Raw genomic sequence first — 1,153,433 nt, 5'->3', positions numbered from 1 at the left:
CAAATATATAATATCGAATTGACTATCTCTCATTCAAAGTTTCTTTTTAAAAAATCTGAATATTTGATCTTTCTCTAAAAATTTTAAATTTTTTGAAAATCTTTAAGATTTTATGTGTTTTTGACAGACGAAACACATTTTTGGTGAAAATCGTTAAATTACTAAAAAAAATTGTAGATGGAATTTTTGCTTATACAACTTAACTTTTATTTCAAAATCTAGTTTTGTTAACGAGGTTATTAGTCGAATAAAAATTTTTACCAAATTTAGTATCATTTCTTAAAAACATGTAATTCTTATATAAACAAATAGAAATTGGAAGAATTAAATTGATTTGAAGTCAATGTCTTCTATTATTCACGAAATTTCGAAAACCGAACATCAATTAGTACGAATTTTGGGTACTAGTTATTGTAGATTTTAATTTCTTATGAAAAAACTGACTGTTGGATTTTTATAAAAAATTATTGAATATCGAAAACAAAATTTTCTGTGTGATAAAAGTTTTTTTGAAGGCAATATTTTTAATTCTAGAGAAGCTGTTTGAGTGGATAGTAAATTTTTTTATAAGATAAAATTAGTTGGAAGCCATCTCAAATTTTTGAAAAGATATTTCGTGTAGCAAATAAATTTTAAATGAATTTGAATAAATGATTTTTAGAAAGATGTCTGTGCTTGCGTGCGTACGTACATTCGTACGTCCGTACGTTCACGACGTTTTTTTTTCGTTGTCCATAGCTCAAGAACCAGAAGAGATATCGATTTCAAATAAATGTTGCTGGTCAGATAATAAGGCAGAAAGATGCAGAAAGGGCTCTCAAGAAAATTGCGTGAGTGGTTTTTTTTACCATAGCAGTTTGAAAAAAAGGTGAAAATTTTGGTTAACCCTAATATCTTACGAACCGAAAACGCTAGAGACTTGAATTAAATTTTATATAGTATATTGTAACGTGATATCAAAGAAGTATATTTAAAAAAAAATCCATATAACGGTTTTGTTTTTATAAATCAAAAAAACTGAAAAAAAATTTGGCACCTCCAAAATTTTACGACTAAAATATGATTTCATATCCAATACAATTGTGTGCAACAAAAAATATTGTTTTTGACATCTGATAAAATTTTGAAAAAATCGAGTTGAAAGTTTTTTTTACAAAAAATAAAACTCTAAAAAAAGAACAACACTAAAACTTGGTTAAAATTTACTTTCGACTCAAATAGCTTTTCAAAAATTAAGAAAATTGTTTTTCGATATTCAGTAATTTTTATATAAAAATCCAACAGTCCGTTTTTTCATAAAAAAATAAAATCTACAAAAAATATTTGTAAAAATTGATACGAGTACATATAAACAAACTTTTAAGCAAGACAAATCGACAGATGGGATGGGAAGTTATCAGTGTGGGTCGCATCCCAGCCTCTTTTTAGTTTTTTATTTTGTATATACATTTTAACATTTTTTCACAATATTTTACCAGATGTTAAAAACGTTATTTTTCGTTGCACAAAATTGTTTTGAAGAAAAAAATCATTTTTGTTCGTAAAATTTTCGAGGTGACAAATATTTTTTTTTCAATGTTTTTATTTATAAGAAACCGTTAATTTGTATTTTTACCAAATTATATTTGTTTGGTATCACGTTACAATACATAATATAAAATTGATTCATGAAATATATAGGGTTAAAAAAAATGTTCACATTTTTTTTTTAATTACTATGGCAAATAAACCACCCACTCAATTGTTTTGAGAGTCCTTTCTTTATCTTTCTGCATTATTATTTGTATGACAATTTTTTTTAAGTCGATATCACTACTAGTTCTTGAACTATGGACGACGAAAAAAAACTTCGCAAAAGTACGTACACACGCACTCACAGACATCTCTCTAAAAATCTTTTATTTCGACTCTATTGCCTTTGAAACGTCGAGAAATGTCGATATATCGGACCAATTACAATAACTTCCTATGGGAAGTTAATAATTAGTTTTTTAAAACTATCGAAAACGGAAAGTGCGAATATTCAAAACCTATTTCAAGATTAAGCCGATATGTGAACAAAATTTTTAGGAAAATGTATATACATAGGTTGTTTTTCTTAGAGGTATAAAACTTTGATTTAGAATAAAATAAGATGATTTTTAATTAAACTGACCTACATATTTTTTACAATGAGCGCACACTTAAGTTGATAGTATTACTATTGTTATGCAAGGCACAGTGTGTGGAAAGGGTGATAAGGTTTGAAAGGAGGTGTCGGTGCACATTAGTTTTGAATTCCTGAATCTTGCAATGGCTGGGAAATAAAGTGTGGTAAGGCATTCCACATTCGCATAGTATGGCTTAAGAACGGATCTTTGTACTTGACAGTACGACGGAAATTAGGCTCGAGGGTATAAAGGAAAGATTATCTTTTTTGATTAAAATTAACATAGATCACACGTGGTCTAATCTGGAGATCGAATTTTTGATGGCATTTTCCAAAAAATTGTTCTTTTAATAAATGACATGTTGAGCCTCAACGATGACGGCCGCGTCCGTCATATTAAAACTAAAGCATCATTTTTGTTCAAATAGATTACCGAAAAAGTCAACAGTCATGGATCTAAAGCCTTCACAAATGCATGTAACGTTCCTGCCAGCATATTTTTTAGGGAAGCCGTACTTCCAATTAGTCCACCAACCCGCATAAAAAACACCAAACACTAAATTTTTGTGGAAGAAACAGTGTTTCAACATACACCAAAAATTTACACAGGTCGCCAAAATTATTTTTTTCCTGCACCTACAAACTAATATTTTTTGAAACGCTTAGAAGTCCTGAATCTTAACACATTTTTTAAATATGCCATTTTTATATTTAATTTATTTTTGTATTATAATAATTTTTTTAGTATAAATGTTTCAGCGTTCCTTTAAAGTTAAAATATGAAAGGTTAAGACTTACAATCAATGTGGCGCAACAGTCCGTTGTGAACCAGGGCCTAGTGACTTACAACTCTCAACCATTCCTGTGTGCGAGTACTGTTGTCAGGAATGGAAGGGACCTACAATTTTAGGCCGAATCCGAACGGCTAGTTTGAGAAAGCACTTTTTCATGGCAAGAATTACTCTTGAAGGATTTGTCAATTCCTCGCAAGAGGCAGTACCCGCGAACATTTTTTTTTTTTTTTAAATTAAGGTGGCACAGGCAGGGATTGAACCCAAGACCCCTTGCATGACAGTCCAACGCACTAACCATCATGCTGCGGGTACTACTATATGTAAGATACTGAACATTTTTAACCAGAATAATTTTGAATGCATTTAATTGAAATAAAATACACTGTTAGGTTCTACTAGCTTCCAAAGAAACTCTTAACAAATATTTTCTGTATTTTAAGTTTGTTTAATCGATATTTAAATACCATTTGATTTGGCAAAAAAAAACTTAATTTTCCAAATTTTTTATTTAAAAACCGTTGCAGAATTTTTTTTTAAATTAATTCTATTTGTACGAATTTTTTCATTTTTAGTTTAAAAATATTTTTGGTATGCAGTTATTAAGAGCTTATTAAAATATGTTTGCATTTCAGTTTCGTAAAATAAAAAAATGATGACCAGTTTTCAAGATATCGAATTTCGATTGTATTCATTTTGAAATGCCAAATAAAACTAAAAATAGATCACAGAGACAAACAACTTTATTGATAAGTTAAATAGTTACCTTTTTAGTTTATAGCTTAGCATTTCAAAATCATTGATATAGGAGTGCAGCCATTTTATTTATTAGGCAGGTAAGTGTACATCAAATAGCTTGATTGCTTGATTCACATAAATATAACTTTTATATGTACAAGTAAATATTTCTTTCTAAGTAAACGAATATATAAAATCTGTAGTCAAGGTACATTCAAGATCCATTACAAACCCATACACATATACTTGCTATCCTCTTTACATAGGATATAAGGTTTCTTCCTATTTCGTGTTCTTGAGCCATCAAAACAAATTACTCCACACGGAACAGGAAACTAGGAGTAGGAAATCATATTGGACAATTGAATATGTCCCATTTTATAGATAAAATAACGAATAAATGCAAAATTCAAGAAGAAGGACAACACAACTTTTAGAGAGAACATTTTCTTCCTGATGATGAACCATGAAGTGGCGATATACAATCTTTCGAGTAAACATGAGAAGCTTATTGGAATAAAAATATATCTGTGCTAAGAAATAAAACAGGACATGCTTCATATAAACATATGTGGGTATAAAGCTGGCTGTTCATTGATAGTTTTCTTAACTTGTACTACACATTTATATGGGTTTATAGCACAAGTACCTACTCTTATATATGTATTTGTATGAGAGCTGTTTTTCACTTCATTACGTTAGGGAGGAGCTCACTAGAGGAAACTAGTTTAAAAATCATCCAAGAATAAACCTACAAATTTAAGAAGCACAACCTGAAGGTCTGAAGGGATATTCGTACTTACCATACATATAAATATATGTAAGTATTTGAACAACCGGATGAACAGAAAAGGGAATTGACAGGAAAATTATTTTAAAAGGAATTCATTTTACGCTCTTCAAATTGTAATAAACCAATTTATGTACAAAAGAAGGCAGTGAAATCGAATGCGTTTCGACAAAGAAATAGAAGAAGGATCTAGCAAAGGGGGTACATATAGTCTCCGAAAAGGATGCAATGAATGATGATTTTTTTGGATGAGTTCATTAAATGGCATAAGATCGGAATGCTTTTATTTCTATAATAAGAACGCTGATGGCTGATCTTATGTTTGTATATGAAAACCATAGTATTCGCATTAGCAGGAACTTTTACTTTTGCACAAACTTACACATAAATCTGCCTTGTACACTATAAACATGAGCACTGATAGATATAATATCGTATATAAGGTTTTTAAATTGCTGCTGTTACATTTTGGCCATTTTTTTTAGTGACATCTGTCAAATGTTTTGTTTATTATTCTGTTGCTTATGCCAAATCATCATGATTCAACACACCTTTCAAATGATAAAACTTTATTATCAAACTGAGTGTTCGTTTATGGAAACGTTGAATTTTATGGTAGAAGTGGTCGCCCTTTACAGTCGACTCTTCAACTTTGGTGGCCAAATTTGAGACGACCAGTTCTATAAACAATCAGCTAATACCCGTACCTTCAAGGAACCCAAGATCGGCAGAGAACATCGCCGCGGCCCGTGAAGGTGTACAGCAGAACCCGAGGCAGTCTATTCCTCGCCGTGCACAAGAACTCGGCCTTTCACAGACTTCAACTTGGCGACTTTGGCCTACACTCGTATACAAGATCCAACTAACCCAGGAGCTCAAAGTTCATGACTATAGACAACGACGTTTGTTTGCTGATTGGGCTTCGAGTCGTTTGGAAGAGGAACCCAATTTTGGCCGAAAAATCTTAAGTGACGAGGCGCATTTTTGGATAAATGGCTGTGTTAAAAAAAAAACAAAATTGCCTTATATGGGATGATCTCAACTGAAGCTGAAAACTAATTTCTAAAGGCCCAATTTGAATATTATGAACATAGACAACATGTGGTTCCAGCAGGATGGCGCTACGTGCCCCAACGCAAACACCACGATTACTACCCGATCTTATTGAAAACCCTATATTACCGAGGATAGTATTTGGTAGTTTGGTTTATCGTAAATGGGAAGGCTTGAATTCTAAAACACTTGTTCATTATATCAAATTATACTTTTCTGAAGGATTTTTATGGCTTCAGATGTTAATAGATATTTGTTTCCAATTAAAGCTCTTTAGCAGGCAACACCTTTGCTTTGGCTGGCTGGAAACGAGGCCTTGGATTGACGGGTGGCTCATCTTTGTTTCTGCCTGCCGCTCTATAGTTTCCTGCTGGCCAACAGCTTAAAAAGTCCGGAAACGAGTTTCCTAAAAATCGGTTAATTCTTTGAAATTTGGTTAGTCCTTTCAGTTTCCTAACCTCTCTTCCCATAGTTTTTGGCTCGTACCAGGAAGTTTTTGGTTAAGGGACCAAATGAGAACCGTATCCCACTTAGATACCGGAACGTCCATGTTTTCCAACGCCAGACAACATTCTCTTGTTGTGTAGAGAAGATCTCCAAGACCACCACCAGTTTCACAAGGCGCGGAGGGTTGACCAAAAAGCTTCTGCATTTAGATGTGGGACCAGAATGCGCTTATGGTCATACATTTCCTTCAAAAGCTCCCAAGCCTTATCATAATTCGCAGCCTCCACTGACAAATTTTTGCGAAAATCGATTTGCATCACCAATTAAACATGATTGTAAAAATTGCAGTTTGTCGTCAATGTCGTCTATGCTCTTATTATTGTGGACGAGATCCTGGAACCTATCTTGAAAAGCACGCCAGGTGGTATATGAACCGTCGAATTTTGACAGATCGATTCCGAGGTAGTCGAATCCCCGTATGCGATGATGGTGCAGCTGTAGAAAGGGGCGGAGCACCCGTATCTGACAAAGCCGCAATAATTGGCGAAGATTTCTCGATTGCCTTTAATAACTCTGCACGATATTCAAGGTATTTATCATTTATTTGTTCATATACTACCTCTAACTCTTCTGTTTGTATATTATCTTCCAGCAAACTTGTCCCAATGATATCTTCGTGGTAGGATTTTGACCTGTACAAATCATCTTCTAATTTACTGAGACGACCTGTGGCATAAGATTTCACCCTACGCTCTTTTGGAGCTTTTTTAAAATTGGTAAGATCCTTAATCATCTTACTTAAAATACCTTTCTGCAGCTTACCATATTTATAATTTTTAGTTTCAGAATACAACAGTTGTCAAATGTAGACAAGTTTACGACACTTAAAAAGGCAAACTTACTGCTTTGTGTGTTACTGTTGCTGTAGCTGATATTAAAGGATGATTTTTGGTGACTCCGCTGATGTCCTCAGTGTACAAAATTAGTTTTAATTTAGTTTTTAAGTTAAGTTTAAGTTAAATTAAGTTGTTTCCGTGTATAATTATTAAAATTAATTAGGAATTGTGTAAATTAAATACTTTAATATCGATCTATATGTAAAGTAAAAATTATTAAGACAAAGGAAAAAACACCACTTCTTTGTTCAATCGAATTCTTTATTATAAAATAGAATGACAAGCAATTTTATGATTTTGCCTTGTGGATCGTGTGGAACGCATTTGTAACTCCAAGGTTTGTTCGTATCTAGTTTAGGTTCGCACCGCCGTCACCTCTCCGTTTGGCATCCCTGTATGTTCGAACATTCTGCCGCCTCTCAAATTAAATCACCATCCCTGACCATTCGAATCAACTGCAATACCGACGTCATCGGCTAATGGCTCATTTGAAAAGAGATAACAAATTCATTAATGTATAAGATAATGCAATCAAATAGAGCGCAACACTATGTGACGTGACAATACATACAAAAATCCCTACTTTTGTCTCTCAATGAACTGTAGCGACACAAAATACACCTATACTAAGGTCGCAGTTAGGTATTGTTAATTGTTATAATATAATAGTATCATTTTGGTTGACGGGTGAAAATAGATTCGTTTGGTGTTTTTTTTTTGTTTTTATTTTATTAATTAGTTATTATAATATTTTAATTTTAATTGATTTAAAGTAAATTATGGTGCGTTTAATTAAAGAATTTGAATCGGTTGTGTTATGATTTAGACGGGTAAGTCCAAGTGTGAATGAAATTGATGAAAGGTATGTCGGTGAGTTGCGCGCGTACGTTCGGGTAAATTATATTTCGCGGCCGCGGTGTATGTTTGTTTGAAGTGAGTGTCTTTTACATTTTATTCTGTTGAAATAGTTTTAATTTTAAATTAATTATTTATTTTCGAATTCAATTATTTACATAGGACATGGCGTGATATTGGCGTGGTGTCGGCTTATTGGTGTATATATATATATACATACATGGAATATATGGAATATATATATTAAATACATAGTGTCATAGAATGTTGGAATAATTCGATTTCCAATTGAAGTGCGGGAATTTGTTTACCTTTTGCTTGAGTGAGTACTTTCACTCAAGCAAATGTGATATTTATTGATATAAGAAGTGTGTAAATTTCCTTATTATTATCTTCTTTTTTTCCTTTTTTGAGTGATGCGTGAATTGTCTTTGGCGAATTAAATCGATTAAATTAAATTTGTTTTGATTGCTAATTGCATATGATCGAATTATAATTAATAATTAATAACCGGCGCGGTGTGATTTAAATGTTTTTTTTTTGTGTGAATATATATTCTTAATATAAATGCGATTTGATATTAAAGTTAATTCAATTTTGTTGTTCGGAAATTTTGTTTTGCCGATGGAGTTTGACGTTTGATTTGTGGATTGTATTTATTTAAAATGAAGTTAACGTGATTTGTAAACAATTATTGAATAAAGATTATTTTGTTACAAATTAAAATTGTTTTTCGTTATTTTATTTATGAATTATTTACATGTCTTGTCACAGTGCAAATTTGTTCAATTTAGTATATGGTAATAAATATTTTAAATAAATTATTATTGCTTGTTTTGCTTAATATGAAGATGAATAATCTGGTTAATAATTCATTAAATTTTGTGTTTTATTGACTACTGTTTATGATAATAAATGAAAGTAATATAAAAAAAAAACTAATTTGTTTTATTTTGTGTTCATGGTGTTTTATGCAAAATTATTGAATTATTGGTTTTGTTTTGTAGATGTGTTTCCTTTGATATTTATACATTGTATCATGTTTTCGATTTTAAATGATGGCGTTTTGTTCAGGGCATTCGGTTGATGGTAAAAGACAAATCTTCGCAATAGGTCGCTTCATTTGTCCATTTTGAGTTTTTACTATGACAACACGTACTAATCCGTCAGCTCCTGCATGTGTTCCTTCTATTCTCGCGAGATTCCATTGCGTTGGTGGAAGTCGTTCATCCTTGAGAAGAACTAAGTCTCCTATTTTAGGCAAAGCCTGGATTTTTGTCCACTTTGGTCTTTGTTGAAGCCGTGCTAGGTACTCAGAGTTCCACTTTTTCCAGAATCCTTCTGCTAATGACTGAACTCGCTTCCATCGTTCCATATGGCTGATATTGGTATTTAGTTCGCCTTGAGGAACAGCATGTAGTGATTCTCCGACTAGAAAGTGTGCAGGGGTGAGCGCGTTCAAATCGTCGAGGCTGTCGGAGAGAGGGCAAAGGGGCCTCGAATTCAGACAAGCTTCTATCTGAGCTAGAAGCGTCGCGAGCTCCTCGAATGTAAGCCTTTCGGTCCCAACAACTCGTTTTAAATGATACTTGACCGATTTCACACCCGCTTCCCATAATCCACCAAAGTGTGGAGAAGCCGGGGGAATAAAATGCCAATCGGTACCGTGATTTGATAAGGTTTCTGCAACTTCTTTCCAATCGTGTTGTGCTTCCTTCAACATCTTCGCTAATTCATTATTAGCACCGACGAAGTTTGTTCCGCAGTCGCTGTAGATTTGCTTGCAACTTCCTCTTCTAGCCGTGAAACGCCGAAATGCTGCCAAAAATGCCTGTGTTGTCAGGTCTGATACTACCTCCAAATGTATGGCCTTTGTTGCCAAGCAAATAAATACGGCAAAATAGCCCTTTAAAATTTTTGCACCGCGAGCCTTCCAGGACTTCACTTCAATTGGACCAGCGTAGTCGACACCGGTGTGACTGAAGGGCCGAGACATCCGCACTCGAGCGGCAGGTAAGTTTCCCATCAGCTGTTGCATCTCCGAAGCCTTTTGCCGATAACAGGAAGGACATCTGTAAAGCTGATACTTAACGCTGCGCCTTATCTGCCCAATCCAATATTTTTGTCGGATGTAGCTTATCATCTGCTGGATGCCACCATGGAGGGTGTTTTTATGCGCCTCTCTGATTACCAGACTTGTGAAGTGGTGTTTGTTTTTTAACAAAATTGGATGTTGCGCATCATAGGATAGGAGGGAGTTCTCTAAACGTCCGCCCACTCGTAAGATCCCATCAGCATCAATGAAGGCATTCAATGCGCGGAGGTTCTTGGGAGTCTTGGAGTTCTCTACAATTTGTTGGATCTCTGTTTGGAACATCTCATGTTGTGCTGCCTTGACGACGATGATATGTGCTGCCTCGAGTTCCTTGGAGCTAAACGGACCTTCTATAAGCCCCAATTTCGGTCGACACCTTTTTGTAAATCGAGAACAGTGTGCAATGACCCGTACAACCTTGAGTAGGCTCGAACAGTTGTATATAGTTTGCAGGATACTGTTGCTATTTGACACATGAATGTTGAGTATCTTCACCGTCCGCTTTTCTTCAGTTGTATCACTTTCGATGGGTTGATGCGGAGCATCGAACTCCCATTGGTTCCTAAGAAATTCTGGTCCAAACCACCAAGTTTCCAGTGATTTCAATTCTGACGGAAATACACCCCTGGACGCTAGATCGGCTGGGTTATGAAGCGTTGCGACATGTCCCCAGCAATCGATCCCCACTAACCGCTGGATTTCCGAAACGCGGTTAGAGACGAATGTGGTCCATTTGGCGGGAGTGGCGCGTATCCAGGCTAATGCGATCGCAGAATCTGTCCACGCATACATCTTGACATCTTGAATTTCTAAGACTTGCTTTGTGTACTGTAACAGCTGAGCCAAAACTACAGCACCACACAGTTCTAGACGAGGCAGTGTTACCGTTCGTTGGCTTGGTGCCACCTTTGTCTTGGATAACAAAAGATTGACATGGATATTGCCATCAACATCAAGAACGCGGAGATAGATTGCTGCACCGTAAGCTTTCGTTGAAGCGTCACAAAATCCGTGAAGCTCGATTGCCTTGTTGGTCTTGCTCAACTTGGTCCACCGTGGGATGCGAAGCCGTTCGATCAAAGGAAGTTCTCTAAGAAAAGTGTCCCAATCCTTCATCAAAGTTGTTGAAATCTGTTCATCCCAATCATATCCAAGATCCCATAGTCGCTGCATCATTAGCTTGGCCGTGATGATGCATGGGGAAATCCATCCCATTGGGTCGAAGAGTTTGGCTATCGTCGATAACATTGACCTTTTTGTTGTTGCTTCTGTTGGCGGCTGTAAGTTCTGGTACGAAAAGCAATCATCTTTGGGATACCACTTAATCCCGAGCGTCTTAACGTGGTCGGCCGAATTGAACGGAAGTTCAAAATCAAGCTCACGATCTTGAACTGGGATATCCTCGATGAGTTCCTTTACGTTGCTTGTCCATTTTCGTAAATTGAAGCCCGCAGACGCCAACAGTTGCCTCGCTTCATCACGCTTCTTCCGTGCTTCTTCGAGTGAATCAGCACCGCTGATTAAGTCATCGACATACATGTCCTTACGGACAACATTCGCCCCCACCGGAAAATTTTCTTCTTCGTCTTCAGCTACTTTGGTTAGGACCTTGATAGCAAGGTATGGTGCACTTGCTGTGCCAAAAGTAACAGTGTTCATTTTGTAAAATTGTATAGGAGCAGTCTTTTGCTCTCTCCACATGATAAGCTGATAGTATCGGTCCGGGAAACTAACCAAAATTTGCCGATACATCTTCTCGATGTCGGCCGTAAAGGTGACTCGGTGAGTCCTCCATTTTAGCACGAGATCTATGATACTCGACTGCAATTTTGGACCCACAAGTAAACGGTCGTTGAGGGATTTCCCGTCCGAAGCCTTCGCAGCTGCGTCAAATACTACTCTCAGCTTCGTTGTGGAGCTTGCTTCCTTAAAAACGGCATGATGTGGCAAGAAATAATGAAATGGAGTTTGTAAAACTGCATCATTTGCATCTATTTCCTCCATGTGTTGGAGTTCTTTATATTCTCGGATACATTTATTGTAGTCCGTACGAAGCTTCGGATCCGCATCAAGCCTCCTTTCCAGATGAAGAAATCTACGGAAAGCGACTTGTCTACTCGTTCCCATTGCTGGGAGACCTTCATTTTTAAATGGCAATTTTACCTCATAACGTCCGTCTGGTAAACGTCTTGTGTTTTTCTTGAAGATTTCATCACAAACGATGTTCTCCTCGGTTTCAAGTGTCTGGAACGGCATTTCTTCCATTTCCCAAAACTTCTCCAGTTGTGAGCTCAAATCCGTAATTTGGACGAAGCTTCGAATTTGCCGGGGAATTTCCGCTGGAACTTTCCCTAACACTATCCACCCAAGCTCCGTCTTTTGCGCGATTGGTCCCAATCCATCTTCTGGTCTTCTTATCTCGGGAAGAAGTATCTGAGCACAAACGTCACTCCCTAATAGAAGATCAATGGGTGCAGGTTCGTAGAGATGGGGATCTGCTAACGAAAGACCCTTTAGATGGTTCCATTTGCCGGGTATCACTCGTTGGGTCGGGAGATGCCCAGTCAGCGACTTGAAGACCAAAGCCTGAACGGCAGTCTCAAACGTCGAGTGGCGGGACGCAAAACGTACTTCGACGGAGTGTTGCGTAGTGCCGCTGCTGACCAATCCTAACCCAGATACTTCGGCAATGTTCCGTTGCCTTTTCAATTTCAGCAGTTGTGCGGCAGCTTCGGTGATAAACGACGTTTCTGAGCCGGTATCGATCAGAGCACGTAAAAGGCGTAGCCTGCCGTCCGCTGCTCGTGCCTTAACAACCGCTGTTGCCAGAAGCACCTGATGTGCGTGTTTGCGATCACCATCTATCGCGTGGTAATTAAACGTTTGTCCGTTTGACTGGAGCTGTTGTTCCCCCATCGGCTGAAACTCAGGCGCATTTGGGTTCACTGTCACTTGTAATACCTTTGTATTGTTTTGTAATCCCTGAGCAGATGTACTGGCTACAGGCTGTTGTTGTTGTTTGTTAATCTGTTGTGCGTTGCAGTGCAGCAAAGAATGATGCCTTTGTTGGCAAAAATAGCATGAACTAATTGACAGACAAGCTTGAACTAGATGGCCGTAGGATAGGCAATTTTCGCAGACCTGGAGCCTACGAACTGTATCTTTTCGTCCCAAGATGTCCATATTCAAAAAACGTTGGCATTTTCTGAGCGTGTGCTTACCTTCGTTGCACAACTTGCATGACAGCTGCTCTGCAGGGTTCGATTTGGCTGCTTGTCGATACGGCTGCTTAACAGCTTGCTTAGCGTGTAAGACCTTCGGTTTTGCTGCTGGTACACGATGCCTTATGTTGACGGATGGCTCATCTTTAGTCCGATACCCTACTCCAAGTTCCTGCTGGTCCGCAACCTCGAGAGTCCGGAATCTTGTCTCCAAAAAGTCCGTAAATTCTTTAAAATTCGGTAAATCTTTCCTATTTCCTAGTTTCTCTTCCCACAGTTTTTGGCTCATATTCGGCAACTTCTGGAAAAGAAACCAAATCAACACCGTATCCCATTCAGAGACTGGTACGTCCATGTTTTCCAGTGCAAGGAGACATTCTCTTGTTGTGTATAATAGATCTCGAAGTCCAGAAGCAGTTTCACGAGACAAGGAAGGTTGTCCAAAAAGAATCTGCATTTGGATATGAACAAGTATCCTTTTGTGATCGTATCGTTCCTTCAAAAGATCCCACGCTTTCTCGTAACTGGCAGCCTCAATTGCAAAATTTTGCAAAAATCGACTAGCATCACCAACTATGCATGATTGCAAAAAATGCAATTTGTCGATGTCTTCGAGGGCCTTGTTATGGTGAACGAGAGCTTGAAACCTGTCGTGAAAAGCTCGCCAGGTGGTGTATGAACCATCAAACTTCGGTAGATCGATTCGTGGAAGTCGGATTCCCGATGATGCTGCGACGACAGAATGGGGTGGAACACCCGCGGTTGTTGGAGCCGCAATAATTGGCGCGGATTTCTCTATAGCATCAACCAACTCTGCCCGATATTCCAGGTAAAGTTCGTTAATTTGATCATACACCACCACTAATTCCTCTTGTTTCAGATTCTCTTCAAACAAACCTGCTCCAATAATGGCTTCGTGATAAGATTTGGAAGTCAAAATGTCATCTTCCAACTTGCTCAGACGTCCCGAAGCATATGATTTTCCCTTACGCTCTTTTGGAGCTTTCTTAAAGTTGGTAAGGTCTCTTATTAGTTTGCTTAAAATACCCTTTTGGAGTTCTCCGTATTTGTAGCCTTTTGCTTCAGCCATAATACTTATTATATAAAATACTAATTATTTTACGTATTAAAATAGGAATCACGACAAAAGAAGACAAGTTTACAACACGTAAATGAAGACTTACTGATTGTCTGTTGCTGCTGCCGTCTTATTTGATGAAAAGCTGATGTCAGGAGCCTCCGCTGATGATTTAATTTTTTTTTTTTTGAGTTATTTATGTTTAATTTATTAATTTATTTAGGTTGAATTTATTAATTTTAAGTTTATTTTTTAAGTAATTGTTCAATTTTGAGTGATTCGTGAATTGTCTTTGGCGAATTAAATCGATTAAATTAAATTTGTTTTGATTGCTAATTGCATATGATCGAATTATAATTAATAATTAATAACCGGCGCGGTGTGATTTAAATGTTTTTTTTTTGTGTGAATATATATTCTTAATATAAATGCGATTTGATATTAAAGTTAATTCAATTTTGTTGTTCGGAAATTTTGTTTTGCCGATGGAGTTTGACGTTTGATTTGTGGATTGTATTTATTTAAAATGAAGTTAACGTGATTTGTAAACAATTATTGAATAAAGATTATTTTGTTACAAATTAAAATTGTTTTTCGTTATTTTATTTATGAATTATTTACATGTCTTGTCACAGTGCAAATTTGTTCAATTTAGTATATGGTAATAAATATTTTAAATAAATTATTATTGCTTGTTTTGCTTAATATGAAGATGAATAATCTGGTTAATAATTCATTAAATTTTGTGTTTTATTGACTACTGTTTATGATAATAAATGAAAGTAATATAAAAAAAAAACTAATTTGTTTTATTTTGTGTTCATGGTGTTTTATGCAAAATTATTGAATTATTGGTTTTGTTTTGTAGATGTGTTTCCTTTGATATTTATACATTGTATCATGTTTTCGATTTTAAATGATGGCGTTTTGTTCAGGGCATTCGGTTGATGGTAAAAGACAAATCTTCGCAATAGGTCGCTTCATTTGTCCATTTTGAGTTTTTACTATGACAACACGTACTAATCCGTCAGCTCCTGCATGTGTTCCTTCTATTCTCGCGAGATTCCATTGCGTTGGTGGAAGTCGTTCATCCTTGAGAAGAACTAAGTCTCCTATTTTAGGCAAAGCCTGGATTTTTGTCCACTTTGGTCTTTGTTGAAGCCGTGCTAGGTACTCAGAGTTCCACTTTTTCCAGAATCCTTCTGCTAATGACTGAACTCGCTTCCATCGTTCCATATGGCTGATATTGGTATTTAGTTCGCCTTGAGGAACAGCATGTAGTGATTCTCCGACTAGAAAGTGTGCAGGGGTGAGCGCGTTCAAATCGTCGAGGCTGTCGGAGAGAGGGCAAAGGGGCCTCGAATTCAGACAAGCTTCTATCTGAGCTAGAAGCGTCGCGAGCTCCTCGAATGTAAGCCTTTCGGTCCCAACAACTCGTTTTAAATGATACTTGACCGATTTCACACCCGCTTCCCATAATCCACCAAAGTGTGGAGAAGCCGGGGGAATAAAATGCCAATCGGTACCGTGATTTGATAAGGTTTCTGCAACTTCTTTCCAATCGTGTTGTGCTTCCTTCAACATCTTCGCTAATTCATTATTAGCACCGACGAAGTTTGTTCCGCAGTCGCTGTAGATTTGCTTGCAACTTCCTCTTCTAGCCGTGAAACGCCGAAATGCTGCCAAAAATGCCTGTGTTGTCAGGTCTGATACTACCTCCAAATGTATGGCCTTTGTTGCCAAGCAAATAAATACGGCAAAATAGCCCTTTAAAATTTTTGCACCGCGAGCCTTCCAGGACTTCACTTCAATTGGACCAGCGTAGTCGACACCGGTGTGACTGAAGGGCCGAGACATCCGCACTCGAGCGGCAGGTAAGTTTCCCATCAGCTGTTGCATCTCCGAAGCCTTTTGCCGATAACAGGAAGGACATCTGTAAAGCTGATACTTAACGCTGCGCCTTATCTGCCCAATCCAATATTTTTGTCGGATGTAGCTTATCATCTGCTGGATGCCACCATGGAGGGTGTTTTTATGCGCCTCTCTGATTACCAGACTTGTGAAGTGGTGTTTGTTTTTTAACAAAATTGGATGTTGCGCATCATAGGATAGGAGGGAGTTCTCTAAACGTCCGCCCACTCGTAAGATCCCATCAGCATCAATGAAGGCATTCAATGCGCGGAGGTTCTTGGGAGTCTTGGAGTTCTCTACAATTTGTTGGATCTATGTTTGGAACATCTCATGTTGTGCTGCCTTGACGACGATGATATGTGCTGCCTCGAGTTCCTTGGAGCTAAACGGACCTTCTATAAGCCCCAATTTCGGTCGACACCTTTTTGTAAATCGAGAACAGTGTGCAATGACCCGTACAACCTTGAGTAGGCTCGAACAGTTGTATATAGTTTGCAGGATACTGTTGCTATTTGACACATGAATGTTGAGTATCTTCACCGTCCGCTTTTCTTCAGTTGTATCACTTTCGATGGGTTGATGCGGAGCATCGAACTCCCATTGGTTCCTAAGAAATTCTGGTCCAAACCACCAAGTTTCCAGTGATTTCAATTCTGACGGAAATACACCCCTGGACGCTAGATCGGCTGGGTTATGAAGCGTTGCGACATGTCCCCAGCAATCGATCCCCACTAACCGCTGGATTTCCGAAACGCGGTTAGAGACGAATGTGGTCCATTTGGCGGGAGTGGCGCGTATCCAGGCTAATGCGATCGCAGAATCTGTCCACGCATACATCTTGACATCTTGAATTTCTAAGACTTGCTTTGTGTACTGTAACAGCTGAGCCAAAACTACAGCACCACACAGTTCTAGACGAGGCAGTGTTACCGTTCGTTGGCTTGGTGCCACCTTTGTCTTGGATAACAAAAGATTGACATGGATATTGCCATCAACATCAAGAACGCGGAGATAGATTGCTGCACCGTAAGCTTTCGTTGAAGCGTCACAAAATCCGTGAAGCTCGATTGCCTTGTTGGTCTTGCTCAACTTGGTCCACCGTGGGATGCGAAGCCGTTCGATCAAAGGAAGTTCTCTAAGAAAAGTGTCCCAATCCTTCATCAAAGTTGTTGAAATCTGTTCATCCCAATCATATCCAAGATCCCATAGTCGCTGCATCATTAGCTTGGCCGTGATGATGCATGGGGAAATCCATCCCATTGGGTCGAAGAGTTTGGCTATCGTCGATAACATTGACCTTTTTGTTGTTGCTTCTGTTGGCGGCTGTAAGTTCTGGTACGAAAAGCAATCATCTTTGGGATACCACTTAATCCCGAGCGTCTTAACGTGGTCGGCCGAATTGAACGGAAGTTCAAAATCAAGCTCACGATCTTGAACTGGGATATCCTCGATGAGTTCCTTTACGTTGCTTGTCCATTTTCGTAAATTGAAGCCCGCAGACGCCAACAGTTGCCTCGCTTCATCACGCTTCTTCCGTGCTTCTTCGAGTGAATCAGCACCGCTGATTAAGTCATCGACATACATGTCCTTACGGACAACATTCGCCCCCACCGGAAAATTTTCTTCTTCGTCTTCAGCTACTTTGGTTAGGACCTTGATAGCAAGGTATGGTGCACTTGCTGTGCCAAAAGTAACAGTGTTCATTTTGTAAAATTGTATAGGAGCAGTCTTTTGCTCTCTCCACATGATAAGCTGATAGTATCGGTCCGGGAAACTAACCAAAATTTGCCGATACATCTTCTCGATGTCGGCCGTAAAGGTGACTCGGTGAGTCCTCCATTTTAGCACGAGATCTATGATACTCGACTGCAATTTTGGACCCACAAGTAAACGGTCGTTGAGGGATTTCCCGTCCGAAGCCTTCGCAGCTGCGTCAAATACTACTCTCAGCTTCGTTGTGGAGCTTGCTTCCTTAAAAACGGCATGATGTGGCAAGAAATAATGAAATGGAGTTTGTAAAACTGCATCATTTGCATCTATTTCCTCCATGTGTTGGAGTTCTTTATATTCTCGGATACATTTATTGTAGTCCGTACGAAGCTTCGGATCCGCATCAAGCCTCCTTTCCAGATGAAGAAATCTACGGAAAGCGACTTGTCTACTCGTTCCCATTGCTGGGAGACCTTCATTTTTAAATGGCAATTTTACCTCATAACGTCCGTCTGGTAAACGTCTTGTGTTTTTCTTGAAGATTTCATCACAAACGATGTTCTCCTCGGTTTCAAGTGTCTGGAACGGCATTTCTTCCATTTCCCAAAACTTCTCCAGTTGTGAGCTCAAATCCGTAATTTGGACGAAGCTTCGAATTTGCCGGGGAATTTCCGCTGGAACTTTCCCTAACACTATCCACCCAAGCTCCGTCTTTTGCGCGATTGGTCCCAATCCATCTTCTGGTCTTCTTATCTCGGGAAGAAGTATCTGAGCACAAACGTCACTCCCTAATAGAAGATCAATGGGTGCAGGTTCGTAGAGATGGGGATCTGCTAACGAAAGACCCTTTAGATGGTTCCATTTGCCGGGTATCACTCGTTGGGTCGGGAGATGCCCAGTCAGCGACTTGAAGACCAAAGCCTGAACGGCAGTCTCAAACGTCGAGTGGCGGGACGCAAAACGTACTTCGACGGAGTGTTGCGTAGTGCCGCTGCTGACCAATCCTAACCCAGATACTTCGGCAATGTTCCGTTGCCTTTTCAATTTCAGCAGTTGTGCGGCAGCTTCGGTGATAAACGACGTTTCTGAGCCGGTATCGATCAGAGCACGTAAAAGGCGTAGCCTGCCGTCCGCTGCTCGTGCCTTAACAACCGCTGTTGCCAGAAGCACCTGATGTGCGTGTTTGCGATCACCATCTATCGCGTGGTAATTAAACGTTTGTCCGTTTGACTGGAGCTGTTGTTCCCCCATCGGCTGAAACTCAGGCGCATTTGGGTTCACTGTCACTTGTAATACCTTTGTATTGTTTTGTAATCCCTGAGCAGATGTACTGGCTACAGGCTGTTGTTGTTGTTTGTTAATCTGTTGTGCGTTGCAGTGCAGCAAAGAATGATGCCTTTGTTGGCAAAAATAGCATGAACTAATTGACAGACAAGCTTGAACTAGATGGCCGTAGGATAGGCAATTTTCGCAGACCTGGAGCCTACGAACTGTATCTTTTCGTCCCAAGATGTCCATATTCAAAAAACGTTGGCATTTTCTGAGCGTGTGCTTACCTTCGTTGCACAACTTGCATGACAGCTGCTCTGCAGGGTTCGATTTGGCTGCTTGTCGATACGGCTGCTTAACAGCTTGCTTAGCGTGTAAGACCTTCGGTTTTGCTGCTGGTACACGATGCCTTATGTTGACGGATGGCTCATCTTTAGTCCGATACCCTACTCCAAGTTCCTGCTGGTCCGCAACCTCGAGAGTCCGGAATCTTGTCTCCAAAAAGTCCGTAAATTCTTTAAAATTCGGTAAATCTTTCCTATTTCCTAGTTTCTCTTCCCACAGTTTTTGGCTCATATTCGGCAACTTCTGGAAAAGAAACCAAATCAACACCGTATCCCATTCAGAGACTGGTACGTCCATGTTTTCCAGTGCAAGGAGACATTCTCTTGTTGTGTATAATAGATCTCGAAGTCCAGAAGCAGTTTCACGAGACAAGGAAGGTTGTCCAAAAAGAATCTGCATTTGGATATGAACAAGTATCCTTTTGTGATCGTATCGTTCCTTCAAAAGATCCCACGCTTTCTCGTAACTGGCAGCCTCAATTGCAAAATTTTGCAAAAATCGACTAGCATCACCAACTATGCATGATTGCAAAAAATGCAATTTGTCGATGTCTTCGAGGGCCTTGTTATGGTGAACGAGAGCTTGAAACCTGTCGTGAAAAGCTCGCCAGGTGGTGTATGAACCATCAAACTTCGGTAGATCGATTCGTGGAAGTCGGATTCCCGATGATGCTGCGACGACAGAATGGGGTGGAACACCCGCGGTTGTTGGAGCCGCAATAATTGGCGCGGATTTCTCTATAGCATCAACCAACTCTGCCCGATATTCTAGGTAAAGTTCGTTAATTTGATCATACACCACCACTAATTCCTCTTGTTTCAGATTCTCTTCAAACAAACCTGCTCCAATAATGGCTTCGTGATAAGATTTGGAAGTCAAAATGTCATCTTCCAACTTGCTCAGACGTCCCGAAGCATATGATTTTCCCTTACGCTCTTTTGGAGCTTTCTTAAAGTTGGTAAGGTCTCTTATTAGTTTGCTTAAAATACCCTTTTGGAGTTCTCCGTATTTGTAGCCTTTTGCTTCAGCCATAATACTTATTATATAAAATACTAATTATTTTACGTATTAAAATAGGAATCACGACAAAAGAAGACAAGTTTACAACACGTAAATGAAGACTTACTGATTGTCTGTTGCTGCTGCCGTCTTATTTGATGAAAAGCTGATGTCAGGAGCCTCCGCTGATGATTTAATTTTTTTTTTTTTGAGTTATTTATGTTTAATTTATTAATTTATTTAGGTTGAATTTATTAATTTTAAGTTTATTTTTTAAGTAATTGTTCAAATTAAAAAGAAACCACTTATTAAATGATAGAATTTTATGGAAATTCAAGTCTCGAGGCTATATGTATATATATATATAAGATGAATTGTAAATTCGATCTTTCTTTTTTAAATGTTTAAAGTTCAGGCACTCACTGCACACACTTATTGTTTAAATTGTTTTTTAAAGCCGATTCGTAGAAAAGGGCTCGAAGGACCAATGTTTCCGTGTATAATTATTAAAATTAATTAGGAATTGTGTAAATTAAATACTTTAATATCGATCTATATGTAAAGTAAAAATTATTAAGACAAAGGAAAAAACACCACTTCTTTGTTCAATCGAATTCTTTATTATAAAATAGAATGACAAGCAATTTTATGATTTTGCCTTGTGGATCGTGTGGAACGCATTTGTAACTCCAAGGTTTGTTCGTATCTAGTTTAGGTTCGCACCGCCGTCACCTCTCCGTTTGGCATCCCTGTATGTTCGAACATAAGTTATTATTTAATAAATTTTTTATAAATCACTTGATTAAACTGATTATTGTCAATGCAAATTTAGTTCACGTGATTATTTTTGATTAATCCTTGATTGGATCTTTTAATTAATTTTTTGTTCGTAGAAGTTAGTAGCACTCACTGCACACACTTCTTGTAAAGTTTATTGTTCAAATAATTGTTTAATGTTCATAAAAAACGGTTCGAAAAGGACCAAATGTTATGTCTAAGTTTTTTGTTACAAAAAATTAGTAAAAAAAGAACAAAGAAATAAAACATCAACCACTTTGTAGAAATCAATTTTGAATTATATTTTTAGTCAGAAGACAATGTATATTCGATTATGCAACAATTCCATTAATTATTTGACACATGTAGCTCATTTGTGGACTATATTTGATTTTTTTTAGAAGGTTTGTTTCCTTCAAATGTTGAACTGTCTTCTCTCCGTAAATGTGTTCCTATTTATAATTGTACTTTCGTACAGCTTCAATTTCAATATTGATATACTTGTAATTTATATGAAAAAAGGTGTCAGAACCTTTTTTTAAACATTGCATCTACTTCTAAAATATTACTTGCTGTTTCCTATTAATTTTTGGATAATAACAAAATTCAAAAAGTAAAATATTAATATATATAAATTAAGTGTCATGATATCTGTTCGCGATGAACTCTGAAATTACTTAACCGATTTTAATGAAATTTGTACACCGTGTGCAGTTTGATCCAACTTGAAAGATAGAATAGGCTTACATCTCAATTTATGACCACAATGATGTGGCCAGTTATAGCTATGATTGGTCTTCATCATTGAAAATAAACATTGGCATTTCTGTGGCAAGTCGTTTATAGGTATCATTAAAAATGTCTGTCATTGAAAAAAAATTGAAATCCAACGAAAAAATTTTACTGACAGAAATCTGTCATTGGAATTGTGTGAGGATGGAAAACAGTTCCGTGGAACGATTCGTTTCACTTTTGAACATATAAGTATCATAAGCTGTTCAGGAAAATAAATTTCCGAAAAATATATTTTAAGAGAAAAATAAATGTGCACTTAATACACTTTTTCATCAAAGAAAAATCTTTGTGTGATTTCCGATCGATCAGTTTGTAATTTTTTTTTCTAATCAAATTCAAACCCGTATTTTATTGCAAATTATTTGTCTATTATTTGACAGTCAAAATTATCTGTTAGCTTCAAATGATTCTAACTGATGGCAACATCTGTTGACTAGGTTAAGTTAGCATTCAAAACTTCCAAACGTTTCATATAAGCTACAATTTATGTGGAATGTGCATAAATACCACATAAATGTGTCAGAGTATTTTCCATGCAATCAATGTTTTCATTCACAAAACTTAAAATATATTGTTTCTCTGTTTTAATGTTTTATGTTCATATTCTTGAGTACGGTCTGAATAAATAAGTCAACCGAACAAGTTATGCTTTTTTTAATGTCTTTTTTTGCTTGCTTAATTATTGAAATTGCCCGTTTAAATTATTGAAAGTTTTTAATTTTACATGCTTTTGTTTTAATTAAATTAAACGTAACAATATTGTTTTATATGGGCACTTTATATGGGCGTCATTCATGGTTCTTAGGTAAGGTTCTCTCAATTATTTATAACCTAATTTCGCAACAACGAAAAACTTGGGCCTTAACTTATTTTTTTTAATTTTTGAGTTTGCATGCAAATATAAAAAAATACAATGGTTGGAATGACATCAAATTAAATCAAATGCAATTTTTAAGTCTAGCATTTTTTTTTAATCAAGGTAAAACGAAGTTTATGTCATTAGCACTAACCGTGTAATCTTTCTGCTAGACAACATGTTCAAATAAAAATATTTTTTTTTACACTTTCGAATTTCAGAAAGTAGTAAGCTTATAGCAAGCTTCAAACTACTATCAGAGGCTCATCATAACTGCATGTGTTAGTTGTTAGTAAAAAATAATACAATTATAGCCTAACACATGCACAAAATACAAAACATAAAACAAAAAAATTTAACTATTACAGAACAAAAAATAAAATGAGAACGTTTACGTTAGTGGAGCACTGGTTCTAAACAATGATTTTAATCCTACCTTATTTAGATTTAAATCTATCGACGAGCAGTTTAAGTTATACAAAAGCCTCATTCGACTTAAAGCTTCACTCTTTCCATGGTTAGTTCTATGGAAGTCAATATGTATAATGTTAAAAGAACGTAGGTGATGAGATCCGCCTCAATGCATCAATTTCACCGTTAATGAGTTGATGAAGAAATATTAAATCATTATTAACCTAACCTAACACGCCTTTGATGGAGAGTTTGCATTTGAAGAACCAGAATACAATATTCATAGGGAGGCAGATCATAAGGATCTTCCCAAGGAAGACCCTTTAGGGCAAAGTGGATGAAATTATGTTGAATTGATTCAATACGTTTTCTATAAATTTCGTAATAGGGAGTCCATACCTGCAAAGCATATTCAAGATGAGGACGAACATGGCAATTATACAGCGTTTTATAAAACCAAGCATAGAACTTGCCTTATTAACACTAAAATTAATGTGATGTGTAAACTCTAAGTTGGAAGTTGGAACAGAAATTAACACCTAAATCTTTAAATGTGGAGACGCGACAGAGTTTTTGCTGTGATAGACAATAGTCAAATACACTACCGATTAGTTTTTTAGTAAAAGTTATAGTCTGGAATTTTAAAGGGTTGAGGGCAAGGCTATTTTTATACACCAAAATGTGAAACTATCAATGTCGACTTGTAAAAGGATACGATCATGGATGGACTTTAGAATCAAATTTTCATGTCATCAGCAAAACTGATAACTTCACTCGAAAGTACACATGACGATACGTCGTTAATAGACAGGATGAACAGAAAAGGGCCAAGATGGCTTCCCTGGGGAACACCAGATTGAGTAACAAAAGGTTCTGAAAGACAATTTCTAAATTTTACCTCATAGGACCATAAGATCAAGGTATGATTTGATCCAATCTAAGAAAAATGGTGGAAAACCAAGAGCCTTAAGTTTAAATAAAATAATTCCGTATCTAAGTTGGTCAAAAGCTTTAGCAAAGTAAGTGTAAACACAGTCAACTTCATAACCTTTATTTTTTGTGCGCAAATGATATTTTTACTAAAAAATGATACACTTAGTTGATTATATTCGACTTGTACCTTTCTTGAAAATTGGTGTTAGAAATTACTTCTTCCATATACTGGGGAATTTGCCTAGTTTGCGAAAAGGAGTGAAGATTATAAAAGTATACTTCATCAACTTCTTGAAGACTATTAAAAAATGACTCACGGAAATTTGTTGTGAAAGCGTTACAGATATCAACAGTTTTATCTAACGAGAGGTTCTTGTAAGTGAAGTTAACTGGAAAGCCATCTGATTTTTTCTTTGAGTTAACAAAATTCCAAATTTTTTTAGGATTCTCTTTCAAAGAGGCGCCCAGCCCATATTAGTAACAGAAAAAGCATATACAAAATTAGAAAGAGATTTAAATTGGTTAAAGAGTTCAACATAAAAAGAGAAGTTGATTATAGACAGAGTTTTGAGATACGTTTTAAATGCCTTATTTCTTTTGTTACGCAGTAAACGCAATTCTTTCGTGTACCAAGGATGGCTAAAGTTTGTATTTCTTGATTTCTTTATGGGTAAATTTTTTCAAAACAATAATTAAGGATTTTATAAAAAGTTCAAACTGTTTCGTCAATGTTAGAAAATGCTAGTATATCAGCAATTCCAGAAATGGTTAAATCTTCAGACAACTGCTGGAAATTGGATCTTCTGAAATCAAAATTATATAAATAATCAAAAGGTGGGTGATATTTATTAATATTAGTAAATCCTGATCTAGATTCTGGAACAAGAGTTAGAAGAAAAGACTAAATCGAGAATTCGATTTTTTGAGTTTTTAATACAGCTTTTTTGCTGTAAGTCAGTAAGAAGGACTTTATTGAGAAGAGATAGTTTCATTTGTGAAGAAGAAGGAGAGGTTTCAAAGCAGGATTCGTCTTCGGATGGAATCCAATCAATGTATGGTAAATTAAAATCACCTAGAAGTAAAATATTGGTGTCAGAGCTGGACAAATTTATTAGATAGTCGTATGCCAAGGAGAGATCGTTATAAACAGACTCCAAACTTTTTGGAGGAATGTGAACGTTTAAAATGAAAAAAGTCTTAGTCTGTATCATTATCTTTACACAAACCAGTTCAATTGATAATTCAAATGGAAAAGATACAAAATATGTCCTTGATTAACCTACTTATTGAACTCAAAGCTTTGTTTAAATTTTGTAAACAAAAAGTTTAGGTAGTTCAACATCCCAATTGAAAAATTATTTACCTTTTTCAAATCGTCCAAATTGAAATTTCCTTGATCATAAGGTAATAGGGGAGTTTATTATTATTTTTTAAATGTGTGCAAAATTGAAAATATATTGAAATGTTTTATTTAACTAGCAATGTTATCAACAAATGTCTTTATTTATTGAACATTTTAACTTCTTATTGCTCACTTTTTAAAAAAATTGCAAATAAGGTGTGTGAACTAAGCTCCCTGTTATTGTATAAGAATAAAATACTCACATATTTTATAGTCAAATCATCAAAAATAAAAAATCCAACAATACAAAATTCATCCGTAACTTTTTCATAAGACAGATAAAGCGTTTTCATTGATTTTTACTTTCGAATTGATTGATTCACTTTTAAAATACATTTTATTATGAAATCTCAGCATTTGTAATCTGTCTTATAAGAAAAGATAAGATTTAGTTCATAATTTGTAAATGACCTGTGGGTTTTTCATTTGATAAGAGAATATATAACTTGAAATTAAAAAGTATTCAAAAGTTTAGTTTTACAATTTTTATTTAAAGTGAAAATATTTACAGTCAAAATAATTAAATTTATTATTTAAATTTAAACATAAACTAACTTCTTAAGTATCTACTATATTTATTTGTATACGAAAAGAGACTGATGACATTTATTTTCCATAACTATGACTTTTAGCAGAAGCCGATGCAGAAGCAGAAGCCCCAGCAAATGCTCCATAACCACCTGATCCACCGGGACCTCCACCGCCACCGCCTCCTCCACAGGTTCCAGTACTGCAGCCTCCACCGCCATTGTGGCCACCACCGCCGTTACCACCTCCTCCTCCTCCGCATCCACCACCACCTCCTCCACATCCACCACCGCCTCCTCCACGACCATTGTTTCCGCCACCTCCGTATCCACCTCCTGGGCCTCCTCCATAACCACCACCACCAGGGCTTCCTCCCCCAAATCCGCCACTTCCAGCAAAGCTCGAGCTCTGAGCATTTGCGCTACTGAATGCACCGGCTCCAGATCCACCAAATCCTCCACCACCCGGAGCACCTCCTCCGCCACCACCTCCACCATTCGGTCTACTTCCCCAAATTGGTCCACCGTTACCACCACCTCCAGGAGATCCACCACCACCATGAGGGGAACCTCCACCAGGGGCGCCACCACAATTTCCAGTTGAGCACGGTGACGAGCCACCACCTCCACCACCGCATGATCCACCTCGGCATCCAGAACCACCGTTTCCTCCGCCACAACCTCCTCCGCCGCAACCAGGTGATGGACCACCACTTGGAAAACCTCCACCATGTGGTCCACCGCTCGGGAATCCACCGCCATGTGGTCCTCCACTTGGAAAACCACCGCCTCCATGCTTTCCACCACCAGGTCTTCCACTTGGAAAACCGGCTCCAGATATGGCATTAGCATGGGCAGATGCAGATGCATCAGCATTAGCACTAGCTAGTCCATTTCCAAAGGGACTACCTGAACCTGAAGAGGGCCCAGCACCACAACCACCTGGCTTGTTGCAATTTCCAGTCGACGGAGGAGTATAAAGTTGGGCAATGCTACCTGGTTTAGTTAAGAATAAGTTGTCTGGATTATTGTTACCACCTTTACCTCCGCCTGCACCACCACCAGCACCACCACCGGCTCCACCTCCAGCGCCACCTCCGTAACCTCCTCCATAACCTCCAGCACCTCCTCCATATCCACCAGCCCCGGCACCTCCTGCACCACCTCCAGCGCCACCAGCACCTGAGCCTCCGGCTCCACCAGCGCCTCCTCCATAACCTCCGTGACCACCTCCAGCACCTCCAGCGCCACCTGCACCACCAGCTCCAGCACCACCAGCTCCTCCTGCACCACCACCTGCACCACCAGCTCCGGTGCCTCCTGCTCCACCAGCGCCTCCTCCATGACCACCATAACCTCCCGCTGAGCCAGCACCTCCTGCTCCACCAGCTCCAGCTCCACCAGCTCCTCCTGCACCACCAGCTCCAGCACCTCCTGCTCCACCAGCGCCTCCACCATAACCTCCGTGACCTCCTCCTGCACCACCGGCTCCTCCACCGTAACCTCCATGGCCACCTCCGTGACTACCTCCGGCACCACCACCAGCACCTCCTGCACCAGCACCTCCTGCACCGCCTCCAGCTCCACCAGCACCGCCTCCAGCTCCACCAGCACCTGCACCACCTGCTCCACCTCCGAAGCCTCCATGTCCACCAAATCCACCAGCTCCACCGGCACCTCCTGCACCTCCACCGCCTCCGCCACCACCTGCTCCTCCACCACCACCTGCACCTCCAGCACCTCCTCCATATCCACCTCCAGCACCACCAGCTCCTCCTCCGTATCCACCTCCGGCACCACCACCTAGGCCTCCATGACCTCCTGCACCACCAAATCCTGCTCCTCCAGCACCACCGGCACCGCCACCAGCACCGCCACCAGCACCACCACCTCCACCACCACATCCACTACCAGGTCCACCGCATCCGCCATTGGATCCAGCTCCCCCACCTTTAAGTAAGCCTGTACCAAGAAGTCCACCGCCTCCAAGGAAGCCACCACCACCAGCTCCACCATTGAATAAACCAGTTCCAAGTAAACCACCTTTTCCACCTACTCCGAAGCTTATATCCTTTTTCAATCCCATAGAGAGTCCAGCTCCTCCACCGAGGAATGGATTTCCACCGCCACCACTTCCTCCTCCACCATCTCCACAACCGCTTCCTCCATTACATCCACCTCCTCCACCATATCCTCCGCCGCCGCCGCCAAAGCTGCTTGCCGATGCTGCCGAGCTGGCGCTTGCACTCGCTGCTGCTCCACCTCCACCGTAAGAGCCATAAGGACCTGCGTCCACTATACAAATTTTAAATAAAAACTCTTATGTTATATCTTCCAGTTAATTAATTATTCTTCTACGATTCAATCTTACCAAATACGCTATTCACCACAAGGGCTATAGCAAGCACAGTTCTTTTGATCATCACTCTTCCCATCGAGAATAACTTTTGTGTTGCTCCTGATCACAACATTCAGTTTTATACCTCGAATTACAGTCATTCTCAAGTAAATCTTGGAAAATCCATGACGTCAAAAACTACGTAATAGAAAATATGCATCATTGAGAGAGAGTTTGAGCTATAAGACGTATAAAGTAGTACAATTGTATAAAATGTATGTACACTGTACAAAGCATCATCACGGTTTAAAATTTGAATATACATAAGTTTGAAATTAAATAACCATATGATAAATATCCAATAGCTGCAAGATTCTAAGAATCCATTTAACAGGGCTGGAATTATTTTGATCTTGCGCGTGTGGGTAAAGATTTTAAGTTCAAATTTGTTCATAATGATCAATTAAAAGCCGTGTTTTGGGATTCCATATCAAGTACAGTGAGAAATTACAAACAAAAAACGATAATCAGTTGTCTGGTTTTTATTTTTATATTTGAAAGTTGATTCAATTTAACCTTCGTCGGAATAATTAAAATTCAGAACTGATTTCAACCGAGGGGTTCGTTCGTAGATTGTGGTCTAACTGTGTGTGTTGATCTTCGAATGTAACAGATGACACTTTTGCAAAATAGTAAACAAACTTAACAACTTGTGTTAATTTCCGTATAATTAAAAACTTAGTCGAGTCGGCTTACAAAAACAAAGCTACAAATTAATTTTCGTCGCATTATTGTGCGTAAACCGTGAGTAACTAAAACTAAACGGCTGAAAGACTTTATTTTACTGCTTTTACAATACTTTGGCTAAAAAGAGATTACTCAACTTTTAATGACAACAACACCAAAGAAATTCAGAGTTTTTCATATACAAATTCTGTCAACAGCCCATATTAAATTTAGGAAAGATGAAAAACACGAACAAAAGTGTCAAAACTATTCACCCTAATTCTTTACTTGTTTTAGTAAAGTTTTTTTTTTAATGTTTTTATCTCTTATATACAAACGTGAAATTAGTTGGAAGCCAAAATATTTCATGTTTGCTAAGATATTCGAGTCGAAAATCAATGTTTACCAACTTTCAGTAACGGACGGGTGACCGTACGCTGACACAGACTTCTCTGTAAAAAGCTTTGATATAGATTCTAGGGTCCTTGAAAGGTCGAGAATTGTCAAAATATGGACCGATGGTCAGAAATTAATATTTGCAGTTTTATTTATAATAAGCGTCCAATCAAGGGGATAATATTACCCTTGTCATCCAAGGAACAGTGTCAGCACTAGGAAAAGAAGAGAGGGTTTGAAAGTAGATGTCGGTACACTTTGGTTTTGAATTTTTAAATGTTTCAATGACTTGGAAAAACAAAGTGTGGTAAGGCATTTCACATTCCAGTAGTACGGCTAAAAAACGAATCTCTGTACTTGACAGTACGACCGAAGTTGGGCTCGAGGGCGCTAGTATTACGGTTGAACTGTTTAAGTTGAGGAATGCAACTGGTTATTTCTCTAGACCGTTAAACCGTTAAGGTAACGATAAAAAAGGGTGACACAGGAAACTTTACTACGATGTTCAATCGAAACAAATAAAATAAATCGCCAACCAATTTAAATGTTCTACGTTCATAACTGTAAAAGAGGCTTAAGTGAGTTTCAGGAGCACCAGCCCAGAGATGGGAGTTATACTCAAGCTTTGGACGTTTATAAGTTTTATAGATAATAGCCAGATTAGAACGGAAAAACAAGTTTCTTGAACGCCTTAATAAACCCAAACACCTTGTGGAATTTGTGGAGATAACACGTTGTGATCGTTCCATAAGAGGGGCTTGGTGACACACATACTGAGAAAATCGAGATGTTCAGTCTCATTGATGCAAGTGCCATCCATCCAAGGGGGTTTATCCCGCTTTAACGATACAAGGCAGCATTGGGTTTTCGAGGCAATATATTTCACGCGGTTTTCTATTCCCCATTGAACATTGTTCTTCAGATCGAAATTGAATATACTTATCATATATTGTCGTAGCACTCTCACGTAGAAAAAAGGAGGGATGTGAGTCTGAAAAAAACGAATCTAAAAAGTTAAGAGAACAATCTTCAGCGAAACAAAGTATTGTATTCGAAGTTGGAGACAGGAGATCATTAAAAAAAATAAGAAAAAGAAGAAGGAGATAGAACAGAGCCCTGGGGCTCACCCGCATTTATTTTGTGGTTTTCAGACTTGAGCCCATCCAATACTACTTGTATTGTACGATCCGTAAGGTCATTACTAATTACTAATCCAATGCAGGAAAGATTCATGAAAATCGAAAGCCTGATGCCAAGCCTTATCAAATGCTTTTGAAATATAAAATGCAATAATCTTACTTTCCTCAAAACGATAAAAAAGAAAGTCTAATCCTTTATTAAAGCAAGGGAAATTTTAAAATTGTATGACAACTTTGCCTTGGGATACATGTAAATCATTATACCGCCCGGCCCTAAAGATATTTCACCCAGGCTCTGTCTACTGAATCTTAAAGCAATTCCACCCACTTATTGGAAAGAAGTAAGAATTTTAACATTTCTACTATACCAGACTTAGACAACCAAAAACAACAATCAATTTATTGCGATAGTGATCTTTGTTTATTTCTTCTTTTTTATTTTGCATTAAAATACTGCTGATTGTTATTGGTGGTGTTGTTGTTTTCACTGAGAATGATGCAGTTCAAAGGGTTTTGAGCAACAAATCGAATAGCGATAGCAATTTAATAACAACAATCAATTAAAACTATGAATACTAATAAAATTCAAGATTATTTCAACGTTTTTACCTTGGGCGTATATATTAGTGCTGTGATTTCTATTTAAAATAAAATACACAATGCACAAGTTTACACCCATCCCTACCCCCTTAGCTGATTAAATTAACCTATGTAGTTAATTATTTTTATGCGATCAGATTGTGGTAAAGATTTTTCATTCAAGCCGGAGCTATTTATACATTGCTATCATTGTAATGTACATTATAGATTCAATTGAGGTTTTGGAAATTCAAGTGAAAAATCAACTCGTGAGGGGATATACCAGTATTTTTCCAATGTGTTAAATATTTTTGGCGGTGGCAAAGGTGGTTGAATAGCTTGTTGTTTATGGGTTTCCCCCGAAAAATAAAAGGATGAGCTTATACAAAAATCTTCTAGTTAAAATTTGAAATGTTGATGTTTTGTTTTTGAATTGTGGAACATATTTAAGAGTTGTTTATTAAAAGTGGACAATATGCATTAGTAATAATTAGTTTTTGATGGGTAAAATCAAATTTTAAAAGAACTTTTTGTGCACATTAACATTTAATTAATTGCTCTTATGGAATGCTCACATGGGATGAGTTCTTTAGTACGTTATGAGCCGTCAAGGATGAGCTAAGCTAAAGGGTGAACAGTGTCGAAAGTTATTGTGAGTTGTGTGAACGCAGCCTATCCCAGGCCATAATCTCAGGGATAGCAATACTTACAAAAGCCCCATAGACATCACGATCATGAGTTCTTCCAATTATTTCAATATCATCAGCTTTTGCCAGACTTTTGAAAAATTGTATTGTGAGAGCTCTGCACTATTCTTTCAATTACGATGTTAAGGAAATCGTATGAAAATGCATCATCAACCTTTATGGAGCAGCGTGAATTCCCTATGGTCTGGTCATCCTGCACAAATGGAGGAGTTTGGCAGGGATGGCAAAACTAGACATGGCTTTATACATTTCGCTCTTGTAGATGCTGTCATTTGCGGCCTGGAAATCTATGAAGAGATTGTGGGTGTCGATTTAATGTTCAAGCTAACAATACTTAGGTTCCATTCATCGGGATAAATTGGTGCATGCTTCTAACTAAATTATCTCCAGCTGCTTTGAAGAACTTCTGACGTAATTTTTGGCTTTCATAGTCTTTTTTGAATGGGTTTCAACGAATATGAAAAGCTAAGAGTACAAACGTCAGCGAAACAATGTATTGGATTAGAACTCAAAGACAGGAGATCATTAGTAAAAATGAGAAAGAGTGTTGGAGATATAACAGAGCCCTGGAGCACACCAGCATTTATTTTGTAGTTCTCAGACTTGAATCCATCCAATACAACTCGTATTGAACGATTCGAAAGGTAATAACTAATCCATTGAAGGATTAATTTTTGAAAACCGAATTTTAATTTTGATTAATAGAATTATAAATAATGTGTTTTTGTAACGGGTGAAGTAAAAAGTTTAGTATTTTGCTCAACATTAGTTGACATTTGATTGTGTCAATATATAGTGAAAAGATACAAAATTGAACATCACTGACTGATGCGAATTTTGAAAAGACATACATTTAAGCGATTACGAAGTTGAACTGAATCAATAGCTTAAGCCTGATAACGATCTTAGGTTTCTCATCAATATGCCAAACAGTTGTTGATTGAACAGATAGAAGCCATTGAGGTTAAACTTTTCCCGCTGTTAAGCTGTTTCAAAAATGGACACATAACATCCATTATTTTTTATTTTGAAATCGAAACGAAAATTAAATAAAACACTATGGATGTGCTAATTTTCAGTTGTTGTCTGAAGATTTAACCATTTCTGGAATTGCTGAAACTTCAGCATTTTCTAATATTGACGAAGCAGTTTCAATTTTTTATAATAATTGTTTAGAATAATTGCTTAGAAAAATTCTACCTTTTGAGAAATCAAGAAATACTAATTCTAACCACCCTCGGTACACGAAAGAATTGCGTTTACTTCGAAACAAGAGAAATAAGGCATGTAAAACTTATCTCAAAACTCTGTCTCCAATCAACTTCTCTTTTTATGTTGAACTCTTTAACCAATTTAAGTCTCTTTCTAATTTTTATATGCTTCTTATGTTACTGTTATGGACACCTCTTTTTAAGAGAATCCTAAAACATTTTGGAAACTTGTAAACTTAAAGAAAAAATCAGATAGCTTTCCAATTAACTTCACTTACAAGAACCTTTCGTTAGATAAAACTGTTGATATCTGTAACGATTTCGCAACAAATTTCCGTGAGTCATTTGTTAATAGCCCTCAAGAAGTTGATGAAGTATATTTTCATAATCTTCACTCCTTATCGCTATAGTCACATTCCTATGCTACGGAGTACGGTCCTTGATCTTTTATCTGCGTTGAATGATGACTACTCAGCCGGTCCCGATGGTATTCCCCCGATGGTACTAAAAAAGTGTAGTAATGCTTAGTTGAACCCCTTACGTTCATATTCAAACTTTCTCTAAAAACAGGCAAATTTCCCAGTATATGGAACAAGTCATTTCTAACACCAATTTTCAAGAAAGCAAACAAGTCAGATATAAGCAACTACAGGCCCATTGCAAAGCTTTCTTGGTTGTTTGAACAAGTTGCTTGTAAAAGTGTAGCATTTTTTAGTAAAAATCTCATTTGCGAACAGCAACATGGTTTTGTGAAAAGAAGATCAACCGTTACTAATCTCCTCACATTCTTAAACATATATTCAAAAGCTTTAGAATAAGGTTATGACGTTGACTGTGTATACACTGAATTTTCTAAAGCTTTTTACCAACTAAGCCACGGAATTCTTTTATTTAAACTTAAGGCAATTTTTTCAGCTTAGATTGAGTCATAACTTGAAAACAGCTTCTATGAGGTTAAATTTAGAAATGGTCATTCTGAACCTTTTGTTGCTCGATCTGGTGTTCCCAGAGAAGCCATCTTGGCCCTTTTCTGTTCATCCTGTCTATTAACGATGTATCGTCATGTCTATGCTACGAAGATTTTTAAAATAATTAATTCCACCCACGATCGTATTAGTTTACAAGCCGTATTTGATATTTTCACATTTTGGTGTGGGAAAAATAGCCTTTCACTCAACCCTTTAAAATGCCAGACGATAACTTTTACTAAAAAACTAATCAGTACCGTAATTGACTACTGTATATCACAGCAAAAGCTCAGTCAATATTTTTAATTTTTGAAAAGCTATTTGAGTCGAAAGTAAATTTTACAGTTTTATTTTTTTTTTTAAAGTATCGATTCCATTTTTTTCAAAATTTTATCGAATGTTGAAAACAATATTTCTTATAAGTAAAAATTAGGTAGAAGCTATTATCTCAAATTTTCGAAAAGATATTTGAGTCGAAAATCATTTTTTACCAACTTTTATTAATTTTTTTTAGGTTTTTATTTTTTGTAAAAAAACTGACAATTCGATTTTTCTCAAAATTTGTCAGAATGTTGAAAACAATATTTCTTATAAGATAAAATAAATTTGAAGACAAAATTTAAAGTTTTTAAAAAGATATTTGTATCGATATTCAATTTTTACCAACTTTGAGTAATGTTTTTTTAGATTTTTATTTTTATAAAAAAACTGTGAATTCGATTTTTCTCAACATTTTATAAAATGTCAAAAACATTATTCTTCGTTGCACAAAATTGTTTTGGAGATGAAATCATATTTTAGTCGTAAAATTTTGGACGTGCCATTTTTTTTCAGTTTTATTGATTTATAAAAAACCGTTAAATGTTTTTTTTTCAAAAAATATAATTCTCTAATGAAAACTTAGAATGAAACAACAAGAACAACTCGTGTGTGGTACCACCAAGTCCATAGGCTGGAGTTATAGCTATTTCACGGGGACCAACCCGATCATCAGACTCCTTTAGTGGTGCTTAATCGCTTTGTATGTTCAATTTAATTTTTGAAGAACTTTCGCCCGAGCTGGGCTTGAACAAGCGATCTAGCGTGTGAGGAGCTATCATTTTCAGTTCGCAAGGGTTAACCAAAATGTTCACCTTTTTTTTCAAACTGCTATGGTAAAAAACCTCTAAACCAATTTACTTGAGAGCCCTTTCTGCATCTTTCTGCCTTTTTATCTATACAACAAAATTTATTTGAAGTCGATGTCTCTTCTGGTTCTTGAGCTATGGACGATGAAAAAAACGTCGCGAACGTACGGACGTACGGATGTACAAACGTACATACACACGTACGCACAGACAAAATTCTGAAAACAAACTTTTTAGCAGGTAAATTTATATTCGATATTTAAAAACTGAATAACAATTTTTTAACGAAATTTAATGTAAAATATTAGAAGCTCTAAATATTTTTAAAACAAAATTTCAAAATTGTATACATACAAAATTTGTAAAAAAAAAAATCGTATGTCTTTTTAAACACACTCTTTATATAAATGGGTAAGTCCGTGCAGCTATTACTTTTGAGTGCACTGAAATCAAGTCATTAATAAGATTTTCTGAGATATATCATAACACTTAATTATTATAAAACTAAGCAATTTTACAAAAAGTAAGTATTATATCATATAATTCCGCTGAGCATTAAATAATTAAATTTCTACAGAGTTAATAAATGTTTATAATTTAAGTTAATTTAATTTAAAGCATCAACATTAATTCAATCTGGCATCTGTAAATCAAAAATGTTGCAGTTGGTATATCAACTTTAACGTATATCTCAATATAAATAATCTGTTTAATATTAATTAATCAGTCTGAGCTTCAGAAAAAAATATCACTATGAGAAAGAAACATTATAAACTCTTTTGTATTATTTCCATTATTTATAACAACAATTTAAACAAGTCAGGAAAACTATTCTTAATTGCTTCTAACGATTCCATTAACCAAAACAGATTATAACTCTTGTGCAAAATAAAGTATACGAGTATGTACAAGTATACCTCTATACCTATTTGTAGAAGATGCTTTTAATTCACACCTCACAAGTCAATTCTAATCAATTCAAATCGGAAATACCAATCCTGTTCTGTGAACGTATGGCTCTCTAACATAGAGTTTATAAATAAAAGTTTAACTATATACTCATACTTAGAATGTTAAAGCTAATGACTTAAAAGAATTGTACTCATTTTACCATAGAACTATTAATAATAAATTATTTTCTTTTTTAAGGAGAAAACAAATTAATTGATTCATTAAATGTCACGAAGAAGAAGTTGCATATAATCGAACCACAAAAATATAATTTTACATCATGTAAATGTATTGGATGTAGAGAAAAATACTTACTCGTATAACAAATTAGTAATTTAAATACAGTAATATCGTGTTAAACAACTTGAATATATTATTTTTGGAGTCTATTGTGTCTATAAAAACGATCGTGATCAATAAACGTAATTTTAATAATTATAATTTTTTCTAATTTCTGCATAAATTACTCCATCGGTTTCTGAAAATGTGGGAGTTAAAAGCTGCCGGAAGTCAATCAAAACTCGTTTTAGTTTTAGAGGAAAATATTTTTTAAATTTGTATGCAAAAGGTGTGTTCCAGAAATTGAAGAATACTGTCTGGGAATTGGCTTGAGACTAATGATTGCGGTAAAGATGGTTTCAACTTTTCATAAAATATATTATTTAATAGCTTTTAATTTATTTAATTATAATGTTGTGTACATTTTGTGGTTACCTCTTTTTAAAGATGTATGTACTTACTAGTTTCTTTAGTACAATTAATGTGTTCTTTTTATAGAAATCTAATGATTGCAAAATTAAGTTAAAATCTTTTAAGTATGTACCAACCTACACATTTTGCTGTCATTGTTGATTAATTTGTTGATTATTGTTTTGTAATTGCAGTACAATATATTTACCAGACGAGGGTTTATACTGAAACATTAATAAAGAAGATGTTTTATTGATTATTGACACCTTACAATAATTATAAAATTCGATTTGAAATAGTATTCTTCAAAAATTCTGGAAGAAATCAATATTTATTGTAATAAAATGTTGTTTCTCTTGAAGGCCAAACTAAATAAGGGTTTTTTGATGTTAAATCGTTTAAAGAATTCAACTTCGTACACTTTGACACTTTAAATTATTAGCATATGTGATTCAAGAATTTTGGAATTTATCGTAATTTTATCGTTGTTAGGAATGTTTTATGAAATAGAATATCAGTGGACTTCGGCTGAAAATCAGAACGGTCTATAAAAATTTCTAAACATTGTTAAACTCGCCTTTTAAAAACATTGAGTTATTTGACATTAACTATCACATCAAGAAGTTTTTCCAATTTAAAATTCAATAGAATTAAAAAAAACAGTATTTGAGAAAATTTAATCGAATAATGATGATGCAAATGCTTAAAAGTAAACGAATTCTGTTTAATAAATGAGGGGGCATCGTTTGGTTTAAATCATGTGAGTGGTGTGTTAAAAATAAAAATGGAAGAATATTGCATCTTGTCTACTAATCTGATGAAATAAATATAAATGCTTAAATATAATTTTTACCATTTCATTAAATTTATATGCATACAATTTCTTAATCCGCGTAAAATTCATATCGAGTTTACCTTACAAAATAAAACTTTACTCAGCTATTTAACTTATTACTCGAAAATAAATTGATTATGCATTATTTTTAAATTTGTGTTTAGATTCATTCAATTATTAAAGATTTTATGAAATCTTATTTGCTTTACTTTAAATGATTTGATTCCCATTTAAAAACTTTAAAAATAAATAAATATGGCTTGGTTGAAGCTCAATCAATTGAAGAGTGATAAACGCTTAGAGTTTACCAAGAACTTCCATACGACTTTATGACTTATTCAAACTTTTTGAACTCCCAAAAAATGAAAAACATAGTTGTCGAAAATTTTAAGAACAAGAATGATCTTATCTCCAAAACAATTTTTGTAAAATTTTGAGAAAAATCGAATTGACAGTTTTTTTTCTATAAGAAATAAAAACCTAGAAAACATTAATCAAAGTTGGTAAACATTTATTTTAGGCTAAAATACATTTTCAAAAATTTGAGACTATGGATTCCAACTAATTTTATCTCATAGGAAATATTGTTTTTAACATTCGGAAAAAATTTGAGAAAAATCGAAATGATATTTTTTTTTACATTTTGTCAACATTCAGTAACGCTTTGAAAAAAAATCCAACTGACAGTTTTTTTTACAAAAAAATAAAACATACAAAAAATTAACAAGAGCTAATAAAAATTGATTTTCGACTTCAATATCTTTTTAAAACTCGAAGATGTTGGCTTAAGACTGATTTTATCTTTTGAAAAATATTTTCGTCAACATTTAGTACAATTTTGAGAAAAAATCGAATTGATAGTTTTTTCACAAAAAATAAAAACCTAAAAAAAAACGTTACTAAAAGTTCGTAAGCACTGATTTGCGACTTAAATATCTTTTCAAAAATTGAGTTTCGACTCAAATATCTGTTCAAAAATTGAAAATAGTGGCTCTAAACATATTTCATCTAACAGAAAATATTGTTTTCACCATTCAGTACATTTTGTATAACAATCCAACAGTCAGTTTTTTCATATAAATTAATATCTAAAAATTGGTTAACGACTAAAAATCTCGTTTACAAAAATAGATTTTGAAATCAAACTACATATATGCAAAATATTGTTGATAATTTTTTTTAAAATAATTCAACTGAAATTTTTTTAACAAAACACGAAAACCTACAAATATTTCAAACAATACGAACAGATTGGATGTGAAGTTATCAGTGTGGGTCGCATGCCAGCCTCTTTTTTTATTAAGGCTTTGCCTTCTGTTTTAAATAATTCGGTATAGGTTATTTATGCAGATGATGTTAACATTGTTTGAATTATGAACTTTATCAAGCTTCGAGTTTGATTTTAAATTATATCTAATATAATAGTAGTACTAGACTTAAAAAATAACATTTTCTGATCACTTTAATTACATTATAATGTTTTTGTCAAAAGATTTTCCGAGAGTTAATCGTTCATTTTAATAGAATAGAAAGAATTCAACGTAGATTTTTAAGATTTTGTTTTCTTTTTTTCCACTGACCTGAAAGACTTTTATTTCCTGCCACTATGCAAAGCTTCCCTTGATAAATCTACCATGTCTTTCTGGTCACAAAGACCATATATAGATTTGCTTCATAGCTGGTGTGTTAAATGAAACGATTTCAAGTCCATCTATTTTTTAACTCGATTGTATTTGAATCTGAGTCAGGCTATAGCTTAAAAATAAATTGACATCTTCGAACTGCTTTTAGCTGTTCGAACTATGGTCTCATTGGCTCTAAAAATCACAATTCTAAATCTGCAAGCTCAGAAGTGTAGTAGGAATTTACTGTAAGATTGTAAGAATGTTGTGTCCATTAATATTAAAAATTGTATGAATTTGATGTAATGCAATTCAATTTAATTCAATTCGATTCAATTCAATTCAATTCAATTCAAATATTAATTTATTGCAAGTATCCTTATAAATTTTACAAAAGCTTTTATGAATTCTTTAAGCATTAGCTTAGCCGTCAGCTTTGTTGTAATGCAATTCAATTCAATTCGATTCAATTCAATTCAATTCAATTCAATTCAATTCAATTCAATTCAATTCAATTCAATTCAAATATTAATTTATTGCAAGTATCCTTATAAATTTTACAAAAGCTTTTATGAATTCTTTAAGCATTAGCTTAGCTGTCAGCTTTGTTGTAATGCAATTCAATTCGATTCGATTCGATTCAATTCAATTCAATTCAATTCAATTCAATTCAAATATTAATTTATTGCAAGTATCGTTATAAATTTTACAAAAGCTTTTATGAATTTTTTAAGCATTGGCTTAGCCGTCAGCTCCACTGGTAACTTTCAAATATTTAAGTATACAATTGAACAAGTACATAATGTGTATTGTATAAAATTTTAAAAAAAGACATTCAAGGTTTGATTTGATTGTATAAATATTTGAATAACATAATTTATGTATATTCCTTTATATAAGCATCCTGTAGTGGTTGCTAGCTCTGAAAAATTTGACATGGTTCGTTCAATTTGATCCATTTCAAATTTCAATCGTTTCCTGTACTGATAGAAATAGTTTATAGGGAAATATCTTTATAGGAGAGAGAATCTTGGAAGTAGTTCTTGTCACACTAGTTATAATTAAGCTGGCTACAGAGTAATCTGCTCTCCAAATGACAGGCATTTTCAATCATCTGTTTTCGGTTAGATTCTTCAAGTTTTTGGATGATTTCGTAGAACTTCGTTTTCATCTGACCAATATTGTTGAGATTGGCCTGCACAACTTCTCCACAGGAAGCAGCAATGTTTTCCCATGTCCTCATCCACCAGTCCTTATTCTGAATTTCGTAGATCATCATTATCTTTCATAACCAAGTTTCCCGCAGAACAAACACTTTAACTAAATAATCATCCTGTAACTTAGACTTTAAGTAAAAAGTGGATAAATAAAGTGAATGGTTTTTTGCGATTAAGGGAATTTTGTATATTTTCTTTAAGACATTTTTTTGAAACTTTACAATTTCCTCGTATTCCTTCATACCCCATATTTGTGAACATTTCACGACTGAATTGAAAAAAAATATATTTTGTTGAAAGGTTTATGTGATCTTTAGAGAAAATCTTCTTCCGAGTAGCTTTTATTAAGCTTTGTGAAGTTGTTGCTTTTTCTGCAAACTGCTTGCTATAATCCAAATACTTGTATTCTTTTGATACTTCGAAACGACTTCGATTAAGTGTCCAGGTGTTTCTTACTTCACTCCGAGTGGAACGCGAAAAGACCATTACTTTCTTTTTATCTGTGTTGATGAGAGTTCCTGCTGATTCTGAATTCAGATAACGAGAGAAGGTCATCGGTGGCGTATGGTATTATTTGTTATGAAAATTCGACAAATATTCTTCTTCATATTTAAGAATATTGAAGAACATTTTAAACTACATTATCAAGTGAGGAAAACAAACAAATATTTCGAACATTTTTGTTTAACCAAATAAAAATGGAATGGAAAAATGACACCAATATTTTTTTTGTAGTTACAAACACTATAAGTATCTTTAAGTATATGAAGTTGTCGGACAGTTTCGCTGTCATACAATGATCACTGGTCCTCAAATTGTTTTCGGCCAATAATAGACATTTCTCTTATAGCAATAATTTGCATGTCCATCTTAATTAACAAGTGACATTTAGTCCCTAAAGATAACAAGTGTGAATTAAAAGTTATAAAGGTTTTTTGTCAAAAATTTAAGTTATTACATTGTAACTTTTGAAGTTTCAGTGACGTCGCGAAAGGCAAAGTCGTGGTTGCGGTCATTGACAGGAGCAATGATGATGGCACAATATCGGCTGATCGTTGGCAGTTGGTCAAGGTTAAGCTCTCGGGTGGCTTTTTGAGCATTTTGAGGGAGCTTCCATGACCACTTTCGTCCATAAGCGATGGGGGCTAGCATCAAGGCCATGTCAAACTCATGGTTTGTGGCGACCAGAGGTCTTGTGACCTATACAAGCTTGCTGTCAGCCGGTTAGGTGAAGTTTGGCCAGGTGCGAAGCTCGAGGTTGTCGCTGTGGAAGACATTCCTAGCAGACCTAGAGCCCGCATCTACCGATCGAACCTGCTGGTTTCGAGGATATTCTCGAGATGGTCAAAGTTTGCAACCCGTCCGACGCATAACTGGAAAATAGCCAAGCTATAGGAAGAGAAGGGTCTTTATAGGAGTGCCATTGTGGTACTCAATAAAAAATCCTTGGCTCCTCTACCCCTTAACGAAGGCTCCATAAACTATGGCTTCGAATCCATTAAAATTCGAATTTATAAAAAAGATGAGGTTAACGCGGAAAGCGGGCCTCAAAAACTACTAATTGTAGCCAAAATGCTGCAGTTAGTACAGATTAATCTCCAACACTCCATAAAGGTAACGGGGAAGACATTCTCCTGATCCAAGAGCCATGGATTGTAGGATCCGTTGTTCGAGGACTCAGGACTCCTGGATACTACACACTTTGTGTGACTCTTTTTGATTATATTCTTGGTACTAACCTCTTAGTAAGTAACGTTGGAAATGAACCAACCTTCATAACTAAAACTCGACAAGAAGTCTTAGGCATAACTCTTGTCTCAGATAGTATACACCATATGATCTTGGACTGGAAAGTATCCAAAGAACACTCGTTCTCTGATCATAGATATATCCAGTTCAATATAAATGTGCATGAAAACCCGAGTCCATTGACTTTTCGAAACTATCGGAAAACTGCTCCTGGACAAATTCAAGTAATGAATCGCTGAACTTACTATTATACACTCACTTTCCTGGTAGTTCTCTTACCGAAACTTGCAATAATTATATACGTTCAAGTTCAAATACAACATATCCACAAGGGATAAGCTACAATGGGCTCTCAACAGCTTCAAACCATTTAAATCTGCAGGACCAGATGGAATAATACCAGAGGAATTACAAAAGACTTCTGATATAATTGCAAAAATACTTGAGGCAATTTTAACCAGCTGTCTTTACCTGGACCATGTTCCCTCGGCATGGAGAGAAGTTAAAGTTGTTTTTATACCTAAAGCAGGTAAATGCTCCCTAGTCAATCCTAAAGATTTACGACCCATTAGTCTATCATCATTCCTTCTTAAGACCCTGGAAAGATTGATTGATATCCATTTAAGGGCACGTATCAATACAAGACTTCTGTCTTCGTCTCAACATGCCTACTGTAAAGTTAAATCGGTGGAAACAGCGTTACACACTTTAGTACGCACCATCGAATATTCCCTCCATCATAAAGAGTTGACATCGAAGGTGCCTTTAACAACGTGGACACATCTGCAATCGCATCTGCACTGACATCTTTAAATGTAGAGAGTTCGCTTCGGGAGTTAATTCATTTAATGCTTACTAGCACAAAAGCTATTGGTAATAAATGGGGTTTACAACCCAGAATCACGCATTGGCTATACAAATCGGTAATCAGACCGATTTTAACGTACGGTGTGGCAGTATGGTGGACTGCTTTAGAGAAAGGTATAAACAGGGATAAGTTAAATAAAGGCCAACGTTCAGCCTGCCTATGTATAAGTGGATCGCTTCACACGACTCCGTCTCCGGCACTGGACACCTTGCTCTACCTTACACCTCTTGACATATTTTTAGCAAACAAACAGCTGCAAGCTCGGCTATTCGCTTCAATGCTTCGTCGCAGTGGGCTAACAACAACATTGCCCACTCCGTAATTCTAAGGTACTTAGAATCAATTCCAAAGCACACAGACTACACCATCCCCCAACTACAATTCTACAGAAACTTCCAGGTTTCTATACCTTCCAGATCTTTTTGGGATGATAGGACATTCTTGGAGGATAAGTCAATCCATTTTTACACAGATGGCTCAAAAACCAAAGAAGGGGTTGGTGGAGGTGTGTACTCTGAACGACTGAAATTAAGTCTCTTATTCTGCCTTCCCAATCATTGTAGCGTGTTCCAGGCCGAACTTTTGGCGATTTAGGAAGTCTTGTCTTGGCTCAAAGAAAACGTGATATCAACATCTGATATTCGTATTTTCTCGGACAACCAGGCCGCTATCAAATCTCTGGACTCTGTCTCTACAAAGTCTATAACAGTCCATAACTGTCGATCATCTCTAATGGAGATGGCGCAACAGTTTAATATTCACCTTTACTGGGTGCCGGGCCATAGAGACATTCCAGGTAACTGTGAGGCAGATGAACTCGCCAGGAACGGTACAGTACAGCCCATCCTAACACGTTTGGTAAGTACTGGCATACCAATCGCTACTTGTAAACTGTTGCTTATGCAAGACGCTGCGAGGAGGGTAGGCACCAGGTGGAACAACATCACCACTTGTCCAGCCACAAAAAATATCTGGCCAACACTGGATTTAAAACGTTTAAGGTGCTTGCTCTCTCTAAGCAGATCGCATATAAGCTTGATAATAGGTGTCATAACCAGACACTGTCTAACAGGAAAGCACGCCACGAGACTAGGCGTATTCTCAAATGACTTTTGCAGAAGCTGTATGGACGTGGAAGAGGAAGAAACGGTTCTTCATCTTCTCTGCACATGCCCTGCTCTAGCTCGAAAACGAAAGAATTACCTAGGAGAATTCTTCTTTAACGATCTAAACGATGTAAATCATATCGGTATAATCAGCCTCTCACGTTTCGTAAGGGACTCTAACTGGTTCCATTGAGCTTAGGAGGAAGCCTCAAGATTCATGTGGTATCACAATGGGCCATTAAACTGGCCTAAGTGTGTCGTTTCCATCTTGGACAGTCACTATAACCTAACCTAACCTAACTTTTTAGGGGTAACTCCTTCAGTAGTAACTGCGGTTTCATAAAGGGGATTTGTCTTTTATATTGATTTTTTGCATTTTGCACTTAAACGCTACCTAATTTCTAAAAGCACTTAAAATATCATAATGATTATGTTTAAGTTTCAAATATAATTCTGTTCTTAGAACAAGTTTATATAGATTTGTCTTAGAAACAAATACAATTATAATCTTTTTTTTAATTCTCCAATCAAAGTGATGAAATTGCATAGCAACCAACTAAACATACATGAAACAAACAGTGTGACATGTCTTACTTTTTATTTAATGCAAATATAATTATATATACTACCTCAATTAGGTACCCTTATTGAAGTATTCCTATATACATATATATTAATGCTCTTTTATATTAAACATTAATTTAACGCTCATTGACTTTTTTATACCCACCCTATATTTACCAACAAATCAAAGTTAATTTACCTTCCAATATTTTTGTTAATTCAAATTTGGATGGCAATTAACATTTTGTTTAACTCATGTGAGGCACTCAACAAGCAGTTTGAACCTAGTATAAGCAATGTTTTTTTTGTTTCTCATTAATAAACTCATTTTTCATTTTAATCCACGAAATAAAAACAAATTAAGTAAAATATTCTCAGTAATTTTGTGGAAGATTGGTTGTGTTTATATAAAAATGATAAATTAATGAGGAATAAGTAGGTAGGTATAAGTAAGGTAAAGCAAAGGCTATATTTATACTGAAAAAATTCAAATTTATTCATACCACAGTCCTTCAATGTCTTGGCCCTTACCGAAGTAATTATATCTTTTGTCAAAATCAAAAAAAGCTTTAGATTCAATTTTAACCAAAACAAAATCTAATAAATTTACATACCTACATAAATATTTACATAGACATGAATGCGAAAGACCTGCTTTCAGTATCTATAGCTTTTTAACCCTCCACAAAGCCACAACTTATACCCCTGTACCTAATATTTGATTTTCAATTGCGCACGAAAATGGTGGTGTATAGTACATACATACCTACCTACAAACAACTACAGCTCTTATTACACGTTACAATGAAATCTCCGTTACTTAGTGTTAATTCCTTAGGCCATTACCTTGAAATTGCCTGCGAATGTCTTTCACACACAAATTCATGCCATTGTGACATAAGCGCCATTTTCGTTCGTACTAGGTATAGGTATAGGTATGGGTAGGGTATAGGTATAGTGAGCAACAAGATATTCCTTCGAAACCCTACTCCTTTAGATTGCTATGAATTCACAACTCCGCATGACATTAATTCAAATTTAATAAGACCACTTCTGACAATAAATTGTTAACCTTTTGCACTAGATACTCACTTTAAGTTTAACCGGGTGACAATCACTCCCCGATTACAACGACGACGACGATGATTCTGAATCTGATGACGCCCGACCCCATATCATCGGTCGATTAAAGGCTGATGGAGAATTGTAAAACAATGAGCATTGAAATGAAGCCCCTGTGATTTATTTAAATGATCTTTCCTTTTCTCATCCTTTTCATTTAATTTTCATGGCAAAGTTTATTATCATTAAAGCATTTTATGTAACACGAGTTGATTACATACACATTCATGTACACATAAAATTGTCTATGAAAAATATTATGTGTTTCCGGGAAGCTCAAACTCAAGCTCCAAGCCATACCCCCACAAAATAATCATCCAAAATAATTATTCGCTTTCGAATTGGTGCTTGCGATGCGAGCTCGGTTAAATTTTATTCTTTGCGGTTGATGGCAGTTAAATGCTTTTGAATTTCGTTTTCTTCTCGCAATTAATTGACATATCTTATCTGCGGAAACTTTGTGTTAAATTTTTGTTAGGTGAATTTCACTGCAGAGGCCTTAAAACGAAAGGTATTTGCAATTCTCATTTTTGTAAGTTTTTATATAAAATATGAAGTATTTTTTAAGAAGTCCTAACCTACTTAAATGCTTATCGGTAAATGTTCAATATTTTTAGGCAGTGGATGAATTGACGAACCTGCGCCATAAATTTCGAGGTATAATCTTAACTCGTGGCAAAATTCCGCATTTAATAATTCTGATCCTTTTGTATGGTAAAATGGATAGGCAAGGCTTGGCGTGGGTGCAGGCGGGATACGCTGGATGAATACATACACATACATAAAGAGACACCTCAAGCGAAAGCTCTATTTTTCGCCACAATCAAGTAAAGTATGCACCACTCAAAGGGTACCGTAGGTACCTATGTAGCGCAACAGGCAAGCACTTATGTTTTATCCTCGTCCTGTTGTAATAATTTTCAAGTAATGTTGAGAAAGGAAGAGAGGTTGCAATCAAGGTGTCGTTAAGAGGGCCTTGCATATAATTGGATCGTGGCATCACCAACAGCAATATGATGACAACGATGATGATGATTACAACAGTTTCCTAAGAGTTGATTGAGATTGTCCTTTGTGGTAGTGTCAAGAGATGGATGAATTGCACGAGATTGTACGAATATAGGCAAGGTAAAGGTAGGTAGATTTATTATGATAAAGTAATGAAGCAAATGAAAGTAGTTTGGACAACCTAAGCAAATAAGATTATTAATGTTTCCTCTCAATGACATTCTGAAGCTATGGTGTTGTTGGGAACAATGAGGGTTTGAGATACTTTATAAGAGGTTAAGCATTGTTGTTTTTTCTAAGAGTAGTGTTTTACTAAGTATATCTACACCAACAAGTACGCATATCAAAGACCTGGGAAATTTGGTTGATTCTATGTTTTTTTTTGCGACGGCATTCTTCCTAGTTTTTTATTTTAGTGCAACTTGTTTTGAACGTAAATTATGTCCTTAAAAAAAAACTAATTGACTTTACTGTCATTGTCAAGTGATATTTTGGTCATAGGAAATTATCGTAATCGGCCCGATTTAACCAATTGAAAATTTCAATATTTCTCGATGATTCAAGGTAACTAGAACTAGTTTTTTTAGAGAGGTGTTAGTGCGTTCATGTGAACGTACCTTCGTACGTACTTTCAGGATTTCATTTTTAGTCATCTTAATCTCAACAACTAGTAGAGATATCGACATCAAATTATATTCTTCAGATAATAACATTGAAAGATGCAGAAAAGACCTTTAAAAATTGAATAGGTTGTTTTCTTTTACTAGATAGATTGGTTATTTATTGTACAAAATATGTTCATAAAATTATCTAAGCTAGTAATGAATCAATAATTTCTTCCGAATAATTAATAGCGTTGCCAGAATTTTTATGGCAAAAGGTTATCAAACCATTTTTTAATGATTTATAACATACAAATTCTTATAATTTTTGTCAAAGGTAAAATTTTAAATATTTTCAATTTTAAAGTGATATTAAACAAAAAACAGGGTGTTTTAAAATACAATAACTGGATGAAGGTATTATATCACAAAACTGTTGCAATACTTCTATAAAGTAGACCACCCTAGAGACGTGCTCTAAAAATTGAGCAAATGGCAAATGGTTTGTTCAAACACTTAACATTTAGACGAGTTTTTTTTCACCACTTATAAAATGTTCTTTAATGTTTCGCAAAGGTGTCTAACAAAATAGAGACAACATACATGTAATGTGTACCTTAACCTTAAATTTACACATTTCAAGGGTTAAAGTTACAACTATAGTAGTTATTAAATTATTTTAGAACAATGTTGTAGAGCAAGGTATATAGTCTTACTATTTAATTTGGACGACTTCCTAGATGTGAAAGCATTCCAAGATTCCAATAGCTTTCTAAATATGTCTTGTTTAGGAGCTCAAACACAATGGCTTAGAGGGTTTTTGTTTCTTACATGCAGAAATATAAAAATTGCTTTGAATCGTAGTTGTTTCGAACTCAATTTTCTGGAGTCTATTATTTTTACAAAACTTAAAAATTTTAGAGAGAAAAACATTTGGTTCTTGAATTTAAGGAAATACGTGCATTCAAGTACGAAATTTCTCTAAAAATTAAATTAAAAAAAAATTAAGGTGAACAAATAAATTGGGAAGAAACTTTTGTGTGGCACCAAAGCTTCTCAGAATCTCTCTTCACTTCAATTCTCAAGAGATTCAAAGATTTTATATTAATAGACATGAAACGTTTATTGTATTTTTCAATTAGCCATAAGATTAACAAAAAACCTAGATTAACTTTATTTTCGTTGATCAATTTGACCATTTGATCATCGATAAGAGCTTGCAGAGGATTATTGAAATCGGTCCATTAGATCTTGAGAAAACTTAAAAGCAAAATAAGGGTTTTATAAGGATAAGGAGCACCTTAATAGAGCAATACCAAAATACTTAAGAAAGAAGCCAAATTTAGAACAACAAATTTAGAAAAAGTTTAAAAAACATCTATCAGTTAATTTTTGAAAGAGTTCGAATTTTCTATTTTTAACCAAAAAAATGTATATAGGCACTGCTGTTATTTTTAGTATTAAAAAAATGAAAAAAGTGCCTTACGCTAATTACTGAAAACCTTCTTTTTCAATCGACAAAATGGGTTTGGCTGTAGGGTCCAGGACAGACAGACAGACGGATGAAACTGGAGGACCAACTTTTTTCGACTTTTCTACCATCGTAATGTATTGTTTGATTAAAAATTCGTGTTCGAATTTTTTTATGCGAAATATAGTTCCTATATGTCACAAGCAAAAATCACTTATATCTTCACTATTTATGTCCGTCAAAAAAAAATAAGATATAATATAAAATTGTCGATCTCTTATTCAAGGAGTATTTGTAGGAACCTAAATATTTGCTCTTTTTTTAGAAACAAACTTTTTGAAAATAATTTAAAACATTAAATTATAAGTTTTCCCAATTTCTGAATTGCGTGGAAACAATTAAACGGTGATTTTTTAAGAGCTTGAGAACTTTAAAAAAAAAACGCATAAAATTTGCAAAATCTCATCGATTCTTTATTTGAAACGTTAGATTGATCCATGACATTTACTTTTTGAAGATAATTTCATTTAAATATTGACCGCGGCTGCGTCTTAGGTGGTCCATTCGGAAAGTCCAATTTTGGGTAACTTTTTCGAGCATTTCGGCCGGAAGAGCCCGAATTTCTTCGGAAATGTTGTCTTCCAAAGCTGGAATAGCTGCTGGCTTATTTGTGTAGACTTTAGACTTGACGTAGCCCCACAAAAAATAGTCTAAAGGCGTCAAATCGCATGATCTTGGTGGCCAACTTACCGGTCCATTCCTTGATATGAATTGTTCTCCGAAGTTTTCCCTCAAAATGGCCATAGAATCGCGAGCTGTGTGGCATGTAGCGCCATCTTGTTGAAACCACATGTCAACCAAGTTCAGTTCTTCCATTTTTGGCAACAAAAAGTTTGTTAGCATTGAACGATAGCGATCGCCATTCACCGTAACGTTGCGTCCAACAGCATCTTTGAAAAAATACGGTCCAATGATTCCACCAGCGTACAAACCACACCAAACAGTGCATTTTTCGGGATGCATGGGCAGTTCTTGAACGGCTTTTGGTTGCTCTTCACTCCAAATGCGGCAATTTTGCTTATTTACGTAGCCATTCAACCAGAAATGAGCCTCATCGCTGAACAAAATTTGTTGATAAAAAAGCTGATTTTCTGCCAACTTTTCTAGGGCCCATTCACTGAAAATTCGACGTTGTGGCAGATCGTTCGGCTTCAGTTCTTGCACGAGCTGTATTTTATACGGTTTTACACCAAGATCTTTGCGTAAAATTATTTTAGTTGTTTTTGACAGCAAACCACTTATTTGTGAATATCGTTAGATTACTAACAAATCTTTATAATAAAATGGGTCAAAAACAAAAGAAGGGGTTGGCTGAATTGTAGTACACACCTCCACCTGAACGACTGAAATTAAGTCATTTATTCCACCTTCCTAATCATTGTAGCGTGTTCCAGGCGGAACTTTTGGCGATAAAAGAAGTCTTGTCTTGGCTCAAAGAATACGTGATATCAACATCTGATATCCGTATTTTCTCTGATAGCCAGGGCGCTATCAAATCTCTGGACTCTGTCTCTACAAACTCTATAACAAACCATAACTGTCGATTATCTCTTATGGAGTTGGCGCAACAGTTTATTATTCACCTTTGCTGGGTGCCGAGCAATAGACATTCCAGGTAACTGTAAGGCAGATTAACTCGCCAGAAACGGTACAGTACAGCCCATCCTACCACGTTTGGCAAGTACTGGCATACCAATCGCTACTTGTAAACTGTTGCTAATGCAAGACGCTGTGAGGAGGGCAAACACCAGGTGGAACAACATCACCACGTGTCAGGTCACAAAAAACATCTGGCCAACACTAGATTTAAAACGTTCAAGGAGCTTGCTCTCTCTAAGAAGATAGCATATAAGCTCGATAATAGATGTCATAACCGGACACTGTCTAATAGGAAAGCACGCCACGAGACTAGGCGTATTCTTAAATGACTTTTGCAGAAGCTGTATGGACGGGGAAGAGGAAGAAACGCTTCTTCATCTTCTATGCACATGCCCTGCTCTAGCTCGAAAACGCAAGAATTACCTAGCAGAATTCTTCTTTAACGATCTAAACGATCTAAATCATATCGGTATAATCAGCCGTAAGTAAGGGACTCAAGCTGGTTCCATTGAGCCTCAAGATTCATGTGGTATCATAATGGCTTAAGTGTGTCCGTTTCCATCTTGGACAGCCACTATAACCTAACCTAACCTAACCTTATAATGAAATCTTGACTTATACAACTTAACAGTATTAGCATTATGACTCAAATGACCCTCCCCTGGATCATCCATTGGTCAAATGTAGATGAATTTGAGCTGCGTTTTTCAAATAGGGCTTAATTGTCTGTTTATATTATGTTCTTTAGCCAGTAATCAGCTAAAAGCAATAGTTTTGGGAAGAAAAATACAAATTTTATTTCTATATATAAATGCAATTAATAATTTAAAATATAATGGGGGTCATTTCCATTAACGCAATTCGATTAATTTTGAATTGAAGGAAATTCCTACAAAAATACAAACAAATTAACTAGCAGGGGGGTTCATGATCTTATTACTATCGCAATTTAAAAACAGTAGGATGGAATGCAACCGACATACACTGATAACTTCCCATCCGTTCCCATCCGTTCCCATCTGTTAATTTTTCTAATAACACAACGTCTGAGATAATTTTTTGTTGTTCTTATAATACTTAAGTCAAAACCATTTTGTATCAGTTTTTTGTTGTTTTCGTATATTTTGCATATGCTAAAATAAGTTTGATTTTAATTTATCTTATGTTAAGTCCAAATCAATCTTAGTAAGGTTTTCGAAAGTTTTTATTTAATGAACATTGAAAGAGAAACGTCTACATTTCCTCATCGAACCGATAATAAAGTGAACATTTTGGTTGACCCTAAATATGTCACGAACCATTAACGCTAGGGACTTCAATTAAACTTTATATTATGTAATTTTAGTTAAGGTTATACTATATAAAAATAATTTGTTTAAATCAACTCGAATATCATGCTTAAAATAAAGATAATGGTTTTAAAAAGTTTTACTTGGTTGTTGTTCCTTATATTCGATTAATAATAAAGACATAAACCTTCAAACCTCCATTCCTGGCAACACTAATCGCACACATGTATGGTTAAGAGTTGTAAGTCACTAAGCATTTGTTCCCAATATATTTTTTTTTTTAATTTATAAACCTTCAAAAATACATCTAAAAACTGCCAAAAATTGTACATTTAGACTGAAACAACAACAACTTGTGTGTGCTACCACCAAGTTCATAGGCTGGAGTTATAGCTATTTCACGGGGACCAACCCGATCATCAGACTCCTTTAGTGATGCTTAATCGCTTTATGTTCAATTTAATTTTTGAAGATCTTTTGCCCGAGCTGGGCTTGAACAAGCGATCTATAGCGTGTGAGAAGCTAGTGCACTTTTTTCTTTTTTTTTTTCATTTTTTTTTTTCAAATTCATTTTTATTCAATCTTAAACCTATCTTAAAGCTAGACAAAAATTCATAAAACTAGCCTAATTATCCATAACTTACAACTAACTTAATGGTCCCATACGGACACTCTAAGCTAAACTATAACACTAATTACTAATGCCTTTCGGCCTTAAGATCTATTTTACTTCAATTTAAATTTTATTTGTTTTGTTTTTATTAGAAAATTTTGAAAAAAACTAATATCAATAACCTTTTTTATTTATTTTTACTTACAAACTACTTAAAATAAGGTCCTTAAATAAAACTTAAAAACTAACTTAAACTACCTATTCTACCTATAAACTACTTAAAACTAGAACAACCACAGCAGCAAATCTAACTATCTAACATTTTTGTTTTTCATATTTTGTTGACTATTTTTTTTTTAATCCATGTTTTTTTTTTTTTTTATTTTAATGTTTTTTTTTATTTATTTCTTTTTCTTTTTTTTTATTTTTTGTATTTTTTTTTTCTATTTTTTTTCGTGCCACCATGCCTATTCTACTTAAAACTAAACCCTAATACTATTAAACAAGTATGTAAGCCGGCCAAGGCTTAAAACCCCATCCCGACTACCCAATATAAAGTGCCGATTGAAGCCACCAAAACTGGTTCTCCTGCTTCACCCTATCAGTTCGGTCCCGTTCGGACACAGCCCTACTGAACCGAAGGAGCTCTGCCTTGTGCCATGACGTCCCGATTGTACAGGAGTCGCCTATCCACGGTTCTTCGTCTGACGTGGTAGATTAACGGGACTGCCAATCTATCCTGTATCAGACCGCATTTGTCTAAAAAGAGGAATGCCTCTGGTGGAATGAAGCCGCTCAAGCGTGCACTCTCTAAATACTCGTCGTTCGGATAGAACGCCCCGAAAATTAAATTGTTGGTCGAAGACATAGCTCTTGCAATGTGACCTCGAACGAGTTTTATCAACAAATTGTCAATTCTGTTGATTCGAGCCCCGTTGTACAGGACCTCGTTGGAATAATAATGCACATAAGAAGATTCGGCTGTTCGATATAAGCCGGTACAGCGTCGTAAACACTGCCGCTCGAACACCCGAAACTTCTCCATCTGAGAAGGGGCAACGTTGAACCACACAGGACAACCATAAACGATCATTGGCCGTATGAGGGCCATGTAGCAAATTACCTTCACTCTGGGGTCAAGCCGACTGCTAAAAAACAGTCGTTTCGTCAGAGCGAAGGCTCCTCTGGCCCTGAGAGCTAGTGCACTACGCACTACGCCACCGCACCCACATGAAAGTTGTAAGCCAATTACAGGTTTTTTCGTTCTGTCGAACTATATTGAACCGATTAGCATTTTTCTAAGCACACACAAGTAATTGTTGTTGTTCCATTCATGTTTGCGGCTCAAGTATCTGAATAACAAACAAAAGAAGCCAAACTCACTTTATTTAATAAAAACAATATTTTTATTTTGTAAAATTATTACCAATTAAGAGATGTAAAAATCTAAAACGAAAAAATATTAGAAAGTAATAAAAATGGAGTACTTCGCATCTTATCAATAATTTCGTAAACTGAATAAGTGTGTCCAAAATCGGCCAAAAAATTGCTCCGGAAATCAGAATAAGTACTTGATTCGTCAATTTGTAAGAATATTTCGGCAGCGGAGTCGGGCTTCATCAATCGGCAAATGATTTTTAATTTGAACACACTATCACCGTGAACGGAATCACTTGCTCGCTCAAAAGTGCTGATCCATTTCTTAGCATCGTAAGTATCATCACCAGAAAACAATGGTAAGGAATATTGAATGTCTTTGAACGAAGGTTGATACGAAGGCGACGACGAACTTGCAAAATTTTCTTCTTGTCAAGCTAGTTCAAGACGCAATTCATTAAGCTTGAGTTTCTTTTCAATCATCTGAATTTCTTTATCCATTTCTGCTTCATTTCCAGGAACGGATTCTTCTGTTGTGACAAATCAGAATTTATTGTCTTACTAGGACGTTCAATATTTTCTGCTTCGATGAAATGGTCTTCGGAATAACTGTCTTCACAATTTTATGCAAAAGTTGAGCAACTTTTGCATCTTCTGCAAATTATATGTTTCGCTCGGTTAACCAAGCTACCAATTCTTGCTTCTTCATTGATGACACAATATCTTGGCTTATATTTAAAAATTTCGGAAAATTAAATAAAACGTTGAAGGTATTTAGGGCTGGTCTACTTCTGAAGTTGTGGACGATGACTTGGTTTAAGAGGTTTTTATTTATTTAAACAAGACTGTTTCGTCTCACAGATATTTTATTTATATTAATTTGTTTTATGATTTTCTTATTCTCTATTTTTTACTTTGACATTGATTTAATAAAAATAATAAGCAGCAAGTGAAAATAAAACAAGTAGGTAGATAAGAAATGTATGAATGTGAGATATATGCATGTATACAACTTAGGATGGTATAAATACATATTTACAATACTGACTTCCAAGTTGTTTCATGCCACAGAAATATTGTTTTTTATGCTTTGTAATATTTAAAGACAGTGTTTTCCTATAAAAACATATTGATTTAACACCTCAAATACATCTGCACAAACAAAAGCTAAAATCTAAGTTTTTGATTGCATATCTTGCTACTCTTTCAATAATTTCTCCTAATAATTAATTTAACTAGTTACAAAAAAATTTATTCGATTGTTCTTAGCTGAGACCAATGGAAAGTGTGGGTCGTATCCCAGCCTCTTTGGTAATTAGATAGTATTGACTTATTTAGTACATTATGAGTTGAGTTGGTTATGTGAATTTTTAAGCTATGTGTGGCACAATCGAAATGCCTCACTCAAAAAAATAATAAATGGCAATATATAAAAGAAAATTGTTTTAATTTCAACGGAATAATATTGCACAGTGAAACACTTTATTGCTCTATTTTCCTTACTGTGAGTTCATGTATAAGCTAATATTATTAAATTTAGTTCTATTCAAGACTTCAATGTTTGCTTGGGCTCTATGAAATTTTATTTCTGATTTGAAGCGAGTTTGAAACAAACAACAAAGAATTTTACTTAAACTAATTAAAGACTAATGCAAAGTCCACAATAAAAATACCAGACATTTGATCACTTCCAAAAACGTGTGGCAAATTCATAAATAACTTATATTTTGTGTAAACTTCTTACCAAACGTTTACAGTTAAAAACGAAATTTAACAAACCATTCAATTGTAAACAAAAATTAAAAGTCTCCACTTAAACCACTGAGGCTCTCCTTAAATTTTAGTAAAAGAAGTATGTGTTTGGTACTAAAATGTTTATAATAGTTTTTTGACCCAATCTTCAAAAGCTCTAGGATATTTAATTATATGTTGTATGGGCTTAACCAAATTCGGCTTGCCTAGTATTACAAATAAAATTAAATTCAAAAAATAAATATTAAAAAAAAGACAATTTTCAAAAAACGTACTCGAAAATAACTTATTGATCTTAATTACATTTAAGCATTTACATAAATGTTAAATTAGAAACGTATACACATTTTTATAAATCTTTCTTTTTTATAAAAATAGTATAAATAGTGTGTGGAATACGGTTAAAAAAATACCATATTTTTGATCCAAGTATATTATTATTAAATTTGAAACATTCTGGAAAATACAATCACAAAATAATTCACCTTTTTTCATTTGTGGATAGAAATTCTGAATTCTGTTTAAAAGATTTTGTATTCGACTTTATTTTTATATTATTTATTTATTTGCAGAAAAAAATTTCGCATATAAAAATATCTCTAATACAAGATTCAGAATTTCTATACGAACCAACAATGACAGGTTGGCATTTACTACACCAAGAGAAGGTACAAAGAATGTGTAATGTATGCACCTAGAAAATTTTTTTCATCATTCATTCAGTATAAAACAAAAGCTTCAGCACTATCTATAACCCACCTCTCTACTTGGTTCTCAAAAATTGTTTCCACAACACAACAGTACAACATCATAATCTAACCAAACAAAAAAAAAAACAAAAAGGACGAAAAACTAGGGATTTTGGCACATCCAGGATCAGGACATAACCAAGCCGCTGCTGCTTCTGCTGCTGTGCTCCCATTTCCCTATTCATGCATTTTTCGGAATCCAATTATGATGGCAAATTTTTTAGTTATTTTCTCGTCTTTTTTGTCTGCAGCCAAAATATGCAATGTACCTGGAAGAAGAAGTAGATTCTGTTCTGTGTGTGGTGATGGGACGTTTAGGGTTCAGTTGGTTAGCATGTAGGGAAGAATCCCTAAACTTTAGTTTTTGTATGTATGTAGGTGCTCTTCAAAAAAAAGGAGGAACAAAAAAATGGAATTGAAGTGGAAGAGTGCGCATTCTGAAAAGATTTAAAGAATGTTGGGGGCTTTTATTTTTCTTATAGATGCATCCATGTTAGGGAACGTCTTTCAGAGCCAGTTTCTTTGGCTCAACTCCAGCTGATGGTATATTACGAATAAGTGAAGATGAAGAAGAAATGGTTGCACGACACCGCCGTATCCTGTCCTGCTATGTTTCTGTTTAAGGGTTGAGTATTGTAGGTAAATGAAAACTAAAATATCAATGCTTGTTTGAAGTTTTTTTATTTACGTATCGTATATTTTAGAAGACTTCTGTCGCTTTGACTTAAGAAGAGTCGAGAATCTCGTTAAAAAAATACATATTATCAACAATGTTTTCAAAATTTGTCTGTTCACTTGCATCTGTATTCCCTCAGCTACGGTCTATAGCACCTTTTTGGCAAAAGCCAGTTATGTTCGACTAAAACAGAATTCTTCAAAATATTTTTGAAGTTTCACGCTGCCATTTAACTCTGCTGGACCTTACGGATGTGTATACTGGTGCATCGTCTTGATGAAAAATTTGGACGTTTTTTCTTGATAATCATCACTCAAACGCAAAAATTTCGCATAATATTCGCCGTTTATTGTTTTTCCTTTATGAAGATAACCAATGAAAATTATCCCAAGCGTATCACAATAAACTGACGCCAGTCCATTGTTTTGACTGTTCCTTCTTCTCAGGTTATAAATTGGCGCTTTATTGCTGTGAAACTTTGCCAAACACACGATTCGGATTGTAAGTAATCACAACAACCATCTTTCGCACAGCTTTCTTTGGTCCAAATTTGCAGTCAATATGCGATTCATAGCACTTTTTGAAATGCCTATCATGTCTAGCTATCTTGCCCACTTTCAGTCGACGGTCAATACAGTTTTGTGGATTTTCCTCACCATTTCTGGAGTGGTCACATCATTTCGTCGACCACTGCGATGTCTTGGCAGCTTCTAATACCTCGTTTTAACTCTGCCACCCTTCTTGATATTGTTTGCACTGAGGCTTTTCAAATAAAAGTATTGTATCACATAACGATGACCAAATTTTTTCAAGTTTAAAAATTAGCTGAGAGCGTCCACTATTGATGGCTGCCAAACAAATATCGAACAACGTAGCGTTGACAAACTTAAGCTTTATAAAGTTGGTACTCTTTACAATAGTCATTCTTTCAAAGAACAACCGCCATCTTTACGTCAGGTCGGGTTCTTCTGGGACTACCCTCGTAGTTTAAGAGCCAGCGACGAAACAAAAGAAAGGTTTCATAGTTTAGAAAGAACACCGAGTCTGTCTAACGTGTCGAAGATCGTGGAAATATCGACTCGAATGTATGAAAAGTGAACCTAGTCAAGTCGCTTATCTTAGTTCTACTGTCTTACAAAGTACGACTTTAGATTCCTAGAGTGAAATCTGCTTTAAATTAAATGATTGTATGTTTAAGAATAGTAATCTCTTACTTGAAACTTTTAACTTATTTTCTTAAAATTTAAAATTTGATATTTATTAAGCTGTTAAATGGCTCAAAGCTGCAACTCCGATAAAAGTGTATGGAGACGGTTTATTTCATTTTTGCCTTGCATTCACGTGTTTATCTATTCTCTTCTTAAGCCCCTCATTTCTTTCTACAGCGTTTTGAACAACACTATAACAGAAATTATGTATATTCATTTCTCCAAGTTACTTGCATTTTGAGTAAGATAAAAAGCTATAACCGTTGTTAGTTTGTAAGCATTTCAAATAATGTTAGAAGAACGAACCAACATAAAAAAGAGATAAAAGTATTTTTCAAGAAATTTTTAGGTAGGTAAGTAGCTTATGACAAAGACAGAGATTTTATAAGACATTTGACAAAATGTTTAAAACACAAAAAGGAAGGCATAACTAAATTTTCAGCTTGAAAAAAATTATAATTTTGTTGCCAATTTAATCGAATTTTTAAAAGAACTTTTAACTCGAAACCTTTTCAAGACAAAACTACCTTGGAAGAAACTCTATAATACACGCGTTAAAAAAAAAACAAATACAAAAAAAATAAAGAATTATCAAGCTTTGTTTTAGGAGTTCAAATTATTCGCCAATCATGAGACTTCAGAATTATACGTTTTACAAATTTGGCATTTAATTTCAATTTGATACAACAGGGGAAGAGACTTAAGGCGCCCATCTTTTCACTTCTTTTTATAAATAATATTTTTGTTGTTTTTTTTGGCGCTCTGCTCTTTTTACTGCTGGAGCTGATGCAAAAGACATTATCTGTATAGCCAGGCTGAAAAGGAACCCTAATCTGGGGGTTCTGTATTCGTATTCTTATGGGAGTTGACTTCGCGGCACATTCATTTAAAAGATAAGAAAGCGACTTATGTATAGTTTGTCCTTTGTTCCGTAAAGCAACATTTCTTCGTAGAAGGACCATCGCATCATGGCTTTTCTTACATCCCACAGGAATTTGGGACATCTTAAGATGATGAGAAATCATGAATGAATAGGTGGGTATAAACATTCTACAACCATGTGCTCAAATATTTTGGTTTTCTTTATAGATACAAGAACTTTTACCTATACCTATACCAATACCAACCAAGTCGCGTGCGGTGCGGTTGAATTGGCGGTGAAAGTCCTTTTGTTTGAATTTTGATCAGATAAACAAAAGACATGATTGTGTTTGAATTTGTCTGGCATGAAAGCACACAAAAAGGCTGACAGAAAGACAGCCAAAGTAAACATAGGAAAATATAATGAAAGGTGAAGTAGGTATTAAAATTTATTCACAGGCCAAAGGAGCATGTTGTAAAGTCATTGTTATAAAATATCGCGGGGGGTTTTTGTTTCTTATTTCTTCGCTCTTGCAAAGCACTAGGTTTGATTTCATCAGTAAGGTTTAGGTTTTATTATTAGAATGTCAAAAAAGTAATGTTTCAAACTTCCCTTTCAACCTTTAAAAATGGGTAAGTCTAAATGGTCCATCAAAGTTTAGTATTTAATACCTTAAATATAGTTCTGGGTTTTGATGAAACTCATATTAACTGGAATATACAAAATAAAAAAGTGAAATGTTATCTGATGTTCTACTAGAAGCCCACATGGTTTTCAAGCTCAAGCTCTTAGCAAAGTTTTGTAGGAGTCTATTTTGAAACCTGTTGTCAATAGTTGAAAAGAAAAATGTAGCAAAGAGGCACCTGTAATCGATGAGGGAGGTAGACACAATTCTATGTTTCCTTTTTTTATTACAGAAAATAACAGTTAATAAAGATGTGCAGAAAAAACTAGTACCCGTGGCATGACTCGCGCTGGACTCGCAAGTTACTTACTTTGCTTCAGAGCTCGAGATTATTTCTAGGGAACTAAAACTGAGCTTGGAAGAAAACTATTTCATTTTTGCCGGTCATTTGAACGCAGAACACGAAGATTGGGAAAATCAACATAGAAATCCTAGAGGTAACAATCTTTTTAATTTGATGAATTTGTACAGCGTTGAATATGGTGTAAATATCCTGCGTATCAAAAAGACATCGCGTCCAAGAAGCGGCTCCTTTCTGCATCTTTTGCTGTATGATACCAGACTCACAATTACACGCAAAGTGGTAATCACCCTCGAAACTGATTACAGATAGTCGAGTATAACAGTAATCATTGCGGACTAGCTGCGTTAATGTAGATTCCAATCGAACGCGTGAAGTTGGAGGAATACGTTGCAACGCATTCTTATAATTACAGTTAGATGCGCTAAGTACTAAGATCGCAGGATTCAGTCAATTAATTCCAGTGATCCGTGTATGTTTCCTAAATTCAACAAGCTTTTCAGAAAAAAATGATTAACACCTTCCGTGTCGGAAACTGCAAAGAACTGAAGAGAACAGAGACGTATACTCGGGACAACAGAAAGAACACATGACAACAGAACGCGGTAGGTTTCGAGACGGTCCTCCATCTTTCTACTTACCACGCTCACTGATGCTTGATTTCGATGATCGATGGGAACCAAAGCTTTATCAGTGACTAGGCCGTTGCAGACTGTTTTTTAATTGAGTATCCGAAGGAAAAAGTGAAGCCGGTGGGAGCTGCTTTCCAGCAAGTGTACAAGTGCTAACAAATGTTAGCATTCGCCCAAACCACGACCTGGAAAACAGAGCCATACTCAATCACTTTTACCTTCGAAATGATATGACACAATGGCGATCTGAGAACCGCGGTTTTAGGTGGTTCAATTACGATTCCTTGGCAAATGCCATAATGGCCGAGCAAACGGGACCAAGTCCCTTGTTAGTGACAAAGATTGAGCTTCAGCTCATCTTCAAATCAATAAAAAACAAAAAGTCAGCAGGTGTCGATGTTATATAATAACCTTGTACTAAGACATTAACCAATTAAGGCAATTGACGTTTAAACCACGCTATTCAATGATGTACTGAATAATGCATATATCCAGTGCATTGGAAGACCGCTTTGGTTCATCCTCTCTCGAAAAAGGGCAAGGACAACTCCAACCAGTCAAATCTTCGGTCGATAAATCTTCTTCTGAGCAATAATAGGGCTCTGACTAAGTATGGGCTAAGGACAACAAAATATTTGACCCGCATTGAACAGTTCGGGTTCAAGGCGGGTCATGACACAATTCATGCTGCGTCTAAATTCGATTCTGATATCCAATGGAATAAATTAAAACAACAATGTACAAATGCTGTTCTAGTTGATTTGGAAGACGCCCTTGACACCGTATGGTTAGAGGGTCTTTACCTAAAACTGAGCAGACTTGGCATAAGCAAGCCATTGTTGTATATACTTTATGATATGCTTAACGTAGAAAGTTTGTTGTCAAAAGTGGCAATATAAATACTACCACAACATTCCTAATTAAAAATGTTCTTTAACAGGGAGCGGTGAATTCGCCGATTCCCTTTAGCATTTACACCAGCGATTTAATTGCCTTACAAACTCAATTGCGTACGCCGCGGCACGGTCTATAATTGCGTACAGAACAACCCGAAAGGTTAAAGTTATTAGAATTCTCTTGAACGTGATTTCGACAAGGTTCCGCGATATTGCAACTATTGGAAACTAAAAATAAATGTCCACAAATAAGAGACAACTCTGTTCAGGATTCCATTAGCTAGGGCCACGAGGGATACGTGCAAGAATAGGCGCAAGATGGTCGCCGTAGATCTTCACGGGCAGCGATTAATAAGCAAAAGTGTAGTGAAGTACTTCGGTATCTGTTTAGATCAGTATTTATTTTTCGACAAACATATAAATTCTGATCTGACCAGGGCCAGAGGAGCATTCGCTCTGTCGAAACGGCTGTTTTACAGCAATCGGCTTGAATCCAGAGTGAAGGTAGTTTGCTACATGGCCCTCATACGGCTGATGATCGTTTATGGTTGTTATATGATGGTCAACGTTGCCCTTCAAAATCATCTGGATTACAATAGATTTAAAGCGCCAAAGGTGATTGCTATCTCTACGCAGATCACAACCTGGAACTTTCTAATAGGAAATCACACCAATGCGCCACTGGACTTGGCGTATTCCTAATTGTTTTTTGCAGATGCTTCATGAATAAGGAAGAGGAGAAAACAATTCTGCACCTCCTCTGTACATGCCCTGCTCTAGCTCAAAAACGCAAGAATCACCTATTAGAATGTTTCTATAATGATCTAAACGATTTCAACCACATTAGCATAATCAGTCTTTACGTTTCGTGAGGAATTAAATTAGTTTCATTGAGCTTAGAACAAAGCCTCAAGATTCATGTGGTATCATAATGGACCATTAGTGTTTCTTTGAGATATTTTTTTTAAAGTACTTTTATCTTTCAAAAAATATTGTTGACAACATTCAGTACCTGCGAACATTCTGTGATATAAGTGTCAATTCTGTTTAATTTGATAGTTTTTCTTGTTTAAATAATAAAATTAATGTGATTTAACGTAAAAGATTTAATAAAGACACCCCTGAAGTAAGGAACACTTACGAAACAATGGGAAAGAATGAAATTAGTTTTTTATTTGCATTTTAAAAACAAAAAGACCAAAAGAGCCAAACAAAATATCTTATATATAAATAAAATAATTGGTCAAATACACATAACAAACATTCAGTAACATTTTGAGGAAAATCTAACAGACAGTTTTCTTACAAGAAATAAAAAACTAATACAAAAATACTAAAACTTGGTTAAAATTTACTTTCGACTTAAATAGCTTTCCAAAAATTAAAATATTGGCTTCGAGCTTATTTTATTTGATTTATTGTTTCAGTAATTTTTTATAAAAATCCAACAGTCAGTTTTCATAGAAAAAATAAAGTCAAATTTGGTAAACATTTATGTTCGGTTCTCATCCAATTTGTATTTGTTTATATTTATAAGAAATGTTTGCTAAAACTGGTAAAAATTTGTTTTCGAATAAAAATATATTTTACAAAACTAGATTTTGAAATAAAACTACTTTATTATATATGAAAAATATTGTTGGTAATTTAAAAATTTTTAAGAATAATTCAACTGACATCTTTTTTAATACAACACGAAAAACTACAAACTTTTAAGTAAGACAAATCGACGGACGGGATGGGAAGTTACAGTGTGGGTCGCATCCCAGCCTATTTTATAAATTTGATTTCCATATCTATATTTGTTTTTGACATTTCGAGTCGAAAGCCATTTTTTTAAAAGTCTTTATTTCTTATAAAAAACAATGCCTAATGAGTTTTCTAACGGTAACAACACAATTTACCATAGAATGAAATAAATTTTAAGTCATTATCTTCATCTGTTCTCGAAATATTTAAATCGAACATGAGTTTTACCAATTTTTCGTAATTGTTTTTTGTAGATTCCTATTTTTCAGAAAAGAAAAACTGTTAGTTGGATTTTTCTAAAAATGTGAATAATTTTTAAAAATAGATTTTATTTTTGAAAAAAAAATTCTTGGAAGGCAATATCTTTAGGTTTTATAAAGATATTCGGGTCAAAAATCAATTTTTACAAACTGTTAGTAGTATTTTTTTGGGAGCGTATCGAAATCCCGCTAAAATAAATCGAAACATAAACATTTTAAAATCCAGTCTTCTTAAATCACATCTTTTTAAATCCTGCTTATTCCAAGTACCGATCAATTAAAATCACGCTACTTAAAATGCCGTCAAATCCCGACAATCCCGTCTTCTACTATACAAAATACGTGCATTAAACAATAAGAGTCAAGGGTTCGAATGTTAAGTTTAGAAGCGTATCGGAATCCCGCTTTTTAATATCCGAGTAAACAGTTGAGCTAAAATAATTCTTGAAAACAGTATACTTTGTTAATTGATTTGAGTTTGTTTTTTGCATTGTTTCAAAAGAATACTACTTTACCTTTTATTTTTATTTTTGATATCTTACATTAGTTTACTGGTACAACCAAATTAATTTCTCATTTTTATTTATATTAATAAATAATTATTTCTATAATTTCGATTTTACACTTAAAACTATAAAGTTATTTAATCTTAAATAATCGCTTGATTTTTCATTTCAAAAACATTATAGTAAAAAACGGGATTATAAAGAACCATATTACAAGAAACGGGTTACAAAAAGCGGGATTATAAAAAGCAGGATTTTAAGAAAAGCCGGTATATCGAACTCAACCCTATTTTTTGAGTTTTTTTTTTTTAATACAGCGTAACATCGATTTTTTTCAAAATTTTATTAAACGTCAAAAACGTTATTTGGTATTTTTTTTTAAACTATACATATTTTTCAAAGCGTCACATTATGTAATAGGTACAACATTTAATTCTAGTCGCTAGTATTATTGATTCGTGTTTTAACGTATCGTATATCTCGAATGAAAAAAGCATACGTGTAATTTTGTATCTCATACTTTTTGAAGTTATGACAATTAGGATTATTACACAAAATTATCCGTGTACGTTTCAAAATTTAAGTACCTACATATATTGCAAACGTATATATCACAAATCATATGAATTGCAAAGGATTCCCTTATTGTTCCGCCTTAGGTATAGTTTTCAATGAGCCTGACGTGAATCAAAACTATATTTTTCTAGTTTCATTAATTCAATAAAATAAAAATAACTCTACTTGGAATGCGTTTCTTCGGTCTAATTCAATTCTAAGAATCACTGAATTCTGTCACATCAAACATATGAGATTTATTAAATTCTCTTCTATCCGAAAATTCTTTTGTATTTTTCTCTGCACTTTTTTTCCGTCCATCAATCAAATAAGCACAATTCATTGTGAGCTGTCGAAAAAAAAGATATTTGCTATCTCTGGAATGTAAATAAAATTTGCTACAGGTGAAATATGCATACATCATCATCGTTGTCGAATCCTTGCTCAAAAAAAAAAGAAAAAAGTAAAAACAAAAAATAAAAAATAAAAATTGATAAAATAACATTCCATTCTGAAACCATCAGAAGAGTGGTATTAGATGGCAAAAGCACTCCGGGTGTTTGGTCTGATCGAAAATGGATGCCATTGAACAACAGTAGAGTATAGTAGATACCAACATCCTACCACCATAGCTACTCGTGTATACCTTTCCGTCAATTTTGCTGTTCGAATTTGACTCACGTTTACTTTGACGATGATTTTTATCCCCGTCAGAATGATAATGTGCTACCACTTTTCATGCGACACGCTCACACTCGTGCTAGGTGTATTCTGCCTCACAGTAACGACAAACGCATTTGTCTTGGAATATGACAAAATGCTTGCAATCACGAAATCCTTCTGTGGGATGAGAGGGAGCTTTTATAAAAGTTCTCATTGTCATCGCGAATGTGGACATTTTTTTGTGTTGTTTTATTTTTATATGAAAATTCTCCCCAAACTCACCGTCACCATCACCATCACCATCGCCAACATAAAACGGATTGTTCTATAATTTCGATACAATTCGGTCCTATTCATCCCGCATTCATCATTTATTTTCACACAATCAAATTACAAGGATATTTTACATCCTTAGGTTATTTACGCTCTGCTTGCGAACGTCTTCTTGACACCTGACACTGGCATCGTGTCGTTTTCACTATCACCATTACCATGGTATCCTTTTGGCCCCTATCGAAATGAAAAACAAAATGTTACAGAAAATAATGGAGTATATATTCTTTGAGTGGATTCTTATGCGAATATGGGATTTTATTAGGAACGCTGCGGGACAAACTGTAGGAAGGTGATATCTCCTAACCTTCGGAATGTGCGCTTATACGTCTCCTTTTTCATATATGAGTTCGTATTTGAGAGAATGAGTATTTGTACAGACACGAGAATGTATGTCCTTAGATTTGAATAAAAATGATATGCAAATACACAAATTTTATTTTTTTTCTGCTCGTGTCGAATGCTCAAACGGACACAGAACATAATATAACATCGGAATTTCACCTTTCACAATAGTTTTGTAGAATATTGGTGTTGGAAAATTTGACAGTTACCTAAGAAAAATTTTACAGTGTCTGCTTCTTACATTTTGATATTAGCATGAGCACAAGGAAGAGGAGAGAGGTTTTGAAAGGAGATGTCGGTGCAAAATGGTTTGATGAATATTGCAATGACTAAAAAAAACAGAGTGTGTTTAGGCATTCCACATTTGCGTAGAACGGCTAAAGAACGAATATCTTTATTTGTCAGTACAACCGAAGTTGGACTCGAGTTTATATCAACATTCCTAAAAGCGAGAGTATTACTGTTGAACTGTTAAAGGGAGGAATGCAGCTAGCTATTTCACTTGAGCATAAGCCATTAAAATAACAGAAAAATAGGGTTAGACAAGAAACTTTACGACGACATTCGAGCGCGAACTTAATGAACTTATGGTGATATTATCATCTATCAATTTAAATGCTCTACGTTCCCAGAGGCTTGAGTAAGTTGCAGGAGCACCAGCCTATAGATGGGATTTATACTCAAGCCTTGGACGTATGTAAGTCTTGTAGATAACAGCCAGATCAGAGGGGGAGAAAAACTTCTTACATCGCCTTAGAAAACCCAAACATCTTGCGGCATTTTTTGCGAAATGGCGTATGTGACCGTTCCACAAGAGGGTGTTGGTTACACACAACACATCCCAAAAATATCGAGATGTTTAGTCTTATTGATGCTAGGTTAATGGGGGCTAATGATTAATCAGCGTTTCCATGACCTTGGAAAGAAGGGACGTAAGTGCAATCGACCGGTAATTAGAGGGTGAATAAGATTCATCTTTTTTGGGGATGGGCTAGGAAAAAAAACAGTTAAATCCTCTCAGAACCAGACATTATAATAGGACAGATGAAAAAACTTACGCAGTGGTTTTGCCAGCGTTGAAGAACACCTCTTCAGAGCGGGGATACCATTCGGACCAGCGGATTAATGTGTGCTCAGATCTCTAAGGACTCTTGCCACAGTACGAGTGCGAAAAAAGATTGGTCCTATGAAATCACTAACTCGCTCAAAGAGATTAGCTTTCTTTAAAGAGCTTACAATAGGAGTGTCATTAACAACGGGCGTAGTAACCAAAGAAGATGAAGAAGTTCTCATGTTTTTTTAAAAATGACCAAACATTTTTACTGCCTTTGCGACATTGCAGTATTTTTGATGTAATTTTTGGTCAAGTATAAATTTGGTTCGTCGAATATGAGCTTTATAACCTCTTTACAGCTCCCATCAAACCACGCGTTTTCCTTAGTTCTGGTGCTTTTAAAACCGTTCGGGATAAAAGTTCTCATTCTCAGGAGAATAAAACTTGTGATCATATCCGCGCTGGTGTCAACTTTACTATCAAGGAAGCATAGTGACCAATTATTTATCGCATCTTAAAACCGTTCTCTTGGGAGCTCTTTCTTTAACTGGACAGTTTCGACACCAGAAATTTGCTGATATAACACAATGGTCAGATGTGCCTATCCGTAGAAGATGTAGAACACTAACAGTATACTTATCAGGGTCATAGGTAAGAAACAAGTCAAGAGTGTTTTCACGTCCGATATTCGGGTGGGCTCGTTAACCAGATGAGTTCACCTCAGCGAAGATCTCAGCTCACACTCCATCGGACGTTGTCTGGCTTGAATGTTGAAGCCATGAAGAATTATGTACACTGAAATCGCACGTAACAACGGTTTCTGTGGGAGGATAGGACGACACAATTCAGACAAAGCATCAATTTCACGAGAAGTTGATACTCTGTCTAAATTAGTGCTTTAATAAAGGAAGCAATAGTGAATTATTTGTTTATTAACGGAAATGTGAACCACATTTAATTAAAAAGGAAGATTTTGGCTGTCACGCCAATGTTCTGTCAAGTGTGTCAAGTGACATCTTATATGTCATTGTGTATTCATCCCAAGCAATCAATCAGATGAAGCCAACTTTATAGCTACATAATTTCGTCATTTGATCCTACCTAAAAGCAACACAATTAAGAACGGACCAATTTCCAACGCACTGTTTCGGCCAACGCATCAATGCATATTCAGACTTTTTTCATTTTCAACCTTCTCTGGACTTTTACAAATAATTCAAGACCAATTTGCCAAATTATTAAAGCAGTTCTCTAGTTTAAGAGAGACTAACGAACATGTTTTTATTGATAATTCAATAGAATTTAAGATTTTTAGAGTCCTTATTGAAGCAACTGTTTCTTAATAATTTTTAAGTTTGCATTTGTTTATATTTGTAATGTCTTATGAGATATTCTTATTATTTTATTAGAATGAGAATTGCCTGCATTTGTTTCTTAAAATATTATTTATCAAAATAAATTAAATTGGGTGGCGGAACAGTCCGTTTGAGAACTAGGGCCTAGTGACTGAAAACTCTCTACCATTCCTGTGTGCGAGTACTGTTGTCAGGGATGGAAGGGACCTACAGTTTTAAGCCGAATCCGAACGGCAAATTTGAGAAAGTACTTTTCATGACAAGAATTACTCTTGGAGAATTTGTCAATTCCTCGCAAGAGGCAGTACCCTTGAAAAAAAACTTTAGGTGGCATAGACAGGGATCGAATCCAAGACCTCTGGCATGACAGTCCAACGCACTAACCATTATGCCACGTGTATTAAAATATTATTCAGCGGAGTTATTATCCAAAAACTAAGAGTATTGAGTTAACATTTTAAAGAACTTGACATTTTGATATCAAATCCCATATTTTCGCAAACTCAACAACATTAGACAAAAAGCTCAACAAAAAGTGTACAAAACCAGGTCCATAATGTAATTTTTGTTCGCTAGTAACATTTGGCAAAACAAAAAAACAAATCTATGTTATAGAAATTTCAATTATATTAATTATGCCTGCTGGTAAAATTCACATTAACCGTGAACTGATTCACTGTACTTGTATGGCTATTTACGTTCATACATACAATCCAAGATACAACAGTCTAATAATATCTGGAATGCTTGAAATTGCTGTCAATTTCTTATGGTAACACACGATACGGATACATACGATGACGATAGCGACAGTGGCAACGTAAGGACAAGAAGGATGACAGAATGAATACCTTTTTATATGACTGGAAGAATAAGAGCTATCCGTATCCTTGTGATTTGGTATGCTCTCTATGAAGTGCTTTCGATTGAATAACTATGGAAGACGAAAATAGTGGTTCTAAGAAAGAACGTTAAGCAACACAAGCCGTATACATATACATACATATATGAACGTACGTATGTGTCTAAGGAAGACTTTGCAGACATTTGATCAATCAGAGCTATATGCGAACGCTCTGATTTGAGGAGTCTTTTATATCCAGCGTATTAGCATACCTACCATCAAAACGATAAAATATTAAGGACCTTAACCGTTTTATTGCCAATATGTGATGAATACATACATATGTATTCCTTGCATATATCTCTAGGTAGTGTACATGTGTTAGGTTTAGGTATGATAATGGTAATGGTAAATGCATATCAATAGAATCCTTCCTTATATACACAAGTATTAATCATGCAATCGATAGATGGATTTAAAGAAGACAAGATATTGTGTATGGGGTATAAAGGGGTTAAATTATAAACATATGTACACATACGAGCTAGTAGGTGTAAAATATTCGTCTGTGATTTTATCCTGCTACTTGAGTGCATTCCGACGAAGGAAATCATTTGTTTGCTCAATTATGCCAATGGAATCTATGCACACACTATATGTACAAGAATACCCTCCTCGGATGTCAATTGAATTTCTTCTATGAATTAAAGTGCTTTTGAAAAAATAAAACATTTCGTAAGGATAAGTTTCAAAAATAAATACTGGCGCCAAGATGGAGAGTTTGCACTTCAAGAAAAGTGGGAATGGTTTTTAAATATGTATGCATTTGAATAACTTGAAAAGTACATTGTATTTGAAATCACGCGATTATAAATGATTATTTATCTAAATAGAAGCCAAAAATCAAAGTAATACAAATAAATATTACTTTTTTTACCATTCCCGCATAATACAAAATATTATTTATTCGTATTATTATTTCACATTCAGTTTATTTAGTGGTTAACTTAATTTCTATTTTTTTTTATTTTAATGTTTTCTTTATGTTTATTACAACTATGTTTAAATTATGAAACATTAAGTGCTTTTTTTTGTTATTCCATATTTAGTAGAGTGAGAAATTTACAACAAAACGATCCGCAGTAGCTATATTTTTGTATTTAAAAATTGGTACAAGTGAAAGAATATCTGTCAAAATAATAATACAAAAAAAACACACAAATAGAAGAAAGTTTTGTAAAAATCAAATTATAAAATTAACTTAGCAAAAAAAAAACTAATTAAATCTAAAAAATTGGCAATTTTCAAGAAAAACATATAAGAAAACATCTGGAAATTGAAATTCTATAAAAAACAGTTCATTAAACAATTGCTTCAAGGAGAAGGTTTGTTCGTATACTACTACTTGAAGATCGCCTTAATTCTGTATATTCCTTAATCGAGCTGAAATGAGCTTTATTTGACTCGATTCGTGTACAAAAAATATAGTTTTATTTTAATCAAATTACAAAAAAAAAATGGACATGGAGCAGGTAGCACATTCTTATATGGTGCTGAACTAATCAGTTCTTCATTGTTTAACACGAATCCAACTATCTCACTTGCACTTCTCACATCGAAAACATCGAAACAAAATTTGCATCTTAGAAAGTGCTGTCATTTTAATCATTTTTAAAACTACTTGTGCCAAACACCAAAAAGATTTATTTCATCTAAACTGAGATAAACTTTTAGCAAAACTTAATTATCTTTTCAATTGATTTCTCTTGCAAAATAAGCCCAGTTAGTCCATTATCGTTATCAAAACTAAATAATATCAACAGTAATAGATTGATTTGTTTCCCCAATGGAAAATACACATGATTCCAAATGCAGTCAATGAACACAGCCATCGAGATACAAATGCAATATCAGTCGTACCAACATTTGAGAACGAAATCACATAAGATCCATTCGATACTCGTATAAATGTCAAAAACCCATCCATAGTAAGATTCTACTCTTACTTTTATCGGTGTTATTCATACTATTGTTTTTATTATTCGTGTAAAATGTTACTATACTATGGATAGATTTTCCAACAAAACACGGGTATTTATGATTTAAAGATTGCCCACAAAAATAATAAGTAAAGTCTGTATTTGTATTAATTATTTCTGAGGTTAGTAGGCTGTAAATTAAGTTTAAGATTAAAATCCCTCAAGATTTTGAATCCACACTGATATCTTAAAAAATCTATACAATCAATATTAATTTAAACTTTCCCTATGTTTTATGTCGAGTTTTTCAAGAATGGATGATGGCATTTTTAGTATACTAATTTAAAAAAAAAATGGAGATTTTGGTTGACCCAAAATATACAATACTGCTGGCAAATTTGGTAACAAAAATATAATTTTGAAAAAAGGAATAAACGTTGTGTCACGTTGATTAAAATTGAAGTAACGGTTTTCGTACAAAAAAAATTACACAAATTTGGTAAGAATTGATCGACTCAAATATTTCGGCATCAGTTAAAGATAATACCTACCTTCAAACTTCTTTTATTTAATAAAATTTATTGAATTTTTAAGAAATCCAATTGTCAATTTTTTTTTTATAAAAAATACAAATCTGAAGACATTGCTACGTAAAATTCTTAAAAACTGGTGAAAGATGAAGGTTTGAATTCAAAAATATTTCGTTGTAAAAAAAGATAAAAACTTTCAACTGCTTTTCAACTAAAATTATCGTGAAGAAGAAAGATATTGAAATTAAACTTAATTTATCTTGTGCAAATTTTGTTGCTTAGTCTTAGTTAATTTTTTTAGAAATATTGATAACATTATTTACAAACCACAAAAACAAGAAACAACTCATAAGAAATGTTTTTCGACTCAAGTAGAACAAAGAAAGATATTGACTTATTTATTATTTGTGTACCTAACGCATACACAGACATTTGTCTGAAAATCGTTGGTTTTGATTCCAGCAACCTTTAAAGAAAAAGAAAAGAAAAAAAATCAATTTTTAACTTCCCATGGGATTAGGAGGTTATTGTAATCGGTCCGATTTGTCAAATTGAAAACTTTGACATTTCTCGATGTTTCAAGGTCCCTTGAGTCGAGATAAATGATATTTAGGGAGATGTCTGTGCGTGCGTGTGTAATAACGTTCGTACGTTCGCACGTTCCGGAATTTTTGTTCGCCGTCAATAGCTCAAAAACCAGTAGACACATCGACTTCAAATAAATTTTGTTCTGCAGATAATAATGCAGAAATGTGCAGAACGGACTCTCGAAAAAATTAAGTGGGTGTTTTTTTGCAATAGCAATTAAAAAAATAGGCTGGGATGCGACTTACACTGATAACTTCCCATCCTGTCTGTCGATTAGTCTTGCTCAAAAGTTTGTAAATTTCGTGTTTGTTAGTTGGTTAACCCAAAATATCAAAAACTAGAGACTTGAATAACATTTTAATTTATATATTGTAATGTGATACCAAATAAGGATATTTTTGGAAAAAAATCTAATTAATGTTTTTTTGTGATAAGAGAAAAAAATATCTGTCACGTCAAATGACATACGAACAAATTAGATATTATCTCCATAAAAATTGTTTGTAACGAAGAACAACGTTTGTTACATCAGGTAAAATTTTAAAAAAACACCGACTTCACAAGTTTTTTACAAAAAATAAAAACTTAAAACGTGGTAAAAATTTACTTTTGACTCAAATTTCTTTTCGAAAATTGAAAATAATTGTCTTCAAACCAATTTTATCTCGCAGAAAGCAAGGGCTGATCTAGACTTTTCATCAGGCGTGGGGTCACACACTTAGATGAATTTTTACTCACCGGTTAAAAATGTTTTTTTAATGTTTTGTAAAGGAGGCTAACAAAATTTAAATAACATAATGTGTACGAGTATATTAACCTAACCTTTACACATTTCAATTGCTAAAATGACAACTTTAGTTATCAAAATGTTTAAGAACACTTTTGTCGAGCAAGATATGGTCTAACTATTTAATTTGGATGACTCCCAACACATGAAAGCATTCCTAGATTCCAGAAGTTTTCTTAATATGCCTTATTTAAGAGCTAAAACACAATAGTTTAGATGGTTCTTGCTGCATTCCACGCAGAAATGTAAGAAATTGTTTTGAAACGAAGTTTTTTTTTCCAAAAATAAAATATACTTTTCTTGTATCCATTTTACGCTAAGAAAATTCAAAAATCCAGAAAATGAGAGAGGATCTGATATGAAGAAATGTCGAGCTTTTTTTGACGAAGTTTTTTCGAACTCAATTTCCAGCAGTCTATAATTACTATCGCTATCAGTCTGCTTACTACTCGATCTTAAAGGAGTCAACAGAACTTAAAAGCTTTAGAAAGAAAAATGTTTTGTTCTTGAATTTAACGAAACAGGTGCTTTTAAATGCATAATTTCTCTAAAAAAATAAATTAAAACAATTTAAGGTAAAAAAATAAGTTTGTGTGGCACTCACAAATTACACGTTTCATAATCTCTTTTCACTTCAAATGTCAAGAGATTCAAAGCTTGATAACAATAGATATGACCCGTTTTTCATGTTTTTCAATTAGCTAATAGTTTAACAAAAGTGTAACTTTTGCTGTTTTTGGGATATTTATATTAATAGAATTCGTGTTTAAATATTGGTTCTAGAGCATCCACAGCAAATTCACTTCAAAAGTAGATTCATTTAATTTTTTAAGGTCTTTTATATTAAAAAAAAAATTGAAATAATAAAATGCACGACTGGGTCGCTAGACCTTGATAATTTTTTACAAAAAGTCTGTTTAAAAATATTTCTTATATTTTTAGATTTTAAAATATACCCGCAAAATAAGTTTTTTCTCAAAAATTTAAATACCATTTTGTTTGTCGAAAAATCTAGATTAACTTATATTTTTCGAAAATCTTAAAAATATTGTTGGTAAGCACTAAATAAAGAGCTTATAAATATATGTAAATTTTGTATTTAAATTTCGTCAACAAATGTTGACCTCTTTCTGAGATATCGAGTTTTGTAAACAAATTTAATATTTTTTTAAAAAACCAAAAAAATGCATTTTTGATCATACAAAATCATCATCAATTTGATCATTTGATCACCAAAAAGAGCTTGCAGATAAAGAGATGATTATTGAAATCGGTGAATTAGTTCTTGAGAAAACTTAAAAACAAAATAAAGGTTTTCGAGGGGTACCTTTCTGGAGCAATCCCAAAATATGTTTTTATTGTAAAAAAAGCCAAATTAAGAACACAAAATTTAGAGAAAGATTAAGAAAAATCACATGTTTTAAACAACAAATTTGTATGGGGACTGCTGTTATTTTTCGTATTGATAAAATGAAAGAAATGCCTTGCGCTAATCGGGTTAAAACTTTAATTCCAATTAACACAATTGTTTGTACTGTAGGAGCCAGGAAAGACAAACAAACGGATGGTATCGGGGTACCAACTTTTTTCGACTTCTCTACCGTCGTAATGTCACATTTGATTAAAAGCTCTAGTTCAAAATTTTACTAAAGCAAAACTTGCAATATAGTTCCTATATGTCGCCAACAAAAATCACGTCAATACTCACTATCTTTGTGTGTCAAAAAAGTTTAATAATAAAATTAAATTCTAGTAAGGAATTTAAAGGCAACTTAATATTATAAAATTGATGATCTCTTATTCAAGGTTTCTTCTTAAGAACGTGAATATTTGATCTTTTTTTAGAAACAATTCTTATGAAAATAATTAAAAACATTACTAATGTTTTTTTTTCAAATTCTGAATTGAGTGAAAGCAAAAATTTTAGTTGCAAACCCATTGAGTGAATGTCTTTAAATTAGTAATAAATCTATAGATAAAATCTTTACTTATACAACTTAACTGTATAAGCTTTATGGCTCATACTGGCCCTTGGATCGCCAATTGGTCAAAAGTTGATGAATTATGCTGAATTTCCGATTCATGTTATGTTCTTGGTCCAGTCCTCAGTTAAAAGTAGTACTCTAAGAACAGAGTTTAAGAAATTAAAATACAAATATTGTTTTCATATACAAAAAATAAATAATTCAAAATGTAATATGGGTCATATCCATTAACGCAATACATTTAGTTTTAAATTTGAAAACAAATTATCTCCCAGGGGGGTCATGACCCCTACGACCACCCTCCTGGATCCGCCATTGGCAGAAAGTATTGTTTGCAACATTCATTAAACAGCCAGTTTGTAAATTTACTAAAAACTGATGTTCGGTTCTCGATATCTCATGAACAATAGAAGATATTGACTTCAAATTTATAGCAGTCATCAAATTTGTATTTGTTTCTATAGGACTCAAAATCTCGTTAACAAAAATAGATTTTAAAATCAAACTATTTCATTATAGGCAAAATATTGGTGGTAAAATTTTTAAGAATAATTCAAATATTAACTATTTTAACAAAACACGAAAACCTACAAACTTTTAGCAAGACAAATCGACAGACAGGATGGGAAGTTATCAGTGCAGGTCACATCCCAACCTCTTTTTAAGTTACAAATTGAACCGATAACCGATAGGAAGCAAAAAAATGTTGTTACTAACTACGAATGTCGGTTAAAATCTTAAATTATTTCTAGACACTCATAACTTGCATCGTGAACTTCAGTGCAACGAAATTAAAACCTTGCTTTTTAATTTAAAAATAACACTTTACAAATTTCTTATTTTAATATAATGTAAATAGTTCAATAGCAATAATGAAATACGGTTTAAGTTTTATGTTCCATTTATTAAATTACCGCAGGTTAACATACTTCTAACGGAATATTGTTGGTCTCCCTGCATAACTTTTGACCACAAATTATGTTTAGAAGTTTCGGACATCCGCATGCGGTAAACAAAGATCCTAACACAAAAAAAAACTAAATAAATAAAGAAACATAAACCATATTCCAACATTATTTTAGATAAGGTTCAAGTCCTCGCAACTCCATAATTCAAAACCAGCATAGAAAAAAAAAAACTTTTTCAGTGTTTTTACAGATGCTACAATAAATAAGTTTGGCCACACATGAAATAATAAAGCAAAATAAATTATTGTCTCAACATCGGCATCGGTAGGCACATGTACTGTACATATACATATTTTTGTAGGCATTTGTTTCAGAGCAAATCTTGGCAAAACAAAAGAAAGCCACTACACCATCATCACCCTCCCGCACTGCGAGCTTCATTTTTGGAAACATTAAAAAACTAGTGCACAACTTTTGGTAGCAAATACGAACATCGTTTTTCACATTAGAGGCACAAAAACACATAATATAACCTCAGCCTCTGTATTATAAATAACTCAGCTAAAAGTTTAAGTCGAACTTTTCGAAACAAATGTCATTAAAGTTGACCATTAAAATCGAATAAATCCGTTGCCAAGATAAAGTTCCAATTTTTTGTTGCTGTTGTTGTGTTTTATGTTTGTTTCATACTCTGCTCTCCTTGGAATGGAATCTCAGTTTTGAAGGATATTTGGTTTTCTTTTTATTAAGGGAACGCGGCATATTTGTCACAGGAATGCAGGTTTTTTGTTTGTTGTTGTTTTGTTGTATAGTTGTTCTCGAATATGATGGAAACACGAACTAGAAAATATCCCCTTACAACTTCCTCTCTACAATTATTTTACGATTCTTCTAGCGGGAAATAGCTAAGCAAGTACTACACAAGAATTAACATTTTATTACCATGTTAATTTGAAAATGGTATTTTAATGGCTTCTTCTGCAATTGAAATTTTCCAAAACTAAAGCACTTTTAAAGTTATAGGGCTTAAAGTCCAAATAATTGTTTTATGGAAGTTTATGATTGGAATCAATCGCTGCTGTGGTAAACTCTGAGAACAGCGTTCAAAGCCCCCAAAATACCAATATTGGTAATCGGTCCATAGGCATTTAAAGAGTTTAAGAGTAAGGTGAGGTCCAAGTATGATCACACCCAAAAGGGTTAAGACAATAAAAAAAGGGAACAGGAAAGTAGATCTATTTTCCCGTTTTTGGGCGGAAGGTGAAATTTTATAAAAATTTAACTTGAAACAAGCAAAAGAATTTTTATAAAATAACATTTAAATTTATCAATAACAATTACACTTTTGCGGAACCGATTTTCTATTTTTCATTTAAAATTAATTAAACTAAAATACAAAATTTCGAAGCTAATTTTTTAAAACCTTATCACTCAAACAAGTTTGTTCATAATTGGTAATGAAGAATAGATTTATGGCCTTAGACTATAGCATGGCTCTGTATGTATTGCGGCTATTTTGAATGTTCCTTAATATGTCTCAAACCAATTTTTTTGAAAATTGCCGTCCCGCATTCATGACCACCTTCTCTATACGATTTTTGTTCTTGTCCTAACCTTTCTGTAATTAAAGGTACGGGCTAACTGTTATTTGTCTAGACATATTTTCAGAAATGTTGAATGCAGCTGCAGGCTGGAGAGTTATGTGTGTATATTTTACATTTGTTTGCTTTTTATTGATTAGTTCCGGGTTATCATTTCTCGTTGAATTGGGTTTACTTGGTCTCTGCTTTTTTTTTAATTTTACCCTGGGTCCTTTTGTATAGTAAAATTGTAAGTGCATAAGGCAATGGCACCTAAACAAAAAGCGTATCGGTTTTTGTATATAAAAGATAAGTGTCAAATCTTACATGATTTAAATGCTGGACATCCTGGGTGTGCATGTGCATTAACTGAAAAATATGGTATGCCCAGGTCAACAATCACGGGAATAAAATTGAATTCCAAAAAGCTACTGGACCATTGCAAAAAATTTGAATCAGGACCAGGGAAGACAAAGACGCTTATTAAATCCGAAATGCCTAAAATGGAAAATGCTTGAGTGGCTAAAAACACAAACAGAGAACCACGTTCCAGTTTCAACAGATGTTCTCTGCCGAAAAGCAAATCAGTTTGATTTGCGATTAAAATAAGCCCGGAATTTCAAAGCTAGTCAAGATTGGGTATACAAATTAAAGCAAAGGTATGGTGTCGAACATTAAAAATATGTGGCGAAAAGGTGTCACGTAATGAAACTGCAGTTAATCCATTTTTGGAAAAACTGCATTGAACAATGCAAAAAATGTCTCTTACTCCACAACAAATTTACAATGCGGATGAAACCGGCTTCTACTGCAAGGTTCTTCCAAGTAAAACGCTGTACGAACGCAACTGGAACACAAAAGCTTACTCCTTTAGTTATGGGGAAGTCCAAATGACCCAGAGCGTTTTCGGGTTTGAAGGTTCTGCTTATTTATAGATAGATAGATATAGATGAAATCTTTCAAAATTGGTTTAACGATAATTTTTTCAAAGAGGTAAGCACTTTATTTAAATTCAATATTTGTTTTAAGCAAATCATTTCTATGATAAATTTGCACCTACAATTTGTTTGTTTTTTTCTTAACGCTTTCCAAGTTAAACTCTATCTGAGAGGAAATAATTTGCTCCTTCACAATGCAACTTGTCACTCTAATAAAGAAAAGCTAACTAGTTCGGATGGACGGTTATGTTTTTTTTCCCCAAACGTTACCGCTTTGATTCAACCTATTGACCAAAATATTATAAATTTAGTCAAAGAATACTACAAACAACGATTGCTTAGTGAAATTATTGCAACACAAAGTGAAGACATTGCCGCTGTAATGAACCTGAAATTGTCTTGGGACCAACTTCCCGCTTCCTCTATCGCTAAGTGCTTTAAATGTCTACTTACACGTTAAGAAAACTGGGAGGAAGAAGATTTAATTCCCCTTTTGCAATTATGAAGGTCACTGCCCGGAATTCTGCTTCAAAGAGAGTTGCAGGTAATAAATGATCCTCTTGCAATTATACTTATACATTTCGATAAAAGAAGTTAGAGACTGGGTAGTCGTAGAAGAAACTGGACTTGAACCAATATTTCGGAGAGTAAAGCCGACGAAATCCTAAAAGAATAAGCTCCTAAGCAATACAAGGCACAAATACGATGCTTGAGTACTGAGATCAAAATTAACTGGACGCAGAAACAATTTCCAGTTTGCTGAAACTAAGAGCAGTGCTAATAGAAAGGTCAAGTCAAGCTGTTCGACAATCAAAAATTACAATTTTTAATGTATGAAGAATTGATTTAACCGATCCTAATGATAAACTTTTAGTTTTTTAAATTAAGTGTACTCGCAATTACTTTTATTATTATTTTTTTGAGAATTCAATCAATGTTTAAATTGTGATTTAAAATATATTTTATATTGTATTTAATTTATATAAAGATTATTACCTTCCCATAAGAAGTTATTGTAATGGGTCCGATTTGTCAAATTGAAAATTTTGACATTTCTCGACGTTTCAAGGTCCCTAGAGTCGAAATAAAAGATTTTTAGAAAGATGTCTGTGCATGAATGTGTACGTATGTACGTTCGTCCGTCCGTACGTTCGCGACGTTTTTTTCGTCCTTCAAGAACCAGAAGAGATATCAACTTCAAATAAATTTTGTTATACAGATAATAAGGAAGAAAGATGCAGAAAGGGCTCTTAATAAAATTGCGTGGGTGGTTTTTTTTACCATAGCAGTTTGAAAAAAAGGTGAACATTTTGGTTAACCCTAAATATCTTACAAACCAAAAACGCTAGAGACTTGAATTAAATTTTCTATAATAAATTGTAACCAAACAGATATATTTTTTGAATAAAATTAATATAACGGTTTTTTTTTTATAAATCAAAAAAACTGAAAAAAAATATGTCACCTCCAAAATTTTACGACTGAAATATGTTTTCATCTCTAAAACAATTCTGTGCAACGAAGAATAATGTTGTTGACATCTGATAAAATTTTGAGAAAAATCGAATTGACAGTTTTTTTTTATAAAAAATAAAAATCTAAAAAAAACTTTACTCAAAGTTCGTAAAAATTCAAACATCTTTTCAAAAACTTGAAATTTAGGCTTCAAGCTTATTTATCTTATAAGAAATATTGTTTTCAACATTAAGACAAATTTTGAGAAAAATCGAATTGACAGTTTTTTTTACAAAAAATAAAAACCGAAAAAAATGTATAAGAGTTTGTAAAAATTTAGTTTGGCTCAAATAGCTTTTCAAAAATTAAAAATATTGGCTTCAAACTGATTTTATTTCACAGAAAATATTGTTTTCAATATTCCGTAATTTTTATATAAAATTCTAACAGTCCGTTTTTTCATAAAAAATAAAATCTACAAAAAATAGTACGCAAATTTGGAAAAAATTGATACGAGTACATATAGACAAATTTTTAAGCAAGACAAATCGACAGACAAGATGGGAAGTTATCAGTGTGGGTCGCATCCCAGCCTCTTTTTTTGATTATTTTAATCCCTTTAATATCCAAAAAAAAGTTTTGTTTTAATAGTTCACATTATCGTAATTACAAATGTTGAGCCTCTACAAATCTATTTTGTTATTTAGCTACATTTATGGAAACATTTTTATTCATAGCCATGAGTTTCAAGTATTTACGTTTCCACAATGCCGCTAGATGGCACTTGAGTGGTAAACAACGATCAAGCGTTATTTACAAGCCCAGTAAATCTTAAAATGTCGTCACGAAGTCTAAATATGTTGGTTATGCATTTTGTTGCATATTTGGTCAAGCCATGACTCCATATGTTGCTTTAAGTTATTTTAAAAGATGTTTGAAAGGTAAGCAATTTTCTTGATGGGAGTACAAACTGGATATACAAAGCATCCGTATTATCTGTGCTTATGGGATAGCAGAGCGGATTCTAAACTCTATGGCCTGTGAGAACAGAATTATGTGTCGGAAAACAAAACGTACAATTTGAGGATATTGTTGAAGCGAAAAAAGTTTTAATGCCGCTTTTGCATATTCAGTTAGGGCTGATGAAACAATATGTCAAAAAATTGGACGAAATTTCAGAAGTGATTGAATACTTGAACATTTTTTCCTAAGTTATTGGAAGCAAAGTTTAAGGCTAGGGCTTTTGTTGTTCCGCAAATAAGACAGAAAACTACGAAAATTTAGTTGAGGATATGCATGTCATTAAAAGTACATATGCTGCATGCTAATTAAAATACATTTTAAAACCACATGGGTGCGTATTCCTGCAAGAAGATCAAGGAGATAGTTTTCATCAGGACATCATGAGTTTTGAAAATATGATGGGCGACTAAATTTGGGGTTTTTGAGAGAAGATAGTTGTTTCGGAGAGTCAAAATGGGTTGGGGTAAAAATACTGTAAGTATGGATCATAATACTGTACATTTCGACCTGCTCCCGTCTAAAAAAACATAAGAACAGAATTTAAACATCGAAACTTTTGGTTTGAGAATAGTCATTTTAGTATGTTGATGATATTATAATTTTTTTCTAAAAAAAAATGGTTGAACTAAAAATACAAATTAATCTTGTATACAAATTGTTTGTTTGGTTTTGGCCAAATAGAATCGATATCACACAAAGTAATAACAAAGAACAAAGACTTAAAAAAGTAAATAAAATCTTAAACAACTGCACGAATAAAATGTTTATGAAGAGAACAATTTGCATGGTAAAAACAATTTCAAAATTTCTTAAAGTTTTATTAATTGTTAAAAAAGTTTAAACCTCATTTGTAGAGAGTTATATAGTTACAAAAGCGAATAGGGCGCGACCCGCACAGATAACTTCCCATTCCGTCTGTCGATTAGTCTTGCCTAAGACTTCAACGAAATATTTATAACATTATTTTTTTTTTATTTATTTATTTATTTATTTATTTATTTATTCATCAATATGAGATTTTAAAAAAATCTACAATTAGACTACTAGATAAATATTTACATGTTTACAATTTATTTAAATAAACTTAAACTAACTTAATACTTAATATCAGAAGTATAAAAAAATAAAATATAAATTAAAATATATAATTAGTTCGTTCATACATATGATCAAAATATAAAATCAATTAAAATGAAAATACAATAATAGTTTACTTTTCAAAGAAGATCTACTTAATTGAAAATCAAAATCGATACAATTTAAAATTAAGTTTGTTTCTTTGACACAGCGGGTTATAGGTTCATTTTTCGCGTAATTAACTCTGTGTACATCTTCTCGAAACAAACAACGTATTCGAAGTTGTCGCGATGGAGCATACAAATTTATTAAAGACAACAAAAAAGGGCATTTAATATGGTATGATAAAATATCACTTATAAACATCACAGAAAACATTTTACGTCTATTTTCAAGTGATTGAATACCTAAAAGTTGGCATCTAGTTTTGTATGATGGAGTTTCGATGTTCCACCCAAATTTTTGAATAGTGAATCTTGTAAATTTTTTTTTGACCATTTCAATTCTTTTAGATTGAACGTTATAAAAAGGGTTCCAGATAACACAACAGTATTCCAAGATTGGTCTTACATAAGAGGTAAAAAGCGATTTGAGAGTAAAAGGGTCTTTAAAGTCTATGCTATTGCGTTTGATAAAACCGAGCATGGAATTAGCTTTGGTTACACTAAATTCAATGTGCTTAACAAAGTTAAGTTTAGGGTCAAAAACAACACCAAGATCTTTCTTCTCCCCTACTCTTTCTAGAACTTGATTTTCAATATTATATTCAAAGATGATTTCAGAAAAGTTGCGGCAAAAAGAAAAACATTGACATTTAGCTACATTTAAATATAATTGGTTTTTCTTGCACCATTGAGATAATTTCAAAATATCGTCTTGTAAGAGATGACAGTCATTAATAGATTTTATGCAACGAAAAAACTTTAAGTCATCGGGGAAAAGAAGTTGACTAGAATTAAGGAAAATACTAGGTAATTCATTTATAAAAATTAGGAAAAGAAGTGGTCCAAGATGGCTACCTTGGGGCACACCAGATGAAACCAAAATTGGTTTTGAGAGAACTTCGTCAATGCAAACAAATTGAACTCGACCCTTAAGATAAGATTCCAACCATTTCAAAAACATAGAATGAAATCCAAAGCTTTTTAATTTCTTAATTAAAATAGAGTGACTTACTCTATCAAATGCCTTTGAAAAATCGGTATAAATTACATCAATTTGATGTCCTTCTTCGAGATTATTTAAAATGAAATTGGAGAAAATAGAAAGATTAGTCGTTGTTGATCTTCCTGCAACGAAACCATGTTGTAACGGTGAAATGTGTTCCTTAACTAAAAATGTTAGTTTTTCATATATCAATTTCTCGAAAAGTTTTGGAATACATGACAATTTACAAACCGGACGGTAGTTACATATTTGCTGTTTAGACCCTGATTTGTGAATAGGGTTTAAAAATGATTTCTTCCATGATGGAAGAAATTCGCCTTTCTTTAAAGAGCTATTAAAAATTAGGAAAAGCGGTTCAGCTAGAGAAGCAGCACATTTTTTAAGAACAATAGGTGGAATTTCGTCTGGACCTGGTTTATTGTCATCATTTAAACTCAAGAGACCGTCTTCAATTTCGGAAATATTTAACTCTAAACAACCAATATCAGTCTTACATTCAAAAGACCAATATTCGGCTGTCCATGCTGAACTTGCATTCGAATAAGCGTAACTAGATTCAAAATAGTGTGCGAAGGAATCACAAATACTTGACACATTTGAAAATGTTGACCCAAGGTAATTCATGCACCTGGGAATACCAACCGAATTTTGTTTACTCTTGATGTAGAACCAGAATGACTTACTATTTTTTTTTAGGTTAGATTCAATTGATAAAATATAATTTTGAAATAAAAATTTGTTAAGAACATTAAATTCTCGCTCCAATTGGATATAAAAATTTTGTAGTTCATATTTATTTTCTGCTATCCGTAAGCGTTTATAAGCCTTGTTTTTTCTATTGCTTAAGTTACTTAGCTTTTTATTGAACCAAGGCGGCTTAGAATTTGATTTAATTTCAACTTTAGGAACATACATATCAATTGCCCATTTCAGGTTATCAATAAAAATGTCATAAAAATGTAATAAATCCAAAGAACAAAAATACTCACACCACGGAATATGCACCATGTAACTCGCTAGGCCTTCGAAATTAGCTTTTTTGTAATTCAGTTTCAATTTCACACAATTGTTAGATTTGATAAAATCATAAAAAGAGAAACAAACATCTAAAGCATTGTGATGAACAGAGTTAGAAAACATAGGATATATTGATTTATTTACAGATATAGCTAGTTCTCTGTCAACAAAAACAAGGTCCAGAATACGATTTAAATTATTCACACAACAGTTAATTTGGATTAAGTCATATCTTGAAAAAGTATCAACTACTTCACATTCAATATCTGAATTTACATTAAATGACAAGAGATGTAGTTCCTCGGGATCGAATACCCATTCAGTGTTTGACAGATTAAAATCTCCAAGAATAATTACATGTTCCGATTTAAGCTTTGTTAGATAGAATTCACAATTTTTTACATGTACTTTATAAAGATCTAGTGGGCTTTTAGGCGGAATATAACATACAATAACAATTACATATCTATTTGCGAAGTTTATTTTTACAATTATTTGGTCTATGTCATATGGACAGGGAGAAGAAGAAGAAGGTAAATATAATTCAGTGCAGGTGAATGACGAGCTTACTGCAATGAGAACACCTCCACCTCTTTCTAATCCAGTTGATTGAGAACATCGGTCTTTGCGAAAGAGAGCATAATTGTTGTTGCTGCAAATTTCTGCATTATGATGATTTCTTGTTAGCCATGTTTCGGTTAGTGCAATGAAATCAAATCGTGCAGAGGACAAACACAAGAACATTTGTTGCATTTTTGTGCGCATTCCCCCTACGTTCTGATAATAACCGAAGAGATTAGATCGTTTGTTAAGGTGTTCGTGAGAGAAAGAAGTAATCGGAGATTGAGAAAATGATGATGTTTTGATATTTGATATTTTGTACGAGATAATTTATTTGAAGTCAATATCTTTCTTTGTTCTCATAATACTTGAGTCGAACACGATAACTAATTATTTTGTTGTTGCTTTTGTAGGTTTTCGTATTTTGTTAAAAAAGTTGTCAATATTTTGCATATGATGCAATAGTTTGATTTCAAAATCTATTTTTGTGATGGGGATTTTTAGTCGAAAACCAATTTTTAACAATTTTAGTAGCATTTCTTAAAAGTTTTTATTTCTTGTATAAACAAATATGAATTGGTTTTCATCTTAGAACAATATTTTACGTAAGCAACAAACAATAGCAGAAATAAAATCATTTCGAAGACTTAACCTTCACGAAAATCGAGATAGGAATGACAATTTTTACCAATTTGGCGCAATGTTTTTTTTGAATATTTAAATTTCGTTGAAAATAATATTTGTTATACGATGAAATTAATGTAAAGCCAATATTTACAATTTTGGAGAGGTGGTTGAGCTGAAAATCAATTTCTACCTAGTTTTAGTCTTTTTTTTTAATGTTTTTATTTTTTTTTGTAAAAAACGGTCAATTAGATTTTTCGCAAAATTTCGATGAATGTTATAATATTTTTTTATAAAATGAAATCAATTTGAAGCAAAAATCTTATTATAAGGAAAAATTAAAGTATTCTGGTGAAAATACAGTAAGACTACAGTTATTACTTTAAATAATAATTTGTTTCTAAACTTCCTATACAAAAATTCCAGAACAAAAAATTTTAATTGATTTATCATTTATAAAAAAACAATACAAAATATTTGTACAAGTTTATTAAGAAAATTAAAATATAATATTAACCATATAAATAGAATTAATGAAATATTATTAAACATTTCTGAAAAATACATTTCGATTCAAAATATTTGACACAAGTAGGATTGCAGATATCTGGAGAGGTGGTTGAGTGCCTCTCATTCTTCCAGTTCGCAGCACGATTGGAAACCACGTTCAACTTTTCCGAAAAGCTGTCATAGTAAGAGTTCTGCACATAATAAGTCTTCTTTAAAATAGCTATGAGTTTACACGGAATATAAAATATTTCTTCCTTAAGTAAGCTAGATTAACTCTTTATTGACATTTAAGTCCGACTTCAAAATTAATGTATTACGTCAGGTTTTTTAGATAATACCTTTTAAACTTAAAAAAACACAAATGTATACAAATCTTTTTAATGCTATCTAAATTTATGAAGCAGTTTTTTTCATTCAAATTCGTGAAGGTTTTCCAAATCTGTAATCCTTTCTCTTAAATTCAGTTGAAATATTTATCTTATTTCATTTCATATAAATAAATAAAAGTCTTCATAAATTGTAAAATTTCACCTGTATTACAAAAATTTGAAAGAAGGAAACAAAAATGGAAACCATTGGTACTAAAACGGTGTTCTGCACAAAAAGGTACAACGGTTTGAAAGTAAGTTTTGTTCTTTTAACAAAACTGTGGTCTAAATCTATATAAAGCAATTTTGGAAACTAGTATTTTGTTAGTATTTTATTCAAGGTATTCTCAAAACATCATAATTATAGAGAGTTTTTTAGCATGTTTATAAAGGACATTTAAAATCCTCATGTGATAGAAAAATGTACGGGTTATCTTAGAGTTAAGGACATCTTAGTCAACATAGTTTTGTAGATTAATGTCTTGTGCTACTTTCAAGATTTTCGGAATTAAATGATTTAAATGGGATTTAAAGATCAAAATAATAAGTTATTAATGCAATCAAAATAAGTTCATAGTCTTAAGCTTAACACTTTCGTATAGAGTGGTTTTTACTATATTTTTTTCTTCAAAAAGTTCACTTTTTGTATGTAGAATTTAGATATTCCATTCCAATTGGTTTGTACAAGTAAGAGTAAATTAAATCCTTCAGTTTAATTTTTGTTTTACCTATTTGCCAAAAACCCATCATCGTTAGTGAAAAAGAGGTGATAACTTTAAAAGAGACCATATCTACCATCGTTATCTTATATGTGTATACCTACGAGTATATATAGTATACGCCCTGAGTTTTTAAAAATTTTATTTTGCTTTACTTACGATAGCGTTGTTGCTTTCGTTTGGATTGTGTCCTCAAATTATTGCAAGATTCTTTACGATTTTTAAGGAACCCATTCAAAGTCATCCTTGTGTGCACATTGCCATGAACTTTTATTTCGATCTATAAACCGACCAACCGAACATCATCTAGAAAACCCTTTTTGCGTTTCCTGCAACTAGTGATGTTCTATTCTTCTGATGTTTGAACATTTTTCCTGAAGGACTTTTGTTATATTTGTCCTGCTGTCATTTTGATAGTCGAAAAGCAGTTTCAACCAGCGTTAGCATCATCACGAATCTAGGTCGGGCTCGGCGCGGAACGGGACTTAGGGAGACGAACTAAATCAAGTACATATAGTATGTATGTATGTCCCCACAGGCTCATTGTGAACACAAGTTATATGTGTGGACTAAAGACCAAAAGAAAAACAAAAAAAAGTCCTTTAATGGTCACCACTTAACTTCGCCGGCTATGTGTATCGCTGACATTTGGTAAAGCAAGGACATCACACAAGAGAGTGAAGTGAGTTGGTTGGTTGGTTGCGGGATGATAGGGTGGAGTGATGTGAGGTTGGGTGGTCGTGGAGTTTGGTACTTCGTCGTCGAAACAATTTAAGGACAATGCGGTTTTGTCACAGATTCAATTAACGACCCTCGCCAAGATAGCATCGATTTTGTCATCAACACGTTGCATCGTATGTATGTATGTATGAACTCGTGAGTTAGTTTGTTAAACTGGATATGAGACTAGAAGAGTGTAGATGCAGATTGCTTTTTAAAAAGAACCCTATGGGTTGTCTGTCGGAGAAAATGGTTTTTCATTTTTCGATGTGCCATCATCATCAACATCATGATAGAGGGGCGCGCGGGAGCTGGAGGTTTTAAAAAGAGACTTTATAAAATACATCTACTGAAAGGATAATATTTTTGCACTCATGCTGGTTTTGTTTCGTATGTTTTTTGATGGCTTACATCATAAAGCTTTCACTCCTATAAGCGAAAGAGACTATTGTATGAAAAGTTTTCAATAATATAAAAGTTCAATGCACTTTTTTTGTTATATATTTTTTTAAAGAGCATCCAAGGACACACATACCAATACAAAAAAGTCTATGACGAAAATACGACAATTTAGAATTCTGACAATTTCAACCCCCTTTGATTGTTCATATACAAAGTTTTATGCTAGCTTATCATTTCGTTTTACTTTTTATTAGAAAGCTTCATACTCAAATGTACATGGTTAGGTCGTTCTAACACTTGGTGGTACACTAAGTTAACAAATTTATTGCCACCTTTCTTTACCTGTTCTCTATCAAATTTTTATAAATACTATTTCCAGTTTTAACTCAGATACTGTGAAACATTTGAGCCGCTTTAGAGAGTTGTATGTCAGGTTTTATTTCTCCAAAAAAAAATAGCCTTCATTTTCATAATCAAGGGAATTATAAGATTGCATCAACTCTTTTACATTGCAATGCGCCAAATTTAGTTTTCGAACTTTATTTCACCTGGTTTTGTACTTTAGCCATTTATTTTACTACCCTTTTACTGTCTTGAATGATTTATAAGTAGTAAAGTTATATTTTTTTGTAAAGGTTTATCGTTTTTTTTATGTTCTTAGGTATAGGAACAACTATACTAGCAGTTTAGTATTAAGGAATTTTAAATGAGATTTTGAACTTAATAAAATATTTTTATTTATTTTGTTGCTATAACAGCTTTAAGGTTTAGTAATAAAAGTTCACCAAACATCAAAGTACAGCAATAAACTGAAAGTAATTTTATGTGCAAAAGAACATTTCAGTGGTCTTTTATATACATTTTGATCTAAGTTCCTTTAAAAAGATTATAAAACTCTAAGATATAGCTAAGAGGTAGATTTTAAATTAAAAAAAGACACCTCTTCACCTCTAAGATAAGCGGTATTTAAAGTCAAGACAAGACGTCAATTTTTAAAGAAATATCAGTGTTATTTGAAAACCTTCAGCTAAAATTCTATAAGTAAAAAACTAAGGTATATACTCTGTAGGGGAGAACTATTAAAAATTTTGAGATAAAGAATTTTGAGAAACAGTGTTTTGATCATAAATACAACATTTAAATATTTTAAATTTACATTTTTTTAATTTCTTAACTAAGAAAACAGCTTTTTAAAATATGCCCCTTTAAAAATTCTGAAATAACTAAAACCCGGCTTCTAAAGTCTAGGTAATACTCAAAATATCTCTAAACAAAATATGTATGATGATTTCTCAAATTAAAAATGTATATACCTTAGACACAATTTGAATCGATTTTAGTTTCTTTTACTTAGTTTCTAAACCTGTTTATTAGTTAGAGGTCTAAAATTGGCTCTAGTTGAAGTTTTGAGAAAACCTTTTGTTTAGATACCAGATTCATTACAAGAACAAAACTTACTTTCAAACCGTTTTACCTTTTTCTGTTGAAACCTTTTTTATCATGAATGGTTTAGCGTTTTCTTTAAATGTGTGTGAGACAGGTGAAATCTTGCAACTTATGAATATTTTTGGAATATCATATGAAAAAAGAGGCTGGGATGCGACCCACACTGATAACTTCCCATCCCGTCTGTCGATTTGTCTTGCTTAAAAGTTTGTAGGTTTTCGTGCTGGGTTAAAAAAGTTGTCAGGTGAATTATTCTTGAAAATTTTAAAATTACCAACAATATTTGTCATGTAAAGAAAAAGTTTAGTTTGAAAAACTAGTTTCGTTATAGGTTTTTAGTTGAAAACAAATTTTTAACAATTTTAGTATAGCATTTCTTAAATTTTTACAAATTGGATGAATGAAATTAATTTGCGAGATATCAAGAACCGAAATAAATTTGAGTCCTATTTTTTTTGTAAACTGTCATTTTTTATGAACTGTTAGATTTTTGATAAAAAAAAAACTACTGAATATCGAAAAGAATGCTTTCTTTGAAAAAATAAAGTTTGAAGACAATATTTTTAACTTCTGATAAGCTATTTGAGTCGAAAGTAAATTTTTAATAAGTTTTAGTATTGTTTTTTGTAAGTTTTTATTTTTTTATAAAAAAAAACTGTCAATTCGATTTTTCTTAAAATTTTACCATCTTAAAATTTTTTTATTGATAACATCATTTTATAAAAGATAAATGTAGTTTAAAGTCAATACCCCAAAATTAAAAAAAAAAAATATTTGAGTCGAAAATCCATTTTTATCACCTTTTGTTAAATTTTCTTTTAAATTTTTATTTTTTTGTAAGAAAACTGTGAATTCGATTTTTCTCAAAATTTTTTCAAATGTTGAAAATAATATTTTGTATAAGATAAAATTAGGAAGAAGCCATCATCTCAAATTTTTGAAAATGTATTTGAGTCGAAATTCAACTTTTATTAACTGTTGTTAAATTTTCTTTTAAGTTCTTATTTTTCTTAAAATTTAACTGAATATTGACAACAATATTTCTTTAAAAGATAAAAGTAGTTTAAAGCCAATATATCAAGGTTTTGAAAATGTATTTAAGTTGAAATTCAATTGTTACTAGCTTTTATTAAAATATTTGTTTGATTTTAAATTTTTGTAAGAAAACTGTCAATTCGATTTTTCTCAAAATTTTTCCGGACGTTGAGAATGAATTAAACTTATCATAGTATTGAAATCTAGTGTTTAATTATTTTTGTTTTGACGAATAAAATTATTTAACAAAATTCATTCGAAATAAAAGATTCAAAATGAAAACATCATAAATATTTTGTTAATAAGAAATTTGGTTTTTAATTAAAGAGCCTATAAAAACAATGTTTTTTAAGAAGCCATAATCTCAAACTTTTAGAAAGATATTTGAGTTCAAATTAAATTTTTACTAACTTTTTTTAGGTTTGTATTTTTTAGAAAAAACCTGTCAATTCGTTTTTTTTTTAAGTTTAATAAAATCATTTTGTATTCGTACAATTTTCGAGGTGAACATTTTTTTTTTTCTGTTTTTTTGATGTAAGAAAAAATCGTTAATTGGATTTTTTTTTTCAAAAAGTATACTTGTTTGGTATCACGTTACAATAAATTATATAAAATTTAGTTCCTTTTTTTTAATCTGCTATGGTAAAAAAATACCCACGCAATTTTCTAAAAAGCCCCTTCTACATCTTTCTGCATTATTTTCTGTATAATAACATTTATTTAAAGTCGATATCTCTCTGGTTCTTGAGTTTTGGAAGACGAAAAAAATGCTTCTAAATTCTTTTACTTCAACTCGAGAAATGTCAACATTTTTCATTTGACAAATCGGACCCATTACATGAACATATTATGGGAAGTTAATAATATAAATATTTCAACTAAATATTGAAGAGAAGGATTATGGATTTGATTTAATAAAAAAACTACTTCATAAATTTATGTAGCCTTAAAAATGCTTCGTATGTTAAAAAATTATATCTCGAAAGCTTGACTTCACACATTGATTTTTAAGTCAGATTTGACATAAGGCCATCAAATCCCATTGGAAAAATGCAGTTGTAATGTCTGGAAGTAAACGTTTCCGAACTATGATGATTTTTTTGTTTTCGTCATAAACTTAATAAACTCCGTTAACATGCTAAGTTCTTTATCCTTAAAAAATAGATCCAAAATTTTGTTGACACTAAAGCTCAATGATATGCAACATGCAAAAATATATCGCATAAATTCACCAACATAGAAACTACCTGTCTCCGCATCAAACTTCGAGATGTAGTAAGTCTTGGGTCATGGTGTCTTCAGTTTTTTTTTTTTTTTTTTTGAAGGATTCTCTCCTTGGCTTTGGCAAAACCCAGATCTAGTAAATGGATTGCCGGGTGCCTAAGACCCAAGGATGCAAAGCAATATCCGCTCAGTTGTATGTGCTTGGAGTTAGAGTTTTTTTTATTTTTGAAGTAGGTTGTATTCAAATGAAGTTTTAATCGATTTCGCCGGATGCAAAGGGTTTTTCTCCGTTATACCTTCACTCGAATATTGTCCCTTTCTTTTATTTCCGTACAACATGCATGTTTCGCCTGGGGAAAACGATAGTAAGTTAGTACAGGCAAGGCAGGTACCTATATCTGTATGTATTATGAACGTACTTACTTGTGGATGGAAGCTAAAGGTATCGAAATTCGTTTTGCACTTGGTGACAATAATCGGTTGCTTGTGTTGCATGCCAACAGATGTAAGTCGATTTGAAAGAGAGCATAAGCATTCTTCCGTATGATGTCACAAAAAAATAAACCTAAATGCGGATGTGTATTTCGTTCGTTTTTAAGAAATAAAATCTCCCAATGGAAACTATTTTCAATTTTCATCTCAAATGGAACCAAGCGTTTAAGATTCATCGATGAAATTCCATTTTTTTTGAAGTAACTTAACCTGTGAGGAAAGGTATAGGATTGCTATAGAGCAGTATAGCGAGATAGTTGAAAGATAGTATAACAGTAAATTCAGTCTAGGAGCTAAAAATCAAAAAGTTAATATGGTTCGATAGTCACCAGAGCAACTAGCTGGTTTTCTATACCCAAACCAGTTATGCTATTCTGAATAATCTTAACTCAGATTGAAATGAAAATCAAACTTAGTAAAATCATCAATACTTCAACATGCAACCTGGAGGAATTTTGAAACTAAAGTCCTTCCTAACCGCTTGTTGGTTGAGGCCCAGGACCGCCCGGACTGTAGCGCCACCTTAAGTAAGTAAGTCCTTCCCAACCAAGCGTAAAAAAAGTAACCAAGCAGTGCAATTAATGACGAAATCAAACTCCACAGTTATTAAAAGTTCAAAAATAGGATAAGAAGGAACTATGTCAATCAAATTTCACTTCAAAATAATTCTACTTCGTAAGCTTTTTTGTTGTTTCTTTTCATCTTTTTTTGAATTATATGTTTAAAGAAAGCAAAACGGGTTCTAATTTTTAGTGAAAAAAATAACTTTTATTAGCTTAAGAAATATCTTGAAAAAACTAAAGCTTACTAATGACTTTCGTAGCAATAGTACACCTACTGATCTCATGAACCATGGCTTATCTCACTGAACAGTCGAACAAATCTTTACATCGTTTAAGAGAAAGTAAAAATATTGCACCTGATATTTCAAAAATCTTGGCATCAAACTCTCTTAAGGAAAATGCGTGCTTTTAGCATTGAAGAAATTACCTTTCAATTCAAGTAGTATAAGACGGGTTCAAATCTGTTGTCCACAAAATAAACGGTGGTGTGCCCCAGGGCTCCGTTTTGTCTCCGTTTCTCTTCCTTATTTTTATAAATGATCTTTTGTCTAAAATTTTGTAATTGCTTCAATGACCCTCAGCACGTTAAGTTTCAACGGCAACATACAAAAAGCTCATTAAATTCTGCTCTTGATTGTCTAATGGGGAATAAGAAAGAGCTCGTATAGAATGTAATGCGAAAACTCAATGTTACCTACTTTCACAAAAGCGTTACCCTTCCCCTCCATGAAACTATCCAAATGTGGTACTTGTATCGAGAACAGCTGCGCAACAAACCATTTCTTGTGATCACATATTCGACATCGCCAAAAAATCCGCTTAGAGTTAAACGAATCAGAAGTTTTTTACCACCATAATTTATAAAGATTTTATTTGTCAAAAACTCAAATATAATTCTCAAATTTGACTGAAGTACCAATGACGTACTTGAGACCTTTTGGATCGGTTTTAAAAGATAGCTCTAAAAATGATAGAAGACCGTTTTCTTACCGAAAAATTTGCTTCTCTTTAACATCGTTGCAAGGTCTCATGCCTATCACTGTTTTATCTCCATTTTTATAATAAATGCTCTAGTGAAATAGCCAGTTGCATTCCTCCCCTTTAACACATCAACCGTAATATCCATACTGTTAAGTTCAGAGATTCCTTCTTTAGCCGCACTACACGAATGTTGAGTGCTTTACCACCCTCAATATTTCCCATTCATTACAATGTGCAGACATCTAATTCTATCCTCCTTTTATAATTGCTGGCACTATGGCTAATCATTATAAAGGTATTTATGAATAACCCCTAGCTAGTTGGGTAAGTACCCGTGGCATGATGGTTAGTGCGTTGGACTGTCATGCAAGGGGTCTTGGGTTCAATCCCTGCCTGTGCCACCTTAATTTAAAAAAAAAAAAATAATTTTCGCGGGTACTGCCTCTTGCGAGGAATTGACAAATCCTTCAAGAGTAATTCTTGTCATGAAAAAGTGCTTTCTCAAACAAGCCGTTCGGATTCGGCATAAAATTGTAGGTCCCCTCCATTCCTGACAACATTACTCGCACACAGGAATGGTTGAGAGTTGTAAGTCACTAAGCCCTGGTTCACAACGGACTGTTGCGCCACCCCATTTGATTTTGATTTTGAGTTGGGTAAGTTTATAATCCAGGGTAACTTTTTACACATGGTATTTATGAAACCCAATAAAACCCTGCATATTTAATTACCATATTTATTTTTTAAAGTTGTTTTGGAACCCTCATTTTAATTACCCAGGTAATTTTATAATACCGTTTATTCTATGTTGCTGTTTTTTAAGCACGTTATTTTGAAAGCCACTTTTATTTACACAGGTTAACCCTAGATATTTTATGAACAAGATTATTTGGTATCCCATGATATTTTGTTACCCAATTTATTCAATTATAAACGTTATAAATTAAAAAATATTATTTTGTATCCCAAGTTATTTTTTAACCCAGATTAATTTGTGTACCCTTTACCCAAACGGAAAAGTAAAAATACAAACTATTAATCTTCGATCTCCAGTGTTATATTTGTCTCTCTATGAATTTTCGGTATGAGGTGTGTCTGATAGGTATGAGCTAAGAGAGGCTGTTTACATCACCCACAAACACATTCCGAACGATTCGTCCCTAAGGTAAGCTCATCCTAAGAGAACTCATAATCTAAGAGAAAACTCATTCCAAAAAATATGAAATACGGAGAAAATAAGTTTTTGACAGAAATGGTTTGTGTATTTGAAAAGTTCTTTGGGAAAATAATACAGTTTTTCATATTTAAATTATCTTAAAATAAAAGGTTTTCAGTAAATTATTAATTAATATTATTTAATAATACAATTACCATAGTCCTTATTTCTTAAAAATCTTTCAATGTGAGATCCGAAAAAGCTAACTTACTTGAAAATATTATCTATATTATTTGCGGCTTATTAACTGTACGACAAGTTTTTAATTCTTAAAAAAAATCGAGTTTTAAAAAATTATACATAACATTCGAAAAAAGTGAATACCTTGATTACGTTCGTCTATCTATCCACCTGTGCTGGCCTCTACAGTTCAAGCCATTGGGTCAATTGACTTAAAATTTGGAAATTAAAGATTTTAGACGATTCATGTTATTCGTTTTTTTATTTTTTTTTTAAATAAAATAACAGAAAAAACGATAGATTTGTTTCAATGTTTGTTTCTTATTCAATATATACAAATATTTTAGTATTGCTCCAGAAGGCTAACGAAAGAAAAGTTATTTTGTTTTTAAGTTTTTTCAAGAACTAATCAACCGATTTCAATAATTTTGTTCCTGTACTGTCTAAATTATATTTGATGATAAAAAAAAAACTTCGTAATTTTAATTTTTGATTTAAGAACAAATATTTTTATAAATACTACCAGCAGAGTTAGTACAGCGAAGAGACAGGGCATTATATAGAGCCCGTTTGAAAGACTCAGCAACCATTAAGACTATTCGAAATTATATGTCTCCTGGCAAACAACAAGGATCGAACCCAAGACCTTTGACATGACAGTCCAACGCACTAACCATCATGAAACGAGTATTACTAAAAATATCTACTTTTTTTAAATTGGTACAATTATTTAAACAGAGTGACATGCATGTTTGATTTCATAAAAATAGAATGTCATCTTTAGCACGTCTATACCCTCAATAATAGGAGTCGAAAATAGAAAGCCGTCAACAACATTACAAATCAGAAGAAAAATGTAATAAGAAAGTTCTTACCTACAGGAAAATAAAGCACTTTGTGATGGGTATATTCTTGTACATTTCCTCATAGTACTCAGTGATCGGTGTATTTTGTTTGAACCTTATTAAGAAGAGCTTCAAGTCATCTCCTATTTACTTTAGTTTTGAAATAAACGGAAGGTAGATAATTCTTTAAAACCTCTCCAACCCATCAAATGTGTTCCTATAGTTCAACACAATAAGTGGTCGTAAATTTAACTGTCTGAAACCATTTTTTTACAACGAAATGGATAAGAAAAAAAATCTATAATAATCTCTCAAGACCATTCGAATCCGAAGAAAACCCATCATAAGGACAATTACTCAATTTTTGTTATCTCTAATTGATTTCATTTTTCGGAAAATCAAGAACGACATTTGCACAATGCACAATCTTGGACTTGGTCCAGAAAAATCTCCACATAAATTCTCAATTCTTCCAATTCCCATTCAGAGACTCATAAAATTGCTATCAAAAGAAAATTTTCAACGAATAGCTAACCCCTAACTCATACCAGTCTTACCTCTGCTCTATATACCTAAGTACGTACGAAGGTATACCTAAACGTAGCTCATAGTCAGTCTGTTCTGTTTTGAACCAGGAAGACAGAGAGAGGTATTGGGGTATATCACCAATACCACCTATATTCGCTTTGAGGATACAACCCGTCATCGGTCTAGATTAGGGCCAACGCCAATAATCCCCTAAGTTCACCAAACCGAAAGAGAGAAAAACAGTGACACAGTCAATTCGCTGGCTATTTTCTATCATTCTCTGGTGTGGCAAAAACAATTCCAGTTAGGATTGCTTTTGCTTGCCGAATGCCGACACTTCTTTGCCATGTCGTTGTTGGTCGTAGTCGTTCTTGTTTTAAGTCTCCACTTCCGATTCGATTCCAACAATATGAAGTTGGACTTTTCTGTTGAAAGGCTCCCCTGGCTAAGGGTTTGATGGGTCGCCATTAAAATAATCCGCCATAAATCTTCATCGTGAGTGGAATTCTATTCAATATTAAAAGTGGGCGATTCCACGAATCATCACATCAGATAGAAAAATATAGGATAAAAGAGAAACAGGAAGTATGGAAGTCGGTGTATGGCATAGTATACACGTATCTATGTGTGTTTTTTCCTTATAAAGCTTAGACTATAAATAGACGAGTGGAAACACTTGAAAGCCAAAAACGCGTATAGACAAATTGCACTGGCGACATGTCAATCCTGCTCAATTGCTTGAAGGTGGTAAGTGGAGATTTGGGAGCAAGTTGGCTACACACTTGTATTTATATGTATACGTGTATACATAAAGACGGAGTTTCAAATACCATTACATACTTAGAAAACAGGGAATTTGAGACCGAATATACTCTGATGGAAATTGAGGATTTTATTGGAAGGACATTTCTTGCTTGTCATTAGCACACCAGTGTTTCTATAGGTACGGTGGCAATGTTTCTAGTGGAATTATTGTGTCCTGTCGAGTCAATGTGACGGGTTTGAGAAGAGGACAAAAGGATGAAAATAAGGTGAATTTGCCCATAATGTATAATTAAAAGGCGTTGAAAGTTTAAAAATAAAAAAAAAGAAAACTGTTTAACCTTTTATATTATTGTGGTCTCACTGTTAAATTCAGCATAAATGAAATGCACGACTGCATCGCACGAACTTGCTCAAGTATCCAAAGAGTATGTTTAAAAATATTTCCTGTATTTTAAGAATTGAGAATATACCTGCAAAAAATATTGTTTTCAAACTTTTAAACGCCATTTATCGTATGGGCGTTTTTTTTAAATAAATTTTGTATATGTGTATGTAATTTTTCAATTTTCAAACATTAGTTTTAAACTATTGGTATGCAGTTATTTGGAACTTTTAAAATCGTACACGATTACGTTTTAATTTCGTAAGAAATGATGACGCATTTTCTAGATATCAAATTTCGATAAAAACTATTTTAGATTTTTTTTTTAAATAAAAACAATGACATGTTTGATCATCAAATATTACTGAGACCGTATAAGAACTTGTGCAGAAACAAAAGAAATCGTTTAATTAGTTCTTGAGAAATGAAAAAATTTAAAAACTACGACTTCTATTTTAAGTCTTGAAAAAAAAGTATAAAATGCCTAAACGAATAGGCAATGGCAACATTTTTTTTTTAGTTTTTTTGGCTTACAAAAAAAGTTTATTGATTTTTATTAATTTACATTAATTTAGTATCACTTCACATTTTGTGATATAAAATTTAATTGAAGTTACTGGTGTTATTATAATTTTCACTTTTTTATAAATTTGCTATAGTACAAAGGATTACTCACTCAATTTTTGAAAGTCCTTTCTGCATTTTTCTGTAAAACAACATTAATTTGAAGTAGAAATCCATAGTGTTTGTTGGGATAGATAGATTCAAGGGACCTTGACACGTCGATAAATGTCAAAATTGTCAATTGGAAAAATCGGACCTATTTAAATAACTTCATATAGGAAAAACACTATACAACGGAAAAACACGAATTTTAAAATAAGGCTTGCATCTCAGAAAACAAAAAACAATAGAAATAAACTTTAAAACTCGTAACTCAAATATGTAAAATGAATGAACAGATGACTTTCAAGAACTTTACTGCTTTAAATAAGCGTTAGTACAACAGGTAATAAAAAGAAGTATCACAAGAAGTTCGTGAGATAATTTTTCTATGCATTTTAACATATATGCAACCTACAGGTGCATCACATAAAAGTTTCCCATCGGGAGGCTATTTGAACCACCCGGTTCGTGGGTCACAGTAAGTAAGTTATGTAATGGACATTTTTTCATGTGACTTGCTATGAGAAACTTTTTTGATGCGACAGCTCTTCCTTTTGTTTAACTGAGCTCGTTGTATTTTGACAAGCATCGTTTAATGGTTTTTCGGTTGGTTTTGTTAATCACTTTGAATTCCTTTAGATAGCGTTTTGTTATAAGTGGTTTTCGATTTGCGCGGTAGATTTTGGCACCCCGTGGTGGCCATTTTGTTTTTGTGGCATCTGTCAACTCTTTTGTTAATTATTCAGTTATGTATGCCAAATGTACATGTCAAGTTACACGATTGAGCGCGTTAAAATGATAAAACTTTATTATCAAAATGAGTGCTCGATTTTCCAACGTTTGGTGGCCAAATTTGAAACTGATTCAGTAAACAATCAGCCCGAATCGAACCATATGGACCTAGACGACATGTGGTTCCAGCAGGACAGCACTACGTGCCTCACAGCAAACGTCACAATTGACTCTTTGCATGAACGTCTGGAGAGTAAGGTTATCTCTAGCAGGGGTGATGTGAATTGGTCATGCGATTTGACCTCGCTAGAACTTTTTGGTGTGCGGTTGGTGAACATAACACAGTCCATTGCTCAAATTCAGTCTGATCTATGCAAAAGAGTCATTGAAAATTGGATAACTTGCACACAGCTTATTTTATTCCATTTCAACATCTACCCGCCATTATTGAGAAACCCTTTACTTACAGGTTGAGCTGCCTAAAATACTTTCCACAAATGGCTGGTCTAGGGCCAGTTTTTTTTTTAAGTTTTCGTGAATAACCAAATATAAAATTTAATTCAAGTGTCTAGCGTTATTGGTTTGTGATCTGTTTTGGGTTAACCAATTTTTTTTAATTGCTGCGGTTAAGAAAACACCCATTCAACTTTTTTGGTGTGCGGTTGGTAAACATAACACAGTTCATTGCTCAAATTCAGTCGGATCTATGCAAAAGAGTCATTGAAAATTGGATAACTTGCACACAGCTTATTTTATTCCATTTCAACATCTACCCGCCATTATTGAGAAACCCTTTACTTACAGGTTGAGCTGCCTAAAATACTTTCCACAAATGGCTGGTCTAGGGCCAGTTTTTTTTTAAGTTTTTGTGAATAACCAAAGCATTTACAGCAGCTGTCGAAAGTAAAAACTTGAACGCAATCTTATGGATTGTGAATTGTTTTTTCCACTATTGTGCAATAATCAGATACATCAATGCATAGCTTACCATGGTCGTGGCTTTTTTATATCGTGGCCATCTCGAGTTTGTTTTCGGTTGAACGTTCTTCCAGAAAGTGTTTTGGGCTCAAAATCAAAACATAGCGTATATCTCTCCATTTGAACATACTTCCTCTCAATAGTTTCTTGTAAAACTTACTACAACTTTTTGATTTGAATATTTTTCGAAAAGTTTCAATAAGCTGCGTTTTACGGCTGAGCAACAATTTTTTAAATAATACAGAGTTATACAAATATAAAACTTTAAAACTTTAACAAAATATTCATAACAATATTTCAATGTAAGTCAATATCTTTCTTTTATACCTCTCATTATTAAAGCAGATATACAAATTTACTGGTGTGGGATTCGAAGGACTTTAAACACAGTTGATCAAAGTTTTCGTAAATTTGATGAAACCCAAAAATTTGGTAAAAAAAAGAATTAAATTTAAAATGTATTATCATTTTTATTCAAGTTTGTAAAAATATGTTACAGACAAAGTTATAAATGAGTTGGTAAAGCTGATAGTTTAAAATCTTCTAACAATATTATTTATTATTTTGAATCATAAATACTTCTAATTTTAATTTAATTTAGTTCTAATTGGTGCACAATATTTTTGTTTAGCCTGTCTTTCGCTAACACAAATAGGTTCAACTGTTTACCTACATTTGAACATGCAACATATAGCTGACCATGAAAATAACATGGATTTTCGAAATCTAAACCACAACATTGTTTAGTCTTGAGACTTATTTATAGGCATGGCAAAAGACAAACGAATTGGAAACTGCAGCCTTTTAAAGGGTACAATAGAATCTGAATTAGAATATTTCCGTTGATCATTTTGATGACCAAACAAGTTACGACTACGAGGTAGGAGAATAATAGGTGAAACAATATTTAATCGAAGATGATGTAGTGGCATTCCAGATATTTCTAAAAAAATGAAAATTTAATTGGAAAAATTCACGCTATCATTTTCATTAAAAGCAGTAGGTACTGATTGATTTATAAGTCTTTAGAACGTCTGGTAACAACTGTTGTATCTGGAATTTAATTTTATACCAACTTTAAGTTATTTTTTTTTTTAAGTCTTTCTTTTTGTTAAGAAACTGTCAATTCGATTTGTTTTCAGAATTTTACCAGATGTCAAAAACTTTTTTTTTGAATGAAATCAAAACAGTTAATTGAATTTCGTTTTCCAAATCATATCGTTTTGGTTTTTGGTATCAAGTCACATTTTACAATTCAAATTTAATTCAACGCTAGCGTTGTTGGTTCGTGACGTGAGATATTTTGAATTAACCAAAATTGAAAGTCTTTTCTGCATCTTTTTGCATTATTCTCTGTAGAACACAATTTATTTGAAGTCTATAACTCTACTGGTTCTTGGGCACGCACATACAGACATCTCTCTAAAAATCATTTGTTAAGAATCTAAGGACGTTAAAATCACGGTTACCAGTTTGGTCGTTTACGACCAAATTTGGTCGCATGGTCATTGGTCCCTTTTTTTAAGAAACTGAAAAAAACTCGATTCTTTTTTTACAAAAAAAAATACAAGCTTTAAGTAGGTACTTTTCATTTGTAAACGGTACATAAATGTATTTATTTGAACGCACCCCAGGAGGCTCAACATCTCACAATTATCACATCTCAAGTTCAAAAGTTACGGATAAATTTAGGTAAGTTCGTTTATAACTTGATGTTACTTCCTCACAGTTCAGCTGCTGCTAAGTAGACACTTTTTTTTATTTACTTGGATTGAAACTAAAGGCAGGCTTAATTTTGATACCATTAATAATATAATGCTGGCCAAAGAGCTTTAAGATGAGAAAAATAACCAAATTGGTTGGTCTGCAAAATCATTTTATATAAATTTAACTAAACGATAGTAATCCATCTCCTGACATAATGTTAAAATGTTACGATCTTTAAAAAAAGAGGCTTGGATGCGACCCACACTGATAACTTCCCATCCCAACTGTCGATTTGTCTTGCTTAAATGGTTTGCAGGCTTTCGTGTTTTGTTAAAACGTTGTCAGTTGAATTATTCTAACAAATTTAAAAATTACTGACAATATTTTAAATATGATGAAATAGTTTTATTTCCAAATCTATTTCTCTTAACGAAATGTTTTAGTCGAAAAGTAGCATGTCCGTACTATTTGTTGTGGATTTAAGTTTTTTTTTTGAAAAAAACTGACTGTTGGATTTTTATACAAAAATTTCGGAATGTCGGAAACAAAATTTTTAATAGAAATTAGTTTGAAGCCAATATTTTTTATAATTTTTGAAAAGATATTTGATTCGAAAGGAATAACAATTTTTATTAAAGGTTTTTCTTAGGTTTTAATATTTTATAAAAGAAAATATAAATTTCATTTTTCTTAACATTTTACCAGACGTCAAAAACGTTATTCTTCGTTGCGTACAATTATTTCGGAGATGTAACCATTTTTTGTTCGTCAAATAATTGAGGTGACTCTTATTTTTTGTCAGTTTTTTGATTTATAAAAAAAATCGTAAATTGGATTTTAGAAACCTTGAAACGTCGAGGCATGATCTATTACAATAACTTCCTATGGGAAGTTAAAAACCGTTGTGGGCAAAAATTATGTTGGTCCTTCTTTGGTACGATTGGTCATTTTATTTTCAGCTTTGGTCATGCACATTTTTTTCAAGTGACAACCGTGCTTGGAACGTAGAAAAATTCCAAAATTTTTATTTCTACAAATCGGACCGACGTTAAAAAGTGATACAAAATAAGCTGTAAGAAAATCATACGAAAAGAAAGGATCTAACAAACTGGCACAAGGCACTAGGCACAAACTCTTAATACAAGTGACCACCTCGAAGCTAAAGGCACAATATTAAAACAAATTAACCAAGAAAATGTTTATAACAAAAAAACGGCGCTACAAACGTCTACATTAATACCTGCTCATCATGAAAAAAGTTTAGTAGGTACCTACGAACGACTTAATTATGACTCTCGGTCTCCAATCTCAAAACTTTTCCTGTATTATAATTTGTTGATAAAAATTAATAATAGAATCTTATAATCTATAATGAAAATAAATTTACTTGTGGATCATGTTGTTTCATTGGATCAGATTTTCCTTTTTTCGAAAAAATTAACTTCTCAAAAAACATCTTCTATTCTTTTGAAAATACCCTTGGTTTTGTTCATTTTATTTCTAAAACCCATCTTCGAATTTATGTACCAACACATATAAACATTAAAAGCACTCCTACCGAAAACCTAATTTTACTTCTGAGTACAAAGAAATTGAAGTGGGTGAAATAATAATAACACTTGAAGCCCTTCTCCACCCTGCATTCACATCATGACTCTCTAAAAAAAAAATACCTTCAAAACCAAACTTTGTCCAAACAATTTCAGAGAGAAACCATGAAGATACATGCACACATAAGTACTTTTATAATATGTGTGATGATGATGATAATAAAGGATATGCGTGAACTGATTTGTATAAGCAGTATACGATAAGGTAGATTCAACCTATACGCCTTAAGCCCATACAAACCTACCAAACAGTGCACATGCACTATATAAACCTATAATATAGTAATATGTTTTTGAACGCACTCTTTGTTGTTCAAGAGTGTAACAAAAGCCAATTGCAAAGTTCATCCGCTTTTGTTGGAAGAGATGTGCAGGATTAGAAAACATTTTGTAGGCTTCGTAGCATAAGGTTAAAGGTATACAACCCTACTTAGGTATCAAGACTTTTTAATTTTATTTTACCATTTTAAAATTTCAAAAATGAAGCTTTTATACAAGAAAATGCATTTAGCTTTATAATCTGAAAACAATTTAATTCAATACTATGTAGGTATAAAGTAGGAAGCACCTTAGTTTTCTTTATGCAATAGCAACCTTAAAAGTTCTATATTTTGTGTTTATATTATTTCAATGAAAGTTTTTGGTTTTGTACTAAAAAAGAAAATTTATTAAAACGAAGTAAACATAAAACCAAGCATTCACACGTGTGCATATTTTTGCCAATTCCTATGCGCGATGCCTATACCTGATGCGCTTAACAGTTTTGTAGTGATATCCATCATCTTGCAGACCTTCGTAACTAGATCCTACTTCAGGTGCTCCATATTGAAGTGCAGGGGCTGTATATTGTGGAGCTGGTGCTGAGTACTGTTGTTGGACAGGAGCAGAATATTGTGGTGCTGCTGGAGGAAGGTATTCTGATTCGGGTTGGGAGTATTGTTGAACTGGGGCAGAGTACTGAGGTGCGGGAGCAGAATAGTGTGAAACTGGGGCAGAGTATTGTGGTGCTGGAGCAGAATAGACTGGAGCAGGTGCGGCTATGGGAGCACCGTATTGAGCAGCTGGAGCACTGTATTGTGGAGCAGAGTATTGTTGGACAGGAGCTGAGTATTCGGGAGCTGGGGGTAGGTATTCTTGCACTGGAGCTGGTGGAGGGCCATATGATTGAGCTGGCTGTCCAATTCCTGATGAGAATCCACCGCCTGATGAGAATCCACCTCCCGATGAGAATCCACCGCCTGATGAGAATCCACCGCCTGATGAAAATCCACCTCCCGAGGAGAACCCACCAGATTGCTGAGCAGGTGCTCCGTATTCAAGTTGTGGGGTTGGTGGTGCATATTCTGCGGAATAGTCTGTGGCTCCAAGATGGGAGACATCAGCTACCACAACAGCGATAAGACTCAGTGTAACAATAAACTTCTATTAGAAAAACAAACAAAAACAAAAGAAAATTAATAAAATTTCATCAAATCGATTAAAAGTATTCATCTTACCATGATTGTGTATCTATCGGTCCTAATCTGACAAGCAATAGATGTATTATGATCACAAAACTCCAAAATTAAGTTAATTTATATATTTTCAATTTTTGTTCGATCAGCTGTTCGGTCTTTCTCTACATAGATACCTATCGGTCATGGACCTAGGTATTGTAGGTATACCACAAAGATGCCCCCAGTCCAAGCAACATCTTCATCAAGGTAGTTTTGAATGTTAAAGTTAATCTTTTATTATATGTATTAACATTTTCAAGCTGATCGTTGCGTTGGTTTTTGTATGTGTGTCTACGACGAAGTGTCAAAATTTAAAAAAATGTAAATTAAGTCTAACTCGAAATAATTAAATTACATAATACGTACAAAGTCAGGTAGGTATACGTTGGAATCATTAGCGCTTATAATTTTATGTATTTGAGCAATTTGGAGTTTTGTTTTACACCCTATAATATATTCTATATTTCATTAATAAATTAAAGCTGTGATAATGTGATGAATTGATTAAATAATTGAAATTTATAATTGAGTGTTTATTGCTACCGGCAGATTTCTCACAAATTCTACAGATACACCGTGCAAAATTATAATTTAATAGAAATTTTGATAATAATTTAATATTATGTTAATTACGTGGTCTCGTATTTTTGTATTGGGTCATGGCTTATATGCAACCGCACGTGCACCACGTGGAGCATCTGATAAATGTATTTTGATCTTTGTGGTAAGTACCATTAAAAAGAAAGGAACATTTTTTTAGATAAATTTAAGAAATCAATTTTACGTTATTGACTAATAAGTTGTTGGTCAATCCATCAAATAAAACAAACAAAATAACATTGATTGATTTTTGAAGTGGTAAAACTGGGTTTAACATAACTTGATTTTATTTGAAAATTTAAATTATTTATTACACCTTTAATTAACAATTCCATTAAGGCTTTGCGAGTTTAATGTTTGAAGTGTATACTTTTTTCTATTAGTTGAAAATAATGCACTTTTAGTTTGGCCATGAGAAACTAAAAGAAGAAAATAGATATGTTAAAAAATAATATTTAGCACTTTAATATGACTTTATAATATTTAATTTACGTGATGCTATATTTATATTGGCCCGTGGGGTAGGAAGTAGTTTGCAGACTTCATCCGCAAGTTTATGGTCTTGACAGTTTTGATGGTATATGAAATTACGATAGCTTTACAGACGAAATATCCCACACTACTTTTAAATTTCAAACCACAAACTGGTGGGTCATGTCGTTGTAGTATTAAAAATATCAGACACTTTTTGGTCGTGTGATATAAGAGATCTCGGGACCTTGGCTCTTCCAATTAATAATTATGTCCAATTACATTATTATATGGATGTCAAAAATACTATTTTCTACTTTTTGGACTTAAGATAAAAATAAAATAAAATGATTAATAATTTATATCCTAAAATCCCATTTCTATGACACTACGAGACACAAACAAAGATTGTTTAGTCAGTTCTCAAAATAAGTATTGGTTCACAATTTCGTATAAATTAGATACAAAATATATATTTTTTTGTTTCATCTGTGGGCTTGATCTATTGAAATTATGAGCATAAAATTATTAGAATTTATTTTATTTTTGAGGAATTTTTTGAGAATTCTTAAAAAGAGGGGAAAATCTTTCGTTTTTCATAAAAGTTCCACAGAATATTAAAAACAATATTTTACATGAGATTCAAAATTTGAAGACAATATCTTTCATTGTTCTCCTAATATCAATTTTTTTGTAATTTTGTCAATAAAGTTTTCAATTCGATTTTTCTTAAATATTTCCTAAAAGTAAGAAATTGTATTTTACATATATGTATGATAAAATAAGTTTGATTTTTTGTAGAATTTTTTGAAAGTTTTTATTTCTCCAATTGGATTTTTATAAAAACTAGCTGACCCCGCAGACTTCGTACTGCCTCAATCGATAAATAAAAGACCTAAACTTTTGTATAAATTAATTTCAAAACAAACAAAACGTATTGAATAAAAACAAAAAATTTTTTTAATGAAGCATGAAGTTTTATTATTATTTTCGACATATCATGTTGCTTACTTAAAAAACAGAGTTTTCCTGAAATACTGGCTATTTATAAGGTTTACGTTTTTATTAACAGACACACACTATTATGATACAGTTTTTTAATCAACTAAAAGGTTTCTCATAAACTACATTTGTTGTTTTGTTTTGTGGTGCGTAAATAAACAAAGAAGACGGTTTTGCGGCGCGCGAAAACGCGATGTATAATTGTGCATGCGCGAAACAGTGAAACTCCAAGTTGATTCCGCAAACTTCTAAAGACTGTCCTTGTGATTTATTTATTGTTACTGCAAAGGCCAGACGTACTGGAAATTTTAAGCGTTTAAAATCGAATGGTAAATCCGTTGGAATCATCGGTATTCGCGGGATCAAGACATCCTCTCCTTTATATTTTCCTTTTATGATTGTTGCCTCAATGACGTTATTTATCAGCCTTTTCACAGCCAATCTTGTTCCATTGCATAGTCGAGGTTGATTAATGTTACGCAGCATGATGACAACTGATTCTACTTTTAACTGAAAATAGTGAGGTGGTAATCCAGGCAATTCCAGTGAATTTAAAAACTCCGTCGGATAGTTGACTACGTCATCCTGGTTCCTGACGGTGTCGACTGATTTGAAGGAAACCAACTGTCCTAGAAGAAAATACTGAATGGTCGCATTGAGATTCTCGACATCTTTATTTTTCGCTGGTTGTGACCTCTTATGGGCCATTGCGCATTTATCCCAAACAATTAATTTGCATACCTGTAGGATCTTGGCCAATGCGCTATTTTTGGCGATGTAGCAAATTGGTGCTTCAGTGATTTGCATGTTTAATACTAATTTCAAGGCAGAATGCCCAGTTCGTCCGCCTTCTAGCAGAGTCACAGGCATTCTAGATGAAGCCAACGCTAGAGCAACATCATTTCGCGATCTGATCCTCGCCTTTTGCAGCTATTCCAGATGAAATCAACGCTAGAGGAACATCATTTCGCGATCTGATCCTCGCCAAAAGCAATGAAATTAAGAACGTTTTTCCAGTTCCTCCGGGAGCATCAAGGAAATAAATTCCACCAGATCCACTGTTCACAGCTTCTATCGAAGTGTCGTACGCAATTCTTTGATTGATTTAATTGTAAAACATTTGTACAAACTGTTTCGGCCAATGCTCAATGTCGTACTGTTGTTCATTTTGCAACTCGTGGTTTAATGCATCGTGCATATGACTTTTGAGTGCTGTCATTCCCAAACACGACAATACTTTATTTGCTATCAATAAAACATATCTTCTATCATGATCAATGTCTCATTGTAAATTTCTTCAGTCATTTGTAGTGTAGGATACACACGATGCAAAACATTCTCAAACATGTTATCTCTATACTTAACCCACAAATCTGTTGGATTCGCGGGGAAACATGTCCATATGATAATCGCAAACAATCTACAAATTTGATGCGGCGATGAAGAAATTACAGAATCCTTCAGCGTATCATCCCAGTGCGAATCGTACTCAAGTAAATGTAATAGTTGGCATGCCTCACGCTAATAGTTTATTACATTTTTTATCGCGTTAACTTTTGTTTATTTTCGGAACGCGGCATTAGATCCTCCAAAGCGCACGCAAAGACTATTTTCATATATATATTTGAATTTGAACTTTATGCAGGGGTAATAAATTGCAAAATGACTCTTTAGGAACACACCCAAATTGCTAAGACAACAGTAAGTGATTGAATAGCAATAAAGTTCAAATTGACTCTACAAACGTTTGTATAGAAAAGGGCTGTTTTTAGGGTTTTCCCGGAAATTATTCGATTTTTTCTCGCCTTTCAAGCCTTTCCTTGATCTCCACGAACATTTCAAGACTAAGATAATATAAATCCGTTCAGCCGTTCTCGAGTTTTAGTGAGACTTACGAACAGCAATTCATTTTTATATATATATTACATAGATAGATAGATGATGAAAACAATAATTTTTGTAAGAAAATATTGGTTTAAGCCAATATGTTACATTTTTTAAAAGATATTCGACACGAAAATCAATTTTTACGAACGTTTAGTAGTGTTTTTTTAGGTTTTTACAACTGTACCAGATGATAAAAACGTTAATCTTAGTCACATATTATTAAGGAGTTAAAATCATTTTTTCGTAAAATATTCGAGGTGACAAGTATTTTTTCTTCGGTTTTTTTGATATATAAAACAAAAACGCAAATTATATTTTTTTACTAACTATACTAGTTTGGCAACAAATTGAATTGAAGTCTCTAGCGCTACTCATTCTTGAGATATTTTGTAAAATGTTCATTTTTTTTAAATTTCTGTAGTAAAAAAAACACGAACTCAATTTTTTAGAATGTGCTTTCTGCATCTTTCGATGTTATTAATTGTAAAACAACATTTATTTTAAATCGATATCTCTACTGGTTCTTGAGATTCGGACGGCGAGTTTGTGCTCAAAATTCAAAATGAAAGAGATTGGAGAGGCCAAGCAGTATAGGTTTTAAAATAACCCGTGACAGGAAAATCGGTGAGTTATATTTGGATCAATCTGCTTACATAGAACGTATTTTACAGAAATTCAGAATGATTGACTGCAACACATTTAATTCACCGAGTGATCCAAACAACAAACTTGTAACGTCAACAAATGATGAAGATGTGCTGGTTGATGTGCCCTACCAGGAAGCCATTGGAAGTTTGCTTTATATATCACAAGGAACCAGACCTGGTATAAGTTATTCGGTAAATATGCTAAGCAGATTTAATTCCAGACCTGGTTCTCAACATTGGGCTGCTGTAAAACGAGTTATGAGGTATCTCAAGGGTACTCAAAATTTTAAACTTGTTTTTGCAAAACATCAAAACGAAAACGTAATTGGATTCTGCGATGCTGATTGGGCGTCAAACACCGAAGATAGAAGATCATGTACAGGCTACGTATTTATGTTCCAAGGTGCTGCAATATCGTGGAGTTCCAGAAGACAGCAAACGGTTGCTCTGTCAACCATGGAGGCGGAATACATGTCACTGGGTAGTGCAACGCAGGAAGCAGTCTGGCTGAAGCAGTTGGAAGACGAATTGTGGCCCCACTTAAGGAAAGTTCCGATTACCCTTTATTGTGACAACCAGAACGCAATCAAGCTCGCTTCAACAGATGCCTTTCACGCTCGAAGCAAGCATATAGATGTAAGGTTTCATTTTCTCCGCAACAAAATAGCGGCGAAGAAGATAGATGTCAAATTTGTGGGTACTGATGAAATGACGGCGGATATTTTGACCAAAGCAACATTCACACCAAAGCACCAGTATTGCACCAATAAAATGGGTTTGCATTTAAGAGGGGATGATGGGAATAAATGCTAAACCATAAAAAAAGTTACCCATCACTAATATAAGAACTATAATAAATAGTTAAAGCTAACAAAGCTAATGAATTTATACCATTTGCATTATCTCATTATGTCATTATTACTTTTTCATTTTTACCTTACTTCCTTTTTATATTTTCAATAAACCACACTGAATTATTTTCATTCAACCTTTTTTATCTTTTATTTTATTAAAGTCAACAGGAAATATTAATCTCGTTCCATTAAAAATGGTATCTTGAACGTATTTTGGTGCATCACCATATTCTATTGAAAAAACTTTTAAAAAATCGTGTTTCATTCTAATATGCTTAACTGGTTAAAAACATATTTAACTTATCGTTGTCAGTATGTAAATATTAATTCAAATCTATCAAATCCTATAATTGTTTCATCAGGAGTTCCCCACGGAAGCCATTTACGTCCGATCTTATTCCTCGTTTTCATTAATGACTTACCTAGTGTACTTCAAAACTCAATGTGTCTCCTGTTTGCAGATATGATCTGAAATTTTTTAGACCTATACAAAGAACAAGCGATTGCGATCTTTTGCAAAATGAAATCAAAAGACTTTCTGACTGGCCAATTTGCGATTGACTACAATTTATTATAACATTGGAAATCATACACTTGAAAAAAGATGTTGGTGTTATTCTTTACCATAAATTGAACTTTCGCATAAATATCGAATTTTTAGTTAACACAGCGAATACCACGCTGGATTTTATTTGTCCAAACTCTGTTGACTTGCATAATCCGTAAAAGTTGAAGAGACTCTTTATAAGTTATGTACGATCAGTTGCATCATTGCATCATTTGGAATCCTTTTTATAACATCCATAACCTTGGTAAAGAAGCAATTCAAAAAAGATTTAGGCGATATATGTTTAATAAATTAAGATGGAACATTAAAATGCACTCTTAGATTGTAAGATGTCAACTTATTGGTAATCAGTGACTAGAGAAGATGTATGCGAAATCTTTTATTTTTACCACATAGGCTGTACTTTTTTATTAGCTCTCATTGATCTATACGCTCCTTCACGTGATTTGAGAAATCGTTTCTTATTTCATGAAAACGCTCATAATAACATGAATAACTTATCAAAATATTGACTTTAATTTTCATGTTAATAGAAATATATGTTCAGTCTATTTTTTTTTAACTTTACATTCTTAGTTTATAATATTATAATATTTTAAATAAAACTTGTGTTATTCATTAGGTTATTTGAGTATACTCTAATTGATGTAATAAATAAATAAATAATTACTCAACATCATCAGATGTTGATTTTTATGTTTTACTTGCAACTTAATGGGACCACAAATGGGTCACAAAATTCCGTCCGAGCGACTGTCCTGGCCCCTACAGCCAAACCATTGAGGCCACTGACTTCAAATTTGAGCTGATTGGTGTTAGACGCTTTTTTTATTTTTTTAAGGCCAAAAAGAGGCTTACGTGCGACCCATCCGTCTTTTAATTTGTCTTACTTAAAAAGTTTGTAAGTTGTTGTGTTTTGTTAAAAAACTTGTCAGTTGAATTACTCTTAACAAATTAAGAAATTACCAAAAACAATTAGCATATGATGAAATAATTTGATTTCAAAATCTATTTCTGTTAACGAAATTTTTAGTCGAGGACCATTTTTTTTTTAATTTTAGTAGCATTTCTTAAAAGTTTTCTTATATAAACAAATACAATTTGGATGAATAAAATAAATTTGAAGCCTTCTATCATTGACGAGATATCGAAAACCGAACATCAGTTCTTACAAATTTTGCATACAATTTTGTATACATTATTTTTTTTATGAAAAAAACTTATTGTTGGATTTTAATGAAAAAATTACTAAATTTTTAAACAATATTTTCTATGAGGTAAAATTGGTTTGAAGCCAATCTTTTTCGTTTTTAAAAAGATATTTGAGTCGAAAGTAAATTTTTACCAAGTTCTAGTACTTTTTTGTAGGTTTATATTTTGTGTAAGAAAACAGTCAATTCGATTTTTCTCATAGCTTAACCGAATGTTGAAAACAATATTCTTATAAGATAAAATTAGTGTGAAACCATAATCTCAAATTTTTGAAAAGATATTTGAGTCGAAAACCAAATTTTACCAACTTTTAGTAATGTTTTGTTTAGGTTTTTAGTTTTTGTACAAAAAACTGTGAATTCGATTTTCTTAAAATTTAACCGAATTTTTGAAATAATATTTTTATAAGTTTGATTTATTTGAAGCCAATATCTCCAATTTATGAAAATATAGTCGAGTCGAAAATCAATTTTTACCAGCTTTTAGTAAGATTTGTTTTAGGTTTTTATTTTTTGTAAAAAAATTGTCACTCTTATATTTCTCAACATTTTAAAAGATGTTAAAAGCATTAATCCTCGTTGCATTAAATAAGTTTGGCGGGTGAATCATCATTTGTTGCTAAAATATTCGGGGTGACAATTATTTTGTCCAGTTAACCAAAAGGTTGACCTATTTTAAATTGCTTAGGTAAAAAAAACACAAACCCATTTTCGTTGACAGTACTTTCTGCATTATTATCTGTATAGCAAAATCGGGTTCTTGAGATATGGACGATGAAAAAAACTTCCTGAACGTACGGATGTACGAACGTACGTACACGCGCTCGCATCTTTTATTTAGACTCTAGGGACCTTGAAACGTCGATAAATGTCTAAAATTTGATTTTGACAAATCGGACCGATTACAATAACTTCCTATGGGATGTAAAAATAACAGTATTCCAAAGCAAATTTGTTGGCCAAAAAACTAAAATTCAATTTTTTTCAAAAACAAACCGATAGATTTTTTTAATTTTGCTTCTTAACTTGGATTCTTTCACTATAAAAATTATATTTTTGTATTAATCCAGAAGGGTACGCCCTATAGAGCCCTTACTTTGTTTTTAAGTTTGATCGAGAACTAATCGACAAATTTCAATAATTTTTGTTCCGAACAAGGTCTTTTACTCTATCAATAATATTTAATGATCAAAATTTAATGAAAAGAAAATATAATTTCTTGTTACGAAATTCGATATCTTGAAAATGAGTCATCTGTTTTTTACGAAATAAAAAGATAAAACGTATACTAATAAGTTCTAATAACGGCATACCGTACATCCGTACGATCGCGAATTGTTTACCGTAGCAGTTTAAAAAAAAGGTGAACATTTTTGTTAACTCTAAATATCTTACGGACCAATGACGCTACAGACTTGAATTAAATTTTATATTATATATTATTGTAACGTGATACCAAATCAGTATATTTTTGGAAAAAAATCCAATCAACGGGTCACCTCGAAAATTATACGAATACAAAATGATTACATCTCAAAAAAAATTTTGTGCAACAAAAAAAAAACGTTTATAACACCTGGTAAAATTTTGAGAAAAATCAAATTGACAATTTTTTTATAAAAAATAAAAACATTACTCGAAGTTGGTAAAAATTGATTTTCGCCTCAAATATATTTTCGAAACCTTGAGATATTGGCTTTAAGCTATTAATTATCAGCTGAAGAAATATCTTGAAGAACGGAAGCTTCTTAACGACAGCCAGTATGGCTTTCGTAGCAATAGGTCCACTGGTGATCTCATGGTTTTTCTCACCGAACAGTGGAATAAATCTTTACATCGTTTTGGAGAAAGTTTTGATAGAGTTTGGCACCAAGCTCTCTTTCCGAAAATGTGTGCTTTTGGTATAGAAGAATCCCTTTTTCGTTGGGTTAGAAATTACCTTTCGGACCGTGTTGGACGGGTTCAAATCTGATATTCACAAAATAAACGCTGGTGTGCCCCAGGGCTCCGTTTTGTCTCCGAAACTCCGATGATCTTTTGTCTGAACCTTCTAACCCACTAAATTGTTTTGCTAGTGACAGTACCCTCAATTCTTCATATTCGTTTTTAGATTCTCATCCTTGTCCTTCGGATGTGAAACTTCAACGGCAGCGTATGATAAGCTCATTAAATTCTGATCTCGACGGCATTGTACAATGGAGAATCAAAAACCGTGTAGAATTTAATGCTTCGAAAACTCAATGCTGTCTCCTGGCATTAAAGCGTAAACCACCCCCGATGCCGCTATCCATGAGCGGCACTTGCATCCAGGAAACTAATCAACTTTCAGTACTCGGTATGAATATCACGGATCACCTCTTATGGAATGATCACATATTCGATATTGCAAAAGATGCTGTTAGGTGCTTAGGATTTCTCCGACGGTGCAAGAAATTTTTCACCTCTTCTGATCTAGCTGTAATTTATAACTCATTCGTCCAAAACTTGAATATAACTCGCATATTTAGACAGGTGCCCCTTAAACAAGTTTAAGTATCTTGGAGAAGATCCAAAAAGAGCTTTGAAAATGATAGGCGATTGAACTATAAACGAAACAAATACGTCACTTGAACACCGCCGCAATGTTTCATGACTTTCGTTGTTCTACCGATATTTTTATAAACAGTGTTCTATCGAATTAGTCAGTTGCATTCCCCCCCTAAACAATTCAGCCGTTATCCTCGTATTTCTAGGAATGCACATCAGTTTAACCTTGAGCTCAATTTCGGACGTACTGTCCAGTATAGAGATTCTTTTTTTAACCGCACATCGAGAATGTGGAATGCTTTACCCAGCTCTGTTTGTCCCTATCGTTTTGATATTCAAAACTTTAAGACCAATGTGCATCGGTATCTCCTCTTTAATCCTTCCCTATTTTCCTAACGCTCGCACTGTGTTTCAACTTTAAACATATGTTAAGGGTATTAAGAACCCCTTGAGTGCCCGTTTATTATAAAAAAATAACATCTATTTTGGTAAAATATCCTGTATAATTTATATATTTACATCTAATGACATCAAAATCATAACTTTTGAAAAATTCCAATTTAAATAACATAATAATATTATGCTTGCGTTAAGGGACGATTCGGTTGGTTGTTTTAGCTCCTATACCCGAACTTTAGTCCGACCATAAAACATTATTGTTTTGAAATCACAAAGTTTAGCTTTTTTTGAGATCTCAGCAGCTTACTTTCTTTTCTCCATAATTGTTTCCAAAAAATAACTACTTTGCTACACTTCCATCTTTCTTAAAAAAATCGTATAAAAAGACTTGTACAAATAATAAAATATATTATGGACTTAATGCCCCTCAAAACTAGCAACATCTCCCCTTTTGTCCCTCATATTGATGTTACTTACAAAGTTCTGTATTGCCTGATGTATATGTTAGTGGAAATATGTGACATTCCTACCATGAAATAATCACTGTGAAAAAGAAGAACACAAATTTATGTATCAACATATATGTATGTATGTTGAGCTGATGCCATACAGAAAAAGTATCCTTAGAAGACATATTTCCCTTGAAATGAAAACGTGGCTAGCGTAAGGCAAGCGCCACAGCACACGAGAGATTTCTTCTAATGCGCCAGGAATAAAAATCATTTGTCAAGTTGTCAGGTTTTGTGGCAAAAGCATTCCTAATGTATGTGAATGTGAACACTGAACATCAGCCAACCACTGCTATGCTACCATAACAGCCTCACAAGTGGCAGCCAAGAGTATATGTGTACAATACAGTACGAATCGTGTACGAATAACCGCCACAGAACGCCAATCCCATTATTTCCCGCACCCGCTATTCAAACCTACTGCTACTCTGCTATGCAACATCTATGTATGGTATATACCTTAGTTTATAGGACTCCATCCCATCCATCACGATTCTATTGTTAGTTTTGCATGTGATATTTTTCTCTTCATATCACACACATGAGGAAGCGTTCCTCTTATCCTTTTTCCTTTGCAACAGGAAGAACTGAATGGGAAAATATAAATGTTTCCCTATTCTTATCGGATATTGTTCCGGAAGAAAAAGTACGAGGTTTTGATTTTTTGTGTAAGCTTCTTGTCCGAAAAAGTGTGGGACGAGAGGTTTTGTACACTTATCTATATATACCAATACTTAAGAATATGGGTACATGTATATGTATACCTATCTAGCTATCCTACAGACCTTAATGCCATGTCTGGTGCATAGTAAGTGATGTATCTTCTCAAAACAAAGAAATGTAACAGTTTTCTAAGGATTATGGCGCCGCCGGAGTACCGTATTCTTATTTTATTTTTTTTAAATTTGTTTGATGGACAGAAAGATGGAGCTCTTTCTCTAAATATAAGTTTATGTTTGGTATTATTACATAGATTTAGAAAATGCAAGATGATTGCAGAATCTTGAAGTGCTCCCAACTTATCATCGAACTTATTCTATAATATTGTAAATTTGGTAAATTTAATTATGCGTTAAAAATTAGAAAACAAATTTTAGTGATAGTGAAAGTTTTAGAAAGATAATAAAGATAAAGGTGGGAATCCTTGTTCTAGAGATTATGATTTTTCAAAAGATGATGAGGAAGAAGATCCTATATTTAAATTGCAAAATATTACATAAAGAGATCCTTTATTATTGAAACAAATCTCAGAAAAAATCGTTGTGATCAAGGTAAGTGACGAAGTGTAAGTGGGCGGTCTGGAAATGATATCACCAGTGGATTAATACATAACTTAAACAAAATTTTAGAAGACTACCCGAATATAAAAACAAAATTATTTTCTGGAATGATTTATTTGTTCTACAAAACAGAATCCGAAGAACTTCGACTGACATATTGCAATTCCTTCGTGGACAAAATTAAATCAAAGAAATACAGCAAAAGTTTTGAGAGGCAGCACTTCGTTGTATGGAGTTGACTGCGCATAAAGCGTCATTAAAAAATATTTACGAACGATCGAGATACCCAGCCAAGTAAGCGAAATTCACTTTATTAAAAGAAGGAATTTCCCAAATTTTAATTTGAAAACTGTGCAAATAAACCAAAAGGATTTTAAAAATGATGCCTTCTAGTCTGAAAAACCTAGCTAAACAAGCAAGTTCAGTTCTCTTAAGCCAAAAATGCGTAAAGCGGTGAGAAAACTTAAGAAATTGGATGTAAGACTTCATTTAAAGTAGTGTTTTAAACTTCCTATGATTTGATAAAAAAAGGGTGTTTTCAAAAGGCAATCGATGGTAGTTTATTCCAAAAATAGTTTCGTTTAGCTGCAGCAAAGGCTCCAACAAAAAGAAATATAAAAAGCATGATTCCTTTCTTATATTTCAGCTTAGATATGGCAACCTTTACCTCGTCTAAGTCGGGAAGACGGTTTTGTTGGTTTTCGTCATCTTTATTGAATGGATTATCCTGCCTGACAGCAGAATTCAGTTCGTCGTTGCCGTAATGCAGTCTTCAGAAGTGGTCCTTCCATATCGTCAGCACTGTATGCGAATCCACTATGATGTTTCCACTTTCGTCTTTGCAGCGTTCGGTTCGAGGTTTATGTGCTTGTGAATTTCGTTTAATCTGCTCTTATCATCTTCGACCGCACGCTTCTTATGCTTTCTCTCTTTCTTTCCTCTTCTGCTTAGGTATACAGCTCGTGAGCAGCTTTATTCCTTCTTTTCAACGCCGCTTTGCGTGGCCTGTGTCAGGCTGCATTTGCCTGCCGACATTCCCCATTAAACCAAGGATTTCTTGTTGGTGTCTGTTTGAAACCAAGCACGTCAGAGGCGGCTTCCCCAATTGCAACTTGGCAATGTTGCCACTGGTTCTCGATACATTGTGTTGGTGGCAGAGAACTTCGAGAGAGGTCACTTGTAACTCGGTCGGAGAAGGATTTGGCGATCTCTTGCGATTGTAGCCTTTCGAAGTTGTACCTCCTATCAGCATCTCCCTGTTTTGCCTTGGATCAGGAAACCCGAAGTGCTACCTTGGCTACAACGAGGTAGTGGTCCGAGTCGATGTTAACTCTTCGGAAAGTTTGGATATCTATGATGCTGTAAGGGTTGGTAGCGTCGATCGCAATATGGTCAATCTGGTTGACGGTAGATTGATCTGAGAACTCCAAGTTTCATGTTACGGTGTGAAAAACTCGAATTGGCTACCATGACGTTTCGACCCGCAGCAAAATCAATGAGCCTGAATCTGTTGTCGAAAGTGTTGTCGTGCAGGCTGTTTTTCCCGATTATTCCATCAAGGATGTCTTCCCTTCCTAGCGTGGCAATAAAATCGGATAGTTTTAATATCGTAGCTAGGAGACCGTTCTTAAGTTTTGTCTAAGAACTCTGGGCTAGTGTGCGCATATTTGGTTAATGTTGCCGAATTTGGGCTTGATGTGGATGGTCATGAGGCGTTCGTAAAGGTAACATATAGCTCAAGATTTGTTGCCTAAGTCTGGATGCATTGACAAAGCTGCATCCAAATAACCGTTGTAGGTTTTCTCGGTAGCAATCACCATAGTAAATATCACAATATTTCATCCTCATTTTGTCTGCCCCATTCCATCGAATTCCTGGATATAATCTATATCTGCTTCAAAGCAGTCTAGGGCCTCCGTTAATTCTTCGGCTGCACATGGTCTGTTAAGAAACCTAACATTCCACGTGCATATTCGAAGTTCTTTGTCCGTAAATCGTTTGCTGTGGTTGTCAACAGTAAATACGTCCGTATCCCAGGCTTGTTGGTGCTTCGCAACTAATTTTTTGACGTGTTCAGGAAGTCACCCTGATGTACGACCTTCAACCTGAAAGACCAGGCCCTTGATTCCAACGCTGCTTACTGTCCTGAAACCCGTATATGTCGTCGTAGCCCTATGAGGTTTACTAAGTAGTTCAACCTAAGTGGAGCCACTGTTGATTCCTCCTCTGCCGTCTGGATTAAACTTTCCTTTGTCTTAGTGGAAGCTCCTAACCCCTCCCCCCCCCTTCTCTTGTTTGTTACCAATAACAACTTTCCAATAGGGTTGCAACCTTATCTCCAGTTGAGGTACTAGACACCTGAGGTTCACCGCAGGGAGGTGAGAGTAGTAGTAAGTTGACAGCTGTGGGTTTTTGAGACAAAATCTGTGGACGCATTTGTGCTCTTGAAATCAAGATCATGTCTTCCATTCGAAAATCGTGCAGATTAATCACTGTAAAGAAATTGGTGTTTTAAACGTCCATAAATGGTATATATGTAAGCCCCCTATTACTCTAATATTGATACGAGTACATCAAAGACTCAATAAAGAAACTCAAATTTATTACAATTATAATCAACCTCATTGCGTAACACTTTCGCACATAACTTATGAATATTATTTTCACTGAAATGTCTACTTACTGCCTTGTTTTTACCAAGTACTCATATGTAAGGCTATGTAATTACATCAACTTTAAAATCCTTCAATCATTTTCTGACACCATATCTACCAACCTCGTCCTACCTGAGTATCATCTGCAACTACCAATTTCCAAAACACATCTTTGCCGCTCTTTCGGTAAAATGTTCCAAAAAAAAATTAACTAGTACACATATTTCCTGAATGAAGTGTTGTGTTACTTTTGCCGAACAATAATTGGCATTGCTATTGTGTAACAAGTGCTCGAGTATATGTCGACAAGGGCTTATGGTGAATTTCTGTAGAAGCCAGCCAGCTGCTGCTGTCATTCCAAGTTCCAACACATATGTTTCAACGCGTTCATTGCGCTATATCTAGGTTCAACATAATCAGCATATACGAGTATGTATAGGTATATGGATGAATTATCAATTTAAGCCAAAAGGTAATGGAACGGATCCAGAGAGACAGATAAATGCATCATGTACAACACCACCGAACGAACGCTACTGCCGCCATTTTCAGAATTCGGTGGCTATCTTATGCGTTTCGAGTGATGGGGGCTATGTTGGTGGGATATGCATAGATACTGGTTGCCGCCATCATCCACCAGTAGCTGGTATACATCTAGAGCTTCTATCTATACATATAACCCTCGAAATCCTTGGCGTGGCACTCCGTTCAACTGTAGGTAAACACAGCGTATTTGCGGCACTAAGAAGTATCTTATTACGTTCTGAAATGGTACTTTAATGATATGGTAACGAAATCATTGCCTCGACGAATAGTGAACTAACCAGGTAGTTAAGAGTTCATTGCTTGTGCCATCATTGTGGGTGAAAGTAGGTACCTATAGCAGATGAGGTTGGAATTCGAAATTTCAAATTAATTTCGTATATAGTAAAGGAACCTTCTACATATATATACCTACACGAACGATGATGCACGTGCTTTTCATTTAATAGACCCTCATGGCACAACATTAATTCAGTATACCCACTTCTTGATAGTGCCTGTTCCTTATAATACTGCATCAAGGATCTCATTTGCGTGAAAATAGTAACATTTCTTCTTGCACAAACGTGCGCTATGAGGCTTTGGCTACATCATTTCGCGAAGAACTCAATTAAATGAAGGGGCATCCTTTAGCCAAATAATATTCATCTACTTTATACCTACAAGTTGACAAACACAATCTTATACAAAATGTATCTATACCTACACACACACATACATAGGTAGGGTAAGGTAAGGTAATGTAAGTAGGTGTACTAACAGAACTACAATCTCGTTCTTTGCAAATCTCTTGGCGCCTCTTAAATTTGACGCTTTAGCTTGCACATATACAAATTGACTCCAAGTTAACCCAGTTCAATTAGGAAGGTCCTTTTGCCTTGATGGATAACGTCGTTGTAGTTCACCCGTACCAGTTGTCGACGTTGTCGTCGTCGTCCTCGACGACGCACAGGGAATACGTGTAAGTTAAGTTAACTTGTCTTGCTTTGTTTTGGGTTTTTCCTTGGCAACAAATTAGACGACGAGGACGACGACGAAGAGTCGACGTCCTTACTCATTTTCAAATTCTGTGTGTTTGCTTCAAGATCTGACGTTACCTAAGAATTTAAACTCTATAAGCGTTATACATATTTAATATGGTCTTAAATCATATACCAAGCTATATTATAAACTGAAAAGGTCTTAAGAGCGAATATTTATATATATGGTTGATCTTATCGTAATAATATTCCACTCTGTTTTGAAAAATAATTTTCAAATTCAAACAAAACATGGTGCTCCACATTTTTGTTGCATAACTGCAAAAAACTTTTTACAATTTTTCAACAAGTATCGTTCTATACCATGCCTACTTGCTTAACACATTACGATGTAGGAGGATTTGTTGCATGTTAACTAAATGAAGTATTATGATGCATAATAAAAATAATTTCAAGCATTCTAGGCTTTCAGGTTAAAGAAAAAAATGATTTGTGTAGAGATATCTTTTTTTTTAAAGGAACTCAAGGTGATATTATATATTTTGTATAAGAGAAGACACCGTTGCACATTGGCCTTAAAGTTATGAATATCAAAATAGGAGGAAAGAAGGAAGTTGACCAAAGCATTCCACATTCTCGATGTCCGGTTTTAAAAAGAATCTCTATCCTTGACAGTACGTTATAAAATTTGCTCAAAGGTAAACTGATGATCATTCCTGGAAGTATGAGTATTGAGGCTGAATTTTTTAAGGGTAGAGTGTAACTTAACTTGATAGTAAAACAGAACATTTTTGTAAAAATATCGGTAAAACGACGAGAGGCATGAAACATTGCGGCGGTGTTTGGGCTATGTAAATCTATCCTATCAATTTCAAGCTTTCGACGAATGAAGGCTTTGTAAGTTCTAGCCATGTCGGAAAAATGGTGCGACAAATTTCTTGCACCTCATAGAATTTTTGACTATGTCGAATATATGATCATTCCATAATTTATGATCTGTTATACACATACCAAGTACTGACAGTTCATTAATTTAACGGAAGCAATTGCTCTTCCCAAGGAAGACCCTTTAGGGCAAAGCGAATGAAATTATGTTGAATTGATTTAATACGTTTTCTATGAATTTCGTAATAGGGAGTCCATACCTGCGAAGCATATTCAAGATGACGACGAACATAGCAATTGTACAAAGAAGGAGTAATATAGGGATTATTGAACTCCTTTTCCCAGCGTCCTATAAAACCAAGCATAGAACTTGCCTTATTGACAATAAAATTAATGTGATGTGTAAATTCTAAGTTGAAACAGAAATGAGCACCTAGGTTTTTTCTGTGATAGACAATAGTCAAATACACTGCCGATTCATTTTTTAGTAAAATTTATTGTCTGTCATTTTAAAGGGTTGAGGGCAAGACTATTTTTCCCGTGAAAAAATGTGAAACTATCAATGTCGGCTTGTTAAAGGATACGATCTTGGGTGGACTTTATTATCTTAAAAATGTCCATGTCATCAGCAAAAATCAGAACTTCCCTTGACCGTAGACATGACGATACGTCGCGTCGTTAATAGACAGGATGAACAGAAAAGGGCCAAGATGGCTTCCCTGGGTAACGCCAGATGGAGCAACAAAAGGTTCTGAAAGACAATTTCTAAATTTTACCTCATAGGATCTGTTTTCATGATTTGATCCAATCTAAGAAAAATGGTGGAAAACCAAGAGCTTTGAGTTTAAATAAAATAATTCCATGGCTAAGTTAGTCAAAAGCTTTAGAAAAGTCAGTGTATACACAGTCAACTTCATAACCTTGTTCTAAAGCGTTTGAACATATGTTTGAGAATGTGAGGAGGTTTGTAACGCTTGATCTTTTTTCACAAAACCATGTTGCAAATGGGATTCTTACTAAAAAAATGCTTCACTTTCATAAACAACTTGTTCAAACACTGGAATGCAAGAAAGCTTTGCAATTGGCCTGTTTTATTATATACACCCTGTTACCTTTTTTGAAAATTGGCGTTATAAATGTCTTCTTGCATACACTGGGAAATTTGTCTGTTTTTATAAACAGTTTAAATTAAAAACGTAACAGAACCAACTAAAGCATTCGCACACTTTCTTAATACATTTTAGTAAAATCGGATAAAAGATCAAGGACCGTACTCTGTAGCAAAGTGCTAGTTTGCGAAAAGGAGTGAAGATTATGAAAATAAACGTCATCAACATCTATAATGAAATTTGTTGCGAAAGCGTTACAGATATCAACAGTTTTATCTAAAGAAAGGTTTTTGTAAGTGAAGTTAACTGGAAAGCCATCTGATTTTTTTTAAGTTTCCAAGTTTCCAAAATGTTTTAAGATTCTAGACGATTAAAAATTCCCTATTTGATAACGCTGTCGATCGGAATTTAATGAGCTTAACATACGCTGCCATCCGAAGGAAAAAAGAAGTGAATTTAGAAATGAATATGTAAAGCTGAGGGTTACTGTGGTCAGCGAAATAGTTAAATGCATTACAAGTGACAGACAAGAGATCGTTGATGAATGTAAGGAAAAGAGTTGGAGACGAAACGGAACCCTGTGGTTCACCAGTATTACTTTTATTAGTTTCAGACTTGAAACAATCCAATAGAACTTGTATGGAACGGTTAGAAAGGAACTTTCAGGTCAATAGGGGGGGGGTTTTATCTGGGCCAGAGGTTTTGTATGTATCAAGGTCTTAAGTACTACAAGAAGATTTGTCCCATTAAATAATTTACGCTCTCAAGTACAGGAGGACTCATGAAACTCTGCTAGCGTTGAGTTAACAGCAAACGGCCGGCGCTGCAAGAAAAATTGCTCTATCAACCAAGCTTATATAGGGAATGTTATGGTGAACGAGCATTGGAATCGAGGATGGCGTGATGTTTCGTACGTTTTTTACTAAAGGCCAGACATTTTTTACTATCTTTGATGCATTGTAGTATATTTAGCCTTAATTTCTAACCATTTGATCATTTACCAATTTGGTTAGTCGAATATGATCGTTGCAGATCTATCTTATTTCTTTGAACATATTGACGGTTGAATTGCTTATAAGAATAGAAATGCAACTGACTATTTCACTTAAGCATAATGTTTGGATGAAGTTATAATCAATAATGTCCTACTATCACTAATCCAAAACACTGAAGTTAAGTACTAGAGTGCGTATGGGAGTTTGAAACATACGGCTGTGCTGGTATAAACAACTAAGAATTTCTGTCCTGGTCTTATTTTAACAAGCTTACCATACATTGCCGTTGAAAACCCACATTTGATGGTCAAGGTCGTATGTTTTTTTTTTCAAATGACGAATTCTGAAGTTCTGGGAAATTTGTATTGGTTCAAAGACTTCGAAACACTTATAAAACAAGGAAAATCATATTAATTTCTAAACATCAGCCTGAAACTGCCCTTGTATAGAAATTAATTAAATTTAATTTTTTTTTTTTACCAGCCTCAGATGGGAATAGTTGTTAAACCCAAATTTAAGTACACAAAAGTAACATTAATCATCAAGTATTATTATTCAAGTTCCAAAAATAGAAATAGAACTTCAAATTTATCTCTTTCTTAGTTTCAAAATATTGAATTTTTTAACTAAAAAAATTGTCCGTCTGTTGACTAAATCATATATTTTTAGTCAAAATCAAAAGAGAAATTAAATATTTCCATTGTCTGTTTTACATTAGTTATTCGGTACACAAACATTCTTATATCCGTACAATCTGGACTGTACTGCCTAGACTTTCAATAAGAAGTATTAATTTACAACAGGAATGAATTATTTTCTTTGTCTGATTGTTATTCATATTAGTCACAACCCAGTAGTCCTTTGTTACATTATTTCACCTTCACAAAGTTTGGCCGAAGTTAAAATTGTATTCCTTTTGTATATAAACTTCTAGACTTTGGTTTCAAATTCATTAGATTTACAATGGAGTGTTTTCCTTTTATCTTAGTTCAAAACATTTGATAAATATATGTTTGTAAAATATACACAAAGAAGATGCAAATCATTCTTAAATTTCAAGGTTGCACACAGCAATCAGAACAGGATCTGTTGCTTCTGGTTTTCAACTCAGCTATTATGTTATACGTAAACCTACGTACCGTATACTCGTATACATACATAGCTTACCTACCAACCTACAATCGTCGTCGTGATAAATGGTGCTACTTTAAAACGTTTGCCTTTTCCGATTTGTACAAATATCCTGAGTTTACATATTACACACCGCTTTGTAAAGAAGGGTGAACCGTAGCCATATCCGTATCCGTTCACAATATCGTACTGTTTTGTAGCCAGCGCCAGCGTTTGTTGTAATGTAGGTATAAGGTAGGTAGGATTCCAGAGGTTCAAAATAACTCTCAACCGGATTATCTGTTAAGATACCCATAAAAACAGGTGGCAAAGCGTAAAGGAATCCTGAAATATTGATGGAAATACGCTAAGAATTGGGTTTCTCTAAAATGTATATATACAACATACATATAGTTACTTCTCTCTCTTCTTAAGTTTGATTTTGTACAAAGAAGGTATGGAAGCTTGAACACTGACAAAAACAGGTGCTTCATTACAATTTCTGCAAGAACCGACTGCGACTGTTCAACAATGACAAGCAAATTAATGAGAAAAGATACCAACAGTTTTAGAATGTTCTTTGGATTGGTATAAAGGTAGGTGGGTTAAGGTGTTTTACTTTTTATTTTATTTATTTTTATTGGTTCTATTTAAAATTAAAGAAATGTTCATGGTTCCTTCGTGAAAGGCTCACTTTATTTATAAAAGTAGCTATCCGTGCGGTGAATGTTATAAAGCTCAAATCATTTGTATTGTTTGGATTAATTCAATAAAAGAACACATAAATATTTTGATTTTAGTAAAAGGCCGAAATAGGTATGTACCTATACCTAATATAGGTTAGTGTACCCTTCGATGATAAAAATAAGATAGCGCTTTTTTTATGTTTCGAAGTAAATTTAACTTAATTTGTACCAATTTATTTAAAACAAAAAGGCATTCTTAGATAAGCTTTGCAATAAATCATTCAGCATTATAAATATTTTAGGAGAGCAGAAGCAAAATCCAAAGTAAAACTTATTAATTATGGTTATTTTATGTATGTAAATAAATAAACTAATACATTATGTATTTATCGGCATAAGGTTTCTAAAAAACTTAAAAATTAAAACTTATTTTCTACCATGAATAACATGAACCACTTTTAGCTGTTAGCTATTGTATATTCCAATTTTACAAAGCCCTTCAAACATTTTTCAAAAAGTCAGTTTGAAATGTGAATACGAAGTACGGTCTGGTTGAAAATCTCTAAGCGTTCTTATTCGACGAAGAATTCTCAAAGAAGGTGGTTCTGGTTTTTGTTGAAATTGTTATAAACTATATTGTTCTTATTATCAGATTTTAAAATGTGAGATAAATCAAAGATTAATCTTTGACTTAGATATTAAGACAATTATTTGTTTCATAAAATAAAAGTATATGTTTAGTTCCATGATAACCTAAATTATTAATGAATGGCTGGGCATTAAAAGCCAAGCCAAACTTATGTTATAACCAAAATATTGACTAAAATAAGTTATGTGGCAAAACAGCGTTTGACGCGTCTGCTAGTTATCTTAAAACTTTTTAAATTACACTTTCTAATTTAAAAATTGGTTTTTAAGTATGCTTAAAGTTGTGTAGTTTTTATACTTTTACGCATTCGTATAAAATTTCGAACTCGAAATCTTAATCAAACTTGACATTATAATGTAAGGGAAGTTGAAAAAAGTAGATCCTCCTATTACGTCCATCTGCCTTTCCGTCCTCGCCCCTACAATTAAAACCATTGGTTCGATTAAGTTAAAACTCTCAAATAAAGGTTTTAAGCAGATTCGTTGCAGGCATTTTTTTTAAAGACTAAAAATAATAGTGTTCCTATAATTTTTTGATCAAAAATCAAAAATTTTAATTTTATCAAAAACAAGCCGATACATTTCACTTATAAGCCGATTTCAATCATTTGTTTTCTGCACTAGCTCTTTATCTTAGCCCACCATTTGTAACTTCATATAGGAAGTTGTTGTAATCGGTCTTATTTGTCGAATCTAAAATTTTTACATTTCTCGAAGTTGCAATGTTTTAGAGAGCTGTGTGTAAGTGCGTGTGTACGTACGTTCGTACGTTCGGGAAGATTTTTGTCGTCCATATCTCAAGAAACAGTAGAGAGACTTCAAATAAATTTTGTTGTAAAGATTGTAATGCAGATTTTTTGATTTTTTGAGAGTCCTTTCAGCATCTCAGAAACCAGGAACGCTAGCGACTTGAATTAAATTTTGTATCATATATTGTGACGTGGTTCCAAACTGATATACGAGTAATTTTGAAAAAAAAAATCCATCAACTATTATTGTAACCTCAAATATTTTACGTACATAAAATGATTTTGTCTCCAAAATAATTGTATACATCAAAAAATAACGTTTTTGGCAACTGCTAAAATTTTGAGAAAACCCAAATAGATAGTTTTTTTTTAACAAAACATGAAAACCTTAAAAAACTCGGTAAAATTTGATTTCAGACTTAAATATCTTTCCAAAAATTAAGAAATACTAGCTTCAATCTAATTTTATCTTTTAGAAAGTATAGTTGGGGACATTTAATAAAATTGTTATAAAAAATAAATAGTCAGTTTTTATATATACAAATTAAAATCTATACAAAATAGTACGTGAAATTGTTTAAATTGATGTTTGATTCTCGATATCTCTTGAATTTTTTTTTAACAAAACACGATTTTTTTTGTTATAATAAGCGCAAGCGGATATTGCTACCCTTATTATATAGACACAGTGTGAGCCCTTGAAAAGGGAGAGAGGAGTTGAAAGGAGGTGTCGGTGCACAGTGGGTTTGAATTCCCAATGGCTGGGAAAGACAGAGTGTGGTAAGGCATTCCACATTAGCGTAATACGGCTAAAGAACGAATCTCTGTACTTGAAAGTACGACTGAAGTTGCGCTGGAGGGTATATTGATGAGTATTCCTAGAAGCGCAAGTATTACGGTTGAACTGTTTAAGAAGAAGCATGCAGCTGGCTTCTCTAGAGCATAAACCGATAAAACAGCGGTGAAAGATGTTGAGACAAGAAACATTTCGACGATGTTCAAGCGACGTAAATGATCTTATGATGGTAATATAACCAATCAAACTTAATGCTTTACGTTCAATACTGTCCAAAAGGCTTTAGTAAATTGCAGGAGCACCAGCCAAGATATGGGAGGTATATACTTAAGCAAGTGCCATCCATTTATAATGGCAATGGGGAATATATCTCACTTTAACGATACAAGACAGCATCGGGTTTTCGAAGCACGGAAACGCGATTTTTTTGCTTATTGTACAATGCTGTTTGGGTCGGAATTTAATGAGCTTTTTACATTTTGTCGCTGCAGTTCCACATGCGAAGAAGAGTTATGTGAATCTGAAAACAAACACGAAAAGCTAAGAGTACTATTGTCAGCGACACAATGTATTGGATTAGATGTTGCAGACAGAAGATCATTAATAAAAATGAGAAATAGTGTTGGAGATACAGACCCCAGGGGCACAACAGCATTTATTTTGTGGTTTTCAGACTTGAATCCATCCGATGTAAAGGTTTGCTACACTGTTCGGTAAGATGAACCATGGGATCACTAGCGGACCAATTGCTTCGAAAGCCGTATTGTAGGTCGTTAAAATTCCATCTTCAAGCTATTTCTTGAGCTGAATAAGCAATCATCAAAAATTTGGGCGTTGTAGGCTTTCCTGGCTTGCTTGAACTTGTTCCGGTTGGAGTGGCTTTAAAACAACGAAAACTTATCTTTTTGACCCTAATAACCTCATTACAACTTTTTCTTTAGGTCTGATGCTTTTAACCCTAATCGAGATAAAAGTTTCTATATATATATACGATAACCTACATAAAAAATCCCAGCCTCTGTTTTTATTTTTAAAAAGGTCATCATTTTTCACAAAAATCAAATAAAAAATGTATATTAATAAATTAGGTTTAAAAACTGCATTCTTGAATATTTTTTAATTAAAATTGAAAAAGTGTATATACATAAAATTAATTTAAAAAAAAAACGATACAAAGGTTAAAGAAACATATTTAATAAATCAAAGCTTTCTGTTTAATTAAATGGCATTTTAATTTTTGAAATTTTAAAATAAGACTACTATTTTTAAACAGAGTCTTTGGTTACAGGAGTAATGTTTGGGGAATCCAGTCCTGTACCTTATTTTATCTACAGATTTATTGTTTAAGGTTAATCTGCAGAGTTGTTAATTGAAATACTTTTGAAAACAGCAAATCTAAGTAAGCTTAAAGCATAACTTATTTATTAATATTATTTTTAATATTAAACTTTAATATGTTTTAATTTGTATATCAATCTATATTTTTTAACTATCGGTGTGGAATTAAATACTTGAAAATCTCTCTCTTTAACTATATGTATTTCGAAAGAAATCAAAACAATCAACATTCTTCAAAAAGTACGATAAGGAAATGTTATAAAAAAAAAAGGTATGGGATATAAATAAATTTAATAAAATAAATCAGTCCTTTGAAAATGTATAAAAAATATTAAAACAGATCGTATCGACGCATACATACACATTTTTATAAATTTTATAGCCCATTAAATTAATGTATTAAATCAAAGTATATTTGAAAATTTGGTGAATTAGCTAAGGTTCAACTCTTACTTTATGCTGAAAAACTGAAAAAATCGATCGATACAGTTGCGTTGCTGTAAAGTATTTAAAAGAATTTTTTAAATCACCAGAATTTTACAGTCATGCTTCTGTACTTTATATGACAGAAAGTTGAATTTTTGATTATTTTACCTCGTCGTATTTCAGTGGGCCTTATTCATGGCACAACTACGTTTGTGCAATACAATATAAACCATAATTATTTTGAATGTTAAATTCCTAACCTTTCACCATTGAATAATTCCAAATTTGTAGTTATTCAACGCTTTCACCATAATTTGTTTACTTAATGTATTTTAAAAAGAGTATGGGATGCGACCCACACTGATAACTTCAAATCCCGTCTGTCGATTTGTCTGGCTTAAAAGTTTGTCTATAGGTACTCGTATCAATTTTTACCAAATTTGCGTACTATTTTTTGTAGATTTTATTTTTTATGAAAAAACGTACTGTTGGATTTTTATGTAAAAATAACTGAATGTCGAAAACAATATTTTCTGTGAAAAAAGTTCGAAGCCAATATTTTGAATTTTTGAAAAGCTATTTGAGTCGCAAGTAAATTTTTACCAAGTTTTAGTATTGTTTTTTTTCTTAGAGTTTTATTTTTTGTAAAAAAAACTGTCAATTCGATTTTTTTCAAAATTGTATGGAATGTTGAAAACAATATTTCTTATAAGATAAAATTAGTTTGAAGCCAATATCTACAATTTTTGAAAAGATATTTGAGTCGAAAATCAATTTTTACCAACTTTTATACATTTTTTTTAGGTTTTTATTTTATGTACAAAAAATGTCAATTTGATTTTTCTCAATCCTAATGGAGAAAACGATATTTCTTATAAGAAGAAATTAGTTAAAAGCTATTATCTCAAAGTTTTGAAAAGATATTTGAGTCGAAAATCGATTTTTACTAACTTTTATTCATGTTTTTTTAGGTTTTTATTTTTGTAAAAAAAACTGTCAATTCGATGTTTCTCAACATTTTTTCAGAATGTTGCAAACAACATTTCTAATAAGATAAAATAAGTTTGAAGCCTACATTTAAAGTTTTTGAAAATATATTTGACTCGATATCAATTTTTACCAACTTTGAGTAGTGTTTTTTTTTAGATTTTTATTTTTTATACAAAAAGTCAATTTGATTTTTCTCAAAATTGTATCACATGTCAAAAACATTATTTTTCGTTGCACAAATTTGTTTTGGAGATGAAATCATATTTTAGTCGTAAAATTTTGGAGGTGACAAATTTTTTTTTCAGTTTTTTTGATTTATATTTTTGATTTTTTTTTTAAACTGCTATGGTAAGAAAACCACCCACGCAATTTTCTTGAGAGCCCTTTTTGCATCTTTCTGCCTTATTCTCTGTATAACAAAATTTATTTTATATCGAAATCTCTTTTGGTTCTTGAGCTATGGACGAAGAAAAACAACGTCGCGAACGTACGGACGTACGAACGTACCTACACACGCACGCACAGACATCTTTCTAAAAGTCTTTTAGTTCGACTCTAGGGACCTTGAAACGTCGAGAAATGTCAAAATTTTCAATTTGACAAATCGAACCCATTACAATAACTTCCTATGGGAAGTTAAAAATAAAGCAATATTCGTTACGTTTAAATATTACTTTGTAATGGGAAAATTTAGTGACTTTTTTTTATCGGAGATGATGGTCCAAAGCCCTTCGTTCATATTTATATTGGGTATACTTATTCTATGACCAAAATATTAACTAAAATAAGTTATGTGGCAGAACAACGTTTGCCGGGTCTGCTAGTTATCTTATAATTTTTAAATTAGAAATTTCTCTATGTAACGTATATATGAGTTCTTTAATCAAATATGACTATACGAACGTAGATAAGCCGAAAAAAGGGGGTTCTCCGATACCATCCTTCTGTCTTTTAGACCTCGCCCCTACAGTCAGAACCATTGGGTCGATGGTGTTCAAGCTTTCAAATTAAGGTACAAAATAAATAAAAAATAAATACATTTTTTTGGTAAAAAATTGAAAATTTGAATTTTCTCAAAAACGAACCATTATGATTTATTCAATTTTCGCTAAAATTTGTTTTCCAAAACTTCACTTCTTTCAATAAAAACAAACTTTGTTTGTTATGCTCCAAAAGAGTAAGCCCATAGAACTTTTATTTTGGTTTGAAGTTTTCTTAAGAACTAATGAACCGATTTCAATAATTTCTTTTCTACACATGACTTTAGTTTTTAATAATGTATTATTTTGTCAATTCAATATCTCGAAAATGGTTCATAATTTTTCTATAAAAATCAAAATTAAGCCATAAAACTCTAAATAACTGCATACTTAAATATTTTTAAATTTAAATTGAAAATTTGTATATATATATAAAATTAATTAAAAAACAGTGCTCTAAGGGTTTTATAATAAATATCAAAGTCAAATTAATTTTATACGGAAATGTTTACATTTCAGATTATAACTACTTCAAGTTCATGCGATCCAGTCCTGCACCTTATTTTTTTACACATTTAGTTAATAGAAATGTTGTCCAAGTTTTAGGTTAATATGCAGAGTTGTTAATTGCAACACTTTTGAAAACAAATATTGCCTTTAACATAAATTTCTTATTAATAGAAGCTAAAATTTGCATTTATACATTTACGAAATATATCTTAATTTTTATTACGTTTTTAAAGTTATCAACAATTAATTATGAATATTAAATAAAAAACAGTAAGTTGGAGGATTAAACTGGTAAGAATACATAATTTGTTAAGTCGATTTTTATGATTGTTTAATTACTAAAGTAACATAATACACAACTCCACAAAAATACAATAATTATATATGAAAATGTAATTTTTACATATTTGCTATTTCTCAATGACAGTTAATAAGTTTTTTATTTTTTATTAATTGAATGTACATAATTAATTTGTCTTTGGTTTATAACCAGCTATCAGCGTATAATATATTTTAAATTCTCCTTCTTTAACTAAATATCTATGTGTATTAGAAATATGTGTACTTTTTTAAGAAAAATATACCTAACAAGCAAATTATTTTCGAAAATAATCACAACATAAATCAACCTTCTTCAAAAAATACAATAAGAAAATGTTATAAATAAATCTTTAAATATGTTAAAAAAACAAAAAGTAGAATACCTGTCAATTTCAGGTATGGGAATGTAAATAAATTCATAATAAAATATATTTAAAATATTTTATCAAAAGAAAGTTATTGTATAGGATAAGAGCTGTCCACATAGACGTAAGGCGTATGTTGTATATGTACATATATCCGTAGTACACAAAAGTTGGTTTATTTGTGCTTTCGACCAAATTAAAGTAAAGTGTCAACATCAATACCAGACAAAACAATCAAAATTCCCTCTCAGGTATTTAAATGCTTCCAAACTGTTCAGAAATTTCTATACATGTATTATTATAAGTTATGTTTTCAACCCAGACGCCTGAATGTAAATCCCCAAGGTTTTTCTTAATGTTTGTTCGTTTTTTATTTTGAAATATACACAAAATCACATTTGAATAACATCACCACATTTCTGAATACGAGTAAAAAGGAGGAGGTTTGGGTTTTCATCTGGATACGGATTTGGATCTGGAATTTTGAAGTCTTCTTTGTCGTCTTCTTCTGGTTTTGTTGCTACAAAAATATCTAATGTATTCCCAAGATGTGTCTCCAAGACAGAAAACAGTGATTTATTCAATGTTTGTTGACCAAACACCCACTCATTTGTTTCAATCGAATAACGTTTGGGACCCAAGTTGCAAATAATAATCGTTCTCGCTCTTGCCTGTTTTATTTGCCTAGATCATTTTATATAGAATATATCTTTCTTATTCCCAAGGATATATGTGGGTCTGTGAAGAGGGATATTCCATAGTGTCTAGTTGATTTGTCAATATCCTCTGCGATATTATCCTTTCGATTGATTTAATGCCATTAAATGAGACCCACATAAAGTGTGGGAAGCTACAGTGTATTAGATATTCATATAGGCTATATAATCAGAAGAGAATCTGATGGCAGCTTCGCGTTAACGGTCGGTGTTGGGACTCTGGATCTAAATCTGGATCGGAATCGGGATCTGAATTGTAGAAGTAAATGTATTTTAGCCATTTGTAATTTTGCTGTCCCATCAAACACAAACTACTACTTCAAAATTTATGTTATGTGTCTGGGAGGACGATTTCCCACTCCCTCATTTTGGCATTAGAAATACATCCTAGTTTCATAATATATCACTACGTTATAGGTGGGAGTACATCTGTTTGATGCCCAATGGAGATATCAATTGAATTTGACAGTTACAATAATTTATAACAGTAAATTCTATATAAACCGGAAACTTGTTCATACTACTCGTATTCAGTATTCAGTTTTTGGACAAAGCGAACAGAATTCAGAACATGACCGAAATGGAGCATAGTCGGTTTATAAGCTATGGAAAGCAGGAGGCGAGCACGAGCGACGCACGGACGGACGCCTGCCTGTCTTTGCAATCAAAGCAGTAAAAGGAATGATTTATAAAGCAAAACAAATATTCGGTGGACAATAATTGACACTGGAAACTTGTCACACACTGCTTAAATGTATGAGTATAATGCATAGTTACTTATGGACGACACACAAGTCGGGATGTATAAGGATACTAATAGCATTCTGGGTTGGATTTAGGATTTAGATTTGTAACAATGTTTTTGTTTCTGGACAAATTAATGTTTCAATATGAAATAATAAATCACTGATGCTTCCGTTTAAAAAATTTCAACCACGATGTCACCCATATATGAGCCTTGATAGTAAAATTTTATTCGTCCGACTGTTCTGGATTGTTCTGTCATTTACCATGACTTAAAAGTTCTTGAAACTATGGCGTTAAATATTTTTACTTAAGGAAAAGCGGTTTTAAACACATTGGGTAGCATTATACGAGTACGTACCTTCAAATCTCAAGAAACAGTAGAAATATCGACCTTAAATACATTTTATTTTACACAGAAAAATGCAGAAAGAATTTTTAAACAAATTAATATGGGTGTTTTTTTTTTTAATATAAGAATTTTTTTTTTTTTTTTTAAAGTAAACATTTTGATGTAGTACCCGTGGCGTGATGGTTAGTGCGTTGGACTGTCATGCAAGGGGTCTTGGGTTCAATCCCTGCCTGTGCCACCTTAATTAAAAAAAAAAAATAATTTTCGCGGGTACTACCTCTAGCGAGGAATTGACAAATCCTTCAAGAGTAATTCTTGTCATGAAAAAGTGCTTTCTCAAACTAGCCGTTCGGATTCGGCCTAAAATTGTAGGTCCCTTCCATTCTTGACAACAGTACTCGCACACAGGAATGGTTGAGAGTTGTAAATCACTAGGCCCTGGTTCACAACGGACTGTTGCGCCACCCCATTTGATTTGATTTTGAAACATTTTGATTGCCCCAAAATATCCCTCATACCTATAGCGCTAGCGACTTTAAATACATTTTATATGGAATAATAATGACGCGATACCAAAGTTGAATAATTAAAAAAAATCAGTTAATGATTTTTTATAAATAAAAAAAATATTTGCCACCTCGAATAATTACGAGAATAAATAAAAATATAATAATATAATATAAAATACAAAAAAAAAACAACAAACAAATTTAAATCTAAAACAAAAAGAGACTTCCCATCATGTGTGTTGATTTGTGTTGCTTGAAATGTTTGTAGGTTCTCGTGTTTTGTTAAGAAAGTTGTCAATTGAATTTGTCTAAAAAATTAGGAACTAATAACAGTGTTTTGATAATGATGAAATCAAACTGATTTCAAAATCTATTTTTGTTAACTAGATTTTTGGTCGTAAACCAATTTTTACCAATTGCAGTAGCCTTTCTTAAGAGTTTAACCGAACATCATTTTAACCAAATGTTCGTACAGATTTTAAGTTTTATGGAAAAACTGACAGTTGGAATTTATAAAAAAATCTACTAACTAAATAAAAAAGTTTGAAGACAATGTTTTTTAATTTTTGAAAATCTATTTGAATCGAAAGAAAATTTTTAACAAGATTTAGTATTGTTTTTTTTAGGTTTTTATTTTTTGTAAGAAATCTGTATATTTGATTTTTCTCATTATTTTACTGAATATGTACAACAATATTTTTTAAAAGATAAAAGTAGTTTGAAGCCAATATCTCAAAGTTTTGAAAAGATATTTAAGTCTAAAATCAAATTTTACCACCTATTTTTAATTTTTTAAAGGTTTTTATTTTTTGTAGAAAAAACTGTCAGTTCGATTTTCTCAAAATTTTACAAGATGTTGAAACATTATTTCTCGTTCTTCGTAAAATTTTCGAGGTGACATTTTTTCAGTTTTGTTGATTTATAAAAACCGTTAATTGGATTTTTTCGAAAAATATACAGGTTCGGTAACAAATTACCATTTATGACATACAATTTAATTCAAGTTTCTGGCATCATGGGTTCTTGAGATATTTAGGGGTTACCAAGATTTTCGCCTTTTATTTAAACTGCTATGGTAAAAAAAAAACACCCACGCAATTTTCTTGGGAGCCTTTTCTGCATCTTTCTGCATTATTATCTTCATAACAAAATTTATTTGAAGTCGATATCTCTACTGGTTCTTGAGCTATGGACGATGAAAAAACTTCTAGAACGTACGAACTTACGTGAACTTTTAAATGAATCGGTAGACGAACGCGGATGTGAAGTTGTCAGTGTTATTAACATCTCATCATTTTTTGTAATTACAGTCCATTGTTTTTAATAAACATTTCGAAAGACGGATAGAATTCCCTAATTCAAAAAACAGAAAACTGAACTTTACAAAACCACAAAAATCTCGAAAAATCATTATTCCGAAAACACCTAAATCATACAATCTCGAAAGACCAGGATTCGGAAAACTCAATTTCATGATAACTTAAAATCTCAATCGGAGGAAAATTCCGAAATTTTGCTGTAAAAATGTTGATGTTTCATCTTTTTTTAGACAACACAGCATTGAACTTATTCACCTTTCAGTAATGTTCTAATATACTTAAAGGTACTGTCAATCAAAAACTTTAAGCAAACAATTACAATGTAATAATTGTACTGTGAGTCAAAACTTTATTTCGAAAAGCTTTTTAATTAAATATTATTAAAAATCTATAATTTGTCGGGAATTTTATTTTTAGATTTCATAATTTGGTAAACTTGGATTCTAGGATTCTTGTATTTTAAGTTTTTATTGATTTTGAATTTCCTGGCTTTGGGTTTTTTGATGTTGCTTTTTACAAGGATTTTGTATTTTCTAGTTTTGTATTTTTGTCTTTCAACAGAAACATCTCAAGTCCCTATCGTACCAATACCATTAAAGTCATAAAACAAACACAGGGCCTATTTCAGACTCAAAAATCCGATCAGACTCAAAAGTGCGATCTCTTTGGTCAATCCTCGTCGAATTACTCTGAGTAAGGGACTCAAGCTGGTTCCATTGAGCTTAGGAGGAAGCCTCAAGATTCATGTGGTATAACAATGGGCCATTAAACTGGCCTAAGTGTGTCCGTTTCCATCTTGGACAGCCACTATAACCTAACCTAACCTACTCTGAGAATTGAAACTACCATTCCCTATTCCTATGAAAAAAAAACAATAAACAGGATTGTCTATTCAAGACTACTTGAAATAGCAATCACCATATCTGAGCTAGAATTCACACTTAAAACCCTGAAAGGCTCAATTCATCCTATGATTGAATATCATATCCAATGATTTCCCATCTTTCCAAAGCAGTCAAAATACATTTATGCAATCTATACAATAACATTTTTTCAAATGGCATACATCCGCAATAATGGAACGGCAACAATGGTACCAATCCTGAATCAAGCAAAAATAACAGCAAACTTGAAAGCTACCGTCCCATATCTCTACTACCATGCCTCAGTAACGTTCTCGAAAAATGTTATCAAAAAGACTTATATGGTTCATAGAACAGAACAATCTAAATAATAATAAGCCCAAGTAGCATTTAGACCAAAAAATGGTACAATGGACGCTCTTGTACACGTAGACTTCACCCTTTGCAACATACTATCAGCTCGGAGTCACGGTTCAATCATCTCATTAGACTTTGTAAGAGCGTTTGAAGGATCGGCGAACACACACTCAACAATATGGTCTTTGGATAATGGAATCCCACAGGGATCTCCGCTATCGGTTACACTTTTTCTAATTGCATTCAACACAGTCAGTACAATTATTAATCTTAAAACTAATTGCAAGCTAATTATTCTAGAACGGTTTTAATTTTAATTTTTTGAGAACTAAAGTTTATCCTACCTTAGCCTTTAAAACACCATTTTTTCGATAAAAACTTGTGTGATGGAAAAATTGTAAAGATAGGTTCGAATTCAGGACAACTAAACCCTTTAAAAAAAATTGGTAATTCAATTCAGTTCAATTCTCAATTCAAAATACTCATTTATTGTAAGTAATCATTCTACATTTTACAAAAGCTTTGATGAATTTTGTAAGCATTAGCTTAGCCGTCAGCTCGACAGTTAACTTTATAACAAGTTATAATTTAGGTGGCTATAGGGTAATCTGCTCTCCGATTGACTGACATTTTCAATCATCTGATTTCGGTTAGATTCTTCAAGTTTTTGAATGATTTCGTAGAACTTCGTTTTCATCTGACCAATATTGTAGAGATTTATCTGCACAACTTCTCCACGGGAAGCAGCAATGTTTTCCCATGTCCTCATCCACCAGTTCTTATTCCAAATTACGTAGAACATCATTATCTTACATAACCGGGTTTCCCGTGACCAAGCACTTTAATTATATAATCAACCTGTAGCTGACTTAAAGTAGAAGCCAAAACGGCGGGGCTGTTTTCAAATAAATTAAATAGTTGGGTGCGGTTAAGGGGATATTGAATATTTTCTTTAAGACATTTCTATGAAACTTTTCAAATTCATAGTATTCTTGCATACCCCATATTTGTGCAACATAACAAAGCGAAGATCTCACGACTGCATTGAAAATATTATATTTTGTTGAAAGTTTTATGTGATTGTTAGAGGAAATCTTCTTCCAAGTAACATTAATTAAGCTTTTGTGAAGTTTTTGCTTTTTCTACAAGGCGCTTGCTATTTTAGTAAAACTTCCGAATACTTGCATAGTTGCATTCTTTCGATACTTCTAAACGACTTCCATTAAGTATCCAGGTGTTCACTCCGAGTGGAACGCGAAAAGACCATTACTTTTGTCTTGTCTGTGTTGATGCCCCAGTCAGTTTTGAAGCTCATTTCTTAAAGGCTTTAAGAAGAAATGCTTATTAAAATCGTACGTTTTGGTTCTTTGACCAAAATTTGGAGAATATATCCGATAAATCCAAAACATGTAGCTGTCAATAACTGTTATTTATCTGGTTTTGTTTGCTTACAAATACTTAAAAGCGATTTCTAAAGTTTAACACAAAATGCAGCAAAACTTTTATAATACCAACCTACTCTTAAATAATGAGCCAGATTAGCATTTTCTTGTGTTAGCAATCCTTTTTGTTTGTAAGACATAGCTTGTATAAAGCTTTCTTAGACAGAGATCTGATAGTGAAAAAAAGATATACAAATGAACGGAGACGTTTTGCAACGTTACTATACGCTAAGTATAGTATACAGTTTGCTTATATTGGATTGGTCTATTATCAATGTTAAGTGCATTTAAATTGACAATAAAGACCTGTACAACATTTCAACAACAAGCAAAGGTGCAAGTTCAAAGAGCTTGCATTTCTTGAAAACCTCAACTATTGTCTCTTTTATCCATATGTATAGTTCAATATTCTACTCCGCACTCTGTACAAAATACCTGAAAAACCTATTTCTTGAAGCACCATCAAAACCAAATATCACCCACTCTCTTATAAACTACTAGGTCCAAACTTATTCTTTGAGACTTTTTACCTATCCACCATTTTTTTTAACTTTTTTCACTTGGTAAAATTCTTTGGTCGGACTCTCCTATAAAAAGCCCATCATGTCCTTTAATATACATAGGTACTATGTTGATTTTACCAATTTGATCACGGACTTTTTGCAATTGTAGGTTCGTAGGTTTTTCGTTTTTTATTTTTTGTATATAGGTTCACATAAAAACACTCCCTGTGGCATAAAAATTCAAACTCCATTTAAAATTCTATCAACAAATTTACGAGTCACGCAATCATATACATCCCCAAAGGCAAATTAAAAATTTCCCACTTAATTTATGAAACAAAGTTGTCATCAGAGAGGAAGGGAGCCGAGGACTCAGGACTCAGGACACACACAAAAATAAGCAACCACCTAATACGCACGGTTCCCTTAATCCCATTTATTTTTCCCTTACGCACGACATATACGACAAAGGAGCTTTGCCAAGTGCTCCTCCAGCTGAGAACAACAAAAAACGAAAAACACACATACAAAATACAAGTATAAATATCCCAAAGCCTAATTTGAATAAGCCTCAGAAGCTACAAGCTACCTTTCCTTGACTTCCGTCTTTTATTAATTTGCGATACACAATTTCCCGCAAAGGATATAAGAAGAGTAAAATCCTTTTGAAAATCACATATTAATGTGTATTTTTGTCAGTCCTCAATCCTCAGCCCCGAGAACTTACTCCTCATTCCCAAGCGCAAATAAATATAAGGCATTCGCAGTCGCCGCACTCCGCGCGTACTCTTATGGTTTTGCTTTTTAAAAAGAAACAGAGCTAATACCATGCTAACGTTGCCAATGATACCTTCTGGCTGGCGTATACGGAATAACATTTATCCAATTTAAGCCAGCGACAGCGACTGACGAAAAAATCCAGGAAATCTCTAGGTAAACATTATTACGGATAGTGATTGCGATTGGAGTGGTACCACCTTATCCTTCTTCTTTTTTTTTGGTCTTCAAGACGGGGGTCTTGGGTGTCAGCATCGTCATGGTCGAAAAGTATAGTACGTATTGCGAGAAAAAAAAGGACTCAAAAATGATTACCCAGGTTTCGTGGGCTGCACCTTAGGCCACATCTTTAGGGTTTTACTTACTATATTCAAGTTGTTTTGTAGTCCTTGCATTAGGATAAAGTTTCCGCGGGACTTAGTTTTCCATTGTGGCACCTCTATTAAGGGAGCAATGTGTGAAAATGCATGTAGGTAATGAGGAAATTTCAACACGTTTCTGCACTTATTTGAATACGTTTCATTGTTTGAATTCATCCGCCAGTATTTCCGTGGACATTGTTCATCCTTATGAAAGGAATACAGAGAAGAAAAATTCAACTTAAACCACATTATATACACAGGGCATACATAAGTGGTAGAAAACCGCAAGGTAATAATAGAATAAAATATAAAATGTTTACCATGGGAATTCCTCGTCTTGTGTAAATAGAGGAAGGTTGTTTATATGGAATAAGTAGGAAGTACCATAAATGCACGTACATATGTTTATAAAGGAGATATGTAAATATGTTCGTTGTCAACATGCTCCGAGTTTTGTCTTTCGATTTTATAAAATTGTCATTTCAAAATATGTGTACGGATTAAAAAAAAAGTTTCATACACAGAAAATTTTTAAAAATCAACATTTTTTTAGTTTTATGAACTTAAAAAATGTTGTTATTAAATGCCCAATCCACATAAGACTTCACACTTTATTAAATAAATAAATAAATTGGATGGCGCAAAAGTCCGTTGAGAACTAAGGCCTAGTAACTTACAACTCTCAATCATTCCTTTGTGCGATTACTGTTGTCAGGGATGGAGGGGACCTACAGTTCTAAGCCGAATCCGAACAGCCAATTTGAGGAAGCACTTTTCATGACAAGAATTACTCTTGGAGAATTTGGCAATTTCTCGCAAAATCTCTAGATGGCATAGGCAGGGATCGAGCCCCTCTGGCACGACAGTCCAACGCACTAACTATCATGACACGGGTACTACTCACACCTTATTACATTCTGAAATAAGGTGTCATCGACTCATCTGTCCTTAAATACGAACGCTTCAATAAAATTACTTTTTCATTACTTATCTTATTGCAAATTACTTCAAAGAGAAAAGGTTTTAACATGCTGATGGGCAACACGCCATTTAGCACTCGCTATAATCACTTTGTTGAGCAAAACGTTTCATGTACGAATTTCCTGGAGAAATGGGCCTGAGAATTTGCTACCTCGTTAGGGTGAGTTCACCTTCTTTCAAGTGGACTTCTTTTAAGGAGATCGTCAAATCTCTGGTATTTTCTGCGAAACCAGCAAATATTTTCCAATAATAATCTGGACACTCTATAAGAAGAAATAAGGTTTGATATGTGCGAAAAAGTGCAAAATTGTGCCGATAGAATGGTTTTCGAACATAAAGTGCAGTCACGGAGGTCAATTACCAGAAATTCCATGAAATTTTGAACTAAACTATTAAAGCCAACATTTTGAATTTGTTGTGTTTTACTATAAATCATTACTTTGCCTTTTGCCAAGTTTTCGTGTTTTGTTAGAAAATTGTAAATTGAATTCTTCTTAAAAGTTAACTTAAAGTTAGCAACAATATTTTGCAAGTAATAAATTATATTTGAATTAAGAATCAGTTTTTGAGGAGAATTTCATTTGAAAATAAACTTTTACTTATTTTAGAAGAAAGACTACAAATTCAATTTTTCTAATATCATTATCTTAAAATAAAGTAATCGAAGTTGATGAAGCCAATAATGGTTCCGATTTGTCGAATTGAAAATTTTAACATTTCTCGACGTTTCAAGGTTCCTAGAGTCAAAATAAAAGATTTTAAGAAAGATGTCTGATTGTCTGTCTATGTGTTCGTGTACGTACGTTCGTGACAAAAAGGTCGTGCAGAAGAAATATCGACTTCAAATAAATGGGTGGATTTTTTACCATAGCGGTTTAAAAAAGGAAGTGAATTAAATTTTATATTATATATACGGGTTAAGAAGGTCTGTGTTGCCTTCTACGCCTGCAGCAAAACTTTCGGCATAAAGTGGGGACTTTAGTCGAAGATGATTTTATAGACGTACACACAGCCGTAGTACGTCCAATCTTAACATATGGTTCGATTGTGTGGTGGCCTGCTCTTAGCAAAGCCTATATTATTGAAAAGCTAAATAAGGGTCAGAAAACAGTTTGCGTGGGCACCACAGGGGCCATGCGTACTTGCCCAACGGACGCCTTAAACGTTATTTTGTAACTTCTACCAATCGACCTTTTTATTAAATACATAGTTTCCTGCCTTCCTATTAGGCTGAAGGAATCAAACAGCTGGTTTTCAAAACCTTATGGTCACAGCAACACAACGAAATTGATTCCATCAGATATTACCTCGGTAGACACTGACTACTGCACTCCTACTTTGAACCTTTGTAAGGGTTTTGAGGTTATTTTCCCATCCAGAGAAGATTGGGAGGACGACATCGTGTCGATAGGTTTCGACACAACCATCTTTACTGACGGCTCAAAGATGGAGTGCGGAGTTGGTTCTGGGATCTTTTCTGAGTCCCTAAATGTAGCCAAATCCTTTAGGCTTCCTGACTTTGCTAGCGTTTTTCAGGCTGAACTGCTGGCAATAAGGGAGGCATGTAAGATACTTAAACAAAACCCAAACCAAAACCGAAATGCGGCTATTTTTACAGAAAGTCAGGCAGCTGTCAAAGCCATTAACTCGGCCATATCCTCATCTAAATTGGTCCAGCAATGTCGCGATGAGCTTGCGAGCCTGAATATTAACCTCGATGTCACCCTGATCTGGGTTCCGGGCCATAATGGTATCGTAGGAAATGAACGGGCTGACGGGCTAGCCAGGCCCTTCATAGCTCACTTGCGGAAATGGTTAACATACCTCTTGATGCTATGAAGGGTAAAATCTTTTCTATCTACCAAACTGAATCAAACCGAAAGTGGAGCTATTTACCCAACTGCATTATATCTAGGAAGATATGGCCCACATATAACAAAACCCGTACAAACGATCTTCTATGCAGGCCAAGGCAAGACATAACCAGGATTGTTGCGGTTTGTACCGGACATTGGCCTATAGGAGTTCATGCGGAGAAGTTGGGTATCACCTACAACACCTTTTGCCGTAGTTGTAGTGACCAAAGGGAAAGTGAAACGATAATCCATTTCTTCTGCAAATGTTCTGCTTTGGCAAAAATACTTTGGAAAAGCATTCTTTCACGAACTTGATGAGCTAACTGAGACAAAGATTAGAGACCTAATCTATTTTCTCAATGCGACAAAATGGCTCTAACATAATCGCTATGAAGCTTCTCTATAAATCTTTTTCCTTCTATCACAGGTCAAACGAGGTTTTGGTATAAAAACTGCGCACTACAGCGCTAATTGGATCTCAGGCTAGATTGCCTTGAGATCGCCATTTCTACCCATATATTGCAACGTGATACCAAACCAGTATATTTTTTGAGTAAAAAAAATCCAATTAACGTTTTTTTTTATAAATCAAAAAAACTGAAAAAGAAATTTGTCACTTTGAAAATTTTACGAATAAAAAATGATTTACTCTCCAAAAAAAATGTGTGCAACGAAAAATAACGTTTTTAACATCTTGTAAGACTTCGAGAAAAATTAAATTGACAGATTTTTATAAAAAATAAAAACCTAAAAAAAACCTTACTCAAAGTTGGTAAAAATTGAATTTTAACTCAAATATCTTTTCAAAAACTTGAGATTATGGCTTCCGACTAATTTTATCTTATAAAATATATTGTTTTCAACATGCGGATAAAATTTGAAGAAAAAGCGAATTGACAGTTTTTGTACAAAAAATAAAAATTTAAACAAAAAAAATTATTTTAAGTTGTTAAAAATGTATTTTCGATTCGAATATCTGTTCAAAGCTTTGAGATATTGGCTTAAAGCTACTTTTATCTTTTAGAAAAAATTATTGTCAATATTCAGTAAAATAGCTTTTCAGAAATTTAAAATATTGTCTTCAAACTTTTTTTTATTTCACAGAAAATATTTTTCATTCAGTATTTTTTTAAGAGTCTATTTTTTCATAAAAAAATAAAATCTACAAAAATAGTGCGCAAATATGGTAAAAATTGATGTTCGGTTCTTGACATCTCTCAAATTAATTTCATTCATTTAATTTGTAAAAATTTAAGAAATGCTACTAAAATTCGTAAACATTTGTTTTTCGACTAAAAATCTATTTAACAAAACTAGATTTTCAAACTAAACTAATGCTTTATATTTAAATTTTTTAAGAATAATTCAACTGACAACTTATTTAACCCAACACAAAAACCTACAAACCAAGACAAATGGACAGACGGGATGGGAAGTTATCAGTGTGGGTCGCATCCCAGCATTTTTTTTTATAAGAAATTTGACGGTTGAATTTTTCTAAGAAATTTAATAAAAATAAAATTAGTTCTAAGTTAAAATATTTAATTTTTGAGAAAATATTCAGGTCGAAAATCATTTTTTTGCAACTTTTAGTAGTGTTTGTTTTTATAATGTTTTCAGTTTTTATCAAATTTTTAACACATATGAAAACGTAATTCTTCTATGCATAATGTTATTTCGGAGGTAACGCTATAAGTTGTTAATAAAATATTCAAGGTGAAACAAATTTCGTCTCAGTATTTTGGAAGTATAAAAAATGTTAGTTGTTTTTTTTTCTGGAAACTATAGATACTAGTTTGTTAGCACGTCACATTATATTGTTTTCACGCGTCACGCGTTATTAGTTTCTGGAGTCCACGAAAATTTGAATTTTTAAACTTCACATAGGAATTTACTGTAACACACTGATAACTTTCCATTTCGCCTCTTGATTTATCTTGCTTAAAATTTTAACAAAATATTCATAACAATATTTTGTCTGAGATAAATAATTTGAAGTCAATATCTTTCTTGACTCTTCTAATACTTGAGTCGAAAATTATTTACGAGTATTTTTAGTTTTTTTATTTCTTCTTTACAAAAATACAAATTAGATTAGATAAACAAACTTCGTTTTACGTTAGCAAAAAAAATATACACACAATGAAATCATTTTCAATTAAATACCCGTATTTCTTAAATGTTGGTACGATTAATATTGCATTTTTATCTCGACAGCTAAGTTTGTTGAGTAGTTGTGATGTGAAATCATGTGTTTTCCATCGGGGAAAAAATCAATCTGTTATTGGTGATATTATTTAGATTTGTTAATGAAAATGGATTAACTGGGCTTATTTTGCAGAGAAAACAATAGGAAAGATTATTAAGTTTTGCTATGTTTCCACTAAAGGATTATATCAGTTTAGGTTCAATAAATCTTGTTGGTGTTTTTACCGCAATGATTAAGCTTGACAGAACTTTCTAAAATGCAAATGGTGTTTCGATATTCCTTATGAAGTTTTAGTGAGATAGTTTGATTCGTGTTAAACAATCAAGAACCGAATATTTAAAGAAAAAAAAACTATATTTTTGTACACAAACATGCAAATAAACAGACCATAATGCATTATCTGTAAAACTAACTCCTCCGCATAGGTTTTTCTTCACAAATTTTGACTCGATCCCCAAACGGAATCGAGTCGAATCAAGCTTATTTAAACTTGAGTCAGTTCAAGCTCGCTTCAGCACTGCACGTTAATGTAATAGTCTATGAACAAACACCCCCCACTTGAAGTTTTTATTTTATATCAAAGCTGCAATTGTTAAATTAACTTTTTTTATAGAATCTCAATTTCCAGATGTTTTCTCACCATTTCTTCTTGAAAATTGTCCATTTTATAAGTTTTAGTTAGTTTTGTTTTCTGAGGTAATTTTAACTTTTAATTTTCACAAAACTTTTTTCTATTTATTTTTTTTTGACAGTAAATACAAAAGTGTGGCCACTGCCGATGGGTTTTCTTGGGAATTTTCTACTTTGCTATTTATAGAATGCAAAAAACCCGTGTAATAACTTCCTTTATTTACGAGACATCGAGAATCGAACATCAATTTTTCGTAGATTTTCATTTTTATGAAAAAAATAACTGTTGGATTTTTAAAAATATTTTACTGAATGTCAGAAACAATATTTTCTATAAGATGAATTTAGCTTGAAGCTAATATTTATATTTTTTGCAAGGTATACAAGTCAAAAATCAATTTTTACAAACTTTTAGCGATATTTTTTTATAAAACAAAACTATCAATTTCAATTTTATCAATTTTTTAGATTAAATTAGTTATAACTTAATATCTTACATTTTTCAAAATATATTGCAGTCGAAAATCAATGTTTACAAAGTTTTAGTAATAATTTGTATGTGTTTTAATTGTATGTATAATAAACTGTCAATTTGATCTTTTCAAAAATTTTACTAAATTTTGAAAATTATATTTTTTATAAGATTAAATTAGTTTGAAGCCAATGTCTTTTTTGAAAAGATCTTTGAGTCGAAAATCAATGTTTCCTATAAGTTTTAATTTTTTTTTTGTTAAAAAAAAATTGGGTTTGGACTAAAAATCTAGCGAACAAAACTGTTTTTATAATATGCAACACATTGTTCATAACTTTTTTTACACAACACGAAAACCTGCTAAAACAACAAAAAATTGATAGGAAATGGTTTTCGACTTAAGTATTTTGAGAAGAAAAGAGATATTGACTTCAATTTTTTTCAATCTAACACTAAATGTTGTTATTAATGTTTTGTTGAGCTTTTAGGCAAATCGACAGAGGGGCGCGACCGGGAAGTTATCAGTGTGGGCAGCATCCCAACCTCCTTTTACTTGTAAATATATATTCTATACAAATTTCTACAAACTACTTTAAACTTTAACAATAATGTTTTGAATATAATAATGTTATTTTGAAGTCAATATAAACGGTGATTTTTTAAGAGCTTGAGAACTTTTTTAAAAAAAAAAACGCATACAATTTGCAAAATTTCATCCATTCTTTATTTGAAACGTTAGATTGGTCCATGACATTTACTTTTTGAAGATAATTTCATTTAAATGTTGACCGCGGCTGCGTCTTAGGTAGTCCATTCGGAAAGTCCAATTTTGGGTAACTTTTTCGAGCATTTCGGCCGGAATAGCCCGAATTTCTTCGGAAATGTTGTCTTCCAAAGCTGGAATAGTTGCTGGCTTATTTTTGTAGACTTTAGACTTGACGTAGCCCCACAAAAAATAGTCTAAATGCGTCAAATCGCATGATCTTGGTGGCCAACTTACCGGTCCATTCCTTGAGATGAATTGTTCTCCGAAGTTTTCCCTCAAAATGGCCATAGAATCGCGAGCTGTGTGGCATGTAGCGCCATCTTGTTGAAACCACATGTCAACCAAGTTCAGTTCTTCCATTTTTGGCAACAAAAAGTTTGTTAGCATTGAACGAGCGATCGCCATTCACCGTAACATTGCGTCCAACAGCATCTTTGAAAAAATACGGTCCAATGATTCCACCACCGTACAAACCACACCAAACAGTGCATTTTTCGGGATGCATGGGCAGTTCTTGAACGGCTTCTGGTTGCTCTTCACTCCAAATGCGGCAATTTTGCTTATTTACGTAGCCATTCAACCAGAAATCGTCAAGTGGTTGCACTGGTTCTTATTATTAGTCGTGTTTTTATAGGCTCTATATTTTCCTTTTTTTTCTTATATAAATCGTGTTTTGATATTTATAGTGGTGTTAAATTTCACTGAATAAGTGAACTTAATTTTGTTTTATTCATTAATTTTATCAAATATTGTGTTATATTAGCATTTTAATCAATTTCAATTTTCTTGAATTTTGTGTTATTTTGTTTTAAACTAAAGTTCTCCCCGGTAAGGTGTTCAGTATTTTTGTTTTTTCCAAAGTGTTCCCTTGTCCATGTGTGAGTGCTTTTTGTTTTCAATTATTTTATATTTGATTTTCCCCTACTTTCTTTGTTTGACTAGATTGATTCCACCTTATTAGTTTAATATTATTATATTTTTGTCAACCGATTTTAATGTCCTTGCGTAGGCCAGTAAGTAAAAGCTTGGTTTAATTGAGACTTCTGTTGAAGCACGTAGGTACGAGTCCCGCTTCCCGTAGTATTTTTTTTTATTATTTTTAATTTAAATACCATTGTATCTATTTATTTTTTTTTTGTATTATTATTTATTTTAACACTCCTTAGGAAATATGGATTGCTACAATAAAAACTGCCAAGAGGGTGCTAATAATAATCCTCTATTTGCCTGTTTCGGACCCTGTGGTAATCTTTACCATGCAAAATGCGTTGGTTCAACCAACGCTTTCATTGAAAAAATAGCCAATTCTAAATTTGCATACTGGTACTGTCACGACTGCCGTAAGCTCTCTGTATCTCAACTAGCTTTTAAAATGTCTTCTTTTAAGGCTGACATTTTAAAACTTTCTAAAGATTTTGAAGAGCTACTGAAGTCTTTCAACACTGCAGTTTGCAAATTAAATGCATACTCTGTAACCAATATCATGGTCGATAGTTCTACTTCGACTAATGATTTGGCACAGCCTATTCCCACAACTTTCTCTTCTACATGTGAAGATATTCTCGCCCAATCAGGTTCTGGTGTTAATAACGCAGAAAGTGTACCTGAGAAACAAAAGAAAAGGTCTAAGAAAAGAAGCCGAGAAAACTCTGAACCTGCTAGAAATTCTACCCCACCATCAAAAAGAACAAATGTCAACATCACTCCAAAACTTACAGATCCCACCAGAACTCCCAATATACCTCAAATTGTTGCCTCAGATTTAGCTTCCAATAGTGACACCGTTACAGGAACTGTAATAAATAACGTCATCCCTATCAAAGCTGTCTCCAAACCAAAAATAATTTTTATATCTCGTCTGGACCCAGTTACTACGCCAGAAGATATAACTTCCCACTTAGTATCTACCAAGAGCATACCTTCCAGCTCATCTATCAGGTGTACTAAGATCAGTAAACCAAAAAGCTTTGTTTCCTCTTTTAAATTAATAACGAATCCCACTTACTTTGACTCTATTTGCAACCCAAATATATGGCCCGAAGAGACTTTAGTCAAAGAATTTACTCAAATTCAAAAACAGGGTGTTTCTTTGAAAAACAAATCAAAAAACTTAACAGGCTTACGCTCTTCTACCAAAACGTAAGGGGACTTCGTAGCAAGACTACTGACATTTTTCTTAACTCCCAATCATTTCCACACGACGTATTCGTTTTGACAGAAACGTGGCTTAATTCAAGCTTTTCCGACACAGAACTTTTTAGTCAAGAGTTCGAAGTTTACAGAAAAGATCGTCATGTTGGTAATGCAAAGGATTTAGGTGGAGGTGTTCTCATAGCGGTAAAAAATACATATTTTTCTTCTTCTGTATCTTTTCCATTTGTATTATCAATTGAACTGGTATGTGTAAAGATAATGGTACAGACTAAGACTTTTTTCATTTTAAACGTTTACATTCCTCCAAAAAGTTTGGAGTCTGTTTATAACGATCTCTCCTTGGCATTAGACTATCTTATAAATTTGTCCAGCTCTGACACCAATATCTTACTTTTAGGTGATTTTAATTTACCACACATTGACTGGATTCCATCCGAAGACGAATCCTGCCTTGAAGCCTCTCCTTCTTCTTCACAAATGGAACTATCTCTTCTCGATAAAGTCCTTCTTACTGACTTACAGCAAACAAGCTGTATTAAAAACTCAAAAAATCGAATTCTCGATTTAGTCTTTTCTTCTGACGCTATTAGTACTCTTGTTCTAGAGTCTAGATCAGGAATTACTAATATTGACAAATATCACCCCCCTTTGGACATTTTTTTTGACTTAAGTAATCACCTTACTAATCACAGTAATTCTTTTGATTGCTTATATAATTTTGATTTCAGAAGAGCCAATTTCCAGCAGTTGTCTGAAGATTTAACCATTTCTGGAATTGCTGTTTCAACTTTTTATAGGATCCTTAATTGTTGTTTTGAAAAAAATGTACCGATAAAGAAATCAAGAAATACAAACTTTAGCCATCCTTGGTACACGAAAGAATTGCGTTTACTGCGTAACAAAAGAAATAAGGCATGGAAAACGTATCTCAAAACTCTGTCTCCAGTCAACTTCTCTTTTTATGTTGAACTCTTTAACCAATTTAAATCTCTTTCTAATTATTTATATGCTTGTTATGTTACTGATATGGGCACCTCTTTGAAAGAGAATCCTAAAAAATTTTGGAATTTTGTAAACTCAAAGAAAAAATCAGATGGCTTTCCAGTTATCTTCAATTACAAGAACCTTTCGTTAGATAAAACTTTTGATATCTGTAACGCTTTCGCGACGAATTTCCGTGAATCATTTGTTAATAGCCCTCAAGAAGTTGATAAAGTATATTTTCATAATAATCACACTTTTTCGCAAACTAGCTGTAGCCACATACCTGTACTACAGAGTACGGTCCTTGATCTTTTATCTACGTTGAATGATGACTGCTCAGCCGGTCCTGATGGTATTCCCCCGATAGTACTAAAAAAGTGTAGTAATGTTTTAGTTGAACCCCTTACGTTTTTATTCAAACTTTCCCTAAAAACAGGCAAATTTCCCAGTATATGGAAGAAGTCATTTCTTACACCAATTTTCAAGAAAGGTAACAAGTCGGATATAAGCAACTACAGGCCCATTGCAAAGCTTTCTTGCATTCCTAAAGTATTTGAACAAGTTGTTTGTGAAAGCGTAGCATATTTTAGTAAAAATATCATTTGCGAACAGCAACATGGTTTTGTGAAAAAAAGATCAACCGTTACTAATCTCCTCACATTCTCAAACATATGTTCAAACGCTTTAGAACAAGGTTATGAAGTTGACTGTGTATACACTGACTTTTCTAAAGCTTTTGACCAACTAAGCCACGAAATTATTTTATTTAAACTAAAGGCACTTGGTTTTCCACCATTTTTCTTAGCTTGGATTAAGTCATACCTTGAAAACAGATCCTACGAGGTAAAATTTAGAAATTGTCATTCTGAACCTTTCGTTGCTCAATCTGGTGTTCCCCAGGGAAGCCATCTTGGCCCTTTTCTGTTCATCCTGTCTATTAACGACGTATCGTCATGTCTACGCTCAAGTGAACTTCTTATTTTTGCTGACGATATGAAGATTTTCAAAATAATAAAGTCAAACCATGATCGTATTCTTTTACAAGCCGACATTGATAGTTTCACATTTTGGTGTGGGAAAAATAGCCTCTTACTCAACCCTTTAAAATGCCAGACTATAACTTTCACTAAAAAACTAATCAGTAACGTATTTGACTACTGTATATCACAGCAAAAACTCTGTCGTGTCTCCACATTTAAAGATTTAGGTGTACATTTCTGTTCCAACTTAGAGTTTACACATCACATCAATGTTATTGTTAATAAGGCAAGTTCTATGCTTGGTTTTATAAAACGCTGGGCAAAGGAGTTCAATGATCCCTATGTTACTCTTTTTTTGTACCATTGCCATGTTCGTCCTCATCTTGAATATGCTTCGCAGGTATGGACTCCCTATTACGAAATTCATAGAAAACGTATTGAATCAATTCAACATAATTTCATTCGCTTTGCTCTAAAAGGTCTTCCTTGGGAAGATCCCTATGATCTGCCTCCCTATGAACATCGTATTCTACTTCTTCAAATGCAATCTCTCCATCAAAGGCGTGTTAATAATGACTTAGTATTTTTTCATCAACTCATTAATGGTGAAATTGATGCACCTTATTTGCTATCTTGTGTACATTTGAATTACCGGGGCGGAACTCATCACCTGCGCACGTTTGATTTTATACATATTGACTTCCATAGAACTAACTATGGCAAGAATGAAGCTTTAAGTCGAATGAGCATTTTATATAACTTAAACTGTTCATCGATAGATTTAAATTTAAATAAGGTGGGATTAAAATCATTGTTTAGAACCAGTGCTCCACTATCGTAATTTTTGTTCTGTAATAGTTAAATGCTAATTTTGTTTTGTATTTTGTGCGTGTGTTAGGCTATATTTGTATTATTTTTTACTAACAACTAACACATGCACTTATGATGAGCCTCTGATCGTAGTTTGACGCTTGCTATAAGCTTACTTCTTTCTGAAATTCTGAAGTGTAAAAAAAAGAAATGAGCCTCATCGCTGAACAAAATTTGTCGATAAAAAAGCGGATTTTCTGCCAACTTTTCTAGGGCCCATTCACTGAAAATTCGACGTTGTGGCAGATCGTTCGGCTTCAGTTCTTGCATGAGCTGTATTTTATACGGTCTTACACCAAGATCTTTGCGTAAAATCTTCCATGTGGTCGAATAGCACAAACCCAATTGCTGCGAACGGCGACGAATCGACATTTCACGGTCTTCAGCAACACTCTCAGAAACAGACGCAATATTCTCTTCTGTACGCACTGTACGCATTCGTGTGGTTGGTTTAATGTACAATAAAGTAAACTGAGTGCGAAACTTGGTCACAATCGCATTAATTGTTTGCTCACTTAGTCGATTATGTAGAATTGTAGACCATAAATCGGACGTAAAGCGCGAAACACATTTCGAACCGAACACTGATTTTGGTAATAAAATTCAATGATTTGGAAGCGTTGCTCGTTAGTAAGTCTATTCATGATGAAATGTCAAAGCATACTGAGCATCTTTCTCTTTGACACCATGTCTGAAATCCCGCGTGATCTGTCAAATACTAATGCATGAATACCTAACCTCAACAAAATCACCCTTTACTTATTCTTTTTTCAAGATACTTGCAGCAGAAAATAATTTGTTTTTTACAAGTTTTTTTTAATAAAAGAATTGATTATTAATTTAAACTTTAACATCTTTCAAAAACTTCATTCTTTGCAGTATTAAAAAAATGTTAAGATGATAAAATTTAGTTGGTAAGGTTTCTATGAATATTTTTGTGTAATTTCAGCAAGACTACAATAAATTGTAATGCGAATCTTAAACTAATATAATTTTATTAAATACATTGACAAAAGTCTTATACATAGATACATAAATATACAATATTAGCCGAGACAATGTTCAACTTCTTTCCCCTAATTTTTGCGTATAATAGGAAGACACCTAAATGACAGTATATGGGAAATAATTTATTCATCAGTTCAGGTGAATAATAACACCTTCATTAAATATATTTTGTAATAAGAAATTCACATGCTGAAAGTCTACGTTTTTGACATAAATTAAGTTGGTTAATTTATTACTGAGGTAAAATATTGTTGATACTTTTAATCTTCGTCATCGCATGTTTAGGAAGCTCCACAAACGTGTTCTTTCATACCATAGTGTTTTGATGGTTAATTGAATGCATAGAACAAGACCTTAAACTTTAAATTTAAAGAACATAGGTATTAGTTATGCAAACTAATGAACCGTGAAATAAAATATTAATTATAGTTTATACAAAAAATAATAATAAACAGTTTATTATGATTTTTGGAAATTTGTTATTGTGGAAATAAATGCAAATAAATAAATATTTTAGGTCTATACTTGAATTTTATTCTCCAGTCTCGATGTATAAACACTCCAACACAATATCAAGATGTATTTTTTAATAATCAAAAATGTTTTGTTTGAATACATCATCTATTAAAGCAAAAACAAACAAAGTTTTTGGTATAAGATGAGTAAAGTAAATATTTTTAAACTCACACTATATCTTTACATATGATGTTTGTTAATTATATGATATGTAAAGGCTTTAAAAAAACCTAACCATCTTCGAGTCAATACACAAATGAAACAAATGTCTTACTAATATAGTTCATTTACGCAAAAAACGTTGCATATTTAAAAATAATTAAAAAACTTAAGCAACTTAAAAATCTTATGCAGAGTTAAGTGGAAGCAGCTATCGCAGCAAAACTGCAACTTTTTAACTTTAGCATAAATTATAATACAAATAATGGTTTGTAATAATTTCGCACATAAAAACTGTATGCAAATTAAAGAGACGTTAATTAACATTTTATCTGAATCAAATTACTATAAATGGAAATACTAACCTCATTCTGCCCATCCATCAATCAACCTGATGAGCGTAAAGGGTGTTACAAAAACTAAATGAGATTTGGTATTTACTTAAAATTGTATGCAGGAAAGTTAAGTTTGGCAAATTTGTATAAATAATAAATTTCTTTTTTAAGTTTATGTATTTTTGTATTAAGTTGCAGTTTTTTATTTTATTGATTGTTTCACAGTATTCGTAGTAAATTCATCCGGAGTTATTGTACTCCAAATTTTAAGCCATTAAATAATTTTGTTCAGTTTTTTTTTGTATAATGTAATAATTTTATAGTTTTGCTCTTATTAAAACGTCATAATGTACATAATAAAAAATATAACTAAAGTCGACAGCATTATTTGTTCATAAAACACAATTATTAATATTGTTTCTTTCTTTTGCCAGGAAAACATAACGAAAGTTTGAAATTATGTCAACAAAGGCAACTCTGGATTGAATTTACATTCCAATGATTTTAAAACGTCGAAAAATTAAAAAAAGAAATAGTTTGACACTAATTGCAATTAAATCTTCTTAAGAATTTCTTAAGAATTCAATAAAATTTGGTTTAACATATTTTTTATAAGTTAAAGTGGATTCTCGGAAGAATATAAGATCTTTGGAATTAAATTTTATCATAGTAGGTTTGATACAAAAATATAAAAAAAGGGCTGGGAAGCGACCCACACTGATAACTTCCCATCACGTCTGTCGATTTGTCTTGCTTAAAAGTTTGTAGGTTTTCGTGGTTTTGTTAAAAAAGTTATCAGTTAATTTATTCTTAAAACTTTCAAAATAACCACATTGCATGTGATGAAATAGTTTGATTTCAAAATCTATTATTGTAAAGGAGATTTTTAGTAGAAAAACAATTTTTTCCAATTGAAGTATCTTTTCTTAAAAGTTTTTATTTCTAAAGTTTTTATAAAAAAAAATACAAATTGGATGTAATAAACTAATTTATATCTTTTATTGTTCACGAGATATCGAGAACCGAACATCAATTTTTACCAATTTTGCGTACTATGTTTTGAAGTTTTTAATTTTTGAGTGTCGAAAACAATATTATCTGTGTGATTAGATTAGTTTGAAGCCAATAAATTTAATTTTTGAAAGGTTATTTCAGTCGAAAATCAATTTTTACCAACTTTTATTACTTTTTTTTAGTTTTTTTTTTTTTTTTTGTAGAAAAAACTGTCGATTCAATTCTTCACAAAATTTTAATGGTTGTTATAAAAAATATTTTTTTTAAGATAAAATTAGTTGGAAACCTTAATTTTAATTTTTTTTAAAGATATTTGAGTATAAAATTCTATTTTTACCAACTTTGAGTAAAGTTTTCTTAGGTTTTTATTTTTGATAAGAAAACTGTCAATTCGAAACACACAATTTTCTTGAAATCCCTTTTTCATTATTGTCTGTATAACAAAATGTATTTGAAGTACATTGAAACCTCGAGAAATGTCAAAATGTTCGATTTTAAAACGGACCAATTACAATAACTTCCTATGTGAATTAAAAAAAACTACTCTAAGAATTTTGAGAAAAAAAAAACAAAATTATTCATTCATCACTTTTTTCCAAAATTTTCGATCACGCTGAGGCATAATTCAGGTTACCTATATGCAGTTAATGTACCAAATCATCGCACCCTCTTGAATTGTTGCTAAATTATCACCGTACAACTTTTCTTTCAAATAACCCCAAAGAAAAAAGACAAAACGTGTGAAATCACATGAACTTGTCGGCCACCAAGTGTGATGAAGTTCTTTATCATCTCACGAAAGCGAACACCAATTACAGTAACTGTATGTTCTGCCTCATTGTGGAAAAATTACCGACCAATGATGCATCACTAAAGATAATTTTCTTCGAAAATTGATCAACCACTGTTGCCATTTCTTGCCACTATTCTGGCAATTGACAACGCACGCTGAAAGGGTCAAGAGGGTTAAGTTCTTTAGTCAATTGCACCTTGAGCGCGTGTTTATCATCGACGAGCGGAAAAGGTGCAATTGTTGGGCCCAACGCAGGGCTGGATTTGAGGAGGGCAACCGGGGTCGAAGCCCTGTGGCCTCCATAAACGGGGTGCTTCACAATAGAGACTTCGGAAAATGGTTGTTTAAAATTCTAACTAATAAACACTAGCACACATCTTTTCCTTTGATATGTATTTTTTTTTGCTCTCTTACCTTTACCTACAGCCTACAGCACTTTGAACATACATAATTATTTAATTATATTAATCTTAATTTACAGAAAACATTGATCTATATTTGTTCACTCTAATCAGTCAATCAGTGAAGTATCAAAATCTCAAATGGCCCTGATAAGTAGCACTTCCAATTCACTTCACATCTTTAGGGAGTATTCCAATCGCAACATCGAAGGTTGCGTATTCGATTCCGAAATTTTTGTTCGTATATATACGAGTAAATGTATGTACACATAAATTAATTGCTGTATATCTGTGTTTTTCAATTCTTGAAAATATCAATTATTATTGACTAATTGGTAATTTTTCCATCCGCTGTTCAATTCTTTGGCTTAGTGCAAAATTTGTACACGTTTTTCACAGCTAGTACAGAGCGGCACCGAATTCTGATTGAGAAATTATCGGAGAAGAACAACAGCCAGTTTTTAGTCTTAAAAAAGCTCAGCGACACTTGTTGGTCTTGTCGAGCTGACGAAAGCCTAAGCCAACGGCTATTCGAAAATCGAAGAAGCTCTAACCAGCATATCTTTCAATAAAGAGCAAAAAGACATCGTGAGGAATGAAGCAACGTGCCTTCTACAGAAGATGAGTTTTGTCGAAACCGCTTTGTTTGCAACATTTTAGAACGATATCTTTGAACGATTCAATGCTACAAAAAAGATGTTGCAAGACCCGAAAATGTGGAATCCAAACGAAATGATTTTGATAAATAAGAGGAAGCAGCCAAAAAATATACCATACTAATGAATATGTACAATGACGCACCCGCACCAGAATGAGAAATGTGTGGTTGAATCCGCTCGGTTACGGGAAAGCGCAAGACGCAAATCTGTCACCCAAGGAAAAATCCAAAGTATCCGCCTTCATCCCAGTGATTGACCAGCTATCCGTTTCTCTTACTGAAAGAAGCCTATGAAGCTGTACGTTCAAGATTTGTATTCCTGAATCACATGCTGAAAATGTGCACGCTGCAACTGAGCCATTTGTGAAAGTGTATCCGGATGATTTAGAGCCTAGCCTTGGTAATCAGTTGATTCATTTTGTGTCTTTGACTCATACAAAAAGGACTATGGAACAGATAATCGCCTGAACTATTTTACTACCACATTCTCGAAAATTAAAATTTCAGAGCTACATCCCCAAACTTCGAAATTGCATTGAGAATGTATTTGGTTTTGATGATAACAAATTAAACTGGAGAACGAGTTACATGCAGAGGCAATAAGCATGCTAACAACTAGAATGCTGCTCATAATAACACTATTCTGAAAGACTCATTCCATCCTCAAATCTTAAATGTGAACAAATTAGCATATGTATTGCATAAAATGTTCCACTGTGCTTAACAGCGTTCATTTATCACAAACTAAGAGGAGAGCATTCAAATAGTTGTAGTTGCACATTTATAAAAGCATTGTGTTCTCTTGCTGTACTTAATCTCAACTCTAATCGTGAGTCCGTTATCTCTATGATCTGGATCTGGAGAGCTTTTTAAATAATTATAAATATACAATGCTGGATCTCATTAGTGTTTCGACCGTAGTGTAAGCCACACCAATTTTGTTGAGAACTATTAATAGAAAATAAATTATATTTAAAACCTTATTATTTGTTTCTATTAAAAAAACAAAAGAAGGGAGTTTCTTATAAGGAAACTCGTAATTGGCGCAGTCAACGAAAAGAACCTACATTTCCCGCATAACCAACCCGTTACAAAGTAAACCCAGTGTTATCCATCCCATCTTTAATCCGTAAAATAGAACTAAATCACACCTACAATTTCCCGAAGAAAAAAAAAAAACCAACACTCCTGCATCAAAAACAAAAAAAAAAACAACCTTAATTTAATCCTATCCATTATATATCTAATTTTTCCACCTACAATCCAATTTGGTAAGTCCTAGTTCATATCCATCCTTTATTCCTTTTTTTAATGCCACCTGTGAAAAAAAAATATTTGAAAAATAATTGCGTTGCTCTAGTATTTTTTTCAAATCTTGTAAAGAAAGTGTTCCACGTGATTTGATCGATTTCATCAAAAATAATTCAACTTCTGACATTTCTAAAGAAGAAAGCGTTACCCAACAAAAAACAATGGCAAATAACGGTTCCACAGTATCAATTGATGTTTTCAATTTGCTAAAAATACCAGACGCTGTTAAAAGCTTGCCGCAATACGATGGCAATCCAAGGTCATTGTACGACTTTTTAAGCAATGTCGAAGAAATTTTAGAGTGTGTACAGCAAACTAGTTCGGGTTGCTACCCAAAGACAATACTTCGTGCTATTAGGAATAAAATCGTAGGTCCTGCAAATGATGTCTTAAATATGTACGGTACACATGTTGACTGGACAGAAATTCGACATAATTTAGTTGTGCATTATTCTGATAAAAGGAATGAGACAAGTTTGATCCGCGATCTTCATCAAATTAGGCAAGGTCCCAATACAGTTGAAAGCTTTTATTCGCAGATTATCGACATTTTGTCTTCTATGATAAATCATGTGAAATTACACGAAAATGATCAAAATGTCATAACAGCGAAAAAAGTGCTTTATAATGAAATGTGCTTGAATACTTTTCTGTCAGGTTTGAGAGAACCGTTAGGATCAACGATCAGGGCCATGAAACCACCAAAGCTATCCGATGTCCTCAATTACTGTCTTCAGGAACAAAATTGCCATTATTTAAGAAACTCATTTTTTCAGCAAAGTAACACATTTTCAAGACCAGCAGTTAACAGCTACCAAAATAAATCAAATATTAATTATGCTCCAACAAATTTACAATCAGCCAATTTTCAAACCTTAGCAAATAGTTTTAACCAATACACTCCGAGACAAAATTTACAATCATCCAATTTTCAAACCCCTACTTTAGGTAATACTTATAACCAAAATCCTCAAAGACAAAATTTTGCAAGGCCACAGGTTCAGAAAACTAATAATCCCAGCTCTTTTATGAAAAGGTTTCCACCTCAAGAACCAATGGAACTTGGAAGTGGTAATACAACCATAAATTCCAAAAATAATAACAGCATTCGAAGTCAAAACAAAAATTTCATGAACAATATTGAATCATGTGGCAACGCCAATGATTATGTACAACAATTAGATTATCAAATCTTGGATGAACCTGAAAACTATTATCAGAACCCTGACATAAATCACTCTTCCGCAGATGTCAACCATGTTATAGATGATTCAAATTTTCTATTACTAGCCTCGGACACTCAATAGGTTACCTAGATTTTAATAATTTTAATACCAATTTACTCCCATACATAACAATAGAAAGCATTAACAAAAATAAGCTTAAATTTCTTATAGATACTGGTAGCAATAAATCTTTCATTAATCCAAATGTTGTTGATATTAAAAATGTTAATATTATAGATCCGTTGGAAATTAAAACAGTTTTTAATACTAAACTTTTAAATAAGGAAATAATTTTGAATGGTCTCGCGGAGTTAAAAACAAATAAACCACTTTCATTTTTATTATTCCATTTTCACGACTATTTTGATGGTCTAATAGGCACTGAAATACTTAAAAAATTAGAATTTCAGATAGATTTAAAAAATTCCGTTCTAAAAAACGCCAATATAAAAATACCGCTTCACTTCAAGCCCAACATTATGTCGAAGAAATATGTCGTCTCGGGTTTGAGTAAAGTCATTTGCCGTCTTCCGGTTGACACAGAGTTTGGTAACATATATGTAAAACCAGTGTTTGTTAAGCAAGGACTTCTTATTTCTGAAGGTTTTTATCGTGCTGAAAATTGGTACGCATTAATAGAAGTCAGTAATTTGCTTAACTTTTCACAAGCTTTTACTGTGGAGCAGCCTATAAAGGTTCAAATCATCAGTTCGGAAAATATTTTTGAAGTGCACAACTTTTCAGTAAGTAGTCCTGAAAATATAGGAACTCTGAATATAGGTGAACTTTTAAGAACTGATCATCTTAACTCTGAAGAAAAAAGTGAAATTGAGCGGTTGTGCTGTAAATACAGCGATATTTTTTTTAAGGACGGGGATATTTTGACATTCTCTAATGAGATTAAACATAGAATAAATACTAAAAACGACAATCCTATTTACACAAAGTCATACCGGTACCCACATGTTCATAAAGAGGAAATTAGGAAACAGGTCTGCCAAATGCTTGATCAAGGTATTATCCGTCCAAGTTATTCACCCTGGTCTTCTCCAATTTGGATAGTTCCAAAAAAGAGAGACAACAGAGGTAGGGAAAAGTGGCGGCTAGTCATCGACTACAGAAGACTAAATGATATTACCGAAGATGACAAGTATCCAATACCCAACATAACGGATATCCTGGACAAACTCGGAAAATCTGTATATTTTAGTACTTTAGATCTCGCATCTGGTTTCCATCAGATCCAGGTTAATACCAAAGATATTCCAAAAACCGCTTTCTCCGTTGATAATGGGCACTTTGAATTTATTCGCATGCCGTTTGGCCTTAAAAACGCCCCTTCAACTTTCCAAAGAGTTATGGACAACGTTTTAAAGGATTTACAAGGAAAGATTTGTTTAGTATACATGGATGACATCATCGTATACTCAACATCCTTACAAGAGCATATTTATAACTTAGAACTAGTGTTTCAAAAACTGGGGGAAGCGAATTTTAAACTTCAATTGGAAAAATCAGAGTTTCTTCGAAAAGAAGTTGCGTTTTTAGGTCATGTGGTGACGTCAGATGGTGTGAAACCAAATCCCGACAAAATCGAAGCGATACAAAAGTTCCCCATACCTAAAACACCGAAACAAATCAAATCCTTTTTGGGACTTCTAGGATACTATCGTAAATTTATTCGGGATTTTGCCAATATCACAAAACCAATGACTGAGTGCCTTCGAAAAGGAAACAAAATAGTTTTGAATTCCAAATACACCAGCTGCTTTGAAACTTGCAAAAGTCTTTTAATGAATGATCCTATATTAAAGTATCCGGATTTCACAAAACCATTTAACCTTACTACAGATGCGAGTAACGTTGCTATCGGTGCCGTGTTATCCCAAGGACCTATAGGGTCCGACAAACCGGTTTGTTTTGCAAGCCGTACTTTGTCAAAAAATGAGCAAAACTATAGTACCATTGAGAAGGAGCTCTTGGCCATAGTGTGGTCAGTTAAATACTTTCGGCCGTATCTTTATGGCAGAAAGTTTCAAATTGTAACCGACCACAAACCATTAACCTATCTTTTCTCATTAATAGAGCCTAATTCGAAATTGGTCCGCTGGCGATTGAGACTTGAAGAGTTTGATTATACAATATTGTATAAAAAAGGAAAACTCAACTCAAATGCCGACGCATTGTCACGCATAGAACTTCATGCAAATGAATATAATGACAAGCCAACTGAAGCTCTTGACTTAATTTCTATGAAAAATAACATCGATGAATGTGAAAGTATCGACACTATACATTCTGCTGAAGAAAATATTAATGACGGAATTCCAATATCTGAAAGGGCAATTAACGAATTTGCAAATCAGGTTATTCTTATAGAAAACAAGAATAAAATGCAATTAAATTCTACTTTAAAAATCTTGTTCAAAAGTAAAAGGAGAACCACAATTGAATGCAAGGATATTGGTAATCAATGTAAAATTTTCGAAATTCTAAATAATTACATAAATCCCAAAAAGTTAACGGCTATTCTAGCTAGTGATGAGACTTTTAAAGTAGTTCAGCTAGTTTATTCCAAATATTTTAGCAACAGTAAAATGAAATTAATTCGATGTGCCACACTCCTACAGGATATAACTGACATAGATGACCAGGAAAAAATAATAAGAACCTACCACCAGAGCTCCAACCACAGAGGAATTACCGAAAGTTACGAACATTTAAAGAGAAAATATTTTATTCCTAATATGAAAAACCTCATAACTAAAATTATAAATAACTGCGACACTTGTGCAAAATACAAATATGACAGACAGAGTAAACCTCTTCAATTCGAACTCACAGAAACCCCAACAAAACCCTTACAAATCTTACACATAGATATTTATTTTGTACATAAAGAACATTTCCTAACTATACTCGATAAATTTAGTAAATTTGCTAGTGTCTATTTATTGCCGTCTAGAAATAGTTTATGTATAATTAAATCTTTGAAACACTTTTTCTCCCATCATGGTGTTCCAGAAAAAGTTATAACAGACAACGGAAACGAGTTTTTATCAACAATTTTCAAAGATTTTCTGGCAGCCTATGACATATGTTTTCATACAACCTGTGCGAAGAGTTCAACAGGAAATTCACCTGTTGAACGATTTCATTCAACTCTTACCGAGATAATAAGAATAATTAAGTCTAAGAACCCAAAAAAAAACGATAGATGAAGTAGTGGATGAGGCAGTTATAACATATAATTGCTCCATTCACTCAACCACAAACATGGCCCCTTTCGAGATCTTAACGGGGCACATTAACAAAACCAATTTTTTCCCTCGTGCAAAAAATTTTAACACTACACAAGAGTATTTAAGCAACCATTTGAAAGACTATGAATTTTTATCTGATTTAGTTTACAAAAGAAGTTTAAACAAAAAAGAAAACAACATAAACCATCGAAATAAAAATAGAGAAAAACCTCCAGTATTTAATAAAAATGACAAGATATATGAACGGGATGATAGGAGAAATAAACTTGCCCCTAGATTTATAGAACATACTGTTACTAACGACAACAATATTACGGTGAACACAAATAAACGAAAAGTACATAAACAAAAAATAAGAAAGAAGAAACGAAGTTTTTGATGATTTGGTTCAAACCACCTGTCTAAAAAATGAAAAAAAAAAAATAAATCTTAAATTGGTAAAATATCAGAGCAACTGTCACTTGTTTGGTTTTGTCTGACAATGAAAAGATATGAACTAGGACGTTGCAATATATTGTGTACGAAATACACACATATCGCTATTACTATACAATTACTTTAAAAACAGTATGTATATTTAATTGATTTTGTAACATAAAGAAATAAAAACAATGATTAAATGTAAAAAAAAAAATATAGGTACCTACCTACAAAAAATTTATATATCTATACTTTTGCGTTACAAGTAAAAAAAAATAAATAAATAAAAAATATATATATATATTCGAAGTATTCAAAACATTTATTTAAATAACAAACAAAAAAAAATTAACTACAATTGAGAAAAGTGTGACATACATTTTTGTTCCATTATATCTATACACACAAAAAGAAAATTATTAAAAATATATGTATGTATATAAATAATATAAACATAACACAGAATTTATTATGTAAAAAAAAAAAAAAAAAAATCTTTATCCCCTAGATAAATAAGTATATATTGTTTCTAATTTTACTTTTCATAAACTTCATTAAAGAGGCATTAATAGATCCAGCTGTTAATTAAAAAAAAAAAATATTAATTATAAAAACAATCTAAAATAATATAATGCTCATACGCCCCAGTGTGCGATTAGATCGCTGACGTGCCAATGGAGATTTAAGAATCTTTGATTCATTCTCTCCAAACTAGGGTGGGAGGAGTTACATGCAGAGGCAATAAGCATGCTAACAACTAGAATGCTGCTCATAATAACACTATTCTGAAAGACTCATTCCATCCTCAAATCTTAAATGTGAACAAATTAGCATATGTATTGCATAAAATGTTCCACTGTGCTTAACAGCGTTCATTTATCACAAACTAAGAGGAGAGCATTCAAATAGTTGTAGTTGCACATTTATAAAAGCATTGTGTTCTCTTGCTGTACTTAATCTCAACTCTAATCGTGAGTCCGTTATCTCTATGATCTGGATCTGGAGAGCTTTTTAAATAATTATAAATATACAATGCTGGATCTCATTAGTGTTTCGACCGTAGTGTAAGCCACACCAATTTTGTTGAGAACTATTAATAGAAAATAAATTATATTTAAAACCTTATTATTTGTTTCTATTAAAAAAACAAAAGAAGGGAGTTTCTTATAAGGAAACTCGTAATTAACGCTCATTTTGAAAAATGAAAGTAATAATAAATAGGCTTCGAACCACGATGGGACAAAACCTTCTATCGCAGTTTTCTAGCATTGAAAGCGATTTACTCCGAGTACTGGATTTCAAAGAAATCATCAACGATTTTTCGGCAAAAAAAGCTCGAATTCGAAAGGTCGTTAACCCTAAAATTAAATTTTAGATAATTCTTGTTTCCGTTTATATTAATATGTGTTTGTTCAAAACTAAAGGAATCTACTTGATTTTACAATAAATTATTTGTTGAATTACTCGAGTGAAAAAAAATGGTTTACTTTATTAACAAAAAAAAAATAATTTGGCGCGAGGAGCCTCCACTTCTTTATGGCCCCGAGACCTCTGGACTTTTAAATCCGGATCTGGCCCGACGATTAGTTGAGGTAGACGGCTCTTCAGCCACACTATTGCGAACATCACCAATATTTCCTGTAGTACGAGCATACACCCCTGTTTTTACATCACCATTTGCATGATTTTACCGATTATACGCACATTTGGACACTTTTATCATTAAATGATTAAAACTGACAAATGGCACATGGAATTCAGAAAAAAGTTTTGGCGTTTAGGTGTGGTTCATATTCAACATCGGTCCATACAATTAAACCATCCCTTAGAAGGACTTATTTAATTGGGAGTCAGCTTTTTTAATTGCTTCGTTTAGGAACTATATGGCAAGTTTTGCGTCGTAAACAATTTCGAACTCTTAAACTTTTAAAACGACAAATAACAGTAGACCCCATCTACCAATTTCTTGATAACAATTCAAAAATTTAATTTGTCTTAATAACGACCAATAGATTTTTATTTGCTTTTTCCTACTTTTTTTCTCGACTAATTTCTTTTAATATGAAAAACTGCAGTTTTCTTTTGCTCCAGAGTTGTACCCCCATATATGACCGTTATTTTGTTTTTGAATTTTCTAAAGAACTATTAGATTTAAATATATGTTTTATGAACAAGCCTCTAATATTGTAGCTACTCGTGACGTGATATTTAGTGCATATGACTCTTACGAGGAATTGACAAATCCTTCAAAAGTAATTATTGTCATGAAAAGTGCATTTTCAAGTTAGCCGTTCGCATTCGGCTTAAAACTGTAAGTCGCATGAATCAGGAAAATAAATCAAAGATTTTCAAAGATATGGCTAGAGACTTGATTTAAATGTTATATTATACAATGTAACGTAATACTTAAACAGTACAATTAAAAAAAATCACTTAAAGCTTTTTATATAATAAAAAAAAAGTATTTGTCACCTCCTTGTAGTACCCGTGGCATGATGGTGCGTTGAACTGTCATGCAAGGGGTCTTGGGTTCAATCCCTGCCTTAGTTTAAAAAAAATATTTTTCGAGGGTACTGCCTCTTGCGAGGAATTGACAAATCCTTCAAGAGGAATTCTTGTCATGAAAAAGTGCTTTCTCAAAACTAGCCGTTCGGATTCGGCCTAAAATTGTAGGTCCCTTCCATTCCTGAAAACAGCACTCGCACACAAAAATGCTTGAGATTTGTAAGTCACTAGGCCCTGGTTCACAACGGACTGTTGCTCCACTCAATTTTATTTTTTTTATTTGTCACCTCCGAATTTATCATAAATAATTTTACGAAAACAACGCGACAGTTTTTTTTTTTCAAAAAATAACAATAACTACTAAAAATTGGTACTATCAAATATCTTAGCGAAAAATAAAGATAATGGATTTAAAGTTGTTGTTGCTTCCATTTGTTTAATTAAGAGAAAAATCCAAGTAACAATTTTCTTAATTTTCTTTCTTCTGAAACCTGGAAAAAAAAAAACATTTTTTCGAATAAATAATTTTTCTACCTTCAAAATTTCTTCATACTATACAAAATATTTGATTCAATAAAAGGTAATGGTTTTATTTAAATTCAATTGGCAGTTATTTTTTTATAAAAAAATAAAAACCTTCCAAAAACACCCGGCAAAAAATGATATTTTCACAGCTACTAAATTTCTTACTTAAAATTCTTAACATTAAGTTTTGAGTTAAATATCTTTAGAATTGAAAAAAGATATTGAAGTTGTTTCATGCCATAAAAATATTGTCGTTATTATTAACTTCCCATAGAAAGTTATTGTAACGGCTTTGATTTGTCAAATTGAAAATTCTGACATTTCTCGACATTTAAAAGTCCCAAAATTCGAAATAAAAGATTTTTAGAAAGATGTCTGTGCGTGCGTGTGTACGTACGTTCGTACGTTCGTATGTTCGCGGCGGTTTTTTCGTAAACCATAGCTCAAGAACCAGTAGAGACAAGACTTCAAATAAATTTTGTTAAACAGACAATAATGCAGAAAGATGCAGAAAAGGCTCTCAAGAAAATTGCGTGGGTGATTTTTTTTTACCATAGTAGTTAAAAAAAAAGGTGAACATTTTGGTTAACCCTAACCAATGACGCTAGAGAATTGAGTTTAATTTTATATCATATATTGTAACGTGATACCAAACGATATTTTTGGAAAAAATCCAACTAATAGTTTTTTTTAATACATCAAAAATTGTATCTCCGAAAAAATGTATTGACAGAAAAATAACGTTTTTAACATCTGGTAAAAATTTGAGAAAAATCAGTTTAAAAAAAAAAACATAAAAAAAATTACTCCAAGTTAGTAAAAATTTACTTTCGACTCAAATAGATTTTAAAAAATTGGAAATATTTTCTTCAAACTCTTTTTATTTCACAGAAAATATTGTTTTCGATATTCACAAGTTTGTTTATAAAAATCCAGTTTTCGTTTTTTCATAAAAAAATAAAATCTACAAAAAATAGTACGCATTTGGGTTTTGTGTAAGTATCTTACATGCCTCCTTTATTGCCAGCAGTTCAGTCTGAAAAACGCTAGCAAAGTCAGGAAGCCTAAAGGATTTGGCTACATTTAGGGATTTAGAAAAGATCCCAGAACCAACTGCCGTCAGTAAAGATGGTTGTGTCTAAACCTATCGACACGATGTCATCCTCCCAATCTTCTCTCGACGGGAAAATAACCTTAAAACCCTTACTAAGGTTCAAAGTAGGAGTGCAGTAGTCATTGTCTACCGAGATAATATCTGAGGGAATTAATTTCGTAGTGTTGCTGTGACCATAAGGTTTTGACAACCAGCTATTTGATTCCTTCAGCCTAATAGCTCTGCAGGAAACTATGTATTTAATAAAAAGGTCGATTGGTAGAAGATCCAAAATAACGTTTAAGGCGTCCGTTGGGCAAGTACGCATGGCCCCTGTGGTGCCCACGCAAGCTGTTCTCTGAACCTTCTTTAGCTTATTAATGTTATAGGCTTTGCTAAGAGCAGGCTACCACACAATCGTACCATATGTTAAGATAGGGCGTACTACGGCTGTGTACGTCCATAAAATCATCTTCGACTGAAGTCCCCACTTTTTGGCAAAAGTTTTGCTGCAGGTGTAGAAGGCAACACAAGCTATCTTAACCCGTACTTCAATATTCAGTTTCCATTTTAGTTTAGTATCGAGTATAACTCCCAAATATTTTGCACTGGAAGGTTGAGTCGAGGTAGCTTGAAGGGCGGTAATTTAGTTTTGGTGGTAAAGAGCAACAGCTTAGTTTTACTTTGGTTAATTCCTAGTTCACAACTCGTGGCCCAGCTGCTAACTTCTTTCAAAGCTGACTCCGTAATTTCACTAATCACAGAGGTGTACTTTCCTGACACCAATAGCAACAAATCATCCGCATAGGCTACCGCCTTCATTCCATATCTCTCTAAATTAACGAGAATTGTATCCATGACCAGAAGCCATAGAAGAGGCGAAAGAACACCACCCTGGGGTGTTCCCCTACTCACGTGTTTTGTTGCGATTGTATTGCCTAGAGGGGCTCGAATCTTCCTACCACTGAGCATGGAAATAATCCATTCTCGAATGAAGTCTTCTACACCAAACTTAACGAGCGATTCTTCTATGGATTCTGTAAGGACGTTGTTAAAAGCACCCTCTATGTCTAGGAAGGTGGCAAGAGTAAATTCGTTATAATGGATTGTTTGTTCTACAGTACGCACTACCTCATGGAGGGCAGTCTCCGTAGATTTGCCCTTAAGATAAGCATGCTGAGAGCTTTCGAGAGGTCGTCCAACTAGGATTTCTCTAATATGGTAATCAAGAATGCGCTCCAAGGTTTGAAGCACAAAAGATGTTAAGCTTATTGGTCTGAAATCCTTCGCGGATTCGTGACCTCGCCTACCCACTTTCGGGATAAAAACTACTTTGACCTGTCTCCACGACATGGGCACATGTTTGAGAAGGAGACATCCTTTGAAAATTTGTTAAAGCCATGGAGCTGCCACATCATGCAACTTTTGAAGCATAACTGGCAGTACGGCATCCATGCCTGGGAATTTATATGGAGAAAAAGTATTGATGGCCCACAAAATATTTTCTCTGGTTATAACAGAATTGACTAGCTCCACATGAGCTACGTTTAGTTCTGTGGTTTCAAGCGATTCGGAGCTATCACTCTCACAACCCGGAAAGTGCGTCTTCATCAGTAGCTCAAGAGATTCGGCTGGAGAGGCTGTCAAGGTTCCATCAGGCTTTTTTAGAAATGAAGGATTACAATGTTCCTTCGATAAAACTTTGCTGAGCCTTGCGGAGTCCTTTATGTCTTCGATTGATTGACAGTATTCTCTCCAGCCTTGTCTTTTGGCTGATGACAGGGCTTGCTTGTTAATTTTAAGAGAGTCTTTATACGGTTGGTAAAACTTATGTTTGTGGCAGATATTGAAAATTGTCCTCGTCATTTTCCTAAGACCAGACAGTTCTTAATTCCACCAAGAAGGAAGGGTTTTACGGTTATATTTAACTGGGCAAGAGACTCTAAAAGCTTTACTTATAGAAGTTTCAAAGGTTTTCACCTTTGATTCAAGGTCTCCTATCGATTCAGTGAGATTCGGTAAGTTGCTTAGTTTGGAATTAGCAATTTGAATGAATTTCGTCCAGTCAGTTCTTTTGGGATTTCTGTAAGGCGGAGGGTTTTTCGACTCAAAATTAATTTGAAAAAGAATCCACTTGTGATCCGAAATCGAATTCAAAGGGGAAACTCTCCAATTCTCCACTAATAAATTACGGTTGTTTACTAAAGTAACATTAAGCACATCCTTCCATCCATCATAATTTTCCGAGCTCGGAAAGACGAGAGTGAGAGTATTGCCTCTGTTACAAATGGTCATTTTATTTTCAATAATAAAACCAAAAAGTGACTCACCTCGTTCGTTGATCACAAGGGTAGTACGCAAAGTTGGTAAAAATTGATGTTCAGTTCTTGATATTATTTCAAATTAATTCCATTCATCCCATCTGTAAAATTCAAGAAATTCTACTAAAATTGGTACAAATTTGTTGTCAACTAAAAATCTATTTAACGAAACTAGATTTTCAAACTAAACTATTTCTTTATATAAAAAATATTTTTGGTAATTTTAAAATATTTATCTAAGAATAATTCAACTGACAACTTTTTTAACAAAACCACGAAAATCTACAAACTTTTAAGCAAGACAAATCGACAGACCTGATGTGAAATTATCAGTGTGGGTCGCATCCCAGCGCTTTTTTCTTAATATTTTAAGACAGTGTTTTCTTGCATACATTTATAGATTTAACCCCAGGAAATAATCTAAACAGGAAACAGCACTTGGACAAGACATATGAGCAGTGCCCTGGCTATGACATTAAAATTGTTTTAGGAGATTTTAATGCCAAGCTAGGAAGAGAAGCCATCTTTGGTGGCATAATCGGGAGATACAGCCTGCACGACACTACCTCCGACAACGGATTCAGGCTGGTCGATTTCGCTGCGGGGCGAGACGTTCTGGTAGCTAGTACGCAGTTCACGCATCTTAATATCCACAAGGGGACATGGAAATCTCCTGATCAATCAACCGTCAACCAGATTGACCACATTGCGATCGACGCACGACACTTCTCCAGTATCCAGGATATCCGAACATTCCGAGAGGCCAACATTGACTCGGACCACTACCTCGTTGTAGCCAAGGTACGGCTACGGATATCCCGATCCAAGCCAAAACAACGAAGTACTGTGAGAAGATTCGACGTTAGACGGCTACAATCGCAAGAGACTGCCATGTCCTTTTCCGATCGAGTCTCTAATAACCTCTTAAGGAGTCCTATGCTTCCTGCATTAAGCATTGAAAACCAGTGGCAACATTGCCTTGCAGCCATCAGAGATGCCGCCTCTGAAGTGCTAGGTTTCACATGGCCACCACAGCGAAACCCCTGGTTTGACGACGAATGCCGGCAAGCTCACGCAGCGAAACAAGAGACATACAAAACGGCGCTGCACAAAAGGACGAGAGCTGCTCGCGAGCTCTACGAGCAGAAGAGGAGAGAGGAACACCGGCTTCTTAGACGGAAAAAAAGAGAGCATGAGAAGCGCGCGATCGAGGGGATAGAGGGATGTCACAACAAGAATGAGGTTCGTAAATTTTACCAAAAGGTAAAAAAACCTCCCAAGGATACCAGCCACGAACCAAAGCCTGTAAAGACGATCAAGGGAACATCGTAGTAGAACCACAGTCGATTCTGAGAATATGGAAAGATCACTTCTCCAAATTATATAACGGCGATGACGAACCGAATTCCGCTGTAAGGGAGATAGAACCACTCAACCTCGGCGACGCAGATCAACAATTCCGCCTACCCGACCTTGACGAAGTGAAGATAGCTATATCTAAACTTAAGTCAAACAAAGCTGCTGGAGCTGACGGCATCGCTGCCGAACTATTCAAAGCAGCAGGCGATGACTTGGTAGGGAGCATGCACCAACTCATCTGCAAAATTTGGTCGGAAGAAAGCATGCCCGATGAGTGGAATCTCAGCATAGTGTGCCCGATACATAAGAAAGGAGACCCTCTTAACTGCGCCAACTACAGAGGCATCAGTCTCCTTAACATTGCGTATAAGATCCTCTCTGCCGTATTATGTGAACGTCTGAAGCTATTCGTCAACAGCCTGATTGGTCCTTATCAGTGTGGCTTCAGACCAGGAAAGTCCACTATCGACCAAATATTCACACTACGGCAGATCTTGGAAAAAACCCAGGAGCTTCAAATCGATACCCACCATCTCTTTATCGATTTTAAAGCCGCGTATGACAGCATCTATAGGGAAGAGCTCTACCGAGCAATGTCTAGTTTTGGCATCCCTGTCAAACTTTTCGGTTTGTGCAGAATGACGATGGAGAATGCACGCTACTCTATCAAGGTCGGAAAAGAGGTAACCGATGCATTTGATGTCAAAAAAGGTTTTAGACAAGGCGATGCACTGACATGCGACTTCTTCAACATCCTTCTGGAAAGAATTGTGCAAAACTCAACCGTCAACACTAGAGGCACAATCTTCCAAAGATCCATCCAATTACTCGGATACGCAGATGATATTGACATAATTGGAAGATCAAAGCGTGATGTCAGTGGAGCGTTTTTGAGCATTGCGACGGAAGCGAAGAAGATGAGTTTAGTGGTCAATGAGGCAAGACCAAGTATACGCTGTCATCAAAAAAGGACACTGAACGACGACGACGTCTTGGACAAAACGTCACCATGGACAGCTATAACTTTGAGGTAGTTAAGGACTTTGTCTACCTAGGCACCGCTATTAATGCAGACAACGACACCAGCGCTAAAATCAAACGAAGAATAACTCTTGCAAATCGCTGCTTCTTTGGACTTAGAAGGCAATTGAGAAGTTAATTCCTCTCTCGAGCATCTAAAATCGCCATCTATATGACACTCATCATTCCCGGAGAGCGTCTTAGGATGCTTCGAGAGAAAAATTCTTCGGGCGATTTTTGGTCCCGTACGCATAGATGGAGAATGGAGGAGAAGATATTACGACGAGCTGTACGGGCTGTACAGCGACACTGACCTAGTTAGCAAAATCAAAGTCCAACGGCTTAGATGGCTAGGTCATGTAGACCGGATGGACATCAACGCTCCAGCCCGGTAGGTCTTCGAATCCAATCCCGAGGGACGGCGCAGTAGAGGAAGACCGCGACTCAGGTGGCGCACCCAGGTGGGAGAGGACCTCAACCAACTTGGCGTGCGAAACTGGAGACAGCTAGCTAGGGACCGAGCTGGCTGGAGACGCTTGTTGGTTTAGGCCCAGGTCCACCCCGGACTGTAGCGCCACCTTAAGTAAGTAAGTAATTATCTTTTCTTAACAATTGACTCTTTTAACTTTGCATAATTATCTTACAACTTTTTTTCAAACCAAGAGCTTGTTTCTTATTTTCCCTAGCTTTACAAATGTATATGTATGTATTTTCAAAAACTTGACTGTGTTCTCTACACCGCACATTTATGTGCAGAGTAGTGTGAAATGTAATGTAATGTAACTTGGCCTTGATGAGAAAAAAAATTAGCAATGTAATCTTAGCTTAAATTTCATTGATAAAATAATTTATATGCAATATTTTGTATGTCAGGAACAGGAAAGTGATAAACCAATCTACTAAATAATATTCCTTTTAATTGCAAAAAAAAAATATGGTGTTAGTTTATTTAGTTTAAAAAGCTCAACTTTAAACTCATCATGACATAAACCTCTTCTTTACAAGTCTTAACAAAAATGCTCAATGATTTCACTCAAAAAGAATACTTTAAACAAAGGCACTCAAATGCGCTGCACAGAAAAATACAAAACTAAAGCAAAAAACGAAACTTCAAACTGCGCACAATCTTTGCAGAAAATCTGAAATGTCAAATCTGACAGAGGAGAATGTCATCAAAACATTTTGTGAAATTAATAAAAATATACAAAACTCAGCTGTGTTTGGAGTTAAAAGAAATTTAAATATTTTCAAAAATGCAGATTTATTTATTAAACAGAAAACTAAACAAATTTGTTTTGAGGCAAGTCAAAGTAAAAGAATATTCAAAAATCAATGTGTGTTCTTCGTCGGTTGAGTGTTTCGAAGAAAGTGTTTGTGTGTTCAAATGACTTTCGCTTCTCGGAACTCTAAAATGCTGTATTGAAAGTGAAATGAAACGCAATATTGACAAAAATGTCTCGTTAAAATTTTAAAAAAATTTCTAAATAATGCAACAATTTTATTTGTTTAAAAAAATGAAAGGGTGATATTCATTTAAATGAATAGATATGCCAAAAAGTATGCAGTGCAATATTTTTAATTGATTGTCGTGCCGCCACAATGTCTGCAGATATACTTTGATTCTAAATGAAGCACTTTCAATGACAAAACCCCCACAGGTATGACACAATAATGCGGCGCAGTGAATTTATGAGGAGTTGAATAAAAGTACGTAGGTTGGTTGATAAGGTTTTTGCGGATGTGGGGATGGGATGACAGAGGGTTGCATGAAAACCACTCGCACGCCATAATATTAGATTTAAATATGTTGCATTTAAAAGATATCTATAATAACATTAAAGTGAACTCTAATATTAATTTTATTCTGCTACGAAATATACAATTCGAATACAAAATTCAAACAACTTAAAATTTGTGCAAGTCTGCCGAAATTTCTAAAAGTTTTATGAAATATAACGACGGTTAACTATGAATACCTCCCATGTCGCATTTTGCAAATTTTACAGGAGACACAAAAAACTGAATATTTTCTCAAAACAAAATCGTATCGTAATGAAATTTGACAGAGTTTTACCAATTTAAAATCTCTACTATGTGAAATAGTTTTAAATGCTAAAAATTGTGATTTTCATAAGAAAAAAGAACTAAGGAGATATTCATATATACAAAAAAAGAGGCTGGGATGCGACCCACACTGATAACTTCCCATCCCGTCTGTCGATTTGTCTTGCTTCAAAGTTTGTCTATATGTACTCCTACCAATTGTTACCAAATTTGCGTACTATTTTTTGTAGACTGTTGGATTTTTATATACAAATTACTGAATATCGAAAACAATATTTTCTGTGAAATAAAATAAGTTTCAAGCCAATATTTTTAAGTTTTGAAAAGCTATTTAAGTCGAAAGTAAATTTTTGTGAAGTTTTAGTATTGTTTTTTTTTTAGAGTTTTATTTTTTGTAAAAAAATGTCAATTCGATTTTTTTCAAAATTTTATCGAATATTGAAAACAATATTTCTTATAAGATAAAATTAGTTTGAAGAAAATATTTCAAATTTTTAAAAAGATATTTGAGTCAAAAATCAATTTTCACCAACTTTTGGTACATTTTTTTTAGGTTTTTAATTTTTGCACAAAAACTGTCCATTCGATTTTTTTCAAAATTTTATTGAATGTTGACAACAATATTTTTTGAAAGATAAAAATTGTTAAAAGCCAATATCTACAATTTTTGGGAAAATATTTGAGTCGAAATTTAATTTTTACCAACTCTTATACATTTTTTTTTATGTTTTTATTTTTTGTAAAAAACACTGTAAATTCAATATTTCTTAAAATTTGTCCTAATGTTGAAAACAATATTTCTTATAAGTACAAATTAATAAGAAGATATTATCTCAAAGTTTTAAAAAGATATTTGAGTCGAAAATCAATTTTTACCAACTTTTATTCATTTTTTTTTAGTTTATTTTTTTGTTGTAAAAAAACTGTCACTTCGATTTTTCTCAATATTTTTCGAAACGTTGAAAACAATATTCCTTATAAGATAAAATTAGTTTGAATTCTAAATTTTAAGTTTTTGAAAATATATTTGAATCGATATTCAATTTTTACCAACTTTGAGTAATGTTTCTTCAAGATTTTTATTTTTTATAAAAAAAAACTGTTAATTAGATTATTCTCAAAATTTTATCAGGTATCAAAAACATTATTATTCGTTGCACAAAATTGTTTTGGAGATGAAATCATATTTCAGTCGTAAAATTTTGAAGGTGACAAATTTTTTTTTCAGTTTTATTGATTTATAAAAAAACCGTTATATTGATTTTTTTCAAAAAATATATATTTAATTCAAGTCTCTGCCGTTTTTGGTTCGTAAGATATTTAGGGTTAACCAAAATTTTCACCTTTTTTTCAAACTGCTATTGGAAATAAACCACCCACGCAATTTTCTTGAGAGTCCTTTCTGCATCTTTCTGCCTTAGTATCTGTATAACAAAATTTATTTGAAATCGATATCTCTTCTGGTTCTTGAGCTATGGACGACGAAAAAACGTCGCGAACGTACGGACGTACGGACGTACGAACGTACGTACACACGCACGCTCAGACATCTTTCTAAAAATCATTTATTTCGACTTTAGGGACCTTGAAACGTCGAGAAATGACAAAATTTTCAATTTGACAAATCGGACCAATTACAATAACTTCCTATGGGAAGTTAAAAATACTTTTTATGCTGATAAGAGGAATTCTTTTACTGTTTTAAAATAATAACGCTCATAGCAATAGGAAACGAAAACTTTAAAAAATAATAAATACAATTTATTATAAAAAATACAAAATAAATATGTAAAAATATGAATTCATTAGAAAATATCACAAACTTTTATATTCTTGACATTAAATTAAGAAAAAACGAATAACTTATTATTTAAATGAAAAGTTTTCATAAAACTGTCTACAGTCTTCAGGTAAGATCTCTTTAAGTTCTTGTAGATGCTTCCATTTCTTCTTTGGAATAGCAAGTTAGCTTGAATTTAAGGCCTTAAGCTCGTAGTCTTCATTCAAAATGTTTTTAATACGATTTTTTAAATCCTGCCAATCATTTTCGAAATTGAGTTTTACTTTTCTTTTCCTTGGTCATATGAAATTGCTTTGATGTCGGTTACTGCTGGGTCACCTTGCTTTTTACCAGGTCGAATAGATGCGGATAAACAATGTTTTCGGTAAAGTCCTTGAAGAAAGTATAGTTAAGAAATAGGACTTCGTAGGGATTTTCAACCGTGTATCAACTTTCAACCTTGAATTAACATTGTGTAAACTGCAATGCTTTTTATAGAAATCAAACAAACTTTGTTGGGATACAAACTGTGGCTTAAGAAAAAGCATCGATGATTCTTTTCTAGAGTAATATGATGGGAGCTTTGGTAATTGTTCCAAGAAATTCTTCAAAAAATCATTTTTGTTTTTTCTTTCAGAGTTACCATTACTATCATAATATTTCTTGTAAATACTGGAAGCATGCATCGAAAAGGAACTTTTTTTTACCCAAAAGTGAATGGTATGATCTATAATGCAAATTGTGTTCATAAACATTTGTCGACAAACTTGCAAACTAAAAGGGTTTATTTGTGAAAAGTGTCATTTGGATTAAAAGTTATAAATAAATGTTGCTACCTTTTTCATTTGAGGGTAATAAATAAAAAAAAACTTTGAGACCTTCTTGAGTGCTCTGCAAAAATCTTCCTTCTTGAAACTTCCAATTGTTGGACGTGGTTGCAAACGAAAACTTTCCGTTGTGACCAATCCATTTTAGTCCAAAAATTTTCAAAAATTGAGGTCCTATTGGCTTCAGTAAACGTACAACAAGAAGCACCAATGACTGGCTTTTCGAATCGTATCTTGTTTAAATTAAATTTTTTCTTGTATAGTCCTTGCATTCGAAGTTGCTTATTTTTATTCTGTTTTCAATTTGAATCATTGGCCTTTTACATGTTACCATACTAACAATCGTTTGACAAAATGTTGTCCACATTTTCTGGTACTTGAAGATCGAGCGGTGGATCTAATGTTCCTTCAAGTAAAAGCTCATTGTTTTCTATAGTTTCCGATGTATTATTAGACTCTAGCTGTATGATCTGGTGTTCATGCACTTCAACTACTGATCCCACATCAAGACACGACTCGTCAGTTATTTCGTTGTGTCTAGGAGTTGTGGAGGTTGGCTCAATGAACATTTCATTGGTACTGGAAAAGATGTTGTTAATAGTCATTTTGATGGCTCTGGGAAAGATAGAAGCCGTTTGATCCGCGCCATTTCGAGGCATTTCTTCGCTAGAGAGCACATTTTTCTTTTAAATCATAAATTAAAAGAGCATTCTAAATCTATTAATTAATTAACCTACCAAAAAGGGTCTATTAAAACCTTAATTTGTGGTACAACGAGTCAAGAACTGAAATAAAAAAATGAAAATTTCAATATAAATCCGTTGATAGGAGATGTTATGGTATCAGTTGTAACAAACAGAATACCTCCTATCATACTTTGCACAAGTTCTGTGAGTTTAATTGTTTATAATTGTAATAAAATCGAAAAACTTTATAACTATGGTACTACAAAAACACTTATTTCTTCAAAAAAACAGAAAAAAAACTGAAAAAACACTTACATTAAATAAAATATGAAGCAAAAACTTATTGTGGGTCCTTATGCCAGCAAAACAATGAGTGAAATGTGATGATAGGAGATATTTTAGGCGCCAAGATGATTGGAGGTATTAAAAAATGACAATAACAATATTTTGACAGCTGCCGGAGACATAAAGAATGTGTTCAGCGATGCAGATGGTAATTCTTAACAAAACTACATCAAAAAGTTATTTTCACAAAAAATGTTTGTTAGGAGGTATTCATAGTTAACCGTCGATAAATAACAAAATTTTGCGTAAAATAAGAAAGTTTAACGTTAATGTCGCGAAATTTTTAACAACCTTTGTATATTAAGGCTTTAACAATTTACTAGAAGTTTGCTAAATATTAAGCAATTTCTAATTATTAAATTGCTAATTCCCATATATTACGAACCGACCATTCCAACATGTCTTGAGAATAAAGAAAAGAAACAGATTTTATAATCAATGATAATAAAATATCTTTGGTGTAGTACAAAACGTATTTTTAGTTATTAGTTTCAGATTTTGGGACAAACAAATGTTTAACTTATATTTCCTTCCTACATCGTTCGGTGTTATTATCTGTAAGGCTCAACTTATTTTAAGTTAATATCTCTGTCCCTGTTTTCGAGATATGGTGGACTTAAAAGCTATTCCGGATGTATGAACAAACGTACCTATACACACACACAACATGTCTCTAAAATCCTTTGATTTACACTTCAGAATTTCAGAAAGTAGTTAGCTTATAGCAAGCTTCAAACCAGGATCAGATTGATGGAGAGATTGCAATTGAAGAAGCTGAATACGATGTTCATAGGGAGGCAGATCATAAGGATCTTCCCAAGGAAGACCCTTTAGGGCAAAGCGAATAAAATTATGTTGAATTGATTCAATACGTTTTCTTTGAATTTCGTAATAGGTAGTCCATACCTGCGAAGCATATTCAAGATGAGGACGAACATGGCAATTGTACAAAGAAGGAGTAACATAGGGATTATTGAACTGCTTTGCCCATCTTTTTATAAAACCAAGCATAGAACTTGCCTTATTGACAATAAAATTAATGTGATGTGTAAACTCTAAGTTGGAACAGAAATAAACACCTAAATCTTTAAATCTGGAAACGCGACAGAGTTTTTGCTGTGATATACAATAATCAAATACACTAACTATTAGTTTTTTAGTAAAAGTTATCTTCTTGCATTTTAAAGGGTAGAGGGAGGGCAAGACTATTTTTTAAAACACCAAAATGTGAAACTATCAATGTCGGCTTTTAAAAGAAAACGATCATGGGCGGACTTTATTATTTTGAAAATCTTCATATCGTCAGCAAAAATGAGAAGTTCACTTGAGCGTAGACATGACGATACGTCGTTAATAGACAGAATGAACAGAAGAGGGCCAAGATGGCTTCATAGGGGAACACCAGATTGAGTTACAAAAGGTTCTTAAAGACAATTTCTACATTATACCTCATTTTCAAGGTATGATTTGATCCAATCTAAGAAAAATGGTGGAAAACCAAGAGCTTTGAGTTTAATTAAAATAATTCCGTAGCTTAGTTTGTCAAAACCTTTAGAGAAGTCAGTGTATACACAGTCAACTTTGTAACCTTGTTCTAAAGCGTTTGATCATATGTTTGAGAATGTTATTAGATTAGTACCGGTTGATCTTCTTTTCACAAAACCATGTTGCTTTTCGTAAATGAGACACTTTCACAAACAACTTGTTCAAACAATTTAGGAATGCAAGAGCTTTGCAATGGAAATGTAGTTTGTTATATCCGCCATGTAACCTTTCTTACAAATTGGAATTGACTTCTTCCATATAATGAGAAATTTGCCTGTTTTTAGAGAAAGTTTAAATAAGAACGTAAGGGATTCAACTAAAGCATTACTACACCTGAAATTCCGAAATTTTGCCTGAAAAATTTGGGATTTTTTCCTAGGAAAAAAAAACAGAATTTTGTATGAGGAATTTTCTGGCGTTTTTTTCAAAAAAAAATCTGGCGTAATTTCCGGGAGCCCGAGGGAATACTATCGGAACCGGCTGAGCAGTCATCATTCAACGCAGATAAAAGATCAAGGACCGTACTTTGTAGCACAGGGTTGTGACTACAGCTATTTTGCGAAAAGGAGTGAAGATTATGAAAATATACTTCATCAACTTCTTGAGGGCTATTAACAAATGACTCACGGAAATTTGTTGCGAAAGCGTTACAGACATCAATAATTTTATCTAACGAAAGGTTCTTGTAAGTGAAGTAACTGGAAAGCCATCTGATTTTTTCTTTAAGTGCACAAATTTCACAAATTTTTAGGATTCTCTTTCAAAGAGGTGCCCATATCAGTAACATAACAAGCGTATAAAGAATTAGAATGAGACTTAAATTCATTAAAGAATTCAACATAAACAGAGAAGTTGATTGGAGACAGAGTATTGAGATAAGTTTTCCAAGCCTTATTTCTTTTGTTTCGAAGTAAACGAAATTCTTTTGTGTACCAAGGGTGGTTAAAGTTAGTATTTCTTGATTTCTTAAAATGTCTAAACAATTATTAAGGATCTTATACAAAATTGAAACTGCTTCGTCAATATCAGAAAATGCTAAAGTATCAGCAATTCCAGAACTGGTTAAATCTTCAGACAACAGCTGTAAATTAGCTCTTCCGAAGTCAAAATTATATAAGCAATCAAAGGAATTACTGTGTTCAGTAAGGTGATTACTTAAGTCAATAAAAATGTCCAAGAAGGCGTGACAATTATCAATATTAGTAATTCCTGATCAAGATTCTAGAACAAGAGTACTAACAGCGTCAGAAAAAAATACGTAATTAGATGCTTGGAACCTTGAAACGTTAATGCGTAAAACACTACTAAATTTCAAAAACCCAGAAAATGAGAAAGAATATGATATTAAACATTTTCTAGCATTTTGTAAGTAGTTATTTAGAACTCAATTTCCGATAGTCTATTATTACTATCGTTGTCAGTCTGTTTATTCGAAGATTGGAGCTGATGCTTGAAAATGTTTCGATATTTAAGAAGTCAATAAAGCTTAAAAATTGTAGAGAGAAAAATGTTTCGTTCTTGAATTTAAGGAAATAGGTGCATTAAAAACCAAATTACATTAAACAAATAAGTTGGGAAGAAACTGTTGTGTGATACTCGTAATTACGAGTTTCAGAATCTCTTTTCACTTTAGTTTTTAAGAGATTTAAAACTTTTATACAAAGCGATATAACACATTCATTGTGTTTTTCAATAAGCCATTTGTTTAACAAAAATGTCACTTTTGCTGTTTTTGGGACATTTATATTCTTGAAATTCGTGTTTAAACCAAAGTTCTAGAGCATCTAAAGCAAATTCTCTTAAAAAAGATTCAATTTCTAAAGAAATAAAATGCACGACTGGGTCGCTAGAACTTCCTAATTTCTTCCAAAAAGTCTGTTTAAAAATATTTTCTTTATTTCAAGGTTTAAAAATGTACTTGTAAAATAAGTTTTTCTCAAAAATTTAAATGCCATTTTATTTCTCAAAAAACCAAGATTAACTTAATTTGTTTTTTTTTTTTTCGACAATCACTGTAATTTTTGGTAAGCACTAAATAAAATGCTTATAAATTCACATTTTTCATTGAAATTTCGTTAAAAAATGTTTACCAATTTTTCTGAGCTATCGAGTTTTGTAAAAAAAAGTATATCTTTTTAAAAATCTAAAAAAAATATGACATTTTTGATCATCAAAAATCATCATCGTCGCTAGTTTTATCACTTGATCATCGACAAGAGCTTGTACAGAAAAAGAAGATTATTGAAATCGGTCCAATAGTTTCTGAGAAAACAAAATAACGCTTTTATGAAGGGTACCAAATATGTTTTTCGTGTAGAAAGTAGCCAATTAAAAATACAAAATTTGGAGAAAGTTTTAAAAAAATGTATCGATTAATTTGTGAAAAAATTCGAATTCTTGATTTGGAACCAAACATTTTGTATGGTGACTGCTGTTATTTTTCGTATTAAGAAAATGAAAAAAAAACCCTTACTTACTATAAGTGGCTTAAAAGCCTTAATTTCCCAGGAAAAAAAGACGGATGGAATCGAAGGACTAACCTTTTCCAGCTTTCCTACCTTCGTAATGTCATGTTTTGCTAAAAGGTCGGGTTTGAAATTTTGTACTAGTGCAATTTTTGCCATAAATATATGTACATATGTAGGTTCTCAATGTCGGAAGTTAAAATTACTTCAATGTTCACTATTTATGTTACTTACTAACTCAAGGTGGCGCTACAGTCCGGGGCGGACCTGGGCCTCAACCAACATGCGTCTCCAGCCAGCTCAGTCCCTAGCTCTTCACCCACCTGAGTGCCCCACCTGAGTCACGGTCTTCTTCTACTGCGCCGCCGTCCCTCGGGATTGGATTCGAAGACCTTTTGAGCTGGAGCGTTGATGTCCATTCACTCTACATGACCCAGCCATCTAAGAAGTTGGACTATTATTCTGCTTACTAGGTCAGTGTCGCTGTACAACCTGTACAGTTCATCGTTTAAACTTCTCCTCCATTCTCCATCTATGCGTACGGGACCAAAAATCACCCGAAGAATTTTTCTCTCGAAACATCCTAAGATGCTCTCATCTTTCTTTGACAGAGTCCAGGACTCGGCGCCTTAAATGAGAACCGGGATGATGAGTGTCTTATAGATGGTTATTTTAGATGCTCTCAATTGCCTTCTAAGTCCAAAGAAGCAGCGATTTGCAAGAGTTATTCTTCGTTTGATTTCAGCTCTGGCGTCGTTGTCTGTGTTTATAGCGGCGCTTAGGAAGATTGTGCCTCTAGTGTTGTTGAGTTTTGAACAATTCTTTCCACAACGATGTTGAAGAAGTCGCATGACAGTGCATCGCCTTGTCTAAAAACCTTTTTTGACAACAAATGCATCGGCAAGATCTTTTCCGACCTTGATAGAGCAGCGTGCATTCTCCATCGTCATTCTGCACAAACGGATAAGTTTGACAGGGATGCCAAAACTAGACATGGCTCTGTAGAGCTCTTCCCTAAGGATGACGATTTGAAGCTCCTGACTTTTTTCTAATATCTGCCGTAGTGTGAATAATTGGTCGATAGTGGACTTTCTTGGTCTGAAGCCACACTGATAAGGACCTATATGGTTGTTGACGAACTTCTTCAGACGCTCACATAATACGGCACTGTTATTGCACACTAATGCCTCTGTAGTTGGCGCAATTTAGATTGTCTCCTTTCTTATGTATCGGGCACACTATGCTGATATTCCAATCATCGGGCTTGCTTTCTTCCGACCATTCACTATTTATGTGTGTAAAAAAAAATAAGACGGAATTTAAGGAGAGTTTCAGGAATTTAAAGGCAACTTAATATCAAATTGAAAATTTTAGTTGTTTTTGACAGTATACCACTTTTTTGTGAATGTCGTTAAATAACTAAAAAAAAACTTCAGTTGAAATCTTTACTTTCACAACTTAAACGTATAAGCTTTATGGTTCACATGAACCCCCTTGAATCGTCCATTGGTTAAAAGTTGGTGATTTGGACTGTGTTTTTAAAATGGGGCTGGAATTCCAATTCATTGTTCACTCCAATCAGGCAATAAGTCAAATATGAAAACTCGAATGGCCCTTATAAGAAGCACTTCTAATTCACTACCCATCTTGAGGGAGTACCCCAATCGGTTAATGGCTGAGTGGGGTGGTACTTGCCCGCAATCTTGGAGGTTGAGTATTCGATTCCGTGTCTCGACAATATTGTTTTCTTATATATAAAATTACATATAAATTAATCGTTATATATGAAGAATCGGTGTTCTTCAATTCTCGAAATAACAATTATTATTGACTTATTGGTAATTTGTCCACCGGCTGTTCAATTCTTTGATTTCGTGCAGAATTTGTACACATTTTTCACAGCCAGTACAGAGTGGCACCGAATTCTGATTGAGAAAGAAGAAGAAAAGCGGCCAGTTTTTAGGCTTGAAAAAGCTCAGCGACACTCGTTGGTCTTGTCGAGCTGAAGCTATGAAAGCCTTAGTCAACGTCTATTCGGAAATCGAAGAAGCTCTATCCAGCATATATTTCAATAAAGAGCAAAAAGACATCATGAGGAATGAAGGAACGCCCCTTCTACAGAAGATGAGTGGTCGCGAAACCGCTTTGCTTGTAACATTTTAGAACAATATCTTGGAGCGATTCAACGCTACAAACAAGATGTTACAAGACCCGAAAATGATTATTGAATCTGCAATGCGTGTACTAGAATCAAATCTATCACCCAAGGAAAAATCCAAAGTATCCGCCTTTATCCCAGTGATTGACCAGCTATCTGTTTTTCTTACCTATGAAGCTGTATGTTCGATACTAGAATTCCTGAATCACATCCAAAAGATGGATGCTGAAAATGTGCACGCTGCAACAGAGACATTGGTGGAAGTGTATCCTGATGATTTTGCGCCTAGTCTTGGTAATGAGTTAGTTCAATTTGTGTTTTTGATTGACTCGTACCTATAAGAAAGAAATATGGAACAGATTAATAGCTGTAAAGTAAAAATTTCAGAGCTACATCCCCAAACCTCGAAATTGCATTGTGAATGTATTTTGTTTTGATGGTAACAAATTAAACTGGAGAGCGCTCATTTTCAAAAATGAAAATTATAAAAAAAAGCTTCAAACAACGATGGGACAAAACCGTTTATCGAAGCTTTCTCTCCAGAACTGGATTTCAACGAAATCATCAGCGATTTCTCGGCGAAAAAGGCTCTAAAGGTTCTGTTCCTTAACCCTAAAATTTAATTTTAGAAATTTGTTTGTTTGTTCTTGCTCCAGACCTCAGTTAAAAGTAGTACTTTTAGCAGCAATGTTTAAGGAAGTAAATTACAAATTTTGGTTCCATACAAAGAAAACAAATAATCCAAAATATAATGAGGATAATATCCATTAACGCATGATTTTTTTTAATGAAAGAAATTCCTAGAAAAAAAACAAACAAATTATCCCCCAGTGGGGAGTCATGTCCCCTACGACTCCCCTGAATCCACCATTGCCAAAAAAAACCTGTCCATAGTCCATCACTATTAAGTCAAACCAAATGAAAACATAACCTTTTTTCAGCAATACTTTCCCTATAAAGTAACATAAAATCATCCATCTGAATCGCTATATGTCATGGTCTGGGCTTCGGCCATGGAACTTAATAAAGGTGTTTAACTATATGCTATTTATGCATATGCACATACAAACGTCATTAAGTCTCATCTTAATGCTTCATGCTTCTTTAACCACCCTCTTTCCGGATAACAAGAGTCTTTCTTTATTTCCGTTAAAAAGATCTCATTTAATTTAACGCTGAAAATAATCTCGTTTTGGCAGCTGAATAGCAAAAATGCTATATTACTCCTGTAATGGCCCTTGGATAGTAATTATGCACGGAAGGGTTTTTGGTCTCAGCCACAATTCTTCGGGACTTCGAAATCGCCATTTTAAGGTAAAAAAAATATATTAGAGTTCATCCAAAAAGATTTGCAAGCTTAATCCAAACATACCACACACCGACACCACTATCATATCTATAAGTACTATAATATAGCCTCCAAACAGACCAAAAACCTGTGCGGCTAGGGCATAGCTGTTTACATCGACGCCATTAGTAATTACCACCGATTGCCGGCAAAATATTGCGTTAAGTTCACTGGTAACTGCCACTGGCAATCTCCCACCTCATTCTTAGGTATGTAAACTTACAACAACAGCATAGGGAACACATTACTCATTTGCATTGCAACAGTAATCGTCATCAGAGCGCAAAGTTCAACGCACATAAAATAAACAAATAACATGACGAAGGTGCTGCTTGTTGCAACTATTTATAGGTTCTTTTGGCGATCTATCAATTATTGTTGAACGTGACTTGTGGTGAGTCATTTGAATAACTGAAAATAGGCATTTTATAGGTAAACACCGAAGTATGCGTTTTGGCTTATCTATCGCCAAAAAAAAATTCTATCTAGATAAAGAACGTGCAAAATATTGTTGATGCAACAATTTTTGTGTTGCCATTACCATTGTATTTGTTCAGTGAGAGTGACTTTATTATGAATATACGCATTTTATTTACATACTATGTTCGTCTGTCAAAAGAGGTTTTTTTTTGAAATATAAGGTTTCTTATTTTTATGGAGATAAAGCTTACATATGCTCAATGTGCAGTTTGTAAAGTTTTCTGAATTTGAATTCTGATACTGCGCAAAGTGCATGCTCTCTTTTAGGTGGATTTTGGTTTAAATTAATTGGTTAAGAGAGAAAAGAGACAAAATTAAAAGAGACGATTAGAGTGAAGAGAAATGAGAAGTGGAGACTTATTCTGTTTATGGCTGTATCTATTTTATCAATGAAATAATAATGTTAAGTTGTATATATTAGATTCAAGGCATAGGGTTACCTTAGGGGCGTTTAGAGTTTTTTGTTGTTAGTTTTCAATATGATTGTAAACTGTAAGTAATTCCTTTATTTATATTAATTTACAAAATTGTATACAATTTTTTGACAAAAAATCAAGAATATTTAGATTTGGTATGTTTTGAATTTAATAGAATTCTGTTACTAATAACAATCCATACTTGTAAATAACTTTCAAAAATGTACTTAATGTTTTTGAATCATGTTCGTTAAGGATGTTTATAGTCTCTTGTAGGGTAAGAGTGTTTTCCCCAAAAAAGTAGGGTCTTTTTTTTATAATAAACACACACTCAAGGGGATATTACTACCCTCATTATGCAGAGGCACAGTTTGAGCACTAGGAAGAGGAGAGAGGGTTTAAAAGGAGATGTCGGTGGTTTTGAATTCCTGAATATTGCAATGACTAGGAAAGAAAGAGTGTGGTAAGGCATTCCACATTCGAGTAGTACGGCTAAAGAACGAATATCTGTTTTTGACTGTACGACCGAAGTTGGGCTCGAGGGTATACTGATGAGCATTCCTAGAAGCGCGAGTATTATGATTGAACTGTTTAAGGGGACGAATGCAACTGGCTATTTCACTAGACCAATAGCCGTTAAAATAACGGTAAAAAAGGGTCAGACAAGAGACCTTACGACGATGTTCAAGAGAAGTAAATAAACTTATGATGATATTATCATCTATCAATTTAAATGTTCTACGTTCAATACTATCCAAGAGCATTAAGTAAGTTGCAGGAGCACCAGCCCAGAGAACGGAGTTATACTCAAGCTTTGGACGTATGTAAGTCTTGTAGATAACAGCCAGATCAGAAGGGGCGAAATATTTCTTGCATCGACTAAGGAAACCCAAACACTTTGCGGCATTTTTGACATCGCGTATGTGATCATTCCACAAGAGGTGGTTGGTGACACACATACCGAGAATATCGAGGTGTTCAGTCTCATTGATGCAAGTGCCATCCATGGATAATGGCAATGGGGGTATATCTCGCTTTAACGATACAAGACAGCATTGGGTTTTCGAAGCATTAAATTCCACGCGGTTTCTTATTCTCCATTGTACAATGCTGTTAAGGTCGGAATTTAATGAGCTTATCATAATTTTTCGTTGCAGTTCCACATTTGAAGAAGAGTGATGTGAGTCTGAAGCGATTATGAAAAGCTAAGAGTACTATGGTCAGCGAAACAATGTATTGGATTAGATGTTGCAGACAGAAGATCATTAATAAAAATGAGAAAGATTGTTGGAGATAAAACAGAGTCCTGGGGCACACGAGCATTTATTTTATGGTTTTCGAATGTACGCATTTTCGATAAGAGAGCCTGATGCCAATCCCTATCAAATGCTTTTAAAATATCAAGTGCAATAATCTTACTTTCCCCAAAACGATGTAAATATTTGCTCCACTGTTCGGTGAGATGAACCATGAGATCACCAGTAGACCTATTGCTACGAAAGCGAAGATATTTAGTGAGCTGATAATTAATCAGCGTTTCCATGACCTTGGAAAGAAGGGATGTAAGTGCAATCGGTCGGTAGTTAGAGGGTGGGAAGATTCGCCTTTTTTGGGAATAGTCTGGACAAGTGCGGTTTTCCATCCGCTCTGGACGAGACCTGAGGAGTAGGACAGATGAAAAAGCTTACGCAAGGGTTTTGCCAGCGTTGAAGAACACCTCTTCAGAACTATAGCGGGGATACCATCCGGACCAGCGGATTTATGTGTGTTTAGATCTCTTAGGACTCTTGCCACAGTACAAGTTTGAGATTGGTCCCATAGCATCACTAACTCGCTCAAGTACAGGCGGAGTCATGACACTCACTCGCAGCGTAGAATGTGCGGCGAACTGCGTAGCAAAGAGATTTGCTTTCTCTAAAGAGCTAACAAAAGGAGTGTCATTGACAACGAGCGTAGAAACCGAAGAAGAGGAAGAATTCCTCATGTTTTTTACAAATGACCAAACATTTTTGGCTCCCTGAAATTACGCCATAGGAAATTACGCCAAAAAAATAAAATGGAAAAAACGCCAAAAATTCTCCATACAATTTTTTGGCTTTTTTTCCTAGGAAAAAGAACCCAAAGAGTTTGGTGTTAATTCCGGATTTTTTGGCTATTTTTTCCGAAAATTTCTTGGCGTTTTTTCCTTTTAGAATAATGAAAAAAGGCCAAACAATTTTTGTTTGGAAAAAACGCCAAAAATTTGCTTTTGGACTTTTTTTCCAAACAAAAAAGGAAAAAACGACCAAAAATAAACTTTTTAGTTTTTTTTCAAATCTTAAAGCAAAAAACGCCACAAAACAAACTTTTTGGCTTTTTTCCTAATCAAATAAGGAAAAAAAGCCAGAAAATTAACCGTTCGTTCTTCCAAATCAAAAACAAAAAAGTACATGTTTGTCGAATGTATTCATATGGTATACAAAATTATATAACGGCAAATAACAGTATTTTACATGTTTTTCACGAATTTTGAAGAGCATATTTTGTTAAATTTTTTAACGTGATCAGTAGTGATTGATAGTTTGTTGTTTCCCTACCATTAGTAGAAGAGCATTTTGATAAAGCGATGGACAAAATGGAAAGTTTTGATTATGAAATTATAAGTGGTAAACAAAAAAATAGCAAACTTTTGTACGTAACAGAACAAAAACAAATACACAAAAAAAAATGTGTGTATAAAAAAGATGTTCATTACATTTGTTATATTAACAATTGTGGTGCTAAAATGAAAGTAAAAAGTGATGGATTGTGTGTAAAAGCAAAGAACTTCGTTGACCAATGTCCGTGTTGTCGGGAGGGAAAATGTGGCAGATGTCCTTCAGGTTTACATTTAATACCTATACAAAAATTGACAAATTGAAATAAACAAAATTATAAGAAAATGTGTTCTACAAAACAAATGCACAAGTACCTATGATATAATCAACGGCGGGGGAGGCAGCGCGTACGCGTCGCGTTCGCGGGTTGCACCGCGCCGCTCCATGTTACGTCGTACGTTGAGATTCTTTCATAGACTTTTTGGGCTTTAATTCCAAATTAATTTTGGAAATTAAGCCAGAAAAAGCTCTGTCCATTCTTTAAAGGCTTAATTTTCAATACTAATTTGGAAATTACACCAAAAAGTTCTTATTTTTTTTGGCGTTTTTTCCATTTTAGTATTTTGGCTCTTTTTCCAAAAGTTTGGCTTAATTTCCACACTTTTTGGCGTATTTTCCTTTTTGTTTTTGGGCGCTTTTTCCTATTTTTTTACACCAAAATTATTTGGGCTTTTTTTCCAAAACAGTTTTTGGCGTAATTTCCTATGGCGTAATTTCAGGGAGCCACATTTTTACTGCCATTGACATTGAAATTGCAGTATTTTTTGCTGTAACTTTTGGTCATGTAAAAATTTGGTCCGACGAATATAGGCGTTGCGGGCCTTCCTGGCTTGTTTGAACTTTTTCCGGCTTTCCCAGTTGGCTTTCTCGTATTGCCAAACGGTTCTCTTAGGAGCTCTTTCTTTAACTGAACAGTTTTGACACGAGAAATTTGCTGATATAACACAATGGACAGATGTGCCTAGAGAAGATAGAACACTAATAGTGTACTTATCAGGTCAAAATAAGAAACAAGCCAAGAGTGTTTTCTGCGTGACCTTCAACGTCCGATATTCGTGTGGGCTCGTTAACAAGCTGAGTTAGGTGGTTCAACTCAGCGAAGATTTCTGCACACACTCCATCGGGTGTTGTCTGGCCTGAATGTTGAAGCCATGAAGAATTGTGTACATTGAAATCGACCGTAACAACGATTTCAGTGCGAGGATAGGACGAAACAATTCTTTGGATGAAATTAGACAAAGCATCCAATTCACGAGAAGTATATACTCTGTCTAAATTAGGGCTTCGATAAAGGAAGCAGTAGTGAATGATTGCTTATTCACGGAGAATTTAAACCAAATATAATTAAAAAAGGAATTGGTGCAAAGAGTTTGAGTTTTGAACATTGGACAGATACGAATGAAATGTACACAATTTTGATTCTAAGTTGCACAGCGTTCAGAATTGGTTAAAACTACTTTATAAGGACTTCCGTTTAAGTCGAGAACTTCACATCTTCCTTTAAAGATTAGGGATATCTCTTCATAACTCAGTGAATCCTAGAAATAATTTCTAGCACCTAGATTATAGCTGAGCTGACCGTAGATTATTCTACTGAATGAGTCTTGAGCTTCTTGTTTCCTCATTTTTCTCCATGATGCTGTACATTTGATCTTTCACATGGTTCATGTTGGTGAAATCAGCATCCAATCTCACTCCACGCTCATTGCCAACAGATTGCCATCTTGCAAACCACCAGTCTTTGTTTCTCAGCTAATATAAAAGAAGTTTTTTCGAAAGTCTTGTGCTCTGATGGTTGCTGCAGACTTGTATATAGCTTGAGACTTCAGGGTGCTTGTTAGAAGTTTTGGCAGTCCTTTTTCTAAATATATCGAATAAATAGGCGTATTCAGATTAAGGTTTAAAAGTTTCTTCATAAAATTCCAATAAAAGTTTCCGATTTCTTCATATTCTTCTGATCTCCAAACCTGAGCAACATACAAGAGTGAGATTTCACTACCGAATTAAATATTTTGTATTTTGTAGATAAATTAATTTGTTTTTCAGAGCAGATATTTTTCCATGTTGAATTTATTAACTTTGTAAGCTTTGGGCTTTCTCCGATAAATGAATTTTGAAATTTAATGTTGGATTCAATTTCAAGCCTAGATATTTGATCTCTTTTGCTACCTCCAATTATACCATTATATTTTCATATATTACCATTATATTGTATACGCGGAAAACCATGATTTAAGATTTTGTGATGTTGTGCATATATTCACTGTTTATAAAATATACAGTGGTAGCCAAAATTATATAAGGGAATCAATAAATTTTCTTTACTTTCAAATTCCATCGTAATAAGCTTTCCTTTTTTTTATCATTTATTTTTGGATCAAAATTTTCTATAATCACCGACAAATTTCCACAATAATATATGAAAGTATAACTTTTATTCACGACAAAATAATAAGAGCGCACTGTAAGTTTGCAATATTTCTTTGAAATTATTGTTGGTTTTTCTTTTTAATATCGAAATAACTAGAATAATAATTTTTAGTTTTAAAACCTAAAAAATTAACGAAAAAAGCAGCTTGATTTTGCAACTTGTAAATGAAAGAAACGATTACGAATTTATTATATTTTTATATTAATAATTTTTTTCTTGTGGCTCGAGTATTAAAGAACCGACGAAAAGAACTTTACTCACCCTAGATAGAAAAATATTCAAAGAAATTCCCAAGGATCCAAAACTTGATTCACTCTTTTTTTTGTCAGCAAAAAGGCACAGGAAAATAGTGTTATATATACTTTACTTTAACTTAGTTTTTTTAATTAAAGTTTACATTAACAATTGGAAATTAGATTAGATTAGAATGAAATTACAGTACGAACATTTATTTTATATATTTCTCTAGAAATATTTGTGATAAAAAGCAACAGTATTTAACTCCTATTAGTTTGGCCAAGACCAATGGCATATCCAGAGCGGTGCAGAGTAATTATAAAACAAAACTATACGTTCCTTTCATATCTGAAATGGCTGACACAAAGGAATAGTTGAGAGTTGTAAGGCACTAGGCATTCTATATATTTTTTAATTTTATTTAAGTAAGTGAAATCATTTTAGTTCTTTAAACCATTTAACCTTTTTTTCTACAAAGCTATTTATTTGTATGAATGTATTTTTAGACTATTTAAGAAAAAAAAAAAAACAACCATGACATCTATCTGTTTAGATTTAGATTTTCAAAATAACTTTTTTTTTTTTGAAAATGCTATAAAAACATCGAGTGTAGCTTCGTCTGTTTGGCCGTCTTGTTGAAACCAAATGTGGTCAGTATCCTCCTCTTCAATTTTTGTGAACAAAAATTCGTTCAACAGGCTCGATAACGATCGCCATTGACTGTATAACGGCCACTTCTTGCTCATTTTCGAATAAAATGAAAAAATTATGTCCCTGGACCAGAATCGACCAAACAGTGACTCGTTTTGGAGTGTATCGGCTTTTTAATGTATACATGCGGATTACTTACTCGTTTCTCCTGACATATTCAAAGCTTTTATATAAAATAAATATAAAACCTACATTAAGTATTTTAATTAGCCATACATGTTGCGAAAATGTCACTATTTCTGGGACATTTGTATTGTTATAATGTATGTTTAAATTTCAGATCCAGAGCATCTAATGCAAATTGAACTCAAAAAGTAGATTTTTTAAAATTTATATCTCTCAGAAAAGATCTTATTAATATATGTCATTCCAAACATTATTAAAGTTCTTCTAAATTGTAATTTTGTGCAAACCTTCAAGATATTAAAAAAGGTTTTAGTTGTTTTTGACAGACAAACAGCTTTTATGGTGAATATCGTTAAATTACTAAAAACTCTGTTGATGTAATCTATGCTTATAGAACCAAACTGTAAGAGATTTAATGCTCATCACACCCCCTTTCGTCAAAATTGTATGAGATTGTCCAACGCGATTGAAAGATTAAAAAAGCGATGGATTTCCAATTCATACCATGTACTTGGTCCAGCCTTCATTTAAAAGAGTTAAAAGTAAAACTTATGCAATAAAGTGGAAAATCTTATCAGATTTGTGTTCGTTAAAAATCAATTTAGATTAACCTAAGACTACCATCTTATGTTAACAACAAAATTAAGCACATAATGAATACCATGATTTTTTATGAGATATCGAGACTCGAACATAAATGTTTACATGTTTAGAATTTTCTTATTATTTTAATTTATATGAAAAAACTTACAGTTTAAATTTTATAGAAATTTTATTTATTGAATGTTGAAAGCATTTTTTAGATGGAATGAATTTGAAACCATTATTATTAATTTTTGAAAAGATATTCGAATCAAAACTTAATTTTTACCAACTTTTCGAAATGTTTGCTTATGTTTTATTAAAAAAAACGTTATTTCGATTTTTATTAAAGTTTTACCAAATTTTTAAAATGCTTTTTTTTCGGTATAAAAGATTATTTTTGAATTAAAGAATTTCCTTTTCACAGAATATTCGAAGAAACACAAATTTAATCTAAATAAACTATTAATTAATTTGTTTCCAAACTGTATATACTCTTCGTGTCACATAAATAGGGACAAACTTTTTTTGTTTTTTATTTGTCGATGTTTTTTAAGCCCCAAGGGTTTTTGTAAAACCCGAATGTAGAAGGAATAAGGAGTATATTAAGTTTATATTGTAAGCATAATTTTGGGCTTATAATGGATAGTTTTTCTAAAGAAGGTCATAAAAAGTGCCTGTGTTTTGTGTCACATAAATGGGGACAACATCTAAATTAACTTTAATTAGCGTGTTTAAATCTAGATAAAAGCATGCTCTGATTATTTCGAACTTACCGGGATCTCGCGAAATCATCCGTTTTAAAGCCACCAAATTAGAAAAACTTCATATTGTACATAACTACCTCAAGGACCCAGAGCTGTATGGAAAAAAAACACATAAGAAGAGTCAAGAAAGCCACATCATTTCCGAAAAAGCTGGCGATAATGAGAAATTGAGAACTGCTTAAAATTAAAGGCTTTCCCTTAGTAAATTCGAGGCAGAAGTTGGGGGTAATACTAGTAGATCGACTGTTGCTTGAATGATACAAAAAGTATGCCATATACGTCACAAATCAAATCAGGTGGAATCCAGCTTGGCATACCGTCGTCTTTTTCGATTGAAAAAAACGGAACTGATAAATATATCTGCTTTTTCCATGATTTAAGAAAGAAATAAATCTATGTTGAAAAACAGCACAACAAAGAAGGCGTTTGACTCAAAAATCGATCCTGGAATTATCTTCTCCCCAGTTTTCTATATTATTTCGTGGACAACGATGGACTTTCGAACAAGATAATGCACCAATTCATACCGCACGGAAAAGAAAAGTCTGAATAAAGGGCGAAATTTGAACCTATTACAATTGCATCCATATTCTGCTGACCTGAACATCATGGACAAAATGTAAAAAAGAAAATCTACAAAGGAAGACCGCAAAACCAAAAAATCGAAGACAAAATTCAAGTAATAAAACGGTCCTGGTAACTTGAAATAATTCAGAAATCAGAAGGCAGCACACATTACTAAAAATTGTTTTCATCTATGAAATTAATAGAGAATTAAGATAAGATTTTTTGTCATTTTATTTACTTTAAAGCGTCGTTCAGGTAAATTAAGATCTTCATGTGACACAAAAAACGTTTTATGACCTTCTTCTTTTTTTTTTACACTTCAGAATTTCAGAAAGTAGTAAGCTTATAGCAAGCGTCAAACTATGATCAGAGGCTCATCATAAGTGCATGTGTTTGTTGTTAGTAAGATGACAATACAATTAAAGCCTTACACACGCACAAAATACAAAACAAAATTAAGATTTACTCGTAACTATTACAGAACAAAAAATAAAATGAGAACGTTAACGATAGTGGAGCACTGGTTCTAAACTATGATTTTAATCCCACCTTATTTAATTTTAAATCTATTGATGTACAGTTTAAGTCATATAAAATGCTCATTCGACTTAAAGCTTCATTCTTCTCATAGTTAGTTCTATGGAAGTGAATATGTATAAAGTCAAAAGTACGCAGGTGATTAGTTCCGCCTCAGTAATTCAAATGTAAACAAGATAGCAAATAAGGTGCATCAATTTCACAATTGATGAGTTGATTAAAAAATACTAAGTCATTATTAACACACCTTTGATGGAGAGATTGCATTTGAAGAAGTAGAATACGATGTTCATAAGGAGGCAGATCATAAGGGTCTTCCCAAGGAAGACCTTTTAGGGCAAAGCGAATGAAATTATGTTGAATTGATTCAATACGTTTTCTATGAATTTCGTTATAGGGAGTCCATACCTGATAAGCATATTCAAGATGAGGACGAACATGGCAATGGTACAAAAAAAGAGTAACATAGGGATCATTGAACTCCTTTGCCCAGCGTTTTATTAAAACCAAGCATAGAACTTGCCTTAATAAAAATAAAATTAATGTGTTGTCTAAACTCTAAGTTGGAACAGAAATGTACACCTAAATCTTTAAATGTGGAGACACGACACAGTTTTTGCTGTGATATACAGCAGTCAAATACGTTACTGATTAGTTTTTTAGTGAAAGTTATAGTCTGACATTTTAAAGGGTTGAGTAAAAGGCTATTTTTCCCACACCAAAAAGTAAACTATCAATGTCGGCTTGTAAAAGAATACGTTCATTGGTGGACTTTATTATTTTGAAAATCTTCATATCGTCAGCAAAAATGAGAAGTTCACTTGAAAGTAGACATGACGATACATCGTTAATAGACAGGATGAACAGAAAAGGGCCAAGATAGCTTTCCTGGGGAACACCAGATTGAGCAACAAAAGGTTCTTAAAGACAATTTCTAAATTTTACCTCATAGAATCTGTTTTCAATTTAAATAAAATTATTCCGTTGCTTAGTTGGTCAAAAGCTTTAGAAAAGTCAGTGTATACACAGTTAACTTCATAAATTTGTACTAAAGCGCTTGAACATATGTTTGAGAATGTGAGGAGATTAGTAACGGTTGACCTTTTTTTCACAAAACCATGTGACACTTTCACAAACATTTCTTTCACATACTTTAGGAATGCAAGAAACCTTTGCAATAGGCCTGTAGTCGGACTTGTTACCTTTCTTGAAAATTGGTGTTAGAAATGTCTTCTTCCATATACTGAGAAATTTGCCTGTTTTTAAAGAAAGTTTGAATAAAGTCGTAAGGGGTTAAACTAAAGCATTAGTACACTTCTCTCTTCGGAAAAACCAAAATAAACTTGTATTTATCAAAATGTTTGCTTGCAATATTTGGGGTTTTCCAAGAATCGTTAGGGTTTAAGAAATGTCGGAAAAATAAAAACTGAAAAACATATACCTATTCATGTGACACGAAGTGTATTAAGTAGCACGCCAAATTATATCATATAAAATTTAGTTTAAGTTGCTAGCGTTATGGGTTCATGAGCTATCTAGGGTCAACCTATATTTTTACTTTTCTTGAATAGTAAAACAATCACACACACACACACATCTTTATGTGTTATTAATTTTGTATCAGAACATTTATGTTTCAAGTCGATATTTCTACTGGTTCTTGAGATATGGACAAAGAACGTACGCAAAAACGCACAAACAAACATTTCCACACAAATCTGTAATTTAGAAACTTTAAAACGTCGAGAAATGTCAACATTTTCAATACGACAAATCTAACCTTTTGCAATTACTTTCTAAATAAAGTTAACAAGAGATAAAAACACGAGTAGATCTTAAGAAATTTTTATCGTTATTTAGAAAAAATATAAAAATCCATATGATTTTCTAGACCAAATACAATTTTCATCCCCATTAATCTCACCCTGCAGCAAAAATTAAACTATCAAATTAAATCCCATTTTTGACTTTAATATTTTACTAAAACGAAATACATCCTGCAACTCTATTCTACCCCGCCCTCTTTAAAACCACATTTAATTTCAATTGCAGACCATTTTCCTTCTATTTTGTCATATACATACATATCTAGGTAACTATAGGTATAAGAAAACTTAGTGAAAAATTAAAGTCAAACAAAAAAGATTCCTTAATTTTAATGCAAAACGAATTTTCCTGCAACACTTGCTTCTCATGCATAATCATGCTACATTCCCTTTAAATCACAAAGAGAAAGACCAAAAACTAGGTCAGTACTTCATATCATATCATTTCTTATCGTCAAACAAAAATGCATCCTTTTTATCCTCTGCACAAATGCTCTATTTTTGACACTTTGTGTTTGTGTGTTCCACACTTCCACGTCCACGTCCACGCTACGTCCCTTATCGGGTTTGGGAGAGTGTAGAGAGCATAAGCTGTTAAAACTGATGATAACTGAAAAATCTTCTCTCTTTTCAGCTTGTGGTGTTGTGTTTCCAGAGGCAAAAGGAACACACAAAAATATCCTTTGGTTTTCCTCGAATTTCCACAGTTTTTAGAGATTTTTGAATTTCTCTCTCTCTCTCTCTCTCTCTGTTTACTACTGCTTTACATAATCGTATTCTTATTCGTAGGGATATCAAGTGTCATTTTAGGTGCCCTCCACAGCCCATGGTGGGTGGTTAATGACAGTAAGGATGTGTCTGTGACTGGTGCTCCTTAACCTCACATTTGTGGAACTTTTATGTTGTTGTTTTTTTGTTGTCAGTGGCGATACCTACCTACCCGCCACTGTGTTATCTTGATGCGTATCCTTGACAGAGCCTTAATACACGTAGGAAAAAATGCGCATGTCTCATGAGAAAAACTACCAAACATACTCTAACTTACCCTATAACAAGTTCACTTCTATCTAAGCTTTTTTAATAACTTAATACTTCTCAAAATGATGAAAAGAGTCTCTTATAAATGCAAGTTCTCTTAAGTTGGACTTATAGCTTGTTGCATTTTTGATTTGATATTAAGTTTCTGATTTTTTATCAATTTAAATTACAAGAATTACAAAATCAAGGAAAAACACATCTTTTACTTTTCCTAAGCCAGGCTTATTGAACATAAAAGACAGTTTGACATTATGTATAAGATGTGGAGACCTTAAGAGAACTAAGCTGAGCTCTTACTTTCAATTTCAATCTCAACCTCTTAAAACAAAGTGACATACATAAACATAAGTTAGTGTGTGTTTCAAAAACTTGGACTCTGTTTTTGACTTTTGTGTGTAGTTCCATTTCCATAGCTTATAAAATAAAAGCTCTTGTTTCTCGTAGAGTAAAAACCTGAAGCACACAACCAAAGAGAACCCAAACAGAAGTATGATTGCCTTTGCCATAGAATGAAACGAAAAAAAAAATACCACAAGACTTGACGTCGAAAATGATTTTCAGTTGAAGTTGGAGCGTGTTCAGAATCGGTCGGTTTCACGCGCGCTCTCAGCTATCTTGAAAATTCTTTGAGCTATAATAAAGCCATATTATTTTTGTTCCATACCGCGGAATACAGTTTTATCTGTGAAGTGACCTATTGTATAATTATCATCGGCCGTGTTTATAGCATACCTACCTATACCTATATATATAGAGAAAAAAAAGGAAATCTGAAAACCAAAAACATTGTCTTAGCGAATCGTTTTGGAAAGTCTTAACCTCCCCCACTCTTGCCCAATAGTTTTTGCGGACGGTTTCGAATTCGCGTTTATTTTTTGGTTTTTATTTTTGTGAACTCTCCACTATCGCGTTGTGTTGTGACATCACGAACACGATTACGATATTGTCTTGGCTTGTCTTGTCGTCATTGTCATCGCAGTTCGTATTCGCAGCGTTCGCAGCTCCGGTTTCGGTGTTCGGTATAATATTCGTTGTGCTTGTGTGTCTATTTGGCAAAACTGCTTTTTCGGAGTCCATCTCTCGGTCCAGCTAGTATCCAACTATACTATTTTATGTAGGTACCCCCTTGTGAGACCTTCTTTTATTTTTGTGCACGAACCAACGAACGACTTCACTTCGACCTATCACTCTCCCGTTCCATTCTTCACTTTAAATTGCAACAGCTCCACAACAGCCTGTGCTCTGTTGTTTGTGGCTGGTGTGGTGGTCCAGGTCCAGCTTCAGCTCGAGTGATGGCATTGCTTCGGCGTTGCATATTTTGAGGGGGAATAGGGCGGGAGAGATAAGGTTTCTTTTATGCAACACGATTTTCACAGAATCATATGGTAGAAGATAGAGTCGTTTGGTCGGTTTTATAGTCTCCCCATCCTCACCTCTGCCGTGCAATGCTGCAGCTAACACTACCGTCGTCGTCGCCACCACCCGACCAGCGCAGCGCCGCCACCATCAAGGTACCGACCGGTCGCTCTGGTGTCGACGACGACGACGGTGATGGTAGAGATAGAGAAGACGTGTGTAGAGTACAGCATAGCCCTGGTTTGGTTTAACAGTGAAATACAACAATAAACATGTGGTGTTGCAGCCTCAAGTCTAGAGAAAGGGAGTGCACGGAAAGGAAAATCATGTGATAAATCTAAGTGGAAACGAGTATGAGAAAAAAAAACGGTATTGAAACCGTACTTTCCGTGGCTATGGCGAGACTTGAGAAGTTCGCCTTTAATCGGGTTTTATTATATTTATATACCTATCTATAACTTGTATACTTATTTTTGTTTGTATCTTCTGGTTTTTATTTTGTTTTGTGGCGGTTTTAAAATTTCGTTTTCGTTTGAGGCTTGTTTTTTTGGTGTATGGTAGTACCTGAGGCTTGAGGGGATCTATCTGGTTTTTGTAGTGTAACATAGTCAACTGTTTTCGACGAACGATCGTGTATCATGTTTCGAGTTTCATGTTGTTGGTGATAATGATGTTGATGATGATGACAGTGTTGTTGGACGGAATGGATCGGGAGTGCGCGCTCGAATTGGAGTTTCGAATTTCCTTTCCATTTTTTTTTGCTCAAAACCTGCAATCCACTTTTATTTCTGTGTCTGTTGCTGTACTGTATTGAGATTTCTAATTCAACTTTTGTGTACAAATTGTTGATTTAAGTTTAACGGTTTTGAGTGGAGAATTATTATTGCAAAATTTTATAGGTAGGTAGGTACACATAGTTTCAAATTGTGTATAGGTACCTACCTACCTGCCTTCCTACTTAGGCTACCAACTTGCAAAATCTAATTATAATGATGTTGATGAGAAGTGGAGTTCGACATCAAAGATTTATTTTGTAATTTCAGCTGATTTGATTAGATACTATCTAGCTAACAAGATACCTACCTAACTACAGCAAAAAAAGGTTATCTAGGTCTTCATAGCCTTGTTGAGAATTAAGTGTCTCTATAAAATTGCGGTGATTAGATGTATTTTCTGTTGGGTTAGGTCATAATTGTTATTGTGTGACTATAAATCATAAAAACCTGCTTGGGAAAAAAGGGCCACTCACAATGCAAAGATTTTTACCGTTTGTTTTATGCATTTTGTTTTTTTTTTATGCCTAGACCTATGTAAATGCATATTAAAAAATAATTATTCTATAGCAAGCTCATAATTGTTCAGCAACACGAAGTAGATAGGTAGGTAGGAAAATAGACATATTTTCTTCGAGGTTGTCGACCGACTATTGGACTTTGTTTATACATACGTACATACATATATCCTCTTGAAGATTGGTATTGAAAGTAGTTTACCTTGACACATAGTTCGTCTGTTTTATGTAACGGTACATAGGTACCTAGATTCTTTACCACATTTAGATTGATTTGTAGAAACATTTAAGAATGTAGGTAGGTATCTAAAAGATACGTAATAATTTGGGAAGCCTTAAAATGCTCTGATCTTTGACTACCTACTTAGTATAGGTATATACCCATACTTCCATACATATGCAGAAAGTTTCATATGAATCTTAGTTACATAAACAATGTAGGTACCTTAGTTAGGTAAAAGATGGTTGTGCAAATCTGCTCAGACTTTCTTCAAAAAAAAAAAAAAAACAATGGTAGGTCGGAATAAGTAATTGTTTTGAAGCAATCTATTTTCTTTATTAAGCTTTAGAAGGTTCATAAGATGGGTATAACTAGCTTGGTTGATAATTTATATTTGGTAGATAGGTATCTAAGTTATTTAAGTGAAAGTTTAGAAAATTGATTACACAATCAAAATTTAAACAGAAAGAAAAAGATACATATAACTTCCTAGCTTGAATTAATTTTAAAGCTATTAAAATGAGTTAATAAAATAGATAAAAAGTGTTCTTAATTAACATTCGGAGGTTGGTATAGGTAGGTACCTGTAGGTAGGCATAACTTATTCCCTTATGACTATAAGCTAGTTAGGTAAAAATTATTAAACTAGTTCGTTTTGTTTATTACTTTTAACTTCCGATAGGAAGTAATTGTGGTCCAATTCGCGAATTGAAAATTTCACATTTCTCAACGTTTCAAGGTTCCTAAAATCTAAATCAAAGATTTTTTAGTGATATGTCTATGAGTGCGTGTGTATCTACCATTTCATCAAATTCAAATAAGTGGTGTTCCAAAGCAAGGAAGGAAGATTGACTGGTTGCTTTTTTCACTAAAGCAATTTAAAAAAAGTAAAAATTTTGGATGACCCGTAAATATATCACGAACTAATAACCTTAGCGACTTGCATTACATTTTAAATTATGCATTTTAAAGTGATACCAAATTAGTATAATTTTACAAAGCAAAACAAATAAAAATAAAAATTTGTCAACTCGAATATAATTTTAACTCCAAAAAAATTATAAAACGTGTGTGACATTTAGTAAAATTTTGAGAACGGTTGTCTTGACCCCAAAGTGAAGGTAATTTGCTACATGGCCCTCATACGGCCGATGATCGTTTATGGTTGTCCTGTGTGGTTCAACGATGCCCCTTCTCAGATGGAGAAGTTTCGGATGCTCGAGCGGCAGTGTTAACGACGCTGTACCGGCTTATATCGAATAGCTGAGTCTTCTTATGTGCATTACTATTCCAACGAGGTCCTATACAACGGGGCTCGAATCAACAGAATTGACAATTTTGGATAAAACTCGTTCGAGGTCACATTGCAAGAGCTATGTCTTCGACCAACAATTTAATTTTCGGGGCGTTCTATTCGAACGACGAGTATTTTGAAAGTGCACGCTTGAGCGGCTTCATTCCACCAGAGGCATTCCTCTTTTTAGACAAACGCGGTTTGATACAGGATAGATTGGCAGTTCCGTTAATCTATTACGTCAGACGACGAACCGTGGATAGGAGACTCCTGTACAATCGGGACGTCATGGCACAAGGTGGAGCAGAGCTCCTTCAGTTCAGTAGGGATGTGTTCAAACGGGACCGAACTGATAGGGTGAAGTAGGAGAACTAGTTTTAGTGGCTTCAATCGGCACTTGATAGGGTGTAGTCGGGATGGGTTTTTAAGCCTTGGCCGGCTTTAATATTTGTTTTATTGTTTTAGGGTGTAGTTTTAAGTAGAATAGGCATGGTAGCACAAGAAAAAAAATACAAACAAAAATATACACACAAAAAAAATACAAAATAGACAACAAAATATGAAAAATGAAAAACAAAAAACGTTAAATAGTAAGATATGCTGCTGTGGTTGTTCTTGTTTTAAGTAGTTTATAGGTAGAATAGGTAGTTTTAGTTGGCTTTAAGTTTTATATTAAGGACCTTATTTTAAGTAGTTTTTAAGTATAAATAAAATAGGATATCGATGCCTATGCCATCTTACGTTTTTTCACAGGCACTGCCTCTTGCGAAGAATTGACAAATTCTCCAAGAATAATTCTTGTCAAGAAAAGTGTTTTCTCAAATTAGCCGTTCGAATCAGGCGTAAAACTGTTGGTCCCCTATATTCCTGACAACAGTACTCACTCACAGGAATGTCTGGCAGTTGTAAGTCACTAGGCCCTAGTTCTCAACGGACAATTGCGCCACCCAATTTATTAACTTCCCATAGGAAGTTATTGTAATGGGTCCGATTTGTCAAATTGAAAATTTTGACATTGCTCGACGTTTCAAGGTTCCTAGAGTCGAAATAAAAGATTTTTAGAAAGATGTCTGTGCGTGAGTGTGTACGTACGTTCGTACGTCCGTACATCTGATAACATTTTGAGAAAAATCGAATTCACAGTTTTTGTTATAAAAAATAAAAAACTAAAAAAAACATAACTCAAAGTTGTTAAAAATTGAATATCGATTCAAATATCTTTTCAAAAACTTGAAATTTAGGCTTCAAACTTATTTTATCTCAAAAGAAATATTGTTTTCAACATTTTGAAATATGTTGAGAAAAATCGGTAAAAATTGATTTTCGACTTTAATATCTTTTAAAAACTTTGATATAATGGCTTCTAACTAATTTTTACTTATAAGAAATATTGTTTTCAACATTAGGACAAATTTTGAGAAAAATCGAATTGACAGTTTTCTTACAAAAAATAAAACCCTAAAAAAAAAATTAATAAAAGTTGGTAAAAATTGATTTTCGACTTTAATATCTTTCCAAAAATTGTAGATATTGGCTTTTAACTACTTTTATCTTTCAAAAAATATTGTTGTCAATATTCAGTAAAATTTTGAAAAAAATCGAATTGACAGTTTTTGTACAAAAAACTAAAAAACTTACCAAAATTTAACAAAAGTTGGTAAAAACTTACTTTCGACTCAAATAGCAAATAAAAATATTGGCTTCAACCTTATTTTTTTCACAAAATATTTTTTGTTTTATTCAGCAATTTCTAACACTCCGTTTTTTCATAAGAAATAAAATCTACAAAAAATAGTACGCAATTTTGGTAAAAATTGATACGAGTACATATAGACAAATTGTTAAGCAAGACAGATCGACAGACAGGATTTGAAGTTATCATTGTGGGTCGCATCCCAGCCTCTTTTTTATTTTATAACAAAAAGATTGTTTTTTAACTTTTTGTTATTTTTTTTGCAGAAAAAAAAAAAACAATTAATGACTTTTTTTTACAAAACACCAATACCTTCTTAAAGAACTGATAGAAAATGGTTTTGGATCAGGTCATGTGAGAAGAAAGAAAAATATTGACTTTAAATTCTTTCATCTCGCACAAAATGTTGATATTAACATTTTGTTTAAAAACAGATCAACTGCATTCTGAAAAAATAGGTTTTGATATGGTTCCTTTTATTTTTTGGGCTTCTCTTTCAAAGTTTTTTTAAGATTTCACTAAAATCAAGACCATTTCATTTGACAAAACAACAAAAACCTGGAATTAATTGACTTGAATGCTGAATGGTTAAACTTATACTGGTTTATTTTTATTTTCATTTTCATGATTTTAAATAAAAATTTTTATTTTTATGATTTAAAATCATATTTATTAAAAATAATCGCTGTTCAGGAAAAAACAATTCGACTGTAAACAGTCAAAAATTTCATCTTCAAGGGTAAACTTAGAAAAAACTAATTGAATTCCCTTAACCCTAGAAAGATAACCATATTTTTTAGTGCGTGAAAGATAATCATACGTCCTAGAGACGTATGGCACTTATTAAGCGCGTTTAAAGATGACAATTGATTTTTCATCATTATTTTGTATTTTAATTCATTTTATTTGGGTTATTTTAAGTAAAATGAATCAATAATTAAGTATAAAAGAAGTAAGATTTGAGCAAAATTTATAAAAAACCTGAACCACCTTTGAAAACAGAACGAACAAAATTCTTTATTTTTTAAAGAAACCTTTGAGTTGACTTTGAGTTTTAATATTTGGTAAATTAGTTCATTGAGGGGTAAGCTAACTATAAAAAATAGTTTTAGTAATTTTTGAGAAAAAAAGTTTTTTCCCCATATACTTTTGTTCAGTGCACAAAAGTTTCATAAAAGATAATCATACGTCTCCCAGACGTATAACATAGTCATTACTGGCCCTAATGCATCTTCAGCGTGAATTTTAAGATGCACCATGCAAGCTCTGACCTAGTCCTGAGCAAATATAAAAAACTAATGTAATACGGCTTATAATTGAAAAGATATAACAATTTTTCCCCGCGCCATACGTCCCGCAGACGTAGATTATCTTTCTAGGGTTAAGATACTCATGTTTTTAATTGTTGGGCCTTGAAAGAATCAAAGGAATACGAATATAAACTTCTATTGAATTTGCTAAGTAATTTTAACATAGAGAACAAAATAAATCTTTACTCTTTTTTCGTTGACTTTAAATCAGCATTTGATACCATTAACAGAAGATCTCTACTATTTAAACTTGCAGGTATCGGGCTATCGACAAAATTTATCCGAATCTATGAGCAGCTGCTCTCAAATATGACAACTGAAGTTTCAAATGGTAGTAGCAAATCGAAACCGTTTAGTTGTAATACAGGTGTGCCTCAAGGCTAAATTTTAAGCCCGCTTATCTTTTCACTATTTATAAATGATTTTGAAGACTATATCCCTGGTGGTTTTACTTTTGGTGATTTATCTATTAAAGGTTTTGCTCCACGCGCGCCGATGACTTGGTGATCTTAACTGATAATGCAGTCACACTTCAGCTTCAAATAAAAAAATTAAAACAATTTTGTAATCTATGGGATCTCCAAATAATCACCTCAAAGTCGAAGGTTATGGTCTTTAGGTCCCAACATCGTAGCATTAGAACCGACCGCAACTGGACCGTCAATAGTTCCGACTTAGAAGTGGTGAAAGAATTTAAATATTTAGGCTACACATTAACTCATAACCTGAATTTTGGTGTTCACTTAAAAGATAAGGTGAGAGTTGCAAAAACTGCAATAAATTGTATGTGGTCAAACTTTTTTATTAACAAACTTGTTGATTCTACGTCTAAGTTCAAAATTTGAAGCAACTATCAACAGCTGTTTTTGTTATGGCAACCAAGTCTATGGGTACAAGTGAATAGAAGATATCGAAGTTGTCCAAAGATATTTTTTCAAGCGTATCCTTAGACTCCCAACTAACACGCCCAATAATGCTATACATATCGAATCGGGATTTCCTCCAATATTTATTACGAATTTAAAAGCACACGCTGATTATATATTGAGGGTAATGCAAACAATTTGCAAAAGAGGGTCCTATCAGTGTGTTTTAGATGCCGGTATACTCCATTTAAAGACTGGTATGATTTGGCCTCGGCACATAACTTTCTTCTGTCTGTTGATAGTTTAGATACGTGGAGAAGTGCTCTCTACGACTGTACATCTACCATTGATGATCACTCATTCCAAAGCTATCTAGATAGGGCGAGGGAGTCTGTGTCGAGATCAATTTACAGTAAACTTTACCTCATACTCGGGTCTTCAAGTTACTTCAGAGATAAATTTACTGTAATGGAAATTAGCATCATATTTAAAGCACGCACGGAGATGTTAGAGCTTAATCACAGACCGCACAGAACTGGTAACAACCCAAACTGCACTTTGTGCAACCTTAATAAAGTTGAAAACATTTTCCACTTTGTTGCATTGTGCCCAATCTCGCAGGAAATTCGTCGGCTTTATATTAACAAGAATTTTCTCTCACTTGAAGAATGTCTAGGTGTTCTGAATGGAGATAACGGTTGGCGTCTACTCATTCACTTTTTATTAGACGCAGTTTCATATAGAAACATATACATTAATATGTACTAGAATAATAATTCTATTACAATTTTGTTGTAGCTAAACTAAAAGCCTAAATCGCATTTGAAAAATTGCGAATCATTAAATTCCAATTCCTTGAAATATCTTTTATTTTGTTTATCTTTTTTTTTTTGGTATGTGCGGAACCGGTACGTTAAGAAAGCGGTAAACAGAAGAATCTCGATGCAAGCGATCAGTAGTGTTTCATTTTACCCGCAAGTATGTTTCCTTGACGTTTTTTTAGTTTGTTTTGTAAATAAAAAAATAGGAATTTTTAATTTGCTTCTAGTGAAGACGGTTTTAATAAAAAAAACTTCAAAAACAGATTTTTACAATTCTGGTCTGAAAGTTATACGGTATATATTCTTTACAGCGGTAAAAATCTATTGCAAATATCGATTTGAAAAATAAAGGTGTCACTTTGCAGTTTTTTTTCAAACTTATTACTATTGATTAAGATATGAAAAATATCATAAATATTCACTTGTTATTTAGTTTTTGTATTATTAAATTAATAGAGAAAGCTAAAAAAATGGCAATGAAAACGAAAGTAAATAGAAAAAAGTTGGATCCATTTTAAATTCATAAGTTACAAACTTATTGGCGTGAACTAATATATTTGTTAAGCAAATCTCCAACCAAGATCTAGCATTTTTTAGCAGATTTAAATAAATTACACTGTCTGTAGATTTAGAAACATGAGTCTATTCTTATGTTAATAATAAAAGACTTAAAATAAATAATCATCAACAGGTTTTTATTTTTTTTGCACACGCTTTTAAGCTTATAAATATTTGAACAGATGTTATAACTTATACCTACACTACACCTAATATGATAAAAGGTTTTCTTTTAGTTTATACTTTGTTAAATTTCTAAAAAATGATTATTGTGAGAAGTCTTCTGAAATCAAAGTGTTGTGTTGTATTTTCCACCATAAAGGATCAAGACTATTTCAGTCTTAAAGTCCATAAGTTAAAGGACTTCAGCTTCCTAGTAAGGAAAACTCATAACGAGTAAAAAATTAAATTTTTCATAGTTCAAACAGTGCGGTTTCAATTACAAGGACCGGACATTTAAATAAGACGGTTATTCACATTGAAAATTCAACAAATCAAAATGTCAAAAAACCTGACTTTCAATAAATTTATTTGATGAAAAACAAGTTATGAAAAATATCATGCACATGACAACGACCACAACATTGAATCTTATTTCATTACCACTGATAGAAGAAATTTATTTTTTTCAAAGGATAACCTGAATTGAAGATATGTTTATTTATTTTTAAGGATAAATTGAATTGCTATAAGATATGTATTAAAATATAAATAGATATCAAAAAATAAGTTTCAAAACGGAAATAGTTTTTTTTTAATTCATTTTGTTGAAATAACTAAACCACTGAAGTTAATGACTCCTATAAATTGTATTTAATTGCATTACTACTAAAACAGTTTGAGTGAGAAATGAAAGCAGAATATGGATTGGACGTGTTTCTGATATATACATATTTTCATATGTCTTTCTATTTCCTTGGGATTAGGATTTCCTCATTGTCAATATTAATCCAGTTTCATTTGCGGAAGATTAAATTGTCACATACCTACAATCTACATTAGATGGAAATAATATTTTCATGGCAGCCTCCAAATTTAAATTGCATTTTTAAACCTGATACATTTAAAGACGACCATATAGGTATCTATATATCGGTGTTTGATGAAAGTGTATCTTCAAATGTAAATACGATATCACGGAAGCATCAATTTCAACCTTTATTGGTTGCACGAAGTTTTCTTGATTAGGTACCTATACATATTTACTCGTATCGTGGGCTATGCAATGTTTTTACATCGTTTATCTTTTTTGTATTATAGAGGAATCTAAGGTCTGTAAAAGGTAAAACCTGAATTCAATAAAAAAAGGCGTAATTATTTGCTTCCACGACAATTATTTACAAAAAGGGACATTTTTTAGCGTGCAAATAATTTACTAATGCTAAGGACTTGATACTTAGTTTATGGCTATGAAAGTATGCAGGTGTAAGTAAAATGCATTGTGAAATAGATTTCTTTTGAAAATTTAAATCAAAACGCAATTTGCTGAAAATGTAAAAAAAAATGAAACATTAATTGTCATGGCTCATGTAGTTGGAAAACTATGTGATTGCATTAAACTTCGGCATAGACCTTGTCCTATACGTTTTCTAACGGGATTTTTATCAGAAGACTCCTTATTACGTAATTTATAGAAAACGTATTGAATCAATTCAACATAATTTCATTCACTTTGCCCTAAAGGGTCTTCCTTGAGAAGATCCTTATGATCTGCCTGCCTATGAACAACGTATTCAGCTTCTTCAATTGCAATCTCTCCATCAAAGGCGTGTTAATAATGATTTAATATTTCTTCATCAACTCATTAACGGTGAAATTGATGCACCTTATTTGCTATCTTGTGTAAATTTGAATTACCAAGGCGAACTCATCACCTAAGTTCTTTTGATTTTATACATATTGATTTTTATAGAACTAACTATGGGAAAAATGAAGCTTTAAATCGAATGAGCATTTTCTAAAATTTAAATTGTTCATCGATAGATTTAAATTTAAATAAGGTGGGATTTAAATCATTGTTTAGAACCAGTTGTTCGGTATTATTTCATGTTAATGTTAATTATGTTTTTTATTTTGTGCGTTTGTTAAGATTTAATTGTATTATTATCTTACTAACAATTAACACATGCACTTATGATGAGCCTTTGATCGTGCTTTGAAGCTTGCTATAAGCTAACTACTGTCTGAAATTCTGAAGTGTAAAAAAAGAAGTTCTGCAACATTTTTTCCCAAAAAAATCCTTCCTTAACGAAAGTCTACCCGAAATATTATCACCCGAAATACATCGACAGTTTCGACAAACTTACTCTTATGGTTATGCCCTTTTCTTATGCGTCAAAATGCAAGTCCACTCAATTACCAATTTTCAAAATAGCTTTCAAATTGCATAGTGAAATGTTTCGACGACAGGAAAGGTTTAGAGTTGTTAGTCACTGGGCCCAGGTTCCGAACAGAACGTTCCGCCACCTAATTTATTTTATATGTTTATTATAAATATTAATTTCCGATTTGTCGAGTTGAAAATGTTGACACTTCTCGACATTTCCCATATCTACTCGTATCTCGAGAAACAATAGAGATATGTATAGACTTCAAATACATTTCACTTTACAGACAATAATATCGAAAAATAGAGTAAAGGCCCAACTATAATAGGCATAAGCTAGCATATGCGCGCATAAGTAAACGTGCGAATACATAGAATCTCAATACGAGTAAACATAATGGAGTCTAGCTCCGTTTCGTTCAATTTTTCTCAGTTTCGTTAACTTAAGCACACTTAGGCAAGAGCGATCCCAGTCGCTCGCCGCATAAATAAAATCTGACATTTAGATACGTGAGCAAAATTGCATTATGGCTATGCAGTAATTTCGCTAACTTAAGTGAATTATCGTTGGGTTTTTGACATAAGCTTATGTTTGCTTATGCCTATTATAGTTGGGCCTTAAGGATTGAGTACAAATTTTCGTTGAACCCAAATTTTGAAAAAAAAAAATCAACTAACGTTTTCTTTTTACAAATCAAAAAAACTGAAAAAGAATAATATAGTGTGATTTTTTAAAAGCTTTGGTAAAGTTTTTCAAAAAAAAAACACATACAATTCAGACAAATGCATGAAATCTTTATTTGAATCGATAGTACGGTTCATATAACTTAATGTTTGAAGTTTTTTTTTATGCAAATGTTGACCTTGACTGCGCCTCAAATGGTACATCCGCTTAGTCCCATTTTGGCATACTCTTTCCAACATTTCCAACATATCTCATGAATAAATTCTTCCAATGTGACAATTGATGCGCGCTTGTTTGTATAGACATGAGCTTTAACAAAGCCCCACAAAAATAGTCTAAAGGCGTTAAATCGCACGATCCATTATTGCTCGTGCTGTGTGGTATGTGGCACCGTCTTGTTGAAACCACATGTCATGCAAGTCAATTTCTTGCATTTTGGGCAAAAAAAAGTTGGATATCATCTCACTGTAGCTCTTGCCATTCACAGTTAAGTTACGATTTGCATCATCTTTGAAGAATTACGGTCCAATAAACCGCACCAAACTGTGACTTTTTTTTGGTTGCATTGGTTGCTCTTGCAATGTCTCTTACTGATATTCGCTCCAAAATCGACAATTCTGCTTATTAACGTACCCATTGATCTTCGTCGGTGAACACAATTTCTCGGTAAAAAAGTCGATCTTTGGCCAACTTTCCAAGAGCCCATTCACCAAAAATTGTACGTTGCAGTAGACCGTTTAATTCTTCTGTAAATTGAAAGGTATCATACCTGAATCCTTCCGCTTAATTTTCCGCGTTGTTGAGAAACAGAGGCAGCTGCGAACGGCGACGAATAGATAATTGATGGTCATCACTAACACTGGCCAATACCAATACTGCGATATTTTCTTCAGTTCGCACTCTACGTTAGCGTGTTGGTGGTTTAATGTCCAACAATGTAAATTGGTGCAAAATTTAGTCACAATAGCCCGAATAGCCGCTTCAGTGGGTCGATTAAACTGACCATAAAATGGAAGAAGCGTTTAATGAACTTTCTTAACAGAGTACGCATTTTGATAAAAAAAAATTCAATATTTTGCAAGCGTTGTTCGTTTGTAAGACGATTTATGGTAAAATTATAGACCAAACTGAAGATGTTTGTCAGTAAAACAAAAAACGTAACGTGCGTCACCTATTTAAACCAGTGTTGCCAAAAAGGTGATAGCTAAAAAATCACTTTATTTTACGAACAAAAAATGATGTTACCTTTAAAATAATTTTATGCAACGAAGAACAACATCTTCGACATTTGGTAAAAAACATTATTTTTAGTTGATAAAAATTGATTTTCGGCTTGAATATCTTATTCTTCTTCTATAGTTTCATTTTACATTTTACTTCTTCAACATTCAGTAATTTTTTTATAAAAATCCAACTGTCAGTTGTTGCGTATTACCCGTAACCTGATGGTAGTGCGTTGGACGTTGGACTGCGTTGGACGTTGTACTGCGTTAGACACGGGTACTGTCTATTGTGAGGAATTGACAGTTTCTCCAAGAGTAACTCTTGTCATGAAAAGTGCTTTAAATCCTTTCGGATTCGGCTTCAAACTGTAGGTCCATTCTATCTCTGACAACATTACTCGCACACAAGAATGGTTGAGAGTTGTGACTCACTAGGCCCTGGTTCACAATGGACTGTTGCGCCACCCAATTTATTTATTTATTTATTTAAATTCAATTCAGAAACCAACTAATTTATATTGAGGACTGGGCCATAACCTTTTGAATCATCTGAAATCAATATCAAACTAATCAAATTTCCGAATGAAAAGATTTTACGTTTATAAAATCGAACAATTATCTTTGAGTTTATTTTTCAGACTAAAAAAAATGAAAAAAAAACATAAAAACTGAGCTTTGCTCAAAAACAAACTTGATTCGAAATTTAAAGTAAAAAGTGCAAAAAGAAACAAGTATCAAAATAACATCAACAGAAAACTTGGTTTCAAAAATTTTAAACAAAATGTAACTTAAATTGGTATAAATTGGTTTTCGACTAAAAATCTCGGAAAAAAAAAACAGATATTAGTCCAGGAGGCGGCCGTCAAAGTACCTACCTCATCGAGTCAATGGAAAATTTGGGCATTGTGGAATGGTAAATGACACGAAGATTACGAAACCGCTGGTCGGACAGACTTTTTCCGGTCCTATTGGCCGCAAAATGGTCACTTCCGGTTGCGTTTTTTGGTGTTGGGGTATACCATCAGGTCAATGGAAAATTTAAATAGTAGTTGGTAGAGATATGGTGGTAGATTTAAAATCATTTGGTCGGACAGACACAATCCGGGCCCAACCCTTTGTCCGACCATCTCAAAAAACGGTATTTTTGGTGTTGATCTACCTCATCGGGTCAATGGACAAATGGGTTATCATATGAAAGCTTGGACTGTCCACTTTAAGAATCTACTGGTCGGACAAACTTTTCATGGGCCAAACATACGTCCGACCGCTTTTTCCCCAAAAAATGCTTTTATTTTTTTCATCTTTTTTCAACTCAATATTAAAAAATTTTAGGTCAAATAAATATAAAATTTGTATCAGATAAAAATTAACATTATCACCTAATTAATTATATAAAAAAAAGTTTTTAAAAAAATACAAAAAACCGTAACAAAATCTATTGATCATTTTTTTTCAGGAAATTATTTTTTTTTTATAAATTAAATAAATGATATACTTATCGACGAACTATCTACATACTTCCAAGGAAAAGTAAAATCCAAATTTTCAATTGAATGTTACAGATATGTCTATTTAGGGTATATGCATTAAATTTATTTTGTTGTTGTAGTGAGAGTCAAGTCATAGATTACTTAATACAAATTCATTTGTCACTCACAAATGCAATCAAAAAGAAATCATTTTGACATATGACTTAGCTCTTGCGAAAATGGCAATGGAAATTCAAATATTTTTTATAATTTTAATAATATTTTCATTAGTTTAGATGCGTTTCATATTCAAATGACTTTCGGAAAACGTATTGATGGTTTTTAATAGTCGATATATAAGTACAATCTATAGTTTTGGCTAAACTATCAGTAAACGGATTTATTGATATTTAGAGATGTAAACGAATCCATCCTTCCCTGACCGGTGTAATTCAGACATTGAACTTTGAACGGCTTTGTTTAGAAAATAACATCAACATTTCAGAAAATTACATTGATGATTTACAACACTTTTTTCAAAACCCATTGCAACCAAATAAGAACCCTAATTCAAGCCCATTGCTCAATGATATTTTTACTAAATACAGAGCGTATAAAGATCTCACACTTAAAAGAGATCATGGTAATACTCCTCGGTCTTTTATGCAATGTATTGCATTTATGAACTTTTTTTCGAGTTTTCAAGGAGTATAAGAACGAGTGATTTCAAATTGTATGTGGATTCTATTTTCGAACTTTCCAATTTGTTTTTTGTGTTTAACCAACCTAATTATGAAAGGTGGACATTCAAAAATTCTAATTTAATAAACGAATTCAGGCGGTTGCTTTTGGTATAAGGCGTACAGCAAAAAGTTTTGCTGGGTCAACAGTTGACCTAACTCTAGAACAAACCATTAATGCGGATGCTGCTAACTTGTTGACTGGTGTTTTCAAATTCAATATCAGAAAGACAACGCTGGGAACTAAGTCATAACCTAGGAACAAAAATTATTTCCAAAATGTTAACTTAATTAATTGATGGCTTTTACTTAATCCATCTTAGGGTCATTAGTTCCTAAAACATTTAAAAAAAAAGTTTTTTTTTGACGGTAGATGACAAGTGTTTCTCCTATGAAGTTCAAAGCCAATGTATTTCTAAAAGTGAGGAATATAAATACAGTTGTTGCTATGAAGAAGCCTATATACCAGATTAATTTACCATATAAGCAAATCAAAACCTAATTCGAAGATTATGTTTTGAGCATCTGACACAAACCTACTCGTTATATTTTACTGGCGAATATGCACAAATTCAAGGACTTGAAAATTTGGTTAGCAAGTGGCAGCTCGAAAAGAAATAATTTCAATTGCATAAACTATGCGCAACTAGCTTCGACATTAGGAGTGAATTTATGTGCTGCGGTACCAGCATTTTATGCCTTTACAGGTTGCGACTATACGGCCAGTTTTGTTAGAAAAGGAAAAGCTCTAGATATCCTTCAAAAAAGTAATTGTTATCAAGCTGCATTTGAAGCATTGTGTAAACAAACTGATCTCTTACTGGAAAAAGATACAGAAGTTATTCAACACTTTACTTCACATATGTATGGTTTACGGAACTGCAAAAGTGTAAATGAAGCTAGATTTCAAAGGTATCAAAACATATATGATTCTAAAAATACGTCGTTAGGCAGGTAATTTTTTTAAAAATAACAAAAACTTTGACTCTAGCTTGATACCCCGTATTTTAAACCACTCAATGAAAAAATTAAAATAACAATTTTTTTAAGTTCTATGTGGGCTAATGCCACAGAAGCAGACTGCGTCAAACTGAGGACAAAAGATTTTTTGTGGGTATTGAAGGATGAGAAGTTAATATCACTTTGGTTGCAAGTGGATCCCACTCCGCTTAATGTTGATGATATTATTTTAAAAAACAATGAAGAAGAAGAATTGGAATGTTTGAGTGAGGAAGATTCTGATGAAGACGATATTTTTTAATTTTGTATTATTGAAATTTTCGTTGAATAATTACTGGGATATAATATGCTAATTTTATTTTTTTTTATTCTATGTATTGATATGTGACATAATGTTTACTTTATACCTTTTTTGAAAAAATGAATTCATCTTAAATTTGAAAAATAAATTTAATGCATATACCCTATATAGACATATCTGTAACATTCAATTGAAAATTTGGATTTTACTTTTCCTTGGAAGTATGTAGATAGTTCGTCGATAAGTATATCATTTATTTAATTTATAAAAAAAAATAATTTCCTGAAAAAAAATGATCAATAGATTTTGTTACGGTTTTTTGTATTTTTTTAAAAACTTTTTTTTATATAATTAATTAGGTGATAATGTTAATTTTTATCTGATACAAATTTTATATTTATTTGACCTAAAATTTTTTAATATTGAGTTGAAAAAAGATGAAAAAAATAAAAGCATTTTTTGGGGAAAAAGCGGTCGGACGTATGTTTGGCCCATGAAAAGTTTGTCCGACCAGTAGATTCTTAAAGTGGACAGTCCAAGCTTTCATATGATAACCCATTTGTCCATTGACCCGATGAGGTAGATCAACACCAAAAATACCGTTTTTTGAGATGGTCGGACAAAGGGTTGGGCCCGGATTGTGTCTGTCCGACCAAATGATTTTAAATCTACCACCATATCTCTACCAACTACTATTTAAATTTTCCATTGACCTGATGGTATACCCCAACACCAAAAAACGCAACCGGAAGTGACCATTTTGCGGCCAATAGGCCCGGAAAAAGTCTGTCCGACCAGCGGTTTCGTAATCTTCGTGTCATTTACCATTCCACAATGCTCAAATTTTCCATTGACTCGATGAGGTAGGTACTTTGACCGCCGCCTCCCATACTATGAATCCAAACTTAATTTATCACATCCAAATATTGTTGATAACTTTTTAAGTAATTTTTTTGAAAAAACTCAATTGACAACTTTTTTTTATAAAACACAAAAATCTACAAAACTTTACTATAAACTGATAAGAAATTAATTTCGACTTAAGTATTATGAAAAAATATTGACTTAAAATTTTGTATCTCCCACAAATATTGTTATTTACATTTTGTTAATGTTTAAGTTATCAGTGTGGGTCGCATTTCAGCCTCTTTTCTCATTTCTGTATCGTTATTTCAGAAAACCATCAATACCTCGATTTATGTTCAATACAACCTTAGCAACTAAATTTCTGAAATACTTATAATCTAGAACTATCCAAAGTAAAATTAAATCATTTCCCAAAAACACACCAAAACATCTTGTGACATTTTCCAGATTCCTGTAATATTTCCTAAGCCATCTAAAATTGAATTTCCTGAAGTATTGATTATATTGATTAAATAGAAATTTGATATTAATGGAAAACAAACCAAATTTAAAATAAATAAAATATTATTTATGTATTTAAAACTGATTGCAATATCTTCTGTTTCAATGTTTAGGTTCCTTCACATTTTGATTTCAATTGCAAGTATTATAGAGTGGAAATATTTACTATTATCTTGACACACATGAAACATTATTTATTTAATGAATTATGAGAAGGGAAATCAATATTTTAATTTTTAATTTGCAACTGTGTATACACATTGTGATGTGTACACAAATGTGTGTTTATAAATAATTTAAAATTGTATTTAAATACTTCCATTCGTTAGTTTACGAATATATTTATGTTAAATATCTGTAAATATACAGAATATGTAGATTTTTAATTATTATCAGCTAAACCTAATGGTACATTTGTAAAGGTATATGAATAACCATTTTGTTGTTATATTCGTCTTAATATAATATTCCTATTTATTTTTCATAATAATAGTAATAGAAAATCACAAATTTAAGCGTTAATCGTCACAGTATCGAGAAATATTCGGTTTTCCAAATGATTTTCTCACATGTCATAACAATTCCAAAAATATTTGCCCTCACATTTTTTTGAAAACACATTTAATTTTAATAATAATAAAAAGTTAATTTGTAATAATAATAATGGACTTTAATTTGTTGACAAATGAATCATTAGTAAATGAAAGTATCCTTCACTAAATATATGTCATTTATTATATTATATTTTATTTTGAGTTGCGTGTTTATAATATTGCTTTTATCATTAATGGTGTTTCAACATTTAATTAAGGGTATAATTAATCATATTTTTACCTGCCCCACCAAAAATATATTATCTGTATTTTTTATTTATTTTAACTTGTATCAGTGTCAGTGTGGTACCCGTGGCATGATGGTTAGTGCGTTGGACTGTCATGCTAGAGGTCTTGGGTTCGATCCCTGCCTATGCCATCTAAAGTCTTTTCACGGGTACTGCCTCTTGCGAGGAATTGACAAATTCTCCAAGAGTAACTATTGTCATGAAAAAGTGCTTTCTCAAAATTAGCCGTTCGGAGTCGGCATATAAACTGTAGGTCCCCTCCATTCCTGACAACATTACTCGCACACAGGAATGGTTGAGAGTTGTAAGTCACTAGGCCTTGGTTCTCAACGGACTGTCGCGCCACCCAATTTATTTATTTATTTTTATCAGTGTCAATAGTAATTTTTTTATTTAAAAATGTGAAGGCTATTTGAAATAATCGAATGTCCGTAACGTCTAGCATGTTTTGGCTTTTGAATTTTTGTTCAAATTTTAATTAACATTAGAAAGGTTTGTTTGTTCGTTTTGTCCCGAAAAAAAAAAAACAAAAAAAAATTGATTCATTGACTTTAATAGGAAAACAAAAGAAAAAACTTAACGGATTTGTATTCAAAAAAAGACATTGGGCTTGGTATGAACACGGTTTAAGTTTTATTGTTTTGCTTATTTAGGAAATATATGTAGTATCAACGGTATGGGAACCCCCGTAAATTTAAGAAAAGGGCGGTTATTAAAAATTGTTCATGTCTTAAATTTTCTGTAGATCGTCTTTTCAGTTTTACTTGCGATGCAAATAAATAAATTTTACAACAAAACAACCAATAATGTCCATAGAAAAAATGTCCAATAGCGAACAACTTTTCACACGGGAATTGTAAATTTTAAGCTTTTATCTCTAAAAAAGTATATATTTGATTTTTTACATATTTTGTTTTTTATATTTCCATAAAATTTAATTTTTAATATTTTCAATGCACAATAAACAAACATTGTTCTTGTTCAGTCTTAATCTTTAACCTCAATCGTTTTTATACTCATTTTGTGTAATGCCTCCTTTTTTGACGAATCTCTAATTTGTTGAATTGGTTACCTCAGCCAAGAAATTTTGCTGGAACATTCTTCGGTTGAACAGATGTGTACTCGAGTTGACCTTCCTGATAATCACTTTGGTAACAGGTTTTTAAGTATTAATATATTTGTATCTTATATTCCACCTAGATCTACTGATGTAGTTTATACCTTGCATTTTTTAAACATATTTAAAATTTTAGAAAATATTAAAGATAAAGATCATGTTGTTATCTTAGGTGATTTTAACCTTGGCAATGTTAACTGGGATTATTCTCCAAAAGAAAAATGTCTATTTCCTCTAAATTTAAACAATACGATTGATTCAAATTTTTTTTAATTCTATTATGTCTCTTGGCCTAGTGCAAATCAATAATGTTAAAAATTCAATTGGAAGAACGCTCGACTTAGTTTTTGTAGATCATATAGTTAATGCAGAGCTCTGCGAAAGTGATATTCCTATATTAGAAAATAGTATTCACCATAAAGCTCTTCATTTCACTCTTGATTTACTGTCATGTAAAATTTCTAAAATTGAGCATGATGAATATAAGTTTGATTTTGCTAAAGCTGATTACATTGCGATTAATACATTTTTTTCTCAAATAGAATGGAATATTGTTTTTAATAGCAACATACTTGGAAGCTTTAATTTCTTCTTAAATACAATTAACACTGCATTTGTCAACTATGTGCCGAAAAAAAAGGCAAGGAGAAACAATAGACCGATTTGGTTAAATAGACGCCTACTTAACTTAAAAAAAGCTCCGATTAAAAAGTATAAGAAGAGTAAATCCAATCCATCTATTCCTTCCGAATATTTGCGAACAAAAAAAGAATATGAATTCTTAAAAAAAATTCCTATATAAACACTATCTTTTCTCTGTTGAGTCAAATATAAGATCCAATCTTAAAGCATTCTAGTTGTTCCTTAATAGTAAAAGAAAAACGATAGGTTATCCAAAAAATATGTTTTATGAAGGAGCTGTATCGAAAAGGGAGGATGATATTTATGATATGTTCAGTTCTTTCTTTCAGTCAAATTTTGTAAAAGACTTAGACGCTTCAAGCCTTAATTGTAATATTTATAGGAGAAATAATATAACCAATCTTGGTTATGTGATTCTAACTGTGGATGAAGTAAGGACTGAATTGTTGAGTTTGGACTCAAACCTTGCTTGTAGTCCTGACAAAATTCCACCCATATTTTTCAAAAATTGTTCAGAGTTTATGGCAATAGCACTTACTTCAATCTTCAACTTATCTTTACAAACTGGGGGATTTCTGGATTCATGGAAAGTATCCCTAATAACCCCAATATTGAAATCAGGTTCAAGACAAAACACATCTTATTATCGTCCTGTGTCTAAATTGCCATTGATCCCGAAATTTTCGAAGCAATTGTAAAACGAAGAATTTATAATTAAGTGAAAAACTACATTTGCGAACCCCAACATGGGTTTTTTACCGGTCGATCTACCACTACCAATGTAACTTTATTTTCTAATTTCTTAAGAACTAAATAAGAGGATGGTTGTCAGGTGGATGTTATATTTACTGACTTTGCAAAGGCCTTTGACAGGGTTCAACATCAAATACTTATAAGAAAATTACAGTTAATGGGTTTTCGCTCTTCTTTGCTCATATGGTTGTCCAGTTATTTGACTGGACGAAGGCAATTTATACGTATTGGTAACAAAATATCAAAGGTTATCTTTAACCGATCTGGAGTTTCTCAGGGAAGTCATTTGGGACCTATACTTTTTCTGCTTTTCATAAATGATTTGTCTTTGTATATTATGAATTCAAAGTGTCTGCTTTATGCTGATTACCTCAAGATTTTCAAGTCTTAAAAAAGTATAGATGACTGCAGTCTTCTTCAAGAAGATCTTAATAATGTTGTTAATTAGTGTGCTATTAATAGATTGCACTTTAAAATTTCTAAATGTAATGTTCTCTCGTTTTTCATGCTTCGTCATCCTTTTTTATTTTAATATTCTACCTCAAACTCAGATCTAGTTATAGTCAATTTTAAAATGGATTTAGGCGTAATATTTGATCAGAAACTTAGCTTTGTACCGCATTATGATTATTTAATCTCGAAAGCCAATGCCATGTTTTGATTCCCTAAGAAGAAACTCTCAAGATTTTTTTGATCCTCACGCTTTAAAATCCATGTATACATCTTTAGTTAGATCTGTTTTGGAGTATTGTTCTGCTATATGGGATCCATATTATGTTTGTCATATCAATAGAATTGAAAACATTCAGAATAGATTTACACGTTATGCTATCGGAAAGCTGGATTGGGATTTTGCTCCTTCTTAAAAAGACCGATGTAATCTTCTCGGGCTAATGAATCTTCAATCTAGAAGAAAATATTTTTTAATAATGTTTGCTAGAGATGTTCTTATGAACCATATTGTATCCTCCTATTCTTTCTCTTTTCAATATTTATGCACCTGAAAGATCTATAAGATCTAGAGATTTTTTTATATTGAGTATCATAGAACAAACTATGCCCGTAATGATACTATAGTCAAATCTTGCACTGCGTTCAACTCCATTTCCAAAGTAATCGGCTTTAGTCAAGTGAGATCAATTTTTAAACAAAATGTTCTTTACCTTATATATATTGGTGCTTTGTATCTTGGAAACTAAGTTTTAATTTAAGTTGTACCTATAATTACATTATATATTTTTTTATCATTATTATAATATTTATTGTTTTTAATGTTAGTCTGATAGATGTAAGTCGACAGGTGAAATAAATAAATACAATCAATCAATCAATACAACTAGTAATTTATGGGTCAAGTCTGAGAAATACAAAACAAAAAACGTGTGCCCCAGGGTTCTGTTCTGTCTCCGACACTTTTTCTCATTTTTATTAATGATATCCTGTTTTAAATTTCTAATTCACTTGTTTCCTTTACTGACGATATTACCCCCCACATTTTGTATATTCGTTTTAGTTAGCTAGTTAGTCATTGAAAACTTTATTTAACACAAAATAATTTTAAATTAACAATTTCATCTTAAGTTTCAAATGGTTTGGAAAAAGGCCGTCTACCAGATTGATGATTTCGCCTCTTCCTTTAAATATAACACTCATTATGTTGAGTGAAAAGCTGTATTGAAAGTACGTCAGTTCTTTGAGGTCGAAGTTCAGTTTGCTGTAGACCATTATGCATTGTGATGATTGTGCTTCCGTTTTAAATTTTTCATAATAAGTGTGGCTTATTCTCTCAAGGATCCCATTAAACAAGTTACTAAGGTTCATAGAACTTATATAGGATGAAATTCGGGAGTTTTCACCAAGAATATTTGCTAGTAGTTAAGGTGTGCTGCACTATTTGTTTTGGCAACCGTCCCTCATCCATCTCCAATATTTTAACAATATATTCAAAGTGCATCTTAAAAGTGTCGAAAAATAAAAGTGGAACGGTTGTTTCTAAATGCAGCAAATAGTTTAGTATGCAAGCTGGTAATCGAAAAATCCTTTTTAAAAAATACCTCAGAAACTTGTGCCCATAAAGCAGTATGGACGCAGCAGTCGCACGAAAAATTTTCAATTTCGAACTATGATCAATGTATTTATTATCAATGCATCGATTCCACATTGAAGATACTGCACGTTTTGCATCGGCCAACTTACTTTGAAAATGTTTTCTTATGCTGAGGTTTGCAGTGACTATCACCCCTAAGTATTTAAACTCCTGCACTATTGTAACATATTCTCCTTGATATCTCAATTTTTCGTTGTTTGCCTACCACCTCCTTTCCTTAAGATCATCATTCATCGGACAGATTCCAAAGTTTACAGTAGCTTTCAAGACGCTTCATCATAAGCCAAAAAAACTATGTCATCAGCAAACTTTAAAGCAGGTATTCACATGTTTCCAAACTGGATTCCTCGACCGGTCGCTTCTACAATATCATTTATAAACAAAATGAAGAGTAGAGTGCTTAAGACACATCCTTGTTATACTCCCATTTGCGTTGTGAACTTCTCGGAAACAAATTCGCCATTACATACATAAGCCACATTGTTCCTGTACATTGCTTTTAATAGAACTACAATTTTGGAAAATATTCCTAATTCATATTCATTTTAAAATTCACAATCCTAGTCTTTGGACGTGGATCTTCAACAGTAATGTACGGATAAGCTCATTAAGTTCTAACCTAGACAGAATTGTTGAATGGGGAATCACAAATCTAGTAAAATTTATTGGCTCAAAAAAACAATGCTGCTTACTGTGGTTAAAACATTATAAACCACCTTTGCTACTATCCATTCAGACTTTTGCATCAAGGAGACTGATTTATGTGTATCTCTATGATGTCTTCAAAAATGTTGCAAGATGTTTGGGTTGTCTAACCTAATGTCATAGAAGAAGTTTTTCTTCCTCTCTCACCTAGTAGTTACTTAGAAGACTTTTATATACGTCTAAAGCTCGGGTACAACTGCTATCTATGGACTATTGCTCCTGAAACTTACGTAAGTCTCTTAAAGGGTGTTGAACTTACTCCAAATTGATTGGTGATGATATCATAGTAGAATCATTTACGTCACACTCACCTCTTTATGCTCTAGAGAAAAAGCTATTTCCATATCTCCCCTTAAGTCGTAATACTCAAACTTCTAGAAATGCTCATCAGTATCAGTACCTTCGAGCTCAACTTCAGTTGTATTGTTAAGAATACAGCCTTGTTCTTTAGACGTACTACGCAAATGTTGCATGCTTTGACATACTGTCTTTCCCCGAGAAGGTATTTTTTAGGAATTTTAAACCAATGTGCACCGACACCACCTTTCAAAGCCTCTCGCCATTGGTTTTTATTTATGTGTATTGGAAAAATTAGGTTAAGAAAGCCGAAGGAAAACCTAATTTTTCCAATACACATAAGTATATATTCATTAGTCAATACATTATCTTTTAATTTCATTGCTTTTTACTCACACTGTGTCTTGGCATAATAAAGGTATTAAAACTCCCCTTTGTTAAAAAAATATAAAGTATTTTTATTTGTCTCTAAAATGTTATTTATTTGTTAGAATGAACCTCATTTTTCTTAGATATTCAATTGTTTTATCTTATTGGTTCTATTTTTCGGGGTCTGTAAAAATATCAAATATTATAAAATTTGTGTTCAAATTTAATTTGATGAATTTTGAGAATTTTAAGCTCCATGTAACATGTACATATTTAGAGGCCTCATATATTTTTGTACAAGTTATAGCAAAGCATAGTAATATTAAGTTTTATTAGTTATATTCAAGAGTTTTCAAACAAGATATTTTAAATGTTATAAAAAAGCATCAGTCCAGGTTTACAAAAGAGCTTTCAATATTTTTAAGATTTAAATTCTCTCTGAAGTACACACAACATCATCTCTATTTCAAGATTCTTTTAATTTTTTGCACATAGAAAAGTCTGACACTTATTGAATTTCTAATCTCCATGTTAAAGTAAACAACATACATAATATTTCTATGCTCTGAATTAATGAACTCATTATTTGATCGTAATTATTCAACAGTCCTTGAAATCGAGAATAGGTTTTTGATTCTTAAAGCATGAATATGGATATTGCAGATACGAAATAAAGAAAAACCTTACACAACCGTGTTAATCGAAAAATAAAGCAACCTTTTCATCATTCTGAATAGATAGATACTTTTTGTTGTCTTCTAACAATCAATAGTTGTGGTATAAAGATAATGCTGTAAATATATTTCAAAATAAGTACTTGTTTACTATATACATATATAAACATTTTTATAAATCGACAATGAAACAAAAACGAAAACGAAAACGAACACAAAGAAATAATTGAACCACAAATTAGCGCGTAAACTCAAAGTCTGACTCTCAATAAAAGTATCTGCAGCACCATATAACAAAACAAAATGATTCCATCTGTACTCTATAGATTATTATTATTATTGTTATTATCCGGACTGCACTATACGTTTGTAGATACATGTGTATATCAATGGAATATAAAAAAAACACCTAAATAACAACAATATCTACGTCGCGTCGTAGTCGTGCAGAATAATTACGTTGCTTCGTGATTTATTTAACTTGTGTCTTTTTTTTTTTTTCTTAAATCAAACCAGAGTGAATGTGCTGGCCAAACGACCTTTGATTAAGAGGTCTTGCGTACATAGTTTTAATACCATATCAATTTTGTTCTTTGTAAGACTCGTATTATTTTTATAAATAAAATATAATGTATCTAATTGTTTTTTTAATCAGTGTCAAATTTACATATTTCAGCTTTGATTCAACGTTTTGTGCAAATTCTTTGTTTTGAAATTAAAATAAATACAATTTAAATTAATTCAATATAATAAAAAATAAAAAGTGTCAAGTGTGCAAAAAAAAATCGTGTAAAAAAGAATCACTTTGGAAAATCTATTTACGAGTAATTCAGAATTTAAAACAAACAAAAAAATCATCATCTTTTCTGCAACAACGCAAAACAAACCTCATTATCGACGGAACAGTCATTCTGATACTTTCAACATTTATAGCTGAGCAGTGAGCAGTTAGCAATTAGCAATTAGCAGAATGCAATAAATTTCTCCAGCAGATACGGGTATGTATACGATACGTTATATTATCAGAATTAGCATTATTATCAGTCAGAGTTAATTTAAATATTTTTAGTTTTCGATGAATTCTCAATGTTTTTACGATATTTCAAGAAAAATATTCTCTGAAAAATGTATGTCAATCCGTTTAATATTAAGCGAAATACGGTAATTTATACAGTTTACGGTATGTGGGTCATGCAAACCAGAATCGTTGTTTAACCTTAACCCTATGTTTTTTGAAAACATCCTTTTCACTGACCACGATAAATAAACTATGAAATTTTGAATACTTTTCAGTACTTCATTAAATGACTTTTGTTGTCGGTACATCTTCATACTTTTTTATGTCAAGAATAACCGAAGTATCCGGAAGCGGAAAGTTTCAGTTTTATCCGGACTTTAATATTTTAAAAGAGCTTTTACAAAATGCACTTATAATTTGGGATAATCGAAAACCGAATTAGTCCTATTTTCGAGGGAATACAAAATTCCATATGTTAACCCTCCCTTTAATAAGGGTATCCAATCAGAGCTCTCAGACGAGTCTAAGTATGTGGATCTTATTTTAGCTAACAAACTTAATTGGAAACCTAATATGGAAGAAAGAGTTAAAAAAAGCTAATGCTTTATTTGCAAAAAAAGGCATTGGTAATAAATGGGGCTTAAAACCTGAATCACGCATTTCCCTTTAAACTCCACTGCAGTGGGCTTACAACAACATTGGCCCCTCCGTAATTCTTAAGCATTTAGAATCAAGAGTAAATCCACTTTTACGCAGATAATGGATCAAAATCAAATGAAAGCGTTTGTGGAGGTGTGTACTCTGAACGACTGATATTAAGTCTTTAATTCCGCCTTCACATTCATTGTAACGTGTTTGACACTGAACTTTTAGCGATTAAAGAAGCCTTTTCCTATCTTAAAGAAAACGTGATATCAACATCTGATATCCATAGTCAGGCCGCTATTAGATCTCGTGACCCTGTCTTTGCAAACTCGATAATAGTGCGGAACTGTCGACCATATGTAATGGAGCTGGCAATACCGTTTAATATTCACATTTTTCTGGATGTAGAGCCATAGAGCCATTCCAGAAAATTGTAATGTAAATGAATGCGCCAGAAATGGTACAGTATAACCTATTTTTATTGGCTCTTGCTGGAAAACATCAGATGGAATATCATTATCACTTATCAGGTCCCTAAAACATCTTGCCCACACTAGATTTAAAGTGCTTAAGGTGCTTGATATCTCTTAGCAGATCTCATATATGCTCAATAATCGGTGTCATAACCGGGCTCTGTAAAGAAGGAAAGCACGCCACGTGGCGAGGCGTATGCTCAAATAACTTTTGCAGAAGCTGTATGGATGAGAAAACAGGTCTTCTTCTTCTTTGTACATGCTCTAGCTCCAAAACGCAAAAATTACCTAAAATAATTCTTACGATCTCATTCATATTAACATAATCAGTTTCTCACGTTTTGTAAGGGATTGACGTGGTATTACAATGGGCCATTATTAAACTGGCTTAAGTATGTCCTACCTCATCACGGACAACCACTTTAACCTAACCTAACTTAATCTTACATATCCGAAATCTAGTATTTCACTATAAAATTGAATTTAGAAAAACGCAACATTTCCGAAAAAAAAAACTTTGAAGTGAACTCCATTGCTCTGATTCCAGTATTTTTTTTTAATTAACTTTTATTAATTCATTCTTAAACCTATCTTAAATCTAGACAAAAATTCATAAAACTAGCCTAATTATCTATAACTTACAACTTACTTAATGGTCCCATACGGACGCTCTAAACTATAACACTAACTACGCACCACAATGTCAATTGGTTGGTATCAGAAAATATGAAGTTCTAACTAGAACTCGATATCGATATGACTTATTGCTTCTGTACAGAACGCATTTGGGACCGATTAGAGACCTAATATAATAACTCGTACGGTTACAAGATTTTAGCTTTTTTTTAGTAGTTGCTTAGGAACGAGCCCTAACAAATATGGGGTTCCAAATTGATCACTGATGGTCGGCAAACAAATTAATACCTTTTGAAGGGATTAAGATGTCCTAAATTCGAATCTTGCCATTTAATTTTTCTATCACGTTAGGTTTTTAAAATATGCTAAAAACAATCAAAAGGTTGGTTTTTTGAGCCTAAGTTAAAACTCGAAATATCTTTTAAAAATAAATGGTATGATGATTCTAAAGATTACAAACATTTCTCTTTATAATTTAAGGAATTTTAGTGTCATACTTAGTTTCTGGAAATTCTCATTACCTAAAAGTCTTTATTTGAATCTATATGAAGTTTCGAGACAAATTTGAGTCTGATACTTGAATAGTTTTCAAAAATATGTTTCGGAATTTATTTTTAGTACTGATTTTAAACCAAAGTCTAATTTCCAAGTTTTAAAAATATCTGTTCTTAATTTCAAAAACTTGGTTAAATAGAATTGGTTAGATAACAGACTCGTCAAAAGAACAAAACTAACTTTGAAACCTTTTTGCCTTTTTCTCTTAAAAAACCCTTTCAACAAGAATGGTCTAGCATTTTTTTTTAGATTTTTGTAAGAAAGATGAAATCTAACAAGTTTTGAAGTTTTTTTTTGGAATATTGTATTAAAAAATAGAAAATTTTTAACTGAATATTGAAGGCTAGGATTATAGATTTCGAAAATGGTCACGGATTTAATTGAAAATAAGCTAATGGAATATCCATTTTGCGGTTCAAAAATAAAAGCAAATAACATTCTTTTTCATGATATTTCTTTGTTCAATATTACACTAAGTTTGAACGTAGATATTATTTATGAAATATTACATCATTATCATTAAATAACCACCACGAGAATTGTTGCAAGCATCGACTCTTTAAAGGTAGGTTGGGTTAGGTTGAGGGATCATTATATCATCCATTGATCATTACAGATCCATGGATGATATATCTATGGTATCACACCCGTGAGTATTGCTACTCAAGCTAATAAGAAAAACCTATGTGTTCAGTTAGTCAAGCCATTTAAAGGCTTTGACGAAGTTCAGAATGTTAGTCCCTGGCGTTTTAGAGAGTTATTCTAAATCCCCGAAGAAATAGTTGCCAAGCAGTTTGTTCCTTTGATGGGAGAGTGCGGGACAGTGACACAGAAAGTGCGGAGTGTCTTTATGCACCTTCTCGTCACCGCATCCTCTGCATAGATCATCTGAACTGATTCTCATCTTTTTCATATGGTAACTTAACAGACTATGTCCGGTGATTATGCTTGCAAGAGATCGGAGTGATCCCTTGTGCAGCTGCATAATTCTTTCCGTTCTTTGTTTGTTAAAACAGGGCCAGATCTTTCTTGTTGTGCTGCAGGAGTCAAAAAGGTTCCACCTTTCATCGGCATTGATATTGTATCGCTGTGACCTGGGACCCAGCAGAGTCTAATGTTGCGGTGTGCGCCAAGAACCTTAAGCTCTTCGAGCAGCATGAAACAAGCTTTGATATAACCTCAGTTGCAGTAATCGTTTTTATTGCCGTTTGGCTATCAATGTAAAAGGTCATATCAGCTCGTGGTATCGCCATCATTGATAGCTTTTTAGCAGCTGTTGTCACTGCCAGGACCTCCGCTTGGAAGACGCTACTGTAGTTTGGAAGCCTAAGCGAGGCGGTTAACTTGAGAGATTCAGAGTAGAAGCCAATTTTTGACACGTATAGGGCGGTATCTCAGCCATAACTTAACGAATGTTGGTTTTTAAGTGCACAAGAGTTAAAGGTTTATCTGCATATACCCGGCCTTTTGCATAGCCCTACAAAAAAAAGTCCAGCGGTGTCAAATCGCATGATCTTGGTGGCCAGTTAATATTGCCACGACGGACGCATTATGTGAGCTGGTCTTTATGTGGATGTAAGTGTAGATTTAAATGCAAAATACACCATAATGTGACGTAAGGTAGTCCTAATTCCTGAAAACCATGAGGTTCCGACTCACTCGGGTATTTCACTTACAACAGCGATATTTTTAGTATTACGACGATTTACACTATCTGTAACGAGTCCCTTCAAATTTCTTCGTGATTTTGTTAATTGCTGGCGTAGTTGTACGATTATGTAAACCATAGTCTCCTCTTAAGGCACGATATGTAGCTGTGGCAGAATCACAATTTTTGTAGTAGGTTTTAACAATTTGTATGCGTTCTGCGATATTTTTTTTCGTAAATTTCAGACTTTCAACTGAAAAAAAATAGACAGATATCGAATTCTAGCCCTATATTTTTCAAACCACAAAATGAATAATCCATTACTTCATAAATTAAGGTTTCTTCACAATTGATTAAGGTTCGTCAATCAAAGTAAGATAAGGGCCCAGTAAGGAAATGAATTGACATTAAGATTCCGGGAAGAAATTAGTTGTGTACAAATGGAACTTAAATATGTAAGTGCAATAGAAATTCAGTATTCTTCTAATTTCTTGCAGAAATGTTATATAAGATTTTAGCATGATTTTTGAAAATGTTTGATGTTTTTCACTGAATTTCTTCGAAGTCATTCAGTCTTGCAACGTCTATGTATCCATAAAAGGCAAGGGATTTTTAAACGATGAATTTAGTATATATGGACATTTTAAGAAATATGCACCTACAGTTTCCGTTTGCATCTTCAAAGTTAAATAATAAGACAACTGATAAAAAAGTGAAATAGAACTTAAGGCGGCCCATATACACAACACTTGTGTCGGTGCAGTCAGCGATTTTCGGTGTCAGACACCGAGTGAGTAAAATCCAAAGATTTTGATTTTGCTGTCTCGATAAATCACATTTACCATTCAGTTGCATCTGAATCGTTGTTAAGTGCGGTGCGTGGCAAGCTTTAACGTCATTCAATCTGATCTTTCCACTTTGAGATCTGTTTTACAACTAATGTGTGTACGATTTAGTGTGACGTGTGTACCGGAGTGCCACACCGGATGTCAGTTTAAGTGCGGTTTCTATGGGCCTCTTTAAGCGGTGTTTGCTCTAGCCCACTCACAGCTCACATATCTGCACACCGACATAAGTCTAAATACAAGTGTGGTGTCTATAGGCTGCTTAATACCGCATTTGGTCCAAGTGTGGGGGAGATTTTAATATTGTTTACTTTGGTTCGCATCTCAAACTAATTGTTTAATGAATATAAGAGACAATTAGGGAAATAATTCAATTTTGTAAACATAATTCAAAATTGTACTAAATATGACATAGATGTACTTTCGTAAGCCTTTTTCACACAGTGGTATAGGTATTACATATATCCTATTTATTTAAGGCGATGCGATGTAAACCTTTAGGACACGAAATCTTGTGACCATAATTCTGTTTTTTGCTTCCCTTACTTTTTGTTTTCGAGTGCTTTTTATAGCAAAGCTATGCTGTCGGTATGAGTAATTACGTTCAAATTTATATTTTGTTGTTTTGTGGGATTTGATTTGGTATCTGGATTCTGGAACATGCCATGTGAAGTTACGTCAGGTATTCTGTTAAGGCTCAGAGGGGTTACTTTTTTCTTTCTGTTGAGCCCTTAAAAAACACACAGCATACTTAACAAGCAGAAAAAATAAAATATATGTAGGTATGGATATGTATTTTTATCAGTTGTTGGTTTGGTGGCTGAAGAGGCAAAACGATTTTTATCGCTAGAAGCACATTATTCAGAAGGGAGATAGATTTGTGGGTTTAGCTGTGGAAATAAATACAAAAAAAAAACTCCAGAAAAAGAATTGTTTTTTCTTTTTTTTTTTTTACTTTTGTACAAGGATTGTATTACGCGGAGTGTGGCGTGTGGAGGTGGTAGGAGGGAGGTGTGTAATATTGGTGTAGGGGGTTGAGTGGATAAAATGTCATGCTGTGCGATAATTTCTTTTGTAATTTTCATTTTTTTTCTCTGATGGTTATACTCTCTGTTAGCTGTCACTGGTTTCTTGTTAACATAAAAAGGTCGCAATGTGATAATGCTGTAAGGGGCATGGTGTGGGCGGGTGGGCGTTGGGTTGTGTATAACAAGGTCACATTGTGTAGAATGGGATTGAAAAAACCAAACAGGAGAATATTCTATTTAGGTAGGTATGTATATGGATTGGAAGGCTTGTTTTACATTTGATGTTAAGGGTGAATGAATTTTGTTGGTTAGGCGTTTTTGTGTCATAATTTAATTTTTGATATTGTTATTCGATGTTAACAAATTAATAAATCGTTCTTTGAGATTTAAAGCTCTTCTTATTTTTTTTTTGTCAGAAGCAGGTACGTACCCTATAGTTGGTTCAAAGTTCACGTTCCCATAAAAATGAGTCTCTTCTCAGTCTCATGTTTAAAATTTTAGGCCCTAACTTTAGTTACATTTCTTAACAGTTTATGATTGTGTGAAAGTGTTGTATGCTTAAACTAAAGTAAAAAGACTGATGAGCTGCGAGAATTTAAAAAAAAAATTCGAATTAAAATACCTGTACGGTATCCAAGAGTTTAATCAGACTTTTAATCAGGGGGAGTAGGCTGACGATATTTAAAAAATATACTGTGAATCTTAACCTTACATTAACATGTTTTAAGTGACAACTTTAGTAATAATATATTTAAATTGGACGGCTCCCTACATTATGAAAGCATTCCAAGAGTTTTTTTTGTAAATATGCCATATTTCAAACTTGTGTTACAACGTAGCTTTTTGTCAAAAATATTATATTCTGTTCTTGTTGGCATTTCTCAAAATGCAAAGAACAGTGCAAGGACTGATGCAAAAAACCCTGAAAATGAGAAAGTTTGCCAGAAAAGTGTGTTCTTTTTTGTAGGAAAATAGTACAGAAACTGATATAAGGAATTGTTTGGATTATTTTTGACGTACTTTTTCCGGACTCAATTTTCGTTCATTATTAAAATCGTTATCAATTTTCTCACTCATAGATTGGAGCTGTGAATGTTTAGTTCTTGAATTTAAAGAAATAGGTGCATTATTTCAGTACATAACTTCTATAAAATGTGAATAGAAACAAATTAAGGTAAGCAAATAATTTGGGAAGGAACTTTAGTGTGCCACTTGCAAATTACACATACTGTCTTTTCACTTCAGTTCTCGAGAGATTCAAAGCTTTTGTATTAAAGTAATAAATATGAAAAAATTATTAAATGATAATTTTTGCAGTTTTTTGGATTCGTTTTTAAGTATCAGTTCTAGAGCATCCCCAGAACATTCATTTCAAAAAGGAGATTTCTTTAATTTCTTAAGACCTTAAAAGTTTTTGTATTTAATAGAAAATCAATTTTGAAAGAAAAAACAACTTACAAAAAGCCTTACTCTATTTATGTGCGTAAAAAAAAGCAGATGGAATTTAAGAAGAGGTCCAGGAATTTAAAGGCAACTTAGTATCAAATTGGTGAATAATTGATCTTTCTCTCAAAATAGATATTATCAAAATAATTTAAAGCACTGCTAAAGTTATTCCAAATTCTAAATTGAATTGAAAACATAGATTTATTTGCTTTGACAGCAAACCACTTTTTAGAAAATATCGTTAAATTACTAAGAAATCTTCAGATGAAATCCGTACTTATACAATTTAACTGTATAAGTTTCATAGCACATATGAACCTCCCTGTATTCATTGGTCAAAAGTTGATGAATTTGTGCTGCGCGATTAGAATAGAGTTACATTTCATATTGTATTCTTGGTCCCGTCCTCAGTTAAGAGTGGTACTTTTGGTAGCACAGTTTATATGAGTGAAATACAAATTTTATTTACATATATAAGAATTAAATTATTGTGTTCATATCCATTAACGTAATAGGAAGAGTTTTAAATTCAAAAAAGCTCCTACGACCCTCATTGAGACGCCATCGACAGTAGCGTGGTGGATGCCTTTTTGAAAGATTCCGTTCTTCAAGAGACGAGACCGAGATCTTAGGATTCTTTGACTGATACAATTAATAGTACTCTAAAAAAAGTTGGTGATACAGCTCAAGACTGTGTTTGGTGAAAAAATTTAATTGGTGTATGTACTTTTGAGAATATTCTTGATTAAATAATTAACTTTATTTTATTTAAATAATAATATATTTTACATTTCGTCTTAATATTTAATACTATTTGTGTTCCTGTTTTGTGCTTAATTACGTTGGTATGACGAAAATTTAATTTTTTGAATACTTTCACAAAAATAATGATTTATCAAAAATGAAAACAATTTCGAAAAAGCCTCTTACTGCAATTGAATTACATTTGTAAACAGATTATCGATTATCATAGAATTATGGTTCAATGGTGATGCTAGGTACTATTAAGGAAAATCATCTTCCTTTACACAGATTTCAAAATATGTTTGCTTTGTAGCAATATGGTTCATATAGGAACTTGCTTACTGTATTGTTTCAAACTATAAGTTTTTTCAATAAGGGAGGGTAGATGTTGATATGGGATAAAAGATGCTGTGTGTGAGGTATTAACAAAATTCTTTTTTGTTTGAAAGGCGCATGTTTGCCACTAAGTGTAGAATATGACATTGTTCAATTGCCCTCCTAGACTTCTTACGGTGGCACGGTTACGAGTGGTCCAATTTTCAATGTCTCTTCCGCTAGATTAGGCCGAATTGAGCGATGGACTGTGTTATGTTTTCATCTTTAGGGCATCGGTCGATTGTGGTTAATTTGCAAAGACATGCGAACCCTGCGAAAAGAAAACTCAATACTCGAATTCTTTGCAAATTTCTTCCAATCAGTACAATCAACTCCTAGTATGAATAATCTTCCCTGTATGCTCAATACACCAAGTAAGGGAGATATTGTTGCATTAGAGTTAAGTAGTTATGAAGTTCTTTCAGGACTTAGATCACTTAAATCAAAATTAAATGCTGGAGTCGACGGTATACCCGCTATATTTCTCATATATTGTGCCTCATCACTTTGCTATCCTCTGCTTTGTATTTTTAGTAAGTCCCTATTAGAAGGAATTTTTCTTGATTTGTGGAAAATATCTTACCTTATGCCAATTCACAAATCTGGTTGCAAGAACTTAGTGGAAAATTATAGAGGTATTTCAAAGCTTTCAACCATTCCCAAGTTTTTCGAGAGTTTAGAAAAAATAAAATTGAATTTTTAACGAAAGAATTCATATCTGAATTTCAACACGGATTTATGTATATCTGGGCGATCCACCACTCCAAAAAAGGGCTCTTTTTTCAACATACGTAATTAATTCTATTGAGGCATTGAATCAGGTAGATGCTGTATACACAGATTTTAGCAAAGCCTTTGATTCTGTTAGCCATCACTCATTGCTACGTAAGCTTAAGATATTTGGATTCCACTCTAAGTTTCTGAGTTAGATTTCGTCATACCTCATAGGTAGGTCTCAAAAAATTGTCATTGATAACTTCCTATAGAGGTCTATAGAATGTACTTATGGTGTCCCGCATGGCAGTCATTTGCGTCCTCTTCTTTTTAATATTTTTATCAATTACATTACGTTAGCCATAAATCACTCCCAGTGTCTCCTACATGCCGATGATCTTAAATTGTTTCTTAAGATAAAAAGTGTTGATGACTGCTATCGTGTTTAATCCGAAATAAATTGGGTGGTTGAATGGTGTAATTCAAATAGTTTGACTTTGAATTCTTGATCGAGTCTAACACACTCTCCTGTGTAGAAAATATCAAAGATCTTGGTATAATTCTTGGTTCAACTTTTTCTTTTAAATGTCGTGTTGACTTTATAGTTGGTAGAGCGAATTCACTTGTTGGTTTTATTAAACGAATTTGCGTTGATTTTTGTGACCCCTACGCATTATTATAACTTTATACATCCCTTGGCAGATTAATACTTGAAAACGCAGATGTTTTCTAATCGCATCGAAAGTCCAAAGGCGTTTCACAAAATTCCCCGATTATAGAGCCAGATGCCTATTGCTAGGAATTAAGTCCCTGAAATACAGACGAAACGTTGCTTTTTGTACGATACCATCGGACCTGCTATGGTAGTAATGAGCCAATTTCTAGGCCTTTAAAACAGTTCAATGAAGTTTGTCAATTAATTGATTTAGGTTCTTCGAGAGATTCCTTTAAAGCTAGTCTTTTATTTATATTTACTTTTTAATAATGTAATATACATATTTATTAATGTCTATTTTTACCATAATCTGTTAGCTGTAAGACTGCTTGTAGATGTTACATAAATAAATAAACCCCACAAGTAAAAGTCTAGCGGAGTTAAATCGCATGACCTTGGTGGCCAATTCACATCTTCCCTGCGAGAGATAACCTTACCCTCAAATCGTTCATTCAAAATGTCAATCGTGGCGTTTGCTGTGTGGTACGTAGCGCCGGCCACTGGCGTCCTGCTGGAACATGAGTTATCACTTGGGGAACCCCGCGTGGGTTGGTGTCGTCACTAAAGATGATTTTTCGGCCAACATTGGAGTTCTCTTCCAAACGATTCGAAGCCCAGTCAGCGAACAAACGGCGTTGTCTATGGTCATGAACTTTGTGCTTCTAGGTCAGTTGAATCTTGTACGGTTGTAGGCCCAAGTCTTGACTCAAAATTCGACAAGTTGAAGTCTGCGAAAGTTATTGTGCACGGCGAGATATAGACTGCCTCGGGTTATGCTGTAGACTTTCACGGACCGCGGCTATGTTCTCCGCAGTTGGTCCATTCCTTGATCGTACGGGTGTTGGCTGATTGTTTACTAAACCGGTCGTCTCAAATTTGCACACCAAACATTGAAGAGTCGACGGTGAAGGGCGACCACATTTTACGTTGCGTTACCGAACACTCATTTTGATAATAAAGTTTTATCATTTAAACGTGCTGTTGAAAACACCATTTGCCTTTTTTCTAAACAAGAGTATTCCTTAAGAATAAAATTCCTTAAAAAAAACTATCAAAAACTATTTTATTATTGTTTAATTTTTGTGTATAAAATATAAATATACATATAAACAAAAAGAAAATAAAATCTAAGTATCACAAATAAATTTTGTTTTCCAAAAAGTACCACTCAATTGAAGCTATAACTGAACATCGCCACACTAAAAAAGACACAAAAACTTAAAAGCACGTTTTAATCCGTTGTATGCTTTTGTAGCTTGGTAAACCTCCGTTTTCATATTGTATATAGTGTACATATGTATATACCTTTTAATCGTCTATATATCTATATACATTAAAACATATAATAGTTTTCAAAGCTTGAAACCATAAATTGCACCACATTTCGCTGGTTTCCTGCATCATTTCATGAAAATACTTTTATGTAACGAATTTTTTGTGCATTTTTTTTTAGTTAGAAGCTTGTCTCTCGCTTTCAATCAAATAGTAATTCAACTCTTTTTGTTTTTATTAATTTTATGTGCAAAATAAAAATATCTAAATTTTTGTTAACACAACACAACACAGGATGGTTTTAAGCTTAGAGGTTTAAAGGTTTTTGCGTTTGTTTGTTTTTATTCAATAATAGTTATAATAATTATTATTATTATGCAAATTAATTGACCACTAGTCGAGGCTGGAGTTTTTTTATTTGTTTCAAATAATCCCAGACTTAAATTGTAGGTTTTGTATGATGAATTTAAATATTTTGAATGAAAAACAAAATAGCTAATCTCTAAAGTTAATATTTTTCGCATTTAAAAATAATAATCATAAACGGATTACGAATTAACATATTATTCAATAAATAACAATTATATAAATTTTATAATATTTTAATTATAATTGATTTACGTAACCCTGAAATATTAATTAGATGGTTGTAGGGATATGATTATAGATTGGTAAAGTATATTTTATCGAGTTTTTTTTTAAAGTGAAAAGTGTAAGTTGTTAAAGGGCTTTGATTTATACATTAAAGAGATAGTTAAATTTAAGTTTGATTTGTTTAACATTTTTAAACAATTATAAAATTAGGTCCAGCAACAGTCTGTTGAGAAGCCTAGTGGCTTATAACTCTTAATCATTTCTGTGTGCAAGTACCTACTGTTCTCAGGGATGGAGTGGACATACAGTTTTAAGCCGAATCCAAACGGCCAATTTGAGAACTTTTCATGACAAGAATTAGGTTAGGTTGGAGTGGCTGTCCAGATGTCATTGACGCACGTAGACCTCAAGGGTCCATTGTGATACCACTAATGAGGTTACTCATGGGACCGTAATGAACTTAAACAAACCATTTAGTACCTTTAATAAAGTTAGAGAGACGTTTTGTGTCAATCGTTGTCAGTTCACTAGTATTATCGAAGAAGGGATTACCGAGAAAGTTATTCCTTCTAATGGAGAGTGCTGGACATGAACATAGAAGGTGTTGGACTGTTTCCTCTTCCTCCTCGTCCATGCAGCTTCTACAGAAGTCATTTGTGTAGACCCATAACCTCAGAGCATGTCTTCCTATTAGGCAGTGTCCTGTTCTTACTCCAATTGTAGAGCTTATACTTTGTCTGCTCAGGGATATCAAGCCTTTTGACCGTTTTAAGTCTATGCTTGACCATATTTGCTTGGTTGCTAGGCAGGTGTTGATTCTGGAGCATACTGCTTGAGAAGATATTTACATGTAGCAAGTGATGTTCCTATTTTATGTTTTTGTCTAACATTAGACAGAAGTGTTCCGTTTTTGGCGAGCTGATCGGCTTTGCAATTTTCCGGAATGTCTCTGTGGCCCGGCACCCAAATGAGGTGAATATTAAACTCTCCCGTCAGCTCATTCAGAGATGATCGACAATCGTGGACTATTTGAGAGTTTGTGGAGACAGACGCGAGAGAAGATTCGTATATCCTTGCAAGATGTAACGCCTCTTTAATCGCCATTACTTCTGCCTGGAATACACTACATTGATTGGGAAGTCTATAGGATAGACTAAGATTCAGTTGTTCCGAAAAGATACCACTTCCAACTCCGTGATCGGTCTTTGAACCGTCTGTATAGAAGTGTACCGCATCGTCTTCCAGGGGTCCCTCTTCTTCCCAGGAGGATCTTGAAGGGATGGACACATGGAAGCTTTTACCGAATACCATTCTTGGGGTGGTATAGTCTAAGCGATCTCGGATAGATCTGAAACTGTCTAGAATAGTTGTATGTCGAGTATTGTTACTGTTCCATTGAGAGGTGGCTCTAAGCCTCACACATGAGTTGGCTGCCACCATTTTGGAGAAGATGTCGAGAGGTGTTAAGTTTAAAAGCAGTTCCAGTGCTGCGGTTGGTGTTGAGCGAAGTGCTCCTGTGACGCACATGCTTGCTGATCGCTAGACTTTCCATCTTGTCCAGTGCGGTCCACCATACGACAGCTCTATAAATAAGTATCGGTGTGATTACCGAAGTGTATAGACAGTGGGTTATTTTTGGGGAGAAGCCCCCTTTGATCCTGTGACCTTTTTACAAGTAAAAAGCGCTACAGTAGCCTTTTTTACTCTTTCATCAATATTTGCCTTCCAATTTAGTTTTTTGTCTAAAATGAGGCCTAAATATTTAGCTTGGTCGGAAAAGCTTAATGGTGTTCCTTTAATCTTGGGTGGGCTAATCTGTGGAATTGTATATCTTTTCGAAAAGAGTATTAATTCTGTTTTATTTGGATTGACGTCCAAGCCACATTACTTAGCCCATTTAAGGCATTTTGTAAGAGTTCCGAGAGAACTTGAGGGTGCTTCCCAGATACGGATATTGCAACGTCGCGTCGTCAGCATAGGCAATCACTCTGAAACCCTCTGCTTCCAATGATGGTAACAAGAATTACTTTTGAAATATTTTTCAATACCTTGCAAAGGGCAGTACCCATGAAAAAAACTTTAGAAGGCACATTCAGGGTTTGAACCCAAGACCTCTTGCATGAAATTCCAAGGCACTAACCATCGTTAAGTCTAAATTCAGCAACAATATGATTTTTTTCTTAATTGCTTTCTTAGCACAAAGAAACTGATCTCAGCGATGGTGTTTTTTTGCGTTCTTAGTGGCTCCTAATTAGACAAAGACTCTGGCTACAACGTATTACACCTTTTAATGGTGACGTTTTGACGAAGACGTCGGTATTGTAGGTCCTTTCATAATGACAGCCATGCCGTTTGTTTTGCCCTCATTAATCGTTAAACCCTTTTTTTCTTAATTCTTACAAAAGCCCCACTGATTTCTTCTGTTTATGTCAATGTCATCTGCATATTCGAGTAATGAGACAGACTTTTAAAAGATATTGAATCTATTGTTTTTTTTTTGTATATAATAAATGCACACTCAAGGGGATATTACTACCCTTATTATGCAGAGGCACAGTGTGAGCACTAGGAAGAGGAGTGAGGGTATAAAAATAGATGTCGGTGCACATTGGTTTGAATTCCTGAATATTGCAATGACTAGGAAAGACAGAGTGTGGTAAGGCATTCCACATTCGCGTAGTACGGCTGAAGAACAAAACTCTGTATTTGACAGTACGGCCGAAGTTGGGCTCGGGGGTATACTGATGAGCATTCCTAGAAGCGCGAGTATTACGGTTGAACTCTTTTAGGGGAGGAATGCAACTGGCTATTTCACTAAACAAGCCGTTAAAATAACGGTAAAATTGGGTCAGAGAATAGACCTTACGGCGATGTTTAAGCGAAGTAAATGAACTTATGGTGATATTATCATCTATCAATTTAAATGCTCTACGTTCAATACTATCCAAGAGGCTTAAGTAAGTTGCAGTTGCACCAGCCCACCAGTGTTGACGTGGAAGCCCTGCATTATTCTTTCAAGGACGGTGTTAAAGAAATCGCACGACACCGTGCTAACCTTTTTTAAAATCGAATGGTTGTGTTAGGTTGTTTCCAACCTTTATGGAATTCTTCTGGTCATTCTGTACAAACGGGCGAGTTTGGGACGGATACCAAAACCGCACATGGCTCTATGCAGTTTGTATTAGGTTGAAACTTTTCAAAATTTACACATGTACGTTTTTAGACTTTCTTTTAATTTCGACTAAATCCAGTATCTTTAATGGTGCAAATTACATCCTTAGCTGCATGGTCCTCCGTTTTGCTCAGGATTTGGGTTATTCCGACGAACAAGCTTTCATCTATCATGTTTAGATAAGACTATTGTAATGCTGCAAAATTAAGATTTCCTTTACACCGATGGAAATGAATTCAAAACTTTTGGAGGACAGAATCATTCATTTCAGTCCTCCGGATTTGAATATAATAACACTCGAAACTTAATTTGATTCTAATCATTCAGTTTTTTCCCGAGTAAACAAGCAACAGTTACATAAATCATTAGATTGCATTCGTTTCATAATTTGTCTTTGTCGTTTTTTTAGGACACACAATTCTTTTCATAATACTTCTCCTCATAATACATAGTTTTAGAGTTTTTTGAACTAGATAAATGGGTATCTATTTGTATATGTATAACATGGTCTATAATGGAAAAGTATACATATGGTAGATACTCCAGTAAAAAACATTAAAAATTAATTACTGGAACTCAAACTCTAATAATAACTATACAAACTGAAAACAAAATGTCTTAATTTCCTGTTGTTTGTTGTTCCATGCTTCATTTGTGAAAACCAAAATACCCATTCACTTTCCATTTAACCTCTAAGCTCCTATATAGCTGCAGCCATTTACAAACTCGCTCATTTGCAGCGCACACGGTCTCCTCTAATCACGATGCATTACATAGCCACAAGGCAGCGCGTTGTGCCATGCTGTTCGCTTATTTTAGTTGTTCACTGTTCGTTGATGTTCAAGCAGAGCAGCGACTCTCCGACCGCCTAGGGAAAGTTTATGAAACGCAAATATCACATAGCGGCGTTCATTTATACCTATCTATCTAAAGTATATATAGTGTAGCCTCAGAAGCGTGCATATAAAGTATAACTGCCAGCAAAATCCATTGAAACAGCGAAAACGAATACCGTTCTTAACTACTAACAAACCAGCTAGCAGTTGAATTCTCACGTAGGAATACGTGCTCTAATCTATTTGGGCAGAACCGTAACAGAACTCCCAACTAGTCATAGTCAGCCAGCCAGGGCAGCCCAACGCAGCCCAGCGCAGTGCAGCGCCTGCCAAAACTATTCCACACTACTTGCATTCTGCTATGCAACCGTAACGCAGCATATCTGTGTGCTTTTCTGCATTATGGTCATGTTCCATCAATATTTGGATATGTATCTCTACCAAACGTATTTTCAAAACCTTGATCATTATAAAAGAACACACAATTTTATTATTGTTTTTCTTTTATTTTTTGAAAATAAAAATATAAAAGCATCCTTGTGCGCGGTTATGGTTTTGCAGGATCTAAGCGGAAATAAAAAATAAATAAATTTGTATCTTTTTTTGCAATAATAATAAAACAACATCAATTTAATGCACTAGTTATAAATCAAAAATGCGTATATTATTATTATTATTGGTGTGAAGCCTCACTCGAAATTCCAGAGAGCAAAGTGTGATAAATATGTGTTTGCAATGCGATAAGACACACGCTAGAAGTATCCACCTATAAATGAGATTAAACCGCAGCATCTACTGAATATTGGCAATTTAATCTATCTACATATAGGTTCTATATAGGTTCCCACGGACGAACAATTTAATACAATTTATGAAGCATGCCAATTTACAGCTCTTTAATACTGTATCGAGTTTCGAATGTCATTACAGAAACACGTACATACCTATATAGAGTCATCTCGATAAATATAAAGAGAAAGGGAAAAACAGATCACCATCAAAATTTATGTAAATAATTATGCTGAACAAAAGGGGTTGTAAAAAGGCGTCGATGCGGGTGTTCTATATAATTAAATTTTTTTTAATGAAGTATCTTTTCGTTGGTAATTTCAGAATCATACTGCGAAAGGCAAAGGACCATCAACACGAAGTCAGAAAAACAGAATTTTTTGATTAAATTTCTGCGAATTATGAAATGGAATTATAGGCACAGTGTGAATGTCTATTTATGGGTTCAACTACGCTTTGTTATTTTATATATTAATTCTGACAATGTCATTCTTCGTCAAATTTTGCAAAACAAAAAATAGACAAAAAGGTGAAATGTCCTTTAGGACAGAGAGAAATTGATTCCATTTTTCATTACATAAACGACACATGATTCGTACCCGCTAGAGGTCATTCCTGTGCCACCGTACTCCTCTTGCGAGGAATTGACAAATCCTGTCATAAAAACTGCCTTCCCAAATTAGCCGTTCAGATTCGGGATAAAACTGTAGGTCCAATATATCCCTGAAATGCTTGAGGTTTGTAAGTCACTACCTCTGAAAGTTTTTGATCCAGCTTATTTTTTTCTATATTACTCGACCTACACTATTGTCACTTCCCATTCTGCCTGTTGATTTGTCTAAAACTTTCACAAAATATTAATTACAACATTTTAAGCGAGATGACAACATTTTTTCTTTGTTTTCAAAATACTTGATTCGAAAACCATTTTTATCAGTTTTTTTTTGTAGGTTTTCGTATTTTGTAAAAAAAGTTCTAAGTAATTTTTTTTCCAAAAAAATCATTAAAACTTAGGAACAATATTTTGCATATGATAAAATAAGTTTGATTTCAAAATCTGTTTTTCAACGAGGTTTCTACTAGAAAATCAATTTTTACATTATCTTTCGTCAAAAAAAAATGAATTTAATGAAATCGTTTTAAAGGCAATACCTGCATTTATTTATGAGATATTGAGAATCGAACATCACTTTTTACTAATTTTGTGTAGGATTTTATTTTAAAAAAGATTTTAACGAATGTTCAAAACATCTAATATATAAAATTATCCTGTCACAGTGTTAGTTGCCATACTCCTCTGAAACGGCTTTACCAATTTCAATGAAATTTTGCATATACATTCGGTAAGTCTGAGAATAGGTTTTTATCTATTTTTCATATTCCTAAGTGCTATGGTTGAATTGCATCAACATCGTACACGGTGCAACGATATTACGATAGTATTCAGTGACTATGTACATTGAAGCATTGATTGCTATTGAGGATCTATGCGTTATAATTGCCAACTTACCACTCAGTCATTTAAGTATGCATGTATTTAAAGTGCCACTAAATATTCAAAATGAAACAGTGTAAAATTATCATATGGGATGAATGCACTATGGCACAGAAACATTAGCTGGAGGTGTTGGCAGCACTCTTTTCAGGTGATTTCAGACAAACACCTCCCGTTATTCCGCGTTCAACAAACGCTGATGAGATCAACGCGTAATGTTGAAAAAGTACTGAAAGTAAATATTAGTGTTCAAATGCTTCAAGATTCATCCGCTGAAACATTCTCAAAACAACTGTCCGATATTGGCGACGGAAAAGCTACTATAGATGAAACTGGTTGCATAAGATTACGGGTCAATTTCTGCACAATTATTGATTCACAAGATTGATTGACCAGATATTTCCTGAGGTACACACACAGACAATATACAAATCATAAGTGGCCGGCAGAAAGACCAAATTTAGCAGCAAAAATGTATATGTATACAATTGTTACCAGGAGACTTGGTGTCATACAAATCTATTGATACAGTTTTTGATGCTACCGAAGCTGTATATTATCCAACTAAGTTTTTGAACTAATTAGATTTACCAGGCATGCCACCGCATAAGGAAGGTTGGATCTCTGGTAATTTTGCTTCGTAATTTGAACCGACCACAAATTGTATTGGGGAAAGATAGGATCACAAAAAATATTGTTCGCTCTGTAACGTTAAGTCACCGTTAACAGTGCTTTATACCTCTTCCACTCATTTAGCACATCCTTACACACTTAGAATAAGTTATTTATTTCTAGCAAAATATTCTTTGGAAATTTTGTATATGCCAAAGCAACTTTTGTCGGGTCAGCTAGTTTTTTATAATATGGGTAGATTTTGGTGCCTCGTGGCGGCCATTTTGTTTTAGTGACATCTGTCAAATCTTCAGTTGTTTATCCAAAAAAAACATGGCATGTTACACGATTGAATGATAAAACTTTATTATCAAAATGAGTGTTCGTTAACGCAAACGTTGCGCGCATTGCGCCCATTTTACGGTAGACGTTGAGGCCCTTTACAGTCGACTCTTTGACGTTTGGTGTACAAATTTGAAACGGCCGGCTCGGTACACAATCAGCCAAGACCCGTACGTTCAAGGAACGCAAGATCGGTCGAGAACATCGCTGCGGTTCGCGATAGTGTACAGAAGAACACGTCTATTACTCGCGTCGGAACTTTGGTCTACACCTGTAAAAGATTAAACTGACCTAGGAGCTCAAAGTTCATGACCATAGACAACGCGCACCGTTTGTTCGTTGACTCGGCTTCAAATTGTTTGGAAGAGAACTCCAATTTTGGCCAAAAATCATCTTTAATGACGAGGCTCACTTTTGGATGAATGGCTGTGTTAACCACCAAAATTGCCGTATATATGACGACACCGACCCACGCGAGGCTCACCTGGTGGTAATGCATCCTCAAAAAGTTACCCTATGATGTGGATTTTGGGCCGCAGTGGCGTGATTGGTTCGTACTTTTTTGAAATCGACGTTAGGCATGCGGTCACCATCAACAGCGAGCGCTACAAAACGATGGTAACTAATTTGTTTTAACCCAAATTGAACCATATGGACCTAGGCAATATGTGGTTCCAGCAGAACGGCGCGGTGGCGCTACGTGCCACACAGCAAACGCCACGACATCTACACACAACATCTACCCGCCCATATTGAAAAACCCTTTAGTTTGAAGACAATTTCTAATATTTGTCAGGATATTCGGGTCGAAGAACAATTTTACCAACTTTTAGTATTTTTGGTTTATTTTTTAGCAAAAACCCGTTCCTTTAATTTTCCTTAAAATCTTACCAGATGTCAAAAACGTTTTTTTTTGTTGGATACAATTTTTTTGGAGGTAATATCATTTTTTCTTCGTGGAACAATCGAGATGACAAATATTTTGTCCGTATTTTTGATTTATAAAAAAAGTTAATTGAATTTTTTTTAAAACTATGAGTTTGGCGTCACATTAAATTCTACTGGTACTTGAAATATGGACGACGAAAAATAGTATCCTCATCATACGTTCACACGGACAAACAAACATCTGCTTCCAGGGAATAATCTCATACTGAACTGTAAAGCTTTAATCATCTTCATCTTTATTCTGAGCCGCTAAAATTTCTAACTCACTCAACCGTTCATTGTTTTGGTAGTAAGAAATGATGTTTGGGATAAGTTGATAAGTTCGTCTTTCGATAAGACAAAGATACAGAAATAAGGAAGAAATGAAATCAATTCGCTCGATTTCTCCAAGGTTACGCCTAATGATATCCGCCGAACACTGCCAGTAGTTCAAAAGATTCACAGTTGCCGAAGAAATTAATGTTTGCCTCAAGAAATTAGGTGAAAAAAACTTTCGTAATTTTACATGTGCTGAGGATTTCTTTGAGCAATCATCAGGCTGTAAAATCATTGCTCCTCCAAAACATCTCGATATATTGCGTCGATCTTTTAATATTCGGTTAAGTGCTCCTAATGCACGTTAAGGCGTCATAGTACATTCGATTTAGATGATGACAAAACTTTGGTCGTTGCTGAGTTTCAAAGAGAATTCAAATTACTGAGTATTTTTTTATTTCGGACACAATTTATAATAACCAATTTTCAACAACAAAATAACGTCAAATTGTCCTTTCGGTTTTGTTATTTATAGCTGAAAAACAAACATAATTCAGCTTCGGTTTCTTCGGCGTTACGATGGGCCTGCTTCGAGGTTGCTTTGAATGACATTTCAAAAATGACACTTCTGTCATTATCAGCTGATATTTTTTCTCAAAAGTTTGTTTTGATTTTCCTTGCAGTAAAAGATATGCATTTTGAAATCGAAAAAATTGAATTTATCGCGGAAGTAGCTTACACAGCCTATCGTGGATATGTTCAGCACATGGAGCGGAGCAAGGAGAAGAACAGAATGAGAGACGTTTTGGTGGGTTCAGGAGTTTAATCTACGGAGTTCTTCAATCTATGAATAGTTCTTCGAAACACATTTTGTGTTCTACAAAAATAAAAAGCTTTCAAGAAAAACTTGTATAGTTATTCTATGTATATTTCAATAACTTACATTCCAATTTTTGCTAATTACCAATGGTTATCCCACCAAAAGCAAATGTACTTTCTTTTTTAACAACTATTGAGCTGTGAGACAAAGCAAATGTTCAGCAAATTTGAACTTGAACTTCACTTTGGAGCCATATTATGTAACATTCCGTTCTTGTCCTTACGATTGTCAAACGAAACGTGAGGTCAAAGCTTTATTGCGATAGCATGCATTGAATTCCTTTGGCTGAACTCGTAAACGTCAGGCGAAGCCGAAGCTGAAGTGTGTTTGTGTTTCAGCCATTAGAGTCAGATGCGTTTTTGTTATACGAGGTTTTGTATTTTCTTTCACACTTTATGTCACATTACGTATAAAGAGTATTCCGTCTTTTGGTTCTAAGACAGTGTCGGCACTTAACATTCTTTTCAGTGCTTTTTTAAAACGACCATGATACACCTTGATTTGCAAATCGAAATATCAGCTGAGGTTTCTCATTCCCGTTAAGCCTTGCTGCTAGAAAGTGCTGATTATTTTCTCGGTATTTCTTTTTCAAAGAATACTTTTCCTATAAGGACAGGGTTGCTATCCCCACCGCTATCCGAAACTTGTAGCCTTATTTTAAGAATTACTAATTTATGTGTCGTATGCGGTTAAGTAACATAATTGAGTAAGTCGATTCCTTAAAAGTTTTTATTTCAAATCATGATGTCAAAAAAATTCATCAATTTCTTTGTTTATACTTTATTATTGAACTTTTATGTATGTATTTTGCTGTGAATTGTGTAAAACTCTTTTAAGAGACACTATTCTTCCCAAAATTTATGAAGTAACACCTCTTGTCTGCCTTCTTGTTGAACCTAAAAGGCCTTAACTATGTATTATGTGGGTATATATGGAAATAGATGATAACAGGTGGCAAAAACAATCTTTACCTATTCAAATTTAACTACTTCTGTTTTGTTTAGCTTGGTCGACTTCTTTCTTCATCCATTCATCTACCTTTGTTTTGAGTCCTCCTCATCCTATAACTATAGAATATACCTCCTCTTAGTATTGTTGTATGTATTTGCTTTTTGATATTGTTGTTAGGTTTGTTTTCTTTTTTTTTAAGGTCATTGTGCGGTCTTAAGAGATAAAGGGAGGAAAGCAGAGTGAGACTAAAGACGACACAGACTGACGGGACAGATTAGAGTGTTTTTACATCTTTTTCTTTTGTTTAAAGGCGCGTGCTTAGTCTTTTGCAAAACGAGCTAAAATGAATGTGAAATGTGTCTAACCTGGCATGGGCAAAGTGAGTGTATTTTATTCCTCAAGCTTGCTTTTATATTATCAAGAGAGGATGATGTCTTTCTAGAAAATGAGACATCACACAGCCTTCTTCCAGCATACCATCTATCCAGATATAAAAATAGATATTTTTATTCACATGAAAATACTATCTACTTCTCCAAACCTCAACCATCAACAATGAGGTGAATAGCTGAGTAGATACTCGTAGTACTCGTAGGTAGATGGGTATTGTTCTCGTTATGCCACGAATGATTTTCCGTTTACATCTATAATATTCCTTGAAATAGAACAAAACCCTTATACCACCTATAATACTGCTGTGGTGCTGTTGCTGTTAGTTGCTGCTGCTGCTGTTACTGGTACTGCTGAACTGAAAGTTGACTGACTTCAAACTGCGGCGTTAGATATAATGTGGTAGGAACCTACTATTGTAACACTACGAAAGGAACTTTTGGGTTCATAATCACACTTTCTCGACGTTCGTTTTTCGTTCTGATTGTAATGTCAATTAATTTTTGAAATGTTGTGCATGTCTGGTGGATATGACTCAAGGCGGATATGACTTTGCAGCCTCCAGGGTATTGTTGTCTTGCCATCTGCTATTTCTGATAAACAGCGAACCGGATTTCGAACAGCAACAGTCACGTTCTATCTATGTTTTTTTTTTTGTTCGTTATTTTTCGTTTCCTTCTAGAAGCAAAGACAGCACAGTGTTCGGTGTTGGAATGTCTAAGGGACTTTCTAATTTTGCCAGTATATTAATCGAAGTATTGTTGTTGGTCCTAGTATGTATAAATATATCTATGAATTTGGCATGATGTAAATCGTGACTATTGATTAGGGACGCTATTTTGAGAAACTTGATGTCGATTTTTGTGTGTTGTGTTTTTTGTTTCTTAAAAAAATTATTCTTAGGCATAAGAGATTTTGGCTTTGTTATCTCTGACCCTACAATTCTCAGTTTGATGTTTTTTTACAATCACAATTTTGTATGTGTGCAAAGCTAACTCTCTTGGGACTAAGACAACAACTGATAAATATAATACAGGATTAATAATTAAGTAGGGAGTGTGCATTAGAAAAATATAAATTTTGAATAAAGAGGGTAAAGTCTCATGTGACTGGTATATTTTTGTTTTTTAATATCGTATCGTATTTTAAGAACGTTACGTTTAAGAAATCTATAATTTAAATGTAAAAAACATGCTTCTCGAAAAAATTAAATCAAATAAGTTTAAGAAAATTATAAAATATGTTGAGAGCATTGATGTTATGTACATTTATCATTATTTGGTGCTTTATTTATTATAAATTTCATGGCTTGTATGAAGAAATATAAAAACTTTCTAAGCTCATTCTGTAGATAGTAGCTATTATAAAAATCGACTCTTCACCATTTTTGTCTTCTTCAAACTTTTCAGAGAAATAGTTGTACAATTTAGAAATCAGCATCACAGCGTAGCTTGTGAACAATTCCAGATATTTGAACTTATAATCATTTTTTTATTAAAGGATATATCTCTATCAATACGAAATAATTGTGTTTATCAACAAATCAAGTAAACATAAGAATTCATTTAGAAATTGCAGAAAAAGGAAAAATTGTCAATGGTTTATTTTTATTTTGCGGTGTACATAAACCCACACTTGTTGTACTGATGATATCATCTACGTCAGTTTAAGACTCCGTAGCCTTTTGTTATCATGAGTTGAAGACATGACTTCTTTTCGGGACAATCCAGAACCCGGTAAATATTTCGTATATTGAAGTAGGTTTATTACGAAATAGTCTGCTTTTATTTTTCAAACATAAAAAAGTTCACTTTTAAATGGTGATTTTTTAAAAGCTGGAGGAATGTTTGAAAACAAAAACATGAGATGCAGAAAACTGCATGAAATCTTTATTTGATTCGATAGTACGATCCACACAACTTAAAGTTTGAAGTTTATAATACAAATGTTGATCGCCTCAAATGGTCTTGTCTGTATAGACATGAACTTTAAAATAGTCTAAAGGCGTTAAATCGCACGATCTAGGCGGCCAATTGACTGGCCCGAACGTGAAATAAAATGTTCACCGAACTCGCCTTTCAATAAGTCCATTGTTGCGAGTGCTGTATAGCTCCTTCATTTTGGTCAAAAAAAGTTGGATATCATCTCCGTGTATAGCGCTCACCATTCACAATTACGTTGCGATTCGCATCATCTTTACAGAAGTACGGTCCAATGATTCCACCAGCCCATAAACCGAACCAAAAGATTGTTTCTGGATGGATTGGTAGCTCTTGCAGTGCTTCTGGCTGATATTCACTCCAAAATCGAGAATTCTGCTTGCTTACGTACACATTGAGCCAAAAAACTTCGTCACTGAACACAGTTTTTCGGTAAAAAAGTGAATCTTCGGCCAACTTTCCAAGAGCCTATCCAAAAATTGTACGTTGCGGTAGGTCGCTCGGCTTCAATTTTTGCCCCAGCTGTATTTTGAAGGGCATCACACCTAAATCCTTTCGATTAATTTTCAGCGTTGTTGAGTAACAAAGGCCCAATTGCTGCGGACGGCGACGAATCGATATTTGATATTCATATTAACACTGGCCGACTCATAGTCGACTACCCGCAGCGTCGGTCCTTCCCCTATTATGTCATTAATATGTATCAAATTCATCAGGTGTTTCTCCAAAATTCCACTATCAATGAGGAAGGCAATTCATTCATTCCAAATTAAACGTTAAAAAGAGCAATTATTCATTTACAATTTGGTTCTCGGAAAAAAGAAAGTGCTATTACGTCGCCGTGGATCTTATTCAGCTTAAGAGATGAGACTTACAGGGAATCTTTGACTTTCTTTCCATTGAAGACTTGAACGTTAAGAATAAAATCTAATCAATTGTAATCTGCTGATTCTTAAAACTTCTCGAGCCAAAAAGTTTTTTATTTTTTCACTTTGTGATCACTTATATTATAAACTCTTAAAAGAAAATCGATGTGCAGCCCAAAAGTTTTGATGAAAAGTGGCGAAGCCCAGTTTCAATAATTATTATATGTAGTCTGGTGTATTTTTTTAGAAGTTGGAAACATCTTTTTACGTATAAATTTTCTACCGCTTCATATTTTCTGTAGCCCCAAATTTGTGCTGCATTCACCATTATAGACTTTGCTACTGTAGTAACCACATTCTATTTTACGCTATGTGAATTGTGAGTCGTTAGCAAAACAGTTTTTCCATGAGGAATCGTGATTGAAATGCCATTTTTCATTTCTAGCCAATTACCAGATACATTTTAATTACCATAGTTGGAGCATTTCTGAAGAGTAAGCAAAGTAAACAATATCATCTAAAAAAAGGAGTTCTTTAATTGAACTCCCAGAAAACTATTTCTCAAGATGAATTATCAATATGATCGTCAATAAACAGAGAAAACAAATGAGGACCCAAGGGGCATCCCTGTCTTACACCTATTGTCGTTTTAAACCAGTCAGATCTTTCATCTCCATTTCACACCATCGCTTTATTATCAAGTATATTTATTATACAAGTTTACAATCAACCTTCCATACTTATTAACTTCCCATAGGAAGTTATTGATAAAGGTTCGATTTTTCGAATTAAAAATGTTCACATCTCTCGACGTTTGAAGGTTCCTGGAGTCGAAATAAAATATTTTTAGAGAGATGTTGGTGCGTGCGTGTGTACGTACGTTTGTACGTCCGTACGTTCGCGACGTTTTTTCGTCGTTCTAAGCTCAAGACCTAGTAAACATATCGACTTAATAATGCAGAAATGTGCAGAAAGGAACTTCAAAATTTGAGTGGGTGGTTTTTTTACCATGGCAATTTTTTTACTTTAGTTTAAATTTAAAATTGTATTATATTATATACTGTAACGTGATACCAAACAAATATGTTTTTGGGAAAAAAATACAAACAACGGTTTTCTTTATAAATAAAAAAAAAATAACACCTTCAACATCTTTCGAACAAAAAATAATTTTATTTTAAAATTAAATTGATAATTCTTTTTCACAAAACATTACTAATAGTTCTGAAAAATTGAGGCTTATGCAATTTTTGACTCAAATATCTTTTCAAAATTCAAAAATATTGCCTTCAAACTATTTTTACCTCACAGAAAATATTGTTTTCGACATTCTGTAAATTTTTTATAAGAATCCAACAGTTAGTTTTTTTCATACAAAAAATTAAAATCTACAAAAAGTAGTTCGCAAAATTGGTATAATTGATGTTCGGGTTTCAATATCTAGTATACAATAGAAGACATTAACATTCACCAATTTGTATTTGTTTATACAAAAAATTAAAAACTTTTAGGAAAATGCTACTAAAATTGGGAAAAATGGGTTTTCGACTAAAAATCTCGTTAACTAAAATAGATTTTGAAATGAAACTATTTCACCATATACGGAATATTGTTGGTAATTTAAAAATTATTTATAAATAATTCAACTGACACCTTTTTTAACAAAACACGAAAATCTACAAACCTTTTAAGAAAGACAAATCGACAGATGTGATTGTAAGTTATCATTGTGGGTCGCATCCCAGCCTTTTTTCGTTATGGTTCATCCAAACAGCTATGCGATCGCTAAGAATTGTCGCAGAAATTTTATAAAAGCTACTTTAAAAAGGATATTCCAGTTTAGTTAAAACAAAAAAAACAAAAAAAGATATTGACTTAAAATTCAATAAAAAATGTTGATATTGATATGTCTTTGAATATTTAGGCAAATCGACAGACGCTCAGCCCCTTTTTTGTGTTTCCTATTAGGGAGTTCTTTCATAACTGTTCATTATATATTCGCAAAATAATAGATATTTAAAACAAAGTGTTTTTTAATTGAATTTTCCACACCCAAACCCACTTCCTCTTTAATTGGTATTATATCAATCCCTCCACTGAGTCAATAAAAGAACTTATATAATTTTTTTGTAATTTAAGCATTCAATTAAAACAAATCAAATAAAATGAAAAAAAAACACCTAAATCAGGGCAATTGCAAACAAAACAAAAACAAACAAAAACAATTTACCATTCGCCTTGATTTCAAAATCTTTGAATATTGATGATATCATATCTATTTCTTTTATTTCTTTGCAAATTATATTCGATTTCCTGTATTTACCACTTAAATCAATAAATAAAATTCATCAGCGCAACTTGCCCAACAATTTTCTTCATCCATTTATTTGTTAACCAAATTAATACTCACACTTCCGACAATGGTTTCCCTCAAAAGACTTCTTCAGAGGGGATCGAAAACGGCGGCGGCGGGCGCAGAGTGGCAGGTCGGGCGCTTGGCTCTTGCCAATCATCTGTTACTTCACTCGACCCACAAAATCGGATCCGATTACAAACTTCATTCTTCACAATCCGCAATCTATTCATTGGTCAGACAATGAAATTTGCAGATAAGTTGAAGCTCAATATTATCTATATCCACTTCCACTTTTATACTCGTATAAATCTCTTGGTAAAGTTTGGATAAATATGTATCTACGGGTATCTACAGAATACAGAAAGAAAAATAGTTACAGATTTGATTCAAACAAAGCTAAACGAGGTAAACAACGGTGCGGCTCGAAGGGAGCGGCTGCGGCGCGGCGCCTCCGCCGGTAGAAGCGGATAGTGTAATACTCGTATACGGTCCATCTGATTTGATATTCCATCATTACTGTTTTTCTAACTTCAACTAAAATGTTTGCTGTTGCTGATTCCTTGTATATGCTGAAGCTGTGTACAATGTCCAATTCGAAAATTTATAGAAAGTAGAATCAGATGGATTATCTGATATTAATCATTTCGATGAACTATCAATCGTATGGTAGGGGAGCATTCTGGTGATGAAAAATGATATCAAATAGAAAAAAAAAATTATGAAAAGGAAATAAAGAAAATAAAGGATCTCAAAGAGTATTCAACAACGAGATGATGTTAAATTTGCTGTGTTTTTACAAATTTTTGTAATTAATCATCTTCGTTCAGGAATATTTTCTGTCAGGAACTATTCATACTGTCGCAGCATTTGTGAAAGATTTTGTTGTTCTTTTTAATTTTAAATTTAAATTTTGTAAATGTATAAATTAAATGTTTGTAATTTATTCATATTTTCGTGACCGAACCGAAAGTGTTTTTTTTATTTAAAAAAATCAAATTAACTCAGAAACGGTTTCTCTTTCTTAAAAATCTTCAATTGAAAGGTGTCTTTTTTTTAGAAATTTAAGTGCTCAATTATTAAAGTTAATTAAATTTACAAAAGTTATTGTTTATCTAAAATTTTCATAAACAATACCAATAGGACCAACTTTTCAATTACTTATGCATGTTCTAATTAATATATATGTACACTTCACTACTCAAAATTATTCTTACTATCGATGAAATTTTCAATACCCAGTTATGCCCAGTTTCTTTATGGCTAGCTCAGTTTTTAATATCAACTTCAAATGGTAATGTGTAGCCCAAGGATTTTCTCAAAATAATTTTGAGATTTTTGGTTTTACAATCAAATATCAAAATATGGGTTCGTAAGATGATTTTTTTTTTTCAAATAACGAGTATGAATGCTTGTTTGATGGCCTACGAGATTGCTTGAAATGAAAATGGCTTTTTGCAAGTGGTATTCGTTCAATGAAAAATTTCAATTTGTTTTTGCATGATATGAGAAGGTACATCTCATGCCTAAGGGCTTATAGGAATTTGAATTTAACAAGAAACGATAACGTTAGACTGAATGGCAAAAACATACCTTTTCAAGAGTTTCTCATTTTCACAAGGTTTTCATTATCGTAAGAATTTAACTTTTTTTTTCCTTAATGAAAATGAAAAAGTGGTTCTATTAATATCACATATTTTCTACAAAATTTTGTAATTTCATTTCGATGTAACCTTTTCGTAGCAATGATTTTGACGATTCTTGATAAGAAGTTGTTATTTTATTTTTATTTATTTTATATGAAATTTTGGAATTTCATTTTGATGCTATACGTATCTACTATAGTTCTGAAATTGATATTTTTTTTAATTAAATTGGAGGTGCTTGTATTTTTAAATGTAAACTTATCTTAATTCGTGATGTTATAGGTTTTTTTTTCGCCAGAAAATCGCAATTGAAATTTTCAAACATATTTTTTTTCAAAAGATTTTCGTGTGAAATCAAATGCAATTTCAAAGTTTAGCTTTTTTTATGAAATCGAATTTAAAATTCATTTTGATAACCTGACCTTCAGGTTCTTGAGATACGTATTCGATTATAAAAGGGGAAACGAGAGGGTTTTTTTTGTTTAGGTAGTTTAATGCTAAAAAAAGTCAAAACTTTTCTCTGTTCGCTTAACTTGAATCGAAAATTATTTCTTATTTGTGTTTTGTTTTTATGAGTTTTCGTGTTTTGTAAAAATATTACTAATTGAATTTTTCTTAAGAATTAAGGGTCAGTATTTTTTTATTTGACAGTTTTTTTAAACTAAATGTTTGGTCGAAAAACAACATTGAAAAGCCGATAAACCCAAAACAAGTCACTGTTTGGTGCGCATTTTGGTTCAGAAGCATACTTGGGCCATTTTTCTTCGAGAATAAGTAAGGAGTGGCAGTTGCAGCCTATGGCGATCGATATCGGACCTGTTAAACGAATTTTTGTTCACAAAAATTGAAGAGAAGGATGTTGTCAACATTTGGTTTCAAAAGGACGGCTCTACTTGCCACACAGCCGAAGTTACACTCGATGTTTTTATAGCATTAAAAAAAAATAATATGGCTGAATTTATAATCTAATATAAAATTTAATTGAAGTCGCTTGCGTTATTGATTAGTGAGGTGTTTTACATCAATCAAAAAAATCCCACTAATTTTTTTTGAAAGTCTTTCTGCATCTTTCTGTGTATTTGGAGTCAATATCTTAACTGGTTCTTGAGCTTCCCGAACGTACATACACACGTGCACTTAGAAATCGCTCTAAAAAACTTTGATTTAAATTCTATGGACCTTGAAACTTCGAGAAATTCTAAAATTTTCAATTTGAAAATTCAATTTAAATCAAATATATAATTCTAGAACATATTTTGGAAAAAAATAACTATTTAAATTTAAAATCCATTTTGATAACCTGACTGAGGCTTTTGAGATACTCGTAGGTGTTCGATTCAAATAGAGGAACATATCTTTTTCCAAAAAATTAAGGCTTTTGAATTGAACATTAAAATGGGATTCTCAAAATTAGTGACTTCAAAAGCGTTCTCTCTCCATGGTTAAGCATGCAGTTTTTTTTTTGAAAAGAGAACGTTTTTTTTGTGTGTCAGTCTTTTTAATTTTGTCTTAATATAAGTCTTATTTCAGTTCTAGAAGTAAAGCTTAAAAACAAGCTAGGATGCGAATCACACTGCGATGAATTCCCATCCGTGACTGTCTGTCGACTTGTCTGAAGTCAATATCATTCTTTGTTCTCTAAATACTTGAGGCTAAAATTATTGGCTATCAGGTTTTTGATGGTTTTAAAGTGTTTATTTTGTAAATAAGTTGTCTCTTAAATTTATCTTAAAAATTAACTAATAGTTATTAATTAAGCACAAAGTAACATTATTTTAAAGTCAATACCTTCATCAACTCTCGAATTCGCATCGGACAAGAGTTTTCACCAATTTTGCTTAGTTTTTTCCATAGATTTTAAGTTCTTTTTCTTTTAAACATTTTCATAAATAATATAAAAATAATATTTGTTTATAAGGTAAAATTAATTTCATGGCAGTTTCTTTAATGTTTGCCAATATATTCGAGTAAAAAATCAATTATTACCAAATTTACAAAAATATGTATGAAAATAATTTCGGACAGAAATAAAAAACACGCCTCAATAGTTGTGAATGTTTATTTCATCTAATCTTTTCTTAACCTACTTACAACTATTTATACCTACTTAAATCTAATTAACAAGAGATAAGACACATGCGCCTCTATCCTATCAGTATCCTTTTATCACGCTACGCACTATCACAAGATTATTTGTATCTCCCTTGTGGAAATGCGCAGCTGCACCCATCTACAGATCATGATCATTTATGAACATTCTGCGAGCGGCCAGAAATGGATATTTTGATAAGTTTATTAATTTTTAAATGCTGCTCCAGGAATGGTCAATCTTCAGCTACTGTTCAAGTTGCGTTTAATAGAAAATACCTTGCGACGACAGTATTTCCAAAGCCTCCATTCCAAAATTATGGCAAAGATATCACGTTCCATTTTCAGTCTATTTGTATCAAACTATTGGAAATTGTGTCACTTGTTGAATTAGCTGAAGTGTCGAAAATTACAAGAAGATTTGCAGTGAGACCTTGTTTCCGTATAACTGCCTGGCGTAGAAGATTACACTTTTGACATGAGGTGCCTGTTCCTTTGTTCATGTTTTCAAGATAGATATTTATGTTATTTGTGTGCTGACTCTTATTATAATTCGAATTTCTCTGCATCGAAATCGAACTAGAGGAAACTTGTTTTCGTAAACCAACAAGTTCCTTAAATTCTTTAAACGGAAATAAACCAGCCTTGTCCAGATTTCCAATTACTTTGCACTTTGATGAGAACACACCATTTTCGTTGACCGTTCTTTCTTCGGTAAGTATTTCTTCCATTTGCAGGTTAATATTTGCTGAAGCCATTGTATTTGGCTTTAGCAATACATTAGTGTGTAATTGCTTTTTATCAAATTTTAACGATTTATCAGTCTGCAGTCTGGTCAAGTGTAGAAAAATTACTTCTTCGTTTTCTTCACAATTGATGGATACATTTAGTGTAGCCTCTGATACCGATTCGAATAGCGACTTTTCATCATTGCTTGTGTTCGTCTATAGCCTGAACTTCGATAGGCTTCTTTATGGTTTCCGCATTAACTTTGTTCGATTCTGTTGGACTGTTCACAATTTCCAACTCTTCATTCTTCAAACCATATTTAGGTTTGTGAAGCTCTTTGAAATACTCTTCCAGTATTTCGCTGTATAAATCTTCCACTTCTATACTGTTATTTTGGAGCGTTGTTTCCATTTCTTCAAATAAAATCCCCAAATACCTTACTTTGTGTGTATCAACTTCTTCCAGTACTCGAAAGACGCCGATTTGTCTTCTAAGGATATTTATTATCCTTTTAAATCGGTTTATCTCAAGGTCCCGAGTTTCTGACGCAATGTTTTCTAAACCCATGTTGATTTGTTGATTTTCGATGGAGGTGTTTTTGATTTGGTCGCCAGGTTGACCTAGCTGTACCTCGACTCACAACTCCTTGATGGTGGGGGAAAACTTAAGAACAATCAAATATCATTTTTTATTGCTTAGAATTTTCTAAGTCTTATTTTTCTGTTGGCTGAGCTCAATTTATGTGCTCAAAATACCAACTGTGCTTAGTTTTTAACCAAGGCTTTTTATTTTAGTTTGAATTTCTTTACCTTATTGGTCATTGAAAATACAAACTATTTTTTCTTGTTGGTTCAATCGCGAACTAGTATTAATCCGGCTCGAAGGACCAATGAAAATAATTTCGGAAAGAAATGAAGAATACGTCTTAATTCGTCAGTGTTTTTATTTCGACTCATCTTTTCTTAACCTACTTACAACTATTTATACCCACTTAAATCTAAGGAACAAGAGATAAAATAATAAAGTAAGATACTCTCTTGTGGAAATGCGCAGCTGCACCCATCTAACAGATCATGTTCATTTTTGAACAATGTATACAGTTATTGTTTTGTAAAAAAGCCATTTCTTCGATTTTTCTCAAAACCTTACTAGAAACGTTATTTTTATTTGTAATAGTTTTTTTTGTTCTTAAAATACAAATAAAAAATGTTTGTTTGTTCGTTTTTTTACCCAAACTGACTTACAATAATTTCAAAACCATAGCATGACAAATAAAATTCTACTTAACTTAACGAGTGATTAATTAGTGTAAACATCTTAATTTGTTTATTGACTTGTTTTTTGTATTTTTGTTAATTAGAAAGAAATTTCCTTTCCAAGAATATTGTATTTGATTATTTTTAATTTATACTGTTTTACCAAAAATAAAATGTCCTACCTACCCACGACCTTCTTCTTTCTCCAAATGTTGTACATTCAAGGCTTAAACGATGATCATTTAAAAAAAACTTTTCCTTGCTCGCCAAGAGAATCCTCAAAAATACCATCGCCTTCTGCACTGAATTTGATTTTATTTCATTCCATTTAAATACAATATATAAAATTACATTCACATATAACTGCTATATTATTTTGTATAAAATTTTACATTTTCATTTTTTTTTCTGATTTCGAAAAAGAAAAGAAAAACTTTCCTTTTTTATCTTTTAACTTTTGCTTTTTTGTACGAAATGTACATAGTGCGTAAAGAATTGAGTTTCAAGGGGACACAATAAAGGATTGAAAATGATTCTCGGAAATATTTTGTGTCCTTTGCTTTTTCTTTGCTTGAAACCCCTTTTTTTATTCAGTTTATTATATGTATTGTTTTATTTCTTGTTTCTCCTATGTAGTGGTATTCTGAAGATGACGTGTACACTGTCATCAATTTATGTCTCAAAAGATTTGATATAAAAACGTTTCTATTCTACAACTAGAAAAATTTCACAAAGCAAGTTGGTTCAGTACAAAAAGTTATATTTTGTATTTATATTTGTGTTTAAACAGTGATGAAGAAATTTTATTGTAGAAAAACTAGCTTCTCTATTTCACTCGCGTTTTTGAGTATTTGAGAGTGAGTTGCGAAATTCATCGTTTTATAAACTGTTTTTTTTTTTTTTTTTGGCGGTTTGAAAACAAATTCTAGTACAAGAAAACTTAAACAATTACCGCATCTGAAACATGTAGGGTCTTTAATTTTCAGCACCTTTTATGACCAACCAAGCTTTTGTCAAAATTGTTGTTAATTTTTCTACTAAACTAGGGAACCATCCAATCAAGTTCTCTTTCAGAACTGCAAATTGTGAGATTGGGCTGTTTTTTACACCAAGGTTATTGGTTTGAATCCTGAATCCCAATTAATCATATGATAAAAAAAATACTATATTATATTTAAAAAATTATTTAAATTTCTATTGTCTTGTATTTTTAAACTTATGAATAATTTAATTTTTCTTTCAGGTATGTACGAGTTCATCTGAATGCAAACGCAAGGGTAAATCATAATTATATTTTTGAAATAACAAATTGGTAAAATATTTAAGTGCGTGGTCTTGGATACATTTTTAAGAATACTCCTTACTTACTTACTTACTTAAGGTGGCGCTACAGTCCCGGGCGGAGCTGGGCCTCAACCAACATGAGTCTCCAGCCAGTTCGGTACCAAGCTAGCTGTCTCGAGTTTCACACGCCAAGTTGGTTGAGGACCCACCACCTGTCCCTTGGGATTGGATTCGAAGACCTTCCAGGGTGGAGCGTTGATGTCCATTCGCTCTACATGAACTAGCCATCTAAGTCGTTGGACTTTGATTCTGTTAACTAGGTTAGTGTCACTGTACAGCCCGTACAGCTCATCGTTAGATAATCTCCTTTATTCTCCATCTATGCATACGGGACCAAAAATCCCCCGAAGAATTTCTATCTCGAAGCATCCTAGGATGCTCTCACCTTTCTTTGACAGATGACTAGGAATCAGCGCCAAAAATAAAAACTGGGATGATGAGTGTCTTATAGATAATGATTGCTTTCTAAGTCCAAAGAAGCATCGATTTGCAAGAGTTATTCTTCGTTTGCTTCCAGCGCTGGCGCTGGTGTCGTTGTCTGAGTTTATAGAGATGCCTAGGTAGACAAAGTCCTCAACTACCTCAAAGTTATAGCTTTCCATGGTGACGTTTTATTCAAGGAGTCATTGTTCAATGTCTTTTTTGATGGCAGCATATACTTGGTCTCGCCTAATTGACCACTAAACCAATCTTCCTCGTTTCCGTCGCTTAAAAACGCTTAAAAACGCTCCACTGACATCACGCTTTGATTGTCTAAAACCATTTTTGACATCAAATTCATGGTAATTCTGCACAAAAGGATAAGTTTGACTTGATTGCCAAAACTAGAAATTGCTCTGTAGAGCTCTTCCCTGTAGATGCAGTTATACCTGAATTTCATTTCCTGACATTTAGTTGGGTTAATTGAGTTAGTTGTTATGGATCATTTAGAGATAGTTACCTTTCGAAGATTTTCAAATCATCCGCATAGATTAAAATATTAATGTATCGTATAGAAAAGGGTACGTCATTAATATCTTATAAAGAGTAGAGGTCCTAAATGACTACCCTAGGGAACTCCTGAATTGGCAATTAAAGGGTTGAGAAAGAACTTCTGAATTTAACATTATTAGATTTTGTTTTTGAAGATTAAAAGAAATCCATGTGTTTAACTGCAACTAAAATGTGATGATATCATGAAAAAGTTAGTCAAAACCTTTAGCAATTTTACAAGAATTTAAATAGATTAGTAAGTGTCGAATATTTTCGCATAAAACAATGTTGTTGATTACACATAATGTTCCTGCAGTCAAAATTTAAACTATCACAAACAATTTGTTCAACTAATTTGAGATCACAGGAAAGTTAAGATATTATTCTGTAATTATTAATGTCAGCCTTGTTAACCGTTCCAGAAACTGGTGTACTAAATTTTTTTTTATAATAAACACACACTCAAGGGGATATTACTACCCTTATTATGCAGAGGCACAGTGTGAGCACTAGGAAGAGGAGAGAGGGTTTAAAAGGAGATGTCGGTGCATATTGGTTTTGAATTCCTGAATATTGTAATGACTAGGAAAGACAGAGTGTTGTAAGGCATTCCACATTCGCGTAGTACGGTTGAAGAACGAATCTCTGTATTTGACAGTACGGCCGAAGTTGGGCTCGAGGGTATACTGATGAGCGTTCCTAGAAGCGCGAGTATTACGGTTGAACTGTTTAAGGGGAGGAATGCAACTGGCTATTTCAGTAGAGCATAAGCCGTTAAAATAACGGTAAAAAAGGGTCAGACATGCGACCTTACGGCGATGTTCAAGCGAAGTAAATGAACTTATGATGATATTATCAAATATCACTTTAAATGCTCTACGTTCAATACTATCCAAGAGGCGTAAGTGCCTCTGCCTTCTTCCATATGGTTAGTTAGTTTACTTGGAGGAAGGTGCCACTATTGTGAAAGTAATTATCTTCTTTAAGTATTACCAAGTTGTTCAACATTTTGTTTAACGTCATTTCAACATTATTAAATGTTGTTTGGGGGAGAGTTTCATCAGTATAGAAAGAAATTCTTATCTAATTTGACAGGACTGTCAATTATAGATTTGCTGAAAGTTTGTAATAAATGTGTTACACATTTCTGGGGAACTTACAAAATTATCTTTATAATAAGTAAAATCTAGAATTGTTGTATATTAACAAATTTCCAAAAGCTTTTGGGGTCAAGCTTAAGAAAACTTTCGATGTCAATAAGATCTTTAACATCTAATTAATTGAAGAGAGATTTAAACTCCTTAAAAGGGTTACTTCACTATACTTCACGATCTTCAGGCTCCCGTGTTTCTTTTGTTTCAAAACGTTTTAATCTAATGAAAGCATTGTTGACAAAACCTGGAATATTTTGATTTTTTAAGAGGATCGATAGGTTTTTCGTGTTTGGGTTTAGAGAGGAAATAAAACGCATAGAATTTAGCTTTGTTGTAAAGATAAGGGTAAAATAAATTCCATTTTGCACATAACCCCACACAAAATAAGAAGCAGTGTTAAATTGCATGATCTTAAGGCTTACTCCACAGACCTAATAAACACGTCTAAAAAAACACCCTTCATTACTTCACTTATACATACATATATTTATTTCCACAACAAAGCAATCAATTCTTTAATAGTTCTTTAAGAGATGATCCCAAAATGCTTCAAGAGCCTGATTACAGTTTATTTGTTTTTTCTTTCTTGAAGTTTTATGTTTTTCAATAAAAAAAACATATTGAAATTCCTACGCACTACGAGTATATGGTACATTTATTTGTTAAGGACAATTCACATACCTAAAATATTAATGTCCTTGCTTGTGTCCTGTTAAACATCTTGTCATAGCGAAATTTTCTGACAAATATGATTCTGTCAAATGAATTATATTCTCTATATTCAATTAAAAGTTCACTTCCAAAACTCCAGATTCCACTTAAGTCCTTCGACTCGAAGATGACATCCTTTCAACTCTCACAAGTCACAACATATTTTTCTTTTCTTGCTTTTATTCTTCAGTTTCGTCTAAAGCTAAATTAGATGACCATTAGGTGAGATTGCTGGAGGTACTTTTGTTTGTGTGCGATATAGTCTGGCATTGCTGTCATGTCCAGATTTGTGTCCTAATTTTAGCTTTCTATCCAATTGTCGACCCCGTCATCGTCAGTGCCATGTATTATCCACTTACACCATAATAACAACAACAAATGTCATCTTATACCTATGTAGAGTACATCCATATACATATATTTGTACTAAGTGTTGTCGGTGTTGTTGTGTTGAAAATGGTCCTTGCTTATAATTTTCATTTTCTTATATTTTTCTTGCTTTTTTTGTATGTTGTTGTTGTTGTTGTTTTGTCACCAAAACCATGTCCATCACGAACGGTGCTCCATTCTCTACATCCACATACAAAGTCTTCTTGGTTTTGAACCAAAATAAGTTTTATATTGTTGGAAGCAAACATTGAAGCGTATATGAATAAGAGTCGAATAGAAAGTGGAAATGGAAAAATGGCAATGTGAAAAAAAGAATGACAAAGAATTTAGAGAGAAAACAAAAATAAAATCGAAAAGCTAGAAAACAGACGACACGACTAGGACGATGACTATGACTATGACTATGACTATAACTGTGACTATGATGACGATGAATTGAATGAAAGGCACCGACAACATTCTGACAAGAACACACACACAAAATTATAAACGAGTAAAGTGCTGATGATGATGGAGTGCGGCATAAGGACCAAGAAACAGGAACGTGCCATAAAAAACATAACACAAGGACCAAACCCGGGAAGGAGTTTTATTGTTTGCTTGTTTTTTTTTATATTTTTGTTTATATTTTTATTTCTGCTTTTGTATTATTTTATTTTATTTCATTTAATTTTTTTTTGTTTAACTCTAAAGTTCTCATTAGCTAATTAAGTTGCCTTGGTTGCAGTAAACCGTCGCACTCTTTTTTATTCTTGTATTGCTCGTGTCCACCAGTGAAGTAAAAACTCCAAAGAAAAAATGTTTTCTGGGACAAAGAAAATAGTTGTTAATTTTCGTGTAAAAAAACTTTAAATGGTTATACCTACAAAGGTATTTTTTAAAGTAATAAATAAGGACCTTGTCGGTTTGCTCTAGAATTCCTTAACAAAACACTGCTGTCCATATGTCAGTGGGTTAATAATTATTGTTTGTAGCTTAGCCTGTTTTTTTTTTGTGCAATTGTAAATAGACTTTTCCGTTTGCTTCATAAATTTTGTTCCTGTTTTTGTAATCTTTTATTCTTCGTTCTTAATTTGGACTTAGGGCGTACAAATAAACCATAAATTGTTTATTCCGAGGCAACAAATTGTGTTCAAAACAAAGAAGCAAGATTATTATATAACATCATGTGATATAATTGATAAAAAAAAACCAAATATGAAATAGGAGAACATTTAGAATTGCCTTAAAAAAATTCGTTTTTAAATAATTTTTAATCAATTATAATATTTTAAGAATACAAAGCATTTTGGAGTGATCATCGTATTGTAAAATTTTTGAAAAAAATATAGACACTTAGTAGATTGCTTAACTTAGTGAAGTGAAGCTAAGTGAATTGTCATTGATGAAATAAAATAATTGGTAAATATTGAATTTTTCAATAAAAATAATATTTACCTCAATCTCGCAAGTAAATAATGATATCAGCTTCCATGTTATTTGAGTTGTTTTAAATAAATATTTGAACTTCTAAAATTCTATTTAATATACACAATAACATTTTTTTAAATAAAATAAAACATAAATGTGTTTGGTGCGCAGAATATTTTCAACAAAAAAAAAAACATTAAAAACATCAAAATTATAGCTTAAAAACAAAAAAAAATTGACATTCACATAAATTCATTTCCAATATCGTTTGCAATAAACTTACTCCTAATTTTGCCAATATTTTACTACTAGGTGATTTTAATTTACCACACATTGACTGGATTCCATCCAAAGACGAATCCTTCCTTGAAGCCTCTCCTTCTTGTTCACAAATGGTACTATCTCTTCTCGATACAGTCCTTCTTATTGACTTACAGCAAAGAAGCTGTATTAAAAACTCAAAAATCGAATTCTCGATTTAGTCTTTTCTTCTGACCCTATTAGAAATCTTGTTCTAGAATCTAGATCGTGAATTCCTTACATTGACAAATATCACCTACCTTTGGACATTTTTTTTGACTTAAGTAATCACCTTACTGATCACAGTAATTCCTTTGATTGATTATTTAATTTTGATTTCAGACGAGCCAATTTCCAGCAATTTTCTGAAGATTTAACCATTTCTGGAATTGCTGATACACTAGCATTTTCTAACATTGACGAAGCAGTTTCAGCTTTTTATAAGATCCTTAATTATTGTTTTGAAAAAAAAAAGTACCCATAAAGAATTCAAGAAATACAAACTTTAACCATCCTTGGTACACGAAATAATTGCGTTTACTGCGAAACAAAAGAAATAAGGCATGGAAAACTTATCTCAAAACTCTTTCTCCAATCAACTTCTCTATTTATGTTGAATTCTTTAGTGAAATTAAATCTCTTTCTAATTTTGTATACGCTTGTTATGTTACTGATATGAGCACCTCTTTGAAAGAGAATCCTTAAAAATTTTGGAAACTTTGGAAACTTGTAAACTTAAAGAAAAAATCAGATGGCTTTCCAGTTAACTTCACTTACAAGAACCTTTCGTTAGATTAAACTGTTGATATCTGTAACGCTTTCAGCAGCATATGGAAGAAGTCATTTCTAACACCAATTTTCAAGAAGGGTAACAATTTATAACCAACTACAGGCCCATTGCAAAACTTTCCTTAAAGTATTTAAACAAGTTGTTTGTGAAAGTGTAGCATATTTTAGTAAAATATCATTTGCGAACAGCAACATGGTTTGGTGAAAAAAGATCGACCGTTACTAATCTCCTCACATTCTCAAACATATGTTCAAACGCTTTAGAACAAGGTTATGAACTTGACTGTGTATACACTGACTTTTCTAAAGCTTTTGACCAACTTAGCCATGGAATTATTTTGTTTAAACTTAAGGCTCTTGGTTTTCCACCATTTTTCTTAGCTTGGATTAAGTCATACCTTGAAAACAGATCCTACAAGGTAAAATTTATAAATTGTCATTCTGAACCTTTTGTTCCTCAATCTGATGTTCCCCAGGGAAGTCATCTTGGCATGCATGTAAAATTTACATTCCCAAAAATTGTTAAAGTTAACTCATTAACTTAATGTCGTATAATTTGTTTCGATAAATGTATGTACGTCATCTCGATACACACATCTTTAATTAAACCTACAAAATCATTGCGTAAGTTCATATGTACTACTCATCAGGCTTCGTTCCTAACAATTGGGAAACAGCATTTGTCCAGCCCATCCCCAAAAGAAATCTGGATGATCAAAAGCTTCTTAATAACCAACAGCAACAGGTCCACTGTTGATCTCATTGGTCATCACAAAGTGGAGCAAATCTTTACATCGTTTTTGAGAAAGTAATATTATTGCACTTGATACTTCAAAAGCATTTGATAGGGTTTGGCATCAGGCTCACTAATTGAAAATTTGTGCTTTCGGCTCTTATGAATCCCTCCTTCATTGGATTCAATAAAAACTACAAAATAAATGCTTGGGTGCCACAGGGCTCTGTTCTATCTCCAACACTCTTTTTTATTTTTATTAATGATCTTCTGTCTGCAATTTCTTATTCAATACATTGTTTCTCTAACGATAGTGCTCCTAGGTTTTCATATTCGTTGTCAGACTCACATTCCACTTCAGCGGATGTGGAACTTCAACGACAAAATATGATAAGCTCATGAAATTCCGACCTAGTTTAATACTTCGAAAACCCAACGTTGTCTTGTATGGTTAAAGCGAGATATACCCCCTTGCCATCGAAGAGACTCAACATCTCGATATTCTCGGTATGTGTATCACCAACCACCTTTTGTGGAAAGATCACCCTCGGGATGTCGCCAAAAATGTTGCAAAGTGTTTGAGTTTTCTAAGGTGATGCTCAAGTTTTTCTTCCCCTCTGATCTGGCTGTTATTTACAAGGCATATATATGCCCAAAGCTTGAGTATAACTCCCATATCTGCAGGGCTGGTGCTCCTGCCTCTTACTTAAACCTCTTGGACAGTATAGAACGTAGAGCATTTCAATTGATTGGTGATAATATCATCATTAGTTCATTTACTTCGTTTGAACATTCGTAAAGTTTCTGGTTGCACCCTTTTTTTACCGTTTTACGGTTTATGTTCTAGATAAGTAGCCAGCTGCAACCGCTCTAATATGTGTGCTTCTACGAATGCTCAACAGTATGCCCTCGAGCCTTACTTCGTTCGTACTGGCAAATACAGAGATTCTTTCTTTAGCCGTACTACGCAAATGTGGAATGCCTTAACACACTGTCTTTCCCAGCCATCGCAATAGTGAGGAATTCAAAACCAACGTGAACCGTCTTCTTGCAAACCCTCTCTCCTTTCCTAGTACTCACACTTCGTCTCTGCAATATAAGGGCAGTAAAATCCTATTAAATAAAAATAAATTTAGTTAAATTTAATTAAATTTAATAAAATACAATTAAAATTAAAGTGAAAATTAAAATAATAAACAACGGAAAATTTAAACCAACGTCAACGTGAAAAGGGACCTTATCGTATTTTCCTGTTTATTATTATCTTCCTAACCACATCGAACTTCTGTCTGGCACATTCAAGAAATTACTTCAAAGTAGCCTTGTTGGTTTGTTGTTCATACCCTTGTCATTATACGATTGACAGTCGATAATCGAATTGAAATGGGTTATGGTCTGGGGATGGGGTAGCAGCAGCAGTATCAAGTTATAATAGTTGAGGAAAGCAGAAGTGTTATTGTAATCGATATTTCAAGAAAGAAGACATCCTCCTATATTTCTGCGTCTTATAAATTTAATCACAATGTGGCTTTCAAAATGCTGCAACATACGCATTGTGGCTTTAAAACTACGGACATGTTGTATACGCATAGGAGTATGTCATTCTAATTCTAAGAATTGGACTGTGACACAGAAGAACTTGCAACACAAACAAATCACCTATTTATTTGTGTGTATTTGTATTCTTTTATGTTTTTTATTTGTCAACAAGGATATGGAGTAGGAGGAAATTAAACTTAAAATTGATTTGTGGCAATTGCAATAAACTAACAAACATATCCTTTGCACACAAGAAAGAAAGGAAAATATTATCAATATTTCCTGGAATTTCATCTTTTTAATATTTAAAATCATGCTGTGCCTTTGCATATTGCACCACATCTAAATATGTATGTATGTGTGTGTGTGTGACTATTATTTAATTTAAATTTTCTATTTTAAACCTCAAATATATGCTAAAACTATAGGTGTCCAGTGCACACAAATATACACATATTCATTCTGCTGACGATTGGGACAACATTCAAAATGAGTTCTCAGAGTATCATCAGTTGGCCCATTTAAGCAACCTCATCTGACCATATTCATTTCGATTACTGTCAATAATTCAAACACATGTGTCATTAATTGGAAACTGGTAAGGTTATAGTGCAGATAAGTTTGTGTACAACACATCCACATAAATAAAATGGAATGGTCCAGTTCCAGGATAGATTGAATTGGATGCACTTTATAATATTTGATTATTCTCAGGTGATGAGTTGCATAATTATTATAATTTGTGTGTGATGAGGGTTTCTTAAAAGGCAGTGTCATTCTTTTTGTTTGAAATAGAAAAAATGAAAATGCACACACATGGCTCGAAAATTGTGTCCAACACAAAAGTTGGGTCGGCCACTAACACAGTCGCTATTTAACCCTCAATATTGGCATTGAACTCTACTAATTTCTTCATCGGATTTTAGGCGTCAGCTTATGACTTGGACTAGCCCCTAAGAAAAGATTGAACTGGCCCATTTCTTGAGACAACATGCTCAACAATCTTACTCTTCAATAAATCGTTTGTTAACCTTCCTGTTGAAATCACATGTCGCCCAAGTCCATATCTTATAAACCGGGACGAAAAATATCAGTAATCGTGAAACCATTACGCTGGCACTTCTCAGCCCAATAACGCCACTGGCATGCCAAGGGCCAATAACGCATATTTTACTAATTGAGAAACCCATTTAGCCAAAAATGAATTATTCACTGAAAATAGTTTTGAGAAGAAATTCTCTTGGCACAACTTCTCCAGAGTCCAATCAAAGCATTTACGTCGCATCAAATGTTTCATAGGCTTTCATTCTTGAGTCAGAATGATCTTGCGCAACAAGATTATTTACGCAAAAAACCCCATAATGTGGTCTGATTGAAGCCCGACTCTTGACTAATTCCGATCCTTTGTAAGGGATGCCTGAACGGCAAAGATATTTTGATAATGTGATAATTTGACCAACACGTTGTTACAGTGACATATGGCAACATCACACAACTTATTTTTACATTAAACTTGTTAGGTTAGATTAGGTTGAGGGGCTGACGGTCGATGTCTTTACCGTCGCACTTCGATCAATACAGATCCATTGTGATACCCGTGAGTACTGCTACTCAAGCTAATAAGAAAAACCTATGTGTTCGCTTAGTCAAGCCATTTAGAGGCTTTGAAGAAGTTCAGAATGTTCGTACCTGGCGTATTAGAGAGTTCTTCTAAATCCCCGAAGAAATAGTTGCCAAGTAGTTTGTTCATTTGATGGGAGAGTGCGGGACAGTGACACAGGAAGTGCGGCGTGTCTTCATGCACCTCCTTGTCACCGCATCCTTTGCATAGATCATTTGAACTGATTCTCATCTTTTTCATATGATAACCTAACAGATAATGTCCGGTAATTATGCTCACAAGATATCGAAGAGATCCCTTGTGTAGCTGCATAATTATTTCCGTTCTTTGTTTGTTATAACAGGGTCAGATCTTTTTTTCTAGTGCCGCAGGTTTCAAGAAGGTTTCACCTTTTATCGGCCTTTATAGTTATTCTTTTTGAGATTTCCTGTTTTAAATAACAGGTAGGGGTGCTAACTAGCTGAGCTTGGCTTACGTCAAACATTGACCCTAATCTTGCTAATTCATCGGCTTTCTCGTTGCCTAGTATATCGCTGTGGCCTGGGACCCAGCAGAGTCTAATGTTGTGCTGTGCGCCAAGAACCTTAAGCTCTTCGTGGCAGCATGAAACAAGCTTTGATTTTAACTCAGTTGCAGTAATCGCTTTTATTGCCGTTTGGCTATCAATGTAAGAGGTGATATCAGCTCGTGGTATCGCCATCATTCATAGCTTTTTAGCAGCTGTTGTCACTGCCAGGACCTCCGCTAGAAAGACGCTACTGTAGTTTGGAAGCCTAAGCGATGCGGTTAACTTGAGAGCTTCAGAACAGAGGCCTGCCCCTACACCAGTGTCCATTTTAGAGCCATCAGTATAGATAGCTATTAACGACTCACTGGAGTTTGGTATATTATCTATCCATTCCTCTCTGCTTGGGATGGCAGCCTTTAATGGTTTATATGGTTTATGAAAATCAAGTTCGGGTATTTTATAGCCTGTTGTAGTACTATAACCCATAACTTTATGAAGGATCTAGACGTGTCCTATGGAACTGTTTATCCAGACTTTATTTTGAGTAAGTCTCATGCTATCAGGGCACATTTGGCCGCAGATTCTTGAACAAGGAGGTCTAGGGGAATTAGATTGAGCTCCACTTGATTTCAATTTAGAGACTATGCCGTTCATGACAAGAACCTAAAGTAGCGGTCAGAGAACTCCGCCCTGAAGGGTGCCCCTGGATGTGCTGACTCTCACCCTTTTTTCCGCCAGCTCAGAGTTAGTTTGTCTCTTTCTGAGCATACACATTATTCACTGCATTTTTGCCTTTTTTTGGTTGTCCAATTCTTGCTTCACTGTTTCATTCTTCACTTTATTACTGAAAATGCTAGCTAAATGAGGAATGATATGGTTAATGCTCTTCTGAAGCATTATAAGGAAGATTCCGGCCAGACCTGGGGATTTGTACGGGGAAAATTAGTGAATGGCCCTTGTTACTTGACAGTATTAGCGTGATGGTAAGTGTGTTAAACTGTTATGCCTGAGGTCTTTGATTCAATCCTTGCTATCTAAGGTTTTTTTTACGGGTACTGCTTCTACTGCTTTTTATAATAAGTGCACACTTAAGAAGATATTACTACCCTTATTAAGTAAAGACACAGTGTGAGCACTAAGAAGATGAGAGAGAGGTTGAAAGGAGGTGTCGGTGCACCTTGGTTCTGAATTCCTGAAAATTGCAATGGCTGGGAAAACAGAGTGTGGTAAAGCATTCCACATTCGCGTAGTACGGCTAAAGAACGAATCTTGACAGTACGACCGTAGTTGGGCTCGGGGGTGCACTGATGAGCATTCCTAGAAGCGCGAGTATTGCGGTTGCAAGTGGTTAGAAAATCCTTCAAGAGTAATTCTTGTCATGAAAAGTGCTTTCTCAAATTGCATGTTCGGATTCGTCTTAAAACTCTTAGTTCAAAACTAATAATGTTACTCGCAGAAGAATTATTAGGAGTTGGCCCTAGTTCCCAACAGTTCGCGCAACCTAACTTATTTTATCATCGTAGACGGGAATTATGACCGAAAATGATGTTGACGAAATAGAGTTGACGCTCTAAAAATTCAATGATTAGTGGAATGGTTTGTTCATAGGGTCAGTTCAAAGCTGTCAAGTTCCTATTGGAAAACTCCATATATATGGCACCTGCTTTCAATTCACAGTGACTTTAACCAGGATATTTGATGTATGGTGGTGAAATTTTGAGTAATTTAAAGGGTAGAATTGTCGAGTACAATACTTGTTACCTGTAGTTATGGCGTCTTTAAATTATTGTATCCAAAAATCATGTTTGTTCAGCCGTTCACCACAGAAAGGACTTAAACCCACTAACTATTTCGTGGTTACCTTCTTCTAAGAGGTCCAAGCCCATAGCCTTCCGTTAGGAGACAAAGCCAATTTATCAATTTATCTTCTTTCTTGATGCCATGGGCAAAAATCGTGTTTAGCTTAGCCTTGTTTATTTGTGGTAACACACATTTCAGGGGATGAATTATGTTTAGAGAATTTCGAAAGAAGATTCCGTCATATACATCAATGTTCTGTTCATGTAAGGGCTTGAACTAATTTAACTCAATTTTACAACCCCCGCCCCTTGAATTTCCCACCAATGAGTCTCAATTTATATTATGTACATATTTAAAATTCATGCATGTATTAATAACAAGCATTAAAATTCCATTCAAATTATGGCAACCACGAGGACGTATCTGCTTACATACATTTATAAATGCATGTATGTATGTTGTTTGTGTAGAAAAACACAAATAAATAAACCAAAAACCCATCGTCATTGCTTGATTAATTGTTAAGTAAAACACACACCACAGACATCCTTTTAATTTGCCAAAAAAGGACTCGCATTCACTATAGCCCACCAATACCATGTCCTACCGCACTGCACCGCAATGCAATACACACACACACGCATATTCTCGATTATAAATATTGTTTTATGTAGCAATTCGCTTTGGGCATGCTTGGACTAATAATTATAATAATAATAACAACTATCGTTTTATTATTAAGCCTATTAATTTGTTGTGAGTAATTAATATTTATTTTTTTTATTTTTTATGTTTGTAATTTTTATAAAAAAAAATTAATAATTCATTTTGTGATAGTAGAGTAATTCCGTGTATTTATTGGTTTGGTTTTAAAAACGCATACAGGAAGGTGGTTTATTCATTTTGTTACTTTACCGTTACGCGCAGTTGGTTATTATTATATTTTACAACGAAAAATGCCACTAGCACGTAAATTATACAATTAACTATACACATACATATGTATATACAACCTATACCCCTACACCATACGCTTCTACTTTATTTTTTTAATTTTGTTTTAAATTATAATCAATGATAAACTAAGGGTTGTCATTAAATTCGTTAAGTGATGGGGTGCCACTGCGTGTGGTTTTTTTATTGGATTAAATAATAACTGTGAAATTAATAAAATGAAAAAAAAAGGGAACAAAAGTTCACTCGAACTGTTTGAAAGCACTGTAAATAATTAAAGTAACACAATGCATGATCACCTTTAAAGCGATTAAAATAGATTTTTGGGGAAATTTTAATATTTTAACTTTAAATTTGATATTGAATTATTTCAATGAAAAAAAGTCTATTTTAATATCTAGTGGCACGAAGTATTTTCTTTAAACAGTTTTTATTCAATGGGAGAATATTTTTTTAACAGTGCACAGTCGACTCCGTTTATATGAATTCTACGTTTTTTCAGAAAAAGTACAATAGCTGCTCTTTGTCCGACCTCTAAAACATAAAGCAATTTGAACACAACAATGATTTACGCAATGATTTAAAATTACTGGGTTTTACCATTTGGTAAAGTTTACTATTTTGGTAAAAGAACTGTCAAATATTGTATGAAAAATGATTCACTCAATTCGATGCAAGGATTTTGAAGGATAAAACTATCGAAATTTGTATAGTAAACTTAACTTAATATTTTTTTTTGGTTGGTTTCTTTAAACCTTTTGATACCATTGAACATTATGCTTTTAGCATCAAAATTTAAAAGATTTTTCAATTAGTGTTTTTGAATGAAGGTTTTAAACCACAGTTCTAAATCATATTGAGTGGAGTTACTCAGGGATCTATATTGGGTCCACAGCTTTTTAAATGATTTATAAATGATCTACCTCACAGTATAATAGAAGCTTGGATTGAGTGAAGATGGTTTAGGATGAACTCTGAACTGCAAGGCATAACACAGCCATTCATCAAAAAATGCACCTTGTTACTAAGAATGATTTTTCGGGCAAAATTGAGGTTCTCTTCCAAACGATTTGAAGCCCAGTCAGCGAACAAACGGCGTTGTCTATGGTTCTGAACTTTGAGCTCCTGGGTCAGTTGGATCTTTTACGGGCGTATGCCCAAGTTCCGACGCAAAATTTGCCATTTTGAAGTCTGTGAAAGGCCGATTTCTTGTGCACGGCGAGGAATAAACTGCCTCAGGTTCTGCTGTTCACTTTCACGGACCGCGGCTATGTTCTCGGCTGATCTCGCGTTCCTTGAACGAACGGGTGTTGGCTGATTGTTTGCTGAACCGGTTGTCTCAAATTTGGCCTCCAAACGTTGAAGAGTCGACTGTGAAGGTCCGTAATTTTTTTTTATTAATAAATGAAAAAAAGATATAAACATAAAAGTAAATAAATTGCAATAAAAAAATAGGTTTTATTTTGTACAATATGTACGCCAAAATACTTAACAAATACATTTTTGGGTTAAAATCTGTTAGTAAATCTATAAAATCTTTTCCGTAATTTAGGGCTTCAATGCAATATTGGGCAAGAAGTTTCCAGTTGCTTCCATTTAAGATAGTTATAGAGTATGATTTGCTTATTATTGACTTTTTAAAGTATTCAAATCTTATTTCTTTTAGAGAAGAGCACACTGATAAAAAGTGATAAGAGTTTTCTTGTTCTTGCATTCATTGGTCATTAAAATAAGGTTTGTAGTTTAAGTCAAGAAGCTCTCCCGTAGTGCGACAAATAATAGAAATTTATAATATTCATTTTACAGTACTTATCTAGCCTATTTATCATGAGCTGAAGACTTTCTGGGGAGTCTGCAAACAAAACGACATCATCAGCATATAGGAGGCATTTTATAACAAGTCCTGCAAATTTAATACCGTTTGGCAAAGCGTCAACTATGTCGTTGATAAAAGGAGCAAACAACAGGGGGGATAAAAGACAACCTTGAAGTACTCCACTTTTGGTTTCAAACCATTCTGATATTTGTTCACCGTCCCATACAGCTGATTTAGTGTTCTCGTAAAGTTTTCTTAGAGGATAACCCCAGTTGATTTAATTTATAAAACAATGCTCCTCGATCAATGCTATCGAAAGCTGCAATTAATAAGATTAATAAATATTGAATACAGCTTTTTCCCATTTTCTGCGTAATAATGTACGATATTTTGGATGGAGCAAATGTGATCCGTTGTTGAATAACCTGCTCTGAAACCTGTTTGAAATTCGTCCATTAACCCAAAACTCAAGCCTTTTCAGTATAATTCCTGTAAATATCTTCGAAATAACATTTAGGAAAGATATACCCCTATAATTTTCCACATTATTTTTGTCCCCATTTTTGTGTATTGGAAATACAATTGACTTTCTTAAAGTTTTAGGTACTTCAGTCGTGTGACATATATTTGAATAGGTCCTTGCTAAATTTTCCAAAAAATCGTTTGGTGTGTTTTTGAAAAATGCATAAGGAACTCTATCATACCCTGGGGCTTTGCTATTCTTAGCTTTATGTAAAACACTTTGAATTCCTTCTAAGGTGATATCCCCATCTAAAGAGTCAAAGATTATGAAATTTTCAGCGAATCGTATTGGCTCTTCAATCTCTAATGGATTAAGTAGATTTTTAAAATCATTTGCCAAAATATGAGTATCCAAATTGTTACTGATTTTTCCCATTCAGTTCCTTCACTACTTTTCGAAATTCAGAAGTATCCTGGCATTATTTAAATTATTCGCTATTCCTAAATAGTATTCATTTATTTGCCTGATAAATAAACCTCACAGAAAAAACTTCCGTTTCTCATTCTTGCTAGTTTTAACAGTTTGAAGGATTTAGCTCTGGCTCTTTCGCAATTTTTGTCAAACCACTTTTGTTTGCCTCTAGCTACGTCTCTCCTTTCTGAAAAACAGATCGAGTTTTTTATAGCTTGGGTAAAAGAATCGATCTGGTGGCTCGTGCTTGCTTGACTTAAATCAGTTTGAACAGTAAACTGACTAAGTTTGGCTTCATACCTTTCTTTTTCCCTACCGTTCCAAAATAGTCTTGGCAGAAGAGCAATGCTTTTTTGGGGCAGAGGTTTTTTTTATGGTCAGGGCTACTGAGATTGGCATATGGTCCGAGAAAGTCAAAGCACCAACATTAAAACTATCTATTATCTAAAACCCATAATAATGCAGAAAGATGCAAAAAAGGATCTCAAGAAAATTGAGTGGGTGGTTTTCTACCCATAACAGTTTAAAAAAAGGTGAACATTTTGGTTAACCGTAAGTATCTCATGAATCAATGACGCTTGAGACTTGAATTAAATTTTATATATTAAAACGTGTTGGTACACCAGAATATTTTTGAAGAAAAAAATTCAATAATCTTTTTTTTTATCAAAAAAATTGAGAAAAAAAATTGTCCTGGAAAATTTTACGACAAAAAAGTTTTCATCTCCAAAACAATTTTGTGCATCGAAAAGTAACGTTTTTAATATCTGATCAAATTTCGAGAAAAATCACATTGACAATTTTTTTTTAAATAAAAACCTTAAAAAAATTACCCAAGTTGGTAAAAATTGAATTTCGACTCAAATATCTTTTTAAAAACTTAAGCTATTGGCTTCAAACTTATTTTATCTTATAAGAAATATTTTTTTTAAAAAAAATCGAATTGACAATTGAAGTTTTTATTTTTAAAACAAAATTAAAACTTAAAAGAAAATTTAACAAAAAATTGTAATAATTGATTTTCGACTCAAATATCTTTTTAAAAATTTGAGATTATGGCTTCCAACTAATTTTCAATTGTAAAAAATATTGTTTTCAACATTCCGAAAAAATTTGAAAAAAAAATCGAATCGATAGTTTTTCTTACAAAAATAAAAAACGTTTGTTAAGGTTTTTTCACAACTTTTTTAAAAAATATTGTTGTCGACATTCAGTAAAATTTTGAGAAAAATTGAATTGACAAAATCTACAAAAAATGCTACGCAAATTTTGTAAAAATTGATGTTCGGTTCTTGATATCTCTCAAATTATATTCATTCATCCAAATTGTATTTGTTTATATAAGAAGTAAAACTTTTAATAAATGCTACTAAAATTGGTAAAAACTTGTTTTCGACTAAAAATCTATTTAACAAAACAAGATTTTCAAATTAAACTATTTCTTTATATCAAAAATACTGTCGATAATTTTAAAATTTTTAGAATAATTCAATTGACAACTTTTTTAATCCAACACGAAAACCAACAAACTTTTAAGCAAGACAAATCGACAGACGCGATGTGAAGTTATCAGTGTGGGTCGCAGCCTCTTTTTTAAAATAATCTTTATGCCTAAAATAAACAAATTAAATGATTTAACAACCTGTTTGTAAAGATTTGAAATTTTGTACGAATTTATAAAAAACGTAATAATGTTCAATGTTTAAAAAACATGTGATTCAATTACACAGTATTGATTAAAAGGGCGTTCAGACAAAGTTTAATTTTACACTATTTTCTAAGCTTCCCACTTTTGATGAATTACTGTAAATTTCAGTTGGGCTTAAATATCTCGATATGCGTAAATACGAAATAAATTCTTAAGAAGTACAAGAAACCGACCATTTTGTTTATTTATACAAAAAAAACCCGGATGATAATTTTTTGCAAAATAAAGTATTTTACCTCGATGATAATTTTGTATTACGATAAAATTCATTCTTGACTGGACTGGATGTATATATTTTTAAAGTTATACAATTTTTAGAAAACAAAACCAAAAAGAGCTTAAACATTAATTTTTCATTTCACATCTTTCGAAATTCTTTGGCTCATTACATAAAATTATGAATTTTAATTTTTAATACAAATCAACAATTTTATTGCCTAACAACTTATGCTACTGATTAATATTTGCTACTCTGTGTATTCAATTGAATCTTCTATACGAAAAACCTATGTCTTTAGTATCTTCATAGTTGGCCGTGGGGGTTTTATAATCCACGAAAATAAGTCGTCCTGTTTTATTTTACATTTTAAAATTCATGATATTTTCATGTGTAAAAACGAAATAAGACACATGTTCTTTGCGTTATCCTTTGACTAAACTTTAATTAGTGACTAGGGATATCTAGTAAACTGACAACAGAAATTTTAGCTTACATATTTTTGGATGTATTTTCTGAAGGTTTTGAAGAGACATTATTAGAAACACAGATGCTTACGATCAGAAGAGAGCCCAGATATGATTCGTATAGACTGCGAAGTCTACCAATTTGCTATTATTTCTAGATATCTACATTTACAAAAATTATTCCTAAGATTTCAAGGTTATAAAATTACTTTAAAGCAAAAAAGCTCTTGCGTCAAATGCCGCTTTCTAAAAAAAAATGTTAGTTGAAATTCAAGCACGTTCTGTAATTATAACTAAAAAAATTACAATATACTAACAAAATAATAATTATTTACTTACATACCAATCTTATAATAATAATAACTTGATGGAAACCCTGGAATCCTAAATTGAAATTCCAAAAAAAACCCCAACTCCCCCTCTGACGAAACAAGAAACATTTGTTATTCAAGTCTCAGCAACAAAAACACCACCAAAACCCAACCAAAGGAAATAATAAAATTAATTGTAACTCAATTCTGTTTAATTTTTTTGTAATTTTGTAATAAATTAGTTAGGTATGCTCTGAAACAATACAGCAACTCTGGCATTCGCAGAAATGTTGTTTTCATAATTTAAATTGAAAACATCGCGAGTTTTGAAAAAAAAAACATTTAAACGAAATACGAAAAAATCCACACTATTTTATACAACACCGACATTAATTTAAGGGCGACCTAAATCAATTGGGTTTTTATTTTTCACACATTTCAAACCCCTGAGGCGGGGGGTGGTCCTATCTATATAACACCAGGGTATGGAAAAGATCAATTTACAGATTTCCAGAGGGTATCATGTTTATTTTTTGCTTTGTTCTACTATATTTAATATTATTATACTTTGTACGAGTATATAATTATGTTAAGTTGCGCTTGGAACGATTCAGTTTTAATTTGTCTAATTATGTTGTGAATTGGGTCAGTGTCTCTGCTGTCCTCGGGTGGCTGGATAGATATGCTATAGATGTTTGGATGAGTTGGTGCAAAATGCTTGAGGAAAGTAAATTACTCAAGGAACCGGGTCAGGTCTTTTTGATTGCTTTCGTTGAAATATTTCTATGGAAATTGTGTATATAAACAAACATACCTATAACTTCATAGTCGAGTATGTTATATATATTATGTATGTATGAATGTTTTATATATAATTATGCATAAAAAGAGTCGCAGGAAAGTTTTGAACTTAAGGCTTATATTATATAATATAATTTTGAAGTAACTATGTGAGTATATTGTGTATGTATTGGTGGTGCATCATGGGAAAATTATTATACATACAACTAAAAATATTTTGCGTTAGTGACGGAACGATGAGAGATGATTAATTTGATTAAAATAAAATAATGAAGGAGGAAAATTTTGCGAAAATGAAAAATAAAGAAGGAGGTAAAATAAGTGTGTATTGATATTTAGTTAAAAGAGAAAATTTATTAATTGAGTGATATGCTTAAATATCAAAAGCGAATGAGGAAATATCAAAAGAATATTGAGCTCGAAGTTTACGTATACGAGTATCAGCGATATAACTTAGTTATGAAAAGTGGGTGGGATGCAAGCCACACTTATAACTTTCCATCCGCCTGTCGATTTGTTTAAATATTAACAAAGTCTTTATAACTATTTCATATCTGTTTTTTGTGTTATTTATTTCGTGTTTTGTAAAAAGAGTTCTCAATTCAATTTTTTTAAAAAAATAACTGAAAGATAGCAACAATATTTAGCTATGATAAAATAAGTCGAAAACCAATTTTTTACAAATTAAGTCATTAGCAAAATTTCGCACAAAATAAAATCATTTTCAATACCTTAATTTATTTACCAAATATTGAGAATAAAACAAAACAATTTTTTTACCAATTTTTTAGATTTTACATTTTTATCTTTATCTTTATTGTAGCATCAACGTTATAATATTTTTTCTTAAACTAAATTGCACAATTTACAGAGACATAGTATAAGGCTACATTACTACTGTCAATATTATAACTCTTACATTAATTAAGGTCTGATCACAAAGGATAAGCTACAATGGGCTCTCAACAGCTTCAAACCATTTAAAGCTGCAGGACCAGATGGAATAATACCAGCAGAATTACAAAAAGCTTCTGATATAATTGCACCAATCCTTGAGGCAATTTTTACCAGCTGTCTTTACCTGGTCCATGTTCCCTCGGCATGGAGAGAAGTTGAAGTTGTCTTTATACCTAAAGCAGGTAAATGCTCCCAAGTTAATCCTAAAGATTTACGACCTATAAGTCTATCATCATTCCTTCTTAAGATCCTGGAAAGATTGATTGATATCCATTTAAGGGCACGTATCGATACAAGACTTCTGTCTTCGTCTCAACATGCCTACTGTAAGGGTAAATCGGTGGAAACAGCGTTACACACTTTAGTACGCACCATCGAATATTACCTCCATCATAAAGAGTTCACTATGGTTGCTTTCCTTGACATCGAAGGTGCCTTTGACAACGTGGACACATCTGCAATCACTTCTGCACTGACATCTCTAAATGTAGAGAGTTCGCTTCGGGAGTTAATTCATTTAATGCTTACTAGCAGAATAATTAATTCAAAACTGGGCAACTCTTCTAGCAGACGATTCGTTAGTAGAGGGACACCGCAAGGTGGTGTTCTATCCCCTCTCCTCTGGAACCTAGTGGTGAATGAAATCCTAACTAGTCTGGATGCGGAGGGTTTCAGAGTGATAGCCTATGCGGACGACGTTGCTATAGCAGTTTCAGGAAAGCATCTTAATATCCTAAAAGAACTCTTACAAAATGCCTTAGACAGACTAATACTCTGGGCTGATCGGTGTGGACTGGGTGTTAACCCACACAAAACCGATCTGGTCTTATTTTCGAGGAGATACAAAATTCCATTTGTCAACCCTCCTTACATTAAAGGAATCCAATTAAAATTCTCAGACGAGGCCAAATACCTAGGTCTTGTCTTAGACAAAAAACTAAATTGGAAACGCAACGTACAGGAAAGAGTCAAAAAAGCTCCTGTAGCTCTCTTTTCTTGCAAAAAAGCTATTGGTAATAAATGGGGTTTACAACCCAGAATCACGCATTGTCTATACACATCGGTAATCAGACCGATTTTAACGTACGGTGTAGCAGTATGGTGGACTGCTTTAGAGAAAGGTATAAACAGGGATAAGTTAAATAAAGTTCAACGTTCAGCCTGCCTATGTATAAGCGGATCGCTTCGCACGACCCCGTCTGCGGCACTGGACACCTTGCTCTACCTTACACCTCTTGACATATTTAGTAAACAAATAGCTGCAAGCTCTGCTATCCGCCTCAATGCTTCGTCGCAGTGGACTAACAACAACATTGGCCACTCCGTAATTCTAAGGTACTTAGAATCAATTCCAAAGCACACAGACTACACCATCCCCCAACTACAATTCGATAGGAATTTCCAGATTTCTATACCTACCAGATCTTTTTGGGAGGATAGGACATTCTTAGAGGATGAGTCAATCCACTTTTACACAGATGGCTCAAAGACCAAACAAGGGGTTGGTGGTGGTGTGTACTCTGAACAACTGAAATTAAGTCTCTCATTCCGCCTTCCCAATCATTGTAGCGTGTTCCAGGCGGAACTTTTGGCGATTAAGGAAGTCTTGTCTTGGCTCAAAGAAAACGTGATATCAACATCTGATATCCGTATTTTCTCCGACAGCCAGGCCGCTATCAAATCTCTGGACTCAGTCTCTACAAACTCTATAACAGTCCATAACTGTCGATCATCTCTAATGGAGATGGCGCAACAGTTTAATATTCACTTTTGCTGGGTGCCGGGCCATAGAGACATTCCAGGTAACTGTAAGGCAGATGAACTCGCCAGGAACGGTACAGTACAACCCATCCTACCACGTTTGGCAAGTACTGGCATACCAATCGCTACTTGTAAACTGCTACTAATGCAAGACGCTGTGAGGAGGGCAGACACCAGGTGGACCAACATCACCACGTGTCAAGCCACAAAAAACATCTGGCCAACACTGGATTTAAAACGTTCAAGGTGCTTGCTCTCTCTAAGCAGATCGCATATAAGCTCGATTATAGGTGTCATAACCGGACACTGTCTAATAGGAAAGCACGCCATGAGACTAGGCGTATTCTCAAATGACTTTTGCAGAAGCTGCATGGACGAGGAAGAGGAAGAGGAAGAAACGGTTCTTCATCTTCTCTGCACATGCCCTGCTCTAGCTCGAAAACGCAAGAATTACCTAGGAGAATTCTTCTTTAATGATCTAAACGATCTAAATCATATCGGGATAATCAGCCTCTCACGTTTCGTAAGAGACTCTAACTGGTTCCATTGAGCTTAGGAGGAAGCCTCAAGATTCATGTGGTATCACAATGGGCCATTAAACTGGCCTAAGTGTGTCCGTTCCATCTTGGACAGCCACTATAACCTAACCTAACCTAACCTACATTAATTAACAAAAAATACAGAAAGAATAGTATTGAAGTAAAAGCTACATAAAAACCTTCATATAAAACAATAAGAAAATAGAATGAAAGAAAGGTGGGCGGTAAAATTAAAAAAAAAAAATAATAAGGATTCAAACCAAGCTTTGAGTAATACAACAAGTAGATAATAATTAAAATAACTAAAATAAATACATCAATAAATATATAAATAAATAAATAAATATAAAAATAAATAAATATATAAATAAATAAATAAATAAGAAGCTAAATAAATAAAGAATATAACTAAGTAAATAAATAAATAATAACAATAACAATATAACAGAATAGAATAGACAAAATAAAATAATGTTAAAATAAATATATCAATAAATAAATAAATAAATAGACAAACAAATAAATATATATTTAAATAAACAAATAGGTGAATAATTAAACAAATAAACAGGTAAATTAAATTAAAAAAAAATAGATAAATAGATAAATAAGTATTATATAAGTCATTGTGAAGCTAGGTTTGAAATCAAGGTATTATCAGATGCAAGGTATCGCTCATTAATTTTGGCAATTCTTCTTGATACCATATCCATAGATAAAATGGTATGAAGTTCATTAGTTGAAAATGACCTTGGAAGCTTCAGAATCATTTTCAGAATCTTATTTTGAGCTATCTGCAGCCGTCGTATATTAGAGATTGCACAATTCCCCCATATTGGTGAAGCGTAGTACAAGATAGCTTGGAAAACAACTTTGTATATTAAAAGCTTATTATCGGTGCTAAGCATTGACTTGCGATTAATGAAAAGATAAAGAATTTTAACCGTATGATTTATTTTCTGAATCGTTTTTTGTATATGTAAGCCAAATGTTAATGTTTTATCTAAATGCACTCCGAGATATTTTGCGTCAGATTTCCATTCTATACTTGTGCCATCCATAAGAAGATTATTGCTTGGTAAAAAGCAGGCTTTTCTTTTTCGAGTGAAAAAAATGGCCTGCGTTTTTGAAGCATTGATTTTTATTTTCTAGTCATGGAAGTAGCTTTGTATAACATTATAGACCAGATTGCAGATTAGTTTCGATTATGAAACCAACTGAATCTGAAGAGAAAAAGCAAGTATCATTAGCGAAAATTGCTGTTTTACAAAAAGGAAGTAATGGAAAATCGGAAGTAAAAATTGAATATAGAATAGGGCCCAAAACTGATCCTTGTGGTACACCAGCCGTTATGTCATATTTATCAGAAAACCAGTTATTGACTGAAACCTTAAATTTCCTCTCCAGTAAAAATGATTGAATTATTTTTATTAAAAACACTGGGAAGTTGAGTATTAACAACTTGTGTAGAAGCACATTATGCCATACCGTGTCGAATGAATGCTTTTTCGACATCAAGAAGTACCATACCTGTACTTTTACCAGACCTTAAGTTACTTTTTATGTGTTTAGTAATTCTATGTACTTGATGGATTGTACCTACTGTGATGCAATCTGAAACCGAACTGCTCGTTTGGTAAAATGTTATTATTGGTTAAGTGTGAATTTATTCTAGCTTTAATAATTTGTTCAAAACATTTACTAATTGAACTCAACAAACTAATAGGTCTGTAACTATTAGGTAGATTAGCATTTTTGCCAGGTTTTAAAATCGGTATTATCTTGGCAGTTTTCCAATTGTTTGGAAAATAGCCAATTTTAAGACATTTATTAAATAACTCTTGCAAGTATTTTAATCATAATGTTGGTAAGTTTTTCAAATATATATTTTTAATGCCATCAAAACCAGCTGATTTCCTTGCTTTGAGATTTCGAAGTATACCTTTGATATCATCCAGAGAAATCTCGTTTTCTAGGTCATTTATAGGTGATGAGTTAATTGTCTCAATTGAGTTGCTGACAATTGATTCAATAATGTTATTGGTCATGTTGTTATTGACCTTGTGGGTTGCAGAAAATGTTTCTGCTAAAACATTTGATTTTTCATTGTTCGTGATCAGAACATTGTTACCTACTTTAAAAGCAGGAATGTGGGTGTTTTTCTTCTTTATGATTTTAACTACACTCCAGAAAGGCTTGCTTCCTTTATCTAAACCCGTAAGTTTTCGATTCCAAGATCGATTCCTATGGTACCAGATTTCATCTTTGCAACAAGTAAGTTGGGTTCTCGGTTTCTTATCCATTTTCTTTTAACGAAATTTCGATGTTTCATCAGATTTAATCTATGATTTGGTAGTAAGTTTATGCTCTCAGAGATAACTACTCTTTTGGGAACTGATTTGTCTATGCTTTCATGAACAGCATTCGTGAAAAACGTGATACTTTGATCAATATCAGATACATCGGAAAATTCGTTTGAAGTTAAGAGATTTGATAATTTTGAACTTACTTCACGTTTGTATTTAACCCAATCAGCTTTTTTCATATGTAAGATTTCGGTTTTATTTTTTCTAAAGGTGATGAAAAAGAATTAATTACCACTGGAACATGATCCCAACCTAGTTCTTTTAAGATCATAGGCTGGTCAAAAAGATTGGCCTTATTAGTGAGAAATAGCTCTAACGTTGACGGATTTGATCTGCGATTAGATGGGTAGTAAGTAGGATGTGGAGGAAACAGAATGTTAAACGGGTGCCTACAGTGAAGATTATCAAGAATATTTCCCCATGCATTTGCACGCAAGCAACCCCAATTCCTATGTCTGCAATTAAAATCGCCACCAATCAAAAAGGTACCGCGTATACTAATTAATTTTCGTATATCATCATTTAAATAATAACGATTGGTGGGGTTAGTTGGACCGCCAGGAAAATACACGGACAAAATGTTTAATGATGTGCCATTTTCGAAAGGTATTTTAATTCCTATGTTTTCTATTAATTTTGTATTTACAATAGGAATTAATTCATGTCGGATGGTTTTACATTTTATGAAAAAAATAACAATTGTTTTGTTTTTAAATCTTACTGAAAGTTGGAAACAATTTTGTTTTTATAAGATAAAGATAGTTTGAAGCCAATATCTTTAATTTTGAACTTCCCATAGAAAGTTATTGTAATTTCATATCGGTATTTTTTCTATTCTATGACCTGAATACACTTGACCTATAAACTTGAGACGTCGGCAAATGTCAAATTGTGCAAAAACTTAAAATGGGAAGAAGTAAATAAGTTCAAGAAACCCTTAATCGAAATATTTTTCTTCGAAAAAAAAATCATCGTGATGTTTGTAGTTGTTGCTATAGTTACTTTTTTATACTGGGCTTACAAATATCGCGATAATTAGTGCGTAGGACTGTAATGCCAAAGGTCTTGGTTTCTTTGCAAATTATTGATAAATATTCGTTTTCGATGTGTTCTTCTCAAAATCTGATCCCAAGAAATCTGTGTTTAAACGAAATGTAGGTGTTTTATGTACCTCCTACATGTGGTACATCTTTCAATTCAATTCAGCTCAGATTCATAAGAACTGTTGTCGTCTTCAAGACTTTGTAGAATTTTTATTTTAATAATGCCAAATTAAATTTTCAAGTGACTTTTAAAACATTCAATTTGTTCATATTGACACTTAAAACTGTTAACTAACTGTGTAAATCAGACTGAAGTACTTAATTAGTAAGACATAATTTCCACTTATTAAAAAGAACCGACGTTTTTTCTTCATTAAACTCCTCCTTAATATCGGCACTTCAATGACAAACAGCTAAATTCAACTTCATTTTAAGAAGGGGAAAATAAAACTCAAAAACAATCCACCCTAATTAAAATTTAATTAGAAATCATTTAAAAAATATAATAATTAAATGCAATAACATACATAACTTGGAATAATTCTTCTTAAATTTTTCCTTTGTCTTTGAACAAAATCTCAACATAAGTTGATAGGTAGTGCCGCATTCTTCAAAATCAATCATGCACTTCATAAAAGGTAATATCGTGATGTACTTAACATTTTTTTTTTTTGAAAATGAAACACGTTTGAAAGCTTTCAATATTCTTAACAACAACGACGTAACGTGAAAAAATTTCGTAAACAATTGAACACATTAAAAAAAGACAAAAGAGAAAATTAAACGTAAAGTAAAATACACACAAACATAATTATTATAACATGGCCAATCATTTTTATCGTTTAGTTTGTTTTTGTGATATTAAAATCTTTTCACGATTTGTTGTTTGTTTCGGTTTAGTACAAAAATTAACAAAATTCACGAATTTTCTCGTAGACTTGTTGATACTGTGTTAGAAATTTTACAAAAACGCTCTGAACAAAACAAATAAGCTTGAAACAGAGAATACCGTCTGATATTAAAGCAAAGCATGACAATAAACACAGTTCAAAAACTTGAGAATAGAAATAGAATTGAAGATTTCAAGGCCCCTAGAGTCAGAACCAAAGGTCTATAGAGAGAAGTCTGTGTATGTGTGTGTGAAAAAGTAATATATATATGAATAATGAACATCAGGTTTTAAAAATCGAGTGAAAACTCTTTATATTTCTTTAAACCCTCTGATAATAGGAAAAAAAACAATTTTTCATTTGCAACTACCCTTGATGAGCAAGAAAGGTTCTAGCTTAATCTAACCTATCAATTAGGTGGGTGAAACAATCCTTAAAAAAAAACTGCTCATCCCCATATCCCATCCTTAACCATCCAACCACCAACCATCACGCAAGAAAAAAAGGATCCTACACCAAAAATATTCACACAACTTCCTTGCATACATAATTCAATCTACTCTATGATGAGGCAGTAAATTCCATGATAGTCAATCTGTGGCAACATATTCGTTTAAAGTTAACTTAAACACCATATACACCAGTCATCCATTTCCCTTTTCCTTAAATCGCTTTACCTATACTTTGTTGTTGAAGTGACTTTGCATAATAAAGTTTCGACAGAAATAAAAAAAAATCAAGAAAGCACAAAAATAAACACAAAAACAAAACCCTTTTCATTTGCCACTGTGTGCTGTGTAGAAGTTAGCTGTATTAGCTTTCTTCATCCTTTTTATTTTCTTGTCTTATATTATTATGTATATTCACTTCTGTGCGCAAAAAGAAGGCAATAAAATAATTAAGATTTACATTGAAGATACACGCTCTGGTTAATCTTACGAAATGATTTGGCAAATTTTACTTAACAATGTGTATACGTTTATATATAAACATATGTATAAGTATAGTCAGTTATATAGTATAAAAATGTAGAAAATATATTTGTATGTATAAATGAAGCTGCAGCAATTAGCCTTCCCATAAAGAACCTTTTTGGTCTTGTAATCGTATTGTTTTTGTTTCTCATCTAATCTCAGGGAAAACGATTTATCATTTTGAATAGAGCTATAAGTTAGTTGACTTATTGTTATTGGAGCAACATTAGGGACCAGTCGAGTACCTATAGTGTGCTATATCATGCCTGTTAGAAGGTTTTTTGCTAAGGTGCCTTATGTTTGTGGTTTTGACAAAGCACCACGGTAAATAGGTTTTGGAATGCAAAATTATAAAAAAGACTAGATCACTCAATAGATAAATGATAGGTAGAATTAAAGTATTAACAATTATAAAAAAAAAAAAAAAAATGGGGTGGCGCAACAGTCCGTTGTGAACCAGGGCCTAGTGACTTACAACTCTCAACCATTCCTGTGTGCGAGTACTGTTGTCAGGAATGGAAGGGACCTACAATTTTGGGCCGAATCCGAACGGCTAGTTTTGAGAAAGCACTTTTTCATGACAGGAATTACTCTTGAAGGATTTGTCAATTCCTCGCAAGAGGCAGTACCCGCGAAAATTATTTTTTTTTTTTAAATTAGATGGTATTAACAATTACAAGTTGAAAAAGTCCATTAAATTTTATCTTACGTTTTGTTTTTATTCCTATGAATTATTGCTAGATGCCTTAAAATAGTGTATTGTGTTTAGTTTTTGAGAAATCGACAATTCTTTAAGCGATTCTCATAATACTATAGTCCTGGTCCTGATAGAATACCATCATTTACTCTCTAAAATATTCGAAGTTCCCTGATCTCTGCAAAATTGATTGTTCTTTATTTTATGTAATTTTTTTTAAATAAGACATCTTAAACAGAATAAGTTCAAAAGATTTACATGCAGGGCTTATAAGCCGTCTGCAGAAATTGGGACGCTAGTCCATTTTTTTGTTATAATAAGCGCATACTTTGAATTCCTGAATATTGTAATCGCTGGGAAAAACAGAGTGTGGTAAGGCATTCGCGCAGTACGGCTAAAGAACGAATCTCTATACTTAGCAGTTCGACCGAAGTTGAGCTCGGGGGTACTGATGAGCATTCCTAGATGCGCGAGTATTATGGTTGAACTGTATAAGGAGAGTTATGCAACTGGCTATTTCTCTTGAGCATAAACCGTTTAAATAACGATAAAAATGCGTGAGACAAGAAATTTCACGACGATGTTTAAGCGACGTTAATGATCCTATGACAGTGTCATCACCGATTAATTTAAATGCTCTACGTTCAATGCTGTCCAAGAGGCTTAAGTAGGTTGCAGGTACACCAGCCCAGATATGGGAGTTGTTTTCCTGGCCTCATACACTTGTATTACTTCCATACACTCAAAGGCCTTTCTTGATAAATCTCTATCTGGAACAATTTCATGCCCATCTATTTTCGATTGTATATGTCGATTGTAGAAGCTAGCCTTATTCTTACAACTATTTTTAGCAGATCAAACTATGGCGCTAACAATCTTCCTATTAATCAATCAATCAGTAAAATTCGCTATACTCGTTGAATCTAAAAATAAAAAAAAAAACAAATCTGCAACCTGTTAAAATTGTGTTAGTTTTTAATGAAGATTTATTTAAATATTGTTAACTCTTTATCCTCAAAAAGCTTAAGAAAAAATATCTCACACTTTCACGAGTAATGTCTCAAAAAAATATAAATATTATCGGTTTGATATTTAGGATTTTTTTAAGATTATTAAATCAAATTTAAATGTAATCCTGTCCTATTTTCTTAACATTTAATATTTATGTAAATACATCTTAAAGAGATATTTGAAAAAAAGTTAGGGAAAAACCGTCATGTACCCTTAATAGAGCGTTCATTTCTGATAAAAACTCTTAACTGTAGAAGACCGCTGAGCTTTAGTCATATACAGAAAAATGGTCAAATTTTACATGTATGTTTTTATATGGTGAATATTAAAATGTATTGAGTGTGTACTAAATGATAAAATTAATGGCTGAAATTTTCATGGATTATTGTTTCGATATTTGCAATAAATTTTCAGCATGTTAATAAAAAAAATACACAATATTTAAAAAGAGGCTGGGATGCGACCCACACTGATAACTTTCCATCCGTCTGTCGATTTGTCTTGCCAAAAAGTTTGTAGGTTTTTGCTTTTTGTTAAAAAAGTTGTCAATTGAATTATTCTAAACAATTATTTTTTGCATATATAATGAAACGGTTTGATTTCAAAATCTATTTTTTTTAACGAGATTTTTATTCAAAAACCAATTTTTACCAATTTTAGTAACATTTCTTAAACATTTGTATTTCTTGTAAATATAAACAAACACACATTGAAATAATGAAAAATAATTAATATTACCAAGTTTTTTAGGTATTTATTTTTTTAATTCCTGTCAATTCGATTTTTCTCAAAATTGTATCGAATATTGAAAACAATATTTCTATTAAGATAAAATTAGTTTGAACAGAATATCTTAATGTCTTGAAAAGATATTTGAGTAGGAAATCAATTTTTACCTACTTTTATTAATATTTTGTTTAGGTTTTTATTTTTGTAAAAAAAACTGTCAATACCATATTCCCAAATGTTGAAAACAAAACTTCTAATAAGATAAAATTAATTGGAAGCCAAAATCCCAAATTTTCGAAAAGATATTTGAGTCGAAAATCGATTTTTACCAACTTTGAGTAATGTTTTTTTAGGTTTTTATTTTTTATACAAAAAAACTGTCAATTCGATTTTTCTCTTAATTTTACTAGATGTTAAAAACATTATTAGTGACTGACAACTCTCAACATTTCCTGTGTGCGAGTACTGTTGTCAGGGATGGAAGGGACCTACAGTTTTAAGCCGAATCCGATCAGCAAATTTGAGAAAGCACTTTTCATGACAAGAAGTGCTCTTGGAGAATTTGTAAATACCTCACAAGAGGCAGTACATACCTGAAAAAAAAACTTTAGGTGGCATAGGCAGGGATCGAACCCAACCCCTCTCGCATGACAGTCCATCGCACTAACCATCATGCCACGGGTACTTCTTGAGCTATGGATGAGCTATATCGATAAATGTCAAATTTTTTAATTCGACAAATCAGACCGATTACAATAATTTCCTATTGAAAGTTTATAAACTAGTGACAAATTGTTTATAACATTAAACAAACGTCCATAGTTTTTAAAAGTGGTTATACGTGTACTACCTCGAAGTAAACAGAGTGAATCGCTTTGTGTTACAAAATTAAGTTGCTGCATGCACTCGTATGTACATACTTTCATAAACGTTTTTACATTTTTAATGCTTGAAATCTTTTGAAGCTGCTTTAAATTGTTGTTGTTTTAGAATAGATTATCCTTTTCTTTGGAGAAGGGTTTCCGCTCATTGGGATGGACAAACTATAAGATTTCTTGCAGTTTTGCAACAAGAGTTTTCTTGATCACGATTATTGTTCGAGAACTTATGATTCTGTTTGAATTTTTTAAAATCGATTCAATGCCTTAAAGATAGAGTTCGTAAATTTATCGAAGCCATAAAGCCGCAAAAGTGGTGTCATGGAGAATATCATTAAAAGGAATCACATATACAATTTACATACCTTCCTTTTAACAATAAAGTACACATTTGAAGTGATTCTTCTCTTCATTTTAATATCAAATTGTATACAATTTGCCCAGTCAAGGTTTTTAGTCATCCCTGAACTGAAGAGTATAGTCTAACAATACAGATTGGAGTATTTTGTCTTAGTTTTTTGTTGTTATAAATTACCATGCCAAAATTATAAAGACATTTTAATGTTACCCAAAATTTATCAAAACCTCTTTTATAAAAGAAAGAGCTCTTCTAAACTCAAACTAACCTAAAATCATTCAAAAAAAAAAAAGAAGAAAAAAACGTCTTGGTCTGATAGACATTTTCAATGACGCACTCAAGACGTTCAAGACTGTGAACAATTGTTTGAGTTGGAATTCACATCAACTTCACTCACGTCCGAATAAACAGAAGACAAAAAATTGTATTATTTTTCAACATTATTTGCTAAGTGAAGGAAACACAGACAAAAATATGACCATGAAAATGTGTGGTGTTCGAATTGAACATGAACATTATTACAATTCAAGACGCTGACGATGCACGCGAGCAAAGAAACCGCCGCCGCCACCGCCGCTGCGCCGAAGTCATTGTCGTCGTCGTCGTCGCCATCGTCATTTCCACAACCAAGTCAAGTGACGATGGCTGCGATGTCGACGTCGATGTTTTGGTTTGGAACTCTGGGAATCGAAGTCCCACACAAGAATAAGTGGAAAAAATACTATTGACCCATCATCGCCAATTTTTATAAAGTTTTTCTTTTTTTTTAATTTATTTTTTCTTTCACTGAACGCAGCCATGTGAAGCAAAGTGAATTGGGGTATTGGTTCATTGTATTCCTGATGTGAACAATGTCTGCTTTCATTTGTTATGACTATGACGTTACGAATGAGTGTTTGCTAAGTGATTTCAGCCAGAGAAGAGTGAACGTTTCCAACAGCTATTACGCGAGGTTGTGACCTGGATACAAAAAGTACTTTATTTCCAACGTACCTATACACACAATGTGCTTATATACATTTGAGTATGTGCTTCTGGTTTATTTTAAATGTTTTTTTTAGTGTTTTGTTTGTTTTGATGTCGTTTTTGTTGTTGTTGTTTTTCTCCTTATATATAAACAAATTGTGTATTGTGAATGGCAAGGCTAATCGAGTTACATATGTATGTATATGTTTGGTGACAAAAGATTGACGTGCAAATATCGAAAACTTGTTGCTGTTTTTGGGTAGAAAGTTACTTTAAATAAAAGTTGTTAAAGTAGCTTTAGTTGAAACGGGAACATTATGTACATTAATGTATAATAAATTATTCTACGAGTTTTGAAATTTTTCGCAGGTGGGATTAAAAGTTTCCTGAAGTCCAGCAAAAATGTTGCATTTAAAACAAAAAAGTTGCAGAAATTTTCTACACAAAAAGTCAGTCAAAAGCTTAAACTTACAATTCAATGCAATGTTCAGAAAATGTAGGTCACCTTCTAACTTTAATAATTAGATCTATCGATGCCGATAGTGAAAATGTTGTATACACTTTTTTCAATCATCTTAAAGAACTTGATTAAAGTTTTTTGGATTACTTAAAAAGTACCTCATGCACCTCCCTTACCCAAATCGAAATTGTTATGATATTGTAGACAAAAAATCAGGTCTAAATAAATAAAACAAACAAATTGGTTGGCGCAACAGTCCGTAGTGATTCAGGGCCTAGTGACTTACATGCCAGGGATGGATGGGACCTACAGTTTATATGTCGAATCCGAACGGCTTATTTGAGAAAGTACTTCTTCATGACAATAATTACTCGTAGAGAATTTGTCAATTCCTCGCAAGAGGCAGTACCCATGAAAAAAAAACTTTATGTAGCACAGGCAGGGATCGAACTCAAGACCTCTCGCAGGGCAGCCCAACGCACTTTTTTTTTTTTTTAATTCATTTTTATTAATTCATTCTTAACCCTATCTTAAAGCTAGACAAAAATTCATAAAACTAGCCTAATTATCCATAACTTACAACTAACTTAATGGTCCCATACGGACACTCTAAGTTAAGCCCAACGCACTAACCATCATACCACAGGTACTACTAAGTCTCCTGAAAGATTATTCCTTTCCTGGTCCGGATGTTATATTATAAAAAAAGTACTTTCAGTACTGTTTCGTCTTTCCATTTCCCAAGCTGTCTTTCTAAAGCTTTGGAAATATTCCTTTATTTTTCCTGTAGATGAAAAAGGAGCAAAAAATGATGTTATAAACAACATAAGTTTAAAAATCCCAAGCTCTTCGAAACCATTCTCTATAACTCTGTCTATTTTCATTGTCGACCTATTTTTATTGCCAACAACATGGTTTTTTTTTAAAAGGCAGATCAAGTACAACCAATCTTAATGAATTATTTTCCAAAACTTTAAACGAATTAGAGAAAAGTAATAAAAGAGATGTTATTACTACAGACTTTGTTAGAGCATTTGATAAAATCAATCACTTGATTTCCCACACTTTTTTATTTAATGGCTCAGATCGTGCCTTGAGAATCGCCGATATAGAGTTGTTTTCAGGTTCTCAATCTGTTATCCAGTTTGTAGTAACACAGGCGTCCGTCAAGGGAGCCACCTTGGTCCTTTGTTATTTGCCTTAACTGTTTTCGACGATTTTAATGTCATTGATAATTCATTTGTCTCTATTTACGCTGATAACTTGAAAATTACCAATGTTATTTCAACTCCATCTGATTCTGTCTAACTCCAAAATGATCTTGACTCATTTCAACCTAGATTCGACAAAAATTAAATCTAAGAACTCATTGTTGCTAAATGAATTAGTCATAATATTCACCCGTAAACGTTTACATCTTTCTTACCGAACTTACATCCTACATGATGTTACCATTCATTCTGTCTGTTCTTTTCGCAACTAGGGATTTATTTGCGATAAAACTCATCACTTGGCTTTATCAGACGTTGGTGTAAAGAATTCTCGAACCCCTTAATCACTTTACACCTTAGTTAGTACTTTCCTTGAATACGCCAGTCAAGTTTAGTCTACCCATCAGAACTCTCGCTCTCGAAGAATTGAATCTTCACTAACTTCGTTTTCAAAAAAGTTCGGACCAATTACGCCGCCGTGGCCGGCCCAAAGTCCACACAAAACGTTAACCTTTTTAGGATGCATTATCACTTTTTGAGCCTCGTGTTGGTTGGCAATTTTCCTTGTTAACACAGCCATTCATCCAAAATAACGTTTCGTCAATAAAGAAGATTTTTTGGCCAAAATTGGGATCCTCTTCCAACTGATTCGAAGTCCAGTCAGAGAATGAACGGCGTTATCTATGGTCATGAATTTTGAGCTCCTAGGCCAGTTGGATCTTGTGCGGGTGTAACCCCAAAACCCGACACTGCCTCGGGTTCTGCTGTACACTTTTACGGACAGCGGCGATGTTCCTGATCTTGCGTTCCATGAATGTACGGGTATTGGCTGATTATCAACTGAAGCGGTCGGCTAAAAACTTGGCCACCAAACGTTGAAGAGTCGACTGTGTAGGGTTACCACGTCTACCGTTAATGCGCGCAACGTTTCCGTTAACGAACACTCATTTTTGATAATAAAGTTTTATCATTTGAATGATGTAACCTTCCATGATGATTTGGCATAAGCAACTAAATAATAAACAAAAGATTTGACAGATCCCACCAAACTAAAATAGCAGCCACGGGCTGCCAAAATCTATCCATTCCAATTCAAATACCCTTTAGAAGAGGTTTCTATTTAAACTTATCGAAGGAACTTCCCTCCCTTTCGCTTTCCTCATCTCTATACAATTTATAGGCTTTTTAAAGCTATTACGAAAATGCTGCGCTAAGCTTACAACTTGCATACCATTTTTGACTTTTATATCAGCAGTTTTTCACTTAGAAACAACCTCTATAACTCGTTTTAAGTTTGTTGATCATTAAAAACTAATGTTTGGGCGGTTGGGACCAAGCCTTTAAAAAACATTTAAGCCTTGCTATAAGTTCTTTTTTTTTATTTGCTTGCATTAAGCTTAAATAAATAAAAACAAGGACATCACTCACATTTTCCTGATAATTAAAACCCCTAGCTAATTAAAGTTTGCATGCATGTCGAAATCACTTGTAATAAACTTATCACCCAAAAAAGAACTAGCCCATATTGCAGCTCATTGTTTAAAAGCTGATGTAAAAGTGGAAATGAATAATACTTGGATAATTTTTCTAAAAGTCTAATCTTACCATGAAAAACTGTCTTCTGCTACTCACTTTTATGAAATCAATTATTTTTTTTCAATAAATAATTTATATTTAAGAGTCACTAGTCGATTTTTGTAGTTCAATTATTAAAAAGCCAATCGGAAGGTAAATAGATAATAATATTATCGACAATTCCTATTTACATCAGAACTACGACTTAAATGCGGTAGACATGAGTACCAGTAGACCTGACAGCTTATGATACGAATTCCGTTCTGATTAGTTTATTGCTTGAGCTGTGATCTGCTAAATCTGCTAATAAGAAATAACAAACATGAATAAAACATAAAAAGAAATTATTAGACTCGAAAGTTATTCCACATACGCCCTAGTGTTCCAATTAATTTTTTGTTTGTTCTCAATTGCTTTTTACGAAAAAGGTTGCTTTTATTAGGTATGCATTCTTTATATTAAAGAAGATTCGATTTTATCTTAATTATTATTAATAAATAAACATTTGAAATTAAGAATGGTTTTATTTAAGGGTCAAGCTAAATATGTTAATTCTAATTAAAAAGGCAAAACACTTTGAAGAATTTACATAATAATTTTTTGTTCTACGAAACAAAATTTGTTTACTTTTAATGTTGTTATATCATATTTAACAATTCAAATATTGAATGTGTAGCAAGGTAAAGTAAAAAAAACATTAAAAACATTATTATGAACTTGAATATTATAGAAGTATTGAGTGTTGAAAAATATTCAAAAATCGATCAATATTAGTTTAGCTTCAAATTCTTATCGAAATTTGTTTTTGAAGGAACAATAAACCAACAATATTCGTCAAGATTTTCTCAATGCTCACATTTTCCCAACACCAACTTATAAAATGATCATCATAATTGAAATGAAAATCACAAATTCAAAAACCAAAAATGGTTAAGACCCTATGCAATTTTTACCAGCTGTCTTTAACTGGTCCATGTTCCCTCGGCATTGGAGAGAAGTTAAAGTTGTTTTTATACCTAAAGCAGGTAAATGCTCCCAAGTCAATCCTAAAGATCTTAAAGATCTACGACCTATAAGACTATCATCATTCCTTCTTAAGACCTTGGAAAAATTGATTGATATCCATTTAAGGGCACGTATCAATACAAGACTTTTGTCTTCGTCTCAACATGCCTACTGTAAAGGTAAATCGGTTAATCGTTACACACTTTAGTACGCACCATCGAATATTCCCTCCATCATAAAGAGTTCACCATGGTTGCTTTCCTTGACATCGAAGGTGCCTTTAACAACGTGGACGCATCTGCAATCACTTCTGCACTGACATCTCTAAATGTAGAGAGTTCGCTTCGGGAGTTAATTCATTTAATGCTTACTAGCAGAATAATTAACTCAAAACTGGGTGACACTTCTTGCAGACGATTCGTTAGTAGATGGACACCGAAAGGTGGTGTTCCATCCCCTCTCCTCTGGAACCTTGTGGTAAATGAAATCCTAACTAATCTGGATGCGGAGGGTTTCAGAGTGATCGCCTATCCGGACGACGTTGTTATAGCATTTTCAGGAAAGCATCTTAACACCATAAAAGAACTCTTACAAAATACCTTAGACAGACTAATAAGGCTGATCGGTGTGGACTGGGTGTTAACCAACATAAAACCGATCTGGTCTTATTTTCGAGGAGATACAAAATTCCATTTGTCAACCCTCTTTATATTAAAGGAATCCAATTAAAATTCTCAGGCAAGGCTAAATACCTGGGTCTTGTCTTAGACAAAAAACTAAATTGAAAACGCAACGTACAGGCAAGAGTCAAAAAAGCTACTGTAGCTCTCTTTTCTAGCAAAGAAGTTATTGGTAATAAATGGGGTTTACAACCCAGAATCACGCATAGGCTATACACATCGGTAATAAGCCGATGGCACAGTTCCAGGCCTGAAATGATGTGCATGAAGGTACATGTGCATGGTAATAAATGGGGTTTACAACCCAGAATCACGCATAGGCTATACACATCGGTAATCAGACCGATTTTAACGTACGGTTAGGCAGTATGGTGGACTGCTTTAGAGAAAGGTATAAACAGGGATAAGATAAATAAAGTCCAACGTTCAACCTGCCTATGTATAAGCGGATCGCTTCGCATAACCCCATCTGCTGAATCACCTCTACCTTACACCTCTTAAGCCTTAAAGCTTCGTAGGAGTGGACTAACAACAACATCGGCCACTCCGTAATTCTTAGGTATTTAGAATCAATTGCAAAGCACACAGACTACACTATATACAAACTTCCAGATTTTTCTGGGAGGATAGGGCATTCCTACAAGACGAGTTAATCCATTTTTATACAGATGGTTCAATAACAAATGAAGAGGTTGGTGGCGGTGTGTACTCTGAACGACTGAAACTATGTCTCTCATTCCGCCTTCCCAATCATTGTAGCGTGTTCCAGGCGGAACTTTTGGTGATAAAGGAAGTCTTGTCCTCTCTTAAAGAAAACGTGATATCGACATCTGATATCCGTATTTTCTCAGATAGCCATGCCGCTATCAAATCTCTGGACTCTGTCTCTAAAAACTCTTTAAGTGTCCATAACTGTCAATCATCTCTAATAGAGATGGTACAACAGTTTAATATTCAATTTTGCTGGGTGCCGGGCACTATAGGCATTCCAAGTAACTGTTAGGCAAATGAACTCACCAGAAACGATACAGTGCAGCCCATCCTACCACGTTTTTCACATACTTGCGTACGAATGGCTACTTGTTAACTGTTATTAGTGTAGGTGGAACAACATCACCACGTGTCAAGTCACAAAAAACATCTGGCCAACACTGGATTTAAAACGTTTAAGGTGCTTGCTCTCTCTAAGCAGATCGCATATAAGCTCGATAATAGGTGTAATAACTGGACACTGTCTAATAGGAAAGCACGCCACGAGACTAGGCGTATTCTCAAATGACTTATGCAGAAGCTGTATGGACGAGGAAGAGGAAGAAACGGTTCTTCATCTTCCCTGCACATGCCCTGCTCTAGCTCGAAAACGCAAGAATTACCTAGGACAATTCTTCTTCATCGGTATAATGAGCCTCTCATGTTTTGTAAGGGACTCAAGCTGGTTCCATTGAGCTTAGGAGGAAGCCTCAAGATTCACGTGGTATCACAATGGGCCATTAAACTGGCCTAAGTGTGTCCGTTTCCATCTTGGACAACCACTATAACCTAACCTAACCTAAGACCCTATGCCTAGATATACTTTAATCTATATCATATCCCCTTACAGTAACAAAAAACATTTGAAAAATCAATAAACAACTGTTGGACGTTTTTATTTTTGTTACAGACCAAAGAAAAACCTTGCCAACAGCGACAACTTTATGCTCTTTTTAAAAATTCATAAACTTGTCTCCTTAACAAAAAAAAAATAAGCCGATGGCACAGTTCCAGGCCTGAAATGATGTGCATGAAGGTACATGTGCGCGTACATGTGCAATAGCTTATAACATACATAAGTTCATTTTACACTTATCCGTAGCTAATGCCGATTAATTTTTGAAACCTTATTCGGTTTTGATGGAATTATTATTATTATTATTATCATGCCACACATCACCGAACACTCCGAAAACTGCTATACACAACACACACATACATACATGCATTTCTATATAAAACGTCATTTGCTATACTCTGCAAGGAAGATTATATTTATTTGTGTTTGTTTTAATTAAAATTTTACCCGAGGATATCATTGCTTGGGGTTGTGTTGTTGTTGTTGTTGCTATTGCTGTTGCTATATTGCTATTTGCAACAACATTTTACACCCTTGCCTTGCAACGCTTTCTCTAGCTCTGTCTACGATTCCTCAAGGCGTAAATCTCAAGCTTTGCCAGGAGCACGTAGATCGTATATATGACTGTAAGTAAAATAAAACTATACGTACATATAAATTCTCATGTGCAGAAACAAGAGAGCTTTAAATCAAGAAGTCTAATCCTTTTGTTTTTTTGCTCTCGAAATATACACATTTCCCTTTTTATATTTTTGTAGATGTTGTTCTTTCCATGGATATTTTTCTCATCTCCTATCTTGTGTTCTGTTGATGCCCTTAGAGAAAATTATCCCTTAGTGTATGATATTTTTGAGGAGACATGTGTATGTTCCCATTCCATATGAGCAAATCAATTAACATTCCATTCAGGAGCTTATTTAATAGAGGGCTGCTGCTGCCACCCAGGAGCCACAATTTTATTCGTGAATTTTAAGCAAAATGGATCTTTGAACATATACCTACTTAAACTAACTTATATGATACTCAGCTACGAGAGCTGAGATATTTATGCCATCAGTCAGGTTTTGGGGCATGATGGCATCAGATTCATCCAAACTAACCATAAATATGTACCTCAATCGGTCGGTGGTTGCTGGATGGTTGGTTGGTTAGAAAACTGGCTTCAGACATCATCAAAAACAAAACAAAAAAAATAAAGGGAAGAGACAATTCAAGTACCACAACACGTCGAACGAATGAATCCATTAAATGTGCAGTCATATGTGGGGGTATACAGGGAAGAAGGGAGTGAAGCGTACATTTAATGGAAAAGCCAATTCCCTAAAGTGTTGATTCTGTCCGAACTACATACATATCTATGAGTATATGTTTGAGGACCTACATAATATTTATCCTTCGATTTTCTCTTCTGTTGCTATATGTGATTGTGACGTGTATGTGTCGAACCCATATTAACTTCCTGTATTATATCGGGAAGACGAATAATTCCATTGGGATCTTACTTATCTCTACTTATATATATACATGAGTCTATGTGTATAGAAAGACATATAATGATGTAGCTATAGCTACTTATAACCAAAAGTATTCTGTGAATGTATATTTGGTAAGTGTGCGGTAATAGCATTATGGAGTGTGAATGTATGAGTTTTGAGCTTGACAGTGTTTTGAAGCAATCGACCCAACATAAATTTCGTCCTATTTTGAGTGCCACATCATTTATATCAACTTGTGTGAGTTTATATCATTTTTTCCGTTTTTCCTTGTGAGCGAACGCTTTGGGATGAGTTGACAAAGCTTTGTATGTTGGTGACGACAGAAACGTTTTAGAGTGTGATATAAAGGCGCGCATGATTTCAAGTATATACTGAATGATAAATCGCCCTATACTGAAGGATTAGAGTGGTCTATTTAATTTTTTTTTTTGTATATATTTTGCAAACATCGTGGAAAACTTATTTTTAAGTAAACGTAAATAGCTAGAATGTTTAGGTGATAAATGTAAATAAATGTTTTTCATGTGACATATTGCACTTATCACTTTACCTACTTTTCAAGATTAAAGTAAAAGCTTTAAGTTGCTTTGTTTAAAGTGGAACTATTAATTTTTAGTTTCTTATTAATTTGAAATTATGGCTTACTTTAACTTTCTTAATGATTTCTTTTATTTAATTGAAAAATTACAATTGTGGAAGTTTTGAGTCAAAGAGAAAAAAAATCATATAGGATGTTGCAATGCAATTTGTAGGTTACTTAAGTTAAGTTTCGAATATGTTTGGAAAGAATAGTATGCAAAATGTGCTAAACATCCTCCCCACCTTGAGGAGATGATGTTTCCTCAATTTCAATAGAAAGTCTTCTTAATTTCATTGAAGCAAGTTCAATAATGCCAGTTGATGTTTCTACTGTTGCTTTGCGAACGATGTCATCCTTTCCCATTTAAGTATTGGTGAGTTTTCTTCAACTATGAGCACGACATCGCGAACCGATTTTAAGATTGTCCCTACTTTGTTCTCTGTTGCAAGTTTTGGAGGTATTCTGTCGACCAATGTTTCCAAAAAATTTGGAAGTACCATTGAAGGAGCTGATAACGACTCAATGATTTGATGAATTTCACTACAAGGACGTCTTGCTCTGGCAAGTAAGTAAGTGGACAACCTTTAACAAAATGACCTAGGGTTACTTCATACAAATTAGAAGGGTTATCAGATATTGGAGTTATAGGTCGCGAATTAAGTACTAATTCGAATTTAAACCATGACCGTGTCTAGTTCTTGGAAGGTGAGTGTGAAATTTCGCTGGCAATCTTCCGAAATGAGGGGATCTCATATAACTTCATTTTTAACGTACGGGGCTAGGAGCAATAAAATTAAAAGCGTTATCACTATAAATTGTAGAAGGATAACCGCGGCGCCCGATAAATCTTTTTAGCGCTGCAAGGAATGCAACAGTTGACAAATCATGAACAACTTCCAGATGAACTGCACGAGTACTAAAGCAGACGAATACAGCAACAAATCCCTTAATAGGGGATGTTTCCCGGCTTCGGAAATGAATGTTAAATAGCCCACATAAATCAACTCCAACAGTCAAGAATGAACGGCATTGTTGAACTCTAGATCTAAGTAAATCTATCATAATATAAACATATTTCTGGCACAGGTCGAGCTCGAGTAAACACATGATCCTTGAGTACCAATACCGGGAACCTTGCATAATAATCCAGATCAGCGTAACTTATTCTGCCACCTACACGTAAAAGGTCATCATAATTAATAAATGCACGAATTGATTCTAGATGTGATCTTGGGTTTTTTGTTTCGTTTAAGCTCGAGTTCCGATGATAACTGTTCTTGTTGAATTATTCGGAGTATGCACTTCAACGATGTTTGTAACTCCTTTGGCGTGATTTTCCCATACATTGGATGTAAATACTATCGTTTTACTGCTAAGTGTTTTAAGATAATAATTTTGAAATTTGATTTTTTCACAAACTGGTTCGACCTTAGATCCAAAAAGAATAATTTGTTGTGTTTTCCGTTCAAGATTTGATTCATCAATGGAATGTTGACAATTTTCTGCTGGCACTTGCCATTTTTTTTCTGCATATAACTTAAAATACTTTGGACCATAGAACCAAAGATGTGACTTGAGTAGTTCAAGAGCGTACGCTTCCACCTTTTGGCAACGAAAGTTTTGGAATTTGAAGATGCTTCTAAGATCCAACTCAACACAATAGTGGAGCCTGCCCAGTAGAAAACCTTAGAAAACTTGCCTTTTAAGAAATTTAAGATTTTTTCTGTTAGATGAACCATCAGTACAGCTGCACATAATTCCAATCGATGGATTGAAACCTTCTTTGCAGGTGCATTTCTAGATTTTAAACATAAGAGGTTTATATAAACATGTACCATATGCGTATTCAGAGCTATCAGCGAAAGCATGAAGTTGAATGTGTTCAACACCATAAAAAGCTCTACGATCAAATTGAAAGTTTCCAACATGTTCTAATTTTGCTCTAAACCTTGACCAACGATTGTGGTATTCCATTGGCAAACTTTCATTCCAATCAAAGTTATGTTGCCAAAGTTCTTATGCAACAACAAGTAGGATGATTCCTCGACTTGTAGTTTAATTTTCTATGGGATCTCCTTCTTTAATTTTTGATTGAACCTTCTGAAAGTTTGCTAACGAGTGCTTCGTGTCGATGTTTTATTTGTGGAACTGAGGTTAAATCGGGTTTTCGCTTATTTATTTAATCCGTTAATTATCTAACGCTAATATAAACTTATAGCTATTAACATAATTTTTAATTTAAAATTTTAATTAACAAAGAAATAAATAAATACCATAACATATTAAAAAAGCTTTCTTTAAATTGTTTGTTGTATTGATTGGCAACCCCATTAAATTGAACAAGTCCACAAGAAGCTATACCATCAATAATTGTGAATTCATTGGTGCTCGTTGGACTGATAGGTGTAAAATAGTTGAAATCTGATGATTTTGTCCAGTTGAGGTTCGGAAGATTGAAATCACCTACGATCAGCAGTTCATCATTAGGTTCCATTTGGTAGTGGATCTTCTTAGTTAAATGCATGCAATTTTCATAGACAAAACTGGTAGATCTTGGATGTATGTATACTGAGATGATAAAGAGATAACCTGTTTCCAATTTGATTTTAATGCATAGCATTTCGACGTCAGAAAGATCAATAATATCAACCAAGTGCATATAAGGTAGTTTTTTACCGCGAATAGTATTCCACCACCAACTGTCTCCGAGTCGCTCGATTGGTGCCTATTTCGTCTAAGAACTTGGTAAGTTGAGTCAAAGAGTTCGGTATCTATGAAGGAATTATTTAGCCATGTTTCTGTAGGAGTAATTATGTCATGTTGCAGATTGTTAATATTTTTACAGATCGTATTGATCTTTGTCCTTAGGTCATTGACGTTTTGGTAATAAATCAAAACTTGTTGAATCTGCGTCTTTGATAATAATGCATTGTCCGGGTCTCTTGAAAAGGGTTAAAGGATGACGACTTTATATTATTATTTTGTTTATTCTCGAAATCTTGTATAATGATCCCTTTTGGCCAAATCGATGTTGAGTTTAGAAGGTGGAAGATTGAGTCTGGAACTCTTATCTTAAAAGATGCATATTTCGCTCAACTCTCAACACAAAATCACTGTAGTGTTTTATTTGATCGATGAGAACTTCTGCTTCTTTTCATTCACTGAACCTTTCTGCCCATTGTCCTCTTCGTTTTCTTTACCCATGTCGTTGTGGTAAGGTTATATGAAAGATTTTTGTTTGTATTATTTGACCTGTTTCTTGATAAAATCACTTCGTCACATCGTCACCAATGTTTAACGTGAAACTAATAATTGTTAGTTTTTATTAATTTGAAATTACGACTAATTTTAAATTTCTTAATGATTTCTTTTATTTAATTGAAAAATTACAATTGTAGCAAGTTCTGAGTCCAAGAGACAAACAAAATCATATAAAATGTTGCAATGAAATTTATAGGTTAGTTAAGTTAAGTTGAGTGAAGTGTTTAGAAAAAATAGTACGAAAAATGTACTAAACATGCATTTTAGACTGTTTAAATTTAGCAATCATAAAAGTTATAAAATTGTATAAATCGAATAAATATGTTTAGAATATTATTTTTTATTTAAAATGTATTATATATTTTTTTAAAATAAAAATTTAATATTTTAATATGATAACAAGTTTCATTTATTCTAAACCATCAGCTGACTCACCAATGTAACCCGTTATTTTGTTTTTAATTACTTTTTATGCCTAGGCTTTTGTTTACAAACATCTTTAAAATCAGTCCAGTCGTTTTAGAGTCCAAAGGTAATATACACCATATGCAATATTTTAACTAACAAAGTACGTTTTTATAAAAAGGTTTCTTTTTTTTAATGGAAAACAAAAACAACAATCTTAACTTAAAAATAGGATTTATATCTTTGGTGTAATCCCAGACCCACATTTTTATATTTCTTCTCTTTTATCAACAGTTTTATGTTAATAAAATTTAAAAAAGGAAAACAGAACCCTAAAAACCGTATGGGAATAAAGAACGTACTTACCTTAAAAAAAAGAGAAATTTGTTTAACGTCTCTGGCGTAAAATACCATGGCTGCAACCCTCTGAAAAAAAAAACAAAAACCCAGCTAAAAAAAAGTACCAAGAAATTTTATCTTCCTAATTATTTTCAATTATATCATACGTAAACAAAATTATACCCGACAAGAACAATACTTAAGTATAATAATGCCCATCTCAATTCATCCATCTACCGTACCGCACCGAACCTAACCGTTTTGCCACGAGTGGTTTTTTGTTTTGTTTTTATTTTTTTTCATCCCCTTATAACAAGACAAGGACATTCATATCATCCCCTTTCAGATACCAATCTACGTTCATTAAATATACATACATAAGCATATTTCTGCACCAAGCAAAATACCACAGTCCAGACTAGCTCTGCTATGAGAATGCGGTAGGATTTACGGGCAAAGACCCTTTTCAGAAAAAATGAAAAAAATATATATATACATACTTATATTATAATAAAAGACCATAGCGTATAAAATGTGCAAATTGTCCGCATAATTCCTTATCAACGAAAAGGACCATCAGAAAATTTTAAGTTTCAAACAGCCAAACATCAAGTAGTGTCTATATCTACCTTCTTCTTGTTCTAGATATGTTTACACCTAGAAAGAGACAAGGTTTCAAAAATATAACTAGGTACATATATAGACGTATTTATATCTTTCCAATTTCGCACAACACTAACTCCACCCATATACCGACACTTCTAAACAGCAGCATTCCGTGAGATTCGTATATTTTTGGTGTGCTCCTTGTTTTCTGGGCGAACCCACAAAATCCCTTATTTGCATAATTTGCTTTAAATATTTTATGACAAGTGTCTGGGAAAAGCAGCAGAAAACTACGCAATCCATAACAATAGGTGGGTAGGTTTTTGTGGGTAGAGACGTGTGTACCTATATATAGAAGAGAGGGGTATCCGTAGACATTTAAATTAGCTGAAAAGTTTCCGGGAAAATTGCAAAGAAAAATTCCTGAAGCTATTACAAAGTTAAAAGTGTAAATGCTTGAGTAATTAAATTAAATATTCTTTTGAGCATTTTTTTTGTGCACTCACTTTTCCATTTGCTTATACCGCCTATGTGAACATAGGTACCCTTTTTTAAGTCAGAATGAATTGAACTTTTTAAGAATTCAATTTTCCTTGTTTGCGGGAAAATTTAAGGAAATATTATCATTTTTCTAAAGAAAATATTCTTTTCCCTTTAAAATAAAAAAAATAAATTATAATTATTATTTAAAAGAGGCTACAGTATTATTCAATGGATTCACTTTTTATAAATAATATGGTTCATGTTTAAAGTCTTGGGAAACTGAAAATATGAATGTTTGGTCAACAGAAATTCATATCGTTAACTTTGTAAAGTTAAAACTGATAAAAGTATCCAAAATTTAAAGGACAATTTTTTCTGGTTTTCAAATTGAAATTCTAAAACCTAGATTCTTGAAACTTAAAACCATCGCATCTTCTGTGATTTTGTTCGAATTTATACTAACATATAACAATTATGACGACATAAAATTATGAACATAATTGGGCTACCAACCAGCAAACAAACATGTGTAACTATTTCCCAGATCCTTGGAAAATGTGTTAATGAACTATCTAACTATTTCCCAGATCCTTGGAAAATGTGTTAATGAACTATCGTCTCATATGAACATTTTTGGACTCCCTTGTCCCTGTGAAAATCAACCTAAGTTTATTTTTTAAATAAAGTCTTCAATATTACTAACTCATTACAATTCTCTACTTGGATGCATTCGAAAAACACTCTCAAGTGTATTGCATCTTGCAAGACTTTAGCAAGGCATTTGACAAGTTAAGTTATAATATTTTTCTTAATAACGACGACCGTTTCGACGTATGAATTTCCTTATATCTTAAGAAAATGTCATGTACAGGAAAGACCCTTTAATTCCGGTATGCCTCAAGGGAGTCACTTTGGTCCATTGCTGTTTATTTTATTTATTAACTCTGAATAGATCACGTAAAAGCCTCATAGTTGCGAAGCACCAACAAGCCTCGGATACGGACGGATTTACTGTTGACAACCTACGTAAACGAATTATGGACAACGAACTTCGTATATGCATGTGGAATGTTAGGTCCCTTAACAGACCACGTGCGGCCAATGAATAAGCGGAGGCCCTAAACTTCTATAAAGCAGACATCACCGCCATCCATCCAGGAAATACGATGGGATGGGCCGGGAAACAAGAGGATGAAAAACTGTGATATTTACTATGGTGACTTCTTCCACGAAAACCAACAGCCAACGGCTTCGTCATTGGAGCCAGACTTAGGCAAGAAGACTTGAGCTATAGGTGCATCAATGAGCGCCTCATGACCATGCGCATCAAAGCTAAATTCGGCAACATTATAGCCTGATATTGGCGCACTCCCCCACAGAAGAGAAAGACGACAACACCAAAGCTTTGTTCTTCGAGCTCTTAGACAAAATATATGAGGGGAAGACTTCTTTGGTGAAATAATCGGGAAGAACAGCCCGTACTACAACACTTCCGAGAACGGATTCAGGCTCATAGATTTTTCTCCAGGGAAAAAAGGTTGAGAGCTGCTCATGAGCGCTATGAGCAGAAGAGGCGAGAGGAACGCCGGCTTCTCAGAATTAAAAAGAGAGGGCATGAGAAGCGTGCGGTTGAGAGGTATAAAAGCAGGAATGAAGTTCGAAAGTTTTATGAACAGGTGAAACGAAATTCACACGTACATAAACCTAGAACCGAAGGCTGCAAAGACGAAAGTGGAAACATCATAGTGGAACCGCAGTCAATGCTGAGGATATGGAAGGACCACTTCTGCAGACTGTATAATGGCGACGACGAACCGAATTTCGCTGTCAGGCAGGATGATCCATTCAACATAGATGACGAAAGCCAACAATCCCGTCCTCCTGACTTAGATGAAGTAAAGATTGCCATATCTAAGCTGAAGTCTAAAAAAACCACTGGAGCGGAGATAAGTTGGTTAGGATAATGCACCAACCTATCTGTAAGATATGGTGGGAAGAAAGCATGCCCGAGGAATGGAACCTCAGTATTGTTTGCCCGATCCTGAAAAAAGGAGGAGCACCAACTATAGAGGAATCAGTCTACTTAACATCGCCTATAAAATCTTCTCTGCCGTAATATGTTAACGTCTTAAGCCCATCGTCAACAACCTAATAGGTCCTTATCAGTGTGATTTTAGACCAGGAAAGTCCACAGTTGATCATATATTCACATTACGGCAAATACTGGAAAAAACCCAAGAACACCAAATCGACACCCACCATCTTTTCATCGATTTCAAGGCCGCATATGACAGCATCTACAGGGACGAGCTGTTTACAGCCACGTCTAGTTTTGACATCCCTGCCAAACTCGTCCGTTTGTGCAGGATGAGCATAGAAAATTCACGCTGCTCTATAGAGGTTGGAAACAACTTAACAGAACCTTTCGATGTCAAAAAAGGTTTTAGACGCTGTCATGTGATTTTTTTAACATCGTGCTTGAAAGAATAGTGCAGAGCTCACACGTCAACACTAAAGGCACTATCTTCCAAAAGTCTGTCCAATAACTAGGATATGCTGATGACATTTACATAATCGGAAGAACTCAGTGTGATGTCAATGGGGCTTTTGTGAGTATTGAGGCAGAGGCGGCAAAAATGGGTTTAACGGTTAATGAGGCCAAAGCAAAGTACATGCTGTCGTCAAGAAAGGACAAACAACACCGACGTCTTGGTCAAAACGTCACCATCGACAGACGTAACTCTGATGTAGTCAAAGACTTCGTCTACCTAGGCTCCGCTGTAAACGCGGAAAACAACACCAGCGCTGAGATCAAACGCAGAATAACTCCTGCTAACCGCTGTTTCTTTGGACTAAGAAAGCAATTGAGTGGTAAAGTCTTCTCTTGAGGGACCAAAGTGTTGCTATATAAGACTGTAGCACCACCTTAAGTAAGTAACTTCCCATAGTAAATTATTATAATCAGTCTGATCTGTCGCATGGAAAATTTTGTCATCTCTTGACGTTTCAAGGTCCCTAGAGTCAAAATAAAGGATTTTTAGAGAGATGTCTGTACGTCCGTATGTATGCGATGTTCTTTTTCGTCGTTCAGGAACCAGTAGAGATATCGACTTCAAATGTTGTTATACAGATAACAATGCAGAGAGATGCGGAAAGAAACCTTTACCGCTAGAGGCTTGAATTAAATTGTATATTATGCATTGTAACATGATACCGAACAAATATATTTTTTGAAAAAAATCCAAATAACGGTTATTTTTATAAATCAAAAAAACTAAAAAACTAAATTTTTTCATCTCGAAAATTTTACGAACAAAAATGATATTACCTCCAAAATAATTTTATGCAACGAAAAAGAACGTTTTTAATACTGGTACAATTTTGTGAAAAATCGAATTGACAGTTTTTTTTACAGAAAAAAGCCTTAAAAAACATCACTCCAAGTTGGTAATTTTCTTACAAAAATTTAAAAACCTAAACAAAATTAACAAAAGCTGCTAAAAATTGTATTCAACAAAAATTTGAGATATTGAATTTAAACTAATTTTGTCTTTCAAAAAATATTGTTGTCAATATTCAGTAAATTTTTTGAAAAATCGAATTGACAGTTTGCTTATATAAAATAAAAACCTTAAAAAAACGATACTTTTCAAAAATTAAAAATATTGGCTTCAAACTAATTTAATAGCACAGAAAATATTGTTTTCGACAGTTATATTTTTTTGAAAAATCCATCCGTCAGTTTTTTCATAATGAAAATAAAATCTGTAAAAAATAGCACGCAAATTTGGTAAAAATTGATGTTCGGTTCACGATATCTAGTGAACAATAGGAGACATTGACTTCAAATTAATTTCATTTATCCAAATTGTATTTGTTTGTATAAGAAATACAAAATTTTAAGAAATGCTATTAATTTTTTTTAAAAATTGGTTTTCGACTAAAAATCTCGTTAGCAAAAAAAGATTTCGAAATCAAACTATTTCATTATGAGCAAAATATTGTTGGTTATTTTAAAATTTTTAAAAATAATTCAACTGACAACTTTTTAAAGAAAACGCGAAACCCTACACATTTTATGGCAAGACAAATTGACAGACGTAATGGAAAGCTATATATGTGGGTCCCATCCCAGCCTCTTTTTTTATTAATGATTTGGCTTCTGCCTAAAATAATTCTGTATTGCTTATTATTATGAACTTTATCAAAGCTACAAAAAGATCTTAATTAATTTTGGGAATGGTGTAATTGAACTTTATTATTTTTGAATACACGCAAACATAAAATAATTAATTATGACTTTATGTTGAATTCGTCAAGTTTGAATAGAGAATCCAGTTTTTCTGACTCGCTTACGTTATAAGAAAGCTTAAAAAACACTTGGTTTCGTAATACGATTTTCCCGAATGCTCTGTGATCCATGTTGTGAAAATTTTGTATGTTTCTTTGGTCGCGGCAATTTTCGAAAACGCTTGTGACCATTCAAATATTTCGCAATGCTTTTCCTTTCATATAAAGAGAATAGAAAATATTCGACGTAGATTTTTAAGATTTTGGGTTCAATTTTTTCTCAGGCAAAGACTTTTGCTACCTTCATACACTTAAATGCTTTCCTGGACACATGTTCTATCTTTTTCTGGTCACAGAGAATATTTGTGTTCTGCTTTATTGCTGGTGGATTAAATGGAACGATTTCCTGTCATGTTATGTTATGCTCTGTAGATGTTATTGCAATCCGAGTTACACAAGCTTAAGAACCCATAGGAACTATTTTGAAAAGATTGAAATATGGAGCTAACAGTCCTCTAAATTAATTATTAATTTTCGATCATAAAATTTAACAAAATTTTTAAACTCATTGACTCAAGAAATGGCTATATCAAATTTTCAAGTTTAAAATTTAATTTATTTTTCTATAAGTAGTTAATATTATGTTAGTTTTTAGTTAATATTGTAAACTCAACGTAAGCAATAAACGTATTTAATAAATAAAATAAAATCATACTTGCAGAAACCTCCGAAAGGTGATTTCGCCAAATCGTTTGTTTAATTAACCCTAAATTACATTAACTTTTATTCTTTTTTTGGAGATGCACCAAGGCGTATACGTGCTTTTTGAATGTATGTCACATTTATTTTTGAACATTAGATGTATTTTATTTGAGCCAGGTAATATGAATAATTAAAAGTGATATTCTGTGGATCAAACTTTATAAACTTCTCTTGTTGTAGACTTATGTCAATAATGGAACCTTCTCTAAGTATTTGTTATTGTTTATATGGATGTTTATATACATATCATATAAGAAACGCTCATAATTATCAGCTATACATAATAACATACATATATTTATGTACATATTTTTTTGCAACGAAAACTGTCTGATGAAGTGCTTGTTGCCTTAATCGTTTAAGTGCCACATCGTAGAACATGTATTATAGGTTTTATAAGCATATTTTTTTGTATATCTATACATAGTGTGTGGTGTGTTTTTATGTATATTGCTACCCATAGGTAGACGATAAACTAATCCTCTAGGGCATAGATATTAACACTTGTGTGTTTTTGTTGGTGTTCCCAGCTCTCAGCTTTCATGTCTCTGGTTTCTTTTAAAGCTCTTGGGTATATAATTCTATACCTGCCTATGTATAAGTTAATATCAACCTAGACAGCTACCTATCTTCCTGCTTCTACTATAATATTGTATTTTCTTTGTGTGGCAGCCACATAAGGTCCTTTAGCTGATAAATCCTCAAATGATAGTGCACCGTTCGTTAATAAAGCAACCATCATGCTGATGACAGTGGATCGTGGAGCTGTTTAAGTGTGACACCGGAAAGCAATTGCTTTTAAATCTCTCATAAATAGGTCCCGCGTGTGAATGCAAACGATTAACCAGCCGCCGCCGCCACCACCGCCGACGACGACGCCGCGCTGGAGCCATATTCTGTATGAGAATGCATACATTTTATATCTACACAGGTATAGGTATATGCATATGTGCATCATAGAAGGAAGGATTCGCTTCTTGTCTATCACCGTCACTATCACCTTCAGGGACATCTTCGTAATCATCTTCGTGATTATGAACCTGTCACAAGTGGAAATCCCTATAGAGAAGTTGACAAAGGAGTTAAGAAGAGACTTTTTGCCTCAAAGTCTGTCAATCTAGAAGAATTAAAAAAATCAACAGAAATGTGAAGGAGTGTGAAGTCATGATGTGGCACAGATATCATTTTATCATTCACACCTCTTAAAAGCCACCATCTTTGTATATTATGGAATCCCCATAAGTGTTCTCCTCTTTCGCTTAACAAGTGATGCATTAAAGCGACGTTTTCGTTCATAACCTGTAACAAAATCGACCCCTTATTCGATTATGGACGAAGCCTTCAATATACAAGCTCGAGCAGGTTATTTTTTTCAGTTTTTACGCTATTTCAAAGCGCGTTTCCAAGTCCATAAACCAACTAAAAACTCGCATCAATAACCAAGATGAATCGATCCAACGCCTCGTCATCAGCAGGGTGAGTCAGTGGTATATGCTAGCATAATCCATAGGTTTTGAATATACGCTGCTGTAATTCGAGCCGACTTCTAAAAGGTAAAACTCATCCATTTGACCGCATTCGGGGTTGAGTGTGCGGTTATGTTAGAGTCAAGTTTCATGACGTTCAATACTTTGCCACCATCTTTATGGACATCAAAGGAACGGGAACAGGTCAGTCAGTTTAGGATGATGCGAATACGTACATACATTTTCTATCAAACCTAATACATACTTGTGCTCATACAGGCTATATGCATAAATAATGTTTCGTGAATTTTACTCGCAATCGATTGCTAACCGCATTGACCATAAAGGACTTAGGAACTAGTTGGGGCTCACCATCATTATTGCCAACGAGAGTCGCGCATTAAATTCACACAAAAACTCAAACGTAAATAAAACCGACCATAAAAAGAACTGAAACAAAAACCGAGGGATAGGCATCAGAGGCAAGGCAATGTCGTTACTATACAAACGCAAAGATTGTCCATCAGGATGGAACTAATGTCCAGATTTATAGGTGCTCTTTTACATATACAAACAAACACAAATATACATGGTATAGTTAAAAGAGAGGAAGAGAGATATGCGTATGGTCAAATTGGTTAACACATAAAAGTCAATACGTTATAGTACAGGGTGTGTCAAAAGTGACTTCCTAATTTAAAGCTATATAACAACTTTAATAAATCAGAAAGTATGATTTATGGAGATTTGTTTTCGAAATATGGAATAAAATGTCACTTAAACTAACATCAACTTCTGGGACTAGAGATTTTCCATGGTTAGATCTGTAATTCGGCTTCTTTGTAATGAACTGAAGGATACACCAAATTGACGCTGTCGTATCGATGTTTCTGTACTTTCCACAACATCTAAGACTGCGTTCTACTTTTGCTTTAGTTTGGGCACTACAAGGCCTCCTAGCTCGAGGAAGATCAACGAACATCTCCTTGTTGACGAAATTGTCTCGTAATATTGAACTAAGAGTGGATCTCGCCACTAAAACAACGCCTATAAGTTCGTTGGTGATAATTAAAAAGACAAGAGTTATATTTTGTTCAAATTAGAAACAAACTTTTGACCCACCCTGTATAAGCCTGTATGATGAACATAGTAGAGGACGCGTTTCGCCTAGCTTGTCTTTTATGGCATTAAATCAATATTTTTTTTATTTGATTTTATTTATCGGCCAATATTTCTTCTTATTTGCGACATTTATAGAAGAAAATTAAGTTATTTCAAATTTCTGTGAAACAATAAATGTTTTTGCTCTATATATGTATAGAGCACACGAGTTAACAGAGTTTAATAAGTCATAATGTGGTTAACCACATTTATAGGTATTGTTTGTGTGTGTGTGTTTAAAATGTTGGCTATTTTATTTCTTCTAGAGATAATTGGCTGCGATAACATAGAAACCAACAAGGAGGAATTTGTTGGTTAAATTTTGATTAATCCCAATCTTCATTTAGCTTAACAAGCTATTTAATTAAATAAGTTTTTAATCTGAATGGAACTTAAGTTCCTGAAAACCACCACTAGACTTTTTCTTATAATTTCGCCGTTTAAATTTTTTTAAGGCGAAAAAGAAATACATTAACTTTAAGGAATATTTTAAGCTTTAGCCTTAGCTATGAAAAGTAATAATTTTAAGAATGTTTAAAAGTTTTTTCTTTGCTTTGCAATTCTAGTAAACAAAAGCATTTATTCCATGAATCATTATCATTAAAAAATAACTAGAAAACAAAAATTATTGAAGCAAAACTTTATTCTAGTTTTTAATAATGGAAAATATATTGTTTTGGAATATTTGTGGTTTTGAAAGCAACATTATTTGCCATTGAAAGTTAATGGGATCATTTCGTCGAATCTAAAACCCTCAGTATTTTTGTTTCAGAGATATAAACAAATATTTTACTTTTTTTTAACATTTCGAATTGTTATTGTATAAAATTAAATAGTTTGAATTTATTCAGTTTTTTGTTTAAACTGAACCAAATAATTACGTAAATACCAACGAAAAAGTTCGTTGGCCCAACGAGAAAGTTTAGCCAATTATTATCTAATCATAGCTGTTTTCATACGTTTATGAAGAGTTGCGTAAATGTATGAATTTCTTAGTACATTTTACGAAATTTTTTCAAGTTCAAATTTCGGAATTTTCCTTAGTCTTTTTTGATATTCGAATGCAATTGAACCAACGAAATAAATACATGAAAAGACGCTAAAGTATTCATTGTTTACGTTAAACCAATGAATTGATTTCAAAAACGATGTAGAATTATTCATTGTCGTATTCAATTTTACCTAAAAACTACCGTTACTTTATTCTTTCATTTATAGATTTTGTTCTATGACATGTAAAATTTAATCAAAGTAGCTTTAAACTATTCCACAAAGTCGAGTCAGAGTTAATACATTTCGGAGGAGTTTTAAAGCCATCTATTTTCTTTTATTTTTCGAATTTGGCTAATGTTAAGGATAGTCCATTTTCTTAAACAATTTTTTGTAGCAAAGAAAAATAGTTTTCATATGTGGTCAAAACTATGTAGCTCTAAAACCCAACGAGAAATGCGGGGATTAATTGACTTTTTCTTTATTTAAAAGGTGTTTAATATATTTTAAACCGTCTTAAGGCGTAAATAATTGAAAAAGTTTCGAGCTCGTAACTGTGGTATCTACTTTCAACTTCAGTGGCTCGCTTCAAAAAATAAAAAATCGTGTTGTTTTTGGAGTAAAAAGGAACCAAAGCCTACACGACTCGCATCATAGTGCAACTCCGTTACGTCATGAGGACTATAGATTGAGAGAACTGGAGATTGTAAAAGCCTGTTTTTTTAGTAAATTAAAAGATTCTATTTCATTAACCCCAAAAACAAATGGTGCGTTTTTTTTTTCAAAAGGTTGTACAATGGTTTGGGCAAATTTAAGAAATTGTGTATACATTTTAGAACATATGACCAAAGGTTCACGTAACTGTGAACCTCTTTTGTACTCTTGGGAATTAGAAAATTCTTTATGGCATTGGTATTGGCATCATTTAGCTATATACCATCTTTATTTATTTTATATCCCAGGTATTGGACTTTGGTTTGTAAAAAAGAACACTTGTCTAACCAAAGATCAAAACCATTTTAAATTAAAACCTAAATGACTTCTTTTAAAATATCTAAATTCTCTTCTACAGTTTCTGCAGCAATTAAAAAATGTTGCAAATATGTCAGAATCTAACCTTTCGCAATAAAATCCTTAAATACTTGGTTAATAAACCGTTCAAACACAGATGGACCATTTTTAAGGACAAATGGCATCTTTACATAATTAAATTCCCCAAAAAGCGTCGTGAAAAACGTGTATTTAATTGTTTTGTTCTTTTGACGATCAATGTGATTCTCTATTAACGGTAAGGTATAATTGTCTCTTAAAGTTCTCTTATTCAATTCACTTTAATTAACGCAAAGCTTAAGCTCCCCACTCTCCTTCTGGGTCAGAACTATGGGTAACGCAAGCAAGAAAGTTGACTCGCGGATAATGCCTTTTTTCATTAAATTTTCTAAAATCTCTTGAAGTTTTATTTTATGAACATACGGCGATATCCTGCGTGGACAATGAAATGAAGTTTCTTTGAACAGTACTATTTGCATTTAAAAAAAATCCTTTGATGGCTTAAAAACTTTCGAAATAGAGAAAGCTGGTGAACGATCCAAATAACGTTTTCTTTTATAACCTCAGGTAAAAGTTTGTTAATATTAAGATCTTATTTAATCACATTGCAACTTAGGTTTATATTCATAACCTTAAAAACAAAGTTGACATCATCACCTTTGCTGATCATTATTTTGATGACACTTGGAGATCTCGATCAAATTTATTTACATATTTTTTTTTGTTGTTGTTGTAGAACTAAACCATTTTTGCCCATGAAATCTCTACCTAAAATTACAGGATAAGACATTGAATTATTCTTAACAACTAACATTTGTTACATCCAGCTGATGAGTCCATTTGATCACTGACAAAATTAAAGCTGATGTTTTTCTCGAATTTATTGCTTGATGATTCGCTCTCTTCACATGTGTTCGCTCTGGCTCGCAAATCAATTTGTTTTTCTTCGGCTCGATCTTTCGAATTCACAATCATGACTGATTTGTTCGCAGAGCAGTGCGGTGAAATGTATCCTTGCTTCCCACACTTAAAACACGAAACTTCTCTTTTATCAGGTGTTGTTTGAGTGAGTGCATGAGCATTGTTAGGTGTACTTCTCGATGGTCTGACGTCAGAAAAGTTGTTTCAGCACTTGCGCTTTAACTTCTCATATTTGCGTCAAGCTGCTTTTAATTCAATGATGGTGTTGGCCTTATACAAAATTGACTTATTAAGTTCAACATCTCCTTAAATTATAAATTTAATAATGTCTCCTACTTCATTGCTATTTCCATCAGCGAAAGATAGTATTGCTGGAAAGTCTCGTCGTAACGTTTGTTTCTATTCAGCTTTATTCACGTTCTTTTTAAACTCGTTTATCAAATAATTTTGTATATCTTGCTAACTTTTTGTAATGATCGTTTTGATGTATAATTTGGCTGTACCTGTTAAAAGTCTTTCCCCATAAAATAATGTACTTCTTTCATCCAGGCCTAAGATTTCGGAATAGTCTTCGAATTGTTCCATTCAACGTTGCACTGGTAAATTGTCGTCGCCACTTTAAGGGGCTATGGAGTCTTCAACATCCCTGAAACAAACTGTAGTCGATTTGGTACTGGTTATAGACTCCTCGAGTTAGAAATCTTGAAGCTATTTTTGCAGTTTATGAATCTCCTCTTTCTTCTTAAAAATCCGATGAAGTTTTTATAATTTCTCAACCAGAATTTTTTCCTCTGAACGTTGCTCCTCGTTGTTGTTCTCAACATCACAAAACTGTTTGTCAGCAGCTTTAACGGTGGATTCTCTAGAAGTCTCTTGTATGAGTTTTCGCAGATCGTCTTCTGTGAGATCTTCGACTCCAACTTCCACACGTCCGGCGCTTTAATTCAGCTTTTGAACCACTGCACTGGTTGGAAGCAAAAAAGATCTTAACACGGCTTTCAGAACAACGATTGTTGTTTCATTTAAGAACTTTGTCCACACTTGCGACATATTTAGTTGTTTAAATTAATTATTGCAAGAGAAAAAAAAAACACGATTTTTTAAGAACACAAAACATTTGTTTTATTTTTTCACAAAATATTTTAAAACGTGGTTTATCCTACTTCTGATGAACTGTGGAGGATTTTGCAAGACGAATTAATAGAGAACGACTTGTTTCGCTTGAAACATATTTATTTATAATTTGATAAAGCTGTACATCGATAATGAGAATTAAAAAGAACAACTTTCGATTGGATCATTCGATCATTAGGCGCAATCATAATTTTGAACAACGATTTCTATGGACATTGACACAAGTAAATATCGACTGCTTGCAGTTTGGCATAGTGCGATACAAACGTTTATTGACTACTTTGGAATAAAGTATTGTACATATATGTTTTAATTTTACCGATTACTAAAATTGTTTAGATTTTTAAGAATTGTTGGCACTGTTTTTTTTTTAAATCATTATCAATTCATCGGAAACTTACTTTAAATACAGTAAAGAACAAGAAGGTTTATAAAAAATAAGGAAAACTTGACATAGCCTTAATTTAGCTTCTTTTATAAACTTTTGGAACTAACCGATTCTATGATGATAATAGTAAAATAAAAAAATATGTCAGATAAAATTAATTCATACTAATTTTATTAAAATTTTCATCACAAAATTCTGCCGCTTAATGTTGTTTCTTTGAAGATTTTTATATATGAAATTTTGGCTTAACTTTTTTTAGTATTTATTTGTAAGCTTGTAGTAGCCTTTAAAATACAATAATCCAACCAAAAAATTTAATTTTTATTATTAAACACGTTTTACATTCTAATAATAACTTAGATTTTTAAATATACTTATGTTTAAAGGTGTTTTACCTCATTTTCACATGAATATTCTGTATCTATGTGTGGTCTGTATAACCATTTAAGTATGACAGGTGTGTTATATACATATGTACGTAGTTTCTATTTATCGATTAACAGCATCACAAAAAATCTAGAAATCTAGAGCACTCAGTAGATTAGCACATCACATATACATATGTACATATAAATATGTTTATATGTTTTGTAGCTATGGAGTTATGACAGACGTCCATTAGGCCAACCATTAGATAAAAGCCATAGCAGATTGTTACCTCTGTATACACATGTTGTGCATATATACTGTGTACGGATATAATTCCTATTCTGTTCCACATATTTAAACAAGTGCACTCCATAGCAATGAGCACTCTTATAAGCCGATCCTATGTTGATGGTATTTTCCCTTTTGAAGCCCTATACCTTTCATTCTTTATAAATTTATATAGATATAGGTAGAAGTATATATCACTGGACTAATCCCTTATGAGATATTTATATCCTAAATCCTTAATCTGATCTGAGTACTTGTGTTTCTTATTTGAAATCGTGTGTTTTGGGTTTTTCAGTTCCTGTTGTTTTGTCTTCAAATATTTTCTTAAACGATCTCTAAAGTTGACATTCTACAGCGGCACTCAATCTTGGGGGAATTGAAGCAAAATGAATCCTTGAAATTGTAATCATTTGAATTCCTTTGAAAGAGGTTTTAAGATGCTAGTAGGAGATATATACATTATACATCATAGCCAAATAAAAAGAAAAGTAAAAACATTATGTCAAAATTTAAGGACATTTCAGGAAGGTAAGACCATCAGCTATAATACCCGAGCTGCCCAAGGTTTTTTTTTTGATATCCATGTGATGTAATATTATGTTGTAGTTTTTGTTTTTTCGTCTTTCTGTCAGGAGAATAATTTCATTTGGGATTATGTCAGCAGAGAATGTGTTTTCTGTTCACACATTCTTTGTCAGTTCTTATTTCTACGAAAAACAAATTCTTAAAGTTCAATTTATTTATAAAGCCAGAAAAATACTTACAACCATGAAACATGCTTTAGAGATTATGAGATGTAGGTATGTGTATTAGTATATGAAGGTTGTTCTTGTTATGTCTTTATATTTTAAAGTTAACTAGATAAGACCTTTCTTAAATGAAGCAGATAATTTAAAAATTTTGTAAAACTGATACGATGGTAAATAGCTGCAGACCAGCACAATTTTAAATAAATAATATGTTCGTTCTTTTGAGTGTTAAATAAATTATTATCTTAATTTATTTAGTCCAATATTGTAAAAAATATACCACCTTTTTGTTTTCTTCAGAATCTTACCAGGAATGCTCGTTAGCATACCCCTTGAGCCCAATTGAAGACACATTGGCCTTAATTGCACTCATTGTGTTATAAAATTATTATAAAAATACTTTTACCTTGAGTGCTTGAAGCAGTGGGCTCATATGCAACGTTTTAAGTTTGCTTGATGTGCAATGATACCGTTGTTTGCAAAGAAATTCATTTCTTAGACAAAAGAACAATAAACTAACAACATTTATGTTAAAAGAGCAAACACAATCCTAAAGCGTTAAAAAAGGACCATATCTGTCGAACATTTTATTTCTTATTAAAAACTACGTTGCCAACAACAATTTGACAGTTTAACAATTCAACAGTTTTTAAAATTAATTAATAATCTATGCTAATATTAAAAATATGGACGTCAGTTTGTTTGCTTGTTTGTTTGTTTGTTTGTTCGACCATCACGTTGCAGCAGAGTTATATTATGACATCATTATTTGTGTAGAAGTAGTTACAAAGCTAGAGAGTGTTTTGAGCTGCTTTTCAGAGCGGTAAAATATCTCATTTCCAGCTTATTCGAGGGATCTGCAGGTAACTATTGGAATTTCATATTTAAAATTGTAATTTTTTAGAATACTAATTAGTAGTATATTATTAGGTGCTGCCTGCTTTTGAACTAATAATCGTTGCCTATCATTAAACGTTTCTTATAATCACCTTAACGGAAAAAACTATAATGAAACACTTTTAAAAATAGGAGATTGGCAGTTAAAAACCGATGTCGATTTAGAACACAGTAATTTTAAAATAACTTCAGGTTCTTACTTTTATTTAGAAAATAAAATTTCGACGGTCATTTTCTCTGTCAGAGGGCGACTTCTGCATTAAGAAAAGATGTTGTTTTTTTACACTTCAGAATTTTTTGAAAATCAATTCAAAAATATTGTGTGAAGTAGAAGGAGATATATGAGGGAGTATTTGTCAACAGACACTGTCATTGGCTCAGCACAAAGCACTTCATATCCAGTAGAGTTTCTTAACTCACTAGAGCTGTAAGGTATGTTTAAGAACATAAGCTGCAATTGGAATAAGGCAAGCCAGTAATGATTATGCGAAATTTAAATGCCTCATGTAACGGCACAAGACCTCGTGGTGCCACACAACTGAAGCAAAACATTATTAAACTAATAATAGAATACCCGAGCGACAATTAAACTCAAGGGTTAAATTATAATTATTCTTCGAACTCCAATAATTCATACAGATTTCTCCGTTGAATTAAAAAGGCATCAATACCCTATTACAGTTAGATTCGTTATAAGGCTATAATATAAAGCCTAAGACAATACTGGAAGTAGCAAGGTGAACCTAGAAAAGCCGTGGTTCATCACTTCCACATTAGACAACGTTAACTTTTTGTTTATTTATATTGTGGAAAGCTTACCACCTTCGTCATGTACACTTGCCTCTAGAACGCCTCTATTTGATATTTTGCTAATCAAGGGTACTATAACTTTGATAATAGCCTTACTTTCTATGTGGTGACTTAATATCTCTAAAATGGAAAGAACAACTTAAATCCATCACGAACTTGTAAAAATGAAAAGAAAATATTTCACTTATATTTGAACAGCTAATTATTAAATCAGCTTTACTTAAGCTCAATTCTTCTTTCCAAATCTCTGCTTATATCTTTTTAGCTCTATACATCCATTTACCCGCAAGAATAACAAAATTACTGCTCCATCTTTAATTCAGATCAGTAAACTAGCTCTGATTGCATACACACAAGTCTTTTCCATTTTATCAACGTCATCATCATCCCCAAAGGCTGTCTATAATACCACACATAATAATATATACACAGTTAGACATACTTACACACTCTATACTCTCTATTTCGTTTTCGTACCTATACCCTTGGCAAATATAACGAAATAATAAAATAGCAAACAGACCGAACAACGAATTCTACTTGACAATCTCCTTAGGAATGCAATTTGCAAACATCATATCTTCGTGTCTTGAGAAAATTTACATTCTCAAGTGATATCCTGATTATTTACTTACCAACATCCTTCTTCTGTTCCCTCCATCTCCTCCTTAACAAAACACCCTCGACTCCACCATTCACTTTGTCTCGTCGTCGTCTTCGTCGTCCTCATCTACGCTCGTCCTGATCATCATTGTATTCTCTGTCTTTATATATAATTGTACTTATTCATACCTCTATTCCATTTCTTATAAATGTAGGTACGTAGACTCTGTTGCTTCATTTAACTAATTAATTTTGTGAATTTTTATTTTCTATCTTTGCAGATACAAACAACGAGACTTTTATACAAAATAACAGCATCAACAACAACAACAGCAATAAAAACAATAAAACAGCAGAATAATAGAAAAACATTTTTGGATTGCTCTTCGTGCTCTTGGAATAAAATTTGCATTTTGGATTCGCATTTTGTATGCAACAAAGGTACGTATTCTCATTTGTTCTAGTGTTGAGTAGTTATACATATGTATGTACGCTATGGGACGTACCTATGTGTATACAGCTCTTCCTTTCAGTATAAGCGAGTATAGCGATAGAACTATCCTACAGCTGATAGCTCTGTACGGTATACGTATCTAAAGCAGGTTTTGTGTTACCCGCAAAAAGGACGATTCTTTTCTGGGATAATATAAAACAACAGATTGCTTCTTTCTAGCACTATCATTAGGATCAGTTCTCAGAAGTCACCCGTTCCTAAGAGCAGAGCTTTATGGGACGTGCGACGAGATATTCCGATTGAATTTTTGCAACTTGTAGTCAGCTAGCTATTTGTTTAGTCGTGGGTTTGCGTGCTTCTTGATTAAGGACCCATGGGACTCCTCATATTGTTCTTTTTCCTGCAAGAATTTGTTTTTTATTTATTTATGAATTTATTTCCACCAATGGCCAATGGAAGGGAATTGGACGAAACGCCACTCATGGTGATGAATATAAACAGAGAATTCTTCCAAATCCCAAAGCTTTGCTTGAAAAATTGAATAAAGTTTTATTATTGTGAAAAATTAGAATCAAATAACTATTTCTCCTTTTTCTTATAAAGATCTTTCGAAACAATTGTTTTCTGTGACTTACTCTCTGTTAATCTTTTATCTATGTGAGTTAAATTTTTTAAAAAACAGACAAATTAAAAAACAAATAAATGGTTTTATCGAACGAAGTAGAAAGAAGAAAGAAATTTGGAATTTGATTGATAATCTGAGGTTTATCTGCAAGACTTGACAGAATAGGTTAAGTTAAAGTGGTTGTCCATAATGGAAACTGACTTACTTAGGCCAGTTTAATGGCCCATTGTGATACTACTTGATTCTTGAGGCTTCCTCCTAAGCTCAATGAAACCAGTTTGAATGAATTACAAAACGTGAGAGGCTTATTATGCTGATATGATTTAGATCGTTAAAGAAGAATTCTCCAAGGTAATTCTTGCGTTTTTGAGCTAGAGCAGGTCATGTACAGAGAAGGTGAAGAACTGTTTCCTCCTCTTTCTCGTCCATACTGCTTCTGCAAAAGTCATTTGAGAATACGCCTAGTCTCGTAGCGTGCTTTTTTATTACACAGTGTCCAGTTATGACACCTATTATCGAGCTTATATGCGATCTGCTTAGAAATAGCAAGCACCTAGAACGTTTTAAATCCAGTGTTGGCCAGATGTTTTTTGTGACCTGACACGTGGTGATTTTCTTTCACTTGGCGCCTGCCCTCACAGCGTCTTACATTAGCAACAGTTTACAAGTAGCCATTCGTACGCAAGTATGTGAAAAATGTGGTAGGATGGGCTGCACTGTATCGTTCCTGGCGAGTTCATTTGCCTAACAGTTACTTGGAACGCCTATAGGGCCCGGCACCCAGCAAAATTGAATATTAAACTGTTGTGACATCTCCATTAGAGATGATTGACAGTTATGGACTGTTAAAGAGTTTGTAGGGACAGAGTCCAGAGATTTGATAGCGGCGTGGCTATCTGAGAAAATACGGATATCAGATGTTGATATCACGTTTCTTTAAGAGAGGACAAGACTTCCTTTATCGCCATAAGTTCCGCCTGGAACACGCTACAATGATTGGGAAGGCGGAATGAGAGACTTAATTTCAGTCGTTCAGAGTACACACCTACACCGACCCCTTCATTTGTTTTTGAAAAATCTGTATAAAAATGGACTGACTCATCATCCAGGAATGCCCTATCCTCCCAAAAAGATCTGGGAGGTATAAAAATCTGGAACTTTCTATATGGTGTAGTCTGTGTGCTTTGGAATTGATTCTAAATACCTAAGAATTACGGAGTGGCCAATGTTGTTGTTAGTTCACTGCGACCAAGCTTTGAAACGAATAAAAGAGCTTGAAGCTATTAGTTTGCTAAGTATATCAAGAGGTGTAAGGTAGAGTAAGGTGTCCAGTGCCGCAGATGGGGGCTTATACATAGGCAAGCTGAACGTAGGAATTTTTTTTTAATCTATCCCGGTTTATAGCTTTCTCTAAAGCAGTCCACCATACTACCACGCCATCGGTTTTGTGTGGGTTAACGCCCAGTCCACATCGATCAGCCCAAAGTACCTACAAAATAATGCTGGTTTGGAAACTAGTTTCACAAAACACTTTTCTTGACAAGAATTATTCATGGAGACTTGATAAAAAGCAGTTTTTTACATGTTGGCTAGAAGCTTCCAAACATTGTAGAAAAAATCATATATTTTTTTTTTTTAAATTATAAAATCATACAAAATTAGTCAAATTTAAAAAAAAATTCTTCTAAATTGAAAGATGGAAAATTTTAAAATTGTATTCAATACTATCAAATTTTGATAAATCCTTTTTTAGTTGTTGCAATACTTCTGGCAGCTCTTTGCTCTAAACACGGACATTTTACTTGTTCACGTGGATCTTCGGCCAATTTTTTCAAAACCTATTCACCGCAAATTGTTCATTGTGGTAGGTTGTTCGGTTTTAATACTTTTACCAGTTTTGTCTTGAAATTTTCACACCAAGTAGTAAATTTTGTCAAATTTGTTCACAATAGCTCTAAAAGCCGGATCAGTTAATTGATTAAAGTGACCATAGAATGGAAGAAGCCTGCGATGATATTTCTAAACAGACCACGCATTTTGATAATAAAATTCAGTAAATTTGTAAAACATTGTTTGTTTTGTAAGACGACCCCGGTAAAATTATAGACCAAATTGAATGTATATTTGACAGTAACACAAAAAACGAAACGCACGTAAGATGTCAAAACCAATGTTGTCAATTTAAAATAATAGTCATTTTTGTAGCTTCTTTTTCAAAACTTTTCATTAAAATACAATAACTGTTATCGTTTAAGCCTCTAAAAATTTGTCAACATTTTAAAATATCTTCTATGAACAATAAATACATGTTATTAATTTCCTAAAAAAATTATACTTCCATTCATAACTCCTAAAATATTCCCTAAATTATTTTATAAACAATTTTATTAAAATTATTTTTGGATGTATTAACATCATTTTAGATTTATCTTTAAAATTAAAGTGAATTTAATTTAAAATCTTTTGAACATATGCAACCAGTTTGTATTTCCATGAACGTATATTAACATGTATATTCTATCTCAAAGAGACTAGAGGCTTTTCCTCCAAAACATTGTGTATACATATTTGATTCCGTAGCTAGTATTCTGCTCCATTAATTATGAGTCCTCCAACGCATTTTAGATAGGATTGCCAGGAAAATAGATATAAAATAACTTAACCCAATTTACCCTCTTTTTTTATCCCATTTAACTGTTGACCGAATTCTTTTCCTTTTTGTTGTTTAAGGACAGATTTAACATTACATGCAAAACTGATTATTTAGACTTTCTTTTTTAATATATTTTATCAATTCTAACGTACTCCTAGCTTAAAATAACCTCAATATTAAAAGTATTGTTTCGTAACAAAAGATACAATCAAGCTTTGACAGAAAAGAGTTTAAAGTACGCATAATAAGCTTGTTTAATTTATGAACTTGGTTAGTCAAGAAGTTTTTTGTATGTAAAGGGTGATTTTTTAGCTATTAGCTTCTTGGTAACACTGGTTTAAACAGTTGACGCAAGTTTCGTGTTTTGTTTCACTGTCAAACATCTTAAGTTTGGTCTATAATTTAACCATGAATTGTCTTACAAACGAACAACGCTTGCAAATTATTGAATTTTATTATCAAAATGCGTGCTCGTTAAGAAAGTTCATCGCGCGCTTCTTCCATTTTATGGTCAGTTTAATCGACCAAATGAAGCGGCTTTTCGGGCTATTGTGATTAAATTTCGCACCAAATTGACATTTTTGGATATTATCGAATTATCGAATCGTCGCCGTTCGCAGGAATTGTTCCTCTTTTACTCAACAACGTGAAAATTTTGTGTGATGCCTTTCAAAATACAACTGGTGCAAACATTGAAACCGAACGACCTACTAAATTGTTAATTATTTTTGGTGAATGGGCTCTTGAAAAGTTGGCCGAAGATCCACTTTTTTACGGACAAATTTTTTTCAGCGACGAAGTTCATTTTTGGCTCAATGTGTACGTAAATAAGCAGAATTGTCGATTTTGGAGTAAATATCAGCCACAAGCATTGCAAGAGCTACCAATGCATCCAGAAAAAGTCACAGTTTGGTGCAGTTTATGGGCTGGTGGCATCATTGGCGGAACGTAACTGTGATGGTGAGCGCTACCGTAAGCTGCTATTGATTTTTTTTGCCCAAAATGCAAGAGCTTGACTTGCATGAAATGTGGTTTCAACAAGACGGTTTCACTTTCAAAACTGGTCAATTGGCCGGCTATGTTAGAGCTCAAGTCTATTCAGACAAGACCGCTACAACTGACGCATTGAAAGACAACATTGAAGCATTTTTTCGTGAGATACCGGCCGAAAATTGGTTTAAGCGAATGGATCTTTTGATGCGCAGTCAAGGTCAACATTTGCATGAAATAATCTTCAAACATTAAATTATATGGACCATACTATCGATGGAAATAAAGATATTTCATTTATTTTTCGGTATTTACAGCTGTGGACAACTAATTAGAAACACAAATTGAATTCACTTTTAAAGCAGTATCTGATTTTTTTTTGTTTTTTAAACTTAAAACAATGTTTCCCAAACATAACATTTATTTCATATGGCAGTTTCTGCAAAAACACAGCGTTTGTTGGTGGACAACTAATTAGAAACAAAGATAAAAATCATATCTCATTATAAAATGTATAACTTTATAATATCATTTACCTTATATTTATCTTTAATACCTTTTTGAAAAACCTTTTTGCTTCAAAACTTCCAGACATCTTCGTTCCATTGATGAAATAAGCGGCCTGCACTGCTCTACGGGTATAGCCTTCCAAGCAGCTTATTATTATCTTTAATACCTTCGAAAGAACATCATTGTTGGAGTTATATTTTAGAGCAACAGCTCTTTTAACATCTGCCCCAAGATGCTCTATCGGAATTAGGTCTGCACTTGATGATGCACATTCCAGAACTGTTATCGATTGAACTGTTTCGTAATTCCAGCAGTGTGCTTGGGGTCGTTGTCTTGCTGAAACTTCCATTTCACTGGCATGTTTTCATCGGCCCAATCCACTACTCGTTCCTTAAAAATGTCAATGTATTTAACGGCTGTTAGCGTTCCATCGATTCGATGGATTGCGCCAACTCCACATCACGAGAAACAACCCCAAACGTTAAACGAGCCGCCTCTATGCTTAATTATGGGCAAAACGTATTTAGGGTGAAACGCTGTTCCCTTTGGCCACCACGTGCCACGTGCACCATCTTGGTCGATCCTATTTATTTTAGTTTCGTCACTCCACACTATGTACTTCCATTCGTTTGTTGTCCAGTTGGCGTGTGGTCTTGCGAACTCAATTCTTAGTATACGTTACCTTGCGGTTACTAATGTTTTCTACCAAGAAACACGACCATGCAACCTAACTTCCACCAATCTTCTTCTGATTGTGCGTGGCCCTATCGGGCCATCGGATGCAACCGAGTGTTGGTGTTGTATCTCTGTGAAGCTTATTTTTGGGTAATTTTTGGCCATTCTACTAATTCCTCGATCTATTTGGCAGCTTGTCTTACGGGCCCGTTTTTTACGATTTACATTTTCAGCAGTCCCGAAGTTTTGAAAATGCTTTATTGCATTGAAAACTTTCTTTACAGAACAGTTCATTTGAAATGCAATTGCTCTGTAAGACATTTTAAGCTTCCAAAGCTCAAGAATCGCTCTTCTTATGGGAGGATCACAACTCTTTACTTTTTCCCATTGTAATTACCTCCAAGATTTAAAAATTATTCTTTAAAAACGTTTGCAGACAATTCAGAATTTTCTACTTACCAATGTAAAATAAAAAGATTATTTTTATTTCATCCAAATCAAATGTAATTTAACCGTTTCTAATTAGGTGACCAGTTGAAACGGACACTTTTTAAACTCAACCTTGATTTTATTGTGTACTTTGCACAAATGATGCTTTTTCAAACAATTAAGTAATAACGCTTGCATTACATCGTTTTTGGATACCGCTATTCTAGTCACACTTGATAAAGTGAATGTGGAAATGAGAAGCAAGTAATATTTCTAATTAGTTGTCCACAGCGGTATATCTTTTTTTTTAACTTTCCTATAGCTTTTAAAAAATCGAAGTTGAGGATAGTTTTTGAAAATTTTAAAACTTAGCAGAAATGAGTCCAAAGCTTGCAACAAAAATCCATTGGTAACTATGGCCAAGTGACCATAACTGTGTTTGAGTTATGACAGGGATGCAGGGGACCTACAGTTTAATGCTGGATTGGAAGCTAGTTTCATAAAACACTTTTCATGACAAGAATTTATCATGGAGTATTTTTCAATTCCTCGCAAGAGGCAGTACCTGTTTGATTGGCAAAGACAGGGATTGAATCTAAGACCAATGGCGTGACAATCCTACGCAATAATTATTTCGCCATGTGTTCTACATTTATTAAATAATTGTTAACTTCTCATAGAATTGAAAATTTTGACATTTCTCGATGTAACAAGGGCTCTTGAAACAAGGTAAAAGATTTTTAGAGAGATGTCTGTGCGTGCGTGTGTACTTACGCCCATACTTTTTACCATTTTTCGTCCTCCATATCTCAAGAATCGGTAGAGACATCGGTTTTGTTTTACAGATAATAACATCGAAAGAAGCGTAAAGAACTTTTAAAAAAATGGTATAAGTGTTTTTTTATTGTAGCAATTAAAAGATAGTAACATTATTGGTTGACCCTTCTCAAGGACCAATAACGCTAGTGACTTCAATTATATTTTTTTCATTAACGGTTTTCTTATTAATTGATGAAATTTTCATCTATATTCACTGTTTACTTTATCTGTAGTTGCTAAGGTTCGACATGTTTTTATGATCTCGCCGATTTTTGCTTGTTTAAACAATGTTTGACCAAAAAAACAATCGCATGAACATCGCTCAGGAGCTGTTAAATGATGTCAACAAGGATTCAAGTTTGTTTGAAAGGGTCATAACTGGTGATGAAACATGGGTGTACAGTTATGATATCGAAACCAAAGCACAACCGTCTACCTGGAAGCATCCAACGTCACCAAGGCAAAAAGCACGTCAAGTTCGATCAAATCTGAAGGTTTTGTTTACATTTTTCCTTCGATTATAATGGCATAGTGCACAAGGGATCTTACCACAAGGTCGTACGGTTTATAAAGAGTATTATAAAGCAATCCAAAAAAACGCCCAGATTTATGGAAAAACAATTCATGGCTTTTGCAACACGATAACGCACCTGCTCAACCGTCGTTGCTTGTTCGTAATTTGTTGGCCAAAGCAATACCGTAGTCATGTCCCAACCTCCATATTCACTAGATATGGCTCCGTGTGACTTTTTCCTGTTTCCAAAGTTGAAGAGATCCATTAAATGACGGCGTTTTTCCTCGATCGAAGAAATTAAGGCCGAATCGCTAAGAGTGTTCAAGGACATATCATAAAGTGAATGTTAAGAGTGCTTCGAAGATTGAAACAAACGCTGGCATAAGTCTATTATATCTGGGGGGACTACTTTGAAGGGGACCCATTGATGTAAACGAATAAATACATATTTTTGCAAAAAAAATAACGAACATTCCGGGTACTTTTTGAACATACCTCGTATGCAACAAAAAGTATATAATGTTTTTCACATGTGCTAAAAATTTTGAGAAAAATCAAAACTACGGGACTAAAAAAAAATAGACAAACGTTGCTATGTTACTAAATATATAATTGATTTTCGACTCAAATATTTTATTATAAATTAATAATATTACCTTAATATTTTAGAATTATAATTTGTAATTAAAATCGTAAAGTCAGTTTTAATTTGTAAAAATTGATGTTCGATTCATTCACTGCTAAATTTTGTTGTTAACGTAAAATAATCTTATTGGAAAAATCCAATCGTTATTTTTTAAAAACTAACTTATTTATAATATGCAAAATATTGCTGCTTACTTTTAATGGTTTTTATTAGAAAACTTCAATTGGCAATTTTTTTTTTTACAAAACAAAAATGGTTTCTGACTTAAAAGTTCTGAGAACAAATTAACTTCAAATTTGTTTGTCTCACACATAAGGTATCATAGTTCAATTTTTCTAAGACAGATTAATCAGTGTGGGCGCATCCCCGCCTCTTTTTTAACTTCAAATTGTTATCATATTATTTAATTTCAACTTGAATCTGAAAAAAATGTCTTAATGTCTTTTGAAATAATTTTCACGAGCCAATTTACGTGTTTTGTTTCCTGTTTTAAATAAGAATTTATTAATTATTGGCAAATTATTTCTCTCTGTTGCACTCTATACTCGTTTTATTCAAGTGAACTTCTTAATTTAATGCAAAATTCATTTAACAAAAAAACAAACAAAAAAGAACTTAAAATATTGGCTCCATATTCAATCAATCTAATTCAAATTCCAAACTTGTAATTACCAATTATGATCCTAGCACAGGGATAATTCATTATTATTGATTAGATACGTGTGTGCAATTTATACTTGCTACAAATATGTACATATATGTATGTAGGTAATGTATATGCACCTATACATTTTGACTACCATCAAACTATACCGTTACCGATTCTGAAATATTGGATTTATGATTTGTTGGTCTATATGTCCCTTCCAGTCCAATAACGAGTGACCAGGACCAGGGCCAACCAACGACGCACGGAAGATATTCGGTATATGATGATGATGATGACGATGATGATGGTGATGGGGATATTTTGTGCCATCAGAAATGATTTCAATTGAAGTAAAATGCTCCTTCGACTTCTTGTTTTTGCTCTACAGGACGAACTGTCGAACAGGCGGACGAACTAACTAACAAGCGAACCAACGGACGACGGACAGACATCCCAACCCAATCCATACACGAATATTGCTTATAAATGGATTGTCAAATTCAGCTCGTCTGATGTAAGTGCTCCCAGCGAGAGTAATCAATTTCCAACACTCCGTAACTTCCGTAACTATGCCAGTCTGCCTCTAAATATATCGTGCACCTTTGTATGTATGGTGTGTTTTTTATGTGTGTGTGTGTTTTGTAAATTTTGGCGAAAGTAATATTCGCCTACAACGAAACGAAATCAATTACTATAAATCAAGTGTAATTAATTTATTATTCAATCTAATACGACACGCACTTGTGCGCTAGATACATATATACGATTATATGAAGCCGTTTGATTGATGATCTAAGGAGATATTTTAGTAAATGAAAAATAATCCCTATAGTATATGTACCGTTGCTATGTATGTTTGAATTAAAGTTATTGCACCCTAAAACGCCTATTTCAAAATTGTTCTTCTTTGAATTTCGTTAAACTGTTTTTCTTTTTTGTGTTTTTAATTTCTGGTGATGACGACTAGATGACACTCAAAAACCGAAAGTTTTGTCATTTTCTTACCGCTATTCGAAGGCGCACTTCGGTGTTTGTTGGTGTGGGCTGCCTTAATGCCTGTCATTTTGAGGTGAATCCTAGGCAGCCTTACGTAAGTAGGTATCTACATTATGTAGAGGTTTGTCTGTCATGCCTGTTTCTATGAATCTTCTCGCAGGGAGGAAAGGTTGTTAATTTTAACCCTCAAGTGCCATTTTGAAATACCTTAACGACTTAAAATTGTCAAGGGTTTCATCCATTAGGAAGTGGTTTAGTGGATAAATTCAAGTGTTTAATGAGAAATTTAGTTTCGTGTTTCACTTGTCTTCGTTTTCATTTTCGTCTTCGTATAATCGTAGCCGTACTCGTCTTCGTCCTAGTTGTCGGTCGATGGGTGACAGTTGGTGGTGAGGGTGAGACTTTGTAGTACAACTACATACCCACATTACAAAGGTGTAGCTAAATATTTTCTAAGGCAAAAAGGCTTGGCTTTACTCTGTATGGATATTTTTGGAGTTTAAATATTTAATTTTCCCCTTTACCAACTTAGATCTTGGGTGAATTTTAGGTATATTTTCTTCAAGAAGAAGAAAAAGGATATTTGCATAAAGTTTTATGATCTCTCTAAAAACTGCAAAAGTCTACTCAACTCAACTAAAGTTATATAACTTATTCTGTCTCTATCTCTCTTACTTGTTTAGGTTAGCTTTATTAGTACACCAAACTAGACTTTTGGGTTAAGTCCAGGATGGTAAAACTTTAAGAAGTAACAATCTCAAAAAGTGATTAATTCATTTTATTAATTGCTTTCTAATCAGGAGGTATTTTAGCCTAAAAATGTGGTAAGATTTATTGTTTTATGGAATATGAAAAAGTAGATTTAAATACATTTCGAATGTCATTTTTTTTTAACAGTAAAGTGGGATATTTAATATTTTAAAAAGTGTATAGTGACTTCAAATTCTGTCTTAAAGAATACATTATATGCAATTTCTTCCCTTGAAAATTTCTATGCTCTAAGTCTTGCTTAAATAGAAACTCCGGTCAATAGCATAACAAGGTACCTATAGAATATCAATCGATTACAAAAGGTCAGGGTTAAGGGTATTGTATGAAATTAGTAAAAGAAAAAGAAATCCAAACAAATCAAGGTAAGATCAATCCTTTATAAATAATTTAAATCTTATTTCCAAAAGAATTAGTTTTCGTTTTTTTTTTGTATGAAACATCTAAACAATGATTGATTTCCTTTTATTGTATCTACAGTTCTATTAAATATCGTGCTAATATAATTAACACTGTTGTAGACGTAACACGCATAGGTAAGTATATTTTATTTTTTGTTTTCATGTGGTATTTCGATAAGGGTGTCAGGTGTCGTGTTCTAATTAACAACATTTCTATCGTTTTAATGATTCTTGTTTATGTGCACGCAATATATGTTCTATGTTAGTTTGAAGTCGTGGTGTTCGTTTTTTCAAACCTTTCAAAACAAATAATGGTTTTTGACTATCTCTTGTTTATATATGTACATTTCGTTGCCTGAAAATAGTTTTGTTTCATACGCGACTTTTCTGTGACTCCCTGAATTCAAAAGTAATCGTAGTTCGTAAATGGAAATGACTCCCTTAAACTTTAAATTAAATCTTTATTATATGCACAAATAAGATTTGTATTGAAGTTGTAAAAAGTATCCCTTTTAACTAATGACTAGACCAAGGATGCAAGAATATCAACTTTTATGAAATGGAGGATCCATATGAGCTATAAAGCTCACAAAAAACACGTCTTGTCTGTCAAAAACAACAAAGGTATTCACAAAATTTACAATTTGGCAAAACTTAAGAAATGCTTCAAATTCTTTTAATAAGATATTTTCTGAGAAAAAAGTTCAAATATTTAGCTTCTTAAGAAGAAACTTTTGATAAGAAATCGTCTGAGAAACCATAATTTTTCATTTTTTTTTTACAAAATTGCCTTTAAATTCTCGAAGAAATTCATTTTCAATTCAATCTTATTTCTTTTAATCACAAAAAGAGCGTTAGGATTTCTTAAAGTATTCTTTTTTCAAATTTCAAATTAATAAATTGAAGAAATCTACGTTTTGAGGATAATTTGCTTTGGTTGCTTACAAAATTGAGATTTGAACATGAATTTCAAGAATATAAATATCCAAAAAACAACAAACGTTACACTATCGTTAAAGTAACTAAACATAATGTTTGTTTTACATCTATTCAGTAAAAATATAAAAGCTTTCAATTTCTCGATAAATGAAGTGATTAAGTGAGAAAAGATTCTGCCACGCGTACTTTATGAGTCGCACGCTAAAGTTTCTTTCCAATTTGCTTTTTTAATTTGCTTTGTTTGTTTTTAATTTTTTAAAGAAATAAAGTAGCTCTAAATTAAAGAAAAAAAAAACATTTTTCTCTTACAATATTTAAGTTTTATTGACTAATTTTCAATAAAAATACATATTTGTTATAGGTTTACGCAAGACAATAATTTGAAGAATTTTTCATCTACGAGTAGCATCTAATCTAATCTCCAAGTGAGCAGACTTAACTTTGCGTCAAAATAAAATGAGTAGAAAAATCAAAACAAAAAATTCAAATTAAATTCGGTTAGAAAAAAGATCAAATTTTTCTAAAAAACTTTCTCATTCTATGCCTTTTCACTTCTATATTTTTGTAGACTTCTTAGCATTTATAGAACTGAATATATTATTTTTGGAAACAAAATTTCTGGATATAATGCACTCAAAAATATCCTAAACTATTGTATTTTAGTCCTTTAATATGGTACATGTAAATAACTGTTGGAATAGCTTGAACCAATTCAGTAGGCCAGGCTTCTTTTAATCTTGCGGAATTACTCTTTAATTCTGAAAGAGACCAACAAATCCCTGAAAAAAAGAAATGAACATGCTGGCACTGAGTAGGGTAAGTTTTGTGTATAGCTTACCGCACAGTAAAATAGAAATTAATTTCCAGAGATGGACTTTCTTTCAATAGGAAAAATGATCAATCATACGAAGTGTAAAACTCAAATAGACAAACTTTACATCGCCGCTTATAATGCACAACTTCCACCAGGAGAAAAAAATGTTGATATCCTTAAAAATGTTGAGACAACGAGTCCAGGAAAATCTGGAACTTAACTCAGGTTTTACTTCTCTTAACAGGATTCTAAAAAGAAACGGTTTTAGTTACAAAAAATACAAAAAAACTATCGGAAATTCTATAAAAGAAATGAAATGAAGTATCTGAAAAAAAATCTGGGAATTTAGAACAAAAGGATATGACATAATTTATTTAAACGAAAGATATATTTATAGCTCACGAGGCTTTGGACTGATGACAACTGCAGTGGGTTGAAGACACCAATTTCAAAGGGATAAAGGCTTATAATAGCGCATGCAGGTGGTGAAAAAGTTTATGTGAAAATCTCCTTACTTTTAATCTAATTATTTATTAGACAAAATCTATTTAAAAAATCAATTGAGTGTAAGAAACATCAAAACAACTTCTATGTAAAGAGATTCGTCTTGAAAATTCCAAGTTGGAAGGCAAATTTTTATATAGACAAGTTCCATAAAGCCAAAGGAGATTTAAAAAAAGAATGGTCAATAGTAAATGAATTTTTCAAAAAAAAAAAACAACTTTTGATTTTCCTTCAAATCTTACCTTTGGAACTATGAACATTGTTGATAATTCTAAAATGGCTAAAATATTTAATGAGTATTTTATTCAAATAGCCGTAAATACTATTTCTGATGCAGGCATAAATCACTTTTCTGTTATTTGTCCAAAAAATTGTTTTAATGAAGATTTTCAATCAAATAGTTTTTTCTATAACACGATATCTTCGTTTGAGGTCTATAACGTTATTCAAGCTTTTGATAATTCGTTTTCTACTACGTCAAATAGTTATTCCAACAACTTTGTCAAAAAAGTTGGCCATAATGTGGTTGACATTTTAACTCATTGATTTAACAAAAGTATTGTTCAAGGTGAATTCCCACAAAGTTTGAAAGTAGCTAAAGTAATTCCTATATTTAAGAAAAGAAAAACGATAAAAAATGTTTAAATAACTATAGTCATCAAGTGTAGATTAGTCAGTTATCTTGAAAAAATAAATTTTTTCAGCTCAAATCAGTATGGATTTAGAGCCGGTAAATCAACTGAAGATGCACTTTTAGTACACTGTTGTCATATCTACGAAAGAATTGATCAGAAAAAGTACACTGCTACTCTATATATTGATATTAAGAAAGCATTGATACAGTAGATCATGCCATATTATTGAGAAAATTAGAAAAAGCTGGATTCAGTGGTTTTATGCTAAATTAGTTTTCTTCCTACCTTAAAAACAGGAAGAAAAATGTTAAGGTAGGTGGTCATTTCAGCGAAACCAAAAGTATTAATATAGGAGTTCTTCAAGGTTCAGTGCTAGGTCCAAATTTTTTCCTTATCTATATCAATAGTGTATTTAATCTAAACTTAAAAGGAAAAGTAAGTGGCTTTGCTGATGACATAGCTTGTGTTTATTCTAGTCCCACAATGTTAGATTTAATATCGGATATCAATTTCGACTTGGAGTTATTCAGACATTGGTTTGGCATTCATAAGCTTGTTATCAGTGAAAAAACAAGAGTTATGTTTTTCAATTTGACTGCTTTAGATATGAATCCTCCACTTCTTATTCAGCACAGCATAGACTGTAGAAGATTCTCACTAAGTAGCTTATCTTGTTGCGTCTCTAATAGTGTCCCAACAAATGAAGTGGTTGTTGTTTGTTCTCCCAAATGTTTTCGTGTCGAAACTGTAGCTGAATATAAATATCTTGGTCTGATAATTGATAATAAAATTAACTGAAAAGTGTACACCTTATAAAATATTTGTTGTCAACCACTTGTCTGTTTCACTTGTCATGTTTCACTTGAAAAACCTATGTTGCAAGGAACTTATGGAGATTATTTATTATGGACTAGTTTAATCAAAAATACAATATGGAATAATATGTTGGGGTAGTACTTACAAAAACTATATACAACATTTACTAGTTACTCAAAAGCATATTTTAAGGACCATCTGGAAGAAAAAAAATTGGAACACAGTTTTTCGTTGTTTGTCAGCTCTAGTATTCTCCCTTTTAAACACATCTATTTTTATAAAGTATTACAAATTTTTCTCTGTAGATTTGGTTATCTTCTAAGCCACAATACTCCAGCTTACACATTACGGAGTAGAGATAGGAATCTTGCTATCATTCCTGTGAACAATACTCATAGATTTCTCAACTTTTATTCCTCAGTTGCACCTAGACTATTCATTAAATTACCCACGGAATTACGTAGCATTCGATCAACTAATTTATTCAATAACAAAATTAAAAAATGGCTTTTTAACTTCGATTTTGATACAGTCTCAAGCATTATCAAAATATTAGTTTAAACTTAAAGTAATTTGAATCATTTCATCCACTTACAAAAAAAAAAATAAGATATTATTTTCTCGACATCCTACTTCTCAACACTTGTTGATTAAATAACTATTTAGTATTATTGAATTAAATATTTCTTTGGTACTTTCGACACTTGTCGTTAGACAACAGATCGTGCCTTTACATTTTCTTACTTATTTTGAAAAAAAAGTGAAAAACACTTAAAAAATGTTTATATCGTAAATATTATTATGTGTTGTTAAATTTTATGTTGTTTTAAATTATTATATTTTTTATTTTATATAACTGTAAAAGAAGAAAAAAAAAAATTGAATTGAATTGAATTGAATTTATTTAAATCTAGAACAAAAACGGGAGACTGTCACGACGAATTGAACTTTAAAAATATCTGTAAATTGATCCAAGAACTAGTTTTGTACAACTTCGAGGAACATTTGGTTATTTTAATAAACAACGCCTCGTACCACAAAAAATTAGAAAAAAAAACAAAATACTTTTGCCAGCAAGAAATCCGAGATGATACAATGGCTAACAGAAAAAATATTCCGCATACCATTCAGATGTTGAAACTTGAACTACACACTTGAACTACACACAACCCAAAGCATAAGATTGACGATATCATTCACGGCGTGGGACATGAGGTCCTACGTTTACCACCCTATCATCCAGACCTCAATCTCATTGAATACATTATTTGGGCAACTATCAAGGCAAAAGTAGGCTCACGTAACACAACATTCACGATATGAAATGTTAAAAAATTAGCAGAGGAAGAATTTTCAAAAATAACAAATGAAAATTGGCGAAAAGTGTATAATACGCTGAAATTAGTCAAAAAAAAAAAAATAAACTCAAACTCGTACATTTCATCTCATTTTAATTTAAAAGAAAAAAAAAGGTTGCGTTAGGATTTACGAAAAAATCTTTAAATACAAAAAAAAAATTGGATGGCGCAACAATCCGTTAAGAACTAGGGCCTTGTGACTTACAACTCTCATTCTTGTGTGCGGGTACTGATGTCAGGGATGGAATAGGACTACAGTTTTAAGTCGAATCCAAACTGTGAAAGAACTTTTCATAACAGGAATTACTCTTGGAGAATTCTTCGCAAAGGCAGTAGAAGTGAAAAACTTTAGATGGCATAGGCGGGGGTGCATCATGTCACGGGTACCTACTACTAGGAAAAATCCTTACTCAATAAATATTTTGCGCACCAATTTTGTTCTCTAAAATCATTTCTTTACGCAAACGACCATTGGCCAACTGAATAAGTTTAAGCTATATATGTACTTGGAATGTTTTCACATGAGGGTCTAAATTAAATAGTGATACCCCTAATATAAAAGTGGTGAATCAGTTCTTGAACTTACATACATACACATATGTTTGTACTTCCAAAACTTTAGTGTAATTCTCATCTCTTAGATGATGTTCCAGAAACTTACGTATGGTCTGGGCAGTATTCAATGAAAAGGATTCAAAATGATAAGTGATTTACATTTCGAAAAAACACCGTGCGTTGCTTTATCTGTTGTCTCAAAATGTATTCATTAGTTTATTCTCTGATATGCCCAACTTCGGTCGTACTGTCAAGCAAATGTGGAATGTCTAGACACATTCTGATCTTACCTGTCTTTACAATAATCAGGAACACAGAATCAATGCGCACCGACATACAGATCCTCTTACGAGAAAACTCTCCCCATTCTATGCTAATGTTTTAACTTCGTCCTATATTACATAAATTCTCCCTCAAGAATACCTTAAATTTCAAGGGAACCGCTCGTGGATACTTTTTCAATTACTCTACTGTAGATAACCTTACTCAAAATGTAAATCATCATTTCAACTAAAACACAAAAAATATTGGCGTTTTTTAGCTTTAAACTTTTTAATGTATGCGTACCCTATACGCATGCGTATTTATACATATAAAATAAAATTTAAATATTTATTGATTTTAGTGATTTATTTATTTACTCTTTCGCAGCCAATAATTGTTTTTCTTTTTTTCAAATGCAATAATTTGTATGAATGTATATATATCTACTGTTTTATAACGTATTTTTTTCCATGTGAACAAATCTCTTTCGTTCTAAATTCATAAATCAATATTTAGACAAGACCTTTATTTTAATTTAGTTATGGTAAAAACCATTTAATTTTTTTTCTATTTTCAAAAGGTAGATACGAATGTAGACCAATTTTGTAAGTGAGGTACTGTACATACATACACATGAACCTAGGTATAGATATAGATATTGTGGTCTATGAATTTGTTTACATAAACCATTCGCGCTTGCAATAAAAACCGCAATGGCATTTCATTTTACTTGCGAATTTTAATGATTCTGAATTTAAAGCACTACCCTCAGGTTTTTATAATAATAATTCATAAAGACCGAGTGAGACAACAGAATGGGTGTAAAATAAATTAACCGCATAAATATCAACCCTCTGCAATGTAAATATACCCTTGTGCCATCATGCAGCATGAACAGACACAGAAAACAACCAAAAGCCGAAATGGACCATTAAGAATGGTTTCTCATTTTCGTTTAATTTGTGTGTGAACATTGTAGATTTAATATTATATTTTTTATGTTTATGGCTACATTTTGAACGGTGTAATGCTTTTTTTTGTTTGTTTGTAGGAGTGTATACGAACGGATACGTACGTAGATATTTTTACGTTTTCATTTTTATCTCTTGATATACCCACCTTCAGAAAAAGGACACAGGCCAAAAGGTATCGGCTCTCTGATGGCGCACGTTCGACGACTTCTTGTTTTTTTTTTATTATTATTATTTTTTTCATTTATGTTTAAGGTTCATTTTTATTTTATCTTTTATATTGGACAACAACCTACCAACCCACCATCATTGTAAGGATGTGTAATTAAAAGGATAATGTCAATTATGTTCTTTCTGTTGAGGAATTTGTGTTGTTATCTTTTCTCTTAACATGATGGTTGTTTTTTTTTGTATTCCATTCATTCATCTCCGCCCACCTTGATTGAGGTTTAAAATTGTTTTCAATTTTTTTGCCCTCAAGAGTAAATAAATATTTGGCCAATATTAAAATTATAATTGCCTACGTACTGCACCAACAAGTCCTCTGTAATGTTGGTTGCGTCTCAATTTCAATAAATTTGTTTTTACATATGTAATAATTTTTAAAAATGATTTCTTTTTTCATGAATTTACATATATTAAAATATTGATGTATTGTTTTACTGAACAAAATAGAAAGAAGTTAAAAATTACAAGTTTGTTTTTTAAATTACAATGAAACTAAAAACAGTTTCTTTTCTTTGTATCGAGGATGTTTAAATGTGTATGTTTTGTACAGCTCTTTTTATCCAATGAAGACCAAATACCAGCAATCAACAAATTTGTAAACTCCAAAAAGTTTTATATTATTATTAAAATAAAAAAAAGGCAAATTGATTTGTGTTTATATATAATATTGTCAAACATGGCTCTATTTTAATAACATAAAGTTTCTAAAGTAATGAAGTTTAAATGAAAGTGTAATCGGTCCATTTTTTTGAATCTAAGTCACAGATTTTTAGAGACATACGTGTAAGTCCGTACATTCGGCCTACCATTTTTCGATGCCCATAAGAACAAGTACAGACATCGAATTCAAATCTATAAATCAAAAAAGGGTCTGGGATGCGACCCACACTGATTTGTTTTTTTTTTTAAACTTTAACAACTTTAACTTTCTGTGTTCTCATAATGTCTAAGTTAAAAACCGTTTCCTATCAGTTTTGTGCTGTTTTTCGTGTTTTGTTTTAAAAGTTGTCAGATTCATTTTTCTAAAAGATTAACTAAAAATTAAAACATTTATTTTGCATATGAAAAAATAGTTTCATTTCAAAATATATTTTTGTTAATGAGATTTTTAGCCAAAAATCAATTTTAACCAATTAAAGTAGCATTTCCTGAAAGTTTAAAAACACAAAATTTGGCACACATTTCGACAAACGATTATCAATTTTTACCAATTTTGCGTATTTTTTTTATAGAATTCAATGTTTATAAAAAAACCGATTTGTATTTTTATAAAAAATTTACCTAATGTTGAAAAGTATATTTTTTATAAAATGGAATCAGTTTGAAGGCTTTAGTTTTAATTTTTGAAGAGATATTTGAGTAGAAAATCGATTTTTACAAAGTTTTAGTTATGTTTTTTTAGGATTTTACTTTTAAGAAAAAACAAACTGTCCCTATATTGTTCTGACTGTTAAAAACTTTATTTTATGAAAGATACTATTGTTAAATTTTCAAAGAGATATTTGAGCCAAAAATCAATTAATTAATTAATTTAATTTTTTTACAAAAAAAGGGGATGGGATGCGACCTATACTAATAACTTTCCACCACGTCTGTCGATTTGTCTTGCTTAAAAGTTTGTAGGTTTTCGTGTTGGGTTAAAAAAGTTGTCAGTTGAATTATTCTTAAACAATTTAAAATGACCAACAATATTTATATTTTTTATATAAAGAAAAAGTTAAGTTAAAAAATGTAGTTATGTTTAACAGATTTTTGGTCGAAAACAAATGTTTACCAATTTTAGTAGCATTTCTTAAATTTTTACAAATTGGATGAATGAAATTAATTTATGTGAAGAATCGGACATCAATTATTACCAAATTTGAATACTATTTTTTGTAGATTTTATTTTTTTTATGAAAAAACGGAATGTTGGATTTTTATAAAAAAAAAAATACTGAATAGGTTAGGTAAGGTTAGGTTATAGTGGCTGTCCAAGATGGAAACGGGCACACTTAGGCCAGTTTAATGGCCTATTGTGATACCACATGAATCTTGAGGCTTCCCCCTAAACTCAATGGAACTAGCTTGAGTCCCTTACGAAACGTGAGAGGCTGATTCTACCGATATGATTTAGATCGCTAAAGAAGAATTCTCCAAGGTAATTCTTTCGTTTTCGAGCCAGAGCAGGGCATGTGCAAAGAAGATGAAGAACCGATTCTTCCTCTTCCTCGTCCGACGCCCATACAGCTTCTGCAAAAGTCGTTTCAGAATACGCCTAGTCTCGTGGCGTGCTTTCCTATTAGACAGTGTCCGGTTATGACACCTATTATCAAGCTTATATGCGATCTGCTTAGAGATAGCAAGCACCTTGAACGTTTTAAATCCAGTGTTGGCCAGAACGTTTTAAATCCAGTGTTGGCCAGAGGTTTTTTGTGGCTTGACACGTGGTAATGATGTTCCACCTGGTGCCTGCCCTCCTCACAGCGTCTTGCATTAGCAGCAGTTTACAAGTAGCGATTGGTATGCCAGTACTTGCCAAACGTAGTAGGATGGGCTGTACTGTACCGTTCCTGGCGAGTTCATCTGCCTTACAGTTACCTGGAATGTCTCTATAGCCCGGCACCCAGCAAAGGTGAATATTTAACTGTTGTTCCATCTCCATTAGAGATGCTCGACAGTTATGGACTGTTATAGAGTTTTTAGAGACAGAGTCCAGAGATTTGATAGCGGCCTGGCTGTTGGAGAAAATACGGATATCAAATGTTGATATCACGTTTTCTTTGAGCCAAGACAAGACTTCTTTAATCGCCAAAAGTTCCGCCTGGAATACGCTACAATGATTGGGAAGACGGAATGAGAGACTTAATTTCAGCCGTTCCGAGTACACACCTCCACCAACCCCTTCTTTGGTTTTTGAACCATCGGTGTAAAAATGGATTGATTCATCCTCCAAGAATGTTCTTTCCTCCCAAAAAGATCTGAGAGGTATAGAAATCTGGAAATTTCTGTCGCATTGCAGTTGAGGGATGGTGTAGTCTGTGTGCTTTGGAATTGATTCTAAGTACCTTAGAATTACGGAGTGGCCAATGTTGTTGTAAGTCCACTGCGACGAAGCATTGAGGCGAATAGCAGAGCATGCAGCTATTTGTTTGCGAAATATGTCAAGAGGTGTTAGGTAGATCAAGGTGTTCAGTGCCGCAGACGGTCTGATTACCGATGTGTATAGCTAATGCGTGATTCTGGGTTGTTAACCCCATTTATTACCAAAAGCTTTTTTGCAAGAAAAGAGAGCTACAGTAGCTTTTTTGACTCTTTCCTGTACGTTGTGTTTCCAATTTAGTTTTTTGTCTAAGACAAGACTCAGGTCTTTAACCTCGTCTGAGAATTTTAATTGGATTCCTTTAATATAAGGAGGGTTGACAAATGTAATTTTGTATCTTCTCGAAAATAAGACCAGATCGGTTTTGTGTGGGTTAACACCCAGTCCACACCGATCAGCCCGAAGTATTAGTCTGTCCAAGGCATTTTGTAAGAGTTCTTTTAGGATGTTAAGATGCTTTCCTGAAGCTGCTATAGCAACGTCGTCCGCATAGGCTTTCACTCTAAAACCCTCCGCATCCAGACTAGTTAGGATCTAATTCACCACTAGGTTCCAGAGGAGAGGGGATAGAACACCACCTTGGGGTGTCCCTCTACGAACGAAAACTACTGAATATCTAAAACAATATTTTCTGTGAAATAAAGTTGAAGATAATATTTTTAGTTTTTGAAAAGCTATTGAGTCAAAAAGAATTTTTTTCCAAGTTATAGTATTGTTGTTTTTGTATGTTTTTATTTTTTGTAAAAAGAAAAACAATCGATTAGATTTTTTTCAAAATTTGACAACAATATTTTTTAAAAGTCTAAGGTAGTTTAAAGGCAATATCTCAAAGTTTTGAAAAGATATTGGAGTCGAAAATCAATTTTTACTAACTTCTATCAATTTTTTTGTTTAGGTGGATATTTTTTGTAAAAAAAACTGTCAATTCGATTTTTCTCAATATTTTTTCAAATGTTGACAATAATATTCCCTTTAAGTGAAAATCAGTTGGAAGCCATAATATCAATTTTTTTTAAATAGGTATTTAAGTCGAAGTAATGTTTTTTTAGGTTTTTATATCTTATAGAAGAAACTGTCAATATGATTTGACCAAATGTTAAAGACATTATTTTTCGTTGCAAAAAATTGTTTTGCGTTCGTAAGATGAGAAATTGTTTTTTTTCTGTTTTTTTTTCGATTTATAAAAATATCGTTAATTGGATTTTTTATTCTGGCGTCATTGGTTCGTGAGATATTTAGAGTTAACCAAAATGTTCACCAATTTTTTAAACTGCTATGGTAAAAAATCATTCTCTCAATTTTCTTGAGAGCCCCTTCTGCATCTTTCTGCATTATTTTCAGTTTAACACAATTTAATTGAAGTCGATATCTCTTCTGGTTCTTGAGTTATAAACGACGAAAAAAACGTCGCGAATGACGTACAAACGCACGCTCAGACTTCTTTCTAAAAATCGTTTATTAGAGTCCAATCTATGGACCTTAAACGTCGAGAAATCGAACCGATTACAATAACTTCCTATGGGAAGTTAATAAAAAAAAAACATTACTAAAAGTTAGTAAAAATCCAATTAAAACTTAAAAATGTTTGGAACAAAATAGATTTTGAAATCAAACTTATTATTTCATGGCCAAAATATTGTTTGCGTATTTTAGTCAATTTCTTAGGCAAATTCAATTGACACATTTCGTTTATTTCCAAAATACGAAAACCTACAAAAAGAACAACAAAGTAATGACAATTGGTTTTAGGAGAACGAAGAAAGGTATTGACTACAAATTTTCATATCGCAAACAAAATTTTGTTAGTAATGTTTTATTGAACTTTATGACAAATCGACAGACGGGTACGAATGGGAAGTTTACAGTGTGGTTTTGAACCCATCCTACAGAAATAGTCTGTATTTATTTAAAATTAGAAAATGCAAACATCTTAGAATACAATATTAAGTATTGTTATTTTCAAAAAATTGTACTATGTCATCCTTAAACAAAGGTACACAAATGTTGCACTTGGGCGGATACTTATTTTTTTGAGTCCATAAATTAAATAAACGAAAATATTTCTAGGTAAAGCTACAAAAACTTTGATAAAGTGCAAAATAAAACGTAACTGTATACATTTATGTATACTCTTTTAATTTTTAACCGAACACCGAAAACAAGAAGATTCGTGTGTTTTTTAGTTAATGAAGGAAAAAGTTATATACCTCAAAATGTGCACATATAAAGAGGGATATAAGCCAACAGTTACCGGGTATGTTATGTACATATACGACACCTTTAAATTTACAAAAATTCTTTTTTTATTTGTATGGGATTCTCAATAGTGCTATGCAATCCTTAAACCAACAAAAAAAAACTTAAACATTTTATACGAGTATGTTTCTGCTTTTTGCTCATATCACTAACACTTCTTATCTCATTTATTTCAAAGATCCAGACTCTAGACAGAAAACCCCAGTTTTTTGTTAAAAGCTTGAATATCATTTGAATATGAAATCTAGATACAGCCAAAAACAATTAACATACATAACATATGTAGGTTCTTGACCGTATTAATATCTTCAATATCAAACTTAGTGTGGTCGAGGTCAAGTTCAATTTTTACCCGTCCATGAAAACTTACAAAAAAAAAACAAACAAGTGCGTGAAAAAAAAACAAACAAACAAGTGCTTGAAATAAAAAACTTAAGAATAAAATACAGAAAGGTGACGACAACAACAAATACCTCCCAAAAGCCAATCTTTTCTACAAGTAGGTACTTATGAAAAAATTGAATGTCAATTTTAAATTGAATTAAAAGTCAAGACAACTTGCAAAATTTCTATAATGTCTGTTGTGATTTTTTTGTGACAGTTTAAAGAATTCAATAAGCCAACAAAATAAAAAAATAAGAATAAAATCTGTCAGAGTTTGTATACAGATATAAAAATTATATAAAATATCAAATATCACATCAAGAGTAAATGTCAATTGCACGAAGCTTCGCTGCTCAATCTCTATCATCCATACAAAAAAGAAGACATAAATATAAAATCGATTATGCAGATAAAGAAAGCAGACAGATTATCAAATCACTAAATTTTTGGGACATTGCCAGAGGTAAGAAATGTGATCTCAAAATCTTGAGAGATAGAAAGTAAAAAAGTAAACATGTACAAAAGTTTTTTCGTTTAACAGTCAGAGTTCTCAGAGTTCTCACAAGCTCAAGCATTCTTTATTGCTTAAGGAACATTTTTTTGAATAGATTAAATAGACACACAGTGGATATAGGTGGTCTTTTCTCGGGCTACTTAGCCGAAGATATTTTTTTGCTTTTTATATTATAGGAACTTACAGATCTGTCCAAGACTAGAGCTTTTACTGTGTGACGTCGGGTATGTCTGTATAATAATTTGAGAAACCCTATCTTTTTTCATAATTCTGTTTGCTCCTATTTTTTTTCTGATTTGTCGTTAATCATAGTCAACATTGGGGTCCGGAAAATAACTAAACATATCTATAGATAATGAAAAGTATGCATTTAAAAGACGAGAGAGGAAATTATCAATACTTAAAGTAACCTCGAGGGTGGTTGGTATATCGGCAGGCGGTGGTGCTGAGCTTCACGAACACGCATGACCTTTTACTGAAAATCATAAATTTCATATCAGGAAATTCGCCTTCATGTTTAATATAGGAAATCTTTATTTAATTTGATTGGAATTATATACTGATGATTTATTGTTTTGATAGGTATTGGCTCAATTTGAGCGATCAAGCTGAGAAAAATAAAATTGTTAATAATAAAATGAATAAGTGAGGGTATTTATTATTTTTACATTATAATGTTGAAGAAATTGTGTTTCAATATATTATAATGCTTTCTAAAACTTGAACTTTAATTGAAGCGTTTTGATGGCGATTATCTTATTAGTCTTATATTTTAAACTATCTATAGGAAGTTTTGTAATCCTGTGCTAATTTTGTACAAAACTCCTATTTTTCGAATGTTGACGTTCTCGGAGTTTTAAGGACCCTGAAGTCTAAATCTAAGATTTTGAGAGAGATGTCTGGTGTGGATTATATTCAACTCAGCGTACCGAAGAGAACCAATAACATAAGTTTCCAAGGATAAATGTATTGCGCTGATAAAAGAATTTCGGTGCCAATCGCCCGGTCTCATTTAACATTCCCAGAAGTGACATTATGCTGATATTGGCAAATGCACTCGATTAACATAGTTTCCTCCATTCCAAGCATACAATTATTTATTGAGTTGTAAATAAAATAGAATTCTTTTAATGTTTTTTATTTGTTTGTCGCCTCAAATATCACAATAATCTTATGCAAAGACGAATAACGTTTTTGACATCTGCTGAAATTTTTATTAAAACCAATTGACAGTTCTTTATTTTCAAAAAATAAAAACCTTAAAAATACATTACGAAAAGTTGCTAAATAATAATTTTCGACTCACATATCTTTTCAAAAATCAAAACCATTGACTTCAAACCGATTCCACCTCATAAAAAATTTTGTTTTCAACATTCTTTCAAACTTGTATGAAAATCGAACCGTCAATTTTTTCATAAATTAGAATCTACTAAAATAAGACATTGGCAAGAAATTGATGTTCGATTCTCGATATCATGTCTAAAAATTAACGTATTGACTTCATAATGATTTCATTCTGTACTAAATTTTTACGAAACTCCGATCTGTATTTTTTATATAAGAAATAGAAACTTTTAAAAAATGCTACTAATTTGGTTTTCAACTAAAACTTTGGAGAACAAAACCAGATATTCAAATCGAACTTCCTTTATCATATGCAGAATATTTTAATGTGATCTGTTTTTTTGTAATTGAGAGAGTAGGAAGTGTTCCAAAAAAAAAGTCTACGAAGTATGATGTAAGGGCACGTTTTCATTAAACATTTAATGGTTTTCATGCTTAAGATTTCCTTAAAGAAAAAAGTCATAGAACAATGAACAAACGTTTTTCTAATGTTTAAAGCATAAATTCTTTCCCAATTCGTTTTCTTCTCCTGATTCAAAATATAGCTCACGAAGCTGTCTCTTCAATTTAAGGAATGGCCAAAAGTCAAGTGGTGATAATTTATGTTAATACGGTGGTTGTAGAAGAAATTGGGAACTACGAGAAATTAACCGCTCCTGGCACCAACCGAGACTTACATTTTCTGAAGACCAAATTGTTACTGGAAACAATTTTTCTTATCCTTTCGACCTTTGAAGAAGTTCAGAAAGGTCTTGGATTGTCGATTGAAAATTTTGGATCAGCTATTTTTTGGTTTTTCAGCTCTTCAGTTTGTGTTTGTAGTCTTCCTGTGCGTGTGTTGGTTATTTACGGTTCTTTCTGTTATAACTGAAAGCTATTGGCAATATTATTTCATATTTCATATTTTTCAATTAACCCAATAAGGCTTGCCCAAAGAAGTACACCTTTTTAATATGCGACCACCACTAGTGACATACAATGTTGGCCAAAACAAAAGCAACTTTATTTGCCTCGATTATTAAATAATTCAAAAATAATTTTAAGTCTTACTAAAACTTTGCTAGAAATTGGTAGAAATTCCATTGTTTTTTATCACTTCACACAACTTTGAGACATGGAGTCAATTAAATTACCAATTGTTTTGGCTACGTTCAGAAGCCAATTTAATTTGATCAAACAGATAATTTTTAACTTCCCATGGGAAGTTATTGTAATGGTCCGATTTATCAAATTGAAAATTTTGACGTTTCAAGGTTCCTAGAGTCGAAATAAAATATTTTTAGAAAGAAAAAATAAAAACCTAACAAAAAACATTAAACAAAGTTATTAAAAGTTAAATTTCGACTCAAATATCTTTTCAAAAATTGGAGATTATGGCTTTCAACTAATTTTATCTTAAAAGAAATATTGTTTTCAACATTCGGTAAAATTTTGAGAAAAATCGAATTGACAGTTTTTCTTACAAAAAATAAAAACATAAACAAAAAAATAATAAAAGTTGGTAAAAATTGAGTTTCGACTCAAATATCTTTTCAAAACTTTGAGATATTGGCTTTAAACTACTTTTATCTTTCAAAAAATATTGCTGTCAACATTCAGTAAAATGTTGAGAAAAATGTATTTGACAGTTTACAAAAAATAAAAACATAAAAAAACTTGGTAAAAATTAACTTTCGAACTAATTTTAACTTATAATAAATATTGTCGTCAACATTCAAATTTTGAGAAAAATCGAATTGATAGTTCTTTTTTACAAAAAATAAAAACCTAAACAAAAAAATTGATGAAAATTTTTAAAAATTGATTTTAGATTCAAATATGTTTTTAAAAATTTTGAGATACTTGCTTTAATTTACTTTTATCTTTAAAGAAATATTGCCTACATCGAGTAAAATTTTGAGAAAAATCTGTTGGACAGCTTTTTTTACAAAAACAACCTAATACTTGGTAAAAATTTACTTTCGATTAAAAATATATTCAACAAAACAAGATTTTCAAACTAAACTATTTCTGATGTAAAAAAATTTGGTGCTAATTTTAAAATGTTTAAGAATATTTCAACTAACAATTTTTTAACACGAAAACCTACAAACTTTTAAGCAAGACAAATCGACAGATGGGATGGGATGTTATCAGTGTGGGTCTTATCCCAACCTCTTTTTATTTTGCCATTAGTCCTTTCAATTCGTCGATCTACAATTTCGCATAGATCCTTTATGAGTTTGAGATTTGATGACTGTGCTGACCATTTTAATTGTAATTGAAGCCACGTCTTAACTGTTTTGGACATGTGCTGTGGGTAGTTGTCCAGCTGAAATATCCATTATCGAAAATGTGAGCTTTCGTTTTTCATGAATCCCTGCTTCATTGGATTAGTAATTACCTTTCGGATTGTTCAATACAAGTAGTATTGGATGGATTCAAGTCTGGAAACCATAAAATAAATGCTGGTGTGCGCCAGGGCTCTGTTTTATCTCCAACACTCTTTCTCATTTTTATTAATGATCTTCTGTCTGCAACATCTAATCCATTTTCATATTCGTTTTCAGACTCATATCCCAATTCTTCGGATGTGGAACTGCAACGAAAAAATATGATAAGTTCATTAAATTCCGACCTTAACAGCATTGTTCAATGGAGATTAAAAAATCGAGTGGAATTTAATGCTTCAAAAACGCAATGCTGTCTTGTATCGGTAAAGCGAGATATACCCCCATTGCCATTATCCATGGATGGCACTTGCATCAATGGGACTGAACACCTCGATATTCTCGGTATGTGTGTCACCGATGTTGCCAAGGTGTTTGGGTTTCCTTAGGCAATGCAAGAAATATTTCACCCCTTCTGAACTGGCTGTTATCTACAAGATTTACATACGTCCTTGAGCTTGAGTATAACTCCCATCTCTGGCCTGGTGCTCCTGCAAATTACTTAAGCCTCTTAGATAGTATTGAACGTAGAGCATTTAAATTGATAGATGATAATATCATCATAAGTTCATTTATTTCGCTTGAACATCGTCGTATGGTCTCTTGTCTGACCCTTTTTTACCGTTATTTTAACGGCTTATGCTCTAGTGAAATAGCCAGTTGCATTCCTCCCCTTAAACAGTTCAACCGTAATACTCGCGCTTCTAGGAATGCTCATCAGTATACCCTTGAGCCCAACTTCGGTCGTACTGTCAAATACAGGGATTCGTTCCTTAGCCGTACTACGCGAATGTGGAATGCCTTACCACACTCTGTCTTTCCTAGTCATTGCAATATTTAGGAATTCAAAACCAATGTGGACCGACATCTCCTTTTAAACCCTCTCTCTTCTTCTTAGTGCTCACACTGTGCCACTGCATTATAAGGATAGTAATATCCTCTTGAGTGTATGTTTATTATAAAAAAAAAGAGGCAACTGATCCTCAGCGTGACGCAGTATAGTATTTTGCAAAATTTCACGGTATATAAAACGATCCATTGTACCATATTTTTGATAAATCCGTCCCAGTCCACGCCCTAAAAAGCATCCCAACACCATTGCGTTACCTTATCCGTGTTTAACAGTAGCTTTTGCGTATCGTGGTAAAAGTGCCTTTTGGCTAGTCTGCGAACACGACGAAAACAATCGGAACCCTTGAATTGAATTTGGATTCGTCCGAAAAGAGTACGTTCCCCCATTTTGTAAAGGTCCAGTTGATGTGGTCATGGGCAATTGTAATTCCGACAGCTTTTTTTTTGGAAAAAAAGGATTTTATACGTCCTTGCGTCTTACGTCTTTAAATCTACTATCAATAGCTAGTCTCGGAATTGTGCTCGCGCTTATGTTCAGGTCGAGTTTTGTTCGTATTTTTCTCAGTGATATAAAAAACGTCTTTTTCTTGGCCTGCTACCTGGAAAGACTTTTTGGGTTCGTTAAATTTTATTAATGGCAAATCACTGATTTTGGAATAGAATAATTTTCCAATATTTTAGCTTGGCTTATACCACTTGTATATTTTTTAATTAATTAGATTATTTGTTTCCGGCCGTTTTACAAAAGTTAGCAAAAAACACTGATTAGCTTGCCTCTGAACTGAATAACGTCTAAAACATAATATTCAACTGCACTCCTTTCCTCACACCTTTAATATGAGCAAAGTAGTTACGGGACTAATTTTTGTATAAATAAAAAAAAGACAGATATCAATAAAAAGTTGCTTTTGTTTTGACTGACAAAAAATTAGGTTAAGTGTCCTACTTGTCTCATATTTAATAAACCGTTTAAAAACTATTTTCTCTTTCGTCTATTCAAAAGTACACACATAATATACTTAATTTTGAAAAAAAAAATAACAGAATTTGTTTAAGTTATTAGTTTTTAAATGACATAAAGATGGAGGTAGTTTTAGTTGCTAATGTTTTGGCCAACATTGTAAGTCTTACATATTATTTTCAACAATAATTATGCCTTTTTCTAAGGTAGTTACACATGCATACGGTGTTCCCATTAAATCCTTGAATACATTTTTATTTTTAGCAAATAATTTTCTTTAAATTTGAAATCCTGTCCCTATGTCTTTTTTTTTTTGATTTTTTTTTTCATTATAATTTGCTTTTGAAGAAGTAATTTTCTTTAAATTAGAAACCTTCTCTTCTCAACTTTGAGTGAATGTCTGAAGTGAAAAAAGTTAATATTTTCATCAGTATTGCTGTAAGCGTTTTTTGTAAACAAAAAATAAACAAAATCTTTTCTTTTATTCCTTTTAAAACTTTGATATTATTTATGAAGATTGCATATTTATGTATGTTTGTATGAGTAAACATGTTTTATTCAGCAGCGTGTGGGTGCGATTTGTATTACTTTCCTTTCCAGTAGACAGAAAATAAAAATACAAAAATCATACATAAGAAAAAAAAATAAAACAAAATACTTAAAAGATTCAACTTTTCTCTTGGCTTCTGGCTGTTGTTTACTTTAAGTACAGATAAGAGTAAAGAATAAGAATGTATCTACATAAACATATATACCAATGTGTGAATAAAATCCTAGACCTTAATTGTTGCTTATTTGCAAACTTAAAGAAAAGTCTGTGCGGTAAATGGTCTTCAACACTTCCTTTGGGTTTCATTTTCAACTTTGGTACTATACCTATTTCACTTATACTTATACGGATACCTCTCACACCAACAACTGTAACTCGTCGTCGTCGCTGCCGCCGCAGTTGCTACTTTTGCTGGTAAAAGTTTCGTTTCCTCAACAAAACAACCACACTGCCTTCAACTATTTTTGAAAAACTACTTTGAAGTCAGGAACACTCTTTGAAACAAGACACAACACAAAATAACACAACATAAAAAACAACAAAAAATGTTAAATAAAATTTCGGAAAACAATGTAACTTTTGCTTTGTGCAAACACTACACCCAACATGGTTGGTAATACACATACACTACACACATTTGCCCGAGGGCGAGAGTTTTGAAACGAAACGAAAGGAAAGGAAAGGAAGCAACGACAATGACGACCACACAAAATGGATGTTGACTTGTGTTTTTCGGTTTTTAGTCCTTTTGAAGATCCTATTCTGATGTTGTTGATTATGTATAACTCTTATAGTTTTGTGTAATTTTAATGACATTACAACGATAGAAACCAAGGTAACATATATTATAAAAATTAAACATAAAAACTCAAACTCATATCAATCGTTGTAAAAGGAACACCACATCAGCAGTCCCCATACTCCCATCCAACTATTTCCTTAACACCAACACAATAAGTAATTAGGAGACTTAAATGTACAGAAAAACCCCTTCCCTAATGAAGTATTAATCCTTATTTTTATTCGAATTACCTTTTATGTGATGAGACTTTATGGAGTAATTATCTTTCTGTAATAACTTTAATATACTTGTATTATTATTACATCGGAAAAAAAATCCCTTGTTTTTACTTAAGAAATTATTTTCTATAATCAGACGTTTTTTTAAATAAAAAGCGTAGCTTTGAAAATCTTATAAATAAATGAATACATTCCAGCGCTGAGTCCCAAGGATTTGCTCTTATATTAAAAAAAGTTTGTTGTTTAATGGATTTTAAATTTTACAAACAATACAATGATCTTAAATCGATATGATGTTATTTACAGTTAGCTAATAATAATATCGAAAGAAATTTTATCCGAAGTTTCTAAACAGTTTGTTTTTAAATAAGTTCGAAGAATTCCGTTCACGGCTTTTCCAATATATAGTTTTCTCAGTTCGGTAAGGCAAACTCCTGTGAAATGCATTATATATTCTCAGGCGTTCATATTACAAATGTTGCGTTTGAATGTTGAGTTCTGGTCGTTGTGGCATATAGATTAACGTCAAAAGGTTTCTTCTTGCTTTAATAATTGTTGATATTTGGTTAACTCTGGCGCTTAAATCAAAATAGCTTATCCGGCTTGAGTTATGTATCAATTTTGAGTAGACATCTCTATGGATGTATGACCGCCCTTTATCTATGACTGATTCGTGTATCTTTTTGTTATACAGTTCATCTTTCATCTGCATCTCTCTCAGCCAGTTTTTTCCACTATTAAAAACTTGATACATTTTTTCAAAAGCAACTTTTGCCACACTCTCGGTTTCACGTTCATATTAAGAACCTTAGGATAAAATCGAAGTATAGCTTAAAAGTCGTAAGGAACATTGATGGGAGTACTGTCTCAATGTGGAACGTATACGTGAGTGTGGTCATAGGAAGGTATAGTATTCTCTTCAGAAAAATTAGCAACAACTGCTACACAGTGTCATTTTGTTGGTATCCCCATACCTGAGCTGCTTATAATATAATTGATCTTGGTTTTAGTTCAAACATCGAGTTTCCATTTATAGTTTGAATTAATAGCTCTTTTCAAGTTTTCCTTTTAAATGGATGTTCATATTATTTTCGGGGTTAATTTTATTCCGTACATTCGTGACGTTTTTTTCGTCGTCAATAGCTCAAGAACCAGTAGAGGTATAGACCTCAAATAAATTTGTGTATACAGATAATAATGCAGATTTTTTTACCAAACCAGTTTGAAAAAAGGTGAACATTCTGGTTAACCCTAAATATATTACGAACAAAACACGCTAGAGACTTGATTTAAATTGTGTATAATAAATTGTATCGTGATACCAAACAAGTACCTATGTTTTTGGAAAAAATCCAACTAACGTTTTTTTTATAAATTTTACGAATAAAAAATTAGTTTATCTAAAAAATAATTTTGTGCAACGGAGAATAATGTTTTTGACATCTGATAAAATTTTGAGAAAAATCTAATTGACAGTTTTTTTTACAAAAAATTAAAAAAACCTTAAAAAATAAAGAAAAGTAGGTACAAATTGATTTTCGACTCAAACATCTTTTCAAAACTTTGAGATTTTGGCTCATTGGATCAAATTTTTTAAAAAAAACTTTCAATTAATTTTTTTTTAACAAAAAATTAAAACCTAAACAAGCATTTTTAAAAGTTGGCAAAAATTAATTGTCGACTCAAATGTCTTTTCAAAAATTAAAAAGAGGCTGGGATGCGACCCACACTGATAACTTCCCATCCCGTGTATTGATTTGTCTTGCTTAAAAGTTTGTCTATATGTACTCGTATCAATTTTTACCAAATTTTCGTACTATTTTTTGTAGATTTTATTTCTTATGAAAAAACGGACTACTTGATTTTAAATTACTGAATATCGAACACAATATTTTCTGTGAAATAAAATAAGTTTGAAACCAATATTTTTAATTTTTGAAAAGCTATTTGAGTTGAAAGTAAATTTTTACCAAGTTTTAGAATTTTTTTTTTAGAGTTTTAGTTTTTGTAAAAAACTCTTAATTGCATTTTTTTTTTTGAAATTTTATCGAATGCTAAAAACAATATTTCTTATAAGATAAAATTAGTTTGAAACCAATATTTCAAATTTTTGAAAAGATATTTGGGTCGAAAATCAATTTTTACCAACTTTATTATTTTTTTTTTAGGTTTTTATTTTTGTTAAAAAACTGTCAATTCGATTGTTCTCAACATTTTTCAGAATGTTCAAAACAACATCTCTTATAAGATAAAATAGGTTTGAAGCCTAAATTTCAAGTTTTTGAAAAGATATTTGAATCTATATTAAATTTTTACCAACTTTGATAATGTTTTTTTTTTTAGATTTTTATTTTCTATAAAAAACTGTCAATTCGGTTTTTCTCAAAATTTTATCAGATGTCAAAACATCTTTTACAAATTTTTTGTTCAGTTTTTTCTCATTTATAAAAAAAATCTGTTAAGTGAATTTTTTCAAAAAATATACTTTTTTGATATCACGTTAGAATATATTATATAAAATTTAATTCAAGTATCTAACGATTTTGGTTCGTAAGTTATTTAGGGTTAACCAAAATGTTCACCTTTTTTTCAAACTGTTATGGTAAAAAAAACCACCCACGCAATTTTCTTGAGAGCCCTTTCTGCATCTTTCTGCCTTATTATCTGTATAACAAAATTTATTTGAAAAATCGATATCTCTTCTGGTTCTTGAGCTATGGACGACGAAAAAACGTCGCGGACGTACGGACCTACGAACGTACGTACACACCCACGCACAGAACGGACATCTTTCTAAAAATCTTTTATTTCGACTCGAGGGACCTTGAAAAGTCGAAAAATGTCAAAATTATTAATTTGACAAATCGGACCCATTACAATAATTTGCGATGGGAATTTGAAAATATTAGTTTGAAACTTATTTTAGATCACATAAAATATTGTTTTCAACATTCAGTGAATTTTTGATAAAAATCCAGCTGTCCATTTTGTCATAAAAAAAATTAAATCTACAAAAAACAGTACGAAAATTTCGTAAAAATGGTGTTCGGTTCTCGATATATCGTGATTAATAGAAGGTATTGACTTCAAATTAATTTTATTCAATTAACTTTTATTTGTTTATATATGAAATAACAACTTTTAAGAAATGCTACCAAAATTGGTAAAAATTGGTTAACGACTAAAAAATCTCTTTAACAAAAATAGATTTTGAAATCAAACTATTTCATCATATGCAAAACATTGTTATTAATTTTTATTTTTTTTATATAATGCAATTGACAACTTCTTTATCAAACCACGTAAACCTACAAACCTTTTAAGCAAGACAAATCGACACACAGGATAGGAAGTTATCAGTGTTGGTCGCATCCCAGCCTATTATGAAGTTCCACATTATGGTCTATTCTTCGAGTTTCGCAACCCTCATCTGGAGCTATGTTGGTGTATCCGCTAAAAGGATAATGTCATCTGCATACATCGATTTCTTTATTCTTGAATTAAGCGTTTCAATTCCTTCAACAAAGTGAATAGGAGCGTACTCAAAGTGCATCCTTGTCTAAGCCCTGTAGATGAAGTACATTGTAAATTTGACATATTGTATACATCCCAGACTTTTGCTTTAAAGTTTGTATACAATTTTTAAGTGTTTTCAACAATTTATAAGGTACTACCATGGCAGGTAGATTTAAAAAAAAAAACATTAAATCTCAATTTACTCTATTGAATGCGGCTTTAAAATCAAAAAGTAGGCATTTATGTTTGTACCTTGTGAGCGATTGATATCAATGATAGCACTAAGGGTGAAAGTTTAGTCTACAGTAGAGTACCTACGAACCTGCTTGGCACTCACTTAGTAGGTAAGGTCATTTTTATCGACCAATTTCGTCAACGACTAACAGGATACTAACAAAAACCACCAGTATTTAGCAGTTACAAATTTTTCTAATTTTCAGCCAAGTTTCCGTAACTTTTAATTTGTATAAAAATAGTGATTGTTGGATTTTAACAAAAAAAAATACTGAAAGTTGAAAATAATATTTTTATAAGATTAACTCAGTTTGAAAATAACATCTACTATAAAATAGTATCTGGTACCTACGGACGTACGGCCGCACACAGATATCTCTCTTAAAATCTTTTATTTAAATTCTAGCGACCTTGAAGCGCCGGGAAATGTCTTAATTTTTATTTAGACCAATTACAATAACTTTCTGAAGAGTATCTAATATTCCAATTATCCTGATGCATCACAAAATTAACTTCTCCCGTTGACCCCTTTTGATAGGTCACCGTTGATGTTAACCGACAAAATCATAAAGAAAAAATAATGCCTTACAAGAAGTCCTACATAAGTTGCAACGCTTTATAATGAATTCCAAACAATACTTAACATTTCCATAAAGGGATACGCGTTCTGTAGGTAATTGAAAAGTTCGATTAAAAGTACTTCCTGCTTCTTTTATGTTGTCCTCAACCATTCCCGATTTAATCGGAACTACAAATTGGAAATATTTTATTATATGTCTTTACTTATTTTCCTTTATTTATATGTACAGTGCATCTGATTGAAAACTGATTGGCAATTATTTTCACACTAACCAAATCTCATTAACATCCTCTTTTCCGTTTAGGATAATGACACAAAACTAATCGGACTCGTACCTAGCTGGATCCATGACTATTCTATAGACACCAATTCCTATATTCGAAACAATTAGGTTTCTATTCTCTCAATTAAACAACAAATTATTATCAATTACTCTAGTGATTTGTATCAACAAAAATGGTCGAATAAACAAAATTTCGATTGTTATTTGAGCCAAAATCGTAATTACGCCGCAGAGCAATGGAACGTGGCTGCATTGAAAATGTATATATTTGTTATATTATTATAATTATTATTATTATTATTTTCTGAGTAGCGTGCTGCCGCTGCTGCTACCGTGGAAAACCTATATATAAGATTGCAGATGTAGGGAAAATAAATATACGGCACCAAATTATATGAGTGTGGTTACAAAAATACTCTGACTATCCGCTTGTCAAAGTACAATGTGGCGTCGACTTCGCGACCTCAAATTTAGCTAAACCCAACAAAACCTTATCCACCGCGTACCACTGCGCCGCGACGCCGCCGATGCCAATACCGATGCCGTCGCATCGCGTTCCTAGCCAACTAAAACAGGTTGACCATAACCGTAGCCACTTCTTTTTTTGCCATAATCCTGATTTTCAAAATTACCGTCCACCTGATACTCTATACGAAACAAGAGTACGTATTGGTGCACTACACATAGCAGACATTATTTTGTTTTTCCAAAACGTGCCTTCAATTGTTTTCGCACATGTAACCGAAGCCTCAAGTACCGCAATTGCACAAACGGCAAAGCGAACATCAATGTTACAATTTCAGAGCTTGATTACAGCCCTCGGACAGAGAAAACACATTTATGTAGCTCTTTCTTTCTTCTTCTCTATAAATCTCTTTTCCTCTGAAGCGCCAAAAACGGGTGCACATTTGTTTAATTTTAAATTGCAGGCTTTTAATTAAATGTCCCAGCGGTCGCTTGGGTTGGCTATAATAAAAGGAAATTGTACTGCTTCGTATCTATCAGATTATAATCATTGCCTTGTGACTCTGAGTCTTGTTTAATTTTGTTTAATTTTTTTTTTTTGAACAGAGATAAACTAAAATTGATTGATGAGTGTAGATAGCTGAGTATATTCATACATACATACATTGAAAGCATAAAGTTGAGGTAATTTGATTTTATAAATTTTGTATTTTTTTGCATCAAGCTTCATTGATTGAAAATATAATATGCAAGGATGAAAAGTATAATATGTAAGGAAAAAATTAATAAATAAAAATCGTATCTACACTCGAAAAAAAAAAATCATTTAGAACTAAGGACTCGTGCTATTTACTATCAAATTAACTAAGAGCAATCTTACAACCATCGAGATCCTTCAAGCGGTTAACCTACTAAGGTGTGTGACATAAGTTAGAATCGGTAACGACTACTTGGAACTCTTACCGCAATAAATTCCCCGTCAAATAAAGACCAATCTATGAAATGAACAAAAATGCTTTTTCTTCCTTAATTCACGATTCAATTTTGGTTTTTTTAAAAGCTTTGACTCTCCCATAGCTATTTGAACATCAGTTCATGAGGCTTGGTTCTTCTTAATCTCCGTTTTTATTTTTCATTTTTACACTGAAAATCTTACTTTATCGACTGCATTTTGAAATCTTACGTAACCTCTGCAACGGATTTATCTGGTGTGGTTTTGATAGCCCTAGTATATAAAAGAAACAATGTTGGCCCTGTCACACTTCTTTGCGGCACACCGGTTTCTATTTTTTTAAGTTCCGAATAACTTTGTTCGTACCGAACTTTAACGAGTTCAAAAAAAAAATCAAATGGGGTGGCGCAAGAGTCCGTTGTGAACCAGGGCCTAGTGACTTACAACTCTCAACTATTCCTGTGTGCGAGTACTGTTGTCAGGAATGGAAGGGACCTACAATTTAAGACCGAATCCGAACAACTAATTTGAGAAAGCACTTTTTCATGACAAGAATTACTCTTGAAGGAATTGTCAATTCCTCGCAAGAGGCAGTACCCGCGAAGATTAATTTTTTAAATTAAGGTGGCACAGGCAGGGATTGAACCCAAGACCCCTTGCATGACAGTCCACTAACCATCATGCCACGGGTACATTAACTTTAACGAGTTGGTTCTTAATATATTTTGTTCTTATTTCCTAGTGCTGCTTAGGAATGTCTCTATGCAGTTTGTACTCAAGTCCCAAACCTTGTCAAATGCGCTCAAGGGGATGTGAAGAAAATACCCTTATAATGAACAATTAGGAAGGGAGGATAGGATTACAGAGGAGAAACAGATGCACATTGTAATGAGTGGAAAATATTGAGCCTGCTAAAGCATTCCACATTCGTGCAGTGCGACTAAAGAAAAAAGTTCTGTACTTTACAGTAAGTCCGAAATTGGGCTCAAGGGTAAACTGATGAGCATTTTTAGAAGAACGGGTATTAGGTTCAATTTTTTGAGGGGAGGATTGCAACTTGCTATTTCATAAGAACATTGTTTATAAAAGTAACGATAACATAATGACAGGCATGAAACTTTACGACGACGGTGCTCGAGAGGTACAAAAGTTTCAGTTAGGTAACATTGTTTTATCATTTTTAGGTCTGTCTGTTCCAGACACTCAAGTGGGTAATAGGAGCACCTGCTCAGATATCGGAATTGTACTCGACTTTTGGACTGTAGGCTTTTTTGATTGTAACCAGATCAGAAGGGTTACATAACTTCTTGCATCGACGGAGAAAACCTAAACACTTATCAGCATTTTTGACGATGTCAAACATGTGATCACCCCACAACAAGTGGTTTGTGATGCACATACCTAACATTCTTAGTTGTTCAGTCTCCTCAATGCAAGTAACAGTAATGGAAAGTGGCATTGGGAGAGGGTAACGCTTTTGTAACAGTAGACAGCATTGAGTTTTCGAAGCATTACAATCTGCACAGTTTTTGATTCCCATTGGCCAATGCTGACAAGATCAGAATTTAATGAGCTTATCACATTCTGCCGTTGGTAGTCCACATCCAAAGAACGAGGATACGAATCCAAGAAGGAATATGAGAAGCTGAGGTTTCTGTCATCAGCGAAAAAATTTAGTGGATTAGAAGTTACAGGCAAAAGATCATTTATAAAAATAAGGAAGAGCGTCGGAGACGTTCTTCCGTTCTGCAAGATTTTTCTTAAGCTGAAAATCGATCAGCGTTAACATGTCTTTGGAAAGAATGAATCGGACTATAGTTAGAGGGAAGGAGGATTCACCTTTTTTGGGACAGGACAAATGTAGTTTTCCATCCACTCGGAAAGAGACCATTAGAAAAGGACAGATGGAAAAGCTTACGCAGGGGCTTTGTCAGCGTCGAAGAACACCTTTTCAGAACAAAAGTTGTGCAGTGGATTTGTGATGGTCAAGATCTTTAAGTAATGTAGCATCTGAACGAGTTCGAAAGAAGATTCATCCCATAGAATCGTTTGCGCTTGTAAGTACAGGAAAAGTCATGTCACTCATTGGCAGCATCGAATTAACAGGAAACTGTGCTGTTAGCAAATTGACTTTATCAATCGAGCTTACGAAAGGAGTGCCTTTGGAAACGAGCTTAGGAACTGATTAGAAATGTTTCCTACCTTTAGGACAATGTAATATTTCTTGCCGTAATTTTTGTTCATGAAAAACTTTAATGCGTAATATGGCCGTTACAAGTCTTTCTAGCTTGTTTTAATATACCGGTTTTTCTCAGTGGGGTTAGTTTTATAAATCCATCTCTATAAACTTACAACTTTGATCCTTGAAACCTCTTTTACAGCTCTAATAAAACCATGAGTTTTCTTTGAGGCTGATAGTTTGTACCCTATTCGGAATAACATTTCTCATTCCACAAAAAATTAAATTTGTAACCATATCTGCGCTGAAATCTTCGGCACTATCGGGGAAACATAGTTACCAGTTAAAGTTCCTGAAAAATTCATTCAGACCATCCTAGTTGGCGGTTCTCGTAGGGGTTTTCACTTTAACTGGGGTTTTTTGGCATGAACAGTTTTAGACGAAATGGTTCAATAGTCTGATGCTCCTAGAGGAGATAATACATTGATCGTGTTGATTTGTGTTAGATAACATAGAAAAAACATATTTCACATTCGTCGTTCTTATCAACGAAGAACAAACTGTAAGGGCTCTGTAGCGGTATTTTAGCCGTATTTTCTGAGAATAGTTTAAATACATTCGTGAGATGATCAGCAAAAAGATCAGTTTTTCCATCTTATTATGGTTATATTAGCCAGTAGTACCAACATAAACATAATTTAAGTGCGACTTTTAAGCATTCTTCATTTTATGAATTTGATATATTTATTTTTCTCAGTGTCGTTATTCATGAACAACACAAAATAAAACAAATATCATAAAGTTGTTATGACTCGGTTGTTGGCGGTATAAGGCGGCAGAGTGTGGTTTGGTCATTTTTCCGCTAAAAAGATAATTGAATTGTTTTCAAATGAAAATTGTTCATTGATACAAGAAATGTACACATAGAACGTTTATATTTATATATATTTTTCACCCATACAAACTAGATCATATATAATGAATAAATGTATATATTTGTATGTGGTACAAATACAAAAGGTACCTGTTACGTATAAATTAAACATTAACGAATGTTATACGGTGCAATGAATATGTGAGCAAAAGTATGGGCAGAAAAAATAAAGTCAGCTAAAAAAAAATAATACAAACTCTTTGCATACTTTACCTTTATGTAGGTATGAAGGTATAATTTAAACAAAATATCAGAATGCAAATTGCATTTAATATTATGTAGACATATCATATATATATGTATTTTATTTTTTTAATTTTTGCTCTATACTCTATATATATAAGGGAAAAATCAATTGAATACCGTTTACATATCTTATTTGTTCTTTTTTGTTTGACATTAATTGAACATTTAAATAACAAAAAGAAACATTTTTTGTTTTAATTTAATCAATTTGTAAGCTTTGTTAAAATATAAATATATTTAACAAAAAATATGTAAATGGAAATATTATATATACGTGTGTCTGTCAGGGTGCTCCACGGTGTCCTTTATTTATTTTGATCTGAGAAGACCTCTGGACATGGTTTCATATTATAATTCAATATTACTTAAAACTTTGTTTTTTTAGTCTTTTCGGTCAAAATCAAATGTAAAAAACGACTATTCTGCATATATGTAGATGTCTCAAAGTCTTAGATGAAACACGGGAACACATCGTATTTCAAACTGCCATACATAGCTTATGATAAATTTGTCGTGAGTATTTGTGTTTATGAAGAAATTGGGAATTTATCACTATTATAATGGTTTCCATAATCCCAAGTTTCTATCTGGTGATTATTGTTTAAACAATAAATTGGTTGACAAAATTATGTTTCTTTTGGTCCCACAAGAAGAAGAATACAAATTTAAAGTGCTAAATCCCTCGCAGTTAAATTTTTCTTTAACATCAGTTTTTTTAAATATGCCTCTTTAAAAACAACCAAAGAATTAAACAACATATTGTATGATGATTTTGGAAAGTACAAATCTTTCGCTTCTAGATAGAACTTAAATCTTTGTAGTATCTCACTTAGTTTCTGGAAATTCTCATTAGTTACGAGTCTTTTTTTTTGACATATCAAAATCTTAAAACTATCTTAAAGCTAGATAAAAATTCTTAAGAAACTTGCGTACATTTCAAAAACTTAAAAAAATATCTTATTGACCTTTGCGGGCGCTCTAGGTTACTAGTCTTTTATTGGACTCTATATGAAATTTTTAGAAAACTTTGAATTTGATTCTTTCATAGTTCTGATAAATATGTTTTACGCTAAATTTTTATTTTAATTTAACTTTCTGCTTCAGCTTTAAAAATGTCTGTTTTCAAGATGGTTTTTGTGTGTTTTATATATATTTCAAAAACTTAATAAGATAGAATGTTTTACAGATTCGTTACAAGAACCCAAATTACTTTCAATCCGTTGCCTTTTTCTGTTGAAAACCGTTGTAGAGCAAATGGTTTAGCGTTTCTTTCAGATTTTTATAAGACAGGGGAAATCTAAAAAGTTATGATTTTTTTTTAATAAATTTCATATGAAATTTCATAAAAATTTTAACTGAATGTTGAAGAAAGAATTTATAGAATTAAAAAACATCCACGTTTTTTTTAAGTTTAATTTATTTTATTTTTCATTATTGAAAAAGCTGTTTCTTAGAATTTTAAAAAGTAATATCTCAAAAACTTTATGTGATACACTAATTTTGAAGTCGGTTTTAAATTATGTCCATCAAAAACCATTGGGAAACCTTGTCGACCAGTGTTATTGTTGAATCATTATCAACTTGCAAGAGAGAGAATAATTGCTTATAACATCAACACCTGGACGTGATCCTTAATTTGAAGGCAAGTTTTTACACTTGCTGCCCCTCGCATTGTATATTCGCTTAGTTTTTGAAATTTACCAAAAGGATTTACGCAAAGATTTACTCTCTCTTATTTGGTGAAATTCTTCGAGTGAGTTCATCTTTCTAAGCTACCAAGACATAACAAATTCTTTGTTAACCTTTGGTATTGGCTTTGTCCATTTAAAAATTGATTGATAGGTTAAACCATAGCCACCACGATACACTCGATACGATAAGTCTTTTCACGGTAGGAATTGACAAATTCTCCAATAGTAACTCTTGTCATGAAAAAGTGCTTTCTCAAATTAGCCGTTCGGATTCGGCATATAAACTGTAAGTCCCCTCCATTCCTGACAAACATTACTCGCACACAGGAATGGTTGAGAGTTGTAAGTCCCTAGTTCTTAACGGACTGTTGCGCCACCCAATTTATTTATTTTCCCACCATGCATTCACAAGGAGGCCATCCCAAAATATGTTCCTGGAACTAACTAGAAGGGCTTTGTTAACCTAGTCTTTGATAAGTGAAATGTAGGGAGGATAACTCTATCCGCTGAGCTTCATCTACTATGTACATCATTCCTAAAAATGATTTTTAAAGCCTTTTCGGACTGTTTTAAACATATGTATATAAAATTTCGATAACATAGTTATTCGATTTGTATATTTACTGATTCTTATAGGGTTTGTATAATTTTTATCAGTAAGTCAACCCCTGCTCCAAAGGTAGAACGACAGTCCTGTGTTCACCATCTTTTGCAAGATTAAATTTTAAGAAGGAAGTAAACCGTAGGTTCTTGCGGTCGCTTAGAAGTTGAGAATTTTCTCAGTGCAGTTCTAAGCTGTGCCTTTTTTAATAATTATGAATTCATCTGTATTATTCATCATCGCGCTGCATTGATTTTTCTAACTTATTTACCAGAAGCCAAAAAAACTGTCAATTCGATTTTTTTCAAAATTTTATCGAATATAAAAAACAATATTTCTTATAAATTATTTCAATATTTCAAATTTTTGAAAAGATATTTGAGTCGAAAATCAATTTTTAACTGTTAAACATTTTTTTTAGGTTTTTATTTTTTGTAAAAAAAACTGTCGATTCAATTTTTCTCAACATTTTTCAGAATGTTGAAAACAATATTTCTTATAAGATAAAATAAGTTTGAAGCCTAAAATTCATGTTTATGAAGAGATATTTGAATCGATATTCAATTTTTACCAACTTTGAGTAATGTTTTTTTTCTAAGATTTTTATTTTTATAAAAAAACTGTCAATTCGATTTTTCTCTAAATTGTATCAGATGTCAAAAACATTATTCTTCGTTGCACAAAATTGTTTTGGAGATGAAATCATTTTAGAGTCGTAAAATTTTCGAGGGGACAATTTTTTTTTTATTTGTTTTGATTTATAAAAAAAAGCGTTAAATGTTTTTTTTTTTAAAATATACTTCTTTGAAATCACGTTACAATATATTATGTAAAATTTAATTCAGTATCTAGCGTTTTTGGTTCGTAAGATATTTAGGGTTAACCAAAATTTTCACCTTTTTTTCATTTGTGTATTTGTATATTTTTGAAGAGATTTTCTAAGTTCATTGTTTTTTGACGTTAGAATCGTTTTTGTAAAAGCCGGCTTTTTATTTTGGAAAGATTTTTTACTCAAGAACTCAAGTTGCTTTAAATTATAAAACTTTTTTTTAATAAAACCACGCTAGTCAAGTGTGATTGTTGGATTTGGTGTTCAGTCTTTCACTGAGTTTTCCAAAAAAAATCACCTATTCCTGACTGATTTTATTTTTTCCACTTTTAATTTACACGAGAAATGTATGAAATATTAAAGGAATAGAGTAAACTTGTTTCAAAAGACGTCTGACGTAAATAATTAGAATCAAAGCTTTTTTTACTAGAAAATTTAACTTTAGAGCTTCTTTTCCTGTTTTACTACCGAAGAACTTAATAGGGAAAACTGTATTTAATTTTTCTGATATTCCAATATTCATTATTTTGAATTGGTTTTTAATTATGTACATAATTTAAACCGCACTTTTGTATGTATAATGTGTATAAGATAGTATAAAATTTAATTATTGAATGTTTCGTAATTAAATTTCACTCAATGGAGCTAAAATTTGTGTTTGAATAAATTTCAAGTTATATAGGCTAGGTTAGGTTAACGTGGCTGCGGATTTAGAATCCACACACTTAGGCCAAGAGAAAGGCCCGTTGTGATACCACATGAATCTAGAGAATTACTTCTAAAGCGAAGAAGATATTTGATATCCTTTTTAGATAGTTCACTGGGATTATCAAAAGAGTAGTCCCCCAGTGAAAGAGCAGGGCAAGTGCATAAAAGATGAGAGATTGTTTCCTCTTCTCCTTCGTCCATGCAGCTGCTACCGAAGTCATTTGAGGCTACGCCAAGTCGTATTGCGTGTCTGCCTATAAGACAGTGTCCCGTAAGGACACCTATAAGGGAGCTAATATGAAGTCTGCTTTGAGATAACAAGTCTTTAGAGCGCTTTAGGTCCAGTGAAGGCCATATGAGTTTTGTGGCTGCGCATGTTGGTAAGCTGTGCCACCTAGAATTTGCTATCGCAAAAGCTGTTTCTTTTAGCATAAGTTTACATGTAGCTATCGGTATACCTATCTTCTCCCTTTCAGGTTAAATAGTTATGACGGTTCCATTTTTGCGAGTTCATCGGCTCTACAATTACCTGTGATGTCTCTGTGGCCCGGCACCCAACAGAGGTGAATGTTAAATTGCTGCGCCATCTCCATAAGAGACGATCGACAATCGAGGGCCGTTAAAGATTTGGTCGAGACACCGTCAAGGGATTTGATAGCAGCTTGACTGTCAGAGAAGATGCGGATATCAGAAGTTGATATCACGTTTTCTCTTAGCCAGGAGAGAACCTCTTTGATCGCTAGAATTTCCGCTTGAAAGACGATACAATGATTAGGGAGGCGGAATGAGATGCTTAGATTAAGCTTTTCTGAATACATACCACTACCAACCACTTATATAGAAAGTCGATTAAATTACTGAAAGGCTTTTCAAAACTGTATGAATTATATTTATTTTTTTTAATTTATAAGTAAAATAAGTTAATTTACATATCTAACATACAGAAAAACAGAAATAAGTCGATATGGTAACCTTGTGGTACTCCACATTTACCTAGAAATGTATTATTACTTTAGTATAACTGTTGCAAAAACCTTAAATTTCTAATGTTTAAGCTAAAATTCATAAATTATTATCTATATATATTTTAAGTTGTAAAAAGCTTATAAAATATTCCTCAAAATATAATAAACTATTATTAAATTTTCTTTTCTTTTTACAGGTAAGCGATCACAAATGAACAATTCTACCAAAGGGGATGAGGTAAAAACATAATGTAAGATTAAATCTAAATTCAATTACATTACTGGTTACTTTTGATTTTGTTCTTTATATTTTGAAATACTGACGTTTTTTCTTTTTCGAAACCAATTTTGAATCATTTTAAGTAACTTACAAATGAAAAGTCATAATTTTGTATGAAATATATTCGTAAAACGGCTTAAATTCTTCAGAATATACAATTTCACTTAATTATATCTTAATTAGGATGACAAAATACACATAGTCTTAGAACTTTAATAACCACCTAGAAATCGTGCTTCTTACTGAGATTTCTATTTATAGTTTTCGTTAGAAAAATAAATAAAAAAACACTAAACAAAAAATGTAACTTCCCTTGCAAAAAGAGAGGGTCTAAGAAGGTATCATTATAATTTCTAAAGAAAACACTTATGTGAATTCTACGAACAGCTTAATAACTCGTTACCATAGCTAAGAAATTTCCTTCAAAAAATACACTGTTGCATGAAATTGTGTGCAAAAAAAAAATCCAAATCACAGAATTCAAATTCAAAACTCAAAAGGCTTCTTTATGCTTCCCTTAATTCAGGAAAAGCTAGGAAACAACCTTCATATGCCATCAACATTAAAATACTTTCATGTACATATCTAAATGTATGTATGTGTGTATGTGTTTGGGAGTATGTGGCTCTTGAACAAATTAAAACAAAAATGTTTTAATTAAGCAAAAATAACTTTTTTCTAAAGCAACAGAAAAAAACCGTTACCACCAAAACGCCCTCTTTACACTCGACCCGACCACCAACTTCTTAAAAATTAATTAAAAACGTCCTTTACGTCGACTATATATATAAATAAATATGCACATATATTTGGTATGCACTGCTCGCAAGCGGCCGCAGTTGGTTTATACTAAACATACATATGTGTATATTTGCGAATTGAAATTACAAGAACAATTCTCTGCATAATAGTATAGCAATCTTATAATCGCGTGAGAGCCAGCCATAAAAGTTGCCACAAAAATCATAAACCGCTCTGCTGCACTACTTAGTCTTAGTTACATATTATAATAGGTATATAATCTGTGTACATTCTACATGAAGTTGCAAGGATGCTTCCAGCACATGTGTTGAACTTTGTATAGACTTTTGTAATAATCGCATCGACTTTCATCGTTTGTGTGAATAACGGCGGTTGTGTGTAACGAGTATTTAAGTGCTCAACAACATAACACATGTAAACCAAAGTGAGAAATTTAGTGTTAATGTGCATTTAGATAAGATGAGGAACACACGGACGCAAAACTTTGAATTAACTTATTAATTTTTTTTTGCTTAAGAGGCTTAGCTTAAAATTGAAGGAGATTTCACTTTGACTTATCGACAAGAGCAGCGAACGAATTCAATAAAAAGGCGCTTGCATCTTTTGATGTACTCGAAGTTATTTTATGTTTGAGTTGAAAAGTTAAATCGACTTATAATGATCTAAATGAAAGCTTCATATTTTTAAAGTTTTGGGAGGAGACGGTAAGATTACATTTTATCACGAACATTTGACATTAGTCGATAGCCCTTCGGCGTCTTCTTTTGTTTTGTATTATCGTCTTTTTGACTTTTTGTGGTCATCAAAAAATGGTCACTTTCACTTTACTCTGTTGTTGACTAATAAGCATATATGAAATAATAAAACAGTGCGTGTTTTTGAAATGAATTTATTTAAAGTCTGGCCTTGCCTAGAGAGGTTTTATTTGTTTCTATATTATGTTTGATATATTCCCATTTTCTTTTTATTAAATCAAAAAATTATGGCAAAGGTGCCCACAATTAGCGTGAAGCGTAAAAAATGTGCGCAATACTACATCATCTATAGTTCTTACGCCCGTTTCTAATGACACTACTTTTATTGATCAAGCCAATTTTCTTGCAGCACAGTTTGCTCTTATTTGGATGCTGCCAATGGGTGACATGACTCCTCCTGTACTTAAAAGCGACTCTACAGTTTTTAAAGTACTAAAAGATCTTGATAATCACAAATCCGCTGGCCAGGATAGTATTCCCCCTATTGTTCTGAAGAGGTGTTCTTCAACGCTTTTCCATCTATCCCATTCTACTGGTCTCTTTCCTTCCGAATTGATGGAATACTGCATTTGTCCAGCCTGTTCCTAAAAAAGGCGAATACTCCTCCCCCTCTAACTATCGTCCAATCGCGCTTGCGTCCCTTCTTTCCAAGGTCATGGACACGCTGATCAATTTTCAGTTTAAGAAATCTCTTGAAGAACAAAATCATCTAAATGACCGGCAATACGGCTTTCGTAGCAATAAGTCGTCGCCCGAGAATTGGTTTGTTCCATACGCCATTGGCACTTTTTGGAGAAAAACGCATTTAAAGGTCCGCGTACTTAGTACTCCGAAACTGTGCGATAGGATTTTATTTTTATTTTTTTAAATTGAAGTTAGTCTTATTAAGACTTCACCTACCAATTTTCAAAGTGTTTTGCTTTAGCGTTAGCAAGATACGTTAATTAGCACAAAAGTCTACTTTTTTAGCTTGTATCCCACCTCATACATTTTGAAAATGATTTTTTTTTCCATACACGTGGAACACACAAAAATGAATATGGCACAAACCAATTCTCATCAATATGTATTGTGAAAGGCAAGAAAGCATGTTGTTGGATGCTAAAATTTTAAAAGAAAATCGATTATATATTTGTTTTCAATAAAGTCTTTATTAAAAAAACTAAATAAAAATAAATATTTTTCTTTAAAAATAAACAAAAAACAAACAAAAATTATAGCAGTTCTACTGCTTTTACAAAGTTTTCATTTACAGTACAATATCCTTATTAATTAATTATTTAAAAAAGATAGTACATTGTAAATACATTAATTTGGTGAAAACAAAATAAAAAAGCAGTTCTACTGCTATCACTTTTTTAGTTTCTAAATATTAATCAATGTTTTAAGATATTGCTTATCAATTTCAGGTAAAAACGGTAACAAGTCTTTAAGAATTTTTTCTTTTCTTTTAAGATCGGTGTTTTAAAGGTTTGTGTTAATTTTTCACAAAGAAAATTATTCGGTTTTGGTAGCGCACCCTTGGTGGCTGTCTTAAATAAACTTACAGTTGTGCACTCTTTTTCTTTCGCCGAGTTTCTAAATTTTATTTCAAAATCGAAATTTTTTTCATAAAGCAATATTTTTACTTTGCTGAAGTCCATTTTGTTAGCCAAAATGGAATACCCCTTAAAATCTTCAGGAAGCATTTGAATAATTTAAAGGAGCATTTGAATAATTTAAAGTTTATCATGTCTGTGTTCATGCTTGTTAAAAGCTTGACTAGGTGCTATGGACTATGGATCTCAAGGTTTTTCAAATACTTATCGATTGCCGAATGAATGCAATCCAACCTCTTAAATAAAGGAATATCCCGGCTCGGAATATCTCTGGACAATCATCTCTACACCACTTCGGTTTAGAAACATTTTTATTGCGGTGCAATTGATTTTGTTCCTATTCTGCGGAACACATCAATCACTTCATAGTTTGATGGATTTTAAGGTGGGGTATACTTCAATAAGCCTTTCCAAAATTTGTATTAATGCACTTGCAATGTCATTTCCTGAGCGACTACTATGAGCTTCTGTCCAAACTACGCAATAAGTAAATCTTTTTATGCCAGGGATAGCAACTACTACTGTTGCAGTTAGATTGAACATATTAAGCTTCCTCTTATAGTAAAATGCGGATGCGTTTCCCCTTGGCAAGCTGAATACACTTTGTAGGTCATAGCTTATTACACATTTTGTTGCATCCAAATTGCTTCTATTTAAATCTTCCACTTTGGCAGCCAAGCTTCGACTAACTGATTTCATACAATTGTCTCGGGATATCTACACAATTGTAATGGATATGGCACAAACCAATACTAAAATTTTGTTTGCGATCATTGTCCCATAAACATAGCATTTCTTAAACACAAGTGCACGTAGGACAAACCAATTCTCAACTCTTAGTATTTTTTCTATTACTTGTCACCGTAATATGCACGTGGAACAAAACAATTCTGACAAAAAACTTGACAAAAATTATATGGAAAAAATGTCCCAAACGCCAAAAAATGGTTTATGGCACAAAACAATTCTAGAAAATGTTGATTTTGGTGGATATGGAACAAAATTGATGTTGGATATCTCGGGATTAAAAAGACGTAGCGCAAATCTGATCACAGACTTAGAAAGAGCATACAAAATTACCATAGAATACATTCCTAACTCAAAACCGCCAAAAGTGGCGTATGGAACAAACCAATTCTCGGGCGACGAAGTGCACTGGTGATCTCATGGTTTATCGCACCGAGCATTGGAACAAATCTTTACATCGTTTTAGAGAAATTAAGATTATTGCATTTGGTAGAGTTTGGCATCAAGCTCTCTAATCGAAGATGCGTCCTCTTGGTAATGTTAAATCTCTTAAGGTAATGTTAAATCTCTTCTTTGTTTAGTTAAAAAATTAGCTTTCGGACCGTTCAATCCAAGTAGCATTTTACGGGTTCAAATCGGATGTCCGCAAAATAAACGCTGGGTTGCCCCAGGGCTCCGTTCTGTCTCCAACGCTCTTCATTATTTTTATAAATGATCTTAACCTCTTAATTGTTTCGCTGCTGACAGTACCCTCAGCTTTTCATATTCGTGTCAAGGTTCTCATCCTTGTTCTTCGGATGTGGACTACCAACAGCAACGTATGATAAGGTCATTAAATTCTTATCTTGACAGCATTGTTCAATGGGGATTCAAAAACCGTGTAGAATTTAAACTTCCAAAACTCAATGCTGTCTACTGTCGCAAAAGCGTAACCCTCCTGTAATGCCACTTTTTGAACAACTGACAGTCCTAGATATGTGTATTAAAAACCACATGTTGTAGAGTGATCATATATTTGAAATCGCCTGAAATGCTGCGAAGTGTTTAAGTTTTCTCCGATGTTGCAAGAAGTTTTTACCGCCTCTGATCTGGCTATAAAAGCAAAGCTTTTGTTTGACCTAAACTCGAGTCTAACTTCCATATTTGGGCTGGAGTCTTTTGGATAGAATTGAAAGAAGAGCTCTTAAAGTGATAGGTGATCGTTCTCTCTACGAGACATTTGCTTATCTCGAACACCGTCGCAAAGTCTCATGTCTGTCATTGTTCTATCGTTTTTTTTTTATAAACAATGCTCTAGCGAAATAGCCAGTTGCATTCCTCCACTTTAACAATTAAACCGTAATACCCGTACTGCTATTAATGACCATCAGTTTACCCTTGAGCGCCTAATTTCGGAGGTACTGTTAAGTAAAGAGATTCGCACTACCCGAATGTGGGATGAAAGAAAAAAACGTTTCAATGGATTATAATATGCACCATTTCGCCTTCTTTTTTGACTTTAGTTTATGTTCAGGACCCACACCCGTGGCATGATGGTTAGTGCGTTGGACTGTCATTCCAGATGTCTTAGGTTCGATCCCTATGCCATCTCAAGTTGTTTGACGGGTACTGCCTCTTGCGAGGAATTGACGAATTCTCCAAGAGTAATTATTATAGCCATGAAAAGTGCTTTGCCCTTCGGATTCGACTTAAAACTGTAAGGCCCCTCCATCCCTGACAACGGTACACGCACACAGGAATGGTTTAAAGTTGTAAGTCACTAGGCCCTAGTTCTCAACGGACTGTTGCGCCACCCAATTTATTTTATTATGTTCAGGACCAGTGACGAATTCGAATATTTTGAATTTAATAGCTTGCTTTATTGACTTGAAATAAAGTGTATTTCAACTACATAACAATTCTAATGTTTTCCAAATGTTTTTTAGTGTGTCGTTCTTGGACAAATATCTGTTGGTACCTATTGTGATAACCCCTGTCCTCTTAAATTATATCGTCGGCCTCATAAGCAAACTTCATATCTCACAAATTGCAAGTTGCACCAAAAAATGTATGCTTGGATCTTAATACTTTGACAGTTCCCGTCATCTTCAGATCCCCAGAATTCAAATCAAAGATTTTTAGAGAGATCCTAACGTCCGTTCGTTCGAGATAAAATGTTTTCCGTCCATACTTCAAAAACCAGTAGAGGTATAGCATCGAATTAAAGAATTTAAGAAAAGGGCCTTAATAAATGAGTGGGTTGTTTTTTTACTATTTTAAAAAATTGGCTGGTCCAAAATATATGACCAATAACGCTAGCGATTTCAATTTTATATTATACCTATAATGTGACATGATACCAAATAGGTCTAGTTTTGAAAATAACAATTGTTTGACTTTTTTTTGTAAATATTTATAACTCCGAATACTTTATGAACAAGAAACAATTTTGCCTCTAAACTAACTTCATGCAAGGAACAATAAAGTAATATTTAGAAAACTTTTGAGAGAAATCAAAATACAGCTTTTGATAACAAAAAATAAAAAAGCTAACAAAAGATTCTTAAAAGTTGATAAAAATTGGTTTTCGATTCGTATGTTAGCAAATTTTGTATTGCCTTTAAAATAAGTTCAGTTTACATAAAATATTGTTTTTAAAAGTCCTATAATCAGTTTTTTTTTTTTAAATTAAAGTCTACTCAAAATTTGCAAAAATTGATGTTCAATTCTCGATACTCTTTCTAGAAATAAAGATATCGTTTTCAAAATGATGCGAAATATACTTAATTTTGTTTTTAACGAAATGCCAGGGTCTTTGAAAAATCGAATCTTTATTCTTCTATACTATTTTTTTCAAAAAATGAAATTTGTAAATTTTAATTTCGACTAAAAATTTTGAAATCGAACTATTTTATTTTATGCAAAATTTTATTGCTAACTTTTAGTCTTTTTTTTTAATTGACAACTATTTGTACAAAACTCGGAAACCAAAAAAAATCATATGTTTTCGACTCAATAATTTAGAAAACCAAGAAAGTTAATACATTCAAATTTATGTCTCACACAAAATATTGTTATTAATATTTTGTTAAAGTTCAAAACTCTGGTCTACTAAGTTTTATTTATTAAATTCTAATTTAAAATTGTAACTAATTTATTTGAAAACGTGACTTTGTCTCGGATCATACTGCAGTAAGTATTTATTAATTTAAGAATGTAGTACTAATCAACATCTTTTAGTCAATTTTATACGTAAAAGTGTTCTAAGAAAAGCTTAATAAAAATCGTTCACATTGTTACCATATAATATTTATTTCAAAAAGGAAAATAATTCTGATGCGTTCTTGAAATGTAGTAATTCGAGGAGTTGTTTCCTTAAAGCTTCAATTAGCATAAAATTTCATCTGCATATAAAATAGATATTCAAAAATTTCAATGACAAGTTTCATTAAAGTCTTTAAAGCATGCCTCTTAAAATCCTCAAAACGTAACTGCATCTAATTTCAAAGCCAAAAATATTAGTGCAAAGTATTCTGCTTCCAGGAAAAAAAAAGACGAAAAATAAATAATGTCAAGCACATAAAATATAATTAAGTAAAAAAGGTAAACCAATCTATTTTTTAAGGATCATCATTTTTCTTAAACCAACCTCCCGAACTACCGCATTAAAACAGTTTTTATTCCACGCCATTGAAAACAGTTTATCAAGATAGTTTTCATTCACCTTCAATACAAAACAAAAAAATAAATAAAACTAATTTAAATTATTTTCTTTTCAAGTTTTATAGCTTTAAAAAAAATAGACGTATAGCTAAAGAAGATGCATTCAAATGTCTATACCTTTGTATAGAAATAAAGTAAAACATTATTTCAGACAAATTCCTTTAAGAAAATTCAATTATATTGGGGTACAGTGAAATATTTTACTTGTATAGGTACATACCTAGCTTCTTTTGATGCAGCAATGTCATTTTCATCTTGAAAAGTAAAATTTTTTTAGGGTTAGAACGAGGAATAAGCTCTATTGAAAAGATATTTAGCTAAATTTTGTATGGAGAAGTTAAATTAAATTTTTCACCACTTGGAATTTACTTAGTTTAAGGTTTTCAATTCTGTTCAAGACTGGAGTGAGTGCTTGTTGAAATATCTCTGTGTATATGTACAATGTACATTCACTTTTTTTTTAATTAGAATGTAGGAGTAGGTACCTAATTTATGGTTATGTCAAGGTCTTTTGTTTATTCAAAAAGAAATTGAATTTATTTTCATTTTAAACGAGAAAAAAATAAAATGTCTGGGTTTTTGAATTTAATTTTCCTGAGCGTGAGTAAGTTTTGTGTTTAAAAAATTGTTTCGTTGTTTTCAATTTTAATAAAGGTTGTTTTAAATCAATATAATAAGACAGTTTATACTTGCTTTCACTTGCACTTATTGTATCAAAATATTATTATTTCATCTTATATTTTTTTCAAAATATATTTAAATAATTTTGATGGCAGAATTTTATTTTAAATACAAGAGTTAGAGCCGGTATATACAGATTTTAGTCTGCTTTAACAATTTCAGTCAATGAAAATTTACTGCTTAATTGTTTAAGAGGACTGCTAGCACCAAAGTTCGATCTGCTAAGAATACTTCTAACTTCTATGAGGTAAATTTCTACTTAAGCTAGCCTGACTTGGATGAAAATAAAATGGACAAATAATACATGAACATGAAATCTTTCCATTCAAAACATCATATTAGCTAAAAAAACAGAATTGCAAGCACTTTTGTACGGCATATAGTGTCACGGACGATTTTGCTGCACCATTTCCACAATTGATTAAGATCATGGAATTGCTTAAAACAGCAACCAAATCATTTTTGAATAAAAAATAGCAAGGGACCAAGGTGACTCCCTTGGGGAACACCAGAATTAATTTTAAATTGACATGAAGGTTAACTGTAGGACGAAATATTCATAACGAAATGTTCGTTAGGTCCAATTTTACTTAATTTATTAAGAACATTTTCATGACTTTATTTGTCAAATTGGCTACTAAAGTCTGAAGAGATAAACTCGATAGTGTATCCACAAAAAAAGTAGATAAATTAAATAAATTAGTAATGGCACATTTTTTCACAGATCCATGTTGATAAAAGAACAATTAAAAGTAATAATTTCCCAAACAAGAGATTAAAAGAATTAAGAATTATCCAACAATATCGCTATAAGACGATAATTCTTAACTACATTTTTAAAATCTGATTTTTTAGAGACCGGCCGGCAGCGTGAGGTATAAATATTTCAAAAGATCTGAAAATTTATAACATTTCAGAGCCTCTTTGAACTGAAGAAACAATGGATATAAAACATAACACACGTTTTGTCAACATTAACTAAATTTCAAGGTATTTCATCAAGACCAGTACAGTAACATCTATTAAGCTTTTATTAATTGTTTAGAAATCGAAGAATTGAGTGATGTAAGATGACTGTATTCTTGTGTGTTAAGAAAAATAAAAAAGAGCTACTTGCGGAAGAAAAATTTTCAAAGGCAGTCTTAAAATAATCTGCGAACATGTTCGAAATTGACTCTTTAAGAATTCTTAAATAATTTTGAGATGTCGTACTACCAGCATATCCGTTTAATTTACATTTACTATTATGGTTTCTAGCAAACATATGAGGGCTTCGTTTTAGATCCCACTTGAATTGAGAGAACAAAAAGTTTGAATAAGTTATTATCAGATATTGATAAACTCTAAGCGTTTCATCAATCTTCGATGGATCGAGTTTTTCAACCACTCCTTATTTCTTTTATTTTTAAGGTTCTTAAATGAGAATCAAACCATGGAGGGTCTATCATTAAAATATAGTATCTTAAGAAAAAAAATAATACATCCCAGTTTCTTATTCCGAGTAATACGTTAAAAAGCTGAGTAAAATTACACTTATAAAGTAAAGTCAAATATTAAAGACGTGTAAATAAATCTCTACGCCAAAGTTCAGGTTTTCCGGAATTTTATCGAACTATGGGGAAGTCATTATTTGAAAAAAAGACTCATTAATGAAATTTTCCATTTTACAAAGAGTTAAGAAAAATTGGTTACCTTTGTCACGGTTCAAAAGTAAAAGAAACTTGACTTAATTGCATTTAATTTGTTTTATATTAATTAATTACAAATTTCTTTTGTCAAAATAACATACAAACATATCTACCTACCCAAAGCATTCTCTCGTTTACTATTGATAGTTTTCTAACTTTAACAAACTCCTTCTAACATCGAAACTCTAAAAATACCACAATTCACAAAATTAACTCCCCGAATCTAAAAGGATTCGTTTGTTTAGTTTGGTTGTTTGTTTGTTTTGAAATAACGTTCATAGTCTGACTGCAGGTAATTACTTCAAAATTCCTCCCATTTCTGGTAAAGGATTTCTTTCTTCCATTGTTTTGGTTTTCTTTTTCTGTTTGCCTTATTCAAAGCACGTTAACGACCTTTTGCATGTGTGTCTGTGAGCATTTAAACATCAGGTAAAAAAAAGGACGATAAAACCAAAGTAAAGTAGAAGTTGCCGCACGTCTTTGTGTCAAATCTAAACTGAGGTCAGTATTTCGGGAGTTTTAGTTTTTTTTTCTTGTGATGCGGACTGTATTGTGGGTAGGTACTGTTATATTCAACTGGGGCAAATCGATTCTTTTGTTTGCCAACTTCTTTTATGTTGACTATACTATATATGCCACCCTCATATCCCTCTCTGTCCCTTATCATGTTATAGACTTCTTTGCTTTTTTTGTTTTCATGTTAAATCGGATACAATAGGTACTACAATGAAACTTCGAGTAGAAATCACAAAACTCAACTTGACAGTGTACCTACTGTGAGATTGTATCTAAGTCACTAAGTTTTCTGGACTGAGGGTATTTATACCAATATGTATGTAGGTGTTCTTTTTTTGTTTTTGTTTAATTCTCTGCTTCAAAACACCAAAAGATCCAGAATAGCAAAAAAGCATGAAAAAAGATTTAGATTTGGTTTGAAATAGAAATAGAAATAGAAATAGGTATGTGTCCAAGAGTGCTCATGCCTGCAGAAACCTAAAATGTCTGTGGCAAAAGGTTTTCGCCACAACTGACATGAATGTGCTGGGAAAATGGATTGGATGGGTCTTTTTGGTTTGGTAAATGTCTAAATGTGTATATGTACAGATCTCTCTTTCTAAAGTGAAGAGGTTTTTGTCAGTTGTTGTAGAAGTTCTACATCACATTCTATCTATAGGATGTCATTTTGTACATTTTATTTGGACAAGGTATGACAAAACTTCTTATAATTTTTTTTATTTTGTCAATAGAGTGCCAGTCATTTACCTGTTTGGAAGGAATTATGAAAAAATAATACTTTTATTCAATGGTTTTTGAAATTGTTTCCTGGAAAAAATGTTGAGTTACCCAATTTATTTGAAACTGCATTTTTGTATTTCCAATTTTATTATTTGGAATTTCGGGTTTAATACGAATTTGTTTGTTAACAATCTCAAGTTCATTCTATGAAAAACTTAAAAGATAAGCATCCTTAAAGTTATGAGTACGTAAAGACTTTTTTTCACTCACACCTTCAAAAACTTCTTTTTTTTGTAAATTAGCAGTTCTTGTAAGTAGATGTTTCTTATAAGGTTCTAAAAAAAGATGAGAGCGTAATTTCATTTATTGGCTTTAAAGTTTAAGCAGGGTAAAAAGTCCTCTTAGTTTTTTTTGACTGGAGAAGCCTAGTTTCATCTGACGAAAATTTGAAATCTTCTTTTACAAATACATGAGAAGTTGAAAGGTTTTAAAACTTATGCAAGTTTTAGTGTTGAAATAAGTTATCTTTAAATTTGCAAATTTTTTCAGTCCGCAGTCTGGTATATCAACTTCAGCTCCATTCTACAACAAGATGATTACGTTTTGGTTATAGAGTAAGCAAAATGAAAATTTTCTTATCAAACAATACTTTTTTACGTTGAGTTATCAAAAAAATGATGCATCAAAATTTCATTCCGGTTTTTCTAAAAATTCTACAAAGAGAACTGTTTGGCAGTACGAGAAAGCCAACTGAGACGGTCTCAATAATTTCTTCAGGATCTTTAACTGTTCATTATGCTTCCTCGGTAGTGATGTAGACTGCAGTGCAAATATGATTACTAGTATGATTCATATGGGAATGAAAACTTTTATCCCGAATAGGGTTGAAAGTATTAAACCTAAGACTAAATTATGGTTCGATTTGAGCTACAAAGAGGTTATCAAGAAGAAAGAAGTGAGCTTCCGGAAAAAGTTTATGGAAGGCCTGCAATGCCTTTATTCGAAGGACCAAATTTTTAAATGACCAAAAACTACGGCGAAAAATACTGCAATGTTCCAAAGTCAGTAAGAATTGTTGGTCATTTGTAAAAATAATGAGGAATTCTTCCCCTTCCTCGGTTCCTACTCTGTTCTGAAGAGGTTTTCTTCCACACTAGCAAAACCACTGCGTAAGCTTTTCTATCTATCCTATTCTTCTGGGCTCGTTCCGAGTAGTTGAAAAACTGCATTTGTTCAGCCAATACAAAAAAAGGCGAATCTTCTTCTCCCACAAATTACCGACCGATAGCACTTACGTCCCTTCTTTATAAGGTCATGGAAACGCTGATTAATTATCAGCTCAAAAAATATCTTGAAGAACAGAAGCTTCTTAATGACCGGAAATACGGCTTTCGTAGCAATAGGTCCACTGGTTATCTCATGGTTCATCTCACCGAACAGTGGAACAAATCTTTACATCGATTTGGAGAAAGTAAGATTATTGCACTTGATATTTCAAAAGGCATTTGATAAAGTGTGGCATAGTGCTCTTTTATCGAAAATGCGTTCTTTCGGTATCGACGAATCTCTTCTTCGTTCTTTCGAACCGTTCAATACATGTTGTTTTGGATGGATTCAAGTCTGAAACTCATAAAATAATTTCTAGTGTGCCTCAGGGCTCTGTGCTTTCTCCACCACTTTTCCGCATTTTTATTAATGATCTTCTGTCTGCTTTTTCTAATCCAATACATTGTTTCGCTGACGATAGCACTCTTAGTTTTTCATATTAGTTACAGACTCACAACGGATGTGGAACTGAAACGACAAAATATGACTAGCCGACCGGCACAGCATTGTAAAATGGGGGAAAAAATCGCGTGGAATTCAATGCTTCGAAAACCCAATTCTGTGTTGTATCGTTGATTTGAGATACACCAACACCCCCCCCCCATTATCTATGGATGGCACTTTCATCGAGGAGACTGAATATCTCGATGCTCTTGGAATGTGTACCAGCAACCACCTCTTGTGGAACGATCACATACGCGATGTCTCCAAAAATGACGCAATATGTCTAGGTTGTCTGAGAAGATGCAAGAAATTTGTCTCTCCGTCTGATACAAAACCTATATTCATACTTTGGAAACTTAAATATATAACTCTCATCTCTGGACTGGTGCTCGAGTAACTTATTAACTTATTTAAGCCTCTTGGACAGTATTCAAAGAAGATTGGTGACATGAACTATGCTCTAGTGAAATAGCCAGTTGTATACCTCAACTTAAACAATTTAACCGTAATACCCGCGCTTCTAGCTGTGCCCACCTGTTTACCCTTGAGAGCAACTTCGGTCGTACTATGAAGTGAACATTTTGATTGACCCCAAATATCTCACTAACCAAAAACGCTAGCGACTTCATGTAGTATAATTTTGAAAAATAAAATCAATTAATTAAAAAACAAAATTATTTGTCATCTCGAAAATTTTACGAACAGAAAATGATTCAGAGAAATTTTTTGCAACGAATAAAAACGTTTTTCAAAAAAAAATTGAAGGAACGGTTTTCCTTACAAAAATTAAAAAAACAAAAAAAAAACTACTAAAATTTGATCAAAATTGATTATCGATTCGAATATCTTTTCAAGAACTTTAGTTATTGCCTTCAAAATAATTGTATCTTATAAAAAATATTGTTTTCAAGATTTGGTAAATTTATAGAAATATCTAAATTATTCTATGTCAAATGATGTTGGCAGAAGTTATCCTTTCACTATACAAAATACAAACTTTCCAAAAACGTTTTCAAAATTAATAAAAAAATGTTTCGACTTAATGTCGTTAAAAATAAGCAGATGTTTCGAAATCAAAATTATTTGATGCAAAATATTGTTGTTAATGTACTTTTTAAAGACCTTTCTGTCTCTTTCGATCTTATTATCTGTCTAACAAAATTCATTTGAAGTCGAACCCTCTTTTCGTTCTCGAAATATAACCGAACAAAAAAAAGGAATCCCGAACGTAAGGACTTATGGTAGTTAGAACTGTTTACGCAAATGATCATCAATCTTTCTCAGAAACTCTTTGATAACGATTTTCCCGAGAGTATTGAAAGAGGCTACCAATTAAATTCAAAATTGTTCGAATATAAATTATAATACCGATATAGATATAAGTTAACATTTCCTTTGTATTCAAACAAAAACGGAAAAAAATTAAAACACGAGGTAATTTGACTTTGAGCAGGTAGGTATACATGTTTTGGTTATCTCTGTATATCCAAATAGCCAAGTTATTCGTTTCAAAAACAAAAAATATATTCACGCAATCCGTGTTGATTCGTGTCATATTTAAGAGCAAAAGTTAAAAAAAAGGAACATTCTGTTGGGTATTTATTTAAGCGTGTAGAATCAAATTGACATGTCACCAGAATAAAAAAAAAAAACACAAACAAAATGACTGTCGGAAAGAAAAATTCGCAAAAATTGCAAAATGGTAACATTTTTATTTAAAACACAATAAACATTTCGGTGTACGCAAAAACAAAATAGACTCACACTTCAACACATGCAAATATAGATACATAATGTCCGTGTCCTACCTTATTCACATACATACATTCACGTATACCATATATTGAGAATTTTCCTCTCATAAATCCAAGTTGTTGTAGCGGCAGTTGTTGGATGGACACTATCAGCATAGCAGACCCTTACCTACCCCAAACCATTTTATGGTTGATCCTGCCATTTTTCTGCAGTGGCTTCGTTATTTTACAACGGAATTTATTTATTCATAAAATATATGTATGTATGGTATATTATAGAAATGAAAATGTCAAATTGCTGTTGCTGGCTACTCAACTGCATTGGCATGCAGATTTTACAACTTTATGTATATAAACGACCCTTTGTACAGACAGCGTCGAGTCGAGTCGAGTTGATGCCACAAACTTGTTACAGGCAACATTATGTTATGTATGTATATTTTATGATTGCAGTGAATTTTAGTTTTGGGATAAATGTTTTTTTTTGTTCTGGGACACATTTGAAATAATGAAAACAATAACTGGTTAAAAAGAAAAACGAGGACCGAGTTTGTTGAAGCTTTGACTTTGTTAATCCGAAGTAACCTCGATCCACTAGACTTATGATATACACTGATTCTCAAAAATCTTATCTGATCTTAAATGTAGTGTTTTTCATAATTCTTAAGGATTACAATTAAATGTATTATAAGGAGAAGTCCTTGCAAATGTTAAATTACTTTTTCCTAATCGGCCTTCAACAGATACTCAAAACGCTTCCATGGAATTAGGGAAATAATTTTGAATTTGTTACAACTATGCCAACAAAGAGTCCTGTTGAATTATTCGACTTAAAACGCAAGGAATTTTGATTAGATTAACCACCATTACTAACCGCCGTAGCTCTTTTAGTCATCATTTTGTTGACTTCCATAGCATAACGCGAGACCGACAATTGTTAAAGTACAATCAATTTCCTCTTTGATAAATGTTTTTTGACTATTTTTTTGAATGGTCATGCTAAAATTTACCGGAAGGATCTATGCTGCGTAATATAAATTGGCTTATACTTTAACCTATCGTCTATACAAAACACAAGGCTATAATATAAAGTATTACCGACCTATACAATATTTGCATACTATTAATGAAAATTTGAAGAATTTCCTATGAAATTGTTGGTTTTTATGTTGATTAGGTAAATTATATTGAGGGAGGAATATACGTTGGTATATTTATCTGTAAAGGAGGAGTAAAACGTGATGAAAAGGCATTGCTAACTTAATGAGGACATTGCTGGGCGCTTAAACAAAAGCGTTTCATTTCCATAGTTATGCTCTAGGGTTATAAATTACTTTAATAAATTACTTTTTTGGAATATTGGTTCGTTTTGTATTTTAGTAGTATACATTTTATAATATAAGCATGATAAATGAATTAAATTAAGTGAGAGGCGAGATGAATATCAAATTAATATTTTCAAGCCCCTATATAAAATTTGTTTTATACCTTTACCATGATCATGTTTGTACAGTACAGACTGGGAATAATTTTAGGATTATTTAGGAAATACATAACTGCCACTAATAATTTTTGTTAGCTGTTGTCACTCTTGTCCGAATTACAATATTAGAAAAAAAAAACTTTTTCGAAAACCTTCGCGAACGCCTCTACTGAAGGGTGTTCTTAAATCCTTGAAAAAGTCATAATGTTAGCTTAGGTTTGTTTTGCCATTGGGGGGTAGATATTTGTAACCGAAATTTGTTTTCAAAAATTGAAAATAAGTTCAATACACTTTTTATGGTTAATTTTTGTAGAGTAAACCAAAAAAAGGAGCTGAGATGCGACCCACACTGATTACTTTTTATAATAAACACACACTCAAGGGGATATTACTACCCTTATTATGCAGAGGCACAGTGTGAGCACTAGGAAGAGGAGGGTTTAAAAGGAGATGTCGGTGCACATTGGTTTTGAATTCCTAAATATTGCAATGGCTAGGAAAGACAGAGTGTGGTAAGGCATTCCACATTCGCGTAGTACGGCTAAAGAACGAATCCCTGTATTTCACAGTACGACCGAAGTTGGGCTCGAGGGTATAATGATATAATGATGAGCATTCCTAGAAGCGCGAGTATTACGGTTGAACTGTTTAAGGAGAGGAATGCAACTGGCTATTTCACAAGAGCATACGCCGTTAAAATAACGGGTCAGACAAGAGACCTTACGACGATGTTCAAGCGAAGTAAATGAACTTATGATGATATTATCATCTATCAATTTAAATGCTCTACGTTCAATACTATCCAAGAGGCTTAATCAGTATGCAGGAGCACCAGCCCAGAGATGGGAGTTATACTCAAGCTTTGGACGTAATAATCTTTCTTTCTCCAAAACGATGTAAAGATTTGCTCAACTGTTCGGTGAGATGAACCATGAGATCACTAGTGGACCTATTGCTACGAAAGCCATATTGTCGGTCATTAAGAAGCTTTCGATCTTGGAGATATTTCTTGATCTGATAATTAATCAGACGTTGGAAAGAAGGGACGTAAGTGCAATCGGTCGGTAGTTAGAGGGTGAGTAAGATTCGCCTTTTTTAGTAATAGGCTGGATAAATGCCGTTTTCCATCCGTTCGGGACGAGACCTGAGGAGTAGAACACATGAAAAAGCTTACGCAGTGGTTTTGCCAGCGTTGAAGAACACCTCTTCAGAACAATAGCGGGGATACCATCCGGACCAGCGGATTTATGTGTGTTTAGATCTCTTAGGACGAGTGCGAAAAAAGATTGTTCCCATAGAATCATTAACTCGCTCAAGTACAGGCGAAGTCATAACACTCACTGGCGTAGAATTAACGGCGAACTGCACAGCAAAAAAGGAGTGTCATTAACAACGAGCGTAGGAACCGAAGAAGAGGAAGAATTCCTCATGGTTTTTACAAATGACCAAACATTTTTACTGCCTTTGGGACATTGCAATATTTTTTGACGTAACTTTTGGTCATGTAAAAATTTGGTCCGTCGAATATGGGCGTTGCAGGCCTTCCTGACTTGTTTGAACTTTTTCCGGCTTTCCTCAGTACGGTTGGCTTTATAGCAACGGAAACTAACCTCTTTGGCCATAATAACCTCTTTACAGCTAGCATCAAATCAAGCGTTTTATTTGGGTCTGATACTTTTAACTTTGTTCGGTATAAAAGATCTAATTCCATTAGAATTAAACTTGTGATCATATCAGCGCTGGTGTCAACGTCAATATCGAGGAAGCATTGTGACCAGTTAAAGATCCTGAAGTAATTATTGAGACCGTCCTAGTTGGCTTTCGCGTATTGCCAAACGGTTCTCTTAGGAGCTCTTTCTCTAACTGAACAGTTTTGACACGAGAAATTTGCTGATATAACACAATGGTCAGATGTGCCTAGAGGAGATAGAACGCTAACAGTGTACTTATCAGGGTCAGAGGTAAGAAACAAGTCAAGAGTGTTTTCTGTTCGACCTTCAACGTCCAATATTCGGGTGGGCTCGTTGACTAGCTGAGTTAGGTATTTCAACTCAGCTAAGATTTCTGCACACACTCCAACGGGTGTTGTCTGGCCCGAATGTTGAAGCCATGAAGAATTGTGTACATTGAAATCGCACGTAACAACGATTTCAGTGCGAGGATAGGACGAAACAATTCTTTGGATGGAATCAGACAAAGCATCAAATTGACGAGAAGTTGATACTCTGTCTAAATTTGGGCTTCGATAAAGGAAGCAGTAGTGAATGATTTGCTTATTTACGAAAAATTTAAACCACATATAATTAAAAAAGGAATTGGTGCAAAGACCATATATACGTATCAAATATCGGTTTTAACAATTTTGGGTACACATTTTCGTTGAATTTGTCAATTGGACTTTTCAAAAATATTATCAAAATTTAAAAAACTTAATTTTGTAAAAAGTTTTTCAATTAGTGTAGATTTTGGCAAATGGACTTTTCAAAAATCTTATCAAAATGTTAAAAACATAATTTTTTAAATTGATTTCAGTTGGCGCCCCCTGGCGGACAATTTTTTTGGGTGACATCTGTCAAATCTGTTGTTAATTATTCACTTGTTGCAAGTTATACGATTGAACAGCACGTTCAAATGATAAAACTTTTTTTTTTATCAAAATCAGTGTTTGTTAACGCAAACGTTAACAAACGCATTGCACCTATTTTAACGGCTGAAGTGGTGGCCATTCACAGTCGACTCTTCAACGTTTGGTGGCAAAATTTGAGACGACCAGACGACAATCAGCCGATAACATCGCCGCAGGCCTTGAAAGTGCATAGCTGAATCCAAAGCAGTCTATTCCTCGCCTTACACAAGAACTCTGCCTTTCGCAGACTTCAACTTGGCGAATTTTGCGTTGTAACATTAGCCTACATCCGTACAACTGCAGACCCAGGAGCTCAAAGTTCATGACCATAGACAAGGCCTTTTGTTCGTGTTCGTTGACTAGGCTTTGAATCGTTTGCAAGAGGCTGTGTTAATCAGCAAAATTGCCGCATATGGGACGGCACCAACCCACACGGGGTTCACTACGGGATAATGCATTCCCGAAAAAGTTAACTTTTGGTGTGAATTTTGATACAGATGCTTAATTAGTCTGTGATTTTTTGAAAACGACGGTAGCGCTCAAAGACCCAAAGGTGAACATAATACAGACAATCGCTCAAATTCAGCCGGATCTATGCTTAAGAGTCTTTGAAAATTGGACCCCTCTGATCCGTGCCACCGTAAGAAGCCGATGAGGTCATTTAAATGATGTCATATTCCACACTTAATATCATACATGCACGTTGCAAATACAAAAATAATTACCTCACACTCAGCTTGTCTTGTTTTTATTTTCCATTTCAACATATACCAGCAATTATTGAAAAAGCCCTTTATAAGTTAAAACTATTTTGAAGTCAAAATCCTTAATTTTGTCAAATTTTTATCATTTTTTATAGTAATTTTGTAAAGCTACAAATTTGTCATTGAGTTGATATCTCTAGTGGTTCTTGAGATATGGACTACGCAAAAATGGTATCCCGAACGTACGTCCCCACGCGCACTAATCCAAATATCTTTGATTTAGGTTCTACGGCCGTCGAAAAACTATCTATCTATCTATCTATCCGCAGTTCATACTGCTACTTTTACCAATAAAAATTGCACTAGAATCTTACTATATACGGATGGGTTTTCGACATTTATAGGAGTCTCGAATGGATCTTATGTGATTTCGTTCTAAAATGTTGGTACGATTGATATTGCATTTGTATATCGATGGCTGTGTTCGTTGAGTAGTTGTGCATTTGGAATCATGTGTTTTCTATTGTGGAAAAAATCAATCTGTTACTGTTGATATTATTTAGTAATGTTAATGAAAATGGACTAACTGGGCTTATTTTTCAAGAGAAAACAATAGAAAAGATAATTAAATTTTGCTATGTTTCCACCAAAGGTTCGTCTTAGTTTAGATTAAATAAATCTTGTTGGTGTTTCCACTGCGCAAGAATATTTAAAAATGATTAAGTTTGACAGCACTTTCTAAAATGCAAATGGTGTTTCGATATTTCTTATGAAGTGCAAGTGAGATAGTTTGATTCGTGTTAATTTTTGAAGAACTGAATAATTCTGCATCATATAAGAATTTGCTTCCTAATCCCTGTGCACTTTTCTTTAATTTGATGAAAACAAAACAATATTTTTTGTACACAAATATGCAAATAAACAGACCATAATGCTTTATCTGTAAAACCACCAAACCCAAAACCAAATTTTCACAAATTTTTGAATAGACTCCAAGCTCGCTTCAACACCACATACAGTTTTTTTTCACAAATTTTTGAATAGACTCCAAGCTCGCTTCAACACCACATGCTAATTTAGTAGTCTACGAACAAACCCCCTTTTTGAAGTTTTTATTTTATGTCAAAAAATTGTTTGGTTAAAACTTTGAAATCGACCGCCAAGTAAATAGAATCTCAATTTCCCGACGTTTTCTTACCATTTCTTCTTGAAAATTGTCCATTTTATTAGTTTTCGTTATTTTTTTATTGAAGTTAGTTTTAACTTTTGATTTTCAACGAACTTTCTTTAATTAAAGTTTTCTTTACTATTATTCTGACAGGTCTTCTTTCAATTCTATCAATTTTTAAATACAAGCATATGGCTACTGCCGTTAGGTTTTCTGGGGGATTTTCTACTATACTTTTTATAGAATGCCAAAAAAAACACGGGTATTATGATTCTTTTACATCAATTTATATTACATTCAAATGTTAAAGTTTTTTTATTGAAGCTTGAAGCTTTCTGGTTCATACGAAAGCTTGAGCCAGTCGATAGGAAAAACTTATTTTATTTAAACAAATTATTTAACAAAATTTAATTGGTGTTTTAAATTTGTCTACAATGCAAGGAAGCCTTAAATTTATTATTAACTTTAATAAAGTTTTATTCTATTTTAGTCATCTCTTCGACGCACAATTCTGATAAGCTTTAAAAATGTAATTATAAAATTTACATTTAAAACCCTATATTATATATTATTATACTCATACATTTTACAAAAAAGGTCCTGGATGCAACTTACTTCAGTTGATTCCCTATTTGCAATTCATTACACTGTAGATTCACCTTTAAATTAATGGAATGACATTCATCAGAAACCATCATAAAGATTGTTGTTTTTCCACATCAGCACACAAAATTTTAATCAGGATTCGCATTAATCTGAGTAATTTAAGCGCTGCTGCAGGAAAAACATATTTTTGTTGTTGTCGTTGTTTTCCTTTTTCACTTTGTTTTATAAAAATATTGTGTATATATGCATACATAATAAAATTAAGTTAAATTTAATGATGAGAACATTTTTATGTAAGTTCTTACATACAAATAATGAAAGCAATGTTTATATTATTCGACACCCAACAACTTACTTAATACTTAAAAAAATGTTTGTCTCCATAATTGTACGGGCCGGAAAGGCATGGCCAGGTCAAATCCATCGCAGGTTCTTATTACAATTGGGTATATGGGTTTGCAAAAAGGTTATATAGTACACATTTAAATTGGGAAGTCAATCGCGTTATGAAATACATATGGTATATGACATATGAGTAGATAATATAATTAATATATTTCCCAGAAAAATGAGTAACCCCAAGTTAACATTTTTAACAGCTGTTCTTGTAATTTCACAAAATTGACATTTTGTTTGAATTTACCATCATTTTATCGATAAAGTTTGAGAAGAATATGATGATTTTAAGGTCTTGTGTTACACTCTCTGATAAAATTACAAAAAAATGTTTTCATTTAGAAAAATGAACATAATTCTATTTTGATGAAAATCAATATTGGACAATGTTTGATAATTTAAAGCGAAGAGAATATCATAAGTCTAATATCAGAACCATCACCAAAACAACATTTAAAAACCTTTGGCATTATTTCCTAAACTAGCTTCTTATTAAATCATGAATTTATTGCACAAACAAACATTTTTTGTGTGCTCGAAAAAGTGTTGTGATATTGGAACGACTGAATATGAATGATAAATCAGCAGAATTGCTTTTAAGCATGAAAAGCTTTAGTTTCGTAAAACTTGAAACACCACCATCGAATTTCGAAATTCTAATGATGCAGAAATTTAGGGCTCTTTTTGTGCTAATTTTGTGCCCTAATTCCGACTTGGTTCAAAAATTCCTTCCTCCTCAAACTTGTGGTGTCCCCAACTTGACGTCAAGCTGGCAACACCACACTTCAAGGTTCAAAATTTCAAAGAACTGATGATGGGAAAATATAGGGTTCTTATTGTTAATAATGCATTACAAAAATGTTTGAAATTAATTTTTAGTTGGAAGGGATTTTTGAACCAAACCGGGATAAGAGCACTTAACTAGAATAAAATAGCCCCTAAATTATCCCATCATTAGATTTTTAAAATTTTGTTTGGTTTAGAAAGTCTCCAAAAATTTTAACTTTGCGACGCGATTAAGGGGGTTAAGGCTTGAGATACCAAATTTAGTTTCACTAACTTTGGATAACAAAAAAAGCCTTAAATTCCCTCATCATCAGGGATTTATGAACCAAGTCGGGATTAGAGCACTAAGTTAGCAAAACAATAGGCCTAGATATGATTAAGTTAACGTTAAGTTAACGTTAGGTTAAGTTTAGGTTAAAGTAGCTGTCCAAGATGGAAACGGACACACTTAGGCCAGTTTAATGGCCCAATGTGATACCACATGAATCTTGAGGCTTCCTTCGAAGTGCAATGGAACCATTTTGAGTCCCTTACGAAACGTGAGAAGCTTGTTATGCTGATATGATTTAGATCGTTTAGATGTTTTCGAGCTAGAGCCGGGCATGTGCAGAGAAGATAAAGAACCGTTTCTTGATCTTCCTCGTCCATACAGCTTCTGCAAAAGTCATTTGAGAATACGCCTAGTCTCGTGGCGCGCTTTCCTAATAGACAGTGTCCGGTTATGACACCTATTATCGAGCTTATACGCGATCTGCTTAGGGATAGCAAGCATCTTGAACGTTTTAAATCCAGTTTGGCCAGATGTTTTTTGTGACTTGACACGTGGTGATGTTGTTTCATCTGGTGCCTCCCCTTCTCACAGCGTCTTGCATTAGCAGAAGTTTACAAGTAGCGATTGGTATGCCAGTACTTGCCAAACGTGGTAGGATGGGCTGTACTGTACCGTTCCTGGCGAGTTCATCTGCCTTACAGTTACCGGGAATGTTTCTATGGCCCGGCACTCAGCAAAGGTGAATATTAAAATGTTGTGCCATCTCCATTAGAGATGATTGACAGTTATGGACAGTTAAAGAGTTTGTAGAGACAGAGTCAAGAGTTTTGATGGCGGCCTGGCTATCAGAGAAAATATGGATATCAGATGTTGATATCACGTTTTCTTTGAGCCAGGACAAGACTTCTTTAATCGCCAAAAGTTCCGCCTGGAACACGCTACAATGATTGGGAAGGCGGAATGAGAGACTTAATTTCAGTCGTTCAGAGTACACAAAACCACCAACCCCTTCTTTGGTTTTTGAGCCATCTGTGTAAAATTGGATTGACTCAAGAATGTCCTATCCTCCCAAAAAGATCTGGATCTGGAAATTTCTGTCGAATTGCAGTTCGAGGATGTAGTCTGTGTGCCTGGAATTGATTCTAAATACCTAAGAATTACGGAGTGGCCAATGTTGCTATTAGTCGACTGCGACGAAGATTTAAGGTGAATAGCAGAGCTTGCAGCTACTTATTTGCTAAATATGTCAAGAGGTGTAAGGTAGAGTAAGATGTTCAGTGCCACAGATGGGTTCTTGCGAAGCGATCCGCTTATACATAGGCAGGCTGAACTTTGGACTTTATTTAGCTTATCCATATTTTTACTTTTCTATAAAGCAGTCCATCATACTGCCACACCTTACATTAAAATCAGTCTGATTACCGATGTGTAAAGCCAATATGTGATTCTGCGTTGTAAGCCTCATTTATTACCAATATTTTTTTGAAAGAAAAGAGAGCTACGGTAGCTTTTTTGACTCTTTCCTGTACGTTGCGTTTCCAATTTAGTTTTTTATCTAAGACAGGACCCTGGTATTTAACCTCGTCTGAGAATTTGAATTGCTTTAATAGCAAAAAGCAAGCATAGCATAGTGAACTCTTTATGATGAGTGTGTAACGCTGTTTCCACCGATTTACCTTTACAGTGGGCATGTTGAGACGAAGACAGAAGTCTTGTGTCGATACGTGCCCTTAAATGGATATCAATCAATCTTTCCAGGGTCTTAAGAAGGAATGATGATAGACTTATAAGTCGTAGATCTTTAGGATTGAATTGCGAGCATTTACCTGCTTTGGTTATAAAAACAACTTTAACTTCTCTCCATGCCGAGGGAACATGGACCAGTTAAAGACAGCTGGTAAAAATTGCCTCAAGGATTGGTGCAATTATGTCAGAAGTCTTTTTTAACTCGGCTGGTATAATTCCGTCTGGTTATGCAGATTTAAATGGTTTAAAGCTGTTGAGAGCCCATTGTAGCTTGTCCCATATGATCACACCTTGTGGATATGTTGTAGAGAACTACCAGGAAAGTGAGTGTCCAATAGTAAATTCAGCGATTCATTACTTGAATTTGTTAAGGAGCCGTCTGCATTTTTCAACCTGCTTGGCACCGCTGGACTAGTTGAAAGAATTTTCAGTGACCTAGAGGCTTCAGAAGTTTAGATTTCCTTAGTGCCTTATTGTAAAATCTAAGGGATTCTTGGTAAGAGTCCCAGTGAGAGGCTAGTCTTGCGGCTTTGGCCCGGTTGAAAAGGTTCCTTCATTCTTTCCTGTTATTAACTAAAAAGATTTTAAATACAAAAAACTTTTTTGGTACGAAATCCATATTTTCGTCGTTTGAAATGTTTTGGAACTGCTGTAACTTATAAACCTACAAAATTGATCTGCTAATTCTGAAAATTGCAACCTTATTATAAAAATTTTTCTTGGTATATCTTCTTTTTGAAACTTACTTACTAGCGATGTCTTCAGTGTCTGTTAAAATTTGAATTGATATGGGAATTATTTCGAGGTGAAATGTCTAGACTGGACTATACTAGACTGGACAACTTGAAATATATCCCAACACGCACGTCATATGTTGTTACAAAAATAACTTCCTTTTTTTCTCCAACCTTTTTATTTTTTTCATTTATTAACATTTAAATACGTCAGCACAAAAGAGCTCACTATTAAAAAACGATAAAAGGAAAACCCCACGAAACTGGCAGATATATCATATCCCTCGAGCCTGGGACTTAATTCATACATATATATGTATATACTATGTTGCAGTCTTCATTCTTTCAGCATCGATATTATATACATTTCGGTAATTAATAGCAAAAGGCAATAATTCAGTTAGGTTATAAGTGAAACAGACAACTTACCATCACTATCGAGCATCAGATACCTACACCCAACCCACAGGCCACATCCGACCATAGATAATACAGTGCGAAAGTATACCGCCATCACCATAACCATCATTCTTTCCATATCAACCATAGGATTAACCTCGGTTGCGCACAGAGCCAGCTTGTTCCACATTTTGCTTAAATTTACACTGTTCCACTTACTATACAAAATATTGGATGGGGATGTGAAATCGGGATAGAAATCGGGGTGTTGATTGAAAATGACGCATGAAGAAGGAGGGCAATATAATTATGTAGATAGAGAAGAGGGAGATCGCGAGAGCCATTCAGCTTCCGGCTGAAAGCAATAAATTTTAAGCATCATCGACGTGAATAATTAGCGTAATTATATGATGGTATCTATTAATTGCGTATAGCTGCATGGATTTTACTTAACATCCTCCCACATCTGTTATACTTGTTATACAAAAGCCATGTTGGGCCAATACTTGCTCTGGCGCGACTTTAGAGGTTATAAAGGCAAGCCGCGTGACTCGCGTTCAACACAGTATAATTTAACTTTGCATAACCAAAGGCGGGCGGCGCGGAGGCGCGGCGGAGATGGGTTGTATGGTACGGCAGAAGAGTGCTTTACTATGTATAAATATATGTACTCCCTTATAATAGTGCCTCTGATGATGGTGGGGTATCTACATTTGCATATCTCTACCATGGCATCTAATTAACTTTAAGGTATATAGTGTACGTATACCGCTATAAGGATAAGGATCGATTTTTGTTATCCTATACTTGACGTCGTTTTTGAATCATCTTGAAATAATGACTAAGTTAATAAATTTTATTCCACCAAAATTACCCGTACCGGAGGGGGTGAAACGTTACATAGTTGTGTATAATGTTATTATGGAGAAATTCGAGATAGTATATTACTAGCTGTCCGAGTTAATTCATGGGAATCATAGTTAATCAGCCGAATGAAAAGAATAGCGAGCTTGGAGTTATTGGCAAAATTAAGTTTACAATATTATTTTAAAATCATTATTGGAATGGAATTATTTTTTTGTTTTGGAATTGAAAAAAATAACAGAACCTAAATGATAATTAGAATCTAGAATTTGTGTATTTTTAAATTCAAAATTTATCTACATATACCTATTGTAGGGAACACTAGATCCGTGTGGGTGACGTTAGCACCCACACGGATTTTCGTTTAAAAAAAAATAATTCATGTTTTATAAGCAGATTGTATATTTTCTTTAGTTTTATTTAAGGTTTATCTGATTGTTTCTCTGTGCGATAATATCATCCCTAAAAAGTTTTGAATGGTGTTATCATCTCGCTTTTAATTTTTGAAAAAGAATTTCAGTTTTCGAATCCTTTCGCAAGCCATCTGTTTTCTTTAATTCTAACTAACTCTTACTTCCTTTGAAAAACATCTGTTCCTATAATTAAATTTAATTTTAGGAAATGTTTTATTGAATCTTTCACCCATCCCTTGATTATCAATTTCAGTTGAATCAGAATTATGAAATATCACAAACTTTCTATTTTTGGTTCAATTCAAAGAAACCTGGAAAAAACTGAAAAGATTTTAATTATAAAAATCCAAAAAAAATTATATTAAAAATATCAAACACGATGTTTTACTTAAATCTTGTTTTTCTGCAATATAAAAAAAAAAAAAAACAATTTTAAAACGAGACTCAGAATTCACAGCTTGATTTCCATTGGTGCCCTTCAAAATGAAAGCTTAAAACAATATTGTTTAAGAATTTAATTTCAGCATATTTGAGTCCAAAAACATCAATTAGTTTCACTTTTGTAGGTTTTTAATATTTGTTAAAAAAAAAAAATTGAATATTTCGAAAATTTATACGAAATGCTTGAAATTGTATTCTTTTGTTTTTTGATATTTATTTATAAGCAGTAAAACTTATTAATAGTAGAGGATTTATTAAGCATACAAGAGAATACTAAATAGCATGCAAAATTAACGAAGATTACAAAATAAATTAAAATTGTCGCAAAAAGAAATTAAATGATCAAAGGACACGAGGTTAATATCCAAGGCTAGTGTATTGTTCAAGATCAATCATAACTTTTTGACTTATGTAACAAAATCAATTATGACATTTTTTAATGTAAAAGGAGAGAAGTTTTCAGGTTTGAGTTTTGTATTCGATATTGAAACAGCTTTAGTTTGTTCAGTATTAAGTTTAAGCCCGTTGCGAGTCGACCAATCATATTTAGACTGTAGATCAATATTCATTTTAGATATTGTATCCTTAATCATGCTCTCAAAAAATCTTATATATAACTGAACCTCATCAGCGCAGATAGCTATGGTAAAGACAGTAGAACAAAACAGAAAAATATCATTAATGTACAATGAGAACAGTAAAGGCCCAAAGATTTATCCTTGAGGAACACCAGTATGAACAGGAAAACACAAAGATAGTTTATCATTACAAGATACGATTTGCATAAGATTGGTCAAATATGAAAAGACAAGGTTTTTAGTTGTGTTAGAGTCAGTTTATCACAATGAAGAATTAGAACCCTCGCAAACAAATGACTTCGAAAATTCAAGAAAGGTTATTACAGTAGTACATTTTTATCTAAAACCTGTCTTTAAGTGATCGAACACATTTAACAAAGCTGAAAAGCATCCATATCTCGACTGCAATCCTCCATGCAGACAAGTCTAGAGCTTTTTGCCTTTGATTTATTTTTTTTAATTGGTATACTTAAAAGACTTTCAAAAGCCTTAGATAAAAAAGGAAAAATAGATATGAGTCTACTTCTTTTTCATTCCTTGTGTTGGTATAAGAATAATTTTGGATATCTTCCAAGAATTGGAATATGTAAAGGTCATTATAGTTGTGTTGATTATGCAAATTATGTGAGGTCCAGTGCATTTTGATTTAATAGAAAATATTGCTTCTACTTCGTTCTTATCTCCATAAATAACAATTGAGGAACATGAGTAGGCATTTTTTCTAAAGGGTGATTTTTTTGAGGTTAGGATTTTCATGCATTAGTATTTGACAGATCACGCGGGATTTCAGACATGGAGTCAAAGAGAAAGATGCTCAGTATGCTTTGACATTTCATCATAAATAGACTTACTAACGAGCAACGCTTGCAAATCATTGAATTTTATTACCAAAATCAGTGTTCGGTTCGAAATGTGTTTATCGACAAATTTTGTTCAGCGATGAGGCTCATTTCTGGTTGAATGGCTACGTAAATAAGCAAAATTGCCGCATTTGGAGTGAAGAGCAACCAGAAGCCGTTCAAAAACTGCCCATGCATCCCGAAAAATGAACTGTTTGGTGTGGTTTGTACGCTGGTGGAATCATTGGACCGTATTTTTTTAAAGATGCTGTTGGACGCAACGTTATTGTGAATGGCGATCGCTATCGTTCAATGCTAACAAACTTTTTGTTGCCAAAAATGGAAGAACTGAACTTGGTTGACATGTGGTTTCAACAAGATGGCGCTACATGCCACACAGCTCGCGATTCTATGGCCATTTTGGGAAAACTTCGGAGAACAATTCATCTCAAGGAATGGACCGGTAAGTTGGCCACCAAGATCATGCGATTTGACGCCTTTAGACTATTTTTTGTGGGACTACATCAAGTCCCACAAAAAATTGTCTTAAAACGTTAAATCGCACGATCTAGGCGGCCAATTAACCGGTAACGAACGTGAAATAAAATGTTCACTGAACTCGCCTCTCAATAAGTCCGTTGTTGCGAGTGCTGTGTGGCATGTGAATGTGGTACCGTCTTGTTAAAACCACATGTCATGAAAGTCAAGCTCTTGTAAAAAAAGTTGGATATCATCTCAGGGTAGCGTTCACCGTTCACTGTTACGTTACGATTCGCATCATCTTTGAAGAAGTACGGTCCAATGATGCCACCAGCTCATAAATCGCACAAAACTGTGACTATTTCTGAATGGATTGGTAGCTTTTGCAATGCTTCTGGCTGATATTCACTCCAAAATCGACAATTCTGCTTATTTACGTACCCATTCAACATAAAATTAGCTTCGTCGCTGATCACAATTTTTTGGAAGAAGCGAGCGATGAACTTTCTTAACAGAGCACGCATTTTGATGATGAAATTCAATAATTTGCAAGCGTTCTTCGTTTGTAAGACGATTCATGGTTAAATTATAGCCCAAACTGAAGATGTTTGACAGTGAAACAAAATACGGTGCGTCAGCTGTTTGAACCAGTGTTACCAAAAAGATAATAGCCAAAAAATCACCCTTTATAATAGTAAAGATTTCATCTAAAGATTTGTTAGTTATTTTACGAAATTCACCAAAAAGTGGTTTTCTGTCAAAAACAACTAACATTTTTGTAACTTTAGTAATACCTTAAATTATTTTCATAAAATTTTTTCTATAAAAAGATTTTTAAGAAAAAACCTTGAATGATATATCGTCAATTTTTAATTGCTTGCTTTTAAATTCCTGAAACTAGCCTTCAGTTGCACCTTTTTTATTGATGCACATAAATAGTGAACATTGAAGTGATTTTTACTTGCGACAAGTAGGAGATATATGTCAAGTATTGAATTCGTAAAAAAATATGAGTCAAACATGACATTACGATGGTAGAAAAGTCGATAAAAGTGGGTGCCCCAAATCCGTTTGTCTGTCTATTTGTCCTGGCCCATACAGTCTAAACCATTGTTCGAAATAAGATTTTCAACCGATTAGCTAGAGGCCAATTTTTTCATTTCTTTAATAGATAAAAAATAACAGCAGTCCTATTTTTTGGTTTAAAAGTTGAAAATTCGATTTTTTTTTTGAAATTGAACCCATAGATTTTTTTAAAACCTCTAATATTTTTTTTAATTCCTCCTTTTTCTACAAGAAAAACTTATTTTGGTATTGCTCCAAAAGAGAACCCCGCCTTAAATCTTTATTTTGTTGTCCTGATATCTCAAATTTATGTAAAAATAAAACCCTCTCTATAAAGATTTTCAAAAACAAAATCAAGTTAATCTAGTTTTTATGAGAAATAAAATGGCATTTACATTTTTGAGAAAAACTTATTTTGCAGGTACATTTTTTAATCTTAAAATATAGGAAATATTTTTAAACAGATTTTTTTTGAAAGAAATAAGCATTATATTTCTTTCAAAATTTATTTTCTGTTGAAATTAAAGAAATCTAATTTTAAACTAGTGGCTAATTAAAAAAACACAATGCACATTTCATATCTATTAATATAAAAGCTTTGAATCTCTTAAGAACTGAAGTGAAATGATATTCGGAAACGTATAATTTGTGATTGTCACACAAAAGTTTCATCCCAATTTATTTATTTACCTTAATTTGTTGTTATTTTATAGTCAGAGAATTTCCTTAAAATCAAGAACCAAACATTTTTCTCTAAAATGTTTCATTTTTTTTTACTTTAAAATATTTTCTAGCATCAGCTCCAATCTACTAGTAAGCAGACTGATAACGATAGTAATAATAGACTCCCGAAAGTTAAGTTCGAAAAAACTACGTCGAAAAAAGCTAGAAAATTCTTGATATCAAATTCTTTCTCATTATCCGAGTTTTTGAATTTTTGTAGAAAAGCTGAATTTCAAAACATTTTTTACACTTCTATCCGTGAAAGCAATAAAAACTCCCTAAACTAATGGTTTTCCTCTTAAATTTGGCATATTTAGAAAACTGTTGGAATCTTAGAATGCTCTTACATCTCGCCCATGTTCCGAATACCGATCGAAAGTGAATTGAAATCACTTTTCAATTTCACGTGAAATGAAATTGCATGTTCTTGAATTGGATCGATTTCGAAAACTTTGAAATTGTTTCGAACTGTCAGAACTGAAGGATCATCCATTTTTAGTTTGTTTTTTGAAGTAAAATTTTTGCTGTTTTCAAGATGGATGCAATATTGTTGGCAATTTTAAATGAAAAAAGGAAGCAGAATTCAAGAGAAAATATAAGAAGACGAATTTTGCGAGACAAATCAAATATATTGGATTTACCTGACACAATGTAAGTGTTTGTAAATTATGTAAAATTGTTCTGATAAATAAAGGAAATTCTGAAATGCAGAACATGGGCATATGTATATGTTAAGCGTGTGAACCCCCACACTTCCCGACTTCAGTGCGGATACCTAGAATAATCCTTTGGGAATGAATGCTTTTAACCCGAAACAACATGATTGACATAGTGATTTAACTTTTGTGTATCCTTCTTCGGTTTTTTATCGTTTTTCTTATACTTTGTTCCTTATACTAAAAAAGGGACAACGAAAAAACAGTTCCTCAATTACCTACACATTAAATTCAAAATTAACCCCTTCATATTTAAATGCCCAACTAAAATCTCAATATTTTGATATCCCCGATATTTATTTATATAGTATTCGCCACATACAACTCACAAACAGATATGTTAAGCATATGTATACATACGTCAAACATACATATGTGTGTGTGTGTTATATATATTTATTAAAGTCGTTCGTATTTAGAACCCAGGGCTAACTTACTTGATATGGAACAAAAATCATTGAATACTATTATTTTTACTAGAACCTAACTTTTAGTAGGCTACTATAGAAATTAATGGTGTACTCGCACCAAGTCCGACCATAAACATGTCTCTCCAACCGAGTTATTAGAATTAAAAGATTCTTTTCCAAACAACTAATTCCTGCCCTTACCCGACTGCGTATAGTGTACATTCTTTAGGAATATTTTTTGTTTTTTGTTCCATCTCTTACCCCCTTTGCCTACATAACCTGATTGTTCTAAACTCGGTTCTTTGCTCTTAACAATCAAGTAAATTCACAATTTGACTTTCTAAAGGAACAACCAAGACCAAAAAAGCACCATGAAAGTCTAAATTCATCACTGTTGACGTCGTCATGTGCCAGACATACATAATTATCCCTTCCGGGCTCTATGGGACCTTGTACAAGAATAAGTAAAACTTTTATATCTCATTTTACATGTGTGTGTGTGTGAGTGTGTTTATGGTAGTAAATTCCTTCTTTTTTTTCTAATCCCATTATCCTTACAAATAAAGTAAGGAGCCATCCGCATGAAGGAGGAAAAAGTTATAATGAAAATGTGAAAATTTTCAAACAATAGTTTACTTCCATGGCATAGTCACATACTTGTTTTGCCACCATGCAGTTCAGTGGAGTGGAATAAATCTCTTCTTTTCTTTGTTTTTTATGTTTTTTTGTCCCCTTTTTATTCTTAAATATTATTAAAGTTTGTGCCTGTGCCTGTGTCTGTGCATGAGCCAGAGCCTAAGTTTCTTAAATTTTTAGATACTTTTTTGGTCTTTTTTCGGCACCCAGGGCAAGTAAGTCATCATCAGCACATTCTTGGTGTATTTTGTGTCATTGGGAGGCGAATTTATCCTTTCGAACATAAAATGGGTTAATAGATTCCAGATTGAAATTATTGTAGGATGGTTTGGTTTGGTTCCGGTATCCTAGGTCGGAGGAAAAATCGATACATGTTTTTTTAGCACCCTAAAAATCTCAAGAAGGCGCAATGAACAGAAACCAATTTGATTAGCTTAAATGTTATATTTATTTTTTTGTGTATGTATGTGTTATTCTTATATGTTAGAAACATGTACATATGTCTTTGGACCTACGAAAATATGTACACATATAGAGTATGTTTTAGTATGAGGTGTAAATGACGTTATCGAAGTTACAAAATGCTTAAATGGTTATTGAGAAATAGACATTTTGTTGTTGTGAGCCAATGTCAGGGTTTCCTCGTATGGGTGGGTATGGGCTTTTTACCTATTTCCTCAGTTGGAAATTTTATGATTTCTGGTTAAATGCTAGAAAAGTATAGAAGGCATAAAATAAACATTAAATTCGAAGATGAAATTTATTTAAATTGAAATTTTTTCTACGAATAATTTCTCAATTTCTCAATTGATGTGAAAAAAAAAATGGTATTAAAATAATTTTTCACATCGTTGACGGTTAAATTTTATTTTGTTTTTACCCAAATTTAAATTATGAAGTTGAATTATACATCCATTCGCATAAATACGTGAAAATCGTGTTGTTTTTTTTGTGTGTTCATTTTTATTTCTAACTTTCCGGGATTGATTAAATTTTAATAAATTTTTGATAATCCTTACACAAACAGCTGGTGCTAACTTATTCATATTTATGCGCGCAATAAAGTTTATTTAGCTTAATGTCTGTCTATTTGTGATGTTAAACTCTGGTGTACAAACTGTTGGACGGATTATAGGATGCTAAAAAGGGTCAAACTTTATTAAGAAAAATGGTAATTCCAATGGAACTAAATGTAAGGGAGTATTTATAAGACCACGAGAAGGGAAATAAATCTCGATGTGAATTTTGTTAAACTTATTGCTTTTAAGATTTATAGTTGAAAAATAATGTTGGTTGAAAAGAAATTCAATATTTTTTTTATTTAACGGAAATTCAAATAACGATATATATATAGATATATAGATGAAATTTGTACTACTATAGTTGCATTATTTGAAAATCTGTTTAATTAATAGTTTCAGTATTGATGTTGATATTTATACAATTTCAACTACTTATACTAGTAGAATTTTTTAAATTTATTGATTAATTGATTAAAAGGACTGTGAGTATCATAGTTCGGTCTGCTAAAAATAGTTTTAAGGATACATTTTTTCTGAAGCCAGCCTGCATCAGATTGAAACACAATCGTTTCATTTAATAATTCATATTAGCTAAAAAGCAAAACTGCAATAGTTCTCTTTGACCAAAAAGGGATGGTAGATTTATAAAGCCTTTAAGTGTATGGAGATAAAAAAAAATCTATCAAGTCGAAAGAAATAACCGAATGAAAAATGTTACAAATCTAAATTGAATTTTAAATGGTGTTTCGATTGGCACGGGTAGATTTGGGTGCCTCCTGGCGGCCATTTTGTTTTGGTGATATCTATCAAATATTTTGTATATTATTTAGTTGCCAAGAACTCAGCCTTTCGAAAACTTCAACTTGGCGAATTTTGCGTCTAGACTTGGGCCTACAACCTAACAAGATCCAACTGACCCAGGAGCTCAAAGTTCATGACCTAGACAACTCCGTTTGTTCTCTGACTGGGCTTTGAATCGTGTTAATGAGGACCCAAATTTGGCCAAAAAATCATGTTTAGTTAAGAGACGTATTTTTGGATGAATAGCTTTGTTAGCGAGAAAAATTTTCGTCTATGGGAATGAACCAACTTATACGAAGTTCACCAGGTGATAATGCATCTTTAAAAAGCTACCATTTGTTGTGGATTTTGGGCCATTCGGCGGTCCGTGGCCCAAAAGTGGTCCGTACTTTTCAGTCAGTCTCCTTAACATTGCGTATAAGATCCTCTCTAACGTATTATGTGAACGTCAGAAGCCATTCGTCAACAAACTGATTGGTCCTTATCAGTGTGGCTTCAGACCATGAAATTCCACTATCGACCAAATATTCACACTACGGCAGATCTTGCAAAAAACCCAGGAGCTTTAAATCGATACCCACCATCTCTTTATCGATTTTAAAGCCCCATATGACAGCATCTATAGGGAAGAGCTCTACTGAGCAATGTCTAGTTTTGGCATCCCTGTCAAACTTATCCGTTTGTGCAGAATGACGATGCAGAATGCACGCTGCTCTATCAAGGTTGGAAAAGATCTTACCGATGCATTTGATGTCAAAAAAGGTTTTAGACAAGGCGATGCACTGTCATGTCATCGTTCTGGAAAGAATTGTGCAAAACTCAACCATTAACACTAGAGGAAAAATCTTTCAAAGGTCCATCCAATTACTCGGATACGCAGATGATTTTGGCATAAATGGATAATCAAAGCGTGATGTCAGTTGAGCGTTTTCAAGCATTGCGACGGAAGCGAAGAAGATGGGTTTAGTGGTCAATGAGGGCAAGACCAAGTATATGCTGTCTTCAAAAAAGGACACTGAACGACGACATCTTAGACAAAACGTCCGTCACCATGGACAGCTATAACTTTGAAGTAGTTAAGGACTTTGTCTACCTAGGCACCGCTATTAACACAGACAACGACACCAGCGCTGAAATCAAACGAAGAACAACTCTTGCAATTCGCTGCTTCTTTGGACTTAGAAGACAATTGAGAAGTAAAGTCCTCTCTCGAGCATGTAAAATCACCATCTATAAGACACTCATCATCCCGGTTCTCATATGTGGCGCTGAGGCCAGCACCCTGTCAAGGAAAGATGAGAGCGTCTTAGGATGCTTCGAGAGAAAAATTCTTCGGGTGATTTTTGGTCCCGTACGCATAGATGGAGAATGGAGGAGAAGATTCAACGACACTGACCTAGTTAGCAGAATTAAAGTCCAACGGCTAAGATGGCTAGGTCATGTAGAGCGGATGGACATCAACGCTCCAGCCAGGAAGGTCTTCGAATCCAATCCCGGGAAACGGCGCAATAGTGGAAGACCGCGACTCAGTTGGCGCATCCAGGTGGGAGAGGATCTCAACCATCTTGGCATGCAAAACTGGAGACAGCTAGCTAGGGACCAAGCTTGCTGGAGACGCATGTTGGTTGAGGCCCAGGTCCTCCCCGGACTGTAGCGCCACCTTAAGTAAGTAAACTTAAGTGTAAAGTCTAGTACAAATGCAAGGATGCTATATTGCAACGTTATAAATTCATATTACGTTAGCGTTAAAAACACATTTTCTTCCATTTGTCAATATTTAAAATTGTTCCAAAGATTGTTTTTTTTTTTTTATTTGGTACTGCCTCTAGCGACGAATTGTTAATTCCTCTAAGAGTATTTCTTGTCATGAAAAGTGCTTTCTTAAATTAGCCGTTCGGATTCAGCTTTAAACTGCAGGTCCCTTCGATCCCCGGCAACATTACTTGCACACTGGAATGGTTGAGATTTGTATTTCACTTGGCCAGTCATTTTCAACTTACTTATTATTTCTTGTTGCTCTTTAAAATCCTTTATGGAGGTAATAGTTTAAAAGTTTTAAAATCATTTGCATATTTTAGCTATCTGAAACAGAAGCGAAATGATTATTAAATTAAATGAACAGTAATGGACAAAGTTGACTCCCTTGAGGTACACCAGAATTATCTTTCAATTGACATGAAAGGTTACTTTTGAACATAATGCTTTATTATCTTTCTTTACGATAAGTCGAAATCTACATATCAAAACCGGTTTAAAGTCCAATTTTACTTAATTTAATAAAAAGAATTTTGCGACTTCATTTGTAAAATACTTGCGTAAGTCTGTAAAGATGCAATCGTCATGGAAGTTTTTTTGAATGCATCCCAACAAAAATTAAAGAGTGGATATAAATAACTAATTGTAGATTTGTTATCATAATTCAATTTTAAAAGCTTGAAGATAGAGTTGTCTAACTGGTTCAGATCTACATAGACTACAAAACAATAATTATTGTTATTTTAATTGACATATCCCCTTATGAAGTTAATTAATTGATTATTGCTAAAATTATATATGAGCCTAAGTGAATCATATTTTTCCTTAAAAAACAGAACCTGTACTGTCCCAAAACGAGCCAGGGTCTAGTGATTTCCATGATAGTTTTGGAGTATTTTCATGTATTATAAATACCGAAAACATTTCTTCTATACCTTTCAAACATTCCATCAAAAACACTTTTTAAAGTCGTTTTTTAAAGAATACATCTTTATAATTTCGTGTCTTGATTTTTATGAAAAGAGCTTAACAATATTTAAAATCAATTTTACAAGTATGTTCATAGACAGTTTTGATTTGTCTTAAAACCAACCCACCTTATAAATTGTATCAGGCGGCATGTCTATTACACATTTTTACAAAAACGAATATCCTGCCAAATATAATACCATTTCCTTCCTCATACATAGTTGTATAATTCCTCTTTTATTTTATTTGTATTCTGAATAAATTTATGCACAAAAGTTTGGAGCTATATTTTATACATAAATCTGAATAGATAGATAAATCCAATTAAACTTGTCATACATTTTAATGTTAAGCTTATAAATCGAGACCTTCGCTATAATTTATTGAACACTATAACAACGCACTCCCCTGATGGTGTACAAAAATCATCCCAGCAATATCTCAATCCATACCGTTCGTTACCATACATACATAAATAAACCCTCTACTGTATTCCTATCATAGAATTGTATAATAATTCTGTTTTTCATATGAAATTTACAAAGTCCCAAAGCACACTTTTATAATTAGCTCAACAAATTTCTTATTCCAAAAAATACCACAAAGCAATAATTTCCAATTTTATTAAAACTATAGGTATACAACCCACTTATATGCGTATAAAATAAAACATACCTTACAAAAAGAGGGCTCTATATAACATTTATAATATGTATGTTTGTAAGACTTCATTCACCATAGGTTTATATACATACTTGAAAGCCCACAAACCACAGTCGAAATAAAAGTAAAGTAAAAAATAGGAATCTACTGATATATATGCCATAGACATAGGAAGTACTCATAGAGTGCTCTTTGCAATTCCTGAATTTAGGTATGCTGACGAAAATAGAAACCAAACACTCACGAGCATATAATCACAAAATGCATACTTAAATATGAAAATATAAATAAATTACTCATTTGGGAATGCCATCAACTGTAGTCGAAAAACCAAAAAGTTCTAATTCCCCTTGTTTTGAATATCTCGTCTCTCCAAAAACCCAAAACTGCTTCATCCTCTTCAACGCATGGACCGTACCAGAAAGCTATGCTCACAGTGCCGGATTTATCAAAAATAAAAAAAAATAGACTGTATGCATCAGTTGGTGCTTAAGAGCCTTATAAATATAAGACCGATTTTGATGAAAGAACTTCGGTGGTACTATAATGCATTTTTTTAGATATGATGAGAGCTGTTTTCTTCGATGGATGAATTTTGAAATAATATCCACGATAGAATAAACAGCAACTAGGCACTCTTTGGCACTTAAGTGGCTACTATATTTTTTAGTTTCGGTCTTCGAATTAAGGACAGTTAAAAGTAGGGAAGGCCAGTACTTTTTTTTGGAATTAGATTTTTTTGTTTAAAGACAGTTCAGAGTGAATTTTGGTACATGCGCTTCATTTTTAAGGGCACCAATATTTCAAAATCTGGCCTTGCCTTCTGCAAAAACCACCTACTACGCTGTTTTGCTACCAACAGGGTTTTCGTTAGAATAATATGAACTGAGAACTGAGTAGAATTTTGTAGACCCTTCTGTCGACCCATTAATCCTTTTTAGTGAATGACTAAAATTTGTGTGTGTTATGGGTTGGATATATAGGTTAGGTTTTGAATTAGTGCTCTTGGAAAGTTCTGTTCTGTTGCGGCAAACAAATCCTATGACAGCCTAACATATCGAAGCAGATACGTATGAAATTATTTATATAGGTAACTATAATAAAACAATTGCAATTAGGTTTGATTTTACTGTCAAAATTATATGATGACACATTTACTATAGACTAAAGGTTCAATTTAATTGAATATGTCATCAAAATTGTCAAAATTGTAGAACATCCGGCTTCAAAAATATCGAAAAATTTTATTTACAGTTTAGTGTTAGTCACAGTCAGAAACTTTTTATGTACATATGTAGGTAATTTTAAAAATAAAATAATTTCGAACTATAGAACTTCAAAAGTTACACAAAATAAAATTTTCAATGTGGATATGTGCGTTGTCGTTGTTGTTGGTGAGCTTTTTAAAGTATGAATCTTTGAAAATGCTAAAAACAACCAAAAACGGTGTTCTTAAGGCAAAATTAAAGATCAAAATATTTCTCAGCAATTAACTCTCTCCTCTAAATAATTTTAGTATCTTACTTAGTAACTGAAAATTCTCATTTATTTTCGTCCTTATTTGACTCTATTTGAAGCTTTTAAAAAACGTTGACTAAATTTGTTGATTTCAAATCAAAATTTAAATTTTAAGTATGTATATGCGAAGTTTTCTAAAGTACTGAAGATCTCTAGGTAACGCTATTTCGGTGGCCCTAGGCTCAATTAAAATAAAATCCCTATGTGGACTTCCTCGCGGTAGAGAGTGGGTAACGCTTATGCACAAGGCGACCGAACAACTGCCGGAATAAGCACCCAAAACAGCTTTGCTGGACGGGGCACTGACTTGTCCCTGGGTTGAAGAAAATCTCTCTTAAGGCGGAGGAACTGCAGTTTGTGGGCAACGGCATGGAGGTCTGGTGGCGGATGAGCTTTTTTAAGAAGGCCAACGGTAGCAGCAAGTAGCGTCTGTATTCCCATAGCGGGCGGCCTCAGTCGGTTATGTGTTCGACCATACAAAGGGCGGGTGTGCCTGTCGAATCTGAGCTTATGTATGTTATTAATTTTATCTCGGAAAATACCATGGTGTAAGGGTATATACTGTTACATGAAATATGACAACAACTGGAAACGAGTCCCCAAGAGGTAACCTTTTTATGGAGAATCCTTCAACGGACGTCATAATAATAAATGAATCGTCAACAATTAGTAGAAGTCTTTCAAGAAATGCAATGGATACTTTTGGCTATGGTATACGTACAAAAGTTGGAGCTTGGAACGTTCGATCCTTGTATGGCGAAGGAAGATACGAACAGCTAGGGCGCGAAATGATTCGTCTTAAGATCAGTACCCTGGGCATTAGTGAAACAAAGTGGAGAGGAAGAGCTAAATACAGATCTGACAATGGACAAACGAGAATGCTGTATTCCTGATAGGATGAAAGAAGGGTGGCCAAAGGCTGCATGGTGTTGGAATTATGTTGAACGAAGTAGCTAGGCGCAGTCTTATTTCTTGGGCGCCAATATCTGAAAGAATAATGACTGCAAGGTTCCGCTCAAAAATTCGCAACATCACAATCGTTCAGTGTTATGGCCCCACAAATGAAGCGACCGAAGGAGACAAAACCGAGTTCTACACTCATCTTAACTCGGTTTACAGCAATAATCCGAGAGCCGATATCATAATCGTCATGGGAGACCTCAACGCTCAAATCGGTGCAGACAATTACGGTCTGGAACGAGCTATGGGAAAAAATGGCTTGGGTCACGTAATGAAAATGGTGAAATGCTTGTCGATTGGTGAACTGTATTTAAACATAAGACGTGCAACAAAGTTACATGGGTGCACCCAGATGGTGATACCGAAAATCAAATTTATCACGTTATGATTCAGCAGCGATGGAGAAAGTCTATGTGTGATGTCCGAAATATAAGAAATACCAATGTGGGAAGCGACCACCATTTAGCTGTCATGAGTCTCAAATTAAAAACCGCGGCTGTAGTAATACGAATGCTTTAAGTGATCCCAACATAAGCCGTAGCTATTTCAACACCCTTAACTACAGATCTTCGTCATTAAATGTGAGTGTTGACTCAGATGTTCAGAGATGTGGGATGAAATTAAAAGTGTTTTTATGGAGGCTGGATCCGAGACTGTACCTAGGCTCAACGAAAGGCTGAATTGCGAAACGAATATCGGATTGCACACAAGATGGTCTATCGTTGTGTGAGACTTGACAGGAGGGTGAGGATAGATGGACTCGCTGATAATGCTAAAAACGCTGCAAGAAGAGGAGATATTCGAGAATTGTACCAAATAGCCAAAGAAGTTGTCGGGAAAAAAAGCAACATCAATCATCCTGTAATGGATGTGGATGGGACACTATTGGTATCAATTGAAGATCAACTTCGCAGGTAGAAGAATCACTTTTGTGCCCTGTTAAATGTTAACTTCGAACCCCCTTCAGTACCGGAAATTGAAAACAACAAAGCACCCGGGCATGACGGAGTACTAGTAGAATTCCTGAAAGCTGATCCCGCCACAGCAGCTAGTATCTTGCATCCGCTTATACAAACTGTTTTGGAAAACGAAACCTATCCCAGGGAATAGAAGGATGGAGTGATTGTTAAGGTGCCAAAAAAAGGTGATCTCAAGAACTGCAACAATCGGCGTGGTATTACCGTTTTGTCCGTTTTCCCAAAGGTAATGGCAACTTTAATCCTCGAACGGATAAAGGCTAGAATTGAGACTACACTCAAGAGGAATCGTGCATTGACGACATCAGAAAGCTCAAATGGAAATTTATTGGTCACACACTGAGGAAAGCAAACGATGATATTGCGAAGCAGTCCTTTGAATGGAATCGTCAGGGGTCACGGCCGGCGGCGCGGCGGGTTGAAAGACCAAGAAAAACATGGAAATCTACAGTGCTATCGGAAGCTAACTCTAAGAGAAAGAAGTGGCCACAGTTAAAGTATCTAACTGCAGATCGAGAAGGATGGAGACGTTTCGTTGACGCCCTATGCACCGTACGGGGTTAGAGAACCTGATGATGATGCGAAGTTTTCAAAATTCACGTTTTTTTTAAATTATTTTTATATTTCTTAAAATATTTCAAAAACTTGTGAGGGTGAAATTAGTAAGACAATAGATTTGTGACAAGAACAAAACTTACTTTCAAACTCTCTTACCTTTTTGTGCTGAAAACGTTTTAAGTATAACTGCTTTAACTTGTTTTCATATTTTTGTAAAACTTGTGTAATCTCTTTAATTTTATAGAAAACTGCTACTTCAAAAATTTAGATAGCCTCGAAAAGCCTTCCATACGAGTTTTTAACAATTTTAAAAAAGTAATATGTAAACGACCAGGCTTCATTAAAACCAATTGGAAAAGTGCAAATCTATTGCCAGGAAGAAAGTATAAGCCTAATACAGAATAATTGTAACATTGCCAAATGATGAACATCAATTTTTTTTACTAATTTTTTGTAAATTTTATATTTTTGTGGAAAAAATTACTATTGGATTCTTATTAAAAACAATACTGAATGTCAAAAACAATATTTTCTGTGAGATAAAAATAAATATTGTCAAAAGACTTTTGAGTCGAAAGTAAATTTTTACCAAGTTTTATAATATAATATTTTTTATAAAATAAAATTAGTTTGAAGCCATAATCTCAAATGTTTGAAAACATATTTAAGTAAAAAATTACTTAAGACTCAATTTTTAGGAAGTTTTAGTAATGTTTTGTTTAGGTTCATATTTTTTGTAAAAAAAAAACTGACAGTTTAATATTTCTCAAAATTTTACTAAATGTTGACAACAATTAATTATGAAATAATGTTTTAGGTTTTTATTTTTTATGGAAAAAATCTGTCTATTCGGTTATTTTTCGTTGCAATTGGAGATAAATTCATTTGTGTTCGTAAAATTTTCGAAATGACAATTATTTTTTTTTTGTTTTTTTTTTTGATTTATAAATAAAACCATTAATTGTTTTTTTTTTTTCCAAAAAAACTTTGTTTGGCATCACGGTACAATATATGTTATAAAATTTAATTCAAATCTCTAGCGTTATTGGTTCGTGAGATATTTAGGGTAAACCAAAATATTTAAATTTTTTTTAAATTGCTATGTTAAAAAAAAACACCCACTCAATTTTTTGAGAGTCCCTTCTACGTCTTTCTGCATCATTGTCTGTATAACAACATTTATTTGAAGTCGATAGCTCTACTGGTTCTTGAGCTATGGACGACGAAAAAACGTCGCGAAACTACGGACGTCAGACATCTCTATACAAATCTTTTATTTCGACTCTAGGGACCTTAAAACGTCGGAGCTGTCAACATTTCTGATTCAACAAATCAGCGAACCCGATCGATTACAATAACTTCCTATGGGAAGTTGAGAAATGTGAATTTTTATTTCATGTAAAAGATGAGTCCCATTGTTGATTGAAAACGATGTCCTTTCCATGAATTTGTCATTAAAATTTGTATTCTTTGACGAATTTCATCTTTAAAGTTGTTCAAGCTCTTGCCGTTTCTTTTTTAGCATATGCGTTGTTGTTACCTGATTACAACTTTAAAAGAAATAGCTGTCCAAATAGTGGCATATACATAGTGAAACCTCTATTGGAAAATCCTGTATAGCGAAATGGTACTTAACATTATTTCAAACACCCCACTTGAAAAATATGTTTTTACATATGCCATAGCCTAGTTATGAAATTTGATTAGCAAGATCAATACGGCAAAGATCTGGGTCCAACATCAACTACCCTTTTCAGTAGAATTTTTATGTCAAAAGCCAATTTCCAAGAGAAACTCTTGTACTGCAAACTTAACCATCCATAAAATATTTGAAAGCTTTTATGATATGTAAAGGTGACCTTAAAAATGCCAAATACAAGGTTTTCTACCTCTGCGACATTATATTTGCGTTTTAAAGCTTGAACCTAATGTAAAACCAAGTTTTCTGGGAATTAAAAAAAGCAACACATTTTTGATTATATTTGTTTATGATATTTTTTCCCAGAATGTAAACAAAACTTCCTTATTTTTATTATTTAAAGTCAATTATTCCAGGTAACTGATTGATGTTTCTGTTCAATTTTTATTTTCAGGAATTTAACTGCTGGTGGCATTGAATAATTAAGTAATCAAAAGGGTAAGTGGACATTTATTTTTTAATTTTTAACTTATTTATGTTAAAATTTTAAAATGGTCATTTTTAAAACTTTTTAAGTCAATAATTATCAAAAATTTATAATATTCGGAGAAAATATTAAAAAACACGAATTAAACATTTGCATTCATTCAATTTTATAAATGGTATCCAACTGCAATTTGAATAATAAAAGAGGAGTATGATAATTGTTATTTTTGGTATAACATGAACGCTCGACCAATTTTTACATATAACATTTTGTTGCTATAAAACTTGATATACATAAATCTCTATGGAAAGGTTTTATTCAACGCTGCCAAATCCTGCGTAAGCTTTTCCATTTTTCCTACTCTGCAGGTCTCTTTCCGAGCTGATGGAAAACAGCATTTTTCCAACCCGTTTCTTAAAAAAGGCGAATCGTCCACTTCCTCCAACTAATGTCCAATAGCACTCATGTCTATTCTTTCCAAGGGGTTCGAAACGTGGGTTAATTATTAGCTTAAGAAATGTTTTGAAGATCGGAAGCTTCTAAATGACCGGCACTATGGCTTTGGAAGCAATTGATCCACTGGTGATCTCATAATTTATCTTACCGAAATCCTTAAATCGTTTTGGAGAAAAATTGCAATTGATATTTCAAAAGCATTTGATGGTGGTTGGCACCAAGCACTCTTATCGAAAATGCGTGTTTTTGGTATTGATGAATAACTTCTTCGTTGGATTAGGAACTACCTATCTAACCGTTCAATACATTCATTGCGTTCGTCGTTCACAGTCACCAATCAAATTATGACCGCACCAAACAGTGACTCTCAAATATTTGAGAATAGCCTTGAGGAATAACCCCAAGTGTCTTACGAGTATTACATATGTTGGGCTTAAACCACACATTATAAACTGATCTTTTTTCACTCAAATATTTTTACAACTTATGATTCAGGGGGCCTACAGTTTATATGCCGAATCCGAACGGCTAATTTGAGAATGCACTTTTTCATGACAAAAATTACTCTTGGAGAATTTTTCAATTCCTCGAAAGAGGCAGTATTCGTGAAAAAGACTTCAGATGGCACAGACATCAGGGATCGAACCCAAGATCTTTGGCATGACAGTCCAACGAACTAACCATCACGCCACGTTTACTATTCTCACCGTACCTATATCAATATTTTTGTTTTGAAATTTCAAACTAAGAACGAAAACGGAAAAGAATTCACAAGACATTTTAACATTGTATTCAATATGATAGTGATTGATTTTGGCTTCAGAGGGCTTTCGACCACCTTTCTTGATTTGATATTCATCTTGCATATTCATTGCCTATAAATACAGACAACATTTTTTAACAAAATTATTTCATGCGATTTAAACTGACGCTAGCGACGCGACGAAATGGTTGTGACGTTATATCTTTGGATTCGTGACTTTAATCTGACCTCTTGGCCTCGAATTACAAAACTTGCCTCTTTTTAAGGCCTTAAGTCTACTGCTGGGAATCACGGAAGGCAAGGAAAAGTTTGTCCACGCACGAATAGCGACGCGACGACGGGGTTCAAGGCGATTCAAATGTCAATGTCACGCACGAACGTGTGGAGTGATTGCAAAGCAAAAATCAAACACTTACTTACTTACTTTTGCTGAATCTTACTAAAGGCAGGAAAAAAAAGGTGATGGTTCTGGCAGTTAAGGTGGATGTACTCATACTTACCGCTTGGGCACCATGCCACCACCACCACCGATGACGATGACGACGACAAACGACGAACGACGACGCAACCATAAGTTGACGGTACGTTATTTATTTAACTTTGTTTATTTCTTTCTAACCCTCTTTTTTTATTGTTAACCTTTCTTCCACTGTCTTAGTAGCTTAAAGTTCAAAAGTGGATTTACTGAGATTTAAATTTATAGGCTGATGGCTGTTGGAAAGTTTCTGTTTTTGTTTTTGTTATTTGAGCTTGATGTTGAATTAAGAGGTCGTCCCATTGCACAGCTTGAGCTTGACAAGTTCTAAATCTGGGAGTTTATAAGTAGGTTAAGGTTTCCTTGTGCGATCTACTGGATATAAAATATACAAACCTACATACATATGAATAAACTTTGAGTTATGTGACATTTTTTGTGTCTGGATATGAGGGTTAAAATGTGTACGAATTATTTGTTATAATATATGTGGGTTTGTATATTTTTGAATACACAACTCTATACATATATCCATATGCAATATGTGATGAAGGTTAATTAAGAAAAAGGATACGAAAGGGTTAAATTACGAAAACGGATGATACTTTATGTGAAAGGGGATGTGAAAAATTATTTTTTTTTGTAGCTAAGAATTTGAACAAGATATATTAATTTGGCATGTGGCTTGGTTACAATACAACTTTGGTGGTTAATTTTAATTTAAAAAAAAGTTAAATATTCCTTTACCTACATGAAGGAGGGTGCTTAATAAATAATTTTGTTAAAACATGATAACCTGTTGCTTAAGTTAGAAATGCGGTATGTCTTGCATTGGCACACTGAAGAAAGGTTTATAAAAACCTAAAATATTTATATTTCCGGATGTGACGTCCATCATTACCATTTTACTACCCTTAATTAGAATTCCTACCTAACTCCTCTAGAATTCGCGCCAAGCAGCCAAAAATTCTTAAAAACTTAAAATATCAAGAGATTAATTTTCTCTTAAAGGGGTTTATTTTCATTGCCCAAAGAAAGCTGACACTTATGAAACTTTCATAATTTGGCATCTGACAAGTAAAAACTTCACTAAGCAGAACGATATTCACTTTAGCAACAGATTGAAATTGTTAAAATTCTATGTGAAGAATCTTCTCCACTGATAGAAAAATATGAGCTGTTGGTCCAAGTAACAAAGTAGCATTAACAAAAGAACCAGAACTTCCGATTCTTCATCGATCTTTAGAACTAGGCATTACTTAAACGATATTTCACGGTGTTTAGCATAAAGAATTAAATCTTAAGTCTTCCAAAGTTTAGTAAAACAAGAACTTGGACCAATTGGGTTCTTGTAATACATCACATTGATGCGCCTTTTATTCAACAAGTCAGCTTCAGTCAATTTGTATACTTACTTACTGGAGTTGGCGCTACAGTCTTGTGTGAACTTTGGCCTCAACCATCAAACTTTTACATCTAGCTCGGTCCTAGTTTCGCGCTCCAATTTGGGTTAGGTCACTTTCCACTTGTGCGCGCCACCTGATCCGTGGTCTTCCTCTACATCGCTGTCCTGCGGAAGTGGATTCGAAGACTTTTCAGGATGGAGCATTGGTTTCCATGCGCTTTACGTGACCCAGCCATCTTAGTAGGTGGACTTTTATCTTTCTGGCTAAGTTTTTGTCCCTGTACAGCCCGTACAACAGCTCGTCGTTCCATCTCCTCCCCCACTCCCCTTCGACGCATACGGGACCCTAGATCATATGAAGAACTTTTTTCTCGAAACGACCCAATGTGCTTTCAATCGCTTTTGTCGTAGTCGAAGCTTCTCCACTGTAAAGCAGGATGTGGATGATGAGGGTCTTATACAGCGATACTTTGTCCCTCGAGAGAGGGCTTTGCTACTTAATTGTTTTTTTTCCTATCCCAAAGAAACAGCGGTTAGATGTGTTGTTTTTCATTTGATCTCATCGCTGGTGTTGTTTTCTGCAATTATAGCGAGTCCTAGGTAGACGAAGTCCTTAACCATCTCAAAGTTACATATTCTGTCGATGGTGGCGTTTTGACCAAGAAGTCGGCGTTGTAAGTCCTTTCTTGACTACAGCCGTCAAACCCATTTTTGCCGCCTCTGCCTCAATACTCACAAAAGCCCCATTGAAATCACTCTGAGTTCTTCCGATTATGTCAATGTCATCAGCATATGCTAGTACTTGGACAGACTTTTGAAAAAAAGTGCCTCTAGTGTTGACGTGGAAGCTCTGCACAATACTCTCAAGTACGCCTGTTAAAAAATTGCATGACAGCGCATCACCTTGTCTTTTTTGAAATCGTAAGTTTCTGTTAAGTTGCTTCCTAGCCTTACTGATCAGCGTGAATTCTCCAAGGTCATCCTGAACAAAAGGACGAGTTTGGCAGGGATGCCAAATCTAGACATGGCTCTATACAGCTCGTCCCTGTAGATGCTGTCATATGCGGCCTTGAAATCGATGAAAAGATGGTGGGTGTCGATTTGGTGTTCTTGGGTTTTCTCCAAGATTTGCCGTAATGTAAATATTTGATCGACTGTGGACTTTCCTGGTCTAAAACCACACTGATAAGGACCTACCAGGTTGTTGACGATGAGCTTTAGACGTTCACATATTACAGCATAGAAGATTGTATAGGCGATGTTAAGTAGACTGATTCTTCTATAGTTGGTGCAGTTTAGAGGGCCTCTTTTCAGGATCGGACAAACAATACTGAGGTTCCATTCATCGGGCATGCTTTCTTCCGACCATATCTTACAGATAAGTTGGTGCATGCTCCTAACCAACTTATCTCCAGTTGCTTTAAAGAGCTCGGCATTCAAGCCATCTGCTCCAGCGGCTTTATTAGACTTCAGCTTAGTTATGGCCATCTTTACTTCGTCTAAGTCGGGAGGACGGGATTGTTGGCTTTCGTCGTCTTTGTTGAAAGGATCATCCTGTCTGACAGCTGAATTCGGTCCGTCTGCAGAAGTGGTCCTTCCATATCCACAGCATTGACTGCGGTTCCACTATGATGTTTCCACTTTGGTCTTTGTAGCCTTCAGTTCTAGGTTTATGTACTTGTGAATGTCGTTTCACCTGTTCATTAAACTTTCGAACTTCATTCCTGCTTTTAAACCTCTCAACATCTTCGACCGCGAGCTTCTCATGCTCGCTCTTTTTCCTTCTGAGAAGTCGGTTTTTCTCTCTCCTCTTCTGCTCATAGAGCTCGTGTGCAGCTCTCGTCTTTCTATGCAGCGTCGCTTTGTGTGCCTGTTGTTTGGCTGCATTTGCCTGTCGACATTCCTCATCAAACCAAGGGTTTCTTAAAACCCAGCACGTCAGAGGCAGCTTCTCTAATTGCATCTTGGAAATGTTGCCACTGGCACTGGTTCTCGATACATTGTGTTGGCGGAAGAGCACGTCGAGAGAGATTACTTGTAACTCGGTTGGATAGGGATTTGGCGATCTTAACTGCATGGTTAGCTCATAATTATACATATTAACGACTTTTCCTGAACAAAATTTCAATTTTCATTGAGTTGTTGTGTTAACATTAAATCTTTTAAAATTTATTAGATAATGAGTCATATCTTTGTTATTTTGAAAAAGGATGCAAAACAAGGCGTACATTTTAAATCAATTCTTAGTTAAAAATAAAGGATAAATAAAGTAAGTATACGCCTCAGTATATTGAAGTGGTAACCATACAAAATTTAAGCAGATCATTAAAAAATATTGATACGGTTTCTTGATTTTATCAATCTTATGATCTACAAAGTGTATATGAAAAACTTTGTATAGCATTTATCGTTCAAAAGTTACATCCTTAAAACGGATATTTCAGGCTAAATGCCTAATAATTTGTTATTCTTTTTATAAAAAGATTTTTGGGTTTTTTTTGTCACGTTTTAATAACGATTCCTCAGTATTTGAACCGAACTTCATTGATATTGGATTTATTAATAGGTTTGATGAATTCTATGTCTTTTTTGGCCGAACTACAACATTTATATCTAAAAACAAAATGAAACGAAAATGAAAATCCTACTGATGAGCTGTAGATTATTCTAGGGACTGATATTCTCTATTAACCTCACGAACGATAGAGCACCTGGTGATATAACCTTAATTTTTGCCAGTCTATCTTAAGCTTTATTCCAGTCCTATAATCAAGCTTATCATTCTATTTGTGTTGTGAGCTGTAAACAAGACTTAATTTCCCCAAACGAAAACAAAGCGAAACAACACAAAGCAAAGAAAACTGAAAAGGTATATAGTTAGGTATAAATAAGTATAAAAAAACATAAAATAAATATAAATGAACCCACAAACTCGTACTAACACAATGGTGTCATGAAAAGAAAACACTCTCATTCTCATCTTCATCTCCACCAATGACCATTGTACGATACCATACCGCCCGGCACCACCCATAAAAAGGATTTACATGTTTTTTTTTTTGTTTTTCTTGCTTTCGTCATGACAAAAGGTACCCTGCGGCATTTTGAAATTAGGAAACAAATTATATCCTTCTCTTTATTGTACTAGACTTGTACATCTACTTATGTGTTTGTCTGTGTATAGTGTATAAAATGTCTCATAATGGAGTAACAATAAAGGGAAAAAAACAACAAATTAAAAGTTTATTATGCAGTCTTTTTTAATCGAATAATAATCCTTAAGATAGACTCGTGCTTGTAATAGAGCCTGCAGCAGTTTCAAAGATTTTGAACGTTGAATTGATTTCTTTTCGCTTTAAAACAAAAACCCTTGTTAAAGATAAATCTCTATTTTCAAACATAAGATCATTTACTTTTTAACGTCTTTTCAGTTCATCAGAAATAACACATACAATTTTTTAATGACACACTATTGTAATTGATTTTTGCTTTAATTTCAATCTTTGTGTAGAAGCTTAAATAAAAAAAAAACATTGGTTACACAAAAATTGTGGTTCTAAAATTAAATTAGTTAAACAAAAAAACAGGTACAACTTAACTTATCTTATTGTTTTGCTTCGGTCATAGAAATAACTTAGGTTAAAAAATAACCATCGTTCGAAAAATATCTGGTAGAAATGGGTTATTTTTTAAGCTTTATGGTTCGTAGCTTTGTATTCATACACAAAGGTAGGACATTTTTCAGGTTTTAAATATTTTTGTTTCAATGAAGAGTTATTTGTTTAAAAGGAAAACCAGCCATAGTGTTTAAAAAACGGTGCCATTTTTCTGTTTTTCTTTAGCGGGTTTTATTGTATTATACTCGTATAGTGCACAAGATTCGTTTGCTAGCATATTGATATTAAAAAGTCAGAAAAACTTGAAATGCTGTCACGGTTTCTTGTTAATGGATTATTTGAAAGAAAATTTAAAAATTAGAGAACTAAGACCTAGTGACTTACAACTCCCAACCATTTCTGGGTGTGAGTAATTTCAGGGATGGAGGGGACCTACAGTTTTATGCCAAATACCAAATGGTGGTTGGCGTCATATCTTACTTTACACTTTTGACCCTGTATGTAAAGGGTGTCCCAAAATTAACGCAAGATTTGAATTAAATAGAAAACGCCGTTTTTAGTCTTTTGATAGTTATATTTTTATTGACTCGTAAAGTACATAGGATAGGGTTATGTATGGAATAACACATCGGACAAATGGCCTCCACGGCTTTACATGCACATAAGCACTCTTTTGTTGAAATTTTCCATGACCGTTCTGCATAAATGTGGCTGAATTTCGTTGATGTAGCGTTGAATCTCCTCCTTTTATGCACGAGTGGTTGTGGGCTTGTTGACATAGACTTGTGATTTTAAATAACCCCAGAAAAAGAAGTCTAATGTTGTTAAATCACACGATCTAGAAGGCCAATTTTGATCACCGAAACGAGAGAGTACACGACCTGGAAATGTCTCATGCAGTAATTGAATTGTTTCACGTGCTGTATGAGATGTGGCACCGTCTTGTTGAAACCACATATTGGACACATCAATATCATCCAATTTTGGCAGAAAGAGCTGCGTAATCATGTCGCAATATCGAGCACCAGTAACAGTCACTGCTTGACCAGCATCATTTTCAAAAAAATATGGCCCAATTATGCCTCCAGCCCAAAATCCACACCATACAGTCACTCGTTGTGGATGCATTTGTTTTTCGACAATCACATGTGGGCAATTTTGGCGATTGACAAAGCCATCAAGATGAAAATGTGCTTCATCGCTTAGGATGATTTTGATCGAAAAATCAGGGTCCATTTGTTGATGTTCAATAATCCATTCATCGAACTCTATTCTCTGTCCATGGTCATTGGGCTTCAATTGTTGTGTTAATTGAATTTTGTAAGCATGAAGACACAGATCTTTGGTGAGTATACGCTGTAGAGAGGTTCTTGAAATTTGCAATTCTTGTCCACGTCGTCGAATTGAGGTTCCTGGATTGTCAGCAACACTCTCACGCACTGCTTCGACATTCACATTTGAACGGCTTGTTTTTGGACGACCAGTGTGTTTGGCGTCTCCAACGGATCCAGTCTCCATGAATTGTTCAATTAATCTCTTCACAGTTGACGAAGTTAAAACACTATTCCGACCATATTTTGTATGAAATTTTCGAACTGCAGCCGCCAAGCTTTCACTATTTTTGAAATATTCTTTAATAATGAAGACACGTTTTTCTATCGTGTAACGCTCCATTTTTAATAACCCTATACTGTTAGCTGTCAAATTGCTTTTTTTTCAGAGTTGCCAACACTTCACTGCACAAATCGCGGCGAATTCAAATCTTGCGTTAATTTTGGGACACCCTTTAGTTATGATTTGAGTTGTTCGAAGTAGATTTTCTTATAAAGGGGTTTCCAATTGGCGCGGTTAGAGTTTGGCGCCCCTGTCCCGGCCATTTTGTTTTGGTGAAATCTGTCAAATATTTTATTTATTATTCATTTGTTTATGTCAAATGCACGATTGTGCAGCACGTTCAAATGATAAAACTTTATTATCAAAATGAGTCTTCCTTAATGTAAACGTGCATGCATTGGGCCCATTTTACGGTAGAGTTCTTTCCTTTCACAGTCGACTCTTTAAATTTTGATGGCCAAATTTAAGATGAACGGTTCAGGAAATAATCAGCTAAGACCCGTACGTTCAAGGCACGCCAGATCTGCCGAGAAAATCGCAGCGGTCGGTGAAAGTGTCCAGGCAATCTATTCCTCGCGTGCCCAAGAACTCCGATTTGGCAGACTTTAACTTGGCGAATTTTTCGTCTAGACTTGGGCCTACAACCTTACAAGATCCCACTGACCCAGGAGCTCAAAGTTCATGACCAAGATAACTCGATTTGTTCTCTGACTGGGCTTTGAATCGTGTTGATGAGGACCCAAATGTTGGCCAAAAAATCATCTTTAGTTAAGAGGCGTATGTTTGGACGAATAGCTTTGTTAACAAGCAAAATTTCCGTCTATGGGAACGAACCAACCCATACGAAGTTCACTTGGTGATAATGCATTCTTAAAAAGTTACCATTTGTTGTGGATTTTGGGCATCGCGGCGGCATAATTGGTCCGTACTTTTTTGAAAACGACGCTTGTGACTACAGAACGATAACTTATTTTGTATAGCCCAAATTGAACCATATGGACCTAAACGACATATGGTTCCAGCAGGACTGCGGCCGACGCGGAGCTATGTGCCCCACAAAAAACGCCATTCCATTCCATTCCATTCTATTTCAACATCTACCCGTCCTCATTGAAAAAACCCTTTCATTTACTCTTGACTTAGTAGTATTTATTTTTTTGACACAACGTATTAGTCCGTCTGGTGTCAAAATATCCTCAAAAGTACTTTTAACATTAAACTAAATCTATAAAAATCGATCAGAAACTAAATCTTTAGAATTTTTTCCACCAAATCCCATATAAATAAAATAAAAAACAGAATATAAAAACGCGATAGGAAAAGAAAACAGCGTGGCAAATTGCCTCCAATCAAAATACTATCAATCTTTCGTCACGCGGCAAACATCAGCACCTAGGGATATACCGTTTGCTGTCAACAAATAAGTAAAAAAACGTTTTAAATTGCAAAAATGTCAAAAACTGCTCAAAGAAGCGATATTCGTCGCTTTTCAATGGATGATGGTATAGCGCCGTCGTCGTCGCCGCCTTCACCTTCACCGCTCCGCCACAGTATAGACTCATGCATGCATATTTATAGGTGGCTTTTCGTGTAGTAAAGGTTTGTGATTGAAGTTCTTAACAAGACTTTGATTGGGCCTCTATTCTAGGGCCGTGAAAATAAATACAAATTTCGATTGTTGCTGATGTGCAAACAGGAAATGAAGAAAAAATAAAAAAAAAGCACACAAAAATAAAAATAAGGATACAGCGAAATTAAAAAGCCATTACTTAAGGGCCGAGTAAGGTTGTGTATGGTATATTCAACAACGACATGCATGCATTTTAAGCTGCCAAGTCAGCCACCCAGGCATGGTTCGCATACTATAACCTTTTTAAACGGTTAACAAAAACAAAGCACGAACTGCTGGTGGCGGAAGTCATGGCATTCGAGGCGCTACACTCTGCTGTTCTGCTATACTTGGCCATGGATTTGCCTTCAATTGTGTATGGCGAGACGTAGGGGACTGCAGAGCGAACACTTTGTTTTAGCTTTGCGCCACATGCAATGTTTCATCGCTGACTTTCGTCGAGTCTCGCCCTGTTCGCTGTCGGTGGCCACCTTCAGAAATATCCATCTAAATGCCAATAACGTTTCACACGTCCCGTCGCATCGCATCGCGACGTTCATCGTCATATATAAATATTCCGGAACTTTTTTGTAGAAGTTACCTATACTCTCCACGCCTTTCCTTTCAATTTGGAATGCTTGATGATGAAAGCCGATGCGATGCACGCGATAAACAGAAGGAGGCAATTTGACTGCACTTAGATACTGTTGATGATTATGATAGAGCTAACCGCTAATCATTAAAGCCACATAATACGCAGCACGCTGGTAACTGAGCCAAATTGGATTCATCGAAATATGAAACCTATCTACCTATGCAGAAGACAGTGAGGGGTTAAAAATTCCGATGTGGATTGTGCGGAATCTATAACAAAAAAGAATATCTACACAAACAATGTCTAAAAGGTATAGGTAACGTAACTGTTAAGGCAAAAGTGCAAGCACAATATCCAACATGGATTGGATGTACCTAGTTTTTGGTTTGGTGTGGTTTGGCAGGCAAAAAAACTCGATTGGTCACTTTCACCTTTTGATTCTATTACGAGTACTGAACTGAGCGAGGGTGTCATGGTGTATGTCTGTATCTACAAATGTATGAGTGTACTATGCAACTGTATCTTGTATGCAATGAAAAGTGAAGTGGATTCTATTATAGACTTTGGCAGATATGTGTGTTAGACAAATTATTACGTCATTTGAACAATGCAACAATCACATTTCAAGCTAAAATAATAGCATAAGTATCGTGGAATTCAAGTTGCGGTAGCTATTAACGCAAAAAATGTAGATAGTTTGGCCTAGGAATTCCGGGCTTTTGGAAAAGCAACTTGATATTGGACGATAGCAAAGTTAGTTTCTAAAAAAATGTTTTGAATTTCTAAAACTCAATTTAAATTCAACTATTATGCGAGATTGGCTTACTTCTGCGCAATTTTAGTTCTGCTAATAAGTTGATTAACGATCAGCAATATTGAGCAATCGAAAAGTTTTCAAATAGGTAGATAATCTATGCTATGTTTTTGGAATTGTCTTTTGTATTTAATTGCTATAGTTTAAATTTTGTATGGCCTTATGATTTCCGTATTTCGTGGTGTGTTGATTTTAAATTAATTATATAAATGTACAATCTAAGGAAATGGATTACCATTTCTTTAAAGTACAATAAAAGTGATGTGTATAAAAGGAACTATTAAGTATTGAATTGATAACAAGATGAGAAAAATGATGTTTTAGCGTTCCTACTGGAAACATCTGTTAAGTAGTAAAATTTTAGAGAAATCATTCACATTTTAAATCCTAAACACCAATTAAAGGCAAATGACCTTCGGTATCTTTAAAATTATAGTCTCAGTTTTAACGCTTGCGCCACTCGCATTGTATATCGCTTAGTTTTTGAAAATCACCCAAATCAAAATCAATACTCTATGCTTATAGAATAACCACAGGCACCACGATACTAACATGATGTTCCTGGATTCAATCAGTGAGCCGACCAATTCCGTGGTACCACTGCTAGTGGTGTGACTGCTAGTCTTTGATGAAGTGAAATCTAGGGATAACCCTAGAAGTGGTCGTCCGAAATCTTGAAGACATGAAATAAGCCTAGCCTTATTTACAGTGTTTCTTTAAATAAATAATTTTAAATACAACTTGAATTGACTTTACCATGATGATTTTTTATCACTAGTCTTTTGTATATGAGCCCCAAGAGTGAGCGAAATCGTTTGTTAACCATTTTTTGAAAAATTTAATTTTAAGAAAGAAAAAAACCGTAGCTTCTTGCGTTCGTTCACAAGATTGGGAATTTCCTCATTACAGAACTATTCAAGTCCCTTTATCAATTAAAATTGATTGAAATAGTATCATTTATCATCGGTCTGTATTGATTACTCAACTTGATATCCAGGAGTAGCCATGTGGGAGGTGCAGGTAAGCACTTCTTACTTCCAAAATCATAGTTCTGCTTATAAGTCCTCTCGATTTCTTTCGCATCTCTGCATTCACACAAGGCTGGATCCAGACTTTTAAGATTTGCAAATATACCTGCAAAGTAAAGTTTATATGTGAAGATTTTGTTTCATTGAGTTTGATATGCCAATTTGCGGTCCAAGCTTTCACTGTTTCGACAGCTCTTTAAAGTTTTACTGCTGCCTTAGAGACATTTGTCGAGAACTTTTTTCTTCAATTCCGAGTATTCTTGATCGTACATTACTCTAAACAATCGGTTTGAGATGTACGATTTTAATATTTCAAAGTACTGCCTGGGAAGATCCCTTTGCAGTTTGTACTCAAGTCCCTCATGCCAAACCTTGTCAAAAGCTTGAGCAAAATCTAAAAAAATAGCTGAACATACTTGTTTTTCTTGTAATGCTTTTTCTATTACATCCGATATTCTATGAACTTGGTCTATCTTGGAATGTTTATTTCTGAAGCCAAACTGATGGTTTGGGATTAACCTTCTTTTTTCTATGATTTTGCTAAGTCTCTTCAGAAGCAGTTTTTCAAAAACTTTTTCCATAATTGGCATAAGAGATATTGGTCTGTAAACCGTCATTTCTGTTCGTTGTTTACCTTGCTTTAGTATGACAATTACTTCAGCAATTTTCCAATGGCGCGGGACATACCGGTGCTTAAGGCATGCATTTATTATATATTGGAGTTTTATGAAGGCTTTCAATGGCATTTCTTTTATAACCTGATCAGTAACTAGTTCGTTACCTGATGGTGTTTTTATTTGCTAATTGATGTTAACACATACTTTTTATTTCCTTAAGTCCCTCATTGATATTTCACTTTCATCTATTTTATCAACAAACTGTAATCTGTTTTCCGCCGCGTTTGCTGAGTATGGCTTAGAAACATTCGCAAGATGTTCAGCGAAAAGGTTAGCTTTTTCTTTCGGGTTACTGATCCATTTCCCATCTTGAGATTTCAAGGGCGAGTTTTGTAACTGCAGTCTTTTCAGGCGCTTGGCTGCTTTCCATAGCGAAAAATCAGTTGAAGCATCAGTTGTTAAATTCATTAGGAATGTACTGAGTGAATCATATTCGATTTAGTACATTTGTTTTTTAAGATTGTTGCTTATACGGTATTTTGACCTGGAGGAATAGAATTCGCAATTGTATTTACGGCTTGCTTGGAAAAGTCTTTTGCCTTTTGTTGATATAAGTTTTGAACCCCAATGGGTGTGTTTCGCATTGAAATCTCCACCAACAAAAAAGTTATGCCCAAGAAGATTAAATAGATCTGTATAGTCATCTTCTGTCAAGGAGCGCATTGGTGGGCAGTATTTAGCTGCTATCTTAAACTTTTTCTTTTGTTACTTGCATATTTTCACTAGTAAACTTGGTTACTTCATAATGTTTTAAGCTTTCTTTTATAAGAATCGCCAATCCACCTCTTGCCTTGTCAGCTGGATGTGGAGCGTGGTAACATAAATAGTTTTCTGTTACATTATCTAGACTTTGCCCAATGGAGAAATGAGTTTCGGACACTAGGCAAATATCGATATGTTCTAGATCTAAAAAGATTTTTAATTCGGATGAATGTTGTATAAGACCGTTTGCATTGCGAATTTAAGTGTTATGTCCATCGTTGTTTTTTAAGAGCGTCTTTTTCGCTTAGCAGTTTTATATTCAAATCCTGTTTATCAATTCTTTTAAGAATAAGTTGTAGCATTTCTTTTATGGAAGTCTATTCATTCTTCCGCACATTTTTAAAAATCTGAGAATGGGCTTTATTTTCATCGCTTTTGCTTTGAACAGCCTTTTTAGACGGTTCCTTCTTAGTATTCTTTTCAGCAGTTAAATCAGTATTTACTGTGTTTCTGGGTTTGTCTCTGGCAGATGTATTTTTGCTTCTAAACTCTTGGAATTTTTTGGCATCTGGACTGGAGTTTTTAATTGTCTCATTTTTAAATAGATTGACTGCATCAAGGGCTTGGAAGCCTTTTTGTACATGATCTTCTACTACTTCTTCGGGAAAGCACGAGGAATGAAGACCTCTGGCTACTACTTTACTTGACCTTGTAGCTTTGTTCTCATATGAGTGCCATTGTATTTGGTGTTTCCTCAATTCTTCAGTGACAGATCTATACTCGTCAGCTTCTTCGACTGTGACTTTCCAGTTGTCTTTGTTGTACGATGTCTATTTGCAAGCTTTTTTAGTACATTTTTCTATTATTTTCTTAAGATCTCCAAAAATTGCATATCCTGAGATCATAATTGGTGGTGGTGTAATTTGTTTGCTGCCTTTAGCGTGAGATATTGATTTAGCAACAGCTACCGCTTCAGTTCCTGTAATCAACACTTTGTTATTTTCGGTTTTCGAGCTTTTCTGATTTCTTGAACGAGTCCCTGGACTACGTTTACGTTTCTTTGTGGTATACTTATTTTTCTTTTTCTCAGTTTCAAACAAGAGCTCTTCTTCATCAGTTTGATATTCAGGTTCAATATGTTTTGGTCTTAACTGAATCGTGGACTCTGAATCTTTCTTCTTTCAAGCAAGAAAACTTTCTCTTCGAGTTTTTTTCACTTGCAGCTGAAGACTTTGAACTAGAACTTCAAGTTGTTTTCTTGCCGCTATTTCAATTTTACATTCTTCAAAGTAGTTCTTTGATTTTGATTGGTCTTTCTCTTTGACTTTGTTAGAACTCTGTTGATCTGTGATGTCGATCTCTTCATTGATCTTGGTTCCTTTATCGCTGATGTTTTTAACATCTATAGTATTGTTTGAGGTTGTCGATGATGTAACTCCTGAAGTAAGTTTGTTTGGGTGAGTTCTTTGCATCTTTGAACTAACTCTGTCTCTCAATATTTGTAAGCAATAATTGGTTCTCCACAGAATCCATAGGACCGACCTCGTAAGAGAGTGGATTTACCAGTTTCACTGGAGTGCCACCTGGGGTATTTAATCTAGTCAAATTTTATGAAAATAATTTAAAGCATTACTAAAGACAAAAATGTTAATCTTTTTTGACAGCAAACCACTTTTTTGCGAATGTCGTTAAATTACTAACAAATCTTTACTTATACAACTTAACAGTATAAGCTTTATGGCTCATATGACCAATATATCGTCCATTGGTCAAAAATTGATAATTCATCATCCTTTGTAAAAAGTAGTACATTTTGCTACAAATGAGGTCATATCTGTTAATGCAATACAATTAATTTTTAATTGAAGGGAACTATTACAAAAATACATACAAATTATCGCCCAAATGGGGTATATTAAAATTATTCTATTAGAAATTAAGAAGACATTTGACTCTTGCATAAGTTGGATGGCTAAATCGACTTTAAAACATGTCAGGTAATTCTGGCTAAACTCCTTCCAAAAACAACACCCCAAGGGCAAATTTTACTTTTGCTATAACAGCTTTGTTGTTTTCTGATTTCGGTAGGGGAAATGCTGCAGTTGCTTCTGCAATCTCGATTTGTCTTAATTATCTCCATGTTGTTAGTTTCATTGTATTCAATTATGTTAAAATGACATTGTTTTAAATTAATAAACAAATAAAATGTTTTTTTTTCGAATTACATTTTAGACATTTATTTAATGATTCGTTTCAAATGTCATCCAAAACCTAAACGGCATTTACCTTAAACTTAAATCTTCTAATACAAAATGGCGGGAAAATGTATTTCTTACTTTTCATGAAATAAACCAGAGTAGACCAAAACAGAGTTTGTATGTTTTACGTTGCATTATCTTGAATAATTATTAAATTTAAATTCTATATTATATACACTGGCATTCGAAATCTAGGAACATATAATATTCTTTTTTTTTGTCATAATCATCTCAGATACAATGCAATTATATACTTACAACCATGAACCATTATAATTACAAAAAACAGCAACAACGAAAAAAAAGAAGAAAATGAAAAAAAAATAGACCCTTCCGACTTTATGTGATGATGGTTTCTCTAAAGAGACTATAAGCATCGCTTTTGCCAAAATAATATAAAAATGCCATAAAAACATAACTCTTAGAATCCGATAAAAAAGAAAATATTATTATATTATATTTTGTGCAATTTTGCGCTAAGGTAAACGATCATAACCCTTATCAATGAATGATAACCATAAAAAATATGTTCCACTTCCTTCCATGGAGGACGAAAAATTTAGACATTTAACATTTTCTCTTTCTTATTATATGTTTGTATGAATGTATGTGTAAGGAATTGGATGAAATGCGCGATGAGTGTAAATGTTGCGGGGTCATGGTTCATGGTTCAGACAGATATGGCGGTTGGTTCTATATGGAGGGGATGGTGTCAGCGGGTGTTTAGTTGGTTGATTTCGTTTCTTGTTCTTGTTTTTTATTCGTTTAACATCAGCACATAAATTCTCTCGTCCTTTTCGTTGTCGTCGTCGTCGTCCTCGTCGGTAGTCGTTTTACCCAGAGAAAAACCCATAATGCACAAAGGATGTAAAAAGGATCAAGATAAAAGTAAATCGCAAAAAAGCCATAATTCTGCTTTTTTGATACTTTTTCGTTGTATATAAGCTTTTGCAAGGGATCTCTGAAGAGTCAAGGCTGTGTAAATTAATGCGAGTGTATATAAATGAGGTATAGAGGTGATTGGGGAATTATTTGTAAATTGTAGCAATTTTTTTTTGTTTCAAGGAAGTGTATGACTAATGTTTCATTTATTCCAACAAATTTCCTAATTACATATTATGTATGTATGTATACTTATATTTCTTGAAAGTAAAATAAGGAAAAGTACGATGCATTGCTCCGATCATCCTTTTTTTACAATAATTTACGTTTATATCATAATGCTTACAAGTATCTAATATCTAAGTCTGTGATGTCCAAGAATCACTTTCTTAGTTTTTAAATGCGACTTGCAAAACTCTAGATAATACCAGTAAAACTGATTCGGTCCAAAATTTTGAAATGTTTTATTTTGTTTTTCCATTCGAACAGGTAAGAAAATTATAGGCGTAAGATTTTTAAATAGACACTAGGCCCTTGACGAAGGTCTTGCCATTTGGAACTTTATTTTTATGTAAGAATTAATTTCATATTCTGTCATTTTAAAGTTCCAAAAGCTTATTGTAATTGTTTTACTTTAAGTTCCCATACTTTTGGAGATATAAAATGATTCTACAAATTTAATAAGGAATTATTGCCGTTTAGCGAAATTGTCTGCTGTTCGAGAATTGTTGGAATTTCTTGTCTGTGACATAATTTCTTTAAATTGTTCTTCTTATTTATGTGAAAATCAACATTTATTGGGGAAGAATAATCTTAAATTATTTATAATTTATTAAAATTCTTTCTTTTCTTTAGATGCATTCGAAAAATAATCACATGTAGATTGCATCTCTACAGACTTAAGCACGACATTTGCCAAACTAAGTCATACATTTCTTCTTCTTAATCTAATTAAGTAAAATTAAGCTTTCCGACCATTTAGTTAGGTAGATTTGGTCATAGATATTATAGCGTCATGTGCAGGAGTAACCCTTCATATCAATTTAAAGTCGATTGCGTTGTACCTCAAGGGAGCCATCTTGGACCATTGCTTTTTATTTTATTTAATTTCTTATTGATTTGCCTACTGTTTCAAATAATTCTTTGTACTTGCAGATGATGTTGAAATTATTGGAATAAGTAACTCCATATATAGAGCTACAAGAAGATCTAAATCAGTTTTGGGAAAAATGCGAAAGAAATCGTTTGATTTTAAATTTTGAAAAGTGTAAGACAATTACAAGCAAACGTAATATAATTATAATTATAAAAGCAATATTTATATAAAAATCTAGGTAAGCTAAGCTTAGGAAAGTTCCGAGATTCCTTTCTTATTAAAGTTCTTGTTTTCTGGCGATGTACTATGGGCGACATACTATTCCGTTCATATTGACAGAAGATAAAACATCAACGTTGATTTTTAAGATATGTCTTTCGTTTTTTACCTAGCCTAAAAGTTTCTATTACCCCATATTTTGTTAAAGGTTTTTTTTTTTTTGATAAATCTATCATCTCTTTCTGGTCAGAGAGAGAGTTCTAAGCTTTTGCTGATGTATTGAATGGAACGGCTTCATGTCCATCTAATCCTTGTCGATTGAATTTCAATCCGCGTCAAGCTCAGAAAGAAATTAATTTCTTAGAACTACTTTTATCAGATCTAACTTTATCGCTAACAGCCCTCTCAATCAATTTATCAGTGAATTTAAAAAAAGTCCTCTCTACTCATTGACTCTAAAAATGGCTATCACAAATTCAAGCTTCAAATTTAGTTGTTTTACTATAAGTTTTTCAAAAGTTTTTTTTTAATAACTCAAAAACGGGTTTGGATATAATTGAAATTCTTTATTGCTGTGCAATAACTTTTGATATGGCATCGATTTCTTTTGCATGCCTACCACAGGTACACTTGTAAAAGTGAAGACGCTAAACCAACTTTTTTTACGGTTTTTGTACGGAGTTGGCATATACCATAGACTTGACGTAGCCCCACAGGAAATAGTCTAACGGCGTCAAATCGAAAGACCGAGGAGGCCAAGCGACTGGACCATTTCGTGAGATAACACGTTCTCCAAACTTCGTTTCCAATAAATTGTTACATTTGCTGTGTGGCTTGTGGCGCCTGTTAGAATCACATGTCCTCGAAGTCTATCCCCATTAACAGCAACGTACCGATCTTGATCATCACGGAAGAAGTACGGTTCAATGACGAAACCGGCTCATAAACCAAACAGTAATTTTTTAGGTATATAATAATGACTCGAAGATTACGTGCGGATTACTGCCTGAGCAATACCGAATATTTTGTTTATTGACGAACATACGAAGCAACTATGGTGGTCAAGCGGATTCAGTTCTTGAGTCAATTTAATCTTGTAAGGATGTAGGCCATAATCTTTTGGCACAATTTGCCAAAACTACATTACAGCGATGCCCAACGCTTGAGAACGACGTGTGAGGGACACATTTGGGATTTCTGCAACTGAAGCCTCAGCGGCAGTGATATTCTCGACACTACGGGCACTTCATTGACTCACTGGCACAGGATCATTTCTTACTGTGCCTGTGGATTCAAATTTGTCCATTAGTTGGTCAATTGTTGATCTGCTAGGACGATTATGACGACCATAAAATGGACGTAGCGCTTCTAACGTTGAGGCCACTGACTTCGAATCCTGGTAGTACATTTTAATAATTCCGACTCGTTGTTGGCATATCTTTCCATCATGAAATGGAAAACCTTACTGAAGAGAAATGTCAAAAAAGGGGCAATGAATTAGCGTCGTATGATGTCCCTGTAGCCCTACTTTTGTAGCGCCCATGTTGAGAAACCCTGTAATTGAAATTATGTTATTTTTAAGTTTTGATTTAAGTAAATATTATAAACTTAACGTCACCATTTAACGGATTTAATAAACCTAATGTTTGGATTTCTGCAAAAAGTGTTAATAGCTTAAATTATTATTTGATTTCCTTTCAAGGGTGAAACCCTTACACAAAATCCACAAATGTAGACAAAATAAACTATTATAGAAACTTTTGGTGGTCTCATTAGCTTAAAAATTCAAAAAAAAAAAAAAAAAATACAAACAAAATTAACTTCTGACATCCTTTACAACTATCAAATTTTATGCAATCTCATATTTGCCTTACAATTTAAAAAATGTTATTAAATCATATTAGCGATAGTAAGTTTTTATTAAATGACTTTTCGGCCCAAGTAAAGTTTACCGAACACAAAAACGCCTAAGACCAAAAATAACGCATGCACCTTATTTGAATATTATACACTTTTGGTTTACTTTGCATTTTTTGTATTTTGTATCTTATCACGTTCATTCATTTATTGACGATAAAACTCCTTACGAGACAGGAGGTTTCATTTTTATGTCAGCATACCATAAGAAGTATTGTATTTTTTTGAGCATCAAGACTAAATTTTCTTATACGTTACTTGGTTTACGTTGATATAAACTTAGCAGTCTAATGGTGATGCGTTTAAATGTCTGCTTTTACTTTCGCGCCCATATAAATCAGTAATAACATTTACAATTGATGAAACGAGTCAAGTAACCTTTGAAACCCCTCGCTTTATCGTATTCTTCACAAGAGTACATTGACGATGTGAAATTGTGCGTTTTTTGTTGTTTGTTTTTATTTAAAAATAAAAATAAAAATAAAAAAATACTTACCTAATAACTTCTTTGTTTTCGAAATGAATTCGGATATCGTAACAATGTTTTATACTTCCATGGATTAGGCATACCAATGTTCAATGGTTCGGAACTTGCTTGCTTTTTGAAATTTAATTACCTTCTTCTGTCTTCTCCAGTGTACGAAGCGAATACTGTAGGTTGAGAGAAGATTGCGAAAAGTTGGGGTCCAGGGTTTTTGTGTTTCTTTTGGTCGCTCGAAAAAGTCTCAAATCGTTCAGCTATAAAATTTTCAATTAAACTTTTGAAACAAAATTGTGCAAACGAGATTATTGTAATATGCTGATTATATTCCGAACATCACAATAGCAGGATGCGGAGGTACAAGTACATAGTTAGAAGAATAATAATAATTGTGAATAAAGAAAACACAGAGGGAGAAAGACAGAAACATATAGTTAGAAAGAGCTAAAAGCAAATGCATATAAATTTGGTCTTTGCTAACGACAATGCTGGGTATTGGAGCGACGCGTTGCTGGATTCTGTGAGAAATCCGGGCCAATAGAACCGAAACGAAAATGAATTTTCTGCTTGAGGAATCAATGGTGTTCAATCAGGCGAAACTTCTTAATTGTTTTGTCACTTTGCAAAATGAAAATTAAGGGTTTGAGAAGGGTGGCTTCATCATCAGAATGGAATATTGCGAGGGTGGATAGTTATGTTCATACGTATGTATGTATAAAATGTATTTGTCAGAAACGGATAAAACTATTAAACTCATGCTAGCAAGTTTGTTATCCGCATGGATGAATTTGGCTTAAGACTTGTGGCGAGCAGTTTGCTGATGGTAATCGATGTTATTTCTGGTGGACTTAATAAATTTTTGTTAGCTATAGCGATATATATACATTTCTTTTGGGAATAAGGTATTTGTTTTGGGTCTGAACATTTTCGAATGCAGGTATTAAACTTAATTGGAAATCATATCAAAGTTTTCCATGGAGTGGAGAAATTTATACAGATTCACCGCAAAGGTCCTGATTCGATTTTTCTAAAAATTTACTAAAAATTTGCAACAATAATTTGCATATGACAAAATAAGTTTGATTTCAATACCAACAATGAAATGAAATTAAGTCAATATCTTAAATCTTAATTTTTAACAACTTTTATAATGTTTTGAAGTTTTTATTTTTTGTGAAAAAAAAATGTCAATTTCTTTGTATTTTAAAATTTTACCAGGTGTCGAAAAAGTTAATCTTCGTTGCGTAAAATAATTTTTGGTTCGTAATATGTTCAAGGTAACAAATTTATTCAGTTTTTTGATTTATTGAAACGTACTTTTAATTGTTCTTTTTTTGGTATCATTTTGTAACACAACATTTTTTTGAAGTTGCTAGCGTTATTGGTTCGTGAGATACTTTTGGGCACTTTTTATAATTTAAAAAACACACACATCTTTCTGTGTTATTATCCGTATAAAAAAGTAAAAAGTTATTTGAAGTCGATATCTTGACTTGTTCTTGAGCTACGTGGAAGTTCAAATCATTGACACTAGACAGTGGATGTAATTGTGATTAAAAGTCTTACGAAAATCCTTTCCGACTTTAATTTATATTAAAGGCATTATAATTTTAATGTTTTTTAGCCATACTGATTTTATTTCAAAGTTAAATCTGACCTATAAGTCTAACAGCATTCCTTCTTAAGACCTTGGAAAGATTGATTGATATCCATTTAAGGGCACGTATCGATACAAGACTTCTGTCTTCATCTCAACATGCCTACTGTAAAGGTAAATCGGTGGAAACAGCAATACACACCTTAGTTCGCAACATCGAATATTCCCTCCATCATAAAGAGTTCACTATGGTTGTTTTTCTTGACATCGAAGGTTCCTTTGACAACGTGGACACATCTGCACTAAAATCTCTAAATGTAGAGAATAATTAACTCAAAACAGGGCGACACTTCTGGCTGACGATTCGTTAGTAGGACACCACAAGGCGGTGCTCTATCCCCTCTCCTCTGGAACCTAGTGGCAAATGAAATCCTAACTAATCTGGATGAGGAGAGTTTTAGAGTGATTGCCTATGCGGCCGACACGTTGCTATAGCAGTTTCAGGAAAGTATCTTAACACCTCAAAAGAACTCTTACAATATGACTTAGACAGACTAATACTTTGGGCTGATCGGTGGGACTGGGTGTTAACGCACACAAAACCGATTTAGTCTTATTATCGAGGAGATACAAGATTCCATTTGTCAACCCTCCCTATATTAAAGGATTCCGATTAAAATTCTCAGACGAGGCTAAATATCTGGGTCTTGTTTTAGATAAAAAACAATGTACAGGAAATGTCAAAAAAGCTTCTGTAGCTCTCTTTTCTTGCAAAAAAGCTATTGATAATAAATTTGGCTTACAACCCAGAATCCCAGAATACGGTGTGGCAGTATGGTGGACTGCTTTAGAGAAAGGTATAAACAGGGATAAGCTAAATAAAGTTAAACGTTTAGCTTACCTATGTACACTTCCGGTCAAAAGTTTGAGACCACCTCTGAAATTTGACAAAATATCGAATTTTAACCCCTAAACTGAAGTTTTAGGAAAATTAAGTCTGGTTGTAAATGATAAAAAAATAAAAACTAGTTTTGTACTTAAAAAACCAATAAAAGCTCTAAATTGAGTTTTCATCAAAAAACCCTGTTTTTAATTCAATAACTTTTTTTACAATTCTGAGCAATCTTCTTACAAGGTTTTGTATTTTTTCTTGTGGAATATTATTCCAGCAATTTTGTAGAGTTTTCCAAAGAGCAGATTCCGATATTATGTGGTGATTCCGGACATTTCTGTCAAGTTCTTCCCATAACAGCCCAATGGGGTTAATATCTGGAGACTGCGGTGGCCATACCATTACTTTTAGAATTGCCTCATCTTCTTTTTGTTTCACGTAGTTTTGAAGTGTGTTTCGGGTCACTGTCTTGCTGGAATACAAAACCTTCACCGATTAATCGGAGACCAGATACCAAAACATGGTCTTCCAATATCGTTTTATAGACTTCTTTATCCATTCTTCCGATCACTTGTGTTAGATCTCCTACTCTTTCGAAGGAAAAACATATCCACACCATTACTGAACCGCCCTCCATGCTTTACAGTTGGGACCAAACAGTCTGGTAGCATCTTCTGTTCAGCACCCCGCCTGACGTACACTGCAATTTGAGCCAAATATCTCAAACTCATCGCTCCATTAGACTCTGTTGAAGTCTTCATCTGTCCAATCCTTATGGGTTTTGGCCCATTCCAACCGTTTGATCTTGTTTTGAGGTCGTATAAGTGGTTTCCGCACTGCAACGAGCCCGAAAAGTCCAGCCTTCGTTGTATCGTTGATACAGATAATGATTCTTCCCGGATTTCATTGCTTATGGTGATAATATGCAGATCTTCGGTTTTCGTCGTAACTCTAGGTCGTCCTGACCACGGTTTATCCTCAAAACCGCTGGTACTAGAGCAACGCGCTGTATGGTCCTGTGAACTGCTCCTTTTGATATCTTTAGTTTTGTGGCGATTTTTCCATTATCCTATATATTTATTCATAAACCCAAGCGCCAAGTAAAAGTAAAGCAAACCTTTGAAGGTGGTCTCAAACTTTTGACCGGTAGTGTATAAGCGGTTCGCTTCGCACGACCCCATCTGCGGCACTGGACTTCTTACTCTATCTAACACCTCTTGACATATTTAGCAAACAAATAGCTGCAAGATCTGCTATTTCCCTCAAAGCTTCGTCGCGTTGGACTAACAACAACATTGGGCACTCCGTAATTCTTAGGTATTTAGAACCAATTCCACACAACCAATTAGAACCAAAACACACAGAGTACACCATATAGAAACTTCCAGATTTCTATACCTCCCAGATCTTTCTGGGAGGATAAGGCATTCCTGGAAGACGAGTCAATCCATTTTTATACACATGGTTCAAAAACAAAAGAAAGGGTCGGTGAAGGTGTGTACTCTGAACGACTGAAATTAAGTCTCTCATTCCGCCTTCCCAATCATTGTAGCGTGTTTCAGGCGATAAAGGAAGTCTTGTCCTGGCTCAAAGAAAACGTGATATCAACATCTGATACCCGTATTTTCTCTGATAGTCAGACAGCTATAAAACCTCTGGACTCTGTCTCTACAAACTCTATAACAGTCGATCATTTCTAATGGAGATGGCACAACAGTTTAGTATTCACCTTTGCTGGGTGCCGGGCCATAGAGACATTCCAGGTAACTGTAAGACAGATGAACTCGCCAGGAACGATACAGTGCAGCCCATCCTACCACGTTTGGCACATGCTGGCATACCAATCGCTACTTGTAAACAAGACATTGTGAGCAGGGTAGGCACGAAGTGGAACAACATCATTAAGTGTCAGGTCACAAGATGAGCTCGATAATAGGTGTCATAATCGGACAATGTCTAATAGGATAGCACGCCACGAGACTAGTCGTGTATTCTCAAAAGACGTGTGAAGAAACTGTAAGGACAAGGAAGGAAGAGGAGGAAACAATTCTTCACCTTCTCTGTACATGACCTGCTCTAACTCAAAAGCGCAAGAATTACCTAGGAGAATTCTTCTTTAACGATCTAAATCATATCAGCATAATCAGCCACATTTCGAAAGGGACTCAAACTGGTTCCATTGAGCTTAGGTATCACAATGGGCCATTAAATTTGCCTAAGTGTGCCCGTTTCCATCATGGACAGCTACTTTAACCTAACCTAACCTAAATCTGACAAAAATATGATGCATTCGGGGAATACTTGGAAAAGGCATAGTCTATAAGTAGTTTCAGGATAACAACAAGTTGGTATTAGTTTTGTAGACTTGAGTTGTTGGGTGTTAATATGAAACCACTTTGAACATAGAGACATGTTTCAAAAATCAACAAAACCCTTCCAGCTAAAAAAAATGTAGAGTTCAAATTAGAGTTCAAATTTTAATTTAAAACAACTTTTGAGAATTTTGAGCTGGAAAATTGGACTAAATCTCAGAATAGAAGGCAAATATGTTTATATTTGTGCTTATTCTTGGTATTTTTGGTAATTCAATTCGTTAATTGAAGTTTAAAACTCCCTTAACCCAGAATAATTCTGTTTAGTCGAATTTTGCTACTTTGATTGGTAATCTTTAAATTTAGTAAAAGTAACAATTTTCTTTATGTGCTCACACCAAAATAAATAAAAAGAAGATAGCATAAAAAGCTTTGAGACTAGTTGCATAATTCTATAACATATTTTATAATTGTTGTTTAGTCAGCATTAACTTATACATTGTGATAGTTATACCATTGTCTTAAAGTTCATTATAGTAAGCAGCAAATTATCTAAACAAACAAACAAACATACTTGCACAAACTCCTTTATATACAAATAATTTGCTCCCTGCATTGATTACTCAAAGCTACTTCATGTATACCTAAGCACTTATAAAATCAAAGCTCTTTGAGTACCAATTAAAATATTTTCAAAGTAATTTCAAATGTACGGCTTTATGCAACAGCCATAGATGAATACAGGTACATATGAATGAAGACCTGTTTACCTTTGGCTAATTCTGCAATTCCAAAAGCCTGATGTCCTACGTATATATGAAATAATTCTCATGCATTAAATGAACTTGCGCATGAAATGATTAAAATAAATATTTGGGTGATATTATTGACATAACACTCGTATATGGTATTATTTCTAATTAAAGAACTGAAATCAAATGCGGGCTTACTCTCTCATACTCTTCAATATCGTTCATATACATATAAACATACCTTTCTAACTTATACTCAACGCAACGTCATCGTCAACGGCCAACATCAACCAACACACATAGCCTTCGGTCGAATAAGCAGCTAAAGAGTGTAAAATCTAAATAAGAGGATTAAATTTTATTTAGCTTCCATTATCGGTGGGGAATTTAATTGCACTTCTGACAGCAGTGCAAATGTGTGGAATAAATTCATCTTTTATGCATAATGAATAGGTATTTAATTTTTTTCTATTCGCTTTTTTAAACCTCATCGGCATCATGGTCATTTGGAATCTCGGGATTAAATTGAATTAAGTTATATGGTAGGAGTTCAAAGGACATTAAGGCTTTTGATTTATTTGATTTTAATGACATTAAGAGGGAAGAAGTCGGCATTTTGTGGGAGTTGCATAATATGTGTGTTACTCTGACGGTTTTAAAAAAAAGTATTTAATAGTGAATTGAAAAATTTAACTTAAAATACGATTGGTGCTTTTTGTTCGATGCCATCCACGTATGCAGAAAGAGGAAATACTAATGGTCATCTTTGATCCCACTTCATATTTTCATCCCGCCCAAAAAAAGGCTTAAGAAACTTGTCATAAACTTTAAATCTTCTGATAATCTTGAAGAAACTTAGAAATCAAAAAATACAATATTCCATCTTATATTGATTAACAATGCACTCAAAATACCTGGCCTGACATAGAGACTTCTATACAGTTCTTTAAAACTCTTATCTAAGCTTCTCTTTAACATGTCTTCACTACTTTTAAGTGGACAATCAAAAAAAAAGTATTGAAAGTATCAATTCTCCAGGACGGGTGCATTTAGAACTTCGCATATGACAGCTCTTCGTGAAGGGGTTGGTTATTAATCACTCGAAAACCTTGAAAAAAAAAGATACAGCCCTTAAAAGCAAAGCTTTGTAATATCTTTAATATGAATAAACATTGAAATGGCAATAAGGATCATTACATCATCTTTATACCAACCCAAGAGTGTGTGGACAAAACTATACCTAAACCCTAATTAATATTTAACTTATATACACCTTGGAAAAGCAGTAAACTGCTTATTAACGCTAACTTTGTCAATTACAAAGAGTTACTCCAGTTCAACTTTGAATGCGCTTTTTGCGAGATAATAGCTAACAAAAAACCAGACCGGGTATTCTAAACGGGCGAATCATTCAAAGACTATAAATCTTCCTTCGCTATAGTTAAACTTGCATCTATTGAAGAAAGAAACATTTGTATCCCATCTGACCGGTAGCTATGTTTTTGAATACTGATAAAATTCCTGTCCCTCACAAAAATGGGTTCAACGGTAAATTATGACAAAACAAAGTAAATGCTGTGATCAAGAAAGGTCTTACAACACCGACTTACTTACTTACTTAAGGTGGCGCCACAGTTCGCCAGCTCGGTCCCTAGCTAGCTGTCTCCAGTTTCACACGCCAAGTTGGTTGAGGTCCTCTCCCACCTGGGTGCGCCACCTGAATCGCAGTCTTCCTCTACTGCGCCGTAACTCAGGATTGGATTCGAAGACCTTCCGGGCTGGAGCGTCGATGTCCATCCGCTCTACATGACCTAGCCATCTAAGCCGTTGGACTTTGATTCTGCTAACTAGGTCAGTGTCGCTGTACAGCCCGTACAGTTCGTCGTTAAATCTTCTCCTCCATTCTCCATCTATGCGTACGGGACCAAAAATCACCCGAAGAATTTTTCTCTCGAAGCATCCTAAGACGCTCTCATGTTTCTTTGACAGGGTTCAGGTCTCAGCACCATAAATAAGAACCGATGATGGTGATTTTAGATGCTCGAGAGAGGACTTTACTTCTCAATTGCGTTCTAAGTCCAAAGAAGCATCGATTTGCAAGAATTATTCTTCGTTTGATTTCAGCGCTGGTGTCGTTGTCTGTATTAATAGCGGTGCCTAGCTAGACAAAGTCACTAACTACCTCGAAGTAATAGCTGTCCATGGTGACGTTTTGTCCAAGACGTCGTCGTTCAGTGTCCTTTTTTGATGACAGCATATACTTGGTCTTGCCCTCATTGACCACTAAAACCATTTTCTTCGCTTCCGCAATGCCTAAAAACGCTCCACTGACATCTCGCTTTGCTCTTTCCATTATGTCAATATCATCTGCCTACCCGAGTAATTGAATAGACCTTTAGGAGGTTGTGCCTCTAGTGTTGACGGTTGAGTTTTGCACAATTCTTTCCAGAATGATGTTGAAGAAGTCGCGTGACAGTGGATCGCCTTGTCTAAAACCTTTTTTGACATCAAATGCATCGGTGATATCTTTTCCGACCTTAAAAGAGCAGCGTGCATTCTCCATCGTCATACTGCACAAACGGATAAGTTTGACTAAACATTGCCCTGTAGAGCTCTTCCCTATAGACGCTGTCATACGCGACTTTAAAATCTATAAAGAGATGGTGGGTATCGATTTGAAGTTCCAGGGTTTTTTCCAAGACTGCCGTAGTGTGAATATTTGGCCTTTAGTGGACTTTCCTGGTCTGAAGCCACACTTGTAAGGACCTATCAGGTTGTTGACGGTCGGCTTCAGACGTTCACATAATACGGCAGAGAGGATCTTATATGCAATGTTGAGGAGACTGGTGCCTCTGTAGTTGGCGCAGTTTAGAGGGTCTCCTTTCTTATGTATCGGGATTCGACTATGCTTAGATTCGACTTATCGGGCATGCTTTCTTCCGACCATATTTTGAAGATGAGTTCGTACATGTTCCCTACCAAGTCATCGCCTGCTGCTTTGAATAGTTCGGTAGCTATGCCGTCAGCTCCAGCAGCTTGGTTTGACTTAACTTAAGATATAACTATCTTCGTTATCACTTCGTCAAGGCCGGGTAGGAGGAATTTTTTATCAGCGTCTCCGAGGTAAAGTGGTTCTATCTCCCTTTCAGCGAAATTCGGTTCGTCATCGCCGTTATATAATTTAGAGAAGTTACAACACCGATGTAACTTTGAGGTAGTCAAGGACTTCATCTACCTAGGCTTTGCTATAAACGAAAAAGACAACACCAGCGCTGATATCAAACAGAGAATAACTTTGCTAACCGCTCTTTCTTTGGGCTAAAAAAACAATGGAGTAGCAAAGCCCACTCTCGAGGAACCATAGTGTCGTTATATAAGACCCTCATCATCCCCGTTCTCCTATACGGTTCAGAAGCTTGGACTATAATAAAATAGATAAAAGTACCTTGGGTCATTTCGAGAGAAAAGTTTTTCGTGTGATTTACGGTCTTGGTATGCATAGGAAGGGAATACATGGACTTAGTCAGAAGGGTAAAAGTCAAACGACTAATATGGCTGGGTCACATAGAGCGCATGGAAACCAATGCTATGCAGGAAGACTGCGGAATTACAACCTTATGGTTTCTTATGGAAAGAATTAGCCTTGGAAGATTTGTCAATTCCCCGCAAGAAGCAGAACTTGTGAAAAAAAACCTATGATGGCCCAGAAATGGATCGAACCCAAGACCTCAAGAATGACCGTCTTACGCACTAAACATCATTCCACATCAACAGCCCGTTGAGAACTAGGGCCTATTGACTTACAACTCTCAACCATTACTGTGTGCGAGTACTGTTGTCAGGGATGGAGGGCTTCAACAGTTTAAAGCCGTATCCGAACGTCTAATATGAAAAAGCACTTTTCATGACAAGATTTACTCTCGAAAAAGTTGTCAATTCCTCGCAAGATGCAGTACCCAGAAAAAAAATGAGATGATTGGCAGGTTCGAACCCATACCTCTGGCATGACAATGCACTAACCGTCATGCCACGGGTATTACATCTTTTTAGTCGAAATTTTAAACTACTTTCATCCAATTAAGAAATTTTTTATAATGTCTTAAATAATGTAGAATTTCGTTTTACAGGCAACCCTTCTTGCGTACTCATGTAATCATGGAAAATTGTACAATACTTTTACCAATGAAGTTGGTAAAAACATTGTGCACCCTTAAACATTTCTAAACAAGGGTGATCATTCACATAGAATTGTCAGCTTGGCACGTTCTCATAACCTGCGCTGTTTCCACACCCCCATATCTTAATTTTTAAATCTTCAATATTCATATTTAAGCTTGAATTCAACTATTGTTATCTTTTATTTATTTTCAACTAAAAAATGACTTCAAATAGTCTTGAAACCCTGCCCTTTTTTTTGTAAATTGTTCTGATAAATAAATAACTATTAAATAACTGCTTCTCTCAAAAGACTTATTATTCCAGATTCAAAAATACTCATAATGTAATGGTTAAATATTTATTATTATGTTGATTAGACCTAATCTGTCAGATTGTTTTTTGAAATATAAGCAATTATGCTAAAGGGTACACAAACTTCTATCAAGAAGAATTTATTGTGAACTTTAATCTCAAAGTCTCCTTTTTATTTTCCGATTTCAGTTTTGCTTTTTTTAAGGGTCACTTCATGACCCCTTTTATAATTTTCCTGTGTGACCATGTGAAATGGGATAAAATGTCCTTTATTTTGATGAACTTAATATACCAATTTAAATTCCCTCACTTCAAAAAAAGAACATGTACGTACAATACATACAAACCTAACATCTTACATTTTAATCAAATATATTCTTTTTCTTCAATACATACAAAAAAAGCAAGATACAAAATTTTAAATATTTTCCAATTCAGTTTGAGTTTATTTTTTATTTATGAAAATTTCATAAAAATGCTAAACATGGCACGGCTATATAAGATTAAGACATAAAAGGAATTAACAAATTTCTTCAGATTTGTCTTTAGCTCTCCAAACATTCTTATGCATACATATACGTAAACGGAAGCAAAAACAGAATATATAATTAAAAAATAACATCTTTGGAACACAACATAAAGAAAAGAAAAAAATACACTCAACATAAGAAAAGGAAATCCCTTCTTAATTCTCTATACTTCTGCTTTAATGGAAGAAAAATATTAAGAAAGCAAAATGCCTTAACCAAATCTTACCCGAGATTAATGCAAATGAAATGAGCCATATAGAAAAATATGCTGCTCAAAATAAAAACATTACAAACACCGGCGGCGGTGATGGTGATGGTGATGGTGATGGTGACGGGCGACAGCGAGCTCCACCAACGGCACACAAACGAATATGGCGGTGGTAGCGTTAGGTATCATCATAAGAACATTGGCTGGCGGCGGCATCGGCGGCGTGCGTTTTCATAAACAAATAAAAACCAAATCCCATTCCCTTTTCTTTTTATTTTGCAAATGAAAGCAAAATGATAACGTTTAATCGCACGATGACGATCCTGAACGTCGAGGATGTTTATTATTATCGTGATAAAAAAAAACACAAATAAAAAAGTGAATTCCAAACTTTCACAAATAAAAACAAAAAAGAAAAGAACCGAACCGAACATTTGAAATCCTCTTGGTTGTTTTAGTCTGCACATCCGTGGGCTTAAATCCTTTTGCAAACAATCCGCCTCGAAGCATGCCAACTCAAACACCAACCTCCTTCTAATGGCCCCTTCCCCAGCACTTGCGCTTGTGGCATCATTCTTCTCTCATCATTGATTTGCTTCATAGAAAACATTGCTGCCGACTCCCGTCAGCCCGCTGCTATCATCATCATCATCAGCAACGTTTGCCTCTCCGAAGCTTATTATCGTGAGCTCAGCCACGTATTGGGGATGAAGCAGGATTGTTTGGATTAATGAACGAAGGTGAAATATGAACACTCTCGAACGAACAACCCCTTCGCCCTGTCGATTTGGTTTCGCTCTGGCACTTCCTTATTGTAAAACATGGTTAGGAAGGGGGCAAGGTATACCTACACGTATAGACATAGGAATGCCTATGACTAGGCTAAGTTTGGGGTTATTATTGTCAACCCATCATGATACGACACAAAGCACCAGCCTATTGGCGCCGTTCATTAGTTTTCTGCAATCGTAAGTGGATCTGCATTTTGTTGTTACCGTGTGTAGTTGAATCCTCTTATTATAGAATACACTAAACACACTCAATAAAACACACACATAAACGCATTCGTTTGTTCTTTACATTGAAGAATATTCAAAACCTTTTAAGAGTTACCAAATGAACATAATGTTCTGATAGTAAATATTTTTAGAAGAAGCTTGAGATGTGTTACAGGGTAAAATTATGTTGTGCAAAAAATTATTGTTCATTTAAATGAGATTCAAATTCATCTTTAAATCCCGAATAGTTGATAGAATAGAATAGCCATACCCTTAACGTTATGGTAAGGGCGTATGCTAGAGATCTTGGGATCAGTCCCTGTTTGTACAATCCACAGTATTTTTCACGGTTACTGCTTCTTGCAAGGAATTGGCAAATCCTACATGAGTAATTCTTGTCATGAAAAGTACATTCTCAAGTTAGCAGTTTAGATTCGGCTTAAAACTGTAGGTCCCTTTATTCCTGACAACGCAAGTCGTACACAAGAATGGTTGAGAATTGCAAATCACTAGACCTTAGACTGTTGCGCCATCTTATTTATATTTTTGGTTGATTTTCGTATGTATTGAAATATGAACTTGTCAAGAACACGACTTATAAGTCTTTGACTTCACATACGAAGTAATTTTATTCAGTCCGATTTTTCGAATTTAAAATTTTTACATTTCTCGACAATTTAATATCCATATTTTAAGAAATAGTTGAGATATCGACTTCAAATTTTTCTGATACAGACAATAACATGGAAAAATGCAGAAAAGATTTAAAAAAAAATGAGTTGGTGATTATTTTGATAGAATTAAAAAAAAAAACGTGAAAATATTGTCTGAAGAACCAATAACTCTACCGACTTCAATTATATTTTATGTAAGGTCCGCCATCACTTAGCTTTTGTCTGCACACTGAAAAGCCGTTTAGTGCGGATTTTAGTTCAAAGGCATAATTTGACCATTTTTCGACAATGAGCAAGGAGTGGCAGTGGTACAGTCAATAGTGATCGTGGACGGTTTGAAAAAAAATTTTTGTCATCTGGAGTATGTTACAAATAAAAAATGATTTTACCTCCAAAATAATTTTATACAGTCTGTCAAGTAAGATCGTATGTACACTGTATTCATAACAAAAAATGATGCAAATTGGTAAATAATGTTTCCAGTCACCACCAGCGTCGATAATTGCCTGGCATCTCCGAGGCGTGCTTGCAACTAATTTTACCGTATATTCTAGTGGCAAGGATCTGCAGATCTGACGAATTTCGTAAGACAACTGCTTCAAAGTGAATGTTCGTCTTCCACGAAGCTTCTGTTTAATACATGCCCACACATTTTTGATAGGGTTTCCAGCGACTGCGACGGCCAATCCAATGTAACGATGCCAGATTGAGTCTTTCACTGAGTACAGAGCTTGCTGCGGTGTTGTCCTCCTGCAGATTTGTGTTGCGCCATATCAGATCGTGAGTATGAAGAAGGGTTTAGATCGTTTCGTAGGATATATCTAAACCTTTGCCATTAATTTTGCTTTTCCTTACCGCAGTATTAAAGCAGGATTCCGCAAAAACCGATTCACTATTCTTTTTTCATCTTTTTTGTTCACTTTTCCTATCGAACCACGTTTTGATAAATCATCGATATTTTTTGCCACTTTATATCGCACTTCGGTACAAATGCCTTCGACTTTCTCATATATTTAGGAGCCTTTCATTGCGACATTTTGGATCTTTTCGGTGGATGCAAAGGAACACAGCCTCGTTGCACGACGCATACTTAGCACTCCTGGCGTTTAACGTGATTCTCTTCCAAAAGATCGACGACAACTGAACCTTTGTTGACACTAGATCAAGGACAAAGCTTCCCTCTATCGGCTCGCGAAGGAATTAGAGCGAAATCTTTCATTAACTGTCGGTAAAGTCGATTACGCGCTTATTTATCAGATTATAAAGCGAAAAAATAACATTTTTGATATAAGGGGAAATTTTGAGATAAAATCGAAGCAACTTTTTTCATATAAACCTAATAAAAGTTGTTAAAAAGTGATTTTCGACTTGAATTCAGACTCCATTTCAGAATTAGAATGACTTTGCAGTCTCTGGTTGCGCGATGCAGTGTATTTTTTAACAACTTCTGTAACCGTTTCTATTTGTAAGTCACGAGGTAGATCGGTATTTCTTATGTACCAAGGTGCATTAACTATTCCAAGAAGGACTTTGTTTTGGAATTTTTGGATGATTTCGGTATTTATTTTCTTTTTTCAGCCCCATAATTGGATTCCATAGATCCAAACAGGCTTTAGTACTTGATTATACAGCATTTTTTCTATATTTCAAGTTTAGTTGCTCTCTTTTCTTTTTGAAGTGCTCTTTCCACTTTAGCTTTGCATCCAAAGTCATTCCAAGGTATTTGGCCGAATTGGCGTAAGGAACAGCTTGATTATTAATGAATATTGGAATATTGTTTATCTTTTTGTTTGTAACGTTTATATGTGAAGATTTTGTTTCATTGAGTTTGATACGCCATTTTTCGGTCCAAGCTCTGACTGTATCGACGGCATTTTGTAGTTTTACTGCTGCCTTAGAGACACACTTGTCGGGTAACAAAATTGCGGTATCATCTGCAAAAGTAGCCATTATGGTGTGATTACCAACTGGAATATCCCTTGTGTATAGTAAATACAGGGTAGGACCTAGGAAACTTCCTTGTGGTATACCGGCTTCTATTTTCAATTCCGAGTATTTTTGATCGTACCTTACTCTAAACAATCGGTCTGAGATGTACGATTATAATATTTCAAAGTACTATCAGGGAAGATCCCTTTGCAGTTTGTACTCAAGTCCCTCATGCCAAACCATGTCAAAAGCTTGAGCAACATCTAGAAAAAAGCTGAACATACTTGTTTTTCTTCTAATGCTTTTTCTATTACATCCGATATTCTATGAACTTGGTCTATCGTGGAATGTATATTTCTAAGGCCAAACTGATTTTTTGGGATTAACCTTCTTTCTTCTATGATTTTGATAAGTATCTTCAGGAGCAGTTTTTCAAAAACTTTTGCCATAATTGCTATAAGCGATATTGGTCTGTAAGCCGTCACTTCTGTGGGTGGTTTACCTTGCTTTGGTATGACAATTACTTTAGCAATTTTCCAATGGCGCGGGACATACCGGTGCTTAAGGCATGCATTTATTATATATTGGAGTTTTATGAAGGCTTTCAATGGCATTTATTTCATAACCTGAGCAGTAATTAGATCGTAACCTGGTGTTTTTTTATTTGGCAGTTGATGTAAACACATACTTTTTATTTCTTTAAGTCTTACAATTGGTATTTTACTTTCATCTATCTTATCAACAAACTGTAAACTATTTTCAGCCGCGTTTGATGAGTATGGCTTAAAAACATTCGCAAGATATTCAGCGAAAAGGTTAGCTTTTTCTTTCGGGTTACCGATAAATTTCCCATCTTGATATTTCAAGGGAGAGTTTTGTAACTGCGGTCTCTTCAGGCGCTGGGCTGTTATCCATAGCGAAAAATCAGTGGAAGCACCAGTCGTTAAATTCCCTAGGAATGTACTGAGTGAATTATTTTTGAATTTGTAAATTGTTTTTTTTTTTTTAAATTGTTGCTTATACGGTTAAACGTTGTTTTATCATCTTGAAATCTAGTATTTTTCCATTTTCTTCTCTACTATCAACTCTTTTATCTCTAAAGGAAATTTTACTTCATTTTGTCTTATATTAGAAAATGTTGGAGTACTTTCTTCAGCGGCATGTTGCACATCGGCAATAAATTGTTCCACTTCATGGTCGATTTGCTATATTGGATCCATGGGAGATCTTAAATTTATAAAACTTAAAAGCCTTTCTCTGAAATCATTTCAGTTTGTTTTCTTATTTACAAGCTTTGGATTACTTTTTTCTAGTACTTCCGATTCACGTAGTGATAGAATCACTGGAGTATGATCTGATGACAGGTCATAATCATCTTCGACACTAATGTGATTTCGTTTGATTCCTTTAGCTACGAATAAGTCAATAACGTCTGGTATTTTGTAAGTATCGGAAGGTCAGTGAGTTGGCGACCTAGATGAATAGAATTCGCAATTGTATTTAAATCGGTATTTCCTGTGTTTATGGGTTTGTCTTTAGCTGATGTATTTTTGCGTCTGAATTCTTGCAATTTTTTGGCAACTGTGCATATTTTTATATGATTTCTTAAAAAAGGGTATTGTGTTCGCTGGTTCAACTTTCATTTAAACCGTCCAAAGCTTTTATAAGAATAATTTAAGAATTCAAAAAGGCCAAGAAGTTTCGTTAACACAACGAAATTGAATGTTGATGGAAGTGTTCTTATCAAATCATCAAAAACAAGATAATCTTTAAAATTGTATTAAAACAATTGCCTTAAAATAATGTACACTCTTGCAAGACAAAATGGCAACTCTTTTCCAAGTTAATTCCCATCACAAATAACTCTATTGATTTCGGTATATGGGTTTCAACATTTTGCTCCATATCGCATCAGCCGACCGTGACCCACCCCAAGGTGACCGCGTGCAGTTGTATGACACTTGTTCGGTAGGTACACATGTTTGTTGACATTTATAATTTACCTCACTTATGTTAAATAAGTGTAGAATCCGTAATTAACGGAGGGAATTTAAATGGGTTGTCCCCCTAGAGTTCGGTATGTATGTGTATGAATATATTTACACTCAAGGACGATACACATAAAAGTGCAAGGATAGCCAACGGGCGTGTCTGGCGATCCACTAACAGGACCTCAATGGCTTTATACATTATACTTACATATAGATGTATGTGTATATAGTTTTAAACAATACGTTTTATGTTGTTATAAAATGTACATATGTATATATTCAATGGGATTTCGCATACGTGCTAGAAGCACAGATTAAAGGCTCTCCAACTTAATAGACGTAACGGGCAATTTCATAATGAACCTATTTACCATCATACTCTACACACGTATATGGTTTCATTTCTATGTATAGGTCCATTACAAGTATGTGTGTGTGTATCTTGCATATCTGCATATAATCAAGCTTAAATGACATTATTAAACATTGCGTGGTGATGATGATAAAGCTACCATAAATGCATTCATATAAAGTACCAGGACGACAACGACGACGACGAAAGCAACGACCGATAACGGAAGAACGTCGAGCGCTGGCACGGCTAACCGAAGCTACCACGCGCCATCTTGGACAAACTGTATTTTATCCCATCTGGTGTAATATAAAATGTTCTCGTTTTGGCAGACATAGTATCTATAACTACGAGTATGCGGGTGGTTTATAGATAAAGTAGAACTTGAAGTAAAATCCATTTATCCACAGTGAAGAATATGTAAGCACTACCTATATACCTCTATTATGCAGATGTACATACCTAATCTATATGGTTATATATTAAGGAGCCAATATATGCATCAGACAAAGCCACTCATTCATGCTGCACTCTATGATGGCTAACAGATTGAGTTGAGTCTTGTGTGTATGCAAATAGGTGTAAATATTTGATGATGAACCTTCTCTCCAAATGCTCTTAAAGAGTCTATTGGTAAGTTCTGGTAGGTAGGATTCCCTATCCCTATCAACTCAGGGTGAACTGAATCAGGTCATCGGGCTTAACATACATATATTTATGTATGGATGTATGCGGTTTTAAAAGTAATTCTCACTTGATATTCATTTAAAAAAGAATATATTGGTCAAGAAGCATTTTAGATGCACTATTTTTTCAAGTCTTATAATGAAGATAAACTATTCATGATAAATCTCTATATGCAGTAAAAAAAACTTGAAAGAAAAAAATTACCTAGCTAACCTATTATAAAGCCCTTTGTAAAACAGGTGAGCCGCTTGATGAAGACATTTATATTTACAGACAGAAATTTAAAACATTTACCAATTTTGTGCAAGTTACAAGCTCATAATTTAAAACTATTAGAACTGAATTACAATCAAAAAGTGCGCCTATAGCAAAATAGGTCATGATAAGTCATGCCTCAATTTCCAAAACAAAGCTTTTAATTAAATGAATTATTATTATAATCAGATTCGATTAAAACAAATGAGTTTAAGGACATCGCGGTAAAAAACTGCATGCTACCAATAAAATACGGCTAATATATAATGACATTTACAAAATTAGGTAAATTTTACAGATTTATATTATGTAGGTTTGTTTTATGCCTGTATAAAGGCCTATTTGGCCTTTGCTTATACAAAACTATGCCTAGATAACAATAATCCGTATTGTGTGAGTTGATGACATTGGTTGCGATATCACATTTATTAGGATTTATTTTTAAATAAAATGTTTGAGCATAAATAAAAAAAAAAATCAAACATAATTTGTCAGTTACAAAATGTAGAAATATGTGTGTTGAAACAATAAATAAGTGAAAATTTAGAAAACAAATAATAATAATTCTATTAATTAAGGTACCTTAAATTTCACTTTATTTAACATCAATTGAACAAATTATTTTTAATAAATCTGTCTACCTAATTATAAACAATGCCTATAAAAAAATCATACAACTGTTTCAATTAAAATGACAATATTTACAAAAAGAATAAGTGAAATTTATTTAAGAAGAGTTGCACCATAATTTATGTTTCAATCAGAATGAAACTTTTAACTTGCGTCACATGGAGACTGCTTATACAGGGTTACCCATTTTGCGGTTTCAAAAGTGAACGTAAATAAAACACACAAAATATTTGTTTTCACTTAAATGACTACCACGCGAATTGTTGCAAGCATCGTTTTTTTAGTTGTAATTTTTGACACATATTGGGCGGTTTCTCAGCCAAACTTGACGAATGTTGGTTTTTCAGTGCTCAAGAGTTAAAGGTTTATCTGGATAAACAAGGTCTTTCGCATAGCCTACCAAAAAAATGGCATCGGTGATAAATCGCATGATCTTATTGGCCAGTTGATATCGCCACGACAAGAAAGCCATATTCGCTCGAATTTTGTGGCATGTTGCGTTGTTTTCTCTTAACCACATATTCTCCAAGTCGTATTCTTCAATAGCTATATTATAACCATAACGATCCGAATTACAGTAAAAGTTGCTCCATCGTGGTTTTCGAAGAAGAATTGTCCAATTACCTCTGGGCCAAACAGAGCACCAAACAGCGACTTTTTGTGGATATACCTAATGGCCTCTCTTTAATTACTTTTGGATTTTTAGAACTTTAAATTTCACAATTTTGTTTATTAACATACCCACCGAGTGAGAAATGTGCTTCATCGCTAAAGACTTTTTCTCTGCCGCCTGTTGTTCAAGCACCCATTCGACGTATGAACGATGACGTTGCGAATGGTCAGCTGGCTTCATTTGCTGTGTTATCTGGACTTTAGTTTAGTTTAGTGTTTATTTCATCAAACAAAGTTACAATGCTTAAGTGATTACTCGATAATAAAATAATAATAATATACGTACAAAATCAATAATGAATAAAAAACAATAAATAAATAAATATATATTAAACATTTCCACCATTAAGGTTTCTCAAAATAACGAGTAAATTGTTTTTAAATGAAAATCTACCAAGACAAAAGTCGATCATATCGCAAACAGAATTGGATTCTTTTAAGCACCTGGTCAATGGTTCATTAGCAGCATAATTTGTTCTGTAAAATGGAATGTTAAATAAATTTTGGTTTCTAAGCATCCTCGCAGGAACATTGAAGTTAATTAAGCTCAAAATTTCCGAACAATCAATATGATTAGTTAAAACATCACGAATAAACATAACTCCAGAGAACTTTCTACGAATATTAAGAGGCAAGATTCCAAATAATTTACACCTTGTTTCATAGGAAGGCATATCAATGTTCCAATGAAGCCTTTTTACTAATGCCCTTGTAAAGCGTTTTTGAATTTTCTCAATTCTAAAAGAGCGAACTTCGTACAAAGGGCTCCAAATAGTATTGCAATACTCAAGAGCAGATCTAACAAACGCAAAAAAAAAAGACATTTCAATGTCACAGAATTCCTTTGAATTGCGCAAGATAAATCCTAACATAGAATTACCTTTGGCAACTAAAAAGTCTATATGTTTTAAGAAATCAAGTTTTTGATCAAAAATTATCCCTAGATCTTTTTTAAAGGTTACTATAGATAAAAAGATATTATTTATATTATATATCAAAAATTAATTGATGTACGTTTTCGACAAAACGTTATACTTTGACATTTAGCAATATTAAGGTGTAAGGAGTTAATCCAACACCAATTTGATAATTTTTGAAGATCTTCTTGCAGCAATATGCAATCTTGTTCAGATTTTATACACCGAAAGATTTTCAATTCGTCGGCGTTCATTAGACATCTAGAATTTAAGAAATCATTGGGAATGTCATTGATAAATAACAAGAAAAAAAGCGGACCGAGATGACTTCCTTGTGGAACACCCGAGGTAACATTGATAGGCTATGAAAGAAATTTATTAATACGAACAAACTGAATGCGACCTTTTAAATATGTCCGTATCCAGTTCAGCAAATTAGAATGAAAACCAATTTTATTCAACTTCATAAGTAATATATTATGGTTCACCCTATCAAAAGCTTTGGAAAAATCTGTGTAAACAACATCGAATTGGAAACCTTTTTCGAGCCCGTTTAAAATGGTGTTTGAAAATTTTTTTAGGTTGGTGCTGGTAGATCTACCAGCGAGAAACCCATGTTGACAGGGAGAGATAACATGTTTTACCATTGTAGTTAATTTTTCATAAACCAATTTTTCAAAATTTTTTGGAACGCTAGAGATCTTGCAAATAGGGCGGTAGTTTGAAACAACCTGCCTATTTCCTGATTTATAAATTGGTGTAATGATAGAACGCTTCCACGTACTTAAAAATTCACCACTTTCAAGAGATCGATTAAAAATTATTTGTAAAGGAACAGCAAATACTATTGAACATTTCTGTAAAATAATAGGTGCAATTCCATCTATATCAAGTCTTGTGTCTACTTTGACCGTTGATAAAGCTTTTTCAATTTCCTCTATCGAAAAATGTAAACTTCCAAAATTTAGACAACTATTAATACCATTAAATTGATTATCGAGAATTATATTTGGAATTAGATTACTATCTAAATAAACGGATTGAAAATGTTTACCAAAAAAGTTACAAACTACTTTAAGATCCGAAGATGATATGCCATCGTGACGCAATAGATTAGGAATGCCATTTGATTGTTTTTTCGTATTTATAAATTTCCAAAAACTTTTACTATTAGATTTTAAATCACTTTCAACAGATAGAAGATATTGATTGTAAAGAAATTTATTTAAAGTATCAAAATTGTTTTGCAATAATCGATATTGTTTGATTTGCGAAAATGCTTATAAACCTTATTTTTTTATTATTAAGATTTATTAATCTTTTATTAAACCAAACTGGTTTTGAAAAGCTTTTCATTTTAATTTTAGGTGTGTACAATTGCATCATGCACAATTTTATATGGGTGTAGATGTACATGCAAATGCAAAATACGTCAAAATGCGCCGTAAGACAGCCCTAATTCTTAATATCGAGGAGGAATGGAAACATTTGTATATTTGACAACACTTTGACTTAAAGCAGTGATATTCACAGTACGAGCGAAACTATGATGCACAAGCCCTACAATATCTGTAATCAATCCAGTCTCTTCAAATTTCTTCACAATTTTTCCAATTGCTTGCATAGTTGGACGATTATTTAAACCATAATCTCTTCGTAAAGCACAAAATCCTTTTTTTTTTAGGTGGTTTTAAAAATGTTTATAAAATAGTATAAAAAATAGTACCCCTGGCATGATGGATAGTGCGTTGGACTGTCATGCAAGGGGTCTTGGGTTCAATCCCTGCCTGTGCCACCTTAATTTAAAAAAAAAAAAAATTCGCGGGTACTGCCCCTTGCGAGGAATTGACAAATCCTTCAAGAGTAATTCTTGTCATGAAAAAGTGCTTTCTCAAATTAGCCGTTCGGATTCGTTCTAAAAAAACTGTAGGTCCCTTCCATTCCTGACAACAGTACTCGCACACAGGAACGGTTGAGAGTTTTAAGTCACTAGGCCCTGGTTCACAACGGACTGTTGCGCCACCCCATTTCATTTGATTTTTTAAAAATGTTTTTGCGTTTTGCAACTTAATTTCACCTATACTTTTGAAACCGCAAAATGCATAACCCGTTAAATTAAGTTTTTATTCGTAAACAATTTCCAAGTCGAGATTTTAATAAAACTTGACGTTAAGATAGCAGAGCAGTGAAAAAACAGTAGGTCCCCAATTCCGTTCGTCAGTCTGCATGTCTTGGTCCCTACAGCCCAAAATTTTGAGTCGATTGTCTTCAAAAGTGCGGTAGTCGAAATTAATATATTGCGTTCAAAAATCGAAAATCTGAATTTTCTCGAGAATGAAACGATAGTTTTTTTTTAGTTTTGTTTTTGTTTTTTTGTTGTTGTTGTTTTTCAATATAAGTAAATATTTTTGTATTGCTCCAGAAGAGTACCCCCATAGAACCGTTTTTTTTTTTTTTTTGTTTTTAAGCTTTTCTCAAGAGCCAATCAAGCGATTTTAATACTTGTTTGTCTGCACAAGCTCTTATACTGGCTCAATAATATTTGATGACTAAAAATGTCCTTGCTTTTTTTGGAAATTCTTATCTCGAAAATGGTTCTTTATTTTTTTAACGACATTAAAAACAAAAACGTATATTAATAAGTTTTAAGTGTCTGCATACTTAAAATATTTTTAATCTCAACTTAAAGAAATTAGATTTAGATGAGATTTATATTAGAATATTATAAATACATTTAACAAATCATGTTTTTACATACATACAAAAAAAAATCATTGCCGTCTGCCAGATTGACAATTAACATATATTATACAAATATTGTAATAAGCTTTTATAATTATTTATGTGGATTTAAAAAAAGAAGATGATTTAAATTTTTTTTTCAACTTTAAGTTTGAATTAATTTAAGTGGATTATTGTTTGATAAATCAGAAAACTTCGTTCATAATTCTAGATCTATAACTCAAACGCGATTTTGCATTTTGATTTGTAGAAATTGCCGACATTCATCTCATTCAGCAGGAAAACAACTTGTTCATCCGATAAGAAGTCACTTCGAAAAAAGCTCCTTCTTGTTTCCTTTAAAGTAGGGCATTTTCCAACAAAATGAATAACGTTCTCTCTTTCTCTAAAATTGCACATACTGCACTCCAATGGTAATTCGGGTCAATGTGGTTTGAAATTCATTCTTATAAGTTCGCTTTGTAGTCTAACCATTGTTGAAATCTCGTTCACACTATTTGCATCACTGAAGTAGTTTCTGTCAGCAAGATTGTGGTTCAGCCTTCTATAAATAGTTCTGAATAAGGACTCGGAAACTTCAGCTGCATAATCTTTTCTACATTTTTCATCTACTTTCGCAATAACATCATATTTGATATCCTTGCAACTTGATATGCTTCCAATTGCTTTAAATTGAACTCCACGTTACATCCTTCGGCTTTAAGAGCTACTTTCTTAACCAGTCGGGAATCAGGCATCTTGAAAACTTTCAGTAAACAGTCTGCTTGCTGTTTAAAGGTTTTGACGAATAGAGGTGAAAATCCTGTCTCTTTCATAATAACATAGTTTGGTGTGTTCAATGACAGACGAAATACTCTTTTCAAGTAGTGAGTTAGTTGTTTCTCCACTGTGAGAAGCTTTTTACATCCCCAAATTTGGGCGCCGTTAAAGAGAATACTCTCCGGTGCAGCTTCAAATTCTTTATATTTTATACTATGTGTTATGTTGACGTTCATAAAAACTCTTTTCCATGCTATATTTATACCTGTTTTTGCTTTTTGCAATTTTTCTACTAGATGCTTTTCCATGTTTAAGTTGCTCGAAAAGATGACGTTTAGGTATTTGTACTCCTTGACGCATTTAATGTCTTCTCCGTTAAACACCCACTTTTCATTCGATGCGTTCCGTCCACCTCAACTTTTAAAAATCATCAGCTTGGATTTTTGAGTGTTGACAACAAAATTGCATAAACAACAGTAATTGTAAATATTGTTCATCATAAGTTGGAGTGTTTCTGGGGGCTTACTCCCCAATGCTTTAATACACTCTCCCGCAAAGTCAACTCCTCCAGGAAGGAAATCAATTAGATCGTTTATGAATAGCGAAAAGAGGGTAGGACTCAGTGTGCATCCCTGCCTCACTCCTGACGAAGTTGCAAACCAATCCGAAAGTTCCGCTTCATTTCAAACTGCAGCCCGTGTTCCTCTGTACAACTTTTAGAGTATTAAGCCGAACTTCAACGAAAATCCCAAATTTTACAATTTGTAAAATAAGGCACCTCTGAGTTGATCGTGTCAAAAGCTGCTTTGAAATCAATGAAAAATTCATACAATTTTTTACCCTGCTTGCAAAAGCTTTCAGCAAGGCTCCTGAGGACAAAGATATTGTCGATTGTAGAGTATCCGGATCTAAAACCAGCTCGACACTCGTTTAGCATATTTTGCGTTGTAATCCATCTTGTACGTCGTTTCTGTAACATTGTTGTGAAGATCTTATATGTTACATTAAGAAAAGAGATTCATCAAACAATTATCCTTTTTGTGTATGGGGAATATTACAGCAGTTCTGAATTCATCTACCGGAATCTAAATATCTAATTAAATTAAATTAATTATCTAAATAAAGAAATTATTTGTACAAAATTAATTAAAAAAAACGAGCATCAAATTTTCAAATTAAAGTTTTGAAAAAATAAGGCTATTTAAAGAAAACAAATGAAACTTAAATTTTTGAATCGTTTTTTTTTTTGGCTGGATACTGGAAATATTTTAATATTTGTTGAAAAGTTTAAAACTGCATGCAATTGTAAGACAATTCTCATTTCACTTCATTTAAACTTAAAAATTTAGTTCACTTAGGATAATATAGCTAAATGAATGTTCAGTCCTAGTCCTAATTTGTGATTTGTTTGTTGTTCCTAAGTCATTTGAATCCCCCTTCTATGACATCAATTCTTTCAATTGCTATTCTGTTATCAATATGAGAAAAAGTTCTATAGTTACTAATTTATTACAATTCTCTAAAAGTGGATCGAATCTTTTTTGACTTAATGAAGGCAAACAAACTAAGTCATTTAATTTTTATCTTCCCATAGGAAGTTATTGTAATGGGTCCGATTTGTCAAATTGAAAATTTTGACATTTCTCGACGTTTCAAGGTCCCTAGAGTCGAAATAAAAGATTTTTCGAAAGATATCTGTGCTTGCGTGTGTACGTACGTTTGTACGTCCGTACGTTCGCGACGTTTTTTTCGTCGTCCATAGCTAGAAGAGATATCGACTTCAAATAAATTTTGTTGTACAGATAATAAGGTAGAAAGATGCAGAAAGGGCTCTCAAGAAATTGGCGTGGGTGGTTTTTTTTTACCATAGCAGTTTGAAAAAAAGGTGAAAATTTTGGTTAACCCCAAATATCTTACGAACCAAAAACGCTAGAGACTTGAATTAAATTTTATATAATATATTGTAACATGATACCAAACAGGTATATTTTTTGAAAAAAATCAATATAAGGGTTTTTTTTTTTAAATCAATAAAACTGAAAAAAAATGTTGTCACCTCCAAAATTTTACGACTGAAATATGATTTCATCTCTAAAACAATTTTTTGCAACGAAGAATAATGTTTTTGACATCTGATAAAATTTTGAGAAAAATCTAATTGACAGTTTTTTTATAAAAAATAAAAATCTAAAAAAAAACATTACTCAAAGTTGGTAAAAATTGAATATCGATTCAAATATCTTTTCAAAAACTTGAAATTTGGGCTTCAAACTTATTTTATCTTATAAGAAATATTGTTTTCAACACTTTTAAAAATGCTGAGAAAAATCGAATTGACAGTTTTTTTACCAAAAATAAAAACCTAAACAAAAAATTTATAAAAGTTGGTAAAAATTGATTTTCGACTCGAATATCTTTTCAAAACTTTGAGATATTGGCTTTAATTTACTTTTATTTTTCAAAAAATCTTGTTGTCAACATACAATTAAAGTTTGAAAAAAATCGAATTCACAGTTTTTTTTACAAAAAAATTAAAACCTAAAAAAAAATGTATAAAAGTTGGTAAAAATTGATTTTCGACTCAAATATCTTTTAAAAAATTTTAAATATTGGCTTCAAAGTAATTTTATCTCATAAGAAATATTGTTTTCAACATTTGGTAACATTTTTAAAAAATCGAATCGACAGTTTTTTTTTACAAAAAATAAAACTCTAAAAAAAAACAATACTAAAACTTCGTAAAAATTTACTTTCTTGAAACTTATTTTATTTCACAGAAAATATTGTTTTCGATATTCAGTAATTTTTATATAAAAATCCAACAGTCTGTTTTTTCATAAAAAATAAAATCTACAAAAAATAGTAGGTACGCAAATTTGGTAAAAATTGATACGAGTACATATAGACAAACTTTTAAGCAAGACAAATCGACAGTCGGGATGGGAAGTTATCAGTGTGGGTCGCATCGCAGCCTCTTTTTCTTATTAAATTTGACTCAATAACCGTTTGGTTATGTAGATTTCGTCCTATCTTATCAATTTAAAGTTAATTCTGGTGTACCTCAAGGGAGCCACTCTGGTAAATTGTTGTTTATTTTTTCTATTAAAATAACAATTTTTGTAGAAGGTTGCAACAATTTTTTGATACCGCAAAATGGATAATCCGTTATTATAAAAAAAACATAAAGAAAACCATTGCTCTCGTCAAAAGGCTTTCCCGAGAGTTCCATATTACTGAATCATATCACATAACAATTCTGTATCGTTCCAATTCTTGAAAACGGTTGCTTTGTATGGGCGCCATACTAACCCGTTCATTGTAGATAAAATAGAAAATATTTAACGCACCTCTTGGCACTAACAATCCTTAATCATTAAATTTAACAGTCTCAAATTTGCATGTTTCGAATTAAATTTGTTTGCTATAGAAGGTGGAAATTATGTAAGTTTTAAGTTTTATAATTGAGTAACGGTTGTCAACTTTACATAATCATTTGACATATTTAACAAAAACATACTGATTGTAAAGTTTTGTGTTAAAGAAATGCAAACACAAAAATATGTGTCTATAAATATTGATACGATTTTTAATTTCTGTTTTTTTTTTAATTATTTTTTTTCTCAAATTTTTCGAAAAACCATTCGGAAGGAAATCTATACTCTATCATTATGTTCATAATAGGCCAAATATTGTTTTGCTATTTGCCATATGATGTCGCTTAAAGTGAATCAACAAATAAAATAAGACTTGACCTGTGTGCCTATCTACAAAAATTTATTTTTGTTCTATTCATTTCAGTACTTATACTTTAAGGAGCTTTTTTTGTCTAAACGCTTTTATTCAAATACAACACTCTTAAAACCTATTTTTCCAGCCCACAAACTGTTATTTCGCTCCCTCGATAATATTTACGGTTCATAGATTTGTTCTTTTCTATAAATTTATTTCATCTTATAAGAATTATTGTGCTTTTAGGAAAAATAATTTTTTTCAACGCAAAAACACTCCTTAGGTAAGGTCGGAAAAGGTTAAGTAGGTATATGAATACACTGAATAAAATAAAATAACATATCCAGAAGAGATTATTCCAAAGTTGGTTGGGTCATAACTTATGGATTTGATATTGTATTCATAAGTTTTCAATCAGGAAATCTGTTGGATGAATGTTTGGCATGATATTTTGAAGCTAAATGTTTCAGTTTCGATTTTAAAAGAAATTGACATTCATTTAGAAAAAGTAGAAATTAGGTTTGGTCTTTTGAGAGAATTGTCTGTGACCATACTCGCATTTTAAACTTTTTGGTGTCGAATATGCGTGCGTTAATAACAATATTTATGAAAAGTGTTATCAAAGTATTTTAGAAAAATAGGTTCGACCATTTTTACTTTATCTAATTTCTAACAGTTTTGCTATGGTGAAAACTTTGTCAAAATCAGTTTCTGATTAAGTTTTGAAGAGCTTTAAAAAAAAGTTAAAGTTAAGAAAATACCTGCCTCATTTACATATTCCAAAGGTAACAAAAAATTTTCCCTTACTTTCTTTCTAAAACCTTTTTCATCGTTTTGTTTTAAGTTTGTGGGAAGATATTTAGTATATAATTTGAAGATAAGATTTCCTTCTTCAGGAAGACTCAATTTCGAAATCAATTTAAAAGTTCTTAAAATGTAAGTTGTTCCTGTTGTTATTGTTTTTTTTTCTGTCAGTGTACTAAAACCTATCGATATAGTACATATACTTTAACGCACCCTTATTTTAAGGGATTATGTATGTATGTGTGTATTTCTTTTTATTCTAATACAAGTCTCTATGCATAGCTTCAATTTATACCTCCTAAAAGGCAATACCATTTTCTTGTTTTTTTTTTTTTTTTGTTTTCCGATAGATGTTGAGATACATAAGTATATGTACGAGTATATAGCGTTTGCGATATTTTTTTTTTCCATTTTACTGCTCCATTTCATTCAAATCACGGACATTTCGCAGAAGTGTGTCATTCAAATAAAATAGAATGCCAAACCCAAAAGCGTGTGTTTACAGTAATATTTTGAATACGAATATAAACCTGTATACCTGTTTTAATATAAGAATATAGGGCGAAATACCTAAAAGCACTCATCCTTAAATATACAACGCGTGGAAAGCATTTTAAATATGTAGCGGTAGGTACCTATGTTGGTTTCTTGAATAAAAAATATATTGTTGATATAGAAGTAGATACAATTTTTTAACATTTCGATTTCAATCAATTTTTTCAAGTAGGTACCTATATTATGTTCTTAAGAGTGTGTTTTTTTATAAATACATAATATAGAAACGGAAAACCAATTTCGCAATATACCTCAATATACAAATACCCGGTTATATAAATAAGATGCAGGTAAAGGAAGAACTGTTTATATTAAAATTACATTTAAGATCAAAATAAAAATATATATTTATAGATATTTCTGGCATAGACTTGTGGCGTAACTTGGCAGCAATAATATGCCACTATAAACTTTGCAAAATTTAAACATCCTGATATTAGATTATAAGCTGATACTCACTCAAAAACAGCATGTTTGAAAACATCTTAATTGCTGGGATTTTATTTATAAATCCTAAACATTTGTTGTTAATAAATATCCCCTAAAATGTTATAATGTAATGCAATCGGTCCTATTTGAGGAATTGAAAATATTGACATTTATCGACCTTTCAAGGGAACTTATAGTGTCTAAACAAAAGATTTTTAGAGATATGTCTGTGCGTGTGTTAACCCCAAATAGCTCACGAACCAGTTACGCTAGCGACTTGAAATACATTTTATATTTTACTAGCTGACCCGCCTCACTTCGTACCGCCTAACAATGAATGTCGTGTAACTTTTTAGCGGAACTAATAAATTATTGATGAACGTAAAACAATGAAACAAAATATTTTCTATCTACATATATAAAAGAAAGTCGCGTTTGTTACAACACTTATAACTCTAGAACGACTGGACCGATTGCCATGGTTTTTGATTAGTTGGATTTTTTTCCGTCCCGAATAGCAGAATACATCTTAAAAACAATGAAAACTCGATATAATGATTGAAAACTATGTTGTGCAGTTGGAAAAAGATAAAACTCGGATTAATTTATTAATATGATTTTCATTCAAGCACTTTGTGGTAAACGACATTCTTTGTTTTTTGGTCAGGCTCAAGAACAAATAAAGCGGATGGTTTGCCTACACGTGACACAGTGGTTCCGTTTGTATGGGAGAGGTGGTCTAAACCCTATAAAATCTGAACTACTAAACGGATTTGAATGAAATTTGGTACAGATGTTGAAATTGTATTTTTACATATTTGCTGAAAATTTGGTTAAGAAAACATGATAAAAATAAAAGTTATTGACATTTTTCAAAATTTTCTGGGTTTTTATATTTGAAGTTTTTTCAATGAAATCTGTATTATTGAACGAATTTTGATAAAACTTGGTACACAGATTGAGATTAGTTTTATACATATTAATTAAGAATTAGGTAAAGACAAAAATTATCAGAAAAAGAAGTTATTGACATTGTTTCATACTCTCTACAACATAGAATCTGAAGTGTAGAAAAAAAACTCAAATTTGCATTTAGAATGATTGAAAATAAAAGAAAAACAGTACTAAAAATCTTTATTTTTTATTTTTATCAAATTTAATCAAAGTTTATTGCAATAAATTTAAAACATCTGTGGGTAATTTTGATTTTTCAGTTTTTTTTTAAATTTCTTTCGTTAGAAAGCAACGGATCTGACGTTAAAAGCAATCTATTAAAACAAATCGGTATTTGTTAAGACTCTAGACGTTTTTCGTGTATTGTGGGACCTGAAAAATTTGACATCCTTGTTTTTTGCCTCTGCTGCCTCTTCCGTTAATTGGCCTATAGGCAAAATAGCATGTTTTACAATTTGTCCTCCATGAAAGAGAACTTTATGTACCGAAGCTGGCAGTGGATACCACGGATATTCTTCTACAATTTCACGTGCAGTATCTTGGGCATACTTTTCGAAAACGTCCGGATTTATTGAAAAACAACTAGCCAAAGTTTTTAAAATGACTGCACATCTTTCGATTATTGATTTTTTTACACCCGTTATTTGGGAAGATACAGCAGGATTAGCAAAAAATCTACGCGCAGTATTCCCGTCATTTGAATTTCCACCTCCTTGTTTTGGTTTATCAACTATCAGTCCAGTTTTTTTGAATTCTTCTTGAATTCTTTTTTTTTGTGCAGCAAGAAGAGGTTTCTCACTATTTCCAGTGCGCCATTTTTTGAAATCTAGTCGGTATGCTAGATGAATGAAGAATTCGAAAAACCTTATCCACGCATGCAGTGGAGATATGCCAAAATCCAAAGAGTCTTCGTTAATACTTTTTTGTAAGGATCCTTGAATATCGTTTATATTTGTTGGCTTTGCTCCACAAATGTAGCACACCTGTTGCGAAGCAGTGTGTGTCAAAGCGTTGCACACCTTTCCGTCAACCATTGTTAACTTGAGGACTTGTTTAATGTTTAAAGTATGGTCATTTATTTTAACTAATGTTTTAGATAAATCATTAATCTGGTTCTCAATGTAGCTCTGCTCAGCTCTACTCAACTCTGCCTTTTCTTTTTTGAACTGAAACCGTATTGGGCGACAGTATCGAGTCGATCCTGGACGAGGATTTTGCCATAAAATTTGGTTTTCAGAGTCAGAACTTTTTTGTGAAAATAGTTGGATTGGAACATATAAAGTAATAAACATGTCGGCATCACTGACTCCTTCAGAAATTTGCTGTTTATATTCTCCTTGTCCACTGCTACCATCAAACCCCCATTTGCCAATAAGGGTAAGATTACCTAGATCAAAAATGTATTATTTTAAGTCACACTGAAATTATTAAGGTTATCGACTTTAAAACGAATACGATACACAATTACCATACCTACAGACATCACAGAAAGGACAAGTCTTACAATGAAACAGAGAGCTTTATTGGCAAAAGATTTTTATTTGATGGTATTACCTAAATCAATCTCCAAATTTTCAAAAACTTCTTTTTGGGATTCTACGATTCTTTGGGCTGTATTATTTAGAAGACCTTGAAGGGAAACTTCAGCCGAAGTATCGGATATTGATATTTTTTCAGGCTCCGGGTAACAATCTTTTGTCGCTTTTATAACCTAAGCATAGCTTGGAAAAACGTCAACTTCGGTCTTTTCGTTTACCAAGTTTCTAATGACTTGGTACTGGTGTTTTGTTAACTTTGTCTCAACCAAAATTTTCAAAGCATCGTTTGAATTCAATTGCTTGGCTTTAAGGCTGTCTGTTGATTGGCAATGCTTCAAAGCACAAGCAATGTCTTCATCTATTGCAGCAATTGTGGCAATTCGTCTCCGCTTAGTTCGAGAAGAGCTATCTGAAAATGACTTCTTTGGCCTACCTCCTAGATTATCTGGTGAATAAATTAATTCTTCTTCTTCTTCTTGGTAAGGCCCGAAGTCTTCTTCAAGCCAAGCACTATATGTTGATAGAAAGGCATCATCTCTTCGAGAACATAAATTCCATTTTTTTAGGAAGAGCTTGCATAGCAAAACAATCTTTTTTCGTGCATCTAAGCTTTCAATGTTATATTTTTCCTTAAAAAGTACCCATGTCTCATCAATTTTTCCAGCATTGCAACCTTTCTTCGCCTTCCGCCACAAATAAAAAATATCAATGCGTTTGATCATATTACTTGAATCTACAAAAAAAAGTAAAATATGGTTTCACTTAGAGTCAAAATTTTAATATTTCCACAAATTTCCGCAAAAAAAACCGTATATATCCTTAAACAGGGAAGATAAACCTACGTTAATCCACTAAAATTATTGAGTGCAAATGGGTGCCCTAAAAGTTCTGGCTTATCAAAAAAACACAAAATTTTAAAAATCACTAAAATTCATTTCTTTCAACAGCAGTTATAATAAAATAATAGCATGTAAAATCAAAATATATATGTAATAATCATATTTATACATTGTTCTTTTATGTTTACCACTTTTTTTCAGAAAAAAAAAACCTTAAAAACACACAAAAAATAGCTAAAATGCAATGTCCGATTTTCAAATGAACGTTTTTATTTAAATTGCGAAAAAAACTCAACTTTGCCACGTGCCTGACTGTCAACAACTAATTTTAGAAAAAAAAATTTGGTCCCACTTAGTTGCCCCGTTATCATAGATAATAACTGCATTAAAAAAAATTACTTTTACGACTTGAGGTTTTGGCCTATGGGGCGGAACCACTGTAAGTGAGCATGACACGTACAATGGACCATGAGAAAAACTTACATTTTCTAGATTGAGGCCACAAATAGTCAAGGATTCGCCCTGTGATTTTTTGATCGTCATGGCGAAGGCAAGACGTACCGGGAATTGAATTCGTTTAAACTCAAAGGGCACATCCGTTGGGATCATCGGAATCCTTGGCATAAGAACTTCCTCATCTTTAAATTTTCCTTTAAGTATCGACGCGTGAATCACATTGCTCATCAGTTTTCTTATCACCAATCGCGTTCCATTACACAGTTTTGGTTGGTTCAAATTTATAAGCATGATGACTACTGAGCCAACTTTAAGTTTTAAATTTTGCGGTGATAAACCAGGCACATCCAATTAGTTTGAAAATTCAGTTTTATAAATAGTGGCTTCTTCTTCGTTTGTTACACAGTCGATAGATTTGAATGAATACAGAGTACCTTCGATTTGATTTTGAATTATAAAATTGAGGTCATCTACATCTTTATTTTAAGCGGCCAAAATTGCTCGCTCACTTAACCATTTAGTATTTTTGAGGTTAGCATTAATATCCGGGAATACTCGTCTTTTGATGATACGAAATTGAATGAAATGAAATTTGATGAAATGAAATCAAACCGCTCGATTTGTCAACAGGAACACGGCCAATACCGATAGTCAGCAATTGCTTCGAGAAATCATCAGCAGATAGATCGTTCAACAATGCAACTCTCATATTTACAGAAAGTTGAAGTTTGTTTACATATCGGCACAGATTTGATGCTTTGAGGTACCAAACAAAAAAAAATCAACTTCGGTTTTCTTTATAAATGAGAAAAAAAGATATTATCTTAAAACCAATTTCATCTCATAGAAAAAATTATTTCAGGCATTTAGTAAAACTTTTATAAAAATCTGACTCTCAGCTTTTCCATAAAAATTAAGATCTACAAAAAATAGTACGCAAAATTATTTAAAACTGATGTTCAATTCTCGATATTTGATGAATAGCTGAAAGAATCGTTTCAAAATGATTTCACTTTGCGCTAAAATTTCTTACAAAAATCCAACCTGTATCTGTTTACATAAGAAATAAAAACTTTCAACAACACTCCCAAAATTGGTAAAAATTGGCCTTGGATAAAAAATCTTGTTAAAAAAAATAGATTTTGAAAGATAAAATCAAATAACAATTTTTTTTTTTAACAAAACTCGAAAACCTTAAAAAACAACAAAAAAACTGATAAATGTTTTTCGACTTAAATTATTGACTTTAAATTATTTATCTCATACAAAATATTGTTATGACCATTTTCTTCTTTTCATAGGAAGTTATCAAAGGGGGTCGCATCCCAGCCTCTTTTACTTTTAAATTTAGTTTTTTCAATTTTCAAAGCATGTTGCAAGGTACTTTATTGCTATAGCCTCCAATTCCTTTCTCTTTTAAGCTTTACTGTTTATTATCGATTTCAAAGGGTTTGCACGGATATATTTGAGATTTTTATATTAAATTATTTTATATCTTATATATATATTGCACAGTTAACAGAAATTGGTATATAATCTACCTTACTACTGCCATGTTTAAATGAGTTTTTAACATAAGATTGAAAGATCAAGTTTGTGTTGAAAGAAAAGCCAGTGAAAACCTTCATTAAAGCCCAAAAAAGGAAAATATAAATAAATATGTACATACAAATTTGGAGCAGAGAGAAGTTAAGTTGCAGTTAAAGGCTAACAATGCGAAATTTCAATTATAACTTTAACAAAACTATACCAGTTTACAAATTGAAAAAAAATAAAAGATAGGTAAAGCATTTAGAAATGTATGCATAAACAATAATTAATAAAAAAAATGAATGAATAAATAAATAATTGAATAAATAAATTAAATAATAAGCATTTAAATAACAAATATACCCACAAAAATAAATAAATAAATATGTATAAAAAGAATGGAATAAATAAATACAAAATAAATAATTTTATTAAAAAATAAATAAATAAGTTAACAAATAAATAAATTACATATGAATAAATTAATCAACAGCAAAAAATACATTTATAATTTAACAACAGCTTAAAATATAAATAAAAAAGAGCCTGGGATGCGACCAACACTGACAACTTCACATCCCGTCTGTCGATGTGTCTTGCTTAAAAGTTTGTCTATATGTACTAGTATCAATTTTTACCAAATTTGCGTACTATTTTTTATAGATTTTATTTTTTATGAAAAAACGGACTGTTGGATTTTTATATAAAAATTGCTGAATATCGAAAACAATATTTTCTTAGAAATAAAATAAGTTTGAAGCCAATATTTTTAATTTTTGAAAAGACATTTGAGTCGAAAATCAATTTTTACCAACTTTTGTTAAATTTTTGTTTAGGTTTTTAATTTTTTGTTCAAAAACTGTCACTTCTATTTTTGTCAAAATTTTACTGAATGTTAACAACAATATTTTTTGAAAAATAAAAATAGTTTAAACCCAATATCTATAATTTTTAAAAATATATTTGAGTCGAAAATCGATTTTTACCAACTTTTGTACATTTTTTTTAATGTTTTTTTTTGTAAAAAAGCTGTCAATTCGATTTTTTCAAAATGTATCCTAATGATTAAACTATTTTCTTATAAGTAAAAATTAGTTAGACGCTATTATCTCAAATTTTTGAAAAGATATTTGAGTGGAAATTCATTTTTTACCAACTTTTGTTATTATTTTTTCGGTTTTTAATTTTTTTTTTAAAACTGTCAGTTCGATCTTTTTTTAAATTGTACTGAATGTTGAAAACAATATTTCTTATAAGATAAATTAAGTTTGAAGCCTAAGTTTCAAGTTTTTGAAAAGATATTTGAATCGATATTCAATTTTTACCTACAATATGTAACGTTTTTTTTAGAATTTTATTTTTTATAAAAGAAACTGTCAATTCGATTTTTGTTGAAATATTATCAGATGTCAAAAACATTATTCTTCGTTGCACAAAATTGTTTTGGAGATGAAATCATATTTTAATCGTAAAATTTTGGAGGAGACAATTTTTTTTTTCAGATTTATTGATTTATAAAAAAACCTTTAAATAGACTTTTTAAAAAAATATACGTCTTTGATATCACGTTACAATATATTATATAAAATTTAATTCAAGTCTCTAGCGTTTTTGGTTCGTAAGATATTAAGGGTTAACCAAAATGTTCACCTTTTTTCAAACTGCTATGGTAAAAAAACAACCCACGCAATTTTCTTGAAAGCCCTTTTTGCATTTTTATGCTTTATTACCTGTGTAACAAAATTTATTTGAAATCGATATCCCTTCTGGTTCTTGAGCTATGGACGACGAAAAAAACGTCGCGGACCTACGAACATACGTACACACGCACGCACAGACATCTTTCCAAAAATCTTTTATTTCGACTCTAGGGACCTTGAATCATCGAAAAATGTCAACATTTTCAATTTGACAAATCGGACCCATTACAATAACTTCCTATGGGAAGTTTATAAAAAAAATCAGTCTTTTGAATATTATAACTATGACACTAAGTTTGAAATTAAAACATCGTCAGATATTTTGCAAGAAACTTTGTATTTTACTTTTACAATTTTACATATCAGAGATATGTTCAACATTAGCTTACATGTGTAATTCGTTATTTAAAAAAATGCCAAGGAAGGTTTCACATCATTTTTAACAATTTGTTTTGCAACCTTCGAGTATGGCTTTTTACGCAGTTACCCCAAGCAGGTGATACGTATAAAATAATTGCTTGAAAAATAACTTTGAAAATTATAAGTTTATTCTCATGACTTAACTTTGATTTAAGATTAATAAAAGGATAGAGAATTTTAATGGATACGTTTACTATTTTTATGATTTCTTGGACATGAATTCCAATATTTAGTTTACTACCCAAGTAGACCCCAAGGTATTTAACATTTGATTTCCAATTTGATTTTACACCGTTGATTACGAGGGAATTACTTGGAAAAAGCCTGAGTTTTCAAAGCATTTATCTTAATCTTCCAATTGTTACAATATTGTTGAAGAACATTCAACAAAGATTGCAAATTGGTTTCAATAACGGAACCAAGTGAATCAGAAGAAAATATACAGGTGTCATTTGCAAAAATAGCTTTGTTGGAGCTTTTCAAAACAGGAAAATCAGCAGTAAAAACTGTAAAGAGTATGGGGCCAACAACGGATCCTTGAGACACTCCTGCTCTGCACTCAAAATTTCCGAAAGATTGTTGTTAACAGAAACAACAGAAAGACAGAAACGACAGAAAGGACTTTTCAATTTTTATAAAATACATGTGATAGTTGAGCATCAAAAGTTTGTGTAAGAGCCCGCCCAAACGGAATCAAATTCTTTTTCAACGTCATGTAAAACCATACCAGTACTTTTACCATTTGCAATGCAATAACTGCAGAACTAATGATTCCATATTGCCATTTGTTGTTTAGTTGTTTGTTAGTGTATTTATAGTTTGCCTAAAGCGTTTGCTTTTCAGAATCAGATAAGGCTACTAGCCCATTATCTAGTTTCAATGCGGCTAAAGAAAGGTTTGACAGCTTTTTCTAGCTCTCTTAATTTTAGGTACCATTCATTGTTTCTAAAGCTAGCAATACCTTCTTTAATATAATCAATAAAGAGGAATAAAGTGTTTTTGGCACTAATCAAGGTTTCACTTCTCTAAGGCCCAAATTATTGGTTCTGCACTGATCACTTCGATATTTTAACAGGCCAAATTAGTTCTAAGATTGTAAATTTGTTCTTAATATAAGATGTTCATTTATTCCTTAAAATGGTTTCTCTTGAACTTATTCTTGACCCTTTTTTAATAATGTGTACCATTTAAAAACTATTTTTTTCTGCAGAGCTTGCTCACCTATAATTCAAGTTTTATATACATATGTATACTTTTGATAGTAACCTAAATAATTTACCAGTAGACTGTTTAGTTGTTCATTTAATATTAAGATTATATAACCCATAATAAAAACAAAACTTTATTTCTTTACATTATGATAAATCTTTTGATACAACACACATTTTTATAGCTTCATTATATTTATCCATGACATAAGCAAATCACAATCACAATGTTATTGTTTCAATTTTTTTTTATTGAAAGGTCTCATGCATTTGTAAAATTAATCCAAACCTCCCTAATTATGCACGCACATTAGGTATTTATTATTATTATTGCCCACTATTTTTTTTTTACTTGCTGGTTTGTTTTGATTGCCGTAATCACAACACGCATACCATAAACATATACTTTTACCCAATCGCCCTGGCTAACAATTTATTGGTATGGATTATGAAAAAAAAAAACAGAGAAATAAATTAAAACAAAAATCTTAACAACACGCAAAGTTAATATTGAAGTAGAAATTTATTTTGTATGATTGATCGCCAGCAATGTAATAATTAGTCCTTTTTGTATATTGACCACAGAATGATAATAATTTTAATGTGAATATAAATTACTTTTTTATGTATGTATAGCGTAAAAATAGCAATAATTTTTCGTTAAATATTTAAACTACTATATAAATGCAAAATCATATTTGAAATGATTTAAAAAAGGCATTCATAAAACAAATATTATGACATAATTTATTATAAGACTTCAACATTACAAAAAACGTTCAAAATGGATTAATAAATAAAAAAATTGTGTAAATATGTAAATCGATTAGTTTGTTTTTCAGTGCGATATCATATCATTTTGTCAGATTTATAACACCAACATTTTTCATTGGTTTCAAGGACCTTAGAAGATAAGTTAAACGGGAAGTAGGCGATTCATAAATTACCGATTTCATTCGTCGTACTAAAAAAGATGGTGAATCTAACTATAGTATCGGAAAATGATTTTTTTCTGATTAAGATAAATTTAGACTTGCTTGATTAAAATCAATCAAATATACGAAAAGTAGTTTCGTTTTTGGGTTTTAAAAATAGCGATTTAAAAACAATTTGATTCTGACCTCGTACCTCATTAAACATTATTCATGTTCGTGAAGTTAGCAACGAAGAGTAATATTTTTGACATCTGGTAAAGTTTTGATAAAAATTGAAGAAACGGTCTTTTTCAAATAATGAAAAAAAAAATTTACTAAAGTAACTAAACATTAATTTCGACTCCAATATCTTCCCAAAATTTAAAGATATTGGCTTCAACCAAATCTTAATTTAGTAGAAATATTGTTTTCAACATTTAGTTAATTTTGTACAACAATCCAACCATCAGTTTTTTTGCATACAACTTAAAATCTACTAAGAATACTACACAAATGTGCTAAAAATTAAAGTTCGATACTCGATATCTCGTATACAAATAAAAGTACTTCAAAATTATATCAATCTGTGCTAACTCTTGTCGAAACGTAAGATGAATGTCTTAGTAAAATCCAATTCGTATTTTTTTATATAAGAAAGAAAAACTTTCAAAAAATGTTACTAAAGCTAATAACAAATCGTTTTCGACTAAAGATCTTGTAAACAAATACCAAAACCAGACTTATTTAACATATGCAAAATATTTTATTTGAGTTTTTATAAAAATTCAAGTAACAACTTTTTCCACAAAACACGAAAATCTACAAAAATAACAAAAAACTGATAAGTAAAATGAGAAAAAAGAAAGATATTGACTTCAAAATTTGTTGTTATTAACATTTTCTTAAATTTTTTGGAAAAATTGACAGACTGTCACAGATGTTAAGTTATTAGTGTGGTTCGCAGCTTCTTTCTTAATAAGGATTTTAAAAAGTATCATCAGCAAAATTTTAAGGGTACCGATCCGTTCGAATTTTTTTAAAATGTTCATTGTATATTTTAATATAATTAAAATAAATTCGAAATAAAAGATATTTAGAGAGATTTCTGTGCGTGCGTGTTAACGTTCGTACGTACGTCCGAACGTTCGGGAAGTTTTTTTCGTCGTACATAGCTCAAGAACCATTAGAGATATCGACTGCAAACACATTTTGTTATACATATAATAATGCAGAAAAGCTCTCATGAAAATCGAGTCGGTGTTTTTTCTGGCATAGCAATTTAAAAAACAGGTGAAAATGGTTATCCGAAAATATCTCACGAACCAATGCTAGCTACTTGAATTAAACTTTCAATTATATATTGAAAGATACCAAACTAGTATATTTTTGGAAAAAAACCCAATTAACTGTTTTTTTCGACTTCTTCCAACTAATTTTATGATATAAAAAATATTGTTTTCAACATTCAGTCAAATTTTGAGAAAACTCGAGGTGATTTTTTATTTTTACAACAAATAAAAATCTAAACAAAACAATATTAAAACTTTGTAAAAATTTACTTTCGACTCAAACATCTTTTCAAAATTTAAAAATATTGGCTTTAAATTATGTTGATTTTACAGACATTAAGTAAATATTTTATAAAAATCCAATTGTCAGTTTTTTCATACATCGATTATTAATATCTTGTGAATAATAGAAGGTATAGACTTCAAATTAATTTAATTCTTCGAATTTGTATTTGTTTAAATAAGAAACAAAAACTTTAAAAAAAAAAACGCTTATAAAATTGGTAAAATTGTTAAAATTGGTAAAATTGGTTTTTGACTAAAAATCTCGTTAACGAATTTTCGTTATTTAGATTTTCAAATCAAACTGTTTCATCCTACGCAAAATATTTTTGGTAATTTCAATTTTTTTTTTTAGAATTATTTAACGGACAACTTTTTTTTAACAAAACACGAAAACGTACAGACTTTTTAGCAAGACAAATCGACAGACGGGATAGAAAGTTATCAGTGTGGGTCGCATCCTAGTCCCTTTTTTTTCTTATAACGAAGGCTAAAAATGTTTGTTTTTTTCTAGAAACAGTTTCATTAATACCCAATTTCAAGGCGGAAGTTTAAATTTGAAGTTTAACTCCTCTAGTTTCAGCAACAGCAACAGATATTTTAAGTTTTGTTGACAATCGGTGAAATTTGTATTGTTTTAAAGTACCGTTGTGAGTTGTGATTTCTGTGCGCTTAAACGAAAAAATAAAAATTAAAATGGAAATAGTAACAAAAAAAGAAGCAACAACTTTTCAGCAGCCCGAAAGGAAAGAAAACCAGCGCACGGGTTCAGTAAATTTGACAAACGAAGCCAAAACTAAAAACATATCTGCTTCAAGAAAATCCACAATTCTTACTGCTCGGAAAAAAAATTTAACTGTCGATACGTGGCAGGACCTAGCTGAAGAAAAATGCAAGTTAGCGAGACAGCAACAGGAAAAACAAGCTCTAGAAATTGTGCACATAAAGGAAGTGCACTAGAAAAAAATGCTTATTTTGGATGCTGAATTGGAAAAAATTAAAAAAGAAGTTTTGAGGATGCATTGAATGGGTCAAACATTAATTTTTAGTTATTATTATTTATTTTAATGTATTTTAGTTAAAGCTACAATTGTTTGCGTTTTCCTATTTTTTTTATAATGAGGTTCAGTGTTTTGTTTTTCTTTTTTTTTCAATAAATTTGATATTTGTTAAAATGAAAAAAATCGTATCTTATTAATCTAAAAGACTTCGGAAATAGTCCTTAACAAGCGAACTTCGCACAGATGTATTTTCATTCTGAGAGTTCAAAGTTCTTTTACTATCATAGCCATTATTCATTGCTTCATTAATTGAATTTTCCGCCGCTGGAGGAACAGCTTCGTTATTTATACAGCAAATGTTGTGCAGAACAGCTGTTGCAACAATGATGCTTTAAATTGTTGTTAGTTTTACTTTTATTCCTGTTGATAATATAGGAAACCTTCTTTTCCATACTCCATACGAGCGTTCAACACAATTTCTTGTTCTTATCTGAGATTCGTTTTACAATATTTCTTGAGAATTGTTACAATTACAATTACAAAAATATAGCGCCTGCATTGGTAGCCACTGTCAGCAACTATAAGATGGTTTCCTAAATCTCCATTTTCAAATCTAGCACAGATTCTAGAATTATTAAAAATTGTGGAATCATGATTCGATCCAGGCCACCTTGCAACGATGTCCATTATTTTTAAGTTTGAGTCAAACATGGTCTTCACGTTGAAAGAAAAATAGCCATTTCGATTCCGAAATATTTCGCCATTCGCACCTCCTAATAAAGTTTGTGCACATGTACATAGTAAGTACATTAACAAATGTGTTCATGTTTTAATATTACCTGGGGACTGAATCTGTAATTGTGTACAATCTAAAGCAGCTATAATTCGAAGAAACCTTGCAAATTGGTTAAATCCATTTACAACTTCAAACTATTCCTTAGGTGTCACCGGGAACTTTATATTATAATGTGATGAGAGGCTATCTTACAAATTCTGGTAGCAGATGCTTTAGAAACACAACAAAAGTCTCCCGCAGTTATGAAGAGTGATCCACTGGCATACAAGCGCAAGGTTAATCAAAGCTTGGTTTCGGCAGATATTGAATGGTTCCTGCAAATTAAACATTTTAAATTTTATCATTACACAATATTATTATATTTTTTCTTACCATTTAGTTGAATTTTCAAATTGGGATCGGATTTTCTCCAAAACAATATCGAAGAATTCTATATCGTCCCAATAATAATTGAAATGATTTGGTCTGAATTGAATGCGTTTTTCTCTTCTCACATTCGCAACTAAAATGAAGTATTCCTCATCACTAATATCTTCAATATATTTTTCCGAACTCGACATTTTAAAATAACAATATACTTTTTATTAATATTTATTGAAAATAGGATAAATCACCATCATACATTAATTCAATATTTGATATCAAAATGGCAGCTGTTCTGACAACTGTTGTAGTGCCTGAACGTTGCACTGAGGTTAAACGGCAGAATATTGGCGTTTAACTTAAACTACAGAATGAACTCAGTTCTAGGTTTAAACGAAAGTGTGAAACCGAATAAATTGATTAATTGAAGTTTAAACTTCTACAATGAAACTGGTGCTAAGAGTTTTAGAAACAAGCTCTGTAAATAAAATTATCACATGTTTTTTGATTCCTTAAAAATGTTTTTACGACTAAGTTAAAATTATTAAAATTTTGTTTTATTTTTAGGTACAAAGTAAAAAGTAAATAAAATTCCGATTCGAGCTTTCCTTACTCTTCCTACTTTCTTTAAAAACGATTTAAACGATTTCAAGGAAATCATCAAATGATTTATGCGGTTACCCTTAGTTATATAGTGTAAATTTATTTTATAAGAAACTTAACTTACCATAAATCTTTTCTTGTGTTTTATCCTGAACTTTAAGGAGACGGGTTTTCCTGAAAATAAAATTATCTTCGACTTTGAACATATGTATATTTTTAAATCCCTTACAAAAACGAATATTTAATTCATCCAATTTTAAATAACTTTATTTTGAAGCCAAGAATCAGTTTAAAGAAAATGCTTATGTAGTTTTAAGAAAAACAAAGTTAATTTCATATATTTTTAAAACTTTGAATCAAGAGCTGAAATATTATTAATCTGTGCAAACACTTTAAAGTTTTTAAAGAATAATTATTCAAAAATAAAGTTGACACTCAAAAGATGTAAGAAAAATACAAGGAACGAAAATGTAAATTAAAGAAATAATCTCGTCAGTGTGCAAAGTTAAATTAAGTTATATAACGTTAACGTTGTTCTTCCAACTGATGATATGTACGAGTACCGTTAGGTGTTCATATAACAAAATACGAAACTTAAATAAGACGTGCATCCTCATGAGTGTAGGTACATATATGAAAAATCATTTTCTCTTCATATCGTTCTGATGTATAATTACACAATTCTGTATAGTTAAGAAAAAAAGCATGTGAATGTGTAATGTGAATCAAAAAGACTCCTTCGATTCAACTATTCTACATATATATACATTCCTATACATCTATAAATATGTGTATTTTCACCATTAACGCATGACCTAGTTTTAACTTACTTTCTTTTTGAGTACGCGAATTTACTACGCAAACTTCAGTTTACGCTCCAACTCAAGTCAAAGTCAGTCAGTAAAGAGAGTTTAAGGACTTGAAGTTGAATTCAAAAAGAAAAGTCATATCCTGGCTGTAATAAAATCCTGGTAGCTAGATATATAAATATATATAAGTAGGTGGGTACATTTAGGTATGTAACTTTCATTGGCACTCAGACTTTCAGTATCGCAATCTTTAGCTCAGTCATTGCGATGAAGGACAGTTTTGCATTAAGATATCATAGCTTTTTGTCTATGGATAAAGTTTTTGTTTATTTTATTTTTTGCTTGATATTCACTGAAACAAAATGAAAGTATTCCTATCCCAACCACACTTCCGCTTTGTTCTTAATGGAATTCAGACGATAGACGAAGCTAAAGGTTAACATCATCATCAACTATGATGAAAGACAAATCTCGACAACTTCTAGTTAAAGAAGAAAAGACAGTAATTGCTACGTCGACCCAGTCAAAGTCGCTACGTAACTAGAATTGATCTAGGCTTCATAAACATCATAAAGTCATAACAAGGCAATAAAGACATGACTTTTATGCGGGTTTTGTTATGACGGTTTGTCTCCCCGTATTTTCTAATAAAACAATTTTCACCACCCGGCCTCTTTAAGTAACTTATACTTTATAGATAACAAAATATAAAAATTCTAAGGACTTGAGTTTTGGTTGTTGCTTAAGTCATAACACAACCTGTTTACAGAAATAGAAAGTTTATAGATGTACTTAGCATTAACTTTACTTTGATAGTATTCTTTTGAAAACAGAATTCCAAGAATGAGTTATTGAGTTTTTAAAAGCTTATTTTTTCCAGAATTTTCATTTTTAGACAATGTTTAAATTTTGTATACTTGCGCTGTTTCATTATCGGTTTCCATTAAACCCACTTTAAACTCTCTTGAACAAAACATGTTTCGATTGAATTGAGTATGGATGAACTGCATCAAATTCATAAAATAAAAAAGAACTAGTTCTAAAATTGAATCTTATTTATAGTTTTTGAAATTTTTACATTAAAAAAGTCTTTACATATAAACTAACTATTTGTTTTTTATTTATTTTCTAGATATATAAATGTAATCGCACTCAAGGCCACTACTATTTATCCAATGTAATTGTATTTCACATATTTTTGGTAAAAATCGTACGTCATAAATTATGCTTTTAAAACGCCTAGGAATTTGAATTTAATGACTTTATTTTCTAAATATTATTTTAAACCTTAATAGTCCCCGCTGTCGGATTCTCATTATCATTAAAGTTAAAAAGTACTAATAAAAAACATCTTAATCAGAACAGCTGCTCAAACTTTATCCTATATTTACATTTCCAACCACCCGTACCCTCTTAACATATCTTCAATAACTTTATAAATTATAAATCTTGACAAAAGCTGACATTCTTATGCTGATAAACCACTTATTTTTTCACAAAGCTGATATTTTATAAAAATTTTAAGCTCGTAATAAAAGAAAAAGAAAAAAATAAACTAAAAGCAAATATGTATCCAAAAAGTACCTATATGCAAATATATATAGCTAGATAAACACCATCCTCATCCTAAGTCCTTTGGACTCACTTCTCATAAAATCGTCCAGGATATTTCCATAAAAAATATCACCAAGGAAACAGAGCAAACAAAATAAGATATACCTACTCCCCAGTTCTTAAGATTAACATCCAACAGGTAGGCAACCCAATAAGTTTAACAAAAAAAAATACTTTCCATCCGGATCCGGCCAACTTTATGAATATAACATACAAATATATAAAATACACACTCACACAAAAACTAAAGTTCAAATTCAACTTCTACTGATGCATGGTCGAAAAAGAAGTCAACATGTTTCGCTTGGATATCCCTGCTGCCTTACCTAAACCCCAGGTATCCAATATAAATATGTGTGGGAGTTTTTTGACAACGACGACGATGATGAACAAAAATTCCGCCGCTCCTCGTCGCCATCATGGCTGATTGCAAAGCCAACTGGGTATGACGACAAAAATACCCGTCGTCGTTCTTCGCCACTGCTACTCCGACCGCACCGCTTTTATGTCAAAAGATCCTTTAAAACAAATTGAATCGAAAACTTTGCCAATTTTTTGTTTTTTTTTATATTTTTCGTTGGAGATACAAATTTAAAAAAAAAAAGTAAACCCCCACGCCTGACATGCACAACATAGCACAGGTGAAATAGAACCTATGATACGACTGTGAGTACGGGTTGCTTACAATTTGGGTATAACAAACTTCGCTGACAGTTATTATTATTTGAGTTGTCCACCTTCATACCCTTTGAATTTGTGATTTGGTTGACTCTGTTTTGGGTTTAGTTATGCATACTGAAGGCGATGGATTTTTGAAATAGTGCAAGGCATAAGTATTGTATCAATAAAAAAAAAACTTTTGCTACACAAGTTCAAGTTCCCGGTTTTAGCAAAATTTTAATTTAAGCACGAATTCCCACCTTTTAGATCTTGAATTCATTGTGGAGCATTTTGTAAATACATTATAAGACACAATATTTTCAATTCACTGGTTGTCAAGGTTTTTTTCATGCCAATCAAATTGCGCTTTTATAATGGCTTTTGGTAACCTTAACTCAAATCCGACTTCAAAATTAATGTTTCTAATCAGGTTTTTGATATATTACTTAAAATTCGAAATGCGGCACATATATAAGACCTTTGAAGTAAGTTTTTTTCACTAAAATCCGTGATAGTTTTAAAAATCAATAATTCCTTTCTTCAAATCGAAGTTGAAATAATTATATTTTCTTATATGATTTTCGAAAAATCTTAATAAATTGTTAGATTTCAGCAGTTTTACAAAAATGTTTAAGACATTCTAAGCCGTTTCTGCTAACACGGTTTTCAACAGAAAGAAGCTTGGAAGTAAGTTGTGTTCGGTAAACAATCAGTTGTCTAAAAGTTCTATTATATCAAGTATCAGGCTGGGATGCGACCCACACTGATGACTTCTCATCCCGTCTGCCGATTTGTCTTGCTTAAAACGTTTGTAGGTTTTTGTGTTTGGTTAAAAAGGTTGTGAGTTGAATTATTCTAACAAATTTTAAAATGTTTGCATATGATGAAATAGTTTGATTTTAAAATCTATTTAAGTTCGCGAGATTTTTATTCGAAAATCCATTTTTTATAGATCTAAATTTTGTATAAAAAAAACTGACTGTTTGATTTTTATAAAAATTTACTGAATGCCGAAAACAATATTTTCTGTAAGAGAAAAATAGTTTGAAGCAAATATTTTTAAATATTTTGAAAAGATCTGCTGGCCCGGATAGTATTCCCCCTATTGTTCTGAAGAGGTGTTCTTCAACGCTGGCAAAACCACTGCGTAAGCTTTTCCAACTTTCCTACTCTACAGGTCTCTTTCCAAACAGATGGAAAACAGCATTTGTACAGCCTGTCCCTAAAAAAAGCGAATCATCCTCTCCCTCTAACGCTTCTTTCCAAGGTCATGGAAACGCTGATTAATTATCAGCTTAAGAAATATCTTGAAGAACGGAACCTTCTTAATGACCTGCAGTATGGCTTTCGTAGCAATAGGTCCACTGGTGATCTCACCGAACAGTAGAACAAATCTTTACACCGTTTTGGAGAAAGTTTTGATAGAGTTTGGCACCAAGCTCTCTTGTCAAAAATGTTTGCTTTTGGTATTGATAAATCTCTTCTTTGTTGGAATGGAAACTACCTTTCGGACCGTTCAATTCAAGTAGTATTGGACGGGTTCAAATCTGATATTCACAAAATAAACGCTGGTGTGCCCCAGGGCTCCGTTTTGTCTCCGACGTTCTTCCTTATTTTTAAAATTGATCTTTTGTCTGAAACTTCTAACCCACTTAATTGTTTCACTGATGACAGTAACCTCAGCTTTTCATATTCGTTTTTAGATTCTCATCCTTGTCCTTCAGATGTGAAACTTCAACGGCAGCGTATGATAAGCTCATTAAATTCTGATCTCCACAGCATTGTACAATGGGGAATCAAAAACCGTGTAGAATTTAATGCTTTGAAAACTCAATGCTGTCTCCTGTCGTTAAAGCGTAACCCACCCTCCATGCCGATATCCATGAGCGGCACTTGCATCGAGGAAACTAATCAACTTTCAATGCTCGGTATGAATATCACAGATCACCTCTTATGGAATGATCACACATTCGATATTGCAAAAAATGCTGCTAGATGCTTAGGATTTCTCCGACGGTGCAAGAAATTTTTCACCCCTTCTGATTTGTCTGTAATTTACAAAGCCTTCATTCGTCCAAAACTTGGAATATAACTAGCATATTTGGGCAGGTGCCCCTAAAACAAGTTTATGTATTTTGGACAGGATCCAAAAAAGAGCTTTGAAAATGATAGGCGATAGAACTATAACCGAAACAATTACGTCAGTTGAACACAACCGCAATGTTTCATGCCTTTCGTTGTTCTACCGATATTTTTATAAACAGTGTTCTATCGAATTAGCCAGTTGCATTCCCCCCTAAAACAATTTAGCGGTAATAATCGTATTTCTAGGAATGCACATCGGTTTAAGCTTGAGCTCAATTTCGGACATACGGTCAAGTATAGAGATTCTTTTTTTAACCGCACATCGAGAATGCGGAATGCTTTACCCAGCTCTGTTTTTCCCTATCCTTATAATATTCAAAACTTTAAGACTAATGTGCATCGGTATCTCTTCTTTAATCCTTCCCTATTTTTCTAACGCTCGCACTGAGTTTTAACTATAAACATGTTAAGGGTATTAATAACCCCTTGAGTGCCCGTTTATTGTAAAAAAAAATATGCGAGTTGAAAGTAAATTTTTACCAAGTTTTTGTGTTTTTTTTTTAGGTTTTTATTTTTTTGTAAAAAAAACCGTCAGTTTAGGTATTCTTAACACGTTACTGAATGTTGAAAACAATATTTCTTTTAAAATCAAATTAGTTTAAAGCCATTTACTGAACTTTTTGAAAAGATATTTGAGTCGAAAATCAATTTTTACCAACTTTTTATTAAAATTTTTGTATTCGATTTTTCTCAAAACTTCACCAAAATTTAAAAATAGTGTTTTTCGTTGTAAAAAATTATTTTGGAGATCAAATTATCTTTGTTTGTAAAATATTCGAGGTAACAAAAAATAATAAAAATCAATATCACGCAGCACAGAAATTTCTATTAAAATCTTTATCTTCGACTCTAAGGATCGTGAAAGGTCGAGAAATGTCAACATTTTCAATTCGAAAAATCAGCCCGATTACAATAACTTTCTATGGAAAGTTAAAAATAATTAATAATGTTGAAAACGAAAATTTATAAAACTAGCAAATAGTCATAATAAAGGTTGGATTCGAAATTATCACTAACAATTAAGTTCAAAACCTATTTTTGAAAACTATGAAAATTCAAATTCAAGGTTTTCTAAAAACTTTATTTAGAATCAAAGCAAGACTCATAGCTAATGAGAATCTATAGGAACTAAATAAGGTACTTAAACGTTTTAAATTGTAACTGAAACAGAAGGTGTTGGACTTTGAAAAATCGTAATACAATTTATTGTTAAGGGATAGCTTAAGTTCTAACTTGGCCTTAAAAATCTCGTTTTTGGTTGTTCTTAGCATTTTAAAAAATTTAAAAGCGAGAAATCTTAGTCATTTTTAGAAGTATTGTTTTAATTGTGGTACAAAAAAAAACAACTTCAATTCGTCGACTAGTTTTATGGGCACCTCTTTGCCACATAAAGACGTACAGTTTTAAATAATAAATGTACGGAAGTAAATTTAAAAAAAAATGTTAGTACCAATTTTCGAAAAAGGCTTAGTTTTAGCTTTTGAAATGATTTCCAAATAGCAGGCAATTCAAAACTTATCCTCTCTTACTGAAAAACTCTACATTTCGAACTTTAAAACTGTAAAACTATGAGAATTCATAGTTTTACAAAAATATAGTCCCCAGATAATTGAACTTTAGAAGCAAGAATCTGCGACTTTTGTAGTTTCGGCTTGGTATTTTCTTTTTCTATCATTTTCCATTCGGCATTCGCTTTCAAATATCGGACTGTGAATGGAAAATGTATTTTTCCAGGCTTAAGCGAAGATATGAATTACATCAATGAAAATAGAGAGCAACATTCAATAGAGGATAAAAGATAGCGCCTAATCCGGAAATTGCTGGAATTAAAATGAACTGCAGTTGTTTGATTGTATATGCATATATACTTCTACAACATGGCGTGGCGTATAAAGTAGAAGAAAAAATTAGGTTTATAACTCACACGCGCTTGGCCTATATATTCTCATGTTAATATACATATTGGTCCGTAAGAATTTGCTAAAAGTAGTTGATGTCGTGCGGCCTCTACATACAAACGTACGGTATTCTGCAATATTCTATCTATACCAAAGCATATAGCCCGCGATTCTTGGTCCATTATGTATTCATGAAGGCTGTGCGGGGCTATAAATTTTAATAAAGCATTAGAACCAGCAAGGGCACCCGGGACGACACAAGAGGGTGAGGTAAGAAAAATGCGAGGATTTGCCATAGCGATGGCGATGGAAGCTTTTCAAATGTTTACTTGATTGGTTTGGGGAGTTAGTGGCTTAGATGTGAGTATTTGATCATAGTCATCCCATTCTACCCAGCCAGCACCACAGTTCGTTCCGCCCATATTCTCTCCATGATACTTCCGGCGGCGGCGAAAACTGGCTTTGGCCACGTCACACTTAAGTTATTTACAGTTCACGAAAGCCATGAATCTTTAGAGGATTCGTCGATTTTCTATGTTCCCTTGAATACTGCTCGTCGACAGAAGCGGTGACAATGTAGACAACCCCTGCCAGGACAGGTATCAATTTCAATCTAATTTCCAACTCTCCGGAGCTCATATATTTATAGACTCGTTGATGGATGTGCTGGACGTAGTAGTCGAAAAATGTATATATGCATGTCACGCTTTAGGAGGGATTGGGTGTCTCTTTTTTTTTTGTGTCCTTTTTTCCTATTTTTGCTGTGTATAGATATTCTCTGTGATTCCACCTCTGCCCAGGTTCAAGTTGGCTGAGTGACATTCCGCTTGACGTGGAGCTTTCACCGGTACACCACGTATGTTTGCCTCCATGACAAGGGTGGACAAAAAAAGAAGCAACTGTCCGCAACGCACACAGGAACACGAGCACGACGACGACGAGCACATCTTCGCTTTGGGGCTAAATTACGAGACAACGGGAAAGGACATATTACATTAAAAGATTTGCTAACCCCTTGGAGGGTGCTGTGCTCCTGCTGCTTTAGCTTCTTCTACTACTGGCCGATGAAGCTGGTGAAGGCGAAGCGATGTCGGTGTTAGAGGCATGGAACGGAAATGGTTGGATCGTGGGAAGAGACAGTGGGCTACCAAGTGATACGTGCTTGCCATTTCAATTGATATCAAACGTTGTTTGTCATTGTCAGTTCGTTTGGCCACCTTTGGAATGAGAAGACAATTTTTTCCGTTTAGTCAGAAAATGTTCCTTTTTTTGTGTGTGCTTAATTTTTGTTTACAGAATTCATTTAGCCCAAGGGACCGGTTTTTATTTAATTTTTCTCTTAAATAAGCACACACATGTTGAGGGACACTTCAAATTAATTAAATAAAATTAATTTTAGTTGTTTTTTTGTTTTTTTTTTTGAAAAAGGAAAAAATGCGGATGAATGGTTGAGTTGGCAAAAATGTCCCTTCTCACAAAACAGAGATTGACCTATATGAGTAGTTGAGGTGGGTATAGGTAAGGTATAGGAAATCAAATAATATTTGTTGAAGACGGGAAATAGGACTGTTTGTTTGACGTTTTACACATCTCTATCAATGATTTTATTGTCCCTCGTTAACGATTGAACAAACAGAGTTCACAAAATATGTACTGATAAAATAGCAAAAAGTCGAATTGTTTACATTTAGCCTTCGCTCTGTTTGGTGTGCAATTAAATTTAAACCCAACGAAGTGTGTTCTGAGTTCGGATTGTTTGTAAATATTGAAGAATGAAATTCGTTCAACACTATGGCTATACTTTGCTGCGCTGCAGGCAAAGCTAATAATTGCCAAAAATATACGTCAAGGCCAATGGTGGTTAGTACATAAATGGAACGACCTTGAATTTCATAAATTCAATATATGAAAATATGTATTTCATTTTTCTGCAGGTAGCTTCTGTCGAGTGTCGACTTTTAACCTTGATTGATTGCCCAAACCTTCTTCCACAAATATATAACTTAGTTTGAATATTTCGATTGCAATCTATCGGAATAATGATGAAGCCCCATTACGCTGCTGACTATGCTAATACTTGTTTCCAAAAGGACTGTTATTGAATTCTGTAGATAATTTATTAAAGTTCCGAAATTATTGTATCAAAACGGCGCAATACAGCGCTAATTGGTTCTCAGGCTAGGTTGCCGTGTGATCGCCATTTCTACCTCCGAAAATATTGAAATCATTTCAGAAACATCATTTGTTTTCGTTAAAACTTCAACTTTAGGTTACATTATCAAAATCAAAGAGTCAACCATTCCTGTGTCCGAGTAATACTGTCAGGGATGGAGGGACCTACAGTTTTAAGCCAAATCTGAACGGTTTAATTGAGAAAGCACTTTTCACGACAAGAATTACTCTTGGAGCATTTGTCAATTCCTCGAAAGGGACAGTAAACGTAAAAAAAAACTTTAGATTTCACAGAAAGAAAGATTGATCCCAAGACCTCTGACATTACAGCCCTACACACTTACCATCACGTCACGAGTGCTCTCTCGGATATCGGATATAACACTTGATTTTAAATTTGTTTTCTGTCAAATATTTTCTGTTTTGGTTTCTGGTCATTTATAAAAACATTGAGTGTAAGATTTTAAACAGTTTCTAAGAGTTCTTAAAAAACAATAAATATATTAAGGAAATTTCTGCTAATATGTTTTTTATTTAGTTTTGAACAGTACTCAAAAGTTGTTTTATTTAAACTTCACTCTTTTTAAACTCTATAACTTAAAATAATTAAAAAGAATAAAATATCAAAAATCAAAACATGGACATAATGGTCTCTCTTCATTTCATTTGTATCAAGTAAAGTGAACATCTGTAATCCTAACCACTCTGGCAGGCTATGTTGCCTTTTAAGGGATAAATGTTCAACCAGAATTTAATTGCAATCTCTTACCCTCTACACGCTTTAATATCGTGTTGCAGTTGACAATCACAAGTGAACTTTATATAAATGTATATGTATACTTAGTAAATTCGTCTCCTCCTACTCGTTTCCGATTTTACAACATTATATCTAAAGAAAAACACAGAATACCTAACCTAGTATTACGTATGTATATATAGGTGGCTATAAAGTCGTCCTTATAATAGCAATATTATGGCAGAGGATTCTAAATCTGAGGCAAAATATATACAGTGGGTACGGTGCCAGCTTACAATGCAGACCACTCCCTAAACTCGTATAAAAGTACTTCCAACGGATATCAAACAAGGTTTTCGCATTTCCGGTCTCTGTACATAACTAAAGCATTGTCTTTTTATATAATTCTTTTATTTTTTTTACTGTCTCTGTCTCTGCGTTGGATTTTCATTTGAATTTAAAAGTTTCGAGCTCTTTCAATGCGATTAATGCAAACTCTGATGGTTGAAAAAGTATATGTATAAGCATTGAAGTCGACACTGGAGCCACACTACACGAGTAACTAAATACCTCGACGATGGGATGGGAAAATTTGGGGATTAAATGTTGAAGCCAAAAGCATACACCAACCCAGTATCAGTATTGACAGCTAGCCAAAGGACCAATGAAAGTAACCACTGTTGCCATTGCCTATACCCAATTGAACTGCCATATACATACGCAACGCACACCATTTTTATTTCTAACAAAAAGCCACAATGAATTTCCGGCCATTTACACACATCTCCCTATGAACATGGCATAATTGCATGATAACAATGCCAATGCACCCACAATTCACAAATGGAGAGAATTTTTTCAATACACCTATAACAAACCGTATTTTTGCCAGAACCACTCTCAAAGGCGTAAATGCGACAAGATCCAAAAAAAAATGCAAACAAACTATAGAAACGAGTTAGGTATACCCTATCATGTGTGTTCACACAGCACCAGACCCAACAACCAGGAACCAGGATTTAACTAACGCCAAAGCCAACAAAACCGCATTTATTTAAACCACAACAGCACCGTTACGAACAATAAAATGAAATAAATTTGTAACCCGTTATCCCTAGTGCGATGATGGTGTGAACTATTATCGAACAATAAAAACAGCATCCGAACCGATTTGGCAAACACATTTGTATTGACTGGAAATTGCGAAAACGGAGTACCAACCACCTACCCTCGTTTTTTGTTTGCTTTTTTTGTTTAGGGTTATCGGAGTGAAAATAACGCTTGAAACAGTTATACTCGTACACCATATACAATACACTGATGCTAAGGCAAAGCGTTACCAGTGTAACATTTAATTTTTGGCTTTTATATTTGACAGGAGCTACTGTTCAAGGATTTCGTGAGATATTCCGAAGAGAAATGGTTGTAGGTTAAATAGGATCGCATTCGCATCAGTATTGGTATTGCATAAGGGGTGTTTTGTTGGTTGGTGGATTCGAAAGGGATTTCGATGGAAGATTTACAGCAAAAATCTTTCGACAGTAAGAGTAAGAATTCTTGTTATAGAAATAAGGACATTAACAACAGAATAAAGCTTTTTAAGCTGCGAATTGATATTGAAATGATAGGAAACACAAGATAACCAAAAATAAAGTCTTATGATTTCAGATCGGTTGATTTTTCAACCGATTCTTTTTACTTTTTAAATCCTTTACGTATTGTTTTTCATACAGAATATACAAATATTTGAAATCATGAAGATAAAAATGTACAAATAAATTTATTCTTATCTTTTAAATCCATATTACACTCATCGCCAAATTTTTCTCACAGGCAATAAAATTGCACTTTTAAGGTAGGGTTTGATGGCCTTAATTCAAATCCGTCTTTAAAATAAATGTATTACATCAAGTTTTTGAGATATCACTTTTTAAAATTTGAGAAAAAACGTACATGTTAGGATACTCGTATCTAAATTAAGGAAGTAGCTTTTTTTCAATAAGATCCATGATTTTCAAATCCATAATTCCTCTCTATATTTGGTCCGATTTGTCAAACTGAAAATTTTTACATTTCTCGACGTTTCAAGGTCCCTAGAGTCGAAATAAAGGATTTTTAGAAAGATGTATGTGCCTGTGTGTGTACGTCCGTACGTTTGTGACGTTTTTTCGTCGTCCATAGCTAAAGAACCAGAAGAGATATCGTCTTTGTTATACAGATAATAAGGCAGAAAGATGCAGATAGGGCTTGCTTTTACCAAATCAAGTTTAAAAAAAGGCAAAAATGTTGGTTAACCCTAAATATCTTACTAACCAAAAACTCTAGAGACTTGAATTCAATTTTGTATATTATATTTTAACGTGGTTCCAAGCATATTTGTTTGAAAAAAAATCCAATAAACGGTTTTTTATAGATCAAAAGAACTGAAAAAAAATATGTCACCTCGAAAATTTTACGAATACAAAATGATTTTATCTCCAAAACAATTTTGTGCTACGAAAAAAAGAAAGTTTTAACATTTGGTAAAATTTTAAGAAAAATAAAAAAGAAAAACCTAAAAAAAAACATTACCCAAAGTTGGTAAAAATTGAATTTCAATTTAAATGTCTTTTTAAAACTTTGCCATTATGGCTTCCAACTAATTTTACCTTATAAGAAATATTGTTTTCAACATTCTGAAAAGTTTTTAGAAAAATCGAAATGACAGTTTTTTATAAAGAATGAAAACCTCAACAAACAAAATAATAAAAGTTGGGAAAAAATGATTTTCGGATCAAATATCTTTTTGCAAAACTTTGAGATATTGGCTTTAAACTACTTTTAAAAAATTTGAGAAAAATCGAATTGACAGTTTTTTTCACAAAAAATAAAATCCTAAACAAAAAAATTAATAAAAGTTGGTAAAAATTGATCTTCGACTCAAATATCTTTCCAAACTTTGAGATATTGGATTTAACCTACTTTTTTCTTTTAAAAAATATTGTTGTCAACAGTCAGTAAAATTTTGAGAAAAATCTTATTGACATTTTGTCTACAAAAAATTAAAACCTAACAACCTGGTCAACGAGCCCACTCGAATATCAGACGTAGTAGGTCGAGCAGAAAACACTCTTGACTTGCTTCTTACCTCTGACCCTGGTAAGTACACTATTAGTGTTATCTTCACTAGGCACATCTGACATCAGCAAATTTCTCGTTTAAAAACTCTCCAGTTAAAGAAAGAGCTCCTAAGAGAACCGTTTGGCAATACGAGAAAGCCAACTGGAACGGTCTCAACAATTATTTTAGGATCTTTAACTGCTCTCTATGCTTTCTCGATAGGGAAGTTGACGCCAGCGCTGATATGATCTCAAGTTTGATTCATTTGGGAATGAGAACTTTTATCCCGAATAGGGTTAAAAGCATCAGATCTGAGGAAAACGAATGGATCGATGCGAGCTGTAAAGAGGTTATTAGGGTTAAGAAAGTAAGTTTTCGTTGATTTAAAGCCAATCCAACTGAGAAAAACCGGAATAAGTTCAAGCAAGCCAGGAAGGCCTGCAACGTCCATATTCGACGGACCAAATTTTTACATGACCAAAAATTGCGGCAAAAAATACAGCAATGTCCCAAAGGCAGTACACATTTTTGATCATTTGTAAAAAATATGAGGAGCTCTTCCTCTTCCTCGGTTCCTACGCTCGTTGTCAATGACACTCAATTTGTTAGCTCTTTAGAAAAAGCTAATCTCTTTGTTAGGCAGTTCAACACCAATTCAAAGCTGCCAGTGAGTGTTATGACTGCGCCTATACTCAACATTCATAAATCTGCTGGTCCGGATGGTATCCCCGCTATTGTTCTGAAGAGGTGTTCTTCAAAGCTTCTTAAGCTTTTTTATATGTCCTACTCCTCAGGTCTCGTTCCGAGCAGTTGGAAAACCGCATTTGTCCAGCCTATTCCCAAAAAAGGCGAATCTTCTTCAACGTCCAATTACCGATCGATTGCACCTACATCCCTTCTTTTCAAGGTCATGGAAACGCTGATTAATTATAAGCTCAAGAAATATCTCGTAGATCCAAAGCTTCTTAATGACCGACAATACGGCTTTTGTACCTATAGGTCCACTGGTGATCTCATGGTTCATCTCACCAAACAGTGGAGCAAATCTTTACATCGCTTTGGAGAAAGTAAGATTATTGCACTTGATATTTCAAAAGCATTTGATAGGGATTCGCATCAGGGTCTCTTATCGAAAATGCGTGCTTTCGGTTTTCACCAATCCCTGCTTCATTGGATTAGTAATTATCTGTCGAATTGTTCAATACAAGTTGTATTGCATGGATTCAAGTCTGAAAACCACAAAATAAATGCTGGTGTGCCCCAGGGCTTCGTTTTATTTCCAACACTCTTTCTCATTTTTATAAATGATCTCCTGTCTGCTATTTCCAATTCAATACATTGTTTCGCTGATGATAGCACTCTTAGGTTTTCATTTTCGCTTCCAGACTCACATCCTTCACCTTCGAATGTGAAACTGCAACGATAAAATATGATAAGTTCATTAAATTCTGATCTAAACTGCATTGTACAATGGGGAATAAAAAACCCTGTGGAATTTAATGCTTCGAAAACCCAATGCTGTCTTGTATCGTTAAAGCGAGATATACCCCATTGCCATTATCCATGGATGGCACTTGCATCAAGGAGACTGAACATCTCGATATTCTTGGTATGTGTATCACCAACCACCTTTTGTGGAATGATCACATACGCGATGTCTCCAAAAATGCCGCAAGATGTTTGGGTTTTCTAAGGCGATGCCAGAAGTTTTTCTCTCCCTCTGATCTGTCTGTTATTTACAAGATTTATATACGTCCAAAGCTTGAGTATAACTCGCATATCTGGGCTGGTGTTCCTGTCACTTACTTAAACCTCTTGGACAGTATTGAATATAGAGCATTGCAAAACAAAATTTTTCGATTAAAAATCTATTTAACAAAACTAAAAAACTAAACTATTTCCTTGTATGAAAAATATTGTTGGTAATTTTAATTTTCTTAGGATTAATTCAACTGGCAACAAAATCTGAAAGATAACATAAACCATTTATGCTAAAATGATTTTCAACAAAAAATGGCAAAACAGTGTTTAATCAGGTTATGTTCTTGTTACGTATCTGTTCTCTTAAAAATTCTTTTACATCAAGTTTTTGAAATATATTAAAAAATATAAGCATAAAGTTAAATACGGTTATTCTTAAAACTTGACCCTATTTGCTAAGTTTGGATTCAGTTCAGCACTAAAACTTAAGTCTAAGACGTATGTATTCAAAACTATGAAATTATTTAACTCAAGGTTTGCTCAAAACTTCATATAAAACCAAGTCAAGACTCAGAACCAATGAGATACTAAATAAGATACTAAAATGATTTAAATTGTATCTAGAACAAAAAAGATTTGTCCTTGTCAAAATCATCATACATTTTAATGTTAATTAAAATTAGATATTGTGAGTTTTAACTTTAAAGGACATATTTTAAAAATCGGATCAAAGAGGAAAATTTTAAGGCGAAATTCGGATTGAGAAAATGTTAGCCTTCTTTTGAGAAAGAATATTGAATCATTGTTTGAAATTTGATAATTTGAAAGTTAATTTTATGAGGCGTTTTTAGTTGACTTTATATTAATGTTGTGGTTACATTTTCCCAATGTTCTCACTTACAATGAAAACCTTCAACCCAAACACTGCTAACGCGGTTTTTGTGAGCTTAGAGTGAAGACAACCTTCATTATGAATCTAGTTTCACCTACAATTTTAAAATACCTAATTCCAATCATTTTCGATTTGAAATACGCTACATTTTTTTCGTGTTAAACCTTTAAAAATGTTTAAACCCACTATCTTTAAATTGTTAGTGGATATATTTATGCAAAAGCAAGACTCCAATTTTTGAATAGATAGATTCCTATTATAGTGAAATACACCTTCTCAAATGACGTGTCATTATTTTTGGTGTAATTAATTGAAAATGAACTTCAACATTCTTTATCAGAAAGTAATATTTTCAAAAAAACCATTGCATATGTCGTAACTATATCTTCGTGTGCTGCACACACATTTTCAATCTCTTCTAATTGCTGCAATTTTTCAACACCCGAACTACTCTTCGAATACGAGTACGAATTCCTAAACCGCACAAATTTCACACAGGACCATCACCTTTTGCGTGATAGATACTCATCTATAAAATTTAATAACCAGATGTGAATGCTATATGCGACCGGGAATCATATCCTTGGGGTTGAAAACCCATTTTTCGATATCGTTAACCAAAGGGCAAAAACTGTCGGAGGTGGACGTGCAGGATATACTAGGTGATTCCCTTTACCGTCGTCGTCGGTTTCCAGTCGATTCTGTGAGAAATTGTTTTGTTGCTCTATGAGGATATGTAGGGTGGGTGTAACTGTACAGGTACCTATAGGTACATTCTAGCAAGCTCTAGCTGACGTATTGGCCATTAGTCAGTTCGTGTTCGACAAGCTAAATGCACACATGTCGCCCATTCCTATATATGACTTGACTGGAATTGTGGTGCCTAAAACCTTCATATCCACTCAAAATAATGCCACGCGGCGCGTTGCTGCTATCACAAAACTTTTCAATTCACAAATCCAGATGAATTCCGTTTTAGTCTTACTCGCAGAGCTGGTATCAACGATTTTCTAAGGGATCGTCAGGGAGGCGATGGCGCGGTGGCGCCGCGGCGGAATAGATTCATAAGGCAATACAAATCTAACAACCTTATACTCAAGTACTCCTCCCTTCTCTCCACCTCTGGGTCCACACCACCACAGACTGTGGGCAATTGTTATGATTTACAAATAAACTATGCATGTTCGACGCGAGAGGAAACAAGTGAAGTGTTGGGGTAGTTTTTTGGGGTGAAACGCAGAAATAATGATAACATCCACGAAATTCGATGTCGGAATACTTTTTGTGAGGTTCGTGTCCCTCCATAATCTTTAGCGTATATAAAGAAAGGACCTCCAAAAGAGGAAAACGAATATTATTCCATTAACTGAGCATAGCATGAGCATTGAGCAGCAACAACAACACAGTATGAGGGGATGGGGGAACTCAGAATATCCATTCGCATGTGGCATCACGCATCTCCGCTGAATTATTCATATACCTACATCCTCTTTTGGATCTTCTTTAACAAATCCAATGCTCCGCTAAATGTATATGTAAGTATATGTGTGGTATATTTATGTATAACGATGATACAGTTTTATATATATTTATGTTCTTATACATGCAATACGTATATCTTTATCTATACGAAGTATAGTTGGAAGGGCTTAAATAAACCCACACGATGGATATGGCATTGGTTTGGTGGGGGGAGAGCAAGGGAAAATATCGGAGTCGAGATGGATCTGTTAAGCCTTGATATCGATTTAGAACCGAAAATGTGAATGGGTATTGGTTTTGAAATAATAACAGCAAAACCATGATAATGATGTGCTGCTATTTATGTTATCAGATCTGTTATTTCGTATCTCATTTGCTATGCAATTAGATTATGAATTTAACTTCGGTTCGGGGGATTTACCCTTTTTTTTCTACTCGGATTTATGATGATTGCTTTTTATATGGTGGGGTTTTGTTTTATGGGTAGTTAATGAGGATGTCAAAGGTTGATAAATATACATATATTAATAAAATAAGGAAAATAAAAAAAAAGACCGTAAGATACGATCCTGGTTGATTAAATGAGAAGAACAAGTCTTTTTCTTCTTTTTTCGGAAAAGAGTAATTTATTCAAGATGTTGAAGTATTTTGTAGCCTTTCAATTTGTTCTTCTTTAAATGTTACTATTTCACTATTAAAACTTCTATAACTTTATTTCTTAAAAAAAAGGACAATTTAAAATTGAAAACGTGACATATGTCGTGAGTTAACGATAGTTACTATAAGTTTGACGCTTTTCCAATACATTATTTGTTCTAAAGGGTTCTTTAATTGTCGCGGGTTGATTTTGGCGCCCCTTGGCGACCATTTTGTTTATGTGACATCTGTCAAATCTTTTGTTTATTACTTAGATGTTTATGCAAAATCATCATGGCAAGTTACACGATTGAACAGTACGTTCAAATGATAAAACTTTATTATCAAAATGAGTGTTTGTTAACGCAAACGTTGCACGCATTGCGCCCATTTTTTGGTAGACAAGGTTGAACTTGATAGTCGACTGTTCAACGTTTAGTCTCCAAATTTGAGGCAACCGCCTCACTAAACAATCAGCCAAGACCCGTACAATCAAGGAACGCAACATTGACCGAGAAAATCGTCGCTGTATGTGAAAGTATTTAGAAGAACTCGAGACAGTCTATTCCTCGCCGTGCACAAAAACTCGGCCTTTCGCAGACTTCAACCTTGGCAAATTTTGCTTCGTGACTTGAGCGTAAATCTGTTCAACATCCAACTGATACATGAGCTTAACATTAATGACCATAGATAACGTCGTTTGTGCGCTAAATAGGCTTCGAATTGTTTGGAAGAGGACCAAAGTGAAGGTGCAAAAGTGCCGTATATGTACATGGGACAAAACCAACCCACGCTAAGTTCACCAGGTGATAATGCATCCTTAAAAAAGTTACCGTTTGATCCGAACTTTTTTGAAAACGGCGCTCAACGTCAACGTCAACAGCGAGCGCTGCAGAACGATGATGAATAATTTCGTGTGGCAAAAATTGAACCATATGGACCTAGACGACATGTTGTTCCAGCAGAACGGCTCCACGTTATAAAAAAAAAACCTTTTATGCGTTTTTCACAAGTTTGTGTAAAACTGGGGATATCTTTTATTTGAACAAATAATTAAGCCTAAGAAGGGTTAACACATTTTTTATACAAATATGCAAGCCTTGTTTCAAAAAAATGGAGTGAAGGGTTGTTCAAACCAGAAATTACTTTATAACTTAGCTAATATTTCTAAAACTTGAAGTTTTTTAACCCAGTTAAATAAAGCGACGAATTTGAATAAGATGTCTTAATCTGGAAACTTGTGCATCTAATTCTGTTTAAAAACCTTTTCGTTAGTCCTTTGTGTCAAAAATTAAAAGAAATCTCGCCGTTAGTTAAAAAAAAAACTTATGAGCAAAAGTCGAGTTTTTGCTCTTATCTTTCTTTAAATAGCTTCAATATAGTTGAAATTTATTCCCAGAAATTTCCAGATTTTTGATAAGTTTTATTTCAAAAAGTTTTGCATACGATCAATCTTTTAAGAACTGGAAATCAAAAAATGAGCAGCTATCACCATTTTTAGCTTCCCCTAAAAAGTTATTGTAATTGTTCCGATTTGTCCAATTGAAAATTTTGAAACTTCTCAAAGTTCAATATCCCTAGAATTTAGATCATATGTTTTTAGAGAACTGTCGGTGAGTGTGTTTTGTTCACACGAACATACTTCCGAACGTTAGGATAGCTTTTTTTCATCGTCTACATCTCAAGAACCAGTAGAAATATCGAGCTCAAATACATTTTATTAAACATATAGAGAAAGTTGCAGAAATGACCTTCAAAAAATTGATTGTGAGGTTTTTTACTATTGTAATTAAAAAATAGTGAACATTTTGGTTGACCCAAAATACCTCTCGAACCAATAACGGTAGAGACTTCAATTAAATTGTGTAGTATACAAAATAAAAACGTACAAAAAACAATACTAAAAATATTGATTTTCGACTCGAATATTTTGGCAAAAAATAACGTTTCTAATATACCTACTAATAAAATTTGTTAAAAAAAAAAGATTTTCGTGAAAAAAATAGATTCGATTATGCACAAAATATTGTTAAGGTAATTTGTTTAATTTTTAGGAAACATTTGATTGACATTTTTTACTTGAAAAAAAAGGAAACCTGAAAAACAACTCAAAACTGCTAAAAATTGATTTTCGACTTATACAATAAATAATATGCTATTAAATTCATATTTTTAAAAAGTTTTAGCTAAGTTCTGAACAAAATAAATTAAATTGCAATTAATAATTTAAGTTTGAATTTAACACAACTTAAGGTGTTTCATTCAAATGAAATATTATGTTTTGTTGCTATTAAAAATAACTTTTTCTAATATTGAAAATTTGCCGTGTTATAAAATTTCAGGCTATTTAAGTTTATTCATATAAAATATGGTTAAAATAAATCTTAATTAAAAACTATAGCAACAAATAGAATAAAATACTTTATGTTTAAAAATAAACAGGAAAATAATGCAAATCATAAAATAATCTTATACTTTGTAAAAATAATGACTAAAGCTATAAAAAAAGAAGTTCATGTTTTTAGTGTGTTTTCTGTTTACTTTGCATGTACCAAAAACCATTAAAAACAGTCATAAACCAATAAAGTGGCTAGCGCTACATCAAATACTTGTCTTTTTAACCATAAAAAAGGAATCTCAGCTAAAACCATTTTTCAAAAAACACCAAACCATGAAAATAAAATGTTTAAAAAGAACATAGAAACAATTAATATAGGTATACGTATTGTGTATGTGTGTGTTTGTATGTGCTTGATTTTGTGTGTTTACACAAGCCAACCGCTTTGCCACAGCTCCCCCCCCCCCTCCAACCGTGAACGAACCCAAGTTTACCGACGACCCTCCTTGTGAACTTTTATGTGCATTTATTACATTGAGCTTTAGCCAGAACCTTCATAAAGATTCGTAAAACATTCAGCTCATAAAGTTTATGCATATTTCATTATATATATGAATTTTATAAGGGAGAAAAACACACCCCCGTGCACATTTAACTGACTTCTCTTTCTTTCTTCCTTTGTCGCCACCATAACCATCACACGCGCACCCATAAGCCTTGGGTTATTAGTCATAAACATACTTGCTCTTGTGTTGCTGCTACTACTCCTGCTCCTGCTGCTATTGATGTCTGGCCTGGCCAGCCACAAGTTCCCTACGATAGTATATTATACGAATGAACATTAACACTCTTTCAAAAAGTTGTATAATATCCAGACTGTCTTCCTTTCTCCTTCTTCTTCCTGTTGTTGTTTAGTATGAACGAAACATTAAAAGCGATTTAGCCCAACACTCGCCAAGGATTAATTCTTAATCCTGCAAACGTTTTATTCGTTTAGATTCAATACTTCATGAATGTGGCTGATGGGAATGAAATGGTACCTATATTTAACGCCCAAACCACCAAAACGGCCTCCGTCCATATATATTTCTCTGATTTCAACTTTGTTCGAAACAATAAAGTAAAAGTCCCTACGCACTCTTTATGTTATGTTTATGGTTAATGCTATCCCATTTTCAGCGACGACCACGGACCACAGTTTGGTGAGGTTTATTACTTAATTTATACCTTTTAAGTCCAGAGTAAGAAAAAAATGTATTTATCTTAAATTTGAAGAAGCATTTTGTGCATAAGCTTGAAAAATACCTCAAGTTCTTTTTTCATTTAAATAAAAATAAAATTATAAGCATTAATCCAAAACTCCGGATTACCGAAAAACTTGATGAGTTGCACTTAATCATAGTGAACTTTCCTTATTTTTGAAGGAATTATTTAAATATATATTTTTTCTTTTGCACTCGAAAAAGAAATCTTGAGCTAAGAAAAAAAAACAGGTACACTACTTTCGGAAATATAAGTACTTGATTTCAATAGGCCAAATATCTTTAAAGAGCTTGGAGTACTCATAACGGACTTAAATATGTCTTTATTCTACATCAGTTTTGAATTCATTTTTTATCTAAATTGGTTAAAGTGAAATATAAGAGAAAACAACAAAACTTTTCCACCACAAACTAATAATTAAAAAGTTTGACCAAATAAAAAGCATTTTAAAATAAAGTTCCAATAGTTTTTCCATCATTCCGCAGTACCTATAGAACGGCTAATTGTGGTAAGAAATTGATGACATCAACATGAAGTTGGTTATTAGCAGTCCAAATCTAATCAATTATTTAAGGAAGAAAGTTCGAGCAGTGTCAAAAAACAACGTCTTGAGAAAAACTTCATTGATAAAAGCTTAATGCGGTTAATTTACCAGCAATTTGTTATCAGTTAGCAATCCCTCCAGTTTTTCAAAGTGTTCCATAGTTTCCATATTTTCTAACAGCCTTCAATAACTTAAATTACATAGGACTTCCAAGTACACTGCAATGTTCAGTATCGATCAGAAGCAGTGGATAGATTTTACCTAGTTTTGAATGTGTAAACTGTTAACAAGTTTTTGATCACTTTTGACAATAAAAAGCGAAGTAAAAAAAACACCATGTGTGAAGTAAGTTTACAAATTATTAGACAAATCTCAAACCTTTTCGATACCTATTTTTCGTTTATATCCATGAAAGTCCTGCCAAAAAGTCTTATTTCTTCCACTTCCAATTTTCAATAAAATCTTCTCTCTCCCTAAAATTACAAAGGTCGCTAAATATATTCCGTTCAGGCCGACATGTGAAATATAATTGAGTTTAATTGTTTCTCCTCGCATTTTAAATATCAAGGTTATAATTTTGAGAGGATATCGTATAAAAAAGTACCTAAGTACTGGTTGAAAAGATTGCGCATCCAACAAATATTGAATGCATTATACATAGAGCGACTTGTTCCTTCTAATAAATTCTAAAAACAGCTATTTAACTCACCCAGGCTAATATCTGCATGAATTTCAATATCTACTCAAATCCAGCTGCTAAATTTTCCCACTTTCTGATATGATTATACTTTTCACGATCAGCTTAGGTAGTCTTCCTTCTTCCATCTCCAAAACTTTGATTACATAATCAAGTCGTATTGACTACCGCAGTTGTCATATTGACTACCGAAGTTGTCATATTGACTTCCACAGTTGTAATATTGACTGCTGCAGTTGTCATTTTGACTACCGCAATTGTCGTATTAAATACCAAATTAGTCAATATGACAACCGTTGTTTCAATTTCCTTCAACCAAAGTTGTCATATTGACTACTACAGTTGTCATATTGACTACCAAATTGTGAATAAATTTCGGATTCCAAAATTGATAACCGAAAATTGTTCTTTTGACTATCGCGGTTATCGGCTGAAAATTGACTGCCAAATGGCAAATAGTCATATTGGCTACCAAATAGTCAATAGGTTGACTTTTTTCGTTCTGTGTACAGACGGCAGTTACTCGAAACACTTTTTACTAACGATGCAACGACCCCATAATGATGAAATAGCTCTTTTTGCCTCCTATAACTTCAACTTTAAGTGTCTTTTTATATTTAGGTTTGAGCTTATTAAAAGACCTATATATTTGTATTCCCGCTTAATAGCAATATTTTGACCTTGGTAACTCCACTTTTCATTCCGAGAATTTCTGCCACCCCCATTTCTCAAGATCATCTTTTTCGATTTTTCCAGGTTTATTGACAGATTGCAAAAACCGCAATAGTTTTCGAAACGGTTAATCATTCTCTATATTCCCTCTATAGACTTTGCCAAAAAAAACTATGTCGTCGCCCAAGAGCAGACTATTCATATTGGTTCAAGCTCGAATCCTCCTCCAATAACTTCCACGATCTCATTGATTAATTAGATGAAAAGTATGGTGCTCAATATACCTTATAGTTTGCTGGCTATAACTTTAAAGGTTCAATATTTTTTTGACTTTGACTAACTCTTGACATTTTAGCGTCTTATTTCTTAATTTTTTTTTTGAAGCACCAGTGTTATTTCATTTCATCAGTAGTACCTGTAGCGTGAAGGTTAGTGCGTTGGACTGTCATGCAAGGGATTCTGGCTTCAATCCCTGCCTGTGTCACCTAACTTTTTTAACGGGTACTGCCTCATGCGAGAAATTGACAAATCTTCCAAGAGTAATTCTTGTCAAGAAGATGTGCTTTCTCAAATTAGCCGTTTGGATTCGGCATTTAAACTGTAGGTCCCTTTCATCAATGACAACATTACTCGCACACAGGAATGGTTGAGAGCTGTAAGTCACTACGCCTTGGTTCTTCATGGGCTGTTGCGCCACCTAATTTATTTATATTTTAGTGTTATTTCAACAAAAAGTTGAAAATTGCTCCCTGAGCATTAGAAGATATTGAACCAATATTTCTTTAATTATTTTTTTTGCTATACTCTTGAACATATTACTTGTAATTTCCTTTTGTTAAATTAGTTTTCTGGCAAATAACCATGTAAAGACCTATCGTTACACCATATTAGCGATAAGTCCCGTTTCTGACTCTAACAGGGTAGTCGCTATTGAAGTGGTTATTGAGACTCCATACTTAAAAAAAATTACTATTTGTTCCAAAACTACTGCAAATATTTGGAGGAGAAATGATCTACAAATTCGGTTTTCCCATTGTTGAAACAAACTTTTGGTGACGTTCAAAACTTGAACTCATAAAATATTCTAGACCAAAAGAATTCAGTTCATAATGAGTAAGTTTGGAGTCCATATTTTAGGTTATTTCTAAACATTTAATGCCATGAACTTTGTGAGCTTCTAAATGCCCGATAAACATAACTTCCAGCTGTCAGCTCAATGTTCTCTGAATTCAATTCTAGTATTTCGGGAAATTATTGATAAAAACACGAGTATTTACTATCTCAACATAAGAAGCAAGATTTCTTTATGATTCTACCAACATATACAAATTTTAAGCTTTAAATGTTGCTACAACTTTCTAAGACAAGTTTAGAGTAAGTTTTAAAGAGTTTGTATCTTTTTTTTTGAAGAAAATCGGCCTAAACGAACTTGAACTTCAACTATTTGAAAATCATTTGAGCCATTTTCAAAAAAGGAAAAAACAAAACAAAAAAATAGCAAAATATTGCTAAAATAATTGAGCAAATATTTTCAGCTTTCTCACATCAAAAATCTGTGGTTAAAAAAAATCAAACTTCTTATAGGTACATGTTGATCCATTACATTGTTAATTATTGTTTTTTTTCTTCCTCCACCCACCTTTCCCCAGTGTTACACCAGAATACATCAGCGCATTGATTTAATTCGCCAAAAAGTAAAACTCAAAAGCCAACATAAAATAACTTCTCTCAAAAAAATCACACCCTAAAGTGAGCAACACAAGTTTGTTCGTCTTAATTTCCTTTCTTAAAAAAAAAGAAGAAAAATTAAGAAAAAAAACAAAACTTCCTCTACCCGACCCAATGGGTTCCTTATTACTTTCATCCTTTTTCTCCTTATTATTTCTCATCCATGAAAATAAAAAAAAAAGTATTTAAGATAAAAGGATTTTCGTGCAAGGACGACGAGAAGACTATATATACGTCAAGAGCAGGGTGAGTGAGGGATATAAGAAAGCTTCGTCTTAGTTTAAGGATTATAAAGTTTTTCGATATAAACTTGTCCTAGTTTTGATTCTTTTTTTGGCTTCTTATGTCCTTAGAACTGCATGTGTTTATATATGGAGTTCGTATATGTGTAAGTGTATGTATGCTTGTATTTGTATATATAACTATGTGAGTGTGTGTAAAGATGATGGTTGGAAACTTTCAATATTTGGGTTAGTTGGTTGGTTCTTCTTCTTATTTTTCATCTTCTTCTGCTTCAAATTTATCTAAGATTTTATCTACATCCTGGTGGGTTTTGAGAATGATTTTACGTGAAAATCATTCACCCGGCCATGTTCTAAAAATAAGAGCCTTAGAGGAAAAACAGTGTGCGAAAGAAAACTCTTTATCATTGAATAAAAATTCGCTAACCGTCCGTCCGTCGTGCGTGGAGCTGAAAACTTTTTAAGAATGAACAGTATTTAAAATAAATATATTTTATTTTTGTTTTCAAACTTTTCATCATTGGTTATTTTTTTCGTGTTTAATTTTTTGTTTAAGAAAAAGTTTCCTTTTTAAGGTTTTTTTTTACGATTATTTAAAGCCTAAAAATACTGTCTGATTGATTTTTTTTTTGAAAAGTTGAGCTGTATTATCGTAGATATGTAAGCTGTTGTATATAATAAGCTGCTCATCAAGTTCGGAGCTTCTTTAACCGCCCTGATATGTTAAAACCTACATATTTAATTAAGTGATATGTAATATTATCTAAATGTTGCTTTTCTTTTATATCGGTACACATGGAACAATTTTGTTAAGTTTGATCTTAACATACGAGCACCATAAGTCTGTGATTTCAGACTTGATATACAGTTTTTTCCAAGAAGATATCTTTCAATTTTTAAGCATCTTAATGTGTTGTCAAAAAAGTCCAAAAAATACCTTTTAACCTTTTGTATTTTCTTTAATCCTGCTATTTTTAAGGATACACTGAATTCTATTCACGTCAACATTAATAACAATAACAACAACAAAAAAAGTAAGTTTCTTCATTAACATAGTACATAACATATATCTAATCAAGCAATCAGACTTAATGTTTTCATTTTACTTCATCTAAATCAGCTTGGGTCAGCTTAGCTTCTATGTTATTCTATTGACACCTCATATATTCAATAATAATCACACAGGATTAGCTGGCAAAACAGAATTAATTTGTTATGACTGCGGTAGCAGCAATGTATTGTACAATCAAACAAACACGAAACTTACTGCCAAAACGGAAGTGACTTTACCATAATGGGGTTTTATTGTGATGTTTATGTGCCATTGTACGAGTATGTATGTATGTTTGTGAGTTGATGTGTATATTGTGTATTGGCTAAGAGAATAATGAAGTCGTTGTAATGGGTGATGGCAACGTCTGCAAGTCAGTATTTTGACATGCAAATGTTCGTTCTGTGTAAATTGGAATTTGGAATTAACACAATAATAAATTTGCATTAAAAGTAATTTAAAATTAGATGAAAATGTGGGGAAAGGTTTTTTTGAGTTTAATTTAACGAAAATAAAATGGTTCTTAAGACTGAATTTTTTGTTTTGTGATTTAAAAAACATCTTAACAAACGAGGTATGATCAAAAACAAAGGTGACTTTTTATTTTCTTCAAAATAATCCCCGTCTGATACAATGTCGTCAAAACACTTCTGAAATGAACCTTTGGGTATTGCCTTGAGCACCTTCAGCAATGCAGCCTTAATCTCCTCAATCATGGCAAATCTTCGTTCTTTCATTGGCCTTTGCAATTTCGGGAAGAGGAAAAAGTCGAAGGTGACCAAGTCTGGTGAATACGGTGTGTGAGGAATGTTGGAAGTACTGTTTTTGGTCAAAAAACTATTCACTAATAACCACTTGGTGCAAAATCCATGAATTTTCTTTCCACATTTCTATCTGTTTTTTCCTTACTGATTCACTTAAACGCACACCGCATAACTTCAAGTTAATACTCCTCGTTTCTTGTAACCGAAAAACTGAGAAAAACCTTCACATTTGAGCGAACTTGGCGTGCCTTTTTCGGTTTTGGATCTGCTAGAGTCTTCCATTGGTATGATTGGGCTTTGGGTTCGATGTCATAACCATATACCCATGGTTCGTCACCAGTTATAACCCTTTTGAGTTGAGCAGGATTATCATCGACGTCGTTCAACATGTCTGGGGCAATCTTTATGCGGTCCTTCTGGTCAACAATTTTGGAACAAATTTCGCTGACACACATGCCATACCCAAAACATCCGTTAAAACTGATTGGCATGAGCCTTCCAATTTAGTTTTTTGTCTAAAATGAAAGCTCAATGGTATTCCTTTAATCTTGGGTGGGCTAATCTGAGGAATTGTGTACCTTCTCGAAAAGAGTATTAATTCTGTTTTATGCGGATTGACGTCCAAGCCATATTGCTTAGCCCATTTTTTTAGCCTATACAAGGCATTTTGTAGGAGTTCCGAGAGAACTTGGGGGTGCTCCCCAGATACATATATTGCAACGTCGTCAGCATAATCAATCACCCTGAAACCCTCTACTTCCAATGATGTTACTAGGTTGTTTACTACCATGTTCCATAAAAGAGGCGAAACGACCCCACCTTGGGGGGTTCCTCGATTCACCGATCTGATGGTAGTAAAACTTCTCATGCTAGAAGTTGTTGTCCTGCTTTTGAGGATGAGACTTATAAGATCTATGAGTGATTTCTCTAATTTCAGCTTATCCATTGCTGTTGTGATCGCCTGGTAACTGACGTTGTTGAAAGCCCCTTCAATATCTAGGAAAGCTACTAGGTTATACCAGCAAATGAAGTGCTGATTCTACTGATTTTCCCTTAGAGTAAGCATGTTGAGCTGTGGAAATGAGACATGGTTTTAAATTATGTCTGATGTAAATTTAAAAAAGAAGGAAGGATGATAGGATGATTGGTCGTAGATCTTTAGGGTTAACGTCGGAAGGTTTCCCTGCTTTAGGAATGAAGACTACTTTTGCCATTCTGCAGGCTTTGGAAATATATCTCAACCTTAAAATGATTTCCAATGGTGGAATGATCATGTCTGACCATTTTTGTAGTTCGGCCGGAATGATTCCGCCTGGTCGTCTAGATTTATATTGATCAAAGCTGTCTATGGCCCCTTGCAGTTTTTCCCGCGTTATTAGATCAACTAAATCGCTTGTAGAAGCTTGAGACTCTGATGTTAAGTCGTTTAGTATGTTAGAGCTACCTGGATAGTGGGTGTCTAATAACAGATTATGATATTCTTCATCTGTGATAGTCCACGTGCCTGCTTCTGTCTTAAAAGCACCTGGTATTGTTGGACTTTTTGAGATAATTTTCCTGAGCCTTGAGGCTTCTGAAGTATTTTCTACTTTACCACAAAAGTTTCTCTCCTCTTTCTTCTTTCTTCCTCTTACTCTTCCTCAATTCTTTTTTATATTGCTTTAGAGCTTGTTTGTATAAGTCCCAGTCAGAAGGAGATCTTGTGTACTTAGATCTATTGAAGAGTTTGCGACAGCTCTTTCTGAATAGTTCTAGTTTGCCCCTTGCTGAGGTAAGGCAGAAATATGACGGACCTTGCTTGAAAGAGCTTGTTAGTGGCCGGTTTATCCCCCAGCCTTTCATTCTTCGGCACGGTACAAAGTACGCTCACACCACCACTGAAATTATGAACCTCTAAACTATGACTGAATTGGGTTTCCGAAAGTTTCACTATTGAGGAGTTACAACAGTTCTGCGACTCAACTCCTGCCAAAATCGCACAGGACTACTGTGGTGATCATTGCCCGCCTGGCACCCACTTGGAGGGTTAAAATGAATAGTTTTGCTAAGCATCATTTACCACATATCGTTATAAAAGAATTCCTCTATATGGGTCCTGTTCCTGTGTTTCTGGTTTTACGGTGGGTGCCCATTTGAGAGTTAACGAGGACATATTCTGAAGAGTAGCTCGCAGAGAGTTAACAAATTACTCTCGATATTGGATCTTTTTGAAAGTCACTCGCAAGTGGACACATAAGTTTACCACTATCCGAGATAAGCTCGCGTATTTTGCGAGTAGCTGTCGAGAGTAATCAACTTATTGAAAATATATAATATTAACATTTTTTTTTCGTTTTTACCTTCAAGAACTTGTCTTCTGTTGAAAATTGCTGGACAGACGTCTCTCAAAATTCTTCCTATTGTACATACTGGAATCCCAAAAAGGTACTGAAGGCTGCCGTATGAATCACCTGCACAGAGCATACAATTAACTTTTAGTCTTTCCTTCGAAAATGATTTGCGATTCATATGCTTACCGGATGCTAAAAATGTTAGTGTTACCAGTATACGCTCGCGTACTTGTATGGGCTCCCGTAATTGGGTATCTTTATAGAAAATTATGCGTCCAACGTTTTGTATCAAAAATTCAATTTTACTAACTGCCAAACGGCAAAAATTTCGAAACTGTTAAGGATCTTCAATGGCTCTCTTGAAAGAGCAGACCCCTCATCGAATTGGTTATGACGATCTACCCACGGTGTGACCCAACATTTGTTTGTATTCTTTTTCCTTTTTCAAGAACAATGCCGATAATTAAAGCAGCTGCAATAGTTCACTTGTAAGAATACATGGCCAACTGATATATGCTTACAGAAGAATCAGAAATTGGTCAAGATAGCTTCCCTGAGGAACACCGGGTTGCAACAAAAGGTTCTGATTGACAATTTCAAAATTTTTCCTCATAATACTTGTTTCCAAAGTACGATATGATCAAAGCTATGACAAAAGGTGGAAACCCAAGAGCTTCGAGTTTTGGAAAAAATAATTGCTTGCCTTGTGTTGGTCAAAAGCCTTAGAAAAGTCAGAGTATACACAGTCAACTTCATAACCTTGTTCTAATCCGTTTGAACATATATCGTCGGCTAAAAATGCAAATCTTGTTATCCACTTTTTTCCAAAATTAAGATTTTTGAAAATACATTAAGTATCGGTTGAATACAATCGGAACTGGCTAAGGAGTCATCTTTCAACATAGACAGGAGATCAAAGACCGTACTCTGTAGCACAGGGATATTATTGCAGCAAGATTGCAAAGAGAAATGAAGATTTTGAAAATTGTCTGCAAAAGCGTTACATATACCAAAAATGCTATCTAATAAATGCTTCTTGTAGATGAAGTTAATTAGAAAGCCAACTGATTGACAAGTTTTCAAAACTCTGTTTAGTGCTCTTTTAAATATGTAGGTTGCTATATCAATAAATAATTATTAGAAAAAATAAAGTTCTTAGAAAGAGTCTTAAAGAGTTCAATATATAGAGAAGTTGATTGGAGAAGTGAAGCTTTTGTTCCTCCTACTTCTACAGCTTCTGCAAAAGTCATTTGAGAATACGCCTATAGCCGCGTTAACACCAATTATTGAGCTTATGTATATGCATTCTGCAAAGAAATATCCATATATAAATCTAGAATTGTGTGTTGAACCATTTTTGAGGAGTTCATCTGCTTTACAATTTCTTGGAATGTCTGCTTGGTCTGGCGCCCAGCAAAGGTGAATGTTAAAATACTGTTCCATTTCCGTAAAACACGATCGATTGTTATCGACTGTTCTAGAATATGAAGAGACAAAGTCCAGAGATTTGATATTTCTGAGAAATTCCACGTATCATATGTCGTTATCACAATTCTTTTCAGCCAAAACAAGACTTCTTTTATCGGCCAACATTCCGCCTGGAATCTTAATGAATTACAAGTACGCTCAGAATCACAATCCTAGTCTTCCCAATTCTCTGCCAATGACAGTTTCTCTAAAAAACTCATATCTAATGATAAAAAGTTATCTTCCATTTAGTTTTTGATTATTATTTTTCTTAAGGCACAAGGATACGAAATAAGGCTCTTTTTGAATTGTCTGCCAATACCAGACAGAATAACGGAGATACAAAATTTCTTAGAAAAAAAAATACTGCGAATGGCATTTTAAAGGGATCAAGAATTTCATCGAAGTATAGATATTAAGGCTTACACAAACAAACCAAACCAACAAATAAACAAATCAAAAAGGACACACGCCAACGATGTTGTCGTCGCCGTCTTCTACTGTCTATTGAAATACATACGTACAAGTATTAGTATATCCTTCGAACTATAAAATGATTTGAAAGTTAAATATTGATCTAAGAAATATGTATTCGAATAAAATTCAAAAAGGAATCGAAAATTACTTTAATCTTGATTTAGTTTTGTTACGTGTGTAAAATGTGAATTTTATTTATATAAGGACACTGCGAGTTTGTATATTAAATATACACAAATTCAAAAAACCATTTTTTCCTTGTTATTGTGGTCTCTGCGTTAAGGATATCTGATGCCACCATATTAAGTGGTAAGGGAGTCCAACCGTTCGCCTCTGTTGTAAGTTTCATAGATTCCCATAAATTCTGGTTGTTGTATAAGACAAGCTGTTCTATGCTTAATAATGTAATTTCCTCCATCTTATGAGAAGGAATTTAAAAAGGGACCTTAATAATCCCAAAGGCAGTCTGTTTATTTATTTGCTAATATACTTTATACTTTTTTTTGTTGTTCTTTTCATTTTTTTTTTGAATATCTACGTAGTAGGTTGGTTTATAGGACAACTAAAGTAATTCAGTAATGCTTTGGCTTAGAACTGAGATTAAATTATTAAAATATCCTGGAGGAACAATAAGTTAAAAAAAGGATTATAAAGGTTTTCGTTATAGGATAGGTATATATGTACGTTCATTTTTTTAATTCTTTAATTTATCTCATCATACGTTTTGGATTTTGGTGCACCTTGAGATCTCTTTTATATTATATAATTTAGCCATTAAGTTGTTTTTAAAAGAGTCATTAGTTGAATTCAAGGCTCTCTGATTATCCTTTTTAAAACAAAAAAAGAAAGAGATGTAAGAAAATTCGTTTAGAGAAATTTGTAGGGATTATGAATATTTACTTGTGTGTATGGAAATTATTAAGAAACATAATTTGTAATTAAAATTTATTTTACTGGTACATATTGACGTTTAGTAGACATTAGTACGAACCTTAAATAAAAAAAATTGGACCCTGTCAGAACCAAAAAAAAAGAAAGTCTAATTTTCAAGCTTTTCTTTCTTCTGATTATTGTATTCGTTTATATAATGAGAAGAGACTGTACAATTATGTTCTTATCCTTACAAAAAACGGTGAAACATAACAAACATAAGGAAATGAAAACTTCTAATTTTTTGATCCTATTATTTTCCAGAAAGTACATTTTTAAAATATATCACTTTTACGTCGATCTTTTGGTTTAATTTTTATAAAATAAGAATTAAAGTGCTTGCATTTGCATTTTATTTAAAAATGTATTTCGAAAACAAAAAACTTAATCTTTCACGGTACTTCTTTGAAACTTTTCATATGAAGTAATTGTTATAGGTCCGATTTGTACGTGCGTTTGAGTACCCTTTTTATGTCCTACTCATGTCAAGAACTAGTAAAGATATTAACTTGAATTATATTGAAGGTTTACCTACAATATAATTAATTATATGCAACATTGTCAAGATAAGATTATGTCTTACTTTTGTATAAGAAATACAAACTTTCAAAAATGCTCTTTAAATTTTGTAAAAATTGATTTTTTTTACTAAAAATCTCGGGGACAAAAACAGATTTAGAAACTAACAACTGATACCAAATGGATTGCGACTTGAGTATTATGAGACCAAAGCAAGATATATGACTTGAGTTACATCTTACATCATTTACAAAATAAATAGTAGAAATTAAAAATTTTCTTTTATAATATTGTTTAGGTAAGTTATTGCTTGTATATAATAGCTTAGAAGTAGCTTTACATCTGATTCACAGTTAAAAAGTGCTCTTACTTCAGACTCAGATTTAATATCGCTGCCTAGATACAATCAACGAGTTTCCTTTAGAACAGGACATCTACCAATAAAGTGGACTACATCTTCTCGCTCCGTGAGGTTGCAAAGGCTGCAATAGATCGGTAAATCCGAACGGTGTGTTATGTAGGGCAAAAAGAGGATGAAAAACTGCGATGACTGGTACCACGAAAACCAACAGTGCTTATTTGGATGCGGCTTCGTCATTGGAGCCAGACTTTGGCAAGAAGTCTTGAGCTATAGGTGCATCAATGAGCGCCTCATGACCATACGCATCAAAGCTAAATTTGGTAACATTAGCCTGATATGCGCGCACCCCCCCACCAAAGATATGTTCTTCGAGCTCCCAGACAAATCATATGAGCAGTGCCCTAGCTACGATATTAAAATAGTCCTGAGCGATTTTAATGACAAGCTAGGAAGGGAAGACATCATTGGTGGGAAGAACAGCCTGCACGACAACACTTCCGACAATGGATTCAGGCTCATAGATTTTGCTGCGGGGCGAAACGTTATGGTAGCCAGTACGCGTTTTCCACACCTCAACATCCACAAAGGAACTTGGACTTCTCCAGATCAATCTACCGTCAACCAGATTGACCATATTGCGATCGACGCCAGACACGCTTCCAGCATTATGGATGTACGAACTTTCCAAGGAGCTAACCTCGTTGTAGCCAAGGTAGCACTTTGGATTTCCAGACCCAAGGCAAAACAGGGAGGTGCTGGGAGAAGGTAAAACGTTGAACGGCTACAATCGCCAGTGATCGCCAAATCCTTTTCCGACCGAGTTACAAGTAACCTCTTTCGAAGTTCTCTGCCGCCAACACAATGTATCGAAAACCAGTGGCAACATTGCCAAGATGCAATCAGAGAAGCCGCCTCTGATGTGCTGGGTTTCAAACAGCCACCAACAAGGAACCCCTGGTGTGATGAGGAATGTCGGCAGGCAAATGCAGCCAAACAACAGGCACGCAAAGCGGCGGTGCATAAAAGGACGAGACCTGCTCATGAGCTCCATGAGCAGAGGTAGAGGCGAGACTTCTCAGAAGGAAAAAGAGAGGGCATGAGAAGCGTGCGGTCGAAGATATTGAGAGGCATAAAAGCAGGAATGAGGTTCGAAAGTTTAATGAACAGGCGAAACGAAATTCACAGGTACATAAACCTAGATCCGAAGGCTGCAAAGACGAAAGTGGAAACATTATAGTGGAACCGCAGTCAACGCTGAGGATATGAAAGGAACACTTCTGCAGACGGACCGAATTCAGCTGTCAGACAGGATGATCCATTCAACAAAGACGACGAAAGCCAACAATCCCGTCCTCCCGACTTAGACGAAGTAAAGATGGCCATATCTAAGCTGAAGTCTAATAAAGCCGCTGGAGCGGATGGCTTGAATGCCGAGCTCTTTAAAACAGCTGGACATAAGTTGGTTAGGAGCATGCACCAATTTATCTGTAAGATATGGTCGGAAGAAAGCATGCCCGATGAATTGAACCTCAGTATTGTTTGACCGATCCTGAAAAAAGGAGACCCTCTAAACTGCACCAACTATAGAGGAATGAATCAGTTTACTTAACATCGCCTATAAAATCTTCTCTGCCGTAATATGCGAACGTCTAAGCCCATCGTCAACAACCCGATAGGTTCTTATCAGTGTGGTTTTAGATCAAGAAAGTCCACAGTTGATCAAATATTCACATTACGGCAGATCCTGGAAAATATCCAAAAACACCAAATCGACACCAACCATCTTTTCATCGATTTCAAGGCCGCATATGACAGCATCTACAGGGACGAACTGTATAGACCCATGTCTAGTTTTGGCATCCCTGCCAAACTCGTCCGTTTGTGCAGGATGACCATGGAGAATTCACGCTTCATAAAGGTTAGAAACAACTTAACAGAACCTTTCGATGTTAAAAAAGGTTTTAGACAAGGTGATGCGCTGTCATGTGATATTGATAACATCGTGCTTGAAAGAATAGTGCAGAGCTCACACGTCAACACTAGAGGCACTATCTTTCAAAAGTCAATCCAATGTACCATTCTTTTATTCAAGAGTTTAGTAAATATCTTATAGGATGCATAAAGAAGGGATATTTCTTTGTTATATTTATTATACCAAATTTTGTTTAACATAATATTAATTATTTTGTTAAACTTTGAAAAATCAACTGCGTTCTACCTTATAATCGGTGTATTTTTAAATCCAAAAAAAAATCCTATAAAGCAAATGTAAAATAAAGTTTGCTTAAAATAAAATAAAATCTCATTAGGCTGCAATTTTTAACATCTCTAGCAATAAAAAAATTGAATTATTCTAACCACTGGCTTCATATTAACGCAACTTGAGTCACATGCTTTAACTTATTTCTTTTTCTTCTTTCCTTTCCCATCAACAAATCTAAGATTTTCCCAATCATCTTGTAATTTATTTGAGTAGAAATTCCAACACAAAAAATTAAAGTAAGACTATACTTGTACCAAACTTAACTATGTAATACCATCACTAGGGTTATTGCCAGGGTTATCTAAGCTACAACAACAAATATGTAAACAAAAAAACTCTAATTAATCAACATTTCCAACAATTGCTTACTCATTTGTGTTGTATTATCCTTGGCGTAACTAACCATCACCAATTAACAACAAAACTTCGATATTTTTTCACATGACAAACATTCAATCTTCTTCAAGGATCTTATACTTCTCTGATGACTTTTCTCTTCTCCAAAACGAAAGAAATTGTCCTTTAGAATAATCTATAAGCAAAAAAACAAAAACAAAAAGAAGACGAAAAAAAAATAATAGAAAAAGATAAAGTAGATGAAAACGAGAACGAAAATGGAAACAGAAATGGGAAAAAATGAGTATCCTCGATATTGCACTGTAATAATAGAGAAAGGAAGTGTCGCCAAGACGACAACATTTTAGCGCGGAAGTTGTACAACTTTTATATGCTCCAGCAATGGTCATCATCATAAATCATTTCTCTGCTGCTACTGCAGTAGCAGTTAGCTCTTAGCTATTCTATATCTAGAACTTTTGAACAGTTAACTGGAAGCTGGGTTAGTTTCTTGTCTTTGGTATGAATGCTGCGCTTGCTTGTCCTTGAGTTGCCTTCTTATTATAAGTCCCATTTCTCTGTTTAAATAATTTGGTCTTTATTTTCGTTGCTGTTGTTGTTGTTGTCCTAAAGGAAATGGAGAAATATGGAATGAAATTTTTGTGGTGAATAAAATATTTTGTTCGTATAAGAATTTCAGCTTTTAAAAAAGCTAAAAAGGAAGATTTTGAAACAACTTTATTCAACTCTTTATTAACACTCAAACTTTAATATGATTTTTCTTACATAACTTATTGCAAATGCAAGAGTTCAATATATCTTCTCATTAATTTACTTTTTCTTTTAATTAATTACAGCAATCTTTAATAATTGTTTATAGCTGCAATCATCTTTTTTAGCCTTTTGGAGTAAAAATCCACTTAGTCGATTTGCAACAATTCAGACTGATTTCGAGTATAAAGAAAAAATTCTGAAAAATTTCCAAACAAAAATATGAAGAAAATTTATTACGAACTTTCATGAAGTATGAAGTTTTATATGTTTACGTTTCTTTGTGAAATTGTTCGCCACATTATGTTTTGAAACAAATTTGAGAGACCATTTTTGTATAGTATTTTTTTGGAAAACAATGAAAACAAAGATTTAAATTTTTCATAAAAAGACTGCACGGTGTTTTTAACTTCCTATAGGATGTTATTGTAACAGGTCCTATTTGTCGAAACGTCCTTACATTCGCGAAGTTTTTTTCGTCGTCCATCGCTCAAGAACCAGCAGAGATATTGACTTCAAATTAACTGTATTATAAAGATAATAAAGCAGAATGATGCAGAAAGGACTCTCAAAAAATTGAGGGGGTGTTTTTTCTCCATAGCAATTTAAAGAAAGTGAAAATGTTGGTTAACCCAAAATATCTCACGAACTAATAACGCAAGTGACTTGAATTAAATTTTATATTATAATTGTAACAAAAATATTTTTTGAAAAAAAAATTCAAGTACCGTTTTTTCTTATAAATCAATCAGTAAAATTTTGACGAAAATCGAATTGACAGTTTTTTTACAAAATAAAAACATAAAAAAAAACAATATCAAAACTTGATAATAATTTTCTAACGACTCAAAAATCTTTTAATAAAAATTAAAAATATTGTTTTAAAATAAATTATTTATAAAAATCCAACAGTCAGTATTTTCATACGAAATTAAAATCTACAAAAAGTAGAATGCAAATGCTCATAAAATTGGATAAAATAAGTTTACGACAAAAAAAAAAGATTTTGAAATCAAACTACAGTAAGTTCTCGATTAACGCAACTCTCGATTCACGCAACTCCTCGATTTTCGCAACAGCTGATTTTTAATCATTATTGACGCGGTAATCGCAACTCTTCAAAAACATTTGACTCGATCATGGCAACTTTTGTTTTTATATGCATATCCTAGGTTCTTTGCTATTTTTTTTGTCTGTTGCGTTACATTTTGTGTCGGCAGTTATTTTACAGCTACTTTTAAGTACGATGGATACGATGAAGTTGTATGAATGTACATTTATCTCTCTACAATGCAAAGTGTTCTTATTAATTTTAATGAATTTTCCTCAGTGAGTCGCTTGTGTTTCGAAGGCAACACAAGCTGAATCAAAGAAAGCAAAACCTACCAATTATACGAGGTCCTAAAAACGAATTTTGCATGGCAAAATTAAAGAGATTCCAGGATCTTTTGATGCCAGCAACTTGTAGATCCCGTAGTACTTGTGTCATGTTGGTTATTGCGGTGGACTGTCTTGGGTTCGATCCCTGCTTATACCATCTAAAGTTTTTTGACGTGTACTGCCTCTTGCGAGGAATTGACAATTTCTCCAAGAGTAATGCTTGTCATGAAAATGTGCTTCCTCAAATTTACCATTCGAATTCGGCTTAAAGCTGTAGGTCCCATCCATCCGTGACAACAGTACTCGCACACAGGAATGGTTGAGAGTTCTTAACGGACTGTTCCGTTATTTAAGAAAAAAGTCATAGAGCTCGATTTGACTTCCAATCAAATTTATAACCGGGTTACTCTACCGACGTATGCCCGACAAAACCCGTGTTGCTTTAAAGGAATCGACAGTTCCTGGCCGTAAGAAAAGCAAAGAAAGAATCACGTATCTCGCCTGCACCAACGCACCCAGTATACAAAAAGGTAAGCTAATCGTCATCGGTAAATCTGTAAACCCAAGACCATTTAAAAATTTTGACCACATACCCGTTATATACAAGGCAAATAAAAATGCTTTGATGACATTAGCATTCTTTCAACAACGGTTCCATTTGACAGTTGTGCCAGAGGAATTAAAATAAAGTGGCCACAGGTATGTCTTTTTATAGGTTTGCTGTGTCTTTTGAGTACGAACAGAACAGAATTCAGCTCCTATTGAACAAATTTTCAAAAACTTCGAGAAAAGGCGATTTAAAAAAAAAATTTTAGTTCTGTTTCTTAATATTCATGTTGCATTAAATAAGTATTGGTTTTCTCATTTTCACTTTGCATCTCGAATTGAGGCTAAAAAATATTTTGATTAGGTGCGATAATCGAGAACGTACTGTATATGCAAAATATTATTGGTATTTTAAATTTTTTACAATTATTACCCTTATAACTTTTTTAACAAAGCACCAAAACCTTTCAAGCAGGGCAAATCGGAAGCCAGGAATGATAGTTTCAGCCTCTTTTCAAATAAATTTAGCCTTATTTAACATTTTTTTTAAAGCTTTAGATAATTGAACTGTGTTCTTTTAAATATTCTCAAAGGACATTAGTCACTGGTTAGCAAATAACTTTTTTTTCTGTCCCACAAAAAAACCTTTTTTTATTAATGATTAAGACGTCCAAAATTCGAATCGTGTAGCTAAATTTGTATGAAACGTAAGGCTTTTAAAATATGTGAACTTAGAAATGCCAAAAACAATCAAAAACGGGGTTTTTAAGACTAAGTTTAAACATAAAATATCTTATGTTTTTTGATAAATACAGTTTAGACCATTTTAGTCTTTGTATATTCACATAAGTTACGAGTTTTTATTTGACTCTATAGGAAGTATTGAGTAATAACCTTTAATATGATATACTTTCATAGTTCCTAAAAATACGTTTTGGAGTTAATTTTTTAGGGCTGATTACAAACCCAAATTTTAATCAAGTTTTAAAAATAGTCGTGTTTAGCACAATTTTTATATTTGTTAACGTATCTCAAAAACTTGACATAATAAAATTATGTAAACAACAGATTCGTTACAAGAGTAATACTTACTTTCAAACCGTTTGATAATAAATGGCTTGGCGTTTCTTTCATATAAATTAGGTGACATCTAAAAACTCATGAAGATTCTGGAATATCATACAAAAAAACATAAATATTTGAACTGAATATTGACGAATGTCTTAATAGATTTAGAAAAACCATCACAGATGTTATTGAAAAAAAGGTACTTCATAAATTTAGATAGGCTCAAAAAGTCTTACATAATATTTCGAATTTTAAACTATTTTTATCTCAAAAACCTCACTTGAAACGTTAATTTTGAAGTCGGATATAATTAAGTTCACCAAGTTCACGCATTTCAAAAGTGCGGTTTTATTGCAAAGCCTTGCCGACCAGTGTTATTTAATTATACGATATGATGAACTGGTTTTAATGTCTCCTTATCTCAATTGAACTTTAATATAAACCACATTTGCCCAAAACAACTCTTTTATAAAGAGACTTAGATTTTTCGGGACATTGCGAGCATTTTTTTTACTATCATTTTGAAATTTCTGTTTATAAAATATTTCATACAAGGTATGTAAGACCAAATAAAACTGATTCTATAACAACATAAGTATTAGTTTATGAAATAATTAACCACAAAAGCTTTATATCATCTTTCATTATACATAAAACAACAAAACATATAACCACCATCTTATGAAATACGTACATGTATACATTGCTCCACAAACCTACAAAAAAAGAGAACTTTGACTTCATTCAATATGCTTTTCAAATACTTATTGAAATTTTATATTTTGTCTTTACATTTTTCATTACAGAACTCGAATGATTTTCGCTTTTCAAATAAGGATTAATTAAAAATCTCGGTCTTTGATTTACTTTGTGGAGATTTTATAATGTGAGTATACTGAAAACAGATTGGTTATGATATCTAGATAATTTTTGTGTCTTTAATAGAGTTTATTTTTTTTTTAATAAGACTGATCTCTATTCAATGAAACATTGGTAACTATAGATATAATGTGAATGTGTTTTGAGTTGCAAAAGGAATGATCTTAATTAAAAATGTCATAAAGAAAATTTCATTCAAATATTTGTACTTTTTAAACTAAAAGTAGGAATTTTTGTTACAGAGAGCAAAGTAATCAAAAAAATGTTAAAAAAATACAATGTTAACTCAAAGTTTGGTTATCATCGTAGAAATTTTCCGAAGAACTAAAGTCCTATCCTAAATGTCTTCAAAATTAAAATAAAGGGTGATTTATCAAGCTATCAAGTCATTACATATTCCTCAAGAATATTAATATCATTATTACGATTGTTTTAGTTCTTACAATTTGCAACCAATTAAAAATGCAAGTCACTTTTGTTTTTCTAATGTAATTTTTGTAAAGCAATTATTGATTGGTAAACTCTGTTAAGAAAACTTAAACTTTGAAGGTATTTAGCATTTCATCTTCTTACCTCGCACTAAGAAAGTTTTATCCTACGACCAATTAATTTCCAACAAAAAAAATTATTCTCAGAAATCCTAAAGAGGATCTTATTATTGATAAACGTTTTCAAGATAATTAAAAGAATTCCTTTTGGTCTAAAGGCATAATCTTCTATAAAGATTAATGAAATATTTTGTATTTGAACGGTATAAAAGTAACTTTGCTATCATTTTGTTAGTATAAGAAAAAACTCTCATCTGTTTTTACGGAAGTATCAATGAAAAATTACTGAACATTTTTATCAAGCATTTTACAAATTTCTGAATTATAAACTAATTTTATTATAATTCAAATATACAAAATAGCCATCAGATTTCCTTTTTGTATTAAACAATCTTAAAATCATTTGGCTTTAAACTTGAAAGAACTTTCTATATTTCCAAGATATTTCGCATCCAAATGATTGAAGAGGCATTTAAACTCTTCAAAAAGTGTAACAACTCTTCGGGATCTTCAGGGGCATGCTCGAAGTGGGATTTTTTCAAGAATTATTAACTTCTTAAATTAAGTTATTGTAATGGGTCCGATTTTTCAAATTGAAAATGTTGACATTTGTTGACGTTTCAATGTCCCTAGAGTCGAAATAAAAGGTTTTTAGAAAGATGTCTGTTCGTGCATGTGTTCGTATGTTCGCGAAGTTTTTTTTGTGGTCCATAGCTCAAGAACCAGTAAATATTTCGATTTCAAATACATTTTGTTAAAAAGATAATAATGCAGAAAGATGCAGAAAGGGCTTCCAAGAAAATTGCGTATTTGATTTTTTTACCATAACAGTTTAAAAAAGAGATGAATATTTTGGTTAACAATTTATATCCCACGAACCAATAACGCTAGGCACTTGAATAAAATTTTATATGATATACTGTAACGTGATAATAAACAAGTATTCATTCAACCGAATGAAAGTCAGGCACTCCGTTCCGATTTTAACGTACAAGTCAACGCAATATTGTTGAAGCAGTCGACGAAATCGCAACAAATAATTGTTAGAATTTTTACGAATCATCAAACGATATGCGTAATAATTCATCGAACTAACCTTCTTGGTAGTTTCCTCACCTAAAAAAAATGCAGTAAAAATTGTATTTTAGAACCCGTAACAGGTTAACGACTCTTACAGCTACTCTCTACTAAATTAGAAATTACACATTTTTTTGAGTACTAAAAGCAAACAGAATAAAATGTATATCAAGTTAAAATGAAAAAAAAATAATATTGATCTTACCATTCAATGGATTAATCATTTTGATATTAAAGTGATATCCATCGACTCCTTGCCAAAACATCAGCGGATATTGTATATTCTTTGTAGTTGCCCAGTATTGCGTCGTGTAAGTACAATATCACGTGTTTCCAAGATTTCACCAACAATCAGGATTGCCACTTCATCGATTGTTGGAGCATTAAATGTGCGTTCATGTGTTCCAGCTGGTCTTTTATCTGCTCTGATCACAACTTTATAGTCATCACTTGGCATGCGCTCTAAAGCAGTCTTGAACAGCATGACCAATGCATGATGTTCATGAAGCATTTGCTGCAGATCTTGGAGAATTGCTCTTTTCGTAGCTGAGTTGATCCTTTGACGGCGGTCAAGTTGTTGTTCCATATTGCACATGAAGTATATTTGCAAGAATTTATGCTGTGCATCTTCAATAGGTAGCAATGATCCAATGCGATGGTAAATCTGGCCTTGAATCTGTAAAGTCAAAACCATTGTTTTTTTTTTTTAAATAAAAACATGCCATTTTTATTTCGGAGACAAATACAGAAATCTAACAAACTACATTCCAGATTTCTTTTACAATGATAGCAAATAAAGTTTTTAACGTAAATTACCTTAAATGTCGGAATATATCCGTGTTCTTCCAAAATTACCGCCCTAAATGAAGTCATTTGGAAACAGACATTGTATTTTTGAGTGTTCGCTAGAAAATGTCGTGATTGGAGTGTTTCGCCAAAAAGCAGGGAGCACAATGGCTCTGGTGGTGGGACCAATAATGGCAATTTCACTTTACCACTAAGGCAGCACAAACCAAACGTTTCACCAGCAAACTTCAATGCTCCACAATGCTTGCAAACAACGTCCATTGGACCAATGCAAACTATCATCAATCAATGTGCTTTCATACAGAAACGCTGCTCGATTAAAATCAATACTTGAACCATTTCTTCTTCCACTTCGAAGATTATTCCTCTGTTCATCTATACGATAAGCTCGACGATTTCTCGTTTCTATCCTAGGCGTCTCACGGGCTGCCTCTCTTTGCTTTTGTGTTTGAGAAGCACGAATTTAGGCCCTTCTTTGCCCCATACTAACGCGACGCTGTTCTCGTGCAAGAACGCTCCATCAGATAATTGGCTCGCAATATTCCGTTGCCTAATTGCATTACGGCTTCGCTTTGAAAGATTAGATCTTCCAGGACGCGGCATTGTTATTAAAATGTGCACTCGGATAAAACCACCAAATATAATAACAGTGCCTTAACTTTCGAGACATAGACAATAGCCCAAAGAGTATATAACCGCTACGTATGAATAGCTTATCAAGAATTAAAAATACTTAATAAATAATTTTCGAAAATTAATGTCTAAAACAAGCAAATACAACAGTACCTGAACTTTGTAGACATTTTACAAAAAATACATTTCTGAACGCACACATGATGTCTTAAAAAAAAATAAAGTTGGGGCTTAGAGGTCTCAGCAACCAGGCCTTAAGCTCCAAAAAAAAATGGTTGTTACACTATTTGACAGGATTGGACAACAAATGTTTGACATGTAATAAACAAATCAACACTTATTGAAATTAATAAGTATTCATTACACATATCGAGTTTTCATTGTTTTTAAGATGTATTCTGCTTTTGGGGACGGAAACAAATCTAACAAAAACTATGGCAATCGGTCCAGCCATTCTCGAGTTATAAGTGTTATAACAAACACGGCTTTCTTTTATATATATAGATTAAGTTATGTTTGATTCAACTACTGCCGTACTTATAGCATCAGATGAAAAAATGATCGATTTAAAGAATTTTAAAGACACGTAACTTGCTCCATGAAGATATTATGTGCTAATAATTGAAGTTCCTGCTGAGATGAGCTTGATGAAGCTTTCACGTAAGACCCGTTTCCTGATAAAACGCAGTTAATCCATGTGAATTTCAAATCATCTAAAAGCTGAAGAAAGTACCCGGGACCTAATGGTTAGTGCCTTGGACTGTCATGCCTAAAATCTTGGGTTCAATCCCTGTTTGTGCCATCGAAAGTCTTTTTTAGCGGGTACTGCATCTTGCGAGGAATTGACAAATCCTTCAAGATCAATCCTTGTCATAAAAAGTGCTTTTTCAAATTAGCCGTTTGGATTCGGCTTAAAGCTGGTTGAGAGGCCTATGCCCTAGTTCTGAACGGACTGTTGCTCAATCTAATTTATTTTGTTTTAAAGAAGAACTCTGCTATCCAAACGATGTCGATAACATGATCAAGATCAAGTGTGTTCAGCAAATATCGAAACCGGGCTCTTTGCATTAGTGTAGACATTTACATATACATCTTTTAACTGCCGCAATATTTTAAAACAAACAATGTCCAATAGCTTGTACGAAACCATTCCTATATTTCATTTACAAAAAACTAACAACTCTAAGTGATCTACGTTGTCATTCCGCCCAAAACAAATGTACCCCTTTTTAAAAAAAGTAAATTCAGCTTAAAATTTGTAAAATACCTTAAACTACTTATTTCTTGTTTGTGTACCAAATAAAACTAACCTACATTTTTCCATTAAAAAATAAAAACGCCAGTATTCAAAAAGCCATATTATTTTAAAGCCAAGGACATAATATTGTCACACTAAAGAACTCTTTTAAATATTTTTATGACCCATACTTGCTTCTACCCTCCCATGTAACAGAACCTTAACTTAACCACAGAGATTCATTACACAAAAAGGTTGTTACATCTACACACATATACCTACATACACACACTGAAAAAAAAAACACTTTGCCATAAAACATATTTTCCACCTGTTCTTTGTTGGCTTCTTTAAAGCAATTAATTTCCATTCACATACTTTTTCTATTGAAAGAGAATACGTGCACACCTCTATCTCATAAGAATCTTTTTCCTTAGAACGCGTTTATGAAACGAAGCTCCAAAGACGTGAAATAAAAATGAAGAAAAAATGAAAAAAGATACAAAAAGAAGCAGAATAAAAAAAAAAAAAAACAAAAAAGGGACAAAGTCTTATTCCTTCATACCATCTTATAGACGCTATTTTATGCATTTGCCATTACACAGTGACTTACAATCCCTTCCTCCGTGACTAGAAGATTGTATTAAGACACGAGTAATAACGTGTGCACTGCCAGTGGCTTCAGTGAAATTCTTAGCAGCACGTACACCTTAAAAAGATGTCCTTATACATCCTTGCTGCAACAACTTAGTGTATCTACATTTTCACATAGCAAATTTTCACATATATAAATATATATGTATTCCTTTTTTTTGTTATTCATATACAATACATACATATATACTTTATGAAAGTGTATAAAAAGATTATTTTGTTCTATACATTATAGCCAAAGGCGAGTCTAATGCCAAGTTCCTGACATGTAGATAATGATATTACGCTTTACACATTTAAATCTACAAAAATATACAATTACGTAAAGTTCTTCATCGGCATCTCACAAAGAATTATTCGACTGTTAAGAACAAAAATGTGAAGGCAGGTAATAAATCCTACAACCTTTAAGACATTTACACTCTTTAATAACTTCTTTGGCCTTTTTTTTGTATGAAATGCGAACAGAGACAAAAGTTGAGCGAAATGTGGTCACATTTAATAAAATAAAAAAGTACGTATACGCCTTAGTATACCACTAAGAATATGCTCCTAGTATAGTGCTTTAGGACAAAAACTGAACTTGCGTATGAGATGAATCAATAACTAATATTATAAAAATACGAAAACAAATTCTGAGCTATTGATAGATTCCAAAATAAATTAAGTTTTTCTTAAGCTTTCAAAATATTACTGTTTTAGAATAAAAGTATAAATGCAATAAATCTGCCAACCAAATTAGGATACTCTGTCTTACAAACGATTTTATGCAAACATTTTGATAGGTAAGATTGCGTTTTATGCAATAAGCTTGGATGCCTGCAAATCGGCCCTTGACTTCAAAGTGCATAACAACGTTGGTGGTAGTAGTAGATGTATTTTTTAGAATTTTCTTGCAATTTTCTTTTCTCACTGACTTTGTATCAGATTTAGAGACTGCAAATGTCGCGTTCACCCTTTCGCTGTTGTACTTCTTCTCCTGCATAGGACATCACACCCTATGGGATATAATATATATATTTTTTCCATTGAAATTCCCTTAACAAAGCGGAACTCAGTGTATAGGAACGAACAAGGCACACACAAGAAAAACCGGGTGAAAAGTGCAAATTTAAATTTTTTATCTACTGAATGTAAGAAGCGGAATAATATTTTTTCCATTATAAAAAGAAGCAAAGGAAAAGTTGGTGAAATCATTTTTGGTTTGCTTTATTATTTTATTTTTTTTTAGCTACTTTTCAGAAAAAAAAATGTTCTTTTTTATAATAAAAAAATGTGATTCGCCTTTTTAAGGCGCACTTTGACGTCATAAATTTTTTGTGTGTGTACATTTAGCGACCTGAAACTTTTTCACTGAGTATAATCGTAAAGATGATGATAACATACATGTTACTAATGATTACCTGTTTTAAATTCGTTCTTAGACATACTAGACTTATTGAAAACCTTCGCATACGCATTAGAGTTCGAAGATAGCACTAAAAATAGTCGTGTTTTTGTTTGTTTTAGAAGATAAATTTCGCCTTTAAATTTTTCCACAACATCAGTTTTTTTAAAATATGATGCTAAACACAACCAAAAGCTATGTTCTAAAGGCAAAGTTTAAACTCAAAACTTTACTCAACAATAAACTCTTTAAATTATTTTAGTATCTTACTAAGTTTCTAGAAATTCTTGTAAATTATGACTCTTTACTTGACTTTATAAAATTTTGAGCGAACCTTCAGTTAAGTACTTTCAAAGAGTAGTTAAGTTTGAACTTAATTTCTAGAGCTTATTTTGAATTCAAACTTTATCAACGTCTCTTTTATATTTTCTAATATAGGGTTTTCAATAAGGGCAGCTAGATGTTGCGTGGAGATATCGTGGCGTTTGCTGTGTGGCACGTAGCGCCGGCCGTCCTGCTAAAACCACATGTCATCTAGGTCTATGTGGTTCAATTTGAGCCTTAATTAGTAATCATCGTTATATAGCCCTCGAAGTTGACGGTGACCGCCTGACTATCGTCGTTTCAAAAAAGTACGAACCAATTAAGCTGCCGCGCCGGCTCAAAATTCACACCAATCAGTAATTGTTTGAGGATGCATTATAACCTTGTGAACCTCGCGTGGCTTTTTGTCGTCCAATATTGGTTGTTAACACAGCCATTCATCCAAAAATACGCCTCATGACTAAAGATGATTTTTCGGCCAATATTGGGTTCCTCTTCGAAAGGATTCGAAGTCCAGTCACCGAACAATCGATTGGCGTGTTGTCTATGGTCTTGAACTTTGTACGGGTTTAGGCCCAAGTCCTAACGCAAAATTCTCCAAGTTGAAGTCTTTGAAAGGCCGAGATCTTGGTCGTTGTAAATTTTCACGTCGATGTTTTTGGCCGATCTTGGGTTCCTTGAACGTATGGGTGATGGTTGATTTTTTACTGATCCGGTCGTCTAAAATTTGGCCACCAAACGCTGAAGAGTCAACTGTGAAGAACCATTACGGCTACCGTTTACGTTAACGAACACTCATTTTGAGAATTAAGTTTTTTTCATTTGAACGTGCTGTAATGATTTAACATAAACAACTGAATATTAAACAAAATATTTGACAGGTGTCACCAAAAGAAAAATGGCCTCCACGGAGTGCCAAAACCTACCCGCGCCAAAGAAACCCCTATGTATTTCAAACACAATACAATCACTCTTAAATTATCATTGCCCCAAGTGCGGAAATTCTGTTTATTGACAAATCTAAGAGGTAAAGTGCACCTCATCACTGAAGATGATTAGATAAATTGATCATCCACGGTTGTTTGCTACCATTCTGTCTATTAAACACGCTTGAAATGGTTAAGAATATTTAGTTCTTGAGTCGGTTGCACATTGTAAGCTTGTAAATGCAAGTCTGTATGCATAATTGTCATCATTGACGAGCGTGAGAGGTGCAATTATTGGGTATAATAACGAGTTGATGTGGTCAGGTCTTCAGCCGCACTTACGCGAACAGCAGTAAGATTTTCTGCAGTACTGGTGTTTTCACATCTTCTATAGAGCAGGTTTGCTTAAATGTAACCACCATTTTTTTTTTCGATTTTACGATTAAATTGTCTGAACAAATCATGAAGTGCATGATGTTGATTCTGAATAACTTTAACGCAAATTTTTATAATAAGCCTGAAACAAGTTTCAAGGTAATCACTTAGCTTCAATACTCTTGAATATATTATTTCATAAGTCTCCTGTGAAAATGTAAAAATAAAATTGACATTTTGCACTATATGGGAACCGGTCAGAACTTCGCGATTCCAATTCCTTCAAAACATTCAGAAAAGGATATTACAACTAATGTTAATAATTAAAAAGTCCTTAACAAAATTTCAAAAACTGATCAAACTTCGATAAACATTTCATTTTGGCTTCATCTGTGCTCTCAACCAAGCATCGAAAGACTTCTTTGCCGATTATATACAAATATAAAAAAGTTGTTTTTGGGCTCTTTTGACGACTGGGGCTTCACCTTAAAATAGAAACTGGAAAAGATAGGCAAACAATCAAACAATTGGCAGATTCTTAAGGTCAACAAATACAAATGCCTTGTTTTCTCAAGAAAAGAAATCAAACTAAGAATTTGTATATACGCAAAAAAATCTAGTTTTCCATAAAGCATTAGCTAGACTTATTGAGCTTTTAGACCGCCCAGGAATTCACTATGCTTCAAACCAGGCTGGCAAGGATTTTGGTGATACTCGTTATTACGTATGGATTTTACATGCGTTGCCAGTAGCACACACGAATATGGTTAATCAACGGGCATGATATTGTTATAAATCGGAAAGGCTTTTGATTCCGTATGCCACAATGGTATTATATATAAATTAATACAGTTCGGCTTTCCTATGTATTTGTATTTGTGTAAAATTGTTCAGAGTTTCTTATCCGATGTACTTTGTTCACAAGTTCCTGTCGATTGTCATGTTTCTACGTTGTTGTTTGTCAATTTCGAAGTCCCCCAAAGCTCAGTACTTGGCCTTATACAATATTTACACTTCGGATTTTCCAAGTCTACCGCTGTGTGAATCAGCTACTTTCGCTGATAAAATTGCAGTATTTTCATCACATGAATTGTCTCTCAACATTGAGACAAATCTTAAACATGCAAGTACTTAAAAAAATATTATACAAAAAGGAAAATAGAGCTGAATGTTGGAAAAACACAAGCCATCTTTTTTACACGAAAAAGAAAACCTTGCTATCTTCCCAGCAATCAGCTACATGTAAGTGGTGTCACAATTGAATGGAAGCAGTCTGTTAAGTATCTAGATGTTCATCTCGATTCAAAAATAACTTTAAACCAAAATATTCAAAACATTCTTAAAAAATGAGTATTGCTAGCAAGATGCTTTACCCTTTTATTGACCGACAATCTCTACACAGAAAAAAAAGTTGTCATATTAACAATCGTCAATAGTCAACCTGAAATTTGGCCAAATTGTCGCATTGACTACCAAAATAGTGAATATGACAACCTTATTTTTAAAAATTGACTATCGAGAGTTGTTATATTGACTACCGCAGTTTTCCTATTGACTATCGGAGTTATCATATTGACTACCGCAATTGTCCTTTTGACTACCGCAGTTGTCATATTGACTACCGCAATTGTCATATTGACTATCGCAGTTGTCATATTGACTACCGCATTAGTCAATGCGACAACCGGAATTTCAAATTCCTTCAACCATATATATGTCATATTGTCATATTGATTACTACAGTTGTCATATTGACCACCAAATTGTAAAAAATTTCGGATCTCAAAATTGACAACCGATAATTGTTCTATTGGCTATCGCGGTTATCGGCTCAAAATTGACCACCAAATTGTCATATTGACTACCAAAGTAGTCAATAGGATGACTTTTTTTGTTCTGTGTACTCAAAAATGCTATAAGCTAACTACTTTCTGAAATTCTGAAGTGTTAAAATAAAAAATAAGACAACCATTCACAAGGTTATATTCCTAGCAATACTGTTATATGGGTCTCAAGTATAGTTTAACGCTGCCAGATGCCATTTAAAGAAGTTGCAGGTATCACAAAACAAGATTTCAAAAATGATCCTAAACCTTCCTTGGCATTATTCAACCTTTTGTCTCCATAGAAAAGCGGCGAATGTTGAACTGATTTTTGATAAAATTTGTAAGCTTATAAATAATTTTAATATCAGCTGTGAAAGTTCCGAGAACTTTCTCATAGCCCAACTTCTTGCATAATCTGTGACATATTTTAAGTAAGACTATTGCGTTGTTTTTTTTGGTTTATGTTGCTTAATATTTTGTATGTTAATTTATTTATTTGTTGATTAATTAATTTTTGAATTTATTTATTGCTTATTTATTTATCTGTAAATTTATTTATTTGTTTAATAATTTTTTGTTGATATACTTATTTGTTAATTTACTTATTATATAATTTTTTCATAATTATAATTTATTTATTGTTAATTTATTTATGTGTTAATTTATACATAATTTTTTGTTTATTTATGTATTGTTTTATTTATTTGTTTAATGTTTTGAATTTATTATGTGTTAATCTATTTATTATTGATCTTGATTATGTATACATTCAATTATTTAATTATTAAATTATTTAATTTTTAATTTTTTTATTTGCTATTTAATTGTATTGATTTATTTATTTTGCTAATACATTATGTTTCTACATTTTATTTATTAATTATTATTCTCTTAATGTTTTATGTAAATGAAATTTACTTTTTCTGGTTTTGCTTATTGTTATACTTTTTTTCGTAATATTTTGATTGAAGGCTTTTTCGTATTTTCCTTCGATTTTTCTTCTTAACTATTTATTGTCTTTTTTTTCTCCAAGATATTTTTTCAGTTGTGAGATATAATTATAAAATTATCAAATATGAGCGGTCATAGACTTTTTTGAAAATATTTTTTACGAAATAAATAAACTACTAATAAACGGTGATTTTTTAAGAGCTTGAGAACTTTAAAAAAAAACGCATAAAATTTGCAAAATCTCATCGATTCTTTATTTGAAACGTTAGATTGGTCCATGACATTTACTTTTTGAAGATAATTTCATTTAAATGTTGACCGCGGCTGCGTCTTAGATGGTACATTCGGAAAGTCCAATTTTGGGTAACTTTTTCGAGCATGGAAATGTAGTCTTCCAAAGCTGAAACAGTTGCTGGCTTATTTGTGTAGACTTTAGACTTGACGTAGCCCCACAAAAAATAGTCTAAAGGCGTCAAATCGCATGATCTTGGTGGCCAACTTACCGGTCCATTCCTTGAGATGAATTGTTCTCCGAAGTTTTCCCTAAAAATGGCCATAGAATCGCGAGCTGTGTGGCATGTAGCGCCATCTTGTTGAAACCACATGTCAACCAAGTTCAGTTCTTCCATTTTTGGCAACAAAAAGTTTGTTAGCATTGAACGATAGCGATCGCCATTCACCGTAACGTTGCGTCCAACAGCATCTTTGAAAAAATACGGTCCAACGATTCCACCAGCGCACAAACCACACCAAACAGTGCATTTTTCGGGATGCATGGGCAGTTCTTGAACGGCTTCTGGTTGCTCTTCACTCCAAATGCGGCAATTTTGCTTATTTACGTAGCCATTTAACCAGAAATGAGCCTCATCGCTGAACAAAATTTGTCGATAAAAAAGCGGATTTTCTGCCAACTTTTCTAGGGCCCATTCACTGAAAATTCGACGTTGTGGCAGATCGTTCGGCTTCAGTTCTTGCTTGAGCTGTATTTTATACGGTTTTACACCAAGATCATTGCGTAAAATCTTCCATGTGGTCGAATAACACAAACCCAATTGCTGCGAACGGCGACTAATCGACATTTCACGGTCTTCAGCAACACTCTCAGAAACAGACGCAATATTCTCTTCTGTACGCACTGTACGCATTCGTGTGGTTGGTTTAATGTCCAATAAAGTAAACTGAGTGCGAAACTTGGTCACAATCGCATTAATTGTTTGCTCACTTGGTCGATTATGTAGACCATAAATCGGACGTAAAGCGCGAAACACATTTCGAACCGAACACTGATTTTGGTAATAAAATTCAATGATTTTCAAGCGTTGCTAGTTAGTAAGTCTATTCATGATGAAATGTCAAAGCATACTGAGCACCTTTCTCTTTGACACCATGTCTGAGATCCCGCGTGATCTGTCAAATACTAATGCATGAAAATCCTTACCTAAAAAAAATCACCCTTTACAAGCACACACGAATTAAGAACTGCATTAAATAGTAAATTAAATTAAAGTTGAAAAATCTGTAAGTTATGGTGGTATGACCACGTTTCAAATCCTTAATATGTCGTTAAATGATTTCAATTAATTCCGAGCATTGATGTAATTTCTTTTTTAATCTTGAAAACTCCTCAACCATCATTAATATCTTTTCGAAAAATTCAGACTGTCGGTATCAGAAAGTTGGAAAATTCTTATTATTTTGCCAAGCTTCTCGTGGTTGACCTTTGAAATGCAGTTTTTCAACCAACTGTTCTAAAAAGGTCAATACGAAAATAACACTTAACTTCTCATACACACCAAACTTAATCATAAAAAATCGCTTTGAAATATGCTTCAATAGTTCTAATTTGTAAATATAAAGCGGTTCAATAAACTTCAGTCAGAGAACTGTTCTTGCAGGACACGACGAAAGTATCCAATTCAAACCTCTGAAAAAATTCCTTAAGCCATCCGAAAAACAGCTTATATTCCACTTCTTAGTTTCTATCCTCGCATAGCAATTAACACTTATCCTATTGATTTTTTAGAAGGATCTTAAGTTTTGGTATATGCATTATTTACACTTTCCGGCCATATTTAATTCAACAGTTTAAAAATACATATTTCAAAAAAGCATTAAAAGAAAAAAAACGAAAAGACATTTGTATGAACTTACTTCGGCTATGTCCTCTGTTCAATCTTGGCACAAAACAAGTAAACACAAACAACAAAAATGTAATAAAGAACTCCTTTCAATGCATCTGTTTGTTTCCCATTGTGAATATCAATCTAAATTTTATCACAGAAAGGATTTCTTGCTGCTTGGCTCCTGTGGCAATGGCGACTAAATGAAATTTGTATTCATCAATATTGCAACGAAGCAGCAGGGGCAGCAGTGCTCTATTCTAGCCAGACATAGCTACGAGTACCTACAACGACAACGACAACCGACATCTTTGGCGCAATGTTACTCGTGTTTGTCGTCATCATTGTAGGTAGCGGCGGCAGTGGCAGTGACAGCGTCATTCTCTCCGTCGTCGTCGTATAGTCGTTCTCGTCCAAATCCAACTCCAACTCCAACTCAAAAAGTAGGTTAAAGTGTAGAAAACTTTTTTCGCCCCCTAAAAAGTTTTCCCATTTCAAAAGGGAAAAGTTGCGCCATTATTCGTATTAAGGTCCTGCACAAAAGCAACCGCTGTCTGACGCCTGCTACAGGACTATTGAGCCCGCACATTCTCTATTCACTTTTGTTCGCTATTTCGCGTATTTGATTGGTGTATCTGTAGTCCTTTTTTTATTTTATATACCAACTAACGTACCTATAGTGTATTTTTACTTTTGAGTGGGTGTGTATGGCGTGGCATGGAGTGGCGTGGGTTGGAGTGTGGGAACTAGTGCTAGATTGATGCTGGGCGTCTATGGAAATAAATGGAATTTATAGTGTTTGAACAATGCAGTTCTACATTCGTAATGTCGACGTGACTGAACGAAAATGCCCACACGTTACATTTTTTTTTTGCTATCGAACTTTAGGTCTAGATATACAGAAGGTAAAGGAACCTACCTACAATAATGTTGCGTTACAGGCAATGAGAATGTGGATGGGAATGGCAGGTTATAGTGCGGTAGGAGCGTTTTGGTTAAAACTTTTGCCTTTCCATTGCGCTGAGAGTGATGGCTTCAGTGGACGAGAGATAGTGGCTCTTTGAATCCCTGCAGACAAAAAACAAAGTTGAATAATATGCAACGATATGGCCGCTAAAACAAATGCTCTGACGGGTGTTCATGATTCCTCTTTTATGCAGTTTTTGTTTCTGTTTTTGTTTTTGTTCTGTGTTATTGTGGCCTCCTGTTGGGGCTAGGACTAGGGCTGGGGCTGATTCTGGTGACGGCATCAAAGAGACACAATGTTTGTGCGCGATGCCAATGATGGCTGCTTTTGCCTGCCTTTCAGCCTTCTGCTACACAAAACAAGGAAGACAGACAGATGGATGGCTGCCTGGACGGATGAATGCAATATCGTGGTCGGACATGACATTCGATGCGGCTTGTTGCATTCTTTTATTGCAGTGAAAGTTTTTTCATATCATTTGCATATTGCGAGGACTATTTTTCAATTTTTATTTTTGTTTTTGTTTCTATTCTGAATTAAGATAGAATATCTATCTATAAATACATATACATACATATGTACTCCTCCTCTCTATTTTCTTTTTTTTTTTTTTTTTAGTTGAAAGAAAAATGATTTTGTGCCATGACAGAAGTTGTAGATAGGTTTAATGGGAGACAGGAAAAGTTTTAAAATAAATTTTCCGGAATAAAAATGTAGGTACGTATGGAGATACATAAACTTTTGTATATAGATATACAGATATTTCGATGCACATATATCGAAAAAGAGACCGCATAAATTTTGTTGATGTGTTTCGTTTCTTTTTGTTTAGTTATAGTCAAAGTTAAGGAATACTTTTTGACCAATTTATTGAAGACATTTTTTGTTTTTGTATATAAATTATGGTTTTGATAAAGTTTAAGGAAATAAATTTATAGGTTCACAAATAAATAACAATTTATGCATAGATATAGAGGAACATAAATCTATAGTACACATATGTATGTATATGTATGACATTTACGAGTTGTTTTTTTATTTTAAGAACTGACAACGTCAAAATAAAACAAGAGACTGCGAAATTACTTGTCATAAAACTTTAAAAAGGCTGTGACAGAAAAGTCAAGAATGTTTTTGGGTCAATTGTCATAATCTTTTGTGGAATGGAATTTTTTTTGCAGCATCCCCCGTAATTCGATTAAGTTTTCGATAACAAACAACTTTTGAGGACCATTTTTCAAAAGTCAAAAACCAAAACTAATTCGCATATGCAGATGCTTTCATAAGTACGTAGGTATGTATGTATGTATGTATATCGTGTCCTAAACAATGTCCATAAATTAAATTGGCTAGATACAATATTGAATTCACTACATCTTGAATGTATAGATTAGTGGTATTTAATTATTTTAAACAGAAGGCAAATGACTATTAAAAAAAGAGGCTGGGATGCGACCTACACTGATAACTTTCCATCCCGCCTGTCGATTTGTCTTGCTTAAAAGTTTGTCTATATGTACTCGTATTAATTTTTACCAAATTTGTGTACTGTTTTTTTTGTAGATTTTATTTTTTATGAAAAAACGGACTGTTGGATTTTTATATAAAAATTACTGAATATTACAATATTTTTTGAAAGATAAAAGTAGTTCAAACCCAATATCTCAAATTTTTGAAAAGATATTTGAGCCGAAAATCATTTTTTACCAACTTTTGTTAATTTTATTTCGGTTTTTAATTTTTTGTAAAAAAAAACTGTCAATTTGATTTTTCTCAAAATTTCATCAGATGTCAAAAACATCATTTTTCGTTGCACAAAATTGTTTTGGAGATAAAATTATATTTTAGTCGTAAAATTTTGGAGGTGACAATTTTTTTTCAGTTTTTTTGATTTATAGAAAAAACCGTTTAATGGATTTTTTTCAAAAAATATGCTTTTTGATATCACTTTACAATATATTATCTAAAATTTAATTCAAGTCTCTAGCGTTGTTGGTTCGTAAGATATTTAGGGTTAACCAAAATTTTCACCTTTTTTCAAACTTCTATGGTAAAAAAACCACAAAACTTATTTGAAATCGAAATCGAAAGTACCGACGTACAAACATACGTACACCCGCACGCACATGCATCTTTCTAAAAATGTTTTATTTCGACTCTAGGGACCTTGAAACGTCGAGAAATGTCAAAATTTTAAATTTGACAAATGGGACCCATTACAATAACTTCCTATGGGAAGTTAGTAAAATAAACATTAATATGCCAAGGTGTCTCCCTTGAGGTACACTAGAATTGACAACATGGCGCTATAAGATATGAAGAATTCCACATAATTTTACTCAATTAATCAACAAGAATTTCATGATTTAATTTGTCAAACTCCTTGCTAAAGTCTGTAAATATGCAATCGACTTGAGATTGTTTTTCGACTGCATCAAACACAAGCTTTTTTATAGACTGCCGTGAGGTATGAGCATTTCCAAAAAAAGATCTCTGAACTTAGAACATTTCAAAGACTTGTTTGAAAGAAGAAAAATTGGATATGGGAAATATAAGTTACATATTTTTTCAACATAAGCGATTGGACCTTAACGTTCATTTTGTTTAAAGTCATGTAAAGATACCTCCGTAGTAAGCAAATTGATTGTAAGATGACTATATTTTTTGTGTTAGAAAAAATAAGAGAAGAGCTGCTTGCAGACGAAAAATCTTCAAAGGCATTCTTAAAATAATCTCCGAGCTAGTTCGAAATTGACCCTGCCAGATTGCTTTTGGAGATTTTGGACGGCCATAAAAGCTGGATATCCCTCAAATGTACGTTTACTAAAAGGTGATTTTTTAGCTATTATATTTTTGGCACTACTGGTTTAAAAATCTGACGTACGTTTCGTGTTTAGTTTCACTGTCAAACATCTTCAGTTTGGTCTATAATTTAACCATGAATCGTCTTACAAACGAACAACGCTTGAATTATTGAATTTTATTATCAAAATGCGTGCTCTGTTAAGAAAGTTCATCGCGCGCTTCTTGCATTTTATGGTCAGTTTAATCGACTCCCTGAAGCGGCTATTCGGACTATGGTGACTAAATTTCGATCAAATTTACATTGTCTCAGCTGTATCGGCCAGAGATAATGATGACCATCAATTATCGATTCGTCGCCGTTCGCAGCAATGGGGCCTCTTGGAAAGTTATCTTAAGCTCATTTTTGGCTCAATTTTTGGCGTAAATAAGCAAAATTGTAAATTTTGGAGTGAATATCAGCCAGAAGCATTGCAAGTGCTACCAATACATCCGAAAAAGTCAGTCATTGGACCGTACTTTTTCAAAGATGATGCGAATCGTAACGTAACTGTGAACGGTGAGCGCTACCGTGAGATGATATCCAACTTTTTTTGCCCAAAATGCAAGCGCATGACTTGAAGGAACATGCCAACAAGACGGTGCCCCACAGCACGCGCAAATAATGTTAGGTGAACATTGTATTTTACGTTCGGTATCGGTCAATTGGCCGGTAAATAAAATTAATTTAGAGTACAAACAGTTTAAATAAGTCACAGAGGTGCATTGCACTTCTAGTTAAACTCTTAGCGTCTCATCATTCTTCGGTAAATTGAACTTCAAATATCTTTTATTTTTCAAAGTGTTGAAATGCAAATAAAAAAATTTCAGGCTACTGTTAAATGTTTAAAATTCGTTTAAGGGATAGTTTCTCAAAATTGATCAAATAAGATTCCACAAAATCGTAAAATCATTTGAAATTGAAAATTTTAAAAATAGTATATGATTTTAACATAAATACTCCTTTTATGGAAGGAAGGGTTTTTAATTTAAAGAAAAAATTATCAATGATGATTAGCAAATATTTGTCGATATGTTTTAATATACAATGAAAAGAATAATTTGAGAAATATCTCAGAGACAACCAACATCTTGGTACGATGAGCGAGTTTAAAAAATTTTTAAACAATGAAAACTCATTGATTTCTCTTTTCAGCTTTCAAACTGTTTGATTTTTATCGCTTTAAAGGTCAAAATGTAACATCAAGAAGTGTTATAAAAACGACTTAATTTACTTTTTACCCTTGAGTAGATATCAGTAAGTTTTTGTAACAAAAGCTTAGCAATATATTTTAAATTATTTTAGAAAAATTTTAACATTTTTTCGAAATATACAATCATATTTTTCATTAACATTCATGTTAAGTGGGCATTAATTTTCAAAACTGTTGAACCCCAAACTCTTTTCAGTCCTTTCCGATTGAAAATAGCATATAATTGATTTATGACACATACCTAATTGATTTTAATGACTTGATGACATTTTTTCATTTTATTTTAATAAATTACAGTAACATACTAAATGTACAATTAAACCAATGATTTCTAATAACTTTTTGACGTCGTTTATTTAAAATAAAAATGAGTTTTTGTAGCAAAAAAATTAATAGTTCAGAAATTACAATTTGCTCCTCTGAGATTTCTTCCATTTAAATCAAAATATCCAAATTATGCAAGAATGGAATAACGTCGTTATTATTAAAAAAAAAAAACTTACATTCTTTTGTTTACTAAAATATTGAAAAACAACAAGATTTTGACACACAAAAAGTCCAAGGAATTCTTCATTACTTTCTTTGCTTTCTATTTTCATTTTTTAATATAAAATTATATCAAATTATTACATTTACTACAAAATTCCTCAGCAAACCGCTCACAAAAATTCTCTGATATCATACCAAAACTTCTCCCATGATAATATAGAGATAATCCCCTAAGCAATGAGCTGATTACTTAATTTCAAAATAAATAACTTAGCGTGTGCTGTACGTTTATAAAAAAAAACTTAACTTAGCCGTCGCCGCAGCGCCGACCCCCAGTTGAAATATCTCTTGCCATTAAATTTTACCTTTTTCTTAAGAAGGTGAAAGAAAAAGAAAAAAAGGAAAAAACACATTTTCCGGTATTAAATTGTGCACATCTCCCTGCATTTTCCGGAAGGAAGGTAGATATCCCCACTTTCCAAATCCTGCAACGAACTTTTTAACTCTCACCCAACCATACACACACATACACAGCCGACAGTCAGGACTTGCAACAATTTGATAGACGAGCCCCATTTTCTTTTTACAAATTTTCAAATATATGACATACGAGGCGAGGCAGCAAGACATTTTCCATCTTACCTCAAGGTGCACAATTTTTTTTGTTGCTGTTGCTCCTTACTGCAACCAATTTTTCAATGTTTCCTGAGTATTTTCACAACGTCAAGGATTGTGGGCGGAATTGCGCCGGCAGCAATAATAAATTTCCCAAAACTGGATTATAAGGTATTTTTGGTTATTTTGTTGACAAAAGTTTGTTCCTTGGCTTCACAAAATAAAAAAAGACTGTGAAAAGCCACTTCCACTTGCAACGCTTGGCATTAACAAAAGATTTTCGCGCATCGTAGCAAAGTTGTATTAGGTCGGATGGCAGACCTATTTTCCCGAGAAAAAATAAAAAAACAAAAAATTTAGTAAAAAAAGGATAGCGTGTTATGATGGGGTTGTTCATTTTAACTTAAATGTGTGTGTTTGTGTGTGTATGTGTGTCGGTCGGTAAGCAACCGCCTTTGCCATGAATCAATTGAAAGTAATTTGAATAAATTACACGAAATTGTGGAGCGGCGGCGGCACTACGGCGGCGACAACGGGTAGCGCGGTAACGCCACTGGCGTCAAAGTTTGTTGCTGATGCAGCGAGCAGGATAGTTTAAGGCTTCAATAGGATGTTGTAGTAAAAAGAATCTATAGTCTGATAATGGCGCGTCGCTCGTCGCTCATCGTCGTCATAGTTGTAGTTGAGTTGGCTGAAACATGCGATTTATTGAACGATGTAGGGAGTATGTTCGAAGGTAATTGCCATGATGTAATGAACTTCAATTATAGAGGGCATTCATTTTCTGAGCTGGTGGCGGTGATTGTAGCATTTGAAACGGCAAATTTAGCAAATATTTTATATAGGATTAGTACCTAGCTTTTGCACGATGAAGTGTAAAATTAGGCGTCAATTTATAGTGTTTTTAATTTTGGAAAATAATTCACCAAAAGTAAAATTGCCAAGGCTTAATATACGCTATTTAAGATGTATCTATAGAAATAGATATATTTTCAAAAGACTGTTAAAATAATGCAACAATGTGCCTATTACTACCTAACTACCATATTCAAGGCGGTACTTTACCTAATTTGGGTCTGAAAATGAACGAGGCCAGATAAATCGCCCCTGGAAAATGAGCTATTCCTTTAAATACAAATAATTTCAACTCATGCTAGATGTGCTGTTAGACAAAAAGTTGAAGTTGAGGTTTAGTAGACGATATATCCACACCCTTAAAATACAATAACAGGTAGGTACTCCAAAATTTTTTAATGATTAGGTGCTATAGTTTTAGTTATGTTATTAAAGTAATGGTCCAATGAAGTACAATCATTTTTATTAAAATAATTGATACAGAAATTTGGTGCGTTATTATTTGTACTTGCACTTTACAACTTAAGAGCACATCGTGTATTGTAAACTCGTCAACAGAACCGGCTGCAATCAAAACGACTAAAAATGTTCTAAAAAGTTGATTGATAAATCCGATCATAAATGATAGTTTCGATCATGACTTAACGTAGATATAGGTTCATTAAATATCATATTGTGAATATTATTGCATAACAAAGACGTTGATTCTTATTTACCTCAAGACCAATGTGCTTCGCCAGTTCATCCATACCTGTGAATGCGTCTCTAGAAGAGCTCCTTGGAGCAACCGTTGAATCGATGTGGCCTGCTTAGCCAAGCAGTTGTGAAGACCTATTAACCCAAGACCTAGACGAGCTTACTCGGATTCCTGACGTTGTTGGCCAGTCCGCCAACACTCTATGCTTATTTCTTACCTTTTATCCAAATAAATATGCGATTAGTGTAGTATCACCTCTAGGCACATCAGACCATTGTGTCATATGTGTTGATTTCTCATTCCAAAAAAAAAAACAGTTAAAGAGAGAAACCCTACGAGAACGGTATGGTAATATAAAAGAGCCAACTGGAACGGTCTTAACGATTTCTTCAGGAACTTTAACTGGTCACTATGCTTCCTCGATAGTAACGTGGATTCCATTTACGATATGGTTACAAACTTAATTCTATTAGAAATGAGACATTTTATCCTGAAAATCATAAAATCTGTCATACCGAAAAAAAAGTCATGGTTTGTTTCGAGCTTTAAAGAAGTTATTAGGATCAATCATCGTCAGTTTCTACGCTCCTTTCCAATATAACTCCTTTTGGAAGGTCAGTTTGCTGTTAATTCGATGCTGCTAATGAGTGAAATTACTCCTCCTGTACTTGAAAGCGTAATCGATCTCCTTTCGCTCTTGTACAGTTGCTAGATTACTTCACAAATCCGCTGGCCCGGATAGTATCTCCCCATTTGTTCTGAAGAGGTGTTCTTCAACTACTGCGTAAGCTTTTCCGTCTGTCCTATTCTGCAGGTCTCCTCCAAGTGGATAGAAAACTGCATTTGTCCAGCCTGTCCCTAAAAAAAGCGAATCCTCAACACCCTCTAACTATCGTCCAATTCAACTCACGTCCCTTCTTTCCAAGGTTATGGAAACGCTGATCAATTTTTATCTTAAAAAATATCATGAAGAACTGAAGCTTCTTAATGATCGGAAGTATGGATTTCGTAGCAATAGATACACCGGTGATCTCATTGTTTATCTCACCGAACAGTGGAACAAATCTTTAACCTGTTTTGGAGAATGTCAGATTATTTCACTTAATATTTCAAAAGCATTTAATAGAGTTTGGCATCTAGCTCTCTTATCGAAAATGCGGGCTTTTGGTATTGATTAATCTCTTCTATGTATGGTAAGTAATTACCTTTCGGACCGATCAATTCAAGTAGTATTAAACGGGTTCAAATCAGATATCTACAAAAGAAATGCTGGTGTGCCCTACGGCTCCGTTTGGTCTCCGACGCTCTTCTTTATTTGTATAAATAACCCACCAAATTGTTTCGCTGATGACAGTACCGTCAGCTCCTCAAATCCGTTTTTAGATTCGTATTCTTGTTCTTTGGATGTGGACTACCAACGGCAGTCTATGATAAGCTCATTAAATTCTGATCTTGACAGCATTGTTCAATGGGAAATCAAGAACCGCGTAGAATTCAATGCTTCGAAAACTCAATGCTATCTACTGTTACAAAAGTGTAACTCTCCCCCAATGCCACTTTCCATGAGTGGTACTTGCATCGAGAAGACTGAACAACTATCAGTCCTAGGTATGTGCATTACAAACTTGTTGTAGAGTGATCACATATTTGATATCGCCAAAAATGCTGCTAAGTGTTTAGGTTTTTTTTTGACGATGCAAGAAGTTTTTACCCTTTCTGATGTGGCTTTTATTTACAAAGCTTTTATTGAGTCATCTCGATAGAATCGAAGCGAGAGCTCTAAAAGTGACTAGAGATCGTTCTTTCACCGGGAAATTTGCTTTTCTTGAACACCGCCGCAAGGTCTCATGCCAGTCATTGTTTTATCGTTACTTATATAATGAATGCCCTAGTGAAGCCAGTTGCATTCCTCCATTTAAACAATTCAATCGTAATACCCGTACTGCTATCAGTTTACCCTTGATCCCATTTTCGGACATACTGTTAAGTATAGAGATTCTTTCTTAAGCCGCACTACGCGAATGTGGAATGCTTTACGTTACAATGTGCAAACATTCAAAACCAATGTGCATCAATTTCTCATTTTAAATTCTATTCTCCTTTCCTAATTGCTCGCACTTTGTTTAATCATTATAAGGGTATTCCCTTTAGTGTTCACATAATATCAAAAAAAAAGTGCATTTCATGTTAACAACTGTAACTAAGTTGAATAAATCACATGATAGCACCTGAATCCTTGGGCAAGTCCGATATAGCTTGGACGAGCTGTTAACCATTTGCAAGTTGCATTGAGTATTCTGTCATGTCATGCAGCATAGCTGGGTCGGGTTTTTTCTAGATTCGTGCCTTTTAAGTTGATAAAAATTATTAGGTTTCGACTTGAAACTTTGCTGGTCTTTTCCAGGATTTGATGTATGTATGTATAATTTATAAATATTTGCAGAAAAAATTTTGAATGTATCACCAAACCTCCTCCTTAAAAAGCGTATTGCATTTTTAAAACCTATATAGTATTCTTATTTCAAAATTATGTTGACGGTGAATTAATCCCGCTGATTTTTGAAACTTTGTGTAAACCAAATATGACAAATTTAGTAGGACTGACCGGACATCAAATGTTTTAGTTTCATAGTTTTACCAAACCATCGCACGTAGGAACTTTCTTTATTGAGTTAGGACTTTCAGTTAGGACAGTAGCTGAAAGTAAGTTAATATGAATTATAAATTAAGTTAGAAATGAATTGTTTGCATAACATATATGTACAATCCTATGTATTTTTAACTCTTCAGCAACTGTTAAATGATATTTAAATTATTTCGTTTGTTCCATCCAAAACTTAAGCGTAAATCTAATTTAATTCCAACAACATAAATCATCCCTCAACTTTCACAATAAAACAAAAAACACGTGCCATCAAACTTTGAATTGACTTTTTCAGACAAAAACCCTTCAATCGATTGCCATTCAAGGACAACAAAAAAAAGGAACTTAGCAGAAGGGTTCGTCATTTTGTGACGAATTCAAATTAAGAAATAATTTCTAGATACTTTTTATATCAATTATTTTGTACAATTAAATTGTAACTTCTGTTCACGTGGATTCAATTAGTGTTTTGAAAAAGGTTTTCTTACTTTTAGGAAGAGGAAATGTATAAACAAATATATTTTTCTCCTTTTTTGATAACCTGACATACCTAATCAAAATGAATTTAAAATTCTACGACTGTTGTCTTATTGAGAAACTAAATAAATAAGTTTCCCGAATTGTTTATTGTACTTAATATAATATCTTCTGTCATTGTGGAACTTAAGTCAAACAATTTATCTAGTGATGATTCATATTTATGTTTTTCTTATACTATTTTGTATCTAAATACATCAAAAACTACATATTTTTCAAAAATATTTCAATGCAATGTAAAAATATAATTACAAGCCATTTATCGTCAAAATTAATTCGTGTTTATCAGCCTTCCAGGTCTATTCAAATCCACTTCACAAAAAAAGTGGAGGTACTGATCTCCTAAACCATATCCTTCATCTACACCACTGTCTTTATGAATTATACATTCACATTTTCTTACTTAACATTCATCTTTATACTCATCTCCTTAAGGAATTCTGATTTAAACAACGTTAATTTAAGCTCTAACAAGATAGATATGACATAAAGTTGATTGTTTAGGAAACGTAAAACGACAAAGCTGACAAATTTCTATAAATTCAAATAATACTCTTAAGAGGATGATGATGATGATGCCCACGAATTTGATATACAAATTCTCTATGTCCTTTATAAAAGAGCGAAAGATTTTGGTTATATATTTCCTGCTGTGCGGTGTAGAAATTTAAAATTCCATTTTCAAAATACAAAAAAAGTGTTTACATAGATATGAAAAGCTTTCGAAGCAATTGCATGAAACTGAAACCTACGATAAAGCAGGTAGGTTAGGTACTCAGATAGGAAGGTCTGGTATATATGTACATATAGAATAGATATGTATGTAACAAGGTATTCCAAAAGCCATACCTTCTAATGTAGGTTGAATTTGTGTAATAGATACAAAGCGGTGAAGGTAAATCATAATTTCTATGAATGTATAAGATAAAAAGATTACATATTAAATTTTGCCAACTTTTTGTAATGGGAATAAAAAAAGAAAAACATAAAACATTCGTCGAGGGCAAAGGAGTAGCTTTTTTGAACAGAATAAATGTTTTGCTAGAAATGAAATAAATAACTCTTATTAGTATCATCAGGAACAACAAGAGAGGATATCTCATCATCAAGGTAACATAACGCTACCAATGCCAATGCCGCCCTCTGGCTCAAGGAACGTGTACCTATACTCCCTGCTTGTATTCCAGGTAGGTATAGCACGTTCCATCCAACGGAACCTAACAAAATGTGTATTTGAGTATTCAAATGGAAGCAAACATGGTTGTAATGACAGTAAAATTAATAAGTTAATTAGCATATTTCAAAGGATTGAGTTTTTGTTTCTGTGCAATATTTTGAAAGCTTTAATTAGATGAACAATTTTGTATTATGGGCATAACACACGTGACACAATAAATGGCAATTGGTAATGATGTTTTGTTGTTGTTCTAACTTAAAATAATAGCTAATCAACTGAACTATTCAAATAGAATAATAAACATGTTGTAATGGTTGACATATTTATTTATTTATTTAGGCAACTATTTTAAAAAAGAAATACAACATTTTTCACACTCACTTGTAATTGACACAGAGTAAGTTATATAAGTGATTCCAATTTTTTAAATATTTGTTTTAATGTTTATCTATTGTTGCTCCAATATAAGAATTTAAGGAACCACAATACCAAATTCCATAAAAATGTCGTTATAAAGTGGTACAAAAGTTCACTTTTAGAACTTTAGATACAACTGCGCTTCGAATGAATAAATTAAGTTTTGGAGGAAGTCAACTGCTTCCTGCATGTTAAGATCTTCCTGTATATCTTCTTTCACATTTAGTACAGTAGCTAGAGTACTTAAAGTTCTTGATTACCACCAATCCGTTGATCAGGATAGTATGTTTTCGTACTCACCGCAGCCAAAACTACTGCGAAAGGTTTTTCATCTGTCTTACTATTCAGATCGCTTTTCGAGTTGATAGGTTTGGTTGGAATGGCTGTCCAGATGTCATTGACGCACGTAGACCTGAAGGGTCCATTGTGATACCACTAATGAGGTTACTCATGGGAGAGTAACGAACTAAAACAAACCATTTTGTACTTTTAAGGAAGTTAGAGAGACATTTTGTGTCAATCGTTGCCAGTTGACTATTATTATCGAAGAAGGGATTACCGAGAAAGTTATTCCTTCTAACGAAGAGTGCTGGACATGTACATAGAAGGTGTTGGACTGTTTCCTCTTCCTCCTCGTCCATGCAGCTTCTACAGAAGTCATTTGTGTAGACCCCTAGCCTCAGAGCATGTCTTCCTATGAGGCAGTGTCCTGTTATTACTCCAATTGTAGAGCTTATACCTCGTCTGCTCAGGGATATCAAGCATTTTGACCGTTTTAAGTCTATGCTTGGCCATATTTGCTTGGTTGCTAGGCAGGTGGTACTCTGTGACCATTTAGCATTTGTTGATTCCAGAGCATATTGCTTGAGAAGATATTTGAATGTAGCAAGTGGTGTTCCTATGTTATGTATTTGTCTAACATTAGGCAGAAGTGTTCCGTTTTTGGCGAGCTCATCGGCTTTGCAATTATCCGGAATGTCTCTGTGGCCCGGCACCCAAATGAGGTGAATGTTAAACTGTTCCGTCATCTCATTCAGAGATGATCGACAATCGTGGACTGTTTGAGAGTTTGTGGAGACAGACGCGAGAGATTTAAGAGCGGCTTGTCTGTCCGAGAAGAAGATCTTTGCAAGATATAACGTTTTCTTTGAGCCAGGATAGTGCTTCTTTAATCGCCATTACTTCTGCCTGGAATAAACTACATTGATTGGGAAGTCAATAGGATAGACTGAGATTCAGTTGTTCTGAATAGATACCACTTCCAACTCAATGATCGGTCTTTGAACCGTCAGTTTAGAAGTGTACCGCATCGTCTTCCAGGGGTCTCTCTTCTTCCCAGGAGGATTTTGAAAGGATGGACACATGAAAGCTTTTGCCGAATACCATTTTTGGGGTGGTATAGTCTAAGCGATCTGGAATAGATCTGAAACTGTAGTATGTCCACTATTGTTACTGTTCCATTGAGAGGTGGCTCTAAGCCTCACACATGAGTTGGCTGCCACCATTTTTGAGAAGATGTCGAGAGGTGTTAGGTTTAAAAGCACTTCCAGTGCTGCGGTTGGTGTTGTGTGAAGTGCTCCTGTGATGCACCTTCCTGCTGACTGCTGGACTTTGATGAGCTTTTTCAGATTTACCTTCTTGTCCAGTGCGGTCCACCATACGACAGCTCCAGAAATGAGTATCGGTCTGATTACCGAAGTGTATAGATTGTGGGTTATTTTTGGGAAGAAGCCCCATTTTGATCCTATGGCCTTTTTACAAGTAAAAAGCGCTACAATAGCCCATCAATATTTGCCTTCCAATTTAGTTTTTTGTCTAAAATGAGGCCTAAATATTTAGCTTGGTCGGAAAAGCTTAATGGTATTTCTCTAATCTTGGGTGGGCTAATCTGAGGAATTATTAATTATGTTCTATGTGGATTGACGTCCAAGCCACATTGCTTAGCCCATTCTGTTTAGCCTATTTAAGGCATTTTGTAGGAGTTCCGAGAACTTGGGGGTGCTTCCCAGATACGAATATTGCAACGTCGTCAGCATAGGCAATCACCCTGAAACCCTCTGCTTCCAATGATGTTAGTAGGACGTTTACTACCATTTTCCATAAAAAAGGCGAATGGATCGCACCTTGGGGAGTGCCTTGATTCACCGATCTGGTGGTAGTAAAACTTCTCATGCCAGAAATTATTGTCCTGCTTTTGAGCACGAGCCTCATAAGATCTATGAGTGATTTCTTTAATTTCAGCTTATCCATTGCTGTTGTGATCGCCTGGTAACTGACGTTGTTGAAAGCTCCTTCAATATCTAGGAACGCTACTAAGTTATATTCTGAATGTTCAATAATACGTACCAGCGAGTGAAGTGCTGATTCTACTGATTTTCCCTTAGAGTAAGCATGTTGAGCTGTGGAAATGAGACATGGTTTTATATTATGTCTGATGTAAATTTCAATCAATCTTTCCAAGGTTTTAAGAAGGAAGGATGATAGGCTGATTGGTCGTAGATCTTGAGGGTTAACGTGTGAGGGCTTCCCTCAATCTACTGTGAAGAGATTTGGTTTTTAGCCGCACTACAAGAATGTGGATTGTTGATTGGATCCAATACTTCTGCTCATTCCTATCTAGACTTTGTCCATTGGTACCTCATTTCTAATCCTATTCTCTCATAGAGGAAGTAATATTCCTAATTTAACAGTTCCTCACCTAAATCTTCTCTTTTAGAAAGTAAAGTATTTCTGGTACCATATTGGTGATTGAAAGTTGTTTTCTCCACTTGGTAGTGCCTCAAGTGTTTAATCTTTTAGTACATTCGTACGCCACAATTTTCAGAAACGTTATCAGTTTTTTCCTTCAACTGCCAATATCTGTTTGACCAAGTTATCTTCAATAATAGACATGCTACTATTCTAAGATTATTTCTAGGTCGTAATCCTTTTTGCCTCCCCATCATTTTTAAATGTCCGAAGTTATTGTAACCCGGCCAATTTCTCAATATTAAAATGTTGACATTTCTCGATGTCCTTAGATGTCTAGAATATTAATCCATACTTCTTTTATTTATCTCGACTTGGACTTCAATCATTGATTCATATTCTTAGATTTCTCAATTGACAATTTGGATTATTTGCGAAAAATAAAGGAAAGCTATCAGCGTATTTTGCATCCGAACCTCTTTTTCATTATGACCTAAATCACTATCAGTGGATATGTAGCATCTCTCTTTGTTTCAGAGGTAACCTCTTTTCAGAACACGGACAGAGCTATGGTATCCAATACTCTTAATAGAGTATAGGAAGTGAAGGCTTGACTATCTGAACTTATAACTAAATATTGGTATGATTAAATATAACTCCTTATTTCTGGATTCTATCCCTCAAAATTATCCAAATCAATTTATTAAATGCCTTCACCTCTCAAACACCTCTAGTAGTCTCTTAACGCTTTGTATAAAAATTCTTACAATAGTAAAGTGAAACATTATAAAAGTGTTTCTGTGTTCAAAAGTTTGTTGAACAAAAATTCGTAAAAAAAACGTCAACAAAATAAACTATGATCTAAAAACATACAACTTTTAAACTCAATTTTATGTTTTCTTTCTTCCTTGTATAAAAAAAAAAACACATATCAAAACGCACCCATCATGTACCTACTACACCTCACTAAACCTTTTCTACCATCCAGAAATTCCTTTTCAAAAAACTTTCAAATTTAGGAACATTTTCTCAAAAAGACTTTTCCACCAAAATAAAATAAATAAAAAAAGAAACAAACAAAACTTAAAACCTTTTCGACTTTCTTAAATTAAAAAAAAAACATACCTTTTAAAACACTCACACACCCCCACAACCTAACTTACAGAAAAGATGCATGCATAAGTTCTATAGTAGCTATCTGAAACGAACTTGACAGAGAGTTTGCCCCCCCCCCCCCCCGTCGTCGTATCAAACAAAACAACACAAAAAAAACACTGATGCATTGTAGAAAGGTATAGTACCAACTTTCCATCTCTGTACAGTGTATATACATTATACATACTTAATACGTCTATAGGTATGAAGCTTCCTAGCTTGGTTGCAGCACTCAAGAAAATAATCGACTTTGAAACAATTTTTCGCTATTTTTATGTTATTATATCTCAATGCAAATACAAAACAGCAAAACCAAAAAAAGGAAAAATGGAACCCAAAGAAAACGCAGCACTTATAAATAAAACACTAAAAGAATTCCACCCACCACTTTATAAACTTTTTTTCTTGTTAAATTAATGGTTAAAAAGTTTTTTCTTTCAGTGTATGCAAAATGCATTCATTGTGATGGAGAAAATTTGTATGGATATTTTTTTTAAGTTCTGGTAGCGCACTTTTATCAAAGGACTCTACAGGACGACTACACGATATGAGATAAAGAGAAATTTTATATTAAAGGAATTTCTTAAGAGCGCCATCTAGATACTAGATATGTTATTAAACTCGCGGCTTGGCAGTGGTGACAGAGAAATATGTTTGATACGAGTTCGTTGTATGACGAAGGACAAAAGGGATGGGAATTATGAGGGGAGCCTTAAGTCCTATAAAAAAGATTCTACCAGATAAGAGAAGACGAAGAAGAAAATGCAGGGAACAGCTTTTGAGACTTGACTGCATTTTCATTACTTAACAGTTTTTTGTGTGTAATAAAATTGAGTATATAGTTCAAGTTAGCTCCGATGCTATTGTTTGTATTTCTACCACAAGCGTTTTTATAGCTTTTGAAAGTAAACAGGGAAAAAAAGTGAGACACACAACAACAATAGAAATACTTTCGAAAGCAAAGAAGATAATGTCACCGTTAATCAATTGAAAGCGATAAAGACGGTATTATGACAATGAACCTAAACGAGTCGTGTTTTTATGTTTTGTTATTTTATTTTTTGCTGAAACGTGTTATTTTTGTTTTATAGGATAATTCTTTATTTAGTTAAGAAAAGTTCATCAAGTTTTAAAAAAGTATTCATTATAAAGGAACTTTCAATTGGCGTGGCGACCATTTTGTTTTGGTGACCTTTGTCAAATCTTTTGTTTATTACTCAGTTGTTTATGCCAAATCATCATGGCAAGTAACCCGATTGAACAGTTCGTTCTAATGAAAAACCCCTATTGTTAAAATAAGTGTTCGTTAACGCAAACGTTGCAAGCATTGCGCCCATTTTACCGTAGACGTGGTGGCCCTTAGAAGTCGACTCTTCAACGTTAGGTGGGCAAATTTGAGACGCCCGGTTCAGTAAACAATCAATTAACACCCATTCGTTCGAGGAACTCAAGATCGGTCGAGAACATCACCGCGGTCCGTGAAAGTGTACAGCAGAACCCGAGGCAGTCTATTCCTCGGAAACGGGAACAGCAACCGACGCCATATTTCTTGCCGCTCTTTTGACATTTCTCTTCAGTAAGGTTTGCCATTTCAAGATAGAAAGATGTACGAGCCAATAACTAGTAGGAATTATTACAATTTGCTACCGAAATTTTGAGACAGTTTCCTCAACGGAAAGAGCGCTACGTACAATTTATGGTCGTCATAATCGTCCTTCCAGATCAACAATCCACATTCACAGTACAAAATGTTCCCCTGCCAGTGAGACAAAGAAGTGCCCGTGGTGTCGAGAATATTGCTGCCGCCGAAGTTTCAGTTGCAGAAAGCCCAAATGAGTCTCTCACACGACGTTCTCAAGCGTTTGGCATCTCTGTGACGTCGTTGTGGCGAATTTTTGCGAAAATATTTTGGCCTACATCCTTCCAAAATTAAATTGATGCAAGAACTGAAGCCCCTTGACCACCAGAAGCGTCGTATGTTCTTGAATTGGGCTGAGGACTAACTTGAAAAAGATTCGGATTTTCATCGAAAAAATCATCTTCAGCCATGAGGCTCATTTCTGGCTGAATGGTTTCGTCAATAAACAAAATATTCGTTATTGGTCACACATACTACAATAGTCATCATTATATCCTGAACAAATTACGGTTGGGTGTGGTTTATGGGCCGGTGGTGTCATTTGGCCGTACTTCTTCCATGATGATGAAGATCGGCACGTTGCTGTGAATAGGGATCGCTACCGTTCAATGATAACCGAATATTTTTGTCCCCAATTGGATAATATTGACTTGGAGAATATGTGGTTCCAACATTAAGGCTTCACAAGCCACATAACGAATTTCAAAATAAATTTATTTTAAACCAAGTTTTGAGAACGTGTTATCACACGAAATGCCCCAGTCGCTTGGTCGCCTCGGTTATACGATTTGACGCCGTTAGACTTTTTTCTGTGTAGCTACGTCAGGTCTATATAGTCAATGGCAACAAGCCAGCGACAATTAACGAACTTCGTTCGAATATCGACCGTGAAATTGCAAATTTATCGGCCAATTTATGCAAAATTGTGTTAAACTTATTGGCTTTGAACTAATTGCAAAAATTTTAAATCGACATAAAATAAAACAAAAAAATGGTAAAAACTGATCTTTGAGTCTCAATATCTCTTGAATGGATTTTTTAACATAAGAAATAAAAACTTCCAAAAAATGCCACTGATAAAATTGGTAAAAAATTGGTTTTCGACTAAATCTCTCGTTAACAAAAACAGATTTTGACATCCAACTTATTTTATCCTATGCAAAATTTTGCTGCTTACTTTTTGTTACGAAACGGGGTTCGACTCACACTAAATATTGTTATTAATATTTTGATTAAGCTTTAGAAAAGTTGACAGATGATGGCAGATAGTAAGTTATCAATGTTGGTCTTATCCTAACCACTTTTTAAATTGATGATTCGATTAACAAACAAATTAGCAAAAAAAAATGAATCCTGTCGTCGTAAAATATACTTCCAGCTATACTTACTCCTTACTTTTCAGAATTTTCAGAAAGTAGTAAGCTTATAGCAAGCGTCAAAATACGATCAGAGGTGCATGTGTTAGTTGTTAGTAAAAAATAATACAATTATAGCCTGACAAACGCACAAAATACAAAACAAAATTAGCATTAACTATTACAGAACAAAAAATAAAATGAGAACGTTTACGATAGTGGAGCACTGGTTCTAAACAATAATTTTAATCCGTCAAATACGTTAGTGATTAGTTTTTTTTAGTAAAAGTTATCGTCTGGCATTTTAAAGGGTTGAGTGCAAGGCTATTTTTCCCACACCAAAATGTGAAACTATCAATGTCGGCTTGTAAAAGAAAACCATCAGGGTGGACTTTATAATTTTGAAAATCTTCATATCGTCAGCAAAAATGAGAAGTTCACTTGAGCGTAGACATGACGATACATTGTTAACATACAGGATGAACAGAAAAGGGCCAAGATGGCTTCTCTGGGGAACACCAGATTAAGCAACAAAAGGTTCAGAATGACAATTTTTAAATTTTACCTCGTAGGATCTGTTTTCAAGGTATGACTTAATCCAAGCTAAGAACAATGGTGGAAAACCAAGAGCCTTAAGTTTAAGTAAAATAATTCCGTGGCTAAGTTGGTCAAAAGCTTTAGAAAAGTCAGTGTATACACAGTCAACTTCATAACCTTGTTCTAAAGCGTTTGAACTTATGTTTGAGAATGTGAGGAGATTAGTAACGGTTGATCTTTATTTCAAAAGGCTGAGCAGTCATCATTCAAAGCTGATAAAAAATCAAGGACTTTACTCTGTTGCACAGGTATGTGACTGCAGCTAGTTTACGAAAAGGAGATAAGATTATGAAAATATACTTCATCAACTTCTTGAGGGTTATTAACAAATGAGTCACAGGAATTCGTTGCGAAAGCGTTACAGATATCTAAAGTTTTATCTAACGAAAGGTTCTTGTAAGTGAAGTAAACTGGTAAGCCATCTGATTTTTTCATTGAGTTTACAAAATCCCAAAATTTAAAAAATTAGAAAGAGACTTAAATTGGATAAAGAATTCAACATAAAGAAGTTGACTGGAGACAGAGTTTTAAGATACGTTTTCCAAGCCTTATTTCTTTTGTTACGCAGTAAACGCAATTCTTTCGTGTACCAAGGATGGCTAAAGTTTGTATTTCTTGATTTCTTTATCGGTACATTTTTTTCAAAACAACAATTAAGGATCCTATAAAAAGTTGAAACTGCTTCGTCAATGTTAGAAAATGCTAGTGTATCAGCAATTCCAGAAATGGTTAAATCTTCAGATAACTGCTGGAAATTGGCTCTTCTGAAATCAAAATTATACAAGCAATCAAAAGAATTACTGTGATTAGTAAGGTGATTACTTAAGTCAAAAAAAATGTCCAAAGGGGGTGATATTTGTCAATATTAGTAATTCCTGATCTAGATTCTAGAACAAGTACTAATAGCGTCAGAAGAAAAGACTAAATCGAGAGTTCGATTTTTTCAGTTTTTAATACAGCTTGTTTGCTGTAAGTCAGTAAGAAGGACTTTATCGAGAAGAGATAGTTCCATTTGTGAAGAAGAAGGAGATGGTTCAAGGCAAGATTCGTCTTCGGATGGAATCTAGTCAATGTGTGGTGAATTAAAATCACCAAGAAGTAAGATATTGGTGTCAGAGCTGGACAAATTTATAAGATAGTCTAATGCCAAAGAGAGCTCGTTATAAACAGACTCCAAACTTTTTGGAGAAATGTAAACGTTTAAAATGAAAAAAGTCTTTGTCTGTACCATTATCTTTACACATACAAGTTTAATTGCTAATAAAAATGGAAAAGATACAGAAGAATATAAATATGTATTTTTTACCGCTATGAGAACACCTCTACCTAAATCCTTTGCATTACCAACATGACGATCGTTTCTGTAAACTTCAAACTCTTGACTAAAAAGTTCTGTGTCGGAAAAGCTTGAATTAAGCCACGTTTCTGTCAAAACGAATACGTAGTAGTCTTGCAACGGAGTCCCCTTACGTTTTGGTAGAAGAGCGCAAGCCTGTTAAATTTGTTTGATTTGTTTTTCAAAGAAACGCCCTGTTTTTAATTTGAGTAAATTCTTTGACTAAAGTCTCTGCGGGCCATATATTTGGGTTGCCAATAGAATCAAAGAAAATCTTCTCTGCCGTAAAGCCCATCGTCACAACCTGATAGGTCCTTATCAGTGTGGTTTTAGACCAGGAAAGTCCACAGTTGATCAAATATTCACATTACGGCAGATCCTGAAAAAAACTCAAGAACACCAAATCGACACCCACCATCTCTTCATCGATTTCAAGGCCGCATATGACAGCATCTACAGAAACGAGCTGTATAGAGCCATGTCTAGTTTTGGCATCCCTGCCAAACTCATCCGTTTGTGCAGGATGACCATGGAGAATTCACGCTGCTCCATAAAGGTTGGAAACAACTTAACAGAACCTTTTGATGTCAAAAAAGGCTTTAGACAAGGTGATGCGCTGTCATGCGATTTTTTTAACATCGTGCTTGAAAAAATAGTGCAGAGCTTACACGTCAACACTAGAGGCACTATCATTCAAAAGTCTGTCCAATTACTGGCATATGCTGATGAGATTGACATAATCGGAAGAACTCAGCGTGATGTCAATAGGGCTTTTGTAAGTATTGAGGCAGAAGCGGCAAAAATGGGTTTAAAGGTTAATGAGGGCTAAACAAAGTACATGCTGTCGTCTAGAAAGGACATACAACACCGACGTTTTGGTCAACACGTCACAATCGATAGACGTAACTTTGAGGTAGTCAAGGACTTCGTCTACCTAGGCTCCGCTGTAAACGCAGAAAACAACACCAGCGCTGAGATCAAACGCAGAATAACTCTTGCTAACCGCTGTTTCTTTGGACTAAGAAAGCAATTGAGTGGTAAAGTCCTCTCTCGAGGGACCAAAGTGTTGCTATATAAGACCCTTATCATCCCCGTCCTGCTATACGGTGCAGAAGCATGGACCATGACAAAAGCGGATGAAAGCACCTTGGATCGCTTCGACAGAAAAGTTCTTCGTGTGATCTACGGTCCCGTATGCATCGAAGGGAAGTGGAGGAGAAGATGGAACAACGAACTATACGAGCTGTACAGCGACGTAGACTTAGCCAGAAGAGTAAAAGTCCAACGACTAAGATGGCTGGGTCACGTAGAGCGCATGGAAACCAATGCTCGGGCCCGGAAAGTGTTCGAATCCGCACCCACAGGACAGCGCAGTATATTAAGACCGCGGATCAGGTGGTGCGCACAAGTGGAAGGTGACCTCACCCATCTTGGAGCGCGAAATTGGAGACATCTAGCTAGGGACCGAGCTAGATGGAGAAGTTTGTTGGGTGAGGCCCTAGTTCACACAGGACTGTAGCGCCACCTTAAGTAAGTAAGTAATAGAATCAAAGTAAGTGGGATTCGTTATTAATTTAAAAGAAGAAACAAAGCATTTTGGTTTACTGATCATAGTACACCTGATAGATGAGCTGGAAGGTATGCTTTTGGTAGATACTAAGTGGGAAGTTATATCTTCTGGGGTATTAACTGGGTCCAGACGAGATATAAAAACTATTTTTGGTTTCGAGACAGCTTTAATAGGGATGACGTTGTTTATTACAGTTCCTGTAACGGTGACACTATTGGAAGCTTAATCTGAGGCAACAATTTGAGGTGTATTGGGAATTCCGGTGGGATCTGTAGGTATTGGAGTGATGTTGACATTTCTTCTTTTTGATGGTGTGGTGGAATTTTTAACAAGTTCAGTGTTTTCTCGGCTTCTTTTATTAGACTTTTTCTTTTGTTTCTCAGGTACACTTTCTGCGTTATTAACACCAGAACCTGATCATTTGTCGAAGTAGAACTATCGACCATGATTTTAGTTACAGAGCATGCATTTAATTTGCAAACTGCAGTGTTGAAACACTTTATTAGCTCTTAAAAATGTTTAGAAAGTTTTAAAATGTCAGCCTTAAAAGAAGACATTTTAAAAGCTAGTTGAGGTACAGAGAGCTTACGGCAGTCGTGACAGTACCAGTAATCAAATTTCGAATTTTCTATTTTTTCAATGAAAACGTTGGTTGAACCAAAGATTACCACAGGGTCCGAAACAGGCAAATAGAGGATTATTATTAGCACCCTTTTGGCAGTTTTTATTGTAGCAAGCCATATTTCCGAAGGAGTGTTAAAATAAATAACAAAAAAATATAGATACAAATTTATTTAAATTAAAAATAATAATACAAAAATTACCACGGGAAGCGGGACTCGTACCTACATGCTTCAACAAAAGTTTCAATTAAATCAAGCTATTACTTACTGGCCTACGCAAGGCCTTTAAAATCGGTTGACAAAAATATAATCAAATAAAACAAAGAATGTGGAATCAATTTAGTCAAACAAAGAAAGTAGGGGAAAATCAAATATAAAATAACTGAAAACAAAAAGCACTCACACATGGACAAGGGAACACTTTGGAAAAAACAATAATACTGGACACCTTACCAGGGAGAACTTTAATTTTATACAAAATATCACAAAATTCAAGAAAATTGAAATTACCTTAGTCTTGTTTTAGATCTCGAAAAAAAAAACATCTAAAACGACCTTAATTGACCTTCGTCAATATAATTCGTCGCATCAAACGCTTTATTATAGATTTCAACTTACCTCAAATTTCGCCTTAAAGTCTATTTTTGTTGAAAAATGGCGTTTAAGTTATTCATCCATCCAGTTAAAATACTTGTAATTTTTTTTTTGATATACAAACGTAGAAAAGGCCTTCACTATCCTTTTTTTCTTATTTTATCTCCAGAGCAATCAAATAGCACGGAAATGTGTTTTCTGTATCTGTTAATATTATTGTCAGTTTTTTTTTTGTTGAAGAAGTACATTTTTTCTTGCATTTGCGTCAGCACTCGAAAGCTATCCGTCAGATTCCAAAAATGACAATTTCTGCTGTTATCCTTTCATTGTGTTGTAGGTTTATAAGGTACATATGTCTGTGTGTAAAGAGCAGGTGAGCACAATGTACAGTATGGAGTGCCTTTGTTATTCTTATGCATCATCAGTTTTCTGGCTTATTCTTGTAGAAGAAAAGTGTCACGTTGCGTTTGGTGCGATGCCATGTGGTGGTGTGATGGTGAGGTGTTTTAATGCTATTGGCGTCACAGGTGCAGCGATGTACACATTCATTAAATCAATTTCGAATTGATTTTTTTTTCTTCTGTACTCTTAAAACACTATTGCAATGGAATGGCATAATGTTTCACTTGAATTTCTGTCTTTTTTGTGTTCTGTTTTATTTTTTTGCTGGGTTTTTCGTCATGTGTGGGTGAGAGTTTTCCACTGTTAGCTACCCACATTTCAATTACCCACTTGTTTTATGTTTTATGTCTCGTCACCATTGAAAAGCCCTCTTGTGCATTCTATTTTGCCATATACATATGCACTTCAACAATGACTGCTAACAAACACCCCATAATATTAAGTTGAAGTAGAAGGGTCTCCATAAATGTGTCGATTGTTTTTAGGGTTGCCATTTGAACGGAATGTCTTGCTTTATTTCGAGAGGCATCTTAAGATCAAAGAAATTCCTAGAAAGCTCTGCAATTATTTTGAATAAAATATTTATTGGCTGAGATAAAATGGTAACACTGTGAGTGCCATGAGGTCGGAAAATGTTCTTTATGGGCGAATGTCCTTACTTCTATCGAAACCTCACCAGTTCACCACTCAGCTGTTGGAATAGAGAGCAGACAATGAAAAGATGCCACACAATTTAAATTCAACACACACACACATACATGTAGGTAAATGGGTAAATTATATATGTATATTTATAGCTTCTTATGTGCACATAGTTTTCCACTTCTATTGGTTAAAATGGCAAAAATAGATGAAGATAAAAAAATGCGTTGCCATTAGCATGTTGAAATAGAAAATTCTTTAACAATAGAAGAACTTATTTATATACATATATATTTAAGCTACATTTTGAAATTAAAAGAAACTGCTATATACATAGATGTATAATATTATAAGATGGCAATAAAAATAGGAAAACTCTCTCCTAAAGTGGTTATGGTTGATATGAAAACGTATAGGTGATGCGTTTTGTGTGTTTTTTTGGGTGGAAAATCTTACCTTATTTTACTGAATTCCAACAATGTCCGGTTTCATACCGGTGAATAAGAAGCAATATTCAGCTTCTTTTGTGTAAATATTTCATTTGTTTTCAACCACCTCCCCTCTGTATGGTTACAACTTGCTCTTATGGTGATTATTTTGTGGTCTAGGGAATCTACATAATAATTTCTTTGGGTGTTTTATGTGATGTACGGATGGGAGTTTTCTGAAGGTGTTTGCCCTTTTGGGACTGGGTGTTCCTTAAAATTTGAACTTATGTTTGATGTAAATTGCTTGATTTAATGATGGAATTATTTTAAGATGGTTGGTATTTTTCACATAGTTGGTCTGTACAGTGCGCACTTTAAGTATTTATGATGGTATTAAAAACAAAAACAAAATAAAATAAGTTGCTTGTTTTTTTTTAAAATCATTAAATAACATAAGTTTTTTGTTTGTCCGATACTGGAAAAGAATATTTTCTAAACTGCAACAACTAAAGATTAAACAATCTTTTATTCATCGCACAGAATATCTTCTCTGTCGTAATATGTAAACGTCTAAAGTCAATCGTCAACAACTCACCATTTATCGATTTCAAGGCCGCATATGACAGAATCTACGATAACGAATTGTATAGATTCATGTCTAGTTTTGGCATCCCTATTAAACTCGTCTGTTTGTGCAGGAACAGAATTCGCGCTGCTCCATATAAGTTGAAAACGACTTAACCGATACTTTCGCTGTCAAAAAAGGCATTAGAAAAGGTGCTGCGCTGTCATATGATTTCATTATCATCGAAGAACAATGCAGAGCTCCCACGTCAACGCTAGGAACACCACCTTTCAAAAGTCTGTTCAATTTTGTGACTATATTGATTATATTCGCATAATCTTAAAAATTAGCTTAACATCAGTAGAACTTTTGTGAGTATTGAAACAGCGACGGCAAAAATGGGTTAGACGTTAAATGAGGGCAACACAAAGCATACGCTATCATCAAAAAGGGGCCTACAAATTCAGCATCAAAAGACATAACTTTGAGGTAGTTAAGAACTTTGTCTATCTAGGCTAAATTATGAATACAGAAAAAAACACCAACGCTGAAATCAAACAAGAAATTGCTCTTGCTAACCGATGTGTCTTTGGGATAAGTAATAAAGGCCCTTTACATCCTCGTCCTGCTAAAAGCAGAACCTGCAGAAGCTTGGATTATGAACAAAGCGGATGAAAGTAACTTTGGACAGTCGTTTCGAGAAAAAAGTTCTTTGCGTGAAATCACGGTTTAGTGAAGGAGATGGTGGAACGACAAGCTCTACGGGATGTACAAATTCCAAAGACTGATGTGATGCGCTCACGTAAAGCAGATAGAAACGGAAAGTCTTCGAATGCAAGCGCACAAGTAGAAAGTGATCTTACCTTACTTGGAGTGGACAAATGGACACATATGTATACCTTGAGATCGAGCTAGATAGAGAAGTTTGTTGGGTAAGGCCCTAGTTCAGATAGGACTGTAGCGCCATTGCCACAGGTAAGTAAATAATTAAAGTAGTTTATACATAGGCATAGTAATATACTTGCAATTTTTACACTTATGACTTTATAATTGAATTTCTTGTTCCTATTTATATAAAATGAATTGGACGGGCTCATTATTAATGTATTAAGAATTTCATTACAATTTTTAGTTCATTTTAATCAATCAAATTTATAAAAAATTGCGTATACGCCCAAGTGTACAGCTGTATTTTTAACTTCCCAATGTTGTAAGTTCAGGCCCTGGTTCTCTACGGACCGTTGCGCAACCTAATTTTATTTAGGAATTTATTGAAATCAGTCCGATTTCTTAAATTGAAAATGTTGACATTTCTCGACGTTCAAGGTCCCTAGAGCCGAAATAAAAGATTTTTAGAGAGATGCCTTTGCGTGCGTTCTTACGTACTTTCCTACGTCCGAACGTCCGTACTTTCGACGTCCATAGCTCAAGAACTAGAAGAGATATTAACTTCAAATAAATTTTTTTATACAGATAATGAAGCAGAAAGATAGAGAAAAGCCTATCAAGAAAATCGAGTTGGTGGTTTTTTTACCAAAGGTATTCAAAAAAAAAAAGAGGTGAAAAATTTGGTTTACCCAAAATATCTCACGAACCAATAATGCTAGCGACTTGAATAAAATTTTAAATAATATATTATAACGTGATACCAAATTAGTATATTTTTGGGCAAAAATCCAACCAACTGTTTTTTTTTTTTATAAATCAAACAAAACTGAAAAAATATTTGTCACCTTTAATATTTTACGAAGAAAAACTGATTTTATCTCCGAAATAATTTTGTGCGTTTGGACATCTGGTAAAACTTTGAGAAACATCGAATTGAGAGTTTTTTTACAAAAAATAAAAACTTAAACAAAACATTATTAAAAGTTGGTAAAAAATGACTTTTCACTCAAAAATCTTTTCAAAACTCTAAGATGTTGCATTCAAACTAAATTTATCTTGTAAAATATTTTGTTACCAACACTCAGTACATTTTTGAGAAAAATATAATTGAGAGCTGAAAAAAAAAACTAAAAAAAAACATTACTAAAAGTAGGTACAAATTGATTTCCGACATGAATATCTCTTCAAAAACTGAAAAAAAGCTTCAAGCTAATTTTATCTCACAGAAAATATTGTTTTCGACATTCGGTAATTTTTTTATAAAAATCTAACAGTGTTTTTTGAAAAATTTAATTCTAAAACAAAAAATAGTGCGGTTCTTGATATCTCGTGAATAATAGAAGCATCTAATGAAATATATTACAAATTGTATTTGTTTATAGAAGAATTTATGTATTTAATTGTCTATAGAAGAAATACAATTTTTCAAGAAATGCTTCTAAAATTGCTAAACACAGCTTTTTGAATTGAAATTTCGTTAACCAAAATAGATTTTGAAATAAAACTCTTAATATGCAAAATATTGTTCGTAATTTTTAAATTTCTTAGAACAATAACTGACGACTTTAAAAAAAAAAAACCAGTAACCTACAAACCTTTAAAGCAGGAAAAATCGACAGACAAGATGGGAAGTTATCAGTGTGGGTCGCATCCCCGCCTCTTCTTTTTATTAGAATTATTAAACATTATTTTATGTAAATAATAATTATGCTGATATTTTCACTAAATTTTAATGATCACAATAGATTCAAATAAATGATTTGATTCCTTTTCAACTAATTTTAATTACATTTAGCTCTTTATTAGTATTTTGTAGACTTTTAATAGAGAATCGTTGACATTGAACGAAGTTCTATGTCTTTGAGATTTCTTTCAATATGTTTCCAGTGTTGTAATTTTTGTTTTTTTTATAGACCTTGTCTGAAAAATGTACGTTAGCTAAGTAATTATTTACATAAGTACAATACCTAAGACTATTTGATCATTATTCGAAGTATGGACCTCGAAGGTCAAGAAAGTTTAAAGTATGAAACAAATATTAAAAAAATCAAATAAAATAAAGAAAATTAGTATCAAATAAATGTATTTCGTCTAATTATATTTTATTTGGAAAACAAATTAATTATGATCTTTTTTTTATCAACTGTGTTTTAATGAAATTGATTGAAGACGATAAAAATAGGTTTGTGTTTTGTGGTTAATTTTAAATCTTCTTACACAAAAAACAACCAAGAATGAAAAATTGTATTTTTGTTTTGTTTTATTTTTTCCACAAAACCAGACTAACCTCAAATATTTGAAGCTAACTTTATGCAAAGGGAATTCTCGAAATGAATTCCTTTACAGACAGTGTAAACAACCATACACAAAAAAGCTATCTGCTTCAGTTCCTTTAGTAAGAAATACATACATACATACATACATATGTACATACACTCAACCAGTAAAAGTAACAAAAAATAAAAACGAACAACTCTCAAGCCATCTCATTCTAGGAAGAGGTATATTCTTATTTTGTTAAGGTCTGGAAAAATTCCAATAATCAGGAAAACAAATACCTCATCTTACTCAATTTTAGTTGCAAGTGAATTTATTTTCTAATTAATTCTGCCATAATGAAGTTTACTCGAGTGGCTTTGCTCTATCTACAGCTATAGCCATATAGCTACAGCTACATCTATGTCTATGGCTAGGCTATAAGAGCGGCGGCGGCAGCGGCGCGGCGTGCGCTTGGTGGCTGAAGTGAAGCATCAATAAATTTTCATATTCAACTCTTGGAACTAAAGAAAACTGAGTTGAAAATAAGAAAGAAAGAAAAACAAGGCAGGAAAAAAAATAATTAAGCTCTACTCTTATCATTCATCTACTTTTTTAAATGTATACTCTCTGGCAATGTCCTGTGCTATGTGCACTCAGCCGAGAATTTTTCTGCATTTGATATCATTAAAAACGAAGGAAAAAGTCAGATGTGGATATACGAACTGCAAAATGCAATTAAGCCAATAAAAATCCAATTTGAAGTTGTGCTTTGGATTGGCTCGGATGAAAGTCCTGTGTTTACTCGATGTATGTTTAGAAGTCAGTGAGCAGAGTAAAGCACATACATACATATATATGAGTTATGAATAACCATGTGGGGATAAGGGTGGGTGTGTATAGGGAAGGATAAAAACTAGTTGAAAGGAATACTTCCATGGCATTGAATGGAAAAATTCATATGCTGTATACATCCGAGTATGAGGCATGTCCTTTTGCTGATAGGGTGTGTGGTGACTGCTGGTAATATTTGTGTTAATCTTACTACACAATCAATGCCAAAAAATTATCCTTCTGCTGAAGTGATCTGCATGAATTTGAGATTAAAAGGTTCCTGTTTGCGTCTTTGTGTGTCCATTATATGGACTCTCACGATTTGGATTATTGATATTTCATCAAACAATAGATTAATTATTTTAACAATGAATTTTGCTCTCTTGAGGGAAATCATTGAACTACAAAAGGAATTATCGATATTAGGAAGATACATATGTACGTATATTGTTAATCACTTTGTTCAAAAACTATACAATACCACTCATCGTGAAGTTTGATGGGTGAGCTTGGTGTTTGACAGATAACATTAAAGTAATCTCTAGAATAATGGAATTCTCTTTAGATGCTTCGCCATTTGGCTTATGGTGGTTTTGATTAATAAATAAGTGAATACTTATTCAATAAAATGTTCAGTTTAAAGTGACTTTTTTTAAAGTTCAATATTTAAGACTTTTGTACCTTTTAGAAACAAAATAGTGTGATCAACAGCCACCGTCATCTGTAAGCATGGTATGCTGCCCTTCGCCTACAATACAAAATGTGTGAAAATGGGCTCTCGCTCTTATCAAAAACTGTTTAAAGACTTCCTTATGAGAAAAATCCGTTTGAGTCTAATCTTAAAGTTTCTTTTTACTTTATAACAAAAAAAATAAAATTTGGACAGAATCGGAACGGTTATTTTGAGAAGAAATTTGTATAGCAAGAATTATTCTTGAAGGATTTTCGTCAATTACTCGTAAAAGGCTGTACCCGTACCCAAAAAATGTAAGTTGCACAGGCAGAGATTAAACTAACACTTTTAAAATGACAATCCTAAGTTAGTTAAGATTGTAATAGATTTATTTAAGTTTTGCATTCAACTATTTTTATGGAAAATGGCGGTAATGATATGTCTGTATTCTTAAACAAAACCATATCAAGCTTCTTTGAAATACCTACAGTTAAACAAAATTCAGTGGTGCCGTCTATTAACAAAACCTTAAAGCCTAAAGTATGACAGCCGCCAAAATGTGTGGTTACATCAGATGTGCCAGGTGTCACCTGTAAACCGAAATAGTACTGAAACGAATAGATCTTGATCTTGTAAACGCCGTCGAGCAAATTATTAATTCTAATTCCCTGAAGAAAGCAATCCCTGCCGAAAAGTTAATGTAACTTAATTGTTTTATTGCAAAAACTACAGCGACGCAAAACAATATTTTCACTTATCGCAATAATATTGAAATCTTATTTTCAGAATGTTTTTATTAATATCAATCTGCTACCTCCAATTTGCAGAAAAAATTAATTATCTTCCCTATACCAACGTTCCTTGGATTCTTTTCTTTTAAACAGCAACGCTTCATCAAAACTGCAGGAAGTTCTCATTAATAAGTTGGCTGAATACATACGAAATGCAACGCCTAACAAATCACTCTCACCGAACTTAAAATTTAAGCAAATATGATTTCACTATGATTGGTACAAAGCTCGGAAAAACGTTTACACTTCTGAAAGCACTGCGGTCATCAAATGATCTTCAATTGAGAAGCTTGTGCCTGGAAGCGAACGCAAGTTATAAAATATTAAACTGAAAACCTAAAAGACTTCTGAAAAAATGCGGAAGAAATTAACGGAACCAAATGTACAATAAGTGCGGGTATTTCTACCGAAATCCTTGTCACTCATTTTAAGTTTCTGATCAAATATTAGTTGAATAAATTGAAAGCGAAGATCTTGAACCTGTGTTGAAATAAGCAAAAAACAACAAGTCACCTGGTGAAGATGAAATTCCTTACGAATTTTTTCAAAAAAAAAATGCAACCCCTATGTTTCTCAACTATTTAAAAACAATTTTCAATAAAATCTTTATAAATGGCAACATACCTTCATCGTTCAAAAAATTGCAAAAATATTTTGCAGTATATGTAGGGCTCGAAAATGGATCGAACAGAAAAATATTTTATTTGATCTACAGGCTGGTTTCAGAAAAAAACTCTTTCGATCGATCACATTTTTGCACTCATCATCTAAAGTCAAAGCGTTTCAAGCACGCATTTTTCGTTGACTTTAATGCAGATTTTGACCTAATCAATAGAAATGCTCTTATTTATAAGCTGACACTTCCTCGGGGCGCATGAACTTCCTGGAGGAATAAGAATAGCTAGCTGCATCGTGAAAGTGCTATTTAACGCCGATCACCTCATTCTACTTTCAGAATCACCCGAAGACTTACAATTGATGATCAATCGGTTATCTGCATACTGTACTATTTAATTAACACAACAAAGTCCAAAATATTTGTATTTGTCTATACACAAACCGTTTATAATGGAAGTAGCTGGAAATATAAGCAACTAGAGGTAATGAAAGAGTTCAAATCTCTAGTCTTGATATTGAATCCAACATTAAATTTCAAAATTCATTTATCGGAGAAAGTCCAAAGCTCACAAAGTTTGAATGATTTAACGTGGAAAAATATCTTCAAAATATATAATTTAGTATTAAAATCTACTCTCTTGTATGCTGCTCAGGTTTGAGGATCAGACGAATATGAAGAAATCGGAAAAATGTAAAGGAATTTTGTAAAGAAACTTTTCAGCCACCTCTGAATACAGTTAGTTATCTCATATATTTATAGAAACAGGTTAGGTTAGGTAAGGTTAAAGTGACTGCGAATTCATAATCCACACCCTTAGGCCAAAAGAAAAAGCCCATTGTGATACCACATAAATCTGGAGAGTTACTTTCCACTAGTCGAACCATTTTCAGCTTTTTATAAAGCGAAGGAGATATTTGATATCCTTTTTAGCTAGTTCACTGGGATTATCATAAGAGTATTCTCCCAGATGAAGTTTGCGTCTTAGTGAAAGAGCAGGGCAAGTGCAGAGGAGGTGAGAGATTGTTTTCTCTTCTCCCTCGTCCATACAGCTCCTGCAGAAGTCATTTGAGGCTATAACAAGTCGTATTGCGTGTCTGCCTATAAGACAGTGTCCCATAAGGACACCCATTAGGGATCTAGTATGAAGTCTGCTTTGAGATAACAAGTCTTTAGAGCGCCTTAGGTCCAGTGAAGACCATATGAGTTTTGTGGCTGTGCATGTTGGTAAATTGTGCCACCTAGAGTTTGCTATCGCAATACTCATCTTTTCCCTTTCAGGTATAGAAACAGGACTTCCAAAACTTCTAAAAATCACCTTAAAATCGTAAGCTGAATTCATCATCAACGTCTGCAGCAACCATCAGAGCACACGACATTCCAAAGAAAAGTTCTTTTATATGAGTTGAGAAAGAAGGACTGCAACATCCCCAGTTCTCAACTTAAATTAAAGTCATCATAATGGTAATTTTAGCCAGTTCTGTACGCTGTGCAACTGCTTTTTTGAGAAAAATACTCTTACTCTGCAAGAGGCTTTAAACATCCTTAACGAGCATGATTGGACAACATCAAGTACATTTTTGAAAAGTCTATTGAATTCAAAAAACATAAATTTAAATATTCTTAATTTTGTTTGTCAACCTGGCTGACTGCATAGCCATAGCATTTAAATTCAAAATATTGTATACATTTCTTTTAAATTAATATAAATAAATGATTTACTTACATACTTCAACGCTTTTACATTTTGTGTACTATCTTTACCACTTACTGATGGCTTTTAGCTACATACTCCTATGTATTGCATATAATGAGGTGTTCCTGGCTCTTGCCAAACAATTTAAAAAATAGTTCCTAAGTTACTTGTTGATTCTTTTGGACTTGTCCCCTTTTTCCAAGATGCTTAACTCTTAACACTATACAATAAAGTCTCTTTTTGTAAAATCAAAAGGTCAATAATAAGAAGTAGAAGTATTCCTGGTAAGTAACTACATAAATTTCATTCAAAATTCATTGCCTCTGCGCATCTTTCGTCAAGCTAAATCAAAAAATACAAAGACCCATACCCAACTACAATAAAACTTTATAAAATTTCCTTAAATGAACTCACAAAAAGAGCGGAAAAGGAAGAGAATACGGTAAAACATAAGGAACATAACAGCATGCAACTTAAAATACAAACAAAATAAAATATAAACTTTTTTCCTCACTTAGAAAATCCAAGAGAGTGCGGTTATCCTCTTGTGAAAAATTGCATCTAATAAGTGTGCCTGCTTTAAGTATTCAACCTGCTCTTTCTCCTTGTCGAATATACGACTCGTCTTCGTCCTCGTCGTCCTTGTTCACATTTCACATTCTAAAGAGTAGATGCAGGTAGATTTAGTTTCCTATTCGTGGCGGTAAGGCATCCACTCTTAGACTTGGGGAGTAGGGATATTGTAATCAGCATAATTCGCGTAAAATACATTTCAAGTAGAATAGTTGGGTACTATAATGCTGGTGCTTTTGTAGGATGCATCCTAGTCCTAGTACTTAAGCAAAACCTATGTAGAACGTCATAAGGAGACTGTATAAGGTACCAAGAAATATATTTGCTACCAGGTAGGTTCCAAAACTCATCTCTTTGTGTATACCTACCTACATACATATGTACATGTTTCATTCTCAGGGTATGGAAAACTTATATTGTACCACCAACGTTACGTTAAGGAAGTGCTTTAAGTTGTGAACCTATTGCAACTTAGAAAAATAAAAGAAAGAACTAAAGAATGCTAGAGGAAAATCCAGGCTTTCTTCGTTGTCGTTGTAGTCGTTTTAGTCGTCGTCGTCATCGTCGTCTAAACAACTATACCATCTACAACGAGCATAACCGTCAACACTCAGAGTAATTATCTCAAGAGCGAAACACAACATGGGTATTCCATTATAGTGTTTTCCGAGGATTTCAATGGTTTTCGCGTTTTTGATATCTCTTCCTCCATTACTGCAACAATGTTTTTATTTTTATTTCTATGTCTATATATATATAGAAATGTACTTGTAATAGTGCATATGTATATGTTATCTATTATTTTCTTTTTGTAAATACATTAACATTTTATTGTTTAGCTTTTCCGCTCTCCGTCTTGGGTTTTTTGAAAGCGTGTGGCTTTTGTCTTTTGAGAATTTCTAAAGATAATGGGATTTTCTTCTAAATGAAAGAAATGTGTTTTATGAAGGAAACACACTCCTACAGAAAATATTGTAAGCTTTGAGAATAAAGTAAATTACGTACCTACCCTACCTACATGCATATAATAAAATAAGATATAGCCTTGAAACAAAAGACAAACCCTCATAGTTTATACAATTGAAGATTCAAGTTGAAGTTGAATAGAAACAGAGTTTATTGCTCTTTATTGTTTTGCTTTTATGGTTCAATGACGAAACATAATATTTAGGATTTCACATAATATTAAATTCTTCAACCCGCAGGATATAGATTTTTCTTCTCAGTCGAACATCGAAACACTGACAATCTATGTTCTAAAAAAATAACTCCTTTACTCCCCTTGAACATAATACTCGCGATTCTGTTCTAGGTCTTCTATAATAGTTTACCCTTGAGTTCAACTTTGGCCATACTATGAAGTATGTTCCTTAGCCGTACTTTGCGAATGCCTTGCCACACTTTATCTTTTCCTGTCATTACTTACACTTATTAAATTAAAAAATACATAAAGGCTATTCCTAGAAGCAACTAAAAACATAAACGGACGCGTTCTATATCTGAACAATTATAGAGAAACGGAAATTAATATTTCCATATAAAAAAACTTTCAGAACAAGAAAGTGAGGGACTTGTTATGAATTTGGGTTTATGAGTAGTATGTACATTTTGAAAATTTAAATCAAATCTGCATATGTAGTAACGCCCAATTTTTGTCACATTGAGCTGTCTTAGTAACTAGTCTAGCTAGGCCAGTTACTACTCCTACAACGTCCTAAAAAAAAGTTGTATATCCCTGCATTTTTTCATATCACTAGTATTGGATCTTACTTTAAAAACAAGTGCTAGAATTTAATACGTCTTAAACTGTTCTTATTTACAATTTTGACAAAACGTCAAATAATATATTTTATAACAAAAACAGAACACCAATAACATATTTCGAAAATGAACACTACAAACATGGGCCTCATTGATGAGACCCTATACTATTAATTTTGCGGTACTAGGAAATATCAAGTTCTAACTAGTACTTTTTTTTGACATAACTGTAGTATAGTACTTCTTTAAGAAATAAATTAGTCCCAACTCGTTTACTAACAACTATTTTAGTAACCAGGTCCTAGCTTGTTCCAAATTGATCAGACTAAGTAATCTCTTGAAGAAATCAGTTAATACCGATTTGAGTAATAAATCTAGCGCTTATACTCTTACCAACTTTATTGTTAGAAATCTGTGAAGAAATTAGATGTCTCAGAAATAATGAGACAATTTTCTAAAATGTTGAATAACTATTTTGTATAGAAGACCTTGAAAACAAACAAATTTATAAGGCTACGATAATTTCAAAAAAACATACAAAACTTTTGAACAATTCTGATTATCTTAGTAAAGTCAATAAAGCTTTTAAGAAAAAAAGTAAAAACATACTTTTCTAAATGATTATGAAGTCCTTTGAATTTTTCTGTCATACAAGTTTTCAAAATATTTCCCTTTAACATTTAAAAAGAACCACAGGGTTAACAATAAATTGTATGACACTTACTTAGGTCCTTAAACCCCTAAAGTGGCAAAGGGCCTCTACAAAGCCTACGCGCCATCGTTTGCATTTTCCGGATATACGTTTCAGCTACCTCTAATTCTTGCCTAATGGCGCTGATTCATCCTCGCCATGTTCTTCTCGGTCTACCAGCTCTTCTTCCTTCTTCTGTGAGCAGATTCTTCAATGCAGTCATTACCTTTTCGAAGCATATGTCCAATCCATTTCAACTTACGCCTTCGTAAAATAGAGTCTATATGTTCCTGACCTGTCCTTCTATGAAGGACCTCATTAGATATTAGGTTTGGCCAGAAATTGATTATGATGTTGCGAAGACATCTATTCACGAAGCTTTGTATAGCTTTATTTTAATGGCTAAAGTAACCTTCGAGGTGCCGCACCCATAAAGAAGCACATATTCGACTTTTGTGTGAAACAACCGTAGCTTTGTTCTTAAGCTGATAGAGTTATTCCTCTCAATTTTCCACAGCATACCGAACGCCGCTTTTGCTTTGCCGATGCGGCAGATGACGTCTTCTTTGATTCCGCCTTCGATAGAGACTATATTTCCAAGGTATTAAAAGCTCTTCACTTTTTCTACCTGTTGCGAGGAAATATTGATTTGAGAGGATGGTCGGGTTCCGCGGCTGATATTTTTTGTGTTGTTGAAATTAATTTTCAGCCCCAAGATTTTTGCATCTACCTCCACACTTATTGTCATTTAATGGAGATCCTTGATCCTATGAGAGAGTAAGCAAACATCTTCCTCGTAATCCAAGTGCTTAAAATAGTATGTCAAAGTCCATTGGATCCCTCCCCTAGCTGACAAAGCTGCAGTACATCGCTTATCACCAGCAATAACAATATTGGCGACAGAATACAGCCCTGTCTGATTCCGCTACGGATTTCAGAAACCTCTGGCAACCTATTACCGTGCAAAACGGGACACTTGAATCCATCATATGTTGCTTTCATAACAGAAATTAGATTTTCTGAGAAGCCTCTCCTCCGCAAAGCTAACCAAATGTACTCCGTGCTGACGCTATCAAAAGCCTTTTCGAAATCGATGAACATCAGGTGAAGTGGTGCTCGATATTCAACGCAAGGCTCAATAACAATCCGCAGGGTGTTGATGTGATTAATACAGGAGGATCCGGCACGAAATTCTGCTTGTTCGGCATCGAGTGTGGCCTCAAGGTGTTCTCTGAAAAGTTCCAGTATGATTTTTGCTATTATTTTGGCAAAGACAAGTAAAACGCAAATCTCTCTCCAGTTTTCGAACTTTGTAAGATATTCTTATTTTGGGAGTTTGAACGCTTGATGGCGTTCCCTGTTAAAGCTCTCGAAATTCCATCGAGTATGATGATTTTATATAATTTAATTAATTATGAGTCTTTATATGACTCTGCGTGAAGTTTTGAGAAAACGTTGAATTTTATACTTTCATAGTTTTGAACTAAACATCTAATCGAATCCAAACTCTAATTTTAACTATTGGCTCAAGTTTTATTATTTTTTTAATATTTTTCAAAAACCTGATACAATAGATTTGTTAAGACAACAAATTCGTTACAAGAACAAAACTTACTCCCAATCCGTTTTACCTTTTTCTGTTTAACAATTTTTTTGTATAAATGGCTTAGCTTTAATTTCAGATTTTTAAAAAAACAGGTGAAAACTAACATCGTATGAAGGTTTTTCGAATATTGTATGTGAAATAATATAAATATTTCAATTGAATATTGAAGAAAGAGATCATAGGTTTGGAAAACCATGATGGATTTTATTGACAAAAAAAATTACACCATAAATTTATATTGCCTCGTAGTTGTTAGAATTTCAAAAATGTATGTCTCTAAAATCCGAAGTGAAACACTTGTTTTGAAGTCGGATTTGAATTAAGGCCATCAAAGCCCTTTGGAAAAGTGCAATGTTTTCAAAGACACGTGTTCTAACTCAAGTTTCGTCACTAAACTATTAACTCAAGTCACAATGGCTTTTTAAAACGCTGCAACAAGACTCATTAAATCTTATTATTGAAATTCTAATAAGCTTACTAATGAATTTTTGTACAATGCTGTTGAAGATAATTTTTAATAAGTCTACCAATACCATCGTCGTCCCTTAATTTTCCTCTTCTTAAATTAAAAGGACTGTAACATATTCTTAAGATTAAGATTTGTTTACTTTTTTTTTAAATACTCAAGCACTTATTGAAATAAGTACGGTATGAACAATGTATGTACATAGGTTTGAGCTCCATTTATTATCTGTCTTGTATTAAAGAAACACACTTCACTTTTCTGTAAGTTTCTGTCCATTCGTTTAAGGAAATTGCGGATTTTCGCAACATAATGAAATTCCATTGAAAATCATAACGTTCTTTAAATATTTGCTCTGCCATTCCATTCTCTATCTTCTAATTAATGAGGCTAACAATTTTGAATTCACCGAGAGTAAAGTTGTATGAATGATGATAATTTGAAGTTATGAATTTTGTTAAAAATCGATTTTGCAAATGTATAGTTTATTTTATTTTTCAAATAAAATTCAATTAAATTTATTCTATACTAAAATTCCTTTTTTTCTCATCTCGTTTCAGAAAACCCATCCGCATTACCACTCCAATGAGAACCATGTGGACGCACTGATATTTAGTTTCCTTATTTTTTGATTTCCAAAAGTTTTACCCATCCAGTTCATTATTGAGTTTTGGAGTTTCCGATTTTTTCGTTATTTTTTTGTTGTTTTGATTTCGTTTTAATTCTTTTTTATTATTCCTCCGTATATTTTAAACTATATTGACATCACCAAATTTTTTAACCAACCAAACAGCCTCCCTACTCCCTTCCCCCTTTAAACAAAACTTACCGAACAAAAAAATTATATAAAATACTTCCGCATGTTCGCACAAATTGAGAACGCCTCCGTTCATAAATCAAAATTAAAACAAAAGCCTTACCATTGGAGCAGCATTAGTATAGTACTAGTAGTAGTAGAAGCAGCATCAGTAGCGGCAGAAAAATAAATCAAAATTAAAATCAATAAAAAATAATGTATTTGTTCAAAACAATAAATCAAAAGGATGTCAACAATTCGACGTTGCTATCGGCTTATGCCAAACAATGCCCGGCCAGTAGCCGAAGGAGCCAATCAAAAACCTCTGCCCAGAGTCAAAATAAAAGTTCATCTGTGCTGGAGTCCATTTTATTACCATCAACATCATCCCTAACGGGCTGGATTGGGGCCGAATGTGAATCCTCAGCGTCACTACTAAGGTCGTCCTCGTCATCAGCGAGGAGGACATCCTCTGCATCACTGTCAAATTGCAAATTACCGTCGTTATTACCCGCGAATTCAAGAAACAGTACGAAAGTGTTGCCGTCGTCGTTTGCGTTATCGTCGTCGTCATCGTCAACGTCATCGTCATCGATGCGTTTTCGAACAAATTGTAAAAAGATTGAAAAGAATCTCTGTAAATATGTGATTATTGTTGTTTTAGTATTTTTATGTGGTTTTCAAATATCTAATGTAAATTGTCTTACGAATAATTCCTCGTCGTTTAATAATTCCATAAAATTTAATAATATTAATAATAATAGTTCAAAAGCTACAAATAGCAATAGAAGTGTAATTGTAAATAATAAAAATAATAACAACAATGGCAACATTTTATCGATTGACAACGAATTGATCGACAGATGGAGCAGCAGTAGTGAAAATAATGATAGTAATAGTAGGATCAGTCTCAATGAAAACGAAGACGCCATGAATGCGATCTTCAGTGAATTTAGTGACGCATTTCAGGTCCTTAACCTACAAACAAGTGGTGGTGATAGTAATTATAATAGTGATTTAAATTCGGATAGCTTAAGTAAGCGCAAGCAACCCCAAATGCCAGTTTATTTAAATGAATTCGCTGTGCATATACCGGCTGGCTGGGAAGTAGCCGATGCGATTGCCTCAAAATATGGATTCACAAATATGGGACAGGTAAGTTGTATTCATTTGTAACTATTATCATTTAAAAATTAGATAAATTATTAAACCTAAAGTCAGCAGGTATCGTGAGAATTTTTAATTAGTTAAGACTTAAAAGTCAGTTTTAAGCACAATAATTAAAGTTGAATTTATCCGGACAGAAATGCTTTAGGAACCAGGATGGGCTTAGACATTTGAGGCCGATCGAGACTTCAGCTGTCAAAGCCGACCTGTTGAAAACAAAAGTGTACAAAATTCGTTATTATGACTAAATCAATGCTTTAGCCTGTTTACGTAAATTCCTCGAAGAAGAACTGTCTTAAATAATCTTTTTCGATCAAAATCCAGAAAAATTGATCTGGGATAAATGAAGTTCTTCACTGGGGTAGAATCAAAATGTTTGTTAAAACAAGGCCTTAAGAAAGAAAGAAAGGTATTTCATTAGTAACTCTTTCTTTTACGGCTCTCACCCAGAACCAATTTTAAGAAAAAAGTAAATTTTGTTTGTATTGAATGTACATCTGTTGAAAAAACTTAAACTCAATAAGGGCGGGTAGATGTTGAGTATAAGTATCGTATAGTTTGCTGAGTCCTGCTGGAATCACATGTCGTCTAGGTCTGTAAGGTTCTATTTGTCCACCACACTAAAGTCGTTTTCAAAAAAGTACGGACCAATTACAACGCCGTTCCAACCAAAAATCCACACCAAACAGTAACTTTTTGAAGATGACTTATCATCTCGAAAGCCCGTGTGGGAAGTTGTCGACCCATAAGCGCCAATTTTGCTTGTACTGCCACTTACCCAAAAATACGCCTCGTCGCTAAGGATGATTTTTCGGCCAAAAATGGGGTCCTCTTCCAAACGATTCGAAGCCCAGTCAGCGAAACACACGGCGTTGTCTATGGTCATGAACTTTGAGTTCCTGGCCCAGTTGGATCTCATTCGGGTGTAGACCCAATTCCCGACGCAAAATTCCCCATGCTGAAGTCTGTGAAAGGCCGAGTTCCTATGTACGACGAAGAATATACTGCCTCGGGTTCTGTTGTACACTTTCCCGGATTCCGGCGATGTTCTCGGCCGATCTTGCGTTCTTTGAAAGTATACGTGTTGGCTGATTTTTTAATGAACCGGACTTCTTGTCTACCTGAAAATGGGCGCACGCAACGTTTGTGCTAACGAGCACTTATTTTGATAATAAAGTTTTATCATTTGAAGGTGCTGTTGAATCGTGTAGCTTGCCGTAATGATTTAACATAAACAAATAATTTGACAGGTGTCACCAAAACAAAATGGCCACCACGGGTCGCAAAAATCTACCCGCGTCAATGTAAGAACCCTATATTAACAGAAATGGTGAAATTTAAACGAAATTATCGAATACACAAACCACTTTTTCGATAATTTTCTCGGTATACCACAGTCCTTGGGATGAGTTCTTGCATTACGATCGGTCTTGTAATGAACTATGCCAGTGGATAAACCGTGTGGAATTTTTTTGTAAGGATCCACTCATCCTATACCCCAAAGGACATCCCATACTGCAAACAAAAACTCATCTCAAGAAAAACTTTTATAAATTTCCTATATCCGTTTGGGTTTGGGCCGATTTGGTCGATTTTCAAATTTTGACGACGTTTCAAAATTTTAGAGATGTCTTTATGTTTGTGTACGTACCTCCGCACGTGCGGGATACCATCGTTCATATCTCAAGCATCAGTAGAGATATAAGCTTCAGATAAATTTTTTTATAAAGTTAATAACACAGAAACATGGAGAAAATTTGAGTGGGTGTTTTTTTAAGTACATTTATGGTAATTTTGAAAAAAAAAGTTAAAATCTTGATTGGCCGAAAATATATTTCAAACTAAAACCGCTAACTACTTAATATTAATAATGAAAACAAAATCTGAAAAAAACCAATTGTCACTTCGAATGTTTTAAAAACAAAAAATGATTCAACCTCCAAAATAATTTTATGCAAAGAAGACAAACGTTTTTAAGATTTGATAAAATTTTGAGAAAAAAAAATAAAAAAAAAACATTACCAAAAGTTGGTAATCGACTCAAATATCTTGGCAAAAATTTAAGACATTGACTTGAAACTGATTGAAACGTCGAGAATTGTCAACAATTTCAATTTGTCAAATCGGAAGAATTTCAATAACTTCCTATGGGAGGTTAATACTTCTAAAATTAATAAAACAAATTGCTTTCGACTATCAAACTTATTTCATCACGTGCAAAATATTGTGTTGCTAAATTTTAAATAATGTATTTTAGAAAAAATCAATTGACTGAGGGGCAAGGTTGGGAAGTTATCAGTGTAGGACGCATCCCAGCACCTGTTTTTAAATGAAGAAGGGTCATTTTTAGGGAGCCTTAATTTGGTAGATATCAGGTTGGACGAATTGATTTTTGGGAAAATCACTACAATGGCATTCTGGTTTGGTTTTTAAAGCCCTAAAAAGGCTAAAATGGATAATATGGAATTGTTTAAAAAAAATCATCTAATGGTTGCTACTTTTTTAATAGAATATACAAAAGAAGTTAACATTCTTATAGGTGTCCAAATATTCTCTCTAAAATACGTAGAAATATAAAGGTTTTAATCATGATTATATAATTTTGTCTGTTTTTCTGAGAAAGACATTTACAATCGATTTTTAACGGAACCTTGCCATAAGCATTGTTTACTAAATTGAAGCTATTCGGCCAAATGACTTTGTGCAGTTTATCCACTCTCATAAGCGATATATGTAAAACCAATTCATTCCTTCTGAACGCGCATTAGTTTTCCAGAAAAAATGAACCTTTGATTGACGATTTGTATGCCGAACATGAGAAAGCATTAGGGCATTCCTTATAATACAAATGAAACCAAATCCACTAGAATCTTCTATCAACAACAACGAAAAAAAGAAAGCTTTCTGATCGCCTTAAGCACCCACAAAAAAGTTCATTCTTTGTAGTGTATCTGCGTATATATGTATATTCAAATCTCAAACCATTGAAAAAATATTTATACAGCAACCTTAATCGAAAAATTATCTGAATTGAAATCATGACCAGAAAAAAAAACCATCCACAACAAAAACGAAAATTAGAATAAGACCGTCACAGACTCTGAAGGCTTCTTGCATTGTGTATATAGTATATGTAGCGCAACTTGTTGGTCCCGGTTAAAATTCGATTAAAGCCCCAATTGTGCTCGCCGTTGACAGTTTTGCCACAGTCCTCACAACATAATGATATGTCAACGCGGACACAAGGATAACGAGAATTCTAAGCCTTACATTTTGTAGAATGGAAAAAAAATCAAATTATCCAACAACATTGTGAACGGATGCGCCCCATTTCACATCGTTTGACATAGCTTGAGCTCACCGATTTTACTATGTATATATTTCAAAACCTACTGTATATTATATATGCAAATGTGTATAAAAATGTATATTGTAGAGTTTCCTTTCGCTGACTCTAATTTACAAAAACCCATCAGATAGAAAAAAAAAAAAGATGAAATATAAAATGAAACGAATTCCAACAGATCGCTGGGAATAAGTGAAAACAAATTATTTAGATTTTTGTTTTGAGTGAAAAATATCTAGGGGTTTGTTGTTGGTTTCTATTTTTTATTATATTTTTTGTTTTTGCTGAGATTCATTTTCAGCGGAATTTATATCCTTCGGGGAAAAAGCATTTTTTTCATTCGAATGATTTTAACATCAATCTTAGTATTTTTTTTTACTGTCTTGTGTTTAAGACAAGGGCGACAAATTGTGCTTAGCAAAAAAAAGTAAATATTCAATCTTCTACGAAGCCTTTTGGAAACAGGATAACTGAATTTCAAGAAAACAATTAGGTGGTGGAATGAAAAACATTGGATAGAAGCCGGGCGCACCTGGACTTAATTTCCAAAATTGTTTGCGTTTGCAAAACAATTTGAGTTTGATAAGGTTGTCCATTTGTGTTGTTTTGTAGGAAATCATTTTCGGTGCTTGGCGTTTTAATTCACTTATAAATAGGTACTATATAAAATAGACTTAAGTAAATGAAAACGAAGAATTTCTTAAAATTCTAAATTATTTCTAATTCGGGTGTTTATTTATTTTTTGGGGGAATATGCGAAGTCGGTTGTCTACCCAGATAATCCCGAGTGGAATGGCACCTTGAAAAAAAAATATTCGGTGCGTTATTGCTGACTTACGGCCTTCGTTTTTAAAGTTATATTTAAAACTCTTCTGGAGAAAAGAATAAATTAACAAACAAATATTCTCATTTAAAGATAATTTTTAATCTATCACAATCGTAGCTATACTCTATAAGAAATTAAAAGTTTCTGAATTGAAAACAAACTATATTTTGCCAATTTTTTAAAATATTAATATTCTGAATTTAATTGATTTTGTTTTCGTAAAATATTCGAGCAATCAAATATTTCCTTCAAATTTTTAATAGGAGACTTTCAAAATTATATCATTTTTGTATGATGTCTATATTTAATTGAATTCGTTAGCTTTTCAGTTGCGAAATATTTGGGCTCAGCCAAATTTTTTCTTTAAATTGCTGAAATTTTCTAAAAGTGCTCCCTCTACCTATGAAATTATCATAACGAAAAATACTACTTTTCTAAGCAACAAAAGCATTTTCTGATAACCATCCTCAATGTGACTAACATCTTCTGATTTTGCATATTTGCATCAATAATATCAAAATGATTGATTGAAAGTCACCAACTCATGTCATTTTATTGATTTTTTATTAATCTTATCAATTAATTACTAGACCAAGTTAAGAAATAATAAAAAGATAGTTTTATTTACTAAGATACATTCAAGCTATATAAATACCTTTTTTTGAAACTGGAACACCAACTTGTGACTTTCAGCGTCTTTTTTTTTGTAGAAACTTGTCTGTAATGCTAAACATTAACCTTCACTTGATCTAACTTATTTGGAACATATGAATATGCTGTGTATGGATACAAACGCTTAAAAGCAAACTTGATTGGTATATGAACTAAATTGCTACCAATTTTAACCAGTCAGGTTTATATCAGTTTTGTATTCGTCTTTTTTCTTTCAATCAAGTTTCAACTTAAAAAAAAACACTTATTGGAATGGTTAAAAAAATTGAAGTCAAGTTTTTGTTTAAAGCAATTAAATAGAATTAGTAAAATTAATTGATTTTAAATTCATTAAAAATTATTTGTTCAGTGTTTTTTTCTTGCAACTTTATGATTTAAACTTGAACACTTAGGTAATACAAGAGAGAAGTTGGTACCATATATTTAGTGTTTTATAGTTTTAAAAAAATCTATTCACATCCTTAAAACAGATTGACATTACATCAGATTCAATAAAATGTGACAGAACAATTACAAGCACCACCGGTAGGTAAAAAACACAATAATGAATTCCCATTACTCCTATACAAAACCTGAGAGCAACAGTCAATCTTCGCTCACAAATTCCTAAAACGGTTTTTTATGAGTTACTAAATTCTAAGACTTTCCTTCATTCAAGTCTAAATAAGCTTGAGTTTATATTGATTGTTAGAAACGATGGTTGTAGAAAATTTATTAAATTTAATGATTTATCGATTCAGAGGACTGTTAGCGTCACTGTACGGTCCGCTAAAAATAGTTCAATGGGTTTTTTTTATAATAAACTCACACTCAAGGGGATATTACTACCGTTATTATGTAGACACAGTGTGAGCACTAGGAAGAGGAGAGAGGGTTTAAAAGGAGATGTCGGTGCACATTGGTTTTGAATTCCTGAATATTGCAATGGCTAAGAAAGACAGAGTGTGGTAAGGCATTCCACATTTGCGTAGTACGGCTAAAGAACGAATCTCTGTATTTGACAGTACGACCGAAGTTGAGCTCGGGGGTATGCGGTTGAACTGTTTAAGGGGAGGAATTCAACTGGCTAAAAAAGGGTCAGACAAGAGACCTTACGACGATGTTCAAGCGAAGTAAATGAACTTATGATGATATTATCATCTACCAATTTAAATGCTCTACGTTCAATACCATACAAGAGGCTTAAGTAAGTTGCAGGAGCACCAGCCCAGAGATGGGAGTTATACTCAAGCTTTGGACGTATTTAAGTCTTGTAGATAACAGCCAGATCAGAAGGGGTGAAATATTTCTTGCATCGCCTAAGGAAACCCAAACACCTTGCGGTGTTTTTGGCGACATCGCGTATGCGATCATTCCACAAGAGGTGGTAGGTGACACGCATACCGAAAATATCGAGGTGTTCAGTCTCATTGATGCAAGTGCCATCCATGGATAATAACAATGGGGGTATATCTCGCTTTAACGATACAAGACAGCATTGGGTTTTCGAAGCATTAAATTCCACGCGGTTTTTTAATCCCCATTGAAATTTAATGAGCTTATCATAGAAGAAGAAGAAGAGCGATGTGAGTCTGAAAACGAATATGAAATGCTTAGAGTAATATCGTCAGCGAAACAATGTATTGAATTAGATGATGCAGAGAGAAGATCATTAATAAAAATGAGAAAGAGTGTTGGAGATAAAACAGAGCCCTGGGGCACACCAGCATTTATTTTATGGTTTTCACACTTGAATCCATCCAATACAACTTGTATTGAACGATCCGAAAGGTAATTACTAATCCAATGAAGCAGGGATTCATGAAAACCGAAAAAACGCATTTTCGATAAGAGAGCCTGATGTCAAACCCTATCAAATGCTTTTGAAATATCAAGTGCAATAGTCTTACTTTCTCCAAAACGATGTAAAGATTTGCTCCACTGTTCGGTGTGATGAACTATGAGATCACCAGTGGACGTACTGCTACGAAAACCGTATTGCTGGTCATTAAGAAGCTTTCGATCTTCAAGATATTTCTTGAGCTGATAATCAATCAGCGTTTCCGTGACCTTAGAAAGAAGGGACGTAAGTCCCTATCCTGATTTAGAACACAAAATATTCAACAAAGAATTAATTTACATAAAATCGTTCCATTGAAAACATGAGCAATACAACTTGTATTGAACGATCCGAAAGGTAATTACTAATCCAATGAAGCAGGGATTCATGAAAACCGAAAAAACGCATTTTCGATAAGAGAGCCTGATGTCAAACCCTATCAAATGCTTTTGAAATATCAAGTGCAATAGTCTTACTTTCTCCAAAACGATGTAAAGATTTGCTCCACTGTTCGGTGTGATGAACTATGAGATCACCAGTGGACGTACTGCTACGAAAACCGTATTGCTGGTCATTAAGAAGCTTTCGATCTTCAAGATATTTCTTGAGCTGATAATCAATCAGCGTTTCCGTGACCTTAGAAAGAAGGGACGTAAGTCCCTATCCTGATTTAGAACACAAAATATTCAACAAAGAATTAATTTACATAAAATCGTTCCATTGAAAACATGAGCAAAACTGCGAATACTCAGAGTAGTATGACGCCCATACAACGCCAGCGTATAATTTTAATAACATGTGAATCACGGAACTCTCAGGAAAATCTTTTGATTAAACCAATTGTTTTGTTAGCTTGTTTATAGTATAAGTATAGTGATCAGTATATGTTAATTGTGAGTCTAGTACAAAGATAGAAAAATTCGATTCAATATATTACGTTTGATTGTAAAACACATTGCCATACATTCGTCAATATTCAAGATAAAACGACTGCCAAATTGATTGTTAATAATTTAAAAAAATGTTACATGATCTACATAGATAAGTAATAATGAATTATTCAAAACAGAAGGCTTAACATTAATAAATAAAATAAACAGCAATGGACCAAAGTGACTCCCTTGAGGTACACCAGAATTGGCTTAAAATTCAAAGAAAGGTTACTCCTTAACACGATGTTGATCTATCTATTTTTAAGATATGACAAAATCGAAATAACATTACGGTCTTCAAGTCCAATTTTGTTTAATATATAAGGAAAAAATGTATTTGTCTGCTATAAGTTGTAGAAATGCAATCAACTGGACAGTGTTTGTAAAATGAATCAAAACAAAAAGTATAGAGAAATGTTAAAGAGTAGCAATTGTATTTTTTTAACAAATTAAGTAATTAAATTTAATAGAAATAAAAATAAACTCGTATTCAATTCAAAACAACTCAAAAGCATTTATATAACTTCAATTTGCAATTCTAATTTTATTTTTTTTTTTCAATATTATGTCCCATAAACAACTGAATTGGCACAAAAACTTCCGGAAGATAATAAACCATATAGTGCAGCATTAAGTTTAAAATTTACTATCAACACCACTTTCTATGTATACTTGACGAAACTGCTTGCCCACAAGTTGATATTTTTCAATTCCAAATAACAAAAACTTCTTCACACACCAAAATACATCAATTCCTAAAAATACCATACAGCTTTCTTTCATTCTTTTTTTTTTGTTTTCGTCTAACCTAAAAGCAAAATCCTTGACACAAAGAGGACTTTATTTTGTTTTTTCCTCATCGTCCTCGAGGACACGACAATCGTTTATTTAATTTCACCAGCACGTACTCTCCAACACTCATCCGACTTCCTTGAAAACTCATTTTGCAAAATAAACCGAATAAACCACCAGCAAGGGAAATAGAAACAGAAGTAGAAACAAAAACAACTACAACAAAAACGGCGACAGTGAGAATCTGAAATGGAAAATGGCGGCAACCGTTCTCGATTGCGATTGCGACACGACACACCATTTTAATGATTTTTCTGATTGAAGCGAATCAAATTGCAGCCAAACGTGCAGCGACAGCATCCAATGCACACCGCAATTGATCCGTATCGAGTGTCTAAATGAAAAACCAACACCCGCCACGGTTACCACTTCCTCTACCTCTACCGCCACCGCTACCGCCGCCGGGCAGTCGGCAAAGTCTACGATACTATACTTCTCCTCGGCACGGTTTGGTCAGCGAATCTATACCTTTTTGCTCACTCCACCCACATTCATATATCCTTGGCGTTGATTTGATTTCGATTCCTATCTATCCGATGAGATATATCTCCTTAGAAATAACAAACATCGAATCATCCAGCCAAGCCAGCTGAGCCAGCTAGCCATCCATCCAGCCCGGGAAGGAAAGAAGACAAACATAGCATTTTTCCACCACTTTATTGTGCATCTTGTAGCATAAACGTTTTTCTCTTCTTAGCTTATTTTTGCTCTGCCAAACAGGCCAACAATTGTCTCCACAAGGACAAACCGTGCAAATAAGATATAAACTTTTTCTTCATATTCCAATATCGTCTTAAATTCAAACAGGCAGCAGCAGTTGGGTGGCGTGGGGTTGTGTGGTGGAGCGGTGTGTCTGATGGTATTATATCCCTTCAAAGGGATAAATGATCTCTCGTGTAAGGATAAGATTCTTCTTTTATATTCCAATCTTCTACTTGGCTCAGACTTTATATTCTTCGCAAGATTTCCCAAAAGTAGATGTTGTGCATAAGTTTCCATTTCTCTAGATATGAGCGTTGTGTTATTTATCAAGCATTCTTTCGAATGAACTATTTTGGACGATACCATCGCACAGGAGCATAACATTGCCTCAAACAATATATTTAAAAAAAATGAAAGGAAAGGAAAGGAAAGGAAAGGAAAGGAAGAAATTTACTTTAGTATACCCGTATAACAATTGCTTAAGTTACCTTGACCAACCGAAACCAAAGCCAAAGCTGAAACCAAAACCTACCACCATGAACCATGTTGAATCATTGAAGTACATCCCCAGCCGTCCAGATAAACACTGTGTGAACAACAACACAAACATTCAAGTTGAGTTGTTATCACAGTTGCCAGTCCAAGACCGATCTCAAGCCCACTGCCCGCCAGCAAGCATCAGTGGCGGTAGCAACTAGAAAATACAGCAACATGCCATAGAATGCACCACTTGGCTTTTAGTTGTTGGTTGTTGACCAAAGAAATCAGAAAATCAGAAAATCACATCCCAAAGGATCACGTTGCAATCAGAAATCAGCAATGTTAAGATTGTAATGGTACTTGGGGGTTGTTGGCTGTTGTACGTCGGTTTTCGTCGTTGCTCGTTGGTAGTCTTGTTTCTCAGTCATATGCTTGCCTAAAAGTTTTAGTCCTTTTTTTTGCCAAGGCCCACAATTCTCCTGAGATGCAGTATGGTACAAACATAACATAAGTAAAGATTTCTTCGGGCCCGACGACGACGCCGCCGCCGACCACTGCACCGTCTTCGTCCCTTGCTGCTCAAAAAGTTGATTATTGAAAATGCCCCCACTCTGGGGAGCTGTTGTGTAGGAGTCTGATGGAAGATGCGCTTCTGCGTCGAGATTAGATATTATTCAATTGAAACTCACGTACAATCTAGTTCTTGGTCTCTCGTTCCGAGTCTGGGTTTTGGTTTTGGTTTGGTTTGGTTTCAATAAAACTCTAAAATGATTGTTTGGGCTAACAATAAAAGTTGCATTGGTCATGATTGGATATAGTGGTGGTGCGATGGTGGAGTGGAGTGGAGTAAAGTGGTTTGGTGGTCAGTTTGGTCCTCTGAATGTTATCCTTAGGAGATATGAATATAAACGAAATGCACATCGAATTCCTCCACAAAAGCACAGTAAGGAATATTGATGCAAGGTCGAATCTTGAGGACCAAAATATTGTACCTACCTATAGATACGAATAAGTTTTTATAAACGAAGGTAAATCTTGTGAAAAAGTTTTCTTTTGGCTACATGATTTTGTTTACTCCACCAATCCAACTTCATAAATCCGAAAATGAAATAGTTTCCTTTTTTTGGATTCATATCTTTTGTTGTACACCCAACGTACATACTCGAGTATTCCTTTTAGCTTTAGATTAAATGTTTCTTTTTTTTTGTTTTCAGATTTTGTTGTTGTTCTTTGAAAGAAAAACCCAACTTTTGTGAAAGACGTGATCAAAATTAAGAGACTTATAAAGAAACTTATTTTAATCTTCTGATGATAATAAATAAACCAGTAATTGTGGTTTGGAATAATTTATGTTGGTTTTTGATAGCTAAGTTTGCCAAGAAGCCTGAAGGCTTAAGTTTCCATAAGAGAAAATACAAATATGTACATATGTATATTTCGAATAATAAGTGACCAGAATAATATAGCAGATGAGTGTGTGTGTGAAATGTCAAAAATCTGTACTTTTGAACATACGCAAGAAACTTTAAGAACATTCTTTGTTCAAAAAACATAAATCTAAATAAATAATGGCCAAGGGGTAAGGGTTAAGAAAAACGTGTGCAACTTAATAATTTTAACCCAATCTATAGTTGAATTTAATTTTAATATACAATATTAAATAAATTGATTAAATGATCGTTACCAGAATTTTATGTTTTCGGCAATTTTTACGAGAATTTTGCCTATAACCATCGGGTTTTCCAATAGGGACTTTAGAACTTTAAGTTTAATTTGTGAATACAAACCTTGGCTAGTCATCGAACTAAGATTGTCAATTTATTCAGTTAACTCAACGATTTCATTAAAGTAAAGTACAAATTAGGATTCGGCGTATTTTGTTTAATTGGTTCGTCAATAAATAAAATATGCGTTATATTTAACTGTACACTTAGGCGTATGCTTACTGTCTTATTTATTTTGTTTCTGTTGCCATTTTTAATTGTGTCCTGATAAGCGAAAACTAACATTTGGATATTTAGTAATTGATAAATTGGATATTTGATTACTCTCACATTCACAGAAAGTTTTAAATCGTATCAAGAAAACATATTTTTCTCGACGATAGGAAGGCTAAAGTTTTATAAGAAAATCCCCGATAAAGAAGTCTTTTTATTCTGGATATTCAACTACGTGCTAAGATATTAATTCCAAAAATGATAAGTTATACATTTTTTTGTTCTTAAATGTTCGCCCAAAACAATTTGAAAATTCTGCATAACTACTGCTTTTTTCGGTTTAAACAATTTTCAATATGTTCAGTCCGCTATCGCTGCGTTCGAGTAACATTTGTCAGTGCCTAGGCTTAAATATCATGGGTCATAATAATAGTTCTTTGATAATTCCTTGAAACGATAGCTTGGAGTCTAAAAATAAACACGACGGAACCTTTTTTTTAAGCTGTTTTCAAAACTATAAAACGTCAAATATAAACAAACTTATTGAGGAAATTACGTTGCGAGGCAATTTATTTATGCGTATATAATATATTTTAATATTTTTATATTTTGTCGGATGTTAGAATGCTATCAACTAACAGAAAACGAAAGCTCTACTTAACCCGAATAGACCCCCTAGACGTACATATTTTCTCAAACACGTGGTGTTGAAATGTACATCGTAGGGATAAAAATTCTCAAGCGAAGATTTTTAAGTTAATTAAGCAAAAAGCTTATTTAAGTCTAAAATGGTTTAGTGATTGATAAAGGCTGAGATACAACCCACACTCATAATTTCCAATCCGTGCCCGTCTGTCGATTTGTTTAAAAGTTAAAAAAAAAAAAACAAATTTTTCCAAAATATTAACTCAAAGTTAACAAAAGTTTGTAGTTAAAAACCTGTGTTTACCAGTTTTAGTAGCATTTTTTGAAAGTTTTATTTTTTATACTGAAAAATAAGATTGAACAAAATTTACCATGTGTTTTAATTTTCATGAAAAAAACTGATTGGATTTCTATAAAAAAATTTCTGAATAATATTTTCCATAACATGGAATTACCTTGAAGTCAATATCTTACATTTTTGACAAGATATTCAAGTAGAAAATACATTTCTACCATTTTGTTTTACTGTTTATTTTATTTTTCCGTCACTTCGATTTTTCCTAACATTTTTTTTTTAATTTTTTTTAAATTTATGAATACAAAATACAATTGCATTTTCTTTAAAATTATTCTTACTTATAGAATCACGACGCATAATGTAATAGGAAATTTAATTGAAGTCGCTAGCGTTATTGGTTTGTAAGATATTTAGGGTCTACTAATTTTTTTTTTTTTTAATTACTTACTCACTTAATAAACTTCTCCATCTTGCTTGGTCCCTACCTAGCTCCAAGTTGGTGAGGTCACTTTTCACTTGAATGCGCTACCTGATCCGCGGTCTTTCCCTACAGTGCTACACAGGGGGTGTGGATTCGATGACCTTCCGAGCCGGAGCATTAGTTTCCATACGTGACCCAGCCATCTTAGCCGTTGGACTTTTACCTTTCTGGCTAGGTCAAGGTGCTTTCATCAGCTTTTGTCATAGTCCATGCACCGTAAAGCTGGACGGAGATGAAAGGGGTCTTATATAGTTACACTTTGGTTCCGGAGACAGGACTTTGCTAATCAATTGCTTCTTAGCCCAAAGAAACAGCGGTTAGCAAGAGTTATACTTCGTTCGATCTCAGCGTTGGTGTTGTTTTCTGCGTTTATAGTGAGGCCTTAGTAGCCGAAGTCCTTCACTACTTCAAAGTAACGTCTGTCGATAGTAACGTTTTGAGCGAGACGTCGCACAGTGGCTCGTTTTGACTTTTTTGGTTGCAAAAATCATATCTCCTAAATTAATAAAGTTATTGCTTCAATTTTTTTTGTATCTTTAAGCAAATTTCCAAGACTATAAAAATTGTGACTTTCAAAAGAAAATGTTTACAGGGTTTTTCAGAAATTATTTATGTAATGAGAAGTTTTAACAAAGGTGTTCAAATAGCGGTATTTTAATATGCAATCGTCAAAAATACATTTTTTAAGTAATCTAAGTGAATCGAAACAGTAGAGCAAAAAGAAAAAGGACCAATTGGAATAAAAAAAGTATTTTTTTTATTTTAAGTATTTGTTTTTATTTACAAGTATTCAAGAATACATTATGTATTTTGGTGATATATCAAAAGTAAAACAGTGTAAAAGGAAATTAAGACAAAACAAATTAATATATGAACACTAAATTTCTCGAAAACTCTCATCTAAGTCCGGGGAAATGTGTAATAAACTCATCATTTCTAGAAAGTATCGTTCTTTCAGATCTTTTTGGCTTCTCACATGCCTTAAGGAAGAAGTAAGTAGATCCGAAGAGGTTGCAAACATGTTAAATATGTCCTTATTCTGCCGAATCCTTGAAATCTTACACGTATTCTGATATCGATATTTCCTGTATTTTTGCATTCCTGGGCTTCTTCTGACAGTTTTCCAAGTGGTAGTGTTTGATATTCAATGACATTTTGACTATGAACCAATATTTTGTGTAGAGTAGGTGTGAGTAGTTTTTCAGGATACTTTTGGTTTAAAAGCTCTGCCGTTTTCTTAGCATACTTTCCAAATTTAACTGCATTCACTACTTCTCAGCAATTCAAAACGTTCAATATTACTTTGAGCCTCATTATAACTTCTCCATTGACTCCAGTTATTCGAGCGGTTGCATCTGACTGTTCAAAAAATCTTCTTGCAGTCTTCTCGTCATTAGTGCGTCCAAACCCTTGCTTTGGTTTATCCACATCAAGGCCAAGCTCATCGCGAAAACGCCTTTGGATCTCTTGTTTTCTTCTTTTTTCCGCCTCCTTGGTCCCAATCGATTCATCAGCACCTTCTCCTTCTTGTCGAAGAGTATACGCAAGCTTCAAAATAATTTCCGCATGCATCTGATTCTAGCGTGCAGTGGAGAGATTCCATATTCGTAATTATGTTCGTCCTCAATTGATTCATCTTTATTGAAGTTCTTTTGTGTCCTTTTGCATGCGTACTTTGTTTCCGTTTAACTTGTTTAATACTCTTCCGTCTATCATAGTTAAAAAAAATTCGTGATTCACAGCTATAGTTGTTTCTTAAGTTGAATATCTGCTATTTGACTTTTAATATTATTGTTATTTGTGATGTCACTTGTCTCTTTAACATATTGGAACATAATAGAACGACAGAAATGAACTGAGGATGGGCGAGGGTTCCTCCAATGTTCCCCATTTGTGCTATTAAGTCGAAGTGGGACAACTGATGCCGTGAACATGTGTGCGTCTGTTTAACCATCTGTTGTATTTATTTTTTGCTTGTAGGCACTTTGTCCAGATGATCCAGCCCCATTTACTCTGTATAGTTAGACATCTTGGAAGGCCATTATTTGATCTTCCGTTTTGCTTTCTATTAGCCGCATTGCTGTATGATCCATCATGTTTTTTTTTCAGAGTTTCACTCTAGCAAATATTTTTTCGCAATCATAATCATATTGTAAGATAGCAAGACATCTATGTTGTGATGTCTTAAAGAAGTTCTTAGCATTTTATATTTTTCTTTTGAGATTCCCAAATCCATAAACAAAGCTAATGCGGTCTCACTGGTGTATTTTATGGGGTTGTGTTGTGAATGCTTTCCTTGACTCTTTTGACACGTAGTGGACTTGCAGAAGATATTGCCTGAATTATGTCACTCTTCCCCTTTTCATGATCCTTATTGTATCTTATACTCAAACCTTCAGAGATATATTCTGTACATATCTCCTTTGTAGCTTTTATTAGTTTTTGTTTTTTAGTAAATGTTGCGCACTCATTGACTGGCTTCCTTGGTCTTCCTCTTGATGTAGTTGGGAGATCACCCGCTTCTTCTGTTTGTCCGGTATTGATATGCAAAAATAAGGAAAGTTATTCTGCATTCTTTTTGAAGTTATTTCTCGATCTTTTTGCTGCTATCCATTTTTTATCAAGGTTGTAATAAAATTGATTTTATATCTGTTTGAATGCATTTGCATCTGGTAGTTGTTATTCACTTTCCACGGCAGATGTAAACTCATTACATTGACAAAAAGTTTTAAAAAATCCTCATTCGGAATATCCATTTTAAATTGTTTGAAAAAATAAAAGCAACTGCTCGAAAGCTCGTTTAAATTCTTAATGATTATTTTAGTCTTATGTTTCATCTTTTTATACCTAAGAGTAAATACCTGCACTCATTACTGTTTAATCCTTATATTAATTATACTTAAATCTTATCAATAAATTCTTAAGCCTCATCAATAAAAGTACCTGAAAACAAATGCATTATTTAAAATTTTATTACAGGATTTAAAAAAAGTGTGCAAAAAGTAGTGCTTCCAAAAACATTTCGTTAAACAATTTAAAAAAAAATGTTTTTACAATTATCAATCTAAATAATTGAATAATTTTTTTGATTACTGGAGCTTCAAATAGTTTTGAATCCAGCGAACTAAAAAGTTTTGCATTATAGACCCACGCGAAAAATTAATATTGCTAGAAGTTTTCATAAACGGGCCACTGTGTAAAAAATCGCATGAAAGTGCATCACCTTGTTTGAACCCTTTTTTGACATTGGAAGGTTCTGTTAAGACGTTTTGCAACCTTTATGGAGCAGCGAAAATTTGAATTATTTTTTAAATTGCTATGGTAAAATAAATAATCAACCTCTCATGTTTTGTAAGGGACTCAAACTGGTTCCATTGAACTTAGGAGGAATTCTGAAGACTCATGTGGTAACAAAACGGACCATTTAACTAGCCTAAGTGTGTCTGTCTCCATCACGGACAGCCACTTTCACCTAACCTAACCATAGGAAAATAAACACCCACTCATATTTTGGAAGTTCTTTCTTTCATTTTTAAAATTAAAATAATTTAAAGTGTATATCTCTACTATTTCTTGAGATATATATACGACGAACATATACACATGCACACACAGATATAAAACTATCTTAAAATCTTTGATGTTGATTCTATGGACCTTGAAACTTCGACAAAATCGGACCAATTACAATTATTTTCTATGAGAAGGTAAAACAAAAAAACACAATTGTAAAATAAGTTTATTTCATTTATTTATAAAACATTTCCAAAACATCACTTACATTTATTTCTTTTTAACAAGTAAACTCTATTCAATTCTTTCTTATACAGTTGTGACTACTGATCCTTAAATGTTCTGAACCCTTATTCAAAACAAAGAATAACTACTCCCTGACATCACACCCAGTTTTCCATCTTCAAATATGTGCCTCGTCGTCGTCGTCGGCATGTCGTCGGTTTACAGTCATTTTCCTTCATCAAACACAATATTTCTCAAGTAAAACAACACAACAAGTTGTAAAATTATTAATATCCTTTTCCTTGCAATATCTTCTATAACATATTTCATATTCATATGTATCGCACATCACTGTATTGTATAGTTAGTATTTAGTATAAAATACTACACAAGTTTAGTTGATATAGACCAACCAAAATGCAAAGTGTAATTAGAATGTCCAAATATTCACACACTGGGTGTGTTTGTGTCTCCCTGGTGAATTATGTGACACAAGGAGTGATTCATTTAAATTTATACAGCAGTAAACTTAATATGACAACATTTTGTTTCCTTCACATATACCTTCATACATTTATTTGAGACATATTCATGTGGGTCTATGAGTATGTAAATGTGTGTTTGTGTTAGTGTCAACGCATATGGAAGAGTTCTCCGTTTACTTAAGCCTTTAACTAGTAACCACTCTTAAGGATGTGCACACACCAAGCATCTCAACTTACAAATTATACACAACCTCTATCATGTGACTATACGTGTCCTTGTGCAGTTTTCTACATCACCTAGCGCAAGATTCTTTGCTCCTTTTCTTCATTTTCTTATACTAGAGGAAAACACTAAACATACCATATAAACAAATATATACTTTTGTATACATGTGTGAAAAGAGGTTGGTTTGGACTTGATGATTCCCTTTCGTAATTAACTAACGTCCTTTTTTGTAGGATGCAACGTCAAATTGGGGGTTTTCACCCAAGTGTATAGAAGAATGGAAAAAAGACTCAGCTCTTATTTAATGTATCGACCACATTCTTCCCAAAATACATATGTACATATATTATATATCCGTACATACATCAAGATTCATCGAATGCCTCAAGGATCAAACAAAAGAAAGAAAATAGATATAAATTATATGATGGGCTATCTATGCATCGTCGGAAAAGCTAATAAACGTATTCTCCTCATTTTTGTTGGCTTCATCTTTACTGACCATAGGATATGGGTTAGAAAACAAACTGTATACACACAGACACATACAATTCGGAAAACTATCTTTGTGCTAATTATTTAGTATAAAAGAAAGGCGAATGTTTAGTTTTTATTGATGAAAATGGAAATGGAAACATAAAGTCAATTTCTTTCTCAGATAATTACAACACATATTTTGAGTTAAACATGAATCATGGAACCATAGAAAAGGACATACACACGAGTCGAGTATAGGCACATCGAACTTCTATGCCTTGAAGGGATACAAATTAAGTTGACACAAATAAAGCGTGCATGATGGCCTCTTGGCATTTATACCTACCACTGCATATCGAATCGATTCACGTACCGTTTTATTCCATATCTAAACCTTATATAGATGTTGTTGGTTTTGGTTGAGGTAAAGGTAAAGGTATAACTTATATATATGCCATTTGTTGAAGCTTGTCAAAATTTAACCAAAAACCTAACGGTTTGTTCAAGATATAACACTTAATTGCTTTAATTTGATGAAAGATTGAGAATCTAGAGCAAGTGTTTGTTTTAGAATTAATCGATTCGTATATAAGCTAAGCATACATTCCACAGATACACGTCTATATCATCAGGCATTTGGTATCAAGATCGAGAGGCAACTTGCCAATATTATTTCGGAAATAATGTAATTATTAATTTAGAGGTCAATGGCATTGAGCATTGAGCAATAATATAATATTCAATAGGAACGCCTTCCCTCTTACCTTAAGTAAGTATAGTATATTGATTGTATATTGAAAGGTCCTCGTTTTGTTATGGGAGGCAGGTGGATGGGTGGTGGTGATTGTAATATTTGATTTGCTCTAAGAGATAAGTAATTAATTTGATTTCGATTGATATTTGTTGAACGGTTGAGCACACTCTTGTGTTAAGGAGAATAATTGTGGTTTTGCAATTAGAGCTGATTCCGTTGAATATGCATTCAATGATTTTGCATCTGTACCTTTTGCATTGAGTTTATACTTTTTTTTTGGTTTTGTTTTGCTAAAGTAACATTTACGAATAAATCAAATTGCACTTAAGCAATTAATTTGGTATACTTGGTTGCTGCTTGGCAGCATTACTAGCGCCAAAAACCTGAAATGCAAATCTACAAACCTGGTGTTGGTTTGTATACAAGTCCTTAAAACTGAATCTAATGTTACAAAATTGTAGTTTTGTAGATGTTTTGTGTATCAAACTTGGATAAACAATTTATAAAATTAGTTTTTGGATCTTGGTTTAATCCTGTATTGGGTTTGTTCTAAAACTGTTTTTTTGCAAAAAGGAAGTTTTAAATACACCTAAAATGAAAAATCAAAGTTCTAGTGCAAAAAAAAGAAATTTAAACATTTTAAAAATGCAGAAAGTCAATTATTCAAGATGCGTGTTGTTCGGAAAATATAAAAGAAATCAAGTGTTTTAACAATTATTCTATTATTGGTTTCGCTGTGGAACCACCAAAATGATGATTGTTTGGTAGATGGAAGGTATCTTATTGTCACTTGTTTACTCAGAATATATGATAACACCAATGAAAGTTATCCGTCACATGTTGAGAACTTAACACAGTCTAAATCAAACAAGTTCAACTTGCATTGACAGCAATGTGTTTTTTGAAGCATTGAAAAATGCCAATATTTAAATTAAAAAAGAGGCTGGGATGCGACCCACACTGATAACTTCCAATCCCGTCTGTCTATTTGTCTTGCTGAAAAGTTTGTCTATATGTACTCGTATCAATTTTTATCAAATTTGCGTACTATTTTTTGTAGATTTTATTTTTTATGAAAAACCGGACTGTTGGTTTTTTATATAAAAATTACTGAATATCAGACACAATATTTTCTGCGAAATAAAATAATTTTGAAGCCAATATTTTTAATTTTTGAAAAGATATTTAAGTCGAAAGTAAATTATTACCATGATTTAGTTTTATTTTTTGTAAAAAAAAACTGTCAATTCGAAATTTTTAAAAATTTTACCAAATGTTAAAAACAATTTTTCATATAAGATAAAATTAGTTTGAAGCCAATATTTAAAATTTTTGAAGAGATATTTGAGCCGAAAATCAATTTTTACCAACTTTTATACATTTTTTTTAGATTTTTATTTGTTTGTAAAAAAACTGTCAATTCGATTTTTCTCAACATTTTGAAAAATGTTGAAAACAATATTTCTTATAAGATAAAATAAGCTTGAAGCCTAAATTTCAAGTTTTTGAAAAGATATTTGAGTCGATATTCAATTTTTACTATTTTTAAGCAATTTTTTTTTAGATTTTTATTTTTTATAAAAATAAAACTGGTAATTAGATTTTTCTCAAAATTTTATCAGGTGTCAAAAACATTATTCTTCGTTGGGCAAAATTGTTTAAAAGATGAAATCATATTTCAGTCGTAAAATTTTGAAGGTGATAAATTTTTTTTATTCAGTTTTATTGATTTTTAAAAAACCCGTTATATTGTTTTTTTTTTTCAAAAAAATATACCTGTTTGGTATCACGTTACAATATATTATACAAAATTTAATTCAAGTCTCTAGCGTTTTTGGTTCGCCTTTTTTTCAAACTGCTATGGTAAAAAACTCACCCACGCAATATCCTTTAGAGCCCTTTCTGCCTCTTTCTGCCTTATTATCTGTATAACAACATTTATTTGAAGTTGATATCTCTTCTGGTTCTTGAGCTATGGAGGACGAAAAAAACGTCGCGAACGTACGGACGTACGAACGTACGTACACACGCACACACAGACATCTTTCTAAAAATCTTTTATTTCGACTCTAGGGACCTTGAAACGCTGATAAATGTCAAAGTTTTCAATTTGACAAATTGGACCCATTACAACAACTTGCTATTTGAAGTTAATAAGTTTTTTGAGAAAGTGTAAGTGCCATTTTGAACAACGGTTTTTTTAATTAATTTGTCTTTCATTTTCTCATCCCGTAGCGTGATGGTTAGTGCGTTGGACTGTCATGCAAGGGGTCTTGGGTTCAAAGCCTGTGCCACCTAACTTTTTTCACGGATACTGCCTCTTGCGAGGAATTAACAATTTCTCCAAGAGTAAATCTTGTCATGAAAAAGTGCTTTCTCAAATTAGCCGTTCGGATTCGGCATATAAACTGCAGGTCCCTTCCATCTCTGATAACATTGCTCGCACACGAAATGGTTTAGAGTTGTAAGTCACTAGGCCCTGGTTCTTCGTGGACTGTTGCGCCAACTAATTTATTTTTTTATTTATTTTCTCATACATGTTAATATTTTAATAATCATTTCTATGAAAAATAATTCGATTTCACCAAAAAGCAATATCTTAGAATCGATCCTTCTTATTTACGAAGCTTGTTCAGTAGTTACTCTTTCTCCAAAAATAGTGTATTCTGTAAGGATTTATTTATATAGGGTGAGTTTTTAAAAGCTATAAAAAGTTAAAAAAAAACATACAATTCATGAAATTTTTATTAGAATCAATAGTACGGTCCACATAATTTAAAGTTTGGAGATTATTTCATGCAAATGTTGACCTTGACTGCGTTTCAAATGGTCCATAAAAGTCCATGGTATCTCACAAATAAATGCGTCAATGTTGTCTTCTTCTTTTTATGTCAATTGAAGCGGGCTTGTCTGTATAGACATGAGTTTTGACACATCTCCATAAAAAATAGTCCAAAGGCGTTAAATCGCGCGATATAGGCGGCCAATTGATCGGTCCCGAACGTGAAATAAAATGTTCACAGAACATTATATAAGTTCATTGTTGCCCAAGCTGTGTCGCTTGTTTCTCCGTCTTGTTGAAACCACATGTCAAGCTCTTGCATTTTCGGCAAAAAAAAAGTTGGATATCATCTGACGGTAGCGCTAACCATTCACAGTTACGTTACGATCCGCATCATCTGAAGAAGTACAGTCCAATGATACCATCAGCCCATAAACCTCACCAAACTGTGACTTCTTGCTTTTTGCTTTTGGCTGATATTCACTCCAAAATCGACAATCGTCGTACCCATTGAGCCAAATAATATGATCTTCGTCGCTGAACACAATGTTTCGGTGAGAAAGTGGATCTTCAGCCAACTTTTCAAGAGTCTGTACTCAAAAATTTTACGTTGCAGTAGATCGTTCGACTTCAACTCTTGCACCAGCTGTATTTTGAAAGGCATCACACCTAAATCCTTCCTAAAAATTTGTCACGTTCTTAGGTAACGGAGGCCCAATTGCTGTGAACTGCAATGAATCGATAATTGACGGTCATCATTAACACTGGCCGATCCAGCTGCGATATTTTCTACACTTCGCACTCTATGTAAGCGTGTTGGTGGTTTAATGGCCAACATTGTAAATTTGGTGCAAAATTTAGTGACAATTGTCCGCTTCAGTTGGTCGATTAAACTGACCATAAAATTAAAGAAGCTCGCGATAAACTTTCTTAACAGAGCACTGATAATAAAATTCAATAATTTGAAAGCGTTTTTCGTTTTGTAAGACAGTTCATAGTTAAATTTTAGACCAAACTGAAGATGTTTGACAGTGAAACAAAACACAAAACGTGGGTCAGCTGTTTAAACCAGTGTTGCCAAAAAGCTAATAACTAAAAAATCACCCTTTACAATTTGAACAATAGGACATGATTCATTGCACTAAAATACGAAGAAATAATTAAGCAAACTTGAAGGCTTTTAACAACACAAAAATGTACTAAAATTAAAACCGAAAATTCGAAGAGTTACTTTCATAGAAAGTTAAACCATTATTTATTGTCAATAAGTGCTCATTTAAATACTGAACAATTCTGAAATTAAAAAAAAAAAACTAAAACACTCCATAAAAGTTTGTAATGGAAAAATAAAAGAACGAACCGGAAATCTGTTGTTAATTGGAAAATGCTTTTTAAATCAATTTTCTTTCGAATCAAGCTTATTTGCACCTATTTACTTCTTAATCAAATTTTATAAATACATAAACTTTAATGGTTTTCTAGACCTTTTCATTGATTTAAATAATATTCCATGAATATAAACGCAAATAAAAATATATAGGTATACCAAAATACCCCTTAAATGTAATTCACAACGCATACAAAAAATATTTCTCAGGACCCGCACCAAAAAAGACTCAAAAGAGCCTTAAAAGATTGCCTTACATAATTTATACTAATTTTCCATGCGTAACACAAATAACCCAAAAATCCATTCCCTCCCGCTGGACCACTTTTTTTCCACCTCCCTACCGTCTCCTCCAAAAAGTAAGAAACCTATACAACCCACGCGGATGAGGACGCCGGCCGCCGCCGCGCCGCACCGCCGCTACACCGCCACCAACGTCGATACTGTGCCTCCCGCACTAATATAGAAAAGTATCCTTTAGAAATTCATTTCCCATTCTTGGATCTAAGTCAAAGCTCATCAATCATTCATCAAAATTCCAAAATAAAATCAAACACACACCAGTCAACAACAACAAAAATAACAAACAAACAAAAAATAAGGATACACAAGAAATACAAAAAAAAACTTTATTTTCCTTAAAACTTCCATCAAAAAGCGCGCCGCGGAATTTCTAAAAATCATTTCAAGGATGAAAATCCATTAATATCTTCTTCTGAAAAATTAATAAAATAAACCTTCTTCAGCAGTCCTTTAATATTCACTCAAACGCTTACTCCCACAATTCTTTTGTAAACCCCCCAAATATATCTAAACTAACCTATAGATACATTTACATCACAGAGCAAGTGGAATGAACATTAAGACTTTTTAAGATATCAGCTTAATCGTTCACTTAAGCAAACAAAAACACGTTTAGCCCAGAAATAAGAAGGTAAAGGGAGCCTTTTTAAAGTTTAAGTGGAGCAGGCGAGCGAGTGAAAGCCCATACATAGCTAGACAATGTCCTCACCAATATTCTCCTTTTCTTGGCCAAACACAAACGTAATTCCAGTTAGATAATCTTCATAAAGAAAAACTCTATAATAATGATGGTAATGGTGATGTTGATGGTGATGGTGATGGTACCTACCTATAGCATAGCGTTTGTTTGAAAAGGAGTGGGTGGCAGCGACAAGGACATATAGAACAACGGATATTTCTTTTTTTTTTCTTCCTTTTCTTATTTTCTATTTTCACCCTTTTTTGTCATAGATATTTCCTTCTACAAAGGATAATATATAAAACTAAAGAATGAATTATGAAGAAAACCGAATAAACAACAAACACTAGAATGGTTCTTTCGTCAGTTTGAGTTTTACCCTTCTTCATAAATAAGAACTACTATGAGACTATCCTTGTTGTCGGTGGTTTTTCATTTATCATTCCACTTAACTCTCGAGGACATAAAACTCATACAAGGATACAAAGAAACAGGATACGCCTGAAGTTGATCCGCATGCTGTGAAACGAAAATAGGAGATTCGTTATTCGGGTTATTTTATTTTTTGCGTCATCGTCCTTGCGTCGCGTCGGTGGCGTTGGCGTTGGCATTGGCATCGTTGGCGTTGTTGGCGGTAGCAACGATGAACGATGGCACACAAGTATTTGCAGCGATTTAATTTTAATTAAAAAGGAGAACACTAATTTGTCAGGAGCCAAAAATCATTATTATTATCCTCAAAAGGGACACTTCGTCATTTGTTAATTTCGCACAACGAACTGATGAAGAAACAATGAACAAGGGAAAACTATGATGTGATGGTTATACGTGTAGTACATTCTCTGTATATTGTAAAGAGTACACAATCATCCTTTGGACCGTCTCGTCGTCGTCGTATATCCTTTAGGTAGTCATGACTTTGAGTTTGGATTTTGCAATTTTGAGTTAAGCGTTGAGAAGGGAGTCAGTCATAGTCAGAGTCGTAGTTTGAGAATTGCAATGCAACAAAAACGGGTACGAATGTTTCCAAGAGTACACTCGTATTGTATCCTCTTGAGAACAAAACACTAAACGTTGAAGGGTTAGAGAGAGAGCTCATAAATAAAATCTGAAGGATATTAATGATTGCTATAATGGACGTGCTGCGCTTTGTGTATCCGGTGAGCATGTTATATAAAGTACATATCTACATAAAAGCCGCCTGATTCGTTTTTGTATAATGTTCACATTTTCGCGTACATACACACATAAATTCAGGATTTCAGTCCATTTGAGTGAGCTTATGAAATGGCTTTTAATTTCACACTTTTTTTGTGCGCTAGCTGTGAAAGTACATACTTTTTTGTATTTTTTTTTCAATTTTATTTCTAAATCTGTAATTGAAAACAGGACACAGGAGGATAGAATATTGGAGTTTCATTTTTTCATTATTTTGCGAAAATCCCTTGTCAGGACATTGATTTATTATTTAGCTCCGGTAAACATTTTTCGTTTTTAGTGCGCGGGGAATTTTTTGTTTTTGTAATGAAATTTGAAGGAAAGTTTATAAATTGGTGCGGTGAATTTAGTTGTTATATGTATTATGTAGGTTGGTAGGTATCTATGTTTACACATGGGAAGTTGAATCTAGTTTCAGCAAGTATAAGCTTTAGATTTTTTAGTAGGTAGGTTTACATATATAGTATTTCCTCTAGGGAATTAGACAAACAAAAAATCTAGGTACTCAGTGGAAATTTTCATTTTTATGGTATGCAAATAAAATAATTTTTACTTAAAATCCGCGTCCTATATAAACCACCATTGCTCTTTGCATAAAAAAGTAAGTGTGTTGTGTAGGGAAAATTGTTTCTCCCTCTCTAGGGTTTTTATGCTGGTTCTTGGAATTTATGAGATCTGCTATGATGTGTTATTGTCCCCTATGGAATTAGTAATTAGATAAAAATGCCGTTTGTTGAATTTAAGAACAAAAATAATAGTCCTTTCACCTGTATTTTTACAGCACGTATGCTGTAAAAAGTTTTTAATGAACAAATTGTCTGCAGTCGTAGAGATGATGTGTATGTAGGTGCTAACACTTATCACTACATTTCATAACGCATATAAACTTTTTATCACGATAAACCTTTTATCTAAGGTATTAAACACGATTAAGTTGAAGTTGTACCTGTGGCGTGAGAGTTAGTGCTTGGACTGTCATGCCAAAGGTCTTGGGTTTAAATCCTGTCTAAAGTTTTTTTTCACTGGTACTGCCTTTTTCGAGGAATTGAAAAATTGTCCAAGAGTAATTCTTGTCAAGAAAAAGTGCTTTTTCAAATTAGTAGTTCGGGTTCGGCTCAAAAATGTGTGTCCCATCCATACCTGACAATATTACTCGCACACAAAAATGGTTGAGAGTTGTAAGCACGGTTGCCAGTTTGCTCGTTTACTTACGACTAAATTTGGTCGTAATTTTCTTACTTGGTCGTATGGTTATTTTTTCTTATTACATTTGGTTCCTTTTTTAAGATTTTTTAGATTTTTGGAAAAAAAACTCTACTCTATTCTCAAAAATAAAATGTAAGCCTAAAGTACTTTCCATTTGTAAACCGTGCATAAATCTATTTAATTGAATGCACACGCCGAATGCATTTATTTCACAATTTATTGACAGATGGTCAACATCTCAAAATGATCACATTTCAAGATCATAATCTTACTGATAAAATGGACATGTCAGAATTTTGGGAAAAGGTGGGAATGAATTTTGTGTTCGAAATTTTCTTTACTTTCTGACTGCTCAGCTGCTGCTTAGTGGAATTTTTTTTAAATTGATTAAAATAAAACGAAATATAGACTTTATTTTGATACCACCAATAATATAACGCTGGCCAAAGAGATAATATTTGATTTCCTGACATAATGTTAACATATTGCGATCTTAAAAAAGAAAGAGGCTGTCGATTTTTCTTGCTTAAAAGGTTTCCAGACTTTCGTGTTTTGTTAAAAAAGTTGTCAGTTGAATTATTCTAACAGAATTTAAAAATTACCAACAATATTTTGAATATGATGAAATAGTTTGATTGCAAAATCTATTATTGTTAACGAAATTTTTTAGTCGAAAACCAATTTTAGTAGCATTAACGTACTATTTCTTGTAGATTTAAGTTTTTTTGAAAAAAACTGACTAATGGATTGTTATAAAAAAATTACGGAATGTCGGAAACAATACTTTTAAAAGAAATTAGTTTGAAGCCAATATTTTTTTTGAATTTTTGAAAAGGTAAGTAATTTTTTTTAAGCTTTGATATTTTATAAAAAAAATACTGTCAATTCGGGTTTTCTTAAAATTTCACCAGATGTCAAAAACGTTGTTCTTCGTTGCATACAACTATTTCGGAGATATAACCATTTTTTGTTCGTTTAATATTCGAGGTGGCAATTATTTTTTGTCATTTTTTTTTGATTTATACAAAAAACCGTAAATTGGATTTTTGCCAAAACATACGTCTTTATTATCACGTTACAATATATTTTCTACTACAAAATTTAATTCAAGTAGCTAGCGTTATTAACGAAATTGATTCCCTCAGATATTATTACGGTAGACACTAACTACTGCACTCCTACTTTGAGCCTTAGTAAGGGTTTTAAGGTTATTTTCCTATCCAGAGAACGTTGGGAGGATGACATCGTATCGATAGGTTTTGACACAACCATCTTTACTCATGGCTCAAATATCTAGTGCGGAGTTGGTTCTGGGATCTTTTCTGAGTCCCTAAATGTAACTAAATCCTTTAGGCTTCCTGACTTTGCTAGCGTTTTTCAGGGTGAACTGCTGGCAGTAAGGGAAGCATGTAAGATACTTAAACAAAGCCCAAACCAAAACCGAAATGCGGCTATCCTTACAGTCAGGCAGCTGTCAAAGCCATTAACTCGGCCACATCCTCATCTAAATTGGCCCAGCAATGTCGCGATGAGCTTGCGAGCCTGACTATTAACCTCGATGACACCCTGATCTGGGCCATAGTGGTATCGTGGGAAATGAACGGACTGGCGAGCTTGCCAGGCAAGGATCGGCCCTTCATAGCTCACTTGAGGAAATGGTTAACATTCCTCTTGGTGCTATGAAGGGTAAAATCTTTTCTATCTACCAAACTGAATCAAACCGAAGGTGGAGCAATTTACCCAACTGCATTATATCTAGGAAGATATGGCCCACCTATAATAAAACCCGATACAAACGATCTTCATGCAGGCCAAGGCAAGGCATAGCCAGGATTGATGCGGTTTGTACCGGACATTGGCCTATAGGAGTTCATGCGTAGAAGATGTGTATCTCCTACAACACCTTTTGCCGTAGTTGTAGTGACCAAAGAGAAAGTGAAATGATAATCCATTTCGTCTGCAAATGAAATACTTTGGAAAAACATTCTTTCACGAACTTGATGAGCTATCTGAGACAAAGACCTATTCTTTTTTCTCGATGCGACAAAATGGCTCTAACATAATCGCTATTAAGCTTCTCTATAAATCTTTTCCTTTCTATCACAGGGTAAACGAGTTTTTGGTATAAAAACGGCGCACTACAGAGCTAATAGGATATCAGGCTAGGTTGCCTTGAGATCGCCATTTCTACCTACCTAGCGTTATTGATGGTTCGTGAGTTATTTTGGGTTAGCCAAATTTTTTTTATTGCTGCGGTTAAGAAAACGCCCACTCAAATTTTCAATTCGACAAATTGGACCGATTACAATAACTTCCTATGCAAAGTTAAAAACCGCTGCGGATACAAATTATTTTAGTCCTTTTTTGGTACGAGTGGTCATTTTTATTTTCAGCTTTGGTCATTCAACTTTTTTTTTCAAGTGGCAACCGTAGTTGTAAGTCACTAGTCGCTAGTTTATATAGATAAAAAGTGTTGTCAAAAAAACGCACTTCCAACATGAACAACACAATTCTTTGATGCCACACGAGACTTAAAAACTTTAAAAGCTTTTGATGCATTTGTTCATAAGCTCACTTTCAAAAATTCACTATAGAGTATTTAAACTTTTTGTAATCTCAATTCATATCGAACACAGTGTGTGATCTTAAACTGATGCCTCACACGTTTTGAGGATACATTAACAGTAAAAGTCACTTGATAATTTTTCAAGTCATTTTCAAATATGTTCGCAGATCATTTTTAAGACCGTCTTTAATGATTTTTTTTTCTGAGAGCAGTTCTTCTCTTATGATGTCGTTTAACAAACAAAAACTCATTCATCTTAAACGAATCAACTTTTCAGTTTCTTAGGGCCCTTATACGTACTAAGTTTTTATTTTGTAAGCTTAATGAATGTTTTAGTCCTAGTCCTGATAGAAAACCCTAACTTATTGTTACAAAACTTCGTGCTTCCTATCCATCGTTTGTTCTTTTGAACAAGTCGCTGAACTGTTCCTAACTAGCATATCTTAAGAAATAGTCATACCTTAATTTAGGCCATAAGAAAGGTTATAAAACTGTGTTTTAATCCCTTTTTCTGTGACAATATTTCTTTTAATTCTTCTTCTGTTATCAACATACGTTTTTTTAAAACAAAAACTAAAAGTATTAATGTATTACAATTTGCTATTTTTCGTTTGTTTGCATTCCAAGAACACTCTCTAGTCGATTACATTTCTACAGATTTTAGAAAGGCTTTGTATTTTCCTTAATATAATAATGAAAATTGGACAGAATTTTGTCATATCTTAAAGGCAGACATTATCACATCATGATTAGAAGTAACCCCTCGGGGTAATTCAAAGTCAATTCTGGTGCACCTCAAGGGAGTCACCTTGGCCCTTTGTTGTTTATTTTATTTGTTAATGGTTTGCTTTCTGTTTGTAATAGTTCTGTATTTCTTATGAGGACATGTTGAATTCGTCACGTCTGAATGTAGAATCGAGTTTTTCTGATCTTGATGAACAAAACACTTGGTTTCGTCAAAAGATTTTCCCGAGAGATCCGTGATCCATATGTTATTAAAATTCTGTTTATTTGTTTTCTCAGGCCAGTTCCTGAATACGCTCCGTTCATATTGATAGAATAGAAATAATTCAACGATTTTATCTTCTTTTTTCCCCGGGACTGATAGACTGTAATTATCTCAATGTGTTCAAAGGCTTCCCTTGATAATCTCTCATCAGATTCAAATAAAATTACGCTAAGAGTGCTTTCAATGAAAACTATACACATTTTCGAAAAATGTATCTGTGTTCCTAAAAATATTATACAATTCTCACTAAACTGTTGACTACTCATACAATTTATTAATTTTGTAAATATTCAATTATGCATTTAATTATTTATTATTTTTATTTTCAGATCGGCAGCTTAAAGAACTATTACCTGTTTCACCATAGACATATTTCCAAGCGTTCCCTAAGCACCAGTGATTCACACCACAGCGCCTTAAAATCAGAACCTGAGGTAAGTGATGATAATTTGCCAAAACTTTTTATTCACTGTTTTTATGTCGTTCAGTTGTCGGATGTTAAACTACTCTCAAATATTTTATGAATTGTCATTTTACATAGAAGTTTTCGCGTTTAGGAAATATCAAGAACCTAGACGTCCTTGTGCTGCGCTGCTCTGATCCGAGCTAGTTGGGTTGCCGACAGATGTCGTCAACAGCTCTATGAGCCACATAAAACTTTCAATCCTTGTTGTTTCCGGTGTAATGAATATTTTGTTACGTCCCTTCGTTCTGATGCCTTTTAGCTCTTACAAAAGTGGCAGTTTCCATAAGAGTCTATACCTACGTCCATATTATAGACCTTATAACAGTGTTATTGTCATTTATTTCTTTTGCTCCCATCACCGTCAGACTGGTGCTGTAGGTGATGATGGACATTGCATCTGAGAGAGAAAACTGAAAATAGCACTTTAGCTGAGGCAGGCACATTGTGCATTATTAACATCGCTCTATAATACTCGTAGAAGTATACTCAAAGAGTTGAATGGTATTATATGGAGTAGTGGATAAAAGTTATATAGCACAGCCAGCACCAGCCAGAGCCAGGCGTGACAAGAAGGCAACTTGTCAATCCATTTGGCTATTAACGTGGCTTTGAAGAAGTCCTTACCGTAAAAATCTCGCGAACCTATTATTCATAAGTTTTTTTTTTTGTTTTTATTTGTTGTCATTGTTTGGTGGTAATCTAGAAAATCCTTGGACGTTTAAAAATATTCAGGGCAAGATTAAAAACAAAGCAAATAATCTTTGTCCCGTTTTTGCCAAAGTCTGTATAGATGGAGCTCTATATCAAAGAGCTTAATTGTTTCTTTTGCAGTCATGAATTTAATCTATGTTCATTTTAATAAATGACTGTCTATGTATATTTTTGGTTCTATAAGATTCATATTTGTAGGACGAAATATCATTAACAGCCTTATTCCTTTGATGATTGCGAATTTCACAAAACTTTGTTTCTGATTATCAAATAATCACAGTACAACTTCAGAAACAAATTCATTCAAATCTGTGCTTGAATCAGAAATGCCAACTATTTCCCTCAAAACAAAAATAATGAATTCAACTATTCCAAAGACGTCCCAAGAGGCTTTTTAATTAATCAAAATACCTTTGCTTATTTTATTAAATTATTATGAGTTGAAAGACCCCTCTCTAAGCACACAACTGTTTTTTTAAAAAAGTGAATTGGGTATTATTTATTTGTTTTTGTTTCATAGGTCCGATGGATGCAACAGCAACACGAAAAGCTGCGTCCCAAACGCGACTACAAACCAGAATATGCTATACCTGTAGATTACAACCCTTATGAGGTGTTAAGGCCCTCCGGAACGGGCTACGACCGTGTGGTATACCAACCATCAGCAAGTGGGCCATCGGCAGTACATCGACCGACGTCGACACTGATGCGCCACCCAAGGATTCAGTACAGAGACGCTGGGCCGCACAATATTTTTCCAGATCCTTTATTCAAGGAGCAGTGGTACTTGGTGAGTAAAGTATGTGTACATTTATTGTTTTGTTTTACCAAGCCTCTTCAGAATGCGGTTTTGTGGTTTCGTAGAAATATACACCGGGGCTTTTGCTGTAATTTCTATATGCATACATATATATTAATAAAGGAATGTATAGCAAAAGTCTTGCTGCTAAGTTTATATATACATACGTATAGTTTTTGCGGTCGGAATACAGTAGAAGGAGAAGAGGGCAGCGAAGTGCATAAATCTTTCCAACTAACAAAACGTGTGTCGGTGTTTGTATATTTAGTAGTGAATGTTGTAATGGTGCTTTTGAGTGGGTATAACGGTACTAACACCATACACACTAGAAAATCTCCTTCTTTGCTTCTCATCTAACACGCTTGACACAGAACTCTAAGACCCTTGAGAAAATGGCAAGGAAAAGCTTTGTTTCCTTTGCAGACTTAGTGCAATGCCCACAATCCAGGTGAGTATATACCTTTATATGGATGTTTGAACCTTATACTTTTCTATAGGCACCCACAGCCAAAGAAGGAGTTGATAAGGTATTAAAAACATACTAAAAACAAAATACATACAAACACAAAACAAGGTTAAGTTCAAAGCAGCAGCATAATATGACTATAAAGTCGTTCCTTTTGTCCTAAGTTGAAGCACATAAGGACTTAAGAGAGGAGTCTTATGGCTGAGTTATACTAAGTATGCAAAGTCACAGGAAGATCTTTGCATATAATATGCAAAAACCAAGAAAACAACTTATAGGTACTTTGAAATGAGCTTTAGAAGTCGACTCTTAAAATGGGATACAAGTACCCCTATATAAGTTTTCTTTATGATTTATTTATAAAACTTATAATTTTTGTACGACGACGACACAGCGACGTACAGTTATTGTGTGTGTCTCAAATCTGCACCAATCTGCAGGTGTATGAAGATAGGTTTATATATTTAATCTAAAATTCAAAGAAGTTTCATTCCTTATTTTTGACATGATTTATATATGTGTAGCTCAAAATTAACTAAGAAACTTCTTCACGCAAACAAATGTGTTTGGATTTGATAGCAAGAAATTAAGAAAACTTTACAAATGTAAACACTCCCTACTAAAAGAAATGTGGTAGGAAAAATATTTACATCATGTGGTTTTTCATTTAACCTCAAGAAATGTCTGGGAATTATCTTTAGCAAAAAGTTTAGTACTTCAGAAATTGCATAGTATGACATACTGTGTAGAAGATCATTGGTTACCATTTTTTTAATGAATATACCTCAAAGGCTTAAGAATATCAAAATTGTACGAAAAAAGATTTTTTTTCACACATCCATATCGTACTTGAAGTACATTAAAAAATTCTCTTATTAATAAATGGGGCACTGGGTCTGTAAATTTAAAAAAAATACAGCACTTAATGCAAACTTGAAACTACCTTAGCCCCAAAAAGTAGCTTAGTTTAAGATTATGTTCTCACCTGATAAAGCTTAAGGTGATAACTTCTCGTATTGATAATATAGACGCGGACACCCAAGACTCACCTGATTCATATCGTACTTTTTTAAATCACAACTTAACTTCGATATTAAAAATTGTCAATTCAATATCCAAGAAAAATTAATTCTGCCTTGGAAGTTTAGCTTTTATCTGGATCAATCTTTTATCTTGACAATTTTACATCCGCCTTGAAAAATACAGACCACTCCAGTAGTTTCAAAGCAATCTAGACAATTCGAGGCCCACGTACAAAACCAAAACTTTTATCGACAAATCAAATCTGGATTGATGAGCACTAAAGACCCAGCTCTTAAAGTTTTTTGTTTGTTTATGTTTCTCTGTTTGAAACATAATTTTAAAAGACATTATTGTACCACAAATATTTATTGTACTGCCATATTTTTAAAAAAGGGTTCTCAATTTTGGGATCCGAAGTTTTTTTTTACAGCTCGGTAGCCAGTATGACAACTGCATTAGCCAAAATGTCGAAAACTGCGATAGTTAATTAGAAAACGGGATAGTTAATAAGATAACCTCTGTAGTCTATGTGACAGTCAATATGAAATCCTCTGCAGTCAATATGGTAACTGCGGTAGTCAATAAGAAAACCGTGGTAGTCAGTATGATAACCTCTGTAGTCTACGTGACAAATGCGGTAGTCAATAAAAACTTAAAACTGTGATAGTCAATATGACAACTGCGTTTGTCAATAAAAAAACTGTAGCAGTCAATATGAAAACATCTGTAGTCAATATGACAACTGCGGTAGATAATAAGAAAATTTGGAGAGTCAATATGATAACCGCTAACCCTAGTATGATCCCCAAAATCAACAAGATATTCAGGAAAAAACGATTATGACCTTCCGTGTCTTCAACTCCAAAGAACTAAAGAGAACAGAGACGTACTCATGACAGCGCAAATAGATCCAGAGGAAGCCATCTTTGACGATGACTTTTACGCAATTGAAGATCCGAAGGAAAAAGTGGAGGCGGTGTGTGCTGCTTTCCAGCAAGTGTACAAGGTGAATGTTAGCATTCGCCTCAACCACGACCTGGAAAACAGAGCCCTCCTTAATCACTTTTACCTTCGAAATGATATGATACAATGGCGATCTGAGAACCGCGGTTTCATGCGGTTCAATGACGATTCCTTGGCAAATGCCATAATCGCCGAGCAAACGGGGCCAAGTCCCTTGTTAGTGACGAAGGTTGAGCTTCAGCTCATCTTCAATTCAATAAAAAATAAAAAGTCAGCAGGTGGCGATAGTATATCCAACGTTGTACGTTGTACTAATACATTTACCGATGGAAGCAATTGACATTTACACCACACTCTCCAACAATGCATTGAATAATGCATATTATCCAATGCATTGGAAGACCGGTGTGGTTCATCCCCTCCCGAAAAAGGGAAATGACAACTCCAACCCGTCAAATCTTCGGTCGATAAGTGTTCTTCCGAGCATCAGCAAAGATTTCGAAAAAATCATTAATAGGGCTCTGACTAAGTGGGCTGGGGACAACAAAATAATTCCGGATAAACAGTTCGGGTTCAAGGCGGGTCATGACACAATTCATGCTGCGTCTAAACTCGTTTCTGATATCCAATGGAATAAATCAAAACAATAATGCACAGGTGCTGTTCTGGTTGATTTGGAAAAGGCCTTTGACACCGTATGGTTAAACGGTCTTTACCTAAAACTGAGCAGGCTTGGCATAAGCAAGCCATTGTTGTATATACTTTATGATATGCTTAACGGTAGAAAGTTTGTTGTCAAAAGTGCCAATGTAACTTCTACCACAACATTCTCAATTAAAAATGGTCTTCAACAGGGAGCGGTGAATTCGCCGATTCTTTTCAGCATTTACACCAGCGATCTGATAGATAGTCTTACAAAGGCAATCGCTTACGCCGACGATCTAATTGCGTACAGAACGGCCCAAGGGGTGAGGTTTTTAGAATTATCTTGCAGCGTGATTTCGACAAGATTCAGCTATATTGCGACGACTGGAAACTGAAAATAAATGTCCAGAAGTCGGAGATAATTCTGTTCCGGACTCCTTTGGCTAGGGCCACGAGGTACACGTGCAAGAATTGGCGCAAGATGGTCATCGTTGATCTTCACGGTCAGCCATTAGCTAGCAAATGTGTAGTGATGTACCTCGGTATCTGTTTAAATCAGTATTTTTATTTCGACGACCTACAAATGCTGCTCTGACGAAACGGCTGTTTTTTAGCAGTCGGCTTGACCCCAGAGTGAAGGTAATTTGCTACATGGCCCTCATAAAGCCAATAATCATTTATGGTTGTCCTGTGTGGTTCAACGTTGCCCCTTCCCAGATGGAGAAGTTTCGGGTGTTCGAGCGGTAGTGTTTATGACATGACGTTGTTCCGGCTTATATCGAACAGCCGAATCTTCGTACGGGCATTACTATTTCAACGAGGTCCTATACAACGGGGCTCGAATCAACAGAAATTTCCTGATAAAACTCGTCCGAGGTCACATTGCAAGAGCTATGTCTTCGACCAACAATTTAATTTTCGGGGCGTTCTATCCGAACGACGAGTATTTTGAAAGTGCACGCTTGAGCGGCTTCATTCCATCAGAGGCATTCCTCTTTTTAGATAGATGCGGTCTGATACAGGATAGATTGGCAGTTCCGTTGATCTACCACGTCAGACGAAAAACCGTGGATAGGCGACTCCTGTACGATCGGGACGTCATGGCACAAGGCGGAGAAGAGCTCCTTCGGTTAAGTAGGTTAGTGTCCGAACGGGACCAAAATGATAGAATGAAGCCGGAGAACCAGTTTTGGTGGCTTCAATCGGCACTTGATATTGGGTAGTCGGGATGGGGTTTTAAGAGTTGGCCGGCTTACATACTTATTTTATAGTTTTAGGGTTTAGTTTAAAAAAAAATTAAGAAACAAAATAAAAATAAAAAAAACATGGAAAATAAAAAAAAAATATTAAAAACATAAAAAAAGACAATAAAATATAAAAACAAAAAACGTTAGATTTGCTGCTGTGGTTGTTCTAGTTTTAAGTAGTTTATAGATAGAATAGGTAGTTAAAGTTAACTTTAAGTTTTATATTAAGGACCTAATTTTAAATAAAAATAAAAAGAATCTTGATATTAGTTTTTTTCAAAATTTTATAATAAATACAAAAATAAATGAAATTTAAATTGAAGTAAAATAGATCTTGGGGCCGAAAGGCATTAGTAGTTAATGTTATAGTTTAACATAGAGTGTCCGTATGAGACCTTTAAGTTAGTTGTAAGTTATGGATAATTTGGCTAGTTTTATGAGTTTTTGTCTAGCTTTAAGATAGGTTTAAGAATGAATTAATAAAAATGAATTAAAAAAAATAACAATTTTGGTATTCAATATGACAACCAATTTATAAATATTGATGACCGAAGTTGTTCAATTGACAACTCCTGCTTGGTGTCGAAATTGAAAATTGTTCTATTGACTATAAGTTAGTCAATTTTTCAAAATAAAATAAATTGTCAAAACGACAATTTGGCAAATTTCAAGTTGACATCAAGTATCCAACTAAAAATTTTTATAAATTATTCGGTTCATAGAATAAGGAACCTTTATATTAAAATAGTCAAAATATTTCAAAGGGTTCTCTGCTTAAATTCAAATTTAAACTTCAATGAAAAAATAAATTCCATAAAAATCAAAATATATAACCACAGTTTTGTGTGTTGGCTTCTATTTATAAATAAGAATTTGTCACCACCCATTTAAAATGAAGAAGAAAATTCCCTGAAATGGTGATAAGACAAATTCGAATATCTATTTATATATAATTGTGTCTTGAACATTTGAATGTAATGATGCCATTTCACAATATATTTATTATATAATTCTCCTTATTAAAACCCTTTTCCTATATAATGTCTCAAAATAATTATATAGCTACATAACATCTCGTTTAATAAAAGATTGTCTATACCTAGTAAATTAAAGCTATTATTGACTTCACTTCACACTCGTTTTACGGCATCCTTAGAAGCATTCTGGGGTTAAATGAGAATCCATTATGTGCGGAAGTATATGAACGAGTGTTTTCATTTCAAACACCAACCAATTCTTGACTGAAAAATGCCTATTTTTAGGGTAACTCACATCATGTAGGTACAGATATAGGTATAGGAATTATATTGAGGCAGCAAAAACCTTTATAGCAATAAAATAAATAAATTTGTTAGAATTATATCTACCTACCTACTTTTACACCTAAAAACCCAAAACGAACTTGAAGTGTGGTAAATAAAATTAAAATAAAATATGCAAAAGGAGCAAACGCAAAATAAAAGATACAATATCTATATAGATACCTATACTCCTGCCGATGTATAGCCTATTTACCTTAAAGCCTGGCATAGCAGGCGAGCAAAAGTAAAGTTAAATTTTCTCTCCCTATAACACAGCCGTCAAGGACCTAATCTTATTTTTATCGTAATGCTATGAGATGATTGCGGGTATAAAGGTAAAAATCGAGAAACTCAAAAAGGGACGAAAAGGGAACTCTTTATGTCCGTCAGCTTTGGGTGGCAAAGCAGGGCAGAGCAAAGTAGAGCATCAAAATAGAATATAGAATAGGGTAGGATATAGGAAAGAAAAGGATAGGATAGGACAGGACAGGAACGGAGCAAATAGTTTGCCTTCCGGCTTCTTATCGTAGGACCATGATAATCAGCATTAAGAAAATGAGAAGCTGTCAAGGAGGTACCTTGTACCTTTGATATTAAGGAAGATACAAAGTTGTTGTTAGTTGGATTGTGCAGAAGATCTCTTCTGGAGATAAGTAAGCTTTATAACAGTAGTATAGTATGAAGGTGTGTTTGTAGGTATATCCTTTTCATTCCGTCACCCAACGGATGGACGAACAATTTTGTTTGCTTCTTCCTATCGTTCTCTTTTTATATTGTGCAAGTTCTGTAGGTTGGTAAGTATCTTTAGATATAAACATACCTACCCAATATAGGTAAGCATTAAGGCAAGTTTAAATTTGTATCTATTCATGCATAGATGCGGACTATCCAGAAAGACGGATGCAGGACGGTATGTTCCGATTGGAATAGATTTTCTTTTTGGGTTCATTTTATCTAAAGTTGATTTGATATGAGAAATTTGCATCTAGAGTCTTTTATTTCGATTCGTCAGAGAGAGAAGATTTTTTATCGTCATCTTATTTGAAGACTTAAATGAATAAACTTAACTTTCCGCGTATAAACAAAGTGAAGTTTTCTTTTCATCAAATTAACTCTTATTCGTTTAAATAAAAGGAATAAACTTATTTTGACTAACTTAACCTCACAACCGAAATTTGCTTATGCACTCGTAGCTTAAATATAATGATATAATAAAATGCATTAGATTATAACAGAAGAGGAGCTTGGTGAAGACTTAAGAGTAGATTCAAGATTAAAAGTAGATTCAAGATGATGGTCAAATGGAATACAATAAGTAGAGTTAAACCGTTTTCCATGTTGTTTCTTTATTGAATTGTTATTCATTTTATATATTATTGGAATATATTATTAGAAGTTTTAAAATTTATAAAACATGACTAAAGTTGTCATACCCATCATTGACATTACTTGATTTTTAACCTATCTAAGAAAAAGTGTTTAGAATTTAAAATTAATTGCATCACTCTAAAATGAAGTCTAGAAGTATTTTGTTACCAGTTTAATATGCCTTTAAGTAAGAATATATAAAGCTATGGGTACTTTTAAACAGTTTATTTGCTGTCATGATGGAAACTGAAAAAATATTTCATAAAATTGTTTTCAACACCAATATCAACAAAAAATAGGTAATAGATGGATTTGGTTCAAGCCATAGATTACCTTGGGCAAACACTTGTACAACAATCTATTTTCAAGTGTCTATCAAGAAGTATTGTCTTGGTACCTTTGTATATATGATTTTAAAATGTTATTCTTTAAGAATAAAGTTGTTTTACACATATTTTACTTGCCTTCGTCTATATAAGAGAATAAATACTTAATACAAGTTAAAAAAAAACGGTCCAGAACGAGTATATGTATTTTCTATTAGAATTACTTTATCAACGTACACACATTATACCTATATAGGTATTACGCACAACCTCTACAGCTACTGCTTACGTGTCACTTCATAACTTAGATCCAAAACGCACAAGAACCTGACAGTAAACAACACATGAATAGCATTTTTTGGTTGCTTTCTTAAAGCTTTTACGAAAAACAATAAACGGAACGCAATAACTCCATGTTTGCGCTGAAAACTTGTAGGAAAGCAGGAATGTTATTGTGTTGTATTAAGAACCTTTTAACCTTTATTATCATCATAAACGTGTCTTTATCTATTTATCTGCATAAAGCTGATCACGCTAATGAACAATTTTGTATCCGTTTTAAACACCTTCCTAACTACAAATCAATAGTCGATCGCTTTACAATTTAAACGTACGTGTTCTGCCTCTTTCTTCTCTTCAGATAATTTCTGTTCCATCCTTGTTCTTCTAATATGAAATTTAAATAAAGCTATCCAAAGAAAAAAGCTTTGATCGAACTAGTTGAATACACAAACAATTGTTTTCGTTAAATATGCTTACAAGTATTTTTCATTTCCGGGATGAGTTGTGTCTTGGGATGAAACTAGCTTACCGACAAAAAATCGTGTGTATTCGATAAGTTCATTCCAATACACAAACCATTTCCTTTAAAATAATATTTCCGCTTATTTCATATTTTAATTATAAAAAAATGTAAAGTAGAAAAATTATTAACTAATATTCAATAAAATGGATTTCGCATAGTCAACGGAAAATTCTCCTTGTTCTATGAGAGCCGAAAAAGGGAGACATGCTAACGAAGTAATAGATATGATGATGATTCCACCAGACAATATTTCTATTCAATCACTAAACAACTGCATAACAAAAATATTTTTAAGAAAAAATGGAAAATGTTTGTTTATAATTTAAATAAAAACGGTCTAACGATTTTCAAACAAAAAAATTGAAAAATGGAGGTTTTTTGACAAATCAAAGGCATTTATACCTTCGAGGACAAACTTATTTTGCAGGTATATTTTTTTAAAAATCTAGTACTTTTTCCAACAGACTCTTTGCATAAAGAAGCAAGTTCGTGCGATCCAGTCGTGCATTTTGTTTCTATAAAATCTGTGATGGTTTTTCAAATCAATAATCACTTTTTTCAATATTTACTGAATATAGACAATATTTCATGCGTTTTCGAAAATATTCATAATTTTAAAAAAATCCTGAACCAAGAACTGTTTTCAACAAAAAAAGGCAGAACGGATTGACAGTAGTTTTGTTCTTATAACGAATCCATTGTCTTAACAATTATATTATACCAACTTTTTGTAATATATTACAAAATGCTTGAAAGAAAATAGTAACCATTTTTGGTCGTACATAAAAAACAAAAAATTCTCTATTGCCAAATTGCATGCAGTATTTAGGGACTACATCAACTAACATAAGTACTCGTACCATATGCAACCTCTTTTCAAATTTTCTTCAATCGGTTTACTCCCCTCAATATGTTCCTCAAAATTATTCATCAGTTATAAGTGATAATTCCATCAATATAGGCAGCTTAAACTTAAGCTGCAAAAATGTTGAGCAAGCTCTAAGGGATCTCAATGATGATAGTCAACCGGGACCTGATGACATTCCACCAATTGTATTGAAAAACTGTGCTGTTGCTCTTTCAGGGCCATTAACTCTACTGTTCAATGTTTCTCTCGAAAAGGGCCTTTTTCTTGATGATTGGAAAATTTCCTATATTATTCCTATCCATAAATCTGGCTCTAAACAGGATGTTTCTAATTACCGTCCTATAAGTAAATTGTCTACGAGTACCAAAATTTTCGAGAAAATAGTTTACGATAAACTAACCTTTATTCTCAAAGAAACGATTGCGCCATCTCAGCATGGATTTATAGCCGAAAGATCCACTAAAACAAACCTATCTATTTTTTGTAACCAAATTACTAGAAATCTCGAAAATGGTTTTCAAACTGATGTAGTCTTTACGGACTTTTCGAAGGCTTTCGATAGAGTCAACCATTTTATACTATTAAAAAAGATGGAATCTATCGGATTCGGATAGTTTAAAATGGTTTGCGTCCTATCTCATAGGTAGAACACAGTTTGTCCGCTTTAATGATTTACTTTCTGAAGTGATTCATGTAACTTCTGGTGTTCCTCAAGGAAGTCACTTGGGACACCTTCTATTTCTGGTATTAATCAATGACCTACCAACGGTTATCAACAATTCTCTCTGCCTAATGTTTGCGGATGATATCATAATTATCTGCTGTATCATATCCTTTGACGATTGTCTTTTACTTCAAAGTAATCTTGAGCACTTATCTGTATGGTGCACTGCTAACCAGCTTTTCTTAAATGTTTCTGAATGCCAATCTTTATCTTTCTCTCGTAGTCTTAGTCCAATTTATTTTGAATACGAAATAAATAAAAAAAAAACTTGCTAAGCTTAAAGAAAAGAAAGACCTAGGTGTAATATTTGATTACAAACTAAACTTCAACTCCCATATTGATTTTGTTGTGGCTAAAGCAAATACTATGCTAGGGTTCGTGGTTCGCAACTCAAAAGAGTTTAAAGATCCATTTACCCTCCGGTCATTATTTTATGCTTATGTGAGATCTTCCCTAGAATACTGCTCAGTAATTTCGAATTCTTTTTTTAAAACTAACTGTTTAAGGATTGAAAGGATTCAGACAAATTTTCGAGACTTGTAGTTCACCGACTAAATTGGAACATTGAAATGCCTCCTTATGAAACCAGATGTAAACTGCTTGGTCTAACACCACTTGATATTCGCCGTCGGTATTTTTCAGTGGTTTTCATACGTGATATTATTACTTCTCATATAAACTGCCCTTCACTTTTGTCCTTAGTCGATATATATGCTCCGTATAAGCAAACGCGATCTTATGCTCTATTTCATGAACCCTATCATAGAGTAAACTTGGTTTCAATGAGCCTCTAACTCGATGCATTAGAGAATCTAATATCATTTGTAATCATGTTGACTTCTTTTCCTACCAAAGTCTTGAATCTTTTAAAAATATTTATTATATTTATTTCTTAACTCCTACAGTGGTGGTTCAAGTTTTAGCCTTACATAATTAGATATTTTTATTTATATTTCACTTCTTTATAACTAAAGTTAAAACCTTGTTTCTGTAGTCTGTAAGATAATATTTTATTTTTTAATTATATTATATTAATCTGCTTGATGAGTAAATAAATAAATAAAAAATATAAAAATAATTTTTAAAACGTATATTTTTAAAATGCAACAAATATTTAAAATTAAAGTTTGCATTCGAAATGAGTATTTTCTAAAATTATTAAAGTATCAAATTCAAGGTTTTCTCAAAACTTCATACAGACTTAAATATAATGTCATAACTTACAATAATTCCCAGGAACTAAGTTAGATAAACTGAAATGTTTTAAATAGTATCTATAGAAGACAAAGATTTGTACTTTACAAAATCATTATACAATTTATTGTTAAAAGATATTTTGAGTTTTAATCACATCGTTTTTCTTTCAACATTTTCTTTTTCCAAACGGATACATTTGATTATATAAATATGTAGATATTTATGTGTCTAAAAAAACGACAAGCCAAGTAACCAAGTCTTCCAATTTGTCAAATTCATTCTATATCCAAAAAAAAAAAGGTAACGTTTCCAAGCTCGTGTTTCCTTTTTTCATGTAGCAATATATTCTACTTTGCTGTTGCCACAGTGATATCCATTTTAATCCGTGTTCATAACCACAAATTAATTAAATCCAAACAAGCTTAAAATCATCAGGAATATGTGTGTAAATATACGATATGTAGGTAAGTAAGATACCGACCTAGAATTTGTTCATCGAGAAACATCCCCAATAACACTCATCCGCATCCCTGAAAATGACAATAAGACCCTTATATCTAATTCTGTATGTAGGCAGTACGTATACCTTCGTATATTTTGACGCTATATAGACAAATTTTTAATATGACACCAGACATGGATTACACATTTATATTTATTTGTATATATATTTTATCTTTTTGATCCCCCATCATCCATACAAACCCATCTCATCTTATTCTCAATAAAAGTATCTTAATCCCATGTTCGCTTCATTTCTTTCCCAATTTAGATAAATAGATAGATGTATGGAATGGATATCCTTGTGTAACAGATTATTTTGTATATTTCAGCTATTTGCACTTTGTGTAGAAAATAAAAGCAAAACCTAGATATACAAATAAAACTAAGAAAAATATATAAATAAAAAGATTTATCCATTTAACAGTCATTCATTTGTTCGCTCATTAATTTATTTTCGGTTTTTTTTTCTTCCTCTTTTTCTTCTTATTTTCTCTTCCATCCATCTTTTAATGTGTTTCCGTTTGCGGATTTGCAAAAATACTTCTCTCTACTCACGGAACAACGAATTCAACGACACATACAAATAATCCGGCACTCTGGCAACAACTACAACTACAAAAACAACATTGATGATAACAAAACTGCGAAACAAATGTAGAACGGTGGCGCCAAAGATGGTCTGGATATGAATATAGGACCAGCTTGGCAGAAAGGATACACCGGAAAGGGCGTCGTCGTATCCATACTAGATGATGGCATCCAAACAAATCATCCCGACCTTGCACAAAACTATGTAAGTATTTTTTAACATACATTTTTAGCACGTTATGTGTTACATAGAGTCCTTGTATCTATATATGTATAACCTAACTACCTCCATATACTACAGGGTTAGATTTGAAAAACAAATAAGCTGTTTTTTATCCTTCCATTAAGAGGGCCCTCTTAAATATAGTCATTCCAGGCCAGGCCTACGATAATATCAAATCCAACCCATAACCCCTAACATAAAGAATTTCCATGTGGTAATGGCCAATCGGTATCCCTCATTCTTTTATGAAAATGAAGCTTTGCAATGCATACATAAGTGGGGGTGGACGAGAATCCTAGAGAAAGCATTGATTCACTCCCATGTTTGTGTGCCAATGCCAATACCAACGCCAACGCCAAGCATTGTAATTTACATATCATTTGAATGGGAGCACACTCCCGGAAGTAATTGGATGTTGGCAGTATCTAAGACCAAGGATGTCACGTTTACATCTTCTTCGCATAATAAAAGGATATGCATAAATACGGAACGGAAATGGGCTGGTCAAGATGACCTTCCTGATGAATAGACTTAAGATATAAGGGTACAAATGAGGGTTGTCTAATGTCTATAACAATATACGAGAGAACCTACATATTCGTTCTATACATACAAACGGAAGTTTGTATATTTGTAGTGTATAGAGGTGCCTATAAAAAGCAAAAAGGTTTTTGGTATTAAGTGGTGGTTTTGCAACAGGCAATTATTAGGAATAGCTATCATTCGATTGTGGATGTGCATGTGGATTGCTCATCGTCATCATTGATAGGATTTTTTGAATTGGTCTCTTTCGAATTTGGTATTCTTTTTGATAAAGAATCCTTCGAGTAGAATCTCAAAATGGCAATGATTCTGATCGAACATTGATTGGAAAAAATAAGCAAGCTTTCTGCTTTAATGAATGTCAAAATGTGATGCAATATTCTTGAAATGATGATGATATACCATGATGGTGTTTTCAACCAATCTATACGTAAATTTAAATAACTATGTTAAGTAAAAATAAAATTACATAATTCCATAACAAGACGTCTTAAGGAATTATAAAGAATTTCAGTTTCTTGGAAATAATGTTTTCAAATAAAGGGTTGGAATCGGCTAAGGTGATACTTGATAGTTTTTGATGTTCAAATTGACTATCACCTAGTTGTCCGTCTGTGTAAGCTGATTCAACTCAATTCAATTTGATTGAAAAATTTCAGCCCACATTCGTGAAGCGTGGCTGAAGAAAAAATCCTCGTACTTATTGATGCACCAGCCAAATATGAAAGCTTTAAAAATTATAGGAAGTAGAAGAAAATCTAAACACTTAGCATCCTTTTTTTCGATGTCAAATACGTGACCACTCCACAACAGATGGTTTGTGATGCACATACCTAGAACTATAAGCTGTTCAGTCTCCTCGATGTAATTAGTATCCATGGATAGTTGCATTGGAGAAAGGTTACGCTTTTGCGAGAGTTGACTGTATTGTGTTTAAGAAGCGTTAATTTCTACCCGGTTTTTGTTTACCCAGTGGACAAAGAGCTTGTCATACGCTGCCGTTTGTAGTGCACATCCGAAGGACAAGGATGAGAGTCTAAAAACAAATATAAGACATTGAAAAACTGAAACTGGTACTGCCGTTAGCGAAACAATAAAGCAGCTTAGAAGTTTTAAGCAAGAGATCATTCATTAACATAATGGAGAATGTTGAAGAAAAAAAATTAGCCCTGGGGCACACCAGCGATTATTTTGTGAATATCAGATTTGAACCCGTCCAATACTTCTTGAATTGAATGGTTCGAAAATTAATTTCTAACCCAACAAAGAAGAGATTCATCGATACCAAAAGCACGCATTTTCGATAAGAGAGCGTGATGCCAAACTCTATTAAATGCCTTTGAAATATCAAGTGCAATGATCTTAGTCTCTCCAAAATGATGTACATAAAGATTTGTTCTACTATTTGGTGAGATTAACCCTTAGATCACCAGGGGGACTATTTGTACGAAAACCATAATGCTAATCATTAAGAAGCTTTTGTTCTTGAAGATATTTCTTAGAGAAAATTAATCAGCGTTTGCATGACCTTTAAATACATAGTTTCTTGCAGCACTATTAGGCTGAAGGAATCAAACAGCTGGTTGTCAAAACCTTATGGTCACAGCAACACAACGAATTTGGTTCCCTCAGATATTATCTCGGTAGACACTGAATACTGCACTCCTACTTTGAGCTTTAGTAAGGGTTTTAAGGTTGGTTTTTCATCCAGAGAAAATTGGGACGATGACATCGTGTCGATAGGTTTCGACACAACCATCTTTACTGACGGCTCAAAGATGGAGTGCGGAGTTGGTTCTGGGATCTTTTCTGAGTCCCTAAATGTAGCCAAATAATTTAGGCTTCCTGACTTTGCTAGCGTTTTTCATACTGAACTGCTGGCAATAAGGAAGGCATGTAAGATACTTAAACAAAGCTCAAACCAAAACTGATATGCGGCTATCTTCACAGACAGTCAGGCAGCTGTTAAAGACATTAACTTGGCCACATCCTCATCTAAATTGGTCCTGAGACTAAATATGAACTATGTTCATTCACACACTTATTATAAATAGTCTAAAAAATGGACACTGTGGGGTAGTTCGTATCAAAAATTGTATTAATTTCACTGGTCAATAAAATTAATTTTTTTTTGTCTGTCCCAGAAGCAAAACAACACTTATTTAAAGGCCTAAGATGTCCGAAATTCGAATATTGGCTTCAAATTTTTCTATCACATCAGATTTTGAAATTGTGTTAAAAAGCTTATGCTCTGGAAATTCTCATTATTTATGAGTCTTTATCTGACTCTTCATTAAAGTCCTGACCAAACCAATTGCTTTTATATAGTTTTGAAAAAAAACAAAAACGTTTTGGACGCAATTTTTAGCGTTAATTACGAATCTAAACTTTAATTTAAACTCATTTTTTCTTAATGTAAAAAGTAATCTCAAAAAACTGAACATTAGTTTTGATGAAGTATTTGAACTAGGGCACCATACCCCATGGAAAAAGTTCAATTTTTTGCCAGTAAGATAACCTTGTCGACCAATGTTTTTGAGGTTTGTTTAAATAGCAACTTATTTCATTAGACGAGTATTCAATTCATACAAAAATATGAAGTACGACTTTAATGCAACTTCAGAGTTAAGTGTGTTCTTCAGTCTACACAAAACTTCAATTCCCTTGTTTCAAATTTATATTTTGTTCCTGTCGTTAGTTTAATTGGTGTTTTATACTTTTCCATTTAATATACAATCCCTATTTTTCCAATGTTTAAATTTAAAAAATATTAGGTGCGCTTAATAATTTTCAAACAAATAAATCCAACAGCTTAACTCTATGCCTACAGACATACACCGGCTCTTAACTCAACTTCTCAACTTGTATAAAAGTTAAATTTCTTAATAAACGATCTATAAATTTTCAAATGACGATGTTCATGCCTTTGGGAAAGGTTTTCTAAATTTACTAAGTCGTTTTGCCCTTTATTTCAAAGCCCACAGCAACCATTTATTTTTTTCGTTTAAAGTTAGAAGATATTAAAATAATTCATCTTTCGAAATTAAATTTGTTTGGAAAAATAGTTGAAAACAAGCCGAAGTCAGTTCTATATACCACCTCTTATTTTAAGGTACCTCAGCTTAAGTTAGAAAGTGCTGACGAAAAAGTTATTCTCTTGTTCGTTGTGTATACCTGGGGCTTATATATATCGAATACAATACTCTCTTACCTTTTGATATTTTCCACTCTTTCCTTTTCCTATCAACTATTTTATTAAATCTCAAAGCAATTTATTTATTCTGGCTTCAATCAAGGTATGTTTACCAGATCTACGCAGAATTCCTGTATATTTTTTATTTCGTTTTCGTATCTTTTTTTATTTTTTTTTTTTCATTACACAGAAATATTTCTTAGCAGGAAAAAGATTCTGGTTGTTTTAGGTACACTACACTGAGCATCATAGGGTTTGGGGAGGGGGTCACGATGGAGCAGGAGGAGGTTCAATGAAACTGCAGACACAAAAAGTACCCACGTTTCATTAAAGTCTTCACGCTAAGGATGTTTATTGGAAAAATTTTGTTCTTCCATTTGGGAAATCAGTCGAATAACTTTTCGACGGATTTATTTTTTCCTCCTTTTTTCATTTTATTTTATTGATCCTTTTTTGCCCAACTGACAGTTCGATTTTGTTCGTTTGCTGGAATTCGGGAAACTGTCATTTAATGTTAGATAAAACCTAAACAAAAAAAAAAGAATAATATTTAAGTTAAAAAAAAGGATCAAGGTTTATTCGATAGAAATAAATTGGATTGGATATTTCTGCTATAGTCCTAACCTAGATTATCTCTATTTTGAATGCATTCGAAAAACTAACTGCAAAATGAAGTTTTTTAAATGATTTTTTTTCATGATTCTACTTTTCGATTGTCAAACTTAATACCACTCCATATAAAAACAGGCAAGCATACATGCATATGTAGCTATGTATAAATGAAGTACGTGTTCATGGTTTATTTACGGAAAATAAATATATATCGAGAAACTATTTGACAAAAAATAAATAAAAAAAACACATGAAGTATGTTTTAATAGAAAATTACTAAATTTATTTTGCTAAACAAAACATTTTTTGTTCAAATAAGTTTTGATAACTGATTTTAATCTTGTTCATAAAATGGATTAAAATAAAAGCCCTATTCTATTGAGATAATTATCGGCGGACATGACTTTCGGGAAAATTTGTTTGAAATTTCCAAAATTGAACTATTGCATTTTAATGGTTTAAAAAAAACTATTTTTATGATTTTTATCAATTAATATTATATATTTGAAACTCGTCCAAGGCTATGACAATCAGATAAGTTGGTGTCCATTATGGGTTATTAAGCAAAGTACCCTGTTTTTTGCCCAATAGGTGGCTGTTTTTTTTTTATCGTAGTCCTTAATCATTTGGTGCTTACTCAATGTTTAATAAGGCCGATAACGTCAATTTTAATATCCTACATTATTAATTAAGAGTAAGTAATTCATTTGTATATAAAAGTATGACATTAATGGTTCATTGAAATATTAATTGTTCACTGTAAATATTCGATGCGTGAATTCGGAAATAGTCTTCAGTAAGATAGAACAGTATCAAAATAGTTTGGATTGATCTTCCAACTTGAGAATTTAAACACTTATTACATACATTTTATTTAAAAGACTGCATACGGAAGTTCTGTCTGACTGAGTATTCAAAATCTAACTAAAATAACGTGGCGTCCTCCCAAGACTGTAAAACTTTTAATATTAAAACAGAAACTAATAGAAGATATGTTACTAGACGTTAAGCTTTTCTTCCTGGCAATAAAATTCCAATGAGATTTCATGGCCTTATTTCAAATCCAACCTCCAAATTAATGTATCACGTCAAGTTTTTGAGGTTGAACTTTTTGAAATTAGAAAAATACTTATCTACGACTTTTGAGTCTATCTAAATTTATGAAGTAGCATTTTTTCCAAATCTATATTTAGTTATTTATTTTTCGTCTTACAAGTAACATGACTTTATGGAGACTAAAGTTAAATGGTATAATAATAAGATTTATATGATGAGTTCAATATAATTAACTTAAAATAATACAGTTTATAACAAATTTAATAAATTACTCATGATATTTAACCTACTATTATTAAAATCAATTAAAAATCAAATTCATTAGGAGCAATAATTGGATTTTGGCATAATTTTAACTATAAAAAGAAATATTTACAAAAATTCCATCTCCAGGTCCGAAACTACGAGAAGGTTCTTAAATATTAAACATTGATAGCAAAGTATTATGATCTATGTTAGAATTCATATCATCAAAAGCAAAGAGTATTGAATATAGTTTTTATAGGTTTTAAATTGATTAATTTACACCTATTCTCATAAGATGGAATATCTGAGTTTCTAAAAAGCCTACTTAAGTTGAATTTGGTAAATATTTTCTTAACTTTTTCAATCCTAAGGATAGAGCGTTGGCTCTAGAAATAAGGTGGTCAATATGAAGCGAAAAATTAATTTTATAGTCAAAGATAACTCCAAGATCTTTTTGTCTTGTTAACCTTCTTCTAATGAGTGGTTATCAATTTTGTAGTTGATGACGTTTTTCTTTTTTAGTTCAGAGCAGAGCTCGAACTGTCAAAAGAATAATTGTGTTTCTTTTTGAGCTCTTCGAATTTTTGTTTCTTTTTTAGTTCTGAACATGTCCAGAGCACTCTCTGTGAATTCAGAATAAAATAACAGAGTAAACGGAGTAAAATTCTGAACACAAACAATTTGATATTTGAAAGCCGGGAAATTAAAAAAAAATTATCGTCAAAACAATAAAAATGGCGGAAGAAGTTAGTCGCTTTAGTACAGAAGGAAAGACAATTTAGAAAAAACTAGTTGCATGTAGCATTTTTATGCACCAAATATATTTCAGGAGTCAAATGGGCCAAATCTACGACTATTTTATTTATTTATTTGAAAGACAATTTTGAACGCCTTCAAATAGACTATATTTAAAATCATGACAGTTTAGTGCTTAAGTTGTTTCAAAATTAAACCAGAGAGCTCAGAACATACTCTGCTCAGAACTCTACTCTATACTCTACTCGCTCAGACTATGCTCAGAGCTCAGCTCTGAACTAAAAAAGAAAAACGCCATGAAACTTAATGGATCTAGTAAAAACTGTAACAACACTGCATTTTTTAATATTTAAATATAAAACCATCATAGTACACCAGTTAACAATGCAGTCAATATCAGTTTGAATTTTATTGGCATCTAATGGAGATCTTACACAGTTAAAAATCTTGAGTCCATCGGCATATAAGAGACAGTTTGCATATGAAATATAATTTGGCAAATCATTAATAAAAAGAATAAAAAGAAGTGGCCCAAGGTGGCTGCCTTGAGGAACATCTGAAAAGTTTATTATTTTATTTAATAAAACATCACCAATTTTAACATATTGACTACGTCCAAATAAATAACTTTTAATCCAGTCAAGGAGAGCAGAGTTAAACCCTAGGAGCTCAAGTTTTTTCAAAAGAATATTGTGTTGCACCCGATCAAATGCCTTTGAAAAATCGGTGTAAATAAAGTCGACTTGCAAGCGATTTTTTAAACAACCAAGACAATAATTCGTTAATAATGATAAGTTGGTTGCTGTCGGTCTACCACTCATAAAGCAATGCTGATGCTTAGAAATATGATTTCGAACCAAATTATGCAGTTTATTTTTAACAATTGCTTGTAATCGTTTTGGAATTAACTTAAGTTTAGCAATAGGTCTATAATTTTCCACAGATCCAGATTTATCCAGAGGAGTAATCAGAAAATGTTTCCAAGTACCTAAAAATATACCTTGTCGCAAAGACATGTTGAAAATAATACACAGCGGGCTGCTAAATTGTATTTTCAAAATTTAAAAAGAAGTGTAGGAATATTATCTAGTGAAGCGGAAAGACTGTTGTCCAGAGATGATAAAGCTGACAACACATCATCTAAAGATAAACAGCATTTATATTAGCATTGAAATTAATAAAATATTGATTAAAATTTATTCCCCAGTCAGCAAAATTTGATTACAAATAACACTTAAGTTCTCTGAAAGGCCCCATTGTAAGACACTCTAGATGGAATCCCAATTGATTTTCATTTAGTGTTCAAAAATGACCAACAAACTTTAGAATTAATCTTTGTTTTCGACTCCTGAGACTAAGAATATTTTTGTAAAAATTCATACTCTTTCTTGGTTCTATTAAACTCTTCGCGAATAGAGACAGAAATGTTTCTTTCTTTATGAAGTTTAAATTTTTTAAGCCTTGATAAACTTTTATTTAACCTTACGTAAATAGGTCTTTTTGAATTGTTAAATTTCTTTAGTAGAACAAAATTATTTTTTGTTGATTTGGGTGCAATTCGTTTTTTTGGACGACTTGTAAACTGCTTAACCTGGACTCCAACAGACCAAATAGATGTTTTAAGAGCATCATTAAAAATTAATAAAATTGAGAGATGGAATGTCTGCATCTTTTTTCACTTATTTAGAGCAAACAAAGCTTGTCTTAGGCATAATCCCTTTCTTCAATATTCAGTTAAAATTATTTCACATAATATTCAAAAAGTGTTCATGAGTTGTTAGATTTCTCCTGTTTTACAAAAATCTGAAAGAAACTCTAATCTATTCATGCTTAAACGGTTTTCAACAAAAAGAGGTTTGTGGAACATAAAAAATACGAAATTTTGTCGCCAAGCGTCATTCAGTATCTAACCTCAATGACGTGTTGTCCTGCCAAAAACGACTGTCTTTAGAAATGATTTAAAACAAAAACGTTAAAGACACTCAGTTGAGGCATTTGGAATATGTTTCATTATCTACCGTCATGAACTTTCCAAGGAGATTTAAACAAAAAATCAATCTCCAGTTCATTTTGATAGAAGTTCATTTAGTTTGAAAGAAACAAATTTACAAAAATATCTATCGAAAAATATCCACAACACAATTCCCATTGGGATATCCTTGTACACTTTTTGTTATTAAACCCAACCACACATTGATGAAACAAATATAAAACAAAAAATACAGTAATCCAAAGTTTAATGAACTCCATCATCACAACCTTTATGTTGCACACCTTTTTTTCTATTTTTCATCATCTAAGTGAAAATATTAAAAGAAAAAAATATTATTTCCAACTCCGCATTTATTGTTATTGTTACAACGAGAGTTCCCTTGTGCGACACATATTAAAATACCTATACAAACTTATAACTATTTCAACATCACCGGCAGCACCAAGCACAACAATGAACATTTCATACAGCACCAGCACCGCAAGCTAAAGCCCTCGATAGACTTAGTATATGTAGTCGTCATCGTTACTAATACGAAAAGATTGATCACTCTGAACCATGAGTTTGATTCATATTCCTGGAAACGAGAAATAAAGTCCTTTTTTACTGATGTTGATAAGTTTCCAATAAACTTATGATTTTCCATCAGTCTCCCAGGATCTGGACTGGTTATAAATGTTTCGAAAAATACTATAGGTGTATAAAAATACAATATCACGTTTATGTGAAGGTATCATCTGGGGAAATAATATCAAATAGGTTATTGAACCAAGTTGGTGTAGCATTTCAATGCATGTAGGAAGGTTTTATTTTACTTTTGATTTGTCGTGTATCACATTTTTTTCTAGTATTTATTTTAACAATAAGCTTTCGACTTGAATAAATATGTGTTCAGTTCATGTTCAAAGATATAGATTTAGGTGCTTCAAGTGTAAATATTAAATCTCCGGTCTAAATGAAAATAAAAATGGTTTGACATTTCCAAAAGGCCAAAAGGGACAGGTTGGTTGGCAAAAAGTATCAAACCAAAAACAAAAAACTTGTCTCCTAAATTCATCTGAGCAAGGACATTCAGGTAAAAATATTATTTTTTTAAATTTCAATTCCTGAGAGGAAACCTGATAGAGGCGTGAATAGGAGCAAATTGTAAATGTTTTTGTTTTTAATTTGTATTTTCTTTTTCTTTTTAAATGAGGCATTCAAGAACTTTGGTTATTCAAGTTTACATTTATTTTAAAACACTCGTACTTACAACCAAAAAAATATTAATATTAAGGGATCTTATCAATGTTTTAACCAACAAAAATAAAAAAAAACTTAAAAAAGTGCGTATACGCCCAAATGAACCAAAATTACTATTATTAACTGAAACATTCTGATTCTTGGATTTATCAGTAAGAATTCAAAGTTTGTCAGCAAAGTCAAATCAGAAAAATATTTGACGTTGCTTTGATTATTCGAATCACTTTTTAATTAACTGAAACACAACACCCATGAATTTATTATTCCATTTTTAAATCCCTTCCGAAATTCACAATCATACATTGTAAATAATTGTTAAGGTATATTTATATCAATTGTTGTATGGGTATCAAAAAATGTTAAATGCATTTATTGAAATGTGTAATGCAGATGGAACGTTTTTGCAAACTTTATTCACTTGTCCGTTGCAAACGTTCTTCTCTTCTTTCAAATAGCAAAATTAAAAGCAACTCAAGTTTCACATAATAATACTACAACAAAAGACGAAGCAAAAAACAAACCAACTCAACAAATAAAAAATAAAAGTTCAAAATAAAAATGAAATGCAGAAATGTAAAAATATTTTTTGGTTTTTTTATATTCACTGCCACATGGAAATTCTCTGACAGACGAACATTGTTGCAAATAAAATTCAAAAACTTTTCGATAATAACTTGAAAAGTCTGCACTTGACTTCGACATGATGTGCTGAGGCTTTATAGGTGAGGCGAGTGGGTAGAGGTACTCTGGTACAATACAATGTAAAGGCATCACATCCTACCTTAAAAGGTCTACCACTCTGGAAATGATGCTTACACATCGATTTTTTCGAAAACTTTTTTTTTATAGAACTGACGCCGAGTCTGTTCGAATAGGAACAATGCATGTTGCATTATTATCAAGGAGAGGACTATATTTATAACTGTAACTGTACTTATATGTGAGTAATAGTTAAACAAAATTGCAAGGTAGAATATTGTATACGTATAAATTGTGAAGGGCTATATTCTATATATGCAGTTAATCATTAAGCATTTCGTTCGACAATGAATAAGTTGTCTCATCAAGGAATGTTTAGACAGTGTGACAAACAAGAAAGTGTCAGAACACACTGTGCTCGTCTGTTGATTTTTCTAAACATTAATAACAATATTTTGCTATAGATACAAAAATTTGTAGTTAAAACTTTTCTTTGTTTTCATAATAGTTAAGTCGAAAAACATTTTGTATCAGTTCTTTTTATTTTTCTAAAGATATTCCTAGCTTATAAAAAAAGTATTCAATTGAAGTTTAAAAAAAAAAATAACTAAAAGTTTACAATAATTATGTTGGATAGTATAAAAAAGTTTAATTTCAATATCTATTTTTGAGCCTGAGATTTAAAGTCGAATACAAATTTTTACCAATTTAAGAATTTTTTTTAAACTCTTTATTCTTTTTATAAAAAAAAAAGATTGAGTTTTTCTTAGAACTTTATCTTAAGTTAATACAAACATTTTGCATAAATTGAAATAATTTTGAAGTCTTTATCTATTCTCGAAATATTCGAATCGACCATCACTTTTTACCAATTTTGCGTAATATTTTTTGAAAATTTTCGGTTAAAAAAATGACGGTATGATTTTTTTTTAAATTGTAATCAGTGTTAAAAACCATATCTTTCAAAAAATAAAATTAGTCTAATTTTTGAAAATACATTCAAGTCGAGAATCTATTTTTACCAACTTATAAATGTGTTTTTTTTTTAGGCTTATATTCTTTGTAAAAAAAACTGCTATCTCGATTTTTATTTATACCAGATACGTATAAAAAACGTTACTCTTCGTTGCATAAAAATATGATCACTACACAACAAGTGGTTTGTGATTCACATACCTATAACTTAAAGCTGTTCAGTCTCCTCGATTCAAGGACCTCCCATGGATAGTGGCATTGAGGGGCCTTACGTTTTTGTGACAGTATTTGTTTTCGAAGCATTAAATTCTACATGGTGTTTGATTTTCCATTTGGCAATAATTTCAAAATCAGAATTTATTAAGCTTATCATACTTTACCGTTGATGGTCCACATCTGAAGGACAATATGATTATTTAAATCCTAAAATCAGCGTCTCGTTTGGATATCACATTTGAACCCTTCCAATGAACATTTTAAAAGTAAATGTCTAACTTAACAAAAAAAAGATTTTCCAATATCAAATGCAAGCCTTTCTGAAAAGATAGCTTGGTGCCAAACTCTATCAAATGCTTTTGAAATATCAAGTGTAATAATCTTTCTATCTCCAAAACTGTGAAAAGATTTGTGATATCACCTGTGGACCTATTGTTATGAAAGCCGTACTGGCTGGCTTTAAGAACCGTTTCTCAAATTATTTCTTAAGCTTATAAACCATCAGATCGTAAGAAACCCTTTTGCAATGATGCAGCTTATTTCATTATTGAAGAAATTTTGTTGTGTTGCAATTGATTGTTTTAATCCTGAAAATTTATGGCTGATAACTTAAACCTCCCTGGATCGTAGCTGAATGAATGACATTAATGTTTTGGTCTCATTCTTAGAGCTTATTATTTATTAAAACAAATAAAAGGAGTATTTTTTGTTTTAGCTTCCTCAAACGTCACTTTTTCACATACCTACATACATATTCATGCACAGGTATATTTCAAAATTAAATTTTTTAATTTTAATTAAAAAGTTTTAAATTATTGTGTATGCCGTATAAAATGAACGTAGCTTTTATTTGAAATAACTTATTAATTGTTCAAATAACTAAACTTTATATGATGTATGGCAACTACACAAAGAAAGAAATTTGAATACTCAAATAAACTAATTTAAAAACCAACAAAAAATGAATGAAGGCAGGCAATGAATTATTTTGAAATTTGAACTTCTACATTTTCAATAAAGAAAGAGATTGAAATGATGTTAACGTTTATTCTGTGTCAATATCTAATCTCTCTTTTCTAAGCCTGCGGGAAAATTAAAACTTAAATGTTTTTGATTGAAAATATGTTTTTTAATTATGAGTTTTAGTACTCGTAAGATTTACTTAAGTGTGTACAAAAAGGACATAGCACTTAAAAGAAGAAATGGGGTTTAATGATTTTTTCTTAAATTCCAAAATTTATACAACTATAAAAAAACTGAACTAAGCACTCGAAAGTTTCAGAGGACAAACAAATAATAAATCATATACACTCAGTGAAATAATGATATGGACAAACAAAAAACACTGCTGTTCAGTCTGAATACTATGAGAAAAAAACACACGAAGAAGAGCGGGGTTTTTTTGCAGATTACCGAGAACAGAGATAGACACCTAGCCAAATCGTTGTTATACTTTTAAGAAGTAAATCTGTAATAGTCATTTTCTTAAAGCTGCGTTAAAATTATGAAGTTAGGTGAAGTTCAGGTAAAATCCTTAATTAACCTAGGGAGAGATCAAACTTCTAACCGTTAATAAATCGATAAGCCGCTCGAAAATGTTTAACATTTTAAACCTCAATGTGTTACCAAGGCGAGTGCAACAAGGTTTAAAATGTGTACAAATATTGGATATTATGTGAAACGCGTCCCGAAACCAAAACTTATATCTGGCCAAAAAGCGAACAGATTGAATTTTACATGACAGTTACAATTTTTTCGAATGAGACAAATTTAAGGAGGCCCAGATGGTTGCCAACAATTTCGACAGTTTTCCACAAATTTAATTTTATTTTGATTGAATTTGGGAAATTTGCTGTGATTTATTTAATAAACAATATTGAATTTAAAAAATGGAATCAACTATGGTGTATATTTATTCTGAAAGAAGGGAATTCCAGGAATCCTCATAACTACGGGTGTCACATTTTTATACAATTACAATCAAGAAAGAATCCACGAAATAACAGTGAATAATAATAAACAATCTTTCGCCTGTAAATCCACCATAAAAAAACTGTCGAATTTGAACTCGTCAAATGACATTTCAAATTCGCTTTCGAATTCGTTAAATGGTCGAATTCAAAACTAAGAAGGCGAAAGCGAAAACAATAATTGAAAGATATCAACCTTGCTAGCAAAACGATTCGCCGCGAATCCCTTAATCAGGCTCCTGCTGTTTCTTCCAAAATAAATTCCAAAAAATATACGGATGAAATTTTTGCTGCGGAATGTATATTCCACAAGGATAACGCTGCTATTTATGTTTCAAAAGCCGAACTAGATTGAAATCGTTTAAGCAATTTTAATACAAAACGTTTTTTTAAAATAGACGTTGATTTTACTTTATAAATTATTTGACAAGAGTTGTTTAAGAATAGTGAGCCAACAGTAATGTGTGTCAAATAAAATCATTAATAATTTCAATACCACGACGTCTACGAGATGTTATCTAACGAAAAGGATAAAGCACCAAATATTGAACGCCTTTTAAAAAAACTTTAAGTTTTATTAAGAATTGTTTACATTATTTCGTTCTGAAAAAATAAATAACCCATATCAAAAATTTAATAGGTCCGTTCGCGTACTTTCTGCACTAAAATTCGTAAAAAGAAATATTTTAATGAGTGGCGGAAAAATTCACTCACAAAAAGACAAAACTACTAAAGAAAATAAGCGAACGGGAAACTACAAATTGTTCCTACAATTTGACTGTCAAAAAAATATAAATTTTGAAACATCATCGTTTCAATTCGTGTTCAGAATTTATTTATTTTTTTTGTAAATGGATACATTAACACAACATGAACTTCAAGCAACATCATGCTGACCCATTGTTTTTTTTATGAAAAACTTTATTAAATTGAAACTTGAAAATTGCAATCTTGTTGCTGTTGTTTGGAAGAAATTTTTAGTTTTATAAGTGACAGCAAAAGCGACTAATTTATTTTAAGTTCTATCAAATTTGACACTCTTCACAAATCAGCCCAAAGAAAAATCTTGGGCTAAAATTCGTAGGTTGTTAAATATTTTAGTCTGTCGTGAGCGCTCTCTTTTACGAAAAACTACGAAATTTTTGAGTACGCGAACAGGATTTAGTTAAATTTCGTAATTTTTCGTAAAATTAGACTGTTTAAGTAAAGAACGCGAACAGACCTAACTTAAAGCTTATTTTTAATATTTTTGTTTTTCCTTATGTGTTTAGTTGTTAAGATACTAAAAGTAAAATTAGTTTGTTTTAATCCAATAAAATTTTATTTTGTGTTTGTCCTTATCATTATTTCGTAGGATGTAGATTCTGTTTTATAGATACCATTAAAAGGTTTTTTAAAGAAATAAACAACCCAACCACACTTTTCTAACAAAAATGAATCGTAAATTCATGACTTTTATAGTTTATACAAAATGTTAAAAAAGCAAATTTTTGGTTACTCAGGAGTTTTATCAATTCACACTCCAAAATTCGTGTTAAAATGCTACGAACTCTGTTAATAGTTCCCTTATCTGCTGCAAAAAAAAAAAAAAAAAAAAAACAAAAAAGAAAAGAGCTGTAACTTTAAGGTAATTTTACTGACCTTTAACAAAGCTTAATTATATTTTTTTATATTTCAAAGCCCATAATTATTTCTTAAGATACATTTTTACTCCGTCAAACGGTGCGTACTTCAAATAAAAAGATGTTGCAGTTTGTATGCTAGTATCTCAAAAGAAAAAAAGTTTTTATTTAGCCAACAACCGACTAACCTAGCAATACAAAAATAAGACAAAAAGATTTACTAATCAAAAAGTATGGCGTGGTAATGGCACTGAGTGAATATTTCAATTGCCGCGTTTATATACATCATCATCATCAACATTTTTGGTAGGACACTTTGTTCGAAAAAAATGAATAAAAAAAAGAACATAAAACAACCCGAAAGTATAAATTCCAACTATTATGTATAATATCTTTCTCCTAAGAGTAATTGTACCAAGCCAAATCGAGTAAAGATAATCGAGAAAATAAAAGCGAACGACAAAGACGAAAACGGCTATACTTCAGGGACATCAATGACGAACGCTTATCGTAACAATCGATTAACTTCAAAGGATGAAATCCTTCGGGCTTAGGCTGTTTGTCATGATATTTTGTCTTTCCTCTTTTTTCTTATTCATTACAAATTAAATAAAATATTTCATTTTGCCTTCAGTTTTTTTTCCTATCTTCAAAAGTTAATAAAATTTCAAATGAGTACCTAAAAAAAAGGAAGTAAGTCGAATATTTAAAAAAAGAAATAATGTCCATATTAAATTTTGATATCCAAATATAAAATTATTCTTTGAAAAAAAGGATAAGTGAAAAAGAGGATTTTTTTAATTGCGCTCAAACCAATTCAGATGTCGAAGAAGAAGAATAATTATAAAATTATTCAACCATCTGCAGTCAAAAATACCAACGCAGAACAAATAATTTCCAATATCGTGACATTTAAGAACAGAAATCGATTCTGAGCTGCTCTGAGACACTTACGTCAGCCCAAAGATTTTCAATTGGGTTTAAATCTAGAAACTATCGAGGCTCTTTAATAACACCAACTTTGATATTCTGAAAAATATCTGGGCTAGTTTGCTGGTAACTATGGGGTCGTTTTTCTGTCAAAGACTCACTTCAACGGCATCTATTTGAATACATAAGGCAATTTCTCCTCCTCCTCTAGTCTCTTAACATAAACATATCGAACACTGTTATTTGAAAAACTGTTATAATCCAATGTCTTAAACTGTTTTTATTTTAAACTTTTAATAACTCAGAGATTAGATAAGGTTGTCACCATGGCGTAACGATAAGTGCGTAAGACTATCATATCAGAGGGCTTGGGTTCAATCCCTGCGTGAACCATCTAAAGTTTTTGTTACTGTCTCTTGTTTACTGTCTCTTGCGAGGAATTGACAAATCCTCCAAAATTAATCCTTGTCATAAAAATTACTTTTTCAAAAACTCTAGAATCCCTCCATCTCTGGCAACAGTACTCGCTCACCAGAATGGTTGAGAGTTGTAAATCACAAAGCCCTAGTTCTCAATGTTGCGCTATCTAATTTATATTATTTTTTAACCAAAAGATCGATCAAAAATTAAAAAAAAACTAGGATGCGACCTACTCTGATAACTTTCCATCCATTATATTGAAGTTTCGGACGTATATAGGTTTCGTAGATTGTAGCCTGATCAGACAGGGAGACAAATTTCTTGCATCTTCTCAGAAAACCTAGACATCTTGCGGCGTTTTTGGCGACATCGCGTATGTGATCGCTCCACGGAAGGTGGTTGCTGATGCACATTCCGAGGATGTCGAGATTTTCGAGATTGTAAGACAGCATTGCGTTTTCGTAGCATTAAATTCCACACGATTTTTTATTCCCCATTGTAAAATGCTGTGTAGGTCGGAATTTAATGAGCTTATCATATTTTTCCGTTGCGGTTCAACATCCGAAGAGGAGGGTTGTGAGCCTGGAAACGAATATTATGTATGCATTAGATTGGAAATAGCACACAGGATATCATTTATAAAAATGAGGAAAAGGATCAGAGGCAAAACGAAGCCCTGGGGAACACCAGTATTTATATTATGGGTTTCAGGCTTTAATTCGTCTAAAACAACTTGTATTGAACGTTTCGAAAGAAAATTTCTTATCCAACGAAGAACAGATTCTTCAATACCAAAAGTACTCATTTTCGATAGAAGATCAAGATGCCAAGCTTTATCAAATGCCTTTGAAATATCAAGTGCAATAATCTTACTTTCTCCAAAACGATGTACGGATTTGTTCCACTGTTCGGTGAGATGAACCAAGATATCACCAGTGGACCTATTGCTACGAAAGCCGTATTGCCGGTCATTAAAAAGTTTTCGTTCCTCAAGATATTTTTTTTGAGCTGATAATTAATCAGCGTAGTAGTACCCGTGGCATGATGGTAAGTACGTTGCACTGTCATGCGAGAGGTCTTGGGTTCGATCCCTGCCTGTGTCACCTAAAGTTTTTTCACGGGTACTTCCTCTTGCGAGGAATTGATAAATTCTTCAAGAGTTATTCTTGTCATGAAAAGTGCTTTCTCAAATTTGCCGTTCGGAATCGGCTTAAAACTGTAGGGACCAACAGTTCTCGCACACAGGAATGGTTGAGAGTTATCAGTCACTAGGCCCTCGTTCTCCAATGGACCGTTGCGTCACCCAATTTATTTATTTTATAATTAATCAGCGTTTTCATTACCGTGGAAAGAAAGGACGTTAGTGCTATTGGCCGATAATTTGTAGGAGAAGAAGTTTGGGATTGGATGAACAAATGCAGTTTTCCAACTACTCGGAACGAGCCGAGAAGAATAGCATAGATGGAAAAGCTGGTTTTGATAGCGTGAAAGAACACCTCTACGGAATAATAGCGGGGATACCATCTGACACTATCTGGTAAGGTAGAATTCTTGGCGAACTGCCTTGCAAATAAGTTGGCTTTATCAATTGAGCTAACTAAAGGAGTATCATTTACAACAAGATTGCTTTAAAAAAAGCTATAAACAGCGACAAACTAAATAAAGTTTAACGTGCAGCTTGCCTATGCCTTGCACAACCCTATCTACGGAACTGGATACCCTACTCTAGCTAACACCTCTTTTTATACTTAGAAACCAAATAGCTGCAAGCTTTGCTATTCGCCTCAAAGCTTTATCGCAGTGGGTTTGTAACAACATTGGCCATCGTTCACATCCTCTGTACATGCCCTTATGTAGTTCAAAATCACAAGGCTTACCTAGACGAATTCTTCTATAACGATCTAAACGTTCTCAATCATATAATCATATTTACCTTTTATGTTTTATAAGGGACTTAAGCTAGTTTCATTGTGCTTAGAAAAAAGCTTCAAGATTCAATGTGGTATCACATTGAGCCATTTAAGTGGCCTAAGTGTGTCCTACTCCATCACGGACAGCCACTTCAAACTAACCTCACCTAGTTTCAATATTTTGCACCGATAAAATAAGTTTGATTATAAAATATGTTTATATTTTAAATATGTTTTAGAGAACAAATTTTTTATTCGAAAACCTATTTTTACCAATTTTGGAAGCATTTTTCGAAAGTTTTAATTTCTTATATAAAAAACAATGCAGTTTCGATAATTTGTATCTTAAATTAAGAACAAAAACCAAAACCTTTATTTATACATACACGAGATATCGAGAATCGAGAATCACTTATTTCAAATTTTCTATAGTATTTGTAAGGTTTTTAAAATATTATTGAATTTTGAAAACGATATGTTTTGTAAGAAGAATTTAGTTTTAAGCCAATATCTTAAATTTTTGCTAAAATATTCGGGCCAAAGTAAAGTTTTTTTAAAGAAAAAATCTTTGAAATAAATCGTCCAGAAATTTCAAAATTTTCAATTCGACAAATCGGACCGATTAGTTTGAAATAACTACGATTCAAGACCTCTTAACTAAAATTAATTATTTTTTTTAGTGGAATCATTTTCCTCGGAGCTCTAGCTTTTTAATAAATTGTAATTTTTAACACCCTTTGCATTTCATGACTTGATTAAAATGTCCCCACAAAGTCCTTAAATATTATGCCTTAATAATTTCTGGTATGAAGTAAAACAGCATAAAGTGTCTTAACCATGCTGTCTTCTGTACCTGCCAGACTCTTTGTTTTCTTCTCAATTTAAAATGATTTTCAAGTACCTAGTAATGTTTCTATACGAAACATTATTATTATCGTTCTTTTGTTGAAACACAATATTCTATATACTTACCTTACCTAGCCTATGCCTTGGTGGTACTCTCAAATTGTCCTTTACTGAATTTTATCCATGTTTATATTTATATCACAATTTGGCAGAATTTTTGTATTGTCTGGTCACTAATTCGCTGTTTGTTTCTGTATACCTCTTGCATTTAACAGGATCCGGATGCTTCTTATGACATAAATGGTAACGACTCGGATCCTACACCCCAGGATAATGGCGACAACAAACACGGCACCAGGTGTGCGGGTGAAGTAGCTGCTGTAGCATTTAATAATTACTGTGGAGTTGGTGTGGCGTACAATGCTAGTATTGGAGGTGAGTTTCTTAATTATAAGGGATTTGAATATAAAATAAAAGGTTTACCTGATGATGGTATAATTTAATCTTGAATGAATGTACGAATGAATTGGATGGTATAATTATCTGATAGAGTCTGGATGTTGTTGAACAACTTAATTATAGACCCACGAAGATTATTCAAACAATACTAACGCTTCTACTGGAGTTGATATCTTAAAGATTAAAAAGTAAGTTTTAAAGCAGATTAATTCCATTGACGTAAGTTGAAAAATGAATACAAGCTTTGTCTATTAAACATTTGTATTTAATATTTTGGCAATTAGTTTAGTTTTTAAATTCTTTTATCATGCCTCGAAATGCATCAAAGCTTGAAAAATAAAAAAATGGAAAGAATATGTTTAGTTCGATAAATGAAACAAAAGACCGTGCTATCTAAAGGATAAAGAAAAATAAAAACCATGTAGCTACGTATATTTACGCGGAAAATGTTTTCCCTTATAATTTTCCCTTTTTAGATATCCGATACCGGTACCCACACAAACGGAAAGCTGGTCCTTCTAAAATCTGCAATGGTAAAACAAAATTTATGTTATCCTCTCGATCCTTGTGTCGGCATTGTCATAATGTTATGGCTCCATTGAGGGTCATCTACCATCCTGGTTAGCGAATCTGTTTTATTAGAAGATCCCTCTGAATTGCTTGGCCTGGCGCTTTGCCTTTCTCTTCCTGTATACATATATGTATGTAGGTATAGTTATCGTGGAAAACCAACGACTATAAAAGGACTATAGACACTACTATACAACTCTACATACACGCTTAGAACTATACCATTCCGCTGTTGATGCTGCTGCTGGGATGCTCAATTTTGTGTTCCCTTTGTGCATCCTGTGAATGGAACATATCCGACGCGATGTTAATCACTATGCGGGAAGATTATAATTGTATATGTACGTAAGTATGCATACATATGTACCTACATGTGCTGCGAGCTGTTTTATACGAAAATCTATTCACTATTTGCTCGCCGCCGGCCGCGGAGCCGCGCCGATGCGATGGTGGTTCTAAATGCATACAGAGGACGACTGTGTTCGGGACCAATTTGCAGACCATCATTAGGAGAGATGAATCTTTTGGTACATACTCTTAAAAATATGCATATAGAATATAGAAGTGAGGATGAGCCTATTCGTAACCAATTTTGGAAAGGATCATTAAAGTGTTCTCGATTTAGATGCTTGTTAAGGATTTTTCCATTGTACATAGGTATATGTTATTTTTGAGGAAAATCGTTCAATATTGTGGGGTCAAAGTCCTTTTCTTTTATTTAATGTTGAAAAAAATGAAGCTTCTTATAGTTTTCTGTAAAACTATAAGAAGAAGAATTTTGCTTAAGAAATTTGACCCATCCAGAACTGTACCGTCCTAATCCCATGTAAATTTTTTTATCAAACATTTTATAATCAAATTATGTTCCAAATCTCAGAATTACTTACATTAATTCTATTTTCAAAAAAAAAACAAGACGAACATTTGGGCTTTATAATATAACAAATTTTGGGCAAATCACCTCATGGGAAGGTCCTTTCGGTCCCATTTGACACCGCTTTTTCGAGCATAACTGGACTTACTTCGTCGTTGCTGGCTCATCAGCTTGACTTCTGGCATCACTTCATCGCGTCTAAGTTACTCAGTTTATAAGTGCAATTTTCAACACTTTTTTTAACAAATCTGGCCACATATCGTTAATTGTGACTTAAATATTGGCTTACAATGCTTCAAGAGTTGCTGGTTTGTCAGAATAGCGATCTAACCTTATGATAACCATAGCTACAGAAAGTATTGTATTAGATGCAAGTTAAGAGGAAAGCTTCTAGAAATAATTTTTCACCACATTATTGTTTCTAAAAATTGGTAGCTAAGTGCGCTGTATTACAAGTTGCGGCTACTTGTCAGCACAAGAGGATAGCGCTCGCCATTCACCGTAACAGGAGCTCGTTCCTCGTTTTCCTCGAAAGTAATAAAAACCTATAATGCCGCAAAAGTTTAAACCACACACTAAACAGTTAATTTTAGAAGACATAATGATGGTTCGTTAATGACTTAAAGATTGTCTTCTACTAAAGACTTCATATATACAGACATCATACCATTTAACCAGGATTCAGTTCCTTAACTATAAACACCTTAAAATAGACTAAGTGTTCTATGATCTTCGCTAACAGTTCTTTATTTCGAGGTGAATTTCCAAATTTTAAGTGGTCCCCGTGGTTAGTGCGTTGGGCTGTTAGGTCTTAGGTTCAATATCTGCCTGTTTCATCTAAAGTTTTATTTCCATGGTACTACTTCTTGCGAGAAATTGACAAATTCTTCAAGAGTAATTCTTTTCATAAAAAGTGCGTTCTCAAAATAGTCCTTCCCTAAAATCAATAAACTCAAAAACTCGTCATATAGCATGAAGAACACCCTATTGGTATGTGTAATGCTACCACTTCTAGAATTCAAATTTCCTGTGGAATAAATATGATGTACACAAATTTGAATCATTGCATACGAATTTTCATATTCCAAAATTGGTTTCTGAACCAATTCACCTATTATCACCTCAAATATTTATCTTATCTTCAATGTACGAGTTTGTTAATAGAACTTTTGAAAGCCGTTTCCTCCCTTATCATTACTAAAAATACAAAATAACAGCATACAATTTAGGATCCCTTTTACAAATATGTAAGTAGTTTACTCTTTGCCATTTATTTCCTCCACACATGTTTTTCATTATTCGGCCAATGTTTCCTGAATCCCGAATAAGTTCACATACAAACTTGTGAATAAATCTAACAGAGCCATTGTTATGTTACTTTTAGCCAGACAAATAAAAAAACTAAAAACTATCCTTTCCCATACAACGAATTGTGGTTTAGGTATGTGTGCTCGAAAATTAATCCAACAGCAGCTAATTGCAAGAAATGCTTGAAATAGCTCTTTGTTTATGTTTTGGTTTTTCGTGTTCTCTCCGTTCATTTCGCTGATGATGATGGTTATTACAAAAATACACACACCGTTAGCTTTGGTATTGTTGAGGTGCCGTTCTACTTTTCTGTATAAATATCTGTTAGATAAGGGTGTGGTTAACGTACCCTTCGTATACTATTCACATTAAACAAAAAGATACATTCATTTATGCACATCACCCATACTGGAAATGGTTATTTTTTTTTGGCATACACGACCCTTAGCATCGCCAATATTTACACTCTACGGGTTAAATGTAGAGCAACGTTTAAAATGCCACTGTAAGTGTCAAAAGGTCTATACGAATTTTATTTTTCTGTTTTTTTTTTCTTAGCTTGGTTGAAATAAAATAACAGAGCAAATGATAAAACAAACAGACAGACAATCACTATACCTTCATGCTGCATACATTCAACATGATGCATGTGTCTTCAACGAAAACTGCAAAAATATAAAAGTAAATAACAGTTAAACGAATCAATTCAGTCAGGGGCGGACAGATTGAAAGGAGTTAAAAAGGATGTGATTTTTTAAGTTGAATTTTTTTTTTGAATGTGTATCCTTACACAAAAAATTACATTTAAGCAATACTTTTTTGATTACATTTTTTTTTTTTTTTTGACAGAAGGAAATCTTCAAAAGACACTTGGCAGTATTCGACACAAAGTAGTGTGGGACTCTTAACCACTTAAATCCCCTCTTCATCAGGAGCAATCTTTAAGGATCAAGTTCCGATTTTTCTTTCTTAACTTTGTACAATCACTTTGGGGGAAGTTTAAACTTTTAATACTTTCCCATGTTTTTTTTAAGACAATAAGCTCATGAGGCTTGGTTCTTCTTAATCTCCGAACATAGTTTCTTATATTTAAGACGGTCTCCATTTCAGAATTAGTATGACTTTGCAGTCTCTAGATGTGCGATACAGCGTATTTTTTAACAACTTCTGTAACCATTTCTATTTGTAAGTCACATTAATTATTCCAAGAAGGACTTTGTTTTGGAATTTTTGGATGGTTTCAGTATTTTTTTTCTTTTTACGGCCCCATAATTGGATTCCATAGATCCAAACAGGCTTGAGTACTTGATTATACAGCATTATTTTGTTTTCGATTGATAAATCAGAGTTGTTACCAAGCAACCAGAACTTTTTTTATATTTCAAGTTTAGTTCTTCTCTTTTCTTTTTTTTATGTGCTCTTTCCACTTAAGCCTTGCATCCAAAGTCATTCCAAGATATTTGGCCGTATTGGCGTAAGGTACATACTGTTTATCTTTTTATTTGTAAAGTTTATATGTGAAGATTTTGTTTCATTGAATTTAATACGCCATTTTTCGGTCCAAGCTCTCACTGTGTCGACGGCATTTTGTAGTTTTACTGCTGCCTTAGAGACACATTTGTCGGGTACCTGCGGTATTATCTGCAAAATTAGCTATTATGGTGTAATTACCAACTGGAATATCCCATGTGTATAGTAAATACAGGGTGGGACCTAGGACACTTCCTTGTGGTACACCGGCTTCTATTTCCTTCAATTCCGAGTATTCTTGATCGTACCTTACTCTAAACAATCGGTCTGAGATGTACGATTTTAAAATTTCAAAGTACTGTCTAGGAATTTCCCTTTGCAGTTTGTACTCAAGTCCCTCATGCCAAACCTTGTCAAAATCTTGAGCAACATCTAAGGAAATAGGTGAACATACCTGTTTTTCTTCTAATGCTTTTTTTTGATTAAATAAATTAAAATAGGCGGCGCAACATTTCTGTGTCGAGTAAAACTGTCAGAGATGGAAGTGACCATCAGTTTATATGCCGAATCCAAACGGCTAATTTGAGAAAGCACTTTTCAGTACCCGTGAAAAAGTGCGGTGGCATTGATTGAACCCAAGACCCCTTGCATGGCAGTCCAACGCCCTTTTTTTTTTAATTTGTATTCATTAATTCTTAAAACTGTCTTAAAGCTCGCAAAAATTCATAAAAATAGCCTAATTAACCATAACTTACAACTAGCCTACTGGTCAAATAGGGGCACTCTCAGTTAAACAGTAATACTTAATTCTAATGCTTTTCGGCCCTAAGATTTCTTGTGCCACCCTGCCTATTCTTCTCAAAACTATACCCTATTCAAAAAAAAAACAAGTATGTAAGCCGGCCAATACTTTAAAGCCTATCCCGACTACTCATTATCAAAAGCCGATTGAAGCCACCAAAACTGGTTCTCCTACTTCACCCTATAAGTTCGGTTCGTTCGGACACTACCCTACTGCACCGAAGGAGCTCTGCTCCGCCTTGTGCCATGACGTCCCGATTGTATAGGAGTCCACTATCCACGGTTCGTCGTCTAACGTGGTAGATCAGCGGAACTACCAATCTATCCTGTATCAGACCAAAACTATCTAAAAAGAGAAATGCCTCTGGTGGAATGAAGCCGCCCAAGCGTGCACTCTCAAAATACTCGTCGTTCGGATATAACGCCCCGAAAATAAAATAGTTGGTCGAAGGCATAGCTCTTGCAATGTGACCTCGAACGAGTCTTATCACGAAATTGTCAATTCTGTTGATTCAAGCCCCGTTGTAGTCCAGGGTTTTAAAGGCTAAATTAATCTTCAAAATGTCTCTTAACAAAAAACTCTGTGATGATTTTGCAAAGTACAAATATTTTTCTTCTAGATACAATTTAAATCATTATAGAATCTCACTTAACTTCTGGAAATTTTTAGAAACCTTGAATTTGATGCCTTCACAGTTTTTTACTTAATTTTTAATACTGGTTTCGAATCCAAACATTATTTTTATATTTTTTAATAAATTTAAAAACTTGATATAATAGAATTATTTAGACAACAGAGCAGAATTCAATTTTAAACCGTTTTGTCTTTCTTTTTCTATTGAAATCGGTTAAGTCATGTTAAGTCTCGAAGAGAAGAGTTAAATGCTATGGACTGTGATCGATTACGAACTAACTTTATTTCATTGTAGGTTTCTTAAAGCTAAACAATTTAGTATTTAATTAAAGGGGCACTAATATTATAACTGTACAATTAATTGCAATAGGATGTATTTTTATTGTACTGATGGTTTAACATTTCTCCCCGCTTTTTAATTGACCTCGTTTCTTAAAGTAAATGGGGTCAAAACTTTTACCCACTCGGATCGTCGAATTTCTGTCGCTAACTCCATTGGTGTAATTTTGGAAGATGTACCAGGAACATCTGATAGAGGTTCCTCGTAGTCATCGCAAACAACTGGGGCTGGACAGGATTGTACACTCAAAAATTTGGGTGTTAACTCTTCATATACATCTTCTCCATCTTCTATTTGACCTTTGGACGTTGAATTTAATCTAGAGTATGAAATAAAAGAGTAACTGAATTTGGAACAATTAATGATAGGTAATTTCAGGATTTTAATTCGATTTATTCTGCAGAAGTCGCATTTGGTTTGTTTCTTCCCAGTACCTACTTTCGAAATGATACCACGCGACTATTTCTGTTTTTTGAGATATTGTCGGCACAGAACCATCTTACCAACTTCAAACTTGCTCCTTATTTGTTGAGTTGGTTTAATTTTTAGAACAAGGGATGATAACACATAACGCTGTTGACGACCATGTAGCAACTCCGACTTTTTTGTTATTGGATTGGGAGTTCTTCGAAAGGTACTGAGTAGAATTGGAAGCGCAAGTTCAGGAGATGAGCCATCAGCAATAAGTTTTTGGAACGCTGTCTTAAGTGTTCGTACGAATCATTCAGATTTCTCGTTTGATGCTGGATGAATTTGGACATGATGAATAGCATTGGATCTACAAAATTCTGAAAACGATGGTCTTTGGTAAACCTTCAATTGAAAAAATACTACGGAGAGCTTTAATTGTATTTTCTGATGTAGCTGCAGGCAGTGAAACAACATAAGGGAATTTAGTGTGTGAATCAACTAAAATTAACCACATACGACCATAAAGAGGTCCGGCAAAATCTATGTGTAACCGACTCCACGGCTCATTTGTTTGAGTCCAGCTGCAATACTCTTTCACTGGTTTCGATGCTTCACATTGGCAAACCTCACACTTTGCAGAAAAGTCTTCGATAAGCTTATCAATATTTGGGAAGTAAACGTAACGTTTGCAAGTTGCTTTGCGCAAGAAAAACCCCAATGACCTTCATGTATTACTTTGAGAGTTTTTTCATGAACGTTTTACGTATCCCAACTCGTGGATAGTTTGCATTGAGTAAAATTATTCCATGATGAATAGTCAAACTGTGCCTCATATTAAATTATGCCTGGAATAACGTTCTTCTGCTTTTAAGTGCGTAGGCCACCCATTTTTTATATATTTCCCTACAGCAGTCAATGTAGAGTCTCTGTCAGAATATTGTCTGACATCATCGTATATCTCACGAATTCCGCAGCATAACTCCCCCCGTTTGTCGAAATTGTCAACAGGTCCCACTAAGAGGCGAGAAAGTGAGTCTGTATTTGCATGTTTATCGGTTGGCTACCACCTAATTGTATCCAATAATTAAGATTACCCATATTTGGAGACGCTGTAAAATCATTTCAAGAAGTTTTTTGTATAGGTTAAAAAGCGTCGTAAACGGCTTATATGATCCGTAAGGAGTTCAAATGACCTGCCACTTAAATATTGGTGAAATTTTGTAATTCCATATATACTGGAGAGTGCTTCTTTTCATATTCGGCTGTAGGATTTTTGGTGAATGTTAGAGTTTTGGAATCGAAAGCGATTGGCTTCTCTAAACCATTCCGAAAACGATGTAAAATAACGGCGCCTATGCCATAACCAAAACCGTCAGTAGCCAAAATAATTGGTAGATCTTAATTGAAATGTACGAACCTTGTTGCATTTACGATGCTCATCTTAAGGCTGTTGAATGCTTCTTCTTAAAAAAAATTAGCTATAGATTAATAATAGTAATTAAATTTTAACATTACGGCTTTTAATTCTTTTAAATTAGTAGGCGAAGGTTGTTCTTTAATTGCTTAAAGTCTAATGTCTAGTGGGCGAGTGCTAGAAGCCGAAATAGAGTGGCCTAGATATTCAATTTCGTATACGAATTGTATACAATTGTATACAAATTCTATTCTTCTTGAGTTGTTTTCATTTTACTTTGTTTTCGAAAACTCTCATTAGTTTTAAATTGGTCAATGTTTTTGTTTCTTAGACTTTATAAACAGTTTTCACAAACAATTAAATCTTATACTTTCAGTTAATTTTCGTAATTACTGTTCAAATATTAAAAAAAATTACGATTTTAATATAATGTTTATATTTCTTCAATTCCTTTTGATAATCTTATTTGATAGTCTTGATTATTAATTTTTTACATTTTTTAATCCCAAAAGAATAAAATCTCCATATTTTATAAGATGGTATTTTAAAAAGTGGTATCTCAAAAACCAAATAAAAAAGAAGGAATAATTCGAAATAAGACTATTAAAAGCATTAAATCCATAGTTTGATTGTCAATTACGAAACTTTGTCGACCCATCTAATAAATTTGTAATTGAGGAAAAACTCTTTACTTTAAAATAAAAATAAAATGCGGACCTGAATTAAGTGATGCCCTCATTGCTTTACCATAGTCACATGCCATTCAAAGTTACCATGCGTCAAAATAAATTACAATTTCTGTGGCATTGCAACAATACTGTCATTCGGTTCAACGAATCGTATGAATGCAACATGTTTTGGCCATTGGCCATGTCCGATTCCAAGTTACAATAACACGACCAACAAAGTCAAAAACAAAAACACAACTTTTTGTATTAAAATTTCAATTTTACATCCTGCACATGCAATACAAAACACAAACCACAGAGTGTCCTCTTAACAATTTAATTTTTATTATATTGCCATTTAATAATAAATTCAAACTAAATTGGTGAAAGGAAAGTGATTGTTTTATTTTGTTGCAAGGATTTCTCTATTAGGTTTTTCTTTAATTTCTGATATAGCCATTAATAATATCAAAAGCCACGTACATACGTATTTTCCGCCAAAACAAATTGACTAAGCCCATAATAATATTCATGCAAACGATCAAAGAGGAGAGACATAATTTATTTATAAAAATATTTTAATTACTAAAACGAAAATCAACAGCAACAAAAATGTTTTAAAAAAATGTTAATTTGTTAATAATTGTGACAGAGGCAATATTTTTTTTTCATTTTTAATGCTTTTATGTACCAATAGCAACATTGATATTGAAAATGTATTTTTTTGTATACTCGTTTTATTTTTGTAGAAAAATTAAAATTCTGATGAAATTCTATAATTAATAATTTGTTAACAATGCTTTTGCAATTAAATAAAAACAAATTGTTACAAAAACCGATCAAAAGATAAAAAATGTCTCTTTTGTTTGTACATATTTAAAATATGTGTATTCATTTTAAGTTGTATAGTTTTTGTGTATAAAACATTCTTAAATTCATTATCAGCTTATTGGTTTATGTTGATGTCCATAAATATAACAAAAAAAAAAACAAATATCTTGCGGTAAAAAATTAATTAATTAATTTCACACCATTATTATGAACTGCCAGGATTTTATAACTACGTAGTTCAGTGTTCTTTTAAAAAATACTATAATAACATTTTTCTTTTTGTTGTATTATTTGCTGTTCAAAAACCAACCAAACCCAATTTGACTGCCATCTCTTAGAATGTTTTTTGTATAATTTTGTAACCATAAATTGTTTTTTTGGATAGAGGCAAACAACCATATTTCAGTAATTTTTTCTATAGTTTAAAACGCATTACAAACACAAAACATAATCAATTACGCGGTTTTAAGAGAATGAATTTTTTGACAGTTTTCCAAAATATGTCTTATTCTATTTGATTTTCTGAGATGTTTTTGTTTTGAGGTTCCATTCCTATTTGCGGAGTTCATATTTCGAGGATAATAAATACAAACATTTCAAACTTTCACCATAACTTTAAATCAATGAAAACAAAAATCCGAAAGCAGTACAGGATGTGGGGAAGTTGAAAATTTAGCATTGTACATTTGTGTCGCAAAACGTTCAACTACACAACTATTTAATATTTAAAGCTTCTTTTCCTTACAAAGTTCAACAAGAAGTTTTAAAATTTTCCTGGTCACAACAAAAAAAAAACAAAAACTCTGATGTCGAACTTTTCAACGAAATTATTTAAAATGCCAAAGTTAATATACAAAAATAAATAAAACATTTTAGTAATAATTAAAATTCTTGAATTTTAATGCAAAAACAGAACAAAAAAACATCTAAAGCCAACGCCAACGCAACCGCAAGTTAATTTAATTCTTTTTTCCTCACAATGTTATTCATTCAATTAAAGGCATAGGTGATTTGAAAACATGATAAGTCTACTTGACAACATGCCGTAAAATCCTTACAGAACAAAAAAAAAAAAACTAAACAACTCAAGACACTAATAGGGCCAACAAAAAATAAAACAAAACACAAACAGGGGAAGCAACATGTAGCAAATTGTTGGTTGTTGTTATATGATTCACAAGGATCGCATTACCAAGGACCACGCACAACATGCTTGTTTGTTAAATGATATTCAACCCGGTTCAAGGATAAAAGTGGTGATAGTGATGGCGATGGTGAGTACAAAATAAAACATTCCTTATGCCAATCCCAATGCCATTGTGAGGGTCCTTTGTGGGTATTTCAGTGTCCCCTTATATTCAAGTCACCATATATACCCATCAGACAAAAACAAATCGAACAGACACACATGTTTTAAAAGGACATTTTCCCTGAATTCGCATCATAAGGAGAACAGAGGGACATTGAAAAGGAAAGATGGTATGGTAATTTTTGCTTTTTCAGTAAGATATGTGGTTCGTAAGGCTCTTGGGGAAGGATAACAACGAAGACGACGACGACTACGAACACCTTCTCATCCAAAATGACTTTCCTTCGATATGCGATGCGCGTTAAGCTAAAAGCATGCCAATATCCACATCCACTCTTGGTGTTGGAGGTCCCTTACCAAATGTGTGTTTGCAAAGAATAAAGAATCCCAACGACCAAAAAGACTGATTCGCCCGAGGTCGTAGTCGGATGGTCCATTGAACATTGTAGAAAAGGGAACAACTATGTATACAAGTATATCAATAAGTACATGTACATATGAGATGTGTATATGTAGTGAGACAAGATCTAGATGATGACGAGGGAACTAAAGAATGCCGAACGTCGAGAATTCGTTGAAAAAACTGACACCATTAATGAAAAAAGTATACCGAAGCAACACACTGCTTCGTCGAAAATGGCCAAAAATGGATATGAAGCCAAGAACATTTACATAAAGTGTCTATACAGACACACTTACTTCTCCATAGACAAACACACACACGCACACACACTAAAAGTGTTCGCAGAATTTTTATAAGGACGAATATAAGGATAAAATACGAAATGGCACATTCGATTGCTCTTATCAATAAACTTGACATGTTATGTGCAATGGTGCAAATTTTATAGTTTTATTTTTTAGGAATATTTGAAGTTTTCTTTTTGTATTTTATTTTCCTTAAGTCTCCTTTATAACAAAAAAAATTGATGAAGTTTACAGTTTCGCGTACTTTAGTCGGTAGAATTTGAACCGAAAATGTGGAAGGAAGTAGTACGTAGGTGTATGTGTTTGTTTAGGCAGCTTAAAGTTTATTTTTATTGAAGTCTTATTATGCAATGAGGATAAAAAAAACTTTTATGCGCTCTTTTAGCAAAACAATAACGATAAAATTGAGTACATTTTGAATTGTTTAAAATTCACACTATTAAAGGGTAACGTTTTTGTTGTATGCACATACAAAAAAAATAGAAGAATGATATTTTAACGAGAAAATTCTAGGTATAGTTAAGAGATACTTTTTTTACCAATTTAGAAGCATTTTTGTTTCTCTTATCAACATAAGAAATTAAGGAAGTGGATGAAGGATCATTTGACACCGGGGAATCAGTGCCAATCGACTTTTAAGTCCGACTTCAAAATCTATCGAAATATCAATTTTGATTGCCATCTGTGGATGTATTGAAACGTTTCCATAATGAAAAAAGGTTCTTATTTAATATTCCAAAAAATGAAAACGTGGAATAGGACAGGCAAAGGGTAGGATTTCTTATAAATCAAGGCAATATTTGCCGAAGACAATTTTTAAGTTTTTCCTAAATATGAATGCGTTTAATGAATAATCCATAGTAAGAATCTATCCACATCTTCCTACTCTCACTTTTTATAAATTTTTGTACTCTTAATTAATTTCTAATACTGAGAGTGATCTTAAATTGAACCCCAGAAGTTTAAGAGATACGTTAATAGAAGACCTACATTTAAGAGATATCCAGCTAGGATGACCTTCCATCATTTTTCAAGTCAATATCGAAAATGTTAGCAGACTATTTTAAGGCTGCCTTTGAAGATATTTACTCTGCAAGCACTACTTCTCTTCTAACACACAAGAATTTTTCGATTTCTGAGGTCCTACGTGGCAATATTGTAAAGCTAAATGAATTTTTCAGGCATGATTCTGAAGGAATACCGTCTTTTATAAGTGGAAAAATGTGTGCGAGTATCTGAGATGTTCTAAGCAATAAAATCTTTGGAAATATTAAAACCTGGCGCCATGTCAGTCCATACAAAAGTTTCTACAAATTTAGTTACGAATTATCGTCCTATAGCGAAATTGTCTGCTATTGAATATTAAGGCCCTTGTCGAGGACATAATTATATTGGTGTTCTATTATTTGTTCTATTATTTGTGAAAATCAACATGGATTTGAGGAAAAAACATACCATTACTATTTTATTACAATTCTTTACTTTTTGTTTTAATGCATTCGAAAATCAATTTTAAGTCGATTGCATCCTTACAAGCTTTAGCAAGCCATTTGACAAATTAAGGCATCAAATTTGTCTAAATAAATTAAGTGAAATTCAACTTAAAGACCGCTTCGTTACGTAGATTTCGTCATATCTTAAATATGGATATGATAGCGTCATGTTAAGAACTAACCATCCATGTACCTCATGGGAGACACCTTCGTCCATTGCTGGTTATTTTTATTTATGAAAGATTCAGTTTCGCGCTCCAAGTTGGGTGAGGTCACCTTACACTTGTGCGCGATCTGATCCGCGGTCTTCCTCTACTGCGCTGTCCTGTGGGTGTGGATTCGAAGACTTTCCGGGCCGGAGCATTGGTTTCCATGCGCTCTACGTGAACCAACCATCTTAGTCGTTGGACTTTTACTCTTCTTGCTAAGTCTACGTCGCTGTACAGCCTGTACAGTTCGTCGTTCCATCTTCTCCTCCACTCCCCTTCGATGCATATGGGACCGTAGATCACACGAAGAACTTTTATCTCGAACCGACCCAAGGTGCTTTCATCCGCTTTTGTCATGGTCCATTCTTCTGCACCGTATAGCAAGACGGGGATGATAAGGGTCTTATATAGCAACACTTTAGTCCCTCGAGAGGGGACTTTACCACTCAATTGCTTTCTTAGTCCAAAGAAACAGCGGTTAGCAAGAGTTATTCTGCGTTTGATCCCAGCGCTGTTGTTGTTTTCTGCGTTTACAGCGGAGCCTAGGTAGACGAAGTCCTTGACTACTTCAAAGTTACGTCTGTCGTTAGTGACGTTTTGACCAAGACGTCGGTGTTGTATGTCCTTTCTTGACGACAGTATGTAGGTACTTTGTTTTGCCCTCAATAACCGTTAAACCCATTTTTGCCACCTCTGCCTCAATACTCACAAAAGCCCCATTGACATCACGCTGAGTTCTTCCGATTATGTCAATGTCATCAGCATATGCTAGTTATTATACAGACTTTTAAAAGATAGTGCCTCTAGTGTGAGCTCTGCACTATTCTTTCAAGCACGATGTAAAGAAAATCACATGACAGCGCATCACCTTATCTTAAATCTTTTATGACATCGAAAGGTTCTGTTAAGTTGTTTCCAACCTTTATGGAGCAGCGTTGGCATTGATGCCAAAACTTGACATGGCTCTATACAGCTCGTCCCTGTAGATGCTGTCATATGCGGTTTTAAAATTGATGAAAAGATGGTGGGTGTCGATTTGGTGTTCTTGGAAATTTTCCAGGGTCTGCCGTAATGTGAATATTTGATCAACTGTGGTCTTTCCTGGTCTAAAACCACACTGATAAGGAACTATCAGATTGTTGGCGATGGGCTTTAGACGTTCACATATTGCTTCGTCTAAGTCGGGAAGACGGGATTAATGGCTTTCGTCGTCTTTGTGTAATGGATCATCCTGTCTGACAGTGGAATTCGGTCCGTCTGCAGAAGTGGTACTTCCCTATCCTCAGCATTGACTGCAGTTCCACTATGATGTTTCCACTTTCGTCTTTGCAGCCTTCGGTTCTAGGTTGATGTACCTGTGAATTTCGTTTCAGCTGCTCATAAAACTTTCGAACATCATTCCTGCTTTTAAACCTCTCAACATATTCGACCGCACGCTTCTCATGCCGTCTCTTCTTCCTTCTGAGAAGTCGGCGTTAATCTCGCCTCTTCTGCTCATGAGCTCCCGTCCTTTTATGCAGCGCCGTTTTGCTTTATAATAGATTTGCATTCTGTTTATAAAGGGTTTTTCAATTGGCGCGGCTAGAATTTGGCGCCCGTGGTGGCCATTTCGTTTTGGTGACATTTGTCAAATCTTTTTTTTATTATTCAGTTGTTTATGCTAAATTATCATGTCAAGTTTCACGTCAAATTTATCAAATGATTAAACATTTTTTTATCATTTAACTGTAGACAGAGTTGACTCTTCAACGTTTGGTGGACAAATTGGGGAAGACCGGTTTAGTAAACAATCGGCCAAGACCCGTACGTTCGGGGAACGCCAAATGATCTCAATCAAAAAAATCATCTTTAATGACGATGTTTACCAGGTGATAATGCGTCCTTCAAAAAGTTACCGATTTTGTAGATTTTGGGCCGGCTGCGTAGTTGGTCCATAATTTTTAAAAACGACCTTAGTGAGGCGGTCACCGTGACAGCGAGCGCTACATAACGATGACAACTAATTTCTTAAGGCCCAAATTAATTCATTCCCTAAATGCCACACAGCAAGCGCCACATTTGACATTTTGCATGAATGATTTGAGGCTGATGGGAATTGGCCACCCTGATCCATATTTTATTACTATTCCCTAAGTTTCTTTTGTCAGATCGTAAGTTTTAAGCCTAGATTTAAGTCAATATTGTAACCATAACATAAGCTGTTCCGTAATATTCCAAGAATTCATTGCTACCCTGTCCGATAGTCATAACTCATTGCTTATTTAAAGCATTATTTAGAAGAAATATAAAACATATAAAGTAAAATTTAAATGACGTTAAAATATAATTTTTTTTTTGCACCAATTATTTTTAGGTAATTTTTTGAAAAATTAAGCTTTCGTCGGCTATTTTTTTTCAGAGTGTCTCTGTTTACCTTTGATAATCACTATGAACTTTGTTGTCTAAAATGAAATAAATTAAATGATTTATTCGATATCTAGTTTAAAAAATGTTCTTCAAAAGTATTAAAGGATAAAACATTCGAAATTTTGAGAACCAAATTTCTAACTTTACTCTGGACTCTTTTGGCTTTGTGTTATTTTATTTATTTCCAACTGCAATAACTTTCTTCACAGTGCATATGATTTATCAAAGAATTGTATTAAGATTCAAACATTCGGTGTCCTGATGATGGCTTTCCTCTGAAAATAATTTTGAAATGGCTTAAAAGGTCTTAAAAACATGAAAAGGAGATAAGCTGATATTTCTATGATCTTACAACCCCAATGCTAAAAAAGAAATTCCCCAATAGCCAATTAATGTTTTCCCTTCTACGAATATTATTTTAATCTTCTTTAAAATTTGTAGAGCACATCTTTGGGATGTATAATCTTTGATATATACGATTATGTATATAGGTATAGGTTATACACCTTCTCTTTGACTATCTTTCACTTATATTACTTTATAGGACTTGTATCTGTAAGGCTATAAAAATAGGTATACAGTAAAAAGATTAAATTAATGCTCGTTGTTTTGTATTACGAACTCGTAGGTATTGTATATTATTATTGTAGCCACCCAAGCATCCTATATTATTTGTAGGTATATAGAAACATAGGTACATCGTATATAATCCCACCCTCAGGTTACTTAATAAACCTCAATTTACAGTTAACTTTGTACTCCACACAGTAAATTAACATTCAGGGTGATAATCAGCTAATTAAGTCCAAATAATGTATCTAACAATTCTCATCTCATTTGTTTGCATAGAACCGGCTTATTATCTGTATGCGCAATATAATGGACAAAGGACCAAAGCTCCTTCGCTCATTCCCGTTTATACCCTGTACCTATATAATATTGTACTATTTATCTGTAATCAATACTATCCAGGATTAAAAAAAATTATTCTATGGTATGTGTGTGTGTTGAGTGGGTGTGTGTTTGTTATCCTTGCCGCATACTACGTGTATTTGGTGAAAATAGAATAAATGAATGCATAAATGTATTTTTGTTCATCCGACCTACCGACCTGACACGACACGACACAACAGACATACATAGAATGTCTCTATACGTAATGCGGCAGGTCGGTGGACGGTAACGGTAACGGTAGGAATTGAAGCTCTTATCTTGATTTTGTATCTCACTGACTGTCTGTATTCTGTGTATCTTCATTAGGCGTCCGGATGTTGGATGGCAGCGTTAATGATGCCGTCGAAGCAAAAGCACTTAGCTTGAACCCCCAACATATCGATATTTATAGTGCCTCATGGGGACCTGAAGACGATGGTTCGACGGTCGACGGCCCCGGCCCATTGGCAAGACGTGCATTCATCTATGGAGTTACGAGTGGTCGTCAGGGCAAAGGTTCGATATTCGTTTGGGCTTCTGGCAATGGCGGACGTTATACAGATTCCTGCAACTGTGATGGATACACAAATTCAATATTCACTCTGTCAATATCAAGTGCCACACAAGGCGGGTAAGTTAAAGTCATATATATTTTATTTACCTATATGTATCTTCATATATCTACTACTATATACCATATTTTATTCTAATGTAAATAGTAAATAAGAAGATGCAATTGTTTTCATTAGGTTAATGTGGTTTTATGACTTTTGTCTCTAGTGGTTTTTTTTTTGGTTTGTTTTTATGAGCATCCAGAGTATTTAAAGATGGTTTCCAATTTGTCTTGATGCTACTCTAGCAATTCCAACTTCTATACTTTATGGGTTATCTGGTTAAAATTTTACTGCCATTTGTTTTATAGCATCCTTGGGGATTAAACTTAAGTGAATTTTTACTATATTTCAAGTTTGTCTGTGGTGTAATATCAATTTAAGACGCCTTACTTTATTCGCCAAATGGGAGCGGTCATTTTGAATTGACTGAGTTATTAGGGGTCATGTTTAGCTTCAATCAACAGTCAAGACGGGAGTAATGTATTTGTAGGTTCTGACCTGTATATGTTGTTTTTTTTTATATCCTTAGCCATATATAGCAAACAGGTTTACCACTCTACTGTGTGGCACCTAGATTTGTATTGAACCTTAACTTAAGTTTATGAAGAAGATATTATAGAAAGTTATATAGTTTCTAGCATGTTATATACTAACATACATAGACGAGGCACAGATACTTTTTTTCTATCGTTTTTGATGGCTTTACGTGCCATTTTCTCTATGAAACTAATCACTTTATTCAACTACAACTTTACAACAACTTACAGATTGCTGCATAGGACCAATTACATGAAAAAATATCAATTTATGTTGACATTATTTTTAATTGCTGAGAATTTTTGAAAAAAAAGTTTGATATGTACTCGTTTAATTGTGTTATTGTGATTTGAGATATGAAATTTTATCGGTTCGTTTTGAGATATTTCGAATTTTTGAATTTAACCAAAAACTGACAGTTATTTTTGACTTGAAAAAAAAACAACGTCTAATGCGAATTTGCTTTAAATGTTGATTCCCCAGTTTGAACTCAATCTTTCCAATAGTTTGAGCTGTAAAGTCGAACAGTCACAGATGGAGGGATCCACTTTTGTCGACAGCATTTTTTTTGAAGATGTACATAGTTAGTTTCAAGATTTTTTGTAAAAAAATCTGTCTATTCATTTTTTTTTTTTTTCAAAACTGTGCCTGATTTTTCGTTGCATACAATTGTATATAATTATAAAATCAGTTTTTGCTTTTTCTTTTTTATTATTTCATTCTTTTAACTATCAAGAAAATTGAACATCACTTACTGACCCTATGCGGACGCGCCTATCTACAGTTTTACGGTTGACGTGATTGATTAGCTGAACTGACTCTCTATCCTGTATCAGCCATCGATTTTCTAAATAGAGAAAATCATCGGGCTCGGGCGGGATATAGCCGCTTAAATAAGCATTTTCGTATCATTCGTTATTGGGTTAATAAGCTGTTGGTCGGGAATGTTGCTCTCGTCGAACTTAAGCAAAAAATTATCTATTCTTTTTATGTTGAATCTGTTGTATAGAACCAGGTTAAAATATTTATGTTTGTACTTCGACTTTATAGATCTTTGAATTTTTTCTATTTGAGATGAGGCAACGTTAAACCATACTGGGCAATAGGCAATTATTTGCCGGATGAGAGCCATGTAGCACATCACCTTCACCCTACTGTCAAGTCGGCTGCTAATAAACAACCAATTTATCAGCGTTAAAGCTCTCCCAGCTCTAAACAGATAAGCACTCATATGTCTGTCAAAATACAAATACTGATCCAAACAGATGCCAAGGGACTATATTACACTTTTTTTCGAGAGTTGCTGTCAATTTGGTCCAACGATCATAAGATCTTTCAATTTCTTAATAGTATACTTTGAGGCTCCATACAATGGAGTCCTGAACAGAATAAGTTCGCATTTCTGAGAGACGATTTTTAACTTCCAGTCATTGCAATATTGTTGGATCTTGTCGAAGTCACGTTCCAAAAGCTCCCTCTTAACCTCAATTTTGGGGGGCCGTTCTGAACGAAATTAGATCGTCGGTGTACGCAATTGCCTGTCAGATCGCTGGTGTAAATTCTGAACAAGATCGGTGAATTACCTGCTCCTTGCTGAAGGCCATTTTTAATATCAAAGATTTTAGTAACAAACCGCCTGGCCATAAAGAACATACAACAGTTCTTTACTTATACCAAGCCGGGTCAGCGTTATATACAGGTTCTCTAACCACAACGCCTTCTTCAAGTCAAATCAAGACAAGCACCCCTACAAAGCCTTTTAGATTAGGTACCATCGACACCAGCTGACATCTTTTTTTTAGTGATTCGAAGATGAGTTGGATGAAATTAGTTCCGCTTTTCTCGTCGATGATGGCATTTGCCAAGTTATGGTCATTGAATCTGGTTATGGTTATGGTCATTGGATCGCCATAGTGACGTAACACAGGTTGCAGTGGTACAGACGGGCCCTGTTCTCATTTTTCGTTTGTAAAATATTCGAAGTGAAAAAAATTTGTGTTCAATTTTCACAAGACTTGAAGTCTTTATCTCTACTGGTTCCTGAGATATGGGCGCAAACAATGGTATTCCGAACGCATATTCGAATAAATGAGTAAATAAACTATTACAAATAAAGTTCGCTTCACATTTCTTAAATACTTTGCTATAGGTATATCGTAGATGTCTAGACTATTTTGTTTCAAGAGGGGGCAAACGGAATATGACATAATATTTATCCAATCCTTATCCTTTCTATCTATTGTATGTAATTATCTTAAAAATGTAACCTATTTAAATTGTCATTCCGTTTTCTCAAGGCAAAATTTGAAAACTGTTAGTTCCAACATTCACCACTAGAAACATACGTATTCGTATACTTGTGTAGTGCAGTTGTATATAATCTATTGATGAATAAAAACATATACATAATATATTACTCATACAAAAATAGGACATCATTTGATCATAAAATACAATAATTCCAGCAAATATATATTTCCTATTTTATGGTTGCCTCTCAATATAAGATTATTTGTTATTATCACACATAAAATTTAAAAATATTCGCACTCAATTCACGGTTTCTATCTGTATCTATGGTTCTGCAAAACTAAGGAAACTAATACACCCACTGGGTCGTATGTTATTGCTCTTAGCGCGCACTACCTTACCAAATTGAACTGCTAAATTAACTTAGAAAAAGAATGAGACTTTAGAAAAGATCGTGATCTGATTTCTTAAGGAGGAAACATACAGACTTAGAATTCTAAAATTGAAATTATTTTTTTCTTAAAAGTGTTTTAAAAAGTTATTTAAGCATTTCCTATCACCCTTCTTAATATACCAACTCATATTAACTTCCCATAGTAAGCCCGATTTGTCGAATTGAAAATTTTGGCATTTCTCGACATTTTAGAGTCGAAATAAAATAGTTTTAGAGAGATGTCTATGCGTGCTTGTGTACGTACGCTCGTGACATTTTTTTCGTGGTCTTATAGCTCAAGAACCATCTCGACTTCAAATAAATTTCAAGCAGAAAAATGCAAAAGAATTTATAAATCAAAAAACTGCAAACAAAATTATTTGTCACCTCGAAACTTTTACGAACAAAAAATAGTTTTAACATCTGGTAAAATTTTGAGAATAACCGGATTCACAGTTTTTTTTATAAAAAATAAAAACCTAAAAAAACATTACTCAAAGTTGGTAAAAATTGATTTTCGACTCAAATATATTTTCTAAAATTAAAAAAATATTGGCTTCAAACTTATTTTATCTCACAGAAAAAAAAAATATGCGAATTAAAATCTACAAAAAGTAGTACGCAAATGCCACTAAAATTGGTAAAAATTGTTTAACGACTAAAAATCTCGAACAAAAAAAAATGTTGAAATCCAACTTTTTCATCACATGCAAAATATTGTTGGGTTTTTTAATTTTTTCTTAAACCATTTTAGCTGATAACACAACACGAAAACCTACAAACTTATGAGCGAGACAAATCGAAAGACGGGATCAGAAGTTATCAGTGTTGGTCGGATCACAGCCTCTATTTTTTCTGTGAATCCAAAACTTTCCCGTATAGAAAAGTAAAAATCGATAAATACCACAAATTCGTCATACTACCATCACCATCATCAACTCCTTTAAGGAAGCAATAAAATAAAATCATTCATCTGTAGAAAATTCACCATTTTTGTTTGACACATTATACATATTATATGTATATATGTATATACACTAACATACATTCATATGTACAAAGATTCCAGAAAATTTATACATACATACATTTTTCTATATACAGAATGATGATTTGGATTTTGTCGTGTGAATGGTTTAAATCAGTTCAAATTCAAATTTATTCATGCAAGAATTTAAGGATTAAAATCTCAAACCTACATTAAATAAAATTAAATGTATCTTTTACATATCTGGGTGTGGACAAAAATTTTGTAAACAAAATTACATCACGATAGTGGGACTTAGAGATAGATACGAGTAAATAAGTTCAGAACATTTGTTAATATTTTGTCTGATTATTACGTAAAAGTGAGTATGATATTATTAGAATAAAGAGAAATTATGTCAAAAATTTAAGGACCGTATCGATTGCTTAAGGAATGTTAAGAAAAAAAAGAAGCATAATTGTAACCATACATATGCATACATAATTATTAATACTTAAAGAAAGATATCATAGAGTTTGGTGTACCTCAAGAGAGTAACCTTGGTCCATTGCTATTTATTTTATAAATTAATGACTAACTGTTACACGCTGCTATCACACAGAGACATTCCATTCGCTTGAGTTAATTGGTAAGCTTTCCATGATCAAAAGAAACAAAAAGGACCCAAAGATGAAGTTGTCTATTGCTAAAGTGATGAAACACGACTATTCTTGGTTCAGTTCTAATACGTTTAGTGTGCTCTTTGGCCTTATTAATAGCCATAGCGAAGCTAACTTTAATATGGAATTGAATCCTTTCAAATTGGAATGGTATATCATTACCATTGCCCTAATTTTAATTGCAGGTTATGTGAGGGCAAACGAGACAGCTAAAGTGAGTTAAGAAATTCTACTGGGTATGAAGTGCTGCGTTCTAAGTCATGAGGGTATGAATTGCTAAGTTCTGAGTCAACGGCAATGTCTGCTGAAAAATACTCCCTCCTATTATCGAATAGGTTTGAATTAAACTTCAAAAACACATAGTTTCTTAGTGCTATATTCGCCCTTTAAAAGATAAATTGTTCATTAAGCATGTAATTCTGTAAATTTTGTAATATGTTCAGAGAAACTCTGTACTTAAAAACAAAAAGCTTGCGTTAGTGTCACATACCCCTCGGAATAGGCTTATAACTGCCCGTCTCCTATTTTGAATAGTGTTTCAACATAGATTCGTGAGTTAATGTCATAAGAAATTGCCTAATGATAGGCCACGATAAAAAGTACAAAAGTAGGTAGCACCTAATTATATGCCACTAATTATTGTTTCAATATGTAATTATAAATGTAACCGAAGGATACGGTCGAATGAGCTATGAATGAGATATTGCAACGCTTTTAAAAGTAACTTAAAACACTTCTTAATCTAAACAAATTGTGTTCAAATGTTTCGATTTATTAAAACCATCAAGGATTGTAAAGAATTATTAGAAGATCTCAATACATTTTTGGAAATGTTATAATAAAAATTGCTGGATTTAAAATATTGGAAAATTTAAGACAATGTGTCTTACACCCAAAAGTATAAAAGGGAATAACGTATGAAAAGTTTATTACTGGCTCATAAAACTATTTGTGTCAAGTCAGCATTGGATATTATTGACAATACCTATCTACACCTTCACAACAAGTCTTATATCTTCAAGTGATACGAACATTTTATATAAAATATTGATAAATCTCTTCTTCGTTGAATTAGAAATTAACTTTCTAACCGTTCAATACAAGTTGTATTGGATAATTTCAAGTCCTAAATTCAGAAAATAAATTCTGTTGTCCCCCAGGGCTCCGTTTTGTCTCCGACACTCTTCCTTATATTCATAAACGATCTTTTGTCTTTCACTTCCAATCCAATAACCTGTTTCGCCGACGACAGTACCCTCAGCTTCTCATACTCGTTTCTAGATTCCTTGTCCTTCAGATGTGGAACTTAAACGGCAGCGTATGATAATTTAAGACAATGTGTCTTACACCCAAAAGTATAAAAGGGAATAACGTATGAAAAGTTTATTACTGGCTCATAAAACTATTTGTGTCAAGTCAGCATTGGATATTATTGACAATACCTATCTACACCTTCACAACAAGTCTTATATCTTCAAGTGATACGAACATTTTCTATAAAATATTTTCTGTTTTTATTGAAAATGTCGCTAACGAAAACAAGGTGGAAAGTGATCGATATGTTAAATACGTCACGTTTGAATAGATCCAATCCAATTTTTCTGATCTCGGTATTGTACTAGACTGATCCCTATAATTATATTACACAAACAAAATAAAACACCATTATTTCAAACAACAAACAATGTGCCTCTAGGCACATCAGACCATTGTATAGTATCTGCAAAATTCTCATGTCTAAAACCCCAGTTAAAGAAAAAACTCCTATGAGAACCGTTTGACAATATGAGAAAGCCAACTGGGACGGTCTCAATGAATTCTTCAGGAACTTTAATTGGTCACTTTGATTCCTCGATTGTGACGTGGATTCCAGCGCAGATATGGTTACCAATTTAATTCTTTGTAAAATCTATCGTACCCAAAGAGAACTGATGGTTTGATTCGAGCTGTAAAGTGGTTATTAGGATCAGAGATGTAAGTTTCCGTTGTTACAAAGCCAACCCGACTGAGGAAAACCGGAATAAGTTCAAACAAGCTAGGAAGTCATGTAATGGTCATATTCGTCGAACCAAATTTTTGCATGATCAGAAATTAAGGCAAAAAATGCTACAATGTCCCAAAGGTAGTAAAAATTTCTGGTCATTTGTAAAAAACGTACGAAACACCACGTTATCCTCTGTTCCAACGCTCGTCCACAATGACACTTCTATAAGCTTGATTGATAGAAACAATTTGTTGCAGCACAGTTTGCTGTTAATTCGACGCTACCGGGAAAGTGTCATGAGTCCTCCTCGTGTCGTTGCGAGAGTACTAAAAGACCTTGACATGCACAAATCCGCTGGCCCGCATAGTATCTCCCCAATTGTCCTGAAGAGGTATTCTTCATCGCTGGCAAAACCACTGCGTAAACTTTTCCATCTTTCCTACTCTACAGGTCTCTTTCCGAGTAGATGGAAAATAGCATCTGTCCATCCTGTCCCTAAAAAAGGCAAAGCCTCCTCTCCCTCTAACCATCGTCCAATAGCACTCACGTCCCTTCTTTTCAAGGTCATGGAAACGCTGATTAATTATCAGCTCAAGAAATATCTCGAAGAACGGAACCTTCTAATGACCGACAGTATGGTTTTCGTAGCAATAGGTCCACTGGTGATCTCATGGTCTATCTCATCGAACAGTAGAACAAATCTTTACATCGTTTTGGAGAAAATAAGATTATTGCACTTGATATTTCAAAAGCATTTGATAGAGTTTGGCACCAAGCTCTCTTATCGAAAATGCGTGCTTTTGGTATTGATAAATCTCTTCTTCGTTGAATTAGAAATTAACTTTCTAACCGTTCAATACAAGTTGTATTGGATAATTTCAAGTCCTAAATTCAGAAAATAAATTCTGGTGTCCCCCAGGGCTCCGTTTTGTCTCCGACTCTTTTTCTTATATTCAGTACCAGACAGTACCCTCAGCTTCTCATACTCGTTTCTAGATTCACATCCTTGTCCTTCGTATGTGGAACTTTAACGGCAGCGTATGATAAGCTCATTAAATTCAGATCTTGACAGCATTGTACAATGGGGAATCAAAAACCGTATGGAATTTAATGCTTCGAAAACTCAATGCTGTCTCCTGTCGTTAAAGCGTTACACACCTCCGATACCACTATCTATGAGTGGCACTTCCATCCAAGAAACTAAGCAACTGTCAGTACTTGGTATGTGTATCACAGATCACCTTTCATGGAACGATCATATATTTGAAATTGCCAAAAATGCTGACAGGTGCTTCGGATTCCTTCGACGATGCAAGAAATTTGTCACCTCTTCCAATCTGGCTGTAATTTACAAAGCCTTTATCCGTCCAAAGCTTGAATATAATTCGCTCATCTGGCAGGTGTACCTAAAACAAGTTTAAATATCTTGGATAGAATACAAAAAAGGTCTTTTAAAATGATAGGCGATAGAACTATAATCGAAACATTTACATCGCTAGAACACTGCCGCAATTTTTCATATTTTTACAAACAATGTTCTGTCGAACTAGGCAGTTGCATTCCACCCCTTAAACGATTCAGCCGTAATACTCGCACTTACAGGAATGCTCATCAGTTTACCCTTGAGCTCAATTTCGGGCGTACTGTCAAGTATAGAGATTCTTTCTTAATTGCACATCGAGAATGTGGAATGGTTTAGCCAACTCTTTTTCCCTCCCATTTTGATTTTCAGAACTTTAAGACCAATGTGCACCGGTATCTCCTTTTAAATCCTTCCCTAATGCTCGCACTGTGTTTAAATATATACATGTAAAGAGTACTAATAACCCCTTGAGTGCCTGTAAACTATTTAACAAAAAAAAAACACAATATTTCGATTTAATAGATACTTTATGTAACGTCGTTGTTTAACAAAAGCTTCTTTAATACATAACAAAAAACTTCATTTAAAACTTAAGCTCAAAGCCGTTTAACATATGATATTTTTAACATAAAACTCAAATATCCTTAAACTCAAAAATTAACTATAGAACATTTCAATTAAGTTCTTTGATCATCAAATACCTGAAGTCGGCACCATTGACATCCGTTAGAAACAATATACACTGCACGCATATTTATGTAATAATATTTCATAAAATCTTTTCTTAAAATTCTCATCCTTCAAGATTACTTTCCAAGTATATCTTTGTATCAAACAATGTTTCTTATATATATGTACATATAGTTAACAATGTGTATTTGTATGTTGTATCCTTTCTTTGCATTAAACATCTAAAAGGTTTTCGAAATTTAACTTGTTATACTTTTGTTTCTGTTCTTTTATAGTCCTAATAAAACCTATTCAAATCCGAAAAAGATATTTATAATGAAGCAAAATTCGACGCATCATTATCCTTTAAAATATTTATATGTTTTTTTTTTTTTTTTATAAGAGCTATACTTATGCCTATATAACTAAGTAAGCTTTACTCTATTGGTATTATTATTGTTCCAAATGTCAAGGATTCATGAGACTTGTACAAAATTTTATAATAAGGACATGTCTCATTTTTTTTTTTCTCTGCCATAAACCAAATATTGATTTCAAAAATATACATATGTAGAAACATGTTTATGTGTAGTCTGATCCTTATGCCAATCAGGATGATTTTTATTTCTATATATAAGTACATAATATATAATGCATTAAAACATCCTTGTTACAATTAAATTATTTAGTTTTTTTCCGTTTATAGATAATATATTTCACGATGATATAAAAAAACGCAGTAAAACAGTTCGTAAACTCAACGTAAATTTATTTAATGGGTTTCCGCAATTTGAACGAATGTAAACTCAGTTTTTGGAGAAATATGTATTTTTCTATTTTTATAATGTAGGTTGGTTATATGGGAATATAAAAAAATCTAATTTTGTGTGTTTTTTGTCGTTGTTGTTGTTGTTTACCAAAAAGATACGAAGATGAAAAAAAAAACTATCGTAAAATAAATCAAGATGATTTCTACGATTTTTCTCTTTTTATGTATTTCACCCTAACATCCTTAGATCCATCCTTTTGTTAGTATAAGCAGCAAACTGTAGGCAAAGTCTAATGTACAAACAGACATTTATTTATTTGTCTTATTTAAGTAAGGTACTAAACGATTTCGAATATAGAATTTTTTTTTCTCTTAAATTTAATATTATTTAAAATGAAAATTGGGTTGATTTATAGCTATTTTATGAGGTCCAACTTTATCACAAAGCTTTTTAGTGGTGATTGGTATAAATTTTTTATTGGGAGAATAAGTGAGGCTCAAAATTGAGTGCAACTAATTTGGGTAAATGTTATTCAGTCTATTGGAAAATTTATTATTATTCGAATATTTTCCTATTGCATTTTTTATATTATGGTTTTAAGAGTACTTACTTACTTACTTAAGGTGGCGCTACAGTCCGGGGCGGACCTGGGCCCTTACCAACATGCTCCTCCAGCCAGCTCGGTCCTAGCTAGCTGTCTCCAGTTTCGCACGCCAAGTTGGTTGAGGTCCTCTCCCACCTGCGTGCGCCACCTGAGTCGCGGTCTTCCTCTATTGCGCCGTTCCCCGGGATTGGATTCGAAGACCTTCCGGGCTGGAGCGTTGATGTCCATCCGCTCTACATGACCTAGCCATCTAAGCCGTTGGGCTTTAATTCTGCCAACTAGATCAGTGTCGCTGTACCGCCCGTACAGTTCGTCGTTATATCTTCTCCTCCATTCTCCATCTATGCGTATGGGACCAAAAATCACCCGAAGAATTTTTCTCTCGAAGCATCCTAAGACGCCCTCATCTTTCTTTGACGCTTAAGCGGTATAAATGAGAACCGGGATGATGAGTGTCTTATAGATGGTGATTTAAGATACTCGAGAGAGGACTTCACTTCTCAATTGCCATCTAAGTCCAAAGAAGCAGCGATTTGCAAGAGTTCTTCGTTTCGTTTGATTTCAGCGCTGGCGTCGTTGTCTGCATTAATAGCGGTGCCTAGGTAGACAAAGTCCTTAACTACCTCAAAGCTATAGCTGTCCATGGTGACGTTTTGTCCAAGACGTCGTTGTTCAATGTCCTTTTTTGATGACAGCATATACTTGGTCTTGCCCTCATTGACCACTAAACCCATCTTCTTCGCTTCCATCGCAATACTCAAAAACGCTCCACTGACTTCACGCTTTGATCTTCCAATAATGTCAATATCATCTGCGTACCCGAGTAATTGGATGGACCTTTTGAAGATTGTGCCTCTAGTGTTGACGGTTGAGTTTTGCCCAATTCCTTCCAAAACGATGTTGAAGAAGTCGCATGACAGTGCATTGCCTTATCTAAAACCTTTTTTGACATCAAATGCATCGGTAAGATCTTTTCCGACCTTTATAGAGGAGCATGCATTCTCCATCGTCATTTTGCACAAACGGATAAGTTTGACAGTGATGCCAAAACTAGACATTGCTCTGTTGAGCTCTTCCCTATGGATCATACGCGGCTTTAAAATCGATGAAGAGATGGTGGGTATCGATTTGAAGCTCCTGGGTTTTTTCCAAGATCTGCCGTAGTGTAAATACCTAGTCTGAAGCCACACTGATAAGGACCTATCATAATGTCTCTGTACTTGGCGCAATTTAGAGTGTCTCCTTTTTTATTTATTGGGCAAACTATGCTGAGATTCCACTCATCGGGCATGTTTTTTTCCGAACATATTTTGCAGATGAGTTCGTGCATGGTCCCTAACAAGTCATCGCCTGCTTATTTGAATAATTCGGCAGCGATGCCGTCAGCTCCAGCAGCTTTGTTTGACTTAAGTTTAGATATAGCTATCTTCATTTCGTCAAGGTCGGGTAGGCGGAATTGTTGATCTGCGTCGCCAAAGTTGAGTGGTTCTATCGCCCTCACAGCGGAATTCGGTTCGTCATCGCCGTTATATAATTTGAAGAAGTGGTCTTTCCATATTCTCAATATAGACTGCGGTTCCACTGATGTCCTTACAGGCTTCGGTTCGTGGCTTGTACCCATGGGAGGTTTTTTTTACCTTTTGGTAAAATTTACGAACCTCATTCCTGTTTTGACATCCCTCTATCTCCTCGATCGCGCGCTTCTCATGCTCTCTTTTTTTCATCGAAGAAGCCGGTGTTCCTCTCTCCTCTTCTGCTCGTAGAGCTCGCGAGCAACTCTAGTCTCCCTGTGTAGCGTCGTTTTGTGTGCCTGTTGTTTCGCTGCGTACGCTTGCTGGCATTCGTCGTCAAACCAGGGGTTTTGCTGTAGTGACCGTGTGAAACCTAGCACTTCAGAGGCTTCTCTGATGGCTGCAGGGCAACGTTGCCCCTGGTTTTCAATGCGTAATGCAGGCAGCATAGGACTCCTTACGAGGTTATTAGAGACTCGATCGGAAAAGGACATGGCAGTCTCTTGCGATAGTAGCCGTCTAACGTCGAATCTTCTCACAGTACTTCCTTGTTTTGGCTTGGATCGGGATATCCGTAGACGTACCTTGGCTACAACGAGGTAGTGGTCCGAGTCAATGTTGGCCTCTCGGAATGTTCGGATATCCTGTATACTGAAAAAGTGTCGTGCCTCGATCGTAATGTGGTCAATCTGGTTGACGGTTGATTGATCAGGAGATTTCCATGTCCCCTTGTGGATATTAAGATAAGTGAACTGCGTACCAGCTACCAGAACGTCTCGCCCCGCAGCGAAATCGACCAGCCTGAATCCGTTGTCGGAGGTAGTGTCGTGCAGTCTGTATCTGCCGATTATACCAGCAAAGATGTCCTCTCTTCTTAGCTTGCCATTAAAATCTCCTAAGACAATTTTAATGTCATAGCCAGGGCACTGCTCATATGTCTTGACCAAGAGCTCGAAGAATATGTCTTTGGTGTCTTCATCTTTCTCCTCTGTTGGGCCATGCGCGCATATTAGGCTTATTTGGGCGAATTTAGCCTTGATGCGGATTGTCGTGATGCCCTCGCTCACACTGTTGAAACTCAAGACTTTTTGCCTGAGTCTAGTTCCAACAACAAATCTACACCCAAATAGACACTGTCTTTGTTCTCGGTAGCAGTCGAAGTAGTATATATCGCAGTCTTTTAGTTTGCGTTTGGCCGGTCCATCCCATGGCACTTCTTGGATGGCGGTAATATCTGCCTTGCAGCAGTTTAAGGCTTTCGTTAATTGTTCGGCTGCACGTGGTCTATTAAGGGACGTAACATTGCACATATCTGTACGTGTTCGAAGTTCGTTGTCCTCATTTCGTTTGCGTGGGTTGTCAACAGTGAATCCGTCTGTATCCGAGGCTTGTTGGTGCCTCGCAACTAAGGTATCTTTTAATGTTAATGTTGTTAACACCGTATAAAAGCTTGTTCAAAAACAAATGTGGAAATCGGTTCGTTTGTTCTTGAGAAAACTTATTAACAAATTAACGTTTCAAAGGGGGTAATTTTTGGAAGCAATACAAAAATATTTATTAAATAGAAAGAATCGAAGTTAATAACAAGAATTTAGAAAAAATGTATTAAAAATTTATCGGGACTTCTGTTATTTGCAGTCTTAAAAAAAATAGGAAAAAACGCCTAAAGCGAATGAGCTTAAAAGCCAAATTTAATACTCTAAACTCAATCGATCCAATGATTTGGGCTTTAGGGCCAAGGACAGACAGAGAGATAGAGGGACAAAAACCGGGGACCCACTTTTTCCAACTTCTCTAGATCGTTATACTTGTCATGTTTGATAAAAAAAACTCGAGTCGGAAATTTTCAAAGAATTTTCAAAGAATTCAGATGTCTAAGTCCAAGGTCGAAGTAAAAAAAAAACAACCCTCTCAATTTTTTTAAAACTGTTTTTTCATCTTTTTGTATCATTATCTGTATAGCAAAATTTAATTGAAGTCAATACGTCTACTGGTTCTTGAGATAGGAACGTCGAAAAATGGTATCCCGCACACACTCTCATATCTCTGAAAATATTTGATTTAGATTCCCTAATTGAAATTTTTGACATTTTTCGATACTTCCAGGTCCCTGAAACATCTAGAAATATCAAAATTTTCGATTCGACAAATCAGACTGACCAAAATTATTTCCTATGGGAAATTATCAATTTTTTCTTCAAAAAAAAGGTTAAATGTTTAATATTTAGAATCTAAGGTTTTAAATTGATTTTCTAAACCTTTTTTTTTGAACAAATTACTGCCGTTTTTTTAAGAACAACCATGATACTGACCGTTTTAGGAATATCCTTAAACCCAATTGTGGCAGTTTTTGAAACAGAGAGATTCGTTAGCCAGTCTTACTATGGCGGATGTTAAACGCCTCACCATGCTCTGTCTTTCTCTATCAATTGCCATTATGAAGAATTATACAACTTTTACACAACGGCTCTGCCTTTCTAGCTTTCATATTAATATAAAAAACTATCGTGACTGGTAAATGGTTGTCTTCCAAAATATTCTTGATACACCAGATGACTTCGTTTTCACTATTTTCATGAATAAAACGAATGATAAATTCCTTTAAGGATGTGCCACCCACAAGACCGTTGGACTTAAAGCTTTTCGGGATTAATTCATGTTAAAAATATTCTGGAGGTTACAGGAATTTTTCAAAGCCAGTAGCGCAGAAATATTGGTATAAGCGTTTCCTAAATTTAATCTGCATAATAAACTGCCAATATTAGGATAGAAATGTGGTTTTTAACTGGAATTGTTGAATGCGCCATATTATATCCCACATGAAATATGAGGCGAACAATATGACAGTTAAGTATCACTTCTTCTGCATATTTGTAGTTATTTCAGGGAATGTTGATTATAGTCATTTCATTACTAACCTCTTTTTGAATTATTACACCCATACAAATCACTCAAACAAAACAATCCCTATCCATGGAAATTTAATATAAAAATATTCAATGAGTTTTAATAAGTAAAAATTAATTTCTGCTAAAATTTAACCAATACCACTTGATTGGTCTTATTTTAATTTCAATGGAAATAATAGGAATCCTAAAAACGAATATAATACTGTAAGTACTTGGAAAGTATATTTAATTGCAAATTTGAAGCAACATCAGATGACAATTAAAACCATTAATTAAAATGAAATTATTTTTTTGTTATTTTGCTCGCACTTGCTCATATACATATAAATAATATCCAAACTAACCAAACCATCTTTTTTACATTAACATAACAACGCACAATAACCGATGGATTAATGTGGTTTGCTTTGTATTGTCGAAAATTTCTCTATTCTGTTCGGAAAATAATTACTCATTCTGATGATGATGATGATTATGATGCTGCTGCTTTTACTCTTCGGGACAAAAATTAATTAATTTATATAATTAAATTGGACTTTTGTTTCATTTTACTTAAAAAACAAAACATAACACATAACAACTAAATCGCAAGGGAAAAATAAAGTGCAAAAATAGAAAAAATTAATTAATACAAAACTCAAAGCACTAATATGGCCAATTTTGAATAAAAGAGCTTTGCTTTAATGATACTATACGCATATACCTAATTACACCTACTTTATTTTATTATTCCATCGTTGTGGTTATAAGTTTAATATGTGAGTTTCAGTTACGGTAATAATGAAACCTGTGGTTAGATTTTGAATAAAAAACAAAATGTTTTAGCATACAATTAAAAGTTTTAAAATTATTAAAGTACGATAAAGTAGAAATATTGTACTTGGTGAAGAACAAAAATGGAAGGAATACGTTTTTAATGTTGACGAAAAAACAATAATTATATTTAAAAAAAAAATAAAACTTATTCGGACCATATACTTTGAACTCTTGACTTTATTCATTCAAAGCTGACTAGCAGAATAATTAACTGATTTCTAGGCAACTCTTCTGCTAGAAGATTTGTTAGCAGAGGTTCTCCGCAAGAAGGTGTTGTATGCCCTTTCCTCTAAAACCTGGTGGTAAGTGAAATCCTAACGGGTCTGGATGCGGAAAGTTTCAGAGGTACAGCAGTTTCAGGAAAGCACCCTGAAAGAACTCGTATAAAACTCTTTAGACAAACTAATACCTAACGTCGTGGACTGAGTGTACCGTTTAAGTCCTATTTCTAGGGTACACAAAATTCCACATACTTACCCTCCCTATATACATATAAAAAAATTAGGAACGTTATATACCCGAAAGGGTCAAAAAGCTACTGTTGACCTCTTATAAGCCCGAATTAAGCATTCGTTACACATCGGTTATCATACAGAACTTAAAATACGGTGTGGCAGTGTGGTGGATGGCTTTAGAAAAGGCTATAAACCGCGATAAATCCAATAAATTCTAACGTTTAAGTTGTCTTGGCTTGGAACGATCCCATCAGCGGCACTGGATGCCCTTCTATACCTTAGACCTTCTGATATTCTTAGCAAACAAATAGAAAGCTCTTCTATTCGCCTCAAAGCTTCATGTCAGTGGGTTGACAACAATATTGACCACTCCGTATTTCTTAAGTATTTACAATCAATTCCAGACCACGCAGACTACACCATATTCCAACCGGAGCTCGCCAGAAACTTCCAGATTTCTTTACCTTTCAGATCTTTCTGATATTCCTAAAAGACGAGTCAATCCACTTTTGCACAGATGGATTGAAAACAAGTGGAGTTGTTGGTGGAGGTGTGTACTCTGGGCGACTGAAATATAGTCTCTCATTCCACCTTCGCAATCATTGTAGCATGTTCCAGGGCGAACTTTTGGCGATAGAAGAAGTCTTGTCCTGGAATAAAGAAAACGTGATATCAACATCTGATATCCGTAGTTTCTCAGATAGTCAGTCCACTATCAAATCTCTGGACTCTGTCTCCACAAACTCTATAACAGTCCATAACTATCAATCATATCTAATGAACAATAGTTTAATATTCAACTTTGCTGGATGCCGGGTTATAGAGAAATTCGAAGAAATTGTAAGGCAGATCAACTCGCCAGAAACGGTACAGTACAATCCCTTCTTCCACGTTTGGCTAGCTACATACATTTAAACTATTTCGAATTTAAGATGTTAAGAAGGATGCACAAATCAGGTGAAATAATATCACCACGTGTCAGGTCATGAAGAACATGTGGGCTCCACTTGATTCAAAGCACTCAAGGCGCTTGCTATCCCTAAGAAGATCACATGTAAACTCGATAATAGGTGTTATAACCGGGTACTCTCTAGTAGGAAGGCACGCCAGGTGGCAAGGCGTTTTATCAAATGACTTTTGCAGAAGCTTTATGGATGAGGAAGAGAAGGAAACAGTTCTTCACCTCCTCTGTAAATGCCCTGCTCTAGCTCAAAAACGCAGGACTTCCCTAGGAGAATTCTTCTATAATGATATAAACCGTGTCAATCATATTAAAATAATCAGTTTTTCACGTTCCGTCAGCTGGTTTCATTGATCTTTTGTGGAAAGCCTTACGATTCACGTGGAATCGCATTGGGCCATTAAACTAGCTTTAGTGTGATACTGTCGAGCATACGAACATCCACTTTAACAGGCCTGCTGGGTATGATTTCTAAATTATTAGGTAAGAAGCCCTTACCTGCCGGCCTTGCCTACATGTGAAAGAAAATCAAACATCTAGGGGCAAGTATGAATGAGTTAGTAAGCTTTCCGTAATCAAATAAAAAAACAAAAAGGAACCAAAGGTAACGCTAATAACATTACATGATGATATAGGTCCAAAAGCAGGTAGCTTCTAATGATATGCTACTACTTAATGCGTTCTTTAAAAAACGATACATTAAATATCTAATTTTAAGCGTTACCAGCGGATCAGCTCGTATGAGCTCACAGATTAAGATATTTTACCGCGATAAAAAAGTAGCGTAAAACATTTTCCAGCCTTGTAGCAAGGTCCACAAACAAATCAAAACAAATCAGGACTAATCTATGAAAGAATGGCAAATGTTTTTTTCTTTTTTAACTTCTTGTTTCTTCTTAACCTCTGTTTGCGGAATTGGCCTGACTTTTCAGTCGCATTATTTTTGGTCTGAGATGTACATTGCTGCATTACTATAGGGCCTAGAATTTTAGTAAAAAAGTTTATTTCCAAGAATGTCTTTTCTAATAAACCATATCTTTAATTTCATTTCAGATTCAAACCCTGGTATCTAGAAGAATGTTCCTCAACACTGGCGACAACCTACAGCTCTGGCACACCCGGTCATGATAAAAGTGTAGCAACAGTCGATATGGACGGCAGACTGCGTCCCGATCATATTTGTACTGTCGAGCATACCGGCACCTCAGCGTCAGCTCCTCTAGCTGCTGGTATTTGTGCATTAGCACTCGAAGCAAATCCAAATCTAACATGGAGAGATATGCAGTATTTGGTGGTTATGACATCGCGCCCCGAACCATTAGAAAAGGAAAGTGGATGGATAATCAATGGCGTCAAGCGGAAATACAGCCATAAATTCGGCTACGGTTTAATGGATGCTGGTGGTATGGTCTCGTTAGCGGAACAGTGGACATCAGTGCCGCCACAACACATATGTAAGTCTCGGGAAAACAATGAAGACCGCAAGATCGAAGGCAGCTACGGCTACACACTTCAGACACACATGGACGTGAATGGTTGCGCGGGAACTATCAATGAAGTCCGCTACTTGGAACACGTACAGTGTAAGATAACTTTACGATTCTTTCCCCGAGGTAATCTCCGAATTCTACTCACATCTCCTATGGGCACAACGAGTACTCTTCTATTCGAACGGCCTCGAGACATCGTCAAATCTAATTTCGATGATTGGCCATTTTTAAGTGTCCACTTCTGGGGTGAGAAAGCCGAAGGACGTTGGAATCTACAAGTTATAAATGGCGGACGAAGACGGGTCAATCAGCCAGGAATACTCTCCAAATGGCAATTGATATTCTACGGTACTGCAGTTAAGCCCGTTCGCCTAAAGGGTGATCTGCAGGATCAATCACGCAGAGGCCAGGGTCTTAATCCATTCGTCTTCCCAACGGACTCTGATCTGGGACAAGCTGCAGGAGGTTTCTTCAACGCCGATCAGTATTCTGGTTACCTGAACTATCAGAACCTGTTCACAGGGGCTGGCAGTAATCCCGAAAAGGCAGTAGCAACAGTTGATGGTCATAATATTCCAACGCCGCAACGACAAAATGTCATGGCTGATTCCAATAACAAGCTTGTTTTGCATGATTGTGATCCAGAGTGTGATTCCCAGGGATGCTATGGTCGTGGACCGACTCAATGCGTCGCCTGTAAACACTATCGCCTTGACAAGTAAGTACAACTTTTACTCTATAATTTTGTTGTTTCAACTCAACTCCCTCATGCCCCCTTCAGTACATGTGTGAGTCGCTGTCCACCAAGAAGCTTCCCAAACCAGGGTGGTGTTTGCTGGCCCTGTCATGAATCGTGCGAAACATGCGCCGGTGCTGGACAAGACAGCTGCTTGACATGTGCTCCGGCCCATTTACACGTCACAGACCTGGCTGTCTGTCTGCAACTATGTCCCGATGGTTACTATGAGAGTAAGTTCTATTTAACATATCCCATACATACTATTTCGCTTCAACTAAATATTATTCCAAAACATTTCCAGACTACGACAACAAAACTTGTGTTCCATGTGAGGCTAATTGCGCTTCCTGTCAGGATAGACCCGATTACTGTACCAGTTGCGACCATCATTTGGTTATGCACGAACACAAATGCTACTCGGCATGTCCACTTCACACCTATGAGACTGAAGATTACAAGTGAGTGAACATTTATTAATTATTGATAATTTCGCCAGGAATCGTTATATGGAGTGTTATCGGGGAAGTGAGAACTTAAGGGATATTATCAGCAGAGCTTTCAAATGTCGAGTACAATATTCAGTTTGCACACAATAACGACTGTTGCTGACACAGTGGTATAATTCTTTGATGAAAATTATTTAAGGACAGTTCTCAAATGTGTGTTGGTAAAACATATGTAAATAGTGTAGGTCTGGTTGTTTGTTGTGGGAATGGTTATGGAATTCCTTGAGAACGTTCTTACTCATGGGTCATGGCTCATGGGCTTATACATGAATGAAGCAAATTTAATTTTGATGATCGATGTTCACAAGGTATTTTGCCGAATTCAAACTGTTGTGCCTCTAAATGTAGTCTGTGCAGCAAAGTGTGCGTGTATGATGTATGTTCGAATGTGAGTCCTTGAAGCAAATACTGGAAATTAATTTAAATTATCTTCTCTTTCTCTCTGTCTGTTGGATGCAGCAGCACACAGCTGCTGTATATATTAATTTGATAAAATATATTGCCTCATGATGATGATGATGACTCCTACTCTACACGTATAGTCGTAGTCTTATGTAGGCCATACTATACATTAATATGTGTTTATACTTTTGAGTGGTAGTGCATTGCTGACATTTCGTTCATTTCAACAAAGGAATTATTATGACAAAATGTGATACATACACCACATCCTTATGCAACATTTGAACATGAAAATAATAATTTCGAGTTTTAAACACATTTTCGTATGGCGCAATGGTTGATGGTTGCCTTAACCTTTAAGAGACATGAACATAAGAAGAGTAAAAGATATGTCTTAATAAGCTGTTGCGTATTATTCAATTTTATTTTTACGACATCGAAACTCTCAATGAAATGAAATGAAATATCTTAATTCTTCAAAATTATTTATTTTTTTTATATTGTGCGCGCAATAAAGGTTATAAATACCCTTATAACGATTAAACACATTACAAACAATTACGAATTTAGAATAGAATTAGAAAGGAGAAACCGATACACATTGGTTTTGAATGTCTGCACTACTAATGTAAAGCATTCCACATTCGGGTAGTGCGGCTAAAGATAAAATATCTGTACTTAATAGTGCATCCCAAATTAGGCTCAAGGGTAACCTGATGAGCATTGCTGAAAGAACGGGTATTACGGTTGAATTTTTTGAAGGGAGGGCTGTAACTGCCTATTTCATAAGAGCATTGCTCGAGAGATATAGAAGCTTCAGTTAGACAACCATGACCATCATTTTTAGAGCTATCTTGTGAATTTTATCCAAGAGATGTAAGTGGGTAGGTATAGGAGCAAATGCCTAGATATGGGAATAATACTAGAGTTTCGGAAAAATAAAGGCTTTATGTATCATCGAAAACTTCTTGAATCATCGGAGAAAACCTTAGTACTTAGCTGCATTTTCGGCGATGTAAAATATGTGATCAATCCATTACAAGTAATTTGTGATGCACATACCTAGGACTGATAGTTGTTCAGTCTCTTTGATGCAAGTAGCACCTACGGAGAGTGGCATTGAGCAAGGGTTACGCTTTTGCGCAGAAGACAGTATTCAGTTTTCAAAGCATTAAATTCCATTGAAAAATGGTGTCAAGATCAGAATTTAATGAGCTTATCATACGCTGCCGTTGGTAGTCCACATCCGAAGAATAAAGATGATAATCTAAAAACGAATATAAAAAGCTGAGGGTACTGTCATTAGCGAAACAATTTAGTCGGTTATAAGTTTCAGACAAAATATCATTTATAAAAATGAAGAACAGCGTCGTAGCCCTGGGGCACACCAGCGTTTATTTTGTGAATATCAAATTTGAACCCGTCCAATACCACTTGAATTGAAAGGTCCAAAAGATTATTTCCAACCCAAAAAAGTTTGGCTTGATGAAACTCTATCAAGTGCTTTTAAAATATCAAGTGCAATAATCTTACGTTCTCCAAAACGATGTAAAGATTTGTTCCACTGAACCATGAGATCACCAGTGCACCTATTGCAACGAAAGCCATACTGCCGGTCGTTAAGAAGCTTTCGTTCTTCAGTGGTTTTGCCAGCGTAGAAGAACACCTCTTCAGAACAATAGCGGGATTCTGATAACCTCTTAACAGCTCAAATAAAACCATGAGTTTTGTTAATGTTTGGTAAATTTTACCCTTTTCGGGATAAAATTTCTCATTCCACAAAGAATTAAGTTTGTAACCGTATCTGCGATGGAATGCACGTCACTATTGAGAAACTATAGTGACCAGTTAAAGTTCCTGAAGAAGTCGTTGAGACCGTTTTAGCTGGCTTTCTCATATTGCCATATGTACGAATACAAAAGTTTTGTTCATTTGTAAAATCAGGGTTTTCACAAGCATAATTTCTGATGATATTTTATTTTCAATATTGTTAATTTTTTACAATTTCAAAAGCTTTAAGATTTGATTGAGTAGTGGATTCACAGCTTTAACTGTTTAATTTTTATTAAGAAACTGATTTTGTATTAGAAAAGTTAAGTCTGATTGTAGAATCAGAAGACGATTTAGATCAAGAATTTGCCCAAGTACTTTTTGCACTAACTTACTTCGTTTTCACCAAAAGTTCTGTCAATATTTTTGGTTCAAAATAGGTGTCAGTGTCAAATGAACTTACTCACCTTTTATTTAAAATGCGTTGTAACTTTTCAAAAACCGTATGATTTGAAGCCCTACATGATTGATTATTTCGGACCCTTTGTTGAATTATTTGTTTTAGTATAAGTTAACCTAAGTTTCCAGCCAAAGTAAAAGCAACACACATTTTATTCAGGTTTACTTTAAAAATAATATTCACTTGCATATTAATGTTTTTTTTTTATTTATATAAAACTACTGGAAGCTATCGCAAAATAAAATCACGTAGCTCTTTTTCTCAAGAAATAAAAAGCAAATCTTAAGATGTTTCTTATGTATGTATATTCATATGTATATACTTATAGGTAGTATCTTTCCCAACTGTATTGCTTCAGGCAGTGTAATTGGCCTTATTGTCCATGCAAAGACGAAGAAATCTCAAAGTGTATTGTGAGCCGGTAGAGTATCTTGATGCTTCAACAAAGGAATTCTTGTTCATACTCCATTCGGAAAGCTCAATTCCTGTGAAATTATTCAGCCGCTGCAGTGACGCTGCTGTTTGCAACGTCTCGGTGTTTGTGTGAAAGGATTTTTTCGCATGCTATTGGAAATGTTATAATTTTTTATCACCGTATAGACTGTAGTTGGTATAGTTTCTCGAGAAAAGTCTATTTTTTTTTCTAGAAAAAGAAACGTCTAATGTATGTAGATATCCTTTGGCTCCTTGCTCCTTGGTTCAATCCTGATCACAACCCTAGATGGCTTAGCTACGATTGCTTTTGAATAGAGGTGCATCTATACTAGATCGTTGTTCCGTTTCTATGGCATTATATCTTACATATTGTATATATGTACCTACATACGTAAATTTAGAACGAGTAAAATCGCATGCACAGATTTCATTCAGGAATCCACATCCGCATATCATAACCTCATTTCCTCTCCACATCACACATCCCGTTCTGTGAATAGTTTCGCGCTTAGAACACTGAAGGCACAACTTCCTTGCACTCTGTCTATACGTACAACGTACAGTTCCTTTTTATCCTTACATATATTCTGTTATGGAATCTATAAGAAACAAAAAAAAAAAACTCCTTTAGCTAAAATGCATATTTTTGTTAGAGTTCGAGATAAGGAAGGAGGTATTTCAAGAAAATCTAGTTACTTTGCTTCTACACGCTCCGGACAAAGGAGCTGGATGTGTAATTTGATTAAAATGTGATTTTTTTATATCTTCTATTCAGCGTTTGTTTGATGCACACATAGTGCAATTGAGGTCTGAATTATTTTTGTCTTGCTTTGGAATCATTCAGTTTGTTTTCATACGTACATATATAATATAGTTAGATATCTATAGAAGTTCACTTTGAGGTTCATTATAAAATAAAGAGAATATATTTTAATTGTAAGACCTTATACCCATGCGTAGAGTGTTCTTTTATTTCTTTCTATTTCTTTATTCTAGTCTTTCATTTGAGAAGAATGTTTGTAGTTTAAGTTACGAACAAAGATTTAAGATTCTAAATAAAATATTTATCTTTAGTTCAATTCGACTAAAAATTCAGTTTAAGTTGGGCTTGACAATATTCTAAAAATTTGTATTTTCAATCAATACTAAAAGTTTACTTCGTAGATTTTTAAAATTTGTTAAATTTGAAATTACATAAATATAAAGAAAAAGATGCAGAGATGCGAATTACACTGATAACTTTGCATCCCGTCTATCGATTAGTCTTGCTTAAAAGGTTTGTAAGCTTTCGACTTTTGTTAAAAAAAATTGTCAGTTGAATCATTCTGAAAAATTATCAATAATATTTTGAATATGATGAAATAGTTTGATTCCAAAATCTATTTTTGGTATTTTTAGCCGAAAACCAATTTTTATCAAGTTTAGTATCTTGAGAGTTTTCCTTTCTTTTATAAACAAATATAGACCACAATTTTCTAAGAACATTGTTTACAGAATGAAATCATTTTTGAAGTCAATACCTTCATTTATATACGAGATATCGGTGTTTGCATACTATTTTTTATAGATTTTAGTTTGAATGAAAAAATTGGCTGTTAGATTTTTATAAAAAATTTACTAAATATTGAAAACAATATTCTCTATAAATTGAAATTAGTTTGAACCCAATAGTTTTAATGTTTAAAAAAGTATTTGGTCAAAAATCTATTTTTCCAAGTCTTGGTAAAGTTTCGTATGTTTGTTTTTTTTTTTGTTATAAACTGTCAATTATGTTTTTTACAAAATTTTGCTATTTATCAACAATAACCGTATTTTGTATGAGATGAAATTTGTTTTAAGTCAAAATCTTTAAGTTTTGGAGAGTTATTTGAGTTGAAAATTTATTTTTACCAAGTTTTAGTAATTTCGTAAAAAAAACTGTCAATTCGATTAGTATTAAATATTTACCAGATTTCAAAAGCGTTATTCTTTGGTTCATAAAAATTTTTGTTCGTAAAACATTCGAGGTGACAATTATTTTCCTTTGTTTTTTTTTTAAAAACAGTGATTTTTTCCAAAAATATATTAGCTTGGTATAACGTCACAATATATAATAATAATACAATTAAATTTAATTCGTGAAATATTTTGGGTTACCCAATAGTCGATATCTCTACTGGTTCTTGAGATATGAACTCCGAAAAATGGTTTTTTGAACGTGCATACTTGGGAAAATAGTTAAAATTTACATCAGCACTAAAAATTTTACTCCCAACCCTATTTTTGAAACCTATGAAAATATCAAATTCAAGGTTTTCTCAAAATTTCATATAGATTCGATAAAAAACTCATAACTATTAAGAATTCCCAGACACTAAGTTAGAAATTAAAATGATCTAAATTCTATCTACGTAGAAGAGAAAGATTTTCAATTTGATAAATAATCATACAATTTATTGCTTAGAAATATTTTGAGCTTTAAAAACCTAGTTTTTGATTGTTTTAACACTTTTAAAAAGACTTGGTATTGCTTTGTTTTCGGGACGAAAAAAACACGTAATTTTGTGGACCAATGATTTGATATTTTATGAGGAATAAATCAAGTATTATTATACGGATTTAACATTAAATGTGACGAAGATGCTTCCGACATTTAAATTTTTTCGAACATTGATTTGGGAGTTTCAAGAGTTTTGCTTTTTTAGCTTAGCCTTTAGCTAGAATTTAATTACTTCCTCGAAAATGATCGGGCTTAAGGAAAAGAAGAAATAAATCTTCACAATTAGTATAAACATTCTTCTGATAAAAGTCTGCAAATACAATTCATAACCATTGAATATTTTTTTATTTCTTAAAAAAGTACTAGATATTAAAAAAATATTTCTAGAACTCAAAAAATATAGAGTTTGGCATCAAGTTCACTCATCGAAAATGTGTGCTTTTATTATTGATGAATCTCTTCTTCTTTGGATTACAAACTACCTTTCGAACCGTTTCAAATCTGAAATTCATAAAATAAATGCTGGTATTCCCCAGGGCTCCGATTTATCTCCGACTCTCTTTTTCATATTCATAAACGATCTCTTTGCTGCCACTTCTAATTCAGTAAACTGTTTCGCTGACGACAGTATCGTCAGCTTTTCATACTCGTTTTTTAGATTCACATTCTTTTCCTTTGGATGTGGAACTTCCACAGCATCGTATGATAAGCTGATTGAATTCTGATCTTCACAGCATTGTACAATGGGGAATTAAGAACCGTGCAGAATTAAATGCTTTAAAACCCACCCTCGATCCCGTAATCAATGAGTGGCACTGACATCCAGGAAACTAATCCAATTTCAGTACACGGTATGTGTATCACAGATCACCTCTTTAGGAATGATCACATATTCCAGATTGCCAAAAATGCTGCCAGGTGCAAGAAATGTTTACCCCTTCTGATCTGGCTGTAATTTACAAAGCATTCATCCGTTCACATATTTCGGTAGGTGTCCCTAAAACAAGTTTAAATATTTTGGACATGATCCAAAAAGAAGCTTTGAAAATGATACGAGAAAGAACTGTAATCGAAACAATTATGTCATTCGAACACCGCCGCAATGTTTCATGCCCTTCGTTGTTCTACCTTTATTTTTATAAACAGTGTTCTGTCGAATTAGCCAGTTGTATTCACCCCTCAAACAATTCATCCGAAATACCCTTACTTCTAGTTATGCACATCAGTTTCACCTTGAGCTCAATTTCGGTATAGAGATTCTTTGTTTTTAACCGCACATCGAGAATTTGAAATGATTTACCCAACTCTATTTTTCCCTATCATTTTAATATTCAAAATTTTAAGACCAATGTGCACATGTATCTTCTCTTAAATCCTTCCCTATTTTCCTTATATTCGCACTATGTTTAAATGTAAACGTATTAATATCCCCTTGAAAAAAAATGAATCAAGTTTGGCCGCCTTTTGTGAAACCAAATACAAATTGAAAGTTATTTAGCGCAGAGAAAGAAATACTTTCAGTGATTGTCATTGTTTAGATACAAATAATTCTAAACATGGTTAGTTCTAAATTCTGGCTCCAAAGGGCTTCAGGATATTTAAACTCCACTTGAACTTCCCCAAACAAACGAAAAATATATCAAGAAAAGATAACACATCATGGCTGTTATAAGCTATTAAATATTTCAGACATTCAATTTAATAATTTGTTACCAAAGCATTTAAAACATTCCAATTTGTTCGTACTCTGCTAAGACAATTCTCAAAAAATGAAGGAACCACGAAAAAGAAAAACTGAAAGTAAACTCGATAAAAAAAAATTTCCAGACAAATTAAGAAAAAAATCTTGTACCCTATTTGGCTCTTCATGCGTGTTTAATGAAATTACAAAAAGTATACAATGTACCAAAAAAATACATCCCTTCTTTTTGTCTCCTTTTTCACAAGGGCCAACAACGGTACTAATTTAAATTATTTCCATGATCTTTTACATCTCGTTTTACCATTTTTATTTTATTTGTCTAGGCCAGTGGGTGTTTGCCCAGACACAAGCATATACAAAAATATATTTAATGTTGTTTTTTTTTTTGTATTTTTTCAAAGAGTTGCCAGTCAAATTAAATGACTTAAATTTCTAGAAAAAGAAAAGGTCAACATATTTACTTTCCCAATTGATGTAAACATTCTTTTGTAAATAATTAATTCAATTAATGAGAATAATTTGATATTAGTTTTAAATACCATATTTTTATTTTTGAAAAGGAATCTTTAGATTTGATGTGGTGATTTGTCTACTTTAAAAGACGAGTATGTAGCTATCAAATAACTTTCAGCTTTTTATAACAGTATCTTATTAATATAATTGTATTCTTCGTCGTTTGCTAAGTGCTAGCTTTAAAGTCTTCTAAATGTGTGTATCATTGTTTTCTGTTTTGGAAGGAAAAAACAGTCTTAGTTCATTATCATATTTGCAGTTTGTTTTTCTATAGAATAGCTTTGTTTATGAGATAGTGAATTAGTTTAAATGAATTTAATTTGTTTCGTTACATTAAAACTCATTCCAAAGATTTGCTCCCCTGCAAAATGTATCTTTATAATTCCGTTGAATTTTCAAAAAAAAAAAACACGAACTATATGCACGTGCCTTTGACTTAATTCCTCAACACTTATACAACATCATTACCCGACTATCACAAATCTTTTGTTAAGTCTTTTAATGTTTTTAAATCGCTTCGAACAATAAATTCATTACAACAAAATTAATTTGACCGCAAAATAGTATAAAAACGAAAAAAATCAGAGAATAAACATTAATTTTCCGAATCATTACTTTTGCAACATTTTCAACTCGCACTCTTGAGCATAGTCATTAAACTACGATTATTTCATCCGCAACCCAACCGAAACACACTTTTGGCTTGATTTTACTCTATAAATCGTTCACTACGTCGTATACTTAACATTTTTGTATTCTCGAAAAAAAAAAGCAACGAACTCGAACTCGCCGAACGACGCCAATAATTTAGCACCATTGACTCAATATATGTGTGTCCTGTACATACATATGTATATATATATGTGGTGAACCCTTTTTTTAACATTTTTTGTGTGCAACACACAGAGTTGATATAGTCGCAGTGAAATACCAACAGCAACATCTCTCACGATACATACTTTGTACCCAAAACAACACAACACACCCAACACTTTATCAAAAATTCAATTATCCTTGCCATTGTGACGTCGATAAATTTCACCTTGTCTCGGTTCCATTCAGACAACGTCACATTAAACATCCCGACTTCGGTACCGATACCGGTACCGGTACGTCCCCAATTTCCACACTCACATTCGTCTTCTATGCCATTCCATTCTTTACCATGTTGCTTTTTCTCATTTATATGATTTCATTTTGTCCTTTTATTGTTATTTAATAGGCCTTGAAAAGGTTAGGCTATGAGATTAATGAGAAATGATACCGATATCCTTGGATACTATCAATTTTCAATTTAATTTGAGATCATTGCATCGTGTATAGTTAGTGTGGGAGTTTAGGGGAGATGTTGGTTTTTTTTTCTTATCCTGTGTGCTAGTTTAGTTTATTTGTATTTGGTTTTTATTATAGGATAAGGATTGTTTATTTTTGAACAACAGTATTGGAATTCCTTCACCCATACAAGAAAGAGAGATATATATGAAAAGAATTTTCAATTTTCAATGAAAAGGACTCCAGTAAAACAGCCTAAAAGATGATCTCCTTGAAGCATATGAAGTTACAGGAAACAAAAAAAAAAATATAAAATTGCTTTTGCTTTTGAGAGTAAAGAAAGAAAGCCCCCAGCTAAAGGACATTGATACAAAATGTTAAAAAAAAGCTCTCACGAAACGTATCATAAATTCAAACGAAAACAAGAAATCGATTAACAGACTTCTGGACCTTTTTTATTTTATTTAATCTTCTTTTTAGATTTTTTTTTTGTTTTCATCTTAGGTTTTCATCTCCCGTCTCTCCAGAGGTTTATGGAATTTTTATTTTGTATTTCTGTAGGTCTTTTGTGCAGATGTTAAGTTAAGTCAACAAAAGGACGATTATGACTGAAAGAAAAGAAAAAAAAAAGATTAATCTTCGTTTTTGTACTTGATCGGTTGTGGGCTTAAAAATATATGGTGTTATTGAGTTATCATTAATAATACGCATTATTCGCTTTATACAATTGACTTCAATTTTTTTATTTGAATCTTTACAACAGTTTGGTAGTGAAATAAAACACTCCTTATATTTTTTAGTTTTTAAATACATTTTTTTCCTTTTAATTACGCCTCAACAATAAATCTAATAGTTTTGTTAGACTTGAGGAATAATTTGCTTACAGTTGAACAATTTTAATAATATTCAAATTTTGTTCGCCATATTCTGAAACACAATCAAAAAATGCGCAAAGTTTAATCAAAACCATAAAAACTATTATTTGAGAACCAACCAAATCAAAGACTATTATAACAACATTTTCTAAGTTATTTTGTCGAAATTTACGAAGCTTGCTTCTTTTAACAAAACATATTTCAGGCTTGTTTAAATTATTAGAAGATTTGTCTTTAGCATTTCCTGATATAATATGGTGTCAAAACTTCAACTTCAACACTTCTTTACATACGAACTAATGAAATTTCAACACTCTTAGACTTATTTTGGGTGAGTACATAAAAAAGTTTCTCATTTATGACCAACTTTCTCTAGACATGATTCTATCTTTTTGGCATTCAATTTCAATGTTCTGAATGTTTTTCTTAGTTTTCAATTCAGGAACTTTAGAAATATTGATAACGGGCTGTTATTTAAAACATGCCCTCCTCTGAGCAATAAGTCGAAAATCTCAATTTAAATGTAAAGTTAGTATAAGACTAATTTGTTATGGTACTAAAAACACAATTCGTACCAATACTCCATGATGTTTAATGATTTATCTTGCTTAAAAACCTTGAATACAATATCGAATTCCAGCTAAAAAATAATATTTTGATGAAGATAAAAAAGGTTAAGAGCCAAGTATTTTCTGACCGTCTTGATAGCTCACATAGGGTTTGGAATTTTTTTTCGAAACTGCGAAAGATTGGAGTTTACAAAACCAAATCACCCTTAAATTGTGATATTGATAAAAATTTATTCAATGAAAAGTTTGCTACTATTGTGTATCGCAATTTAATATTATCTTCAGTACTGAAGTTTCTTCACTCTTTCGTCCTAGTTTCAGTTTCATATTCGTGCAGACAGTGCAGATTTTGTCGAGTCTATCATTTTAATCAAGTCTTAAGCTGTGAAATCTATAATCGCACACATAGTTTCTCAAAATCATTTTTCCTACAATCTTGCCTTACTTAACTCACATTTTCAACTTTATAATTATGTCTGGGGAATATCCCAAGAAAAGAAAAAGCAAGAAAAGTAGCGAAAGTGTTGAGTTTATACCGATAGCTGTTTGATCTGCTTTTGGCTAAGGTTTTCGAAAGACTTGAACTTATATCTTCTATGCTGCCTGGCTTGCGCAACAAAGAAACATAATTGTGTTACTTAACTAATCAATGTGATTGAAGACTTACGTCAAAGATCATAATTTCATTTCATATTCTCTTAAATTTCTCCAAAGCCTTTGAGCCGGTAGATCACAGAATCCTGTGCGCTTAACTCATCAATGAGTTACATTTCTACGCTACAGCAGTAAAACTATTATTTTCTTATCTTACAGGTTGGCCTCAAGCTGTAGAAGTCAATGGATCTTTGTCTTATATTCTTCCAAATCTAAAAGGGGGTCCACAAGGGTAGATCTTGGGCCCGGTACTGTTTTCCCTATATAAAAACTCTTTTCCCAATTCTAAAAAAATACACCTTTTAAGCTTTGAACGAGAATGATGTTCAACAACATTTAAGTTGCCACTTGATCTTATTAAACAATATACATGGTTGAAAATGCGTAAATAAGAACCTCGAAAAAATTCAGATTTGGAAGTTTTGCGTTCATTTCAAACTGCTCAAAACTCGTTTTTTGCTCCACCTATGGCTTTAAAATATGCGGCTATTGTTGTTATGAAAGTAAACGAAGACTCAATGTTGTCTTTAACAGAGATGTAGTTAATATCTAAGAACTGGGGAGACTTTGAAGTATTCAACATGTCATTCGATAACCTCCTCGAATTCCGGACATTGGTCATGCATTCTGATATCTTACTCTTTCACTCACCCCGTTATCTCTACAAAAGAATAAATGGGACTTCATTAAAAATATTTTGTCAACTCATCGACCTACAAAATTGTTCCCTTAATTCCGAAAGTCAGTTTTATGTAAATAGTATTTGTCTTAAGAATACCAACTATTTACAGGAAAGAGATGAGTTTTTGAGCACCTCTTAAATATTTTCTTTTATGTTCTTTAAAGGAGACGTACAAAATTTATATAACATAATGTGTATCTTAACCTTACATTTACATATTTAAGGGCTAAAATGACAACTTTAGTTAATAGATTATTATAGAACACTGTTGGCCAGCAGGATGTGGTCTAACTTTTTAATTTGAACAACTTCTTACGTACTATTCCAAGATTCCAACAGAACTAAAATAAAGTACTTTAGAGGGGGTTTAGGTGCATTTGATGTAGAAAGGTTCAAAATTGTGTTAAAACGTGCTTTTTCCAAGAATAATATATTCTGTTTTTGTTGGCATTTCTATATTCGAAGAACGCTATAGGAATAACAATGCAAAGACTTAGAAACTGAACAATGTGGTCTTTTATTCGTATGAAAATAAAACAGAATTTTCAGGTTGTTTTTTGGCGTATTTTTTCAGACTCAATTTTCGAGAGTATCGTCTTCAGTGTACTTACTCGCAAGTTCTGTTTTTCGTGGAAATATTTTGATCTTAAACAAACAAACTTAAAAATTGTAGTGAGAACAAATTTTGAGTTCTAGAAGTACATATATAGTTTCTCTAAATTTAAATAATAACAATTTAAGTTAAACAAATAAGTTGGCAAGTAACTTCAGTGTGACAATTACAAATCACACGTTGAAGAATCACTTTTCACTTCAGTTCTCGAGAGATTCAAAGCTTTTATATCATATAAGTATTAACTTTCATTATGTTTTTCAACAAGCCATAAGTATAAGAAAAATTACAACCTTGTCATTTTCCTAACACTCCTAACATTACTTCATCTTATGACATTTTATGATATCATTACTTGAAAATTAGGTAAGTACATTTTTGTAGAATCTTTTTCTTATGAATTTCGTGCAATCTTCAATCCTCGGATTCAAAAGTTTGATTGGAGTACATGTATGTAAAGCCTTCAGCCGTTAGTTCTTGAAATTCGCGTTTAAATCCTAGTTCTATAGCATCCAAAGCAAATTCAGTTCAAAAAATTGATTTCTTTATTTTTTTAAGATTTTTAAAATTTTATATTAAATAAAAATTAATTTATAAAGAAAAAATACTTAACTAATCATTACAGTTTGCGTCAAAAAAGTAAGATAGAATTGAAGACTAATTTCACGAATTTGAACGGAACTTATTCAAGGTTTCTTCTTAAGAATCTTAATATTTGCTTTTTTCTATGAAAATAATTAAAAGCATTTTTAAAGTTTTTCCAAATTCTTACTTATGTAAAAACAAAGATTTGAACCGCTTTTTGTGTAAATTATCTATAAATTACTAAAAAATCTACCCTCCCCCCTCTGGATCATCAATTAATTAATGTGTATGAATTCGTGCTGCTGGATTGGAATTGTGCTGGAATTCCTATTCATATTCTGTTCTAAGTCCAGTCCTCAGTATAAAGTAGTACTTTTAGAAAAAAAGTTTAGAGCAATAAAATTATTAACAAATAATTTAAGCTTTGAATTTAATGGAATTCCTCCGAAAACTTAAAAAAATAATCTCCCAAGAAATCGCAATTGATACTAACTAGTTTATAAAATATTATTCCTTACTGTGTAAGTAAATCGATTCTGAAATAAATAGAGTAAGAAATGAAAAAGAGGCTGGAATGCGACCCACACTGATCCCATCCTGTCTGCTGACTTAAAACATTTGTAGGTTTTAATGTTTTGTTAAAAAAGTTGTCAATTGAATTATTCTAAACAAATTTAAAATAACCAACAATGTTTTGCTTATGATAAAATAGTTTGATTTCAAAATCTTTTTTTTACGAGATTTTTAGTCTAAGACCATTTTTAACCAATTTTAGTAGAATTTCTTAATAGTTTTCATTTCTTATATAAACAAATGAAATTAGATGAATAAAATTAATTTGAAGTCAATATCTTCTATTGTTCATGAGATATCGAAAACCGAACATAAATTTTAGACAATTTATTGTACTATATTTTTATAGATTTTAATATTGTATGAAAAAACTGCCTGTTGGATTTGTATAACATATTAATTAAATGTCGAAAACAATATTTTCTGTGAGAAAAAAAGATTTAAAACCAATATTTCTAAATTTCTGAAGTAAATTTTTACCAAGTTTTAGTATTTTTTTTAGGTTTTTATTTTTGTAAAAACAACTGTCAATGCGATTTTTCTCAAATTTTTACCGGATGTTGAAAACAATAATTATTAAAAAATAAAATTAGTTGGAAGCCATAATCTTAGATTTTTGAAAACATATTTAAGTAAAAATATTAATGTTTTGTCTTAGTTCTTATTTTTTGTAAAAAAAACTATCAATTTAATTTTTCTCGAAATTTGGGAACAATATTTTTTATAAAAGAAAATTAATTTGAAGCCAATATTCAAAATGTTTAAAAAGATATATGAGTTGAAAATCAATTTTAATAATTTTCTTACGTTTTTATTTTTTTTTAACTGTCAGTTCGATTTTTATCAAAATTTTACCAAACCTTAAAAACGTAATTTTTTGTTGCATAAATTATTTTAGAGATAAAATCATTGTTTGATCGTTAAATTTTTGAGGTGACAAATATTTTGTTCAGTTGTTTTGATATATAAACAAAAACCGTTTTTTCGTTTTTTTTTTTCAAAGATATATTTCTTTGGTATCACGGTACAATATATAGTATAAAATTTAGTTCAAGTTTCGTGAGTTTTTTTGGGTTAACCAAAATGTTCACCCTTTTTTAAATTGCTAAAAAAAACGCCCACTTAATTGTTGAGAGTCCTTTCTGCCTCATTATGTGTAAAACAAAATTTATTTAAAGTCAAATCTCTGCTGCTTCTTGAGCTATGGGAAACGAAAAAAACTTCGCGAATGTACGGACTTACAAACGTGCGTACACACGCACGCACAGTCATCTCTCTCAAAATCTTTTATTTCAACTATACTGAACTTGAAACGCCGAGAAATGTAAAAAATTTCAATTCGACAATTTGGAACGATTAAAATACTTTTCAATGGAGAGTTAATAAATATAAAATTCCACTCAAAGGGAAAGTTTTTGAGAGCTCCAGTAATTGGTGAAATAAAGATATGTAAACTTTGACGTTCAAACTAAACATCATCTCTTTTAAAAACAAAATTGGCTTTTAAATCATCCATTAGAATGGGATCTGCGAAATAAGTAATTTCAAATATGTTCACTTTCAGTCCAAAGTTCGATTCGCTATTCACAATAATAGCCTAGGTGTAGATTTAAAAAAATTCATACTATGTAAAATTTTACAATTTTCTTGTTGTATTTTATTTCAAAAAACACCCTTAAAATTATATGTCGATTTTTTACATGGTTCTGAAACCAATAAAGAAAAAACAAAATTCCGCCACAAAATACAATTTGCTTGGAAATGCATAATCGGGGTACAAAATTTCGTCGTTTCTTTACCCGTACTTACATATATTTATGTGTCTAAACCGTGAAAAGGGTATAAAATACATTCACAACTAAACTCCAATTTTCTTACGTTTTTCTTACTTCAAGGAATAAAAAATGTGTTTTTTTTCCTTTTTTTTGATAGTTGAACAAATCATTTTAAGGCCTCTCACCAGACACAGAAGGATGAAATTCCCTTCTTTTATTTTTTATTTGAAGGACATTTTTGAAGAATAAATTGTTTTGGGACAAAAGCTCGGAAAAACCGAATATACGGTGTATACTCAATGACACAATATGAAATTTCAAATAGGGCAACAACAAAAAGTATAATGCTTTAAAATTGTTGTCATTGAGGATGATATAAGAAAAATAAAATAACAACAACAGTATCGAAAAAGGACGAGACGAAACCGTATGTAAGAGATAATGATAGATTCGGAGCAACAAAAAATCTGTAAAACGACTTTTTTTCGCTTCTTCTTCTTGGTTATTTTTGTATCCTTCCGGGGATGGAACATGGAATATGTACTGCTTTCATCTTTGTTTTTGTTCGTATTTTATTGCAATTGATTATAGATTTAGATGATTTGTTGGATATAACGATATACACAAAGAAAAAACAACAACAGAGTAGAGTCAAGGACAAAAAAGGAGGAATTTTGTTTGGAGTTTTTTAAGAGTCTTATTAAATTAGAAACGAGAAAGTCGTATTTTGTTTTTGTTTGGGTTATGGATACACTCAAAAAAGTGTATACGGATAACAAATGGATGCTTTAAGGGTTTTGATCGAATCAATTAAGGGAGAATTGGAAGTTTAGAAAATTATTGCTTTTAAATTTAAAGGAAAGTGATGATGAAAAAATAAATAAAAAATAAAAAAGGGAGTGGAAATGATAGGTTTAGTTTGTGTTTGAAAATATGACTAAGGCGGTATATGTAGGTGGTATACTGTGACAGTTGACGTAGGTATATAAGAAAATTAAATTGATATTAATAACTTTTCTTTTTAAAGCTCTTCAGGAAGCTCAATTAAAAGGCACGCGCTAAAAATTTAAAATATGAAATAATGTCCTTATTCATTCTTAGCAATAGGTGGTGGGCTCAATTTTCTTTTGAAGTTTTAATTAGGTACAAAAAGTCAAGATATGGGTAAGAAATTCAACCACAGCGACAGAATTAGGCATGGGCGGAAACAGGCTGAAATTAGTTGATGGTAATTTATTTTCGTTTATGTTCAGAGTCTATTTTTACAAAAATTAAATTAGAAAATCAAAAAATGTTCTTATACCATGTGTAAACATAAAATACAGGGAATTTGTTTATAAATAAATCTCTAAGAAATTGTATTTGTTCTTCTAAGTTCACATCATCCTTCTCAAAGTGCGTCCCTTTACGGTGGCTGTGAAACGATATGAGTTAAGTTTTTGACTTAAAGGTTAAAAATTATGATTCCAGGAATTGAGTGTTCTTAGCATTCATCGAGATTTCACTGTTTTGAAGACCAACAAATTGTTTAATTGATTATTCTGATATTTCAGCAATTTAGACAGAGCGTACGGTCTCTGAATGCTAAATGTCAGACTTGAAGCACTAATTTTTTTGTTTGTTGAAGTGTATCTCACCAGTTTTTGTTATAGATATTTATTAAACACGTTAAATAGTAACGTTAAGTTCACAATATTTACCCAAATTTACACTTAAAACTAAAATACTGTTACCGCTATAGGTCGCTCTTGTAAACATTCCCCAGATTGATTTAAATCTTCTTGTAGCTCTTTACAATACTTCATGAAGCTAATAATTCAAAAAATTGAAAAATCATTTTAAATTGAATGCAAATAAATAATAAATAAAATAAACAGCAAAGGACCCAGGTCACTCCCTTGAGGTACACCAAAATTTGTATGAAATGGAAACTCCTGAACATAAAGCTATAATGTCTTTGTCTAAGATATGATGAAAAGCACATAACGAAACGGTCGATGAATATTCCATGGCTTAATGTACCCCGTGTCATGATGGTTGTTGCGTTGCCTTGTCATTCCAGAGGTCTTGGGTTCAATCCCTGCACGAGCCATTTAAAGTTTTTTTTCCACGCGGAGGAATTGACGAATCCTCCAAGAGTAATTCTTGTCATGAAAAGTGATTTCCCAAATTAGCCGTTCGGATTCGGCATAAAACTGTAGGTCTCCTCCATCTCTGATAACAGTACCCGCACACAGGAATGATTGGGAGTTGTAAGTCACTAAACCCTAGTTCTCAACGGACAGTTGCGCCACTTGATTTATTTATAATTTTCCAAATGCCTTACTAAGTCTATAAAATTGCAATCGACTTGAAGGTGTTTTTCAAATGCATCTAAATAAAAAGTAGGAAATTGTAATAAATTAGTAATTATAGAAAATTTTTCATAAGCCCATGTGGATGTCCCAGACAAAGGATTAAAAGAATTAAAGGATTGGCAGACAATTTCGCTATCAAGCTTTAATTTGTAACCAAATGTTTAGAACCTTGTTTATTGACCGGTGCGTTAAGTATGAATACTTTCGAACATCGTGAGATCATTGAAAATTTCAGAGATGCCTTGAAAAGAATATGGTATCTTGTTTGTGCCTTGTTTTTAACGCTGCTGTCTTGGAACATTGCACAACTCGTAAGTTCTTGCTTTCGATAGTCTTTCTGCAAAACTTTTAACATTTAAGCAGCAGAAATTTCATTTCCCATATAAAAAATTAGAAAAAAAATTGGCCTTCTTCAATATTTTCAAACATAAAAACATAAATTTCATGTAGCAGTAGTGCAATCTTATAATTTAAAACGTTTTTTGTATTTCGAAATCGTAAATAATCATCTGTAAAAATTTGCAGGCAAAAACATTTGGATCTTGTGGCTTGAGTTCAAATTTCATCGATTAATTATATCAATCTTATATATTTATATCAGTAAAAATTTTGTGAAGCACTTTAAACTATTCCCTGCGCTTCAAAATACCCCATGTCTCTTAACGTTACTTTTTTTCGTTTCATTCATATCCGATTAAACCCTTTATTTCAGACAAAAAGATCCATTAAATATTTTCACATTGTGAACAAATTTACAAAACACACATTTTATTTTTGCGGTTTATTTAAATGAAAATTCAGTCTTCTCGTACTCGTATACAACACCTACTAAAACTACCTAAAATTTCAATTATTTCCACGCGAATCGGTTGAACGCGTTCGTTTCGTTCACTGAAACGCGTCGAAAAGAACAAATACGTTTACCTACCTATACATAAATACAGCTTGTAGGTATGAGCTGTTGTAGCCTGGAAAATATGTACGAGTATGTATATTCAACACACAATGATCACCTTAATTTTCGGATTTACTTCAAAAGGGTTTGGAAGTTTTTTTTGTCCTTCTTGTTTTTTAACACTATACAAAGGAAGTAATAATAATTCATATATAAAAAGGATATTCTTGTCTGGATTTGATATCCCTACAATTCTACGCACACAAGAGCTAAAAGAAATAACAGCTTTATATACATTTTGGCATTGTGCATATCTCCTTTTAGGAGAGAAAATTCTTTTGCGAACTAAAATGATGAAATTATACCCATTACTGTTCAATGGTTTGCAAATACTTCATAAATATTGGTAAAACGGCTGAGAACAATATTTATTGGTTTATTGAATCGAAGCCAAGTTGGATGGTTTCACTTTACCAAATATGTTACACATAACAAAAAAAATCGAACTCAACATGAGTTTTAACAGAACATTTATTTCTATAAAATTGAATATAAAAGATAATATCAAAGAAAAACAGTTTACATACGCCAAGTGCGGAAGGCTAATTTGAGAAATCGCAAGAGGCAGTACCCATGAATTAAAAGAACTAAGTGACATAGGCAATGATTGAATCCAAGACCAATGACGTAATAGTCCTACGCACTTACCATCACGCTACGGGCGCTACAATAACTCTTGATATATGTTTTCTAAAATTATTACGAGTACGATTTATCTGAAAAACGTTTTGTTTTTATATTCATTCAAAATACCTTTATGAAAAATCTCAAAAGGATATTGGTGTAAGTACATAATGTATTTTCAAATACCACAATTCAAAAAAATGTTTGGCAAACGTTGCCTTTTAGAACAACGTCTCTAAAAAAACTAACATTGATCATTCTTGTGAAACTCGAAATTGTGAAAATGGTATTCTAACTTCAATTGGGAGTTATATTGTTTTTTTTGTTACGTTTCAAGACTCTGGGATGCAAATCGCACTAAAAACTTCCAATTAGTACCCGCTAAAAAAATTCAAATGAAATGATAGATAATTTCTTGTAATAATTCAATTTAACTGTGAAGTAAAATAGTGAAAGGGGAGATATGCAATCAAAACTTTTAGCTTTTTTTCTGAAGATATCTTCGAGGACAACAATATCCTTAAATATTTAAATTATGTTACTAATTTTTTTGTTTCAAGTTTTTATTTTACTCTAAATTGATAACAAAGCTTTGTATTAGATGAAGAAAGATTTAAGTCAATAGCCTTTTTTAGTTCTTAAGATATTTTAGTCGAAAATTAATTTTTATCAGTTCTTAGTTATTTTTTCTAAACTTTTTTTAAATTGTCGATCGAAGCTTTTCCAAAAAATAAATAAATATCATAAACAAGATTTAGTACTGAATCAAATAATTTTAAAGTTAATAATTTTGTTTGTGTTTTTTGTCTACCAAATTTAGTGGTATTTTCGGAAGAATATAATTTTTTACTAAAACCATTTCCAAATATTGATAACAATATTTGATATTAAATTAAGAAATTTGAAAGCAACAATATTATTGATTACGTTGTTAAATAATGTAAATACAAATATTTTGTGTAAAATAAAAGAATTTAAAAAAACATTTTTCTTTTTTCTCTCAATAGTTGAGTCGAAAACCATTTCTTATCGGTTTTTTGTTCTTTTTATAGGTTTCAAAAATAAAATGAATGAATTTGTCTTAAAAATCAACTTTAAGTGACCAAAAAGATTTGTTTCATGAGATTTTCAGTCAAAACTCTACTTTTATTAAATTTAGTTACATTTTTAAAAGTTTTTTTTTCTTATAACTGGTTATCCATTTTGCGGTTATAACATATAGGGCTGGAATTTGACACCTGTCAAGCTAACAGCCATATTATGGTTATCAAATATCAACACGATTTTTGATAATAGTTGATACTTATCAACAAAATTAATGAATCGGTATTATGGTGATCAATTATCAATATTATTGATGAATAGTGAAATCTATTGTGAAGAGCTTTATTGATAAACTCGGTATTACGGTTATCAAACATATTGAAACCCATCAAATATTCTATCAGCTACAAAATCTTCGTTGACAAATGTATCAAATATTCTTAAATGGTAAAGAATTGTAATTTAAATACGATTTATAAAAGTTTTTTTTTTGTAGTTTATATTCAATATACAAATTGAAGAACGAAATGCCTTCACTAGAATTGTTTTTTAAAAGCAATTGTACTGAGGAACGAAGGTTTATCGTTCAATCTTAAATAAACAGTATTACGAGATGCTTCAAACCCACTGCACTGGACAAATTATAAATTCATGAATTAAAATAAGCAAATTTATCTTGCTTTTTAAAAAAATATGATATCGATACAATTTTCCACAAATGTTCCACAAGCCTTTCTATTTGTTTTCTGTTGCTAACTATTCTACTCCTAAATAAACAAATTATTATTAAAAAAAAGAGAAATTTATTTAATGAAAACAACTTACATTGTTCCGCCGAAATTATTTAAAGACCAAAAAACAAGAACTTAACACAAATGACGAACGTCAAACATTAAACAAAACCTATTCACAATCGTATATTGATAAGTATTCACAATGGGTGAAAAATTATCATTTGATACCCATTATACCAAATTATCAATAAATTGATAGAAGTTATCAGTTATCAAATAATTGATAGTTGATAGCCATAATAGGGCTGTAAGTTGTTAGACCAATTTTTTTTTTCATTTGAAAGTCTGATATTTACGAAAACGGAACTTTTGACTATCGCACAACGCATACAAATTGTTTAAACCTACTAAATACATAGTGATTCTGCCGCAGACACATATCGTGCTTTAAGAGGAGATTATAGTTTACATTGTCGTCCCACAACCCAAGTTATTTGTAAGATTGTAAATAAATTTGAAGAAACTCATTTGGTTATAGGTATTTTAAAGCCTATGCATCATCGTTTCGCTCGTGATTCTTAAAATATCGCTTCTGTAAGTGAAATGTCGATGTCTTACGGCACATTAAGGCTCATTTTCGACTTGAATTTACACCTACATCCATATTAAGCCCAGCTAACACAACAACTGAAGCCAATTGACCATTCCCAAGGTCGTATTTGGGGTTCTGAGAATCCCCAAATAATTGAGGATAGGCCATTACATACACAAAAGTCACTATTTGGTGCTGTCTTTTGTCCGGAAGTGTGCTTGGACCTTTCTTTCTAGAAAACGACGATAGAATGACTGTCAATTTGGACCGTTATAGTCATATACTAACTGACTTGTTTTTACCTGCTATTGAAGGATACGACTTGGAAAATTTATAGTTTCAACAAGACGGTGCCACATGACATACAATTCGAGCGAAAATGGCTTAATTACAAGAGACATTTCATGGGTACGTAATTTCTCGTAGAAGCGATAACAACTTGCCACCCAGATCATGTGAGTTGACACCGCTGGACTTTTTTTGTGGGACTACACGAAAGACCGTGTTTATGCAGATAAAACTTTAAATACTGAGCACTTAAAAACCGGTCCAATATGTGTTAAAAAGTTATCGAAAATTACCTCCCTCAAAAAAATCTATGCTTTCAAAATTCGCGTGGTTGTCATTTAAAGGATTTAGAGTGTCACACATAATGTCAACGTTCAAACTTTATAATAAAAGAAAAATAACATGAGCAAATATTTTGAAACCGCAAAATGGATAACCCGCATAGACAAAATTTCTATTGAATTTTCCTAAGACTACTTTTCTTACGATAACAAACAAAATTTTGCAGAGTTCTAAAACATTTTGAAATCAAAACCTTCATGTATTCATAAGGTATCGAGAATAGAAGATCAATTTTTATCAATTTTATGTAATTTTTGTTTAGTGTTTATAAGAAAAACCCTTACATTCATTTTAAGCAGATGTGAAACACCTTACTCTTCATTGCATAGAATTATTTTGGAGGTTATTTCATTTTTAGTTCCAAAAATACTCGAGTTGAACAATTTTTTGTTTTTTTTTTTTAAATTTATAAGAAGGAACCTTTGATTGATTTTATTTTTTAAATTATACTAATTTGGCATCAAGTCAGATTTTTATATAACACACAAAATAATAAAAGTCGCAAGGTTATTGGTTCCTGAGATATTTGTGGCAATCCAAAATGTTCACTTCTTTTTTAAATTGCATAGTAAAAAAACTACAATTAAATTTTTCTATGTAAAATAAAATGTTTTTTAAGACAATAAATTTGGTATTTCTTAAGATATGGACGGCGAAATATAGTAACCCGTACTTAAACTGAAACACACAGACATCTATCTAAAACCTCTTCGATATAAAGAGAAGTGTTAACATTTTTGATTCGGAAATTCTGACCGATTACAAAAGCTTCCTATAAGAAGTTCAAAAATAAAACAATTAACAAAATGTAGCTAAAATATTTTTTGAAATTGTATAAGATAGTGTACTTAAATAAAAACCTAAAAAAATTAAAGAAAAAACCAATGTCGGGCTATTTTGAATTCAAATTCAAATTCAAAAATCACTTTAGCTTCCATGTTCCAAATTTCGGTCGAAAATTAATTTTTTTTTTGCTGAAGTAAATGTCATACCGAAAATAAATTGAAATCACTTTTAAATTTCACGTGAAATGAAATTTCATATTCTTCAATTCTATCGATTTCGAAAACTTCGAAATTGCTTCGAACTGTCAGAATTGAAGGATCATCCATTTTTATTTTGTAAGCTGAATTCAAGAGAAAAAAAGAAGACGAATTTGACAAATCAAATATATATATATTGGATTTACCTGTCACCTGTATGAAAATTTTATAATATCTTCATCGATTCCTTCAATTCAAAAAATTGCTGCAACCCTCCGATTCCTAGCAGAAGGAAGCTAGCAAAGAAAAATGTACAGAAATAAAAAATGTGATTGGAATGTGTTCAAAAAATGCAACAAACCGAAATACAGAACATCCATTTGCATGTTCGAAAATTCAATTGTGGAAAATATAAATTCACTTTCGCAAATTGTATTCACAATAAGTGAAATGCAGAACATGGGCATGGATATCAGAAAACCACTTTAGTTATCAGGTTCAGTTATGAAAATCTTTCCAAAATTATTAAAAATGTGTAATATTTTTACTTTGTCAAGTCTTTGTGCTCTGTAAGTTTATAACGTCAGATTAGCAGGTCAGTTTGACAATTGGCAATTTGACAGGTTTGTAACAGAGAATAGCTAAGATAAAAGTTTTAAAAAAATTTCATACTCGCATCATAACATTAATCTTAATACCGTAAAAAATACATAATTAATATTATCACCTTAAAGTTAAAATGTATTTTTCTTGCGTGAAAGAGCTGAAAGCTTCTCAAATTTTGTTTGATATTTCTAAAAGGTTTAAAACACTCACTTTTTTTAATTTTCCAAAGTTTCATTCTTCTTTGCCTTATTCATCTAGTTATTGAAAGTAAAACATAAACAAAAAACAAAACACAAAAAGCTCTTAAATATCTATGCATACTTTTGTACTATGTGTCTAAGTGTGTGTGTCCTGGCATAACGTTGATAGCAGCCTATTTATTATTTTTATGATATTTCATTAATTTAAGACTCTATCTATCTGGCACTATTGTGGGAGAACGAACGAACTTCCTCTACTGAAGCTGAAGTGGACATACTTTTTCATTCAATGGCATTCACAAAAGCCTCTCCGTTACTCGATTTCATTACTGTCCCTTTTACTTGAAACGCGCGGTCCGATAGTGTCCTGTCCTATTTGGAGTTTCCATAAATACTGTACCCATGTATATTGTGCACAAACCCACCTCCCCTTATGCTTTTTCATATTAAAATGAAATTGACCAGGATGATGAGGACGCGACGATGAGGAAGTAGGAGGATAACTATGATGTAGCTTCTTTGGATTGTGATGGCGCGGAAATTCGTTTTCAATCTTTTTTTTTTTTGCATTTTTTGTAAGCACTTCATCGTTTTGAAATATTTCCCTCCATGGAATTATTTTTTGCTATCGATATTGCTCTCAATATTTTTTTCCATTGATCAGAAATTAAAGAAACGATAAAGTTCCATTTTGCATGTTGTTTTTTATTATCTATAGAATGTCCTTTAGATGGGACACAATATTGGATTTCCAATCAGTGTTTACAAGTTTTGTAATTTTTTTTTTTTGAAATATTTTTTTTTTAATAAAAATTCCGAGAGATATTCATTTTCAGGCACCACTCAAAAGCTATACATGTCATAAACATGGAATCATTAAGAATATTCCATTAAATTATATGCACTTAAGCCTTCGAAACATCACATCGCCATATCGGTTGAATTCATTTCTATAATATTGAAGATGGATCCTATTATTCGATTCAAGAGTCCGCTCGGTGATTGAAATTATGTGACGGCAAATAATAATGTCTTGGTCTTGGAAAAATCAACTTTGAAGCTATGTATAGTGTATATAGAAGAAGCAAGCAGCAGTTATAAGACTTTGAAGAAGGTTGGCAGACCTAAATGTGCCACAACCAATCTATTGACATTGAAGGGCTTTGGTTGTTTCGGTCATTTAATGGTCTGGTAGATAAATCAATATATGTACATTTCATAATGTTGAGATGGTACTCAAAACATCTCAGCAATCAGATTTTGAATCGTAATGTAGGCTCACTATAAAAGCACTTGAGTAATATGTATTTGTCTGTCTGCTTCCAAGATAATGTTGATTTCATCCTTTTTAGGGAGTTTTTATTTTTGCATAGACGTCACTGCAAGGATTATTATTAAAGATTTTTAAGTAGGACCATCTTTAGATGTATTAATACTTAATAAGTTATGAATGTGCCAGAGCACTTTATTATACAAACAGCTGATCAATATAAAGGAAAAGGATCATATAGAAATTTAAGGCGTTTTCATACCTTTTAAAGATTTCTGTCTCATGTCAATTCTTCTTCCTCTTTTGGCATGTTATTTTCTTTTCTTGCTCATAGGTTCTGTTTTCTATCAACATCCGTTGCTTGAAGTCTTAAAACAGTTACAGGATTACTTGAAATAACCAAGACGTGGACTGGAAAATATTTCCCAGATGTGTCTTGGAAATTTTTTCGACTATGAAAGAAATCAGGAACATTTCTGATCTTATCGTGTTTTTTTCACTAGTTGAGCTTTTTCCACTTTAGGTAATTTGTTCCTTTTATATGATGACAAAAATCCAAACAGGAAGTGCTATACTCGTACTTCGGGAAAATCTTTGATTTCTTTTCCTCAGGTTCTCTTTTTTTTCTTAGATATAGTTTTTTTTTTTGCTGTGTGGAAATATTTAGTCCTTTTTTGTTATCCTGTGTATAATGATTGCAATTTTGTTCAACTGTTGTTTCCGGTTTTTCTTTACTTGTTTTTTTATCTTATTTTCTTCTCTTTTTTGCAGTTGTGCATCCTGCCATTCGTCTTGTGCCACATGCAATGGCTCATCGGAGTCCCAGTGTATAACATGTCGTTCGGGGCGGTATGCGTTGGATGGCAAATGTTTAAATAGCTGCCCGGATGGTTACTACTCGGACAAAAAGCGGCAGGAGTGTGTGGCCTGTCCTACGGGCTGTGCAACATGTAGCAGTAATGGATTTTGCCTGAGCTGTAAGGATAACTGGATGAAGAATAAAAAGGCAAAATGCATCGTAAACGGAAGTGAAAATTGCGATGAATGTAAGTGGATTTCATGTTTTATACTCGTATTCTTCTTCTCTTTTATTCTTCTATTTCTTTTTCTATTTTGTACTTTTTTATCAATTTTTTTTAACATATAAAGGACTATCATTCTTTCGTTAGGTTGGTTGGTTGGTTGGAGGAGTTGGTTGAAAATAAAAATAAGAAGGAATGTACAGTTCAATGGTAGAATTTTTTTTGTTTAAGTTTTGCATGATTACAATGGTTATGGTAATGTGAGTGTGTTGTCCTTGGTCAAATGGAATTTCCATGCACATTGTGCAGATTATCATTGAATTGGCGGCGATTGTTCATGTAGAACGTGCGCTGCACAGAAGGACAATGGTTCTGTAGTTTTTGTTTTGTTTCCTTTTTTGTTGTGTGAGTTAAACCGTGCAAGGAATGTCTAATTTGTGAATAGGTTTCTTTTTTGTAAGCCTTTTTTTCGTTTTCTTTCTCGTCCGGAATGTTCATATGGTGGATATTTGCAATTGGAGTTCTCTAATGATGCAGGCAATACGTTAAAAATGTACTTAGTTTAATTGTTCAAAAGAAACGGTTCTATCTTTCTTTTTTTTTCAACAACTATTCAACAACTAAAAGTAAGTAAGGAAGCAAGGAATTAAGGAAAGCTGAGATAGGTAAAGTGTTGAACTCCATTTCTTTTATCTTTTCAATTAGTAATTGAAGTTTTTTTATGATAAATTTAAGGGGTTCTTTTTTAGAACAATTTCAGTTCACTGCTTTGACCATGTTGAAAGTTAAGAGACCTCTAAAATAAAAACCAGATATGCGCATGGCCATTCATTGCTGCAATGGCTATAAACATATACTGCTAAGTGGTATGTAATAAATATATGAAAGTGTTTCAAGATTCAAACAGTTCTATTAAAATGCTCTACTTAAGAGCTAAAATATAATAGTTTAGAGGGGTTTTGACTGCATTTCATCCAGATATATCAGATATTATAAATTTTTAGAAATGTTGACCATTTTTTGATACATATTGGGCAGATTTGTAAGTAAGCCATAACTTAACGAATGTTGTTTTTTAAGTGCTCTGTATAAACGGGGTGTTTAGCGTAGCCCTACAAATTGAAGACCAGCGTTGTCAAATCACATGATCACGGTGGCCAGTTAATATCGACTCAATCACGAAAAATTACGCGCCCAGGAAATGTCTCTTGCACTGAAGCCATATTCGCTCGAGTTGTGTGGCATGTGGCACAGTCTTGTTGAAAGCCTATATTCTCCTATAGTCGTATTATTCCATAGCAAGCAAAAAAAGTCGGTCTTCATATAACCATAATGCTCCGAATTGTCGGTGACATTTTTTACATCGTCGTTTTCGAAGATGTAAGGTGGAATCACACCTCCGGACCTAAGAGAGTACCAAACAGTGACTTTTTGTGGATGTAAAATTTTGTTCGAAAAATCTCCGTCCTCCGCCTGTTGTTCAAGCACCCGTTCGACGTATCTGCTACGTTTTAACTGGTCAGCTGACTTCAGTTTTTGTGTGAGCTGCACTTTATTTGGATGTAGATGTAGATCAAAATGCAAAATACGCCATAATGATCCGTAAGACAGTCCTAATTCCTGACAACGATCAGGAATCGAAATATTTGGGTCTTCGGCAACACTTTCACTTACAGCAGCGATATTTTCAGTGATACGAGCGAAACGATGATACACAGGCTTACAATATCTCTAACCAATCCAGTCGAAGTTCATACGGTATGAGCTCAATAAAGGGTGATTGAAAAGCTATAGGAAAGTTCTTAAAAAAAACACATAAATTATAAAATTCAGAAAAATTCATGAAATCTTTATTTGAATCAATAGTACGGTCCATATACTTTTATGTTTGAAGCTTATTTCTTGCATATGTTGACCTTGACTGCGCCTCAAATGATCCATCCCCTTAGTCAAATTTTGGCACACTCTTTCCAACATTTCGGCCGGTATCTCACGAATAAATTCTTCAATGCTGTCTTCCAATTCGTCAATTGAAGCGGGCTTGTCTGTATAGACATAAGCTTTAACATAATCCCACAAAAAATTGTCTAAAGACGTTAAGTCGCACGATCTAGGTGGGCAAATGTACGACCCTGGACGTAAAATAAAAGTTTTAACGAACTCGCCTCTCAATAACTTAATTGTTGCGCGAGCTGTGTGGCATGTGGCACCGTCTTGGGGAAACCACATGTCATGGAATTCAATCTCTTGCATTTTGGGCAAAAAAGAAGTTGGATATTATATCACGATAGCGCTCACCATTCACTTTTACGTTACGATTCGCATCATCTTTGAAGAAGTACTGCCCAACGATGCCAACAGCCATAAACCGCACCCGCACCAAACTGTGACTTTTTTGGATGCATTGTAAGCTCTTGCAATGCTTCCGGCTGATATTCACTCCAAAATCGACAATTCTGCTTATTTACGTACCCATTGAGCCAAAAATAAGCTTCCTCGCTAAACTAAATGTTTCGGTAAGAAAGTGGATTTTCTGCCAACTTTTCAAGAGCCCATTCACCAAAAATTGTACGTTACAGCAGATCATTCGGCTTCAATTCTTTCACAAGCCGTATTTTAAAAGGCACCTAAATCCTTCCGCAAAAATTTTCAACGTTGTTGAATAATCGAGGCCCAATTGCTGCGAACGGCGAAGAACCGATAATTGATGGTCATCATTAATACTGGCTGATACAGCTGCGATATTTTCTGCAGTTTGCACTCTACGTAAGCAGGTTGGTGGTTTTATATCCAACAATGTAAATTTGGTGCGAAATTTAGTCACAATATTCGGGCATAGCCGCTTCAGTGGGTCGATTAAACTGACCATAAAATGGAAGAAGAGCGCGATGAAATTTCTTAACAGAGCATTGATAATAAAATTCAATAATTTGCTAGCGTTGTTCGTTTGTTAGACGGTTCATGGGTAAATTATAGACCAACCTGAAGATGTTTGACAGTGAAACAAAACACGAAACGTGTGTCAGATGTTTAAACCAGTGTTGCCAAAAATATAATAGCTACAAAATCACCCTTTAGCTCATACAGTACGATCCCTCCCTCCAAGATTACCCATTGGTTAAAAGTTGATGAACTTGTGTGATTAAACTTTATATTGTATTTTTGGTGCAGTCCTCACTTAAAAGTGTACAAATTTAATTTGAAAATTTAATGAGGGTCATAAAAAACCCTACGAAAATTACAAAAATACTCTCCCACATGAGTGTCATGACCACCAAAAACAACCTCACCCCTCCCTGAACCCAATACACAGGTACACTGAAGATTGAATTATTCAGCATAGGCAAGCTCCTCTCAGCTCAAAGTTGCAATGTTTTGGAACTCTCAGTTAAAAATTCCTCAAATTATACCCGTGCAGTTATGTTAAACTTTAATGTGTTATTAAATTAAATCTAAGTTTGAAATGAAATCACTTTAAACATTTGTATGTAATGCTTTGAAAGAATTATCCTGGATGTGTAGACATTTTAGAGAATAGAAATTCCATGAAAACATTCGTACATTGGATTTTCCCTTAATAAAAAATAAAAAAGTGTAAAAGTAAATTTTAAAAATTATTGTATTTATCGATAATCACTAATAAAATTCTCACATCACAGGCCAATAAGAGTTCAATTTAACAAAACTGTCAAAGCATGTTAAGCCATTAATTAAAACACAAAAAAAACTACTTAACTTATTGAAGTTTTGATTTAATTGAAAATTCATCAGCGAACTATTTGATAATCTCATTGATATAATGGAATATAATTACTTGAACATCATCTTCAATCAACTGTATACCTTTGATACAACCCCCATTTGTAGGTAAGTGGTATAGGTTTAATTTAACCCTCGACCACATAATCTCAATATAACATATAGAGCATTATTGTGTCATTCCCGCAAGGACCGTCATATCAAATTTCCCTCCTTACATATATACAATATACGAATCACGTGGCGTTTGAGCTTTGTTGTATATTACGTCCAAATGAATTTTAAAGGATTTTATAATGTTCATAAAGCTCAACTCGCCGCCCCCCTCTAAATGGATACTAATCGTCAGTGGAATTACATTAATAAATTTTTAAATGGGTTTCCCAGCGACTTGGTCATTTTGCAAAAGGGGATATTATATCCTTTTGAAAGACATAGCCGTACCTTTATAGCTGTTATACAACACTTCGTAACAAACATAGGGCCATCAGGTTGATAGTATGAGGAGAACAAAAAAAAATCCAAATAAATATAAATCACAAGCAATGCGCTTACTTGTCTCGTCCTTCCGACAAGTTCTTCGTTAGTACCTACATTTATAGAGAAAATAGGTTATCTGGGATATGTTAGCACTTACGCCCATTACAGAGTCGCACATACAGTATGTACTTATATACTAAAGGTATCACTGTATAACATGTGTAGGTATATGTTTATGTCAGTGGTCTGCGACAACGACTTCTCGAGGTACTAAAAGTATCTACGACAACGACGACGAATATAGAATCATCATCACGAAGAGCACTGTTCAAAAAAAAAAATATATATAAAAACAGAGAAACCTTTTATGATCTCGGGCATAACTTTTCTTTCATTCTTTTCTAAAAACTCTCATCGTCATGGCTATCACTACCATCATCATCATCATCGTTGTCCTTGTTGTCGTCACCATAACCATCTTCGAGTATATAGCGAGAGAAGGTAGCGTGAATTAGTTGGAAAGGGGGGAGGAAGAAAAGGGACTATAAAAAAGCTGTGCGTTTATATAGTGACCATTGCCAGGCACTATAAAATGGTTTTGCACAGATCTTTTTAAGGTTTGTATCCGGTGGCTAATGTAAAACGTGCGAATGAATAATACTGATCCTATAAAGGGTGTTTCATAATGTTCCAATAACAATTTAAAATTAATAACAAACGTCACGCCACATCAATTATAGTCATACTACTGCCTTAAAGTGGCTTATATCAAGGCGCATACTAAAAACTTTGTCACTTAAAATCAGTCGCCTTCACTAAATTCACTGAAAGAAAACTAGTTTATTATTTAAGCATGTAAAATACTGTCTTGCCATTAAATTATTGTAAGATGGCGTCAATAGACGTCACTAAATTAAAGCCTGTAATATAATACGATATATTTACTTCATTGCAATTGAAAATTCATAAAATATGCTGTCAATAAAAATACTATCACGCCACTCAAATAGAGATTTGTAAACAAGTCACTAATGTTAGTTATAAGACGTCACTTAATGACACACAGGTGTCCTAAATCAATAGTCTAAGATAAAGCAGGCATGACCAATAAATTTTGTCCTGCCGATTAAGAAAGTCTGAAATGAATAAATTTGTCTAAATGAATTTTAAGATTTGCCGAACAATATTTTAATAGCAGCTACTAGCCACTGGTTATGGACTGTTGGTTTCCAAGTTCTTCTTGGTCTTATAACGCGGAGTAAACCCTAGAAATTGTATTCGATGTTTAGTTTGGTTTCTGCAGTGTCTAACCAATCCTTGCTTTTTAAGATTTCTCATCTGGAAGCCCAGAATTTTCTTCTTCAGCCAAAATTTGGGCTTGAAATATTGAAAGTACTCTGTACAGGAAATCGGTGGTGGCGCGGCGGCGGCGCGCGTAGCCAGAAATCCAAGATTTTTTTCGAAATGGTGGCCTAAAAATTGTAGGTTGTAAGCCTACAATTAATGTTTAGTCACTGTCTGCCAAATATAAAGACATCTGTGAATCAGAATATGAGATTAAAAGTTTTACTCAATCATCGTCTGGTTTTCTTTATAAACGACAGAACTTATTTGCGGTCAATATAAAATACAGAAAAGTGTTTCATAAACTGATGAATTAAGCATTAGTTTTACATAAGTTCAAAGAAAGTTTTGGATCTTAAGCGATTTTTTTTAATCTTATGAAACCCTGTTCAGGTCATTGTTTTTTTTTCAATTTTCTTACTTTCATAAGCACTCCAGCCCTTGGCGTTGTATCTTTTGTAGGTACATAATTTTCCAACACCCTGTTTAAGGGAAGGTCAACTGATGTTCAACGATTTCCGGTAATTTCTTTCCTCCCCCATATGTATGTATGTCTTCGTATAAAATGGCAAAACCATAATGGAGGAAAGTGGACTTGAAATATCGTGCGTTTGTGCGACTATCCGCACTTTTATGTGCGGACTGCTGTTTTGTATCGTATTGTGGGTATGTGTGACGTCTATTTGTATTGTACGTACAGGCTTTACGGTATCCTTCTTGTGCCTTACAATGAGTTCTTCATCTTTTCTCGGTGACTTTTGTAATTTACTGCTCTCCTACAGACATGGGCTTACCAACAGCTTGGTTATTCGTTCATAACGTCTATCTGTCGGACGTAGTAGTCTACTCGACGCGACGGTCGTGTGCGTTGTCGTGTCAGTCAGTTGGACATTGCCGACTTGCCTTTGGTTCGCCGTTCGAAGTCAGCCGTCTGCAGAAAATTGCATGAAATATGGCTATAAAGCTATATGGATAAACCCTAATGGAATGGGATGGTAGGATATCCTGTCCGGTTTTCCATAAATGTCTTTATGGCACAACCGGAGAGAAAATGAACGATATAGACTATGTAGTACCCTATGTAAGGTATATACCTACCGCTAGCTACGTGTAAACGTATTATGCTGTGTGAAAAAGTAGAAATAAGGCACTATAAGATGAACGTTAATTACACACCGCCACCAATGCCTTCTTGAAATCCTCGAAACTTAATAAGGATTTATTACTTGTGTTTTAATGTCAAGGCTATAAATGGTTGTAAATGTAAGAATTGTATAGCCTCGAGAAAATTAAGTTGGCTTAACACGACCAATAACGACTACGACGACAAACAGTAGGTACAAAATGACAAACCTATGTGAATGACCATCAGGACCAAAGCTTTAATAAGCTACAATGCGAATATGTATACGTGTATAAGTTAATAGAACGGTTTGATGACAACATCAAAATTAATTGCTGACCAATTCAATTCCTGCCAAGTTTCTTGAGACACAATATTTTATTAACAATCTCTATGTCTAGGTTAACCGAATATAGCTATCAAAACAGAATATATTGACAAGAAATTAATTTTGGAGAAATTTGATCAGATCAGTGAATTGGAAGTTATGTTTTTATTGGACTGATTTTGCACAAATAAATTGATTCCAAAAGACAACAAAAAAAAAGTCGCTCCACGCTTCACATGACTTGATTTTGATAAATTGTATTAAAAATGTGTTGTTTTTTTAAAAGTTACGACCCACTATAACATTCGATGTACTTGAGATTTTATCCTGAATCATGCTTACAGTCCTACCAATAAATAAATATATAAATACTTTGAAAAAATGCATCGCTAAAATTACTTGACTTAAAACAGATTTTTTCAAATAAGTTTCTTCCTGATTCTTCTTCTTCAAATCCGACTTCAAATGAATGCAACACGTCAGTTTTTTGAAATATTACATTTTAGAATTCGAACAAAATCCGTTTTGGTTTTCCAAATCTAAAATCCTTTTCTTCAATATTTAGTTGAATTTTTGTGTTATTTCAAATAATATTTGAAAAATGTTCATAAATCTAAAAGAAACATTAAACCAATTATGCTAAAATGAGTTTCAACACAGACCGACAAAACAGTTTGAAAGTAAGTTTAGTTTTTTAACAAATCTGTTCCATCAAGTTTTTGAAATATATTAAAAAATATAAAATAATTTCGAAAACCATTTTTTTATTAACCTTATGAAATAGTTGAAATTAAAGTTTGTATTCGAAATCAGCACTAAGATTTAAGTCCAAAGTTTGTTTTTTGAATCTATGAAAGTATTAAATTCAAGTTTTCTCAAAACTTTATATAGAGCCAAATAAAAGCCTCATATCTAATTAAAATTTCCAGAAACTAAGTAAGATACTAAAATGATTTAAATTGTATCAAGAGGCTAAGTGCAATATTTTTAAAAACTGGTGTGATGCAAACATTTGAAGGCGAGACTAGAAATTAAGATGTGATAAATTGGAATCTTACCTTTATAAATTTTTCATAAAGATGTAAAAAAATATTGTTTTGTTTGTATTCCAAAAAAATTAGAAAAAAGTGTAGAAAAACTTATTGAAAATGAAAAACATCGTTAAACACATTGCAAAAGAGTATTTCTAAGAATTAGAAACTGAAAAACTGTCAAACGTATGGTAGTCATGAAGAAATGAGACTTCGTTAATATTTGACGTTTGTCTCAATAAGATTTTATTCTTGAAAGTTTATTTATAAGTTGGGAAGGAAAGAGTTAAAGGTTCAATAAGTGAATCTTTAAAATGTTATATGGGCTCGACACAACGGTTTACCTTGAGTAGCATGTCCAAATACTCCCAAAATCGCTTTATTGGAATTCAGGACTTATCTGCGTTGTTTAGTCTATTCATTGTAAAAAATGAGGACTCCACTCGAGAGGCATTTATTGCAAGAGCTCTTGAGTCGGATTGCTGAGTTTTATATAGCCAGCTCAATTTTAACCTTAACAATAGAAACTATTTTCACAAGGCCGCATTTAGAGGTCCAGAAGAATCGGGGCAATAAAAGAGCGGAGACCCAATCGCCCCAAATTATTTTTAAAATATAAGCTATTTTTTTTCACTAGAGTTTTCAATTTATTGTGAAACCAAGTAGATTCCTTTAGTATTGAACAAACACATATAAATATTAACGGAAAAAAGAATTATCTGAAATTAAATTTTAGGGTTAACGAACGGAAAATTTTGAGCTTTGTTCACCGAAAAATCGTTGATGATTTCGTTGAAATCCAGTTCTCATAGTAAATCGTTTTTAATGCTCAGGAGAGAAAGCTTCGATAGACGGTTTTGTCCCATCGTGGTTCGAAGCCTATTTTTTATAACTTTTATTTTTAAAAATGAGCGCTTTCTAGTGTAATTTGTTACCATCAAAACCAAATACATTCTCAATGCAATTTCGTGGTTTAGGAATTTAGGATTTTCGAGAATTTGGTAGTAAAATTGTTCCGGCGTGTGATTGATCTGTTCCATAGTCCTTTTCCTTTTTGTATGAGTCAGTTAAAGACACAAATTAAACCAACTCATTACCAAGACTAAGCTGTAAATCATCCGGATACACTTTCACCAATGCCTCTGCTGCAGCGTGCAAATTTTCAGCATCCATCTTCTCGATGTGATTCAGGAATCCAAATCTCGAAGGTACAGCTTCATAGGCAGGCAATCTTTCAGTAAGAGAAACATATACTTTGTTTTTTTCCTTGGGTGACAGATTTGCGTCTTGTGCTTTCCGGTAATAGAGCGGATTCAACCTCACTTTTCTCGCTCTGGTGCGGGTGCGTGATTCTACATGTTCATCAGTATGGGATATTTTTTTGGCTGCTTCATTGTGTTTATCAAATCATTTCATTTTGATTCCACGAAGGATTTCAATGATTCTAGTGCACGCAATGCCCATTGAAGAATCATTTTCGGGTCTGGCAACATCTTGTTTGTAGCTTTGAATCGCTCAAAGATATCGTTGTTTACTAGTGTTTACTAGTTGGAATTTGAAAGAAAAATTTTCCGAAGTCTCTATTCTGGGAGCCCCGGTTGCCCCCCCCCCCCCCCCTCAATCTGGCACTGTACTTTCATGATTTACTAAGCTATAATGAAATATATACAACCTTTGAACTAAGATGCGAGCTGCTTGGCTCCAAGGAAATCCCTATGGAAGCTTCAAACAGTTTTACAAACTCTGCAACCTGAAATCGAAGGAAGATTATTTTCATGGCATTGGCATTAGCGAAAGTCCAATAATCAAGCCGCAAAGGCTACATTTCTTCGGAAAAAATTCACTAACTATGCAAGAGACTATCTAAAATCTAAATGAGTGCGACTTGAAAACAGCTTAGCCATGGCTACAATTGTTCACCTTTGTTAACTAATGAATAAAAATATATGAATTATTAACTTACTTACTTATTATAAACTGGCGAACCTCACTGTTAGCATAAATCAAGCGACAATTGTAAAAAGGAACTACTCCCAAAAAAGTATTGCAAACCACTTGTTTAAATTTTTTTATTGAGCAATGGTGTAAAATACTGTCGATATTTATTAAATATGTTTAATTTAAATATTGAGTTTACAATATTAACTTAAATTTGAACCTAAAACCACCATAATTTTTACTGTTTATAAAAACAAAAAGGACTGTTAGCGCCTTAGTTCGATTTGCTAAAAATAGTTCTAAGTGATAAATTTCTCCTTAAGCTATCCTGACTCAGATTGAAATTCAATCGATAAATATTAGATGGACATGAAATCGTTCCATTCGGTTAAAGCAGAACTGCAAATACTATGACTAGAAAAAAATGGAAGATTTGTTAAGGGAACCCTTTAAATGTGTTTACAGGTAGTAAAAGCCTATCAGGCCAGGGGAAAACGAAGACAAAATTTTAAAAATCTACGTTGTTGTAAACGCAAAAGTGTGACTCTCATACAACCCAATCATATTCAAAAATAATAATAAATAGATACAATTCTTGATATATTTAATAATTCAAACAACTATAAAGTCATATACAACTCATTAAAAAATAAAACAAATAGCAATGGACCAAGCGGATTCCCTTGAGGTACACCAGAATTGCAATTAGGGTTACTGCGAACCCTAACTAGAAGTGCTTTTAAACCTAACACCACTTGACATCTTCTCCAAAAAGGTGACTGCCAACTCATGTGTAAGGCTTAGAGCCACCTCTCTATGGACCAGTAACAATACTGGACACACTACTATTCTAGACAATTTCAGATCTATCCCAGATCGTTTAGACTATACCACCCCAAAAATGGTATTTGGTAAAAGATTCCATGCGTCCATCCCTTCAAGATCCCCCTGGGAAGAAGAGAGACCCCTGGAAGACGATGCGGAACACTTCTACACTGACGGTTCAAAAACCGATCACGGAGTTGGAAGTGGTATCTTTTCAGAACAACTGAATCTCAGTCTATCCTTTAGACTTCCCAATCAATGTAGTGTATTCCAGGCCGAAGTAATGGCGATTAAAGAAGCACTATCCTGGCTCAAAGAAAACGTTATATCTTGTAAGGATATACGAATCTTCTCAGAGAGCCAAGCCGCTCTTAAATCTCTCGCGTCTGTCTCCACAAACTCTCAAACAGTCCACGATTGTCGATCATCTCTGAATGAGATGACGAAACAGTTTAATATTCACCTCATTTGGGTGCCGGGCCACAGAGACATTCCGGGTAATTGCAAAGCCGATGAGCTCGCCAAAAACGGAACACTTCTGCCTAACGTTAGACAAGAACATAACATAGGAAGACCACTTGCTACATGCAAATATCTTCGCAAGCAATATGCTCTAGAATCAACAAATGCTAGATGGTCACAGAGTACCACCTGCCTAGCAACCAAGCAAATATGGCCAAGCATAGACTTAAAACGGTCAAAAGGCTTGATATCCCTGAGCAGACAAAGTATAAGCTCTACAATTGGAGTAATTACGGGACACTGCCTCATAGGAAGACATGCTCTGAGGCTAGGGGTCTATACAAATGACTTCTGTAGAAGCTGCATGGACGAGGAGGAAGAGGAAATGGTCCAACACCTTCTATGTACATGTTCAGCACTTTCCATTAGAAGGAATAACTTTCTCGGTAATCCCTTCTTCAATAACACCAGTGAACTGGCAACGATTGACACAAAACGTCTCTAACTTTATTAAAAGTACAAAATGGTTTGTTTCAATTCATTACTCTCCCATGAGCTACCTTATTAGTGGTATTACAATAGACCCTTGAGGTTTAGGTGCGTCAATGACATCTCGACGTAGGTATTAGCGTTAGATATGAAAATTTCAAAAGATCTGAGAACTTAGAACCTTTCATAGACTTTTGAAAAACCTTTAAAATAATGTGGGTATTAAAACGTAAAAGACGACTTATCTTAACAACTTTTGTGAAATGTGATTTCTTTAGCAGTATGAAAAGCTGTTAAACTTCTTCCTGAAACCCCATCCCAAAAATGTTTTTGATGTTTATTAAAACGTTTGATAACACATAAAAACTAAGAACTTAAATATTAAAACCAATAGGGATGATTTTATATAATTTTAGAAAAATTGCCGAACTGAATTATCTATTTCAAAAATTCAATAAAATAAAGTTTTAAATCTCTATTTTGAAAGCCAGAACGGTAGACTTAGTCGTGAAATTCATTTCCCGATGCACCTGTCAATAATTGCATGTAAAATATAATGCAAAACATATTTCCGTGCTAATTTTTTCCTTAAAGATAGTTTTAATAAATTATTTTTCATCAATATTATACATCAATTCCGTGCAGCTCAATTTCAATACAATTATATCATACGAGTTTAATGATTAAAAAAAAGCTTAAAGTCACATTATAAAAATGATAACTGTAAATTCTTGCATGCATTTATTTAAAATTAAATTTTTGAGTTAATTGTGTAAAAAATAACAGATCATGAAATCCAACTTTTCCATTATTTTTCCTCAATACTCGATACACACCGACAACATCGTTGGATCCATAAAAAGAATCTTTTTTTTTTAATATTTTTGAGGTTATAGTTAAATCAGTTGTATATGACTTTTACCGTATTAACCGGAAATTAAAATTTTAAACATCAAGATAGGTCAAACCATGGTGAAGGTTGCATCATACCTTTACATATAAAATTAATAACCCCTCTCAGCTTTCAAGTGGCCTCCATATAAACAAATACTTACATATATCGATTGGATATTAAAGAATGGCTTTATAATGTTTTTATGCTCGTATTTATGTATTTTCTTGAATTCTTATATTTCGAAAATTAATTATACTACTCCTACCTCTACAACAACAAAATAAAGTACTCCTCTTTCTGTTTGTTTATATATACAATGAGGGCGTTGAGTTGTGTTAATAATTGATTATCTTTTGGGACAACCATTACCATATATGTAAGGAGAGATCCATATATTGTATAATACCTATAGGCGTTGAAGGCATCATCCATGAAAATGAAATATTTATGTATTTTCCATGGAAGGTCGTCCTCTATCTCCGGAATTTATGAATATTTTTTTCTTAATTAACCACCCACGTTTATATTGTATTTAAAAGGTGAAACACAATAACAAATACTTATTGTTGCATTTTTGGTTTGTTTCTTTCAGCTGAATACTACGATAATGGGCATTGTCATCCTTGCCACTCAACTTGTGAGTCCTGCGACGGTCCTACGGAACGAAATTGCCTCAGTTGTCCGCCAAGTTTGTTGTTGCAGACGAATCGATGCGTTAGCACCTGTGACGAAGGATTCTACATGGAAGCCGGTGTCTGTGCCAAATGCCTGCACACATGCACTCAGTGTGTATCACGGATGAACTGTACAACATGCGCCAAAGGACTTCAATTACAAAGTGGCGAGTGCAGGACTACTTGTGCAGATGGGTAATTAAAATCTTTTGTTTGTTCTCTTCTTTGTACTCAGCCCGTAGACTGTACAGGCCCATAGAACTATATCAGCATAACCATCATTGTCATCATCATCATCGCCTCCGACTATATCTCTACTTTCAAACTCACCCTAGGTCCTATAATGGTGGTGTTCATTTTGGTCTTTTTCATTCTGTTTCCTTGCCATCTCCAGCTAAAGCTCCATCTCCATGGTGTTTGTATTTGCCTTGAGAGATTTACTCCTTTTAGTAAAGGTAATATGGCCAATTTCCTCTGAATGGGTATATGGAGAGTATTTAATCAAAAAATATATGAATGTGCTTTGTGAGTTTCAGCAGCTTCAACGATATTACAAATTCCTGTTATATTTCTATATGTCTTCGTCCTTCTATAGATCTTTCAATTAAATTGTAGAACCGTTTAAAACAAAATTCTGATTGACATTGAAGGAGCGAATTTAAGGACCAAAGAGAAAGACACGTATAAAAGCTAAAGACAATTTTTATTGTAATTATTATTTGGAAACCATTCCTACCTTTTTTCACGTACATACATATAAACTTAACGTTATAAAGCACACTCAGAGAACATCAGTCACTATTCATCAAAAAGGAGACGATGATGGTGATGATGGTGCAAAGATACCTAAAAATACATGTGTATATGTATAAACTTTGACCGATGATGATATAACAAAAGCTGACCAAAATGGATTGCTACTGACTACTAACCTCTTATACCTTGACATGTTCTTCTTTTTTTATTACAGATATTACAGCGACCGTGGCACCTGTGCCAAGTGCTATCTAAGTTGTCACACTTGCAGTGGACCGAGACGTGACCAGTGTGTACAATGTCCTGCTGGTTGGCAATTGGCCAGTGGAGAGTGCCATCCTGAGTGCCCGGAGGGTTTTTATAAATCAGAATTCGGATGTCAGAAATGTCATCACTATTGCAAAACGTGCAACGGTAAGTGTACATCACAACCCATACCTAAAGCATACCATATACTTGTGTGGAAGTAGCCTTGGGAATATAAAAACGTAACAAATGTTTTTGGGTTACCCTTTAGAGTAATAATGATTTTGTGTCTTTTTTTCTAATTTTGTTTTTTCGATTGAAAATTTGAAGCATGGACAAAATTCTTTAGCCATCTCCATCAAGTTGAAATCTTATCTTGAAAATGGGTTTCACTCTCAAGAGTGATTCAACCTTCATCTTTGAATTTTATTCCTCGAAAATTAAACATTTATAAATCTTGAAATTGGCAACAGTGCGTGTGCTTGATACAGATTTCTTCAATATTCTGTGATTATACAATTTAACAAAACTAATGTTCATATACTTTAGATTACTCTCAAATCGCTCTCAAACTTCGCTTCCGTATTTTCGTCGTATTGTCAATATTTGCTTTTTTAAAAAAAAAAAGATATCTTAAAAGTCTATGAGTTGACGACATCAATTTTTCTGAAGATATTTGCACTAAAGATAACATTGATGACGTGGCTATAGAGCTTTTTTTTAACTATAACTTATAACTTAATGATATAAATTCATAAGTGATACGATGCACATCAGGCACATATGCTAATACGTATAGACATAATTTCAACATCATTAATGCAGGTTCAATTCAATGACAAAGTTAATAAATCTGCTTTATTAAGGGGGAAATAATGTGTAAGTGAGAGGTTTCATAAATCGAAGAGCTTACTTTCCGATAAAATATTGTCACAACCCGAGAGCATGACATTCACTCTTAATAATAAAGGACCCTTAATTTAAATTCGTCAGGAAATCTGATTATATATTATGGTATCCTTATAAATACTTGATTAAGAATCTCATTTAAATTACATTACAAGCTAGAAGTGGTTGGATTTTAATTTCTTTCGTTAAATTTGAGAAATGAGATTTTAAATATTGAAAGCAAAAGAAAAAGCAAATTGACATTTTGTTCAATATTTTTAATTTCTTATAATATTTAATATAGAAATATTAAATTGAAAATTTCATGGATTGAGGTAAATGCAGAGTTTGTGAATTAATTTAAAAAGAAAAAGGCTGGGATGCGACCCACACAGATAGCTTTCCATAACGCCTGTCGATGTGTCTTGCTTAAAACTTTATCAAAATATTCATAACAATATTTTGTGTGAGATAAATAATTGGAAGTCAATACTTGAGTCGAAAACCATTTCTTACAGTTTTATGCTGTTTTCGTATTTTTTTTTTAAGTTGCATGTTGAATTTTTTTAAATAAGTTACTAAAAACTATTAACAATGTTTTTCACATGATGAAATAATTTGATTTTAAAATATATTTTTGCGAACGAGATTTTTAGTCGATTACCAATTTTAACCAATTTCAGTAGCATTTCTTGAAAATTTTTATTTTGTGTATAAGCAAATACGGATTCGATTTTTAAAGAAAAAATACCTTGCGTTAACACAAAAAATTAGCATTGAATAAAATCATTTGAAGACAAAATCAAATATCAATTTTTACTAATTTTACGTATCGAGTTTTTCAATCAGAGCGCTACAAAAGTTATAACGAACATGCTTGCAGAAGTCCAGATGCTGAACCCAATTTTCGACCGTTTTCAAGCATAAATCGGCCGATACTGCTGCAATTTAACGGTAGATATTCGTACGAAGTTAATCAATAGTCGCTGACTTGTTAGCATACACCATAGATTTGACGTAGCCCCACAGGAAATAGTCTAACGGGCCAAACGACGGGAATGGTCCAGTGAAATACACGTTCTCCAAACTTGTGTCATTCACTGTGTGGCTTGATGCGTCGTTCCGTGCCGCCCCAATTCCTCCAAGTCCATATCATCCAATTGGGCCTAAAAATATTCGATTATGATTGAACAGTAACGTGCCGGTCTTGATCATCACGGAAGAAGTACGGCCCAATGACACCATGGGCCCATAAACCACACCAAACCGTAATTTTTTTCGGGATGCAATGATGACTAATTGAGTACGTTTTAATTGCTGCCTGACCAATACCGTATATTTTGTTTATTCAGCCAGAAATGAGCCTCATCGTTTAAAATGTTTATTCAATAAAAATTCGTATCATTTTCAAATTGTTGCTAAGTCCAATTCACGAACATACGAAGATTTTGGTGGTCAAGCGGATACAGTTCTTGTGCCAATTTAATGTTGTAAGGACTTAGGCTAAGATCTTTTCGCAAAATTCGCCACATCAACATCACAGAGATGCCCAAAGCTTGACAACGACGTGTGAGAGACACATTTGGGCTTTCTTCAATTGAAGCCTCAGCGGAAGCAATATTCAATATCACCCGTCTCACTGGCAGGGGAACCTTTAGTACTGTTTTTATGGATCCAAGTCTTTCCACTAGACGCTCAATTTTTGATCTGCTAGACCGATTATAACGATCATAAATGTGACGTACTGACTCCGAATTTCGGTAGTAAATTGTAATGATTTCGACTCGTTGTTGGCTCTTACATCTGTCCCTCATCAAATGGCAAACCTTACTAAAGAGAAATGTCAAAAGAGCGGCAAGAAAAATGGCGTCATTTTTGTTTTCTGCCCCCGGCGCTCTACTTTTGTAGCGTCCCTGTTGAAAAATGCTGTACCAATTTTTGTAGAATTTTATTTTTATGAAAAAACTGATTTGTATACAAATTATACTGAATATCGAAAACAATACTTTCTTTAAGTTAAAATTAGTTTACAGACAATATTATTAATTTTTTAAAAGATGTTTCAGCTGAAAATCAATTTCGACCAAGTTTTAGTAATTTTTGTTTAGGGTTTTATTTGTTGTACAAAACGTTTCATTCGATTTTTTTCAAAATTTTACTGACTGTTGAAAACAATATTTCTTATAAGATGAATTTAGTTTGAAGCAACTATTTTACATTTTTAAAAAGATTTTTTAAGTCGAAAATTAATGTTTACCAACTTTTAGAACTTTGTTTTTAGTTTTTCAATTTGTTTCTAATCATAACTATTTAATTTTGTTTTCAAAATTATTTTATTTTAACTCAAGTCGCTAGCTTTATCGGTTCATGAGATATTTTCGGCCATACAATTTTTTTGAAAGTCCTTTCTGCATTTTTCTTTGTTATTATCTGTATTTAGATTCTATGACGTCGAGAAGGTATTAATTGTGTACTAATGGTGAAAAAGGTTAGTCATACGCCACAGTGCACCTTCGTCATGTAGCAACTTTTTTCATCTCAGTATATTTACGTTCTTATTGTAATTTATGTGTTTTGTTTTTTGACTTGATACATTATAATAGGTAGGGGTAAGGACAAATTGAAAACAGAAAATGACCTTGTACTCGTTTTTAAAACGATCTCACGGCCACTTATAAACCATTTAAATATTAAAACACCGACAAATTATTCGGTCCATGGATATTAGTTTTGACTCTAAATTAAAAAAAAACAACATCTTTTAACTTTACTTTTTTTCACTTCTTGAGTTGTGATACAAGAATATTTTAAAACCAAAACAGCAGCCATTTTTGCCTTTGTTGCGTTTTTTCCCTATTTTTCAAGAACAAGAATCAAATTAATAATGAAAATTAATTATCCTAAATTCAATATTTTTTTACATTTGACTGAGTTTCTGCATTTACACATACCTTAATTTAAGACACAGAACAGTATGGGGTATATTCATAGTCACATTTTTAAATCCGAGTCTATTTGACCTGGAGTCTAAATTTAACATGTATGTAGGTTACACACAGCTGCTATTCATAAAGAACTTGCCAGCTCTGTTTAGTTAGAAACACGTTTAAGGGATACTCTACTACAATTTGGAAACATTTCACTTAAACCTATACAAGATGGCTTGTACAAGGTAAACAAATAAATTGCATTAGCGGGAGAACCAATATCTTTGAAACCCCTTAAACTATTTTGTTTGCTGTTAGTTGAGAAATTTTATGTAGTCCTGGTCTTAAGGCTTGAAAGCACTCAGATATTAGCAAATATTTCATTGATTTTTGATCTATAATATTAAGAAGGTCAATCATAAACTTGACAGTTTTTTTTCTCGAATCGATACCTTTCATTCATATCGTCTTCATCTATTTCAAAGGGGTCCAATCGGGTTAAGTAGAGCTTTCGTTTTTTTAGTTAGTAGCATTCCAACATCCAGCAAAATACCGAAATTTTGATATATCCTTAAGTCTTTTGACGTCACTTAATTTACTCAATCAGTTTTTTTATTATTGACGTTTAATAGATTAAGAAACAGCTTAAGCATAGATTCCATCTTATTTATTTTTAGACTCCAAATTATCGTTTTGAAATGGGTTTAAATTTTCTATAAATAAAGCAAAGACAAAATCAGAACTTATCAAAGAACTATGAATATTCCCCTATGTCTTCTTTCTAAAGGTTCGGAACGCATTCAAAATCATTATTTCTAGTGTTTTCATGCTGAGTTTAAGAAAAACGTGTTTGACGATTTTAAAATTCAATCTAGCAATCTACGGTAAATTTGAATATGCGAAAATAAAAAATAATATAATATATATTTTTTGAAAGAAGCGAACCCCCCCCCCCCCTCCTTCCTTATGAAGCTGTGTGAACTCAATAAAACAAAGTTTACTTTTCTATATAGGTAAGGCTTTGGAATATCAGATGTATCAACTATTTTCCTAAAAATCATAATGTTTTGATTTCGAAGGGTTTATGCATAGATCACTGAACAATTTACTCTAGATCTTTATTGATTTCAGAGGCAACCCATATTAGACGCTACATAAGTAATAAGCACAGAAACTGTTTGGATATACATACACATGTATGTCGTTTCACAACGTATCAACTGCTAGTTCTGGTGTGTTCGCTTTGTCAGACAGCAGTTGAAGAATCAAATATTTAACAACATTATATTTTAAATGGAAAAATCAGTTCCTTTGTTTGTTTGTTTGTTTGTTTGCTTGCTTGTTTGTCTATCCTTCACGTCTTAACATAGCAATATTATGACATGATTTTTTTGTGTGGTGGTAGTAGCGAATCTGGAGTCTGTTTTAAGCTTTTTTTTAACCCGGTAAAATATATCCTTCCTATATACATATATATCGAGCAGATCCGACAATAAAACTCATAATTAGATGTTCAATGTATTCTTTATCTAGAATAATAATTACAAGCATATCCTTAGATGCTGCCCTTTTTTCGACTTAATATCCTTGAATATCATTAGGCGTTTCGTATAATGACATTAAGTCACTTTTCATGAAAAGAATTACCTTTAGGCAGTACCCGTGAAGATGGCACAGGCAGGGATTGAACCCAAGACCTCTGGCATTACAGTCCAACGGACTAAGCATCATGCCAGGGGTACTACAGACACGAAACTATGTATAAAAACAATTAAAAATAGGAGAGTTCATACCAAAATTAGATTTACTATGACAATTGATAAGGCGCAAGGGCGAAAACCAAAAGTAGTGGGTATGAACCTAAAAAGCCGTGCTTCGTCCCTTCAACAAGCGACAACCTTACTTTTCGTTCCTCCTTGTTTCTGTTTTGATTGTGGAAAGCTTACCAACTAACTCTTGTTAACTTGCCCCTGCAATGTCTCTTTGTGACATTTTTATTTTCTTTTACCACACATTCAAAGCCGGCGCTGGTAACAGCTAGTTAGAAAATCTTTAGAAAGCCTAAAAATTGTCTCCACTGGTTGAACTTTATATTTCTGCTTCCTCTCTTATTATTAAGATATTATGGATGGATGTATATGTTATGTACTTCATTCAAGTTATCTTTATTGATTTATGAGAATATGTTTAATTCTGAGCATCCCGACGAGTTGCACTTAATTATTATTATACAATGATGAAGAGGGATGTCCTGTGTGTTTGCACAATTAATGGCACCCTCAATTTATCCCACTTCCTTACACACACTGTATTCATATATGTATAAAGTTTTTCATATAAACCATCATCATATATAATAAATTTTCCATCCTACAGGAGCTGGTCCATTGGCATGCACAGCATGTCCTCTTCATTTTATGTTAGACGGAGGCCTTTGCATGGAATGTTTGGGATCGCAGTTCTATGATTCACCAACCCAAACGTGCAAAACATGCCATGAGTCGTGTCGTTCGTGCAGTGGTCCTGGACAGTACTCATGTCAAACCTGTGCATTCCCTCAACACTTGGATCGTCTCAATAATCAATGTGTGCCTTGCTGTCCAACAGACTCAACCCCCGAGGATCAATCCTGTTGTCATTGTGATAAAGAGAGTGGTAAGTGAAAGCAGTTCAATGCGGTTGAATGCATTCCTCTTCTATTCTGATGCTGGATGTGTTTTATTTTTATGTTTGGTCTTTTTTTTCCTTGCAGGAGGATGCATCAATGCTTCACCAGCTGGGAAGCGTAGAATTGCTGCTGGAGCCGAGCAACAATTTGGCAGCCCATACAACAGCTTCGATGATAGCTCTTCGAATGGTGTCCTTGCACGTGTCGGTTCACCTCTTACGACAATTACGGCTATTGCGGTTGCCGGTTGTCTCCTCATTGTCACCGTATTCGCTGTCATCTTTGCCGTCTTACAGGTAAGCTTCATTATGTGGATACAAGAATTTTATGTTTGTTCTTCTATGCACTTCAATGTGACTATAAGGTGGCATAGTGTAGCTCTTAATGGTGAGCTTATTTCTCTTCACTGATGCCATGTCATTGTCGTCGTTATCGTTATCGTTGTCGTTATCGTTACCTACCTACCGTTCGGTCGCTCGTTGTCTTCGTCCTTGTCATTTGAGTTGGATTCGTATAGTCGGAGTTTGTATTTCTCTATTTTGAGAAATAATACTGAAGAAAGCCTTCCTTCCATATCATAACAAGGTTACACCAGAAACCAATTAACTATTTAAAGTTGCATCTGACGGTACCTGAACGAAATAGCTATAGCTGCAGCATCCAACATCAAAACAATCATCAGCATCAATTGCAGGAGAGGAAATGGCAGATGGTTGGACTCATGGTTGCACTGGAAATACCATATTCCAGCAATTAGCAGAGTGAATTACGTTTGAGTGTATTAAAGCTTTGACTGTTTGTCCTTCGTGCTGAAATCCGTATAGAATTTCTTATTAGACACTATAGTCAGCAGTTATGTATGCATTTAGTAAAGGTGATGGATATTTTTGTTCTTCAGGGTTTATTCTTAATGTAGGGTGCTGATAGTGAGGAATATGTTGTATTTTAAAGATTGAAATCTGACACTTGAAATTTATATTTCAAAATAATGTTTTCATTTAAATAAACTCTTGTGACATAAAATGTAAAGTTAAGTGAAGCTTTTATCGTCGAAACATAATTCAATTAGGACCACTTATTTAAATTATGTGTGCACCTAGGCCTAGGGCCTACCTAAGGAACACTAGAGACCAGGATTAGAATCATTCATAATGGACAAAAGTGTTATTAGGACAACTTATTTTGTTGGGAACATTATTCAACACTTCTCCTTGGCTGAAAAACGATAATAATAACTTATCAAACTTTCAAATCTTTTTACATGCCATTTGGACTGGAATAAAATAAATTTATAAATAGAAAAATGGTAATAACAATATTTTGTGTGAGACAAGAAGTTTTGTAAAAAATAGTTGTCAACTTAATTTTTCTAAAATATTTACTTAAAGTTGGCAACCATATTCGGCATTTTGAATTTCTGCTTCTGATCTCTGCTCCCCCTTGTGCCATGAAATCCCAATAGTATATGAGTCGCCTATAAACGGTTCGTCGTCTGACGTGGTAGATTAGCGGAACTGTCAATCGATCCTGTGTCAGACCGCATCTATCTAAAAGAGGAATGCCTCTGGTGGAATGAAGTTGCTCAAGGGTGCACTCTCAAAATACTCATTGTTCAGATAGAATGCCCCGAAAATTAAATTCTTGGTGGAAGACATAGCTCTTGCAATGTGACCTCGAACGAGTTTTATCACAAGATTCGGCTGTTCGATATAAGCCGGTACAGTGTCGTAAATACTGCCGCTCGAACACCCGAAACTTATCCATCTGGGAAGGGGCCACGTTGAACCACACATGACAACCATAAACGATCATCGGTCGTATGAGGGCCATGTAGCAAATTACCTTCACTCTGGGGTCAAGCCGACTGCTAAAAAACAGCCATTTCGTCAGAGCGATGAGGATGACTCGTCTGGCCCTGGTCAGAGCAGCATTTATATGTCTGTCGAAATATAAATACTAATCTAACCAGATACCGAGGTACTTCACTACACTTTTGTTCGCTAATGGCTGCCCGTGAAGATCAACGATGACCATCTTGAGCCAATTCTTGCACGTATCCCTCGTAGGTCCAGTCAACGGAGTCCGGAACAGAATTGTCTCCGACTTCTGGACATTTATTTTCAGTTTCCAGTGGTCGCAAAATCGCTAAATCTTATCGAAATCACGCTACGAGAGAATTCTAATAACCTCAACCTTTTGTGCCGTTCTTTACGCAATTATCGTCGGCGTTTGCAACTGCTTTTGTAAGACTACCTATCAGAAATGTCGCTGGAGTAAATGCTGAAGAAACTCGTCGAATTTACCGCTCCCTGTTGAAGACTATTTTTACCTAATCAAGAATGTTGTTGTAGAAATTACATTGCCACTTTTGACAACAAACTTTCAACCGTTAAGCGTATCATAAAGTATGTACAACAATGGTTTGCTTATGCCAAGCCTGCTCAGCCTTAGGTATAGACCCTATAACCATACGGTGTCAAAGGCCTATTCCAAATCAACCAGAACAGCACCTGTGCATTGTTGTTTTGATTTAATCCATTGGATATCAGAAACGAGTTTAGACGCAGCATGAATTGTGTCATGACCCGCCTTGAACCCGAACTGTTTATTTGGAATTATTTTGTTGTCCGCAGCCCACTTAGTCAAAGCCATATTGATGATCTTTTCGAAAACTTTGCTAATGCTCGGAAGAAGGCTTATCAACCGAAGATTCGATGGGTTAGAATTGTCCTTTCCCTTTTTCTGGAGAGGATGGACCACAGCGGTCTTCCTATGCTCTGGATAATATGCATTTATTGAAGAGTGTGGTGTAAACGTCAATTGCCTCCATCGGTAAATGTCTTAGTATCGACATCGACACCTGCTGACTCTTTGTTTTTGTGTTGAGGATGAGCTGAAGCTCAACGTCATTGAACCGCATGAAACCTCGGTTGTCAGATCTTAATTGATTAAGTAGGGCTCTGTTTTCCAGGTCGTTGTTTGGGGCGAATGCTAACATTTACCTTGTGCACTTGCTGAAAAGCAGCTCCCTTAAAACATAATTATCTTCATCTAACTCTTACTGAAATGTCATTGTTTTCTATTCCCACCATTTTGCCACTTCTAAACTATTGTCCAAATTTCATATGTACCTTAGTACAACTTGAGGTATTAAGAATATTTACTGTATCAATGTAATAAAGCTACTGAAATTAAAGAAATTTAATTGCAAGCTTTAATATATTTAAACCCGCACTTAACCTGTTTAAGGTTCACATTAACGTGTACCTAACTCCCTTAAATGACTCTTAAAGACCATTCCCTATGACGACGGGCACATACACAAAATATATAGTAAAATACACTCACAAGCCAACTTGCTTGATGCCACTGTGACTGCTGCCTGTGGATTGTGCAATGTGCTTGCAAGCACGCAAGAGAAAATCTCTATGTTTATACTTCCATTCGACATTGACATGTCCTGAATAGGCCTGCCTTACCTACATTTTATTTAATTTTTATTTTGTTTGGCTTTTTTGGAATTTGCCAACACGCAAACCAACAAAACGCTCTTAACGGGGAAATCTGATAAATTTACCAGGTGGTTAGCCAATTTGGTAGTGGCTATTCGTCATGTACCCGAGCACACGAGCACCCGAGAGCAGCGAGCAAAGGACTCTTTTCGGGATCGGAATATCCGTTCTGTTATTCGTTTATTTAATTCGCTACTTGACTGCCGAAGCGGATAATTGGGGAACCCATAGAGTACACTATTTCGTCGAACTTAAAAGGTCTTTCCGGTTCTATACTACTCTCTATGCACTTATCCCATATAAAAGTAGATATACGCCAAACAAGCAGTGGCCAATGCCAAATTATTTATGCCTGGGTCATTTCATAAGCAAAGTTCCACCAAAAATAGCCTATTCGAGGAATCGAGGCATCTAGGTTATAACTATAACCCTATACTGATTCTATTCCTATTTCGAAACCATTCAAATGGAGGGGGTATCAATGTATGAACGAACATAGGTTTGGGGTAGGCAAGCGAACAATCAGCGGAACCTAATGTTATTTTGATGTTTCATCGATTGAACGGCAGCGGACGTAAGGCTGACGTTTAGTGTCTACTTCTGCAGCCTGCATTTCCAGGAAACCCTGGTCAACTAGTTTCTAGTTGAATGCTTTCACGACGAGCACTCCCGGCTTAATTTTAACTGGGCAAACTTGAAAGCTCTGCCAACACGCTAGGTACTCGTATACGAGTATTATGGAAGCAGGAGAGCTGCTACATGAATGTCAGTGGTGAATTGTGGTCGACCAACAACAACGTAAGGGAGCTATTTCAAAGTCACGTATTTTGTTTGACGTATTTGATATCAATTGTCGTGATATATCGCTTTTGGCACTCTTCAGATAGACAAATTATTCCTGGTTGAATGGACGGGACGCCTCATGATTTGTTAATTCGGTCTTCTGATGAACATTGTTCAAAAAAGATTTGGTCATCGTCAAGCCTAGCCAAGCCACTCTAAAGCCAAGTTGTACCGCCGCCGCCGCTGCTCCTCGCCAGCTACCTATGTCGGTTGGCGCATAGAGTCGTCCTTCATACAATTAAATTGGGATAGCGAAACCAGAACCAGATGTACAAAAGCTGTCAGAAAAGAACAGCATGATAAATGTCCCGACGGAAATCACAAAGCAAGCATTTATTCCGTATTTTCTATATAAGATACTAAGTTGGATATTATGGCTTGACGTAGCAGCCCGGTGGAGGTGGAGGCGGTGGCGACGGCAGTGGTGGCCGGCAGCGTGTGTATAGCTTCGGTATCGTTTGATAAGGATACCTACAGCTAACGGCAATGTTGGCTTTGTTTGGGTATTTTTGTGTGAGATTTTTTGTTGACTAATACCAACCTCCTTTTTTCTTCTTGTTAATAATGTGTGCCTTTGTTATGACTGTGTTCAGAGAGATATGGTTTGCTTTGGAAGGAAGTGAATTTTTTGTATTTTTCGTTTTAGGACTCGATGACTGAAAAGCCTGTTAGGATTTTATGTTTGCTGTTGTTTTTTTTTAACATCGAAAACAAAACAAAAAAAAATATTCTTTTCAGAATGTAGAGACCAGGAAAAAATGTTTGTTTTATTTAGGAAGGAGGTGGTATTATACCAGCTTCCCATCATCAGGGTAACTTCCATGCGTCCTTTTTTTAATATGAACAAAATTTTGAGAGGTAGACATAAATGAAACAAAACAAAAGGCTTTCAGCGCTTTGAGTCCAGGATAACCTACAATTCTATTTTAAAAATAGATTTTTAGTTATGGATACCTAAAGCACTATAACCTAAAGCTTGATTTTAAATTTTTTAACTTTCTTACCAAAATTCACAAAACCAATTTAACAATTGTTACTTATGTTTGGCTAAGGGAATCGTGATGTGTTAAAACTTTAAAAGAATTTTTGGCTTTTAGGTTAGGTTTTAAAGTTAGTCAAATACTGTAATCTAAAAAAAAATGCTCCAAAACCAACATTTCTTTTAATTTTAGAAATTAATATTTTGACTATACAAATATTAAACTTATTTGTTTCATATTTTCGTAAAGGTAATAGTTTCAAGCTAATATTTGTTTCCTTTTTCTATTTACAGCGTTCAAGTAACAATTCATTGAACAAAAATCACAGCGGTATTCGATACAATAAACTCTCAACAAAAAAGAAGCGAACTCGGCGAAATTCCTCTTCAACATTCTTAAAAATGGATATAAACGAAGATGATGACGATGACGACGACTACGATGAAGATAATAACGATGATGATTTAGATGAACAAGACGAGGAAGAACAAGAAGACAATATTGATGAGAATGACCAAATTTCCACTTCAGGCTCCATTGACGAAGATGACAATGAAATTGACGTAAATGAAGAAAGTTCTAGAAAATTTAAAAAATGTAAATCATCTTCATTAAGAAAACAACATCAACTCAAAGACCAAAACATCACAGCTGAAGAAACACAACCAATAATATCACGAGTACATTTAGCAAAAAGTAAATCCAATACAAACCGAACAAAGAACACCTCAAGGCTTTTAGCCAAAAAGAATAATCAAGCAGTAACTTCTTTCAATAATAAAAATTTAAATAAAAAACTTCAAGAACAAAAAGAAGACGAAGAAGTTGGTTTTAGGAAAACCGACGAAGTTGACAAATTGACCTTTAATATCCACACATAGAAATGAAAACTAATTAATAAAAAAATAAATAAGATTATCTAATAAGCAAAATTAAAATGAAAAATAATAATAATACAAAAAATTTAAGACGGGCTCTTTACAAAATTTTAAATGTTACTTTTATTATTTTTAATTATTTTTAACCTTTGAACCTATTACCTACCTATTGTATTTTTGTTTGTATATTTTTAAATGTAAATTTATAGTGATTTTCTTTTTTTTAAATCAGTAAAAAAAAAACTGAACACTTCAAATTATTTTTTATACACTTATACCTTTTTATTGTTTATAAATATTTACCATGATTTTAGTTTTTATATTATAATTTAAATTAAACAAATATACTCCTGTATTATAATTGTGTTTCTTTTTTGTTTCTTTTAAATATTTTTACAAAGCTTTTTGCTTAGTTTTGATTTAAAACATAAAATTTTCTTTTAAAGGGGGAATAATAATATGTATAAATAAAAAAGCTCAAGGGAAAATTTAAAATCAAAATACTATAATTTTAAAATAGTTTATTTGTTTTGTAATAAATTCTCTCCATTTCCAATGCGACTCAGTAAAACCTATTCAACTTTTGAGGGGACAACATTTGATAATCAAATTATTTTAAATATTTTTTATTAAATTAATAATTTTAAAAATTAATAATTAATTTTATTAACATTCTAACATAAGCAGGAATCAAAGAGGAATATAAGTTAAAAAAATAGTAAATTAGTATTACTTATAACAAATATTCATCACGTAAGTGGATTTGTGGTAGTACCCGTGACGTGATGGTTAGTGCGTTGGATTTTCATTCCAGAGGCCTTGGGGTCAAACTTTGCATGTGCCACTTCAAGTTTTTTACGGGTACTGCCTCTCGCGAGGAATTGACAAATCCTCTATCAAATTAACCCTTCGGATTCGGCTTAAAACTGCAGGTCTATTCCATCTCTTGCAACATTACTCGCACACAGGAATGGTTAAGAGTTATAAGTTACTAGGTCCTAGTTCTCTAAGGACTGTTGACCCACCTTAAAAAAAAAGTGGGTTAACAAGTTTGAATGTTCAAAACGCCTTTTTTCTAAAAACAGAAGAAGTTAAAATAAAATAAAACATAATGTATTTGCAATATGAAAGGTTGGAAAGACATTCTACATTTTTTATTATTTTATAACAGTTCAACATTTTTTTTGTTGTCATGAATAAGATCTGAGTCGGTTTTTTTTGCGTTTTCAAAATATTATACGAATTAGTTGCACTACAAAGTCGTCCCACATTTTTTCATAGCATCTTAACTTGAATTTCAAGAGTCTGTAGTAAATATTGGTACATTAGTCGTCTTCTGTGCGGAGGAAAATTATCAGGAAAATGGGATGTTTCAAAACTTCGACTTATTTGTTCTGTATTGGTGTCAACTCAAATAGATTACAATATTATTGTTTTTTTTTTGACAGGAGGAAATCTTCAAAAGACACTTGGCAGTATTCGACACCAAGTAGTGTGGGACTCTTAACCACTAAAACCACCTCTTCATTAGGACCAATCTTGAAGGATCGACTTCCGATTTTTCTTTTTTAATTTTGTACAATCACTTTGGGGAAGTTTAAACTTTTAATATCATGAGCCTTGGTTCTTCTTAATCTCCGTACATGGTTTCTTATATTCAAGACGGACTCCATTTCAGAATTAGTATGACTTTGCAGTCTCTGCTTGTGCGATACAGCGTATTTTTTAACAACTTCTGTAACCATTTCTATTTGTAAGTCACGATGTAGATCGGTATTTCTTATTTCCAAGGTCCATTGACTATTCCACGAACGACTTTGTTAAGGAATTCTTGGATGATTTAGGTATTTGTTTTCTTTGTACAGCCCCATAATTGGATTCCATAGGTCCAAACAGGCTTTAGTACTTGATTATACGGCATTATTTTGTTTTCGATTGATAAATCAGAGTTGTTACCAAGCAACCAGTACATTTTTCTATATTTCAAGTTTAGTTCTTCTCTTTCCTTTTTGGTGTGCTCTTTCCACTTAAGCTTTGCATCCAAAGTCATTCCAATGTATTTGACCATATTGGCGTAAGGTACAGCTTGATTATTAATGGATATTCGAATATTGTATATCTTTTTATTTGTAAAGTTTATATGTGAAGATTTTGATTCATTGAGTTTGATACGCCATTTTTCGGTCCAAGCTCTCACTGTGTCGACGGCATTTTGTAGTTTTACTGCTGCCTTAGAGACACACTTGTCGGGTACCAAAATTGCGGTATCATCTGCAAAAGTAGCCATCATGGTGTGATTACCAACTGGAATATCCCTTGTGTATAGTAAATACAGGGTAGGACCTAGGACACTTCCTTGTGGTACACCGGCTTCTATTTTCTTCAATTCCGAGTATTCTTGATGGTACCTTACTCTAAACAATCGGTCTGTGATGTACGATTTTAATATTTCAAAGTACTGCCTGGGAAGATCCCTTTGCAGTTTGTACTCAAGTCCCTCATGCCAAACCTTGAAAAAAGAATATATTGGAGTTTTATAAAGGCTTTCAATGGCATTTCTTTCATAACCTGAGCAGATCGTAACCTTGTGATTTTTTATTTGGTAGTTGATGTAAACACATAGTTTTCAATTCCTTAAGTCTTACAATTGGTATGTCACTTTCATCTATCTTATCAACAAACTGTTAGTTATTTTCAGCCCCGTTTGATGAGTACGGCTTAAAAACATTCGCAAGATGTTCAGCGAAAAGGTTAGCTTTTTCTTTCGGGTTACCGATCCATTTCCCATTTTGAGATTTCAAGGGCCAGAATTGTAACGGCGGTCTTTTCAGGCGCTTGGCTGCTTTCCTTAAATTCCTTAGGAATGTTCTGAGTGAATCATTTTTGAATTTGTAAATTTGTTTTTTTTTTTAAGACTGTAGCTTATACGGTTAAACGTTGTTTTATCATCCGGACATCTAGTATTTTGCCATTTTCTTCGAGCTCTTCTTCTCTCTATTATCAACTCTCTTATCTCTAAAGTATAATTTTTTTTTTTCATTTTGTCTTCTATTAGAAAATGTTGGAGTACTTTCTTCAGCGGCCTGTTGCATATCAGCAATAAATTGTTCCATTTCATGGTCAATTTGCTCGATTGTATCCATGGGAGATCTTAAATTTATAAAACTTAAAAGCCTTTCTCTAAAATCATTCCAGTTTGTTTTCTTATTAACAAGCTTTGGATTATTTTTAATGGTTTTCGGATTATAAATATTTATGTTCAACACCATTCCTTGATTTCGTTTCCCTACCGGGCTGGAATCGGCTAAGGTGATAGTTGACTACCATTTTTTTCATGGTCAAATTGACATATCATTTTCATTCCGTCGGTGTAAGATGATTCAACTCAATTCAATTCGAATGAACAATTTCAGATTCAAATTGTCAAAATTCTAAATTGGTTCTTATAAAATATCTAAATAAATGTTTCAAATTGACTGGTTTTAAATAAAATTCTTACTTTTCTGTTTTTTTTCGAATGTCGTAAGCTTCTTCTTGTGACAGCTTTTTAGGTATCAATTTGACTATCACCTTACGTAGATCAAATTCAACCATTTTGATTCTCATTTTTCAACAATCACCTTAGCCGATTCCACCCCAGGCCCCCTTAAGATTTGTCTAAAACATTGAGGTAAATAAATGTGTGATACGCTTAAAAGTTTATTTAAGCTGCAATCATCTCAATTGAACACTCTTAGTTTTCTTCGAAAAACAACTTTATTTTTATTCTATCTGGAATCAGAACAAATATTTCCTTGTTTATGTTCCTACATATATATTATTGAGCTTGCGTTTTTTAAATACAATTTTCAAATGTCTTTATTTTTGTACAACAATTTTTTATTCACGGTATAATTTATTACATCCGAGTATTTTTATTTCAATAATTTTGTATCTAATGGTATCCTATAATTCATATCCATTGATATGGTATTTTGTTTTTAATGTATATTTGCCAAACAAATGGGAACACAAACTTTACTGGCTAATTAAAAATTCGTCGACTAAAATATTTAAACAAATAATGATAAAAAACAAAAAATTTAAAATAGATTGCAAATGCATCGCAAACAATTATTTTAAGTAATATAAAATTGTACATATACCCATAAGTGTTAAACCTAACTAAATATTAAAAAAATATACGAAAAACAAATACATCACACATATGTACATTCCGAAACAAATAGAAATTGAAAAAAAATTAAAATATAAATACAAAAACAAAACAGACAAAAAATATTACATCAGTGTAGATAGGGTAATTAATAATAATTATAAATAATAAAATGTTGTTAAATAAAACATTTTCATACAGTTTGTTGTTTATTTTTCTTTTGTGTATTTAAATAATTTGTTCTGTTTTATTTTTGTTAACATAAACGATTATACTCCCAATGGTCCATCATTACATCCATGTAAGTAATTAATGCAAACGAAACTAAATTCACAATATTTCCTATGTTATTAATTAATATTCACCACAAGGAATTAAAGTGTTGAATGTTCGAATTAACACAAACACAAATTTAAACAAACAACAAATATATAAACAGAAACATTATATAATATTCTAAACAAGGATTACAGTTTGATAAATATTAAAATTACAGTATATGGTAAATCCTGTTTGCAGCAATTCAGGATTCAGTCAGTTCACACACAATTAACAAAAAATTCTAAACCAATTGGTTATTAAAAGTATAGCAAAAGAAAATGCAAATAAAAGACCAAGAAAAATGAATTATTAACAATATCTTTATATCACTTTTTAAAGAACAAACAAAAAAAGGAGAAAAAAAGTTTCTAAATGTGAAAAACGTTTTACAAACATTTTGTAGATATTCCAATTTCACCAAAAACCTACTAAAATATAAAAATATAATATTTAACACTTGAAATTTTACTAAAAACAAATAAAAACAAAAACTAAATAAACAATTAAGAAATTAAGAAAATCACATGATTATAACTGTAAATTTATATGAAAACAAAAATAAATGTTTATAGCTAAGATTTTTAGTTAAAATTTATATATTTTTCTGTTTTATTTTTTATTATTAAGACTTTTACAAGTATAAAAGCAACGGATATATAGATATATACATAGAAAAACATTTTTATTTTATTTGTACGAATATAAATAGAAAAAATGGTATGATAAAAATGTAAACGTGAAATAAAATAAAAATTAAAAAAAAAAAACATTGATATAAAAATATACAGACAAATTATCTTAACAATTTTATATGGGGTATGGATGAAAATTTAGGTATATAGTGAATAGATTTTTATTTACATACATTAAAGTAAAAATTAAAATGAGCAACAAAATATGAACATATTTAGGCAAATAATATTAAACAAATACAAAAGACAAAAAAAAACAGAAGCATGGACACAGAACAACACTGCAAGTGATGTTCAATGAAATAAAAATGATATACTTCATTATAAAAAATAAAATTTTTAAATGGTTAAATCTAAATAAAACGTATAAAAAAATTAAAAAAAAAAAAAACAAGTATAAATTAAATCAAAACTAAAGTGATGAAGAAATTAAATAAATAAAAAAAACTTATATTGAAAATTGAAAGATGCTGTTTTTATTTAAAATGAATACTGTCGCAGAAACACACGAAGATGGAAGAAATCATAGGTAAGCTTGAAGAACCACTCAAAACAAGAAGGGCTTATAACGTTTGTTGAGAGGGATGTGTACACATCCTAAAAAAGCTAGTAGTTACTCCAATCGAGTGTAAAAGGGGCAAACAATCTATATTCAACATTTTAATAGTTAGATTCTTTTTGGTTTGATTGAATTTTAGTACGAACGGTTATAGCTTCGCCATTTTTGTAAGCCACGAGGCAACTTACTTCTCCACTCCATTGCGGATTGCAGCAAAATGTAAACAAAAATAAGTTTTATTTGTGTTTTTTTTAAATATATTTAATTAAAGATATCAATTACTTATTTTTGTTGAATATTTAATGAAATAATTTTTTAATTATGCTTATATGAGTCCCATCGACACACATTATAACACCAGGAAACCCACTTTTTTGGAAGAAATAACAGGCCTATTCTGTTATTCATCGGGGGGAATTTTACTTGAATTTTCACTAATCATTATTCTGCTATTCATTTGAAGTGAATCTGTGTATGTCGGTAACGTCGGTAATACTGCGCGTAATTTTTCTATTCACATGAAAGCATTCATTCTATAAAATTCAGATCCGCATATAAAAGGCAGTGGCTATTTCATTTGATGCCTGGTTTGTTAATTTTTGTAAGCAAAATGTAAGTGAAAACTAATTTATTGCTAAATTTAGAATATTTGTTTTATAAATAAAAGAATATTTAAGACACTTTTTAACTTTTGTCCAAAGCTCTCTTTATTAGGATTCTCTTACTCATCTGCTTACAATTGTAATAAAAAGTCAAATACTGACCATTTCCAAAAATTACACAAATTATTTTGTTTAGATGGATTGATTAAACTTAATTTATTTATCCAACATTCCCAAGATTTTTGCATGAACAGCTGTTTATTTGAATGTCAAATTGGTTTCGAATAATGTAGTTCACCCGATGGATAGCAGAATGCAAAGGCAGTGCGAAAGGGAATCGAATGGGTGAATCGAATATACGATCCCGGTGAATAGCAGAATATTGCTGTTAGTTGTTGCTTTCAATTTTACCTCCTCTGTCATTTCAAACGTTATGTGTTTTGGGCAAAGTTTCTTCTCCTGTATGTCCAGAGTTTCTTTCAAAACCTTCGATACCGTTGGCTGAGCCATAGCGATTCGGTAGTCCTGCCCAACACTCTTTTGGTACGAACCTTCGGCTAAAAATCGCAATGTAGCGGCAAGCTTGAGTATTGAAGACAAAAAGGTAGTGTTTTCACGTTTGAAATCATCTTTGATTTCTTCAAAAACGTACACAAATGCTTCTCGCGATAGTCGAAACAATTTTATAAACCTTATTGATCGAAAATCATTAAAAAAATTCAATTTGGAAAAAGATAATTAATTACACACTCTTTGGGGGGAACATCAAGAGGCGAAGATCCACTTCGAAATATTTTTCTTTGAATATTTAAATAATTAGCTTCTTTTCTTCCTGCTTCACTTTCTGCATTAAAAAAAACACTTATGGAGTCCATTGAAAACTAGTTTTGTTAACTTGAAACCAACAATAATATTAAAATATATCTACAAACATTAACATACTTTTTTCTGAGAAAAACAATTAGTTTTAGTGGAAGGAAATGTCATAATTTTGGAAGCAACTGACAAATAAATGGAAAATTGGGAAATATCATGGAAATGGATTGGAAATATTTGACATTTAAGCTGGAAAAATGAAATGATCGCTTTCTTCCATGTTTGCTTTTGAAATTAACTCAAAGTGAAGACGGTCGAAATTGAATTTTCGCTTTCATAGCTGAAACACGCTGCAGCTTCGGCTTCGTCTGCGTTACGTTAGGCTTCATCATTCATTTCATCCCTCCCTCCCTCCAAAGAGCAAATATTTTGTTTGTTGACATTTTTTTACAGCTGATGAGCTGTCAGACAAAGCAAATGTTCAGATAATTGAACTAGAGCTTCTGTTTGGAGTCACATTACGTTCTTTTCCTTACGATTGTCAAACGAAACGTGAGGTCGAAGCTCCATTGTGATAGCATGCATTGAATTCCTATGACTCAACTCGTAAACGTCAGGCGAAGCCGAAGCTGAAGCGTGTTTGTGTTTCAGCCATCAATGCGATCCGCCGCGCTTTCTGGAATCGGCCCTATGTTGTGGGGTGGGTTAATACTAAAGCCAATTCAAATACAAGCGTCCAATTATTGCAATCACTGTTAGCAATAACAACTGCTACAACTAATGCGACGGAATCGAACAACTTTAATGTGAATGACACTACTACGATCTCAATACATTTTCCTGCGTATAGTACGACCGAAGTTGCCGTCGGCGTGGGAGTGTATCTGATGCACAACTACTTGTGTTTATGAATTTCCTGCGCATAGAGCGACCGAAGCTGCCACCATGTGTGGGAATTTTTATAGAGCGGTCGCTCTGTTACGTTATGTGTGAACATATTTTAGCATCAACCGTTTCAACGGCATGATTCTATCAGCCAAACGCTGCTGGCACATCAATAAGTTCCATCAATCTGCCAGTAATGCCTATACAGACAGAGACGTTTCAGCAAAATGCGCAAGCATTAATGACATATTCCCATAACATGCCATTATCGACCCTGAGGAACAAAACGAACAAAGAAAACTACGTCATCGAACAGTCGCAACAAAAAACGTGATTTCGTTCAAGCGTTCAAGCCCAATGGTTCAGCGAGCAAGCGGCTTCAAACTGAGCTGCAGAGAATCGAAGAAGACAGGCTGTTGAGAGAAATTCGAGACAAGGAAGAGTTGATGTTACGACGTCAAAGGGATGATCCATTTAGCGATGGAGGTGAAATGATGAAGTGAAATGCGCAGATAAAAATAGCATTGTTAAGACGAAATTGCGAAGTTGGATTGGAGGAACCACGGAAAAAGTTTATGCAAACCTGAACCATTTCACTCCGAGTATTTCTCAACAACAAAATATTAATGAAGCGTGGAGCTGTTCTGGGACTCAATAATCGATCAATTTTGACCGACAACCAACAGGACCAACCGCTGCAACTAGTCATCTTCCATTTGCAAGTCTCGTGATTCAGCCAATTGCCAGAGGCAGGAACATCAACACTACCACTACTAATGCCCACCTAGCCGCCCGCCTCATCAAATCCTTCACAGCTCTAACGCATGGACCCGGAATCTCTGTCGTCCACTCGTCAGCATTTGTCTGAAAACAATTAAGAAATTCAAAACTTGACAGACTCTACTCAACCACTTCGCTCGTTTGACAAAATACGAGAATTCACGCCCCATAGTTTAGCAGCCGCCGCTTCAACTCAATATCCAGCATCGTTTGAAAACGCTGCAGAATGTACGTTCTCAATTAGGTTCTTAACGAAGAACAATTTGGCTGCGAGACAGTTAATCCGAGATCTTCCTGCTTTCAATGGTGACCTCTCGAAATGAACCAATTACACAAAATGAAAGTTGTCTTAACTGTATACTTACTTTTTTATGGGGCCTGATTATGAGGTTCGCGGCAGATCGTTTTAAATTCGACCTTTCAAATTCGACTTGCGTCGTCTTTCCTTATTAATGAATTCGCGGCGAAGTGAAAATAGTTCTTCCCATATTCCAGTAATTTGACACTTTTGGTTTGACTTTTTCTTTCTATATTCCAGTGATTTGACACTTGGTTTGACAGCTTTCCACAAATTTTGTTTTGTTTTGATTGAATTTGTGAAAATTTCGCTAATTTATTCAATAAATAATATTAAATTTAAAAAAGAGGCTGGGATGCGACCCACACTGATAACTTCCCGTCCCGTCTGTCGATTAGTCTTGCTTAAAAGTTTGTCTGTACATATGTACTCGTATCAATTTTTACCAAATTTGCGTACTATTTTTTGCAGATTTTATTTTTTATGAAAAAAACGGATTGTTGGATTTTTATATAAAAATTACTGAATATCGAAAACAATATTTTCTGTGAAATAAAATAAGTTTGAAGCCAATATTTTTATTTTTTGAAAAACAATTTGAGTCGAAAGTAAATTTTTACCAAGTTTTAGTATTGTTTTTTTTTTTTAAAGTTTTATTTTTTGTAAAAAAACTGTCAATTCGAATTTTTAAAAAATTTTATTAAATGTTGAAAACAATATTTCTTATAAGATAAAATTGGTTTGAAGCCAATATTTCAAATTTTTGAAAAGATATTTGAGTCGAAAAACATTTTTTACCAACTTTTATTAATTTTTTTCGGTTTTTAATTTTTTATAAAAAACCTTTTAAATTTTTTTTTCAAAATTTTGCTGAATTAAGAGATCAATATTCTTTGAAAGATAAAAGTAAATTAAAGCCAATATTTCAAATTTTTGAAAAGATATTTGAATCGATATTCCATTTTTATAACTTTGTGTAATGTTTTTTTAGATTTTTATTTTATAATCAGGCCCCTGAGTTTTTTAACAGGGGCCCTACAAAAGTAGAGTGACAGGAAAAGCAAACGTCGCCATATTTCTTGACGCTCTTTTGAAGTTTTTCTTCAGTAAGGTTTGCCATTTTATGATGGAAAGATGTACGAGCGAACAACTAGTCGAAATTATTAAAGTTTGCTACCGAAATTCGGAGTCAGTAACCTTAACAGTCAAAGCGCTACATCCAATTTATGGTCGTCATATACGTACTAGCAGATCAACAATTAAGCGTCTATTGCAAAAATTCGCATCGTTCTCAAGCGTGTTGGGCATCTCTGTGACGTGGTTGTGGCGAATTTTGCCAAAAGAAAATGGTCTGCATCCTTACAAGATTAAATTGAGGAAATGTTCTATGCCAACAACCCAGTGACGATTGATGAAGTTCGTAACAATATCAAACGTGAAATTGCAGCAGTATCGGCCGATTGATGCTTGATAACCGTTAAAAATTGGGTTCAGCGTCTTCTGCAAGTGAACCCGTAGTGGCCATCCAAAAGAAATTAAGTTCCTTTCATAATGGTATCGAACGTTCTTCCACAGGAATAAAGCATTCCATTGATATCCAAAGCCGTTTTCTTTAATTTAAAAATCTTTTGTTACCTTCCCCTTAAGGAATATTCCATACTTATACGAAATTCTCTATAGCGAATTTCTCCTTATAAGGAACTAATTTATTGGCCCGAAAGCAAGGTTGTTTCTTTATATCAAAATGTCAATTTTTAAATTTAAAAATATAAACTGTTTTAACAAAGCTGTCGTAACAAAGGTCTCTATAGTTGGTTCGATAAAGACTCAGTTATATTGCCACCGATAAGACCATTAATGTTAGAGAACAACAATAGAGTTTGATAATCCTATTACATTTGACTATTATGTTGCAGTTGATATTACGTTATAACATCTGAGGAATTTCACTAAAATCGAATTTATTCGAAAAAATCCAACGGTAATGATATGAGAATTATACTTGATAAATGTTTAAGTTTTTTTTTTTAAATAAGCGATGATGCATAATATCACCTTTCTTAATATTATTTTTTATAATTAACGGGCATTCAAGGGGTTATTAATACCCTTACCATTTTTAAAGGCTAAACACAGTGTCAGCTTTAGGAAAATACGGAAGAATTAAAGAGGAGGTACCAATGCACATTGGTCTTAATGTTTTGAATATCAAAATGATAGGGAAAAACAGAGTTGGGTAAAGCATTTTACATTCTCGAAGTGCGGTTAAAAACAAGAAACTCTATACTTTCCAGTACGTCCGAAATTGAGCCCAAGGTTAAACTGATGTGCATTCCTAGAAGTACGAGTATTACGGATGATTTTTTTGAGGGGAATGGGATGAAAAATGTCTTGCGCCGATTAACTATGAGATCACCTGTGGACCTATTGCTACGAAAGCCGTACTGCCAGTCATTAAGAAGCTTTCGTTCTTCAAGACATTTCTTAAGCTGATAGTGTTTCAATGACATTGAACAGAAGGGACGTGAGTGCTTTTAGACGATAGTTAGAGGGGAGAGGAAGGTTTGCCTTTTTATTGACATGCTGTACAAATGCTGTTTTCCATCCATTCGAAAGAGACCTTTAGATTGAAAAGCTAACGCAGTGGTTTTGCAAGCGTTAAGGAACACCTCTAACGAACAATAGGGTTAATACTATCCGGTATAGCAAACTGGCGTATGTCAAGGTCTTTCAGTACTCTTGCAACTGTACTAGTGCGAAAGAAGATTTTTCCCATAAAATCTCTTAAGCTCTCAGAACAGGGGGACTTAGGACACTCTCGGGTTGCATTGAGCTCCCATAGGGAATCTTATAGTGGGCGATCATTGGACCCGAGGATGACGTGGTCTTTCGTACGTTTTTTTGCAAATAACCAGAAATGTGAACTACTTTTAGTATTTTTTGCCGATACGATACAATGGTCTGCTGTGCCTAAAAGCGGTAATACACTGATTGTGTATTTATTAGGGTCAGAGGTAAGAAACAAGTTCCTGGTTTGGCGGATTGACCTACAACGTCAGGGATTCGAGTATGGGCAACAATTCTTTGGATGGAGTCGGAGAGAGCATTAAATTCGTTAAAAGTTGAAATTTTGCCCAGATTTGGTCTTCGATATAAAAACATGATTCGTGCTGTGCTTTTGTACCGGAAATTTTATCCACAGTGTGAGCATATGCGGCACAGAAGTTTTTTCTAAGCCCACGAATGTTGCTAAAATCAACTCTGAATTCAATTGGAATATTTTTATAATAAAACAAAAAACTGTTTATTAGAAATGGAAAACTGATATTTTATCATTTAAAAAATGATTGTCTTTAAATTGTACTTAAAGACAATAAACAAAAGACATAGGCCTACAATTATTATAAAGCAATCAAGTTGCTTGCATATAGGTCTTAGGTCTAGCTCAAAAACCCAAGACTTGCCTACTAGAATTCTTCTATAACGATCTTACCGATCTCAATCATAGTAAAATAATCAGTCTTTCAAATTTTTAAAGTGCCTCCAAGTGGTTTTGTTAAGCTTAAAATAGAGCCTCAGAATTCACGTGGTATGACAAGAGCCATTAAACTGGCCTAAATGTGTTCTACTCCATCACGGACAGGCACTAATATTAACATTACCTTGCCTAACCAATATTTCGTATTTTGGTGCATCGATCATCTGACGTCCGAAATATAGTTCAGCCCAATCCTATTTATGTTTTCTCGTTTTGTGAAGAATATCGTCAAATTTAGTCTGGGTTCCTAAATTTTCGTGATTAATTTGTTGAAATAATCTAATCTTAAGAATCGATCCCTCCATGGCTTTTTGACAGGTTTGAAATTCATTTTCGACGAATTTGCGTTACGAACGGATGTCTTGATATCTGTTTTAGGAATTCATGATGGCCTGAATGTCAAAACAAAATTATCAATTTGACTTATCAAACAGATTACAATTATTTCTCATGGTGAGATGCGTAAATTAAAAACAGCAAATTGTTTAAACTTAAATAGTTGAAAAAAAAACAATTACTTTATTTGACCTCCTTAATAATTTGATGCAACGAAGAATAATGTTTTTGACATTTGCTTAAATTTTGATAAGAATGAAAGTACTTGTAGTTGTCTTTTTACAAATAAATAAAAAACTAGAAAAAAAAATCACTGCAAGTAAATAGAGATTGATTTTCGACTCGAATATCTTGGTAAAAATTAAAGGATAACCAACTAACTTTTGCAAATAAAAACATCCTACAACCCTAAAATAGAGATAAGATCAATTTTTGAAAGTTTAATTTAAATTTAATTTATTGACTTCTATTTAGAAAGTATTGTCCTGAAACTATGCTTACGAATGTAACAAACATTGGGTTATTCTTTATAAAGACCTTTCCCTGTTAATGTGTACTATCTAAGAAAATAGGTACGAAAATCATTTTTAAAAGTAATTTTAATATTATGTATCTTTTTAAACATTAATTTAAAAAAGTGTTTTGGTAAGACCTTTTCATAAATAGCATTATTCAAAGATTTTATTTAATTTTTAAAATTATAAAAAATGGCCTTAAAAAATTACCCCATCTTTACCTGCATTAAGAAACTCAAACAAAAAATATAAATTGCGTTGCCATGTCACGGATAAGGTCATTTAACTTTGCGTTGGTATATCTAATCGCTAAGACGTAAGAAGAAGGTCTGGGTTAGGTGTACCTTCGCAATAAGGCACTGGGAATGAAATTAAATTAAATAATGTACCAAAACCATCAGCTAGAGACCACCTACCGCCATTAGAATCCAACAAGGAAATTTCGTTTTCGACAAGTCTTCATAACGAATAAATGGATTCAGAAGAGCACACGTTTACTTTCAACGTAAGGATTTGACCCGAACCGGCACAGAGTATTATATCTATAACCAAACCCAAACAAAGTAAACGAAACCAACTCGACTTGCTGACCAAAACCGAAACGGACCTTCCAGGTCCGCGGCAGTCCATCCGAAACAATTAGAATTTATCGCCTTGTTCGCTTCGAACAAGAACATTAAATTTTATCTTTTAATCTTATGAAATTAGTCTCCAAATATCTAGCAGAATGTAGCGGCATTTTTGTGGCTCCTTGTGGTAGCTGCGGTAGGTCGGTTGGCGGTTGGCCGTTGCGAGCCAGGGCAATCTTCGGGAGCATATCCATTCAACCAACACGCAGCGGGATGGACATTTTATTTTATTACACAAAATAAATTACAATCAAAGAAAAACTTTTCAAATAAATTATGTCGGCTGTGCATTATGTATGTAATATATATTTGTACGTAAGAATGTATATTTATATACGGAAGCGAATTTCTAGCGAACCAAAAACTCTAGGCGGCATGGTGGTCACAACGGGGGTGAAATTTATGTAGAGCTTCCACTGTTAGAATAATGCAAGGATGTAGCTGGTAGGGGTAAGGGTGAGTATATGTTTAAGGACGTGCAGATTTTTGTGTGTGTGGAGAATCTAACGAACCGACAAAAAAAGGCAAGAAAAGAACATCACATAATTATTATTAAACACTTGTCTGAGGGGCGAAAGGGTGTTTTTATAGGAAGTTGCAACATCAGGAAGAGGAAAACGGAAATAAGAGAAAAGAAAAGAAAAGGATTTTCCACTATATAGCCATGAAATGTTTGTTAATTATTTTTGGTTTTCACTCAGTTTGTCTAAGTCATTTGTTTTCCTTCACGTTCACGAGAATTTGAATTATTAAAACAAAATCTGGAACTAAACGAAAGACTCCCCTAAGTAAATGTAAAGTTCGCATAAGGTTTCAAGTCAGCATAATTTTATTTAGTTTGACTGTAATGAAAAAAAATAGTGGTCCTTAAAATTGTATTTCCCTAAAAATCTTGTTTCCTTATTCGAAAATCGCCCAAACGTTTAAAACACATGATAAGTGTTTTATTTCTAATATTTGTACAGCAAAATTGTGTTTGAAGCCTTACCAAAATTTGCCATCCTTAAGAAAACTGTGTTAATTCGATTTCTTAAACCATCTTTACAAAATTTCAACAAAAAATTCAGCTTTCTAAAATTTTTGAAAGATGAATTTATTTGTCCTTTTATGTCCTTGCTTCTTCGTCATTTTATATCATTCAAACACAAGGCCAGCTTTATCCAATCCCTATTAATGCCTTTTTTATAAAGGTCTGCTGTATACAGCCTCTATTTGTGGCTTAAATTTGCTTATAACCCCTCATGCGATATCTCATCCAACTTTCTGATGCTCATAGGAGCTCTTAGCATATAAGGCATCACAAGGATATTTTTCGTTAGGAATATGTATTTACGAGTATAAGTAAACCAAATCTCAGATTAGAATGACTAGAGTGCTATACCTTGGTTATCGGATGATGATGATGATGCTATCCTGTCTTACAGCACAGGATAACTCTGTATTATATCATTCCGACAGCAGGCAGGTACCTTCCTGCTGGTATGTGTGTTTGAAATTGAAATACTCTTTTCAAAAACATTCGCCAGTTGGTACTGTTTTGCTTAATGGACTTTCATACATAAAACGGAGTAAAATATTTTTAAACTATGAACAGCAGGAATGCAAAATGTTTGCTACTAAGGCTTGTACTTGGGATATTATATCGATTACTTATTTTTATAAGGTTTATAAATGATGATTTAAAATAAAGATTTTAAAAACCAATTAATCAGTAAAAAGCCATGGAAAAGATGAAAATCATAAACGACATGAAAAACGATTGCGTCAATGCACCTATATAACGAAGACTTACTGCTTGGCAAAAATCCTTATTCAAATCCTCCAAGTGGGTGCCAGACGGGCTATGATCACCACAGTAGTCCTGTGCATTTTTGGCAGGATGGTGATTAGCTAAAGTTGAGGTGGGTCGCCGAATTGTTGTAACTCCTCAATAGTACAACGTTCGGAAACCCAATTCAATCATAGTTAAGAGGTTCCTAATTTCAGTAGTGGTGTGAGCGTACCTTGTACGAAAAACGTGCCGAAGAATGAATGGCTGGGAATAAACCAGCCACTAACGAGCTCTTTGGGACGCTGTGGCAAGGTCCGTCATATTTCTGTCTTACCCCGGCAAGCAGCTCTGCCGGGGCCGACCGTTTTTCCGCATTACTCGTGGGAATAAAATGAAAAAGTCAAACAGAAAAATAATAAAACAAAAAAATCGCGTCATGGCTGTCAATGTGGTCACATCTCCTAAGGCTGTCCAGCCAACTCAGGTGTGTGAACGGGTTGTCAACCCTGTGTTTGTCACTAGTAGCGGGAGTCTCTCTCCCTCTACTAGCCGTTTACTTGAGGGAATTGCCCATCAGTGGAACAGCTGTGACGCTCGGCTGTTTCAAGGGCGGTAATTTTTACAGGCCTACGTCATTCCTCCTCGGACGATGAAAACGCCGATAAAACAGTGGTGGAGGTTGATATGACTAAAAGTAGTAATGCTGCGATTAGTACAGATTAATCTCCATCACGCCATCATGGCCGCAAACAACCTGGTACTCCGATTGCATAGAAACAAGGAAGACATCGTCTTGATACAGGAGCCTTGGGTCTCAAACTCCATCATCAGAGGCCTCAGGACTCCTGCCTATAAACTATTGCATGCATCGGAGAAAGGTGAACCAAGGTCATGCATGTTAGTAAAAAATGACTTAAATGTATTTTTACTCCCCAATTACAGCAACAAGGCCACCACCACCGCTGTCTTTCCAATGGATAAAGCCACCTACTGGCTCATATACACTTATCTTGGCCACGACAGCCCAATTCCAGGAGACACTTTGAGGAAGGCAATTGCAGACGCGCATTCAAAAAAAGTTGGCCTCCTAATTGGTTCGGACGCTAACGCCTATCGTACGGCTCTGATATAAATGAGAGAGCTGAGTCCTTATTTGATTACCTACTAAGCACTAACCTACTCATAAGTAATATTGGTAATGAAACCACTTTTGTAACCAAGAATAGGAATACACTTACCTCTGAATCGATCCACAATCTGATTTCAAACTGGCATGTCTCAAAAGAGAATTTCTTCTCTGACCACAAATACATTCAGTTTGAGCTCAAAGATGTGGCAAATATACATCTACGGATTTTCGCAATCACCGTAATACTAACTGGGAGCGATATAGGGAGGTACTAGCACAACTGCTTGATCACAACCTTCTTAAAAGCTCCTCCAGTAAAGATGAACTAGACTTTTCTGTGAATCATCTCACCGAAGGCTTCAATGAATCAATGAGAACTTCATGCCCTGTAACCATTTTAAAGGGTAAAAAGAAACCTTATTGTGGCGTAAAGAACTAGAACCATTCAGAAAGAGCTGTCGCAAACTCTTCAACAGATCTAATTACACTAGATCTCCTTCTGACTGGGATTTATACAAACAAGCTCTAAAGCAATACAAAAAAGACTTAAGGAAGAGTAAAAGGTCTTCTTGGAAAAACTTTTGTGGTAAAATAGAAAATACTTCAAAAGCCTCAAGACTAAGGAAAATTCTCTCATACAGTCCAACAATACCCAGTGCTTTAAAGACAAAAGCAGGCACGTTGACTTTCACAGATGAAGAATCTCTTAATCTGTTATTAGACACCCACTTTCCAGGTTGCTCTAACATACTCAACGACATGTCAGAGTCTTAAGCTTCGACAAGCGATTTAGTTCATCTATTAATGCGGGAATAACTGCAATGGGCCATAGACAGCTTTGAACCATATAAATCTCCAGGACCAGACGGAATCATTCCGGCCGAACTACAAAAATGCTCAGACATGATCATTCCACCATTGGAAATCATTCTGACAAGCTGTTTAAGTTTAAGATATATTACGTATTATTGAATATTCCCTCGAAAGAATATAACTTAGTAGCGTTCCTAGATATTGAAGAAGCTTTCAACAACGAAGTATAAGCTCTAAATGCTCTGAGGCTAGGGGTCTACACAAATACCTTCTGTAGAAGCTTCATGGACGAGGAGGAAGAGGAAACAGTCCAACACCTTCTATGTACGTTTCCAGCACTCTCCATTAGAAGGAATAACTTTCTCGGCAATCCCTTCTTCGATAATACCGGTGAACTGGTCGTTCGAGTGACATAGCCCCACAAAACGACAGAAACCTGACAAAAAAAGAAATTGACCAACATTTACAGCAGATGGACGAAACAATAAAACGAACGATGGAACGATGAAACGAACAGAAACGTGACTATTGACGCACTACGTAGGCACAGACCCACAGGACTTGGAGGTTAGGACACTGAAGTCGTCAATAAAAATGTCAATTTTTTGATTAAGGAGAACTACAGGTTATCAATTAACAAGTACTGGGACCCCAAGATCCGATCAGTTAATTCCAGTGACCCTAGTATGTTCCCTAAAATCAACATAATATTCAGAAAAAAGAACGATAATGACCTTCCGTGTGTGAAACTCCAAAGAACTGAAGAGAACAGAGACGTACTCAGGACAGCGCAAATAGATCCAAAAGAAGCCATCTTTGACAATGACTTCTACATAATTGAAGATAGAAAGAAAAAGGTGGAAGCGGTGGAAGCTGTTTTCCAGCGAGTGTACAAGGTAAATATTAGCATTCGCCCCAACCACGACCTGGAAAACAGAGCCCTACTTAATCACTTTTACCTTCGAAATGATATGACACAATAGCGATCTGAGAACCGCGGTTTCATGCGGTTCAATGACGATTCCTTGGCAAATGCCATAATCGCCGAGCAAACGGGACCAAGTCCCTTGTTAGTGACGAAGGTTGAGCTTCAGCTCATCTTCAACTCAATAAAATACAAAAAGTCAGCAGGTGTCGATGGTATTTCCAACGTTGTTCTAAGACATTAACCGATGGAGGCAATTGACATGTACACCATACTCTTCAACAATGCACTGAATAATGCATATTATCCAGTACATTAAAAGACCGCTGTGGTTCATCCTCTCCCGAAAATGGGAAAGGATAACTCCAACCCGTCAAATCTTCGGTCGATAAGTCTTCTTTCAAAGTTTTCTAAAAGATCATCAATAGGGCTCTGACTAAGTGGGCTGCGGACAACAAAATAATTCCGGATAAACAGTTCGTGTTCAAGGCGGTTCATGACACAATTCATGCTGCGTCTATACTCGTTTCTGATATCCAATGGAATAAATCAAAACAACAATGCACAGGTGCTGTTCTGGTTGATTCGGAAAAGGCCTTTGACACCATATGGTTAGAGGGTCTTTACCTTAAATTGATCAGGCTAGGCATAGGCAAGCATTGTTGTATATACTTTATGATATGCCAAACGGTAGAAAGTTTGTTGTCAAAAGTGTCAATGTAACTTCTACCACAACATTCTCAATTAAAAATGGGCCTAATCACTGAAGTCTTATCAGTGACTAGGCCCTGGCATTAAAAAAACACAAAATTAAATTCAAGTCTTTAGCGTTACTGGTTCATGAAATATTTAGCGTTAGTCAAAATTTTCAATTTTTTTTAAACTGCTATGGAAAAAAAACCACACACTCAATTTTTGTGAGAGCCCTTTCTGCATCTTTCTGTATTGTTATCTGTATAACAACATTTATTTAAAGTTGATGTCTCTTATGGTTCTTGAGCTATGGACGACGAAAAAAACGTCACCAACGTACGTACACATGCACGCACATGTTTGTTTCCAAAAACCTTTTATTTGGACTCTAGGGACCTTAAAACGTCGAGAATTCAAGTCGACAAATCGAACACATTAGAATGACTTCCTATGGGAAGTTTAAAATCGCAAGAATATTGAAAACTGTAATATAGTTTCAAAAAGACTACCATGCTACGAAAAAAATATGTTATTAAACTGTACTACGAAATATATAATTTTACAGACAATATTTCGAAATAAATGTTAGATAAATATTATCTTTTTGTAACTTTAGGTTTATCTATTCATTTAAATACTGGCCACAAATAAATTAACTAATATGTTCCAGCATCTTTTCGCCATTATTGAAAGAAATCGGTTCAATTTTCAATCAGCTTCATTTACGATTGATTTCGAAAAAAGATTATGAAACGCCTTAAAATCGAGGAGGAAAGTTGCGAAGATCCCTGATTTTTTAAAGACGATGCGAAGCAACAGAACTGTTCATTGCAGTTTTAAGAAAATGTTAACATTGCCCCTTTTGAGTACTGAGCAAATAGCATTTCTTCTAATTGAAAATGAAGCAACAAAGATAAATTCGATGACCTTCCTTGTTTTATAGCATGTTACAAAAGGCAGTGGATGTTGCAGGTAAAAAAAACCATTGTTGTTTACTGTATAAATGCAAATGTCATATTGATAATCGTTTGTTTAATAGGGAACTCCAATGCGAACAACCAGCGCTGTCGGAGGGTATAACAGTCACTTTTGAAATAGGATACCAAGCGCATTAGTGTTTTTTGAATGTTTGCCACGAATCAATAATTTCAACAAAAATGATGATTTAGAACAAGGAATGGTAGAAAAAAGGGGATCTTAAGTCGGAGACCGCAGGACCCTTACCAAATATCAACAATGATAACAACGTTCCATTATGTATTATTTGTTTTAATAATAATCACGATATTCTTTTACTACCATGTAACCACGTCAAGATCGGTTAAATTTGTTACCAGAAGGTATCACCAAACGCTCCATCTGCTTTTGTATGTCCATATTGTAAAACAATTGTTCAGTGATTTTTGAAAGTTTGTTTATGCATTTTTAAATTATTCAGTTTTCCAATGCTGCTTTTTTTTAATTTGTTAATTTTGTTTTTTTTTTTTGAATTATACGTTTTTTTAGTTCTGTTGTGTTATACAAATATAAATACAATAAAAGGGAATAAAAAAATACTACAATATCCTAAAAGAAATACAAATTTCGGGTCATTTGATGTAACACAACGTCACCCTCTTACAATGACACTCCCTATGTAAACTTTATTGATAACTTCAATTTGCTTGGTCAGTTTGCTGTTAATTCCACGCAACCACAGAATGTCATGAGTTATCCTCCAACCTATTTTTCTGAAGAAGTGTTCTTCAAAGCTGGCAAAACCACTGCGTAAGCTTTTTTATCTGTTCTACTCTACAGGTCTCTTTCCGAGTGGTTGGAAAACATATTTCCAGTCTGTCATTAAAAAAAATCGAATCCTCCCCAACGACTAACTATTGTCCAATCGCACTTACGCCCCTTCTTTTCAAGACCATGTAAAAGCTTATTAATTTTCAGCTTAAGAAATATCTAAAGAACAAAAGCTTCTAAATAGCCGACAGTATTGCTTTTGTACCAGTAAGTCCACTGGTCCACCTCATGGTTAACCCTACCGAACAGTGGAACAAATCTTTAGATCGTTTTGGAGAAATTGAGATTATTGCACTTATTCTTTAACCACACTACGCGAATGTGGAACGCTTTACCAGGCTCAATATTTTCCACTCATAACATTCACAACTAAAGTGGATCGGTATCTTTTTTTGAATCCTTGCCTTACTTTCTAATTTCTCCCACACATAAATAAATATTAGGATATTTTTAACCCATGAAGTCCACGCACAACATTAAAAAAAAGTTAAGGTCGTGAAATGTTGAGCTCTTGGAATCGATAAAGAGTTTATGGTCGTCAATTGAGTCTCATAATTTTGACTTGAGTATCTCGTCTGGAACATCAACGAAAGTAGCGAAGAAGACCATTTCAGTGTCATTCATTTTAAAAAATTAATTTCATTATTTGCTTGAGTTTTTCAAGCGTAAGGGGACTCAATCCGTTACGAACGAATGGTACTGAAATTCTATCAAGGATTCTAACAGAAAGCAGCTGTCATTGATAAAATAAATTAGTATTCAAAATGATACCACCAAATAGCCCACCCGTTGTTACCTCTAGTTTCAGCCATACAAATTGTGTAATTGATTAGGAAAAATAAAATAGTCGGTTCCTCTTCCTCTCGAATAAAAATTTTAAACTAATTGTGCATCCAATAAAACATTTTAAATTTTTTTGTTTTATTCAACTTCGATATTACTTATATTTATTAATTAACTAAACAATTAAATTTAAAACAAAGTAGGTAATTACTCATCTCTCTTCCCATTAGCTCCACATAGAATTTTGTTTGTATCCTTCTTGGATCATCTATGGACTAAATTTATTTTAGAAATGCGTTGGTTTTCTTTATCAATAACATTTTCTTAATTGTGGCCTTCTAGCATTTAATTCCCTGCCTTCTTTATTTGATGAAGTCTGCTTATTTTCTGCTTCTTTTCTTCCCTTTCTTCTATACTTTGTAAGTTGTTAAAATTTTAATGGCAATGAGAATTCTATTTAAGTGTGCACTGTCTATAATAATTATCAAGGCAATTGATTCAGGAATGAGTTTTAACTTTTAGCCCTTTACTTCATTGAAAGAAGTCGGTAGATACTTTTAAATACCAATTAAATTCGACCAACAGCTCACTAATAGTTTAATTAATAGGTAAGGAAAATTGGTAAATTGGTATTAAGTACTTAGGAGAAAATGTGGTAATTGCGATTTGCGATTAAATAAATACAAAGAAATAGTAGGCCCTTCGAAGATGGAAAAAGTAATGTATCTGTTCAGTAGTTTCCAACTATTTTCAATACATTTATACTTCCACAGTTAATTGGAAGAAAATATGCGAAGATGGGGTCACACCAGCATTGTCATTTTTTTGTACGCTTTTAAAACTTTTAAATCATTTAAAATTTTCATTTTTAATACAATTCATAGTTTGTATATAACAAAAATAAAAACCGAAGTAAATTCTACTTTAAATTAGTAAAAATTAATTTCGACTTATTTCGAATATTTTAAAAACGAAAACACATATTGATTAAAATTTTATTCCATCCTACACAATACATTTTTCGTAAAATTTAGTAAATTTATTTTAATTTCGGACCGATTACGATACATTCCTAAAAGAAGTTAATAAATTGCAAGAACGTGCTCTGCTCATGTGTCTAAAGTGAGTGTTTACAAATACTTCCTGAATTTTAAAAAAATAGTATTTCAAAAAATTGAACTGCCATTTGATTTCTACACACAACCTTTATTTTTTAAAATAATTAGATATATGAAAATTATTATATAAATACAAAATTTTTAAGTTTTACTTAAACAATATTTAAAATATGGAATTATTTATTAAACATCCCATTTTGGAGATATCAAATTTCGAAAAAGAAATGTTTAGTATTTTTTTTTAATTCAAAAATGACTTTTTTGTGTCAAAACAAAATTATTGAAATCGGTTAAGTAGTTCTTGAGAAAACTTTAAAGCAAAATAAAGGTTCTATGGAGGGTACCCTTCTGGAAAAAATACGAAAATATTTGTTCTTAAATTTAAAAAAAGCCAAACTAAGACAACATTTAAAAAAATTTATCAATTTGTTTTTGAGGAAATTCCAATTTTCGATTTTTGACCAAAACATTTGTATGTGGAATGCTGTTATTTTTAGTCCGCACTCAAATAAGGTCAAAACTTTAATTTCAAAATTTTAAGTCAATCCTACGAAAACAGTCAGACAGACTTGCGGTATCGGGTTAAGCACTTTTTTCGACTTCTCCATCACGAATGCGAAACTTGAGATATAGTTCTATTTTTTGCAAGTATAAGAACTGCTGAGTGCGACCCACATAACCGCAGTCTATGTTGAGAATAGGGAACGACCACTTCTCCAAATTATATAACGGTGATGACGAACCGAATTTCGCTATAAGGGAGATAAATCCGCAATGTAGTCAAGAAAGCTTTATCTTAACTGAAGTAAAACAAAGCTGCTGGAGCTGACGGCATCGCTGTCAAATTATTCAAAGCAGCAGGCGATGGCTTGGATGGGATTATGCATCAACTTATCTACAAAATATGGTCGAAAAAAGCATGACTGATCAGTGGAATCTCAGCATAGTTTGCCCGATACATAAAATTGCGCCAACTACAGAGGCATCAGTCTCCATATGCCATAACATTGCTTATAAGATCCTCTCTGCCGTATTATGTGAACATATGAAGCCGTTCGTCAACTTTCTGAATGGTCCTTATCAGTTTGGCTCGAGTCCAGGAAAGTCCACTATCGACCTTGGAGAATGCACGCTGCTCCATCAAGGTCGGAAAAGATCTCACCGATGCATTTGATGTCAGAAAAGGTTTTAGACAAGGCGATGCACTGTCAAACGACGTTTTCAATATCGTTCTGGAAAGAATTGTGCAAAACTCAACCGTCAACACTAGAGGCACAATCTTCCAAAGGTCCATCCAATTACTCGGATACGCAAATGATATTGACATAATTGGAAGATCAAAACATGACGTCAGTGGAGCGTTTTTGAGCATTGCGACGGAAGCAAAGAAGATGGGTTTATTGGTCAATGGGGGCAAGACCAAGTATATCCTGTCATTAAAAAAGGACATTAAATGACGACGTCTTTCACAAAACATCACCATGGATAGCTATAACTTTGGGGTAGTTAAGAAATTTGTCTACCTAGACACCGCTATTAACACAGCCAACGACGCCAGCGCTGAAATCAAAAGAAGAATAACTCTTGCAAATCGCTGCTTCTTTGGACTTAGAAGACAATTGAGAAGTAAAGTCCACTCTCCAGCATCTAAAATCACCATCTATAAGACACTCATCATCCCGGTTCTCATTAATGGCGCTAATTACTGCACTCTGTCAAAGAATGATGAGAGTGTCTTAGGATGCTTCGAGAGAAAAATTCTTTGTGTGATTTTTGGTCCCGTCTGCATAGATAGAGAATGGAGGAGAAGATATAAATACGAACTGTACGGGCTGGGCTGTACAGCGACACTGATCTGGTTAACAGAATTAAATTCCAACGGCTTATATGGCTAGGGCTAGGTCATGTAGAGCTCCAGCCTGTAAGGACTTCGAATCCAATCACGAGGGAAAGGTGGCGTATGTAGGTGGGTGAGACCTCAACCAACTTGGCGTGCGAAACTGGAGGTTGCTAGCTAGGGACCGAGTTGGATATCGTAACATTGTTAACAAAATGATGACAAGTTTTTTTTTAAAGTTTTTTATTTATAATATTTAGTTAAAGGCACAAGCGTTATGGGTTGGGTTGAACCGAATTGATTTGAAGTCGATATCTCCACTGGTTCTTAAGTTATGGTCGACGACAAAAGGTATCCCTAATGTATGAATCTACAAACGTACGACGGACGTCTCTTTAGAACCTTTGACTTCAATCAAAGGATCTTTGAAACATCGAAAAATAACAATAATTTTAAAACTTAAATTGGACCGTTTTTTCACAAACTGTCACTTTTTAGACTTGTTGAAATGCTTACCCTTTTATATTATAAATACACAAATAATTAACATTTTGGAGGAAATGATAATTTTCTAATTACTTAAAATATATGTACAAGTGGTTGAAAATTTTATGAAAAATTGTTTGAGTTTCCAAAAATTAATTTCATAAGGAACCAGTGAAAGAAAAAATAACAAATTTTAAAAAAAGTAAAAGAGGAGCTCGAAAATATTTGTATTTGAATATTTGTATGAATTCTCACTATTTGAATATTTTAAAACAAACAAGATCGGAAATAATTGTACTCTACCATTTTTTCTATCTTTTAAATTAAAATCGGGTGAATGAGTGAATTAATTTATTTCACCATCGTTATCATCATCATAAAAGTAAAGAACTGCCAAATCAAAAAAAAAAGAAAAAAATAAATATTAAAAAGAAGGAAAAAATTTAAAAATAATAATATCAGCCTCTGGCACTGCGATAAGTGAACCATTCCATACGTTTCGACATTCGTGCACAACTCAATATAAGGTTGGGGGCTTCATCAAGTCCCCAGCATCAACGAAAAGAACAAACAAATATAGATTATAACGAGAGTCATTGTCGGAAATCGAAATGCAACTTTCCGCGACTCGCAGAGGATAAAGAGGAAGTCTTGACGTTGCTCGATGATGTTCGGTCGTAGGCGGTCGCTCCCCATCAGCATTGTCCCTGGTGCAGTGCATATGATGGAATATTTTTATATGCAGCATAATTCGACTTTAGAACTCTGGGATTGGTTTTTTTGAAATGTGACTTTCTCAGAATATTTACATTTAATCACCAGAAACAACTTTCATTTAAATAATAATATTCCTTCTTCGTCGTATTGTATAAATATCAGTTAAAACTTGCTCATAAGGATTGCAATGGAAGTGAAGTTTTTATGGGGACGACGGCAAGGATAAAAACTGAAGAACTTATTGCCTATGGGAAATATCGGATATGTGTGCATATGTATGCACTTCGTTTAATCACTACAAAAGACCACTACATAAGCCATATTCGTCTTTTTTTTCTGTTCACAAATAATAATACAGTTCACTCTGAATTTTGATCAATTTCGAAAATAGATGAGATCTTTTAATAAAATTTAAACAACAGAAATCAATTTTTGTATTAGCATAATAATAGAGTTTTATTGTTTTGTCGAAGTTATATTATTGAAGTGACAAGTGTTTAAAAATATTTTTAGTTTTTTAGGATATAAAAGTTAGAAGAATATTATTATACTTATTGCATAACTTAATGAAAGAGATCAAATTGTTTATATCAATTACAATTAAAAAATTCAACGTTATGGATAACTTCTTGGAAGTTATGTTTAATTATTAAGTACAAAAAAAATCGTGAACCTACTGGAGTAAGAAGAAAACCAATGCAATCTTATGTGAATACAATCGATATAAATTACTCACTGAATTCAATTTAATGATTCATTAAATTGAACTAGACAGGAGAGACTGGTACTTCAAATCATGGAATTTTGAAAATTTAAGAAATAGAATGAACTATAAGATTGCTTTAACAAAAGGTTGCATTCTTTTACAAACCTCACCTGTAGTTTTTTGGGAGTTTTTTAAAGGTGCTCAATATGAGTGAGTTTGTAATTTCTTAGACTCGGCTTATTTTTGGTAAGATGTGGTTTAATTTGTGTATGAAATATGTTTTCCTTTATTTGTTGTTTTTTATGGGATCGTTACTGCGTCTTTCCTACATTGAGGTTAAAGGCATGTCCTATTGTAAGATGTTAGCTGTGTTATATCAATGCATTTTTATATATGGTGAGTAAATTATAGTGACCTTTTAAAGTAGAATCTTGAAATTTTCTACACAAGATTACAAGACCTTGCCATTCAGAAGCCTCCTGGTTTTTAAATGAAAGTTAGTGGGGTTCATTTTTAGTATGAATATCGCTGTTTATTGAAATTGAAGTTTGAAGTTTTGTTGTATTACCCCAAAGTAATATGTATTTCTACCAACTTTGTCTACGGTATATTTTTAAATCGGGAGAATAAAAATATTGGCGCAAAATTTTAAACAACCTAGATACTAGTTAACAATTTACTATATACATAGTAATCTACTAACTTTTCACTACATTTAAACACATTTTATTGTTTTGCTAACTAAGAGCTTAAACCATTTTATTAAAAAAAACACATGAACACATCTAAATAATGACAGATTGTGGAGCAAACAAAACAAACATACCTTAATATTTTTGGAAATGTCAAAGTGACAACATTGAATTGGTATTTTCTTTTTTCAAAAATTTTGTTTTCATAACTCGCCGTGATCTATTTGCGTTAAAGTTTAAGTTCGTTGCAACTATTTTGGATTTTAACACCGAATAATATTAAATATGTATTCTACCAGGTAAAAGAATTATTGTTTTCTGAAAAAATTTAAATGAAATGTGCATTAAATTATTGAATATCTGCGATAAATCTATTCCCCGTGAAGCATCTTCAATACCCAGAAGCAGCTACAATGCTACAACTGTTGGCTTCGGTATGAAGGTTGGTTGCAGTGGTTGTGGGTACTCAGGAGGGTATCTAAGGTTGCGACAATAAAGACAAGCATTGTCCAGAAAAGGAGCGTGTTGTTCTTGGCGGTCCAACCAAATGCAAAAGTGTAACGTTACTAGAACTTGCAAATATGGAGAAATAGGTAGCCTACGGTTTGTAATTGCTTGGTTGTCAAGATTTTCAACCAAGAACCGAACAGTTGTTTTATCAAATTTATACTTGTAGTAAAATTCACCATCATCCAGCTCTTCAAGAGGATTTGCTCGAATTTTAAAACTTTTAACTTTCTTACACAGCACTAAATCTTCAAACATTTCAAAATCTTCTTCCTCCGAAAACATTTTAAGTTACTTTACTTTAAATGATATCTACATATAAATAAATTTTATTTCATAATTTATCAATTTTAAAACACTTTGTCACATTTGAGAAAAAAGACATATGTCATACAGATTTAGTACAATACTAAAACGATAAAATAGCCATTCGGTGATTACAACTTTAGTAAAATGTTAAGAAGATAGTACGATACTAAACGCGTTATCAAAATCCTTTTCTTAACCCAGTATCATACTAAAAATGATCTAACATCGTACTAAATCGTCTAAAATTTTGCGCCATTGTTTTGCAGATTTAATATACATACTTCGACAAAATATAATGGTGATGATAATAATTTGAAAAAAATAGAGCATAAAAAAGGCAAAATATCGGGAGGTTTTTCTTAGATGTAAGGTTTTCCGGAAATGCTTTTTTTTGGGATTTTTTTTTCTTGACAGCTATTATTTGATTTCTGCTTAGTTAAGTGCGTTTTTTATAATAAATGATGAATTCTCCTGGACAACGTTTGTAAATCGTGCACATTTCTTACCAATATTATTGTTCTGTTAGCCAAAGCAAAAATTTACAAAAGAATTCCTTTTAGTGAGAAAATTATCTGTATCGTGGTCAAATTGAACCTCTTCTTATTTTTGTATTTTAAATTAAACTAAATTGGGTGGCGCAACAGTCCGTTGTGAACCAGGGCCTAGTGACTTACAACTCTCAACCATTCCTGTGTGCGAGTACTGTTGTCAGGAATGGAAGGGACCTACAATTTAACGCCGTATCCGAACGGCTAATTTAAGAAAGCACTTTTTCATGACAAGAATTACTCTTGAAGGATTTGTCAATTCATGGCACAGGTGGCACAGGCAGGGATTGAACCCAGAACCATCATGCCACGGGTACTACTTTATTTGTATTTATATTTTTAAAAAGATGTCTGTGCGTACGTTTGTACGTTCGTACCTTCAGGAAGCTTTTCCCGTCATCCATGTCTCAGAACCAGTAAATTTTGTTATACAGATAATAATGCAGAAAAACTAATATAATTTTGAAAAATAAAAATAAACGAACGATTTTATTTATAAAAAAAAAAAAATTTTCATCTTAAATATATTACGAAAAAAACGGGCTTATCTGTTTTAAGTTGTCGACACCTTGTAAAATTTTGAGAAAAATCGACCCTACAGTTTTCTCACAAAATCATAAAACATTACTTAAAGTTGGGAAAATATTTCTTTTGACTTAAATATCTTTTCAAAAACTAAAGATATTGGCTTCAAACTAATGTCATCTTATAAAATATATAGTTTTCAACATTCAGTACATTATGGGAAAGATCGAATTGACAGTTTTTGTACAAAAAATAAATATAAATATTTAAGAAATACAAATGTGCAAGAAATGGTAAACATTTGTTTTGGACTAAATATCTTATTTACCAAAATAGATTTTGAAATCAAACTATTAAATCATATGCAAAATACTGTTGGTAAATTTTAGTTATGTCGGAAACTTTATTATTCGTTGCAAACAATTATTTTTTTATTCCTAAAGTATTTTTGGTGAAAATATTTTTTGATTCGTACTTTATTTTTTTGTCTAATTATGGTATTTTGGTAACACGTCAGAGCATTCATTAACCAAAATTTTCAATTTTTTTATTGCTACTTTAAAAAACCACCCACTTAATATTTTTTTAAGTCCTTTCTGCCTCTTTTTATTTTATCATCTGTAAAACAATATTTGAAGTCGATATCTCTTGAGATATGGAACTGCTATGAATTCAAAACTATAGTATTGCGTTAATGGATATAACTCCTATTATATTTTTTATATTTATATGAAAACAAAATTAATCTTTAAACTTTGTTTGCCAAAATTTCTACTTTTAGCCAGGAACATAATATGAATCGGAAATTCAGCCCTTTTCCAATAACGCAGCACAAATTCATTTACTTTTTACCAATAGAAGACGCAGGGAGAGGGGGTCATATGAGCCCAAAATCTTGTATAGTTAAGTTGTATAATTACAAATTCTATCTTAAAATTTGGAAGTAATTTAACGGCTTAAAAAAGAAATTCCAAAAAGTGGTTTACTGCCAAAAACAACAAAAATTTTTGTTGATATCTCTTTTTAGAAATTGGAAGAAAAAACATTACTCAAAGTTGGTGAAGATTGCTTTTCTAATCAAATATCTTTTAAAAAATTTGGAATCATGGCTTTCAACTAATTTTATCTTATATCAAAATGCACGACTGGGTCGCACGAACATGCTCCTGTATGAAAAGAGTCTGATTAAAAAGAATCTATGTAAGATTTAAAAATATCCCTGTAAAATAAGGTTGTCTTCAAAGATTAAAATGCCATTTGATTTGTCAAAAAAACCGCGTGATTCATCCTAAGACAAAGCTCATTCTAGGAGAACTCATCCCGGAAATGAAAAATAAGCATACTTAACGAAAACAATTGTTTGTGTATTCATCTCGTTCGTTCAAAGCTTTTTCCTTTGGATAGCTTAATTTTAATTTCATATTAGAAGAACCAGGATGGAAAGTAAATAATCTAAAGATTGGAAAAAGAAAGAACATGTATGTTGAAAATGTAAAGCGGTCGCTTTATGGGTGTGTAGTCAGGAAGGTGTCTGGTGAGATAGGAGGAGGTTACATTTAATACAGTTCAAATAAATAAAAAAAAACTATTTTAAGCTTCAAAATTTTACCTGCAACATAAGTTTATCTTCAAAAATTTAGATGCCATTTTATAAACCAAAAAACCCTTGATCTAAATTTATTGTTTTGAAATTCGTTAGAGCGTTTTTTTTTTAATTAATGTTGTATATATACATTTTTCAATGTTGTTCTTAAAATATTGTTGGTATGCAGTTATTTAGTAATTGTAAATATTCGCTCTGAATTTGAATTTCGTAAACAAATGTTGACACGTTTTTAAGATACATAATTTTGAAAAAAAAATCAATATTTTTTTAAAAATCCAAACAATACAAAATTTCTCTTTGAAAAACCAAGTATTGTTAAGGCAATATAAGAGCTTATTCAAAAAAACTTGTTGAAATCAGTTCATAAGTTGTTGAGAAAATTAAAAAACAAAATAACGAATCTATGAGTGGTACCTTTCCTGAGCTATATAAAAATATTTTTCTTATTTAAAGAAGCCAGAATGTTAAAAAATAAAATTTTAAAGAAAATAAAAAAAAAAACAATCGGTTTTTTTTTAGAAAATTCGAATTTTCGGTTTTTGACCAAAAAAATTGTATCGGGGCCCCTGTTGGTTTTGATCTTAAAAAAAAGAGGCTGGGATGCGACGCACACTGATAACTTCCCATCCCGTCGTCTTCCGAATTTGTCTTGCTTAAAAGTTTGTCTATATGTACTCGTATCAATTTCTACCAAATTTGCGTACTATTTTTGTAGATTTTATTTTTTATGAACAAAATTTTACTGAATGTTAACGACAATATTTTTTGAAAGAAAAAAGTAGTTCAAAGCCAATACCTACAATTTTTGAAATGATATTTGAGTCGAAAATCAATTTTTACTAACTTTTATACATTTTCTTAGGTTTTTACTTTTTTAAAATAAAATGTCAATTCTATTTTTTTCATTTTTTAACAACTTTTATTAATTTTTTTAGGTTTTTATTTTTTGTAAAAAAACTGTCAATTTGATTTTTCTTAAAATTTTATCAGATGTTAAAAACATTATTCTTCGTTGCACAAAACTGTTTTGGAGATGAAATCATATTTCAGTCGTACAATTTTGGAGGTAAACATTTTTTTTTTCAGTTATTTTGATTTATAAAAAAACCGTTATATTGATTCTTTTCAAAAAATATACCTGTTTGGTATCACGTTACAATATATTATATTTTATATAAAATTTAATTCAAGTCTCTTGCGTTTTTGTTTCGTAAGATATTTAGGGTTAACCAACATTTTCACCTCTTTTTCAAACTGCTATGGTAAAAAACCACGAACGCAATTTTCTTGAGAGCGCTTTCTGCATCTTTCTGCCTTATTATCTGTACAACAAAATTTATTTGAAGTTGATATCTCTTCTGGTTCTTGAGCTATGGAGGACGAAAAAAACGTCGCGAACGTACGAACGTACACACGCACGCACAGACATCTTTTTAAAAATCTTTTATTTCGACTCTAGGGACTTTGAAACGTAGAGAAATGTCAAAATTTTCAATTTGACAAATCGGACCCATTACAATAACTTCCTATGGGAAGTTAAAAAGAGGCTGGGATGCGACCCACACTGATAGCTTCCCATCCTGTCTGCCAATTTGTCTTGCTTAAAAGTTTGTAGGTTTTCGTGTTTTTTAAAAAAAACTTTTCAATATTTTAAAAAATTTTAAGAAAAATTGAATTGACAGTTTTTTTTTACAAAAAATAAAAACCTAAGAAAAATGTATAAAAGTTGGTAAAAATTGATTTTCGACTCAAATATCTTTTCAGAACTTTGAGATATTTTTTGAATTTACTTTAATCTTTCAAAAAATCTTGTTGTCAACATTCAGTTAAAGTTTGAAAAAAATCGAATTGACAGTTTTTGCACAAAAAATTAAAAACCAAAAAAAACATTAAACAAAAGTTGGTAAACATTGATTTTCGACTCAAATATCTTTTCAAAAATTTGAAATATTGGCTTAAAACTTATTTTATCTCAAAGAAAATATTGTTTTCGACATTCAGTACATTTTTTTTATAAAAAATCAACAGTCCTTTTTTCATAAAAAATAAAATCTACAAAAAAATACAAAGATTTGTTAAAAATTGATTTCATTCCTCGATATCTCGTGAATAACAAAAGTTATTGACTTCAAATGAATTTCATCCAATTTCTAGAAAGAAATAAAAACTTATAAGAAATGTTACTAAATTGGTAAAACTTGGTATTTGACTAAAAATCTTGTTAACAAAAATAGATTTTGAAATCAAACTATTTTATTATATGCAAAATATTGTTGGAAATTTTAAAATGTTTGAGAATAATTCAAATGACAATTTTTTTAACAAAACACGAAAACCTACAAACTTTTAAGCAAGACAAATTGACAGACAATTGGGAAGTAATCAGTGTGGGTCGCATTCCAGCCTCTTTTTATAATTTAATATCTCTCTGCAAATTTATTAATATTTTAACTTTAGAATCTGCAATTTGAGCTTAGGTCGAACAAAATAATTGAAATTTGAGGTTTTAATCAACATTCTTATATAAATATTTATTTGTTTTCTTCAAATTTATTTTTAATCTCTTCCTATAAATCCACTTTAGTTTGAACTTTTTTGTATTAACAAACCATAATCTTTTTTAAAATGTGTGAACATTTTAAGGAAAAGGGTATTATTGAAAATAAATATTTTTATTGGCTAAATTCTCTCGCCCGTTTAGTACATAGATACAAATTCAAAATATTCAAAATTATCTCATCTAAATATTTTTTTATATCAACAAACCCTTTTTGTAGAATAATGTCTGCACGTGCCATTTATATCTACAGATCAAACTCCTTTTAATAGAACTAACTGCAGAGAGGAAGGCGTTGCCTATTGCCATATAACGTAGGCACTTTAAGACCATTATTTTTTATTATTTGCAACCAAAGTACTAAAGTTGACATACTTTTACTTTTCCTATCTATTCAATGTTTGTACATTAGAGAAGAATATTTTCAAGAAAATATATTATATGGAGTGTAAACTATATTCAAATATAACCTACCCCAGCACAAAGTAGCCGCAAACAATTACTTATGTGTCTCGCCCACCAAAAACCGCCAATAAATCAAGCCTGATGTCTAAATAAATCCCCCATTTGGATTAATTTTTCAAGCGCATTGCTAAAGTTCAATGGCAAATCAAAATAAACTTACTAAATAAATGACATTCAGAGGGAGATACGAATACGCCCATCTACTTGCATTTTTTTTGGAATATATAAGGAAAGATCTTGATGGCCTTATATCTACTAATATATTCCCCTTTCTTCCCTATATACCTCCCTTCTTCATAAGTAAATCCTCCCATTCTCCATTAGCGTGATAAATGTGTCACTGACAATGATAAACGTCACCACAAAACCAACATTAAATTTTCATACAACAAAAGTCCATATATAAAAGGCGTCGGGTGGCGGGTGGCGCGGCCGGCGCGGCGTATAAGCCTTAACTACATTTATAGCTAGTTGTAAGGCCTACTCTATGACGGTTAAGGCCAACACTAGCGCCCTTGGCGGTGTAATGGCAGCAAGCGGCAGGCTTGCGACATTGTCACCGGTTCTTACATTTCTCTTATGCCAACACCCCCTAGTTTCCTCTGGCGACCTATGGCATGGCACATTCTAATCAAGATAAAGTAAAATTGCCCGATAATTATCTTAAGTGCCATTAAAGTTTATTTTATTTTTTATTTGCTTCTCCTAGTCGTTTTTTGATAAAACCTTAGTATTAACGTTCGCCTCTGACACTAATGACAGCATTAAAAATACATTTATTTGTATATATAGCCCCCGTTTTAACACGTCTCGACAGTGCCATTTTGACGGGTGGCCGCCAAGTGGCAAAGAGCCGTATCTAGTATTTCAAAACAGGAGGCCTTTCGTATTTTGGTCTACGAACGATAGGAGTACGAGTTCCACGGGGGTAACGTGTGTTTATATGACATCCATTTCATATTTTCAAATATGAAATTATTTGTTTGGCACCTGGTGCATTATACTATCCGAATATGCAGAGGGTTTATAATAAAAAGGCTCTGGTGTTATAATAAAAAAAAACGACTTACCATCAAAGCAGAACATCATACAGCAAAAAGTAAGAGATAAAAGGAACAAACAAAAAGAGGGAGGACATTGCAGGACAATTTTAGAAACAACGAAATTGAATAAACAAATTGACACATCGAGTCATATTGCTGCATCAGTTATTATAAAAATGGTGGCAAACATCGGGTGCAGTGTTCGTTTATTTTTATGTTTGCGATTAAAGTAGGGATAAACAATAAGCGCCGTCACACATGGTTATAATAGCCTTTTTATCACTGTCTAGTGAGTTTTGCCAAAAAACAGCAAACAGCAAGTGTCTTTATTATATAAATTCGTATCTATGTCAAATCTGTACGTAAATGGCTATCATGGTATGAGGCTTTACGTACTTGCTTAATCCCTTAGAGTGTCACAATTAATTTTCATATATTCGAAGTTGGGATAGAAAAAAGTTAATATTGAATGACCATAAATCATTATCTATAGACTATGAAATATATTATAATAGTTATTGGTACTATAATGATTTGTCAATCTTTGACAGTCTTATAATTTTGAATGGTACAGCCTTCAACCTCTTTTCGAGTTAAATTAAAAGTTTGGTAGAGAAAAAAGTGGCCCCGATAACAGAATAAGCTAATTTCTAAAAGATTTGAAGACAAAATGAAGCCACAAAAATGTCATCGGAACAATTTTCCGTCAACCAGATTGACCATATTGTGATCGACGCTACACACGCTTCCAGCGTTATGGATGTCCGAACTTTAAGAGTAGCTCACATCGAAGCGGACCACTACATCGTTGTAGCCAAGATAGCACTTTGGGTTTGCTGATCCAAGGCAAATCAGGGAGATGTTGGTAGATGATACCACGTCGACCGAGGCACAAGTAACCTAGCTCGAAGTAATCTTCCGCCAACAGAATGTATTGAGAACCAGTGGCAACGTCACCAACATGCAATCAGAGAAGCCGCCTCTGATGTGCTGGGTTTCAAGCAGCCACCCATAAGGAACCCCTGATCGTTTTGGCAAATGCAGCCAAACAACAGGTACGAAAAGCGGCGCAGCGTAGAAAAACGAGAGCTGCTCACGAGCCTTATGAGCAGAAGAGCCGAGGGAAAAAGGGAAATCTTGAGAAGAGTGTGGTTGAAGATGTTGAGAGGTTTAAAAGCAGGAATGAAGCTCGAAAGTTTTATGAGCAGGTGAAACGAAATTCACAAGTGCACAAATCTTAAATTACATTTCACACTACTCAGCACATAAATGTACAGAGTAGAGAACACAGCATGTCGAGCTACTAGACTATGTAAGGTTAACAACACAAGACATTAATACGAGACAGAAGAACAGAAGAGAAAGAACAACAGACAGAAAGAAAGAACACACGACAACAGCACGCGGTAGGTTTCGAGACGGTCCTCCATCTGTCTACTAGCCACGCTCAATATTGCTTGATTTCTGTGATCGATTTGAATCGAAGCTTTATCAGCCGAAAGCTGCAAAGACGAAAGTGAAAACATCACAATGGAACTGCAGTCAGTGCTGAGGATATGAAAGGACCACTTCTGCAGACGAAGAACCGAATTCTGCTGACAGTCAGAATGATTTATTCAATACAGACAGCAAAAGCCAACAATGCAGTCTGCTAACTTAGGCGAAGTAAAAATTGCCATATTATCTAAGCTGAAGTCTAACAAAGCCGCTGGAGCAGATGGCTTGAATGCCAAGCTCTTCAAAGCAGCTGGAGATAATTTGATTGGCACCATACACCAACTTATCTGTAAAATATGGTCGGAAGAAAGCATACCCGTTTGTCTGATTCTGAAAATATGAGACCGCACCGACCATATTGAGGAATCAATTCGCTTGTAAAACCTTCTCTGCAGTAATATGTGAACGTTAAAGCCCATCGTCAAAAACCTGATAGGTCAGGAAAGTCCATAGTCGATCAAATATTCACATTACGGCAGATTCTGGAAAAAAACCAAGAACATCAAATCGACACTCTTTTCATCGATTTCAAGGCCGCATGCGACAGCTTCTACCAGGGACGAGTCGTAATGTCTTGTTCTGGCATCCCTGCCAAACTCGTCCGTTTGTACTGGGTAAAGGTTGAAAACAACTTAACACAACCTTTCGATGTAAAAAAAGGCTTTCGACAAGGTGATGCGCTGTCATGCAATCTTTTTAACATCGTACTTGAAAAAATAGTAGAGCCCGCACGATGTAAAACGTCTCCATCGAAAGACGTAATTTTGATGTAGTTAAGGACTTCGTCTACCTAGGCTCCACCATGAACGCAGAAAACAACACCAGCCAGCGTTGAGATCAAACGAAGTATTATTCTTGCTAACCGCTATTTCTTTGGGATAAGTAATCAATTGAGTAGCAAAGCCCTCTCTCAAGGGGCAAAAGTTTCGCTATATAATACCCTCATTATCCCAATCCTGCTATATGCTGCAGAAACATGGACCTTAACAAAAGTGGATAAAAGTACCTTTGGTCGTACCGAAGAAAAAGTTCTTCGTTTTACCAAAGGTCCCATATGCAAAGAAGATGAGTACAGCTACATAGACTTAGCCAGGAGGGTAAAAGTCCAATTACTAAGATGGCTGCGTCACGTAGAGCGCAATGAAACCAATGCTCCGTCCCGGAAAGTCTTCGAATCCACACCCACAGGCAGAAGAGGAAGATCGCGGATCAAGTGAAAAGTGGCCCAACCAACTTGGAGTGGGAAACTGGAGACATCTAGCTAGGGACCGAGCTAAATGGAGAAGAAGTTTGTTGGGAGGGATATGGAACTGCAAATGACAAAATATGATAAGCTCATTTAATTCCGGGCTAAGATGCATTGTACATGCATGTAGAATAAAAAACAGAGTGGAATTTAATATTATCTTGTGCCGTTGAAGCGAGATATAACCCCATTTTCATTATACATGGATGGTACTTCCATCAATAAGACTGAAAATCTCAATATTCTTGTATGTGTATCACCAACCACCTTTTGTGGAACAATCACTTCCGAAATATCGCCAAAAATTCTGCAAGATGTTCCTGATCTGGCTAGAATTTGAGTATAACTCCCATCACTGGGCTGGTGCTCCTGAAACTTAAGTCTCTCTGAAATTCAACGTAGAGCATACAAATATCAATGAATGAGGTAGCACAACAATTTTTAGAGATCTAGGGCCTGGTAACTTACAACTCTAAACCATTGCTGTGTGTGTCAGGAATGGAAGGGACCTACAGTTTTAAAACCAAATCCATGAACCCAAGATTTCTGGTATGACAATCATATGGACTAACCATCATGCCACGGGTACTACAGAGGTTATAAATTGATTGGTGATAATTGTTAGAACGGCCTTTTCAGGAAGTCCAATTTTATAAATAAGAAGAAAATGTAGGTAATTCAAGAACTAATGTTCTCAGCTAAATAACTTCTTGAGTTGCTTCTGCTAAAACAACAAGCTCTGCTTCAGTTGATGATAGTGGAATCAATCCTTGCTTTTTACTTGCATAACTAATTGTAGCTTCTATAAATTTAAATAAATATCCGCTTGTGGATTTTCTTCTTTTGACGGCTGTAGCCCAATCTGCATCGGCGTATCAAACAAGTTTTGAAATTGTATTACCTTAAAATGCGTTTAACTTCGTTCCAATCATGCTGAGCAGGACAGGATACTTTTTCATGAGAATTAAAACAGCTGCTGCTTATCCGGCCTTGTATTTCCTGATAATTAATGAAGTGAGCCAAAAGCTTTTCGATAAGTTTCATTTTCGTCTTAAAGCTCATCATCCGTTGTTGGTGGGGTTTTAGAAATATGCAGTATCCAAAGATATTTTGTCTGCTAATTGCTCACCTAAGCTAATTAGACGATCCACAATTCCATTGTTTGTCCGTTCTGAAGTTAAATTATTCGAGAGTGTTGACTTCTCGTGTGTTTTCTTCAGAGCATTCCAGCATTATTTAGCAGTATTCAATTTCCAATTATGCATCAGTTGAGAATCTTCCATTGATAGCCCGATTGTGGACGAGCTTTTCCACCTTTCAAGGTCCAACTAGCAAGAACAGTATCATATGCTGCATCAACAATAACTTCCCTAGGATATTTTTGTATTATTAACAACTCCAACCTGTGTTTAAATGTTTGGTAGTTATTGTTGTTCAGCTTCTTGAAAACCAATCTTCCTTCTTCCATTTTAAAAATTTTTTCTTATCTCTTAGAATTTTCTGAATTAATTTCTTCCAGTATAATTGTTGAAGTTCTGGGCCCATAACCTGTTAGAATAACCACGAAATCCAATTTTCTAAATAATAAGAAAATTGAATTCAACAAAATTAAACAAGATGTTCAATATACAAGAAAATATCATCGAATAACAATAAAATGAAAAATATCGAACTTCAATATTGTTCGATATCTTAATATATAGAAATCCAGTGTCATTTGTATGTTCCCAGTGAGCTCTTCACCAAGTCAACCGATTTCGTTGAAAGTTGGCATTTTATGTGTAATTTGGTCTAACTTAAGATATAGGATAGTTTATATTTCGAGTAATGGTCTAAATTGTTTACATATATGTTGCAGATGAAAAATACTTTGTATAAAATCTACTGTTCTAATTATATATGATCATTATGTTTTTTGAAATATATTTTGACTTTGAAATAAAACGTTTATTATTCTGTTTTTGTTCTTCAAGAAGACGAATATTTCACCAATCAATATTTTTTAACAGGGTTATCTTGACTGCAAAATTGTATATTTTTTTTTTTGATTGAATTTTAACTAACAATCCCTATTCTCAGTACAATGCCACCAAAAAATCTAACCTCCACAATGCCCGTTGCAAAAAAGCTCGACATCGACGTCTTGAAAGAGCACACGAATCAGTTGAGCAAAGAGAAGAAAGAAATGCAGCTCGAAGAATCCATATAGCAGATATTCGTGCACATGGATCAATGCAACATAACATGTTAATCATCTACAAAGTCTATTTATCAAGAACAAGAACGGCACGTGAACAACACATAGATTCATTTAGACAACGAAACCGAGAAAGTCAACGGACCAGCCGTGCATTAACACGAGAATCAATTATTAGTCTGGCGTTTAATTATGCACCAGACATTAATTACTCAGCTGATCCCAAAGTTACCATTGGTGAGATGGACAAAATATTTAAGTATTGCCAAGCGTTAGAATTTCGCAATGAAACACCTGGCATGTGTTGTGCATCCTTAAAAGTTGTATTGCCAATACTTCCTACTCCACCTGAACCCTTGAAATCACTACTTTCTGGCATTTCAAATGATTCAAAATTATTTTTGCGTAAGACACGAAAGTTCAATTCTTGCTTTCAAATGACATCATTTGGAGCATCTAAAATTTGCGATCTCTCATCTGATGGTCGTAATTTTGAAACAACATTTAAAATACAAGGCCAAGTGTACCATAAAATTAAATCATTGATGCCAATGCCAAATGAAGATCCAAAATTTCTCCAAATCTACTTCATGGGCAGTTGTGAAGAACGTGTGACAACTCAATGCCAGTATAATTTTATTGAACAAGCAGAAGAGAGAGCAATTGTAGTATTGTTGGAAATATTTTTAGAGAACCGTAATCATCTGGTTCAACTGTTCAAAAGAGTATCACCACAATTGAAAAATGACAATTATCAAATTGTCATCAAAGCTGATAAAGTACCATCAGGAGAGCACGCTGGCAGATTCAATGCGCCAACCGTAGATGAAGTTGCTATTATTATGGTCGTTGATCCAGTTGACAACAGATCTATTAAAATTACACACCGAGATAATACAGTGAGTAGAATTTCAGATATACACCGTTTGTACGACGCACTCCAGTACCCATTGATATTCTGGCAAGGACAAGATGAATATCACATCAATATCAAACAGTGTGATCCAATCAATGGTAATGAATTAAGTAAAAAAGCTAGTTCAATGAATTACTACGCGCATCGATTAATGATTAGACATAATCAGGACAATTATGTTCTTCGATATCATCAGTTGTGTCATCAACACGTTGTATATATGTTTGCTTTAACCAAGCTAAATTACGATCAGAGGAATACATCCACTTACGAGATGCTGTTGTTGGAAACATCGATGGAAACTTAAACACCAATGAAATCGGCAGTGCAGTTATTTAACCTTCAAGCTACATCGGTAGTCCACGAAACATGCAAGAATACATTCAGGACGCAATGACTTATGTCCGTCATTACGGGCGTCCAGATTTGTTTATAACATTTACGTGCAATCCAAATTGGGAGGAAATACAAACTTTATTATTACCAGGTCAACAGTCGATACAACGTCACGATATTACTGCACGAGTGTTTAAACAAAAATTTAAATCCTTAATTGATTTTATTGTAAAATATTCAGTCTTGTATCAAAACGTGTTGTTGGTTGTATTCAATTAAGTGGCAAAAGCGGGGCTTACCTCATGCTCACATTTTAATTTGGCTTGATGTTAAAATTCGTCCAGAAGAAATTGATCAAATTATTTCAGCCGAAATTCTAGATTCATCAATTGATCAAGAATTGTTTGACATTGTTACAAGTCACATGATTCACGGGCCGTGTGGTGCTTTTAATATCACATAGCCATGCATGGAAAATGGGAAATGTAAAGAAAACTTCCTAAGAAATTCACGAATGATACTATTACTGATGTCGATGGTTATCCGTTGTATCGCCGTAGAAACGCCGATAACGGTGGTCACACATTTAAAATAAGAACGTCAAATTCTTACCAATTAGAAATTGACAATCAATGGGTGGTACCGTACTCACTACTGCTCTCAAAAACATACATGGCTCATATTAATGTTGAGCTTTGTAGTTCAATTAAATGCATTAAGTACATTTGCAAGTACGTCAAGTACGTTGTACAAAATATAAATGAAAATAACGAAATAGCACGATACCAAATGGGCAGATACATTAGCAGCAACGAAGCTATCTGGCGTATACTTAGTTTTCCCATACACCACAGAGAACCATCTATCCAACATCTAGCAGTGCATCTTGAAAATGGTCAACGTGTATATTTCACTAAAGAGAATATTTTTCAAAGAGCATTTGAAACACCAAAAACGACGTTAACTGGATTTTTCTCACTTTGTCAAAAAACTGATGCCTTTGGCCAATTCTAAAGAACATTATTGTATACCGATATTCCATGCTATTTTACATGGAACATGTCAACTAAAACATGGGAGCCACGTAAAAAAGTAGAACCACATCCTTCTATAGCAGGTATATTTATAGCTAAGACACTTAGCGACTTTATACAGTACATCCAAAACAACTTGAATGCTTCTTTTTGCGTTTGTTGTTGGTTAATGTTCCTGGACCAATCTCTTTCCAATTTTTACGAAAAGTTAATGGTCGAGTGTTCAGTACGTATCAAGATGCATGTCGTGAGTTGCAACTTTTAGAAGATGACAATCATTGGGATCTGACACTTGCTGATGCAGCTTTAACGTCCTCAACAAGTTGTATTCGTCAACTATCATATTGACGACATGGCTAAAGATATACTATACCGACTTAAACAAACAAACCAATTTCCAAATCTAGATTTCTCATCAGATATGTATAATAAAGCATTGATATTAATTGAAAACTTATATGTATTATGATCTCAAATTCATCACTTAGTCATTATGGTATGCCAATAAATAATAATAATTTAATAATCTTGATTTAGCTACAATTGTTGCTAATAATGAACCACTATTAACTGACGAAAAAAAAATGTATACAATCGGATTATGTTGGCTGTTGATGCTAAACAAAGTGGTTTCTTTTTCTTGGATGCACCAGGTGGAACGGGTAAAACATTTTTGATATCGTTGATCCTTGCGAAAGTACTTTCACAAAAGAAAATTGCATTAGCAATTACATCATCAGGCATAGCTGCTACTTTGTTAGATGGTGGTCGAACAGCACATTCTGCTTTTAAGTTACCACTAGATGTCCATACAAAATCCAAATGCTATGTGTAACATTAAGAAAAGGAGTGGAATGGCTACAGTGTTACAAAGGAGTTCAATCATAATTTGGGATGAGTTTACCATGGCTCATAAACATTCACTCGAAGCATTAAATAGAACTTTGCAGGATTTAAACTTTTTGGTGGAGCTATTCTACTATTATCTGGTGATTTTCGGCAAACATTGCCAGTGATTCCTCGCTCTAATTTTGCTGACGAAATCAATGTATGTTTAAAACAATCATTTTTATGGAGAAACGTCGAAACACTAAGGTTCACAAAAAACATGCGAGTACAACTCCAAAATTATCCGACAGCACGAGTATTTTCTCAGCAACTATTAGATATTGGAAACGGTGAAGTGGAATTTAATCAAGATACCCAATGCATAAGATTGACAGACAATTTCTGTACTGTTCTTGAAACTAAAAATAATCTGATCGAGAGTGTCTTCCCAGATATAATAAATAACTATCTAAATCACAATTGGCTCAGTAATCGTGCTATTTTGGCAGCAAAAAATGTTGATGTAGATCTAATTAACTACCAGATACAATGTCATTTAAGTCAATCGACGCTACTGTCGATGAAGACGAGGCAGTAAACTTTTCCAATTGAATTTTTCAATTCTTTAGACATATCAGGAATGCCACCAAACAATCTTCGGGGTTAAAATTTGATCACCGATTATTATTCTTCTACGTAATTTGAACTTCTCTAAACTATGCAACGGTACATGTTTGGTAATCAAAAAAATCACCGAAAATGTTCTCGAAGCAACTATTTTGGCAGGAAAGTTTAAAGGAGAAATCGTTCTGTTACCACGCATTGCAATGATACCGTCAGATTCTCCAATACCTTTCAAAAGACTGCAATTAAGCTTTCGCGATGACTATTAACAAATTAAAAGGACAAACAATGTCTATTTGCGGCTTAGACTTATAGAATCCATGTTTCTCTCATGAGCAATTATACGGAATTCTAGGAATTCTCATTAGTTTTACCCTCGAGACCAACTAAGGTCTTATTATCAAGTACAGAGATTAGTTCTTTAGCAGTACTACACGAATGTGGATTTCCTTAACACACTCTGTCTTTCTTAGTTATTCCAATATTCTTTAATTCAAAAAAATGTGCAATAACACCTCCTTTCAAATCGTCTTTCCCTTTCACAATGTGTTGCCATAAAATTCTACAAGCTGCCATAAAACTACTCAATATCTACCCTTGTTAAATGATAGACCATAGAGACATTCGAGGAAACTTTTCAAGCTATGATTAACTGAGGTAAGACCAGTAGAACATAAGTTAAGTTCATACCGCCAAAACTAGTCTCTTATTAGTTTGATTCTGAAAGCTAGAAAAGAACTTATTCTTTTGGTAGACTACACATTACCACCGTTAAAGGTGTCTTTTCTAGACACTGACTAATAGGCATCCATATAGGTATATTTTGATTTGGAGTTCTTGAAAATATTACTTTTTTTAAGTATGCATGTGTAAACAAAAGGAACAACTAGTTTTTTACCTTCTACGTTCTCCTTTAATAAACAGACCAAGATTTCACTTAGGAGACTTCTAAAATCATAAAAGAAAATTTGAAATTCGAGATTCTTGAGAACAATGGCTACACATTTCTTAAGAAATCTTGCGATTTTCTCATTAGAAAAAAGGCACAATAAAAAATCAAGGCAACGTGATAGCATTGATGAAAACTGGGAGTTGAAAACTTTTGCAATAATTACGTTCGACATCATTTTATTTCATCTCATTATTTTGTGTTTCTTTCATGGTGTCATCTTCTTTATCTTTGTTTTGCTGATTAAGCTTAATACTCAACAAAAAAAAAAACATTTATACACGTAGATACTTTCAATAAAATAAAAACAACAAGTGCTATAAAACTGTTGAGATTTTCGTTTATTTTCTCTTTTGCAATAAGTAGTTGTCTTTTTATATACAGAGACTTTATATTTACAAAAAGAAGTTTCACTATACAAGTTGCATCGTCCAAACTTTCTGTTTGTAAGAACATCACAACAAAAAATAGAAGAAAAATTTAATTAACGCATCCTCTGATGTCTGTCTAGTGAAAATATCCATCCTCTTTAAATGATATCCTGTTTTATTAGCATCCTTTTCTCACTAGCTTATTTGAAGTCAACAAAAACCCAAAACAAAAATAAAAATTAAAATCATAGAAGGAGGGAAAATTTCTTTTTTTTTTTTAATGTGAGTAGCAACCGAATATTTTTTAAACAATTATTTTTTAGAGAAAGCTTTTTATCCAAAAAAGTTTATTTTAGGAAAACTGCATTTATGTTAAGGTAAATTTAAGTGAATACGATAAAAGATCCCCGGGAACATTATATTCGGATTAAAAAGAACGAAAAAAGAAAACTATGTGTCGAAACTTAAATCCAAATAAAAATTTTTAGGGCTGTTATTTAAATAAATGTTTATGTGAAATGTATTTGGTAACTCATACACGTGGTGGTTGTTGGCATTGGAATCGAGTGTTGGCCAAAACAAAAGCAACTTTAATAGCTTCGATTATTAAAAATGAGAATGAGATTCTACCCCCACTGATAACTTCTCATCCCATCTGTCGATTTGTCTCGCTTAAAAGTTTGTTGGTTTTCTTACAACTTTAAAAATTACCAACTATAATTTGCATATAATGAATTAGTTTGATTTCAAAATCTATTTTTGTTAACGAGATTTTATTTCTTTCATAAACAAATACAAATTGGATGAATACAAAATTTTTTGAAGTCAATATCTTCCATTATTCACGAGATATCAATAACGAACATCAATTTTTATTTTTTTATGAAAAATGACGGAATGTCGAAAACAATATTTTCTGTGAGATAAAATTAGTATGAAGGTAATATTTTCAATTTTTGAAAATATTTTTGAGTCGAAAGTAAATTTGTACCAAGTTTTAGTTTTGTTTTTGAAATTTAATGCCTCTTTGGCTGATCTGCGAACACGACGAAAACCATCAGAATCCTTGAAATTGAATTTGAACTCGTTCGAAAAGAGTATGATCCTCCATTCTCTAACGGTCCAGTAGAGGTCATGAGCGTATTTTAATTTCGCCAGATTGTTTTGGGAAAAAATAGGAATCATTTTTACAGCTTTAAAACATTTAAGTCCACCATCAACATCTCGTCTCCGAATTGTTTTCGCACTTAGGTTCAAGTCGAGTTGGGTTCTTTTTTCTTTTGATCATATAAAAGGGTTTTTTTAATTTATTTTATTTTTGAAGAATCTTCTTTTTTTGTTGTTTTTCTTGGTCTGCCATTTCGATGAACAATTTGGAATTCCTTTTTGAATTTGTAAAATTTTATTAATTGACAAATCACTGATTTTCGAATGGAATATTTTAATTTGGCTTATTCCGCTTTCATATCTAATATAAGGAAATTTCCTGTGTAAGTGTTAGTTGCCATACTCCTCCGAAACGGCTTAACTAATTTCAATGAAATTTAGCACATACATAAATTAGGTAGGTCTGAGAATAGGTTTTTATATATTTTATATATTCCTAAGTGGTATGGCTTAATGGCATCAACATCGTATACGGTTTTACACTTCAGAATTTCAGAGAGCAGTTAGCTTATAGCAAGCTTCAAACCACTATCAGAGGCTCATCATAAGTGCATGTGTTAGTTGTTAGTAAGATAATAGTATAATTAAAGCCTAACACACGCACAAAATGCAAAACATAATCAGCATTGAAGATAAATTAATACAGAACAACTAAAGATAAAATAAAGACGTTCACGATAGTGGAGCACTGGTTCTACACAATGATTTTAATCCCACCTTATTTAAATTTAAATCTATCGATGAACAGTTTAAATTATATAAAATGTTCATTTGACTTAATGCTTCATTCTTGCCATAGTTAGTTCTATGGAAGTCAATATGTATAAAATCAAATGTGCGCAGGTGATGAGCTCCGCCTCGGTGCACACAAGAAAGCTAATAAGGTGCATCAATTTCACCATTGATGAGTTGATGAAAAAATACAAACTCATTATTAACACGCCTTCCGATCATAAGGATCTTCCCAAGGAAGACCTTTTAGGGCAAAGCGAATGAAATTATGTTGAATTGATTCAATACGTTTTCTATGAATTTCGTAATAGGGAGTCCATACCTGCGTAGCATATTGAAGATGAGGACGAACATGGCAATTATACAATGAAAGAGTAACATAGGGATCATTGAACTCCTTTGCTTAGTTTTTTTAGTGAAAGTTATCGTTTGGCATTTTAAAGGGTTGAGTAAAAGGCTATTTTCCCACACCAAAATATGAAACTATCAATGTCGGCTTGTAAAAGAATACGATCATGGGTGGACTTTTTTATTTTGAAAATCTTCATATCGTCAGCAAAAATGAGAAGTTCACTTGAGCGTAGACATGACGATACATCGTTAATAGACAGAATGAACAGAAAAGGGCCAAGATGGCTTCCCTTCAAGAAAGCTTTGCAATGGGCCTGTAGTTTCTTATATCCGACTTGTTACATTTCTTGAAAATTGGTGTTAGAAATGACTTCTTCCATATGCTGGGAAATCTGCCTGTTCTAAGAGAAAGTTTAAGAACGTAAGGGGTTCAACTAAAGCATTACTACACTTTTTTAGTACTATCGGGGAAATACCATCGGGACCGGCTGAGTAGTCATCATTCAACACAGATAAAAGATCAAGGACCATACTCTGTACGGTGCAACGATCTAACGATAGTATTCAGTGACGCTATGTACAATAAAGCATTGATTGCTATTGAGGATCTTTGCATTGTCTTTGCCAACTTACCAATCAGTCATTTCGGCATGCATTCACCAAATCGAAATGCATCTGATTTAATGGACACTCTATTGAATCGTGAACTACGATAAAATACTGCAGAAATGGCAGCGATTGTTGCTCGCAATGCCCCACTAATAAATGAAGAACAAAGAACAATTCATGACCACATCAGTTTCGGCAGGACAAGGTGGATTTTTTTTTGGATGGACCAGGTGGAACTAGCAAAACATTCCTTATTTCGCTAATTCTTGCTAAATACGATAATTATATCACATTGTCTGTTGCATCTTCTGGGATTGCGGCAACTTTATTGAATGGAGTCAGAACAGATTATTCAGCATTTAAGCGCCTAATAAATACTCAAAATAAATTGGACGCGTCAGTTTAACACTATCATCTGGGTTAAATGTACTATGGCAGACAAATATTTTGAGACGTTGAACAGGAACACGACAGACTATTTGACGTCACTCTGTTACTTCTTTCAGGTGATTTCAAATAAACACCTTCCGTAATTCCGCGTTCCACGTACGCTAATAAGATCAACGTATGCTTTAAATCATCGTCTCAGTGGCGTAATGTTGAAAGAGTAAAACTGAAATTTAATATGTGTGTTCAAATGGTTCAAGATGTATCGGCTGAAACATTCTCAAAACAATTGTTAGATATAGGCGACGGAAAAGTTATTACACCGGATGAAACTGCATACATAAAAATATCAACCGATTTCTGCACGATTATTGATTGACAAGATGCTCAAACTTAAATATTAACTTTAAAACAACCAAAACATATGACGCATGATTTAAGGCAAGTTTTTAATTCCCAACAGAATAAAACTTAAACCAAATCAATTTCATACCAATCAATTTCAAACAATTTAAGTTTTTGTCTTTTTAATTTCACGAATAAAAGACTTCCGCAGACCAGCGAAGGGACTTGGATAATGGGCATTTGGATAGTACGTAATATTTCCATTTTGGGTTACATGAAGGATGTAAGGACGTTATGATCAATAATTTAACTTCATTACTAAGACTAGCTAATTAAGAAAAAATGTAGTTAGCTTAAAAAAGGTTATAGCAATCCAACTTTAAAAGATAGGCATATGGTGTCTATTTTTTTATAACTTTTTTTGAATTTGAAACATTGGTGTAGCAGTCGCATTAGGCTTAGTGTAATGTTACATATATATAACCTTTATAATGGTTTATCTTATGGTGATTTTTTTTTCAAATCGGACCACTATTTAATTAGGCACGTTCAAACAAACAAACGAGCTTATCAGCTTTAGAATATAAGTATAAGAGGAGGTTTTCAATTATATTTTAAAAATTGTTTCGGGCAATTGGCCCCGATTTTCGACCAAAATAGTTCAGCGGTAATAAATCTTTCGGTCTTGGAGGAACAAACATTAATTAATGCATCCAAATAATTGTATCCAATGTAGCACAACGTTTTTTACATCTGGTACAATTTTCAGAAAAATAGAAATGAACCGTTAGTTGTTTTTATTTTGGCAAAAATAAATGATATTGTTTTCAAACTAATTTTATCTTACAATAATATTGTTTTTAACATTCAGTAATACCCGTGGCATGATGGTTAGTGCGTTGGACTCAGTCGTTATTTGACTTCCAGCGAGTGTAGAAGTGTTTTCATTTATAATTATTTCCAAGTTACATAGTGCAAGTTAAGTCGTAAATGAAGTTGGCAAATCAATAGCCTAGTGCAAGTGGCGGTGGCATCCGTCGCCCCAACCACGACCTGGAAAACAGAGCCCTACTTAATCACTTTTACCTCCGTAATGATATCACACATTGGCGATCTGAGAACCGCGGTTTCATGCGGTTCAATGACGATTCCTTGGCAAATGCCATAATCGCCGAGCAAACGGGACCAACTCAACTCATTTTCAAGTCAATAAAAAATAAAAAGTCAGCAGGTGTCGATGGTATATCCAACGTTGTACTAAAACATTTACCGATATAGGCAATCGACATTTACACCACACTCTCCAACAATGCACTGAATAATGCGTATTATCCAGCGCATTGGAAGACCGCTGTGGTTCATCCTCTCCCGAAAAAGGGAAAGGAGAACTTCAACCCGTCAAATCTTCGGTCGATAAGTCTTCTTCCGAGCATCAGCAAAGTTTTCGAAAAGATCATTAATAGGGCTCTGACTAAGTGGGTTGCGGACAACAAAATAATTCCGGATAAACAGTTCGGGTTCAAGGCGGGTCATGACACAATTCATGCTGCGTCTAAACTCGTTTCTGATATCCAATGGAATAAATCAAAACAACAATTCACAGGTGCTGTTCTGGTTGATTTGGAAAAGGCCTTTGACACCGTATGGTTAGAGGGTCTTTACCTAAAATTGAGCAGGCTTGGCATAAGCAAGCCATTGTTGTATATACTTCATGATATGCTTAATGGTAGAAAGTTTGTTGTCAAAAGTGGAAATGTAACTTCTACCACAACATTCTCAATTAAAAATTTTATTCAACAGGGAGCAGTGAATTCGCCGATTCTCTTCAGCATTTACACCAGCGATCTGATAGGTAGTCATACAAAGGCAATTGCGTACGCCGACGACCTTATTGCGTACAGAACGGCCCGAAAGGTTGAGGTTATAAGAATTCTCTTGCAGCGTGATTTCAACAAGATTCAGCGATATTGCGACGACTGGAAACTGAAAATAAATGTCCAGAAGTCGGAGAAAATTCGGTTCTGAACTCCATTGGCTAGGGCCACGAAGAATACTTGCTAGAATTGGCTCAAGATGGTCATCGTTGATCTTCACGGGCAGCCATTAGCGAGCAAAAGTGTAGTGAAGTACCTCGGTATCTGGTTAGATCAGTATTTATATTTCTACAGACATATAAATGATGCGCTGACCAGGGCCAGAGAAGCCTTCGCTCTGACGAAACGGCTGTTTTACAGCAATCGGCTTGACCTCAGAGTGAAGGTTATTTGCTACATGGCCCTCATACGGCCGATGATCGTCTATGGTTGTTCTGTGTGGTTCAACGTTGCCCCTTCCCAGATGGAGAAGTTTCGGGTGTTCAAGCGGCAGTGTTTACGACGCTGTACCGGCTAATATCGAACAGCCGAATCTTCTTATGTGCATTACTATTCCAACGAGGTCCTATACAACGGGGCTCGAATCAACAGAATTGGCAATTTCGTGATAAAACTCGTTCGATTTCACATTGCAAGAGCTAGGTCTTCGACCAACAATTTAATTTTCGGGGCGTTCTATCCGAAGGACGAGTATTTTGAAAGTGCACGCTTCAGCGGCTTCATTCCACCAGAGACTTTCCTCTTTTTAGACAAATGCGGTCTGATACAAAATAGATTGGCAGTTCCGTTAATCTACCACGTCAGACGAAGAACCGTAGATGGGCTACTCCCGTACAATTCTGGACGTCATGGCACAATGCGGAGAAGAGCTCCTTTGGTTCAGTAGGACTGTGTCCGAACGGAACCGAACTGATAGGGTGAAGCAGGAGAACCGGTTTTGGTGGCTTCAAATGGGCACTTGATATTGGGTAGTCGGGATGGGGTTTTAAGCCTTGGCCGGCTTACATACTTGTTTTATAGTTTAAGGGTTTAGTTTTAAGTAGAATAGGCATGGTGGCACAAAAAAATACAAAACAAAATTAAAAAATAAAAAAAAGCAACGAAATTAAAAAAAAAGAAAAAAACAAAAAAAACATTTAATATAAAAAAAATTAAAAAAACATTCAAAAAAAGACAATGAAATATAAAAACAAAAAATTTTAGATTTTCTGCTGTGGTTGTTCTAGTTTTAAGTAGTTTATAGGTAGAATAGGTAGTTTAAGTTAGCTTTAAGTTTTATTTTAGGACCTTATTTTAAGTAGTTTTTAAGTAAAAATAAAAAGGATATTGATATTAGTTTTTTTGAATTTTCTAATTAATACAAAATAAATAAAATTGAATTGAAGTTAAAATAGATCTTAGGGCCGAAAGGCATTAGTAGTTAGTGTTATAGTTTAACTTAGAGTGTCCGTATGGGACCATTAAGTTAGTTGTAAGTTATGGATAATAAGGCTAGTTTTATGAATTTTTGTCTAGCTTTAAGATAGGTTTAAGAATGAATTAATAAAAATGAATTTAAAAAAAAAGTGCGTTTGACTGTCATGCTACCTTAATTAAAAAAAAAAAATCGCGGGTACTGCCTCTTGCGAGAAATTGACAAATCCTTTAAGAGTAATTCTTGTCATGAAAAAGTGCTTTCTCAAATTATCCGTTCGGATTCGGCCTAAAATTGTAGGTCCCTTCCATTCCTTACAACAGTGCTCGCACCCAATGTATTTATTTATAAGATTTTCATAAAAACTCAGTAGTCAGTTTCTTAGTAGGTACTATCTACTGAAATTGGTAAACATTATTTTTGAAATAAAATCATTTGCAAAATATTGTTATTTACTTCAAGCTAGGTTTTTAGAATTTTTCAATTAACAACTTTTTTTACAAAATACTAAAAACAACAAAAAACTAAAAAGAAATAGTTATGAGAATGAAGAAAAATATTGACTTCAAATTTGTTACTTAAAATATAGTTATTAATCTTTTGTTAAAGTCTTAGACAAATCGATAGATTTGTGAGGGTCGCATCCAAACCTCAAAAGGAATCAATATGTGATGACTTATTTTATCCTATAATTACTTTTTAACACTTTGCCTAAAGAAATAAATGAAGTCTTTTTGAAAAACACGTCCTTGTAGTATGAAAAACAAATACAACTTAACCAGCAGATTCGCGTTCAATCATCAATTTTTGAGTTTTTCAATTTTAGAATTTTAATACCTTTTTGAGGCTCGACTAATGTGTTCGTAGAGTAATATCTAACGTGCAAAACTCTAAGACGTTATTTTAAAACTCAAGGTGAACTGACTTAACTATTATTTGATCCTTCTTAATCTTTTTCCGATTTTGCGACGTATGAAAAACGTTGGGTTGGGGCTGACATTCATAAGACTATATGAATAACTAACCAATTTTTAAAATATTTTATCAGATCAAGTTCATTTAATTTAATCAAGAATTGATTACAGTAAAATAGTAAAGTGAATAATAATTGCAAATAATTTTTTTTTGAAACTATGAAAAGAAAAAAGATTACGCAATAATTATTTTAAGAAAAGTTGGTATCATGGAAACCCTCACCTAAACTGATAGCTACCAATACACACTCTTCTTCAGTTTCTTAAACTTTAACAAAATATTACTAACAATTTCTTTGTCTGCGATAAATAAATTGGAAATCAATATTGTTTTCATAACACTTGAGTCAAAATCATTTGCCAGTCTTGTGTTGTTGTTTTTTACGTTTTCGTGTCTTGTGAAAAAGAGGTTTCCATTTAATTTTTATAAAAAAAATACTTACATTTAATCACCAATATTTGGGAAATATATGTTTGATTTCAATGTCTGTTTTTGATAACGAAATTTTTGTCAAAAACCAATTTTTATCAATTTCATCAGAATTTTCCAAAAGTTTTTACTTCTTGTATAAACAAATATAGGTTGAATCTTCCTAAGGCCATTATTTTAAGTAAACAACAAAATTTAGCACATAATGAAATCAGTTTGAATCAACTCCTTTATTTATTCACGAGATATCAAGAATCGAACGTCAATTTCTACCAATTTAAGTTTTTATGAAAAAAAAACTAACAATTCGATTTCGATTAAAATTTTACTGAATGTTGAAAACAATATTCGTTATAAAACAAAATTAGTTTGAAACAAAATATTTCTATTTACATATATGTTATAAAAATGTTGTTCAGATTTTTATTTTTTGGAAAAAAAAATGTAAGATCGAGTTTTCTGAAACGTTAAAAAACGTTAAAAACATTATTCCTCATTGCATGAAATTATTTTGGAAGTAAATAAAATAAAAGAAGTGTGGAAATTTCGCGGTTTTTTAACATGCTGCGTTCGGGGCCCAAGATAAAAAACTGGATTTTCAATACAAACAAATCAAAACTACCACAAACAAAAACAAAACATCAACACAGTTTTTTAAACTGATTTTTTCAATAGAATCACACCAAAAATAAATTTTCAAATTCCTTGTTAAAACTAATTCTTTCGGTTTCTAGCTTATTATTGTGGTATAATCCAACTAGCGCCTTTATGTCACTTAAATATTTCAAACTGTCAAATCATATTTGTTTAAGAACAAATTTGTTTTTTTGAGCTTACATGTATTTAAATATATTTTCTCAGAAATTACACCATAATTTTGTTTGAAAAGAACTAAAGAATATGTTTGCTGCTTTAAATTGGAAAAGAAAAAGATTTTTTTTTTGATTATTTTCAATTATTTTTTAAAATTAAACATACATAATATATAAAAACCATTATTAATATTTTAAAAATAAGTGAAATTAAACTAAGTGAATTTAGTAAACATGTTTATAAGGATTATTAATTTAACTTTATTAATTTTTATATCCTCCATTATTTTCCCAAAATTGTATTGCCTCTTGCTGAAGGTGTACATAGTAGACGAAATTTACCATATTCCAATATTTTAAGGAAGCAAATAAATATAAACGAAATCATACGATTTCTTGCTTAATTTATTTCATTGTTTCATAAACAAAACGTAGGAAGTAAAAAATATATTTTCCATTGAGATTTTAGCCATTTTGAATGAAAATTAGAATTGATTGTTATAATTTCAAAGAAATTGATTGAAAACAATTAATTTTTATAATACTCTCAAGGATACCTTCCTACCTTTTGAACCTAAACGAAGTAGGTATTGTATACTTAGACATAGGTATCGTACATAAGGGTATTTATAAATTCAAAGCATTTCATCAAAAATTAATTACCAAACTCAAAGTTGACATCAGAACATAATATACCCAAAAGAAAACCACCATAAATTAAGTTAAAACATATTCTGTCACTGTCATCGACGAACAGCAAACGACAAACAATGACGCCGAATACGAAGAAGATGAAGACGATGAAGAGGAACGGCGACGACGACGACGTTCGTTAGCACATTCGTCGTCCTTGGTAGGTCCAATTATTTTGTCAAAGACTCGTTTCTCCCATTTCTATCAATGCGTGCCTCATAAATTTAACCAAAAATGTAAATGAAATTTTCCAAATCAGAAGCTTTCGGTCTTCCTCTAATTAACATCTTAATCATATACATATAGCTTATACCTTACCTACCACCCCACTACCCTACCGCCTGCCGGTACCAGAATCGGTACCAACACCAACTACACCACCACCACAAGACTTAATTTACTTTTAAAATTGCTTCCCCTTCGACAGTATTTTTCCATCAACTTCCAAGAGAAAACTGACCAAGGTTGCAATTAAGGAACACTAAAAGTATATCCTACCCATGCTACTGTGATAGCCGAGTATAATGTATACAAAGACGCATATAATTGACTTAAAATCAACAGCAACAAAAACAGTCACTGTCCTCTTGGCCACCACCAACAGAAAACACAAAATTGTCATAGACGAAACATGAAACACAGTATCCTGTGCTGTCCTGTCGCCCCTGTCGGTCATGATTAAATGTTCTCATTTTAAGGATATTTGAGTCGTACACTGAAGGACCGAAAAATGAGTCCCAACAGCACATCAAAATGAATGATCTCTTCAACACAACCAACATACTAGGGGGTGGATGTGGATGTTGGAGTCTCTGTTGGGGGTTGAGCAAGGGTTCTTATTCTCGCCATCACTGATGCTGTGGCAATTTCATGCTTCAGAGGCAACTCTTAGGCCATCATCCGACAGATTCTAATTTCTGATAGCTTACCGCTGCTGGCTTGTGCCTTCTTTTTCTATTCCTGAATCTATATTCTGAGTTTAGAGAACATATACATACACACAAACTGACAAAGGAGGACACCACGTGTTAGAGAAAAGTGGAACAGTGGCGATGGCAAGCCTTCAATTATAATACCGAAATGAACGAACGCACTTTTGGTTTTGCAAAAACGTCAGGACGAACTGTATCTATGAATGTCTGTCAACGAGAACAGCTCCAACGTAAGCAATAGTGATGGCATAGTGGCGATATCTCGTCTATTTTCCCAGGTAAATACAAATTAACATCGAGCATCCTTCATGTCATCTGTGCTAGGTTTTTTTGTTTCTGTGTCTTCTATGAAAAGGACTGGTATTGTTTTGGCACAAAAATTAGCGAACAAAAGTTTTACTTTCAGTTCATGGTTCCGAGTCCATTTGATTGGGTGGAATTATATCAAAATCGAACAATTCGGTGCGATGTTATGCGTTTTTAATTCGCAAATATTATTTAAAACAAGTTTGGAATTTTTTAATCTTCAGAATTTTCAGAAAATAGTTAGCTTATAGCAATCGTCAATCATCTACATAAAAAGCTAAGTAGCTTGACACCTTAAAATGTACTAAAAAATACTTTCCGAACTACTTCCCAACTACCAAAGACACAAAAAGTCGGAGCGCTTTTTAGCACCCAGGTATCCCATCCATATGAAAGTATTGGCTGAGATACCGTCACTAATAGCAACTGTTTAGCCTTAAAATGTTTAGCAAACGATTATTAAACATACAAATATTTTGCTAAAATTTTAGACGAAAGAAATTCCGTGCATATCTTTAGAAGTATTAACATTCCGACTTGGTGCAATTAACTGCTGAAAAAGCAATAACTTTCGACGGAAAAGTACTTGCAACACGTTAATAAACTTGATGAAAGATGAATTGCGAGATAAGTTTCAAGAACTTACCTGAAAATCAGAAGGAAAATGGTTGAAGTGGTTGATAATTTTGATTCCGCCGGTTCAGTAAATGTTGATGGTCAACCAACTAATTTAAATCAACGACCTTACAGATCTGATGAAAAAATGTTCACTATCTGTGATATTTTATAGGGAGGCTCCAAGGCCATTGATTTGGGTTGCTGAAATTTAGAAAATTTGGAGAAAAAATAAACTGATTCAGGAGCTAATTTTGTACAAGTGTAAACTAAAATATCTAAATAAATAAGGTGGGGCAACAATCCGTTCAGAACTAGGGAATAGTGACTTACAACTCTCAAACATTCATTGTTGTCAGGGATGTAGGGGACCTACAGTTTTAAGCCAAATCCGAACAGCTTATTTGAGAAATCACTTTTCATGACAAGAAATGCTCTTGGAGAACTTGTCAATTCCTCGCAGGAAGCAGTACCCGTGACAAAAAAACTTTAAATGGCACAGGTAGTGATCAAACCCAAGACCTCTGGCATGACAGCCCAAAGCACTAACCATCACGCCATGGGTGCTAACACAAGCGTAAAATCGTGTGATTTGAATTCGTCAGACTTTTCCCTGTGGGGTCTTCTATACCACAGCAGGAATGTCTTATGTCAAATATTTTTATCGGAACAATATCACATTTTACGGCTTAAATATTTTTAACCCTAGAAAGATAACCTACGTCGAATCGACGTATAAATCATGTGTATCTCTTATGGTCTATGAAATATGGTTATCTTTCTAGGGTTAACCTTAAGTTTTTTAAAGGGTAAAAATGGTTTCAGACATAATTGTATCTTTCAAATTCTATTTGCGATTTTCAGAAATTAAGACTAGGTTAGGTTATAGTGGCTGTCCAAGATGGAAACGAACACACTTAAGCCAGTTTAATGGCCCATTGTGATACCACATGAATCTTGAAGCTTCTTCCTAAGCTCAATGGAACCAGCTTGAGTCCCTTACGAAACGTAAGAGGCTGTTTAAACCCATATGATTTATATCGTTAAAGAAGAATTCTCCTAGGTGATTCTTGCGTTTTCGAGCCAGAGCAGGGCATGTGCCGAGAAAATGAAGAACCGTTTATTAATTTTCCTCGTTCATACAGCTTCTGCAAAAGTTATTTGAGAATACGCCTAGTCTCGTGGCGTGCTTTCCTATTAGACAGTGGCGGTTATGACACCTGTTATCGAGCTTATATGCGAGTTCCTAATAGAGAGCAAGCACCTTGAACGTTTTAATTCCAGTGTTGGCCAGATGTTTTTTGTGATTTGACACGTGGTGATGTTGTTCCACCTGATGCCTGCCCTCCTCACAGCGTCTTGAATTAGCAGCAGTTTACAAGTAGCGAATGGTATGCCAGTACTTGCCAAACGTGGTAGGATGGTCTGTACTGTACCGTTCCTGACGAGTTCATCTGCCTTACAGTTACCTGGAATCTCTCTATGGGCCGACACCCAGCAAAGGTGAATATTAAACTGTTGCGTCATCTCCATTAGAGATGATCGACAGTTATGGACTGTTATAGAGTTTGTAGAGATAGAGTCCAGAAATTTGATAGCGGCCTGGCTATCTGAGAAAATACGGATATTAGATGTTGATATCACGTTTTCTTTAAGGCAAGACAAGACTTCCTTTATCGCCAAAAGTTTCGCCTGGAACACGCTACAATTATTGCGAAGACGGAATGAGAGACTTAATTTCAGTCGTTCAGAGTACACACCTCCACTAACCCCTTCTTTTTTTTTTGACCCATTTTTGTAAAAATGGATTGACTCATCCTCCATGAATGTCCTATCCTCCCAAAAAGATCTGAGAGGTATAGAAATCTGTGTCTGTGTGCTTTGGAATTGATTCTAAATACCTTAGAATTACGGAGTAGTCAATGTTGTTGTTAGTCCACTGCGACGAAGCTTTGAGGCGAATAGCAGAGCTTGCAAACAATTAAGTCTAAAGACTTGAAGAAACTGTTTTTGAGCTCGAGATTTAACAGAACTTGTACTTCGGTGAAATACATTGCTCAACAGATGTTTATATTCTTTAAGTTTATTAACTTTCCGGATCATAAATTGTAGGTTTAGCTATTTTAAGGCTGAAAGAACTGAAATGAACTTAGAACTGAAAATAGAATATTATAAATAACCTTAATAATAATCTAAACACGTTATAAAAACTTAAAAACTCATACATATCTTTCTTTATTTTGAAATACGGAATCGCTGACTCTTAAAAAATGCGAGCTTTTTCATTCGACATGTGACCAGAATGTTTTTTTTTTTTAAACTATTTTATTCCTGTTCGTTGAACCTATTCACATTATCATTTCCTCGTGTCGAATAGCACATAAAATGACAACGAAGGACATTGTCATCATCATCATCATCATCGTCGTCGTCAGAGATGGACAGAGCTCATATACCTTTACAGCGCAACAACACTAAAATGGAGTCCCGTTTAAGGATCCATCTCATGACATCGTCAATGTCACCCATACTATAGGTTAGACATACATAGGTGGCTTGATGCTTTTGGCTATCTCTGTATTCAACAAGAGATGGATACCCAGTATACGAGTTGAATAATATTTTCCTGCCACCACTCTGCCATAGTGCTGCCTATTTATATGCTAATAGAAGGATATCCAAAATGTCAAGATCCATCCTGGTTGCAATAACATTCGGCAAGGCTCTTTGCCCAGTGGCCATCATTGGTAGCAGGGTTTGGTAGCGGTTCAGTATATACGATAGTGGGGAAGTTGTATACAAGTTTGTCTGACTTGACTCCTCCGAATGATTAAGCGGTGGGTTGTACAAGGACGACGTCAATCCAAGCTGCAAGAATATGCACTTGCCCCTTTGGGCTTTTGGCTTTTGTTAGTCAAGTTAAGAAATACTTTCCCACGTGAGCTGCAGTTGTTTTCTTCTATATATCTATAATAAACACATGCACAATGCAAATACCATACATTCACATAAACAGAAAAACACGCATTCCAAAGGATGCACTATACTTGCTGACCGGTGACCAGTGACCATAGTCCAGTCAGTCGGTGGGTATTGTAGTATAGACTAGAGTCCTTATAGTCCACACATGTGGACAATGCAATTTCCGAATTTTGCATAATATTTTGCATTCCGGAGGTCAAAACAAGATTTTCCACAATTTGATCCTTCGCCAAGGAAATTTATGTGAATGTGTCCTAGATGACTTATTAAAGATGTACAGCGAGATGGTAGTTATACTTTATACCGTATATAGAGCCACATAGCATACCTCAAACCAACCGAACCGAGTTTAATGTGGCTTGGATATTCTGAGATAATACCCAGGCTAGAACTCAAATTAAGGGAAAAGTTTTACATTTAATTTTGAATGCAATCTGAAGATGTTTTCTTTATATCCCATAACCAACAACGTCCAAACGTTCAACGTTCAACGTTTCAACTTATAGGTAGGAAAGGCATATCCGGCACCGGCAGTGTGGCAGTGAATCCTGTGTATTGTTATTGAAATATACCTTGGGTCAGTAGGGTATATGTGTCGGTTTATTCATTATAACAGATTTTTCAAAAGATTGAATACTATATACGTATGTATGTAATGTGTGTACATCTATGGTTTCTATGTGAGGATGGTAAAGATACTCTCGTCCACAAAGTTTTGTTTTGTCAGATTTCGGGTGCATAAATTTGTAAATTTAAATAATGTGCGTAGCGTATGCGTGTAGCATTGTTTTGGTACACCTGATAAAATTTAACAAGGAAATACATAGTTAAATTACATATTCATGGGTGGATATGAATGTGTATGAGTATAGGTAAAGGTATTCAGATTAGGGTGATTCCTAACAAAACCAATTATATTTAACATCTTCACCCCTTAGAAATGAATTCAAATTAATTTTTTTTTAAATCCCTGTGCCACTGTCACGATGTTATAAATTTAAGGTTTTCTAACTAAAAGTTCGAGGTTTAATTTAACTCGACGAAAAATTAAAATATTAGAACCGTAAGTTTCTCTTTAAAAGCAATATAGTATACATTTATAGGGGAATGTATTATGAAATAAAAAAAAAAGAGGCAGACAAGAACCACCCTAATCTTGATTTATGGAGCATAAAAGGAATTCACTAAGTTTGAAAAGAATTTCTCAAGTTTCCAATAAATCCTTTCACTAATTGACTCTGTCAGTAAACTTTAGAATATCATTGTAATAATCTTTAATACAAAATATACAAATTTTATAGCAACCTATATATCTAAGATTTGAGATATCTAAATTTAGAATAATAATGTTTCAAAAACTTGGCATATTTTGTTCGTTTATATTTCATTAAATGTATGCATAGCTTAATATTTATATTTATGTTTGCAGTAATTTTATACTGTTTGGCAATAAAGGGTTCGTAAAAATGAAAAATTCTAGAGCATTGTAAAATATTCTAAAAAAATAGTTTGGAGTTTTTCTAAAATTTTAAAAATTTTAAATAAAACGAGATGTTAAAGAAGAATAATTTAAGTAAAAAACTGAAATTCGAGAACGTCTGGACCGGTTTGGCTGAGTGTGGATTGAAATTATTTGTGGAAGAAAGGTTAAATATGAAGGTGAATAAATAAACTTTTTTCGTTCAGTATTTAACGATTAAGAAACCCCAAATGTGGAATAAATGATGAGTATTAAAACAAACATCTGTCATCAAGATCAGCTCAACCACTTATTCAGAGAGACAATCAGTTCATCATCAGCTCTCATCATAGGCGCATCAAACTATGTTTAAATATTACCTCTTAATTGTAATTAGTATTAGATTACTACAAGCGTGTAGTATAATTTTAATGAACTACGCATTAGGAAATTATTAATTACAGGTATGAATTAATTGTGAAACATTAAGTGCTTTATTCTGTTAAAAACTCAACAGAAATTGGCGACGAGAAATTGTGTAAAAGAAAAAAACGTGGTCACCGACCACATGGTAAATTCTTGATTTCTTAAATTAAATTTATCTTATTATGGCTGATGAAATACAAAAGGCATTAAAAGACATTATATGTAACCAAAATAAATTCTTCGAAAGCTTAATAAATCGATTAGGTCGTGTTAAAACGGAAGATGCAGCTGTATAAAAATTACAAGTAAAAATGTGCCCCCATTTTATGATTTTGATAAGGAAAAAAAGCTCTTGGGAAAAATATAAGCAGCAACTCCAGCAACACTTTCCAGCTTACGATGCTTCATGCGAAAATAAAAAACGAGCGTATTTTTTATCTTGGCTCGGAGCCGAATGCAGAAAGACCAATCCTATGCAGAGTGGACTGCAGAGCTACGATGTTAGCAAAGAACTGTGATTGCAAGTGTTCTAAAGAGGACTGTACTACTGAGTACAATGATGAGATGATTAGGGACTATATTATGACTACAGTCCCGATGTGTTTATGGCTAGCGAAACTAAGCTAAACCACAAACACAAATTGACTCATAAAAATTACAATATCGTAAGAAGAGACCGGCCCGACTCCACTCAAGGGGGTGGTGTCGCTCTCTTTATACGAAAAGGCATTAATTATAAAGTCATATACAACAATGAATTGCGAAAGCTCAAGACGCTAGAAGTTTGCGTTGTATGCATCTCCTTCACTCAAGGGAAGCGGATGTATATGATTGCGGCTTATGCGGCTGGAGCTCCGCAGGTTACTTACTTTGCTTCAGAACTCGATATTCTTTTTAGGGAACTGAAACTGAGCTTGGAAGAAAACTATTTCATCTTGGCCGGTGATTTGAACGCAAAACATGAAGATTGGGGAAATCAACATAGTAATCCGAGAGGTAATCATCTTTTTAATTTGATGAATCTTTACAGCGTTGAATATGGCGTCGACCTGCTGGCTACCGAAAAGCCATCGTATCCAAGAAGCGGCTCCTTTCTGGATCTTTTGCTATACGACACTAGACTGACAGTAACAGACAAAGTGGGTAATCACCCTCGAAACTGCTTACGGACAGTCGAGTACGACAGTGATCACTGCGGACTGGCTGCTGTAATGCAGATTCCGAACGAACGCGTAGAGTTGGAGGAATACGTTGCAACGCACTCTTACAATTACAGTAAGATGCGTTGGTCTCGTTTCACCAACGCCTTAGCGAGAGAACTTCGTTCGAGTGACATAGCCCCACCAAACAACAGAAACCTGACAAATACAGAGATTGACCAACATTTACAACAGATGGACGAAACAATAAAACGAACGATGGAACGGACAATTCCAAAGTACAGAGAACGGGACCAAATGGACGCTTACAGAAACGCGACAATTGACGCACTGCGAAAGCACAAGAGTGGCTTACTGACAAGACTCAAAAACTTGTACAGACGACTTACAGACCCACACGACTTGGAGGTTAGGACACTGAAGTCGTCAATAAAAAATGTCAATCTGTTGATTAAGGAGAACTACAGGCTATCAATTAACAAGTACTGGGACCGCAAGATCCGGTCAGTTAATTCGAGCGACCCTAGTATGTTCCCTAAAATCAACAAAATATTCAGAAAAAAGAACGACAATGACCTTCCGAGTCTGAAACTCCAAAGAACCGAAGAAAACAGAGACGTACTCATGACAGCGCAAATAGATCCAGAAGAAGCCATCTTTGACGATGACTTTTATATAATTGAAGATCCGAAGGAAAAAGTGGAGGCGGTGGGAGCTGCTTTCCAGCAAGTGTACAAGGTGAATGTTAGCATTCGCCCCAACCACGACCTGGAAAACAGAGCCCTACTTAATCACTTTTACCTTCGAAATGATATGACACAATGGCGATCTGAGAACCGCGGTTTCATGCGGTTCAATGACGATTCCTTGGCAAATGCCATAATCGCCGACCAAATGGGACCAAGTCCCTTGTTAGTGACGAAGGTTGAGCTTCAGCTCATCTTCAACTCAATAAAAAATAAAAAGTCAGCAGGTGTCGATGGTATATCCAACGTTGTACTAAGACATTTACCGACGGAAGCAATTGACATTTACACCACACTCTTCAACAATGCACTGAATAATGCATATTATCCAGTGCATTGGAAGACCGCTGTGGTTCATCCTCTCCCGAAAAAGGGAAAGGACAACTCCAACCCGTCAAATCTTCGGTCGATAAGTCTTCTTCCGAGTATCAGCAAAGTTTTCGAAAAGATCATTAATAGGGCTCTGACTAAGTGGGCTGCGGACAACAAAATAATTCCGGATAAACAGTTTGGGTTCAAGGCGGGTCATGACACAATTCATGCTGCGTCTAAACTCGTTTCTGATATCCAATCGAATAAATCAAAACAACAATGCACAGGTGCTGTTCTGGTTGATTTGGAAAAGGCTTTTGACACCGTATCGTTAAAGGGTCTTTACCTAAAACTGAGCAGGCTTCGCATAAGCAAGCTATTGTTGTATATACTTTATGATATGCTTAACGGTAGAAAGTTTGTTGTCAAAAGTGGCAATGTAACTTCTACCACAACATTCTCAATTAGAAATGGTCTTCAACAGGGAGCGGTGAATTTGCATATTCTCTTCAGCATTTACACCAGCGATCTGATGGGTAGTCTTACAAAGGCAATTGCGTACGCCGACGATCTAATTGCGTACAGAACGGCCCGAAAGGTTGAGGTTATTAGAATTCTCTTGCAGCGTGATTTCGACAAGATTCAGCGATATTGCGACGACTGGAAACTGAAAATAAATGTCCAGAAGTCAGAGACAATTCTGTTCCGGACTCCGTTGGCTAGGGCCACGAGGGATACGTGTAAGAATTGGCGCAAGATGGTCATCGTTGATCTTCACGGGCAGCCATTGGCGAGCAGAAGTGTAGTGAAGTACCTCGGTATCTGGTTAGATCAGTATTTATATTTCGACAGACATATAAATGCTGCTCTGACCAGGGCCAGAGGAGCCATCGCTCTGACGAAACGACTGTTTTTTAGCAGTCGGCTTGACCCCAGAGTGAAGGTAATTTGCTACATGGCCCTCATACGGCCAATGATCGTTTATGGTTGTCCTGTGTGGTTCAACGTTGCCCCTTCCCAGATGGAGAAGTTTCGGGTGTTCGAGCGGCAGTGTTTACGACGCTGTACCGGCTTATTTCGAACAGCCGAATCTTCTTATGTGCATTACTATTCCAACGAGGTCCGATACAACGGGGCTCGAATCAACAGAATTGACAATTTCGTGATAAAACTCGTTCGAGGTCACATTGCAAGAGCTATGTCTTCGACCAACAATTTAATTTTCGGGGCGTTCTATCCGAACGACGAGTATTTTGAAAGTGCACGCTTGAGCGGGTTCATTCCACCAGAGGCATTCCTCTTTTTAGACAAATGCGGTCTGATACAGGATAGATTGGTAGTTCCGTTAATCTACCACGTCAGACGAAGAACCGTGGATAGGCGACTCCTGTACAATCGGGACGTCATGGCACAAGGTGGAGCAGAGCTCCTTCGGTTCAGTAGGGCTGTGTCCGAACGGGACCGAACTGATAGGGTGAAGCAGGAGAACCAGTTTTGGTGGCTTCAATCGGCACTTGATAGTGGGTAGTCGGGATGGGGTTTTTAAGCCTTGGCCGGCTTACATACTTGTTTTATAGTTTTAGGGTTTAGTTTTAAGTAGAATAGGCATGGTGGCACAAAAAAAATACAAAAAAAAAATTAAAAAATAAAAAGAAAAAAAAAAACAAAAAAAAAAATAAAAACAAAAAAAAACAAAGAAAAAAAAAACATGGAATAAAAAAAAAAATTAAAAAAAAAAAACCATACAAAAAAGACAGTAAAATATAAAAACAAGAAATGTTAGATTTGCTGCTGTGGTTGTTCTAGTTTTAAGTAGTTTATAGGTAGAATAGGTAGTTTAAGTTAGTTTTTAAGTTTTATTTAAGGACCTTATGTTAAGTAGTTTGTAAGTAAAAATAAATAAAAAAAGGTTATTGATATTAGTTTTTTTCAAAATTTTCTAATAAAAACAAAACAAATAAAATTTTAATTGAAGTAAAATAGATCTTAAGGCCGAAAGGCATTAGTAATTAGTGTTATAGTTTAGCTTAGAGTGTCCGTATGGGACCATTAAGTTAGTTGTAAGTTATGGATAATTAGGCTAGTTTTATGAATTTTTGTCTAGCTTTAAGATAGGTTTAAGATTGAATAAATAAAAATGAATTTGAAAAAAAAAAAAAAAAAAAGGGACTATATTATCTTGCACACGCCACACGATGCAGTGCATACAGCAGCACTTCAAAAGACAAAGCCAACTCTCGAGGAAGTAAGAACAATGGCAGAGGCTTTTGAAGCCACACAAAAGTCAATGCTGGTTCTTAAAAGTGATCGCATTGAGCAAGCAGTAGAAGTAAATCAGATAGTTAGCTCATCAGGTCACAGCAGCCGTCAATTTCAAATAGCATTCTGTGGTTCAACTCAGTAATATTTTTCTTATAGTCTTCGCTTGTTTTGGTAATGTTATTCTTTTATTTGTAATGGCTGGAAATTTTAGGGTAGATTATTGTAATGTTCGTGGGCTATGTACTCCCATTCTGCTTTAAACAGGCCAGCTGTTTTGGCACTAAGTGAAACCCAAGTTGGTAAGGAATCCGATCCCACTGAATTCTTTATTCAAGGGTATAACTTGGTGCCTTTATTCTTTTCCCACCATGGTCTCGCCATATACATTAGGAATGATGTTGCTTATCAGTTTTTGCCACAATGTGGTCTCTGCACCTGTTTGCTATATACTATTGCTTCCCTTATCGAAGCCCAAATCAGGACAGATTATCAACTTCTCGTGAATTTGATGCTTTGTCTGATTCCATCCAAAGAATTGTTTCGTCCTATCCTCGCACTGAAATCGTTGTTACGGGCGATTTCAATGCACACAATTCTTCATGGCTTAAACATTCGGGCCAGTCAACACCAGAAGGAGTGTGTACTGAGATCTTCGCTGAGTTAAACCACCTAACTTAGCTGGTCAACGAGCCCACTCGAATATCGGACGTGGTAGGTGGAGCAGAAAACAATCTTGACTTGTTTCTTACCTCTGACCCTGGTAAGTACACTATTAGTGTTCTATCTCCTCAAGGCACATCTGACCACTGTGTCATATCAGCAAATTTCTTTAGTTAAAGAAAGAGCTTCTAAGAGAACCGTTTGGCAATACGAGAAAGCCAACTGGGACGGTCACTATGCTTCCTCGATAGTGACGTTGACGCCAGCGCTGATATAATCGCAAGTTTGATTCTCCTGGGAATGAGAACTTATATCCCGAATAGGGTTAAAAGCATCAGACCTAAGGAAAACGCATGGTTCGATGCGAGCTGTAAAGAGGTTATTAGGGTTAAGCCAATCCAACTGAGGAAAACCGGAATAAGTTCAAGCAAGCCAGGAAGGCCTGCAACGCCCAAATTCGACGGACCAAATTTGTACATGACCAGAAATTACGGCAAAAAATACTGCAATGCCCCAAAGGCAGTAAAAATGTTTGGTCACTTGTAAAAAATATGAGGAATTCTTCCTCTTCCTCGGTTCCTACGCTCGTTGTGAATGACACTCCATTTGTCCAGCCTATTCCCAAAAAAGGCGAATCCTCCTCACCGTCTAATTATCGACCGATTGCACTTACGTCCCTTCTTTCCAAGGTCATGGAAACGCTCAAGAAATATCTTGAAGAACGGAAGCTTCTTAATGACCGACAGAATGGCTTTCGTAGCAATAGGTCCACTGGTGATCTCATGGTTCATCTCAACAACAGTGGAGCAATTCTTTACATCGTTTTGGAGAAAGTAAGATTATTGCACGTGATATTTAAAAAGCATTTGATATTGTTTGGCATCATGCTCTCTTGTCAAAAATGCGTGCTTTCGGTTTTCACGAATCCCTGCTTCATTGGATTAGTAATTACCTTTCGAATCGTTCAATACAAGTTGTATTGGATGGATTCAAGTCTAAAAACCACAAAATAAATGCTGGTGTGCCATAGGGCTCCGTTGTATCTCCAACACTCTGTCTCATTTTTATTAACGATCTCCTGTCTGCAACTTCTAATCCAATACATTGTTTCGCTGACGATAGTACTCTTAGCTTTTCATATTCGTTTCCAGAATCACATCCTTCACCTTCGAATGTGGAACTCCAACGGCAAAATATGATAAGTTCATTAAATTCTGATCTAAAGAGCATTGTACAATGGGGAGTAAAAAACCGTGTGGAATTTAATGCTTCGTTAAAGCGAGATATACCACCCTTGCTATTATCAATAGATGGCACTTGCATCAAGAAGACTGAACATCTCGATATTCTCGGTATGTGTATCACCAATCACCTTTTGTGGAATGATCACATACGCGATGTCGCCACAAATGCCGCAAGATGTTTGGGTTTTCTGAGGCGATGCAAGAAGTTTTTATCGTGATCTGATCTGGTTGTTATGTCCAAAGCTTGAGTATAACTCCCATATCTGGGCTGGTGCTCCTGCAACTTACTTAAGCCTCTATTGAACGTAGAGCATTTCGATTGATTGGTGATATTACCATCATAAGATCATTTACGAAATGTTTCTTGTCTCACCCTGTTATACAGTTATTTTACTGGTTTATGCTCTAGAGAAATAGCCAGCTGCATTCCTCCCATTAAACAGTTCAACCGTAATACTCGCGCTTCTAGGAATGCTCATCAATACACCCTCGAGCCCATCTTCAGTCGTACTGTCAAGTACAGAGATTCGTTCTTTAGCCGTACTATGCGAATGTGGAATGCCTTGCCACACTCTGTCTTTCCCAGCTATTGCAATATTCAGGAATTCAAAACCAATGCGCACCGACATCTCCTTTCAACCCCTCTCTCCCTTTCCTAGTGCTCACACTGTGTCTTCATAATAAGGGTAATATATCCATTTGAGTGTGCGCTTATTATAATAAAAAATTTGAAAAGGGAAGAGGCCGAAGCAAACACCGCAGCTTCAGGAAGAATAAGCAACAGCAACATCATAGCAGTTCTAGTACACAAAAGTCATGTTCAGGTTGTTTTTATCGCCACAGTAAAGCGAATTGTAAATTTTTTAATGCGGTTTGCAGAAAATGCAATAAAAAAGGGCATATTGCCCCAGTGTGTTATCTATATAACAGTAGTAATAGCAATCGTGGTTCATCGTCTAACCATAATAATAGTTCTGTTAATCAAGATTACGTTAGTAGCGTTTTATGGAAGAAAATATTTTTCTCTTGGTGAATCAATGCAAACACATGGCAACAACATGGTCGAGAAGTTAAATTTTTGCTTGACACAGGTTTGACAATTGTGGGTTTTTCTGGATTTAATGAAATTGATAGGACAAAATATTTTGAAACTAATCGTCGGATGAAGTCTTATGGAGGGATGGAGGTGCCTTTGCTAGGAGAAGTGATGGTGGACGTAAAATAAATGGAATAACCAAGAAGCTACCGTTGCTTATTAGTATCTGTTGGGGGGATTCCAATATATTAAATCCCAGGGTCAAAAAATGATAAGCTGTAAATATAAAAATCTTTGCAGTACCACAGAAATAAAAAACACAATATCCAGTTTTTTACCTGTTAAACTATTATTTAACAAAAAGTCTTTATTCTTTCAAGATAAATTAAGAACTAACTTACAAAAGAAATTAAAATAAGAATATAGCTTAGTCAAAGCGACTATCACGGTGGTGAATACACAAACTTAGTTTGCGGAGAGGTGAATAACAAAAATAAGCTTACACATTACTCAACTTCATTAAAAACATATGATAACTTAATTAGCGTTACGTTATTAGAACAAAATGCCTAAAAGTATGCATTTTGTGTGCATTATTTGAATTTGAATATAAATTATTTGAATTTAATAAAACTGACGTCAACATTCCGGCCTCCCTTTGCAGGAATGCAAAGAGTAAAATCCGTGTATCCGAAATGCAGATTGTTTTTTTTTTTTCAATTCGTTATAATATTATTCCATCGGTGGAGGTATTTGTTATGGAAGCGCCTCGATTCGCTACCCAGGAAAAAAAATAAAGTTAGTAAATCCAACGTCGAGGGTTGTTTAAAGAGTGCCCTTACTCACTCAGACATGTTAATAGGAGTGTATAAATTCAATGTAAATAAGTAAATTTAAAGGTTTAAATTCGTAAGGTTTAAATTCAGAAATAAATTTAAAATTAAAATGTATAAAACTAAAATTCATAAGGTGCTGTGCATTCAGCAATATAAATGTATTTATAAAAATATGAAATCTCAAAAACTAAATAAATTTCAATAAATTATTATTATTCTTTTCTTTGTATTGCATGATACACCTGAAACAGTTTTTGATCGACGGGCAAAAGACACAATTTTACTACAGGTCGTAGAATGTCTCCTTGTTGAGTTTTAAGTGTAACAACGCGTACCTTTCCATCGTTCCCTGGGTGAACAGCCACAACTTTTCCAAGACGCCATTGAGTGGGTGGCAAATTTTCATTCCGCACAACCACAATGTCTCCAATTTCGAAATTACGTTTAGGAAATTTCCATTTTGTTCTTCGCTGAAGATCAGTTAAATATTCTTCCTTCCATCGCTTAGAAAAGGAGTGTAAAATTTGTTGAACTCTTTGCCAATTCTTTAGGGTGGTGCCTTCACCAATTTGTCTTTCAGGAAAGGAAAGCAAAGGCGAACCTTTCAAGAAATGACTTGGTGTCAAGGGTAAAGGTTCGAAAGGATTTTCACTTATTGGAGAAATAGGCCGGGAGTTCATACAAGATTCAATTTTGACGAGCAGTGTAGAGAACTCTTCGAAAGTTAGCTTGGAGTTTCCAACAACTTTCTTAAAATGAGTTTTAAAGGACTTTATTCCGGCCTCCCAAAGGCCGCCCATATGAGGAGAACCTGGTGGGATAAAGTTCCATTTCAAATTCCTAGGCAAGTACGTTTTTTCAGCTTCCGAGGTTGAGTCTGCCAAAACCTTTCGAATTTCATTTGTAAGAACTTTATTAGCAGCGACAAAATTAGTCCCATTGTCGGAAAAAAGCTGTTGGGACACACCCCTTCGTCCTACAAATCTATCGAGAGCTGCCAAAAACGAGTCAGTAGAGAGACTTCCAACTGCTTCTAAATGTACAGCTTTTGTACAAAAACAAATAAAAAGACAAGCATAACCTCTTATGGCTTGATAGAACCGACTCTTCTGAACCTTTAGTTCGAAGGGGCCAGCGAAATCCAATCCTACATGGGTGAAAGGAAACGAATAGTTTACCCTTTCTGGTGGGAGTGTTCCCATCAGCTGGGTTTGAAAATTCTTTTTGTGCAAGACACAAACTAAGCAATTATTTAAACAGAATTTTACTAAGTTTTTTAATTTTGGTATCCAAAACTCTTTTCGCATTAAGTACAAAACTTGCTGGTTCCCTCCATGTAGGGAAATTTTATGGACAAATCCAACCAACAATTTTGATAATGGACATGAATATGGCAAAATAATGGGAAATTTTTCGTTATAACTCAAATTTGCATTTGTTAAACGACCGTTTACTCTAATTACAAAGTCAGGGTCTAGGGAGGGATTAAGAGTCAAAATTGTACTATATTTACTCAATGGTTTTGAGTTATAAAGAGCTTTGTATTCTTCACTAAAATAAAGGCGTTGTGCTAGTATAACTAGGCGGGTTTTAACAAAAACTATTTCATGATTTCTTAAATTTTTAGATAAGTATCTATAGGGATAGAACCTTTTTCTTTTGGGAGAAGCGAGGTTGATAAATCTAAAGCAATAGGCTATTACTTTTACAGCACGAGCATAGCACGAAAATCTTTTCAAAATGTCATGGCTGACATTTTGATTCGCAACGAAGCTTTTTATTTGTTTTATTTCAAGATTCCATTCAGAGTCCTCTTGAATTTTTGTTACTGGCCAAGTTTCCTTTGAAGACTTTAACCAACTTTTACCGTGCCACCATTGGGTATTATTTATTAAGTTTTGAGGCATAACACCTCGAGAAGCGACGTCAGCGGGATTTTGTTCTGAAGGAACATGTTTCCAAAGACTACCTGGAGGACATTCAGTTTGTACTTTAGACACCCGGTTACGGACAAATGTTTCAAGCCGAGATGGACAGTCACGAATCCAATAAAGTACAATCATCGAGTCCGTCCAAAGATAGACAGGACAGTTTTCAAGGCGTAGACTGCTTTGTACAGCGTTTACTAACTTTGTTAGCAAAAGAGCTCCACAAAGTTCTAGCCGAGGTATCGAAATAGCTTTCAGGGGAGCTACTTTTGTTTTTGAGGTAAGAAGGTAACTAAAAACGTTTCCAGATGAATCTGAGATCCTTGAGTAAACGGTGACAGCATACGCACTGAGAGATGCATCACAAAAGCCGTGTATTTCTACGCAAATCTCTGGGGTATAATTAATCCATCTTTGGATTTTAATATCTTTTATAATTGGAAAAGATTTCACAAACTCTTTCCAAGTTTCTATACGGTTGGGTTTTATGGGAACATCCCACTCTGTTTTGTCCTTCCAGACATCTTGCATCAATATTTTTAATAAAATTGTTGTTGGTGCTAGCCAACCGATAGGGTCATATATTTTTGAAATATTTGAAAACAATTCACGTTTTGTTATACCAGAATCTGGCAGAGGAGATAGTTCACAACGAATATAAAATGAATCTTCCCTCGCATTCCACCCAACGCCCAGAACTTTCGAATGTGAAGACTCTTCGAACATAAGAAAGTGTTGATCTAAAACATCCCCCCTAGGGATGTTTTCCAACAAGCGAGGGTGGTTTGCGGTCCATTTCTTCAAACTAAATCCGCCAGCCAAAAGAAGTGATTTCAATTCTTCCTGAATCTTTAGGACTAGATCCAGACTGAAACCTCCAGAGAAAACATCATCAACGTAAAAATCCGAAAGCACCACTTCTTTTGCTAAGGGATATTTATTTACTTCATCCAAAGCAAGTTGGTGCAACGTTCGGATTGCTAAGTATGGAGCACAGTTAACTCCAAACGTAACTCGGTTGATTTCAAAATCAGCTAAATCTGATTCTGAATCAAAAGATCGACAGATAATCCGTTGGAATTTTCGATGACTCTGGTGAACATATATTTGGCGATACATCTTTTCAATATCGCTATTGAAAACATATGGATATAATCGCCATCTTAACAAAATAGTTTGCAAATCGTTTTGCAAAGCAGGGCCACTGTAAAGAATGTCGTTAAGACTTACTCCTTTGTGTGTAGATGCACTTGCATTAAATACAACTCTTACCTTTGTCGAAGCGCTATCTGGTTTTACCACAGCGTGGTGCGGTAGGTAAAAGTGCGGACTGGAAAGGTTTAAACTACATGGTGGCACAAAGGACATATGTTTTAACGAAACATATTCCTTTAGAAGTTTGTTGTATTCTTCTTTCAGACACATATCGTTAAGAAGACGTTTCTCTTGACGCAGATACTGAGAAACTGCACTCTTTCTGGAAAGGCCCAAATCTAAAACGTTAAAGTTCGGCTTGAATGGAAGTTTCACTATGTAACGACCATCTTTATTTCGAATTGTGGTATCCACATAAAATTTTTCACAAAATTTATCTTCATCAGATAAGGGTTTGACATATGGAACCTCTTCGAGTTCCCAAAACTTTTGAATTTGTTTCAGAAGTAAAAGTCTAATAAAAAATGTATTAAGGGTTGTTTTGTTTGGATTTTCATTACATGGGCCTGAAATAATCCACCCAAACACCGTATTTTGTGCAATTGGAGAAAGGTCTTTTTCTCTCTTTATACCTTCACACAAAATAAGAGGGTAAATATCTGCTCCTATCAACATATCTATAGAAGCAGGTGTATCAAAATTAGGATCTGCCAATCGCAATCTTTTGAGCTCAACCAAGTTTGATGCGTCAACAGTCTGCGATGGCAAATTACCTGTCAGCTTTTTCAAAACTACAGCTGCAATGGGAATGTGTACATCAGGGTTGATGCGAGATTCGAGAGTGAGAGGACACATACTCGTTGAAAGTTCGCTTTGAACTCCTCCAATGCCACAAATAGACGCATTGGTTGAACGGGTGAAAAGCCTTAATCGGGTCACTACAGATTGCAATATGTATGTAGCTTCAGATCCAGGGTCGATCAAAGCTCTCAGGAGAAATGTTTGGTTATGAACAGTAATTTTAACCAAAGCTGTTGCTAACAAAATATTCCTTTTCTGGTTTACCAGAAAACTTTGAAGAGTTGAAGAATCGGATGAGACATCTTTTCCTGAACTAATGGATGGTTGTTGCTGAGCAATAGAAGTGGACTGTATGGGGGTGGTACTTAATGAAGTGTTGGGTTGCGAATAAGATCTTGTATCGGAAGGGGTGGGTTCTGGTGAAGTAAAGTGCAATAAGCTATGGTGTCGTCTACCACACTTGTCACAGGACACTTTACTTTTACATTCGTATACCGAATGTGTGAGCGCAAGACAGTTGTAACAGTACTTTTGGGATTGAGCCAGCTTACGTCGAGATGCAACATTCATGTCTAAAAATTTCTTACATAAACGCAAGGGATGATTACTGTTGCATAATTTACAACAAAAACTCTTTTCTGCAGAATGAAATGAGTTAACTTTCTTAAAATTGGAATTTGAATTTGAAATGTGATTAGCTTTTTTACGGGAGAATTGCGTTACTTCTTCCACAGATTCAAGAATTTTATATCTGGAAGCGAGAAAATCCTCCAAGGATTGCCAGGTTGGAACTTCTGTTTCTGTTTTCAAACTTTGTTCAAAAAGGAACAAAGTATTTTCAGGTAATTTTTGCGAAACAAGAAAAACTAAAATCGGATCCCAGTTTTCAGTCTTAACGTTAAAACTTGAAAGAATCCCTAAACAATCGCGCACGGCTCTATGTAATTTTCTTAAGGCAGATCCACTTTCAATAGTAATCGATGGAATTGAAAAAAGTGTTTTAAGTTGAGTATTTATTAAGATCCTTTTATTTTCATACTGTGATTTTAAAGCTTCCCACGCAAGAGTAAAATTATCTGCAGTCAGTGAAAACTTGTCGACAATATCATGAGCTTCCTTTTTGGTTTTTAAGCGTAGATGATACAGTTTTTCTACATCACTTAAACGGGGGTGGTTTGCATAAATACATGTGAACATGTCACGAAAGGTAGGCCAGGATTTGTAATCACCCTCAAAACATTCAACGTCACAAGGTGGGACTTTAATTCCAAAATCTGTTTTAGTGGACTCAGATATTTGAGAATGTTTTACATCTTCTTTAATTTCGGTTTCCTTGTTTTTACTACTTGTACTCATCTCAATTTTATCTATTAAACTACCTACTGTACTGAAATAATTAAGTGATACTGAATTGTATTTTGCCTTTATTGTCGATAATTTTTCATCGTCTATGGTTTTATCCTCATTGCTTAAACATTTTGCATACACTGTGCGAAAGTTATCCCATAAATCTTCGAATTCCTTTTTCCAAACCTTGAACATACCACAAGTCATTGTATCTTTATTTGGTACATTCCGAAAACTTTCAATTGTTTCGTTTATTTGCTTAACGCTCAGAAAAAAATCTTTAGATGTAGCCATTTTCAAAAAAAAAAACGATGAAAAAGAAAATCAACTTGTTCTCAAACGAAGAAAAAAAGTGCACAAATTGCAATAAACTTCCAAAAAAATAGAAATAATTAAATTTCTGAACAAATTTTACTTTAAAAAAAACCAAAAAAATTCTTTTAAAATAGAAGAACCGAAAATTATCTCAAAAAATAAATTGTTGTTCACCAAGAAAATAGCAGAAAATCAATTCATATAAAGATTTGAAAAACACTGTAAGAAAACTGTACTATATCACGAGATTAATAAGAAACCGTAGGGAGACTGTACTTTAACACAAGACTAAAATTAAACCGTAATGAAACTGTACTCAAACCTTTCGATCAAAAATCGTATCAAATATACCCACATTGAAATATTTATCACTTAAATCAAATTTTCATTAAATAAGTTTTTAACTAAAATGTCTTTAATTAAATTTGCATAAGCCAATAAAGTTGATAAACTAATAAAATTATATTAATCACTGTCAAAAATAATTATTTTATATAACTATAATTATATCAAATAAATGTATAAAATCATCACCAAATTTTAATGCACAGCACCTACCTTGGGTAAAGGGATATAGGATTTCCAATAGGAGCGCACAATTTGCATAAAAAGACTTTCTCGCAAAGGTCCAAAAGATTCCATCCAATGATCAAGATCAATTAAATTTTTTCCAAAAAAAATAACTCAAAGGGATATGAGTTGGGTTGACAAAATTAATTGCTGTCCAAAAATCAGCATTCGGCTCGATTGGACCAAAAAATGTTGGGGGGATTCCAATATATTAAATCCCAGGGTCAAAAAATGATAAGCTGTAAATATAAAAATCTTTGCAGTACCACAGAAATAAAAAACACAATATCCAGTTTTTTACCTGTTAAACTATTATTTAACAAAAAGTCTTTATTCTTTCAAGATAAATTAAGAACTAACTTACAAAAGAAATTAAAATAAGAATATAGCTTAGTCAAAGCGACTATCACGGTGGTGAATACACAAACTTAGTTTGCGGAGAGGTGAATAACAAAAATAAGCTTACACATTACTCAACTTCATTAAAAACATATGATAACTTAATTAGCGTTACGTTATTAGAACAAAATGCCTAAAAGTATGCATTTTGTGTGCATTATTTGAATTTGAATATAAATTATTTGAATTTAATAAAACTGACGTCAACAGTATCAGTAAGCTGATGTTTCTGAAAATGTGCAATCGATAGAGCATATAACAGTGTCTGATGGCGATGTCAAATATTTATGTGCCAGATTTGAAGATCTTTTTTCTCCAACGTTAGGGCATTGCAACTCAGTTCAGGCAAAGCTATATTTGAAACCTAATGCACCACCGAAATTTTGTAAGGCCAGACCAATTTCATTTGCTCAAATCGATGTATTTAAAATTTAAGTAAAACGTCTCGAAAATGAGGGTATTTGGAAGAAAATTCGATTAAGTAAGTGGGCAGCTCCTGTAGTTCTGGTGCCAAAAGCCAACGGCAAACATCGAATTTGTGGAGATTTCAAGGTCGCTTTCAATTCTCAGATAGATAAAGATATAAATAAGCACCCGCTTTCCCGCCCTGAGGAAATGTTCATCAAGTTAGCCAAAGGACAACATTTTAGTGAACTTGACATGTCAGATGCTTACTTACAGTTTGAGTTGGATGAAGAATCTCAGCAATACGTTGTCGTTAATACCATTTTAGGATTATATACATTTGTGCGTCTTCTTGTTGGTGTAGCTGCCGCCTCTGCAACTTTCAAGCGCACTTTAGAATCGATTTTAGAAGGTCTTTCTTGTGCTATATTCTTTGATGAAATTCTCGTCACTGGTTCTACTATCCAAGAGCACTTGTTTAATTTAGAAGCCGTTTTTAAGCGATTGGTAGTACCCGTGGCATGATGGTTAGTGCGTTGGACTGTCATGCCAGAGGTCATGGGTTCGATCCCTGCCTATGCCATCTAAAAAGTCTTTTCACGGGTACTGCCTCTTGCGAGGAATTGACAAATTCTCCGAGAGTAACTCTTGTCATGAAAAAGTGCTTTCTCAAATCAGCCGTTCGGAATCGGCATATAACTGTAGGTCCCCTCCATTCCTGACAACATTACTCGCACACAGGAATGGTTGAGAGTTGTAAGTCACTAGGCCCTGGTTCTTCATGGACTGTTGCGCCACCCAATTAATTAATTATTATTTTAAGCGATTGTATCAGCACGGTCTTAAAATGAATCTCAGAAAATGTGAAACCAGAGGTGGAATATTTGGGCCATGAGGTGTGTGCTAAAGGTGTACAGTCAGCTGAAAGTAAAGTGGAAGCTATAAAAAAAACTGCATCGCCCGAATAATCTAAAAGACCTGCAAACGTTCATGGGTAAAATTAATTATTATAATTCATTTATTAATAATTTTGCACAGATTGCAGGTCCTTTAAATGCACTCCGTATTCTGCTTACCCTTTCGTTGGGAAGCTCCAGAAGAGGAAGCGCTTCAGAAACTTAAAACACAAATAGAGGACGCAACAGTGTTGACGCATTATAAACCTGAATTGCCGATTGCTTTAGCAACATATGCGTCATACTACGGTCTTGGTGCAGTCATCTCGAACATAAATCCAGATAGCACAGAGCAGCCCATAGCTCATTCTTCAAAGACTTTAAGTGACTCACAGCGCAACTACAGCCAAATTGAAAATTATTTTTGGAATCACAAAATTTCGACAGTATTTGTTTGGCCGAAAATGTACCTTGTATACTGACCATAAGCCGCTATTAAAATTATTTCATCCAAATAAGCAGCTACTAATGATGTCTACAGGTCGGTTAACTCGTTGGGCTCTTATTTAAATGGGCTTCATTCGCAACAAAACTTCAAGCCAAAATGCCAAACGCCGATGCTCTATCGCGCCTACCAATGGGCCCAGATCTCGATTTTGATGTTATGAAGTACCTTGCCAAGAATTTACTTTAGAAATTGAAGAAAAAGTAGAAAACTTTCCAGTCAAGGCCCGTGAAATTACAGAAGAGACGCGTAAAGATATTGTTCTTGAAAAAGTAAAGTTTTATACACAGAATGGATGGCCAGAAAAACTGCTTCCTATAGAACATAAGTTGCTGCCATTTTTCAATAGACGAAATTCACTCACAACGCACAAGGGTATTATATTGCTCAAAACGGATTGAATTCGAGTAATAATTCCAGATAACCTTCAAGTTAGAGTAATTAAAATGGTTCATGACGGCCATTGGGTTATAGTCCGCACAAAACAACTTGTTCGAAGGTATTGCTGGTGGCCTAACATTGACCAAAGCATTAAATCCAATGTAAATAAAATGCACGACTGGGTCGCACGAACTTGCTACTGTATGCAAAAAGTCTGTTTAAAAAAGTACTTATATAAGATTTTAAAATATATCTGTAAAATAAGTTTGTCTTCAAAGATATAAATGCCATTTGATTAGAAAAAAAAGCAGCAATTCATCCACACAACTCATCCTAGGACATTTCATCCCGCAAATGAAATATACTTGTAACCGTACTTAACGAAAACAATTGTCTATATATTCAACTATTTCGTTCAATTGGATAGCCTTATTTTAATTTCATGTTAAGAGAACCAGAATGGAAAGTAAATTATCTGAAGATAAGAAAGAGGAAGACAATGTGTGTTTAAATTGTAAAGCGAACACCTATTGATTGTGTAGTTAGGTAGGTGTCTAAAACGAACATAGAATAGTTCATTTCGCGTGCTCAGCTTTATGCAGATAGATAGATAAAGACATGTTTATGATAGTGAAAGAATGTCATTGGTAGGTATCCTTCTTTCCTACAAGTTTTCAGCGCAAACATGGAGTTATTCCGTTCAGTTTATTTTTTTCGTTAAAGTTCAAGAAATTGCTATTCCTGTGTTGGTTACAGTCAGGCTCTTGTGCGTTTTGGATTTTAGTTATGAAGTGACACGTAAGCAGTAGTTGTAGAGGTTGTACGTTTCTTTAACTAGTACTAAGTATTTATTTTTTTATATAATCGAAAGGAAGTAAAATATGTGTTAAAAAACCTTATTCTTAAAGAACTATATTTTAAAAACTAATATACAAAAGTACCAAGATGATACTTCTTGCTAGACACTTTAAAATAGATTGTTGATTAAACATATCATAATCGTTTCACGGCCATAGTTGGTATTTACAATAGTTATAGTTATAAAAATACATAAATTGTACCAAATGCATTAATTTAGATAAAAGATATAGGATTGTAATTAAAATTTTGTCAAAATAATTTACTAAAAATATAAATAATTAAATTAAAATAATTAAAAAAAATATATTTTAAGATTCAAAATTTTACCTGAAAAATAAGTTTGTCTTCAAAAATTTAAATGCCATTTTATAAATCAAAAAACCGTTGATTTTTCAATTTTTTTTTTTGAAAATCGTTAGAGCGGTTTTTTTTTAAATTAATTTTTTATATATAAAATTTTTCCATTTTCTTCTAAAAATATTTTTGGTATGCAGTTGCATAGACATTAAAAATATACGCTATGCATTCGAATTTTGTAAAAAAATGTTTACCCGTTTTTGAGATATCGAATTTTGAAAAAAAAAATTTCAATATTTTTTTAAAAATCCAAACAATAAAAAAATGCACTTTTGAAAATGAAATATTGTTAAGGCAATATAAGAGCTTATTCAGAAAAAAAATTATTGAAATCGGTTGATAAGTTGCTGAGATAATTAAAAAACAAAATAACGGTTCTATGGGCGGTACCATTCCTGAGCAATACAAAAATATGTTTTTCTTATTAAAAGAAGCAGAGTTAAAAAATAAAATTTTAGAAAAAATTTAAAAAAAATCTATCGGTTTGTTTTTGAGAAAATTCAAATTTTCGTTTTTTGACCAAAAAAATTGTATGGGAGCCACTGTTAGTTTTGATCTTAAAAAAAAAATGAAAAAAACGCCTAACGCGAATTTGCTCAAAACCCTAACTTCCAAGTTTGACCCCAATCGGCCCAATAGTTTAGGCTGTAGGAGCGTGGACAGACAGACAAAACCGACCGGACGGAATCGCGGGACCCACTTTTTTCGACTTCTCTACCATCGTAATATCATGTTTGATTAAAATCTCGAGTTCGAAATTTTGCACGAATGCAAAACTTGCCATATAGTTCCTATATGTAGCAAGTAAAAAGTGTTCTATTTGCCAATCATCTGCTGTCGACCGTCCAAAGCAGTTTATCCCGTGGCCGCAACCTGAGAAGCATTGGGAGCGCATTCATTTGGATTTTGATGGGCCATTTTTAAACCAAATGTGGTTGATTTGTGTTGATGCCCTCTCAAGATTTCCATTTGTAATTTCAATGAAGGAAGCAACTTCACGATCGACAATTATCTCGACACGGAATTAAATCCCTACTTTAAATTAAATCTTTTCACGTCGCGTCTTCGAATCTGAGATGACAGTCAGCTTTGTTTATTTACGCGCCACAAAAGAAAACAAAAAAGAGGCTGGGATGCGACCCACACTGATAACTTCAAATCCCGTCTGTCGATTTGTCTTACTTAAAAGTTGTCTATATGTATTTTTAAAAAATTTGCGCACTATTTTTTGTAGATTTTATTTTTTATGAAAAAAACGGACTGTTGGATTTTTATATAAAAATTACTGAATACTGAAAACAATATTTTCTCTGAACTAAAATAAGTTTGAAGCCAATATTTTTAATTTTTGAAAAGCTATTTGAGCCGAAAGTAAATTTTTACCAAGTTTTAGTAGGTATTGTTTTATTTTAGAGTTTTATTTTTTGTAAAAAAAACTATCAATTCGAATTTTTTAAAAATTTTACCAAATGTTGAAAACAATATTTCTTATAAGATAAAATTAGTTTGAAGCCAATATTTAAAATTTTTGAAGAGATATTTGAGTCGAAAATCAATTTTTACCAAGTTTTATACATTTTTTTTCAGGTTTTTATTTTTTGTAAAAAAAAGTGTCAATTCGATTTTTCTCAAAATTTGTCCTAATGTTGAAAACAATATTTCTTAAAAGAAAAAATTAGTTAGAACTTATTATCTCAAAGTTTTTAAAATATATTTGAGTCGAAAATCAATTTTTACCAACTTTTATACATTTTTTTAGGTTTTTATTTTTTGTAAAAAACAGTCAGTTAGATTTCTCTCAAAATTTTATCAGATGTCAAAAACATTATTCTTCGTTACACAAAATTGTTTAAGAGATGAAATCATATTTCAGTCGTAAAATTTTGGAGTTGACAAATTTTCTTTTTTCAGTTTTATTGATTTATAAAAAAAAACCGTTATATTGATTTTTTTTTCAAAAAATATACCTGTTTGGTATCACGTTACAAAATATTTAAAATTTAATTCAAGTCTCTAGCGTTTTTGGTTCGTAAGATATTTAAGGTTAACCAAAATTTTCACCTTTTTGTCAAACTGCTATGGTAAAAAAATCACCCACGCAATTTTCTTGAGAGCCCTTTCTGCATCTTTCTGCCTTATTATCTGTATAACAAAATTTATTTGAAATCGATATCTCTTCTGGTTCTTGAGCTATGGACGACGAAAAAAACGTCGCGAACGTACGGACGTACAAACGTACGTACACACGCATGCACAGACATCTTTCTAAAAATCTTTTATTGAGACTCTAGGAACCTTGAAACGTCGAGAAATGTCAAAATTTTCAAATTGACAAATCCAAATGACAATAACTTCCTATGGGAAGTTAATAATATAGTTTATGAGAAAGCTTTAAATGATTAGCAGTCTGAATTGTGTGTGTCTTCCAATATTTAATTGAAACCCTGTAAAAGAACAATGTTTCACGAAATCTTTGTTTTGTATGTGTGCAACATCATTTGTAATTAATTGAAAATAATCATCACACTGCGGATTTTTGTCTATAAATTACGGATTCCTTTTGTTTATTTTAAGTTTTTTTTTCATCTAACAGCTAAGGTCTTTTATTTAAAAATAGATAGAGGCAGTACGATGTCGGCCGGGTCAGCTAGTTAGTAAATAATTTTTAGTTTTTTACAGATTTACATATATTTACTTTAAATTGGCGTTTCAACATAATAAGACTTACAGCTGAACAAAGCCTAAGACTGTGCAAAGTTGGTTTGAAAATCTTGGTTCATTTTTTTCATGAGGGAATTTTGTTTAGCAATGAAGCTCACTTTTTATTTAATAAGTACGTCAATAAAAAACAACGTCCGTATTCCGAAAAGGAGTATCCGTGACGTGATGGTTAGTGCTTTGGACTGTTATGCCAGAGGTCTTGGGTTCGATCCCTCCCTGTGACATCTACAGTTTTTATCACGGGTACTGCCTCTTGCGTGCATTTGACAAATATTCCAAGATTTTTTTCAAATAAGCCGTTCGTATTCAGCTTTAAACTGTAGGTCCGCTCCATTCCTGACAACATTACTCGCACACAGGAATGGTTGAGAGTTGTTAGTCACTAGGTCCTAGTTTCAACGGACTGTTGCGCCACCTAATTTATTTATTTGTATTTCGAATAATAACAATCCTCAAATTCGATTTGAGAAACATTTTACGTCCATAAAAACTGTCTTTTTGGTCTGCTTCAATTATTGTTTAAATAATTGATGCATACATCTTTAAAAACTGTGCTGGTCAGAACGTTACAGTCAATGGTGACAGTTAAAGTACCATAATTACTGTCTTTTTCGTTCATCAATCAAACAACCATATAATGTACATAAGCTGTGGTTTCAAAAAGGCGGCTTTACATGTGAAAACGTTTGGAACCGGCATAGTTTGACGTTATGGATTCATGAATTTATCTCTAAGATCTTGTGATTTAAGACCGCAGCCGCTTGCCTTTTTCAATGAGGGTATATGAAGTCGCTTGAAAGATAACATAAGGCGCGTTGTTTCTGATATACGGCTACAAGTTTCTTAAATTTGGATCTCCATATTATACTTCGTCCGAGCAAGCCGTAAGGGCCAACTTGTTGAGAAAAATAACAGGCCGGAAACAAGTTCAAGGGCTGTCAGGAAGGTTTCGAAGCACAATAAGACAGGAGTTATTGTGGGACCCACTTTTGTTTGATCTCTATCATCGTGTTATTAATACTGTAAAGGGTGATTTTTTAGCTATTATTTTTTTGCCAACCATAGTTTAAACTGCTGACGAACGTTTCGTGTTTTGTATTACTGTCAAACAGTTTTTTTTTGGCTCAATGGGTACTTAAATAAGCAGAATTTTCGATTTGGAGTCAATATCAGTTAGAAGCAATGCAGCCAGAAAAAGTTACAGTTTGGTGCAGTTTATGGGCTGGTGGCATTATTGGACAGTACATCAAAGATGATGCGAATCGTAACGTACCTGTGAATGGTGAGCGTTACCGAAAGATGATATATTCGTACAACTTGTTTTTGCTCAAAATGCAAGATCTTGATTTGCATGACATGTGGTGTCAATAAGACGTTTATACAGTGTGGCATGTCCTGCCGGAGGCGAGCTCGATGCACGTTTTATTTCACGTCCGGGACCGGTCAATTGGCCGCCTAGATCGTTCGTTTTAACGCCTTTAGACGATTTTTTGTGGGGCTTAGCTTTTAAAATATCACCCTATATAAGACTTGAGGTCTATTAAATATATTTTTTAACTTAACTAAAAAATACATTAATTTCAAACGAAATAAAATCACAATAAAGTGCAAACCACGTTCTCTCATCGAGTGAACGAGTATACAGAAAAAAATACCAGAAAAGAAAAGAACATCATTGCCAATCAGAGATAACATTTTTTATGGTTGCTCAATAAAATGAACGGAAAATCAAAAAATCAAATCGATATAAAACCAATCTCAGCTAAACCGTATTTTTACTAAGCGAACAACCATCCCTTGATACATCTGCGGCAATGGGGCACAACAACAAAACATGTTTGTTTGAAAAAAAAAAATAAATAAAAATATGAAATAACAATTTATCTACTTTCACCACACTTACAATTCCCCCTCTCGCTCAGAAGTTATGATATAAAATAAAAGATAATTCGCTATTAAAGATGGGTGGTGGTCGTGATGTCGGGGAGGAAAGCGGAAAGGAGTGTGGTTATCTTGCAATAAAATTGCGATTATTCGTGGTGGCTTGGTTATGGAAGCAAGCAAGGGCAACATACACAAAGTCCTTCACTGATGGCTGCCGTAAACTTTGTATTTTAAATAAACGTGGACCTCGTTATTATAGTCTCAAGGCTTTTAGCTTTTCGCTTTTCACTTTTAGCACCAGAACACAAACAAAATGGTCTTAAAAAATAAAAATACTTTGTGTGCAAAACGTTGTCAAGCATTCTCAACCCTTCAAAATGTCGTTAAAAAATACATATCATTTTTTGCATGAAACCATTTAAGATATTGAACAGGCACATAAACTTTATTTTAAGTTTTTATGAAGGATCAATTCATTTAAGGAGAAATAAACAACACACTTTATTTATCGTTTATTGGATGACATTAAGGACTTCCTGGCAAAGAATCAACAGAATAACTATGCTTCTTTTTGATCCTTCGACTTTGTAATGTTTAATGTTTCGAAGGTGCTATAGAACTCATAAATAATATAATATATAACATATCGAGCCCTTTCCGCCATTTTTAGTTACCGAAATTTTTAATAAAAAGACAACTTAATTAATAAAATTTGCTAGGAAGACATATGGCCTTGAAGGCTATTGTCATGTCTTAACTTAATCATAAATTAATAATTGCCAATACTAATTATGGGTACAAAATGTAAACAAATAATTCTAAGTTACTATAAATTCGATATAAAGGATCAAAAAAGTAGTTTCGTATAATTTAAAACCCAAAATACATACATACAATAAAAAAAATAACAAAGTATAAAAATCGTTGCCTGGCAAAAATCCTCGTTTCAAACCCTCCCAGTGGGTGCCGGGCGTCTTGTCTTGTACGTTGTCAAGATGGAGGTCAGCTAAGGTCAGGTTGAATTGCTGAAGTTTCCTACTCCTTAATAGTAGCAAGCTTTAGCAATGCAATTTGACCATAGATACGGGGTCCCTAATTTCAGTGGTGGTGTGAGCGTCTTACATAATCCGTGCATAAGAATGAAAGGCTGGGGGGCAAACCAGTCGCTAACGAGCTCATTCGGATGCCTTGGCAGGTATCGTCTTACCTTCTGCCTCACCTCGGTAAATCGGCTCTGTCGGGGCTGACCTATTTTTTCCGACCTACTCGTGGAACCAAAATAAAAAAATTTAAACAAAATGGACGAATAGACAAACGTAGAACCATCCACAGACTTGGAGGATGAACTCTTGGCCTCCAGCCAGGAGACTTTGAAAGGGGGCTCATTTAGCGCTTGTAGTTCCAGCACTTGTGACCAACCCAAAACCACAGAAAGTATAGGCAGTGCTATTCATAGCACTCCTATACTTCCTAAACCGTATACAAAACCGAAACCTTTGAATTCGTTTTCGGATCACAAGTGGATTCTTTTTCAAATTATTTTCGAGCCGAAAAACCCAACGCCTTACAGAAATCCCAAAAGAACTGACTGGACGAAATTCAGTCAAATTGCGAATTCAAAACTAAGCAACTTACCGAAACTCTCTGAATCGATGGAGACCTTGAATCAAAGGTGAAAACCTTTGAAACTTTTATAAGTAAAGCTTTAAGAGTCTCTTGCCCAGTTAAATATAGCCGTAAAATACTTCCTTCGTGGTGGTATGAAGAACTGTCCAGTCTTAGGAAAATGACGAGGACAATTGCCACTAACATAAGTTTTACCAACCGTATAAAGACTCTCTTAAAATTTACAAGCAAGTCCTTTCATCAGCCAAAAGACAAGTGTGGAGAGAATACTGTCAATCAATCGAAGACATAAAGGACTCCGCAAGGCTCAGCAAAGTTTTATCGAAGAAACATTGTAATCCTTCATTTCTAAAAAAGCCTGATGGAATCTGAACAGCCTCTCCAGCCTCTTGAGCTACTGATTAAGACGCACTTTCCGGGTTGCGAGAGTAATAACCCCGAATCGCTTGAAACCACAGAGCTAAATGTAGCTCATGTGGAGCAAGTCAATTCCGATATAACCAGAGAAAATGTTTTGTGGGCCATCAATACGTTTTCTCCATATGAATCTCCAGGCATGGGTGGCATACTGCCAGTTATGCTTCAAAAGTTGCATAATGTGGCAGCTCCATGGCTGGAGCAAATATCTCAAACATGTGCCCATGTCGTGGAGACAGGTCAAAGTAATTTTTATCCCGAAAGTGGGTAGGCGAGGTCACGACGAATAAGCGAAGGATTTCAGACCAATAAGCTTAACATCTTTTGTGCTTAAAACCTTGGAGCGCATTCTTGATTACCATATTAGAGAAATCCTAGTTGGACGACCTCTCGAAAGCTCTCAGCATGCTTATCTTTAGGGCAAATCTACGGAGACTGCCCTCCATGAGGTAGTGCGTAATGTGGAACAAACAATCCATTTTAAAGAATTTACTCTTGCCACCTTCCTAGACATAGAAGTTGCTTTTAACAACGTCCTTACAGAATCCATAGAAGAATCGCTCGTTAAGTTCGGTGTAGAAGACTTCATTCGAGAATGGATTATTTACATGCTCAGTGGTAGGAAGATTCGAGCCTCTCTAGGCAATACAATCGCTAGAAAACACGTGAGTAGGGGAACACCCTAGGGTGGTGCCTTTCGCCTCTTCTATGGATTCTAGTCATGGATACTATTCTCGTTCAATTAGAGAGATGTGGAGTGAAGGCGGTAGCCTATGCGGATGATTTGGTGCTATTGGTGTCAGGAAAGTACACCCCTGTGATTAGTAAAATCACGGAGTCAGCTTTGAAGAAGGTTAGCAACTAGGCCACGAGTTGTGGACTAGGATTTAACCAAAGTAAAATTGAACTGTTTCTCTTTACCACCAAAACTAAAGTACCGCCCTTCACGCTACCTCGACTCAACGGTCAAATCCTATCATTGTCTTCCAGTGCAAAATATTTGGGAGTTATACTCGACCCTAAACTAAACTGGAAACTAAATATTGAAGTACGGGTTAAGAAGGCCTGTGTTGCCTTCTACGCCTGCAGCAAAATTTTCGGCAAAAAGTGGAGACTTCAGTCAAAGATGATTTTATGGACGTACACAGCCGTAGTACGCCCTATCTTAACATATGGTTCGATTGTGTGGTGGCCTGCTCTTAGCAAAGCCTATAACATTAATAAGCTAAAGAAGGTTCAGAGAACAGCTTGCGTGGGCACCACAGGGGCCATGCCTACTTGCCCAACGGACGCCTTAAACGTTATTTTGGATCTTCTACCAATCGACCTTTTTATTAAATACATAGTTTCCTGCAGCGCTATTAGGCTGAAGGAATCCAATAGCTGGTTGTCAAAACCTTATGGTCACAGCAAAACAACGAAATTGATTCCCCCAGATTTTTCTATCGTTTTTCAAGCTGAACTGCTGGCAATAAGGGAGGCATGTAAGATACTTAAACAAAACCCAAACCAAAACCGAAATGCGGCTACCATCACAGACAGTCAGGCAGCTGACAAAGCCATTAACACGGCCATATCCTCATCTAAATTGGTCCAGCAATGTCGCAATGAGCTTGCGAGCCAGAATATTAACCTCGGTGTCACCCTGATCTGGGTTTCGGGCCATAGTGGTATCGTGGGAAATGAACGGGCTGACGAGCTAGTCAGGCAAGGATCGGCCCTTCATAGCTCTCTTGCGGAAATGGTTAACAATTCTCTTGGTGCAATGAAGGGTAAAAACTTTTCTATTTGAATCAAACCGAAGGTGGAGCAATTTACCCAACTTTATTATATCTAGAAGATATGGCCCACCTATAATAAAACCCGTACAAACGATCTTCTATGCAGGCCAAGGCAAGACATAGCCAGGATTGTTGCTGTTTGTACCGGACATTGGCCTATAGGAGTTCATGCGGAGAAGTTGGGTATCTCCTACAACACCTTTTGCCGTAGTTGTAGTGACCAAAGAGAAAGTGAAACGATAATCCATTTCCTCTGCAAATGTCCTGCAAACACTAGAATGAAATACCTTGGAAAAGCATTCTTTCACGAACTTGATGAGCTATTCTCAATGCGACAAAATGGATCTAACATAATCGCTATGAAGCTTCTCTATAAATCTATCCCTTTCAATCAAAGGTCAAACGAGTTTTTGGTATCAAAACGGCGCACTACAGCGCTAATTGGATCTCAGGCTAGATTGCCTTGAGATCGCCATTTCTACCTACCTAGGTCTGGTGAACGGGGTGGCCATAAAATTGGTCCCATTCGTCCTATCCATCTGCCTGGATATCTGGCATTAAAATATTCCCGCACAGGCACAGAATGGTGTGCTAGACAACCATCATTTTGAAGCCTTTCATTCCAGCAAGGTTGGGAGATTATTTTGAAGGAATTCTAAATAACCTTGGCCAGTTAAAATCACCGGCAACTCAAAGGGTCCAATTATATTCCCATTGAGAATCCCAGTCAAATAGTTTATTTTGAATTTTTACTGGGACCTGTCTTCTCTCATTATGTTTGGGGTTTGAAGTGCCTAGAAGTGGAGATTATGGAGGTTAGTGTAGCCATCTCTTTTAAATGTCGACTCATCGCTCCAAAGAATTTTGTCAAAAAACTGCGGATTTTCTTCAATTTTCATTATCATTTGTCGACAAAAACTCATTCTCGTTTCAAAATCTTGCGGCTGGAGAGTTTGCACCCGTGTTAGGTGAAAGGGATGATATTTATATTTACTTAGCACATTATGCGCAGTCGTCTTTCCGATCCCAGTGCGTTGTGATATTGCTCGTATTGATACTGTAGGGTCTCGGTCAAGTTCCGCAAGCACTAAGTCTTCGGTATCTCCTCGAGGGGGCCGTCCCACGCCAGCACCACCAACACCGCTACCAGGCAGCCTTCCTTCCGAGAAACAGTTATGGACTCTAATAAATACTCGATAATCCAGGTGACGTGCGTTAGGGTACCTTTCCCTATACAGAGTCGCAGCTTCGTTTGCGTTGCCTTTGCACTCTCCATAAATTAATTGCATGTTTGCATTTTCGTGTGCAGAATACAGAATACGTGGTATCGAAAAAGTTAAATCAAACGTCTTAATTATCAAAAGGCAGGTTCAGGAAAACAGCTATTTACACCGTTAATTTTTCTGAAGAATGAACAATAAATACGATATAAGGAAGTGTTCGTCGTGGTCTTAATCTTATGAATTAAGATCAAATTACATAAAAACTTTAATTCTTACTTTCTCAGGATCTTACAATTTACTATTTAAAAAACCCAATTAAAATTGAATCTGAAGACTTTTTGTTTGGAGAAAATAACAAATAAACTAATAGCAATCAACAAAAAAATTTGATGGGTTTGTTAAAGCCCAGTAGAACAGTTAAAATTCAAAATAAGTTTGAAAATGTAACCGTTTATTGCCCTTTTTTGACATTTTTATCAATAATGCATTCGGCCCTATATAAGTTGAAAGCTTGGATTTATCATTAGGACAACATCGTAGAAAAAGCCAATAAATCAAAAATCTGCTATGTTCGACGCTTGGTATTATTTTCACGTTTACTGTGCTAATTTTGAAAACTTTTGTTTTTGCTAAATTTACTCTAGTATTGCAGATTTTAACCAATAATTTAATGACAGCTATGATTTAACTTTTTCAAAAATTATTTGTGTTCACATTTTGCATTGCAATTCAATGTTAAATAATTTTTTTCTCTAAGAAGTCCAGCAGTTATAATAATTGTCTTCTGCTTATGTGTTGGCACAAGTAATGTAAAATATTCCTGCAAAAAAAAAATGATGGAACTCATTCACTTGTAGTCGTGGTATTCAACAATTTAAAGTAAGAAAAAAAAATAATGCACTGAACAAAAAAATGCATAGTAACTTTTCTTGTGGTTGGGATACAACTTTTTTATCAGTTTTCAGGACGGTCATAAAGTCTACTATGCGTCATTACAGGGTTATCCATTACTTACGGGGCACCCTGTATATACAAAAAAATGAGGAAGAAACGATTTTATCTCCAAAATAATTTTATGCAACGAGGAAAAACGTTTCGGACATCTTAAAAAGTTTTAAGAAAAATTGAGTTTATAGTTTTTTTCTCTAAAAAAATGTTTAAAAGAGGCTGGGATGCGACCCACACTGATAACTTCCCAACCCATCTGCCGATTTGTCTTACTTAAAAGTTTGTATAGGTTTTCGTGTTGGGTTAAAAAAATTGTCAGTTGAACTATTCTTAAAAATTTTAAAACTACCAACAATATTTTGCATATAACGAAATAGTTTGGTTTGAAAATCTAGTTTTGTTAAAAACATATCATTCCAAAACAAATTTTTACCAATTTCAGTAGTATTCCTTTAATTTTTATGAATCGTCGAAATGAAATTAATTTGAGAGAGAACCGAACATCAATTTTTACTAAATTTGCGTACTATTTTTGTAGATTTTATTTTTGTTTATGAAAAAAAACGCTCTGTTTTAAAAAAAAATGAACATCGAAAACAATATTTTCTGTGAAATAAACAAAAATGTTTGAAGACAATATTTTTAATGTTTGAAAAGCTATTTGAGTCGAAAGTAAATTTTTACTAAGTATTGTTTCTTTATTAGGTTTTTATTTTTTGTAAAAAACCTGTCAATTCGATTTTTCTCAAAATTTGTCCAAATGTTGAAAACATTATTTTTCGTTCCACGAAATTGGTTTGGAGATGTAATGATTTTTTTATTCGCCAAAATTTTTGAGTTGAACATTTTTTTTCTTCAGTTTTTTTGATTTATAAAAAAACCGTTTAGTATTACATTGCAATATATAATGTAAAATCTTATTTTATTCTCTAGCGTTATTGGTTCTTGAGATATTTAGGGTTAAAAACCTATGGTAAAAAACCACACACGCAATTTTCTTGAGAGCCCTTTCTGCATCTTTTTGCTTTATTATCTGTATAGCAAAATTTATTTGAAGTCGATATCTCTACTGGTTCTTGAGCTATGGGCGACGAAAAAAACGTAGTGAACGTACGAACACAAGCACGCATAGACATCTTTCTAAAAATCTTTTATTTCGACCCTAGGGACCTTGAAACGTCGAGAAATGTAAACATTTTCAATTCGATAGATCACACTCATTAAAATAACTTCATTTGGGAATTTAAAAATATTGAATTTTGTATTCCTACAAAAAATGGTTTTATCTTAAATTTTTTTTAATGCAACGAGAAATAATGTTTTTGACATCTTCAAATATTTTGAGAAAATTGAATTTACAGTTTTTTTGGAATTGTTAAGTTAATCCTTTAGAAGAATTCCACTGACAACTTTTTTACCAAATACGAAAATATATAAAAAAACAAACAAACAAACTGATGAGAAATTTTTATTTATTTATTTACAGTATTAAGTGTAATGTAAAATTACAAATAATATATATTAAAAACAAAGCCATAAGCCTTCTTAATTATACATATTAGGTTATATTACAATAATTTTAGTATCTATTTGAATTAATTTGAACTATCAAATATTTCTTAAATTTTGATCAATAAATTGGATTTTTTTTAAATTCTAGTATGGTTGCACAGTTCATTTCCTTGATTTGTTTAACAGATGTTCAACTGTCATTTTGTTTAGGTCGTGCCAGTATAAGCATGAATTCTGATGATAAATTGTTTCCTTGTCAAGTATGAGGAGATATTGACTTCAAATTATGTATCACTCTATTTTTCTATTGTAAGAAGTCAAGTTAGGTATTAATGTTTTACAGAAAATTTAATACAAATCTTAATTTACAAATTTGAACCGAATTGACCCAATGTTTTGGGTTGTAGGGGCAAGGACACACTTACAGGATAGACAGACGGACGGAATCCAGGAACCCACTTCCGTCCACCGTAATTGTATGTTTAGGCTGTAGGTGCGAGAACATATACTCAACTCACACGGACGGAAGCGTCTAACTTCACTACCATCGTCTTGAGGCGTTTTATTAAAACCTAATGTTCCAATGCAATACTTGCCATATAGCTGCAAGACTGAAATCAAATTATGAAATAATCAAAAAAGCCATTAAATAGCAATAATAATATTTGTTCGACAGTATTAAAAAAGCTGAAAAATGAAATATAAATACAACGAACTATTTATTCTCACCTAGCAATCAAATTAGTTTTGCATTTTTTGATTATCCTTTTTGCATTGTGCGATGAGAATCCTTAATAAATCAAATTATAAAAACTCTGAGCTCGCAAAACGTAAGGCTATCGATATCGCCATCGATAGCTATGCTTCAAAAAAGCATGAAAAACCATCTATCGTCTAACGATATCCAGTAGACGATTTAGCCTTTGCTTACGGAAATAAAATTACTGTTATTTTTAAATATCGCTAACATGATTGCGTGTAATAAGTTGTTACTAAACTTCGAGGACAATAATAAAATTAGACTACCTTATAATTCTTTCGAAATTGATCAGATTTGTGTTTGTGTAGATCTATTTATTCAATCTTTAAAATGTATCCATTTCTATTTTTTCGTATCATACATATATCCCACCGTAGTACCCGTGGCATGATGGTTAGTGCGTTGGACTGTCATGCAAGGGGTCTTGGGTTCAATCCCTGCCTGTGCCACCTTAATTTAAAAAAAATAATTTTCGCGGGTACTGCCTCTTGCGAGGAATTGACAAATCCTTCAAGAGTAATTCTTGTCATGAAAAAGTGCTTTCTCAAATTAGCCGTTCGGATTCGGCCTTAAATTGTAGGTCCCTTCCATTCCTGACAACAGTACTCGCACACAGGAGTGGTTGAGAGTTGTAAGTCACTAGGCCCTGGTTCACAATGGACTGTTGCGCCACCCCATTTTGACATATATCCCACCTCCATCTCAAAATCTTTTGTATGAGTCTCACATTAAAAATATTGTAGATATTGCAAATGATAAAGATGAAAATTGTTATTTTGTAGTTTTTGGTGATTTTAACTTGCCTAATATGAGTTGGAAATTCTTAGCTGATGAAAAGCAATTGTTTCCATATAATGTTGTCAAAGATTACGAATATAATGTTATTGATAGTTTATCAGCCTTAAATTTGTATCAAATCAACAATATTTCTAATTCTATTGGTCGTATTTTGAATTTAATTTGTATTGATAATTGCCTTGAAACGAAATGTAGTGAACTATCTTATATAATGTTAGAAAATATCACAATGCAGTTGAAGTACTTTTAATTTTTTCCATTTTGAATGAATTTGAATCGAAAAATAATTCACCATTGTATGATTAAAAAAATGTTTATTTTGATTCCATAAAAACTTATTTAAACACAGTAGATTGGCAACATATCTTAAGCGGTAAAGATGCTAAACAAGCTTTTACTCTGTTTCAGAGCATTTTAGATTCAACGGTTTCTTCTCACGTTCCTTAAAAAAAACTTTGTTTATAAATTCAAATAAACCTATTTGGTTCAATAAAAGTATATCAAGACTCAAAATTTTCATGAATAAACTTAATAATATTAAAAAATCTTCAATTCATGGTTGATATTAGTAATTTACAGTTATCTGTAGACAATGTTTTACATGTACTTTTATGTCTTCAAAAAAAAAATTTCTATTTCAAAAGGCAATATTCCACCAGTTCTTTTAAAAACTTGTGCTAATATACTTGCTACACCGCTTTGTATAATATTTAACCTTTCTTTAAGTAATGGTGAGTTATTCGATGAATGGAAATACTCTATAATAAATCCCCTTCATAAATCAGGTACAAAAAGTTTGATTGAAAATTACAGACCAACTGCAAAACTGCAGTTAATTCCTAAGGTTTTCGAAGCTTTAGTAAAAATCAAATTGTATAATCTTATTTACAATGACATTTGAGTTTACCAACATGGTTTCTTAAAAGGTAGATCTACTACTAAAAATTTATCAATATATTATTTTTTTTCTGTCACAGATGGGAATGCGTTCTCAAGGCTTTCGACCGCGTTCAACATAGTGTTCTCTTAAACATTACATTACATTTCACACTACTCATCACATAAATGTACAGAGTAGAGAACACAACACTTGAGCGACTAGGCTATGTAAGGTGATGACAACACAAGACATTAATACAAGACAGAAAAACCGAAGAGAAAGAACAACAGACAGAAAGAAAGAACACATGACAACAGCACGCGGTAGGTTTCGCGGCGGTCCTCCACCTGTCTACTAACCACGCTTACTGATGCTTGATTTCGGTGATCGATGGGAACCGAAGCTTTATCAGTGACTAGGCCGTTGCCGTAGATACATATATATGGATTTGACTCTCAGCTCCTAATGTGGATAAAGAGCTATTTAGTGAGTAGAAAACAGGTGGTAAAACTGATAAAGACTTGTCTAAGAAAATTATAAATTTTTCGGGTGTTCCTCAAGGTAGTCTCCTTGGACCAATTCTTTTTATCATTTTTATTAACGACTTACCATTATATCTTATTTTTTTAAAAAATCTTTTATTTCCTGACGATTTGAAAATACTCAGTTCCATAAATTCACTAAACTATGCAAAAAAAGTTCAAATTGATTTAAATAATTTAATTAAATAGTGTAATGTCAATGGGCTATATTTTAACAATGTGTTGTGGCATTTTCTAGAACAGTCCATTATATTATAATTATAAACTTGAAAACGACATTTTACAAAGACTTGATAGCGATAAGCATCTAGGCGTAATCTTCGATTCTAAAATTAATTTCTCAAATCATATAGACCATGCGATCTCAAAAGCAAACTGAAAGCTAAGGTTTATTTTTCAAAATTCAAAAGAGTTCGAAGACCCCAATACATTGAAAGCTCTTTATTGGAGCCCCTTTATCGCGTCTAGCATTTGTCGAAGGTATTTTTTTTTTTTTATATTGCACGCGCACACAATGGGATATGAATACCCTTATAATGATTATACACAGTGCGAGTAATTAGGAAGGGAGGATAGGATTTGGAAGGAGATACCGATGCACATTGGTTTTGAATGCCTGCACATTGTAATGAGTGGGAAATATTGAGTCTGGAAAAGCATTCCACATTCGTGTAGTGCGACTAAAAAAAGAATCTCTGAACTTAACAGTACGACCGAAATTGGGCACAGGGGTAAACTGATGGGCATTCCTAAAAGAACGAGTATTACCGTTGAATTGTTTGAGCGATAGAATAATGAGAGACACGAAACCTTACGACGGTGCTCGAGAGATGCAAAAGTTTCAGTTAGACCTATCATTTTTAGAGCTCTCTTTTGAATTCTGTTCAAGAGACTCAAGTGGGTTATAAGAGCACCTGCCCAAATATGGGAATTGTACTAAAGTTTTGGACGAATATAGGCTTTATAAATTATAGCCAGATCAGAAGGGGTAAAAAACTTCTTGCATCGTCGGAGAAAACCTAAACGCTTAGCAGCATTTTTGGCGATGTCAAATATGTGATCACTCTGCAACAAGTGGTTTGTAATGCACATATCTAGGATTGATAGCTGTTCAGTATCCTCGATGCAAGTACCACTCATGGATAGTGGCATTAGGGGAGGGTTACGCTTTTGCGACAGTAAACAGCATTAAATTCTACACGGTTTTTGATTCCCCATTGAACAATGCTGTCAAGATCTGAATATAATGAGCTTATCATACGCTGCTGTTGGTAGTCCACAATTGAAGAACAAGGATGAAAATCTAAAAACGAATATGAAAAGCTGAGGGTACTGTCATCCGCGAAACAATTTAGTGGTTTAGAAGTTTCAGACAAAAGATCATTTATAAAAATGAGGAAGAGCGTTGGAGACAAAACGGAGCCCTGGGGCACACCAGCGTTTATAATGTGGATATCAGATTTGAACCCGTCCAATACTACTTAAATTGAACGGTCCGAAAGGTAATTTCTAACCCAACGAAGAAGGGATTCATCAATACCAAATGCACGTATGTATTTTCGATAAGAGAGCTTGATGCCAAACACTATCAAATGCTTTTGAAATATCAAGTGCAATAATCTTACTTTCTCCAAAACGATGTAAAGATTTGTTCCACTGTTCGGTGAGATAAACCATGAGATCACCAGTGGACCTATTGCAACGAAAGCCATATTGCCGGTTATTAATAAGCTTTCGTTCTTCAAGATATTTCTTAAGCTGAAAATTGATCAGCGTTTTCATGACCTTGGAAAGAAGGGATGTAAGTGCAATTGGACGATAGTTGGATGATGAGGAGGATTCGCCTTTTTTAGGGACAGGCTGGACAAATGCAGTTTTCAATCCACTCGGAGAGAGACCTGTAGAATAGGACAGATGAAAAAGCTTACGCAGTGGTTTTGCCAGCGTTGAAGAACATCTCTTCAGAACAATATCAAGATTTTTAAGTACTCTAGTAAATGAACGAGTGCGAAAGAAGATTCGTCCCATTGAATCGTCAACGCTTTTAAGTACAGGCGGAGTCAGTCACTCACTGGCAGCATCGAATTAACAGAAAACTGTGCTGCAAGCATTTGGCTTTATCAATCGAGCTTATATCAGGAGTGTCATTGGAAACAAGCGTCGCATTCGACGAAGACGTAGTGTTACGCACATTTTTTACAAATGTGGTATAGAAAAAGGTTAAAAAAGGTTCACAAAGTTTGCCTTACGAAAAATATTTGGTTATTAAAATGTTCCATCTTATGAGACGAGGTGTATTTCAATTGATCTAAGACCTCTTGCTTAAAGAAGTAAATTAAACTCAATACTTTTTGCTTTAGATGTCTTGAATTTTAATATTGACTGTCCAGTTTTGTTATCCATGTTTTTTATTTATGTGCCTTCTAGAAACTTGCGCCCTCTTGACTGTGATTTTTAAATGTTTCTTACCACATATGCTTAGTATAATCCTATCACAAGAGAATTAAGAGATGCATCGGATCTGTATCGAACTGAAGCTCATGTATCGAGCTAAAAGCTGAATGAGCTTTGGTTCGATGTTTTGAGATAGCTTTTATGAATTTCCCTTCTTACAAAAGGGAAATCTACTTTTAAAGTTAGTTGAAATATAACCAGCGAAGCGAACGGTAATAAAATTGTGATAGATAGTGGTTTTTTGGCGTTAAGCCTTTTCCACTTTAAATCTTGTGTTTCATTTGTTGTTTTTAATGTCGGTTATTTTATTTCATCTCCTGAGCTCGAAACATTTGGTCATTCGAAACGGATAGTTTCCAGCGATTTTTTGTGCTTAAATTTTCTTAACCGTGATGTGCGTTTTTTAGAGATAAATTTTTGCCTTTTGTGACGTGAAAATGGAAAAAAAGAGAAGCGAAATGGAGAAAGAGTGCCGAATTAAATAATAATTCGCACAATATTTATTTGGTGAGAACATTCTTGATTAATTTTGTTTGTTTCAGAATTTTAGAGAAGAAAAAATTAAATTTGGCTATGGGCAAACGGTCACGTACGCCAAGAGATAGGTACATTTCATTTGTATATAAGAATTTCCCCAAGTGAATGGTAAGTCGCCTTATATATTTTATTTAATGAGAGAGTTGTGACGCAGCGCAGCGAAAAGAAAAATCAACCACCATGGCATATACACAGAGATAGACATGTCCCGACAGGCAATTTTTCTGCACACAACCCGAGAAGCGAGAGAGAACATGTACATAAGGCTAACGGGCATGGGCATCGTGCAGCTGCCTACCATGACGCCGGCTAAACGAGAGATACACACCACACAGGGTAGGTATGTATATAATCTGTGTGCGCAGCGACGGTGGATGAAAATTTTCCACTCGTTCTCATTCTGTGTGTGACTTCCAAGCGATAAAGTACAAAGTACAAATAGCGTGGCTGGTTGATTGAAAAAAAAACAACAACAAGGCGTTTAAGATTTAATAAATCTATATTATCAATTTGTGAAATTTTTTTATAAATAGAGATTGCGAAAGGAAGATTGAGATTGTGAGAAGCGGCGAGAGATAATTATTGAGAAAGGTAAGAAAGTTGAAGTGAATACATATATACAGTCCACTCGCCGACCAGTTGTGCTATCAGTGTTGTTGTTGTGTGAAGCGATGGGAATTCGATTGTGATAGGAGAAGGAGTCCATGTACTGCCTCGGAAAATAAGAGATAGAATAGAATTCTCGAGAAAAATTGTGAATCAATTAGATTGAATATTTGTGAAGCGTTGTAAAAAATGAATGTGGAAATCGAATATTTGTGTAGGAATTTGTGCGAGGGATAAGGAAAAAGGAGACACGAAATTGAATAAGATTTTTTTTTCGTGCCACAGACAGAGCATAGGAAATATTTTGCGGGTCAGAATTATTTTCGTGAGAGTGTGTGTGACAGAAGGAGAATACTATATGGTGGAGATAGTGAGCGTCTTGTGTAAATTAAAAACAAGGGAAATTGTGTATAAATGAGTTTCAGAAAAGCATGTGTGTGCGCGTGTGTATAAGAATTTCAATAATATGTATTAGAGTAGCGTAATAAGGAAGGGATAGTATTTTGTTGATTGTGGGATAGAGACAGGGAAAGGTTTTGGGATTGTGTGGAATTTTCTAGATTCAATTTTGTGTGAAGGGAAGAGATGAGTTTCAGACATGAAGGTCTGGGCAGCTAGAAAAAGAAACACAAATATTCATGAGCAGCGAGAGAGCAAAACTCAAAGCATATAATGCGAGTTCGTTGCGTGATAGAGAGATAGAGCTTGCAAGCGGAAAGATACAAGAGCAACAACACTGAGTACTACATAGCACACTGCAACAAATTATATTTTTTTTTATTTTATTTTTATTTAAGTAGGCCTTGGGATCGAATCGGCAAAATTTGTTTTTTTTATTTATTTTTATTTGAGTATGCCTTGATTCTCTCAGCAATGGGAACGAATCGGCAGAACTTGATTTTACTAGGATTGAGTCCAAGTTTAATAGTAGTGCAAATTTTAGATTTTCTCGGGAAATTGGCACGGATGGAGGCTCTGGTTATAGAGAGCGAGTCCGAGCTGATGGATCGAGTGGTATGTTCCAACCTGACTGGCCCGCTCCGGAGATTCTCTTAGTTAATTGAGATGAGTCAAAGGGGGGAGGCTTGGCGGGTGGTTCATATGTGGGCTTATTAAAAGTAGACATGGCTCTCTCGTTATGTAGATCGAACCATTTAGATAAACTACGGACTCTCCTCGTTTGCATATTTTCTTTACTTTTTTTTCAGGTTTTTCAGATTTGGAAATTTGGAATAATTGAAATTTCATTTCTTTATAGATAAAGTAGAGACAGAAGAGAAAGGATCAAACAGAGAAAGAGACAGGGGAAAGAACACAAAAGAGAATGCAGGCATGGAGCATTGATGACTTGGAGTATCGCTTCCAGGCGGCAATAAACTCCATTCACAGGATGACCGCTTTCTGTAAGTCGACCCAAGCCAAGGAGTATCCTGTGGAAGGATTGCGCGTGAGACTGGAGGGGCTCCGTGAGTCATGGTTTGAGGTGAAAGAGGTGGAGCGGCTACTGGCCGGTCGTGAAGATATTATCACGATGGCTTCAGTCGAGCGACGGGTAGAGGAGACAGAGGAGCTCTTCTTCATGGCCTGTGCCATGCTGAAGGAGCTCCAGCGAGAGAGAGATCCCAGTGAGAAGCGAGAGGGGCCAATGGCCGTACAGGTGTCATTACCATTCGCCCAGCATGATGTAAAGAACACGTGGGGCGAGTTTGATGGCAGCATCACCAAGTGGCAGGGCTTCAGAGATAGGTTTGTGGCGGCGATCCATAACAATGATAAGATCGCGCCGGCCTACAAGTTCGCCTATTTAAAAAAATCCCTCACAGGGAAGGCTGCCCGCGCCTTAGGCGAATGGCAGCTGACAGAAACAAACTACTGCGAGAACTGACTAGCAAAGAGACGGAGATTGGACCACGGCAAGAAGGCAGTGGCAGTGATAGACTCAAGAGACAGACGAGAGATAGATATGGAGAATGAGATTGAGATAGATGATAGAGAAAGGCTTGACGAGACAGATGAGACATCAAGTAAAGTGTCTTATGATGATTTTAAGAGAAAGAAGAATAAAAGATACAATAAAATTTATACAGAGAGCTTTATTGATAGGGAAAGAGGAGAAGTTACTTTACTACCTACGGTGCAGGTGATGGTAAGTGTAGAGGGGAAAGACAGTGGTCCAGTACGGGCACTGATTGATACTGGTGCTCAGCCAAATCTGGTGAGTCACCAGCTAGCTGAGAGATTGCAGTTGAGAAAGATGCAAGCCACGAGACAGATCGTGGGAATCAATGGTGAACCATTCCATATTAAGTATTGGAGTAAGATCAAGGTAAGGCCATGGTTCTCCTCGAACATTGCAATTGAGCAGGAATTCTTGATTCTGCCGAGAGAGGGTCCACTACGGCCGATGCTGGTAAGCAGTGGCCTGGGATACTGCGAAGCGAAAGAGATAGACGGGTTGCCATTGGCGGACCCGGAGTTTTGGAAAGAAGGCCCAGCAGACTTGTTGCTTGGATGCAAGTTTGTAGTAGAGATGTTTGGATCCATTATGACCCGACAGCCGTCTGGTTTGTTCTCGATGAAGACTACCTTCGGAAGAGTGATGCTTGGACAGAGACGAGACTCCTTACGAGTAAAGGATGAGAAGGCATATGTGGTTTGTCTGGACAACAAACAGATGCATGAAGCGCTCAAACGGTTATGGGTTTTGGATGAAATCAACCCACCACCCGTGAGATCGAGAGAGGAAGAATTAGTAGAAAGAAACTTCGTCGATACATATAGACGCGACAGGGATGGGAGATTTATTGTCACCATTCCCTTGAGAGAAGCGTGGAGAGAGATAGGCACTAACGAACTTACAGCGAGAAGGCGATTTTTCGCCTTAGAGAGAAAGTTAGAGAGAGATCCAGAGTTGAAAGAGAAGTATGTTGACTTCATGCGAGAGTACGAGAGCAAGGGACATATGACGCCGGTCGTTGGAACCACGTCACGAGCGAAGATGACATATCATATACCACATCACTGCGTCACGAAAAAGTTTAGAGTGGTGTTTGATGCGAGTTGCAAAACAACCATGGGTGTCTCACTCAATGAAGTGCAGATGGTTGGCGAAAAGTTGCAGAAAGATCTGCATGAAATTCTGATGCGCTTTCGAAGGCACAGAATTGCGATTAGTGCGGACATCAAGATGATGTTTCGTATGGTGAAGATTGCGAAGGAGCAATGGGACTTACAGCGAATATACTGGAGAGAGAGTCCGCAAGAGCGATTGAAAGAGTATTGGCTGACCGTAGTCACTTACGGTATGGCATCATCGGCTCATAATGCAGTAAGAGCACTTATTCAATGCGCGAAAGATGCGGAGGCAGACTTCCCAAGAGCGTCGAAGATTATTCGAGAAGACTTTTACATGGATGACTGCACTACGGGTGCAGACTCAGAGATAGAAGCGATTAGGTTATCCAAGGATATAGATCATATTCTAAAAGGTGCAGGTTTTGAGCTAAGAAAATGGAATTCGAATTCCAAAGCTCTTGTGAAAGACATGAACTACGAGCAAAGAGATTCAGTAGTCTTTCGAGAAGATGAAGGCACTTCAATATTGGGATTGAAGTGGTTACTTGCGAAAGATCAATTCACGTTTGAGGTGAAAACACCTATAACAGAGAGCATGATGACGAAGAGAAAGATAGTCAGCTGTGTGGCCCAGCTTTATGATCCTAATGGATATATATCACCTGTTACCATTTTGGGAAAGATTCTCATTCAAGATGTTTGGCGATCCAAGGCAGATTGGGATGATGAGCTAGCGACAGATATTCTCGAGAGATGGAAAGAGCTATGGAGAGAGATAACTTGTTTAGAGCAATTTAGAATCGAGAGATGGATAGGCACATCCCCTGGTGTACCGATAGAGATACATGGGTTTTCAGACGCATCTGAAAAAGCCTATGGAGCAGTGATCTATGTCAGAACAGAACACCCAAATGGGGAAATCTGGTCAACGCTACTGCAAGCGAAAACAAGAGTAGCACCATTGAAGACAGTGACGATACCGAGACTCGAGCTAGCTGCGGCAGAGCTGCTAGGGAGATTAGTTGAAAATGTGAAAGAGACCATGGAATGGAAAGAGATTGAATATACGCTTTGGACAGACTCAGTTGTGGTGCTACACTGGGTAAACAAGCAGCCTTGCGAATTGAAAACGTTTGTGGCAAATAGAGTTGCATCAATACAAACGAACACAGAGATAGATAGATGGAGACATGTTGGAACAAAAGAAAATCCTGCTGACTTGTTGAGCAGGGGAATTAGAGCAGCGGAACTGGTAAAGAGCGAGTTATGGCTACATGGACCACAATGGCTAAGACAACCCCGTTCACAATGGAAATCTGAGAAGTTTGTGCCAAACGTTTCAGATGGGGGGAGGGAAGAGATGAAAGTTATGACTGTCATCAGTGTGGATGAAGAGTTATCCATAACTACGAGGAAGACAAGAGAGAGAGTGCCGGTACATGAGTACGTCAGCACATTGGAGAAAGCGACAAATGTGATAGGCTATGTACTCCGTTTTACGGAAGCGATTAAGAGAAAGAAATCTAATGGCAAGAAAAAGAGACGTGGCAAGATGAGAAGGCGATCTGTACGTCAGAAGAGAAAGAGGGGGAGTAGACCAATCCAACTTACATCTGAGGAGAAAGAAAAAGCGATAGAATATTTGTTACGAAAAGAGCTGCAAAAAGCGAAAGAGAGCTGGCATAGAAAGGAATCACTTGATTTCCTAGCAGCGAAAGGGACAGAATGGAGATTTATGACACCAGCAGCGCCACATCAGGGTGGCATATACGAGGCCGCTGTTAAGTCAATGAAATTTCATTTAACGAGAGTGATAGGAGCGAAGATACTGACGTATGAGCAACTCTTAACGCTGACCGCTGGAGTCGAGGCGATCCTGAATTCAAGACCGCTTCAAGCGATTAGCGATGACCCTAATGACCTGCAGGCGTTAACGCCGGGACATTTTCTGGTAGGAGAGCCGCTGGTGCTCCCGCTGCCTTTTGTGACTGGAGAGATATCAAACTCTCATGGTGCGAGATTATGGAGAGAGAAAAAGACTATGCTTACGCACTTTTGGAACAGATGGAGAGAAGAGTACTTGGTGACTCTAATTGAGAGAATGAAATGGAGAAGAGAGAGGCATGGGCTTCAAATTGGGCAACTGTGCATTATAAAGAGCGAGAACTTCCCACCGTCGGCATGGGCATTGGGGCGGATCAAGAGACTTATCGAAGGGAAGGATGGATTGGTGCGGAGCGTGGAGGTGCAGACTGCGACCAATCAGCTGACAAGGCCGGTGCAGAAGATTTGTATACTTCCGAATGGAGAATGAAATTAACGATTGTTTTTGTTATGTTAAGTAGTTATGTATGTTTGCTATTATTTAATTAGAGAATAGAAATAAAATGCGAAAGGGTGGAAAACCGTAGGTTTTCGCCGGGACTGTATCGAACTGAAGCTCATGTATCGAGCTAAAAGCTGAATGAGCTTTGGTTCGATGTTTTGAGATAGCTTTTATGAATTTCCCTTCTTACAAAAGGGAAATCTACTTTTAAAGTTAGTTGAAATATAACCAGCGAAGCGAACGGTAATAAAATTGTGATAGATAGTGGTTTTTTGGCGTTAAGCCTTTTCCACTTTAAATCTTGTGTTTCATTTGTTGTTTTTGATGTCGGTTATTTTATTTCATCTCCTGAGCTCGAAACAGGATCCTCTATCTCTTTTAACAAGGATGTTAGCGTCTATGAATTATAAAATGTATGCGTTTTTTCAAAAAATTTTATTCAACGGTTTTGACTTTTGAAATAAACTTGTTTTTAAGTTTATTTATTTATTTATAATTCCTTAAATACTTATATTAACAATTCTTAATATATACTTAAGATATAAAACCTTAAACTAGATTGTTGAAAAATTTTAATTTGTAATTTATATATTTGACATTATCATTTGGTGAATTAATACAAGAGTAAAATTTATTATAGTTTAAGAAATAATATATTTACAACACGGATGTCGATCAACGTACATCCCTTCCATTCTGTGACTGAGCAACTTTTGAAATCCTAGCTGGAGGTGGATAAAAGTGGCTAACTGGAAAGAATTTTAAAATCCCTTTTGCCCAAAACACTTCAATCCTCCACGAAAAGAAAAATCAATAGTTTATTGGAAACTTTTTCGATCCCAAAGAACACATTGTTGGTTACACACATACATGTATCAATTTAGTGACTACAACTTGGTAATTACATTAATATACTTAATTGTTCCTAGTTGTGGGATGTGTAGATGGGACGAATTTGTTTTACGTCAAAACGAAGAATTGTACTTCAATCGGAAAAGCGACCACAGTTTAAACGCGATGATTGTATGTTTTATCTTAATAATACGTCAATTTTGAAACTTAAACTTTTCCATTGAAGATTTGTGATCATAAAATTACCGGTTTTCCATTGATTTTAACTAAGTCTACTTTAAGGGCATAAATGTTGTTGGAAGATGTATTGGGGTGTATGAAAGTATTTATGCGTGGTTTGTACTTGGACATTCGAATTATTAAAAATTAGCTGATTATATTATGACCTTAATCATAGATGAAATGGATCAGCTAGAAATGTATAAATCCGCAAATCCAAATTATCTCTTTCATTTATGAACAACCAATGAGAAGTTATTGATCCAAGTCACATCCCACCCCATTTTTATTTTTTAAGTATTGATTAATATTGACATTTTCAAAAGCAAGTTTATATGCAATTATCTTTGATCAAAAGAAAAGATTTCAATACCCCTTTGGCATATACCTTAGAAAGCTGAAGATGAGCCCAATCAAGAAACGCCCACAAACCATACCAAACAAGGCATTCCAACTAGCTGAAAATGTCGATATTAGTTGTAATGAAAATGTCTGTTTAGACGAAGAGCCTTCCCTTATTCATTTTTCCACCCTAACTTTGTGTGCAATTTTTTTTAAAATGAACTCCATAAAAAAATATCAGCATAGATATAACCTGTCTTCCTCTCCTCTGCTCAAAGTCACTCTTAATGAATATCATCAATTAAAAAGACATAAAATAGAAAAAAGAATAAAAAACAAAACGAAAAGGGAAATTTAAATTGAAACGAATGGACAGCTAAGATGTAAATGTTAACCTTTCAGCTTTCAGCGCTAAGACGAAGACGAAGCCGAAGCTGAAGAAAAATAAGAAGAAGGACACCATCACCATCTATTTCTATATTGTGCATAATATCGCTTTCAGTCTCATAAGTAAATTAATTTCCGCTCAATAAAACACTGTGGCAGAAATCACTGCGATTTAAGACAGTTTACTGTTTACCTGACACAACAAATAAACGATTTCATTTTCCTATACCGTTAAAGAAAGTATAAAAACAGAAAGCAACACAAAAAAAAGTGATTAGGAAATAGGGAAGATGATAGAAAATTAAACCCGCCTGCAAGTAATTTATTTATGCTTGGATGACTAATTTACTGGCCTGCTGATTAACTTACTCTGGAAGTCTTACGCACATACATCCATGAATGGGGTGATAGTCCTTGAAAGCAGTTATATTTTTTGTTTTAGGTTAGGTGTCTTTACAGAATGGTTGTAATTACTTACATTTGCCACTGACAAGCGGTAGTAAAACCGACTTCCTGATTTGGTTTTGAACAGAGAAAAAAATGGGGTGGAATTCGTGGTCGTCTTGCATCGAAAAACTGATACTTTTTATAATTAAAGCAACGTGTTGAATTTGTACCATAACCTCTATTATCAACAGTTTTGAAACTTGGTAAAAATACTTCTGAGCTACAATTTATAAACTGGTGAAACCAAATAAATCGTCTTTTCATTTTCGATTAACTCTTAACGATATACCTTTCTTCATTTTTAAATTAGAAAACATTGCAATCAGATTTAGAACTGAAAAACTTCCCATAGAAAATTCTTGTAATCGGATTTGTCGAATTCAAAATGTTGGCATTTCTTGTCGTTTCGAGGTTAATAGAATCTATATTTTGAGAGATATCTGTGTGAGCGTGTTAACGTATATTCGTACGTCCCTACATCCGTACGAAAGCTTTTTTCGACACTCATATCTCAAGAACCAGAAGAGATTTCGATTTCAAAAGAAATTTTTTTCTACAGATGATAACACAGAAATACACAAAAAGCAATTTCACAAAAATTGAGGTCTTGGTTTTTTAATATAATAATTTACAAATGCATGTGAAAATGTCAGTTGACCCCAAATATTTCACGAATCAATATCGTTAGCGACTTCAATTAATATTATAACTTTAGAAAAAAACTGTACCGGTTTTTTAAAAAATCAAACAAACTGAAAAAAAAATTATTTTACGAACAAAAAATGATTTTTTTAACTTCCCATAGGAAGTTATTGTAATGGGTCCGATTTGTCAAATTGAAAATTTTGACATTTCTCGACGTTTCAACATCCCTAGAGTCGAAATAAAAGATTTTTAGAAAGATGTCTGTGCGTGCGTGTGTACGTACGTTTGTACGACCGTACGTTCGACACGATTTTTCGTCGTTCATAGCTCAAGAACCAGAAGAGATATTGACTTCAAATAAATTTTGTTATACAGGTAATAAGGCAGAAAGATGCAGAAAGGGCTCTCACGAAAATTGCGTAGGTGGTTTTTTTACCATAGCAGTTTGAAAAAAAGGGTGAAAATTTTGGTTAACCTTAAATATCTTACGAACCAAAAATGCTATAGACTTGAATTAAATTTTATATAATATATTGTAACGTGATACCAAACAGGTATATTTTTTCAAAAAAAAAATCAATATAATGGTTTTTTTTTATTAAATCAATAAAACTGAAAAAAAAATTTGTCACCTCCAAAATTTTACGACCGAAATATGATTTCGTCTCTAAAATAATTTTGTGCAACGAAGAATAATGTTTTTGACATCTGATAAAATTTTGAGAAAAGTCTAATTAACAGATTTTTTTTACAAAAAATAAAAACCTAAAAAAAAATGCATAAAAGTTGGTAAAAATTGATTTTCGACTCAAATATCTTTTCAAAACTTTGAGATATTGGCTTTAATTCACTTTTATCTTTCAAAACATCTTATTGTCAACATTCAGTTAAAGTTTGAAAAAAAATCGATTTGACACTTTTTGTACAAAAAATTAAAACCTGAAAAAAATGTATAAAAGTTGGTAAAAATTGATTTTCAACTCAAATATCTCTTCAAAAATTTTAAATATTGGCTTCGAACTAATTTTATCTTATAAAAAATATTGTTTTCAACATTTGGTAAAATTTTTAAAAAATTCGAATTGACAGGTTTTTTACAAAAAATAAAAATCTAAAAAAAACAATACCTACTAAAACTTGGTAAAAATTTACTTTAGGCTTAAATAGCTTTTCAAAAATTAAAAAATATTGGCTTCAAACTTATTTTATTTCAGAGAAAATATTGTTTTCAATATGCAGTAATTTTTATATAAAAATCCATCAGTCCGTTTTTTTCATAAAAAATAAAATCTACAAAAAATAGTGCGCAAATTTGGTAAAAATACATATAGACAAACTTTTAAGCAAGACAGACCGACAGACGGGATGGGAAGTTATCAGTGTGGGTCGCATCCCAGCCTCTTTTTTTTAAATAATTGTATGCAACGAAAAATAACGTTTTCAAATTTTAAGAAAAATCGAATTACGAATTACGGTTAAAAAAAAGAAGGTGCAATGTGACTAACAATGAGAATTTGAAATTCCGTCTGCCAATTTGTCTTGCTTAAAGGTTTGTTGGCTTTCGTGTTTTTTGAAAAGTTGTCAGTTTAATTATTCTAAAAAAAAAGAATTACCAACAATATTTTGCATATGATGAAATAGTTTGATTTCAAAATCTATTTTTGGTTAAGAGACTTTTAGTCGAAAATCAATTTTTACCAACTTTTAGTAATGCCTTTTTTAGGTTTTTTATTCTTTGTAAGAAAACTGTGAATTCGATTTTTCTCAAACATTTGCTAAATTGTTTGGTGTTTTTCAAAAAAAAAACTTTGGAATAATGCGGACCAAACCGGGAAAAATCTGGAAAAACTTTCCAAAAAAGGAAAATAAAAAAAAGGGGCTAACTTCACGCACTCACTACCTAAAAAAAAAAAACGAAAGTAAAAAAATTGTTTTTCTTTCCACAACTAGTTTACAACAAATAGTTGTTAACTAATTACGTACTTAGTTTTAACCGTATCTAGGAAGCACCCCCAAGTTCTATCGGAACTCCTACAAAATGCCCTAAACAGGCTAACTAAATGGGCTAAGCAATAAGGATTGGACGTAAACCCACACAAAACAGAATTAATACTCTTTTCGAGAAAATATAAAATTCCTCAGATTAGCCCAGCCAAGATTAGAGGAATACCATTAAGCTTTTCCGATCAAGCTAAATATTTGGGCCTCATTTTAGACAAAAAACTAAATTGGAAGGCAAATATTGATGAAAGAGTCAAAAACGCTACTGTAGCGCTTTTTACTTGTAAAAAGGCCATAGGATCAAAATGGGGCTTCTCCACAAAAAATAACCCATTGGCTATACACTTCGGCAATCAGGCCGATGCTCATTTATGGAGCCGTCGTATGGTGGACCGCACTGGACAAGATGGTAAATTTAAATAAGCTCATTAAAGTCCAGCGGTAAGCAGGTATGTGCATCACAGGAGCACTTCGCACAACACCATCCGCAGCATTGGAAGTGCTTTAAAACCTAACACCACTTGACATCTTCTCTAAAAAGGTGGCTGCCAACTCATGTGTAAGGCTTAGAGCCACCTCTCAATGGACCAGTAACAATACTGGACATACAACTATTCTAGACAATTTCAGATCTATCCCAGATCGCTTAGACTATACCACCCCAAAAATGGTATTTGGTAAAAGATTCCATGTGTCCATCCCTTCAAGATCCTCCTGTGAAGAAGAGGGACCCCTGGAAGACGATGCGGTACACTTCTATACTGACGGTTCAAAGACCGATCACGGAGTTGGAAGTGGTATCTTTTCAGAACAACTGAATCTCAGTCCATCCTATAGACTTCCCAATCAATGTAGTGTATTCCAGGCAGAAGTAATGGCGATTAAAGAAGCACTATCCTGGCTTAAAGAAAACGTTATATCTTGTAAGGATATACGAATCTTCTCCGACAGCCAAGCCGCACTTAACTCTCTCGCGTCTGTCTCCACAAACTCTCAAACAGTCCACGATTGTCAATCATCTCTGAATGAGATGACGGAACAGTTTAACATTCACCTCATTTGGGTGCCGGGCCACAGAGACATTCCGGGAAATTGCAAAGCCGATTGGCTCGCCAAAAACGGAACACTTCTGCCTCATGTTAGACGAAAACATAACATAGGAACACCACTTGCTACATGCAAATATCTTCTCAAGCAATATGCTCTAGAAACAACAAATGCTAGATGGTCACAAAGTACCACCTGACTAGCAATAAAGCAAATATGGCCAAGTATTGACTTAAAACGGTCAAAAAGCTTGTTATCACTGGGCAGACAAAGTATAAGCTCTACAATTGGAGTAATAACGGGACACTGCCTCATAGGAAGACATGCTCTGAGGCTAGGGGCCTACACAAATGACTTCTGTAGAAGCTGCATGGACGAGGAGGAAGAGGAAACAGTCCAACACCTTCTATGTAAATGTCCAGCACTCTCCACTAGAAGCAATAACTTTCTCGGTACTCCCATCTTCCATAATACCAGTGAACTGGCAACGATTGACACAAAACGTCTCTCTAACTTTATTAAAAGTCCGAAATGGTTTGTTTAAGTTCATTACTCTCTCATGAGTAACCTCATTAGTGGTATCACAATGGACCCTTGAGGTCTACGTGTGTCAATGACATCTGGACAGCCACTCCAACCTAACCTAACCTAGTTTTAACAAAATTAAAAGTGAAGTGCTAATTTGAAATCAACCTAGCACTACATACCACTTTTTCTTAAATCGTCGAGATACTATTTTTTTTCCACAACTAGTTTGCAACAATAAAGCTACAATTAACTGCATACTCAGTTTTTTAAATTTCGAAAAATATAGTACTAACTTGACAGTCGTTCAACAAAATTAACAAAAGTTGTTAGAAATTGATTTTCGACTTAAATATATTTTCAAAACTGTGACATATTGGCTTTAAAATAATTGTATCTTTTAGCAAATGTTGTTTTCAACATTCGAAAAAAAATTTGAGAAAAATCGAATTCACAGTTTTCTTACAAAAAATAAAACCTAAAAAAGGCATTACTAAATGTTGGTAAAAAGTGATTTTCGACTAAAAGCCTCTTAACCAAAAATAGATTTTGAAATCAAACTATTTCATCATATGCAAAATATTGTTGGTAATATTTTGTTAAATTTTTAGAAAAATTCAACTACATATGTATATGGTGGCACAGGAGTTAACCCTTCCTGTGTGGGAGTAATGTTGCTAGGAATGGAGGGAACCTAACTAGCTACCTAACCTTCGTCAAGTGCAGTCGCATTTTCTTTTCGCTCCTCAGTTGCCCTTTGCCACCTTTTTACCGACCCCAATTAATCAATTACAAATCAAAAAAAAAAAATATTTATATCAATATACTCGCAGCGCGTGTGATAATTCTTACCCGACCTACTTTACTGCCCATCGCCGTTTCCCATTACACCAGCATTTTTTTCTTCTTGTGTACTAACAAGCATAGAAAAAATTAAAAGCAACTAAACAATAACTTTAACAAAAAAACATATTATTTATTTTTTGATTAATTATGTCGTGCGCCAATAAAATGTGTGTCATCGTTGACTCAAACGCGGAACTATTAAAGTGCAGTGGCCTTTGTGGGAAATACTTACACCCCTCTTGTGCTGGCTTGGCCAGAAAGGCGAGTGTTTACCTAAAAGACTATCTACGCAATTTTGCGTTTTATTGCGATGAATGCAATAAAATATCTGTGTCGGATATTATGATTGCAATTCAATGTTTAAAAGAATCCCTATCTAACGAACATTCGGTTTGCCAAGATCAAATTTCTAATCTCTCCAAGAAATTTGATCATGTTTGTAACAGTGTTGAGGACTCAAACATCCAATGTCAACAATCGTCTACGCAGTGCCTTTCCACGATACGTTCTTTGGAAAAACAATATTGTGACGTCATAGGTGGGTTGAATTCTCTTCGTGTAGACATTGACGATAAGTTAAAGGTGCTAACTTGGTCGGCAAACGATCTAAAAAAAAACTTGTCTGACCAGTTAAACCTACTAAAATCTGATATTGATTGCTGTTTGCAAAGTTCGTCATCACGGCTCTCCCCCTCCTCCAATGAAATGAGTGAAGTTACAAACCTCAGACTCGTTAACGAATTCGAAAACATTAATTGTATGCTTACTCGGGTTTCAACGGCACTCATATCTATTGCTTACGATATAAGCAATCAAGAACAGAAATATACGAGTGTGTACCGCGAGCTTGAAAGCCTTAATGTTAAAACTCAAAAAATTGAATCGCTTCTCTACGACATCATTAAACAACCCGGCATACCGTCATGTGATATCGCGAACGTATCCATTCGTGATGAAATTCTTGCGGCAAACCCGGCTGCTGACTCTCTGCAACAAACCACCTCAGCGAATACTATTGCAGGGGACGAAATAATTAACAAATGTGGCCATTCCTGGAAGTTATCGGACTGGAATTTGAGACTAAGCAGGCTCGAATCTGCAAATAATACATGGTTCGTGCTTAATAATTGTCCCGGATATGCTGATGCTACATGGGTTCGCTCCTATTTCAAAAGAGAATACTGTGTCAATATCTGCGAATGTCTTCAATTGTCTGGAAGAAGATTCAAGTTCCTGATTCCCTCCAAATATAACTGGATGTTTCATCACCAAAAAGGATACTTACAAATTGGACAAATGCGGCTTTCCAGTATAAGTAGCAATAATAATCTAATTAAGTCTAACAAATCCAAACCTAATTCCAAACCTATTCCCAAACCTAATCCCAAACCTAATCCCAAACCTAATCCCAAACCTAATCCCAAACCTAATCTTAAACCTAGTCCTAAACCTAATCCCCAACCTAATCACCAACCTAATATCAAACCTTATCCCAAAAAAAATATTGAAACTAACTGGACCCTTAAAACACAAATCTTTCCAAACTTTTCTCTCTCCAACCAACTTTCGTCCCTTAAACGAAAAACTTCTCCCACATCTGTAAAGCCTCCACCCAAACGAGTTTCTTTTAAAACCTCTCATCCGGGTCTTGGTTTTTGCTCTCCGATGGTTGATGCTCCTGCTAAAATACCCGCTTATACAAATTTCATTCATTCTCACACCATTAACCCTACTTCTTCTTTATCAGTTTCCCAAGAACCTCAAGGATTCCTTAACCCAATGATCCCTCCAAATGTTAAATTAACTAAACATTTATCTGAGGCCAATATTAATGATCGGTATGTTATGTCCCGTCTTAGAGACCACAAAATCTACAATAATGTTCGTCTTTACCTAGCTTTCCTGCACGACAAACCAGATTCTGTTTGCTTTGAAGGTAAAACAAATACAAACATTAAGGTTTTAATATCCCAAGAAGGCCTCCCTACCAAACGTGATGCACTTATGGAAATTTTCTTGAAATTTCATGATGGCCTTGAAATTTCTCCTCAAAAAGTGAGAGAAGACCTTACCTCTTTTGCGTCTTTTATCTCTTCAAAACGACTATCTCATATCCAAAAATCCCGTGCAGATATGAAGAAATACTATCGCTCCTAACCTAAAGACCACTAAACCTAAATGTCTTAGCCTTTACTATCAAAATGTAAGAGGGTTAAGGTCTAAAACTTCTGCCGTCTTTAACAACTCCCAAAACCTTCCTTATGACATCTTTGCCCTTACCGAAACCAACCTCACACCTGATATCCTTAGTACTGAACTCTTCACTAACGACTTTTCCATCTATCGAATGGATGTCGTGGAATGTGCGAGTAATACACACGGTCGTGGTGTGCTTTTAGCTATCGCTAATAATTTTGAAAGTTCATTACTCTGTATTCCCACTTCAATCGAATTTGAAGGTGTATCAGCTAAGGTTACACTCCCTAAGTTTTGTCTTTTTGTCCTTTGTTGTTACATTCGGCCAGCCCAACAAATTAAAGCATACCAAGCCGCTGTTAATGCCATTGATTATCTGCTTGAACTAGTGCAACCTAATGATTTAATCATCGTTCTAGGTGACTTTAATCTTCCCCATCTCAATTGGTCCACCTCAGATGATCAGACATCCTTCTTTCCAACTAACATCTCTTCTGAATCTGAATCGCTGTTCATTGATCGTCTGTCTGATTGTGGTCTTTTTCAACTAAATGGAGTAGGAAACTTTATGGGGAGACACCTCGATCTCATATTCTCATCTGATTGCGATAACTGTGTTGTCTCCCCGAGCCCTCATCTTCTCTCAACCTGGGATCGCTATCATCCACCCCTTAATCTCTCCTTCCCCATTGAATTTGAAGACAACTTTTTTGAAATGGAAAATTACTGTTATGATTTTCGTAGGGCTGATTTCTCCAAACTTAACAATCTTCTTAGCTCAGCCGATTTTGAATTAAGATCCCTCCAATTAACAGTTGAGTCCCTTACAAATTGGTTTTATTTGATTCTTTCGTACTGTATTGAAGAATCAGTACCGTTCTCTCGTAGAAAAGATTTCACCTCTGCTCCCCCTTGGTACAACAGAGAGCTCCGTAGCCTAAGAAATACCCGTAACAAGCTTTGGAAGATCTTTTTACAGTCCAAATCTGATACTGATCACAACAACTATCTTCTCGCCTATAATTCTTTCTCTGAATTAAGGGAATCCCTTTATAACCAATATCTTAACCAAATGGAAAATAACCTTCTTTCTGATGCAAGGAAATTTTTCAAGTTTATAAATGTCAAACGAAAATCTGATGGGTTTCCACCTTCAATGAGTTTCTCCAACATAATCTCCTCTGATCCAACAACCATATCAAATCTATTTGCTAATTACTTTAGCAAATCGTATACTGAACATCTGCATGATCCTGATCCACACTACTTTAGTTATTTAGATGGTTGCACTCAAACCTCCCTTTCATCGTTTACAATAACTGAAGAAATGGTACTTGCCAAAATCGTAAGCCTCAAAGAAAACTTTAGCCCTGGTCCTGATGGCGTCCCATCAGTTGTTCTAAAAAAATGTATGCATTCTCTGTCAAAGCCTCTTACTGCACTCTTTGAACTCTCTCTTTCCCAAGGTGTGTTTCCTCATATATGGAAAGATTCATTTATATTTCCCATTCATAAACAAGGCAATAAAACTGAAATTAACAATTATAGACCTATTGCTAAACTTTCATGCATTCCAAAACTTTTTGAAAGCTTAGTTTATGATTCCGTTTATTTCCATTGCAAGCCTTTATTCTCCCCCGCTCAACATGGTTTTCTTAAAGGTAGATCCACTACGACTAACTTAATTGAATTTATATCCAAAGTTTTGTCAGCCCTTGAGAATGGCAAAGAAGTTGATGTAGTATACACTGATTACAGCAAAGCCTTTGATAAAATATCCCATAACATAATTTATCTCAAACTAAGAGCTCTAGGCTTTCCATCTATATTTATAAACTGGATAAGCTCCTATCTTGCGAATAGAACTTATAGAGTCCTTTTCCGTAACTCAGTCTCCAGTCCTATACATGCAACTTCTGGAGTCCCACAAGGTAGTCACCTTGGCCCCCTTCTCTTCGTCTTATCTGTTAACGATGTCTGTCTTAAATTAAAAAACTCAGATATCCTAATGTTTGCGGATGATAAGAAAATTTTTAAGATTATCTCTACTCCATCTGATTCCTTACTTTTACAAAATGATCTTAATATCTTTTTTATTTGGTGCATGCATAATTTCCTAGAGTTAAATGTAGGTAAATGTAAACAAATGACCTTTTCGCGCAAACAAATTCCATCTCATAGAGTATACTACTTCCTTAATGACGCCGTCAACGTAGTCGATTCTATTAGAGATCTTGGTATTATGTGTGACAAACACCTGAATTTCCATTCCCATTTTGACCAAATTATTAATAAAGCTAATAGATCTCTCGGTTTTATTAAGAGATGGTCAAAAGAATTTTCCAACCCCTATGTTACTAAAGCGCTTTACATTTCCCTAGTCCGTCCTCATCTTGAATATGCATGCCAAGTATGGTCTCCCTTTTATGAAAACCATTCACTCAGAATTGAAAATGTTCAAAGACGTTTCGTTCGATTTGCCTTACGTGGCCTCCCCTGGGATGATACATCCAACTTGCCTCCTTATGCTGATCGACTAAAACTGATAGGCTTGCAGCCGTTATATATTAGACGCAAAAACGCTGATATATTGTTTGCTCACCAATTGTTAATGGGCAATATAGATTCCCCGGCACTCCTGAGTGATATTCATCTTAACACTAACCCTCGAAATCTGCGATCTGTTTCCCTTTTCTATATCCCTCATCACCGCACTAATTACGGGCACTTTGAACCAATGTCCAGAATTCTTCGTCACTGCAACGCTGCTATGGTAGTTTTCGATTTCAACATTTCCAAATCCCATCTGAAAGATACCCTTTACTTTTTCCCTTTTTGAGTCCGAATCCCCTGTCCCCTGTAATTTTAAGTTAAGTAAAATCAAAATTGTTAGTTCTTGTACATTAAAGAGCTTTGATGTGGGCCTTAGGGCCCACATGAATTAATGTTGAAAACTGATAACAAGAATTGCAAAAAAAAAAAAAAAAAAATGTTAAGCTAGTTTTAAGTTAAGTTAAGTTATGATAGCTTGTATTAAGCTAAATAAATAAATAAATAAATAAAGCAGAACCTTTAAATTTAAGGCTGAATCCGAACGGCTTATTTGATAAAGCACTTTTCATGACAAGAATTACTCTTAGAGAATTTGTCAATTCCTCGCAAGAGTCAGTACCCGTGAAAAAAACCTTAGATGGCGCGGGCAGGTTTGAACCCAAGACCTCTGGCGTGGCAGTCCAACTCATCACTAGCCATCGTTCCACGGGTACTACAATGACAATATATGACGTCAAAAAATCCTACCGGGTGCTATGAAATTAGCTTATTATTCATTAGAATTTTGTTTTATCAAGCTAGAGCCAATTACTTCAAATTCAATAATAAATGTACACTGACTTCTAAGGAGTCAAGAAATACTTGAGCTTTAATATTTTTAAAATTTTAAAGATAAACAAAAATTTATTAGTTCGAGCATAAAGGAATTGGCTGTTAACCAACTTTAATATACTCCCTTTCTTATCATTTTTTTACCAATTAAATTATCGAGGCCAGGACGAGACGGTATAATTCCGATGACAGTGAAAGATGCCTTATCTTCAAAGAATGCTCAGAGCTGGAATGATGCAATGGGTGGAGTATCGGGCCCTTATCAAACAACACTTGGGATTCAGTTGAAGTACCAATGGACCGAAAACTAGTTCATTCAAAGTGGGTCTTTTGCGTAAAGACTGATGTGGAAGGAAAAATAAAAAGATATTATAAGGCACCTCTTGTAGCTAACGGCTTAAGTCATAAATTGGAGTAGACTTCCATGAACATTTTTAACCGTCACTCCTTATTCGGCGATTCAACTAATTCTTTCTTTACCATCAATTCATTAACTTATTTGTAAACTTCCTTCAAACTTTTACTTATCACTGTAACGAATTCAATTCAATTCATTTCAATTTATTTATTTAATAACTTACACAGTAAGATACAATATCTCATTTATATAGTGCAAGCTTCAAAAAATCCTTGCTGGATTATTATTATTATATATCTACTTTACATAATTTGAAATCTTTCCATGTATACTTATAGTTTTTAGTCTCTCGATAGCCTCTTAATTTAACAAATTAGAAAGACCTTCCTACTTTGTTTTATTTTCCCTTACAGTATAAAATTCTTGAATTTTAAAAATGTATTTAAATATGTATTTAAGATATTATGCACTTAACTTGGCGAAGAAACATAAAAGTTACAGATTTTCGAGGCATCCAAGCTCGTTTGATCCTATTATGCGCTGCGCCGCCGCCCGGCCGTTACCATTGATAGCTTTACCAACTTGGTCCTTAAAAAATATGCATTGATCCAATTTAAATAAAATGGCTTTCACTTGATAAATTAAACGCTCTTCGATTTCATGTTGATACTCGTCCCAAATTCTTCAGTGACGTATCATCAAGGAATGAGACTTATAAATTCAGGGATGAAATTCAGAAATTGTATGTCATTGGCTACGGCCGTTTAACTCCAGCTCTGGTCAGTAAAAATTTTGTTTGGGTAAAAAACCAAGTTGAGTTGTCTATAAAGCTGAGTTCCTTGAACAGACCCGAAACTACACTCACACTCCAAACAGTCCCACAGACCTCAATGTTGTTTATGAAATTGTTGAAGCTCTCAGAACAATATCAACATTTTCAATTTAACAATAGTTTCCTATGAGAAGTTAATAAAATCACTGGTAACTGTCAATGTTCAGATGAATATTTAAAGATTGCTTATATTAAAATTACTTACCGAGTGTAAAAAACAACTTATCTCGCTGAAGTGGATAATAATATACATATGTTTTTAGCCTATACATCCATATTCTTTCATTTCACTTTAGTTATGTCATGCTTCAAAAGAATCTGCATCTTTTTTTCAATATTTACCATGATTTATATTACCAAAAATGACCACTACTGTTTTTGAATTAAATAAATCTCCTACAATAAGTTTGCTTTTACTTTAAAATTGTAAAAGTCTCTTGTACTAATTAAATGCTTACTTGTGTTGTTTATTTCATTATGTTCATCCTTAAAACAAAAAGCCTTATTCATACATAATTAAGTATATTTTATTTTTAAATTTGAGGTACATAAGTAAAATCCTTCTCCTGGAAATTAACTTTACCTATTTCCAACAAAACACTCTTCTTTTAACATCATCAGTAATAATGTATTTCCCCCATACCTGTCATCAAATTACGGTGACTTTGTTCTATGCTAAACGGACTTTTAACTAGAAAACAATTGTGAAAGAAGGATTTAAGAATGTTTTGGAAAATTCGAAAACAAAATAAAATGCATTCCCTATAAAGTCAAAACAACTAAGTACACGAGGATTCTGTTTCGCAATATTGCTTTTGTATGTATATAAAGTACCTTCAGCACGTTTACGAACAAAAATTTTTAATTAGTTTTGCATTTTTTAAATTAATGAAACTTTTCTTCTACAAAGGAGAAAAATCTCCCCTTACCTACTAATTTTTTCTTCCTTATGATTTTGTCTTTTTTTTTCGTAGCCGTAGCTTATCTTAGAGTATTCTTTCTTGTTTCTGTGCATAAGAAGCTTCTCTTAGTTTTTAAATATACACAAACATACAGCAGAGTACAAAGGGTTTTTGTGATATGTTTATAAATAAAAATGACCAAAGAAAAGGACCAGGACGAGGAGTTTTCATCGCGTCCAGATAATTTAAAATCTATTTGAAAAAAATAAACGCACGCAAAAACAAACTCCCCGCATAATAATATCATTTTCATTAAGAATCCACCATGCTACAACAAGGATCAGAAGCTCGAAGGAAATTTCAGAAGTTGCTCCTGCTTCCTTTTTTTTTTTTTGCTGTTCTACTGTTTTGTTGTGTTCGTGTTGTTTTGTTTTATTTTATTTTCAATTTAAATACGAAGTGTTGTTGTGCATTGTGATAGGATCGGATAGAGAAAAATCAAAGAAAGAAATCTAATTGTACATAATGAGCACGTCCTTGTTGGCCCATCTGGTTGCGGACTTGGGATGAGTTGTGAAGTTGGTTATAGCCAGCAGTGGAATAAATGCATTAATTCATAAAAAGGTTCAAGTTGTTGCAAGAGTTTGTTGGGTTATAAAAGTACGTATACGAGTGTATGGTTGGGGGCCAACTTCGAATTGCATTTTAATCATACTAAAGAGAAGATACATTATTCCAAATGTGAAGAAGGATAACGAGGAAAGCTAATTAGAATTGTAAATTTTGTTGAAGGACTTCGTATAATAAATTATAAAGAAGGACATGATTTGGTTTTATTGTGGACTTGAGCAAAACCGATAGTTAAATAAAAAATACAACAGCAAAATTCTTCATAGAATTTAAAATGTAACGACTCAAGGATCTTATCAAAGTTGTTTTATTCTTTTGTTTTCAGTCTTTTTTTTTTGATTATCTAATTCGACCTTAAACCAGAATGTAAAATGATTTTGACAAAGAAAGTAGTTCTTTTAAAAGGTCTCGAATGTCAGTTATTTATTGTCAACAAGCATTTAGTCAAATCAAAGAACCTTGTAAAATGTTTATTTTTATAGTGGAGAGATTTACCAAAATCCTTATTTTTTGAGATGAGTAATTCAGAAATGCTTGACTTTCATTCGATTTAACACAGCTTAACTATTTGTTGTGAGGATATGTGAAGTAATTTGTCTTCACAAATAAGCCTGATAAGATTGAATTTTAACAGATGTCAAGAACTATATTTTGATAGTCCATATTCAGCACAATTCAATCTTACATGTCCAAACAGCTGATCAATTGCTTCTTCAATTAAGTACGTATTCAAATGAATATGCCAATATTTTAAAAAAGGAAAAGAGGCTGGGATGCGATCCACACTTTTGACTTGACTTCCTTAAAAGGTCTTCAGATTTTCGTGTTTTGTTAAAAAAGTTGTCAGTTGAATTATTTTCTTTCACTACTTCCCGTACACCATTTTTTAAAGTCCAACCCATAGGCTAAATGAATAAAGAAATCAAAAAACCTTATCCATGCATGCAGGGGAGATATGCCGAAATCTAGGAAATCTTCATTTATGGTTCTCTCTAAAGACCTTTCAATGTCGTTCATGTTGGTAGGTTTTGCTCCACAAATATAGCAAACTTGTAGTGACGCCGTATGAGACACGACGACGTTGCATACCTTACCATCAACCATTGTCAATTTTAGTATATGCTTTACGCTGATAAAACGGTCTGATATCTTTATAACTGTTTCATTCAGTTAATTTATTTGGCTCTGTATATACTCTTGCTCAGCTCGGCTCAAGTCTGCCGTTTCTTTTTTCAATTGAAAACTTACGTGTCGGCAGTATCGAGTTAATCCTGTTCGAAGATTTTGCCATACAATTTTCTTTTCAGACTCAGAACCCATTTGCGAAAAAGTTGTAGTGGAACATATAAAGTTATAAACATATTCTCTCACCGCTACTTTGAGTTCTTGTCATGAACGGCATACTCTCTAAATTGAAATCAAGTGAAGTAAGGGTAAAAGCCTACGTTGATTATCTTACATTACTAGCGATTTGTAAGTTTCTACCCACTATCAGTAACAAACCGAATACGCCCTCTCGTTGGTAAACAAATGGACTAGAACTGAGGGTTGACACTCAATCCAGCTAAAACGGAACTAGTGATATTTACTAACAGGCGCAAAATAACTGATTTTAAAATACCTTCAATTGAAGGCTGCCCCCTTAAAATGTCTGATCACGCAAAGTATCTCGGTGTGATCTTAGATGAAAAACAAAACTGGGGCCTGAACACCAAATATAGATTCAAAAAGGCATCGATTGCCTTTTACTCCTGCAATAACATTTTCGGAAAAACCTGGGGACCAAACCCTAAAATTATCAGATGGATGTATTCGGCAATAATTAGACTAATACTAACCTATGGTTATTTGGTATGGTGAAAAGCTTTAGAAAAGAACGTGAACCTGAACACTTTGACAAAAATTCAAAGACTTGAGTGCACTGGAATTACGGGAGCAATGAGATCCACTCCAACTGCGGGACTGGAAGTTATACTTAATCTAAATCCCCTAGAACTCCTTGTTCAAGAATCTGCGGCCAAAAGTGCCCTGAGATTTAGTCAAACTAAAGTCTGGATAAACAGTTCTATAGGACATGCCCAGATCCTTCATAAAGTTATGAGTCATAGTACTACAACAGACTATAAAATAACCGAACTTGATTTTTATAAATTCCAGGCTGCCATGCCAAGCAGAGAGGAATGGATAGATAATATACCATATTCCAGTGAGTCGTCAATAGGTATCGATACTGATGGCTCTTAAATGGACACTGGTGTAGGGGCAGGCTTCTATTCTGAATCTCTCAAGTTAACCACCCCGCTTAGGCTTCCAAACTACAGTAGCGTCTTCCAAGCGGAGGTCCTGGCAGTGACAACAGCTGCTCAAAAGGTATCAATGATGGCGGTACCACGAGCTGATATCACCTTTTACAATAAAGCCAAGCGGCAATAAAATCGATTAATGCAACTCAGATAAAATCAAAGCTTGTTTCATGCTGCTGCGAAGAACTTAAGGTTCTTGGCACACAGCACACCAGTAGGCTCTGCTGGGTCCCAGGCCATAGTAATATACTAGGCAACGAGAAAGCCGATGAGTTAGCAAATTTGGGGTCAATGCTTGACATAAGCCAAGCTCAGCTAGTTAGCACCCCTACCTGTTATTTAAAACAGGAAATCACAAAAAGAATAACTGTCAAAGCCAATGAAAGTTGGAACCGTCTTGTCAACTGCGGCACTACAAGAAATATCTGGCACTGTTTTAACAAACAAAGAACAGAAAGAATTATGCAGCTACACAAGGGATCACTTCGATCTCTAGTAAGCATAATCACCGGACATAATCTGTTAACTTATCATATGAAAAAGATGAGAATCAATTCAGATGATCTATGCACAGGATGCAGACACTTCGCACTTTCTGTGTCACTGTCCCGCATTCTCCCATCGAAGGAATAACTGCTTGACAACTATTTCTTCGGGGATTTTGAAGAAATCTCTAGTACGACAGGTACTAACATTCTGAACTTCGTTAAAGCTTGACTAACTGAACACATAGGTTTTTGTTATTAGCTTGAGTAGCAGTACTCACGGGTGTCACAATGGATCTGTATTGATCTAAGTGTGATGGTAAAGACATCAACTGTCAGCCCCTCAACCTAACCTAACCTAGACATGTCCGAATCGCTGAATTCGCCGGATATATTTTGCTTGTATTCGGACTGTCCACTGCTTCCATCAATGCCCCATTTGCCGATTAGAATAAGATGACCTTATTCAAGAATTCATTTAGCCACAGTGAAATTATATTTTTAAAAAGTCGAATCACAAAATTATTCTACCTCTTGTGGTTTTATTCAGACGTGCGACGCTATTACATTGACAACTGAAGTTATCGGTTGCAAGAAACACGGAACACTTTTTCTATTAACACATCTAAAAAATGAAGGGAAAAGTCTTACAACATATCACAAAACTTTGATTTTTTTATTTTTTTTATTACAGAAATCTTTCTCCAAATTTTCAAAAATTTCTCGTTCTACGATGCGTTCAGCTGTATGATTAAGAAGACCTTAAAGCGAAATTTCAGCTTTCAAAGCATCATTCGCATCAAGTTGTTTAACTTGAACACTTTCTCTGGACTGACATTTTCTTAAGGCAGAAGCAATATCTTCATCGACCACGTCAACTATCTGTGCAAGACGATTGTTCTAGACGAACTTTAAAAAAATGGCTTTTTTGGTCTGCCTTGAGGTTTTCGTGAGATATTCTCATCTGATTGGTTCTGTACAGAACTACAATCTTCTTCGAAATCAAGCCAAGCACTGTTTTTAGACAAAAGTACGTTTTTCTTCTTTGAACAGGCCTCCCACCTTCTTTGAAAGCATTTACAAAGATTAATTATGTCCTTTTTTGCTTTCAAATCATCAATTTTATAAATTTGTTTATAAAGTTTCGTTGGCTCTTAAAGTACTACCAACTTTCATATCCGAATGCAAAATATTAAAAATATCGATTCGATATTTTTAATTGATATCGAAAAGTGGAAATCAGTGTTTTATTGCGGGCCAAAATTTTTAGGTTTGCGCCAATCTGCGTTCAATAAGTCATATATATTCTAAAAGAAGAAAATAGCACTAAATTTTGATGTAACGGTTATAACCATTTGTTCAAATGGTAGACATGTGCATTCAAGAAGACACAAGCGTCAACAGGTTTTTCTCAAAACCCACCTCTGTCTATCAACTCCTACTCTCACCTCCCCGCGGTGAACATCGGGTGCCTAGTACCTCAACTGGAGATTGGGTTCTAAACCCAGTGGAAAGTTGTTGGGGGCAGCAAATGAGAGAGGGGGGAAGAGGGGTGCGGACGAATTCTCGAGATGGAATCAAGGGTGGCGTCTGCAGTTCCAGTAAGGTTGAACTTATTAGTGAACACCTTATAGGGCTTCTTCGACATATTCGGAGCCCAGGCCTGTAAGAAGCGGTCTATTTGGCTCCCCTACCTTGCAGTTATAATAAGGCCCTCTAGGTTGCGGGTTGTGCCGTCGGGGTGACTTCCTGGCCAATTAAAAAATACCTTTAGTTGCGAAGCAATAACAAGCCTCGGATACTGACGCATTCACTGTCGAGTCTCTAATAACCTCTTAAGGAGTCCTATGCAGCCTACATTAAGCATTGAAAACCAGTGGCAACATTGCCTTGCAGGAATGGGGTTCGTTAATTTTACCAAAAGGTAAAAAAAACCTGCCAAGGGGACCAGCCACGAACCGAAGCCTGTAAAGACGATCAGGGGAACATCTTAGTAGAACCGCAGCCCATGCTGAGAATATGGAAAGATCACGTCTCGAAATTATAGAGAGATAGAACCACTCAACCTCGGCGACGCAGATCAACAATTCCGCCTACCCGACCTTGACGAAGTGAAGATAGCTTTATCTAAACTTAAGTCAAACAAATGCTGCTGGAGCTGACGGCATCGCTGCCGAACTATTCAAAGCAGCAGGCGAAGACTTGGTAGGGAGCATGATCCTCTCTACCGTATTATGTGAACGTTTGAAGCCATTCGTCAACAACCTGATTGGTCCTTATCAGTATGGCTTCAGACCAGGAAAGTCCACTATCGACCAAATATTCACACTAAGGCAGATCGTCGAAAAAACCCAGGAGCCTTATCGATTTTAAAGCCGCGTATGACAGCATCTATAGGGAAGAGCTCTACCGAGCAATGTCTAGTTTTGACATCCCTGTCAAACTTATCCGTTTGTGCAGAATGACGATGGAGAATGCACGCTGCTCTATCAAAGTCGGAAAAGATCTTACCGATGCATTTGATGTCAAAAAAGTTTTTAGACAGGGCGATGCACTGCCATGTGACTTCTTGAACATCGTTCTGGACAGAATTGTGCAAAACTCAACCGTCAACACTAGAGGCACAATCTTCCAAAGGTCCATCCAATTACTCGAAAACGCAGATGATATTGACATAATTTGTAGATCATATTGTGATGTCAGTGGAGCGTTTTTTAGCTTTGCGACGGAAGCGAAGAAGATGGGTTGAGTGGTCAATGAGGGCAAGACCAAGTATATGCTGTCATCAAAAAAGGACACTGAACAACGACGTCTTGGACAAAACGTCACCATGGACAGCTATAACTTTGAGGTAGTTAAGGACTTTGTCTACCTAGGCACCGCTGTTAATACAGACAACGACACCAGCGCTGAAATCAAACGAAGAATAACTCAAGCAAATCGCTGTTTCTTTGAACTTAGAAGGCAATTGAGAAGTAAAGTCCTCTCTCGAGTATGTAAAATCACCATCTATAAGACACTCATCATCCCGGTTCTCATTTATGCCGATGAGGCCTGGACCCTGTCAAAGAAAGATGAGAGCGTCTTAGGATGCTTCGAGAGAAAAATTCTTCGGGTGATTTTTGGTCCCGTACGCATAGATGGAGAATGGAGGAGAAGATATAACGACGAACTGTACGGGCTGTACAGCGACACTGACCTAGTTAGCAGAATTAAAGTCCAACGGCTAAGATGGCTAGGTCATGTAGAGCGAATTGACATCAACGCTCCAGCCCGGAAGGTCTTCGAATCCAATTCCGAGGGACGGCGCAGTAGAGGAAGACAGCTACTCAGGTGGCGTACCCAGTTGGGAGAGGACCTCAACCAACTTGGCGTGCGAAACTGGAGACAGCTAGCTGGGGACCGAAATAAGAAATCACAAATGCATCAGTTCTAATGAATGTTAAAAAAAAAGAAAAAATATTAAGAAAACTATTTAAATGCAGTCATGATATATTGTTTTTATATTCAAATTTTTCAAAATTAACTATAAACAATCTACAAAAATTGATTTATGAGAAGTCGTTTTTTCATATTTGATTTTTTTCTAAACTGCGAAAAACACTCAACTTCGTGACATGACTAAGAACCAACAACTGATTATTAATGAAAAATCCTACTGTCACTTAATTGTCCCGTTCTCAGAGATAAATTCTTCATTTAAAATAAACAATTTGATTAACCTGATATTTTGACTTTTGACCTATGGGAGGTACCACTGTGTCGAGAAATGTCAAAATTTTCAATTCGAAACATCGGACCGATTGCAATAACTTCCTTTGGGAAGTTAAGAAGAGTATGTCATATTGTTGACGAGTCCAAGTTTTTGAAGAAATTAATAATTCTTCGCATTGCCTTTAATTTTTGTATCTATTATTTTTTAACTATAAAAGTCAATATTCAAGAGAACAAAAATTCAAGTTAACATTTCTAAAAATTCAAAACTTTTAACAAATAATACTCAAGTTCATATGCATGCCTTTTTACCTTCATTGAATTACAAGATACCTACATATTGTCCCCAAAGAAAGAAGGTAACAACCCCCGAAGGGCTAATCATTCAGTCAAAATTGAACTTCTCTAATGTCACATAATGTAATCCAACTTGATTAACATATTAGACCTAACGCTTAATCCCGTTCGAAAGCGTGCCACAAATCTAAATGTAATTCCATCTTTATATATACAAGTACCATAAATATCCTTAACCTTTTCAACATAATTCGTCAGGCAAAACCCTCACTCACTCAAATCCACCTGGCATTGCATCTTATTATCATCAACTGCCTAGCAGCCAGCCATCAGGCATACGAGTACAGAGGGTAAGAAAGAAGGAGTCTACTAGTTTGTATTCAGCAAGTTATGGTAGCTAATTGATTTTCATAGTTATGACAAATAAAATTATACAAAAGGCATAAAGGCGCAAGCTACCCACTGCCACAGAACATAAGTGCCTCCTTCCCCTCCTCAATGCCATAGCACCAACTATATCTGAAACAACCTACACAAGGATATTGGAGAGCAGCTTATAAAGACATCACAGCACCTAATATTAATGGCACACGTAGGTAGACAAAAACGAGGACAGAACAAACCAGACAGTGAGGAAGGGGAGAGAGGGGGGAGAGGTTGCCAAGCCATTCGTCCTCGCCTTAGAGGCCAATTTGCACTTTGATAGTTTTGTTAAATTGGGATTTGATAATGCTCATCAACGCCTTCATCATCATTATCATCATCACCATCGTGTCAAATCGTCATCAAGGCTATGTAGAATTGTAAAATGTCGGTACAATGAAACTTTCCTCCAACAATGCAGTTGGAGTTGGAGTCCGTGTTCTTAAATATCCCAAAGCAAGTTGGCTCTAATCATTTTAACAGGTTCATTAATTAACCTTGAAGTCACGTGCACAATTGAATTCGTGATACAAATTAATGAGGTTAACTTCAGAATGCCAACACCATAAGCGGCTTAGAAAGTGTCCACCCGAACCACCAGCCGGCACCGCCTGATGAGTCCCACATCCGCATCCGTACGGACACGGCCACGGAAACGGAAGCAACGACAGCGTCATTCTTTCTCTAAGGATTGTATAGTAGTAGCGTAGTGTATCTTGGGCCAAATTTAATTTGAGTTTTCCTTAATATTTTCATTCACTTTAGTGATCCCTATTTCTTTATTTTTTTTTGTTGTCTTGGGTGTTGGGTGTATTCTTGAAGTTCGGGCGGAATTGGAGACAGAAAAAACAACATCAAAACTAATTACTGTATACAACTCTCATTAGGATCATTAATCAGGCGAGAGTGTTGACGTTGCTGCCGCTAGTCAGTGTAGTGTCGTTGTTGGCCACCTTGGCATCAACCGCTTGGCTTCGGTCGACTTCGTCCTAGTTCGAGCGTTTCTGGACGGGAAAACTTTTCCTTGCAGTCAATAGTTGGGTCTTTTTTGAAAGAACTTTTTTTTTTAATCAAGATTGTAATTTATTTAACATCGTGATTGAGTTATTTTGCATGATGCAGAAAGGTGAAACATTCCTTGTTATGCATATTTGCATTTTAATTACGATTTGTAAGTAAGATTTAATGAGCAAAGGATATCACGTAATTTTTTTGTAATTAATTAAAAAAAAAAAAACAATATGAGATTGTTAGAAGATAACTTTTACTTACAAAAGACAATGTTGCATGAACAATGGAGTAGGGAAAGCACTGGTTATTTATATGATCGAAGCAATTAGTTAAAAAGTCTTAACTTAACTTTTATTTAAATTATTATATTTTGATTTTATCTCATAGTGAGGGTACCTTAGCTTTTGAACACCACCATCTCTTAGCCAGAGAATAAGAAATAAACAAGACTAAGTTAATATACTAAACTTCTGAGCTCATTTTGAAAATATCTAAAGCAAAGATCCAAGAAAATACCTTTTTGAATATCCGTCGCTTAATCGTTTGTATTTAGATTCATCTACGTATTTTAAAAAAGAAATAACTAAAACATAAATTAAATAATAATTCTTTAAAACGATTTTCAATTAAAGAAAATGTATACAAAATTCGACGGTTTTTAAAGACTTCATTTAAGTTTTCAGCTATGGACTTAGTTGCAAATATAATGAAATGCACCACTGGGTCTTACGAACTTGCTCATGTATCCAAAGAGTCTGTTTAAAAATATTTCCTATGCTTTTAGATTTAAAAATGTACCCGCAAAAAAATTTAGTTTTCGAAAATTTAAACGTCATTTGATTTCTCAAAAAAAAACTTTTCTTTTTAAAATTTGTATTTGAAATTCGTTAGAGCGGAGTTTTTAAAATTATTTTTTACAAATATTTAAAATTTGTCAATCTTAGTTCAATCTTGGTATGCAGTTATTTAGAACTAATTACAATAAGGATTATATTACAATTTCGTAAAAAAATGAACACCCATTTTGAAGTTATCGAATTTCGAAAAATAATTTAATATTTTTTGTTTAAATCAAAAATAAGAACAATTACATTTTTTACTATCAAATGTTATTAAGACAGGATAAGAGCTTGGGTGGAAAAAAAATTGTGAGTACTTGTACCCTTCTGGAGCAGTACAAAAATATTTTTTTTGTATTGAAAGAAGCCAAATTAAGAAAAAAAATTAGCGAAAAACAATCGGTTTGTTTTTGAGATTATAATTTTCGATTTTTTAACCAAAAAATTTGTATGGGGACTACTATTATTTTTATTTTTAAAATAATTTAAAAAATGTCGAACGCAAATCGGCTCCAAACCTTAAATTTCGCTTTTGAAATTAATTAAAAGAGGGTTGTGGGATATAGGGGCCAGGATAATCAGACAGACGGACAGAATTTCATGTTTGACTAAAGGGTCTACCACGAAATATAGAAAATCAAAATCTAGAAAGCAAAAATCTAGAAAAAAAATTCGAATGCGAAAATCTCGAAAAAAATATAAATTTTTGAGACAATGTTTCTATTTGCGCGCGCGTAAAAACAGGTTGCAGAGATTAGTTATACTATTTATGGTGCTGTGTTCACATCGTTACATGAAGAACAATAAAAACAAAGAAAAATGAAGGTGAACGAAATAACATCGAACAAAAAGTTTACAAAAGTTGAAATCGATGGATTTATTTATCACTCAAATAAAAGTTTAAAAAATAAGGTCTATTCGATCTGCGAACTTAACAAAACTCACAACTGTCGGGGAAGAGTGATAACGGTGAAAAATAGTGGTACACACAGTGTTGTTAACTTCCCAGTGAGCATTCCCATACCCCAACTGCATATAAAAAACACGTGTTGAAATGTAATTCATCTGTCAAAAATAAAGGAAAATCAGCACGTGATGCATCATCTCAAATAGTGTTAAACACGAAAGTAGAATCCCCATCAGAATGTAGGGTCTATTTACCTCCTGATGTCGCTCAGAAACGAAAAATCGCTCGTGTTAGACGTCAAATCGGGAAGAACCTACTGTGATCCCAACAAAAATTAAATACAAATTAGAAAAAAAAACTTGGCTTCGTCTGTAGAAACTAATTTATATATGTACATGTTTTTTGTTTGTCAATATTGTTTATGCCTAATATACATTTATTCTGCTAGTAAATGATTCTTATTATTTTTGTCTTCAAGGTACGTTGATGGGAAGCTTTTTGTCCTTTCTGAAAAAGATTACGAGGGAAACAAACTCATAATTTTAGGAACAACATAGAGTCTAAACCTTCTCGGCTCTTAAAGAGTTTGGTTTAGTAGTAGTGCCATCGATTATGAGGCAACTATTTTCCCTACACTGCATGGTGAAGGTTGATATTGTCCCAGTAATATTTTGTATCATGAGTTCAAAATCACGGGCTTCATACGAACTTTTTTTCTGAAATAATTAAATTGTCTGCCGAAAACAACATAATCCTTAACCCATCAATGATAACTTCAGACTTCGAAAAATGAAGTTACAAATCGGCACAATCTTTTTTTCCGGAAGCTCAGCCTAAAGGTTGTTTTTCCATTTAGGCCAAATTCTCTATAGAAAAATTCAAAAAGAAGGTTTTGCCAAGAAATACGGAAGAGATGAGAACTTCAGCTTACAAATGCGAATGTTAAAATGTTTGGCGTTTGTTTCAGCACACGAAATTCCTGACTTCTTCAATTCGTTGAACTTTCAATTTTGCGTAAGTAGCCGAAAAATTGGAAAATGGTTTGATAAGAACTATATTGGTTCGACAAGACGTACGTAAGCCCTTATATTCCCCTTCATTTTGGTCTTGTGCTGACCAATTAAAACAGAACTTACCCAGGACACAAATCAAAGTCGAGTTGTGGCAAAGAAGGCTGAAAGTCTTAGTGGGAAGGTCACACATTGGCCTCTATAAATTAATCGAAATTTTGGGCAAGGAATCAGTGCACGTCCTTTCCCAAGTTGAAAGGATGCACAAAGGAGAAGAAACAAGAATCAGGCGAGAGGTTATAAAAAAAGAAAAACAAATATTGATGGTTTGGAACGAAAAAAAAGAGAGTCATGTGGGATATTTAAAAAGTCTTGCATACAACTCTCATTTATAGTTTTGTTAGCTATATATATTTATATTTACACTAGCAGACCCGACCACACGTTGCTGTTGCTGATTAATTATGGAAGGGCTTAATAGAAAAATTGAACACTAATTAACATAACATCTTTAATTTTATTTTATTAATAAATACTATGATTAACATAAATTAAATTAAATCATAGTTAAAGTTTACTGAAGTGCCAATCGATGAACAACACAACACAATTTGTCAACACAAATAAACTCGATGGTCTCCCTACACGTGAACAGGCCACGTATAATTGCCCATGAGAGAAAACTAAGCCGCAAATAGACATTGTTTGTCCTTGTGATTTGTTAATAGTAATCGCGAAAGCTAAACGGATAGGAAATTGCAGTCTTTTGAAAGGTATTGGAGAATCTGACGGTATCATTGGAATGCGTGGTAACAGAACGATTTCTCCTTTAAACTTTACTGCCAAAATAGTTGCTTCGAGAACATTTCCGGTGATTTTTTTGATTACCAAACGTGTTCCGTTGCATAGTTTAGGGGGGTTCAAATTACGCAGAAGAATAATCGGTGATCTAATTTTTAATCGAAAAATTTGGAAAATTCACTGCCTAGTCTTCATGGCCAGTAGCATCGATTGACTTAAACGACATTATATCGCCTGGTAATAATTGTTGTATCTATTAGTTAATTAGATCTACATCAACATTTTTTGCTGCCAAAATAGCACGATTACTGAGCCAATTGTGATTAAGATAGTTATTTATTATATCTGGGAAGACACTCTCGAAAAGATACTGTTTCAACAACAGTACAGAAATTGTCTGGCAATCTTATGCATTGGGTATCTTCATTAAATTCCACTTCACCGTTTCCAATATCTAATAGTTGCTGAGAAAATACTCGTGCTGTTGGATCATTTTGGAGTTTTACTTGCATGTTTTTTGTTAACCTTAGTGTGTCGACGTTTCTCCATAAAAATTATTTAATGAATTGATTTCATCAGCAAAAGTAGAGCGAGGAATCACTGGCAATGATTGCCGAAAATCACCAGATAATAGTAGAATAGCTCCACCAAAAAGTCTGTCATTACTGTTTAAATACTGCAAAGTTCTATTTAATGCTTCGAGTGAATGTTTATGAGCCATGGTACACTCATCCCAAATTATGATTAAACTACTTTGTTACACTGTAGTTATTCCACTCATTTTCTTAATGTTACACATAGCATTTGGATTTGTATGGACATTTGGTGGTAACTTAAAAGCAGAATGTGCTGTTCGATCACCATCTAACAAAGTATCAACTATGCCTGATGATGCAATCGCTAATGCAATTTTTTTTTGTGACCGTACTTTCGCAAGGATCAACGATATCAAAAATGTTTTACCGGTTCCACCTGGTGCATTCAAGAAAAAGAAACCACTTTGTTTAGCATCATCAGCCAAAATAATCCTATTGTATACATTTTTTTTTCGTCAGTTAATAATGGTTCATTATTAGCAACAATTTATTATAGCTAAATCAAGATTATTAAATTGGTCTTTTCGCTGCAAATCGCTATTCACTAATGACTAAGTGATGAATTTGAGATCATAATACATAAGTTTTCAATTAATATCAATGCTTCATTAAACATATCTGGTGAGAAATCTAGATTTGGAAATTGGTTTGTTTGTTTAAGTCGGTATAGTATATCTTCAGTCATGTAGTTTTTATATTTTCCCCACAGTATAGATGACTGTGTTGGATTGAATGATTGTCATCTTCTAAAAGTAGCAACTCACGACATGCATCTTGATACGTACTGAACACTCGACCATTAACTTTTCGTAAAAATTGGAAAGAGATTGGTCCAGGAACATTAACCAACAACAAACGCAAAAAGAAGCATTCACGTTGTTTTGGATGTACTGTTTATAGTCGCTCCAGTGTCTTAGCTTTAAATATACCTGCTATAGAAGGATGTGGTTCTCCTTTTTTACGTGGCTCCCTTGTTTTAGTTGACATGTTCCATGTAAAATAGCATGGAATATCGGTATACAATAATGTTCTTGCGAATTGGCCAAAGGCATCAGTTTTTTGACAAAGTGAGAAAAATCCAGTTAACGTCGTTTTTGGTGGTTCAAATGCTCTTTAAAAGGCATTTTTTTCAGTGAAATATACACGTTGACCATTTTCAAGATGCACTGCAAGATGTTGGATAGATGGTGTATGGGAAAACTAGGTATACGCCAGATAGCTTCGTTGCTGCTAATGTATCTGCCCATTTGGTATCGTGCTATTTCGTTATTTTCATTTATGTTTTGTGCTGCAAACATTTCTAAATCACTGCCCTTATTGACGTACTTGCAAATGTACTTAATGCATTTAATTGAACTACAAAGCCCAACATTAATATGAGCCTTGTATGTTTTTGAGAGCAGTGGTGAGTACGGTAACACCCATTGATTGTCAATTTCTAATTGGTTAGAATTTGACGTTCTTATTTTAAATGTGTGACCACCGTTATCGTTGTTTCTACGCGATACAACGGATAACCATCGACATCAGTAATAGTATCATTCGTGAAATAATTTGATCAATTTCTTCTGGACGAATTTTAACATCAAGCCAAATTAAAATGTGAGCATGAGGTAAGCCTCGCTTTTGCCACTCAATTGAATACAACCAAAAACACGTTTTGCCAAAGATGAATATTTTACAGTAAAATCAATTAAGGATTTTAATTTTTGTTTAAACACTCGTGCAGTAATGCCGTGACGATGTATCGACTGTTAATAAAGTTTGTATTTCCTCCCAATTTGGATTGCACGTAACTGTTATAAACAAATCTGGACGTCCGTAATGACGGACATAAGTCATCGCGTCCTGAATGTGTTCTTGCATGTTTCGTGGACTACCGATGTAGCTTGAAGGTAATAAAAATTGTATTTCAAATTCAAAATATATTTTTAGAAAAGTAGACTTTATATAAAGTATTTTTCATTTGCAACACATATGTTAACAATTTACACCATTACTCGAAATATAAACTATCCTATATCTTAAGTTAGACCAAATTACACATAAAATGCCAACTTTCACCGAAATCGGTTGACTTGGTGAAGAGTTCACTGGGAACATACATACATATGACACTGGATTTTTATATATTAAGATATACAAAACAGAATAATATTCTTGTGTTTTTTGCTTTATTATATTGAATTTTTTTCTTCATTTTAAGTTCAGAAAATAAATAATTGTTTAACTACCTAAAGAGTAAGAGTTGTGTTTAACTTGAGTATTAACTCTTAATACAAAATCTCGAATCTACAATTTATTCGAAATTTTTTTTCGACATTTTCTCTTTCGAGATTATATACATTCGAGTTTTTTGCATTTTACACTTCAGAATTTCAGAAAGTAGTAAGCTTATAGCAAGCGTCAAACTACGATCAGTTAGTAAAAAATAATACAAATATAGCCTAACACACGCACAAAATACAAAACAAAATTTGCATTTAACTATTACATTCTAGATTATAAGCAATTGTATTCTAGATTTTTGTCATTCGAAATTTGTATCCTTCGATATTAAGACATGCTCCCTTGATTAAAATCTCGAGTTAGAAATTTTTTCGAATGCAAACAGTAGAAGCATTTTAACATGTTTCAAACAAGACGTCAAAGTTGTATAACTGATAATGAAATTATGATTTTTCAAAAGCTTTTGATGGATAGCCCTAGATTAAATCCGGCTTTAAAATACCGTCATGACTTTTTTTCGCTATATGAAGATCCGTAAAGAAGTTAATAACTTTTCTAATCTACAATTCGTTCCTCAATATTCAGTACAAATATTCTCAGTATTTTATACAATTTTTGAAACATCCTGTTCTTTAATCCTTATAGAAGCACTGATACATTTAGGCTTACATTTTTTAAACGAAAAGAACCCAAAAGTTCGTAGTAACCACAACCAGACCATCACATCTAGTTTTTGATATATAAATGTATATTTTAATATTTGAAGGAAAAAAAGAATTCCAGAGCGTATTTTCTCAATGAAATATGACTTTATTAGTAACACCAAATATTCTCAATGCTTTTCGAATACAATGTTGTTCAAGTTTCTGCATAAGCTGGATTCACTACAATTATATAGCCACTCAGATGAAAATGCTTGGGAGTCAGGATACAACTTCGAAAAGGCTGATTTTTCCCCCAAAATAATTGTTAATTGCTGATTCAATTTGAGGTTGTAAAGGAATAATGCGATCCTTAGGCTAATGGCCAGTTTAAATATCTCACTCTTGGTTAAAGCAGCCACCATTCTCACCCGTGCACCTGTACCCTTCTCGGGGTCGTACTGTCTCACTAGCTTTTTGCTTCGGCTCGCGTACAGCAGGGACGGTGAATGCTTCGTATTTCGCCCATAATTTCTTTTCAAAAAAAAAGCTGGGATGCGACCCGCACTGATAACTTCCCATCCCGTCTATCGATTTATCCTGCTTAAGTTTGTCTATATGTACTCGTATCAATTTTTACCAAATTTTCGTACTATCCAACGGACAGTTGGATTTTTATATAAAAATTACAATATTTTCTGTGAAATAAAATTAGTTTGAACCAAAATATTTAAAATGTTTGAAAAGATATTTAAGTCGAAAATCAATTTTTACTAACTTTTGTAAATTTTTTTTAATTTTTTGTACAAAAACTGTAAATTCGATTTTTTTCTAAATTTTAATCAGTGTTGAAAACAATATTTTTTCAAAGATAAAAGTAGTTTACAGCCAATATCTACAATTCTTGAAAAGATATTTGAATCGAAAATACATTTTTACCATCTTTTATAAAATTTTTTAGGTTTTTATTTTTTGTAAAAAACTGTCAATTCGATTTTTCTTAAGATTTGTTCTACTGTTGACAACAATATTTCTTATAAGTACAAATTAGTTAGAAGCTATTATCTCAAATTTTTGAATAGACATTTGAGTCGAAAATCATTTTTTTACGAACTTTTGTTAATTTTTTGTAAAAAAAAAACTGTGAATTCCATTTTTCTCAAAATTTTACTGAATGTTGACAACAATATTTTTTTTAAAGATAAAAGTAAATTAAAGCCAATATCTTAAAGTTTTGAAAATATTTGAGTCGAAAATCAATTTTAACCAACTTTTATTAATTTTTTTTTAGGTTTTTATTTTTTGTAAAAATACCGTAAATTCAATTTTTCTCAACATTTTTCAGAATGTTAAAAACAATATTTCTTATAAAATAAAATAAGTTTGAACCCTAACTTTCAAGTTTTTGAAAAGATATTTGAATAGATATCAATTTTTACCAACTTTGAGTAATGTTTTTTTTAGATTTTTAATTTTTATAAAAAAACTGTCAATTCGATTTTTTTCAAAATTTGATCAGATACCAAAAACATTATTCCTCGTTGCACAAAATTGTTTTGGAGATGAAATCATATTTTAGTCGTAAGATTTTGGAGGTGACAAATGATTTTTTTAAGTTTTTTTGATTTATAAAAAAAAACCGTTAATTGGATTTTTTTTTTTTCAAAAAATATACTTCTTTGATATCACGTTACAATATATTATATATAATTTAATTCAAGTCTCTTGCGTTTTTGGTTCGTAAGATATTTAGGGTTAACCAAAATGTTCACCTTTTTTTTCAAACTGCTATGGTAAAAAAACCACCAACGCAGTTTTCTTGAGAGCCCTTTCTGCATATTTCTGCCTTATTATCTGTATAATACAGTTTATTTGAAGTCGATATCTCTTCTGGTTCTTGAGCTGTGGACAACGAAAAAATCGTCGCGAACGTAAGGACGTACGAACACACGTACACTCGCACACAGAGACATCTTTCCAAAAATCTTTTATGTCGAGAAATTTCATAATTTGCAGTTCGACAATTGGACCCACAACAATAACTTCCTATGGGAAGTTAAAAAGGTAATAAATAAGTTTTTAATCTCACCAATGGAAAGTTACCTCTTTGAGGAACACTCAGCTTCTTTTTATGATAATGTGACCTGGACTAAGTAATGACACGATACCATATTTTCCGGGTTAAGTTTTATATGATAATTTTTTACTGAAGTTTTCTAATAAGAAAGAATTTTATGTTTTTTTTTGTGTGAAGCTCTAATATAAATTATGAATGATTTTTTGAATTTTCTTTAATGGGAAAATAAAACATCACCACAATCCTGGAAACACAGGCGGGTTCTCTTCTATATTCTTTATTTCCTGATCCGAGCTAGGATTTTTATGAGAAGAATTTGGTTTTGTTCTAAATTGTTATATAATATTTCTTGAAACTTTAAACCATTCGTAGGTAAGTATCATTTTGACCATCTGATGTCTACTGCTGTAAAGTATTCCATTTGCATAAGAAAAAGTTGTACATCTCTATTTTATGATGATTACTCATCTCGAACATATGGTAATTTTAAAGTACAAAAAATATATGACCCTATTAAATGTATACTTCCTTAAAGGTGAAAAGCACAATATTCAGGCAGTGAGATGTCTTTTTGTACTTTTCAGTTCACATTTGAATTCCATGTTTAAAAATCAAAGACTCTTCTAGAACTTATATATTTCAAAACTCTTTAAAACACCATCTAATTGCTCTGAACTGAAAATTTTCAATACGACAGCAATGACTTGCCCTCATCTTTAAGAGTCAAAAAAAGAAAGAAAAAAACACACTGTCCCACCCCACTCAACTTATGTTCGCTTTATTATAATTCTAAACCCATTCGGTTCTATTAAACAAAAATTCCTTAATCTGATCACATTTTCTAAATTGTCACACCTACATCTCTTTATCGTGGCAATCTTAACCTTTTTCTGGTGAATTCAGAGTTTCAAAACTCCGACATGTGATATCTTTGTTGTTAATGAACGAGGGTTTTAAGATTATTTGATAAATGAATGCGTAACCAAGCACAAGCATAACCGAGACGTGGTGTGAGTCGAAGAATTGGTTTTGGAATGTTTCTTCTGAGAACATTTTTTTTTTTTTGTTATTATTCTTTCCCCACAAAATTATTTTCCATTTTCATCCTTTGGCACACTCACTAGAAGAGAGAGAACAAATAGAAAAGTTTTTTTTCCTCATTTTCATTTTCATTTTTATTTTATTTTCCGAAGAAATGTTAGAACAAACAGAACCGAAAAATAACTTTTTAAATGACATTTTTGTTATCAGAAATCCTTTGAATTTATGGTATTTTTGGGACTGGCCAGAGGGTATTTTTGGGGATATTATATTTTTTTGTGTGGTTCTATGCTTTCTGCCGTAATTGTCACTTAATTAAAGTTTTTCAGAAGTGTATGTATGTATATGTGGATATAAAGCACTTTAGATGCTTTTGTATGAAGTTTAAAAGCGAGGTGGTAGCGACAGGGTCACTTGGGCAGGGGTGATTGTTTGATCAAGAAAATTTTATATAAACTTCTTTAATTATTGGACTTTGGTTTTGGTTTTGAATTGGTTTTTAATTGGAACAAGTGGTTTTAAATAATTTTTTTTTATCTTTCATACGTTTTTCAGATCTAAGTGTTAAGTGGGTAGGTACTTATGGTCAATACGAACTAGTTAAAGAAGAGTTAAATTGAAAATTAACAAACTGTCATGCGGTTATTTTTGAAGAACATAATCTAACGTGCCATAAGTTCTAACTTACATAATTATACTAAAGATGGCGCTAATGTCTTGTGCGAATTAGGGCCTCACACATCAAACTTCCCCATTTAGCTCGGTCCCTATCTTGGTGTCTCAAGTTGCACACCCCAAGTTCGGGTGATCTGCGGTCTTCCTCAACTGCGCTATCCTTTGGCCGTGGATTCGCATACTATTTTGTCCAGAACATTGGTTTCTATGAGCTCTACATGATGAACAATCCATCTCCAGCCATGCAGCTCATCGTTCCACCTCGTCCTCCACTCATTTTCTATGCCTTTAATAACTGTTTTCCCTTTGTATTTGAGAAGAATGAATTGGCGAAGTGAATTTAACGCTGTAAGACCTTTTTATGGACAACAGAATTATAAATCCAATAGTTATCGGTGATGTAAACATTATAGATTAGGTGAACTGCAGCAAGACGTTGAAGATGTGCATAAATCTGTTTTTCAAGCAGGGCTAGAAAAAAGACGGTCCAAAGATTACATTATTAACTTAAGAGTAAAAGAGTTTCTGAAGTTCTGCGAAGATAATAACTCACTTATTTTAAATGGAAGAACCAAAGGTGACGAAGAAGAAAGCTTTACGTTCATGAATAATGTCGGTTACTCAGTGAATGATTTTTGTATTGTATCGCAAGAACTACTCACGTGCGTGGAACTATTTAGTGTAGAGGAAGAGATATGGTCTGACCACATGCCCATAAAATTGTCCCTAAGCCATATTTCTATACCCAACAGCAAAACCAATTTTAATCTGTTGTCTAAATTTCAGTGGAATGATCGGAAAAAGACAGAGTACCAAAATAATCTTAGTTTTAGATCCAATCGAGCTAAAGGGACTTAACCGCCTTAATAAAGAACTCAACAAATGATGAGAGCGGAAGCTCAACATTTAAGTCGAAGAATAAGTGGTAAAATTATTATGAGAGCGAAACAGCCAGGAAAAAAGTTATAAATTGGTCAATATTTTTCGGAAAACGGAAAACCACGAAGCGAAAGAGAACTATCTACGAGCTCAAAAAGAATATAAGACTATTTGCAAAAGTAGTAAGTTCACATACAACAATCAGCTTGACCTCAAAATAAGCAGTGTAAAAGACAGCAAAGAGTGGTGGAAGTCGGCAAAAGGAAATACGTAACCAAGATCATCAGAATTTCCCTCAAATTTCCGCACCTGAGCTTAGAACATATTATAATTCATTTCTTAACCCAAATCAAACGGCAAATCAGATTTTCTATGCACCTAACTTAATTCAATATCTGGATCTGGATATGCCTATAACTGTAGACGAAATTATAAGTATTCTAAAAAAAGTATAACTAAACAAAGCACCAGGAGAGGACAGGATGCCTTACCACCAGAATTTCAGGCCGGCTTTAGGAAAAAACATTAGGCGGTGGATAGCATTTACAATCTTGCATCAATCGTTCATCTGAAGTTGGCACAAAAAAAGAAGGTGTATGGATTTTTTGTCGGTCTAAAAGATGCATTTAATAAAATCTCAAGAAAATTGTTTATCTACAAGCTACACACAATAGGAGTTCCGACAAAATTTGTAAACTTGATAAAAACCATATACTCCAACACGCAATCAGCTGTTTGGACTGGAGAAGTGCTCTCAGAAGCTTGCTATCGCCGTTGCTTTTCACACTGTATATAAACGATTTGCATGAATCTTTAGGAGGAGGTCTCTTTATTGACTTGTTCAACATAAGGTTGCTGCTTAATGCAGACTATATGGTTATTCTGACGGATGATGCCACGGTCTTGCAGCAGGTGATAACGCAACTGGAATGTTACTGCATTAAATGGAGCGTAGAAGTTTATCTATCTAAATCTGAGATAATGGTTCGAATAGAGTGCAACAAGACTACAGCATCAGCTAACAAAAATACTTTTAAGGGAAAAATTATTCTGGGTAAAGGAAATGAACAACTTTGGATATTGTTTTGGACTGTGTTGGGATGAAAGATCTATTTCTCAAATTGATTGAATCCAAAAAGGCAATGATCAAGAAGAAGAAGAACACCTGCGAAGGGCATCTGAGAGCAGTACGTGCATCTACAAACATCTGGATCATTTAAGAGGACAGATTACCTGAATTTTTAAGGCAAGATGTGAGTTAATCAAGCTTATGGAAACGGATTTGGCAACAACGAATCATCATCGTGTACTGCGTTTTGCCCTCACTAACCCGTCAACCAATTTTTGCCTCCTCTGTGCGAATTTTCTATGGTCATCCTGCAAATGTCTTTATACAGTTCACCCCTGAAGATTCTCCCTTATGCGGCCTTGAACACGATGAAAATACGGTGGGTGTCAATTTTCCTTGCGTTTTTTCCGGATCTGTGGTAATGTTTATACTTGATCGACTGTGGCGTTTTGTGGTCTATAAGGCTACAATGATAATGACCTATAAGGGTGTTGACGATGGGTCTTAGACGTTCACATATTACAGCAAACAAAAATTGTAAGCGATGTTAAGTAGAATAAATTCTCTATAGTTGGTGCAGTTTAGAGGGTATCCGTTGTTTTAGTATTGGGGAAACAATACTGATGTTCCATTCACCGGGCACACTTTATTCTGACAGATAAGTTGGTGCATGCTCCTAACCAAATTATCTCCAGCTGCTCTGAAAAGCTCGGCTTATAAGCCATCTGCTTCATCGGATTTGTTAGACTTCAGCTAATTTATGGCTATCCTCACTTCGTCTAATTCAAGAAGACAGGCTCTCGTTACTGCTGTTTCCATTCTCGTCTTTGAAGTCTTCAGGTCGGTTTGTGCAGTTGTAAATTTCACTTCACTTGCTAATAAAGACTTAATTTTGCTTTAACTTCTGTTACAACTTACTATACAACACCACAAGACATGAACTATACAACGTCTTGTATTCATTATTGTTTTTCTATTCAATTGACCGTAATATTAGTTTAATTAAAAAAGGTGATTGATTCAAAATCTTCGGCTTCAGCATATAAGATTTTATACCAGACCCTAAACATTTTGGCCAAAGACCTGTGGCACTCACAATTTCTATTGATATTTTTGACACTGCTTCCGCTAACTCTTGTGTCATATGAATGTCAAGCAACAAGGTCTCGAAGTTTTGTAACTGACGCACGACTATGTATGTCAATTCTCGTTAAACATTGGCATTTAAAAAAAAACTTCAAAAATTTAGTTAAAAGGGGAAAAATGCAAGTAACTTAATTCATTATTTTAATAAAAAGACTTCTTGGAAAGGCTTTTATTTTTACCCTAACAAAAGAGTCATTACAGTTTTTGTGATACAAAAATAAAGACAAAATCTTTTCATGACTTAAAAGCTAACAAGTTCCTTAATTAAACAAAAACAAAATTATTTATTCTTTACTTAACTTGATCAAAATAAAAATTATTTTATTTTTTTATCGAACAACTTTTTCAACAAAAGGAATAAAAAACAAAAAAAAAACGTAAATAAAAGGTACCTTGACATAATCATCAAGCTTCAGTTTAACTGAACTCTGACAGTTTCCTATCAAAACAATTAATGTTCTCGAATTCTATTTCGGTTTTTTGCATTATTTTGTTTTGTCATTTTCACTGAAGATTTAAGTTATAGAAGTTTGCTCCTGCAGGCCACGCCACATCCACCCACGCCGCTGACTATACTGATCCTGGATGCTGAGCCATACCAAGCTATATGTTGGTATATAGAATATAGCCTTCGCAATTTAGTCAAATCCATTATGCAAATTGGCTCAAACCAGTAGCAAGCGCCATCATCACCACGCCACGCCAAAACCATACCATACCATCGCCAGTCCTTTCTGTATACACCCTTAAGCATGCCACACAAATCGAAAATCGGCTGCAGCACTGATTGCTTTGCTATTTGCGGGAGCGGGCGCTATAGAAATTGTAGCTCTATATAGATGGTAGGACATTGACGTGGAACTCGAGTGGACAGAGGGAGGACAGGGACTGAATGACTGGTTGGAATGAATTAAAAGAATTTTAATTGTCAACGAGATTCCATTATCTCTTCTGATGTGAATCTGTTTCGATTGTAAGGATTTTTATTTTTCCTGTTTTAATAGAGAGTGTGGTCAATAATATCGATGAAGAGAGGATCTCAAGACTCTTCCTTTTTTTATTAAGTTTAAATAAAATACAACATAGTCTGTCAGTATTATCATGCTAGTTCCTTATTTATAAGGCAATCAACATAATTGGAGAAGCTTGGAATGGTGTTTCCTTTTTTCTCTCTAGATGGCCCCAGAGAAGACAATAACGGCCTTATCAGGGCATCAATAGGGATTGGGAAATCTTAAACTATTGAAAACCCAAATACATATTTCAACATAACGAACGAACACCAAAGGCAACGCAACAGGGACCCAGAGTCGCAGTGTTCTTCTGCTGCCAACCGTGGTCCGGGCTTGGACTGGCCTAGCCTGGCCAGGCCATCAGTATTATTGGTGCGGCTTCACTGGTGCGGTCGTCATATTTAAGGAATGGCTAGTCATGGATGTTGAATAGTAAATTTATTTCCTAACCGATTTCTATTCGCCATAATGTAATAATTTGATTTGTTACATGAAATTCGATTATCATTTTATTTGATTTACTAGAATCCCTTTTGGGGAATTGGACTCCAGCATCCAGCTCCAACATCAGAGAGAAAGAGAGACAGAGAGAGTGAAAGAGATTTCATTTCAGGAGACAAATTGGTTTCGTTTCGTATCTATAGTAGTTGTGGGTGAATAATATTATATCCCATCCCTGGCAGTATCCTTGCGCCAGGATATGTGAACTTTGCGTGTTTTTTGATGACATAAATATAATTATATATATTTGTATGTGTCGCCGCCCTTACTCCTACACTTTTAGTTAAAGAGATGACATTAGGGTGGTGATGGTGAATGAATATTGCAAAGCCAGTTTCTGTGTCACAAAGTTGTGTGTTAATTTTCATTCAATCAAATCGATTCGATGTGACAGTGATGTGCCTTCGCCTTCGGTCATGATTCAATTGACACACACATCAATGGCTTGAAATAGTACCCATCTAGTATAGTACCTACATTATATTGAAACCTATTGGAATTTCATCATTTAAATATAAATTGAAATATAGCAATAAAATGTTTCATTTCACAAAATAGAATTATACCATGAAATGTATGTCATTACCTAAAGGTGTAGGTATATAATTCTGTTTCTGCCACAATGCATTTAGGCAGCATACAATATAATGAAGTGTGACAGATTGATAGAAAGTGTCATATGAGTAATTAAATTAATCAAAATTTGACTGAATGATATATACAATAATTTTAGATATGAATTTTATACAATTTTATAATGATGCCACCCAGAGAACCAACCACACAATAATTTATTTTATATTTTTGATGAAAATTGAGAGGGGCATTTTGAAATTCTTTTCAGCGACTTTACTGTTTGTTATTTTTTATATTTATGGAATTCAATGTATGAAAAACATTGGTAATAATGTTTTTTTTTTTATCGGAGAAAAGAGTTTTAAAAATGGATTAGTTAAATAAAACAGGCGTGAATCAATTGAATATTAGATAAAAGAATACTTGTTGAATACATCTGCAAATAGAATAATTTAAACTTAAAAATGAAAGATAAAAAGATTTGTGTCCTCATAAGCATTTATTAATTGTTACCAAAAATGTATGTCCGTGTAGTGGATTCTCGCCTTCTTCGCATATGCTAAGGTAAATTCTAAACCATATTCAAGAACGCTTTTATTAGACAAGTCTTTAAAAAGGTTATCAAAACTGCCATTAGTAATTGCAGACCAATCTCAAAACTGTTTTTGAATAATTTATTTGTGATAGTTTAAATTTAAAGAATATCTTACGTCAACAACAAGGTTGTATGCAAATACGTTCGACAATTACTTTTCTACTTGCATTTGTACATAATTGCTCATTCAAGAGCTCGGCTGTATTTACACTTTTAAATATCTTTTTCAGGATATAATCGCAATTATACTTAAGTTAGTGATATATTTTACACAGTTTATCGCATTGATTTCATCTTATCTCTAAAATAGATCTTTTCAAGTTAGATTTAGAAGTTATTTCTCTAACCTTTTCATTGCCCAATCAGTAGTTCTGAAGGGCAGTCATTTAGGACCTCTACTTTTTGTCTTAGCTTTCAATGATGGAACGCTTTGTGTACGTTACTGTAACATTTTGATCTATGTATATGCTATGAAATCTTCAAACGCAATAAATCTATAGACGATCATTGATTAATGTTACAAAAGCCATAATGTTATCGAAGTTTGATTATGGCCCTGTTATGTATGGCAAAATCCTACAGCGAACATGTTCAATCAGCATATCATGCCACGTCAGAGCCAGCCTTCAAGCTTTTAAGAAAAGTCCGTTTAATTTATATTATATTTTTCGTCGATTACAGAAAGAAAACAAGTCCTTACATCAAGACTTTAAGGAAAAATACTTGAATTCTACGACTCTCCAATTCTTTTGGACTCTATGAAAATCTTAAAACGCTTAAATATACCAAAGAAACGATCATCCCTTTACATAACTTTACTGTTTGCGAGCAAAATCAGCATTGAAAAAAAATTTAATTTAATAAATTCGAGTGTAACCCTCCTTGGCTATGCCCGAAGGAATCCATCAACACAGCACTGACTCGATCTAAAAAAGATTCAACTTCAAAACAGATATATCTTCAGCATTTTCATGAATTAATGAATGCTTCCATCAGAAACAATAAGAATATCCTCTTTACCAATGGTTCTAAGAGGATTAGACACTTCCAGCTCAGGATTGGACACTCCCAGCTCACTCACAGTCACCTAGTTAACAAAGACCCCCCACCAATTTGCCACCTCTTCCAACTCAATATCTAGCTGTCCATCAACCATTTAACTACAGACTGCCCGAAAATCAATGAAATTTGTAATAAACTTTTTAACAATAATCTTAAAAATCTCCTTTTCGTTCCTTCCGAACAAAACATAAAATATATTTTAATAATTTCAAAACTTTTAAATTCTTATGAGAGTATTTATCCCTTATTTATAAAAAAAAAAAACCTCTGCGGGGGGTCGAAGTAAGTAAGAACTATTCCTCTTACTTACTCCGACCGCCCCTTGCAGCTGGCAATTTAAAACATCATAATATCCAAAATACTACTTTAATCATTTCAGATAGAAGCCTTGGTAGCTATTAGCTTTTAAATTTTGTTTTATACATTTATGTGTAGCTCAATAATAAAAATATAAACGATCGATTAAAAATCCAACAGCATATTAAAAGTTTTGTTATTTGGTTCAAGAAGAATGGGTTAAACTTTAACCCAATCAAATATTAGACAATGGCTTTCTTTAAAAAACGTATTTTCTAGTTTGATTGATTACAAATATGGAGTTCTTTTTGATTCAAATATAGATTTCACGCAGCATAATGCCAACTCTATGTTAAAGCTTGTTAAACGTTGGTGTAAACTATTTGAGGATCCGTATGTTAATCTCATACACTTTGTTCCACACCCATCTTGAGTGCGAATCCTAGGTATGGACTCCATTTTACGAGGTCCACAAAAGTAGGATAGAATCTTTTCAACGTAACTGCATATAAGTCTGATCCCTATCACCTCCCTCCTTATGAACATCGAATAAATCTTCTTCGAATGCAATCGCTATCGTAAAAGAGTTTTTATAATTATTTATATCGTTTTTATTCATCAACTTTTAACTTGTGTAAGTGCTGTAATTGAAAGATGTTGTTTGTCTTCAGTTTTCTACGCCTAGATCTGGCAGTGTTTAAAAAAACTTAGCAAAAAAAAAAAATAGAGTAACAAATCCAAAAGGATGTTCAAACCCAAAAAGTTCTTAAAACATATAAATTTGGCTCCCTAATTGGAAATTCCAATGCTGCGAGAATTTAGACCTCTTTTTACGACAATTTTTCAAAATATAAATGTTTTTAACATAAACGATTAACATTTATGGCTTAAAAGACATCTGCCGATTGTATCTTAAAGTATAACATTAAAGTTAACATTTAAAAAATTTAAAATCAGCGTGAAAATTAAAATTTGAAAAAGTGTAGACTTTTTTTACCATTTAAGGAACGATTTTGAAAATAATCTGTGGTGTCAATACACCACGAAACATATCCTAGACATATTTTTGATATTTTTAAATAAAAGGTTAACGCAGTGAATATTTTAAGTCAACAAAAGGTACAAGTATTGGTAACCCACTAAGCCCCTTCATTGCTGAAATTTATATGGCAAAGCTTGAAATGAAATTGAAAGCTGAAGGTAGTTTACCAGAAGTTTTTTATCGGTATGTGGATGACATTTTTACAATTTTAAAAGAGTCAGAAAGTGATAATTTTTTAAATCTTTTAAATAATCAATGCGAATCAATAAAATTCACAAGTGAAAAAGAAGTGGATAAAAAACTAGCCTTTTTAGACTTGGAACTGACAAGAAAGTTGGACAAAATTGATGTGGCAATATTCCATAAGCCAACTAGTACAAAAAGAATAATAACTAGTGATTCTTATTGCCCTATTCAACATAAACACGCGTCGTTTCATTCCATGGCACATCGTATTGTCAATCTCCCACTATCTATAGTAAATTTTAAAAAAGAATATGAGTACATACTTGATGTAGCTATTTTAAATGGTTATTCCAAGACTCTTGTGGATTCCATTATAAAAAAGCATTCAATGAAAGTGTACCAAAATGAAAAATCAACTTTGTGTAAGAAAAATTGTTTTGGATTCCAGGAATGAAATGAAAAGAGAAGTCTTTAATTATGTTCCAGAAATAATGAACAAATTTAAAAACCGTTTAAATAAACATAACATTTCACCAGTGTTCTCTAATAGCCAAAAATTAAAAAACATTTTTGCATCTACAAAAGATAAAGTTGACCAAGAACAAAAATCGGGAATTTACGCTATTGAATGTGGAGTTTGCAAACGACGTTACATTGGACAAACAAAAAGAAGCTTGAATATAAGATTTAAAGAACATTGCAATTGCATCAAAAAGAAAAAACAAAAACAATCGGCTTTTGCCGATCATGTAATTGCGGAAGGTCATGGTTCTGATGAGAGAGAGCACATCATAACATTACTAAAAAATGTAAACAACTTTAATAGACTTGATGCTTATGAAAGCTATTTTATTGAAAAAGAAAACAACAATTTGAATGTGGATGGAGGAGACATTCAATCACCTTTGTTCTCTCTTGTATAGTTTTTACTTACAAAAAATGTAACTGTTTCTTCTTCGCTCTGGATTTACCAAAACTAATAATTGTTTGGGTCAATTGAGTTAGTGCTGATGATGAGCGCCACTGAAGCGTCCGAAATGCATTCACGTGTAAGTCATTTATAATTAATGTTTAATTTGTTTTTTTTCCTTAATTTGACTAAATCGTTTGTGTGAAACAATAAGGTGTTTATTTGTAATTTTTGTTCGCAAAAGGTTAACGTTTCTTAGAACGTTTTTTTTAATGCTTCAGAATCATATTGGGTTTTGAGTGTTAACTCTTGATTCATTGGGTCGTGTATTTGGCGATTGAACGTTGTCATTTCTAATTGGAATAATCCTTAGTTGGAAAGCATTTTATAACATAGAGGTTTGGCTTCCTCATTTGTGAAATTTATTTTGGGCAATACGACGATTATGATTTCTATCGTTTCTTATGTCTTCTCACCCAACGACATATAACCCACACCAAAAAAGAAAAAACGTCCATAAGAAAACGTCACAAAGCTTAAATAAAACGTCATATCACCCAAATCAACTTCCAATGCCCACATTTAGAAATGTCATAACACCCAAAAGATTTTGGGATGGTTGGGCTCTCGGAATCGTAGGAACGGTTAGATATGCAGGGAGGGCATTCTGATAGCTGCAACCTATGCTTGGGCTCACTATAGGTGCGAAGTTGGGTGCATGCAAGGTTTCCTTGCATTTAAAGAATGTGGGCTTAAGGAAACTTTGCATACATACTGAGTCCAAGCAGATGGGTTTTAAAGATTTTGCAGCTGGGTTGCATGGGGGTTGCAAGAGGTTTGCAGGAGTGCAGCATTTTTCCTTGCTAATACGCCATACTTTGAAAATTGGCTTTACTCCACTCTCTAAAATTTATAAAAGGCCAAGCATATTTGTAACCCTTTCTTGACGTTCCGATCTGAAATTTATTTCGTTTAATGTTTACGTTGTGGCGGAAAAATTAAAAACTTAAAATTTCGTAGTGCACAAAACAAACAAAGATTTTGTCATAATATCCAAATGTTGAAACACATGACATCTTTTGGCCGATATTTTAATTAGTAATTTGGGCGTTATACTATTTTCAAATTGGCCTTTGTTGCATTTTCTTCTAAAAGACATCTTGGCGATATAACATTTTTAATATCTTGGCGTTTTTTATTGGTCAGATGGACGCTTCTTATTATTTCTACTTTCATAAAACCCAAAAAAACTTTCAAGGGCAAAAAAAAACCTAATGCCTTGTCTAAGCGCTATGTTTAAATTATTATTTTCTACATTATTCTATATTATTATGTAAATAGCATGCGACAAATTCGTTTTCAGTACATTTTTTACACATACAAAATATCTCGTTGTGTCCGTTGATTTATATTAACACATTTTTTTTCTACGTAGTCGAACCATAAAATACCAATTATGATATAATATTTTCTAATGTCTAATCATTGTTCTTTCATTTATTTGCTCATAATATATATAATTTTGTAAGAGGGGGTAAATATAAATATCTATACCGCCGGCCGGGAGAAACTCCTGACTAATATAAATATTATTTCCGCCTGCTCTTAAAACAAACAATTCTTGAACGAGAAAGGAAATGGATTGATAGCCGAGAGGGACTCTCAACTTATCAATATCGATACGGAATCTTCTTATAAATAGATCTTGGGCGGTTTTTATTCAATATCAGAGAGAAAAAACTAAATGAGAGAGCCAAATTTCCTCGTCTCCGTCCCTTTGGAACCTCTTACTCTCATTTTTTATAGCGTGTTGAATTCGTATCGGTGTATACATGTTTTCACCTCGAAGAGCAGAGAGAATCGAGACATTTGATAATTCTATCTCTCTCTGGTTTTCACAAATTAATTCTAGCAAACAATTTTCGTTTGTGAATGAATTACGGTAAACGTTAAAACGGAAGATTGTGGTGAATTTGTTATTTTTTTCTCTTTCTTTGAGTTACAGATAGATGGCATTAACAACCAAAACCAGAAAAGATGTGTTCAGAAAGAGTGTACAACAAGGTTAAGGTTTTTTAGACTAGACTTTATTTGTTATGAACAAGTACATGTTTTTATTAATGTATGTTATGTTTATTTCAATAGTAATACCTTAACATAACTTAACTGCTGTTTTATCTACAATATACTGCATTGAACTATTTAACATCGAATTAATTATAATAAAGGTCTACAGTTTACCGGGAATATTAATATAAAATATCCATATCTTCTGTAATTGCGGTATCAATCGATATTTTGTGGAACTTAGTGTTAACGTAACATTTATTTGTCATGAATTAGTCTTTCAGCTGTTTTATACACCAACAAAATTTATTATGAAATTTGGCTGCGATATTAATTACTTGAACACAGCATTTTCTATGTTTATAGTTATTCAGGTTTTGCCCTTAACTTAGATTTGCATTTATTTATGAATAGCCTAAAAAGTTTAGCAAATATCTATGAATAACCCACAATGCATTTTCAGAAAAACTGTAGTTAGAACTTTCCCTCACAGATTTTTCCTTGTCGCTATAACTGAAAGATAAGATATAAATAAATAGTAGAACTGGAAAACTTATGAATGATGCATAAGACTTAAATTTTGGTTGAAGAACAAATTTGTATATTCTCTTCACAAAACCACTGACCTAGCGAGAATACAAATACTTTTACTTTTGTACAAAAGTACTTTTCGGCTTACATATGTCGTTAAGCCTTTAAAAAAAGCACACTAGCCTAGTGGAAAGCATAGCTTATCGCCAATTCACAAATCTTATGCGATGAAAATTGGCAACAGAAGTTTACGGTTTTTATTTAGTCTCTACTTAAATCGCAATTTTGGAAATGTCGGTAACATAAAGAAAATAAACAACGAGTACACACAAATACAATAGGAATGTAAAAAAAAAAATGAGTATATAAAAATGTTTTCAATGTTTCTGCGTTGTTTTATTTCATGTTTACATTCTTTAACTCTCGTTGTCAATGTTCCAGCAACTCTCGCAGCCAAAATTAAGTCGATGAACTCTGAAAATTGAAATAAATCTGAGTTTTTTTTTTGCATTTTTCAACGGTCTGAGCGAAAATTAAACGCATAAACGCAGCTAATAATAAAACAAATAATAGTTGTAGTGCTTTTAGAGTTTTATGTTTCTAGGTCCTAATTCTCTTTGCACCGTTGCACCACCTTTTTTATTTTACTTACTTAATAATTAAAACTGGCTTCAAATAACTAACTTATATTTCTCTAAATGCGTAATTTACAATTGTTGCTTAATCTTCATTGTTCTTGCACCTAACAAGAGTAATTAATTTCACTTCATATTCGAATGATATTACTCCCAAAGTAACACAATGAGAATACCAAAAAATTGTTCATCCACAATTTTGAAATTTTCTTTGAACACCTCTGAACAACATGGCATCCGCCATTTTTCTAAGGTGGACGCCATTTTTTTTAAATGTGGGGAGTATGCACATCTTCTTGCATAAGTATTCGTTCCCCACATTTTTTTTATATGGAGTTAATACTTATGCAAGTTTATGTGCAAATCGCAGCTTGTAGGCAAAAAGAGAGCAACCGTCGAAGTTGGTTCTCTCGTTTAGTTTTTTCTCTCTGTCAATATAATCTAATTTTTACATACATTACATCAATTTAGTTCTTCTATTAGTAAAGTTTCTTAGAGAAACTAAGTGTGAATTTTATAAAAATGAAACAAAAGGTTTTCATTTAATAAAATTTAAAATAATATAAAACTTCAGTAGTGTACTATTAAACAAGGTATATTTTAAGGGGCTAAACTTTAAGTAGAAAAATAGGTAGAAATTTAGGAGTTAAGTACATATTATAAACTGAAACTACAATTTTAAGAAATTTTATTCACCCCTATCACAGAGTCCCTCATAGCGAGTCCCCGAAAATTGTGTTACGCTACGAATACGAGTACATTTACATCATAAGCCCCGAACGAATTCAAGAAAGCATTGGCACACATAAATACTAATTTCGGAGTTTTAAAATCAGCTGATATGCGTCAAAATAAAAAAAATAAATAAAAGTTCGTTTTTCATCTTTCGATTTGTTCTTGTTTTTATTTGTTTTTGTTTTTAAAAATTGATAGAATTGTCGTTGCAATAAATGAAGAAAATACACGAAGACTGGATGAATCATATGATTGACGCGAAGTGGTTGAAAGACGCCGTGGAACATTTCTCACATCAACTACGTCTGATGACATCGAAACATCGGCAAGTTAGTTCTCTTCACAAGGTTCATTTGATTCTAAAGGCTCGGAGGAATTTTCAAATCCAAAAGATTGTGGATCTTTTATTCCGCTGGTCAAAGTTCATTCATTCTTATGACACCTTCTTCCAGGCTGCTAAAAAAATGCATTCTATTTGCTCCGCCACCTGTAGCTTTGCATTCTTTTTTGTTCTCAACCATTTTCCTCTTGATTTATGCCTTTCAATCTATCCACACTTAAGAATTAAATTAAATTATAAAAAAGTTTGGACTAATTTATTCAATTTACTTTTTTCCAGCTAGAGGTGTCCTTAGAAGGTGGGTCTTTAACTATTTAACTCTATTTTTACTGCCTCCCAAAACGAATTTACTTCCTCCTTAGGGATTTTTGAAAATCCTTGGGCAATTTCAAGTTTTTCTTGAAGACTTTTCATAAAGCCTTTCGAATTGAATTTTATTTTTGATAACTTTATTTGCCCTTCAAAAAAAAAATTAAAAAAAACATAGGTAAACACTTTCACATTAAAACAATAGTAAAACTCACATGATTCTTTTCATATATTTTATTTTTATTTAATTTATCTTCGCAAGCTTAATTTTTTGTTCGTTTTAAAAACTCCGATCAAAATAATTGTTCGTAGAAAAAACTGCCAAACTTCCTATTCATTCGGGGCTAGTGATACCAATTTTCACGAACTCCGAATTTCGTAGCAAATTTTTTTAGTACGACGGGACCAATGATACAATTATTCGGGGTTCGTACTACGAATCTATTACGACGGGGCCTGTAATAAGGCTGATTATTATATAAACATTATTATAATATAAACATTGTTTACAAGTTCAATTAAGAAAATAGCTTTACTCGAAATGACTGACCTAAGCTTTAATGAAAGCCATTAAACCTTGTGGCTATCAAACTATACTGGCACGCTCTTTTTCTTAAGCTTCTTTAAAACCCACTATTTTTACCCTAAGGCAATTTTGTGTTTTCTTGGCTTTTGAAGCCTTTTGAGTCGAGGTATTAAAATATGATCTGTAGAGCGTTGATAGTTCTTTATGTGTAGATGCTTCTAATCGTTATTGAAATGGATCTGGTGAATACATCCAATCCTGTGGACATAATCTTTCTCTTCCGAAGTGGCTTTAGTGGTTTTCCTTATCGAACTGCTTTCATAAGCGTTCAAATGTGGGCAACGCGAGGACAACTACTTTTTGGGCTAGTCATTTAATCTTGAAGATATAGGAAACTGGAGAAGAACCCAACTCTCGAAAAATATTACTTTTCCCATTGGTTTTTAAAACGAGACAATTTAGCCAGAACTCATTCCTTACCTATGGTAGTCAATTATTGCGATTTTATTTTCTTAAGCGCCTCATTTTATGGTAACAATAGTAAAACTGTAACCATTTACATTTATTCTTTGCTTAACAATGTAAATATTTAGGAAAATGAGATAATCAATTTATATCAAATTGATGTTTTGGCCAACAAGGGCTTGAAGTTTTGTAACAGAATTTATGGTACAACTACGTATGTATATCCGTGTTTCTCATTAGAAATTTTCTTAGATCCAAAGTTCTTATAACAAGTGGTTTAATTTTAAGGGCCGATGTTTAAAATTTCTTAAAAACCGGGTCTATAGGAGATGTGAAAACACCATTGCACGTTCGTACAGCTCGAACTGTAGAACATGTTGGATAGATGTAGCTGCTGTTGGAGATAGTGTGACTTAAGAACCGTTCATTTCAACTTCTCGTCACACCCAACGATTTCACATCTCACCAAAGGCGGAACCAGACTTTCAATCTGGTCACACACTTAACATAAAGATGAGTTTTTGAGCACCTTTTAAAAATGTTCCTTAATTTTCTCTAAAGGAGGCTGACAATATTTAAATAACATAATGTGTACTTTAACCTAACATTTTCACTTCGTTTTAAGGGGTAAAGAGACAACTTAAGCTATTTGATTATTTTGGAACAATGCTATTCAGCAAGATATGGTCGAACTTTTTAATTTGGACAACTTCCTACACATGAAAGCATTCCAAGATTCCAACAGGGTTTTAAATATGCCATAGTTAATAGCTGAAATTCAATAGTTTAGAGGGTTTTTGGTGTATTTCAAAATGTATAAATTGTGATGAAACGTATCTTTTTTTCCAGAAATAATATAGTTCAGTATTTTTTTAAACACGAAGAACGCTACGAAAATATTGATGCAGAAACCCAGACAGTCTGGCTTTTTTTACGTATATTTTTCGGACTCAATTTTCGTGAATTAATTATAACTATCGTTTTCAGTCTGTTTACTGGTAGATTGGAGCTGATGCTAGAAGACAAATTTTACAAAATGACTGATTTGGTATGATCTTAAAGGAGTCAACAAAATTTACAAATTGAAGAGCGAAAAGATGTTTGGTTCTTGAATTCTTAGTGTGGCAACCAAAACCTCTTAGTAGTTTAGTTCTCGGAATCTTTCAAAGCTTTCATATCAATTTAATTTTCAATTAGACATTAATAAAAGTGTTACTCTTGATGTTTTTGGGACATTTATATACTTGAAACTCTTGTTTAAATCTCAGTTCTTGACCGTCAAAAGCAAGTTCAGAAAGAAGATTTCCTTAAATTTTTAAGATTTTAAAAGTTTTTGTAGATTATAGAAAATTTTGAAAAAAAAAAACACTTTAAGAAAGCCATGCACATTTTTTGTGTGTCAGAATAAAATAAAAAGGAATTGAAGACAAGTTTTAGGAATTTAAAGGCAATTTAGTATCAAATTGGCGATATTTTATTCAAGGTTCTTAAGAACCAGAATATTTGCTCTTTCTTTCAGAAAAAAGTTTTCTAATTTAATTTGTGTGAAAACAAATGGTCAGAATGGTTTCAAGAATTGGCAACACTTTATGATCCGTTTTCGAAGAAAATCATCTTTAGTGTTGAGGAACATTTTCACAGCAGTGGATTCGTCAATAAGCAGAATTGGTTCATGTGGGTGAAAGATAATCCCGGAGTGATTTTCGAAAAACCAATACAATTACAAAGAGTGACTGTTTGGTGTGGTTTGTGGGCTGGTGCCTTAAACGGGCCGCAATTTTTCAAAAATTAAGCCGTTCAGGCAGCTATTGTGAATGGCGCTCGCTTTCATGAGACGATAACAAACTTTTTACTGCGCTCGAATTGGAAAATCGCAGTGTGGACGATATGAGGTTTAATAGGACAGTGCCACTTGTTACAGCTAACGAAACAATGGCTGTTTTTCGCGACAAATTCAAACGTGGAGGCGATGTCAAATACCCGCCAAAATCATGTTATTTGACACCGTTGGAGTTTTTATTTGTTATTTTGTCAGAAATGGTGTACGTTGATAAGCCAGGAATAATTCACAACCTAAAGGATGAGATAATTCATCGACCCTTAACATTTTACCACCCTCTGTAAGAAAAACTATATTATATATGTATATAAGTAAGACAATTCTTGAATTTTAATACTCACTTATTTACATTAATCTAAGTACATTTTTAATTTTACTCCTAATAGAACCCAAATCAAAATAGCAAAAAAAAATTTAAAAAACATCAAAGAGTATTTGGGGGACTTTAAACACTCTGCTGAGCATTAAATTCTTATGAATTTATTATTCGAACCTTAAACCCTATCTTCGTTAGCCTTTTTTTCGAAACAATAATTAATGTATAACCTTCAAAAAACAATTAGTCTTTATTACTCTACTTTCCAAAAATAAATAAAAAGTCTCTCAATACAAGTGCATTCATACAATTCAACTTCAACCATAACCCACATTACCAAGCCTTTACGATTTAATGTACTAAAACTGGCTCAAATGAAATTCAACTGACCAAGATAATCTCTTCTCACTTGTCCCTTTGTTTGCCAGTAAGTACATTGTACACACAAAGACTCCAATTTGTAGACTTCAATAAAAACATATGTTCCTAACAATACTTAAGAACCAAAAAGGTACCTACAAGCTACGAGTATAACATTCATTCATTCAAAACTTTTTCACAATCGTCCATGCATAAAAACAGAAGGTCCTCTTGTCAGCCCAAAAATTTAAGGAAATAAATTCAAATAGATAACTATACACACAACTACAACACAATTTGTTGTTGGCAATATTTGCTAACAAAATAGTACACCATGTAAAGGAGAATATTTACGTATATACCTTCGACTTGTATAGGTACTATAACCTACCTAATAATATAAGAAAAGATACAAGATAGAAAACTTGCTTAAACGAAAAGGACATTTGGACTTTAGGCCATATGTAGCATATTATTGTAAAGGATATGAGATGCCTTTTATATCTAAGAGTTTTAAATAAAATTCGTTTTTGAATATGGGGTAGCTTTTGACGAAAGGATGTGTTAACAGTTGGTAAATATATATGTACAAACATAAACCTATAAGAGTTTTCATGAAGTGATGTAAGAAGCAAAACAGGTTAAGAAGATTTAAATTTAACATTTTTTTGAACACAGGGTTCCGTTAAGAGAGTGTATGTTTAATATGTAGATACCTATATCAGTTGCAAAAGACCGCACCGGGGGCTTAAGTAACTAATTAGTCAATAAAGACTTTCAGTAACGATTTACCTTTTTCATTCTGATTTTTGAATGTTTCATAAAAAATTTAATACATAAAATTATAAACTATATGTAAATACACAAATTTTGTTTCCTTTTTTTATGTCTTAATTTGATAACCTTTTGGTTTTTGAAAAGGGAATATTTACCTTTTTTCTTGGAAAACATGTAAATTTAAAAGGTTTTTGAAAGTTCTCGTTGAATCGCCTTTTTGTATTAATTTTTAATCTAAAATTATATTTATCATTTATTTTATGATGTCGATGGGTTTTCTATTTTGATTTGGGATATAATTTTATCAATACCTCCTTCACCCATGAAAACATATAAAAAAAGGATTGATAACAAAACTTTTTTTTTTTACGAAGTTTTGAAAGGATGTTCAAAGTTAATGTTTTATTTTTGATAACACACAGCTAGCATTGTACGAAATGTATAGAAGAGTCTTGTTAATAAACAAATATGAAGTAAGTTCAAGAAATGTAGATACTAAAATGGCCTTACTTTGTAAAAATCCCAAAACAGATGAATTTGGGTGGAGATGTTGAAATCTTTGAAAATAAAAGTCTTGTTTTTTGAAAACAAAAAAATTGTTTCGATCCTACCCGTGTTTTGTTGGAAAATCTATCAATAATATAGTAGGATTTTACACGAATAACAAAAACAATATCCGCAGTATGAATACTACCGATAAAAGTTAAAGTAGAATCTTATTACGGATGAGTTTTTGAAATTTATACGAGTCTCGAATGGATCTTATGTGACTTCCTTCTAAAATGTTGGTATGATTGATATTGCATTTGTATCTCGATGGGTGTGTTCGTTGATTAGTTATGCATTTGGAATCATGTCTTGTCCATGGGGGAAAATCAATCTGTTACTGTTCATAGTTTTTAGTTTTGTTAATGAAAATGGACTAACTGGGCTTATTTTCGATATGGAACAATAAAAAAGATAATAAGGTTTTGCTTTGTTTCCACCAAGGTTTATCTCACTTTAGATTGAATAAATCTTTTTGGTTCGCACTAGAAGATTTGAAAATGATTAAGTTTGACAGCACTTTCTAAAATGCAAATGGTGTTTCGATTTCTCCTATGAAGTGCAAGTGAGATAGTTTGATTCGTGTTGAACAATGAAAAACAAAATAGTTCAACACCATAAACAAATATGCTACCTAATCCATGTGTTTGTTTTCAATTTTTATTAAACCAAAAATTTTGTTTTTTGTACACAAAAATGGAAATAAACAGACCATAACACATTATCAGTAAAACCAACGACTCCACACAGGTTTTTCTTGACAAATGTTGACTCGACCCCAATTCCCAGCTGGAATCGAGGCGAATCAGTTATATAAAGAATTGAGGCTAGCTTCAAGCTTGCTTCAACACCACATGTTAATGTAGTAGTCTATGAACAAACCCCCATCTTGAAGTTTTTATTTTATTGTCAAATTGTTTGGTTAAAACTTCAAAATCGACTATCACATTACACAGACTTATTAGGGGAAACTATAAAAAGTGACTAGAATAGAATTGGAACGTGCGGATCCAAATCGGCTTTTGATACTGTGAATCAGGTTAGTTTTAATCAAATTTTAGACATCAAAAGGGAGAGAGTGTTATTGCTTTAAGACTAAGATGGTTCGCGATCGAACACCCTTACATTTCGAAGTTGTTGAGGTATTTGAGCGGAGTTTTAATTAAGAACGAAATAAACAGTTGTTATAACTTCTGTTAGATTTTAGGAATGAACGGAAAGTTTCCAGATTATCCTTTACTTTTAAATAGGAAAGTTAAAACTGTCATGATATTTGATACAAATGTTTGTGAAGTGGTTGAATAACGGCAGCATACCATTGTATGCATAAAAGGTAAAGCTTGATTCAGACTTATAACTGATGATAAGGTTAACTTAACAAAAAGTTTTGGAAATTAATTTTCAAATATGAAGTAATTACTTACAAATCGAAAAAGTTTTTATTTAGATTAAAAATGAAATTCTATACGCTGCAATAAGACACCAACTAGTAATTTCAGCTGTAATGGATCTTAAAGATGGGAAAGCATGCGGACCGAAAGGCGTACCAGCAGAATTTTATGAGTATGGTACACAGAGCTAATCAACTACCACTAGAATTCAAGAAGTCCATGATTTTCCCGATTCATAAGAACGGGAGCTTGTCTAACTCTGAGCTGTCTAATTTTAGAGGAATAACCTTTCTAAATAACCAGGTGGCATAGACTTCGGACGAAATTGTTCTTTTGGCAGCATCACCTGAATCATTACAGTTAATGATAAACCACCTGTATCAATATTGTCAGCTTTTGAGTTTGATGAATCTCAATATGTTTAAAATTTTGTTTTTAAAACGAGGAGGTGGCCCAAATTCGGTGGAAGAAAAATGGTTTCATAATATAGAGGTCATTGAAGTTGTCACGGAGTTCACTTAACGAAAAATTTGAGCATACAAATTCATCTAAGAGAGAAACTAGTTAAGGCTAAAGGTGCAACTAGTGCAACTTGGAAAAGATGTTTTTCTAACTAAAGTATAGCACATAGCAGCAAGTTCAAGATATTTGAAGAGGTATCTGAATCTGTCACGTTGACAGTTGAAAAACTTTTTCGATACTTTATTAAGCACATTTTTAAACTGCCATCAAATACACCCAACTAGTTTATTATGTTGGAATCAGGATTATCACCTAAGTTCATACGAACCCTAAAAATGCAAGTCGATTACATCTTGGAGTTATGAAGATGAGCAATAATAGGTTTCTGAAGATAGTAGCGTTTCAAGTAATACGAACCAAAACAAGTTGGTGGGCTGATTGGATAAATTTGACAAGAGAATGTGGAATGGAACTCAACATTTTGTGTAATAATCAGGATGATTTAAAAGCTTCTTTTTACCAGCTCATTTCCGCAGTGGACATAAAACAACGAGAAAAATACTTGAATGACGCCACAGATCTATATACAGGCAGCTCTACTGTCAACTAAATTACAACTTGGGAGAGAGGAATTATTTAAAGGGACGTGGAATGTTAGGTCCCTTAACAGACCACGTGCGGCCGAAAAATTAACGGAGGCCCTAGACCGCTATCAAGCAGACATCACCGCCATCCAGGAAATACGATGGGATGGGCCGACCAAAAAGAGGATGAAAAACTGCGATATTTACTATGGTGACTGCTACCACGAAAACCAACAGCGCTTATTTGGATGCGGCTTCGTCATAGGAGCCAGACTCAGGCAAGAAGTCTTGAGCTATAGGTGCATCAATTAGCGCCTCATGACCATACGCATCAAGTCTAAATTCGGCAACATAAGCCTGATATGCGCGCACGCCCCCACAGAAGAAAAAGGCAAAACAGGGAGATGCTGAGAGAAGGCACAACGTCGAACGGCTACAATCGCCAGAGATCGCCAAATCTTTTTCCGACCGAGTTACAAGTAACCTCTCTTTAAGTTCTCTGCCGCCAACACAATGTATTGAAAACCAGTGGCAACAATGTCAAGATTTAATCAGAGAAGCCGCCTCTGATGTGCTGGGTTTCAAACAGCCACAAACAAGGAACCCCTGGTTTGATGAGGAATGTCGGCAGGCAAATTCAGCCAAACAACAGGCGCGCAAAGCGGCGCTGCATAAAAGGACGAGATCTGCTCGTGAGCTCTATGGACAGAAGAGGCGAGAGGAACGCTGACTTCTCAGAAGGAAAAAAAGAGGGCATGAGAAAGGTGCGGTTAGAGATGTCTAGAGGGTTAAAAGCAGGAATGAAGTTCGAAAGTTTTATGAACAGGTGAAACGAAATTCACAGGTACATAAACCTAGAATCGAAAGCTGCAAAGACGAACGTGGAAACATAATAGTGGAACCGCAGTCAATGCTGAGGATATGGAAGGACCACTTCTACAGACTGTACAACGGCGACGACGAACCGAATTCCGCTGTCAGGCAGGATGATCCATTCAACATAGACGACGAAAGCCAACAATCCCGACCTCCCGACTTAGACTAAGTAAAGATTGCCATATCTAAGCTGAAGTCTAATAAAGCTGCTATAGCGGATGGCTTGAATGCCGAGCTCTTTAAAGCAGCTGCAGATAAGGTAGTTAGGAGCATGCACCAACTTATCTGTAAGTCGAAAGAAAACATGCCCGATAAATGGAACCTCAGTATTGTTTGCCCGATCCTGAAAAAAGGAGACCGTCTTAACTTCACCAACTATAGAACAACAAGTAATGGTGCGGGCTACAGACTAGACGTGTTTTATAGTCGGGCAGTTTTCTCTGGTGTTTTCTTTCCTAATTGAGTTCCCAATTTCATAAAGCCTCTGACAATAGTTGCTAAAAGTCTAATATAGTGGATTTGTGAAATAATAGACTACCTGTGTCACTTTTGATCATTATTATTTGCCATTTAAATTAATATTTTCTTCTCCCGAGACTGAAAGAAAACCTGGTACATAAAACCAAAATCAACCTAAACGCATATATATGTCGGCATCATACAAAAAACGCAGTCGCGCAACAGACAACGCCACTCAAATAGAAAAAAGCTCTAAAAATTCACCTCGAACCTCCCCACAACATAATTCGAAAAGAATGGCTTATGATGAAAGTGCGTTGTTATCCAAATTGGATGCTAGGATGAAAGAACAAAGTGATTTCATAATAACCTTATTAGCTAAACAAATGAAACAGGACAATCAAGACCTCACTAACACAATTCAAAAACAATTTGAAGTTGTTAACAAAAACATAAATGTTATTAATACTAAAGTTCAACAACTCGAGAGTGACAACTTAATAATCATGAACGAAATTGATTCCCTAAAATCAGATGTGACTAAAATCAACTTAGAGCTCAATGAAACCAAAAAAAAACTTGAACTAAGCAATGCCCAGCTGTCTTCAACCAAAAAAGAACTTGCCGAAGCATCAACATCAATTGCAAATCTCGATAACAAATTTGTAGCAAGTGACGCAGTGATGTTTGGTGTTCCCCAACTCCCCGAAGAAAACCTTAAATCACTCTATAACCATCTCTGTCATACGCTCGATATTAAACCACCGGTAGTGTTGGATTTGTTTCGCTCACGCCCAATTCAAAACTCGCATAAAAACACCTCAATCATTATAAAATTTAAATCACCATATGAAAAAAATTTTCTCCTCACATCCATTGCCAAACACATCAAAACCAATAAAACTCAACTGTGTCTCAATGATATTGGCATTGCATCAACTGCACACATCTTTGTTCGCGAGTCACTATCGAAAATGAACAATAACTTGGTGCGGCATGCAATTGAACTCAAGAAATCCAACAACATCGCTGCAGTGTTTACAATTCGAGGCCGAGTTTATGTGAAGCGTTCGCTGTCAGATGTCAGAGGGATTTGCGTCGATAGTGTAGAAGACCTAGAGAGAATTGCCAGCTAAGAATTTTATGAATTTTAATAAAATACTTATTTTGTTACATTCTGCTCTATTATTATTATTATTTTTTATTTTATTTAATTTTTTTTTATTTATTTTTATTTCTTTCTCATTCTTTATTAATTTTCCATATAATATTTTATTTTTTTTTTTTTTTTTTTGTTTACCTTTATAATTGCTGTTCATTTGCTCATATAATTTTCTTCTCTTCACATTTTATAATAATTTTCTGCATTAAATCTCAATTTTTTCACATATTGATTATCTTTTACTTGTACCGGTTTGTCCTTTGCAGGTGGCTTTTTTGTCCTAACGAAATTATTGACACCACGTAAATTCATTTGCTTATTAACTCGTTAATCTCGTTGTTATGCAACGAATTGATAATCATGCGGATTACACAGGCGATAATAGTGACGGAATTTTGCGGTCTATGGTTAGAATATTGAACAAAAATCAAGTGACGGGTATACGGGTGTGTCATTTGAATGCACAAAGTTTATTTTGTAAAATTGACGAATTTAGGGATGTTTTTGAAAACTCTGACACCGACATCATTTGTGTGTCAGAAACCTGGTTTCTAGATACAAATCCTGACGAAATGTATAAGCTTGTTAATTTTAAGTTGTTTCGTGGAGATAGATGTGGGAGGAGGGGTGGGGGTGTTGCAGTGTATGTTCGGAATAATTTGAAGTGTAAATTTAAATGTAAATCGGAAAGAGGTTGTGTCATGGAATATGTATTCATTGACATCATTGCAGAAGAAAATTCTCTGACATTAGGTGTTGTATATAGACCCAATAATGATGTTTCCTTAAGTCCTTTGTTTACGCTCATTGAAAATATTTCTTTAAATTCGTCAAAAATGGTAATCTGTGGTGACTTTAACAGTAATCTTCTTGTTGAGAATGCACTTATTAATGAAATGGGGTGATATAACTTATTCCCAGTTAACACAACCATTGCCACTCATTTTGTAGGTACTTCACAAACACTTTTAGACGCATTTTTTGTAAGTGAATTAAGCGACGTTTTGCATTATGACCAGTTATCGGCACCAGCATTTTCGAAACATGATCTTATTTATTTAAGATTTGATTTTAGGAAGCATACAACTGAAACCCCATATGTGTATCGTGATTTTCACAGGGTAGACTATACTAGCCTTGAACTAAATCTGCAGAACATTGATTGAGACAGAGTCTTCTACCTCCCCTCACCTAATGACCAAGTTAGGTTTTTGAACTCTAATATTTCAAACCTGTTTAACAACCATATACCAATCCGAAGAATAAATGCTATAAATTATCAACGTCCTTGGTTCTCGAATGAAATTCGTAGGCTTCTATTTCAACGGGATGGTGCTTACCGTGAGTGGAAGAGATATAGACTTGCAATACACTTCGAAACCTATCGTACTCTTCGTAACCAAACAAATGCTAAAATTAGATCCGCTAAAATCGAAGCGTACAGTTTAAAGTTAGGAACAGCCAACAAACGCCAATTATGGAAAAATTTAAGAGAATTAGGGGTAGGTAGATCTAATATTGAGTATAATGGGAACATAGATGTAGATGTATTAAACCAAAACTTTGTTTCGCTTCCTTTTCCACATCTCTCTCATAACTTATCCTCATCACTTACTCGGGAATCTCTTAATACTTCTCACCAAGGTATGTCATTTGACTTTGTTGGTATTGATAATACAGATATCGTTGAAAGCTTACTTAGCATCAAATCGAATGCGGTTGGAATCGATGGCATACATCCAGTTTTTGTGAAAGCAATTTTACCATACATCTTAACCTATTTGACCCATATCTTCAACACTATAATTATGACGGGCGTTTACCCTGATGATTGGAAAAGGGCAAAAATCATTCCAATTCCCAAGGGTCGAAACACGGATGAATTTAGGCCCATCTCCATATTACCTTTCCTGTCCAAGGTTTTCGAGAAAATTCTCCAAAAACAGCTCAATGTCCATATCAGATCACAGAACTTGTTGTCAAGTAAACAATTTGGCTTTCGTGAGAAGCACAGTTGTACTACAGCAATAGTCAATGTAGTTGAAGAAATAAGATTGGCATTAGATGATAACCTAGTATCTTTTCTAGTATTACTAGACTTTTCAAAAGCCTTTGATACGGTGGACCATCACGTTTTATGTCAGAAACTTTCTAGTTATTATGGTTTGTCTCCATTGGCGGTTAAGTTGATAAAAACATATCTGCAAGATAGATTTCAGGCGGTGTCGGTTAATAACAAAATTTCGTCATTCCTTCCCACAACCAGAGGAGTTCCCCAGGGTTCTATTTTGGGTCCCCTTCTCTTCTCTCTATACATTAATGAAATACCAACTCAGATTTCGGGATGTGCGATTCAAATGTTTGCTAATGATGTACAGTTGATCTATAGTTGTCCCCTGGGGCTAATAGAAGATGGAGCTTATACTATCAACCAAGATCTCGAAAAAATATCAAATTGGTCTCAGAATAATGGTCTTTTCTTAAATCCTACCAAGTCAAAATGTGTTATCATCAATAAATCAGCAATTAACCTGGAGTATTTTCCAAGCATCTGCTTGAATGGTATACCAATTGAATTTACATCGAATGCGCGAAATCTAGGCATGTTGTTTAACAGGAGACTTACTTGGGACAGCCATATCAATGTGGCGGTGGGTAAGGTTTATGGGGTTCTTAGAATGTTATGGTCGTCACAACATTTTACGCCCTTGAACACTCGGATGATGATTGCCAAAACGATTGTGATCCCAATATTAACTTATGGTTGCGAAGTTTTTAGCAACTGTGATGCCAACAGTAGAAGGAAATTGAATGTCGCCTTTAATAACATAGCTCGCTACATTTTTGGTCTACGTCGTTTTGATCGTATTTCGGAATTTTCACGCCAAATTTACAACTTTTCCTTTGATCATCTCATGCGGTACAGGACTCTACTCCTACTCTGTAACATAATAAACACGCAACAACCTTCTAGTTTATATAATAGGATTCAATTCAGTTCCTCAAGCAGATCCTTAATGCTTATGCACCCTCATTATTCCTGTCGTACCTCTGAACAACAATTTTTTGTTTACGCTATTCGTCTGTGGAATCTTCTGCCTAGAAACTTGAAAACTTTAAATGGAGAAACTAGGTTTCGATTAGAACTCCGAAGTCATTTTCAAAGTGCCTAATATTCAAAGAACCTCGCATAAAGTTGAGAGTTGAGATAAATATGTACGAATTTTATATTACATGATTTTAACTAACGAACTGAACTACAAAAATTTGTATAAATATACATATGTACATAAATATTATATACTAATTGTAATTTTAACTGAATAAATCAATTTGAATTTAAAGAATGAGATTATTAATTATTAATTAAATTAAATTAAATTTTATTTAAATTCAAAAATTTTATATAAATTCATCTTTGAAGTAGCCTGTTAACTATTTTATGATTTGTATTTTAGCATATCACTAATATTATAAGATGTACGTCTTACTGTGTATGCATTCAATGAATAAATCTAAATCTAATCTAATCTAGAAGATTCAGTGTACTTAACATCGCCAATAAAATCTTCTCTGCCGTAATACGTGAACGTCTAAAGCCCATCGTGAACAACCTGATAGGTCCTTATCAGTGTGGTTTTAGACCAGGAAAGTCCACAGTTGATCAAATGTTCACATTACGGCAGATCCTGGAAAAAACCCAAGAACACCAAATCGACACCCACCACCTTTTCCTTTTCATCGATTTCAAGGCCGCATATGACAGTTTGTACAGGGACGAGCTGTATAGAGCCATGTCTAGTTTTGCCATCCCTGCCAAACTCGTCCGTTTGTACAGGATGACCATGGAGAATTCACGCTTCTCCATAAAGGTTGGAAACAACTTAACGGAACCTTTCAATGTCAAAAAAGGTTTTAGACAAGGTGATGCGCTGTCATGTGATTTTTTTAACATCGTGCTTAAAAGAATAGTGCAGAGCTCACACGTCAACACTAGAGGCACTATCTTTTAAAAGTCTGTCCAATTACTGGCATATGCTGATGACATTGACATAATCGGAAGAACTCAGCGTGATATCAATGGGGCATTTGTGAGTGTTGAGGCAGAGGAAGCAAAAATGGGTTTAACGGTTGATGAGGCAAAACAAAGTACATGCTATCGTCAAGAAAGGACATACAACACCGATGTCTTGGTCAAAACGTCACAATCGACAGACGTAACTTTGCGGTAGTTTAGGACTTCGTCTACCTAGGCTCCGCTGTAAGCGCAGAAAACAATACCAGCGCTGAGATCAAACGCTGAATAACTCTTGCTAACCGCTGTTTCTTTGGACTAAGAAAGCAATTGAGTGGTAAAGTCCTCTCTCGAGGGACCAATGTATTGCTATATAAGACCCTTATCATCCCCGCCCTATATACGGCGCAGAAGCATGGACTATGACAAAAGCGGATGAAAGCACCTTGGGTCGCTTCGAGAGAAAAGTTCTTCGTGTGATCTACGGTCCCGTATGCATCGAAGGGGAGTGGGGGAGTGCACAAGTGGAAGGTGACCTCACATTTAGCTAGGGACCGAGCTAGATGGAGAAGCTTGGGTTGGGTGAGGCCCTAGTTCAAACAGGACTGTAGCGCATCCTTAAGTAAGTAAGTAATAGCATTGTCGAAATTTTAATGAAGTTTAAATTAGTGATGGAGAGGTTAAGGTATACCTCATAGAGATGACTTACCAATTATATGCTCATTGTGCAATTTAAAAAAAGGAAGGATGTTTTTCACTTGTTTTAAAATCTCCAGTTCTTAAAGAAATAAGAAAGAATACTTTTGGTAGCGAAATACTTATGCAAAATCAAGTTATACTCTTGCTTCATAATATGGAAGTTAAAAAATTATATGTAAGTAGAATTATAAATTAAAGTTTTTAAATATATTATTGAGCTATGTTTTTTTTTTGATCTGTCAACTAGGCAGACGGCAGTAAAGCCATGTTTTTTGTTTTCATTTGTAAACTCTACAAAGATATTTTAAATCAACGTTATCAAAGTAAAAACTAATCCAACCAAATCAATCTTATTTAAATTGACATTTAATTGAATACATGTAATGGGTTTATTCAAGCCAAAAGTGTTACGATGAGTGTGAAGATGCATGATACGATTATTCATAGGAGTTTTTGCAAACAAAATGGCAGATATCGCGTGAATTGTGCCAAGGTAAGTTTAAAAGTCAATTAGAGACAAACGTAGTTAAAAAGGGGATTATACTTGTGAGTCGTATTCGATGGGGGGTCAAACAAAGACGGTGATCGAAAAACATAATTATTGGAAAATAACTTAACATTTAACCAAGTCTAGTTTAACCAGATAGTTTGAAACATTTTAGTCTAAGCTTTTTAATCTAAAAAATAACTTTATGTAGAAACGTAATATCGCTAAAAAATCGTAAATATTTGTTGGTGATCTTTCATCTGCTAACCAATTTTTTATCGCAGAAACACATACATCCGAAGTTAAAACTTTTTATTCTGAAAGAACTGTTTTATATGATATTTGGAGTATACCAACTTCACGCTGACATATCTTGAAATCCTCAATAATGGTTTCTAAAATATTCAACATATTTTATAAAAAATTACTTTTAATCTTATTTAACCTTCCAAGTGGCAACTTTACCTGCCATATAAGTATCATTGAAACCATTTTTTTTGAGTCTTGGTGCGTGAAAAATGTTATATAATCATCATAGCTTTAAACCAATAATGGAAATATCTTTCGTCTATTAATAAAAATTACTTTACCACATTCTCACCATCCGGTTAAACATAAACTTCTATAATTCCTTGTAACAAGTTATCCCATGGACTTGGCCTATAGTGAAATTTCATCCTTTGCAACAGATTTTTAACTTATAAGTTTTAACTTCGTAAAGATTTAAGTATACACAAAGGCAAATAAGGGATTCAAGCTAAAAATAAAGGGTTTTTTAATAAGGGCAGGTAGATGTTGAAAAGGAATAAAACAGGCTGTGTTTGAGGTATTAGCAAAACTATTTTTTTTATTTGAAAGGCGCATGTATGCCATTAAGTGTGAAATACGACATCATTCAAATGACCGCCTCTGATTCTTACGGTGGCACGGATCGGATTGGTCCAATTTTCAATGTCTCTTCGGCGTCTACCGTACAATTGGTGCAATGCGCGCAACGTTTGCGTAAACGAACACTCATTTTGATAGTAAAATTTTATCATTTGACACGTTCAATAGTGTAGCTTGCCATGATAATATGGCATAAACAAAAGATTTGACAGATATCACCAAAACAAACAAAAATACATACAACCAAACATTTTTGTTCCTAAAAATAATTATATGTAAGCTTAAACTTAGGGATCGATTTCATCAAGGTTATTTTAAGACTCAAAGCCCAATGATGTTTTATGCAGAGTTACTCGTAGGCATTCCAAATGACGCGTCGCGACGACGGTTTTAGTTTTGTATTAACCACATGATTAATTTGTCTTAAAGCCCTAAAGCTTCAAAGACAACAACAGAAGTTTGTGTTGTCAATCCTTGTTTTTGGGTGCTTTATGTTTTAAAAATTTCATCATTTAGTTAAAAGCTAAAAATCCATCACATTGCGTTCCTTTTAAGTAAATCATCTTCTCACATAATAAAGAGTAAGAAATTCCAACCAAGTTGCAAGCCTTTAGTTTTTATTTTGTCTTATGAACAATCACCACGTTGCGTTATATTGAAACTGGAATATTTTTAAAGGTAAACTAGCTACTAACAAAATTCTTGCTTAACTCCCTCAAGAAAGAGGAGTTAAAAAGGGACTTTTTTTTTGAAAGCCAAAAGAAAGTAACTAAACTAGGTACACTGCACTAGCTGATAACCTGACGCTGACTCTGAAGCTGACGCATTGAAGCGGACAGGCATTATGAAACTTATTGCACTTTATCTCTATGTATTTCACTTTTGTTTGATGGCAAAGTTTTGCCGCCATCCTTGCAACTATCAGAGAGTAAGAGTATAAGACAAAAATAAAATAAAACAAAAAATATAAAAACAAAGAAAAAGGAGGTAAGGCACGTTTTGCTGCAAGCATACAAAGTGGAGTTTTGCTATTTTTGCTAATAGCGTTGATGTTCAACGATGCGAGAACATGAACTTTTGCAAACTATTGATATCTCTATCTACCTGTATACGGCTCTGGACTTACCTACTTATGTATCTTAACTGAAATCAGGTGAATATTGTATCACTATATTGTTGGAGGTAGTTTAGGTCTATACACGTGTATAATGTGTGCTTATGTTCAATAAAAGTGCCTAACACAAAACTATGGCTGCATTTAAGCTTTTGTTACGATAAGAGAATAGATCCCATTTAACATCTTATTCTAAACATAATTTATTATTCAAATTGATTTAAATTGATGACATAACATAACTCGAATGATAAAAAACCACTGTTCTACATTCAAAATTCAAGTTTAAAGCGACCCTGAAGAGTTTTCGTGTTTTAGGTAACATCGTAAAGGATAGTTACATAGTAAAACATTCGTTTAGTGCGGTTAAAGAAAGATCACCAAATGACCTATTGCAAGGAAAGCCATACTGCCGGTCATTAAGAAGCTTTTATTAAGATATTCCTTAAGCCGAAAATTGGTCAGTTGGAAAAGATAGCCGTTGGTACAGTTGGACGATAGTTAGAGGGTCTTGAGGATTCGGCTTTTTAGGAACTTGACAAACTCTTTTTTCCTTCTACTCGGAAAGAGACCAGCAGAATAGGGCAGATGGAAAAGACTACGCAGTGGTTTGAAATCAATAAAGAACAACTCTTCAGAACAAAAGCGGGGATACGATCGTGGTCAGCAGATTTGTGAATTTCAAGATCTTTGAGTACTCTAGCAACTGAACGAGTGTGAAAGAAGATTCGTCCCACAGAATTGTTTACTTTTTATGTTTTAAAATACACATCGTTATATTAACGTGCAAGAAAGATATGGAGGTTATGAGCGCAATACTCATTACAGCGTTAACTGAATTATCATATAAGTTCCTGAAAAGTTTGGTTTCTCCGAAAAGTCCAGGTAACACGACATACACCGATCCCATGGCAGCTCTCGACAAGCATTTCAAGAAAACCACATCAGGATTTGCAGAAAGACTCAAGTTTTACGAGGCTGTCAAGCAAAAGGACTAATCAGTGCAATGCTGGGCGGCAAGAGTTCGTACTTTAGCCGCAAACTGCAAGTCTGGGAGCAATCTGGACGATATGCTACGCAATCGGTTTGGAGAAATGCCCAGAAAAAGACAAACTATTTCTAGAAGACGTGTCTAAACTAACGCTTGTAAAGGCTATAGAGATAACACGAACAATAGCCTGCATTAAACAACATTACAACAATTGGAAGCAGTGGCGGTGAAACAAGAGCAACACGAGTCAAGTGGCTCAGGACTATATCAGGACAAACAACAAAATCGCCGAAGATCAAACACAGCTCCGAAAAAGTACGCAGCCAAAAATTGTCCCGGATGTGCATACACTAAACACAGAGGCTCAATGCCGATTTAGGAACTAAAAGTGTAGCCTGTGTAAACAACGTGGTCATAGGAAAAAAATTTGCAACAAGCGGGAACAGCGATCATCACAACATGCAGATAATAAAAATTATAATAGTATAAAATGCATGTGCGAAACCGATAGGTCTCTTTTTCGTTTCAGAAGCGAGACTTCTTCAAGATATTGTTCATAACCAATTTTTGCCAAGGTCACCTTAAATCGTGTTCCAATAGAGATTGAAATCGATAGTGGATCATAGATGTCAGCGATTTTATTGGAATTAAAAAAATTAAAAAAATTTCTGAATGTCCATTGAAGAAAACGACACTTCTAATAAAAAGTTACAATGGCGATCACGTCTTACCAACTGGGGTATGTAAATTAAATGTTATTTATACTCAAAAGTGTCGACTACTCGATATACGTAATTGCGAACGGAGGTGCTCGTTACTAGTTAGAGATTGGATGAGCATAAACCACGACGTTGGTAAGGTATTACATAGATACGCGCAAATTTTTGATGGTACTTTAGGAACTTTCACTAAAAAAGTCTTTTCGCTTACCTTAAAGCCCGGTGCAATACCTAAATTTTGCAAGCCTAGGCAAGTACCCTTGCCTATGAAAGAAAAAATTAACGTGGAAATTTCTAAGCTCTTGAAAATAGAAGTTTCTGTTTCTGTTCCTTACAGCAATTGGGCCACACCATAGTACCAGTCCTAAAAAAGTCAGGGGACATAAGAATTTGTGGCAACCACAAAATAACGCTTAATCCCCTTAATCGAAGAGTTATTTGTCAAACTTGAGGGTGGTCAAGAGTTCATCAAGCTAAATTTATCAATGGCTTATCAACAATTACTGTCAAAATAACACTACAGTTTCAACGGAACAAGGTCTATTCAAATACACAGATTGGTGTACGGTGTACGGAATCGCCTCTTAGGCAGCCGAGTTTCAAAAATCCATTGAGAATCTTTTTATAGTTATGGACGGGGTCTTCATATTTATTGAGGATTTACTCATTACAGCTAGGACAAAAGAACTTCAAAGGAGGAGCAAAGTATCAACTAAACAGCTGCCTATATCAATTCTTCCAGTTATTCAAAAATGTTTGGTGTGATTGCCAACAGGTTGCAAGGTTTTGTTGACAAACATGCATTGATTTATGTACGTTTTTCAGAAGGGTAAAAATACAGGGAAGTTACTTCGTGAGTTTGCGAATTGTATCAACGAAAGTTTAGATAAGAGACATCACGTATTAGTAATCTTCATGGACTTCAGTAAGGCGTTTGGCACATTAAATAACTCAAATCTTATTGAAGCTCTAAGAAGAATTGGGATTCGTGGCTCTATGGCTGATTGGCTGACAGAATATCGACAAAACAGAACATTTTGTGTTAAAATCAAAGATGCGGTGAGTGAGAAAAAAAGTGATGAGTTATGGAGTTCCGCAGGGATCTAAACTGGGTCCAATTTTGTTTATCTTATGCACTAACGAATTGCTACGACTCTTCAAACAGAGTATTCCCTTCGCTTTTGCTGATGATACGGCTATTGTCGTTCGCCATAGTTCTCTTGATACGGCAACAACAATAGCTCAAGAAGAATTAAACATGGCAGTTAGATGGTGTCACGACAACGGATTGGTAATGAATGCATCAAAAACAAAAATGATGCATATCAGAAGTCCACAGTTTAAACCGACAACCCAACAGATTTATTTACAGAATGATAATTGCCCTAAAACGCAAAAAGAATGCATCGAATTAGTAAGCACTTACAAGTATTTGGGAATAGTAATAGACAGTCACTTTTTATGGGATAAACACATAGACAAATTGAGGATGGACCTAAAGAAGCGATGTTTGCACTATTTCGTCTAAAATACCACACTAACCACGATGTTTTAAAACAAGTGTATTATTCATTGATGGAATCTAGGATACGATATGTTATACTTGATTGGGGTAATGCAACTAAAACTCACATTATCAAAATTCAAAAATTCCAAAATGCAGCTATAAAACAAATTAACAACAACTATCGACAAACGTATGACACACTTTTTAAGCCACTATCAGTTGAAGATATTTTTAAGATGACAACCATTTAAGAATACTTTGAAGACAACCGATTCAAACAACCAATTCAACACCAACTCAACACCAGAAGACGTGCACAAGGAATGTTACAGATACCAAGAAACTACAACAACTACGGAAGACGTAAACTTCAACACACCGTTCTTTTATAAATTTGTATAGAGAACTTCCAGAAATCTGGAAAATGACAATATCCTTTACCTAGAATCGAATAGTTATTTGCCAAACTTGAGGGTGGTCAAGAGTTCACCAAGCTAGATTTATCAATGACCTATCAAAAACTACTGCTAGACGAGAAATGTCAAAACTACACTACAATCTTTTTGATCTAGAAAACTTTTGTCCCGAGACTTTGTTCTTTTTTTCGGTGTTTTCCCAGTTTTTCGATGTATTTTTTAAACGAAGGCGCTCTTAAAAGAACTCTTATCACAAAATTTTAACTTGAACTCCCATTAAGAACGCCACCTCTTCCTTTCTGACAGCTCAGAATAAATATATGAAATGTTTTTTTCTTATAAGGGTCCACCAAATACCCTTTTTTTAAATGGGAGCAAAACATCGAGTGTAGCTTCGGCTGTGTGGCACGTGGCGCCATTCTGTTGAAACCAAATGTTGCCAATATTCTCCACTTCAATTTTTGTAAACAAAAATTCGTTCAACAAGCTCCATAACGATCACCATCGACTGTAACGGCAACACCTTGCTCATTTTCGAAGAAAAATGGTCCAATTATTCCTCTGGACCAAAATCCGCACCAAACAGCGACTCGTTTTGGGTGTATCCAAATACAACAATTTTGCTTGTTAACATACCCACCAATATCAAAATGATCTTCATCTGAAAAGATATTTTTTTGGAAAAATCGGCATCTTCTCAAAATCGATCGCAAGCAATAAAACTAATTATCTGTCAAATAATACATGAGCTAAGTGTCACCATTATCGAAATAAGCACTAGTTGAAAAAAAATGTGTATATCTTCATTGCCGTTCAAATAAGATGCTCCTTAAACCTGATCAATTAAATTAAAAAAAAAATATAAACTTCTGGTGTTTTATGTGATTTTGGTAGGTATCCTCTTTTGATGAATATTAGATCTGGTGACCCCAATGGCGGATCCACAGGGGGGTCATAGGGGTCATGACCCCCCTGGGAGATAATTTGTTTGTTTTTTCGAAGGAATTCCCTTTTATTTAAAACTAATCGTGTTGCGTTAATGAACATGACCCCCATTATATTTTAAATTATTAATTTCTTGTAGTTTACTTCCTTAAACTTTGTTGCTAAAAGTACTACTTTTGACTGAAGATTGGACCATGATCATAATATAAATCGGATATTCAGCCCTATTCCAAAAACACAGCACACATTTTTTAACTTTTGACCAATGGACGATCCAGGGGGGAGGGGTCATATGAGTCATAATATAATATAGCCTATACAGTTAAGTTGTATAAGTAAAGATTTCATCTAAAGATTTGTTAGTAATTTTAAGATATTCGCCATAAAGTGGTTTGCTGTCAAAAACAACTAAAACTTTTGTTTTTACTCAATTTAGAATTTGAAAAAAACTTTAGTCATACTTTAAATTATTTTCATAAACATTGTTTTGAAAAAGAGTAAATATTCAAGTTCTTAAGAAGAAACCTTGAATAAGAGATCATCAATGATCAAAAATGTATTTTTTATATTTTTAAAAAAATACTAATTTTGTTTACGAAACTCGATATCTCAGAAAGGGGACAAAATTTTTGACGAAATTCAAATGTAAAATGTACATATTATGTTTATTTATAAGCTCTTTATTTAGTGCTTACCAAAAATATTTTTAAAACAAAATCTTAAATGATTTTCGAAAAAAAATATCTCAGAAAGGGGACAACATTTTTTCATATCTATTGACATAAAAGCATTAAAACGTGTAATTTTTGAGGGCTACAAAAACTTTTGTTCCTAACTTATTTGTTTACCTACCTTACCCTACCTTACTTTGCTTTAATTTAATTTTTTAGTTTGTAAGTTTCGGTAACGCCTTTAAGATCAAAATACGAATAAGCAGATTGATAACGATAGTAATAATAGACTCCCGGAAATTGAGTTCAAAAAAACTTTGTTAAAAAAAAAACCGACGTACTCGTACATATCAGAGCCTCTATAATTTTCTTAACTTTTGAATTTTTGCATTAATAGAAATGAAAACAAGAAAAGTGTATTGTATTTTTGGAAAAAAGCAACGTCTCAAAACTATTTCCTACATTTGTGCGCGAAATGCACCAAAAACTCTCTAAACTATTGTGTTTTAGGTCTTAAATATGGAATATTTAGAAAACTGTTATAATCTTGGAATGGTTTCTATGTAGGGAGTCATCCAAATTAAATAGTTAGACCATACCTTGCTGGACAACAGTGTTCTTAATTTGATAACTAAAGTTGTCATTTTAGCAATTATTAAATTTTGTTAGCGTGTTTTACAAAGCATTAAAGAACATTTTTAAGCGGTGAGTAAAAACTCATCTAAGAGTGTGCCCCTCCCCCCCATATCAAAAGTCTGGATCCGCCCTTGGGTGACCCTAGATGGGACCAACACTGATAACGTCCCTGTCTGTCGATTAATTTACTTTAAACTACCAGCAAAATTTTGCAAATGATGAAATAGCATTATTTCAAAACATAATTTTGTTAACGAATTTTTAGTTGACAATCAATTTTTACCAATTTTAGCAGCATTTTTTTACAATTTGTATTTCCTATATAAAGAACTACTTATTGTATTTTTGTTACAAAATCAAACACAGAATTAAATCATTTTTAAGTCAATATCCCTTTATTCACGACATATCGAGAATCAATCTCCAAATTTTTACCAATTTTGCGCTTTTGATTTTTATGAAAAAACGACTGTTGAATTTTTATAAAAATTTTACTGAATGTCGAAAAAAATATTTTCTATAATGTGAAATTAGTTTGAAGACACTATTTTAAAGTTTTAAAAAGATATTTGAGTCGAAAATCAATTTTTACCAAGTTTAAGTAATGATTTTTATATGTAAAAATGTTAATTGAGAATTACAGTTTTAAGCCGAATCCGAACAACATATTTGAGAAACAATTTTCATGATAAGAATTACTCTTGAAGAATTTGTCAATTCCTTGCAAGAGGCAGTATCCGTGAAAAAAGTTTAGATCGTACTAACCCAAGACCTCCGGCATGACAGTTCAACGCACTAACCATCATGGCATGGATACTACCAAAATTGTGGTTAGCTGTTATATATGTCATGTAGTAAAGTATAGTTACTAGTAAGGCTTTGAGATAAGAGCAAATACAATTAAGACAATTTATTCGTTAATCAGATCTGGAAGTTGGTGTCGACATTTTTAATGTTGTATAGTTTTTTTCTCTTGTGTTGAGCCTTTAATACAAATCCTTAATTGATAGAATGAAAATGAGTTTTATTGAAAACACTTTCCCCAAAATTTCTGACCCTTAAATGTGCGGAGAGTGTATGGAGAAATTAATGCGATCCACTGACGGTCTTTTTAATTCGTTCTTCTTGTTTTTATGCTGACCTCATTTCTTCTCTTTTTTTTTTGTTGGCTAAATTCGTTAACAATTTCCATCCCTGTGGTATCTGAAGCGTATAATCAGGTTTTCTTGTCGTCTCATTTTGTAAATATCCACAGTTTCAAAAAAGGAACAAAACAAAACAAAAAAAATACAAATACACACATTCACCCAAAACCCAAAACCCCCCATAAAATCACAGTCCTCTTAATCTCCAGTTGGAACAATGAAAAGCAATGAATTTTCGCCCCAGGTTAACTGCTTAGTGAATACCGTCGTCGTCGGTGGGTTGAACTGTCACGTTTGGCGTCGTCGGTCGAACGGTCAGACGTCGGCGGCGACGCACGATGGCAGTGGCAGTGACAGTGAAAGTGGTGACCCAATTTGAAAATAGGGGGTAGGGAAGCTCAAGGCTTCATGACGAGCGACAAGTCGTTTAATTTCCAACCGGATAATCTCTCAGTTTTAACGCACATCTATTTTGTTTGTTCTGCCTTTTTTTTATTTTGTGCGTTTGCCCGCGATGCGAAGCAGGTGGAGCGCACAACATCCTCCAAACTCCGAAGTACCAATAACAACGTTTAATTGAGCGCAGGACAAGAAAACAAATTGAATCCTTTTTCGAATCTCGCATTTACTTTCATGTCGTATTCCAATTTGCATGATCAGGGATCTGATTTTTAATTTATTTTATTTTCGTAGGTGGAGGTCGCGTTGGATATTTGTGTCCAGTTGATATATTTTTTTGTTTTTGTATTTCGTACGCAGGTAGGTCGGTGAGTCCAAAAAACCCAAAAAGGAGGTTTATTTGGTATACCTACCGGACCGGCATACCTATACGATACGTCCTGTTGGGGATAGGGTACGACTGGTCGACTGTGTATGGAGGTTTGTTTGCTTCGAAAAGGTAAACATAGCAAATTAATCCTTTTAAAGGATAACTCTGAAGTTTATCGGGAGGATAAATTGGATTAGTTTAGGTGAATTTGACTGGCTGTACATTGTGGACATCTTTAGGGTTCATTTAACTTAAGAACTGGAGGTGTATCGTAGTCGTCATTCTCATTCTCAATCTCATCCTCGTCGTTCGTTGTGTATTATAAATAATATGGGGGTTATATTGTTGTTGATGTTTGTTTTCATCCCCATTAAAGATAGCCAAGGATTTGCTCGGTTGGATGGGGTGAAATTGTAAAGACAAAAGGCACTTACTTAACAAGATGTGAGTAAACCCTCTCCAAAACTAAAACTAAAACAAAAGAAAATAAATAAATAAATGAAATAAGCCCTCATTCGTTTTGTTTTTCTATTTTTGTTTTTGTATGTTTTCTTTATTGTCATGACAATACCTGGGTAGGGATTTTCATGATGAAAGTCTAGAGTTTAATAAGTCATGGAACATGGATCATTTGATTTTAATTCAGGAAGGATGTGATCTTTAACATCTGTTGTTCATCTTGATTTTTGTTTTTTTTTCGCTTTTTCATTTGGCAATTTATCTTCTCTTTTTTCAACAAAGAATTAGCTTTGAAAAAAAGATTAGATTAAAAAAAGAGTTTCTTCGATTTGAGAAAATGGATTCTACATAATAGCAGTGTTAATTTTGATAAATAGATGTTAGTGTAAGTTTCAAAGCAGCTTTATTGTAAACAAAAAGATGAATAATTTTAAGTTATCTCATCGTTCGCTACAACTTCTTACTATCTTCCAGCTTCAAAAAAGATTTTAACAAAATAAAGTATGTCGAATAGGACGTGCTTTATAAATGTTGCCAGTAAGGTCTTAAAGTGTTTTTGGAACGTGAGGATGAACATTGCATAACTTTATATATAACATTTCCTTATTAGTATATGCGTCGGCTTGTATTGTGACCGCTTTACGAACAGTATTGTGGCTCAATTGCGGTTATTAAAGTCAATACCGATGTCTAGTGATGGTTTCACTTGTCTCAGGGGAAGAGATTGCAACTGGCTTTTTCATCAGAACATTTTTAAGTGCGAAACTTAATTTTTGATAACTTCCAATTTGCGGCCACTCATAAGATGTGATTAGTGAACAATTTACAAACATCTAAAAGTGGAGTAAGAAAAAAAGTTTAAACAATACTTACAAAAGAATAAAAGTCAGCTTTCACAAATTTTGACCAATTAGTAATGTTGAAAACATTGATTTATGATTTTCGAATTGAAAATTTTTACATTTCTGGACGATCCAAATAAAAGTTTTTGAAAGAGATGTATTTGTGTACGTACAAAATTTAAACTTTTCAAAAAGGGTTTTTCATCATTTTTTAGCAAGTAACAAACTCATTAATTTTTTTTTTAGTCATGGGTCTTTTGATTTTTATATTAATACCATTACTGTAAATAATAATAAAAACAAAACATTTTCATTGCCTCATATTTATCATTGAGGCATTTCAATTAAGTTCTTTTGATTTTCCTAAGAACGGGAATTAGTTTAAAATACGTTTTTATATTGTTTTGATTACTATATTACAACTTAGTTAATAAATTGTGAGAAAAAAATGTTATTTAGTTGTTTTAATACCATCAAAAGTACAAAAAAAACTACAAACCATAAAAACGTAGCTATAACATATTTAATACTTTTTGTATGTAGCTTAAATAAAATCGAAAATTAATAACTCCAAATTTTTTCGAAGTTTAATTAAACCTCTATACAACTACAGTCGTATTTAATAGAATTAGCTAAACAGATGAATATTTAAGCAGCGCATAATGATTTATGTAGGCTCTATGTAACGGTACGAAAATTCCCATTTATAAAAAAAATCTGCTATACATTTTAGTTATACAATACTTATGTCAAAAAAGTACCAAAATGGAGCAATATATTTCATTTATCTGTCTATTAAATCAGCTGTTTGTCATAACAAATAAAATATAAAAATTTGTGTCGTAATGGAAGAACATCCCGGAAATCAAGTATGTATCTAGTTATGAAGAACTGCTATAGGCTGTAATAGTTACTTTGGAATTTTTTGAGAAGCAAATTGCGGAATATTTACTTCCAGACGCTAAAGCATCTTTCCACCGTGTTACGAGTAGCTGTATATAAGATATATTGTGTCTTATTTCTGCATCTGTTTGAGGATTCAAAACGGGTGTAAAGAGGATAATAGTACAAGGGTACCCACAATCCCAAAAAGCAGACAACCATTTAACTCCCCATCATCAAATCTTTGTTTATATCTGCTTTCCTTGGTCCGAAAAAGAATGAAGGAGTTTTTTTTAATGAACAAATGTCTTTTGGCAGCTAATAATACTATTTACCGCACTTGCCCAAAACCGAACACAAAAAACTCCGCGATTATAATTAAATTCAACACACCATTCGATAAAAATTTTGTGCTTACTTCGTTAGCGAATTACCGAAAAACAAATAATAAACACCTTTACTTAAACGATATAAACCTTGCTATCGATAGCACTCCCGCCTCTTCGTCATCTTCTACGATCTATATTCGTGAGAGCTTAGCAGAGCACAACAAGCTCATCATGCAACGTGCACTTGTTTTGAAAAAAAGTAAACAATTGTCCACTGTCTATACTGCTCGTGGGGTGGTATTTGTAAAACGTCATTCAGATGACACAGCTGTGAAAGTTGACTGCATCGAGGGACTTGATGACGTTGCCAGATCAACAGTTTCTTATGAAAATTAATATTTATAAATACTTAAATTAAATTAAATTTGAATAACCGTTTGTTATCCTTATAATTGTATACATACTGTTTTTTGTATTCTATTTTCTTCTTGTTGTGTATAATGAATAATTTTAGTTCTCTGCGTTCTATGTTTAAAATCCTGAGTAAACAGAAATGTGGCCTCAGAATTTGTCATATTAATGCGCAAAGCTTATTACCGAAAATTGATGAGTTCCGTGATCTCTTTGTTAACTCAGATGTTAATGTCGTTTGTGTCACCGAAACATGGTTGAGAAATGAAGTAAGTGTCGAATTGTGCAGATTAGAGGGCTATCGTACTTTTCGGTTAAATAGACTTGATCGTGTTGGGGGTGGTGTGGCAATATTTGTTAAATCTGTTATCAAAAGCAAACTTAAGTTTACGGCCGACGCAGGTACTCGTAGCAATCTTGAATATATGTCCATTGATCTTCTGGGCAGTGACATTAGTCTACTTTTAGGGGTTATTTATAGGCCAAATAGGAACAAAGACTTTTCACCTCTTTTGTCAGTTATAGAAGAAGTCTCGTTGGGTTTCCCTAATATTGTATTATGCGGGGACTTCAATTGCAACTTATTGAATACCAATACTTTCACCGATAGAATGCGATCGCTTAGTTTAAGTCCAGTTAACACCACTAATCCAACTCATTTTTTTGATAGTGGGGCAACTATGCTTGACTTGTTTTTTGTAAGTGACATAGACGATGTAGCCTTGTACGATCAACTTTCCGTACCTGCCTTTTCAAAATATGACTTAATTTTTTTAACAATTAAATTTAATATCGAATATTCTGACAAAAAATATCATACCGTGACTTCAAAAGTATTAACTTTCAGTATCTTGAAGATCATACTAGACTCATCAATTGGGAGAGTATATTTTCTATGCATTCCACTAATGAACAATGGCAATTCTTAACAAATAATATCCAAACCCTTTTCGATACGCATGTTCCTTTGAAAACAAAAACTCTAAATTCTAATGATAAACCATGGTTCACGCAAAATATTAGACTGTTGATGCAACAACGAGATAATGCAAATAACAACTGGAAGCGATATCGGTTGACCGAATTGCGAAGCTTGTTTTGTTCACTACGCGACAAAGTCACAGCTGAAATCCGTTTAGCCAAATCTCAAATTTTGTCTAATCGACTGAGTTCTTCATTAAACGGACGTAAATTGTGGAGGAACTTGCGAAACGTTGGTATTGGTAAGGCAAGAAATATGCCTACTAACGATGTTGATGTAAACTCACTTAATAAAACTTTTATCTGAGTTCCATCAACCGGGGCGACTTTCTCTGAAAACATTTCATTTAGGGAACATTTAGATCACTCTTGTTTCAGTTTTTGTTCGGTGGATGCTGCAAATGTTGTTGAAAGTCTGCTTTCAGTGAAGACAAGTGCTGTCGGTCTGGACAATATTAACCCCAAATTTTTAAAAATAATCTTGCCAATTTTGTTGCCTTACATTACATACGCATTTAATACTATTTTGATGTCTGGAGTTTTTCTGGACATTTGGAAGTCAGCAAAAATCATACCACTTCCTAAAAATGCTAAGGGATCTGAATATAGCCCTATCTCAATTCTACCCTATTTGTCTAAAGTCTTTGAGAGGATTTTACAGCGACAAATCAACGCTTACCTTACAGCAAACTCTTTGCTCACTCCAAAACAATCTGGTTTTCGGAAGCAGCACAGCTGTACAACAGCACTACTTTGCGTGACCGAAGAAATAAGACAAGCGCTGGATAAGGGTGATGTAACTTTCTTAGTCTTGCTCGACCACGTAATTCTGTATACAAAACTTATGCAGCAGTTTAATTTTTCGGCAAGCTCTGCTAAGCTCGTTGATTCTTACTTGTCTAACAGAAAACAAGCAGTTCAAATTGGTGACTGTCTGTCTAGTTTTTTAGCTATTTCATCCGGTGTTCCTTAAGGGTCGATTTTGGGTCCTCTACTATTCTGTATCTATGTAAATGAACTTCCAGGTCTAATCAAAAACGGTTCCTGTCATCTGTACGCCGATGACTTACAACTTTATTTCAGTTGTCCCCTGGGACTTATTCAGCATGGCGCTACTAATATCAATGAGGATCTTGATACCATTTCAAACTGGTCTCACTTAAATGGTCTTTTTTCAACCCGAAGAAATCTAAATGCATAGTAATCTAAAAAAAGATTCTTGATCTCTCTTACTTTCCTTCGATTTTGTTAAGTAATGCCCCCATTGAATATGTTGAAACTGCCAAAAATCTTGGTGTTAACTTTAATCGCTCTTTAACTTGGGACAACCATATAAATGGAATTATAGGCAAAGTTTATGGTGCCCTACGTACTTTATGGGTAACCCAGTATTTTACACCAGTAAAAACATGCATGCTGCTTGCCAAGACCTTGTTATTAACAATTTTAATTTATGGTTGTGAACTATATTGCTATTGTTGTTGTGAAAGTAAACGTAAACTTAATGTCACTTTTAACAATATTGTTCGCTATGTCTTTGGCTTACGAAGATATGATCGTGTATCCAATTTTGCTACCCTGCTGCTTGATATGACCTTTGATAACTACCTTAAACTTCGTAGTTTGTTGCTATTCGCTGATGTACAGCTTACACACCAACCACAATACTGTTTTGACAAGATAAATTTTCCTACCTCTAGTAGATCTCGTCAATTGATTTATATTCGCTTCACATGTTTAACATCCGAACGTCAATTCTTTATAAACTCAGTCCGACTCTGGAACTCTCTTAATCGCGCTATTACGGAAATCCAAAACGCAACAAGAATTAAAAAGGCTCTTAAAGATCATTTTTGACATAGCATTTAAATACTTGAATTATTTTTTATATGCAAGTGTATTTTTCTGATACTCTAACTTGTTCTTTTTTCTTTTTTTTCGCATTTCTTAGCTTCAATCGTGTATTATAATATTATATACTGAATTATTAGCTTGCTCTATCAATTTGTATTATGAGCTTGTAACTATTTTATAAGATATTGTATCTTACAGTTATTAAGTATTCACGAATAAATTAAATGAAATAAATGAAATGCTTGCCTTACAAATTTGGCAAAACTTAGGTTGTCTAAATCAGTGGATATCTGCTCCATCGTCTTGAATCGGATGATGAAGAACTCAAGTCGGCAATAAATGGGTATTTTGCAGGGAAAGAGGAAACTTATTTTTCTGAGGGTTTAAAAAAGCTTATCTCAAGATGTAACAAATGCATTGATGTAAGGGGAGATTATATTGAAAAATAAAAACAATTTAAATTGAATTCGCATTTTCCTTCATATCGATACCGAGAATATATTGAACGCCCCTCGTATAAACAAATCATAAAATGTAAACATTTCAATTAGTGTTAACATTTAGTAGAAACTTACCTCGTTTCGTCTCTAATCTCTTATATATCCATTACTTGGATATCTATGGGGATGTCGCCTCCTCTATTGTCACTGCTGAGGTCCGAACGGATAATTCCAATTATTTGTATGATGTTCCCTTTTGAAAGTCTAATTTTTTTTAATAGCAATCCTGGTTTGCTAGTTTTAAGTCCAGTTAACGGTCGCTCTATAAAATGTTGCTTTTTACCAGTAAATAAATAATTAATAAAGTTAAAAACGAGTTGCACTAAACCTTATTTGTACACATCACTTTATCCAAGTATTATTTTGGTGAGTTCAATTTATTTTACTCATCGAATTCCAATTGAAAGTTCAAAGGGCACGTATATCGTATCAATTAGTATTACAAATGAAACGAACACCTCCACCTACACCGAAATATAACAATGGTGATAAGCAACATCATACAAATATTGAACACAATCAAATTTATAAAGCACTTTGTAAAGAAAAAAGAGTAAACTATTATGAAGCTGAGGCAGAAAAGCTAGCTAGATGTAGTAATCCCTCTGAATTTTGGAACTTGGCCCCAAAAATAAATGGATCGAAGAATACTATCAGTTGTGGATTGGATACTTCTACTCTACGAAATCATTTCAATCAACTGCTGAACCCAGCAATGTTGGACCCAGTCATGATCTACTATGCCCAATCCTATATTCATGACGAGATTTTAGACAATGCAATTTCCCAGCATAAGGTTTGCGTATCGAGCAACGCACTAGCAGTTGGAAAAGCGGCAGGTGTAGACAGGATACCAGCGGATTCTACAGATATGGCACTGACGAACTGATGAAGAACCTGGCAAACATATATAATCAAATTTTTGAAACTGGAATCATCCCTCAGCAGTTTAAAAATGCTTTGATTTGTCCAATACACAAAAAAGGCAACATCAAAGATCCATCCAACTATAGAGGAATCTTGTTTATGAACGCTTCCTATAAAATCTTTACTGTGATTCTACTAAAGCGGCTGAACACGTGGATAGACTCAAATAATCTATAATGTGAGTCTTAAGCCGGATTCAGGTCGGGTTACTAGACCATCGATCATATATTCGTTCTAAGGAGCATTGCTGAGTCGTTTTTGGAAGAAAAATAAAAAGCTATACACTTTTTTTGTGGATTTTAAAGCTGCATTTGACTTAGTTGATCGAAACGCATTGATGTTCAAGTTTTTTGGATCCGGGATAACGTTAAAGTTTGGAAGAGTAATTCAGAACTTGTACACAGACACGAGAGCAGCGGTATGGAATGGAAAGCAGGTATCTAAATGTTTTCAGACACATTCAGGAGCAAGACAGGGCTGTGCTCTCAGTCCTAGCTTGTTTGCACTATTAATAAATGACATAACTGAGGTTTTAGACATGCTGGAGAGGTCATTAAAGCCTTACTATTCCCAGATGATATAGTCTTGCTTGCAAACTCACAGCAATCCTTACAGCTTTTGATAAATCGACTTTCGGAATACTGTAGACGATGGAGGTTGGTAGTGAAACTGAACAAGTCGAAAGTGATGGTTATCAAGAAAGGTGGAGGAAGGTTAAGCTCAAGTGAACAATGGTACTTCCACAATGAGAACATAGAAAGAGTGAAAGAATAAAAATACTTAGGAGTATATTTTACCGAAAACTTAAGTATGGAAAAACACCTCAACGAAAAACTTCTTAAGGTTAAAACCGCCATTAACGTGGCATGGAAAGAATGTTTCAACAACAAAAACATTGCGTAAAGCTGTAAATATAAAGTTTTCGAAGCAGTATCCCAATCAATCCTGTTTTACGCAGTCCAAGTGTGGGGAGCAAAGAAATTTGAAGCTGTGGAAAAACTCCTAAAACGAACATTCCACCTATCTAAATGCACCCCAAACTGCATGATAATGTTAGAAACAAGCTTATCCCCACTCTTCATAAAAACGTTGAAGCTGCAAGTCGATTACATTTTGAAAGTACTGAATATGCCCAATAATCGCTTACCAAAAAAAGCAGCTTTACAAGCGATATAAAGCAAAACAGGATGGGTTAAAGAGTGGATTGGGCTTGCAGCAGATACAGGTGTAACATTAAATCTCAGGTTGAATAATATTCTTAATGAAAGAAACTACTTCCAGGACATAATTACTGTAGAGCAAATCTCCAACATGTTTCGGCTAAGAGGTGAACTGCTAAATTACGTTCCACGTCGCGAAGATCTTCCACTGCTATGTTATATTTGCAACATTGCTGCACGAGAGGATATTTTTCATTTTGTCGAAAGGTGTCCAGTCCTGAGAGAAACTGGAAAAAATGTACTTGGTAGAGACTCTTTATCAGAAAACGAAACTTTAGCTCTCTTAAATGAAGTAGATGTGTCTAAAATGCTTATATATTGCAAAACAGCGCTTATTTATAGAAGCAGAATTGTGTTACTGGATGATGTCTTCAATATTTAATTTAATTTAATGATTTATTTTATTAAAGTCAAATTCAAACTCTTACAGCTGGAAAGGTATTAATGTTTTCTTTTTAATTTCAATATTGGGGAGAAATCAAAATGACATTTACAAAATAATAATAACAATAATTTCCTTAACTTATTATGGGACTATGCAACCATGCATAAGTTTTATAAATAACATTTCTGCGTTTAGATGCGTTATAGAGATTACACAACTTTATGTAGGCTCTATACAGCGTTTTCAAATAAGACTGTTAATTTGCAATATTTTACTTACAAAAGCTTTAAGAAACAAATATGTAACAGAAATATTATGAAATTCAATGCAAGAAACAGACAAACAAATTAAATATTGTCTGTAAAATAAATTTTCTTTTTTTTCAAAAAAATTCAAACGATGCATGTGCCTTATAGATTTTCCCAGTGTAGGTACAACGTTGCAAAATATTTAACAGAAAAGTTAAAATCTTTCATACATTACCAAGATAATCGATTTGTCTATCAAATTGTTAAGCAATTTAAATAAAGTCCTTTTTTGAATTGAATGAAAAACTATGTAAATAACAAACTTTTTTTTTAGATACCAAATTTTCAGCAGCACTACAAAAACAATTATGCTAATGTAAATTTGTATGAAATTTGCATTCCTTGGTTTCAATTTACTCGAAGGAGAAATTATTTAAACTATAAACCAGTGTCCTTCCAGCCTCGGGGTTATAAACATACTTATTCAAATCATTTTCGCAACACCATCGCACCGTATATTCGCTTCTTTAACAAAACAAATATCAACTTCCAGCAAAACTATATTCACCCATACATACACACATTTTATTATACACTTCCTTAAAAAGGATGTATTTTGTATAGAAAACCTAACAACACAAGAAGATGCCTCGCAAAAGCATTTAGACGAGGTGTCCTTGTTGCAGTTAAGTTTCCCATTTATACTTATACTAAAATGCCTTTCGCGACGTACATACATGTACATATATGCTTATTTAATATACACCATACGCCACAATCAAGGACCAAGGTCGTTTATTGCAGTAGCTTGAATAACGTCGTCGTCGTCATCGTCGTCGTCGTTTTCTCTTTATACATAGGTGGCGTAGTTGGTTAAGTTTAAAAGAATATTACTGACAATAGCCCTCTTCCCGTTACATTACACACACTCTTACATACATTATAAAGTCTCCAACTTTAGATGATTATGGTCTGCTACTTTGCATGCAATTCTATTTCTATCTTTTATTTTTAGTTTCAGGCAAAATATTAACTCACATTACAAGATACTCATATTTTTTTGTGCTTTTTTTCATTTTGTAACTTGAACAAGGACGCAAGTAAACAAGAACGATTTTCTTCTTGCAAACTTTACAGTTCGTTATGTAACGTTTTGCATACAACCCTAAGAACAGTTTAAGGTACATCATCATAGAATATAGGACATCAGAAATTGCAATGTTCATGGAAGTCCATCTCGGATGAAAGGAGTGAAAATGCAAAACGTATTTCTAAACTTGTTTTTGTTACACTGAAATTTTATCCTTAATACCAAAAAAAAAGCCAGAAAAGAGAAGCAAAAATAAAACATCTCTTTAATTTTTATTCCAGCTGATGATGAAATTAGGTAAGTTTTGAATTTTTAAATATTTAGAATTGCAGATATTTAATGATATAAATTGATGTTTCAAAAAAGTCTTAAATTACGAACAAAGTTACAATAATAGCATCATTAAGTTTCAAACAAAACCTTTTTTTAGACATGTCAAGGAATATAACAGACTGTCTGAATACTTACATTTACCTAAAATTAATTCTCGTGTACTTGTTTAACGCCTGCTAAAGACTCTCTTAATAGCGTGTTATTGAAATTAAAAGCCTGTGGTATTGCAAGTGACTAAAAATCACTTATTGAAGTTTTAACAAAATGTATGAAGTAGCTTCTATTAACCGTTAAAAGCCTGGAGAACTTTTTGAGTATACCTAAATTTTAAATTCTAAATTACTTTTATTACTAACCATTAAAAAAAATAAAGTGTGCTTGACATTTTTTCAGTATACCTTTTTATATCAAATGGAACCAGATTTTGATGGTCTAATCATCTTCAGCGATAAGCCTTATTTTTAGCCTAAAAGGTATGTAAACAGAAAGAACTGACTTTTTTGGAGTGAGGACAATCACTGTGAAACTCTTGACACTCCATTATCATTATCTCTCTTAAATATTACCCTAACCTGCCAATTCCAATTGAGCTGCAAAAGATTCGTGATTTTTCTATACATCATTAATCCAAATCATTTGTAAAATAAATAGTTTCAACAAGACGATCAATTCAAAACTGGGCGATTTTGTTGCACGAAGGGGAGTCAGCAGAGGTACGCCACAAGGTGGTGCCCTATCCCCTCTCCTTTGGATCTTATGGGATGAGCACTGCGCTCTACCCCCTCCGCCTCGCTAGATGTTCTGTTCCATCTAATACCGCTGGACTTTTTCAGCCGCTAATACAGCCATACGGCTTCAAGCCTCCTCTTTGTGGATCAATAATGGAATTGGCCACACCACTATTTTGAACTCGTTCAGAGCTATAAACAGTAATATTGACTACACCATACCCCTTCCTCAGTTTAATAACTATAGCTTCAAAGTGACTTTAACTCCCATAGGTCATCTTGGGAGAATACATCATTTTTGAACGATGATCCTGTAAAATTTAAAAAGACGGATCAAAAACTGAGGATGGGGTTGGTGGAGGCGTATACTCAGATAGACTAAACTTAAGTCTCTCCTTTCGTCTACCTGATCATTGTAGCGTGTTCCAAGCTAAAATCCTGGCTATAAAAGAAGTCATATCATGGCTTAGAGAAAAGGTTATATCAACTAATGATATACGCATCTTCTCCGATAGCCAAGCTGCGTTAAAGTTCCTAGACTCGGTCTCCACTAACTCACTGACAGCCCTAAATTGTCGATCACCTCTTACGGAGATGGCTACACAGTTCAACATTCACCTTCTCTGGGTGCCGGTCCATAAAGACATTCCAGGAAATTGCAAAGTTGACGAACTTTAGCTACATGTAAACTCATGCTAAAGCAAGATACCATAGAGAAAACAAACTTCAGGTGGAATAACACCACCACCTGTTAAGCGACTAAACTAATTTGGCCTAATCTTAGGGCCAGGCCCTCAAAACAATTAATCTCTCTGAGTAAATTGCACATTAGCTACGTTATTGGTGTCCTCACTGGGCACTGCTTGATAGGAAGGCATACTATTCGACTTGGTGCCCATGCAAATAATTTATGTAGGAGTTGCATGGACGAGGAGGAGGAGGAGACAATCTCTCATCTTCTGTGCATATCACAAAGATATAGAATCCAACTTGGAGACTACTACTACAACGATACCAGCGATCTAAAAAATTCTGACATTATTTATCTCCTACGCTTCATTCGGAGCTACAATTGGTTCGACGAGTTAAGCTGATCAACTGATCCATGTGGTATCGCAACGGACCATACTTTGGTCTAAGTGTGTTGGACTTCCCAACCAACAGCCGCTTGAACCTAACATAACAAGACGATGCAAATAGCATTCATACTTACTTTAGTTGGGCGAAACTTCGTGACCAAATCACATTGTGTAATCAGGTTAATGCAGATAGGGTACCTCACAAATAAAGGAAACATTCTAAGAAAAGAAGCCCAGAAGGCCCTGAGCTCCCTAGAAATTCTAAATGAGGGTCGATTAAAGTGACCATAAAATGGAAGAAGCGCGCGATGAAGTTCCTTAACAGAACACGCATTTTGATTATTAAATTCAATATTTTGCAAGCGTTGTTCGTTTGTGAAACGATTCATGGTTAAATTATAGACCAATCTTAAGATGTTTGACGGGAAAACAAAAAACTAAACGTGCATCAGCTGTTTAAACCAATGTTGCCAAAAAGATAATAGTTTTAAAATCACCCTTTACAACGCCATAAGGTATAACTTCTCACTTAGTATCTACCAAGAGCATACCTTATATCTCATTCAGTAGGTTTACTAAGATCAGTAAACTAAATAGCTTTGTTTCCTTTTTTAAATTAGTAACGAATCCCACGTTATTAGATTTTATATGTAATACAAGTATATAGCCCGCAGAGACTTAAGTCAAAGAACTTACACAAAGTCAAAACCAAGATGTTTCAATAAACTTAACAGGCTTGCGCTCTTCTACCAAAACGTAAGGGGACTTTGTAATAACACTGCTGACATTTTTCTTAACTCTTAATCATTTAAACAAGACCAACGTTTTCGTTTTAACAGAAATTTTCCTTAACTCAAGCTTTTCCAAAAAAGAACTTTTGAGCCAAGAGTTCCAAGTTTACAGAAACGACCGTCATGTTAATAGTGCAAAGGATTTAGGTGGAGCTGTTCTCATGGTGGTAAAAAATACTCATATCTCTCTGCATCTTTTCCATTTGAAGTATCAATTGAACTTGTTTCTGTAGGGATATAATTACAGACTTATGTTATTTTCATTTTAAACGTTTACATTTGTCCAAAATAATCAAAGTCTGTTTATAACGCTATACTTTCTTATCAATTCAGCTCTGACCCCAATATTTTACTTCTAGGTGATTTTAATTTAGCACACATTGACTGGATTCCATCCGAAGACGAATCTTGCTTTGAAGACTCTCTTTATTCTTCACAATTGGAACTATATTATCTCGAAAAAATCTTTCTTGCTGACTTACTGCAAAGAAACTGCATTAAAAACTCAAAAAATCGAATTCTCGATTTAGTAATTTCCTCTGACGCTATTAGTACTCTTGTTCTAGAATCTAGATAAGGAATTACCAATATTTATAAATATCACCCTCTTGAACATTTTTCTTGACTTAAGTAATCAATCACCTTACTGAACAAATTAATTCCTTTGATTGCTTTTATAATTTAATTTCAGAAGAGCTAATTTTCAGCAGTTATCTGAAAATTTAACCATTTCTAGAATTGCTGATACATTAGCATTTTCTTATATTGACGAAGCAGTTTCAAATTTTTATAAGATAATGTACCTTTTAAGAAATCAAGAAATACAAACTTTAGCCATCCTTAGCACACAAAAGAATTGCGTTTACTGTGTAACAGAAGAAATAAGTCATGAAAAACTTAAACTCTGTCTCCAATCAACTTCTCTTTTTATATTGAACTCTTTAACGAATTTAAGTCTATTTCTATTTTTTTATACGTTTGTTATGTTACTGATATTGGTAACTTTTTGAAAAAGAATCCTAAAAAATGTTTGAAACTTGTAAACTTAAATAAAAATCAGATGGCTTTCCAGTTAACTTCACTTACAAGAACCTTTCATTAGATAAAACTGTTGATATCTGTAACGCTTTCGCAACAAATTTCCGCGGGTAATTTGTTAATAGCCCTGAAAAAGTTGATGATCCTTTTCGCAAACTAGCTGTGTTCACATCCCTGTGCTATAAAGTACGGTTCTTGATCTTCTATCTGTGTTGAATGATGACTGCTCAACCGGTTCTAATGTTATTCCCCCGATAGTATTAAAAAAAACGTAAGAATACTTTAGTTGAACCCCTCACGTTCTTAATCAAACTTTCTCTAAAAACAGGCAAATTTCCCAGTATATGGAAGAAGCCATTTCTAACACTAAAGCTAACAAGGCGGATATTTCAAACTACAGACCCATTGTAAAGATCTCTTGCATTTCTAAAGTGTTTAAAAAAGTTGTTTGGAAAAGTTTGTAGCATTTTTTTTGTAAAAATCTCATTTGCGAACAGCAGCTTGGTTTTGTGAAAATAAGATCAACCGTTGCAAATCTCCTCACATTCACAAACATAGGTTCAAACGCTTTACAACAAGGTTATGGAATTCACAGTGTATGCAATGACTGTTTTAAAGCTTTTGATCATATTTAAACTGAAAGCTCTTGGTTTTTCACCATTTATCTTAGCTTGGACTAAATCATACCTTGAAAACAGAAAATGTCATTTGTTGCTCAATCTGGTGTTCCCCAGGGAAGCAATCTTGACACTTTTCTGTTTATTCTGTCTATTAACGTCGTATCGTCATCACTACGCTCAAAATAAGTTCTCATTTTTGCTGACGACATTGATAGATTCACATTTAGGTGTGGGAAAAATAGCCTTTCACTAAACCCTTTAAAATGCCAGACGATAACTTTTACTAAAAAACTAATCGGTATTGGATTATTGTATATCACAGCAAAAGCTCTGTCGCGTATTCACATTTAAAGATGAAGATGTTAACGCAAGGCATAGGACTTCAATGATCCACATGTTACTCTTTCTTTGTTCAATTGTCATGTTCGTCCTCGTCTGGAATGTTCATGTGGATTGCTACATTTCGAATTGATCTGATCCAGACTCATAAGCCAGCAAGTTTTAATATTTAAGAAACCAACACTCTAAATATGAACAATTTATAAAGTAACTTTTAAAACAATAACTAACGTAACCAGGTTTTGGCAAAGAGAAAGCGTTATCATTGGGATAAAACGAACAAAAAATATTTGTTTAAACTACACGCTTTTTAATTTTAAATAGGGCAACAAATTTGATTCCACAGGCCAAGAAATCACATTTCTGTTGAAGTTCGGTAAACTTTATTCCCCGTCCCCATTATAAGTCACAAAAAACATAAAGGTGTCGAATTGGAAAATTGTTAAATCTTGTTCCTCCTATACATATATTTTTATGTATATCTAAGTATTATATATTCTCCTATGCCATCATTTCACCAAATTTCAAAAGGATTGCCCACAAAAAAGTTGACATTTATCTTCCATGACTAATAAATAGCAGCACTTAAGGCTCCAATCTCCAACTATATAATATATAAGTAGATAGATACTGAAAGTCAACCTTTTCAATTTGATCTTTTGGGTCCTTCTTCTTCTGACAGTAGGTACCTAACCTGACTACCTACCTACCTAACAACAACAACAACCGAAAAATAAGGATATAATAACAGCTCGCAGCTATACATATAATGTTAAATTCATTACAAGGCCAAGAATAAATATTTCCTTAGAGGAAATTGAATTCTTATGTGAGTTTTATTACGGGTTTATGTAACAAATGATTTATATTCGTCCTTTTTCTCTCCATCAAGTTCAAGTATTAAGGGGAAAGTTAAATATGAGAAATAAGGGATTGAACGAAAAAAAAAACTTTCAACGAACGAACCAGGTACAGACCTCGAGCATTGGGGTAGGTACTAGGTAGAGGTTAGGTATAGATGTTATAATATGCTTTCAGCTAAACCAAAGATGGTCGTATATGTTAGGATACTGTTACTGCATAAAATGTGAGATGAAATGTAATAAAATACAGAAACGGATAACGCTAGATACTTAAATTTATAATATATACTTTTACATTACGCGTGTGGCTTATTATAAATTCACCTCAATATATATATGTATATTCAAATATGTAATATATTTTAAATAAATGGGAAAATGCATGCAAATTAACTTTAACGTAACCATTTCTACCATTAATTTCAAAAACTGCTTGATTAGATCCGGATTTCAAAAAATAGTGCTAATAAATAAATAAATAAGATGGCGCAAGAGTCCATGAAGAACCAGTTCCTAGTGACCTAAAGCTCCCAACCATTCCAGCGTGCGAGTAAATGTTGTCGGAGATGGAAGGAAACTACAGTTTATATGCCGAATCTGAAACGACTAATTTGAGAAAGCACTTTTCATGACAAGAATAACTCTTGGAGAATTTGTCAATTCCTCGCAAGAGGCAGTACTCGTGAAAAAAACTTTGGATGGCACAGGCAGGGTTGGACGCAAGATCTCTCGCATGACAGTCCAACGCACTAACCATCATGCCACGGATACTATCATAACTGTGAAGAAATACTGCCTTTCAAGGCCACTAGGTAATAGAAAAAAAAAACTTTAAAACAAAAAAGTTAAAAACTCAATAAAAAAAGGCTTGGATGCGACCCACACTTTTTTTAAACTGTCAGATTTTGGTGTAGAAAAACTTAATACAAGCTATATCTGACGATTACACCAGTTAAAGTTTAAGACTTAACACAATATCATTATTGACCCTCCTTAGCGATAGATACTGCATTTGAAGAAGCGTTATCCAATGTTAATAAGGAGGGAGTCTATAAGGAACAGACCATGGTACGAATCTTAAGGCGAAACGTATAGGTTGGTTCTATCCTATTTGTTGGCTTTACTATAATGCGACCCGCACTGAAAACTTTCCATCCCGTATGTCGGTTTTCGTGTTAGGTTAAAAAAAAGTTGTCAGTTGAATTATTCTTAAAAGTTTTAAAATTACCAACAATATTTTTCATATCAAGAAATAGTTTAGTTTGAAAATCTTTTTTTTAAATAGATTTTTATTTTTACTAATTTCAGGGATATCAAGAACCGAACATCAATTTTTACCAAATTTGCGTAATATTTCTTGTGAATTTTATTTTTTATGAAAAACGGACTTTTGGATTTTTATAAAAAACAATTCTGAATATCATAAAAAAATATTTTCTGTCTGTATTTGAGTCGAAAGTAATTTTTTACCAAGTTTTCGTATTGTTTTTTGTCAGGTTTTTATTTTTTGTAAAAAAAAAAACTGTCGATTCGATTTTTCACAAAATTGTACTAAATGTTGACAATAATATTTTTTAAAAGATAAAAGTAGTTTAAAGTCAATATCTGAAAGTTTCGAAAAGATATTTGAGCCGAAAATCAAATTTAACCAACTTTTATTATTTTTGTTGTTTGGGTTTTTATTTTTTGAAAAAAAAAAAAACGATCTTTCGATTTTTCTCAAAATTTTACCAGATATTAAAAACGATATATTTCGTTGCACAAAACTATTTTGGAGATAAAATCATTTAGTATTCGTAAAATTTGCGAGGTGACACATTTTTTTTTTCAATTTGTTTTGATTTATAAGAAAAACACTGAATTGGTTTTTTTTGCAAAAAATATATTTATTAACTTCCCATAGGAAGTTATTGTATTTCAGCATTCTGAAAAATGATGAGAAAAATCGAATTGACAGTTTTTTTACAAAAAATAAAAACCTAAAAAAATTAATAAAAGTTGGTAAAAATTGATTTTCGACTCAAATATCTTTTCAAAACTTTGAGATATTGGCTTTAATTTACTTTTATCTTTCAAAACATATAGTTGTTAACATTCAGTAAAATTTCGAAAAAAATCGATTTGACAGTTTTTGTACAAAAAATTAAAAACCTAAAAAAAAAATTAACAAAAGTTGGTAAAATCTGATTTTCGACTAAAATATCTTTTCAAAAATTTTAAATATTGGCTTTAAACTTATTTTATTTAACAGAAAATATTGTTTTCGATATTCCGTAATTTGTATATAAAAATCTAACAGTCCGTTTTTTCATAAAAAATAAAATCTACAAAAAATAGTACGCAAATTTGGTAAAAATTGATGAGAGTACGTATAGACAAACTTCTAAGCAAGACAAATCGACAGACGGGATGGGAAGTTATCAGTGTGAGTTGCATGCCAGCCTCTTTGGTATCACTTTACAATATATTATATAAAATTTTATTCAAGTCTCTAGCGTTTTTGGTTCATGAAATATTTAGGTTTAATCAAAATGGTCACCTTTTTTTGAACTTCTATGGTAAAAAAAAATACCTACGAAATTTTATTGAGAGCCCTTTCTGCATCTTTCTGCCTTATTATCTGTATAGACAAATTTATTTGAAATCGATATCTCTTCTTGTTCTTGAGCTATGGACGACGTTAAAAACGTCGCGAACCTACGGATCATTGTTGTTGCGGATGTACAAATTTTGACATCCGCCGAAGCGGATTCGGATTTTTTGAGACTCAAATCCGCGTATGCGGTTGCGGATTTTAGAATTTATTATATAAAAACAATTTTAAGCCCGTAAATAAAGGAAAATTGTATTGATTATCTTTGCGTTTCATAATTCAATTTAAAAATGGGTAAGTTATATTTAATAAAAAGCAAGATTGCAGCCTTCTCAGACTGTAATCTGTTTCTTAGTGGATCGTATATTAATCCAGCTCCGCCAAATAGTTGTTCGCTGGAAACACTGGCTGGTGGAAGTGATAAATACCTCAGTGGAACTTTGGAGAGCCTTTTAAAGTCTGTTTGATAGACTTTCCACGAATCAAGTGGATTATTATCCAATTATAGTCTTTTTTTATTTCGGTAACATGCTAACTCCGTTTGGAGAAGTGATTCGTGACTAGCGTTATCAAATTCTCCAAATCAAATTTTGACTAAGGGTGAAAGGTTCGTTTTTATTGATCATGGTATGGTATGCTGGCCGTGCTGTTGCTATTTTTCGAATTTGAAGAAAGCATTAAAAAACATCCGCATCCGCAACAAACTCCGCATCAGTTTATGCGGATAAGGATGCGGATGCGTATGCTGATATTGGAATTATTGTGAATAATCCGCAATTGCGGATGCTGATGCGAATATTCGCAACATTAGAGAAATCTTTTATTTCGACTCAAGGAACGTCGAGAAATGGCAAAATTTTCAATTTGACAAATCGGACCCATAACAATAATTCCTATGTGAAATTAACTAGAGTTGGAGGTTCTAATGAATTTTTAGTGCAATCGGTTGAATTAATTTTAAAATAATTCTGATTGATCATAACTAGATTTTGGTCCTGTTTTGCATTGGGGATACATACAATTTTATCTTGGCTTTTGTTAAGATTCGATCTTTTATTAGCAGGCCTTAGGTATTGAGAGGATGTAGCAGGAAACCATTTTCTTCAGCGAAGAAGCACATTGCTCACTCGGTGGGTATGTTAATAAACAAATTGTCATATTTGGAGTTCTGAGAATGCTCACTGTTTGGTGCTCTTTTTGCTCCGGGGAGGTGTTATTGGACATTGCTTCTTCAAAAACGAGGCCCGGAGGTGTGATTGGACATTCCTTCTTTGAAAACGACTATGGAACGACTGGCACCGTCAATGGGAAGCGTTATGGTCTTATGATAACCGATTTTTCTTTGCCTGCTATTGAAGAATGCGACTTGGAGCATATGTGGTTTCAAGTAAACGGTACCACATGCCACACAACTCGAGCGAATATGGCTTTAGTGCAAGACACATTTCCTTGCCGCGTAATTTCTCGCCGTGACGATATCAACTGGCCACCAAGATCATGCGATTTAATCCCGCTGGATTTTTTTTCGTAGGGCTACGTGAAAGACCGGGTTTATGCAGATAAAACTTTAACTCTTGAGGACTAAAAACCAATATCCAAAAAGTAATGGGTGAGATACCGCTCAAAATTTGTCAAAAAGTGCCGAATATTAGCTCAAAAGAATCGCTGCTGCAATAATTCCCTTAATGGTCATTAAAATAATGTAGTACTTCACACATATTGTCAACTTTCAATAAAAAAGAACTATCATTAACGAAATATTTTATGTGCGTTTTATTTGCGTTTACTTTTTAAACCGCAAAATGGATAACATTGTACGATATAAAATGTGTGTAATTGAAGTTGCTAGCTTTATTGGTTCGTGAGACGTTCACATAAGAAATGTTAAAATTCTCATTTTGAAAAATCGGACTGATACTAAAACTACCTAAGGAAAATTAACAATAGACAAGATGAACAGAAAAGCTCCAAGATGGCTCCCCTTGGGAATAGGAAAACATTCTGAATGAGAATTTCTAAATTTTTCCTCATATGATTTTTTTGAAAGTAAGATTTGATCCAACATAAAAAATAGTGGAAAACCAGGAGCTTTAAGTCTGAAAAAGTCAGTGCAATAACAGTCAACTTTTGAACATATTTTAAGAAGGTTTGTAAAGTTTGCACAAGTCTGCGTGCAAATGAGGCATTTACTAAAAATTGCAACACCCTCCCAAGCAACTTGGTCAAAAAGTTTCTTTCATTTCTTGAATATTGGTGTAAGAAATGACTTCTTCCATTTACTGGGAAATTTCCCTGTTCTTAGGTCAGATTAGGTTAGGTAAGGTTAAAGTGGCTGCGGATTTAGAACTTACACACTAAGGCCAAAAGAAATGACCATTGTGATACCACATGAATCTAGAGAGTTACTTCCCACTAATCAAACCATTTTGAGCTTTTTAAAAAGCGAAGGAGATATTTGATATCCTTATTAGCTACTTCACTGGGATTATCAAAATAGTATTCTCCCAGATGAAGTTTGCGTCTTAGTGAAATAGCAGGGCAAGTGCATAGGAAGTGAGAGATTGTTTCTTCTTCTTCCCCGTCCATACAGCTCCTGCAGAAGTCATTTGAGCCTACACCAAGTCGTATTGCGTGTCTGCCTATAAGACAGTGCCACGTAAGGACACCCATTAGGGAGCTTATATGAAGTCTGCTTTGAGATAACTACTCTTTAGAGCGCCTTAGGTCTAGTGAAGGCCATATGAGTTTTGTGGCTGCGCATGTTGGTAAATTGTGCCACCTAGAGTTTGTTATCGTAAAAGCTGTTTCTTTTAGCAGTAGTTTACATGCAGCTATCGGTATACCTATCTTCTCCCTTTCAGGTGAAATAGGTATGACGGTCCCATTTTTAGCGAGTTCATCGGCTCTACAATTTCCTGTGATGTCTCTGTGGCCCGGCACACAACAGACGTGAATGTTAAATTGCTGCGCCATCTCAATAAGAGACGATCGAAAATCGAGGGCCGTTAGAGATTTGGTTGAGACACCTTCAAGGGATTTGATAGTAGCCTGACTGTCAGAGAAGATGTGGATATTAGGAGTTGATATCACGTTTTTTCTTAGCCAGGAGAGAACCTCATTGATCGCTAAAATTTCCGCTTGGAAGACGCTACAATTATTAGGGAGGCGGAATGAGATGCTTAGATAAAGCTTTTCTGAGTACGCACCAGTACCAACTCCCTTATTTGTCTTGGATCCATCTGTATAAAAATGGATGCATTTGTCATCCAGGAGTTTTTTGTCTTCCCATTCATCTCTGGATGGAATGGATACCTGGAAGTTTTTCCAAATAGGGGTTTATTAATAGTGCAGTCTATGTACTTTGGTATAGAACCAAAGAGGTTCAAAATGATGGAGTGCCCCACTTTGTTGTTGGTGCATTGAGATGAGGCGTTGAGTCTTATAGCTGTACTATGCTGCCATTTATTTGCTGAATATGTCGAGGGGTGTCAGATGGAGGAGAGTGTCCAACGCTGCTGAGGGTGTGGTTCTTAATGTTCCGCTTATGCAGAGACATGCAGTGCGTTGGACTTTGCTGAGTTTGTCGCAGTCCACTGCAACCTCGTACATAAGTATTGGTCAGATGACCGATGTGTATAGCCAATAGGAAATGCGAGGTTGAAAACCCCCTTTACTACCTATGGCTTTCTTGCGAAGGAAAAGAGCTACTTTAGCTTTTTTAACTCTTTCCTGAATATTAGGTTTCCAACTTAATTTTGTGTCCAATATCAGACCAAGATATTTGGCTTCATTAGTAAAACTTAGTGATACACCTTTTATTGAAGGAGGTATAATTACTGGGGTCTTGTATTTCTGTGTAAAAATGACGAGGTCTGTTTTTTGAGGATTAATACTAAGTCCTCAGTGATCAGTCCATCTAGTGAACATATTGAGTGCGTTTTGGAGGAGGTCTACCAGTGTATTAGGATGTTCCCCTTTGACAGCGATAGCAACATCATCGGCATACGCTATCACTGTAGCCTTCCCTCTCAAGGGATATTAGTAGTTAACCACTATGTTCCACAGGAGAGGGGACAGAACATCTCCTTGCGAAGTGCCTCTACCGACAGACCTTTACGTACAAAAATCCCCCATCTTAAAGTTGATGAGCCTGCTTTTAAGCATTAGATTAATCAACTCACAGAGTGAGTATTCAACTTTTAGTGTCGTCATAGCAGAATTGATAGTGGAAGTGTCAACTTTGTTGAAAGCGCCCTCAATATCTAGGAAGGCCACCATAGTATATTAGTTTTGCTCTAGGGAGTATTCGATAGTTCTTACCAGAGCGTGCAAGGCTGTTTCTAATGATTTCCCTTCGCAGTAAGCATGCTGAGACATCGATAGTCTCTTATCAATGCTTACGTTCATGGATATCAATCAATCGTTCCAGAGTTTTGAGAATAAATGATGACAGGCTAATAGGTCTTAGATCTTTAGGGTTGACATGAGAACATTTGCCCGCTTTGGGAATGAAAACTACTTTTACTTATCTCCATCGCTCAGTAATATAGACCAGATCTAGACAACTTTTAAAGATCATTACAATGATGCGCAGAGTTATATCAATTGTACGTTGTAGCTCAGCTGGATGATTTGATCTGGACCTGGAGATTTATACGGTTTGAAGCTATTCAGAGCCCATGTCAATTTTTCTTTTGCAACAAGACCTTGAAGAAAAGTTAATTTAATACCCGACCCAGGACGGTTTGTTGTATTATTGGATTTGGAGCTATCTGGGAAGTGGGTGTCTAATAGCAGGTTTAGCGTTTCTTCGCAAGAGTTAGTCCATTTACCATCCGAGTTTTTAAGACAACTAAGCATGGTTGGATTTGTCGAGAGAATCTTCCTTATCCATGATGCCTCCGAGAAATCTTCTATTGAGCTACAGAAGGATTTCCATGAGGATCTTTTGGCTATTCTCAGTTCTTGTTAAACTTTTTGAGGGGTTTCCTTATAGGATTCCCACACTTGGGGATATCTAGTCTTTTTTGCACTGATAAAAAGCCTTCTACAATCTTCTCTCCGTGTTTCTAGTTCAGCAGCCGACCAATATGGTTTCTTCTTTCCCCGCACTGTAGTGAGTGGGCAGGTAGTTTCAATGGCTTTATTGAGGGCTGCTGTAAGCTCATCGACTTTTTGATCGAGTGATCAGAAAGTTCTGGTTTGATCAGATTTTTCAGAGTCGCCCTTTATTTTGGCCTATAATTCCTGTTCTTACTATCGGGTGAATACCATCGGGTTCGGCTTAACTGTCATCATTCAAAACGGACAAAAAATCAAGGATCGTTCTCTTTAGACAGGGATATGATTGCAGCTAGTTGGCAAAGAGAAGTCAAGATCAAAAAAAATAAACTTTATCAACAATTCCGTTCTTTTAATAAATGACTCACGGAAATTTGTTGCGAAAGCATTACAAATAGCAACATTTGTATCTAATGAAAGGTTTTTTAAAGTGAAGTTAGCTGGAAAGCCATCTGATTTTTCTTCAAGTTGACAACTTTCTACAATTCCTAAGGATCCTTTTTTAAAGAAGTGTCCATATCAGTTTTATAACTAGAGTATTTGCTTAAATTCTTAATTTATCAGCAATTTCAAAAATAGTTCAATCTTCAGACATTAACTGGATATTAACTCCTCTGAAATTAAAATTATATAAGCGATCATAAGTCAAGAAAAATGTCCAAGGGGAGTTGATATTTATCAATATTAGTGATTTCTGATCTAGATTCTTGAAGAATACCAGTTAAGAATATTTGATAATAAGAACAAAAACTCAAGGCAATAATTTAAACGTTTCAAAAAGGAATTTGTTGGTCTGCATCTTAAAAACAAAGAAGCTAAAAGCTCAGTATAATAAAAAAAATAAACGATATACGTCTGTTTTTTGATTCAAGTTTATTTAAAGTAACATTAATTTAATAACTCGTAAGACAACTACAGCAATCGAATTATATTTCCTATCATCTATTTAATTAGATACTCTCTTGACAAGAAAATATTATACCCTAAAAAAAGTGCGTTTTAGAAAGACGAAAATCCAACAACAAAAACGATACCAAGACGTATTATTCACTCTTTGTTTTAATTTAATCAAATCGTTATCCAAAGATTAATTAATATGCGAAAAAACCGCATATTGGTTTCTTTTCATACAACAAAAATGTATATATAAATAAATCTTGTGCCAATTTGCCCAAATTTAAAGAACAGCCTCAAAGGTTAAATGAATTTGGCCAGTGGCAGTAACCTTAACCGAAAGTTAAATAATTTCTCGAAGCTAAAAGTTTAACCAGACGTTAATAACACGTTTTTTAATAGAAACTGCCTCCCCGAAAATTGCATGCAAAGGGTGTCCATCTCCAGTAAATAATAAAACAGATAACCTTGCAACTAGTTAAAGATCTTTAGCGTGACATGTCGCTATTTGTTGAGAAAGAAAATTTTATCGCAACTAATTATGCACCTGGAGTTATTGATGATGTTTTAAAGGACGCGATTTAAGCTAATTGAATTTTAAATTGTACTTAACTTTATTTTCAACTATATGTATTTTAATTTCTTAACTGTTTTATTAATTATTTCTCTTAGACAATTAATTTATCTCATTAGATTTTATTGATGATGGTAAATGTGGCACTGAACTTTCGGTATGATGTGTTGTTTTTTTTTTTTTAATAAAAAGAACACTTTCCGGAATTCGAAAAAATCAATTATCTTCTTAATCTTGAGACTCCAAATTGCTCTCTTAAAGCCGAAGCTAAGAAAATTGACATTCAATTCCGTTATTAATACAAAACAAGGTCATAAAAACCAAAGGTGCATATAAGACAATAATATAATAATAAGAATGCGAATTCGCGTGTATGTTTTTATATTGTCAAATGAACATTTTTTGTTTTGCGAATAATTAACGATCGTGAAAGTAATTTCCGTAGTTCATTGTTTTAACTGGCCTCACATTAGAATTTGTGGAAAAGATTTAATTATTTTTGTTTGTGTTATTTTATAAACTATTTCAGGGAAAAACCTCAAATTGGTGAATTTACCAAAGCGTCATGAAGAACCTTTATAATGTGAATCTAAATTTAAAAAAAAGGTTAAATCTCTATGAGTCATTTGAGGCTTACTAACCTTCCTGAGGGCTAAATGTGTCAAAAGTAGATTATATAAAATATATAGACTAGAAGTCCAAACAGTTTTATAAAGATTATACATATATAATTTACTTTACTGAAGAGTTGGACAATTAAAAAAAAAGCAGTTAGCATTCTTAATGATAAATTCAAATATCTTTTTGATTTGAAATGAAAGAAATTATATGATTTCCAAATAAAAGTAGAATAAAATGAAATGGAAATTAGAAAAAAATGGTAAAGTTAAGAAACCCATTTAATAACACTGGTCGGCAAGGTTTTCATCCGGACAACTTTAAAATTAATGTATCAGTCAGGTTTTTGAGACACAATTTTTAAAAATTTTAAACAATTCGAAAAAAAAGACTTTTAAATGCAGTTGCTTTTTTCAAATAATATCCGCGATGGTTTTCCAAATCTATATAATTCAGTTGTATTATTTATTTTTTTAACTTTCAAGAGGAACTATTTGTAATCGGTCCGAATTTCGGAATTATAAATTTTGACAATATTCAACGTTTCAAGGTCCCTAGAGTATAAATAAAAGATTTTCAGAGAGATGTACGTAATCTCGTATGTCCGTAAATTCGGGTAGTTTTTTCGTAGTCAATATCTCAAGAATTAGTAGAGATATGAAACTCACATAAATTGTCTTATGCAAATAATAATGCAGAAATTACTTTTTGAACCCAAAATATCCCACGAACTAATAACGCTATCGACTTGAACTAAATTGTATATAACACATTCATATATTGTTACGTGATACCAAACCGATATAATTTTGAAACCAATTCAAACAACTTTTTTTTTTTATAAATTAAAAGAACTCAAAAAGAAATTTTACGAACAAGAACTGATTTTTTATCAAAAAATATAGGCTGGGATGTGACCCACACTGATAACTTCCCATACCGTCTGTCATTTGTCTTGCTTAAAAGTTTGTCTATGTACTCGCATCAATTTTTACCAAATTTGCGTACTATTTTTTGTAGATTAAATTTTTTATGAAAAAGCGGACTCTTGGATTCTTATATACAAATTACTGAATATCGAAAACAATATTTTCTGTGAAATTTTTGAAAAGCTATTTGAGTCGAAAGTAAATTTTTACCAAGTTTTAGTATTGTTTTTTTTTAGAGTTTTATTTTTTGTAAAAAAACTGGCAATTCGATTTTTTTCAAAATTTGTCCTAATGTTGAAAACAATATTTCTTATAAGTAAAAATTAGTAAGTACCTATTATCTTAAATTTTTGTAAAGATATTTGAATCGATATTCAATTTTACCAACTTTGAGTAATGTTTTTTTTTAGATTTTTATTTTTTATAAAAAAAAACTGTCAATTCGATTTTTCTCAAAATTTTATCAGATTTTAAAAAACATTATTCTTTGTTGCACAAAATTGTTTTGGAGATGAAATCATATTTTAGTCGTAAAATTTTCGAGGTGACAAATTTGTTTTCAGATTTTTTGATTTATAAAAAAAACCGTTGAATGGATTTTGTTCAAAAAAATTACTTCTTTGATACCACGTTACAATATATTATATAAAATTTAATTCAAGTCTCTACCGTTTTTGATTCGTAAGATATTTGGGGTTAACCAAAATTTTCACCTTTTTTTCAAACTGCTTTGGTAAAAAAAACACCCACGCAATTTTCTTGAGAGCCTTTTCTGCATCTTTCTGCCTTATTGTCTGTATAACAAAATGTAATGGACGCCGAAAAAAACGTCACGAACGTATGTACGTACGAACTACGTGCACACGCACGCACACACATCTTTCTAAAAATCTTTTATTTCGACTCTAAGGACCTTGAAACGTCGAGAAATGTCAAAATTTTAAATTTGACAAATCGGACCCATTACAATAACTTCCTTTGGGAAGTTAATAAATAAATGCAACAAAGAATAACGTTTTTAGACGTACTTTCATAGACATTTTTTTTAAAATAATAATAAAAATCTAAAAAAACAACACAAAAAAGTTCTTAAAAATGTTTTTCGTCTTAGACATATTTTTAAAAATTAAAGATATTGCCGTCAAACTAATTCTATTTTATAAAAATTTATTTTTAAATATTCAGCAAAATTTTTGTGACGATCGAATTGACAATCCTTTTACAAAAAATAAAACATTACGAAAAATAAATAAATTAGGTGGCGAAACAGTCTTTTGAAAACCAAGGTGCCAAGTGACTTACAACTCTCAATCATTCTTGTGTTCGAGTACTATTGTCAGGGATGGAGTGGACCTACAGTTTTAAGCCAAATCCGAACAGCTTATTTGAGGAAGCACTTTTCATGACAAGAATTGCTCTTGGAGAATTTGTCAATTCCTCGCAAGAGGCAGTACCCGTGAAAAAAACTTTAGGTGGTACAAGCAGGGATTTAACCCAAAGCCTCGGGCATGATAGTCAAACGCACCAACCGTCATGCCACGTTTACTTCAAAACATTACGAAAACTTGGTAAAAATTGATTTTTGACTCGAATATCTTTTCAAAAATTAAATTTATTGAGTTTAAACAAATTTCATCTGATACAAAATCTGGTTTTCAACATTTAGATACATTTTGAGCAAAATGGAATTGATAGTTTACTTCCCAAAAATAAAAACCTTAAAATTAATAAATTACTAAATGTTTTTTGACTCAAATATATTTTTAAAAATTTAAAAGATGGGCTTCAAACTAATTTCATATCAAAGAAAAATATTCTTTTCGACATGCAGTGAAATATTTATGTTTCATAAATATTAAAATCTACAAAAAATAGTACACCAAATTGGTAAAACTAGTTATTTGATTCTCGATATCTCGTGAATAAACAGAAGTATTGACTTCAAAATAATTTCATTCTGTGAAAAATTTAATCTGTATTTGTTTATATAAAAATGCAAATTTTCAAAAAATGTTACATTGGTATTGGTTTTCGACTAAAAATCTCGTTATCAAAAATAGATTTTAAAATCAACTATTTTGTCATATGCAAAATATTGTAGATAATGTTTAGTAAAAATTCAAGTGACAACCTTTTTAATCAAACACGAAAACCTACGAAAAGAACAAAAATCTAATAAGGAATGGGTTTTGACTCAAGTATAACGAGACAGATTTTGATTTAAATTAATTATTGCACACAAAATATTGTTATAAATATTTTGTTAAAGTTTCAAGCAAGACAAATCAAGAAGTGGGGTGGGAAGTTATCAGTGTGGGTCGCACTCCAGCCTCTACTGTAATTTGTTTTTAAGTTAAATAAAGCCTAAGGAAAAAGGGTTGGAAGGAGTTTCCTTGGATTTATTATTAACGTTAAATTCTACACAATAAATGGTAAACTTTGGATAGAATCTTGGACTACATTGGCTCGAGTACTGATTGATTCTATACTTAGAATAAGAGAAGACTTTAAATAGTTAAAAATTACAAACAAATGGCTTATCACATATCTTATATAATATGATTTTTTTACAAATCTACATTGAAAATCACTTTTATTTTCCTTTTACGAAAACCATGTAAATCCGTGAAATAAGTTTGCAAACACTGAATCAAGAAAAGGTTTAAATATTGTAAATGCTTTTTACAAACTGCAAGACAACACAAAACTTTTTTTTGTCAACCTCTATCTTTAAGTTAGTGGAATTCGATCTCAATTTCCCATAGAAATCAGTTACGATACAGATAAAAATACCACATAATTTAAATACCAAATACAAATTCATTTAATTTATTATTTGGTGACAAATTCGTATAACAAAAATGTTTATTTTTTTAAATTTGACACCTTAGCGAAGTTCAAATGGCGTGTAACTAAACAAATAGATGTCACAAGGCTACAGTGGCACACAACTTTTTAAAAATTAGAAAAAAACTCAGACCTGAAGGTTTTGATTTTATGTTTTCATAAGTTAACACCGCTTCTCCTGAGATACGTTCAAATTTTTGTTTTCAACGACATCAAAGAAGTATAAAGTAAGATATGGTGGTGGTATTTTAATGACAAAAACGGGTTAGTCCAACTTCGTATCATATAATCTTTTTTTCAAGGTTCTACTTCAAGCTTTGAAAAAAGTTAGAAGTGTTTTCGAAAGCAAAATATGGTACTTACCTTTAATATACAGACTTTTAATAGACCTCCATATACTGAGAAACTGTCAGTATTTTGTAAATGTATAATATACACTGAGTTACAAAAAAGTAGCGCTCCTTGAAACTTCGCAATAATTTCAAATATGTAAAAACCGTTGTTTTTCTTAAAAATTATTTATTAATTTATATACCAAATAAACAAATGGGAACACATTTTAAATAAACCATAAAATAAATTAGTTTTTGTTCACTGAGTAGTGGGTATTGTCTCCCATCTGTCCCAGCGTTAATTTGCCTCGGCATACCTTGAATAAGGTTTTTTACGATCGTGTCATCCGAATTACCCCACTCCTCAATCTGACCAGATCTCAGCCCACTTAGAGTCTCGTCAAGAGCAGTTAGCTTTCTTTTCATTTTTTCCAGCAGATCCGAAATATTTTCGATGTTATTCATGTTCAGGGTCATGGCAAGCCAAGCTATCACATCGATTTATACTTCTTTCAAACAGTCTGTAATGCACCTGGCAACGTGAGGTCTCGCGTTGTCTAGAATCAGCAAGAAATTTGTATACCATTAAATAGTTCAAAATGTTGGTGATGTTATAATTGTATTTCATTGATCATTCCACTATGCACAGCCCAATTATTGTTACACGAAGATACCTCCCAGAATTTTTCCCGCTGGGAAACTGTGGTCGAATGGTATCTCCCACCTGATCTTTTCTACAACATTTTACGTCCATCTGGCAAGCGTAGACAAAACCTGGACTTAACAGTGAATAGAACTATACCATAGTCTGCCACGGTTCAATCTTGGTGAAGGCGTGTAAATTCCATTCGCTCGTTCTGTATCGCCAGTCTTGGTATACGATCATATCACTCTTTATTAAACGCCGAACCACCATTTTAGCATTCAAAGTAATCATTCTCACTGATTAAAGTCTGCAAGACAGTTCAAACGCTGTTAAGTGACGATCTCTAAGGCTTTGAAGCACCTCTCTGCAAAAATAAAGAGGTGCAAAATCAAAATAATAACAATTCATCATAAAGTATTACTGCGCCACTCCTCCCATTGTTTGAGACTATTATATCCCATTTTCAAACATTTTTTTATTTAAAATACACACTGAACTATCCCACTGTATATTCATGGTCTCAATGAAGAAAACCAAAATGTTATTCAAAAAATAATTCACTAATCATTTTCAACCGGAAAGCTTGATTGGTAAAAATCTATAAAAGTCTGCGTTTGTGGCCACTTCTGGTTTATTCGTTCGCTAGTGAGTTTGCTTCCGCAAAGATGAAGCTTTTATTTGTATTTTGTTGTTTAAGCGCCGGTTGTATTTTATGGACCGAAGCAAGTCCATTTCTATTTAATCTACAAAAAAATGTTCAAATCCGTAAGAATTGTTGAATTTAATAATTTTTAAATAAGTTATATTTTAATTGTTTATTTACATTTCTTTCTTAGAAAGACAACCAGTAGTACGTCAACAAGGTTTCAACTTTGGATTTGGGGGTATAATCTCAAAATGGTTCCCTAGTATAGTTGTTAATAAGCAATTCGGAACAAGAAGACCGAAAGCATCACAACGACCAGTAATCGAAGTGACAACAGTTTTTGAGCCATCTGGTGACCTTGACAAGGAAGATGTAACAACATCAACCACCACAAAGTTACCTGCAGAAGTTATCGACATTTTCGGTGAGAAACCGTCATCGAGTTCAAGTGAGAGTCCAGTTGATGAAGTAGAAAAAGACTCATCAACAACAACAACCACAACAACAACCGAGGAGCCTTCAGAAGAAGTTAACAACTATACGGAAGAAGAAACTACATCAACATCAACAACAACTGCATTGCCTTTCGAAGAAATCGAACCATTCACCGAAAGCAAGACTTCAACAACAACAACAGAATTACCTTTTGAGGAAACTGAACCTGAGACTAACCCCTCATCAAATGAAAGTGAAGGTTCTGAGCTTTCTACCGACATCAAAACTTCAACCACCACAACAACAACCACAACAGAATCAACTTATGAGGAAATCGAAAATAACAATGAGAATGCGTCTTCTTTAACTGAAGGTTCTCAATATGTCACTGATAGTAAAACCTCAACCACAGAAATACCATCCGAAGGAAACAGTGATGCTTCAACAACATCAAATGCTGAGTCACTAATAAATTCCATTGGATTTACAACAGAGGGTTATACCACATCAAGTTCCTCAAGTTCCACAGAAGATAGCAAACCAGATGTCGAATACCTGCCCTCAGGCTCAGATAAGGAAGAAGTAGCTGATATCAAGCCAACGACCTACAGACCACTTTATGTTCCCACAACATTTACCACAACTACAACAACTACAACGATTGCCCCTTGGAAAGAGACACCTGCTAACATTGTTAATACTGGAGGTTATGTTGATGTAAACAAACCCATTGAATCCTACGTATATGTCCGTCCTCAGGTATCGTTTGAAGATATTCAGCTAAACGAAGTATCACCCAAGGCTAGACCCTTCGAGAGTATATCTCTAGTTGGTACAACCAGTAATGGAAAACGAGTCGAAAGAACTTACAAGCCCCAACCTGAGCCTATCGGGGTAATCAATGAAAGACCCAGAGTAACCTTCTATTCGAATTACTAGTGAGAAGATAGGTTTGCTTGCGAGTTTCTATTCCAATTCCGATTAACTCCTATAAGAAGTTAAAAAAAAAACCGAAAGACTGAGATGGAAAAATTCTTAAATTATGGACAAACACGAATAAAATATTCCGAGATGACTAATTTTAAGCTTTTGTATGCTTTACTTTGATTTGAATGAAATGTCAAGGTGAAATAAAAATTATTGTTTTTTTTTAGAAAAAAAAGAAGAAAATTACTTCCTAGTTTTGATTTTATGGAGTTATGGTAATTTAATTGTTTGTTGTTGTATTTTTGTTTTTAAGATAAAGGTTATTTTTTGTGAAATTGTGAACTTCTAGAATACAAATCTGGTTTAGTTTAGCTGAGAATCAATAATTGATTTGGGGCGTTGCAAGATTAGTTCTTAGAAATTTATCTATCTTTATAGAAAAAAGTTTGTTGCTAGGTTAACCAGAAATAAAAAAAAGCGAGCTGTTATGGAAGTTGTTTCTTTTTTTGGAAGCTTATGGCGCGTTAAAGAAGACTTTTATGAAATTTTTAATCTCGATCACACACATCCGGCAACAAAGTTGTTTTTTAAATAAGAACGAATTATAGGCAAAATAATCTATAAATAAACATAAAATAATTAAAATTATTTAAACGTTATTAGTATAATTTTTATTTTTTATCAAATTACAATTTTTCAGTTGTATTTACGTTTCATTTTTTAGGGTAGCCCGAAGTTTGAAAAGCTCTTCCATTGTATTTATAAACGTTGGTATTACAGTTAACATATCACACAAAAAATGTTATTTGCTTATTGGAAATTAAACTGGAGCTCTGGATGTCGAATTCGATAACAGATAAAAATACTATTCTCAGAACGGAAAATGTTAATATAAATTAATAATTATTAAATTTATATATTTGCCATCTTTAACAGTGTTTCTCTTCAACAACCCTTGCGGTCTTGTGTTTTTGATATACTCTTTGTAAAGAATGATTTTTTAGCTATTATCTTTTTGGCAACACTGGTTTAAACAGTTTACATACGTTTCGTGTTTTGGTTCATTGTTAAACATATTCAGTTTGGTCTATAATTTAACCATGAATCGTCTTACAAACGAAGAACGCTTTCAAATTATTGAATTTTATTATCAAAATGCGTGCTCTGCTGTTAAGAAAGTTCATCCCGCACTTCTTGCAGGGAGCGACGAAGCTCATTTTTGGCTCAATGGGTGCGTAAATAATCAGAATTGTCGATTTTGGAATGAATATCAGTCAGAAGCGTTAAAAGAGCTACCAATGGATCCACAAAAAGTCACAGTTTGATGCGGTTTATGGGCTGGTGGCATCATTGGACCGTACTTTTTCAAAGATGATGCGAGAGGTAATGTAACTGTGAATGGTGAGCGCTACCGTGAGATGATATCCAACTCTTCTTTGCCCAAAATGCAAGAGCTTGACTTGTATGACATGTTGTTTCAACACACAATGGACTTATTCGAGAGGCGAGTTCGGTGAACATTTTATTTCACGTTCGGGACCAGCCAATTGGCCGCATAGATCGCGCCATTAAACGCCTTTAGATTATTTTATGTAACGCTATGTTAAAACTCATGTTTATGCAGACAAGCCCGCTTCAATTGTCACATTGGAAGGCAGCATTTATTCGTGAGTCAAGGTCAACATTTGCATGAAATAATCTTCAAACATAAAATTATATGGACCGTACTTTCGATTCAAATAAAGATTACATGCATTTTTCTAAATTTTATGTCTTTTTTTAACTTTCCTATAGCTTTTTAAAAATCACGCTATATAATATTGGTCTCCAAAAGAATATGAAGATTCTTAATTACACGGAATATCTGCTAAACTTTTGACCAAAATTAGTAGCAGATTTTTATTTTACATTTAGTTATCACTTATGACTGTCATGCTAAAGGTCTTGTTTTTTATAATCCCTGCTTACCCACCAAAATTTTTCAGGAGTTCTGCCTCTTGTGAGAATTGGCAAATCCTCCAAGAGCAATTCTTGCCACAAAAAGTTATGCCGGAATAGGCATACAAACTTGAGATCCCCTCCATCCCTCAAATGACTTGCACAAAGAAAAGGTTGAGAGCTGTAAGTCACTAGGCCATATATAGTTCTTAAATGTATCACCCATTAAAACTGTATGAATGTACATAAACGAATAGAAGCAATAGTGAAGCTTTATACGAATCCTAGGGGTTCTTAAGGTTCAAGGTAGGTACAAATATTATACAAAAAAAAGAGGTTGGGATGCGACACACGCTAATAACTTAACATAAGGTCTGTCGATTTGTCTTGCTTAAAAATTTGTAGGTTTTCGTGTTTTGTTAAAAAAGTTGTCGTTTGAATTATTCTAAAAAATTAAATTAATAAGTTGGAAGACATAATCTCAAATTTTTGAAAAGATACCGTTGTTAAGTTTTTTTAGGTTTTTAGTTTTTTTTTTTGTAAAAAAAACTGTCAATTCGATTTCTCTCAAAATTTTACCCAATGTTAAAAACTTTATTTTTCGTTGAACAAAATTGTTTGGAGATAAAATTAGTTTTTGTTAAAAATTTTTCGAGTTGACAAATATTTAATTTCAGTTTTCTTATTTATAAAAAAAAAACCGTTAATTGTAGTTTATTCAAAAAATATATTTGTTTGGTATCGCGTTGCAATACATAACATTAAATTTAATTCATGTCTCTACCGTCATTGGTTTATGAGATATTCAAGGTTAACCAAAAGGTTCACCTTTTTTTAAACTGCTCAATTTTTTGAGATCCCTTTCTGGATTATTATCTGTATAACAAAATTTATTTGAAGTCGATATCTCTTCTTGTTTTAGAGCTATGGGTGACGAAAAAAAAGCGTTCCAAACGTACGAATGTACGTATAAAACGCACGCACAGACATCTTTCTTAAAATTTTTTATTTAGACTCTATTGAACTTGAAACATCTTGAAATGTCAAAATTTTAAAATTCTGGGATGGAAAAAGCGCTGATAAATTCCCATTCAGCCTGTCAATTTTTTTAAAACTTAAAAAAAAATATTAATGCCAATATTTTGTGTGAGATATGAAATTTGAAGTCAATAACTTTCTAAAATTTTTTTTTGTCCTCTATAACTTGCGCCGAAAGACATTTCTTATTAATTTTTTTTTATAGGTTTTCATCTTTTTTTTAAAGTTGTGGTTTGAATTTTTCTAAAAAATTTACGAAAAGTTAGAAACAATATATTTAAAATGTTAAAATAAGGCTTCAAATAAATTTTGTTTTACCGCTTATAACACAGAAAGAAATGACTTTTAAAAACATGTATTGGTTATTTGTTTTTAATGTAGCAATTTTTTATAAAAGTAAAAATTTTGGATGATCCAAAATGTCGCACAAACCAATAACGCTTACAGCTATGTCGGCTCAAATATCTTACAAAAAAAGGATACTTCCTTCAAAATAATTGTATCCAACGTTTTTGACATTTGGTAAAATTTTGAGAAAAATTAAAGCAACTTTTTGTACAAAAAATAAGAAAAAACATAACTTAAATTTGCTGAACATTTATTTTTCACTCAAATATCTTGGAAAATATGTATATATGTACTTAGTTCAAAATGTTTTCGTACAGCAGCTTAATTTTAGTTTTTTTTGAAAAAAAGTATTAGTAATAAATCAAAATACGTTTGTGTTTCCACCTTTACCTTTCTACCAAATTTTAAAAAAATGTGATTGTGATGTTCAAAATACTTGTTCAATAATAATACTTATTTATACTTATTTTATCTGTGTACATTGGCTTCAAACTAATTTCTTTTGACAAAAAATACTGTTTTTAACATTCAGTTAAATTTTATCCAAAAAACATTTTTCTATAAAATTTAAATCTACAAAAACACTACACAGAATTGGTAAAAATTTATGTTCGATTCTTGATACCTCGAAAATAAAATAAAGTCTTTAACTTCAAAATTATTTATTTGTTAAATCAAGATATCTACTCTAAGGATCTGTACTTTCAATGTCAAGACACTTTCCTCAGATGAAAAACAGGAAGAATTGAGACAAGCGCTGGAGAAAATTAAATGGGACATTATAGGACTATCAGAAACAAGATTACTAGGACAAAAAATAATAAATGATGAACGTGATATCTTTTACTACGTAGGAGAAACAAAAGGCCTCTGTTGGATTCCTTATTAAAATAGAACTTAAAGCAAAAATAGCTGACATCAAGTTACATTATGAAAGAATGTGTAGCATACAATTGAATATAAAAAACACGAAAATGACAATAATTCAAGTATATGCACCAACAGAAAAAGCTGATGACGAAGAGATGCTAAGGTTCTGCAACAACTTAGAGGAAATATATACAAATAACAAATCAGAAGTAATGTATGTGATTGGAGACTTTAACGCTAAGCTTGGAAAGAGACAAAACGAAGAAGAAAAGAAAAAGACCCTACGGACATGGAGAAAGAAACGAAAGAGGAGAAAGGGTAATACGATGGATCGAAGAGATGAATTTGAAATTTGGTAACTCGTTTTTCAAGAAAAAGAACGATAGAAAATGGACGTGGATATCACCGAATGGTAAAATAAAAAATTAAAAGACCTGATTCTGAGAAACAAAATTGAGACAGTCAAAGACATATCCTTGCTCAACAAAGTTCGACAGTGACCACAGATTAGTAAGAACAGACACTGAAAAGAAACCGACAAGTCCATTTCATCCCAAAAATTATACCCGACCAAAAAATAGTAGATTATAACCAAACATTGACAGCAAAGATAAATCAATTATCAACCTCAAATATAACGAATTAGAAAAAATCATAAAAATCTCTGCAAAACTATCAATAATGGACACCAAAACATCAAAAGATAAATTATCCAACAATACAAGAACTTAATCTCATGAAGAGATACTCTACGGACCAAGCAAAAATTACTTGACCAAGAAAAAACTGAACTAAAAGTATTAAGAAAAACTAGCAAACTACTCGTAGAAATAAAAAAAGATATAAACAAGTTCAACGAAATAATAGCTAGAGATACGATTAGACAAACAAAATCAATAAAGAAAACAAAATCATTACTTAACAGTCAACAGGAATGGATTATTAGCTTAAAAAGCCAAAATGCAAGCAACAACATAACAAATAGAAAAGAGTTAAACGAAAATGCTGCTAAGTTCTTCGAAAAACTATTCTCCTCGACCAAGCATATGACTGAAGAAGAAAATATTGAAAACATAGATATCAATCTCCTAACAACGCAAACTCCCATGGTTTAGCAAAGATAATATTGAAAGGACCATATACGATTTGAAAAAGGACAAATGCACTGGGAATGATGGAATCTCTGCAGAAATGATAATATACGGGAAAGAATTGCTTTCTGAAATCTTAACATTTACGTTCAACGAAATCATAAGAACTCAGCAAATCCCTAAGCAATGAAGAGAAACAACCATTACACTTATACATAAAGAAGGGAAAAAAGACGATTTGAACACCTATGGACCTATAAGTAACATTTCGACAATTTATAAGCTGTTTTCAAAAACAATCTACAGGAACATCAACCAAGATTTTAACAATAAACAACCTAGGGAAAAAGCTGGATTCAGAGAATTTTTCTCAACAACAGACCACCTACAGACGATGAATCAACTAATAGAAAAGTGCCATGAATTTCAACAACCAATATACCTTTTATTCATAGACTTCAGTAAAGCATTTGACAGCGTTGAACACTAAACAATATGGAAATCTCTAGAAAATCAAAATATGCACCCAAACGTTATAAGGACTATCAAAAACATATACAAACACAATGTAGCACAAATAAAAACAGAGAGTACAGGACGTAAATTTAAAATAACAAGAGGCGTCAGACAAGGAGACCCGCTTTCACCACCACTATTTAGTGCTGTTTTAGAGGATATTTTTAAAAGACGAACTGGAAGACAAAATATGGTATAAGGATATGTGGACAACTTCTAAACAACCTAAGATTTGCGGACGATTAATACTATATTAATATCAACAAAAGCTAAACATATGCAAGAAATGACAACAGAACTTACTAGCTTGTGCAAAAACTATGGACTAAAAATCAACAAATCAACGAAAATTGGTACAGTGAGGCGAAAAATCGAGACCTATAGGCTGCTTTGGGGGAGGCTTACGCCAAAAATTAAAAAGAGGCTGGGATGCGACCCACACTGATAACTTCCCATCCCGTCTGTCGATTTGCCTTGCTTAAAAGTTTGTCTAGATTTTATTTTTTATGAAAAAACGGACTGTTGGATTTTTATATAAAAATTACTGAATATCGAAAACAATATTTTCTGTAAAATAAAATAAGTTTGAAGCCAATATTTCGAAGTTTTGAAAAGATATTTGAGTCGAAAATCAATTTTTACCAACTTTCGTTTAATTTTTTGTAGGTTTTTAATTTTTTGTATAAAAACTGTCAACTCGATTTTTTTTACAAATTTTACTGAATTTTAACACCAATATTTTTTAAAAGATAAAAGTAGTTTAAAGCCACTATCTACAATTCTTGAAAAGATATTTGAGTCGAAAATCAATTTTTACCAACTATTATACATTTTTTTAGATTTTCATTTTTGTAAAAAAACTGTCAATTCGATTTTTGTCAAAATTTGTCCTAATGGTGAAAACAATATTTTTTATAAGCAAAAATTAATAGGAAGCTATTATCTCAAATTTTTAAAAAGATATTTGAGTCGAAAATCATTTAAATTTAATTCAAGTCTCTAGCGTTTTTGGTTCGTAAGACATTTAGGGTTAACCAAAATTTTCAAATTTTTTTCAAACTGCTGTGGTAAAAAACCGCCCACGCAATTTTTCTGCATCTTTCTGCCTTATTATCTGTATAACAAAATTTATTTGAAGTTGATAATGTCTTATGGTTCTTGAGCTATGGAGGACGAAAAAAACGTCGCGAACGTACGGTCGTACGTTTCAAAAAATAAAAAAACACTGCCTAAAATTTGTAAAAAAATTTTTTTGACTCAAATACCTTGGCAAAATATGCATATTGTCTTCAAACTAATTTCTTCCTACAAAAAATATTGTTTTCAACATTCAGTTAAATTTTATCTGAAAGACATTTTTGTATAAAAATTAAAATCTACAAAAATACTACAAAATAGGTAAAAATTGATGTTCTTCTCTTCTCGATACGCCGAAAACAAAAAAGGTATTGGCTTCAAAATTATTTCATCCTGTGCTAAATTGTGTTGTCAACAAAAGATAATAATCTGGGAAAAATCGAATTCGTATTTCAACTTTCAAAAAAGGGTGTTAACATTGGTCTTCGACTAAACATTTCGGGAACAAAAACTTATTAGTTACGTTTTTAGAGGAATTCAACCGACCCATTTACTTACAAAAGACTTAAACCTACATAAACAAGAAAAAACTGATAAGAACTCAAGTATTGGGAGAGCAAAGAAAGATGGTGTTTTAAAAATTGTTCATCTCACACAAAATGGTGTTATTTATATTTTAGTCAAATCAACAGTCGGGATGGGAAACTAATATCCCGACATCTTTTTAAAATTCGTGTTAAATATATTTTACCTAAGACCACAATACACTAAAATTATGAATTTTAAAATTTAAAAACAAAAGTTCAAAAGTTACAGGCATGAATATAGATAGGGCTAAAATATAAATGTTTTAATCAATTGATAAATCCTAATTAATTGATAGAGCCATTCAATCGATGTTAATTGTCATTCCATATATGCACATATAGATATGTACATACATATGTGTGTTCATGTGTATTTGTTATAATATTTACATTTTATCGATTCCGCCTTGTCCGATTATTATCTAATCAGTAAACATATATATTTAACACGTTTATTGGTGCAGTGCACTCATCATATTGGACCTTTGAACTGATTATAGATGCGAAACATAAATGTAAATGCATTTAGTATATATTCTCGATTTGACTGACATTGTTATAATTATAATTAACTTGGATAAATTAGTCTTATACTCCTGCTTACATATCAAATACTGTGAAGTGTGATAACTGATGCGGTTTTGGTTGGATACTTGAAATAAGATGATATCTTCTGTAGCTTGAGAAACTGCTTTTGTGGTCTTTTATTACTATGCCTACATTCGTATCTTCAAATTGAATCTGTGGTTCATATAGATGGGGCCTAATATGTGCTAATTTTATTAATAAGAAGAAAAACAAACAAATTTTAATATAACGCATTAATAAAAAAAATAGATAAAATATTCAAATTTTTAAGAATATTTCCAACTAAACAAGTTTAAATAGATTGTATGGTTTTAGAAAGAGATCAGAACTTAATAGTAAGGCCCGTTTTTCTCAAATGTTGCTATAAATAAGAAGTTATAGTTTTAAGTAATCATCCATCGGTAGATACATTTCTGTTAATTAGTTGTATTAGTTTAAATATTGGTCGTTTCAAATTCTGTAATAATAATTGTATATAATTTTATTCTCAAAGAGCTTTCCATTGATAAACGTGAGGATAAAAGCCGAAATACTAAATAAAATGACAAATCATCAAATCACATCACACAACAAATGACATAAAGTATCACTATTCTATGGGACCGAGCGTAGAAGTATAACATTGTGAGATTAAAGATTTAATCACAAAGTTAAAGATTGATTAAAAAAGTCTGTGATCGCTTTGATCATCAAAATTGTGAAATTGTTATTATTATGCCTTTGAAGTTCGCCAATAAAAATTCTCCTTTTAGAAATAAATAAATAAATTAGGGAATGCAACAGTCCGTTCAGAACTGGGGCTGACGGCAAAGACTGAGATTGAATCCAAGACTTCTGGCATGACACACTAATGATGACACCATGGGAATTACCTTAAACTTATTTAATATTAGCAGCTGATAAAAGAATTCAGAATGGGCAATATATGACAGCTGAGTACAATGTTGATTAAAAAACTCTAATTTTGAGTTCTTCATCTTTTTTTTTTATTCTAAATTGGTCTCTCGAACTTTCACAATCAAAATTCTGAATCTAAAATTTGAGGCATTTCTTAAGAAATAGCTTCAAGAACGAAAGATTCTTAATGACTGGTAATATGGCTTTCGTAGCAATAGATATACTGGTGATCTTATGGTTTATCTCAGCGAACATTGGTGCGAATTTTACATTGTTTTGGAGAATGTAAGATTATTGCAATTGATATTTCAAAGGCATTTGATTCAGTTTAGCAGCAAGATCTATTAGCGAAATTGAGTTTTTGGTATTAATTAATCTCTTCTTTTTGGCTTAAAAATTACCTTCGGACCGTTCAATGCAATAAGTATTGAACGGGTTCAAAACTGATATTAACAAAATAAACGCTGGTGTGCCTCAGGGCTCCGTTTTGAGTCCGACGCTCTTCCTTATTTTCATAAATTATCTTTTGCCTGAAACATGTAAACTTCTAAATTGTTTTGCTGATGACAGTACAGTTCTCCATATTCGTTTTTACATTCCTTTCCTTTTCCTTTGGCTATGGACTATCAACGGCATTGTCCAATGGGGACTCATGCTCTCTACGGTCACAAAAGCGAAAACCCTCCCCCAAACCCACTATCCATGAGTATTACTTGCATCGAGGAGAATTAACAGCTTTCAGTTTTAGATAGGTATGCTCATCACGGACCATCTCTTGTGGAGTGATCACATATATGTATGATGCCGCCCAGAATGCTGCTATGTGTATAGGTTTTCTACGTCGATGTAAAAAGTTCTTAGCCCTTCTGATCTGGCCGTTGTCTAACTGAAATTTTAGTATCTCTCAAGCACCGCCGTAAAGTTTTATGTCTGTTATTATTTTATTGCTACTTTCATAAGCAATACTCTAATGAAATAGTCAGTCACATTCCTGCCCTCAAACAATTCAACTGTAATACCCGTTCTTCTAGGAATACTCATCAGTTTATAAAGCACAGAGATTCTTTCTTTAGTTGCACAACACGAATGTGGAATGCTTTACCATACTCAATATTTCTCACTTCTTACATTGTGCAGACTTTCAAAACCAATGTGCATCGGTATCTTCTTTCTAATTCATTCCACCCTTCTTAATTTCTTGCAACTGTGTTTAGTCATAATAAGGGTATTCAATACCCCTTGAATGGGCGTGCATATAATATAAAAACAACAAAATTGCAGAACCTTAAAATTGTACCTAAAACTCGAGCTACAACGGTATTGCACAAGCATTTAAATTGTTACTTACGACTTCAAATCTGACTTACGATACATGCGAAAAATTAAAATTTAGTGCGATATGGCGCCAAACACATTTGAATTTAAAAATCTTTGAAAAAATAGTTGTAATCCAGTAACTTTGCTATAAAGATTCGGTATTTCTATTTTTTGGTTACTTGTTTAGGACATAAGGCCCAATAAAATGTCAAAGTTTGCGACCTTTAGTGCCAAACAAATATTGTCCAAAAATCATAAAATGTTAACATATAGTTAACGCTATTTTAAAGTTATCCAATTTAAGTTCTCAGTCGAGGCTAAGTATCTAAGTCTTATTTGAGACAAAAAAACAAAAGAGTTAACAATGCTTAACTGCACTGTACTTTCTCTTTTGCTAAATAGTTATTGATAATAAATCGGGCTTAGAACTCCGAACTACACATTGCTTATATAAAACGGTAATCAGAACGATCTAAATTTAAGTTGTGGCAGTCGAGAAAAAGCTACAAAACGCGACAAACTAAATAAACTCCAACGTTTAACACCTCTTGATAGACTTAGCAAACAAATAGCTACAAGCTCTGCTAAAATTGGCCTCTCTGTAATTCTTAAGTATTTATAGTCAATTCCAAAGCACACAGACTACATCATCCCCCAACTGCAATTCGACAGAAACTTCGAGATTTCTATACCTCCCAGATTTTTTTGGGAGGATAGGTAATTCCTGGAAGATGAGTCAATCCATTTTTACACAGATGGATTAAAAACAAATGAAGGGGCTGGTGGACGTGTGTACTATGAAAGACTTAAGTTTTGGCGATAAAAGAAGTCTTGTCCTGGCTTAAAGAAAACGTAATATCAACCTCTGATGTCCGTATTTTCTCAGGACTCTGTTTCTACAAACTCAATAACAGTCCACAACTGTCGATCATATCTAATTTATATGGCAAAGCAGTTTAATATTCACCTTTCCTGGTTTCCGTACCATAGAGACATTCCAGGAAATTTCAAAGTAGATGAACGCGCTAAAAATGGTACAGTACAACCTATTCTATCACAGTTGGCTAATGCTAGCATACCAATCGCTATATGTAAACTATTGCTAATGCAAGAAGCTATGAAGGTGGAAAAACATTACCACGTATCAACTCAGGAAAAACATCTGGCTTATTCTCAAATGACTCTTCAGAAGCTGTATAGAGATGAGACATTGAACAACGACGTCTTGGACAAAACATCACTATGGACACTTTCGTTCATCTAAAATCACCATATATAAGACACTTATCATCCCGGTTCTCATTTATGGCGCTGAGGCCTGGACTCTATCAAATAATATCGAAACATTTAACTAGTTTTCGAATCTTCCATCGCAAAGTATAGCATCGCTTAAGCTTAAAACTATTTCAAAAACAAATTTTTTCATATGATTTTGAAGCCCAGGACCGGGAATGGCGCTTAAAATTGAATTCCTAAAAAACATACCTATAAAGTCTATTGCAACAAATTTTTCCTAAAACCACATAGTAAACCATATCTTTTTCTACCAATCACTAAACTTTATTTTTATTTCTAAATCAAGACCATACCATTATTGCATTTGATATTAGCTTGATTATGATTATGATTGTATGTCAGCTTATCAATGTTAGAAAAGATACTTTTTTGTACTAACTTTATTTTGTTTTTTATTAATTTTATTTCAATATCTCCTAAATGGTTAAGCGAATGAAAAATTATTAAGACAAACATTTTAGCAAATTTTATGCTTAGCTATTTTTGTAAAGGTATTAAAACCAAAGGACTTATAGAAACAAAAATAATCAAGAAAAAATTATTTTCGAAACTGTTGCAAATCCATAACTGCTACACGGACACGAGATCTTGTGAGACTTTTAACATAATTCTTAGAACAGCAAAAGGAAGGTTAAAATACATTTGAATCATTATCGTTCCGAGGTTGAGCCGTTTTTTCGCCTAATTTTATTGGTCTGGTAAGGTCCATAAGGGACACTATGTCAACAGCAGTTCCTGCTCCTTTTGTTTTATTTTATTTAAATTTAACCTAAAAAGTATAAATTCAGTGAAAACAATTTTTAAATACAGAAGTTCTTATATTTTTCAAAACAATTAATCAATTTGTATCGTTTACTATCATAGAGCTATTGGACTTGCGAGGAACAATCAGTTTGACAGCTGATAGCTTTAGTATGACGATGCAGTGACTGATTCGGCCCTGATTTAAAATCAAAACAATTTCATATTTCGTAGACTGGCGTTCTTGCCATCTCGTAAAACTTAAGAAAAAACAACTGACAATTACTTAAAAAAATTAAGTCCTACGTACTAGGTAGGTAGGTACTTTGAAAAGATGCGTTCTATGATTGTTAAATTTCACCTTAGTTATGCGGCAAATAAATCTGTCATTTATTTTTCGGTAAAATACATATTTTTGTTTTTATATTTGATTTGTGTTGAGTGTGTTCTTTTCTTTTGGGATCAATAACTTTCTTTGATAGCTCTCTAGAAGCAGGATAACATATTTGAATTTTTGTTTTGGATGGCTTATCTTATGGGTTTTGTTTAATGTAATGATTGTAACGAAAAATTCAATTTTAATAAATTTTTGTCACCACTTCATGATATTCATTTCTGAATGGACCGTTAACCAATTTCAAACAAAATGCACAAATCACCATTTTGTTCCGGATATCTAGTTACTTCATCATATTCATAAAACGGAAACTGCATAAAACCGAATATAATATAGAAACATTCTTACATAAGTGTTTGCATATGTGTTTAGATTTTGCTTTCTTCTAGTTCTAGTAATTCCTTATGCCCAAACATACAACAAAAATCTTCTTTTATGTGATTCTCCAAACGTGCTTTTCAGCGTACATATAAAACATTACAAATTATAATAAAAACAAATTATTCATAATTTTAAATGAATGGCAACGTGCCGTCTTCTTCCGTCCCGAGTTGGAACTTAAATCATACCCCCTTGCCACACCACCGCTCCGCTTGGTTGTGCTATACGCAAGACACTTAAGTTAACGACCTATAAACCATATACCAAAAGCCTATTTAACATAGATATACATATGTACCTATGAACTTTACAGTTGTGATCAAATAATTAAGCAACAAAAGCATTTTTTTTTTCAAAATATTGGCTTTTGTATCAGCTTACATTTCTTTTTTTAATAGACACAAGCTTTTCACTTTTTATCAAGCTATGCACACGCTCTATGTTATCAAAAAATAATAAGTTAGATAAGGCCACCCCAACTGAAAATAGTAAAGCCACTAGCCCAAAACTTTAAACAACTTAAAGTTAATGCAGTTTGAAAAATTTTAAACCTTTCTTGTCGTTTGGTTGAGTAGTAAATTTCGAATTCCCTTTTATGAAAAACGGGAATCCGAACATGTCTAAAGAGTAACAGTTTGGTGCGAGTCATGAATCGCTGGGATTGTCAGAAATAAGCACTGACGTGCTTGCTTTAGCTCGGCTTATTTCTGACATTCGAATATATATCTTAGTGATAGCTACCTCGCAATAAGTTCGTGAAATTAAACATAGCAAGCAAACTTAAACTGTTTTATTAATTGGAATTCAAATTTGTAGACTGAACCATTCCAATTCATTGCTCAGAAGCTGAAATGCGACCCACACTGATAAGTTCTTAAAAGTTGCCTTCTGTCAAAAAGCACTTTTCATGACAAGAATTACACTTGAAGAATTTGTCAAGTCCTCGCAAGAGACAGTACCCGTCAAAACTTTAGATGGCATATGCAAGTATCGAACCGAAGGCTTCTGGCATGACTGTTCAACGCACTAACCATCATGCCACGGGTATTACGATTTGTAAAAACTTTTGTCAATAGAAATTTTCTTAAAAGAATTAACTAAAAGTTAGAAACAATATCTTGTAAATAATAAAATAAGTTTGATTTCAATATCTGCTTTTGTTCCCGACATTTTGAGTCGAAACCAAATTTTTATCAACTTTAGTAGCATTTTTTTTTAATAATAAATATTAATTGAATAATATAAATAAATACAATTTTGCGAAGTTTTAATAAAACTGATTTTTTTTTTTTTGATTTTTCTAAAAAAGTAGATACCTTTTGAAAGCAATATTTTGTTTTACTAGATGCAAAAAAAATTATTCTTCGTAAAAAAAATTCAACTGCCCTTCTTGCAGGGCCACATTTTGAGGTCCAGAGGCCTCGGGGCAATACAGGAGTGGAGGCCCCCTAGCCCCAAATTATTTTCAAAATAAAGTAAACCATTTTTTATAATTTTAATTTTTGAAAATAAGCGCTCTCGAGTGCAATTTGTTACCAGCAAAACCAAATACATTCTAAATGCAATTTGTTCCATAGTCCTTTTCCTTTTTGTATGAGTCAATCAAAAACACAAATTGAACCAATTCATTACCAAGACTAAGCTCTAAATTATAAGACCAACGATTGTCGCTGAGCTTTTTCAAAACTAGAAACTGACCGTTTTTCTTCTCCGCTAATTTCTCAATCAGTACTCGGTGCCGCTCTGTACTGGCTGTGAAAACATTTTTGCACGAAATCAAAGAATTGAACAGCCAATGGACAAGAATTAGCAGCTGCCTTTTGCAATAAATTCAGAGAATGACCACAACAAGGTATGAACGCCGATACATGATTTTTCTCCAAAATAAAAGCCTGCATCTCCCCTTGTATTTGCCACTCATGTTTGCAGCATTGTCATATGATTGGTAGCGGCAATCTATGGCTTTGCCAGTATGACCGAAGTTTGGTAAAAAGGTGAAAAACCTTTCTTTATACGTCGATCCTTCCATATATCGAACAACTATAGTTAGTTGATCGATGTGAACTTCGATTTTTTAATTCTGGAAACTATTTCAGTTAGTAGCTTATCACCCATAGAACCGATCAATTCTTCACTAATCGTGGACGAAAAGTAACTGACATGACCAATCCCTTTGTTTGCATGCTCTTTGTTGGGCGAACCAACAATTTCATTGTTACCTCGAAAGGGTACTCCGCGTTCAGCAATTAATATAATGGTACTAACGCTAATGCTCAGTTTTTTTCACCAATACTCGATTTGTTGAAACTCTTGCATCGCTAGCTCTTGATCGATGCGTCCTGTGACTTTTCCCCGTTGCACTGAAATCATTACTGATTATAAATGAGTTTTCATATAGAGACGATCGGATGCATGTTTCCAATCACTGAAACCTTCTTCACTGTGTTTGTTTTCTTAAGGGGGCATCAATTTGTACACATAACAAAATATTTTCCCCGTAGTTGGAGAAAAGCAAAGCCAGAATTGATTGATGGTATCTTGATTTTTATTGCGGCGGCGCGCGTGTAAACATCTTCTTCGTACATTTCCAAGCTAAGTTTATGTCGCGGCTGATCTTGATGAACTGAATTTTGCACAGATACTTGATCGCAATTAAGAAGTTCTGTGGAACCTTTTATCGCCAAATATTCGATAATTTCCTTTGTTATTTTAGCAGGCCAAAAATCGATGTCATTTTTGAGACTACAAAATTTTGCTTCCGATGCTTGCTCTTGGGTCTGATATTCGCTTATAGAAAATTGTGTGGTGTTGCCGGATGAAACCTCAATCTCAGGATGACTTTGAATGCTATCGACGACAAATCTCCTGCTGTTGTGTTAGAATCCTGATCCGTAAAAAAAACTCCCCCGTTTGTGGAGGCCCCAGGGCTTCCGCCCGGTTGCCCTCCCCTCAATTCGGCCCTGCCTCTTTCCATCTTTTGTAGTTATTATATATAACGTACAACTTATTTGAGGTCAATATCTCTTCTGGTTCTTGAAAATAAGACGACGAAAAATGATACCGAGAACATACGAAGGTACGTTCACACGTTAACCCATACATCTCCATAAAAATCCACGATTTAGATTCCTTAACCTTAAAACGTCGAGAAATGTCAACACTTTCACTAACCGAGTTACCAATTCGTCAATTCTATTTCAATATCCAGGTCCTCGCAAGGACTTGTTCGGGACTTAAAACAATTCCTTAATTTATAACAAAACAATTTAACTTAAAATTATAAAATAAAACAGTCAATTTAACCCTTTATTGGTAAGAAATATATTTTAGGATAATGACAGATTTCAAATAAATGTTGTAAATTGCTTAAAGTTAGCAAAATGTCAAGAAATAATTAGATTTTAAAATCGTTTAAAATAAACAAATGACGAATCTAAGTTCAGAGTGTTTAGATGTAATAGATTATAGAACAATATACGTCAGGTATCCTTCACTTGAATAATTGTACCCTTTATACCAAGTAGAATGTTAAGCACGAGTGAGATCTTCCTCTTGAGTTTATGAAATCTGAACAAATGTCTTCAAAATGTGAACATATATTTTTAAAAATACATTAATTATAAATAGCAAAGTATTAAACTCCCTATTTAGTTCAATATTGTAGTTAAAAAATTAATTTTAGATTAAGATAATTTTGATTTCGGTGACTTAATTATATGACCACAACTGTATATACAAACTGTAAAAGGGAGTGTTAAACAGAAGAAGAAGAAGACCTGCAATTATTATTATTATTATCATTTCTTCCACTTTTTCTTCTTCTCTTCTGCTCTGACACTGAACTTGAACCATCAGCAACATAATTTTGCGTGAAAAACGCCCAAAGGGGATTCTATGCTGATGCCTGATGCCGAAGCTTTGGTATTATTAGCAGAAGCACGATTTTATATCTTTGACTTTTTTTTATTATAAAGATACATTTTCATAACCGTGTGTTTTATAACGTGTCACTCAAGGGGGAACCCTTATAATAAAACTCTGACCTTGAAATTTAAATATGCCCTGCGTGCACGAACATATATATGTAAGTGTGTAAAATATGTGAAGCCGGCTCGTCGCGCGGAAGATGCCACACGCTTAGCTTAACAGTAGGTAAAATCTTCTCCATCAGCTTTAATAGTCATATATGAAGACAACAAATAAAGACAAACAAAACAAGTTGTGAGACGCTTATGGATTGTTATAAGCCGACATAAATTTGCATTTTAAATTAACATCTTTTTTTCTTATTTTCGGGGTAACTATGGTGTATGATGATGAGGCAAGTCAAACTTTACTTTCCATAAATTCAAATTTTGAAGAACGCACAATTTCAATACTAACCAGTGTCAGCTTGCTTTGAGAATGCTTTTCTTCTATGTGTTGCTGGAGCTTCGTAGGTTTCCATACAGCTTTCAGTCCTATTCCATAATAATCACTTTATATTTATTAATAGTTTTTGCATAAATTAAGTTTCGAACTTAGTTTTCGAAGGTCAAGTATCCAGATGCAAAAGAAAACAAGCAGTCATTAAAGTATACAATTTCTGTATCAACACTTCCCAAAATAAACAAAACAAATTTGAATGAATTTTTTGGTGCAAAATTTAGAAGCATCAAGTTTTTCAAAAAAAAGTAAAGGTGATGAGGTCACAGAGGCAGAAGGAATAGAAAAAGTGTATTCAAACAGCAATTTCAGAATGGCTGTTGATTGATGATGATGATGTTGATGTTTTTGATGGTAAGATACAGAAAGACTGGCAGGGCATTGACTCGTTGTAGGTCGGTTTCAATAAAGAAAACAAAATAGACTTGAATTTAGCATTTACATTGAACGGTTTTATTTTATTGCTCTTCTGAGAGGAACAAAATTATTTGTGAGTTTGGAAGCAACAGGTCGGTTGGAACTTGAAAATAACATAAACAAAATTCATAACTTGTTTAGGAAAAAAAAAACTGTATGAATCCAAAACTGGGCAGGTCATCTAGTTGTTTCTTGGTAGATGCCTTGAGATAAAGTCAATGTCAAAACCTCCGTAGAACTAAATGAGTCACTTCACACATGAAGAACTTCGAGATTAGAGTATTGAAAATTTATTTCCAAAGTATCTGCGTGCGGTTTTTGAAAAGAAGTTTTAACTGAAATTAATAATTCACTCACTAACCTTAGGAGATATTCGTTATCGCTCCACAGTTTATGCCTTGGAGCAGCTTGAATAATTTTATTCCGAGGTGCATTTTCAAGTTGGTTAACAAACAAAATTGACGCGTTGGAGGATTGAGGAATGGTATATCGTTTTTCTTGGAAAATTAGAAGGGAAAAAAAGCGTAGAAATTCCGTTGAATTAAAAACTTATTAACCCCCTTATTTTTACTTGCGACGTATAGGAACTATATGGCAAGTTTTACATTCGTACAAAATTTCTAACTCGAGATTTTAATCAAACATGATATTACGATGGTAGAGAAATCGAAAAAAGTTGGTCCGCAATTCCTCCGGTCTGTCCTATGTGTCTGTTCACGCTTCTACAGCCTAAACCATTGAGTCGATTGAGTTCAAAATTGGAAGTTAAGGTTTTCAGCAGATTCTCGTTAAGCGTCCGATTTGTCGAGTTGAAAATTTTGACATTTCTCGACGTTTCAAGGTCCCTAGAGTCGAAACAAAAGATTTTTAGAAAAATGTTTGTAAGTGCGTGTATACGTACGTTCGTAGGTTCGGGAAGTTTTTTTCGCCGTCCATAGCTCAAGAACCAGAAGAGATATCGACTTTGTTATACAGATAATATGGGAGCGTTATAGGGAGGTACTAACACAACTGCTTAATCACAACCTTCTTAAAAGCTCCTCCAGTAAAGATGAACTAGACCTTTCTGTAAATCATCTCACCGAAGCCTTAAATGAATCAATGAGATCTTCATGCCCTGTAACAGTTTTAAAAGGTAAAAAGAAACCTCATTGATGGCATAAAGAACTAGAATCATTCAGAAAGAGCTGTCGCAAACTCTTCAACAGATCTAAGTACACTAGATCTCCTTCTGACTGGGACTTATACAAACAAGCTCTAAAGCAATATAAAAAAGAATTAAGAAAGAGTAAGAGGTCTTCTTGGAGAAATTTTTGTGGTAAAATAGAAAAAAATTCAGAAGCCTCGAGACTCAGGAAAATTCTCTCAAAAAGTCCAACAATACCCAGTGCTTTAAAGACAGAAGCAGGCACGTGGACTATCACAGATGAAGAATCTCTTAATCTGTTATTAGACACCCACTTTCCAGGTAGTTCTAACATACTAAACGACTTAACATCAGAGTCTCAAGCTTCTACAAGCGATTTAGTTGATCTAATAACGTGGGAAAAACTGCAATGGGCTATAGACAGCTTTGATCCATATAAATCTCCAGGACCAGATGGAATCATTCCGGCCGAACTACAAAAATGCTCAGACATGATTATGCCACCATTGGAAATCATTCTGGCAAGCTGTGTAAGGTTGAGATATATTCCCAAAGCCTGGAGAACCAGAAGAAGGCAAAAGTAGTCTTCATTCCCAAAGCAGGGAAACCCTCAAACGTTAACCCTAAAGATTTACGACTAATCAGCCTATCATCCTTCCTTCTTAAAACCTTGGAAAGATTGATTGAAATTTATATCAGACATAACTCAAAATCATGTCTCATTTCCACAGCTCAACATGCTTACTCTAAGGAAAAATCAGTAGAATCAGCACTTCACTCACTGGTACGTACTATTGAACATTCCCTCGAATACAAAGAATATAACCTGGTAGCGTTCCTAGATATTGAAGGAGCTTTCAACAACGTCAGCTACCAGGCGATCACAACAGCAATAGATAAGCTGAAATTAGAGAAGTCACTCATAGATCTTATAAGTCTCATGCTCAAAAGCAGGACAATAATTTCTAACATGAGAAGTTTTACTACCACCAGATCGGTGAATCGAGGCACTCCCCAAGGTGGAGTCCTTGCGCCTCTTTTATGGAACATGGTAGTAAACGACTTACTTACAGCATTGGAAACAGAGGGTTTCAAGGTGATTGCCTACGCTGACGACGTTGCGATATCCGTATCTGGAAAGCACCCCCAAGTTCTCTCGGAACTCCTACAAAATGCCCTAAACAGGCTAACTAAATGGGCTAATCAATGTGGATTGGACGTCAACCCACACAAAACAGAATTAATACTCTTCTCGAGAAGATATAAAATTCCTCAGATTAGCCCACCAAAGATTAAAGGAATACCATTAAGCTTTTCCGACCAAGCTAAATATTTGGGCCTCATTTTAGACAAAAAACTAAATTGGAAGGCAAATATTGATGAAAGAGTCAAAAAGGCTACTGTAGCGCTTTTTACTTGTAAAAAGGCAATAGGATCAAAATGGGGCTTCTCCCCAAAAATAACCCACTGGCTATACACTTCGGTAATCAGGCCGATACTCATTTATGGAGCCGTCGTATGGTGGACCGCACTGGATAAGATGGTAAATCTAAATAAACTCATTAAAGTCCAGCGGTCAGCAGGTATGTGCATCACAGGAGCACTTCGCACAACACCAACCGCAGCACTGGAAGTGCTTTTAAACCTAACACCACTTGACATCTTCTCTAAAAAGGTGGCTGCCAACTCATGTGTAAGGCTTAGAGCCACCTCTCAATGGACCAGTAACAATACTGGACATACAACTATTCTAGACAATTTCAGATCTATCCCAGATCGCTTAGACTATACCACCTCAAAAATGGTATTTGCTAAAAGATTCCATGTGTCCATCCCTTCAAGATCCTCCTGGGAAGAAGAGGGACACTTCTATACTGACGGTTCAAAGACCGATCACGGAGTTGGAAGTGGTATCTTTTCAGAACAACTGAATCTCAGTCTATCATATAGACTTTCCAATCAATGTAGTGTATTCCAGGCAGAAGTAATGGCAATTAAAGAAGCACTATCCTGGCTCAAAGAAAACGTTATATCTTGTAAGGATATACGAATCTTCTCAGACAGCCAAGCCGCTCTTAAATCTCTCGCGTCTGTCTCCACAAACTCTCGAACAGTCCACGATTGTCAATCATCTCTGAATGAGATGACGGAACAGTTTAACATTCACCTCTTTATTAAAAGTACAAAATTTAATTCATTACTCTCCCATGAGTAACCTCATTAGTGGTATCACAATGGACCTTTGAGGTCTACGTGTGTCAATGACATCTGGACAGCCACTCCAACCTAACCTAACCTAAACAGATAATAATTCGTGTTTAGTATTTTTACCATAGAAGTTTTTAAAAAAAAGGTGAATTCGGTTCAAATATCTTTTCAAAAGCTGTAGATTATGGCTTTAAACTTATTTAATCTTATAAAAAATATTGTTTCTAACAATCGGAACAACTTTGACAGTTTTCTTGCGAAAACCTAACAACCTAAAAAAATAATAAAAGTTGTTAAAAATTGATTTTGGAATCAAATATCTTTTCAAAACTTTGAGATATTGGCTTTAAACAACTTTTATCTTTTAAAAAATATCGTCGTCATTATTCAGTCAAATTTTGAGAAAAATCTAATTGACACTTTTCTTACAAAAAATAAAAGCCTAGAAAAAAAAAACAATGCTAAAACTTTGTAAAAATTTACTTTCGACTCAAATAGCTTTTCAAAAATTAAAATTATTGTCTTCAAATTTTTTTATTTGACAGAAATTATTGTTTTCGATATTCAGTAGTTTTTTTTTATAAAAATCCAACAGTCCGCTTTTTTCATAAGAAAAATAAAATTTGGTAAAAATTGATGTTTGGTTCTTGATATCTCTCAAATTAATTTCATTCAATTTAGGAAATGCTTCTAAAATAGGTAAATATTTGATATTGTATTCCGAGTAAACTGTTTTTTTTTCTTAACTTGTCGTCAATTTCGTCTAACATTTTTTGACACGTAACTAGTGTAAGGCTTTCGTAAAGTGTTTTTATGGGTAACAAATTATATTTATTCTAGGGTTTTTAATTGTTTTAGCTCGAATCGGAATCCTATAAGCGACCTGCAAAAAAAAATCCAATGTTTGATTTCAATGATAAAAACCAATGATAGCTATAACTTGATTACGGTGATCGATGGCAACCGATCCGATCTTTCCAACAACCCATGAACTATCGTGAGCAAGAAACCATCAACTAGGTGTCTGGAGCTTGGCGAAGCAGCCATGTGAAGGATTAATACCAGCATAAGTGTAGAATCAAAATCCCTAACAAATTTTAAAAATCCTCAAAGTCTTTATCGTTAAGTTTTAAATAGTGCCGCCGTACTATTAGTTCAAAACATTTTTATTGGAAAAACTTGATGTTGGGACTAATATTGATTGGAAACCATTACCTTGGGGATCAAAAAAAATCGGAAATTAAATTTTGGGACAGAGAATAATTGCTTGCAACATCAACACCTGGCAATGAGCGCTGATTAGATGGCTAGTTCTTACACTTGCTGCCCAAGGCATTGTTTTATCGCTTAGTTTTTGAAAATAACCAAAAGGATTTATGCAAAGACTTACTCTCTCTCTTATTTGGTGAAATGCTTTGAGTTAGTTCCTCTTTCTAAGCTACCAATACATACCAAATTCATATCTTTATTAACCTTTGGTATTGGCTTACTTACTTAAGGTGGAGCTACAGTCCGGTCGGACCTGGGCCTCAACCAAAATGCGTCTCCAGCCAGCTCGGCCCCTAGCTAGCTTTCTCCAGTTTCGCAGGCCAAGTTGGTTGAGGAGGTTTTCTTCTACTGCACCGTCCCTCAGGATTGGGCTCGAAGACCTTCCGGGCTGGAGCGTTGATGTCCATCCGCTCTACATGACCTAGCCATCTAAGTCATTGGACTTTAATTCTGCTAACTAGGTCAGTGTCGCTGTACAGCCAGTACAGTTCGTCGTTATATCTTCTCCTCCATTCTCCAACTATGCGTATGGGACCGAAAATCACTCGAAGAATTCTAACCCGCTCTCATCTTTCTTTGACAGGGTCCAGGCCTCAGCGCCATAAATGAGAACCGAGATGATGAGTGTCTTATAGATGGTGATTTTAGATGCTCGAGAGAGGACTTTAATTCTCAATTTCCTCAATTGTTATTCTTCGTTTGATTTCAGCGCTGGTGTCGTTGTCTGCATTAATAGCGGTGCCTAGGTAGACAAAGTCCTTAACTACCTCAAAGTTATAGCTGTCCATGGTGACGTTTTGTCCAAGACGTCGCCGTTCAGTGTCCTTTTTTGATGACAGCATATACTTGGTCTTGCCCTCATTCACCACTAAACCCATCTTCTTTGCTTCCGTCGCAATGCTCAAAAACGCTTAACTGACATCACGCTTTGATCTTCCAATTATGTCAATATCATCTGCGCAGAACCGAGTAATTACTAATTGGATAGACCTTTGGAAGATTGTGCCTCTAATGTTGACAGTTGAGTTTTGCACAATTCTTTTCAGAACAATGTTCAAGAAGTCGCATGACAGTGCATCGCCTTGTCTAAAACCTTTTTTGACATCAAATGCACCGGTAAGATCTTTTCCGACCTTGATAGAGCAGCGTGTATTCTCCATCGTCATTCTGCACAAACGGATAAGTTTGACAGGAATGCCAAAACTAGACATGGCTCGGTAGAGCTCTTCCCTATAGATGCTGTCATACGCGGCTTTAAAATCGATAAAGAGATGGTGGGTATCGATTTGAAGCTTCTGGGTTTTTTCCAAGATCTGCCGATAGTTTACTTTCCTGGTCTGAAGCCACACTGATAAGGACCAATCAGGTTGTTGACGAATGGCTTCAGACGTTCACATAATACGGCAGAGAGGATCTTAGACGCAATGTTAAGGAGACTAATGCCTCTGTAGTTGGCGTAGTTTAAAGGGTCTCCTTTTTTATGTATCGGGCACACTATGCTGAGATTTCACTCATCGGGCATGCTTTCTTCCGACCATATTTTGCAGATGAGTTGGTGCATGCTCCGTACCAAGCAATCGCCTGCTGATTTGAATAGTTTGGCAGCAATGCCGTCAGCTCCAGCAGCTTTGTTTGACTTAAGTCTAGATATAGCTATCTTCTTTTCGTCAAGGTCGGGTAGATGGAATTGTTGATCTGCGTCGCCTAGGTTGAGTGGTTCTGTCTCCCTTACAGCGGGATTCGGTTCGTCATCACCGTTATATAATTTGGAGAAGTGGTCTTTCTTTCTTTCTTTTTGGTAAAATTTACGAACCTCATTCTGGTTGTGACATCCCTCGATCTCCTCGATCACGAGCTTCTTATGCTCTAAACCACAACCACTACGATACTCTCACAAGGAGGCCATCCCATATATGTTCCTGGAATTAACCAGGGGGCTTAAACATATCCCGTGGTAGCACATCTACACTGGTATGTTAATTTAGTCTTTGATGAAGTGTCATCTAGGAAAGATAACCCTAAAAGTGGGATGCAATTCACCGAGCTTTATCTACAATTTAGATCATTCCTAAAAATGATTTTTAATTCTACTTTAGACTTATTTTAATCTTATATTAAATACTGACGACTTATACTCATTTGGTTTTTATATCATATATCATTTTTATCAGTAAGCAACCTCTGCCCCAGAGGAAGGACGACAGTTCGGTGTTAACCATCTTTCTCAAGATTTAATGGTAGGGAGGAAGTTAACCACAACTTCTTGCTTTCGCTCACAAGTTGAGAATTTACTCAGAGCAATTCTAAGTAGTGCCTTTTTCAATAACTATGAATTGATCTCTAACTTGTGCCCAGGGGCCACCACGTGGAGGTGCAAGTAAGCGCGTCTTAAAGACAAGCAAATAGCTTCCCTACATCTACAGGGAAGTCAGTTTGACCCCCAAATTTTGGGAGAAATGGACATTGGAACACACGGATTGGGAATTTTGTTATAGATGTTGTTACTTCAATTGAGAAAATAAGCAGCGGTGAAAATTGTCAATTGGAAAAATCGAGCGTGGAGGTCAAAAATTGAAAAACTTAAATTTTCAAAATTTATATCATATCACTATGCTAAATTATTTATTTCATTTTTTTACCATGAATTGAAAATGTATTTCTTATTATTGAAAAACATAATTGAGTACCCGTAGAATAATAGTTAGTGCGTTGGACTGTCATGCCAGAGTTCCTGGGTTCGATCCCTGCCTATGTCATCTAAAGTTTCTTTCAGGGGTACTGCCTCTTGCGAGGAATTGACAAATTCTCCAAGAGTAACTCTTGTCATGAAAAGTTTTCTCAAATTAGCCGTTCCGATTCGGCTTAAAACTCTACGTCCTCTCTATCCCTGACAACAGTTCTCGCACACAAGATTGGTTGAGAGTTGTAAGTCACTAGGCCTTAGTTCTCAACCAACTGTTGCGCCACCTTTTTTATTTATTTTAAATGGTATTAATTACTTTTTTGTTTTTGTAGTGTATTATTATTATTAAAAAGAGAATATGAAGAAAAACACACCTGAACTTTGTTCTGAATTATTCCTAAAATCAAAATCTTTAAGCACTGATTCACCATATTAGAATTATATGGTGAATATCAGCTTAAGGATTTTAATTTGGATTTGGGGATTTTGGTTTTGTGGATTTTGGTTTCGGAGATTTTAGATTTGGGAGTTATTTTTTGGGGATTTTGTTTTGGTGATCCAACTTTGTGAAGGAATTTGTGTTACGTAATTAATGGACATTTCTGCTAATCTATTAATTTCATACATTTTTTAAAAAAGGAACTTGTATTTGAGTTGTTTATATGTTTTCTCAACACGAAATATTGTTGCTGGTGTTTTCATTGATGTAGTAAAAAATCGATTCTCTATGGAGTCAAATGAACGTCCTATAAGACTACAACTCTAGTACCTGTATAAACAGTCAAACATTTGAATATAACCTTCAACCTCAAACTTAATTTAATCAAAAAATCGATAGCTATTATTTCGCCCCATATAATTATCAAAATACATTTCAAAATTATATTCATTCCATCACTTAAACCTCATCTCGTTATTGCTCTATAAAATTCTCCGATTATCTATATTTCCTTGCAGATTCTGATTAAGGATCCATAGAATCAGGATTGTTTTGCACTTCATTAAAAACCAATTGACCAGCAACCATAAACCATTTAGCATTTGAATTATATATTTGGGGGGGGGGGGGATGGGGACCATACAGCTTTTGCTACGGTGGCAAATGTTTCTATTTAATTTAACAAACATTTATACCACACACCAAAATGGCTCAAATTCTAATCTGAGCATAATAGACGCAACTTCTAGTTCCATTAAGATGGCATCAGGACACCCACTGGAAAAAGAAAACTCCAACAAGAAATTGAATATACCAAACTGTTTCACTATATACCGCATAGGTATGTAATATATACATTTGACAATGCTTCAATGGGAATAATGTGAAGTCTTTTATCACTTGGATAAGTTTTCTCCGCAAATAAAACAAAAAATAAAAGTTTAACATAATATAAAAGAAAAAGTGCGTTGCGCCCGTCGCCATCACCACCAACGAACCACCACCGCCCGCCAAAGCAGCTAAAGACAGAGCAAGGGCGAGGGCTATAAACTTGCGAGAAAATGTGTGTCGATTGTCGTCCTGGAAAATGTGTGCGTCTTCTCTGACAACGACGACGACGTAAGGCATTAATCACCTAGAATGACTTAAGTTGACGTTTTTATGTGCGTTCATGTATTGTGTCAAGACCTTACAACAACACGCCATGCCATGCCACCCCACCACATCTCATAGACGTATTTTTATAGAGCATAGCACATCGTAGTCGAAAGCAAAGGCACTGTAGGCAATGCCGTCCTTTGCCGCCTTGGTTTATTTTGATTTGGTCTTCTTCGAGAGGTTGAGGTTCCTTTCCTTAGTGGTAGTCATAGTAGTCCTCTTCTGCGACCTCGTTGTCGTCATCGTCATCATCTTAAGCACCAGGCTGAGTGCTCTTCTGAGAGAGAAAATGCGAAATAAAAATGAATTTTACTACGTTACATGTAAAATAACTTAACGCACAACCACATGACAGAAGAAGGGGTGAGAAATGAAGATGACGCGGGGGCAAAGAGGATAAAGGTCATGGTCCCATCGGCATGGGACACATCATACAGTCAATCTGCAGTAATTCACTTGGGCCCCCCAAAAGCAGGCAGCAGAAAGGATATCAAACGCAAATGGCCCATTACTAAAGTTAATTTGATTTTATGAACTCCCTGGCATTTATTTTATTTACTAAGTGGATGCTGAATGCATGGTATTTGTGTATGTGCGTGTGTGTGTGGGTGGCCATGAAGATACTATTGACACTATTCCGACAAGATGGTTATAATATTCACATAGTCCTTAATAGACGAATAGGTTGTAAAGCAATAATTTTATTCAAATTAAACTACATCAGCACTATAGCATTCGTAGTGCACATTAAAGTTTAATAATTATTTAAACAATGCGAGAGATCAGGAAATTGTGATACAAATTTTAATACAAGATCGACTATCTACTAATATCAAAAGATGTCATCAGCACTTTATTTGAATTGATCAAAAGAAAATGAAATAATAATCGGAAAGGCTACCAGATCAAATAGTAAAGGTTGATTTTTTTGAGGTTAGGATTTTTATGCATTAGTATTTAACAGATCACGCGGGATTTCAGACATGGTGTCAAAGAGAAAGATGCTCAGTATGCTTTGACATTTCATCATGAATAGACTTACTAACGAGCAACGCTTGCAAATCATTGAATTTTATTAACAAAATCAGTGTTCGGTTCGAAATGTGTTTCGCGCTTTACGTCCGATTTATGGTCTACATAATCGACCAAGTGAGCAAACAATTAATGCGATTGTGCCCAAGTTTCGCACTCAGTTTACTTTATTGGACATTAAACCAACCACACGAATGTGTACAGTGCGTACAGAAGAGAATATTGCGTCTGTTTCTGAGAGTGTTGCTGAAGACCGTGAAATGTCGATTCGTCGCCGTTCGCAGCAATTGGGTTTGTGTTATTCAACCACATGGAAGATTTTACGCAAAGATCTTGGTGTAAAACCGTATAAAATACAACTCGTGCAAGAACTGAAGCCGAACGATCTGCCACAACGTCGAAAAGTTGGCAGAAAATCCGCTTTTTTATCGACAAATTTTGTTCAGCGATGAGGCTCATTTCTGGTTGAATGGCTACGTAAATAAGCAAAATTGCCGCATTTGGAGTGAAGAGCAACCAGAAGCCGTTCAAGAACTGCCCATGCATCCCGAAAAATGCACTGTTTGGTGTGGTTTGTACGCTGGTGGAATCATTGGACCGTATTTTTTCAAAGATGCTGTTGGACGCAACGTTACGGTGAATGGCGATCGCTATCGTTCAATGCTAACAAACTTTTTGTTGCCAAAAATGGAAGAACTGAACTTGGTTGACATGTGGTTTCAACAAGATGGCGCTACATGCCACACAGCTCGCGATTCTATGGCCATTTTGAGGGAAAACTTCGGAGAACAATTCATCTCAAGGAATGGACCGGTAAGTTGGCCACCTAGATCCTGCGATTTGACGCCTTTAGACTATTTTTTGTGGGGCTACGTCAAGTCTAAAGTCTACACAAATAAGCCAGCAACTATTCCAGCTTTGGAAGACAACATTTCCGAAGAAATTCGGGCTATTCCGGCCGAAATGCTAGAAAAAGTTACCCAAAATTGGACTTTCCGAATGGACCACCTAAGACGCAGCCGCGGTCAACATTTAAATAAAATTATCTTCAAGAAGTAAATGTCATGGACCAATCTAACGTTTCAAATAAAGAATCGATGAGCAAATTTTATGCGTTTTTTTTTTGTAAAGTTCTCAAGCTCTTAAAAAATCACCGTTTATAAGATCGACTATCTACTAATATCAATAGAAGTCATTATCATCAGCAATTTATTTGAATTTGAATTAGATAGTCAGAAATTTTTTTGACCACCGCTCTAACGCTAAGCGCTGAAAATGAAACAGTAGCACAGCAATCTTAAAATTCTTTCTTCCAGAAGGCTGCCAGATCAAATAGTAAATATAACAGCTGGGTTCTTTCAAAATAGCACAGTTTTGTTTACGACCGAATTAGCAGGAGCGCTTAACATAATGCTCAAACTTGGAACGTTCCCCTATCACTTCTTTGAAGCGCCAACAATGTCAATTCATAAGAAGGGTGATAAAGAAGACTTCTTATAGAAGAATATCGTTTATGAATGCCGCCTTAAAAATATTCACAACTGTACTTTACGAAATACTGAACAATTGGGTGCAAGATGAACATAAGCTAAGCGAATTTCAAAGTGGTTTTCGTAAACGATGTTCCAAAGTGTATAATGTCTTTGTGCGTCGTTCACTTGAGCAGTGGAAACTCGACCAAAATAAAAAACTGTACCCTTTTTTTTTGTTTTTTAAGAAGCTTTTGATTCCATCAATAGAAACGCTTTACAAGGTATTTAACCTGAGTGTCAACTAATTTTTTGTCAGTGTTAAAATGAATTATTTAATGCAACACTTACCTTTAAGTATACTATTTCACTTTAACTACTTTGTATAATTCTACCTTATGTTTAAGAACTTATTCATTCAGATATTCATTACTTACTTACTTACTTAAGGTGGCGCTACAGTCCGGGGCGGACCTGGGCTCAACCAACAAGCGTCTCCAGAAAGCTCGGTCCCTAGCTAGCTGTCTCAAGTTTCGCACGCCAAGTTGTTTGAGGTCCTCTCCCACCTGCGTGCACCACCTGAGTCGCGGTCTTCCTCTACTGCGCCGTCCCTCAGGATTGGATTTGAAGACCTTCCGAGCTGGATGTCCATCCGCTCTACATTATCTAGCCATCTTAGCCGTTGGGCTTTAATTTTGCTAACTAGGTCAGTGTCGCTGTACAGCCCGTACAGTTCGTCGTTATATCTTCTCCTTCATTCTCCATCTATGCGTACGGGGCCAAAAATCACCCGAAGAATTTTTCTCTCGAAGCATCCTAAGACGCTCTCATCTTTCTTTGACAGGATCCAGGCCTCAGCGCCATAAATGAGAACCGGGATGATGAGTGTCTTGTAGATGGTGATTTTAGATGCTCGAGAGAGGACTTTACTTCTCAATTGCCTTCTAAGTCCAAAGAAGCAGCGATTTGCAAGAGTTATTCTTCGTTTGATTTCAGCGCTGGTGTTGTTGTTTGTGTTAATAGCGGTGCCTAGGTAGACAAAGTCCTTAACTACCTCAAACTTATAGCTGTCCATGGTGACGTTTTGTCCAAGACGTCGTCGTTCAGTGTCCTTCCGTCACTTCCGTCGCAATGCTCAAAAACGCTCCACTGACATCACGCTTTGATCTTCCAATTATGTCAATATCATCTGCGTATCCGAGTTATTACTAATTGGATGGACCTTTGGAAGATTGTGCCTCTAGTGTTGACGGTTGAGTTTTGCACAATTCTTTCCAGAACGATGTTCAAGAAGTCGCATGACAGTGCATCGCCTTGTTTAAAACCTTTTTTGAAATCAAATGCATCGGTGTGATCTTTTCCGACCTTGATAGAGCAGCGTGCATTCTCCATCGTCATTCTGCACAAACGGATAAGTTTGACAGGGATGCCAAAACTAGGTATTGCTCGGTAGAGCCCTTCCCTATAGATGCTGTCATACGCGGCTTTAAAATCGATAAAGAGATGGTGGGTATAGATTTGAAGCTCTTGGTTTTTTTCCAAGATCTGCCGTAGTGTGAATATTTGGTCGATAGTGGACTTTCCTGGTCTGAAGCCACACTGATAAGGACCAATCAGGTTGTTGACGAATGGCTTCAGACGTTCACATAATACGGCAGAGAGGATCTTATACGCAATGTTAAGGAATCTGATACCTCTGTAGTTGGCGCAGTTTAAAAGGTCTCCTTTCTTATGTATCGGGCACACTATTCTGAGATTCCACTCGTCGGGCATGCTTTCTTCCGACCATATTTTGCAGATGAGTTGGTGCATGCTCCGTACCAAGTCATCGCCTGTTGCTGTTGTGGCAGCGATGCCGTCAGCTCCAGCAGCTTTGTTTGACTTAAGTTTAGATATAGCTATCTTCTTTTCGTCAAGGTCGGGTAGGCGGAATTGTTGATCTGCGTCGCCGAGGTTGAGTGGTTCTATCTCCCTAACAGCGGAATTCGGTTCATCATCGCCGTTATATAGTTCGGAGAAGTGATCTTTCCATATTCTCAGCATCGACTGCGGTTCTACTACGATGTTCCCCTGATCGTCTTTACAGGCTTCGGTTCGTGGCTGGTACCCTTTGGAGGTTTTTTTTTAACTTTTGGTAAAATTTACGATCCTCATTCCTGTTGTGACATCCCTCTATCTCATCGATCGCGCGCTTCTCATGCTCTCTTTTTTTCCATGTAAGAAGGTGTTCCTCTCTCCTCTTCTGCTCGTAGAGCTCGCGAGCAGCTCTAGTCCTTTTGTGCAGCGCCGTTTTGTATGCCTCTTGTGTTTCGCTGCGTGCGCTTGCCGGCATTCGTCGTCAAACCAGGGGTTTCGCTGTGGTGGCCGTTTGAAACCAAGCACTTCAGAGGCGGCATCTCTGATGGCTGCAAGGCAATGTTGCCACTGGGTTTTTAATGCTTAATGCAGTAATCATAGGACTCCTTAAGAGGTTATTAGAGACTCGATCGGAAAAGGACATGGCAGTCTCTTGCGATTGTAGCCGTCTAACGTCGAATCTTCTCACAGTACTTCCTTGTTTTGACTTGGATCGGGATATCCGTAGCCGTACCTTGGCTACAACGAGGTAGTGGTCCGAGTCAATGTTGGCTTCTAGGAATGTTCGGATATCCTGGATACTGGAGAAGTGTCGTGCGTCGATCGCAATGTGGTCAATCTGGTTGACGGTTGATTGATCAGGAGATTTCCATGTCCCCTTATGGATATTGAGATGCGTGAACTGCGTACTAGCTACCAGAACGTCTCGCCCCGCAGCGAAATCGACCAGCCTGAATCCGTAGTCGGAGGTAGTGTCGTGCAGGCTGTATCTCCCGATTATGCCACCAAAGATGTCTTCTCTTCCTAGCTTGGCATTAAAATCTCCTAAGACAATTTTAATGTCATAGCCAGGGCACTGCTCATATGTCTTGTCCAAGAGCTCGAAGAATATGTCTTTGGTGTCTTCATCTTTCTCCTCTGTTGGGGCATGCGCGCATATTAGGCTTATGTTGGCGAATTTAGCCTTGATGCGGATTGTCGTGATGCACTCGCTTACACTGTTAAAACTCAAGACTTTTTGCCTGAGCCTTGTTCCAACAACAAATCCACACCCAAATATACGCTGTCTTTGTTCTCGGTAGCAGTCGCCGTAGTAGAGATATCGCAGTCTTTTAGTTTGCGTTTGCCCGGTCCATCCCAACGCACTTCTTGGATGGCTGTAATATCTGCCTTGCAGCAGCTTAGGGCTTCCGCTAATTGTTCGGCTGCACGTGGTCTGTTTAGGGACCTAACATTCCACGTACATATCCGAAGTTCGTTGTCCTTATTTCGTTTGCGTGGGTTGTCAACAGTGAATCCGTCCGTATCCGAGGCTTGTTGGTGCTTCGAAACTTAAGGTATTTTTACGTGGCCAGGAAGTCACCCCGACGGCACAACCCCCAACCTGGAGGGCCAGATCCTTAGTATAACTCTAAGGGAGGGGAGCCGGATAAGCCGCTTCTTACAGGCCTGGGCTTCGAATATGTCGAAGAAGCCCTTTAAGGTGTTCACTAAGTAGTTCAACCTTACTGGAACTGTAGACGCCACCGTTGATTCTATCTCGAGAATTCGTCCGCTGCCGCCTGTATAAGGAGAGGTGCCTTAGTGGAAACACCTCTCCACCCCTTTCTCGTTTGCTGCCCAAATAACTTTCCACTGGGGTTGGAACCCAATCTCCAGTTGAGGTACTAGGCACCCGATGGTCACAGCGGGGAGGTGAGAGTAATAGTTGATAGACAGAGGTAGGTTTTGAGAAAAACCTGTGGACGCTTGTGTCCTCTTGAATGCACATGTCTACCATTTGAATATCTCAGATATTCATTGGATTTGTATATTTTTCTTCATAAATAAAATTTCCTTATCTGCTTGTTAATAGTCATATAGTCAAGTTGTTTTCCTGAAGCTTTAGGTCAACTGCGAACATCCTGTACTCAATGGAATTTCTACAGGTTATTGGCCCAGCTGGTGTTACATAATTTTTGAATTTAATACAAAATTTGTATCGCTCTAGCAAAATTTTAAAATGTCGCTTTCGAATGCGGTCCGTATAGCCATTTTTAATGGTGAAAATTATTCAACTTGGTGGGAACAAATGGAAGGAGTATTGCACAAGCTTCGTCTTCTCAAAATAGTCCAAGGAAAAGAAGAACGACCAACAGAAAACAGGGATAAGCAGGAAAAATGGAATGACAAGAATTTGGATGCAAGAAGTGAACTATTACTAGCCATGGAAGCACACGTAGTAGCTCTTCTCAAGAACTTTCAAATATCTAAAGAGATCTGGGAATTTATGATAGGAAAAGTGTACGGCAAAATGCTGAAGAATTCAAAAAATTATTAAACATTCGTATGGAAAGAACTCCAACTATGGACGAATATCTGGGGGAATTCTGTGGTATAATCAGTCGTTTGACGGAACTAGAAGCAAAGCTCGATGATGATCTTCTCGTGGTCCTACTTCTTGATAGTCTTGACGAAAGTTATAAAGATGTTCAAGCAACATTTGCAGCGCAAAAAGAATTCACTTCATTAGAAACAGTCCGTATAAGGTTGATGGAAGTTGGTGATTCAAAGCCAAAATTATCAAATGATAATGCACTAAAAGTAAGAGGTAAATTTAACAATTTTTCATCTCAAACATTTTTCCAACAAACCCAAGAAATTTGGTCAATCAACACAACAAAACATCCGGTACAAGTTCATTTGTCTCAAGGTATTGCAACTACAATTGTCGACGTTGTGGACGCAGAGGGCATAAGGCAAGTAGTTGCCGATCTAATGATGAAGTGGCAAGAAAAGTTGATGACTCGTATTCCGAAACTGGTTTTATGATGCAGGACACCTTAGAGCTTTCTCCCACAAGAGCACTCGAGGTATCAGACAGTGTTAAATACAACAAAAGTTCTCGTTGGTGCTTAGATAGTGGTGCTACTTCTCACATGTTCCACAGCGAAACATTTTTGTCATCTTTATCAAAACGTCACGTTGGGTATGTTAAACTTGCAAATGATAAACAAATAAAGATCATGGGTATTGGTACTGTTGATATAGTCAGCATTTATATAGTTAATGGCAAAACTCTTTTCTGTTCGCTCTTTACTTTACTTAACACTTCTTGTTCCAGACCTTAAAGAAAACTTAATTTCCATCAACAAAGCCACAATGAATGGTGTGAAAGTTTATTTTTAAGCTGACAACTCAAGTCTTGTGAGCAAAAGTGGAAAACATCTGTTGAGCGCGAAAAAGTCAGAGGGACTTTATTTTGTCTATCCATCTAAAGAAGAAGCTTCAAAAACTGGCAATGGAAATTGCAAGTTAAAAGCAATTCTGTGTGATTGAAGGGAAAAGGAAGAGGATTATGGTTGAATTCGGAGAGACGAAAAGTGAAGAAATATTGCAGTTTTAAATCTTGTATAGTTAACAATTGATTTAATTGGAGATGGAAGCGAGTTCCAGAGTTTAACAGCGCGTATGAAAAATAAACGGGACGAGTTCAGATAATTACCGAGCTGAGGGGTAATGTTGATACTTCTAGCGGAACGGTTAAATGAGAGTTTGGTAAACAGATAAGACGGAGCCTTAATATGTATTACTTTATGTAAAAATAAACAGTTTCTTGAGTTTATGTATTGCTGCAGTGTGCAACCCAATATATTTTTAGAAAATTCCGAAACATGGTCATATCTACGTATCCCATAGACGTAATTGAAAGCAACTTGCAGTTTTTGTTTAGATAGTGAATCCAGATCACTGTTCACTATTTCAGCATATGATATGAGGGGAACTATTAAAGCAATTATTGGTTTACGTTGAGTTTCAACAGTAAAGTAAAGTATGCTGAGGGCCAAAGTTTACGTAAGCATCCATAAATGCGATCAATGACATAATTAGTGTGTCTATAGCTTGACAGATGACGGTCAATAGTATATCCAAGGCTGGTGCAACGATCCACTACTTTAATTAAACGATCACTTAGCCAAATATAAGGAAAAGTAGAGAGATCGAACTTTTTCTTCGAAATTGGAATGACTAAGGTCTTGGAAGGATTTAAAAATAGGCCATTTGCAATGGACCACGCATTAATTTGGTTAAGATCCTCGTTGATGGAGAGGGACAGTTCATTGAGCTGATGAAAAGGCCTGGCAAGGTGGCAGATCATTGCATGTAGAAAAAGCGTGTAGAAACTTCCTCAATCTTAAGAATAAATTCATTACGAAGGATAGAAATTTCATTTGCGAAACATTGTCTGATAGAGTCAGCATGTTTGGATAGCTTTTCAGCCAGAACATCAGAAGTGAGGGGAGAGTTAGTAGGAATGGGGGCACTGTAGTCTGGGAATTTTTTGTGGTTAGGAGCGCGTGGCAAAGAGGTCGGCAGCCTTTGTAGGTAGTGGGTGAAATATTAGAAGAATAAGCACACAATTTAATGCCACTTTAGCTGAACTGATAAAGAACACACGTCTTATTCATCGAAATATCAACAGTTGATATCAATAAACTGGAAGAATATTGGCAAATATGGAATCTGGAAGTTTATCCGGAAAAATCAAAAGTCCTGGCCGACGAGAGATTATGGCGAAAAGGTTTAGACTTAGTTAAGTCTTATATTTATTTAGGAACGAAGTCCACTTTCTATTTAAATTTAGGGAAACAAACTACATAAATAAGGCTAAATCGGCAATATGTGTAAATTGGAAAAGAATCTATATTAACAAGCTAATAGCGACTGACTTGAAATATAGAGTGTTTAATGCAACAGATATATTCTCTTTTATGGTGGGCAGGCATGGGGAGTACAGAAGTATGAGATAGTTCAAAGCCTATTACTCTGTTCTTAAGGAATATATTCTTTTTGCCGATAAATGCACCAAAATATATGTATTATTTCGAAACTAGTCTTCCGTCACTGTTTATTTCAACCCTTAAGCTGAATGCTGACTAGTGCTAAATATGGAGGGGCATAGGCTACAGGGAAAAATTAAGGAGTATGCGATTCAAACTTAAAAGTTGAAAGATTCATATTACATTCTGTAATCAGCATGAGAGAGAGGATGTATTACACTTTGTAGGCGTTTGTCCAATGCTGACGACGTTTTCACTTTGAAAAAAGCTTTCTGTGAGTTAAAGAAGTGATGTACTATCTGAATGGTGCCAACTGAATGCCCCTTTATGAATACGTCAAAGAAGCGATTTACTGAGCCCGAATGATCGATGAACATTTTTGATCAAAACCATTAACAGGCATTAGAATCCGTTCACGAAATAAATTTTGTTCTGATTTAACTAATCTAGAAGTCGTTTAAAAATGTTTTCAACTAAACTGGAAATCCTGCCAAATTTTGTTCTAACTTTGAGTAAATTTGAATTCAATAAAATTACGTAAAACATTTTGACTAAACTTATCTAAAAGTCTATAGAATTAGTTTCGATTAAACTTAAAGTTCCTAAAGTTAAAAAAAATTCTATTTTGATTTAAATAATCTAAAAGTCCTTAATACATAAGAATTTGTTACTTATCGTCGTTTGAAATGAAATGTACATATAAACGAGAATTTCCCTCGAGCAGACATTTGATAGAAGTCCAACTATAGAACTGTTGCAGGAAATTATAAAAGAATGAGTAGTCTCCTATTGGTAGTACCCGCTGCATGATGGTTAGTGCGTTCGACTGTCATGCCAGAGGTCTTGGGTTCGATCCCCGCCTATGCCATCTAAAGTCTTTTCACGGGTACTGGCTCTTGCGAGGAATCGACAAATTCTCCAAGAGTAATTCTTAACATGAAAAAGTGCTTTCTCAAATTAGCCGTTTGGATTCGGCATATATGCTGTAGGTCCCCTACATTCCTGACAACATTATTCGCACAAAAGAATGGTTGAGAGTTGTAAGTCACTAGGTCTCAACGGACTGTTGCGCCACCCAATTTATTTATTTTAGTCTCCTATTACATTAAACCGTCTATACAAAAGATCCATGCAGCCTGGTACGATAAGGAATGTGAGTCTGTGGGAAGACAATCTTTTGCATTTCTAAGATAGTACAAAACTACGTTTGAGAAAACAAAAACTATAAGAACTTTTGCAAATTCAAAATAAGTTTGCAGCAAACATCAAGGAGAAAAGCTTAATATCCTGACAAAAAAGCAATTTTTTTTTTCTACTTCAAAGCCTTATTCAAATATATCAGCTCCTAGTGATCACTTTCAGAGACAAACGAACGTTGAACTTTATGCAACGAACCTATACAATACGCTCAACAGGACTTCTAAAATATCTTTTTGGATAGCGAAATATCACTTTTTTAAGTGAAATCAAATATAATGAAATTAAAAGACAGGTGTTGTATCTCAAATAAATTTTTCAAGAACGCCACAGATGAATTCCTAGAAAATCTCACATTAGCCTATAATGATAATATTCAGATCAAGCTCCGAGGCCCTTTAGAAAATTAATAACGTACCCTCAATTTGAAAAAAGAGATCAAAATGATCCACAACAAACTACCGCTAAATTTAATTTCTCCACACACCAATTCGAATTTTCATGTGAATCCCAAATCGAATTAAAAAAGGGTGACTTTACAGTGGACCATATATTTATTTAGTGTGACCAATATTGCAGAGCCATATTTAAGTAGACGGAAAAAGCTCTGCGCTTTTTTCATAGACTTTGGAGCTGCCTTTGATTCTGTACATCGTAAAGTGCCCATCTTTAAGCTTTATCGGAATAGAATGTCTCTTAAATTCATAAAGATTATTTAGATATACAATCGAACACTTTACTCAGTTTGGGGTTAACAAAACCTATCTGATTAGTTTTTTGACATGGTTGACTTAAATAAGGGTGCAATTTCATAGCTCCTACTTTTTGCCTCTGTATTGAAGACCTGCTAAAAGATATGCCTTGTGGCGTAGTGATAGATGGGATCGTGATTAAAATTCCTATGCACGCGGATGACCTCGTGCTACTAGCAGAATCACCCGAGTCGCTTCAGTTCATGATAAAAATAGGCTACGAGATTATTGTTTGGAATGGAACCTTACTATGGATCTTAACAAATTAAAAGTAATGGTTTTCAAAAAGGGCGGTTGACTGCTAATGAGAAATGGGTTTTGGGAAGGACACCATTTCAGCACTAAAAGAATATCAATACTTAGGTTTCACCATTAAAAGCAACCTTAATGATATCTTCTAAATAAACTACCTGCTTCCAAGAATGCGATAACACAATGTTTAAGGAAACAAAGATCTGTAGAATCCTGAGAGAAAGTTAAAATAAAACTAGATGTTTTGGCTTTAACTTTCAAGTCAGAACTGATTTTTATATATTTTTTAAACACTATTTATACCATAAAGTTTGTTTATACTCGATAAACAAGTTAGATTATTCAAACAAAATTCAATATCAAATATGTTTGAATACTGAGTTTTTCTTAAACTAAGTTATAATATACAAATTATTATTTAAATTTTGATTGCCACAGTACTCGCCCTCTAGTGACAACGATATCTATCTGGTATATGGACACGTCTACCATATTTTGTGGTTTGAGCTGTCATTTGAGTTGGATTGGAGCACAAATTTGGAGTGGTATTTCTTTCTTGTGTTTGTTCTTCTTCTTCGTTTAAAAGAAACGATAGAGATATTTTTTTTTGATGTCCTTTTATTTCAAGTGTGAAATATTTGCTCGTCTTCGATTTAACAAGGTATGGACCATCATACGGTTACTGGAGTGGTTTTCTTACTGCATCGTTACGAAGGAAAACATGACTTGAATTTTGAAGGTTTTTGGCTATGAATGTTTTGTTAGAGCCATGGCGTTCAGGTAGGATTGGTTGAAGATTTTGCATCGTGTCTCGGATTTTATTCAAGAAATCATGGCTGGAGGTAGCATCAGCTGATGTGAATAAATCGCCTGGAAGTCTTAATGAGGTACCATAGACAAGTTCAGCTAAGGTTGCTTTGTAGTCTTCTTGTAAAGATGATCTTAGGCCAAGCAGAACGATTGGGAGTTTGGCTACCCAATCTTGTGTTTCGTGGCATTTGATAGCTGTCTTCAAAGTTCGGTGGAATCGCTCTATCATGCCATTTGCCTGTGGATGATAAGGCGATGACCGGTGTCTCTTGATACCCAGAAGTTTTGCAAGTTCGTTGAAAAGAGAAGATTCAAATTGCCTTCCTTGGTCCGTCACAATTTCTTTGGGGATTCCGAACCTTGAAATCCATCCAGAAAGAAAAGCTGTGAGTGTGAATGACTTCAGGCCATCTGGTGAAACGATCGATGCAGGTGAGGGTATATGTGTATCCATCTGAATATGGCAAAGGTCCAACTAGGTCGAGATGAACATTTTTAAATCTTCCTTCAGGTAGCACGAACTCGGCGGTTGGAGATTGCATGTGCCGTTGGATTTTGCTCTTTTGGCAGCTGATACATGTTTGCGACCATTTACGACAATCTTTCCTAAGGTTTGGCCAAATGTAACGTTCTTTGAGCATCTGCGTAGTTTTATGAACGCCTGGATGTGACAAGTTGTGAATCGCATCGAAAACTTGGCGCCGCAGATTCAATGGGACATATGGACGTGCCTTGCCTGTCGAAATATCGCAAAAGATTTGGTGCTTTGTGTTAGGCAGAGTGATTTGTTTCAGTTGTAAGGATGTTGTTGAACTGAGGAGTTGTCTGAGTTCTTCATCTGTTTGTTGTTCACTTGCCAAATCGTCGTAGTCGATGGGAGATGGCGAGGAAATGGCATTTAATCTTGATAAAGCATCAGCCACAACGTTATCTTTGCCTTTGACATGCCTTATGTCTGTAGTAAACTGTCCGATGTAGCTCAAATGTCTGAGTTGACGTGGGCTTGATTTCTCAGGTTTTTGTTGAAAAGCGAAAATAAGCGGTTTGTGGTCTGTGTACAGCACAAACTGTCTTCCTTCAATCATGTGTTGAAAATGCTTGATTGCCATATAAGCACTCAAAAGCTCACGGTCATAGGCACTGTATTTGGTTTGTGAAGGTGAAAACTTCTTTGAAAAAAATCCAAGAGGTTGCCAATCATTGGAGACAAACTGTTGGACTACTGCGCCTGCAGCAGTACTGGATGCATCTACCATGATTGACAAAGGAGCATCATTATCTGGATGTGCGAGTAGTGTTGAATTGGCAAGACCTTCCTTACAAGCTTTAAATGCGTACTCCAGTTCGGGTGTCCAATGGATAACAGTCTTGTCATTCTTCTTATTGACCCAAGGGTATGCATGGAGAGGAGCTTGGATCTGTGCAGCTTTGGGAATAAAACGTCTATAGAAGTTAAGCATGCCCAAAAATCTTCGTAGCTCTTGCACTGTTGACGGCTTTTTGTAGGAAATGATGGCATCAACTTTAGATGGCAATGGTTGGATGCCTTCTTCACTGACAAGGTAGCCCAAGAAACTGACAGATGACGACTTGAATGTGCATTTTGAAGGATTTATTGTAAGCCCATATTCTCGAAAACGTTGGAATAGTAGTTTAAGATGTTCTCGATGCTCTTCAGCTGAGTTTGACGCGATAAGGAAGTCATCTATTTATGGAAAATAGAAATCCAGGCCTCTTGATACTTCGTGAACAAATCGTTGAAAGGTTTGTGAAGCATTGCACAGTCCAAAAGTCATCACCATAAACTCAAACAGCCCAAAAGGAGTTATGATAGCTGTTTTTGGGATATCTTCTGGTTCCACAGGGATTTGATGGTATGCACGAGTCAGATCTATGACGCTGAAAACTTTCTTGCCCTTCAGATGATGAGCAAAATCCCCAATAGGAGGTATGGGATAGCGATCTGAGATGGTGTTAGCGTTGAGTCTTCTGTAGTCGCCACATGGTCTCCAGTCACCATTTTTCTTCTTGACCATATGAAGAGGGCTCGCCCAGCTACTCTTTGAAGGCCGACAGATTCCTTGGCTGAGCATATATTCGAATTCTTGCTTAGCAGCACTTAGTGATTTTGTTGCACCAAAACCACATGTTTGAAGGGTAGGTTTTCGATCGATTAGTTTCTTATTTTTGACATCAACCAAAAGATCAAAAAATGACAGGAAATCGGATCCTATGATGGGCTCGGTGACTTGAGCGATGACAAAAGGCCAGCAAAAATTTCTGCGGAGACCAAGGTTTAGTGACATCAATCGTTCTCCATAAGTCGGAATTTCAGTTCCATTCGCTGCATAGAGAATGCGGTTAGTTTGACTGTTGCGTTTGTCTATACTTGAAGGTGGAAGGACTGAAATTGTGGCTCCAGTGTCTATGAGAAAACATCGATTTGAAGATTTCTCATTGACATAAAGGCGACTTATGACGTCTGTGGGCTGGCTAGTCGCTGATTGCTGTCCACAAATTAGTTTCCCGTCTGGAACTTACAAGGTTCTTGGCACTTCATTGCTTTGTTGCCATATCTACGATGGTAATAGCAGATATTTGGATCTCTAGCTCTCGATCCCTTCTTGAATTGATTTCTCGAACGTGAATTACTTCGGCTTCTTGAAGAGAAGCAATTTGGTTTTGCAGCTCCGAAATGGCAGAAATGATGGGGGGCGTTGAGACAGAAGCAATGTCTGGACTGGAGTTAACTTCAGAGATTTTATCTGCCATTTCTGCCAGTGTTTTAAGGTCTTGGTCGGTACTACATGACAGAATGGACTGTGTCGTGGTCGGCAGTTGCTTCATCCACAAGGTGCTGAGGATGTCATCCGAAATTGTTGGCGATGAAAGCTCCCTCATCTTGGTCATCAGCTGCGTTGGTCGTCTTCCATCCAGAGTAATGCCGCTGAGTAGGGTCTGAAGTCTTTTCTGTTCGGATTCTTGGAATGCTGACAGAAGACGAGACTTCAGAGACTTATACTTGTCTGTGGCAGGGGGGCTGGTAACCACATCCCGCACTTCGGTTAGGATATCTGCTTCGAGGTTTCCAACCAAGGTGTAATACTTCGCGACATCAGAAGTGATTCCACTGGTGTGGAACTGTGCCTCAAGCTGGAGGAACCGCAGGTCAGGGCTTCGTTTCCAGAATGGTGGCACTTTTATCGAGATTTTGGCGATAACTTCTTCTGCAACCTCTTCTTTTTCATCGGGCATAGTGTTTGGTGTTACGCGTGGTGTGGGTTAATAATGGCACCTTACCGTTGGTCGGGAGATACCTTCTCAACTGTGTTTTTATGTGAAATGTTAGGAACCTTACCGTTGATCGGGGGAATACCGTGTATGTAATAGTGATTTTACTCGGGGTCACCAATGTAGAATCCTGAGAGAAAGTTAAAATAAAACTAGATGTTTTGGCTTTAACTTTCAAGTCAGAACTGATTTGTACCATAAAGTTTGTTTATACTCGATAAACAAGCTTGATTATTCAAACAAAATTCAATATCAGATATGTTTGAATACTGAGTTTTTCTTAAACTAAGTTATAATATACAAATTATTATTTTAATTTTGATTGCCACAGATCTATCATTTAGTTCAAAATATCGACGTTTTCTAGCAAACTTCCGAAGTAATAATGTTCTATGCTGCAGAATTCTGGGGCTGCCGTCAATTTGAAACGTCAATTTCAGCTGTCAAACACAATTGACCCACTGTACCTTTCATTTCTGAGACTTCATTGTTTAAATTATATTGTTAAACTTATGTTTAGCCACACTGAAAAATGAAACTACAAGCATTGAAGTCTCGATAGTAAAATCTAGAATATCGTGGTTTGAAGAATGAATGAAGTTAGCTGACATTTTTGAGCTTCGTTCTATAACTTATGCAGAATCCAAACAAACAACCTACTTGAATGGGTGAGTTTTAATCTTAGAAATGATTATGCGGCGGACAATGCAAGAGACTCATTCTTTAGAGGGACATATTCAAATCTTCTAAATGATCTAGACGAAATCAATTACTTCAAATATAGTTTCAAAACGAACACAACATTTATGATTTTTCGGGGAAAAGGACAACTATTGCCCATAAATATTTCTTACCTCATCGTAACGGTTTTGGTTTTTATGCAATACTAGACAAAATTTTGTTGCACGATGTCCAATTCTGGCGACAGATTTTTCAACAAAACACTTTGGCGCAAAATGAAATAATAGCATCATATGAACGGAAGCGATTGGCTTAATTTGCCACAGTTTGTTTTAGTAAAATTCTATTAGTCTTAAATAATAAGCAGTGCTTAATTAAATATGTTTTTTTTTTAAATATCAGACGTTTAAAAGATATAGTACTCGTATCTCTAAACCCTCACATTATTTACACAAAACAGTGTCATAATACGATGCCTTCAGAACTTATTCACAAAGTTCAAGGTTATTTATTTATTTGATTACGTGTTTATCTAGAAGAAATAAATTACACTTAACTTAACATAGTAAATATAAAAAACAAGTGAGATGCACGTAATTGAGATTTAAATATAAAACCCATGAAATTTAAATATTAAAACTAATTAACACATTATTATGTTTAATTTGTGACAGTTATAACAGTAATTTGATTATTTAATTACCTGTACAACACCACTTTTATGAAGAGAAACTCTGAATCACGACAGGTTCAATCAACTGATTGATGTTGTTGTCTTATAACTTTTAGTTTACATCAAAGCCTTGACTTTTTTCTTCGTCAGACTAAAATGATTAACATACAATTACTTGTAAACAAATACTCTTGGCTTAATTATTGTAAGTTGTAAGATTTTGTATGTTCTTCAATATACATGGATCATTTTAATTTATATGAAGACAAGGCAACCGAAAAGATAAAAGTGGGATAAGACTACCAGATAACTTTAGAACTATTTCCGTACCTCATCCATCAAAAAGTTAAAATTGTATTTTGTCTTAATGGTCAAAAATTAGGGTATTAAAGGTCAACAAGTTTGAAATCTATGTCTGTGGGATACTCAAAAAGAAAAATTATTAGTATCATTAAGACCACTAACTTTTTAAACAAGCTCAGGTAAAATTTTAGTAGTTCCTAGTTAACTAATTTTGGAACACTCCATGACCTTAACCTTAGGGCGTTCGATCATGATGTTGGAACTATTTTCTTTTTTCTATTTTAATAAATTTCGGCTTCAAAATTAACAATGATTTTAAATCAAAGTCAAATATTTTAAAATCATAAATAAATACAAATTGGTTTGTACAATATATCCCTCAATTTATGTACATTTCAAATTTAAAAAAGAAAGTTAACCATACTTCAGCACAATATTGCAAAATAATTGAAACTGATATGTTGTTCACTTCGACATGTTTTATTGCTTAAAAAATGCTTTTGAAAAATGAGTCTTAAAAATCTCAAAATCTCACGTAAAGAATACCAATACAAAATTAAGTAGTTTCCTAACGATATTAAACTAGTTTAATAGTGTTTTAATAAACCATGAGGTAAAATCTTATGTCTCACTGAATATGAGACTTGAACATCACATATAAGCAGTGCCTTAGTTTCAATATTTAAATTATCTTGTGAGATTTTATGGACAAGCGAGGAAAGCGGTGACATAATCTTTGGTGGATTAATCGGGAAAAACAGCCTGCACGACGCCATTTTCGATATCGGATACAGTCGTATCGATTTTGCTGAAGAATGAAACGGCATGGTAGCCATTAAACACGCTTCCAGCATCATGTATGTTCGAACTTTCCGAGGAGCTAAAATCGACCAGTAGCCAAGGTTGTACTTTCACTTTTTTAGTAATAATGCTGAACAGGCAAATGCAAACAACAGATACAGCGTCCAACGACTTCTCAGAACGAGATTAGAGTCTCCGCCACGCTGCCATTGAAGTGCTGGGTTTTAAACAGCCACCAACTAGAAACTCCTGGTTTGAGGAGAAATGACGGCGAAGAAATACAATCACACAACCGTCATGCAAATCGACCATTGAGAATCCTTACTGCTTGAAAAAGGTTGGAAGCAACTAAAATGATCTAGATGGAGAAGCCCTAGTTCAAACAGGACTATAGCGTTAATAAGTAAGAAAGTAAGACTTTCAAAAAAGGTTTCCGAGAATTTTCAGCTTACTAACTTACTTAGGTACTTAACTTAGTGCGTTGGACTGTCATGCAAGGGGTCTAGGGTTCAATCCCTGCCTGTGCCACCTTAATTTAAAACAAAAAATTAATTTTCGCGGGTACTGCCTCTTGCGAGGAATTGACAAATCCTTCAAGAGTAATTCTTGTCATCAAAAAGTGCTTTCTCAAAAACTAGCCGTTCGGATTCGGCCTTAAATTGTAGGTCCCTTCCATTCCTGACAACAGTACTCGCACACAGGAATGGTTGAGAGTTGTAAGTCACTAGGCCCTGGTTCACAACGGACTGTTGCGCCAGCCCATTTGATTTTGAACTTACTTAAGGGGGCGCTACAATCCGGGGCGGACCTGGGCCTCAACCAACAAGCGTCTCCAGCCAGCTCGGTCCCTAGCTAGCTGTCCCAGTTTCGCACACCAAGTTGGTTGAGGTCCTCTCCCACCTGCGTGCGCCACCTGAGTCGCGGTCTTCCTCTACTGTGCCGTCCCTCGGGATTGAAGACCTTCCCGGCTGGAGCGTTGATGTCCATCCGCTCTACATGACCTAGCCATCTAAGCCGTTGGACTTTAATTCTGCTAACTAGGTCAGTGTCGCTGTACAGCCCGTACAGTTCGTCGTTATATCTTCTCCTCCATTGTCCATCTATGCGTACGGGACCAAAAATCACCCGAAGAATTTTTCTCTCGAAGCATCCTAAGACGCTTTCATCTTTCTTTGACAGGGATGATGAGTGTCTTATAGATGGTGATTTTACATGCTCGAGAGAGGACTTTACTTCTCAATTGCCTTCTAAGTCCAAAGAAGAAGCGATTTGCAAGAGTTATTCTTCGTTTGATTTCAGCGCGGGTGTCGTTGTCTTTGTTAATAGCTGTGCCTAGGTAGACAAAGTCCTTAACTACCTCAAAGTTATAGCTGTCCATGGTGACGTTTTGTCCAAGACGTCGTCGTTCAGTGTCCTTTTTTGATGACAGCATATACTTGGTCTTGCCCTCATTGACCACTAAACCCATCTTCTTCGCTTCCGTCGCAATGCTCAAAAACGCTAAACTGACATCACGCTTTGATCTTTCAAGTATGTCAATATCGTACCCGAGTAATTGAATGGATCTTTGGAAGATTGTGCCTCTAGTGTTGACGGTTGAGTTTTGCACAATTCTTTCCAGCACGATGTTGAAGAAGTCGCATGACAGTGCATCGCCTTGTCTAAAACCTTTTTTGAAATCAAATGCATCGGTAAGATCTTTTCCGACCTTGATAGAGCAGCGTGCATTCTCCATCGTCATTCTGCACAAACGGATAAGTTTGACAGGGATGCCAAAACTAGGTATTGCTCGGTAGAGCCCTTCCCTATAGATGCTGTCATACGCGGCTTTAAAATCGATAAAGAGATGGTGGGTATAGATTTGAAGCTCTTGGTTTTTTTCCAAGATCTGCCGTAGTGTGAATATTTGGTCGATAGTGGACTTTCCTGGTCTGAAGCCACACTGATAAGGACCAATCAGGTTGTTGACGAATGGCTTCAGACGTTCACATAATACGGCAGAGAGGATCTTATACGCAATGTTAAGGAATCTGATACCTCTGTAGTTGGCGCAGTTTAAAAGGTCTCCTTTCTTATGTATCGGGCACACTATTCTGAGATTCCACTCATCGGGCATGCTTTCTTCCGACCATATTTTGCAGATGAGTTGGTGCATGCTCCGTACCAAGTCATCGCCTGTTGCTGTTGTGGCAGCGATGCCGTCAGCTCCAGCAGCTTTGTTTGACTTAAGTTTAGATATAGCTATCTTCTTTTCGTCAAGGTCGGGTAGGCGGAATTGTTGATCTGCGTCGCCGAGGTTGAGTGGTTCTATCTCCCTAACAGCGGAATTCGGTTCATCATCGCCGTTATATAGTTCGGAGAAGTGATCTTTCCATATTCTCAGCATCGACTGCGGTTCTACTACGATGTTCCTCTGATCGTCTTTACAGGCTTCGGTTCGTGGCTGGTACCCTTGGGAGGTTTTTTTTACCTTTTGGTAAAATTTGCGAACCTCATTCCTGTTGGGAGATCCCTCTATCTCCTCGATCGCGCGCTTCTCATGCCGGTGTTCCTCTCTCCTCTTCTGCTCGTAGAGCTCGCGAGCAGCTCTAGTCCTTTTGTGCAACGCCCTTTTTGTATGCCTCTTGTTTCGCTGCGTGAGCTTGCCGGCATTCGTCGTCAAACCAGGGGTTTCGCTGTGGTGGCCGTGTGAAACCTAGCACTTCAGAGGCGGCATCTCTGATGGCTGCAAGGCAATGTTGCCACTGGGTTTTTAATGCTTAATGCAGTAAGCATAGGACTCCTTAAGAGGTTATTAGAGACTCGATCGGAAAAGGACATGGCAGTCTCTTGCGATTGTAGCCGTCTAACGTCGAATCTTCTCACAGTACTTCCTTGTTTTGACTTGGATCGGGATATCCGTAGCCGTACCTTGGCTACAACGAGGTAGTGGTCCGAGTCAATGTTGGCTTCTAGGAATGTTCGTATATCCTGGATACTGGAGAAGTGTCGTGCGTCGATCGCAATGTGGTCAATCTGGTTGACGGTTGATTGATCAGGAGATTTCCATGTCCCCTTATGGATATTGAGATGCGTGAACTGCGTACTAGCTACCAGAACGTCTCGCCCCGCAGCGAAATCGACCAGCCTGAATCCGTTGTCGGAGGTGGTGTCGTGCAGGCTGTATCTCCCGATTATGCCACCAAAGATGTCTTCTCTTCCTAGCTTGGCATTAAAATCTCCTAAGACAATTTTAATGTCATAGCCAGGGTACTGCTCATATGTCTTGTCCAAGAGCTTGGAGAATATGTCTTTGGTGTCGTCATTTACATCCTCTGTTGGGGCATGCGCGCATATTAGGCTTATGTTGGCGAATTTAGCCTTAATGCGGATTGTCGTGATGCGCTTGCTCACACTGTTGAAACTCAAGACTTTTTGCCTGAGCCTAGCTCCAACAACAAATCCACACGCAAATAGACGCTGTCTTTGTTCTCGGTAGCAGTCGCCGTAGTAGATATCGCAGTCTTTTAGTTTGCGTTTACCCGGTCCATCCCATCGCACTTCTTGGATGGCTGTAATATCTGCCTTGCAGCAGTTTAGGGCTTCCGCTAATTGTTCGGCTGCACGTGGTCTGTTAAGGGACCTAACATTCCACGTACATATCCGAAGTTCGTTGTCCTTATTTCGTTTGCGTGGGTTGTCAACAGTGAATCCGTCCGTATCCGAGGCTTGTTGTTGCTTCGAAACTATGATGTTTTTACGTGGCCAGGAAGTCACCCCGACGGCACAACCCCCAACCTGGAGGGCCAGAATTTTCAGCTGCTCCTAAGAAAATAACTCTTAAGCCATCACTTACTTACTCAAGCTTGAGCTACCCAACAAACTTAAACTCGGTGCTAAATGTCTCCAGTTGCGCAATCCATTTTTCGAGAGGTCACTTTCCACTTGTGCGTGCCAACTGATTCGCGATTTTCCTAGTGTAAGCGTGGATTAGAAAACTTTCAATTGGAGCATCTCGGTCGTTGCACTTTTATCCTTCTGTCAAAGTATGCGTCCTAGTTGTTCCATCTTCTCTTTACTCACCTTCTATGTATACGGGACCTTAGATCACGCTAAGAACTTTTCTCTCAAAACGACCCAAGGTTCTTTCATCCGCTTTTTCCATAGTCCTTGCTTTTGCTACGTATAGCAGGACGGGGATGATAAGGGTCCTATATAACGACACTTTGGTCCCTCAAGGGGGGCTTTGCTACTCAATTGCTTTAATAGCCAGAAGAAATTGCGGTTATCAAGAGTTACTCTTCGTTTGATCTTAGCGCTGCGCTGGTGTTGTTTTCTACGATCAAAGCGGAGCCTAAGTAGACGAAGTCCTAAACTACCTCAAAGTTACGTCTGCGATATTGCTAAACCCATTTTTACCGCCTCTGCCCTAATATGCACAAAAACCCCATCGACATCTCGGTGAGTTCTTCCGATTATGTAAATGTCAACAGCTTATGCCAGTAATTGACAGACTCTTGAAATATAGTGGATCTACTGTTGACGTGGGAGCACTGCACTTTTCTTTCAAGGACGATGTTAAGAAAATTGCCGACAGCGCATCAACCTGCACAAACGGAAAATCTAAAGGATCTGACTTTCCTGGTCTAAAACAACACTGATAATGACCTATCAGGTTGTTGATAATGGGGCTTCGACGTTCACATATTGCGGAAGAGAAGATTTTGTAACCGATGTTAAGTAGACTGATTCCTGTACCAATTGGTGCAGTTTAGAGGGTGTCTTTTTCTAGTATCGGGCATTGAACCATTAACGAAAGCGAAAGCGGCTACACATAGAAAAATCTTCCGTTCAATACGTTTTCAAATGTATACCAAGATAACTGTTGAAAATCATTGCTATAGTATGTGCAACCATTAAGTGAGCACAATTTTCCTTGTCTATATGTCGGTAGTTCCATAAAAGTCACTGCTCACTAAATCCCTCTTATCCACATTAAGTCCATTAGTTGTTCGATATTTGCACAGTTCTAAAAATCCATCTAGATTAAGGTAAACATGATAATAGTTGTAGCACGAATCAGTGGATTTGACTTTCAATCTAAATTAACCGATTTACACTTTTCTATTGCAAATTCAATTGATGCGAACGTGGACGCGTGCTCTGAGAATGACCCTTTCTTAGAAAATTGTTTCTACTTGTGAATGTATTCATTGAAATTTATAAGTAGGAACGAAGTTTAGTAAAAGTTTTGGATTTGTAAAAAAAAAAGTCAAACTTTAGGTCTTGATCTTAATTACGGGTAAAAGTGGCAACAAAGTTTATCTATCGTTGTTTCTTTAAACTATCGCACATAGGTATAAATAAAAATATGGATCTCGTCAAAGAAATAAGAAAACAATTTCATCCTTGACGACAATCGCATGCGACTCATCCAGTGCATTTACTTTCCTCCTATTCTTGGTAGAAATAACATACCCACATGGAACTCTCACTGCCTCCAAGGTTCAGCTTCCATAGTCAGTATAGTCTAAAGCCCGCCCGTACTTCCATCCTTCTGTTGGGTTGTACTTCTTTCTGGTGGCCTGGTGCACATCAATTATTGTCAGTCAGTTAGATTTTTAATTCTAATTCAAACAACGAGTGCATGGAACAATTGATCCTGATTCCACTTGTGCCATACCATAACCATGGCCAAAAGGTAAACGGTTGAATTAAACTGAAATCAAACTGCAATCAATCCAACTTCGCGGGATGCCAGGCGATGGTGTTGGTTGCGTTTGTGGGTTGATTGTCCTTAAATGGTAGATATAGGGTGGTTTTGATGCAGGGTATAACGATGCGAAGCAGCGGTGGTTGGTTGTGCATGTGTCGTAGTCGGTTTGTGTTTGTTGGCCTTCTTTTTTTTCTATTCTTCTTCGTTTTTTCCGCATGTCACTATCTTTTGACACTGATTGATAGATTCACCAACAAAGCGCACTATTAACAAAACAGGACTAAAGTGGAACTGTATAAAGAAGACAATTTAAGGAATGTGGGAATGTTTATAATTTAATTAGAGCAACGATTAAGATAAAGTGTTATTAACCGAGGCATGACGAAACAAAAAGGGCACAAAGAACGTTGGAACTTTTAGATACAAATGGTGCATTTCCTGAGGTGAGAAATCAAAATGAACAGAAATGTATATTGTCATTGAAGCAATTTCCACTACATTGAAAGTTTTAATAGTTTTACTATCAAAAGTAACCAATTAATTTTATAGTTGGATTTCGAGGATTGCACATCTTTAGAGTTTATGAGAATGTTGTATTAAACACCAAAACCACATGATCGAAATTTATACAAAAATTAATATTTGATGCATACAGAATATTAAAATTTTGTTCCTTAAAGAACTTAGATTGTCTTACACTGAGTTTTTTTCTGAGTTTAAAACTGTCCTTTCTTTAATTGTTTCTTCCAATAAAAAAATAAAATAAAAAAATAATTTAAGAATTGGACTGCATCTTCTGATTTAACTCTTGATAAAGTAGGGTCCGACTCAGCTTCACCTTCATTAGCGGTCTCAATTTCATCAAAATTACGAGATGACCCAACGGTTTCGAAAAACCAATCAATAATTTCTTCATTGGTGAATGGTGTTTGAACAATTGCAACAAGCAGACTAGAAACCTATGAAATCCATTCTCTTTCCCTTAAGGTGTTTGATGCGGAGGGTTTCAGAGTGAAAGCCTATGCGGACGACGTTGCTATAGCAGTTTCAGGAAAGCATCTTAACATTCTAAAAGAACTCTTACCAAATGTCTTGGACAGACTAATACTTTAGGCTGATCGCTGTGGACTGGGTGTTAACCCACACAAAACCGATCTGGTCTTATTTTCGAGGAGATACAAAATTCCATTTGTCAACCCTCAATATATTAAAGGAATCCAATTAAAATTCTCAGACGAGGCTAAATACCTCGGTCTTGTCTTAGATACAAAACTAAATTGGAAACGCAACGTACAGGAAAGAGTCAAAAAAGCTACTGTAGCTCTCTTTTCTTGCAAAAAAGCTATTGGTAAAAAATGGGATTTATCATCGGTAATCAGACCGATTTTACCGTACGGCGCGGCGGCGTGGCAGTATGGTGGACTGCTTTAGAGAAAGGTATAAACAGGGAAAGGCTAAATAAAGTCCAACGTTTCAGCTTGCCTATGTATAAGCGGATCGCTTCGCATGACCCCGTCTGTGGCACTGGACACCTTACTCTACCTAACACCTCTTGACATATTTAGCAAACAAATAGCAGCAAGCTCTGCTATTCGCCTCAGCTTCGTCGGAGTGGACTAACAACAACATTGGCCACTCAGTAATTCTTAGGTATTTATAATCATTTCCAAATCACACAGACTACACCATCCCCCAACTGCAATTCGACAGAAACTTCCAGATTTCTATACCTCCCAGATCTTTTTGGGAAGATAGGTAATTCCTGGAAGATGAGTCAATCCATTTTTACACAGTTGGGTCAAAAACAAAAGAAAGGGTTGGTGGAGGTGTGTACTCTAAACTACTGAAATTAAGTCTCTCATTCCGCCTTCCCAATCATTGTAGCGTGTTCCAGGTGGGACTTTTGGCGATAAAGGAAGTCTTGTTCTGGCTCAAAGAGAGTACGTGATATCAACATCTAATATCCGTATTTTCTCTGATAGCCGGGCCGCTATCAAATAACTGTCGATTATCTCTAATGGAGATGGCACAACAGTTTAATATTCACCTTTGTTGGGTGCCGGGCCATAGAGACATTCCAGGTAACTGTAAGGCAGATGAACTCGCCAGGAACGGTACAGTACAGCCCATCCTACCACGTTTCGCAAGTACTGGCATACCAATCGCTACTTGTAAACTGCTGCTAATGTAAGACGCTGTGAGGAGGGCAGGCACCAGGTGGAACAACATCACTGCGTGTCAAGTCACAAAAACCATCTGGCCAACACTGGATTTAAAACGTTTAAGGTGCTTGCTCTCTCTAAGCAGATCGCATATAAGCTCGATAATAGGTGTCATAATCGGACACTGTCTAATAGGAAAGCACGCCATGAGACTAGGCGTATTCTCAAATGACTTTTGCAGAAGCTGTATGGACTGCACATGCATTGCTCTAGCTCGAAAACAAAAGAATTACCTAGGAGAATTCTTCTTTTACGATCTAAACGATCTAAATCATATCGGTATAATCAGCCTCTCACGTTTCGTAAGGGACTCAAGCTGGTTTCATTGAGCTTAGGAAGAAGCCTCAAGATTCATGTGGTATCACAATGGGCCATTAAACTGGCCTAATTGTGTCCGTTTTCATCTTGGACAGCCACTATAACCTAACCTAACCTAAGGTGTTTGAAAATAATGGTGATCGTCGAGAAGGTTAAAGGTGGAATACGGATTTGTGGCGATTTTAAAACAACGTTAAATCCACAAATCATGTGCAATCGTCATCCACTCCCTCCACCACGAGATTTATTTCACAAGCTTCGTGGAGGAAAATTAATCACTAAAACCGATCTATCGGAAGCTTATATTCAGATTGACGAACCATCGAATCTTATGTGGTGATCAACACACCCTTTGGTCTCTTGCGGTTCAATTGGTTGCCGTACGGGATAAGCAGCGCACCTGACGAGTTCCAAGGTGTAATGGAACAAATCTTTGCAAATCTCACCAAGGATGATAAATTATTAAATAAATTTTCTTCGTAAACCAAGAAAGGGTGGCCGGTTAAATTGGCGAGCAACGAAAAGGAGCTGAAGCAATTTTTCGAACGTAAGTTAGCTCTTTCTTTATTTAGTAACGTGTTATTGTTCCGGAAGCTCTGCAGTCCAGAGCATTGAAATATATTCATGAAGGCCGCAGTCCAGAAATATATTCATGAAGGCCATTGGGGCTGTTCACGTATAAAGTAGTTAGCAAGGCGATATATCTGGTTTCCAGGTATGGACAAGAAGATCGAAAAATTGGTAGCTAATTGCGTCATATGCCAAACATCAGCATCGAATCCGAAAAAAGAATACGTGAATTGGCAATTAGCAGACAATCTTTGGGAAAGGAACCATTTGGATTTTGCGGGTCCATTCTTCAGTAAAATGTGGCTGATTTGCGTGGATTCTTTTTCCAAGTTTCCATTCGTGGGATCACTTTTGTCGAGACTTATGAGTCCACAATACGAGCTTTACAGATGGTTTTCGCTATCGAAGGACTCCCAAAGACGATAGTGACGGACAATCGTACGCATTTCACCGCTCAGGTCTATGAAGAATTTTACCACTACCATTCCATACAACATTGGATTACAGCACCGTTTCATCCTGCTTTTAACGGTCAGGCCGAAAGGTTCGTGCCAACATTTAAAGAAGCGTTTAAAAAGATTTTTGAAGAGGAGAAGAATACAGATGTTGCAGTCAACCTGCTTTCGTGTTTTCTACCGAGCCAACATAAAAAACCTAAGTTCCAACCAAATCAAAAAGATCTAGCCAGACAATACAGGAAGTCCAAGAAGTGGTGCAATGGAGTTATTTCTAGCGTTTTGGGTAGTAAAATGTATTGTATCCAAACTGATCGAAGATACATAATGCGTCATCAAAACCAATTACGGTTATTGAAACATCAACCTGAAGCGAGTCGACTTTCATTAAAAGTTCAGAAACTTCACCAAATTCTAAACTAGATTCAATGGAAGGTAATTTCAATTTAAATAACCATGAATTTTCTTCATCTTTTAGACAAAACAATGATGAGAGTTTATCTGAAAATATGGAAATTGAACCGAAGCTGGAATCATCTGAGCAAGTCACACAACCAACTTCAGAAGTGCACCAGCACGATTCCAATCATGTGGATATGGATTCACCAGCTGGTCCACTCGAACTTAGAAGATCCAAACGTCCTTAAAATGATCCCGTATGGTTTCCTCAAGGATGCTTAGAGCTTACATCCTTTGTAATTGTAGCGGAAGAGATGTAATCGCAATTTTAATATTAAATATTGTAATCACTGTTCTTGTCATTGACTTACTCTTAATTTATATGTTTACCTATTTTGACATTAAAACTTTATTGTGAATTACGAAGTCTTGGTGTTCACCTCAACTTATCAGTCCAAAAGCAGTAGTGAATTCTTAGAGAAGTAGAAAAATGTGTCCAGTCACTTACAGCCCAAACATTTGAATTTTCGACTCAAATATCTTTTCAAAAATTTAAAATATTGACTTTAAACTAATTTTATCTCATAAGAAATATTGTTTTCAACATTCGATACAATTTTCAAAAAATCGAATTGACTGTTTTTTTACAAAAAATAAAACTCTAAAACAAAACAATACTAAAACTTGGTAAAAATTTACTTTCGACTCAAAAAACTTTTCAAAAATTAAAAATATTGGCTTCAAACTTATTTTATTTCACAGAAAATATTGTTTTCGATATTCAGTAATTTTTATATAAAAATCCAACAGTCTGTTTTTTCATAAAAAATAAAATCTACAAAAAATTGTAAAAATTGATACGAGTACATATAGACAAACTTTTAAGCAAGACAAATCGACAGGCGGGATGGTAAGTTATCAGTAGGGGTCGCATCCCAGCCTCTTTTTTTATACTGTATTTATGATAATTAACAAATATTTTTTTGCTAAAAAAAATATTTGTCACCTCGACAATTATACGAACAAAAAATGATTTTATCTCCAAAATAATATTGTGCAACGCAAAATAACTTTTGTTGACATTTGGTAAAATTTTGAGAAAAATCGAATTGGCTATTTTTTTGAATTTAAAATTTAAGAGTATGGCTTCCAACTATTTTTATCTTAAAATGGTAAAATTTTGAGAAAAATCCAATCGACTGTTTTAAAAAAAAATAGAAACCTTAACAAAAATGAATAAAAGTTGGTTAGTAAGGGTTTTAAGGTTATTTTCCCATCCAGAGAAGATTGGGAGGATGACATCGTGGCGATAGGTTTCGACACAGCCATCTTTACTGCCGGGTCAAAGATGGAGTGCGGAGTTGATTCTGAGATCTTTCCTGAGTCCCTGAATGTAGCTAAATCCTTTAGGCTTCCTGACTTTGCTAGCGTTTTCAGGTTGAACTGCAAGCAGCTGTCAAAGCCATTACCTCGGCCACATCCCCATCTAAATTGGTCCAGCAATGTCGCGATGAGCTTGCGAGCCTGAATATTAACCTTGGTGTCACCCTGATCTGGTCTTCGAGCCATAGTGGTATCGTGGGAAATGAACGGGCTGACGAGCTAGCCAGGCAAGGATCGGCCCTTTATAGCTCACTTGCGGAAATGGTTAACATTCCTCTTGGCGGTATGAAGGGTAAAATCTTTTATATCTACTAAACTGAATCAAACCGAAGGTGGAGTAATTTACCCAACTGTATTATATCTAGGGAGATATGGCCCACCTAAAATAAAACCCGTACAAACGATCTTCTGTGCAGGCAAAGGCAAGACATAGCCAGGATTGTTGCAGTTTGTACCGAATATTGGCCTATAGGAGTTCATGCGGAGAAGTTGCCGTAGTTGTAGTGACCAAAGAGAAAGTGAAACGATAATCCATTTCCTCTGCAAATGTCCTGCTTTGGCAAACACTATAATGAAATACTTTGGTAAAGCATTCTTTCACGAATTTGATGAGCTATCTGAGACAATAATCAGGGACCTAATCTTTTTCTCAATGCGACAAAATGGCTCTAACATAATCGCTATGAAGCTTCTCTATAAATCTATCTCTTTCAATCACAGGTCAAACGAGTTTTTGGTATCAAAACGGCGCACTACAACGCTAATTGGATCTCAGGCTAGGTTGCCTTGAGATCGCCATTTCTACCTACCTGGTAAAAATTGATTTTGACTGTCTGTCGAATGTTTTTTCAAAAATTTGAAATTATTTCTTCAATCTAATTTTAGCTAATAAGAAATATTGTTTTCAACATTTTGTAGAATTTTGAGAAACATCAAATTGACAGTTAAGGTAAAAACCTAAAAAATGAACCAATACTATATCTTGGTACAAATTTACTTTCGACTCAAATATCTTTTCAAAAATTAAAAATATTGCTTATTTTTTTTTCTTACAGTATATTTTTTATAACAATTCAGCAGCCCTACAGAAATAAAATTTACAAAAAATAGTACGCAAATCTGTTAAAAATTAATGTTTGGTTCTGGATATCTCTTGAATAATAAAAGATATTGTTTTCAAATTAATTTCAATCATCCAATTTTTGTTTGTTTATAAAAGAATTAAAAACAACTAAAATAGATTTTGAAATCAAACTGACACCTTTTTTAATAAAACACGGAAACCTACAAACATCTTACGAAAGACAAATCAACAGTCGGAATGGAAAGTTAGAAACAAAAACTGTCTAAATAAAGTTCAAATTGTTTGTATCTAGAAAGTTCGTATGTTTCTTAGAAATTGTGTCTGAAAAATTTAATATGTCGAAATTTCAAGTCATAAGTCTATTTCCCTTAGTATAACTAATTCTACGAAAATCTAGTTTATAAAATTAGATTTTAAAACTGCAGCCGTTTCTAAGAAATACGGAAAGTAAATTTTATTCTTCTTAAGTATTTGTATGCATGCATCATGAAAATTTCGGAAATAGTGAAAGTGGGTTTTAACTTAGGCGTTAGAAGAAATAGAAATGTAAAGCCCACGTTTAGAGTAGAACAAGCCTTCAAATATATTGAACCATGGTTTCAGCTGAAAAAAAAACACAGACAAAAGGAATAGGGATGTGTTCAATACTGATAGTGATAACTAAACCAGTTTTTAAAATAAGTCGATTTGCCTTTTAAAAAATTGAATAGATTAGTACATTTGGTCGGACTTAAAATTTATTTAAGGACGATAACATTATTGCTTCTTGAGATATTTTTGTGTCAACCGAATTTTTCACATTTTCAAAAATTTGATTTTACAAAAAATCCAACATTTCTTCGAATGTATTCGCATTCGTACTTTAAATATGTTGGATTTTCCTGAAAATGTCAGTGCTCGCCTACAGAAAACAAACTTAATTTTGTGGAAAATTTAATTTCCAACAAAAAACGTATTCAAGGTATTTGATTTTGCCGTTTACTACATTTTCTTAAATTTGGTTGGAAAATGTATCGGAATTCAATGCTACTCAAACTTTATCCATTTAATATCTCGAAAAGTATAAATCCTAGGAGTATGATGCCCAACACTTATTTGTAGGATAAAAAGCACCCTGGTACACATGCACATACGGAGTTGTCAAAATCTGCAATTTGTCAAATAGGAAACAAATTTAAGGGTGCTCCAATTCTAAGGGCAATCCGGATTCTTAAGTCTATTTGACAGAAGAGTCTTATGAATGTTCATCTGTGTAGGCTTACCAACGATCTTACAGATGGAAGTTTTTAAACTTTTCGTAACCTACATACTTTGAAGTTCGTATATTTTTCTGAAAGTCTTATAAAGCTTATTTAAAATGTTGACATTTCTTTGCGTTCACAATTCCCTAGAGTCTAAAAATATAGATTTTGAGAGAGAATCTTTGTGTGCGTGTGTAAGTACATCCGTATGCAAAAAATACTCTCAAATTGAGTGGATGGTTTTTTACCATAGCAGTTTAAAAAAGAGTCTGGGATGCAAACCACACCGTTAACTTCCCATCCCGTTTGTCAAATAGTCTTGCTTAAAAGGTTTGTAGGTTTTCTGTTTTGTTAAAAAAGTTGTCCGTTAAATTATTCTAAGAAATGAACCACAAATTACCAACAATATTTTGCATTGTTTTTTGTTAACGAGATTTTTAGTCGAAAACAAATTTTCACCCATTTTAGTAACATTTTTTTAAAGTTTTTATTTCTTTTATAAACCCATACAGATTGGAATTTGGAAAATTAATTAATTAATCATAGAATGAAATTATATTGAAGGCAATACCTTTATTTATTCACGAGATATCAAGAATCGAACATCAGTTTTTACCAATTTTGCGGACTATTTTTGTTGATCTTATTTTTTATGGAAAAAACTGACTGTAGGGTTCTTTTAAAAATTGTACTGAATGTCAAACAAAATTTCTTTAAGATGAAATTAGTTTGAAGCCAAACTACGTACAAACTTAAGAACGTTCGCAAACAGACATCTTTCCAAAAGTCTAAGATTTATATATTCAAGGGATTAGAAAAGTCAACATTTTCAAATCGGACCTATTACAAAAAACTTTAAAGTTCATATTTAGGGTCCGCCAAATAACTACTTTCTTTTTTGAAAATGATGTACAAAAATCGATTGTAGCTTCGGCTGTGTGTCACGTAGCGCAGTTTTGTTCAATACAATAGGTTGCCAACATCCTCCTCCTCCTTTTGGGATAATTCGTTCAACACAGCCCGATAACGATGACCATAGACATAGAACGGCCACTCCTTGCTCATTTACAAATAAAATGGCACAATTATGCCTCTGGACAGAAATCCGAAAATCTGTGCCCCAAATGCTACAATTTTGCTTGTTTACATACCCACCAACATTGAAATGAGTTTTACCTGAAAACATGATTTTATGATATTTCTCAGCATTATTAAAGCGTATACACAACCATACTCGTTCAGCGGAGGGATACAAATAATTCTCTGTCAAATCAGACATACGCTAAGTGTTACCATTCACGAAATAAGCACTAGTTAGCGGACCTTATATAACAATACCTCTGAAAAAGTTTCAAGTTACCAACTTTTTAAAGCTCAGACAGGTTATTCTGTCAATTTAATTTCTTTTTGAAGTATCACTATTTCTCATCAGTGATTTTATTGGTCATTAAAAAAGTATTAAAGGTATTAAAAAAGTTCCCATCGCCCGTGCCCTTCAGAGGGAATTATTTCAGAACTTACAACTTATTGTATTTTATCAGTTTTTGGTGAAGAGAACGTCTGTTTTCTCTCAACACACTCATCTGCACGCAAGGTCTTCTACCCAACCCCAAGCTGTTAGTTAAATCCATTATTTTTTTTGTTCTTTACCACTTCCTCTAGCTTTAAACTATTTAATTGTACAAACACACTGTGTTATCTTTATACGACCATAGCATCGTGATAACTATGATAATTATTAATTTATACAGTTTACTTTTCAGCTTCAGGGTTAAAATCCATCAATCAATATCCAGAAAGTTTACATTGAGTTTGAATCATCTCTTAAGCAAACTACACGACGACGACGAAGACGTCGACGCTGAAGTCGCACTAAACGCATGAAACTAAACATCTATAATGTAGCTTAAGCTTGTAACAACAACGAAAAAAGACAAATAACATTTATATTCAAATATTTGTATCTACAAATAGTTTCTATCACTAAAGTACATTACTCCAAGTTTATTTATTCATCCAACACGCTAATTATTATATTATTTAAATTTTAACCAATGGTCTTACTGTATGCGTAACCACTACTGCTTGGCAATGGCACTGAAGCAGAGGCAGATGCGGAGGCAGCTGGGACTCCTCCAATCAATTTGACTCCTGTGAAGATGGTTTGACCAGCTGCACCTACTGAGCTAGTTGATGTTGGAGATGAGGACGAGGATGAGGACGAATCACTGCTTGAGGCATCGATTGTGTTCGAAACTGGAGCAGCTCCGTAGTTGACATTTATTGTCTTCCTGTACAAAGGAAGGGTGCTGTAGGACACTTGACTTCCACTGCTGCTATCACTACTACTGCTGCTGCTTCCAGAATTTGTATTGATGTTGACGGTTTTGAATGATGACTTGATTGCCAAAAGACTGCTCACGATGCTGTTAATGCTTTGAATTTTCGAACTAATCGCACTACCAATTGCATTTAGAATTGCTGGATCTAGACGTACAAATTGATTTATTCAATAACAGTAACCCAACATGTACATAACTGCCAATCAAATATGATATGGGAATAGGAACAAACCTTTTTGGACATTAACACTAACTATTCCGAATGATTCAGTTGTTGGGTACATCGACATCAGAACGACGAGAACGCTGAACAATACAAATTTCGACATGATTTTAGTTTTTTTTTTTAATTCTGATAATTACGAAACACAACTAAACCAAAACCGGACTAAGATTCGAATAAACTCTCAGTGAACGTTGATCAAAGCTTATATAGCTTCTTCTTAGAAGAATATAGGTACCTAACCTACAACATAAGAAGATCTACACGATGATAACTTAACTTCTGTATTTTAATGTTGCCATATAGAATCGTCCGAAATACGAGTAAGTATATATTCTGAAGGTTAAACACTTTAGAAAGACTAATTGAGTTGCCCATAACTATGAGCACTAATGATTCCCACCTCTCAAATAAAGTCAGCTGTTTAGTTATTTTGGCATGGTAAAAGAAGAACATTGATGAAAATTGAAAGTATAAAATTTTAAATAATTTACATAAATTTAAAGACGAGAAAATAGTATGTTTGAGCGATGGTAAATAAGCAAAAATAGAAGATATAATCTAGTTTGTTAAATTCTTAACAAAAGATTTAAGGGTTTGTCTAAAATAATTAATAACTGTGTGGGGAAGTCGTTATAATTTTATAACTCGCAACGAGGAAGGGGAATTTGTTCTAAAAGAATCTATTCTAATTTATTGCGGGGAAGCATTCTAATCTGTATTTTATGGAAAAACCGGCTGCGGTTATTAGATTAGACATTAATTCAAATTAATATTATGTTAAAATAAAAGTCTATAATAAACACGTTTTAAATTATTAAAGTTTTTGTCTTTTTGCTCAACGGCTTGTGGTTTGCATAGATTTTAGAAATATGTATCTGTTTATAGAAACACCGCATATCAAGTGATTTTTTGTTTTGTCTTTTTAAATATTTACCAAAAATTAACATAATGTTTACTCTTATTCAGTTTTAATTAAATGTCAGTTTTAGAGATCAAATTTTAGACAGAGAATCAAAGAAGTTCGAAGACAATTTTTCAAACTTAAATAACTCATAACTCAAACTAAGACGCTTGTCAACATTATTAAAGGTGAAAACATCAAACCGCACAAGCCAAGCATTGAGTGTGAAGTAATTAAGATGGAGTAGCCGAAGTTATAGGTAAACTATGGTTGCCATATTAAATAAAATATGTTAAATAAAAGTTTGTTAAAAAAATATTATATAATACCACATGCGCTCCAAGTATATGGATAGAAGAGGACACTTTTCAGAAGGAAAATTGATATCACCAACGTTAAATTTTCAGAATCCCAGATCTATTGCACTCTGCAAGCGATTAAGGAATTATTGAACAACAAAATAGTGATCTTTTCAATTTTAAATGACCAGATTTCAAAAAATAAACGTCGTTATAATCGCGTCATTAGAATAATTGTATTTTATTTTAAGTGGTTAGACCTTTATCGTATTTTATCATTATCATCATTTCAAAATAAGAATAATCGAACGCAAAAGATTTCTAACAGCGACGAAGGAAAACATCAACATCTGTGTTAACTTGGCGAATGACTTTTTAAGTGGCCTATAACTCGCGAAATCAAACGCAACGATCATACTAGTCGTTAATAAATGCGACTTAAAGGCTATAAAAGCTCGAAAAGGCGTAGGGTAATGCCCTTACGCCCCTAAGAGAGTATTTTGCTTTAATTTTTGTTGAAATTTCCTTGAATTCAAAAGTTATCGCATTGCATTGATGCGAACACCCTAATATTTCTATTTATCATTGCTCATATATACAGTCCTCGCCACTTGAATAGGACACCCAGGGCCGTCTTTACCCTTTTGGGGGCCCTGGGCACTTTTCGAAAATGGGGCCCCTTTATGATTATATAAAATGTTATGTTATGTCATAAAGGCATACGGAAAAAATCACATAGCTTTGAATTGATATTTATTCTTTTTGTTTTTGAAATAAATACATTTTTTTTAATTCATTAAAAAGATAATTAGTTATTGCAACATTTAAAACATAAACAAAGTAAAAATAAAAACAAAAAATATCATCTTTAAAATCTATGTCTCTAAGAATGTCGCTTTCTTGACATCAGCGACAAACATGTCAATTTTTCTTGAATCATTGTAGCTCTGAGATCGTTTTTGAATCTTTTTAATTTAGAGAAGGAACATTCCACACTGCAATTGGTCAACATCATACTGAAGAAAATTCTTAGTGTAATTTCAACATTTGAAAATTCATATTCAATTTCATTAGTTTTTAAAAAACTATAAAGCTCTACAATGTTGTCAGTTTTTTCATTTTCGAGTCAACTAATTTTCAAGTAGCCTTTTAAATACAGGCATTCAGCATGTAGTTCATCTCCGTACACAACTTCGGTGTAAAATTTAGCAAAAGATTTGCAGTTCTCTTTAAGTCTTCTGAATTCAGATTTTTTAATCGAAAAAAAGTCAAAACGTTGGCTAATCTTTGTCCATTTCAAATGAACGCTTAGTGTGACGACAATGGGAAGAAGGGTTTCAATTTTAAATCTTTCTTTCCCAGTCAGAATTACTGAGGGCCGTCAAAAAAAGTATGGGGTGAGCTTCTGCACCTAATCCTTTCCGAAAGGTCCTTATATTCGGAATCCGGGTTTTTTGTCTGGCTGATGAATCAAAGACCTGAGCCAAATTATAGATTCATCTATTGCACTCAGCAAATTTATTGCAACATCCAGGGTAATATTTTGGTTTTGAAGTAAAGAACTTGTTTTATTAATTATTTGCAATACACTCTGTATTCCAAAGTTCTGTAAGTATGGTAAATTCAAGCTTGGACATTTTTTTGCCAAGACTAAATGCTTCCTCTCTAGCCTCTCGTGACTGTCCTAAATCGCTCGCTGTAGACATCAAAGCTTCTTCAATTTCTTGATGACCTTTATGTAAGGCGCTTACTGCATCAGCTCGCGTCGACCATCTTGTTTGAGAAAGACTTTCTAAAACTTTTTTTGGACCTAAATGAGCAGTCAACACACTCCATCGGTGAGAAGATACCGAAAAGAAGTTATGCAATTCTTGAATAATGTCAAAGAATTTGGTTGCTTCTAAGACACACCCAGCGGCATGCACTCCTACAAAGTTTAATGAGTGCCCTCCATATGGTACAAAAGTGGCAAATTTACATTTTTCTTTTATTCTTGCCTGCAGACCAGAAAACCTTCCTGAAATCTGTTATAAAAATGTCATGATCCTCCAAAAACTTCAGTATGGTTTCCGCTAAATAATCAGATCTATGTTCGTTAATTGGAAGCTAAATTTGGACACTAGGCATCAAAGCGCATTGAAATTTCTGTGTAAAACTGCATTTTGAAAATAAACAATGAATAAGTAAAAATTAAGAGATCGTAACTATACGTTGCTTGCTTTGTTTTATTAAGAGCAGCTCTGTTCTGAATTTCCATACAAACTAACATCATAAATTGGTGTATCATTAGAAATTCCTAAATCATAATAGAATAGCTAATTCCGAATTAAATAAATAATGACGACCTATTGCGAGCCTCACTTTTTTGGATTTCCGAAAAAATAAAAATTTTATATGTAATTTGACATATTTTCTGGACGGAAATCTATAAAAGTGAAACTCACAATAAGTCTGAACACATACGAACAGTGGCGTACCCAGGGGGGGGGGGGGTCAGGGGGCTTGAGCCCCCCCCCCAAGCAAAATGACACACTATGCTAAGATTTCCAATAAAATCGAAGAATAGTTTTAATTTTTTTTTCAAATTTACTTTTTGTTATATTTAAGCTTTCAAAAATATTCCTTAATTTTTAATAAAAAAGAAAAGATATAGGTACATAGGTATGGAATCACTAATTAACATCTGGCTATAGTCGCTGCTACCAATAGCCCCTCCGCTTCTCGACAGGTAAAAAATATGCTAGGAACTATCAAATCTACAACAAATTTTTTAAGAGATAGTCATTTAAGAAGGGAAGTTTTGAAAAAAAATCTCTTAGAAGCGGAAGGAAATGAAACACAAAAGACTGTTTTAAAACAAATGTGTGAAACTAGGTGGATTGAGCGGCACACCGTTTTAATAGATTTTTTTAGATTTGTTGAGACAATAGTTAAAAGTCTTGAAGAAATAAACGAACTTGGCACTCAGCACGCATTGGCTTTCTCCTTTTTGCAAGCTATTCAAAGTTTCGAGTTCCTTGCAAGCTTAGTTATTTGCTCAGAAGTAAGTGGACTAATGTTACCAGTGACAAGGTACCTGCAAACAAGGGGTATTGACCTGTTTCAGGCCAAAAAATCTGTCAGCACACTTCAAAATGTCTTGAAAAGCAGGCGCGAAAACGTTGATGACTCATTTGACGCTATATATGAAAAAGTTAATAATATAGCCCAAAATCTTCAAGTCCACCCAAAAGCCCCAAGAATGTGTGGTAAGCAAGTTAAGAGAGCAAATGCTGGTCAAGGAGAAGTACAAGATGTAAAGCAATACTATAAATTGAATTTATACATCCCTTTTCTTGACAACTTTATATTCGAGCTCAGTGAACGTTTTGGAACACAGTTTTTAAATATATGTAAGCTGCAGACTTTTTTGCCGAACGTCATTACGAATGCTACGAAAGAAGACATTAAAAAAGCTGTAGACTCAATTGAGTATAATGACATTTCAAAAAGCTGCCTTCAAGTTGAATCAGAGGTAGATAATCTTCTCATACTCTTTTTATAAAGTTAATGGGCCGTATTCATAGTCATTTTAAACAATTTCTTAGCTAAACCAAATTTTGGATTTTCATATATTTTAATTTTTGTCAATGCACTACTTTTGAAGTCGAATAAGTTGATAAACTTCTATTTAAAATGTAATAATTGATCTTATTTAAACGGTAGTATAGCAAAACCACTATGAATACGCCCCAAAAAAATTCGTATTAACAGAATTTCCTTTGAAAAATTTTACTTTATTTTTTTCATTATATCATTAGCTACTGCTTGTGCTACTTTAATTTATAATATAATTATAATAAACATAACATAACTATAAGATCACTTAAAGGAAAAGGAAATTCAATGTATGTATATGTTTAATTATGAATAAGATACTCCTACCGTTTAGTTTAAAGTCGATGAAAGTCGATTTTTGTCATTTACGATTATTTGAAAAATGAAGTTTTATTCATCAATGCGTTATGCGTTTAGACAACATCGGTAAAAGGAGTTATTTAACACGCATTGTATTAAAAATGTTGTTTTATTTCAATATTTAGATATGGAAACAAATGTGGAAGGATGAAACCGAAATAACTATGCCAGAAACTGTTTTAGCTTCACTTCCGTTTTGCAATCCTGATTTGTATCCTAATTTAAGAAAGATAATAGAAGTTCTTTGTGTGCTTCCAGTGACGTCTGCAGAGCCAGAACGTTCGTTTTCCACTTTGAGACGGTTAAAAACGTGGCTGAGATCCACAACCACGGATACCAGGCTAAACGGATTAGCTTTGTTGAATATTCACAAAGAAATCGATGTAATACCTGAAGATGTGGTCAATCAATTTGCAAATAAAAAAAAAAGAAGAATGGATTTAATTTTTTCAACCAATTTTACTACCTAAGATTGTTATTTGAAACTAAAAAACTAAAATTATAAACAAATTTTTAAAAAAAGTTTTGTTTTCGTTTTGTAGTTTTCTTATTGAAAATTGAGTTGTTATTCATATAAGGCGGTTAATAATTATAAGAAAGGCTTTCATTTTTGTGCTAGTTTCAGTGATACCTTAAAAAAATGTCTATTAAAATTGAGACTGAGACCCCCCCCCCAAATAAAATCCTGCGTACGCTACTGCATACGAATACAATGATGTTTGTTATTCATAAATGAAAATCTTCCTTGTATTATAATTTCACATTGTAGCTGCATTAATTGAGATTTCATGTTTGTGTCCACAGTCCGTTAAATCCACGGCACTTTATTGCTGAAAAATTAAATGGAAAGTCTATTTGTCTAAAATATGCAATTACTATGGGAAATTGTTAAAGATTCTATGTCATTGGTAATGCCGAATTTTATTCATGAAATCATAATGTGAAACCATTTTTTGACTATGTTATGCAAGTCCCCTTTTCAGTAAGGTGTAGATAAGTGCAAGGATTAATGTATTGATTATTAATTACTTGCAGACGTTTCTCCTGCAATTGAAGTGAAATACGATGTCAGTTTTAGTAATTTTTCAATTAATTCTTTCTGTTGTTTAGATTTCTTCTTTTTCTCGGATCCACATATGTACATATAATTTCGCAGGGAATGTGATTTATATTGTTCAGCAAGGAAAGTACGAATTCTGATCATTCATTATGCATCTAAAAGTGTATCGAAATATTTTTTTTTCTGGAAAATAGACCAATAGAGGTTAAGTAATGTTTCAGCAATGTGGGGGCCCCTGGTGATGGCGGGGCCCTGGGCCTGGGCTTTAAGGGTTAATAAAGTATTAAACAACCAAAAACCAGCAAAACAAGTTGTTGAAAATTTGTGCCACTTGAATATTACATTTTAATGAAAACACATTTTAGAGATGTCTGCTTCTTTTTATTGGAAAAATAATTTAAATTGAAGATAACTATAATATTTTAAAACAAACAAAATATTTGAAGTGGGTTGAGTCCTCTTTCTATTCCAAAACCTTAAACATTCGGATTTAAAGGGATGTATACAAACTAGCCACATAATTAAGCGAAATCGACCTCCAAGCTGATTTGAAGGCTTCGGTAAGTTCGGGTACTCTCAAATATTGTTGCCCTGATTCATAAACTTGACGTGTTAAACATCTCCAAACATGTTTAGATGATATTGAAATCTGGATATAGGTTTATACTACCCGGACTGTATGTATTATTGCATTATTATGTTGATAAATCCACGACAGGGAAAGGCATGGAAAGGCCTTTTCCAATATAACATTGTAAGACCACGCACTCATTGTAGTTGACACGATTTGTAGTTTCCAGGTTCCACGATAAGAAATGGCCCACCACACCATCAAACTATGTAGACGGTCCAAATAGAGTGTTTCTTTGTGGAAGTCTTGGAAATAGTAGCTTTAGCCATCGGGGCCTTCCGAATTTATTTTTGTTTCATCGGAGAAAACCAGGTATATGTGGATGTGCTTTCTCAAATTAAATAATCGAATTTATCAAATAAGTTTGTTTAACAAAAAATTTGAGTCCGCTTGTCAAAGGTAAACATCAAAATAATAATAAATGTTCTATTTAAGGGTCGTAAAAGTGTTGCTTTAATTACAAAACCTGCTTACAGAGTGGAAAAAAAACGAGTGTACATACATAAACAATTTTGTATGTTAGTGTTTTCAACTTTGTTACAAAACGTGTTTCTTTTAACTGAGAACTGGACCAAGAACACAAAATGAATTAGAAATCCAGAACTTTTAAAATCGCACGAATTCATCAATTCCAATGGGGGAACCAGAGGGGTCCACATGAGCCAATAAGCTTATACAGATTACTTGGGTAAGCCAAGAATTCCAAAAAAATCTATTTGTCTTTCAAAAAGAATTATAATCTTTGACATGTTAAAATAGATTAAGGGATATTCAGCAAAATAGGCTGACCTCTTTTGCGCTTAAAATACTAGATCGCTTTCTAAATACCCTTATGAGGGACATTCTCATAGAAAAGGCAAGTCTACTGAGACGGCCCTGGTCGAGGTAGTGCGTATCATTAAGAGGACAGTTCATTATAAAAAATATACTCTTGCTACTTTCCTAGACGTAGAAGGTACTTTCCATAGCTTCCATACTGAATAGTTTCACGAATCATTTACGGATCACTTCGGGGGGCTTTTATTCAAGATTGGATAATTTCTGAAGGATTCAAGCTACGTTTGATAATACAATCTCATCCAATTCTTTAAAAAAAAAAGCATTTCTCGGAACAACAGGGGCTTTTGACCCTGCCCAACAAATGCATTAAATGTTATTCTGCACCTCCTTCTAGTAGACCTACACATCAAATATTTAGTACCTTTCAGCACGCTTAGTCTTAAATAATCCAACTGTGAGTTTTCCAGACAATATGGGCATGACAACACTTACGAAATGTTTCCATCTGATATTTTTGGACTAAGGACACCGATTGCTGTACCCCTGTATTGAAACTCAGAAAAGATTTTAAAGTCATCTTTCCTGCCAGAATTGAGAATCGGGAGGATGGCATGTTTACAAAAGACTAATATACCACTATCTTTATTGACGGGTTGAGGGAGCGTGGAGTTGGGTCCGGAATCTTCTCTGAATCTTTAAATGTCTCTAAGTCTTTTCGGCTCCCTGATTGTGCACTAATTTCCTTAATTTTAAGAACCAAGCAGTAATTGTTTGTATAAGTAAGCAGACTGCAAATGGTGAAAACATTGCGTCAGAAGAAAATAAGTACGTTTTTTCCGGTAAATTTTTCATTTGTTTGGCTTTTTGCAACTTTGACTTCTTGTAGCGTTCTTCGTAATTATAGAAATTGCAACAAGAATAAAACATGAAAAGATGGCGGGCTTATGACTAAAAAAAACATGGTGAGAACCAGAAAATTCTAACTTACTTAGAAGTGTACTAACAATGTAGAGCAGTAAGAGCACAAGTGAAGGAAAGGATTTCAAGGAAAGGATTCAACGCAAAAGCAACATTGCATTTTTCTTGGTGCCCTTCGTCAACGAAAAAACACCTAGCACCAATCATCTGGAGAACCCCATTTACAACTTAAGTGCACAAGAAAGGTCATTCAAATGAAATTATAAACAACCAACCTATATCTAAGCTATCTGTGAAACCTAAATTGTCTAAGTCAATCAATTCCTCACCAGGATGTATTTCTTAAAAACTGTTCTACTGTTACTAATTTATTTACCTTACATCTTCTTGTTTATATGTTTTGGAGAAACGTGAACAAGTAGATTGTGTATTTACTGGTTTTAATATAGCGTTTGATAAGTTTTAGAGTTAAGGTTTTTCCGAAAATTTCTTAGTACAATTTTTCTCAATGAATGTTCGGGTCCGTTTATTGTGAACTTTGGTATGCCCCAGGGTAGCCATCTTGGCCCAACTTCATTTATTTAATGACTCGGTTTCGATCATTAAAAAATTCGTCCGTCGATATTTATGCTGATGGCATTAACACTCCATCTGACTAACTACTTTTACAAGAAGACTAAATATTATTTAGGGAATGGTGCAATAAAAATCGTCTCGTTTGAAATGGTGAGAAATGTAAAACCACGAGTTTTACACTCAAGAAAGTCCCAATCTTGTTCCTTAAGTAGAGAATCTATTTTTCGATTTGTGTGTAGAGTGTAGACTCGAAACTAAAATTTACTAAGCATATTATGTATTCCTGTTGTTAAAAAGAGCAAATAGAGTCCTGGGTTTTATTAAGAGAATAAGTCGCGATTTCCGTGATACTTATGTTCCTAGCAATTTTTCAGGCCAATTATGGAGTATGCCTGTATAGTTTGACATCTTATAATTTTATACGAAATGAGAATTGAATAGATTCAAGGATGGTTTTTGCATTTTTGTCTCCGTCTCTTCTTTTGTTTAGTGGAAATATTATGCCCCCATATTCGCAAAGGCTCACTCTTATTAATCGTCTTTTGTTGACAAACCATAGAAAGTATTTACAATTTTTGTTTTCCTGCAGTTATAAATTAAACAATATCATCACCATGAGTTCTTATTCGTTTAGTTTAAGTCGATCGACCCTAAGACTCCAAAGACCACTAATTACAATTTTTATCAAATCGAACTATGATGCTCATAGCACTTTTAATCAATTATTTGAAATATTCAATACATTTTATTTAATCGTAATTTAACCGAATGACAATATTAAGAATTACAAATTCAAAACTTTATTTTACAGAAGTTTAGATTAAAACTAGATGTTAAGTAGTCTTTAAGCATTTATAACCAAAAACTCGTCTTTTGCCCATGTTCTGCATTTCACTTATTGTGAATACACTCTGCGTTATTGTGAATTTGATTTTCCAACATGAAAATGGATGTTCTGTATTTCGGTTTCTTCCATTTTTTGAACCCATTCAAATCACATTTTCTATTTCTGTAAATTGATCTTTGATAACTTCGTTCTGCTAGGAATCGGAGAGTTGCAGCAAGTTTTTGAATTAATGATATCGATAAAGGTATTATAAATGGTTCTATTTACCTTAGAACATATAAAAAAAACTTCTTTACTTAATGCAATGAAATCTTTAAAGAGGAAATCAAGAATTTATTTTATTTATCAGAACAATTCTACATAATTTTCATAAACTTAATTTGTGTCAGATAAATGCAATATATTTGATTTGGCTCGAAAAATTCGTCTTCTTATTTTTTCTATTGAATTCTACTTCCTTTTTTTACTTAAAATTGCCAATAATAATATTGCATCCATCTTCAAAACAGCAAACATTTTACTTCAGAAACAAAATAAAAATGAATGATCTTTCGGTTCTGACAGTTCGAAGCAATTTTGAAGTTTGCGAAATCGATTGAATTGAAGAACATGCAATTTCATTTCACGTGAAATTGAAAAGTGATTTCAATTCACTTTGGATCGAAATTCGGAATATGGGCGTTTATGTTAAGTGCGTGACAACCCCTGATTAAAACCCTGGATCCGCCCTTGTATAGAATTGCCCTTATACCAAATAAGTGATGGAAAATAAAAATATTAAGATTTTATTGAGAAGTAAACGAATATTTAACACGAGATATATGAGACATTATAAACATTCTATAAAAAAGACATAAAAGGAGAAAGAGTATTTCTATCCGAAACTACGAAAACATTAGTATAACGTATGGTGATAATAACCAAACAGTTACTTCTCAAAACCATACACTCTCTTAAATGCTGTTTATTTTCATTATTATTTTATTGAATACAAAAATAGCTTTTGGCAATAAAAGTAGGAAAATTATAAGCTTTTAACTAGCAAGTTTCATACGTCAAACTTTGTGTACCTAGAGACCTATAAAAACACCCTGGAAACCTATTAAGTACACGAAAGTGTTCTCGTTAAATGGCTCAAGGTTACAATTCACACTTCATTTGCATGTCACCTACGAGTAAATAGTTCCTTATTTTTGTGACGTAACTAGATGAATATACTTCCAATGTCTTGATGTATATAATCAGTCAATGTCATTTTCCAAAGTCAGTCATATTCACTTTGATTGTGTTGAAAAGAAAATCAATCAATGGAATTAATTCAAGTTAATAGGCGAATTGCCTATAACAAATTGCCAAATCAATTAAATCTAGGACAACTTACAGAAATGCATTTATGTAGGTAACTTAAAGCCACAATATTTCGGTTAACACATCATATTAAACTGTCTTAGAAGTTTCATGGTCTCGTGATGATTTCACAAATTTTATAAAATTGCTTTTAAAAACACCAATCCCGTACTTATGAAATTGAAACTATTCTACTGAGCTGTAAGTTCTGACTAGAAACAGATAACATCTTAAGTAGACATGGTTTAACCACCAGTAACACAAACTTCAGGTCAGTTCAAAATGGGCAATATAACAATTTAAAAAAAATGTTGTTGGGAGGGCAGTATATAGAAGCACATAAGATAAACAGACGTTCTAATAAGCATTACTTTAACTGAAACAAAATCAAATTTAGACGTAATAGAGCAGCTGTCAGCAACAGGAGGACCGCGAAACTACGAGAAGTCAAACTTAGTCATACTACCGATTCAATTTAATAAAATATGTACTCGTAAGTATATTAATTTAGACAACATTAAAAAATGCATCTCTAACACACAAGCAAGTTCGTTTGCAACTGCAAATTTAAATATGGTGGCTAAGCAGGTATTCAGAGACAAATAAATTAAATTCACATACAAAATGTTAACAATCACTTTTTTGTAAGTAAAATTCTCTCTGTAGTCGAATCGGTTGTCAGTATTATTGTGAGATCTAATTGTGGAGCTTTCGTTCGATATCGATTTTTTTAATAACGTTTCCACAAAAAAAGTTTCTTCCTCAATGTTAAACGGCGTATTCGGATTTATTGCATCACAAAAATTATCGTTGGCTAAGTAAAGGACATGTTATTGAACGTTTCTGGATGGTTAAAGAGCAAGTTATCCCCTTCTTGCAAACCTTGGATACGACGGAAATAAGGAATCACTTGGAGTTCATAACAAAAGAGCGCAATTGTATACTAGTTCGGCTATTCTAAAAGATGTTCTGAAGTATAAATGAGCTTAACATTCAGTTACAAGGAAATTAATAAGTGACTTAATACAAAGCGTGTCCGCTTTTCGTCGTAAGCCTAATGTTTTCGAAAAAGATATTGCTAAAAAAATTCATTCATTTCCTAACAATTCTTGATATTAAAAGAAAAATTTCTATCCAATCTTAAAAGCGAATTTGCTATAAGATTACAAAATTTTGCAGAAATTGGGAAGATATCTCCATTTCTTAAATTGCCTTATGAAGTCCCTGCAGTAGAAGACTGAAGTGGCTGCGAAGTTATTCAATCTTTTAAAAGCTTTATTACAATTGGAATTAATTGAACTTCAAGGATTTAATGAAAATATTTAAAACTGCATCCACAGAAGAATTTTGGGTTAAGCATGTTCCAGAAAAATATCAAAATTGCAGAAAACTAGCTGCTAACTTGGCTACTATGTTTGGCTTGACATATATACGCGAATCTTCCTTCTCAAAAATTAATTTTTTGAATAACAAATATCATTCAAGATTATCAGATTCCGACCTTGATGATACTCTTCGCATTTGCTGCTCCCCGCGTGAACCAAACTATTAAAAACTGGCTCAAGGCCATCGTTGTAATTTGTTTTAATATTATAGCTACTTAAACGAAGCAAAATAAAAACTACAAAACTTTTTAAATTTTTTTTCTGGACCTTGATTAAAATGTTTTCAACCGTATCTGGACCACACTTCAAACTACTTGCCGGCCCCTGTACTTTTGTATTTTTAATTGCGATAAAGCCTTCCCTGGAAGAGCCAAAGGTAGACCGATCATCACCACGATACACATACAAAAATAGGGAAACAACTATAAACTATTGATACTGGGGATTAGATTAGTTTCAGTCAAAGCGAAGACATCAAAAGAAAGGGAATGTGATTGTCTTAAGATTGAGTTGGTTTTAGACCGAATGCTTCTTACTTTTAGCCAAATAATAAGAGGGAGTTATCGGCTCGTTTGATAGGAGTTTTGATTACGAACGATAAAAAACCGTTGTTATCATTTCTTTTGAGTTGCAGATGAGATTTTCGATTCGACTGTAGATATTGACGGAAGGTATCAAGATCATGCTTTATTTTTTGTGGAGGTACGAGTAATTTAAAACTATCATGATATTTGATAAAAATTAAAATCAGTTCAAAATGTGCAATATCACAAGTTTAAAAAATGGTGTACCTATAAATGTGCACTTTTTCGCCGAGGTTCCAGGGATTCAAGGAGTATTGTTTAAACAGGAATTATGTTTTACTAAAAGGCTTTAATATCTTTGGGTTAAATATTTCATAAAATTTTCAATAACCAATTCGCACATTTGCTGTCGTATATCCTTGATAACTCCTAGAATAAATCGATTGTGGATCATTGGCATAGACCTTATCTTTGAGATAGAAAAGGTGTAAAAGCACAACATGTACATATATTGTAAGATTGTGAACACTTCTTTGAGAAATGACAGGAGCAGTACATTTTTCTTGCCTCGTTTTATTTTTAGTAATTGCAAGACGATAACTCCTAAAACGATAAATGAACTAGAATCGGGCTATTATAAATAAAATATATTGTTGGAAAAGAATTAATAGTTCCTGAGATCAGCAACTGAATTGGGAATTTGACAATATCAATCGTCAGACATTTGTATAGATTCATTTTGTAAAGTTCCTTAAATGTGGTTTGGCGTAATCTAATGACAAGAAGTTGATAATGTAATTTTAATTTTAGTGGGGGCTTAAACCCCATTTATTTCGCTTAATTCAAGCTATAAATATAACTTAAAAACTAACTTAAATGTTAACTTAAAAGGAGTTTGAGTTTATAGGTGCTGACTTTGAAATCAAATAAATTTGAATTTGCATTAACCAAAGCATGTGGGTCAGAGGTTCGTTAAGGCCATAGGTCTTTCTTAAAAGAAATCGAATTATAGAGAGAAGAGTCAACTGGGCCAGAGAAATGATAATGCATGAACAGCATGTCAGCAATTTCTCTAGGTTCCTGTAATGAGTTGAGAATCAAAAGACGAACTCGAAAAGAGTCTAAGTTCCAAGGATTATCATAAGGAAGTTATTGCAATGCAAAATAAAGAAATCGTTTTGGGATGTTTTCTATTCTTGATTTGTGTATATCTTGATAAGGAGACTAAACCTGCAACGCGTATTCAAGTAGATATCGGACGAACGTCATGTAAAGCGTTCGGGTCACGAAAGGGTTAGGAAATTCTTTGGACCATCTTTTAACAAAACCTAATTCAGAGTTGGCCTTATCAATTATTTCTTCAATATGAAGTACAAATTTTAATTCACGGTCTCATACAAAGATGAGAACTCTTATGTTTTCTACTGTAAGTCTATATGTAAGAGATGTTAAGAAATTGTCGAGATCTGTTGGGAGAATAGTTACAAGTAACCTCTCTCGAAGTTCTCTGCCGCCAAAACAATGTATCGAAAACCAGTGGCAACATTGCCAAGATGCAATCAAAGAAGCCGCCTCTGATGTGCTGGGTTTCAAGAAACCACCAACAAGGAACCCCTGGTTTGATGAGGAATGTCGGCAGGCAAATTCAGCCAAACAACAGGCACGCAAATCGGCGGTGCATAAAATGACGAAAGCTGCTCATGAGCTTTATGAGCAGAAGAGGCGAGAGGAACGCCGACTTCTCAGAAAGAAAAAGAGAGGGCATGAGAATCGTGCGGTCGAAGATGTTAAGAGGTTACAAAGCAAGAATGAAGTTCGAAAGTTTCTTGAACAGGTGAAACCAAATTCACAGGCACATAAACCTAGAACTGAAGGCTGCAAAGACGAAAGTGGAAACATCATACTGAAACCGTAGTCAATGCTGATGATATGGAAGGACCACTTCTGCAGACTGCATAACGGCGACGACGAACTGAATTCCGCTGTCAGGCAGGATGATCCATTCCACATAGACGACGAAAGCCAACAATCCCGTCTTCCTGGCTTAGACGAAGTAAAGATTGCCATATCTAAGCTGAAGTCTAATAAAGCCGCTGGAGCGGATGGCTTAAATGCAAAGCTCTTTAAAGCAGCTGGAGATAAGTTGGTTAGGAGCATGCACCAACTTATCTATAAGATATGGTCGGAAGAAAGCATGTCCGATGAATGGAACCTAAGTATTGTTTGCCCGATCCTGAAAAAAGTAGACCCTCTAAACTGCATCAACTATAGAGGAATCAGTCTACTTAACATCGCCTATAAAATCTTCTCTGCCGTAATATGTGAACGTCTAAAGCCCATCGTCAACAACCTGATAGGTCCTTATCAGTGTGGTTTTAGACCAGGATAGACCACAGTTGATCAAATATTCACATTACGGAAGATCCTGGAAAAAACCCAAGAACACCAAATCGACACCCACCATCTTTTCATCGATTTCAAGGCGGCATATTAAAGCATATACAGGGACGAGCTGTATAGAGCCATGTCTAGTTTTGGCATCCCTAACAAACTCGTCCGTTTGTGCAGGATGACCATGGAGAATTCACGCTGCTCCATAAAGGTTGGAAACAACTTAACAGATATGTTCGATTTAAAAAAAGATATATTCGATGTAAAAAAAGGCTCCGCTGTAAAAACAGAAAACAACACCAGCGCTGAGATCAAAAGCAGAATAGCTCTTGTTAACCGCTGTTTCTTTGGACTAAGAAAGCAATTGAGTGGTAAAGTCCTCTCTCGAGTGGCCAAAGTGTTGCTATATAAGACCCTTATCATCCCCGTCCTGCTATACGGTGCAGAAGCATGGACTATGACAAAAGCGGATGAAAGCACCTTGGGTCGGTTCGAGAGAAAAGTTCTTCGAGCGATCTTCGGTCCCGTATGCATCGAAGGGGAGTGAAGGAGAAGATGGAACGACGAGCTGTACGGGCAGTATAGCGACGTAGCCTTAGCCAGAAGAGTAAAAGTCCAACGACTAAGATGGCTGGGTCACATAGAGCGCATGGAAACCGGCCCGGAGCATTGAGGAAGACCGCGGATTAGGTGGCGCGCTCAAGTGGAGGTGACCTCACTCAACTTGGAGCTCGAAACTGGAGACATCTAGCTAGGGACTGAGCTAGATGGAGAAGTTTACTGGGTGAGGCCCTAGTTCACACAGGACTGTAGCGCCACCTTAAGTAAGTAAGTAAGTTTGGAGAAGAGATATGTCTTAAGAAGTTGCAATGATTTTGAAACATTTCATATCATCAGCGCAAAGGGATATTTAACAACGTTTGATAACCATACTAACCTTGAGGGACATAACTACTTTGGGGACACCAAAAGTTGCTAGAATAGGATTGGAACGTGCAGATCTAAATCTGACACAATATTTACGATTCTCAAGGCAAGAAGCAAATCATTTAAAGAAAAGAGTCTCAAAACCTATAAAGAAGAGAATTTGAAGATTATTAGGCATTTGGTCAAACGCTTTGCTGAAGTCAGTGGAAAAAATATGAATTTTATTTCCGTTTTCTAAGGTTCTTAGAGTGAATTAAATGTACGCTACTATTGTAGTGGATCTATTTTTTATGAAACAATGCTTTATTGGGTGGTTAGAGATCTGAAACAAAAGCTGAGAAGTTCATATAAAATGCTTTGAACAAATGTTGGGATATGAGAAAGTTTAGTAATATTGGTCCCTTTTTGTGATTTGGAGTTCGAAAAGATGTTTTCAACATTTCAGGAATCATTTCTTGCAAGAAGACCATTTGTTTAATTGGCTGATGGAGAAATGTAATCTGGTAAGAATGGGCCAACGAACGATTCGGGACTTCTCTTCTCTTCCAGAAGAGCTAACGGGAAACCGATTACTGTCCCGATAAACAACATTCAAAGAATAGGGTTACGACTCTAGGCTATTTATACTGGGAATCAAATTAGTATCAGCCCAATCGTAGACATCTAAAGGAAGGGAGAGAGTGTGCTTGTCTTAAGGCTGAGGTGGTCTTAGACCGAAAACCTCTTACATGTCGATAAAAGACAATTAGTAAGAGGAAATTGTTGACGTGTTTGAAAGGAGTTTTGATTAGGAAAGCAAAATACCGTTTTGAAACCATAAACCGTAGCACACAGTATCTGATTTGTCACGAAGAAAAGCTAGACAAATTCATTCTAATAAATCTCCTTGTCTCTAAGAGAGAGAGAGAGAGAAATTCAGTAGAATCCGCGATTTGCTGAGTGAGTTTGACTACAGGTGGTAAAAGGGGATCAAAAGAATGTTCTAAATTTGTAGGAGATAAGGGAATTTATGAAGTTAAGATATTTAGATCCTATTCTTAGGCCAAAACTAGGGTGACCAGGAGAGGGAAATCGCGACGGAGGTGCTAATCGGAAAATAATATAACGTTATAAGAAGAAAAACCAAAAACTAACCAAAACCAATTATTTTAAAGATATGGTAAAGTACTTAAAGTCCATGCCAATATTTGTGAATATTATCGGTTTGATAAAATACTGTGATGGATAAACCAGCATTTTGCTGTTCCATAGACTTCGGCCATTATTAAACTTTAACAATTATTTTTATTCTTTTGCCGCACAAAGTCACTTTTAGATTGCGTACACAAACTGTTTGCATGGAAGAGGTCCTGAATCCTGATGCACAACTTATAATGTTAATTTCAAGGGGATAACATTATCGCAAATGACAGTGCATGGATTGTCCGTCCGTCACTATCGGATCCAAAGTAAATTAGACAATGTTGCTTTTTTGGATGATAGTTGGGTTGAGTGGGTTGGCTATGGCATAAGGACCGGCTAAGGGATAGGTTGTAGTAGATGGGATGGTGATCGTTGACATTTGCAGTAGCAGGATATTGTTTAAGGGTCGTTGTGAGTGTGCAGTGCATGTGGTGGGAAATACAATTTATACTTTATCTATTGCATTCCAGTCGAGACGGCAATAACAATTGGCCCATCTGCGCTGCTATCGTTGAGCTACACACAACCAGGACCTATATGATAGAGGAGAAATGTGGTCTGGCGGAGAGACATTGACATGGACGACAATGCCGACGACTACGACAACGACTACAACGACAACGACAACGTAACGCACTGAGAGCAGCTCATCGGTTCGTTGGTTCGTTCACATTCAATTATGCGAGCCTGACGCACATCACGAGGACACAAAACCACCATATCTGGGACATTGTGAATCCCATTGAAGATACCACTTGAATTCATTTTGGGTAGCTTGATGTGCAGCCACTGCCAGCACCAGGACCAGGACCAGGACCATAGACCTTGGACCAGCAACAGCACTGTGGCATCAGAATGAGAATCATCAGGAGGATGATGAGTATGAGCAGGAACAGAAACAGAAACAGGAGCATCAGGATCCATATAGTGTATAGAGCACTCGATAGCCAGCCTGATATCTTGTTCGACGAGGATGACAGGGTAACGTGTTCGTGTTTAGGATGAGAGCTCTGCTAATTATCTGGTTTCGGCATTTTAATGGGAACATTAAGATGGATATGTATGTGTGCCTGTGGATATAATTATTCAATAATAATCAGCCCAGGAAATATGCAATGGGCTTGGACAAGTCATGCGTGTACGTACGTAGGACGGGCGTATGTAGGTAGGGGTGTTAGGTTACTTGACCACGTTTTTGCCAATGCAATTGACCTGCTCGGCAATGTGTTAATTTCATGTGGGCCACATTGTTATCGTTGTTTCTCAACATCATGTCAAAGAGCTGATAAAACGAGTAGTGGCATAATAAGTTCAGCTTTTGATTGGACGCTATCTAAGCATATAACCTATGACCATTTTATATATATTCCTATACCGCACATCGCATAATAAAACGACCAACTAACGTTCAATTTCGTGTCGTTAAAATTGTGAATGCTTTTTCGTTCTAAACATTTCCAAAAATAAGTTGCTTGGTTTTTAAATAATAAATTACTTATTTGCACCATCACAGATGCTTCTGATTTCGATTGGCTTGTTAGACTTAATTTAAAAAGGATTGGAGTTGAAAAAACATTAAGGATAAATGTCCGTTATTAAATTAGGTATTTGCTGGCCAAAATTCTGCATCTAAAAATATTTTAAATCAGCTGAAAAGAAAAATTGTTTTTATTTTCAGCGTATTTAAATCATTTTAAAGAACAGAATTTTCGAAAACAGAATTTTGAGAATAAGGTGTCATTAACTAAAGGGTTTTTCAATAAAGGAGGGTTAATGTTGAAAAGGAATAAAACAAGCTATGTGTGAGGTATAAACAATATTATTTCTTTATTTGAAAATCACATATGTATGCCATTAAGTGTGGAATATGCCATCGCGTTCTTACGGTGTCACGGAGGTCCAATTTATGTTTACCTTTAGGGCAATGGTTGATTATGGTTTATTTGTATAGACCTGTGGCTTCAAGAAACTGCACAAGAAAAAATCCAGTGGATTCAAATCGGATGACACTGGTGGCCAGATGACATCAGCCCTACTAGAGATAACCTTACCCTTAAATCGTTACTGCAAAATGTGAACCGTGTGGCACGTAGCGCCGGGCGCCTTGCTGGAACTACATGTCGTCTTAGTTCATAGGGTTCAATTTGGGCCATAAGAAAATAGTTATCACCATTATGTAGCATTCGCTGTTCACGGTGACCGCCTCACTAACGTCGTTTTCAAAAAAATACGGACCAAACTTTTTCACCTGGGGAACCTCTTGTTTGTTTGGTGTCGTCCCATATAAGAGAATTTTGCTTGTTAACCCAGCCATTCATCCGAAAATTCAACTCGTCTCTGAAGATGATTTTTCGGTGAAAATTGGGATCCTCACCCAAACGATTCGAAGTCCAGTCAGCGAACAAACGGTGTTGTCTATGGTCATGAACTTTGAGCTTCTGGGCCAGTTGGAAATTGTGCTAGCCTCAGGTTCTGCTGTACACTATCACGGACCGCGGCGATCTTTTCGACTGATCTTACGTTTCTTGAACGTACGAAAGTTTAGTGATTTGGTCATCTAAAATTTGGCCAAAAAACGTTGAAGAGTTAATTGTGAAGGGCCACAACGTTTGCTTAACGCACACTCATTTTTATTATAAAGTTTTATCGTTTAAGCGTGCTGTTTTAAGTGCAATTTCTTGGATTTCTTTTCAACTCTTTCATTTCTGTCAACAAAGCAAGTTTTTAAAAAAAGAATTTATCAAACTAAATTCCCGAATATAAAAATAAGTAGGTAAATAAGTTCTTAAAGAATAAAAGTTATTAAAAATGTGAAAACGCAGTTGAAAAACTTTTCTCAAATTTTTGAAAAGATATTTGTGTCGAAAATCAATTTTTACCAACTTCTGTTATTTTTGTTAAGTTTTTATTTTTTGTAAACAAAACTGTCAATTCGATTTTTCTCAAAATTTCATCTTAACATTGGGTTTATTTAAAAGATAAAAGTAGTTTAAAGCCAATATCAAAAAGTTTAAAGAAGATATTTTAGTCGAAAATCAATTTTTACCAACTTTTATTAATTTGTTTCGGTTTTTATTTTTTGTAAAAAAAACTGTCAATTCCATTTTTCTTAAAATTTTTTAGAATTGAAAATTCGGCTTTCTTCAAACAAATATCAGGAGCGACATTTTTACAGCGGGAAGTTCTCAGTGTAAGAAGCTTCGCAGACTCTTTTTTTAAAAGGATTTCGTCTTGACCTCGTACCAACATTTATGTCAACTATTACCTGATTCATTAACTAACAGTTCCAATGAAATATATACACTACTCAAAACAAAATAGGACCCGCCCAAGGTTCATTTTGTGTTTTGCCTAAAAATACTTAATTGGTGAACGTCATCAGAGCCCAGCATTTTATTGGAAGGCTTGCATGTGTATAATTCCATTTCAATGCTTTGAAAAATAATTTCACTGTTACCTCGAAGTGAATAGGCTAAAAAAGCCGATCGCTTGAAAATGCAATACCTAAATGCAAAAATTATTACATTTGTTTTCTCAGTCCAATTCTAAGTACCTTTATTAAATGTGATTACAATGTCCGTTTTTAGACGCCATTTGGATACTGAAAACGGATTAAGAGCGGTAAATGTGCTATAGCAGGGTGTGTCTCCAGGGGCTGGTGCAAATCGAGTCGGTTTGGCGCGGCAAGCTTTCAGAAACATGTGGGAATGCTTCAAGGAAACTGGGAGTGTATGTCAGAGATGGAAGGGGCCTACAGTTTATATGCCGAATCCGAACGGCTAATTTGAGAAAGCACCTTTTTATGACAAGAATTACTTTTAGAGGATTTGTCAATTCCTCCCAAGAGCCAGTACAAGTGGAAAAAAGTTAGGTGGCACAGGCAGGGATTGAACCCAAGACTCCTTGCAAGACAGGCCAACGCACTAATCATCACGCCACGGGTACTACAGCAAAGAGCAAAAAGATCGATACATTCGAATAACTGCATGTCAGAACCGTATTGTAACGACCCGGGCTTTACTAACTCAACTGCGGTAGTCAGCTAGCACTCAAGTCAGTAATCAAACCATTAGCAATAGACTCCACGAACATTTTCAACGTTCCAGAGTGTGTGCTATTCGGGCGACACTTATACCAGCCCATCGGGCAGAGCGATTAAGGTACGCCCGTGAGCATTTAAATTAGACCATAGACAACTCTTTGTACTCTTTACAGACAAAAACACAATCGAAATTTTCATTGAAGATAAACGAGTATGTGGAGAAGGGAGGTGAAAGTGTTAGCGACCTCACGGTCACGGAAGAGATCGATTTGAAGGTTTCAGTGTTATGGTATGAAGTTCAATCAATTTGCTAGGCAGAACAGAGCTAATTATTTTGGATGAAGGCACCGCTAAAGCCACATTGATATAGTAATATGACCTGTTGGCGATGAGCTTGTTCTTATGCAAAAAATTTCTCGCCCACATACTCCCCTTTTACGCCAGTAGCTCTTTCTGACGCCAATATAACAATTTCGTCATGGCCAACAAACAGTCCAGACCTCAATCCGATCGAGAATTTATGGGACCAGTTAAAAAGAAGCTTCATATAAAACCACATCCGTGTCAACACTTAACAGGAGCTTAGAAACGCCGTAAAAGTCCTTTGGGAGCGTATAACCTAACAAAATGTAAGGCATATTATCGAAAGCTTACCAGATAGGGTTAAACAGTGCATACGGAGTAGAGAAGGCCCCAATTGGTACTAAGCAAAGAAAATCAAAAAGAAATTATAGTAACAAATTGTTTTTTGTAAATTTTACTATAAAGTATTTTTTTAGTGTGTTAACTGTTACTTAAACTTAGTTGAGATATAATAACCAACAAACAAAATACAAACAACAGTTTTTGTTCAGACGTATGCCAAACAACTTTGTAGGCCCTATTTTGTTTTGAGTAGTTTATTTTATGGCCTTTATTTTCTTTTAAATAATTAGCCACTTATGTGACGTAATTTTTCTGTTACCAATTCCAATAAAAAAAGAAACACAAACCAGATTTTCCTACCGTCACTTATTATTATTGTTCAAAAGGATGTGATTATGACTTATTGAACCTTTTTTTATAGCCTCATCCTCTAAAAATAGATACACATTATGGTATACACCTACGTATGTACATATGTGTACTTATAAATATATCTATAGACATATGTATGTCTATTTATGGAAGCATTGACATATAATGGCCATAAATGCCATGACAGAGATAATTTCATGACTAATGGAAGCTCTCAGTAGAATTAAAACCGTAAATGGTCAGGCCATGTCATTGATGAGAATGAAATGAAATTGCAGTAATTGTTATCAATTGTTAAGGAAAAAAATATCAGTATCCTGTGAGTATGAAGCTATTTAAAGTCCTGGATTTTGATAAAAATAACTACATATAGTTGATAGCCGTATAAGTAAGAAGTATACCATGTTATTTATGAATGGTTTCACCACATGCCATAGATAGAATTAAAGTGGCTTTAAATGGAACTCGTGGTATATAAATACGGAGAAGTACAAAGGTATAAGGATGTATTTTAAAAATAGAACATAAAATCAATATCCTCATTTAGGTTATGTATCTACTAACAATAAAAATTTAATAAAAAAAAAACTATTTCAAGAACTTACCTTACATAATTTTCATCTTAATTAGAAACTTTTATTTACAGAAATTTGGATGGCTTCAGAGAATTCATATTTCATATTTATTTCCACATAATTTTATGAGCAACTGATACACTAAATTAGACTTTGGAATAATGTTTTTCTATGTTTTTGTTCTTTCCAAGTAATACGTTTACAACAATTTTATCTGAATGTTAAATTTCGAAACTTTGAGTTTTTTTCTTTTAAAAGAGATAAAAGAGAGAGTTCGAAGTAAAATACATGGTTTTAACAAGTACTCTAATGAAGTATTTTATTTATTTAAGGAAAATATTGTTTATTACCAGCTTTAAACTGTTTTAAAATATTTAAAAAGTGAATTTTAACAATTTAAATTTAAAAAAGAGGCTCAGATGCGACCACCACTGATAACTTCCCATCTCGTTTGTCGATTTATCTTGCTTAAGTTTGTAGTTTGTTTGTATTTCAATTATTCTTAAAAATGTTAAAATTACCAACAATATTTTATAATAAATAAATTAGGTATAGCAATAGTCCGTGGACAACTAGGTCCTAGCGACTTACAAATCTCAACTATTCCTGTGTGCGAGTATAGAGGGGTTGAGGGGACCCACAGTTTATATACCGAATTCGAACGGGTAATTTGAGAAAGCACTTTTCATGACAAGAACTACTCTTGGAGAATTTGTCAATTCCTCACAAGAGGCAGTACCCGTGAAAAAGACTTAAGTTGCCATAGGCAGGGATCGAACCCAAGACCTCTCGCATGCCAGTCCATCGCACTTTTTTTTTTGTTAAATTCATTTTTATTAGTTCATTTTAAAACCTATCTTAAAGGTAGACAAAAATTCATAAAACTAGCCTATTTATCCATAACTTACAACTTACTTAATGGTCACATACGGACACTCTAAGTTAAAATATAACACTAACTACTAATGCCTTTCAGCCCTAAGTTCTATTTTACTTTATATTTTATTTATTTTTGTATTTATTAGAAAATTTTTGAAAAAAAAACTAATATCAAGATCCGTTTTTATTTTTAGGTAAAAACTACTTTAAATAAGGTCCTTAATATAAAACTTAAAACTAATCTAAACTACCTATTCTACGTATAAACTTATTAAAACTAGAACAACCACAACAGCAAATCTAACTATCTAACATTTTTGGTTTTCATTTTTTGTTGTTGTATAGGACCTCGTTGGAATAGTAATGCACATAAGAAGATTCGGCTGTTTGATATAAGCCGGTACAGCGTCGTAAACACTGCCGCTCGAACACCCGAAACTTCTCCATCTGGGAAGGGGCAACGTTGAACCACACAGGACAACCATAAACAATCATTGGCCGTATGAGGGCCATATAGCAAAATACCTTCAATCTGGGGTCAAGCCGACTGCTAAAAAACAGCTGTTTCGTCAGAGTAAAGGTTCCTCTGGCTCTGGTCAGAGCAGCATTTATATGTCTTTCGAAATATAAATACTGATCTAACCAGATACCGAGGTACTTCACTACACTTTTGCTCGCTAGTGGCTGCCCGTGAAGATCAACGATGACAATCTTGCGCCAATTTTTGCACGTATCCCTCGTGGCCCAAGCCAACGGAGTCCGGAACAGAATTGTCTCCGACTTCTGGACATTTATTTTCAGTTTCTAGTCGTTGCAATATCGCTGAATCTTGTCGAAATCACGCTGCGAGAGAATTCTAATAACCTAAACCTTTCAGGCCGTATGTACGCAATTAGATCGTCGGCGTACGTAATTGCCTTTGTAAGACTACCTATCAGATCGTTGGCGTGAATGCTAAAGAGAATCGGCGATCACCGCTCCCTGTTGAAGACCATTTTTAATTAAGAATGTTGTGGTAGAAGTTACATTTCCACTTTGCTACCGTTAAGCATATCATGAAGTATATACAACAATGGCTTGCTTATGCCAAGCCTGCTCTGTTTAAGTTAAATACCCTCTAACCGTACGCTGTCAAAGGCCTTTTCCAAATCAACCAGAACAGCACCTGTGCATTGTTGTTTTGATTTATTCCATTGGATATCAGAAACGAGTTTAGACGCAGCATGAATTGTGTCATGACCCGCCTTGAACCCGAACTGTTTATCCGGAATTATTTTGTTGTCCGCAGCCCACTTAGTCAGAGCCCTATTGATGATCTTTTCGAAAAATTTGCTGATACTCGGAAGAAGACTTATCGACCGAAGATTTGACGGGTTGGAGTTGTCCTTTCCCTTTTTCGGGAGAGGATGAACCACAGCGGTCTTCCAATGCATTGGATAATATGCATTATTCAGTGCATTGTTGAAGAGTGTGGTGTAAATGTCAATTGCTTCCATCGGTAAATGTATTAGTACAACGTACAACGTTGGATAAACTATCGCCACCTGCTGACTTTTTATTAACTTCCCATAGGAAGTTATTGTAATGGGTCCGATTTGTCAAATTAAAAATTTTGACATTTCTCGACGTTTCAAGGTCCCTAGAGTCGAAATAAAAGATTTTTAGAAAGATGTCTGTGCGTGCGTGTGTACGTACGTTTGTACGTCCGTACGTCCGTATGTCCGTACGTCCGTACGTTCGCGACGTTTTTTTCGTTGTCCATAGCTCAAGAACCAGAAGAGATATCGACTTCAAATAAATTTTGTTATACAGATAATAAGGCAGAAAGATGCAGAAAGGGCTCTCAAGAAAATTGCGTGGGTGGTTTTTTTACTATAGCAGTTTGAAAAAATGGTGAAAATTTTGGTTAACCCTAAATATCTTACGAACCAAAAACGCTAAAGACTTGAATTAAATTTTATATAATAGATTGTAACGTGATACCAAACAGGTATATTTTTTGAAAAAAATCAATATAACGGTTTTTTTTTTAAATCAATAAAACTGAAAAAAAAAATTTGTCACCTCCAAAATTTTACGACTGAAATGTGATTTTATCTCTAAAACAACTTTGTGCAACGAAGAATAATGTTTTTGACATCTGATAAAATTTTGAGAAAAATCTAATTGACAGTTTTTTTTATAAAAAATAAAAATCTAAAAAAAAACATTATTCAAAGTTCGTAAAAATTGAATATCGATTCAAATATCTTTTCAAAAACTTAAATTAAGGCTTCAATTTTATTTTATCTTATAAGAAATATTGTTTTCAACATTCTGAAAAATTTTGAGAAAAATCGAATTGACAGTTTTTTTTTACAAAAAATAAAAACCTAAACAAAAAATTTATAAAAGTTGGTAAAAATTGATTTTCGACTCAAATATCTTTTCAAAACTTTGAGATATTGGCTTTTATTTACTTTTATCTTTCAAAAAATCTTGTTGTCAACATTCAGTTAAAGTTTGAAAAAAATCGAATTGACAGTTTTTTTACATAAAATTAAAACCTAAAAAAAAAAAATTTTTAAAAGTTGGTAAAAATTGATTTTCGACTCAAATATCTTTTCAAAACTTTGAGATATTGGCTTTTATTTACTTTTATCTTTCAAAAAATCTTGTTGTCAACATTAAGTTAAAGTTTGAAAAAAATCGAATTGACAGTTTATTTACAAATAATAAAAACCTAAAAAAAAAATTATAAAAGTTGGTAAAAATTGATTTTCGACTCAAATATCTTTTCAAAACTTTGAGATATTGGCTTTAATTATCTTTTAACTTTCAAAAAATCTTGCTGTCAACATTCAATTAAAGTTTGAAAAAAATCGAATTGATTATTATTATAATTTTATCTCATAAGAAATATTGTTGGTAAAATTTTTAAAAAATCGAATTGACAGTTTTTTTTTACAAAAAATAAAACTCTAAAATAAAACAATACCAAGTTTTACTTGGTAAAAATTTACTTTCGGCTCAAACAGCTTTTCAAAACTTAAAAATATTGGCTTGAAACTTATTTTATTTCACAAAAAATATTGTTTTCGATATTCAGTAATTTTAATATAAAAATCAAACAGTCCGTTTTTTCATAAAAAATAAAATCTACAAAAAGAGTACGCAAATTTGGTAAAAATTGATACGAGTACATAAAGACAAACTTTTAAGCAAGACAAATCGACAGACGGGATGGGAAGTTATCAGTGTGGGTCGCATCCCAGCCTCTTTTTTTTTATTGAATTGAAGATGAGCTGAAGCTCAACCTACGTCACTAACAAGGGACTTGGTCCCGTTTGCTCGGCGATTATGGCATTTGCCAAGGAATCGTCATTGAACCGCATGAAACCGCGGTTCTCAGATCGCCATTGTGTCATATCATTTCGAAGGTAAAAGTGATTAAGTAGGGCTCTGTTTTCCAGGTCGTGGTTGGGGCGAATGCTAACATTCACCTTGTACACTTGCTGGAAAGCAGTACACACCGCCTCCACTTTTTCCTTCGGATCTTCAATTGTGTAAAAGTCATCGTCAAAGATGGCTTCCTCTGGATCTATTTGCGCTGTCATGAGTACGTCTCTGTTCTCTTCAGTTCTTTGGAGTTTAATACACGGAAGGTCATTATCGTTTTTTTTCCTGAATATCATGTTGATTTTGGGGAACATACTAGGGTCACTAGAATTAACTGACCAGATCTTACAGGTCCCAGTACTTGTTAATTGATAACCTGTAGTTCTCCTTAATCAACAGATTGACATTTTTTATTGACGACTTCAGTGGCCTCCAAGTTATGTGGGTCTGTAAGTCGTCTGTGCAAGTTTTTGAGTCTTGTCAGTAAGCCACTCGTGTGCTTACGAAATGCGTCAATAGTCGCGTTTCTGTAAGCGTCCATTTGGTCCCGTTCTTTGTACTTTGCACTAACCATCATGTCACGGATACTACAATATTTTGCATATAATAAAATAGTTTGATTTCAAAATCTATTTATGTTAACAAGATTTTTAGTCGAAAACTAGTTTTTACTAATTTTAGTCGCTAAGAAGATAATTAAGTCAAAAATCATTTTTTCCGAACTTTAAGTAATGTTTTTTTGTAGGTTTTTATTTTTTTATAATAAAAAACTGTCAATTCGATTTTTCTCAACATGTTACCAGATTCCGAAAATTCTTTACTGCACAAAATGATTGTGGAGATTAAATCATTTTTTGTTCGTTTAATATTCGACGTGACCTATATTTTTTTTATTTAGACAAAAAAAACATTGGTTAGAATTTTTTCCAAAAATACATTTGTTTGGTTTCACATTATAATATATGATATACAATTAAATTCAACTCGCTAGCGTTATTGGTTCGTGAGATATATTGGGTTAACTTCATTTTTCAATTTATTTTTAAATTGCTATAGTAAAAAAAGCACCCACTTAATTTGTTTGAGAGTCCTTTCTGCATCTTTCTGCATTATTATCTTTATTACAAAATTTATTTGAAGTCGATATTTCTACTGGTTCTTGAGCTTTGGACGTCGAAAAAACGTCGAAACGTACGTGCGTGTACACACACATAGAGCCATATCTCTAAAAATCTTTTATTTCGACTCTAGGGCCCTTGAAACGGGTATAAATGTCCAAATATTCAATACGACAAAGCGGACAGATTACAATACTTCCTATGGTAAGTTGAAAAATAAAATTGAAATAAAAATATGAAGTAGAAATATTTTATATTTAAAATCCAATCATAGAAAATCAACGATAAGTTTACTATAAAAGCGTCTGGCCGTGATGGTATTCCAGTTGAGTTCTATAAACGTCCGGAGTTTTTGGGATAAATCTTAAATTTCCTAAAAAGAATGTTTATTGAGGTGACAGTTCCTGGAAACTTTACCTGCTGCAATATGTCAGTTGATTCTAAGAAAGTTGACCGTGACCAGCCAGTAAACTATAAAGATATTACTGTGTTAAACTCATTGAGAACATTTTCAAACCTTCCAACTGTTGATCAAATCTTTGTGTTAAATACTGCGATCAGGTGATTTATTAACCGCAAAGCTACGTTCGACAAAGTCAATAGGCAAACATTGATCTACAAGCTTTCAGTAATTGATTTAAAATCCAAACTTATAAAATTACATGAGAAGATGCTTAAGAACAACATTGCATTTGTCCAAGATGGCTCAAACTCGAAAGACTTTGAATGTCAAACAGGCGTTCCTTAAGGCTGTGTTTTAAGTCCATTGTTATTTTCCTTATTTTTAATTGATGTTGAAAATCACACCCCATCAGGTTTTATTCTAGGTGATGTTGATATTTAGGTCCTCCTTTATGCAGACGATAACCCGAACGTTGAGATATCAAAATTAATAGCTCAAAATTTAAATTATGGCTTAAGATCATGCAACAGATTTATAGGTTATAGCTGCAACTGAACTCTTGCTCTTGGCGACGATATTATCGAAGTGGTGGATGAACTTAAATATCTTGGTTATATGCTTGCATATAACTTGAATGTTCATAAACATGCTAACGAAAAAACCAAAGCTGTCAAAGTGGCTTTAAATAGCATGAGGTCTAATTTTTTTAACAAAAACAAAAACAAATTTAAAGTCTTCAACACAACATTGAAAAGATGCCTCTGCTATGGTAATAAAAAATATACATACGGTTATGAGCATTTAAAGGAACTTAAAAAATGTCTAATAAGATTTTTCAAACGAATTTTCATGATACGTAAGAACACACCTAATTATGCCATTCATCTTATCTTTAAAAAAAACACCTTATCAACGGCCCAACAAATTTGGAGGTTAGTGCGAGGCGCTAACAACCCCTCCACAGTGAAAAACTTGAAAGCTATGAGAGAGATACCAGCCTCGGATAATGAACCCCCTCTTATGGTAATCAGACTCGGTACGGAATGTAAAAACACTCTACACTCCAGGTGCAATTTAGAAACTGATCTCAGCCCAGCCCCCAGGCCCAAAGAAAGAAGTTCAACATCGGTTGCCTTAGCACATTGGAGAATGCCAGAGCCTACAGTTAGCGCCTGAGCACTCGACTCTCCGCCGCCATCCTCCCGGATACTACAGACGTCAACACATTGTGGAACCAATATCGCGAAAAAATAAAATATGTATCTGAGACCACCATAGGTTACCAGCAACCCCCGAAAAAGAACCCGTGGTATGATGATGAGTGCGTGATATTGAAAAAGTAGACGGAAAATGCACATGTGCAGATGCGGTAACGGAAAACAAGAGAGACAAAAGAAGAGTACCGCACCAAAAGGAGAAATGAGAAAAAGGCCTTCGAAGGAAGAAAAGAGCATCCGCAGTTTCTCAGCTCAAAGATCTAGAGGAGTCTCGGGCCAAGAACAACACCCGACGTTTCTTTAAAAGGTCGAAGCAAATAGCTTCTGGTTTCAGAACCGGGACACAAGCTCTTCGAAGAATGAATGGCGACCCGATGTTATGCGAAAACTACCGTGGCATATCCCTGCTTAATGTTCCATACAAAATCCTATCTAACGTACTGTGTGAGCGTCTTAAAACTTTCTGCAACACAAATATTGGCACGTACCAGTGCGTCTTTAGCCCAGGCAGAACAACGATTGACCAAATATTCACAATGAGGCAGATCCTGGAAAAGACCAACAAATTTCAAGTCGAAACCCACCATCTTTTCATCGACTTTAAAGCTGCTTATGATATCATTCACTGCCACTGTTATCTTGGAACAAACATCAATCCCACGAACGACACCTTAGTAGAGATCCGAAGAAGAATTACCACAGCGAACCGCTGCTGATCGGTTTGGCCAGACAATTGGGTTCAAAACTCCTCCCTCGAAAGACAAAGTGTCTGCTATACAAAACTTTGATTTTACCAGTCCTACTCTACAGCGCCGAGTGCTGGACGATATGTAAAATAGGGGAATTAATACTGTGCACTTTCGAAAGAAAAATTTTTCGACGGATTTTCGGTCCTGTATGGGACGATGGAGAATGGATAAGAAGATACAGCCGAGAACTGTATGAGCTGTACCAAGATGTGGATGTGGTCCAGAAGGCCAAGAAAAGACGACTACATTGGCTCTGCAACATCGAGCGAATGGACGACAACACTCCAGCCAAGAAATTCTTCTCAGCCAACCCCTCAAGGAAGACCGAACCTACGGTACAAGGACCAAGTGACTGCGGATGCCAGAGCGCTCGGTGACTGGAGAGTGCAAGCGAGGGATCGTTCACGATGGAAGACTATCACTATAGTAATAATATCAAAGAATTTAGTTAATTTCGTTTTAGCTAAACTAAAAGTCCTTTTTAAATATTGTATATTTCAGTTTTGACTAAACTAATAGTCCAGATATTACATTCTTCTTTAATTTTTATACTAAGAATGTTTTAAACATTGATTTATTTTCTGTTTTGATTAGACTAACATTTCTTGATAAATAAAGGGTTTTTTCAATAAGGGCGAGTGGATGATGAAAATGTCAATGTCACGTTTGCTGTGTGGCACCTAGCGTCGACCTGCTGGAACCTCATGTCGTCTAGGTTCATATATTTCAATTTGGACCATACAAAATTAGTTATCATCGTTATGTCAACTCGCTGTTGACGGTGAATACCTCACTTACCTCGTTTTAAAAAAAGGGCGGACCAATAACGCCGCCGGCCGGCTCAAAATCTACACCAAACGGTAACTTATTGAGGATGCATTAATACCTGGGGAACCTCGTGGTTGGTGTCGTCCCATATACAGCACTTTTGCTTGTTAACACAGCCATTCACCAAAAAATGCACATCATTAAATTTAGTCAGGAAATTCTTCAATTTATAGTCAATTCTGGTGTACCTCAAGGGAGTACCCTTGGTGCATTGCTGTTTATTTTATTTTTGTAATGATTTGCCTTCTGTTTTAAATAATTCCATATCTCTAATCTATGCGAAAGTAAAAAGCTAAAAGAGGATCTTAATCAATTTGTAATGGTGCAATAAAAATCTTTTGATTTTAAATATTGACAAATGTAAGACAATGTGTTTTACACGCATACGTCATAAAAAAGACTATGACTATATGTTGAATTCTTCAAGTTGAAATAGGTTCAAAATTAACGTTTAAGATAATGTCTTAGTTTTTTCCCCCGTCCTCATAAAATTTTATTACCTCCGAACACTTAAAGGCTTCCCTTGATATTTTTGGTCACAAAGTATATTATAGCCTTCAAGAAACTCCAATTTATAATAAACGCATGCCTTAAACTAAGATATGTGCCACATCATTGGAAAATTGGGGAAGTCATTGTTATACCTAAACAAGGTAAGCCACCAACAGAAGTTACATCTTACAGACCAATTTGAAAAACTGATACTGAAAAGGCTTAGCAAAATAATTGAAGAAAGAACACTAATTCCGAGCCATCAGTTTGGATTTAGAAATAAACATTCCACGATAGACCAAGTGCATCGAATTACGGATGTTGTGGAAAAGGCACTTGAAGAAAAACAAGTATGCTCGTCTGTATTCTTAGATGTTGCTCAAGCTTTTGACAAGGTTTGGCACTTGGGACTTGAGTACAAACTGCATAGGGACTTCCCCAGGCAGTACTACGAACTACTGAAATCCTACTTTACGAACCGACTCTTTAGAGTACGGTACTACCAAAGTTACTCGGAACTTAAGAAAATTGAAGCCGGTGTACCACAAGGAAGTGTCCTAGGACCAACCCTGTATCTGTTATATACAAGGGATATTCCAGTGGACATCAACGCTATCATGGCCACCTTTGCTGATGATACTGCAATATTGGTGCCAGATAAATCCGTTACGAAGGCTACACAAAAATTGCAAAATGCAGTCGATAAAGTTAGTGATTGGACGCACAAATGGCGTATCAAATTAAACGAAACAAAATCGACGCATATAAACTTTACAAACAAAAACATAAACAATGTTCCAATTTTTATAAACAGTACAGAAGTACCTTACTCCAATACCGCCAAATACCTTGGAATGAATTTGGATGCAAAGCTTAAATGGAAAGAACACATCAAAAAGAAAAGAGAAGAACTAAACTTGAAGTACAGAAAAATGTTCTGGTTAATAGGAAAGAACTCTGACCTATCTATCCAGAACAAACTAATGTTATATAAGCAAGTATTGAAACCCGTTTGGACATATGGCATCCAACTATGGGGCTGTACAAAGAAAACAAATGCTGAACCCATCCAAAAATTCCAAAGCAAGGTCCTTCGTGGAATAATAAATGCCCCTTGGTATATAAGAAATAGCGATCTACATCGTGACCTTCAAATTGAAATGGTTACAGAAGTGGTTAAGAAACACGCTGTATCACACAATCAGCGACTGCAAAGTCATACTAACTCTGAAATGGAGACCGTATTAAATGTACGAGACAATGTTCGGAGATTAAGAAGAACCAAGCCTCATGAACTGATGGGCTAAAAGCTACGGGAAAGTGTTATAACCTTAAACTTCCCCCAACGCGATTTAAAAATTAAGAAATAAAAATCATTTGTCGATCTTTCATAGATTGGTCCTGATTCACCGGTGGTTTTAGTGCGGTAAGAGTCCCACACTACTCGGTACCACACTACTCTTACCGAGTGTCTTTTGAAGATTTCTATCGGATATATTTGCCTTATGGCGGGCATTGGAAATTCGATTGTGGTGTTTCCAGCTTTACGGACCTCATACACATGGGGTTTTCGGTACTTAATGCGACGAGCACATAGGTTTTGAATTCCTTTAATTTTAGTAATGAAAATAAATCTGGTAAAGCATTCCATATTCACATTGAACGGCATAAGAACGACCCCCTGTGCACTTTACAGTACCACTGAAGTGTTTTAACTTTATAATTATAATTATGTACTAACTAAGAAAAATTAAGACAGTACACTTTAAATGACTGACAAATGACATAAATTAATGAACTATCTTGAAGTACTCGCCGAGAAAATTAAGTTTTACTCACGATTAAGACATAAATAAGTTCTTTCAAAAACAATCACCAGATATCAAGAATTTCGAGATTTTCCGAATGTTTCGGTTAGCAGGTTAATTATGTGAAAATTTCAATGAGGATATTGTTAATAAAAATAAAAGAGAGTGAGTTGGGAAACAGGATTAGTCCTAGTGGGGAACCCATGGTTTATTTTATGAGAGCCGACTTAAACGCATTCCCATAATCGCTTACTCAACAAACTCAATGGTAATTTGTAATCCAAAGAAGTAGGGGACCAAAAACACTCAATTTTATGAAAAGAACTTAACTTTAAACTTTATCAAATACTTTAAAAACATCAGCAATAATGTAGCTTTCTCCAAAACTCTAAAGATTTGTGCGAATTTCCGGTGTAAGAAACCATGAGATGACCTGTAAACCATTTGCTGACAAATAAAAGCTAACCAACATCTTTGCGAAACTAGTCCTGAAGAGTAGGAAAAATGAAAAAGCTAACGTAGTTTTGCCAATGTGGAAGAACACCTCTTCAGAATAAGATCAAAAGAAAATGTCCTGCCCAGCTGCTTTGGCTATTTTAAGGTCTTTAAAGACTCTGACCCATTCTGAAATGATTTCTTATAGCATGTTTTCAAAACAATAAAAACATTTTCTAAAAATTCAAATACTGACGTAAACTTATCTCTTCGAATTTCGATTTTTCAAATATTGCGATTTAGTTAAACATACAATCATTTCCATTATCTTTTTACATTAAGTCTCGAAAAAGTGAGATATTTCTTTTCCAAAAACTTGTCTTAATTTCAAAGAAAAGAAATCTTCTCAATTATTGTGAAAATTTATAACTATAGTCATTTTTTGAAAAAACCTATTTCATTATCTCATTTCTGAATTCTCAACTAAAAATAACTTACAATTTTCAAACAAATATATAATAATAATAATTTGTTGAAAACCAACAAAATTAAGAAGCCCCTTATCATGAACCTGCTCACGCCTCAAATTCTTCCTAAAACACATGAAACTCAGCCACTTAAATATATATGTATACAAAAAATGTATTTTTCCCATACCGTTTCAAAACGGCTTTGTATTAGCATAATTTTGTGTACAATAAAAATTGGTTCAGCTTAAAGGAGGCCACAAAATCCCCAAAAACAAAATGCCCTAGCAGCAGAAAAGGAGCTCCTACTGTGGCAACTATGAGTATATACATTGACTTTTCGACACAACCAGGTTCCTATATAATCTCGATTGCTAGGCTATGATTACAAATGGAGTCGGCTCTCACTTCCACAAAACTTGAACACCCGGATCCGGAAAACATATGTAAATGTTTATGGATATCGAATTTGAAATGGCTAAATATGTAGATGTGGATAGCTTTCCAGGCACCGGCACCGCCACCGCACCACCGCCTGTATATTTGTCCTCAGTTTGATACCTACGTGACTGAAACTTCAAATCAAAATCATACCAATCCTGATGTCTATATTTCGGGAACTGTCCGAGTCAAGCGGGGAGCAAGGCATAGTCTCACTGCTCACATTGATCTGAATCTGATGAAGGCATTTGCATCCTGATTGTGAATAAAAGTGACTATCTATATTATACACTTTAGCAGGGAAGATTGGGAGCATTGTATAAGTATGATTACCAGGATTTCAGTTTTCAGATTCTGGCACTAAATGGGTGGAAACGGGGAATGACAGCAGTCGCCGCTGCCGCTACCGCCGCCGCCACATGACTTCTTTATTGATGGCGAGGAAAGTTGCCCACGAGAGCAGATTCCATAAGTGAATTAAGTTAAATTTTATTTATGAAATTGTTTATGACAATTACGGAGCTCAAAATTAATTGCTGCACATTCGTGCAATGGCAGCAAAAGCCAGCAGGAGGTGCAACGGGCCCATAAAATGTTTAATGGCTATGACTCTATGTGGATGTGGATGTGGAAACGGCTGATACGAATTGCTGTGCGTGGCACATGGCGCGTTTATGTACCTACAGTCTTCATATACGTAGCTATAATATGATGAATTTTTACAATTTTTTTTAGCTTGGTTTTTGCATTTTCAAAACTCCATTTGTGCAGGAAGCTATTTCATTTTTTTTAAATTTAATATAGGTCTATTTTTTGTATCGTTGACGTGCAGTGGCAGTCCCATACCCTTAACGAAAGGGAATAAAATTTATAAAAGAGATGCTGGCCTGGATATAAATTCACGCAATTAACATTGCACTTTGGACATGGTGCACTTTCAGTCACGAAGGGATATTTTATTTTGTATTTTTACTTAAAATTCAAAAGCATTTACACATTATAAGGATTTGCTTACATGTAATTGATAGTTCGATATGTGTAGCTGAAGCCTTAGGCCGGAAGTATAACAGGTGCATTACAAAACGACGGTAGCAGCTTTGAATCGCACTAATGGATACGTAATTAAAACTTTTGTACACGCTTTGAATATCTATACTTTTTTTTCTCAAACACGATCTAAAGGGTATGATATTATTTTCTCATGTTTAAAAAATAAAAAATTTAGGGAACATGCGAAGGATATATAAAAATAAATGAAAATGTATTCATTAAGGACTCTATTTTTGTAAGCGAAAAAGTGACATTTTAGACAATCTTATTTTATAACAAAATAACATAACATAATAACATAAATAAATTGTAAGTTTATTTGTATCTGATCATTGTGTTTTATCTGCAAATTTCTCGTGTCAAAAGTGTCCAGATAAAGAAGGAGCTCCTAGGAGAACCGTTTGGCAATACGAGAAAGCTAACTTGGACGGTCTCAATTATTACTTAATGACCTTTCATTGGTCACTATGTTTTTTCGATAGTGACTTTGACGCCAGCGCAAGTTTAATTCTCCTGAAAATAAAACTTTTATCCCGAACAGGGTTAAAAGCATCAGACCTTAGAAAAATGCGAGCTGTAAATAGACTATTAGGGCCAAAGAAATAAGTTTCCGTTGCCATAAAGCCAACCCTACTGAAAAAGGGATACCGGGTGGTATCCCCGCTATTGTTCTGAAGAGGTGTTCTTTAACCCTGCAAAACCACTGCGTAAGCCTTTTCATCTATCCTACTCCTACGGTCTCGTTCCGAGAGGATGAAAACTGCTATTGTCTAGCCCATCCACCAAAAAAGGCGAATCTTTATCACCCTCTATTTACCGACCGATTGCACTTACGTCCCTTCATTACAAGGTCATGAAAACCCTGATTTATTATCAGCTCAAGAAATATCTTGAAGATGAAAAGCTTTTTAATGACCGTCAATACGGCTCTCGAAGTGATAGTTCTACTGGTGATCTCATGGTTCATCTCACCGAACAGTGGAGCAAATGTTTATATCGCTTTGGAAAAAGTAAAATTATTGCACTTGATGTTTCTTATCCTTACTTACCTTTCTTACCTTTCAAACCGTTGAATACAAGTTGTATTGGATGGATTCAAGTCTGAAAACCACAAAATAAATGCTGGTGTGCCCCAGGGCTCTGTTCTATCTCCAACACTCTTTCTCATTGTTCTTAATAATCTCCTGCCGACCTGCATCATCTAATACAATACATTGTTTTGCTGACGATAGTACTCTTAGCTTTTCATATTCGTTTTCAGATTTACATCCCTCTCCTTCGTATGTGGAATTGCAACGATAAAATATGAAAAGTTCATAAAATTCCGACCTAAGCAGTACTGTTCAATGGGGAATAAAAAACCGCGTGGAAATTAATGCTTCGAATACCCAATGCTCTCTTGTATCGTTAAAGCGAGATATACCCCCTTTCCATTATCCAAAACTGGCTTGGTCATCTTCACAGCATGTTCATCTTCGGTATTGATGTTCGCGAAAGTTATTCCCGTTCACAAACTACCGCGCAGTGTACCAAACTTTGTCCAACTGAATATAGGATTCTATCAATTGTGCCATACTTTTCAAGAGACATCGAACACCTTCTTCATTTTGAGCTTTCTGGTTTCTTGGAAACAAATAATCTTGAGCCTGAGCATAGGAGGGTAGATTGAAAAGTACCCGACCTTTTCTACATAGTCTACTTTTAGCTCGATACAGTTTTTTCCTGTTTATAGTGCGAACCGGCGAGATCATTAAAGTAGCCATCAACAGCAGAATCCACCTCTTCATTGTTTTCAGATCGCTTACCACCGAGCCATTTTTTCAAGTTTGGAAACAGAAAATAGTCCGAGGGGATAGATCGGACGAATATGGTACGTGCGGGAGCAATTCGAACTTTAACTCATTGATTATGACCATCGCAATAACAATGTGTGATGCATTGTCTCGATAAAACAAAACTTTCTTTTTCGAAAAAATCTTCCGTTTTTTCTTGATTTTGTCACTTAAACGCTGCAATTAGTTTGCATAATACTCGCCTTTGATTGTTTTTCCTTTCTGAAGATAATCAACGAAAATTAAACAACGTGCATTCCAAAAAAACTGACACCATGACCTTGCCTGCGGATTGAACTGTATTTGCCTTCTTTGAAGCCGATTCACCCATTTAGTACATTGTTTTGACTGTCCCTTCGTCTCAGATGTGAAGTGATGGACCTATGTTTCATCCATGGTTATAAGTCTACGCAAAAACTCTACTTTATTTCTGTAAAACTTCACCAAACACTCGATTGAAACATCCTCACGACATTGTTTTTCTTCCATTGTGAGTAATCACGGCACCCACCCTACTCACAGCTTTTTCGTGTCCAAATTTTCAGTCAATACAGCACCTTTTCAAATGCTTTCAAATACCATTTTTTGCACTGTATTCATCATTTCTGGCGTGGTCACTTTTTTTGGCCGACCACTGCGATGTTCGTCTTGGTACCACCTTGTTTAGACTCTGCCCTTCAATATTTAACTATTGTAAACGGAGGAACACGACTCTTCCAGAGTAAAATCTTAAATCCACTTTGATATTGGTTGGGCTGAGGACTTTCAAATATAAGTATTGTATCACATAACAGAGTAGTACCCGTGGCATGATGGTTAGTGCGTTGGACTGTCATGCAAGGGGTCTTGGGTTCAATCCCTGCCTGTGCCACCTTAATTTAAAAAAAATTAATTTTCGCGGGTACTGCCTCTTGCGAGGAATTGACAAATCCTTCAAGAGTAATTCTTGTCATGAAAAAGTGCTTTCTCAAACTAGCCGTTCGGATTCGGCATAAAATTGTAGGTCCCCTCCATTCCTGACAACATTACTCGCACACAGGAATGGTTGAGAGTTGTAAGTCACTAGGCCCTGGTTCACAAAGGACTGTTGCGCCACCCCATTTGATTTGATCACATAACAGAGACCAAATTGTTCCATGATTATAAAAATTCACTGAGAGCGTTCACTATTAATAGCTGCCAAACAACGTACCGTCGTCAATATTCAAACTTAAGCTTTACAAATTTAGTACTCTCTACCATAGTCATTCTACAAACAACAACCGCATCCTGTACGCCAGGTCGGGTATTTCTAGGACTACCGTCGTAGTTGATAAAATTTGATCAGAGATATTCGAACTTCTATCAGCAATGATTTAGTAACTTTTGTAACCTTGTTTGATTTCTCTAAAGCTTTTGATATACTCGAATATATGAAGATTCTAGATCACAGTTCAGAAATGTATTGAGAAGAGTTCCTCAGGGATCTAAATCGGGTCCACTGCTTTTTTTAAATGATTTACGAATTTGCAAATATTTTCTGATGGTGTGCAGCTTTACTTTTCTTGCAAGCTCGGATGAATTGAATGATCTACAAACCATAGTAGCATAGGCTTTTCAGTTGTTTCACTTAAAAATACTCCAATCAAATATGTCGATAAAACAAAGAGATCAAGGATCTGGTTTATCATGACACTTAGTTGGAATGGTCATGTTAGGAGTGTAGTAGAGAAAGTGTAGGAGTGCTTTCTTACTAAATTGTGGCTAGTTATAACCTGAAAATTCATAGTATTACGTATGGTTGCCAAGTTACTTATATGTAAGTTCTGGAAATAGAAAAAGAAAATTTAAAGTTTATTTAGAAATATTCATATAATTTATATAAACATTTGAGCTGTAAAAATTTTAAAGTACAAAATGTCATCTTCAAAAGAAAACAGCAAAAGTAATTTGTTAAATGTGAATTTTTTTAAGCTTTGAATCGTGACATGCACCAAATGGGAAGTGAACATTTTGATACACAGGTTATAAGTTCGGATTGTTATCTCAAGCACAAGTTATGAAGAAGTTATTGGAACGTACGGAATTAGATATGAAAAGTGCCCCTAAATTGTATTATATGATATATTAAAAAACTCACTTAAATGTTTACTCGATACAATTTTCTAGTTTGTTGTTGCACTAACAAATTGCATTTTAAGTATAATAAGCAATTAAATTAACAATTTATAATCATTTAAACACTCCCTACAATTTAATGTTTTTTGTAGTTTTGTTAAATATAGTTTAATCTATATATCTGTGGACAATATTTAAGCCTACTAAATATAATTAATATTTGTCTACTTAAATTAGTAAAAATAAAACGATTAATCAATAAATTTCGGCTCACAATGCAGAGGCTTACGAGATTATCTTTTAAGGTAAGTTGATGGATAGTTGTTATAATTTATTGTTATTATTTATTATTACACACATAGATATTAAATTATTTGTTCATCTATAATTTTTTGTTATAAATTATCTATTTACACTCTGGGTCGCTTAAATGAGCTAAGTTTCCAACGAGATTTCTTGATAACTATACATTACCTTAGAATTGAGCATCTTGTTGTTGGGCCCAGTTTACCACAGGCAAAAAAACAACGAAATGATACAAAAAAAATAGAATTTATGAACAAAATCAAATTTTATTCTTTATGAAGTCTATAAGATAAAAGTTATATATAAAATACCAATTTTATGTTTATCATGCTTGAACGAAATATCAAAATCTTCTGAAAATTGAAATTAATGTACTCGTATGTTTTATCGATTTGCAGGCAAAAACCTTCACTACAAACAAATATATTTTTAATGTTTCAATTATTTTCAAAAACAAACAAATTTGGTTAGCCCAAAATATCGCACAAACCAATACTAGTAATAAAAAGAGGCTGGGATGCGACCCACACTGATAACTTCCCATCCCGTCTGTCGATTTGTCTTCCTTTAAAGTACTCGTATCAATTTTTACCAAATTTGCGTACTATTTTTTGTAATCTACAAACTATTTTTTATGAAAAAACGGATTGTTAGATTTTTATATAAAAATTACTGAATATTGAAAACAATATTTTCTGTGAAAAAAAAAAATAAGTTTGAAGCCAATATTTTTAATTATTAAAAAGCTATTTGAGCCGAAAGTAAATTTTTACCAAGTTTTAGTATTGTTTTTTTTAGAGTTTTATTTTATGTAAAAAAACTATCAATTCGAATTTTTTAAAAATTTTACCAAATGTTGAAAACAATATTTCTTATAAGATGAAATTACTTTGAAGTCAATATTTAAAATTTTCGAAGAGATATTTGAGTCGAAAATCAATTTTTTCCAACTTTTATTAATTTTTGTTTAGGTTTTTATTTTTTGTAAAAAAACTGTCAATTAGATTTTTCTCAAAATTTTATCAGATGTCAAAAACATTATTCTTCGTTGCACAAAATTGTTTTAGAGATGAAATCATATTACAGTCGTAAAATTTTAGAGGTGGAATTTTTTTTTCAGTTTTATTGATTTATAAAAAAAAACCGTTATATTGATTTTTTTCAAAAAATTTTAGTAAGATATTTAACCAAAATTGACAATTCGTGTTAATTTTGGTTAAATATCTTACGAACCAAAAACGCTAGAGACTGGAATTAAATTGTATATAATATATTGTTACGTGATATCAAAGAAGTATATTTAAAAAAAAATCCATTTAACGGTTTTTTTTATAAATCAAAAAAACTGAAAAAAAATTCCAAAGTCCAAAATTTTACGACTTAAATATTATTTCATCTCCACAACAATTTTGTGCAACTAAGAATAATGTTTTTGAAATCAAAATTTTGAGAAATATCGAATTGACAGTTTTTTTTTATAAAAAATAAATCTCTAAAAAAAACATTACTCAAAGTTAATAAAAATTAAATATCGATTCAAATATCTTTTCAAAACTTTAAAATTTAGGCTTCAAACTCATTTATCTTATAAGAAATATTGTTTTCAACATTCTGAAAAATGTTGAGAAAAATCGAATGGACAGTTTTCTTACAAAAAATAAAAACCTAAACAAAAAATTAATAAAAGTTGGTAAAGATTGATTTTCGACTCAAATATCTTTTCAAAACTTTGAGATATTGGCTTTAATTTACTTTTATCTTTCAAAAAATATTGTTGTTAACATTCAGTACAATTTTGAAAAAAAAATCCAATTGACAGTTTTGGTACAAAAAATAAAACTCTAAAAAAAACAATACTTAAACTTGGTAAAAATTTACTTCGACTCAAATAGTTTTTCAAAAATTAAAAATATTGGCTTCAATCTTATTTTATTTCCCAGAAAATATTGTTTCCGATATTCAGTAATTTTTATATAAAAATCCAACAGTCCATTTTTTCATAAAAAATAGTTTGTAGATTACAAAAAATAGTACGCAAATTTGGTAAAAATTGATACGAGTACTTATAGAAAACTTTTAAGCAAGACAAATCGACAGACGGGATGGGAAGTTATCAGTGTGGGTCGCATCCCAGCCTCTTTTTTGTATTATTATTTTTTTGGTTGTATTATTATTCTAAAGGTCTTCTTTCAGTTGTACCAATTACTGTCGATGGGTTTTCTTGAGAACTTTCTACTATACTACTTATAGAATGCCAAAAAAAAAATCCGGTATAATCTTAAGTTAACAATAAAATTTTGCAACGAATTCAATAATTTTGAAGTAAATTCCTTCATCTATTAATGAAATATTCGTGTTTGTAGATCCTTATTTTTATAAAAATTCTGACAGTTTCAAAATTTGAATTTTAATTTTTTTTTCAAAATAATATTAATTTAGTATCAAGTCAACCAAAATGTTTCTTTTTTACTTACGATATATAGGAATTATACGGCAAGTATTGCATTCGTAAAAAATTAAAAACTCGAGATCTCATCAAATCAATCAATGAAACGATAGTAGAGAAGTCAAAAAAGTGGGTTCCTGCAATCTTACCGTCTCTCTGTCTGTCCTGGCGCCTAAAGCTAAAAGCATTCGTCTTAGACGTTATTTTATTTTTTTTAAGACCATCAAATTTTTTTTGCCAAAAATCGAAAATTCGAATTTTCTCAAAAACGCCGATACATTTTTCTATATTTTCGCTAAAAATGTTGTTCTTAATTTGGCTTCTTTCAAAATAAAAAAAAATCAGTTTGTATTGCTCCAGAAGGGTACGTCTCATAGACTGGTTATTTTGTTTTTAAGTTTTTAGGTTTAAATTCATTTATTTCTTATAATAAGTTTAGATACATCAAGTTCAATAAGACATAAATGTAAATAAAAATTTTGAAATAAGTAGTGGCATTATTGTTAGAAAATAAAACAGTATTAAATGCCACTTCGGTAATTAACAAAAAATCAAATAAATAAATTGGGTGGGGTGACCCTTAATTTTTAACTTCAAGTATAAATATAAATATGTACAATTGGAAAATAAATCAAAGAGAATCACAATTAAAAAAATAAAAGCAAAGCCCAGAAAATCTTAATTAAGGAATTACAAAAAGAACGACCAGATACAAAAATTTCAACAAATTAGAAAACCAATTCCCAAAAATTCACCAGAAATTAAAAGGAAAATACAAAAAACATTAAGTTTATGAAAACATAATTTTTTCCAAATCACCGAAATCAGATTCAAACAACCAACTCTTAAGATGTTTCATAAAGAGATTTGGTAAAATAAGTGATCTTAACATACAAGGTAGTTTATTAAATAATCTAGAAGAAGCAACAGTATAAAAATTTCGAAAAGTAGTAGTCCGGAAGTTAGGAATAGATACAAGATATTGCAAGTTGTTTCGTAGGTTATGACTGTCTAAAATTCTAAAATTTAGATTTCCTGAGCGCAAAAAAAAGTTTTTAGGACTTTGAAACAATAGAGGTGACGAATTGGAAGAATTTTTAGTCTCACAAATAATGGAAAACTGTGATGCAGTCGCCGTTTTCTGCTTATTATTCTAATAACATACTTTTGGAGAGTAAGAATTGGTTTAACTTTGGAAAAGTGCGTTCCGCCCCAACAGGCAATTCCATATTGTAGTTTAGAGTGGAAAATCCCATAATAAATTTTTTTAAGAAGGTCGGGTGAGCAAACTTTTTGGAGAAAGAAGAAGTGCCTGAGTGTAGTACGAAAATATTTTTGCAAATTCTCAGTTTGATTACTAAAGGTCATCTTTGAGTCGATTAGCAGTCCTAGATATTAAAAAACATCCACTTTTTCAATTTGAAAACAAAGATCACTACAAAATAGGTGGTCACAGTAAGTGATCGTGCTTGTTTCAGAAGAGCAAGAGCAACTATGAAGTTTAAACTTTTTGCACTCAGGCTCATGAAAAAAGATTTCCGGTTCGAAAACATTCTGAGAAGAAAGGCTGAAAAACATAATTTTCGTCTTAGAGCTTATTAATAATTTATGTTCAGCAAACCACGACCTAAAAAGATTCAAATCCCAATTTATATCTGCAACAAGATCAAGGGGACTATCAGCACCATAGGCACAACCAACATCATCTGCAAAAGCGGTAATTTTCGACTTGAATGGTAATTTAAATAAAGAGTTAATGTAAATTAAGAACAATATTGGACCAAGCACAGAGCCTTGTGGTACTCCAATATTAAGAAATTTGAAGCCACTTCTAGTATTGTTAATTTTTACTCGTAATGATCTATTAACAAGGTAGGAGCCAAACCAATCTCTCATAAAGCTTCGAATACCAGCATTTTCCAATTTAGACAACATGATATCATGATCAACCATGTCAAAAGCTTTAGTGATATCGACAAACAAGCCAGCTGAACACTTTTTACTATCTAGGTTAAAGAAAATCTCGGAGCAAAATTTTAGAAGAGCGTCTTCCGTGCATTTACCTTTCTGAAACCCAAATTGCAGGGAACTAAAGAAGTTGTTTTTATTTAAGAAATCAATTAATCTGTTCTTGATACTTTTTTCAAAAATCTTACTTATAGAAGATAGAATTGAAATTGGTCTATAATTTTTCACTTCTTTCGCTGATCCTTTTTTAAAAATAGGAACAATGTCTGCACACTTCAACGCATCCGGAAATTTTCCTGAAAAGATGCTTTGGTTAAATAAATAAGCCAAAACATCAACTAAGTAACAAGCTATAGTTTTAAGCATATTGCTTGATATACCATCAGCTCCACAAGTCTTCGAATTTTTGAGCGAACCAATACTTCTCAAAAGTTCAAATGCAGTTATAGGTTCGAAAAAAAATGTGTTTTGGTTCAAAGGATCACCACAAATACTGGAAGAGCTACAGATTGCACAGGTGGGACAAAAAGAAGATTGCAAGGAAACTGAAACATTGGCAAAGTAATCAATGAATTTATTAGCAATAGCTAAAGTCTTATTAATAGACATTTCATCTTCATCAATTTCTATGTTAAAATCCTTTTTGTTAGAATTTGGTTTATTAAGAAGACTGTTTACTAATTTCCATTCCTTTTTAATAACACCTTTAGCTTGCTCAAATTGATTTTCATAGTATCTGTCTCTACACAATGGAACTTCTTTTCTAAGTTGAGAGCACATATCTTTATAACGCTTCAATAAATTTCGGTTTAGCGGATGTTTGATACATTTAGTTCTTAGTTTATTTTTCAGATGAATTTTATTTAAAATATAGTTGTTTATCCAAGGCTTAAGTTTTTTTTGTTTACTCCTTAGTTTGAAGGTAACACTGGATTGAACAATATAATTTTTAAGAATATCGAAAAAAGTATCAAAAGCTTTCGAAGCATCACTTTCCAAGTAAACCGATTGCCACTCTTCAAAACAAAGCTTGCTTTTCAATTTTAAATAGTCAATTTTAGTAACTTCAAAACTTTTATCAGTAGATATTGGTTCAATGCTACCAGGGGAACTCATCAAAAGACCAGTCATGGCATGATCAGTTATACCTAAATTGAATACGCCTTTTTCAATTGTGTCAAAAGAGCAATTGGAAAAACGACCATATATGTGGTCTAAACATGTTCCGGAAACCGGTCTTGTTGGTTCGGTTATAAAAGAAGCCAAACCATGGGCTGCAAGTAAGGACAAATAAGCAGAAACAGCATCAGAATCCTCCAAAATGTCGATATTTAAATCTCCCAATATTAATAAATTTTTTGCTTTTTCGGCATACAAGAGCTTAGAAAATTCATACATAAACTCCGTTAAACTATATTTATGCAATCTGTAAATGCAAAGCAAAACAAAATCTCTTTTATCTAATTTAAAAGTAAGTTTTAAAATATCAGCGCTCACAAAATCTAACACAGTTGATACACATTCATAATTTTCCTTAACAAAACAACCTACACCTCCAGCACAATAATCATCATTTGTTTTAGCAAAAAAGTTATAACCCGGCAAAAAGTAATCATTTTTCTCAAAATTATATATCCAAATCTCCGAAACACACAAAAAGTCAGGTAAACAAGCAAAAGAATTTAGGTGGGAAACAAGGCAAGCGAAATTCTCACGCAAACTTCTAATATTCTGGTGAATCAAGAGGAATTTGTTAGAGCAATAAGGTTTAGAAGTAAAGATCTGCTCACAATTGTTACTATTAGAAATATTAAGATTAAAGGTAGGAACATCATCATTATTTAATTCAAAATTAGGATTCATAATAACAAAAATTAAGGAATATTCTCAAGGTCTTCAAAAGACCTAATTTGGATGGGATCACTACCTTCAATCTTTCTAATAAAAATTCTATTATTTTTAATCCATACATATTTATAAGATTTCTCCTTCTTTACTGCCTTTGCTTTCATCAACAATGCATGAGAAAACTTTGTAAGTGCATCGTTAATGTAAATTTGCCTCCTTCCACTGCTGCTGTTGCCGCTGCTGCTGCTGCTGCTGCTGCTGTTGCTGTTGCTGCTGTCTACTCCCCAAGAGTTAAGCTTCTGTTTATGTAACGATTTCTCCTTCATAATTCGATGTTTAAGAGTGAGATTAGATAGTTGCAAGAAGATTATCGGTTTGCTCTCTTTAATTATATCAGTCTTTTCAATGCCTCTTTTTTGCTTCACATAACATTTGCTTATATCACTCTCTTTTACTTCAACTCCCAAGGCATCTCGGAAGATGTTAAGCGCAACACTCTTCGAGTTGTTATTGTCGACATTATTTAATCCGGTGATTTCAATACAGTTAACTAAATGACTTTGTTGCTGCCAATGCAGTTTGTTTTCCAACAATTGCACTCAATAACTAACCAAACGAGTTCAGTGTTTTTTTTATACTGAGTCAAAACTATTTGGTGATCAAAAATGTCATTGTTTTTGATTTTAAAAAAATATAAAACATGTCGGGAAAATGGGTACTTATTTTTTTGAAAAAATAAAAAATAGGTTGTATGTAGCTGCGTACCAAAGCTATTATTCAACTAAAAGTGAAAAATTGTATTTACACATAAACAATTAATTTGAAAATCAAAACCTCTCTAACGATTTTCAAATGAATTTTTTTTTTTTTGAGAAATCAAAAAGTAGATTTAAAACATTTTAAAAGAGGCTAAGATTCGACCCACACTGGATAACTTCCCAAAACGTTTGTCAATTTGCCTTGCTTGAAAGGTTTGTAGGTTTTCGTGTTTTGCTAAAAAAAAATGTTCAGTTGAATTATTCTAAAAACATTTAAATGTTTTTCTTTTGACGAAATAGTTTGATTTCAAAATTTATTTTGGTTAACGAGGTTTTTATTCGAAAACCAATTTTCAATAATTTTAGTAGCATTTCTAAAAAGTTTTTATTTCTAATATAAACAAATACAAATTGAATGAATAAAATTAATTTGAAGCTAATGTAAGGACCTTGAAACGCCGAGAAATGTCAAAATGTTCAATTCGACAAATTGGGCTCATTACCAGAACTTCCTATGGGAAGTTAAAATACTTGAAATATTTTTAAAAAGACTGTGTGCATTTTATTTACGAACGCAATACTTGCCATATTGTTTCTATGTGTCGCAATTCAAAACTAATTATTCCCGAATATCGATAAATTGGCCATATTCTTAAATGAATAACAATAAAACCATAAAAAGAGCATCGCAATTCCATTAACTTCTAAAAAGTCATTACATTTGTTCAAGTTTTCATAAAATAAAATTTAATACTAGGTTCAAGTAGAAACAGACAAAAATATATTCATTTTTTTTTTTGAACAACAGAATTAAAATTAAGTCTACAATGATTTATTTTAATAAAATGCCAATAAAAAGAAATATTATTTTTAACCTAGTCGTGGTGTGACCGATACGAATTTTTATTGGAAAAATCAACATTAAAAAATAACGAATTTGAATGAAAATTCGTTTTATTAAAACGCATACATAATATCATGGTGCGTCTTTAATTAATAGATTGGTAGTGTCTGTCTGTAAACATAAACAAAACAAAAAAAGATTATTTATTATTTTTAATTTCAATATGGAAACATAGGTATATGGTATACCAACCGTTAGGTTTACCTGCCTTCATGTGATTGAAATTGGTTGCTATAAAAAGAAATAAATATTTTGTATTTATATAAAAAGAGATTAATATTTTGATTTTTTTGTTTCTTTTCGTACAAGCCTTCATAAATAACTGAACAAATATTTACATATGGAAAATATTAATAGGTAAATATACATTATACAAGTACAAATGCATTTTTGTATGTAGTTTATTTTGTATGATTCATTTTTAATCAAATCAATTGATTGGCATTTTGTATTGCAATTGATTGCTATACCAAACGGATATTATTTATTTTATCTCATTTTTTTTAATAAATAAATTTATTTAGTAGAAAATATAAAAGTAGAGTTTTAGAGTTTTAAATAAAATATATATTCTTTTTTTTTAAATTTATAAAACGTTAGAGTCAGCTATTGCACATTTAAGATCAGAACCTCGACTTAACAGCCCAAGTGCGAGGTGTTTGCAGTTTATGAAGGTAAAATTAATTGGGCAATCAAATTTATAGCCAGAATAAGTTCAAGCCAGGAAGGCCTGCAACACCCATATTTAACGGACCAAATTTTTACATGACCAAAAATTACGGCAAAAAATACTGCAATGTCCCAAAGGCAGTAAAAATGTTTGGTCATTTGTAAAAAATATGAGGAGTTCTCTTCGTCATCCACTCCATATGAGCTCTTTAGAAGCAAATCTCTTTTCTGGGTAGTTCGCCGCCTATTCAACGCTGCTAGTGAGTGTTATGACTCCGCCTGTACTTGAGCGAGTTAATGATTCTATGGGGCAAATATTTTTTCGCACTTGTACTTTAGCTGGTCCGGATGGTATCCCCGCTTTTGTTCTGGAGAGGTGGCTCGCAAAACCACTGCTTAAGCTTTTTCATCTGTCCTACTCCTCAGGTCTCGTTCCGATCGGATGGAAAACTACATTTGTCCAGCCTATTCAAAAAAAAAAGAAAATTATTACACTTAATATTTCGAAAGCATTTGAAAGGGTTTGGCATCAGGCTCTCTTATCAAAAATGCGTGCTTTCGGTTTTCATGAACCCCTGCTTGGATTATTAACAACCTTTCGAATCGTTTAATACAAGTTGTATTGGATGGATTCAAGTCTGAAAACCACAAAACAAATGCTGGTGTGCCCCAGGGCTCTGTTTTATCTCCAACACTCTTTCTCATTTTTATAAATGATATTCTGTCTGCAACTTGTAATCCAATACATTGTTTCGCTGACGATAGTACTCTTAGCTTTTCATATTCGTTTTCATCACCACCACCGCAAGATGTTTGGGTTTTCTGAGGCGATGGAAGAAGTTTTTCTCCCCCTCTTATTTGGATGTTATTTACAAGACTTATATACTTCCAAAGCTTGAGTATAACTCCCATATCAGGGATGGTGCTCCTGCAACTTACTTAAGCCTCTTGGATAGTATTGAACGTAGAGCATTTAGATTGATTGGTGATATTACCATCATAAGATCATTTACGTCACTTGAACATCGTCGAAATGTTTCTTGTCTCTTCCCCTTAAACAGTTCAACCGTAATACTTGCGCTTCTAGGAATGCTAATCAATATACCCTCGAGATTTTTAGTCGAAAACCAATTTTTACCAATTTTTACCAATTTTAGTAGGATTTCTTAAAAGTTTATATTTCGTACATAAACAAATAAAAATTGTATGAATAAAATCTATTTGAATTCAATGTCTTCTATTATTAACGAGACATCAATAACCGAAAATTAATTTGTACCAACTTTGTAGATTTTGATTTTTCATGACGAAAGTGACTGTTGAATTTTTATAAAAACTTTTTCAAATGCCGAAAACAATATTTTCAGTGAGATATAAATAATTTCTAGCTATTATCTCAAATTTTTGGAAAAGATATTTGAGTAAAAATTAAATTTTTACCAACATTTAGTATTGTTTTTTAAGATTTTATTGTTTATAAAAAAAACTGTCAATTCGATTTTTCTCAAAATTTTACCATATGTTAAAAACATTGACATCGCTTCTCGTTCTTGACGACGAAAAAAGGCCAGAACGTACGGAAGTACGTACCCACGACTCTAGGGACCTTGATACGTTGAGAAATGTCAACATTTTCAAGACGACAAATTGGACCGATTACAATAAGTGTCTATTTGAAGTTGAAAAGAACTAAAGACTGGCTTGAAAGTTTTCAATTCTTTCCCCCAAAACATCAAAACTCTACTCTACTTGACAACAAAAAATAATAAGACTTTGAGGAGTGTTTCCACAAAACTAAAAACAAAGAGTTAAAAATGTATAGTAAGAACAAGATCAATCGAAGAGTTGCTACAGATCTGACAGTATTGATCTCAAGAACTAATTCAGCCTTATCACAGGCCCCGTCGTAATAGATTCGTTGTACGAACCCCGAATAATTGTATCATTGGTCCCGTCGGTCGTACTAAAAAAATATGCTACGCAATTCGGAGTTCGTGAAAATTGGTATCACTAGCCCCGAATGAATAGGAAGTTTGGCAGTTTTTTCTACGAACAATTATTTTGATCGGAGTTTTTAAAACGAACAAAAAATTAAGCTTGCGAAGATAAATTAAATAAAAACAAAATATATGAAAAGAATCATGTAAGTTTTACTATTGTTTTAATGTGAAAGTGTTTACCTGTTTTTTTTTTTATTTTTTTTTGAAGGGCAAATAAAGATATCACAAATAAAATTCAATTCGAAAGGCTTTATGAAAAGTCTTCAAGAAAAACTTGCAATTGCCCAAGGATTTTCAAAAATCCCTAAGGAGTAAGTGAATTCGTTTTGGGAGGCAGTAAAAATAGAGTTAAATAGTTAAAGACCCACCTTCTAAGGACACCTCTAGCTGGAAAAAAGTAAATTGAATAAATTAGTCCAAACTTTTTTATAATTTAATTTAGTTCTTAAGTGTGGTTAGATTGAAAGGCATAAATCAAGAGGAAAATGGTTCAGAACAAAAAAGAATGCAAAGCTACAAGTAGAATGCATTTTTTAGCAGCCTCTAAGAAGGTGTCATAAGAATGAATGAACTTTGACCAGCGGAATAAAAGATCCACAATCTTTTGGATTCGAAAATTCCTCCGAGCCTTTAGAATCAAATGAACCTTGTGAAGAGAACTAACTTGCCGATGTTTCGATGTCATCAGATGTAGTTGATGTGAGAAATGTTCCACGGCGTCTTCTAACCACTTCGCGTCAATCATATGATTCATCCAGTCTTCGTGTATTTTCTTCATTTATTGCAAAGATTGCAACGACAATACTATCAATTTTTAAATACAAAAACAAATAAAAACAAGAACAAATCGAAAGATGAAAAACGAACTTTTATTTAATTTTCTTATTTTGACGCATATCAGCTGATTTTAAAACTCCGAAATTAGTATTTCTGTTTGCCAATGCTTTCTTGAATTCGTTCGGGGCTTATGATGTAAATGTATTCGTAGCGTAACACAATTTTCGGGGACTCGCTACGAGGGACTCTGTGATAGGGGTGATTACAATTCAGAGCAAGAGAAACAGTTAATGTCACCGCTTGACCTAACCGAACGCAGATGTGAAGTATTGGAAAAAACTGTGAATGCTCTGCGTTCCAAGGCTATGGCTAGTATTCTTCCAAAATGCGAGGTTAGGTATTGTGGGCAAAACTGTTAGGTTTATCCTGGATAAATGATATGAACATTGTATGCTCGTGAAGTTCTTATTTAAAAAGAGTGTTCCGATCTTGTAAGGTGAGAGGAGACAATTATGCAAGAAATGAGCCTTTTTGAACATACAGAAATGAAACCAGGGCAAATCTGCAATCTTTCGAATTACATACAACGATGGTTGAAGGGAGTGTGTGCCATATTTTATCCGAAACAAATTTATCATCTAAATGTTATATTTTCGGAGCACTTCCTAGCGACATGAACACAGTCAAATGTTATGAGAAATAACTAAACGAAGAAAACTAATTTGAATGTATATTTTCCACATTGCTTAACTACTGCCAAAAACGGCACTAAATGTTGATCAACCAAAGTGAGGTTTTGGTTCATATGAATATGATGGATAAACTGCTCTGAAATTACAAAACTCAACCACACTTTGATTGAAAAATTAAGTGTAATCATAAGGATGATGCCAACAGGAGCTGAAATACATTTTGACAATTCTGAATTACTCATCCATGAAACAAGTACACTTAATTTAGAATTATATGGATAGTAACTTATGTAAAGGAAAATTGACATGGGCTCTGAATAGTTTCAAACCTTATAAATCTCCAGGTCCAGATCAAATCGAAACAGCTGAGCTACAATATACCATTGATATAACTTTGCCTATCATTAAAATGATCTTCAAAAGTTGTATAAATCTGGTCTATATACCTCAACGATGGAGAGATGTAAAGGTAGTTTTCATTCCCAAGGCGGGCAAATGCTCGCATGTCAACCCTAAAGACCTAAGACCTATTAGCCTATCATCATTCATTCTCAAAACTCTGGAACGATTAATCGATATCCATATACGTAAAAGCATTGATAATAGACTATCGATGTCTCAGCATGCTTACTGCAAAGGTAAATCGGTAGAAACAGCCTTGCACACTCTGGTAAGAACTATAGAATACTTCCTAGAGCAAAAGGAATATACTATGCCATCACCTTCTGCTAAACGTTGAATACTTACGCTATGAGTGGATTAATCTAATGCTAAATGGCAGGATCATCAACTCTAAGATGGGGGATTTTTGAACGAAAATATCTGTCGGTAGAGGCACTCCGCAAGGAGGTGTTCTGTCAATTCTCCTGTGGAACATAGTGGTTAACAAACTACTAATATTCCTTGAGAGGGAAGGTTACAGAGTGGTTGCGTATGCCGATGATGTTGCTATCGCCGTCACAGGGGAACATCCTAATACACTGAGAGACCTCCTCCAAAATGCACTCAATATGCTCACTAGATGGGCTGATCACTGCGGACTTATAGTATTAATCCTCAAAAAACAGACCTCGTCCTTTTCACACGGAAATACAAGATCCCAGTACTTGTACGAACTTCAATAAAAGGTGAACCACTAGTTTTTACCAATGAAGCCAAATATCTTGGTCTGATATTGGACAAAAAATAAAGTTGGAAATCTAATATACACAAAAGAGTTGATAAAGCTACAGCAGCTCTTTTCCTTTGCAAGAAAGCCATAGGAAGTAAAGTTTTTAACCTCGCATAACCTACTGGCTATACACATCGGTCATCCGACCAATGTACGACGTTGTAGTATGGTGGACTGCATTAGAGATAGTCACATACTACGACAAACTCAGCAGAGTCCAACGCACTGCATGTCCTGCATAAGCGGGCCATTGAGAACCACACCCTCAGCAAAGTTAGACACTGTTCTCCATCTGACACCCTCGACATCTTCAGTAAACAAGTGGCAGCGAGTACAGCGATAAGACTCGACGCCTCATCTGGACCAACAACAATGAGGGCACCACATCATCTTGAACCTCTTTGGTTCTATGCGAAAGTACATAGACTACACTATTCTATTTGGAAAAAACTTCCAGGTATCCATTCCATCCAGAGATGAATGGGAAGACAAAAAACTCCTGGATAACAAAAGTATTCATTTTTACACAGATGGATCCAAGACAAATGAGGGAGTTGGTAGTGGTGTGTACTCAGAATAGCTTAATCTAAGCATCTCATTCCGCCTTCCTAATCATTGTAGCGTCTTCCAAGCGGAAGTTTTAGCGATCAAATAGGTTATATCCTGGCTAAGAGAAAACGTGATATCAACTTCTGATATCCGCATCTTATCTGACAGTCAGGCTGCTATTTAATCTCTTGACGGTGTCTCAACCAAATCTCAAACCGCCCTAGATTGTCGATCATCTCTTATGGAGATGGCGCAGCAATTTAACATTCACCTATGTTGGGTGCCGGGCCACAGAGACATTATGGAAATTGTAGAGCCGATGAACTCGCTAAAAAGGGAACCGTCATGCCTATTTCACCTGAAAGAGAGGAGATAGGTATACCGATAGCTACATGTAAACTTATGCTAAAAGAAACAGCTTTTTCGATAGCAAACTCTAGGTGGCACAATTTACCAACATGCGCAGCCACAAAACTAATACGGCCTTCACTGGACCTGAAGCGCTCTAAAGACTTGTTATCTCAAAGCAGACTTCAAATTAGCTCCCTAATAGGTGTCCTTCAGGGACACGCAATGCGACTTGGTGTAGCCTCAAATGACTTCTGTAGGAGCTGTATGGACGAAGAAGAAGAGGAAACAATCTCTCACCTTCTCTGCACTTGACCTGCTCTTTCACCACGACGCAAACTTCATCTGGGAGACTACTCTTTCGATAATCCCAGTGAACTAGCTAAAAAGGATATCAAATATTTTTCCGCTTTATAAAAAGCTCAAAATGGTTCCACTAGTAAGAAGTAATCCTCTAGATTCATGTGGTATCACAATGGGCCTTTTCTTTTGGCCTAAGTGTGTGGATTCTAAATCCGTTCTTGGTTTATCTCATTTAACAGCGGGACGAATGTTTACATCGTTTTGGAGAAAGTAAAATTATTGCAACTGATATTTCAAGGCATTTTGATAAAGTTTGGCATCAAGCTATCTTATTTTGTTAGAAATTACCTTTTGGACCTTTCAATTCAAGGTTCAAATCTGATATCCACAAAATAAACAGTGGTGTGCCCAGAGCTCCGTTTTGTCTCTGACACTCTTCCTTAATTTTATAACTGATCTCTTTTGATGAACTTTAAACCAATTAAATTGTTTCGCTGATGACGGTATACTCAGCCTTTTATATTTGTTTTTTGATTTTCTCATCCTTGTTCTTCGGATGTGGATTATACCAACAGCAGTGTATGATAAGCTTTTTAAATTCTGCAAAATTAAAAATCGTGTAGAATTTAAAGCTACTTAAACTCAATGCTACCTACTGTCACAAAAGAGTAACCTAAATCTACTTAAACTCAATGCTACCTACTGTCACAAAAGAGTAACCCTCCCCTAATTCCACTATCCATGGGTGGTACTTGCATTGAGAAGACTGAACAGCTTTCAGTTCTAGGTATGTGCATAACAAACCATCTCTTGTGGAGTGAGCACATGTTTGTAGAAATGTCGATAAATGTTAAAACTGTGAAATGTCAACATTTTCAATTCGACAAATCGTACCGATCCCAATCGTTTTCTATACGAAGTTAAAAGACAGTAAAATGATAATGCAAATAATCAGTAAATTAATTTTTGCTCGGCGTCAAATGTCTGGGCAGTTCCATAAGAAACTTTTGCTGTGGCAGTTAAGTTCAATGTACTTCTCAAAATTCAACTCACCTCACAATTTTGGAATCTGCTCACCGAAAATTCTCTAACCAATATATCTTCCATACATCTCAACACTTTTCCGCCATTTTTAAATTATTGAAAATGCTCGCTTAATTTCAAGCCATCAAACTTACTTTGCGTGATTTAGCAAATCTACTGTTTATAATTTCCAATACTGACTTCAGGCATAGGTGGTTCTATGGACCGCCAGTAAACTTTTGATTTGTTGTTTTCTAACAACTTCTATAAAAGGCTTGATATCAAGTTTAAAAAGCAATCAGTATTCGAAAAAGGGACATCTACAGTTAAATAGTACCGACCTATGATTCTTCATAGTTACCATATTAGACGCATATTTCAGAACATTTGTAATACCTGAGGCGTGATGGTCAGTACGTAGGACTTTCATGCTGGTTCAGTCCCTATATGTGCTACCTAAAGTTTTCTTGTACTACCTCTTGCTAGGAGTTGACAAATAATCCAGCAGTAATTCTTATCATAAAAAGGACTGTCTCAAATGAGCTGTAGGTCCCCTCCATCACTGAAAGAATTAATAGTTGAGAGTCATAAGTCTACGGAACATTGTGCCAACTAATTTCTTTTTTTGTAGAATATTCAAATTTTATTGTTCAATGCCAACTTTAACTTACAACCAAGAAAAATTATTTTCCTATTTTATATTATTGTCTTATAGCCCCATAAATTATAAGAAACAAAGCCATTGAATAAATTGTATGCATCACTATTTAAAAAAATCTCATCTCACACACTAATTCCATCATTATGCTCACGGTACGCTATAAAAATAGTTCAATGTTCATGTTTTGCTATTTCTCATTCATACAAATTTGAAAAGTCAGAAAAAATTCTATGTAGTACGTGAAAGAACTTTTCCAGAGAAAATAACACAGTTTTTCATGCTTCAGGCACGGGCGGACGGGCGTATGCTTAATTATGCAGCTTGTATCAGTCTGCCTTCTGAAATATACTTCAGCCCAATTTCAGAAATTCGTGTATTTTTTTGCTAGCGTTCGCTGAAGCTCTCGAAAGCAAACACAAATTTTCTTCACAAGTCGAAGGATCTCTCATCCTCGCCGCGGATGGCCGAAAAGAAAAACCTAGCGAAAAATAATTACAGCATTCAGATCGACGAAAATTCCATAAAATTGTTATCCGCCTTCGGCTGCAGTATTTCAAACTTGTATTTTTTTTCAATATTTTTTATTTCCCCTATCCATGATTTTCTTTTAATTCGAAGGCTACGAGGAAACTTTTATTTGTTTTTTATTTTTGTTAGCTGCTGAAAAATGCATACAAAAGGATGCACAATAGCTAGCAGGTACACTGTACTGATACATGATGTTGTTCAGGCATTCCTGTCACATAATAATTTTTAAACTCGCAACTTTTTGAATGGTGCAGAAATAATAAGTCAGCAATGGATGATGGCAATGCATTATACAATAGAATTTCTTTTTGAAGGAAAAACAACAATACGAGTGCTTGATTTGGAAAATTGATGAAGACGATGACAAACTATATTAAAATTGACAAGTACATACATATATTTTTTTTTGTTGTGAAGTAAGAAAGTTAAGTGAAGCGTGTAAAACTCATTACCGTTTCTAAGGATGAAAATAATTGTCTGAGATTTATAACGTGAATAACTTTTTCTCGCACCACTGGTATCTCAGACGTTTGGTGGCTCAGAAAATAAGTTAGTGTACCAAAATGTTTCATGTACTTGCCTTGGTCTAGGTAAAGTATTGGTAATACAATAATTTGTCAAAGGAAGTTATTGTAATAGGGAAAATATTGACATTACACAACGTCTTTCTCAAAACGATCTGTGTGATCGTGTGTTCGTACGTCAGTACTGCCATTCGGGACACCATTTTTGGTCCTCCATATCTCAAGAACCAATAAAGATATCGATTTAAAATCAATGCCAGTAAACAGGTAATAACATCGAAAGATGTAAAAATGACTTTCAAACAAATTGAGCTGAGGATTTTTGTACTTGCGACATGTCGGAACTGCACTGCAAGTTTTTCATTCGTAAAAAAATTCGATCGAGTTCGATTTTAATTATTATGAAATAAACAAAATGGGTTCCCCGATACCGTCCGTCTGTCTTTCTGTCCTTGCCCATATACAGCCCAAACCGTTTGCTCAATTGACTTCAAATTTGAAAAATAAGATTTCAGGCCGATTCGTGCGTTAGGCGTCAAAAACCGAAAATTTGAATTTTCTCAGAAACGATATATTTTTAATAAATATGCTCTAAGAATGTTTTATGTACCTTGCCTTCTTTTAATAAAAACAACATGTTTGTATTGATCCAGAATTGTACCCCCATAGAACCATTATTTTGTTTTCAAGTTTTCTCAAGGACTAAAGTACGAATTTCAATACTTCTCTGCAAATAATATTTAACAATTCCGTTTCAATAATATTTGATGATTAAAACGTCATTGTTGTTATTTTTTATTTTAAAAAATATATTGAACATTTTTTTAAATTCGATATTTTTTAGAGCGGGCTATAAGTTTTTAATGAAATTGAAATGTAATACGTATATTAACAAGCTCTAAATAGCTAAATAATACACATATTTTTAAATTGAAATGACATTTAAATTATTTGAAAACCAACTTTTTCGGATTTACATTTTTCGATCTTTAAATACAGAAAATGTTTTTAATAAGACTCTTGGGATACCTGAGCAAGTTTGTGTGAAAAAGTCTTGAATTTTATTTACTATAGCAATTTAAAAAATGTGAACTTTTGGTTGACCCTAAATACCGCACGAACCGATAATGATATCAACTTCAATTAAATTGTTTATTATAGCAGGTTATTCATTTTGCGGTTTCAAAAGTAAATGGCAGGAATTCGACATAAATCAAGCTATTAAACAAATTTTAATTTTTCAGTTGAAAGTCTGACATTTACAAAAATGCACCACTTAACTATCTAAATAAATAAATTAGGTGGCGCAACAGTCAATGAAGAACCAGGGCCTAGTGACTTACAAGTCACAACCATTCCTGTGTGCGAGTAATTGTGGAATCCGAACGGCTAATTTTAGAAAGCACTTTTTCATAACAAGAATTCTTCGCAAGAAGCAGTACCCGTGAAAAAAGTTAATTGGCTCAGGCAGGGATTGAACCCAAGGCCCTTTGCATGACAGTCCAACGCACTTTTTTTCTTTTATTAATTTTTATTAATTCAATCTTAAACATATCTTAAAGCTAGACAAAAAATTAAAAAACTGTATAATTCACCATAACTTACAACAAATTTACTGGTCCCATGCGGACACTCTAAGTTAAACAATAATACTTAATTCTAATGCCTTTCGGCCCTTAGATCTATTTCAACTTTAATTCATTAGAAAATTTAAAAAACTAATATCAATATCCTTTTTTATCCATTTCTTTTCTTTAATTCAAGTTTTTTTTATGTTTTTTTTTTTGTAATTTTTTTTTGTGTCACCATGACTCTACTAGGTATTTAAAACTAAACCCTAAACTAAACAAGTATGTAAGCCGGCCAAGGCTTAAAACCCCATCCCGACTACCCACTATCAAGTGCCGATTGAAGCCACCAAAACTGGTTCTCCTGCTCTCCTGCTTCACCCTATCAGTTCGGTTCCGTTCGGATACAGCCCTACTGAACCGAAGGAGCTCTGCTCCGCCTTGTGCCATGACGTCCCGATTGTACAGGAGTCGCCTGTCCTCGGTTCGTTGTCTGACGTGGTAGATTAGCGGAACTTCCAATCTATACTGTATCAGACCGCATATGTCTAAAAAGAGGAATGACTCTGGTGGAGTGAAGCCACTCAAGCGTGCACTCTCTTAATACTCGTCGTCCCGATAGAACGACCCGAAAATTAAATTGTTGGTGGAAGACATAGCTCTTGCAATGTGACCTCGAACGAGTTTTGTCACGAAATTGTCAATTCTGATTATTCGAGCCCCGTTGTATAGGACCTCGTTGGCATAGTAGTGCACGTAATAAGATTCGGCTTTTCGTCGTAAACACTGCCGCTCGAACACCCGAAACTTCTCCATCTGGGAAGGGGCAACGTTGAACCACACAGGACAACCATACACGATCATTGGCCATGTAGCAAATTACCTTCACTCTGCGGTCAAGCCGACTGCTAAACAGCCGTTTCGTCAGAGCGAAGGCTCCTCTGGCCCTGGTCAGAGCCGCATTTATATGTCTATCAAAATATTACTTCACTAAACTTTTTCTTGCTAATGGCTGCCCGTGAGGATCAACAATTACCATCTTGCGCCAATTCTTGCACGTATCCCTCGTGGCCCCAGCCAACGTATTCCGGAACAGAATTGTCTCCAACTTCTGGGCATTTATTTGAGTTTCCAGTCGTCGCAATATCGCTGAATCTTGTCGAAATCACGCTGCAAGAGAATTCTAATAACCATAACTTTTCGGTCCGTTCTATACGCAATTAGATCGTCGGCCTACGCAATTGCCTTTGTAAGACTACCTATCAGATCGCTGGTGTAAATGCGGAAGAGAATCGGCGAATTCACTGCTCCCTGTTGAAGACCATTTTTAATTAAGAATGTTGTGGTAAAAGCTACATTACCACTTTTGACAACAAACTTTCTACCATTATCATAAAGTATGTACAACAATGGCTTGCTTATGCCAAGCCTGCTCAGTTTTAGGTAAAGACCCTCTTACCATGCGGTGTCAAAGACCACTTAGTCAGAGCCCTATTGATTATTTTTTAAAAAACTTTTGTGATGCTCGGAAGAAGACTTATCGACCAAAGATTTGACGAGTTGGAATTGTCCTTTCCTTTTTTTGGGAGAGGATGAACCACAGCAGTCTTCCAATGCACTGGATAATATGCATTATTCAGCGCATTGTTGAAGAGTGTGGTGTAAATGTCAATTGCTTCCATTGGTTAATGTCTTAGTACAACGTTGGATATACCATCGACACCTGCTGACTTTTTATTTTTTATTGAATTGAAGATGAGCTGGAGCTCAACCTTTGTCACTAACAGTGGACTTGGTCCCATTTGCTTGGCGATTATGGCATTTGTCAAGGAATTGTCATTGAACCGAATGAAACCACGGTTCTCAAATCGCCATTGTGTCACATCATTTCGAAGGTAAAAATGATTAAGTTGGGCTCCGTTTCCCAGGTCGTGGTTGGGGCGAATGCTAGCATTCACCTTCATTTGCTGGAAAGCAGCTCCCACCGCCTTCACTTTTTCCTTCGGATCTTCAATTATAAAAAAGTCATCATCAAAGATGGCTTCTTTTGAATCTATTTGCGCTATCCTGAGTACGTCCCTGTTGTCTTCAGTTCTTTGGAGTTTCAGACACGGTCATTATCGTTCTTTTTTCTGAATATCTTGTTGATTTGAGGTAACATACTAGGGTCACTGGAATTAACTGACTGGCTCTTACGGTCCCATTACTTGTTTATTGATAACCTATAGTTCTCCTTAATCAACAGATTTACATTAATTGACGACTTCAGTGTCCTAGCCTCCAAGTCGGGTGGTCTGTAAGTCGTCTGTACAAGTTTTTGAGTCGTGTCAGTAAGCCACTCTTGTGCCTACGTAATGCGTCAATGGTCGCGTTTCTGTAATCGTCCAACTTTTGAAGAAATTTGAAGAGATTGGATTGGTTACAGATATTTTAAGCTAGTACCACTTAAAATATCGTTGATGTAAGTGAAAGTGTTGCCGAAGACCTGAATAGGTCTATTTCTCGTCGTTCTGAGGAATTAGGATTGTCGTAAGGCACATTATGGCGTTATTTGCCTTTGGATCTCCACCACTGAAGCCAGCTGATCATTTGCAAAGTTTCGTAGATTCATCGAATGGGTGCTTGAACAACAGGCGGTGGATGGCGATTTTTTAGACAAAATGTTGTTCAGCGACGAAGCACATTTCTCACTCGTTGGTTAACAAAATTGTCATATTTAGGGTTGTGAGAATCCTTAAGTAATTGAAGAGAGGCCATTACATCGGCAAAAAGTCACTGTTTAGAGCGCTCTTTGGTCCGGAGGTGTGTTTGGAAATTGTCACCCTTAATTCGGAGCGTTACTAAAGAATAAACTTGTAGATCTAAGACGAAGCCACACAACTCGAGTCAATATTGTTTTATTACAACAGAAGTTTCCTGGCCGCGTAATTTCCCGTTCCGGTTCCGGTGCTGGACTTTTTTTAGTAGGGATACGTGAAAGATTGTGTTTATGCAAATAAACCTGTAGCTTTTGAGCACTTAAAATCAACATTCATCAAGTTGTGGCTAAGATACCGTCCAATATGTGTGAAAAGTGGTCAGAAACTACCTCAAAAGAATCTATTTTGGCAACAACTCGCGTGGTGGTCACTAAAAAGATGTTGTGTTTCACAAATAATGTCAACGTTCAAACTTTATAATATACGAATATATGAATATGTTTGTATTTTTTTTGTCGTGATACCAATCCAGTGTAATTTTAAAATCAATTCAAATAACAGTTTTCTTTATAAACTAAAAATATTGAAAACAAAATATTTATTTTACGAGGAAAAAATTAATTTAACTCCAGAAAATTTGTATGCAACAAATAATGACGTTTTTCCCATCTGGTTAAATTAATAATATGCTGAATTTTATTGTTAACGTAAAACTCCTATTTTTATTTGTTTATATAAGAAATACATATTTTCAATAAATGTATGCAATAAGTAAACATTGGCTATCGACTTAAAATCTCGTAAACAAAAATAGGTGTTTTATTCAAACTATTTTATCGTATGCAAAATGTTGTTAGTTCGTTTCTTACAAAAGTTCGACTGCCATTTTTTTTTTACAAAACTCGAAAACCTACAAAAACAACAAAAATCTGTTAAAAATGGTTTTCGACTCAAATATTCTGTGAACAAAGAGAGATATTGATAAAATATTGTAATTAACATTATCGCTTAAGTTTTGACAGATCGACAGAAGAAATAGGAAGTTATCAGTGTAAGGCGTATCCCAGTCTTTTTTCTATTATACAATTTTCTTTTTTAAAAAATACAATTAAATAAAATGAATTATTGCTTTACTAGTAAATACAAAACGACAAACGTCGGTCGTTCAAGTGGTTGCCTTGGCTTCCAGCAGCGCCATTTTTCCAAGACCCTTTTAAAGGTTTTAGACTTAAGCCCTTGAACCAGCGCGGAGGCTATAATTGCTGTGTCCACTAGGATAGCAATCTCCCGATGTTTTTGAGCAAACTTGGCAACAAGTTGAAAAAAAAGAACTTTTTGGGCTACACAGCCACTCACTTAAAGCAACCCATATTTCATCCCGTGGAGGCATGATACTGATTTGTTGTCAACATTTAAGGCAAAAACTTTTGTCAGTAATAAAATAATCTTACAATGCTAATCAACAGGCAAAGGTTTTACTAACTTCGCCTTTTTTGGTTAAAACGAAGATGAAATCGACTTTCGACAAACATGTTCCAAGCCCTGGTGATTGCAAATAAATGTATGCATTTTATTTTGCCTTTTTTTGCTTTTTATACCATAATTGCCTTTTTTGCTTCTATATTAATTTTTTTTAAGAAATATCGAATGATTGGTTTAGCATTAAAAGAAATGCCAACATAAGTGCATACCGTTGAGAATCTTTAGTTAAAAACCCAACTTTTTGACGATTCGTTGCAATTGTTGTTTGAGAAAAGGTTTTGTTGTTCGTAATAGGAAGAGTGTCAAAACTCTGCAAGGGTCTTACTCGAAAATTGTTCATGTACCTTGCGTCGCTCACAGCATAAACAGAGTTCGTGAAAGCATGCGCAGTCACTACTCAAAAGTTAACGCCTTCGTGTCAAGCTTGAAAAAAGTATTTCTGAAAATCCAATCTCGGATTGGTTAGGATAAGGAACCTGGATTGCCACTGCCTCTGTAATTTTGTTTGAAACTGAATTTGAAATCGTATTTTTGAATTTACATTTAAACTAAGTTTTAACTCGCTGGGGTACTTGGTTTGGGGTAGCAGCATATTATGCAGACTATTTCGTTTGGATCAAAAAAATCATCAGAGCTCTAGAAGATGATGCAAGTTGTGTTCCATTTGCAAAAAAATTGATTGAAGATGAAGAACTGCAAGCGCAAGGGTTTCTAGTCGATCCGAAAAAAACATATTTTCAAAGACCTACAAAAACATGTATACTGTAGAGTCTTATAATTCAAACTAAAAATATTCTCATCAAGGAAAATCAATTGGCGAAGTTCTCCCTGTTTTGAAAGACATTGAAGAAAACTTAAAAAAAGCAAAAGGACCCATTGCAGAGAAAGTCTTAAAGAAGTTTACTGCCATTTTCAATGGAAGCTTAGGGCTGAAAACGATTGAGCAGATAAATTCCGTAGTACACGGCGACGACGCACGTGGATTCCAAACTTCCATTAAACATTGAAGTGAATAACGTTGCAAGTTTTAGATGGACTCCACTCGTTTCAGCTGAAGTTGAGAGATCATTTAGCTCCTTCAAAGCCCTTCTAAAGGACAACCGAAGAAGATTGCTACCTGAGAACTTTAAAAAAAAACTTTCGGGAGTCCAATGCTCTTATAATTAAATGTATTTTTGTTCATTTTCCTGTTGTTTTTAATAAATGCATTTTGTTAGCCTTTTTTAAGTGTGTTGTTTTGCCTTTTTTAATTTTGTAGGTTAACAAAATCTTAACTCGGCTAATGAACTCATAATACTAAGACTCATTTCATACATTCTTAAAAGGTAATAGAAGACTGACCACAGAAATTATCCTGTGAAGGATAGTCTTACAGTAATTTCTTACAAGGGGAACACAATACTTTTGATAAATTAAAAAAAAAATAATTCCCAAGAATAAAACAAGTTCAACTAATACTTTCCTATTCCCAAGGTCTTGAATTTAATAAATGCATACACTTTTATCAATATAACAATGTTCATAAATTAAATACAACGTTACCGCAAAATATCATGAAATTTGACCTTAATTTCAAATTAAAGTTTTCACAATACCAAATTTACCTCTGTAACCTACCTATACCGTTACCAAACCTAAATTTATGCGAAAAAGGACAATTTATTCCAATCATGAGACATTAAATAAAATATATACCTTTTACCTATCCAACCAACGAACAAAAACACATACATACGTACAAATAAAGGATTTTATAATAAGGTCAGTCGATTTGGCCTAGAGGGAGAGGTGATGATGCAGGTTCTAGGTTCTTACAACACACAAATATTTGCGTGAAAGCTCACCAAAGGCCAATATCCATATTGTAGCACTGTATAATCATTATAATCAAGCTTATTTAAATGCATATCTACCCCCTTCCCGTCTGCTATTCGCACACATTTGCTATGGTACCATGTTAGCAGGATCTATCCAACCCATATAGGCTTATGAATGTTACCCTTTTCAGTCACATATCTCTGCATATATTTGGAACTCTTCCTCCTCGCCTTTTCCCTTCTAACCACTTTTGCTGTTAGCCGCAACATTTATTTTCAATACGCAAATCGGTTGAATTCGCACATTGATTTGGTAAAATTTAAACAGATACCCGACCGCATAACACTGCACCTGGATTCCTTTCCTGGTGCCTTTTTCCTCGGATACATGGACAGGGACACCAGTCTGCCACCCACTGTCGGTTGGACGGGAAAAGCTAACAGTTATCATGTTCAAATGCATACAGAGTGTAAGTACACAGGAACAGGAGAAGCAGAAAGTGAACACAAATACGAACACAAACAACAACAACAACAAGCTCGCTAAACAAATAATTGTGGCTTTGTAAAATGCAAACTGTCACACTAATTGCATTTTGCGAATAAGTTAGCTCATTTACCTACCTACACACACACAATGACAGTAGGTGTGGAATTAAATTGGGTTTTAATTTTAAATTGCATAATATTTTAATTGTCTTTGGATGAAATTTTTTTGAAATGAATGAATGTATATTATTTTGCACATATCAATGTTCATATATGTAATATGTATCAATGTTCATATATGTATGTATATTTACACATGACGCCTTTAGAAGGTATGAGGTTTCATTAGATTTAACTACAAGGCTCATATAATATAAAAAAAACACTTTAAAATCGTTGTTTTCGTTGGCAATTTCTTACTGAAATTACAGGGTGATTGATAAGAAAAATAGGAAGAATATTTTTTGTACATTCAGAGTTTTCAGAAAGTAATTAGCTTATAGCAATCGATCGTGTCAAACTACGATCAAAGGCTCATTATAAGTTTATGTGGTAGTAAAAATAGTAGTAATAAAATAAAGACGTTTACTATGGTGGAGCACTGCTTCTAATATGAGGTCCTTATTGACACGTCGCGTTGATTTGGAGATTGCATTTGAAGAAGCTGAATACGATGTTCATAAAGAGGCAGATCATAAGGATCATTCCAAGAAAGACGTTTAGGGGCAAACTTACTTATTTACTTAAGCCCTCAGACCTATTAAGTCCGTTGGGAACATAGGGGCATAGGGCCTCTATTACGCCTATGCGCCATCGTGTTTGGTTTCGGGAGATGTGTTTCAGCTCCCTTCAACTCTTGCCTAGTGACGCTGATTCCACCTCGACCGTCCTGCGCCATGTGCTTCTCGTGTGAGAGGATTCCACTGCATTGCTTGGCCTGCAATGCAGTCGTTACCTTTTCGAAGCGTATGTCCAATCCTTTGCCACATACGTCTTTGTATTATAGATTCTATAGGTTCCTGACCTGTCCTTCTATGAACGACCTTATTTTAAATACGGTTTGGCCAGAAAATACTTAGGATGATCCGAAGACATCTATTAACGAAGTTTTACAGCTTTCTTGTTATGGCTGAAATAACCTCCCATAAAGAAGCACAGATTCGACATTTGTGCGAGACAGCCGTAGCTTTGTTCTTAAGCTGATAGTTATTCCTCCAAATTGTTGACATCATACCGAACGCCGCTTTTGTTTTGCCGATGCGGCAGATGACGTCTTGTTCCGTTCCACCTTCGATGGAAACGGTGCTTCCAAGGTATTGAAAGCTCTCCACTTTTTCCACCGGTTGCGAGAAAATATTTATTTGAGAGGATGGTAGGGTTCAGAGGCTGATTATTTTAATTTTCAGTCCCACAACTGCTGCTTCTCTCTCCACACTTGTTGTCATTTGATGGAAATCCATGATCCTATGACAGAGTAAGCAAACATCGTCCGCAAGTGCTTCAAATAGGATGTCAAAGTCCATTGGATCCCTCCACTACCTGACAGAGCTGAGCGCAGTACATCCTCTATCACCAACAAAAACAATATTGGCGACAGAATACAGCCCTGTTTGATTCCGCTTCGGATTCCAAAATCATCTGACAACCTACCATCATGCAGAACGTGACACTTGGTTCCACCATATTCTGCTTTAATAATAGCAATTAGTTTTTCTGGGATGCCTCTTCTCCTCAAAGCTAACCAGATATACTCCCTGTTAACGCTACCAAAGGGTGGTACCCGTGGCATGATGGTTAGTGCGTTGGGCTGTCATGCAAGGGGTCTTGGGTTCAATCCCTGCCTGTGCAACCTTAATTTAAAAAAATAATTTTCGCGGGTACTGCCTCTTGCGAGGAATTGACAAATCCTTCAAGAGTAATTCTTGTCATGAAAAAGTACTTTCTCAAATTAGCCGTTCGGATTCGGCCTAAAATTGTAGGTCCCTTCCATTCCTGACAACAGTACTCGCACACAGGAATGGTTGAGAGTTGTAAGTCACTAGGCCCTGGTTCACAACGGACTGTTGCGCCACCCCATTTTTAACGCTACCAAAGGCCTTCTCGAAATCGATGAACAGCAGCGATATTTAACGCACTGTTCAAAAATGATTTGCAGGGTGTTAATATGCAGGAAGATCCAGCGCGGAATCCTGCTTGTTCGACATCGAGTGTAGCCTCAAGGTGTTCTCTGATGCGTTCCAGTATATCTTTTGCTATTATTTTGGCAACGACTGGTAGAACGCAAATTCCTTTCCAGTTTTCGCACTTTATAAGATCTCTTTTTTTTGGGAGCTTGACGATAATTCCCTTCTTCCACTCATGGAGGACTCGGTGGTCCAGGCTTCTTTATGAGCGGATGAAGCAGTTCGTTTGATGACGTTGCCACTGCTGGTAAAATCTCTGCAGGAATTCCATCAAGTCCTACCGCTTTGTTGTTCTTAAGTGCTTTAATTAAGCACCAACCTCATCTTTACTGGGAGGTGTGATGCGGATTCGGGTACTAGTTTCTTCAGGTGCTTCAGAAGGTGTCGGCTGTACGTTGTTTGCAAACACTCGGTTTAAAATCAAGGAAAAGTGTTCTTTCCACCGTCTGACTTGCTTATCCACCGAACTTATTACAGTACCGTCTACTTCTTTCACCAGTTGTTGCTTTGGGCTGTGTTCTCCGGCCAGCTCTTTGGTTATTCTGTTAACGGTTCTGCTGTCGCACCTGTTTGCAGCATTTTTTGCTTATGTTGAATTGATTCAATACGTTTTCTATGAATTTCGTAATAGGGATTCCATTCTTGTGAAGCATATTCAAGATAAGAGCCAAAATGGCAATTGTACAAAGAAAGATTAACTCCTTTTTTCAGGGTTTTATAAAACCAAACATAGAACTTGCTTTACTGACAATACTGTGTGAATTTTTAGTTGGAATCCTTAAAATCCAAGTCGCAAAAGTGTTTTTGCTGCGAAATAATCAAATACTTTTTTTATCGATCTATCGAAAACTTATCGTCTGGCATTTTGAAGGGTTAAAGGAAAGGCTTATTCCCACACCATTATTCAAAACTCAATGTCTATTTATCAAAATTATTTATATCAGAAGCAAAAATGAGAACTTTTCTTGAACGCAAATAAGACGTTAAGTCGTTAATAGTGAATAGAAAAGGGCCAAAATGACTTAACTAGGGAACACTAGATTGAGCAACAAAACGTTCTGAATAAACATTTCTAAATTTTGCATAGGATTGGCTATCAAAAATGGTGAACAACCAAGATCTTTAAGTTTGAATACAAAAATTGAGTGACTAAGTTGGCCAAAAGCTTTGGAAAAGTCAGTGTAAACACAGTCAACTTCGCAACTTTGTTTAAAGCGTTTCAACATATGTTAGAGAATATGATTAGATTTATGGTGGTTGATCTTTTGGTCACGAACCCATGGTGCTCATCGCAAATAAAATTTGTAGGAATGCAAGAAAGTTTTGCAATGGGCATAAAGTTTGTTATGTCCGCCTTGCTACCTTTCTTGAAAATTCGTGTTAAAAATTACTTCTTCCTTACGCTGGAAAGTTTGGCTGTTTTAAGGAAAAGTCTGAATATGGACGTAAGGGGTTCAACTAAAGCATCACAAAACTTTTTTTTTTAATACTATCGGGGGAAACCATTTGAACCGGCTGAACAGTAATCATTCAAGGCGGATTGAAGATCAAGGACCGTAATCTTTACCACAGGGATATGACTACAGCTAGATTACAGAAAAGGAGTGAAGTTTATAAAAATATACTTCATCAATTACTTCAGGGTTACACATCTAATGAGGTTGTTCTAAGTAAAGTTAAGTGTTAACAAATTTCCAAAACTCTTTAGGACTCTCTTATAAAGAGGAGATAATATCTATTTAGAAAAACGTAAAACATTAAAGAGTTCTATATTAAAATTAAACTTAATTGGAGACAGAGTTTTGAGGTAAGTTTTCCCTGTTTTTTTTTTTTTGTTTCGCAGTGAACGAAGTTCTTTCTTGTACCAAGGGTGTCTTGAGCTTGTGTTTCTTGATTTCTTCAAAGGTAGGTTTTTCCCCGATCAATTATTGAAAATTTGAAACTGCTTCTTCAATATTAGAAAATACTAATGTATCAGCAAATCCAGAAATGGTTAAAATTTCAGACAACAACTGGAAATTAGCTCTTCTGAAATCAAAATTATAAAAGAGGCTGGGGTACGACCCACATTGATAACTTCTCATCCCGTCTGTCGATTTTTCTTGCTTAAAAGTTTTTAGGTTTTCGTGCTGGGTTAAAAAAGTTGTCAGTTGAATTATTCTTAAAAATTTTTAAATTACCAAAAATTTATTTTTAAAAAAATCGTTCTAATGATCTTAATGAAGACAAACTTATTTTTCAGGTAAAATTTTGAATCTTAAATTATTTATATTATATTATTATATTATTTTTTTAAATTATTTTACTTGTATTAAATGTAACCCCCTCCCATCTCACCAGATCAAATCCTGTGCATGATTCTGAAATTTATGACAAAATTTTAATTACATTCCCATCTTTTATCCTTTTTATTATTGCATTTGGTACATGTTTATGTATTTTTATAACTATAACTATTGTTAATACCAACGATGGCTGTTTAGCGCCACTGCATCGGATTAACGAATATGACATGTTTAACAATAAATTATTCTTTAAGAATAAAGTTGTTTCACACATATTTTACTCGCCTTCGCCTATATAGAAGAATAAATACTTAGTACAAGTTAAATAAACGGGCCAGAAAGAGTATATGTTTTCTATTAGAATCACTTGTCAACGTATACACATTATACCTACACTGTCAGACAAAATAAAGTGCAAAAGTGGTTCATTTAATTTCATAGTGCTGTAATTTAAGGGCAAAAACAACTTTTTTACTTTCTTGCTACTGATGACGGACGTCACAAATTTCCAGTTGTTACTCTCTGATAAAAAATCGTAAAAGGTTTATTCTTTTGTTTACCAACATCAGTAATATTGCTGAATATCAAGTTGACATGCGACAAAATAAAGTGCAACTTGTTTTACTCTTTCAATTTCTTACTAAATATTTAAAACAAAATTGTAAAGGAGAGAAAATATTAAAAGGTTTATAAATTAAATTTAAAGTCACATTCATTTAATTGCTTATTTGTATTTTATTTGGTTAAGGATATTATGAAACCGCTTTCAACCGAAGTGAAGGAATTGCTTGTTTTAGACCGTCAACATGGGTTGACATTCCAAAAACTAGCAGAATAATATGGATTGTCTGTTTCTGGTGTAAGACACATTTATTTTAATTTTGGAAGGAAAAGGAAGACCACAGCTGTTGATGACCGCAGAATAAAAATTGAGGCTCGAAAAAGCCCATTATATTCGACTAGAAGCATCAAAGGAGATCTGGAATTATCCATTACACCAAGGACAGTTCAAAGGCGACTGAATGAAACTGGTTTAAGAAACTGGTTTTCGAAGCAAAAACCTTTGCTTTTTCCAATCAATACAAAAAACCGTAAGAAAGTTTCAATCAAAGCCAAAATCCTTTTGGAAGCACGTAATTTAGTCCGAGGAGTCCAAATTCGAATTAAGAAATGTTGAAGGCAGAAAACAAGTTTGGTGCAAACCATTGGAAAGACTGATCCAAAGGTGCATTCAAAAAACCGTCAAACATGAATAAATAAATAAATTAGGTGGCGCAACAGTCCGTAGAGAACCAGGGCCTAGTGACTTACAACTCTCAACCATTCCTGTGTGCGAGTAATTGCAGGGATGGAGGGGACCTACAGTTTATATGGCGAATTCGAACGGCTAATATGAAAAAGCACTTTTCAAGACAAGAATTACTCTTGGAGAATTTGTCAATTCCTCGCAAGAGGCAGTACCCGTGAATAAAACATTTACAGGCAGGGATCGAACCCAAGACCTCTCGCATGACAGTCTAACGTACTAACCATCAAGCCACGGGTACTAAGACACAAATTTAATATAATATATGTATTTAAATGAAAATATTTCGCTCCGACTTAAGATTTGGGATTTGCGCTTGATTTTGGCAGACAATGCATATATGTAGGTATTACGTACAACGTCTACAACTACTGCTTACGTGTCACTTCGTAGCTAAAATCCAAAAACAACACATGAATAGTAATTTCATGTACCTGTTCGTATGCTTGTCTTTCTTTAAACATTAACGAAAAACGTAAGCCGAACGTAATAACTCCATGTTAGCGCTGAAAACTTGTAGAAATTTGATTCAATTGTAGTAAGTACCTTTTACCTACCCTAAATATTCTTTCATTATCGTCATAGACATGTTTTTATCTGTCTATCTGCATAAAGTTGAGCACAACAATGAACTATTCTTTATTCGTTTTAGACACCTACCTGACTAAACAACCAATAGGCGATCGCTTTACAATTTAAACATTTATGTTCTTCCTCTTTCTTATCTTCAGATAATTTATACTCCATCTTGGTTCTTCTAATATGAAATCAAAATAAAGCTATACAAAAAAGAACTAGTTGAATACACAAACAATTGTTTTCGTTATGTATGCTTACAAGTATTTTTCATTTCCGGAATAAGTTATCCTAGTTTATGTTGTGTCTTGGGAAGAAACCAGCTTACTGACAAAAAATGGTGTGTATTCGATAAGTCCATTCAAATAAATAAACCATTTGTCATAACATTATATTTTCCAGAGTTTTTTCAACAAATTATAAACTTATATTAAATAAAATGTATTTCGCATGATAGTCTACGGAAGATTCTCTTTGTTTTGACACCTTATTTGCTAAAATTAGTTCCGTATGAGAGCCGAAAAAGTCAACAACTGCATAGCAAAAATATTTTTAGGAAAAAATGGAAAATTTGTACACATCTAACGATTTTCAAACAAACAAATTGAAAAATGTAGGTTTTTTGACAAATCAAATGGCATTTATATCTTTGAAGGCAAACTTATTTTACAGGTAGATTTTTAAATCTTATGCACATAGGCACTTTTTTAAATAGAATCTTTGCATAAAGGAGTAAGTTCGGGCAATCCACTCGTGCATTTTATTCGTTAACAATATCATCACTTATTTCGATTTGGGTAAAGGAGTTGCATTAGGTACCATTTAAGTAATCAAAAAAACTATAGTCGGGCTTTTTAAGATTGCTGTACAAATGCCTACTCACAGACTTTAGTAGATGTCATATTGTGTAATTTTAATGTTGAAGGGAAGTCATCGGATTTACGTTTAGTGTTTATAAATTGCTAGAAGTGTCTGGGATCCTTAATCATGCTATCTTGCATTTTATCAACGTACGTCAACAACGGACCTGGTTTTCCAATATGTTTTCCACAATGAATTTCTGACATTTCGAAGGCTCGTAGATCTTTATTATACCAGGGACGGGAGGAAGAGACATTTTTACGTTGGTAATATGGAAGGTATTGAATGAGATATTAAAAAATGAACAATGAACATTCAGAATAATTCCAAGGCGATATCTATTGATGTGTTGTTATCGAGGAACGAATTAATATCAATAATGTTGATTAGGTTTTAAGTATAGCGAAGTAAGCCTATTGGAAATTAAAATAAAATTAATTTGCAGACGACACCGAATCACTATCGCAATCGAGTCAAAGAGTTATAGAAAAAGGGGTTTGCAATTGGTGAAGGGTATAAAGCAAATGAGTACCTTCTGAAACGAAAGAATTAAAGGCATCTAAAGAAAAAATTATATCAAGTTGCCTAGCTATGTTTTTGGTCATGCTGTTGACTTGTTCTATTAAAAAATAAAGTAATACTCGTTCCTTTTAAAATAGAACAATGATTTCATACAAAAAAATTGTAATTTGGTGAACCATTAAATATAACAACAATCTCATATAAGTCATTCTAAAATGATATGTAACCTTCCACTAAAAAAAGGTATGGTACGTAATCATTTAATTCTGATAAAAAACTAACGTTTTAACATATCACCCAATATCTCCTCAATAATTTTTGCCAAAAGTTATTTTGGGTTAAAATGAAAAAACAAACTACCAAACCCTTTATTATCTATATCGTTAAAATAAAACTTTATTTTTCCTAAAAATATTAAACATAAAAAACACCACGCGTTGGCTATTATCACTTTCATATCATTTTTAGTTCTCATTTTCTTTTTTGTTGGTTGAACTTTAAATATTTTCTAACGATATTGAAAACAGAATGGCAGAATAATATTTCATTGTGTATATTTTGTTTTCCAATTTTCCACCATTTTCGTTTTTAAACTTATCCTCGTTTTGCAATACCATTATGCTCTTATCTATAACCTTTAAAATTTCAATACAACTGTGACTCCGATGACAAAGATAGTGAGTAGTAATTTGGTTTTGAATAAACTCATAGGTATATGGTATGTAGGTTTAAACATACACAGTTACATTGTATGGACTTTTTACTTATATAAAAAAATAAAAATATTCAAAGAAAGATGTGAAAAACCAAGGATAGGCTTTTAGTGAAATGGCGCCCGGGACAAATATGATTTTGATAATCTTTTTTTTTTTTGAATTTTGTCAATAATCTGATTTGTTTGTATTTTTCTTTTGCATTAATATTTTTCATATTTTAGATATTCAATTGAAAAATGGATCTTCTTTCAAATTTGTAAAGTACTAAATTAAGTTTTATCGAAGCTAGAAAGAATGTGGTACCAACAATTGGCCTAAGTTTCTTTCTTTATTCTTGACATTCTTCTCCTTGTCTTTAAACTTCACTGATTTTAGTTTGACTTTAAAAAAAATAGCACATCTTTCATATACGCTTTCGAACACATTATCTCATTTTAAACCCTTTTAAAATGCAGTCTCTCTCCTTCTACGAAGAAGACGTTCAGTGAAATCAAATGAAAATAAATCCATTTCACCCCATCGCCGCCGCCTGATGCATCAAAAAGCCGCCCGGTCCTGCGATAACCAGGAAACAACAATACAAATATTTCTTTTTATAAAAAAACATTCAAGATTGTGCGATGGAAATCCTTTAGCTACACATATCCTATCCATTGATATCATATGCTGCCGGGTCATAAACTATTTGCTTCCCTTGAATTGGGGTTGCTATAAGGTTGAAAGAATAGAATATAAAAGCATTGTGACCCTGGAGGAGAATATTTTTACAAGGCTGGTCTTTTCTCGTTCCTAGTTTCTAGTTTCTGTTTCACTTTCAGCCTTCTTCCATATCTTACACTGGAATATAGTCCTATAACGAATGAACGAAGGCAATTGTCCCACAATAATGTGATACTTTATAGCCTGATGAAACTTAATAGAGACGTGACGTGTGGAACACGTTGTTGCGATATCCCTTTTCCTATATAGTTTCGTCCTAGTCGTCGTTGTCGTTGTCATTGTTGTCGGAGTTGGAGTTGGAGTTTTCATCGTAGACTTTACAATACACGATACAACGCACATGAATCTCATATCCGCCTTATGCTGAGGAAAATCCTTTCGTCGTCGTCCTTTTCTGTGTTACACTATTATTTCGCATTCAACGTCAGCTCAACGTGTATAATAGAAACAAACACATACAAAAATGGAATTGATGTTTGTATGTGCTTATGAGCACAGTGGCAGCGAATGTACTCGGGGATGGAGGAGATTGTTTCCGGTTCCTAAACACTTGCATGTTGTTCAAATTCAAACTATACTATAAAACAACACACACCCAAAACGGAACGCTAGCTGGCGCTGCGCTGTGTTGCTCTCATCTGGAGTACATCACTATCAGGACCAAAACCAGGAGCAGTAGCGCACCACATAGCACCTCCATGAATGCTACATATGAATATACAACATATGATATAAATTTATGTGTGGCAAATGTCTTAAATTGATCAAAGGATACAAATTTTTTCGTTCCTTTGACCGGAATGACGAAAAAAAAAACTACAACTTCAAACTCTTAAGTTCAATATGTTTGCTTATATAGTCATGACTCATGACTTTTAAAGCTTTACCTTCCTTGTGTATAGAGTATAGTCCATTATATTGACTTTAACGACACAGAATATCATATTATGCTGCATAGTATATTGTATGAGTGTAGGTGTACTCGGAATATGTTGGTGACACTTTTAGTAAGTGAATTTGTGTTCTTTGATAAATATTAAGTAGTATCGTAGTAGCATAGTACGTTGCAAAAGGACTTTATGAACTTTGACCATCATAAGATGCTTTTGCAATCTTTGAATTTCTTTATTAGGTAAGTTGAAGGTAGTAGTTATAATAAATAATGAAATCTTATCCTTTCAAATTTAACAGACACATAAACATATCACATCATAAGTTCAAATGGCGGCGCCATTTTGTCCATCAAATATTATAGTCTCGCAGGATGAGGAAGAGGAAGCAAGGAAAATTTAGGTAAAGGACTTATTATATTAAATTTGGGGCCACTGCTTGCACTTGTCATAGATGATGGATGAATGTGGAAAGTTAATAAAGTGAAATTAAAGTAAAGAAAAAAAAATATAAGAAACTTAACCCAACCATAATTTACCCTCCGAATAAGAAAATACAATTTAAGGTTTTCTAAATGTTGTTGTTATTTTTATGTCTGACTCACTTATCCTGTATATGTATGTTTTGTTTATGTTTAGCTGAATGATTGATCGATGAAAGGTCAGACATCTAGCTCGTTTGATGGGAGTGTTAGTTTTTTTTTCATATTGCAAGAATACGAGGAATTTGTCTAAGTTTTTGACAAACTAAACAAACCTTTAGGCTGTGAAATTAAACTTTTTCTAAACAATATTTTCAAAACATTGGGGGTGTACCTAAATATGGGAGTAAATTGACATTCCTGAACTCTTAATTTTTAATTTAATGTTAAAAAATAAAAAATTGTTTTCAAAATCGAAGGTTTCGATACAAATTTAAGTCAATTCTTCACAAACTACAGTTATTATTCATAAATTTAAATAATATCAACTAGGAAGTTATTGAAATTGTCTGATTTGTACAATTGAAAATTTTTACATTTCTCAAATCTAAATCAAAGAATTCTATAGAAAGATGTCTGTGTGTTCGTTTGTAAGTTTACGTTTGTACCATGTCAAGAACCAGTTGATATATCGACTTCAGATACATCTAATAAATATAATTCGACTGTCACAGTGTTAGTTGCCTACTACTCCGAAACGACTTAGCCAATTTTAATGAAATTTTGCATATGCATTCGGTAGGTCTAAGAATAGGTTTTTATCTTTTTTTTATATTCCTAAGTACAATGGTTTAATCGCATTAACTTCGTACTAGGTGCAACGACAATTGTGCTTAAAATCATCGCCAAAAAGTTAGTACAGAAGAAACTGGAAGCATAAAATTACCGGTCAATTTCTGCACGATTATTGATTCACAAGATGCTCTTGTTGACCAGATATATTAAGATGTACGCAGACAATATACAAATCATGAATGGTTGTCAGAAAGAGGAATTTTAGCAGCACAGAATGTGGATGTCAACGAATTAAATCTCAAGATACAAAATTTGTTACCAGGAGACTTGGTGTCATACATCTATTGATACAGTTTGTGATGCTACTGAAACTGTAAAATATCCAACTGCTTCGTAATTTGAACCAACCATGGAAATGCAACGGCACGCGATTAGTAATTAAAAAATTAATGAAAAATGTTATCGAAGCCATAATTTTAAATGGCAAAATTCGAGGTGAAAATATAATATTACCGCGAATCCCTATTTTACCCACAGATGTGCCAATTAAATTCAAATGCAATCAGTTTCGAATTAAATTGGCATTTGCAATGACTATCAATAAGTCTCAAGGCCTAACGATATCTGTGTGCGGCTTAGATTTGAGCTCCTCATGTTTTTCGAAAAATTAAACTAGGCGTGCGTTCGAGTGGGCAAACCATCAAGATTATTTGTATTGGCGAAAGATGGGATTACAAAAAATATTGTACACTCTGTTGCATTAATTGATTGATGTTGTTTTTTTCTAGTATTCTAGTATTGTCAATCAAATTTAAAAAATTAAAAAAAAATGTTTGGTGATTTCTTATTTTAATATTTCAATTTCTAAAATACATAACTCATTTATTTAATTATATATTAACTAGTTCTGAGTATCTGAGAATATGGAAATATACTAAGATCCTTCCTATCCCTAAGACTTTAAACTGTGCTAACACAGAATATAGGCCTATTGCTATCTTGCCATTCCTATCCAAAGTCTTTGAAACACTACTTTTAAAACAGATGCAAGGACACCTAACATACAATAGCCTGCTAGATACAAACCAATCCGGGTTTCGGGCAAAAAGAAGCTGTAAAACGGCGCTTTAACTTGTTGTTGATGATATACGCAGAGCGAATTACATGAATCGTGCTACATTCTTAACATTGCTAGTTTTTTTAAAAGCGTTTGACACAGTCGATCACCTTGTGCTGTGCCAAAAACTTAAGTATGATTTCAAATTCTCTCGTTTTGCGGTGAAACTTCTGCACTCATACTCATCTAATCGACAACAATGCGTTGCTGTAGAAAATCAGACATCTTCATTTCTGACCATAGCAGGGGTCCCTCAGGGTTCTATTCTTGGACCTCTATTATTTTCACTTTACGTTAATGAGCTTCCTCGACTGGTTAATTCTTGTCAAGTTTATATGTTTGCTGATGACGTCCAATTATACTTGGACACTCCTGTAGATAGCATAAGAAATGCTATTAACTATGTTAATGAGGATCTAGTAGTTATACAACAGTGGGCTCTCAAGCATAACCTCACCCTTAATCCAAGAAAATCTAAAACTTTGTGTATTTACAAGCGCGCCCTTGATAAGTCAAGCTTTCCACCGGTTCTGCTGGGTGGCTCAGTTATTGAATTTTTAACGTCTGCTAGGAATCTAGGTATTAATTTTAACGAAACTTTAACATGGAATCACCATGCAGCTACTACAATTGGCAAGTTATATAGTGCTCTGCGTCTACTGTGGACATCCCAAAGGTTTGTTCCTGTCAGTAGTAAGATGTTGCTGGTAAGATCTCTTCTATTACCTATTCTGCTGTATGGATGTGAAGTGTGGTGTATCGTTGACTCAAATACAAGGCGAAAACTTAATGTTACATACAACAACTTTGCCAGATACATCTTCAACATAAGATACTAGCGGCTCGGTACGTGCTTCGCTACGTATGAGTAATACAAAAATAATTATTATTAATTGCTAGCTATTTAAAAGTCCAAATGACCCAAATGATATATTGTTTATATTATCTTTATCAGTAAAGAGTAAAAACTAAAAAATAAAAAAGAGTGGGTTAGTCTAAGACAGTTGAAAAACAATATTTTTAGTTTTTCCATTTTGAGCATGAATAAATAAACAGTTGGGGTACCGACTCTGGAACAGGCAATATAAAGTTGGGCCTGTGAAAAACATGATTCCTCCAAATTGACACCACAAACGCCAAGTGTTTGACCTTGGGCCTTATTTATAACCAGACAAATGATGAACGCACAGGATATAACATATTAGTTGGACTCATAGGGATACTCGGTATCAAACACACTTCTCATTTTGATTTACCAGTTAAGATTGTAGCTTCAATCAAATTTGGCAATAACTTTTTCGCTTGAATTTAAAAATTAATGACATTGGTACGAATGTTTTTCGGTGGTAAAATGGTGCGTTCTCTCAACCAATCATGATTTCTGTAATTCTGAAGAATATTCGAAAAAAAAAGGAGTTGATCGAGGAATGACAGGCAATACTTGACAAAAGTCCCCCGACAGCAATATCAGAGCACTACCAAAACAGCTGTTGATTACCGCGTAAATCTAGCATTGTTCGATTAAATGCTTCTATTGATTTGTAATTCTCCATTGTGCACTCATCCCATAAAATATTTGATGTTAATCGCAGAACTTTTGCCATAGCAGAATTTCTCGAGAAGCAAGTTAGAGTTTCGATCACCCGTACATTCAATGGCAATTTGAATGCAGAGTGTGCGGTCCGACCACCTTCTAATAATGTAGCAGCAATTCCCGAAGATGCAAGTGGCAATGCAATTTTCTGTTCCGATCGAATAGTCGCTAAAATCAATGATACAACGAAAGTTATCATAATATTCGATTGTACAAATAAACGTGTGTAAATCATTAAAATTGAACTCCTGCTCACGTTGCAATTCACGATCAAAAAAATCATGTATCTCACCATTTGGTGCGGTCGTACCCAATTGTGCTAATGCTTTATTAACAATCGTTAGATACATATCTTCAGTTATTATTACAGCTTCGTTGTACATTTCCAAGGAAATCAACAAATCGGAATTTCTTTAAGTATTAGTACAAATTGTTTGTACATGGGAGTATAGAAAGATGTTGATTATACACCTTTTCAAGATTTTTTTAAAAATTTTCTCTACGTACAAACCTTCTCTTCACTTCAACGAATAATTAAAGACCAAAATTAGCCATCAGTGAAGTCATTGTTGAGTTATAACATTACAACGAAAAGTGGCATTGATTTTTATATATATAGATTACGACCATATTTCAAGTTATTCTAAACAAATAATGGGTCTGACTTTTGATAACCTTATAAAATTTAGAACTCTCATTCAGCTGCACAGTATTTTACAGTCTCGTCAACCTGATTATTTGCACAACCGATTAACTTTTTCAAATTCGCTAAGAACTGTCGTACTGATCCAGCCAAGATTTGCTTGCCTGCAATCTGAACGTACATTTTTTGTCCATGCCACTCAATTATGGAACTCACTACCTATTACAATTAGAAGAATAATTAACACAAATGCATTCAAAAATCGTCTTTTAACGCATCTGACCAATGATGCTTAGGGTTATTATAACTAATTTAAAAAAAGAGGCTGGGATGCGACCCACACTGATAACTTCCCATCCCGTCTGTCGATTTGTCTTGCTTAAAAGTTTGTCTATATGTACTCGTGTCAATTTTTACCAAATTTGCGCACTATTTTTTGTAGATTTTATGTTTTATGAAAAAACGGACTGTTGGATTTTAATATAAAAATTACTGAACATTGAAAACAATATTTTCTGTGAAATAAAATAAGTTTGAAGCCAATATTTTTAATTTTTGAAAAGCTATTTGAGCCGAAAGTAAATTTTTACCAAGTTTTAGTATTGTTTTCTTTTAGAGTTTTATTTTTTGTAAAAAAAACTGTCAATTCCAATTTTTTAAAAATTTTACCAAATGTTTAAAACAATATTTCTTATAAGATAAAATTAGTTTCAAGCCATTATTTAAAATTTTTGAAGAGATATTTGAGTCGAAAATCTATTTTTACCAACTTTTATAGATTTTTATTTTAAGTTTTTATTTTTTGTAAAAAAAACTGTCTATTCGATTTTTCTCAAAATGTGTCCTAATATTGAAAACAATATTTCTTATAAGAAAAAATTAGTTAGAACCTATTATCTCAAAGTTTTTAAAAGATATTTGAGTCGAAAATCATTTTTTAAGAACTTTTGTTAATTTTTTTTCGGTTTTTAATTTTTTGTACAAAAACTATCAATTCGATTTTTTTCAAATTTTAACTAAATGTTGAGTCGAAAATCAATTTTTACCAACTTTTATACATTTTTTTTTAGGTTTTTAACTTCCCATAGGAAGTTATTGTAATGGGTCCGATATGTCAAATTGAAAATTTTGACATTTCTCGACGTTTCAAGGTCCCTAGAGTCGAAAAAAAACATTTTTAGAAAGATGTCTGTGCGTGCGTGTGTACGTACGTTACGTTCGTACGTCCGTACGTCCGTACGTTCGCGACGGTTTTTTCGTCTACCATAGCTCAAGAACCAGAAGAGATATCGATTTCAAATAAATTTTGTTATACAGATAATAAGGCAGAAAAATGCAGAAAGGGCTCTCAAGAAAATTGCGTTTGTGGTTTTTTTACCATAGCAGTTTGAAAAAAAGGTGAAAATTTTGGTTAACCTTAAATATCTTACGAACCCAAAACGCTAGAGACTTGAATTAAATTTCATATAATATATTGTAACATGATACCAAACAGGTATATTTTTCGAAAAAAATCAATATAACGGTTTTTTTTATAAATCAATAAAACTGAAAAAAAAAATTGTCACCTCCAATATTTAACGACTGAAATACGATTTCATCTCTAAAACAATTTTGTGCTACGAATAATAATGTTTTTGACATCTGATAAAATTTTGAGAAAAATCTAATTGACAGTTTTTTTTATAAAAAATAAAAATTTAAAAAAACATTACTCAAACTTGGTAAAAATTGAATATCGATTCAAATATCTTTTCAAAAACTTAAAATTTAGGCTTCAAACTTATTTTATATTATAAGGAATATTGTTTCCAACATTTTGAAAAATTTTGAAAAAAATCGAATTGACAGTTTTCTTACAAAAAATAAAAACCTAAAACAAAAATTAATAAGAGTTGGTAAAAATTGATTTTCGACTCAAATATCTTTTCAAAACTTTGAGATATTGGCTTTGATTTACTTTAATCTTTCAAAAAATATTGTTGTCAATATTCAGTTAAAGTTTGAAAAAAATCGAATTCACAGTTTGTTTACAAAAAATAAAAACCTAAAAAAAAATTTATAAAAGTTGGTAAAAATTGATTTTCGACTCAAATATTTTTCCAAAAATTGTAGATATTGGCTTTTAACAACTTTTATCTTTCAACAAATATTGTTGTCAACACTCAATAAAATTTTGAAAAAATCGAATTGACAGTTTTTGTGCAAAAAATTAAAAACCTAAAAAAATTTACCAAAAGTTGGTGAAAATTGATTTTTGACTCAAACATCTTTTCAAAAATTTGAAATATTTTCTTCAAACTAATTTTATCTTATAAGAAATATTGTTTTTAATATTCGATAAAATTTTTAAAACAATCGAATTGACAGTTTTTTTATAAAAATAAACTCTACAAAAAAACAATACTAAAACCTCGTAAAAATTTACTTTCGACTCAAATAGCTTTTCGAAACTTAAAAATATTGGCTTGAAACTTATTTTATTTCACAGAAAATATTGTTTTCAAAATTCAGTAATTTGTATATAAAAATCCAACAGTCCGTTTTTTCATTAAAAAAAAAATCTACAGAAAATAGTACGCAAATTTGGTAAAATTTGGTATGAGTACATATAGACAAACTTTGAAGCAAGACAAATGGGTCGCATCCCAGCCTCTTTTTTCAAACTGCTATGGTAAAAAAACCACCCACGCAATTTTGTGGAGAGCCCTTTCTGCATCTTTCTGCCTTATTATCTGTATAACAAAATTTATTTGCAGTCAATATCTCTTCTGGTTCTTGAGCTATGGACGACGAAAAAACGTGGCGAACGTACGGACGTACAAACGTACGTACACACGCACGCACAGACATCTTTCTAAAAATCTTTTATTTTGGCTCTAGGGACCTTGAAACGTCGAGAAATGTCAAAATTTTTAATTTGACAAATCGGACCCATTACAATAACATCCTATGGGAAGTTAAAAAAAAAATAAATATTGTAAACTATAGTTTTAAAATTGTATTTTTAGTATCTACTAAATTTAAAATTCTCGAACGCTCTAACATATTTTATAAAGCTTTCACAAATAATAAGGTTGTAATCTTAATGTGAATTATGAATTAATAAATATGAATAAATATATTTTGTCACAATGTACAGTGTTCTATACCTATTCCACTTATAAAACACATCCTTGCACACTTACAATAAGTTATTTATTTCTAGCAAAATATTCTCTAGACATTTTTTATATGACAAAACAACGTTTGTCGGGTCAGCTAATTTTGTTATAAAGATAATTACACAAAAAAGTTGAGTATTGCTTTTATTTACTTTAGCAACTTAAATAACATGCACAAAACGTTTCCTGTACTTTAAGATTTTAAAAAGATACCTGCAAAAAAAATCTTCTTCAATAATTTAGTTGAAATTTCTCAAAAAAGCTATTTTTTATGTGTGTTTGTCATTTATTCTTCTTATCGTTAAAGCGTTTTTTTTAATTAAAAAAAAAACAATCAAGTTTTTTGTCATCAAATATTGTTGAGACATAGAGAACATTTTTAAACAAATCTAATTATTTATTTATTTATTGGTCCTAAAAATTACACACTCTATTAAGACTTATTATGATACATAACATAAAAATAAAATACATAATTAACTAACAGCATTATAAGAAATTTACTAATTTATGTTTCAAAACATTTCTTTTAATATTAAAATCAATTGCAAAATCATATTCATTAAAATCATTACAAACTCTTCTGATAGGATTAATTAAAATTCAAGACATCAAAAGCAAAAACTATTGAGTTTAATTTTCTTCTCTCAGCAAGAGGTTTTAGATAAATTAAAATACACCTCGTCTCATAATCATAATGTGCAACATTTGAATAACCAAATTTTGTTCGTAAGGCAAACTTTGCTAACCTTTTTTGAACTTTTTCTATACGACAAATGCTAGACGCGGTAAAGGAGCTCCATATAAGAGTACAATATTCTTATCAGGTCGGACGAGAGCGGTATTCGAAATCTTTTGAATTTCGAAAAACAAACCCTAGCATAGAGTTTGCTTTTGAGATCGCATGGTCTGGTGTGATTTGAGATATTCATTTTAGAATCGAAGATTACGCCTAGATCCTTATAGCTATCAAGTCTTTGTAAAATGTCGTTTTCAAGTTTATAATTATAATATATTGGACTGTGATTTCTAGAAAATATCACAATGCTCCAATTCTTGTTGTTAAAATATAGCCCATTAGTATTACACCATTTAAATAAATTATTTAAATCAATTTGAACTTAAATTTATGCAACTGAATATTTTCAAATCGTCAGGAAATAAAAGACGTTTAGAAAATCGACATTAAGATGAAATATTAACTCGTTAATAAAACTGATTAAAAAAAGTGGTTCAAGGTGACTACCTTGAGAGACACCCGAAAAATTTATAATTTCCTCAGAGAAGGCAGTATCAATTTTTACCACCATTTTCTACCACTAAATAGCTCTTATTCACATTAGGAGCTGAGAGTGAAATCCTTATATATCTAGTTTTTTTAAGAGAACACTATGTTGAACGCGGTCGAAAGGCTTTAAAAAAGCAGTTTAAATATAGTGCCGACTTGAGAACGCATTTCCATCTGTGATAGATACAAATTTGAAAAATTTTTAGTAGGGACTTCCTCTAAAAAAACCATGTTAGTAAACTGAAATGTTATTTTAAATAAGATTATACAATTTATTTTTGAATATATCTTCGAAAACCTTAGAAATTAACTGCAGTTTTGCAATTGGTCTGAATTATATTGTGTTAGCATAGTCTAATTTAAGATTAATAAAATTAGATTGACAAAACGACGCGAAGTTATATTAATATCATCGAAGAACACATTATTATAACTCATGCTAGAATGAATCCCAGTTGAGATTCTTTTCGTGTTAATAAATGACCAAAACCTCTTAGAGTTAATTTTAATATTGAATTCAAGAGACGAAATGTATTGCTTGTATACAAATTTTTGCAAAAGCTCATACTCCCTTCTAATTTGTTTGAACTGTTCATTTAAATGAATTAAAGATTTTTTAATTTTATTAAGTTTATTCATGACATTTTTCAGTCTTGATATACTTTTTTTGAACCAAATAGGTTTATTTGAACTTTTAAATAAAGTTTTTTTGGGAACGTAAGAAGAAACAGCTGAAACTAAAATGTTCCGACACAGATTAGCCGTTGGGAAAATTCAAATGGAAACTGCTATGTTATTCCTTGACTTTAAAAAAATTAAAAAAGCTTTAATACGAACCGGCTGAAAACCTTAATTTTCAAATTTAAGTCAATCGAGCAAATTGCTTTGCGTTGTAGGGCCAAACACAGACACACAGACGGACGAAATCGGGGGACCAACTTTTTTTTCGGTTTCTCTACCATTGTAATGTCATGTTTGATTAAAATTTCGAGTTTAAAATTTTTAAGAAAGCGAAAGTTGCAATAAAGTACCCACAGGTCGTACATATAAATGGTTATTATTATTTTATAAAGCTATTAAAGAATTAAGAATAAAATAAAACAACAACAATAATAATTCAAAGTACTAAAATTAAATTTTAAGTTAAATATCTTGAAATTAAAAGAAGATATTGACTTCCAAATTGTTTTTTGTTAATTTCTTGTAATAGACTTTTAAATACAGTGTTTTCCTATAAAAACATAGTTATTAATTTTACTCTCCCAGATACACTTCCACATAAAATAGCTTCAGTTTGGAATTTTTTTATACGTGAAAGAAATAAGACTCATATAAACATATGACCCCGAATTTAGCTTTTTATTATGTTTTACAAATGATATCAGGCAAGTAACAACGTTCGAATAAATTCCAGCCGATAGGCCAAACTTTCAACCACTTTTTTCAGCAATAACGCTCAGAACATTCTGTTCTAAGGCGTCATTTATATCGGATTTATTTGCTTAAACAAGCGACCTCACATAATTCCACACAAAATAGTCCAGCGTTGTTGAATTAATTTGGGGATCTCTTGCGATGCGTTCGACGTTGCATCTTCTTACAGCATCTCCCTGCTTTGCTTTAAATCTGGAAACCCCAAGTGCTATCTTGGCTACAACGAGGTGTTGGTTTAAGTCAATGTTAGCTCATCGACATCCATGATGCTGAAAGTGTGCCCAGCGTCGATCGCAATATGATCAATCTGGACGCCGGAGTGTTGAAAACGCGTATCATAACTTTTAACCCCGTTATCGGAAGTGTTGTCGTGCAGGATGTTTTCCTGATTATTCTACCATAGATGTCTTCTCTTTCTAGCTTAGCATTAAAATCGCTCAGAATAATTTTAATATCCTAGGACAATGCTCCTACGTTTTATCCAAGAGCTAGGAGAACATAACCTTGGCGTTGTAAACATTCTCTTTTGTAGGGCCATGTATGCGCACATGCTTATGTTTCCTAATTTAGGCGTGATGGGGATGGGGTCTGATGCATCTATAGCCCAAGATTTGTTAGCTAAGTCTGACTCCAATAATAAATCCGCATTCAAATAAGCGTTGTTGGTGTTCTCGGTATTAGTCACCATATAGTAAATTTCACATTTCCTGGATGGCGGTGATATCTGCTCCGCTAGTTCTTTGGCTGGATGTGGTCTATTATTAAGGAATGATGTCAACAGTAAATCCGTCCACATCAGAGGCTTGTTAGTACTTCGCAACTAGTTTTTTCTTTACGTAAAAAAGAAGTCACCTTGACGCACGTCCTTCTATCTTGATCTCCGAATATGTCCCTATGGGCACTATGAGGTATATTTTAAGTAGTTAAACCTAACTGGGACTGTAGACGCCAACCAATTTGTCCGCTACCGTCTGGATGAAAGGACAGGTGCCTTTCTCTTTCTCCCCTCGCACATTTGCTACCCCATGTAACTATCCATTGAGGTTAGAACCAAATCTTCAATTGAGGTAATCGGCACCCGATGTTCACCGCGGAGAAGAGAGATTAGGAGCTAGCAGACTAGGTGGGCTTTTGAGAAAAAAATCTGTGTAGGCTTTAAACATCGAAAGTAAAAGACATTAGAGCTTAAATTGCGAAACAGTTTTTACAGAGGTTACATTTTTACAAGACAAATCAAACGGAAGCACCATATTCATTCCATAAAATTAACAAATCCTCTAAAAGTAATTCTTGTCATGAAAAAGTACTTTCGGTTAAGGTTGAGGATTTCTAGAACCTCTGTTTATTAACGTAGTCTACGAGGTGAAAATCGGCATTTTGTGATAAAAAAAATCCAGATAATTTTGATGCATTTATAATACGTGACCATCGAAGGTACTCGTATCTACAACATTAGTGTTGACCTAATGAGCTCTTCTGTTAACTGAACTTTAATAGCCTTAAGATCTAAGTCCTTATGCAATATACGGTATGATTTCGTTAGTGTAATGCCCATTTCCAAAAATTGATGAGAAATCGATGAATCTTGGTATTCAACAACACAACATACTAAGCAGAAATATTCACAATTGTTTTTAGACAACAGCTTTAAAGTTAACAATTGTCAAAAACGAAACCTCTTATTGAAGAACCAGAAATAACAGGTACCATAGAAGGAGTAAAATCTTCAAAACTTCGTATTTTCCTATTCTCTATATTCCAAAAAGCTGAAATGTTATAGAAATTATTATTTCACTGAACTGTACGAAAGAAGAATGTCTAATATGCATAAGTTTGATACCGCAAAATGAATTGATGGGAAATAACCATTATGTATTTTTATTATCGTGTTTAATATTAATTTTATTTTTTCAAAAAGATTAAAGTTTCTTTCTGATTTATTAATACCAATTAAGACCCCATTACTGTTATCCACTTTTGCACATAATGTTGTAGGTATATACGTTTTAATTTGGAATAATGTCCTCGCTATATTCCTCTCCTTCCACATATTTAGCATTTGGTTTTATAACAAAAAAAATGCAAACAAAAAAAATATCCCTCTACTCCAGAATCAAAATATTTATTAACCATAAAATTATTAAAAATAAAAAGAAGAAAACTCTACAAAAGCTGACAATATAATAATATCTATGTGCACACATACAAAAAAATATTGAAACTAATCCGCATTTTTCGCAGTTAATTGAGGGCTTAAATCAAATAATGTCCTCTACGAGTAACCAACCGAGAAAGACCACAAAAAATCCGACAATTATCCACAACACACACACACAAACACACAATGGGGGTCATATACAATATGGTCCAGCTCTCCAGGAACATTCGCGCCATCATGAGTGTGCAAACGATAATCCTTGCGGTATATTCCAACACTAAATTTTAATGTTTATTCTGTGAACCAACTGGCAAAAGGGTGAAACACCAACACTTAAAAAAGTTTAAAAAAAATAACGTCTACACATAAACAGCTATGGCCAAAATAAAAGGAACATTTCTTTGTTTTAATTTAATTAAATTATTAACTTCCCAAAGGAAGTTTTTGTTATCGGTCTAATTTTTGGAATTGAAAATTTCTTCACTTCTCGATGTTTCAAGATCCCTAGCAGCGAATTGAAAGATTTTTAGAGAAACGTTTGATTGTCCATACGTCAATACGTTCGGGATACCATTTTTGTCATCTATATCTTAAGAACCAGTAGAGATATCGACTTCAAATAAATTTTGTGATACAGAAAATAGAAAGACGCAGAAAAGACTTTCAAAAAAATTAATGGTTGCTTTTTTTTACATTTACATGAATCAAAATATCTCCAGAACCAAGAACTCTTGCGACTTCAATTTATTTAAATAATTAATAATGTGACTTGCTACCAAACAAGTTAAAATTTAAGAAGAAAAGTTTGAAACGGTTGTTCTATAAATAAAAAAAAAAAGAGGCTGGGATGCGACCCACACTGATAACTTCCCATCCCGTCTGACGATTTGTCTTGCTTAAAAGGTTTGCAGGTTTTCGTGCTTTGTTAACAAAGTTATCAGTTGAATTATTCTAAAAAATTAAAAATTACCAACAATATTTTGTATTTGATGAAATTTCAAAATCTATTTTTATTAATGAGATTTGTAGTCGAAAACCAATTTTTAATAATTTTAGTAGCATTTCTTTAAAGTTTTTATTTCTTTTATAAACAAATAAAATTTGGACAAATGAAATTAATTTGAAGTCAATTTGTAGATTTTATTTTTGTATAAAAAAACGAACTGTTGGATTTTTATAAAAAAAATTCCTGAATGTCAAAAACAATATCTTCTGTCAGATAAAATTAGTTTCAAGCGAATATTTTTCATTTTTGAAAAGAAATTTGAGTCAAAATTAATTTTTTACCAAGATTAGTATTGTTTTTTTTTTTATTTATTTTTTGTACAAAAAAACTGTCAATTCAATTTTGCTCTTAACTTTTCCGATTGTTGAACACAAAATTACTTTTAAATGAAATTAGTTTCAAGCCATAATCTCAAATTTTTGAAAAGATATGTGAGTCGAAAATTACTTAAGCCTCAATTTTTACCAACTTTTAGTAATGTTTTATTTTTTATTAACAATATTTTTTATAAAAGAAAATTAAGTTGAAGCCAATATTTTTAAATTTTTGGAAAGATAATTAAGTCGAAAATCAATGTTTAGTAATATTTTTTATAAAAAAAGTGTCAATTTGATTTTTCTCAAAATTTTACCAAATTTTAATTTACAGGCACTTAAAGGGTTAATAACATGTTTACGTTCAAACACAGTGCGAATGCTAAGAAAATAGGAAAGGATTTACGAAGAAATACCGATGCACCTTGGCCTTAAAAATTTGAATATTCAAATGGGAGGGAAAAATAGAGTTCGTTAAAGTACTGAACTGATGACAATTCCTGAAACGAGGATTGTTGCTGAATTTTTTTAGGAACGGAAAGCAGTTGTCTAATTCGACAGAAAATTGTTTGTAATAATATCTGCAAAACAAAGAAAGGCATGAAACGTTTCTGCGGTGTTCGAGCGAAATTCAATTATAGTTTGGAATTCATTCCAAGAAATTTAAACTTGTTTTTGGAACACCTGTCCAGATATGAGAGTTTATTTTTTAAGTTATGGACGATTGAACGCTTTATAAATTAGAGTCAGATCAGAATGGGTGGACAAATTTCTGCACGGTCGGAGAAATCCTAAGCACTTAGCAGCATTTTTAGCTATGTCTATGAATATGTGATCATTGCATAAGAGCTGATCTTTAACACACATGCTGATTAAAGAAAGTTGCTAAGTTTCTGGATGCAAGCGCTACTCATGGATAGCGCAACCGTTGGTGGCTTATCATACCCCACCGTTAAAGCTCCGGACAAATATCTGAATCTAGAAACGAATATGAAAAGCTGAGGGTGCGGTCTTCTACTTCAGCGAAACAGTTTCATGAATAAGAAGTGGCAGACAAGAAATCGTTTATGAATATAAGGAAGAGTGTAGGAGACAAAACGGAGCCATGGGGCACACTAGCGCTTATTTTGTGGATATCGCCAATAACGCCAATACTATACTTGAATTGAACGGTCCGGAAGGTAATTTCTAGCCCAACTAAAAAGAGATTCATCAATAGTAAAAGCAGGAATTTTTGATAAGAGAGCTTGACGCCAAACTCTATCAAATGACTTTGAAACATCAAGTGAAATAATCTTACTTTCTCCAAAGTGATGTAAAGATAAACTATCATATATTACCGGTAGGCATATTGCTACGAGAGCCTTACTACAGGTCATTAAAATTCTGTCGTTCTTTAAGATATTTCTTAAGCTGATAAATAATCATCGTTTCCATGGCCTTAGAAAGAAGAGACGTTAGTGCAATTTGACGATAGTAGAGTAGGAAAAATGGAAAGGCTTACTCAGTAGTTTTTCCAGCTTTGAAGATCACCTCTTCAGAAAATATAAAGCGGATACTATCCGGGTTAGCTGATTGGTGCAAGTCAAGATCTTTCAGTGCTCTTTAAACCGCAGGAATGCGAAGAAATCGTTTACGCTCTCAAGAGCAGAAGGGCTCATGACACTGTTGTGAAAGAAAATTGGCTTTATCAATCAAGCTTACATAGGGAGTGTTATTGTGTACAACTGTTGGAACCGAGGTTGACGAAGTGTTTCGTACGATTTTTTACAAATTACCACAAATTTGTTCTACCTTTGGGACATTGTAGTATTTTTTTCCATAATTTCTGGTCACGTACACATTTGGTTCGTCGAATATACTGTTGCAGGTGTTTCTAGCTTGTTTGAACTTATTCCGGTTTTTCTCAGTGAGGTTGGCTTTATAAAAACGAAAATTCATTCACTATCTTTTAGTTAACTTATTAAAAAAATTCAAGTAACAACTTTTTTTTTACAAAAAAAGAAAACTTACAAAACCACCAAGAAACTGAAAACTTACAAAACCACCAAGAAACTGATAATAAATGGCTTTCAACTTTAATTTAAGAAAAATATTGTTAAGAATATTTTGTTCAAGTTTTAAGCAGACAAACCGACAGATGGGGTGGAAAGTTATCAGTGTCGAAACCCATTGTTTACTATTTTAAGCAAATTTTTTCAAAGTACAAACTTCTTATAAAAAAAACGCCGATTAAATTGTTTTGAAAACATCAGCTTACGTTAATAACAAACATTTGTAAAGAATGAATAAATTCGAGTCAAGTATAAGTTTTAACTAATTCTGAGAAGAATTTTTTATAAAAACAACATTTTGCAGTTGGAGGACAATATTTTCTATTAGGCAAAACTAGTTTCGAGTCAATTTTTGTCAAGATAATCGGGTCGAAAATCAATTTTTGACAACTTTTAGGAGTTTACCAGATGTCAAAAACGACGTATTCTTTTCTTGCATAAAATTATTTTGGAGTTAATATCGTTGTTTTGTTCGTAAGATATTCGAGGTGACAAAGATATTTTTTTCAGTTTTTTTATCTACAATAAAACTTGTTAGTAGATTTTTTTTTCAAAATTATTGTAACTCGGTATCACTTTACATTATACAATATAAAATTGAATTGCAAGTCACTAACGTTGTTGTTTTATAAAGTATTTTGGGTAACCTAAATGTACACTTTTTTCTAAATTGCTATGTATTATAAAATAGCCACCCACTCAACTTTTTGAAAGCCCTTACTGCATTTTTCTGTTCTATTATCTGAGCCCAAAAATCTATTATTTTAGTAGCTATCTTTACTTATTCTTGAGATATTTACGACGAAAAATGATATCCCGAACGTACTAACACATGCACAGAGACATCTTTCTAAAAATCTTTGATTTTGATTCTACTGACCTTGAATGGTCGAGAAATATCAACATTTTCAATTCGAAAAATCGGATCGATTACAATAACTTTGAATGGAAAGCTATTAGGATTTGTTTTTTTAACAAAATACATGCGTATTTCGTTTTGACGTTTAAGTCAACAGTTCATAGTATTTTTCAAAAACTTCACAGCCAATACAACTTTTTAAATATTACAAATTAATACAACATTAACAAAATATTTACCATTTCAATTGAATGGTTTAAATTTAAGATTTGTTCCTATTATTTTGCCCATAGCTGTAGATAACACATGTATTTACGTATCTACATCTGTATGTATGCTTCCAAAAATAGTAAATATGTTTGTAAACAACGTAAAATACATAGATAGTTATGAAAAATAACAATATCAGCCAAAGGATGTCCGGCCAGGTAAAACAGGAGTAAATTTTGTTAAAACGGAAATGCGTACACAAACATGACAATCCACTGTAGGTATAAATATGGATACATACAATATGGATATGTAGATACATATGTATTTTGTAACCGTCACGATCATGAGTGTGTTTATCCTTAAAAGTATAAGCACATTCGTCCATGCAAGTGTGGTTACATCCTGTTTGTTAATCCTGGACTCAGTATATGCATTCATAAAGAGAACAGAACCTTGCGGCAACGCGGACATACAATATTTTCACATAATAGAACACAACATTCCAGTGAACCTGAATTAACGGTCGAGACCTTTTTGCGGCACTTAACCCCATAACTAACAATATTTTCCCCACCAATACAAAATGTAAAAATAGTGGTGAATGTCGTCACTGTTTACACTTGCGTTTGCGTTTGCATTCGCTTTCGATGTTCCTGTTTCAACTTCCGCTCTCGATGGCTGGTTTATTATTGACTGCACTGGCTGGATGAAGTTAACTTCCGGGTGTCTGGTCGCATTGAAACATAACTATTTTTTCCTGAATTTTCAAAAAAAAAAGTTTAACTTTTACATCTATTTTTGGTTTTTTTTATTTGTTTTTGTTTTTTTTGAGTAGCAGACAGCGCAAAATATATTTGATGCAATGTGTGTTTAGTTAATTGATTTAAGAAACAGTACTTGTTGAGGTATTTTTTTGTGTTGGAAACTCAGAAATAACATAGAAGGGTTAAAATTCTTTGTATTCTCCAGGAAATTATTAACATCGAGTCCCTTATACTAAATCCAAATTTCATTTTCAAAACAAAACTAATTTATGAATTTTTTTCGCACCACTTCAAGCCATCAAACCTCCTCTATTAATAACTAATTAATAGTGAAACTTGGGGAAGGCTACTCTTATGAAAAATTAAATTTTACACGATTTTTGATTCCCAATTGGCCAATGCTGTACTGATCAGAATTCAATGAGCTTATCTGTTAGTCCAGCTCCAAAGACAAGGATGTTAATGTTAAAAAAGAATAAGGAAAGCTGATGGTACTGTCATCAGCGAAACAATCAACTGGGTTAGAAGTTTCAAACCAAAGATAATTTGAAAATATAAGAACAAGTGTCGGAGAGAAAACGGAGCCTTGGGGCATACCAGCAATTGTTTTGTAAATATTAGAACCTGTCCAAACTTCTTAAATTAAACGCTCCGATAGTTAATTTTTAACCCAAAAAAGGAAAGATTCGTTAAAACTAAATATTTAATTCCAAGCCATCAAATCTCTAATCATGTTTTTGATAAGATACTGATAATAAAACACTGATTAACAAAATTAAGTATTGTTCTCCCACATAAACATACATAAACAATACTTTTTAAAGGAGGTGTTTTAAACTGAAATCTTACCTTACAATTTCTTTATCATGTTTTTGAAATTTTAACCTTCAAAATCCATAAAACGGTTAGGGTAAAACAGAACACAGTTCTGGCCACAGTCCGTTGAGAAATAGGTTCTAGTGACTTAAAACTCTAAACCATTTATGTGTGCGAGTAATGTTGTCAGGGATGGAGGGAACCTACAGGTTTAAGCCGAATCCGAGCGGCTAATTTGAGAAAACACTTTTCATGACAAGAATTACTCTTGGAAGATTTCTCAATTCCTCGCAAGAAACAGCACTCGTGAAAAAAACTTTAGATGACTTTGGTAGGGATTGAACCCAAGACTTCTGAAATGACAGTTCTACGCACAAACCACCTCGCCACGGGTGGCTACGCACTATTTGCTTAAGCTTAAAAATACCCGTTTTTTCGTTATTGTTTAAATATTATATTAATATGTTAGGAACACAAAATTAATTGTATTACTTCATGACATTTAGCTTTTTTTGTTTAAATTAGTTTTACCATAATTGCCTTAATGAGAATTTGAAGATGCTGGGCTGACTCCCACTAATAATTTCCCATCAATTTTACCAATTTTTCAGGATTTTTATTAAAATAAATATAACTGAATGTTGAAACCAATATTTTTTTAAAGATGAAACTAGTTTGAAGCCAATATTTTTCACTGTTGATTAAATATTTGAGCTGAAAATCAGTTTGAACAGCTTAATTTTCTTAGTTTATATTTTTTTTGTAAATAATTGTTACATAGATCCTTTTCAAAATCTTACCAGATGTCAAAAAAGTTATTCTTCGTTACATATACAATTATTTTGGAGGTGAAATCATTTTTAGTTCGTAAGGTATACGAAGTGAGAAATATTTTTTTAAGTTTTTTTGATTTTTAAGAGAAACGTTCTTCTCATACAAAATGTTGAACTTTAGATTTATATTTTAGATTTAGATTTTTATTTCCAAGATAAAAAATATAAAATTCTTAATAAATAATGAAATAAATAAAAGTAAATCACACAACTAAAATAAGTGTAGATATAATAATTCATAATACGAGTATAATGTATAACATTATTCACAAAGTGATTATAAAAATTTATTAGTGGAAGTTAGGTTAGGTTAGGTTAGGTTATAGTGGCTGTCCAAGATGGAAACGGACACACTTAGGCCAGTTTAAGGGCCCATTGTCATACCACATGAATCTTGTGGCTTAATCCTAAGCTTAATGGAACTAGCTTGAGTCTCTTACGAAACGTGAGAGGCTGATTATACCGATATGATTTAGATCGTTTAGATTGTTAAAGAAGAGTTCTCCTAGGTAATTCTTGCGTTTTCGGGCTAGAGCAGGGCATTTGCAAAGAAGACGAAGAAACGTTTCCTCCTCCTCCTCGTCCATACAGATTCTGCAAAAGTGATTTGAGAATACGCCTAGTCTCGTGGCGTACTTTCCTATTAGACAGTGTCCGGTTATGACTCCTATTATCGAGCTTATATGCGATCTGCTTAGAGAGAGCAAGCACCTTGAACGTTTTAAATCCAGTGTTGGAAAGATGTTTTTTGTGACTTGACACGTGGTGATGTTTTTTCCACCTGGTGCCTACCCTCCTCACAGCGTCTTGCATTAGCAGCAGTTTACAAGTAGCGATTGGTATGCCAGTACTTGCCAAACGTGGTAGGATGGGCTGTACTGTACCGTTCCTGGCGAGTTCATCTGCCTTACAGTTACCTGGAATGTCTCTATGGCCCGGCACCCAGCAAAGGTGAATATTAAACTGTTGCGCCATCTCCATTAGAGATGATCGACAGTTATGGACTGTTATAGAGCTTGTAGAGACAGAGTCCAGAGATTTTATTGCGGCCTGGCTGTCAAAGAAAATACGGATATCAGATGTTGATATAACGTTTTTTTGGGCCAAGACAAGACTTCTTTTATCGCCAAAAGTTCCGCCTGGAACACGCTACAATGATTGGGAAGGCAGAATGAGATACTTTCAGTCGTTCAGAGTACACACCTCCACCAACCCTTTCTTTTGTTTTTGACCCATCTATGTAAGAATGGATTGACTCATCCTCCAAGAATGTAATATCCTCCCAAGAAGATCTGGTAGGTATAGAAATCTGGACATTTCTGTCGAATTGTAGTTGGGGGATGGTGTAGTCTGTGTGCTTTGGAATTGATTCTAAGTACTTTAGAATTACGGAGTGGCCAATGTTGTTGTTATTCCACTGCGACGAAGCATTGAAGCGAATAGCAGAGCTTGCTCTATTTGTTTGCTAAATATGTCAAGAGGTGTAAGGAAGAGCAAGGTGTCCAGTGCCGCAGACGGAGTCGTGCGAAGCGATCCGCTTATACATAGGCAGGCTGAACGTTGGACTTTATTTAACTTATCCCTGTTTATACCTTTCTCTAAAGCGGTCCACCATACTGCCACACCGTACGTTAAAATCGGTCTGATTACCGATGTGTATAGCCAATGCGTGATTCTGGGCTGTAAACCCCATTTATTATCAATAGCTTTTATGCAAGAAAAGAGAGCTACAGTAGCTTTTTTGACTCTTTCCGGTACATTGCGTTTCCAATTTAATTTGTTGTCTAAGACAAGACCCAGGTAATTAGCCTCGTCTGAGAATTTTAATTGGATTAATTTAATATAGGGAGGGTTGAGAAATGGAATTTTGTATCTCCTCGAAAATAAGACCAGATCGGTTTTGTGTGGGTTAACACCCAGTCCACACCGATCAGCCCAGAGTATTAGTATGTCCAAGGCATTTTGTAAGAGTTCTTTTAGGATATTAAGATGCTTTCCCGAAACTGCTATAGCAACGTCGTCCGCATAGGCTATCACTCTGAAACCCTCCGCATCCAGACTAGTTAGGATTTCATTCACCACTAGGTTCCAGAGGAGTGGGGATAGAACACCACCTTGCGGTGTCCCTCTACTAACGAATCGTCTGCTAGAAGAGTTGCCCAATTTTAAGTTAATTATTCTGCTAGTAAGCATTAAATGAATTAACTCCCGAAGCGAACTCTCTATACATTTAGAGATGTCAGTGCAGATGTGATTGCAGATGTGTCCACGTTGTTAAAGGCACCTTTGATGTCAAGAAAAGCAACCATTGTGAACTCTTTATGATCTAGGGAATATTCGATGTTGCGTACTAAAGTGTGTAACGCTGTTTCCACCGATTAACCTTTACAATAGGCATGTTGAGACGAAGACAGAAGTCTTGTGTCGATACGTGCCCTTAATTGGATATCAATCAATCTTTCTAAGGTCTTAAGAAGGAATGATGATAGACTTATAGGTCGTAGAGCATTTACCTGCTTTAGGTATAAAAACAACTTTAACTTCTCTCCATGCCGAGGGAACATGGACCAAATAAAGACAGCTGGTAAAAATTGCCTCAAGGATTGATGCAATTATATCAGAAGTCTTTTGTAATTCGGCTGGTATTATTCCATCTGGTCCTGCAGCTTTAAATGGTTTGAAGCTGTTGAGAGCCCATTGTAGCTTATCCTTTGTGATCAGACCTTGTGGATATGTTGTATTTCAACTTGAACGTATATAACTGTTGCAAGTTTCGGTAAGAGAACAACCAGGAAAGTGAGTGTCCAATAGTAAGTTCAGCGATTCATTACTTGAATTTGTCCACGAGCCGTCTGTATTTTTCAAGCAGCTTGGCATAGCTGGACTAGTTGAAAGAATTTTCCGTAACCTAGAGGCTTCAGAAGTTTCTTCTATCGTGCCACAGAAGGATCGCCAAGAAGATCGCTTGGATTTCCTTAGTGCCTTCTTGTAGATTCTTAGGGATTCTTTGTAGGAGTCCCAATGAGAGGCTAGTCTTACAGCTTTGGCCCAGTTGAAAAGTTTTCTACATTCCTTTCTGAGCGAGTCAAGCTCTGAGGCCCACCATTATGGTTTTCTCTTTCCTCTTATGTGTATAAGTGGACAAGCAATTGTAACAAAACCGAGGTGTTGTCGGCTGGATTTCTTGATTGGCGGTTAAGGCTTACCAATTAGAGGGTATAAATAAACCTCCTGGCCACTAGTCCAATCACAGAATCCGACCTCTCCTCCCTATACCACCGTTACAACCCCATGTCTACAGGAAACATGAGGCTGATCCGGGCAGCAAGGAGGAGAGGGTGTCCAGGCTACGGCAGCGTGGCATGCTTGCATAGCACAAACTAGCTCGTCGGCGGGGGGGTTCTTGCTACCGCAGCACTGAACTGTCGTTACGACTTCATGCCGGAGAAAGAATTTAAAAAAAAATCGTTGGTTCATTATAAAAACAATGAGACCCGAAATCGTTCCGTTAGAAGGATGTAATTCCTATAGGGGGTGAGAGTCCATGATGTTGTTGGCCCTCCAGAGGATTTAACCCACCCAATGTATCCACAGATACCACCATGGTTACTGCTTCCTCCTATATTATGCAGTAACCCCAGACCTAAGTTATACCAGCTTACCACTTCATCGTATCATCGACATCTACCTCAGTTACGCGTCACGTTCCACCTCAAGCCTTAGGTTTAAGACTCCATCTTAAATCAACCTAATGCCAAAAAAGAAAGAAATAGACCGAAATATCTTCCCTTCTAATAAAACGCTCTTCATTCATTTAAAAATGAAAACCACATATTGAAATTCATAAAAGAAAAAAAAGAACCAAAGACGTTTCGATTATAAAAATACAAATCGTAGTTTTATTGCAGTTGGCCAAGCTTTGATTGGAACAATATGTGTTTTTTTTTAAACATAACCATAAAAAAAAATAATGATTAAAAAAAAATACAATTATAAAAAGTATTACTAATCAATATAAAAATTTTTAATATATTTATATTATCTTTTCGTTGTAGTTAATTCTATTTGGAAATAAATTTTTTTTCAGTGTAGTGAAGTTAATTTTTTTGTTGTTGTTTCTACAAATTAAAAAAAAAAACTTTAACTTTACCTATTTTAATTATTTTCTTTTTCTTTAATTTATTTTTTTTTTTTTTTGAATAGTTATATATTTTTTTTCAGTGTAGTGTGGTTATCATTTCTATTTATTTGTTGTTGTATCACTATTTAACAAATTACCAACAAAATTTAATTTTATTTAGTTAATTTTTTTCTTCAATGTATTTTTATTTGTATAGTTATTTTTTTTCAGTGTACTGTATTTACCATTTAAAATTTGTAATAAGAAAAATATATGTATATATTTTGTAACAAAACAAATCAAAAACAATATTTTAAGGGTAAGTATAGGGTTTGGAAAAAAAATTTATAAACTTACTTTGCCATCCGAAGGTTGTTCTGCCAAGGAGGTGCACCACATTGGAGTCCTTAATCTATAGATGACTTGCTGTAATTTATTAAAGTATTTTGTTTTGTTTTGTTTTGTTTCGATATGTAATTTTAACTTTGTTTTTTTTTCAAATTTTTAAATAATCATTATTATTCGACCTATTCATTTATTTCCTTATTATTTGCACTTGGCCACTTTACATGTATTCATATATTTATATTTTTTTTGCTTTGCTCTTATTAAACTAAGACACTTACGTCACACTAGACACAAGAGGTAGGAGGGAATGGGGGGGGGGGATTTTAGATCCAAAGTTGAAGAAGGTAGGTATTTAGATAGGTATAAGTTATGAACACTTAGGACACACTTTTTTAACAAGGTAAGTATTAGGGTTTTTAGGGTGCTGCTCCGTTGTAGGGTGTTGCTCTGGTAAGTGTTTTCCAATTGTTATCTCCAGGTCCAGGTCTAGTCAGTATTTCCGGTAATTACGAGTGTCAGGAGTTCAGGTGAGTAAATTTGGGTAGATGGATGAGTCGATCGTAGGTAAGTATAAGGTTGGGTTTTTTTTATAAGTTTTTTTATTTTTTCTTTTCAGGTTTTAAAATGGTTTTTCCACTTTTCATATTTTGTAGGTTAAGGCAATAAGGTAAGTAGAGACAGGCATTTTTTTTCGCAATTTTTCTTTTTTTTTTTATCTATTTTTCGTCTAGCAGGGGGGGATTTTAGGACAAACACTTTTATGTTATATGTATTTAACACCACTATAATCTGTTTTATACTTTTTTTTTTCTTTTGGTTTAATTTATGGAAATTTTACCATATTACTTTACACCGACACTTTTTGTTAGGTATGTAAATTACTTAAAGGGATAATTTAATTAACATTATAACCCTTGTTACAATTTTTATTTTTTTGTTCTTTTTAAATTAATTTTTAAAACTTAAGACGTATGACCGTCGCGAATTTTTGTATGACTTTTTCTTTTTTGTCTATCGTTAACTCGGTACATCGATTTCTGAGATTTCAAAGCCTCCCGACCGCACTGCTTAGAGAATTAATTCCAATTGATTTGGCAAGAAATATTAGTTATCCTACCCAAATCGAACTTTGTTAAGCTCCGCCTCTTTTCTAGCAGTTTTAGCGTTTAGCGGTCCTTGCTAGAGAAGAGGTTACTGACAGAAGGTTAAACTGTTAAACTGTCAGGCGATATGTTTAAAAACTAGAGGTACTCCATGTGGAGTCAAACCCAAAAAAAAACTGTTAGTATCGTTGACACTGAAATCAATTGTATTAGGATGTACATAGTTATTATTGATATCATTTATCATAATAGTCCGAGCTATAATGTTGACATATAGAGTATTAATTTATTAGTGTTATTATTATGGTTATTATTATTATTATTATTATCATTATCATTATTATTATTATTATTATTATTATTATTATTATTATTATTATTATTATTATTATTATTATTATTATTATTATTATTATTATTATTATTATTATTATTATTATTATTATTATTATTATTATTATTATTATTATTATTATTATTATTATTATTATTATTATTATTATTATTATTATTATTATTATTATTATTATTATTATTATTATTATTATTATTATTATTATTATTATTATTATTATTATTATTATTATTATTATTATTATTATTATTATTATTATTATTATTATTATTAATATTATTATTATTATTAAATAAGACAGAAAGTCTATGTGCCGTTTCCCACAAAGCTTCGTCTTTTGACGAGATCGTTCGAGTCGAAAGAGGAAGAAAAGAAACCATCCAGCTACTATTCTCGAGTCTCATGCGCTGACTGTTGCCGGGCCTTAAAAGAAGTCATTTTTTTAGATCTTTGCAATGAAAAATTCCAACTTTTTTCCCATTTAGGTCGTCCAGTTCGTAAAGATTGTTTCCAATTATTTTTGAAATTCTCATTTTGACAAACTTTGGACCGAGTTTCGCACAGAATTTCTTCGACGCATCACTTAAGGCGAAATTCCTGCGAAAGACCACATCTCCGATCGCAAACTTTACATCCTTGCTCCTCAGATTATAGGTGTTTTCGTATTTATTATGAGCATTAGCGAGAGAGTTTTTTATATAAGCGTGCAGAATGTTCATGTGTGCAGCTTTGGAAACAATATCGATGTTGGAGTTGTTAAGTCCATTAAGTTTACGGAGCAATTTATAGTCGGAGCCATGTTCCACGCATCTTTGTCCAAATAAGGCTTCGTACGGGGACATGTTTATTGCCGAGTGAACTGTTGTACGAAGGGCGCTAGCTGTCGACTGCAAATTACTGTCCCAGTTTCTTTGATCAGGATCAATGTAGGCTCTAATCGCTGCGAGTATCGACCTATTAACCCTCTCACTCGCATTTGCTTGTGGTGAATAGGCGGCGGTCCTGACATGGTTTATCCCTAGCATCGACATGCACTTCACAAACTCATGGCTTATAAATTGTCTGCCGTTATCGGAGAGTATGGTTTCTGGGACTCCAAAAACGCAGAAAACTTGTTCTCGCAGAAACTTCAATACCGTATCGGTTGTGGCTTTTCGAAGAGCTTTTACGACCACAAACTTGGTCAACTGGTCCAACGCAATCACAATGTGAGTGTTGCCGTCTCTCGAGCGCGGATACGGCCCCAGGAAATCGATGTACAACATCTGGAATGGTCTCTCAGCCAAAAATGCTTTGCCCATTGGAGGTCTCAGCGTTGCATTTGGGGCTTTCGTAGCCTTACAGATGTCGCACATTCCGATAAACGCCTTTACCTGTGCTGCCATGTTAGGCCAGAAGAATTGTTGCTGTAATCGATATAAGGTTTTGGCAATTCCTCCATGCGAAGCCCGTGGTGGTTGATGGGCCAGAGCGATCAAGCGTTCAGTCAGGGGTTCCGGAACCCAAAGCTTCCATACTTGGTCATCCTCTACGGGATTCCCTGTACAATGTTTGACCTTCTTGTAGACGAAATTTTCCGACACTTGAAGGTCAGGTAGCCTTAACTTTTGTTCTTTGATGCTGTCTATGAGCTTGAGGTATTCCGTAGATTTAAAGCTAGGATCCTCAAGGTCAATATGCAACACATCACAGGGATCTTTCAACGTCGAAACATCGCAACCCAGAGTGTCCACCCCATGTACTCGTGAAAGAGCATCGGGTACGACGTTCTGAGATCCTTTGCGGTGTTCGATGGTGAAATCGAATCCCTGAAGCTTTAAGCTCCATCTCGCTAACCGTCCACTGAGGTCTCTCTGGCTCATCAACCACTTCAAACTCGCATGGTCCGTCACAACTTTAAAAGAATGTCCTTCGACGTAAGCTCTAAACTTCTGAACTCCCATGACAGCGGCCAGGCATTCACGCTCGGTCACACTGTAATTGCGCTGGGCCGAGTTGAGTTTCTGTGAGTGGTAAAATATAGGTCGTTCGTTTCCCTCTTCGTCCAATTGGCTAAGCACACAACCAATTCCGGTATTCGAAGCGTCGCAGAGAATGATGAACTCCTTAGAGAAATCCGGATTCACCAAGAGCGGAGCTGTAGTCAGGGCAGTTTTCAGTTTGTTGAAAGCATCTATAGCATCTTCCGTGAAAGCAAACTTTTTCCCTTTCTTTAACGTATCGGTGATGGGTGCAGATAGAGAAGAGAAGTCCCTCACAAATCGTCGGTACCATCCCGCCATTCCCAAGAATCGCCTTACTTGTTTCGCCGAAGTTGGAGTGGGAAAGTCTGCTATGGCTGCTACCTTTTCTGGATCCGTCTTCAAGCAACCATCTCCGACAATATATCCTAGGTACTTTAATTCCTTAAAGCAGAATTTTGACTTCTGGACGTTCATTGTCAAACCCGCTTCCTTCAGTCGACCGGCCAAAATCTCTAGCAACTGAATATGCTCCTCGAAAGTTCTTGATACAACCAACAAGTCGTCCAGGTACGGAAAGATTTTCTCTCTCAGTTTATGTGGAACCACCTTGTCCATTAATCTGACCATGCGTTGTGGCGCATTACAGAGGCCAAAGGGCATACCCGTAAACTGCAACAGGGGCATACCTGGCACAGTAAACGCTGTCTTTTCCCGTGACGATTTCTCAAGCGGGATCTGCCAAAAAGCATCTTTCAGGTCCACACTCGAAATGAAATGTGTATCTGGAAGACGCGATAGCAATTCTTCTATATGAGAAAGCGGATACGCATCTTTCTTTGTCTTGGCGTTTACTTTCCTGTAGTCTAGGCATAAGCGATTTTTCCCGGGCTTTCGCACTAGAACTACAGGAGAGCTCCACGCGCTGGTACTTTCCTCGATGACTCCGAGTTTAAGCATACGTTCCAATTCCTCATATAGCAGTTTCTGTACCGCTGGAGAAATCGGATAATGGCGCTGTTTAATGGGCTCGGCATCACTTGTATCAATCGTATGTACCTCTAGCGTGGTTTTTCCTAAGCCTTCAACAGCAGAGGATGGGAACAAGCTAATGGCATCTTTTAACCGTTTGGATTGTTGTTCGGTTAATATATGAGCATTCGGATCTGTTATGTTCTGTATCGTTTCATTTGTGCAAGAGATTTCGGAGATCAACTGAGGAGCGATATCAAACTCCCTCCAGAAGTCGATTCCCAGGTATAGTTTCTGCTGCAAGGACGGAACCAAATAAAGAGGAATTGATTTCGTCATCCCTTTATAGGTAACCTCCGCACAGACTCTTCCCACAATGGCTTGGTTTTTTCCGTCCGCGGTCTTCACTTCGGAAGTAAGTTTCGCGATATGCTGGCCGTGTTTTCGAAGGAATTCGATACCATTCGATCCTAAGCAGCTTATGCTGGCCCCGCTATCGAGAAGACCTAGCAGAGGCTCTCCAAAAATATACACCGTAGCGTAGGGTCGCGGATCTTCTGAGCTGCATAGGGTGGTGGCTTCAATGGCTTGGTGCGCCTTCTTCTTCTCCCGAAACTTCTTCCTCAGTTTAGCCACTTTCTCGGAAACGATGGTGTTCTGGTCACCAAAAATCCTTTTACGCACGTCGAGGTAATTTTGGAGCCTTTCATGTAGGGTTTTGATTGGCCTTCTGGGAGCAATGGGTGGTTGTTGTTCTTCAATTTTCGGGGGTTGACATGAACGTTGTAAGATTCTGAGGGCTGGTACAGGTGATGGTGGTAAAGCAGAGTTGGTGACTGGAACGGACTCAGAATTTCTGGGGGAAGGAGGAGGAATAGCAGGCAATTTTACTGAGCATCCGGGTTCTTCTCCAGAGAGCAATTCCCCCGGGGCTTCAAACTGCTCTTCGGCTCGTTTCCCGAGCATCGAGGACATTGCGGAGTGGTAATATTGTTCCAACCACACTTATAAGAGAAGAGGGATCTCTGAGGGTCAGGGCATTCGAAAAACGAATGGCCCTTACCCTTACAATTCCAACACGTGAAATTGCGAGTATCCCTTTCCTTCCTGGGGTGGAATGCCTCTATCTCGGGAACGAACTCCTGTTCCTCCCTTTCCTCAGTAACGAGTTCGGAGACAGCGCTTCTACGTGGAGGAGGTGTAGGTCCAATACGTGGCTTTAGCGCTCCGGCTTCACGGTCGTGAATGTATTTTTCCACTTTCCTACATACATGGACCATTTGAGCTAAGGTACTGGTGTTGAACGTAATCAGTAGCAATCCCATTTGTCGTCGAACGTTGTTTTTAAGAATGTCAATAATTTCCTTGTCTGTCTTAGGAACTCTCAACCTACTGTTCAATTTTTGTATGTCAGAGTAGAAGTCGTCAAAAGTTTCATTCTGGCCCATATGTCTGTCGTATAGCTTTCTCGACAGCTCTGAATCCGTTTCCAGACTCCTAAACTGCTCTATTAGTGCGTCTTTCAATGTTGTCCAGGGTACATCCGGGTTCGTCTTCACGTATACCCAAAACCAAGTTTCAACTCCCCCAGAGATGAAATGATGAAAATTGATGGCAATTTCCTCCCAGGTCGCATCGTAACTTACTTTTAGCCTCTCTAGCCGGAACAAAAAACCATCAACGGTCATCGCTTTGTTATCGAATTTAAGCCCCCATTTGTGAAAGTTTTGTAGTCGATAGGAACGAGGCACTGGCCGAGTGGTGTTGACGGGGTCACTCAAGGTCAGATTGTGTAATTGGCGCAGAAATTCATCCATGTTGGAGTGATCAGCTGCTGCGTTTACACGTGGAGGTGATCGAGGAGGGCGAAATGGAGTTTCATTTCGCGTTGGCGAACGGTTGCCGTGTGAGAGTCTTGGTGGAACATTAACGGCATTCGAAGAATGATGCGTTTCCACGCGTTGAGTTTTATTCCGTGGAGAAGGTCGAGGTATGACTTCAGGTGTTGGTTCCATCAGCTTCTCACGCATTATCCCTGCCAACTCGTCTCGCAACGCGTTCCTGGTTCGTTCCATCTCCCCCGTGAAGAACCGGAAATCTTCGGCTCGACTCGCACCAACAGCAGCAGTGACCACATCCTGTATATATCCTGTTAACTGTTCCTCAGTTGCACCGACTATCGATTCGCGTGGTAGTGGAGTAGGCGCCGGTCGCCCACTCTGCGGAATCCCACCCATAGCTTGTGCTAGTAATGATCCAGCTCCTTCACTTCCACTTTCCCTATCTAAAGAATGTCGTGGAGGAGGTAGAGGTGGATCAGTGGCCGCTAGGTCCGCAAAGGAGTCTGTCAGTAAACCCGCCCGTAGAACACGTCTTATAGCGGGGTTCTTACCCTTGCCTTTTGGTAATCGACTTGGCATGTTGGCGATTAAATTGAATACAAAAAAAGGTATCGTTGGGAGAAAAAAAATGAAGTTAAAGTTTTGAATTCAAAATAAGAATTCAAACAAAAAAAAGTAAAAAAAGGTGAAATGAAAATAATAATGAAAAATAAAAAGGAATTCAAACTAAATTCTCAAAAGTTCAGTAAAAATTTATATTTAGTAATGAAGTAAAAAAAATTATTATCAGAATCCGAAATGAATGCAAAAAGTTAAAAAAAAATATTTAAAGGAATAGTCAAAAAAAATAATTTTTTAAAAGTTCAAAAAAAAAAATCATCAATGTAGTCGAGGTGGAAGTGACGCAACCCTATGAAGGATCTGAGGTAAGATGATGATGAAGGCTGGTATCCCCCCAAGGAATCACGTAAGTTTGATCAGGATACAAGCAAACACACTGCTTTCACCATAATGCATTCCGGACATAGGACGGATTGTAGGACATTGCTTGTGCTTGCTTTGTTCAACTGGCTGTTAAGCCAATTTGACAGACAAGCCGCAAGAACACTGCCCGAATAAACCAGAAACGTAATTTGACTTAGAAAGCAAACAAATTGAACATTTAAGTCGGAATAGGTCTCCAAACTAAGGCTTCAAAATTTTTAGATTTTAAGTATAGGTGTTACAATAATATTTGTTGATTCGCGAAATCGCAACTGCGTAACGGTGGATCATCAGACCCAATTCACCGGACGTTCTGAGAAAAAAAAAAAAAAACAAATATAAAAAAAAATCTAATGTACATTCAAATTCAATTAAGGAACACAGCTGCATAAAGTTGGGTACATACCCCTTTATCGGATGTTCCAAACAAAAGAACATGGAAACATTAGTAAAGGTGTTTCTATTTTAAAAACCAAAACATTTCCCTTGCCCCAAATACACTACGTGTCCGCAGCATGTTCACCGATGTATTCCCAACCAAACTTCCCTTCAAGATGTTCTAAATTTGAACGAATCGGGCCCCACGTTGGGCGCCACCTGTAACAAAACCGAGGTGTTGTCGGCTGGATTTCTTGATTGGCGGTTAAGGCTTACCAATTAGAGGGTATAAATAAACCTCCTGGCCACTAGTCCAATCACAGAATCCGACCTCTCCTCCCTATACCACCGTTACAACCCCATGTCTACAGGAAACATGAGGCTGATCCGGGCAGCAAGGAGGAGAGGGTGTCCAGGCTACGGCAGCGTGGCATGCTTGCATAGCACAAACTAGCTCGTCGGCGGGGGGGTTCTTGCTACCGCAGCACTGAACTGTCGTTACGACTTCATGCCGGAGAAAGAATTTAAAAAAAAATCGTTGGTTCATTATAAAAACAATGAGACCCGAAATCGTTCCGTTAGAAGGATGTAATTCCTATAGGGGGTGAGAGTCCATGATGTTGTTGGCCCTCCAGAGGATTTAACCCACCCAATGTATCCACAGATACCACCATGGTTACTGCTTCCTCCTATATTATGCAGTAACCCCAGACCTAAGTTATACCAGCTTACCACTTCATCGTATCATCGACATCTACCTCAGTTACGCGTCACGTTCCACCTCAAGCCTTAGGTTTAAGACTCCATCTTAAATCAACCTAATGCCAAAAAAGAAAGAAATAGACCGAAATATCTTCCCTTCTAATAAAACGCTCTTCATTCATTTAAAAATGAAAACCACATATTGAAATTCATAAAAGAAAAAAAAGAACCAAAGACGTTTCGATTATAAAAATACAAATCGTAGTTTTATTGCAGTTGGCCAAGCTTTGATTGGAACAATATGTGTTTTTTTTTAAACATAACCATAAAAAAAAATAATGATTAAAAAAAAATACAATTATAAAAAGTATTACTAATCAATATAAAAATTTTTAATATATTTATATTATCTTTTCGTTGTAGTTAATTCTATTTGGAAATAAATTTTTTTTCAGTGTAGTGAAGTTAATTTTTTTGTTGTTGTTTCTACAAATTAAAAAAAAAAACTTTAACTTTACCTATTTTAATTATTTTCTTTTTCTTTAATTTATTTTTTTTTTTTTTTGAATAGTTATATATTTTTTTTCAGTGTAGTGTGGTTATCATTTCTATTTATTTGTTGTTGTATCACTATTTAACAAATTACCAACAAAATTTAATTTTATTTAGTTAATTTTTTTCTTCAATGTATTTTTATTTGTATAGTTATTTTTTTTCAGTGTACTGTATTTACCATTTAAAATTTGTAATAAGAAAAATATATGTATATATTTTGTAACAAAACAAATCAAAAACAATATTTTAAGGGTAAGTATAGGGTTTGGAAAAAAAATTTATAAACTTACTTTGCCATCCGAAGGTTGTTCTGCCAAGGAGGTGCACCACATTGGAGTCCTTAATCTATAGATGACTTGCTGTAATTTATTAAAGTATTTTGTTTTGTTTTGTTTTGTTTCGATATGTAATTTTAACTTTGTTTTTTTTTCAAATTTTTAAATAATCATTATTATTCGACCTATTCATTTATTTCCTTATTATTTGCACTTGGCCACTTTACATGTATTCATATATTTATATTTTTTTTGCTTTGCTCTTATTAAACTAAGACACTTACGTCACACTAGACACAAGAGGTAGGAGGGAATGGGGGGGGGGGATTTTAGATCCAAAGTTGAAGAAGGTAGGTATTTAGATAGGTATAAGTTATGAACACTTAGGACACACTTTTTTAACAAGGTAAGTATTAGGGTTTTTAGGGTGCTGCTCCGTTGTAGGGTGTTGCTCTGGTAAGTGTTTTCCAATTGTTATCTCCAGGTCCAGGTCTAGTCAGTATTTCCGGTAATTACGAGTGTCAGGAGTTCAGGTGAGTAAATTTGGGTAGATGGATGAGTCGATCGTAGGTAAGTATAAGGTTGGGTTTTTTTTATAAGTTTTTTTATTTTTTCTTTTCAGGTTTTAAAATGGTTTTTCCACTTTTCATATTTTGTAGGTTAAGGCAATAAGGTAAGTAGAGACAGGCATTTTTTTTCGCAATTTTTCTTTTTTTTTTTATCTATTTTTCGTCTAGCAGGGGGGGATTTTAGGACAAACACTTTTATGTTATATGTATTTAACACCACTATAATCTGTTTTATACTTTTTTTTTTCTTTTGGTTTAATTTATGGAAATTTTACCATATTACTTTACACCGACACTTTTTGTTAGGTATGTAAATTACTTAAAGGGATAATTTAATTAACATTATAACCCTTGTTACAATTTTTATTTTTTTGTTCTTTTTAAATTAATTTTTAAAACTTAAGACGTATGACCGTCGCGAATTTTTGTATGACTTTTTCTTTTTTGTCTATCGTTAACTCGGTACATCGATTTCTGAGATTTCAAAGCCTCCCGACCGCACTGCTTAGAGAATTAATTCCAATTGATTTGGCAAGAAATATTAGTTATCCTACCCAAATCGAACTTTGTTAAGCTCCGCCTCTTTTCTAGCAGTTTTAGCGTTTAGCGGTCCTTGCTAGAGAAGAGGTTACTGACAGAAGGTTAAACTGTTAAACTGTCAGGCGATATGTTTAAAAACTAGAGGTACTCCATGTGGAGTCAAACCCAAAAAAAAACTGTTAGTATCGTTGACACTGAAATCAATTGTATTAGGATGTACATAGTTATTATTGATATCATTTATCATAATAGTCCGAGCTATAATGTTGACATATAGAGTATTAATTTATTAGTGTTATTATTATGGTTATTATTATTATTATTATTATCATTATCATTATTATTATTATTATTATTATTATTATTATTATTATTATTATTATTATTATTATTATTATTATTATTATTATTATTATTATTATTATTATTATTATTATTATTATTATTATTATTATTATTATTATTATTAAATAAGACAGAAAGTCTATGTGCCGTTTCCCACACAATTTCTAGCGATCTGTTCATAGCTGAGATAAGGTCATTGACTTTGTTGTCAAGTTCGTTAGCGTTTGAGGAAGGACTAGATAGTCCAGGTTCTAGTAAACTCTGTAATGAGTTCCTGTATGAAGCCCAGTCAGTTTTCCGATAGTTTTGAAAAGTCAATGGACTCGGGTTATCATCCACATTTATGATCAGAAAACGAGTGTTCTTTGGATACTTTCCAGTCCAAGATCATATGGTGTATACTATCTGAGACAAGAGTTATGTCTAAGACTGTCTTGTCAAGTTTTAGTTATGAAGGTTGGTTCATTTCCAACATTACTTACTAAGAGTTTAGTACCAAGAATATAATCAAAAAGAGACTCACCTCTGTCGTTGATATTCGTACTGCCCCATACAGTATGATGATGACGCAACGAAACAATCTTCCGTCCTTCGTCAGTCTGTGGTGTGTTTTCCAAAATTGTGCGATTTATCTTTGCTGGATAATTTTGTGTAGGGTTTTGTGACAGCTCTAAACCATTGATGCCTTCGAAGACTATATTCGGCGCGTAATTGCTGACTTACAGCCCCAAACTGACCCTTACCGACAAAATTGGTCGAAAATTGGGCCTCTTAGATGCAATTTATTCGAGCCAACCACCACCGCGCCCAGCTCAATTCGTGGACATAACACTAAATTTATATGTTCTTGAAAACCATAAGTTTAAAAAAAAACACACTTTATAGCTTAAGATGATTTCTCGATGATATTTACCAAACAAACTAAGTTGTTTATAAGAACCCAAGTTCTTTTAAGCTAAAAGAATGCAACTGCCTTTGGTTCTCCTGTATTATACTTTTTGACATTTCTTCGATGACCGCGTTGATAGTTTTTATTTTTGCTTCATGTCGTCGAGCTAAACGCTTATAAAGCTTCAATAAGCAAGCCTTAAAGAAACTCTTTAAAGACTTGGGATCCTTGAAAATATAAAATTGTCTGCAGCTGATTTCATTAACTAGTGGATTACGCAGTTTGATAAATATTATAAGAAAAAGATACAGTAAACTACTTAAGTACATCACCTTGTGGCTGTTAACCTTTTCGAACTGAACACACCCTATAGTTATAAATATTGTAAGTTCTCTCTACATAGAAAAATACAAATTAAATCAAATTTACTAAGTGTTCCTCTCTAAGATACAAAGATACTTAGAAATTCTAAGAGAAAACAAATTCCACCCATTTATGAATTAACATTTTCAAAATTTCACAAAAAAACAATGCTCTTTGCTATTGGCCATTCAAAATGGTCTTGATGCATATATATGTACATACATACAGACATAAAGCCCAAACAACAGTAACTTTTTCTAAAGTACTCGTTTACTCATTGTTCTGGAATTTCCATTTCAGTAGGTAGAATTTTTAAAGGTTTCAACTTGACTCCTCAGTTTCCTTGGTTATCGGAAGTTATTCAAAGTTGACTGCTCATGCTCAAAAGCTAAGTACATATTTCCTCTATACGAAACGAATTCACTATACCTACAAAATGCTGAACTTTAAAACACAAATGCATTTAAGGATTAATTTACTTGCATAGCTTGAGACAAAATTAAAAGTATCTAGAATATAGTATAGTAGGGGTTTCCTTCTCTCTGTATTTAGTATATATATAATGTAGATATGTATAGTGAAGTCCTCCCGGTGTATTTTTCCATTCAAATTAACTTTATAACTCTTGAAACTAAAACAAACTGTATACAAATGAGTGCAAAAGGGTTGAGTTTAGCAGTATAGGTATAAGTGAAGGTATAGCAGGCCAGGACGAATAAGAGAGTATAAAAAGAATCCTTAACTCCGATACAATTGAAAATTGGTGGGGTGGCAGCGGCGGCGTCGACGCGGCGCAATGGTTCTGATGGAAAAGGGTGAGGCGGTATGAAGTATAGAAAAACTTTTGCAGCAAGGTCTCCCGGCGCAACAAATTGCAGCAATTTTAAACACTGTGGATACTTGCATAAGTACTACACCAACTCTCTGTGGTGCTATTCAAATTCTGGAGTCCACTAGAGCCAGTAAAACAAAAAAATCCAAACAACATCAGCAAAAATGGAAAACGGAGCTTCAATTGAAAAGGAAGCAAATAATGTACTTCCGCTCAGATCTATGCTGCTAATATAATATTTACATGTACTTACAGTAAAACGCCTTTAACAGGTAGTTCAAAAATAAGTGTTTTCCAAAAAAGAGTTAAGTAAACAAAAACAACTTTCATACATTAATTTATGTATAGGTGTGTGTTGTGTATAGCACATGTTGCATATAACGGAATATGTGTGGGAAAGAAAGTAACAATTGTGCGTTGGGGCTTTAAACCTAAAATTCCACAAAATTCACCATTGATGCATTTCTGAGAGGAGAAACATTTCAATGTTTTTTAAATTAAACTGCATTTTCGAGAATGTAACTCAAAAAGGTTTGTTAGAAATTTGATTTTATATCAAAATATAACGCGAACCTCACTGGTAAATAGAAGAAAATGTGATTAAAGACAAAGTCAATAAGGAAAGGATTGAAATTTGGAAAGAACTCACTTAAATTAAACAAATTTTGACTTTATAAAAGTTTTCCTTATGTAAAGTAGATTTTTGTATGTATTTATATGTACTTAACACAAAAACAATAAATATTAATTAAAATTAAATTTACTTTTTAAAAAACAAGAAAAAACTATGTTTTTTGCAACCCTCTTGTATTTTGCGTCCTTAATATCTCTATAAATAGTCAAACAAAAGTCCGCTAACATTGAAGCGTTCCAATGGACTTGATACCGCTTTTCCATATTGGCGATGTCCTGCTGAAAGCGTTCTCCGTGCTCATCGCTAAATGAACTGCAAATATCCGGAAAGAAATCCAAGTGGAAATGTAAAAAGTGGTCTTTTTCAGTTTTTCCTTGTTTGAATACACAAAGGACCCATTGACATCAAGCATATGTCAGTAACTGGACAGGCTTTTAAAAGGTAGTGACTCTAGTTCGGAAGGTTCGGTTACATTATTTCCAACCTTTATTGAGCATTGCGAATTGTACATGGTCATTCTGCAAAATCCTACGAGCTTGGCAGTAATACCAAAACTAGACATGGCTTTATACAAGTCGTCCCTGTAGATCGTATATGATATATGCGGCCTTAAAATCGGTAAAAGATGGTTTGTATTGATTTGATGTTCTTGAGTTTTTCCAGAAACTGTCGTATTGTGAATATTTGGTGGACTGTAGACTATCCTGGTCTAAGGCCATACTGATAAGGACCTATTAGGTTGTTGACGAACGGCTTTAGACGTCCACTTAATACAGCAGAGAGGATCTGCTTCACCAACAATTTCTTCAATGTCAGAATACGAAGTAACTAGCACATCATCACAGCCACACCGGATAACACAAGCTGATTTGAATGATCTTGTTAGAATTGCCCAAGAACAAAGCAGAACTTCTGGGCTCGAAGTTGCAACAATGGAATCCTTTAGGAAGGGGTGTGGTTATAACCTCTTTCCGTACTCGACAAAAGGACTTCCAGCAATATTTTGAAATGGGTGAAAGTTTAGTATTTGCAATGATGTCAGTGAATGGAGACATTTCATAGATAGCTCCAAGTTAAGCTCCAATTAAAGCTGTGTTGCTACATAACTGAAATATTTTACCTTCGATTCCTATTGGTTAGGCGCTTCATATGAAGGATTCTTATGAAAATATAAAAATTGTTCTGCTGCGGATTAAATATGAGGAACCCCAATGGCAAATCTGCGGGGATTTGAAAGTCGTAGCTCTGTTGCTTGGACTGCAATTAGGCTACACGAAAGAAAACAGCATTATATTAAAAAGTTTTAACCTTATCGTCAGTCGCTTCAACCTGGGCAGAAAAATAAATAATAATATAATATAATAATATAAATAACCCTCTAATTGATCCACAAAAGGTGTTACTTCCACCCTTGCATATAAAGCTAGGACTCATAAAAAACTTGGTAAAGGCAATGAACATAGATGGAGCTGGTTTTCAATACCTCCGCTAAAAATTTCCAAGAATAAGTGAGGCTAAGGTCAAAGAAGGCATTTTCGTCGGTCCGCAGATAAATGATTTATTTAAAGGTGTCGACTTGGTTCTAGATGGTAAGGAAAAAAAACCTGGAATGATTTTCGCCTTGAAGCACACATTTTTCTGGGAAATAAGAGGAGTGACAACTATGTTGAACTTGTCGAAAATATGCTTTCGTCATACCAACAATTAGGTTGTAATATGTCTTTAAAAATCCACTTGGTCAAAATATCACCACCGACAGCCGTAACTATGAGGCAGTAAAGGAATTTTCCACTATGAATGCAGAAAGCAACATAAGCGCTAAGATCAAATGAAGAATTTCTCTTGCTAAACGCTGTTTTTTTAGGCTAAGAAAGCAATTTTGTAGGAAAGCCTTCTCTCGAGCAAACAAAGTGTCGCTATGTAAGATCCTCACTATCCCCGTCCTGCTACAGAAGCGTGGACTGTAATAAAAGCGGATGTAAGCACCCTGGGTCACCTAGCTAGGGACCGATCCAGATGGAAAAGTTTGTTAAGTAAGGCCCTAGTTAACAAAGGACTGTAGCACCACCTTAAGGAAGAAAGTAAAAGATTTAAATCCCTCCAGAATTGAAGTGAAAAGAGGTTCTACAACGTGTAATCTTTGAATTCCACATTAAAGATCCTTTCTAACTTAGTTTTTATTTTATTTTTGAAGAAATTATGTCCTTAAATTCAAGAAACCAACACTTTTGTTTTTCAATATTTAAGTTTTCTTGACTAATTTTTGGTCAAAATATCTTTGAATGTTTTACGCAAAACAATACTTGTCTAGAACTGCAGAAAATTGCATAGCGTTCTTCGCATTTACAGAAATTCAAAAGAACAGAATGTATTAGTTTAAGAAAAAAGCTACGTTTCAAAACACAATTTCTAACATGAATTTATTTTATTTTATTTTAGCTCTTTAATAGGGCATATTTAGAGAACTGAGGGAATCTTGGAATATTAGAACATAACTTACTGAACAATAGTGTTCTAAAAAAAATCGTATACCCCTTGCATGACAGTCCTACGCACTAACCATCATTTTACGGGTACTACAGATACACAATATGTTATTTTAATTTTGTCAGCCTTCAGAACATTAAAGAATATTTTTAAGCTGTGCCAAAAACTGACCCCACCCCCTGGATTTAAAGTTTGGATCCTCCGCTCTTATTTGCTGGTCTCAGAATGTTGGTAATATATGTAATGTATTAAGATAAGTTGTTTTTTCTAGGGCTGACCACAATATCATACTTTCGTGTGTCAATATTCGCATCTCATGACTATCTCAAGATTATCTTATATAGATTAACTCAGGTCAAGAACTTGTCCAATTCTAAAAGGCAGCACAGCAGATCTTAAGGTTGTTCTGTATGTTTCAAAAAATGTAATTTATTCATTTAAAACCGACCATAAGACTTACAGAAATAATACAAATTACAAAAATCAAAAGAAAATAAATAGACATATGATAATCAGTATTTTGATAGTAGCAAACTTTTGCTATATAGTAGGCCATGATGCTTAATGCGTAGGACAGTCATGCCAGAGTTGTAGGGTTCAATTCCTGCCTGTATCATCTAAATATTTTTTTACGGCCACTGCCTATTGAAAGGGAATGTCATGAAATGTGTGTAAGTTAGCCTTTCGGATTTGGCATGAAAATAGTTGGTCTTCTCTATTTCTCCTAAGCTAACTTATTTGCAGGCAGTTCGCCAAAAATTCGACCAGATAGTGTCATGACTGCCCCAGTTCTTGAACGCGTTATCTATGGGACCAATATCTTTTTGTACTCGAACTGTGGCGAGTGTTCTTAAAGATCTCAACCTTCATAAATCCGCTGGCCTAGATGGTATCCCCGCTATTATTCTGAAGAGGTGTTCTTCCAAGCTAGCGAAACCACTGCGTTAGGTTTTCCATCTATCCGATTTTTCTGGGCTCGTTCCGAGAAGTTGGAAAGCTGCATTTGTTCAGCCAATCCCAAAAAAAGGCGATAGCACGAACGTCCCTTCTTTCTAAGGTCATGGAAACGCTGACCTTAGCTTAAGAAATATCTTGAGAAACGGAAGCTTCTTACCGACCGTCATTAAGGCCTTTGGAGCAATAGGTCCACTGGTGATCTCATGGTTCATCTCACCGAACAGTGGTCAAATCTTAACATCGTTTTGGAGAAAGTAAGATTATTGCACTTGAAATTTCAAAGGCATTTGATAAAGTCTGGCATCAAGCGCTCTTATAGAAAATGCGTGCTTTGGGTATCGACGAATCTCTTCTTCGTTGGATAAGACATTTTTTTCGAACCGTTCAATACAAGTTGTTTTGGACGGATTCAAGTCTGAAGCTCATAAAATAAACGCTGGTGTGCCCCAGGGCTCCGTTTTGTCTCCGACTCTCTTCCCCATTTTTATAAATGATCTCCTGTCTGCTACTTCTAATCCAATACATTGTTTCGCTGACGATAGCACTCTTAGCATTTCATATTCGTTTCCACACTCACAACCCTCCTCTTTGGATGTGGAATTGCAACAGCAAAATATTATTAGCTCATTAAATTCTTCACAGCATTGTACAATGGGGAATAAAAAATCGTGTGCAACTTAATGCTTCGAAAACGCAATGCTGTCTTGCATCGTTAAACGAGATAAACCCTCTTTACCATTATCTATGAGTGGCACTTGCATCATCGAAAACCTTGACATCCTCGGAAATTGCATCAGCAACCACCTTTTGTGGAGCGATCACATACGCGATGTTGCCGAGACTGCCGCAAGATGCCTACGTTTTTTGAGTCGTTGCAAGAAATTTTTCTGGTCAGAATATAACTCTCATCTCTGGGCTGGCGCTCCAGTAACTTCTTTTAGACGTTTGCTATACATTAATTCAATTATAAAAAATTTGAGACAAAGACTCAAGATTAAATAAATATTCAAAAAAATAATTTTACTGATTCAAATACCAACTAACAGTTTTATATGAATAAAAAGAAGCTAAGATTGGACATATCTGGTAACAACTTTTGTTTACAAAACACAAAAAGACCGGAAAATTGACAAGAAATGGTTTTGGACCCAAGTATCATTAAAACTAAGAAAAATTGATTGACTTTAAATTTTGTATCTTGTAAAGGGTGATTTTTTTGAGGTTAGGATTTTCATGCATTAGTATTTGACAGATCACGCGGGATTTCAGACATGGTGTCAAAGAGAAAGATGCTCAGTATGCTTTGACATTTCATCATGAATAGACTTACTAACTAGCAACGCTTGCAAATCATTGAATTTTATTACCAAAATCAGTGTTTGGTTCGAAATGTGTTTATCGACAAATTTTGTTCGGCGATGAGGCTCATTTCTAGTTGAATGGCTACATAAATAAGCAAAATTGCCGCATTTGGAGTGAAGAGCAACCAGAAGCCGTTCAAGAACTGCCCATGCATCCCGAAAAATGCACTGTTTGGTGTGGTTTGTACGCTGGTGGAATCATTGGACCGTATTTTTTCAAAGATGCTGTTGGACGCAACGTTACGGTGAATGGCGATCGCTATCGTTCAATGCTAACAAACTTTTTGTTGCCAAAAATGGAAGAACTGAACTTGGTTGACATGTGGTTTCAACAAGATGGCCCTACATGCCACACAGCTCGCGATTCTATGGCCATTTTGAGGGAAAACTTCGGAGAACAATTCATCTCAAGGAATGGACCGGTAAGTTGGCCACCAAGATCATGCGATTTGACGCCTTTAGACTATTTTTTGTGGGGCTACGTCAAGTCTCTTTTTATTTTAAATTTATTAATATATAATACCAAAGCTTAAACGTCAAAATCATCATTTTAAATACAGAACAGAATTACCTTTGTTTATGATTAGTGCTGAAAAATGAAAGCGCTCACAAATTGTTCTAAACTAAACTTCGCATTAGCGGGGTTGTACTGTTGGCACATATACACTAGAAAAAAAATACATATCCATCTGTCTGTATCTACATACAAATATATAACACTTCAGATCCACATTCCTTTAAATCTTTGGAGTGACAACAAATTTGCATACCAGAGGAAGCTAAAAAGCGCAAAAACGAACTCAAGCATTATTGGATCATGAAATGGTAGAAGACAAAAATCAAATTGTAGGTACCTACTCATGACATTTCAAAAAAAAAGAATACAAATTCTCCTTCCATTATCCTTCTATTCGTATAACAATCATAATGTATGTATAAAACAAAGCAGGATACATATTTTTGCCCTATCTATTGGTAGGAATTGTATAGCTAGTACCTACATTTAAGACCAAGTAATACTTATACCTATGCTCTGCTCTCCGAAAAAGAAGTTATGGTATAGCTTTTAAGAGAAAAACCACATCAACCACCACCCAAGGACACCAAACCAGTAACCAAACCACCCATAAGAAACAAAAACGCACCTTCTCCTTATACACACCTAACCTAAGCCGGAGGCAAGGTTCACCCCTTCGATATTTATTCACCATAATCATAAAATATACATACTTGCGGTTATATTTCAACACATCACACGCCAAAAGATAGACGAACAAAATTTATTCAATTCGGTGTGAAATCCTTTCGCACCCAAAGGAATAACAGAATTTCTTATCCTACATTCAGGGATCCAGGATCTGCGAGTAGTTATATTTATATGTGTAGGTATCACATACGAATACGAATGTTTCCCTTTCCATTTCCACATTCACATATTCAGATGGAAGATGAAGTCTCGGCTGCTGTTGCTTTAGCTGCAATTTTTCATTTTTCTTTCTCTATCTATGATTTAAGAAGTTTCATTTTCTTCCTTTTTTTGTATTTTCTTATTTATTTAACTTTTTTTCATCTTAACTTTGTTCTCCCTTTTAGCATCGAATGGGAATATCAAATCAAAAATTTAAAACTTTATTTGAGGATTTTCTTTTATTTTCGTCCTTTTTTGTTTTGTACTTTGGTATATCGTAGAGTATCTAGTTGTTGGGTGGATTATTTTTGTTTTTGGTTCGAAAAGTTTTAGTTGGAGTGCAGCAGGTCTACCTTTTTGGAACTTATTTTTGAAAAAAAGGTCCAATAAAATGGGGTTTAGGGAAAAGCAACACAAACAAAAAAAATCAGACAGTTTAAAACAAATGTTCTATCATTTTTGTTTGTCATTGAAGGACTCTAGATAATAGAACTTAGCAAAGGACGATAGAGACAAATACAAAAAAAGGCTATAGGTATAATCTCTTTGAATTGACGAAAAATTTACTTTGCTTATAGATATTGATAGATTCATGGGGTAATTATTGTTTTAAAATTTCGTCCTGTGGAGAAGGAAGGCAGGAAAACACTAATCAATGGAAAAGTTTCGAGGGGATTTGTGATAATTTTAAATAATTCAAATTTGTATGTAGAGAACATACTATTTCGTTGACAAAATTAATATTAAAAGAAACAAACCTAGCTCTAAAACTTTATGCTAAAGAATCAGACTTAAATAACTTCCTTGAGGTACATCCTCCAAATAGCGGATTCTGTGAGTCAGGGGCACTAGGTCCATGACCCCTCTGATCCTTCATGGCTTTATGCAAATTAAAAATAAGCTAGTCAGATGATGCGGACGTGACTTGTTTATGATGTTTGTTGACACTATCGATTTTAGTAGATTTGGGATTGATGTTTCCTTTCGGGTTTAATGGTTTTCCTGTATCAGTAGATTGTGATGTGTTTACTAAAAAGTATGATGTGCTAACTTGCATATATTTGCAAGTAATTTTACGTGTATCTTCGAGACTTTCTTCTAAACTCAATGAAACCAAATTAAGTCTCTTAAGAACGCGAAAGACTGATAATGATAATATGATTGAGATCGTTATAGAAGTACTCTTCTAGGTAAATCTTGCGTTCTAGCTGGGCATATACAGAACAAAGGAGGTGAAGAACTGTTTCCTCGACTTTCTCTTAAAACAGCTTCAGCAAAATTCATTTGCTGCGTCCTTTCCTATTAGACAGTGCCCGGTTATGACATCGAATATCGAGCTTATATGAGATCTAAAGGTTTTTTCACGGGTAATGTCTCTTGCCAGGAATTGACAAATTCTCCAAGAGTAATTTTTGTCATGAAAAGCGCTTCCTCAAATTCCCTTCCATCTCTGACAACATTACTCGCACACAGGAATGGTTGAGAATTTACAAAGACAGAGCTCACAGATTTGATTGCGTCCTGACTACCTGAGAAAATACGGATATCAGATATTGATGTCACGTATTCTTTGAGCCAGGACACGCCTTTTTTTTTTTAGTTAAAAGATCCGTCCGAGACACGCTACAATTATTATGAAGGCGGAATGAGAGATTTAATTCCAGTCTATCAGAATACACACCTCCACCAACCCCTTTTTTTGTTTTTGATCCATCTGAATAAAAGGGGATCAGCTCGTCTTCCAGGAATACCCTATCCTCTAGGAAGATCGGAAAGGTATAGAAATCTGGAAGTTTATGACCAATTGCAGTTGGGGGATGGGGTAGTCTGTGTGCTTTGGAATTGATTCTAAATACTTAAGACTTACGGAGAGCCTAATGTTTTTGTTTACCCATGCGATAAAGCTATGAGGCTTGCTAAGTATGTCAAGAAGTTTTAAGTAGAGTAGGGAGCCCAGTGCCAGTGATGGGGTCGTGATATAAACATTGGCAAGCTGAGCCAAAAATGAGCTTCGTCGCTGAACTCAATTTTTCGGTATCTTCCCCGTTACTCGTCAGACGGAGAAGAAGTGAGGCCGAGACCTTTATGGAGTGTTGGAGATTAATCTGTACTAACTGCAGCATTTTGGCTACAATTAGGCAGATTAACCTCCACCACGGTTTTGTTCTGATCCTCTGAGTCTGAGGATGAATCCAAGAGTTCGTCCTATCTCAGAAGGATCATGTTAAGGTCGTTCTCAGTCTCCATTAAGGATAGAATGTCTACGACTTTTGTAGTGCGTGTAGTCACGATTAAAGATGATATGGGTGCAGCGTCACCCTCTGTTAGGAGAGAAGACGACGTCCCAGGCCCACCAACCACTAGTTCACCTTCGGTTGTTTTTGGAGGCCCGCTTTCCGCGTTAACCTCATCTTTTCTATAGATTCGATAGATTTTAATGGATTCGTAGCCATCGTTTAGGGCTAGAGGAGCCAAGGATTCTTTATTGAGTACCACAATGGCGCTCCTATAAAGACCTTTCACTTCCTCTAGCTAGGCTATTTTCCAGTTATGCGTCGGAAGGGACGGGTTGCACACTTTGACCATCTCGAGGATGTCCTCGATACCAGCAGGTTCGATCGGTATCCAAATGCGGGCTCTAGGTCTGCTAGGAATGTCTTCCACAGCGACAACCTCGAGCTTCGCACCTGGCCAAACTTCACCTAACCGGCTGACAGCACCCATCGCCTATGGAAGGAAGTGGTCTTGGAAGCTCCCTCAAAATGCTCAAAAAGCCACCCGAGAGCTTAACCTTTACCAACTGCCAACTATCAGCCGATATTGTGTCATCATCATCGCTGTTGTGCACCCAAGGCCGTTTTGGTGTCGGTGCGGCCCCCTCAAGAGACCTTTCTCTTTTGGACGTAGAGTTCTTATTGGACCTTGTTATAGCAAGTATGCTTTTAGCCCATTCGACGATACCGGTTTGCTGCGGTGTCCAAGTATGCTTTTAGCCCATTCGACGCTAGCGGTTTGCTGCGGTGTCCTTTCAGCCCTCGATGATGCACCAGAGGCCTTTAAGATTTTCGCCGCTTGCCGCCTTTGTCTATAAAGGCTTTTTGAGGGTTTTCCATTTCACAACCCTGCTACCTTTATATTCTCGTTGCTACCAACAGCAGAGGAGGGTCCATGGTTAGCCACTACTCCCTTCTCTGTGTTGGCCGCAAGAGATACGGCAGCAGGATTTGACGCCAAGCTGCCGCCCCCGATCCTGCAGAGATACCGGTCTCAATTGTTTTTTTATTTTTGTTGTTGGTTTTATTCATTTTGGTCCCACGAGATGCGAAGAAAAAAGGTCCATTTGCACAGAGATTCGCATGTACAGATAAGTCTAGTTAATCCGGAGGTCGCCAGGTATCCGGATACTTCGTTAGAGACTGGGCTATTTTTGAATTGGGCCCCAACTAAGCTGATCATCGGCACGGCTCGTTTAACACCTTTGATCCAGCCCAATAAAGATGAGAGGTGGTTGGGGAGGAAGAGAAACGGTGAGGAGTCAGTTGATGTTAATTCATCATTCTGATGTGTAAGGGATTCGGTAACAGCTATTCAGCTAGGTTAAGTAGAGTGAGAAGGAGCATAGGAGATAGAACCGCTGCTAGCTTTTTCGCCATTACAACGAGGGAGGTGGGATGGGAGTTGGTGACATAAACGTATGCCTTGTTTATGTGAGAATGGATGATGATTTTGGGAAGGTAGAGGGATAAGAACGTCCTTTAGTTTCAGGACTCATCTGGAGAAAATTCTCGAGAATCATTGACCTTACTCAGCTTCTACAACTCGACAAGTTCGACGTTCAGAGTAGAAGAAAGGGGGTCTAAATTTATACATTTTTTGTTTTGATAAATTAAAGAATAAACTAAAATATTAATGTTGTCAGATAAAAGAAATCAATGAAAAATGCATAAATCCTCGGGGTGTTCAGGCCCGGTTGTCTGTTTGTTGGGCTGTTAGCAACGGTGGTAAGCTGACTCCGTGTTAGCGTAAAATTGAAGATCTCCTTCTTCGATTAGAAGCTCGAGTTCCTCGTTCAGTATATCCATAGCATACAGATATCTGGGTTCAGGGTGACGTTGCTGGGAGTTCATCCTTCTGATTAGCTCTTTTTGGTGGTTCAGTCCTCCCGTTATCTTCAAGGCTGTTTGGAACAGATACTTGTCCAAGGGAATTATTTTCGCTTCGTTGTAGACTCTTTTGTTGCTGAAGTGTCTCTGCTTCTGGTAGTTGAAGCAAAGTGCAGTGCATCTCCGTAGGATTTTCCTTTCGAAGACGAGAAGTTACTTCATTGCTGTCTTTGAGATTGTCAACCACACTGGGAAGCTGTAGGCGATGATGGGACGTAACAATTGCTTGTACATTAGCAATTTGGTTGGCTGGCTGAGACCCGTTCTTCTTTTGAGGAGCGGGTTAAGGCGGTGCAGTGTCAAAGTAGCCTTTCTTAGTACAGCTCTCGAGTGGGGATTGAATTTCAACAACTCGTTGAAGTGAATACCCAAATATTTAGCATTTCTCTTTGCTGGTATCACTGATCCATCTGGGAGTGAGATTGCTATGCTTCTGCACCTTGTTGCTGATCGACCTCTACCGTTGCTGAGCCTTCGGAAACAGACTAGTTCCGATTTTGTGTTGTTGATTTTTATTCCCCACTTCTTATAAAAGTTAAACAGTCTGCTAAGATGGGACTCTATATTCCTGGCTGCAATAATGGAAGGCTTCCGTAAAGTGTATGTGAGCGAGCTATCGGCGAAAAGAAGACTCTCACAGTCACTGGTCAGCAAGCTGAAAAGGAAGAGAGAAATGAAAACAAGATTTTAATTAGACCGGATGGGAAACCAATTAGGTTTAATTTGTGTGTGAGCGCTTCGATCCAAACGCTGTAAAACGCCTTTTCGACATCCAGGAAGCAGGCTACGTTGAAATTTAACTATCGGGTGAAGTGTTGAAATTTAACCATCGGGTGAAGTGTGGAGTGCTTTTCCCGAAAGCCAAACTGGAAGTCCGGGATCAGATTGTTCTCGGAGCTGAAAGTTTTAAGTTTTCTAAGGGTGACCTCTTCTGGAATTTTGCTGATGTTGTTGAGGAGGGAGATGGGTCTGTAATTATTGATCTGGTTCCTTGCTCCTTTCTTTGGGATTGCCACAATTTTAGCCATTTTACATTGTTGCGGGAAGTAGCAGTTGTTGAAGCAGTTGCTTAGAATGAAGGTCAGGAATATGCCGAACACGCTGGAGAGTCACTTCAGGAAGAAGTTGAAGACTCCATCGGGTCCCGCGGACTTCTTAGGTTTCAGGGTGCTGATTATTTCGCAGATTTCTTCCTTTGTGCACAAATTTTCATATTCGATGGAGTCATCGACTGGGTTGGTTTGGCTGAATGTCACTTCTTCATTGTTTCTTTGACCAGCTCGTTGAACTGACCTCTCAATTTCCGCAAGTAATTCAGGATCAGTGGATGGAATTGGTTTGAAGATTTCTTCAAAGAAGTACGCAAATGCTTCAGCTTTGTCACTTGTTCATGAGATCTCGATGCCATTATTCAGTATGTGTCAGGAATATTTACCTTACAGCGAGCTATCCTGTTTACTTCCTTAAATGCTTTGAAAGCAGGTTTTATTTCCTGGAGTCTGCTCTGGAAATGTATGTTGTTGTGGTGTTGAATCTCATTCCAGAACATTGTGTTAGTGTACTCTAGTTCCACTTTGACTGGCTGGTAGTCTCTGTTGACCGTGTTGAGTTCTCGATGATGAATTCTTTGAAGCCGTTTCCTCAGTCGTTGCCTGTGGGCATACAGGTTTTGTATGTAGGCTGGGAGATGCTGGTCTCCATCCTTAGAGGTCTTGGTTGCCTTTTGTTGAGCTTTGGCTGAACCAATGGCACTGTCAATCTCTTCGTTGAGGAGAATCCTGTTGGAAGAAGAAACGATTAGGCTGCGCTCCATATCGCTGTTGAGTTTCTATACGTCAAGTCTGCAGTAGTTGATGCAGTCGTCCGGAGGTCTGCTTATAAGCTGGATGGGAAGGTGTAAATTGATAATAAGTTGCACTGCTTCGTGGTCGGAATAGCTGCAAACTGTTGAGCACATGTAATTCCTAAATTCAGGAAGGACATGAACCAAGTTTGAGGAGGCCAGAAAGAAGTCCAAGCATGACGGAGTTCTTTGAAAGGTCGGTTTTGTCTGCGAGATTACCACCTAAGAATCATCCCCGCTTTCTTCTAAGCTCAATGAAACCAAATTTAGTCCCTTACAGAACGTGAAAGACTGATTATGATAATATGATTTAGATCGTTAAAAAAGAATTCTCCTAGGTAATTATTCCGTTTTTGAGCTAGAGCAGGGCATGTACAGAGAAGTTGAAGAACTGTTTTCTCGACTTCCTCTTAAATACAGCTTCAGCTAAATTTATTTGAGAACACGCCTAGCAGCGTGTCGTGCGACCGATTATGACACCTATTATCGAGCTTATATGAGATCTGCTTAGAGATAACAAGCACCTTGATCGCTTCAAATCTAGTGTAGGCCAGATATTTTTTGCGACCTGAAACTTGTTTATGTTATTCCACCTGATTTTTGCCTTCTTTATAGCGTCTTGCCACCATTAGCCAAACGTGGTAGAATGGGTTGTACTGTGCCATTTCTAGTGAGTTTATCTGCCTCACAATTTCCTGAAATGTCTCTATGGCCCGGCACCCAGCAAAGGTGAATATTAAACTGTTGCGCCATCTCCATTAGAGATGATCGACAGTTATGGACTGTAATAGAGTTTGTAGAGACAGAGTCCAGAGATTTGATAGTGGCCTGGCTATCTGAGAAAATACGGATATCAGATGTTGACATCACGTTTTCTTTGAGCCAAGACAAGAACACGCTACAATGATTGGGAAGGCACACACCACCACCAACCCCTTCTTTGGTCTTTGAGCCATCTGTGTAAAAGTGGATTGACTCATCCTCCAAGAATGTCCTATCCTCCCAAAAAGATCTGGTGGGTATAGAAATCTGGAAGTTCCTGTCGAATTGTAGTTGGGGGATGGTGTAGTCTGTGTGCTTTGGAATTGATTCTAAGTACCTTAGAATTACGGAGTGGCCAATGTTGTTGTTAGTCCACTGCAACGAAGCATTGAGGCGAATAGCAGAGCTTGCAGCTATTTGTTTCCTAAATATGTCAAGAGGTGTAAGGTAGAGCAAGGTGTCCAGCTCCGCAGATGGGGTCGTGCGAATCGATCCGCTTATACATATGCAAGCTGAACGTCACCCTTTATTTAGCTTACCACTGTTTATACCTTTCTCTAAAGCAGTCCACCATACTGCCACACGTACATTAAAATCAGTCTGATTACCGATGTGTATAGCCAATGCGTGATTCTGGGTTGTAAGCCCCATTTTTTACCAATAGCTTTTTTGCAAGAAGAGAGAGCTAAAGTAGCTTTTTCGCTCTTTCCTCTACGTTGCGTTTGCAAATTAGTTTTGTATCTAAGACAAGGCCCAGGTATTTAGCCTCGTCTGAGAATTTTAATTGGATTCCTTTAATATAGGGAGGGTTGACAAATGGAATTTTGTATCTCCTCCAAAACAAGACCTAATCGGTTTTGTGGGGGTAACACCCAGTCCAAACCAATCAGCCTGAAGAATTAGCCTGTCTAAGGTATTTTGTGAGAGTTATTTTAGGCTGTGAAGATGCTTTCCTGAAACTGCTATGACAACGTCGTATGCATAGGCTATCACTTTGAAACCCTCCGCATTCATACTAGTTAGAATTTTATTCACCACTAGGTTCCAGGGGAGAGGGGATAAAACACCACTTTGCGGTATAACGTCGTATGCATAGGCTATCACTTTGAAACCCTCCGCATTCATACTAGTTAGGATTTTATTCACCACTAGGTTCCAGGGGAGAGGGGATAAAACACCACCTTGCGGTATCCCTCTACTAACGAATCGTCTGCCAGAAGAGTTGCCCAGTTTTGAGTTAATTATTCTGCTAGTAAGCACTAAACGAATTAACTCTCGAAGCGAACTCACTACATTCAGATATGTTAGTCCAGATGTGATTGCAGATGTGTCCACGTTGTTGAAGGCACCTTCGATGCCAAGGAAAGCAACCATAGTGAACTCTTTATGATGGAGAGAATATTCGATGGTGTGTACTAAAGTGTGTAACCGATTTACCTCTACAACAGGCATGTTGAGACGAAGACAGAAGTCTTGTATCAATACCTGCCCTTAAATGGATATCAATCAATCTTTCCAGGGTCTTAAGAAGGAATAATGATAGACTTATAGGTCGTAGACCTTTAGGATTGACTTGCGATTGACAGACTTAAATTCTTTCGAAAAATTGTCCACGTTGTTTAGTAACAGAGCCCCAATTGATGCGAACGGCGACGAATCGATAATTTTTTGTCATCATAAGCACTGGCCGAAACAGCTGCAATATTTTCTTCAGTTCACACTCTACGCAAGCGTGTTCGTGGTATAATGTCCAACAACGTAAATTTGAGGCGAAATTTAGTCACAATAGTCCGAATAGCCGCTTAAGTGGGTCGATTAAACTGACCATAAAATGGAAGAAGCGCGTGATGAACTTTCTTAACAGAGCACGCTTTTGATAATAAAATTCAATAACTTCATGGTTAAATTATGGACCTAACTGAAAATGTTTGACAGTAAAAAAACACGAAACGTGCGTCAGCTGTTAAAACCAGTGATACCTCCATTTTTTGAATCTCAAAACCCTCGGATTGATAAAGTATTCAAGAACGTTTGCCCTCCTGAGTTAATAATTTTAAAATTTTCAGCAGGAACTTTTGGTAGGTAACAATCTTACCACAATTCTTCCAACAATAAAACTTAATAAGAAAAGACATTTCCCCACTAATTCAATCAAATTTATTTGTATACACTTTCGAGCAAAAATATTAAATTTTTCTTTTTTGTTTTTCAACTTATTTATGTATGGGTTGGGTATGTGCTTTACATAATCTACATAGGTACACTTACTTAAAAACTTTTCGAACCCTTTTTTTCTTTTTGTTTCCTTGAGGGAAAATGTATTTTTTGTTATTGTATTACTACACATATTGTCAACTCATATTACAGATAAAGTAGAAGCTACGGGTCCTTGAGGCACCAAGGAACTATACATGACGCTGCGCTGGATGGCGCTGGCGTTGAAAGAAGAAAGTTTGTATAGTAATGCTCTGCCGTCACTTGAGAATGATTGAATTGAGTGTTGTAAGAATTTAAGTTTTTGGAATAATGCGAATGAAAATAGTATGTGTACCTATATATAGTATTATATTGGGTTATATGGATGTTATGTAGCTTTTTGAAAGTTCATGCCAATTCTCTTTTTGTTAAAAAGTTAGCGCCATGGAAAGAGTTGGAATGAGAATTTAAATTAATCGAGACAGTTCAATCTTACTATGTGTCATGATTTAATGTTTTATTTTTTTTTTGGATAAGAAGTAAAAAGTAGAAAGAAATTTGCTGCGAACATTTTTGAAGAAAAAAAGTGTGTGAACATACACTTCAAGTCATCTGGATAGCGACAACCTTTTTTGGTTTTTATTTGACTTTATTTTTAAAACCTTAAGGTTTTTTGGAAAACCCCAAATGTTCATAAAAAGTACTTGTTTTTTTTTAATAAAAATAAATTGGGTGGTGCAACAGTCCGTTGAGAACTAGGGCCTACTGACTTACAACTCTCAACCATTCTTGTGTGCGAGTAATGTTGTTTATATGCCGAATCCGAACAGTTAATTTGAGAAAGAACTTTTTCATGACTAGAGTTACTCTTGGAGAATTTGTCAATTCCTCGCAAGAGGCAGTACCCGTGAAAAGACTTAAGATGGAATAGGCAGGGATCGAACCCAAGACCTCTGGCATGACAGTCCAACGCACTAACCATCATGCCACAAGGGACAAGATCTGAATGTTTTAAATCAGATAAAAGGATACTCTGATTGTTTGGGAGCTTAGTACTAGCATTAATTTGATAGAACCAAGATATATGGGTAGAGGTAAGACTCTAAATAAGAAGAAAATAGACCAAATTCGAGCTTACCGGGACAAAACCATACGTTTTATAGTCAGCAAAATAAGTATAATAATAAGTTGTATACTCAATTACCCAAATAAAAATGGAAATAGCCAAAAAAGGGTCAAAAAAACCATATAATTTCATGAAAGACGGGCGATAGTGAGAGCTGCTTCAAGGTCAAGGTTTTAAATTAGTAAAACGAAGGAAAAGCTGGGGTAAAGGCTAGTAGATCGACTGTTTCTAACGTGATACAGAAGGCAAACCATATACGACACGAACAAAAAAAAACACCATTGATAGCCTTAATTTTGCAACGGATCATATCAATTATTGGAATCGAGCTTGGCAATCTGTCGTCTTTTTCGAAGAAAAAAAAAATTTAATCGGTCCTGATGGATATAGTAGCTAATATTTCCATGATTTAAGAAAGAAAGAATTCTATCTTGAAAAAAGGCACAGCAAACGAGGTGGTGTAATGGTATGGGGAGCAATCACCTATTACGGTACCGTGAAGCTGGATTTTTAAAGCCGTAAAATGACAGCAATCACTTACAAATTGATTCTGGAACGAACTTTTCCGCAGTTTTCTAAATTATTTAATGCACAACAATGGACTTTCCAACAAGATAATGCACACCAATACATACAACATCGAAAACGTGTGGAGATGACTTTCAAGCAAAGCCTAAAAACGAGGACGGCCATACCAACAATACCTTTACCTAAACCATAAGATATTTTGCTGTTTTCTTTATTTCAAAGGGTCTTACAGGTAAATTTAAATCTTGTCCCTATCCATGTACTTTTTATTACCATTTTCGGAAAAAACGCGATAAGACTTGTATTTTTCAACTTAACTGAGCATATTTTGCCAATACAAACTTAATACATACATCATCAATTCCACATTTAGGTTTTTCCCAAAAACTAAAGGGTTTGAAAAATAACCCTATCCATGTGACACGAAGTGTATTTTGGCAGGTACTAGGTACTGTTTATCATATTTGTATTTTATTTTTTTTATTTTAAAGAAAATTTCTTTATACTTCAAAACAAAATAGAATGTTCTTTAATTCATATGTTCTAATTCAAAATTGAAATTCGAAATCATATTTATTATCATCAAAGAGTTTGCTAGGGATAAAAATGAAGGTACGTTCGGATGTACTTGTAATCCCTTTTATTGAGCTCTCTGGGCAGAAAATTAGTTACTTCAACTTTCCTCTTAATAGAATTAATTTTTTAGATATTTCAAAGCATTGCAAAAATACGATATCGCGATTAGAATAAATCCTTTTTTAACATAAACAAGATATTATATTATGCATTTATTAAATACGTTAACATAATTTTAACTACTACTTTAAGAATCTACAAGAAGGCACTAAGGAAATCCAAGCGATCTTCTTGGCGATCCTTCTGTGGCATGATAGAAGAAACTTCTGAAGCCTCTAGGTTACGGAAAATTCTTTCAACTAATCCAGCTATGCCAAGCTGCTTGAAAAATACAGACGACTCCTGGACAAATTCAAGTAATGAATCGCTGAACTTACTATTGGACACTCACTTTCCTGGTAGTTCTCTTACCGAAACTTGCAACAGTTTTATACGTTCAAGTTCAAATACAACATATCCACAAGGTCTGATCACAAAGGATAAGCTCTCAACAGCTTCAACAGCTTCAAACCATTTAAAGCTGCAGAACCAGATGGAAAAATACCAGCCGAATTACAAAAGACTTCTGATATAATTGCACCAATCCTTGAGGCAATTTTTACCAGCTGTCTTTACCTGGTTCATGTTCCCTCGGCATGGAGAGAAGTTAAAGTTGTTTTTATACCTAAAGCAGGTAAATGCTCTACGACCTATAAGTCTATCATCATTCCTTCTTAAGACCTTAGAGAGATTGATTGATATCCATTTCAGGGCACGTATCGATACAAGACTTCTGTCTTTGCCTCAACATCTCTACTGTAAAGGTAAATCGGAGGAAAAGATCGTTTCACACTTTAGTACGCACCATCGAATATTCCCTCCATCATAAAGAGTTCACTATGGTTGCTTTCCTTGACATCGAAGGTGCCTTTAACAACGTGAACACATCTGCAATCACATCTGCACTGACATCTCTAAATGTAGAGAGTTCGCTTCAGGAGTTAGTTCATTTAATGCTTGGCTAGAAGAATAATTAACTCGAAACTGGGTAACTCTTCTAGTAGACGATTCGTTAGTAGAGGGACACCGCAAGGTGGTGCTCTATCCCCTCTCCTCTGGAACCTAGTGGTGAATGAAATCCTAACTGATCTGGATGCGGAGGGTTTCAGAGTGATAGCCTATGCGGACGACGTTGCTATAGCAGTTTCAGGAAAGCATCTTAATATCCTAAAAGAACTCTTACAAAATGCCTTGGACAGACTAATACTTTGGGCTGATCGGTGTGGTATGTGTGTTAACCCACACAAAACCGATCTGGTCTTCTTTTCGAGGAGATACAAAATTCCATTTGTCAACCCTCCCTATATTAAAGGAATCTAATTAAAATTCTCAGACGAGGCTAAATACCTGGGTCTTATCTTAGACAAGAAACTAAATTGGAAACGCAACGTACAGGAAAGAGTGAAAAAAGCTACTGTAGCTCTCTTTTATTGCAAAAAAGCTATTGGTAATACATTGGTTTACAACCCAGAATCACGCATTGGCTATGCACATCGCAGTATGGTGGGCTGCTTTAGAGAAAGATATAAACAGGGATAAGTTAAATAAAGTCCAACGTTTAGCCTGCCTATGTATAAGCGGATCGCTTCGCACGACCCCGTCTGCGGCACTGGACACCTTGCTCTTACTTATACCTCTTGACATATTTAGCAAACAAATAGCTGCAAGCTCTGCTATTCGCCTCAATGTTTCGTCGCAGTGGACTAACAACAACATTGGCCACTCCGTAATTCTAAGGTACTTAGAATCAATTCCAAAGCTCACAGACTACACCATCCCCCAACTACAATTCGACAGGAATTTCCAAATTTCTATACCTATACCAGATCTTTTTGGGAGGATAGGACATTCTTGGAGGATGAGTCAATCTTTTACACAGATGGCTCAAAAACCAAAGAAGGGGTTGGTGGAGGTGTGTACTCTGAACGACTGAAATTAAGTCTCTCATTCCGCCTTCCCAATCATTGTAGCGTGTTCCAGGCGGAACTTTTGGCGATTAAGGAAGTCTTGTCTTGGCTCAAAGAAAACGTGATATCAACATCTGGCATACCAATCGCTACTTGTAAACTGCTGCTAATACAAGACGCTGCGAGGAGGGCAGGCACCAGGTGGAACAACATCACCACGTGTCAAGTCACAAAAAACATCTGGCCAACACTGGCTCTAAAACGTCCAAGGTGCCTGCTCTCTCTAAGCAGATCGCATATAAGCTCGATAATAGGTGTCATAACCGGACACTGTCTAATAGGAAAGCACGCCACGAGACTAGGCGTATTCTCAAATGACTTTTGCAGAAGCTGTATGGACGAGGAAGAGGAAGAAACGGTTCTTCATCTTCTCTGCACATGCCCTGCTCTTGCTCGAAAACGCAAGAATTACCTAGGAGAATTCTTCTTTAACGATCTAAACGATCTAAATCATATCGGTATAATCAGCCTCTCACGTTTCGTAAGGGACTGAAGCTGGTTCCATTGAGCTTAGGAGGAAGCCTCAAGATGCATGTGGTATCACAATGGGCCATTAAACTGGCCTAAGTATGTCCGTTTCCATCTTGGACAGCCACTATAACCTAACCTAACCTAATCTTTAAGCTTTTTTTATTTCATAGAAAATATTGTTTTCTATATTTATTTGTTTTTTAATAAAAATCTAATAGTCCGTTTTTTTTTTTTTTTAATGTAATCAACTAGAAATAGTACTCAAATTTGGTAAAAATTGATGTGCGATTCTCGATATTTCTCAAATTAATTTCAATCACCAATTTGAAAAGTTTAAGAAATGCTATTAAAATTGGTAAAAATTTGTTTTCAACTAAAAATCTATTTAACAAATCTCGATTTTCAATCTAAACTATTTCTTTATATGAAAAATATTGTTGGTAACTTTTATATTTGTAAGAATAATTTAACTAACAACTTTCTTAACCCAACACGAAAACCTACAAACACTTTAATTTTGAGTCTAGTAAAACATCAAAATCAGAAAAACTGAATTCTTTTTTCAAGCGTGACGAATTCAACATCAATTTATAATTTATTATACTACGTTTGCTTGTAGAGCACTGTCTTTCATATGCCAATATTTAAAATCAAACGTTTTTAATTGCACAATCCCCAAAATTGATTCAGATCTTCTTGAAGCTCTTTAAAATGGAATCAATAATTCGAACAATTTTAACATCAACTGCATATATTGTGAATATAAAATTATTTAAAACAGAATTGTCAATTCATTAATAAATAAAATAAACAGAAAAGGACTGAAGTGACTCCCTTGAGATATACCAGTATTCTCTTTAAATTGACATGAAGGGTTAGTCCTGAACATGACGCTATAATAATGTGTCAGATTTCCTTCGATTCTTTTCTAAGTATCACCAAGGGAAGAAGAAAAACGGTGTAAAGTGAGCCATTGTTTAGTTATCTGTGTGGCAAGTGGCACCGTTCTGATCTACATATCATCTAGCTTTGTATCCTTAAAACCTGTAAAATGAAAATTCCATTGCCATCTCGCTATAGCAGGCACTGCATGGCACACCCCATTTTTGGACACGTTTGGCATGATAATCGTGGTGGCAGCCAGCAGCGTGGTGTCAGTCTATGATTCAAACATTTTTTGCTGATGCATCGACTTTTCATCAATCACGCTTGGATTCTCAGTTGAATGAGTGTGGCAATTCTTCTTGTTAATAAATCCGTTGAAGTTAAAGTGTGCCTATTTTTCTGCCCAAAACAGTACCAATCTTTGCACCCTACTTAATTGTTTCCATAAAAATGGCAAATAGAGTTGTGTAAAAAAAATTATTTGAAGTGTGAATCCCAATTAACATTGTGCGTTATGATTCGACCATACTTTCTATACAGAATTCACTTTACATTTCTTTCTTAAAATAAATTGCCCAGCACATATTTTTTAGAATACTGAGAATTTGTTAAGTCAGATTGACAGAGAAGACAATTTAACTAAAATCACAATTTTACTTCTAGGAAGCAGCTTTATATCATTTCCCTGAAAGGAGAACATATCTATTTTAAGAATTTGTACGAAAAAAGTAAGAACTTCTTATAAGAAATTGTGTTTATCAGCCCTGAGAATAAACAAATCTCAGAAATCCTAGAAATATGTATGATATACATACGTATGTATGCTTGCATGTATAGATATGTTTTGTGTGTAAACCGAGAAATACGTTGAAAATGTTATTGGTTGTCAAAATTTACGATAGTTTCGACATTGGCTTTGATGTTCAATGAATATTTTTTTTATATATTTTTTACTCCTTCAATGAATTTATATTGACTTGTATTTATGTACATAGAAGAAAACCAATAGAGTACACTCAGGCGTATGAGAACTATTAACTTTCCACATAGACCAACAACCCTAGCTAATTTTATTTTGTGAAAGTTAACCAAGAAATAAGCCTATGAGTCAAAATATGTAGAAATTGTATGACAATGATCGATGTGTTGCAGTTCCTAGAAATGGCTTTACTGATGTACTACCCAGGGGAGATATCAACTTCGAACAAAAATATGCAGACAAAATTGACATGCTTATTTTTACTTTAGCAATTTAAAAACATAAAAGTTGAAAAATATACATTTCGATGTTATACTAAATTGTAAATGAATTCGAAAAGAATTCAACTAACGCTTTTTTATAAATCAAAATAACTAAACAAAATTATATACATTGATCCAAGAATAACACTTTTTCATTTGGTTAATATGTTTGAAAAAACGGAGTGACAATTTTCGTAAGAAAAATAAAAACCCAAAAAACTATCACTAGAATTAAGTAAAAATTGATTTTTGATTCGAATGTCTTGGAAAAAATTGAAGACATTGGCTTCGAATATATTTTATCTTACAGAGAAAATTGTTTTTAATATTAATCAATTAGTTTGCAGTTTTTTTCAACTAAAAAATCTACAAAGAAATACTACGGAAAATTGGTAATAGCTAGTTTTCGAGAATTGAACATCTCAAGAATTATTACAATTTGACTTCAAGATGTAATTTCGACAAAAGTTTATTATGAATGTAAAGTAATTTTCTTAGAAAATACAATCGGTATTTTATGTAAACAAAAAATAAAAACTTTAAGAAAATAATACTAAAAATTGCTAAAAATTGGACTAATATATTTCGGTGAAAAAAACATATATTGAAATTAAACTTATTACATCATATTCAAACTATTGTTAATTGTTGGAGAATTAAACCTTGTATTTTAAATGTAAACCTTGGCAACCCAACTGCGAAAGCTTTCATTACTATTGTCAATTCCTTTAGTTTTTTCTTTCTCATTACTTTTAACTAGTGCTTTCTTTTACTTGAATAAAATTGTACTTATCGAACAGACGTCTTTTTTCCACTCCGATTTAACCCTGATATTTAACAAAGGTTATGGGCCCAGTCCTCCAAATCGTGGTTAAAGTTTTTGATTAATTTTTGGTCTATTTGTTGTGAAAAGTATTAATACATATTTTTATAGGATGAGTTCCTTAACACAGATAGAGAAATTGAGTACTGACAATTATGCAACCTGGTCGGTGCAGATGAAAAGTCTGCTTATTACTTTGGACTATTGAACTGTTATTGAGGTTAAGTGTCCGGGCGATGCTGCCGAGAAGTTGAAGTGGGAAGCTGTCGATAAGAAAGCCCTAGCATATTTAACTCTATGCGTAAAACCATCAGAACTTATTCATATTAAGCATTGTAAAAATACCAAAGAAGCTTGGTTGCTTCTTAGCAAATTGTACAATGCAGATGGACCAGCACGAAAAGTTAATTTGTTCAAGAAATTGGTACGCTTTAAAATTGGGTCTAGGGAAAATTCCGCAAGTCAAATTAATAATTTTTGCACAATTATTGATAACCTACATCAGATCAATGTTAAGGTATCAGAAGATCTCCTTTGCATCTTGCTCTTGTGTGGTCTGCCTGATGATATGGAAAGTTTCGTAGTAGCGATAGAAAGCAGGGATAAGTTGCCTACATTTGAGCAATTGAAGGTTAAGGTGCTGGAGGAAGATCGGAGACGTAGTGAAAAAACTGAGCCAAATAGTGAAAGTGTTCTAGCAGCTAAGGTTCAGAGGATGAAGAAGGTCGATTCGGAAAGGTCAAGTGGCGAGCGACAATCTCTCGATACTGGAATGCACACAAGATCGCGAAATATGAAAAAGGTAAAATGTTATGCCTGTGGCAAGAGAGGGCATTTTCAATCACAATGCTATTCGAAAAAGAAGGAATCCGTAGCAGCAGTCTTAAGTCTGTCTACGTCATCAGCAAAACTCGATAACCAAACCGTTTGGATTCTGGATAGCGGTGCTTCATCGCATATGACATATGATGAAAAACAGTTCTCTTCGATGGTTCGATCTCATCAAACTGTTGTTTTACCGTCTGGAGAATGTGTTATTGCAAAAGGTACCGGTGATATAAAAGTACGATCACGTTTTTGTGACATTATTTTACGCGATGTTTTGTTTGTTCTCAGCCAACATGGTAATTTTCTCTCAGTAAGTAAAATAATTGAAAACGGGAATACTGTAGAATTTAATGGAAAAGAAACAGTTGTGAAAACTAAAGCTAATATTCCCATTCTTAATGCAAAAATTGATAATGGTATTTTTTATGTAAGGTTCCTAAGAAATACTACCGAGTGTGTTAATGGTGCTTCAATTAAGATCGATAAACAGTTTGAATTATGGCACTCCAGGTTTGGCCATCTAAAAAATAATGATTAGTGTATGTTGTCAAATAAAGACATGGTACGTGGGTCGTGGACTGAAGGTCAAAATGCCTCCAAATTTCAGTTGCAGTACATGTGCGATGTGCAAGATTAATAGAAAGCCCTTCCTAGTTACAAAGAAATTTTCACCAAAAATGTTCTAGCGGTAGTGCATACTGATATATGCGGGCCGATGAAGGTGTCTTCGCAAGGTGGATCCCGTTATTTTATAACGTTTATCGATGATTTTTCCCGGTACACAGTAACTCGTTTTATTAAACACAAATCAGAAGCTTTCGAAATGTTTCGACAGTTCATGAATATTAGCGAAAAACAAACTGGGCGCAAAATAAAGTGTGTGAGAAGCGACAACGGACGCGAGTACATTAACTCACAATTTGAAAATTTATTCAAAGAACATGGAATCGTCCACCAAAATACAGTGAGTTATACCCCGCAGCAGAATGGTATTGCCGAAAGGGCCAACGGAACCCTGGTAGAGATGACGCGGTGTATGCTTCTTAATTCCAGGTCATGTCAAAGTCTTTGGTCCGAAACACTTAACACAGCCACATATATAAGGAACAGATGTCCAACAAAAGCCCTGTTATCAAAGACCCCGTATGAGTGCTGGTTTGGTAGGAAACCATCGGTTTCTCACTTCAAGATTTTCGGCTGTGAAGCTGTGTCTTTAAACCACCAGAGGACAAGGTCGAAGTTTGAACCAAAAGGTACAAGTCTTGTTTTTGTTGGTTATGCCGATTTAACGAAAGCCTACAGGCTTTACAATAAGCAAAGCAAATCTATTGTTATTGCGAGAGATGTCATATTTTTCGAGAATGGTGAAAAAAATGTTGTTGGCGAAGAGTTGGATGTCCATGATGATGAAAGGTACAACATATTAGTTTATCCAGCAGAGGATGAAACAGTGAGAAAAGAAAATCTCACTGAGAAGTTTGGAGTAGTTGGTCATGCGACTGAGTGCGAAGTTACTGAAGCTATAGAGGAAAATCATCTTCCAATTGCCTCCGATGATAATAGTTTTTCAGAAGATGATCAAATTGTTGTAGGCAAACGGAAAAGAGGCAGGCCAAGGATTATACGAAATGGCAACGCTGGACGCCCGAGAAAAAAGTATATCACTGACAATTTGGAGCTCTTGAACGCTGTGACTGTGACTCCATCCAATGTTTATGATGCCATGAAATCAGAAGATAGTATCAAATGGAAACATGCTATGCAGGCGGAGTATGATTCGTTACTTAAAAATAACACCTGGGAGTTGGTAGATCGGCCGGTTAATAAGAATATAATTGGATCGAGATGGATTTTTTCAACAAAATTTAATCCAGATGGCACTGTAGAAAAATTAAAGGCACGACTAGTTGCGCAAGGATGCTCTCAAGTTTACGTCGAAGATTTTTACGAAACTTACTCTCCTGTGGCAAGGCATGCAGCAACACGCCTTTTATTGGCACTATCGGCTTAGCACAAGCTGCTGGTCAACCACATTGACGTCGTATCAGCTTATTTGAACGGGGAGCTAGAAGAAGAGGTTTTTATGGAACAGCCCCAAATGTTCGTGAGAGAGGAATATCCGAATAAGGTCTGCAGATTACAAAAGTCTCTATATGGGCTCAAGCAGGCTGGGAGATATTGGAATGACCCTTTTGAATGACATAGGTTTTCGAAGATGCGAAACAGACAATTGTATTTATTTCATGAATAACCAAAATGAAATCAACATAATATCTATTTACGTCGATGATTTGTTAATAGCCTGTTCTCAAGAAGCCACTATGAAAATATAATTGAAAAATTGTCATCCCAAGTTGAAGCTGTTGATCGTGGGCCTATTAAATACTATTTAGGTTTGGAGATTCAGCGAAATGGTCTTCGAGGTGAATTTAAAATACATCAACAGAGATTTACCTTTGAGTTGCTGAAGAAATGGGGAATGCTGGATTGTAAGGGTGCTGCAACACCATCTGTAGAAGGTTCCATACTAGAAAAATGTGAAGATGATTGTTCATGCTCTAATATCAAGGAGTTCCAATCGTTACTTGGAGGTCTCACATATTTAGCAACAATGTCGAGACCTGACATCATGCACATTGTGTCCAGATTAGCTCAGTACCATAGTCATCCACACCAAGAACAATTTGTGGCTGCAAAACGGGTTCTAAGATACCTCAAACTTAAACCCAAAGGTATGTTAACTTATGCTCCCAATAATGAAAATCTTGTTTACTTCACAGATGCAGACTGGGGATCAAACCCAGTAGATAGAAAGTCCTTGAGTGGTTTTGCTTTTCAACGATTATGCTGACAAAGCTTCTACAGTGATGTGCGACAATCAAGGAGCTCAGTTCGCAGTAAAGAATCCAATTGTTCATAAACGAAGTAAGCATATCGACATTCGTTTTCATTACATCAGAGAAATGTATATGTCTGGCGAAATTGATATCAAGTATGTACCATCATCAGAGAATGCTGCCGATATATTTACAAAAATTTTGTCATTGAAAAAACATGAACTTGCTTGTACGATGTTAAAGATTATGTTCTTTTCAAACTAATGTTATATCTTTACGTTATTTGCTTAATGAATTAAGATTGAATTCTATTTTTTTTAATTTTTGTTTTGTATAATTATATAATTACTCTGAATACAAATTGATCATTATGTATCGCACTTGGGTTGAGGAGGAGTTTGTTGGAGAATTAAACCTTGTATTTTAAATGTAAACCTTGGCAACCCAACTGCGAAGCTTTCATTACTATTGTCAATTCCTTTAGTTTTTTCTTTCTCATTACTTTTAACTAGTGCTTTCTTTTACTTGAATAAAATTGTACTTATCGAACAGACGTCTTTTTTCCACTCCGATTTAACCCTGATATTTAACATTAATAACTTTTAGTTCATGTTTAAGAAAAATCCAATTTGTCAACTTTTTAAAAGAAAAAAAAAACAACTAAAAACTTAAGAACAAAGAAATATTTTGACACCGAGTTTTCGTAGCTTACAAAAAATATTATTATTAATATTTCGAAAAACTTTTGTATACATTTGGAGTACACTTTATTTTATTGTTTAAAAGTGCAACTGTTGACCATCTTTTAATATCGTAATACCATTTATATTTTATATACACTATATATAATATATTGTAACGTGACAATTTTTGCAACGAAAAATAACGCTTCTAACATCTGGTAAAATTTTGAGAAAATGAATTGACAGTTTTTTTTTTAATAAAAACCTAAAAAAAAGTAATAAAAATTGGTAAAAATTGATTTTCGACTCAAATAACTTTTCAAAGCTTTGAGACATTGGCTTTAAACTAATTTATTTTTTTAAAAAATATTGTTTTTAAAATTAAGTAACATTTTAAAATAATTTAATTGCCAGTTCTCTTTAAAAAAATATATACCTAACAAATAATTAACAAAAGTAGGTAAAAATTAATTTTTGACTTCAATATCTTTTCAAAACTTTGAGATTTTGGCTTATATCTAATTTTATCGTATGAGAAATATGTTTTGAATATTTGATACAAATTTTTCAAAAATCGAATTGAATGTTTTTTTTAGCAAAAAATAAAAACCTTAGAAAAAAAGTAAAAAAAGTTCGTAAAAATTGATTTCCGACTCAAATGTCGTTTCAAAAATTAGAAATATTGAGTTTAAACTTCTTTATCTCACATAAAATATTGTTTTCAACATTCAATGAATTTTGGATAAAACTCCAACAGTCCGTTTTTTCATAAAAAATAAAATCTACAAAAAAACAGTACCAACATTTGGTAAAAATGATGTTCGGTTCTCGATATCACGTGAACAATAGAAGCTATTAACTTCAAATTAATTTAATTCAACCAATTTGTATTTGCTTATATAAATAATAAAATCTTTTAAGAAATGTTACTAAAATTGGTATAAATTGGTTAACGACTAAAAAATCTCGTTAACAAAAACAGATTTTGATATCAAACTATTTCATCATGAGCAAAAGAAAATTGTTATTAATTTTAAATTTTTTTAGAATAATTCAGTTGACACATTTTTTAACAAAATACAAAAACCTACAAACCTTTTATGCAAGACAAATCGACAGACAGGATGGAAAGTTATCAGTGTCGGTTGCATCCCACCCTCTGTTTTTTCTTTAGGTTGTATTTTGTTTTATAAAAAAAACGATAATTTGATTTTTATCAAAATTTTACCAAGCTTCCAAAACATTATTCGTCGTGGCATACAATTGTTTTGGAGATAGTTTTTTGTTCGTAAAATATTCGAGGTGAACATTACATAATTTATTTCAAGTCGCTAGCTAGGTTCATGAGATATTTTGGGTTAACCATTTTATGGCATCATTATGTGTATAACAAAATTTATTTGAATTCTGTGTCTCTACTGGTTCTTGAGATAAGGGTGATGAAAAAAGTTTTCTGAACGTATGCACGTACGGACGCACAAACATACGTACATAAGCATGCAAAGACATCTCTTTAAAAATCTTTTATTCTAGAGCCTTTGAAATGTCGAGAAATTTCAATATTTTTAACTCCACGAATTTGACCGATTACAGTAACTTCCTGTGGGAAGTTTTAAAAGGCTAACACTTGGTTTCGTCAAAAGATCTTTCCTAAAGTTCGGTCAGGCCAATTTTTTAAGCACCCATACTATACCGTTCATGTTGATAGAATAGACTTATCACCTCCATACATTTAATGGTAAATCATGACAAACCTCCCATCTTTTTCTGATCAAAGAAAGTTTTTGAGTACTGCTTTGTAGCTGGCGTTTTGAATTGAACAATTTCGTGTCCATATAGTTTTTTGATTGTATTTAAATCTGAGTTGAGTTTAAGAAGAAATTTAAAGCTTAGAACTATTTTTAGCAGATCGAATTACGGCGGCGGTCTCTAACTCAAGAAGTAAGCTCAACAAAGTCCCTATTCTCATTGAGTCTAAAAATAACAGTTTTATATGTTCAAGGTTTTAATTTAATTTTGTTGCTATAGGTTAGGTTATAGTGGCTGTCCAAGATGGAAACGGACACACTTAGGCCAGTTTAATGGCCCATTGTGATACCACATGCATCTTGAGGCTTCCTCCTAAGCTCAATGGAACCAGCTTCAGTCCCTTACGAAACGTGAGAGGCTGATTATACCGATATGATTTAGATCGTTAAAGAAGAATTCTCCTAGGTAATTCTTGCGTTTTCGAGCTAGAGCAGGGCATGTGCAGAGAAGATGAAGAACCGTTTCTTCCTCGTCCATAAAGCTTCTGCAAAAGTCATTTGAGAATATGCCTAGTCTCGTGGCGTGCTTTCCTATTAGACAGTGTTCGGTTATGACACCTATTATTGAGCTTATATGTGATCTGCTTAGAGAGAGCAAGCACCTTGAACGTTTTAAATCCAGCGTTGGCCAGATGTTTTTTGTGACATCTTTTTCTGATCACAGGCGGGTGTTTGCAGTTCTGCTTTCTAGCTGGTTATATTGAATGAAACGATTTCATGCCAATCTATTTTGTATCCATTGAATATCATTTTGAGTCAGGCTTTGAGAAGAAACTTACCCTTTGAACTATTTTTAGTAGATCGAACTTTGGTACTACAGGTTCACCTTAGATCCAGCCCAATTGGGAAGTTGAGGGAGGGATATGTTTTGAAAAAGGAGAGACAAACCATAAGCCATAAGCGTCCCAGGAAGGAAACAAGGTATTGACAGACAGTGATGCACTATACAGTCGGGGAATAAGGAGCCATCAGCCAGCATAGTAGCACAAAGCTGACGTAGGAGGTGGTAGGGATTGGGAAGGGGAGGGGCGAGCGACCTTTAGTTTCAGGGCTCTTCTGGAGAAATAATTCCCGAAAATCATTGACCTTACTCAGCTTCTACAACTCGACAAGTTCGACGCTCAGGTAAAAGACAGGTGGTGGTTCTTGTTATCAGTTTTCAACATTAATTCACGTGGGCCCTAAGGCCACACAAAAGCTCTTAATGTTAATGGTAAAGTCGAATACTAGCCTAGAATACTGGACATAGGTCCAAATTGCCTGAAATAAGTGCGGTGATGAGGGATATAAGAAGAGATGCAGATCGCAGATTTCGAGGGTTAGTGTTAAGATGAATTTCACTCAGGAGTGCCGGGAATCTATATTGCCCATTTACAATTGGGGAGCAAATAATGTATCAGCGTTTTTGCGTCTCATATAAAGGGTGATTTTTTAGATAATATCTTTTTGGCAACTCTAGTTTAAACAACTGAATCACGTTTCGGGTTTTGTTTCACAGTCAAACATCTTCAGCCTTGGTCTATAATTTAACCATGAATCGCCTTACAAACTAACAAAATGCGTGCTCTGTTAGGAAAGTTCATCGCACGCTTCTTAAATTTTATGGTCACTCTAATCGGCCCACTGAAGCGGTTTTTCGGGCTATTGTGACTTAATTTACATTGTTGGACATTATACCACCAAAACGCTTACGTATGATGAACATCAATTATCGATTCGTCGCCGTTGAGTTTCGGTTACTCAACAACGTTGAAAATTTCGTGGAAGGATTTAGGTGTAATGCCTTTCAAAATACAGCTAATGCAAGAATAGAAGCCGCACAACGTACTGCAATCCGGCAATGTACAATTTTTGGTGAATCTGCTCTTGGAAAGTTGTCCGAAGTTGACTTTTTTTCCGACAAATTTTGTTTAGTAACGAAGCATATTTTTGGCTCAATGGGTACGTAAATAAGCAGAATTGTCGATTTGGGACTTAATATCAGCCAGAAACATTGCAAGAGCTACCAATGCATCCACAAAAAGTCACAGTTTGGCTGGTGGCATCGTAAGGTAATTGTGAATGTTATGCGCTACGGTGAGATGATATCCAACTTTTTTTTGCCCAAAATGCAAGAGCTTGACTTGTAGTTTCGACAAGACGGTGCCACATGCCACACAACACGAGCAACAATGGACTTATTAAGAGGTGAGTTCGGTGAACCTTTTGGGGTTGCAAAATTCTTTTGACCATCTCTTAATAAAACCGAGATATCTATTAGCTTTATTAATAATTTGGGAATGGGAATGGAAATTCAAGTGTTTGTCACACATAATACTAAGACCCATATTAGAATCGACTACGTAAACTCTATGAGATGGGGTTTGTTTGAGCGAAAAGGTCAGTTGTATACATTTGGCTTCATTTAACTCTAGCACCAAACAAAAAAGATATTAAGATCATTTTGTAAAAGTAAAGAATCAGATGGAGTTGAGATAATCCTAAACATTTTCTTATCATTCCCAAATATTATTGATCTGAAGTTTTTAATTTAAGACAGGCATCGTTAACAGATAAGACGAAGAGTAGGGGACCAAGGTGAATATCTTGTGGGACGCCAGAAGTAGCATGTATGAGACTGGAGACTGAGTTACAGAAGAGGACTATATAAGTTATAGTCCAGTTTATAAATATAAACGGAAAGCCTAGGGCTCTAAGTTTGGGATAAACTATGTAATGAGATATTTTATCAAAGGCTTTGCTGTAATCAGAGTAGTCAACATCAACTTCATTGCCATTCTCGAGGACAGACAAAACTTTGGATATAAATTCAATAAGTTAGTCGTAGCGGATCTTCCTTTAAGAAAAACATGTTGAGCTGGGAAGAATAAGGACTTGCAATGGAAATAAAAAAAATTATTAACCAAGCTTTCAAAAAGTTTTGGGATGCATGAAAGTTTAGCAATATAAATAAATTTTTGCATATAAGAGGAAACACACCTTGAGAAAGAGAGAGTTCAAAGAGAAAAGTCAGAGGCTTTAACAGAGAATGCATACATTTGTTTAAAACAACTAATAGGACAAAATAGATGTTTGAGTGCAAACATCTAAATAACTAGAGTAGTGAGGATCAGGATTATGAAGTAGTATAAGATTGGCTATAGTAATTAGCAAAAAGATTTGTAATAGTTGTTGAAATTATGTTAGTTTTATGTTAAAATTTAATTAAATATTGTAAAATGCTTATTGAACATGAATATATGAATATTGAATAAAAATATGCCACCAATGCCGTGACAAACATTTAACCCTTCCCCTAGTCCCAACAACAATCAACAATCTGCTAGACGACTGATTTTTAAATCACCACTTTGCAGGCATCTCTTAGAAAATTAAGTTTAATTTTTGAAATTTAAAAATTGTACAGATAAGAAGCTAATGTACACATGTGCGAGACACAGAACTCTTTTCTACCATTTTATCATAAAAACTGTTATTGGATTTTTGAAATATTTTAAATTTAAAAGAAGACCATATCCTATAACACTTATGTATACTCTAAAGATACATCACAATATTTGCCAAAGAAGTCCTTTATAATTTAAATCGACCACAAGTCACCCAAACCCTTTTTGAATATTGTGTTCCAGCAAACCGAGCATGCGACAGAGATTTGCTCTTATTCTCTTGGAAAGTGTCCGTGTAAAAGTTTGTCCTTATAACCAAAGCAGCCATCTGATGTGAACCGAAATCCAAAAACCCCAAAACGGGCATCAAATGTTAAAGAGTATGTTAGATAATTACTATACTCTTGTAGTCCGGGTTACTGTTGTACAACATCACATCAGCATAAAACCCAAACTCAAACCAACTCAACCCAACCCGCATTTGGGCTTCTCTGTTCTCTGTGTTTCTCGCTTAAAAATTAATTAAAATAAAATTAAGAAGAATGTCTCATGAAGACTTAAAAATGCACTTAAGGTCCGTATTTAAACGAGCTTATGGTTGGATTAGGATTATAAAGTGTGTTGCACATCAGACACACCAGAGGATACGGACTCACAAGAAGCTTTGAGGTTCCATGATCCGTCACCCATTTTATTTTTGTTTTCAGTTTCAGGTGTATATAAATCCTCGTTTGAGGATTTCCGTTTTTCTGGTATAAGCGAAGGATATTTTTACTTTTGCCCCGTTTTTTTTTTTCAATTTTGTTTTTGGTGTGAACAGAACGTGCTAGTGTCAGTATATTAGTGCGCTAGTGCTGATGGTATGGTATGCAGTCCTTATCGGAGCTTCTTTCGGGTGACTGGAAACAAAATATAAAAAAAAAAATTAAAGGAACAGGAACAGGAACAGGAAAAAGGATGCTTCATGCTTCTGCTGGTGGAACGGATAAAAAAAGGGAGACTTTACTTAATAGTTTGGTACTCCTTTTCCAGCACCTGTGGCAGCTTTTCATTGAAGGATAAAAGGACGACGCAAAGATGGAAAATATGTGCTCATCTTGGAAATATGCTGCTTAATGAGGTGTTATACTTTCATATATGCAATTTAGCTGATGTTGCACTTTTGTAAAAAAAAAAAAAGAGAAAAAAAAAGTTAAGAGTGTGAAACTAAAGTTGATAAAAGTACTGCATAATCAGTGAATAATCAGAGCACTAAACGAAGTAAGGACATAAAATCTCAAAAGATCTGTAATTCGCAAAATCATCAAAAGTAGATTAAAAATAACCGCTGGTTAATCGAAATTCCTGATGTTTTTAGGTGTGGATTTTAATGTGCATACAATTTAATGCACAATTTCAAGCTTTAGAAAAAAAAATTGGGGATTGCCTTTTAGCCTAATTTTCAACCACTGTTTGCAATATAGGATCCAGTGGGGGATGGGGTTGTAGGAGACATGATCCACCTGAGAGACTAATTTTGTTAGTTTCGTTGGATTCAAATCTAATCGTATTGCGTTATTTGGTAGTTACGACTTATTTATATATTTTATTTAAAAATACAATTTTTATATTAGTGTTTTCTACTTTGTGGCTAAAAGTACTACTTTTAATAAGGACTGGACCAAGAACACAATATCAATCACAAATTCATGTCTATTCTATTATTGTTGAATCTTGGCTTTGGAGTTGTATTTCTGATTCTGAAATTTGTTGTGTTACTGCTGGAGATCGTCGAGGTGGTTTCAATTACAGATACTGTTCCGTAGAGTTTGTTAAAGAATTCAATCCTCAATAAGGAATTACATATTTAAATAAAATTAACCATTTAATTTCTTAAAATCAAACTTCATTGAACTCGATATTTTGCAGATGAGTTACTGCATGCTCCGTACCAAGTCATCGCCTGCTGTTTTGAATAGTTCGGCAGCGATGCCGTCAGCTCCAGCAGCTTTGTTTGACTTAAGTTTAGATATAGCTATCTTCACTTCGTCAAGGTCGGGTAGGCGGAATTGTTGATCTGCATCGCCGAGGTTTTGTGGTTCTATCTCCCTTACAGCGTTATATAATTTGGATATTCGATATTCTCAGCATCGACTGCGGTTCTACTACGATGTTCCCCTGATCAACTTTACAGGCTTTGGTTCGTAGCTGGTACCCTTGGGAGGTTTTACGAACCTCATTCCTGTTGTGACATCCCTCTGTCTCCACGATCGCGCGAGTTATGATTAAAACAAACACTCTTCGTTCATGTCAAAACAATGACTGAATCTTTATTCTCTATTCTTATGTTTCTAACTTAATAATAACTTATACATATAAAAATACTTAAAATCTAGATGACGGCATGGAGAATCTGATGCCGTCGTTATTATGTACATCGGTGTTGTTTACATTCATAACACCTTCACCGCCAGATTTTGAATTCTCCTGAATTCTATCATTTACAATTTTTACATTCACTTTATTTCTTCTGAAGTATATAACTATTATTATTACAAATATGACAACTATGATTAATATTGTCGAATTAAAAGCATAGGAAATATTTCGGTGGAGTTTTAACTCTTTGATTTCATTTATGTTTTCAAAATGCTCTATCATTATATTATCGAAATTTACAAGTTTTGGAATGGTGCTATTTACATCATTGCTAGGGTAAAAATATTTAGCTTCTATTTTAGTAATTTTATTGTAAAATTTTTCTTTTGCAATTTCTATACTACAGTTATAAAAACTTATCATATTATTCCTATTCAGTTTTATTACTCTGTCATCGCAATTTTGAATAAGATTTTCTTGTACAGCATTTTTGACTATAATTGTTTCTTCGTCAATTGATTTTATCATTGTTCTATTATTAAATCTTAGTTTACAATCATTTGTAAATATACAATGGGTACTTGTTTTTAAATCTTTATACATTTTATTTTCTTCATATGCTAGATTCTTTTTTTCAATTGTAACAAAATATGCATCTGACTCATCAATTTCATAGTTTTGTGAATTAGCTATGGGAAATATAAGCTTAAGATCTACTTTTACATAATTTCTTGGAATCTTGATTGCAATTATTAATGTTTGATTTGAATACTTAAGTATACCAACTTTTACTAATTTTAGCTTGTAGAAATCAATATCATACAACTTTATTTTCTCTGCCGTCAGAATGCTAGGATGGAAGACATTGTTCTTAGCGGCTGCAATACTATCTTGTATCTGATCAACTTTGTTTTCTAAATACCTTAGTTTGAGCATCTGATCTAAATACAAGGACTGCTCCCTTATTTCTCTATTTTCAACTGAAATCGAGGTGAGATATCCTAATGTTTTGTTCCTATCCTGCTCTATTGCTGTTTTGAGTATATTGAAACTTTCATCAAAGTGTCTGTTTATAGAAATCTGTTTATTAGAATTAAAAATAGCATTATGATTGTTTTCTTCATTGATCTTTAAATGTTCCAAAATTTCTTGCCTATCACTATCGTCCATAGTTCCGAATAGCCACTTTTGTACACTACCTACAAGGTTGATTAAACCTCTTCTCTGTCTGGTTTGTTTTGGAATAATTGAATTGATCTTTGTTCTGATATCATACACAACTGACTTTAATAATTCTTTGTTACTCATACTTATCTTTTTAATGTTCAACTCAAATCTTGATAGAATGCTACTAATGTCTTCTAGGTCTATAATGTGAAGAACGGTATTCGTTTGGTTTGTAACTTCGACTTCTTTTACTTTAATTGTTGTGTATCCCATTTCTTCATGTATGGGACTCACCTGCAGTAGCCCCTGTGCTACTGGGATTAGCAATAGAATCACTATTACGGTGGATATTACCTGTAAGTTTAAAAGGTCTTTTAATATTGGAGCTATGAACATTTTCCAAAGAATTTAATCTATAATACGGTTCATCTTTATGCCTTAACCTCTTGTAGTTTCTTATATGTCCCTCCTTTCTACCTTCTACGTTATCTTCCCTATTAAAATTTCTTCGATCAATAATATGCCTCTTCACTGCTTCTACTCTCGTAACTAAATCTTAACAGTTTTCTTTATCCTTCGCTTGCCTGGGAGAACATTTGATTGTAGAGTGATATCGATCGTTATAGTGCCCTATAGCCATCTGTATCTTCATTTCAATTGAGAGCTCACTTCCCTCTATTCCAGTTATTATCTCTAATAAGGTTGAGTGAAGCCGCTCTATGTCTGCATTCCCTGTATGATTATTTGGTTTTGTTAAATGGACCTCAACACCTTCGGCATTTAGAAAATCAATTAGTTGTTCAGCTCGAAATTCATTGTCCATTATAATCTTTTTCGGCCTACCAAATTTGGCAAACTGCTCAATAATCAAAGTTTTCTTGGCTCTCCAGTTACGATCAGTTATTTGATATGCTGCAGCAAATTTAGTGAGTTTATCTATCGTAGTAACAAAAGCATGTTTTTTAAAGTGAAATATGTCAAGGTGTATAATTTCATTTTTCTCTGATGGAGTCTCGGTAAATTCAAATTTAGCTTTTATAGGTTTCCTATCGTACTTTATTCCTCTACATTTGTTACAATTCCCTATAATAAGTCTTATTTGATCTCTAAGCTTGGGATAATAAATTTTATCCTTAAGACTATGATAACATTCATTTATTCCGCTATGCATTGATTCTTTGATGTGATACAATGACAACTGCTTGTGTAGTTCTTCTTCTGTCTTAATGTCCCGAGCTCTTTTTGAACATCGTACAAATTTAATGTTGCTGTGAGATGAAAACATTGATATTAAAATCTTTTGAACCTTATTGTAGTCTGAATCATTGACTTCGGAGAAAATTCCAACTAGACCCTTTTTAACATACTTCTTAAGAAAATCTCTAATTTTACCTTGATCTTCTAAAGGATTCAATTCCAAAATTGTTCTTTTATGCAATGTCTGTATTTCATGCTCTGGACTGTATGTTAGCCAAAGTTGCAATTTATACTTATTGACAATTTCATCTTTAATACCTATGTGATCCAATCTTTGCTCATCCACAGAGTGTTGAGTTTGGTCATCATTATCAGACATTTCCAAATTAGATTCTTCGTCATTATTTTTATTAATCTTTTCTGAATTCTCGAGTCGACTTAGATAGTCCGCTACCTTGTTTTCCTTACCCTGCAGATACTCAATCTCGTAATTAAACTCCTGAAGCTTTAGCAACCACCTTTGATTTCGTTGGGAGAATTCTTTCCCTTTGTATTTACCATCTAGGTACTTAATAGGTGCATGATCCGTTATAATCTTAAATTTATTCCCATATAAATATGGTCTAAAATATGTGACAGCATAAACAATCGCCAAGAATTCTTTATCTGTGGTGCTATAATTTTGCTCATGGTTGTTTAAAGTTCGTGAAATGAAACATACTGGATGACCTTGTTGTGACAAGACTGCTCCTATAGCATAATCACTAGCATCTGTCGTCACAACAAATGGTTGGTCATAGTCCGGATATTTCAAAACTGGATGTGATAGTACTAAACATTTAAGATTTTCGAATGAGGCAATGTATTGCGGATCGTTTATATTGATCTTAACCCCTTTCTTTAAGTACTTTATCATCGGGTATGCTATCTTTGCATAATCCCTAATAAACTTTCTATAAAAACCAGTTGTTCCTAAAAATCCTTTCAATTGCTTTTCCGTCTTTGGCAGTTTGATTTCCTGTATTGCTTTGATCTTTTCAGGGTTCGGCATCATACCATCTTTTGTTAATATATGGCCCAAGAACTCAGTATTTTTCTTAAGAAAGCTACACTTATCTGCTTGGATTTTTAAGTTGTGCTTCTTTAATCTCGAAAATACATTTCTTAGATATTTAACATGTTCTTCTAAGGATGTCGAAAATATAAGGATATCATCCATATATACAACACATATTGTATTGATATATTCTCGGAGTATATCATTTAACATTCTCTGAAATGTGGCTGAAGCATTCTTCAAGCCAAAGGGCATCCTAACAAACTCATATAAACCGCCAGGAGTAACAAATGCAGTCTTCTCGATATCTTTTTCCGCCACCATTATCTGGTGATAACCTTTTGCAAGATCTATCGTACTGAAATATTGGGCTTTCCCCAACTTATCGAGAATACTCTCAATATTTGGTGTTGGATACTCATCGTCTACCGTAAATTGATTTAATCTCCTGTAGTCTACTACAATCCTAAATTTCTGAATTCCCGACTTGTCTACCTTTTTCGGCACAACAATTATCGGAGAGCTATATCTGCTTTTGCTTTTTCTTATAATGCCATTTTTCTCCATCTCCTCCATCTGTTTCCTCACTTCCATTTCATGGATTTTTGGATAACGATAGAGTCTGGAATTAATTTGGTTATCGGTTGTGGTTCGGATTTCATGAACAATTGTATTTGTTTTGGTCAGCACATCACCATCTTTATATAGAAGACTCCTAAACTCTTTAATTACTGGTTCAATTACCCCCCTCTCAGATTCGTTAAGATGATCTAATGGAATGTCTTGCACTCTGCTTTCTTCAAGTACATTGATTTCTTGTGAAATTGTTTTTGTTAAAAAAGGAAGGCTAACTCCATTTGTCATAATTATCTCCTGAGTCTCTAAACTTATCTGCCTTACATTTTTATTCATCCAATCCATACCTAAGATTAGATCATATGGCTTTTCAATACCCATAGCTATCCACTTCATTCTTGAATTACACGGATACATGAATTCTGTGGGACAAACTGTCGCTACTATTTTATTGGGTCTATTTACTTCGCCTTGTATGGTTGTAATAAGTGTGGGATCTGACTTCAGAACCGTATAGTCAATTTTGCATGTCTTTTCATTTAATAAGCTGATTGTTGATCCAGTATCTACCATAGCAGTATATTTTTTATTCTGAAAAGTTAATCTGAGAATGATTTTGTTTTCCGAGGCTAGTTTATAAAAAACGAATCATCGACTACATTAACATCAGCGTCGTCACTTAAAGCGTCAACTGACATATGATCGGACTGTGTTATTTTGCTGTTTTTACTTGTACCACATTGATTTTTTTGTCTACTACTGTTTGTCGTCTGCTTTAAGTTTCGGTCGTTGAAAGAATTACCTTTACTATATGTGTTACTTGAGCTGCCAATTCTCCTATTACTACTTGGAAGTTGTTCGTCTTTCCTATTGTAATGGGAATTTGAATACTTGGGCTTCTTTTTTTCAAAGACATTTTTCTCTTGAACTTCTTTTTTACTATTCATGAACTTAAAATTTAAATTTGTATAATCCTGTCCTATGAAAGATGCAACAATGCTTCTAATTTCACTTAAATTAGTTTTATTCATAATGCAATAACCTAAGGAACCTGACACTATTATCTTCACCCTCTGAATAGCTATGCCACTAAGAATATCTGCCATCGTCGTTCTATCTGTACAAAATGAAGCATATTCTGCAATTTCTTCAGCTATCTCAGCTAACTTATCATTAAGCTCTAAAATACTGTTTACCTTTAAAGACATAATCTCATTGGTGAGTGTCATCTGGTCCTTTCTAGGTCTGTAATGAGTTTTCAGCCTTTCCTCGCATTCTTTCCAGGTTTCTGGTGGGTTGATTCTTAGAAGGTTCTTTGCTGCTCCAGAAATTTTATAGTGGTATATAATTCCAAAGGCTGTCTTCTTCTCTTCTTCACCATTCAAGTCTTGTAGTTTTTTGTTGATGATGTCAATGAATGACGGTAATTCTCCTGGTTCTCCTTTGAAAACTGGAATAAATTCCAACTCTTTTTGGATTCTGGTTGACGATCTTGAATTCTGTACAACTAATTGTGTCAGCATAACTATACACTGTTGTAGTTGTTCTTGATTTTGAGCCATTGTGGTTTTTTTTTTTATGAACTGTTTTCTTGTTTATTAAAATCACTTCACTTTTTTTCTATTTATTTGCATTGACTGATTTTTAGTCTGCTAAATCGCTAATTGAAAAAAATGTTTTATATTTCCTTTTTTGTTTGTTCTTTTGTTTCTCAAATCTTCCAATTGTTTAATTCAATAGTAGAGATAGGGACGTAATTCCAACACAAAACAAATTTTCTTAAGCTTCGTTTCTTCACGATTTGTAAATCTTACTTAAACCGCTCCGTTTCCACTGTATTCAAACAATTTTCTTTTTGCGTTGTTTCGTTTTCGGTTCTTCTTTTCGCGACTGCGCCAGTTATGATTAAAACAAACACTCTTCGTTCATGTCAAAACAATGACTGAATCTTTATTCTCTATTCTTATGTTTCTAACTTAATAATAACTTATACATATAAAAATACTTAAAATCTAGATGACGGCATGGAGAATCTGATGCCGTCGTTATTATGTACATCGGTGTTGTTTACATTCATAACACGCGCTTCTCATGCTTTTTTTCCGTCTAAGAAGCCGGTGTTCCTCTCTCCTTTTCTGCTCGTAGAGCTCGCGAGCAGCCCTAGTCCTTTTGAGCAGCGCCGTTTTGTATGTCTTTTGTTTCGATGCGTGCGCTTGCCGACATTCGTCGTCAATCCAGGGATTTCACTGTGGTGTCCATGTGAAACCTAGCACTTCAGAGGCGGCATCTCTGATGGCTGCAAGGCAATGTTGCCACTGGTTTTCAATGCTTAATGCAGGCACCATTGGACTCCTTAAGAGGCTATTAGAGACTCCATCGGAAAAGGACATTGCAGTCTCTTGCGATTGTAGCCGTCTAACGTCGAATCTTCTCACAGTACTTCCTTGTTTTGGCTTGGATCGGGATATCCGTAGCCGTACCTTGGCTACAACGAGTTAGTGGTCTGAGTCAATGTTGGCCTTTCGGAATGTTCGGATATCCTGTATACTGGATAAGTGTCGTGCGTCGATTGCAATGTGGTCAATCTGGTTGACGGTAGATTGATCTGGAGAAATCCAAGTACCATTGTGGATGTTTAGGTGTGGAAAACGCGTACTGGCTACCATGACGTTTCGACCCGCAGCAATATCTATGAGCCTGAATCCATTGTCGGAAGTGTTGTCGTGCAGGCTGTTCTTCCCGATTATTCTACCAAAGATGTCTTCCCTTCCTAGTTTGGCATTAAAATCGCCCAGGACTATTTTAATATCGTAGCTAGGGCACTGCTCATATGTTTTGTCTAGGAGCTCGAAGAACATATCTTTGGTGTTATTATCTTTCTCTTCTGTGGGGGCGTGCGCGCATATCAGGGTAATGTTGCCGAATTTAGCCTTGATGCGTATGGTCATGAGGCGCTCATTGATGCACTTATAGCTCAAGACTTCTTGCCTAAGTCTGGCTCCAATGACGAAACCGCATCCAAATAAGCGCTGTTGGTTCTCGTGGTAGAAGTCACCATAGTAAATATCGCAGTTTTTCATCCTCTTTTTGCCCGGCCCATCCCATCGTATTTCCTGGATGGCGGTGACATCTGCTTTATAGCGGTCTAGGGCCTCCGCTAATTCTTCGGCCGCACGTGGTCTGTTAAGGTTGTCAACAGTGAATCCGTCCGCATCCGAGGCTTGTTGGTGCTTCGCAACTATGAAAGCTTTTACGTGGCCAGGAAGTCACCCCGACACACAACCCCGAACCTGGTACTTCCTTGTTTTGGCTTGGATCGGAATATCCGTAGCCGTACCTTGGACACAACGAGGTAGTGGTCCGAGCCAATGTTGGCCTCTCGGAATGTTCGGATATCCTGGATACTGGAGAAGTGCCGTGCGTCGATCGCAATGTGGTCATTCTGGTTGACGGTTGATTGATCAGGAGATTTCCATGTCCCCTTGTGGATATTAAGATGCGTGAACTGCGTACTAGCTACCAGAACGTCTCGCCCCGCAGCGAAATCGACCAGCCTGAATCCGTTGTCGGAGGTAGTGTCGTGCAGGCTGTATCTCCGGATTATGCCACCAAAGATGTCTTCTCTTCCTAGCTTGGCATTAAAATCTCCTAATACAATTTTAATGTCATAGCCAGGGCACTGCTCATATGTCTTGTCCAAGAGCTCGAAGAATATGTCTTTGGTGTCTTCATCTTTCTCCTCTGCTGGGGCATGCGCGCATATTATTCTTATGTTGGCGAATTTAGCCTTGATGCGGATTGTCGTGATGCGCTCTCTCACACTGTTGAAACTCAAGACTTTTTGCCTAAGCCTAGTTTAAACAACAAATCCAAACCCAAATAGACGCTGTCTTTGTTCTCGGTAGCAGTCACCGTATTAGATATCGCAGTCTTTTAGTTTGCGTTTTCCCGGTCCATCCCATCGCACTTCTTGGATGGCTGTAATATCTGCCTTGCAGCAGTTTAGGGCTTCCGCTAATTGTTCGGCTGCACGTGGTCTGTTAAAGGACCTAACATTCCACGCACATATCCGAAGTTCGTTGTCCTTATTTCGTTTGCGTGGGTTGTCAACAGTGAATCCGTTCGTATCCGAGGCTTGTTGGTGCTTCGAAACTAAAGGTATTTTTTACGTGGCCAGGAAGTCACCCCGACGGCACCACCTCCAACCTAGAGGGCCAGATCCTTAGTATAACTCAAAGGAAGGGGAGCCGGATAAACCGCTCCTTACAGGCCTGGGCTCCGAATATGTCGAAGAAGCCCTATAAGGTGTTCCCTAAGTAGTTCAACCTTACTGGAACTGTAGACGCCACCGTTGATTCCATCTCGAGAATTCCTCCGCTGCCGCCTGGATAAGGAGAGTAGCCTTAGGGGAAACACCTTCCCCCCTCTCTCTCTCGTTTGCTGCCCCCAACAACTTTCCACTGGGGTTGGAACCCAATCTCCAGTTGAGGTACTAGGCACCCGATGTTCACCGCGGGGAGGTGAAAGTAGGAGTTGAAAGACAGAGGTGGGTTTTGAGAAAAACCTGTGAACGCTTGTGTCCTCTTGAGCTGCTTAATAGCTTTCTATTTTATTGTAAGACTCTATATATAAGCATACTGCATGTAACTTCTAAATGCTATAGAATAGCTTAGCGTATAACTAAAACTGTCCAAAACTAATCTATTTTTTAAATTCCTTTTGTTAATTTTGTATCGCATTATGTTTTAATTTTTTTGCGGTCTTCATCAACCGACGTTACAAAGTTTGACTTTATTTCTCTTACATTATACCTATGCGCCTTATACAAAATCACAAGCCTACTCGAATTCCCTGATGTGTTCTTATAACAGAAATATAAACACGTATATAATGTACATTATTAGTCATTCGTCAAATAATTACCTTCAATGCTAATTATAGTTTTCAGCAAATAGACCAAATGAACGCAAATTATTCGGGATTATAACATTAATTACTCTCCGGTGTACATAACACACCATCGAGAATTGAAGCTCAAATTTCAAAGCCATTTTCACTTCTATTTCACAACATCAGCTTCTGCTTCCGCTTCCGCTCCCAACCGATAGCCAAATGTCATACCTAGGTACCTTCTATCTATATTGCCTGAACTGTAACTTTAACCCAATGCTGTTGGCTAGATGATCTCTTCCAACAAAATTATGAACAAAATTAAAAATTCTAGCCTTATGTTAGACGGTGTAATTAAAATTATTGTAGATACAAAAATATATAGAACTACAAAGCATGAATAGTCGTATAAATGTTCGTAGGGACCATACCCAGGCGAGCCAAGCCACTCCTCTGCACTCACTATTCCTGTGCAATTATCCTTATTTTTCATGGTATTCCCTCGCCTCTGCTCTCTTATAGCTGTTCTGTGAAAATTAGAGAATAAAAGAAAAAAAATCATAGTAGTTATATACGAATATATTTATATTTTTATGTGAAACAACTGCTACTCGCTGCTGTGGTGCTGTGCTGATGCTGTAATGTAAAACCTTTGTTCCTGGGACGGAAATAGAAAGCAAAGTAGTGCAAAAAACGGACGACGCCATATCATTTTTTCGCGCTCTCAGTTTCACATACCATACACAAAAAGCCACAGTGCACGTAATTGAAATTAAGAATTTACCCAGACAAAAATAATCAAACACAAAGGAAGAATTAAAAAAGAAAAGTGAACTGGAAAAAAACACCCTGCACTGAAATGGATGAGCATCCCAGTTCCCAGTTTCCAGTTCCCAGAGATAACGAGCAAAGCAATTTGGAAGAATAGGATGCGCGAATATCCTTAGTTGCTATCTATGTGTATGTCAGCACTTATATTTTTGTTTTACAGCGTAGTGATATGCACAGTGTACAGGACACACCATAATATACCTTAAGCCGTTATGATTTTCATGATTCTAGATCCGTCTAGCTTATTTTAGACACCTCTGTTACAGACATGGGTGATGATTAAAAGCCCAGAATACTGTTAACATATCAGTCATCATCCTTGTCAAAAAGAATCGCCATAACTTGTATCAATGGTTGATTTACTAAGGTACAAACCTTACAGTAGTCCGATAGGATAACACTCAAACTAAGCTATCATAACAAAGCTACTAATCTGGAGAGTATAATTTACTTTTTAGTACACCAACTTTGCCAAAAAAAAATTTCAAAATTTGGATTCTGTTCGACAAATAATCATTAGCGATCAATACCGAAGACGTCAGCAGCACATTTGTTATTGTCGAATACGGTTTCTTAAGTCCTCATACCATTGCAAATTTTTTCGAGGAGAAATATGGTTCCAACAATCCAACCTAGGAATAGTTCGCAAAACTTATGAAAATTTGCAAAGGGACTAAAGTAATCGTTCTTGTAGGTTGTGAGACATAAAACAGAATACTTTAAGAAACTTTTTTTTCTACGATAAAGCGTTTAGAAGAAGAAGAATGAGAAATTTTATCCTCGATGGGGTAAAATCTTTCAAAAACAAAGAGAACTCATGGTTTTGTAAAAAGGGTATAAGGATCAGTGATGTGAATTTCCGTTGTTATAAAGCCAACCCCACTGAAGAAAACCGGGATTAGTTCAAACAAGGTTGAAAGACTTGCAATTGTATTACTTAACAAACCAAATTCAATTTCCTTGCAGCGCAGTTTGCTGTTAATTCGACGCTACCGGAGAGTGTCAAGAGTCACTCTCTTCTTGAGAGCGTAGACGATTCTATGGATCGAATCTCCTTTCGTTCTGATGCAGTTGCAAGATTACTGAAAGAGCTTGACATACACAAATCCTCTGACCTGGATAGTATTCCTCCTATTATTATGAAGAGCTGTTCTTCAACGCTGACAAAACCATTGCGTAAGCTTTTCCATCTTTCATACTCTACACGTCTACGAGTATTTCCGAGCGGATGGAAAATAGTATTTGCCCAGGAGAATCCTCCTCCCCCTCTAACAATCTTCCAATTGCACTAACGTCTCATCTTTCTAAGGCCATGAAATTACTGATTAATTATCAGCTTAA

The 1,153,433-nt window shown here is 34.0% G+C and overlaps 10 protein-coding genes and 1 long non-coding RNA gene across 20 annotated transcripts; 4 read left to right on the top strand and 7 right to left on the bottom strand.

Annotated features, from left to right (window-relative positions):
• Positions 1-8,770: 8,770 nt before the first annotated feature.
• LOC129945037 (uncharacterized) lies at positions 8,771-14,125 on the bottom strand. The gene has a single exon (XM_056054697.1). It carries the CDS (start codon positions 14,123-14,125, stop codon positions 8,771-8,773), a length of 5,355 nt encoding a protein of 1,784 aa, XP_055910672.1.
• Positions 14,126-16,336: 2,211 nt separating this feature from the next.
• LOC129945036 (uncharacterized) lies at positions 16,337-19,747 on the bottom strand. The gene has a single exon (XM_056054696.1). It carries the CDS (start codon positions 19,745-19,747, stop codon positions 16,337-16,339), a length of 3,411 nt encoding a protein of 1,136 aa, XP_055910671.1.
• Positions 19,748-25,991: 6,244 nt separating this feature from the next.
• LOC129944646 (uncharacterized) lies at positions 25,992-28,575 on the bottom strand. 7 transcript variants are annotated; one of them, XM_056054222.1, is made up of 4 exons: positions 28,420-28,575; positions 27,780-28,343; positions 27,636-27,734; positions 25,992-27,599 (listed from the first exon to the last, which is right to left on the bottom strand). In XM_056054222.1, exons 1-4 carry the CDS (start codon positions 28,481-28,483, stop codon positions 26,128-26,130), a joined length of 2,199 nt encoding a protein of 732 aa, XP_055910197.1. In that variant the 5' UTR covers positions 28,484-28,575; the 3' UTR covers positions 25,992-26,127. The 7 variants fall into 7 exon arrangements, with proteins under 7 accessions (XP_055910197.1, XP_055910198.1, XP_055910193.1 ...); XM_056054223.1 differs by having other exon boundaries at positions 27,789-28,343; XM_056054218.1 differs by having other exon boundaries at positions 27,636-28,343.
• Positions 28,576-104,176: 75,601 nt separating this feature from the next.
• On the bottom strand, positions 104,177-105,332 carry LOC129946924 (cuticle protein 16.5-like). Of its 2 annotated transcripts, XM_056057305.1 has the most exons (3): positions 105,192-105,332; positions 104,949-105,117; positions 104,177-104,912 (listed from the first exon to the last, which is right to left on the bottom strand). In XM_056057305.1, exons 1-3 carry the CDS (start codon positions 105,192-105,194, stop codon positions 104,422-104,424), a joined length of 663 nt encoding a protein of 220 aa, XP_055913280.1. In that variant the 5' UTR covers positions 105,195-105,332; the 3' UTR covers positions 104,177-104,421. The 2 variants fall into 2 exon arrangements, with proteins under 2 accessions (XP_055913280.1, XP_055913279.1); XM_056057304.1 differs by having other exon boundaries at positions 104,177-105,117.
• Positions 105,333-107,363: 2,031 nt separating this feature from the next.
• Positions 107,364-108,134, bottom strand: LOC129945034 (ATP-dependent DNA helicase pif1-like). The gene has a single exon (XM_056054695.1). It carries the CDS (start codon positions 108,132-108,134, stop codon positions 107,364-107,366), a length of 771 nt encoding a protein of 256 aa, XP_055910670.1.
• A 1,697-nt stretch (positions 108,135-109,831) lies between these two features.
• LOC129945033 (uncharacterized) lies at positions 109,832-110,611 on the top strand. The gene has a single exon (XM_056054694.1). The coding sequence runs from the start codon at positions 109,832-109,834 to the stop codon at positions 110,609-110,611; it is 780 nt and encodes a 259-aa protein (XP_055910669.1).
• An 88,521-nt stretch (positions 110,612-199,132) lies between these two features.
• Positions 199,133-723,948, top strand: LOC129946942 (furin-like protease 2). 3 transcript variants are annotated; one of them, XM_056057325.1, is made up of 22 exons: positions 199,133-199,689; positions 225,238-225,559; positions 260,061-260,094; positions 322,335-322,494; positions 412,218-412,261; positions 477,577-477,621; positions 516,033-516,112; positions 568,426-569,816; positions 599,978-600,082; positions 601,346-601,615; positions 613,720-613,854; positions 633,377-633,536; positions 650,267-650,570; positions 668,516-669,670; positions 669,734-669,921; positions 669,993-670,149; positions 696,323-696,597; positions 709,840-710,116; positions 710,892-711,091; positions 717,115-717,393; positions 717,491-717,702; positions 723,035-723,948. In XM_056057325.1, the coding sequence occupies exons 8-22, from the start codon at positions 568,878-568,880 to the stop codon at positions 723,620-723,622; spliced, it is 5,244 nt and encodes a 1,747-aa protein (XP_055913300.1). In that variant the 5' UTR covers positions 199,133-199,689; positions 225,238-225,559; positions 260,061-260,094; positions 322,335-322,494; positions 412,218-412,261; positions 477,577-477,621; positions 516,033-516,112; positions 568,426-568,877; the 3' UTR covers positions 723,623-723,948. The 3 variants fall into 3 exon arrangements, with proteins under 3 accessions (XP_055913300.1, XP_055913299.1, XP_055913301.1); XM_056057324.1 differs by lacking the exon at positions 260,061-260,094; XM_056057326.1 differs by lacking the exons at positions 260,061-260,094; positions 412,218-412,261.
• A 100,150-nt stretch (positions 723,949-824,098) lies between these two features.
• On the top strand, positions 824,099-827,524 carry LOC129945032 (uncharacterized). Its single transcript, XM_056054693.1, has one exon. The coding sequence runs from the start codon at positions 824,099-824,101 to the stop codon at positions 827,522-827,524; it is 3,426 nt and encodes a 1,141-aa protein (XP_055910668.1).
• Positions 827,525-875,678: 48,154 nt separating this feature from the next.
• LOC129947812 (uncharacterized) lies at positions 875,679-876,566 on the bottom strand. Its single transcript, XR_008781769.1, has 3 exons — positions 876,307-876,566; positions 876,052-876,240; positions 875,679-875,998 (listed from the first exon to the last, which is right to left on the bottom strand). It is a non-coding gene; the product is annotated as an uncharacterized LOC129947812 (long non-coding RNA).
• Positions 876,567-931,906: 55,340 nt separating this feature from the next.
• Positions 931,907-933,524, top strand: LOC129946899 (uncharacterized). Its single transcript, XM_056057270.1, has 2 exons — positions 931,907-932,035; positions 932,107-933,524. Exons 1-2 carry the CDS (start codon positions 931,936-931,938, stop codon positions 933,288-933,290), a joined length of 1,284 nt encoding a protein of 427 aa, XP_055913245.1. The 5' UTR covers positions 931,907-931,935; the 3' UTR covers positions 933,291-933,524.
• Positions 933,525-993,558: 60,034 nt separating this feature from the next.
• On the bottom strand, positions 993,559-994,412 carry LOC129946508 (uncharacterized). The gene is made up of 2 exons (XM_056056721.1): positions 994,205-994,412; positions 993,559-994,117 (listed from the first exon to the last, which is right to left on the bottom strand). Exons 1-2 carry the CDS (start codon positions 994,299-994,301, stop codon positions 993,678-993,680), a joined length of 537 nt encoding a protein of 178 aa, XP_055912696.1. The 5' UTR covers positions 994,302-994,412; the 3' UTR covers positions 993,559-993,677.
• Between the last annotated feature and the right edge of the window lie 159,021 nt (positions 994,413-1,153,433).

Source organism: Eupeodes corollae, chromosome 2, assembly GCF_945859685.1.
Source record: "Eupeodes corollae chromosome 2, idEupCoro1.1, whole genome shotgun sequence".
NCBI classification, from domain to species: domain Eukaryota; kingdom Metazoa; phylum Arthropoda; class Insecta; order Diptera; family Syrphidae; genus Eupeodes; species Eupeodes corollae.
Note: the sequence above shows the minus strand (reverse complement) of the source record. Positions and strands in the feature narration are given on the sequence as shown.

Bases quoted from the DNA above. Each gene is read 5' to 3' on its own strand.
- LOC129945037 (XM_056054697.1), bottom strand. From the start codon at position 14,125: ATGGCTGAAGCAAAAGGCTACAAATACGGAGAACTCCAAAAGGGTATT.
- LOC129945036 (XM_056054696.1), bottom strand. From the start codon at position 19,747: ATGCAGATTCTTTTTGGACAACCTTCCTTGTCTCGTGAAACTGCTTCT.
- LOC129944646 (XM_056054217.1), bottom strand. From the start codon at position 28,483: ATGGGAAGAGTGATGATCAAAAGAACTGTGCTTGCTATAGCCCTTGTG. The intron at 28,344-28,419 runs GTAAGATTGAAT...AAATTTGTATAG, and splicing joins TGTGGTGAATAGCGTATTTG to TGGACGCAGGTCCTTATGGC.
- LOC129945034 (XM_056054695.1), bottom strand. From the start codon at position 108,134: ATGCCTGTGACTCTGCTAGAAGGCGGACGAACTGGGCATTCTGCCTTG.
- LOC129945033 (XM_056054694.1), top strand. From the start codon at position 109,832: ATGATTGACTGCAACACATTTAATTCACCGAGTGATCCAAACAACAAA.
- LOC129946942 (XM_056057326.1), top strand. From the start codon at position 568,878: ATGTATTTGTTCAAAACAATAAATCAAAAGGATGTCAACAATTCGACG. The intron at 669,671-669,733 runs GTAAGTACAACT...TGCCCCCTTCAG, and splicing joins AAACACTATCGCCTTGACAA to TACATGTGTGAGTCGCTGTC. The intron at 717,394-717,490 runs GTAAGTGAAAGC...TTTTCCTTGCAG, and splicing joins TCATTGTGATAAAGAGAGTG to GAGGATGCATCAATGCTTCA.
- LOC129945032 (XM_056054693.1), top strand. From the start codon at position 824,099: ATGGAGAATGAGATTGAGATAGATGATAGAGAAAGGCTTGACGAGACA.
- LOC129946899 (XM_056057270.1), top strand. From the start codon at position 931,936: ATGAAGCTTTTATTTGTATTTTGTTGTTTAAGCGCCGGTTGTATTTTA. The intron at 932,036-932,106 runs GTAAGAATTGTT...TTTCTTTCTTAG, and splicing joins ACAAAAAAATGTTCAAATCC to AAAGACAACCAGTAGTACGT.
- LOC129946508 (XM_056056721.1), bottom strand. From the start codon at position 994,301: ATGTCGAAATTTGTATTGTTCAGCGTTCTCGTCGTTCTGATGTCGATG. The intron at 994,118-994,204 runs GTTTGTTCCTAT...TTGTACGTCTAG, and splicing joins TAGTGTTAATGTCCAAAAAG to ATCCAGCAATTCTAAATGCA.